General features: G+C 44.9%; 9 protein-coding genes and 2 long non-coding RNA genes across 31 annotated transcripts; 5 read left to right on the top strand and 6 right to left on the bottom strand.

Annotated features, from left to right (window-relative positions):
- Positions 1-1,645: 1,645 nt before the first annotated feature.
- On the bottom strand, positions 1,646-95,176 carry PTEN (phosphatase and tensin homolog). Of its 6 annotated transcripts, XM_047825163.1 has the most exons (10): positions 92,968-93,654; positions 92,629-92,840; positions 68,576-68,685; positions 38,894-38,938; positions 33,048-33,091; positions 30,739-30,977; positions 15,803-15,944; positions 10,816-10,982; positions 7,833-8,057; positions 1,646-5,158 (listed from the first exon to the last, which is right to left on the bottom strand). In XM_047825163.1, the coding sequence occupies exons 3-10, from the start codon at positions 68,635-68,637 to the stop codon at positions 4,973-4,975; spliced, it is 1,110 nt and encodes a 369-aa protein (XP_047681119.1). In that variant the 5' UTR covers positions 68,638-68,685; positions 92,629-92,840; positions 92,968-93,654; the 3' UTR covers positions 1,646-4,972. The 6 variants fall into 6 exon arrangements, 4 of the variants coding, with proteins under 4 accessions (XP_047681119.1, XP_047681118.1, XP_047681120.1 ...); XM_047825162.1 differs by having other exon boundaries at positions 92,629-93,654; XM_047825164.1 differs by lacking the exons at positions 68,576-68,685; positions 92,629-92,840; positions 92,968-93,654 and adding an exon at positions 41,488-41,509.
- A 1,398-nt stretch (positions 95,177-96,574) lies between these two features.
- Positions 96,575-97,076, top strand: KLLN (killin, p53 regulated DNA replication inhibitor). Its single transcript, XM_053447887.1, is given in 3 exon segments — positions 96,575-96,631; positions 96,674-96,906; positions 96,908-97,076. Coding segments are annotated over 3 exon segments (459 nt in total).
- Positions 97,077-109,409: 12,333 nt separating this feature from the next.
- On the bottom strand, positions 109,410-115,645 carry LOC125147839 (uncharacterized). The gene is made up of 3 exons (XR_007145315.1): positions 111,945-115,645; positions 111,251-111,400; positions 109,410-110,119 (listed from the first exon to the last, which is right to left on the bottom strand). It is a non-coding gene; the product is annotated as an uncharacterized LOC125147839 (long non-coding RNA).
- ATAD1 (ATPase family AAA domain containing 1) lies at positions 112,476-191,640 on the top strand. 4 transcript variants are annotated; one of them, XM_047825160.1, is made up of 10 exons: positions 112,476-112,528; positions 138,165-138,336; positions 151,901-151,999; positions 154,155-154,275; positions 159,375-159,575; positions 167,247-167,353; positions 175,461-175,550; positions 178,355-178,405; positions 188,012-188,145; positions 189,984-191,640. In XM_047825160.1, the coding sequence occupies exons 2-10, from the start codon at positions 138,175-138,177 to the stop codon at positions 190,102-190,104; spliced, it is 1,086 nt and encodes a 361-aa protein (XP_047681116.1). In that variant the 5' UTR covers positions 112,476-112,528; positions 138,165-138,174; the 3' UTR covers positions 190,105-191,640. The 4 variants fall into 4 exon arrangements, with proteins under 4 accessions (XP_047681116.1, XP_047681115.1, XP_047681117.1 ...); XM_047825159.1 differs by lacking the exon at positions 112,476-112,528 and adding an exon at positions 134,427-134,559; XM_047825158.1 differs by lacking the exon at positions 112,476-112,528 and adding an exon at positions 134,906-137,329.
- An 8,315-nt stretch (positions 191,641-199,955) lies between these two features.
- On the bottom strand, positions 199,956-273,716 carry PAPSS2 (3'-phosphoadenosine 5'-phosphosulfate synthase 2). Its single transcript, XM_047826135.1, has 12 exons — positions 273,537-273,716; positions 232,359-232,476; positions 228,882-229,117; positions 227,997-228,135; positions 227,055-227,173; positions 226,805-226,918; positions 224,809-224,920; positions 215,276-215,481; positions 206,238-206,373; positions 204,142-204,410; positions 202,581-202,810; positions 199,956-201,838 (listed from the first exon to the last, which is right to left on the bottom strand). Exons 1-12 carry the CDS (start codon positions 273,561-273,563, stop codon positions 201,697-201,699), a joined length of 1,848 nt encoding a protein of 615 aa, XP_047682091.1. The 5' UTR covers positions 273,564-273,716; the 3' UTR covers positions 199,956-201,696.
- An 81,890-nt stretch (positions 273,717-355,606) lies between these two features.
- Positions 355,607-403,351, bottom strand: MINPP1 (multiple inositol-polyphosphate phosphatase 1). Its single transcript, XM_047825675.1, has 5 exons — positions 402,575-403,351; positions 398,656-398,853; positions 393,297-393,394; positions 386,233-386,366; positions 355,607-356,986 (listed from the first exon to the last, which is right to left on the bottom strand). The coding sequence occupies exons 1-5, from the start codon at positions 403,209-403,211 to the stop codon at positions 356,590-356,592; spliced, it is 1,464 nt and encodes a 487-aa protein (XP_047681631.1). The 5' UTR covers positions 403,212-403,351; the 3' UTR covers positions 355,607-356,589.
- On the bottom strand, positions 376,609-377,113 carry LOC125148031 (40S ribosomal protein S20). The gene has a single exon (XM_047825676.1). The coding sequence runs from the start codon at positions 377,004-377,006 to the stop codon at positions 376,647-376,649; it is 360 nt and encodes a 119-aa protein (XP_047681632.1). The 5' UTR covers positions 377,007-377,113; the 3' UTR covers positions 376,609-376,646.
- LOC125148032 (uncharacterized) lies at positions 403,193-490,322 on the top strand. The gene is made up of 5 exons (XR_007145391.1): positions 403,193-404,255; positions 410,968-411,243; positions 413,610-413,934; positions 449,954-450,065; positions 490,008-490,322. It is a non-coding gene; the product is annotated as an uncharacterized LOC125148032 (long non-coding RNA).
- Positions 490,323-526,768: 36,446 nt separating this feature from the next.
- Positions 526,769-815,848, top strand: SGMS1 (sphingomyelin synthase 1). 11 transcript variants are annotated; one of them, XM_047824526.1, is made up of 11 exons: positions 526,769-526,816; positions 560,873-560,967; positions 662,920-662,962; positions 669,386-669,530; positions 697,327-697,502; positions 699,129-699,209; positions 775,875-776,653; positions 794,247-794,364; positions 810,352-810,505; positions 813,377-813,543; positions 814,222-815,848. In XM_047824526.1, exons 7-11 carry the CDS (start codon positions 776,049-776,051, stop codon positions 814,399-814,401), a joined length of 1,224 nt encoding a protein of 407 aa, XP_047680482.1. In that variant the 5' UTR covers positions 526,769-526,816; positions 560,873-560,967; positions 662,920-662,962; positions 669,386-669,530; positions 697,327-697,502; positions 699,129-699,209; positions 775,875-776,048; the 3' UTR covers positions 814,402-815,848. The 11 variants fall into 11 exon arrangements, with proteins under 11 accessions (XP_047680482.1, XP_047680480.1, XP_047680483.1 ...); XM_047824524.1 differs by lacking the exon at positions 526,769-526,816 and adding an exon at positions 528,433-528,681; XM_047824527.1 differs by lacking the exons at positions 526,769-526,816; positions 560,873-560,967 and adding an exon at positions 528,433-528,681.
- Positions 815,849-825,648: 9,800 nt separating this feature from the next.
- On the top strand, positions 825,649-914,950 carry ASAH2 (N-acylsphingosine amidohydrolase 2). Of its 2 annotated transcripts, none has more exons than XM_047825599.1 (22): positions 825,649-825,930; positions 855,717-855,835; positions 858,502-858,633; positions 861,310-861,515; positions 863,147-863,296; positions 871,412-871,588; positions 872,920-873,047; positions 874,189-874,266; positions 884,682-884,802; positions 886,345-886,470; positions 890,895-890,981; positions 893,150-893,254; positions 893,393-893,474; positions 895,518-895,633; positions 896,684-896,778; positions 897,940-897,979; positions 899,009-899,104; positions 901,712-901,807; positions 903,845-903,991; positions 909,134-909,193; positions 912,523-912,611; positions 914,563-914,950. In XM_047825599.1, exons 3-22 carry the CDS (start codon positions 858,507-858,509, stop codon positions 914,753-914,755), a joined length of 2,319 nt encoding a protein of 772 aa, XP_047681555.1. In that variant the 5' UTR covers positions 825,649-825,930; positions 855,717-855,835; positions 858,502-858,506; the 3' UTR covers positions 914,756-914,950. The 2 variants fall into 2 exon arrangements, with proteins under 2 accessions (XP_047681555.1, XP_047681556.1); XM_047825600.1 differs by lacking the exon at positions 825,649-825,930 and adding an exon at positions 830,736-830,760.
- Positions 914,951-951,917: 36,967 nt separating this feature from the next.
- Positions 951,918-1,003,848, bottom strand: A1CF (APOBEC1 complementation factor). Of its 2 annotated transcripts, none has more exons than XM_047825719.1 (11): positions 1,003,750-1,003,848; positions 987,314-987,448; positions 985,293-985,423; positions 979,736-979,974; positions 974,481-974,645; positions 966,863-966,960; positions 961,254-961,527; positions 959,108-959,313; positions 956,372-956,508; positions 955,270-955,412; positions 951,918-952,069 (listed from the first exon to the last, which is right to left on the bottom strand). In XM_047825719.1, exons 1-11 carry the CDS (start codon positions 1,003,846-1,003,848, stop codon positions 951,918-951,920), a joined length of 1,779 nt encoding a protein of 592 aa, XP_047681675.1. The 2 variants fall into 2 exon arrangements, with proteins under 2 accessions (XP_047681675.1, XP_047681676.1); XM_047825720.1 differs by having other exon boundaries at positions 959,108-959,289.
- Positions 1,003,849-1,120,825: the final 116,977 nt, after the last annotated feature.

Raw genomic sequence — 1,120,825 nt, 5'->3', positions numbered from 1 at the left:
TTTATTGTTGTTCCTATGGAAAAGTATTCTCAAAATAGCTAACTTAAGAACCAAAGGGTATTTATTACCACCAATGAAATTATCTGCCCTTTCCTGTCTTCTTCACATTACAAGCTTTTAAAGCCTGGGCCAACCAATGTGACTTTACCAAGTCTAGCTACCTACATTCTAATACATTTGTAAGGAGGAAGCCCTCTTGGAGGACGGAAAAATAGCAAGATCATGGTTATAAAGGAACAGACTTGCTCCAAAATTAACAACAACAACAACAACAACAACAAAGTGGAGAAGCAACTTAATCATTAGGCTTCCTACAGCAATCTACTTCTATAGAAAAACCAGCCCCTAACATTTCATCTTTAAAAGTTTAAAATACTGTCCTTACACCAGTTTAGACTGATTATACTGTTCCATTCACAAACCTTTCTCTCTGTGCTAGTTAACGGCACTCCGAATCAAAACTTCTACTCACGTCGTTTAAGACTAAGTCTTAGATGTCTGGCTAGTTTATCTAGCAGGAATAAAAGAACAACAAGAGTTGGGACGTCAGCAGCAAATTCATCAGATTTAAGGGTTTGATTTTTTGTCTGCCTTTAGAAGCCTGCATGTTAAACACTGGTGATTTTTTAATTCTCAATGGAAATGGTGATGGCATTCACTTAACCAAACTAGCTCAAACTACACTGTAGTGAAAACATGCAATAAAAACAAAATTGCCATTAAATTCCTATTTTTCAGACATCACCAAGATCTTCTTATAAAACACAGTCATTTAAAACCCCAGTATAGTTTTCGTCCATGCTTAATAGACCTAAAAGTAAAAAATAAACCTGTGTGCATACCCACACTTTTCATAGTTTAGATGATACATTATTCACGTTCATTTTTTTAAAAAGTCACGTGAGAAAATGTAAACGTGAAATCACATTAAATTCCGCTGTTACCTAAGTGGTCTGCTTTATTTTCAAAACATCGGTGCAAGCTACACTTTCACTTACTGTCTTGCTATGCTTTGTTGAAAGGATACGCCTTCGTCTTTAAACTCTGAAGAACATTAGAAATAACCAGATTAATTCAAGTACACAAAGTCTTCCAGACTACTCTGGAATATCAACTTGTAAATGGCACAAGTCACAATGAGTAGATGAAGCTTCCCATATGTTGCCGGCAGTGTCTACAGAATCACAAAGAATGGAAAAGTCACAAAGTTGAAATCTGAAATCCATTTGGGGAAACTATCTTCAGACATCTGGCTTAGTAGAAAAAAAAAAAAAGAAGAAGAAGAAGTAGGGAAGAGAAGAGAGAGAAAAGAAAAGAAAAGAAAAAAAAAGAAAAAGGGGGGGAAAAAGGCAGAACTTTTCAAGAATCCTGAACTTTTTCAGGATTAGAATGCTACTTAATGTGCTTGAAAGAATTTATGAAGTGCTAAGGCCCTAAAAAAAGTGCCTCTCTTAAACATGAGTAGACGGATACTCTACTCCCAAGCTGACAAAGGCCCATGTTTTTATAACTGCAGGCTTTGCAGGACAGCAAGGGAAAAGAAAACTTACAGAAAACTTAATCACATTTGGCTGCCCATCATTTAAAATTTCAATAAATTTAAGCGATTTAAGTTACACTCTCATTTAATAAAACACCCACACAATGACAAGAATGAGACTTTAATCAGTTTTAAGTGGAGTTTATAACACTAAGAGATAAAGGGTTGTTAACAAACACAATAACAAATGGACATCTGATTGGTATGAGGCATTATCCTGTACACATCGTATTTTTTTGTGTATCCTCAGTGCATAGCATTTACACACAGAGCCACTGCTGCACAGCACAAGAGTATCTGAAGAGGCTGAATCAGAGTGAGGCTGTTTAACAGACTGAAATTTTTTAGTATATATAATCGATATGAAAACAGATTGAACTTCTGAACTGGCAGGGTAGAAGGCAGCTGGGCCAGACACTGCAGTTCGAGCCCTCTGGTGCACAGTTCCACCCCTCCGTCCGCATGCACGACACATTGACAGTATTTAAAGGTAAACGAGGCACTTTGTGGCAACCACAGCCATCGTTATGAACATATTGCACAAATTTTCTAGAACTAAACATGTAACTTGTACCCTACTTTTACTTTTTAAAGCTGAAACATCTGATGCTGCCGGTAAACTCCACTTAAGTTTATAACCTGTGCCACAGCAAAGAATGGTGATGCTATTTCTTCAACTACGCCTTAATAATTATGGCAAAAAAAAAAAATGTTCAAGAGGAGCTACAGAGGACTTGTGATGGTACAGGGCCCAATTGTAAGCTTTCTTAAAAGTGATGCCTTCAAGTAACTTCAGACATGTAAGCGGCTGCACATCCAAAGAGTCTAAGTAAGAAAACATTCCAGAAACTCAAAGAGATTACCTACAGAATGCATTTCAGGCTAATTATGAATACTGTCATAAATAAAGTTTTAATTAGGACTCAAAAACCTTTCAGTCATAGCAATTCTTGTCAAATTCTATGGGGATGGTAACTGAAATAAAGGGGAGTAGTATGTATAATATATATTTATATATATAATATATATATATATAATGCCATTTTTCCATTTCCAATGACTACACCATAAAATGTAAGCAAGGCTTCTCAAAAACATTGAAACATTCAAAATCAAAACCCTCATTCAGACCTTCACATTCCAAAGGAAAGATAATAACAGTGCAAAAGCCCATTATAACGTCATTATTTATGACCTGGCCCTCCATGTTACATATTGGAACAACACAAGTTATGTTTTAATAATATACTGTGCCCAAAAGTGTAACAAATAACAGTATTAATAACTATCATCAAAACATGAATAGTTGATTTTCATTTTAGTCAACAATTTTCAGCTTTTACGAAAGAAAAGGTGGCATATAAATTTCAATGCTGAGATCTTAGCAACAGTTGTCTCTAACTTTACCAATTTAACTGGTGAGCAATCAGTTCTCTGTATATCAATGTTTCAATACAAATGTGTAAATCCTAAGAGCTTTGTTAAAAATTTAAAAATTTTTTATTTGTTGAATGAAACTGATGAGGTATGGAAAACATGTCAACATTATATATACCAAGAATATTTTTGATGAAGTTCTGCCTAATCTGTTCACCATCAAACTCTAAAAATGCTGCTCTAATAGGTCCTAATGCAATCTGTATTTGTAAATTAACTAGGGTCAGACCACAGCTAGTGAACAATTTCAGCACCAAGAAGTTATTGAAAATGAGATTTTACACCATTAAGAAATCAATTGGCTGGATATTTCAATGTTTCAAGGTCAGGGTAGAATTTGAAAGACACCAAATTTCGGGGGTGGGGGGACTTCTTTTTAATAACATCTTCACATTAGCTTTACAATAGTAGTTGTATTCTGCTTAAAATCATATGCAGTCTGGGCATATCAAATATATGATATTTAAGAAGTGAAATTGAAGCCCTAGTCCTAACTCTAGCACTATGAAGAAACGATTCAACACTGCACATTAAAAAAAAAAAAAAAATCTATTCTTTCAATAAAAATCGATAAAAGCATTATGTGGGACAATTTCTACTGAAGAAGTAAATGCCTTATTATTTGTGCAGTGTTGAAAATTTACTGCAACTCTAATTTCCTTTTTAACACAAATAATGTCCTTTTAAATATAAACATTATATGTATTCAGTATTCAAGTAAAATTCCCTAACAGTTAATGACATTTAAAAAATGTGCAAAACTGCAAAACTCATTGTAATAGAATGTGTAAGGTCAAAAGGGTGGGACGGCTGACAGCTATCGGATTGAATAAGTGCATCATAAATCTTTAAAGAAAAAAAACGCTTACTGTAGAATCTCAAATTGAAATTTCCTGTGCAGCATTACAAAATATTTTATATTCAATGAGAAAAAAAGCAGCTTGCAGGCAGCACATGAAGCATCCACAGCAGGTATATGATTGAAAACTAATAACGTAAGTGTATGCAGTCGACTGATGTAGGTACTAATAGCATCTGACTTTTCGCACTGGCCTTGATTACACAGGAGATGGAGCGGTCACTACAAGTGAGAAAACATATTTAATAAGTCATTGTCAATTTTTAAAATGTTTCAAGCCCATTCTGTGTTGATAGCCTCCACATTTATATGGTTAAGTCATTGTTGCTGTGTTTCTTATCTATGACCACATTATTTTTATATCCCTTCATTTGTGGATTCTTAACAAGTTGTGGAAGGTTCATTCCTGTACCCCAATACAGATTCACTCCCTCTAGCTGCCTTTTCTAGCACCAATATGCTTAAAAAAAAAAAAAAAATGCACAAAACAACAAGCAGTGACAGCGGCCAATTCCTCAAACGTCCAGATTAATAACTGTAGCATGCTAAAGAAAGGTGCGTGGAAATAGCTGGAGACGGCATACGGTCCAGAGTCCAGCGTGAAACCCATCCCTTTCTGAGCACTCCCTCCATCCCCGACCCGAACACATGCATGAGAATGTAGCGGAACCCTCGAGAAACTCCTCTTAGCCAACTGCAAACTTCTCTGTTGCCACAAGTGCAGAGGGGTAGGATGTGAACCTGTATGTCACAAAACTCTTTAGCCACTTCAGTTGGTGACAGAACACAAAATGAGAAATTCCTACGTATACACATCAGTCTGTCTCCACTTTTTATAAAACTGGAATAAAATGGGAAAGTGCCATCTTTATTTATCCTAATTGAATTTTAAATGTCCTTTTGACACAAAAAGGTATATACATGACACAGCTACACAACCTTTTTTCAACTGGACAACAAGTGTCAAAACCCTGTGGATGTATAGGGTAAAACAAGATTGGTCAGGAAAAGAGAATTGTTCCTATTAACTGGTAATCTGACACAATGTCCTATTGCCATTAAAAAAAAAAGGTCCAATTTCAGTTTATTCAAGTTTGTTTTCATGGTGTTTTATCCCTCGTGATAAAAAAAAAAATTCAGACTTTTGTAATTTGTGTATGCTGATCTTCATCAAAAGGTTCATTCTCTGGATCAGAGTCAGTGGTGTCAGAATATCTATAATGATCAGGTTCATTGTCACTAACATCTGGTGTTACAGAAGTTGAACTGCTAGCCTCTGGATTTGATGGCTCCTCTACTGTTTTTGTGAAGTACAGCTTCACCTGGAGAAAAAAAGAGAAGGTTTAAATGGAAAAATCCATAAATCTGACTAATCTTAAAAAATAGAGATCTTTACTAAGTAATTTAACAGATTTGTTTTTAAAAGCGCTACGACAAATATGATCTTTAAAAGGCAGCTGCCTTTTAAATGACCCTCTTCTTCAGATTCCCTCTATGTTCTTTCTTACAATACATTAAAAAGTTATACTGGAATGTTAAAATACTAGTCTTTAATAAGCATAAGCTGCAAGCACGGACTAAATAATTCTACAAAAGAAACGCACTGAGCCCGAAGTTCATCAAGTTTACAAAATGTATTTTCAATATCGAAATTCAACGTACAAAGAGCTGAGTTCCGAAAGAATATTTCACTTACTACCTGTCTGAACCTCAATATGTTTTCTGATACAAAGGATACTGAACAAATACAAAGGCCATATCATAAAAATACTGATCAACAATGATGTATAGGATCCCATCAGCCCTAAAAACCTCCCATGAGGAGAGAACATCACACAGTGATCAGAACAGCGGACCAAGGGCCTTTTTACAGGCACAGCCGAGTTAACTGTCAAACAAGTCAACAAAGGCAGGTATTTCTGTTTTAAAGGCGAGGAAGCTAAGGCCCAGAAAGTTCAGGCAACTTGCTGAAGGCCACATATCTAGTAGGTGGTGGATGTGAGGCTTGGGGGAGATCTGGCAGGAAGCCCCTCGCTCATTCTCTTAAATCGGCAGCCCCTCCCCCATGGTCCAACAGTCTTCATCAATTCTTCTCTTCCACCCAAAATCCGTTCCATCAGTAACTCCTTTCAGTTCCACCTCCAAAATACCATCCGTCCCCACCCTGACAGCTTTTCATTGTGTCCCACAGCCACCACACTAGTCCAAGCAAGCACCGTCTCCACTGGATTAAACCACAGCAACAGCTTCTCAACTCACCTCACAGCTCCGTTCTTGCCTCCTCTCCCTACTCTCCTCTCCAGTCTACATTTTGAAGGAGTGGACAGAATGAACTTTTAAAGACAAAATTCAGATTACATCCATCCTGTGCTGCAAACACACCAACGTCTTCACACGCAGACTCGTGTGCTTTAGTCAAAATGACTCCTCCACTGCTCCTCAAAACTACCCAAATTATTCCTGTCTCAGGACTTTTGTAACTGTCTCTGTCCTTCTCTCTTTCCCTAGATATTTATATAGCTCACTCGTTTCATTTAAGGCCCTGATTAAATGTCACCTGCTTGTAGAGGACTTCTCTTAACTATCCACCTAAAAACACACACCAAATGATCTCCACTTTATTTGTTCACAAGCACTTACCGTATTATGGTACTTGTTTACTGATAACTGAAATACTTTCTATATGTAATCGCAAATACATATTCTTGTGATATTAAAACAGAAAACAATAAAACTAGAGGACGTCACACTGTAAAAGCTAGTAATTAAGGAAAATACAGTGCTAGGTAAAAGACCATCATCAATGGAAACCCGTGAATTCTAAAAGACACTTATAGACACTTAAAAGAAATATAAGATCTAAAGCCACTTAAAAATGGATTTATTTTCACTTAAACATGTAGCCCCTTTATTTTTATTATTACTAGCAATATTCTTATACTTACAAGCTATAGTTAGGCTTGTTGTATACTACAAAAATGGAATGAGGCAAAACAAGGAAGAGAGAATTTTTTAAAAGAGAAAAGAGAAGGGTACGGTGAAATAAAGGGGGGAGGGTCAAGTAGAATAAGAAATAAGAAAGGAGAAAAAAAGGGCAAACTAACCACTTGGAAATATTTATAGATCAGCTTTTCATAGAAAATTCTTATCTACAGACAGGAGCAGAAATACACACACACATCACATATAGATAAAAGTACATGAAGCAAATACTTCCACAATATGAGGAAGCGGACAGAGTTTTAGAATGGGATTAACACCAGAGGATGATGAGCAAAGGCCTTCCAGGGCACGAGAGACCGAAGCTAAGGCTACAACAGGAAGACCGAGTGCGGGAAGGGCAGGGGAAAGGCGGAGGGTCGAGAGGTACAGGGAGGAAAAAAGAACCAAAAGGACTGGAGGCCGGAGAGCTTGGCCTGTGGAAGAACTGAAGACAGCCCAGAATGGGGGACTCTCGGGGAGCAGGGGGCATATGGCTAGTGCCGACGTAGGAGGGAGGCCTGTGCTGAATTAGGTAGGTCCTATCAAAAAACCACAAGGTCTTTAAAAAGGATGAACAGGAGTGACACAATCACATCTATTTTAAGCTCACTCTGTGGAGCTGAGAATATATGGGAAGGGGACAAAGGTAGGAATTGTAAGAACATTCCCTAGAAGTCATTCCCAAATGACTGAGCTCCCTTCTACTTCTTTCTTCCCCCAGTCCTACTTCACATCCTGCTTAAACTTAACTCCCCTTCCCAACCCCTGCCTCAGATTTCACCAAACAGCCACACAGAAAGGGTTAAGAAAAGAAAAAAAAAAACATACTTTTTTTTTCTTTACTCTGTGTGCATCCTTGTTAGAAACTCAAGTTACTGATATGTAAATATTGCTTCTAAATAGTACTTAATTTAAAACTTAGTCATGCCAAGTCCTTCACCAGCTATACACCTAAAATTGGACACACACATACATAGAGCCACCCAACAATTCCTCAAAATGTTTTTGACTGACCTTAAAATTTGGAGAAAAGTATCGGTTGGCCTTGTCTTTATTTGCTTTGTCGAGATCATTTTTTGTTAAAGTGAGTACTAGATATTCCTTGTCATTATCTGCACGCTCTATACTGCAAATACTATCAATTTCTTGATCACATAGACTTCCATTTTCTACTTTTTCTGAGGTTTCCTCTGGTCCTGGTATGAAGAATGTATTTACCCAAAAGTGAAACATTTTGTCCTTAAAAAAAAAAAAAAAAGACAGATTGTAAATTTTTTTAAAGAAGAAAATATATCCCCTATATTCAACATCTGCCCCAAGAAGTCAGTAACATAAGCCATGTGTCGTTTGATATTTTGAATAAAGACAAACACACAAAACTTGGCAGTCTGGGTTATCTGCCACATCTAACTCACATAAGATTATTCTTTTGTTCAAATTTTAGACCCAAAATGGAACTCCACAAGTTCCAAAATAACTTACTTTTGTTTTAAAGCCTTAAGTAAAATATCACCTTTCTTGTCTAATGTTAGCTTTAAGAAATGTTTTGAGTTCATATGTATGTATGTATTTAAAAAAAAAAAATCGTAAGTGGATTTAATTTCCTCTGTCTCAACAAGTTATCTACTACGAATTTAATAAACGTTCCTGAAAAGTCAGCACAACTTCTCAAGATAGCAAGGTGGGTACATTTCTACTTCTGAAGCAATACAAACAAACATTAGGTGGCTCCTGCTCCTCACACGACAGTACGAGTGAACGTTTGGAGACTTTCACAATGTGGGGGAAGGAAGACCAGCAATTCTGACTTTTTTTATGTTATAAAATGCCTATTTTTTAAAAATCGCTTCTTACTTATAATATGAGGTCTTGTTAATCAAAAAACACACCAGAAGTTCATGACTTAGAAGCTTTTCCTGACCAACACACAAAATGCTCTCTCTCTCCCCCCTCCTAATTACTGGAAGTTGGCCTGTACAGATCACCTGACAGTTAATGATGCGCAGCCTCCTTGTGGCATCTCATCTCATTTAAATTGCCGGTTAAATCCTTTATTCTAATTTATCTTCAAGTTCTGTTTATTTTCCCAGAAAGATGGTAAGACCTTTAAGTATCTTACATTTAAGTGTCTTTTTATCTTTTAACAGTACCTAGCAATGTCATATATAAGTCTTTTAAAAAATATTAATTGCAATTATCTTAGCAAAGTCATTGAATTAGTAACTATATACATATTTTACTTAGAGTCAGAAGAACATAAGCTAGTAATATTTAAATCTCCACAAGTGTGGATTCTGTATAGATAACTGATTACACTACAATGGTTTTTGTTTAAATCACAGCAACATTTCTAAAAGGTAGGGGAAATCACATAAAATGGAAATAAACATGAAGTAATCCCAGATACAGATGTATTACAAATAATGATCTAATCTTAAATTCTGCATGTATTAAAGTAATGTACAGATGATAACTGAAATAAGAACTTATGCACTCCTAAAGGTATAGGGAAACAGTGATGCAGGTGCCTGTTTTCAAAAGAAAATATAAAACTTTATGTGTACCAGTCTTATAACAAACAGAAGGAAAAGAAATACTTACCTTAATTTTAAAACACTTGCTAATGCTTCCTGGATTATTGAAAAATAATTTTCCAAAGTTACTGAGATATATTTAACTTTCATTTATACAGAATAGGTAGGAAATGGGTTTCTGGCGGGAAAAAATCAGCTCAACGTTTTGTAGAGCTATGTGGATTCCCAGCTATGTGGATTCTGGATATAGGAGACTGTATTTCTTTGGATAAGTCAAAGTAGAATTTAAAATTTGTGTAATAAATGAAACTTCCTCTTATTTTTTTTTTTTAAAGCTAAATATCAGGAAAACCAAATCAGTCCTATTACTGAGAATGTCTAAAGACTGGCAATACATTATCTAGCATGTTCCATGAGCAGTACCAACATGCAAAGGTAGTATTTTTGTCCACTACTACCCCAAAAGTTTGCACCTTAGGCACACTCACCTTAAATGTTCACTCAGTATTGTAAGCCAAGATAGTTTAAGAATGAGCTCTCGCATTCCCTAACTTAGCTCAGTAAGATGCAAACCTCACTAACTCCCTAAACCTGCATATTTAATAACACACTGTTTTCATTCTTTATTACTTCCTTTGCATATTAACAGATCTTCTATCTAAAATTCAAAATATTCGATAAACTTGAGGAAGTTAAATATAAAATGATCTGGTCTCAGGAAACATGAACCCTAATGGGGGGGAAATGGTTTGTGTCATTACACAAGACCATGAAACACATCTTTATTTATACACAAACACTAAATCTTCTAGAAACTGATGGCCCCTTGCTAATTTCTTAGTGCCTGCTCATCCTTTCCAGAAGGATTATAACTGATTTAATGGGGTATACAATCTTTAATACTTTTACAAAATTTATCTGCATAACCCAACTTAAAGAATGTTCATCTCAAATTAGAATGTCATAAGAGGGGCGCCTGGTGGCGCAGTCGGTTAAGCGTCCGACTTCAGCCAGGTCACGATCTCGCGGTCCGCGAGTTCGAGCCCCGCGTCGGGCTCTGGGCTGATGGCTCAGAGCCTGGAGCCTGTTTCCGATTCTGTGTCTCCCTCTCTCTCTGCCCCTCCCCCGTTCATGCTCTTGTCTCTCTGTGTCCCAAAAATAAATAAACGTTGAAAAAAAAAAAATTAAAAAAAAAAAAAAAAAAGAATATGTCATAAGGACTTTCCCTTCTAATAAGACTTTTTAACATCAGAATGGCTCATCGATGCTGTAGTACGCAAAGCGTGTGCAGATTGAACAGAAAACCAATTATAATTCATGAATGTCTGTCATAAAATATATCTTATAATCTCTCCTTACAAAATGATTTCTGCTTAACCAAATACTTTAAGCGAAAGATCTAAGGTCGCCGTCCGAGGTATGGTGAGTCCGGGTATTTTTCCCACTACGAGTAAAGTGCAAACCTTTTTTAGCATCTTGTTCTGTTTGTGGAAGAACTCTACTTTGATGTCACCACACACAGGCAGCGGCTGAGGGAACTCGAAGTACATGAACTTGTCTTCCCGTCGTGTGGGTCCCGAATTGGAGGAATAGATCTTCACCTTGAGCTGGCAGACCACAAACTGAGGATCTGCGTGGTGAGATACACATTAGCATCATTTCACAGGAAATGCCTTCAAGTGCCAGACTGCCAAAAACTGTTTCAATGATTACTATTAGCAATATACACAAAACAGTAATTCTGCATCTGTAACCCTGATCTAAGACAAATCGACGGAAAAACTAAAGTCAAAAAACATAATCAGTCCAAAAGTTTCTCTAACTTGTACCTTCAACATAAGGTTCTACTCACTGTATGAAAACCAATCTGTTTTACAAACAGTAAGTCCCAACATTAGACTTCTGGCACTGCAGTTAACATCAAATTTTAACATTAAGTTCTAAAATACCTAACATAAACTAGATTGATAATTAAAATGCTACAATAATTTCCTGGCACATTCATATTTGCTGCAGTATTTTAAAGTCTCTACCATGTAACAAAACCCACCAAGTACAAACCGGTGTTCACAACAGGCATGAGAACATAATCTGTAACAAAGTTATACGAAATTCCATAAACGCAAGACTGAATATTTATAAACAAAACAGAACAAAACATTAATCATGATTTATTTTACCTATAGCTCACATTTTATTTCTTAAAGGTATATAAAGCCATCATCATGAGAAACAGGAAGAAAAGGATGTGAAATGTTCGCAAAGAAATACAACGGACTCAAGCACCAATTGAGGCACAAGCCCCCTCCCTCCAAACACACTGCATTTTCATCAACACATATTTTGGCTTTGGCCCCTGTCTGTTTCAAAATAAAGGGAAGGACTACATGGTTTAGTGAGTAACCTTATGAATAAGAAGTGTGTGTTGAAGGAAATATGTCAAGATAATCAAGAAGTAAAATCCTAAGCCTGCAAAGAGTACTAGAAATTTTCGTATATGTTCCATTCACACACACACACACACACACACACACACACACACAGGCATAAAATACTCAGCACCAAAAGGCATCATCCTTAAAGATGAAAAAAGAAATATCACATTGTTTATAAATGTGGCCAACAACTGAGAACAAAGCAAAAAGCTTATCCAAGCTAGATGAATTTTCTGGTTTAATAAACATGTGCTGGCCCATCTATGCAATATCAAAAGCAGTATCAGCACTCACATAATAAATAGGTTTGATAACAGCATACTGGGCTTTTCTAATATGAATTTGTGAGGCACTTATCATGAGAAAAAGGGCACTCCAAAAAAGGGAAAATTCTACCAAAAATCCGTCAATAATTTTCACTCCCTTGACTAAAGGTTCAAAGTACGAGCCATTTTACAGGATTTTACCTGATTCCGAAATTTTCTAGCTTGAAGAAGCAAACAAAAAGGTACGATTTCAAAACTGTGATAAAAATCGGCCAGGATGAAAATGCCTTGTAATCTTATTAATTCAAACTCCTAATTCAGAACCTGATAATCCTGATTTTAGGACTTCAAACTGCATATTAACTGTATAAGCCAGATTTCAAGTGAACTACAACTAAAATGTGTATCTTCAGGAACCCCAGAATAGTCAAATCAATTCATAAGCTAATTACAATTCAGTGTTACTTAGACTTTACCCCCAAAACTAAGATAAAAAGTTTTAACAAAATTAAGTGGAAAAGATTTTCTCAAATCACTAAAGAAAATAATTTTCCCTACATTGTAAATTTCCCATTTTAGGTATCTCACACCTAATTTATCAGAAGTCCAACAAGAGTATGGTTCTGCTGACTTCTAGACACAGTTCATATATTTTTCCTTTGATGTGACTGTGCTCTAAAGAAATGACAAGTCAATACCTGGTAAACAAAAATCAGAATTAAATTTTTTTGACATGTGCATACTGATAGAGTATTGACAGAAAAATCACAGTGATCATCTTGTTAACATTTTAACCCTTTTTGATGTTAAAAGTAGAATAGCTTTTCCTTTATTTAGAAAATATTAAGACAATTCTCAAATATGAAAGAGGCCGCTAACCCCTGACAGCTCTGCAGAAAATGTTCTATTTTCACAAGTTTTCTTTTCTTCACTGACTCCTTATCTCCTCTTGAGCCCAACCCTGCAACTCCACATCTCCATCCTCACCATCCCAGCCCCTCTGGGCCTCACCATCCCAGCCCCGTGTGACCCTTTCATAGAAGGCTGGTTAACCTCTAGCTCTGTTTCCTGATGCTCCCCAAAGTATCAGATAGACTCACACCTAACAGTCAGACCCATACTTTCAAGCACTCACTATCTTCATGTAAACAGCTCACCTTCACCTGATTAAGACGGGGTTAAAACCCAAAACATTCATGTCTCCAAGTCTCCGTGATACTCATTTTTTCTTTCATACCTTCTCTGTGTATTAATCACATGGCCAGAATCAAAACTGACAAAATATCCAGATATAAATGGCAAAGCAAAAAGTAATCAAATCCTACTGATGGCCTTAGCAAAGCACATCTGGCTTACGGCAAGTCACACAACTGGTTTCCCTTCCCCCGTTTTCCCCCATCTTGCAATCTCCACTTCCTACAAAGCCACACTTAAAACACAGCATATGCCTCCAGAATTGCCACTGATGCCATAGTATTTATCACCTCTAGTCTGATGACCCCATTCAAAGTCCTCTTATAGCCAGCCAGCCACACATTCCAGTCCTCTTCTATTCTCTGTGTCTACACTCCTGTCCAGCTCATTTCCTACTGGTATGCTTCAATGCAAGCTATTTCCTATTGCCTGTGATACTTCCTTCGGTTTTAATGCCAATCTAAACTGTATGCTTTCTCCAATGTTCAATGAGAATCCAACTTCCTCCATGAAACTATTTGACAAGCCCCAAAACTTTTATTTTTCTGAGTATACCATTTATAACTTATACATATAATCTCCCATTCAATTATGTATTGCTTTTGTTATAATACAGCTTCATTACATAGTATTAAATCACAGTGCATAAATGGAGAACTAGAAAACTGATACAGATTAAAAAGATGTCAGTAGTCAGTAATTTTAAAAGTTTAAATGTAATACTGAGAAGAGACCAAAAAAGAAAAGGCCACCACAATGTTTAAGTGGAAGCAGGCAGAGCACAACTGACAGATTTTTGCTAGAAGAGGTGAATGTGAAAAAATTACACTAGATAATAAGACTACTGAACTGAATGTTCTCCTCCCCTTAGCAAGTGTCCCTAATCTGTAATACCTTTCTTTCGGCTCTTAAACCTGATATCTACCCTACAGGAAGAGCAGGAGTTTTTCCTTCCTTCTTCCTTCTCCTCTATGAATTTAAGTCCCTATGTCAATTACCTCTGACAGTTCAGTGCCTTGCATTTAGAAGTTTTTATCAAAACATTATTATTGTTTTGATATAGCTGACTAATATAACAATGTTATATTAGTTTCAGGTGTACAACACAGTAATGCCACAACTCTACACGTTACGCTGTGCTCACTACAGGTGTGGGTACAATCTGTCACCATGTAACACTATTTCAGTACCACTGACTACATTCCCTATGCTGTGCCTTTTATCAGCACTTTTAAAAATTGTACTGAGATGACAAAAGCATCAGTGAGGTCTCTCAGAAGGCTATAACATGTTATATTAATAAATCTGTGGTCGTGATGAAATTATCTAGTTCTAAGAATGTAGGAAAGATAAGATGAAGGTGATTACACCTAATTGAAAAGGATAAACACAACCAAGAAATTAATTTCCTAGGTACACATTAATTTAGGGATAGAATCTTTTAATTACGTAAATATTTTCAGAAGCGAAACTTAAAGCTAAAAACTAAAATCACTAACAAATTACAGAACCTCACTGAAATATTATTAGAGGTATTCGAAGAAATAATGTAGTGGGATCTTATCTACAAACTACAAAACTGCACTCTAAATAATAAGTAAATAAAACGTATTTCTTAAACATGACAACATGGCTAATCACTGCCAAGGCAGAGCTAATATGTTTCTGATAAAATTCTGATACAGGAAAAAGCAGCAGCAGTCTGATCTTTCACAGGGTCGGATGATACTTCCTTCTATGCGTTTTCTCTTGACTCATTGCTCTGGGTCTGAGTATGAAGGCTCCTACCAGGCTGGCTGAGAACTCCAGCCAAGAATAGCAGAGAAGCAGAACAGGACTGGGGTGACTGAGGAAGGCTTACAGAGGTTAGGGTAAGCCAGAGGTCAATGTGAGGCAGACATCACCGACATTATTCTAGTTAGTATGTATCTAGGAAGTTTTCAGATCTCAAAATATCTTCATTTTATTGATAAGCAAACACAAAGACAGGTAGATGGTGTGCCCGGGGTTACACAGTACAGCAATGACAGAGCTAGAATGGGAACTTGGGTCTAAATCCAGGTTTTCTCTAATACTCCACATACTTTGACCCAACCGTATTCTCTCAATATACTTCAGCTTTTCACCATGTCTTATCATTTTTTTTCTTTTTGTTGTCGCAGTCACTATTACTATCACCATCTAGTCTTCCTAAGTATCAAGGAATCAGCCCCTGCCCCAACACCAATAAACTAACGAATCCCACTGCCACTCTGATGGTAGATCTCTAATGGGATAGGTTTTCCAGTTATCTGATCACAATTTAGGCTGCGTTTGGTAGATGCAGCAAAGAATGCTTCTTTCATAAACATAATTTTGCTTCCAAGACATTACATTTATTGGCTTTCTTAGTCCAATGTGCTACATTGAGCTACTTAATTAGTCTGGATAGTTCAGACATATATGCCCCTGCATAAATGTTAAGTGTTGTTTCTGTCTAGATTTTTATGTAAACTTCTACATATGTTCAGAAAAGTGTTCCAATACACGGAAGGATGAGAATTTAGAGCACTTACTGCAAGTTCCGCCACTGAACATTGGAATAGTTTCAAACATCATCTTGTGAAACAACAGTGCCACTGGTCTATAATCCAGATGATTCTTTAACAGGTAGCTATAATAATAAACATAGCGCCTCTGACTGGGAATAGTTACTCCCTGGTGGACAGGAAAAAAAAGAAAGAAAAGCCACATTCAAAAGAAAAATTCCATTATAGTTATTTCACTAAATTGTTATGGTTACATGGGTTGTGCCCACTGAAGAACATACACACATTAAAAATTTGACCTTAAATGATTAATATTTAAATCCACCTCAACAACACAGTAAATCAGAGCAACATCGGTACAAAGGAAAATACGAGAAGAACTTTTCTCCCTTAAAATCTAGTTATCACAATACCCTCATTTATTCAATGGTCACAGCAATTCCCCGGCCCAGGAACCCGATAAGCAAAGGCCACTGCCTCTGTGTCTTTACACACAGGGACTCCCGTAAAAATGTATGGACTTTCATTAAACCCACAATTCCTCAAAAGCTTGGTTATTTTTCAGGCAAAAGTATATCAGAATCAGCAGTGTACATGAAGGTACAGTGCCTTTAAGAGACAGAAACAGTAGCAGCAAAAAGTGATGGCCACAGACCCCAACAAATCCAGGAACATGTGGCTGGCATAAACGGAGACAAGAGTTCCACAACAGAGGTTCCTCAAGATGTCCCCAAGCTGCACGTATCTCTTTGCGGAAGAAACCAGGGATAGACATAATGTTTGAGAAAACTTAAGTATTACAAATGCTAAAAATATATTTAATTCATGTGCCATTAAAAAAAAAAAAACACTTATCTAAAGAAAAAATCTAATGTGCGCAGCCATGCATTTATTAGTGATGCAGAATAAATGAGGTATTAGGGTACTTTTTTAAGGTTTCTTTTCCTATTACATGTGTGACTTCAGAAAAAATCTTAAGCATTTTAACGTAGAAATAAAAGGCAAATAGTAACATTAAGCTGTCTGACAGTTAAAAGTGACTTGCAAAAAACTTAAAAGTATATTCAAGAGAAAAAAGAATGAGCAGTATTTTTAAGTTGTTATCTAAATTTCCTAATGTGTTAAGAACTCTGGACACAAATGCTTTCGATAAAGTACGTTTATGAGTTTAAAGACAGATACCCAGAATAGCAGGTAAACAGGTATTCACTGTAGTATTCTCAGTAATTTTTAAAAGTTAGCATAAGTTCATTACAATTAAAAAATACATAAAATGTCAAAAATGGATAAAAGCCATTTCAAATCAGGACAAACGATTTAAGATTTTGGCTCCAGTGCAAAGACCATACAATCAGAAGACTTGGATTGAAAGCTGACAGTCAAAATACAAACTCTGATTTGTTTCCTTGGAAAAATGAAGACAGTTAATAAACGGCCTATCTTCTTCACAGGATTCTCACGAGGATTAAACACTACATGCAGTTACACAAAAGCATGCTAAACTGACAAAACGTTATGCAAATCCTAATTAGTGGTTTTAGAAATTCTATCTATATTTAAAGTACAATTTTAGAAGAAATGGAATTTTAGTCCTGTGTACAGTATTTTCTTAAAGAAATAGCAGTGAAATAGTATTACTGTGAAAAGCTGCTATAAAAATTAATGTTAAAATCATTGTTAAAGTTTACAAAGTGTTTAAACTTAAAATGGTTTATCACATTATTTAATGCTACTTTGGCAAACAACACACTTTATCAAGATAAAACACAGAACTGCAAAGCAGGTTGGGGGAAAATAGCAGACAGAAGACGGCTGGGCAGGAAGGAACCTTTTTTGAACCATGTGAATTTATGATCTAGTCTATAAATTAAATTTAAATCTACAAAATTCAATCAATGGAAGTCCATAAGAAGACCAAGTTGTCAAATTATTTGTTGGGGTTTAGTGGAATGACAGATGACCTCTTCCTCTTTATCTTCTTGGTATAAGTTTGTATGAGTAATTTAAAGGTTTTCAAAGCTTTAATTTTTCTCAAGTAGCAAGTGATTGGTAGCATATCTATAATGCAGCTGTTTATATACAGAGTCAATCCTTACCCAAAGGGCTAGGCACATGTATACAGAAAGAATGTATGAATGTGTTAGATGTCAACACTGCATAAATCCTTGTGTCTAAATATAAGCTGAACCAAATTACTGACACAATTCAAAGAAAAACACTGAAAAGCACAACTTAAATTTAATTAATGACTTTACCATCAAATTATGCATAATTAAGCTTCCGCAGCTTAACTTTGTAATTCCTACCTACCAGCACCTCCAATTCACTATATTCGGATTAGCAGACATAACAAAGTTGCAAGGCTCAAATATGTATGGACCCCAGGCCTCAATGTGTCCTCTCTCTTCTCATCTCTCATGGCCACGATGCACACTTACTAAAATTTAATTAATGGCACAATGAATCAAACTGTTATCTAGATTTTGAAATGAGTGAGTGCAACTTCTGTACTAAATTGACAATGCAAATTTATAACACTTGAAATATTGTATTTCCTGGATTCATATACTGAAAATAATGGCTTATGTGCATGTTTTACCTATAGCATTTTGAATATAAAGACTTCATATAAAATATCTTTTAAACTCTAAGAAATGAACATTTTTAGGCTCTTCAAAATTTGTTTTACACATATGAAAAGTGGGCTAACCTTTAAAGCTCCTGGAGATTAAAAAATACTACATGTTTTCAAAATGTCCACTTTTCATTTAAATGAACCAAGAACATTTAAGCTTAAACTGGTCTATAACTATACCCTAAAAGTTATTTCCACCCTCTACCACTAATGACCCACTCTAAACGGGAAGAAAATTACTTATAGTCTTCACCTTTTTATCCTCAAATATAACTTCTAAAACATTCTAATTTTAGCTATACTTAGCATTCTTCAGACCTACTTAACACCACATTCCTGGCCATCATCTCAAAAGGCAGCCCTCGATTCTCCGAACCCCTGACGCTCACAGACCAGGAGGAAGGGTTCAGGAGGAGGCTTGGTGTTCCTCCCACTGTTTGTCAGCCCACTTTCTACAGTCTTTCCTCGGTCTCCCTGACTCCCGATTTCCATCATTCGATACCTCGTTCTTCTGGCATGCACGTATTAAACGCTCGACCACGGGGATTTCAGCGCTCTGTCGAACCGCCTCTCTTTCCATGCTGTCCCATACATCATCCTCAATGAATTCAGCTCCTATTTCACTGGGGACCCTTAGGTCATCCAGTGTGGGCACTCACCAAATTCCCTTCTCCCATCTTAAAATTTCTTCACTCCTGATATTTTATACAGGTGTCTCTTCATGTTCACCTAGGTTCCATATTGGCAATCGCTCTATTAATTAACCTCTCTCTGGCATTTGCCTTTGCTCTGTTTCCTCCAAATAATCAGCTCAGGTAACCCTCATTCTTTATCCAAAACAAACAATTTAAAGACTGAAAATTCACACTTTCCCCAAATCCTGTATCTCTCTCAAATTGACATCCTCTTTCTCTATATAAACTCTGAAAAGAGGATGCCTGGGTGGCTCAGTCAGTCAAGCATCCGACTCTTGATTTCAGCTCAGGTCATGATCCCAGAGTCGTGAGATCGATCCCTGTGTCAGGCTCCACGCTGAGTGTCAAGCCTGCTTGAGATGCTTGCTCTCTCTCCCTATGCCCCTCTCCCCTGTTCATGTGCACGCTCTCTTGCTCTCTCTCTTAAAAAAACAAAAACAAAAAAACAAAAAACAAAAAACAACTCCCAAAGGTAAGCCTCCACTCCTTACCTCATAGGAATCTGTTATTATGAGGCTGATTTCTTCATGGTCATTTCCTACTATTTTCTTAGTCCCATCTTGGATCACTTTTTGTCACCATTTTGAAAATTCTCTGCCTGTCACAGGACCCAATCTCTAAAGGTTTTCTCCTATCCTTACTGGCTATCTTGTTTCTTCTTGTCCTTAAAGGTAGGCATACCTCAAAAATCTGATCTTAGAGAGCCCCTCTTTGTCAATCCTCTGTTATTTATAGTAGTTTAATTATCAATCTTAAACATTAACTCCAAAACCTGTGTCCCTCAATATGACTTCATTCCCAACTCCCAATCCAGAATCTCCAATACTTGGCTGTACATTTCTAGCCAAAAACTTTAGAAGCATTTAAAACACACCATACCCAAAAACCGAAGCTTTCATATTCTTCCAACCTCTTGTTATTTCTATTAATGATATTCACTATTTTCTCCAGCACCTGAACCCAAAACCTCTTATAATACCACCACCACTATTGTTTATTGAACTCTTACCATGTTCTTTGCTTTGTTCTAAGTATTTTCATAAATATAATTTAGTACTCAGGAAGTGGGTATTATTGGTAACACCATTCTATAGATGAGGTCAGGTCACACATCTTACAAGTAATGGCACTAAATTTCATCCTGGTGCTCCAACTCCAGAGTTTACACTCAACCACTGATACAATCCTGCCATCTTCTTCCTGCTAGACTAAAGCCAAGAATCTGAGAGACAGTAGTGATATACACAGGGTTATAGAAAAAAAAGGTAAGGAAACCCCAGCAGTACAAGAAAGGTCTAGGCAGCAGCGTAAAGGCAGAGATTGGTAGGTGTATCAACCACCTGGCATATGCACACAATACACAAACACAACCCCCTCCCCCCACACACACACAGAGTACACACAAAATGAAAGGCAAACCGGAGGTTAAATTCATTTAGAATATACATTTTAGGTTCTTACGCATCTATTCAGATGCCAGAGTCCAGATTTTGACTGTGAAATACCTCTCCAAATACCAGTTCCAATTTTCTGTGGCTATTCTGGTTCAGCCACCTTCTAAATTTTGCAATAGCCAACTGATTAGCAGCCTCTGATTTATCTATTCTCCAATCTATTTTTATACCACTCTGTGATTGATTTTACAAACTGTAAGATTAATCACACTGACAATTCAAAATGCTAAATGGTTTCCCAGTGCCTACCTAAATAAGAAAATTTATCACACATTGTAATTCCGTAACAACATAAAAAAAATCTGGGAAGTTTTACATATTTTCTAACATCTAGACCAACTTAGATGATATAATTATTTGATACTTCCAGGTTTGATAGCAGCCACCTGAAATGCAATTCAGATCAGGTACACCTTGAGGTCTCCTATACATTTAGATTCGTGGATGGCCTGTTTAAATTTTGTATTTCATCTTCAAGCAGTGATGTTCATTGAAAACTGCCGGCTTCCAATTGAAAATTTCAAATTCATTAGCACACACCTAGACAGAGTTTAGTTACCTGCACCTTGTAGTTTCATCACCTTTGTCAAACTTAATCATAGTTTTTGTTTCCCCTCCCTCTCCTTTTTCCCTGAAAAGAGCTTTAAGAGAGATGTATTGATTTTACTAGCATTTTCGTACAGTCAAGTGTTTGAGATCGTCAGCGCAAATGGTTTACTGTTTACTACCTCACAAGTTTAGATTTCCATCTTTACTAATTCCTCTTTCCTACTTGCTATTATCTTAATAATCTTTATTTGTATTTCTCCCCTGACCCAAAGTTATTTAAAGTAACTGGTTTTAAATTTCCAAATGGTTGATTTAGTTAAACTTTGTAAAAACAGCTCTAGCTCTATTGAAGTATAATCAAGGAACGGGGTTTATATAATTCTACTTGGAGAGGAGATTTTCTTTGTAGTTGGCCTAATGAATTATTAATCTTTTGTAACTGTTGTGTGGATGACAAAAAAAGAAAAAAAGATACATTTTATGGGCTAATTTTTAATATATTACTCAAGTCATCTATAGCTCTTATTTTGTACCTTCTTGGTCCTCAAGTAGATTAAAGATTCCTATTATCACTCCTTTACTGTCAATTTTTTCTTCATTTCTGCCAGCGTATGCTTACTACATTTGATGTTATGCTTAGCACGTAAGAGTTCATACCGCTCTGTCTTCACTGTGGAGCGCTCCCTGTGTTAATACAAAATGACATACTTGATCTAGTTTTATACATCTTGTTGTAAATGCACTGATAATGATATTCTGTCATCTGCTTTTGAAATTTACATTTGCCTGCTGTATGTTTAATAGACCACTTATTTTTCTAACCTGAATTGTTTGATGTAAGCCCCTTGTATGTGATTAATCTCTTAAAAAACAGAAACTTAAAAGTATTGGTTATACACACCTTTCAAACCTAGAATACTGTCATAGTGCTTCCAGGTCAGAACACCACCTGGATACCAGAACACAAGATATGCAATGTTTTGCTCATATTCTGTGCATTGGGACCTTCAGATCATTTTCTCTAAGATGAATTCATAATCTAGATTCCTCAGTTAAAAAAGTAATTTTAGGGGCGCCTGGGTGGCTCAGTCGGTTAAGCAGCTGACTTCGGCTCAGGTCATGATCTCGCGGTCCGTGAGTTCGAGCCTCGCGTCAGGCTCTGTGCTGACAGCTCAGAGCCTGGATCCTGTTTCAGATTCTGTGTCTCCCTCTCTCTGTGACCCTCCCCCGTTCATGCTCTGTCTCAAAAATAAATAAACGTTAAAAAAAAAAAAGTAATTTTATACCCCAGTAAACGTTTCACTAGCACTTCTAAACTAAGAAATAATGTTGATGCTTTAAAATAATAGTGCTTGCTTGAAGCTTGAAAATCTGTTTCACAATGTTTCAACAAAGGAAGAAATCTAGCTCCTAGGAATGGCTATTATTACAATGACAACATCTAACAGTAGTTACTGTATATTAAACTAAGTGCCAGACATTTTACATAGCTCCCTAACACTACCACAACTGTATAAGACAGACACTATCACCTCTGTTTCAAGGATAAGAAAACAATCCCAGTACGCATAATTATCCTGTCCAAAACTAGGACCTGAACCTAAATGTGACTTTGATTCTAGAGTTTTACACTCCAGTGTCCTGGGTTTCATTAATAGTACACAAACTAACAAGGTAATATGAAAGAGGTCACCACCTCTTAGAACACAGTTTTTCCCATCTATGAAGAACCTCCAAAGTTGAGAGTAGAACAGTGCTTCGTTCTGGGAAACTTGATTGTAAGTAACGTATTAAAAGTAGTGATGCATGAACCACAGAATCCTTGAGAATAATACGAAGCAGACAACTGATATTGTTCTCTCTGCACAGCATCCTTTCCCCTTTGGGAACTATCATTACCCCTATGGTTTCGGGGAAGTCAGGTGGACTGTCTTCTTCAGCTTTAGATAAATGTCCCAAGCGTCTGGCCAGAATGTTTGGTTCGGGGATGCATACATGCCCTAATCCAGGTAAATCAGCAGCCAATCTAGGAATTTCTGCTCATATTATAGCTCTCTTCCCATTGTAGTTATTAAAGTAAACCTTGCTATTATTGCAGAGAGCCTGCCTAAAAATAAAGCATATACAGAGGAAAGGAGAGAGTTGAGAGAAAGAGAGATTCTGGACACCTGTTAAGCATCTATGTCCAGGCCAGAGCTTTTATGGTAATATAATCCCATATAAATGCCTCCTTGGTTTAAGCTTTGTTAAGTTGGGCTTATGACAGGAAACTGAAAGCATGCTAATATAGCTTTTTTTTTTTTTTAAAGTTTCTATTTCTACTTTGGGGTTCAAAACAATAAAGAAGAATACTTTGCACAGAAGACAGTAATGTAGAAAGAATACTGTATTTGGGGTGCCTGGGTGGCTCAGTTGGTTAAGCATCTTACTGTTGATTTTGGCTAGGTCACGATCTCACAGTTCATGAGATCGTGCCCCACATCAGGCTCTGTGCTGACAGCGCGAAGCCTGCTTGGGATTCTCGCTCTCCCTTGCTCTCTCACTCTCTGCCCCTCCCCCACCCGCATGTTTGTATGCACTCTCTCTAAATAAACAAACATTTTTTTAAGAAGAAAGAAAAAAAGAATACTGGATTTGAGATTAGGAGGTATAGTTTTGAGTCATTACACAGGCAGATGAAATGACCTAGGACAGACTGATTTCTACAGATCTACTTGATCATTTATATCACAATAGGTCTGAACTAAGTCATTGCTAGAGTTCTGCAGTGTATAAAGAGCTTATAATTTTATGAATATATAGACTGTATAACAGGCTTAAATATCATGCATAAAAGGAACACAGTTTAGCCCAGAAGAATTAATGTGTTAGAAAAAATAAGAATGTTACATTAGGAGTTCGTTTTGTTTTACTGAAAATGAGGAGAATTGCAGTTTATTTTAAATCAGGAGAAAATGAGAAAATTTTATTAGGTTATCATATGGGGAAAGTTAGTAACTAATTAGAAAAAAAACTAACCTGATTATATGATGAGGACATAAAAAATTCAGTCCTCAGAGAAACTAGAAAATTTCCTCTTCTTGGGATCACTTAGAATAAAGTTAATATTTATTATTTCTTGAGAGTTTAAGTCTTCATTACATAAGCTAATGAAGTCACATACAAAGATCATTAAAGGAACTTTATCTCTAATAACAGCTTTGAAAGCAACACAAAAAAGAACTCTGAAGCTCAACACAAAAAAGAACTCAACACAAAAAAGAACCTTTCCTAAGGTTTAATCCAAGCAAACAATGATCAATGCTTACTTTACCTGCCACCATTCTAGAAGTGGGGAAGGCAAGGGAGAGAGGTGTGGCAGAAATTCTGGGTACATCTGTCATATAACAAAAGTTTGCTTCTTTGATTTCCGAAATTTAGGGAATCTTTCCCAAATACATCCTTACCAGCATTAGCAGGACGCTTTAGCTCTTTACTCACAGTTTATAATACACACTGTGAGCTGACTCGGATTCAGATTCATAAGGCTAAGTGCGGGCTGGGAGGCACAGGACTAGATGGGGGCCAAGCCTGCAGATGCTCAGGTGAGCCGGGGGCGGGGGGGGGAGGATCACTGGCAGCTTGTTTTAGCGTAATCTGCCACATACTCCTAAAGTGACAGGATCAAATATGCAGAGGAATGACCTTTAGGGAAGTGTAAGCCAGTTGCCTTCTTACAAATTAGCCCATAAAAGAAGGACCCTTCTTTCCCTCCAGCGGTTATCCTGTTCTCAGAAAACATTTTTCTTCAGAGGACGTTATCAGTTGTACTTTGACTTCTCTGCAACAGTCAAAGCCCGGAGTGTTATTTGGGCAGTACTAACACAGCGGCACATTTTATGGTCGCCTGGCACCCACCCACCGCTGTGCCATCGAATCTGCCCCAAGTCTGCTGAGAAAATGGCAAGATGGCCCCCGATTATTTTGGGAGTGTCTCTGCCAAGTCCACAAATTCTTCACTAAAACATGACACCTGGCTCTTCTTTCTCCAAAACAAGGGAGAGTAGGAGTAGGGGGATGGAGGGAAGGGAGGGGGAAAAAGAGGAGGCGAAGGAGGGGGAAGGGGGGAGAAAGAGGAGGAGGAGGAGAAACAATACGCTCGCCTGTACACGTCACCAGAACACAATTTTCTTCAGCTTCTTAATGCTTCTCTACAAGTGAAATTAAGGATATAAACAAAGTAACACTAAAGATAATGTTTTAATAAAAGTAATCCTATATAAACTGAAAAGCTGGTAACAAATATATGCACCTCTTGTAATAATGGATCACAATTTTAAAACTGCGCATCTACGGAGAGTTTGTCAAATCTCTCTCCACCTCTACAGAGAAAGAGAACTGACGCTATTGATCAGATCATGAGGACTAAAAGGAAATACTGCAAGAAGGTAAATTTTTAGCAGATGTTTCAAGAATAAAACCACTTTGGATGATCAACTCTGTTTATTATAAGACACTTCCCCAGAAGGACCCCACGGTTGTATAACAATAGCTTTACCATGTTCAGCTCAGCTCAGCTCAGCTCATTTCTTACGATGAAATCATATTCATTAAAGGTTAAAAATATATTATTTCGCTAGGACTGCAACCAATAGGTAAGCATGTGATATATTATTGGAAAGTTTTTAGACAAATTTCAAAGATTTAAAGGCAGCTGGCAGCATTATATCTATAAGACCAACAACTTCAAGCTGCCTTTTTTCTACTTGAGCCAGGGACCACTCAATGCCCAAACATCAGCCAAAATGGGTATGAACTGATGAGCCTTGTCAAAATAGGCCTATTTCAACAGCATTACATGACCTTTCAGGAGAGCTGGTTGCTGCACAGAGATTAATTCTGAACAGTCTCAAAATTGTTTTGCAGTTCTGGGACAGTAGAGAAAAAAAGTTCAACAATGGTTCAGGAGACTCAACTTTTACTCTGAATGCTATTATTGTTTTTTTTTTAATGTTTATTTATTTTTGAGAGAGAGAGAGAGAGAGAGAGAGAGAGAGAGAGAGAGTCAGAGCATGAGCAGGGGAGGGGCAGAGGGAGAGGGGGACACAGAATCCAAAGCAGGCTCCAGGATCCGAGGTGTCAGCACAGAGCCCGACGCGGGGCTCAAACTCACAAACCACGAGATCATGACCTGAGCCGAGGTCGGACGCTAACCAACTGAGCCACTCAGGCACCCCTATCATTAACTGTTTGAATCACCTTTAATCAAAGCACTTCATCGTTCTGGGAAATCAGTTTTATCATTTTTGAAATAGGAAAAAATCCTACCAAAAAAAATTCATAATCTTATGCCCACAATCTTTATCCCTTTAATCTAGCTTCCTAATGCTATTTCAACATAAGATGCAAATGGAACCATTTGTAAAATACAACTTCATCAACAGCATCTGCTCATAAATTTTTTTTGCCTTTTTAAATATACACAGAAATAAAGGTAAGAGCACATTAGCATACTTCTTTAGACCCTGTGACTAATTCACCCAAAAAAGGTCTGTAAACATTAATTAATCATGAACTAATAAGCACAACAGATCTTGATGATTTGACTCCAAGATGCTAAAAGTGATCAATTTTGGCTAAATTACTTAACTCTGAGTCTTGATATAACGTAACAGCCAAACATAACAATTTTACGGAGTACACAGAACTCCATCCTCTATTAGCCCGCTTCCTCCTCCTGGGGGAGATCCTAACCTCGAAGAGGATGAAGAAAGCAGTGTGCCTGTAGCGGTTCTGCTGATGATGTGGGGACTATCACATTCTAGGACATACCGCTTTTTATTTTCATAAGCACTTCTCTCGCGACCTTTTCACCCTGGCCCCTATTGCACAATAATATCCCACGGGCCTTGCCATTTTACCAAATCTCTACAGAAAAACAGAATTGAGAGTATTTATCAGATTGTGAGGACTAAAATATCTTTCCAAAGACAAATTAAAACCTGTCCTTTTTGTTCATGAAGACTTCTCTTGGATCTAAGTTAAACTGTTTGAGTGTCCTTGGGTTATACTTTTATCCCAGAATATGATGGGACAGACTATCCCAAGTACTTCTTACATGGCTGGTTCTCACTATCAGAAGCATTTAGCCAACTCTCCTGAAGAAGCCCTACATCAGACCAGGTACATATGTATATGTGTATGGGTGCGTGTGGAGAGAAGCGGGAGGGAAAGAGACACTGGGTGAGAGCACCGCTTGATTAGGAAAGGCTAGACAGACTATTACCAAAAAACCTTAAGTACTCCCACCTCAAAATCCCGATGGTTATGAATGTCAAACAAACAAGAAAGTCGCACATGAACGTGGCAAAGGCAAATACTTTGGAAATGGTCAAACACGTTTGGAGCTCGCAACAGAAAATAATACCGTTGCAGTATCTCTAGTGACCAATTTTACCCAATCCAAAAAAACTGACCTCTTTTTCTAAAACTACGAAGGAGGGCATGAAAAGACTGGAAATACCACTTCCATTCAGTATAGGATGATGACACCTCCCTTTAGCCAGCTACTAGTTTTCATCAAATACACGCATGCTAACACAACCAAAGAATAATTTATTTTGGAATCCTCTTTGGAAACTTCAGGGGACATTAACATTTTCAAAATGAAGTTTCCTTGCCCCAAAAACACTGCTGAAGAAGTCGCAGTGTTCCACAGACAGACAGTACCCCTTAATGCCTGGCAAGACATCTGGTTTCGTTGCTCTGGTAAAGACAGAGCTCTGCATGTCACCGTGACTCACCGCCCTGTTCACGGCTGTGCACTGGGGTGCAAGACTCTACCGTCAATCCTGAGAGAAATCTTATCTATTGTTGTGAAAGTGCTCTACTGCTCCATGAATGCCAAGCCTCGAATCACAGCCTGAGCAAGAGGATCTGTCATGAAAAATCTACTGTTGTGAAAATTGCCAAATTCAGGAGAGCCAAGACTTTCAATCAAGGGCTTCTCGAGAGGTTTTGTCAAGAAGTGGGAGCAATTATGAAATGCTTTGCTACACATAAACTCACTGGTTTCAGAAGACAAATTCCATAGTCAAAAATTTTAACTGCTGTTAACTAGATAAAATACAAACTCATTTACACAGTCTAACTCTCCAACCTTAAAACTAAAATGTGAAGTCATAATCCTTTCCTTCCCTAACATAGCGCTATGCCAAGATCTTGCCAAAAATGATCTCATTAACTAAAGGCAAAGAAAATGAGGGAACACGAATTTATCTGGAGAGAATTCTTATTTTTTGACACAAGCCTACTTTCATCCGAGAAAAGAATCTAACGGACTCCATCTACTCTCTCACTCTTTAGTGAGACAGGGTTTTAAGTAATTGTTTTCAACAAAAACAAAGTCAAAATTGATTGGATATCAGAGATCACATAAAAGTTGTCAGGCAGGGGCACCTGGGTGGCTCAGTCGGTTGGGCGTCCGACCTCGACCTCGGCTCAGGTCATGATCTCACTCCTGGTGAGTTCGAGCCCCCCGTCGGGCTCTGTGCTGACAGTTCGGAGCTCAGAGCCTGGAGACTGCTTCAGATTCTGCCTCTGTCTTTCTGCCCCTCCCCTGCTTGCTCTCTGTACCCACCCCCCACTTCAAAATATAAACATTAGGAAAAAAATTGTTTTAAGTTGTCAAGTAAAAGATGATGACATAGTTTTAATGTATTATTTAAAATCTAAATAACAGCAGCCCTTTCATTAAAACTTACTATTGAACAGAATTAAGCCTTAGTTTTGTTTCATTTGTTACCACTTGATCTACTCATCATTCTCAAGTAGTGAGTGGTCACTGCTTTTTGCATTTAAAAAAGGGACATAGGGGCGCCTGGGTGGCGCAGTCGGTTAAGTGTCTGACTTCAGCCAGGTCACGATTTCGCGGTCCGTGAGTTCGAGCCCCGCATCAGGCTCTGGGCTGATGGCTCAGAGCCTGGAGCCTGTTTCTGATTCTGTGTCTCCCTCTCTCTCTGCCCCTCCCCCGTTCATGCTCTGTCTCTCTCAAAAATAAATAAACGTTGAAAAAAAAAATTTAAAAATAAAAAATAAAAAAAAAATAAAAAAGGGACATAATTCTTATGAAGACTCCTTTTCTTTTCCACGTTAAGAAAAATTTCAGTGCAATTAAAAACTATAAGCAAAATTTTATGTTCATGTATATCATGAACATTTTTAGGGAGAGGCCATTTATAGCTTTCATCATATTTTTGGAAGGTATGTAACATAAACACTTACAGAGCCACTAGCTTAAATCTAGTGCTCTGGCTCCATATTATACAGCTTTTCTATTTTCATTTTAAATTCTTTTTACTGGACTTCTTTCCCACAACCAAAATGCCTACTGCTCATCAACCCTGTTCTCAACTCCTGCCACTACTTCTGCAACTGTACTTTGACTTGACCTGTTTCTCTATGGTCTTCTTCCCATGCATTCTCTTTTCCCTGTGCTGCCCTGCATTTATCTGCCTCAGTGTAGAACAATTTATTTCTACATTTTTCATCAGTAAAAGCAACAATTTCCCTCCAGATGAAAGAGTGAGCCGAAGTAAAGAGCGCAGGCCCTCCGCCCTCCACTCCAAGACTCAGGCCACTGCTCTCATCCCAGGTATGTGCAACATACAGAAGTGTAAGGCACTGCCGTAATCACATTCACCAAAATCAAGCACTAATATAAGATTCAAATTTATAAACGAGGAGAGTAAACAGTACTCTGACATCCTCAGATGTAAATAAAAAGTCACACAGACAAATAAAACAAGAAATGAGGAAGGAGAAAATAAACCAGCAATCAATGCAACTACCTGGCTAAAATGATGGAAATGATCACTTATGTTTCTGTTTGGAAGCTGAATTAAAAAGAAATCAGCTTAAACTGGAAGAGAGCCTTCCTGATTGTAAACATTACTAAAACTAGAAAAAAATCTTCACATAAAGTTTGATGGAACGGGTTTTTCTCTCTCTCACTGGAGCATCTTGGGTTTTTCCTTCTCAGAGACGCAGAACTGTACAAAATCTCTTTGTAAGAAATATAAACATATTTTATCACACTTGCCACCCAAAGAAATGAATCCCTTGAAAATCACTGTGAAAGCTCTCCCAAGAGTTTGTATTTTCCTCTCAAACATACTACACAGATTAAGTGTGCCACTGATTTTCAACAGTCTTTAATCTTCTGAATAAGAGAAGAACCTTTGACTAATCTTAATCATAACTGTATTTATGAACATTCATATTAAAGAATGGTTTTCATGTACTGTAAAACTAGGTAATGGCATCCAAGTTATTATCCAAAGACATTTTCTTCTGAGGCAACGTTCAGAAGTATCAACTTACTTTTGATCAATGTACTGCTTTGTAAGGATTTTATCACACAAATACCCAATACACTTACTAGCATGATATGATAATGCTTAGCATCAACAGAAAAACTGCAAGAATCCGTCATTTGCTCATACGACAGCTAAGGCAGTAACTGATTTCAGTGTTCAGAATGAAGAAACGAGGGCTACCAACCAACTTTTTAAAAACCTGTTTTCCAATAAATTCTCAGATCCAGGAAGAAGAAAGAAAGAACATCAAATATAACTTAATATAATGTATTACCTTTTTGTCTCTGGTCCTTACTTCCCCATAGAAATCTAGGGCCTCTTGTGCCTTTAAAAATTTGCCCCGATGCAATAAATATGCACAAATCATTACACCAGTTCGTCCCTTTCCAGCTTTACAGTGAATTGCTGCAACATGATTGTCATCTTCACTGAGCCATTGGTCAAGATCTTCACAAAAGGGTTTGATAAGTTCCAGCTGCGGTGGGTTATGGTCTTCAAAAGGATACTGTGCAACTGTGTAAAAAGATCACCTCAGAATGAGAAAAGAGGCCTTCCTGAATTGCTTCTTAAAAGTAGGTTAACTTCAGAAACGTTGCATATAAGCTTAACAGATGTTTAGAAGGAAAACTAAACTCCAGAGAAAAATACTCGTCTGATGATTTTCCAATTTTTGAACAGAAAACAGTCTCTCATTAATTTTTAAACCTATGCACTAGACAGAGAGGCCGATTATTTCCCCCCATGACGAAGAGGAGACTGCTCTGGAGAGCAAGCACAAGTCACAACGTGTCAGAGGGAGAGGAGGACCCGGAATGTCACACAGGTTTCCTGTCAGGGCTCTCAATGCATTTTCTGACAAAATGAGTAATAACGCTTATACTATTACATCATCACAAATATACATTCCAAAGAAAGTATCAATTACCAATAAATCAACACTGGAAAGGACTGCAATTTGCAATGCATATAATAAAAATGCAAAGTGTGCTATTTAAAGATGGCCTTCCAGGGGCACCTGGGTGGCTCAGTCGGTCAGGCGGCCGACTTCGGCTCAGGTCATGATCTCACGGTTCGTGGGTTCGAGCCCCACGTTGTACTCTGTTCTGTTCTGACAGCTCGGAGCCTGGAGCCTGTTTCAGATTCTGTGTCTCCCTCTCTCTCTGACCCTCCCTCACTCATGCTCTGTCTCTCTCTCTGTCTCAAAAATAAATAAACATTAAAAAAAATAATAATAAAATAAAGATGGCCTTGCGAATGTTAGTGTTGTACATACTACATGGGATTTTAAAGGCATTTACAAAAGAAACTGAAAAAAAGCCGCTTATAAAAAGGTGTACAATTGTAGTAAAGTTTATCAAATGAAATTTCAGGTCTTTTCGTATGGGTTATAAAAACCCAAAATTTCTCTGTTCCCTATAGTCAGTCAGAGTTGAGAGTTCTTTTTTAACTTGCCTAGAAATAGGATTTTAAACACATCCCTATTAAATTCTGTCTTACTGGTCTCTGCCTCGGGTCCACTCGACTAAGATCCTTAAAAATCCTGATTGAATCCAGAGGATATAATGATCTCTGTGTCATCTAAATATGTGAAAAGTATGCCTTCTAATTTCAGTCAAGTCATTAATAATGTGGAACAGGATTTGATCAATTAAGTCCTCCCGTATGTCAGGTGAGCTCTTCTGGAAGACACGACTTCCATTACAAGGAGTCATCAGGACAGCTTTCACCTGGCCATCGGTCTGGCTGTACTATCATTCCATCTTCATCTTCCCAGTGGCACCCAAAAACATCCAGGAGAATCTGTTAAACATCTATTTAAAGCTAGACGAACCTTGACCAAAACACGCTTTGCCTAGTAAGCAGCAGCCTAAGTCATGAAAAAGGAAAAATTCTTCGTGACTATGTCCTGGCTTCACAGCCATTAGTGCTTCTGAATTCTCCAACCAGCTGTCTGAAAGTCCATTCTAGGTTTTCAGAAGGGATCCCGGCGTCTACCTTCTCCTGACTATCACGGCAGGACCTGCCAAGCCTCTCCACTCTCCAGGTCTCTCGTGGCCCAAGGGGTTCCACAAACACAGAGGAAGCTCTATGTAGACTTGGAGACAGGATTCACTACACCTGGAGAAGAACTCACTTAAAGCAGCTCCCTGCTCTCATCTGTCAGGTTCCTCTTGTCCGTATTTGTCATATCTTTTCCCCCCTTTTAGGTTACGTTCAACAGAATTATTAAGTTGATCTGCTTTCTTCCTATAATCTATAATCTCTCACTATTACACCAAATGTCTCCAGCAGTAGGTCTACCCCTCTCTTTACTGTATTGTTAGTCTAGGGATTTCTCCAAATTCTTAGTCTACTCTGGGATTAGTCTTCCTACTAGTTAGTACCGGCAGGTTTATAGGATACTTGCTTCCCAAAACACAACAGCAAAATTAAATTTGTTTTGCAAATTTTTTAAGACCATCTTGAAGATAAATATTTATCTCACTTAATAATGAGATTATTCATCACTGCTATGACAGTAAGATTTAGTCTACTGGTTTGAAGTTATATAACATAATACATTACTCTGCAGTTAATACCTACCTCTGCAGTTAAATTTGGCGGTATCATAATGTCTTTCAGCACACCTAAAAGAAAAGTTTAAATGTGATCTAAAGTTATCTTTTACACTTGTGAAAAAAAATACAGTAGCAAACATTTTTCTGAACTTTTATAATGGACCACACATCATGCTGTTTTGTATTAACTATTTCTTTCAATCCTAGAAATTCTATGAAGTAGGTACTGATATTATCCCAATATTTTACAATTAAGGAAACCAAAGCTTAGAAATGTTAAGTGTATGCAATTATAGCTTATACACTTGCTTACAAAACATGTGATGCCACTAATATGCAACATTGCCAATTCAGCCGCATCTCTACCTTCAAATTTCCTGGATGGACATTTTGCATGCTAATGGAATCTATTTTTGATTTCACAAGTATATAGAAACAACTAACTAGTTTCAATATTATCCTTACCTCAGAGTTGCACATACATACTGTTCTCAAACTATTAGTTAAAAAGATAAATTTTTTAAATAGTAAAATTAAAAGGGCAAAGAAAACGTAACGGAAGAAAGTGAATGATGCTAATCTACTAAAAAACAACAGTTAACTAAAAATTTTTTTAAGCCAGACCTTTCTCTCTTTAGAAAAGCCAAAGGTCATCTTTTTCAATAATCTCTCAGGTTACAAGTTTTAATTAAAGTCTCAGAGTCATGAAGGAATACTAAATAAAATAAATATAGAATAGTAAAATGTTGACCTAGCACTACTTAGAGCATGCTAAAGCTGTCTTTTTAACAGTAGTGACATGTTTATCATCACGCACTGACTTACTTATGATTAACAGACTGTATTTATAAACCTTTAAGAGGCTCCAAAAGGGACCCTATACTTTAGTTTGTGGTCAGCAGCATCGTGGTAACTACAACAGCAGTTATAACCAAACCAAATTTTTTTTAAAAAATCATATAAAACAAAAACTTAGCATTTTAAAACAAATAAGGGCCTATAATCCCTTAATCTCCAATTCCAAAACCCCCAAATTTGGAAACATCTAACACTTTCTGTTAAATATACAGCAAACTCAATTGTAGCAGAACCTGACCTGAGTTAATGATACTGTATGCCCTCTTTAATTAATGCCCTTGGACTGAAGAGTCAAACACTTCACGTTATGTACTGCTCCAGGTATCATGTAATACAAAGTATCTGCTTTCATGGTACCCTTCTGCAAAACGAAAAATTCTGAATCCCAAAACACAACTGGCCCCAAGAGTTTCAAATACGTGACTGTAGACATGTATCTTACATTTAAGAAATCCTATAAGTATCTGTATAGTTCCTCTAAACAGTTTTAAATCCAAATCCACATTAAAGTGAACTAATTATCAACAAATTAGAATCCAGTAGTTTCTAATTGGTCAGACCTGAAATAAATCAGCTTTCATACTACTGCTTAAAATAAAACTTTTCCCCTTTTTTGTATAATTTAGTATATTGAGTTTCGCTCAAAAAAATTATTTAGCTATGACATATGCACATATATGTATCCTTACTAGATAATTTCGTACTCACTCATAAAAAAGGTGACAGGTACGAGGAAGACTGACCAAAAAAAAAGACATTTTATACTTTCTTTAGTACAGGTTAAAGAAGAGGTCTGGTAAATAGTGAAGAATCCATAATGGAATATTTTATAAGGAATCATGCAAAGACAGGCTTTAGGTGCAGGGACAAGGAACAACCTAGGAAACAATTCTAAGAAGCTGGTCTCATGGCAGCACAACCTTAGTTCGCTAAAATTCCCGTGCTTTTTCAGGAGCTCAAATGTTTGGTTCAACAAACACTGCTGAAGAACTACCTTCATAAACTGATTCTCCAACGTTACCGTTAAGAGGAAGAAGTGGAAATAATGAGCTACTACATGTCTACCAGATGCGCACACCTTCCAAAGGAGTTTCCGAGTTTTTTAATTCATAGTCACAGCCATATAATCTCCAATTTATATATGAGAAAGCAAAGATTTAGAAGAGCATCGAAAAACTTGCCCCAAACCACAACGTGCAAATCAAAGATCCGGGACTTAAGCACAATACTTGTGATTACAAGTCAAACTCCTTCCAGCACTGTGCCATAGGAATCTTTATATTCTTATACATAAGAAAAAATAGAGAACGGTTTTAAAAACAAAAGCAGTAACACATTTTACTCAAAGTCAGCCTTCCTATAAAAGTGATATTTGGCACAAAAGATAGAACCAACAAAGAGTGATCATGAAAAAATGAAAAAGTTATGAAAATCTCTGCAGGTATGGACGAGGCGTATGTGAGAACATATACTGGGACCCGTAGTGATGAAAGTGATCTGCAGGAGGGTTGCTAGGGTAAGAATGAGGACTCTCTTCTTAATCACAACCTTCTCTAATAACTGCATGCACATCACACACGCACGCACACACACACATGAAGCTCCTCATAGCTTTTGTGTGTTATGTTAGTTGATAAGACAAGTTTCTCAACAAACCAAAATTGAAGATACATAAATGGAAAATGGGATTTGACTAAGACAAGTATTAGGTAAATCTGACCATTTATACTTTCTTATAATTAAAATTAAATTAAAAGATACCATTTTTTAAAAATCTTCACTTTATGTAGGCTTATATGAGACAAGAGAGATGAAGAACCTTAGTTTTTAATGAAGCAGTAGACAGAATGTGAACAAAGAGATAAGATTACTAGGAAAAACTTCCAGAGAAGTGAGATTTGAAGAATCAGCTAGGCATGTAGATCTCTTCTGTAACTCTCTTCAACAAAGCTATCCCTGTTTTACAAAAGAAAACTTGACATAATTAACAACAGCTCAAGATTTACCACAAAATGATGGAGAGCTGTATGTCAAACAGTGTACACAGTGAAATACAGCAACCTTTTTAAAAATTAGTATCCAGTGAACATTTAAGCTCCTCAAAGGCAAGAACTATATTATGCCTTCATTCCCTACCTGCCCCCTACACCTCCTACACCCACCCACATACCTGCTATAATAGAGGAACATACAAGAATGAAATACACACACCTGCACAAAACAAACTAATTTACTAACTATCATTATACCCAAATTTGATTAATGATACGAGGCAAAATTTTGTTTCCTCTTAAAATAACTTACTGAATGCTTGATAATATAGAGATATAAACAGGTACGATCATTTAAAAAGTCCACATTACAAACCGTTCTTCACCCACATGCCGTAATTGCCATAAAAAGTTTAATATGCCATTAATATACATATGTCTAGAGTAAATATTTTAAGATCTTTCCATTTATATATGTTCGCAAAAACATACATCACAAGTAATTAACATCCCCAAAATAAAAGAAATAAAAGAGAAACATCTGCTGCTAGCCAGACTCACTTACCCAGAGCCAGAAATATAAACAGGTAGAAAGAAGGTGTAGAATGAAAAGTGACATCAGAAATCACAACGTGCTACAAGTTGGTAGTTCTAGAAACTTCTGAAGTAAGTGAAATTTGGGGAGATTAAAACAAACAAATGACAACAACAACAACAACAACAACAAACCAGAAAGGAAAATACTGGCATAAATAGTGGATGGTCTGCTACCGTATGTACCTGTGTGACCTTGTTCAACTCACTTAACTTCTCTAGGCCTCAGATTCCCCATCTGTAAAATGAGAAGGTTGGACTAAATGATCTCTTTCAGGTACTTTCCAGTTCTGAAAAGTCTATGATTCCATTACACGGAGTGGGGGAGGGGAATTGAAATACATATACCAAAAGCTACTCTCCACTGATAACAAGAGTTCATTAACTGTGGGATCCAATGTTTACAAATACAAAAACAAACAGGCAGCCAAGTCCCCAGACGAGCTCCTGAAAGCCACCTTTAACCAAAATAATGCCAAGTGATCCACAGTACTGACAGTGCAAGCCTAGGTCCTAAACTCTGGAAGCAGGAAGCCACTGAATACAGGAATGAAAAGAATTTCCTTCCCTTTCTTTGGATGTAATGTTGAACTCAAATAAATTTTTGAAAAAGGCAGAATATGTCTTTGGTATCTTTCTCCCTTCCATCTGGAATTCTAAATGCCTTATCTTGAGAGTCTAAACCCGAAGTAACTCAGTGGACTGAAGCTTTTGACAGTTCTTGTCCTGTGTGTGTGTGTGTGTGTGTGTGTGTGTGTGTGTGTGTGCACGCGCGCTTTTTTTTAAACTTAGCTTCTGAGTCTAGTTATTCAAAAAATATAAAAAGCTTTGTGGTTTTTATTTTCCTACATGGAAACACTATGGCATCTGCAACAAGGCTTGTTACAGGAGGTTAATCAGTACAAGAGGAAAATATATGCACAGATCATTTGTAAGCTGGGGCCCACCAAAACTTAAGTCTCTACAGCACATTTACTTTTTCACCTTGTTATCTATTACCGCCACACCCGCCCCCCCCAACACCTACCATAATCTGACCATAATGGATTATCTGCCATATTCTAAACACTATTATGCCAACAAGGTCCTTATGTGCCCCTCTCTCTGCCTGCAATGCCATTTCCCTAACCTGAGGCCTGCAGGACAGGCCCCATGGATTCTTTCACCCCAGCCCAAATATGCCTTTCTTTATGAAAACTTTCCTATGGAGTACAATTACTATTTCCACTGTTGCCCACACAGCTCTCTTCTACACAACAGTCACCTCTTTTGTAATAGTTTGTCCACCTATCACATTAGACTATCAACTACCAGAGACTGAAACTCTATCTTATTCACCTCTGAACCACCACCCAGTTTTACAATGCCTAATGTGGCAAGCACTGCATAAACGTTTGCTTCTTTGTGAATCTGAGGAAATTAGTGAAAAGTTACAAAGAGAAACAATAACGGTGCCTACTTCACTCTCAGGTCTTCTGAGGTCTTATCAGAACAGAAAGATCACTAAATTAAAGATAGAAAAGCAAATCTCACAAGCTGACAAGGCAGACATCCTTTTTGGTGAAGATTTAAATGCCTATGGAAGGTAGAAAAGAATCTTGCTCTCACATTTGATTAACAAATTTTACAAAAATTGTGACAGTGAATTAGTAAACGTAACTTCAGATTAAAACTTTTTGTTGCATAATTTACAGACATCACATAGGAAAAATAAAAACCAGGTAGGAAAGTAACACATTTTATATGCCATTTTTAAAACGGTAGGAAATGGTCAATATTTTGGGAAGGAATAATAGTCTTCAAGGGCAAAAGTGATAAAATATTTTCTTCCCATTTTTTTGTTTTTTCCCTTTTTACATCCTTACTCACAAAGTCAAAAAGAAAAACAAAAGGTTAAAGAGAAGACGAGCTAGCTGTACAAAGTGGGCAATCCTTACATCCTGCCCGAGACAAGAGAAACCACCCAACCAACAGTTGTAGGTAACTTATTTATGGTACCTACGAGCTAGAGATTACCCTAATAGCTGTTTCAATCAAATGACCTTAAAGACACAGAATAAACAAAATTACACCCACTCTGAAGCATCCCTCCATGGAAGATGTTATTAATGCTTTAACAGAAACGCTCTGCTGTAAATTACGCTTCAAGTTACCGCATGGTTATTGGCTCAAAGATGGACTGGATTCCAAGTCACTTAAAGCAGATCAAGTAATGTGAATGTGTGCCAACACTGTTTTGACCTCATCACTACACTTTCTGAGTGACCTAACAATGCTCTTAATCAGACATCTTGGACTAATTGTTTTAGGAACACAATTCTGTTAAAATATATCTTTAACTCTACCTGATTCTAACAAGGAAATAACTTTCACTTAATAGTTAATTTTAGATGATATTTGCAAGCATACAAATAAAAAACATACTTACAGATTGTATATCTTGTAATGGTTTTTATGCTTTGAATCCAAAAACCTTAAAACAAAACAAACAAACAAAAAGCCACCATTAACAAAAATAAGCTAACATTTGAAATTACATTTATACTATTGAGAATACCTAAAGGAGAGATTCCATTTTTCCTAATCTCAAATACCATTTAAGAAAAATAAATAAATAAATTCCAGTAAATATTCTCTTCATGGATTTCAACTGGTAATCAGGTTACTCGTAAATAATTATTACATTACACAGGTTTATACAATCTGAAGTAACGATAGAGCTTGTCACAGAATAAATACTGTCATAACCTGTCTCCAGTCTAGGATTAGGAGGTCAAAGCATTAAGAAATACGTCATTTAAAAGGCAGCATTAGCATTTAGCTCAAGTTCACCTAGCTCATGCAGATGTGCAAGAAATAGTCACATGCAATCAAGCAACCTGAAAAACAACCCTGAAAATTCAGCCATCATTTTCTTTCAAACTAAAAACTTTTGATATTTGAAAGATACAAGTACTAACCAATAAGTCCATGCAAAGTTTTTAAAGTATGTTCACATATATATTCTCAGTTGACACTCACAAACATCTGAGAGAGAGAGAGCTCATTCACATTTCACAAATGAAGAAAGTAGATATCAAAGAAATTACACAACTTGCCCAAGGTTAAACTGCTAGTGAGTCAAAGAATCCAGACCAAAGCCCTCTCCCTCCAGTTAAGAAACTGAACAACAATTACAGCCAACAAAAGCACTTACCGCATTCATTTATCACACTGAAATACTTTATCCATATAAATTTGTTTACTCTTATAAGGTAGGTAACAGACGAGTTAGAAAAGTATAAGGCTGAGGATGTTTCGGGATAAATAGAAAAGACAAATGGAAAACAAAAGAGGAGATTTAAAAAAATTTTAAAGCCCAAAAGTTTCAACATATGAATAGAAGTTCCAGAGAAAAGAAAACAAAAGGAGAAGAAATGCAAGATATAATTCAAGAAAAATACCCCAAACTGAAGGAGTTTCCAAAATGAAAGGATACAATGAGTATTCAGCAAAAATGATGAAAACAGACCCAAAGAAAGGCATACATAGCTTAGTGAAATTTCTGAATACTGACAAGAAGAACCTAAGACCCTAGAAGCTGCCCAAGAGGAAACAGGTTTCATAAAAATAATCTGGAATCAGAATTACATCACCGTTTTTAATGGCAACACTAGCAGCTACAAAACAATTGCAGAAAACCTTCTGACTTTGAGGGAAAATTATTCCCAGCCTAGAATTCCATACCAAAAGAGACTATAAACCAAGCGTGAATATAGAATAAAGATATTTTTAAATAAGAGAAGTCCCAAGTAATTTTTCTGCCCACATAGTCTGTCTCAGGAAGTTACTAGAAGATACGTTCCACCAAAAGAAGGGTGGGAAACCATGAAAGATGACAATTCCAGGAACTGAAGAATCCAACTCATGAGAAGGGAAAAGAGAATTTCCAGAATGTTGGTGAAGAAAGTCTAGTTAACAACTAATCCAGATTAGGGTACATCAGAAGGCTCCTGAAGAAGATAAAATTGACATAATGCCAAATATGCTTGAACATGTTGAGAGATTTACACAGTTCAGGGATAAGAACATAGAAACTAAAGTTGAAAGAGAGAGAGAGAGAATTAGAACTCCAGGGAAAACAAAATGTTCCAGAAAAAAAGTTATACTACTTAACTGTAAATGGTGTTTATCTAGTCATAATCACATAAAAACCAAAATTGATATAACCAAAATTACAATTTAACGAGCAAAAGAAGGGCTGAAAGTATGTGTGTGGTTGGGATGGAGGGGGAAAGAGTTCATAAACTTGGATGTGAAAAATCGTGTCACTCAGTAATACAAGCAGTACACAAGTAACTTTGTCACTAATTAAAATGATATATTTTTATGTCACACTACAGTTGTTGCAAATGTCAAAATATTATTATTTATAACCAACACTTAAAAATTAAGTCATTAGACTATAAGTAGATTTTACTTAGTGTGTGAACTATAATACATCAAGTATTAGGTTTTGAATATTTTCTGATTACAATCAAAACTAACATAATAATGGCTCTCTATTGACATTCTTATACCAACAAAACATTTTCTCATGGATTTAGTATGACAAGATGGGTTCCTCTTATTTCTGCAGAGTCAGGCCCTCATTCTCTAAACCACTCAACAGTTTCTAGACCAGGCTCTTTCCTTGCATGGCCAGTGCTTCATCGAGGGCTCAGGTCACTAGTATTTATTTTGAATGGTATGCTTTCCTGTGTTCATTCCTTGATACCCATTCCTATCAATGTTACCTTTTATTTACTTAAGAGTATGGAGAGAACACGTATTATATACTTGAAACTGTGCTTATTTCCCTGGGATAAAATTATTTATGAACTATGGCTCCTGCCATCAAACTAATAATGGAGTAACTGAATCAATTAGAATAAGGGTTACCTGTGAGAAACAGAAAAAAGGCGGGGGGGGGGGGGGGGTGTGCGGAGGTGGAGTTCATAAACAAATATGCTACTGAATATATTAAATACACTACTTTCTCACATAAACTCCAGGATTAGCAGTCTACAGCTGGTAAGGTAGATGTTTCATAAAGGACTGGATAAAAGGATTTCATAAAAGGAATGTTCCATCATTTGGCCAATATGAGAGGCAGCCGCAAGGTCCAAGATGGTGTGCCATATTTGTAGCAGTAACAGACTGGAGAAGAGAAAGAAGAACAGGTCCCTCCTTTAAGAAATCATCACTCAACTTAAAACAACAGATCTTAAGTTGTCACATTATCATATCTAGCCAAAGGGGGAGCTGGAATTACTACGGGCACTCTGGGAAAACATGTACACAGCAAACAAGCAAGTGTTCTACTAATGAAGGAGAAGAAAAAGATGATCACTGATTTTCTCTATGGCTGTTCTCTAATTTATCTCTAATCTTTATTTTCTACTGCAAACCAAAAACAAATGACCAACATAGCAGGCATATTCGTAATCCTAACTTAAAATCACTCTAAGAAGGGGTCCACAAGCAGAAGGAAACAAAAATAACTACTTTTTGGTTCTGGTGGTGGTTGTTAATAAACCTGTAGAACAATATTTGATTCTAATATTGCACATGTTCTTTTCTTTAAATATTTAAGGTGTGTGTCACTTTTTATGATACATCACTTTAACCTACTTCTTCAACTAATCAAGGAAGCACCGATTCTATGACGACTTCTACTGAACTTGAATACACTACAGAAAAAAGTGTTAATGTCTCTTGTCTCTTGTTCCATCTTTATCTTCTCCATGCCTGTACCTTTCTCAGTTTGTACTTTTTCTTTAAACTGAGGCAACATTTACATACAGTGAAACAAACAGATCTTAGGTGTACAATTCTACGAGTTTTGTAACAACCATCTCAATCAAGATATAGAATGCTTCCACCACCCCAGAAAATTCCCTCATGCCCATTTATAGTCAAACCCCAGCAAGCTCCCAGGCGGCTACTAGTACCACAGATTAATTTGTCCTTGTTCTTGAACGTCATATAAATGTAATCACATGATACATAGTCTTTTGCAACTGGCTTCTTTAATCTAATGTTCTACAGATTGATTTATGTTACCTATATCGACAGTTCATTCCTTTCATTCTCAGTATGATTCCATCGTGTGACTACACCACCATTTATTTATTCATTCTCCTTTGATGGATATTTAGGACGTTTACAGTTTGGGGTTATTATGAGTAAGTACATACACATTCTTGTGCAAGAATTTTGGGGACACATGCTTTTCGTTCCTCGCATAAATAAATAATAATTAGAAGTAGAGCTGCTGGGTCATAAGGTAGACAGGGTAGACAGGTGTATGTTTAACTTATAAACTACTAAACGGTTTTCCAAAACAGTTATACCATTTTACAATCCCATCTGCATTTTAAAAGAGTTCCAGTTGCTCCAAAGTCTCATCAACATCTGGTGCTGTTTTAATCACGGTCTTTCTAATGTACATAAAATGGTATCTTACTGCGGTTTTAAATTTCCTTCTCCTCATGACTAGTGACTTTAAGCATGTTTTCATTCGTTTATTAGCCTTTTTTATACCTTCTTCTTTAAAATGTCTCTTCAAATCATGGGGTCATTCTTCTCCCCCACCCCAGTTGTATTAACTGGCTTTTTTATTTATTACTGGCTTTTATATATTCTGGGTAAAAAGTCTTTCGTCAGACACATGTACTGACATAAATATTTGCTCCTTGTCTATGACTTGCCTTTTCATTCCCTTAATAACGTGTTTTGACAATCAATGATTTTAAATTCTGATAAAATCCAATATATCAAAGTTTTCTTTTGTTCTTTTGTTTAGAACTTTGTGAACTCTCTCTGAGAAATCGTTCCCTACCCCTAGAGTTCACAAAGATATTCTCTATGCTTTCTTCCAGAAGCTTTTAACTTTTTCTCAGTTTGTATTTTAATTTGGTTGAAAATTTAGAAATTTAGATAAATGCTATGGACAACTGGGATAACCAAGACAAAAACAAAATATCTGAAGGACAGTGATTATAAAATTCAGAAAACAACAATTCATCACTATCTGCCTTATCTTTTCCTCCAAGGGTTTCTTCTGAGAGAAAATGAATAAGCAGGAAATGATCTGCAAATTACAGTTTTCTCACAGAAAGCCTGTAATGTAAATGTGAGCAGAGAAAAAGGTGTTCTGGAGGATTAACAATTTATTTTTAGTTCATCCTGGGTCTGGTCATTTTAACTTTTGAATCCAAGTACATAAAGCAACACTATGTTAACAAGGACATGCACATCCTATTGCCCAAATCCAGGGAGCAGGGTTCCCACGTGGCGGCCCGCAGGCACATTCAAGTGGTGCCTAAAGGAAGGAAAGGGCACCTACCAAAATGGTCATAATGGTTAGCCAAAGTTCTCGGGGACAGACGTAGGTTTTCCCTATTCGCTTCCAACACTTCTGCAACTATGCTGTTAAAACAGAAGCGTACACTACTTTCAAAAGAAAAGAAAAGTTGCCTGTCCTACTGTATTTTCCCAAAAGGTACAGAACGGACAAAGTTGTATCAAACTATTTTACTTCCAAAAAATGGGTCTGATGAGCTTAGAAATCCAACTGCTTTTGAACAATACATCTTAGTTTACATAAAATTAATATTTTCATATACTATTTTTGAATTAGAAAAAAACAGAAGTTAGGAGTTTTTTTTTTAATGTGATAACAGTCCTCCTTGAGAAATAGTTTTAATAAGATTCATGCAATTCCTGTTTATGAAGACTCATGAGGTTTCATTCATACTGAGCCTGTCTTGAGGATATTTAAAAGAAATTATTGGCGTACACAATCACAAAACCACAAATCAGATCCCAGTGAGAAACGAGTAACCAAACACAAACATTTTGTTAAAATGCTAGTAAATGCTCTTTAAATCCCTCCTAGAGGCATAGCCATGGAAAGCCCAATCTTTAATTTCATCAAGACACTTCTCGTGTTACTTTGGCTAGGTGTCTACAAGGTATATTCAAACCCAGTTTTTGATTCTCTTTTAAATCTCAAGTATTATTAGAGGCACAAGGGCTGAGAATTTCTGCTTCCCAATCTTGCATTTTTCTACATTCTATACAGTAAGTGCTGAGGACTAACTAAATAGCCTGAATGATTCCTTTGAGCATGTTTGGTGTTTTTTTTTTGGTTTTTTTTTGTTTTTTTTTTTTGAAATCACCTTAGTTCTAGAAAATTTTCCACTGGGGTAACCTTTCATAAAATTAAATATCCCACAAAATAATACTGATTGGGTTAGTAAAATGGAAATACGCCAGAATTGGCAAACAGGCATCAAACTGGTGGCAGCCTGTTGGGGTGCAATATTAAGACTATAAAAAAACATCCAGGTTGAAAACTGGAAAAGAATATCATTACTGATTAGCAATGTTTAACCAGTAGTTGGGAAGAGAGAATAATATAAACATTTTCACTGTATCTGCCATTTCTAGAGAAAGCCAATACAAATTTATGGGTAAAATGCAATAAAAAGCATAATTTGAACATTATAAATTATTTTATAATAGCAAGGTTATTGTAACCAAATTACAGGCTTTAAATAATTTTGTTCTAAGAATCTCCTTTTCATATTGGCATTCAATATAAAGGGGTCATCTAATAAAAATTTTCTTACAGTAGCATGTATACGTTTTTGACCATTACAGAATATCTGGTACACAAATCATCCTCTTGCTATATGCAAATGTGAAACTGGGCAAAATGGATGAGGTGACTATTTGAGGCACTAAACAGAAGGCAGCACAGGCTTCTGAGGCTTCCAGAAAAACAGGAGAGCACTCCCACAACCACCGTGCTTTCAGCTGGGAGGCTCTCTTCTGATGAAGCAGAAACAACAAATGTAACAAAGATCTCACGGAGGTAAAAGGCAGAGATCTGATTAAGCTCAGGGGTGCTAAGGCAGCTAAAGTTTGTGGAACAGAATAGCACAGAAAAGGGGATGAATGGGAGAGCCTCAGAAGTCCATACAGAAATGCACCTCTGGTCCTTGGCCAAAGGTTGGCTGCAGGTGCGCAGGGTCTAAAAGCATACTAGAGAGGACACCGGAGACAGCACAGAACCAGGAGAAGGAGTTCTGGCCCAGCCAGAATGGAGAGACTTCATGTAAGCACCTCAGGTATTCAGCTGAGACCCCAGAAAGGCCACACCTTCGAAGTGAGGACCATGCCCTAAGATGAAAGACAAAACTGAAATAGGCCTGCCTTAACCAAAGGAAACCAAGGCTGACAATACCAGATTAACCATTAATTTAAATGCCTGCCAAAGTGAAACTCAACACCCATAAAGAAAGTAACAATCCAGACTCCCTACAACATATCATTCGCAACATTCAGCATACAATTAAAATTTATTAGACATGCAAAACAGAAAAACATGACCCACAACCAAGAGAAAAAAGCAGTCAATAGAAACCAACTCCAAGATGAACCAGACGTTGGAATTAGCAGAGATGGACTACAAAGCAGCTATTGTAAATACACACATGAATGTAAAGGAAGGTTATTACAGTAAGTAAAAGGATGAAAAGTCTCAGCAGATACAGAAACTATAAAAGACAGAAATTCTAGGCCTCAAAAGTACAGTATCTGGAAAGAACAATCTACTCTGTGCCCTTAGAGAAGACTAGAGACTGCAGAAGAAAGACGTGGCAGACTGCATTTCCAAGAGTGACTGTAGCACCATCCCACACACTCTTCATTAACGTACCTTTAATACTTCTCCCATCAACTGGTAAAGTCTGTGGTTCCTCCCTAGAACTTGGGCACAGCTTTGTGATTGCTGGAACTCAGAGAGTGTAGCAAAAGTGACAGTGAGTGATTTCTAAGACCAGATCATAAACATGTCACGTACGTTCACCTTGGACTCTGGATCCTCACTTTGGACACCAAGCTAACGAACATACTGCGATGAAGCACAAACTAACCTACACGGAGAGACCACTTGGAAAGGTCAAGTAGAGGGGTGTTGGCCAACAGCTCAGCTGAAGACCCAGTAACAGCCAGCATTTACCAGACATGCCAGTGAAAACACCTGCACATAATTCGGGCCCCCAATGTGTCAACTCATTTCTAGTCACCAAGTCTTCACGGCTAAAGCTCCAGATACTGTGAGGCAGAAACAAGCCATCTCCACCATGCCTCATCTGAATTCCTGACTCCCTGAATGCATGAGTAGAAGATAAATAAATGTTCTATGTCGTATTTATGTTTAGAGGTGGTTTGTTATGTATAAATGCTAACTGGAATACAAAGATAATGAACCTGACAAGAGATTAGTAGTAATTATCTAATCTGAAGAATGAAAAAAAGAAATTGAAAAAATGAACAGTTCAGTGACCTGTGGAACAATACAAAGTAATTTATCATACATGTTACTGGAGTCTCAGGACAGGTAAAAGAGAATGGAGCAGAAAAACATTTTTTACAGACATCCCAGCTGGAAATTCCCCAACAATGGTGTAAAACATCAAGTTACAGATTACAGAAGCTCACTAACCCTCTAGTAGGAGAAATAGAAAAAGAACCACTAGGCATATTAGTCAAAACCAGTGAAAACCAACGATAAAGGGAAAGAAACAAAAACAGAGGACTATCAATAATGGTTGACTTCTTATCAAAGCTCATGAAATGACATCTTTAAAGTGCTGAAAGGGGAAAACAATAACAAAAAAAAAAAAAACCTCAGCTCCAAATTCTATATCCGGCAAAATGCGCCTCAAAAATGATCAACAAAAGATGAGTGAAAATCTGTTGCCCTCAGGCTGAAGGGAACTAATGGGAGTACATATAAAAGATATTTATATTTATAAAAGAACATCTTTTTCTTCCCTTGCTTTGAAAGACAACTGCTTAAAGCAATCAAGTAACACTGTATTCTGGGGTTTATTACATACATAGATATAAAATATATGACAATAACCACATAAAAGAAATGGAAGGATAAGGAATTTTACTTTTGTAAGGCTCTTACATTTTAATGCTGACAATACTAACTCTAAGAGGACTATAGTAAGCTAAGAATGTGTTTTGTGATTCTTGGTGTGCAATCTCTAAAATATGTATGAGTATATAAATTTAGTACAGCTAAAGTCAACAGAATTAAGATTAAATACCTAAAGTTATCCTATTAACTTCAGAAAGGACAGGAAAAGGCGAATGAGAGAGAAGGAATAAAGGAATAAATCAATGAATAAATGAATGCTGGACAACTCAACACAAATAGAAAAATGACAGACGTAAACAAAACATTCCCATAATTATACTACATATAAATGGGCTAAATACTCCAATTAAGAAAGTCAGTGATCATAAAATAACTTCAAATTTGACCTTACAATATTTCTTTATGAAATATAGTACATACACATTTACATACACTTGCTCTACCAACTGGAGAGCACTCTACAGGCAAATGAATACAAAATGTTCAACTGCAAAGAAGATCACATAAATCAAATGCCAAATTCTATCTAGCTGCTCCAAACACTTGACCATGCCACTAAACTCATTCCAATAGAGGGGGGAAAAGAATCTGGGTTGCAAGATAAGCTTTCTTTATAGGCCTCAAAAATTCTGTTATTACTTTGGTGAAGTACTATTAGTGTGATGGTCCAGGGTCTGATCTTCTACCTTTCTGGGTAAGCCCTGATCCTGTCAGTATATTGAGTGGTGCTTTTGTTTTTTTCAGGGACAAATTCAAACTCATATCATACGACTGATATATAAATATCATAATGACCATAATGGCAATATATTAATTTCCTTGAAAAATCCAACTGCCACAGGAACAAAATTATTCACATCTTTATGGCCAGTTCAAGATCTTGCCATAAGCAGACCCACTGACAAGTGAAATTATAGTGCTGCTGAATAAACATGGAATCAAACAAAAGAAGCTAGTTAAATCAATTTCTAACAAAGACATTCTGATGTTTCCATCTCCACAACAGGAATGGTCTTGCCCAAAATATCTGAAGTTCATTGGCTAAAGTTTCCTTTCCCTTAGCCATGTTTTTTCCATGTTTCAACAGCTAACCAACCCACTGATGGGCTTTATGTAGACTATATTCTAGAGAATTAAATTCAAGTCTTATTGTAAAACCTGAGAGTCAATCTGTTTCTTAAAGATGAATTGGTATATCTCTGCTTGGTGCCAATACATATTGATACTAAATTTTATATTATTAGAGCATCATTTCATTTTCAAATGCTTGGGGAACTGATAAAAATTCATCTTAGAAATATTTATTGAGTACCTCCTATGTGACAAGCTCTACTACAGATACACTGTAGTACAGACGACCACAATCATACCAAATGCTCCTAGCACTTGGAGAGAAACCCAGAAGCAAACCCTCTTTTAAGGTATCCCATTCAGAAAAGAGCCTAAGAACACTGGACAGTCCCTACTAATCCAAAAACAGATTTAAAAAACAGAAAAGTGCATATCTAAAAACAGCAAAATAATTACTTATCTGCTATATTTTTCTGTAGCTATTTGGCATCATATTTACTTCTGCTGTATTCATGTTAAATTAAAACTTGCTCTTAGAACTCTACTCATCTACAGCTGCCACTGCTACTACGAAAACAAAAACTGAGTTGTTGTTTTTCCTTTTCAACATATAAATCATCTCTGCCTTAATCCCATTAACACAGGCGCGCTCCAAACATTCTAGTCCTTAACTATTTTCTCCGACTTACCTTCATGTTGTCAAACCTAAAATCAATTATACATCCAATACAAGTAAAGTATCTTGTTGAAAATCCACTCTTAACACTTGCCTGGACAGTACTGCCTTTTCCTATATTAATTACCTCAAGTTAAACAGAGAAGCAAAACTAAGAGCTTACGTCAAGGTCTATGCTCAAAAACAATAATCCCCAGTACTAAAGAAAATAAAACTAGAGGGAAAAGAAACAGTAGGGGAAGTGAACTACAACCCATTGAGAAAATTCAGAAGGCTATTAAAAATAATATATATAGTTAGTATCCAAAATCTATAACGAACTTAACAAACTTAACACCCCAAAAAACGAATAATCCAGTGAAGAAATGGGCAAAAGACATGAATAGACATTTCTCCAAAGAAGTCATCCAGATGTTTCAATTGACACATGAAAAATGTTGAACAATGTTTCAATTGACACATGAAAAAATGCTCAACATCACTCATCATCAGGTAAATACAAATCAAAACCACAATGAGATACCACCTCACACCTGTCAGAATGGCTAAAATTAACAACACAAGAATCAACAGGTGTTGGTGAGGCTGTGGAGAAAGGGGAACACTTTTGCACTGCTTGGTGGGAATGCAAACTGGTGCAGCCACTCTGGAGAACAGTGTGGCAATTCCTGGAAAAACTAAAAATAGAACTACCTTACAATCCAGCAATTGCACTATTAGGTATTTACCCAAAGGATACAAAAATACAGATTTGAAGGGAAGCATGCACCCCAATGTTTATAGCAGAATGAAATAGCCCAACTACGGAGAGAGCCCAAATGTCCATCAACTGATGAATGGAAAAAAAAAAAAAAGATGTCAGAGAGACAGATAGGGAGAGAAGACTATTACTCTACCAAAAGAATGAAAATTTGCCATTTGCAACAACGCGGATGGAGCAAGAATGAATTATGCTAAGCAAAATAAGTCAACCAGAGAAAGGCAAGTATCATGATTTCACTCCTATGTGGAGTTTAAAAAACAAAACAGATGAACATATGGGGGACGGGGTGGAGAAGAAAGGCAAACTATAACAGACTCTTAACTACAGAGAACAAACTGAGGGTTGATGGAGGTAGGGAGGTGGGAGATGGACTAGATGAGTGATGGGTACTAAGGAGGATACTTGTGATGAGCACCGCGTGTTGTATGTAAGTGATGAATCACTGAATTCTACTCCTGAAATCAATATTGCACTGTATATTAACTAAAATTTAAACTTAAAAAAAAAAAAAAAAGAAAAAAAAAACCTGCCACATATTTCTTCAAAGAAGTTGTTATCACTCTGCACTTTTACCAACATGGTTGAGAGTTTCAGTTGATCTATATCCTTGCCAACCAATTAGCCCTTTAAGTTTTAGCCATCCCAGTAAATATGAAACCACACCTCACTATCTTTTAATTCTCATTTCCCTAATGACTGATTTTGAATATATTTTAATATACTTACTTATGATTTACATATCTTCTGTGTAAAGTTTATGTTCAAACCTTATGCCCTTTTCTTTATGCAGTTGTCCTCTTACAAATTTGTAAAAGCATCTTTATATTGTATTGAATTCAAGTCCTTTGTCAGGTATATGCACTGCGAGTATTTCTCCCAGACTCATTCTTTTTTGTTAATGGTGCCTCTCAAAGAACAGAAATTTTTTATGTTGATAAAGTCCAATTTGTGAATTTTTTTTCATGCTTAACTTCCTGTGCACTAAGAAATCTTTGACTAAACCAAAGGTCACAAAGATTTTTTTCTCTGTTTTTACCTATTTTATAGCTTTACATTTTACTTTTATGTTTCTATCTACAATCCATTTGTATGTAGTATGAGATTTTTGTGTATATGACAAATAGTCAAGGTTCATTTTATTTTTTATACCAACATTCAGTTGTTCCAAAGCGTTGGTTAATAGGAGTATCCACTCCCCATTGAATTATCTTGGCATCTTTCTCTAACAATGTATGTGTCAGTTTTCCTACGATTTCTATTCTGCTACATTAACCTCACAACTATTTTTTTTCTTTTACTAACTTATTAACCTATATTATATGACCCAGCAATTCTACTCATGGATATTTTATCAAAAGAAATGAAAATAAATGTCCACAAAAGTCTTAGACATGGATGCTCATAGCAGCTTTGCTCATAATAGACCCAAATTTAAAACAACCCAAATGTCCATCGAAGGTGAATGGGTAAGTAATCCTGTCCTATCCATACAATGGAATACTACTCAGCAATAAAAAGAAACAAATTACTGATGCAAGCAGCAACTGAGATAATTATGCTTAGAGAAAAAAGCCAGATACAAAAAAAAGTACATACTATGTAACTGCATTTATATAAAATATCAATACAGGCAAAACTTAACTACAATTAAGATTTAGAAACTGCCTAGAACCAGGTTTGGGGACCTGATGGCAGAAGGGCATGTTCTAAATCTTGGCTATGGTGCTGTTTACGTGGATGTGTATACATGTCAAAACTCACTGAACTGTAAACTTAAAAGTGACTACATTTCATTGCACATAAATTATACTTCAATAAAGTTGATTTTTAAAAGTAATCTGATTATAACTATGAATATGTAAAATGCAACCCACCTCAAAATATCTCAAATTTATTTTGCTTAATACCAGAGATAGCCATAGAAGGAATAACTATATCATCTCCAGGAACGAGACCTTTTTAGAATGAAAAGCAAAACGGCGCTGTCTAGAATGGCACTGTACAATAGAACTTTCCACAATGATGAAAATGTTCTGTATCTATGTCGTCCAACATGGTAGCCACTAACCACATGTAGCTATTGAGCACGTGAAAGGCGACTAGTGCAAATGAAAATCAATGTTTATTTTAATTAATTGAAATTTAAACAAATAGGGCGTCTGGGTGGCTCAGTCAGTTAAGCGTCTGACTTCAGCTCAGATCATGATCTCACAGTTCATGAGTTCAAGCTCTGCTCTTAGCACAAAGCCTGCTTCAGATCCTCTGTCTCCCGTCTCTCTACCCCTCCCCCGCTCTCTCTCAAAAATAAACAAACATTAAAAAAAAATTTTTTTTAACATAAATAGCTACATGTGCCTCATGGCTACTATACTGGATAGCACAAGTCTAAAATACATGTATCTATGAAAAAATCCAGTGGAACACAATACACGTGCCTTAGTAAGGTAGAAATGGGTACATTCTTGGAATAGTGCATAAAACTGAAACAGGAAAGATACAGTACTTTACAACTGTCAAAATACTTACAGAAAAAGTATTCAACCATATGTAGTTTTCTAACAAATTCCTGACATGCTTGATTAATAAAGAAGAAAACTACAACTCTGGACACATTTTCAACCAAGAATGAGGAACAAGTTTGAGTGGAAATGCCAGGAAACAGGGAGAAAGTGTTCATATAATTTTAGAGTTCACGTCAGACAAGGAAGGAAATACTGGCATAGTTAGATATGATACAGATCAGTAAAACGGATTTCAAAAGCTTCATTTAAATAACAGGCTATGAATTCATAACTCAAAATCTAAGAGGAAAGACTACAGAGAGACTTTAAAAACCAAAATTCTGTATAAACAATTACAAACGATACTAGGTTAAAAAAGACAAATGAGAAAATAACAGAAATTATCTCAGAAAACCAATCAATAAAGCTGCAGTGAAATTTACCCATAACATTCAGATTTAAAAGGTTTAACAAGCAGGGGAAAAAAAAAAGGGAATAATCATAGATGAACACAAATAGCACATATAAAAGAACATAAAAATGGTAATGACAAAAGAAAAGGCTTGGAGTGAGGAAAATGTTTGGATCCAAAAGAATATTAAGTAAGGCAGCATGCCACAGGTTAGACAGCTATATGACACTAGAACCAGAGAAAAAGCAGAACTCCTTAAAAAAAAAAAAAGGTTTAAAAACCACTAAGTTCCCTTTTATTTCTACCATCTCTGTCCAAGAGAATGTAGCTGATTCAGTAACTCAAACAGTGGTGGATACATGACATTCTTCTGGATTAAAAGCATTGTCAATTTGCTGTTTAACCAAGGTGATTTCTTAAAGAATATTCTTTAACAAACAACTATCAACAAAAAAATCTTCGATATTTCATGATCGTGCATATTAGTAAAGCAGTCAGCAATCAATAATTCAAAACAGAGTAATCCATCAAGCTCTATAATAACTTCATCTGAATCTTGCAGTTATCAAATTCAAGACAAGCAGAGGCAGGGCATCATAAAACTGAACAAAGAGAACTAACTTCCTTATTTTCTGAAGAGTTCACCAAAATCATTTAGGAAAAATTTTTTTTAAAAAAGTTGAAGATGGAGTCAGCACTCATGTACAGATCAAAGGAAAACATTACGTATGACCAATAAACACAAAGTGGCTTTATGTCACAATTAAAGAAATGCAATCAAAAATCAAATTACAACAAACTGCAAAAAGTTGATAAGTTTAAAGTCTGCCAAGGCTGTGGGAGGGAGGAAACACTCTCATGCATGTGGGTGGGATATAAAATGATACTGTTTTTGAGGGTGAAAGTTTAATCCATGGACCCACTGGTCGCAGCAACTCCACTGCTAGGAATTTACCTTAAATACTTGGAAAAGGACACCAAGATACATGTGTGAAAATGTTTCCTAGAGTACTGTTTTCAATCGTGATAAACCAGAAATAACCTAAATGTCCATCAGAGGGGACTATTTATGATGGAATGATCATAAAATGGAATAAAGGACAACCAATAAAAAGATGTTTCACCTCCGTGCCAGTATGGAAAATTCCTAAGTACGTTCAATGAAAAAAAGCAAAATGCAGAAGAGTATGCAGTATGTTCCCATCTGGTTTTTTTGTAAAAAGTAGGTCTGAGATGAAAACAATTCTTTAAAGAATGACTGCAAGTTCTAGTTGCAAACAGAGTCTGAAGACAGGAGGTGTAAAGTAGGAGAAATCGGTAGGAGATAGTAGTCTTCTTGAGGCTGCTCTGCACCCAAACCCATTTCGGTTTGGAGACAATTTCAAAAGGTGAGAAGCAAATAACTCCCCTTCCCCATCTTTCTCCTCATGGGAGCAAGGCCGAGACCAGTTAGGTCCTCCTGCTCTGGACACTGACTCCCAGGGGTAAAAGCAGGGTGCAGAGGAAGTCAGGTCATGGAGAGAGATCTCCAGCAGAGTGGAAGGGTAATGAGCACAGTCACCAATATCCAGTCAAGGCAGCAGTGTGGGACACTGGGACAGCACTGGGACAGCAAGTGTCCAATAGCAGTCAGCGTCCTAAGCAGAGACTGCCCTTATCATAAGCTGGTGACATGCCTTACTTCCCTTGGCTTCTGCCAATCTTCCCAGCTCAGGGCTCTGAGCCGTGAGCTATGAGCTATCTAACATTTTGCAAGTAATTATTTTCTGATTAAGTTATTTAGAGCTATTTTCCATCCTGTGCAACCAAGAACCCTGACCCTGTTCATCTACAGGATTTTCCTTTTTTTTTTTTTTTTTTTTTTGATTGAGGGTTGGTAAAATACTTTTTGTGCTCCCTTTAATATGTGAACTTTACAATTTCTTATCTAGCATTTGAGCAACAGGGAGACTGGCAGGAGAATAAACAATCTATTTAAAAGAAAATATCACAGCATTTTTAAAAAGGGGGGAGGGTAAGTTCTCTCAAAGAACTTGAATATTACTTAGGAAAACATTCACCATGGCTGCCCCTCCCACTTCCTCCTCTCTCCTCCCAAGGATTTCATGCCCACAATTGGCTCATTGCCTTATAAATTTGATACAATGGAAAAGCGGAAAAAAAGCAAGAAAACAGCACTTTCCAAAGGGAAATGGGAAAATTTAACTGGAGATACTTGGAAAGTAGGTTAAAAACTTAGACAAGAGCAAAGAGGTAATATCCTCAAGACGTGGAAAATCTAGAATATAAATCTTTCTAAGACAACTATACCTTACTTCAAATAATTTCAATATATAAAAATCTGAATTCACTAAAGACAGCTGTGAGAATAAACAGTCTTTGTCTTTTTTAGAAGTCTTTTCTTTCCTCAAAGAATTCCTCTGAAATAGTCCTAAGTAAGCTGCCAAAGTGCATTTTAAAACTATTTTTGTCAAGATAATATATAAACATGTATTTCAAAAGACAGACAAAAACATGTAATAAAAAACTAGTTGAGGGAAGATGGCAGAATAGGAACCCCAGGAAACCCATCTCCCCACCTAGACAAATACTCTACTGGCATAATCGGACTGATGTAACTATTTTGCAACCCTGGAGTCTAGTCAAAAGCTTGCATCGTCCAGATGAAGGCTTAGACCGTAAATCATAGTTAATTTCAGCCCGTTTCAACTCAGCATGGCAGCAGCTATTCACCCCCAGTGCCCCTCACCTCCCAGGAGCACAGCCTGCACCAGCTCATGGGACCTTGTCCTCCAAATATCAGAGATCTGTGTTCTTATCATTGACTTCTGCTTATGATAACAGAATGTCTGCTTATGGAGACACAGAAGCAGGCCACCCCGGCTGAAATCCCCACTGATGGAAAAGGCTTCCAGGGGATTTAAAGATCCAGGGGCCTTTTTTTTTTTTTTCCTCCTTTTATCCCCCTTTTTCCTCTTTTGGGAGTCAGGCATTTAAGACATGACACCCATGTCTGTGTGAATGCAAGTTTTCAACTCTTTTGAGTAACTACTCAGAGGGATGCATTTGCTTGATTTTATGGAGTATGTTTAGTTTTGTAAGAAACTACCATCTTCCAAAGTGGCCATACCATTTTGCATGTTGTGGGTTTTTCATATACTGCCATATTGCATAGTAGGAGAGTTTCTATATGCACATACTGGATGATTTCACCTATATGACATTCTAGAAAAGTCAAAAGTATGAAGACAGTAAAAATATCAGCATCTGCCAGAGGCCAGGGGGCAGGGAGGATGGAGAGGGATGAATTGGCAGAATACAGACTACTTTTAGAGCAATGAAAGTACTCTGTATATTACTATAATGATGGACACATGTCATTAAAATGTGTCCAAACCCAGGGGCGCTTGGGCAGCCCAGTCAATTGAGAGTCTGACTCTTGATTTCATCTCAGGTAATGATCTCAGGTAATGATCTTACGGTTCATGGGACTGAGCCCCATGTTGGGCTCTCCTTCATTATTAATGCCCTCTACCAGAGTGGTATATGGTAAAACCTTGGTTTGCGAGCATAACTCATTCCGCAAACACACTTCTAATCCCAAGTACTTGTATATCAAAGCAAATTTCCCCATAAGAAATAAAGGAAACTCAGATGATTGTTCCACAACCCAAAAACATTCATATAAAAAATGATTACAATATTGTAATATAATACAAAATAACAAAGAAAATACAAAGCATAAGGAAAAATAAATTAACCTGTACTTCCCTTTGATAACCTTCATGGCTGGGTTGAGGGAGACAGGAGAGAGGAGGGTTACTGTGTAGGACAACTTTCACTATCACCAACGGAATCACTGCTATCTGTCGACTCAAAGGAATCTTTTTCTGCACGGGGCCATTGTATACGCTCACGTGGATGCTGACCACAGTGCAGAATTAATAAACTCTTGTCATAGACTGTATTTCATGTAACTGGCATAAGGCAGCAGAGGAAAGGGTCTCTATCTGCAGGCAGCCTGACCTAGAATGAAGCAAAGCATTCCTAAGCTCACTCTTGTGGGGAAAAGCAAAGGACCGTCCACAGGTGCTTTGAAGTGACAAAAATACACCAGTGCCAGTTGTGGGCACCTTCCAACGTCCTGAAAAATCACTGATTTCTGCCAAACACCACGGCTTGAGACTGAGCATCTGAGCACGGGAAATCATCACCTACAATCCCAGAGAGAAAGAGATAGATATATAGATATATAGATATATAGATATATATATAGAGAGAGAGAGAGAGAGAGACAGAATAACCATTGGCTCAGTTGTGATCATGTGACATTTGGCTTCACATACTATTCGTATTTCATGACATCGCTCGTTTATCCAGTTAAACTTTATTAGAAATGTTTGCTCATCTTGTGAAACACTCGCAGAACAAGTTACTCACAACCCAAGGTTTTACTGTATTTGTTATAATTAGTTTATCTATACTGACACATCATTATCATACAGAAAGTCCATGATTTACATTAGGGTTCACTCTTGGTATGCATCCTGTGGTTTTGGACAAAAAAAAAATTTTTTTTTAATTTTTTTAATGTTTATTTATTTTTGAGAGAGAGACACAGACAGAGCGCAAGTGGGAAGGGGCATAGAGAGAGGGGGACACAGAATCCAAAGCAGACTCCAGGCTCTGAGCTGTCAGCACAGAGCCCGATGTGGGGCTCGAACCCACAAACCATGAGATCATGACCTGAGCTGAAGTCAGACGCTCAACCAACTGAGCCACTCAGGTGCCCCTGGACAAAATTTTTTTAATGTTGAGAGAGAGAGAGAGAGAGAGAGAGAGAGAGAGAGAGAGAGAGAGAAAGGGAGGGGCAGACAGAGAGGGAGGGAGAGAATTCCCAAGTAGGCTCCACGTGTGCTCCCTCTCTCTCTGCCCCTCCTTCACTCAGGCTGTCTCTCTTTCTCTCTCAAAGTAAATATACTTAAAAAAACTGGTGAAGGAGACTATACATGTGTGAGGGCAGGCAGGATATGGGAATCTTCTCTACCTTCTGCTGAATGTAGCTATGAATGAAAAGTGGCTCTAAAAAATAAAATCTCTTAAAAAAAATCCACACCCAACTAGTATGATATGCGATGGTAAAAGACAAAAATTTTCCTCTAAGGTCAGAAACAAGACAGACAGGAAGTCTGCTTTTGCCACTTCTATCCAAAAAGGCATCCGTATTGGAAAGGAAGAAATGAAGTTACCTGTTTGTAGATGACATGTTCTTATATGTAGGAAACCTTAAAGATTCCACAAAAAATTGTTAGAATTAACAAATTAAGTAAAGTAACAGCATACAAAATTCAAATTCAAATATCTGTTGCATTTCTGTACACTAACAATGAACAGTCCAAAATGGAAAATTCCATTTACAATAGCATTGAAAGAGTATCTATAAATGAACTTAATCAAGGTGATACACAGAGAAAACTATAAAACACTGTTGAAAAAAATTAAAGACCTAAATAAATGGACAGACATCCCACATTCGTAGATCAGGACTTGACATTGTTAAGATTTCAACACAATCGACAGATTAATGTGATTCCTATCAAAATCCCAAAAACTTTTTTTTTGGGGGGGGGGGGCAGAAGTAGAAAATTCCATCCCCAAATTCATATAGAGTCTCAAAGAACCCTCCAAGGCCAAAACAATCCTGAAATAGAAGAACAAAATTGTAGGACTCACAATTCCTGACTTCAAATTTACTACAAAGCTACAAAGTGTGGTACTGACACGAAAACAGACATATGCCAGTGAACTAGAACAGAGACCAGAAATAAATTCTTGTATATATGGTCAAATAATTTTTTGACAAGTGTGCCAAGACCATTCAGTAGAAAAAGGACAGTCTTTTCAACAAATGGTGCTGGGAAAGGTGGATATCCTCATGCAAAAGCATTAAGTTGGACCCTTATTTTACACCATACACAAAAATTACTCAAAATGGATTAATGACCTAAAAAAAGGCCTAACACTCTAAACTCTTAAAAAGGAAACATGAGAGAAAAGCTTTAGGATACCAGTTTAGCAATGATTTCTTGGATGTGTCACCAAAGACACAGTCAACAAAAAGATAGCTAAATTGGACTGTATCAACTTTTGAACATTTTATGCATCAAAGGACACTATCAACAAAGCAAAAAAGCAACCCATAGAATGGGAGAAAATATTTGCAAATCACCTGATTAATACCCAGGATACATAAAGAACTACTAGAACTCAACAACAAAAAAATAAAGCATTTGGGGCGCCTGGGTGGCGCAGTCGGTTAAGCGTCCGACTTCAGCCAGGTCACGATCTCGCGGTCCGTGAGTTCGAGCCCCGCGTCAGGCTCAGGGCTGATGGCTCAGAGCCTGGAGCCTGTTTCCGATTCTGTGTCTCCCTCTCTCTCTGCCCCTCCCCCGTTCATGCTCTGTCTCTCTCTGTCCCAAAAATAAATAAACGATGGAAAAAAACAATTTAAAAAAAATAAAAAAAATAATAATAATAAAGCATTCAATTTACAAATAGGCAAAAAACTTAGACATTTCTCCAAAGAAGATATTCAGTCAATAAGCACATGAAAAGATGTTCAATGCAAATCAAAACCACACTAAGATATCACCTTACAACCATCAACATGTCTAGAATCCAAAAGAAACAAGGGCTAGCAAGGATGTGGAGAAAAAGGAACCCTTATGCATTGTTGGTAGGAATAGGAGTATGTGGAATATGAATTCCACAGTGCAGCCACTGCGGAAAACAGTATGGAGGTTCTTCAAAAAATTCAAAAGAGGGGACACCTAGGTGGCTCAGTCGGTTAAGCATCTGACCAAGCCCCACACTGGGCTCCGCACTGAGCATGGAGCCTGCTTCGGATTCTCTCTCTCCCTCTCTCTGCCCCTCCCCTGTGCACACGTACGCGCTCTCTCTGTCTCTCTCTCAAAATAAACATCTTTAAAAAGTTAAAAATAGAAATACCATATGATCCAGTAATTCCACTCCTGGATACCTAGCCCAAGAAAACTAAAACATTAATTCAAAATGACACATGCACCCCTATGTTTACTGCAGCATTATTTATAATATCCAAGTGTCCACTGAGAAATGAATAAAGACATCATACACACAAACATAATGGAATATTACTCAGCCATTAAAAAAAGTAGATCTTGCCATATGTGACAACATGGATGGACCTAGACGGTATTATGTTAAGTTACAGACGTCAGTCGGAGAAAGACAAACACCATATGATTTCACTCATATACATAGAATCTGGAAAACAAAACAAATGAATACACAAACAAAAAGCGGAAACAGACCTGTAAATACAGAGAACAAACTGATAGTTGCTAGAGGGAAGCGGGTAGGGGTACGGACAAAACGGGTGAAGGCAAGTGGGAGATATGGGCTTCCAGTTATGGAATGAGCCAGGGGTGAAAAGGTACAGCGTGGGGAACAGAGTCAATGGCAGTGTAACAGTGCCGTGTGGTGACAGACAGTAGTTCCACTTGTGGTGAGCATCACATAAGGCACAGAATTGTCCAGTCTCCATGTTGTACACCTGAAACTAATATAACACGTATGTTAACTATATGCCTCCTTTAAAAAAATATATCACTTAGCAAATATACACAAAATTGCATGCCCCAAAGATCAAAAACCACTGGACATTTTCTGGAACCTGTGCTATACTTGTCTAGGCTCAAATTGAAAAAGAAAAAAATTTTTAATGTTTATCTTTATTTTTGAGACAGAGAGAGACAGAGCATGAGAGGGGAAGAGGCAGAGAGAGAGGGGGACACAGAATCGGAAGCAGGCTCCAGGCTCTGAGCCATCAGCACAGAGCCTGATGCGGGGCTGGAACTCGTCAACTGCGAGATCATGACCTGAGGTGAGGTCGGACACTCAACCGACTGAGTCACCGAGACGCCCCTAGACTCAAATTTAAAAGAGGAACAGAGGGAGGAGGAGATGGAAGGCCTCCCATTAGGTGGCAAAAATGTAATACTCAATCTACTAGATGCTTAAATAGGCCTTCCAAGAAGGGAGATCATAAGCCTCAAATTTAGACTTTGGAAGTTGTCTCAAGATAATTATATAGCCATTGTACGCATGCATGCTGAAAGTATTGATGCATTCAATGTGCACATTTTAAGTACCTCTGTTTCTAAGATCCTTTTAGCATTTCTTCATTTTTTAAAACACCAGGCCTCCTGGTTAACAAGATTTCCCAGAGCTCTGGTTCCTAGCAAATGAAGAAATTACCAGCTGTCATACCCCAAAACTAAGAAGAATGGGAAAATCTTGGTAAGATTCTAGCTAAAATAAGGGTTCTTTTATGTTTCATCCCCTCCCTCTGACTTTGAAAGAAGGGGTTTGCAGGAGAGGTCAGTTACCAAGGGGAAGGGAAGTTTCTCAGGTCTCTGCTTCCGTAGCTGAGATGTGTGATTTCTCCAAGTTACAGTGGTTTAAAATAACGACGGGGGGGGGGGGGGGGGGGGGGCACCTGGGTGGCTCGTCGGTTGAGTGTCTGACTTCAGCTCAGGTCATGATCTCACATTTGGTAGATTAGCGCCCCGCATCGGGCTCTGTGCTGACAGCTCGGAGCCTGGAACCTGCTTCGGATTCTGTGTCTCCCTTTCTCTGCCCCTCCTCCACTCACACTCTGTCTCTCTCTCTCTTAAAAATAACTAAACATTTAAAAAAAATTAAAAAATAAACAAAAGATAAAGATAGGGAAGAAAAAAAATCCACAATGAGATACTACTTCACACCCATTAAGGTGGCTCTTAAAAAAAAAAAATTTTTTTTTAAAGCCCAGAAAATAGTAAATGTTGAGGATGTAGAGAAATTGGAACACTTACACTTGCTGGTAGGAATGAAAAATGATACAGCCACTGTAGAAAACAATACAGCAGTTTCTCAAAAAATTAAACACAGAATTACCATTTGGCCCAGCCATTCCATTTCTGGGTGTACAACCAAACGAACTGAAAGCAGGGACTTGAACAGATACTGGTACACCTATGTTCACACCAGCATTATTTACAATAGTCAAAAGGCAGAAGCAACCCAAAAGTCCATCAGTGGATGAACAGATAAACAGAATGTGGTATATACATATAATGGAAGAGAATCCTGACACAGGCCAGAACAGGAATGAACCTTGAAGATGTTATGCTAAGTGAAGTCACATGCTATGTCACACTAAGTCAGTCACAAAAAGACAAATATTGCCTGACTCCACTTAACATAAGGTACCCAGAATAAATACCAAAGACAGAAAGTAGAACAGTGGTTGCCAGGCTGAGAGTAGGGGCACTGGGGAGTTCCTAATTAATGGGTACAAGGTTTCAGTGTGGTGATAAAAAAAAGTCTGAGATGGATACTGGTGATGGTTGCCCGATGTGAATGTTCCTAATGCCACTAGTATACTTAGAAATGGTCAAAATGGTAAATTGCATTGTATGTATTTTATAGATATATATATGTGTGTATATAAAATTTTACAATAAAAAAAAATTCATCTCCAGCTCTATTCATCCATCTGTTCCTGGGTCTTCTCCAAAAGTAACCATCCTCAACTATCATATCCTTTTTCCTGGTATTTAATTCGGCATTTCTCTATAATATACATACCACTGCTTCTTACAGGCTTATCAATTACCTGCCCATCTTCTGCCATGGTAGATGAAGCTTACAAAACCAGAAGCACCTCCACATTTCACTTCTCTGAATCCCTACCTTCAATGGCAATATGACAATTTGTGGTTAAGAAGCCAATCGGCAGATGTTAACATTTGCTTCCTAACCTAATTCACTATATTTCTAAGAATCTATCACGTTTTCCCAAAACATTTCAGTATCCATTTATCAGTTCTACTTCTTATTTTCTTCTTTGATGCCCTCTTTCATACTGCTCACCCAGAACTAGCTGCTCTTCAGCCGGTGGCACAGGTGTCATCCCTGGGCTTTCCTCTGCTGCTTCGGAGTTGGAGCCTCAATTTACCAAAGCCCCTTTCTCTTCTTTCACGGCTTATTCTCTTGTTTTGTTAGAACACACCGTCTAATAATTTTCTAAGAAATGTTGCATGGATACAAGTTTTTGCTGTTGTTCTCGAATGGCTTTCTTTCTTCCTCTTGCACTTTGGCTGGTGGCTTGGCTGGATACAGAACTCTATGCTGAACGCAAACGTGACACACTGTACCTCCATCTTCCATCATTAATTCTTCCTGCTGAGAAGCTGGACGTCATGTATATTCCTAATCCCTCCTACATGACCCTGAAAGCTTTTGAGACATTCTCATTATTTCTGGCATCATTAAAGAAATTTCAGGGGTGCCTACGTGGCTCAGCCAGTTGAGCGTCCGACACTTGATTTTGGCTCGGGTCATGATCCCCAGGGTCGTTGAGAGGGAGCCCTGTGTCAGGCTCTGTGCTTATGGGAAAGAGCCTGCTTGAGATTCTCTGTCTCTCCTTCTCTCTGCCCCTCCCCCCAGGCACATGCTCTCTCAAAATAAATAAATAAACATTAAAAAAAAAGAAATTTCATAATAATTGCCTGGTATAGGCCTGTTTTCATTCATTGGGCTTGGCAGGATATAGCTTTTTTCAATCTGGAAACTCAAATCCTAAATAAATTTTCTGGTGTTTACCTATACATGGTATATAACCTCTGGTGTACACATGTATAGGATAAAACATTTTGTTCTCTGACATACAGGATCATATGCTATCAGCTTTGGAATCTGACAGACTGGACTCAACCCTTAGCCTCACTACTTAACCAGCTCTGGTACTTGGGGAAGCTAACTTCTTTAACACCATATATGAAATGGGGACTTATTAAAAACTGTAGTTTTTTAATAAGATGACACGTGTCACCTGGGTGACTCAGTTGGTTAAGCGCTGACTCTTGATTTCAGCTTGATTTTGGTTTGTGAGATCAAGCCCCGCATGAGGCTCTGTGCTGACAACGCAGAACCTGCTTGGGATTCTCTCTCTCTCTCTCTCTCTCTCTCTCTCTCTCTGCACCTCCCCTGCCCTCTCTCTCCTTCAAAATAAATAAGTAAAATAAAATAAAATAAAATAAAATAAAATAAAATAAAATAAAATAAAATAAAATAAAATATGACACATGTAAACTGTACAAAAGCAACATACGTATGTAAATAAATGTAAAATACATGTTACCTATTATTAAAATATCAAAAACTGAATTGGTGCAGATACTATAAACACTGTCAAATCTGTCAAGACTGCCATTTTAAGAAAATAAGACCAACAAAAGAAGTGGGAGGCAGCCAATGGGTAGAGCTTTTTCTTTTGGGGTGATAAAAATGTTTTGGAACTTCAAAGAGGTGGTGGTTACATAACATTGTGAAAGTACCAAATGTCACTGAAGTGTACACTTTAAAATGATTAATTTTATGTTATGTAATTTTCACCTCAATAAAGAAAAAAAAAGGAAGCAGGGAAAAGAAAGGCAATACAAGGAAGAAGTCAAAAGTTGTTGAAAAGGGAGAATGGAATTGATATTCTCTAAATTATTTCGAAGCTTTCCTCTATATAATCTCTTTTTAATTTTTTAACTGAATAACCAATAATGATAATGTTGGGATGACAAACACTTCCTTTTCAATGGAATATCAACACATAATTAAGGTTGATTGAGAGATCAACATATAATTATAAGAATATGTGACGTTTCTTCAGGGAGAAAATGTATAAAAGAGGAAAGCTGGAAGCTGCACCTGAATCTGTAATACAGCCGCATATATATATATGGATAAAAAGGCTGAGAGTATAGAACACAATGAATAAAGTCTTTTTTTAAAAAAAAAAAAAAGAAAATCACTATATATCAGAAGACTAAGCTCAAAGCATTTCCTTACAATAAATATGGGAACCCACCCACATCTAACATCGTTCCAATAAAACGGGAAGCAAATTACTTCCTACTGATTTCAGACTAAGGGGAAATATTGTTCTATGCATCTTTTTTCATTTTCAACACTTCCCAAATTATGCTCCAAGGAACACTGTTTAGAAGACATTATTTAACATATTAAAAGAAAAGAAAGAGAGAAGGGGGAAGGAAGGGAAGGGAAGAGAAAGAAAAAACAGGAAAAGAAAAGCAGCATATTCAAATTTCACTCTTGGGAGAGTTACAAGGCATAGTAGTATATTAAAGGTTCTGCAGTAAGAAAGCCAGTTCACGACTCTATTAAACCTACATTTGTCTGATTTATTAAGTACAGAACAGTTCTTAAGCTATGTCTGTTAAACATATAATTCATCACTTTGTTAAAGACTGCTCAGATTTATACCAGATAACATATAAATTAGGGTAACTTCAATATTAGCCCCAGGGATGAGATTACCACACAATAATCAATTATCTGAATAAAACATTGTTTCAAATTACCAGCAGTTCAGAGCAAGATCTTAGGGGCAATAAAGGAGGAGGAGAGAAGGTGGTTAATAAGAAGAAAAGAAGAGAAAACAATCTGGGAAGAGTTCAGCTCTTCAACTTTCTTTTTGAGATGTCGTTGTCCTACCCTGTCAATTCTGATCGCTTATTAAACAAAACATTTGCAGTTAAGATAGTTACAAATTTCAGCTTTGTTCACTTCTCCCCAACTTTTTATTTTTTTGCATCAATTCCTGATCCCAGGAGGTAACCTCAAAAGAAGTTAAATATTTGTCACTTGAGTACCTCAAATATAAAATTCCACGTTGCCATTAACAAACCATATCCCCAACAGTTAAATACTGCATAATTTAAGTAAAGGCATTTGCAATGTGAGTTTCTTTTACTCAAAGCAAAGATGTTCAACACCAACAAAGTATGAACCTGGCATAGTGTTTCTCCTTTGGGGAGAAATCATAGAAAACACATGGAATGAGAGGGCAAAGGAAATCCAACTGGAAATGTTTGTTGAGAGAAAATTTACAAGAATAAAGACACATTTTTCACTGAGACATTATCATCTTTGAGCCAAAAAGGAATCACTACTGATTATTACTACTGTGTCCAATACCGTGGGAACCAAACAAGAAAATCAATCATTTAGGTACTAGAGACAGCCATTCCCCCTTGGAGAAGTTAATCCTAACAGGCCAATTACTTGGAAGTTACTTATTTTTATTTTATTTCACAGGAAAAACCACAACTATCTTCCTGGTCACTGTTCATCCTCTCTCTCGCAGAAGGGGAGTGGAGTGAGCAACGGAAGCCAGCAAAGCCTCACTAGCCATTTATCCCCCAATCACAACATGTGGGAGGGCAAGACAAACCAGGCACAGCATAGCTATTATATTCCACAGGTAATTCCTCATCATTTACGTGCTATTACCACTGCCATTACCATAAAGGTGACAGGATCAGTTGGCTAAAGCAACTACTGGCTAAATAAAAAACCATGTACATAAAACCTTTTTAAGGAATAACATTTGAAAAAGCCAAGAACTGGACACAATAAGCTAGATACATTAAAGCAGGCAGAATAAACTTCAATCTTGGTTACAGATTACAAATTAAATTTGGGAATCCTTTTTTTTTTAATAACTTTTTAACGTTTTATTTTATTTTTGAGAGAGAGAGAGAGCATGCACGAGCGAGCATGAGCAGGAGAGGAGCAGAGAGAGAGGGAGACACACAATCTGAAGCAGACTCCAGGCTCTGAGCTGTCAGCACAGAGCCCGATACGGGGCTCGAACTCACGGACAGTGAGATCATAATCTGAGCCAAAGTCAGACGCTTGACTGACTGAGCAACCCAGGAGCCCCAAATTTGGGAATCTTAATTCAGTGTCATTAATTCAGGCGAGGGCTATGAAGTCAGAAGATGACATATCAAAATGCTTCCCAGCAAAATATTTTCTTGGTGAAATTATTACAATCTAAGGTCTGAAAATGAAGTGTACAGATCCAAAAACTGAACTTTATCAGTAACCTGAAAGATGAAAAATCAGCCTCGTGACTAACAAGTCAGAAGAAACTAATTCAGTCAGAAGAGAACAAAGAGAACCAACCAAAACTAACATGCCAGGTTAATTTAGCTAAACGAGGATGATACCCTTACAGTGATCAGAAAACTTGTCCTCTACCCAGACTATTCATACTCCTTTTCCAGGTGAGTACTAACCTGATCTGATTGAATCAGTACTTGGTTGGACACAGAATGACAAAGCAGTAATATAAGATAGTCACCCTGGAGGATATCTTGCCTAGGTCATAAGGAGGCCTGATGAACACTCCTGCACCACCGCAGAGAACACAAGTCTGGTGACTGCACGACTCCTTTTCCAGATCCTCCTCTCCTGATTCAAAATTTACGTCCCTCATTCTTTTCTCTACCACCCACATTTTCTGTGCATGTGTACTGTCACTGACTAAACCGTATCACAGTGTTGCTCTCATGGATCTGTGATGGTAAGCATCCTTCCAACTGTGTCCCACCTAACTAGGAGAAAACAAATTTATTTCCCTATTTTCAAGTTCTTAAACAGCACTTCTAACAGTCTCATGTAGCTATAACTGTAATACAAACTACAAAGAAGTAGTCTGGGGTTTTTCTGTAGTTTTTGTAGGCACTGACATTTACTAATTCTGCACAGAACAGAAACACTACAAAAGTCCAACTGGACACAACTCAATATGGCAAAATTTAAATATACGTTGGTTCAAAGCAAATTGGTAAAAACTTACCACTTAGAAAAACAACTTGTGGCTCACTCATATAAGGACACAGGTCGGCTCATGTGCTTAAACAACTAATACAAAAGGACTCTACATCTGCATAATGCTTTACAAAGTGCTCTCCCACTCACTGTAACATTTAATTCCCAGCAAATATTTAAATTCAAAGGCTCCAAGAAAGAGATTTCTGAAAGAGCATAAAGGGAATAATCCAAAATTTTAAACTTTAAAAACCATTTAAGTTTCTACGGACATTTACAGTTAGTTTTTCATACATATATATTTTTTATTTGGAATGAGAAAATATATTGAGACTACACAGCAGACACAAATTTCTTCTCTCATGAAACACATGATGTACTCTTAGGTTATAAATGTATTAAAATCATTTAAATGGGCCTTGAGAAACATTGTTCGAAACTGAATGATAATTACACTTAGAAAATTATTCACGTTTATAAAAGAGACAAAGTCAGACTTTGGTTTGCCCACCAACTCCTGTCCAGACCCTCTACCAAACACTTATTCAAACGCTTGGTACATTTATGCCCTACTATAAACTGTTGTATGTAAAAAATACATGGTATCAGTTATCTCCAACTTAGGATGAATAAATTTAAGTGAATGAATCCGCTTGATGTTAAACCTAATCCCCTACTGTGAAATAAAAGACAAAACCATAGTGTAATGGAATCCAGATGTTAACTTGGTTAAGAAGTATTGTATGGAGTCCACGAAATTATATCACATACACCTGATCATGTCAAAGGTCAGTTCTTATTAACGGAGATGTAGCCCACTGAAGTCCACTAAATAAACAAACAAAAAAGCAGTACAGAGCACCAGCATAATAAAAATAAAGTTTACCTCACAAGGACATCGTTTTCTATGATTTAGAAATCTTCTCTAAATGAAAATACAGCATGAATACATCAATAGTTGAAACAGAAAATTAAGAGTTCTTACCTTACTACATCATCAATATTGTTCCTGTATACGCCTTCAAGTCTTTCTGCAGGAAACCCCATAGCAATAATGTTTGGATAAATATCTGAGTACTTAGGTTAAGGAAATATCTGAAATATGCAAAAATGCAAACTACGTGTAAATGTTTTAAAGCATTAGCTGATTATAAAAATTACTATACCTATGTTAGCAAAAGACTGTCAAATTTATTTATTTATAAACCATCATGCATAATTAAGAAACACAAGTGAATACATTAATTCCGAAAGAATTATATCAAAATAATTATATGGCAAAATAATTTTCAAATCCCTCTACCTACTACATTAAAAATGCCCTCAAGGAAAAAACTTAACTTCCACATTTACGGTATTTAGGCATATGTACGTGAAAAACAAAAACCTCAGACTTTATAAATCACAGAACTCAAGTTATCTTGGGACAAAAACCAAGTATCAAAATAAAAACAAAAACAGCTACACAACTTCTAATTTTTTCATGGATATAAAAGGCACCATGGCATAGAGAAAGGGAGCTACAATTAAGAATTAGGAAGCCAGATTTAAGACCTGGCTGTTCATCTAACCAGTTGTATAATTTTGACATGTGACTTAAACATTTGCAGGCTTCAATTTCCTATTCCACATGATTAGGCTGAAACAACCACAGTGCTCTCTTCCAGTCCTTGGTATTTGCGACTTGGTAATACCGAACTAAGGTACAAACTTATTCTCCCTTTCCATCAAGGTAATCAACATTTAGCATGCCATTCTATTCACTTATGTCACACACTATATTTGGCATAAAAACTTCTGCACTCCAGAAGCATTAAAACACACACACACACACACACTCTCTCTCTCTCTCTCTCTACATTTCTACGTATTTTGGATCATACCAGCACTAATTTCTTCTTGAGATCCACTATCCATCTCTTTAATCTCATAATTTTCTGACATGGACCTTCCAAAACAGCCAAGCTCATCTGCCTCAAGCCTCTCTTCAAAACCATCCCTAAAGTGTTCTGTCTACTTCTGGACCCATTCATTTTTCAAATACAATTCAAAATTCATCAAAGCCAGTGCCCTTTTCTAGATCTTTTTTCCTTCACTTTCCGCCACATTCACATTATTGAGTTGATCTCAGTATTATTTTCAATCCAAAAATAATTATCGAATTACTAAAAGCTTTTATTTTAGTATCAGAATTTTTAAAAGGTTTTATCCATAGTTTTGCCACACACTGATTGAACAGACCTAACAAATATTTTAAGAAAAAAGAAGCACAACATATACAGTATACTACCTTTTATATGAAAAAATATTTACTGTTTGGATGAAATAACATTTACACATGTATTTGCTTGAATTTGAACTTTCCAATGCACATGTGCACACCACACACACACACACACACACACACACACACACACATAACCGAGAAACTAATACAAATGTTTGCTTCATAGAGAAGCGAGGGGGAAGGGAAAGGGGAGAAGCATACACTAAAAACAGCAACAACAAACCTGACGAAAGATCAAATTGATGACCAGGAGAAATGATTTCATCTGGACAGTGCAACAATTTTACTGTACTTCTTGTTAGGAAGCACACTATAAGAACAAAAAACAACTAGAAAAAAATTTTTAAACTTCTTCTGAGAGTTCGTTTTTACTAATACCAGTATGGATATCCTCAAGCTTTTTTTCTTTATATTGTAGGGAAAAAAATAAAATTTTGCTAATGATTTTCAGATTCATGATTACAGACATAAAAGAGATACCATTATAAAATCAAGAAATCAACGGGGTACCTGGGTGGCTCAGTCAGCTAAGTGTCTGACTCTGGACTTCAGCTCAGGTCATGATTTCATGGTTCCTGAGTTCGAGCGCCTTGTTTCCCTTGCTCGCTCTCTCTCTCTCTCTCTCTCTGCCCCTCCCCCACATTCTCTCTCTCTCTCTCTCTCTCTCTCTCTCTGTTTGCTCTCAAAAATAAACATTAGGGGCGCCTGGGTGGCGCAGTCGGTTAAGCGTCCGACTTCAGCCAGGTCACGATCTCGCGGTCCCGGAGTTCGAGCCCCGCGTCGGGCTCTGGGCTGATGGCTCAGAGCCTGGAGCCTGTTTCCGATTCTGTGTCTCCCTCTCTCTCTGCCCCTCCCCCGTTCATGCTCTGTCTCTCCCTGTCCCAAAAATAAATAAACGTTCAATAAAATAAAATAAACATTAAAAATTTTTTTTAAATAAAAAAATCAAAAATCAAAGTAAAAACATTAATTAAATACAAACTCACGTTAAAATCTATGTTCTCTAGGTCTTTTCACTGAAGTGGCCTAAAAGCATGTTACCTTAGCAAAAGTAAACAATCCTAAAACCCAGATTTCATCTCTAATATCATAATACATTAAAAGGTACTAAACTCCTTGGAACAACAGCTGATGCCAGGGGTGGGACAAGAAGGTTCAAGGTGAGCCTGGGATTCCTTTCTGTGCCAGAGAACATGGAAGGTGTTACAGAGACTAATGGTCTATAGCAGACATAGAAGCTAACATGAAGGACATCCCAACAACTAAAACTGTAACAATCTGAGCATCAAAGAAAAAATTTAAACGCTAGTAAATTAAAACACCCTAAATAAAATTAATACCTTGAGCCTATAGGGGCGCCTGGGTGGCGCAGTCGGTTAAGCGTCCGACTTCAGCCAGGTCATGATCTCGCGGTCCGGGAGTTTGAGCCCCGCATCAGGCTCTGGGCTGATGGCTCAGAGCCTGGAGCCTGTTTCCGATTCTGTGTCTCCCTCTCTCTCTGCCCCTCCCCCGTTCATGCTCTGTCTCTCTCTGTCCCAAAAGTAAAATAAACGTTGAAAAAAAAAAAAAAACCTTGAGCCTATAAAGATGTTCAAAAGAAAAAAAGAAAATCTCTTTTTCATTTATTTGAAGCGGCTATCAGAATGGTTCTTTCTTTACTATGAAAATAGCTAATGAGGGGGGCGGATTAAGTATTTATGCAACTTTTCCTGTAGGTACTATATTTCAGGGCAATCAAATAGCCCCAATTCATATGACAAAGATACACTTTACAGAAAAACACAAGAGAACAGAACTTTGAAAATCATATTTTACAAACCCTAATAAAATTATTGATTAGGCAAGGATCAACAACCGGTTCTAAAGCAGTAAGTGAGTTGATGATGAAGAACTGAACTTTCTGGAACACCTGGGTGGCTCAGTCAGTTAAGCATCTGACTTCAGCTCAAGTCATGATCTCACGGATCACGAGTTCGAGTCCCATGTGGGCTCTATGCTGACAGCTCAGAGCCTGGAGCCTGCTTCTGATTCTGTGTCTCCCTGTCTCTGCCCCTCCCCCACTCAACTCTACCTCTCAAAAATAAACATTAAAAAAAATTTTAAATAATAAGAAAAGAACTGAACTTTCTTACAGTCAAAGTAATGCCACACAAAATACTTTCTAATGTAAGGAAACAAACATAATTGAACAATGGGCAGAAAGACTGCCACCACCCAATTTCACTGGTCAATCTCAGCATCATCAAGTGGAGATCGTATAACTTTTGATGTGATACAATATGAAGGACATAGCATCATCTATGATAGTCAAGCTATATTCAACCTGGGAACCCGCCAAGCATTTAGATATAACTATTCATTTACAAAGAGACAGAAAAACCAAGCTAACTGACATTATCAGAGAATAAACTGGATAAATTAAAAAGGTCTACAGCACCTGACCCAGTCTCTGCTCAAATGCCTTTTTATTTTTTGAACGTTTATTTATTTATTTATTTATTTATTTATTTTTTTTTTTTTAACGTTTATTTATTTTTGACAGAGACTGAACATAAGCAGGGGAGGGGCAGAGACAGCGGGAGACACAGAATCCAAAGCAGGCTCCAGGCTCTGAGCTGTCAGCACAGAACCCGATGTGGGGCTCAAACTCACGAACTGTGAGATCATGACCTGAGCCGAAGTTGGACGCTTAACCAACTGAGCCACCCAGGCGCCCCTCAAATGCCTTGTTTTTAAAGGTGAGGAGGGGAGGGACAGGTAGCTCTCCTTGATTTAAAAAGACTTAAGGGTTCTAAGAGCCAAGTTCACATGTACAATGCTGTTCTGGATATTGTTCTAGGCAAACCAGCCACAAAGAACATTTTTGAGCTAACTAGAGAAATATGAATATCATCTGGGCATTAGATAAGATGAAAGTTAACTGAAATGGAAAAGTAGACAGTATTATTATTATTGACTGAAATAAAGGTTTCAAAAGAGAACATATAGCATTACGTCATGTTGGCATAATAATGCATATATATCCATATAGACATATGTAGACAAAAAGATTTACAAACTAAGGTACTAAAAGTAATCATCTCTGGGTGGTAGAAATATATATTTTTCTCATTTTTGTTTTATATTTTCTACTTTTGGTACAATGCACCTGTACTATTTCTATAAAAGATTATAATTATCTCTAAGTCTATTTACTAAGCGTCATGACAAAATATTGTCTTGTCCTGCGTGACTCAGTTTCAGCTGTGTAGCTAAAAAAAAAAAAAAAAAAAAAATGCTGAGTTTCTGCCCAAAAACATATATGTGTATACACATATATTTATGCGCGCACACACACACACACACACACACACACACACACACACACACATATAATGATAAAAGTATCTAACACTTAAATAGCATTTACTATGTGGCAATTTTTGTTACTTTAAGAATTTATAAATTCACCCCAACCTCAAAGGGTTCTTTACTGGAAAGGTTCCAAAACTACTAGGATTATCATTTTTAACATTACAAATATCAGCTGTCATCTGTTATTCTCACATAAGAAAGTAGTCCCACCTAAAAATGTAGCTCAATTCAAAGAGCTATGTTTGGGAAGCCTGGGTGGCTCAGTCAGTTAAGCTGAGCAGCGCAGAGCCTGCTTCGATTCTCTTTCCCTCTCTCTCTCTGCCCCTCCCCTACTCGTGCTGTCTCTCTCAAAATAAATAAAAATGTTTTAAAAAAGCAGCTACGTTCAATTATCGAAATGGTTTAGGGTGTTATACCCATTCATGAGAAAAATAAGAGAATGGAGGCTCAAATCAAGTCTACAGCAGTGTAATTCCTTAAAGTAAATAATCTTTACTTTGTAACTCTGTCTTGGGAGCACCAACATGTAGAAAATGAGAAATAACACTCGGAAAACAACATGAGGGAGCAGTAAGGCCCCAGAGCAGTGGCAGCTGCCGCCAGCCCAGAATTCCTACCTTAAAAATTATAAATATATGTCAGTCAAAAATATAAATTGAAATCACCCAAGGAGCGCCTGGGTGGCTCCGTCAGTTGAGGGTCCGACTTCGGCTCAGGTCATGATCTCACCGTTTGTGAGTTCGAGCCCCGCGTCAGGCCCTGTGCGGAGCCTGGAGCCTGCTTCTGATTCTGTGTCTCCCTCTCTCTCTGCTCCTCCCCTGCTCACGATCTGTCTCTGTCTCTCAAAAATAAATAAACATTAAAAAAAAAAAAAAAAAAGAGAGAGAGAGAGAGAGAAATCACCCAAGTTTTTCTGAGCAATACAACAGAGAAATATGTTTTATTCAAAGAAATAATAATGACTGCTACTAACAAACTTCCTAACTGAATTCTTAATTTCAGTGAAAACGCTAGGAAGATTTTTAGCCTTACAGACGAGCACAGTAATACAAAGGCCCTTGAAATGCAGTCATTTTTACCAGGACTAAACTCAAATTTATCCGTACACTATGAATACTAACTAATAAAGAAAATAAGGTTGCAAAGGATTTGATTAACTTACTTTAAAAAACTACTTATCTATGACAATACATAAATGGGGATGTTACATACTCACTAAAGTAAACTCAATTGGCCCCCTCTTTCAATCACTTATCCAAACACAAATTGAACATTCTACGGAAGGGGCACTGAAAATGTAACGCTAAGTAAGCAAAGCCTACTGCATTGAGAGAGTTCCTGTTCTATCAGGGAAGACAGACACACAGATGTGCAACCGTGCCTCAGGCTCTACTGAATACAAGATCAAGATATTTTAAGAGAAAAAGAGAGCAGGATAAATTCTGTAAGGGCACGGATAAAGCTTCACAAAGTAGGCGATATGTTAGATAATCCTTAAGCAGTCAGGCATCAGCAGACAGAAGAACAAACAAGAGCGATTATAACATTCCAAGCAGAGTACAGGACAGGGTTATGGAAATACATAAAACATTTGGAAAAAGCCAGCAGTCCCATGTGGCTCGCACACAAAGCTCTATGGAGAAAGCACCAGGACAGAAGATTAGGTCTAGTTTTAAGGATGCTGTCGGCAGGGAGTTCAATTTAACCACACATAAGGAGTCAGAGGCCAGAAATAACGTGGGGGTCTTTTGCAGAGCAACAATCCAATACTTTCTTTACACAGAATCTAGGAACTCGGTCTTTTCAAGGTTTCCTTTTCCTCAAATCCTCACCTTCCTTTTTCACAGTTTGAGATTTTACCCAAGACTTTGGCATCCATCAGAAGTTAGAACGAGGCAGAGAACATGTGCCACGGTATGGGAAATACATTCCCATTTAATCCTAACTATCCTACTGAGTAATATTACCATTTCATAAATGATAAAATTGAAGGTCAAAAAGACTGAGTAATTTGTGCAAGGTTCCACAGCCAGTAAGTACTAAGTTATGATTGAAACCTGTTAAGTGCATAACCCAAAGCCCAGGCTTTTTATACCATGCTGCCTCACAAAAGGGGATTAAAATTTTTTTTATATATTTCCAAATCAATAACAAAAAATTTACAAACGAAGCAGGTTCAAATGAAAGTGAATTTTACTAACCAAATGTTAAAACTTCTAAAAGATAATACAAAAAATCACTGGCATTTCCAACACTGAATGTCAGCAACAATGAGTGCTGAATTTTGAAGCAAGTATTTCTTATGCCAAGACTTATACCAATAAACCTCTAATATGACTTTTTTGCTTACCAGTATGTCTAAATTTCCGACATACCTTTTTAGACAATTTAAACAAAATAAATATAAGTGAAAAAAAATAATGTATGATTTTTAATACAGAAGAGCCTTAACCTGAACTTACTGGATATACTCTTAAACAAGTAGTAGAGGGTTTAATATGAAATTCTGATCTAATGACTTACAAATGCCGAACATAAAGAATTATACTAACTAGGTCACTAAAGACAGCCAAATATTTTTGCCATCTAGTGATCCACTCACAGGCGGTATGGCGCCATGGCTACGAACGTCTGCTCTAGAGCCAAACTGTCTGGACTTGAACTCTAGCTTCAGGTACATCCTTTGCAAGTTCCATATCCTCAGTTTCCTATGAAAAATGGGACTGGTGAAAATACTCATCATACAGGGTTGTTCTAAGGAATAAATGCGTGAATATATTTAAAAAATGACCAGAACGTGGGGCGCCTGGGTGGCTCAGTCGGTTAAGCGGCCGACTTCAGCTCAGGTCATGATCTCGTGGTCCGTGAGTTCGAGCCCCACGTCGGGCTCTGTGCTGACAGCTCGGAGCCTGGAGCCTGTTTCAGATTCTGTGTCTCCCTCTCTCTGACCCTCCCCCGTCCATGCTCTGTCTCTCTCTGTCTCAAAAATAAATAAAGTTCTTTAAAAAAAAAAAAAAAGACCAGAACATAGTGGCAGTTGTCTAACAATTAAATGGCACAGACCTAGACCACAGGAGGTTACCGTAACTATTTGGGTGTTTTTTTTTTTTCCAATGACACTGACTTACTGAATAGCCTAATCCTTCTCAAGAGCACCAAAGCCTAACAGAAACCTTAACTCTTTGAAATCTTGACAATATCACTTGACAGTATCATGAGCACCTGGGTGGCTCAGTCAGTTAAGCATCTGACTTCAGTTCAGGTCATGATCTCACAGTTCTTGAGCTCAAGCCCCACAACGGGTTCTGGGATGACGACGCAGAGCCCGCTTCAGATCCTCTGTGTCTCTCTCCTCTCTCTCCTTTCTCTCTCTTCCTCCCTCCCTCTCTCTGTCTGAAATAAACTTTAAAAAAAAAAAAGAAACAGAACAAATGTAAAATATTCCCAAATTCCCCAAAGGAAAAACAAAAGCCTTCTTTCCCCATTATCAGTGGCCACGTGCAGGAAGCAAGGAGGCAGAAGAAATGCATGCACACGTACACGCCTGGTACTTTGTGTTTCACTCGCCTAAGCTGGAGAGCCACGAGAGCCACCACTGCTACAGGAGATCTGTAGATGATGTGCATGACATACAGCAGACAGTCTCCTTTGGCCCAACCTTTGAGCAAATGTGTTCCATTTGTTTTAATTAAGGTATAATTTACATACAATAAAATACAAGATCTTAAGGGACTCATTGCTGTTTTGATAATTACATAAACCATATTTGGACAGTCTTGATTCAAGTGCTACAACAATCCCATCTCACACCACAGAAAACTGAATGAAAGAAAAAAATTAAATGTTAATTAAGGGGCGCCTGGGTGGCTCAGTCGGTTAAGCACCGAGTTCGGCTCAGGTCATGATCTCAAGGTTCCTGAGTTTGAGCCCCGCATCGGGCTCAGTGCTGACAGCTCAGAGCCTGGAACCTGCTTCGGATTCTGTGTCTCCCTCTGTCTCTGCTCCTTCCCCACTCGTGCTCTGTCTCTTTCTGTCTCTCAAAAAAAATAAATAAACGTTTAAAAAAAATTTTTTTTTCAACGTTTATTTATTTTTTGGGACAGAGAGAGACAGAGCATGAATGGGGAGGGGCAGAGAGAGAGGGAGACACAGAATCGGAAACAGGCTCCAGGCTCTGAGCCATCAGCCCAGAGCCTGACGCGGGGCTCGAACTCACGGACCGCGAGATCGTGACCTGGTTGAAGTCGGACGCTTAACCGACTGCGCCACCCAGGCACCCCAAAATAAATAAACATTTTAAAAAATTAAAAAAAAAGAAGTAGCACATATAAACATTAAAAAAAAAAAGGTAATTAAGTCCTAACACCTGTCCACAGAAGTCCGTTTCACCAATAACATTCACTGACATGCTATAAAATAACATGGCTACTATATGAGCTAAATAAATTTTTACTGGTTGTTCTAAGTATCCAATCATGACTTAAAACACTAAAAGTATATGCTAAGTTACACCTAGTTAACAAAACACCTTTTAGAAAACAACTTGTGAGTTGAGATTTCATACCTACCTTCTCAAAATTTTACTTGAACCTAAATTAATGGGGTTTATTTTACAAATTTAAGAATTTTCAAATAGAGGATAATAACCAAAATAGCTCCTTAAACCTTATTTTATGAGTGTGTTCCTGAAGGTAGACTGAATCTTAATTTAAGTATAATTATTGAAAATAAAGTTCTGAAGTTTCTTTGTAGTATTCAACATAATATATAAATCTACTTATCCCTAAACAATTTATAAACTAAAAAACTAGTAGAGTAGTAGTATTCAAACCAGTAACACTTTTTTCCTGCCATAATTATTTTAGGGAAATATTTTATTTCCACCGATCCCATATAAGCTACTTTAAAATTCTAACCGGCTGAAAGTTGACAAAATGAAGCCATAATATACACGGAACATGACTGGCTGGCACATGGAAAATGACATACAGATTCACAGAGGTAGTGATCAAAAAGTGTCGAAAGCAAATCTGAAGGGGCCTGGCTCACAAGAGAACAGTGAGCTAAGCCGGCAACAGGAGTGAAGGAATAAATAGACTAAAAAGGAGAATTGAAAGCAAGTTAGCAGATACCAGGACTTCACCATTTAAGTTTCCTTTCCAGGAATTTCTGGAGTTTTTCCCCTGCGTTTTGTCAGGGCTTTCAACTAACGGATGCTTAAGGATCAGGTGAGAGGAAAAAAAATTCAGCCACTGACTCATAAGCTACATCAGGTCTACATGTTTGTTTCAACAAATTTTAACAAGTTTAAATGTAACAAATAGTTTCCACGCATATCCCAGTTATATCTGTCTTATCAACTTTACTAATCAAATTATGCTTTAAATAACTGCCGCTCTCATAGACTTGTAAGAGTCTTTCATTTAACGAAACATTTCATATTTCTTACTACATTTTGTTTTTTCCTATTAAATGTGTAAAATGTTTGTATCTGGTTTCTAAATTGAAGACTCATGGGTAGGAAAGCAGAAATAGGACTTCCTTGAATTTTCCAGTTGATAAAGTGCTAATTGTTCATTATTTGAGAACAATTTGTCCCAACATACAAAGCATATAATCATTCCTGGTATACAGTTTGGAACAGACCAAACTAACACAGCCTAAAACCTTATTTTCTAAGGTACCAAAGCTTGAACTACAGCAATATAATAGAAAGAATGCTCCCAATGATGGGTATTTTATGAATAAAGAAGTATTGGTCAGAACCACACAGGACACAGGAACATTTAAATATTTACTAGGTGCCAGGCCCTGCACGAGAGCACTTAATCCATACTGTCATTTAATACAGAAGACCAGAGTTCCGTTCTCAGCTTTGCAATTTAAAAACCTATGACTTGAGGTAAATTACTAAATCTCTGGGCCTCAAATATTTTTTGTGTCTTTTTTTCTGCAAAATAATGATAATACCTGCTGTAACTTCTTCACTGGTTGTTTCAAGGATCAAATGAGATATCTAGACATATCTTTAAATCTATAAACTGAAAAGGCTCTACAATTGTAGCAAGAAGTTATTATTATTTGAGGTTTGCATGGGTTAGAAATGTCCTGTTAATTTTAGTTTTAATGTCTCATTACAAGGCGACTCAATATGGTGTTTTTATAAACAAATTATAAAAGAAAGAATTCCAATACATTCACTTCAATTCACTTTAGCATAAATTTTAGGTTTCTTTTAACACTTCTAAATTAACTGCCCACAGTGCCAAACCAGAAAGGAAGACTGACTGCCAAGTAATTTATGAACTCTACTGGAGTTTTCTACTCCTCCAAACAATTAGAACCTCACAACTTTCTCTCGTGTTGTTATATTATACCAACTTGTCTTGACTGAAAAGTTTACACATATTTTTGCTTTGAAATGAAGTGTAGACCTCCCTTTCTAAATTTTTTTAAAATCTTTTTTTAAGTAGGCTCCATGCCCAACGTGGGGCTCGAACTCACAACCCTGTGATGAAGAGTTGCATGCTCTTCAGACTGAGCCAGCCAGGTGCCCCTAGATCTCACTTTCTAAATAAAAACATCACATTCTTCAAAGGTAACATCAAGAATGTTAGTAAGTCTTCTACTTAGTAGCAACACTATACATCGGTTCATTTGACAAGAAATCTACAATCTGTAACAAAGAGCTATGAAACACTCTTCCCTTTTATAGTGGACACCCGAAAACAAACAAAAAAGTAGACTATACTTTTCACAATATTCACAATAATGCTGTTTATAAAAGAAAGAAATGGAAATAACCTGAACATAGTACAGTAAGCAAAATGTGGTATTTAACCTGATGAAATATTACCTATATATATAGCTTTAAAAATGACAAAAATTACTTTGTGAATACATATGTATGTAATTATGAGCATATGTACATTAACAAAGAGGGAAAGACAATTTCCAGGGACATACATACACCTGACACAGAATTAACTATTTTTCCTACTGTTTAAATTTAAGATTAAGATTACACACAGTTTTTAAAAACTTTTTAAAGGAACAATCAAGGAACTCTGAACTTTATTTAAATTTAAGCAAATCAGAACCACGGAAAAGTATCTTATCAAGTCACTGATAATGCGAGCAATACTCTAAAATCCAAAGTACAATTTTTTAGTGTATTAGCTGGATTAGTCCCCTCAACGAATTTAATCAATTTTTCTTCAGAGTTGTTATGAAATAATGTATCTACAACTGTTCAAGCCTACATCTGTGAACCTCTAAAAATTTAAGTTGCCCAACTAACTGGTTTTAACGAGTATGAGAAACAATTACCTTCTTCCTAGGTCTCTGGATGAATACGATAAGACTGATTTCCTGTTTCAGAACTCCGCTGCTGTTAAAATACACACACGCACACCCTACCCCCGCTCTATGGTTTTGCTTCCACTAACAAACATCCAAGACTGACTACCAATGACAAATCAAATAAAATACGGTTATAACTTACATAACAACTTTCAAAAAGATCATTAGGTCAACAAAATGCATTAGACATACTTGTCAGCATCATATACCCGAACTAAGCCAAAGCTAACTCTAATTTTCTACAGCAAAATCATAATAAATAACATGAAAAATTAGAAAAGTTAAAATTATAACACTGATCCACCATTACTATGCTGAAAAGAGTATCTATAATGCTATAAATTTTGTATTCGCTATTAGACTTAATGTTACTTCTGTAATTCACTCTATTATAAAAGCCATGCTTTTATCATTTATTGTACCACAGATAAAACCACTAGGTTTGGGCTACTCTATACAGTTATGCAAAACGACAAAAGGCTATTAACTTTTACAGAAAAAAAGAGAAACAGGTAAGATATGGAAGATGACCAGGGATGTAGTAATATTTAGTGCAAATTACTCAAGAGTAGTAAACTGCATTAAAAAAAAAAAGATTCCAACATTTCCAACTGTATTGATCTTTTAGATACAACCACACACTAATTTTCTAATATTCAGAAACTACTACACACACCAGCTCCAAGCAAGTGTGTAGCTAGACTGCTTCATCTTATATTTGGCTTTAATATAATAAAATCATGTCTTTTTATTTTATGTCTAAGCCAGGAAATCATTTGGAAAGGACTTGCTTTCTTTTTTCTTTTTTTTCTTCCAATTGGCAAAAACAGTTTTGCCTAACTGCAGTATTTTAATCCTGGATAAAAACAATATAAGCCAGAAATACATGTAGATTTTAAAACACGAAGGCACACATACTGGCATTCATTACTACGTTAGGAAGACTCATATCACTGACTTTATAATAACCGTCTTGTTGTAATATTGAAAAATATTCACTTCCCACTGAGGGTATTTTTATCATTATATGAACTTTATAATCACTTGAATATGTGGATTACCAAAAAAAAACCCTGAAATTACATACACTGAATTACAAGTGAAAATTCATATTTTAAATTTTAATAATATGCAATTTTTAAATATACTAAAAAATATGAGAGCAAGTCTACATTGAACAGGTAATACTTTTAATTTTCATCAGCTACCCTTAAATGCTTGTTCCTGAAGCATTATCATTTTAGTATAAATCTAATTATTACGATTGGGGGAAAAATGCCCAATTACTGATCATAATTAGTTGTGGAATCTTCACATTCAAAGGAGAACATACTAATAATCTTGGAAAACAAGCTGAAACATGAAAGCAAAAATTAAGGAATCAACTCTGTGAACCAATAAACTTTTTAAAAACATGAAGTTCAATATACAGAAAGACAAAAATAAAAGAAAGGATGGAGCGCCTGGGTGGCTCAGTCAGTTAAGCGTCCGACTTCGGCTCAGGTCATGATCGCACGGTTCGCGGGTTCGAGCCCCGCATTGGGCTCTGTGCTGACAGCTCGGAGCCTGGAGCCTATTTCAGATTCTGTCTCTCTCTCTCTCTCTCTCTCTCTCTCTCTCTCTGCCCCTCCCCCACTCGTGCTCTGTCTCAAAAATAAAAAAACATTAAAAAAAAAAAGAAAAAAAGAGAAAGGAGCTCTTAACACCTTACACACACCCTTTAAATACTATTCAGTAAACAAAACAGGTAACAACTTAGTATCTGGACAAAAATCTCAACTAATGTGTGCCGCCTCACTTAATGTTAGAGAGGAAATTTATGCACACATTATCTGTCTATCCAAAAAGGCACCATTCTTTCCATGGCCTACAGTGCAGACCTGAACAAATTCTATAAACTGATGCTGGTAAAACTATCTACTTCCATCAGACATGAATTTGAAATTGGCAAGATGTTTCTTACACACACAAAAAGAGGCCCTAATCACAAAGTTGGATGTGGGAACATAAATCCAAAATCCTACCTAAACTGATATATTATACCGGGTCACATTAATCATTTGTCATGACGACAAACTTCTCAATAAAAAAAATATAATAAATAAAACAAAGTAGATTAAAACTAATCAGATCTTATTATGCCCAACATGCAGTTTTAAAGACTTCTTTGCAACTTGGCAAGACCAAGTTCTTAGGGGTGAAAAGGAATTAAGTTATAGAAACACCTTATGTAATGGCTCAAAGGCAACAGCAAAATTTTAAAGGCAGAAAACTCATTTACTAGCAGAAAGATAAGAAGTGAGTTGTACAAGAAAGCAGAGAACCTGAAAAATATTTTAAAGCAAATATTTAAGGAATACATTATTAAATCAGTTTCCTGATTAAGTTCTGTAATCATGAATTCCTATGTACCAACTGCTAGGAAAACTAAGAGTTTAAAAATACCGAAATCTTGTATAACTTAATACCTCAAGTTAAAACATGATGTTTCCACTTAAATATCCAAATAACCTTGTAAAACTAAATGACTAAAAGCCAGACTTCCATTACATAAGCTTTAGTTCTCAACCAGTATCTCTGCATTTTGGTAGAAAAATATAAACACTGGCATAACCACTAGGTTTTGTTTTTGCAAAAGCTTAAAATTTGATATTAGTCTTTAAAGACTGTAATTAATAGATGATTCCAAAACCAGAAATGTCAAGACCACTTATATCAGTAGATTATCTTAACTTTTCCCTATGTTTGAGTAACAGATGGTAAGCCTTAGTTCTTGGACACAACACAATAATCACAATCTGTGTGACCTTTTCAGTATTAAAAAAAAAAATCCAAATAGCCTTAATAACCAGCACCTTGGTGTATTTTACAGTAATACATATAATTTTGATCACAGTGGACAGAAACTAGATATGCAAAACTGCATCATACTTTCAGTGTGCTGCTATTTATTTTACATAAGGTTCCTACAACTAGTCCATGAACTCTTCAGACGTCAAAGTGCTTCTTCAGTTTTCAAAAAACATACGTGCATACATTCACAAAGTATTTTTACTATTACTTTGTTTACATTAGCACCAAGAAGGCATATACCACACCTAGATCAATTTTTTTTTTTAGTTTAATAACTGAAACAATTTTACCTCATTTAGAAAAATGTTACTCTAAGAAGTAATTTTGTTTAAAAAAGAGAAGTCTGTTTCTTCCTCAATATTTTTGTTCTAAGTACACGAATTAATACATTCACTGAGATTTATCATTCAGCTAATGTCAAAATTATCTCCCTATTTTAATACCTGACACTTGAAAATCTGACTCTAACAAATGCAACTTTTGATTATAAGTGCAAATGCACAGCAAACCTTCATCAATAAATATCACCAATTACTGAGGCAACTATGCAAATAGAAACTGTATCACTCAAAATATGCTCCAGGGAACGGTAACATCATGACAAGCCATACCCTTTCTGATTAAAGATAGGAATGCAACAGAGTTATAACTACTTTTAGTATAAAATGTGATAGCTTATTCAAATTACTTCTGTATCCACTTTAATTTCAATACAATTTTCCTACAAAAGTAAAAGGAAATTTGACAGATCCAAAGTGTTTAGATATTTTGTCTTACTTAAATGAGTAAAATATGCTTAAAACTTTAAATATGCGACAGCTTTCCTATAAATAACCAAGGGGAAAAAAACTTCAATAGTCCAACACTTCAGCTTTTTTGTGTGCATAACAGATTATGATTTTGTGAATCAAAATCATGAAAATCTTTCCTAATATTAGGTCATCTTAAATCTGCTCTAAAGAAAAATCAGAAAAATATAGCAGGAAAAAATATTAGCCAAATACTGAAAACAAGTTTAATGTATAACTATAGGGAAATAAATATATCTAATAGCCTCAACATTTAAAATAGTTAAGCCAATTATGAGGGACTCTGGAAATTGTTTAAAAATGCAAACACACCTTTTAAGTTCACTATGATGAATGACACTTTTTCTGATGAATTACATTTTAAAATAAATGCACATAAACTAGAAGCTAAATGGAAACGTGAAGTTTCAAAGAAGGACAATGAGCACTTTAAAAAATTCTCTTTAGTTGTATATTTATAAAACAAATTTTTTAAAGAAATTTTCTTAGGTATGGTAAGCAAATGAAGTTTATTATTCATGTAATGAAATAAATACCATAAGCCTTACTCAATTAAATTATAGCAATAAATGCCATCTGTTTTCCTTAACAAATCTGAAGCTATCATATAATTAGCAGTCCCGGTTTTAAAATATTTATCAGTATCTCTGGATATCTCCTGTAATTTCAAAAAGAATCACAATGCTCAGTCAAAACTTAAATTTCATAAGAAGGTTTAAGATAGGCCTGACATTTTACTTTGCTTGTATAAAATGAGAGACACAGTAAATTGTAAAATCAAGCAAACAGAAAAAGAAAAAAAAACAAAAAATCATCTAGCAAACAATCTATTCCTAGAACACTTTCATAACCACATTTGTCTGCCCTAAAAACAAAACAAAACAAAATTCAGAATCCACCAAGATACTCCCCTGACATCTCAGCTCTGAACTAATCTAAAGCTCTGTCCTAATTTCTTCTAAAAACTTCACATTAATGCAAGTTTTTAAATTAGATAAATAAAGCACTTTAATTCAACAGGCTGACACAGCAAAGTTAGGGTCTGTAAAAGAATGCAACACATCCATCAGGGAACCTCAGACTCAGCCCTACTATCATTATCTGGAAAGATATGAGAAGTTTTTAATAACTTGTCAGAAATTTGCCATTTTGTATCCACACATTTAACTCCACCATATCTGACTATAATAAAAACAGCTTTAGAATAAAGTCTAAGACTAAAGAATGCATTAAACAACAAAAACAAATACACTGGGGGCAAAGTATCCATCAGTTGCTCCACAAGCATATAATTAAAGGAAACAAGCTAAAGATTACTTTAAAATTAAAAACTATTGCCAACATAAAGATGAAAAAAAGTTGGATGTTTTTTTTTTGTTTTTTAATAAAGCATATCCATCCTGTTAGAGCGGTTCGATGTAATGTCCTTCTGAATACCTCCCTTTAAGGTACATTTAGACATTTACTGAAAACATCTTCAGTCTTTCTAAAAGAAGTTCAAAGCAAAACTTTCACAATCAGCCAAATGACACATGAGCCTTTTTCAAATAAACCTTTTTAGTCACCAGTGATATCTTTTGTGGGCAAAGTTCTCCTTATAAAGAGTACCGGGCTAACAGCAGTCCAAAGACCTAGATGTTTTGTAAAAGCCTAGCTCCATCAGTCATTAGCAAATTGACAAGCCGTACCGCAGCCTAATGGCAAAGGTACTGACTTCCATCAAATATTATACTTATTATGTACCAGACACTTGGTACGTTTAAAGTAGAGTTTTTCAACCTCACATTATTGGCCATTTGGGCCAGATAATTCTTTGTCGTGGGAGGGACTGTCCTGTAACCTGTAGGATGCACAGCAGCATCTCTGGGCTGCTACAAGATGCCTACCAGATGCCAAGAGCATCCATCCCCACAGGGATCTCGCAGCTACGACCACCAAAATGTCTCCACGCATTGCCAAACGCCCAGACAAGGTGGGAAGGGGTCACTCCCAATTGGCAACCAATATTCTGAAAAACACCTAACCTATAGTTCCAACATACCTAAAAACCACCCTACAAGGATTTTTACCACGATGTTAGAGATGTGGAAAATAGGGTTCACTGATGTTAAGCAGTGTATCTTGTATCACACAATTGACAAGTGGCTGAGCAAGGATTTAAGCTGGACTTTAGGTCTCGCTGACTCCTAAGTCCATGCTCTCTCTATTCCACCATGCCACTTTTCTAAACTTATTGCCTCATCTACATAATCAGAATAACATTTGCCATGTTGAGCTATTTAGGGTTTACAGAACAAATACACGTTAAGGATTTGTTTGACTGAAGATAATATAGTATGGTGGCTCACAAAGTGTGACCCTCGGACCACCAGGATTAGCACCACTTGGGAACCTGCTACAAATACAAATTCTCAGACCCCAACCTAGACCTAATATTCAGAAATTCTTGGTGTAGGGCAAGTAATCTATAGTTTACCAAGCCCTCCTGGTTATTCGGATGCCCTCTGAAGTTTGAGAACCACTGACATAACATAATGGGAAAAATACTGCGCCAAGTGCCTGAACATGCTGCATCCTTCCTTGGACTCAATCTCAACTACCTCTTAACAAGTTACTGATTCTTACTGGAGCCATGATTCCTATGCTACAAAAAAATAAGGACAGTAATTACTTTGTTCGGGCTCTTTTCTTCTTTGCAAAACCAAATGAGCTAAAGATTAAGAAAAGGCTTTGTTAATAAAAAACGCTAAACAAATCTAAGACATTGGTAGGATACACGCCAGCTAATTCTACTTATTACTACATTAAAAAGAAAAACACCCTTCTGACTCAAGTTCTCATTTTTCTCATCTCATATCTCATAAATGATTACGTAAGAATGTTAAATAAATTTTACATCATGGCTAAATACAGCCTGGCAAAACACAGTTTTCACATTAAGAAATAAAAAAAACAGGAAAAGCCCAAGCATTCCATTTGATCCCTAACAGACTCAGAGTAATTCATAAATACGCATTTAAAAAATAAACACCTAAAAATCAAGCTTAGTAACATCACCCAAACTTCATTTTAAAAGTAGAAAAAAGTTTTCAGTTCTACTTATTTAACCTCCAATCAGTTCAAAAATGACTAAAATACTCAAAAAGAAGTCTCACTAATTCATGAGAGCAAAGGAATTTTAAACAGAAAAAGAAAAATTGCATTGATTTTAAAGCAAAGAGTTGTTTGCAATTTGAGCATGTATTCTGTATTTATAAATCACTTCAAGAATCCATCCGACTTAAAGAATACATGTTCAAGGGGCGCCTGGGTGGCTCAGTTGGGTAAACGTCCCACTGCAGCTCAGGCCATGATCTCATGGTCTGTGAGTTCGAGCCCTGCGTTGGGCTCTGTGCTGACAGCTTAGAGCCTGGAGCCTGCTTCGGATTCTGTGTCCCACCCCTCCCCCAACTCACGCTCTGTCTCTGTCTCTCAAAAATAAATAAATGTTAAAAAAAATTTTTTTAAAAAGATGTGATTCACATCACAATGCATTTCATAACACCTTAAATAATTAGATACTCCTTCTAAAAGGTCAAAAGTATTAAACATATAAAATTGGCAGAATGCAATCCTTGCAGTTACTAGTAATGAAGAAATCCTGATATTTTGGCCTGAAAATCTACAAAAATCAAAGGAAATAAAATTCACAACTATTCTGAAGGGACTTAACAGTATTAAATCAACTGTAAGTTTTAGTGATATAAAGCAAAACACAGATGGCATGTGGCATGAGAGAAAGAGGGTTTTAGACAACTCTACGGTCCTAGAAGATGTCAAACGTTCAACTCTCCAACCTAGACCTGGACCAGACCAAAACTACAGCCAGTTAGTACAACACACAACAAAATACGTAGAAGTCACATATATAATGAGACAGGGCACCATTCATTCTGCAATGCAAAACAAACCAACAAGCCCAGAAATTCACTGGAAATCAAGCGCTCCAGTACTGAGAGTACTGGGAGACAGCTGAGGGACCAGCAGGGACAAAGGGAAAAAAGAAGCATCCCTATACACACACGATGGCCTTTACTAGGCAGATCTCAAGCTCAGTCCATCCTTCGCCACGCCTGGTAAGAATGAATGAAGAAAAAAATCCTTTAGTTTTCTTCCCATTTCCAGGGACTAAAGTTATATTGAGACTCTTGATCAAATGTGAACATGGGATGCACTATAACACAAAATTTCAACACCAAATTAAAATTCTTATGTTATATGAATGCACCATGAGATTAACTATAAATTGTACTGTAGTAGCTGAAACCTGGCACTCAAAGTCACATGCCTCTCCCCAAACTATGAACTTAAAAAGAAATGCTAAGATACATACCTTTATTGATAAAGTTTATATAACTTGTTATATCATACAAAGTTTTCTTTGAGAAGATTACTCTTTGTAAATAAAATACAGGATATTTAAATTGACCTATCTTTAACACTAAAGAAAACTTACTATAACAATTGTTTACTTGAAAACATCTGCTTCGTGATGCAGTAACACCAGGAAGCTGTCCTCTTACCTATCTTACAGCAAATCCCCTGTGATTAGCATAATTGATTTTCTGTGGTAGACTGTGGGAGGGAGCGGACCTTTGCCTTCTGTGTGTGATGACACAAAGCAGTCACAGACTGCTTACACTCAGAGCACCTAAAGGGACACCCTGAGTTCAAACTCTGCTCATAGTCTGAACCAATTAAAATTCTAACATATCCCAAACTGAGGAAATTCAGTTACAGTCACTGCTCCTCCCATAATAAATGAAAATACAAATTTCTCACATGTGGGTAATCTGAAATTGTAAGTTTTACCAGCAGCAGTTGCCATGTATTTACAATGTGGCAGGCAGTACGCTAAGTGAGTCACTTACATCATCTCATTTATTCTTTAAGATAAATTTTACAGATGAAAACAGATGGAGAAAGATGAAGTAACCTGCTCAAAGTCACCCAGCTGCTCAGTGGGAGAACCAGGATCCCGACACAGGCCGAAAGTCTGGCTCCAGAGCCTACGTTGCTACCCTATCATCTAAAACGAAACAACGTACACACAGTGTGTACATGAAACTAATAATATTTTAACGCAATGTGAAATAAATTTAATCTTATTTGAAAACTATAAAACAATATCCACCAAGGTAATCTCTTTGGAGAGTTCCTTACTTAGAAATATTAGGATAGTCTGCTGACTTTATACTTATTTACACACACTAACCCAATATTCAAACACTTCCGTAGTCGACACGACGACCACTGATGACAATTAAAGTGTATAACCACCTAAAATGCAGCTGTAAGGAGTCTTCCACTGTATCCACCTCTCAGGACCGTCCATGCTACCACGTAAATGCCTAACACCCTGAAGAGGTCCCCCTGCCTCCTAATGCAAACTGCTGCAAATGAAGAGAATACGCCTGAGCTATACTGAAGTACAACTGCCCACCTAAAATTACTTCACCTCTAAACAATGTGTGTTCTTCTTATATTAATATGTTTCCGATAGACTTTACTCCAGTGCAAATTACTTTAAAAGAACCCCACTGCTAATACCTTTTCTGTAACCAATGAAAGACATTTAAAAAAACAGGGAACAGGCGAAGAGTCAAATCCACTATACTAACTTCACCTTTCCTCACAAATGACAAGCGTTTTACATTACTAGCTGCATGTATCCAATACTTAGAAAGACAATCATTATTGACAGACCAAAACACTTTTGAATCACCTAGCAAAGAATGCATGTGGCAGTACGTGGCCTTTAGGAGACAATTAAGGATACCAATTTGCTCAGAGAATCCTTACCAACTTAAGGTCATGCAGTTGAACCTCACCATTACTGACAGTTCTGACAGCAACGACATTAATTTCAAAGCCACCAGACCGAAAGCAACTGTGAAACAGAACTGAATATTTACTGAAATCATTACTGACCCCTCTCAGAAGATGACACAAATGTCTCAAGTCACCACCCTTACAACAATCCTAACACCTTTTCTTAAAGAATTCAGGTCACCAAAGAATTCTCCAAAACTGACTTGACTTAAAGTTTATCTAACAAAAAAGGAGAAAGGAAAGAAAAGGCAAGTAAAGAGTAAGGGTTCTATGGAATAGAAATAAATCTTCAGAACTAATGGTTTCTACAGGAAAAAAAAAAATACGATATCAAATAAATCTTTTATACCACCATTAATAACATATCCTCTGGAAGCTACATCCTTGTATCACCACCAAGAAAGTGACAAACTATCACATGCACGCACACTTCTAAATTTCTCTTTAAAAACTCCATTTCACGTACAATATTAATATAAAAACATTTCCTACACGTCTGTCCTACTGAAAAGGCTGAGGTCAAATTTTTAAAATGAAAGGTTCACTGAGAGTGAATTAATGGTGAAACTTTGTGCACTGATTTTCCCATAATAAATACTCCTCCATTAAAAGTCACTGAAGGAATTACTTCAGTGACTTAAAAATCATTAAAATACTGAGCTATCACCAAATGAACAAATAGCAAGAGGGGCAAATCTCAAAATGAGAACACGTGAAAATAAGAACTGAAGACTTCACTTCTAAAAAGTACAGAAGTCTGTAACATTAAGAGGTTTGTGGATTTTATGTGGTTATTAGGAAAAAGCAGATACACCGTTCCACACAAAAGCGAAAATATTGACAGATACGTTTCTGATGTTGTTAAAATAAAATTCTAAAAGGTAAGGAATACCAATGCGTCGTTTCTACACTTCCTAAAATATATTTGAAAGTAAGGAGGTTATATACAGCTCACCACATTTTTGTTCACCATGATGTTTATTCATTTCATATTCATTTAGTATATTATAAGCAATGTAAATCTGCACTGAGGACTGTACTACTGTGCAAACTTTTACAATGGACAGCGATAAAATTCCTTTTTCCTTATGTTAAATCATATAAACTTCAAGTTACTCTTCTTTCAGATCCCCTTTATTCTTGAATACTTTTCATGAAAATGAAGTCTGTACATTGTCATACAGCACTTAGGCGGCCCCAATTAGGTGGTCATGTTGTTCAGAAAATACAACTTAGCAGATATAAAACAGTGTAAAGTAAAAATCGTGAATAGAATCTTTCAAAAAAAAAAAAAGAAACTAAACACACACACACACACACAAAACCTGACAATACAATACGGTCATTTCAGTAACCACTAATCCTAGAATACCGCTAACTTCAATAGTCACTGTACCCTCTGCAAGTTAAAAAAAATATTCCCTATGGTTAATATTTGAAAAGACCCAAACTCATCGAACAATAAAAATACATGCAACCAAAGCCTAAAGTTTCCATGAAATCGAAAGACACTAAATTTTTTAGTCTCATGTTCAGCACTACTTTCCACACTAACTGTAAGATACCAACAAATTATTTTTAGAATAACTCAATTTTGCAAATAATATTTTAAAACTGAACAATGGTTCTCGTTGCTCCTCTGAGAAATCATCTTACAGATAGAAATACTCCAATCGCTACTTTCATAAAGGAATTTACCTTCTCACAGGCTAGCTGCTGAAACAGACACCACAACCTGCCAGAGAGAGTCTTCAATGGCCATTTTAATTCCCCGCCCCCCCCCCCCCCCAATAAACACAGAACACTAAAGTGAAACCAAGCAAAGCAAAGTGCTTTGGTGCATCAAAATTTTTGGAAGTGCGACTATCAAAAAAGCGAGCCCTTCACTGATCTTTTTCCTAAGTGATTTTTTTTTTCCGTATCAATATTTGGCTCAATAAAACCACAACTCTAGAAATTAAGTGTTATTAGTCATTCGATGCAATATTTGACACTGCTTTCTATGCATCCCATAACGAAAAGCACAGTTTTAGAGAAAGTTCTAAGTCACGCAAGTGTCACGTACGGAGGCAAACATCTGAAGTCAAAGAACTGGCCAATCATCTCACTATTCACATGTAAGAACCTGGCAGAGTAATTTTAATCTTCAAACCCTGACAACCTGAAAGCAAATGGGTAAAGTAAAAATAGTATAAACGTACTCTAAATCATAAAAGCAATCTACCAAACAGCATTCTAGACATTTTCTTACATGAGGACTTTTCCTAAAAAGTTAAATAAGCATTTAATTAATTTGTTCCTATACATCCAGATGACTGTCAATTCCTGCCAACAGGAGGCTGCTTCTGAAATAAATTACAAATCAGAGAAGGGTTTCCATAACTAATTATCTTCTAGGCAAGCGGGTCAAGTTCAGCCTTCCTAGTTTTGCAATTAATGCAGGCTCCAAAACTTCTAAATATTCCCTTAAAATATTATTTTTTAACTTAACAGAAAACTTACGTTTTGTGTGCTACAAAGCTCCTTCTTCAGTAACTTTTCTCTTCATCTCAAAACAAACACTCGGGCAAAATTAGCTGTGCACACTTATGTGCACAGCTACATAATCCAAAGGAATAAAACCTCTTCAGATAGAAAACACGTTCTCATCTTCAAAAGACACATCTTCCCCACGATTTTTAGCAGGACGTACAGACACTCCAGCACCACTCTACCTTTAAGCAAAAGGTTTACTGGTATTTGCCAAGAAATGATTTTTTTTTTTTTTTAATCAAGAATGCTCTGTTAGAGCTCATGCAATTACATAACCTTCACTAAGTAATGCCCACACTTATAACTCACATCACCAAAATTCTGGTCTTAAGGGAGGCCTTCACCAGATGCTTCAGTCACCTCGGGCCAGTAACTGAATTGTTTTTCGTGCCTCTCACCTACCAGGAACTCGCAATGTCTGCGATCCTTTCCATTCTGAAAAAAAAAAAAAAAAGAAAAGAAAAGAAAAAAAAAAAAAGGAGGGTTCCATCCCCACCCTTGATCAAAACCAGCTTATTACACCTGAAACTGCCAAGATTAATGCCTTTCGATAACCACTATCTTTTGAGGTACAAAGGCCTAGACAACCAAAACGATACTCTGTTAAAATTCTCGGGTTTCTGTCTTGAATACTCAACAACCTGAGTCAGTAAATTTAATACAGTGTGTGAGAAACCGCTAACAGACCTACACAGTCTGAAGCCGGAGTGATCCACCCTTGCCAGCATTTCTGGTGATTAGCTGGTAAGTTACACTTGACAGGTTACACAAGTCAGAGTCACATTCACGGATACCCAGACGTGTCAGAGGACCCGACCCTGAAATTCTGGCCTCACAGGAACCCTTCAATTCCAAGGAAGAGCTGAAGTTGAACCCCTGCAACAGCCTAGACGCTGCACATCATCATCCGGGATCAAAAAGCACTCCCTCTCCATTCCATTTCGTGCGACCAGACCGCTGGATATAAAGTGCTACTGAACTGCAAATTTCGTGCCCCATCGTACACGACCCCACCAGCGGAGGCAAAAAAAAAAAAAAAAAAAAAAAAAAAAAAAAAAAGGCAAATTTAACAAAGATCCAGCAAGAACGCCTTAAGGAGGCAGATTACGTATGCCACGACTGATGGGAAGCTACAAAACTTCGAAATGCCGTTTCAAAGTTGTAATTGACTTAGTTTAAATATGCAAGCCCACTTTGGCCCTCAAATGAACACCATATATGCCGAAAAGGATTCTGCTTCCAAAGTTATGCAAATCAGTTCACAACTCACATCAAAAAAAAAAAAAATAAAGAAAGAAAGAAAAAGAAAAAAAAAAGTCTATCAATGCAACCCAGGAAACTAGAAACAATCAGTGCAACATTCTGATGCAATATGCATACGTGAAACACTAATTTTCATTTTAATCTAATCTATACCCTTGATCTAGGGCCTAAAGCCAAGATTTAATCGAAATATGCTCAACCTCAAAGCGTCTACTTTTCTGTTCATTTAGCAGACCGGATTACCGAGCTCACTAATCCACTAACCGTGCACTGGAGTCCGTATTAACGGACAATAGCCCTTACGAAGAGACCCCGTGGACAGACCGAGAAAACCAATCTGGTGCCCTGACACTTGCAACCAGGCAGAGAGTTCCACGGCGCCGAACACACCCTAGGCTGAACGCATTCAAAGGAGGCACCCGACACACGCACGATCGAGAAACGCGAGCCGCGTTAGCGGCCACGGTCCCCCAAACCACGGGAATTTTTCGCCTCCGTCGGCTCCCACGTTCTAAGAGACAGTGACAGAAAGGCAGAGAGGGGGGCAGCCGCAGAAATGGATACAGGTCAAGTCTAAGTCGAATCCATCCTCCTGATATCTCCTTTTGTTTCTGCTAACGATCTCTTTGATGATGGCTGTCATGTCTGGGAGCCTGTGGCTGAAGAAAAAGGAGGAGAGAGATGGCAGAAGCGGCTGGTGGCGGGGCTTCTTCTGCAGGATGGAAATGGCTCTGGACTTGGCGGTGGCGGATGCCCCTCGCTCTGCCGCCGCCTGGCTCTGGACCGCAGCCGGGTAATGGCTGCTGCGGCGGCTGCTGGATGGTTGCAGCGACGGGGCCTGCTTCTCCTCAGCAGCCAGAGGCCTGGCCGCGGCGGCCGCGGGACGGGGAGACGACGGGTGATCCTCGGGACGGCTGCCTCCGCCAGCGGCCTCCGGAGCCCGGGCCGGGGGGGGTGCGGCGGCGGCGGAGGGGAGGTTTAGAGCCGGCCCGGGTCCCTGGACGTGCCGCCGCCGCCGCCGCCGTGTTGGAGGCAGTAGGAGGGGAGAGACCAACTCTCCGGCGGCCCCAGCCCTGGAAATGGTGACAGGCGACTCCGGCCCCCTCCCCGGGGCTGCAGCCGCCGCGGCCGCCGCCGCCGCCGCCGCCGCCGCCGCCGCCGCTTCTCCCCCCCGCTCCAGGAGCGGGAGGTGCCGCCGCCGCCGCCGCCGCCGCGCCTCAGCCGGCTCCCGCCCGGGCCCGCGGCTTCCACCGTCCCTTGCACGAGAAGCCGAGCGAGAGGCTGCACGGTTAGAAGAGAGGACGAGGAGGAGGCGAGAGACGCCGCCGCTGCCGCCGCCGCCGGCCGGCCGGCTCCCCGAGGGCGCTGCCCCCGCGGCTGCTCACGGGCGCTGAGAGGGGCTCTGGGCCGCGGCCGCCGCCGTCTCTCATCTCCCTCGCCTGAGCGCGGCCTCGCCTCACAGCGGCTCAACTCTCAAACTTCCATCATGGCTGCAGCTTCCGAGAGGAGAGAGCGGAGCGCAGCCGCGGCTCGGCGCCCCGGCGCGTATCCTGCCGCAGTGCACAAAGAGTCCCGCCACATCACCGCCCGCCGGCCCGCCCGCCCCCTCCGCCGCCGCGCCGGGAGCCCGGCGCCTGGGAGCCCGAGGGGAGGCGGGAGGCGGGCGCGACCGCGCCGGGGGAGGGAGGGACGCGGCGGGGCAGGGGCGGCAGCTCCGGGGGCGAGCGCCGGGCCCCCGGCCTGCGGGCGCCACTGAGCATGCCCAGTGCGAGCGCCCAGGGCTCGCTCGGGCTTGTGCGAGACGCCCGTCAGGAGCTGCACTTGCCGCGGCTGCTTCTGCAGCAGCGCGGGGCTGAAGGGGGGGGGGGGGGGGGGGGGGCGGGGGGGGGGGAGAGGGAGCGGGCGGTGGATGTAGAGGAGGGGGGAGATGAGCCGAGCCTCGGCCTGAGCCCACAAACCCGGCGGGGACAGGGACGGCCGAAGGTGGAAGCTCCGGGGTGCGTGGAGGGGTGTCACTGACTGGGGCCTGAGGTTACCTGTGCACAGGTGGGGAGGACCAGGTGACCCGCGCTGGTGGGGGTACAGGGAAACGAAGGCACGGCCCCTGCCGCGAGGGCACCCCTCCCCCCTGCCACCGCCCCCAGACCTCCCCGGCTCGGCCTTGCAGCCTCATCCTCCTTTTGCACCGCTGCCGGATCACGGTCGCTCGGGGCGACCCGCCTGCAGCAGCCTTTGCCGAGAAACCCTCCCTCCTTGTCCGCCCCCCACCCGTGTTCTCCAGGTGTCAGTCTCAGCACAAAGAACAACCCCCTATTGTGTCTCCGTGTGTATCACCTCATCCGGCTCCCTCTCACCGCCCCACCTCCCGCTTCCCCGGCAGCTCGGCTCCTTCGCCCTAAAAACGAGAGCTGGCAATCGAGCGCGCTGTGTGGGAGCACATCGCTCCCGAATTTCTAGGTCCCCAAGGGCCACTGCCCGCGTGGACCAAAAGAGAACCCGGGAGGAGGGGACCCAACCCGCAGCCCCCCGCATTGCCCCCTGGAGGGCTGAGCATCCCTCCCCTCGGGGCTCCAGCTAGGTTCTCCACGACGGGCTCGGGGCTTGGGGACTGCCTCGCCCCGCCCCTTTCGGGCCGCTGTGAAAACCCGGCCGGATGGATCGCCGAGGGCCGGCTTCCGCGCTCGCCCCAGCCGGGCTGCGCAGCCTGGCGGCCGGGGCTGCCCGGGCCCGAGTGTGAAATACGGGACGGTAGGAAGCGACAGCCCCTGCGAGTGGGCGGGGCCGAGGAGACCTAGGAGGGTTCAAAAGGAGGTGGAGGGATACGCGGGCCGCAGTCGGAACTACTTTCAGGAGGAGGTCACGTGTGTTCCTAGTTGGGGAACTTTCCAAATTCCCACTCCCCTATGATGGCTTGGGAGGCAAGTGCTTCGCCTCCTTCGCCCGGGGTGCTCCTGCCTGGTCCCGGTAGCGGGACCCCGAGCCTCCGGGTCGCCGCGGAAGAGCAGGCTCAGACGGGCCCCCGGCCCAAGCACGGTCGGTGCTGGCGCCTGGGAAGGTGGTTACACAAGCACCCACATTCAAGCACGTGCCCCCGCCTCCCCGCACCGCTGGCCGCGGTCGCCGATTCTCGCAGACCACCGAGGGAGAGCTCCTGAGCCGGTCCCACCCTTCGCGTGCTACCTGCCGAGCAAGCTAAAGGGCCAAGACCCGAGATCGGAGCTCCGGGTCGGCCAACACTGCGCGTTCCCAACCGTGGGAGAACGGGCTGGGCCCCGGGGGTCTGGCATCTCCCTCGCTAGCGCCCTGCCCCTTAGGGCGAACCCTTCCGCGCTGTGCTCACAGGGCAAAAGGGTATCTGCTGCAGCAGCCCGCTGCTTGAATTCACCAGTGTTGCAACAAACTTCCAGTCACTACCCCAGAGCTGGTGAGCGCGCCCCACCTACTGTAGACTCAGCCGAGTGACTTATCTGGTCCGAGAACCTAGTCAATGGCCGTCAGCCCAGAACAAACCTGTCAAGTCTGCCTACAGCCCCGATTGGTTGACCTGTCCCCGTGAGAGAGCTGGTTCAGAAATTCTGAGAACTGGAGCGCATTGCTCTGACACTGATCAGCTGCAAAGTGAGTTGTCCGGTTTCTGCTTGAAGAGAATGAGCACCCCATCAACACGAATCTAGGAATTTCTTCCTTTTCCTTCCCCTGGGAAGTAGAACTCAAGCAGACAGTTGAGTCCAAAGTATCGGAGTTGAAACCTAGGCTGAGGCGCTGGATCGTTTTTCTTTTTTCTTTTTTTTCTTTCTTTTTAAAAATCTGGGAGAATGGAACCAATTTGCATGTGTATTGCAGTAATTGTGAGTAGGTGCCTAGGAAGGTCTAAAAGGATTTATTCGGTGTCGGAGAAAGAAGATTGCACATCACGGTTGCAGGCAGCCCCTTTAAGACTAGAAACCCCAAGAGAGCTTGCTTAGAAGCCACAGGCCATTACCTAATTCCAGGACTACTAATTAAACCAGGGATATTTACAGTGTTCTTACAGATCTCTGAGGCTCCATAACACTTTGCATTTATATACAACATCCTTTTAAGATAGCTCTGCAGGAGTTAGCAACCTGCTGAAGCTTCAGTGTGGATATTCATTGGAGGCTGTTTTCATGCATGGTCCTGGTCAGCTTGCAGGAGGTGGAGGCCACAAGTGGAAAAGGAAAGGGGGGTGGGGTGGTAATCTGGAAAGAGTAGGAGAAAGGCCTCCGTTTGGTTTCCAAAAATGAAAATCCTGTCCACACCACCTAGGTTGAGCCAGAGATTTATTTTACAAACAACCAATGATAAGGAGTCCCTGGTTTGTAGGTGTTTCACAAGATTGCAGGGTAAGAAACTGAGCTGTGTGTGCCCCCATTGAGTAGCAAATACCAGTTGGTGCGGAAAGGGAAAATGAGGAGGACGGTAAATGAAGGGAGATAGATTGGGAAGGGGTAAAATGCCCCACCTTTGTTTCTCTGGTTGCTGGTCTGGTCTCCAGAGTCCCTGCTGTTAGCGTGCCCTACTTTGCCCCTCCCCTGGAGCCTACCCTGTGTAAGGATTAGTCGCACAGCCTCTGCGAAGTTCTGAAATCCACTTCCTGGGAAGGAAATGGGTTCATTCCTGCCCCTCAGGCCTGAGGAGAGAGGATGCTTTTCCATTCCCATGGCACAGAGTTATTCCAGAGCAGAGAGAGTGTGCACCACCAGCACCAAAGTGCTGGAATGTAAGACTGGCCCACGGCAGTCCCACTAGCAGAGGGAGGAAAATGGGACCTGAGTTTGCTGCCTCTCTGCACATGCGGTCCCTCTACTTCTCTCTAGTGGTGAACGAAAGGATCACCGCTGTTGGCCAACATCTGGCCAGCCTGACGGCAAGATCAGGTAGTTACTAGGAGTCACCGCATAAAAACCTCCACCCCTTACCAGTGTTCATTAAATAGGCTCCTGAAGGAAATTTTGTTTCCGATTTTTATTTTCCTTCCCGTCTTCCTTCTACCCAAGATATCTCCTTACCCAAGTGGTAGAGCTGAAACCTCTAAATAGCTGACCCTGCCTAATATACAGAAAGCTTAAAATCTATATGTTGTTTTTCAACTTCAATTGCAAAGAGCTGCTTGGCTGTACAGATGTTACAATACATTGGTTTCCAGGCACTTCAGTTCTTTACCTGTCTGGATTCAGAATGCCTTAGGGAGAAACAGAAGCTTGTAACAAAGGGAGAATTATATAAAGCTTCAGGGAGACTGACTATGTAGAATAATTAGTAAACATGATAAACCAGCTTTAATTATAGTTGCTAACAGCTGATTCCAAAAACTATATTGTTATTACACCCAAAGAATGTCCAAAGAAAATAGCTTTCTTATTTTCTTTGGTAAATGAAATGACCAGCAACTTGATGTGGCTGATATAAATAGTTGATATGCTCTTTGTAGATTCCACTGCTAAAATGTCTTTTGTTGAACACTGACCGCCATAGTGCCTTTAACATCTCCCACACAGTGACCTTTCAAGTAGAGGTCTAAGTCAATGGCTTTAATTTTTTAAGCAATCTTTTCTATTTTTATTTGTTTTACCACGGTTTTCTGAATAGTACAGAATAGAAAATATAATAATTATAGGTTTGAATTTAAACCACCCTATTTTTGCAAGGATCCAAGTCTTCTCCCCTTATTTCATTTATCCTAATTACAAATATTGCTGTTCTTTTAAATAAAGGCATTTTACCCAAGACAGTTCTCCAGAAGGCACTACAAGTAACCGTATCCTAAAAAAGAATTTTCCATTCTTGCCCATCGGCTCTCCTGGAGCTCTTGCACATGGGTCTCCTTTCACATCGCAGTAGAGAGGTGTGCTAGATGAAATTCTCACTCTCAGAGAAATGAGGGTGGGGCTGAGAATTCCTGAGAGAACCACAGAGCAGAAACAGGCACTCACTGTGTCCAAGTGGCATTCAGAAATTGTGACTCGGACCAGAGAGATGGGAAAGAAAAGCCCTAACATGATCAATCCGTTTTGACTGTTTTACTCTCCAACCTGGCACTGGCTATTGGATATTCTGCCTTTAGTACTAACTCTAGCTGGAGTCCTATGGAACACATATTCTGCTTTTCAGCTCTGCCAATAATAGAAAAAGGTAATAATTTGTACGTACCGGCAGGTATCGGGGCATTTGCCAGGTGCTTTCCAGAGGGACCTTCTTTCATCTAGGCACAGGAGGGACATGGAGAAGGACTCAGGGGTGCCCCGTGCCTCACTCCTACCAGTCCTTCCCTTAAGAGCATCCTTGTGGCTTCTGAGGCATCACATTTTTTGAAAAATTAAGAGCACCTTTTTGAAAGATAAAGTAAGTGGAGGCCTCTGAGTGGTTCAGTCTGTTAAGCATCTGGCTTCAGCCTGGGTCTTGATCTCACGGTTCGTGAGTTCGAGCCCTGCATTGGGCTCTAAGCAGGCTGGAGCCTGCTTCGGGTTCTGTGTCTCCCTGTCTCTCTGCCCCTCCCCTGTTTGTCTCTCTCTCTTAAAAATAAATAAATGGTAAAGAAATTTTTCTGAAAGATAAAATGAGACAAACTCTGTTTAAAGTATCTTTTTTTGTCTTTTTCATGGTATGGCATCTTTTATCTCCATTCATCCATTTAATTATCCAGTCAACCAATATTTGGGAGTCTGTTATGTGCTAGTTCTGTGCGAAGCTCTGTGGACAGAGCAATGACTGTGGGTGGCATATGTGCTCCAGCTTTTATGGAATTTAGTCTCCTTGAAAACCTGGCTTCTTTATCTGACACTGTTACAACCTCTTCACAGCCTGTGGAGTGAAGTGAAAGCAGGAGAAAAAAACCTGATATTTGATAACGGCTTTATTTACCTATTGCTGCATTGCAAACCACCGTGAGCTTAGTGGCTTCAAAGAACCACCACCCCTTACTTTCTCACAATTCTACAATTTGGAAAGGCCAGCTGGGCCGTTCTTCTGCCTTCCCATGCAGACAGCGCGGGGGAGGGGGCAGACGTGGGGGCCTTTAGCTGTGCATCTGGCTGGGGCTGGAATGGCCAAGACGGCTTCACCACCCCAGCTCCTTTATGCTTCTTTACAGGTTGGGTCCCAAAAGAGAAAGCAGAAGCTACAAGACTTCCGAAAGCGGGGGTTCGGAAGTCCCGGAACATCACTTTCATGGCTCGCGGCCAGAGCAGGCCACAGGGCCAGCCCAGATGCCAGGGGACAGCAAAGAGACCACCTGGAATAGGACGAATTATGGGCGGTCATATTGGGACACACTCCCAACATAACAGTTCACACCCGCACACACCCACACACTGACCTGCAAAATCCGCCCCGTCCCTCCCGGGAAATTGTCATTCTGCGTAGCGCCGGCTCTGAGGACACGCGCTAGGCCCAGGTGTGGATGAGGCATTTTAGAGGCTGCTCCGCTTCTCTGGAGACCTGTGAGCTAAAAGGACCAGCTCCATTCACAGCGGACAGTGCTGAGATGGGGTAGGGTAACCATGACACGAACTCGTGTCCGAGGCTGGCAACAGGGCAGGCACGAAGCAACCGCCATCCATAGCAGTCCCCAGAGCCAGCCTAGCACTGGCAGCCTCACTCTGGGGACCCACACCTCCAGCAGGGTCTGGTTCTTCTCCCCGGGAGCCTCCCGGACCACCGTTCTGGGCTCCCTGCGCTCAGGGGCAGGCTGTGACCTCTGAGGCTTCCTTTTCCATAAGACACGGCCTGTCCTTTACAGGGGGACGGCTTCTCTCAGCCCATGTCCTATCCATAGAAACTTGGGGAGCCCAGTGGCTCTTTTTCACATTTAAACCGTCTCTTCTTTAGTTTAGGCCGGTGGTGGTTTTATCAATGTAATTGTCATTAAAATGTTGTGGGTTTTCTAGGACTCTTATTGGAGTTTACTCCTTGCCCACAACAACTGTGCCCACAAAGCCACATCTATAATTCTTCCAAAAACAAACTTCTGCCTGCTTTGGGTCAAGGAAGCTGCTGTTGGACTCCTCTGAAGATTTCTTCTTAGAAGGCCTTCTGACTAGCTGAGAGGGTCTATGAGACAACATCTTAAAATGTTGACAGGCCTTAACATAAGAGTCTTGATTGGATCATTACCTGGAGGCCACATTTAACAGGCCCCCTGAGGCCATTTCTTACTTTGAGGCTATTGCTGACTCAAGAGAATCTCCTAGGCCCTGTCTATTTCCTCTACATTCTGCTTGAAAACGGAATAGTTCCTTTTTTAACACATCTCTCTCTTGTAACACCATCACACATCACTAAAAGCCAAATGATACTTTGAACACTCAGCTTGAAAATCCCTGTTGCCAGATTTACAAGTTCATTAGGTCCATTTTTCATCTTCTGTTTTACTGCACACAAGGACCACCAAATATTTTGCCACCATATAGCACCGTTTCTCCAGCCTCTAATACAATTTACTCACCACTCTCAGAGCCTCCACTAAGATCCTCCTTCCCAGACTAAGGAGATGATATCAACTAAATGCAAATGCAGGATCCTAGGTTGGATTCTGAAATGGAAAAAGAACATCACCAGAAAAGCTGGTGAAGTTCACTTAAGGTCTGTAGTTTATGTTAATTTCCTGCTTTGGGTAATTTATTATTATTAGGGCAGCTGGGTGAACTCTGGTACACGAACTCTATCGTGTCTGCAACTTTTCTGTAAGTCTAAAATTGTTTCAAAATAAAAATGTTAAAGACGAAGTTAATTTAAAAAAAAAAAAAAAGAGAGAGACAGAGAGAGAGTTCCTTCATCCTTCATCACCTCTGCAATCTCTACCCAATGCCTTGTCCCAAAGCTGATGCCTCGTGTTTTCGATTTTCTGTTTTTAGATTTTTGTTTAGATTTTTGTTGTGCCAGCACCCAACTTTCAGACATCAATTTCTGTTATTTATTGTGCATAACACACTGCCCCAAAATGTAGCAGCTTAAAAGAGCATCAACCATTTCCTTGCTCACCATTCTGCCATCTGGACAGAACATGACAGTGACAGCTTGTCTTTCCTTCATGGAGTGTCGGCTGGGGCAGCTTGACTTGGGCTAGAGGACCCAAGATGACTTGCACCACATGGCTGGTGGTTCAGCTGGAGTGCTGCAATGGTGAGGGGCCGGACCGATCTCCCTCCTGAGGGTCTCATCCTCTAGAGGCATCTGTCAGGCCTTTCTCTTCCGCAAGGCGGTCAGCCTTCTTTACATGAGGATCGTCTTCCAAGAAAGCAAAAACTGAAATTGCCAGGCAGACACCAGAACTGTAACAGCATCACCATTAGCCTGTAAGAGACTGTCACCATTACAGGAAGAAGAAGAGACTCTACCTCTGAGTTGTAAGCACGTACAGAAGTGGAGAAATCACTGGTGGTCACCTCCCACCACGACCCCAGCACACTCCCCTAGAAAGGACTCCTCCAAACACACGATCCTCCGTGCTCAATTCTTTCTAGAACCTCTACCTGTTAGGAATCGCTATCAGCTGACTATTTGATCAGCAATGGAGTGCTTTCTGTTTGTTATCGATCTTGCTCCTTAACCCTACAGTGTCTTCCCTTGCTCTCTCATGTAGTTTACATGCATAATTCTCCAGTAGGATTAATATGTGCCGCAAAAATATTCATCAATATTTAGTGATAAAGCAGAAGTGATAATACATATGCAGGTATTTGTGTACATCCATAGAAAATATCTGATGGAATAAACAAGAGAGAAAATAATACGGGTTATCTCTAATGACAGGATGGGGAGGGAGGAGAATTTCTCTTTCCATTTATTTCTGTATGGGTTGATCATTTCTTTACAATGATCATTTAGTGTTTTCATAAGGTAAAAAAGTGATCTCATCCAACAGAATGAAGTCTAACAATACAACAAATGCCTATTGTCAGAAGAATATCAAATAAACCAGGGAGACAGCTCAATTCTGATTTCCATTTTTAAATAAATAAGCACACTAAGAAAGTTCTAGAATTTATGCCTAAATGCCTATTTGGTATCTGCTGCACCACAGAAATACATGAGAATATCTGTCATGAGTGATGTCTAGTGTGGAAGACGTGTTACATCTTACCCCAAATACCCTCTCTCCCTGGATCAACTGCCTCCACTGACTCTTTGTGCTACTTAACAACTTTTCCTGCTCCAAGAAAATATCAGAACCAATCATCTGGTATCACAGTACAACTATTATTTAAGGCAGTGGCAAAGCGCTTTACAATCCCAGAGTATGAGAGCTGGAAGACGCCTCAAAGTCTCTTGGCCCACCAGTCCCATTTTACAAGGGGTTTTGATGCCCAGATGACATAGCTACTCAATGAGGGACGCGGGATGGCAGCCTGGGAAAATTCCTGCTACTCCATCCGTGATTAAGGATGGGAAGAAAACTCCACTTTTATAAACACCTAAAGAAGTTAATTAGAGAGAAATTTGGTTTAGAGATACTTGCAATAGTATTTTGAAGCCTTGGGCAGGGGTGAATGAAGAGAAGGGAAGGCTGCCTAAGGAGGGACGATAAGTAGGGTGGAGGATAGGGGAAGACAGGGATGAGTGAACAATACGATTTCTGAGGCTCACTCGCTTGCCCTTAAGTGGGGCAATTAATTAGATCAGGAGATGAGGGCTTTAAAGATCAAACATGAAAACGTGAGTTGTTCCATGTTGCTAATTTGCTTCTCCTCCTCAGTGCTAAGATCACTGGGAGAGTACCTCCCAAGAGACGATGTAAAAGAGGCAGCCGTTACATATGGACTGAAAAAAAGGAAGGGGACCGTGCTCTAGAAAGGAAGGGAACGCCAAGCGGCGGGAATAGAGCAAACAGCGCCACCTGCTGAAGGGCCGGAGTCGGTGTAAATGGCGCACCGCGCAGTCGTGGGCGGGGTGGGGGGGGGTGAGGGGGTAGGGGGGGTGTTTTCCGCAGGGCCCAGAACCAGATGATGGATCTATTTGCCGTCTGAACAGGTCATTGTAGAGAGAAAGTTTAATTCTGGATCTCACCAGGCCACTTTGCGCCAGAGAAAGGTCAGCTGGTTCCTGGCAGGAAAGTAAGAGAGTACTGCGTCTCTGCTTGCCTCTCTTCCACGAATATTTATGCCTGTTAGTTCTGAACTTTCCCCCAAGACCGAAACCTCAAAATAATAAAATATACTCTGCTGAGACCAGATAAAAGGGACATGAGAAGAAGGAGCAATACGAAGACGTTTATTCAAGTAACACGTTCACGTGGTTAGGAATTCCCAGTGGCCCACTAAATACCCTTCCCCAGATAAGTGCCTTTTTTTCTTTTACACTTCCCATTTTTTCCTCTTAAAAAAAAATTTTTTTTTAAGTGATCTCTGCACCCAATACTGTAATCCACAACCAAGAGATCAAGAGTGGCACCCCTTCCTCTTGTACAAACACACGTACATGGAGAAGGCTGGGAAAGGTGCTGATCCTTTGTGGACAGCCTGTTTTCCCACACTACGATGCACTGAATGTCTGTGTCCTCCCCAAAACCTTGGGTTGAAACTAACCCAAGGTCATGGTATTAGCAGGTAGGCCTTTGGGAGGTGACTGGGTCCGAAGGAGGGGAGCCCTCACCAATGGGATCAGTGCCCTTAGGAAAGAGGCCTGCCAGAGCGCCCTCCCCTTCCGCCACCCAGGTGAGGTTCCCGGTGGAAGACAGCCCCCCATGAATCAGGAAGCACGCCCACACCAGACTGAACCTGACCCTGCAGGCAGCCTCATCGTGGACGTTCAGCTTCCCAATCTGTGAGAAGTAAACTTCCACTGCTGAGAAGCCACCCAGGACGCGGTATTCAGTTACCGCAGCCCAAATGGACCGAGTCACCCTCTTCCTCCCATCCTTCCCCCCTCCTTGCCCTGCCCTCTTCCTTGCCATTCTCCTCCCTCCTATTCCCATTTTCCTTGTACATTTCAAGGTACCTGTACATTTCAACGTTCCCCTGATTAATACACTGGCACGGCCAGGAGACAGGTGGGAAGGTGACGTCTGCCGTGCTGCCAGGGCCCACGGCTCCAAGGGCCGTAACTCCCACCGCACATGATACTACTGCCTCATGCCTTTGGATTTTCAGCCACAGGAATACAGACAGTACCCTTAATTTCGCTTTTTCCACCTAACCTAGCAGCCCAATGGCAGGGGGCACGAATTTCCCTGGTTCCACTTCGTGACAAAATATAGCAGTTCTAGATCCAATGCTTCACAGCCTTCTTGTTAACATGTTTTAGGATTAAGAAGTTCGAAAGGTACTCTCATTGTGATTTAGATTTTTCTATCTTGTAGCAACTTCAGAAAGAATACCATAGAAACACCTGATGTTGTCAGACCTATCCTAGAAGGGAAATTTTATCTTTTCTAAAAACAACAGATAAACAGTTTTCTTTGGTAGATTTTTGCTAATTAATTGTACTTAAATATGTTGCATTTTTTAGAAGATGTACAGGTTTTACATTTCAGGAAACTCTAGAGGAAAAGGGAGTGCATAAGAAAAAGGTCTAAGAAGAAAACAAACACAACAGATCCTTATTTACTTAGCTCTGAGACTGAAGTCTTATGTGAAAGTTCTTTCCTGGATGTAGTACCTTTGCCCTGGCTGTCTCCCAGAGTGAGGTCCCGGGCCCCTGGCTGCTAGAGCTCATGGGACCACCCCCTTCCTAGGCCACCTGTTGAAGTAAGTAGAAGAGAGGCCTTAATTAAGATGTACCTTATGACTAATGCGTTCTTGTGGACTTGCTGTTAAACATTTTATTCTTTTATTATTAGGTCTTTATAAAGATTCTTAAATAACTTGTAACTGCAAAATAAGACTGGCAGCATTTCAAATCCTGTTTATTTTACAATGTGGAGGCATTTGTCCTATTAACTGGGCAGCCTTTCCTTATGATTTGAATCTGGCACATCAAATCTTCTGTTTTTAAAGTAGAATTCTCCTGCCTGAGGATGGCCATCATTCTATTTTCAAAATGTACTGTCCCTTTTAATAATATCCAGAAATTCACCAACCAGAAAATTTTGCCCTAAGAATAGGCTATGTTACCTTGGTGGCTTACTTGACTTGGGTTTGCTGTGAGATGTTAGGTCAAGCCATCCTGACCTCCAGTTCTCCCAAAATGCACAACATATTTTTAATAACCTTCTCCACTAGACATCTGTTTATTTTGCAATGAACAATTAAAGGCATTTCTGCTTCAGGGCACAGAGCGCAAACCAAGTACAGTGCTGTTTTTGTCCCACCTCAGTTGATGTAGATTAAGGACGCCCTTTAAAAGAAAGAAAGTTATGAATAAAAATAGGGTGTCACAAAGCAAATCATAGAAACGGATGAAGAGTCTCATCGAACTCTGGTGCGTACCACTCGTCGGCCACCAGCTGTTTGAATCCAACGACCATGGGATTTTCCTAAAGTTAGAAAACTCCTTTGACTCACATATGGGGACCTTCAGAGGGGACTTCTCCTGAATCCTGGGGAGGCAGAGCCACGTCCTCAGCGACGTGGGTTTGATGAACCGGCCACACAGCTTAAGAGATAGCAATTCCGGTGCTGGGTATCAACCTCAGAGTAGGAGCTTCAAACTAGAGAACGGAGGCCCGCAGCCAGTTTTCAGCGGGTAATTCCAGACCTTTATCTTCCATGTACGCTCCGCCTACAGCTGAACTACCTGAGAACCAGTGTAGTTAGGTGGCCCCGTGGTTCCTAGTCCCTACCTCCCCTTCACAGAGGCCCTTTCTCCACTTTAAAACAGAAAGGGATACCTGTCTCCTTGTGAGTGCTAAATGATATATTGCCCCAAAGGCAAAAACCTGAAAGGAGCTAGAGATAACCTGAAACAATGATATTAATGTTGAGAAGCTGAATGAGTTTACCGACTAACAAACACAAACACTTTTGAATGTTAGCCTAACATTACCTGTTTCCTAGTGAACTGACAGAAGACCCGTGCAAAGTGTTCACTCATAAATCGTTAAAAATAAGACCACTAAGCGATGTGTGGCATATAATTTGGAAAGCTTTCAAATAAATGAGCAACGTCACCTACACAATTTATTCCAATGGCCATCTACTTATTTATGTGAACACTATTCCTCAGTGTTTACAATATGAAAAGCAAAACCTGGGGATAAACTGATGCTGACCCTGTCTCCTTCTAGAAATAAGTAAAATTCATTCATGATCTACAAATGAATTTCTTAGTGGGGGATGGGCCAGATGGGTGAGTGGCATTAAGGAGGGCGCTTGTGATGAGCAGTGGGTGTCATATGTAAGTGATGAATCACTGGGCTCTACTCCTGAAACCAATATTGCACAATATTCTACTCCGGAAACCAATATAACTAACTAGAAGTTAAATAAACAGTTGAAACTAACTAACTAAATACATAAATAAACAAATGTAAATAAGAGCATTGCACAAATAGGCATATTTAGAATCTTCTCAGGAGATGAAATGGTAAACTTTGGCCTCAGAAAAATAAATACATCAATTAATTAATTAGTTAGTTGGTTAATTAATTATCAGAAGAAGGAAAAAATCAATTTTTAAAGCTCTGTTAACTTATGTTTAATAATTATTAACCTTTAAAAGCACTTTATTGGGGGGGGGGACAAGACATAAGAGACTCTTTTTTTTTAAATTTTTTTTTTTCAACGTTTATTTTTGGGACAGAGAGAGACAGAGCATGAACGGGGGAGGGGCAGAGAGAGAGGGAGACACAGAATCGGAAACAGGCTCCAGGCTCTGAGCCATCAGCCCAGAGCCTGACGCGGGGCTCGAACTCCCGGACCGCGAGATTGTGACCTGGCTGAAGTCGGACGCCTAACCGACTGCGCCACCCAGGCGCCCCGAAGAGACTCTTAAATATGGAGAACAAACAGAGGGTTACTGGAGGGGGTGTGGGAGGGGGGATGGGCTAAATGGGTAAGAGGCATTAAGGAATCTCCTCCTGAAATCATCGTTGCACTCTATGCTAACTAATTTGGATGTAAACTTAAAAAAATAAAATAAAATAAAAGCACTTCATTGGTCAATTATGAACTAAAAATAATGATGATTCAGAAAAAACCTTAACCATTAGGAGTATTATGGTCAAGGAAAGTTAATGTAATTTAATTTAAAATTTATATATACATTGTGTTGTAGGGAAATATGGTAAGTGACCAATAAAAAAACACTCACATATAATGTGTAATACATTCAGATAAAAACCTGTAGATTTTTAGCAGTAGAAAGAAAATTCAAGCGCAGAAAGAAAAAGAAGTGATGTAAAATTTCCCACTGTAAGAGACCTTGTTCATACTGTTAACATTTGATGGATAATAGTGAGTATCAAATCACTCAACTGGAGTATTTACACTCAATTGGATACACTGAAGAATTCTACTTTTCAATGCTAATGTTTACATTACAAGGAAATTAATTCCTTCGCAACTACTGAAAGTTATGTCGTCTCCTTCTGTTTAGAAAAATCTATTTAAATATATGAATAGTTTCAAAATTAAATCCGATTTTCCAACTGACCACGATAGAAAGTTAGTGACGACAAAAAACAGGAATAAGAGCAATAATGATATTATCTACCACCAGTTTTTATTACTAACATTTGTTGACAACATTCAGAAATGTCTAATGTTGAAGTCCCGGTAAAAAGTTCAATTCCAATTCTAAATGTATAAGGAGGCAAAGTTTTTCCAGGTTGCGGGGTAAGCTAGCAAGTAAGTTTAAAGACCCCCATCCGACAGGAACGTTCGTATATGTCATACAAACACATACATAGGGATGTGCGCGCAAGTATCTGAAAGAGCAAAAAGTCAGAACCTAAACGTCCATCAATATGTTCAAGTAAAATGTGACACATTTTCATGCAACAGAGTGTTACATACCAGGTTAGAAGGACTAGATTAATTTATCAACATGGGAATATCTCAAAATTTACCAGACTGTAGTTAAATGTCATCCTCAGACTTACAGTGGGTTCATCTTTCTCTCATTTCCTATCCTTCTCACAACAGAGAAACCAGTCCAGGAGGCAGGAGATCCACAGGCTGTGTGACATCATCCAAACCTTGACCCTGGAGCAGAGAACTTTGAATGGGTGTGTAACATGATCATATCGCAGTTACCGTCCTGAAGGCTCCACAGTTGTCTGAGGCATTTTAATGACCACCCCCTGCAGGGAGTGGGGGAGGGGTGTGAAAAGGGCCAAAGAACCAATCAGAAGGAAAAGAATTTCCCCATCGTCTTTCTGAAATCTCTACTTGCCTGGAAAGAAGTAAGCTATTTAGGGTGGATACAGGAAATAATGATCTTGCATATATCAAACGCTGAGAAAAGCAGAAAGTGACTCTTAGCAAGAAATTAATTTCTGTGATAATTAAATCACAGTTCACGAGTTTGCTTCTGTAAGAATGCAAAATCCATAATGCCCACCAATGACAATTAAGTTCCTTGCCTATTTGCGTGAATGTCGTTCCTCTTTCTGCTTAGAAAAATCTACTTAATGCAACTACGTGGATGGAACTGGAGGGTAATATGCTAAGCGAAATTAGTCAGTCAGAGAAAGACAAAAATCATATGACTTCACTGCTATGAGGACTTCAAGAGACAAAACAGATGAACATGAGGGAAGGGAAACAGAAATAATATAAAAACAGGGAGGGGGATGAAACAGAAGAGACTCGTAAATATGGACAACAAACTGAGGGTTACTGGAGGGGTTGTGGGAGGGGGAATGGGCTAAATGGGTAAGGGGCACTAAGGAATCTACTCCTGAAATCATTGCTGCACGATATGCTAATTTGGATGTAAATTTTAAAAAATAAAAAATAAAATTTAAAATAAAATAAAAACTGATAAAAAAAAAGAAAAATCTCCTTAAATATTTGAATATTTTCAAAATTAAATCCTGTTTTCCAACTGACCACAATATAAAATTAATGACAACAAAAAATGGAGATAAGAGCAATAATGATATTATCTACCACCACTTATCATTATTAACATTTGTTGGTAACATTTAGCAATCTATAAGGTCATTAAAGGACATCTATATGGTCTGATGAAGACCTCCGGCATCTTCACACTTTTTCTCTTAGGTCTCTGCATATGTGTTTTTATAGGGACAGCCTGGGGTGAGTACTATAATACAAATAATAATGAGTATTTACTGATTACATACTACTGTTAAGTGATCTACACAAATATATCTCCTGTATTTCTTACCAGTTGACCCTACCTATCCTGCTTCTTTACCACAAGTACTGAAGTCACCCCTCTCTTATAACAGCCGAGGCCTTATTACCATTTCTACAGTCTTCCACCTTCAGGAATTTTCTCGCTAAGGTCCCCAGTATTCTGCAAGTCCTCTCCCAGCAGATCCTCCTATCATTTTACCAGACATGCCCACACAGGTCCAAACCTCCAGAGTGAAGCAGCCTTCATACAGGTACCCCTACCAAAGCAGAGAGAGGGGAGGAAACAATGTTATTGGATTGACTATATACATTAACCCTGATAATGTATATTGAAAGGAAGATGTAGGGCTGTGGTCCTGGACATAAAATTAAACTGGATTGCCACTGCTGGTAAATATTTCCAGCATTTTGCTGTGCTTAATTATTTCCTATCATTCCATAATTCTCTTCGGATCACAGACTGAAGAATTTCTTGAGTCGGATACTCTGGGTGTCAGTTTACAGCAAACACTCAACCTGAGTCACCTTTTGCTTCCCTATACCCCATTCATCGCTGCCTTACCCTAAAAAGGGAGGTACTCAACTATGTATACTCAGACCATAAATTCCTTGCAAGGCTATTACTTGGCAAGTTACTCAATCTCTCTGTATGCCAGTGTCATCCACCGTATAGTGGGGACAATAATAGTACTGATTCATACGGCTGTTATAAGGATTAAGGGAAGAGAAATATATCTCTCCGAACAAGTCTGACACGTGGTAAACACTAAATGAGCATTCACTGTTAGCTGTTGTTATTACCGAGTGAGGAGCTACAGCCTGTTCTTCTGTATTTTCCTTCTGCCATCTCAGACACCTTGCACGCTGTCCGCCATCTGGAAGCTTCCAGTAAATGCCGAATGAATGTCGAACAATTATCAACAAGTGCAAGATGGGAGATGATGCGGGAATAAGGATTCCCCCAGTCCTTCAGGATGTCCCAATAAATAGTACGTTTAAAAGGATTTTAGGTCTTTTATTCATAGATCTTCTGTCATACCAATGTTTCAGCTAACAGTTTAAAAAAGCAGCATTGGCCACTGAGTCACTCTAGAGTCTGGACTTGGTAATCAAATGGTCCAATCACACTGACCTGTCACATGCTTCTCTTAAGTCACATGTCCAACATTGTGACATAGCAAGAATGCTCACAAACTCCTTTTTCCACCCATTCAAAGTTCTCTGTGGCAGCAAGACTCAGGAGATGCCACCTCCCCCACGGACTAGATGGCTTCCTGGATAACGTCTCCTACAAACTAGAAGGATGCTAATCGCAGCCCAACTGGGCAAGCAACAAACCCCCCACGGGCTTCCCGAGAACCTGCCAGATGCACAGCCCTCAGAAGGTACAGTAACATTCAGAGTCAAAACCTCATCCACACTCTCTAGTTTAAATCCTGACAACTCCTAACCACGTCGCGGTCGTCACTTCAGTGATGCTACTCCCACTCTGCACTGAACTTTCTTGAAGGCTAGAAAACAAACAAAACAAAAACCCATCTTGTGTAAACCTCTGTACTTCTCACAATGCCCTGCACAGTTTTTTACATACCAGACAGACACTCGGTTAAGTATTTATAAAGTCAACGACTGAAAGGCTACGCACTTTTACAAATATACACATAACCATACGAATATAACTTATCGGCTGGGTATAACATAACCCTTAGGTAATAATATTCATACATCACATTACGTTATCATGTCATGTTACACAAACCTTTTCTGTCAATACTTTGGTGTGGGATATTATCTGGAAAGACCTTAATCACCATTTCTATCTTTTGTTTCCCAAAGGGAACATCAACAGAGGAAGTGCCAGTCTTAGTGAATATCCTGTGCCCTGAGGGTGGGGAGGTGGGGGGTAGGCCCACGAGACCGTTTTAATTACAAACCAAACACAGTAATATACCTTTTCTCAGCTGCGGCACAAATAACCAGAATTCCCGGAACGTGGACACCTAATTCTATCCAAGAGGCTAACTTTTCTCTTTCAAACAAGCTCTGGTGGAATTATTTTTCTCTAATGCTGCTCTTTTGATGTTGTCTACGATGGAAGTGGCCAAGTCACAACTGGGGTTTAGTTGCGCAAATCCTACGTATTAACTCTGGAATAATGTAACGCTTTGACAAAACTCTAGTGTGGGAGGGGGAAACAACAGTGTTCTTATCCCTAGAATAAGTCATGGGCTTTTATTTTCAAGGGAGCCCCAGGCGAGTCAAGCCAGGCCTTCTGGCCAGCGGGGCCAGAGTCAAAGCTGGGCGCTGGCCCTGACCCGCAGGACAGTATGGACAGGTGGAGAAGGAGCGGGGGCGGGGCAAGCCCCCAGAGGAAGAGACGCACGCTGGATGAGGCTTTACCCTCAACGATCAGCAGCTCTTCAAAGCCAGCTCTACCGACTGGCACAAGTTCACAGAGGTGGAAGACTTCGGCAAAGGGAAAAGGAAAAGGGAACACCTGAGATGGCTTCTGTTAAGTGAGCAGAGAAGGGTCCCGCGGTTCCTTTCTGCTCCCCACTCAAGTACGGTTTATCCGGCACCTACTCTCGTGTCCTGTGTTTTACCGTGCTGTGTGGGGGAGAAGCGGGGACTGTGGCCTTCTAACCACATGCTCTTTGAAATAAGCTTCTCCAAGGCATGAAATAAATAATAAAAAGAATTGGTCCATGCAGGACGTAGGTCACTTAGCCTTGAAATTATTTACAGTGAAATCTGAAGCAAACTTAGTCAAGGGGACTAGGACCCAAACAATCAAGCAGTAAATTAATTCAAAACACTGACATACCAGAAAATATATTTGAGGTATTATAACTAAACAATAAAAAGCACTAAAGCTACCAGTCTAGTTTTGGGGAATCGTTTCCTCTTTCTGGAAATTCAGCTAAATATAAATTGTTAGCAAACCTTGTGGAAAACATGTTCGGTGGAACTATGCAGAACTCCATGGAAAGGCTATGAGCTGGGGAGAGTGACACAATCAAGGTGGAGCGCCATGAATTTTTTTCATGAGTATTTTGGCAAATGTCTTCAATTAGCTTGGATGGCCACAACAAAGTACCTTAGGCCGGATGGCTTACACAACAGAAATTTATTTTCTTATAGCTCTGAAGGCTGTGAAATCCAGTATCAAGGTGGTGGCCAATTGAATTCCTGGAGAGGGTGCCCTTCCTGGCCCGGAGATGGCCACCTTCTCTCTGTGACCTCACAGGGCACGGAGGGTGGGAGGGAGAGAGAGCATGACAACAAGTACACGCTGGTGGCCCTTTCTATAAGGACACTAATCCCATCAGAAGGGCTCAATCTCCATGGCCTCATCTAACCCCAATTACCTCCGAAAGGCCCTCTCTCCAACTACCATCATATTGGGGGTTAGGGCTTCAACATATGTATTCTAGAGAGACATGAACATTCAGTCCATGAGAGCAAATGAAATATATTATTCCAGCTCTAGGTAAAATGAAGTAAGTGCATCCTACCCTTTCTCACTGAATGCTGCTATAAAACCTGATGGAACACATGGAACAGCCATTTGAGGAGCCCATAAATAGAAGCAGGTGCACTGGGAAAGAAGACCAGAATTCAAAGCACCACTGAATCAGCAGTGAGTGTTTTCTGTTTCGTTTTTCCCCTGCTAGAATCCCCTGGTCTAGATGTAAAGCAGCCTAAAACTCAGAATGGGCACCAGGGCCCTGAAGAAGCCCTTCAGCTCTGTTCTGGCTCAAGGACCAGGAAAGCATTTCCTAATGCTCAGAGAGTCTCAGGGAAGTCTGCCATCTTTTGTTCTTTCCTCTGTTCTCTAGTGCCCCGGCCCCAGGAAATCCTGCCACCCCAGCAGTAGCAATGCCTCCAATGGCAGTGGGGGCCCGCAGGCACCAACACCTCTGAGGGAGGGAAACCTTCTTCTACAGAGAAGCTGTGGTCCCAGGAGGAGGTACAAATCATAGTCGGTGCTTCTTCCCTGTCCCTCCATTGCTTGGCCCCAGACACGGGCCTATCCCAGGAAGTAGCCTGTGCAACAGCAAAGCTAAAGCACTAGCTTTCTGGATATAGGACTCAAAGAGGAAGTCCAGGGAGCCGGCAAGTACCAGAGATTATGGAGAAGGAGAAACTCAGGAAAGTCAGCAGGTAAAGCTGATTAGAGACTCTTAGGCTCCCCCTCAGGCTACACAAGGACAGAACAGACCTAGACAGCACAGCGAAGACTCTGAGACTGAACTGACGGACAGACCACCACACGTGTCCCAGATTGTGGCACACACAGAAGACAGATCCAAATAGCACTGCAAATGCTTTGAAAACAGAATTGACATGGAAACTACAAAATAGTGGTTAGAATTTGTAGCCTGAACCCAACCACCTCTATTGCCTGCTAGAACAAAAATATTAATATCCTGCACAGGATTTAAACAAAACCTAGAGACATGATATTCTAATGTTTTTTTCAATTTTTTTTAATGTTTATTTATTTTTGAGAGAGAGAGAGAGAGAGAGAGGGAGAGAGACAGAGTGTGAGCAGGTAGGGACAGGGGGAGAAGGAGACACAGAATCCAAAGTAGGCTCCAGGCTCCCAGCTGTCAGCACAGAGCCCAACACAGGGATCGAAGCCATGAACTGTGAGATCATGACCTGAGCCAAAGTCAGATGCTTAACCAACTGAGCCATCCAGGCACCCCCAAGAGTCTTATAATATTCTTGGCGCGCCTGGGTGGTTCAGTCAGTTAAGTGTCTGGCTTCAGCTCAGGTCATGATCTTGCAGTTCATGGGTTTAAGCCCCATGTCAGGCCCTGTGCTGACAGCTCAGCGCCTGGATCCTGCTTCAGATTCTGTGTCTCCCTCTCTCTGTCCATTCCCTGCTCATGCTCTGTCTCTCTCTCTCAAAAAAAAAAATTAAAAGAAAAATTTTTAAATAAAAAAAAAATCTTCTAAATGACTGCAATACAATTCAAAATTATTCAGCATACACAGAACCAGGAAAATCTCAACTCACATGTGAAAAGACAGTAACAGGGGACAATGCAGACATAATATAGATGTTGGGATTAGATAACCAAGGCTGTAAAGCAGTTATTATAAAAGTGTACCAAGGAGTAAGGGGAGGGGCACTAGGTGGTTCAGTTGGTGGAGTCTCTGACTCTTTATTTCAGCTCGGGTCATGATCTCACAGTTTGTGAGACCGAGCCCCATATTGGGCTCTGCACAGATAGCACACAACCTACTTGGGATTCTCTTACCCTCTCTCTCTGCTCCTCCCTCCCCCCCCCAAAAAATAAATAAATAAACATTTTTTAAAAAGGAGAGGAAATACCCTTGAATACAAACACTGAAGATATAAACAACAAAATTGAATTTTATAACTGAAAAATACAATAACCAAAATAAACTCTGTAGATGGACTCAATCACAGAACAGAGATGACACAGGAAAGCATCAGAGAATTTGAAGATAACTCAACAGAAATTATTCAATTTGAACGATGAAGAGAAAAATAATGGGAAAAAAATGAACAGTGCATCAGGGACCAATGTAACAAAACTGAAAGATCTAATATTCACGTTACTGGAGATCTAGAAGAAGAATAGAAAGAATACAATGCAGTTAAGACATATTGGAAAAGATAGTTAAAAATTTTCTGAATTTTGTAAAAAACAGAAACACACAGAGTCAAGAAGCTCAGTGAACTCTAAACATGATAAACCCAAAGAAATGCATGCCCAAACATAGTACAATCAAACTGCTGATAATTGAAGACAAACAAAAAGAATCATAGAAGCAGGCAGAAAAAAAAAAGAGGCATTATTTGCAAGGCAACAACTCAATGATTGTACGTTTCTCATCAGAAACTATGGAGGGTAGCATAAAATGGAACAGCTTAAAGTGCTGGAAAAATAAAAACCAACCCTTCAACCCAGAGTTCAAAATCCAGGAAAAATATTCTTCATAAATGAAGTTGAAACATTCTCAGGCAAGGAAAACAAAGAGAATTCATTGCCACCAGACCTGTTCTAAAGAATGGCTAACGGAAGTTCTTAGAAGGGAAATTATACCATGAGGAAACCTGGAACATTGGGAATAGACGAGGAACAACAGAAATCGTAAATATCTAGGTAAATATAATAGGCTGTTCTTCTCTTGAGTTCCTTAATACAGTTCATGTTTGAAAGCAAAAGTGTCTTATTGAACTTTCAACCTATGTAAATGCAATACATAAGACAATTGTAAAATAGAGCGTAAAGTGAAATAATGATAAGACTCCACATTCCACTTGAAATGAATGGTAACATATATTGATTCCACATAGATTGTGGAAAATCAAACATTTATATTTTAATCCCAAGAGCAACCATTAGGGCTTTTTTTTTTTTTTTACAAAGATATATAGTGAAAAACACAATAGATAAAACAGAATACTAACAAAAATTCTATGTCCCAAAATAAGGCAGGAAAGAGAAAACAGAGAAATGAGGGGGGAAATTCAAAAAAGGAAACCAACAAAAAACAAATATATCAAAGAGCCAAATATATCAAGAATTACATTAACTGGAAATGGTCTTAAATATGGCAATTAAAACACACAAAGTGGCAGAATGGATACAAAGAACATCTGAATTCAAATAAAATAAAAGGTTAAAAATAAAAGGATGGGGGCGCCTGGGTGGCTCAGTCGGTTAAGCGTCCGACTTCAGCTCAGGTCACGATCTCACGGTCTGTGAGTTCGAGCCCCGAGTCAGGCTCCGGGCTGATGGCTCGGAGCCTGGAGCCTGCTTCCGATTCTGTGTCTCCCTCTCTCTCTGCCCCTCCCCCGTTCATGCTCTGTCTCTCTCTGTCTCAAAAATAAATAAAACATTAAAAAAAAATTTTAAAAATAAATAAATAAATAAAAGGATGGAAGAATATATGCTATATGAGCACGAATCAAAACAAAGTGGAGCAGCTATATTAACATCAAAGTAGACTAAAGAGCAAAAATAAACAAAAATTATCAAAAGTTGGAGCATTACCAAATGCATGAATCAAAAACTAAAAGAACCGAAAGGAGAAACAGACACAACTACAATTACATTTGGAGATTTCAACGCTCCTCTCTCAGCAATGGACAGAACTAGTAAACAAAGTTGGCAAGGATACAGAAGAACTGAACAACACCACCAACCCAACTAGATTCAACAGATATTTACAGATTACTCCACCCAACAATAGTATATCATTTCAAATGTATGTGGAATGTTCGCCAAGACTGACAATATCCTGGATCATAACACCAGCCCAAAAAATATGTGAGAGAATTGTAATCATACCAATTATGCTCTCCAATCATAATGGATTTAAATTAGGATTAAATAACAGGAAAAATGAAAAGATAATCTAACATGTATAAACGACACCCTTGTAAATAACTTATAGTCAAAGAGAAGTCAAAAGAGAAAGGTAAAAATATTTTGAACTGAATAAAAATGAAAACACAACATGTCAGAATTTGTAGGATTCAGCTAAAGCAGTGCAAGAGGGAAATTTACAGCATTAAATGCTTAGATTTAAAAAAGAAGGAAGGTGTCAAATTACTGATCTTTTTTTTTAAATTTTTTTTTTTAACATTTACTTATTTTTGAGACAGAGAGAGATAGAGCATGAATGGGGGAGGGGCAGAGAGAGAGGGAGACACAGAATCAGAAACAGGCTCCAGGCTCTGAGCCATCAGCCCAGAGCCCGACGCGGGGCTAGAACTCACGGACCACGAGATTGTGACCCGGGCTGAAGTCGGACGCTTAACCGACTGAGCCACCCAGGCGCCCCTCAAATTACTGATCTTAAAAACACAAACAAACAAACAAAAACAAAAGCAAAAAAAGAGCAAAATAAACCTAAGGCGAGCAGAAGGAAGGAAATAAAAAAGCTAGGGGCAGAAATAAGTGAAATTGAAAAAAAAATTAAGAGAGAAAAGTAATGAAAAACTGATCCCTTAAGATAAGTGAAATTTATAAATCTGAACAAAGAACAAATACAAATGATCAGTATCAGGAATCAAAAAGAGGATATCACTACAGAACCTGATATAACAAGGGAATGCAAAAAGCAACTCTAAACACCTAAATATGACCTAGGTAGAATTAACAAGTTCTTGAGAGCAAACTACTAAAATTCATCACAGAGAAAATAGACAACCTAAAGAATCCTGTAACTATAAATTTTTTAATAACCTTCCGAAATAATTTTCCAGACCTAGACAGTTACACTGTAGAATTCTACTAAACATATAAAGATGAACTACCACTTTAACACAAACTATTCCAAAAACAGAAGAGGAGGGAATGCTTCCCAAGTCATGTTTATAAAACTGTCATTACCCAGATATGAAAGCCAAACAAAGGTGATAAAAAAAAAAACCAAACAACAAACAAAACAAAAAGAAACAAAAACTATAGGTTAATATCTCTTATAAACGTTGATATAAAAAATCAGGGAAAACCTTAGCAAATTGAACACCTAAGTATTTTTTTAATTATACACTACCACAACCAAGCAGCGCTTATCCTGAAAAGTCAAGGCTGCTTCAGTATTTTAAAAAAATCAATCAATGTAATCTACTTTATTAGTAGACTAAAGAAGAAAAGCTACATAATCATGTCAGCTGATAAAGAAATAGCACTTGAAAAAATTCAATATCCATTCAAGATAAAAAAAAAAGTCAGCTAACTAAGAAAGAAGGGGGCTCCCTCAAACCTCATTAAAGTTCATGTACAAAAAGCTAACAACTGGGGCGCCTGGGTGGCGCAGTCGGTTAAGCGTCCGACTTCAGCCAGGTCACGATCTCGCGGTCCGTGAGTTCGAGCCCCGCGTCGGGCTCTGGGCTGATGTCTCAGAGCCTGGAGCCTGTTTCCGATTCTGTGTCTCCCTCTCTCTCTGCCCCTCCCCCGTTCATGCTCTGTCTCTCTCTGTCCCAAAATAAATAAACGTTGAAAAAAAATTAAAAAAAAAAAAAAAAGCTAACAACTAATATCATACTTAGCGATGAAAAACTGACCGCTTTCCCCTTCAGATCAGGAACAAGACAAAGGTGTCCCCTCTCACCATCGCTATTTAATGCTCTACTAGAACTCCTAGCCAGTATAATAAGGCCAGTATAATAAGGCCAGAATAAGAGATAAAAGGCATAAACATTGAAAAGGGAGAAACGAAAATGTCCCTGTTTGCAGATGACATAATTGAAACCAAAAGAAGTGACCAAAGAAACCTCCCCCTTGAACTGAGTAAAGTTAAGGTCACAGGACATAAGGTAAAACACAAAAATAATCTTATCTGCATACCAGCGGATGAACAACCAAAATTGGTTTTTTTTTTTAAATCATTAGTATGGCTCTTAAATTATTTAAATACTTAAGAATAAATTTACAAAACATAAACAGGATCTGTAGGCTAAAAACTACAAAACACTAATAAAAGAAATTTTTAAAAAAGACCTAAATAAACAGGAAGACATATCATGTTCAGGGACGAAAAAACTCAGCTCCCTAAGCCCATGTACAGATTTAACTCAATTCTATTAAATATCCCAGGAGGATTTTAGTAGATACAGGCAAGCTGATTCTAAAATTAACAAGGAAATTCAAAGGAACTAGGAAAGGCAAAATAAGTTTGAAAAAGAAGAATAATGTTGGAGAAATCACACTACCTGATTTTTTAAGTTATGCCATAAAGCTAGATTACCCAAGACAGGGTGGTGACAGTGGAGGGGCAGCCACATAGATCAGGGGGACAGAACAGACAACCCAGAAAGAGATCCTCACAAATATGGCCAAGTGATTTTTGACAAAGGTCCAAAGGATAGTCTTTCCAACAAAAGGTGTTAGACATTCATACACTTAAAAATGAACCTCAACCCCAAATTCACACTTTATACAATAATGAACTCAAAATGTATCACAGATTTAAATGTAAAATATAAAGCTTTCCGAAGAAATCTTTAGAGAAAGTCTTTATGACCTAGGTATGGCAAAGACTTCTTACACGTGATACCAAACACATGATCCATAAATGAAAAAAACTGATAACCTGGACTCGATCCAAATTTAAAACCTTACAAAAGACACTAGCAAGAACATAAAAAGATAAGACCAGAAGAAAACATTTGCAAATCACATACTGACAAAGGCCTTGGATCCAGAATACGTAAAGAATCCTCCGAGCTCAACAGTAAGAACACAACCAACCCAATTGTAAAATAAACCAAAGACCTGAACAGGTATTTTGCCAAAGTAGATTAATGCATGGCAAATAAGCTCATGAAGAGATGTTAATATCATTAGCCATTAGAGGAAATGCCTATTAAAACCACAATTCGATACCTATTAGAATACTTAAAAAAATACCGATACTGTCAAGTTCTGGTGAGAATGCAGAAGAAACGGAATGCTCGCACATTCTCAAGGAAATGTAAAAGAGTACAGCCATTGTGGAAAAGAGTTGGGCAGCTCCTCATAAAGCTAAAAATACTTTTATCATGTGACCCAGCAATTCCACTCCTCGGTATCTATTCTAAGGGAACAAAAACTTCTGCTCACACAAACACCTACACACAAATGTTTATAAAAGCTCCGGTCATAATTACCAAAAACTAGAAACAACTTAAGTGTCCTTCAATGACTGAATGAACAAACTGTACGACCACGGAATGCTACTCAGCGATAAAAACAAATGAATTACCGACGTATGCAACATCTTGGGTGTATCTCAAAGGAATGCCGAATAAAAGAAGCCAGTCTCAGAAGGTTACACACTGCGTGACTTAATTGACGTCTCATTCTCACAAAGACAAAACTCCAGGGATGGAGAACAGATCTGTGGGTGCCAGGGGTTGAGGAAGTAATTAAAAACAGTCACACAAAGTAGTTTTGTAAGATAATGGAATTGTTACGTGTCTTGATTGCGGTGGTGGTTATATGAATCTATTGTATCAAAATTCTAAGACCTATACACACATGCACATACGCACAATTTTACCATATGCTAATTTAAAATAACACTCAAATATGATACAATGCTGTTACAATATTTGAAAACAATTTTTATCAGAATAAGACCAAGATTCAGAGGCAGCCATTAATTTCTTCTAATTTCTTCTTAGTTCTTCTTATGTTGTGGAAATATAAAATAGAACATTATTGGAACCCTAGTCTTGGGGTGCCTGGGTGGCTCCGTTGGTTGAGCGGCTGACTCTTGATTTTGACTCAGGTCATGATCCCGGGTTCGTGGGATCGAGCCCCATGTCGGGCTCTGTGCTAGGCATGGAGCCTGCCTAAGATTCTGTCTTTCTCCCTCTTCCCCTCTCCCCCGTTTGCTTGTGCTCTCTCTCCAAAATGTGTATATATATATATATATATATATATATATATATATATGTATACACACATATATATATATATATATATATGTATATGTATATATAAGCAAGCCAGCCTAGTCTTGCTTAGAATGGAGTTAGATATTGCTTCCAATCAACATTTTGGACTCTCATAAATGTTCATAGTAATTCAAAAGATATTCTCTAATAATGTTTTTATAAAGCTTGGAGGTTGTGAGTCCAGCAGCACTAATTCACTATACTTTGTTTTTTGCTTTTAAGAAGTTCTAATAATCTAAGTAACAGATTTTTTTTTTTTTAACTTCAACAAATTTGGGGAAGGGCATCAGTATGAACACGGGCTCTGGAACCAGACAGACTGGTTCAAATCCTAATTCTGCCATCTACTAGCTATTTGACCTCGGAAAGTTAGTGTTACTCTGTTACTTTACCTCTCGGTGCCTTGGTTTCCTTGTCTGTAGATAATAATAGTACTTACTACATAGGGTAAATATGAGTGAGAATTGAGTGAGTTAATATATGCAAAGCACTTAGAATAGTGCCTGGCACATATTAAATACTATATTGAGTGTCGGTTAAAGAAAATGCCCGTTTGTCAGTTACATTACCTTATACGTATGCCACAGAACAGCAGAATTGATGAAATATTCAAATATACTAGCATGACTCAAGTGAAATTTTACCAATTTATTAATTAATATAATAAAGATTTCATTGTAAGTTTCTGCGCTTGAGTCTCTCCCTCAAAACCGTGACAAACTTTGGCTCGGCTTTTGTGAGGATGATGAACGGGCTTCGTTAACAGCAAATTCAGTAGGTATCTGACTGGTGGCTGCCAGAACAAGGGAGCTAGTCTGACTCTGAGTTGTGCTGATTCGTCTGTAGTGTCCTCACCAGTCATACCACTCTGAAGGCATATTTGTTCCATTCTCGGTGGCGCATTCAATCGGGTGACAGACATAGCCTATGCAGCCCCGCCGGCAAGAATGGGAACAGCAGATCGAAGTTCTAGGGGGGAAGGAATTCGGCTCTGTAAAAGGGCGAACACAGAAGAGCTCTTCAAACATGACCTGGGCTTCCCAACAGTTGGGAATCACATCACTGGGAATGTTCCAGTAAGTTTTATGACCAGGTGGTGGCACAATTTTGATAACAACCACCACAGTCATTTGCTAAATGCCTACTGTGTCTGTCCTAGGTCCTTTACATACAGTATCTTCAATCCTCCCCAAACTTATATGTAGTCACTATTCACAAGTTATAGGCGAGAAACTAAGGCTCAGAGAGATTAAATTTCCTAAAACACATAGCTACGATGTGGCAAGGCTATGATCTGACTCAGGTCCCCTCAATTCCATAGCAGACATCCTTTCTACAATTCTACACTGCCTTGAGTTGAAGAGTCAATGACATTTAATATTCCTTTCAATTCTGAGAGAATGTGATTCCGGGAAATTCTATCCTTCTAAATCTGTATCTAGATCTTCCCTAACCGTTTCTATGACACTGGAACAGCAGGTGTCTTTATCAAGGGGAAAAATGCACGTCTTATCTTTCTTAATGTTGGTTTCTTACTTGAGTAAAGAGATGGGTTACAAGCTTAACCCATCACTCAGCATGTCAATAGTCAATGAAATTAACAATAAACTGTACTATGTAGAACAGGTGTGGCATTTCTTACTCCTGAATTTACTTCCTAGAGAATGAGATTTTAAAATCTTCTTTAAAAAAAAAAAAGAGGAAATATTTTTTCTGTCAATAAAAGTTCCAAATGAACAAATAAGTGGCGATAAATCTGTGTCCTCACCCCTCCACTCTTCCTCTTTAGCTCTCTATTAAAACATGATAAATCTGTCACAGTCATCTCTCACCAACTGGAGGTAGTAAAAGATACATTCCTGAAAAGTGTCCTGTTAGCTAAAACCTTCATTGGCAAGTTCCGGGTTTCACAGAAAATAGGGAACTTACAAGAGAATCCAACAATAATATTGATAATAAATTAAAAAAAAAAAAACTCTTTTCCCTCTGTTGTTCATGAGCTCATATCCTGAAGGCCATGATCTGCTGTGGGAGATGGGGTTTATTTTATATTAACCACACTTCCCTTTTTAAAAAGTTCTTGGGGCGCCTGGGTGGCTCAGTCAGTGAAGCGTCCGACTTCGGCTCAGGTCATATCTCAAGGTTCATGACTTTGAACCCGGTGTCGGGCTCTGTGCTGACAGCTCAGAGCCGGAGCCTGCTTCTGATTCTGTGTCTCCCTCTGTCTCTGCCCCTCGTCGGCTTGCACTCTGTTTTTCTCTCTCAAATATAAAGATTAAAAGAAAAAAAAATGTTTAAGTTCTTGTTGTAGCCCTTAATGTATTGATATTTAATGCTTTCTTGCATTTGCTTTCTGTGTAGTATCATTGTTGCCAGCCTCGACAACTTTCTTAGTAGCCAGCTGGTCTCTCCACAAAAGGAGGGCATGGTGTTTCTAGACCCGGCTTCCTACTGTTGTTCTCTACTGTCATCTAGGGACAGGGTGGAGAACAGGAGACCTCCTCCATCTTCACCCTGTGACCTTCAGATAGGGTAGGAGTGGGGATGAGGGGAGGGATCACTGCAGCTAAGTTCTTTGGCATAGAGCAACGAGACCCTTCCGGACATCCCAAGATTTCAGACCTTAAAATTCGAGCACACAAACGTGAAACCACACTGTGGAAAACTTAGGACTGGCAAAATGGTGGGTGGCTCACCAAGTATTATTACACGAATCTTGGAAATCTTCAGTACTTAATATTTTAACTATACCCCCAGAGCTAGAATTCAAATTTAGCATTCAGTTATGGGGTCCAAAGGGGGAAACAAATTCAAACAGAAGTCCCTCCACACTCAGGTCAGAAAGAATCATGGAGTCGTGGAATTAGGAAGCTGGTCCCACTTCCAGAGGAGGGAACCCAGAAAGCCTACCTAACACGGGACAGGCCACAGAACCAGCCCTTTCATTTAGTATTCTCAGAGTTTCTCACACACCATACCCAATAATCCGTGTCTTGCATGCTTGAAACTATCCTGACAGAGGCGGTATTTGTACCTGACACCTCAGTACTGATTGGGTACAGAGACGGAATTTGGGAATGATCATGAAAACGGAGCCTCATAGACCCCACATTCCTAAAGAATGAGGAAGAATGTCCCCTGGAGAGGTTTTTAGTTGCCTTCTGCTTTTGCCTACATGTGTGAGTTCGAGTGCTGGAAATGTTTGATTCACTCAGCTGAAGAAATATCATTATTTACTCTTCTCCCTCTCCCCACAAAAAAATAGTCATTGTATTTCATGACTTTAGACACCATTCACTTAACTGTTCCTCGTTTACATCCAAGAGTTCCAAGGGAGGAGTGGGGGGAGGCTCCTTAAATACTAGCCTATGAGGACAACATGATAATAGACAATATAAAGCCAGTTTATCTAGCACAAGTAGAACTGAATGATGGATGGATCAGAATGTGGAAGGTGGAATACTGTCCAGCCTGAGAATCAAGATTATCTAGACAGAATTCTAATGTTGCTTTCAGCTGGTTAAGAATCATTAGTATCTTGGGGCGGCTGGGTGGCTCAGTCGGTTAAGCGACTAACTCCAGTACCCAGCAAGATCTCACAGTTCGTGAGTTTCAGCCCCGCATAGGGCTCCCTGTCAGCACACAGCCTGCTTTGGATCCTCTGTCTCCCTCTCTGTGCCCCTCCTCCGTGCTCTCTCTCTCTCTTCTCTCAAAAATAAACATTTTCAAAAAATTTAAAAAAAGAATCATTAGCATCTTGGGGCACCCGGATGGCTCAGTCTGTTGAGCATCCAATTCTTAATTTTGGTTCAGGCCATGATCCCAGGGTTGTGGGAGTGAGCCACAAATTGGGCTCTGCACTGAGCATGGAGCCTGCTTAAGCTTCTCTCTCTCTCTCTCTCTCTCTCTCTCTCTCTCTCTCAAATAAAAAACAAACAACTAAACAAATAAATACAAAGAATCATTAGCATCTCAACACCATAGGGGGAAAAAAACCACTGCTGGGGAGTCAACCTCTTTGTCTCCTTTCCTTAATGACCCCTTTTGTGATCCCCTGTTTACCTGAGAACACAGAAGACACAAAGAAATGGGTGTGGGCCATGCCTCTGGCACTGGGCCTCATTCAGCATTGACAGCTCCATAATGAGTCTGGAGTTCAAACTTAATAAGAAGCAGACTGGAAAGGAGAAAGCTGTGTGAAACTCTATCAGGTATAGTGTTTTGAAGCTGAATGGGACTTGATTTGTTTCCTGTACTTCTGTAACTCAAGTTACAGGCTTTTCTTTCTTCCTTTTTTTACTTACACCTTTGTTTTGTTTCTCCAGTTCCAGAAACATTGACACTAAAGAGACGAGAAAGCGATTTTAATGTTAGCTTGCCAGTCCTCTATTGCTGGGCCTTTCTAAGGTGAAAGAAGAAGGTCTAGTATATATCTCAGTCTTAAACATCTAAAATCAGCAAGGTGTGACCTTGGCTTTGCCTTTGAAAGCCATGTACTCAAGCTCTAAACAGGACATCGCGTTTCTTTTGCTCAGCAAAACTCCTTCAATTTTAGGAGCATTGGCCTGAGTTGTACATAGTAAATGGTTTTTTTTAACTGTGTTGTGCTCAAGTGAATTAAATTCTATACGAAGAATAGCAGCTCTGATGTTATGATAGTCCCCAAGTGTAATAAGAAAGTGGAGTTTGCAAAGGAAAGATCAGACATGCAAAGTATCGACGTCCAAAATCTCCGGCTGTAGTTTGCAAAGGAAAGATCAGACATGCAAAGTATCGACGTCTAAAATCTCCAGTCTGGTTCAGCATCTCACTTTCACCCACTGAACTAAGTTCTTTTTCTTATGTAAAACCCACTCAGCAATCTAAGGCAGAAAGTTTTCCCTAAACAAATAAGAAATGGGGATGAAATATGGGATAAACCTTGAGCTTAAAAAAAAAAATCAATAGCTCTGTGAGGACTTGCATTTTTATAAGACGTTTTAGTCTTTAGAACTCCATGGAAGCAAGAGGTATAAGCTCAATAAATGGCTGTTATTAGACAGATGGGAACAACAGCCAGTATCAATAATGGTCTTTGGTAAACTGAGAAATATCCAGGTAGCTATTTTCATGGATTGATCAGTATTTTATTTATTTTTTTTATTTTGTTTTTCAACGTTTATTTATTTTTGGGACAGAGAGAGACAGAGCATGAACGGGGGAGGGGCAGAGAGAGAGGGAGACACAGAATTGGAAACAGGCTCCAGGCTCTGAGCCATCAGCCCAGAGCCTGACGCGGGGCTCGAACTCACGGACCGCGAGATCATGACCTGGCTGAAGTCGGATGCTTAACCGACTGCGCCACCCAGGCGCCCCAGTATTTTAAATGTAATTGTCTGGTGGTCATAAGGAGGGAATCTTCTGGGTTTTATAGAACTATCATAAATGGTTTCTTGACTACTAATAAGACTCAGCCAGATGAGTGTATTAAGATCGAGAATGAGAGAATCAAGAGGTCAGGGAGACAGGGGCATGGCCTTTTCACTAGTCAGAGGAAATATTCCCAGACAAGATGCCATGGTTAAAAACTTGGGAGGTGAAGTCCTCCTCCAAACAAACAATAAGCAGATAGGAAGGAATCTTTGTCCTCACAGACTTCGGGAAATGAGAGAACATCATTTCACAGTACAATAAAAAACATCACCTGGGATGTTACAACAGCATGTTTATTGAGCACTTGCTAAGCGTCAGGCATAGAGCTCAGCACTTCCCTGAAACCGTCTCATTTAATTTTCAGTGCCACTCCGTGGCATGTGTACTGCTTGCTACTGTCCCCGTATGAAAGATGGGGAAGTTGAGGCTTTATAACTTTATAGCTTGCCCCAAATCATAGAGCTAGTAAACAGCAGATTGTCCATACAAACCCAGGTCTGTTGCGCCTCAGTGTCTATGTTCCTAAATCCCATGAGTACCAAGACTCACCCTGATGGGACTGGTCTCCGATGGACACGTTAGGAACGGACCTACCAAAGACAGAGTGATGATATACATACGGTCAATAAAATGGTTTGATTCCACATCTCCTATCTTTGGACTGTATATCCTTCCTGCCCTTTTTTTCTCCCCCTCTCGGTCAGATTAAATCTGCAGTAATAGAGCCTCCAAAGCCCCATGAGATATGTCAGATTGCAGGGGGAAAAAGTCAATTAATTAAAACCCTAGTTGAGAGTGGAGAGATGGGTGAAATAGGTGAAGGGGATTCAGCTTCTGGTTATAAAATACACAAGACACGGGGCTGAAAAGGGAATATAGTCAATAATATGGTAATAACCTAGCATGGTGACAGATGGTGACCGCACTTACCACGGAGAGCGCTGAGTAAGGTAGAGAGTTGTTGAATCACTGTGTTGTACATCTGAAACTAACATAACATTGTATGTCAACTATACCTCAATAAATACATTTTTTTTATTTTTTTTTAAATTTTTTTTTTCAACGTTTATTTATTTTTGGGACAGAGAGAGACAGAGCATGAACGGGGGAGGGGCAGAGAGAGAGGGAGACACAGAATCGGAAACAGGCTCCAGGCTCTGAGCCATCAGCCCAGAGCCCGACGCGGGGCTCGGACTCACGGACCGCGAGATCGTGACCTGGCTGAAGTCGGACGCTTAACCGACTGCGCCACCCAGGCGCCCCAATAAATACATTTTAAGAAAGCATTTAAGCCCTGCCTATGTCCTAGGCATCCTCTTTTCTCAAGCAGCTGGCATATGATAAGAGAATACAAAAAACTTAAACCCCAATTAGAATCTGTGAGGTGAACACCGTGCCAGTGCTACGTAGAGTGAAATCATGGGGGCTAACAGGATGGGCACAGATTTTAGTGTCTTTGTGCTTAGAAAATAAGAGATCTCAAATTCTTCTTTTCCATTTCAGTTTCACATGTGTTTCAAGGTTACAACATATTCTAATAGAGAAATGGGGGCAGGGGAAGGGTTTACACAATCTTAATATTTTTTTGAATGTTAAGCACCAGCACACATTCTTTTCCAAATACTTTCAAGGGCATTTTCTTAGAATCAGGTAAATGAGAGCAAGCAAGTGACCTACTTACAGCAAAAAAATGCTCCAGGTTATAAAGGATGGGGAGCCAAGTGCATCCTGGAAACCACAGCATCTGGTCTTGTTTTATGCTTCATCTATCAATCTGCTGTTACAGAAATTGAGAATTAATGTTTCAACTACTGTTTCTTCAGTTTTGGCTGATGAATTCATATCTTTGTTCCTCTCACCCAATCCTTCGCATCTCCTCTCCCATGTAAAACACCATATGGAAGACCATTTATGAAGGTCCCAAATGAATCCTAGGGAAGAGGACTCATTCGCCTGTGCTTTAAATCCTCTGCTAATGAACTATAGTAAGGTTAGACTTCTTCCCAAGCAATTCTGTTTTGATGGATCGTGACTTTCCACAGACAGCATCACTTGAACAGTGTTATTTTCAGTACTGTATGAAGCTGAATGATAAAATATTGCAGATTTAAAATAAATACCCAAGGGGCGCCTGGGTGGCGCAGTCGGTTAAGCGTCCGACTTCAGCCAGGTCACGATCTCGCGGTCCGGGAGTTCGAGCCCCGCGTCAGGCTCTGGGCTGATGGCTCAGAGCCTGGAGCCTGTTTCCGATTCTGTGTCTCCCTCTCTCTCTGCCCCTCCCCCGTTCATGCTCTGTCTCTCTCTGTCCCAAAAATAAACGTTGAAAAAAAAAATTAAAAAAATAAAATAAAATAAAATAAATACCCAAGTTCTAGATGATGTTTATTGCTCGCCTAAACTGTAAAAAGGTCCACTTGGCAGTAGTGTTTAAGAAAAAGGATCGTGTAGCGATGTAAGGTTGTGACTTAGTGCCATCCTGATAACATTAGAAAATCACATACACGCGTATTTTAAATTACATGTAAAAATTTTTTTAAAGTTTATTTATTTTGAGGGGGGGGAGAGGAGGAGGGGCAGAGGGAATCCCAAGCAAGCTCCACACAGCCAGCATGGAGCCTGACGTGGGACTCAATCCCATGAGCCATGAGATCATGACCTGAGCCGAAATCAAGAGTTGGATACTTGAGCCACCCAGGCGCTCCTAAATTATGTGTGAAATTGAAAACACAGAAGCATGAAAAGTAGATTTACGACATGTTCTTTAAACTTTGCTATTGCATCTTTTAGCTCTCTGTGCTTTTTATAGAATGGGGCTACCAATTCATCTTTCCATTCCTTCCTAACTGCTGAAATTTTAATTTTTCATTGCTTTTGCCTCAACTCCATCTTATTCTTTCTATTGGAGCTTCAAGCACTTAATCTTGGTCTTTCACAGTGTTTTTATGGCTTCAGGTACAGCTTCATATTCTTGCTTTACTTTTCTTCTCCAACCATTCTATTTAACTTGTCAAAGTAATAATGAAGATTATTCTATACTGATGAAATGTTTTTAAAAGAACCAAGGCTACCAAGTGACTATTATACTGGCATAATTACTGCTATATAACTTTATCTATTTGTTGAAGTTCTGCTCTTTTCTATTTTTTTAAAGTTTATTTTTTTATCTTGAGAGAGAGAGAGAAAATGCAAGTGGGGGAGGGGCAGAAAGAGAATCCCAAGCAGGCTCCATGCCATCAGTGCAGAGCCTGACACAGGGTTTGAACCCATGAACTGCGAGATCATGATCTCAGCCAAAATCAAGAGTCAGATGTTTAATGGACTGAGCCACCCAGGAGCCCCAAAGTTCTGCTCTTTCTAAATCACTGTCAAGGGAATCATTTCTAATGAACAACAAACACGGTCAGGTTTACTGTGCTTACTTATCCACAAATTTCAGATTTGTTTCTCCTTCCAAAGAGATTTTATTTTGAATCTGATCATGAGGGTTCCTTGTCTTGATGTCTTGATATATCCCAGCTGACTTAATGGTTCAGCTGACCAGATAGGCTTTGGGGACTGGGGCAACAGAAATTTTTGCAAAAATACATCTAAAATCATCACTCACTAGAGCAGAGTTTCTCAAAGTGTGATCCAAAACCACCTATGTGCAAACTATCTCAGGTGCTTATTCAACATTCAAACCCCTGGGCGAAAACTTAGAGCAGTTAAATGGGGGCTTCTAAGGCTAGGACCTGGGAATCTGCATTTTGCCATGTTGTCCAAGTGTACAGGCCCACAATGAAATCTGAGAACCCCAATCTAAGGAATCCCTTCCCCTTCAGGATGCAGTACAAAGATTTACCTTGGCTGCAGAGCAAATTAATCACACTCCCATCCTAACAAAAGTAAGGGATAATTCAATTCCATGTGGTTCGAAGAACTGCCATAAACTGTTTTAGGAGGCATTGATTAAAAGGAAAGAAAATAAGACAAAAACCCAAAACCTAACTTTCAATAATAAATGCAATAGTTATTTTTAATATCTTGATTCCAACGATCACAGGGGGAAGGCCCAGAAAGCCCACAAAAAAATCTGTTGTTATAATTTCCTGATTAATATTATACATAATGAATTATTTATTGAGCCCCTACTGTGGGCCAAATATGGTGTTTTATGCTGCCAGGGATTATATAAAGCTATCCTGGGATGAAAAGCATATGTTCACTCAGCTCTATTCTGGAAGAACCTCACTGATTTAGTGATTGCTGGAAATGAACATGCATGGTATGTGGGAAGGCAGTAATTTGACGTCTTAGGACCCAGACATAAGAGGCTTCCTAAGAATTTGCTAAATGTAAATTACATCCAAGAGGTATGTGTGTAGATACTTGGTGTCCAGCCAAAGCCCTGGAAAAGGAATGAGCAACAGCATTGATTTGGGGGCATGTAGACTCTTTAGCACCCGTCTTGGCTCCTTTATCCAACAACTTCCTGTACAATCATACATCCTCCAGGTGAATTGAGACTAGATACAATCACAATGGGAGCTCCCCTTCATTCTAGAATTCATTTAAGGTGTCCCTAAGAGGGGACCCACGCTTCATGGTTTGCCTGAGACTTCCTCTGTTTCAGCAATCAAAGTCCTAAGTTCCAAAAACCCTCTTGGTGTCAGACAAGCTGAGTAGACTGGTCACCCTGATCCTTAGCATAAGGCAGGTGAGGTCTTTAGTTGGTGCATTTTCATTCAGTGAAGGATGGAAATCCATGACCATCTTGAACTTTGCAGCTCCTTTCCTTTACTGGAGAGCGTGACTACTCTAGGGGGACACCTAAAGTTCTTTCCTTCAGTATTCTCTGCCTTTTAGCTCTGACAATGCATGTTCCAGGAGCATCCAAGCTCAGATCGACTCAGACTGAGGATAATCCTAGGGAACCAGTAGAGAGCCTCTGCCAAGACTGCTGAGCAACCATGGCTTTTGGGTTTGGGTTTGTGAGTTTTTGTGTTGTTGTTGTTTTTTGGTTTTTTGTAAACATCGTCCAGGTCTCATCATCATCCTGTTCTTCCCAAAGTTCTATCTCCTCTCTAAATAACGAGTCTAGCTCTCCCAAACCTATCTTCATATTATCATTGAGTATTAAATTCCATCCTAACTGTCATTGAACCCAATCACAGTTTTAAAATATTTACATATCCCTGCCACCTCATCCTCACCCTTTAAAGCCTTATGATTTTGTCATTTCATAGTCTTCTTTCAGCGAAACTTTAAAACATAACTGGGATGAAACTACTATCTCAAAGAGAAAGTGTAAAGTGTAGGGTGTGAATTAGACAGACTTGGTGCCAGCGAAATTTGCCAATTAGGTCCATGAACTTAGGAAAGTTTCTTTCCCCAAGCCTCAAAATCTGCTCATCTATAAAAACAGAGAAAGCAATGGCTACTTCAGAGGACTGGGTTTTTTGAGGAATTTAGATTATGGATTTGAAGCACCCTGAAGCATACAGCCTGATACTTAGTAGGCTTTCAATATACTGCAGCGACTCTCCTCACCCCAGCATCACACGCTTGTAACAAGGGTGGCATACACTAACTTTTCCTATCAGGCTGCAGAATTTCAGATATCAGAGATGATGGCCAAAGCAGAAAGACACAAACTGCCTTCCTGAGGAGGGTAGAGAGCAACCGTCTCACTGCTTCGTAGTCTCACCTCCTCTATCTGAAGGAAGTATCTGGAAACAGTGGCTAAAGTCATCTTGCCCCCTGGTAGCCTGTGTGTTTTCAGGAGGCGCGGGCCTTGCTCCCTGGGGACCTCTTGTGTCACGTCTCTCATTCTGGAAAGGGGAAGGTGTAGAAGAAAAAGGGAAGTCACCGAAATGCAAAACCTGGTAGCAGATAACCTATTCTGCTCCGAATGCCGGTCCTGCCTGGGTGGGCTGCAAAGTTGTTTTGCAGGATTTTCAGGCGCCACCCCCAGGTGTTTGTCAGCGTGCGGAGACGGGGGAGGAGGGTGAGCTCACCCTAGAAACTGAAAGGCAGATGGTGAGGGGCGGGGGGTGGCCATGCGCGTCAGCGCTTTGGCTAAAGGACAGACCGAACAGCGGCCTCACGTGGGGTGAGGGGCTGGGGGCGGGAGTTAGGATCGAGGAGGAGTCAGGGAAGAACTCTGCGGAGACACCGGGCATTTCTCGGCACTGTGAGGAAGGCTCCCCGATGTGTCAGTGTCGCACCCGGAGCCCGCGAGCTGGGCAGGGTCCTTCTGCGATCAGCGCCTTCCCCTATCGTACCTCTGAGGCTCCGCAGCTAAACCCGGAGCCTGAGCGAGGGCTGCAAGCGGACACACCCGCTTCGCGGGAAGCCTCAGTCCCGCAGAGGGCAAGAGAGAGCTTGCGGGGCGAGCCCTCTCCCGTCCGCGGCCCCCGCCATTCCTGAGAGCCGGAAACGCGCTCCCTTCCCGCCGTCGGCCCGGGGAGGCGCATGCTCGGTGCGAGGGGGCGGGTCACGGTTCCCGCCGGAAGCATTCTCTCCCAGGCGGCGTTTCCTTCCTGTGTGAGGCTGGCTGAGGGCTTCTGCTGCCTCAGTGTCCGCCCTGGGGTGAGTAGCGGGGTCCTCGTGGGACGGGCGCGGGCTCCCGCGGAGCCCCCTTGGGGACCGGCTGGTCTCCGGGAAACCGAGCAGGAGAGGTCACCGCGCCCTCCTCCCACGCCCTACCTCGGTGCCGCCCCCCCGGCGTCCCGCAGCCCTTGGTATCCCGCGGATTAACCTCCAAGGGCGTCCCGGGCCTCGCCTTGGCTTCCGGCCCGGCCTAGGCCCTTAGGTCTCCCGTTAGCGCTACCCCTCTGACTGATGCCACTTGCGAGGGGACCTGTGTAGGCAGCTGGGGCGCTGCGGGGGCTTGGGGGCGTCCCGGGCGACCTCGGCACCGGGGGTTCCTGGGCGGAGGCGGCCGGAGGGAGCCGGGTCTGACTGTCGCCCCGGCGCTGCCACCACCTAGTGCAGAGGCGGAGGCGGTTCTTCGGGCCAGGGCACGCTTTCGCAGAGGATGGTGCTGAGCGTAATAACGCGTCCTTTATGTGAAGGTTGGCAGGCATTGTCACAGGCTGTGTTCCTGGGGCCTTGTTGCCTGCGAAACTGGGACTCCGGGGTTGAGAAAAACTTTCTGCAACCTCGCGGTGAAATAGGACCGAAACACTCCACCCTCGGCCCCTCAGCTGTCAGTCGATTGCTTAGTGACGAGGTGGTCCGATTTCCAAAAGTTTTCTGCCCTGAAACGGAGAACTCTCTAAGTGAAACTCCCTGGGATCACGTTTGCCTAACAGATAACTGCGAATTGGCAGCGTTTGGGTTTATTTCTTAGTTTGTACGTCATACTGTCTGTTTATGTACATATTTGTGTGTGCATTTGGTTCGTCGTTAACGTCTATACACGATTGAAACCCATGCCCTACTGTTGTACGCAAATGGAGCTTTGGTTGTGTTTTCTGCTGTCGTGGCACGGCTCCTGCAACGGCCTTAACATTGCAGGTGTATCAATGTCGTATGAATGATAGATGAGTGTACAATAAAGTATATACAGTTTCAACCTACAAGTAGAAGTTTGTTTCATTTCAGGATTTCAAAGTCATTGTAGAAGACGGACTACTGTTTTAGAGGTGGCCATAGGTCTAGAGTACTCTACGACAGGCACTAACTTAAATACAGGAATATGTGTAGCTAACAGGTTTTATGTCATGATACTCCCTGTAGGATTCGAAAGTGGCATTGTCTCGATGTCTGGGATGTACTGAAAATCGCCCTGGTTGTTCGTGCAGTTCGGCGAACATCCAGCAGATGGCGGTTTCATCACTGCCAACCCAAACTTTTAAATAAATGGAATCCTTTTATTCAGATGTCACTAGTTTTCATAGATTAGGCTAACAAGACCTTGATTTTTGCCTACTGGCTTATCTTCCTGTATGAATAATATCCCCACACAATGATTCCACAGGTTCCAACTGCATTTTCAAATGTACCCTGTTGGAATGAAGGTTAGCTAGGTCAATTTTCCTCTTACCAGAAGCGGAGTGCTGTTAACTCCTCTTTAGGAGTCCGTGCTGACGGATGAAAGCACACTTCAGTTTGTTACATGAGGAGAGAGTTTAATTAGGTGGCTCCTCCCTAGCTCCGTTTATAAAAATATAATTAATAACTGGACTGTGTGTTCCTTGAGCAAAGTCATTGTCTCTTAGCCATTATCGTATGCCAGTATATAGTAGGCATTATATATATATATATTCATGTTCAGGAGGCGCTTTATGGTTTGACTCAAATCACTTAATGTCCCTAGGTCAAAGTTTCTTCATCTGAAACGAAGGCTTTCAATTATTTTGTTAAGTAAGTTGAAGTTAATGATGTACTGCTGTGAAGGAAATGGCCCCTAGTGATGGAGACACGTGGAACCCTTGACTTTTTGTTCTGGAAATCATTCAAAAGTCTGGCAGCGGTTTTGTTGGAATGATAGTGTGGGGAGTTTTTCTGCAGTCGGAGTTCATCTTTTGAACAGATAATTACTGAGTAGCCTCTCTCTTACGTGGAGAAGATATCAATCCCTTTTTATAAGGAGTTGAATTCTGGTGGAGTAGGCTAGGCATTATATAAGCTCAGTAATGGGGCCACATGAATAATGCAGGATATCAATGTGATCTGAAGGCTTTGAGGTGTGGATAGAATTGGACTGATCCTGGATAAAGGGGGAGAACTGGCCTATCTGGGGCACCAGGCAGATATGGTAGAGGGAGAATACACGTGGCGTTTTCTGGTACCAGTGCCTCCAGCTACAGAAGGGGTGAGAAGTTCCTCTTTGGGGCTAGGTTAGGATGCCTTGAATGCTTGGAAATCCTGTTAGTAAAGGAAAAGCTTTGGGGAATTGTCGGAGCTCTCCCAGGGGAGGGCGGTGAAGGTCTTTAACTGGGCAGTAGGAGTGAGAAGGCAAACCTGATGTTAGAGGAGAAAAGACCATGGATGGTAATCTTTGCGGTTCCTGATTTTCACCTGTTGCTGAGCTGTCCGTGCAAAGTCTCACTTACTCCTTTTCACCCGAGTGCAGAATATATTCTCTCTCTCCCTCTGCCTCCCCCTCTCTTATTCGTATAGCATAGCACTCAGCACGGTCCTGTGCTATGAGAGACTAATGGCATTGTTCGAAGCCGAGATCCTATTTTGCAAAATGTGATAGTCAAATCATCCCCTAACAGCCTTAGTTTTCTGGGTGGTTACTGCCTTTGCCAGGCATGTGCATGCCTTCTGCAAGCCTGTACGGGACTGATGTAGCTGCTCAGAGATGCATGTCAAAGCAGGCATGTTGCCTCCTTTTTTCCTCTCTTGGGTGAGTACTGTAATCTTGTGGCTCAAAAATGTTTGAATGTATTGCTTCATATTTAGCTGGGTTGTTGGAAACGATAGGGTGGCTCAAAAATTTTAACGTCACTTATTAATAGAGAAAATGTCATGTTTAAATTTAAGCAGGCCTTGAAAACCTTTAGAAGTAAGTCTGACTCTTAAATATGGAGAACAAACTGAGGGTTGCTGGAGGGGTCGTGCGTGGGAGGGGGAATGGGCTAAATGGGTAAGGGGCTCTAAGGAATCTACTCCTGAAATCGTTGTTCACTATATGCTAACTAACTTGGATGTAAATTTAAAAAATTAAATTTAAAAAAAGTAAGTCTGAGGGCGAAGCAAGTCTGTTCACGGTTTTAATTTCGCTCAGAAATTACCTGCTGTCCATTGCACTTAGAAGAAATTCTTTTCACACTAGTAATGGGCTGCCTTCTTCAGTTGGGTTAGTGTTATAGTCAGTGTATCTCTACATTTTCTGAAGTAGTTATTTAAAAGCTGTTTAAAAGAGTAAATAAATACTTTAAGATATTGAATGCATTTTTCATCTAGAGTTATTGTCTGCTTAAATTCTGTGAGCTTTTAGGAAAATTCATTAAAAAGTATAATAAATCTTCAGTGTTTTAATATGTGCCTTCATTTTCCAAAGAGAGCTTAAAATGTGTTTATTTAACATTTGAAAATTCATTTTCCCTCAAAATAAACCCTTTAAGGTAGATATTGTTGAATTTGACTAGGTTTTTCCTGCTGAGGGTGAACTACATCTCAGTCTCCCAGTTTTAATCGATGTAGTTATTACCTAGTGACATTTCTGTTTGTTTTTTAAGGTTAATCAAGATGGTACATGCCGAAGCCTTTTCTCGTCCCTTGAGTCGGAATGAAGTTGTCGGCTTAATTTTCCGTTTGACGATCTTTGGTGCAGTGACATACTTCACAATCAAATGGATGGTAGATGCAATCGATCCCACCAGAAAGCAGAAAGTGGAAGCTCAGAAACAGGTACGAGTGAGATGTCTGAGGGTCACTTTCCTTGTAGCTTTGCTGCGGTTTGGCCGTAGAACAAGGGGTATAGTAGAATTACACACTGAGAGGTTCGCCGTGTGAAAAGGTGTTTGAACATCGTATTTAATTTCATTGTTTCTTAAAAAAGTGCTCGTTTCTCAACTTTCCAACTCTATTAGTAACTTACCAGAATAAAACAACGATGAAGAATAAAGACATTCCAGCGTTTTGTTGTGAACATGTTCATTAGAAGGTTTTTGTCAGCTGATGAATGAGGGAGTCTAGGTAAAATTTGTCAACAGACTGAAGAAAAACAATTTATCTTTAGTAATGGTATACAATTTGTTTTGCATGACATTTGAAATGGGATAATACTGGTAAGGTGCGATCTTACACTTGCAAACTACTCTGACTTCTAATTTAAAAATTGTTAAATGTTATTAGAAGAAGTAGTAGTTTTTAATTTTTTTCTGTTATTGCCTCTTGTGGTCATTTCCTTATTAGGATGATATATTTGCTTTGGTGTCTATTCTTACTCAAAAAAGCAGAACCCTTCAAGGAGCCTCTCAAATTTTTCTTGCTGTTTGAGGGCAAGACGTTCCTCCTGTTCGTCAATTTTTAGATTCCTTCTGTGAGTTGTGACTGGTGAACTCAGTAAACATTTACTGAGCTCCTAGCAGATTCTTGGTGCCAAGGGTAAAAGATGAATAAATCTTGTTCTTTTAAAATGCTCGGGGCTAGTGTGGCAACCCGGGATGTGGATAGATGACTGCCTCACGGCACTGCGCGTAGTTTGTAAATCGGCAAGAATCAGTGTCACGAACACTGCTTAGTGTTTGTAACTGAAGAGCAGTTCGAACAGGTATGAGTTTGTTCCCTAAATTTTATTACAAAATAGTTGACTCGAGGTCTAAATCATGTCATGATATCAGTCATTTTGTCACTCTCTGAGATGTCTGACCATTGCCAGGTGTGTGTGTGTGTGTGCACGCGCGCCCATGTGTCTGTGTAAGTAAGTATATCCTCGTGTCAGCTGAAGTGCAGCTTTTCCTGCCACCTACACTATGAAAGCCCACTTCAGTCTGAGGTCACAGTGTTAACAGGTCATATCATTTTCAGAATTTTTAAAATCAGAGATGTGACTATCTTTTAAAGTTTATTTTATTTTGAGAGGGGGAGGGGGAGGGGCAGAGAGAGAGGAGAGAGAGAAGAAACCCAAGCAGGCTCAGTGTTTTCAGTACAGAGCCTGACACAGAGCCTGATCCCATGAACCTCAAGATCATGACCTGAGCTGAAACCAGAGTCGGATGCTCAACCACCACCACCACCACCAACCCCCTCGCTTAAAAAAAAAAAAAAAAAAAAAAAAAAGAATGCTGGAAGGACTTCATGATTATATGGGAAAAGAAAAAGGACATTTTACAAATGAATCCAAGATTTGTCTGGAGTCCTCGGAGACTCAGAGTGTCTTTCATAGAGGTTTAGAAACTAGTAGCTAGGGCACATTTGTGGGAAGATGATACTTGATTTGGGCATATTGAGTTTGTATTGGTGGTAGGAATCCTGGGGAAAATGTTCATCCAGCAGTTAAAATTGTAGGTGTACATCTTGGAGGAAAGATCAGTCCTCAGAGCATCCATGAGATGCTCGTAAGTAGTCGGACTCCTTAGAGAAGTGAGTCTCACTGGATGCAGTGGGCCCCAGGGTAATTCTTGTAAAAACGTATCATTTGTGGGGTTTCCCCAAACCACTCCTCCATCTTCCTCCTACCACCATCAGCAGTTATATGTTCAAACTTTGTTGAGAGTTTTTCATGTAATTGTCACTGTGATAGATGGGGATGACTATTGGGAGCAATGAGATCCCTGAAGGAGATGCTATCAAACACCATGAATAGTAGGCCAAAGAGTCAGCCTTCATCTAGGAAGTGGGGAGATGAAGTGAAGCCAGTGGAGAATGAATAGGTCAGTTAGGGTAACTAGATACCTGGACTCACCTTTCTGCTGAGAACAACTAAACGATCTAGATAAAATATTTTCTAAAATCATCTTAAAGGTATTCATGAGCTAGCAAGAAAGTAAGAAATTCAGCTAAAAAACTGAAGGCAAAGATCGAAAAAGATACGATGGGCTTTGATGGCCAGCTTTCACGTTGGAGGAGAATTTGCTGAACCCACTGAATTTGAACTTCTCTTTTTATGGCCTAGAGGAGCTCAGGACACAAAGCACAGGCCTATTCCAAGGTAGGGTATCCAAGAGACAACAGTCCCATAAATCTTTGACTCCAAAAGACTATACCCTCTGGTAATTCACCTAAAGATAAAGATGTGAGATGGTTTAAAAAGAGAAATTTAAGACATATACTGGTTGAAGTGCCACGTAGAAATTGTAGATACAGAAAGTTGTTGAGAATAAAGTGATGGAAAATGCATATACCATACAAATACAAAGAGAAAGCTGGGTGAACAAAAATAAACTTTAAGGCAAAAATATTAGAGAAAACAAGGTTCATTATGGAATGATTAAACGTTCTGTTCAACAAGAAGTAGAACATTTCTGTATTCGTGTGCATCTATTAATGCAGCCTCAAAATATATAAAGCAAAAAACCGATCGAACTATAAGGAGAAATAACATATCCATCATCATGGTGAGAGGTTTTTAACATTGCTTTCAGTAATTGGTAGATGAAAAGTTTTTTTGCTTTGTTTTGTTTTAATTCCAAACAGTCAACACACAGTGTTACATTAGCTTCAGGTGCAAAATACAGTGGTTGGTCAATTCTATACATTTCTCAGTGCTCATCATGATCAGTATACTCTTAATTCCCCTTCTCCTGTCTTACCTATTCCCTGCCCCCATCTCCTTTCTGGTAACTGTCAGTTCAGTTTCTCCTCTATAGTTAAGAGTCTGTTTTTTAGTTTGCCTCCTTTTTCTCTGTTCGTTTGTTTTGTTTCTTAAATTCCACATATGGTGTTTGTCTTTCTCTGATTGACTTATTCACTTAACATTATACCCTATACATCCATCCATGTTGTCACAAATGGCAAGATTTCATTCGTTTTGACAGCTGAGTAATCTATTGTGTATCTAGACCACATCTTCTTTATCCATTCATCTATTGATGGACGCTTGGGCTGCTTCCATAATTTGGCCCTTGTAAACAATGCTGCGGTACACATAGGGGTGCATATATCTTTTTGCATTAGTGTTTTTATTCTGTGGGTAAATACCCAGTAGTGGAATTACTGGATCGTATGGTAATTCTAGTCTTAATTTTTTGGGGGTACCTCCATACTGTCTTCCACAGTGGCTACACCAGTTTGCACTCCCACCAACAGTGTGAGTGTTCCGTTTGCTCTGCATTCTTGCCAACACTTGTTGTTTCTTGTGTTTTTTATTTTAGCCGTTGTGACAGATGTGAGGTGATATTGTGGTTTTGATTTGCATTTCCCTGATGGTGAGTGACATTGAGCATCTTTTCATGTGTCTTTTGGCCATCTGGATGTCTTTGGAGAAATGTCTGTGATGATTATTTGGGTTTTTTGATGTTGAATTGTGTAATATCTTTTTTTTTTTTGATGTTTATTTTTGAGAGAGAGAGAGAGCGAGCAAATGGGAGAGGGGCAGAGAGAGAGGGAGACAAAGAATTCAAAGCAGGCTCCAGGCTCCTAACCGTAAGCACAGAGCCTAATGCGGGGCTCAAACTCACGAACTGCAAGATCATGACCTGAGCTGAGGTCAGATGCTTGACTGACTGAGCCACCCAGACGCCCCAAATTATATAAGTTCTTTATATAATTTGGATACTAACCCTTTATCGGATATGTCATTTACAAATACCTCTCTCATTCAGTAGATTGTCTTTTAGTTTTGTTGATTGCTTCCCTTTATGATGTGCAGAAGCTTTTCTATTTTGATGTGGTCAGATGAAACATTTTTTAAAAATCGGTAAGGATATAGCAGATTTAAGTAAGTAGCAGCTTATCTAGTGACCATGTATAGCATATTGTGCATCAGACAAATGCAGGGTACATATCCAAAGCACTCATGTAGGATTTACAAAATTGGACCCATTGCTACATTGTACAGCAGACATCGGGCTTTGTGGTACTGGTAGCATGCTTGTTACATCCCCCGGCTCCAGTGCAGAACAGTAAGATCAGTAAATACCCAGTACGCTTGGACTTTTTTTTTTTTTTTTTTTTTTTGAAGGAGAGAGAGACAGAGCATGAAGGGGGGGTGGAGGGGCAGAGAGAGAGGGAGACACAGAGTCTGAAATGGGCTCCAAGCTCCGAGCTGTCAGCACAGAGCCCGACGTGGAGCTCGAACTCACAAACTGCAAGATCATGACCTGAGCAGAAGTCGGACACTTAGCTGACTGAGCCACCCAGGTGCCCCCCAGTACGCTTGGAAAGTAAGAAACATCTCTGAAGATCTCCTCAGTGAAAGAAAATATAATAGAACTTAGAAAACATTTATAATTAAATTAAACGTCATGTCTTAAATGGTACTCAGAGATTTATAGTCTTAAGTGTTTGTTACAAAAGAAGGTAGAAGATTAATTAAATCTCCAACTTAAGCTCAAGAAAAGATTTTCAACATAAACCCACAAATAATGAAAAAATGGGAATAGTCAAGGTAAGACAAATAAGAAATGAATATACAGTAGAAGAGTGAATAAAAATACAGAAAATGAATACAGAGTAAAGAAAGTCAGTGAAGCCGATATGTTAGTTATTTGAAAATACAAAAATATTTGACAGTTTTGTAAAACCAATCATGAAAAAAGAATGAAGCCACCAGTAAATATTACTAGGAATGATAAAGGAAACATAATGACGATGCTGCAGACGTTAAAAATAAGGAAAGTAAATAATCGCCAATAAGTGTAAAAACCTAGACAGACTCTTAGGAAAATATTTATTTCCGTGACTGACTTAGAAGACTGAATTAGAAGACGATGGGCACGTGGGCGGCTCAGTTGTTTTAGCCTCTGATTCTTGATTCCGGCTCGGGTCAGGATCCCATGGTTTGTGGGATAGGGCCCAGTGTCAGGGTCTGCGCGGGACACGGAGCCTGCTTCAGATTCCTCTCCCTCCCTTTGCACGTGTACTCTCACTCTCTCTTTCTCAAAATAGATAAATAAACTTTTTTTAAAAATTAGGTGACGAGGGCCACCTGGGTGGCTCAGTTAAGCGTCAGGCCTCTTGATTCCAGCTCAGGTCCTGATCTCATGGTGGTGGCATCGAGCCCCGCATCGGGTTCCACACCGGCTGTGGATCCTGCTTAGGATCCTCTCTCACCCCTGCCCTTCCCCCCCCCCCCCTCCACTTGCATGGGCTCTCTCTCAAAGGAAGGTAGGATTAGAAAACGTGGATACTTAGTCTCATACCTATGAAGTAATATTGGACACATATTTTGATAAAGAATACTCCAGGCCCATCAAGTTTTACTGGTAAATTCTAGAAACATATAAAGAAGAAATTTATGATAACAACCTGATGCAAACTCTGAGGGCAGCATAATAACAATTCTAGAACTTGTCACGGGCTTGATCTCGATTGTAAATGAATAGAAAAACCTTAAAATATTAGCAAGTTGAATTTAGCAGTGTATAAAAAAAAAAAAAGGTAACATATTATGACCAGTAGGATTTATTCCAGGAATTTAAGGCTGGCTTCATTTGAGGAATAAATATATCTATTCTATAATAACAGATTAAAGGATAAAACTATGATTATCTCAAGTGCAGAAAAAGCCTTTGTTAAAATTATTCATTCTTTTTAGAAAAGCTCTTAGTAAAAAGCTCTTAGTATCTTAGGAATAGAAGATAATGTCTTTAGCCTGATGCAATGAATTTACTATAGGAAACATACTTCATGGTAAATAGTTGAAAGCATTTCCTTTATGATTAGGAGCAAGTCAAGGGAGCCTGTTGTCATCACTTCTGTGTAACATTTTACTGTTAATGATGCATAAATCAAGAAAAAACGAGATGGAAGGATTGGAAGAGAAAAAACTAAACAGTCATTAGACACAGATAATACAATAATCTATGTAGAAAGTAAACAACATCTGTAGCAAAGCTGTCAGGATTAATAAGAATTTAAGGGCTGCTGGATATAAAATTAGTATACAAAAATCAACTATTTCTGTGTACCCACCACGGTTTGAAAATGCAGCTTTATAAAGATACTGTTTACAGTAGTATCAAAAATACACAATAACTGGGCACCTGGGTGGCTCAGTCAATGAAGTGTCTGACTTCAGCTCAGGTCATTATCTCACAGTTTGGGGGTTTGAGCCCCGGCACAGATCCTGTCTCCTTTTCTCTGCCCCTCCCCCAACCATCCTCCTTCCCTCCCCTCTCCCTCTCTCTGTTTCTGTCTCTCAAAGATAAACATTTAAAAAATACATAATAACTGACAAGCACAAGTTGTACAGCACATTATTTTTTAATGTTTATCCTTGAGAGAAAGAGACAGAGTGCGAGCCAGGGAGAGGGCAGAGAGAGAAGGAGACACAGAACCTGAAGATCCAAAACACGTTCCAGGTGCTGAGCCATCAGCACAGAGCCTGACATGGGGCTTGAACTCACAAACTGCAAGACCATGACCTGAGCCGAAGTCAGACGTTCAACCGACTGAGCCACCCAGGCTCCTGTACAACACATTTTTTTTTTTTTTTTTTTTTGTTTGTTTGTTTTTTTTTTTTTTTTTTTTTTTTTTTTGGGACAGAGAGAGACAGAGCATGAACGGGGGAGGGGCAGAGAGAGAGGGAGACACAGAATCCGAAACAGGCTCCAGACTCCGAGCCATCAGCCCAGAGCCTGACGCGGGGCTCGAACTCACGGACCGCGAGATCGTGACCTGGCTGAAGTCGGACGCTTAACCGACTGCGCCACCCAGGCGCCCCTGTACAACACATTTTTAATGAAAATTACAAAATGATTGAAAGCTACACTTAAATGCAATGCCAATGAAAAAATACTGACAGGCTTTTTTTGTTGTATTTTTTTTTCTAAAATTTGTATGGAGGAATAAAAGTTGAGATATAGGCAAAACACTCTTGAAAACAAGACATGTATATTGGGGGAGGGAGAATTTGCCCTAATTTATATCAAAACTTTTCACAAAGCCACAGTTATTAAGACAGTATGTTATTGGTACCGGGGTGGATTGGCAAATTCAGCAGAGTGGAGTCGAGAAACAGACCTAGGCATGCTGTGGGAAATTGATGTGTGAAAGGACTGGCTCTGCTTTGTACGCAGATTATTGGAGAAAGGATGAACCAATAACTGATACTTGGACAGTTGGTTCTACATGAGAGGGAGTAAAATTCGATTTTTACTCGGTACCATTTACAATAATCTCTTCCGTAGATTAACGACTTGAATTTATTCGTGTAACAAATATTTTTTTTTTTTTTTTTCAACGTTTATTTATTTTTGGGATAGAGTGAGACAGAGCATGAACGGGGGAGGGGCAGAGAGAGAGGGAGACACAGAATCGGAAACAGGCTCCAGGCTCTGAGCCATCAGCCCAGAGCCTGACGCGGGGCTCGAACTCACGGACCGCGAGATCGTGACCTGGCTGAAGTCGGTGCTTAACCGACTGCGCCACCCAGGCGCCCCCGTGTAACAAATATTTATAGAGCACATGTTCTATGGTTCTTTTGCCTCACCTGTAAATTCTAAAGACTTTTTTTTTTAACATCTACCCAATTATTAATAACACCCAAAAAATGGCCAGAGGAGTAGTAATAAAACCAGGATAATGTAAGGTACTGGTATTAGTCTTTCCCATCCCAACACACCTGAAATAGACAAAACACCGCACACTGTAGAAGTCGTTCATTGTGGCAGTCAATTGGAACTGGAAGGCCTACATTCTGAAATCACAGAACTAATTGGGGGAAGTCAGTGGGTGTTGAATGTAACTTTAAAAAGCCCTTCCTCACATTTGTCTCCCACTGTCTGAAAAATCCTTTGGTCAAGTCCTCAAAACCAAAGGAAGAGAAGGTTGCAAAAGAGAATTGGTTGTGAATGTTGTGTCATAGAGTGATCCAGGAGAAAAGGAGGATATGGAGAATGTGATCAGAAAAAGTGGTCCGTAAATTTAGAGTGCTTTCCATTCACTGGGGACAGCAAGCAGAATTTAAAGTAAAAGAATGTGGTCGTTCCAGAGTTTGCTGGCGGACAGGTAAAGAAGGAAAGGGAAAAGACTAGCGAAGAAGGAGGAGGTGGAGAGAGTCGCTGCCAAAGAGGATGGAGGTGGGTCCCAGAGGGGTCAGGATCAGTGGTCACGAGAACCTTTTAAGGTCGAGTTCATTTGCTCTCAGTGAAGTGGGGCGATGTTACAACTAAATGGGAATGGAGGTTTCGGACCTGCTCAGGTAAATACGTGATCCGTGTTTAATGAGAGAAATTGTGGGTTATGAACATTAGGGCGTAGTTGAAGGAAGCATGAGTTTATCGGGAATTCAGTTGTTTTGTTTTTCTTAACTTCTTGCGCGTATCTCAGCATCTCGGTAGCAGATAAACTGAGTGGTGGTGCGGAGCCAGCACCGAGAATAGGACTGACCGGTACAAGTGTAAGGGATGCTAAGGTTCAACAGAAGACATTGTTGAAATAATGACCTGTGGTCCAGGCCATTTAGGAAGTGCAGTGTTGCCAGGTGGGGGGTAATTAAGTGGGAGTACAGAAAGGAATTAGAGAATTAGGAGCACACCTTGCGGGCAGAGATCAGGTGTGACTGGGGGGGGGGGCGGAGGAAGGTGTGACTTCCGCAGTCACAAAGGACGAGCACTGAATTTAACAGCCTAGGCAACATTTGGAGGCTATCTGATAATTAGCGGGCCTCGTGCGAGTTTAAAGGTAGTGCGGTTATGAGTTGAAAGAAAGGTAACGTGATGGAGGTGCATTCGCATCAGGAACAGTAACCCAGAAGTAGTCTTAATGTTTGAATTAAACAGCATATTTGTAAATAATTTCTAGCCTGAAGCCAGGAAAACGTCCCAGCTTGGTGAAATGTGGGATATTTAATGGGTAATGAGAGAGGAGACCATTTCTACGGAATGGACGGGGATTTCCTGGGCACACGGCTGCTGCTTGGATTGTATTTAGGTGTAGTAGAAGAGTTTTGATAGGTATGTGTGACGAAAGGGTGGGTCGGGATAATTGGGACGTAGAAAAAGGAACCCTCTGGGTATGCTGTCCAAGTACAGGAGGAAAAACAATGCTTGACCTGTTCTGAGACTGTGTCACACTTCTGAAGAATTACACTGTATAATATTTCTGAGATTGTAGTTTGTCAAAGCCCAGGGAAGATTCACTACTGAGAATTCTTCATACACCTGAAGGTTTGGACTGTGACCTTAGATAAGTTAATGTCTTCTTATTTTTAGTCCTGTCATTGTACTTTAGTCTTCAAAACTTTTAGTTATTTTGAAAGAAATAATAGCTGAAATATTTTGTGAAGGAATGATACACTGAAACCTTAAAAAAAAAACAACTGGAACTCTCAGCTGCCAGGTATTTTTTTTTTAAGTTTATTTATTTATTTTGAGAGAGAGAGAAAGAGAGCATGGGGTGGGGGGGGGGGGCAGAGAGAAAGGGAGAGACAGAGAATCCCAAGCAGGTTCCCCGTTTGTCCGCACAGAACTGGACTTGACGCTCAAACCCATGAACTGCAAGATCATGACCTGAGCAGAAACGAAGAGTTGGATCCTTAATCCACTGAGCCACCCAAGTGCCCCTCAACTGCCAGGTATTTGTAAGAGCAGCCAGTAAATTGAGATAGGAAGTCAGGAGTAAGCAGTTGGTGTTGCCTGACTGGCCAAGGTGGAAATGCTGAGGAAAGAGCTCCCAAGAGAGGGATACTCGGGGCGGGGGTCCGCAGTGTTGTTCACACGCAGGTGCGGTGGAGGGTAGGAAGCCCACTCTTCTTACGACGTCCAGAGACTGACCGTGAGAGGGGAGACTTGTCTCCATGTTAGTCTAGAAAAGGGTGCTTTCAAGAATTTTAATACAAATGTATAAGAGATTACATCTAAAATATAATTATTCAGACTCTTTGCCATTTCCCGTGGAAATGTAGTGTTGTGAGCTTTCTGTCAGTGACTTCCTCTGTCCACACTTAAATCAGAGTACTTTAGCTGTGACTTTAATAAACACACCTAAGTTTAATCAGTTAACCTACCTCTGGTTTTTCACCCTTGTTAATGCTATCTCTAATTTTCTTTTTTTTTTAAATTTTTTAATGTTTTATTTATTTTTGAGACAGAGAGAGAGAGACAGAGCATGAGCAGGGGAGGAGCAGAGAGAGAGAGACACAGAATCGGAAGCAGGCTCCAGGCTCTGAGGTGTCAGCACAGAGCCCGATGTGGGGCTCGAACTCACGAGCTGTGAGATCATGACCTGAGCCGAAGTCGGATGCTCAACCGACTGAGCCACCCAGGCACCCGTCTCTAATTTTCTGAAATTAATCTCCCAAAAGAACAACCAGTTTTACAAATCGTTCAGAAACTGAATGAAAAGTTTCTTTTCTGCTACTCCTTTTCTCCATTTCCTCCTTTCCCATTCTAGGCAAAAATAGTAGTTTACTATTTCCTACTCCGCTTCTTAATCTTGTTAATCTTAATCTTCTTAATAGTTTACATGGAGGAAAAAAATGAAATAGCATGAAAGGATAAAAATACTATGAAACAGTTAAAAAGATGACTATACAGTAAAAAGTAAGTTTCCCTCCTACCCCTGACTCCCTTCAACCCCTCACCTACCATTTTTCCTACACAGAGTGACAACTACTTGGAGAGATTCACTTAAAAACCAAGCAAAAGTTGGTAACTAGAAAATACAATTGTCATTGAGCTGTAAGTGATAAGGCAGTTCATGAACATAAGCCATTTTTAGAGTACAATCATTTTGTTTTTCTTGGTAAAACATTTTAGAAACGGGCTCACTTAAAGTTGTCAAAGCTAGAAACAGTTGGATAACTTCTTCTGGAAGACAGTTTGATGTGTTTAGGGGTACTTTATTTTATTTATTTGTTAACCACGTTCTGGTCTCGCAGATGAGGAATACTAGTGTTTCAGTAGAACAGCTTTGGAATTAGATCAGGATTTGAACTCTGGTAATGCCAACTCCTAGCTCATAATCTTGGCAATTCTTCTAATTTCTCTGACTCTTGAGTTCCTCATCTGAAAAACGAGCATAGTAATAGCTACTTCTCAGGATGGTTGTACGGGCTGATGGTAAGGAAATGAAAATGAGTTTTGCCCAGTAAACATTAATTTTGTTTTCTGTCAGTGTTGTTAATGCAACCTGAAGACATCGTTAAATGGGACTGCTTATATGGGGGGAAAGATTTTAGGTAAATTTGACCACGGCATTTTCTATTTCTATAACATAAACAACACAGTTGATCGTTTTTACTTAGGAAATCCCAAACGTAGATAAAGTTTGTTTAAAGCAAGAAGCATTTGTGACCTAGAGTAAAGTTTTAAGAGCAGCTAGCTAATGGGGAAAGAGCAGGATTCCTCAACTCGGCACTGTTGACATTTGGGGCCAGATAATTGGGGAGGGGCAGGCTGTACTGTGTCTTTCAGAATGTTAAGCAGCATTCCTGTCTCTGCTGACTACATGCCAAGAGCACCCTCCCCGCAAGGTCGTGACAGCCAGAAGTCTTCCCAGACCTTGCCAGATGTCCCCTGGGGGGCAGAGTCACCCCTGGTGGAAACTTTTGTTTTACAGCATAGCCTAAAAAGAACACATGTGGGATGGCTGCACATTTATAGAAGCATAATGGAAAAGAATAATTGATGTTATTACAGAGGCTAAAATAGGATACCTTTCATACCTGACACAAAAGATTGAAAATCAGCGAAAGAGAAGATATTTACAAGAAAGAGATTAAAAAACCTGGAAAAGGCTGTTTTCTCCATTGATTCGGTAATTTTACCAGGGAGGGGGGGGCTAAATAGGAAAAACTATGTGGTTATTTATTTTAAAAATGCTACATTACTAGGATATGATTTATCCTACTTTATCCACATTTATCCTATGCTCTGAGCAGTCTGTAACTATAGTGCTGTGTGAGATGAATTTCCTTCTAGAGCAGCCATACCCCCTGACCAAAGCAAGATCTTACAAAATCAAAAGTATTTTAGGGGCGTCTGTCTGGTTCACTTGGTGGAGCATGTGACTCTTGATCTCAGGGTGGTGAATTCAGGACCCAAGTTGGACTGCAGCCTACTTAAAAATAAACAAAGTATACAATATATTTTTAAAGCATTTTAGGAAAATGTAACAAAAACAGGTATTTATCAGAGCACTTTTAAATATGTTCATTTAATTGAAATTTGAATGTGTTTTCTGTAGTCTTTTTAAGACTCCTCAGTGGTCACAAACCCCCCTGTTACAATTGGGGAACGTAGGGTCATTGGGAGGTGGTTAGAGGGTGGGCTCTGGAGTGGGGCTGCCTGCATGTGTATGTCGTCTCTTCCATTTGCTGACTTGAACCTGAGGTAGATTATTTCATCTGAGCTAAACTTTAATTTCCTTTTCTGTGGTGGGGAGAAATTGTACCTACCCCATAGGCTCGCTCGGGGGATTCAGTGAGCTAATCCATTTACGGTATTTTGGCATATGGTTTGGCCCATTCAGTAAATGTTTGTGATTATGATTGTTTTTAATTTTAATTGAAATCTTTATTGTATTGCTAGAGCTCGTAGGTTTCAGGTTAGTCTTACTTACAATTTATTTATTTTTTTAAGTGTTTATTTTTGAGAGAGAGAGAATGCGAGTGCTCACAGGGGAGGAGCTGAGAGAGAGAGAGAGAGAGAGAGAGAGAATCCCAAGCAGGCTCCGAGCTGAGCACAGAGCCTAACTTAGGGCTCAATCCCACAACCACAGCATCACTACCTAAGCTGATACCACAAGTCGGACACTTAACCCACTGAGCCACCCAGGTGCCCCATCATTTAGAATTTAGGATTTATTATCTCTGGTTGCCTAGTCCCAGGAATTGGCTTTAACCAAAAAGGACAGCATCTTCGAACAATTTGGAGTTTGATTGCTGTGGGCACCTGGTGTCGATAACTGGGTAATTTGAAGGAAGTTAAGCATCTATTTTCAGAAACTCTATTTAAGAAAAGAAACTCCAGTTGTCCATTTTTTAAATGTTTAACTGCTCTGCTCTCATCTGGAGGTTTCACCTGCACCTGTCATGATGGTCTTACTTGAAAGGACATCAAGTTGGACCCTAGAATCTCATTGGAGCAGTGCAAGGCCCTATGTGTATCTCCTCAATCATGTGCCCTAATTTTCTCATTTCCTAGGAGCTGGTTTAAATTGCCCTGGTTTCTGTGCAGTTAGACACTCACCTTTTGTCTTTACCTACAAGCTTACATTGGGGAAAGAGGAGGTCAAGGGGCCTAGAATTTCCCTGGAAAATTCTTGCATGTCTGTTCATGGCTCTTTAGACTTCACAGATAATCTCTTTTGAAGTGCCAAGACCCAAATACCAGACTAAAGGAAGTTGCTTGTTTTTTTGTTCTAGGCAGAAAAATTAATGAAACAGATTGGTGTGAAAAATGTGAAGCTTTCAGAATATGAAATGAGTATTGCAGCTCATCTCGTAGACCCTCTTAACATGCACGTACGTATCTTTAATCTTATTTAAGATCGTTTGGGTCTGGCATTTTGTGTCAGCTCCTGAAGACGGCCATATTTGATGATCCTCTAAGAGGAGTCACAGGATCTGGCATAGTTTTGTGCTCACGGACGTGACTGAGTACAGCAAAAGGATACGAGGCAAAATGAGCAAGAAAAGGGGCCTGGAGTGAAGTCTGGAAGAAACCAAGCACAGGCTTCCAGGAGCTTTCTCCCAGTGAAGTCATACGGGCTTCACTTAATTCCTTCAGCAGCAGGTTGTGAGGACAAGTGTGAAGTGCCGTGTCCACCAGGGAAGCTCAGTAGAGACTCCCAGGATTTTAATTGGGACTGGTCATGTAGACCCCACATCCCAACATCTACCAAAATTCTAGACGTTCAGAGGGGAAACACGTCCCCCGGAAACCATTTTGCTTGCACAGCGAGGTGTTCTTATTAGGGAATGAAGGAATTCTCCCGAAATTTAAGCCCCCATACTGCAGCCAAAGGCCAGCCTTGCAGGTAGGCCTTTCTAAGGACAACAGTCTGAGGCCTGCCGTGTTAACCTTTTTTGGCATACACTTGTTTAGATAAACTTGTTCTTTTATATATTCACCTTTGTGGCATATAAAACGTACTGCTTAAAGTTATGTGGATATTTGATTTGGAGTTTAAATGTAGATTTTCATATTAAGATACGGTAGGCAACACAAGATTCTGAATTCTAATTTTCTCCATTCATGGCCTTGGCAAATTGTTTCCTCTTTGAGTGTCAGTCCCCTCATGTGTAATCCAGGGAAGGTGTGATACCTGCTGTACCTACTTCAAAAGGATTATTGGAGGATAAGATTAATGTAATATATAAACTCTAAACTCCTATGTGAATATTTGATAACAGCAGGTATAAATAGGTTTTGTATGACAGATATAAATAAATAGAATAAGTATGGTATTCCTATCTCCAAATCTAGGAAATAAAAGTCTTCAATGTCTGTTAGTATCTGTGTGCACAGAGATAGATACATGTCCCCAGAGTTAATCCTCCATTTCAATTTGATTTATAAATTTACAGTGGGACTTCTTGGCTCTGTGTTCACTTCTGAGTAAGGCTGTACTAACAGACTCTCTTTTTTGTTATAGTGGAAGTAGGTGCTATTTTTTTTTTTTCCAGATTTGGCTGTGGTTTTTCACCCTTTTTTTTTTTAAAGTTGTAGTGAAAGTAAATTTCTTGTAAATATGGCTTCTGACTCACCCCACCTTCAGCCTCTTTACTCTGCCAGGTTAGAGCAAGATTGATTTTTTTTCCCCCTAGGTTTTTTCCGTTTGTTTTTTTATCCCCTCCCCCCTTCACTCCATCCCCATTTAAAAAAAAATTTTTTTTTTTTTTTACATTTATTTATTTTTGAGAAACAGAGCACAAGCAGGGGAGGGGCAGGGAGAGAGGGAGACATAGGATCCAAAGCAGGCTCCAGACTCTGAGCTGTCAGCATAGCGCCCGATATGGGGCTCGAACCCATGAACCATGAGATCATGACCTGAGCCAAAGTCAGATGCTTAACCGACTGAGCCACCCAGGCACCCCCCATCCCCATTTTTGAAGTTGAGTCAGAAGGTTTTAAAATACACAAGCTGTGCTTATTTTGACAGTATATATCCCCTATTTACAAAGATGAAAGTTTTGTTTTGAAAGTTTTATTTTTGATTAATAAAATTCAGAAGTCCAGTGTTGTGTGAACCTATTTCCAAAATGTCTACCTGTTGTGTTTGACGGCACCCTATATGAATTAGGGACACTGCTGGTAAGCTTTTCCCCATCAGCTAGCACTGAGTTCTCTGTCTGAGCTGGTTCTCCATCTTCTTGGCAGACTATTCCTTCCTCTTACATGGAGTGAATTCAGCTTATTAGATCCCTGTAGAGTTTTGAGTCCTGGGCCCAGTGCTTTTAATAGTAGATAGTTGATTATTAATTCCTTTTTGTAATTTCATGGTAATTAAATAATTTCAGTATTGCTGTAAAAAGTCTTTACTAGTATTATATATTAATCTTTTATTATTTACATATAATTATCAGATTAAGGTTTGCCATTTTGTTTTTTTTTTCCTTTTAACTTCATTGTATATATGTAAGTTGTAAAATTCATGTTGACCTTACCTTTTATCAGGTTACTTGGAGTGATATAGCAGGTCTGGATGATGTCATTACGGATCTGAAAGACACAGTCATCTTACCCATCAAAAAGAAGCATTTGTTTGAAAATTCCAGGCTTCTGCAGCCTCCAAAGGGTATGGTAAAAGTTTACATTTGCTAAAGTATTAAAAATGTAGAAAACATTGAAACTTTCTGCCATTATAGAACTGGTATCTCTGAGGTCGGATGTTGAAGAGAATACTGAGATCCGGTGAGCTGTTTTATAATTAGTAGTTTTAAAATAATTGCTCATTCTTCAGCTTCCCAAATTTAGGTAAAACTTTTTCCCTGTGATTACATGTCAAAATAATCCCTTTATTGCAAACTCATTTTTATTACTTCCAAGTAAATAAAAATTGGGAAAATTGAAATTAAAAAATCTAAAGTCATGGTATGGGTTCTTTTGTTTTCAAAGTAAGAACTCTTTTTGTTGTCTCATAATTTAGCGATATTGTTTTTTCCTCCTAGTAATCTTCATTATTTTTGGATTGCAGTGTTTTTTTAGAAGAAGTACTGGAGTACAGGTGAACTAGAAATTAAATGCTACTTATTTTTTAAGGGAAACTTCCTTATTCCTAGTTAGCGATGATTTTAAAAACCTCAGAACTCAAGAATTGGAAATGCTTATAACTCCTTCCTTACGTGTAATGCTTTTATTGTTGTCCACTCAAATATGAATCACGTTTAAACGTATTATGAAAGGTGATTCAGATGGAGCTTCAGTGACAGTTGGCAGTGAGATAAATACACGTGTGTTACCGTGGCTTTCCCCTACAAACGCTACAGCAGTGGAAAGAGTGGAAACTGCTCTTTCTTGTATTCCTCATACTAGACAGGTTTACTTTTCCGCTGCTCTTCAAGGCTGAAACCAAATTATTAGACACATTACAAAAAAAAGATCTTTAGAAATATCAACATAGTGCTGTGTGTAAGTTATGGTTGCTTGTAATCTTATTAATTTTGCAGTTATATCAAAATGCATCAATTTACATTTCAAAAGTAATTGAAGCCGATACCTGTACACTTTCACAAAGTAGATAATTTTTACTCCTGGTAAATAGAGGGTGATGATGACGTGTTCTTTTCATTAACTAAAACAGCAAAACTGTTCATTAGGTATTTTGTTTTATTTTCTGAAACAACAATACTTCCTTTTTTCCCCCCTAGCAAAAAGCATTTGGTTTATTGTGTTTTTAAAAATTTTTTCCCCAGAAGAAAATTGCAGATGATGTATCTGAGCCAAGATCAAAGAGTAAAGTACAAGTTGGCTTATTTAGTTCTTTACCCTCTTCCGGCTGGTTGGTAGTTTGAACAAGAAAGACCTTGTGTGAGTTGTCATCTCCTAGTTTCTTAATTCGTGAATCTAGAAAAGTCAGATGCAGGATGGGGCCCAGTTAGTACTTGGATGGGAGAAAAGTAAGATGCGTTTTCTGTGCTGTTCGGGAAAGCTCCAGCCCTCGTCAGCGACACCTAGCCCAGGTAATTGGGTCACTGTACCAGTCGCACTTGGTTTAAAGCCCCAGTCAATTAACACAGCAGACACCAAATTACAATGGGATACTTCAAAGTTATGTGTATATCTCGTGCTTCTTTGAAAGCATTGTCCAAAACTAGAAGTGGTTTCTGTGTGTATTTTAAAATTTTTAAGTTACCTGAGTAGCTCTTGATTATGTAATCTAAAGTTATACTGTTTGCGCCTTTTCAGCCTTGCATTTTTGGAAAGTTTTTTATCAGGAACAAAATTTGAAAAGCCATTGATTTACTTTTTGACCCTCAACATAAATTGGATGTTAGCAGACAGAAGCAGAGCGTAAAATCGGTTGTATACCGTAGTTTGTTCCATTTTTGAACTGGAAATAGGTTACATAGGTTAGAGTCGTTGTTTTATTGCCAATTTTATGTTATCCCTGGACAATTCATTGCTGTCGGGGCTAAAAGTCCGCACTGCCTTACAGACTACGCGAGGATGGTTTGAGAATGTCTTCCATAGTAGCACACGATAGCAGCCAATCATGTGAAGGTAGAAAGTTGGCAGCTGTCATGCCACCAAGTGGTCACAAGAACATGCCATAAAATGTTCATGGTTGCATTAAAAAAATAACCGTGTTTTCTTCCAAATGTTTAAAAATTTACATTGAAAATTCCATATGAATACAAACAGTTCTCGCTAAACTCTAACTTCAGTAATCATTATTTTAGCACATAAATTTTATGTTTGTGAATTTTATCATGTTCCATGTTGTGATGTTTCTTGAAAATGTAGGTAACTTAGGAAAAATATATTTTGAGAAGTGATTTTTCTGGGGCCATAAAGGCCTCCATCCCTCCCTCCACCTCCTTGAGTACTTTGTATTTAAATAGACTCAGTTTTTACAGATACTTACTTTTCCACCATTTGGACAATTTTTTTTATTAAAGCTTGAAAGTCAATAAACTAGTTCAAAAAAGAAAAAAGTTGGTTACTAATAAGGTAATATACTTGTCACTAATAAGGATTATTTCAAATTTAGATCTTTTGTCCCAATTCTTCTTTTCTTCCTCACCCTAAAGTTTTTATTTGCATGTAGTACTTACGAAGTAAAGCCCTTACTAAGACATCCACATTAAAGAGGGGTTTGAATTTTTAGCCTCTGCAAAGCATGAAGGTAATAATCGTAGTTTTTCGTTTTGTTGAAAATGGTTGTGAAAGTACCAGACTGAGCTCAAAAAAAACTAGTTAAAAGACTGCAAAACTAATAACTGAAGCCGGATGCCTCGCATTCATTGTGGGACCATTCATGTATCACTCTTCCTAAGAATGAACAGGGTAGTGTTCATCCCACAAAGGATATAGAGAAGATGGCCCTTCCACCAGTGTTACTGCTAGACTCGTTGATAACATGCCAGGTGAGACAACGTGAGTCTTAGTGAAGCAACGTGCAGAAGTGGGGATAAAACAGCCAAGTGGGTGACTGGAAAGCTGACCCTTCCATAGCTACCACCCGAGTCAGGAAGTGAACACTCCCTGCTCATACGTGCACCTCCCCTATCATGTCTGTCCTCCAGCAGAAGATTATGAAATCCCAAAGCTTTCAACGCATGTTGAGTTTCATACTCTGTAAACAAAACAAAACTGTAAAAAAGCTGCCTAATTAATAACACTAATTGTAATTCCAGAAGAAAAATATAGGAAAAACTTAATCCTGCTAAGGAGTGCCAAAACTAAACTGTCAGGAATAGAGGACTCAAAGTGATGAATGAATACTTGGAATCAAAGAGGACATTCTAAGAACACTTGCCTCGGTTTGTGAGGCGTGCTGTAGCAGCACAGTCAACAAGATACGAGGACTTTTGCATCAAAAGTTTGCTCAGAAAACCCTAAGATTCAAATAACATGCATATAAAAGTTTGTGGATCTGTATTCCATATTAAATTGTATGATCAAAATAATAAATGTCGTAATAATTCCAGGCATCTGCAGTCACTCCGTATGTTTTCAGTTTGATGTGAATTAAATGGCATTAGACCACTGCTCTGTGGTGTTCACATGTGCCATCCAAAGGAAAAAGTATCGGTAGGGGGTTCAAATTATAAATGACTTAACTACATTTTTTACACCTGAATGGACTTAGTTAAAAATTGCGAAGGGATGTACTGGCACAGCTTATTGACTTAAATTTTAAAATGGCTTCAGAAAAGTAAGATGACTAAACTTCATTGATTCTTAAAGAATTATGAAGACTCCTAGAAAAATCTGTGCGTGCCCGAGGAAAATTTTGTGTGCCTGAACATTACTTTGAAGAGCTTGATGTGAAAAATATTTGTTTTATGGAATCAAGCTTCTCATTAAAAAAAAAAAAAAATGAAAATTTAGGCAGGGTGGGATTTTAATACAAAATATTTACTTTTTTTATATTTTGTATTTTTTTAATGTTTATTATTCTTGAGAGAGAGACCGTGCACACACGTGAGCGGGGGAGGGGCAGAGGGAGAGGAAGACACGGAACTCCCAGCAGGCTCCAGAACTGAGCTGTCAGCACAGAGCCCGATGCCGGGTTCAGACCCATGAGCTGTGAGATCATGACCTGAGCCGAAGTCGGATGCATAACCGACTGAGCCACCCAGGCGCCCCTATATTTTATTTTTATTGCATAATATTTTGGAAATCTCCAAAGTCTCTTCATATTACCCTAATATGCCACCTGTAAATACTGTCTTTTTAAGTGCTATGACATGGGAAAAGTAGAGGAGCTGTGAATTAAGCAAATATTTTAAGTCTGCAGGTTATAATATTCGTCAGGCCCGTCTACAGATAATCTATAGCCAGGAACATAATTTTACTATTAACATAGAAAAATGTTACTTAATTTTAGTTGCGAAACAGTTGGTGATGATTCCCAAAATGCCCAAGGCCTCGACCAGTTTAGATCTCTCCTGTTAAAAGAATTACCTTAAGTTGTATTAAGCGGCAGACTACTGTCTGTGGAGACGATAGGTGAAGGATTCAGTTTTATTCCTTGGAGAGTAAAACAAAAGTGACTGGCAGCTTTTGTCCTTTGGAAGAAGAGATCATTATCTGTTTGGAAAAAGGCGTGTGCCCTTTTGGATAAAACTTAAGTCTCAGTAACATCAAAACGGGGTTTGCTGCAGCCTGTTTTCGTTGTTGTTGTTTAATGTTTATTTTTGAGAAAGAGAAACAGAGCACAAGCGGGGGAGGGGCAGAGAGAGAGAGACGGAGACACGGAATCCAAAGCAAGCTCCAGGCTCTGAGCTGTCAGCACAGAGCCTGATGTGAGGCTTGAACTTATAAACCGTGAGATCGTGACCTGAGCTGAAGTTGGACACCCAACCGACTGAGCCACCCAGGTGCCCCTCCTGCAGCCTGTTTTGAAGAAGTTTTCAGTTTTCTCTGGGCTGTTCTAATGTGCTGTAGTGCTCTGTTAGCTTGTGAAGGTGGAGGGCATTGGACCATTTTGTCAACCATGGATCGAGTGGCGTGAGTTTGGATGTCAAGGGGATCCTGAGCTAGACCTTTGCGTGAAGGGAGAAGGCACAAGCATGCTGTAATTTTATAGCCGTCACTGACACTGAACTTAGGAAGTGGCGCCTTCCTTTCCTACCATTAACATGTTGGGGAAAATTTTAGTGTGGGCCGAATTAGTGTGTTGATTATCACATAAAAACGTAAATAATAAAATGACATGTTAATTTCCAGGAGTTCTTCTGTATGGGCCTCCAGGCTGTGGTAAGACATTGATTGCCAAGGCCACAGCCAAAGAAGCAGGCTGTCGATTTATTAACCTTCAGCCTTCAACGCTGACGGATAAGTGGTACGGAGAGTCTCAGAAACTGGCTGCTGCGGTCTTCTCCCTTGCCATAAAGCTACAGCCTTCCATCATTTTTATAGATGAAATAGGTATGCGACTTTTCTGTGTGAGCATTTTATAACGCCATTTTTAAGGGTGGTATTTAGATGACCAGATTTAGTTTTCAACATTTATTAGGGCAAATTAGTAATACAAAAGAGATCACCAACATCCTTATATGCTGTGTATAATTTATTCCAGAATGAACCATAATCTGTTCATTCCGCTGCTCGGTAGTAGTTTCCTGTCTTCTCCGTATTACAAACATCATGCGGTAGACATCTGTGTACGTGTTTGGTCATGTACATGTGCTTGTCCAGGCTGCATGCCCAGAAGTTGAACTGTTAGGTTGTGTGACATGTCTGTCTTCAGCCTCACTAGGATTACCAGTTGTTAAAAGTGGTTTTACCTGTTTTCACTCTCTCCGTTATATAGTTTCCCTGCATACCCCTAAAATTTATTTTTTCAGATATTATCATTGATTGATTGATTTTTTTTTTTTGTCAAACTAAAGAACACGAATTATCATTGTTTCGTGTTTCCCTGCATTGCTAGTAAATTTGGGCATCTCTTACCATGCTGACTAGTCATTGAGTTTCCTTGCTTATAAATTGTCAGTTTTTCTTTGGGGTTATTTGCATTTTCTTGGTAATTCTTTGTTGATACTTATTATGATTGCAAATATTTTCTAGACTGGCTTTTCACTTTATGATAATTTCTTTTACAGAAATTTAAATTTAGTTGCATATATCTTTTTATTATGATTTATACTTTTTGTGTCTGGCTTACAAATTTCTTCCCTACCCCCATAAATATCCCTCTTTTCAAAATATATATTGTGAAGTAGGAATCTAATTTCATTCTTTTCCATATAGACAGCCAATTTATAAAATAGATTATCTTTCCCTATTTGTTCATGACTTTTATGTTAGTATACTTTTTCTGTATTTTATGGATCATCAGTATTTTTGGTTCTGCTCCTGGTATGGTAAGTCATAATAAAATTATGGTGATTGAAACTATAGCTTTGAATTAGTTATACTATTATATGTAATGTGATAGACTATACAGAAATATATAGAGAAAAATGGTATAGATATGTAATACTTTGGTTACTTGTCTGTCTTGTGTGTCTCATCAGTTTATTACAGCTATTTTGGAGTTTTGGTGTGAATTTTGCATAAAAGCGCTTATAGCTAGATTTAAAAAAATTTTAATCTAAGACACTTTAACCAGGGGGTGTGGTCAGTCTCCCTTTATTTTGATAGCTCATGTATTTAGATTTATTTCTGCCACATTACGTGTGCTTTTTTATTTGCCAATCTAGTGGACTTTTCTCACTTTATCCCCTTTTCCCTGCTACAGGTTTAGAAGTAACATATTCTTTTTCTTTAGTGAAACATTTAGAATACCTACTTGCCTTGAAAGTCTAGGCTAATCATTTCTGCCCTCCTCCCAAATAATTCCAGGGACCTTAGAACTCTTGAACACTAATCGTCCCACTCATTCCTTACATGTTAACATTTTCTCTTATTTTACAGTCTCCATAGTGGTTGTTATTTCTGTACTGGCAGTACTTGTTTAGAGACCACGTCTGCCAGTTTCTTTGCTCACTGTTGCTTCTTTACAAAGCTGCCTTTTCTGGATTTAATTCCCTTCACTGAAGTCTATCAGAGTTCTTTCAGCAAAGATCATGAATACAGTAAATTCTGTCTTTGGGTGAAAATGTGTTAATTCTACCTTCACTCTTAAATGATAACAGAATTATTTTTCTTCAGCATTTTGAAGCTACAAGTCCATTGTCTTCCAGTCTTTCTTGTTGCTTTCAAGAATTCTGCTTATAGTCAAATATTGCTTTGTAAGTAATTTTATCTTTTCTCTCTAGTGTTATTAGATTGTTATCTTGTTCTCCTGTTTGATTATGGTTTTTCCAGGTCTGTATTTATTTTTATTATCCCACTGAGACTTACTGTGGTTCTTAATCTGATGATTCGTGGTTTTCATTCCAGAAAATTTCTCAGCCACTGTGTATCTTTGATTGTGGCGAGACTTCCATTTTATGTATGTATATATTTATATATGTATCTACCCTCTCTACTTAATTTTGAGTCATTGCCACATCGAGTTCTCCCATATTTCATCAGTTCTAAAATATACCATTTTGTTATTTACATTTTAACCTTTCTGAAGTTGGGGTAACATGTTATAATTTAATTGGCAGAGTTTTTTCTTTGAGTATTATAACTTACTTGGCAACATTTGAACCTTTGTTGATACATAAAATAATGATACAACTAAAACATCAATCTTTAAGTCTTAAAAAGCAGTTCTTTGCTTGGCTATGTTAACCTCACAGCCATTGGGTTTGTATTCTGTTGATTACATTTGAACTTTAGAAGTTCTATTGGTTCTTTTTTAAATTTCCCTTTTTTCACTATAGTTGCTTTTCTGTTTGAATTTCAGTCCCTTTTATGTCTTGTTTTTTTTGTTTGTTTTTGTTTTTGTTTTTTAAGTTACTTATCTTGGGAGAGACAGAGACACCACGAGTGGGGGAGGGTCAGAGAGAGAGGAAAGAGAGAATCCCAAGCAGGCTGTGCTGTCAGTGGGGCTCAAACCCACAAACCGTGAGATTGCGACCTGAGCCAAAACCAAGAGTTGGACGCTTAACCCAACTGAGCCACCCAGGCACCACCCCCTCTTATGTCTCAGTTTTAAGCATACTGTTTTTATATATAGTTTTTTTGGATTGTTCTGTTGTCTGAAATTCTACTTCTCCTTTGTATTGTTAAGTGTTTCATACTAACTTGTTTCCTTGGCTCATTTCTAACGTTAGATAGCCTACAGCTTGTTTTTATAGGAGAATTCTGTGTTGCCTAACAGTCAGAGTGCTTTCCCTACCTTCCACTTAGAGCCTGTGTGTGGAGTCTGATCATTCAGGGCCAATTTTTATGATAATTTCTCAGTGTGGATGTTCCTAGACTGAATGACAGCACAAATCCAGTCTTCGTGCCTGAGGGAGAGCCCCTGTGACCTTAGTTTTTTATTTTTCAGGGGAGACCTGGAGACCCTGGTCTCTGGGAGACCCCCAGAGCCCAGACAAGACGGACTTGGTCTTTAACTCCCTGCAGTAGTGAGCAGGATTTTTTTTCTTGTCTACACTTTCTGTGAGTGTACATCCTTTTGAGCAGCTTGGTTTCAGCGTGGACATGAACGCCGAGGCGGTACACGCGTCCCTGCCTCCCTGCCGTGTCCACAAGTGCACGTGTCCACAGTTGGCACAGACACCTCGTGCTCCCACCACATATTTCCTGAATTCTGACGGTTGTTTTTCTCTCTTTCTTACAATCTCAGATATTCGTTAAGCTGTTGTTTTTTTTTTTAAAAACTGGGCTCTGTTATTTAGAACCGTTTTAAGTTTACAGAAAGCAGAACATAGAAAGTTCCCATACACACATCCCCTACGCACAGTTTTCCTATTATCAGTACTTTGCATTCGTGTGATACATTTGTTATAATTGATGAGCCTGTGTTGCTACATTATTAATCACTAAAGTCCGTAGTTTATATTAAGGGTCATTCTTTGTGTTTATAGGCTTTGACTAATGCATAATGTCATGTATCTACCATTACTGTATCAGACAGAATAGTTTCACCGCCCTGAAAACCCCCTGTGCCCCACCTGTTCATCCTAAACTCCCAAAGTCCCAGCAGCCACTAGTCTTTTTACTATCTTGCCTTTTACAGAGTATTGTAATTGGAATCATACAGTATGTAGCCTTTTCAGACTGGCTTCTTTCACTTAGCAATATGCATTTAAGGCTCCTCCGTGTCTTTGTGGCTTAGTAGCTCATTTCTTTTTATGGCTGAGTAATATTCCATTGTGTGGTTGTACCACGGTTTGTTTATCCATTCATCTGTTGAGGGACATCTTGGTTGCTTCCAATTTGGGGCGATTGTGAATAAAGCTGCTAACAACAGTGATGTGCAAGATTTTGCGTGGACATACATTTTCAGCTCAATTGGGTAAATGCCTGGGAGCGCGTTTACTGGATCCTACAGTGAAACTCTAGCTTTGTAAGAAACCACCAAACTGACTTCCAAGATGGCTCTGTGATTTTGCAGTTCTACTGGCAATGAATGAGCGGTCCTCTTGCTCAGCATCCTGTCCATCACTTGATATTATCAGTGTTTTGGAACTTAGCCATCCTAGCAAGCATGTAGCGAGCGGTATCTCATTTAAAGTTACAGTTCCCTAACGACATAGGACGTTGGGCATCTTTTCATGTGTTTATTTGCCATCCGTGTATCTTTGAAGTGTGTGTTCAGCTCTTTGGCCCATTTTTTAATTGGGTGGTTTTCTTATTATTTAATTTTATGTTCTTTGTATATTTTGGATACACACTTTTTATCAGGGAAGTATTTTGAAAATCTTTTGTCCTAGTCTGTGGCTTATATCTACTCTCTCTCTTCTCTCTCTCTCTCTGTCTCTCTCTCTCACTGTCTCTTTTTTTAAATGCTTATTTTTGAGACAGAGCATGAGTGGGGGAGGGGCATAGAGAGAGGGCCACAGAATTCAAGGCAGGCTCCAGGCTCTGAGCTGTCAGCACAGGGCCTGACCCACAGCTGGAACCCACAAACCATGAGATCATGACCTGAGCAGAAGTCAGATGCTCAACCAACTGAGCCTCCCAGGCGCCCTGGCTTATCTCTTCTCTTACCAGTGTCTTCCACAGGGAAGAATTTTTAATTTTGTTTTTCTTTATTGAGCATTTAAAACTTTTTTTTAGCTTGTTTTATTTTTTATTTTTTTTAAATTTACATCAAAATTAGCTAGCATCTAGTACAACAATGATTTCAGGAGGAGATTCCTTAGTGCCCCTTACCCATTTAGCCCATCCCCCCTCCCACAACCCCTCCAGTAACCCTCAGTTTGTTCTCCATATTTATGAGTCTCTTCTGTTTTGTCCCCCTCCCTGTTTTTATATTATTTTTGTTTCCCTTTCCTTATGTTCATCTGTTTTGTCTCTTAAAGTCCTCATAGGAGTGAAATTATATGATTTTTGTCTTTCTCTGACTAATTTAGCGTAATACCCTCCAGTTCCATCCACGTAGTTGCAAATGGCAAGATTTCATTCTTTTTGATTGCTGAGTAATACTCCTTTGTGTGTGTGTGTGTGTGTGTGTGTGTGTGTGTGTGTGTGTGTGTGTATACCACATCTTCTTTATCCATTCATCCATCAATGGACATTTGGGCCCTTTCCATACTTTGGCTATTGTCAGTAGTGCTGCTATAAACATGGGGGTGCATGTGTCCCTTCGAAACAGCACACCTGTATCCCTTGGATAAATACCTAGTAGTACAATTGCTGGGTCGTAGGGTAGTTCTATTTTTAGTTTTTTGAGGAACCTCCATACTGTTTTCCAGAGGGGCTGCACCAGCTTGCATTCCCACCAACAATGCAAAAGAGATCCTCTTTCTCCGCATCCTCGCCAACATCCGTTGTTGCCTGAGTTGTTAATGTGAGCCATTCTGACAGGTGGGAGGTGGTATCTCATTGTGGTTTTGATGTGTATTTCCCTGATGATGAGTGATGTGGAGCATTTTTTCATGTGTCGGTTGGCCATCTGGATATCTTCTTTGGAGAAGTGTCTATTCATGTCTTCACTGGATTATTTGTTTTTTGGGTGTTGAGTTTGATAAGTTCTTTATAGATTTTGGATACTAACCCTTTATCTGATCTGTCATTTGCAAATATCTTCTCCCATTCTGTCAATTGCCTTTTAGTTTTGCTGATTGTTTCCTTCGCTGTGCAGAAGCTTTTATTTTGACGAGGTCCCAGTAGTTCATTTTTGAGCATTTTTAAATTTTAATAATGCCCAAGTTAACTATTTTTTTTTGGATCGATTATGCTTTTGGTGTTGTATGTAAAAACTCATCACCAAACCCAAGGTCATGTAGATTTTCTCCTATGTTATCTTTGGACGTTTTGCAGTTTTGTGTTTTACATTTAGATCTAGAATCAATTTTCAGTTAATTGTTGTGCACAGTATAAGGTCTTTGTCTAGATAGATTTTTAGCACATGGATGTTCAGTTGTTCTAGCACCATTTGTCAGGTATGCATTAACTTTAAAAATATTTTTTTCCCAACTTTTTTGTTAGTATCTACATATATGTCTTTTTCCATCCTTTGCAACATTCTGAGCTCTTAGATTTAAAGTGTCTCTTGTAAGCAGCACACATTTGGGTCTCCTAAGTGTCCAGTCTGATTTCCTAACCACCTATGTAGGTACTCTAAGACCATTTACATTTAACATTTTTTCTTTAATTTTTCTTCTATGTTTATTTACTTTTGAGAGAGAGAGACAGACAGAGCGCAAGTAGGGACAGGGCAGAGAGAGAGGGAGACACAGGTTCCCAAGCAGGATCCAGGCTCACAGAGCCTGACGCAGGGCTTGAACCCATGAACTGTGAGATCATGACCTGAGGTGAAGTTGGACGCTTAACCGACTGGGCCACCCAGGCGCCCCTACATTTAACATTTGATGTAATTACTAATATAGTTAGGTTATTTATACTTCTCCAGCATTTTAAGTTTTTTATATTATTTCAAGCAGCTGTCTTGCCAGAACCAACTTCTTAGTAATGAAGATGATTTAGGAATAATTGATAGCAGAATTATGGTGGTTAGCTGGCAGCTGTACTGACACATATTATCTTTAAAAAGAAGCAATTTAAAAATGACTACATTTTCTACCTCCAGAATAGATGGGTTAGTTTTGTACCTAGTCCAACAGTGGGACGGATTGTATGAAACTGAAACTACAAAAGAAAATCCAGAATGTGTATTTGTCATCCAAAGACCCTGTAAAAAAAAATTTTTTTTTTAAGTTTGGACCAAAGCATTTCTGTGTAACTCACACGTATGATTGTAGTTTCAGTGCTAAAATGCTAGTTATTTGAAGGGATAGAAGACAAAGCACTTGAAATAGGATTATACTAGAAAATCTAGGACTTATGACTGTCTTTTTTTCATAATTAGGATGTACTGTTCCTCCTACCCCTCTTTAAGAGCATTTCATGTTCTTTGTAGATAATTGGGAAGACAGCAAATAGTTCAAGAGAACATTTAAATTGTCCTCGAGTCTGTCACTGAGAGATAACTAAAGCGATTAGCGTTCTGGTGTATTTTCTTGCTGGCTTCTTTACATTGTGTCACGTATATGCACATGCCTACAAGCATGTGTGTTCGAAACCATTTTCTGTCCTGCATTTCCCACAGAATGGTGTTTTGACATTTTTCCAATGCCATTTTTCTTTATTTCCAGGAAAAGCGTGTGAAGAAAAAGAGTGTGACCCACAATTAAGAATACATAGGATGCACATAACCTGGGATGTTAGGGCCAAAGCATACAGACCTTCCTCCAAGACACCACTTGATCCGTATCTTCTAATTACCCGATCCTGTACTTCTTTGCATATGTTGGCATTAATGTATTGATAGGAAAGAATTGAAGATTGGGAGTTGATTGCGTTTTAATTTCTTAATTATTTGCCAAAATTGTTGTATCAGACCAATGTATGAAAAGGCATAGTTGAACTCTTTGTCTTGTACTCTTTCGCAAATTTGTTAGCTTTTGATTTTTTGGTTAATGATTTGAAGTTTTACAATGAGTAAATAATTCAAATTAGTTTCTAAGGTTGAGGACTTCTTCCTTCTAGACTCCTTTCTGCGAAACCGTTCAAGTTCTGACCATGAAGCTACCGCCATGATGAAAGCTCAGTTTATGAGTCTGTGGGACGGATTGGATACTGACCACAGCTGTCAGGTGTGTGAAAGAAATCTGCCTTCAGCCGGTGGTGGTGGTGGGTGCTGATGGGGGATGGGGGGCAGCAGTGGGTGCTGGTGGCAGTGGCGATGGGTGTGGGGGGTGGCGGTGGTAGTAGGAAAAAATTTAGTGGGCCTCTTCTTAGGCTTTTTTAGAGAAGTTTTTTGTTGTTGTTGGTTCAGTCATTTGTTAGTAAAACTTTATCAATTCATTTAATAGTTTATTTCATATTTCACGGATACAAAATGTTTAATACTTAGTTTTATGGGCCTAGAAAAAAAATTTTTTTACCTTTTGGTTGGTTTTATTTTTTATTTATTTATTTTTTATTAATTTTATTATTTTTTTAATTTACATCCAAATGAGCATACAGTGCACCAGTGATTTTAGGAGGAAATTCATTAGTGCCCCTTACCCATTTAACCCATCCCCCCTCCCACGACCCCTCCAGTAACCCTTAGTTTGTTCTCTGTATTTAAGAGTCTCTTCTGTTTTGTCCCCCTCCCTGTTTTTATTATTATTTTTGTTTCCCTTCCCTTATGTTCATCTGTTTTGTCTCTTAAAGTCCTCATAGGAGTGAAGTCCTATGATATTTGTCTTTCTCTGACTAATTTCACTAGGTATAATACCCTCCAGTTCCATCCACGTACCTGCAAATGGCAAGATTTCATTTTGATTGCTGAGTAATACTCCATTGTATATATATACACATTTTCTTTATCCAATTATCCATTGATGGCTCTTTTCATACTTTGGCTATTGTTGATAGTGCTGCTATAAACATGGGGGTGCATGTGTCCCTTCGAAACAGCACACCTGTATCCGTGGAGAAATGCCTAGTTGTGCAATTGCTGGGTTGTAGGGTAGTTCTATTTTTAGTTTTTTGAGGAACCTCCATACTGTTTTCCAGAGGGGCTGCACCAGCTTGCATTCCCACCAGCAGTGCAAAAGAGATCCTCTCTCTCCGCATCCTCGCCAACATCCGTTGTTGCCTGAGTTGTTAATGTGAGCCATTCTGACAGGTGGGAGGTGGTATCTCATTGTGGTTTTGATGTGTATTTCCCTGATGATGAGTGATGCGGAGCATTTTTTCATGTGTCGGTTGGCCATCTGGATATCTGCTTTGGAGAAGTGTCTAGTCATGTCTTTTGCCCATGTCTTCACTGGATTATTTGTTTTTTGGGGGTTGAGTTTGATAAATTCTTTATAGATTTTGGATACTAACCCTTTATCTGATCTGTCATTTGCAAATATCTTCTCCCATTCTGTCAGTTGCCTTTTAGTTTTGCTGATTGTTTCCTTCGCTGTGCAGAAGCTTTTTATTTTGATGAGGTCCCAGTAGTTCATTTTTGCTTTTGTTTCCCTTGCCTCCGGAGACGTGTTGAGTAAGAAGTTGCTGTGGCTGAAGTCAGAGAGGTTTTTGCCTGTTTCCTCTTTGAGGATTTTGATGGCTTCCTGTCTTAGATTTAGGTCTTTCATCCATTTTGAGTTTGTTTTTGTGTATGGTGTAAAAAAGTGGTCCGGGTTCATTTTTCTGCATGTCGCTGTCCAGTTTTCTCAGCACCACTTGCTGAAGAGACTGCCTTTATTCCATTGGATATTCTTTCTTGCTTTGTCAAAGATTAGTTGGCCATACGTTTGTGCGTCCATTTCTAGGTTCTCTATTCTGTTCCATTGATCTGAGTGTCTGTTCTTGTGCCAGTACCATACTGTCTTGATGATGACAGCTTTGTAGTATAGCTTGAAGTCTGGGATTGTGGTGCCTCCTGCTTCGGTTTTCTTTTTCAGGATTGCTTTGGCTATTCGGGGTCTTTTCTGGTTCCATACAAATTTTAGGATTATTTTTTCTAGCTCTCTGAAGAATGCTGGTGTTACTTTGATAGGGATTGCATTGAATATGTAGATTGCTTTGGGTAGTATTGACATTTTAATAACATTTGTTCTTCCTATCCAGGAGCATGGAATCTTTTTCCATTTTTTGTGTGTCTTCAGTTTCTTTCATAAGCTTTTTATGGTTTTCAGTGTATAGATTTTTCACGTCGTTGGTTAGATTTATTCCTAGGTATTTTATGTTTTTTGGTGTAATTGTAAATGGGATCGATTCCTTGATTTCTCTTTCTGTTGCTTCATTGTTGGTTTATAGGAATGCAACCAATTTCTGTGCATTGATTTTATATCCTGCAACTTTGCTGAGTTCATGAATCAGTTCTAGTAGTTTTTTGGTGGAATCTTTTGGGTTTTCCATATAGAGTATCATGTCATCTGTGAAGAGTGAAAGTTTGACCTCCTTCTGGCCGATTCGGATGCCTTTTATTTCTTTGTGTTGTCTGATTGCAGAGGCTAAGACTTCCAATACTGTGTTGAATAACAGTGGCGAGAGTGGGCATCCCTGTCTTGTTCCTGACCTTAGGGGGAAAGCTCTCAGTTTTTCCCCATTGAGGATGATATTAGCGTTGGGTCTTTCTTATATGGCTTTTATGATCTCAAGGTTGATCTTTCTATCCCTACTTTCTTGAGGGTTTTTATCAAGAAAGGATGCTGTATTTTGTCAAATGCTTTCTCTGCATCTATTGAGAGGATCATATGGTTCTTGTCCTTTCTTTTTTTAAAACATTTTTTTAAATGTTTATTTTTGACAGAGAGAGACAGAGCATGAGTGGGGGAGGGGCAGAGAGAGAGGGAGACACAGAATCTGAAGTAGGCTCCAGGTTCTGAGCTGTCAGCACAGAGCCTGACGCGGGGCTCAAACTCACAGACTGTGAGATCATGACCTGAGCCAAAGTCGGACACTCAACTGACTGAGCCACCCAGGTGCCCCGGTTCTTGTCCTTTCTTTTATTGATGTGATGAACCATGTTAATTGTTTTGTGGATATTGAACTAGCCCCGCATCCCAGGTATAAATCCCACTTGGTCATGGTGAATAATTTTTTTGATGTATTGTTGGAGCCGGTTGGCTAATAATCTTGTTGAGATTTTTGCCTCCATGTTCATCAGGGAAGTCGGTCTATAGTTCTCCTTTTTTAGCGGGGTCTCTGGTTTTGGAGTCAAGGTAATGCTGGCTTCATGTTTGGTAGAATTCCCCTGGAAAGCCGTCTGGGCCTGGACTCTTGTTTTTTGGGAGATTTTTGATTACTAATTCTATTTCCTTACTGGTTATGGGTCTGTTCAAATTTTCTATTTCTTCCTGTTTCACTGTTGGTAGCTTATATGATTCTAGGAATTTGTCCATTTCTTCCAGATTACCCATTTTATTGGCATATAATTCCTCATAATATTCTCTTATTACTGTTTTTATTTCTGCTGTGTTGATTGTGATCTCTCCTCTTTCATTCTTGATTTTATTTATTTGGGTCCTTTCCTTTTCCTTTTTGATCCAACTGGCTAGTGGTTTATCAATTTTGTTAATTCTTTCAAAGAACCACCTTCTGGTTTTGTTGAGAAGTTCTTTGTTTTTGTTTTTGTTTTTAATAATTATTTATACTTACCATTAAGTGATGGGGATCTGAAAGAATGGTTTGTGTATACTTTTGGTCATTTTGAGGGTTTATGTTAAACACAATGTTAAAAGATTGCCTAAGTGCCTGAAACAAATACTACAGAAAAGAGAAAACCGGGGTGAAGTCTCTCCTCTGAGGGAAAGGAAACAACTAGTGGCCGTGGGTACTCTGTGCATGTTTCGACCCTTTACCGTGAATCTTACACTCCCTCCTCTCAGTTCCTGTCCCCTTAGTTTCACTTTACTACTTTCATTAGCTGCTGGAACTCACACACTTTCCCACTTCCTGCCCCATGTACTTTCCTTAGGATCCCACTTTTATGAAAGTCTTTTATCCTACGCTTTGTCTCTGCCCTGTGGGCTCTGAAAACCAGAACCAAGGTCCCCTGGTATGGCCCCAAAGGGAAAGCCACCTGTCTTGTTCAATGTACCTCTTGCGGTTTCCATTTTCTCTTAGTTCTTTGCCTCTGAGTAATCCATACTTTCCTGCCAGAACAGTAATGTATTTTCATTAAAAGAAAAAAAAAAAAACAAAAAACCTCACCCCGCATGTTTGTTTTTCTGCCACATTACTGGAAATGGCAGTTTGAGAACCAGAACTGAAAAATGCAGCCATTCTTCACATACCATTTCCCTCCGTTCCCCATGTGATCTTCCTATGGGATGCCCGTTGGATGCTCCTGTTCACACTGCGCGCGTTTTATCTCTCTTTCGTATTTTCTCTCTTTGTGCTACATTCTGAGAAATGTTTTTATTTTTTTTAGTTTAATTTGCCAATTAAACTAAAGTTTAACTAAAACTAAACTAAGTTTAGTTGCATCTCTTCTGCTAGAGTTAACCTTTTTATTGAGCTTACTTACATTTTTTAGTCCTAGAGATTCTTTTAGATCCTTCTTGAAGTCTGACGGGTCAGTTTTGATGGGCTCTGACCCATCAACTCATGTTTCCAGTTGGATTAGAGAACCAGAGTCCTGGCATCAACTAGCTGTGTGACCTTGATCAGATAATACAGTCACTTTGTATCTGAATGGAGGGAGTACTGTCTATAAAAAAGGGAAGGATAGCATCCACTACAAACTTGAATGGTTTTAAGGAAGTTAAGTGCTTATAACTTGCCTGGTATAACTTAGTACCAGTTAACAAGTATTTGCTATGTGATTGTTTTTTTATTCCTTTAAATATGTTAACATACTAATTTTATAGTCTATTCAGCAGTTCTAACATATGACTATACATCTGGTTCTGTCCTTTTTTGACTTTATGTGGTTTTTGCTTGTGTATTTTGTGATTTCATGGGAAAAGTCATATTTGGTAAAACTGTGCATAGATTTTTGGAACCTATGTTGAAGGTTTGTTGCTCCTAAGAGGATTTTTTTTTTTTGTCTTCTGCCAAATTTTTTTCAACACTAGGTAAATTCAGGTCTGAGATCCAGGTTAGCTGGTGAAGAACCATGAAATCGTAGGGATTTTGTGTGTGTGTGTGTGTTTATACATCTGACCAAGAACCAAATCTTGACTCTACTGAATGCATTTTCTAATATTTCACACTGTTTTCAGGCCCTCCTACTTCATGAGTCCCAGCTTTGTGTAGGGTGGCCTCTTATCATTAAGCCTATAAGGTGTCCAGTGCAAGCCCCACTGCCTAAGATCTGTACATTTCTGTGTGGCACGTGGGCAGCTTCTACCCTCCCTTGCCTCCCTTATGTGTAGGCTTCACTGTTGGCCTTATCTTAATTCCTTTACGTTTTTGCAGATTCGTTGATTGATTGAGATTTTTTTATACTTTATTATTTTTGGTTTATAGCTGGAGGGCTTAAGGATCTCCTGCACCCACCACATTACCATAAATCAAAAATTAAAACACCATCCTTAAAGAGATATTAAGCCACATGTCCTCCTTCTACATCACCTTTATGAAAATAGAATTTCATGATGAGGGAAAGTTGCTGTTAGTGTTTGGGTGATTGAAAACAAAGTAGAACATCTGTAAATTTAGGTGACGGTAATAGAAACAATGTTGTTAGTAATTGGTGCTAATAAATCTGTTCAAAATGGGAATAGTTGACAGGTTTCCAAAAACTGATTATCCTCCTAAGCAACAGTATTGAAAACACTTAGACTATTGAATAGTTAGCCCATGTAAGAGAAAATCGTTTAATATTATTTCGTATCAGAGTGTAGTTTTAGAAGTCAAGAAAATAGCATTTGGATGAAGTATTCTCCAGAGCCACACAGCATGGTTCTGATATGAAACAACACTGAGTTTTCAGAACCGTCATTCTTTATTACACTGATGGTAATAATTTACTGTTTTCACTGTGATAAACCTTCATAGCAAATGAAGATGTTAATTTTTTATAAAGCTGACAAATTTTTTCAACCTTTTTTGTGCGTTGAGGGGATTAAAATTGATGTTAACTTGAATATTAGTTTTAGACATATTCTTTCATATGAACGAGCCAGTCAGGCTTTCTCTAAAATGATCTATTCTGTGGTTACGGATCAAGCCCAGTACTCCAGCTTTTTCTTGTATGTGTGATATCCTACAGTGGAAACAGAGGTAGCCGAGTGGCCCAATCAGACCCGCCACCCGCACTGGGGGTCCGAAGGTACCCGCCACCGGCACTGGGGGTCTGAGGTAGCCGCCACCCACACTGGGGGTCAGAGGTACCTGATGACATGTTCTTCATCTGCTAAGACATGAGACATACAAGTTAACTGTGTATGTAGGGTAGTTGCTGACGTAGGTAAAGGTTTCAGGCATATTTTTAGATCTGATTATTTTAAATGTTAAATGATAAAGCATCACATGTTTTAAAGATTCTAAAAAGTCAACCAAAGCACTAATTTTTCTGCTTAAATACTAAAACAGTACTGTTTCTTCCCATTTTGGATTTTTGCTCATTTGCACTAGAGTTAAGATGTGTGTGTACAGTTGATCTGTTTTTGCCCCTTAAAATCACTGCTTGAAAGAGCTTCTTTAAGGGAAACAGGTAGTTTGAATCACTTGCTTTTTCTTCATCCTGAGTACCTGTTATCATCCTGTATGTATCCATTAGACTGTGTTGTGCTGGATTTGTTTAGATTCCTTGATCCTAATTTTTAGCATCCCATCTGCCATACTGGGTTTTGCTTTGTTTTTATTTTAGGTCGATGTGGTCAGTCTTCCGCAAGCTTCCATATCACTTTGAATCTCTTCTAACACATAATGTATACTGTATCTCAAAATGTTCTTCTACTCATACATTATCTTATGCAGTTAGTTCCTTTGATCACTTTTAGGACTTCTTTGGTTTACATTTGATGGAAATTTTACTTTACTAATTTTATAGGGTTGTGGAAAGTCAATAAATCTGAAAAATAGGTAAGAGCCTTAATATTTTGATTTTAGGACCATTTAATTTAAATACAAAATTGCATTATATTGTGGAACTAACATTTCTCAAATTTACCTTTGTATTTACATTTTTTCCCTCTAGGTGGCAGGCAACCTGTCAACAGTGAAATTGAAAATAATTTGTCTCTTGAATGTCATTAAATGTAGAGTAGAAGTAGAATATAAGGTTTAATGGATCTTTCAGCATGTTCTGGAAGTTAGATTTCAGATTATTTCAGAAATTGAGAACCTCTTAGGCTGAAATAAAATTATATTAAAGAAAAGTTTCCATTAGAATACTGATAAATTTCATTTTGGGTAGCAGATGTGGGCTGTTACTGGGTTCTATAAAAAATACCAACAATAATGTTAATATTGAGGGCTTCCAGAAATTAACTTATTTTGGATATCTCTGTCTTTATTTGCGTTGATTTTTCATGTCTATATCCTTTATGAGTAAAGTGACATAGGCCCAGAGATTGGCAGGTCACCAGCATTTTCTTTTCTTTTTTTAAAAATTAATTTTTTTTCCAGTAATCTCTACCCCCAACATGGGGCTCAAACTCACAACCCCAAGGTCAAGAGTCACACACACTACCGACTGAGCCAGCCAAGCACCTAATTCTTTTTTCTTTTTTAAATTCTGCCCAGCATTTATCGGATTAATTTTTGCCCTTGTTGAAAGTTTGATCACTTGAGGTTTTATTGTAGCATTGAGAAGACATCACCAGCAGGGCTGACAGTGCCGTGAGATAGTGGTGTGAAATCTAGAGGAAAAAGTACACGATACCTGTTACCGCCACCAGAATCCTTAGACTCAGGGGAAATGATTTAATTTTAGTATCGAAGGACGTGAAGTGTCCCCTGTATAGACTCCCAAGCTGTAACCTAAATGGCTTTTAGTTATTCAGTGTGTAGCCACTGAGCAACCATATATTGCAAAATACTTTTTATTTTAAATCTTCATAATTCTTCAGTAACTAAACAGTATATTAGTTACTAAAATTCTGGTGAAATGCATCAGTCTTACACTTTTGCCATCATTGGATCCATTTAGGATTAACTTTGACTTGTAGGTATAAATTTTTGAGTAATACTAGATTAAAGTCATTTTTTAAAGAAGATGTAAACACTCCTTATTTTTCCATAGCTTCTAAGCCCTGGTAGTAATATCCTAAAAGGTGCATTATCAGTGGAGTTAATGCCTTGTGTTTTCTTTCTATGCCCACCCAGGTCATAGTTATGGGGGCCACCAACCGTCCTCAGGACCTTGACTCGGCCATAATGAGAAGAATGCCTACAAGGTTTCATATCAACCAGCCTGTAAGTGCTTGTGATTGATGTTGTGCATTGTTAGAGACTCAGCTTTTTACAGGAAAGGAATGATTTGGCTTTTAATTTTTTTAATGTTTATTTTTTATTTTGGAGAGAGACAGAGTGCGAGTGGGAGAGGGGCAGAGAGAGAGGGAGACACAGAATCTTTAGTAGGCTCCAGGCTCCAGGCTCTGAGCTGTCAGCACTGAGCCTAACGCGGGGCTCGAACCCATGAACTGTGAGATCATGACCTGAGCTGAAGTGAGGCATTTGACTGATCCACCCAGGCACCCCAGGAATGATCTTTTTTTAATAGGATTGACTTACTATTTATGGCAGGCAGGAAAGGAATGGGGTAGGAGTCCCTATAATTATTTGTCCTTTCCACTCTGTCTTGCTTTTTTTCTTCTTTCTTTCCTAAGATGAGTGTCATTTGCTTCCCTTCAGAGTCTATACTTACCTCGTGTGCTTAGCCACCTGTTTGATTTTCTTTAGAATGTAGCAAGTTGTCTGAGAAAGTACATAGAAAATTGAAATTATAATTTTGGTTTGGCACAGGATAAAATTAGGAGGGATGGGGTTAAAGAGTTGTTCTGTTCAGAAGGCTGACAAATCGCTTCTCAGCCTTTTGGCTCAGATCAAGTGCAGAAGGCTGACAAGAACTGGATTTATCTGATTGATTATTGTCAATTGTAATCTGGGCTTCCCTTTGATAGGATTAATGATTAACCAGTGGCTAAGATATTACACTTTAACTTAATGTAGATGTAAGGGTGTACTGGACCAGGACTGTCTTCTTTCTAGCATCCTTTTCTGTCAGTTAAGTACCCTCGAGTAGGTGATTACAACTTGCTGGTACTCTACATAATTTTTGCACAGAATCCTCAAATCGTGAATTTTGGGTGCCTTTCGATGGAAGAGGGAAAAAACAGGGTTGATCATTGAAAATGCGCACCATGCAGTCAGTCCGCGTGTTACATGTATGGCTGTGTAGAGGGATTTTTAGTGTCAATCCTTTCAAATTTTGAAATAAAAGATTATAATACCCCTGAGAGTCTCTGGCTAAAAAACATCTGTCCCACTGTGTATTCCGCAACTTACCAGTTTGTGGCAATAAACTTGGTTTCCTAAAATTGAGGGTTGTGGCCTCTTACTCTGATCAGTTATTTGGTGTAGCTAAGACCTCGGCCTCTCTGAGAGAAAGAGAGCATGCTCAGAGTGAGCCGCTCTTAGAAGATTTACCTGCTACAGCAATGGAGAAATTCACCTTGCTGAAATTCACACTAAATTTATTTAGCGTGACTAGCGCTGAGCACTGGTTTGTGTCAGGCACCCGCCAGACTCCGGGGAATGGAGCACGGCCCCTGTCCTCAGCTCTGGGTGGCACGGGAGGCAGACACGTAAATGAATGACATAAAAGATACTTACCAAAAGAGTGTTTGAAGAACTGAGACCCTGAAATGATGCTGAAAGCCGATAATTCTGTCTGAGTAGTAGTAAGCTTTACCGAATCCAGGATGGCAGGAGTTTGATACGCAGGGGAGACGAGGAAAGGCAAGAATGTGTGGAAGGTAATGTGTATTTGCTGAGACTCTGGGGGTAGTTCAGGCAGGGCGTCCGGGAAGCAGAGGGACCCGAGGCTGGAGAAGTAGGCTGCCGCCAGGTTTACGTGGCTTTTGTCTGCCTTGCCTATGAATCGGGCTTTTGCGTTGGCAAGACAGCAGGACGTTTTTAAAGAAAATTAATTTCCTTCCCTCGGCGGATCTGAAGACAAAGATTACATTGATGGAATCTCTGTCTGGAGTCCGACAGGAAACAGGTTTTTGACACACAGTAGAATAGAACAAGGATACAACAACTCACAAGGTAGCCTTTACTACAGTTCTCATTTTAACATATTAATTGTGTTAGTTACCAAAATGGGTTGTCAGACTTGTTACAAATTTGTATGCTGTTAATGTACAAACTGGGATTTTGTGACCCCCTTTTCATTCCATTTTTAGTGGATACATATACTCTATAGGGTAATTTTCTTCTTATTGCAGAACTCTGATGTCGAAGTATCTGATTAACCTTACCTTAAAACTCTTCTCCAAATTAAGTGGTTATTCACAAAAAGTAGTCATTGGTCATCACATAACATACCAAATTTACCTTCATACTTAACCATCTTGAATTACGGGAACAGCAGGGTTTGGTTGTGTTTTTTCCGGTCACTTGATTTGATACTGGTGGTAACTAGCTGTGTCTTCAGTGGTTGTGAGAGCAAGAAGGAGTTCAGCCATAATACATTTTTAAAGCCTTTATATTGACTTTCTATGTAAGGTATCCTATCAAAATGCCTGTTCTGTGATATAATGTGAGCCATCGCTCGGGTGGAAAGTGTATAAACACGTGTACCGCCAACGCCAAACAAAAACTGACTGATATAAATTAGCGAGTGAGGGAGCGGTGTGCAGACGTGGAGGAACTGAGCCTACATCGCTGCCATCCTGTCCAATTATGTAAATGAAGAAAAGAACATTTGCCAGAGCCGTAGAGGAAAGACATTGAAGGGCATGTTATTTCCCAGACATTGTGCTAATCGCTGGGGATTCAGAAGAAGAAGACAGGAATTCAGTAGGTTGACCACAATTACTCTAGAGTCTAGAATCTAGACCTTGCTTAGCCAACATATTTTATGATTTTTGTTAGAGTTTCTGGCGTTTCCTGCAAGTATTGTCAGATAGTTTACAGAGGAAAGAAGAACTATCACGAAAACTAGTTGATCCTTATTTTTGTTAAATGCTAACTGGAAATGATTCTGGTTTTAGGCTCTAAAACAAAGAGAAGCAATCCTGAGACTCATCTTGAAAAATGAAAACGTAAGTAGAAAATTACATTTTCCCCCAACCTGTAAATATGTTTATGTTCATAAAACCGTTTTAGAAATGAAAAAGTAATTGGAGAATAAACAGCTTTGTACTTGACATAAATCACTGTAAAACTGTTGGCCGTTCATGTAACGCAGTAGCCATGGTCCATTTGAACTAATTAACGATGGTCTGCTTTTTTTAAAAGTGCTGTGTTTCATATCTTTGATATTTTTAGGCTGCTCTTCAGTTATATAAGATACATTTATTTTTGTACAGCAGTATGGGTTTTATTTATTTGATTACGATATTTTTTGAAGTTGCAGTTGAGATTTAAAAGGGTACGATAATCAAAATTTAAATGGGTTCTGTATTTAAGGTCACATCCTTCAGAATTAAAACATGTACGTTCAATGGCATTCAGAGAAGAATCCCACTTCCCCTACATTTCTTCTGTGTCCCTTCAGGTGACCCAGTCTCTAACAGCACGTAGGACATACTGTTACTCCTTTTCCTTTTCCTACATGAGCCATATTGATAAACTGCATACCCTGTCCTATGCATTGCTTTTGTCACTCATCTTGGAGACCTCTCCATATTCGCAGATAGTGTCTTTATTCTGTGCGCTCAGTCGCTCTCTCTCGCTCGCTCTCTCGTTTTTGCATTGCATTGGACTCCACTGTCTGGATATACCACGATTCATTAAATCAGTGCCATATTGAAGAACATTCAGGTTGATTCCAGTCTTTTACTACTACAAAAATGCCGCATTGAATAACAACCTTGAACATATGTCACTTCACACTTGTCCAGGGATGTTAGTAGGGGTGATTTTCCAGAAAAGGAATTGCTAGATCAGAGGATCTGATTTAGAATTTTGGTAGCTCTTGCCACATTCCACGCTGATGTACTCACACCAGCAGCGTTAGCGCCTCCCCGGCTGCCTTGCCGACGAGTGTGGTGGGGCTTTGTGCCCACGTGATCTAGGTAGGTGGAAAACGGTATCTCATTGTATTTTTAAGGATGAAATGAGCATTTCGTGTTTAAGAGCCTCTTGAGGTTTTTTTCTGTGAAATACCCATTCATATTCTTGGCCGATTTTTCTATTGCAGTGTTCTTGTTCTTAGGGATTTATAGGAACTCTAATATATTAGGGAGAATTCTCTTAGTTTATACAATTTGAAGTATTTTTTCCTGGTTTGTTTTTCTTAACTTACTGGGTTCTTTTCCCCCGTTTTTGGCTTCTGAGTTTTGAATAACATGGCATTCTTCACCATCCTAAACTTTGTATCTAAGCTCTATTTGAGGGGCGCCTGGCTGGCTGAGTCGGTGGAACACGTGACTCTTGATTGCGGGGTCATGGATTCAAGCACCACATCAGGCATAGGGCTTACTTAAAAAAAATAAGTAAATAAAATAAACTCACTCCTTGAACTTGCTGTCCAAACTAAAAAACCTGGTAGATGGGGCGCCTGGGTGGCGCAGTCGGTTAAGCGTCCGACTTCAGCCAGGTCACGATCTCGCGGTCCGTGAGTTCAAGCCCCGCGTCAGGCTCTGGGCTGATGGCTCAGAGCCTGGAGCCTGTTTCTGATTCTGTGTCTCCCTCTCTCCCTGCCCCTCCCCCGTTCATGCTCTGTCTCTCTCTGTCCCAAAAATAAATAAACATTGGAAAAAAAAAAAATTAAAAAAAAATAAAAAAATAAAATAAAAAAATAAATAAAAAACCTGGTAGATTCCCATAGGGAGGGTTGCTTGTATTTTGTGGTTTTCCTCCATGAATCACTGTCAGGGTGATTGTGCCCCTCGCTGCCCTACTTCCCCACTCCCCAGGTTTCCCATCGTACTGCATCTGTGAGTATTTTAGTTTCACTTCTAAAAGAAATAATTATTTTCTTTTTTGACTTAATCTCATAACCATTATTACACTTAACAAAAAAAGGACAATAATTCATTATTATCGTTGAATATCTAGTCTGTTCAAATTTCCTGCTGTCTCCTAAATGGCTTGTTATTTATTTTTTTTTACCATGTATTTGACTCAGGATCCATATAGTGTTCATAATTCGCAATTATTTGATAGTTTCTTTTTAAGTTTTATTAATTTTTAGAGAGAGAGAGAGAAAGAGAGAGAGAGAGAGAGCGCACATGTATGTATGCACGTGAGCCGGGGGAGGGGTAGAGAGAGAGGGAGGGAGAGAATCCCAAGCAGGTTCTGCACTGTCAGCACAGAGTGTGACACGGGACTCAAACCCACGAACTGTGAGATCATGACCTGAGTGGAAATCAAGAGTTGGACACTTAACCGACTGAGCCACCCAGGTGCCCCAATAGCTTTCAGATCTCTTTTAATCGTAGGCTATAGATTATTCCTTCATCTCCCCCCTTTTTTTCCCCCCACTTTCTTTTCAGTGTATTTGTTGAAAAATCCAGGTTGGGTTCATCCACATTTTTCTATGGTCTGGACTTTGCTGATTGCACAGGAGCAGTTGTTTCACAGCAAGGAGGGTGAGGCGCCCCTGGTCCCTCAGCCCAGTTCCCTGGATATTTTTGCTTATTTTTCTGTATTAATTTTAGAATTAATTTGTCTTATTCAAGAAGAAACAAACGCTAGATTTTTAGTGGATCATAATTCAAGAGAATTAAGATCTTTTTGATGTTGAATCTCCTATCCAAAAACAAGTATGGCTTTTTGGTTGTTTTGAGTCTTTCAGTAGTGTCCTGTTCATTCATTTCTTTAAAACATATAAAAAAAGACATACGCTAAATTGCAAAAGTGTAAGGAACCTAGCAAATTACACAGTTACTAACTATTTGGGGGAGCATAGAGCTATTTAATAAAGAGATAAATGCTATGCAGCCTTTTCTTAAAAACTTCATGTGCATGAAATGTTTTTTGCAATTTCTGGGAAATTCTTAAAACTCTCCCAGTGTTCTAGGGGAAAGAACTCCTATAGGAGCATGAAATCAACAACTTCCATTTGCCCTTTAACTGATTATTTGATAACTACTTTCAAGACATGGTGTCGTTGTCGTGCTGTTTAGGTGAAAGACACTTAATTGGTAAACCTTTAACAAAGACAGGCATCAAGGAGCAGTTCAGAAAGAAAACAAAGGAGATAAAATAATGCCACAAGTTCTTTAAGTTAGGATGGCTATGATGTGGCTTGACATTTATCAAATATTAGAAGGTAATTGCTGACAATTTTGTAGAGACTTCGAGTTAATACAATTATTTAATTTAAAAAAATTCAATGAAAGATGGTATTGCTGGAAGTTTAACATTTTTGAACCATGTGTATGTGGTTTAATAAAGATATAGATGATATAGATGATTCACGTATAGATAATGAATGTAAATCATAGCATTTAAACTCTGTCTCATAAGATAGCCATACTTCACGTAGGCTCTAATGTTTTCACATTTAACTTAAGAAACTCCTCATTATTGGGGTGCCTGGGTGTGGTTCAGTCAGTTAAGTATCTGACTTCAGCTCAGGTCTTGATCTCAAAGTTTGTGGGTTCGAGCCCCACATCAGGCTCTGTTGCTGTCAGCGCAGAGCCCTGCTTCAGATCCTCTGTCCCCCTCTCTTTCTGCCCCGACCTCACTCTCCTGTACTCTATTTCTCTCTCAAAAATAAACATTAAGGGGCGCCTGGGTGGCGCAGTCGGTTAAGCGTCCGACTTCAGCCAGGTCACGATCTCGCGGTCCGTGAGTTCGAGCCCCGCGTCAGACTCTGCGCTGATGGCTCAGAGCCTGGAGCCTGTTTCCGATTCTGTGTCTCCCTCTCTCTCTGCCCCTCCCCCGTTCATGCTCTGTCTCTCTCTGTCCCAAAAATAAATAAACGTTGAAAAAAAAAAAAAATTAAAAAAAAAAAACATTAAAAAAAAAAAACCTCCTCATTTCTTTTTTTTTTTTTAATAAAGTTTATTTATTTTGAGAGAGCACACAAGCAAATGCAGGCAAACAGGGTAGAGGGGTGGAGAGAGAGCCGGAGAGAGAATCCCAAGCAGGCTCCACACTGTCAGCAGAAAGCCCGATGCAGGGCTCAATCCCACAAACTGTGAGATCATGACCTGAGCCGAAACCAAGAGTTGGATGCTCAACCAACTGAGTCACTCAAGCGCCCCAGAAACTCTTTGTTTCTGAACTTTGATTTCAGGGGCGGCTGGGTGGCTCAGTTGGTTAAACATCTGACTTCAGCTCAGGTCATGATCTCACGGCTCGTGAGTTCGAGCCCTACGTCGGGCTCTGTGCTGACAGCTCAGAGACTGGAGCCTGCTTGGGATCTTCTCTCTCTCCCTATCTTCCCTTCTCTCTCTCTCTCTCTCTCTCTCTCTCTCTCTCTCTCTCTCTCTCTCTCTCAAAAATACCTAAACATCAAAAACAATTTTTTTAATAAATAAACTTTGATTTCAGTATTCTGCTTTTTTTTTTTTTTTAAGATTAACACCTTTGGAAATCCTTTTAGACTGACATTTGTCATGGGTATAAGGAATTTTTAGCACTCTGTTTCTTAAAGCACAAAGGATTAGTGTCCATTTTTGTGATGCAGAGTATGAATGCTCTGGATAATTGTTGACACAAGACCATCTTATTCCCCACTAGCTGCTACTTGTATGCTGAAGGCATATTGTTACTTCAGTAGAGTCTGAAAGAAATTAATGTAATTTTGCTAAAAAGATGCCTCAAATGATAGTGTTTTCCAGTCTTCTCATGTTTCTTTACTAATAGGTCCTTAACAAAATTTAGTCATTGAAAACAGATGGTGTGGGGCACCTGGGTGGCTCAGGTAAGCATCTGACTTGGTGTCAGGTCATGTTCTCAGAGTTTGTGGGTCCAAGCCCCACGTTGGGCTCTCTGCTGTCAGCGGGGAGCCTGCTTTAGACCCTCCGTCTCTCTCTCTCTCTCTCTCTCTCTCTCTCTCTCTCTCTCTCTCTCTCTCTCCCCCACTCGTGCTCATCCTCTCTCAAAAATAAATAAACATTAAAAAAAATTAAAACAGACAGTGTAGTGGTTTTGGCTTGAAGTTTTAAGTATGAAAGGATTAGAACTAATAAAATGTATACATTATACAGGTTTCCTGTCTCTGTACTGAGGAGACTTGAGTTTTTTCCCGACAAACAAATCTGAGTTTATACCTTTTCCGTAATGTAGCAGGAGTGGTTATTAACAAGCGTGGGCTTTGGAGACCGGCCTGAGGGTCCCACGTTCTGGCTTCAACCCTACCTTCTGGGGGACCTTGGGCAAATAGCGTTCAGTGTCCCTATGCCTCATTTTTCTTACTGGGAAGGTAGACGTAATGCCAACAATCTCATAGAATCGTTTTGAGAATTTAAGTGCTACATGTAAAATGCTGAGAGTACATGCCTGTGTGCCATCCATGGTAGACAGAGGAAATAAGTGCTGTTCCTTCGGGCCGTGTTAGAAAGTTGTTCATTTATTTCAGTATCGTTCCCAGTACGAACCGTGAGCTCATGACCTGAGCTGAAACCAAGAGTTGCACGCTCAACCAACTGAGTCACTCAGCCACCCCAGAAACTCCTCGTTATTTCTGAACTTTGATTTCAGTATTCTGCTTTTTTTTTTTTTTTTTTTTTTTTTTAAGAGTAGCACCTATGGAAATCCTTTTAGGATGACATTCGGCACGGGTATAAGGAATGTCTAATGAAAACAGTTCCCATGACTTTATGGTTTATCTACTAGCTGTTATAAAAAGGGTTACTTTCCAATTATTTGCTGTGTACCTAGCATAGTGGTGAGATATACATTGTTTTACTTAATCCTCAGTTCATCTGAGGAGCACATGTTGATACTATTTTACGTGGAAGAAACTGGAACTCAGAGAAGTTCTATAATAAATTGCCCAGGCTGATGTAGCAAGTAGTGATGGAGCCTTTCCCTCAACCATTATGGCATGCTGCCTCTGTTCATCTTGCTCCCCTGCTGCCCGGAATCTTCTCCTCTTTGATATTTTCTCATACTTGCTTTGTTCATCTTTATCGCTTTGTAACTTTATCGCTGTGTCGTGCACAAGATTTGTGAGTGGTTAGGACATAGTGTGGCCCGACAAAGTATGGCCAAAAAATGGGGTGGAGGTGTTGATTGTTTAAGTGGGGAAGACGAATTGTTAATATTTCAGAGTACAATTTGGAAGGTGTTAAGTAGGTTTTTTTTAATGTTTTTTTTTTTTTTTATGTTTATTTTTGAGAGAGGGGGAGAGACAGAGCATGAGCAGGGGAGGGACGGGGTGGGGGGGACGCAGAATCCGAAGCAGACTCCAGGCTCTGGGCTGTCAGCACAGAGCCCGACGCGGGGCTCGAACTCACAAACTGTGAGATCATGACCTGAGCTGAAGTCAGCCGCTCAACTGAGACACCTAGGCGCCCCTTATTTTTTTTTACTGTTTGTTTATTTTTGAGAGAGACAGTGTGTGTGAGCAGGGGAGGGACAGAGAGAGAGGGAGACCTAGAATCCGAAGCAGGCTCCAGGCTCTGAGCTGTCAGCACAGAGCCTGACGCGGGGCTGGAACCCACAAACCGTGAGATCACGACCTGAGCTGAAGTCAGACGCTTAAACGACTGAGCCACCCAGGCGCCCCTCTTAAGTAGCTTTTTTAATGTATGGAATATTTTATACACAGACACAACCTTATATCCACCACCCGGATTTAATGGGTGATCTTAACATGTTTGCTTCCCATGTCCTGCAGTCACTGTCACTGGTAGCCCGTTGTCCTGGTGGGTAGTGGAAATTTGTTTCGTGGTTGTGTGTGGATGGACACGTGATGCGTGTGCAGGTGTAGGTTATTTTTACTCTTCCGTGAGTTTTACAAACTGTAGAGAAATTAGATTCTTGCATGTCTGGTGCCGTGTGTTTGTGCACATGTAAGAAGGGTTGTCAGATACAAGGGAGCGTATGCTTCCCAGGAAGAGAATAGACAGGTCTGATGATAATCAGAAGCATGATGAGGTAACATGCACAGAATGAAAGAAAAGCCCCCGGGAACAGATTTACAACCCTGTGACCAACAGGGGACCAATATCCAAATTATACAGAAGCCCCATAGTGAGTTCGTCATGTTTTCTGTTGTGTACATCAGATCACAGGTGCTCACTGTAACTAGAAGTGCTTACTGTCTGATCCATCAGTACGTGATACGGGAGTTCACTCGAGATTGGGACTGTCAATCTCGGGGGCTGTGAGTTCGAGCACCATGCTGCGTGTAGAGATTACTTAAGATCTTAAAGAAAACATCTCCCAGTATTACTGTGGATTTGTCCATCTCACTCTGTCCTTACGTTCATTTCTGCTGTATGTATTTCAGGGCCATATTTTATTAAATGTATATCAGTGCAGAATTGTTGTATTTTTCTGATGTTTTTTTTTTTTTTAATTTTTTTTTCAACGTTTTTATTTATTTTTGGGACAGAGAGAGACAGAGCATGAACGAGGGAGGGGCAGAGAGAGAGGGAGACACAGAATCGGAAACAGGCTCCAGGCTCTGAGCCATCAGCCCAGAGCCCGACGCGGGGCTCGAACTCCCGGACCGCGAGATCGTGACCTGGCTGAAGTCGGATGCTTAACCGACTGCGCCACCCAGGCGCCCCTGATGTATTATTTTTTTATTATTTAATGATTTCTATTCCAAATTATGTGTGTTGAGTAAAAATCTATTGATCTGATGAGAATAGAACTAAATTAGCTTTCTTTTGGTTAATATTTGCCTTGTCTGTCCTTTCTCAATCTTTTGAACTTTTTTTTTCTTTTAAAACTGAACACCAAATCTGTTTTATTTTCCCCTTGGACAGGGTGTGACCATTCTAAACCTCAAATTAACTGCATTTTGGTTTTTTATATAGTCTAATGGACTTTCACCAGCCTAGCCTATTTGCATTTGTGGGGATCACTGATAAGCTTTGATTCATTCTTTCTTATTCTAGTACTTTCTATGTATTATGCTTTTTGTTTTTTGCCCACCCACCCCCACTCTTGTGTTTTCTTCCCTTTTTTCCTCTTCTTCTACTGTTTCGGAAGTTACACATTCTCTTTTTATCTTTTACTGGTACCCTTAAAATTTTTTTACATATACCTATAGTCCAGGTTAACACTATTTCCTCCCTCTTCCTCCCTCTTCCTGATACTATAATTTTACTTCAGATGTTTCTGCATGGATGTTCCCTGTCTCACATGTTCTGTGTCTCACATTTTAGTTCCACGTTGTTTTCCCACCCCAAATTTTAAATGACTGTTACTACTGTGTATGTATTAGAGCTTGCTTGCTTGCTTGCTTGATTTATTTATTAAAAAATTTTTTTGATGTTTATTTTTGAGAGACAGAGTACGAGTGGGGGAGGGGCAGCGAGAGAGAGGAAGACACAGAATCTGAAGCAGGCTCCAGGCTCCGAACTGTCAGCACAGAGCCTGATGTGGGGCTCGAACTCACAAACCGATGCGGGGCTTGAACCCACGAACCGTGAGGTCGTGACCTGAGCCGAAGTCTGATGCCCAACCAACTGAGCCCCCCAAGGCGCCCCTATTAAAACTTATTTAGTCCCGTGTTTACCATTTTTTTCGCTTAGCTCTACTGCCAGCCCCACACCTACCTCCTGCGTTCACTTCTGTTCCCAAAGAATGTGGGGTATCTCCTCATTCAACCCCCAGTTGTAGAGATGAGGAGACCAGCGTCGCATGAGGTCACAGTTGCAGAGCTGACTGTAGACCCCACACCGTCTGGCGTCCCAGTCTCGTGCACAGTTGCCAGTGTTACTCAAACACTGGGGCTTACCCAGTGGGCATTTAATAACTCATAGAGGTGGCATTTCAGGTCGGTGGAAGAAAGTAAGTGTTGTTAAGGCAGATGGTCAGCTATGCAGGGGAAGAGTTCGGCTGGACCTTAACCACAGCGTGTCCACGGCCCGGCTCTGGTGTGACCTCGGGCAGTGTATTTAAGCTCCCTCAGAACAAGAACACTGCCTGGCAGGGTCCCCTGAGACTAATTAACATGCAGAGTGCTTAGCGTGGCGAGTGACACATATGCATCATCTGATAGAAGGACGTCGTTCTTGCTCATTTTCTCTTCTCAACCTACACGGAAGCCTAGTGTGTACTCTCCTAGGCCTGCCATGCGCCCAGGACGGTGACCGAAGCGGCTCGGCCGTGTAAGCTTACATTGAGGAACGAGACTATTACGCTGAGTGTTGGGCTGGTAAACAGAGCATTGCAGCCAAAGGGCAAGCGAGCGCCCGTTGATAGGTTTGCTGTCATGGCCCCAGGACTTGATGTGGGCTGTTTGCCAAGAATGGTGAATGCAGTCCTGCAACTCAGGACCTTCCTAAGAGGAGCCAAGGAGAGTCCGACAGTGTTTGAGTGTCTGTTCTTCCCTCTCGCTTCATGATCTATCGAGTAAGGCTTTATTTAATACTCCAGTCATGATGGCAGTTCATGACAATTAGATTTCAAAACTCCAGGTTTTACGGCTAAAGGAAAAGTAGAAACAAAGTATTTTTGGATGATTCTCCTTCCATACTATTCCAACATGCTTAACATTCTTTACGTGGAAGGACAGTGGCTAGATCATGCTCTGCAGCACTTTTCACATTTGTTTTTCCTCGTGAAAGGTGGACAGGCACGTGGACCTGCTGGAAGTCGCCCAGGAGACGGACGGTTTCTCAGGCAGTGACCTGAAGGAGATGTGCAGGGACGCCGCCCTCCTGTGTGTCCGGGAGTATGTTAACTCTACATCGGAAGAAAGGTATCATCTCCTATTTCTCAGACCCTTTTAGACCTTTCAGGGTGGTTTCCGTTATTTTTCTTTACAATACCAACTCTGCTTGTGGTATAAAAGGTGAACTTGAATTAACAATCTCCCCAACTTTATGAACTGCCCTTTTTTCTTCCTAAAGGGAAGTTCTGAAAGCGAGTTGGGGACGGGGGTTGTGGGGAGGCTCTGGAAGGAAGGGGAAGAAACAGAAGCTGCACGTTTGCCAAAAATCCCCGCACTGGGTCACAGGAGGCCGACAGCAGTTTAGGCTTACTTACTCCTAGGAAAGAGGGTTCTCTAGGATTCCCGGACTGCTTTGCACTTGAAAGTCCTAGTTCCATTGCCTGTGCTCTTCCAGGGATTTCCCACGTGAGTGGGCCTGGGGGCCATTGCTGGGGATTAGACTTCAGTGTGTTAACAGTAATGCGTGTGCTAAACAGACTGTTGTCACTGGGGCAAACTTCACTCGAAAGCAGTGTCAGAGCACGAGTTTGAGAAACCAGCTCTGTGCCTGGCTGTTTCAGCAGAGACGCTAGTGAGCCGGCTCAAGTCCGCCCCCATGAACTGTGTCCTGCAAGGACCTTTCCCAGAAGGCCGCTTGCCCTGGGCCAGCCTAACACTGCGTTTCTAAGTGTCTTTTCAGAGTATTGACCTTCTGATGAAGAGTTTCTGTAACTCTTAGCACACTGTTGTACTTTGGGGCCTCATGTTGAATGAGTTCTCCGCCTCTGGCCCCTTTTTCTAAGGCCTCCTCCCTCATCCGCCGCCAAGGCTCTCTCTCCAGGAGACTTGGATGTGCTGGTGGTGCCATGTTTTTAATGACCATGTTTTTAATGACGGTGCGTCGCCATAGCAAGCTTCACCAAAAACTCTTTCGCTTGGTGTAGGAAGAAAGGTTAGCTATGTTTGCCCTAGTTCTGCACCTGCCTTCAGTGCTCCCTGGGGCCCTGTTATGGAGAGGCTCACTTTATTTATTTGTTGCTGGATTACTCCAGCTCCCCTAATGCTGATGCTGGGAATACTTTTGACCTCTGACCGGAGCCAAGAGTCTACTTGCCAAAGGTTTTTATTCTTGTGTATAAGAAAATGAGGAGAGGAGGAGAAACAACTTATGAATACGTTTTGTGTGAATAAGTTACATTAATAAAGAAAGTCGTATTTTTCTGCTGTCCTCAAAGCCTTTGAAAATTTTATATGTCAGGATGAAAAATCTGGGTCTTAGACTTGGCTTATCGTAACTTTTTCCCTAAATGTTTTTCCCTAAATGTTTGTAAATTACAAGGAGACATTATATATTGGATTTTGTTTTTCTCATTATTGAATAGGGGAGGTTTAGGCTAGTTGGTTTTTATTAATGGCAAAGAATTTTATTTTTAGTTTGTCACATGCTAAATATGTACATGAATATATACCCAAGAATGCTACTTTTAATTTCAGTTTTCGTGGGAATAATTTTTGATTCCTTGATGGGAATTCTACGCCCACGTAGATAAACTGCACACCTTTATCTAATATTTCCACGTTGTGCCAACATTCTGCATTTGGTTCTTAGTGTGAGGTATTTGGTTTTCATGACCACATCTGCAACACTGAGTTACAGCCGGCCATTTTGGCCCCCTCCCTCCCAGCAGCCCGTGCTTCTAAAAACATCCTGCCCAGCTTGTGTCTGCACAGAAAATTCTGGAAGCATTCACATGAAGCTCATAATTGTGGCTGTCCTTGGGGGTCTTAGGTGGGACAAAGGTTTCATTTCTTAATCTCAGGAGGATGTTTTAGGGAGGTGTATTTGAAAGTTATTTGACCATCTGGCGGTTTTGTCTGTGTCTTAGCCGCGATGAAGATGAAATCCGGCCTGTGCAACAGCAGGACCTGCATCGAGCGATTGAGAAGATGAAGAAATCCAAGGACGCCGCATTTCAGAATGTTTTGACACATGTTTGTTTAGATTAAGAGTAAAGATCATTTGTACAGTTCAGTGTGATCTAGTTTGGTGCACTCTTATCATCAGTGGAAATAGAATGAAAACAGGAATGTCCTTCACGCCGTGAGAGAGTTAAATGTTCACGACACTGGTTTTATACTCTGACTCCTAAGTTATTGAGATGTAGTTGTTCTATAAGCGGTGTTACTACTCGTCAGAAATCATGAGGAGGAACAGTCTAATCCAGCCTGAGTGCGGGCTCGCGTCTGACCTCTGTCTCCGGACGCTGCGGCCTCAGAGCATCTAAGCTGGTCTTAAAGTAACGATTTGTCGAGTCATTCGTGGAAACAGGGATGTGGGTAAGTGCTGGTTTCTCGATATGTGAGTGAGTGAGTGTGTGTGTGCGCGCGCGTGTGTGTATTAAATGTATATATTCACACATTTTATATTGATATTCTGTAGATATGTTTGAATACGGAAACTTTTTTTTACCCCAACTACTGAATCAAAAAGTACCAAATAGTGTACAGCAGAACTAAGATTTCTGGTTGTGTGTAAAGGTACAGTGATTCAGCCATTTCCAGCTGTCACCTGTGTCCGCTTTCGTTTTAAGTTGAGCATTTCTCTGCAGTGGAATAGTCGGAGTCCGCCACGTCTCTGCTTCAGAAGGGGCTCCACTATTACGCTGGTCGGAAAATCCAATAAAAATACTTGATCAGTGATCAGCATTGAGTGGTTGTCAGGCATTTGGATGATCGACACGGATTTCAAGTCTTTCTGTAAGCACACTGAGCAGAGGCCTGTTTTCAGTTGGTACACGTGAACGTGGTTGGAGGAGCCTTTCCAAATGGCTTTGAAAAACTACAGTGCCATGCAGTACACATCTGTGACTTTTCCTTCATTTGATGGAACGTAGTTCTGTTGTAACCATGGTTTTGTAATGTTATTTTAAAGTTACGTTTTTTAATTATGGTCAAATATAATTTGGTCATCAGAAATGAAATGATAGTTTAAAACAAGTAGCTGTTGCTAGCTGTGCTAAAAATACTCATTTTGTGACTTTGATTTTTAAAGTTTTCTTAGCATATTATAAATTGTGCCCTAGTTAGTACAGATACACACGTCAGAGTCCCCATATTGTATCTGTAGTCATTCGATGCTGTGTGCCCTCCATAGGAAACATTTTTTTTTTTGTCCAGAATTTCACTAACCAGAATTCTGTTATAGGCCCTTAAACACACCGCATGAGGAAAATGGCACAATATGGTCTTGAGGTGCCTTCTGTGAACCATCTGAAAGATTAAATTATGCTCCATATATTTTTGTTTTTATTGTATTTCTTTGAAACTCTTCAGTCTTCATTCGTGAGTCATTAGAGTAATTTATTTGATAGTTGGTCTCTCACTTGAACCTGTTGGGGAGTTTATTTGGTTGTGCGGGCGGGTAGAGATTGCAGAAAGCACTCTGGACGACAAAAAGCAAGTTTCGAAAACTGTGAAGATGATTAAAAATTGACTGCAAAACACAAGATATCAAAAATAAAAAGTTTCGTCTCCCGTTTTTAATAACTATATTATACGATTATTTTATAAACATACAATAAAGAGGTCCCTCTTTATTAATTTTTCTCCACTTGGTCTTCTTCCAAAGTTACAAATCTTCTGGGGGTTTTTTAGTTTAGCAACTTGCATTTGGAGTGTTTCATCTTGCTGAGTAGCTTTCACACTTCGGTAGCATGCAATCTCATGTCTTATCGTTATTTTGCCTTAGGATGGATTTCAGTCATCATTTACTCTGATGGCAGACTGGTGTAAAAAAGAGGTGATCTATCTCTCATGTCCTTTCTTTTTTATCTTAAATTCAGAGCATCCAGTAGTACAGTTACTAAGTTTATCATGGTGTTAATCACCACGTGAAGTTAGGTCCCGTCAATCGTGACTCATCCGGGCATCTCGGGGCGTTACAGTAGTCGAGGAACCTTTATGTCATTTCGGAGAACTTTTAGTGTCACAGAATCTGTGCTCGCTGTAGACGTGCATTTGACACAGGTCGCTGGGCTCCAGGTTCCCGGGTATTCCCTTGTGGGCGGCAGTTACACACGCCGGACGTGGAGTTGGACGGCTCCCTGTGGACGTCCAGGTGGCTAATCCAGGCTCCCTGTGAATTAACCCTCTGCCTGCGCACTAGTCCCCTAACGTCTCTGAGCCTCCGCTTCTACGAAATGGAGCTGCAGTGGCGCCCACCTACGGGGTGGTGTGAGAAGACGGTGCGTGTAAGGCGCTCAGCACCGGCCCCAGAGCACCGGCCCCAGAGTCCTCACTCAAATGCGGGCCGTCACCGTATTCGTTTCTTGCTTTTACACACTGACGTGCGTATCTGTTGGCAGGCTGAAGTTTGGAGCATTCTCTCTGCTTACTCCACCTGCAGAATCCCCAGGCCCGTACTCTAGGGACTGAGATAGAAATGATCACCTGTGTGATGCTTCTGACACCCTCGTCGTTGGAAGACGGCTGGTGAGTCTGGTGTGTCTCATACTCTTTCCAGGCCTTTCTGTGGAGAGTTCGGGAACTCCATATTGGAAGCAGCTCAGTATCTTCTTTATGATTTCCTTTGCTTCTACCTCTCTGCTCCCAAATGCAGGACAACCCAGAACCCACCATGCTGTCAAGAGCTGGGTGGGTTCATGGAAATATGCCACGTGGACCAGAATGACCTAACATTACTTAGCAGCTGTACCTTAAAGGTTTGGTGTTCCAGGAGGATGGCTCAAGCCTTGAGTAAGCCTTGAGTGCCTCCCTTGTTGACGGGGATTTTTTTTTTTTTTTTTTTTTACCGGCATTGTGTTGTTTGTAGACAAACGTTAACAACTTTCTTCTGGATAAAGAAACTAAAGCAGATGATGTTTATCTTTTAGCTTTTCTCAAGGTCAGAATATTGAATAGAATTCTGATATCCTGAGCATATATCCTGCCCTTGAAGCCATAGAATCGTTCCATGTAGAGCTGACAAATCTTCAGAGGGCCTTCATTATTAAATATGTTGTAGACTGAGCCGTGAAACAGTTCGCTAATCTTGTCAAAAGTTAAAGCTCCGTTTACACGTGTCGGTGGAAGTTACACCCTACTCACCACTCCACGAAACTACCGAGAAGATGGACAGCACGGGTGCCAGATGTAAATGAGATCGGCCCTAAACACGATCACTTACTCATGTGAGTAAGAATAAAACATCCTTAGTAACACTGATGTAACTTCTAACACTGTCAGTACTAACAGCACATAAGGTCTCATTACTAAAACACTCTACTGGGGGCGCTTGGGTGGCTCCGTCAGTTAAGTGTCCAGCTTTTGATTTTGGCTCAGGTCATGATCTCACGGTTTGTGGTCTCGAGCCCCGCGTCGGGCTCTGCACTCATAGCTCTTGGGATGCTCTCTCCCTCCCTCTGCACATGTTCTGTCTCTCAAAAAAGCATTTTATTCTAAATAGGACACTGGACTGGGAGTACATTTTTGTGATTGTCTAATATTTATAGTTCTCTGCTTGAGAATGCTTTTAGGTGTAAGTTGTTGGACTTTGAAATACAGTTGCAGTGAATAATGTTCATGCTGGTGTGGAGTGTGTCATGATAGTTTGTGAGTTTGTGAGTCATGATAGTTCAAAACCAGAGCCAAAGCTCTAGTTAAGTAATTACTGACATGCAAAACTTAGAACAGAGAATCGAACACTGTGTTGTGTTTGGAAGACGGATAGCTTCCAGAAATTCTAGGAATGACCAAGATACTCAAATGGGGGGTGGTGATACATCATCCAGTAAAACAAATTCCTGGGGCGCCTGGGTGGCTCAGTCGGTTGAGTGTCCGACTCTTGACTTCAGCTCATGTCATGATCCCAGGGTTGTGAGATTGAGCCCCTCGGCATGCTCCGTGCTGAGCTCCGTGAGGAGCCTGCTTGGGGTTCTTGCTCGCTCTCTCTCTCTCTCAAAACATATCTTTGCAGACACATCTGAGGGAGACAGGCATTGTCTACTGGGCCATAGTCCTGGTCTTGTAAAGAGTACTGGTTAGGTAACCAGACAGCTGACCTATGCAGTGAAGAATTCACTTGAAAGGGTATGGGGGGGAGCTCAGGAGCTCAAAAGGAAGTAAAAAACTGGACTTAGGGAGCATTCGGCTCTTGATCTTGGCTCAGGTCACGATCTCATGGTTTGTGGGTTTGAGCAGGTCTAATCAAGAATCCTGCTTGGGATCCTCTCTCTGTCCCTCCCCCACACTCGTTCTCTCTCAAACTTAAAAAAAAAAAAAGTGGACTTAGAGGACAGAAAGCTCCAGAGTGGTTTTTTAACTGGAATTGTTTAAGAATCTTGCTTTCATTCCTCTGCTGGGTTAAATGAATCCTGTTTATCTTTAAATTGCCCCATTCTTGAATCCCGGAAGTGATTCAAAGTCCTGGAAGTAGGTGTGCAAACCCAAGTCAAAGTCCCTGTCGGCAGCCATGGTGCTTTGAGAGAATGAGCCTCCAGGACCCCTGGCTTAAATGGCTTGAGGGCAAGGATCTGGATGTACCACCTCCTCACGACTAAATGCAACAGACGGCAGGATTTCAACCAAAGAAAAGTGAGTACTGTGGACCAGGTGGCTGGACAAACACATGACAAGGACCAGCTTATCGCACGATACCATAGGTACGAGCCAAACGGAGGTGATCCTGTAACCGGAGGGGGCCTGTTGAAGTGGGAGCCGCCAACACTGTGGTTGCAGTGCACTGTGCACTGTGTGGGCACAGCCTTGTGGGGACCGCGCGCTCTACTCGCCCCTGCTGCCAGAGTGCCGCCTGGCTTGTCCAGCGTGTTAGCTGGGTGGTCTTTAACTTATGCCTGATTTTGTTCCAGATCACAGGTCTAAAAAAAAAAGAACACTGGAGACAGAAGGATAACGTTGGGTTTTGTTTTATTTCCAAGGAATGCAGACCTCTTCCTCTGTGGGCAGTGAGGGTGAAGGTCTGGTCATCCCGATCCCAGGGCCTGGGTATGCCGGGTCTGGGCTGTCGCTTTCATAAGATGGGGTGGCCGGGCTTCGGCCACCCCTGCCCTCTCCTGCAGCAGCCTCTTGATCTTAGCGGTATTGGAGATGGGTTGGGTGGGAGGTGTGAGGTTAAGACGTTCATGGCCCTGTGGACTCGGTTCTGACGGGGTCCTGGCGTCCAGCCACCATGAGGACGCGCAAGACTTGAGCTCCTCTTTCACCATTTGCTCTGCAAGATGCCAGGAAGGGGGGATCATCTCGCCAGGCAGTTTATTTTTGAAGGTGATGTGTTTGTAGATTTTAGTCAGTGACGTGAGTCTTGGTTGAATTCTCATCCCTGCAAAGTCTCTCCATCTAAGGCAGGCCTGCTTTTCCATACACTGCATCCAGACTGTGGAGTCTCCTCCCCAGTGTATGCACAAGCACCGAGGTGCCCCGCTCACCCCTGAGTGGCTTAGCTCTCTCCGGAAGGCAGTTGGCGAATAATCCTTGTAGCTACTGTTCTTTGCGAGCCTTGTAGAAAAACCTTATTTTTATTTTGCCCGGCTTTTTTCTTGCTGCCCTGGGAATGAAGGTCTTTCACGCCCTCCTACATTCTAGCAGAATTCTAACTCATGTGAAGTTCATTTCCAACTTGATAGGTTTCAGTCCCAACTGTGAAACTTTTATATGTGTAATATAATTATATATATGTGTGTGTGTATGTGTGTATATATATATATATGTGTGCCATATATATGCATGTATATATACATATATACGTATATATATGTATACATACATATATGTATATGCATATGTATATGTATACATACATGTATATATACATGTATACATATATGTGTGTATACATACGTGTATATATACACACACACACATATATGGCAGTATAGCCTTGGGCAAAATCTGTTTCCTTGAGTATCTGTCTCCTTATCTCTAAATAGGAATCCTAATGTATACCTCCTGGGATCGTTTTAAGAATCCTATGGAAATGCTTTGGAAGTTAGGAAATGAATATGTCCGCCGGTCATCGTGTGCTTAGGAAAGTCGTCTCCCATCTCCCACTTCCAGGCCTGTTTCCTTGTCTGCACGGTGATGGACGTGCTGAAATGGATGTCTTTACATCTGCATCCCAGCTCTCTAAGCCACACACTGTGGCAACGGTGGCCATGTTGGCAGACAGATGCAGGGCCCTCGGCAAGGCTGACCTGCCCATCAGGGGTCCAAAACGGGGCGGCCTAGTCAGCTACTGAAGGCTGTCAGCCTCGGTGAACACACTTGCTCTAACAGGCACAGATTACAAAATACACCATTATGTAGGCGGGTTGGAGACACTTCTGTGTGCCTGGTGTTTGTGTGTACTAGACTTGTTTCCGTCCGGGACTCTGTTGGAGCTGTAGCTCTCTCTGATTGTATTATAGAATTCCTTTTTCCCTTCTGAGGATAGGATGGGGGTTACAGCCTCTTTAGTGGTTCATGGAATCAATATCTTCCATAAATGTAGATTTTCCTTGGTGAAGACACATGAAAAAGCCAGTCTCTTAACAAGTTCACAATTCCAGGTTGATACTGGAGTTGTTTTCATGCAAGTAGCCCATCATTATTTCAACCTGGGCTAAGCTGAATTTTGCCTTTGAACTATTTATGGAAAGCAGGCTTGTGAAATATAAATCAAGATTTTTCTTTCCACGTAAGCATGTACAATGCAGTACAGTTTGTAAGAACTGTCACATTGTTTTGTGAACGAAGTGCATAGCAGGTTCAAACCTCTGGGAAAAAACCCAAAACCAACCATATTTAAGAACTTTACCAAGTAAAGTATGTATTATGGATGCCAGCAATCATTAATACATATGACATTAAAAGAGCTGTGTCCATCCGTTTGTGACTTACGTGTTTGAAAATGATAAAAACTGCATTACTTTAAAAAAAATTCCATAATTTAAGTATCTTACTCATGGAGACTGGCCTTCCCTGCAATTAATCCAAATTAAGAGGTCTATAGGAAGGGTAATAGGCTGGGGTGGGGTGGGGGGTACCTTGTTACAAGAGAGAAACCGTTGGTAAACTCACCGCCTCCCCTGAGGGGGCCCCTAAGAAAGTAGGATTTGTATATTGTGGCTAATAAATCTCCAAACTCTAGCCAATGACCCATTTATGTTTGGTAATATCAATATAAGTTCCGTAATAATTTATTTTCATTAAAATAGTTTCCAACATGGGGCGCCTGGGTGGCGCAGTCGGTTAAGCGTCCGACTATAGCCAGGTCACGATCTCGCGGCCCGTGAGTTCGAGCCCCGCGTCAGGCTCTGGGCTGATGGCTCAGAGCCTGGAGCCTGTTTCCGATTCTGTGTCTCCCTCTCTCTCTGCCCCTCCCCCGTTCATGCTCTGTCTCTCTCTGTCCCAAAAATAAATAAATGTTGAAAAAAAAAATTTTTTTTTAAATAGTTTCCAACATAAGCAGAAAAGCCAGGCAGTCCTCTGGCATGTGTATTAGCCACCTGCTTGTATATCATTCTCAGCATTCGGTGAGCGGGCAATTGAGTGGCCGGATAATGGTTAATATTCATCAAAGAACTAAGTGCATCCGAGGGAGGAGAAAAATCCGTGGTTGTCAATACCTGTGCATGGCTCATTCTTGACAGTTGATGCATTTTGGTAGTGAGGAAACGCTTAGATAATGGAACCTGTAGCAAAACCTCAGGCAAAAGCTGCATTGTTACTGTTGCATCCAAACTTCAGACGTAAGAGCAGTTGGTGGTCTGGTGCCCATCTAATTTCTGATCACCTACTGTCCTACTGTCAGGGAATCCTGAAGGTCAGTACCAGACCTGAAAGCCGTGTGACAGAAAGGAGGAGAACAAAGAAAAAACGAAATCCAACTTGGTGTTCTCAAGTAACCGAGATCTGTTTCTTTGTGCCAGGGAGGATGGGTTGGAAGGAAATCCTATCGCCTGTTGACGTACAGTAAAACCTTGGTTCACGAGCATAATTTGTTCCAGAAACATGCTTCTAATCCAAAGCACTTGTATATTGAAGCGAATTTCCCCATAAGAAATAATGAAAACTCAGAGGATTTGTTGCACAACCCAAAAACATTCATATAAAAATGATTATAATACTGTAATATAATGCAAAATAGTAAAGAAAATACAAAGAAAAATAACCTGTACTTACCTAGTTCTACCTTTGAAAACCTTCGTGGCTGGTATTGAGGGAGACAGAAGACAGGAGGGTTATTGTGTAGGACAACTTTCACTATCACCAACGGAATCACTGCTCTCTGTCGACTCAAAGGAATCTTTTTCTGCACGGGGCCATTGTATACGCTCATATGGATGCTGACCACAGTGCAGAATTAATAAACTCTTGTCAAAGACTGTATTTCATGTAACTGGCATAAGGCAGCAGAGGAAAGGGTCTCTATCTGCAGGCAGCCTGACCGAGAATGAAGCAAAGCCTTCCTAACCTTACTCGTCTGGAAAAGCAAAGGACCGTCCACAGGTGCTTTGAAGGGACAGAAAATACACCAGTGCCAGTTGTGGGCACTTTCCAACATCCTGAAAAATCACCGATTTCTGCCAAACACCACAGCCTGAGACCGAGCATCTGAACATGGGAGATGATCACCTACAATCCCAGAGAGAGAGAGAGAAACTGGCTCAGTTGTGATCACGTGATGTTTGGTGTCACAAATGCCTCATACCACAAGACATCGCTCATTTGTAAAGGTAAAATTTATTAGAAATGTTTGCTCGTTGGGGCACCTGCGTGGCTCAGTTGGTTAAGCATAGGACTTCGGCTCAGGTCGTGATCTCCCAGTTCTTGGGTTTGAGCCTCCCATCGGGCTCTGTGCTGACAGCTCAGAGCCCGGAGCCTGCTTCAGATTCTGTGTCTCCCTTTCTCTCTGCCCCTCCACCACTCATGTTCTGCCTCTCTCTCTCTCCCTCTCTCAAAAATAAGTAAACAGAAAAGGAAGGGAAAGAAAAGGAAGGAAAGAGAGAAAGAAAAAAAACGAAAAAAAGGAAGAAAGAAAAATGTTTGCTCGTCTTGCGGAACACTCAGAACAAGTTACTCGCAATCCAAGGTTTTACTGTATTTGGAAGTTCTGCTATTATCTGACCGAATGACTTACATACGCCTTTCCAGGATTTTTTCCCCCTGCCCTGTACATTCTGGCGTCCTCCCTGGGCACCTCTTGTATCTCCGTGTCCTTAACACATTTCCTGCCCTACTATGTGCTGCTAGTTGCCACTAGGAACGAGTGAGCAGGCTCTGGATGGGAAGAGGGAGGGACAAAGAGTGGCAGCCTCCAGCGGCTCTTCCACCAGTGTTTACACCAGCGTTCTACAAAGTGAGGATCCGCGGCCAAATTTGCCCCCAGCCTTTGGGACAGAAAGGAGGCAGACAGGGAGGGGAAAGCCCAAAGTACCAGGTGCTTGGAGCCCCCTGAAAGCAGGGGTGGAAACAGGTGCCCTTTTTGAGTGGCTCCCGTTGGAAAAGGTGCTGGAGGGGGTGATGTGAATACGAAACAGCAAAAAGACCGCTCCCCACCCTGCTGGTGGGACTGCCTGCGGGCACTTGGAGAAAAGGAAGCAAGTTAGGAAGAAAAGGGTCACATCCTCCTGCAGTGACATCCTGAGGGGAGTCCCTAAGCTACCAAGTCACCCCTGAACACATGAGGAGCCATTCACACATACAGCACGGTTTATTAAGCGACTCGAACAAGGGCAGACAGCCTCCTAATTGCGGTGTGAGGGTTGCTGCTGTCCGTCTCCAATTATGCAAAGTCACACAGCTCTCAGCACTCACTCATGGGGCCAACCCCCACTCAGCGTCACAGGCAAAAAAGACTCCGCTTCCATTCTGAGAAATTTATTAAAAAGCATTGCTTGTCCGTGGAAACAGTCATTTGCACTATGGTGGTACTAAGAGCAGAAAAGCAATTTTAAATACATTTTTAAAAATCACAAAATGTATCAGTTAAGGCACTACATCCCTCCCGTCTCATGTTTTCAATAAATACGCTGTTGTTTTAAAAAGGCAGCAATGAGTACCTCTGATTATTAAATACAGGCACTATTCTCGTAAAGGCAGTTACGTTTTGCTGTGGCCACTGTATGTGATTTATTCTCAAAAGAGCTTTCATTAGCGAAGATCAGCATTTAAAAAAACAACTGAGAATATGAAAAAAAAAAAATCACAGTTTTCTCTTTCCAGTTTTAAGTCTCTCCCAGAGAGACCCAAGTACACAAGGTACCGTTTCTTCATATATTCTTTGGCAACAAGGAATCATGCGTAAAGTACAAAAGATCACCTCCCAAGAAGTAAAGCCATTGGAGGTTAGGTGTCGGCACAGCATAAGTCTTTGGAAAAGTATGTGGGGTTTTTTGGGCTTTCTGGCGTTTTGATTTTTTTTTTTGCAGCCGTAAACTACAAAACTGGTGAGAAAACTCTGGACCTTCTGGCATCCAAGAAGTCTGCTTCGCGGGTGCCCTGGTGCAAGGAGCTTGGCCAAACCGACGGGTGTATGTGCAGTGCGCACAGAGCACCAGACAGGGAGTCAAGTGGCAGCGTGCCCATTCGGACCCCCCGTCCTCCCAGTCCTTCCTAAATAATACCAGTGGTGATTTTTCTGGCAGCCTCAGCAGCTCGCGGAGCATGTGCTATGCATCGCCTAGTGTGGTCCTCTGTGAGACCACAGGGTTGGAGGCCACGTTTTCTGTGGTCTCCTCCCATCCCAGCAGCTCGCTAGTCTAATGGCGTGAACTGGTTTCCGTTGCCCCTGCAGCCGACAAGTGCCGCCTCACCCAGGACACGGTGACCACAGCAAAGAGGAGGGAAATTAACCTGCCACAACAATGCCAGATGGTTGGAGCCCCGGGTGCAAATCTTTCGGTCAAAGCACGCTCCGCTCTCCAACTGAAAATCACCCTTTAACTGGACTTCGATTACTCACACAAGGGCGCTAAGACTTCTTTATGAGACAACGTAACTTTCTCGGCAGAACGAGGTTGCATGGATCCGAGATTAAATTCGCATTTTCACACATTTGGTGTCTCCAGGCAGGTGAGCACCTAAAAGATTGGGCAGCGAGGTTGTACGAGGGGTGACACAGGGACAAGGATCTTATGCGAGCCACACCTCACTTAGGGTGAGCATTGTTTCCCCCGCCTTAGGTCAGTCGCACAGAAGAGGTTGCTCACCTGGTTTATTTTACTACCGTGACATTGGGCGAGTGCAGGTTGGCAAGACTTACGCCGGAAGACACGCTTTTACCTTCTGGTGAGGAAACTAGGCACACGGTCAAAGCATCAAGAAATCCGGGACCTGCCTAATCAGATGCAGAAGAGAATACAACTAATTTCATTCTGAAATCATAACAGCATTGCTGTCCCTGCTAAGATGTGGTCTTCAGTGTGACTTTCTTTTATATATTATTGAAGTTGACTTTAAATTATAGACACAATTTTTAACCTTGTCATAAAACACGAAAAATCAGTCACTGAGAAGCAATCATATGCCAAGCATCTAATCACAAAAATAGAAAAGGGAATCCAAGAGCACTTCAAGAAGAAACTTCTGGAACCGGAGGGCAATTTAGTTGTTCTTCTCCAGGGACCGGTAATAATCCGTCAGGACTTTCCATGCTTTGGGGGCCATGAAGCCATCCGGGGGATTCTCTCCTTCCCGGGCCAGCTTCCTCATCCGGGTCCCTGAGATGAAGTCGAATTCGTTGTGCCTGTCACAGGACAGCAACACAGAACTCAGCGTGGGTGAGGCACATCGACCCTAAAGGTGCCCGCGGTAGGTGACGGGGTGTTTAGACCCTGTTTTTTTCTGTAAAATGCTGCACTTTCTGGAATGGGTGATTCACTAGGTCTTCGGTAAAGGAGTGTGCACAAGAAAGGGCAACTGATAGGGGCGCCTGGGTGGCTCAGTCGGTTAAGCGTCCGACTTCAGCCAGGTCACGATCTCGCGGTCCGTGGGTTCGAGCCCCACGTCAGGCTCTGGGCTGATGGCTCGGAGCCTGGAGCCTGTTTCCGATTCTGTGTCTCCCTCTCTCTCTGCCCCTCCCCCGTTCATGCTCTGTCTCTCTCTGTCCCAAAAATAAAATAAACGTTGAAAAAAAAAATTAAAAAAAATTAAAAAAAAAAAAGAAAGGGCGACTGATAGCAGGTATGCATTCGACATTTCCCGTGTACCTGCTCTGTCTTCTGCCCTGCCTGCGTCCGTGAGCTCTGAGCTCAGGAGAGACGTGCTGAAAGCGAGCTATGGACGGACCCTCTACTGACATACCGGGTGGCCATGCTACAACTTTACGGGGACACACCATGTGTAAGACCGGTCTTGGCCTTCAAGGGACTCTCATTCCTGCTAGGAGAAGGTGGAGAAGCACTGGAGAGCTTGCACGGGGCCCAAGCTTTGACGCCTCTTTCTGGTTGAGCAGATGTTGATGAACGCCTCCTCCTCTGGAAACCTACCTTGCTGGATCGTAGAAGTCCATGGCTTTTTTGGCTTTGTTGTAGGCCGCCACTCGGAATGGAATGATTTCCACAGAGGTCAGGCCGGGGGCCATGCTCAAGACCTTGCCCCCATGAGTGGGTTCATACAGGTCTTTCTTGGTCTCGGGGTGAGGCATTCCGGCGGGGTCCCGGCCCACGATGTAGAAGTTGGCCCCTGCGATCATCCGGGACCTACAGTGCCACTGGACCTAGGAGACATCACGGGAGGGAGATGCTGGTCACCACTGGCCAACTCTTGGGTCCCTGTTTACAGAGATGCCTTTATTCTGCTGTAAAAATAATTCAGTGACAGGATCACCTAATAGGTGCAGAAGTCCGTGGGGTATCTAAGACCCCAAGCTCTTCTTCATGCTTGTTTACATGAGGTAGGAGCTTTAGACCCGAATCCCCCCCCCCCCCCCACCTGACCCCCCAGCTTCCTGGAACCTGAGGTTATATTTCCTAATCACTCTCTCCAAACAGGCAGGTGAGCCAGGAGCATGGGGACCTTACTGTCCTACAGAACCATGTGAATCTTACTTTCCAGGCCCTCCCTATTCAGAATAAGTCACAGTTTAAAGGAAATTACAAATTCCAACATCTTTGATTATCTGATTGCCAATAATGAGCTGATTATACACAGACATCAATTCTAGTTTGACACAAATATTGGGATTTCAAAATGAACTGCCCTCTCTAAAGCTCAGACAGAAATATGGAGGGTGGAGAAGAGAGCCAGACACCAGGTACTTTGATCTGGTTGAAGAGAATTAACTTACTAAACTCGCTTTGGGGCATTCCAAACAGTTGAGACCCTCGAAGTTCATCATACTTCCTGCAAACGTGTTCAAACCTGCTACAGTGGTGGTCCAGGAGGACAAAGAAAGTCTGTTTCACAGGCTCTCTGTGTTATGATCAAAGGGGACACTGAGCTTTTAGTGGGGCTTTCTAATGGAGCTCACCGGGCCTGTGTGGTGACTCAGTGACTAGACTTTGGAAATTGAATATTAGGTTCAATACAGTTTGCCCAATACCACCCCAGTTAAGCTGCATTATTCTCCTTATCTGCACACCAACCTCCGTGTTCTCAGAGGCAGTGCGTAACAGACTCGACTTGGTGTTTCTAGCATTTTTACAGAAATGAAATGGAAACCTAATGAAGTTGAATAAAGAAGAGAGACCAGGGGGCACCTGAGTGGCTCAGTTGGTTAAGCATCCAACTTCGGCTCAGGTCATGATCTCACGGTTTGGCGAGTTCGGGCCCCGTGTGGGGCTCTGTACTGACAGCTCAGAGCCTGGAGCCTGCTTCGGATTCTGTCTCCCTCTTTCTCTGCCCCTCCCCCGCTTATTCTCTCTCTCTCTCTCTCTTTCTCTCTCTCTCTCTCAAAAATAAAACATTTTAAAAAAATTTTAAAAAGACAGCAGGAGACTCCAGAATCTGCTCATGAGGGAAAAGGATCCCAGAGACTCATTCACTCCTCTTAAGTCAAGTCTGAGCCCACATTTCTGAGGCCCACAGCCCAGCCTGGGCACAGCTCACCTCTGTGGGGCCGGCATACAACATCGGAGATGGGAAGATGGCCACGATGGTTGACTTGGGGTCCAGGACGCCTTCCTCGAGCACAGCTGCATGCTGCTTCATCCGCCAGTCCAAGGGCACATCGTCGTCCTTGGTCCAGCCACCCAGAGGGTGCAGCAGGAGCACGGGGTGCTTGTAACCCCTCTCCAGGAGTCGGCGGCGGGTGTCCTGCATCAGCAGAGCGTGGCCGTTGTGGACGGGGTTGCGCAGCTGGAAGGCAAACACCGCATCTGGGAAGGGAGAGGAGGAAGGCGAGGTGAAGGAAGTGCACGCTGTCGCTCGTCCGCAAGAACAAGAGGAAATGCAGGGGAGCTCCCCTCTGCTTGCAAGAATCGTTTAGTAAGGCCAGTTAGAACTTTGATTTTAAAAGAAAGGAAACACAGCTACGTCTAAGGCACAGAGCATTTGCTATGCCCATCGGCTTTTGAAAATCAACAGGAGGGGGGCGCCTGGGTGGCTCAGTCGGTTGAGCATCAGACTTTGGCTCAAGTCATGATCTCACAGTCCATCAGTCTGAGCTCTGCGTCGGGCTCTGCACTGACAGCTCAGAGCCTGGAGCCTGCTTCAGATTCTGTGTCTCCCTCTCTCTCTGCCCCTCCCCAACTCATGCTCTGTCTCTCTCTCAAAACTAAATACAACATTTAAAAAAAAAAAAAAACAAACAAACAACAGCATCCAGAGACTCCACCTGGGGCTTCAGGACTCTTACTCCAAAGGTGCCCACAGTGCCAGACCGCATCCACAGGGCGGGGACACACAGGCAGGAAGCCCTAGAGAGAGAGCCTGACTCGGAAATGAAGACATCTGTGGCCAGGGCCTTTCCAGCCAAGCACAGCTCAGACCAGAGCTGGTGCTGGCCAGTCCTCAGTTTACCCTTTGCTCCTGTCTCTCACGTCCCCAGCACAAGAACCATGACCAGCAACTTCTGGGGCCTGGGAAAAGTTTCAACAATCTAAAGACGTAAAAAAATATTTCACCTTCAACTGTCAAAAAAAAAAAAAAAATCTCCAAAACTCCTCCACTTAATAATGGGCTCCTGGGGCATCTGGGTGGCTCAGTTGGTTGAACATCTGACTCTTGATTTCAGCTCAGGTCACCATCTCACGGTTTGTGGGTTCGAGCCCTGTGTCAGAGCTCTGTGCTGACAGCTTGGAGCCTGCTTGGGACTCTCTCACACTCTCTCTCTCTCTCTCTCTCTCTCCCTCCCTCCCTCCCTCCCTACCTCCCTGGCTCACTCTTTGTCTCAAAATAAATAAATGAAACTTAAAAAAAAAATAATGGACTCCCGAGAGGCTTAATTTTTCCTTCTAGTTATGAAAGAAATATCCATTATGGGAAATTTGGGAAATACAGAAAAGCCCAAAATAGGATATAGAAACTACCTGAAATCCTATCATGATTTTTTTCTCTCTCTTTTTCAAAATACATAAAATGAAAATCTTCCTGCCATTTGGCACATACTCTACACAGACCTTGGCTTATATACAGTTATTTAACTCAAGAACAGTTATTTTATTTTGTTTTCCAGAACTCTGCTCTGCATGTTATTCTGCAGTTTGCGGTTTTGCTTAGTAAATACAGCCAGGGTGTTTTTCTGTGTCCGTGCATATCGTTAACGGGCTGCAACTATTCCAATATATGGATATACGTCAACCTTATACATTCATTCCAGTCTGTGTCAGTACAAATGCTGATAGAGGCTTCCAGCTTTTTAAAACTATACAACATGCCGGGGCATCTGGGTGACTCAGTCGGTTAATTAAGCGTCAGACTCTTGGTGTTGGCTCCGCTCCTGATCTCACGGTTTGTGAGTTCGAGCCCTGCATCAGGCTCTGCACCGAGCTTGGAGCCTGCTTGGGATTTTGTCCCGCCCTCCCTCTCTCTGCCCCTCCCCTGCTCGCTCGCTCGCTCTCTCTCTCTCTCTCAAAATAAACTTAAGACCATTAAAAAAAATTTTTTTTAGCTATAAACCTGCCGCTTCCTGGTATCTTTAATTCTGTAGCGGGAGGGTGGTGATGAGTGTTGACAGACTCACCCACTCGAGCCAGCCTACTCACCAGCATTCATTTCTTTACATTTCTGCTTGAGCTCCAGAGGTGTCAGGCGGAACTGGTCCAGCCCATCGTTCCACCTGATTCTCTCCAGCACCTGCAGGTCTCCACCAACCAGCCAATCCCCGCTCTCCATCACCATCTAGAACAGACCGTTAGCAAAGTTGTTGCAGATTAGATCAGCTTCTGTTTTACCTGGGGAAAAAAAAAAATGTTCTCCTTCCGAACCGATCTCGGGTTCCTGTTGAAGAACCACCTTCAGTTCTTAAGCATTTCTAGCGCAGCCTTGCTCAAACTATGTGGTCTCTCAACCCCTTTATGCTTTTCAGAATTACTGAGGACCCCCCAAAGAGCTTTGTTTTTGTGGCTCTTACCTATCGTATTTTCCGTATTAGAAATTAAAAGTGGGAAATTTCAAAAATATTTATTAATTTGCTTAAGATTAATATAAACCTACTGTATAGTAATATACATAACTTTATTTTTAGTTAAAAATAAATGTTTTCCAAGAAAGAAGAGAGAGAAATGCATTGCTTTACATGTTTGCAAATCTCTTTAATGTCTGAGTTAATAGAAGGCGGTGAAGGGGGCCTGAGGGGCTCAGTTAAGCGTCTGGGTCTTGATTTTGGCTCAGTTCATGATCTCAACAGTTGTGAGTTCAAGCCTCTCATTGAGCTCCAAGCTGACAGTGTGGAGCCTGCTTGAGATTGTCTCTGCCTCTCTCTCTGCCTTTCCCTCCCTCTCTCACTCTCAAAATAAAGTTTAAAAAAAAAGAAATAAACTCTTGGTTCACTGAGTTTGTCAGTTTCTCAAATGTCGACATATTTCAGTTTAGGATGTAAAAAAATTAATATTTGATATCAATATCAATATTAATATCTATAAACTTGATATTAATGCCAATATTTGATATTTATTAACATCATCAGACAATTTTGTAAGTATTGGGAAGATGCCAGACCCACTGTGGCAAATAAAAGCTTTCCAGCATTTTTTCGTTTGAAAGCTCAGTTTGAGATCATTGGCAACCAACACCCTCCATTGTTTTCCTTGAAGTGACAGGTTCACTGTTTTGTTTTTGTTTTTAAATATCTGCCAAATAACCAAGTCTGAGTAGCCATAGTTTGTCAGTCATCTAAGCAAAAACCTCATATCCTGAAAAAGTGGCTGGTTTTGCTCATGGCTCAGGTGCCCGACTGAGTCTCCAACTGAGACAACCGTTGTGTATCCATGCATGTGGCAAAAGCGCTTTTGTGTGCACTGCCCGTCTCGTGACACAAACTTTTTTTTTTTTTAACGTTTTTTATTTTTGAGAGAGACAGAACGCAAGCAGGGGAGGGAGAGAGAGAGGGAGACACAGAATCCAAAGCAGGCTCCAGGCTCCGAGCTGTCAGCACAAAGCCCGACCCGGGGCTTGAACCATGAACCGTGAGATCATGACCTGAGCCTAAGTTGGATGCCTAGTGATAGACTATTAAAAGGAGATAATAAAGTGTCCAGATTCAGTAATTGTTTTTACAGCTTCATCAAGAACATTCTTGGGATGCATGGGTAGCTCAGTCGGTTAAGCGTCGACTTCGGCTCAGGTCATGATGTCCGCATCGGGCTCTGTGCTGACAGCTCGGAGCCTGAGCCTCCTTCGGATTCTGTGTCTCCCTCTCTCTCTGCCCTGCCCCGTCTTGTGCTCTCTCTGTCTCTCTCTCTCAAAAATAAACATTAAAAAAAGATAAAAGAACTTTCTCAACTGAGGCTGGCACTGCCTTTCCTGCAAGTGTGTGTGGTGAGGGGCACAACCACCCGAGTGCGGCTGGCTGTCCCTGTCCCGAGTCTGAGGAGCAGGCAGTTTTATTCGCCACTGCTGTTGTACCCTCAGTGCTGACGTCAGCACGGTGAAGATAGCAAATAATGTCTCAGGAGTATGAACAGTTTTGAGACTGGGGTTCTGGGGAAAGGTCTTGGGGACCCCCAGTGTTCTGTGAGCCACTCTCCAAGGACCACTGCCGGTGCATTCCTAATACAACCTCACATATCTTTAGACTGTTTTCAATAAGGACCCAGAATAGAGAAGCTGGGAAAAAAAAAAATCAGGCAAGTTGTTTTCTACCAATTAATTAATCATTGCTAAGCACACTTTCTAAGTGTCCTTCTTTCCAAAGGAGCATCTTTCTTAGTTATCTCTAATTTGAAAACAAAAGACAATGTCCAAAGAGCAGCAGTGTGTAGCCAAATCCACACCCAAGGCTAAGCACAGACTAATTAGCTAAAATCTTGTTTTTCTCAAATAATCTTTGAGAAGGGTGCCAAGGCCACTGGATGGTAAGAGAGCAGTCTCTGGCAAATGGTGTTGAGAAAACTGGATATCCACAGATAAAAGAATAGAGTTAGAGCCTTATTTTGTACCCTGCAAAAACAATTCAAAATGGATTAAAGGCCTAAATGTAAGATCTGAAACTCTAAAACTCCTAGAAGAGAACAGAGGAGAAGCTTCATGACCTTGGACATGGCAACGGTTTCTTGGATAGGACACCAAAAAGCACAGGCAACAAAACAAAAATAGACATGGGACTACTTGAAGCTTTAAAACTTGTGTGCCTCGAAGAACACAATCAACCGAGTGAAAAGGCAACCTAAGAATGGGAGAGAATATTTGCAAGTCATCTAATGGGGGCTAATGTTCCAAATATATTTTTAAAAAGTCCTACAACTCAACAACAAAAGATTAAATAACCTGCTTTTTTAAATGGGTGAAAGACTTGAATGGACATTTCTCCAGAGATGATCTACAGATGGCCAACGGGATAGGAAAAGGCGCTCAGCATCACTCCTCATCAGAAAAACGCAAGCCTGACCCCTGTTAGGATGACTACTGTCAAGAGCAGAAAATGTCAAGTGTTGGCAAGGATGTGGAGAAATCAGAATGTTTGTGCCCTGTGGGTGCGATTGTAAAATGGTGCAGCTGCTGTGGAAAACACTGTGGAATTTCTTCAAAAAATTAGAACATATAACTACCATACGATCCACCGATCCGACTTCTGGGCATATAGCCAAAAGAATGGAAAGCAAGATCTTGAAGAGATTTGCACGCCCGTGTTCATAAAAACACTATTCACAAAAGCCAAGAGGTAGAACCTGTCCAAGGACGCAACAACAGATGAATGGGTAAATCTGACTGTTGCACATACAGACAACAGTATTATTTAGCCTTAAAAACGAAGAACAGCCTGTCCCAGGCTACAGCGTGGCTGAAGATATTACGCTAAATGAAATAAAAGCACTCACAGAAAAGATTAATACTGTATCATCCCTCCTAGGAGAGGCATCTAAAACGAGTCAAATTCATAGAAACAGCAAATAGGAGGGCTTCTACCTGGGAGGGGGAGGGGAGTCGTTGTTTGATGGGTATAGATTTTCAGATTCGCCAAACAAACGTTCTGGCCCTTCCTTTCACAACAAAGTAAATAGACTTAACACTCCTGAATGGTACGCTCAAAAATGCTACAGATGGTAAATGTTAGGTTATATGCTTTGGGCGTAGATAAATGGATAGATTATGGCCTGTTTTTTTACTCACTGAGGATTTCACTGCGGTTACTAGTAATACCCTCACTTGGCAGTCTCAGTTGAAAAGGTGACTTTGGGAAAGGGTGAGTGAGGGACAGGAAATGGAGACCTTTAGGAAACACCCTGTGCACCGTGTCTCACACTATCAATGACCCCACTCTTCCCCTCTGTGGTTGTGCCCCTTTCTGTCAGGGCAAAGAAGCCTCGGGGGGCAGGCACACTTGGTCTACATCTCCAAGGTCTAGGTCATGAGCTGTGCACCTGGGACTCCAGAATTCCCTGCGCAAGGAGCCTCGAGCTGGCTCCCAGGAGTCAGAGCGCTTCACCCCTCTGCCCCCGCCTGTCTTTCCAGGGTGGACCCTGCCAGGGCAGCACTGGTTCTGGAGACTGGCCAAGTGAAGGGAGTTTTCCAGGGGTGTGGGTGCAGCTTGGACACCCAGCCCAGGGCGCCCTCATGGTGTGGGACAAGGCCAAGCATAGAAGAGGAAGGAGGGTTCCTTGCAGGCCAGGAGTCAACTCTTCACACGGCACCATGTTCTGGTGCAGAACCAAGAAGCATACCTTGGAATCTGACCTTCCGGTTATTCTCAAGGCATAGCTGTCAGAGAAGAAGGATAGGACACATTGTTTCTGACGGTTCGTGAGTTAGATATGTGACCTTCAGATGCAGTATGTTGGCCTTGCCCCGGGCCCCACAAATGTTAGGGGTGAGCCTGGCGTGAGGAGCGGCCATAGGAACAAAAAGGAAGAACAAGCCACTGTGGGATGGAGGGAGGAAAGGCCAGCGCTCCCCTCATGGGAGGGAAGACACCCTCGGGCCTGACAGGACACATGGGTGTCACCCATGTCACCCACTTGGTGACATCCAACTGGGTCATAAGGTGCACCTTAGACTCACACAGTGCTATGTGTCAGTTATATCTCAATAAGGCTGGGGAGAGAAGAAAAACACGACCTTTGTTTTGTCATAAACCTAAATACGCCCCATATAATGCTGTGATGTGATCAGTTACAACCTACAACCTTGTTAAAGCAAGGGTCTCAGTTGCTGAGATGGACGTTACAGAAAGTCCAACTTCTCCATCAGTTAATGATCTCATAACCCTTCCACTGATCAAATTCCATAACTGCTCTCGTGCTGTCCAAGGACAATATGGCCACGTGTGATGACAGCCGAGGAGAGGGCGCAGGAGTAGCGAGATAAAGCTGATGGAAGATAAAGCGCTGAGCTGGAAGACGCCAAGGCACCGAGGGTGTGCATACCCCTGGTTCACATCCCCTGTTGTGGCTGGACGTTGGAGCTTATAACGATTTGCATTCCATCGGGGCTCAGCATCTGGGGAACTGGGATACAGCCGTGGCTCTCAAAAGAGGGCGATTTTGCCCCTCCTGGTGACATCTGACAATATCTGAAGACAATTTTGATTGTCATGATGGGGGCAGGGAAGGGTGTGCTATTGGCATCTAATGCGCTGAGGCCAGAAATGCTACTACATACCCAGCACGGCACGAGACAGTCCCCACAGCAAGGAATTATCCAGTCCCAACGTCAACAGTGCTGGCGTTGAGAAACTCTGGGTACAGAGGGTGATTTTCAAGGGTTTGGGCCCGTGGCCCCCTTTGTAAACTCGGTGCCGAGAAAAGTCACTTAATAAGATATTGTCAAATACCCTTACCTATTCATTTACTTTCTCTTCATTGCCCCAGTCAGGCTACAGATAAAATTTTGAAAGACGTGAACACCCCAAATCCCTAGGAGTGCAGTAACTCATTCTGGACGCTAGGGGTCCACCCTATACCATTCTGCTGGTGAAGGCAGCACGGAACCAACCTGGTTTACAAACCAGGCCTGTGTCATTCTGAAAAGCCGTGTTGACACTACCCTTTGGGCGTTTTTGAGACGGGGAGGGCGCAAAGGGCATCTCTCTCCCCAGGATGGCCCAACGCGCCCCAGAACTGAGACTCTGCTACCAGGCTGGGAGGTTCAGTGGCTCTGCCCAATCGCCCAGCCCCCACCTGCTTCAAGCCTCCTGCCAAAGGCGGGCAAAGGAACGCAGCTGGAGTTTGCAGACCTGCGCGCACGGAGAGCAGGGAGGAACGGGCTCAGGGGGAATCGAACAGGGTAGCGAAAGGGGAGCTGGGCCAGCAACAGAAATGCAGAGAAGGAGAACAGGGTCCAGAGATCTGCAGCAAGAGGCAGAGACAACCCAGGCGGTGCACGTGGAGAGCATCTATCCATTTCTGTGCTCTTCTGTCGGCATCAGGGAGGCCTGGGGCCGCAAGGAAGTTGGAGGGGATGGAGGGAACGGGGCCTTCATGCCTCATTTGCAGACGGGAGAAGAGGCAGAGCTCAAGTGCACACAGCCGTCTCCCAGATGGCAGGACAGGGCACCCAGGACCCCCAGGACCCCTCCAAACCCGCTGTTCCTGTCACTGCACCTGCTGTCCCGCATAGGCACTGCCTTCGGAGGGACCTACGCTCAGGCTCCGCGCAGTCAGCCCCTTCCAGCGGCCCAGCCCTGGCACTGCTGGGGGCTGACCAAGAGGTGGCAGGAGACTAAGAAGTGGCAAAACAGTGGGGCCGGTGGGGCAGGACAAGGGCAGGGTGAACGGCCCCGCACGCGGTAGAACAGCAGAGAAGTGAGCAAGTTCAAGCGATACATGGAAGGAGCATCGCCAGGACCCGACGGCGGAACGAAGCGGGGAGGAGAAAGAAGCAAGGCGGACATCCAGGATTTGGATGTGGACCGCCGTTGGGGAGCAGGGCTGGGGAGGCGTTGGGCGTGTGGGTGTCGAGTGCTTGCGGGAAACCGCTCCGAAGAATTCTCTTAACGCCATGGTTCCCGACCTTCCCAGACTCACCCTGGCTCCCAGAAGTGACCCGGCCAAGTACACCAGGGTCTGTGAGGGTGGGAGCTTGTGAGGCTCCCCAGGGGATGCCGTGGACCTAACGGACCACACGCTGTATGTTGCAGACCTCGGGATGCAGACCCTCTCTCACTGCTACGCCTCATCGGGAAGCCGCGCCCCAAGCGGTTGGTTTCTACGTCCGTAAATGGGATTAATGATTCCCCGGGGCTTCACGTGAATAATCACTGCGCAAAATAATCAGGGCATGGAAGCATGCTGGGAGCAGGCTGGGAGGCAGCAACACGGCTCCTCTGGGGTTTAGTTCGCAACTTTCACCTGCTCTCGTGACCTCACCTGATGTCGTGTCCCACGGTTCAGTGAGCAACTCGATGAGGGGGGACTAGGGTGGAGGGTCAGGGCGGTGTCCGTGGGGAACTGAGGAAGCAGACCGTTTCCGTGGTGGCCGACCATTCACACAAATATCACTCCCAGGGCCAAGTGCAAATACAAGGCCCACGGTTACTTTTGGAAGGGGTGACTTTTGCAAGTTTGGGGTTAAAAAGAAAAATAACACCTTTTAGCGTTACTGTAAATTTTGAGGTGCTAAAAACAAAGGTGCAACGAGAACAGCCCCTTCCCCCCTAAATCCCACGTGTTGTGTGTCTGGTGAACACCGAGTGTAGAATCCACTGTGAGTGGCTTCCTCTGTCTCGTTCTCCATGGCCCATTTCTCGCCATTAGCTCACTGGGAATGTTTACAGAGTCCCCCCTGAGGCTCTAACAGAAGGGCCACCGACTGTATTACCAAGACCACAGGTCAGGCCTGCTTCTAAGAAATTCTGAGCTCCGGGGTACTTGGGTGGCTCAGTTGATGAAGCATCTGGCTTCGGCTCAGGTCATAATCTCACAGTTCGTGAGTTGAGCCCTGCACATCGATTCTCCCCCCCTCTCCCCGTGCCCCTCCCCTGTGCTCACTTGCTCTCTGTCTCTCTCAAAATAAATAAATAAACTTAAAAAAAAGAAAAGAAAGAAATTCTGAACTCCAAGTGCCAACACATGTTGTGAGACAAAATGAAAAGAAATAATTGCTTAAGGGCTTCCTTAGGTTTTTTGGGGGGGGGGGGTTGTTTGTTTTCTTTTAGCGCTTATCATGTAGATGTGGATGATAGGCCCAGAGATTTCTGAATCTGGAAATTTCTGAAGTAGGAGGATAAAAAGTCACTATTCTTCATCCTTTAGGTCACTGACCGAAGATAACATCCCAACCCTGTGCAATTACGATCAGGAAATAAATGCACCACAGGCATGATCAAGGCCCAGGACACAATTCCTGAAATCACTCTCAGTCAGCGCCCAGCCATTTCAAGGACTGTCTGCCAGCCTCTTGGACCCTGTTCAGATGATTTTGAATTGGATGTGCGTTAAAATTAAAGATGCTTAATTTGCAGGACGGATCGTGTCCAATAAATGAAAAGCCGCCCATTAACCTCTTGTGTTCAGAGGCCGTCACGTCACCGGGGGCCTTGAAAGAGCCCTTCTCCTACCTTGCAACCTTTCACAACTAAAGGAAACAAAACAAAACAAACATTTGCCCGACCAGTACCGATAGGTTTGTTCAAACAGCCATTTTCTAGGGTCATGGGGTTGAGAGAGATTCTGGAGTTATTTTGAGTCTGGCCCCTCTTTTTATCAATGAAGAAACTGAGGCCCAGACCTTGTCTGATCACAAGGCTTCTTAGTGTCTCCTGGGCTTCAAACTGTTCTCTGTCCCCATGAATTTTCTGGAAGTCTATTACTCCAGCCCCCTGGGGAAGCTGGTAAGTCGAATTACTAGTTTAAGGCTTTTTAAAATTTCAACCCTAATGCTCTGATCTTGGGTGAGGGTTGGCTTTTGCATTCAGTTTCACATACTTGTCTTTATGGGAAATGAACCACACCCAGTGATTCCATGGTATTTTCCATTCCTGCCCCTCCCCGACCCCCACCAAGTAGAGGTTGTGAAGGAATCTGAGGAAGATTAGCCTATTTCGCCTGTAGGCAGGATGGACTCAAGATGATCATAATCAGATGACCACATTTTTCAATCTTAAAATAGCCACCGACAAAAACGCGCCATTTCCCTCTGGAAACTCTGCCGCTATATGCGCTGAGCTCTGTTTACTGAAAGGATGTCACTGACCCCCCTTCAGCTGGCCACAGAGCATGAACTTGGAGTCTCTTGCCAGGGTTTGCTTGGACCCATTCTGCATGAAGGAACGCGCTTCCCCGGTGAATGTTCAAGATGGAGAGCACCACAAGCCCTAGTTTGGGGCACCGCTGCGGCTCTGACTTTTGCCCTGTGTTCGAGGTGCCAGGCTAAATGATACCCGGTCCGGTCGTTTCCCATTTAGCTGAGGGAGTCACCATCATGCGGGGATTCAGGGGATCGTCCAGAGCAGCCCTCAAACAGGAAGACGTTTTCCGCCCCTTTCTAACAAGATCTCCCAAGGCAAAGCCTGCAAGTCCCACCTTAGGAATGCCTTCCTCCATCTACCCCGGTGTCGCTAAGTCCTTCGTGAAGGAATAAAAAGGAACGCTTTTCGTCCAAAATCGAACGAGAACAAGAGAGCCCTTCCAATGGTCTTGCAACTTACTTTGATGTGGGGGTGCTTTGCACACGCCGTCCCCCACACACGGGAACAACGCTCCTCCTTTCTGTGTTCGTAGAATTCGGGGTCTCGTAAGATGGCCACTCTCCGTCCATCGTAGGTCAGGACAAACTCGCTGCGTCCCTCCAGCCGCGTCTTGTCATCCGCAGAGACAGGCAGCACGATGGGGATGCTCATGCTGATCACTCCGTCTGTAGAAAGAGCCACAGGACGCGTGAATACGGGATCCGAGGTGTACCATCCTTGAAGGGGGCTTCGAATATGCACAACGTGGGTTCAAACACTGCCTGAAGTGCACGGGGCACGAAGACCTAAATCCCCCGTGGCTGTGTTGGCCGCAGCAGTTTCTCCAGGGGGTCTGACAAGAAGGCCTTGAGAGGCTTCTCAAAGCAAGAGACAGACGCATCTGTGAAAAGTGGGCTGCGTTTCAAATCACGGAGGTGGCTTCAGGAAGTGACCTAATTTGGGGACTGAGGAGGGGACATCTCTCTTCTGAGTTCCCTTTTGCAAGAGTGGTGCTGACCTCAACATACCAGAGAGTTTTAAGGTCTTTAGAAATCCAATTACACAAAATAAAGGTTGGCCAAGCAAACCCAAACGCAAACCTCTGGTGTCTCTTGGAAATGAGTCCTGTAACAACATTGGCCAATCTCTTGTTCTCTGTTTAGGCTCTCATTGTGCTACCAACACACTGTTTTGAAAAGAGAGAGAAAAAAAAGAGTCAGACCATTAACACTAGCGGGTAGGAAGGACCAAGCCATCCACCTGCTCTGTTTACTATGGTCCAGGCTCAGCATCACCTTTAAATGCTATCGAAAAGATTGACCTGAGGACCAACATCCTCACCAGCCCAACTGCTACAAAGAACTACCAGTCGAAAAACAGAAAGAAGGGAAAACCATGCAAAGCTGGTTTCCTAAAACTCATGCATTTCCCATGGACAGCGAGCACCTCTCCCCCTGAGGCTAAGTATCCTACTTTACAAAGAATTTAAGTCAACTGGCATTCTGGTCTCTCCGTATACAACACAACAAACCGGAAGGTGTGGGAGGTGGTGTTCAGAGAATTTACGTCTTCAGCTGTAACCATGCCTCGCGACAGCTTGGCCTCAAAGGAAGAGGCAGGAAAATGACTTAAAAACTGACGTAGAAACTCTATGTGTCCATTCGACTAGCCTGCAGTTCCCAGGTAGTCAGTCGAACATTATTCTAGATGTCTCTCTGAAGGTATTTTTAAGATGGGATGAACATGTAAGTCAGGGGACTTTGGGTAGAGCAGATTACCCTCCGTAAGGTGGTGGGCCTCAGAGAATCACTTGAAGGACCCAACAGAAACAGACGGACTTTCTAGGAAAGTTCTGTGACCCCCACCCCCCACCCGTCTCCTGTTTCTCTGGAGAACCCTGACTAATAAAGAAACCAAAAGGAGAGTCACAGGGGTTCCTTCTGTGTGGGGCCAGTAACCCCTCAGGGCACCATTATGTTACCACTCAGGTCAATAGTGGCAGTGAAGTCACTTTTTTTATTTAAAAAAAATTTTTTTGGGGGGCGCCTGGGTGGCGCAGTCAGTTAAGCGTCCGACTTCAGCCAGGTCACGATCTTGCGGTCCGTGAGTTCGAGCCCCGCGTCAGGCTCTGGGCTGATGGCTCAGAGCCTGGAGCCTGTTTCCGATTCTGTGTCTCCCTCTCTCTCTGCCCCTCCCCCGTTCATGCTCTGTCTCTCTCTGTCCCAAAAATAAACGTTGAAAAAAAATTTTTTTTTAAAAAAAAATTTTTTTTAACATTTATTCATTTTTTGAGAGACAGACAGAGTGTGAGCAGGGTTGGGGCAGAGAGAGAGGGAGACACAGAATCCGAAGCGGGCTCCAGGCTCCCAGATGTCGGCACAGAGCCAGATGCGGGGCTTGAACTCACGAATCGTGAGATCATGACCTGAGCCACCCAGAAGCCCCTGATGAAGTCACTTTTAAAGTTGCCTTGCATTTAACACATATTTTAAAGTGAATATGAAATCATTTGGGGTTTTTTAGCAGTACATTTTTAAATATTTCTAGACAAAATGGTTAAAAGATGTAGTCGTTTTTTAGTTTGGGGCTTCAAAGATTATAATCCGGCTTCCCGGAAACATCTCATTTCTTAATGAGGCCAGATAATATAAAAGAAACGACCCAGGGGAACCTGGGTGGCTCAGCCGGTTAAGCATCTGACTTCGGCTCAGGTCATGATCTCACAGTTTGTGGGTTCGAGCCCCACGTCGGGCTCTGTGCTGACAGCTTGGAGCCTGGAACCTGCCTTAGATTCTGTGTCTCCCCCTCTCTCTGTCCCTACCCCGCTTGTGCTCTCTGTCTCTCTCTCCCTCTGTCTCTCAAAAACTAATAAACATTAAAAAAAAAAAAAAAAGAAACAACCAGCTGTCTCCCCACTTCTATGGTGACGCCAAACATCCACCAACTACGTCTGCTGTACTTACAGGCAAGAAAATGGGGGCACGCCGTTGAGTGTACAACAGTGAAGAATTTTAGGAAGCTTTAGGAGGGCTTCCCAAGTTCAAGACTCAGAAGGGAACAAGAGCACGTGAATAAGGAAAACATTCAACTCCATAGGAAACAAACGCAGTTATTTATGGGCCTGAGGCAATACCCCCTCGATTCATGAAGTCTTTTAAACCTAACCTTCAAAACCCTGTGACCTGCCCTGGGAGCCCTGGTAAACCACAAATTGGACGCCTGCACAGGAAGTCAGGGGTTTTGTCGTTCAAATAACTCCTTTGTTTCAAAGTTCAGGCGTTCTCCCACTGACTGCCTGTGCCCCTCATCTTCCCTGTGCTGTTTCCCCACTTGAGAGATGGGCTAACAAATACTACGTACATCACTGGGTTGCCGAGAGTGGCCCTGTCGTCTAGCACTCCGCCAGTGGAGGGTGATGATGGAAGATGATTAATCCTACCGCTCAGTCGAGCTGAGAAAAGGGGAGAGAGGCTAACAGGAACCCCCTTCAAGGCTGTCGATGATCTAACTAGATAGCATGTGCTCTGTGGATCACTGACCACACTGCTTACGGCAACTTGACCAAAATGAAGGAAAACCAAATGCAAAGCAAAAGGCGGGCAGGAAGCCCGAGAGAGCCTAGGTCTGCCCACCACACCCTTGCAGTGCTGGCTTCAGGCAGTTATTCTGGGTTGAAATCCAAGGGCTCCAGCACTTTCCTGTGGCAATCGCCTCCTTCGGTCCACTAGGTTCCTGCCCAGGGTAGTCTCTCAGCCACGTTCACGTTGGCCTTGACCTGGGGAAACGGCCCTTCCTGGCAGGTGGTCAAGATAAGAGAGCTAATCTTCGGGGAGTTAGGGAAAGAGGCCTGCTGAGAACTGAGGCCGCCCAAACTCATCCGCCTGCAGCAACAATCAGTATAAGCAGATTTACTGTGCTTTCTCTACGAGCGTTACCAACTGTTCTACGGCAGGAAGTTGTCCCACAAGGGCACTCTGCTGAAGCACCCTCCATGGTTTCACACGTTGACTCGGGCTGTCAGCCTTTTCCATCGTGTGCCGCTCGTCTGCCGAGACTGATCTTACAGTGATCTGATTTTAGTGTCCGTGCTGCCGAAGCGAGCACTGATCTTACGGGGATCCATCTCGCTTTGGAAACGACTGCTGGGTTCGGAGTCCATGGCTAGTCCAACACGTAACTCCGTGTTTCGTGAAACAAGGGCTGTTTCTACGCAAAAACGCAATCGCTTTTTATTGCTTAGCTGGGCTTTTTAAATAACAATGAGGAAAACAACGGTGATGAAAACAATGCCCAAGATAAATGGTATCTTCAGAATTTTACCTTTTCATTCTGGTAGAGTGCAGAACTTTACAGCCGTAACAAAGCTGTGTATTCATTCCCAGTTCTACAACTATCAATCATCATAGCTTGAAATTAAATTCATGCATAATCACACATCACAAACAAATGAAGTACAATTATCCACAATCCAACCAGGTGCGTCCATTTAAATTGCATCTAACATTGATTTATCTTTCATCGATTAAAAATGTTTTACAAATGCAGTAGAGAAAGCATTCTGGATTTGCACAACTAACTGAGGAACAGCACTCAGAAGTAATTAGCAGGAAGGATTATAAATTCTTTAAATCCCAGGGACAAAATGTGCAACAATAATTTAGCAACAAGTTTACTTTTGTCAGCCAAATACGACATTGTAGACAACAGCTGCATCTGATCCAGAAATTTCCTGTTATTTGGACTCCAATCAACAGAAGAATGCAGCATTACTCTCTTATAACTGGCTGGATCATGAACTGTTAGCAATTCCAACTGGTTCATTTGGATTTTTTTTTTTAAATTATGTTCTTAACCATTTATAATTAATATAAATATCTAATTATAATAATTGAACTACTTGGAAAGTTAAAGTACATACCAGGAAGGACCATGCCTAGAGAAATACAAACACAATTAAGAAACATGTTTTCAGCTCTCCACCAAGATAATCTTAAAGCAACAATGTCAAAGAACAAATTCCTAATACACAACGTCACACATACAACAGATAAACTCACACATACAACAGATAAACGTACTGAGCCTTTTGCTTCTGCTCTAAAGAGGATATGACCGCAAAAAGCTGGCGACAGCAGAATTTGTACTGAAATGTCGTTCAGTGCATAATCCACTTAGATGATTATCTGTTTTAAAATAATTACAGCATATGTCAGAGGCACCTCCTACTTCAGCAAAAAGTTGTCTCTTACAAATATGTGATGTTGTAGAACTACTACCAAATGGCTCCAAACCAGGTATTGGTAGGCGTAGTAGCAAACTGTTCTAGAATGTCCTGGAATCCCAGATATTTAAAGCACACACAAGTATGCCTAGTAGAACAAGTACAAAAACTAGAACCAAGAGAACTTGGATTTGAATCCGGGCTTCGCGTTATTTAATCTTTCCAATACTTATTTCCTCATAGGAGCAAAATACCTTCACAGTGGTGTTACCCGGATTGAATGGGATATCCTGTGTTAAACACCAGGGTCGGAACACATTAGGTGCTAAATAAATGCTGGGGGGATATATGGAAAGCCCTCAAGCCCTGTCTTGGCAAGTCAGGGCTACATAAGACGTCATCAAACGGTCAAGACTCACAAGGCCGCCATGTTGTGACCCTCCTCGAATGCCACCAGTCAAGAACTTGACAAGCTTGAGGTGCCATTTTAAAAAATTCAGATGAGACATTTATGGCCTGAGGATCTGTAACAACCTCAAAACTCTGTATCTAGTGAAAAACAAAGTGGTGTAATCAATGGACATGAAAGTATATCCTTGAGTCATATAAGGAGTAACTCATGTTATGCAATCATCACAAACACTTAAAACAATTTTTTTTTTTTTTGCTTTTGGACTGAGTAGGCTGAGGTTTCTGTTTGTTTTGTTTTGCTTTCTAATTTAAGGAGAAATGTGAACCTTCGAGAAAATTAAAATGAACAAAATAGGGGCACCCGGATGGCTGAGTCAGTTGAACGTTCGACTTCGGCTCAGGTCACGATCTCATGGTTCATGAGTTCAAGCCCCATGTCGGGCTCTGTGCTATCAGCACAGAGCCTGGAGCCTAATTCAGAGTCTGTGTTTCCCTCTCTCTGCCCCTCCCCTGCTCACACTCTGTCTCTCTCTCAAAAATAAAATAAACATTAAAAAAAATTTTTAAAAATACTTTTGGGAGGGGCGCCTGGGTGGCGCAGTCGGTTAAGCGTCCGACTTCAGCCAGGTCACGATCTCGCGGTCCGTGAGTTCGAACCCCGCGTCGGGCTCTGGGCTGATGGCTCAGAGCCTGGAGCCTGTTTCCGATTCTGTGTCTCCCTCTCTCTCTGCCCCTCCCCCGTTCATGCTCTGTCTCTCTCTGTCCCAAAATAAATTAAAAAAAAAAAAAATACTTTTGGGAGACATGGTCCGAATAAAAAGAAAATACTGCCTGCAGATTGTAAGTGATCAAGAAATGTACAGTTGTTTGATGGCCGAAGTTGGACTACGTGTCTGTGGCCACAGAAATTTCAAATGGTCAGTGGTGGTCACTCAGACTTTCGTGGATTAAAACGATGTCCCTATGAATGATATCGTGTTTGACCTTCTGATATACACATCCATCACTGTTTGGAATTTAACTGTGTCTACACAGTCCAAAAGCCGTCAGAGGCCAACCTCTCCCATGAGACCATCACGGATGTGGCACAGAACAGGGTTGCAAGCCGTTTCCTCCCGATCCCCTCCGGGCTGCCGTCCAACGGGGAGGGAGGCCAAGCCCACCCATTCTGTTGCATAGACTGCCTCAGATTTCACTGAAATTAACACATTATTTGGCTTAAAGAAGAACAGGCTTGGCAACCACTGATATGGGGGGGGGGGGGGGGGGGGGAAGAACCCACCGTTCTAGGGTTCGGAAACCGGGCTGTATATCTGTCCTCGCAAGCTCACGTCTGTCTTCACTACCACTCTACCTCCAGCAGCTAGAACAAACCTAAACTTGGCACAGGAGGACACTCCGTAAATATTTACTGGCTAACCGATGAACTCCTTATCTGTGCTGCTTCCAAACTGATGTAACTGTGGCCGCAGAGTCTCTTCAAGATTTCGGGGTCTTTTCATCGTATGCAGTGGGGGTCTGTTCATATATGGAACATTTACTCGTGGACCGGTCGTTCCTTAAACTTTCAGCATCCCAACGTGGTAGGTACGGTTATTAGCATCCACACTTGAGGGAGCTGGGGCCAAAGAGGTAACTAATTTGCCCCAGGTTCCTAGCAAATCACTAGCCTATGAACGCAGTGTGGATCCAAAGCTCGCACTCCTCCCACTGTGATGTCCCGCCTCTATTTCCCTGGCGTCTGTTTTTATTAATCAGTTTACATAGGAGTCGAGGAGGCTTCTCGGGTGGGGGGCACTTTTGAATCGTAACTACAATTGGGGTTGCAGACCTGTGTCCAGTGGGACTGTGGTTGACTCTGGGGTAGAGCCAGCAGAAAATCCCCACGGGGGGGCGGGGAGCAGAAGGAGTCTTGCAAAGAGTCCCAGAAACAGGCCCTACAGGTGGGAAGGGGTAAGGGTCAAGAAGCAGCATGGCATGTGATCCGGACTCCTGCTGACTGGCGACCAGAGGACCATAAAGGCATGTGTACTCATCCCAAGAGGTTTCACCCAACTTTTTAACACCCTGGGAGTCAAGCAGTGCACTGGAGAGTCCTTGACTGAGGTCAGCCCGGAGGAAGGGAACATTTTCCTTCCCACTTGAGAGAGTCTGTGCCCTGTGGGCACAGAGGCTTTAGTGGCTGGAGTGAGCTGGTGGGACCTGTACCTCTGTGGGTGCGACAACCACACGGATCCACGTGGCTGTGGCCTGACTCGGGAGCATACGAAACACACCCTGGAGAACTCCCGCAGATGCTTGCTTGTGGGTTTGGGGGAAGAACTGGGGCTTCTGTGGCAGCAGGTAGGAATCGGGAGCTCGTGGGACTCCAGTATCGATGGCAAAGTGACCTCACTCATGTCTCCACACTGGTGGGCTTTGGGGGGAGACACGTGACGGCATGAGCAGGGAGGGCCGCGATAAGGGTTTCATCTACCTCATGGTGGTTAGGTTATTTCTCCAAATAAGGAGAAAATCAGGGTGTTTCACCAATTGAAGAACACCATAAACTGACATTGAAATGGTGTGTGAAGGAGGGAGCGAGACTTGCCTAAATTCTCCAGATGGATTATTACAGCATTAGCTGTTCATCTTGTTGGACCACGGACTCCTTTAAGAATCTACCAAAAGCTAGGAACTCTCAACCCAGGAAAATGCCCCTTCTGCCCCCCTTAAACCACAAATGATTGGCGCCTATCCTAGGATGGTTTCTGTGCCCCCCACGGCGAAGTCCTAGACCCCGGGGTGAAGGACCCCGCATTTCCACCAACGCTGACTTCTGCACCTGCGCCCACTGCCCTTGTATTTTTCTTTCCGGAACAAGTACCTGTCAAAAGGTGACAGCACTGTGTCTGGAATTAAGCCCTCACTTAGACTGCGGTTTGCCAGTCTCCGAGCCACAACTGTGGTCGGGGTGCTTGTGGTCAACCTCTTCTTGTCCGCTGGGCCCCATGACGTTTACTTGACAACGCCTGTGTTCGGCATGTGTCGCAATTAAGACATCGAGGTAAACGTCAGACGTCCTGGCCTTCTAACTTCTATCGGAAAGGATGCCAGGAGAACAGCCTGGTATGAAATCGCTCTGGGCCAGAAGTCGGGAGGTTCTGGTCTCTGGTCCTGGACGAGGGGCATGAACTCGAGCAAAGCACTTTGCCCGAGATCCGCTTCCTCGTCTGCCAAGGGGGTGAGCATCGTTGCCCGTCTTCTAAGACTTTGATGAAGATCAAGTTAAATAAGGCCCGAGAGTATGCCCTGGAGATGGGGAAAGCCTACAGACGCACGTTACTATTGTTGTTGTAAAGGCAGGCTACAAGGAGAGCAATCGTATTTGGGAATGTTATCGTATCTGAGGAATGAAGGTCTCGGGCGATGGGACTTTCTCAGGCCCAACAGGGGAATAAGAGGGGAGGGTCTACTTTGACCAGAGCCTTCTCAGAGTTCTGATTCTGCCTTTCTGCCCCATTCCCTAGGCAGAGCCACACGCTCAGAACGTCAGCATCGTTTGTCAAGAAAGAACATCTGATTTGATGTTTCTTCCGAAAAGGTCTGGGAGCCCTGCTTAGTGTTACAAATCCCGGGGGGCTTTCCCAGCCCCTCCCACTTAGCAGCCATTCCTGATAGGTGGGGCGGGGGGGGGGGGGGGGCGGAGAGTCTTGAAACAGACAAGTTCCATTTGACAAGTACAGGCAGTTCTGGGAAGGAAATGATCACGGAAGGGGCCGGAAGTTTTCTGAATAACACGTGCTTCCGACCTGGACCAGTCAGTTCTCTAAAGTCATTCAGCCTGTGCCCAGAAGGCGGACTTAATGCTCCCTGTGAGGGTTAGGAGGAAGCCACTGCGTTGATCTCGTGGAAGGGCATGAGCAGTGACACTTTCATCCACTGAGGAATGCAGCTGCTGCGATAACATGTGACCCAGCAGTCTGGGGGCTGAGGGGCACCCTGCACATCAGGACCGTGTGCTAGCTTCTCCCTGGCTGCCCCAGGGGGGTCCCAGCGGCGGGCAACGGTGCTCCCGACTCGATTCTAAACACGAGCACAAGTGCGGTGAAACACTTCACCTTCTCTCGGCTTTGCGTGCAAGTAAAACCTTCCTTTTTCAGTCCCTTAGATTCAAATAATCACTAATCCCTCAAGGATCATGAAAAAAGTCCTAAAAATGGAATTTACGCATGATAGAATTAGACCCACCATACATGATTTAAATATTTCTCCACGGTTAAGATGTGCGACCCAAGAATTAACACTAAGAATGAACTTTCCTTGATCCTGTGAAGACTTCCGAGAAAGATTTTTTTTCTATAATAACGAAGAGTGAGAAACAAACAGGGAGAGCCCGTACCATCCAGCAGGGTGTCAAAGTGAACAGCCTGTAGGTATTCCTTCTCTCGCATGAACCCTTTGAGGGGAGTGGCCCAGCCTTCGCTCAGAACTTGGACCCACTGCAGATCCAGCTGCAAAACACAAGAAACAGGTGAACATTTCCAGAAGCTCGTTTCTCAGCCATCTGGCCCCGGGGCAAGCCCTTTCTTACTCAGCTGTCAGGAGAAAAAGGCAAAAGTTTTTCTGTTTTCAGTCTTCCCACTTTTATGCTGACCCATGATCCAGGGGTCAGATTAAGTTTGAGTCTGAAACTTTCCTACCGGAGTGTAGGGAAAAGATTTGAAATGGAGGCTACCTCTTTGACCACCTCAGGCTGCAGATTTCCCGAGGGTGTGCAACTGTGTGAACATTCACTGTTCATTCTCTTTTCCTTTTTTCCTACAGAAAATTCTGGTATGGCCACACGCTTTCACCACATGTCCTAGTTAGCCGACTGAAATTGCCAAATCATTGACTCTAAAAGTCCAAAATTCTTAGCATGATACCGAGAGCCCTGCAAGCCCTGGCCCCTTGGGCTCATGGAGAAATCTTACTCATCCTTTAAAACCCTAATCATGCGTCATTGCTCTGATGCCCTTTCCTGCCGACCCTAGGGCCAAAAAAATTAATTATTAGGTTATTTGAAGCTCTGCTGTACCCTGCGGCCCATGTTGTTACTGAAACTATCATTCCACACCGCAATTATAATTACGTACAGCAATGCATAACAACATTTTTCTGGAGCGCTGGAGGACTCAGAATTTATTTTGTGGGGTCAGGGGGTTCTGCTTATAAATTTTTCACGACTTCATAGAGAACAAGTGAGCTGAAACAGGTTCCCAACTTATGTGCCTCTTTCAAAACTGTCCGGGGTTTTCAAGGATAACAAAAAGGTACCAGTGAAGATGTGATCGCCTGCTATGGACCGACTGGTACTGACCCATAGGAAGGCAGATGCGTGTAGTGCAGTTTGCCAAGGTTGTATTTCCCTGTGCCGGGCAGTAAATTCATTGTGACCGAAGCAGTCTACACCCTCCGCTGAGGCTGGACTCTGCCTCGTTAGGAAAAAGTAGGATTTGCAGAGTAGAAAAAGATTCCTGTCACTTTAGATCACGGGGTGACTGGTTTTCTCCAAATTCCTTCTCGACTGCCCCAAAAAACACTGGCATTCTGAAAAAACTATTTTCTCAGCAGTTGCCAACCAATCAATACTGCCCGATGCCTGCACTTCTGCAGAACTGAAGATACAACAACAATCATGTCACGCTGCCCTGTGCATAACAGAAGCTACGTTCCCTGTCTGTGGCATCGACCAGGGCCCTGGGGCAGCTCTTCATGGGAATTTTTTTTTTTTTAATCTCTTGAAGAAGAGGTTTAAAAAAAAAATGAAATGTTTTTCTTTATGGACATTGTACCTCCCTCACCCATACCTTCCTTATTATTTAAAAAAATTTTTAATGTTTATTTTTGAGAGAGAGAGAGAAGAGAGAGAAACAGAGCATGAGTGGGGGAGGGGGAGAAAGCGAGGGAGACACAGAAGCCGAAGCCGGCTCCAGGCTCCCAGCTGTCAGCACTGAGCCCGATGTGGGGCTTGAACCCACAAACCATGAGATCATGACCTGAGTCAAAGTTGGATGCTTAACCAACTGAGCCACCTGGGTGCCCCTATTTTTTTTTAATATTTACTTTCTGAGAGAGAGACAGAGACAGAGCATCAACCAGGGAAGGGCAGAGGGAGAGAGGGAGACACAGAATCCGAAGCGGGCTCCAGGCTCCCAGCTGTCAGCACAGAGACAGACGTGGGGCTCGAACTCACAAACCACGAGATCATGACCTGGGCCGAAGTCGGGTGCTTAACCGACTGAGCCACCCGGTGCCCCCATTCCGTCCTCATTATTAAGAGTGATTGTAAATGGACTCTAACGACCGCCATTACGCCTGGTTCTGCCGCGGTCAGTCTGCACTGTCTGTCTTACCTTGGTAATTGCTAACGAAGGGAGAGCTTCAGCCTCAGCTCGGACTTGGTCGAGTTTGTTCTCTGGCACAAAGAGTTCATGGATGCCTTTCATTATAGTGTGGGGTACGATGTTCTGCAATGAAGCGGAATTGGTAACAATTTGAAATGAAAACGGTAAGAAGGATGCCTTGGTAAATAAGTGATCTTCTGTGATTTGGTTCAACTTCAGAAAAAAAGAGAAAAGCAGAAAAGACGGCCGGGCCACCCACCTGCTCCTGCAGGAGCTCCACCACCTGCTGGACACAGTCACTCACTGGAGACAAGTTGGTTTTGAGCACAAGCTCGGGAGTTTCGGGTTTCTCGTAATCAGAATCGATACCTGTGAACCCTGCCGGGCACAAGGGTGAAGATCACATCAGCACCAACAGTGTTTTTAAACAAGACAGAACACGGGTCGGAATCATGTGTTAAGCTGAGGATTTAGATTATAACAGAAAAGGTCATCAGCCACCCTTGACCTCTAGCCAGAGATAAAATATGTATACACACACACACACACACACACACACACACACACACACACACAGCTGTATTTTCCACATAGAAAGCCCCAAATTATCAACAAAATTTGGGGAGGTCCAAGCCCTCTGGAGCTGAGTAGAATCTAAAAGGAAGACGAGCAGAAGAGAAAAGTCTAAAACCATCCCCTCTAGACACACACTCATGTGCACAAACCCATTTCAGTTCCGTGAACTTTACTACTCACGACCGAGGTGATAGTTCTTGGAAAATACAAGCCCACCTTTTAATTAGCCCGGGGACATCGTGAATATATTGTGCTTTGGGGGCGCCTGGGTGGCTGAGTCGGTTAAGTGTCCGACTTCGGCTCAGGTCACGATCTCACGGGTCATGGGTTCAAGCCCCGCATCGGGCTCTGTGCCGACAGCTCGGGGCCTGGAGCCCGCTTCCGATTCTGTGTCTCCCTCGCTTTCTGCCCCTCCCCCGCTCACGCTCTGTCTCTCCCTCTCTCTCTCAAAAATAACATTAAAAAAACAATTTTTTAACATACTGTGGTTTGACAAAAAGTTGGGTGCGCTACATGCGATTTTGGAAAACGGGTTTTGAAACCTCAGACGGGTTTGTGGGGACAGACTGCCAAGGCTCAGCGGCAGAAGTAACTTACGCACGGGCCACAGCGCTGGCTCCCCTACCTTTGATCTCCCCGGCTCGGGCCCGCTTGTAGAGACCTTTGACATCTCTACTTTCGCAGATGTTTAGAGGCGCGTCAACAAATATTTCAAAGAACGGCAGTCCTGCCGATTCGTGGATCTTGCGGGCGTTCTCACGGTCCTGGGGAAAACACATTGGAGAGGGTAAGCAGAGCTTTGGCCACGGAAAGCTCCCTCCCAAAACGGTGTGGGCTCTGGGACTTGATAGTTGTTGGGGTTTTTTTTAGTTTGTTTTTTTTTTTAAGTTTGTTTACTTATTTTGAGAGAGACAGAGGTAGCACGAGGGGAGGAGGGGCAGAGAGAGAGAGGGAGACAGAGGATCCCAAGCAGGCTCCGAGCTGTCAGCACAGAGCCCGGTGCGGGGCCCCGACCCACAGACCGCAAGATCGTGACCTGAACCGAAGTCGGGCGCTTAACGGACTGAGCCACCCAGGCCCCCACTGAACTGCCCATTTTCTTCAGCAAGCCATAAGCATTCGGACTTTTTGGAGAAATGAGATTAGAGAGGCTTTGACTTTTTTTGTTTAACTTTTTCTTCCTTTCAACTGCGGCCAGATGTCCCTCACGGTGCTGGGTGCGGAAGGGTTTTAGGTCAGCCGGTGGCCCGGCATCTGGAAATGAAGGAACTCTCTCTACATAACCAACACGAAACGGGAAATGGGGGAGCAAAAGAAAGAGTGTGTGTTGAATTGAAATTCAATTGAAATTGAATTGAAATTGAAAAGACAACATTCGCTGGCGCCCTCCCCTCCACCTGACTCCTCTCTCTGGAGGTTCAGAAGCGCTGGCATGGGGGGGGGGGGGGAGTGGGGGAGCTGGGGGGGGTGGGACGGGGTGGGGGTGGGGGGAAGGGCCACATCATCTTACCTTTGTGAACGGAGAAATGAAGCTGGTAATACAGACCAGACCAGCGTCAGCGAACAGCTTGGCCACCTCGGCGATTCGGCGGACGTTCTCCTCTCTGTCCCCGGGAGAGAATCCGAGGTTTCTGTTCAGGCCGTGACGGACATTGTCCCCGTCGAGGGAGTAGCACGGGATGCCGTGGGACACAAGGCACTCTTCCAGAGCAAAACTTATTGTCGTTTTTCCAGCACCGGAGAGACCTGTTCATTTCAACCAGTCGATCTCAAATCAACACCACAAACATCGAGGGAAAAAAGCACAATTTACTAGGAGTCAAGTAGTTGCACTTCCGTGTTGAAATAGCCGGCTGTTCCGTGCTAGAACTGCAGCATTTCACAGCAAGTGGGGTTCCTAAGTTGGGGGGGCCCGGGGTGGGGGGGATTACGCATGGTTCTTGGTGTTTCCTGTTTTGCCTGAAGGGTATTTGCAAAGATCAGAACACTGTGCGTGCAAATCCAGATCCTGGCTTCTCTTGAGAAAAAAAAAAAAAAAAAAGAATCAGAATATCTCGCGGCCCCTCCCGACAGGAATCACCTGGGGTGGAGGGGACAGCCAGTCACGGAGAGCGGGAGGCCCACCTCTCCCGCGGAGGCTGATAACCATTTTGGACAACAGACCCCTCTGGCTTCAAGATGTTTTCCAAAGCGACTCTCGACACAGGAAGACAGTCCTGAGCCAGGAGACCGATGCACGGTCAGGTGCCTGGAGTCTTCCCGCGAGAACTGAGTTGCCATGTGCCTCTTCCCCCCGCTTTCGAGGCACAATGACGCAGACGCCTCACTTTATAGTTTCTCTACGAGGGAAGTCGTGAGGAGAAAGACAAAGTTGACTGCCCAAAATTACTTAAGAGCTCACAACCTCAACTGCCCTGGAAATGTAGCACTCCAAAAATCGACTCTTGACCTCAGGGTCGTGAGTTCAAGCCCCACGTTGGGTATAGAGATTACTAAAAAAAATAAGCTTAAAAAAAAAAAGACTGGGAAAGAGGGGATATACAAAAGTAAACAATCAGTTTCCGAGGTTTAGTTATGTTTTCCAATCGGGCCCTTGGCCTTCACAGAGAATCATGAGTAGAAATGGCATCTTTGTAAGTCACTGTTGAAGGTACTATTATATTAGTGTGTGACTCAGCTTCATTCGAATAGGGACACAGGTGATAAATTCCTCTTAGAATTGTGTCTGGTGTGGGGTAGAAGCAAGACTCCCGAATCTCTGGCATGTTCTCTCACGTCGGAAAAGGAGAGAAACAATAGAAATGCCCTTCGATTTTGCTTCAGGTCTCAAAGCTAAGAGCTAAATCACAGTGCCTGTATTAAACCAGGTTGTTGGCATATTTATTTTAATGCACTGAGCTAACGTGAATCACACTTCCCAAGAGCTTTACTACGGGCCAGGCACCGGGCCCAGTGCCTACGTGCTTTATTTCTTTTATTCCTACCCCCGTCCCCGGGAGGCCGGTCCTGTGCTGATTCGCATTTCACAAATAAGAAACCAAGGTTTGGCCGGGTTAGCTGCCTTGTCCCAAGTCACACGGTTCATGTAAGTGGAGCTGGGGCTCCAAACCAAGTCTCTGGATTCGAAATACTTGGTTTCTCTTGGTCTGCCCGGTCAGTAGCCTATCTTGGCAGCCTAAGAACATGGAATAAATCGGGGAAAGATGTCTTTTTTTAAGAGTAAGAAAAAGACAGGGGAAGTACATCCTTTAGGGTTTTGGGTTTTTCTTCCCTCTTCTACCTGTTCTCTTTTTGGTTTCAAGGCCGTTCCACGTTCGATAACGCGGACCCCGCGTGTATGTCCCGGGACAAAAACTGAACACGTGAAGGCAAACACGTAAGAAGAGGGAAGCGTCTGGAACACACAGCCGTGTTTTGTCTACTGCTGCCCAGCGTGGCTCTGAGATGCAGTTGGGGGGCGAGTCCAGGAATCGTGACAGGTGAACAGCGCCGTTCGGATTATAGCGAGCTCCTGCTCCGCTGTCTATCCCCACCCTGCCAGCTGGCAAAACGTGCTGTGCCACGGAGGGATGAAACCAGGAAGCCAAAGGCAAGTGCCTCCGGCCCCGGGGAAAAAACTTGGGAAAGAATGAGGCTGATAGAGACAGGAACAGGAAAGACTCAACGGCAAGGGAAGGGGTAAGGCGGGTCCTGCCCGCCATATTCTTGAGAGTTCCCTTCGGGTCGGAATGAATCCGCATCTGTGAGCAGAGAGGAACACATTCGTTGATCTCAGAACCTGGGCAAACATCTTTGCGTCTATTTGAAATACCGGGTGCGTGGTACTTCCTTTTGAGTCCGGGCTACGCTGGCCTTCTCCCAGGGATCCATGTCCTGTGCCTTGTACTCAGAGTATAAGGTGACAGCCCAGGACTAATTCCTGTTCTGTCACTAACCCGCAGCTTGGACATTCTGAGACTATAAAAACACAGGAAAAGGGGGCTGCCTGGGTGGCTCAGTCGGTTAAGCGGCCGACCTCGGCTCAGGTCACGATCTCGCGGTCCGTGAGTTCGAGCCCCGCGTCGGGCTCTGTGCCGACAGCTCAGAGCCTGCAGCCTGCTTCGGATTCTGTGTCTCTGCCTCTCCCCAATTCATGCTCTGTGTCTCTCTGTCTCTCAATAATAAATAAAAGTTAAAAAAATGTTTTTCAAAAAACACAGGAAAAGGGAGATTCGTTTGGTCACCTCCGTGGGACGGAGTTATTTCTATTTGCAAGGGGCAATCGTCAGCCTAATGAAGGTTCACTGGTTTTCCTTCTTATGCAGAACCTTACTTTTTTTTTTGAAGCGGAACATTCCCCACAATGTTAAAACATCAGAAAACAATAAAGAACATCTGTAAACATCCAAAACTTCATAGACAGCCAAATGCTTGTTGCCAAATAAGGAATCTGCCAGTAAATGTGTTTGGGCACAAGGATCCTTTAGAGCTAGCTGAAAGCAATGCCATCACCAACCTGTCCCTTTCTTTCCTGCCAGAGAGGACGTGAACCAAGAAGAAGCTCAGTGCCTTAATGGAGGCCTTCTTCCCCCTGATGGCAGAGGGAGGGCTAAGGCCCAGGCTTTTCACACTGTTCCTGGCCGCATTCCCGTGTTAAAACAGACACGTGAGGGGCGCCTGGGTGGCGCAGTCGGTTAAGCGTCCGACTTCAGCCAGGTCACGATCTCGCGGTCCGTGAGTTCGAGCCCCTCGTCGGGCTCTGGGCTGACGGCTCGGAGCCTGGAGCCTGTTTCCGATGCTGTGTCTCCCTCTCTCTCTGCCCCTCCCCCGTTCATGCTCTGTCTCTCTCTGTCCCAAAAATAAATAAAAAACGTTGAAAAAAAAATTAAAAAAAAAAAAAAACAGACACGTGATACGTGTAATATATTACACTAAGTTCCTTAAAATTGTGTGTCACGCACCAGTGTTCAACGAACAAAATGCATACGTATCTACCAACACAACATACCCGTCAGCCACACGGTGCATCCTCGGAATCCGCCCCGTGTCCCAACCACCTGGCCTCTCTTGTTCCGGCTCACGTGGTGGGCCTGATAGACGACGTTGGTGGACTTCTGCTGGCTCTCCTGCAACGTAAGACCAAGCCCAGTAGTGTGTTAGTAAAATAATACGCTACGTATACATAAACTAAAAAATAAAACAACCGATGACGTGAACAGTCATCCCTAACCGAAACTTAGACACTTATTAATTCCACTAATTTAGAGAAAGACGCTGCCTTTAGGATACACCCCATGACCCGCTGAAAGCGTCATTTGAATAAAACAGTTACTGACACACTGTAAAAGTTCTGGTTCCGTGACATTTAAAAGTGCGCACCTTGGGGCGCCCGGGTGGCTCAGTCGGTTGAGCGGCCGACTTCGGCTCAGGTCATGATCTCGCAGTCCATGAATTCGAGCCCCGCGTCGGGCTCTGGGCTGACAGCTCAGAGCCTGGAGCCTGTTTCAGATTCTGTGTCTCCCTCTCTCTGACCCTCCCCCGTTCATGCTCTGTCTCTCTCTGTCTCAAAAATAAATAAACGTTAAAAAAAAGTTTTTAAAAATAAATAAAAAAAATAAATAAAAATAAAAGTGTGCACCTTTAGGTGGCTCAGTCAGTTAAGCGCCCGACTGATTTCGGGTGGCTCAGTCAGTTAAGCGCCCGACTGATTTCGGCTCAGATCGTGATCTCACAGTTCGTGAGTTCCAGCCCCTCACTGGGCTCAGTGCTGACACGGCGGAGCCTGCTTGGGATTCTCTCTCTCTCTCTGTCTCTCTCTCTCTCTCTGCCCCCCCACCTCAAATGCTCTCTTTCTCTCTCTCTCTCTCTCAAATAAATGTCAAAACATTTTTTTCATGTGCACCTTTAGATAATGGTTAGGGGAACGCTTTTGTCTCTGTAAGTGCATATTCTCACCAAATGCTATGGATGTCAGTGGAAAACAACCCAGATAACCCAGCCCCCGGGGAAGTGCTGGGAAGGGGCTCACTGAGCCCCTCTCTCTACGGAGCCAGGAAGAAGCCCGATCACGAGATCACGATCACAGAGTCCAGCGCTGAGACAGCAACACCCAGCTCACTCCCTGCAGACTCAGACTATAGTCCCAGCGCCCGAGGCTGCTTTTCACAAGCACTAACCTCTGCTTCTACTTCCCCAAGGGTCAGCGTGTGAACTTTCTAATCTTTCAAAAAGCCCCGCAGAAGCAGAAGTGTGCCAGTCATGAGTCTTGGAGGCAAATTCATATCTCGAGTGTCTTTATTTGGGCCGCAATAAAATCAGCCAGTACGGGCACGGATTATCTGATCCTGATCCTACACTCTGATGAATAAAAATGGTAACATGAGCCAGTAAGTACAGTCTGGGGTGGACATTTCCTAAGTAACAAGTGATCCTAGGGCAGTGGGTAGGGGGGATCCCATATGGTGGTTACTGATATTCTTCGAGCAAGTCCCAGAGAAAACTCGGGGCCACATGTGGGCAATTGTATACTCTGGAGCAAATTAAATTACTTTTTTTTTTTTGTCAACGTTTATTTATTTTTGGGACAGAGAGAGACAGAGCATGAACGGGGGAGGGGCAGAGAGAGAGGGAGACACAAAATCGGAAACAGGCTCCAGGCTCCGAGCCATCAGCCCAGAGCCCGACGCGGGGCTCGAACTCACGGACCGCGAAATCGTGACCTGGCTGAAGTCGGACGCTTAACCGACTGCGCCACCCAGGCGCCCCAAATTACTTCTTTATAGCACCTCATTTGGGGGGGGGGGGGAAAACCAAAGAGGAATACAGCTAGACCGTTCGGGACCTTGTATGAGATCATGGGTGTGAACATACTGTATACATGGTCAAGTTCTCCGCGACAACGGACGCTGCTGATGATTACCGGGTGTCTACCCCCAGCAGGAGAGGCTGGAGCCAGCTGGGTTAGGACCAGGGAAACGGCTTGGAGACCAAGGGGAAAGTGCCAGCCCCCTGCTGGCCCTTGGGGGCTCAGAAACGCTGCATACATCGGTGGGCGGGGCCCCGCCAGGGAGGCATGGAACCCAGCAAAGGGGCAGTCGGGTAGGAGACAGGCATTTTCAGTGCCAGAGGGAGCCAACAGCTAGGTGCCGAAGGCACAGTGGAATCTGGTTTAAGTCACATAAACCCTCTGAGGCTAGAGGCTCTGATCATCTTTCAAGCAACCCCAGTCAGAACCCAAGAAGCACGAGACGGTTCATAAATGAGGTCAAATGAGATTCATTCGTGAGATATTCCAGCATCTGTTCCCCTCGGGTGAGCAAATCCCCTGAAGGTATCCTGAGACCTCCGTGCCAAGAGTACTTTATAGCTCAAGGAGAACATTAAAATTTCCTTTTCTCTCTGTTTCCTGGTTAATCACTGCCATTCAGTCAAGGAAACTGTGTCTGGATATCAGATCCAAAAGTCAGTTCATCTGTTCACTCATTGATTCTTTCAGCAAATGTTTATTTAAATGAGCTCCTATTCTGTGCCAGGGGCCATCCTAGGCACCGGGAATAGGATACTCAACAAAGCAGGATGGCATCATTTTGGGGAGAAATATAGACGGAAGAGATGAAGTAAGTGGGGCCCCACACCCCGGAGAGCTGGAGGGTCTCATACATACATGTGTATCCTCTTTGAAGATCTGAACACTCCATTCACAAAGACACACAAACGGCCAGAGAGTACTGAAGCGCTCGATGTCACGGGTCACGAGAGAATGCCAACTGCGACCCAAATGAGACGCCATTGCTAACATCGAATGGCACCAAGGACATCGCTCTCATGTTAATAGTGGAGGGTGTCAGGTGGGACGGCCATCCCGGAAACACGCCCGGCAGGTGCCTTGTAAAACTAAACATTAACCTCCAGTACCACTCAGCAACTGCGTTCGTACGCAATGACTCGAGAGAAAACGTTTCGCAGGCACGGACTCGAGAGAAAACGTATCCACAAAAAGACACGTACAACTTCATTTGGACAAAAACCGCAAAGAGCCGAGTATCCATCAACGGGAAAACAGGACACACACACACACACACACACACACACACACACACACACACCAAGTCAGACCGGCAGCTTTCCCCAGGGGAGAGCAGTGTCAGAAGTCTTGGCAAGGGTTTGAAGTACACAGGTGCATCGGCTGGCCCTCCCGGAATATTTACTTAAGATGGACATTTCATTACGTGCAAATTTTACCACACACACAAAAAGAGCCATAAAAAAAAAAAAAAGGAAGCAAAGAAGAAAATATGTAACCAGACTCCGATGTCAAGACTCAGATGACGAAATTCTATTGTTCCACACTGTTGCCTTTATTAAAAAAGGGCTCTGATCCTAATCACAACACCCTTGACTTAAGGGATGGCCACCCACCTGTACGCACGAACACCCACCAGAGCTGAATTTGTCCACAAAGATGTTCTTTTGCTCTCTTTGGGCTGTTTTTTGTTGTTTTTTTTTTTTCTCGCCACAGGTGGAGATCCAGAATAAACTCTAAACTTTCTTCATCTGTGGAAACTTTGTTACCATCTTATAAATTGTGTTCCCACCAAGTGCTTGGTTTTCAAAAACAGTTCAGAATCCACTGGGGGAAAAAAGCTCCCACTGTAGTGTTTAATAGTTCACCTCTGACTTTTCGGGGTTTTTTATCAGCTGAATCTTAATCATTGATGTTTGTACAAGTGTTCTATCATTCCAGCAATGTCTCAACAAACAAAATCTTTTCAGATGGCCAGGTACTGGGCTTTTTGGTTCAGGAAAGCATTTTTGCTTCTTATTTATGTCTTCCCTTGATTTTCTCCAAAAGGCAAACAGAACAGAAACAGATGTTTCGAATGATATTTGAACTGCAAAGGGGCCGGGCAGCCAAAAACTTTGCTTTGCTGAAACCTTTACTCTCTTCTAGCGAGCATATGCTGCTGTTCTAAACTTTGGAAAGAAAGGGGCTGTCAGAAAAAGAATGCTCTCTATGGAAAACAAAACACACGGTAAAGAAAAAAAAAAAATGTTTGCTTCCCTGCGTGTATCAACAGAGAGCCTCAGCACCTCACCGAGCACCACTTCCTAGCAGAAACCATAACGTTGGTGGCATATTTCCGTTCTGGGTCCCTAAGAAAAATTTGGCAAAAAGCCCTCCCTTTTTCCAGTCACTGGCCCAGAAAGGCTCCCTGAAGCGTTAACAGGGGCAGGGTGAGTATGGGGTTTGGAGTCCAGCAAACCTGGGTTTGAAACCTGCTTCGTGGCCTTCCTGGCTCTGGGACTCTGGGTACGTTAATAACATCACGGAACCTCCTGAAAGGATCGCATAAAGTGATTCTCTATATAAAGTATCAGAGAAAACACAGGACACACAGGAAGACAGTGAACCTTACGTGGCCCAGGTGGCATTTAATCTAGTCTGGAGAAATCATGGTTGTTTGTCTAAATCAGCCAGATTCAGAAGGGACCTAGGGACTTGGGTCCACGCTAAGGCTGCTCTGGGGAGGTGAGGCAGGACAGGACTTCGAATGGGGCAGAGAGTTAAACACATACACCCGTTGTTGTTGTTGTTGCTGTTGTGATTATTATTACCTTTGACCCAAGGTCCAGCCAGTAAACACTCCACACCTCGGTCCACTCATCAGTGACCAGGGTGTCGGCTCCCCGCTCAGTCCTCAGTTACCCGCACAGGATGGCCTTTGCCCCAGGGCAGCCTCACCCCTGCTAGTGCAAGGACCTTGTCCCACAGCCCAGGGTCCCAGCCCCAGGTCAGTCGCTCTGACTCTGGTGCCGGGCGGTGCAGAGGGGGGGGCGCCCAGCCTCAGCCTTGACTTTGCGTGACTAGAAGAAAGGGGAAAGGGCCGGGCAGGGCATCCGAATCCAAGCCGGGTGTCGTGAAAGGTTCAGAGCCAGAGGAATCAGGACGCGGGAGCCGGTGGGTCAGACAGGGGTTTCCCTGCGCTCCCAGGCCGTTTGGACTTCTGCGAAACGTCTTCACTAGAAGATGGTCAAGTGGATTTGAATTTCTCCTGCACCCTCCCGCCTCCCACACCGCGCACACACAGCCACCTCCCGTCCTAAGGACAACGCCGCGCCGGTCCTGCCTGCCTCTGGGCGTCCCCGTGGTGGAAAGTGCTCCAGGCGCGCCCGCCCTTCCCCACCACGGCCAGGTCCCCCTTCTGCCTATACAGCACCCCACGTTCCCTGTTCCAGCCGGGTGACTTCTGTGTCACAGCTTCATCACTGGGGACTACATGAGATAACGCACATTCGGACTTTTGACGCCACACAAAAGTGTAAATAATCAAAAAGTCTTTCCCTGGGCGCCTGCGTGGCTCGGCCGGTTGAGCATCCGACTCTTGATTTCAGCTCAGGTCATGATCTCGGGGTCGTGGGACTCAGCCGGTCAGCACGGAGCCTGCTTAGGATTCTCTCCCTCTTCCTCTGCCCCTCCCCTGCTCGCTCTCACTCTCTCTCTCTCTCAAAATAAGTAACAAAATAAATAAATAAACATCTCGCTTTGTTGGCATTCTCAATATGAAGACCTTCAAATGTTTTATAATTATCAATGTGTATTTATATTTCTTCCCTTTCAGGTTATTTCCTTGGGACGTCTAACTCAGAATGAAATGGTTGAGTATTAAAGGTCATGAACTATTTCCTAGGTCTCACTATGGACTGCCAATTCATTCCAGAAAGACAAAACCACCAGACTGCCATATGCTTGTTTCTACATAACCCAACTCATGTGCTGTGTTTGTGGTTTTATTTTATTTTTTCCCTCCTAGATTAGTTACTAGTAAGAATATGCATTTCTTTTTTTTTTTAATTTTTTTTTAACGTTTTATTTATTTTTGAGACAGAGAGAGACAGAGCATGAACAGGGGCGGGGCAGAGAGAGAGGGAGACACAGAATCGGAAACAGGCTCCAGGCTCCGAGCCATCAGCCCAGAGCCCGACGCGGGGCTCGAACTCACGGACCGCGAGATCGTGACCTGAGCTGAAGTCGGACGCTTAACCGACTGCGCCACCCAGGCGCCCCAAGAATATGCATTTCTACGTAAGTTACAAATGACATTTGCATAGTCATCTCTCTCCGTCGTAATTTACTATACTCTGGACAATGACCTCACTCACTGTTAACATATGTATCTTGTTCTTTTTTCCGTACTTTGTAGAGTAAAATCTTTTAAAATGTTTTTTTTTTTTACATTTATTTATTTTTGAGAGACAGGGAGAGACAGAGCATGAGCAGGGGAGGGAGGGGCAGAGAAAGAGGGAGACACAGAATCTGACGACTCAGGCTCCAGGTTCTGAGCTGTCAGCACAGAGCCCGACACGGGGCTCGAACTCACGAACTGCAAGATCATGACCTGAGCCGAAGTCGGACACTTAACTGACTGAGCCACCCAGGCGCCCTTGGATGTTCTGCACGCAGACCTAATGCTTTACACGCTTAGAGACTTAAGTCTTCTGTTTTAGACTTCACTGTCAACCCTAAGTGTGGGAAGCTATGGCTTATGTGTCTTCTATTCCTGACAAGGACCAGCTAGGAGGAAATGATACGGATTTTAAGGCTGGCCAGTTCAGACTCGGGTCAAATTCTGGCTCCCCTCGCACCTTGAACAAGCTAAGCCTGACCTCTCTAAATCTTGCAAAATTGTGGGGTTACAATTCTTGCTAACTGCTGCAAGGATAAAAAGGAGCTAGAAAATGTGCAGTACCTAGGCTTCACCAAGTGCTCAGTAAATATTTGTTGGATGAATAATAGAAGCTTGACAAATATTCCGTTGGCTGATGGACTGAAGCGGATATCCTTAAACAATCTCTCGTCCATTCTTTGAAATCTGCATCAAATCTGCCCCAAATGTGAAACAGTTTGCACTTGGGGTTTCTAGTGAGTCTCCCATATCTCCGGAGACTCACCGCAGCTGATGGGACTCAGTGCATTCCAGTTAGTGCTGAAATCCACACCATCACCTGAATCCGGTAAAATATTAAACTGGACGTCAACTGAAGGCGTTTCTTGAATAAGTTAAATGGGCCACATACTTCCTAAGCACTACCTCTCACGGATTATGCCACTGTTTTTCCACCACAACTGCAAAACAAGTAACGCAACGATTGCCAAACTAAAATGAGTATCATCGTCAACTAAAAGAGTTCCTCAGCCTGAAATAGCTTGAAATCACCATTCTGAAGAGTTCGTATCAAGATGCTCGCGCGTGCGAAACTCACTCACTCTGTGCTCGAACACAAGTAAATTACAAATTCCCCTGCCACACTGACTGTCCTACGTGCAGGGTGAGGCCGATACGTAAGGGTAAGACAGGTCACTAAACTCATCATGCTCTGAGATAAACACAATCATCCTGCCCAGCTCAAGTCTTTCTTTTAAATGTATAGTACTGTGATAATTTTTTGATGATTCAATGACGAGAACTCGGGGACCGAAACTGAGATCGGAAGGCACAGTGTCTCCATCAACCATCACGAGTGCACCCAGAGAGGCACCTACTTCAGTGAGGAGGAGCAAAGCCAAGGGCGTTTGTGAAAGAGCCAGATGAACGCCTTTCTTGTAGCTCACTGGCATTATTATTATTACTAGGATACTAGGACTCTAACCCATTGCCATATGACTTTGATGCCCACCGGGAGATTCAGACAGATTAAAGAAATTGCTGCGTGGGGGTGCCTGGGTGGCTCAGTCGGTCGAGCGTCCGACTTTGGCTCAGCTCATGATCTCACGGTCCGTAAGTACGAGCCCCGCATGGGGCTCTGTGCTGACAGCTCGGGGCCTGGAGCCTGCTTCGGATTCTGTGGCTCCCTCTCTCTCTGTCCCGCCCCCACTTGTGCTCTCTCTCTTTCAGAAATAAACATCAAAAAATCTTTAAATAAATAAACAGCTGCATGCAAAGTGTTTGTAACAGCGGCTTCCAGTGCCAAAGCTGTCCTCATCCCCCCTAGCCAGCCTTCTGCCTTCCCCCGTGCACCCTGAGTGGCTCTCCGCAAGGTAGGGCATTGTCTACCGTCGTTCCGCTGTGGGCTCCAAATCTCCATCTTCAGACACCCAAATGCCCAGGACATGCGGTCCCCCAGGGCCTCTGAAACGCAGCAGGATCAAGGCAGAATTCATCTCCTGTCATCACCACCCCCCTCCCCCCCCCCCCCCCCCGCCGCTCCTTTGCCACATGCAATGACCTCACTTCTCCCCGTTAGTTAAGCTCGGCCACCCTACTGTGCCTTCCCTCTTAAAACAAAACAAACCACAATTTATCAGTAAGTGCTGTCCATCTTAGCTAAGAAATACCCCTCAAGCCACCCCGCTATTGGCAGTTAGCTAATTGCTCATGAGAACGTCCCGGACGGCCTTCAGACGGAACCCCCGCCTCTCCCCCCACATCGGGTCACTCCCCTCCTTTACCAAGAGTAAAATTCTCTTGCTTAAAATCGTTTGGCTTTGGGGTGTCCGGGTGGCTCTGTTAGTTAAGCGTCTGATCCTGATTTCGGCTCGGGTCATGCTCCCGCAGTTGGAGAGTTCAAGCCCCTCATCAGGCTCTGTGCGGACAGTGTGGAGCCTGCTTGGGATTTTCTCTCTCCCTCTCTCTCCGCCCCTCCCCTGCTCACACTTTCTCTCTCTCTCTCAAAAATAAACAAACATTAAAATAAAGTCTATTGGCTTCTTTGAAGCCCACAGACCTCACACGGGGGTCATGACCACCTTTTTCAGCATTACCTACTGCCTTTCTTGGCCTTTACCCCCAGGCACCCATCCAAAACAAACCTTCCTTTTTTTTTTTGCTTTGCGCTTTCACCCACATTCTCCCTCCTTGTAACGTCCTGTTCTCTACATACCCGATGCTCCCTCACTCCTGCCGGTGTGGCTTCAACGTTGCTGTGAGCCTCTGGCTCATCTTCCCACCCACAGACGGGTTTAGCTTCTCCCTCGGATCCCACAGTATCCTGCTTCTGCCCGTATCTCGCTTCCCAAACCTAACTGCAGAACTCTGAGGGGTATATGTTAAAAATACAGATTCCCAAGACCAACCCCAAGAGACTGCGATTCGGCTGCTGTGGGGTAAGGCCCGAGAAACTGGCTTGTTTGTTTGTTTGTTTGTTTGTTTGGGAAGTACAAACGTGATGATTTTAACGCACAGGCAAATGTCAGAACGCTAGCTGATGTAAGAGAATTGATGTTAATTATGGTTATTAACCGACAGCTCTGTCTGCTTCCCCAGATTAGGAGTTCGGTCGAGTCTGCACCCACATTTGTCCTGGAATCCATGTGTCTGGTCTATTGAAGGAGTTTAAGATTTACTGAATGAGGGGCGCCTGGGTGGCTCAGTCGGTTAAACGTCCGGCTTCGGCTCAGGTCACGATCTCCTGGTTCTAGTCCCGCGTCGGGCTCTGTGCTGACAGCTCGGAGCCTGGACCTGCTTTGGATTCTGTGTCTCCCTCTCTCTCTGCCCCTCCCCCACACGTGCTCTGTCTCTGTCTTTCAAAAATAAATAAACGTTAAAAGAAATTAAAATTTACTGAAATGAATATTAAGTATTTTCAGTGAAACTAATTTGTCATGCCCGTGACAGTCCATAAGATAAGGTTTGTTATTCTATTTTTTTTAAAGATGATCCATTTTTTTAACTGTTTTTATTATTTTTATCTTTGAGAGAGAGAGAGAGAGAGAGAGAGAGAGAGAGAGAGACAGAGTGTGAGTGGGGGAGGGGTAGAGGAAGACACAGAATTCCAAGCAGGCTCCAGGCTCCGAGCTGTCAGCACAGAGCCCGATGTGGGGCTCCAACTCCCAAACCTCGAGATCATGACCTGAGCCGAAGTCGAACACATAACCGACTGAGCCGCCCAAGCGCCCCTAATTCTAATGCGTATTATGGGCACAGGTAGAGGGCCTGATGCTGAACCACTCTTGGAAGAATATGGCAGCCAATGCAGGGGCACTGGTGACAGGAGGGGTAAAAATCTTTTCAAAATCTTGGCAGAGTTACAGATCTGGGGCTAAGCCATACTTATCAGCCCTGGCAGATGAACTCAACAATATCAATTAAAACCCGACCTACATATGAACAGAAGCGCCGGCCCCCACCTCTCCTCCCCAGACTGGACGCATGTTCCCTTCAAACAGCAGAATGGTCTAAAGCTTAAAACATGGGTGGCACGGGCAGCGACTGGGGTCCCCCCCCCACCGGCTCTCCGACCTGCCAGCCGCACGCCTCTTGCAAATTCCTTAACCTCTCCATTCCTATCCCTGGAAAATCGCCTGCGTAACAGTCTGCCTAACTGAGCTGTCACAAGGATTAGATGAGAGAATGGACATAAAACAGTAGGGCCTGACCAATAGCTAAGCCCTCCCTGAATGCTAGCTATGCTTGTTGTTAATGATAATTAAAATAGTTATTATTACTAATAATTACAATACAACAATTAAGTGACCGATCATAGCTAAAATTATCCAGACAGCCCAAGGGATTCTCTCTGCTCAGTCCTCCTCTGCCATGAAACATGTAGTACAGAAAGAAACGTAACCTTATCCCTGAAAATTCAGGGGCATTCTCCCTGATTCTCCAGCTGTAAAAGCTCTTCGTGCCCTGCATTTCTAACTCCGCGCAGCGCACACAGCACGGGGCCCTCCTGACTCAAGCATATACAAAAATATCTCAGGGGGCGCCTGGGTGGCTCAGTCGGTTAAGCGTCCGACTTCCGCGCAGGTCATGATCTCCACCGCTTGGGAGTTCGAGCCCCACGTGGGGCTCTGTGCTGACGGCTCAGATCCTGGAGCCCGCTTCGGATTCTGTGTCTCCCTCTCGCTCTCTGCCCCTCCCCTACTCGCACTCTGTGTGTGTCTCTCTCTCAAATATAAATATTTTAAAAATTTGTAATAAAAATTAAAAAAATATCTCAGCTGTCGGTCCCTTACCGGAACTTAGAGTTTCCAAAGCCTCACAAAACAGCATGCCCCATGAGGTCCACTTCACAGACAGCAAAGCTAAGGTGCCAAGAGGTCAAGTGTTTGACCCACGGTCACACAGAATCTCAAGTCCAAGTCTTCTTATTCCAAACTGAACAATCTTTGAGGGTCTTACACACTCAGTTTAGTCATTAGACACGGGGTGCAAACGAGTCGTTACCACGGCTTCCTTACAAAGACGGGCCTGGGGCTGGTTGACAAAACCCAAGAGTGGAGACAGGCTGCCTACAAGAAGCCATTTCTTCCCCTCCAGAGGATAAGTCCAGGATCTAGAAAACCCGTGTTTTGCGTATTTCATACCTTTATTCCCGACCTCCACTCCCATTGACTTGGATCTGGTTCCTAGAAATGACTGGGGCATTTCTACCCCAGATCCACTCCTGGGCACATGGCCCATTCTCCTGGAGCCTCTGGCCCCAGCTGTTGATTCCAAGACTTCTTAGAAACCACCTTTGCTCACCTGGGTTGACTCTTACCCAGCAGCTCTGACACGGCTCGGTGGGTGGCCCTCTGCTGTGACAGTTCCATCTTTTGACACCTCACCTCACACACCCTCTACCTCCAGCTTCTACGCACCCGTCAGTCTGAACCCCAGAATTTCCCCCCTAAAGCCCAAGCTGTCTCTTGCTTCCGGGTCCATGCACCACGCCATTCTTCATCTTTAACACTGAACCGTGAATAAGTAATATCCACATGACTCACAAACTTTCTGTTACACAAGGTCTACCCGCCTCCCTTCCCACCTCCGAAGATACGTAACCCCTTCTATTAGTTCCTCGTATGTCCTGTCAGTTCCTTTTTGTTAAAAATTTTTTAAAATATGTATTTATTTTTGAGAGAAAGACAGAGTGTGAGCGGGGGAGGGGCAGAGAGACAGGGAGACCCAGAATCGGAAGCAGGCTCCAGGCTCCGAGCTGTCAGCACAGAGCCTGATGCGGGGCTGGAACTCACAGACCGTGAGATCACGACCTGAGCCGAAGCCGGATGCTTAACCAACGGAGCCATCCAGGTGCCCCATATCCTGTCAGTTTCTTGATGCGAACAGAAACAAAACTTAAAATCTGTATTTAATGTTTAATTGCTTCATCCTCCTTTCCACACTATTACACATCTTTATCAGCTCTATCTTGGTGAATCTTTCCACCTCCATGCAGAGAGTTTTCTTATTCGTTTTACCCACATAGTGTTCCACGGTACGGATATACCATAATGTGGCTAGCTTTTGATAGACATTTCCAATGTTTTACTACTGTAAACAATGCAGCAATGGATTACCATGTGCTTAATTTCTCCCACGTGAAACTATGCCGAGGGGATGAATTCTCAGAAGTAGGATCACTAGGTGGTCAATCAATACGGGCATATTGATACATATAACTAAGTTGCCTTCCAGAGAAGATTCCGGAAAGTACACCAAGCAACACATTCACCATCGATACACAAGTTCCAGGTTCCCGACAGCACTGACACCAGGGTATGTTATCAAGACTTTCGGGTTTCTTCTAATCTAATGGGTAAAAAATGGTATTTCAATATGATTTTACTTCGAATTTCTATTTTAGAATAGAATGATGCTGCACACCTTGTATTACGTTAGGCTTGTTTGTATTTCCTTTACTCGTTTACTTTTTAAGCTTTCCTTCGTACCCCTCCCCCATCTTCTTACTGCATCCTTGGTCTCGTGCTAGTTGATTTATAGGAGCTCTTTCTATTGGCAGTAATCTTCCCATCGGTTCTTTGCTCCCTGACTTTGGGATTGGTATGACTTATGACCTGCTTACACTGTTGCTCGCCACAGAGTTAGTTTTTTCAGTGTAGTGGAATCGATCAATCTTTTCTTTCAGTCGGGACTCCAATTTTTCTGGTTATACTACAGCTTGGACACAACTGGTGTGACGGAACGTGAGTACCACGTCAAGCGAGAAAAGAAAAGTAAGGAAAGAACGTAAATACAGAGTTGTTTTGGTCAGTCTTTAAAAAAAAATGAAAGTCTGAATAAAAAAGAGTGGTTGGGCTTTTGTTTCTTAGAAATGTCTATCATTCTTGAGGATTTTCCTCTGAAGAAGAGAGAATATATAAAAGAGAGAATATATAACCTCAATGGTAAATAGTATAAAGTCTTTGCAATCCTGAGGCTTGATGAATTTATGAGAAGTCCCACATGCCTAATTCTTGTACTGGAAAAATATATGTGAATTAGCTTTTTATTTAGTGTCATTGTAAATGAAAGTGCTTATAATGAGTTATAAATTCCTTAGAACAATGTAGATTCAACCATAATAATTTTTACTTTATACGAAGGCTCCAGGTTATACCTGACTACATAGTACACATTCATCTTCCCCTTGATCAAATTCAACCCTGCTAGAAATAAGGGCTTTAAGGATACACAATTCATTTGATTAGAACTTTAGAACAAACCAGTATATGAAGGAAAGTAGGTGACATTATGCCTACTAGGGCAGTTTTAAATCCGGTCATTTAAAAGATTACATCAAATTCAGAAAAGACTATGTGCAATTTCCTATTCAATCATCACTTCCTTTTGAAGTGGGTGTTAACTTTCGCATATTTACATTCTAGTTCCTTTACCTGAGTGCACTAGTCTAGTAAGTAAATTAAGCAGCGAAAATCTAAAATAAGATGGTCTCAGGGGCACCTGGGTAGCTCAGTAGGTTAAGTGTCTGACTCCTGATCTCAGTTCAGGTCATGATCTCACAGTTCGTGGGATTGAGCCCTGAATCCGGCTCTGCACTGACGGTATGAAGCCTGCTCGGGATTCTCTCTCCCTCTCTCTCTCTCTGCCCCTCCCCTGCTCACACGCTCTCTCAAAAATTTAAAAAAAAAAAAAGTCCTGCTTCCAAACTGTTAGCTGCTAGAAACAACTGGGTTGCAGGAACACAGTATGTGTCATCGCAAGAGACTGAAGTTTTACCGGTTCTGAAATTTCAGACATCACTGGTTTTCAAAGTCTAGATCATTTTTTCCAGCAAGACTTATAGCCTATATTAAGAACATGCAGCTTTCACACATTACCTGGAAACTGGTGGTGAGCAGAGTCGTGGGCTAGGGGAGGGGGTTGGAACAGGACGGGGAGGGGGGAGGCTGTGTAGCAGGGCATGGGGAGACTATATGGAGACATTGTGGGGAAGAGAATTCAACCTCAGGATCCACGACTGAGCAACTCAGACATTCCTAGGTGGCCACACTCTCCCCCTCTGTCAACCAGTGAGTAAAATGGCCTTTTTTCTTCTCTTTCTTTCTTTTTTCTTTTTTTTGGAGAACTGCCACTCTCCTGGCTGACAAGGCTCACAGATTTCCACAGCGGAAAGAAGTGTCTGGAAGAAAAGGATGAAGTTCTACGGAAAACAGCCTGCATATTTCATTCGAATGAAAGGCCTTTAGAACAAACTTGGTTTTAACCTGTCCCTATACACATACACAACCAACTAACAAACAGAAACTTCCGTCCAGACTTGAAGGCGGCCAAATGTTCCTTCTTATTCTCCAGAGCAGGAAATAAAGTGAGTGATGAGCCTTCCTGGGTGCGGAGTCTCTGGCCATCATCTCACCAAAGATCCAGCAACCTCCTTCCCTGTTCTAAAACGGTCAGGGATGAAGGAGTGGAATATGTCATGTCCTACGGATGAGGGAACTTGGGAACGGGTGGCCCTGTGTGTGCTCCGCGATTTCGCCCCAGGGAGATGCCAAGAACGGACTTCCCATCAGCTTCCTGGTTCTGGACCCAAGGCTGGGAAATTGATCTTTCTTTTCAATATTAAACCACCTCTACCTGAACGTCCTGTCACTTGAGAGGCAGGAGGAAGGAAAATACATCCGTGGAAATTCTCTAAAAAACATAAATGTGAGTTGGTATTTCTTTTCCTACAAAGAGCCAGAGGAGGCTACACACAGGAAAAAGAATTTCTCAATACAGGAAAAACGAGAGGGGGGAAAAAAACCAAAAAAATCCAACCCAAACAGGTCTCTTCACATTCCACCTGTGAAAAGTGGAGCCTTAACAGTTATAAAGCCAAAGGTGTGCTAACAAAACAGACCCGCTCCCCCCTCCTCGGAAGAGTCAATCCTGCTTTTCAATAGGTCTTTGCAAAGAGGAGCCCAGCGCCAGCCTACACGGGATCTCCCGGGGACTCAGAAATGTCAGGTGAACCAGTGGGAGAGCTTTTCATCTAAGTGCAGCAAACTTCTCCTCGGAACAAAGCTTGGTCCCGGAGGCAGAGACGGGTCCACATGGCCGGTGACAGAGATTTTGTCTCCGGGCCTGCTGCCACAGCGTCACAGCTGAACCCTTTCAAGGGGACAGGAGACGATCAGACCCAGGAACTGCTTCCCCACAGGGCTCAGTCGGGCACTGAGGCAGAAAAGTGACCGGGACGGTGAACAGCACGGGCTCTTGGGCTCAAGCGACCTGCACAACTTGTTTTAATAATAATGATAAATACAATAATAATAACATCATCATCATCATCATAAATATGAAAGCCGCTCCAAGCCTCAGTTTCCTGGCAGCTGCCAAATGGACCCAGCAACGGCACCTACCTGCCAGGACTATTATCAATATTCAAAGACACCCAGCTGCCACTCAGCAGTCATCTGGCGAGTAAGCCAATGTCTTCACACTTGGACGAACACCCCACAGCAAGGAGGACGGACACACGCGCGACGACACGCGATAGGGTGGGTCTGGCGAACGCGACGCCGAGAGAGGCCAGACACGAAAGGAGTGCGTATGCTGTATGATGGCGTTTACCCAAAGCTCAAACACAGGCAAAGCAACAGGATCGGTAGTGTTCAAACACAGGGCGGCCACCCTGAGCTGGCTGACCACGCATCCGACCGGTCCCAGGCGGGCCGCTCCCCGAGGACGCCTACAGGGAGCGGCAGGCAGGGAGCCCGAGAGACGTGGCCCTGCTTCTGGAACTGAGACTCCATCCGTGGAGGATCCACACTGAAGCACACGCCCCGTGGCCGCGTTCACACAGCAGGTGGAAGGAGCCTCCGGCAGCAATCACCTAGCTTAGGCATGTCAAAACCTGAGGTCCGGTGGGGGTGGGGGAGGGTACACTAGGTTTTTTTTTAACGTTTATTTATGTATTTTGAGAGAGAGATAGGGAGCGAGCAGGGGAGAGGCAGAGAGAGAAAGAGGGTGAGAGAGAATCCCCAGGAAGCTCCACGCCGTCAGCACAGAGCCCAACTACAGTCTTGAACCCACAAACCGGAAGATCACGACCTGAGCCAAAATCAAGAGGCAGACACTTAATCATGGAGCCACCCAGGCGTTCCAGGATTTTTGTTGGTCGTTTGTTTGTTTCTTTAAAACAGGGTTAACCTCTGCAATCAGACAACACAAAGAAATAAAAGGCATCCAAATCGGCCAGGAGGAGGACAAACTTTCCCTCTTCACAGATGACATGATACTCTATATGGAAGACCCAAAAGATTCCACCCAAAAACTGCTAGAATTGACTCATGAATTCAGCAAAGTCGCAGGATATAAAATCAACGCACAGAAATCGGTTGCAATCCTATACACCAACAATGAAGTGACAGAAAGAGAAATCAAGGAATCAATCCCATTTACAGTTGCACAAAAAAACCATAAAATACCTAGGAATAAATCTAACCATAGAGGTGAAAAATCTATACACTGAAAACTAGAGAAAGCTTATGAAAGAAACTGAAGAAGACACACAAAAAATGGAAAAAGATTCCATGCTCCTGGATAGGAAGAATAAACATTGTTAAAACGTTGATACTACCCAAAGCAATCTACATATTCAATGCAATCCCTATCAAAATAACACCAGCATTCTTCACAGAGCTAGAACAAATAATCCTAAAATTTGTATGGAACCAGAAAAGACCCCGAGTAGCCAAAGCGATCTTGAAAAAGAAAACCAAAGCAGGAGGCATCACAATCCCAGACTTCAAGCTATATTACAAAGCTGTCATCATCAAGACAGTACGGTACTGGCACAAGAACAGACACTCAGATCAATGGAACAGAATAGAGAACCCAGAAATGGACCCACAAACGTTTGGCCAACTAATCTTTGACAAAGCAGGAAAGAATATTCAGTGCAATACAGTTTCTTCAGCAAACGGTGCTGGGAAAACTGGACAGTGACATGCAGAAAAATGAACCTGGACCACTTTCTTAGACACAAAAATAAACTCAAAATGGATGAAAGACCTCAATGTAAGACAGGAAGGCATCAAAATCCTCGAGGAGAAAGCAGGCAAAAACCTCTCTGATCTTGGCCGCAGCAACTTCTTACCCAACACGTCTCCAGAGGCAAGGGAAACAAAAGCAAAAACGAACTATGGGACCTCATCAAAATAAAAGCTTCTTCACAGCAAAGGGCACAATCAGCAAAACTAAAAGGCAACTGACAGAATGGGAGAAGATATTTGCAAATGACAGATCAGATAAAGGGTTAGTATCCAAACTCTATAAAGAACGTATCAAACTCAACACCCAAAAAACAAATAATCCAGTGAAGACATGGGCAAAAGACATGACTAGACACTTCTCCAAAGAAGATATCCAGATGGCCAACCGACACATGAAAAAATGCTCCACGTCCCTCATCATCAGGGAAATGCAAATCAAAACCACAATGAGATTCCACCTCACGCTTGTCAGAATGGCTCACATTAACAACTCAGGCAACAAGAGATGTTGGCAAGGATGCGGAGAGAGAGGATCTCTTTTGCATTGTTCGTGGGAACGCAAGCTGGTGCAGCCACTCTGGAAACCAGTATGGAGGGTCCTCAGAAAACTAAAAATATAACTACCCTATGACCCAGAAATTGCGCTACTAGGCATTTATCCAAGGGACACAGGTGTGCTGTTTCAAAGGGACACATGCACCCCCATGTTTAAAGAAGCACTATCAACAATAGCTAAAGTATGGAAAGAGCCCAAATATCCATCGATGGATGAATGGATAAAGAAGATGTGGTATATATATACAGTGGAGTATTACTCGGCAATCAAAAAGATTGCAACTACGGGATGGAACTGGAGGGTATTAGGCCAAGTGAAATTAGTCAGAGAAAGACAAAAATCATATGACTTCACTCCTATGAGGACTTTAAGAGACAAAACAGATGAACATAAGGGAAGGGAAACAAAAATAATATAAAAACAGGGAGGGGGACAAAACAGAAGAGACTCATAAACATGGAGAACAGGGTTACTGGAGAGGGTGTGTGGGGGGGGATGGGCTAAATGGGTAAGGGGCACTAAGGAATCTCCTCCTGAAATCATTGTTGCAGTAGATGCTAACTAATTGGGATGTAAATTTAAAAAAAATAAAAAATTAAATTAAAAAAAGAAGAAAAAGTAAAACAAAACAAAACAAAACAGGATTAACCTGACGGGCTGGCTTCGTCTCCATGGATCATGCATTCAAATCACCGTGCACCTCTGTTTTGCTGCAGTTCATGGACAACGTGCGTTGAGTGGGACGACGTGACTATCAACGGATCAAACGGCTATGCAGGCTGCGTGTCCCTTCCCTCCTTGCCTGCTTCTATGGGTTACATGAAGAAGATACTTCAGCTGAGTACGCGGAAGAAGCCTAAAAGAGCTGCTAGTGAGCCTAACCCCCGGCCACGTGTTCAAACCCTCATGGATGGACGCGAGGACACAACGGTGCCACCACAGTCCTGCAGGATCACCGCGGAGCCACTCCGCGCTCTCGTGTTCTGCGATGGGAACACGGCGAGTGTGAGGCGCGTCCCCTCAGACACACACAAGGCCCCCGTTGTCGCACCGTCGTGCTTCTGGGCAGGCGAGAAGCTACACGATTTGGGATACTCGGCCGTAGCCTCAGAATTACGGGGAAGGCCAACGGCATCTCCGGGCTTTGCAGCCTCCCCACTCCCTGGACGAAGAAGAGAGACTTCCAGATGCCTCCCCTCCCTGTCAGCACAGCATCAATCTGCCCATGCTTGTCCTCCGTGTCCCTCCTCCTTGTGAGGACAGGCACACCCCCTCCTGTTCCCGGCGCCGAGGAGGTGAGAGGGGGCACGAGGGCCACCCCCACCTTCTGAGCTCGGCACGACCTCTGCCATCAACCCCGTCAGCGCTGCCTCACTTGATAAGATGGCCTGACACGGGGGCGCCTGGGTGGCTCAGTCAGTTAGCATCGGACTCTTGATCTTGGCTCAGGTCACGATCTCAGGGTCGTGAGATCGAGCCCCACGCTGGACTCCACGCGGAGCATGGAGACTGCTTCCGATTCTCTCTCTTCCTCTCCCTGCCTCCCCCTTCTCAAAGTATATATATAAACATTAAAAAAAACAAAACAAAAAAGATGGCCTGATATGGATGATGGAATGAGTCACTCTGCACCATTTCATGCCCGCTTCCAGTGACTGCCGTCTTTCTTTTGCAAACGTCTCTTCAGCTGCGTGCTTCCTAACCTTTCTCGAACACAAACATTCTGCACGGTTATCAAACACACGCTTTCCATCTCAAGGACCTAATCTTAAAGCTCCAACTCAAGTACGGACAGCTCCCATTGAGGTAGGTGGTTTCACAGCCCTGGGAAATCCCCTCACGGTACATTATAAAGACGCCTTGTTTGAATGTTGGTTATTAACTCTGCCCCCCCCCCCCCGCCCCCAACAAGGGTCTTCTTGGTTCAACTGGAAAAATTAGCCCCAAGGCTGAGCTGACTGGATTCTGTGTGCCTACCTCACAAGCCGTCCCTCTGTTGATTTGTGCGGGCGAGGCTGGGGCACAGGGCGGAGCGTTCCGCTTTGCTCTCCTGCAGACGCACAAACGAGCTAACTTAGCAAACCTTAAGCAAACAGATCTTTTATGGAAGATCTTTTACCAAAATGGAAACCTGGATCAGCTGAGCAAAAGTTTTAGTTGTTGTTTCTTTTTCCCTCCCCTCTCCACATCTATCTGCCTTCCTTCCTCTCTCTCTCTCTCTCTCTCTCTCTCTCTCTCTCTCTCTCTCATATTAGGCATTTGTTGAACCTGGATAAAGATGTAAACTTGGATTTCTTTCAATTGACATGACAAAAATGTGATTTAAAAAGCGTGGCATGTTTAATGACTTCTCTTAGTGGAACCAGGCATACGTTTTCCTTCCCTTTAAGGCAGAGTTTTGCTGCCTTGCAATTTGGTTATAAAATGCCTTCAAAGATGCCAGGGCCTATACAGGTAAATGTCAGAGGCCCCTTTTCCCTGTTAGCCTAATGCTCCTTGTATCATTCTCCGGTCTTTTCCCTCCCCTATTCTATTTTTTTTTAATTGTGCAAATTACCTTTAAAAAGGATATATAGCATCTGGCCCAGAATCATGTCCCTATTTCAAAGGCCTCCTAGTGTCGGCCGTTCGCCTAGCTCTGCTTCACGTCTGCTTTCCACAATAGCCCACAACTGGAAACTACCCACATGTCCCTCATTTGGCGATCATCAACCCCTGATATATCCCTGCAGTGGAATGCTACTCAGCCATAAAAAAGAACGAACGATACGTGCTACAATGTGGATGGACCTTGAGAACATTTCACCAAGCGAGAGAAGCCAGACGGAAAAGACCGCGCATTGTATGATCCCATTTACAGGAAACATCCAGAGCCGGAAAATCTTTGGAGACAGAAAATAGACAGTTGGCTTCTTGGGACTCAGGGTGGGAACAGGAGTGATGCAAATGGGCACATGGAATGTTTTGGGTGTGGTGGACATGTTCTAAAATCAGGCTGTGGGGCGCCTGGGGGCCTCAGATGGTTAGGCGTCTGACTCTCGGTTTTGGCTCGGGTCACGATCTCACAGTTTCTGAGTTCCGGCCCCGTGTCAGACTCTGTGCTGACAGCACGGAGCCTGCTTGGGATTTGGGATTCTCTGTCCCACTGCGCCCCCCCCTCCGGCCCCTCCCCTGCTTACATGCTCCCTCCCTCTCAAAATAAATAAAATCTTAAAAATAATGGGGTGCCTGGGTGGCGCAGTCGGTTAAGCGTCCGACTTCAGCCAGGTCACGATCTCGTGGTCCGTGAGTTCGAGCCCCGCGTCGGGCTCTGGGCTGATGGCTCGGAGCCTGGAGCCTGTTTCCGATTCTGTGTCTCCCTCTCTCTCTGCCCCTCCCCCGTTCATGCTCTGTCTCTCTCTGTCCCAAAAATAAATAAACGTTGAAAAAAAAAAAATTAAAAAAAAATAAAAATAAAAATAAAATAAGATTGAAATAATGATTGCACAGCTGTAAGCATCCTCAGGTTCTTCACATATTACGTGACTGCATCATTAAGTTGGGCCAGTTTACAGTATGTAAATTCATAATAGTTTATAGTGTGTAGATTAGACTTCCAGAGAGCCGTGTTTACGAACATTCTTACACATATTCATTGTTTGATGGAAACCCTGAGTTAGCCCGTTTCATTCCCTCACTCAGAACCTCTTTGGATTCTTGTACCGGTTCCAAAACATGCAACTTTGGTCTACGACTAAGACTGCACATGATAATTCACTTTGACGCTAACCTTCACCTGAAATGAAGAGCGTCTCCTGTTTGGAAGTTTCTTTATTTCGAGGAGACTGTGGTAAGCGTGACTTCAAGAATTGCCAAGCTAGGGCTGAGCTGTATGATGCTCCTGGACGCCGAAGCCGAGGCCCTAAGACATGCGTGGCTGAATACATTGTGGTGGGGGGTGGTCCTGTGCATTTCAGGACGGTTAGCACCAACCTTCTCCCTGCTCCCAGTTGTGACAACCAGAAACTGTCTCTGGACATCGCCAATGTCCCCGGAGGGACCCGGTCGGCCCTGGTTGGAGAATCAGGGCCACACGGCAGTGAGAATGAACAAATTCCGGCCACACACACACACACACACACACACACACACAACACGGATGACCTCCTCAATACAACTTGGGCACGAGGAGCCAGACACAGGAGAGTCTGTAACACACAATTCCTTTTACGTAAAGTTCAAAATCTGGCAGGACTAATCAGATGGTGACCTTGGGGGAGGGAGGGAGGGAGGGAGAGAGAGAGAGGGAGACTGGAAGGAGCTTCTGAGACTCCGCTGGCAGCTGTTTCTCAGTCTAGGTGTTGGGTACACAGGTGTGCTTATGAAAATTCACTGGGCACTACAGGTAAGATTTATAGATTTTTCTGTATGTATATTGTATTTAAAGAAAGTTTAAAAATAAGGGCCATTGCTGCTCCAGCAGCAAAGGGGGCGTTCAAGGTAACTCGGGAGGGCGCGGTGCTTCGTAACAGGGGTGCTAACTCATTCCTCCACCGTGACTCCTTCTGGCCCACCCTTACTGCAGGACAGAAATCCAGTGTGCTCCGCTGATGAATGACAGCTTGTTCCCCAGGCACTTTGTCATCCAGGTGCCAAAACCAAGAAAGCCACAACCACCCACCCGACCCTGCCCATTTTCAACTCATGCTTGCAGAGCACAGGCCTGTTTCAGTGTGAAACAGAGTTAAAGGAGACAAATCAAGGAAGGCTCGCTCCAGTGCTAAAGAAAATAGTCGGGGCGCTCCGGGTGGCTCAGTCAGTTGAGCATCCGACTCCTGATTTTAGCTCAGGTCATGAGCTTACGGTTTGTGAGTTCGAGCCCCACGTCAGGCTCTGTGCTGGCCCGTGTGGAGCCTGCTTGGGATTCTCTCTCTCCGCCCTTCCCAACTTGCTCTTTCTCTCACAATAAAGAAAGAAACTTAAATAAAATAAAATCTTTAAAAAAAAAAAAGAAAGAAAAGCAAAGAAGAAAATAGTGGGTCTAATTCCCAGATCTGAGAGTACCACACGTGCCCAAGATGGCTGCTCGCCACGGTCGTGGAGAATGACTTTTGCAGACTCCATGCTCTCACTGTCCGCTGGGACCCCTCCAGACCAATGACCTGCCTTGCAGAGTGTGGACCAGGGCCAAGGGTGGAGTGGCCATAATGACCTTTGATCTAAGCAGACTTGGGTGACATCAGACCCAGGCTTACTAATACGACCAGCGAGTTCACTATACCATTTCGCTGAAAGCCTCAAAGTATCGGGAGTTCCTCACAGCCTTCCAGTCTCCTACTTGCAAACGCACGTCCAGATTAGCAAATAAACTCTCCATGGGTCTCCCGTGTCTCTGCACATCGTGTGGGTGGGGTGCCAACTGCTTCCGAGACACCAAGCCATTTGGTCTCGGTCATTTTTTTAAGTAGGCTCTATGTCCAACGTGGGGCTTGAACTCATGACCCCAAGATCAAGAGTCCCACACTCTATCGACTAAGCCAGCCAGGTGCCCCTGTTCATTTCTGATCCCAAGGTATATTGACCCGCTACAGGTGAAATTTGTTTTTCCTCCTGATAGTTATATAGGAGATTTATAGTAAAAGGATCATTTTGAATTTCTTCTGAGTTTCGTATAAATGGGCACATGGTGTTCAAAACAGTTGTAACCAAATGCACTTCAAAATAAGACAGAAGGAAAAGTTGCCATCCTAAAGAAACCAAGCGTAAATCAGAAAGCCTGCCATTAACTTAAGAACTGCCATGAGCTTGATTCATCTAATCTTTTTAAGTCTATGTATCTGTATTAAATGAAAGTCTACTTTTTCTTTTATTTGCTGCATTAAGAATGAATAATCTCAGGTTGCCTGGGTGGCTCAGGTGGTTAAGCGTCCGACTCTCGATTTCCGCTCAGGTCACGATCTCACCGTCTTGAGGTCGAGCCCCACGTCGGGCTCAGCGCTGAGCGTGGCTCCTGCTTGGATTCTGTTGCCCTCTTTCTCTGCCCCTCTTGTGCCCCACTTGTGCTCCCTCTCCCTCAAAAAATCAAAATTAAAAAGCAAACAAGAATGAATAATCTCTATGAAGGCTACTGCTATATATAGCAACTTATTAATTTTTAAACCTAATGAGATCAATAAAGTTGATTAAAACCCATATATCAAAACCCTCAGATAAACCGAGACAAGGAGTCTATTAACTTGGGTGGAAAAGGTACAATGGTTATAAATTAATTTGATTCATTCTAAGCAATTTTAGAAGATAGGAACGAAATACATAAATGGACAGCGTATCTGCCCCTGAGGCCCATGAGGTCCTTACGTATTTTTCCCAGAAATGCTCAATTTACACTCACGACTCACGAAGCAAAGGCATTTTTGGAGAGTTCTCCCCACGTGGCTTCTTACGACGCAACTCCATCAAACATGACAAAGGGGTTCTTTTAGATTTACTCCCATCAGAACCCACTAGGTTCAACAGGGAGGTCTGGAAACTTCCACGCTCAACAATCACAAGCTGCCCACGAGAATGGGCCAGTCTCTTGAATGCGATGTGAGAATAGACAACAGGGCAACTTTCCAAGGAATAGACAGTCACCACAAGCCAACAACAGCTGACTAAGACAACGCTCTCCAGGTTTTTCCAGAAAGCTGTCTGCTCATTAGGTAATGGTGAAACAAGACAGGCCTGGCAAGCTTTTAAACATTCCAGCTGCAGTAGTTAATTTTAAATATTCCGCGAGCAATGCAGCGATCACAGAAGCCTGCCTTTGCGGGGAAATGGCCTAACATATCTGGAAAAAAAAAAAAATCTGAAAAGTAAGTATCATCCTGAAGTGGAGAAACCCGTCTGTTACTAGCTAGCTGGGGGGCCTCAGGCCTGTCACAATGCTCCCCATCTGTACGGCGAAGGAAATAGGCCAGGCCACGTTTCTCCAGCTGGGGGGGGGGGGGGGGAACCACAGAATCTTCTAGCTGGCTTTTAAAGAAACCAACACAGACCCCAATCCAGTCGGATTTTCTGGGAGTGGGGTCCAGGCATCAATATTCTGGGAAGCTTAGCAGGGTTGAAAAACACTGGACAAGACAGATGGTCTCTAAGGTTGCAGCCAGGTCTCGTGAATTAAGGGACCACACAAGACACAGGCAAGCGTAAGAGAATTCTAACCAGGGACTCACAGCACATAGGTATCAGCAGAGAATGATCTTCTCAAGTGAAACTTGGCTTCCCTGTACGTGAACAATAAATATTCTTGATCAATAAAAACAGTAACAGAACCATTTGCAGCCCAGAACCACATGAAAGGTATTATGTCAGTAGCCTCTGGTGGTGTTCGAACTTGTTATCCAATTCCAAACTTATGGCATACATACATATCGAGCTCTGAAAAGTCAGAGACTCAAATCTCTTTAAAAACATTTTTTTAGGGGTGCCTGGGTGGCTCAGTCGGTTGAGCGTCCGACTTCGGCTCAGGTCATGATCTCATGGTCCGTGGTTTGAGCCCCGCGTCGGGCTCTGTGCTGACAGCTCAGAGTCTGGAACCTGCTTCGGATTCTGTGTCTCCCTCTCTCTGTGCTCCTCCCCTGCTCACACTCTCTGTCTCTCAAAAAAAAAAAAATAAATAAATAAACATTAAAAAAATTTTGTTTAATTTTTTAAATGTTTATTTCTGTGACAGAGAGAGACAGAGTGAGAGCTGGGGGAGGGCAGAGAGACAGAGAGGAAGACACAGAACCCGAAGCAGGCTCTAGGCTCTGAGCTGTCAGCACAGAGCCCGACGCGGGGTTCGAACTCACAAACTGAGAAATCATGACCTGAGCCCAAGTCAGACGCTCAACCGACTGAGCCACCCAGGCGCCCCTCAACTCTCTTTTTAATAGAAACTATAAATCAACGAGCATGAAAGTAGGTTGTTAATCTCTCACTGGAAAATTCCAAGAGTTGATAGGGCAAAAGCCAAGAGGACTGTTTTTTTGTTTTGTTTTGTTTTTAATTTTTTTTCAACGTTTATTTATTTTTGGGACAGAGAGAGACAGAGCATGAACGGGGGAGGGGCAGAGAGAGAGGGAAACACAGAATCGGAAACAGGCTCCAGGCTCCGAGCCATCAGCCCAGAGCCCGACGCGGGGCTCGAACTCACGGACCGCGAGATCGTGACCTGGCTGAAGTCGGACGCTTAACCGACTGCGCCACCCAGGAGCCCCTAAGAGGACTGTTTTATAGGGACAGATACCCTTGTAGTTTTATGGAGGAAGGAGAGGACGTGTAACCATTACAGCCAGAACCAATAACATGACTGGGACGGCATTTGTAGGTCCGTGCCTTTGAGTGATCCACTTGAATGGAGCCTTAAAAAATAAAACAAGATAAAAACCCTCCTTCACCTGGCCTGCCACTGCCTTGAATTCTAGTCAGTAGGGCATGCATTCTCAGACTGCGGACGTTAGACATAGGCCCTGTAGGAGGTCCGTGGACGCTATGAAACAGTGCGAGGCGGTGTGCGTGCATGAATGCACCTGTGCACAGAGGTTTCTTACTCTTTTCTGAGCCAAGAAACCCCTTGGTGGCCAGCTGCGACAGAAGCCAGATCCCTTCTCAGAAAAAAAGAAAAGTCTTCAAGTGCACTCAATAAATTACGAAGGGTTGCAAAGACAAACAATGAACCGTAGCTATGAGAAGTGGGTTTTTTTAATTACAATACAGGGGCGCCTGGGTGGCTCAGTCGGTTGGGCGTCCGACTTCAGCTCAGGTCACGATCTCGTGGTCCGTGGGTTCAGGCCCCGCATCGGGCTCTGGGCTGATGGCTCAGAGCCTGGAGCCTGCTTCACAGAATCGGAAGCTGTTCATGCTCTGTCTCTGTCTCAAAAATAAATAAACGTTAAAAAAAAATTTAATTACAATACAGTAATAACTATCCTTCCTTATTAACTTATTACGTAACAAGCTCTGGTTCTTCAGACCACCACAACAGGTGTCTTAATTTTGTAGTAGTAAAAGACACAGATATCTTGGGTGACATCAGCAACGACCTAACGTGACATGAAAACGTCTGTGGTTTCTCTCAGTGACATAATCAGAACTATTGCTAATGCTACCGTGGTTCGTTGGGTGGGTTCCTCATGCAAAGAAGCGATACTTTCTGTTGGAGGTCATAGAAAATATCGTCCTCATCTCTGTTCACAATTGTCCTGAGTTCTCTGGATTCTAGAGGAAGGACCTTTGGTCTATGCCTTTATCCATCCTGAAGTGATTTGTTTATAGGCGTCCAGGAAAGGTGGAACATTAGACCCCAGAGCACCCAGTGAACATTTCAGGGACTGGTGTCAAAGGCCCTGCAGACACAGAGCCCTGAACAGTCGCAAAATAATGGGGAGAGAGAGAGGGTGCGGTGCTCTCTGAGATGGGACCGTAAGGACAGCTCCATGATTTTCTGGAACCAGAATTCAAATGCATCTGATTTTTAATTTAATGCGTTCTGCAGAGTTGCTTAAAAAACGTACAGTGACTTGTAAGATACAAGGAGCAGAGCAAAAGCTCACGAATCGGAAACGTAGGAGACAGAGAGATGGGAAAACAACACAGGACATACCGCGAAAGGGCAGCAAACATAAATCTACTACAAAAAAAAAGGAAAGTGAGCCTCGAATTCACTTCTGAGCTTGCTGGCAGGCATCTTGAGGCTGAAAACCCAGACAGTTGCACAAGTTACAGTTTCCAGAGGATGATGCCAAAAACAAAACAAAGCAAACAAACACGTCAGAAAAATAGAACCTTTCTGGTACTTTGACCAGATAGAAATTTCTCCCATGGGTCTCTGTAAAGAGAATACCATGTGTCACAATAAATGAACAATAACCTCAAGAGTATCATTACGGGAGAAATGACAATGAGTTTCTAGGAACCTTTTTAAAAGTAATTTTTTTTAAAAAAACAAGGCAATGGTAGGGGCGCCTGGGTGGCTCGGTCGGTTAAGCGTCTGACTTCGGCTCAGGTCGTGATCTCACAGCTTGTGAGTTTGAGCCCTGTGTCAGACTCTAAGGTGTCAGCACAGAGCTTGGAGTCTGCTTTGGATTCTGTGTCTCCCTCTCCCCCCCTCTCTCTGCCCCTCCCTCACTTGCTCTCTGTCTCAAAAATAACCAAACACAGTTCAGTGGGGGGGGGGAGGGGGGGGAGGGGGGGAGGGGTGCTCGAGAAGGAAGACTAGGCACTCAGGCCTCTGAATGCAGATATGGGGCTAGGCTGACAGGCCAGGGACCTGAGTAAGTCAGAACTCAGCACACTGACCCCCCACTGTCAACAGCAGGAAATGGCAAACTTTTCACAAAGGGTCAGACAGTAAATATTTTCAGTTTCACAGGCCACGTGGTCTATTGCACAGACACATCTCTACCACGAAAGCAGCCGCAATGTGTAAATGAACGGGCACTGCTGAGTTACAATAAGCTTGGTTTATAGACACTGGAATTTAAATCTCATATACTTTTTTTTTAATTTTTTTTTTTAACGTTTATTTATTTTTGAGACAGAGAGAGACAGAGCATGAACGGGGGAGGAGCAGAGAGAGAGGGAGACACAGAATCTGAAACAGGCTCCAGGCTCCGAGCAGTCAGCACAGAGCCTGACGCGGGGCTCGAACTCACGGACTGCGAGATCATGACCTGAGCCGAAGTCAGCCGCTTAACCGACTGAGCCAGCCAGGCGCCCCAAATCTCATATGTTTTTCACACGTCACGAAATAGAATTCCTCCTTTGATTTTGTTTTGTTTTTTTGTTTTTTTACCAAGCCATATAAAGAAATATAAAAACTGTTCTTAGCTTACAGGCTATAGCAAAACAGGGGAGGGGCTGGGTTGGGGGCCAAGGACATAATTTCCTAACTCCTAGCACACAGGGTCACCCACCCCCACCCAGAGATCTCCTGGACACCCATCCATGTCTTTCCTCGAGTTTCTATCTACAGTCACTTTTTGAGATAATTACCATTTCCACATGTTATAGGCACCTGCTCACAAAGCCAACCAGGATGACACCATTAAAAGGGCAGAATTTTTATGCTCCATGGAAATAAGAGCATAATCCAGGAAGAATTAGCAGCAAAGAAATGGTTGAGCTCCCAGCCTCCTCGTTAAAATAAATACACACACACACACACACACACACACACACACACACACACAGTAGTAAACCTGAATATACAACTTTCCCTGCGTCCTGGAGAGACATATAAACACATGGATAATTATCACAAGCACTTAATCCACCTGTTATGGCTGTTACAGCCCGAGCTCTCTCGATGGAAACGAGACCACGTAATGTCTCATGACACACAGTGAGTTGGTGCAATCCCGGGAAGAATTCAAACATTCAAATTCATTCAAATAATCACTCCGCTGTCCCTGAGCCTCTGTCGGTGGAGACAAAATGAGGTGCGAGGGGCCCTGGGAACCTGGGGTTGCCGCTGGTTCCCAAGAAGGCCCTGTCTCTTAAAGCTTATTTATTTATTTTTGAGAGAGAGACAGAGCATGAGCAGGGGAGGGGCAGAGAGAGAGAGAGAGAGAGAGAGAGAGAGAGAGAGAAAGAGGGAGACAGAACCCGAAGCAGGCTCCAGGCTCCGAGCTGGCAGCACAGAGCCCGATGCGGGGCTCCAATCCACAAACCGTGAGATCGTGACCTAAGCCGAAGTCGGACGCTGAACAGACTGAGCCACCCGGGCGCCCTGCCCCCGTCCCCCTCTCTTTATTTTAGCGTCCTCGCCTGTGATCTACCCATTCTGGAGAGCTGCTCGGATCAGTGAGAAGAGTGTGATGCAAGAAAGGGAGGCCCCCTACAGATCAGGGACGCGACACTCACCCCTGTGCCAACACAGCACACATCAAATCGCGTCTCCCCGAGACACGTGACTGCATTCAGCACGTGCCCCAAACTGCGCGGTTCGGGGGCTTGACACAGGTCTCAGTCGCCCTTCCAAACACCGGCCCTGTACACGGTGGGCCTCAGGCTGTGTTGATACCCCTCTGTAACTTTTTTCCACTTTGGCGACTGGTCCCGGTTAGGAGCTGTGCCGAGGATACGGGCCCCTCGCATGGTGAAGGATTAAAATTCTGTGCTGGTCTAGCACGCGCAGAGGCCAGGCACGCAGCCTGGGGGCTCTGGGGACGCGTAGCCCATGAGGGCTTGCCTGTGCGGCGCTCACATAACGAACAAGGCAAAGGCCACGCTTACATGTGAGTCACTGCAATTACTTCTACGGACACTTACTCCTGAGTGTACGCATTCACCCCCTGGAACACTGGAGCTTTGTGTTACTCGAGCGAGATGCTGGGTTGGATTCCAAACATCGCTGTGCCCAACGCTGGCCGCAGAGCCTCATCCAAACTAGAATTTACTGCCTTTTAACGGCGTTTGCTAAAGTCCACGTCTTCTGAGGAGCACACCACATTCCAGAAAGCCCCTGAGGGACCTTCCTTTCGAGGGAAGCGCGGCATCTTGCTGGATTCGTCGCGGCATTCATCCGCATCCACGGAGACGGGATCTAAACGTGATGTCTAAAGGATCGGAACAATCCTCACTCGGGGAGTCTTAGTATCCCTCACATCCGTTACAGTAAGGCACAAAAGAAAGAGAATGATTGAAGACACGTCTGGCCCAGCTTGGCCACTTACAGCCGCGTGTCCCGAGGCAAGTTACATAACCCCAACGAGCCTGAGCGTCCTGGACTATAAACTGGACGAAAACAGCAAGTGCTTCGTAGGTCACTGTGAGAGAAGACTCTGGAAAGTCCCTGAGTTCATTTCTGTCCCTCCCTCTGTTTAGGGAACCCAGATGAATCAGTGAGATACCTTTCTGAACCCTGAGGGAGATGTATAATGTAATCAAGAATTCGTATCACTGCGTGACGTTTAAAAGGCTTATTAAACGGTGGACTCACACACACACACACACACACACACACAAAGGAAGAAATCAGGTACTCGTGATGACTCCGGTTTTTCCACTCATTAAAGTAGCTACCTGTGCAGGGACGACACATCCCTTTGACGGAACTTTCTTTCCGGGGTGTCTGGCACGGAGACGACGTGGATTCTCGTGATTTCGAGACTGTCTCCACACTACTCTCCTCATTGAAAATAGCGTGAGCCTGCTCCAGGAAGGGGTTCAGTCTCGCCCCGCCTATTAGTACACACGGCCAGTGCTGCTCTCCTTCACACCATGAAGGTAGGCTCCAGCCTCCCACATACGGGCCTCCTTGAAATTGGAATCTAGGCCTTCCTGTTGTTTGTCACTGAGGAGGTGGCCCGGGACTTTACTGACCTCCTGATGACAGGATGGGGCAACTCCCAAAATGTTTCTTCCAACCATGGTGGAAGGTGCCTCTTACAATCTCACAGCTTCTAGGTGCCCCTCATCGGTCCCCAGTGAAGTGCAATCAGTCGCTGTCTGGTCGCCAACATCCTTAAGCCTCAACCTCCATTTGGGCCAAATCCTTATTGTATGAAAAATGCACTGGTGGCCCAGTCTGCTTTTACCATCTAGAAATCAGTTACGACTTGGCTCGAGTATTAGCAGTTCTAGCGGGAACAAAGCATTCTGTTCGTGTTTGCTAAATACCGACACAGTGGGAACAAGGGCACGCAGTCCCTTAAGAGTCTGACTTCGGCTCAGGACGTGATCTCACGGTTTGTGAGTTCGAGCCCTGCATCGGGCTCTGTGCTGACAGCTCAGAGCCTGGAGCCTGCTTCGGATTCTGTGTGTGTCTCTCTCTCTGCCCCTCTCCTGCTCGCACTCTGTCTCTCTCTAAAAAATAAATAAAAGTTTGGGGCGCCTGGGTGGCGCAGTCGGTTAAGCGTCCGACTTCAGCCAGGTCACGATCTCGCGGTTCGTGGGTTCGAGCCCCGTGTCAGGCTCTGGGCTGATGGCTCAGAGCCTGGAGCCTGTTTCCGATTCTGTGTCTCCCTCTCTCTCTGCCCCTCCCCTGTTCATGCTCTGTCTCTCTCTGTCCCAAAAATAAATAAAAGTTGAAAAAAAATTTAAAAAATAAATAAATAAATAAAAGTTAAAAAAATTTTTTTTAATTGTCTCTCTTTAAAAAAAAAATAAAAAATAAGTGAAAAAAATAAAAACATAAGCAAAAAACTATTGCCCATGCTTGTGGCGTCTGAAAACAAAGAAAATTCATTTTCCCATTATTCACCTCATGTCACCAAAAGGGAAAAGAGCGTGCGATGGCAAAGGTCACAACATTTGCTAACACCTGCCATTCACTCTTTTCTAAAAAGTGCTGGGGAATATCTCTAAGCAGAATCCATTATTATCTTCGTGAGGTATTACCACGAGGCAGCTGCCAAAATATTTTACAAATGAAGCATACTAGTTACCCAACCCAGCTGCGCTTTTGCTACTGGGTGTTGAATCTCATTCCCTCTGTGAAATAAACACCTTATTCACCACGGAGGGGCTAATACGATTTTTAGCATCTCCTGTGGGGAACTCTCCAAAGACTTCTTTTCAGTGAAGTGAGTTCCCTTCTGACTATTTGTCCACACACTTGCTTCATGAGCTGTTAAGGCCTAAATGAGATAAAGCACAGGAACCCTCTGAATCGGGTGCCAAACGCAGAAGGGCTTGGCGCTGGAGATAAACAAGTCACAACAGAGAAGGGATTTTCTAAGACAACGTGCTCTCCACATCAAAGCTCCTGGTGCGTATGCAAATCCCTCAGGTGGTATTCTAATGTCTCGGTTGTATCAGCTCTCTCCTTACTCACGATTAAACACAGTGGGATGAATATACAATTTTTTCTTTTACTTTTTAGTAACTACTCACAACGTCGTTGTACTACTGACCCAATGGCCCAAGATCTGTAACTTGTACACTTTAGGAACACACTCCCTGCTGGGACTCACCATCTAGGTAGATTTGCCTGGCAGGACCACACAATCATCGTAATTGACTGCATGGTAGGTCATGAACTTGGGAGAAGTACACATGGATGGATTCTGAGGTTAGACTGGAAATTCCGAGAACTATAAGAACTGAGGCTTTCATGCGCAACTGACAAGGTCCAGCTTCGACCGAATACGGTTTTATCTGTATCGCACAGCATATAATCATTGACATCTCTTTTTCTCTTGTCTTGATAAAACGATTAAACCGTATGAGAAGGCTTAAGGAAGAGTGAGTGAGGTTGGGGGAGCGGGTTGAATTTTCTAACGAGAAGCAGGCCGGCTAATGAGAAAATATTTCAGAATGGTACCCTCACGTTTTTCGAATGTTGCTCTTTGGTCTGTGTTTTCTGTCTCCAGAATGTCAAAACAAAATGTGAAAGCTAAATCAGGGTGTACTCATGACTCACCGATAATCAGCTTTGGGAGTGGTTTTTTCTTCATCTATGGAGAATACTTCCTAGTCAATAAAAGAAACCAAGCTGCAGAAAAATGGGCTGGGCTTCCTCCAAAGAGCATATGATTGAGACAAAAGTGCTGGGTATGCAGTGAGTGATCAGAGTTCTACCTTTATGGTGGTGTCACCAACCAGCTGGCCAGGAAGGTGGCCACAAGCCTTGGCAAAGGTTTTAAAAGCTGTGTATCAATCGCAATTATAAAGGGCTTATTAAGATGAGCTCTGAATTTTTCTTCCAGAAGTAAAATGCTAGGGTTCTTTTAAAAATATATTTTTTAGGGGCACCTGGGGGGGGCTCAGTCGGTTGAGCTTCCAACTTCAGCTCAGGTCATGATCTCACGGTTTGTGAGTTCAAGCCCCATGTCATGCTCTGTGCTAACAGTTCAGAGCCTGGAGCCTGCTTTGGTTCTGTGTGTCTCTCTTTCTGCCCCTCCCCAACTTGTGTTTTCGCTCTCTCAAAAATTAAAACAAAAAAGATAAAATAAAAATAAAAAAATAAAATAAAATAAAATAAAATAAAATAAAATAAAATAAAATAAAATAAAATAAATATATTTTTAAGGGGCACTTGGGTAGCCCTGTCAGTTAAGCATCCCATCCAACTCTTGATTTTGGCTCAGGTCATGATCTCACAGTTTGTGAAGTCGAGCCCTGAGTAGGGTTCTGCACAGGCAGCCCAGACCTGGTTGGGATTCTCTCTCTCTCCCTCTCTCTCTCTGTTCCTCCCCGAGCTCTCCCTCAATCTCTAAATAAATAAGTAAACTTAAATATATATATATATATATTTTTTTTAAGTAGGAGCAGCCCAAATAAAAAGTAAATAATTTAAAATTTTAGCTTAGTAGAGAAAAGAGTTTTAAAATTATATGAGAAAAAAAAAAGAAGAAAAACAATTGTATAAGAAGTTACTTGGGAATTTTGTGGATTTTGGCCTAGAGCGCTTGAGTACTGACTGGGCAGAAGGTTGAAAGAATAGAAAGGCTGTGGGTGGGGTGTTACAATTAGAAAAAGTAAATGCTGTGTTTACAAAAGACTTAATGACAGAGTTTGAATGGAGTAAAAAACTATAATTGGAAACTACAAGGCTTTAGTAGCTATAGTTAATTACGGCAAGACCAGATCCTGGTTAAGTTATTCAGCAAATGATTGGTGAGTAAACCAATGCACAGATACATACGTGAAGACCTGACAGGAAACAAAAAGGGGAAAGATTTTAAGAGACCTTCAGGGAAACAAAATAGTATACAATGGGACCACATACGGACGTTCCAAAAGTGAATTCAGGTTTTTAACAGTAGGAAATACAAGAAAATAAAAATCATCGCCAACATCTTGAGTTGCTGATTTTGCTAGAAATTGGGAAGACATGAATTACCCACAAATAAATGATGATTGGGGAGAGTACGGATGAATGGGGTTATGGGGATAACATCTCAGACTGCACCCTAGGTGATTTATTCAAGTCTCAAAGTCAAGTCTGCAAATGATTTTCAAGGCACAAACCCAGCATACATTAAAAAGGAGAAAGGCACACCTGGGGGCTCAGTCCTACCTCAGCTCAGGTCATTATCTTGCGGTACGCAAGTTCGAGCCCCATGTCGGGCTCTGTGCCGATAGCTCAGAGCCTGGAGCCTGCTTCAGATTCCGTGTCTCCCTCTCTTTCTCTCTCTGCCCCTCCCCCTCCCTCTCTCTCAAAAATACACATTAAAAAAATTTTTTTAGTAAGTAAAAAGAAAAAGGAAAAACGTAATTATTATTAGACTGGCCACAGACACTTGGCAGATAAATATCAATATTTTTCATAACAAAACACATAAAGTAGATGTTCACCAGATATTTAAAGCAAATGATCACCTTTAATGATGTAGCATCACCTTTAATGATTGCATAACCGATGTATGCAATGTTTAGAAAAGCTATACAGTTTTATTGCCAGAAGTTAATATTTGGTGCTGGATAGATGAAACCTGCCGTGTTTATGTTGCAGTCATGTTAGAGCAAAATGGACTTCCGGAGTAAATCTGAAATGCAGAAAGAGTTGCTGATAAGGCTTCAAAGGAAGTCACACGAGCCAAGTGGTGGAAATCATTGGATACACCATGTGTTATCACAAGAAAGTTTTGGTTCAGGTTTTTAGACAGTGGCCCTCTTGCAGAGAGAAGAAATATTTCCATCTCGTGCACTAATTTGTTCTAAAGTGCAAAAATGTTTTGATGATCGAAAAGGCGGAAAAGAGGAACAAGACCAAATCTGCCCAAATAGAATGTTATTGTTAACTGACCTTCCTGAAAAGCTTTATTTCCTATTTATGGAAAGCAAAGGGTGCTTAGATGCCGGTGCGAGTCTGAGAAGGGGCTTGGTGTCCTGTGCCTGGTACTGGGCTTGAGGGCCGAGTAGCTCTGGGGGCTCTGAAAACAGAGGGCATCAGGCCTGCTTCTGATCCCGGACAGACCCCAGCAGCCCCCAGAGCCCCTCACAGTGCCAGCTCAGTCACACAAGGGCAGAAATCCAGTTCCCACGCTCCTGGGAATGGCGGAGAGTGTCAAGGATCTTAGCCGGCCTCGCCACACCTCCCCCAGAACGGTGCTGGGGGCAGCACTGACCTCGGGGTACCCAAGGAGGGCATGGGGAAGCAAGGAGAAGGGGGCCTTTCAGACCGGAATGCACTTGAACTGGACCCACACTAAGGATGAGACAGGAGCGTATCCATCTCAAAAGACGCCCACACATGCAGAGCCATCAAGACAAGGTAAGCACCCCCCACCCCGACATTAGTACTTTGTAGGGAAAAAGGATTAAATTAAATCTTTCTGACTAGCAAACTGATTTAAGTTTTTAAGGCACTTGTATTTATGTTTATTTTTTAAATGTTTCTTTATTCAGAGAGAGAGACAAAGGGGGGGGAGAGGGAGAGAGGGAGGGAGGGAGGGGGAGGGGGGGAGAGAGAGAGAGAGAGAGAGAGAGAGAGAGAGAGAGAGAGAGAGAGAACAATCCTAAGCAGGTTCCGAGCTGTCAGCCCAGAGCCCGATGGGGCTCGATCCCAGGGACTGTGAGATCATGACCTGAGCCAAAATCAAAAGTCAGACACTTAACTGACTGAGCCACCCAGGTGCCCCTTGTTTTTAAAGTTCTCCCTTTATAAGAACGATACAAATACAGAAGGTAAAGAAATGATATGAAACGTTACTGACACACAGAGAATCCAGAAGAGGCAGAGATTTCCATTTGCAGCAATGATGGTCAAGGTCATATACATTTCCTTCCACGGAAACAAGTAGAAAAAAAAAATGCAAGTTACAACATAAAATAATCTCACTGGAAACATCGAAAGCTGACAAGATAATAAGAAACCACCAGGTTAAAATCTACCGGGAAGAGGCAAGCAAGCAGGGAGCTACGTTTGTCCTGATAGGGGCAGGTGTGAACTGATTCTCACAACTGATTCTGACGGCCTCGCAGGGAGAGAAATCAATCAGAAACTGAAGCCCAGAACATGTCCAAGGGAGAAGAATGAAAAGAGCCCTTGTCAAGGTGAGCGGCGGGGGAGCTCAGAATCCCCCCCAGCAAGTAAGAGTGCATGAGAATACACCCACCTCCTACCCCACTCGGAGATCCTGACCGGGGAGGACACTCCACCTCGGCACTAGAAGAATCCGGAAAAAGGGGCGGGGTGGGCGTCAGCACTTGTAGTCTACAGCTGGCCCTTGTGCGCCAAACTGCACCTCCAAGTCACCTCACCTGGGTGGTCTGAGACTCGTCAAGTGGTAAATTTAGGTTAAAGTGGCCCCAGGCACGGGCAGAAACAAAAGCAAACTCTCCCCGGAGGTGGGAGAAAAAAAAAAAAAAGGCCATTCATCCTAAGCCTCCAAGAATCCCTACAAGTCATTTATCAGTGGTAATGACAAATACCCAGGCAAAAATAAGCAACCGCGCAAGGACATGTAGATAAGACAGGGGGAAGGGGAAATCTCAGAAGAATACAGATCACCCAAGGCGAATTCATCCTGGGATGAATTCTGTAGGCATTTCTGCAACAGCTACGTGTTGAGCATCTAGTCGGTTCCAGGTTGTACGCCAGGCTGCTGGGCATGCGTGCCCTTTCCGCTGTCACATGAACAAGTCACCCAGGGGACGCAAGGGGAGTTGAAACACCATTATATTTATATATCCATTTGCTTTTGGTGTCTGTGTTTTCCTAAGACTTGCAAGCACGAAGACCAAGGAGGGCCCTTGACTCTTTACTGATAGATTTTGAAATAAGCAGTGATCTCCCAGAGAACGGAGATCGACCTCATCCATTCCGGCCCCCATTCCCCATTCAAGTTACGCCGAATTCACCCCTCAGCAAACCACAGAGCCACCTGCATTAACGGAAAAGGGACAAAAGACACAGATAACTATGTCAGGGTGGAGTGCATTTAACTGTAAAAGTCCACAAAAGACGATTTGGAATCATGGCACGAATTGGACAACATTCATTGTGAGGCAGGTCTGGAAACAGCCGGAGGCACAGGAAGGGTGGAGAGAAGTGAGTCCAATACTGACCGAAGGCCTTTCTCGGTTGGCCAAGGTGGTTGGCAAAACCGTGTTGATAATCTGGACACACTGCTTACCCCCCTTGGTCTCCTGTCCAGCTTTTCACAGTCAGGGTGTGTATTATCACTTCTATACGCCCGCAGCTGTGTGCTCTTATGAAATATCCTGGTGGTTCTTCTGTACTCGGCGTTCGGAACAGTAGGACCTGTGCTTTCTGCTCCCCGTTTGCCCCACCAGGACGGTGTAGTGTAGGAACAACAGTTACCACATCCGGGGTGCTCGCTCCGGGCCTTGAGCTGTGCGAGATACTTTCTTTAGGGATCACTCACCCCTCACCAGAATTGTAAGGGGTAAGTGGTCATTACCTCCATTTTACAGACGGGGTACTATGTGCCAAGGATACGGAGGGAACAAGAGCCTGAATGCGAATCCTGACTTGCTCCTGGGGTTCTCCTCCCTTGGAGATGAGGCTCCGTTTGCTGGGGGGGGGGGGTGCAGGCTGCGGTGCGGGTGAAGTGAGATACAGGGTGGCCTCTGGGGGAGCGCTGGTTCCTCCTTCCTTCCAGCTGGTTCCTCCTTCCTTCCAACGTTTACTCATCTAAAATTCATGTCTTGCCTTGGACAGCATCTCCAAATAGGTCTAAAAGTAGCTACTGTTGGGAAAATAATGTCCTACTGTATAGAATCTTGAAAATAATAAAAGGTAGGGGAGCCTGGGGGGCCCCGTCAGTTAAGCGTCTGACTTGATTTCGGCTCAGGTCACGAGCTCACGCTCTGGGGGATCGAGCCTCAAGTCAGGGTCTGTGCTGACAGTGTGCAGCCTGCTTGGGATTCTCTCTCTCCCTCTTGCTCTGCACCTCTCCTGCTCATGCTTGCTCTCCCTCCCTCTCATCAAAATAAAATCAACAATCTTGAAAACACTAAACAAAATAATAAAAGGTAGATCATCTCTTACATTTATGAATAACTCTAAGGTTCCGATGCCCCTTCACCCCCTCCCCAACCATTGGTTGGTTGGGGCCTTTGGAAAATATTTTCCTATCTCAGTTGTCTTTTTTAGGTCCATTGTCTGTCTCCTGTCTCCAGGACACAATAATATTGTCTGAACATAATAACATTGCCTTGAAAAATGCTAATCCAGGAAATGATGCAAGAAGCAAGAATCAGGCCTTTGCCTTTCTTTCCAGTCCTCTGGAGCGCTCTGACTCCTTCCTTCTCCTGGGTACGTGTGTGTGTGTAGGGGGGATGTTGGTGGCCAGGCTAGAGTTAAGTCAAGGGACGGAGGGGAGCATTGTGACACACAGCCATCTTTGGTTTTCATGGTAAGGATGTGGAGCCCAGCAAGAATGTGCTACCTTCCCTTTTTAAAGAACACTACATTTTTTGGTCAAGCTTGTGAGAAAATCATCCTCGAGTCTCTCATCCTGAAAATGTGGCAAAAAAAAAAAAAAATTTGGTGGGGAGAGATGTATTCATCCCAGGATACTGCCTGACACACAGTAGGGGCTCAACAAGTGTCTGAAGTTACTGCAGGCGACTGTATATTGAACATCCTCTTTAACAACGCAGAAAAGAATGTAATGGCTCCCGTGAGTCTCTGAAAAAGCCCAGCCTCCCCTCTAGGAGAGCTTCCTAGAGCAGCAAGGCTCACTTCTCAAATAATGATTATTTCAGAGGCCACACACGTGGATATCTTTTGCTTTGGACCGCAAGGTTTCAGAACACATCTTGAGTTAGCATTTAAAGCGTGAGAGATTTCCCATGCATTTAAAGCTGGTTTGGCTGACCCAATCGCATCTATCTGGCCCTTTGGGCACGAGCGCTGGTACCTGGATTATAATCGTGTTGGCTAAATAAAAGCTCAGGAACCCTGCAGCTTTTTCAGGTGTTAACTGAATCCTATACAGAACACACACACACACACACACACACACACACACACACCCCAAAGAAAAAAGAGAAGGTTCAAAATGTGTAACCAGAGAAAGCGAGGCCTCTGGCGGTCACGTTTCGACACTCTGACCACACAGTTCCCAGGATCAGTGTGGAAAGCTCCTGGTCTCCAACCCCACTCGCTCCAACAGCTCTTGCGGCGTGGGGGCATGAAGGGAAAGCCCACCCACCCCTTCCTTACTAAGGCTTGAGGAGGCTCCCTATCAGAACAGGGAAGGAAAGAACTAACCCCCACCCCCATTTGCAAAGCTACCAAGTGCCACAGCAGCTCATTACTTAAAAGATACCATTCAGAATTTTACAGAAACTAACCGGACTAAATGGGACTAAAACACAAGTGATTTTCACTTAACAATATTTTTAAAGCTACCACAATACTGAGAGTCTCCCCACTTTAAAATAGCTCCTATAAAAGGCAGCCGGATCCCATCCCTCCTCCTGGGCCTTCCTGCCGGGATGGGCCGTGTGGTCAGAAACGAGGGGGCCCCCACCCCCTTTCCCTGCAGCCCCTGAATCGCCCCACCAGGCCCCTTCCCCAATTCCTGGCTTTGCACGTCTCCTCCCAGCCCGCCAGGAACAGACCTCAAAGATAGCTCAGTAATAGGCAGTCTATAATCACAGTAATAAGCACGTATCAAGCGCCTACTATGTGCCAAGTTCAAGTCTAACTACGGGAGCGGGGTCAACCCATGCGGTAACCACAATCATCAACCTGAGGCGTGCAGCGTGGTGAGGACGGATGCTCAGCAGTCAGACTGCGGGCTGGGACCTACGGAAGGCTTGCAGACCACCTGGTGTGGCCCAAACGCCTTCCGCAAGGCTCCTCCCAGGTCCGGTCAAGGATCACAGCTGCCATTTTTAGGATGCAAAATTAACAGGAGCCCCTACTGCTGAGTGAGAAGGGAACTTTTCTCTTTGACAAGCCCTCTATCTCCCATAACGGGGCGGGGGGGGGGGGCGCAGATTAGTTCCGGACAAAACCGAGCCTCTAAAAGCAGCTAACCCGCCGAGCCCAGGAACCCCCGGGCCCGGAACCGATGCCACCAGGGAGCTGACTCCAGCTGGAGGGCTAAGCGCTGCGGGTGTAGACAGCGGCAGCTTCCTCCGTGAGGTCTGTCATTAAAGCGCACTCCGAGGAGGCTGCGTGGACCAAGCCCCGGTGGCTGTCGCCGACGGGCGCCCAGCGACCAGACCTGGCGGCACCGGGCTGGGCTCAGCCCACCGCCCACCCCAGCGGCGCGGAGCTCACACGGAAGAAAAGGCGGGTCCCGGGAGGCCCTTGGGGAAGGGAGGAAGCGTCCTGCCTCGGCCCCTCTCCCGCGCCCCGGACCCGCCGCGCAAGCTCCCGAGGTCGCTCCCGGGCGCGGCGACCCCGAGGAGCGCAGGTTCCCGGAGGCGCTGGCGGAGAGGGCCGCCCGGGGGTCCCCCGCTTCCCCTCCCCTCCCCCTCCCCCGCGCCCCGCGGCTCGTGCGCTCGGCGGAGTGGGACGCGGGGCCCCGGCAGGCGCGGCGGGGGGCGCAGCCTACCGTCTTCTGCTTCTTGACCCCCGACATGCTGGCGGGCTGGGCGCTGCGCGGCTCCGGGAGCGGAGGCGCGGGGACGCTCCGAGCGCGGCGGCGGCGGCTGGGGCCCGGCTCCCGGGAAGGAGGTATAAAAGGGCTCCGCAGACACGTCGCACTTCCCTTGACCGGCCCCCTCCTCCCACTCCTCCCCCCGCCGCGCTCCTCTCCGCCCCGTCGGCTCCGCCGGCAGCGCCCAGCCCAGGGGACCCGGCGGCCGTCTGGGCGGGGTCCCGGGCCCGGCCCCCCGACTCGCCCAGCCGCTGCGCCCGCGCCAGGCCGGGGTCAAGTTCGCCCTGCCCGGGCCACTCCCGGCGGCGGCCAGGGCGCGCCCCCGCCCCCGCCGGGAAGGATTCCCGCCTCCGGGACCGGCTGCGGGGCGCCCGCGCGTGGGCAGGGTCCTCGGTGGGCACCGACGGCCGGCCCCGCTTCGCCTCCGCTCGCAGCCGCAGCGGGGGGGGGGGGGGGGGGGGTAGGGCACGCGCCCTCTGCTTCGCGCGCCCCCGCGAGGGCATCAAGGCCTCCTTTCTCCCCGTTTTACAAAAGAAGCAATCGAAGCTTTCAGACTTTCCCGAAGGTACATTCTGAGGCCGGGGGATTCAGACCCGGGCGGGCGGCCTCCGCAGCCCAGGCTTTCCTACCCCAGCGTCCTCGAGCGTGCTGCTAAAATCCAGAGGCCAAAGTTCGCCTGCGCCTTTGCGCCCGGCACGGTGCTAAGGGCTTTGCATGCACTCACTCCTTTGAGCTCGCGGTGTTTCTCCCCGAGTTACAGATGGGCCCCAGCGGGCCCTCCTCCCCACAAAGTCTAGGAAGCAAGGGCAGCCCCAGACAGTGGCCAGTGGTGGCCCTGCACTGTATTCCGTCCCCCGCCCCTCCCCAAGCATTCCTCTAGTACTTCTGTGTGGATGGGCCCTGTGGGGAAAGAGCAAAAGAAAGGAGGCCCCACTCCAAAAGCGTTATGACCTAGACCCTCGGGCATCCGAGATTTTATCAGATTTTATGGGAAGACAGCATGAGGCCAGCCACCCCTCTTAACCCAACCGTCTGCGTCTGCGAGGAGCAAAGAAGTGAGGAGGGAAGCTGTAATTCGTGACAAGCAGTTGGCAGGCAATCACTGGGTATCTCACCCTTTGCAAATGCCACCGACAGATCAATAAGACCAAGAAAGAACCAAAAAGGAACCCCGAACAGGCACAAGGGCCACATGGCTCATTTCCATGACGTGCCTTCTGTAAAACGGCTGGAGAAGTTCTATCTCCTAGAGAGGTGAAGGGTGGAACTTTATTTCGCACCGAACTGTTCTTCTGGAGGGCTACCAGCTTTCCAGACAGACACCTGAAGACCTGGGCATTCACTCCTTCCCTATGGGAAGGCGGGAAGGAAAAACGTCAGGATCCAAAAACTCCAAAGTCAGCCTACATGCCTGTGCAGTCTTGAAATGTCAGTATATTTATTTTCTTACCCACCGTGAATAAGCACCCACCACCCACTTCAACTGTGAGCAGAGGGCAAATGCTGGACTCGAGTTTTTGTTCTAGGCGCCAACACTCTGAATTTACGTGGTTTAAACGGTAACATCCACGCTAATGTCATCGGAAAGAGCCTCTTGTATCGGTTCCGACCGTTATCTTGAACCCTGCCAGATCCTGCCCTCTGCAAAAAAGGTAGACTGTGGATGGAGAAATGGCAATTTGTATCACGGTTGTGGTGTTTCGTGTTGCCTCTCAAACAGCGGTGTTTTTGAAACAGAAGGAAGTTAAGCGCAAGTCCCTAAGGGTTACCTCCTGGAGAAGGAATACAGGATTGTTTAGACCTGGGGGAGGTCTTGACATCCTTTGTGCAATCGCCCTGTATTTCACAGAGGCAGTGTGAACCACAGAGGCAGTGTGAAGACGGAGAGCCTGACCCTTGTCACCGGGTGGGGGGAGGGGGAGCAGCAGAGAATTAAAACCCAGGTCAGTGACTCCCTCAATGCCCTGGGAGCTGAATCACCCCATCACTCGGTCAGCAATTTCAAGATGCCATGAAACCGTAAACTGGACTATTTATCTTGTTTTAGATATAATTAATTTTCTAGAACTTTGGAATAGATAGGCTTTACAACTTCTTTGGAAGCAGTTCTTGTGAAAGAAAAGGACCCAAGCTGCTTTAAGACCCTTGAACATCACAGCGTCCGTCTCACCGGAATTCAACATGGTAACTCACTCGAAAGCAAAATAATCATTCTTTTTTACTTTCATGGTTGGTGTTGCTGTCGTTGCTTTTTCTTTTAAAGGCAATGTCTTGAATTCTTTTTCATTTCACTACCACCTTGGTTCTAAAAAAGGACATGCCTTCTTATGGGCAGCTGGTAGCTTAATTTTTGGCGTCTATGATTCCAGCCCATTCGAGCTTGAAAGAAGACTCATTCAGGAGAAGGGTTGAAGTCTGTCATTCATATGGACACCAGTCCCATCACTTTCTCAGTAGTGTTCCCTCCAAGACTCCAATGGGAATCACTGTGGGCTGCATTGTGCCAATTTGTAATCCTTACACGAATGTGCACAAAGGTTTTTTTTTTTTTTCTTTTTTTTCTTCTTCTTCTTCTTCCTATTTACTTTTCTTCTCTCCAGAACTGGCTGGGCTTAATAATTAACTTAACCAGCTGGTGGTTACTACTTGGTCCTTTTCTTGTTTAGAAAAGATGGAATCAGTCAGCTCCCACAAATAAACAAGGGAAACACATTTGAAAAGAACAACAGTGATGGTGAGATCTTTATGCCATAGGTTCTCCAACACATTTGGGGGGGGGTTGCGGGGCTCATCACATTTTAGGGGATCTAGCCTGGAGGCATGCTCCCCAGGATGGCCATTCCAAAAGAATGCAGCTACATTGCCCCCTAGTGGCTGCAGTGAATGGAAAAAAAAAAAAAAAAAGACCCAAATGTTGAAAGCCCCTTAACAAAAACTTAGTGGAACAGCTGCCTTGAGTCAAGAGGCCCTTAGAGAAAGTCCTCTAAAGGACCCAAACACTCTTTCCAGGCACATGTAGTCCCAAGTCAAGCAAGATGTGGTCCCTGTCTTCAAGAAACTCACACGCAAGTGCGGGTGACAAGTGCCTCCCACATCTGTCCCAATCATTTCAATACAGTCCCTAACTGGACAGGTCAAAATGGTACATGCCTTAGCCAGGCACATCCCTCGTCTTTGAAGCACAGCTAAAGGGTTCTACTGCGGCATGGTTCTGCTGATAGGAGTTCCAGAAACCGCTCCCAGCAGGCATCTCTAACAAAGTCCAGTTCGGGATTTTATAAACCGCATTAAGTGCCCTGGGACACCTGGGTGGCTCAGTCGGATGAGCATCCACCTGACTCTTGATTTCGGCTCAGGTCATGGTCCCAGGGTCGTGGAACCGAGCCCCACGTCAGGCTCCGTGCTGAGCATGGAGCCTGCTGAAGATTCTCAGTCTCTCTCCCTCTGCCCCTCTCTCCTGCTCGTGCTCTCTCTCTCTTAAAAGAAAAAAAAAAAAAGGGAGCAGAAGGCTGTAAGACAGGACGTGTGCCAAGTGCAATCCAGCAGCTCATTAGTCATTACCGGATACTTCCTGTGTCCGGGGATGAAAAGTCACTGTCCTGAGAGTCCACGGTCTGGCGAGGGAGATGGATATGTACACAAACAATTCCAAGGGAACGCGGTAAGTGCTGGCATAAAGGCATAGTCAGAGTAACAGGGAAAGAACCCTCCGACATGCCATGACCGCTGGACTATGAAGAGAATCTCATGGGTGGTGATAATTTAACTTGAGTTTCAAGGATACGAGAAAGCCAGGTAGACGGGTGATCTGTCACCAGGCTGAAGTCCCCGCCGCACGGAACACCCCGCCGTTCCCTGGCCTCCTTCCAGACGTGCCCCAGCCTTTGCTAAAGACCCAAGCAGAGCAGAGCAAAGCTGCAGCCAGCCAGAGCACACGGCATCACGGACTCACCCACCAAGAACCTGCCCACAGAGGAAAAGCCCCCACCCCCAGGCAAAAGGGACAGTCTTTCCTCCATGTCTCAGGTGGAATCTGGTCCAAAGCGTCTACTCTTTGTATTGGTGGTAAAAGAAATACACTTTATAAGCACACACACACACACACACACACACACACACATTATGCAAAATAGAAACACTTAGGGTATTTAGGGAAATTCACTCCAAAATTCAGCGGAAACAAGTTACACTTGGTGACTGGCCGAGTTTTCAGTCTCCAACCATTTATTTTAAAACGTGTTTAGCAAGGTAGAAGATAATGTAAGCCATGTCACTTAGAGGCTTTAGATTATCAGAAAAATTTTCAACTGAACTTACATTATGTAACTATTGACTATCTCATTAACAAATTACGTACCTTAGACTTTAACTGATTAGAAACACGTCCAACGAAACTTAGCTAAACTTTAAGACATAAAGGAATGAAGGAGAGAAGGAAGAAAGAAAAAAGAAACAACAAAAAGAAAGAAGTGGAGATTGTGATATCTGGCCAAAAATTAAGAAAATATCACACCAGGTGCCTGGGTGGCTCAGTCGGTTAAGCGTCTGACTTGAGCTCAGGTCATGATCTCAGTTCGGAAGTTCGAGCCCCTTGTCGGGCTCTGTGCGGACAGCTCAGAGTCTGCAGCCTGCTTCAGATTCTGTGTCTCCCTCTCTCTCTGCCCCTCCCCTGCTCGCTCTCTCTCTCTCTCTCTTTCACAAATGAACATTTAAAAAAGTTTTAAAAAATCACAAAAGATGACATATTCAGAGAAATTAGTTACACTGTTAGAAGTCTGTCTCTAATTATGAAAGGATGGAAGTATTCCATTTAGAAATCACTTCTATGGAGACACGGTAAGTACTCTTTTCCAACACAACTAAGAAATGTGGTGATATAATAAATATTATAGTGATTAGCGAATAAATGTACAGTTAATCTGCAAATAACTGGAATATAATATGTTGAGCATAATTTAATTTACTAGTGTGTCCTAAACCTTCTGTAAGGACTTTATAAATTTGGACAGCCACATCATGTAAAGCTAAGCAGTAAAAAAAAAAAAAAAAAAAAAAAAAATCAACATATTCTCTCACTCTCTATCTTTTATTTTTTTAATTTATTTTTAAGTTTACTTATTTATTTTTTTAGTAATCTCTACACCTACCATGGGGCTCCAACTCAAAAACCAAAGATCAAGAGTCACACGTCTTTCTGACTTAGCCAGCCAGGTGCTCCCATCTCTCTTAGATAAAGATACAAAAATCCTAACTTATAGGCATCAGGCTTCCTTACAGTATTACAAGAGAGTTTTTATGGATACTAAGCATTTTCTGAAAAAGGACTAGTTCTACACATACATTGCTATTTTTCAAATGTCTTTAGATGCTGCAGTAAAGAAGAAAATTCAAGGGGTACCTGGCTGGCTCAGTCGGTTAAGCATCTGACTCTTGATTTCTGCCCAGGTCACGATCTCACAGTTCATTGATAGTGCGGAGCCTGCTTAAGAGTCTCTCTCTCTCCCTCTCTCTCTGCCCCTCCCCTGCTTGCTCTCTCTCTCAAAATAAATAAGTAAACTTTAAAAAAAGAATAAAATTCAAATTCATTTCAAATGTTATCAAATTCATTTCCTGATCTTTATATAATATTTTCAATCATCATGTTTTCAATACTAAAAATGCAGCTACAATCATAGGAGAAATCAATCTCCAAAGAAAAGTGGGGCAACGGTCCCTTTATAACAAAAATCATAAATACTGGGGGCACCTGGGTGGTTAAGAGCCCGACTCTTGATTTCCACTCAGGTCATGATTTCACGGTTTGGGAGTTTGAGCCCCTCATTGGGCTCCACGCTGACAGCTGGGAGCCTGCTTGGGATTCTCCTTCTCTCCCTCTCTTTGCCCCTCCCGTGCTCACCTCTCTCCCTAAAAATGAATAAATAAAAAAATATTAAAAAATCATAAATATTGGCCAAAATTGTTATATGTACCGCTAAAACAAACTTATGCTCGAACCTTGAAATCCCTCTATTTTCTTAATTACACCCCCCTCCCCCACCACACACACACATACTTGTTTTTCTTTTCTTCACCTTTTTTTCTTAACGTTTGTTTATTTTGGGGACAGAGAGAGACAGAGCATGAACGGGGAGGGGCAGAGAGAGAGGGAGACACAGAATCGGAAGCAGGCTCCGGGCTCCAAGCTGTCGGCACAGAGCCCGATGCGGGGCTCGAACTCACGGACCGCGAGTTCATGACCTGAGCTGAAGTCGGACGCTTAACCGACTGAGCCACCCAGGTGCCCCTCTTCACTTTTGATTAAGGAAGAAAAATCTGCTCTGGACAGGGGGATGTACTTTTGAAGCCCTCAAGGTTCTCAGAGCACCTGGATGTCTCAGTCGGTTGGACATCTGGCTCCTGATTTAGGCTCAGGTCATGATCCCAGGGTCGAGTATGGTATTGGGCCCTGCACTGAGCTCTGCACTGAGAGCATAGATCCTGCCTGAGATTCTCTCTCTCTTCCTCTGTCTCTCTGCCCCTCTCCCCACACACGCACTCTCGCTCTCCCTCACTCTCTCTCTAAAATAAAAAGAACATATATATCTGAAGCCCTAAAGGTTCTCACACTTCACTGTAGATTATAACCATCTGAGGAACCACACACTTGACTAATCAAATCAAACTCAGGGTGGGGGGGGTCCCCAGCATCCGTAGTTTTTAAAGGTTTCTCTTTAAGAGAATCATTGGTTCTCAAAGGGGCGGGTGCATCAATATCACCTGTGTTAAATTACAGACTGCTGCCTCCCCTCACCCCCCCCCCGCACCCCCCCCCCCCCCACACACACAGAGTTTCTCACTTCGGATGTCAAGGGTAGCACACACAATTTGCACTTCTGGCGAGTTCACGCATGATGTTGCTGCTACTGGTCCAGGAACCACAGTTGTGCAGATCCCTGCCTTGGATACAGGCCTTCCACCTCACCCACACATTTTACTTAGTTGCAGGAAATTTAGAAAATAAGTCGAAAGAGAAGAAAGAGGAGTGCTGGGGAGACAACCTTGGGTAACACTCTTAAAAACCATCCCACCACTGGGAATAAAATGTCTTACAATGTTAACCGGGAAGGAAACAGATTTTACGAGCTCTATTAAAATCACACTGAAAGCCTTAAAATTATACATTCAGCTGCCTGGGCTTCCCTCCCTCCTCAATCTACAGATCTCCAGGCTGGGGCTTGCTCCAGAACATGTCACACCCTGGGGCCCATTCTGCTTTGCAGCTGGGGGCGGGAGCGGGGAATCCAGCCCACTGGTCACCACGACAAAAATCCCCTGGGGTGCTTGTAGAAACACGCATTCCTGAATCCCACCCTTAGAATTCCCCTGGGAGATCACTTAGCAGGTTCTAATTCTCGGTTGAGGGTTTTTAATTAGGCCTTGGTCCTTTTTCCCTCCAGATGCTTTGTTTATTCAGAGTTCTTGTTCTTTCTCTAAGGGCTTTAGGCTTTAAAACAAGGAAAAGAACATAGTTCTGTTTTCTGCTTTCCATCCTGAGCCCAGAATTGGTTTGGATTGAATGGTAGAGGGCCCGAATGGGGAAATATTAGGTGTGAAATCTATACTTAAAATATTGTCCTGCTGTATCATTTGTTTTTCTAACATTATTAATGAATGATTTATCCATTTGTCCGTTGGTGTGTGGCCCTTTCTCCAGGACGCGGTGTGAGCTGGCTGAGGCCTCCCCTGGCAATTACTGAGCGATACACCCTGTGACGCCCCCCCAACGATATCCTGAGAGAAGCAGCACAATTACAAATGATAACTCGGAACGTTTTTGCTCATTTGCTCTTCCAGACTAATTAATGAATTATTTTATCAAGCCCTCTTTCCTGCCCCGCCCCCCAAATTGTATAGGGTTGCTATTAAATTGTTAATAACAGGGGCGCCGGGGTGGCTCAGTCGGTTGAGCGTCTGACTTCGGCTCAGGTCACGATCTCGCGGTCTGTGAGTTTGAGCCCCCAGTCGGGCTCTGTGCTGACAGCTCGGAGCCTGGAGCCTGCTTTGGATTCTGTGTCTCCCTCGTTCTCTGCCCCTCCCCTGCTCATGCTCTGTCTCTCTCTCTCTCTCTCTCTCCCGCCCGTCAAAAATAAACATTAAAAAATGTAAATTGTTAATAACAAGTTATACCTTCAGTGTGGGAAGAACTGATGGGGTAGTCAAACTTATTCTCTAGCACATGGTATCTCTGGTCTTTTTTTTTTAAACATTTATTCATTTTGACAGAGACAGAGCACGACTGGGGGAGGGGCAGAGAGAGAGGGAGACACAGAATTCCAAGCAGACTTCAGGCTCTGAGCTGACAGCCCAGAGCCCGACGAGGGGCTCGAACTTATGAGCCGTGAGATCATGACCTGAGCGGAAGTCGGACGCTCAACCGACTGAGAAGCCCAGGCGCCCCTCTGTTCTGGTTTCTTGACTCTCGTGCATACGTACATACATCCCCATGGATTATGAAAGGGATTTCCCATCCTATCCCCTTGTATCACTGTTGTTTTGGAGGAATGCTATGGATCACTGCATTCAGTAACTTTTAAAAACTTATGTACTTAATAAAACTACACTCCTTCCGCCCGCCCCTTACAAATGTAATTCAGACACACTTTGAGAGCCAGTGGCCCGGAGAATGGAATCAAAGGCCAGTTGAGGAGTCCTTCTGGGAGGGGGCTCAGTTGCGTCCAAGAGTGGTCAGCCTGGACAGGGCTCTTAGCTGCAAAAAAGGGTTGGTATTGTGGATAAGTAAGTACATACTGCATATAGAAACCCTAGTGGCCATTCTACTTCCCCATGGAGGAGTCTTACCTAGAGAAGGACGAAAAGTTGGGGAGAAGACCTCATGGTGTCAAGTTCTCTCTTGGTTTCTGCCTCAAGTCTCCCAGAACTCCCCGGCTTGCCGAGGCTCTTCCTGTGATCCTGTGAGTTACCTGAGTAGCCTTCCAACAAATACACTTGCTTACTTCGAGGTAATCTGAGTCGGGTGGCCTCTCTTGGGACCAAAATAGGCCTCCCTTATTTAAGACCACCTTTTTTGGACCACTGTGAAAACTGCACGACGGGACAAGAGATGCCCAGCATGGCACCAACCAAGGCTCAATAAATCTACCAACTGAATGGAATCGAGCAGGATGATTTAGAATTGCCTTTACATTTGGGGTGCCTGGGTGGCTCAGTTGATGAAGCATCCGACCTCAGCTCGGGTCATGATCTCACGGTTCAAGGGTTTGAGTCCTGCATCGGGGCTCCATGCTGACGGTGTAGAGCCTGCTTGGGATGCTCTCTCCCTCTCTGTCTCGGCCCCTTCCCCACTTGTTTGCACATGCACGCGCTCTCTCTCTCTCAAAGTAGATAAATAAACCTAAAAAAAAAAAGAGAGAGTTGAGGCGCCTGGGTGGCTCAGTCGGTTAAGCGTCCGGCCTCAGCTCAGGTCATGATCTCGCGGCCCGTGGGTTTGGGCCCCGCGTCGGGCTCTGTGCTGACAGCTTGGAGCCTGGAGCCTGTTTCAGATTCTGTCTCTCTCTCTCTCTATGACCCTCCCCCATTCATGCTCTGTCTCTCTCTGTCTCGAAAATAAATAAACGTTAAAAAAAAAAAGAGAGAGAGAATTGCCTCTACATTTGTGACAATTCGGGGTTTCAAGCTTGGTAGAAAATTCTATGATAATCTCCAAGCTTATTTCACAATTTTAAAGGTGTAAAATAGAAATGACTTGAATCCCACCCCAAATCTGAAGATCTTCCGAAATATGAAAAATTGGTGGCATTTTCAGGTCATCGTACAGGTAGCCACAGCCAACGGTAGCCTAAGTTACTGACCGCAGTTTATAGTCAACAATAGTTTATTACAGAACATATTACACCTATGCTTCCTTTGAGGTGTGGTTTTAAAGACAATTCTGTGCGAAATGTTTCTGCCCCTTCTCACTTGGCTTTAATTCTGCTCATTTTATTTTATTACAATATGTTATTACAAATGACACCTGTTTCTTCTGCTCATGCTCCCTCTGACGTCCCAATAATTTGCATCCAGTGATTTAATTAGGTTCCCAACTAGATCATTAGTGATGACGTCTATAGAGTCATGCTATTCTGCAAAAATACTGAGACGTTGTAATCTCTGACGTATGTGAGAGATTTTGCTGCCTAGCTTTCGAAAAGGAGCATCTTTCCTTTGCCAGCCAGGAATGCTGGACACGGGGGTCTTGGTTCTGCGTAATATCCCAAATGTGTTCCTTTAGCACAAGAGTCCACGTGAATGGCTAATGTGATTCTGATTCCTAGTCGTCATGACCAGAAAAGAAAGTGATCTGGCAGACAGGGAAATGGTGTCCCTTTAATCTGTAGCCATGATCTCTAAAGTTAACTTAGGAAGGATTCTGGATCAGTTCTGCTTTGAGAAATACATGCTGTGTCCCCTTTCAGCTTAGAGCTCTGACTCTGTCCCTTGGAACAGTCGAGGAGCTGGGCTGGTGGAAAGTCACAGCTTGGCTCTCCCACCCTGCCACCAGAACGGGATCCATGGTGAAGAAAGGGGCTTAAACTATGACTTCAGCCAATTCTTGGTTTCCATAGGCGAAAGCATGGGGGCTGCTTTGGCACTTTCAAGATAACATCTGGTTTGTATCCTCACCCAAAGACTAACCTCAGAGAGTTCCTGGTTTACTAAGGATTCTATGCCACATTTTACTTATTACTCAGTGGTTTGGAACTTTGAATGGTTTTGAACAGACACAATGTTACATATTGTGTCCAGGTTCCCAGGCCAGGCCTCGGGTCCCTGGCACCCAAGAGAAAACCTAGTCAGTCAATAATGCACCTGAAATTTGCTACATGTGGAATTTTAAAGCAGAAGATAATATTTTTATACAATGCGTAAACCCCAAAATCACTCTTTTCTTCACTTGAATGCTGGGGCTTGAGGAGGGTCAGATTAGTTCGAGAAGGTGAAAAAGCTGTGAACTGCAATGAGTCGAAGAGACTTTTTGTGCATTTTGAAGGATTTCAAAGTTGGTGGCTCTTTATTTTAATCCCATGCCTTCCTTTTTTTTTTTTTTTTTTTTTAAACCAAAAGTCTATTGTGTGGCAAACAGAGACACAAAGAGATGCTCAACATCACCCATCATCAGGGAAAGGCAAATCAAAACCACAATGAGACACCACCTCCCACCTGTCAGAATGGCCAGAATCGAAACACAGGAAAGAGTAAGTGTCAGTGAGAATGTGGAGAAAAAAGGAGCCCTCTTGCACCGTTGTTAGGAATGTAAACTGGCCGCTGGAGAATACAGGATGGAAGTGCTTCGAAAAATTAAAAGCAGAAATACAGAACTACCATATGAGCCAGCAATTCCACTACTGGGTATTTACCCAAAGAAAACAAAAACACTAATTCAAAGAGATACACGTACCCCCGCGTTTACTGCATTATGTACAATAGCCAAAACAGGGTAGTAACTCAAGCACCCATCCATAGATGAATGGATAAAGATGTGGGACACACACACACACACACACACACGAATGAGAAAGACGAACACCATATGCTTTCACTTAGATGTGGAATCTAAAAAACAAAACAAACAGAAAGCAGAAACAGGCTCGTGGATACACAGATCGAACTAATGACCGCCAGAGGGAAGGGGGGTGGAGGTGGTCGGGCAAAACAAGTGAAGGGGTGTGGGAGACACAGGTTTCCAGTTACAGGATGAACCAGTCATGGGAATAAAAGGCACAGCACAGGCAATAGAGTCAAGGCCAGTGTGGTGACAGATGGTAGCTATGCTTACGAGCAGAGCAGAAAGGATAAACTTGGTGAATCGCTATGCTGTACCCCTGAAACTAATGTAACATTGTTTGTGAACTATGCTTCAATTTTGTGAAACAGTGTATCATGGGGGTGGGGTGATGGGTGAAATAGGTGAAGGGAATTAGGAGGTACACACTTCTGGTTATAAAATAAATAAGTCAAGGGATGAGAAGTAGAGCATAGGGAATGTAGCCAATAATGTTGTAATAACTTTGCACGGTGACAGATGGGAACTACACTTACTGCGGTGAGCATTGTGTAATGTACATAATTGTCAAATCACCCGAAACCAATGTAATACTATACGACAACTACACTTCAATTAAAATTTTTTAAATGGAGAAAAAAAAAAAACTGTGTCACCAAACACAGTAAGATACCACTCCATATTAAGATGACTATAATAAGGGTCGCCCGGGTGGCTCAGTCCGTGGAGCATCCGACTTCGGCTTAGGTCACGATCTCACAGGTCGTGAGTTCGAGCCCCTGTTGGGCTCTGGGCTGACGGCTCGGAGCCTGGAGCCTGCTTTGGCTTCTGTGTCTCCCCCTCTCTCTGCCCCTCCCCTGCTCATGCTCTGTCTCTCTCTGTCTTAAAAATAAATAAAACATTTAAAAAAATTTTTTAAGATGACTATAATAAAAAAGACAATAACAAGTGTTGGCAAGGCAATGGGGTAACTGGAACCCTCACCCATTGCTAGTGTGACCGTAGAGTGGTGTAGTCGCTTTAGAAAACAGTCTGCCATTTCCTCAAATGGTTAGTACATGACTCAGCAATTCCTCTGCTAGTTATATTCCCGAGAGAAGTGAAAACAAATATCCACCCAAAAACTTGTACATAAATATTCACAGCAACATTACTCATAAGAGCCAAAAAAATGGAAATAATCCAAATGTCCATCGGCAGATGATGAGTGGGTAAACAAAACGTGGTCCATCCATATAATGGCGTACCATTTGGCCATTCAAAAAAAGAAGTGCTGATATCTGTTATGACATAGATGACACTTGAAAACATAATGCTGAGTGAAAGAAACAAATTATAAGAGGTGACACACTGTATGATTCCATGTGTATGAAACGTCCAGAACGGACAACCCATAGACGCAGAAGGTACATTACTGCTGGCCAAGAGCTGGGGGGCGTGGGGACTGGAAGTGACTGCGGATGGGAATGTGGGTTCTTTGTGGGCCCATGAAAATGTCCTAAAATTGCATAGTGGTGATGGTTGCCTGACTCTGTGATGGTACTAATAACATTTTTTTTTGGAGGGGGAGGAGACCATACGAGGGGGTGGGGCAGAGAGAGAGGAGAACAGAAGATCTGAAGCGGGCTCTGTGCTGACAGCAGGGAGCCCTGTGTAGGGCTTGCACCCATGAACTGTGAGATCATGACCTAGGCCAAAGTCAGACACCTAGCCAACTTAGCCACCCAGGTGCCCCATAATGACATTTAAAAAAAAAATTTTTTTTTTAACATTTATTTATTTTTGAGACAGGGAGAGACAGAGCATGAACAGGGGAGGGTCAGAGAGAGGGAGACACAGAATCCGAAACAGGCTCCAGGCTCTGAGCTGTCGGCACAGAGCCCGACGCGGGGCTCGAACTCACAGACCACCAGATCATGACCTGAGCCGAAGTCGGCCGCTTAACCAACTGAGCCACCCAGGCGCCCCCATAATGACATTTTTTAAGCGTGTAACTCAATGAGGTGTTGTTAGCTTGTTTTGTTGTTTCATTGAGACATAACTGACATATAACATTGTATAAGCGTTAGGTGGTCAACGAGATTTAATACACGCATATATTACAAATAGACGTGCTAGTAACTTTTAATCATACATTTGACGCTATGTAAATTATACCTCAACAAGATTGTTATTAAAAAGAAAGCTGGATCTTCACATACTAACCATAGATCCAACAATCTCATTCCTAAAACTTTACCTAAGAAAACATTCAAACTTACATTCACACAAGTTGTACATGCGTGTTTAAAATTTTTTTTTTTCAACATTTATTTATTTTTGGGACAGAGAGAGACAGAGCATGAACGGGGGAGGGGCAGAGAGAGAGGGAGACACAGAATCGGAAACAGGCTCCAGGCTCTGAGCCATCAGCCCAGAGCCTGACGCGGGGCTCGAACTCCCAGACCGCGAGATCGTGACCTGGCTGAAGTCGGACGCTTAACCGACTGCGCCACCCAGGCGCCCCTGTACATGCGTGTTTATAGTAAGTTTATTCATAATGACCCCAAACTAAAAACAATGTAGACGCCTTTCTAATGGTGAATGGATAAATGGGCGGGTGGAGACAGACCAAGTCTTACTGGTACACCCATACAATGGGGTAGTACTCAGCAGTAACAAGGGAAGAAACTGTTGACTCACACAACATGTGAGAATCTCAAAAGCGTTTTGCTACCTGAAAAGAGCCGGCTCCAAAAGGCTATATTCTACTTATGAGGCATTTTCTAGGGGTGCCTGGTGGTTGAGTAGGTTGAACGTCTGACTCTTGATTTCGGCTCAGGTCATGATCCAAGGGTCATGGGATCAAGCCCCATGTCGGACTCTGCACTGAGTGTGGGGCCTGCTTGAGATTCTCTCTCTCTCTCCCTCTGCCCCTCCCCCTACTCTCTCTCTCTCTCAAAAAAAAAACAAAAAAAACAATTAAAAAGACATTTTGTAAAAGAGAAAACTACATGGCTAGAACACAGATCAGTGGTTGCCAGAGACTGAGGTTGGGGGAAGGGTTTGATTTCTGAAGAGAAGCAATGGGGATTTGGAAGGGGACGGAACTGTTCTGACTATTCCATACCATGACCGTGGAGGTAGACACCTGATTATGCGCTTGTCAAACCTACAGATCTGTCTACTACAAAGAGTAAATTTTACTGAACGTGAACCTAAAAAAAAAAAAAAGTGTGTGGGGAATCCAAAATGGAATACAAATGGTAAAAAAAAAAAAAAAAAAAAAAAAAACAAGCATAAATACGAATAACATGACTATACCGAGGAAAGTGGTAAAGAAAAGAACTAACCTAAGTTACATTAGAACACAGTATTTTGACTGGCTCCTGTACGCTAAGACAGAAGGAACTGAATACAGATAACGGTTGTCTACTTAGTAAGTTTGTTTACCACGGGAATATGGGGGAGCAATTCTGAAGCTATTTGATATGTGTATTAGGCTTCGACAAAAAATAAATACATTGCAGGTAACGAGAACCGGCCTTCTCAGCCAGTGAGAAAAAGATGACCGATGGAGGAGAGGGCAAAGCTAGAATGAACCTGGTAGTGTTGGGTGGGACACAGAGACACCAGTGTGAGTTCATGGGGTTTTCACGGATATACACATCAGTAGATATGGAAATGTAGATGTGTGTGTACAAATGTGTTAGTATGTATGCTTCTATTTCCTCGCTCTGGCCACTGAGAGAGTCTCAAGGCACCGACGTGTACAGTAGCAATCAGCCCTCCTAGTGCCCTGACCTTGGTTTCTAAATGTCATTCTCCCATGAAAGGAGCCAGCCTTCCGTGGAGAAGAGGTCGGGTCTGGGGCAGGAAGAATACAAAATGAGGCTAGGCACCAGAAAGCAAGGAAGCGCTACCAGACTAAAACAAAAAGAAAGCCACAAAAAGAAAAAGGAAGGGGGACGTGTCAAAGGCCCAGGAGCCCACCTGAGAGAACACTCCCAAAGCTGTGACACCTGCAACCCCCTTCCCTCCTGAGGCGTTACCGCATCATGAGGTGCGAAGACGGCCTTGACAAAGTGAGATCATTTTAAGATCGTTTAAATGAATTCTTAAATGTGCTTTCTGTCCATACTCACTACTCACTTTTTTTTTTTAATGTTTATTTATTTGTCTGTGAGAGAGAAAGAGAGAGCACAAGCAGGGCAGGGGCAGAGAGAGAGGGGGAGACACAGAATCCGAAGCAGGCTCCAGGCTCTGACTTGCCAGCACAGAGCCCGATGCAGGGCTCAAACTCATGAACCGTGAGATCGTGACCTGAGCCAAAGTCGGACGCTTAACCGACTGAGCCACCCAGGCGTCCCCTAAAATGCTATTTTAATAGGAAGCAATTATTTTAACTCATGTGTCACATTACATGCCTGTTGACTTGGGAAGTATATTCACATAAGACACAAACATTCCAAAAAATGATGGCCATAAGGGCTCTCAAAATAATTCTGAATGTTCTTATAGGTAACTTCAGAAAAAAAGTCATCTATGGGATTCTGTAGACTTTTCCCTGCCTAAAAAACATATTTTCCCACTTAGTCCTCATTATTCACTCTACTCCTTAATCCGTGTGGCCACAGACCCTTTCCTTCATATTAGAATTCTGCTGAAAAGCATTAGCTTAACCCACCCGCGGTCTAACGACTGGGCTCTCTCGACAAATACAGATTCCCAGGGTGGTGCAGCAAAGTGAGGTTGAGCTGTTAAGATTAATTTGTTGTTTTAGGCCCAGTGCCTGGTTGGCTAAGTCATGACAATGGAGCCAGTGCACAGAGCACTCGACATGGTTCTAAGTGCTTTAAATATATTAACTTACTTACCTAACCTACACAACAAGAAGCATGTAATATTGCTTCGCGTGTTTTATAGAAGAGGAAATGAGACATAAAGAGGTTAAGTACCTAAGTCAACGGCTGAGCCAGGATTCAAACCCGGAGTGTGGCCCACAGGCCATCCAACAACGATGCATGCAACCCCACCCATGACTGTGCATGAAATCTGTCTTTATTTTTATTTAAAAAAATTTTTTTTAACGTTTATTTATTTTTGAGACAGAGAGAGACGGAGAGAGACAGAGCATGAACACGGGAGGGTCAGAGAGAGGGAGACACAGAATCGGAAACAGGCTCCAGGCTGTGAGCAGTCACCACAGAGTCCGACGCGGGGCTCGAACTCACAGACTGTGAGATCGTGACTTGAGCCGAAGTCGGCCGCTCAACCGACTGAGCCACCCAGGCGCCCCTGAAATCTGTCTTTAAAAACTGATTACAGGGGCGCCTGGGTGGCTCAGTCGGTTAGGCGTCCGACTTCAGCCAGGTCACGATCTTGCGGTCCGTGAGTTGGAGCCCCGCGTCGGGCTCTGGGCTGATGGCTCAGAGCCTGGAGCCTGTTTCCGATTCTGTGTCTCCCTCTCTCTCTGCCCCTCCCCCGTTCATGCTCTGTCTCTCTCTGTCCCAAAAATAAATAAACATTGAAAAAAAAAATTTTAAAAACTGATTACACAGAATAGTGCTCATTAACCTTGGAGTTAGCAGGAGAAAAGTCATTCTGCATAATGAAAAGAGGAACTTTAATGGTTTTAGAGACTCTAGCTATTTTCTTGTTTGTTGCTTTGAAAGAAATGGTTTTATAATTCTTTTCAAATACCTCCAACAGAGAGCACTAATGCCCAGCTCCTGAGTTATGCTTCCGTGCAGAGACGTGGCTAGGGAAGGGGCCCTCGTACGTACTAGCTTCGTTCACACACGTTCATCTGGCGGACTTCAGGAACAACGGTTTCTCTTACGTAGGGTTAATGAATCCTTGAAGGTGTGCTCCTAATGTCAATTTCCTTCGCAAATTGGAGACAGTGTTTTTGCAGTTCTGTCTCATGTTATTGTCCAGGCTGAATAATCAGAAATTTCTTATCAGTTGAGTCCAAAGGAAGAATTTTGACTTTTTTTTTTTTTTTCAAAAACTGGCATCAGAGCATTTTAGGGAGGGATTTCTCTCCATGCTAGCTAGCTTCCAGGGCACAGGGAATAGACTATTATTTTAAAATCATAAATGAACTCTCCCTCCTATTGGCCAGGATAATTATAGTTCTTTAAATTGATTCCTATAGATTCAACCTCAATTCTGGAAAATGGTCAAAGCCCAACAAACAGGAGTCCTTTCTAGCCCTTTTATTGTGTGTGGTAGGAGGGTGGTGATCTGATCACTTACTTTTACTTATAGTAAAAGAGGCTTAAAATCCCTAGATCTTTCCAGTCGAACGTGGAGGGAGGGGCTGATGACAGAGGAATTTGCTGAGTTTGAGTTAGACTTAACCTCCTTGAAGGTCAGAAGGTTGGCAACGTGGGCTGTGCCTTGAGATAGAAGCAAAGCTTTGAACAACCTCTCATCTTTTCCCTCCTTTTTTTCTTTCCTTCCTTCCTTAGTTTTTTTTTTTCTTTCTTATAGCCTCATTGAAGTATAATTCACATACCATAAAATTCACCAGTTTTAAATATACAACTCAGTGGGTTTTAGTACACTCACAAACTTGTGCTGTATACCAGAACCAGAACCAAATGTAGACCATTTTTACTACCCCCAAAAGAAACTCCACGCTCTTTGGCCATCACCCCACAATTCCCCGATCTTCCAGGCACTGGAAGTCATGAATCTTTCTAGAGTTGCCTATTCTGGACATTTCCTGCACAATATGTGAACTTTTGTGTCTGACTTCTATTTTTTAACATCATATTTCAAGGTTCGTCCATGTTGTAGCATTCATCAGTATTCCACTTCCTTCTATGGCTGATAATATTCTATCGTATGGAAAAACCACGTTTTCTTTATCCATTACTGATGGGCATTTGGGTTGTTTCCACCTTTTGGCTAGGCTATTGTGAATGCTGCTGCTATGAACGTTTTGTGTAGACATATTTCCACTTCTCTTGGGTATGCATCTGGGAGTAGAATCGCTGGGTCACGTGCTAGCTCTATGTCCAAGGACTTGAGGAACCGCCAGACTATTTTCTGAAGGTGGCTGCGCTGTTTTACATTCCCACTGGTGGTGCGGGAGTTCTAATTTCTCCACATCCTCGCTAACCCTTGTTCTCGACCGTCTGTATTACAGCTGTCCCAATGGGTGTGAGGTGGAATCTCATAGTGGTTGGCTTTGCATTTCCCCGAAGGCTAATGATGTTGAACATCTCATCATGAGCTTATTGGCCATTTGTATATCTTCTTTGGAGAGCTTCCTACCCACCACTTGGCTTCTGTTTTCCCTCTCATGGCAAAAGGTATTGCAACATGATGCTACTGGGTTCGTTCATCTTATTGCAATCCACAACTTCTAGAGTATCACAAACACAGATTTATAAAGCACCTGAATCACTCAGTGATTACCTGAACTATCAAAGGATTGATTTTAATACCATTCAAGACGAAAGAGTCTCGCAGACCTGCTTTATCCACAGGCTCTGTTTTAACCTTCAAGGCATTATTCCTGGACCCGTGGCTCAGAATCGGGTCCAGCCGCAGAGTATCAGAGGAAGCATTCAGGATAGAAAGATCAACGAAAGGGTGATCACATCATGGGACTCTGAGCCTTCCGAAATCCAAACAGGGCGGCTGACCACCACAATTTGCCTGGGGCTGTCTTCATTTGAAAAGTGAAAATCCCAGGAAGTCCTTTAGTATCAGGGAAGCCCAGTTGGTTAGTCAGCCCAGAGTCAACCTCACTCTCTTTGTCATGTGACAGAATTATACATGAGGATTCGGGAAAGGGCAGAGACCACGTACAGCTTTAGGCTTTGCTGGCAGCCTCGGCTTGAATTTTTGTCACTTATTTGTTGGCTTGCGAATTTTGGCTGCTTCGTTACCTCTGTGAGCCTCCCAGAAGCTCAGATGAGATATGGCGGGGTCACAGTTAGGGTGGTGGAAGTTCAACCACGTTAGGGGGGCGGTTCACATGCAGTCAACAGTAACCTTGAAAATCCTTCAGATACAAAACCACGTACAGTTCCAATGCATGGTTTGGTGTGGTCGGTGGTGAAAATTCTTTTACCAGATTCTCCAACTCTTCATGAATTACGCTTATCGGATTCCTCACTTTCTTCTATTACCACGCTCCTGCCCGCCACCAGGAGAAACGGTTTCCCTTTTTGGATCAAAGCCTTGCAGTCATTCACACGGTCTTCCCCAAGTTCTCAGCCCACAGGTGGTGCTGGCTTCAGACACTGAATAGTACTGTTCCCCCCGGGGGCACACTCCCGGGTAGACTAGCAGGGCCGGTCCCCACATTATTTGAATTCCTTCTCTTTTTGATAAGGACACACGATAGAATTCTTGTAAGTTAAAGATGTGTGTGATGGGACCCCACTGCTAAATATACACAGGCAGTCCTCGACTTATAATGGCTCAACGTATGAATTCTCAACTCTTCGATGGTGCGAAAGTGACACGCCTCGGTAGAAATCACGGTTTGAATTCTGAGTTTGGATCTGTTCCCCGGGGCTGGCGAGATTCAGCACGATCCTCTCCTGCGATGGGGCTGCAGCCTCCAGGCAGCCCGCCGTCAACAGGGTCCACGACCGACTCACTGACGACCATTCCACACCCCCACGGCCGTTCTGGTTCTCCCCGCAGCACAGCTCTCCGTCGATCACATGAGGCCGTCAGCACTGTGTTATCAGACAGGCTCTGTGTGGGATGGTTTGCCCAAGTGTGTAGACTAATGTAAGTGTCTGAGCACATTCAAGGTCAGCTGGGCTAAGCCATAGGGTCCTCTGGGTTAGGTATATTCAATACATTTTTGACTTACCATATTTTCAATTTACAATGGGCTTACTAACCCTATAGAAAGTAGAGGAAAATCTATAAATTGGTTAGCAAAGGGCTGAATAAGCCCTCAGGAGAGAGACCCTCAGATGTATCCAAGAAGAGGTCAAAGTCCCCCAAATCTTTATGTGACGGAGGCGGCAGCTCCTAGGCTTCCCCTCCTGAGACAGGAATGTGGCGAGAGATGCCTTGACTTCAGTCCGGTTGAATCTGAGATTTCAGGGTCTACTCTGGGGAGCAGCATGGCTCCAGAACTTGAGGTTGGGAATGACCAAAGGCAGGAATATAATACCCCTCCCTTCATCATCCAACAGGAGCCAGCAGGAATAGAGTGTGAGGACAGAGGTACCATTTCCCAGGAAAACTAAGGCCTTCTGCACTTTACCAGCAGTAGAAAATGCTACTATGCCAATACCGTGGCTTTAGAATTTTTAAAGTTTTTATTTTTATTTATTCTTTGGGGTGTTCTCCAGTGATACCTTTTAATTTGCCTTTTAATAAAAGGCAAAAACATTGTGTCCACTGAAGTGGAAAGTCTTTATTGGAAAGTCTTTATCAAAAGACTGTAACAACTTATATGGCCGTCAACAGATTAAGTGTTTAAAAAGTTATGTTATATAGTCCTGGTGGTTCTTTCTGCCCATGGGCCCTATCCCTGTGCTTTAATAAAAACACCTTTTTGGGGAGCCTGGGTGGCTGAGCTGGTTGAGCGTCTGACTCTCCATTTCAGCTCAGGTCATGATCTCACGGTTCATGAGATCGAGCCCCGAGTTGGGTTTGAATCCCTGCTTGGGATTCTTTCTCTCTCTCTCTCTGTCCCTCCCTCACTTGCATGCGTGCAAACATGCTTGCATGCTCTCTCTCTTAAAATAAAAATAAATAACCTAACTAACTCAATGTTTAGAAACATCTTTTTGCACTGAAAAACAAACAAAAGCTATGGTACAGTGTTAGTATAGAAATCGAGGCGGTCATTAAAAAGAACGAGGTGCAGCTATGTGTTGTAATATAGAACGTTCTCTGAGACATACTGATAAGTTAAAAAAAAAAAACAACACAAGGAGCACAACAGGTGCATTTGCCAACTTTGTAACAAGGAAAAGGGGAGCTATGGAGATGATAAATACATGTAGATATCGCATATCTCTGGACTAACAGAAAGCTATTGCCAGGGGTGGTCTCCGTGAAGGTGAATCAGGGTTAGAAGGAAGAGTTAATTTTCAGGGGACGTCCTTTTGTAGTGTTTGAATTTTTTTTATACGTGCTTGTATTAGATTTTCTAAGGAACGTGGAAGCCCACGGGGTGCCTGGGTGGCTCTGGCGTTTGAGCGTCCGACTCTTGATTTCTGCTCAGGTGGTGACCTCACGGTTGTGGGATCAGGCTCCACGTTGGGCTCCACGCTGGGCGTGGAACCTGCTTAGGATTCTCTCTTTTCCTCTAGCTCTGCCCCTCCCCTGCTCGCTGGTTCTCACTTTCTCTCCCTCTCAAAAAAAAAAAAAAAAAACAAACAAACAAAAAAAAAAAAAAAAAAAAAAACCAAGAAACAAAACAAAAGGAAGACCAAACACTAGGAACTACAAAAATGTGCATCTCACCTGTATTAAAGCAGAGTAGTGAGTGATAGAATTCCTAGTGCTCTCTTTCTTTGCTTGGCCAGCAAAAGAGCTTTGCAATCATTGAGTAAAGTAGTGCGTATTTGAAATGAACAATTTCCCACACCGTCTTTCGAAGATCAAGTGTGAATCAGTTCATTGTAGTGCCTGGAGTGGATGTCAGAGCCCCAACAGCCATGCTCATTTGATATCAATCCAAGGGAAGCTCTCACTTGACCCTGAGAAGATGAAAGTGTAATAAAAGCTGAAGAGGAAAATGTCTTCATAAAAACATCTTCAAATTTCTATTAGTAGCAAAGATGAAGCCAAGTATTCAAAAACCTATTGGAGCCAGAATGTACAATCACGGAAAACGTGAGTCGGGAGACCACCGGGCCGATCAGAATCAGGTGAGATTTGTGTTTCTCTGTGGGGAAGAAAGCAGCAGCTTACGCTGGTCCTTCATTCATTCCACGAGCTGTACTGAGTCCTTACGCACTTGATGTCAGCCACACGGCAAGGGGCTGGAGGGACAAAAGGGGGCACAGCTGCTATTTTCCTGGCCTAGAATTCGTCTCCTCCTTAACCGGTGATAGCAGCTTGATTTTCCTTTGGGAGACGACTCTGTTCATGCGGTTCCTTCCACAGAGGTCTAGGCTTGGCACCCCGTCCCACGGCAACCACCACCGACCACAGGTACTGGCTATGTTCTCAGCCCGTGGCCACAGTGATGTGCATGGTCCTCAACGAAAAGCGACCTGGAACGTCTGCGGAAGGACTGAGAAGGTGAAGGTCTCCCCTCAGTGGAGGCTGAAGCTGTCAGAACGCGAGCTCGAGGCTGCTGGTAGTGGACAAAGAGGCCGATGGAAGCAAAAGTAGGGCTAAAAGAACAGGGTCTGGGGGGGCGCCTGGGTGGCTCAGTCGGTTGAGCGTCCGACTTCAGCCAGGTCACAATCTCGTGGTCTGTGAGTTCAAGCCCCGCGTCGGGCTCTGTGCTGACGGCTCAGAGCCTGGAGCCTGTTTCGGATTCTGTGTCTCCCTTTCTCTGACCCTCCCCCGTTCATACTCTGTCTCTCTCTGTCTCAAAAATAAATAAATGTTAAAAAAAATTTATTTTTTAAAAGAACAGGGTCTGGGTACCGTCACCTGGATTTTTTTTTAATTTTACAGTTTTCCTTTTTTAATGTTTTATTTATTTATTTTCAGGGAGAGACAGAGAGTATAAATGGAGGAGGGAACAGAGAGAGAGAGAGAGAGAGAGAGAGAGAGAGACAGAATCCGAAGCAGGCTCCAGGCTCCGAGCCGTCAGCACAGAGCCCGACGCGCGGCTCGAACCCACGAACCCTGAGATCGTGACTGGAGCCGAAGTTGGATGGTTAACCAACTGAGCTAACCCAGGCACCCCTAATCTTATTTTAGAGAAAGAGAGAGAGAGATCGCGTTCACACAAGTGGGGGAGAGGCAGAAGGAGGGGAAGAGAGAGAGAGACAGAGAGAGAGAATCTTAAGCTGGCTCCATGCTCAGTGCAGAGCCTGACACAGGGTTCCATCTCATGACCCTGGGATCATGACCTAAGACCGAGAGTCAGATGCCCAACCGACTGAACCACCCAGGCACCCCAGAGTTTACATATTTTAAAATAAAGCTCACATTTCAATTTTAAGCCAAACTGGTAAATATTATACAGCACACACTTTCCCTTTAGAAGGGGTGAAAAACTCAAGTCAGTTGCATACAAGACGCTACTTGTAATTGTAGAGATTGTCTTCCTAATGAGAGGGTGAGGGAATAAGTCGGTCGAGAGAAGCAGACCACCTTCTAAGAAAGAAGGACACACACAGCTGCTACCTGTTAATGTATAATGTGCTATAAAGTCTAAATAGTCAGGTATTAAGAAGACAAGTATAAACCCGAGGAGACCTCTTCGATCTTCTCTTCTTTAAACCCATCCATTGAGCCATCTGCGTCCAGAGTCACTGACCCCGAGCACAAATCAATTCATACCAAGTCCTCGCTTGAGTTCTTCACGGCTCCCTATTGCCTCTTGATTACCATCCTCTAGGGAGCATTCGGGTCCCTGGAGATATCACTCCCAAGCCGTATTTTGAGCCTTTTCTCCCCCTGGTCACTTGTCCCAGTGCACCTAATGCTGTGTTGTGGCCACCGCTCACTGAAGGGACTACACACGTAACTGCTGTGTGCCGTGACCCACACTGTTCCCGTATCCTAGGGTGACGTTCTCCCCCAGCTCAACCTGTCGAAACCCTACCATCTTCCAAGGCTCCCATGCCCGTTCCCTCTGCCACGCTCTCTGGCCTTGTCCCTCTCTGGCCAAGCCCCTCCTCTTGGCTTAGGTTACAGTTGACTGTGAGGCACCAGATGCCCCCACGTACCATGGACTCCTTGAAGGCAGGACCCCATCTCAGTAAGCGTCCTTTCATCAACAGCTCTGTGCCTCGCACATGTATGTCACCAATTAAGCGTTTGCAGAATAGTATTTTTCAGGGATTAAATTTACACAAAATGGCCCGATCCAGTAGATGGCATTCAACTGAATTATTCTCCTTCAGGATGTTATTATATTAGCCATTCTGTTCTGCACTCCAGCCTTTCTAAGCAATCAAAAAAGGGGCTCATTCGTGGTGGGCGGGGTGGTGTCTGAATGAACTTCAGCTTGAAATACAGCCTTTCAGGGGCGCCTGGGTGGCTCGGTCGGTTAAGCGTCCGACTTCGGCTCAGGTCACGATCTCACGGTCCGTGGGTTCGAGCCCCGCGTCAGACTCTGTGCTGACACCTCAGAGCCTGGAGCCTGCTTCCGATTCTGTGTCTCCCTCTCTCTCTGCCCCTCCCCCGTTCATGCTCTGTCTCTCTCTGTCTCAAAAATAAATAAACGTTAAAAAAAAAAAAAAAAGAAAGAAATACAGCCTTTCAGCATTCACTGGCAGTGAGGGATTCCATGCTACGCTTCGAGAGATTCTGGACACGGATTTGAAATTGAACATGGTCACTGACTTCCAGGAAACATGAATAAGGGTTTCACTAAAAAAAGTGCACTGAATACACACGTTTAGGTTTTCCCCTCGTGCTCCCCCAGCAAACACAGAGACCTGCCTGTGCAAGTGACGAGCCATTTTGCAAAGGGCTTTAGAACAGCTTGCTTTGGGGCTGAGACCTCGGGACAAGATGAACCAAGAGAGCCTTGTCCCACTGCTGAATTGCTTTTTATGCCCCTCGCTCTGCCAGAAGCCGCCAAAGAATGTAGCCCAGTGTGTTTCATTACACACCGTGGGTAGCTGGTAGGAGTGAGGTTGACATCAGATACTCGCCAAGACCTCCATCTCCAGTACGTGTCCCAGCCTGCCTCAAAGTGTGTAAAGTGCGGACACGCAGGTACACTCAGAATGCATGCATCTAAAAAGCCACGGTTGTCATCTGAGGCTGTCCCCAAAAGTCGGTGCATCTGCAAGTCAGTGGGAAGCCAGAGGGGCTCCCTCACTTAGGCTGCGCTCTGGGTGTCCGTCGGGAGAGGGGGCACATCCCGTCCCCATCCTCATGCTGCTGACGAGGCAGGAGAAAGGCAGACCTCTAGATAAATAACTGACTTCTGTGTGTCACGCGGAGGTAACAGAGAGGATGCCGGGGCCGCTCTGGGGCCCCGCAAACAGAACAGGCTTCACAGACTGCACGAGGCGTGTGACACATGAGCCGGATTTGGCAGGATAAGCGAGAATTTGCAAGTGCACGGGGGCAAAGGGCAGCCCGGGCAGACGGAGCAGTGTGTACAGAGGGGCAGAGCACATGAAAAAGCCCGCTTGCCGTAGGGAAGCAGAAGCGCTTCACGGAACTGCCATGGGAACCGAGGGGAGGGTGGGAGAGGGGCGGGGGGAGCCGGTGGGCAGGTGCATCCCGACAGCACCGTGCGTGCGCCTGGCTGTGCACGGCTGGCGATGGGCGCCGGCGAAAGGCCTTAGGCATCAGTAGACTGGCCAGATCGGTACTCGGGGCAAGAGGCTGGCCCTGCCTGGTAGTCCCGATTGCCCCTCCAGATCTGTCCCCCCGACTCTGACCTCCGCAGACAACGTCCGCCAGCTTGGCTGTATTTCTCGGGCGTGGGCAGGAAAGCGGCGATTCAAATGTTAACCATATCTTCACAGCAGCATGAAGACTGCTGTTTGACCAAAACCTGGGGACCACAGCCTAGCCGAGCTGACACAGGAGATTAACCACCACCGGTACTAAGGGCCCTGCTCCCTTCCTGCCAGGCTGCCCAGGGGTACTGGCTCCCACTGTCCCTGTAGGTGGCCCTGACCTTCCACCACACTTCTCTCTTTGCCTGTCAGATGCAGGCGCGGTGACCGTGTCCTTTCATGGTGAGCCCTTGGCTCCTCTTAACCCTGCCCACAGCTTCGTAAATAGTTCCTTCCTTAGGGGCGCCCGGGTGGCTCAGTGGGCGAAGCGTCTGACTCTCGGTTTCGGCTCAACCCACTGAGTCACCCGGGCGCCCCAATAAAACTTTTTTTGTAAGTTCATAGAGAAGACAGACAGGAGTCTATGGCTAGAAACCCCCAGAGAGATGCATGTGTTCAACAGGGATGGAAGGGTCTAAAAATGAAAACACTAAAAATAAAACTGCCGCTGAGTACAGTGAGAATAAAAGCAATTTTCTCGATAGTCCTAGAGAGAAGAAGAGTGGCCCTAGAAGCAGCTTTCTGATGAGGGGACATTTTTCAAAGAACAGGCACCACAGAAACCCAGAAGAGACAAGATGGGTTGCCGAATTAAGGACAAATCCCAGAAATGGACACGGCCTTATCGGAACATTACCAGGGAGGCGGTAAGTCAGGCTGAGCGGGAACAGTGGAGCGGACAGAAGGGTTGCGTCAGCACGACGCAGACACGAGAGAGAGAGAGAGAGAGAGAGAGAGCGAGGAAGGCTAAACGGGGGACCGCAGGATCGCTCAAGTCCCTTTTTGCAGTCTTCTTTCCAAAAGGAGTCTTCAGATGGGGTGTGAACAGCACTCACGTAAAGAGGGGACCCGACGCTCCAGGTGCTGAAGAAAAACTGAGGCCACGTGGCCATTTGAAAGGTGCTCATTCAGCCATCTTCAGACAACCCACAGACCAAAGGCCGACAAGATGGCAGCTGGGAGTTCAGAGGTGTTACTGGCCACCTCTTTCCCCTAAGTGGCCTTCGACCACTGCCCCTCCGCCTAGAACAGCAGAAGCAGCCTTGTTTCCTACCCGACTGTCCAGTCCCAGAGATCACATCTCCCTCGGGAAGTCTTTCTGCTCTCCCGGTGTGGTCCTGCTCTTGGAAGAGGCCCACCGATGGGTACGAAGCCATTCATCACTACCCTCCAGAGACTGGGTCTTGTTCACCACAGTGCCAGCGTCGGGTAGTAATAACAGTAATTGTATCCAAGACATTATAGTTGTTCCCTAGGGCGGTCCTAACAAAGTACCACGAACTAGGTGGCTTCAAGTAACAAATGGATTGTCTTACAACTCTGGAAGCTACAGTCTGAAGCCAAGGTGTTGGCCGGCCATGTTTCTTGTGAACACTGTAGGGGAGTCCTTCCTTGCCTCTTCGTAGCCTCCCGAGGTGGCTGTCAGGCTCTGGTGTTTCTTGTCTCGCAGCCACACTACTCCAATCCCTGCCTCGTCACCGGGTATCTTCAAAGATACCCAGGGTCGGGACTTCAATATATTTGGGGGGCACGCAATTCGCCCCGGAGCAGACACACCAAGAGCTCCCTGTGCTCAGTGACTCCCAGGCATCAGCTCATCTAACCCTTACAAAGCCCTTGTGAGGTAGGCAGGCGAACCATGCCCATTGGATAGACAAAGAGACGGAGGTGAAAGAGACGTGAGATAATTTGGCCAGCTCCAAACTTCTAATAAGTGGAGGGGGCAGAACTTCTCTCTTTTCCCCATTCCATTCCCTCTTCCCTCCTCATCCTTCTCCTTCTTCTTGAGTAAGAGAGCTAACTTATGGGAACGGCTTAGACAGAGTTCCGCATTAGACAGTAATGCTCCCGGTGGGTCACCTGGTGATCCTTCGATGCTGACCCAGCAGGGCCGAGGTCGGAGAGGAGCCGCTGCCTTCCCAACCAGCTCCTCCCAGGTGCTGCCTCTGACCCAGCGGCCACACTTGGCTTAGCAAGAGCACTTGGTCCCCCGGTGCCGGCCATACGAAATGATTTTGGGGTGCTTTTTTTTTTTTTAATTTTTTAATTTTTTTTTAAATTTTTTTTCAACGTTTTTTATTTATTTTTGGGACAGAGAGAGACAGAGCATGAGCGGGGGAGGGGCAGAGAGAGAGGGAGACACAGAATCAGAAACAGGCTCCAGGCTCCGAGCCATCAGCCCAGAGCCCGACGCGGGGCTCGAACTCACGGACCGCGAGATCGTGACCTGGCTGAAGTCGGACGCTTAACCGACTGCGCCACCCAGGCGCCCCTTTGGGGTGCTTTTAACAATGACTCATTGGGGTACCTGGTGGCTCAGTCAGTTGAGTGTCCCACTCTTGATTTCAACTCAGGCTATATGATCGCACCATTTGTGAGCTCAAGCCCTGCGTCAGGCTCCACGCTGACAATGCGGAACCTGCTTGGGATTCTGTCCCCCCCTCTCTCTCTGCTGTTTCCCCACTCGCTCCCTCTCCCTCTCTCTCTCTCAAAATAAATAAATAAACTTAAAAAAATAAAAATGACCAATTCTCAGAACTTAGAACCTAGTGACTTAGAGTCTCTGGGCTGGGGCCAGGAATCTGTATTTCAAAGGACGTGATTCTGAAGGGCATCTTGGTTTGCAAACCACCTCGCTAGACAAACTAAATGCTGATTCGAATTAGCCTCTGACAAAGTCCTTTCTGCTCACATCTGAGCTAAATGATGGCAAGTAGGACATTCGAAACTGGTTGGGTGACTATATCCAAACAGTATGTCAACCCAGAGGCGATCGATCTCTTAGGTGAGTGGTCTGACCTTGCTCTAGGTGAGATGTGTGTGAATGACTTGGATAAAGCCGGACAAGTTAGGCTCGCCAAGTTTTTTAGGTGGTAAAGGTTGGGAAAGCCAATGTGATTGCCGAAAGAAAATCAAGATTTAACAGGCTGGGACACTGAGCGGAAAGCAGTAACGGAAGTCCTACGTTCAGGTTTATAAAATGATGAAGAAAGCCTGGCCTGATAAATTCATATACGAAAAGGACTTCGAGACCTTAACCGATCACTAATTTCATATAAACCAGCCACAGCATAACGAAACTGACACAATATCTCGAGCAATCTCAACCTATATTTCTGTTAATATAGTAAGGTACCCAGACCAAAGGCAATGACGTGCCAGGGCTCCCTGCCTGGTCCGGGCACAGCACGCTGGGGGGCCAAGTAGTCCGGGTGGTATTAGAGTGTGCCCCGTGGAGCAAGATCAGGTTGGCATTGAGTCTGTGTCACGGGCTCTTGAGCATCGACGAAAAGTGTGGACACAACCGTGGAACATGGAAGACAAAAGAATACTTGACCTCCATCTAAAAATGCTTGGAAGCTTGTCTGAAAACAACCTTCTTCTACGTAGCTCCCAGGAGGCAGAAGCCGGTTCAATGGATCGAAGTTGCAGGAAGGCAATGGTTTAGCGGGCATAGATGGAAGAACATTCTCAGACTTGACCTGATTAATGATGGGAAGAGATCCCTGATGGATGATTCAACTCCCCCATGTTCTTGAGAGTGTTGAAGACGCTGTGTTATAGAAAGGATTCTTTTCAGGGGCACTTGGGTGGCTCAGTCGGTTAAGTGTCTGACTTCAGCTCAGGTCATGATCTCACGGTTTGTGGATTCAAGCCCCACGTCCGGCTCTTCCCCTGCTCATGCTCTGTCTCAAAAATAAATAAACATTAACAAAAATAAAAAAAAAATAAAGGATTCTTCTCAGTGTTTAGAAGCCAAGGCCAGGTGGCCTCTTAATGCTTCCACCGGAAAAGGGTTTGTGACTTCCTGAACGTGTATGGAAGAAAGATCCATTCATATATTATCAACGATTTGCCTCATCTCCCAGAAGGCTTTTTTTCCTTTTTCTCCTTCTCAGAAATAGAAATAATTATGCCTACATTTAAAATCCTTCTTTTGGGGCGCCTGGGTGGCTCAGTCAGTTGAGCGTCTGACTTCGACTCAGGTCATGATCTCTCGGCCTGTGGGTTCGAGCCCCGCATCGGGCTCTGTGCTGACAGCTCAGAGCCTGGAGCCTGTTTCCGATTCTGTGTCTCCCTCTCTCTCTGCCCCTCCCCCACTCATGCTCTGTCTGTCTCTCTCTCTCTCTCTCTCTCTCTCTCTCTCTCTCGGTCAAAAATAAATAAACATTTAAAAAAATGTTAAAACCTTCTTTTAAGGTGGTTTGATGTTGCTGAAAAATAATATCTTGGCATAAGGAGAATATTCGTTTTTTTATTCTATATATATTGATTAAATACTTAATATTAGCAATAAGTAATAATGATAATCACTGCCACACAGAGTGCTGTGTGTCAGTCTTTGGTCTTAGCACATATTAGCCCATCTAACCTTAGCCACAATCCAATAAACTATTTTACAGATGAGGAAACTGAGTCACAAATATATTAAAACAACTCCCTTGAGGTCACGCGGCTAGGAAGGTCAGAGACAGGACTCAAACCCAGCCAGCCTGGTTCCAGGTACCAAACTACCTCTTTTATGCTACATAATGAGATAAAGCTTCAGGGTTGACTCTCCATTAGGAGTAATTCCTGGAATTACAATACTTTTAGAGGTCAAAAATATATATATTATATGATATATGATATAATATATATTATTATATGATATATGATATTATGTGATATAGTATATATATTATATATCACCTATGATATATAATATATATATATTTTTGAGAGAGAGCGAGTGAGTGGGGAAGAGGCAGAGGCAGAGAGAGAGAGAGAGAGAGAATATCTTAAGCAGGCTCCATGCTGGGCTTGGGCTTGACATGGGGCTCCAGCTCATGATGGTGAGATCATGACCTGAGCCAAAATCGAGTCAGACGCTTAACCGGCTGAGCCACCCGGGTGCCCCCAAACTACTGTAACTACTTTTAAAAGCACAAGAAAAAGATGAATGGAAGACTAAAGAAAATATTCATTGTTTTCCTCATACAGAGCCCCCCCCCAAAAAAGAAAGGGAAATTGTGGGGCCACGAAAAGTCGTTAGGATGATAGGAGGCCCGTGGACCCAAAATACACAGGCTCTGAGAGCTCTACCTGCAGGAATTTACCAAACACACTTCTTGGAAAAGGCAGTACTTTACTTCTTTTTCCTCTTTCCCCCACATCCTTCCGCATAGAAGTTGTGCCTTTTTAACAAAATTACTATTATTTTTAATAGCCGACTACTAAGATCAGCGGCTGGCTGGGTACAAAGCTGTGTTCCTTTCGACTTCAACCTGCCAGCCTGAGGCACTGGCTGAAGCTGGAAATCTTTACTCACGTGCGGCTAACTTTGTGCTTCTAGACTCTTCTGAGAGGCAAATGGCCACAATTAGGCTTCAGATAACGTGGTACTTTACCTCGGCTGGGTTAAATGGGGAGGGGGGTGGGGAGCGGAACGCTAGGCGCAGGCAGGAACATGACCAAAGGGAGGGAGGCAGGGAGAGGGGGAATTGCCCAGCGTGCGTGTGCGGAGATGAGTCTGGCGGGGCCAGAAATGGTTTATTCAACAACACCCCTGCTAGAAGAACTGCAGAATTGCAGCTCTAGAGAGCAGTGAGGGGAGGTGATTTGAATTAGGGCAAAAGAGTGCAAAATCCATTTTGCACTGGAGGAGACAAGCTTGTCTGGAAAGGAAAACGGTTTCCATAGAGACTGATGCACAGAGCCGTGGGGGTTGGAAGGCATCCAGACTGCTTGTCAGGAAAATAACATTTACCCCGGGGCTGGTGAGGGAGAAGGCCGCATGGCTGCTGTTTTGCAATGCAGATGTACCTCACTTCCTGGAAATGGAAATAATACACGCGAGGAAGGGTATCTTCCAGGAGACTTTGATCTGTTGAGGGTACCAAAGATTCTAGGAAGAGGGTTTACGAATGTGCAAGACCCCAGAGCATCAAAGTGTCAAAACTCTCTAGAGGTTAACAACCCAAGGGATGGGAGAAGATAAGGACTTTATAGTACAGACTTAAACAATTTCTATTTTTGCTGTCCCCAGCTTTCTAACTTAATTAGAATATATTCACAGAACTCAACACTAAAGGCAAGCATTTTTGAAAGAGACATCACGTTGGTGGTATTACCTTAGAAAAAGGGGCCTGTATTGGAGCCCTCCACCCGTACAGCCCCCACACTTTGAAGTGCCTTCCTTGAAATTCTCTAAGTCCCTTTTGGTCTGGGACATGGACTGGGACCCAACTTGGCCATGCATCTATTTTCTCCCCTGTGGAGTCCTTCTGCCCCACTGCCTGCTGCCTCATCTGGTCAACCAGATACACCTAGAGCTCTGGGCTCCATACTTACGGATTCCCTCCAGGGGCCTATGGCTTCCTTAGCTCCAGCTCCAGAAGGGTGGCCGGAATTGCTCCCACCTGGATTCTTTCATGGAATGATGCTAAATAGTGCTGGGGGACTAAAAAAAAAAATTTTTTTTTAATGGCTTGATTGAGATAAAATTCACACACCACACAATTTAACCACTTAAAGCATACAACAAAGTGCTCTTGCTTAGAGATCAGCCATACCAAACTGAACGCGTAAATGGAGGCTGAGCCCACAAGGGATGGAGTAGGAAGTCAACCAAACCGCGAAAAGACAGGACAGAATTTGTGTATCTACAGACAAGAATTATGTCGCATTGTGATCAGTTACCTGCAAAGTACAGAGTCGTTCAAGCTGTTCCCACAGATTCCTGATCGGACGAGCCCTTAGCACACTTTGATTCTTCGTCTGCCTTCCCTGACAACGTTGACCGTGACGAGGATGGTTGCAGCTGAATGTCTACGCTGTGCAGGCGCTATGCCAAAATGCTCTCAAACATATTTCATTTGATTCTTACAACAGCTCTGTGAGGTGGTTTATTCTCGTTTTACAAATGATCAAACAGAGTCGAAGAGAGAAAACGACATGAACAAGATTGTGGATCCAGCAAGGAGCATAGGACACAAAGGTCTGAGTCCAAAGTCCTTGCTTTTGGTGCCATCTGTAAAAAAAACCACTGCCTAATCCAAGCTTGGGAAGCTTTATGTCTATGCTCTACAGTTTTAGCTCTTTTGTGTAGGTCTTTGATCCATTTTGAATTAATTTTTGCACATGGCACGTGGTAGGAGTTCCATTTCATTTCTTGAATGCGAATAGCCAGGGGTCCCAGCACGTTGGTCGAAAATATTATTCTTAGCGGGGGGCGCGGGGGTGGCTCAGTTGGTTGGGCGTCTGACTTTGGCTCAAGTCATGACCTCACAGGTCACAAGTTTGAGCCCTGCGTCGGGCTCTGTGCTGACAGCTCAGAGCCTGGAGCCTGCTTCAGATTCTCTCTCTCCCTCTCTCTCTCTGCTCCTCCACCGCTCACATTCTGTCTCTGTCAAAAATAAAAACATTAAAATTTTTTTTAGAAATAAAAATTAAAAAAAGAAAAAAGAAAAAAGAAAAGAAAACACTATTCTTGGCCCTATTGAATTGTTATGGTAACAAAAATCAATTGACCATAAATGTATGGGTTTATTTTTGGACTCTCAATTCTATTCCATTGTGGTTTTTTTTAATATGAATATAATTTATTGTCAAGTTGGTTTACAGACAATATCTAGTGCTCACCCCAATAAGTGCCCTCCTCAATGCCCATCGCCCATTTTCCCTCAAGAACTTGGTTTTTAATGTATGTCACAGCCGAAAAGACAACTCACAAAGGTTCTGACATCAAATGGGGAAAAATGCATCATCGGCTCCTTTTACTAAGCGTTTCCTATCACATCCACCAATTATGCAAATGTTTGGTTAAAGATCTAGCTAGTGAGCTTCTTTCCATCTTCTCTGATGTCTGTGAATTGACCTTGCAAACCAAGAGTACGGTATTGCATTTATTTTTCCTTTTTAACACGTAGATACAAAACTAACTAAAACTCTTCATTTAGAAGATCTATGTTGGTCCATAAGCAATTTACTAGTGTGATTTTAAAATGCCCCACATATGAGAGGGGAAGGGTCTTTATTTTTTGTTTTCATGCAAAACTTCCAGTTGTCTTCTTTGGAAGGGTCAGGACCCTTCTTTGGAAGGGCCAGGGTCCCTGGCATTGATTTGTGACAGTGCGCACAGAGTGTTGCCAAACAGAGGAGGCTCATTCATCTAAGCCTCAGTGTTAAGTTTTCGTTAGGGCCTCAACTGTGCACATGACTGATTGGTTGATTGATTGCCCACATGGTTGAATCCAGTCTCCTATGTTGTGTGACCCAAAGCCCCCCACTCTATACCCCATGATTGGTCTTTCTGGCATGACTAGTCCCTAATCTAAGACCATCTGGTGTGGCCAGCCACATCTACCCTAAACAAAGACACTCCCATGAGGTATGACTTAGATTATCTCCCAGAAGTCAAGGGAAAAAGCCAGACCTGTCTTTGGCAAGGTCAAATTCCTAACGCACAGTGTTGCTGCGCTCAGGAAAAGCATGTATTTCCTCTAGTTGTTGAGTAATGGGTTAATATGTCTAGTACTTCGAGCTTGTTGACTATGTTGGACAATTCTTCCATATCCTTAGGAATTTTCATCTGTTCAATGGGGCACCTGGGTGGCTCAGTTGGTTGAGCATCCAACTTCGGCTCAGGTCACGGTCTCGCGGTCCGTGAGTTCGAGCCCCGCGTCGGGCTCTGTGCTGACGGCTCTGTGGCTCCCTTTCTCTCTGCCCTTCCCCCCTCACACTCTGTCTCTCTCTCTTTCAAAAATAAATAAACATCAAGAAATTAAAAAAAAAAGAAATTTTCATCTGTTGTAGCAATTATTGAGAAAAGTATGTGTGAAGGTTTCTCACAATAATGGTCGGTATAGCTATTCTTCCTTTACCTAATATATTTTGAAGCTCTATTTATGCTATTAGGTACAATACATCTAGAATTTTTATGTTGTTCTGGTGAGTAAACCTTTCATCATTCAGTGATGACTTACTGGTTACATTTCAAAATTCTATCCTGGTTTGACTGTGGCCTGTGATTTACACAGCTACACCAGCTTTCTCCTGGTTAGTATTTACCTGGTCATCTTTGTTTTTGTTTTAAGTTTTTATTTAAACTTCAGTTAGTTAACACGCAGTGCAATATTAGTTTCAGGTGTACGATGTAGTGATTCCACCCTCCCCAACATCATCCCGTGTTCATCACAAGTGCCCTCCCTCAGTTACCCACCCCCCACCCACCTCCCTTCATCACTTGCTTATTTTTTATCCAGTCTTTTACTTTCTACCTTTCTCTGTTCTGCTGTTTTTGTTAAGTCTTTTGAAAGCAGCCCATATCTGAGTTTAATTTTTTATGCAGCCTAAGAGTCCATGACATTTAACTGAAAAGTTCATGCCATTGACCTTTTTTATGATTACTCATTTATTTGGATTTGTTTTTGCTCTCTTCTTATTTGCATATATTATATGCTACCTATTTGCCTTGCTTTTTTTTTTTCTTCATATTTTCCTTTTCTTTTCTTGTCTTCTTTTGGACCGATTAAAGTGTTTTTTCTCATTCCATTTTTCTGCCCTTCATCTGTCTGGAGCACATACATTCAATTTCTATTATTTGGGTGATTACTCTTAGAATTTTAACATATAAAGTAAATTTAATCAATATATTTCTTTTGAGAAGATCTTAGGGGGCGTGACTGGGTGGCTCAGTTGGTTGGGGGGTCTGACTTTGGCTCAGGGCATGATCTCGTAGTCTGAGAGTTTGTTGAGCCCCGTGTCGGGCTCTGTGCTGATAGTTCAGAGCCTGGATCCTGGTTCAGATTCCAGGCCTCCCTCTTTCTCTGCCCTTCCTTTGCTCATGCTCTCTCTCTCTCTCTCTCAAAAATAAATAAACATGAAAAACTAAAAAATTTTAGGATGCCTGACTCAAAACAGTCACCTTCAGCCATCTGAGGTTTTTATGGACTTGCTTTCATCATTTGTCGTTTCTGCTGCCTCTCATTCATGGTGGCTTATTTTCTTGAATGTTCTTTGATTTTTTTTTTTTTTTTTAATATTATGAGCCCAAATTTGTTGTGCTCTCTGTGAGGACTGCCTGATGCCTGACCCTGAGGGCACATTCTCTAGGAAATCATTTGCATTTGCATTTCTGGGCACCAGGGAACATTCCATCCAAAGTTACTCAAAATAAAATGTTGTGTCTTCTCATCCTATTGATAGTGACGTCCTTGCCTAGAAATACCTGAGCCCCTCGCTAGGGCCGTATTTACTCACAGAGAGCCCCACGGGTGTTTCCCCCTTCCCTACTAGGGCCAACGTTGTGGCTATAGCAGGGGCCCCCGTGGTTCTTAACTGTTGCTTCAGGGCACACCTCAGCAAAACCATCAAAGAATCTGGAAGAACAAGATGTATTACTCCCAAGTCTTGGAAGGTACTTGGCATATATACCCAGAGGCCACACAGCAAGGTCACAGGTGCTTATCTGGGGCTCTTTCTATTAAGATTCAAGGGTGGGGTGTTCAAAATTTTGGGAACTTCATGGGTGGGGCGACAGGGTTCCTTACTCATCTAGCTCTTTTACTGGTAGCTGTGTCCCAGGCTTGCAATGGATTTATTTGAAACGGATGCCTTTCCACTCAAAAGCCTTTCCACTAACAATACAGAAGTCCTTGGGAGCTTTTCTATCCACAGTATGGCACATGTCCCTAACTTTAGAGGACACTGCATGCTAGCAAAATTCTAGGTCACGGTCTTTGTGCAAATTTAAGAGTCGAATATATTAGTAATAAGGATACATTCAAATTGAGTATGCAGTCAGACGCTATTTAATCAGTACCTTCTAAATTCCTAAACAAGAACTAAAAAAAACCACTACCCTTTAATGTATAGAAGAAGTGATTATAATGTAAGGAAAGGATATTTTAATAAACATAATAGAACTTAGTGTCCCCTTCTGTAAAACGGAAAGCAAGCTTAAGTGAGTCTTTAAATGAGTCTATCCTTTTTTCTAGCTGTAAATGTATGTGTTTAAAAAAAGAGGCGCCCAGGGGCGCCTGGGTGGCGCAGTCGGTTAAGCGGCCGACTTCAGCCAGGTCACGATCTCGCGGTCCGTGAGTTCGAGCCCCGCGTCGGGCTCTGGGCTGATGGCCCGGAGCCTGGAGCCTGTTTCCGATTCTGTGTCTCCCTCTCTCTCTGCCCCTCCCCCGTTCATGCTCTGTCTCTCTCTGTCCCAAAAATAAATAAAAAACGTTGAAAAAAAATTAAAAAAAAAAAAAAAAAGAGGCGCCTGGGTGGTTTTGTCAGTTGAGCATCTGACTTCAGCTCAGGTCATGATCTTGCAGTTTGTGAGTTCAAGCCCCGCATCAGGCTCTGTCCAGACAGCTTGAAGCCTGGAGCCTGCTTTGGATCCTGTGCCTCCCTCTCTCTCTGTCCCTCCCCTGCTCATGCTCTGTCTCTCTCTGTCTCAAAAATAAATATAAACATTGAAAAAAAGAGGCATAAATTTTAGAAATTATGAGTTGAGTCTCAAGAATTTGCACAATATATTTATGTAAACTGTGACACATTTAAAAATAATCTCCCTTTAAAAACTAAAAAATAAAATGAAATATGCTACCTGTGTTATCTTTAAACCTAACTTTTTAAAAATTATTTTTTAATTTCTTTTTTTTAAGTTTATTTATTTATTTTGAGAAAGAGAGGGGTGGGGGGGAGAGAGAGAGAAACCCAAGCAGGCTCTGCACTGGCAACACAGAGCCCAATGTAGGGCTCGATCTCACGAACTGAACTCACAAACCGTGAGATCATGACCTGAGATGAAATGAAGAGTCAGACAGTTAACCGACTGAGCCACCCAGGAGCCCCAAATTTCTTTTTTTTTTTTCAAAAATTATTTTAGTGTTTGTTTATTTTTAAGAGAGAGACAGAGCATGAGCAGGGGAGAGGCAGAGAGAGGGAGACACAGAATCAGAAGCAGGCTCCAGGCTCCAAGCTGTCAGCACCGAGCCTGTCGTGGGGCTCGAACCCACAAACTGTGAGATCATGGCCTGAGTTACAGTCAGACGTTTAACTGACCAAGCTGCCCAGGTGCCCCCTTTTTTATTTTATTTTTTTATTTTATTTTTAAGTACATCTACTGTGGGGCTTGAACTCACAGCCCCAAGATCAAGAGTCACATCCTCTATGGACTAAATTCTTATAGAAACACCAGTGACTGTGTCTTTTTCTTACTCCTGCCAGTCTTCTGTGCTTCAAAGCTCCAGTCCATGTAATACAGTAATTATTACTCTGCACTGGGCTGTACGAGAGATACAAAGATGAATAAGGCAGAAGCTCACAGTCAAGCAAAGAGTAAATAAACAATCAAGAAGAAAAAGAGACTCTGATAAGTTCTCTAACCCAGCAGCAAAGTTTTATGACGCAGACAGGGAGGAGGGAGTCATTCAAACTGAGGGTCAGGGAAAGGGCCGCAGGGGACAGCAAACAGAAGAATTTGGCAAGGACTGGCTTTCCTGACAAAGATCTAGTTTCCTTATTGATCAGGCCTACAAAAGAGGGTTCTGCCCTCAACGTGAGAGTAGTTAAGAATTCAAGAGACTTTTCGCCCACTGGGGAAAATGGGACTTGAGCCAGGAAAGCTTTGGCTGGATTCGGATGGCTAAACAGAGGTTTTGAAAAATGAGAAAATGGTAAGACTTAACTCTTCAGCTTTACTTGTATCGTTTCACAGAACCAGAAGAATCAGGGTTTTGGGGTCACACGGTCCGGGTCCACCTGAATACTGGCTTCGACAATGTGGGCAGTCATCAGCCAATCAATCATGGTCACATAAAGGAGCCCCCATGAGTCCACCTAGTATCAAGCTGTAGAATCTGTCTCAGTGAAGTTCAAGAATCAGTAGCATGCCGATCACTTTTTCTGACAATGATGCAACTGACTTAAAAATCGCTAAAAAATGAGGTGCCTGGGTGACTCAGTTGGTTGAGCGTCCAACTCTTGATTTCGGCTCGGGTCGTGATCTCTGAAAGTATCAGCATAACTCAACAGGGACAAGAATAATATTTCCGATAAATATGCTGGAATAACTGACTATCCATATTCAAAAAATGAAGCTTGAACTCCTACAACAGGCCATGTATAAAAACTAATGCCAAATGGATCAAAGACCCAAATGTAACAACTAAAACTATGAAATCTTTGAAGAAAACACAGGTGTAAAGCTTCATGACCTTGGATTAGGCAATGGTTTTTAGATATGACCCGGAAAGTACAAGCAACCTCCAAATAATAATAATAATAATAATAATAATAATAATAATAAAAAGTACAAGCAACCTTCAAAAAATAACAGATAAATTGACTTCCTCAAAATAATACCTTTTGTGCTTCAAAGGCCACTATTGGAAAGTGAAAAAGATAACCACAGGATGAAAAAGGAATTTTGTAAATCATAGATCTGATAAGGGTCTAGTGTTCAGAATATATAAAGAACTCTTATTATTATTCAACAATAAAAAGATAAATAACTCACTGTAAAAATGGAAAAATGATTTGAATAGATATTTCTCCAAAGAAGATATACAGAATGCCAACAGGAACATGAAGAGGTGCTCAACAACATTAGTAATTAGGGAAACCAAGACAACCTACAATGAGATACCATTCACACCCCACTAAGATGACTCCAATAAAAGATGGACAGAAACAACTGTTGGTGGGGCTGTGGAGAAACTGGAACCCCCATCACACTGCTGGCAGGATTGTAAAGTGGTGCAGCCACTTTGGAAAGTAATCTTCAAATGATTAAACATAGAGTTAGCATATGACCCAGCAATTCCAAGCTTAGGTATATACATAAGAGGAATGAAAACAAATGTCCACACCAAAGATCGTGCACAAATGTTCGAAGCAACATTATTAACAGCCAAAAAGTAGAAATGACTCAAATGGCCACCAACTGATGAAGAGATAACAAGAAGGTGGGATGTGGGGAAATAAGCTCAAGAAGTCCTTATACTTACATGCGTTAAAAAAGCTTAGGGCATGGGGCACCTGGGTGGCTCAGTCGGTTGAGCATCTGACTTCGGCTCAGGTCATGATCTTGCAGTTCGTGAGTTCAAGCCCTGCGTCGGGCTCTGTGCTGACGGCTCAGAGCCTGGAGCCTGCTTCGGATTCTGTGTCTCCCTCTCTCTGCCCCTTCCCCGCTCATGCTCTGCCTCTCTCTGTCTCTCAAAGATGAGTAAATATTAAAAAGATAATAATAAAAAAATAAATAAAATTAAAAAAAAAGAGCTTAGGGCAGAAAGCCATTGCCACAGGGCAAAAGCACCCAAGGTCAGTTAGTGAGATATTATAATAGGATCGTGAATAATTTGTTATATCACTTGCAGGAAATCACTTTCCATCTGGTGCCAATATACTTTGATCACAAAGTCCACCTGCCTCCCAGACCCTTTGCTTCTTACACACACAAGTTAATGATTACTATCTGATTGTTTTCTTAACATTCACCACGTGTGTAAGATCTTGAGTGCTCAGTAAACACAGAGACAAAACCCCTGTTCAGGGCTCTTGTCTCTTCCTGGACATTAGCCTCTCTCGTATTCAATTCTGCATCTGCTCTCTTGCTGGACAAGAGAGAACTCCAGACTCATAGTCTGTGACAGTGGGATACACAGACAATAGAATAGGAATGTAATACTGGTATATGATTCAACATGGAGGAACCTTGAAAACATTATGCCAAGAGAAAGAAGCAAGGCACAAAAAGCCATATAGAGCATGATTTCATTCGCATGAAAGGTCCAGAATAGGCAAATCCATTGGGATGGAAAATAGATTAGGGGTTGCCAGGCACTGGGAAGTGAGAGTGTGGATAGTGACTGCTAATAAGTGTGAGGTTTTTTTGGAGGTGATGAAAATCTCCTTAAATTAGATGGTGGTAATGCTCACATCACGTTGTGAACATCTTAAAAATAACTAAATTTTATATTTCAAATGGGGTGGATTTTACAGTATGTGAATTATATCTCAATGAAAAGAAAGATTAAAAGGAGACAAGTATTGTAATAAACTGAAGTAGCCCCAAATTTTGTACTGCAGTATATAATCACAAATGTTTTCTTAAAAAGAAAGAAGTATATTTAAACAATCATATTGTTCTCCTTAGCAAAAGCAGTGGGTTTTGTACTGTTACTAAATAAAACACAATTTGAACGTACTTTTAAAATATTTTCTTTTTAAAAATGTTTATATATTTATTTTGAGAGACAGAGTGAGCAGGGGAGGAGTAGAGAGAGGAGAGAGAGAATCCCAAGCAGGCTCTGTGCTGTCAGCACAGAACCTGATACAGGGCTCGATCTCACAAACCAAGAGATCACGACCTGAGCCAAAACCAAGAGTCTGAGGCTTAACCGATGGCGCCCCTAAAATAATTTAATCTGGAAGCTCCTTTCTACTTGCTAGATGATGTGCTGTCTGATTCATGAGTCACTGAATAAAGCCAATTAGAACGTCAAATTTACTTGGTTGAATTTTGTTTTTTAACAGATTTGGTGGCAGTGGTGGGAACCAAAGTGAAGTTCTGATGGCATTTAGGGGACAATGAAAAACACAGGCCTGGTACCTGTGAGCCCTTTTGTGGGTTCTCTGTTTTTCTAGATGTTTCTGAGGCCCATGGGTAAGTTCCTCTTGGTTCTGAGCTCTGTTCTCTTTGCACTGAGCTCCCGATAGGGTTGGCTTTCCAATGAAGGGCCAGTCAGGTAAAGCTGGCAGCCGATCTGTCTGGAGCCCAGATGAGCTGGCAGATGGCTTAGCCCAGAGCCATGCACCTAACCTTTCAGACCACAGTCTCCAGGTTCTTGAGCAGGAAACCCCCCAGCCCTTAATTCTGTGTGAAGATCCACTGAGAACTGTTTATGGCAGTGCACAGCTCCCCATCAGTGTGGAGCCTTCAGTCTGCATTCCCAATTATTGACGTCTGCTGTGTCAATCCTTCCCCTAGTCCAAGGGGAACTTTGCGTCGAGGATCTATTAAAAAGGGGGGGTGGGGGTGGGGCAGGACACAAGGCAAGGATAACCAGAATAAAACTTCCTGTGTGGTCTACAGACTCCTAAAATTTTACCGGCCTCCATGGCTATCACTCTTCCAGTCTTGAGCAACAGATTCAAATGGGAATTACCAAAAGGCATTCATGATTTATGATTCACTTCCTTTGGCAGGGCCCTACTTCCCTGGTTGAGACTAAGTGTAAAATAATCAGGGACTTCTCCTTGACCTCTGTTAAAATTATTACAGAATTAGGGGTTCCTGGGTGGCTCAGTCGGTTGGACGTCTGATTTTGGCTCAGGTCATGATCGCGTGGTCTGTGAGTTCAAGCCCTGCATCGGGCTCCGTGCTGACAGCTCGGAACCTGGAGCCTGCTTTGGATTCTGTGTCTCCCTCTCTCTCTCTGCCCCTCCCCTGCTCACACTCTCTCTCTTTCTCAAAAAAAAAAAAAATTAAATTAAACATTTAAAAAATATTACAGAACTGGGGAGCCTGTTTGGCTCAGTCGGTTGAGTGTCTGACTCTTGATTTTGTTTCAAGTCATGATCCCAGGGTCATGGGATAGAGCCCCAAGTTGGGCTCTGCACTGAGCCTGTAGCCTGCTTTGGATTCTCTTTCTCCTTCTGCCCCTCCCCTACTCACACACATGTGCTCTCTCTCTCTCTCTCTCTCTCTCTCTCTCTCAAAAAAGTACTGCAGAATCTGTTGCTAAAGCAATCATTGCTGAACAAAAATCCTTAGCCTCTCTGGCCAAAGTTGTTCTTAATAATAGGATAGCTGTTGAGCAAACTGCCAGTGCTATGGTCAGTACCACCTGCTATGCCTGGATCAATACTTCTGGGGAAATTGGCTTAATAGGGTGATTCCTTCAATGGGGTCTTCAACTTATTTGATTTTGACTGGTTTAGGTCTCAGGGATGATGGCTCCAAAGTACATTGTAGATGTTGGGAATTATCCTGTTTAAAACAGTTATAAGTAAACTCCCTGGTGTGTTGTTTTCTTCTCAAAAACTTTAAATACATGTTTGTAGCCACTAACCACGAAGAAAATGATCTTCCTAAGACCAGTATTTCAGAAAAGGAATGAAGAGAATGACTGGCTTAAAAACTATGAATGCGGGACACCTGGGTGGCTCAGTCGGTTAAGTGTCCAGCTCTTGGTTTCGGCTCAGGTCATGATCTCACAGTCCGTGGATTCGAGCCCCGCGTTGGGCTCCATGCTGACAGCACAGAGCCTGCTTGGGATTCTCTCTTGGGATTCTCTCTCTCTCTCTCCCTCTGTCTCTGCCCCTCCCCTCCTTGTGCTTGGGTGCTCTCTCTCTCTCTCTCTCTCTCTCTCAAAATAAATAAATTAATTAAAAAAAAAATGTGAATCTGAAGTCATGACCCGCGAATATCCTAGGGACTGAGCAAAAAATGTCCTAACCTGTAAATACTACACAAAGGATCACCAGAAGCTGAGAGGATAAGAACAGCAGCGGAGAGTGGTGTTGATGACAACAGGCCCAAAATGGAGTCAGTTGTGCTCAGCCCCACATCAGCAAACCAAGACTTACTCTCTGACGGAATTGTGGTTTCACCAAGATCCCAGGAATGTGACTTTTAACCAGTCAGTCTGGAATCCTCTGATCCGTATTAGTGATGGAGTCTGCATGGATAGACCCCACCTTCCCCCAAAGGAAGATCTTGCCTGAAATAATCCCTCCTTTGTTAAGAAACTTCCTTTTCCTGCCCCACGTGCCTACACGTGCCTACAAAACTCTCCGTACAGCTCCCCGGAGCTCTTTCTACTTGCTAGATGGGGTGCTTGCTGCCTGATTCACAAATTCTGAATAAGGCCAATTAGATCTTCAAAAAAAAAAAAGTTTAATCTTTATTTTATCCTTTAAAATTTAATTCTGGAGAAACGGGAACCCTCTTGCACTGTTGGTGGGAATGCAAATTGGTGCAGCCGCTCTGGAAAGCAGTGTGGAGGTTCCTCAGAAAATTAAAAATAGACCTACCCTATGACCCAGCAATAGCACTGCTAGGAATTTATCCAAGGGATACAGGAGCACTGATGCATAGGGCCACTTGTACCCCAATGTTCATAGCAGCACTCTCAACAATAGCCAAATTATGGAAAGAGCCTAAATGTCCATCAACTGATGAATGGATAAAGAAATTGTGGTTTATATACACAATGGAATATTACATGGCAATGAGAAAAAATGAAATATGGCCTTTTGTAGCAACGTGGATGGAACTGGAGAGTGTGATGCTAAGTGAAATAAGCCATACAGAGAAAGACAGATACCATATGGTTTCACTCTTATGTGGATCCTGAGAAACTTAACAGGAACCCATGGGGGAGGGGAAGAAAAAAAAAAAAAAAGAGGTTAGAGTGGGAGAGAGCCAAAGCATAAGAGACTGTTAAAAACTGAGAACAAACTGAGGGTTGATGGGGGGTGGGAGGGAGGAGAGGGTGGGTGATGGGTATTGAGGAGGGCACCTTTTGGGATGAGCACTGGGTGTTGTATGGAAACCAATTTGACAATAAATTTCATTAAAAAAAACATGAAAAAAGATAAAAATAAAAATAAAATTTAATTCTGGCCTGTTTTATATTGTGCAGAAAATATTAGCGCAGCAGTCGACGGATATAATTCCTAAATATGTAAATACACATGTATTGGAGATTAGTGCACAAGGATTTGTTATTGATGAGAGACACAATCAACAAAGGTCAGAGATTGCTGCCTTGATGTCTCGTTAGAGGACAGTCAGGAAAAAAAAACTCAAGAAAGTTGATGTAAGAAAGTCATCAAGGAGTACTGACCTATCAAATTGTAGCTTATTTTCAGTACTCCCTGGTAATTCGTGTATATGATTAAAAATAAAACAAGTCTGAGGGGCTCTACTGGAAAATTCTCTGGACTCATATACACGATTTATGGATTCTAACTCACTTCAGTTTATCATGTGGTGGCAACTTGGCACGAAGCAAATTTCCATTCTGTGTTTCTCCACAGAAGAAGGTCACACCTTATATGCTGTGTACTAAAAATACATCCTTCGAGAATAATAATGTTACAGTTCCTTCTTCAGCTGCGTCCCTGCTAGCCAGGCATTGGCGCACTTCAGCGATTCAGAGGGAACCGCAGACGTTGTCTGGTCCAGCATCCAATTTCTTTTCCCAGCCCGTCCTGGAAAAAGACAGTGGTGTCCCTGTAGTCTGTGAGCTGTCTCTTCAAATGTTTGCCTGACCTCATTATCCAGAACACTCTATAAATGTAGTCCCCCCGCACAGCACCGAGTCTGTGAAAGGGCAGGATACTCCCTTGAAAGTAACAAAGCAAAATTGAAGGATCTGTCCGGCCAGGCTTGCAAAACTCAGTCGCCAGGTCGCTGTTGGCTTAAAGAAGACGCACGAGCAATGTGCCGGCTGCAGCCCTCTGTCCCTGAAGCCCCGGCGTGTGAGCACTTTATACAAGAACCAAACCCTGGGAGGAAAGCCTGCTCCGGAGCTGGCATACCTGCCCGCTAGCCGTCTTCAGGAAGTGCTTTCCACCCTGTGCTCTGAGCAAGCCTGCACCCACCCGCCCCCAGTGCCAGCCGGGGGGGGGCCGAACCGTCAGTGTCCTTCCTTTCAGCAGGCCGGTGCCGCGGGAGGAACACCAGCTAACGTGGGTTTAAATTCCAGTCTCCCACTGACTGGCCTTGGGAACGTCACGCAATCTCTCTGATCCTTGGTGTTCTCGTCTGTACAATGGGGACCATAACGGCTGTGGCATATGGCTGTCGTGCGGCTGAAATGAGCTGAAACATACCTAAAGACAGCACAGTGTCAAGCACACAGCGGGTGCTCGACAAATGTTGGATTTCCTTCCCGCAAGTGAGCCAAACCACAAAATGCCCCTCGTCCAATGTACTCGTCAGAAAGCGTGAGTCAGTTCTAGGATCACTTCTGGCAAGTCCTAAAATTGGCTAGTCGTTTAGAGCCCGTGTATCACAAGGGGATCTGTTAGAAACAACTAGGTTTAAAAAATTTTTTTCCAGAGTTTATTATTATTTTTTTAATGTTTATTTATTTTTGAGAGAGAGAGAGAGTGAGAATGAGCAGGGGAGGGGCAGAGAGAGAGGGAGACACAGAATCGGAAGCAGATTCCAGGCTCTGAGCCATCAGCACAGAGCCTGATGCGGGGCTTAAACTCATAGACTGTGAGATCGTGACCTGAGCTGAAGTCAGATAGATGCTTAACCAACTGAGCCACCCATGTGCCCCAGAAATAACTAGGTTTTAATGAAGCAATTCATTTCAGAGTTGAAGCAGCGATGTGGGAAGTGAGCATCTTTGATTTCCGCAGGTTTCAAAATAAATTTTTGAAAAGCTGTGCTCTAACCTGGTACATAGGTTGGTAGAGCCCAACAGTTCACTTAAATAGATGAAAACTATAAATATATTTAACACATATCTGTCATTTTTACCGTACAAGGAATTTTCTAACAAAATGTAATTTTGAAATATCATGACTAACTTTAGTTTGTGGTTTTAATCTAGAAGACGTTTTTGCTGATTCATCTGGCACAAAAGGTTTCACCAAACACCATGAAAATCCACTTGTCAAACAGGTTTTCCAGTGCACAGGTTTTGAAAGCGACGCCAGGTATGACACACAGCAAGCTCTGGGCTTCTTGGTAAATTTCTTTTTCCTGCCATGACATCTTGCTAGAACAATTCCTCCAAAGGACACGTAAGAGAACAAAAACCACTTAAGACTGTCACTTAACGCTGCCAACTGATCGTCAGCAACACGCACTACTCTTTTTGTGCTGCAGGAGGTAAGTTACTCAAACGGTATGTGATCTAAGAAAGTCCAAGCAGATCAAAGAGTTCGGTGGTTTTCCATTCACAAACTACGTAAAAATCAACAACAAAACAGTTTCTCGGAAGGGCTTTCATTCGCCAGGAGCCCTGATGATGAGTAGAAGGTCACCACGTAGTCAAATGTGGACACAGCAGCCGCCAGATGGACGCAGGGACCACGTGGTCGTCCGGGGGCCTCCAAGCACTTGGCAGAGGCTGAGCTGTGAAGGGTTGGGAGGGTGGCCAGCAAAGGCCTTGGAGTCTACCACCGGGGTGCTTTTATCTACAACAGCGGAATCCTTCTGACGACAAACGTGTGTGTGAGAGGCAAGCAACTCTTCCGTTCTGTGCAGACACCGACTGGGTGCTCTGTCATTCGCTCCATTCTAACAGTAACTACCAGAAGTAGTGCCAGACCCCACAGGTTACTGGCTGAGTCCCACGAGACTGCTCCCTACTTCGGAATCCTGTCCTAAGTGGTGGGTCCCCTATTATCGAGTTGTCAAACAAAGTTCTAACTTACCAGGGATTACTTCAGCATGTCCTATCTCTGAAAGAAGAAACGAATCAAACCCTCAGCAAAACAAACTTTGCAGGATAAAATATCACTTGGGGCATAAGGGGAAATGGAAAACGGAATTAGCGATGATGACATTATCAAAGCGAAGTTCGTCCTATTTTTGTAACTTGGCCTATCCTAGGACGCTTCTACATTAGCAGTCCTAAATGTCCACTCCACCTAATCAGAACCCACTGTTTCGTGTTTTCTTTTGTTCCAGATTGAACAACAATCAAGCAAAACTCAAGGCTTCTCAATGTCACCTTAAGAATCTCAGATTTACTCATACTCAGCCCGCCCTGCCAAGCTCAGGTTTCAAACTAGAATTCTTAAGCGGGGAAAAGCTAAATCCCGTCTAAATCCAAATTACAACTTTAACCTGATTACTGATCTCAGATTTCAAACGTTAAAGACAGAGTTTATTCTCATTTCATGCCACTGTTTAAGCTTCAGAATGTTGACCGGTGGACGCCGAGAGTCCTGGCCATTGTGATTTTCAAGGTTTGTCATCTTGGTCCCCCTTGCGATAATTCATCACGAACTTGATCATGACCTGAGCCAAAGTTGGATGCTTAACCGACTGAGCCACCCGGTGCCCCCTGAGCTTTCTAGAGTAAGACTTGAAGAGGAGGAAAAAGGAAAGTAACTTCCCGGCCCCTCTCCAGCAGAATGTAATTTCTTAGAACTATTTCTGAGGGTGCACAGTGCATTTTAGAAACCTCTCCATTTCATCCCCATGGGCTGTCCTGTGAGAAGACGGAAAGTAGAAAGAGAGAAGGGTGTTCTTGGTTCTCCCTCCCTGAGAAGCTTCCAGCTCTTGGGACATTTATCTCAATTTGATCCAACTCATAAACAAAATTTTACTGTTTGGTTCCTATGAGTGTTGGGGTAGAGGGTGAGCTCTCCAAGGACGGTATTCTCAAAATCCTCGAAGAAATAAATCGAGGTGGGAAAAAAAAATCCATAAAACCAGAGAAAGTTTGAAATAAGAACGTGTTAGAATTAGAATCTTCACTGATGAAGATGGGATGAGTGAACCAACATGTCAAACAAAGTTCACCTACTAGAATGTCGCTCAAGGAGATAAAAAGAGTGAAAATATTAAGGAAAAGTTCAGAGAGAAGAGGACACACGCAGACCCTTCAAAATATATTTAATAAGAGTGCCAGGAGCAAAGTGGAAGGAATAGCGAAGAGGTAATATTGAAGAGATACAAGCAAAAACATCCCCAAACTGAAAGGGGGTCAGGAAGAGTCCTCAAATGGAATTATTTCCACTTAGGGTACGGCAGAATAAATAAAGAACACACTCTTAAATATGTCGTGTAACATTCCAGAGTATGAGGGATAAGGTGAATATTCTAAAAGCTATCGGAGGGGAAAGATAGAATATCTAGAAGAAAGCAGAATGAGATTATTAGAAACATTGAAGGCCACGACTCAATGTGCTAAAGGAAAGTAATCTGGGACCCAGAACTCTATTTCTAGCCGAATTATCACCCAAATATAAAGGCAAGATGAAGACATTTTCAGACCTACAAATACTTAGAAAGTTTACTATCCAAAGATGGTCTCTGAAAGAACTACCCCAGGGGGTACTCCAGGGAGAAAAAAAAAGTGCATCTAAAGAAAGGATGCAAAAAAATCACCATGAGCAAATAAAACACTAAACATATAGAGGCCAATCAAAAATAGAGAGCGGTAAATCAAAATAATACGTTTTAAAATTATGTGTTTAAAAACAAGCCGGGACCCAAATTTCAGAAAGTAGTAACATGACAGTTGGGAGAAGAAGTGTGTTATCTTTTTGGTTTGGAGAATAAGGAGACTAATTACATTTAGACTGTCACCAAAGTCTGCATAACGTGCTGTATATAACACATGACTCCAAACCTTAGCAACTTAAAATTAAAGAAAAAAAAACCCAAAACAACCTTTTATTTTCTCAGAACTTTCTGTACATCATGATGCCTTTGGCTCAGGCTCCAGTCACTGTGTCCACTGGACCTGCTCACCCGGGGCAAGTTCCATGTCTCAGCTCCCTCGTGTGCTTGAGGGCGACCCCCGGGCGCTGATTGGCTGGTGGCCAGAGATATTGGCGGGAGGGGCTCTCCACAAGGCTGTGTACCACATGGCAGCCGGCGTTCCCCAGAGTGAGAAACCCAAGAAGGTGAGGGAAAGAGAGGGACAGCGTCCAAGATTGAAGTCACAGTCTTTCTATAACCTAATCTCAGGTCTCAGGTGCAACATCCCGTTATGTCCACCATATTCTTTTTAGAGGTAGGTTACTAGGTCTAGTGCACACTCAAAGGAAAACGTGAAAAGCAGCACACTGGGTGGGGCATATTCCAAACAAGCCTATTTATTCCTGAAGAGTGATGGCATAAACTGGAGCCATCTTGGGGCCACCTAAAAGGCCAGGCAAACCTGAAGGCGTCTCAGTGAGGGGCACAGCTCAGAGATCCCTGCTACAGGCTGGCCGGTAGATTAAATAAGAAAACGTGTGTAGGGGCGCCTGGGTGTCTCAGTCTATTAGGCATCTCATTCGATTTTGGCTCAGGTCACGATCTCACTGCCGTGAGACTGAGCCCACATCGGGCTCCATGCTGGGCACTCTCTCTCCCACTTCCCTTGCAGTCTCTCTCTCTCTCAACAAAACAAAACAAAACAAAACAAAACAAAACAAAACAAAAACATGTGTGCAACACTCTACCTTTATGTCTTTGCTATACCCTTCCCTGTACATGGAGGTATATTCTTATATTCTCTCATCATCAAAAACCAATCCATCTGACCCTTTCAACGTCTCCCATTTCCATGAAGCCTTTTATGAATCCTTTAACCGTATGTAAATATTTCCTCGTATAAACCTGTAACATTCGGCTCGTGTCGTTTTCATAATACTAACCATTTTCTGCCTTGTACTTTGATTTCCGCATAGTTGTTTCTCGTTCATAACCTGAATTCCATATAGAACGCTGCCTAGCCCATTGACGCACAATGCCTCCGCTCTCATTAGGAGCCAAATCCTAAGGGGAATGGAGCAAAGTAGGCAGGATTCCACCTTTCTCTGTTCCTCAGGAAATCTGGGAAAATGTAACAGAAAGAAAGCCACCAAACAGACTCCTCCCTAACCCTCACCCCCGCCTGAAAGCAATGAGCAGACCACACAGGGCACCAGGATGTGGAAACACACATGAGCACTTCAAAGGTAAGGACTGAAGTTCCAACCTGACAAAGTGAGTGAAGTCAACGACCGACAGAGAAGGGAAATGTTCAAGAGAGCTGTCCTGCAGGCGGACCAATGGCGGACTTTCGGGTCACATGGAATGAATGGCAGAAGAGAGCTAAGAGGGTGCCAGAAAGACTCAGCACTGGACACGTACATAGCACAACAATGGTATTCACAGATACCCTTTTTTTTCTTAATTTGTCTTTTTATTTGAGAGAGACAGAGAGACAGAGAGAGAGAGATGAGGGAGAGGGGCAGAGGTAGAGAGAGAGGGAGAGAGAGAATCTCAAGAAGCTCCATGCTTCCCAAGCTCCCAGCACAGAGCCCAATGCCGGGCTTGATCTCACGACCCTGGGATCATGACCTGAACCGAAATCAAGAGTTGAACACTCCACCGACTGAGCCACCCAGGCGCCCCTTTATTGAGTTCCACTGTATGCCAGGTACGCTAAATGTTTTCTTTATATCACCTTACTGAATCGTTACAAGGTGAAGAAATTGAAGTTCAGATAGACAGCTACCTCCCCCCAGGTCTGTCGCTGGCAAGTGGTTGACCTGGGATTCCACCGCAGGCTTGTAGGATGCTCAGAATATGTACTCTAAGCTTCCATCATTCATGTTCAGCCAACCAGATAAGATGAAGTGGATAGTGCTTCAAATCCTCTTGGAAGCCTGTGACTCTGGGGAGAGTGACACTTGTTTCATATGTGCATGCATTTATTTTACCTCCCACTGTTTCCACCTTACTCCCATGATCTTTTGCATTTTGCTCTGTTCCCAATTATGACTTCCTCCTTCCATGTAAGGATTGGAGGTATTGCTCAAAAAACAGACTGCATTATCAAGACAGTGAAAAGACAAAGCATGGAATGGGAGAAAATATGTCGCAAGTCATACGCCCGATAAGGATTTAACGTCTAGAATATATGAAGAGCTCCTATCACTGAACCAAGACAAACAATCCGGTTAATAAATGGACAAAGGACTCGAATAGACATTTTTCTAAAGAAGATAGACAAATGATTCATAAGCGCATGGAAGGTGTTCACCACCATTCATCATTAGGGAAATGCACATTGAAACCACAATGAGGCAACAATTCATAACAGCTGGGATGTAATCCAAACATGGAAAAATAACAAGTGTTGGCAAAGATACGGAGAAACGAAAGCCCTGCACAGTGCTGGTGGGAATATCAAATTCGTGCAGCCATTGTGCAAAACAGGTTGGTGGTTCTTCAAAGAGTTAAACACAGACTTGCCACGTGACGCATCAACTCCACTTCCAGAATCCTCCACCCAGAGAATTGAAAACAGGGCCGCAAACACTCGTATGCCAGTGCTCATAGCAGCCTTATTCATGATAGTCAAGAGTTGGAAGCAACTCAAATGTCCGTCAACAGATAAAGGGATAAAGAAAATGCAGCGTGTACATACAATGAGATGTTATTAAGCCCTGAAAAGGAAGGAAGCCCTCCTACCTGCTACAACACGATGGGACGTTGACAACAGTATGCTGAGTGAAACAAACACAAAAGGAAAAACATTGTATGATACCACTTACACGAAGTATCTAGAACAGACACTTTCATAGAGGCAGAAAGTCGATGAGAGGTGACCAGGTGCTACGGGGAGGAGGGAATGAGGAATTATCACTTAATGGTACAGAGTTTCTGTTTGAGTGGATTAAAAAGTTTTGGAAGAGATAGTGGAGACGGGTGCACAATGTCATGAACGTAATTGATGACGCTGAATTGCGCACTTAAAAATGGTTATAAAAGGGGCGCCTGGGAGGCTCAGTCGTTTGAGCATCTGACTTCGGCTCAGATCATGTTCTCGCAGTCTGTGAGTTCGAGCCCCACTTTGGGCTCTGTGCTGACAGCTTGGAGCCTGGAGCCTGATTCAGATTCTGTGTCTTCCTCTATCTCTCAAAAATAAGTAAACATTTAAAAAAATTTTTTTAAAAAAGGAAATGAAACCTGATATATGCCATTTACACAGTGTGTTCGCATCCAGTTTGATCTGAACCGACAGCGTGAGGGCAATTAAGTAGCCGTAAAATAAATTAGCCTCAGAGAGCTTATGTTCCAGGTCTAACATGCATAAGATTTCCAAGCAGAGGATTTCCAAATCTGTTTTATTCACATAGGAAAAGACGTCGGTGGCATTTTTTTTTCCTGCGGCACTCGGCAGCCGGGAGGTTTTTCCCGGTCACATGGAGAATTAGAAACATTCCCTCCGGGAACCGCTCTTTCTCTGGTTACAGAGAACCTAGAGGCTTTGAAAAGTCCCACCATGGGTTTCTCTCTCCCTGGGGTGGGACTGGCGGTCTCCCGGCCCATTAGATTTCCGGCCTTTTTGCCCAGAGGCTGGGTCTCGGGATGGTTTTATCTCGGTGCCTAGGAAGGGCCTGGCCCCTAGTGGTGGCTCGGTGTGACGAGTGCATGAACGGGGCCACATGCTTTCCCCCAATATGCCTGAACATTTACTCCGTCATTTAGCGCCTCTCTCAGCCCCTCTCTGTCCTCCTCGCTCCTATCTGCTTTCTTCAAGGCCCAATTCCAGCCTTGTTTTCTCAGGAAGACTTCCCTAACTGACCCACCCCTCGGGGACCATCCTCTGCTTTTGTGTGTGTCATCGCTTTTGTTTTACTATTTTCTTGATGGAGGACTGTCCCCAGGCTGCATGGCCCCTTTGTGTCGATTACAAAAAGGTGCCCTTCGGGACCTGGGTGGCTCAGTCGGTTAAGCATCTGACTCTTGATCTCGGCTCAGGTCATGATCTCACAGTTCATGGGGTTGGGCCCTGCTGGATCCCTGCTTGGGATTCTCTCTCTCTCCCTCTCTGCCTCTCCCATGTGTCTCTCTCTCTCTCTTTCTCAAAACAAATAATTAAATAAACGTAAAAAAAAAAGAGAGCGGAAAAAAAGAGAGAGAGAGAGAGAGAGAGAAAGGTGCTCTTTTGGACGGACACACCAGGGCACATGGCTTCGGGGGCCGAGAACAGAGTAATCTCAGCCCTATTCAGCCCGTTAGCTTCACGCCCTTGTTCAGTGCACTGTGCGCCCAACGGCATGAGGCGGCTCTGCTCCAGAGGCTCCTTCCTGAACCAAACCACAGCTGGAAGAGGACTTGGTTGAACCCCCACCCCTTAAGTCTTTTTTGTTGTGTTTTAAACCCCTTTCGTACATTCCCAGCCTTCTGTCTACGACCTTCTCCATTCTCTGCGGTAAACTCTGCAGCAGCCGCTGGTAGTTAGTATATTAATTTGTTGAGTCTTACTAGGTTTCCGACTAAATAGGATAGTGAAATGAAATGCTGACACTATCTGAAAAACAGAGACAATATTAGTGTAAACGAATATACCTAATTGCTTTTCATAACAGCTTTATAGCGACATAATTTGCTTAACATAAAATTCACCCTTTTTAAGTGTATAATTCAGTGGGTTTTTTTTTTTTTTAAGCATATTCATAGTTATGGAACTGTTACCACCATAAAACTTCAGAATAAAAGTTGTATTTAAAAGAAGAAACCACCCCAAAGAAACCACATATCCATTAACAGCCACTCTCCTTTCTCCTCTCCTTCCAGCCTCTGGAAACCACTCATCTTCTTTCTGGATCTTTCTCAACGTTTATTTATTTTTGGGACAGAGAGAGACAGAGCATGAACGGGGGAGGGGCAGAGAGAGAGGGAGACACAGAACCGGAAACAGGCTCCAGGCTCCGAGCCATCAGCCCAGAGCCCGATGCGGGGCTCGAACTCACGGACCGCGAGATCGTGACCTGGCTGAAGTCGGACGCTCAACCGACTGCGCCACCCAGGCGCCCCTCTGGGTCTTTCTCTATGTCTATTTTGGACACTTCATACACAGGCAATCACACGACATGTGATCTTTTGTGACTGGATCCTTCCACTTCGCATAATGATTTCGAGGTTAATAATGTACCACGTTTATTTAAGTATTCCATTTCTTTTAAGGCTGAAAAACAGTCCATTGTATGAATCTACCACATTTTATTTGTCCATTCACCAGTTGATAGTTATTTGGGTTGTTTCCATTTTTTGGCTATCATGAAGAACGCTGCTATGAATAGTCAAGTCCAAGTGTTGCGTGGACACGTGTTTCTAATTTTCCTGGGTAGATACCGAGGAGTGGAATTGCTGGGTCATATGGTAGGTAACTCCGCGTTTAACTCCTTGAGCAACTTCCAAACTTTTTTTCCAAAGCGGCTGTGCCATTTCCTAACCCCACCAGCCGTGAGGGTTCCGATGTCTGCTCACCCTCACCTGTACTTGCTACTGCCTGTCTTTTTAATTATCGCCATGCGAGTGTTTGTGAAGGGCTATTTCCCCAACGACGAATGCTGTTGATTTTCATAAAGAATCAGAAGGAAGGTGGGCCAGGGATGCAACGAGGCCTCAGAAACAACGAGAATCAGGATCGCCACTGCAGCCGGGACTCCCTCTCTCTTCCTACCGTTCGCTCCGCTTCCCTCTGCAGGTGAGCTGGGCTTCCTTCCCTCTCGCCCCTGACCAGCTTCTTGCAAGTGGCTGCTTCCAGCTCCTTCCACCAGAGAAGGCCTGACTCCCTTTCCTCATCGGCCTTGGGTCAAGACATTCAGGAGCAGACCAGTCAAGCGTGAACAGGAAATCCAGGTGAGAGGAAAACACAGCAGCTCCCAGTGGAGACACATGGCTGGAACAGGGAAGGGGGAGACGATTCCCAAGAACGGGGAGGTGTTATTCCCAGTAGACAGAGGAGGTACTATGAATAAAAAGTAGCGTGTGTCCGTGTCACTATTGACTTTGAAGAGCAAACGGCAAGAGATCATTGGTCTAAAGTTTTAGAATAGCCTTAAAGTATTTTACCGACTTGGACTATTACCAAATATAAAGAAATGTACAGTTACGAGAGTAATAATAGGGGCGCCTGGGTGCCTCGGTGGGCTAAGCATGCAGCTCTTGATTTTGGCTCAGGTCATGATCTCATGGTTTGTGAGTTCGAGCCCCACCTTGGGCTCTGCACTGGGATTCTCTCTCTCTCTCTCTCTCTCTCTCTCTCTCTGCCCCTACCCCACTTGTGCTCAATCTCTCTCTCAAAATAAATAAACTTAAATAATGCATCATTAGGGATATTCCTGGTGTTGGCTACTTCGACAACAATATCCTGGGGCCGATTTAAGGTTATAACAACGTTTTTGAAGGAAATGCTCTTACAATAAAATGTAGCATCATTCTGCTTGTACCCTAATTCTCACTGACTTTACCAAAAAGGATTGTGAGGAAAGACTTAACTCACAAGTCACAATCTGGCAGCTCACAGACCTGATTTCACCTGATAACATTGTTTGGCTTACATAATTTTTTTTTTTTTAAGTTTGGATTAACTCCCCATACTAGAAAATCTGGAAATTTCACATAGAAATCCGGATTTCCGGCTTCTCTTGCAAAATCACCCGAATGGAGGAAGTGAGGTGTTAATAGTGGGAGAGATTACCACCCTCATCAGAGCATTCACATCCCAGCTCCCAGGCCTGCCCTTCTGTACCTGCTCCTCTGTGGGCACAGGAGATTGTAACCCCCCTGGAATTTTTGCCATCACCAGTCACTAACGGTCCCTGAGGAAGACAGGGTACAAAGGAGGGATTCACTTCACAGTTGAATGAAACAAAAATCTCTCCTATAGGCACTTAAACTTTGTGATGATTCTAAGGTCAAGCACTTTATTTGTATTTTATTTTAATTTTTGAGGGAGTGAGAGAGGCAGAGAGATACAGAGAGAGAGAGAGAGAGAGAGAGAGCGCACTGAAGGGGTCGACAGAGAGAGGGACACAGAATCCCAAGCAAGCTCCACGCTGTCAGCACAGAGCCCGACACGGGGCTCGATCTCATGAACTGTGAGATCATGATCTGAGCCAAAATCGAGAGTCAGCTGCTCAACCTACTGAGCCACCCAGGCACCCCTCTATGTTCAATCTCTTGTACAACATGTAGAGAGACAACAGAGACAACGTCAATTCTCTGAGAATCCAAGGGTCTCTGCATTAATTCTCCTTGTCACCACTCAAAGCAGGCAACACTTACCAGTTTGGTTAAAACTTACTACTAGGGGATTGTATTTATCTAGAGCTATTCTCTTTCCTCATCAGTTGTTGCCAACAAGGTTTTTAGTTAATAATGTAAGTATACATAGCTATAAAAATATAAGTAAATAAATAGGGTTAATAATACTGCACTGCATATGTGAAAGTTGTTAAGGGAGTAAATCTTTAACGTTCTCATCACCCGAAAAACAAATTTTTTTTTGTAGCTGTGTAAACTGATGGACTTATTGTGGTCATCAGTTCACAGTGTCTACAAATATTGAATCATCATGTGGTACTCCTGAAACTAACATGTTATGTGTCAGTGTCAGTTACATCTCAATAGGAAATACACTTAAAAAAAATTGCTTTTGGGGACGCCTGGGTGGCTCAGTTGGTTGAGCATCTGACCCTTGGTTTCAGCTCAGGCCATGATCTCACCATTCATGAGTTCAAGCCCCATGTCTGCAGAGCCTGTTTGGGATTCTCTCTCTTTCCGTCTCTCTGCCCCTTCCCCACTTGTGCTGTATGTTGCTTGCTCTCAAAATAAGTAAATAAACTTTAAAAAAAAATAAAAAAAATGTTTTTAGCTTAAAGTACCCTAAACAATGTAAGGCCATCCGGTTATTATCTTTTTTTAAAGTTATTTATTTATTTATTTATTTTATTTTATTTATTTATTTATTTAAATTTTTTTCAACGTTTATTTATTTTTGGGACAGAGAGAGACAGAGCATGAACGGGGGAGGGGCAGAGAGAGAGGGAGACACAGAATTGGAAACAGGCTCCAGGCTCTCCATCAGCCCAGAGCCCGACGCGGGGCTCGAACTCACGGACCGCGAGATCGTGACCTGGCTGAAGTCGGACGCTTAACCGACTGCGCCACCAGGCGCCCCAGTTATTTATTTTTTTAATGTTTATTTATTTTTGGGGACAGAGAGAGACAGAGCATGAACGGGGGAGGGGCAGAGAGAGAGGGAGACACAGAATCGGAAACAGGCCCCAGGCTCCGAGCCATCAGCCCCGAGCCCGACACGGGGCTCGAACTCATGGACCGCGAGATCGTGACCTGGCTGAAGTCGGACACTCAACCGACTGCGCCACCCAGGCGCCCCCATCCGGTTATTATCTTAACTCTAATCAACTGCAGGAAGTTTATAATCTTGTCCTTTTACCTTCGTCAACCCAGTGAAGATGGCACTCCGTGTCTTTCAAGCTAGGTCCTTCCTTAAGACTTGAGAGGTCAAAGTAGGGGGCTGTCATACCCAGCGATTGCCCAGGGTAGACACGGCTACCCCAGCCAGCTTCCCCTTCGGGAATGAAAAATTTATTCCCACAGCTCCTGGCGGAGTTGTCCACATCTGAACTCAGCTTCTGCCTAACCTTGCTTCCTTGTGTCCTTTCCGCAAGCTCTCCCTAGCGACTTCCTACACCCGTATCACCATCTCGGAGTCAGGTGGGCAGCAGCACAATTGTGCAACTACTATGGAGAGGGTGGCCTGGGAACGCAGGTGGTATTTCAGGGAGGAGGGTAAGAAACCAGGAGAACCGTAGCCCAGGATATGTATCTGGGAGCAGACAAATGAGAAAGTGCGAGAAGTTTCTGAAAGCCCAGCAGAAAAGTCTCTGTTGATTTTTTTTTTTTTTAGGTCTCCATTGGTTCTTAACCAAAACTTCCAGATGGCAGAAACCAGGCAACACTGATCACCTTTCTCCTACATCCTATTAAGATACTCATGAACCAAAGAGAGCAGATAAAGTTACAATGGCATTCGAAACTAGAAATGCTGTGGTCATCTGCCAGATGTCTCTGTACCAAAGCCTGGAGTGAGACGCCCAGAGACACAACAGAGGGGCTCTAAGAGGAGTAAATACGGGCAGAATGGCCAGAGATTATTCTCCTCCGGGTTGAGGGGTGAATCAGTGTTGAAGACCAGAAGCTCTATCTTGGAAGGGTCAGGGATCTATCCCTTAAAGTGAATAAGGGATAAATGAATCACAGGCTAACAGAAAGCTGGGCCAGGGGGCGTGGGTATCCATTCTCCAGTCTAAGACGCAAATAAAGGATTCGGACACTGACCATCTCGCCATGATTACAGGCGTTCACTGGGGCTGAATACAGCTCTCCTTTTGCAAGGAGCGAGGGAAGCCTGTGAAACATTAACCTACACAATAGAGAATTTGGCACTTGAGGTTTTCAGCAAAACAAGTGTTTGAAAAATATTTCTACAGAAAACCTAATTAACTTTACAAAACATCAGGGTTGAACTCTCAAGATTTAGGAAGATGTGGATCTTATGAAATAAAAGGCAAAATACAGATGGGACAACAAACAGATGAAAAAGGAGCTCGCTGAGAGGGAATCAGAAATCAAAAGCTGAATGAGCTAATGGGACCACTGTAAAAAAAAAAAAAAAGTTGGAAATACAGTCACACAGGGGCACCTGGTAAGTGGGTTAAGCATCCAACTTTGTCACCTCAGGCCATGATCTCACCTCATGGGTTCGAGCCTCACTTCGTGGGGCTCTGTGCTGACAGCTCAGAGCCCGGAGCCAACTTCAGATTCTGTGTCTCCCTCTTTCTCTGCCTCTCCCCTGCTCACATTCTGTCTCTCTCAAAATAAATAAACATTAAAAAAAAAAATTCAGGGGCGCCTGGGTGGCTCAGTCGGTTAAGCGGCCGACTTCGGCTCGGGTCATGATCTCGCAGTCCGTGAGTTGGAGCCCCGCGTCGGGCTCTGTGCTGACAGCTCAGAGCCCGGAGCATGTTTCGGATTCTGTGTCTCCCTCTCTCTCTGACCCTCCCCCGTTCATGCTCTGTTTCTCCCTGTCTCAAAAATAAATAAAACGTAGGGGCGCCTGGGTGGCGCAGTCGGTTAGGCGTCCGACTTCAGCCAGGTCACGATCTCGCGGTCCGTGAGTTCGAGCCCCGCGTCGGGCTCTGGGCTGATGGCTCGGAGCCTGGAGCCTGTTTCCGATTCTGTGTCTCCCTCTCTCTGCCCCTCCCCCATTCATGCTCTGTCTCTCTCTGTCCCAAAAATAAATAAACGTTGAAAAAAAAATTTAAAAAAAAAAAATAAATAAATAAATAAAACGTTAAAAAAAATTAAAAAAAAAAATTCAGTCACACAATTAGTCACACATCGATGGGAAAGGAAACCAAGGCAGTGATTTGGAGAATAAGCTTGAGAAGAGGAAAGCATAACAAAAAACAGATACCCTATTTTCTTCTGAATAGTTTGTTTTTAAATATTTTTTTTATTAAAAAAAAATTTTTTTTAATGTTTATTTATTTTTGCCAGAGAGAGAAGCAGAGCATGAGCAGGGGAGGGGCAGAGAGAGAGGGAGACACAGAATCCGAAGCAGGCTCCAGGCTCTGAGCTGTCAGTCAGCACAGAGCCTGACGCGGGGCTCCAACTCACAGACGGCGAGATGGTGACCTGAGCCGAAGTCGGACGCTCAACCGACTAAGCCACCCAGGTGCCCCTTATTTTTTTTAGTGTTTAGTTTTGAAAAAGAGAAACACAGCACAAGCAGGGAGGGGCAGAGAGAGGGGGAGACACAGAATCCGAAGCAGGCTCCAGGCTGCCCGATGCGGGGCTCGAACCCACGAGCCCCGCGATCATGACCTGAGCCTAACCAACTGAGCCACCCAGGCGCCCCCGAATACTTCATTTTTCATCTGCTTACTCGTTCATTGTCTTCAGCCTAAAGTACCTCTTAGAGGCTGAAAATTCAGAATCTATGCTCCGTGTGCTTTCACTGACCAAGCTTCCCGCTAAGGCACTGGTTTTCCTCAGCAAGCAGGGGCGTGAACAGAATGACCCCGCGTAGAACTGTTCCCAGAATATCTGTTATCTTCAGCCTGTGGCTCTGGGGACCCTGGGGACAGTGCTTCGGTGGAGGGTCTGTATGTGAGTGGGAGCGGAGGCTACCCAAGGGGGAACAGAGAAAGGAAAAACGGAGAGGTGAAATGCAATAAATACATGGGGCAAGAGACTGGAGATCCAACAACAAGATAACAGCTATCCCACAGGCCGGAATTAAACATAAGCAGGGAATTAACAACAGGAGAAAACTTTACTGGTAAGAAAACTTACCATGTGGAATCCAAGAGCCCATCCTATCCCTGCAACTGAAAACAATAAGAAAAACATTAACACCTAGACCTACCCTATTGATTTTCTTTCTTTTTTTTAGTTTCATTTTTTTTTTTAGTGGTGTTCTACATACAGGAGAAACAGATAATCTACAAAGGAAAAAATGTAGCCGCGAAACGAAATGTGCTCCTTACCTCTCCCATAGAGATTGAGGTCACAGATAGGAAGGAGGGCTAGAGAAAGAACCAAGGATCAAAGCTACGGTCACTCCCTGTCCAAGCGTGTCATGACACGAGGACTCGAAGGACACCCGATCTCCTGCGTAACTTCTTAGGCTCTGACCTGTCGGCCCCTTTCCCTTGTGCCCCCCACCGGTGCGGCTGTCCCCTAACGCACCATCACATCTACACCTGTGAGCTTCGGTTTATGGCCGTACATAGGTGGATTCGTTTGCTATTGCTGCTACAACGAAGAAGCACAAACTTGGTGGCTTAAAACAACTCGGATTTATTAGCTTACGGTTCTGGAGACCAGAAGCCTGAAATGGGTCTCACCGGGCCACAGTGAGTTGCCCCCAAGGTGTCCTCACTGCCTTCCGGGGCTCCAGGAGAGGATCTGTTTTCCTTCTCTTTCCAGCTCCCAGGGGCCACCCACATCCCTTGGGACTTGGCCCCTCCCACCTTCTACACTAGCCACAGCTGCTGAGTCCTCACACACCACATCACTCTGACCCCTTCTGTCTCCCTTTTCCGGATTGAAGGGCTCCTGTGATAATATGGAGCCCACTTCGATAACCCAGGCTAATTGGCCTCTCTTAAAGTCAACTGATTAGCAACCTTAATTCTACCTGCTACCTTAATTCTCCTTTGCCAGGCAGCCCAGCAGACTTTCATGATTAGAGAATACAGCCGTCCTAGGGCGCGTGGGGGGCTCGGTTGAGCATCCGACTTTGGCTTCAGTCATGATCCCAGGGCCATGGGATCAAGCCCCAAGTTGGGCTCCATGCTGAGTGAAGAGCCTGCTTAAGATTTTCTCTCTCTCTCTCTCTCCACCACCCCTCCCCCCTTTAAAAATGAAGAAGAAAGAATTCCCCAAACGGGCAGTTCCTGGCGTGTGCAGCAACTCTGTAAATAAGACTACAGTTTGTACAAGGCAAGGTAAATTTTAATTCTTTCCTTTTAATGGCCAATTTTCAAAGTTAGGTATTAGTATGCTAGTCACCTTCAATGGTGAATGGTTTGTTACACGTTTTTGGATTTCCTTTTTTAAGGATCATTATAAACTCAGAGGTTTCTTTTTTAATTTTTTTTAATGTTTATTCATTTTTGAGAGACAGAGTGTGAGTGGGGGAGGGGCAGAGAGAGGGAGACACAGAATCTGAAGCAGGATCCAGGCTCTGAGCCATTAGCACAGAGCCCGATGTGGGGCTCGAACTCATGAACCGTGAGATCATGACCTGAGCTGAAGTCAGACGCTCAACTGAATGAGTCACCCAGGTGCCCCGAACCCAGAGTTTTCTATATTCAATGTGTTTTAATCGACTGCAGTTATTATTTTTGATGTTCAGATTGTCTCCTCTCTGGCCAGTTAGGAGCTGCTCCAGGTTGGCATGAGTCCTGTTGACCCCCATCGGTCTGACATGTCTGAGACTTGCCTTGGGCACAAAAGATGTCTCAGGCTCATCTTGTGGTTCCTGCCCCAGACCGGGAATCAGCCATTTCTCCAAAGTGCCCTGGTTCCTTCTAGTGGGAAATGGCATTTGGGGAACACGAACTGGTTTTCACTACTGGGATGTCATTGTTCTCAGGCTTCAGTGGACACAGCTATTAATTATGCATTTTTTTGGAAAAGTGAATCACAAGTTCATACTAATAATTTCAATTCAATTTTAAGATTGCAAAGATTGTACTTAATAACTTCTATTTTATATTCTCTATTTGCAGCTCTCTTAGGCCAAAAAAATTTGATTCCTAACAACATGATAAGCAATATACGTAAATAATAATATCAAATATTTAAAAACCAATATAACCACAAAGACTCCTGTCTATACATTACGTTTCTGTGAAGTTATTTATTTTTTTTACCCTTAGAATATTTCCTAAAATATTGTGCATTTCTTTTTTTTTTTTCTTTCCTTTTTTTTTTTAAATGTAAGCTCTACACCCAATGTGGGGCTTGAACTCACAACCCTGAGGTTGAGTGTTGTACACTCTACCCATTGAGCCAGCCAGGCACCCCAAAATATTATATTTTATTACTTTTTAAGTTTATATATTTTGCGAGGGGGGAGGGCAGAGATATGGGGAGATAGAGAATCCCAGATGGGCTCCACAATATCAGCCTAGAGCCCGATATGGGGCTCAAACTCATGAGCCACAAGATCATGACCTGAATCGAAACCAAGAGTCTGATGCTTAACCAACTGAGCCACCCAGGTACCCCAAAATATTGTGTTTTAAATTACTGTGAAACAATTCTTCTCACTGTAACTACATCACCACCTTAATACCTAGGTAGGTTTTCTTTTGTGTTTGGTTTTGAATTTGAATTTTTTTTTTTTAGGTTTATTTATTTTTGAGACAGACAGAGCATGAGCAGGGAAGGAGCAGAGAGAAAGGGAGACACAGAATCTGAAGCAGCCTCCAGGCTCTGAGCTCTCAGCACAGAGCCTGCTGTGGGGCTCCAACTCAGTAACCATGAGATCATGACCAGAGCTAAACTTGGACACTTAGCTGACTGAGCCACCCAGGTGCCCCTGGTTTTGAATTTTAGAGATTGTGTATTTTTCTTTTTAACTTAATTTTGTTTTTAAATTATAACATTTACCTCATCACAAATAAAAATTTTAAATGAGGTATATTTAGAAAAGCCTAGGTTCCCTTCCTCATAGCCAATTCTTTTTATTAGTTTTAGATTTATCTTTCCATTATTTAAATTTTTTTAATGTTTGTTTATTTATTTATTTATTTATTTATTTATTTCAACGTTTATTTATTTTTGGGACAGAGAGAGACAGAGCATGAACGGGGGAGGGGCAGAGAGAGAGGGAGACACAGAATCGGAAACAGGCTCCAGGCTCTGAGCCATCAGCCCAGAGCCTGACGCGGGGCTCGAACTCATGGACTGCGAGATCATGACCTGAGCCGAAGTCAGATGCTTAACCGACTGAGCCAGCCAGGCACCCCTTTAAAAAAAATTTATTTTTAAATCTTTCCATTATTTAAAAAAATTTTTAATGTTTATTTTTGAGATAGAGAAAGAAACAGAGAATGAGTGGGAGAGGGGCAGAGAGAGAGAGGGAGACACAGAATCTGAAGCAGGCTCCAGGCTCCGAGCTGTCAGCACAGAGCTCAACGCAGGGCTTGAACCCACGAACCACAAGATCACGACCTGAGCTGAAGTCGGATGCTTAACTGACTGAGCCTCTCAGGCGCCCCATGGAAAATACATTTTAATTCAAGTATGTTTGTGGATTATGGTGGTATTTTCTCACTTTTAAAGTTGGAGAACAAGAGGGGCACCTGGGTGGCTCAGTTGGTTGGGTGACTGACTTTGGCTCAGGTCGTGATCTCAGTTTGTGAGTTCGAGCCCCACGTCGGGCTCTGTGCTGACAGCTCAGAGCCTGGAGCCTGCTTGGGATTCTGTGCCTCCTCCTCTCTCTACCCCTCCCCTGCTCATGCTCTGTGTCTCTCTCTCAATAATAAATAAACGTTAAAAAAAATTTTTTTTACAGTTGGAGAATGCAAAGGGAAAGAGAGAGAGAGCGAGAGAGAGAGAAGCAAACCAAGAAACAGATTTAACTACAGAGAACACACTGATGGTCACCAGAGGGGAGGTGGGTGCAGGGTGGGGACTGAGGAGGGCACTTGTCGTGATGAGTACCGGGAAGTGCTGAATCACTATATTATACCTCTGACATTAACATAACACTGTATGTTAATTATACTGGAATTAAAATAAAGTTGGAGAGAACATGATGGGTGTGATTAGAAATAAAACACCCAGCAGAAACAAGCTTATACTGAGCAAAGGTCATGGTCATCGTGGTTTTTTTTTTAGAGTAGAGAAGGTTCTGTAAAGCTTTATGTCAAAGACTGCATAGAGGAAATTTCATCCGTGAGACTATAGCAGGGTCCATACACTTCCCTCACAGTGGTATGCCTTCCAGGAGATTCCCCAGCTTCAGCTATGCATTACAGTCACAGAATTTGTTTTGCAATTTTTTTAAGTTTATTTACTTATTTATTTAGAGAGCATGTGTGGGGGAGGGGCAGAAGGAGAGGCAGAAAAAGAGAATCCCAAGCAGGCTCTACACTGTCAGCACAGAGCCTGATATGGGGCTCGACCCCACGAACCGTGAGATCATGGCCCAAGCCGAAATCAGGAGTCAGATGCTTAACTGACTGAGCCACCCAGGTGTCCCCATAATTTTTTTTTTTTTTTTTTTTAAAGAAAATGAAGAGATGCCTGGGCTCACCACTGGATGTTTGGATCTGGAAACTCTTGGGCAAGTTCTTGACGGCTGTTTTTTTGTCTTTAGGTGTGGGTTTTTTTGTTTTTTTGTTTTGTGTTTTTTAAAATATTTTTTTAACGTTTATTTATTTTTGAGACAGAGAGAGACAGAGCATGAACAGGGGAGGGGTAGAGAGAGAGGGAGACACAGAATCGGAAGCAGGCTCCAGGCTCTGAGCCGTCAGCCCAGAGCTCGACGCGGGGCTCGAACTCACGGACCGCGAGATCGTGACCTCAGCCGAAGTCGGACGGTTAACCGACTGAGCCACCCAGGTGCCCCTGTTTTTGTGTTTTTTGGCTGAGGAGATGATTCTGTGCAGACAAATGTACTTGTTCAATGAATACTTACTGGGTGTCCACTCAGTCCCAGGGAATGAGTTGGCTGGTGGGTGCTGGGAACACAGCAGTGATAACACGGATATGACCGCTGCCCTCGTGAACCTAGCCCTCACCGACTGATTTACCATCAGGTGTTTGTCAGGGGGCTGGCTGGGCTCTGGGGTGCCCTTGCTAAGGCTGACCTGGCCTTCACAGGACAGAAGTTCCAGAAGTGACTCGATTCAACAACGAATCTATCTTTCCTTTTGCAGACTCGGCAGCATCGCCATAAACTTTTAGAGGGCAAGGGACTTGACTTATCCCTTTCTGCACCCCCTCCCCAGAGTTCCTGGCGTAAGCTCGGTGTTCTGTCAAGTGCCAGACTCTGGGCTCTTAGCTGGTCTGACGTACACCGTCCTCTCCTCAGCCAAGGAGACCAAGGCCTGGCAGTGCCATTAGGAGAGAGAAGGGAATACATGTGGAGTCTGACACGTTAAGGGCCCGAAAGCTATCTTTATGCCTTGAAAAAGGGCCAACAACTCTGCGGTTCCAGTTTGCTAAGACGTTTGAAGCTGTAAAGTGCCAAATCTCAGTTCCTGTTGGCATGGCTTTTAAACGAATGGTTCTCACAGACTTCTTGGTTCTGTTGTTGTTAACGGACTTGAAAAATAATTCGCAAGAGAATATGTTCAAAATCCTGGAGAAGCTTCTGAATGCCCTACATTAACTAATAGTTCTCCCATCCCCACGTATGAACACTCACATCCATATACCACGCAGGGTCCATACTTGTGTTTCAAAACTCCTGTTTACTCCAAGTCAGTACGTCCCAGTCTCAGAAAACATCCATTATGCCAATGACTTATTGAGTTACAGTTCACGTATTATTAGGTAAAATAATATAGGATGCCCAGTTAAGTTTGCATTTCAGATAGACAACAAGTAATTGTTTCGTGTAAGTGTGTCCCATGCAATTTGGGACATACTTATACTTAATTATTTGTTGTTTTATGAGACTCTAATTTCACCGGGTATCCTGTATTTTTATTTCCCAAATCGGGCAATCCTACCTGGCTTGCCATGTGCTATCCCTCGTAACCCCTAAAACAGACACACACACACACACACACACACACACACACACACACACACACAGGGAGTACCATGCTAATTTGACAAATAAGGAAGCTGTGGCTTAGAGAGAGACAATAAGATCCTCTGGGTTACAGCTGGTACGGGGTAGAGTCAGGATCCGAAGCTAGGTCCGTCCAAACACAAAGGCCCTGTTTTTGGGCTTCTTGGGAAAAGCAGCAATTGCTATGGCTGTTTTGTTCAGATCTACAGCAAGAGTGTTAGAGTGTTACCGCGGTGAGATTAATAGACACAGCTCTTTGCCATGCTGAACCCTGGTGCCGTCCGCCCCTTCTCATCAGGTGGGTGTTATTCGGCCCTCAAGGCTCAGCCCAGAGGTCACCTTCCAGCCCTGAGGTCAGGAAGCTTCCCTGGCCATCCTGGGGAGAGCTGACCGCCCTGTGCCTTCATTTTGACACTTGCCCAGTGTCCGAGGACCTTCTCAAGGGCCCGTCTCCCTCAGAAGACCGGCAGGGGCCTGTGTCATTTTCTCAGTGCCCAGCATGGGGGTGGAGCGCAGGACACGCTCAGGGAGTGCCTGAGGGATGAAGCACAGCTTCTGGGCATCAGATTTCGACACAGTCCACTCGATCATGTGTGCGGTTACCGACTGGGAACCAGTGGTTCTCCTGGGTCTCTGTGAAAAATGCCATCAGAGGACGGACACCAGAAGCTATGGCAAGAAAGCCATCACCTCGGGGCGCCTGGGTGGCTCAGTCGATTAAGCGTCCGACTTCGGCTCACGTCATGATCTCTCGGTTTGTAAGTTCGACTCCTGTGCTGGGCTCTGTGCTGACAGCTCAGAGCCTGGAGCCTGCTTCGGATTCTGTGTCTCCCCCTCTCTGTCCCTCCCCTGCTCACGCTCTGTCTCTCTCTCTCTCAAAAATAACAAACATTTAAAAAATTAAAAAAAAAAAAAGCCATCATCTCTTACTGTTTAACTTGGGAACAATCCTACCAGTCACATTTCTTTTCACAGTCCCCTTTCCCTGTGCCCTTTGACATTCGTGTAACTCGTGTTATTGCACAACCAACCTGGATTATCTGAGAATGAATCAGTCTTAGTTAACATTCAAAAATATACGGAAGGGAAGGAGGGAGAGGAAGAAAATACGAGCCTCACCTTTCCAGCTCAGCAAAGTTCAAGCCAGTCGTTTTTAAAAGTCAATTTTATGTGAAAAATGAGGTCATTTTATGTGCTAAAGATACATGTGCTTGGCATGGAAGGATGTTATTCCTTGAAGTATTTCCTTGAATATATTCCAGAGACTTTTTCTTTTTTTTTTTTTCCAGTCATCTAAAAGTGGATGAAAGTTCTAGTGAACACAGGGTTTCTCTATGTGTTTCCTCCTCTGTGCACAGAGCTCGTGATTTCCAAGGGCACCCAATACGATTACTGAAAAGAAATACGGTACCCTTGTCCCTTGGCTGACCAGGTCAGCATCCTGAACTGAGACTCACTTCTGTGCCAATAAAGCACCATGTCGCTGAGAACAGAAATACACCCATTCCCTCTGGCTTTGGTTGTCCTCGCACATCCATGAGCACATCCATGCTCTTTTGTTGAAATAGTCCAGATAAGAATAATTATGGGCCAAGGCCCTTTCCAAAATGACATGTAAACGCTACAAAAAGGTAGGTGTTTAAGCTAGTCAGTGTTTTAGGAATGATTGACAAACTCGTATTTTGCTAATTTTTTTTAATGTTTATTTCTAAGAAACAGAAGAGACAGAGTGTGAGTGGGGGAGGGGCAGAGAGAGAGGGAGACACGGAATCGGAAGCGGCTCCAGGCTCTGAGCTGTCCACACAGAGCCCCGTGTGGGGCCCGAACTCACGAACCGTGAGATCATGACCTGAGCCAAAGTCAGACGCTTAACCGACTGAGCCACCCAGGCGCCCCAGACTTTGATTTCTATTGAGACAAATAGACCTAAGGGGTGACTGTTCTTTGGCGGGAATGATCCACTCAGAAGAACAGCCAAGTTGTTCTTTCACGATGAGGAACTGACGGATGCAGCCTGGTGGGCCACTCAGTGCACTGGACAAAACTCTAAGTCAGAAGGGAGTCCACCTAATGGTGGAGTCCCAAACACCACAACCACGCAGTGTGGACGGTGTCTTGGGAGACAGACACAAGTGCGTATCCGCGAGGCTGGGCCACGGCAGGCCCGCTGCTGGCTGTTCCTCAGCATGCGGGGGACACACACAGCGGACAGAACAGCAGCTCTGGAGTCAGACTGCCGGACTCTGCCTGCTGGCCCTACTGCTCCCCAACCTTGGATGAGGTGCTTCTGTCTGAGCCTCACCTTCCTGGTCTGTGAAATGGGAATGGGAAACGTGTCTACCCCACGGGTTCTCAGGGGGGTTAGTGAGACTGTGGGTGAGTGGCCGAGTCCAGGGCTAGCACCTTGCGGCCACAGGACATCCGTTCCTCTGGCCCGTCCTCCTTGCCCGTCGGCATGGCTGAAATCAGCGGGACAGGAAGTTGGCGCTTCAGACCTCAGCTTCCTCCAGACAGATTTTCATGAACGATGCACGTCGTACGAAAGAGGAGCGGGATTTACATAGGGAGAGATGGCAGGGACTTGGGGTTTCAAATGCGTCTCTACTTCCCCTTCCCTCCTCTTGGCCTCTTTCCCACCTTACACCCTTGAGGGAAGCAAAAACGAACGCACAAAAAACGAGGCCAGGCAAATGCACCTCATAAGACTTTGGCCCCCAACTGCCCGCACACCACAGCGGGCTGGGCCGACCCTTGTGGAAGGTCCCCTCCATGTGGCCAGAGGCAGGCCAACGGTCTCCGAGCAAAGGAGCCCTCACGTCCCCTCCCTCCCAAAGCCCAAACCCAGGTTCCTCTGGATCAGAACACTGCAAGAACACAGAAAAGGGAGTGCGGGGAGAACTGGCAAGTCAGCAAAGAAGCCACACGTCCTAAAGAGCATGTGGCCCTACCTAGCGCTCGGCTGCTCCGAGCTCTCTCAGGAGGTGAGAGCGAGCCCCGGGACTCTCAGGCTAGGTGAGCCCCATCATCCGAGGGACAGAGAGTCAGAAGACTCGAGAGCACCCACCACACCTGGCTCAGAAGGTTCTCTCGCTCAACGCATTCAACATTTAGTTTACTGAGCCCCTGGCGTGTGGCAAGCATGTGTTCCAAATGCATACACCCCACACACCCCAGTGTAGAAGCCAGTTTCAAAGTCAAAGAGGACACAAGCCCTTGACCCCACGCCTTTCAAACCTGCCCTCTACTCTCTCTGAGCTTAACTCCTTCCCTTGTCAAAGGCTTTTTGCCCTTTGCCCCCGACCTGTGCTGAGGCCAGGGTGTGGAGGAGGGAGGAAAAGGGGCCCAAGGGAGGTTCGAGCTTTCGAAGCTAGCAAGCATCAGGCATCGAGATGGACCTTTTTGGCTGGTTGCCCTGGTTTCTTTCTTTTTTCTTTTCTAATATTTTTTTTTTTTTTTTGAGAGAAAGAAAGAGCACAAGCAGGGGAGGGGCAGAGAGAGAGGGAGACACAGAATCTGAAGCAGCTCCAGGCTCCGAGCTGTCAACACAGAGCCCGAGGTGGGGTTCGAACTCACGAACCGTGAGATCATGACCTGAGCCAAAGTTGGACGGAGCCACCCAGGCACCCTGGTTTTACTTTACCACAGAGCTCAGAACAGGGTGTCCCAGCAGGGTTGGGGGTGGGGTGGGGAACGGGACTGGCCCTCACAAAGCCTCTTTAGATTTGTAACTTCAGGCACAAAAGCCTCAGTTCTTCTCCCTGGGTCCCAAGTCCTCATGGACCTCTCACTGCGGTCACTGGCCTGAAGGAGAAAATCGGCACTTGCTGTGGACTGGGGAGAAAGTGGACAGCCTTGCAGATGAACAGACTGCACTTGTTTGCCTTGGGAAATGATTTGCCTGCTTCACGTCACAAGCAGGAAGATGTTAGCACAGGACTGGCGGAGAGCAACAGTAATCCGCTCAAGTGTGGTGAGCTGAGGTGAGGCCAAGTGCTGGAGACAATGCAAAGAGGCCCGACCAGATGTTTCCTTTCCAGGCCAATCCAGATCATCGGTTATGCCAGTGCGGGTCCCAAAATGCAGCCGGAGGCACAGTGGAGGGAAAGCTGGGCCCAGGCTCGTCTGAATCGCAGCAGGACTTGGTTTGTCCAGCTGTTCCTTTAAATTGCCATTTTCTTATCCTCACCATTTCAAATTAAATCAGCTTACATTAACACGCTTATATTTTTGCCTTTGAGGTTTTGAAACTGAACGAACTCAGTTGACCAGGACCCCTTTGTGCTTAAAAAAAAAAAAAAAAAACAGAGGATGGAATTCACAGGGGAAGAAAGACCCTCCGGATCTCATGATACAAAGGCTGTCTCCCTTGTTCTATCATGAAGATACTCGCTCAGGAGCTCTTTGTTTTCCAGAGGAGAAAGAGGTGAGAATCACACTGCTAGGCAGATCCAGAGATCGCACCAGACCCTGATGAAGTGTTGGGGGGGTGGGGGGCTCGTGGGGTCTGGAGCCGATGGCCAAGAAAGAATTCTTCAATGTTTATTTATTCTTGAGAGAGAAAGCGAGAGAGAGAGAGAGAGAGAGAGAGAGAGAGAGAGAGAGAGAGTTAGAGTATGAGCAGGGGAGGGGCAGAGAGCGAGGGAGACACAAAATCCCAAGCAGGCTCCAGGCTCAGAGTGGTCGACACAGAGCCCGACGCGGGACTCGAACTCACCAACCGAAAGATTGTGACCCAAGCTGAAGTCGGACACTTATGTGACTGAGCCACCCACAGGCACCCCAAGAAAGAATTCTTGAAGACGTCTTTGGTACAAAAAGGTGATTTTATTAAAGCTTGGGGTCAGGGCCTGTGGGCAGAAAGAGCTGCACTTCCAGTATTGGGGGTGACTGTTTTAGGGAGTCAGGGGAGATAGTCAGGAGGGAGTTTCCAAATAGACTTTCACAGGCTAAAGACTTACTGGCGGTCTAGCTATGGCCAAGCTAAGGTTGTTTTCTCCTCTAGCAAAGCATTAACATTAAGACAGTAGGGAGTTCCTGGACTTTAGGCCACTGATGGGATTGCCTTTTCCTTGTAAACGGACAGACTCTTTTTTGTTTCTTGTCCTTTCCTGTTTTGGGGTAGGTGGGAGTGTCCAAGGAATATCACACAGATCCCATCTGATCTGCGGGGCAGGAAGGGGGGTGCTAGCTTGTGCTTCGCCCCTCAGCCTGTCTCACGCTCCCTCATCAGACCCCAGGACTGAACTTCAGTCTAGCACTCTTGTTCTGTCCCCAAACACAACAAAGCCTTCTCATTGTCCATGGCTGGTGCCTGAAGCTACTCTAGGAGTCAGGACCTGAGCCTGGGCTTTAATTGGCTGAAAAAAAAACGTTAGCAGTTTTCTGAAAGTTTCAGGTTTTGTGGCTTTTAAAAGACTATCTCTTTAGTTCATCTCGTTGGTAAATGAGAAGGCAACAGGTAGTTTTTGCCAGGCCCCGCTTCCTTGATGGTGTGGTAACTGTGGCCGCTTTCCTAAGAGCGGTCTGTCACCCTAACTGATGAGGGAGCCTAAGGCAAGTTGACAGGCTGCAACCCCCCACCCCCTCCCCTGCCAGGCGGGATACACGTGATACACCCTCCAGGCTGCCCAAGAAGGAAAGGGGAAAAACAAAGGGTTAACTGATACATCACAGTCCTGCAGGACCTGAGTCTCCATCTATTGACAATATCTTAGTAAATCACCAGAAACAGGCAATCTTATCAATAGCCAAATCTCCAGAAACCTATACACGCCATTTCCTGGAGCCCCAACATCACCTGTCCACGGTGGTGTGGGGACAGAGGCAGGAGGGAATGGCAGATAGAAGTAAGTTTCCTTATACCCTGCAGCCCATTGACAAACAATTGAGGCCGGCAGAGCAAACGTTTCTCGGGGAAGGCCCTGCTGTCTCAATGCTAATGCTTTGCTGGAGGGAAAACCACCCTAGTTTCTGGCCTCCACCATCCTGGGAATCTTCTCTAGCATATGAAAATCTCGCTGGAAACTTCCCCTGGACTTTACCTCCCCCAGTCTCTCCTCCTGGTCCCCGGGCAGCTCTTCCTGCCCACGGGGTCCTGTCCCCGAGCTTTCATAAAATCACCTTTTTGCACCAAAGACGTCTTCAAGAATTCTTCTTTGGCCATGCGCTCTGGACCCCGCGAACCCCACTATCGCCCCCAAAACCTCGTCACTAACTACCTACCACCTCTTCCGTCTGTTTCAGGCCTGTTGCTTGCCCTGACTATTGCTCCCAGTTTTCTGAGACTGTAAGAACCACACTAAAAAAGCTTCTTTCTCAACTGCTGCCCTTTGCTCTTTCCATAAAAGTCCACTTTTGCGTCAGAGAGGTTCTACTTTTGAAACCTTATCCAACCTGCTGTTTGTAATCATGGCAGCAACAGCTCCGGAGTCAGAAAGCAGAAACCGTGGTTCCAAGCCCGCCCCGCGGCAGATGGTCCCAGTGAATGTGGACACAATCAGAGGCTGCCTGTCGGTAACATCAACCACAGAACTCAGAAGCAGGAGGGACTTTAAAGACCTCGGTCCGAAGACCTCGTTTTACAGAGAAATAAACGGAGGTTCAGAGCAGCTCAATAATTTTCCCCAGATTTGGGAGTACCCACTGGTATTAAAAATACGTACAGTACTTGGGTTTCTGGTCAAGATGGTTCAGTAAGTTCATACTTTGACATACTTCTTCTGCTTAAGTAATAATATGGTATAACATTAAAAAAAAAAAGGGGGGGGGCACCTAGGTGGCTCAGTTGGTTAAGCATCCAACTCCGGCTCAGGTCATGATCTCACAGTTCGTGGGTTCAAGCCCCGTGTCAGGCTCTGTGCTAATGGCTCAGAGCCTGGAGCCTGCTTCAGACTCTGTGTCTCCCTCCCTCTCTGACCCTCCCTGCGTTCTCTCTCTGTCTCTCAAAAATAAATATTTTAAAAAATTTTTTGTGTTTTACATTTATTTTTGAGACACAGAGAGAGATAGAGCGGGGGGGGGGGGGCAGAGAGAGAGAGAGAGAGAGAGAGGGAGACACAGAATCCAAAGCAGGCTCCAGGCCCTGAGCTGCCAGCACAGTGCCCGATGCGGGGCTCCAACCCACGAGCCGAAGTCAGATGCTCCACTGACTGAGCCACCCAGGTGCCCCAAAAATAAATCAACATTTTTTAAAAATTAAAAAAAAAAAAAGACAAGACAGAAGGTCTGAAACACAGACTACATATTCCATGAGCCAGAACAGAAGAGTAACACGGAGTAGCGAGATGGGCTGGCGCTCCCCAGGAAGCAGCAGAGGGGGCTCGGCTTGTAAGTTCTGAAATTTAATGGGGACCAAAAATGTTTCAAATGAGGTGAGAGATCAATGATTTGCTGCTTGAAAGCAGGGTCCTGGGCTTCAAAGGATGAACAAAAGTGCTGTACAACCACAGTCTCCCTTGGGCTGGGAGACACAGCCCAAGAGGAAGGGGTGTGCCTTGGCCCACGGAGGGACGGGACGGTGGGCCATGCTGAGGGCTAGGAGTGGCTTGGTGACACAGCCACCCCCCCAATATCGCGATAAGTGTGGCTTGGGACCGGGAATCTAGGTTGTGGCAACTGTGAAAACACTAGGCATGTCGAAGTGAGGACAGAAAGACTGGGAAGAGGAAAAGGCAGGCAGAAATAAACACAAGTTCCATGCTAAACAAGTGTGCCCACGACATTTCCAAAAAGAAATCTAACTAGGAAGAGAAAAATAAATACATACATAAAATAAAATCAACAGGGGAACATGAATTCATTCAGGAGGAAATGAAAATTAATTTTAGGCCACAGGCTGACAAAGACTTAAAATAAATGTTCAGAATGGCCAAAGAGACAAACTGAAGATTAACCTTCAGTGTAAGGAACAAAAAGAAAACATAACAAAAATATGGAAATTAAAACAGGCAGATCTGAAAAAGAACCAATTAGAAGTACTGGAAAGTATTTTTAGTCATTGAAGCTTTTAAAAAGTAGTAATGAATTAAAAAAAAAAACCAAAACACCTCACCAGATGGATGTGGTCAGAACATCAGTTGGAAAGCAGTATCCACAGACAAAGGGTTAAAAAAGATAATGCAAGCAGCAGCGAAGAGGCTTGGGGGTCAACTTACAGGTGAAGAGATTGAAAGGATCCAACAGAACATCTAACAAAAGTTCCAGTAGACGGGACGGAGAAAATGGCAGAGAAATAATATTTAAAGAAAGAAAAATCAAGATGGTTCCGGAACCGGAGAAAGACATGAGCTTGGAGGTCTACCCTCTCATACTGAACAAAGACAATTCCACACTTACAATTACACTTCATCAAGGGTAAAGAGAAAAATCTAAAAGCTACCAGAGCCTACAGATTAAAACAAACAAACAAAAAACAAAAAAAGGGCGGATAATCCAACAGAAAAAGGGGGAAAGACTTAAACAGGCACTTCACCAAAGAAGCTGTGTAATGGCCTTTGAAAAGCAGCCCAATCTCATCAGTTACCTGAGAAATGCGAATTAAAACCAGAATGAGATAACAAACCCCCCCCCCCCTCCCGCCCCAAATAGTTAAAGTGAAAAGATGGGCAATACCAAGCAGTATTGTCAGCCCAATAGCACTGTCACATGCTGTTGTTGGGGGTGTGGATTAGTACAACTGCTGTGGAAAAATGTTTAGCAGTCATTACCAAAAGTGAACCCACACATACCCTATGACCTAGCAATTCCGCTCCTAATGGAATCTATACAGATTTAGAAATGCATATATATGTTCACCAAAGGCACAAGAATTTTAATGACAGCACTACGCTCCTAGCCACAAACTTGAAACAACCCTAATGTCCGTCAAGAGATAAATGGGTGACTTATGGTATATTCATATAATACAATACAATGAGAGTGAATGAACCACCATTCGTGATCCATGAATGAGCCTCATAACATCGTGTCGACTGAAAGAAGCCACATACTAGAACAAAATGTTTACAAAACATTGATAAAGAATCTGTATTCAGAATCTGTAAAGAATCTTTACACATTTCAATAACTAGAAGACAGACAACCCACTGTTGGGCAAATATTTGAACAGGCACTTTATCGAAGAGACAGGAATGGTGGTGACCCTCTAAAAGACTTGGGGGGCATCTGGACGGCTCATATAAGCATCCGACTCTCGGTTTTGGCTCAGGTCACGATCTTGTGGTTTGAGACCCGTGTCTGGCTCTGTGCCGAGTGTGGACCCTGTTTGGGATTCTCTCTCTCCCTTTCTCTCTGCCCCTGCCCCACTTGCACCGTCTCTGTCTCTCTCAAAATAAATACATAAAAAGTTAAAAAAATAAAAGGCTTGGGAAAGAGAATCTGAGAAGATGGCAAATGGTGGCATAATGTTTTAGCTTTCTCCGACCCGTTGACTCCCATAAAAACAGAGCAACAAAGATTATAAAACCAACAGCCCACAGACAACATCCACAGTACAAGTTGATGAAGTAGCCCCAAGAGTTCCCCAAACTGAGAAGGGACACAGAGCCACAGGGCCCATAACCATGTAAGCGTCGTCTCCATGGGAACAGTGGGGTAGCTGATGGCATGGGGACTCACCCACAGGTACTCACTGAAAGTAGAGCGCCAGTACCCGAATGCAGCTGGGTTACCTTCAGCTCTGAAAGGACTTGAGCAGAGGCCCCGTGAACCCCTGAACGTCAGCTGCTGGTGCTCCCTTCTAGGAGATGGCCCCACTTTGAGGAGACTCTCCTGGGAATAAAAATCCATAGAAGGTAGAACGGGAGATAAAAGAGAAGGTCCAGATGAAAATGGGGGCTGGGACTGAATCAGGAGAGCTCACGAAGTGCAAAGGACAGCCCTTCTGACCAACCCCCCACCCTGTATACCCTGCCACCGCAGCCGAGGTGCAGGAAAATGAATTAGCAGATTATAGGAAGATCCCACATATAAGTGCACAAGCTCCCATGTGAGGTCCGTGCTGCTGGTCTGAAGACTACACTTTAAATTTTTTTTTTTTTTAACGTTTTTATTTATTTTTGGGACAGAGAGAGACAGAGCATGAACGGGGGAGGGGCAGAGAGAGAGGGAGACACAGAATCGGAAACAGGCTCCAGGCTCCGAGCCATCAGCCCAGAGCCCGACGCGGGGCTCGGACTCACGGACCGCGAGATCGTGACCTGGCTGAAGTCGGACGCTTAACCGACTGCGCCACCCAGGCGCCCCTGAAGGCTACACTTTAAAGTGATAACATGATCACTGAGACATCAACTTTTGTGTTCAGGTCCTCAGATTGGGAAGTATTTTCTAGCAATGTCTGTATGGAACAGGGTTCTGACATAAAACCACCCAGTAGTCATGTGGTGTTTGCTCTAACCCACATTGTTCTTGCAATGGGAATGAATCTAAGAGGCACGTTTATATGATGGAGTGGGGCAGAGATCATTGACGGGGCGTAACCTATGCAACTTGCAGTAAATTCTCACCTTTTGCACCTCCCACCCCCTTAGAATACTGCATCACAGATATCTGGTAAAGCATCTGCCCGCTGCCGCCGCTGAGGTGTACTCAAAGAACCTGGCTTTATGGACTCAGAGGGTAAGTCATGAGAGTGAGGCTACAAGAGTCCATGTGAATGGCTGCTTTCCTGAACGAAGCAATGGAAGGGAAAATAGTACGCAGTGAATGATCATTCCCATTATTTTGGGACTGAAATTGACCTAGAATCTCCAACAGGGTCTGACTTGCTTGAAATACTACAGATACATGGAGCGCCCGGTGGCTCAGTCGGTTAGGCGTCCGACTTCGGCTCAGGTTGTGATCGCACCGTTCGTGAGTTCGAGCCCCGCACTGGGCTCTGTGCTGACAGCTCAGAGCCTGGAGCCTGCTTCCGATTCTGTGTCTCCCTCTCTCTCTGCCCCTCCCCTGCTCACACTGTGTCTCTCTCAAAAATAAACAAATTGAAATACCACAAATACAATTTTAAGGGATGGTCTGTGATGCAACAACTAACCCGCCCTTCGGAAAGCCTTCTCCACTAGGTGCGTGGTGCAGTCAGCTGAGCCTGGGGAGACGGAAGGAACCCATCTGTCTTGGGAAAGGTCATCTGAAAGGCTCTGATGACATTTTGTCTCCCTTGGGCCCAGCAGTTAGAGCCAACGGCTTCAGAGAAGGATAGAGGAAGGCAGCATTTTCATTGCACTGGTGAGCAGAATTAAGAGATTTATGTGGTGTACAGAGTGCATGACTCAAACAATCTGCGCACCGAAGTGCCTCAGATGAACTTGGCCGAAATTCCATTCTTACCACTGATAGAACGAACACATCTGAATAGAGCTTCAAGTATTAAAACAAAAAACACAACGAAACAAAAAACCAGGCACTTTCAGGCTCGACCTCATTTCTGCATCCGCAAGATGGATTTCACGCTGACTTCACAGTCCGTAACAGAGATTAAGCGGAATAACAGTAAAATACCTTCTAAAGTACGCGGCAGGGGTAGGTATTTCCCTTACCCGATGGTGACTGTTAGTTTACACACTATTTTGTAGGAACCTTGTTAACACCAGGTACGTTGGGAATTATCTAATCTCTCATTACATTATGGCTCTGTACCACGAGATGATTTTTCTCTGAAGGCGAGACTTGGCGGATCCGTTTGGGCAAATGCTAACAAATACGTGCATCCCGATCTACAACAGTGCTTGTAAAATACTGAGGAACCCGAGCTTTTAGACCTGTCAAAGTAAACAGTTCTTTGAAGCTCTTGGAGGCAAGTCTCCCAGCTAGGCTTCTGTTTTTTCAAGAACGAGGTTGCTGACAGCCAGACTTGAAAAGCAAGTACAACTTAATCTCCTCCCTCCAGCAGGTGATGAGGCAAAAATCAGCACTACCTGTTTGGAAAAGCTGCACGGGGCTGGCTGTGCCAGCCCATTTCCCTCTCAGACAGCCCTGAAGACTTGGCAACCAGGCTAACACAGAATCCCAGCGGCTTCCGGCTCCTTATAGGTACCTGGGAGTCTCAGGCACTGGTCTCATCGAGGAAAAGGCCGCAGGGCATTGCTTCTATCTGTCCCAAGCATCTCAATCTGTCCTCAGACTCTTTTCCAGGCATCTTAGCAGTGAAACGGCCAAAAAAACCTCTGAAAGCCAATTGTTTTTTTCCCCACCAGGGAGAGAACTCAGGTAGGGGAAGGAGACTACAAAACCTTTAACTGTCTAAAAATAGTCAAGTCAGGAAACCGGGCTCTCCTCGTGATCCCCCCAAGGCAAAGAGTGACAGAATGTCAGGGAGCCGACACTGCAGACAGAAGAAAGAGCAGTCTCCTGTCCGCGCCATCTCGGGAAGGCAAGGGAAAGGGCAGACATCAGGAAGAGAACTAATGGTCTGCCAGGGGAAGAGGGACTATGGCTAGGGCACTGCCAGTGTTCTTGCCATCTCCACAAAGACTGTGTCTCACCAGTTAAAAAGAGCTTTCTCATCTGGAGGTATACAAAGACATACGCCACCATCTGTAGAATCTGTATCAAAACCGGATTTTTATCTTTAAAACAGAGTATCTGTTGAAAAAGTCTCCAAAAGCACCCATATTGTCAACGTTTGGTCAAAAGACAATCAGAACCAAGGTCGGCAGCATGAACTCTAAAGAAAAAAGCAGGTAGTATCCATAGATTTCCACCCCAGCTTGATTTTCCATGTTAGCTATTTCAGAAATCCTGTACAATATTCTCATGGAATTTTCTCATGATACAAGGAGTATTATTGAATTTGGAAGGCTGTCATTTTAGTGAACAAACATTTGTTCTCCCAGTACATCAAACAAAAGCGTGAACACGAACTGCTGGAGTCTAAATAATGGCTCAAAATCCGGGAAGAGATGGAAGGTGTTGAGTTGAGACTAGTTTTAGAGTAAGATGAAGAATCCCTCTATCTTACAATGTATTACTTCAGTAATGACCAAACAGTTTGGTTTTTTTAGGTAAACTCTACAACTTGGAGATCAAGAGTCACATACTCTACCTCATACTGAGCCACAAGTTCCCCATATGGCTACAGCTCTAAAAATTAACGTCCTCCCAGGTTGCTAGATAGGATGCTCAAACTACAAATCTTTTCATTGGAACAACATGACTTTTTTTTTTTTTTTTTTTGCTGTGGCATTTTCTCAAAAATACTATTTTACACACACACACACACACACACACACACACACACACACACACACACACACACTAAAAGATAGCTTAACAGGATGTGAACGTGCTTAAGAGTGGCCAGAGCGGCTGGGTGAGTGGAGGGAAATGCTAAGGGAGTGGGAAGAATGGTTAGGAGGGAACGCAGTAATCTGGGAAGTAAGTTCCAGACAGCTACATATAGGCAAATTGTATGGTAATGCAAATATTTATTTTCAGCTTCCATTTGGCAGAAGACAGTCCGAATTCCAAGGATCATTAATGAACCACATGAAATACCCATCTTAGAGAAATATATTCTGAAAACTTACACTTACATCTTCTGGTTTGGTCGTATGTGCGGCTCCCAGATATTTAAGGGCATGCATCAGTTCTGCAGGTGACAAGAGGAAAGCAGCCAAGGGAAGATACAAAAGTTGGTTGTGCCTGGAAAAAAACAGCTCTTATTTCTTTACAAGTCCAGTGCTGCCTTCAGTGTTAAGATGACGATCAGGATTATATGCAAAAATAGTATCAAGTGAATGACGACGGGCTGGAGAGCAGAAACCCCAAAATGATAACAGGACTATAAAAAACAGTAAGTACAACGCACACATACATCAAGTTGTAGATTAGACAGAAAAATGGCTCATGGCCACAGCCTGTTATGAATCGACCAAAATGTCAGAACCAGCAGTCAGTAAATTTTGGCTTAACTCAGTGATTTGGTCACCTATTATGAATGAACTTGTTAGCCAAAGATCATTTTTCGATGTTCAACTTTTTACATATCCCATCCTGGAGAAGACCGCTGGATTTTACCATAAAATTCTTCAGTTTCAGGCATATCCTAAATGGGAGTAATAGCACCAGAATAAACACGATCTCTGTAGCATTAGCTAAACTGGACCACACTTACCTTCCAGCCTGAAGAATTCACTGTTAAGATGACTATATGGTCCTTTTAGCAATAAAATTAAACGATTCTTAAACATGAGACCTTTAAACTTTCAGGAGAAAGTCTGTAAATCAAAAATTCTTTAGTCGATGTGTCAGACACCAAGTAAATGTTAAGGGCTTGTAGGATAAGCCCCTTGGAAGAACTACGTCCATTCTATTTTATATACTTATATTCTGAGTCTAGTGTACGTACTTATAATGCGTACTCAAGTACTGATGTATTGACAATATTAATTTGTGACAAATAATCAGGCTCGAGGAAAATCTTCAAGAGAAGACACGGCAGTTAAAGTAAATCCCTCATTCAAGAATGAGATGTACCATATGTCCTTTCACAGAAAATTGAGTCCCCGCAACAATACTGCAAGTTTCCACGAGTCAAGCGGCAAGGGAATGGTGAGAATACTAAATTTTATGCTGGTTACCCCGAGGCACAGAACACAAAAAAGACCTTAACTGTCCTTATTTGGATCTACAAACAGGATGACGGACATGAACGCTGGTTATAGTATTCTCTTCTTTGCCCATTTACCAAAAAAAAAAAAAAAAAAAAAAAGAGAGAGAGAACACCAGACCTTTGCAGGGACAATCCGAGGCATATTGGTGCACCAGCAGTATTTACCAGCTAATCATCTATTTTATGAACGTAATTCATTTGAGGATCAATCGTCAACAGATGGTCTATGCAACTTCTTTTTTAATTTCAGTATATAGTTGTGATACTTCTTATCTAGATTTTTAAGAAAATGCATTTCCATTTCTCTTAAAGAAGTGGAAATTTACTTGAGGAAATTTCTATCAGAATAAAACTGCCTTATATTGCCCGATTTAGTCAAAGCTGCTTGAAACTCCAACTTTTTACCATCATTTACTGCCTGTATCAACACAGCAGAAAAGACCTGATAATAAAGTCACAAGAATTCTGTTTATTATTATAGCAAACACTTTCACAGCATCTGACAAAACTCAGAAGTATCTGAGAAATGGGTTCAGATCTATGAAACTAAGCCAGCCAGGATGAAATCTTTATGGGGGGTGGGGAGGGAAAGGGGGAGAATGGAAAAGCAATAAATAACCAAAAGATACATTTCACATAGAGGCAAAATATAAAAAGAGGCAAAGTGATAGAATGAAAAAACAAACAAACCAAACTGCGAAGCAACGGACTAAGAAACTTTGATTCTTTCCGTCTTACTCGCTGCTAATGGTCCCCTTTGTCCCTCCACCGTTACAAATGCAGAGCAGCTAAGGTAGTGATTAAAGAATGGCCTCGCAAGACTCACCAGGAGGTCAAAAGGAATTACTGAAAAAGTGTTCAGATACTTTATAAAATATCTATTTTATTATACTCTGTCTTCCTTCGGTGAAGGTGTCCTTTGAAAATCACACTCTATTTCTTAATATCATTTCCAATCCTTAACTAGAGAGGCTAGCTTCTTCCAGAGTGACGCTCCCGGGGCTCCGCCTGTTTTCCGCGGCACACGGATGACAGCAGAGCCGTGCCACCTGCGGGAAAGCGAAGGGCAGCACAACGGAGAGGTTACGATCATCCCTGGGGCAGACGCTGTGACTCCAGCACCCTCAAGGATCACTGTGAAATCATATTCTGTGTCAGTGTGGGAGTTCCTCTACAGACAGGAAGAATCTAATTTCTGTCAACACGTGCAGTGCCGGCTATTTTTCCCAACAGACTTTTCCCCCGTAAGACAGCTGCCCCAGGAGAACCGCTGCTTACACATCCCTGTCCAGATTCAAAAAGAAAACTCGACGTCTTTCTGTGAAAAGACAGCAATACACAGGTACTGGGAAAGCTTCCTGCAACCGCGGCTTGCCCAGCCACTCCAAGCGCGGGGTCACTCCCTGACGCACGGAAGATCCTGTCCGGTGACTCATAGCTCATCAGACGTGTTGTTCACCTTTGGTAATTCACACTCGTCACTGGCGCGACAGCTCTGGAGGAGGTCCCTGTAGTGCTCCTTGAGATCCTCATATAGGGAAGCGGTTTCCTGGGAGTGAGCCAATGGCAACACCTTTTCATTCAATAGCATCTGCACCCGGAACTCTTCTTTGGGAGTCTTCGCATTCTTACAATGGTAAAGCACAAACATGAGGTTCGAGGCATAGGGCACAATGTGGCCACTTCGGAACTTCCGATGCATCTGTTCCTTGTAATTGTAAGCTGTCAGGGGCTCCTTGTCTTTGAAGTAGCCCATGAGAGAGAGCAGTGGAAGAAGGGTCTCCGCGTGACCAAACTGCAGGACGACTGGAGAGGAAACTGGCTGAGACCTTGAAAGACAAATGGAGAAAAAATATGTGTATGTATTCATGTCGTGGAGGTAATACCTACGGTAGTGAGAAGGAGCACACAACGTTCTCACCTTTTCAAATCTTTATGTACAGACGCCAACAATACGGCTAAGGTTCTCTGTGGCTGAGAACTGAATGTTTTACACTCAGGGTTAAGTTCCCAGTTCAGGATCGCTGTGGTATTGCAAATCCATCTAAAACACTGCACACACACTATTCTTTATATAGAGAGAAGAGAGTCTTTACTAGGAGATTAACGACCTCGAAGCAGATGTGGATTTCAAAAGTGTATGGCCCTTCCGTGAAGGAAACTGAGCACACTGGCCCTTAGTAAACACTGATAACTCCACGGAGGGCTTCTGAACGAACCTCAGGCGCTACCGTATCTATATCTGGGAAATGGGGACAAGCAATACTCAGTCACGGTCTTGGCTAAAACCTGTCTGAACAGTGAATGGTAACTCATGTACTCCTTCAATGTTTTATAAGACCTGCCTTGGGCACTACATTGGGAGAGAACCGCAAACGGTAGAGAGACAACCTGTTCCAGCCGCCCTGCTGTGTTTGTGGCTGGAGTGGAGTCTGCACAGGGCCAGCAATACAACAGCTTCCCACACCATGAGCTAGGTCACCTTTTTTTACTGCAAGTTTTCTATGCCTTCTATGCCTTTTTTTGGTAAAGGCTTTTTTTTTTAAATATATATACAGCAGCAAATGACTTAGTTTTCCCCCAACTTTAATAGAAAGAATATAACTTTGCTCTTAAACAAAATCTGTAAATCTACTCAAACACACTGAGCCGTCTAATCGATTAGCCTGCCAGCCCCACACCAGATTACACACTTGGGGCACCTGGGTTTCCCAGTGGACAGTAGCATTTGAGCAGGTTTGGACCTTCATGATTCCCCACAAATTCAGACGGAACTAGAGAGCAGATCCCAAACCCAACGAAAACATTTACAAATAATGGGGAAATACAAATAATAGGGAAAGGTTTTCTCAGTGAATCACCAACAGCCTCAGACCTGAACATGATCAGTGTCAGTGTGGAAAAGCGTGTTGAAAGAGCTCACACCTGGTGGGTGCTAAGAGAACTCACACCTGCAGGGTGCAGAGAGAGCTCACACCTGGTGGGTGCAGAAAGAGCTCACTCCTGGAGGGTGAAGAAAGAACTCACATCTGGTAGGTACTGAGAGAGCTCACACTTGGCGGGTGCAGAGAAGACCACGACAGACCTCTCCCAGGGCTGGAGAAATCTAGCCACCAGGAACTCTAGAAACAGCCACTCCAAGGCCCCATTCTAGCCCACAGGCTGCACACACTAGAAGCTGCTGGGAGGGAGTCAAGACTGAGTCGGACAGGGACAACAAAGACCAAAAAAAGCGCCAGTCGGATCAAGGTCAGGGCAGCAAACCAGAACCAGGAGATCTCAGAAAGCAACCTGCCATTTTCTGAACAGCACACACATATAGTACCAAAGAAGGGAGACCCAGGAGGTTAAAGAAGCAACCTGATGTGAGCCGCCTTCTAAATATTCAGAGAAACTAAATGCATATTAAAATGAGCAATAGAAAAGTAAACAGAGGAATAAGGAGCAGAAAAACATCCCTACAAAAAAATAGAAGTATACAGTACTAGAAATACTCAAAAAATACATAGAAACTGTAACATACTATTTCTCAATTATCCACTATTCTGAGATTAATATTCTCTAAAAGGGAATAAGCACTTTAAGAAGAGGGAGTTGGGGGGGGGGGTTACTCCCTCTTCTTAATTGGTGTATTTTTTAATTCAGTCATCTAAAGTATTTAAAATCTGTATTTATTTCCAAGAAGCATCCCCTTAGGCCCAAAGTTACAAAGCACTATCATTTAGACCATAGTTATATTTGGTTTCATCTGCATAACTAGTTTTGAATTTTGCATTATTTGTCAGTCTTTAAAGATTGGGTGGATCTCAGATTCTTAAAAATCCACAGATTTTTGGCTCCTCTTGAAAACCTAAAAGACCTGACAACATATGCTCCCATAAGGCAATAATTAGCTGAACAGGAATAAGGGTTACTCCGGACAGGACATATATACCCACTGCCCAGGACATCCATCACTGCACACTGTCTAACCAAGATGGATTCATTCATTACTTACCTGGTGCCTTTATACATTTGAATAAATGCAAGCCAAAGCTAATACCACTGTCATAATGTAAATATAATGGAACTTAATAGTAATACAAGTAAGTAAGTTATGTAAAAATATAGTTGACCCTTGAACAATGCAGGACTTAGGGGCACCAAACCTCTGTGCTGTCGAAAATCTGTGTACCGGAGCACCTGGGTGGCTCAGTCGGTTAAGCATTCGACTTCCGCTCAGGTCATGATCTCGTGGTTTGTGAGTTCGAGCCCCGCGTCAGGCTCTGTGCTGACAGCTCAGACCCTGCAGCCTGCTTTGGATTCTGTGTCGCCTTCTCTCTCTGCCCCTCCCCCACTTGTGCTCTGTCTCTATCAAAAATAAATAAATGTATTAAAAAAAATTTAAAAAAATCTGTGTAACACTTTTTGACTTCCAAAAACTTATCTACTAGCTACCTGTTGATTGGAAGCCTTTTCGATGATAACATAAACAGTTAACTGTTTATCATAGACTACTGATTGACTGTATATAATACATTGACTGGAAGCTTTTCTGATAACATAAACAGTTGATTGCTGTTTTTTATAATATGCTATTGACTGTATATAATACATGTAACACACTTTGCATGTTACAGTGTATACATACATAATGCAACATATTACATATTTTGTATGTTATATGCATTACACGCTGTATTCTCACAGTAGAGAAAAGAAAATGTTAAGAAAGTCCTAAGAAAGAGAAATTACATTCACAGTACTACACTGCATTTATTGAAAAAAAAACAAACAAAAAACAACGCCCATGTAAGTGAACCCACCCAGTTTAAATCTGTTGTTGTTTGAGGGTCACCTGCTCTGGTTTATGTTTTAAGTCATCTAGTACAAGGAAGCAACTGCAAAGCCAGGACAGGCTCTCATCCTGATGCTCCATTGCCGTTATCTACAGGATCCATCAGGATGGGAAGAGGTCAGGAAGGATCGCAGCAATACCTCCAGAGTCCTGCAGAAAGACCAGTCAGCAACTCTCCTCTCTTCCCCACTGAGGAACTCCAACAAATGTAAGACAATATACGATACAAAATTTTCTAGTTTCAACAAATTACAGCAATATTATCAATGAACTATCTTACACTCTTTTTCTCTACCAAGTCTTCGAAATGCAGCGTGTACTTCACGCTCACAGCACCTCTCCATACAGACCAGCCCCGTTTTCAAGTGCCGAATGAACGAGCACGTGTGGCTCGTGACTACTGCGTAGAACTGTATACAGCATACACACACATAGGAGTATATGACAGACAGTGGTGACGACAGCCCCATGTACTTGGACTCAAAAGTCAATCAGATAAAGAGAAAATGGGAAGAAAGATATGAGACAAATAACAAGCACATGTACAAAAAAATGCGTGCTAGGGAAAGGGAAGAACCCAACACGGCTATGTCCAAATCATGAGTCCAAAGTCGCAGTAATGACACCCAAGCTACAGAAAAAATTAAATTTAGGTTGTGACCCACATGTAAGTTTTAAAACTGAAGGCTCTTTATGTAGAAAGAGCAATCAAACTTCGTTTTCTGTTTTGACTTGCTTTACTGTCAGTTATATGTGAAAATCAGCTATTTTTTAGAAGAAAGTTGAGGAAAACTATGCTTTGAAAATACTCAGGAATTTTATGGGAAATCAAGTTAGTTTATATATTAACAAAAATTAATGTCTTCTGCCATTTGATACATCTAAATTAAAAAAAAAATGTTTTACATTTATCGCAGCATTATTTATAGTGGCCAAGATAAGGAAGCAGCCCAAGCGTCCATTCACAGATGAATGGATAAAGAGGTGGTCTATACGTGTGGTATATACACACAATGGAATATTACTCAGCCATAAAAAAGGACCCATTTGCAACAATGTGGATGGACCTAGAGGGTATTATGTTAAATGAAATTTAAGAAACAAATGAACAAACAGGAAATAAAAGAGACAAAAAACCCCAGACTCTCGAATACAGACAACAAACTGGTGGTTGCCAGGGGGGAGGTATGCGTGTGATAGATAAAGCAGATTAAGAGGTACAAACTTCCAGTTACAAAATAAATAGGTCACAGAGATGAAAAGTACAGCATAGAGAACATAATCGGTAAGGTAACGCTGTTGGGTGACAGATGGTGGCTATACTTATGGTGACCACTGAATAAGGTACAGAACTGTTGAATTATTACATTGTACACCTGGAACGAATATAACACGGTATATTAATCATACTTCAATAAAAAAGTATTCCAGGCAAATAGTTAATTCACCAATAGTTAAATTCACCAATACAATAATAATAACTTGAGACAAGGATAACTACTAACTATGGGGCGAAAACTAACATAGCCTTCCCCAAAACAGTCTTAAACACGGAAAACACTAATTTGCTTAGAAATCCAAATGTGTATGTAGGAAATAAGGAACTTACAATTATTTGCAGGTTGTATTTTCTACAATAACCAGATAAAAATATTTTAAGCTTATAGGGGTGACAGGTGTGATCACTCCCTGCCAAGTGCCAGGTACCATGCTAGGTGTTTTTTGCTGTTTGTGCTTATCTGTTTTTAGAAGGGGAGGAAAAAATAAGAAAGGTTATAAAGATGAAAGAACAAAAAATCCGAATAAAACACGTTCCTGGCTCTTGCAGATTAGCACTCGTGTAAGTGTTAAGGGAACTGAACAAAGGGAAGCAAACCCTCCTGGCTGGGGAAGAGCTGGGTGAACTTAGAGGAGACGGTGTCTCAGCAGGGTCACAAATACATTCCTAGTAAGTCTTACAACAGAAATGCTGCCCACTGTGGCTCAGTAAAGGGTCACGGCTGGTTTACCCTACGACGTGGGTATTATCATTGCCCGTTAACAGACGAAAACACTGGGGTTAACTTACTTATCTAAGTGATCTCTTAACTCGCTAGAAAAACACTAGCTATTAATTTGTTTCATTCATTAATTTGTTTCATCCACACCTGAAAAGAAGGATCATTTCATGGGCTATATGTAAATCAGTCATAAATGTGTGTGCACAAATCTGTATTAAGCATACAAGGCACTTAACTGGTTTGGTTTATGGCTTTTCAAAAATGTCAAGAAAGCAGACTATCAAAAATCTGGCTTAGAGAAATTTTATCCCATAGAGAAAAAGCTTATTAAATAGAAAAGAATGCCTTAGGATATTTTATAAAATATATTATCAACATGAACATAAAACTGAAACCCTGAAGTGGCCTAAAAATTCTTTAAGCACTTCCAAGTTTTACACAATTTTAAAAATCTCTTTCTTGATTTTGGCATTAAAAAATTTCAGGGACACCAGTGTGGCTCAGTCGGTTAAGTGGCCAACTTCAGCTCAGGTCATGACGTTGCAGTTTGTGAGTTCAAATCCCATGTCGGGCTCTGGGTCAACAACTCAGAGCCTGGAGCCTTCTTCGGATTCCGTGTCTCCTTCTCTCTGACCCCTTCCTGACTTGTGTTATCTCTCTCACTCAAAAATAAATAAACATTAAAAAAAAGAAAAGAAAAGAATTAAGAGCTCACTAAATGTCTAGGTTGGGTTAAGGTAAAAAGAATTTAACACACTCTTAAATAAGGTAAGAAATCTAAAAGAATGTCAAGTATTTTTTGTACTAACTCAAAAGTAGTTCCATTAAATTATAGCTCACAATATAAACCACTTCAGCTTCCAACATAATTGTTTTTCTTCACTATTTTATGTTTTCCTAGCCAAATTTATCTTAGTAATCCTTAATGGTTCCAGTGTTAAAACTAAATGTAATAATGTAATCTTCTTCAAGACTCCCCAAGAAAGTAGAAGTAAAACATCTAACTTATAATTACGAGGTATAAAATTCCAAAGAATAAAGCCAATAATTTTTCAGCCATTTTATACTCTCTAGTACAAATCAGGTATCTCCTTATAGTTAAGAACGTCAGAATGCTTTTCTTCTTTTCTTACAATGATTAAGCAACACGTTAATTGATTTTTACTTTATTGTTTGAAACTCAACTGCCAAAATATCAAACTCTAGGTATATATTTTTTTAATGTTTATATATTATTTTGAGAGAGTGAGAGTGTGACAGAACCCTATGCAGGGCTTGAACCCACGAACCGTGAGATCATGACCTGAGCCAAAGTTCACAAGGCAAAGTGATACCCCCCAAATTGGAGACACAGACGGCGGGCACCGGGGCATGCTGGGAAAACCTCAACTGTTAGTGACGAATGCCTAGGGGCTCAATATGGGCGAGTCAGAGTTAAAAACACCGAGGGACTCTGGGGAGCACCCACACTTAGTGAGTGTTACCTTCAGGAACCCAGCCTGTGGACAAGTCAGAGTTAAAAACATCGAGCACCCACACTTAGTGAATGTTACCTCCAGGAACCCAGCCAGGTCCTCACAGTGAATCCCTTCTTGTTTCTGGCAGGGGGAGGGGAAAGGAACCACTGTGAAAGACGCGGAGCTTTCTATTCCTCTTAACAAGGCCTACCCTCAGGAGAAACTGTTCTACCAGAGTCTAACTTACCTAGGGGCAGGGAAATACCTGGTTCTAGCCACCTCCATCCGTCCTGTGCCACCTAAGGATGGGGAAGTGAGAAGCACTGGTGCCGTTCACAGCCTGAGCCACAGACTCATCAAAAGGCTGAGACCTCATCCCAGGTCTACAGGACTCTACACCTCACCACCACATTACTAAGGGCTTATCTACCACAGGTCTTTGTATCCAGTACGTCATGTCCACTGTAAACAAAAAAATTACAAGGTATACTAAAAGGCAGAAACATAGTTTAAGGAGACTGAAAAAACATCAGAGCCAGAATCAGGTATGGCAGATAAGGGTGGAATTACCAGGAATTTTTAACTATGATTAATATGTAAGGGCTTCACAGGCGCCTGGGTGGCTCAGTTGGTTGAGCATCTGACTCTTGATTTCAGCTCAGGTCACGATCTCATGGTTCATGGGATCGAGTACCACGTCACATGAGCATGGGGCCTAAGATTCTCTCTCTCTCTCTCTCTCTCTCTCTCTCTCTCTCTCTCCTTCTGCCTCTCTCCCCAGCTTGTGCGTCCACCCCTCCCATGATAAAAAAGAAAAACAACAACAAATATTAACATGCAAAAATGGATGCATAATGTAAGTAGGGAGATGGAAATTCTAAGAAAGAATCCAAAAAGTACTAGACATTAAAAACATGGTACAGAAGCAAGGAATGTGTCTGTAACCTGGACACTGATAGAATCTCCAAGTTGGGGCATAACAACAGAAACTTCCCAAACTGAACAGTACAGAGAATAAAGACTGGGAAAAGCAGAACAGAATATGCAAGAACTGTGGGGCCATCACAAAAGGGTTAATTAACATGTGTAATGGGAATACCAGAAGGAGATGAGAAAGACAGAAAATGATGCAATATTTAAAGCAACACTGACTGAGAATTTCCCCAAACCACAGATCCAGGAAGCTCAAACGCCAAGCAAATAAAAAGAAAAAACCACAAAAAAACCACCCACTGTACCTGGGCATACCATATTCAAACTTCATAATATCAAAGATAAAGAAAAAAATCTTGCAAGAAGTCATGCAAGCAAGACAATGAAGTATTTTTGTATTGAGAGAAAAAGCCCACCGACATAGAATTTTGCACATGCAGAATCATCCTTCCAAAGTGACGGAGAGATAGCGGCTCTCTCCGACAAAAATGGAGGAAATTTGTTGCCAGTGGACACGTCTCACGAGACATGTTAAAAGAAGTTCTTCAGAGAGAGGGAAATAGTTGTAGGTCAGAAACTCAGATCTACATAAAGAAAAACAGTGAAGATGAATAAGTGAAGGTAAAATAAAAATGTTTATGATTTTTAAAAAAATTTTTTAGCACTTCTTTATTTTTTGAGAGACAGAGTATGAGAGAGAGAGGGGCGGAGAAAGAGGGGAGACACAGATTCCAAAGCAGGCTCGGGGCTCCGAGGTGTCAGCACAGACCCCGACGTGGGGCTGGGACTCACGAACCGACAGATCATGACCTAAGCTGAAGTCGGACACTTAACCCACTGAGCTACTGTATTTTTTTATTCTTAACTGACCTAAAGATAATAATTTGCTCAAAATAATAATAGCAATAACACACTTGATTATATATGCGTGTTCACGCGTGCGCACACACACACGTATGTGTATGTGCAAGTAAAATGAATGGCAGCAATGACGCAAGGGACAGGAAAGAAGCCTGGGAACAGTTTGTTACAAGGTGCGTGCACTACCCCTGAAGTGCTAACAGTGTTATCTGAAAGCAGACTGAGGTTAGTTGTGCAGGCATATGGCAAATTCTAGGGCAACCACCAAGAAAAGAAATACAGCTGATATGCTACGAAAGAAGAGGAAATGGAACGATACAAAATCCTCAACTGAAACCACAGAAGTTAGAAAAAGTGTGGAAGATAAAATGGGAACAAAGAACAAGGGCAAGAAACAGCTAATAGTAACAAATATGGTAGATATTAATCCAACTGTATTAATAATCACTGAAAAAGTCAACGGACAAAATATACCAACTAAAAGACAGAGATTGGCAGAGTGGACCAAGCACAAAACCCAACTACATGTTACCTACACGAAACCCACTTTCAATGCAGATTAAAAGTAAACTAACGGAGACAGATATAGCATGCCAATGAACACTGATCAAAAGAAAGCAGAAGTAGCTATATAAATTCAGACAGAGCCAACTGCAGAGCAAGGAAAGTTATTAAGGATAAACGGGGCACTGCATATTGATGAAGGGGTTACTACTCCAAGCAGACAGAATATTCCTGAATGTGTATGTAGGTATGTGCCTAACAGAACAAAATGCATGAGGCAAAAACTGACAGAACTACAAGAGTAAACAGATAAGCTCTCTCTTATAGTTGGAGACGTTAACAATCAATCCTCTACCGGAAATGGACCAATCCAGCAGGCTAAAAAGTCAGTAAAGAGAAATTGAGCTCAACAAGACCATGAATCACCTGGATTTAACTGACATCTGTAGAGGACTTCATCCAACAATAGCAGATTATACATTCTCCTCAACTTCACATGGAAGATTCACTAAGAGACCACATTTTGTGACACAAATCACATCTTAAAAAATTTAGAAGAACAGAAATTGTGTGACATTCGCTCAATGGAATGAAACTAGAAATCACTGACAGGACAACTGGAGAACCCCCAAATACTTGGAGGTTACACACCACACTTCTAAATAACACATGGGTCAAAGAAGAACTCTCAAAAGAAATTTAACTCCAAAGAAATTCGAAAACATTTTGAATGAAATGAAAATGAAAACACAACTTATCAAAAATTTGTGGGATGCAGTGAATACAGTACCTATAGGGAATTTTATAGCACTTAATGCCTATATTAGAAAAGAAGAAAGATCTAAAATCAACTATCTAAGCTTCCATTTCGGGAATGTAGAAAAAGAAAAGCAAATCAAATCCAAAGTAAGCAGAAGAAAATAAAATTAAAAATACAAGCAAAAGTCAGTGAAATTTAAAACAGAGAAATCTTTAGAAAAAAATGAACAATATCAAAAGCTAGTTCTTTGAAAAGATCAATAAAATCAGTAAGTCTCTAGCCAGGCTAAAGAGAAGGCACAAATTATTAATATCAGAAAAGAAGGAAAAGAGATCACCAAAGATCCCATGAACATTAAACAGATAATAAAGGAATATTATGAACCCCATACCTGCTAAGTCTGATAACCTAGATAAAATGGACCAATTCCATGAGACACAATCTGCCAAAACACAAGAATAGATGATCCAAGTAAGCCTATATCTACTAAAAACTTGAATCAATAATTAATAACCTCCCAAAAGGATTCCTTCCAGAAGGATTCACCGGTGAACTCTACCAAACCTTCAAGGAAGAAATTCTACCAATTTTCTACAAGCACTTCCAGAAAACAGAAGCAAAGAGAAAGAACTCCTAACTCATTCTGAGACCAGTATTACCCTAATACCAAAGTTAGGCAAAGATACCCCTAGAAAACACAACCAATCAATATACATGAAGACAGAAGCACACAAAAATCCTAAGCAAAATATTAACAAGTTGAATCCAACCAACAATGTATAAAAAGAATTATACACCCCAACCAAGTAGGATTTATCTCAGGTGTCAAGGCTGGCTCAATATTCAAAAGTCATGCGAACAATCACATCAACAGGCTAAAAAAGAAAAATCATGTTATCAAGAGCTTCAGAAAAACCATGTGACAAAATTTAGCACTCGGTCATGATCAAAATTCTCAGCAAACTAGGAACAGAGCAACTTCCTCCACTGCATAAAGAACATATGCAAAAAGCTACACTTAACATCATACTTAATGCAAAGCTTTCTTGCTAAGATCAGGTACAAGGAAGGCAAAGATGTCTCTTCTCACCACTAGTTTTCAACATCATACTGGAAGTCTTAGCTAACACTCCAAGACAAGAAAAAAGGGTATACCTATTAGGAAGGAAGAAACAAAACTGCAAACTTTGTTTGCAGATGACATGATTGTGTATGTAGAAAATCCGAAAAATCAACAAAAAACTCCTGGAACTAATAAGTATGTATAGCAAGTTTGCAGGCTACAAGGTTAATACATAAAAGCCAACCGCTTGTCTATATGCCAACAATAAACAAGTGGAAATTTAAAATTAAAAACACATTGTTGTTATATTAGTTATCATCACAATGAAATACTTAGGTATAAAATAAAATATGTCTATGATCTATGTAAGAAAAAGTACCAAACTCTTACGAAAGAATCAAAGAGGACTCGATACCGTCAAAATGTCAGTTCTTCCCAATTTGATCTATGGATTCAATACAATCCTAATAAAAATCCCAGCAAGTGATTTTGTAGATAACAACAACTGATTCTAAAGTTTACACGGAGAAGCAAAACAATATGGATGAGCCAAAACAACACTGAAGGAGAAAAAGAAAGTTGCAGGATCGACACTACTTGATTTCAAGACTTACAGTAATTTTACAGTAATCAATATAGTGTGGTCCTGGCGAAAGACAAACAGACCAACAGAAAGGAACAGAGAGCCCAGAAACAGACCCCTATTAATAGAGTCAACCGGTCTTTGACAAAGTAAAGATCAGAAAGCAAAGGTAATACAATAGAGCAAAGACAATCTTTTCAACAAATGGTGCTGGAAGACCGGACGGGAAAAAAATTGCACCTAGACACAGACCTTGTACCCTTCACAAAAATTAACTCAGAAGGATCACAGACCTAAATGTAAAACTCAATACTATAAAACTCCTGGAAGATAACGTAGGAGAAAAACCTAGATGACCTTGGTATTGCAAGGACTTTTTAAATGTAACACCAAAGGCGTGACCCATTTAAGATAAAATTAATAATCTGGGCTTCATTAAAAGTAAGAATTTCTGCTCTACTAAAGACAATGTCAAGAGAATAAAAAGACAAGTCACGGACTGTGAGAAAATATTTACAAGAGACATATCTGATAAAGGAGTTATCTAAAATATACAAAAAACTCGTAAGACACAATAAAAAAAACAACCAACCCTCTAAATTTAAAAATGGGCCAAAGGCCTGAACAGAAAACCTGAGCAAAGAAGATAAACGGATGGCAACTAAGCACATGAAAAGGTGCTCAACATTATACATCATTAGGGAATTGCAAATTAAAACAATGAGACACCACTCCACTATCAGCAGAAGTCCAGAACACTGACAATGCCAAAGGCTGACAACAGAAACTCTCATTCATTGCTGGTGGGAAAGCAAACTGACAGAGCCACTGTGCAGGTCAGTTTGGAGGTTTTCTCACAAAACTAAACATATTCTCATCATACAATCCAGCAATTGTGCTGCCTGGTATTTATGCAAATGAACTAAAGAGTTATGTCCACACAAAAACCTGAACGTGGATGTTTACAGCAGCTTTATTCATAATTGTCAAAACCTGAAGCGACCAAGAAGGCCTGCTGGTAGGTAAAGGGGTAACTAAACTGTGGTGCATCCAGATAATGAAATACTACTCAGTTCTAAGAAGAAATGCGGTATCAAGCCATCAAAAGACACAGAGGAAACTTCGATGCGTATTACTAAGTAAAAGAAACTATTCTGAAAAGGCTAACTATTGTACAATTCCAAATATGTGACATTCTGGAAAAGGCAAAACTATGAAGACAGTATAAAGATCAGTAGTTGCCAGGGGTTGGGGGAAGGGAGGAATGAACAGGCAAAGCACAGAGGGTTTTGAAGGCAGTAAAACTATCGTATAGGATATTACAACGGTGGGTAGACGTTGGTGTGTATCTGTCCAAACCCAGAGAACGTAGAACGCCAAGAGTGAGCGCTAATGTAAGCGTGGACTTTGGTGACCATGAGGTGTGTCAGTGTAGGGTAATCAAGTGTAGCGAAGGTCCCGCTGTGGTGTGGTGTGTGTTGGGGTGGGGGAGGGAATTTATGGGAACTCTGTACTTTCTGCCCGGTTTTGCTGTGAACCTAACACTGCTCTAAAAAATTAAGTTCGTTAATCAAAAAAACAAAGGAACAAACTACTACCACGAGAATACGGGTGACCAAAAGAAGAGTATATTCTCCCTCCAGAGAGCTAATACAATTCCCCTTTAAACAGCTGCTCATACGTATACGTGTTTGCCCCCCTTTTAAGACTTACATCTCAGTTTTCTTTGACAAGGTTAAGCAGCATTAATGTTAAATGGAAAACATATTGTATTTCTATCCTAAATTACATCCACGCACTAAAAGTAGGGACTTGGATAATCTTCAATTAGTGGAGACTAAAGAGCTGTGGAGTTTGTGTGGACATACGCACAAAGGGTTTTTTGTTTGTTTTTCTAGCTCTAAAGATGACAGAGCAAATACCTAAGAGTATTTATTTATGGCCCTATTTTTATCAGAAGCCGTTAAAGATATGTACCAGGTTCTCTAAAGTAAATCAATAATTTCTCTGAAGTTAAGTGGTTCTATTTCAAGAACACCCCGCTCTTTGCTCTGTCTCCCAACAGAAAATAAATCTCAGAAATGCTCTGGGCCGTCCGCTAGGAAAGTGAGGCCCGCCTGCTACTGAAAGAACCAAATCCCCAGCTTCTCCTTGAATACACCAGAGTCCTGAGGCGGCGTAAGAACTTTGGTGGGTTTCATTCCCAAGCTTCTTCAAAGCAAAGCTAGCCTATGATTAAGCCCGAAATATTGGCAACGGGAAATGGGTAGGACGTGTGTGTGTCTGAATGAGGAAGTAAGGGAGTGTGCGTGTGTGTTGGCGTGGGCGGTCAGAACACGAGGAATGAGAGACTATAATGTGCGGGAGGATAAAAGGGGAAAGAATGTGGGGGGGAACACCACTTCTCAGTTTATTCGATTCCTAATTTAAGACCGCGGCACATAATGTTTTTCATTGGACTGTTGAAGGCAATCCAAAGACACTACATCCCACTCTCTCTCTGGTTTCGTGTGGCCTTCTCTGTCGTGACCATCCCAGGAACAAGGTTGGGAGGTTCAGGGTGTCCCCACGGGAGGTACCAAGTTCTCATCTGTAACAAAAGAACGCAGTCTTCTGGCGGAAAGACGTCAGTGTTGTTAGAGCAGGAGCCGCCGGGCCCTCGGTACCGAGGCACGGATTCGATACCTACTGAAGCCGTAAGCTTCTGGGGACACACGACCACTGAGAATCTGACCCACGGACTGGGACTTCATCCCTGAGAAACACACGAACCCACGGAACCGAGAGTACAGCCTTGGGAGCCGAGACTCCCCGCGCTGCGTGTCACGGTCTGACGTCCTGAGGGACAGCGCGGCACGTCCGGCCCGCCCCTGTTTGTGCCTCCTGCACCACGTGGGCTCCAGGGAAGCCTAGTAATCTTACCCTAATGAGGCCTGTATTTCAAATGTCTGAGCCGATGAAATCTTTCTGTATTTTCCGTATTCTTTTTTTTTTTTAATTTAAAAAAAAAAAATTTTTTTTTCAACGTTTATTTATTTTTGGGACAGAGAGAGACAGAGCATGAACGGGCGAGGGGCAGAGAGAGAGGGAGACACAGAATCGGAAACAGGCTCCAGGCTCCGAGCCATCAGCCCAGAGCCTGACGCGGGGCTCGAACTCACGGACCGCGAGATCGTGACCTGGCTGAAGTCGGATGCTTAACTGACTGTGCCACCCAGGCGCCCCTATTTTCCGTATTCTGATCCATCAACCAACACAGACTTCTTTTCTTTTTAATGTTTGTTTGTTTATTTTGCGAGAAAGACAGCACACGAGTGGGGGAGGGGCAGAGCGAGAGGACGACAGAGAATCCCAAGCAGGGTCCACACTGTCTGTGCAGAGACCGAACTCACGACGGTGAGATCATGACCTGAGCCAAAATCGAGAGTCAGGCGCCTGACTGAGCCACCCAGGTGTCCCCAACACAGAGTTCTATGATACATTGGTCACGTTTGTCAAGTTCACGTCTATCCCTGACTTGTAACAACTATCCTTTAGAATTCTTAGAACAGTCTCCCAAACAACAAGGAATACAAAGACGTGAAATAGGATACCAGTAACTCTGTTCTCTTCTTTTGATAAAAATGCATTTTTATCAAATGCATTTTGGAATGTCACATTTTCCGAAACGTGACAAAACCACTTTTTAAAAAGAGGCACATTTTAGCTTTAAGAAGGAAAAAACAGCATAGAAAATGTAAACTATGAATACAAATATAAGGAAACAAATCAATATTCTGTATTAACAAATATAGAGAACCACAGAAAAAGGCAGGCAGATCACCTAACGCTATCTAGCGAGGTAAGAATGCAGTTCTCCAAATTAACAGCCCCCTTTTACTTACACAAGTTGGTAAGGAGATTTTACTAAATCTTCAATAAAAAACAAAATTGAATTTGAAGTCTCAAATTATGCTGTTACACGAGGGTTGATGACTATGTATGTTCAATGTACACAAAACACCTCAAGAAAGTACTTAAAAATCACACAAAGAAGCTCAATCATAAAAACAACTGATAACTGCAGGTTTTTCCTCTACACGTACTCAGCTTAGATCTTCCTAAACTCTTAATTCATGTTTCACTCTCAACCAGTATGACACAGAGTACGTTTTTAATTGCGATCCAGGAATTCAAACCCAGCTTTAGACAACTCAGACAATTCCCATACTTACGTAAGGACACAAACGTTAAGTGCCAGACACAGGAGATGCTCTGGGAAGAAAATTACCAGGGAAAAAAGATATTTTTTAAGTCTGTTTATACATCTGACTGAAACATCAGCCCCGTGAGACATCTGGGGAAGCATCAGTTTGACTGAGAGCTTAGCACAGATGTAGAACTAAAACGGCCTGAGCATAAAGTTTTTTCTCAGGCCAAAATACAACCGAAATAACCCGCTTTCAGCCAAGACAGGGCGACAGGGACCAGATTTACCCGAAGCCTGAAAACCTACAAGGGGCGGGGTTTCTGAGGCGCTCAGCACGAGGCAGAGGAGGAGCGAGAAAAGCTAAGTGGCTCCCCCAGCTCACCGCCCAGGGTTTCCAGGCGGCAGCACAGGGAAGGGGAGCCCGGGCGGAGCGTGACCGCGTTCCAGTGTGGATGAGACAGGACCCAGAGCTCAGGGAGGCCACACTGGCCGGAATTCACAGGACCGAGTTCCAGAGAAGAGAGACCGGCAGGGGCCCACACCTCGAGGTTGCAGCTGGCACCGATCCGCACACACTTGAGAAAACCATCCAAATCCAGGGAAAAAACACTGGGAAGGAACAGGTGAAACCATTCCCAAAGCTAACCCAGGGCCAGGAGTAGTCTGTTTCTCATAATGCAGACTAGGAAAACCTCCCAACGTACAGGGACCAAACACACGCTCGGGGGCACCTGCCTCCATAGCGGGGCACCATCAGCCCCAAAAGGACATTTTTACAAAAACAAAAAGGCAAACCCCAGACTAGGAGAATATATCTGTAGGGCATAAATCTGAGAAAGGACCTGTACCCAGAATATATACAAAGAACTCTGACAACGATAAAAGATGAGAAACAACCCGCTTACAAAACGGCAAAAGGTGGGAAGACACTTCGGCAGATTACACTAGGGTGGTAAATGAGCACCTGGAAGGGCGGTGCAGGTCAACAGTCTTTAGGGAAATGCAAACGAACACTACAATGAGGAGCTGCGTGCCCATCAGAACTGCTCCAATTACAAAGACCTACCACACCAAGCGTCAGCCAGAATGTAGAGTAAGTCAGCTCTCACCCGCGGACAGGAAGAGTTTGGCCGATTCTCAAGAAGGGGAAACATTCACCGACAGGGGACTCAGCTATTCTCTGAGTAGGTGTCACCCGGCAGGAAAGAAGGCACAGGTCCACAGCAGGACAACCGAAGTTCACAGCAGCTTCACGTGGAATAGCCTTGAACGGGAAACCACCTAACATCCACCGCAGGGGGAATAGATCAGCGAACTGGCGTGTGTCCGTATGATGGAATACCATTCAGCTTTAAAAAGGACTGACTGCCTAACAACCCCTAACAACATGGGTGAATCTCCTAACCATTATGCTAGAAGAAGTCAAATCAAAAAATGTATACAGTAGACGGTTCCATTATCTAAAATCTAGAAAAAATAGGTTAATCTAGAGTGACAGAAAACAGATCAGCGGCTGGCCTGGGGATAGGGGCAGGTGGAAAGAGTCACAAAGAAATCTTTGCACAGGATGGATATTCCATTATCTTGCTTTCGCTGACGGTTTCACATATATGTACGTATGTAAAAACTCACCAAATTGTACACTTTAAATACGTACCACTTAACTTTACATCAATGATAGGTCAATAAAACTTCTTAAAGAAATTAAAACGAGTATTAAGGGTGGATACACTGAGGTTACTGAAAGAAGTCTTCAGTGACCAACCTCAAGGACTCGTCCCATAAAGCCTTTACCAAATTCCAAAGTTCAAATTCATTCTCCTTGAGCACTTTCTTAAAAACCGGTTTCAGCGCTGTTATATAAATATTCTCCAAACTAGGACATGAGCTCCCTGAGACAGTAACTTAGATGTACACCCTCTACCGCCTGCATAATACACGGGAGTCAGGCGGGCGGACGCTGAGGCCAGGCAAGCACTTAGAAGCAGTTGCTGAAATCTAAGAGAAAGATACTGGCCTGAACTGAGGGCGGAGCGGTGGGGTAAAAAACGTGGAAGGAACAGATCTAAATCTGGAAGCAAAACCAAAAAACCCCACAAAACGACAAATACAGAACGCAACACGGTGAGTAGAGGTAGAAGGTGAGGGAGGCAGAGTCCGGAATGAGGCGGTTTGCGGCTGGGACGCCTGCATGACGGAAGCCCGGACTAAAAGAGGGACAACGGACGGGAGAGAAAGAGAGGACTGCAGACACTCCTGTGATGCGTACCGACCACCAACCGTATGTGCCCCGTGCTCGTTCTAGGCACTGAGGAGCGGACACCGAGATAAAGTTCCAGACACCACACACCTATGCTCTACGGAGAGTCCAAAAGTTTTTCCCAAAACCAGATGGACATTGGCACAGCCAGACTAGTTACATTTTAATCTTTATTTAGCCAGTTTCTTTCGACAGGCAGCACTCCCAGAGTTTGCTGGAACATCCACCTGGACCCCATGGAACCCTGACTGTAGAAAGGGAGCAAAAAGACCGGCACACACGTCCTGAGGACTTAGAATCTGCACACATTTCCAAGAACTTTAAAAGACAAGCCCCCCTCCCTAATTCCCACGGGCCAAATGACCCAAACAGCTATTTAAAATCACCCGTTGGGACACCGGGGTGGGCCAGTTCGTTAAGTGTCCGACTTCAGCTCAGGTCATGATCTCACGGTTGTTGAGTTCAAGCCCCAAGTTGGGTTCTGTGCTGACAGCTCAGAGTCTGGAGCCTGCGTTGGATTCTGTGTGTGTGTGTGTGTGTGTGTGTGTGTGTGTGTGTGTCTCTCTACCCCTCCCCCACTTGTGCGGGCTCTCCATGTCTCTTCCTCTCTCGGAAATAATAAATGAATAAACTTTAAAAAATTATAAAAACTAAATAAAAAATAAAATCACTTGTTGCCACGTGAATTTCAATGCTGCCATCTTATGTTAAAATATGGAACTACACAACGTTAAAAAGCCATACCCTTGTTCAACGGCAAAATCTGAAAATATCAAGATTTGAGAGTCAGTGAAAAAGTAGACAAAGTTAGTTAAGTTTAATGATAGTAACAAATATTGACAGCAGTCAATTTCAGCGTCTGAGATGATCCATGATGAAATGAAAGCTCTCGTGAGGCTAAGCAATTACAGTCCAGAATATAAACCTTATTTTAAAAAAGAAGTGACTTATTGAATTACCCCGATCTAAAAAGATAAAAATATATCAACAGAGATAATGGGGAATGGGTACAGTAGAATAAAATCCATATAGTCTCATCCCTTTAGTAAATCCAGTCTTTTTTTTTTTTTTTAATTTTTTTAACGTTTGAGAGAGAGAGAGAGAGAGAGAGCAGGGGAAGGGCAGAGAGAAAGAGAGACACAGAATCTGAAGCAGGCTCCAGGCGCTGAGCTGTCAGCACAGAGCCTGATATGGGGCTCGAACTCACCAACTATGAGATCATGACCTGAGCCAACAGAGGATGCCTAACTGAGTCACCCAGGCACCCCTCCGCAATCTGCTTTTCTAATCACAGCTGCTCAAAAGGCAAAAGCTGCTTAAATTTGCTTAAACAGTGAATGTACTGGTTTTAACTTTAATCCCATCACTGTGGTGATGGTTCAAGGAGGAAAATAAAAATCAAGATCCTAATAAGAGTAAAGGACCCTGAGCTTGAAGGGCAGCTATACGCAGCCAAAATGCGGACCCTCGCCAATTAACATTGTTTGTAATCTCCAGTTTTTCTGTGAAGTAAAACCAGGCTCCTAAAATTACGCTGAAGAAGTATTCATAAACTCGGAAGCCGATCTCTGATTGACCATGAACATAAAGAGGGAACAGCCTGCCTACGCAGCAGTACACGGAACGCAAACGTAGCCTGGGGGCTCCACCATGAAGTGAGAGACATCTCCCTCAGACAACAGGATGACAAAATACTGCTCATAACCCCACACACAGACTCTAAACACAAATACAAAAAAGATTTTAAGAGTCGCAAAGAAAAAAGGTTAATGTTCTGATAGAATGGGTCAGAAAAATCTACTGAAGTCTTATCTTACCACCGTGTGTGTGATATTAATGTTGAGGGAGGCTGTGTATGTGGAGGGGAAGGTAGTTGGGAACTCTAGAATTCCCACTCCAAACTGGTGTGAACTTAAAACTGCTCTAAGACACAAAATCTATTAATTTTTTAAAATGCTATTATTCTCTTTGCTGAGCATATGTTGGTTTTCTGTAGAAGTATTCTTTTTTTTAACTGATAACCAATTTATTAAAAGGCCGATTTAAGCATCTGCAATGGTGACTTCCACCTCAACTCCTGGCTCAATACTGATGGAAGTAATCTGTTTAACAATCTCAGATGGACTGTGCAAATCAATGAGCCGCTTGTGGATCCTCATCTGAAAACGATCCCAAGTCTTAGAACCTTCACCACAAGGAGTTTTTCTTGTAGTGATTCTCAGAGTCTTGGTGGGCATCCGAACCGGTCCTTTCACTTTGAGATTCTTTTCCTTGGCGCCTCTGATCAAGTCGGCACACACCTTCTCCAAAGATTTTACGTTGCGGCTGGTTAGAGTGATTCTAATTCGGTGAATCGCCACCTCCGGTTCCACGGGGGTCTTCCCGGTGTCTTTAAAAGCCATGGCTGCGGCGCAGCTTCCTGACCGACTTGTTCCTCGGCGAGAGCGAACAGCGGTGAGTCAGGAGCAGGCGCGGGAGCCTCCAAAGCACCGCTCCGGCTGCGACCGCGTCTTCCTCAAAGAGAGCTGTAGAAATATTCTTAAATGTAGCACTGCTCCTAAAATCCTATCAATCGGCTTTTTTGGACAGAAATAGGATAGAAGTCTCTAAATATACCTTCTTCCCTCTATTTAAGAAGATTTAATTTTTTTAGCTGTTTTTTAAAATTTTTATTTAAAAAAATTTTTTTTAATATACATCCAAGTTAGTGAGCATATAGTGCAATGATTTCAGGATTCGATTCCAGTGATTCATCCTCTACATGTAACACCTAGCGCTCATCTCAGCAAGTGTCCTCCTTGATGTCCCTTGCCCACTTAGCCCATCCCCCCCACCCACAACCCCTCCAGCAACCCTCAGCCGGTTCTTTATATTTAAGAGTCTCTTCTGTTTTGTCTCCCTCCCTGTTTTTATATTATTTTTGTTTCCCTTCCCTTATGTTCATCTGTTTTGTATCTTAAATTCCATATATGAGTGAAGTCATATATTTGTTTTTCTCTAATTTCACTTAGCATAATACACTCTACATTGTTGCAAACAGCAGAATTTCATTCTTTTTGATTGTCGAGTAATACTCCATCACACACACACACACACACACACACACACACACACACTACATCTTCATTCATTCATTCATTCATTCATCGATGGACTTTTGGGCTCTTTCCATACTTTGGCTATTGTCGATAGTGCTGCTATAAACATGGGGGCGCATGTGCCCCTTCGAAACAGCACTCCTGTACCCTTTGCATAAATACCCAGTAGTGCAATTGCTGGGTCATAGGGTAGTTCTATTTTTAATTTTTTGAGGAACCTTCATACTGTTTTCCAGAGTGGCTGCCCCAGTTGGTATTCCCACAAACAGTACAAAAGAGATCCTCTTTCTCCGCATCCTTGCCAACATCTCTTGTTGCCTGAGTTGTTAACGTTAGCCATTCTGTCAGGTGTGAGGTGGTATCTCATTGTGGTTTGAATTTGTTTTTCCCTGATGATGAGTGACGTTGAGCATTTTTCATGGGTCTGCAAGCCATCTGGATGTCTTCTTTAGAAAAGTGACTCTTCATGTCTTTTGCCCATTTCTTCACTGGATTATTTGGTTTTTGGGTGCTGAGTTTGGTAAGTTCTTTATAGATTTTGGATACTAACCTTTTATCTGATATGTCATTTGCAAATATCTTCTCCCATTCCATCGGTTGCCTTCTAGTTTTGCTGATTGTTTCCTTTGCTGTGCTGAAGCTTTTTATTTTGATGAGGTCTCAATAGTTCATATTTTGCTTTTGTTTCCCTTGCCTCTGGAGGCATGTTGAGTAAGAAATTGCTGCGGCTGAGGTCAAAGAGGTTGTTGCCTGCTTTCTCCTCTAGGGTTTTGATGGTTTCCTGTCTTACATTTAGGTCTTTCATCCATTTTGAGTTTATTTTTGTGGTGTAAGAAAAGTGATCTAGTTTCATTTTGTTGCATGTTGCTGTCCATTTCTCCCAGCACCATTTGCTAAAGAGACTTTTTTCCATTGGATACTCTTTCCTGCTTTGTCAAAGATGAGTTGGCCATACATTTGTGGGTCCAATTCTGGGTTCTCTATTCTATTCCATTGGTCTATGTGTCTGTTTTTGTGCCAGTATCATACTGTTTTGATGATTACAGTGTTGTAGTAGAGGCTAAAGTCTGCGATTGTGATGCCTCCTGCTTTGGTTTTCTTTTTCAATATTACTTTGGCTATTTGGGGTCTTTTGTGGTTCCATACAAATTTTAGGATTTCTTGTCTGGCTTTAAGAATGCTGGTGCAATTTTGATTGGGATTGCATTGAATGTGTAGACTGTTTTGGGTAGTATTGACATTTTAACAATATTTATTCTTCCAATCCATGAGCACGGAATGTTTTTCCATTTCTTTGTGTCTTCTTCAATTCCTTCATAAGTTTTCTATAGTTTTCAACATATAGATCTTTTACATCTCTGATTAGGGTTAGTCCTAGGTATTTAATGGTTTTTGGTGCAATTGTAAACAAGATCAATTCCTTGATTTCACTTTCTGCTGCTTCACTATTGATGTATAGAAATGCAACTGATTTCTGTGCATTGATTTTATATCCTGTGACTTTGCTGAATTCATGGATTAGTTCTAGCAGTTTTTTGGTGGAATCTTTTGGGTTTTCCAAATAGAGAATCATGTCATCTGTGAAGAGTGAAAGTTTGACTTCCTCCTTGTTGATTTGGATACCTTTTATTCTTTTGTGTTGTCTGATTGCTGAGGCTAGGACTTCCAATAGTCTGTTGAGTTAACAGTGGTTAGAGTGGACATCCCTGTCCTGACCTTAGAGGGAAGGCTCTCAGTTTTTCCCCATTGAGGATATATCAGCAGTGGGTCTTTCAGTGAGGTATGATCCTTCTATCCCTACTTTCTTGAGGGTTTTTATGAAGAAAGGATGCTGTATTTTTTCAAGTGCTTTCTCTGCATCTATTGAGAGGATCATGTGGTTCTTGTCCTTTCTTTTATTGATGTGATGAATCACATTGGTTGTTTTGCGGATATTGAACCAGCCCTGCATCCCAGGTATAAATCCCACTTGATCGTGGTGAATAATTCTTTTAAGGCATCAGTGGATCCGATTGGCTAGTATCTTGCTGAGGACTTTTGCATCCATGTTCATCAGACAAACTGGTCTATAATTCTCCTTTTTAGTGGGGTCTTTGTCTGGTTTTGGAATCAAGGTAATTTTGGCAAGACAATTTAATCTTGATTCAGCTACGTAAATACTTTTTAAAACTCTGATCAGTCTTTTAGTATAGAGATAACCGGTCCCTGAAAAGCACCTGCCAGTTTCTTCACAATTACTGCTGTCTCTCCTTTCTCAGATGGAAAAGGAGGCAGTGGCCAACATGATCAGCTGTCATACAAGCTCAAACTCTCCTTCCTTTGACTGTTTATACTGTTTCACAATCTCACATGAACAGTTACACCATTACCCGTGAATTTGATACACATTTCTATTTTTTCTAGATTGTAAGTCACAAGCGCAATGAGTCTGTCTTACTCATCATTGTTTGCTGGTCCTGAAACACTGCCTGACATGTATCATAGCAGGTGTTTTAATTCACAAATAATTCACAACTCCACAAATAAAGGAGTAATCATCCAAAAGAGGGTAAAAATTCCTTCATCTTGCTGATGGAAACATCATATTACACTAAGTGCTTTGAAGACATTATCTCATTTCATTATCACAACAACCCTGTCAGTCAGCAGACGCAGCCCCCTTTCAGAAGTGAGGAATCTGCAACATCAGTAAAGCAGAATCAGGACTCACACGAAATCCAAGTACCTGCCTACAGCATCACACTGCCTCTGTATTACCGCACCTGATCCCAGGAGCCATGCACGACAATTAGCCTCATTAGCTTCTGAGGACAGAGTTGGCTACTACCTAACGTAATGATTCCTCAATTAGTTCCATTTTTCTGTCTGTATTTCATCTGAGGGTAAGATAAACAAATTGTAAGAAAATAAGCTAAAAACTGGAATTTCACTTTAAGATAAAAACAAAACAAGGAAAACCTCGCAGCAGGTCATCTGGATCACTGTAAACAGGGCAACCTAGACTTGGAACGCTTTGTCTACAGATCACATCCAGGAACCAGTGCATGTCAGAGATTGCCTACATGGCTACAGTTTCAATACTCTTTAACAATTCCCGAGAGTCAAACTTCATGACTCCCTAGAAATTCCATTCTGGGCATATACCCGAGCCAAATGAAAACGTGACCACACAAAAGTCTGTATGCAAATGCTTACGGAAACATTACGCACGAGAGCAAAAATGTGGATAGGACCCAGATATCAATTAATGAACAAAATATGGTATATTCATACGACAGAATACTATTCAGCCATAAAAAGGACGAAATACTGACACATGCTACAACACGGATGAACCTGAGAACGTTACGCTGAGTCAAAGAAGCCAGTCACAAAGAACCACATATTACATGATTCCACTTATATGAAATGTCCAGAAAACCCAAATCCATAGAGAAAGAAAGTAGATTAGGAGCTGCCTGCTGCTCAGAGCGTTTGGGTAAATGGGGAGAGACTGCTAATGGGCATATGGTTTCTCTCTCAGGTAGTGAAAATGATCTAAAACAGTGGTGATGGCTGCACAACTCTTGAATATTCTAAAAGCCACAGAAGTGCACAATGTAAATGGATGAACTACACGATATAGAAACTATTTCTCAAACCTGTTTTTAAAAAGTAACTCTGGTAGGCGATTGTGATAGTAGGGACGGCTATGGGGAAGGGAATGTTGGGAAGTCTCTTTACCTTCCGCTCAATCTTGCTGTGAACCAAAATGGGCTCTAAAAAACAAAACTGTTTAACACAAAAACCGGCTTGTCCTGTCTACAGTAATCCAGATGATCTCATGGAACTGCAAGAGCCCTGATTTTTTGTTTTGACTCCTCAATTATTTTAGTGTATTTTATCAAGGCAGGGAAGCGAACTGATAATTAAAACACATTTCAAGCAATTACATGTCATAAGCATTTTGGAGTCATCCTGTCAAAATTTCTAAGGAAAGATTCCATTTTTCTGAGTTGCTAAACTCATTAAAAATTATTTCCACTTTTACCAAAAGACTATTTCATTCTTTCCCCCTCCTTTTTCCAACAGGCTTCTTTCAGTTAGCATAATACCTTAGAAGCCATTCATTTTGCTGCATCTGTCAGTAATTCATTCCTTTTCATTGCTGAGTAGTATTCCATCACACGGACGTAAGACCTGCATTTACTCATTTATCAGCTGGTGGACAAAGGAATTGTTTACAGTTTTTACCTACTATGAAAAATACTGCAATAAACAGTCACATAAAAGTCTGTGCAGACATGTATTTTCATTTCTATTGGGTACTTTTGGACTCAATTTGCTAAATCATGGTAGATTTATGTTTAACTTTTTAAGAAGCCGCCAAACTTTTCCCAAGTGGCTGTAAGAAATTTTACATTCCCACCCGCAATGTGTAAAGCTTCTAGTTCCTACACATCTTGCCAACTTTTAGGACAGTCTTTTTTCTTTTTAGCTTAAATTTTAGCCAGTGAGTATGAAAAACACCCAGGCTTCCCCTCCTGTGTTTCTCCTCTACTCTCACACTACATACTGCTACCACTTCTGATACCAAACATGTGGGGCTTTTTCCCCACACCCAGCGATTCTGTGATAGCAGCCGGGCATCCTACAATTTAACTCAACTCTGACACCGTGTACCTGGAGCCAGTGTCAGATTCCACTCAGGACTCGGTCCCACGAGACTGCTCCTCCCTCCCCTTCCAGGCACCAACTGCAAGTATGAGTGTTAGTCCCAGGTTACACACAGCTTCTATCCAACTGGGCTACAAATCAAAGGATTTGTAGGTTTATTAACTTGCCAGAGCAGCTCACAAAACTCAGGAAAACACATTGCCAGTTTATTACAAAAGGATACGATAAAGGATACAGGTGAATGTCCACATGGAAGCAATGGGTAGGGCCAGGTTTGTGGGATGGGGCATGGAGCTTCCACGCCCTCTTGAGGCATGGACTACATAATAGTTCACTCTCTCGGCACATCTACTTGTTCATCAACCCAGGAGCTCCCGAAACCACAAACGTCTTTTTGGATTTTTATGACATCTTCATCTCACAAGCATGATTCATCATTAACTCCATTTCCAATCCTCCTTCCTTCTCAAGAGAATGGGGCTCAGGGCTGAAAATTGCAAGCTTCTTCTTACTCAAGTCTTGGTCTTTCAAGGCTCATCCTGGAGCTGTCCAGGGTGCCACCCAAAGTTGCCTCATGAGAACAAAAGATACGCCTATCACCCAGGAAATTCCACGGGTTTCAGGAGCCCTATGTCAAGAACTTGGGGAAGAGACCAATATATATATATATATATATATATATATATATATATATTTTATATTATTTATATGTATATATATTTTATATTATTTATATATATATATATATATATATATATATATTTTTTTTTTTTTCCAAATCATTTCAAAACCAGTTTGGGAATATACTGGTGGTATTTCACTGTGGTTTTAACATCTAATGATGTTAAAAGCATCTTTTCTTGTACTTATTTGCCATCCACATATCTTCTTAACTGTCCATTCAAATCTTATGCTCTTTTTAAAAATTAGTTTGTCTCCTTATTGGGAGGTAACATCTCTATGTATTCTGGATTCAAATCCTTAAACATATATGTATATTTTGCAAATATTTTCTCCAAGTCTATAGCTTATCTTCTCATTTTGCAAATAGTATTTTTAGAAGCATAAACATTAAAAAAAAATTTTTTTAATGTTTATTTTTGAGACAGAGAGAGACGGAACATGAGCTGGGGAGGGGCAGAGAGAGGGAGACACAGAATCCGAAGCAGGCTCCAGGCTCTGAGCTATTAGCACACAGCCCGACACAGGGCTTGAACTCATCAACTGTGAGATCATGACCTGAAGCCGAAGTCGGATGCTCAACCAACTAAGCCACCCAGGCACCCCAAGAAGCACAAAAATTTTTAATTTTGAGGAGGTCCATTTTATCAGTTTTGCTGTAGATTGAGCTTTCAGGCTTTTTAGCTATGAAATATTGACCTAATCCAAGATCACAAAGATTCACTTCCATGTTTTCTTCTAGGAGTTTCACAGTTTTATCTCTTGTATAGTGTGAAGGAAGGGCCTAAGTGTCATTTTAAACACATGGTTATCCAACTGTTCCAGCACCAACTGCTGAAGACTATCCTTTTTTCCAATGCATGACCTTGGCATCTTTGTTGCAAATTGACCATGTAAGGGTTTATTTATGAGTTTATTTATTGACTTGATTCTATTCCATTGGTCTTTTTGTCTATGGCTATAGATTTATAGTAAGTTTTGAAGTGAAATATTTTTAAGTTTTTATTGTTGTTTTCTCTTTCAAAATTGTTTTAGCTCCTTAAGCTTCTTTGCATTTCTGTATAAATTTTAGAATAAGCCTCTCAATTTCTACAAAGAGACCTACGGACTGTGATAGGGATTGCATTCAGTCTACAAATGATCAATCCATCTTCCAATCCATAAAGATAGTATATCTCTTCATTTATCTGGGTCATCTTTAATTCACTCTGTAATGTAATATTCATTTTGAAACATGAAGATGGGGCACCTGGGTGGCGCAGTCGGTTAAGCGTCCGACTTCAGCCAGGTCACGATCTCGCGGCCCGTGAGATCGAGCCCCGCATCGGGCTCTGGGCTGATGGCTCGGAGCCTGGAGCCTGTTTCCGATTCTGTGTCTCCCTCTCTCTCTGCCCCTCCCCCGTTCATGCTCTGTCTCTCTCTGTCCCAAAAATAAATAAAAACGTTGAAAAAAAAATTTTTTTTAAAAATAAAAGAAACATGAAGATAAACTTAACCTTAAAATCTGGCATCAAATTATAATAGCAAATCTTACAAAAAGTTATTCAAGAATCTTTCTGACACAATTTCAAGTTTCCCAAAACACGTTCAACAATGAGACAGAAACAATGAACAAATAGAAAAGATCCGTTATCTTATGAAGTCTATGGGTTATAAACCACTCATAAAACTAAGTAGGAAAAAGTTCATGCTTACCTCAAAGATAGAACTTGCCTTGACTATTTTGCCCCACAAAAATCATTTGGTAGCAGAAACTAAATACTCAATTGAGTTTTCTCCCTAACTCCCATCAAACCCAAGAAAACTTCATGAACTGGAGCTACACACACACACACACACACACACACATAAATTCTCTCTCTACATGTATATATGAAAAACTTAATATTGCAAACACAATCAAACACACAATCTTCCATCTTTCTGTCTCCATCTTTATAGCATTTTTGTCTCTAATTATGAATGCATAAGCTTTCACGGAAGCATATTTGTCAAATAAAATGGGGTTTAGACTCTATCAGGTTTAAATTATGAGAAGTTTTTAAAAAAAAAACTTGAAAAGTATGATTAACAAAAGATTTTCCATGAGAGAGTCTTACTCAAAAACATTTTGCAATTCCTACCACAAGCCATGTACAATTAATTACACTATTTCATAACAGCAAAAAATAGAAACTACCAATGTCCACTGACAAGAGAGCATAAACTGTGGTATTTAGTTACTGAATATCACATATCATTGAATCTTGTACTATAGTAAAAATGTTTATTTTTTTAAGTTTATTTTGAGAGAGAGAAAGAGAGAGAGAGAGAGAGAGAAAACGCATACACACACGCAAGGGAGAAAGAGGATCCCAAGCAGGCTTTGTGCTGTCACTGCAGAGCCTGATGTGGGGCTCGAACCCACAAACCATGAGATCATGACCTGAGCAGAAATCAAGTCAGATGCTTAACCGACTGAGTCACCTAGGCGCCACATAAAATTGTTTATTTTCTGACTTTATAGTATAGGTAACAATATGATGAACACTATAAATGTAATGCTGGGGGGGGGGGGGGGGCGGCGGGGAAGTCCCAGAAGACAACAGGCATATGACTCTAAGCAAAACCAAACATATTGTTTGCACACATACATTTACAATAAAAACTACTTTTAAAGAGGCAAAGCATTGATATACAGCAAATTCAGAACAGTGGTTATAGGGGACACAGAGTAGAGGGAACACAAGGAGGCAGGAAAAGGGAAGCACTGCAAATGCGAATTATTAGGAACGTTCTAGGTCTTGGGTTGAACAAAGGGTATATATATCTCATAACTCACATATGTCATCTCATTCTTTTGTATGTCTAGTTATTATTTTTTAAAAACACAAGCAAAACCTATTAAAAAAATTTTTTTTAATCTTTATTTTTGAGAGACAGAGAGACAGAGCACAGGTGGGGGACGGAACATAGAGAGGGGGAGACACAGAAACCGAAGCAGGCTTCCAGGTTCTGAGCTGTGATCACAGAGGCCAGCACGGGGCTCAAACCCACGAATCGTGAGATCATGACGTGAGCCGAAGTCGGATGCTCTACCGACAGAGACAGCTACGGGGCCCAAAACTATTTTTGAAATCACCCATTATAAAACATTTTCCAGAAGTTCAGTTGAGCATTTAAGAAGACACGTTAAAAAAAATTAAGTTTTTACCTTTGTTTCTGTTCAATTGCTTTGTCCAAGTGTTGGAAGATATCCTGAAACAGGGTGCAGCTAGACCGACTATTAATGGTGTACCCGTATCCTCTTTTCCAATATTGCTTCAGATCATTTAAATATTCTAATACCTAAAAATGAAAATTTCAAAAATCGTTATTACATTTTTTTAACGTTAAACAGATTCCCCGATTTAACAGTGATTCTCAGAAAAGATTACGTTGTTTAACTGCCATTCTACACAAAGTATGTCGAGTTTATATTTGCCATTTTAAGTCCATGACACATACAGGTTTATGATGACACAAAAACTCAAGCCGTGGGAGTGTAGAGGAGGGCATACGAGAGCAAGTGAGGAGCACTCATGCCATAACCCAGCACCCAGGACACCGCGGGACAGAGGGTTAAAGACATGCTCACTTCCCCTTTCTGCGAAAATTAAAGTGATAGCAAATATATATACAGAAAAAAGAAAAAAGGATACACATAGGAGGTTATTTATTACAGCACAGAAAGATGCCAACAGCAGATTAGGAACTTTTAAGAACTTTATGAAGATAGAAACCAGACAGAAGACAAGTTACTTTGGTTCATGTGTCAGTACGGCAAAATTAGTAATGAAATTTGACCAAGAATACAGAAAAGGAATGTACACTGGCATAGTTGTTCTAAAGGGCAAGTCGGCAAACTCCATAAAAGCATACATCTCTATGACCCATTTAATTCCATTTCTTAGGAAGTTTTAGTCACAGAGGAACACAAGAGAGAATGTGTAAGAATGTCTTAACACCAGCACTGCTTATCGAATGGAAAAAAGATTCCTGGAAATACTGACATTTCGTTAATAGGCAGATGGTTGACTAAACTAGGGTATACACATACTATGGAACACTATGCAGTTATTTAAAACGTCTGTATTATAGATCTTTGTGCACTGATGTGGAAGGATCTCCAGGATGTACTGAATGAGAAGGGCAGGTTGAGAATAATAAATACAGTATAATACCTTGTATTACCAAGACATACATACTTACATGTATACATTATGCTGTTCTAAGAATGACATAGATTATCAACAGCAGCACAGAAAAGGGTTAAAAGGTCCATATTAAACTGACAGCAATGACTGATCGCTATGGAGAGAGGTCCTGGATTAGAATTGGTGATTAAGGCAGGCTTTCTCTGAATGTTAGACTCTGCACTCACGTATCATTTGATCAGATAAACACCAAAACTAGAGAACTAAAACGTGCAATTAAAAGAGACACAAGAGAAGCCTCTGTAGTAATTATAAGTTATTCTTCTCTGAAAAAGCCCCCAGAGAAAACTAGTAGTAGTTTTATTGTAACTTTAAGAGCAAAGGCCAGGGTAAGTCATTGCCATAATCCAAAAACAAAACTAAAGAGATATTAAAAAGGCAATTAAATCAAGAAGTTAGCAAAAGGGACAAAGTAAACATTTTTTTAAAAGGAAGGAGTTAACATTAAAAGAATTAAAGTTCTGTCAAATCCATTCAAGAAAATAAAACAAAAACTGTCAGAAATAAAAAAGGAGATATGACTAAAGATTTTTAAAAAATCATACATGCACACTATTGAAACTTTATCTCAAAAAGATTTGAAAATGTAAATGAAATAAGTGGTTTTTCTAGGAAAATACAAATTACCCAAACTGACTCAGAAAAATCTGATCATACAAAATAGAGACAAAGGTCTACCTAAAACATACCAGGTATATTTGTTTTCTTTTCTTTTTAAATAATTTTTGTTAAGTTTACTTATTAATCTTGAAAGAGAGAGAGAGAATCCCAAGCAGGCTCTGCACGGTCAGCGCAGAGCGGGATACAGGGCCTGAACTCACGAACTACGAGATCCTGACCTGAGGTGAAGTCCAGAGTTGGATGCTTAACCAAGTGACTGGGCCACCCTGGTGCCCCCAGGTATATATGGTTTTAAATAGGAGCTCTACGAAACCTTCAAGAAGGGTTAGTTCCTAATATTTAAATTACTCCAAGGTACAGGGAAAGATGGAAAGCTTCTGAACTCATTTTAGGAAGCTACTAGAAGCCTGTACCCAAACCTGAACAAATAAAGCCCTAAGGAAAGGGGCGAGGAAAGAAAATCCGGACCACTGCACTGCAATTCCTGTGCCCTCCACTGTGTGTCCTAGTCACTGCTACAGACACAAATTCCCCCTCACGTTCTAAACCCATCGAAGGAAAAAGAATGGGCCCAGGCCAGTAGTACCACCCACAAGGGAGAGGCCACTGCCATAAACCAGCCTCACTACAAACAGGCTTTAATGAATCTGAAATAAAACATCACCAAACAACATACAACAGCATACGGAAAGAAATGCCATATGCCAGGATGGACTACCTGATACCAAGCATGTCCTCTGGACCAAAAAACAAAATATGTAAATTAAATATTTTCAGTCATTGAGTAATCAGCACTGAACTGTGATCACTGAGAGAAGAGAAACCAACCCAGCAAACCCTACAATTTGTCCCAGGTTTGTGCCCAGAGGCACAGGGAAAGGAATGTCAGGCAGAATCCTGCTGAGCAGAGGAGGGAGAACAGACTCTTAGGGAATGGAAGTAGCAGGGCAGAGTATCAGAAAGGAGGAAGCTGCCCAGAAGAGAGCTCTAGGAATCTGGGGGTCCCCTTGAGTCTGTTGCTGAATATTGTGGGCGTTACAAGCTGAATTCCAGAGCTATCACAAAAGTGGGAGATCATCAGGTTCCAAGCAGCCTAAGTAAGAGACTTTCAGGGCACACTCAGATATCCACAGCTTCAACGCAGACCCCAGAAACGTCACACTTTAACAGCAGAAGCATGTTTACAAGATTTGGTTTTGAGTTTTGTTAAGTTCAGATCTAGGGCATGAAACTCAGAAATAAACGTCACAAGGATCAAGCTGATCCACAAGTAACTAAACTGTAAACTAAAACAAAATTCAAAACTCTTTAAAGTTATATGACAAGGGGCTCCTGGGTGGCTCAGTCTGTTGAGCATTCGACTTCATCTCGGGTCATGATCTCCCAGTCCGGTCCGTGGGTCATGGCCCTGCTTGGGGCTCTGTGCTGATAGCTCAGAGCCTGGAGCCTGTTTCGGATTCTGTGTCTCTGCCTCTCTCTGCCCCTCCCCTGTTCATGCTCTGTGTCCCCAAAATAAATAAATGTTTAAAAAAACCCTGCTACAGATGAAACAGCCAGATGAAAACTGTGAGTAAATAAAGTATCATGAATTCCAAAGGCTTAAGAAAATAAAAAAGTCAAAAGCAAAAAAAAAAAAAAAAAAAAAAAAAAAGATATGAAAAGAAGCATAATCACAGAAACAAGCTAGAACAACATCAAAAATAGTTTGGCATCACTATCTAGTAAATTTCAAGTTCTCTACACCCTGTAATCCAGCAATTCTACCACACACACAGACAGAACTTCACAAACGTGTGTGTGTATGCCCCAATTCACGTACAGAAGAATGTCCGTAATAGCCCCAAACTGAGAACAACCCAAATGTCTACCAACAAAATAATGGATTAAAAAAAACCTGTGGTAATTCATATAGTGGAATACAATACAACAATGAAAATAAGTGAACTATAGCTACATGCAGCATCATAGGTGAAACTTAAAAACATGTTAAATAAAAACTAGATAGACAAAAAAAGGTGGGTGATTTCATTATATAAACTGTTACTTGTGAAAAAAATGACATCAGTAAATACTAAATTAGTGTAATGATGAAAATCCAAGCACACAAGTAATAATAGTGGGGAAATAATCTCAGATACAGAGGGGAAAAATTTTGTTTAAAAAATTGCAAGAGGGGCACCCGGGTGGCTCAGTCAGTTAAGCGTCCAACTTCAGCTCAGGTCATGATCTCGTGGTTTGTGGGTTCAAGACCCACGTTGGGCTGTGCTGACTGCTCAGAGCCTAGAGCCTGCTTCAGATTCTGTGTCTCTCCCTCTCTCTGCCCCTCTCCCGCTTGCACAGTCCTCTCTCAAAAATAAACATTAAAAAAAAATTTTTTTAATTGCAAGAAAAATTTGCCAACCTCTGCAAATAAATCTGAAAACCTGAATGATTTTTATAAGAAAATATTAAATACCAAAACTGACTCCAGAAGAGACAGAAAATCAAGATATGCTCATTATAGTATAAAATATATACAAAGTTGCAAAAAGCTATCCCACAGAAAAATACCTATTTCATATTTCATCTATTTTTTTGAAAACTGCCATTAAATCAACTTTCTCCTTTATGTATCACTATCACATATATATATATATACATATACATACATATATATATATATATATATATATATATATATATATACAGCCATGTTCTTGTTTCTATTACAGCCATGTTCTTGTTTCTTAGATGCATACCCAAGTATTTAAGGATGAAGTGCTTTGATGTCTGCCAAGATTATATGTGGTAGACAGAATAAATGGCTGCCCAAAGATGTTTCCATCCTAATCCCTAGACTCTATGAATATGTTATTATCTTGCATGATGAGAAGGAATTTGCAAGTGTGATTCAGGTAAGGATGTTAAAATGAGAAAGCTACCCTGGGCTATTTAGGTTGGCCAATGTCATCGCAAACATCCTTAGGATAAATATTTAGCGAGGACAGTCAGAGCAGAAGATTAGCCACAGAAGCAGAGGTCAGAGTGATGGGGGAAAATGTAGGTAGTCTCTAGAGACTGGAAAAGGCAAGGGACAGATCGTCCTCTTGAGCCTCCAGAAAGAACACGGTGCTGATATCCTGATTTTAGGCCTGTTAAGATTCATTTTGAACTTCTGACTTCTAGAACTGTAGGATAATAAATGTGTATTGTTTTAAAACCACTATAAGTCTGCAGTAATTCATTATGGCAGCACCAGGAAACTCCCATATATGGAGCAAAGGAAATGTGGCAAAAAAAAAAAAAAAAAAAAAAAAGGTTAACAACCAGTGAATATAAGTGAAGAATGTGAATGTTGTACTATTCTCACAACTTCTGTCAGCTTCAAATTTATCAAAGTTGCAGAAAAAAAAAAAAAAAAACTCTTCACAAGCAATAAACAGATATAAGGATAATCCTAAAATAAATAAATAAATAAATAAAACAGGAAAAGCCAAGTAGTACAGAATCTTAGAATTACAGGGGTGTTCCTGAGTAATCCAACAGTTGCATCCTTTAACAGATAAGGAAATCAAGGCATAGGAAGAGGAAGTGGAACGTTACCCAGATCATGAGCTCCAGGGTTTCTGGAGCATGTGACACTACATCTCCCAGAAGAGACGGAGGCACAAAAAGCAAGAGCAAATATTTAAGAGGAGAGGGACTCAGGAAGGGACAGGGAAGGAGATAAGCAGGTGGAGAGAAGATGAGTCAGTGGAGGCCAGGCCGGTTAGGCTCTGAGGCACATCTGCACCACTGGGTGGGGGTGGGGGGGGGGGGGGGGACGGGGTTTGGAGCTGCACTTCAACCGGAAGCCTCCAGGCCTGGGAAGGGAGCAGGGGGACGCAGCACCTCCTAACCGGAGAAGGATGGCCAGCAGAGGCATGTGGGCACCTGCCTAATAGTCCACCAGCTGTAGTAACTAGTAGCTGTAGTTGTTCTGCTAAAAGGTAAATTTCCCTTTGACAACACTCATCAATCATTTGTACGGCACTGAAAATTACTGCTTTATCGACTTTTTGCCCTAGAGCAGTCTGGGTAGGGAGAAAAAGGAGGTATCTTGACACAGGTGAATGGGGACCAGAAGTTTCAGTTTATACCTATACTGGGCATAATTAATTAATTTTATGGTCAAGAAATTTCTTTTGAAATTTCTTGTTTTTAAGTTTATCCATTTCCAGAGAGACAGAGAGAGCAAGTGGGGAAGGGGGAGGGAGAGAGAGGTGGGGGGGCGGGGAGAGAGAGAATGAATGAATGAATCCCAAGCAGGCTCTGCACTGTCAGCACACAATCTGACACGGGCTCAAATTCACGAAATGCAAGACCATGACCTGAGCCAAAACCAAGAGCCGGATGCTTAACCGACTGAGCCACCCAAGCACCCCAGTGGTCAAGAAGTTTCTAAGTGATGAGTTTTTGAACAGTTACAGGAGAGGAGCAGACAGGGAGGAAATGGAACGCACCGTCAGCCCTGGTGCTGTGTCCTAGAACAGCCACCCACCCAGGGCCCTCTCCTCTGTTTCCCACTCACCTGCTCTTTCCCGCGTGAGCACACTAACACATCACATCACCCTTCATCTGGCTGCTGGTCACTTTGGTCTTTGAGTTACAGAACAAAGCATTTGTTTACCCTCAAATGTACATTAGCTCTCAGCTTAAGAGCCTGCTTTATCTGGCAAGTAGTACCCTTCTTTTCAAAATTTGAGGTTAATAACGGATTTCTGCGTGGAGTACTGGACGCTTTGTGTGTATGCAGGAGACGATGAAAGTTTCAGACGTGCACGTTCCTGAATGATCCACACAGACACCAGCACTCCACCGGCTGGTGCTATTCTCAGTGCTGTGAAAACAATGAACTCTCCTACCCACCTCTCTGGCTCCCAACATCCCAGAATTGACCAGAATTCACCAGAGGCCTGTCTGCCCTTCTCTTTCTAGAGTCTGAAAGTCCACAAAAAGGCAACATGAATGAGGAGAAAAAGAAGGAAATAGGAAGCAGACAGACAGAAACCATAGAGGAATTCCTGCCATGGAACTCAATTTGTCACAAAAACTGTTATAAAAGAAAACCTGGATTTTAACAGCTCTGTAGTCCTTTCCAGCAGTAAAATCTGATGACAGGCAAAATAGATTTTTAACCGGGTGGACCCAGAAATCACATCACCATGGAAGACTGTTTTCCAAAGTTTTCTGAACCTGAACTATTTATAAGTGTGTGGGCCGTATCTGAACAATTCATCTCTTTATGCAAGGAACATTACAAGTAATCAAAGGCAGTTCATGTTCCTTACTCTGCTTATTTTTTGAAAAGCTGCTTCAAGTAACAACAACAATGATAAAAATCATGCAAAAAAAGCAAATAAACTACAAAAGTAATACTTACCTTTGCATCATCTATGTCAAAAACATCACACCAAGGAGATTTAACACCTTTAATTGCCAGGTCAAATGAACAGGTAAAAAAAGCTACCTGAATTAAATCTGGGGGGGGAAAAAGAAAGGTAAAATTTGTGAGTTACTGTTTTCTGTAATCTTCCAAAGGCTGAATGTCTACAGAATGTCACGTGCAGCCAGTCAGAGGACCTGGGCACGTCTAGCATGGAGAAAACACGACTCAGCTTCTTCCTGGCCATCACAGACGACTCACTGTGTACTATCCCTAACATAAGGAACTGTCAGGAAGAAACCACGAGGAGGTACAAATTTCAGTCCAATGAAAATAAGATGCTTTCTCTCTACAAAACGGTAACTTTTTCAGGTTTTACAAGTGAGGTGTTTGTTAAGGGCATATTTGCCTAACGAACCCAACAAGAAGTTTAATCCAAGAACTTATTAAACAGAACTTGCTTTTGTTCGTTTTACAGGGCTGGAGGAGGGGACATAAAGTTATAAGCTTTCAGTCCTCATCTTGAAAACCAGCAATAAGTTCTGAACAGTTCTCTTCATTACACAATTCACACTGTAACTGTTACGAAGGAGCAGAGAGAGGCTATAAAAAGGGAGAGAAGAACGCAGAAGGCGGTGAGGCAAGAACGGGCAAAGTGGATCAGGTCAGGAGGAAGGTGAGACAAAGGTCAAGAAGGAGAGAAACAAGCAGGGAACTCACACACTGGAGAGAGGGGCGGCTAACAGCATCCGTTTTTCAAACTTGGCTGCTCAGTCAGGCAGATTTCCGAGCAAGGTACCTGGATTTTTACGCTGCTAACTAGCCGATTACATTTAGATGCACCTGGAATTTGACACGAAGGAAGAAGGCAACAAGTCCCCAGGCCATGAAAGGTGGCTATGCCAGTACCAGATGAGAGCAGTGCTCTCCGGTCACAGCAAAATGGGTGACACTCGGTGTCAGAGAGAGAAAGAAAGTCCGCTGCGAGGCTGCCTCCTACGCTTTACTTTTATTCTTTAATTTCAGAGTCTTTCCGCATTCCCAAGAAACCAGTTTTGATTTTAAAGAACTTCCCTAAAGCAGCACATAGTACAAAAAGAATATTTAATTGAGAATACACGTAGAAGTCACTTAAAACCTTTCTTATGTAAACAAAAGGGTTTATATTCCTAATACCTAACATACCATAGTGACTCCTAAGTGCCAAGGACCTTTGATGAAAGAGCCGGACTCATTCACACCCAAAGTTCCAGTTCTGAAACTGTGAAAGTCAATCCTAATGATCTAGTCTTCCACTAGAAGGGAGTCGACAGAAAAATCTCACCAAAAAACACTTACGATGATGACAGGCTACGGAACCTAACTCTGCCACTAATCATCCTGACCAAGTGACTCCAACCTCTCAGGTCTCAATCTCCCCACCTGCAAAACAGAAATGTGAGGAAGTCTCTCAGGAGTTACAGCTCTGACCCATCTACTATGACCACGCTGATCTCTTGGTCAGTCTTGTGGAACCACAAAAATATTTCAGATGGATCAGAGATTTAAATGTTAAAAAGCTAGGGGCGCCTGGCTGGCTCAATCGGTTAAGTGTCCGACTCTTGATTTCGGGTCAGGCCACAATCTCATTGTTCGCGGGATTGAGCCCCACATCGGGCTCTACGCTGACAGCGTGGAACCTGCTTGGGGTTCTGTCTCTCTCTCTCTCTGCCCCTCCCTGGCTTGTGCTCACACACGCTCACTCTCTCTCTCTCTCTTTCAAAAATAAATAAAAATTAAAAAATATAAAACATTAAAAAACTAAAATAAAACAAAGGAAAACATAGGAAAATATAATAATCTTGGGTTAAGGGAGGATTCCTAGGCAAAATACAACACTGAACAGCCATAACAAAAGACATACATGGCTATGTAAAAGATGTAAAGTGTATAATCAAAGGCACCATAAACACAGTTAAAAAGTGTGCAACAAATTAAGAGAAAATGTTAGCAACGTACGATACGGAAAAGACTTATCCTTTGTAAAGCAAAATTAAAGGACATATAATTGACATACCCATAACACATTAAGGGTACCTATGACCAATAAGAAAAACAAAAAACAATCCAATAGAGAATGGACAAGGTAATGAAGAGGCAATTCCCAGAAGGAATGCAAACAGCCAACACACATATGAAGAGAGGCTCATCCTCACAAGTAACCAAAGACATGCAAATTAAAGCTACATACCATTTTTCATTAATCAAATTGGCAAAAATCAAAATGACTAAAGGGGCGCCTAGGTGGCTCAGTTGGTTGTGTCTGACTCCTCGGTTTTGGCCCAGGTCATAATCTCGTGGTTCCTGATTTCGAGCCCCACATCTGGCTTTGCGCTGACAGCGTGGAGCCTACCTGGGATATATTCTCTCCCTCTCTCTCTGCCTCCACTCCCCTACTCCCTCTCTCAAAATAAATAAAAAATTTAAAAAATGACTAATAGTAACCACTGTTGGATAAAATAGGAAAAGTGAGCATCTCATATATTGATATAAATTTTTCTACACTTTCACAGAACAATTTGGAAATATACGTCGAGGTAAAATATGCACTGTCCTTAACCCAACAACTCCAACCTACAGTATTTAACTTACAGATAAATTCTCCAGGGCAAAACCCAGACTGTAAGAATGTTCACTGTAGCATCATTCAAAAGAGTGACAAACTACAAAAAACCTCAGTAGGAAAGTGATTTCCTATAAAAAGAATTTGCACTGTATTAGCCCCAGCTCCCTCCACCAGTAAAATCTGAAGGGTTAAATAAGTTTTTAATTATCACTGACCTAGAAATTCAATTATATAGCCTGTGAAATAACATAAAATTCAGAACAAGACAGATCTGCATAAGACAGATATTCTATTAGGTAAAAATGATTATATACATCATCATCCCTCTATGTTTAAAAAAAAAAAAAAGAAAGAAAAAGCATTTAAATAGCTACAATATTTTTGAGAAGTTACTCTGCCAGGCAGTGTGCTAACGCTTTATGTGAATTAAAGAATCCTTGCGATAATCCTAAAAGAAAGGTACAATTCCTATACCCATTTTACAGAGGAAAAACTACGGCCTAGAGATATTAAGGAACTTGCCAAAGACCAGAGAGTTAGTCGATAGTATAACAGGGTCAAGATTCAAATGGAAACAGTCCAACTCCAGAACCCATGATTTCAACAACCACGCTTAGAGCCTCCAGAGAGAAGTTGCTCTCAGCTACTCCACAGTAAAACACAACACCTGTTTCCAGAGACCATTGTTTTTACAAATTTTTTTTTTTTAATGTTTATTTATTTTTGAAGGAGAGAGAGACAGAGCACGAGCGGGGGAAGAGCAGAGAGAGAGAGGGAGACACAGAATCCGAAGCAGGCTCCAGGCTCTGAGCTCTCAGCACAGAGCCTGACGTGGGGCTCAAACTCACAAACGGTGAGCTCGTGACCTGAGCCGAGGTCGGCTGCTTAACCGACTGAGCCACCCAGGCGCCCCTAAATATCGTTTTTTAAAAAATCTTCGGTCTTACCACCCACTAACAGAATAACGGCTAGACACTACTATAGTTATATAATGGAATTCCGTACAGAAGTTTAAAATGTAAGACTAAAATCACACACATTAAATGAAAAATAAAAAGGTGAATTAAAATTGAATTTCAGACTGCTATCATAGTTTGATACCATTCACGAAAGTTTTAAAACCTGCAAAATGATATCCCATTTATGTACAGGAACCTAAATATAATAACTGGCATGGGATGATTTAAACGCTCAGTTCGTGACAATGGTTACCGCTGGGAAAAAAAGAAGAGGAATGAAATCCTGAGAAGGACCAAAGGACCTCAAAGGATTTAAAGCGACTCACTGCAACATGTTAAAATTTGATTAAAACTGAGTTGTGGGTATACTGACGTTCATTAGATTAGACTTTATGACTATTTATATGTTTAAATGGCTTCTCATTAAATAATTGATTGTTTTAAAGGTTTTATTTGCAGGGCGCCTGGGTGGCTCAGTCGTTTAGGCGTCTGACTTCAGCTCAGGTCATGATCTCACACCTTGTGAGTTCCTGCCCCGCGTTGGCTCAGAGCGTGAAGCCTGCTTTGGATTCTGAGTCTCTGTCTCTCTCTGTTCCTCCTCTGCTAGTACCCTGTCTTGGTCTCTCTCTCAAAAATCAACATTAAAAAAAAAAAAACGTATATATATACAAGATATATATATATATATTTTTTATATATCTTGTGTGTGTGTGTGTGTATATATATATATATATATATATACACACACATTTTTTTTTTTTTTTAAAAACAAGATTTTATTTTCAAGCAATCTCCACATTCAACGTGGGGTCTGACCTTACCACCCTGTGATCCAGTCACATGCCCTACTGACTGAGCCAGCCAAGTGCCCCTAAAATAAATAATTTTTAAAGCTCTATAGGTGATCTCAATGTTTAGCACCTTTAAGGAAAGAGAAAAAATTCAATTTTAAACGCTAGTCTCGCATCTTTGCTATTTTGATGCTTACAAAGCATTCAGGCTCCATGATTCTAATCTTTTTCTCCCTCATCTGCTACTTCTAGTCTTTTGGAAACTTATTTACAACATATGAAATCCACAATCTTTGTATGCACATTTGTCAACTTCTGTAGTGTGATTTATAAATTCTTAGAAATCAGGGGAAAATCTTATTACTTTTTCTTAAGTTCCTATAGGTAGGTGACCATGTGCCCTGGCTTTCCACCTGCGTTCCCAGCATGAGTGTTAATAGTGTCTTTCAAGAGTCCCAGGTTGCATAACAAATTGCCAGTCAGCCCATCCACTGCAATACCTACTGAGAGACACAACTGTTCATTTTTTTTTTTAGCATCTCTAGGCTTAAAAGCCTCAAACAAAATACCCACAGCACTTTGCTTTTCACTTTCTAATACCCTCTTGAAACATTAATCTGGATATACTTCTCAACGGCTTCAAAAGCTGAAAAATTAATATAATATTTCACTTGGGGAGATAATTCAAAAATACATTTTTGTTTTATAAAGTATGCTTACAGTTAAAGCTTTATATACGTCTGCCCTCAATAAAAAAGTTCCAGGATATTGCAAGACTCTTGTATATTAATTTACATACAGTTCAAGGAAGAATATGACTCTAAAAACACTAAGCACGGGACACACAATTTTCTTGACCTAGAACACATTATCTTCTTAGTGTAAAATCAATTGTGGGCCTTTAAAAGGAATAACTTTATGCTTCCATATTTTTTCATTTTCAGACTTCAAGAAACATTTAAATTATTTCAGAGTTCAAATGAAAGATAAGGGCACATTACCTGCATTTAAATTGTTGACTGGCACTTGCAAAGTAGCTGCGACCTTTTTTAAAATGTTCTGCATTTCTGGTCCCGTTTTGAAGGCTTCTACATGATAAAGTGCCGTGGCATTCTTTTCCACTTCAGTTAAAAACTTCTCACAGTGATCGAAGAACCTCATTAATTTATCATTAATTCTTGGAGGTCCACACTCCATATCTGAGAGAAAAAAAATTATTTATTTATTATATATACCTTTGACCTAAATGACGATCTCAACTTATTGAAAATTTCGTTTCAAGTGTGAAAAAGAACACTAAAAACCTGCTTATTTATTGGCGTGTCTGAAATAAGTGCACACTGACCAAGCAAGGGTCAAACTGTGGAATGACCGTAATTCACGAGAGTCTGTGGTAGAGAAGACTAAAGAAACAGAGGATCAAATACAAAATAAAATGTTACCGCATGCAGTACTACACAATGAAAAAAGGTAGCTGAAATAAGTATTTTCTTAAAGAAAACAAAAATAGAGACGAAAATCATCAAAAGTGCAAAAATGTGTTCTATTAAGTATTACTTCTGCCAGGCACAGAAAACTTGGGGAAGCAAATTGAAAACTAGCAAAATTCTTAGTTACAAAGTGAGAGACGAATTCAACCGATCAAATCTGTTTTTCTACCCTAAGCCAAAATCTAAATAGGGTGTTTTATTTTCTCGATTAACGTGCCCAACGCTGTTACTTTCCATAACATTCCGCTTTGGACAAAAACTACTGACAACAGCACAAAATACAGGAACAGAGTTTCAGGTCTTCCATTTCACGGTGCTTCTAATTTTGGCTTATTTTATAATGAAAGTTCCCAAAGACCTTCCATTTAGGTCTTGGGAATTACATATTTCGCTGATTTGGCAGGAAATATGTATTGTAAAAGCATCTGCAATCATGTGTTAACTACCGGGTACCCTTTAAGTTTTTTCGGTCATATTCAAAACACATCCATTTCAGTCCTCATTTCTCCAACAATTTACCATGAAAAGAACACCAAGAATACTACTTCTGTCTACAAAATGAGAAAATGAATGAAGTTATTATTTTGCTTTGGATGTGGATGTGAAAAAAATATATGGATGGATGTGTGTCTATCCATTTTCAGAAGATCCTGAAATGGATAATTTTGCCCACTTTAACTGCCAATTGGATTACAGTTCCAAAAACATCTTGACTTGGAAGTAAGTGACCTTTGTCATCTTTCTCTGTGGACTCAAAATATGGTTTCCCAAGTGGACCTGGATATTTCATCCTTGCTATTATCTCATTAAGGCTGCTCTTTAAACAGAAAACAAAAAAAGCTATTGTCCCGTTTCTGTAAGAATACAAAACCTAACTCAGTGGCCTCTCTCAAAAGCCTGGATGTACACAACAGGCAAAACAACGGTCTATGGATTATAATGATGTAGCTAGACAAAGAGTTCAATCTCTAAGAACTCCTCTCAGGAGGTCCAGGAGCCCCTTTTTGGTATATACTGTATATATTGTGCTACACTGAAGTATGTTCTGCTTTTAACGCTCAGCTCACAGATTTGTGGGGCATCTTCACTCATGTTAATCATTAAAAAGCACAATTCGACAAGTGACTAAACACAAGTCAGCCGACGGTTACCCGCACAGCAGTAACAGGACACAGGAATGACCTCCTGGAAATGGTTGAGCTTCGTTGAGAGAATGCTACTGGAGAAACGGCAAACCAGTCTACTCCTAATTTACTTTTCACTGGGGTTTAAAGCTAAACAATGTCTCACCTCATCTCTGACCTTAAAAGTGGCCAAGAAAACATGAACACGTGCCCATCTCTTTGGCACAAGCACGTTGTATTTTTCATCTTCATTCTTAAGTCACGGGACAAATGGAAGGTAGAATGCAGGGCATAATGGTTAGGAGCCCACGTGCTGAATCACATCTCCCGGGCCCATACCTAGCCATATGAAAGTAGGCTAATTATTTAGTGTTTCTGTGTCTCAATTTCCTCTTCTGTTACGTGGGGAGAAAATACTGCCAACCTCAGAGAGCTTTTGTAAGGATTTAGTGAAATAAATGTTAGGCATGCCTGGCACATAGCCTACACCGTAGCTGGCCTTAAGAGTATGTGATTAGTATCTGTGACTATTAAAAATTTTCTGAAGGGGGAGGGGCGCCTGGGTGGCGCAGTCGGTTAAGCGTCCGACTTCAGCCAGGTCACGATCTCGCGGTCCGTGAGTTCGAGCCCCACGTCGGGCTCTGGGCCGATGGCTCAGAGCCTGGAGCCTGTTTCCGATTCTGTGTCTCCCTCTCTCTCTGCCCCTCCCCCGTTCATGCTCTGTCTCTCTCTGTCCCAAAAATAAATAAACGTTGAAAAAAAAATTAAAAAAAAAAAAAATTTTCTGAAGGGGGAAAAAAAGGCACCGGTTGGAGGGAGAAAAAGAAGACACTGATTCCTGGCCTGACTCTAGTCCTCAAACTCACCAAGGACAATCAACAAGGCATATTCTGGGGCCCGGCTTCTTCACCTGTGGAATAGACGGTCTCTCTTATTTTGCAAAAGAGTAAGTGATGGAATAAATTAGGAGAGAACTGAGCGCGACCGTGAATCAGAGCTAAGGGATGGTACTCTACAGTACATACAAGAACAAAACAGAGAAAAAAGTGATGAGGGAGCCTGGGGCGGGCTGAGGACAAAATGCAAGCTAGCACACCCCCCCCCATTCTGCCCCCTGCAGGTGGGATCTGTGTGATAGTCCTCAGGCTCTCCTGGTGACCAAGGACAAAGGACAGGAAAGGAAACAAATGGCTAACTGATAGAGATCACAGTCATACGGGACAGGAGTCTCCATCAGTTTACAAATATCTTAGTAAATACAAGAAAAAATCTTATCGACAGCATAATCTCCAGAAACCTGTAGACTCAGTTTCCTGGAGCCCCAATACCCCCCTCCGTAGTGATGTGGGGAACAAAGGCAGAAGGAAATGGTAGGTAACATCAAATTTCTTTATAAACCTGCAGCCCATGGGCAAATACTGGAGACAAATACAGAGTAGAACATTTCTCCAGAACCCCCTACTGCTAATGCCTTGCTAAAAGGAAACAACCTTAGCTAGAATGGAGTCCTCTGGAGCATCCAAGTCCCTCTGGAGGCCTCCCTTTTGACTTTATCTCCCCATCTCCGGAGTATAAAACCAGCCATTCTTCACAACCCCAGTGCAGCTCTTCCTGACCACGGGTCCTGTCCCCTGCTTTAATAAAATCATCTTTTTGCACCAAAGACGTCTTCAAGAATTTTCTTGGCCGTAGGCTCTGGACGACCCCACCATCGCCCAAAACCTCATCAAAAGCACAGCAGTAAAGAAAGTTTGAGAGTAGCTTCCTTATAGCAGGATGTGGGTCAAGAACCAGCACGTAAAAAGGAAAACAAAACAAAACAACCCAATAGTATCAGAAGCAAAGCCCGAGGAAGAAAAGTCCTAGGTTGTATTTACCAAGTGCGCGCGACTACACAACTATGGAACTAGCTGCCAGGGAGGGAGGAAAGGCGAAGGTGGGTGCTCAGAGGGTGCGCACTTCTATTAGGGAACGGTGGATCAAAGAGTGCCCCCCTCCGTCTCCTTTCTGGTCGAACGCCCCAACACCTACGGCTGTGTCCCGCCCACACCTGATCAAAGGACAAATGAATGTGTGCTGGAAGCCGGAGGCCGCTAAGTCTTGAAGGGGTGCTGGGTGGGGGGCGGGCGAGGTGAGCTGAGTCCGGGGAGGGGCGGAGGCTCCGGGGCACAGAGGGAGGTGAGGGGAGCCCGGAGAGGAGCCGGGGCTCCGGAGACGGGGGGTGGTGAGGTGAGCCGGCGGCTGGGGAAGACACGGAGCGCGGAGGAACCCAGGCAGGGGGCCCCGCCCCGGGCCCGGGCTGTCACCTGCGACGTCGGGCGGCGGCAAGCCGGGGTGGTAGTGCTCCCACAGCCCCTGCAGGAAGGCGGCGCCGCTGTCCACGCAGCGGTGTTTGGAGCTGGTGACCAGCTGCAGGCGGCCGTAGTTCTCGAGGCTGAACAGGGCCGGGAAGAGGGAGGCCAGGCGCAGCGCCAGCTGTCGCATGTCCTGCCGCCCCTTCTCCACCAGCTGCCCGTCCATCCAGTCCGCGTACCACAGCGGCCAGTCGGCCAGCGCGGCGCCCAGGTCGCGGCCGCCGGCGGGGCCCGCGCGGCCGTCGCCGGACGGGCGGGCCTGCAGCAGGCCGTGCAGCTGCCGCAGTTTGCGGATCTGCTTGGCCGTGGGGTAGCGGGTGCCGTGGCGGATGAGGGCGACCAGCTGCACCGGCGTGCAGGCGTCCTCCAGCAGCTCGGGGTCCCTCCGCGGCGCCTCGGGGTCCGGCAGCAGCCCGGGGTTGGCATCCTCGTAGCGGGTCTTGGTGCCGAAGTAGGGGCTGAGCGCGGAGGCCGCGGGGTCGTCCGGCTCCAGGAGGGAGCAGCGCGAGAGCGACGAGAGCAGCGCCACAGCCAGGGCCGCGACCGGTGCCACGGAGACCTTGAGGAGGCGCGGGGGGCCACGGAGCATGGTGCGGCGCGGCCCGCGAGGGGCGACGTGCGGGCCGGGGTCGCAACTTCCGGCTCCGGCGGGCAGGGGGCGGGTCCGGACGGCGCTTCCGGCCTGCGCCCCCAGGATTCGCCGCGCGGCGCGGGCGCGCGGGCGGGGAGCGCCGAGGGGCTCGGGACGCCTGTGGCTCCGGTGGCCCCGGGACGGCCGCTCGCGGAGCTTCGGAGACCTGTGGCTGAGGGGCAGCCGGCGTCGGCTTGGCCTCCGGCGTGGGCGAGCTTCCGCGTAGCAGGCGCCTCCCAGGATGACTCGAGGGCGCCCCCGCTCTTTGAATTTCTACGGCGGGAATGCGTCGGGACTGAGCCCGAGTCTCCCGAGGCTGACTCGTGCCCCCGCCCCGCCCATCTGCGTGTCTGAAAACGTCGTGTTTGAACCACCCACGGCCAGGGCACCTGAGGCGGTTGTTCAAAAATGTAGCTCCTCGGGCCCCGCCCCGGCGTGCCTCCAGAAGTCCCAGGCTCTTCTCGGGTTGCAGTCTGAAATTAGCACACGGCGAGGCGCAAGGGGGACCCGAAAGGGGCTCTGTCCTGCCGGAAGTCTAATTCCCGAGCCTTTGGTGGTATCGGGACCTGGGCCAGAGGAGGTGACCTCAGCCAGGCAGCACCCCGGGATTGTGCTCGTTGATACCAGAGGCTTACAGAGCGGAGACACAGCGACCGTCATCTCCTGGGCGCACTGAGTCACAGCCCAGCAGGTTGACTGCGTTACTAAGTGTGAGCTAACCTGCTATATGGAGCAAACTCTGCGCCCATGTAATTACATACTCCAGTCAGCGGCTGGGTTTGTTCATACGTTCTTGCTCAGAATCTTTGCTCCAAGAAAAAGGCGGAAATGATAAATCGGAACCACACTTTGGTTTCTCCACTTGAACACCATTTCGTGCGCCAGTTGGGAAAAGAGTAAAGATTGAAGAAGTCCTACGGTGATGAAAATTGAAGGAAATTTGGATCCTGTTTTTGTAAGGTCGCGTTTCTTTCAAAGACGCTAGCTACCACGCTGCCCCTGGTAAGCCCGCGTCCCTCTTTACCTCTTTTCTCCTTGCGTAAGTGGCTCTCTGGTTCAGAGAGGTGTGCCTCTGAATGTTCGCCACTGAAGAAAATGGTGGAAAATCACCAATAGATTCTAACTTGGGACGCTGCAAATTTTAAGACATTCGTAGCAGGAAGTCATCTTCACATGGACAAGTGTTCTTTTTTTGTTAGGCCATTTTGTAGAACGTCTGAATATTTGTGGCCACTGATCAAGAACTTGACTCAAATTAACATTTGGTGAACCTTTTCTTTGCAGACTTCCTAACCCTTACATTAAAAGCAAAAAAGTTTATTTATTTTGAGAGCAAGGGGTGGGGAGCATGCGAGCAGGGAAGGGACGGGGAGAGAGAGAGAGAGAAAGAAAGAATCACAGGCAGGCTCCACACTGTCAGTGCAGAGCTGGGCTCAGGGCTCCGTGTCACTAACAGTGAGATCATGATCTAAGCCAAAATCAAGAGTCAGATGCTTAATGGACTGAGCCATTCAGGCACCCCTAACCTTGACATTTTATAGGCTGAAATGCTTGGTAATACTTCTAAGTGCATTCAGCAAGCATTTGTACCAGATGCATGTCGTTATGTTTTGCTTAATATATGCGCCTAATAACGATTGCCTCCCATGACTGATCTTTGGATCTGTATGTGTATGTAACCGCATACAGAACCACTGGCATACATCCTTTTACACTAAATTTGTCCCCAGCTTGATTTTTTCCTTAAATTAAAAAAAATTTTTAAATGTTTATTTATTTTTCAGACAGAGTGGGGGTGGGGGTGGGGGGGGCGGGGGGCAAGGAGAGAGAGGGAGACGCAGAATATGGGGCAGGCTCCAGGCTCTGAGCTGTCAGCACAGATCCTGACGTGGGGCTTGAACTCATGAACCGTGAGATCACGATCTGAGCTGAAGTCAGAGGCTTACCCGACTGAGCCACCCAGGCGCCCCCAATTTTATTTTCCTTCTCATTCTCATTCTTCATCTGCTAGTGTTATGCTGATTTATATATTTGTTAAACCTATTCCCATCATTTTGATGTTATGACAAGGTAACAAATGATGAAATTAAGTAATGCCTTCATGGTTTTTGCTAGGAAAAAGCCAGAGATAGTATAAAGAGGACAATGAATATATATAGAAGCTTTAGATCCAGACTCCAAGCTCGGCCCAGCATTAACTGAGTGATCTTGGGAAGTAACTCAAGTGCTCTGAGCCTTAGTTTCCTTATTTGAAAATTAGGAATATTAGAACCTATAGTGTGGGATTATTGTGCGAATCAGAGATGACATTTAAAATTCATATAAGAGGGTGCTATAAATAGTATTTTTATCATTAATAATGTTCACTGATATTATGTATTATTATTCCTGCACTAAGATGCAGAACTCTCTAACAATTACAATGTATCACCTTACTTTTGAACATTAAAGTGAATGACTTTCAAAAGACATGCATCAAAGATCATTTCATAATTTTTTGGGGCGCCTGGGTGGCGCAGTCGGTTAAGCGTCCGACTTCAGCCAGGTCACGATCTCGCGGTCCGTGAGTTCGAGCCCTGCGTCGGGCTCTGGGCTGACGGCTCAGAGCCTGGAGCCTGTTTCCGATTCTGTGTCTCCCTCTCTCTCTGCCCCTCCCCCATTCATGCTCTGTCTCTCTCTGTCCCAAAAATAAAATAAAACGTTGAAAAAAAAAGAATTAAAAAAAAAAGATCATTTCATAATTTTCTAATAATAAAAATCTCATCTTAATTAAAATGTGTTTCTTATTTTTAAAGCAGTGAGTAGCTTTTGAGAAGTCTTTTTTTTTTTTGGCATTCTTTTTTTTTTTACATCCAAGTTAGTTAGCATCTAGTGCAACAATGATTTCAGGAGGAGATTCCTTAGTGCCCCTTACCCATTTAGCCCATCCCCCCTCCCACAACCCCTCCAGTAACCCTGTTTGTTCTCCATATTTATGAGTCTCTTCTGTTTTGTCCCCCTCTCTGTTTTTATATTATTTTTGTTTCCCTTCCCTTATGTTCATCTGTTTTGTCTCTTAAAGTCCTCATAGGAGTGAAGTCATATGATTTTTGTCTTTCTCTGACTAATTTCGCTTAGCATAATACCCTCTAGTTCCATCTACGTAGTTGCAAATGGCAAGATTTCATTCTTTTTGATTGCCGAGTAATACTCCATCATATATCCATCATATATATATATATATATATATATATATATATATATATATATCACATTTTCTTTATCCAGTCATCCATCGATGGACATTTGGGCTCTTTCCATACTTTGGCTATTGTGGATACTGCTGCTATAAACATGGGGGTGCATGTGTCCCTTTGAAACAGAACACCTGTATCCCTTGGATAAATGCCTAGTAGTGCAATTGCTGGGTTGTAGGGTAGTTAGATTTTTAGTTTTTTGGGGAACCTCCATACTGTTTTCCAGAGTGGCTGCACCAGCCTGCATTCCAACAATGCAAAAGAGATCCTCTCTCTCCGCATCCTCGCCAACATCTCTTGTTGCTTGAGTTGTTAATGTGAGCCATTCTGACAGGTGTGGTATCTCATTGTGGTTTGAATTTGTATTTCCCAGATGATGAACGATGTTGAGCATCTTTTCATGCATCTGTTAGCCATCTGGATGTCTTCTTTGGAGAAGTGTCTCTTCATGTCTTTTGCCCATTTCTTCACTGTATTATTTGTTTTTTGGGTGTCGAATTTGATAAGTTCTTTATAGATTTTGGATACTAACCCTTTTTCTGATACGTCATTTGCAAATATCTTCTCCCATTCTGTTGGTTGCCTTTTAGTTTTGCTGATTGTTTTCTCTGTGCAGAAGCTTTTTATCTTGATGAGGTCCCAATAGTTCATTTTTTGCCTTTGTTTCCCTTGCCTCTGGAGACGTGTTGAGTAAGAAGTTGCTGCGGCCAAGATCAAAGAGGTTTTTGCCTGCTTTCTCCTTGAGGATTTTGATGGTTTCCTGTCTTACATTTAGGTCTTTCATCCACTTTGAGTTTATTTTTGTGTCTGGTGTAAGAAAGTGGTCCAGGTTCATTTTTCTGCATGTCGCTGTCCAGTTTTCCCAGCACCATTTGCTGAAGAAACTGTATTGCACTGAATATTCTTTCCTGCTTTGTCAAAGATTAGTTGGCCATACGTTTGTGGGTCCATTTCTGGGTTCTCTATTCTGTTCCATTGATCTGAGTGTCTGTTCTTGTGCCAGTACCATACTGTCTTGATGATGACAGCTTTGTAATATAGCTTGAAGTCTGGGATTGTGATGCCTCCTGCTTTAGTTTTCTTTTTCAAGATTGCTTTGGCTATTCGGGGTCTTTTCTGGTTCCATACAAATTTTAGGATTATTTGTTCTAGCTCTCTGAAGAATGCTGGTGTTATTTTGATAGGGATTCCATTGAATATGTAGATTGCTTTGGGTGGTATCGACATTTTAACAATATTTGTTCTTCCTATCCAGGAGCATGGAATCTTTTTCCATTTTTTTGTGCCTTCTTCAATTTCTTTCATAAGCTTTCTATAGTTTTCAGTGTTTAGATTTTTCACCTCGTTGGTTATATTTATTCCTAGGTATTTTATGGTTTTTGGTGCATTGTAAATGGGATCGATTCCTTGATTTCTCTTTCTGTTGCTTCATTGCTGGTGTATAGGAATGCGACTGATTTCTGTGCATTGATTTTATATCAAGCAACTTTGCTGAATTCATGAATCAGTTCTAGCAGTCTTTTGGTGGAATCTTTTAGGGTTTTCCATATAGAGTATCATGTCATCTGTGAAGAGTGAAAGTTTGACCTCCTCCTGGCCGATTTGGATGCCTTGTATTTCTTTGTGTTGTCTGATTGCAGAGGCGAAGACTTCCAATACTATGTTGAATAACAGTGGCGAGAGTGGACATCCGTGTCTTGTTCCTGACCTTAGGGGGAAAGCTCTCAGTTTTTCCCCATTGAGGATGATATTAGCGTTGGGTCTTTCTTATATGGCTTTTATGATCTCGAGGTATGATCATTCTATCCCTACTTTCTTGAGGGTTTTTATCAAGAAGGGATGTTGTATTTTGCCTACATCTACTGAGAGACTCATGTGATTCTTGTCCTTTCTTTTATTGATATGATGAATCACATTGATTGTTTTGTGGATATTGAACCAGCCCTGCATCCCAGGTAGAAATCCCACTTGGTCGTGGTGAATAATTTTCTAATGTATTACTGGATCTGGTTGGCTAATATCTTACTGAGGATTCTTGCATCTGTGTTCATCAGGGAAATTGGTCTACAGTTCTCCTTTTTAGTGGGGTCTTTGTCTGGTTTTGGAATCAAGGTAATGCTGGCTTCATAGAAAGAGTTTGGAAGTTTTCCTTCCATTTCCATGTTTTGGAACAGCTTCAAGAGAATAGGTGTTAACTCTTCCTTAAATGTTTGGTAGAATTCCTCTGGAAATCCATCTGGCCCTGGACTCTTGTTTTTGGGGAGACTTTGATTACTAATTCTATTTCTTTACTGGTTATGGGTCTGTTCAGATTTTCTATTTCTTCTGTTTCAGTTTTGGTAGTGTATATGTATGGAGTTTGTCCATTTCTTCCAGAGTGCCCATTTTATTGGCATATAATTTCTCATAATATTCTCTTATTATTGTTTAGGCAACAGGCCCTGCTCATCGTTTCATGTCTGTATGTTGGCTGCTCTTTGAGATAGTTGCCACCCGTACTCAGTCAGCTAGTACCCAGGAGTTTGCATGGTATAAAACGTGGCTGCCCCTTGGCAAAGACCATGGATGGGTTGCCTTCTCTCCTATGGCGTTGTGAGCATGATAGCAATGTATTTGACAAATCTACCATAACACAAGAAGTTGAATGGAAAATTAATGGTTTGGGTTCCTTGAAGAGGTGACAGAGCATGGAACCAAGAGCACAGAGAACTTGATTTAGACTGAAACAAGAGGAGACCTTATTTTCCAAGAGAAGATTGGAGGGATGGACGCACAGGTTGATAAATTTTCTTGGTTTAGCAGGAGGGAATTAATGGATTTCAAGCTGATGGCCTCAGTTTCCTCAATGACTTAGGATGCAAGACTAAAGAGATGGGACAGTAGGATTTAGGTCTTCAGAATATGGAAATGGCTTGGATTTACAACTGAGAGGAATGGGAAACACAGAAAGTTAGGTGGTCAGCTCTGGGAATCCAACAGAGCGTAGAAGACTTGAATTGCTTGCGGTAGTGCAATGTTATCCAGAAGTGGACGTTGCCTGTTGTGTCTCCCAGAGTGGAAAAGAAAAAATTTCAATTCTGTTGTTCTACATTATTCTAATTTGTCTTAAGCAGAACTTTTCTGGGACATCTGGATGACTCAGTGGGTTAAGTATCTGACTCTTGATTGCAGCTCAGGTACGGTCTCACGGTTCATGAGTTGGTTCAGGAGTTTGAGCCCCACATCAGGCTCTGCGCTGACAGCATGGAGCCTGCTTGGGGTTCTCTTTCTCCCTTTCTGTCTGTTCTTCCCCACTCTCTCAATCTCTTTCTCTCTCAAAATAAATACATAAACTTAAAAAAATGTAGAGCTTTTCTAATCCATCCATTATATTAAAGAATACGGTATTTTTCCCAGATTATTCATAGGATTTCTAAAATAGTCATTCCACTTTTAAGATTGCATGATGTCAAATATAGTATTTTAAGTTACATCTATAATGCTTTTAAAAAAGGTTCCTAGGGGCGCCTGGGTGGCTCAGTCGGTTGAGCGTCCGACTTCGGCTCAGGTCATGAGCTCACGGTTCGTGAGTTCGAGCCCCAAGTCGGGCTCTGTGCTGACAGCTCAGAGCCTGGAGCCCGCTTCGGATTCTGTGTCTCCCTCTTTCTCTCTCCTCCCCCCCTCATGCTCTGTCTCTCTCTTCTCAAAAATAAATAAACATTAAAAAAAAATTAAAAAAAAAAAAAAAGGTTCCTAAAGAAGATGGTTTTCTGATGCAGAAACAATAAAGAAAGGAAAAGGGTAAATACTATGGGGGGAAGGGTAGACTGTCTGTGTAAGCATAGAAAATATCGATTAAAAAAATGGTTTCTGGGGGCGCCTGGGTGGCTCAGTCAGTTAAGTGACTGACTCTTGGTTATGGCTCAGGTCCTGATCTCAGGGTTCATGAGTTCAAGCCTGCATCAGGCTCCGTGCTGACAGTGTGGAGCCTGCTTGGTATTCTCTCCCTCTCTCTGCCCTTCCTCCATTTGTGCTGTCTCTTCCTCTCTCAAAATAAATAAATAAACTTAAAAAAAATTTAAACCGTGGTTTCTGAAATTAGGCTTTCTGGTTTTCAAATTCCAGCTGCATCACTTAATATCTGTGAGATCTGGAGCAAGTTAAACTGTTGCCTCAACTGAGGATAATATCTATATCATAGGGTTGTTGATAGGATTAAATGAAGCAGTTTACATAAAGATGTGCTATAGTTCCTGGCCCCAAATCAGTATGTAATGTTTACTGAGCACAATTAAGATGTTTCTTATTGTCGCTTTTCCTTTAGCCAAGTAAACTGACAATGGCCAGCTTGTCATAGATCTTTGTGATCTCACAACTACATTAAGCAACTAACTTCGTGCCTGTGCCAAGAAAGCTTTAACTCTAGTATCTTACTGCCCTGCTGTTTCACTTTTCCTTTCCTGGTCATTGATTTAGTGCTTATTTGTTTTTTATTGCAGTAGAAACAGCCAAAAGAAGAAGGGACCATATGTATGGATGGGGCTGGTACGATCCATGCTTCAACAGCAGTCCCTTCAACCTTGCTTGAATGTGGAGGTTCGATAGACCACCAGACTCCAGAGATAAACTACCTTGGCTTGAAAGGAACGCTATCATCACTGATAGCTGACCACTATGTTTCTCGCCAGCATATGAAAGCTACGCTGAATTGTTTAACAACGTTGTGTTTCAACTGATGAGTAGAAAACTTCACTGAACCGTGCACAATAATGGAGGTGACCTTCTATTTTACATTCTCTATTATACCTTGCTATGGGAGTTATTTTGCAGTGACAAAAGTTCCCGTCTAGTGTCTTGACACATCTTAAGACTTTGATATTGGGAATTCTTCCTTCCCATCGAATGTTGGTTCTAAATCCATTGAACTATTTTAAGTGTTTAAATTGCCAGTATTCTTTTTGTGCTTTGCTATTTACTTTCTGGTCCTGGTCTACAAGGATTTTCCTGTACATGCCAGTACTGTTGTTCAGAGACATCATTTCCTTGAGAAGTCCCCTCCAAAATGTCTTGTTATCCCATCACAAAGATGAATAATGGGTTCTAAATCCTGGTAAAAATTTCTCCTCTTCCTTGTGTTTTTCAAGGACAAGCATAGACAACGGCAATAATTTAAACATCTTATTTTTCCCCGAAATGTTAGCTTTCCAAAACGGGAAGATCTCTTTGAGTGATTAGATCTTTAAGATAATTGGTTAGCTGACTTTAAAGCCATCGTTATTTCCTTATTCCCAAGAACAGAGAACTTTCAGAGAAAAGTTTATTAGTTCTTCTTTAATACATTAATAAGTTTCACGTTGTCTCACTGGCCCACGCATGAACCAATCTTTCAGGTTTTGTCACTGTTTTCTTGTAACATAAACCCGTATTTCTTGGGTTGGGTTGCTTTGCCTATCCTGTGTATCAGTAGGTGTTTCTAAACTAGGAAAGCAGTGTAGGCATCTATGAACTCACATACTTGGTGGCAGCATCTTTAGTAAACAGGATAACTGCTCCAACTGAAGCAATCATTATGGTTCCATAAACAACACCCGTCATTCCCCCGCCTTTTTTGTCTTATATCTTGCACTGCCTTGTCTGATTCTGTACTCTAGGAGATAAAGCAGTTACTGCTAAATCATTCATTAGTTAATACCTTAGATGCAAGAGCCATGGTGAAAACTTGGTTGATTCTCAGATATTCATGCCTTGCATTAAGTAGACTGTCAGCAATTATTTGTTAAAAGGGTGTAAGTATGAATGAATAAATGACATAGAGCAGACAGTATGGGAAGGTGAAATGTGGTAATAATATTGCTTTGTATTTATGCAATGTAATTACCTTCCCAGATATCCATGACATTGTGGATGTGGAAATCAAAACAAAGGTTAGGTGCCTTGTCTAAAGTCATCTCATCTAACTACTACTTAGTAGAACCAGTTCTGGAATGTTTCAGTGGAAAGAGCCATCTTTGTGTTTCTTTTCCTGACACCTACCCCATTCCTTACAAATGAACAGTGACCTCAAAAAGTGTCATTTGTAGCTGGGGCTAAAAGTATAAATATTGCGTATAACGCTATAATAGTTACTATTAGTAAACCACTCAACATTCATTCTGCCTTTTTTCTTGGAATCAATGTGTGTACGTATTCACCTTCAAGGAAGGTCACTCTGTCCCCACTTAAGGGAAGAGTCCTGATTGGTTTAAACCAATCCTGGTAACTATATTGTTCTTGCCAGTTTTGGTTAAATAAAGAGCATGTCAGGCACCTGGGTGGCTTAGTCATTAGGTATCTGAATCTGACTTCAGCTCAGATCATGATCTCACGGTTTGTGAGTCTGAGTCCCTCATGGGAGTGATCTCGAGCCATGCTTTGGGTGAGCTCATGCCCCACTTCAGGTGAATCCTGCTTCTCTCTCCCTCCCTCTCCCTCTCTGCCTCTCATAGGATTCTGTCTTTCTCTCTCCCTCTTTCTCTCTGCCCCTCACTCACTTGTGCCCTCTCTCTCTCTCTAAAAAAAAAAAAAAAAAGAACATGTCATTCAATTCTAGGCACTGAGATATGAAGGACCATCTACTGAGCAGTTTCTGAGAAAGTTGTTTTGGTTCTAAAAAAGACGAGTGATGGGGCAATAAACACTCAACACTTTATAGGATCAGTGGATTGGAGATCCTAATGACTCAAAGGAGTATTGCAGTTGGCACAGTTCAATATTCTGGAAGGAAAGGAGATGGTATTCAGTGAATGAAATGCCTAAAATGGGTATTTGAAAGATGGTGGAGTACTTCTTATTGATTAAATGAGACAGTTTAGAATATAAGATTAAGAAAACTTAGCCAAGGCAAGTTATAGAATACAATTCTTTTAGAATTAAGGAGATACAAACAAAGAAACAAAAAACAGGCCAAGAAATCCTGACTCAAAATTTTTCCTCCGGTTCCAAATTTCTGTTCCTGCAGGATTTAAGCCCCAGTAGATCCTCACCTTCTAAAAGTCTATGCACTTCTCCCTCTGTGCACCTCAAATCCCCAGCTCACTCAACAACTATTCCGTGAAACTTATTTAAAAAAATTTATTTTACACCAACATTTTGTTTTTGATAGATTGGACTGATGGTTCGCAAAGACGAAAGAGATGGACAGCACAGAGATGCCAATAATTTTAAATATAATCTTAAAAAAAACTTCATTCTTAAAGTGAGTGAGAACAGTATACATAAGGAAGAGGCAACTGCCCTGGTCATTGTCACACCCAGATGTGATGACGGGACCTGCCGCGGGCATCTTGCAAGCAGACAGGAGGCAGCTTGCAGACAAGACCAACACAGCAAGATGACACGGCTGAATGTGGACCTGAGTCCTTCGTGATACTGTGGAGCTGATCAAGTAACCCAGGAGTGTGCTTACCGTGGGCTTCCTGGCGTCTAAGGTAATACCCATCTTTACTGTTTAAACTACCCTTTGTCTCATTATTCTCCGCAGAAAGTCTCCTAATTGGTATAAGTGCCCATTAAGCCTCATTAGCCCCTTAGGTTAAACGTCCTGTTGTGCCTTTCTTGATCTTGCTGAAGTCACCTCTTGAGAATAAAAGCAAATCCCAGATGGTGACTTTCTTATCCCAGCTCCTTAGACCGAGGTCTCTCACTCAGAATGATCATGGTTTACGAAGCATGAGAAGCACAGGGAAGAAGAGGAGGTGTGTGGGCGGTGACGGTAATCTGGGTCAGACAAGGTGAAGTGTGAAGGCTAAGCAGGAGATCCAATTGAACCTCACAGAGAAGGCAACTCTCCCAAGCACAGCCCTAGAAAGCCAGTCCTAGGGACTTATGAGCCACATCTCTGGGGAGAGTGGTGGAATCCACGTTACCATACTGGCATCACTTAGATCCATGCTTTTCCCTCAAGGGGAGGAATCGTTGTTCATAGGATATCAGACTCTTGCCATGCTTGTCTTCTTCAGAACCAGACCCAGTTATAAGGTGTTTCATGATGACATCATAGTCTAAAAATGAGAGGCTTGGTTTCAGTTTTTCCTGTAAATACCCAAGAGGCTCATGGCATTGGTCTCTCTCAGCTGGACACAAGTCTTAAGCAAATGGCTTAATCCAGTCTGGGGCTGTTCTCTCCCGTGACGTTAATTAAGCCTTTTTTGAACATCTTCATAAAGACATAGTAATATTCTATTTGTTATATGAGAGCTGTTCATGTGGATTAAGCAGTAAATCTAACAAATAGGCTATTCTTTCTCTGATGGCACAGAGGTATTTATTTATTTTTATGTTTTAGGCATTTAAGGAAAAAATTAATTCCTGGATATGTTAAATTGAGTTTGAGGGAAAAAGTAATAATAATAAGGATTAGAGCAGAAATAAATAGACAATGCAAAAACAATAGAATCAATGAAACCAAAAACTGTTTCAAAAGAATACTTAAACTACTAAAATCAGAAGTGAAAGAGGAGATATTACTACTGACTACGGCAATAAAAAAACAGCATAAGAGAATACTAGGAATAGCTGTATACCAAATAAATTGTATATCCTGGAGGAAATGGACAAATGCCTAGAAACACTCAAACTACCAAAACTGGCTCAAGAAGAAATAGAAAATCGGAAAAGACTTTTAATAAGATTAGATCAACAATCAAAAATCTCCCAACAAAAAACCAAAACCAAAAGCAAAACAGAACAAAAAAGTCTCCCAACAAAGAAAGGCCTATTAAATGAATAGAAGAGGAAAACATACTTCTTAATTCCTTCCTTGAGGCTGGCATTACCCTGATATCAAAGTCTGACAAGACACTACAAGAAAAGAAAACTACAGACCACTATCCTTTACAAATATAGACACCAAAATCCTCAACAGATGCTAGCAAATGAAATTCAGCAGCATATAAAAAGGATTATACACCACGGCCAAGGGGGGATTTAGGCAATAGTGGTTCAGCATACAAAATCAATCACTACATTAATAGAATGAAGGTTGGGGAGAGCCACATGGTCATCTCAATTGATGTGGAAAAAGCACTTGAGGCGCCTGGTTGGCTCAGTCGGTTGAGCATCTGACTTGAGCTCGGGTCATGATCTCACAGTTTTGGGTTCCAGCCCTGCATGGAGCTCTGTGCTGACAGCTCGGAACCTGGATCCTGCTTCCGATTCTGTGTCTCCCTCTCTCTCTGCCCCTCCCCCACTCATGCTCTGTCTCTCTCTCTCTCTCTCTCTCTCTCTGTCTCTCTGTCTCTCTGTCTCTCTGTCTCTCTCTCAAATAAAAATGTTAAAAGAAAAAGCACTTGATAACATCCAACATCCCTTCATGATACAAATACTCAATAAACTAGGAATAGAAGAGAACCTTCTCAGCATGATAAAGGCTATATATAAAAAACCTACAGCTAACATCATACCCAATGGGAAAGGATAGAAAGCTTTTCCTCTAATCCTGGGAACAAGACAAGAATGCCTGTTTTTGCCACTTCTGTTCAACATAGTGTTGGCAGTTCCAGAGCAATTAGACAAGAAAAAAGAAATAAAGTACATCCAAATTGGAAAGGAAGAAGAAAAACTGCCTATATCACAGATTACATAAATGTAGAAAACATTAAGAATTCATGCAAATATGCATACATACTCCCCCACATACTCCTTTTAGAGCTAATTAATGAATTCAGCAAAATTGAAGACTACAAAATGACACAAAAATCAACTGAATTTTTATATACTAGCAATGAAAAATCTGAAAAGGAAATTAAGACAATTCCATTTGCAATAACATCCAAAAGAATAAAATACTTAGGAATAAATTTAACCAATGAGAGGCACAAAACTTCTATACTGAAAACTATAAAACATTGCTTAAAGAATTAGAGAAACCGATGGAGTTAAGATTGCAAAGCAGCATGGAGCCTTTAAGTTTGTCTTATTCCTGAAACTCAGCTAGATCACCACCATATCACTTTGAACACATAGGAAATTGATCTGAGGATTAAAACAACAGTCTGCATAATGTGAGCTGCAGAACTTGGTACATACACAGTGTGGAGAGGTAAACTGAGGGAGGCAAAAGTCATGGAAGATAGGGAGCTATTTTCACAGAGAGAGAAAGAGAAAGGGAGAGAGTGAGGCGTATGGAGATCATGCAAGAAAAGCACTGTCCCCCCCCCCCCCCAAAAGTAGCTGGAGAGAAAGAGTGAAAACACTCACAGGGGACTGAACAAGAAATCTATTCCTAAACCACTGATGGGAAGAAAGGAGAGAGTTTCTGTACCACCAAGATTCTACAAACAGTGGAACACAGAGTCTGAAGTTTTGGAGCTCAGTGCCTGGTGCTGTTCTAGTGAGGAAGTAGGGTGAATCCCCAGGAGCAGGCAGCAGGGTCTAAGAGGTCCACATGCCACACAAGAGAAGTGGTTCCCCTGCTAGGAGGGCATTTGGTAGAGGCCCTATGGCCTCCCCACAGGCAAAGGTTCTAGCAGACCCTGGAGAGCACCCACGTTTGCTGGTATTGGGACAAAGACACCAGAGTGTGGTGAAACCTGGCGCTGGCTGTGTATTGTGGTTTGCCATAATCTCTGCCACTGCAGGATCCCACAAATGTTTTCTGGGGCAAGCTTGCACCGGCCATTGCTCAGTGATACCCTCCCCCAGAGAGTTGGGGGTCCAACCCACAGGAGTCTCTGAAGTGTGGGGTTTTGAAACACAACCCAATCTGAGACAAAACTCTGGAGGGAAGTGCTCCCTGGCAGGAGGATGGCTTAGACATAGGGTAAGGGCGGGAGTGGATGGAAGCCTGAGACAAAGGAGGGATGTGTGATTGCGGGTCAATGAGACCACAAAGTTCCTGTGCCAGAGGCAGGGGAACCGGGTGAAGCCATTTCCACCTTTCCAGTGCATGCACATACATGCCACACTGATTCCACCCCAGTAAGCTAAGCAGTGCCACCCAGTGGAGAACAGAGCCGTTACACCAAATTGCGCCCAACTGCACCCGCCAAGCACATCCCACACAAGACCAGCACAAATCACTCCACCTGCTTAGTATGCGGACTATAGAGGGCTTCATAGTGTCAGTTTTAGGGGAAACTGGATGTAACTTCATTTGGGTTTCATTCTGTTTGCTGGTTAGCTTACTTGTTTGTTTGCTTTTGTTTTTGCTTAAATTGTTTTCTTTCTTCTTTCTTTTCTTTCTCTTTCTTGAATATAGAAAGAAAATTTTGTTTTTATTTTTTAATTTTATTTTTTAAGTTTTTTATTATATTTCATTTTCTTTATTTTATTTTATTCTGTTTTATTATATACATTTTAAAAAATTTCTTACCCTTTTTTTTCTTTCCTTTCCCTTTTTACTCTGTTCTATGAAACTTCTTTCAACAAGCAGACTAAACCACACCTAGGATCTAGCCTCCTTTATTTGATTTTTTGGTTTTTTTTATTTAAAATTTTCATTTTATTAATGTTTTTCTTCCCCTCAAATGACAAAATGAAGGAATTCACTCCAAAAGAAAGAACAGGAAGAAATGACAGCCAGGGACTTAACACAGACATAAGTAAGATGTCTGAACTAGAACTTAAAACCATGATAATAAGAATACTAGCTGGGGTTGAAAAAAAGCAAAGAAGACACCAGAGAATCCCTTTCGGCGGAGATAAAAATAAAACCTAGATAGGCAGAAATTAAAAAGGCTAAATTCAAGATGCAATCTCAAATGTATGCCACAATGGCAAAGATGGATGAAGCAGAGCAGGGAATCAGCGATATAGAAGATAAAATTATGGAAAATAATGAAGCAGAAAAAAAACAAAGGCAAAGGATCATGATACAAGACTTAGAGAACTCAGTGACTTATTAAAAAGGAATAACATCTGAATCAAAGGAGTCCCAGAAGATGAAGAGAAATAAAAGGGGACAGAAGGTTTATGTGAGCAAAGTATAGCAGAAAACTTCCCTAATCTGGGGAAGGACACAGACATCAAGATCCAAGAAGCACAGAGAACTCCCATTAGATTCAATAAAAACGAAACATCACCAATGCATATCATAGTCAAATTCACAAAATACACAGACAAGGAAAGAATGATGAAAGCAGCAAGGGGGGAAAAAGTCCTTAATGTATAAGGGAAGACAGATCAGGTTTGCAGCAGACCTATCCACAGAAACTTGGCAGGCCAGAAAGGAGTGGCAGGATATATTCAACATGCTGAATTAGAAAAATATGAAGCCAAGAATTCTTTATACAGCAAGGCTGTCATTCAAAATAGAAGGAGAGAAAAAGAGTTTCCCAGGCAAACAAAACTAAAGGAGTTTGTGACCACTAAATCGGCCCTGTAAGAAATTTTAAGGGGGACTTTTTGAGTAGAGAAAAGATAAAACAAAATGAGAAAGAGCAATAGCAACAAAGTCTAGAAAGGACCAGACAACACCACCAGAAACACCCAACTCTACAGGCAACACAGTGGCACTAAGTTCATATCTTTCAGTACTCACCCTAAATGTCAGTGGACTTAAATGTTCCAATCAAAAGACATAGAGTATCAGAATGGATAAAAAAATCAAGTAACATCTACATGCTGCTTACAAGAAACTCATTTTAGACCTAAAGACACCTTCAGATTGACAGTAAGGGGATGGAGAACCATCTATCATGACAATGGTTGTCAAAGAAAAGCTGGAGTAGCCATACTTATATCAGACAAACTATATTTTAAAATAAAGATTGTAACAATAAATGAAGAAGGGCATTATATCATAATTAAGGTGTCTATCCACCAAGAAGATGTAACAATTGTAAATATTTATGCCGCCAATGTGGGAGCACACAAATATATAAACCAATTAAACACAAACATAAAGAAAGTCATTGATGATAATACCATAATAGTAGGGGACTTTAAGACACCACTTACAACAGTGGACAGATCATCGAAGCAGAAAATCAACAAGGAAACATTCTCTTTGAATGACACGCTGAATTGGATGGACTTAACAGATATGTTCAGAATGTTTCATCCTAAAGCACCAAGTACACGTTCTTCTTAAGTGTACATGAAACATTCTCCAGAACAGATCACAAAATGGGTCACAAATCAGCTCTCAACACGTACAAAAAGATCGAGATCATACCTTGCATATTTTCAGACCACAACCCAGAAATGGACCCACAAACATAATGGCAAACTAATCTTTCATAAAGCAGAAAATAATATCCAATGGAAAAAGACAGTCTGTTCACCAGATGGTGTTGGGAAAATTGGACAGCAATATACAGAAGAATGAACCTGGACCACTTTTTACACCATACACAAAAATAAGCTCCAAATGGATAAAAGACCTAAATTGGAGACAGGAGACCATAAAAATCCTAGATGAGAAAACAGGCAACAACCTCTTTGACCTCAGCTGTAGCAACTTCTTACTTGACATGTCTCCAGAGGCAAGAGAAAAATAAATTAGAGGCAAAAGCAAAAAATAAACTATTGGGACCCATCGAGATAAAAACTTCTGCACAGTGAAGGAAACAACCGACAAGAATGGGAGAAGGCAGCCTACAGAATGGGAGAAGATATTTGCAAATAACATATCAGATAAAGGGTTAGTATCCAAAGATCAATAAGGAACTTATCAAACTCAACACCAAAAAACCCAAATAATCCAGTGAAGAAATGGGCAAAAGACATGAATAGACACTTTTCCAAAGAAGACATCCAGATGGCCAACAGACACATGAAAATATGCTCAACATCACTCATCATCAGGGAAATACAAATCAAAACCACAACGAGATACCACCTCATACCTGTCAGAATGGCTAAAGTTAACTCAGGCAACAACAGGTGTAGGCAAAGATGTGGAGAAAGAGGAACGCTTTTGCACTGTTGGTGGGCATGCAAACTGGTGCAGCCACTCTGGAAAATAATATGGAGGTTCCTCAAAAAGTTAAAAGTGGAACTATGCTACAAGCCAGCAATTGCACTTCTACGTATTTATCCAAGAGATACAGGAATGCTGTTTTGAAGGGACACATGCACCCCAATGTTTACAGCAGCACTATTGACAACAGCCAAAGTATGGAAAGAGCCCAAATGTCCATCAATAGATCAGTGGATAAAGAGTATGTGGTATATATGCACAATGGGATATTACTTGGTGGTCAACAAGAATGAAATCCCTTCATTTGCAACAACATGAATGGAACTAGAGTGTATTATGCTAAGCAAAATAAGTCAGAGAAAGACAAATATATGATTTCACTCATATGTGGAACTTAAGAAACAAAATAGATGAACATAGGTGAAGGGAAACAAAAATAAGATAAAAACAGAGACAAACCGTGAGAAACTCTTAAATGCAGAGAACAAACTGAGGATTGTTGGTGGGGTGTTGGGTGGGGGGATGGTCTGAATGGGCGATGGACATTGAGGAGGGCACTTGTTGGGATGAGCAGTGGGTGTTGTATGTAAGTGACGAATCATTAAATTCTAATCCTGAAATCATTATTACATTGTATGTTAACTAACTTGGATTTAAATTTTACAAACATAATAAAGTAAAAAAAAAAAAACTAGAGAAACCTAAATAAATGGAAAGGCATCATGTGTTCATAGATTTGGAAGACTTAGTATTATTAAGATGACAATATTACCCAGAGTGATATGCATATTTGGTGCAATCACTATCAAAGTCCCAACAATGCTTTTGCAGAAATGGAGAAGCCCGTCCTAAATTCTGGGTCAAGGGACCCAGAATAGCCAAAACAATCTGAAAAAGAACAGAGTTATAGCACTCACACTTCCTAGTATCAATACTTACTACAAAGCTATCATACTCCAAACCATGTGACCCTGGCATAAGGAAGACATACAAACCAAAGGACTCGAGAGAACTGAGAACTCAGAAATAACCCTCAAATCTATGATCAATTGATTTTCGGGAAGGTAACTAAGACCATTCAGTGAGGAAAGGACAGTCCTTTACCAAATGGTGCTGGGGTATCCACATTCAAAAGTATGAAGTTGGACCCTTTCTTTGCACCATGTACAGATATGAACTCAAAATGGATCAAAGACCTAAATTTAAAAGCTATAAAATTTAAAAATTAAACACTATAAAACTCTTAGAGAAAAAACATAGGAAAAAGTCTTTATGAACTGAGGTTTGGCAATGGTTTCTTAAATATGAAACCAAAATTACAAGTGACAAAGAATAAATAATTTGGACTTCAACAAAATTAAAAACTGTTGTACAAAAAGAGCACCTTTAAGAGAATAAAAAGACAACCCATTGAATGGGAGAAAATACTTGCTAACCCTAACCCTAAGGGACAAATATCCAAAATATGTAGAGAATCCTTTAACTCAACAAGAATACAAAGGACTTAATTTTTTAAATGGGCAAAGGACTTGCATAGACATTTCCCTCCCAAAAGATATACAAATGGCCAATAAGCATGTGAACAGATGCAAATCAAAACCACAATGAGATACCACTTCACACCTATTAGAATGGCTAAAATTAACACAAACTAGGGTTGGTTAAAATGTGGAGAAAGTAGAGCTCTAGTCCATCACTTGTGGGTGTGGGGAAATAGGTTTGAGAATTCCTTATACTTACATAAATGTGTTAAGAAAGCTTAGGGCAGAAAGTCACTGCCACAAGGTGAAAGTGCCCGAGGTTACCTAGCAAGATATTGTAATGGGATCATGAGTAACCTGTTATATCACCTGCAGGAAATTACTTTCCATCTGATGCCAATATACTATTGTGCTTTGATCACAAACTCCTCTTGCCCCCCAGATCCTTTGCTTCTTACACACACCAAGTTAATGATTACTGTCTGATTGTTTTCTGAACGTTCATCACGTGTGTAAGGTCTTGTTTTCGTCACATTCACCACATGGGTAATATCTTGAGGGCCCAATAAATACAGAGATGAAACCCCTGTTCAGGGCTCTTGTTTCCTCCTGGACGTTAGCCTCTCTCGTATTCAATTCTGCATCTATTCTCTTGATGGACAAAAGAGAACTCCAGACTCATAGTCTGTGACAGTGGGAATGTGAAATGGAACAGCTGCTGTGGAAAACAGTTTGGCAATTCCTCAAAAAGTTAAACATAGGATTACCTTATCATCCAGCAATTCCATTCCTAGGTATGTATCCAGAAACAAGGACTCAAACCGATACTGACATAACAATATTCATAGCAGCATTAGTCATAATAGTCAAAAGGGGGAAACAACCCAAATGTCATCAACAGATAGATGGGTAAACAAATGTGGTATTATATATACAACAGAATATTATTCAGCAATAAAAAGAACAAAGTACTTACACATGCTACAACATATTGGATCCTGAAAACATTATGTTAAATAAAACAAACTAGAAGGAAAGGACAGCTATCATAATGTACCACTTAAATATCTAAAACAGGCAAATTCATAGAGACAGAAAGTAGATTCAAGATTTCTAGGGGCTGGGAGGAGGAGGGAATGGCAGTTAGTGTTTAATGGGTACAGGGTTTCTGTTTGGGGTGATGAGAGGGTTTTAGAGATAGATAGTGGTGACAGTTACACAACATTGTAAGTAATAATAATAATAATGCCATTAAATTGTACACTTAAAAATGTTTAAAATGGCAAAATTTATGTTTTGTATATATATAGAGAAATATATACATTTTCTGATATATATATAGACATACACATTTTCTTACGATATCAATTATATATATACATATATATATATGTATATATATAATCACAATAAAAAAAAGTTTGGGGATGCCTCGGTAGCTCAGTTGGTTAGGCATCTGACTTCGGCTCAGGTCATGATCTCATGGCTCGTGAGTTCGAGCCCTGTGTCAGGCTTTGTGCCGACAGCTCAGAGCCTGGAGCCTGCTTCATATTCTATGTTTCCATCTCTATCTCTTCCCCAGTCATGCTCTCTCTCTTGTCTCTCAAAAATAAACAAACATTAAAAAAAAAAAAAAAAGCTTGTCTTTCAAGTTGGTGAGTACATTGTTTGGGAGTACGAAATAACTCACCCAGAAGATAAATATCATGATAGCTGTTTGCTTCTCAATTTAGCCTGATTACACAGAATACATATTTGCCATGAAATTGTAGTATGCTATTGTATCAAAACATTGATAATTAACCAAAATAGAAAAAATACATTGAATCAGCAATGGCATTATTTTTATCAACTGGTTACATCTAAAGAAAAGCAAACTTTATTAGTGAAAAATGAGAAAATAGAAAGTTTTGTGTAGATTCTGGGGAAATTTAAGGGCAGTTTCCAGAAGGTCAAATAGCCTGATTTATTTTATTTTATTTTATTTTATTTTATTTTATTTTATTTTATTTTATTTTATTTTATTTATTTTATGTTATGTTATGTTATGTTATTTTATTTTATGTTATTTTATTTTATTTTATTTTATTTTATTTTATTTTATTTTATTTTATTTTATTATAATTTACTTATTTTTTTAATTTACATCCAAGTTAGCATATAGTGCAACAGTGATTTCAGGAGTAGATTCCTTAATGCCCCTTACCCATTTAGCCCATCCCCTCTCTCACAACCCCTCCAGCAACCCTCTGTTTATTCTCTATATTTAGAGTCTCATGCTTTGTCTTCTCCCTGTTTTTATATTATTTTTGCTTCCTTTCCCTTGTGTTCATCTGTTTTGTACCTTAAATTCCTCCTATGAGTGAAGTCATATGATATTTCTGTTTCTCTGACTTTGCTCATTGTAATACCCTCTAGTTTCATCCTTGTAGTTGCAAATGGCAAGATTTCATTCTTTTTGGTTGCCGAGTAATACTCCATTGTGTGTATATGTATATATATATATATATATATATATATGTGTATATGTATATTGTGTGTATATATACGTATGTGTATATGTATATATATATATATATATATATATATATTAGAGGGTATATAAATACATATATATGTGTATATATATATGTGTGTGTGTGTATATATATATATATATATATATATATATATATATATGCCACGTCTTCTTTGTCCATTCATCCATCGATGGACATTTGGGCTCTTTCCATACTTTGGCTATTGTCGATAGTGCTGCTGTAAACACTGGGGTACGTGTGAAATGGCCCGATTATTTTAAATGACTGTGATAGTCTAAATAATAGCCCCAATCATATCCACATCCAAATCCCCGGAACCTGTAAATATGTTACCTTACACGGCAAGAGGGACTTTGCAGTTGTGGTTAAGTTAAGGGAAGATTGTCCTGAATTATCTGGTGTAACCAGGTAATCACAAGGGTCCTTCTAAGTGGAGGCAGGAGGGTCAGAGTAAAGGAAGATGAGATGAGACAACGGCCATGGGAGAGAAGGTGATGTGATGGCAGACACAGAGGCCAGAGTGATGCGGGGCCACATGCCAAGGAATGTGGGTGGCCTCTAGAAGCCAGCCAGAACAGGCAAGGAAGTGGGTCCTCCCTCTAGAACCTCCGCAAGGAAAGCTGCCCGTGGATCCATTTACACTTCTGATCCCTAGACCGGCACGATAATAAACTTGTGTTATTTTAAGCCACTAAGTGTGTCATAATTTGTTACAGCAGCCACACGATTAGTACGAGGACAGATTTTACTTCCAAAGTCATTGTTGCTTTTTCAAGGAACAGTTTTATCACAAGCACAATTTTTATATCACTCAGTGAAGATCATGGGTTTAGGAAGGACTGTTACCCTTGTTGAAGATAGTCCTGGAGATAATTCTACCATTTACAGTGCGTTTGCCAACAAAGCATTGTGCTAAAAGCTTTGCATGCTTTATTTTAAAAGTCCTTACCACCTTTTCAGGTAGGTACTATTATCTCCTTTTATAGATGAGAAAAAAGTCTCTCACAAGGTAAGGTAATTTATTTAAGATCATACAGTAGTGGTGTAACTGAGCGTGCACTGAAAGAGAATAGACAGGAGCTCAGCTTTTTCTGTTTCTGGTGTAGATTAAAGACAGTTGTTACCAGTAAGGGAATGGAAGTCTGGGAGAAGAGAAAGAAGATGGAAAGAGATGTTGGGTTGGGCAGTTCCATGAATTCAGCATAGCATGGCTGTGGTTCACACGGGGAGATTAGGAAAGCAGGGAGCAACCAGCCCTATGTTGGGCATTTGAAAGTCAAATATTCACATACCTTAGATGTTCTCAAAGAAAGATCCATTTTCTTACAATTTCTAGAAATAGAATGTTCTTGGTATTAAAACTACATAATGACATCGTTACATGGTACATTAGTCACAAGTGTTATTTGTTGAAGCTTTTTGTAATTGTTGCTGTTCATGTAATTGGAATATATATGTTTTGCAAACAACAGAAAACCTAGAGGACCTTCTTTGTTGTTTTTTTTAGTGTAATTAATTGTCAAATTGGCTAACATACAGTGTGTACAGTGTGCTCTTGGTTTTGGAGGTATATTCCCGTGGTTCATCGCTTACATACAACACCCAGTGCTCATCCCAACAAGTGCCGTCCTCAGTGCCCATCATTTGTTTTCCCTTCTCCCCCACCCCTCCATCCACCCTCAGTTTGTTCTCTGTATCTATGAGTCTCTTATGGTTTGCCTCCCTCCCTCTCTGTAATGATTATTCCCCTTCCCCTCCCCCATGGTCTTCTGTTAAGTTTCTCAAGATCCATATATGATTGAAAATATGTGATTTCTTTCTCCGACTGACTTATTTCACTTAGCATAATACCTTCCACTTCCATCCACATTGCTGCAAATGGCATGATTTCATTCTTTCTCACTGCCAAGTAGTATTCCATTGTATGTATAAACCACATCTTCTTTATCCATTTATCAGTTGATGGACATTTGATAGTTCTGCTATAAACATTGGGGTACATGTGCCCCTATGAATCAGCAATCCTGTATTCTTTGGATAAATTCCTAGTAGTGCCATTATTGGGTCGTAGGGTAGATCTATTTTTAATTTTTTGAGGAACCTTCACACTGGTTTTCAGAGCAGCTGCACCAGCTTGCATCCCCACCAACAATGCAAGAGGGTTCCCGTTTCTACACACCCTCACCAACGTTTGTTTTTTCCTGAATTGTTAATTTTAGCCACTCTCACTGGTGTGAGGTAGTATCTCAATGTGGTTTTGATTTGTATTTCCCTGATGAGGAGTGTCATCGAGCATCTTTTCATGTGTCTGTTAGCATCTAGATGTCTTCTTTGGAAGTTTCTATACATGTCTTCTGCCCATTTCTTCACTGGATTATTTGTTTTTCAGGTGTTGAGTTTGGTAAGTTCTTTATAGATTTTGGATATGAACCCTTTATCTGATACATCATTTGCAAATATCTTTTCCCCTTCCATCGGTTGCCTTTTAGTATTGTTGATTGTTTCCTTTGCAGTGCAGAAGCTTTTTATCTTGATGAGATCCCAATAGTTCATTTTTGCTTTAAATTCCCTTGCCTCTGGAGACATGTTGAATAAGAAATTGCTGTGGCTGAGGTCAAAGAGGTTGTTGCCTGCTTTCTCCTCTAGGGTTTTGATGGTTTCCTGTCTCACATATCCATTTTGAGTTTATTTTTGTGTATGGTGTAAGAAAAGTGGTCTAGTTTCATTTTGTTGCATGTTGCTGTCCAGTTCTCTCAACACCATTTGCTAAAGAGACTGTCTTTTTTTTCCATTGGATACTCTTTCCTGCTTTGTCAAAGATGAGTTGGCCATACATTTGTGGGTCCAATTCTGGATTCTCTATTCTATTCCATTGGTCTATGTGTCTGTTTTTGTGCCAATACCATGCTGTCTTAATGACTACAGTGTTGTAGTAGAGGCTAAAGTCTGGGATTGTGATGCCCCCGCTTTGGTTTTCTTCTTCAATATTACTTTGGTTATTCGGGGTCTTTTGTGGTTCCATACAAATTTTAGGATTGTTTATTCTAGCTTTGAGAAGAATGCTGGTGCAATTTTGATTGGGATTACATTGAATGTGTAGATTGCTTTGGGTAGTATTGACATTTTAACAATACCTATTCTTCTAATCCATGAGCATGGAATGTTTTTCCATTTCTTTGTGTCTTCTTCAGTTTCCTTCATAAGTTTTCTATAGTTTTCAGCATACAGATCTTTTACATCTTTGGTTAGGTTTATTTCCAGGTATTTTATGGTTTTTGGTGCAATTGTAAATGAGACTGATTTCTTGATTTCTCTATTTGTTGCTTCATTATTGGTGTATAGAAATGCAACCAATTTCTGTACATAGATTTTGTACCCTGCGACTTTGCTGAATTCATGTATCGGTTCTAGCAGACTTTTGGTGGAGTCTTTTGGGTTTTCCATGTAGAGTATCACGTCCTCTGGAAAAAGTGAAACTTTGACTTCATCTTTGCCAATTTCGATGCCATTTATTTCATTTTGTTGTCTGATTGCTGATGCTAGGAATTCCAACACTATGTTAAACAACAGTGGTGAGAGTGGACATCCCTGTTGTGTTTCTGATCTCAGGGGGAAAGCTGTCCATTTTTCCCCATGAAGATGTTATTAGCTGTGGACTTTTCATAAATGGCTTTTATAATGTTTAAGTATGTTCCTTCTATCCCAACTTTCTATCCCGTTTTTATTAAGAAAGGATGCTGTGTTTTGTCAAATGCTTTTTCTGAATCTATTGACAGGATCATATGGTTCTTATCTGTTCTTTTATTAATGTGATGTATCACATTGATTGATTTGCAAATATTGAACCAGTCCTGCAGCCCAGGAATGAATCCCACTTGGTCATGGTGAATAATTCTTTTTACATGCTGTTAAATTTGATTTGCTACTGTCTTGTTGAGAATTTTTGCATCCATTGCATCAGGGGTATTGGCCTATAATTCTCCTTTTTGTGGAGTCTCTGTCTGATTTCAGAATCAAGGTAATGCTGACCTTGTAGAATGAGTTTGGAAGTTTTCCATCTGTTTCTATTTTTTGGAGCAGCTTGAGAAGGATAGGTATTAACTCTACTTTAAATGTCTGGTAGAATTCTCCTGGGAAGTCATCTGACCTAGAACTCTTATTTGTTGGGAGATTTTGATAACTGATTCAATTTCTTCACTAGTTATGGGTCTGTTCAAATTTTCTATTTCTTCCCATTTGAGTTTTGGTAGTGTGTGGGTGTCTAGGAATTTGTCCATTTCTTCCAGGTTGTCCAGTTTGTTGGCATATAATTTTTCATAGTATTATCTGATAATTGCTTGTATTTCTGAAGGATTGGTTGTGGTAAGCCCATTTTTATTCATGATTTTATGTGTTTGGGTTAGAGGATATTCTTGGAAGTGAGAAGCAGTGATGCTTAATGCTGCTTTATATATGAATACAATGAAACATTTTTTAAGAAATTCAAAAATTTTAAAGAGAGTGGATAAAAAATATTTGATGATTTGGGATGTAGATGAGGGATGGCTGGCTGCACGTGCACACACACACACATATATATGTATATACATATGTATGTATATGTATATATGTAGGTATGCATTTTTTAAATTTTATTTTTTTAAATTTCAAATTAATTAGCATATAGTGCAACAATGATTTCAGGAGTAGATTCCTTAATGCCCCTTACCCATTTAGCACATTCCCCCCTCCCACAACCCCTCCAGTAACCCTCTGTTTGTTCTCCATATTTAAGAGTCTCTTATGTTTTGTCCCCTTCCCTGTTTTTATGTTATTTTTGCTTCCCTTCCCTTATGTTCATCTGTTTTGTCTCTTAAAGTCTTCATGTGAGTGAAGTCATATGATATATATAAAGACATATGTCTTTCTCTGACTGACTAATTTCACTTAGCATAATACCATCCACATAGTTGCAAATGGCATGATTTCATTCTTTTTGATTGCCGAGTAGTACTCCATTGTATATCTGTATCACATCTTCTTTATCCATTCATCCATCGATAGACACTTGGGCTCTTTCCATACTTTGGCTATGGTTGATAGTGCTGCTATAAACATTGGGATGCATATGTCCTTTGAAACAGCACACCTGTATCCCTTGGATAAATACCTAATAGTGCAATTGCTGAGATGTAGGGTAGTTCTATTTTTAATTTTTTGAGGAACCTCCATACTGTTTTCCAGAGTGGCTGCACTGGCTTGCATTCCCACCAACAATGCAAAAGAGATCCTCTCTCTCCACATCCTCGCCAACATCTGTTGTTGCCTGAGTTGTTAACGTGAGCCATTCTGACAGGAGTAAGGTGGTATCTCATTGTGGTTTTGATTTGCATTTCCCTGATGATGAGTGATGTTGAGCATTTTTTCATGCGTCGGTTGGCCATCTGGATGTCTTCTTTGGAGAAGTGTCTATTCATGTCTTTTGCCCATTGCTTCACTGGATTATTTGTTTTTTGGGTGTTGAGTTTGATAAGTTCTTTATAGATTTTGGATACTAACCCTTTATCTGATATGTTGTTTGCAAATATCTTCTCCCATTCTGTCAGTTGCCTTTTAGTTTTGCTGATTGTTTCCTTCGCTGTACAGAAGCTTTTTATTTTGATGAGGTCCCGATAGTTCATTTTTGCTTTTGTTTCCCTTGCCTCTGGAGACACGTTGAGTAAGAAGTTGCTGTGGCCACGATCAAAGAGGTTTTTGCCTGCCTTCTCCTCAAGGATTTTGATGGCTTCCCGTCTTACATTTAGGTCTTTCATCCATTTTGAGTTTATTTTTTTGTGTATGGCGTAAGAAAGTGGTCTAGGTTCATTCTTCTGCATGTCGCTGTCCAGTTTTCCCAGCACCACTTGCTGAAGAGACTGTCTTTATTCCATTGGATATTCCTTCCTGCTTTGTCAAAGATTAGTTGGCCATACGTTTGTGGGTCCATTTCTAGGTTCTGTATTCTGCTACATTGATCTGAGTGTCTGTTCTTATGCCATGTTTGTTTGTTTGTTTTAAAGAAAAAGGGCCTTTCTTGATTCTTAAAGTTTGGACTGTTGACTCCAATGGAGTTTCTGCCCTCAGGCCAAATCCCAGGGATAAGAAGAATTGTGAGGCATCTGACCAAACAAAGAAAAGATAAAGTTATTATAGGATTTGGGGTAAGAGTAGAATTTGAGGGACATATAAATGAAGCAGCGTTTGGGTAGACTGAAAGCAGATCAGAGGTCAACATCAGGTCTGAGAAGGATCCCCAGTCCTATTTCCGTGGAAACTACAAAGTTAAGATAGATGCAGAGTGGTATATCCAGAACCCCCTTATGTTAAGCTCTGTACCTGGGTTGGGAATCGAATTTAATTCTCTGTGTCAAAGTGTCTTAGAATCTCCAGACAGAGTGGGATATTTTATTCTTAACATGAAGTTTCAAATACCAAAGCTTCTAATAGTCTATAGTTTTAGAGGACAGAGTTTTTTTAACAAGTCAGAAGATAGTAATCACTCAACAAAGACGTTGTTAGGACACTTGTCCTTGGGAGAAATAGCATGTTCTTGGGAGAAGTTGCTTCCTGTAAACTTTGTGGCTGGCTTTATCCATGTATAGTATTCCAGCCAGATAAGTGATGGAAGTGATTTTCACTATCTAAACCCCTGCTAGTGCTTAGCGTAAAAGAGATAACCAGCCACGAGAGTGGAAGAGAACTTCCCAGGCAGGAAAGGGCAAGTGTGAAGGTTATGAACTGGAATAGATCTTAAAACATTCAAGAACCTATAAGCTAATACGATAGTAACACAGCAAATAATTAGAAATGAGATGGGAGAAATAGGCAGGGGTCAGATCTTGCAGGACGCTGTTAGCTTTATTAAGGATTTTGCATTGTATCAAAGAGCAAAGAAACCATTAAAGGGATCTAACCGGAGAAATTACCTAACCTTGTCTTTCTAAGACAGAGAATGCATAGTGGAGGCAACTGGTGGAAGCTGGTGAAGACAGTGGTTTTTATTCGGGTGACAGCAGTAAAGGACACATATGGAGAGATTCGAGATCTGGGGAGAGCTAAGCTAAAAGGTCTTAGTGAGAGTTTGAATGTGTAGAAAAGGAAGAGGGAGGAGTTAGGAGTAGTTTCCAAGTTCTGGCTGGAATATCCGAGTAGAGGGTGGTGTCATTAACGAAGATGTGGAAGGACGGGCTTCAAGGCAGTATTGACATGGCAGAGCGAGCACAGCTCTCTCTGTCTTCCATGTGTGTGACGTTCAAGTCAGGATAGCACGAAGGCACTTGGATGTATGCATTTGGGGCTCAGAAGAGACGTTCAAGTTGTTGATAAACATAGTCTTAAGTGTCTCTATTTGAGGCCATGAAAAAAAGAAAGTAATGTTTGTTTGTTTGTTTAAGAAGAGAGAGATTCAGGACAAAGCTTGGAAAAACTACCAAATCCAGAGGTGGTCAGAAGGAGAAGAGCCAGGAAGGACGTTCTGGCATCATGAAAATGGCCAAATTCATTTATCAAAAGCTTACTTTGATGCTTTGGTACTATCTCAACTGTACCTATCATTGGTTTCTTAGATGAATAAAAAATTGAGACAGATCCTGACCCAGCTTCTGTTTCTATCCACTGTTCCACATTGTCTGTATTCATTTTTACTTAGGCATTTCCTTTCCTGAAATTCCTGTGACTAAAGCCAGTACAGGTTTATTTATTTGTGAAGAGCTTGAAAAAATGCAGGCATGCATGTGACATGTTATCACAGCACCAAAGAGATGGTTTAAATTTTATTTTAATTGTATGTTCTACCTACAGCATTTACCTGGGAATCCCCAGACGCAATATATATTTTTCACGCTTCTGATCCTGTGCTCATGCTGTTCCCTCTGATATGAACACCCTATCTTCCCTGTTTTTGACCAACCAAGTCGTACTCAACTTCTACAACCCCGCCCCAGTGCCATTCTCTTCTCTGAGCTGTTTGCTGTTCTAACAGGCAGAATGAAGCACTCCCCCCCCACACCCCTCCCATCTTCAGCTTATCCTATCAGTAGAGACCTTGTCATATTTCATATTGATCAAGTATAGACAGGCATAGATCTCTCTGTCACTCTCATTAGACTGTGAGGCTCTTAAAGGAAGCAGCCATATGTTACTCAACTTGACATCTGTGATACTGAGAACAACGCTCCTTGAATTTAGTCGCATGTAGTTGGGGATGACATGGCAAAAGATGCCGTGGATGTACCTCTTTCAAGTTCAGATAAATGTTGTGACATATGCAAACAAAATATTCAGCTGAGTTTTTAACTTTAAATCCTATTTTGGCTTGTACAGCATGTAAGTTACATATATATATGCATACTTCTCCAGGGCTTGGAACATGCTGTTTCCTGCCTGCCATATGCCTCTCTCTTTCCGCTCCCACAATTCCACCGCACCTTCCAATTTTAGTTTCAGCCAAACTTCATCAAAGAAACTTTCAACGAACGCCTCTCTCCACCTCCAGGTAGCTTGCTCAAGTTGTGAGGTCTGCTGCCACCCTACACTCTCATTTTTATTAAAAAAAATTCTTTTATCTATTAATTTTTTTAATTAAAATTCAAATTAGTTAACATGCGGTAGTCTTGGCTTCAGGAGTAGAACCCAGTGATTCATCTCTTACATAGGACCCCCAATGCTCATCCCGAAAAGTGCCCTCCTTAATGCCCATCACCCATTTAACCCCCCCCCCCCACCAACCTCCCCTCCAGCAACCCTCAGTTTATATTGAGAGAGAGAGAGAGAGAGAGCGAGCATGTGCACTAAGGGGGGAGGGGCAGAGAGGGAGAGAAAGAGAATCCCAACAGGCTTTGCTCAGCGCAGAGTCCAATTCAGGGTTTAATCCTACGAACCATGAGAACATGACCTGAGCCGAAATCAAGAGTCAGAAGCACAACTGACTGAGCCACCCAGGCACCCCTGCACTCTCATCTTTAACTCTCATCTTTTAGTTACGCAGTGAATGTTGCTTTATCTCTAAGACTGAAAACTCCAAGAGGGTAGGGAGAAAATCTATATCTTTGTTTTTCCCCGTGAGGCAGGGAGGGAGGGCAGGTTTCTAAATTTTTTTGAAAGTAGACGAAAGAAACCAAATAAAATAATAAGCTCCCTGTACCATCACTCAGCCGTAGTAATCATGAACCCATAGCCAGTGCTATCTCTGCTGCACCCCTACCCATCCCCCACACCTTTATATTATCTTGAAGGAAGTCTCAGACATCATATGATTTTATTTGCAAATATTTCAGTGTGTTTGAGAAAGCACTCCTTTTTATAACATAACCACAATGCTACTGTCACACCTAGAAATGAATTAAACAGCTTTAATATCATCAAGTATCCAGGAAGAATTTAAATTTCTAATTATCTCATCATTTTTAAAATGTGCTTTCTGGACTCTGGATATAAACAAGGTTCAACATCTTGAACTTAGTTAATAGTCCAAAGACATTAGCTTTTTAGCTTTTTAAAGCTACAGAGTCACCCTCTTTTTTTTTCTTTTTCTTTTTCTTTTTTTTTATTAAAAAAATTTTTTTTATGTTTATTCATTTTTGAAAGGCAGAGACAGAGAGAGCACAAGCAGTGGTGGGGCGGAGAGAGAGGGGGACACAGAATCTGAAGCAGACTCCAGGCTCTGAGCTGTCAGCACAGAGCCCGACACGGGGGCTCGAACTCACTAACTGTGAGATCAAGACCTGAGCTGAAGTCGGACGCTCAACCGACTGAGCCACCCAGGAGCCCCTTTTTTCCTTTTTGTTTCATACATTTGTAATTGTAGCGTAAACACTACTTTTTTTTAAAACAAGTTAAAAAAAGATTTGGGTATATGCCCAAATCTTAATCCAGTCCTGGTCATAGTATTTATTTTGGTAAATATGGTATTTGATGAGTGGATGGATGGTGAAAAATGGGGTTCATGAATGAGAAATCCAGAGAAGAGATACCAAAAGAAGTAAAACTTAATAGCAGTCTGATTTCTATGATCTCATATTTCTGTAGTCTCCTCTGAATGTTGAAACTTATTTGATATACAACAAATACATGATTTTGAGGTAAATAGTATCATTCTTTGAAAATATCTAAGAATTTAATTCACCTTTGAATTCTTGTATCACTTCATTTTAACTACATCTGCTGGATAAAAATGGCCATTCAAGCAACAGAATGAAGGCAGCCTAAAAAGGGTTTTTATTGTTTAATAAAATTTACTACCCCCACCCCCCCACTTAAGAAACTGTCATTAGTAGACCATGCACCCCTATTTTACTATTGTTGGATGTATCAACTACTCATGCAGGGCCTGATGAGAACACTGCAGCCTTTAATGCAGTCAGATTCCTCGGTAAGGGGTCATATCTTCTTACCAGGTGCTGACACTATAGAAAGGGGAAAGGAAGCCCAACAGTGACTCAACATAGACAACGATATTATTGAAAACAGAGCAACTACTGGAAGAAGGAATTCTCAGTCAACAACAGAGAAAACATGAAACAAAAGTTCAACTCAACGCTTAATTCACATTGTTAAAAACAAGACAACAGGACCAAAATGGAGTCACTTATGGTAAGCCCATGTCGTCACACCAAGACTTAATTACAGTTTTCATCTCTCCCAGAAATGGAATCTTAAACCAATGAATCACTAATCACCTGATCAGCACTAGTGAAGAAGTTTGCCTGAGAGACTCCTATGATCCCCTAAAGAAAAGTGACTGTGCCCCAGCCAGTCCACTTCCTGCTAGTATAACTTTCTTGTTACTGCTCCCTTCCGGCTATAAAAGTTTTTATTTTGTACAGCCTCTCACAGCTCTTTTCTGTCTGCTAAACAGGATGCTGCCCATTTCATGAATCACTGAATAAAGCCAAGAAGATCTTTAAAATTTAAAATGTACTCAGTTGAATTTTGTTTCTTACCAACATTAACGAGCACAGAAATGAAACTATTTTCCCTGAGATAATATCAACAGTACCTTTAAAGTTTATTATTATAACATGTTATAAAGTGAGAAGTAAAAGTCTTCCTCTCTGGAGCCTCCCCCATTCAGATTTCCAGAGGTAAAGCCACTGTTTCTTATATATCCAGCCATTTGCTATTAGAATGCAAACATGTGTGTCTCTGTATATATCCATATGTGTGTATGTATATATCCACGTATACATGTACACAGGTATGCATACACGTACACACATGTGTATACACATGTGTGTATACACGTACATACGTGTGTGCATGGGTATATACACACATATGGACATATATGTATATATGTACACACATGGGTTTATACATACAGGATCAAATTAAACTAATTCTTCTTTACCATATTATTATTTTTTATCCGTAAATGTATCATAGGTATTTTTCCATGGGAACATGTGTAGTCTCATTCTTTTTAATGGTTCCATAGCATTTCATTGTGTCTGGTTGTACCGTAATAATTTATTTAACCAGTCCCCTCAAGATGGCGTTTAGACGTTTTTCTGTTACACACCACCTCCTTTCCTGGTACACGATGCTGCAGTGGTCAGACCTACTGTGTATAAACTTATGTGTAGGGTAAGTTCCTGAAAGGGGAATTTCTAGGCTAAAGGATGTTGTGCTGTCAGCAGACGTTACCCAGTTGTTCTCTGAAGATGTTATACCAGTTCACACGACCACCACAGCTTATGAGAGTGCTTTATTTCCCTTCCCTCTGGCCAACACTGAGCATCATCCATCTTTTTAATTTTTGCCTGTTTGAACGATGAAAAATGATTTCCCACTGCTGCCTTTTGTTTTGTTCACAAGTGTCAGTGTGGGGAAAATCTTAGTGACTGAGAAAACCATACACCGCTAAGTAGGGTACAAGAACAGAATGTGCTACAGTGAAACCACCAGTGTGAACCGTAAAAAGAAATCTTTTGCTTAAATTATGTATTATTTATTTATAAATATTTATTCATGAGAGAGAGAGAGTAAGAGAGCAGGGGAGGAGCAGAGAAAGAGGGAGACAGAGAATCTGAAGCAGACTCCACACGGTCAGCACAGAGCCTGATGTGGGGCTTGAACTCCGGAACCGTGAGATCATGACCAGAGCCAAAATCAAGAGTCAGTCACTTAACCAACCGAGCCACCCAGGCGCCCCGGAAGAATTCTTTCTTGTGGTAGTTCTGAGCACCACAGAAACAGCCCTTTTGCTCACCACCACCGCTTATGTTACGCATAAGCTGCAGCTCATATCCGGATCTGTAACATCATTCTCTACTAGAGGAAACCAAGGCACCTGAGGATATTTAATTTAATATCCCAGGGCAGGAAGCAATCAGGAGGCATCCAGAAATTCCTATGTTGTTGTTGTTGATGTTGATTTTCTAGGAAGACAGGGTGTTCTCAAGATCTTTAGAGGCAATTCTAAAAAGCCAAGAGGCAATTTAAGGGGGTTCCTTATCACCTAGTTAAGCCAATTTGATCATAAAAAATTACAATAATTATGTCGAATTGGAACTCATTGAGTTTTTAAAGGACCAGAGTTTATAAAACTAATGTGCAAAAGGAAAATTTATACAAGGTATAAAAGTGATCATTGTAATACATAAAAAAAGTAAATAAATTATGTTTAGCTTTATTTTAGTAAGTAGGATATTGTTTATTATACAATATATAATTTAATGTTAATTAGATCTATTTTTATTAAGTTTATCCATTCACAAGGAAGAGGTTAAGTTCCTGCTTCTGTCTGTATGGACAGAAAGGGTGAACCAATGTTTATGAATTTTTTCCAACAGTTCTGAAAAAAAAAAAAAAAGAACTGTATCAAGGAAGGGCTGATCAACAAGGAGGGTCTCTCTGGGGAACAGGAGGTAATAGCTGATTAGCACCTCTAGGCATACACAGTAATCATGTAAATGAGAGTCCAATGGTGTGTTTGAAGATGTGCTTCGAGATGACAAATTGGACACATGCCCCCCAAAAACCTAACTGCATACACTCATTTTCCCATCTTCCGGGTAATATAACATTTAACTGACCCTATAATTATAATGAGGTACCAATAAGACATACATAAGTTTCTAGTAACACCAACAGACTATGTCAATATATCATTATGAAACGATAAAAATTAGGTGCCGCCAGCCCACAGAGCCCCTCAATTCCAGTAAAAACACCAAGTTTTCTAAAATTTAAATCTATGCGTATGAAATGTATTAAGGATAGTGTGGCAGGCTGAATAATGATTTCTCAAGATGCCCATGTCCTAATCCTCCAGATTCTGTGAATTTCACCTGGTGTGGCAAAAGGGATTTGGCAGAAGGATTAAGAACCTTAAGATGGGAGACCGTTCTGGATGTTCTGAATAGGCTGATGTCAGCACAGCACTCCTTGTGTAGGATGGTCAAAGGCGGAGTCCAAGCCAGAGGAGAAGGTGGCGGGATGCTGGGAGCAGAAAATGGAGCATTGTGCTTTCCAGACAGAGGCAGGGGCCGCAGACAGAGGAATACGGGAGCCACCAGAAGCTGAAAAAAGTCAAGGAAATGGATTCTCTCGTCAGCACCTCCAGATAGAACCTGCCCTGACAATGCCTTGATGTTAGCTCCTTGTGAAAGTGATTTCAGACTTCTGAAGTCCAGAACTGGCGGGGAACAAATTTTTGTCGTTTTGAACCACTAAGTTTGTGATAATTTGTTACAGCCTCAATAAGGAACTAACAGATAGGTTTTGGGGGAAAAAAAATCCCATGATGTGATAGGTGAAACTCGGTAATAAAAATCTAATTACGAGTGGTACAAATGCGAATTACCTGCTGATGGGTCTCCTGTTCTGATCCCAGTTCAACCCCTCCTCTGAAAAATTTCAATCCCGTCAGCGAAATTTCTGTTGTTTAAGCAGCATTGAAAAAGAAACTACCCTGGGTCCCTAAAGTACCTAGTTAGTGGTATGTTTTATGGCACTCCTGGCAAATGAATATAAGTATCTATTGAAAATTAACATTTATTAAATCATGAAACAATTACCATTCCTCTAAGTATCTCTGTACTACTTATATAATGATACATTAAAGCATAAAGATTCAAGAAATATTTTTTGTGTTGCAAACTTAACATTTCAACTTATTGTTTTTTTTAATGTTTATTTGTTTATTTTGACAAGGAGAGAGAGTGTGTGAATAGACAAGGGGCCGAGCGAGAGGGAGAGAGCTACCAAGCAGGGGCTTGAACTCACAAACCGTGAGATCCTGACCTGAGCCGAACTCAAGGGTGGGATGCTTAACCGACTGAGCCACCCAGGCTGCCCCCTAACTTAACATTTCAAACCATTTAAAGTCACAAACACGTACATAACACCTTAAGAAGCAAAAAGAGGGTGCGCCTGGGTGGCTCAGTCGGTTAAGCGTCCGACTTCGGCTCAGCTCACGATCTTGCGGTCCGTGAGTTCGAGCCCCGCGTCGGACTCTGTGCTGACTGCTCAGAGCCTGGAGCCTGTTTCAGATTCTGTGTCTCCCTCTCTCTCTGCCCCTGCCCCATTCATGCTCTGTCTCTCTCTGTCTCAAAAATAAATATACGTTAAAAAAAAAAGAAGCAAAAAGAGGAAGAATACACAAAGATTATCTATTTGAGAACAAAAGTATTTTCAAGAATGATTATATCACAGAATTAATGTTTGTCTTATTATTGCTCATATTCCCATTCTTATTAACTTCTCAAGATCAAAGTTTTCCTCATCTTGGCGCCTTTGGTCCACCATCGTGATATGTGTGATTACGTGTTCCTCGCCATGTCTCCTCACGAGACTTTCAGGATCAAGCGATTCCTGGCCAGGAAACAAATACAGAATTGTCCGAGTGGATTCAGATGAAAACTGGTGAGGTACAACTCCAAGAGGAGGTATTGGAGAAGACCCAAGCTGGGTCGATAAGGGATCACACGTGAGATGGCACACGTATTTATGCTGCATGCAAGTCGCCTGCTCGCGTCGTATCACTCTCTAAACATCACTACTACCTGAACAGTAGATAGACACGTTTTTATTGGCAAAGTGATTTTGTTCTGTTTCTATGCTTCTGCACCAGTAGGTTGGTTCAGTAATAAACAGGTGAGACCTTCGGTTGAAAAAAAGATTTTTTTGCTCATCTTGGGTTCTAGTAGTCCTAAGAAATTCCATACACATGAAGTCTTCTGACTCTCTTCTTCATTTTTGTTAACGTTTCATTGATAACATTTTAAAATTTGTGTGTTGGCTTTGTGCTACAAGGCATTTCCTTCATTATTTTTCCACGTAACTTTTTTTCCTGTAGTGCTTTTATTCCCCCCAGGTTTTCTACCGAATTTTGAAATTTGAAATCATGTATTAAGTTTCAGGAATTATTTTGTGCTCTCTAATTCTTTCTCCCTGAGAGTTCTTGTTACATTTCGGTTGGAGAGCTCTTCTGTTTCTTCTGTTATTTCCGTATCAGTGTGAGTCATCTGAGTGTCAAGTCAAAATCCTTTTTTTCAAACTGTTAGGTTCTCTTAAATGAGCAGAGGTGCCTTTAACACAGAACTCTCCATGAAAAATACCGTAGAGGTATTCTTCTCTCCTAACTGGCAGCAAATTGATTTATAAGCTAGGAGCTCTCATGAGAGGTGTGATAAGGATACACCCTCTGTTCTCAAGTTTCTCTAGGGCGTTTCTCTCTTTCATGTCTCACTCCTTCCACTCTCTCACTTCTAGTCCCTAGAATCACCTTCAAATAACGTGTCTGGTCACAGGTCCTCCTTGTTGAATGCTGTGCTCTAGGGTAAACCCAAACTAAGACATTTACCGCATATTAGATTCGATTCTGAACAAGAAGTAATAGTGGGAACATTTTTGGTTAAAAACAGTCTTCTCCAGCTTCCCTCAAACTATACCCTCAAGGCAGCTGCATATTACATGCAGATATGAGTCTGTTATCACCTTCTCATGAGCCTTCATAGTGAAATGACCTGGGCTGGAGATGCTCCTGTTCCATGGCCCCTGTAGTGAGTGTATGTGATAGGATGTAATGCCTAAACTAGGAAGCTTTTAAAAGTTCTCTCATAATTTTTATTATCACCTTTAAAATTATATGGAAAAGCTAGATAATGTGTCACTTTTGTTCAGTCTACCTTGAGCTGCACATCTGGTAAATTGACCTGATTTCAGTAGCAGGTTTAGATGGATGGAAAGATCAGGCACAGATCCCACCTGGACAAATAAGAGTCAAGTCACTTGAAGGACACAGAGGGAAGTCAACACAACTAAAATACATGGTCAGCTTTCCAAAACAGACCCAAGACATGCAGCTTCCTGGTCCCAAATGCCTCCCCAGAGGATGTATACTTGCAGATGATAACACCTGTTTAGTGAGGGTCCTATAAGATGTTCTGGAAGCAGAGAAGTCTCCTCAAGTGTAGTGTCACATACATACACGTACGTACGTACGTATGTACATACATGTACATACATACGTACATACATACGATGCAAAATGTAATTGCAGGGTGCAGGGTCTTTAGGCATGAACAAAGCCCTCCTCCATCACTCTCACTTTCTCCGGTCTAGTACAGGTGGAACTCCACCCCTGAGGAAACACAGCAAGGGTCAGTTTTCCAGCCCTTTCCAAGAAGCATTTGGGCAAGTAGTTAGACCAACTATAGGGCTTGGGTTGAATGGGTTTTCATAGCAGCCTGCATTTACCTCTGTAGCGCTTAGCACGAGTAGACGTTAAGCTCTGTGAGCACAGGGGTTTTTGTGTTTTGTGCATTGCTGTATCTCTAGTGCCCAGGACAATGCCTGACACATGATAGAACCTCAATAAATATTTGTCGATAAATAAATGAATGAGTTAGAGATTATATATCTAATGCCTCTGTCCTTCCCTAGATCATAAACTCCACAAAATGAGGGATCTCTTACCTTGTTCACTTCTGTATCTAACAGTGCACCTAACATAGTACCTGCTTCACAAAAGATGTTGCATAAATTTTTGATAAGTTAGTGAATGTCTGCATGAATGAAATTTGGTAAAACCCATTCAGCTAAGATTGAACTAAAAAATAATTACATATTCTTGTCTCAAGACCCCCTTGAAGGTAAACATCTTGGGCTAAATAATCATTCAGTAATATGTCTTCTCAGCTTCTGGGACAAAACGTTTTGTTTACCTCAACACTTTATCTCAACTGTTTATCTCAGTCTTGCCTTTCCAGAGAAAATGATTTTCTCTCTTGGGTTTTTCCAAAATACGTAGGAATATACATGTCTCTTTTCTGCCTCCTCCTTTTATAGATTAGTGTTTACTTTAAAATTTTTATTGATAGTTTAAAATTTATAATGGAAAGGAAAATACTGACAAGGTCTTTGGCTCTGGTAATAAGTATTACCGATAACTCAAAAAATAAAGCTTTTCTACATTACATCAAAATTCATCTCTTGGAAAATGATACAATATGGTTGACCGGAGATGAGGTAATTTTTCAATTCATTTGGTTGATGCATATTTCATGATCATAATATTCCTAAAATTAAATCTGGATACTGGATACATAACAATTTGGAGCACCTTAATGCTGAGCCTTATTACTTGGGTGAGTCCCTTTTTATCAAACTGGAACTGTAAAAGTATTAAATGTCATTTATCCTCAAGATGTAACACATCAATGGCTTACTTTCTGTCATTGATTTTCATAATACATCCTGCATGAAAAATATTACCGAAAGTGTTTACCACAAAAGTGAGTGAAACTTGAAGACAGGGAAAATTAATAGAATTAAAAAGAAAGTACTCAGAGGATGGGAGCCATTGATTCAAAAAGACTAGATAAAGGATTTATAGAAGCATCTTATAATGTTCAATTATTGGATCTTGGTAAAAATTCATTCTGCCTATGTAAAGAAGTGGTTGAATTATTCACAAAGAAATCGTCTGAGATATGAGTGAAGTTGGAGGTCAATATGGGCATTCCAGGGCAAGAGTATTAAGTCCTCTAGAGGAGAAGTGCAGGGTAGTTTCACAGAGAAGAGCCAGAGTATACTTCATTGTTGTTGAGGACTTCCTCTAAAATAGATTGCATTTATGATCCTATCTCTCACCTCCGAAACATGCCAAAGATATACAGAGCATATATTATGAGTATAAATTTCCAAAGAGTGGGGAGCCTGGGTGGCTCAGTCAGTTAAGCATCCAACTCTTGGTTTTGGCTTGGGTGATGATCTCACAGTTCATGAGTTTGAGCCCTGCATCAGGCTCTGCGCTGTTGGTACAGAGCCTGCTTGGGCCTCTCTCTCCCTCTCTCTCTGCCCCTCCCCCACGTGCACTCTCTGTCTCTCTCTAAATAAATAAACTTTTGAAAAATTTATAAATTTCAAAAGAGAGGGATACTACAACCCCTTTAGTAACCTGTAGGTGTATCCGACTTTTCTCTCGTCTTCATTACACTTCTGAAATGTCTTGAATTCCTGTTCTCCTTATCCTTTCATTGCCACGGACCCCATCACCTTCCCCAGAGACTATGCAGGTAGCTTCCTAAATGGTGTCCCTGTACCCAGGTCTTCCTCTCTTCAGTATGTCTTCTATCTTGCTGCTCTTTACATCCCTAAGTAAATAGCAAATCATGCAACCACCCACTTACAAATGTTTTATGGCACACCACTGTTTATTTTCTTAAAGTCCCAAAATGCTTAATTCATCTTTTGATCTGACCCAGCCAACTCTTCCAGCTTCACTCAGTAACCTACGCCGCCCCCCCCCCCCCGCCCCCTGCCAAGGTTGAAAGAGGCAACATTCCTTAAACACATGACATGTCATGTTGTCAAGGCATTACCACTGCTTCCACCAGAAATGCCCTCCTTCCAACTCCTTCCTCTCTTCTTTGTTTGCAGAGATTTGGCTGTTCTTTCACAGCATCTTAAATGTCATCTCCTCTGTGAAGCTTTCTCAGGTCCCCATCTTCAAAAGGGACCGTTATTTCTTCTTGACAGTGATGACTCTTAGTTTAAATTCTATCAGAGCACTTAGCAGTGTGAATTTAAATGAGAATAAGACTCTGTAACTCTTGGGTTGAATAAGGAATGCAACAGAATCATAGGTTTATTACCTTTTTATGTATGAGGGGAGAAGAAGGACATTATGAAGCTCTTCATGCTTAGCTAAGCTTTCATGCGTAGAAATATTGCAAGCATTTATCCTTTTTAGAAAAGAGAGATCAATTTAAATGTTGTTCCTCGAGCAAGAAATTACTACAGAAGCCAGGCAGTCAGAATGACAGAATTCTAGTAATTATAAGGTTCTTTTCACAGGATATAGCAATACACTCAGCAGTCCAGGTGTCTTTGAAAGACTTTTCTGTTAAACCAAAGAAGATTAGAATAAGATTACATAGTTTTTATGCAAGTCTTCACATTGGGTAAGAGACTAAGAGTGATAATTTTGTGAATGGCCTGAATTCTCTACTTTATCACAACTGGCTTTACAGTATGGAATGATATATGTTCTTCTGCACATCTAAGGGAATATTTTCTTCTCTTTCTGAGATCGTTTGTTTTAAGACTTATTTTTATTATATTTTATTTTTATTTATTTTTAGAGAGAAAAAGAGAAAGTGCATGCATGTGCAAGCGAGCTGGGGGTGGGGCAGAGGAGAGGGAGAGAGAGCATCCCAAGTAGGTCCTGCGCTGTTAGCGCAGAGCCCGACGTGGGACTCTATCTCACAGCCGTGAGATCATGACCTGAGCTGAAATCAAGAGTCGAATGCTTGACTAACTGAGCCGCCCAGGTGCCCCTCTTTCTGAGATTCGTATCACAAGAGGCATTCTCAAAGCTATTTGATTAGAGAATAGAGTATGCTTGAGAGTCTTGAACTTTACAGTGTGGCAAAGAAAAGAGCAGGGCAGCCGTTTGACAAATGGAACATCTGTTCCCTATGGAGTTAGAACTCAGTAAAGATTTGTCCTTAACATTGTTTAACCTTGTACTTCCATCCCTAGCATAAAGAGGCTGTTCGAATATTTGAATTGACTGAAATGTACCCTTGTTTGTCAAAGGGGAAGGAAAATATAATCATCCTGTTATTCAAGTCTCCAATGCAGTACATGATTTACAGAGAGCAGTTCAAACACTGATCCAAAGTGAGTATCTAGCACATTTTCCTAAGATTTGCCAGGAACTCAGGGAACAGAACTCAAGAGACTTCATTCTAACTCTGTTAATGTTTTCCTCTTAGTTCAGCAGGATTTATCATGTTCAAGAAGATGCTAGATTAAAGAGTAAAAAGCGGCCAATCTATGCATTCAGATTTCTTTATTCCTTTGTGAACACTGCCTTTCTTTGGCACCCACATATACCCGCTGAGTTCAGGGAACTTGCTTGAGTCTGGAGCCTCCCAATTTAGAATCTTTACCAGCCCAAGGTAGCATCCCAAACCTAAACTCTTTTTATGTATCAGAACTTACTGATTTTTTTCCAGTGTTCCCAGGGTTCTGCCAGCTGACTGCCTAGTATGATCAGTTGAGCAAATGCTGCTGTTTATCTCAGGTAACATTTGCGTTTGTGCTGAGGTCCATTAAATGATTCACGTGGGACATGTCAGGATCAGTAGAGACATTTTATGTTGGCGGGGCGGGGGGTGGGGGGAAGCTGTCCTGGGATCCTTAAAAATCTCAGCTTCTTAGTCTCCTCTTTAGTCTGGACCGGCTTGAAATTTCCATCAACTCAAGGCCTGAGGAGGAAACATCTTTCCCTTTTCTTAGAATTTCTTTTTGTAGGCATCAGCAGCAATGATGGAGTCCCTGTAATCTTTTTTTCATCAACCACACATAGGTAGCTCATACGTCGACTTTCCACTGTAAACACTCCCATGATCAGGCTGTGAAGGGCCTGGTTACCATCAACACTTAGCAAGCTCAACCCAGTCAGCCCCCAGACATCAGCTCAAACAAATAATTTGTAGGTGACAAGGCAGCAGGGGAAGTGAATCCAACCTGGAAATTTTCTATTTCCATTGTGAGAACACCCCTGGACAAATAATGTAACAGTACTGTGCACTTACAGGAGGGGGCCGTCCGGTATGAAACTTCATTATCTCAGCAAGTTACACACGAATAGTGCAGATGGATGGATGGTCGTTTAATGATGGCTGAATCCTACCTTCCAAACCATACACAGTCTACACGGAATGCGGGGGTGAGAGAGGTCCTTCGTTCTCTTCAACCTGCCCTTGAAGGGCAGCTGCTATAGTCTCTGAAGGTCCCTCATTCCCTTCGTACCCTTCCCATCCTCCCTCCCCTCTCTTCACAGCCCCTGAGATCCTTAAAGCTAGTGATTCTCCATGTATACCCTGCGTTAGAATCTCCTAAGGAGTTTTCCAAAGATATGGATACTAGGCCCCGCCCCCAGAGGGTCTGATTCATTTGGTCTGGGATGAGGTCTGGGACATGCTTTTTCCCCTCCTCCTTCTCCTTCTCCCTTTTCCTCCTTCTCCTCCTCCCGTCTCCCGTCTCCTTTCTCCTTCTCCTCCTCTCCTCCTCTCCTCCTTCTCCTCCTTTTCTTTCTCCTTCTCTCCCTTCTTCTATTTCTTTTTTTCCCCTTAAAAGTACCCCAGGGCAGTGCACAGTCCAGTTGAGAACAGTCACCTCTTCTGTTCCTCTCACCCAGGGTTTCCCTCTTTCTCCAGTGAACCCTCCAATCACTCGATTCTATCAGGGGCCTCTCTGGGTAGAGTGAGAGTCCTGGAAACTGGGAGTGGATTTCTCGTTTTAACTGGACAGAACTGCTCTTGCCATTTCTTCTCCTCATTTTTAGGCTGGAACAGCCACTCTCTCCTCCACCACTTTGAATTATTTGCCCAAATGTGCCCTTTTATTACTCTTGTTCCGTGCATGTAAGCAATAGCCTTCGTATCTGATCCTGCACCAACTTGACATGCATATTTCTGGGCCAAGAAAACCTGCCTTCATTTAGCCCTTTGTAATTATCCCAGGGATTTCAACAAGGTACCATTGACTTTCTACTCTATAATTAAGAAATGGAAGGGCCAGCAGCAATACGAAGTTTTCTTGCTTATATGTTTATACATGCCTGAATTTTAATTACTATCTTTGTAGCCTTTGGATTGGCCCTTCAAATCAGAGTTTAATTTGTAAATGCTTTTCTGGTGCTCTCCAGATGTCCCCACTAAGTTGTTGGATCATTCTTTTGGAATCTAAAAAATGGAGGCATTTCTTCAGCTCTAATCTTACCTTTGTGGTCGTTACTGCTGAGTGCTTCCTGCTGCTTTCATTTGCTGAATTTAACTTAAATCCAAGCTGGGTTTTGTTTTAGCCCTGCCGTCCGAATCAAACCTGGGCTAATCTGTTGAAGTAGTGTCCTATTGGCTCAAGAAGAGAATTGTTAGACGCAAGCTGGAAAAACAGAACACTCGTGTTCATTGTGGCCATCAGGAAGAGGCTCCTTTCTATTTGCTTTCTATCATAAAGTAATATAGTACATCTTAGGCCAAAGCTTTAAATTAAAATAAAATAAAACCCTCCGAGTTTTACATTTGGAAATCCACAACTGGGTCTGCTGGGATAGGTTTTGGGGACAGGTGGTGGAGGAAATCCTGTGGCTGGTCCTAAGTGGCTTTGGGCCAGCTACTTTGCCTCTCTAAGCCTTGGTTTCCTCATCTGTAAAATGGGCTAATATTAGCTCTCTTGCAGGATTGTTGGGACAGATAAGTGAGATAAGGAATACTTGGCATTTAGTAAGATAAATAAGTAGAAACTAATGTTCTTGTTTATATCCAGAAATAACAACGTGTGAGTTCATAGCAAAAACTTTACGATATATGCACCTGTCCTATACATCAAAGGCATTTTTGCCTAAAAGCACAAAGCTCCAAATACTAAGTACAGTTCTAAAACCCAAGCTGCAAAACAAAAGCAAGGGAACATGTCCATATAGCTCTGACCTTTTATCAGTTTCTGGGAGATACCCAATCTCCTTCTCACCTCACGAGTGTGATTTCCTCTCTCTTCAGTCTGGAAAGCTCTTACTCGAGCTGTTCAGGTGGCTGACTTCTCATCTTTTAGGTGTCAGCTTAATGTCACCTCCTGAGACAGGCCCTTCCTGATCACCTCAGCTAAATAAGGCTCTCCCTTCCACTAGTCCCTGTTAGAGTGCCTGTTTATTTCCTTCAGGGACCCTGTTGCAACCTGTATTGCTTTCCTTGTTTGTTGACTGGTTTGCTGTCAGCCTCTCCCACTAAGACCGAGGGCCATGTCGGTGCTATGGAACACTGAAGAGCCACTCCCTAGGACCAGTCGAATGGCCAATAAATACTTGTTGAAACAATCAACTAATAAACATTGTCCAAGTCCCCCATTTCATAGATGAAGAAGCTGAGGTTAAAACATGATGAATGGCACTGAAATAGTAGGAAAGCCAAACCTCTAAGAGTCATTCGAGGGCCCTTGCCAGGGTGTTAAATCCTGTGTCCCAGACAGTGCCACCATTATATCCATAACCTCTCCCTTTCTCGACTCGTACTCTGCCCACTTGATCCAGTGCCCTTGGGATCCACTCCAGACTCGTTCTCTGGGTTCCTGCTGGTATACATCAGCCAGATCCTGCAGCTCCTTTGCCTCACATTCCTCTCTTCCCTTAGCAAACCCTGCACGTCTGCATTTGACTCATACTAAAATGTGATCCTAGAACTGGCTGGTGGCCAGGAGAGAAGGGGGCGAATTCTGAGCAGGGCCAGCATTATTTTGTAAGATACTCGATTCATTGGAAGCTTCTGTATAGTTGTCAAGCAAGGAGAAGTTCTTCTATCTTCCAACAAGGGAGTGGGCCACCTCTGTAGGTCCAGAGGGCTTGGGGAAAACTGGGTGATTAAGGTCCTTGAGTGTCTAACAGGGTCCGTGCTCCATGCCTCACAGCCCCTCTCCTTTCCTGTGGGGCCCCAACTCTGTCAAAGGGATTTGCCCAGGCAGAGGATTCACCTCCGAAGTTCTGCCACTCTTCATGAAGGCTCACCTCTGGTTTCAGGTCCGTCATCCCTCTGGTTGCCAGTGAAGAGGGCCTCTTTGAGAGCTGCCGGTGAGGCCCTTTGACTCCCACATTTGGGTTTCAATTGGTGCTTGATAAAACTGCTCCTGTCATCTACACTGCTCAGTACATCAGGAAAGATGTAAAAATCAATGCCAAACAATGTCTTAATCTATCCATTATGTGCCCTTACCAGGAACACTCTGAGCAGTTCTAGGAGAATGCCTCCCCTTGAAAGAATAAAGATCTATGATGTGAAAAATAAAATATTCGTCATTCTAAATTTGTTAATGAGAAATGATGAATAGAGATGTGTACTCAGGATCTAAGACCTCCTAGACGAATTGAATGAAGATTATAGGCTACAGAGGAGAGCTCCGGAGACGGGGTTTAACAATGAAAGGAATATGAATTGTTTTAGAGATACCATGACTTGAAACTATGGGAAATGTGTCCACCAGAAGACGAGGACGGACACGAATGAAATACGTTGCTTTCAGGATGACAAATGTCCAAGACAGAGAATATCTCCATCCAGAACAAGGAAACTGCTTGACCTGAAGATGGCTTCCTGGAAGACTGGGGGTCCGGGGCCTTTTATCTCAAAGGAGCTGGGAGAAATAGCTCCAGAGTTAGATTAAATGTAGGTGTCAAGATGAATTAGATGAACTGAAACTGAGAGTCATACCTATAAAACTCCTAAGTGCATATTAATTTTCACCAAGCTAATGTGAAGGATGAGGTGATGTTTGCAATGATCTGTGCTTTACTTGCAACCACGGAATGTGGTACATTGTGTATTCTGGGCTGGACCCTTGAGGCTATGAGGCTAACAACGTTGGGAAGAGGGGAAGGTTGGAGAGAAAGGGACGTGGGAAGTCCTAAAGTTTGGGGATCTTTGGTTACATGCTGGGATGTGCATGAAGTAATGGGCATTGGTGTTAAGAGCATGGAGCTTCACAGGGCCATCAGCACTCAGCACCAGATAGGTGCCCATCGCAAGAGCTCACTGAGGGTTTCCGCCCGGACACAACAGCAGGACAATTGTCATGCTCAGAACAGCTTTCCTTCTGCACTGAAGGGGATCTTTTATGGAAGAAGATTCTGAAGGAGAGGCAAAAGAGAAAAGATTATGTCCTGGATGTTTGGAAGGAGAACTCCAGCCAACATCCCACGAAGCCCTGTGCTATCTCAGTACCACCAGCCTCTACGCCAGTGGTGGAAAGTTACCTAAGGGTTGGGAGCAGCTCAGGCTACTAGTTTAAGGTATTATCATCACTCTCTCTCTCTTTTTTACATTTTTAAAAATGTTTTATTATTTTTGAGGGGGGGAGGGGCAGAGAGAGAGGGACACATGGAATCCAGAGCAGGCTCCAGGCTCTGAGTCGTCAGCACAGAGCCCGACACGAGGCTCAAACCCGTGAGCAGTGAGATCGTGACCTGAGCTGAAGTTGGACGCTCAACCGACTGAGCCGCCCAGGTGCCCCCACCACTATCTTTATTTCCTCTTATCCGCAGGCATCCTGGGAAGGACAGTCGCGGCCACCATCCTCCACCTAAGCGAAATGACGAGGGCGATTGGAACTGGCTTTGTGGACAGCCCGTGTGCTGGGACTCACCTATGAGAAAGGTAGAGATCGGAGGGCGTGATCGAAATCTGGACAGCTGCGGAGAGAGTACACGAGGAGACACCCCCTTCTGCTTACCAAACCCTAGAATAATGAGACGAAGGGGCATCCCTAGAAGTTTGAAAAAAATGTTTGAGTATATAAAATGAGAGCAGTAAACTTAGAAACTCCTTACTCCAAGTAGTAAGAATATATAGAATATATAGAAATATATAGAAGCCTGTATTTACTTAGACTATGAGGAAAGTGCTGGGAATGAAGTCACGAGGCTTATTGTCTGAACGGGAAGATAAATGTGAAACAATCCCCAAAGTAATTAGCTTAGTTTTGGGAAATCAGAAAAAGTAAATAAATTTAAAAAACATGGTGATAAGAAAGAAAGTCTTTTTCAAATATAGCAACATCCTGAATACGTAAATACTGATTTCCTTATTAAAGGTTTTACTGCCTTCAGTTTTCTCTGCAGTTTCCAGGCTTACCAGAAATAAGATGTGTGTGAACTTTTCAGATTGAAAACATGCTTCAATATAGATTTATCGCTTATCATGTCCCTTTCTTCCCTGAGAATGGTGATTATCAGGCAGGGAATTTAGGACAAAGGAGTCAGAAAATATTTATGAGACTAAGGAACAAAACTCCTATTCCAATTTCAAGGTTTCTTTAAAAAAATTTTTTTTAATTAAATTTTTTTTAATGTTTATTTATTTTTGAGAGAGAGAGACAGAGTATGAGTGGGGGAGAGATAGAGATAGAGGGAGACAGAGAATTGGAGCAGACTCCAGGCTCGGAGCTGTCAGCACAGAGCCTGATGCGGGTCTTGAACTTATGGACCTCGAGATCATGACCTGAGCCAAAGTCAGAGGCTTCCCGGACTGAGCCACCCAAGCACCCCATATATATATGTTGTTTAATTTACACCCAAGTGAGTTAACATATAGTGTAATAATGATTTCAGGAGTAGAATTTAGTGATTCATCACTTACATGTAACACCCAATGCTTATCTCAACCAATGCCCTCCTTAATGCCGGTCACCCATGTAGCCCATCGCCCCCACCCCACTAACACCCCTCCAGCAACCCTCAGTTTGATCTCTGTATTTAAGAGTCTCATGGGGTGCTTGGGTGGCTCAGTTGGTTGAGCGTCCATCTTTTGCTTAGGTCATTATCTCATGGTTAGTGAGTTTGAGGCCTGCATCAGGCTCCATGCTGTCAGCACAGAACCCACTTTGGATCTTCTGTCCCTCTCTGTCTGTCTGCCCCTCCCTCACTCATTCTCTCTCTCTCTCCCCACCCCCCCCAAAAATAAATAAACATTAAAAGAGTCTCTTAGGGTTTGCCTCCCTCTCTGTTTTTATCTTACTTTTGCTCCCTTTCCCCTATGTTCATTTGTTTTGCTTCGTAAGTTCCACATATGAGTGAAATCATACTTGTCTTTCTCTGCCGGACTTATTTCACTTAGCATAATATCCTCTAGTTCCATCCACATTGTGGCAAACGGCAAGATTTCATTCTTTTTGATGCCGAGTAATACTCCATTGTGTGTGTGTGTGTGTGTGTGTGTGTGTGTGTGTATGCCACATCTTCTTTATTCATTCAGCAGTTGATGGACATGTGGGCTCTTTGCATACTTCGGCTAATGTTGATAGTGATGCTATAAACACTGGGGTGCATGTGCCCCTTCGAATCAGCATTTTTGTATCCTTTAGATAAATCCCTAGTGATGCAATTGCTGGGTGATAGGGTAGTTTCCATTTTTAATTTTTTGAGGAACCTCTATACTATTTTCCAGAGGGGCTGCACCATTTTTCATTCCCACCAACAGTGCAAAAGGGTTCCTTTCTCCACATCCTTGGAAACATCTGTTTTTTCTAAGGTGTTAATTTTAGCCATTCTGACAGGTATGAGGTGTTATTTCATTTTGTTTTGGATTTGTATTTCCCAGATGATGAACGATATTGAGCATCTTTTCGTGTGTCTGTTAGCCATCTGGATGTCTTCTTTGGAGAAGTGTCTATTCATGTTTTTTGCCCATTTCTTCACTGGATTATTCCTTTTTTTGGTGTTGAGCTTGATACTAACACTTTATCTGATATGTCATTTGCAAATATCTTCTCCCATTCTATTGGTTGCCTTTTAGTTTTGCTGACATTCTTCTGCATGTCTCTGTCCAATTTTCCCAATACTACTTGATGTGGAGACTGTCTTTTTTCCATCAGATATTCTTTCCTGCTTTGTCAAAGATTAGTTGGCCATACATTTATGGATCCATTTCTGGGTTCTCTATTCTGTTCCATTGATCTGAGTGTCTGTTTTAGTGCCAGTACCATATTGTCTTGATGATTACAGCTTTGTAATACATCCTGAAGCCCGGAATTATGATGCCTCCCACTTTGGTTTTCTTTTTTAGGATTGCATCGGCTATTCGGGGTCTTTTCTGGTTCCATACACATTTTAGGATTGTTTGTGCTAGCTCTGTGAAGAATGCTGGTGTTATTTTGATAGGGATTGCATTGAATAGTTACATTGCTTTGGGTAGTATTGATGTTTTTGTTTTTTTTTGAGAGGGAGGGCACGAGTGAGGGGAGAGAGAGAGACAGAGAGAGACAGAGAGAAACAGAAACAGAGAATCCCATGAGGGGCAGAGGGAAAGAAAAAGATGGGGAAAGAGAGAAGTGGGGCTCCAGCTCACCCGATACAGGGCTCAAACTCACAAACTGTGAGATCATGACCTGAGCCAAAGTCAGATGCTTAACCAACTGAGCCACCCAGGTGCCCCTATTATCGACATTTTAACAATATTTATTCTTCCAATCCATGAGCATGGGATGTTTTTACATTTCTTTGTGTCCTCTTCAGGTTTTTTTTCATAAGATTTCTATAGTTTTCAATGTATAGATATTTTACCTCTTTGGTTGGGTTTATTCCTAGGTATTTTATGGTTTTTGGTGCAGTTGAAAATGGGATCGATTCCTTGATTTCCCTTTCTGCTGCTTCATTATTAGAGTATAGAAATGTAACTGATTTATGTACATTGAATTATGTCCTGTGACTTTGCTGAATTCATGGATCCGTTCTAGTAGTTTTTTGCTAGAGTTGTTTGGTTTTCCATGTGCAGTATCATGTTGTCTGCGAAGAGTAGAAGTCTGACTTCCTCCTTGCCTATTTGGATGCCTTTTATTTCTTGTGTTTTTTTTTTCAATATATGAAATTTATTGTCAAATTGGTTTCCATACAACACCCAGTGCTCATCCCAAAAGGTGCCCTCCTCAATACACTTCACCCACCCTCCCCTCCCTCCCACCCCCCATCAGCCCTCAGTTTGTTCTCAGTTTTTAAGAGTCTCTTGGATGCCTTTTATTTCTTTGTGTTGTCTGATTGCTGAGGCTAGGACTTCCAATACTATGTTGAATAACAGTGGCGAGAGTGGACATCCCTGTCTCGTTCCTGATCTTAGGGGGAAAGCTCTCAGTTTTTCCCCATTGAAGATGATATTAGCGGTGGGTCTTTTGTATATGGCCGTTATGATCTTGAGGTATGATCCTTCTATCTCTACTTTCCTGAGGTTTTTTTATCAAGAAAGGATGCTGTATTTTGTCAAATGCTTTTTCTGCATCTATTGAGAGGATTACATGGTTTTTATTCTTTCTTTTATTAATGTGGTATATCACGTTGATTGAATTTGCAGATACTGAACCAACCCTGCATCCCAGGAATAAATTCCACTTGATCATGGTGGAATTATTTTAACATAGTGTTGGATCCGGTTGGCTAGTATCTTGTTGAGAATTTTTGCATCCATGTTCATCAGGGAAACTGGTCTTTAGTCCTCCTTTTTTAGTGGGGTCTTTGGTTTTGGAATCAAGGTAAATGCTGGCCTCGTAGAATGAGTTTGAAAGTTTTCCTTCCATTTCCATTTTTGGAACAGGTTCAAAAGAATAGGTGTTAACTCTTCTTTATATGTTTGGTAGAATTCCCCTGGAAAGCCATCCGGCCCTGGACTCTGGTTTGTTGGGATCAAGGCTTCATTATAAGCGTTTAAACACAGTTAATGATGAGTTAACGCTGTCTATAAAACCAAAGATGCTGCTTACTTGGCTAGACCCAATCAATATATGTTTACTGTTCTTTTAGCTTTGCTTCATGTACACAGGCACTTTGTTTCTTACGGGAAATCAATGTCTGGAACCAAAAAAATAACTGTGAAATGGTTTTATTTAAATCAGCCTTTTCTCGTTATTGAACATTTCATATGAATAAATTAATCTTTATGCACACGACGATGACCTATCTGAAATAGCTTCCCAATTCTTTAAAATGTCAAAGGCATTTCCTAGCATAAAAAATAATAAAGGCATTTTGCTATCACATGGTTTATTAGTAGACTGGGAAAATCAATCTTATCCTAAGCAAAAGCAGAAATATTATTAGCTGAATCAAGAAAAGTGAGACATTTTGCCCGTGAACTCTTTTTCTTCCAATAATATATCTATTTTGGGAAATCATAAGACTGGAGCGAGACAAAAATGTGGGAGGATATTAGGCTTCTCGAACTAGCTATTGTTAAGGATTAGGAAATGAATGTAGCTTTTACCTGTGACTTTTTCAAGATCCATATGAAAAGAAAGTAATATGTGAAATAAAAAAGCTCTGCCCATTATTAATAGCAACCGTCTGTCTTACAGAGAGTGACTAGGAGTGTCACTCTTGGCAGTTAGTTAGGGGAGAGACCGGATGTGCCTGGTTCCCCCTCCGGCGCTCACTTCCTGTTCTCGCTGTAAACCGCAGGCAGTGTGCAGCGCACCACCTGCGGACGCCCCCAAAGGTTCTGCTGGGAGCCCAAGAAACCCTTCGCTTTAAAATGTGAAAAATTTAAGGGGCGCCTGGGTGGCTCTGTCAGTTAAGCCTACGACTTCGGCTCAGGTGATGATCTCGCGGTCAGTGGGTTCGAGCCCCACGCTGGGCGCTGTGCTGACAACTCGGAGCCTGGAGCCTGTTTAAGATTCTGTGTCTCCCTTTCTCTCTGCCCCTCCCCCACTCACACTCTGTCTCTCTCTCTTTCTCCGTCTCTCTCTCTCTCTCTCAAAAATAAGTAAACGTTTTAAAAAATGTGGAAAACTTAAGGGCTGATGTCCCCAATTTGCCCCTCACCCTCAAACTTGCTTCGCCTCTAGTTCTAGGACAAATGAGTTTATTTTGAGCCTGAATTCGCTAGGACGGAAGGCCTTCTGTTTTTGTTTTCTCACGCTGAGCATATTTACCAAGTTTCTTACGTTGGAGAGCCTGACCCTATTGCATACTGCCTTTCTGTCCCAGCAAAAGAGCTTCTCCATTGTGGAGGGAGCTGTCGTGCCTCATTTCATACAGCGTCGGGGACAATTCTGAGCGTCTGGGATTTGTTTCCGTAGGGGTTCGGCTTTGTGTGTGTGCTTGCTTGCGTGCCCGTAGAAAACAGAAAATCTAGATTCAAAGAAAAGCGCTGACAGTGTTTAAAGTGCCTCTTTCTGAGGACTGAGATTGCCTTCAGCATGTTCCTCTTTATTTTCCGGAGGTTTTGCAGTAAGCATACCGTACTTCATGGTGAGGGGGAAAGAAAGCTATTTCCCTCAAAATGATTGAGCATTTGGTATGAGCACAGTACTGTACTAAGTAATCTGGGAAGTAAAAAGAACAGACTTCCTTCCACTTAAAGCCTTTAACAAGACATAAGTCAGTTGATGTACTACGTGATCGTCTTTTTATTGCCTGTTCCGTGTCCGATAACTCATTTTACTTCGTGCACTCGATTCTCCCTTAGTCCAGTCATACAGAAAATGTGTAAGTTCACTTGATGGTACATTATTATTCAGTAATTTCAGATGATGTTGGTGACAAACATGGCGATACATATTTTATAGTAGCAGATCACAAACACAAGATCAACACGGGCGAAAAAAAGGTATGCGTAACACAGAAAGCAGTCTAGATAGTGGTAATCGTTTCCTACCTTTTAAATTGACTATTAAGAGCATGTATCCTTCTCATAATGAGAGAAAAATTAACTTCTAATGATTTTAATAAATTGATCACCCAAGAACAATTTTGTCCTAGCTTTGGGGCACTGGTACACAGTGTAATGGACGTTTAGTGAAAAGGGAGACCAGGGGCGCCTGGGTAGCTCAGTTGGTTGAGTGTCTGACCCTTGATTTCACTCAGGTCACGATCAGGGTTGTGGGATTGAGCCCCCAGTCGGGCTCCATACTCAGTGTGGATAATAAATAATTTTATTTCTCTAAAATAAAATTTAAAAAATTTAAAAATTAAAAAAATAAAAGAGAAACCTGTGTGAGACAGTGAAGCTGGAAGAGGCTTCAAAAAGCAACATAGGGTGCGGTCCCTGGGTGGCTTAGTTGGTTAAGCGTCGACTTGGTTAAGCATCTGACTTCAACTTAAGTCATGATCTCAGGGTTTGTGAGTTCAAGCCCCGCGTCAGGCTCTGTGAGCTAGGAGCCTGGAGCCTGTTTCAGATTCTGTGTCTCCCTCTCTCTCTGACCCTCCCCCACTCACACTCTGTCTCTCTCTCTCTGTCTCTCTCAAAAATAAATCAACATTAAAATAAAAATTAAACTGGGGAGTGTTATGCTAAGTGAAATAAGTCATGCAGAGAAAGACAGATACCATATGTTTTCACTCTTATGTGGATCCTGAGAAACTTAACAGAAGACCATGGGGGAGGGGAAGGAAAAAAAAAGTTAGAGAGGGAGGGAGCCACACCATAAGAGACTCTTAAAAACTGAGTATAGACTGAGGGTTGATGGGGGGTGGGAGGGAGGGGAAAGTGGGTGATGGGCATTGAGGAGGGCACCTGTTGGGATGAGCACTGGGTGTTGTATGGAGACCAGTTTGACAAATTTCATTAAAAAATAATAATTAAAAAAATAAATAAAAAATAAAAATTTAAAAAGCAACACAGGGCTCCCTGAGTACTTCAGAGGAAGGGTGAGATTCCAGAAGGATACAGAGAGAGGACATCCTAGAAAGAGCTTGCACAACAGCAATTAGACCTGGGCCGTCTGTGAAATAGGGTAATAGCAACTCGCGCATACAGTGGCTGTTTGGATTAAGCAAGGTGGTGCACCCATCGTCATCTGGGCAAGAGACACTCAGGAAATATTAGCCAGCATGATGATGGTGACAGTGAGGAGAGAGAGGAGAGGGACTCGAGAGAGAGTCCAAAAGAATGAACGGCAAACCTGGTGATAGTCTGCTTCCTTGAATGGAAATAAGAATGCCAAATCGTTGGAGAACAGGAAGCTGGAGGCACCGTAAGGATGTCCTGAAGGAAAGGGACGGAGCAGCAAGAAACTGAAAGCAGTTTCATCCCCAGGACGGAAGGCCGTCGGGACTGCTCGTTCTCTGCAGGACTTCGCACGGGCGCCAGGCCTGGGGGTAAGAATGTTCCATCTGGTGCCGGATGTAGTTGTGACCCGGTATGGAATGCAGGTGGATGACTGTGCAGATGCCAAATACTATGTCGTGTGTGCTTGCTCTTGTTAGACAATTTGCAAAAATAAAAGAGGCTTGAACCAGGGGACCGATGTTTCACCTCCTGGAGAGTCTTGGCCCCCTGCTTTTCCAGTTTTTTTTTTTTTTTTTCTTTTTTAAAATTTACATCCAAGTTAGTTAGCATCTAGGGCAATAACGATTTCAGGAGTAGATTCCTTAGTGCCCCTTCCCCATTTAGCCCATCCCTCTTCCCACAACCCCTCCCGTAACCCTCAGTTTGTTCTCCATATTTATGAGTCTCTTCGCTTTTGTCCCCCTCCCTGTTTTTATATTATTTTCGTTTCCTTTCCCTTATGTTCATCTGTTTTGTCTCTTGAAGTCCTCATAGGAGTGAAGTCGTATGATTTTTGTCTTTCTCTGACTAATTTCACTTAGCGTAATCCCCTCCAGTTCCATCGACAGCTTTTACAGTTCTCACCGCACCTTTGGGACCTGTCTCTCGACACCAAATAGACCTTTGTTGTTTCTTCTCTCAGATATCAGAAGGAAGGCACCCGAGCCAGAACCGTAGCTGGTGTGCAGGGAAAGTAATGGGTCAAGTTTAGGACATTTGGTATCAAAATTTTAGTGGGATATTTATCAAATAGTAGTAAATAACTATGAAATCTTGTGGGGGTGCCTGGACCACAGGGTTAGATCTGGGAATGGTCTGCACAAAAGCAAGTATTGGTTTTGGTTGCCTTGAGCCTTGGTGTGGTTTAAGGTAGGAGAGGGGACGAGAAGCCAGCTCAGGAGGCAGAGGGAGAGTGGTCAGCGGGATGGAGAATACAGCAAGACGGAGCCGGCACCAGGGACACAGGAGGGGCAAGATGGTCTCTAATGTCCTCCACTGTTCAGGCAGAGGAGTCTGGGGGGAGTTGAGTCGATACGAGAGAAGCCACCAGCCGGACACTAATTGTGCCACCACCACGTCCTGCCACCCCTATTCTTGCATCCAGTTGCAGGCCCCGGTGATGGAACCTCTGTTCACTTTGCTGGTCTGCTCAAAGGGATGCCCTGACTGTGAACTTGATCGCTGAAGGCCAAATGCTGGGGGCCATTACATTACTTACCCCTGAAGCACTGTATGTAGGTCAGCAGTTAGTTTCGAGAGAAGAAGTTCAGAGTCACTTAGGCAAGAGGCCTCGCGGGTCAACCGAATACGAATGAGGGAAACGTAGAGCTCAGTTCTCAAAGAGGCAGACGGAAGCCTCCATCCAGGTCTTTTCCCTTTCCACTGCTTTGTCGTTTAGGGATTGAGAAGCTGAGTTGGGTAAAAGGTTGCGTAGAAAATGAAAAAGGAAGCTAGAGACGTGGTGGAGAGACAGGATCTTCTATAGCCCCCAAAGCCCAGCCGGGGTACCGTTTTTCAGGCACTTTCCCTGTCCCAGACACTCTGCTGACTTTTCACACACTGATGTGACCCTCACAGAAGCCCTGAGGCGGTAGTGTCATCAGCCTAATCGCTGCTGAGGAGACAGGTGAGGGGCCCAGCAGCTTGCTCAAGGTCTCCTAACGGGAGCAGCCCAGGCAGCACGTGTGTCGGGGGGGTCCTGCCGCATACAGTGGCTCTCTCACTGTGCCTCACCGCCTCTCGGTGCCGTGGCCTCAAAACCACCTCAAAAGGAAACCACCTGCCTCCTGGAAGCGGAGAATGATCCGCAAGATGGCTGCCACCAAAAAGTATGAAAGTTAAAAATTAGCCAGAAGTAAGAGGAATAAACTACTGACACAGTCGTGGATTACTCTCAAAAGTATTATGCTAAATGACATATCTGATAGAAGGTTAGTATCCCAAACATATAAACCACCGATCAAACTCAATACCCCCAAAATGAATAATCCAATTAAGAAATGGACAGAAGGCCTGAGTAGGCATTTCTCCAAAGAAGGCATACAGATGGCCAACAGACCCATGAAAAGATGTTCAAAATCACTCATCAGGGAAATACAGATCAAGACCACACTGAGATATCACCTCACACCTGTCAGAGTGGCTAAAATCAACAACTCAAGAGACAACGGGTGTTGGCAAGGATACGGAGAAAGGGGAACTGCCGTGCCCTGTTGGTAGGAATGCAGACTGGTGCAGCCACTCTGGAAAGCAGTATGGAGGCTCCTCAAAAAATTAAAAATAGAATTACCTTATGATCCAGTAATTGCACTATTAGGTATTTGCTCCCAAAATACAAAAATACTGATTCAAAGGGATACGTGCACCCTGATGTTTATAGCAGCATTATCTGCCATAGCCAAGTTATGGAAATGGCCCAAGTGTCCACTGACTGATGAATGGATAAAGAAGAAATTATATATACAATGGAATCTTACTTGGCCATGAAAAGAATGAAATCTTGCTATTTCTGGCGATGTGGATGGAGCAGGAGAGTATTATGCTAAGTGAAATGAATCAGTCAGAGAAAGACAAATACCACAGGATTTCACTCCCGTGGAATTTAAGAAACAAAACAAACAAGCATAAGAGGAAAAAAGCGAGAAGGAAGCCAAGAAACAAATGCTTAACTATAGAGAATAAGCTGATGGTCACCAGAGGGCAGGCGGTGGGGTGCTGATTTGCTGTAACAAGCACCGGGTGATGTATGGAAGTGTCGAATCACTGTTTGTACACCTGAAACTAATATTACACTATATGTTAACTAGCTGGAATTTAAATTAAAAAAAATTTTTTTAAGTATTATGCTAAGTGAAAGGAGCCAGACACAGAAGACGTCACATAGGATCCCATTTATGTAAATTCTTGAAAGGCAAATTCTAGAAAAACCAAGACGATACTGACAGAAAGCAGGATCTCTGGTTGCCTGGGGCTGGGAGGGGACTAGGGAACCGACTTTTTAAAAAGAAAGAACTTTTTATCATGATGGAAAATTCTACATCATGGGTGTGGCGGGGGTAACTCGACTTTGTCAAAGCCCATGCAACTGTGCAGCTGAAATGGGTGAATTTTATTGTGTTAAGATATGTGTCAATCAAATGCGCCACAAGAAGTTCCATTTCTTTTCATGAATGTTCTCAAAGAAGTGTTACCTTTAAGTTTTGTGTTTATTAGTGTTGTCTGTTTTAGTAAAGAAGAATGTTTTCGCAATGGAGAATTATCATTTGGAAACTACAGTGGTGCTTCTGGGGGCAATTTACAATCAAAAGTGATCAAGTGAACACAGCAAGAGCAGACTAACCACACACAAATGTAACTGCCTACGGTCTCCTGGTGGCAGCAATGTAGGATTTCACTTGATGAATTCATTCAGCAAATGTTCATTGTGTCAAAACAATTTAAAGCTGCCATTTTTGTAGGTCAAACCTGGTCATCTGTTAGCAATTCCAAATGGTTCGGTCTAATAGAAAGCGCCTTCTGTGTGCTCAGGTAATATCCTGGGAGCTGCAGGGGATATAGTGTTACGTGAGAAGGACCAAAGTCCCAGCCTTGCATTCTTGCTTGCATTTCTGGTCGCCCAAGACATGAATGAGCAGAGAGACAAGATAACAAAATCATTCCAAACTGTGATAGGAAAGAGGTAGGACGAAATGATTGGCCCTCACTTGGGGTGAGGTGAAGGCCACTTTGGAAAAGATCAGAAAAGCTGAGATCATGACATGGAACGTCAGGGGAAGGTCGGTCTAGGTAAAAGGAACAGCAAGGTGAGCGACCTTAAGGTGGGGTGGACGCACACGGGGGCTGGGCTGAGTGAGGAGCTGTTATTCCAGTAGTTCAGAAAAGGAAGCAGAAGTGAACCCCGCAGGGCCTCGAGGGCTTGGAGAAGGAGGATGGGTTCTACTCAGATTTGGGGAAAGTCACGGACGGACAGCCTTTTACCAAAAGGGCTGAGGTGATGCAGTTTGTGTTTTAAAATAGAGCTTTGCGGGCAAAGGAAATAAATATGCCATACCTCGACTGTGGTGGTTACAGGACTGTCTACATTTGTCGCAAGTCACTGAATTGTAAACCATAAGAGGTGAATTAATTGGTGAGCTTTACTCTATGTCGATCACACCTTCATAAACCCAACCCCCCAAAATAAGACAACTCTGAGCTCAAGCACTAAGAATGGTTTCTCTGGAAAATGTTTATGGGAGGGGTTTTGGGTTTGGGATTGTTTGGTTTTGGTGACATTGTTTCTTGATCACTTTGCCTCCTTAAACTCTGCGCATGTATGATTTTTAGTAGAAGATCACATTTAGGAAAGAGAACTCTGGCTACTGGATGGAGAAAAGATAATAAGACAGAGTCAAAGATCGTAGACACACAGGGAGGCCGTTGAGGGGACTGTGGCAAGAGATCATCGTGGCTGAGCCTGGGGTGGTGACGGTGAAAGCAGGCGATGGAGAGAGCATAAACAGTCTAGTTCCGCTGGATTGGACGTGGGCAGAGGGAATAAGGAAATGGAAACGGAGGACGACTTTTAGGGTGGGGATGTCAGCATGGATGAGGCAGGGTTGGCAAGAAGGAGCCGTTCAATCAAGGTTTTTGGACTTCTAAATATTTTGAAATGCCTATTGTTTATCTGAGTGGAGGTGTGAAGAAGGCACTTGGCCATATGAGCCCGCAGCAGAGGGAAGAGAGGACAGGGCTCGGGCTCATCAGTGCCCCGTGGTATCTCCCGCCCTGGGCCTGGTCGAGGTCAAAGGACAAGGGAAAGGCTGGAAACAGAGCAAAGCAGAGGGCCCTGGAGCACTCCAGATTTGGAGCTTGGGTAGCAAGGCAGAGATAGCTGGGCAGGGGAGCACCACATGGCCTGCTCCCAAGAAGGGTGTATATTTAACCCTTTGAGTGTTGAATGTGTGCATCTGTGCGGGCTGCCACACAAAATACCAGAGACCGGGGGTGGGGCTTAAACAACAGACACTTCTGTCCTGAGAGTTTGAGGGCTGGGATTCTCAGAGCAGGGTGCCAGTGTGGTAGGTTCCTGGTGAGATCTTTCTTCCTGGCTTGCAGATGGCTGCCTTCTTCCTGTGTCCTCCCATGGTGCAGAGAGACAGGCAGACAGGGAGAGAGACACAGAGAGAGAATGAAGAGTAAGTGAGAGATTTCTCCCTCTTATGAGGCCAAAGTCCTCTCAGATTAGGGCCCTGCTCTTATGAGCTCATTTAACCTTAATTATCTCTCAAGGACCTTACCTCCAGGTACAGTCACAGTGGAGGTTAGGGCTTCAATATGTGAACCGGGGGAGGAGACACAGTTCAGTCCACAGAGACCTGTACGTGGACATCATGGTGACCTAGAGTACAAACCATGACCACAGTCTTGTCACGTGGCCAAACTGCAAAATGATGACCTCACTGTGAGCCTCCAGCTATTGCAACAGTGCAGTGGCCCATCATCTAAAGCCTCCCCGCCCTCCACAGCATGCTTGTGATAAGTGAGGACACTAATAACAACATTGATGATGACATTTGTTGTTTGACCACTGTGTGTCCGGTACTGTTGTCATAAGCACTTTGGCATTGAGTAGCTCAGCCTATCCTCACAACAAGCCTTTGACGTAGATATTTTATTTACAGCCAAGGGGGCACAGGCCCCAAGAAGTTAAATAACTTGCTCAAGGTCACAATATTAATAAGTGGCAGGAAAGGGATCCACGTCCTGCCGCCTGGCTTTAACAGTCTGGGCTATTAACCACTGTTCTAGCTCTGACTTTAAGGGTCCGCTTAACATTTACTTAGATTCCATGGAGTCGGTGGGGCTGGGTTTAGCAAGTATCTTCTCGTGGTCAGTTCTGTCATCTCTGAGAGTTCAACATGTGGCAAAATTCAGATCAAAGAAGTCACTGGGCATTTTGATGTCAGAAACCACAAGGCCATTAAATTTCATGGGGGATATATTAGTGTCCAAGGGCTTCTGTAATAAAGTCCCTGAAACTGGATGGTTGGGAGTCTGAACTCAAGGTGTCAGCAGATGCACGTTCCCTCTGAAATCTGTAGGGGAATCCTTCCTATCTTCTTAGCGTCTGGTAATTTGCCAACAACCCACATTGGCCACTTAGCCAACACTGACACAGAGTACACGTGTAAGAAGGCGTTTCTTGACTTGTGGCTATGCAACTCCAGTCTCTGCCTTTATTGTCACATGGCAGTCTTCACATGATGCCTTCGTATAAGGACATCAATCATACTGAATTAAGAGCCCACCCTTCTCCAGAATGACCTCATCCTTTTTATTGAGATAGAATTGACATATAACATCATATTAGTTTCAGGTATACAACATGATCAAATATTTGAATATGCTGAGAAATGATCACCATGACAGGTCTGGTTAACATCCATACCATACATGGTTACGATCTTTTTCCGCTTATGATGAGAACACTTAAGAGTTGCCTTCTCAGCAACTTTCAAATATACAATACAGTCTTATTAACTATAATCACCAGCATGGTGATTACATCCCCGTGACTTATTTATTTTATAACTAGAAGTTATACCTTTTGACCCCTTTCACCCATTTCACCCATCCCCCATTCCATTGCTTCTGGTGACCCACCAATCTGTTCTCTGTATCAGTTCAGGTTTATTTGTTTTTTTATTTTTCAGATTACACATATAAGTGAGATCATACATACATATACATATACATATACCTGTAAATATTTTCCTTATCCATTTCCTTTCCACATTTCACATCTTCTGTATCCATTCGCCCATCAGTGGACACTTAGCTTGCTTCAATACTTGAGCTGTTATGAATTGCTGGATCATATAGTAGTTCTATTTTTCTTTCTCTGAGGAGCCTCTGTACTATATTCCATAGTGGCTGCACCAATTTACATTCCCACCAGCAAGACACAAATGTTCCCTTTTCTCCACATCCTCATCAACATTTGTTATTTCTAGTCCTTTTGATAATAGTCATTCTAATAGGTACTAGGTGATACATCATCGTGGTGTCAATTTGTATTTTCCTGATGATTAGTGAAGTTGAACACCTTTTCTTGTATGTGTTAGCCATCTGTATGTCTTCTTTGGAAAAAATGTTTATTCAGATCCTCTGCCCATTTTTAGGTTGGATTGTTTGGGATTTTTTTTTTTTTTTGCTATTGAATTGTATGAATCCTTTATATATTTTATAAATTAACCCCTTGTCAGATATATGATTTGCAAATATTTTCTCCCATGTGGTTGTTGCCTTCTCATTTTGTTGGTCGTCTTCTTTGCTGTGCAGAAGCTTTTTAGTTTAATATAGTTCCACTTGTTTATTTTTGCTTTTGTTCCTTTGCTTTTAATGTCAGAGCCAAAAAATCATCACCAAAATTGACACCAAGGAGCTTTACCATCTATGTTTTCCTCTGGGGGTCTTATGGCTTCAGGTCTTATGTTCAAGTCTTTAATATATTTTGAGTTAATTTCTGTGTATAGTGTAAGGTAATCTAGTTTCATTCTTCTGCATGTGGCCATCCAGTTTCCCAGCAGCATTTTTTGAAGAGGCTGTCCTTTCCCCATTGTATATGTTGGGTACTTTGTTGTAAATTAACTGACCACATATGCATGGGTTTATTTCTGGGCTGTCTATTCTGTGTCATTGACCTATGTGTGTCTGGCTTTATGCCAATACAGCACTGTTTTGATGACTATAGTTTTGCAATATAGTTTAAAATCCAGAAGCATGATGCCTCTAGCTTTCCTTCTTTCTCAAGACTGCTGTGGCTAGTTAGGGTCTTTTGTGGTTCCAAACAAATTTTGGGATTTTTGTTCTATTTCTGTGAAAAATGCCATGGAAATTTTGATAGGGATTGCATTAAATGTGTAGATTGCTTTGGGTAGTATAGACATTTTAACAATATTAATGGTTCCAATCCATGAGCACAGAATATCTTTCCATTTATTTGTGGTATGACTTCATCTTAATTTAACTGATTACATCTTCAATAGCCCTATTTCCAAATAAGGTCACATTCTGAATATTGGGGGTTAGGACTTCAACATTTCTCTCTCTCTCTCTCTCTCTCTCTCTCTCTTTCTCTCTCTCTCGGTGGGAGTTACATAATTCAACCCAAACAGGGGCTATATAGATAGAGTTTAAAATCTTAAGAATAAGTATCTCTCTGCAAATCTTTAATGCACAATCCCCACTTTCTCAATCTAACATCCCTAGAAAAACTTCCTGACAGCAAAGTTCCTTCCTCAGGCTTAAGGATGCTCGGCACCAGATGTTAAGTCCTCTAGAAAATCTGCAAATGGCAGAGGAAAAATTCAAAGAGAAAATAAAGTTCTCAAGTGCAACTAGCTTCTACTCTAAATTAAAGCAACGTCAGAATTTTTTCCAAGTCCTCTAACTTCAAAAATACCAACAAACACTGTTCATAGTGTTGGGTTCTATCATTTCTCTTAATTTTTTACATTCTGGAAGTTGAACTATAAAGCCACATGCTAATTACGTAACAGTATTCTCTGTTAATAAGTGTTTTTGAACAGTTTTGCCACCTCAAAGTAATTCAATGAAGATTTAACGTAAGGTGGCCTTTCAAATGAACACAGAAAAGATGGGGCTTTTGGCTAACCATTTGGGTTACCATTTGGGAAAAAGTAAAGTTAGATGCCTACTTCATACATTAAACTTACATAAAATTGAATTATAGAAAATTTTTCATTTTTTTATTTAACTTTCCTAAAAGTTTATTTATTTATTTCTGGGAGAGAGAGAGAGAGAGTGCATACACGTGCCTGTGCATGAGCAGGGAGGGGCAGAGAGAGAGAGAGAGAGAGAGAGAGAGAGAGAGAGAGAGAGAGAATCCCAAGCAGGCTGTGCACTGCCCGCACAGAGCCTGACCCTGGAACTGTGAGATCGTGACCTGAGCTGAAACCAAGAGCCAGACGCTTAACTGATGGAGCCACCCAGGTGCCCAGAATTATAGATGAATTTTTAAAATTAGACAAGGTAAATCACAAAATAACTGAGAAAATAGAAGGGACTATTCACTATATTTTGAATTGGAAAGTTTTGCTAATTATAAGCGCAAAGAGATAATCCATAAAAATGGGGCACCTGGGTGGCTCAGTTAAGCATCCAACTTCCGCTTACCTCACAGTCTCACAGTTGGTGAGTCTGAGTCCCACATCAGGCTCTCTGCTGTCAGCAAAGAGCCTGCTTCAGATCTTCGGTCCCCCCCTCTTTCTGCCCCTCCCTCGCTCTTTCTCTCTATCAAAAATAAATAAACAACTACTAAAAAAGATATAATCCATAAAAAGAGATATGAATCAGTTTAAATACATAAAAGTCTAAAACTTACTTGTATATATAAAAAACAGCATAACAACATGGGGGAGAAGGTATGTACTGTATATGACGGATATGTTTATATTTTTCGTGCAAGAACACAAATTGCTAACAAATTCATTCTCCAAAAAAAGATAGCAGAATTTTAAAAGGCAACCCACAGAAGAAGAAATACAGCCATTAAACATATGAAAAGATGCTTGTTCTCATTTAAGACCAGTTACATAGGATCTCTAAGGCCTCTTTCATTCAGTGCGAACACAGCATGATTCTGAATATAGAGTATTCATTGGGTACATTTTTGCATAGATTTGCTCTTGAACTCACCTTCCAGTGCAGAATATTTTAATCTCCAATACACAGTTTAATAAAATCACTTACATCTCATTTACCATATTTCTGCTAGAAAAATCTGGATCTTTTCAAACCCAACGTTATTAGAATCTCTTGGTTGCGTAAGCCGAAATGCCAATTCAAACTTGCTTAAGAAAAAGATTCAGCAGATGTCTACCACCTCCACACATTCCTACACCCTTAATCTCCCTGTGTTTTGAAACTCCAAATGAGCTTTCTCCAAAATGTAAGGGCAAATTGACCTAATTCTTCTCTCCCGCTGAGTGGAGGGCAGTCAACTTCTCACACTTAACAAGTAGAACAGCTCTGAGTAGAAAAGGCCTGAGATTTACCAGTAATTTAACCTTTCATATCTGGAAGTTTCTAGAAGAGAATCCCCTTCCTGGCTAAACCCCTAATTGCGTCTCTCTGAAGCACCTTAGGAACAACAACCATGTGTTTAGAATGACTTCAGTCAGGCCATGTGAACCAATAAATTACATTGTTCACTTATTGGCTTGCCTTGGGTTTCCATCCTTTAAGGCCAGAGGGCTCTAACTTAGGGTACTTCTCTGTGGTTCATCCTGTCCCTTATCTTCTGAGCTGCTGTCCTCGACTCTCTTGGGAGCGTGACTCTGCGTGTGTGTGTGGGGGGGGGGGGGGGGTTGTGTGTGTGTGCATACTTAAGGGTTTTCAAACGGTCTCAATAACAACAAAGAAGCTGGTTGGTTGTTTCAAAAATTCATTTCTCACTTCCAAAGAAGTTAGATATATTTCAAACACACGCACACACTTCATTTCTGTCGGGCCTGCTGATCCATGGATTCACACTGACACTGTCCATTCCTTTCCTTTCTGGTGTTCAGTATAGACACTGCCCTGGTCAGGGGTGGGAGCAGCTCAGCTGGGTGCTTCCGCCTCAGACTCTCCCTTGAGGCTGCAGTCGGTATCACCAGGACCGCAGCCCTCTGGAGGCTTAACCCCATGGAAGGGTTTCCTTCCGGGCTCATTTCCACGGCTGCTGGCGGTCCTCAGTTCCTCACTACCTGCGTTTCCACAGGCTGCCTCACAACATGGCTGCCGGTTCCCCCAGTGGGAGCAAGGTGAGAACGAAGAGTAAGCACTCACCCGCGAGACAGAAGCCACAGTCTTTTAGAAACCTAATTGCAGAAGTGCCATTCCATTGTTTCTGTCACATCCATGTTTTAGAGATGAGTCACAAAGTCTAGCCTGCACCCAGGAAAGGGGAATTAAGCCCCTTTAGGGAGGAGTATCAAAGAATTTGTGCGTAGATCTTTAAAACTACCACATGGTATTGGAGGTAAACTGACTTCCCCAGAGAATCTGAGTCCTTTCTAAAGTACCATGATCCTTTGCCAACGGCTTGCCTCAGGAGTGCTAAGATGGGAAGGAAGGTAAATGAGAGAACCCAGTAGGGGTGGGGAGGGAAGATCCAGGCAGAGGACAGATCCCCCTGTCATGCACCCGCACCACAACACACCTGAAGCCACCCGTAACAGTTTTAAGTAAGAAAAGGGCTAAGAACCTTAACCTTCTACAATGGGAATCAGAGAGCCCCTGATACTACAATTCGACAAGGCAGAAGTGAAACACAGACATGGGGTTATAGTAGGTGGGAGAGTGGCAAGCATGTGATGGCCTACAGTTGCAAAGCAACCTCATCTGGCCAGCGGCATAAACAGGAAGGTGGTGGGCTTTTAGTTCCAGAAAAAGTGCAGTTCCAGAGGAGTGGACATGACCTCAGCTCAGCTGCTCACTCCCTCCATCACCTGGGACCTGCACCTGCATCACACCACACCTGGGACCCTGGGGGGGTAGAGTCCTGCCTCATTTTCATCCATGTCCTCCGTTCCTGAAGTACCCCAACCTACCAGAGCTGCCCTCCGAGTTCCCTCAACAGTATTTATGCGTAGCACTCGGTGGTTAACCAAATATGTTCTGATCAACAGTTTTATTTTTTAATGGTTTTAACACCACAATTATTTTGTCATTTGTGAATGCCATTTACAGGCAGCTCCCATCTTTAGGTGCTTTGAGTTCATGACTTTTTCACTAGACCAGTGGTTCTCAACCTTGGCTACACATTAGAATCAACTAGAAATTTCTTCCCATTCCAAGATTTGATGCAAATTAAAAGAGGATACTGAACCAGTTTCAATAACCAAGAGTTAACAGATTTTGCTAAGTAATATTTCCTTAGTGGGAAGCTAAGATTGAAAATCATCGGGGCGCCTGGGTGGCGCAGTCGGTTAAGCGTCCGACTTCAGCCAGGTCACGATCTCGCAGTCCGTGAGTTCGAGCCCCGCGTTGGGCTCTGGGCTGATGGCTCAGAGCCTGGAGCCTGTTTCCGATTCTGTGTCTCCCTCTCTCTCTGCCCCTCCCCCGTTCATGCTCTGTCTCTCTCTGTCCCAAAAATAAATAAACGTTGGAAAAAAAAATTAAAAAAAAAAAAAAAAAGAAAATCATCATTTCAGAATCTCTCTACTCAAAGTGTGCCCTGTATACCAACAGCAACCTTATCACCTGTGAGCTTCTTAGAAATGCAGAATTTCAGGCCTCACCTCTGAATCAGAATCTGCATTTTAACGAGGTTCCCGGGTGGGTGGTTCATACGCACATAAAAGTTTTTGTTTTGTTTTTTATCCATTCATTTTATTATGAAATATTTCACTCAAATAGGAAAACATATAAATAAATCTCCACGTGGCTGCCATTTTCCCCATATCTTAAGATGAAGACTACAATGAAAAGCACAAAGAAACAATTGAGACACCGCTCCCCGCCCCCCCCCCCCCCCACACGCACTTTGTGGTCTTTCTGGAATCTGTTCCTCTGCTTTCCTTCCCAGAGCTGAGGTTGTTCTGAAATCTCCTATCCAAGTTTTTACATCTTCATTGCCTCTTTTCCTATTGCTCTGTGCTTCTGAACATTACATCTGCATTATTTTTCTATAATTACTAATTTGTGTGTTCATTTCACATTCTGTGTAGGGAGTATCCATTCTGACAGGTGTAATTCAAATTCATTTATTCAACTGTAGTGTCATATTCCATTTGTGAATATACCACCCACTGTGTCATATATTATGCATTTTAAATTAACTGCCCCCAAATTCAAATAGTTTTCCATTTTCACTGTTACTGTGTTGAAACAAACATTTTATCCTGGTTTCTTTGTGTGCTTGTGAAAGTGTGTCTACAGGGCATGTATCTGCAAATAGATTTCAACGTTAACAATTTTATTAAACTCTACTCCAAAACCACTGTGCTAATAAATAAAACCACCACATCCCAACATCCTGACCAGCACTTAACATTGTCCACGGTTTTTTTTCCCCCCCTGATTTGGAATAAGTGATGATTGATTTGTGTTTCTGTGATTATAAGTATGATTGATAAATATGTGTTGGTTTAGTTGTCCTTTAACTTTTGCTTTTCTGTCAAATAATCAAATTCTTTGTCCATTTTTTAACATGTAATTATCTAAAGCTAAAAAATTTCATCTAAGTAGTGATTTGTCTGTATTACGCAAATTTTTATATGTTGTGTTTTCATTTTTATTTGGTTAAAAACAATGTCTAATAGAGGCACCTGGCTGGCCCAGTCAGTGACTTTTTTTTTTTTTTAGTATTTATTGTAATGTTTATTATATTTGAAAGAGAGAGAGACAGAGTGCGAGCCTGGGAGGTGCAGAGAGAGGGGAAGACACAGAATCAGAAGCAGGCTCAAGGCTCTGAGCTGTCAGCACAGAGCTCAAAGTGGGGCTGGAACTCACGAACTGTGAGACCATGACCTGAGCTGAAGCTGGGTGCTTAACTGACTCAGCCACCCAGGAGCCCCTTTTTTGTATACCTTCTTTGAAAAAAAAATCGCATTTAGGTCCTTTATCTGTTTCTTAATGGGGCTATTTGATTTTTTGCAATTGAGTTTATGAGTTCCTTATATCTTTTGGATACTAACCCCTTATTCAATATATAGTTTGCAAATATTTTCTCCCATTCTGTAGGTTGCCTTTGAATTCTGTTAATTGTTTGCTGTGTGGAAACCTTGTAGTTTGATGCGATTCCACTTGCCTATTTTTGCTGTTGTTGCCTTTGCTTTTGGTGTCGTATCAAAAAAATCATAGCCCAGACCAAGGTCAAGCAGCTTTTTCTCTATGCTTTCTTTCAGAAGTCTTGTGCTTCAGGTTTTACATTTAAGTCTGTAATCCATTTTCGGTTGCTATTTGCATATGGTGTGAGGTAAGGATCCAATATTATCCTTCTGCATGTGGATACCCAGTTTTTCTAATACCACTTTTTGAAGAGACTATCCAGCTTTGTGATACATTTTGAAATCAGCAAGTCTGTCAGTTCGCAAGCTCCTCAGGAGCTTTCCAGGTACTGGTACTCATACCCTGAGCACTCATCATCTGAAACTGGTACTCATGCTCAGAGGCCAGGGAGAGACCAAAGGCAGACCACCGCAGATGGATAAGGTGGCAGGTTTTCATGAGCAAGAGAACTTACATAGGAGGCTTGTCTTGGGGGTTACAAGATGAGTAGATCTCTGCACCTACTCACCAGATCTCAGAGGTTTGTGTAGAGGCCATAACTGGGTTCAGTCACAAACACCATCCACATGATCTCAGCATCACACCCACTATCTCAACGCTCTGTCATTGAGGCAACCTCAGATGATAGTTGGGATCCCTAGTTCGTGGCCCCAGACTCCCCTGGCCGTTGCCTTGAGCAGTGTTGAAAACATACAGAACACGCCTTTACTACACTAACCAAGTCGCTGCACTTCAGAGGCAGTCTGGCATCCTTGACAACGTGTCATCCCACCAGGGCACTGCAGTGGTCACTCTTTATTAAAAGTCCTCCAAACCCCCCAAATTCCTACAGAGCCTTGTACCTCTTTCACATTGTTAGGGGTGGGATGGGCTTGTACCTTATCAATCATGGCTTCTGGGACAACAGGGGCCTTAGCAATGAAACAATTCCCAAAAACTTATGGCAGTGCCTGGACCTTGAATTTTCTGTGGGCTCACTGTTCGTCTCCCTCACAGATGTTCCAGGAAAGCTTGCAGGGTGTCCTGCAGCAGAGGCAAACCTTCACATGTTAACATTAGATCATCGGTGCAATGGGCCCATTTCACTGCTACGGGGAAGGGGGACAAGGACAGATGACATAGGGTAGGGTTGTGCAGGTAACCTTGGGGAAGCACTTGAAAAGTTTATTATTGTCCCTCCCATGTGAAAGCAAATTGATCTTAGTTATCAGAAACCTGACAAAGTCTTTCCTGTGAATTTTCTCGAAGCCTTTTTCAGGAACAATTTTTTTTACCAAAGCATCAGAGGAAACCAATATCTATATGCAAACAACAAAAGACTTTTTTTAAAAGGCCATAGTTAAATATCTGATGAAAGTTCACTATAATGCAATTATTCTTCTTGCTCAAGATCACGTTGTATATTTGGGGTCTTTTGGTTACATATCAATCCTATGATTTTTTTTTCTTTTATCGTAAAGAATGCCTTTGGGATTTTGCTAGGGATTGCATTTAATCTATAGATGACATTGGGTAATATGGACATTTCATGAGTACTAATTCTTCCAAGGCATGAACACAGGATATCTTTCCATTTGTCTGTGACCTTTAATTTCCTTCCTCAGTGTTTTATAATTTTCAATGTACAGGTCTTTCACCTCTTTGGTTAAGTTTATCCCTAAGTATTTTATTCTTTTGTTACTGCTGTGTATAAAATTGTTTTCTTAATTTCTTTTTCAGATAGTTCACTGTTTGTGTTTAGAAATGTGGCTGAGTTTTGTGTATTGATTTTTGTATCCTGCAATGTTACTGAACTCACTTATTAGTTCTAACAGGGTTTTTTTGTTATTGAGTCTTTCGGGTTGTATACTATATGGTCATGTCATCTGCAGAAATAATTTTACTTCTTCCTTTCTGATTTGGATGTCTTTTATTTTCATTTTCTTGCTTCATTGCTCTCGCGAGGACTTCCAGCACTGTGTTGAACAGAAGTGGTAAGAGTGGGCATCCTTGCTTTGTACCTGATCCCAGAGGGAAAGGTTTCTGTTTTCCTCTGTAGATTATGATGTTAGCTGTGGGCTTCTTGTAGATGTTCTTTATAGCATTGAGGAAAGCTCTTCCTACACCTATTTTGTTGAGAATTTTAAACATGAATTGATATTGAACTTTGTCAGATGCTTTTTCTGCGTCTATTGAGATGATCATATACGCTTTTACTTTCATTTTGTTAATGCGGTGTATCACGTTGATTCATTTGCATATGATGAACCATCCCTTGCATCCCAGGGATAAGTCCCATTTGGTCATGGTGTTTGGTCTTTCTAATGTGCTGTTTAATTTTATTTGCTAGACTTTTGTTGAGGATTTTGCATTTATGCTCATCAGGGATATTTGCCTGTCATCTTCGTTTCTTGGATTGTCTTTGTTTGGTTTGAATATTAGGATGATGCTGGCCTCATAAAATTAGTTTGGAAATGTTCCCTCTCCTTCCAGTTTTTGGAAAAATTTGGGAAGGATGGGTATTATTCTTCTCTGAATGTTTGGCAGAATTCACGTGTGATGCCCCCTCTGATTTAGGCCTTGTCTTTATTGAGACGTTTTTCACTATTGAGTTAATCTCCTTATTTGTTATTGGTCTATTCAGGGTTTACATTTCTTCTTTTTTTGTTCAAAAGTGTATTTAAATTCTGGTTAGTTAACGTACGGTGAAATATTGGTTTCAGGAGTAAAATTCAGCGATTTGTCACTTATATACAACACCCAATGCTCATCATAACAGGCACCTTCCTTGATCCCCATCACCTATCTAGCCCGTCTCCCAACCACCTCCCTCCATCTACCCTCAGTTTATTTTCTATGCTTAAGAGTCTCTCATGGCTTGTTTCCCTCTCTCTTTCCCCCCCTCCCATATGTTCATTTGTTTTGTTTCTTAAATTCCACATGAGTGAAATCATACGGTATTGTCTTTCTCTGACTGACTTATTTTGCTTAGCATAATACTTTCTAGTTCCATTCACGTTGTTGCAAATGGCAAGATTTTATTCTTTTTGATGGCTCAGTAATATTCCAGTGTGTGTGTGTGTGTGTGTGTGTGTGTGTGTGTGTGTGTGTGTATCACTTCTTTATCCATTCACCAGTTGACAGACATTCGGGCTCTGTCCAAAGCTTGGCTATTGTTGATAGCCATGTACCCCTTCAAATCTGTATTTTTGTACCTTTTGGGTAAATACCTAGTAGTGCAATTGCTGGATCACAGGGTAGTTCTATTTTTACCTTTTTGAGGAGCCTCCATACTGTTTTCCACAGTGGCTGCACCAGTTTGCATTCCCACCAGCAGTGCAAAAGAGATCCTCTTTCTCCACATCCTCGCCAACATCTGTTGTTGCCGGAGTTGTTAATGTTAGCTATTCTGACAGGTGTGAGGTGGTATCTCACCGTGGTTTTGATTTGTATTTCCCTGACGATGAGTGATGTTGAGCATCTTTTCATGTGTCTGTTAGCCATCTGGATGTCTTCTTTGGAAAATGCCTATTTGTGTCTTCTGCCCATTTCTTAACTGGACTATTTGTTTTTTGGGTGTTGAGTTTGATAAGTTCTTCATAGATTTTGGATACTAACGCTTTATCTGATATGTCATTTGTAATTATTTTCTACCATTCCATAGGCTGTTTTTTAGTTTTGTTGATTGTTTCCTTTGCTGGGCAGAAGCTTTTTATTTTGATAAGGTCCCAACAGTTTATTTTTGCTTTTGTTTCCCTTGCCTCTGGAGATGTGTCTAGTAAGAAGTTGCTTTGGCCAAGGTCAAAGAGGTTACTTCCTGTGTTCTTCTCTAGAATTTTGATGGTTTCCTGTCTTACATTTAGGTCTTTAATCCATTTTGAGTTTATTTTTGTATGTGGTGTAAGAAAGTGGTCCAGTTTCATTTTTCTGCATGTTGCCATCCAGTTTTCCCAACACCATTTGTTGAAGAGACTGTCTTATTTCCATTGGATATTTTTTCCTGCCTTGTCAAAGATTAGTTGCCCATATAGTGTGGGTCCACTTCTGGGTTTCCTATTCAGTTCCATTCATCTATATGTCTGTTTTTGTGCCAGTACCACACTGTCTCGATGACTACAGATTTGTAACATAGCTTAAAATCCAGAATCATGATGCCTCCAGTTTTGTTTTTCTTTTTCAGGATTGCTTTGGCTATTCAGGGTGTTTTGTGGTTCCATACAAACTTTAGGATTGTTTGTTCTAGCTCTTTGAAAAATGCTGGTGGTATTTTGATGGAAACTGCATTAAATGTGTAGATTGCTTTGGGTAGTACAGACATTTTAACAATGTTTGTTCTTGCAATCTGTGAGGATGGAATGCTTTTCCATTTCTTTGTGTTCTTTTCAATCTCTTTCATAAAATTTTTATAGTTTTCAGAGTACAGATCGTTTACCTCTTTGGTTAGGTTTATTCCAAGGTATCTAATTGTTTTTGGTGCAGTTGCAAATGGGATTGATTCCTTGATTTCTTTTTCTACTGGTTTGTTATTGGTGTACAGAAATGCAACCAATTTCTGTACATTGATTTTATATCCTATGACTTTGCTGAATTTATGTAGTAGTTCTAGTGATTTTTTGGTGGAATCTTCCAGGTTTTCTATATAGAGTATCGTGATCTGCACATAGTGAAAGTTTGACTTCTTCCTTGTCATGGTGGAAAGGGTCATATGGTTCTTATCCTTTCTTTTATTAATGTGGTGTATCACTTTGATTGATTTGTGGATATTGAACCAGTCCTGGAGTCCAGGGATAAATCCCACTTGATCGTGGTGAATAATTCTTTTAATGTACTGTTGAATTCTATATGGTGTGTCTTGGTTTTTTTGATTTTTATTTAAACATTTTTTTAACGTTTATTTATTATTGAGAGAGAGAGAGTGCACGTGCGCACATGAGTGTGGGAGGGGCAGAGAAAGAGAGGAAGACAAGCAATCTGGAGTAGGCTCCAGGCTCTGAGCCGTCAGCACAGAGCCCGACGCGGGGCTTGAATTCATGAACTGTGAGATCATGACCTGAGCCAAAGTTGGATGCTTAACCGACTGAGCCACCCAGGCGCCCCTAATTTTTATTTTAGTGAGAGGAACACGCAAGCGTGTGAGCAGGGGAAGGGGCAGAGGGAGAGAAAGAAACTTAAGCAGGCTCCACACTCAGCATGGAGCTCAATGCAAGGCTCGATCCCTCGACCCTATGGGATCATGTCCTGAGCCAAAATTAAGAGTCAGACACTCAACCGAGCCACCCAGGCACCCCATCGATTTGCTGGTTTCTTGTTGAGAATTTTTGCATTTACGCCCATCAGGGATGTTGACCTGTAATTCTCCTTTTTAGTGGGTTCTTTGGCTTCAGAATCAAGGTAATGCTGACCTTATAGAATGAGTTTGGAAGTTTTCCTTCTGTTTCTATTTTTTGGAACAGTTTGAGAAGAATAGGTACTAACTGTTCTTTAGATGTCTGGTAGAATTCCCCCTAGGAAGCCATCTGGCCCTGGACTTTTGTTTGTTGGGAGATTTCTTATTACTGTTTGAATTTCTTTTCTGGTTATGGGTATGTTCAAATTTTCTATTTCTTCCTGTTTCATTTTCATAGTTTGTACGTTTCTAGGAATTTATCATTTCTTTCAGGGTACCCAGTTTGTTGGCATATAATTTTTCATAATATTCTCTTATAATTGTCTTTCCGTGGTGTTGGATGTGATCTCTCCCCTTTCATATGTGATTTTATCCATTTGAGTCCTTTCTCTTTTATTTTTGATAAATCCGGCTAGGGGTTTATCAATTTTGTTAATTCTTTCAAAGAACCAGCTCTTAGTTTCATTGATCTGTTATATTGTGGGGTTTTTTTGTATTTGTTTCTATATCATTTATTTCTGATGTAATCTTTATTATTTCTCTTCTGCTCGTTTTAGGTTTTATTTGTTGTCCCTTTTCTAGCTCCTTTAGGTATAAGGTTAGGTTGTGCATTTAAAACCTTTCTTGCTTCTTGAGGTAGGCCTGAATTGCAATATACTTCCTTCTTAGGACTGCCTTTGCTGCATCCCAAAGGGTTTGGACTGTCATGCTTTCATTTTCATTTGCTTCCATGTACTTTTACATTTCCTCTTTAATTTCCTGGTTAACCCATTCATTCTTTAGTAGGATGTTCTTTACTCCAAGTATTTATAGTCTTTCCAAATTTTTTCTTGTGGTGGGTTTCATAGCGTTGTGGTCTGAAAATATGTGTGGTATTATCTCAATCTTTTGGTACTTGTTGATGGCTGATTTGTGACCCAGTATGTGATGTATTCTGGAGAATATTCTGTGTGCACTTGTATTCTGCTGATTTAGGATGGAATGTTCTGAATATATTTAAGTCCATCCAGTCCAGTGTGTCATTCAAAGTGGTTGTTTCCTTGTTGATTTTCTGCTTAAGTGATCTGTCCATTGTTGTAAGTGGGATGTTAAAGTCCCCTGCTATTATTGTATCATTGTCAGTGAGATAAGTTTGTTATTGTTTTATATATTTGGGTTCTTCTAAGTCGGGGGCATAAATATTTATGATTGTTATATCTTCTTGATGGATAGACCCCTAAATTATGATACACTGCCTTCTTCATCTCTTGTTACAGTCTTTGGTTTAAAATCTAGTTTGTCTGATATAAGTATGGCTACTCTGGCTTTCTTTTGGTGTGCATTAGCATGACAGATGTTTCTCCATCCCCTCATTTTCAATCTGCAGTTGTTTTTAGGTCTAAAATAGTCTCTTGTGGGCAGCATATAGATGGGTCTTTTTTTTTTTTTTTATCCATTCTGATACCCTATGTCTTTTGACTTGAGCATTTAATCCACTTACATTCAGGGTGATTGTTGAAATCTGAGTTTAGTGCCTTGTGTTACCTATCAAGTTGGTATTTCTGGTGAAGTTCTCTAGTCCTTTCTAGTCTTTGTTGCTTTTGGGTTTTTTCCCCCCCACTGAAAGAGTCTCCCTTAATATTTCATGCAGGGCTGGTTTAGTGGTCACGAACCCCTTTAGTTTTTGTTTGTCTGAGAAACTCTTTATCTCTCCTTTTCTGAACGACAGCCTTGCTGGATAGAGTATTCTTGGCTGCATATTTTTCCCACTCAACATTCCCATGTTGAATATATCCTGCCACTGAATTCTGGCTAGCAAGTTTCTGTGGATGGATCTTCTGCAAGTCTGATGTCTTCCCTTTTAGGTTAAGGACTTTTATTCCTTTGATGCTTTCAAGATTTTTTCCTTATCTGAGTATTTTGTGAATTTGACTATGATATGCCTTGGCGATGGCCAGCTTTTATTGAATTTAATGGGAGTTCTCTGTGCTTGGATTTTCATGTCTATGTCCTTTCCCAGATTAAGGATGTTTTCAGCTATAATTTGCTCACATAAACCTTCTGTCCCTTTATCTCTCTTCATCTTCTGGGACTCCTATGATATGAATGTTATTCCATTTTAATAAGTCGTTGGTTCTCTAAGTCTGCCTTCATGATCCATGACTTTTGTTTCCCTCTTTTTTTCAGCTTCATTATTTTCCATAATTTTATCTTTTATATCACTTATTCATTCCTCTGATTCATCCATCCTCACTGTAATGGCATCTATTTGGGTTTGCATCTTGGTTATAGCATTTTTAATTTTGGCCTAACTAGATTTTAGCTCTTATATCTCTGCAGTAAGGGAATCTCTAGTGTCTTCTATGTTTTTTTTTTTCAAGTCTAGCTAGAATCCTTATAATTGTTGTTTTAAATTCTAGTTCAGACATCTCACTTATATCCATATTGATTAGATCCCTGGCTGTCGTTTCTTCTTGTTCTTTCTTTTGGAGTGAATTCCTCCATCTTGTCATTTTGGAGGAAAAAATAATAAAATAAAATAAAAAATTTTTAACTAAACAAATCAAATAAAGGAAGCTAGATCCTAGGTGTGTTTTGGTCTGCTTGTTAAGAGAAGCTTTATAGAAAAAAAAGAAGAAAAAAAGAGAAAAAATTTAAAATGAAGTGAAATGAAATAAAACAAGATTAAAAATTTTGCTCTTTCTATATCCAAGAAAAAAACCAAAAACAAAATTAGAAGCAAAAGAAACAAAAAAACACAAAGGAAGCCAGATCCAGTTTTCCCAACAGCTGAAACTTTGCAGCAGTCTATGGTCATTAGACTAAGCTTGTGGAAGGGATTTGTGCTGGTCTTTTGGGAGAGGGGCCTGCTGCTCTGATTCTCAGGCAGATTGCCCTAGTAGAGATGTGCCTAGAGGGTGCAGGGGGTGGGCATTATGTAACAGCTCTGTTCTCCACTTGATGGCACTATTTAGCTAACTGAGGGTGATCTGTGCTTGTGGGCTAATGGTGAAAATGGCTTCACCCCAGTCTCTAGTCTCTGGAGCAGGAAGTTCATGCTCTCACAGACACATGATCAATCACCCCTCTTGTGTCCCCAGCTTCTGTCAGCTCCCTACCTTCCTCCTGTCTGTGTCTGAGCTATCCCTTACCAGGTGGTGCTTCCCTCCTGAATTTTATCTCAGGATTGGCCATGTTTCAAAACCCCACACTACAGAGGCCCCAATGGCTTGGACCCATGCTCATCCTCTGGGGGAGGGTTTTGCCTTGCTGTGGCTGGTACTGGCTTCTCCCAGAAAATGGTTGCCAACCCAGCACTGAGTTTATGGTAAATCACAACACATGGCCAGTGTCAGGGTTTGCTGCCCTCAGCCAGCATCTTTGTTTCTATATGGGTGAACATAGTGGCTTGATGGTGTCCACCGGGTCTTTTGTCCTTGGCGAGGCTGTATCATCTCTATCAAAGGCACTCCAAGCAGGAGAACCTCTTCTCCCCTTGTGACCCAGGGGATCTTCAGACTGCGCTGCTGGCTTCAGGGTTCCACTTTGCTTCCTCACCAGAGCACCTCCAGGTACTGAGCTCTGAAACTTCAGACTGTGCTGTGCCTTTTGTAACAAACTGACAGTAGTAGAACCTTCTTTTTTGCCCTGTCAAATGGTTTTGGGGAACAATTTTCTTGCGCAGAACCTTGCATGTGTTTTCACTCTTTCTCTTTTTCCCTCTAGCTACTTTCAGGGAAAGTGTTATTCCTGCTTGAACTCCATGCACTGCTCACTCTGTGCCTCTCTCTTTCTCTGTTCTGTGGAAAGGGCTCCCTCCCCTCCTCAGCACCTTGGCTCTTCTCTCCCACAATTCACCTCTCCATACCCCATACCGGCCATGTTCTTTCCCTTAAATTATGCAGATTGTTCTGTTAATCCTCAGATTGATTTCCAGGTGTTCAAAGTGGTTTGATGTTGATCTAGCTGTGTTCCAGGGATGAGATAAGACCAGGGTCCCCTTACTACTCTGCCATCTTAACTCTTCCCTACTATTTCTTCTTGGTTCAGTTTCCGTAGGTTGTATGTTTCTGGGAATTTGTCCATTCCTTTCACATTATCCAATTTAGTGGTGTATAATTGTTCATAATAGTCCTTTATGATCCTTTTTATTTCTGAGGCATCCATTGTTATGTCTCACCTTTCATTTGTGATTTTATCTGAGTCTCTTTTCTCGTTTTTTTTTTCTTAGTCTAGCTAAGGGTTTGTCTATTTTGTTTAAAAGACCAACTCTTAGTTTTGTTGATTTTTTTTCCTATTGTTTTTCAATTCTCTAATTTATTTCTGTCTAGTATTTATTATTTCATTCTATCTGCTAACTTGGGCTTATTTGTTGTTCTTCTTGAGGTATAAACTTAGGTTGTTCATTTAGTAACCTTTCTTCTTTTTTAATGTAGGTGCTTATTATTATAAACTTCCATTTTTGTACTAGTTTTGCTGTATCTCATAAGTTTTGTTTTGTTGTGCTTTCATTTTTGTTTGTCTCAAGATATCTTTTAAATTAACTTTTGATATCCTCTTTGATCCAAAGGTTGTTCAAGAGTGTGTTGTTTAGTTTCCACATATTTGTGAATTTTCCTTTTTTTTTTTTTGGCTGCCATTCATTTCTAGTTATTCCATTATAGTCAGAAAAAATATTTTGGGGGGTACCTGGGTGGCTCAGTCGGTTGGGCGTCCGACTTCAGCTTGGGTCATGATCTCACTGTCTGTGAGTTCAGGCCCTGCATTGGGCTCTGTGGTGACAGCTCAGAGCCTGGAGCCTGCTTCAGATTCTGTGTCTCCCTCTCTCTCTGCCCCTCCCCCACGCATACTCTGTCTCTCTCTCTCTGTCAAAAATAAATGAACATTTAAAAAATTTTTTTTTAAAATAAAAGATATTTGGGATAATTTTCATCTTAAATTTTTAAGACTTGTGCTGTGACTTAACATGTGATCTATCCTGGAGAATGCTCCATGTGTGCTTGGGCAGAATATGTGTTCTTCTGTTGTTGGGTGGAACATTCTGTTTCTATTAGGTCCATTTGGTATATAGTGTTGTTCAAATCACCTGTTACTTTTTAAATTGTCTATCTGAATGGTCTATCCATTGTTGAAAATGGTGTACTGAAATCATCTACTAGCGTTATATTAGTGTCAATTTCCCTTCAGATCTGTCATTGTTTGCTTTATATATTTAGGTGCTCTGATGTTGGGTGTGCATATATTTGTTATTGCATTTTTCTTTTGCATTGGACTTTTATCATTACATAATGACTTTATTTGTCTCTAGAGACAGTTTTTGACTTAAAGTTTATTTTGTCTCAGTATAGCCACCTCTGCTTTCTTTTGGTTTCCATTTGCATGAAGTATCTTTTTCCATCCCTTGGCTTTCAACCAATGTGTGTCTTTAAATCTAGAGTGAGTATCTTGTAGACATTTTCACAATGGTTCTTGGGTTTTAATTCATTAAGCTGCTGTATCCCTTTTGATTTGGGACTTTAATCCATTTACATTTAAAGTAATTTTTTTAATGTTTATTTATTTTTGAGACAGAGAGAGACAGTGCATGAATGGGGGAGGGTCACAGAGAGAGGGAGACACAGAATCTGAAACAGGCTCCAGGTTCTGCACTGTCAGCACAGAGCCCAACGTGGGGCTTGAACTCATGGACTGCGAGATCATGATCTGAGCCGAAGTCGGACACTTAACTGACTGAGCCACCCAGGCGCCCCTAAAGTAATTTTTTAAATGTTTATTTATTTTGAGGAGAGAAAGCATGTGCGTGCAAGCAAGTGGGAGAGGAACAGAGAGAGGGACAGAATCCCAAGCAGGCTCCAAGATGCCAGCCCAGAGCCTGATGCAGGGCTTGAGTTCATGACATGAGATGATAACCTGAGCCAAAGTCAAGAATCAGGCTCAACTGGCTCAGCCACTCAGGCACTCTTAAAGTAATTATTGATGTGTGAGGACTTTTGCCATTTTGTTAATTTTTTTTTCTATTTTGCATTTGCTTTGTCTCTTTGCTCCTCTCTTGCTGTCTTCCTTTGTCTTCTAATGAATTTTTGTAGTGATTTGAAAATCTTTTGTGTATCTATCATAGGTTTTTTTCTTTGTAATTAGTTTGAAGATTGCATAAAATATCTTTTGGTTATAACCATCTATTTTAGTTTGCTTAAACATTAATTTTGATTGCATACAAAAACGCTACATTTTCAATCCCCCTTCCCCATCTTTATGTCCTTGGAGTCAGCCTTTACTTCTTTTTATACTGTGTATACATTAACACATTTTTATTTTTTAATCTTTATATTAGTTAAAATAATTTATTATAACCATTACTGTGTTTCATTATTCTTCATTTGTCTATATATGTACCTTTACCAATTAGATTCATGCTTTTATATGCTTTTGTATTGCTGTTTAGCATGTTTTTTGCTTCAAGTGGAAGAATTCCCTTAAGCATTTCTTGTAAAACAAATATAATAGCAGTTTTTGTCTGGAAAGATGCTACCTCTCCTTCAATTTTAATGGAAAATTCTCCTGGTATAGTATTCTTGGTTGGCAATTTTTTTCTTTCAGTGCTTTGAATATATGGTCCTACTCTCTTCTGGCCTGCAAGGTGTCTGCTGAGAAGTCCACTCAGTCGTAATGCAGTGGGGTGAGGATGCTTTTATATGTGATGAGTCTTTTTTCTCTTGCTGTTTTCAGAATTCTCTCTTTGTCGTATCTTGACATTTTGGATATACAGTATCATGGTGTAGTCTTTTTATAATGATCCTGTTTAGAATCATTTGAAGTTCATGAATCTGGAATCCATTTCCAAAGTGTTGCCTAGCTGGTTAGTCAGTAGAGCATGTGATTCTTGGTCTTAGAATCCATATCCCTCCCAAAATTTGAAAAAATTTCAGCCATTTTCTTTTCTTTTTTTTTTTTTTAACCTTTATTTATTTTTGAGACAGAGAGAGACAGAGCATGAATGGGGGAGGGTCAGAGAGAGAGAGGGAGACACAGAATCTGAAACAGGCTCCGGGCTCTGAGCTGTCAGCACAGAGCCCAACGCGGGGCTTGAACTCACGGACCGCGAGATCATGACCTGAGCTGAAGTCGGCCGCCTAACCGACTGAGCCACCCAGGCGCCCCCAGCCATTTTCTTTAAATGACTTTTTTGCCCCTTTCTCTCTCCCTCTTCTCCTGGGACTGCCATAAAAGATATATATATTTATTCATTTGATGGTGTCTTGTAAATCTGATAGGCTTTTCTCACTCTTACTATTTTTTTTCTTTTTTTTTCTTTTTTTTTCTTTTTTTTTTTTTTCTTTTTCCTCCTCTTACTGGGTAACTTCAAATTATCTGTCTTTGAGTTTATAGATTCTTTCTCCTCCTTCATTGAATCTGTTGTTGAAGTTTTCTGCTGTATTTTTCATTTTATTCACTGTATTCTTCATATCCAGAATTTCTATTTGGTACTATTTTGTGATTTCTATCTCTTTTGAACTTCTCGTTTTGTTCATGTATTGTTTTTCTGATTTTTTTGAATTTTCTGTGTTTTCTTGTGGCTTGCTGAACTTCTTTAAAACAACTATTTTGAATTGTTTGTAGATATCTATTTCTTTGGGGTTGGCTACTGGAGATTTAGTGTTTTCCTTTTGGTTTTTATTTCCTTGATTATTTTTGTGTTCCTTAGAAGGAACTACAGCCTCGCATTGATGTCTGCACATTTGAAGGAACAGTCACCTCTTCCAGATTTTCTGGACTGGTTTCAGTGGGGGAAAAACTTCTTCACCTTTGCATGGGTGTGAGGATGCCTGCTAGGTAGGGTGTGGCAGCTCTGCTTCAGGGAGCACAGTGGTGTCGACCCCAAGAAGCTCTGTCAGCTGAGGTCAACATCAGCAAAGAGTGGGGGTCCTCAGTGGCAAAAGTTGTAAGTGTCCACAGCCGTGGTGAGCATTGCTGTTATCTTCCATGGCAAAGGCTGCTGGGGTCCACTTGCTTAACTTTTCCCCTGCAGGAAGTTGTGACCAAGGGTACTCCTCTTGGTGCTGAGAGGTACTGGGCTGGGGGAATGGGGTAACATAGGTAAGATGCTTCCTACACTTTCCTATGTAGCCATCCTCTGTTTTTGTGCTCCATTGAGTTGCTGCTGCTTTTTATGTGTACTCCAGAGGTCTCTCAGAACTATTTTCTTGGTGGATAGTTCATAAATCATTGTTTTTGTAGGGAGACCAGGGCTGGGATCTCCTAATCTGCCATCTTGCTGATCATTAAATGATGTCCCCATTAAAGTTCAAGAAGCATTAATTTAGGCCTTCCCCTTACCTGTCTCTTATCACTCTGCAAAATTTTGAGCTTCCTAGCTAGTGGCAGATGAGGGTACTGGCAGATTACAGCCTCAAAGTCCAACCAGGATCAGTGGGACATATTCACTTATTCATTCCACAAATATCTTTTCAGATGGGAGACTCATGTCTATGGTCGCACATACTGTCTACTGCAAAGACTGTCACATCTAAGGAAATGCCATCCCCATCGTACATTTGTGATTTTCTGATTTTCTTGCTACAGTTTTCTAGCAGATGGCAGTACAGTATCTTGTTCTAACAAAATCAATACATGTGACAAATTTCAGCCAGGTGGACATAAAGCGTCTTGAGGAAGGGGTAGCATTTCCTATTCAAGTGTGCCCTGTGGGTGAGAGGTCCTCTGAATGAGAGCGAGGACCTGGACCTGGGGGACCAGCTGCAAATCAGAGAAGCCAACTGATTAAAGAAATATTTTTCATTTAATACGATTCTTGTTAGTTTTTGTGCAAAGTAATGCTTTTTAAATTTTATGGGGCGCCTGGGTGGCGCAGTCGGTTAAGCGTCCGACTTCAGCCAGGTCACGATCTCGCGGTCCGTGAGTTCGAGCCCCGCGTCGGGCTCTGGGCTGACGGCTCAGAGCCTGGAGCCTGCTTCCGATTCTGTGTCTCCCTCTCTCTCTGCCCCTCCCCCGTTCATGCTCTGTCTCTCTCTGTCCCAAAAATAAATAAACGTTGAAAAAAAATTTAAAAAAAATTTAGTATATATGGCATACTTTATTCCCATTGCATAAGACATCACCTATGACTTTACTGTCTAATACTATTACATCTTGTCTTTTTCCCTTCATCTTGGAGCACGATCCCTAATTACAATACTTTCTATGGGGAAAATTTTAGCCACTTTCAAGTTTTGCACTTTGTAGCATGGTATACAAATACACTTTGTAACAAAAGTGAGAGGAATATGCTTTTTCTGAATATTTCATAATTCCTATCGCCAAGTGCCTTGGGCATGGACAGTATAAACTCAATCAATGTTTTTTTTTTATTTTTAATTATTAAAATACAGCTTTCCCTTTTTAAGTTCTTGGCCCCTAATGGGATTCTCCGACTTGGTTGCACGTCGTGGTGCCGAGGTGCTGTGTTGAGTGGTCTGTGAACCAGGATCATAGGCATCACCTGAGCTTGTTAGAAAATCAGACTCTTGGGCTCCACTCCAAACCCACTGAATCCGAATCCTCAGGTGATTCTCGGGCATCTGAGAATCACCGTCCAGGTCTTACTGACTTGGGGAGCAACCTCAGGTCATCTCAACAATTTGAACCAAAGTTCACTAGGTCATTGGCACCCAGCTACCTAACACCAGACCACAGCCCCTTAACAAACACACACCCAGTGTCTCCGAGGGGGTATTTGTAAGTGTAGACTCAGCGCTGGGGTGGTGACTTGACTTCTCCCTCAACATTCCCCCAGAATGGTCTTTGGTAATGATGGTTATTTTAAAGTTACATCAAAGAGAGTGGGGAGGAATGTATTTGTTCACCTTTGCAATTTCTCACTGAAGATGCTTTTAGTGTAATCTCTGCCTATTTGTTTTCCTTTGTGTTTCTTCCTGTCCCTCACATGCCTCCGATCTTATCTCAGAATCCCAAGAAGAGTCAAGGAGGAGACCCAGCAGCCCAGGGTTAGAAGAAATGATTATGCCCCTGTGTGCAATGATAGATAACACCACAGAAGGCAACACGCCTGCTCTCCCACCCCCTTCCAATGGGATGTGGACATCACTATCCCTCTTGACCATTGTCCCAGTGGCCACTTTGCTACACCTCCAACCTTGCTGATGTGGCTCACCCTGGGCCACTGCTGGCCCAAACTCCCCTCTGACCACTGTCCTCATGGTTAGTCCCATCTACTTTGGACCTTGGCCATGACTTTCACTGTTTTAGATTGCTATGTGGAGGTCTCCAAGGTCACTACCTACATTGTGGTTCTTAAGCCAAATGCTTATGCCCACGTAGTTGCTGGTGTCCTCAGGTAATCCAGGGCAATGCTCTGGGCCACTACTAGATGTCCCTTTGAACTTTCTGTCTTCCATGCTGGCATCTCCAGTCTTTTCCACGCTGCAGATACATGTCTTCCCAGAAAGGCAAATGGGAGAGGATATGAACTTAAGCAGAAATTAGACAAGGGCAAAGGGTTTGGGAGCAGGGATAATTTCCCTGAGAGTTTCCCAGGAAATGGAGTGTCCTGGTTATACTCAAGCATGGAGCAGATAGTAGACTAGAAAAAGCAGAGTAACAGGAGTTAGAAAACATAGTGTCTTGGGGCACCTGGGTGGCTCAGTCGGTTAGGCGGCCGACTTCGGCTCAGGTCATGATCTTGCGGTCCGTGAGTTCTAGCCCCGCATCGGGCTCTGTGCTGACAGCTCAGAGCCTGGAGCCTGCTTCATATTCTGTGTCTCCCTCTCTCTGACCCTCCCCTGTTCATGCTCTGTCTCTCTCTGTCTCAAAAATAAATAAACATTAAAAAAAAGAAAACATAGTGTCTTGTCCTCGTTCCCTGTGTGACCTGGGGAAAGTCACTCTCAGACTCTCAATTTCCCCCTTTACAAAATGAGGGTAAAAAATATTTGCATAACCCATCTCCAAGCTCTGGTTAAGTTCAATGAAGTAATATTTGGAAAGCGGCTTTGAAATATGTAAGATGTATTCTTGTATAAATAATATACAGCATCATGATAAGAAAAACGGTGATCTGTGCCCAAAATTGGCCTTAGAAATATCACACTTGGCCACCTGATAGGACTCGTGAGTTTTTGCTGTATATTATAAGGTCAAGAGTAAACTTGAAAACCAATAGTACGTTAGAAAGCAATACATGGCTGATACCTTATGGGGGAAACTGAGGACATAGAGAAAGAAAAAGGTGTTTATTACGGGGGGGGGGGAAAGCATTCTGTTCTAAAAAATACAATAATAGAATATCCACATTTTATTTTCTCAAACATCTACGCATTTGTTCAGACCCTAAATGCAGGAGGTTCTTGCATTTCATCATGTACCTTTCAGTCTACATAGATTTGTGGCAAAGTGAGTGCGATATATACAGTATAATGGCTTTGTTGAGTTGGTTACATTAGCCGAAGGCATTTTTCAGTCTGTCATTACAGTTCATTTCCCAACATTTCTTAGCTGTATTGACTCTTTCATCAATTCCTCTTCAGCTCTGCCAGTCACCGTTCCTTTCCTCCGATCCCTTTTCAATTTCCTATCGAAAGCATTCCAAAATAATCACTGTAAAAGTTGGAGAGAGATGATGCACCTCTTTCAGTGGCTACGAACCTTGCAGACTCATTCTCAGCACCTAGAGCATGGAGCGGAAATTCATAACTTGAGAGTGCCTTGGTGCTTAAGCATGCAGAACAGATGTTTCCTTTCCCGAGTTTTCCAATTTCTTATACCTGATGTCTCTATCCGTGTGGGGGCTTGCTGCTTTGGGGAACAGGCCTTCCCACTTCCGCCAGCGAGCCGATGTCCGCAAATGGGGGCCATTGAATCAGCTTCTCTTTACCTCCAGAGAGGAGGTTTTCAAATGCTGTTTGTTATCATACAAGCACGTGGGAGGGAGGGAAAGGGTCACACCCCTGTACTCCCCACCTCTGCACATGCCATTCCCCTACCTGGAATGCACTGAGGTGGATTCACCTGCCCCAGCAGGCACAGCCTGCCACATTTCACATTTCACAGGCACGATTTCTCATCTTTTGTGATATCGATGAAGGCAACTTAGAGCGATCGCGCTGTCTCCAAAAGGCTCAGCGGTATCTGTTGGTGTCATCATTTTCCGTGTCATCATCAGCAACACAGAAGAGAGAAAGGTGGTGCTGAGCAGGGAAGTAATATTATCTCCACCTCTCCCTGTTGTATAGCGGGTCCCGTGCTCGCAGACACTGTTCTTTTCGCTCGTTGCCACGTCTCACAATGGCTGGAACAGTGCCTCTCGTACGATCGGTGTTTTAAAAAAGATTACTAGGTGACATAAAATAGCCTTCCCACGGGGCGCCTGGGTGGCTCGGTCGGTTGGGCGTCTGACTTCAGCTCAGGTCACGATCTCGCGGTCCATGGGTTCGAGTCCCGCGTCGGGTTCTGGGCTGACGGCTCAGAGCCTGGAGCCTGCTTCTGATTCTGTGTCTCCCTCTCTCTCTGCCCCTCCCCCGTTCATGCTCTGTCTCTCTCTGTCTCAAAAATAAACGTTAAAAAAAAAATTTAAAAAAAATAGCCTTCTCACTAGCAAACCTAACTTTGCCCTTGCATTAGGGCTAAAAGGGAGGGAGAAGAAGAAATGAAAAAATGGACATCAATCCTGAAAGTAACGGGGGCAAAGGAAGGTGAGGAGAAAAGTTGGCATTGTCAGAATAGCACAAAAAGATGAAGCACATAATCTTCAGGTCTGAAGGTCGAGTTTCTCTTCTGGTCTAGACGTTCACACACCTCGGCTTCTCTTACGCCTCTTTCCTCCCTACAAGGATTCTCCAAACAACCCTGAATAAATCTTCTAATTTCCCATACTTAAGAATGTCCAAACCAGTGAATCTCAGCCACGACCAGTGGAGGGCGGGGTGGGCAACTGACATAACCCTGAGTGGAAAGCAATTTGTCGGCGATATCAGGGGTTCCAACAATATTCGTACCCATCATCTCAGTAATTCCACTTCCGGTCCATGCTGATGAAAAAAATCCCAAATCTGAACAAAGATGTACGCCCCTAAAGTTTTCACTACAGCTTTGTCTGTCCAGAAATAGGAACAATCCCACAGCAGGGGAAGAGGTGCCTAAATAATAACACAAGCCCCCTGCTGGAATGTTTATTAAAAAGTTATTTTTTTAACGTTTTTTTTTTTTATTTATTTTTGAGACAGGGAGAGACAGAGCATGAACAGGGGAGGGTCAGAGAGAGGGAGACACAGAATCTGAAACAGGCTCCAGGCTCCGAGCTGTCGGCACAGAGCCTGACGCGGGGCTCGAACTCACAGACCATGAGATCATGACCTGAGCCGAAGTCGGCTGTTTAACCGACTGAGCCACCCAGGCGCCCCTAAAAAGTTATTTTAAATTGTGTTTTATAGGCATTTCAGCCTGTTCTGTTAAAATCGGCACACGATAAAATTGGCTTTTTGTGTACACAGTCCTGTGAATTCTGGCATCTATACAGATTGGTGTACCCACCAACAAGATCAAGGTAAGAAACAGTTCCACCCTCCCCAAACACTGCCTTTGCCATTCCTGTGTCGTGCGTCCTGCCCTCACCCCCAAAGTCCTGGCAGCCGGGACTCCACGCTCTGAAGCTGTTCTCCGTGCTTACAGTTTTGTCTTTTCAGGAACATTTCAAAGAAATGGAATCATCAGTCATGCGTTGATCTTTGGGGACTGGTTTCTTTTGCTTACCATGTCTTTGGGGTTCACCAACACCCTCGTGCGTGTCCATAGCTCTTTTCTTTTTCGTTGCTGAGTGGTATTCTGCCGTATGCTGGTTTGGCCATGTACCCACCGCGGGGCATCTGGGTTGTTGCCAGTGTTTGGTGATGCAAGGGGCCGCCATACACACTCGTGTGCAGGATTTTGTGCGCCCGTCACTGTTTATTTCCCTAGGAGTAGGATGTCTGGGTCATGTGGTGTTAACCGTACAAGAGATGATCGACCTGTTTTTTCAAAAGCATGAAGGCAAAGAGCTTTTGTTATGAATGAGACAGTAGGAAACGAAATTGTATGCACAGCATAAAAATAGGAAGAAGTTGGAAGGAAGTACATCATACTGGTAGAAAGTGGTCGTGTTGCTGTTAGGCCTACTTAAGTCGGCAGGCTTGTCTTTCCTCTTTTCTGCGTAAACCGTGTGGTTCCTGATGTCGCCAAGCCGTGAGTAAAAACATCGCGTTGACACACGAATTTGCAATCACTGGAACCCCAGTGCTCAGAGGCCCCACCCCGCTGCTGACTGTACGCATCCAGTCGTGTCCAGAGAAGCCCTTGCCAGTTTTCTCTTGTAAGAGCAGAGCCGCAGAGTCAGAACAGCTCCACGGATCTCTGAAGCTGGTCTGCCTGATGCGCGAGGCTCTGCTCCCTGCCCCTGTGTTGCCCATCGTGCTGTGCTTCTTGAAGCTTCTTCAGAACCACACCCTCTGGTGTTCTCTTTCACCTTGGCCACCCGGAGAGCTCCCGCCTCTTCTCTGATGGCTCCTGGTGGCACCCGTCCTGGCATTGTCCACAGGCACAGGGAGGCGAGGCAGGGGTGGGAAGGACGCATCCACGACTGCTCCTTCTGACTGCTGTCTCGCTGCCACCGCAGACTGCAGCCTCACCCACGGTGTTTTCTGTCAGGAGCTGGTGACTGTCCCCTGTTTCGGCCTCCAGGAGAAGCCCAAGGCTACCAGGCAGGTCTGCCTTTGAGTGAAGCCTGCTGTGGGCCCGGGGCAAGTGCCCTGCCACAGGACCCCTCACCCCTGCTGGAATCACCAGACACACTCAGGGTCCAGCAGGTGGCGGCGGCCGGGCACTCTCAGTGCACACAGCAGACCTCCAGGGGGCAGTGTGGCCCTACACCCAGGCTGGTCTGCGCGCGCTTCCCTCCACTCTGTCCTGACCCGGCCAAATCACGCCGCACCAGTGTTTTCCAAGTGCGCACTACCTTCATAATCAGAAAACTAGTAAATCCCTAATACGCTAAAGACAGCAGGGAGCTATTTCAACGTCAAAATAACCAAAACGCTCACTCATGGAAGGCATTGCCTAAAAGGTAAAAATAGCCTCTGTTGACAGTCTACTTTCTAGACCATCGCCTTCTCTGTTAACTGTGCTTATGCCTCAGAGCCCGAAGTTGTGTGTCCTTTAGTTAGCTTACGAGATCATATGGCTCTTGGTTTTGATTTTCCGTATTTCAAATAGCACTGGCCATGTGTTTGTTGGTTTTTAAGATTTTAATTTTTAGTAACCTCTACACCCACCGGTGGGGCTGGAACCCATCGACCCCAAGATCAAGAGTCGCGTGCTCTACCGACCGAGCCAGCCGAGCGCCCCTGACCACTTGTTTTTTCCTAAAATGATTTCAGTAGCATTTGCTAAGTTTCTCAGCGGAAATGGGGTAACTCCTCTTCCCTCTCTGTTGTATGGAAATAGCAGAGAACTAATGAGACGGACATTAGTCTTAGTCCATAGAACACCTACATATAAATGTAAACTGTTCTAGGGGCGCCTGGGTGGCTCAGTCGGTTAAGCGTCCGACTTCAGTTCAGGTCACGATCTCGCGGTCCGTGAGTTCGAGCCCCGCGTCAGGCTCTGGCCTGATGGCTCAGAGCCTGGAACCTGCTTCCGATTCTGTGTCTCCCTCTCTCTCTGCCCCTGCCCCGTTCATGCTCTGTCTCTCTCTGTCTCAAAAATAAATAAAACGTTAAAAAAAAAATTTTTTTTTTAATGCAAACTGTTCTAAGAAGTGGGAAGATGCTGCTGCCAGTTTATACGTCCAAGGGCAGGAGTTTTGCATCTTTTGAGTTGGGCTTTTGGACCTGGGCCAGTGCACCCGTTCTCTCTCTCCCTGTGAGGCCCCCTAGTGAGAAGGGGATGTGCAGACCTGTCCGATGTGTGGCCAGGGAGAAACAGTCTGTCCGGATGTATGAGTTGGAAATAAAGATTACCAAGCTGTGCCCGATTCTTAGATGGAAACCCACCCCAGCAGAAGAAAACTTTGCTCATTCACCAAATATCTAGCAAGTGCCCCGTAGTTACCAAACACTATTCCAGCTGCTAGGGATAAAGTAAAAACCTGCGTAGACAGAATTCCTTTTCTCACGGGGTTCACATTTTGCGCACGGGGCGGGAGATAGCCACAAGGAAAAATAAGTATAAAGAGAATCATCTTGAGGGTTAAAAGAGGGTAGAGGCTGACTTGTGGGGGCCCCTTTACACTGGGGGCTTGCAGAAGTCCTCTTTGAGGAATGGTAATGAAGCGGAGATCTCAATGATAAAGAGATGGCCTTGAGAAGATGGGGGTGGGGGTGGGGGAACTGTCTAGAGAAAGGAACACCGGGTATACAAAGGCCAGAACTAACTGAGCGGGTTCAGGAAACAAAAGAAGGCAAGAGTGGCTGGAAAACAGCCGCCAAGGATGAAGATCAAGTCAGAAAGTTAGGTAAAAGTCTGGTCAAGTCGTAGTCTCGTAGCCCGAGGTAAGGAATTTGAATTTTATTTTACTACAGTGAAGGATGTGTAAGATTTCAGACAGAGGAGTGAAATGATATGTACAGGTTTTTAAAAATCACTCTGGGGGCGCCTGGGTGGCTCAGTCGGTTAAGCGTCCGGCTTCGACTCAGGTCACGATCTCGTGGTTCACGAGTTCAAGCCCCGCGGCAGGCTCTGTGCTGGGGCTCTGTGCTTTGTGCTCTCAGAGCCTGGAGCCTGCTTCGGATTCTGTCTCCTCTCTCTGCCCCTCCCCATCTTGTGCTCTGTCTCTCTCTCTCTCTCTCTCTCTCAAAAATCAATAAAACGTTAAAAAAGTAATAAAAAGTATTAAAACCACTCTGACTGCCATGAGGAGGGCGACAGGGAGCATCTAGGCAGCGGTCACAACCACCAAGGCCAGAGATCATGAGGGTATAGACCAGGCATGTAGCAGTGGAGATGGGGGGAAGGGGACGGAGTTACTACATCTTCTGGAGATGGAGTTGTTGAGATTAGTTGACTTATTAGACGTTCACGGTGGCGGATGGTGGGTGGAGGGGAGGGGTGTGGTTCCAAGGACTACTTCTTCTTCTTCTACTTCTTCTTCTAGCTTTTTATTCGGAACAACTAAAAAAGCGGTAGTTGTGGACCGAGGAGAGCATATTGCGGGGAGGAAATTGGTGGTGTTGAAGATGTGGGCCTACGCACCAGGCCCGTGGGGGACTTGAGGCCTGTCCCTCGGCACAGCTGGCTGGGAGGGCGACCTGAGCAAGCGGTCTGGCCCGGAGCTGTATCTGGAAGGGGCCGTCCTGGGCCGGGTTGGAGACCTAAGGTCAGCAACCTGTCACGCCAACAAAGAAATGTCTGTGCAGGTGATTGATACCTCAGCATTCAGGAGTAGCTTCTCCAAGTGGCTAAGTTCCAAGTACGCAGCCCCCACTCATTTGCTCCCCACTCCTTGGCAGAGCCTTCTGATGTCGTTAAACTACTGAAAAGCTGTATTTTACGTATACTCACGTGAATTGAAAACACACCTGTAATATGGATTCTAAATATTCATTGAAAAATATTTTAATGTTTATTTTTGAGAGAGAGACAGAGCATGAGCAGGGGAGGGGCAGAGAGAGAGAGAGGGAGACACAGGCACCCCTCTAAATATTTATTTTAATATTTCAACGTCACCGGAACTTAAATATTCTGAAGCTTTGGGTTTCCATAGAGAGTGCACATGTGTTTAAAAATAAGTCTGAGATGGGGGCGCCTGGGTGGCTTAGTCAGTCGAGTGTCTGACTTCAGCTCACGTCATGATGTCGCGGTTTGTGGGTTCGAGCCCCGCGTCGGGCTCTGTGCTGACAGCGCAGAGCCTGGAGCCTGCTTCGGATTCTGTGTCTCCCTTTCTCTCTGCCCCTCCGCTGCTCACGCTCTGTCTCTCTCTCAAAAATAAATAAACATTAAAAAAAAATAAAAAATAAAATAATTCTGAGATGAAGGTTAAAAAACGGTAAAGCTGTAAACAGCTCTTAAAGGCATAATATTTTCACTCCTCGATACCTTAAAATGTAAATAAATGCTTTATCTTGTCTGACTCTAAAGCTGGAGGATTTTGAGTATTTTGAAGAGTTTTGAATTGATATGTTTACTCACAGAGATCCTGAGTAATCATAGTCCCTAATCATACTCACCCCTGTTTCATTATTGTGAGTGGTTTTGTTAATCATCAAAAAGATCCTTTTAGCAGAAAAGAGCTACCACAGCTTTGGGCTCCTTTTGGGGAATTAGACCTTCCCACTTTGTCAAGCTCTTTCCATATTGGTGTCTGTAGGGAGGGTCCTATTCTCCCAAGAGCTGAGGGGTCTGTAGTTATGCACCTGAAGGGGTGGAAGGTTCAGGAACATGAGGGTTGGACCCAGCAACCAGAACCTTACAATATATCGGAAATTGCCCCAAGTCAATACCCAGGGGGTGCGTGTCTGGGCTCACCTTCATCTCCTGCTTCTTTCCCCAGGGTTGGCCTGTCGTGGGGGAGGGAACTGTGGCAAGTGACTGAATGGTGAAATTTGGAAGTATATTCTTAGTCCTACCTTCTGTTTGAGCAGCCTGAGCATGGCGTGAGGAAACCCTTCTTGCGAAATATGCGTTAAGTACAGAACATCGCTGAGAAGCTCTGATCAAGGACCGTCCCATATGACCACGGTCTCCGGGGCTCCCTGCTAACTGGTCCCCGTTAATCTCTTTACCTTTGCTCCCAACCGTTCTCTGTGCCCTAGGCGCTCTGGCCTGCCTCCCTGTTTTTACTCAAAACCAGACACGCTTTACCTTGGGGCCTCTGCATACGCTGGTCGTCTGCCTAGACCACTCTCTCCCTGTCCTGTGCACCCTCTTCCCTTACATCCTTTAAATCTTGGCCCCAACATCACTTTTGAAACCTTGCCTACCCATACAAACCCCCTTTAATGGTGCAAACTTCCCTCCGCCATCCACACTCGCCTTCCCCGTTGTGCAGCTGTTTTCTTTTCAACGCATCGATCACCTTCTTACATGTTATATCATGTACTTCTGTGTCATATTTATTGTTCGTCGTCTAGACCCTCCCATTCGAACACAGTTCCACAAAAGCTGGAGTGTTTGCTTCTCTGTTTGTTCACTGCTGACTCCCCTGGGCCTGCAGGAGTGGCTGGCACATAGTAGGTTTGTCATAATCATTGTAGGTTAAACGGCGGAACATAGCACAGCCCTTCCGGCACTGCCTGCCTGCTGCCAGTCCGTGCTTGGTGTGACAGCACTTGGCCTCAACCCCAGCCCCTGCTCGACCCCCACTTAGCGTCCACGCCACCCCTGCTCCCCGTGACCCCGCCCTGCCACACATCTCCTCAGCTTGTCCGCGGCTGAAAGTCTTCAAGTCCCAAAGCCCTCCTCACCCTTGGCTTGCTCCCTGCCTCTGGCTCCCGTCCGAATCCCTGCAGGTGCCTCCTTTTTTTTCTGCTCGGCCACACTCCCCTGGGAAACCAGGCTGTGTCCCCAGTCTCCCCCAGCCCACCCCTGCCTCATTCCCCTGCAAAGACGAACTCTTTCTCTTGGGAAGATTTTTCTGCCGGCCATTAGAGAGGAGTGGACCTGGGATAATAAAAACAACCAACAAGCAATTTAAAAAGTCATGCATTCTTATAAAATTTTCACAGTTGGGGGCACCTGGGTGTTTCAGTCGGTTAAGCATCTGACTTCAGCTTAGGTTGCGATCTTGCGGTTAGTGAGTTCAAACCCTGCGTCGGGCTCTGTGCTGACAGCTCAGAGCCTGGAGCCTGCTTCAGATTCTGCGTCTCCTTCTCTCTCTGCTCCTCCCGCGCTTGTGCTCTGTCAACTCCCTCTCTCTCTCTCTCTCTCTCTCTCTCAAAAATAAATAAACATTAGAAAAAAATTTCACAGTTGTGTTTCTTGACTCATTTTGTGAGATGTTTACACAGAATCATCAGTTTTCCTTATTTACGTTTTGGGGAAAAATATTTTCCAGATTTCACAGTTATATAAAGTTGTAATAGAAAACATCCATTGAGCAAGTACTATGCATTTGGTGCCATAATGCGCCTCTGTACAAATTACCTGATTTAATCCTCACCCCAACTCAGTGAGGTTGATCCTTTCAGTCTCATTTTATAGAGGAGAAAACTGAGGCCCAGAGAAGTCACACCGTTCCCAAGGTTACACAGCAAGCTTTATCATGTAGTTATCAACCACCGTAAAATATCTCTGATACGGGAGAGAGGCTGAGAGGTAGGTGCTCTTTTCTAAAACTTCCTTTATTTTCAGCGGCTGGTGCCATATGTTGCCCCATTGAACAAATATTTTATTAAGTATCTTCAATGTGACACGTCGTGGTCTAGTCACTGGGGAGACAGAGGTGGGCAAAACAAACAAGGCCCTTGCGTCCCTAGAACGTATGTTTCTTTTTAAAATCCAATTCCTGGCAATATGTATCAATAGACCTTAAAATCCAGATTTCCTCCTCTATCTGCAAAGAGAGCATTCTTGTGAAACCCTTTGTAAGCCAAAAGGGCCTAAAGCAAAGAAACAATTACCGTTTACTGAAAGTGAAACTTTTCTTCAGCTTAGGCAAAAAACGTGAACACTAGATGTTGGTCTTTTTATTTTTATTTTTTTTATTTTTTTTAATTTTATTATTTTTTTTTTATTATTTTTTTTCAACGTTTATTTATTTTGGGGACAGAGAGAGACAGAGCATGAACGGGGGAGGGGCAGAGAGAGAGGGAGACACAGAATCGGAAACAGGCTCCAGGCTCTGAGCCATCAGCCCAGAGCCCGACGCGGGGCTCGAACTCACGGGCCGCGAGATCGTGACCTGGCTGAAGTTGGACGCTTAACCGACTGCGCCACCCAGGCGCCCCGATGTTGGTCTTTTTAAAAAGGGAAGGGACATAAAGCAAACTTTTGGATAGCAAGGAAAACCTGTCGATGTGAACTGTAACCAGGAATCTCATTTCTAAAACTGAAAGTAATCTCAAATAGGTACCAATAATTTGATAGATGTTTACCAGAGCACGATTTGTAAAGGAAACAGCAGATATGTCCGATAGCAGGGAAATGATTAGGTCAACGGTGGTATGTCAGACACTGGAATATAATAGTCATTCATGACAAGGTTTTCAGAAGTTTCTATGTTATGAACAAATGCTTAAATCATGTTAAATCAGAAAAGCAAGCTAGAAAACAATGTGTTTAGGATGCTCTTACATATGTAAAATAATATGTATGGGACATTTTTTCGATACATTTGGGTAAATAATAAATATGAATATTAAATAATATGAATATTATGAAGCAAATATGAAATTAGCACATTTGTAGGTCAAAGGGATCAAATATCAGCAATTTCATAATGTAAAAATCACCCAAAAGCAAATAAGCCAAAATATCAACAGTGATTACTTCTCGATGGTGGGGTTCATCAGCAATTTTCATTCCCTTCCTTACGCTTCTCGGCATTTTTCAGCTTTCACAATATACATACATGACTTTTCTAGTAAAAACGTTATTGTAGGGGCGCCTTAGGTGGCTCACTCAGTGAAGCGTCTGACATCCGTTCCGGTCACGATCTCCCGGTTTGTGAGTTCGAGCCTCGCGTCAGGCTCTGTACTGACAGCCTGGAGCCTGCTTCCGATTCTGTGTCTCCCTCTCTCTGCCCCTCCCGGGCTCGCACTCTGTCTCTCAAAGATGAATAAACATTAAAAAACAAAAACATTATTGCAAAACCAAAAGAGAGCAAATGTTTCCCTTTCGGCCACTGAACGAAATCGTAATGCCAAACACTGTGGCCCGGTACCTACAAACCCTCGTGTCGGTCACTGCAACAAACGGAGGGGTGGACTGTAACTCCGTTTTATGCCCGGGGCACATACAACAACAGAGATCCGGCCCAGAATGGTATTTCAGGACAGCAGTCTGAAGCAGGGAGCTGACCCACACAACACAGATAGCAGACTGTCCATGCTTCACGGTCATGGGAAATGACTATTTCATGCTGACTGCCTTGGAAACAGGTTCCTAGGACCCGACTCATAACATCTCCAAGAAAGCCACCTGAATTTCTCATTTACGATCTCAAGCCTCCAAAGCATTTTTGAAAAAAAAAAAAAAAGTGTATGTATTTAGAACCAAAATAAAAATATGTTATAAAGTTTTAGGTCTTGAGGACAATGGGGACAAAATTGATATGGTGGAAGGAGGGTGTCTTTTTTTGTGGGGATGACCCGAAATAACTTATCAATCCTTCATCGGTCGGTGCTGCTTTACAATCCCGTCTGTTAAAGTAGGAACACTGGGAAATTAAATGTTTAAGGAAAATAGGCCATCCTTTTCAAAATTCATTATAACGTCTCCTTTTGTGCCTATACTTTGAACTCTGTAAATTATACGCAATATACATTTTAGTGAGTGCCAGCCGCTCCGTGGAGACTAGGTGTAGCCTAGTGAACAAGAGAGACAGACACACATGCAAATACATGCAAAATTATCCATTGTGCAAAGTGAGATCAAAGCAAAGAACAGGATGCTGTAAGAAAGATTAGAGGGCGGGGCGGGGGGTGGGTGCGCCTGGATGGTGTAGTCAGCTCAGGTCATGATCTCACGGTTTGGCGAGTTCGAGCCCCGAGTGGGGCTCTGTGCTGACAGCTCGGAGCCTGGAGCCCATTTTGGATTCTGTGTCTCCCTCTCTCTCTGACCCTCCCTGACCCTCCCCAACTCTGACTCACTCTCTCTCTCTCTCTCTCTCCCGCTCAAAAATAAGTAAACATTAAAAAGAGAGAGAGAGAGAGAGAGAGAGAAAGAAAGAAAGGAAGAAAGAAAGAAAGAAAGAAAGAAAGAAAGAAAGAAAGAAAAGAATTATACCGGGAAGAACTCAGAATCTAGCACGGGACGGTCTCTCCAAGGAAGGGACACTCAAGCCGGAGGATGGGGAAAGGAAAAGCCTCCCGGTGCGTTAAGAAGAGAGGTAGGAAGGCCATGACCCAACAATGAAGAAGAGCTAGAGGTTTTGAAGGAAGGTGAGTCTGCCTAGAATTTTCTTGAGGAAGTCAGAGAGTCATCAAATGGTGTTGGTGGCTAAGCCTGGGCCCCTGACCCAGGAGTGTACGGGTCCTGCTCAGGTTTTATCCAAAGTAGAAGAGAAATCTGCTGAAGTGGTTAAACAGAGAATGGTACAACTAGATAGGCATATTTAAAACATGATTCCAGGGGCGCCTGGGTGGCTCAGTGGGTTAAACTTCCGACTTCGGCTCAGGTCATGATCTCACGGTCTGTGAGTTCGAGCCCCGCTTTGGGCTCTGGGCTGACAGCTCGGAGCCTGGAGGGGCAGAGAGAGAGGGGGACACAGAATCTGAAGCAGGCTCCAGGCTGAGCCCCACGTGGGGCTCGAACTCATGAACCGTGAGATTGTGACCTGAGCTGAAGTCGGACACTTACCCGACCGAGCCGCCCAGGCGCCCCCGTTGTTTTGTTTTTAAAAACCCGCCTCGTGTCTGTGTGGAGAAGGGACTGAAGAGAAGAGCAGTGGTGTGGAAAGGTCAGCAAAGAACCTTCGCTGGAGACCCACTGAGTGGCAGTGGAGCCCCGATCAGGGTCACGGGCGAATGCAGGGCGCTTACCGCCGTGTGAAAGAACGGGGCCTCCTGGGAGGGAGTTCTCAGGACTCTCTGACCCCCCGCCCCTTTGCTCTGGGCCCTTTGACAGTCCTGTGAAGCCCACAGTCTCCTCCATCCATGTGTCAGAGAGATGACAACTTACTTTTGCTCTCTTGGCGTTTTCCACTGGCTCTGAAAATTCAACTGACACAAGACGGGTTAACAGGAGAAAAGCGCACACGTTCATTCAATATGAATTTTGTGTGACACGGGAGCCATCGAAGGGATGGAGACCCCAAGAAGCAGCTCGAATTGAACACTTACATACTGAGGTTGACAAAGGGTAGTAGCTTGTGAAAATGTGGCAAGGAATGGGGCTGGGCCGGGGCAGTTCCTAGTGGGGAAGGAGCTCCGAAGATAAGGCTGAGTTGTTCGTGTGGTTTCTCTTGACTTTGGCTTTCGGTCCCTGGTGACAAAAGTGTTAACTTTTCTCCTGGTACAGGCAGGACCTCTTCCATTTTGGAGGAAGAAAAGGGGGAAGTCATACACTCCATCTTCTTTTTTTTTTTTTTTTTTTTTTTTAAATTTTTTTTTCAACATTTATTTATTTTTGGGACAGAGAGAGACAGAGCATGAACGGGGGAGGGGCAGAGAGAGAGGGAGACACAGAATCGGAAACAGGCTCCAGGCTCTGAGCCATCAGCCCAGAGCCCGACGCGGGGCTCGAACTCCCGGACCGCGAGATCGTGACCTGGCTGAAGTCGGACGCTTAACCGACTGCGCCACCCAGGCGCCCCGTCCATCTTCTTTAAAAAAAAAAAAAAATTAAGGTTTATTTTTGAGAGAGAGAGAGACAGAGACAGAGCACCAGCAGGGGAGGGGCAGGGAGAGAGGGAGACACAGAATCGGAAGCGGGCTCCAGGCTCCGAGCTGTCGGCCCAGAGCCCGACGTGGGGCTCGAACTCACGAACTTCGAGATCACGACCTGAGCGCAAGTCGGATGCTTAACCGGCTGAGCCACCCAGGCGCCCCCAGAGACTCCTTCTCGAACTTCTGAAGTGCCTTGAGCTAAAAACAACCCTTACGCCAAAGCCGCATATTTTGGAGTGACCTATTCTGCCAACCTTTGCATACGTAAAATGAGATGTATGGGATGACCGAGAAACCAATTATATCGCAATGCAGTTACCAGAATATTAAGAACAAATTTTCATAGAGTAAAATATGTCTTTATTAACGTATTAAGTGACAAGATCCAGCAGTCTAATAACTACCGTAACGTCGAAATGGGGATGAGCATACATAATATTTCAAGATATCTGCAACAGCTCTGATGTGAAAATATCGGTGACTCAGTGACTGCCACAGCCCGAGTTCCCTCAAAGGCAGAATCTAAGCTGGAGACTGGCGTTCAGGAGGGTCACTAGTGAGTGCACCTGCGGTGGGAGGGGGGAAGGGAAGGGAAGGGAAGAGGAGGAAAAGGAAAGGAAAAGGAACGGAAGTCCAGAGCTATCTTGAATCAGAGGGGGGGCCAAGCCCTACGTGTCCCAGCATTGATCGATCATTGGATAGAAGCAGTCCCAGGGAATCTGGTGACTCAGGGTGAGGTGACTCCCCACAGCTAAAGCCATCCCCAAGAGGCTGATGGCTGAAGGCACTCGGCCAACAGCTTTCCAAGCACCGGGGAGGCGCGGGGGGGGGGGGGGGGGGCGGGGGGGAGAAATCTTCGCTCCTGGGAGAGAATCCGAGCAGCATGTCCTAACGTCCATCACAGTTGCTATGGTGCTTTGTGGTCTACGTTCATTCCCGAGGAAAATCATGAATTTCAGTCAAACGTTAGTGAAAATGAACATACCAATTTTTATACCCCTTCCAAGTTCACAGGACCCCACACGAACCACAGGTGAGGACCAATTTCAAATGAGGAGCGAGCCCCGTAGTCAGAGGCACCGGTTAGGCTCCGTTGTTGCGTGAAACAGAGTGAGGCTGTCTTCTGCTGAAGGCAATAAGGAGCCCGTTTTCCAGAGCGAGAATAATGCCCGTTCACGAAGAGAGTCGGACACAAGAGAGTCGCCAGTCCCAGAGAGAAAGACAGAGAGACGGATGTAGCTGCCTGAGTTGGTCTCAGAGTTCCAGATTTTAATCCCCCATGACAGCAAATCACCCCTCCAGGTCTTGGCGTCCAAGAAAACCCCCGTAGGTTTTTAAGGGCTTGATTTTCTTTCAGAGCAGTTTTTGGTTCACAGCAAAATTGAAAGGAAGGTATTGAGATCTTCCATAAATACCCTGCCCGCCACACGCCCGGCCTCTGCCATTATCAACATCACTCACCAGAGCGGTCCGTTTGTTACAGTTGATGAACCTACGTTGCCACATCCTAACCACCCAAAGCTCATAGTTTGCATGATGGTTCACGCTTGGGGTTGTACATTCTGTAGACTTGGACAAATGTATAATGACATATATCCGTCATTACGGTGTCATACAGAATGTTTTCAATTCCCTAAAAATCCTCTGTGCTCCCCTGATCATCCCTCCCCACTAACTACTGATCTTTTTAATGTCTTCATAGTTTCGCCTTTTCTGGCATGTCATATAGTTGGAATCACACAGTATGTAGCCTTTCCAGATTGCCTTCTTTCCCTTGGTAGTGTGCATTTAAGATTCCTCCATGTACTGGGGTGCCCGGGGGGCTCCGTCCGCTGAGCATCCGACTTCGGCTCAGGTCATGATCTCCCAGTTTGTGGGTTTGAGCTCCACATCAGGCTCTGTGCTGACAGCTTAGAGCCTGGAGCCTGCTTCGGATTCTGTGTCTCCCTCTCTCTCTGCTCCTCCCCACCCCTGCCCTGTTTGTGCTCTGTCTCTCTCTCTCTCTCAAAAATAAACATTAAAAAAAAAATTTTAAAGGATTCCTCCACGTGTTTTTTTAAAAAAGTATTTTTTTTAATGTTTATTTATTTTTGAGAGAGAGAGACAGAGCATGAGCGGGGGAGGGGCAGAGAGAGAGGGAGACACAGAATCCGAAGCAGGTTCCAGGCTCTGAGTTGTCAGCACAGAGTCCGACTCGGGGTTCGAACTCACAGACCGCAAGGTCATGACCTGAGCCGAATTCGGATGCTTAACCGTCTGAGCCACCCAGGCGCCCCCCTCCGTGTGTTTTCAAGGCTTGGTAGCTGCTCTCTTTTTAGCATCCCTGTATCTTTATAACGAATTTTTCCCTCTAGTTTAAGTAGATGTCTGCTGCTTCCAAGGTAAAGTGCCCTGTAGAAGACAAAGAGATACTTTTGACAGCTCCCCACTTTCCCAGTTCTTGGAATCTGCAGGAATTTGGCCCGAGCAACATCTAGCAACAAATGTGGAGTCAGGAATCGGTCAAGCATCGGCCGGCACCCAAGTGTGTCAAGAAGGCTCAGATCTCCACGAAAGCATTGGCTTTCTCGTTGGAGGTCCTTGCCATGTTCTACAACCACTTCCGAAATATAGCTTCGACGTTTTGATGACTGCCATGCTTTAAAACGGGAAGAAAAGTAACCATTATAGTTCCTAATTTGACGGAGCAAGGCAGGCAATCATGAAATGGCATTCATCTAGATAGCAGTCTATGTTTTTAAAATCCAAAGGCTGTCGATAATGTGATCTGTATCCTTTGCTATTATGATGACATATAGCATATAAAACATTAAGCCTGTCTAATATTTAATTCATTTCAATCGTACCAGTCTGTCAAGATACAATAAATCAACAAAGAAGTCTACCAACAGCTCCACCCCCAAATATTCCCTATTGAACAGCCCTTAGCTTTTTCTCCGTATTCATGAAACTTGAAAAATGCCCCTAAATTAGCATAGCTATTCACACATTATTTCCAGCACCAACAAAGAAATGCCATTGTAACAGTTGCTGAGTACATTTTTATGCAAAATTGATGTTAGTGACAGATTTTCAAGCATGTAATTTGTCTCCATACGTGTGTCATTTTATTTGTAAAAACTCCTGGGAAAAAAACCAGAGTTTCAAGAAATTTATTTTGTCTCCCGGCAGGTTAGAATTGATGTAAAATAATCGACCGGTAGAATTGTGTGCTGGCCTCTTACATTCAGAGTTATGGTATTGTTATAGAGCGGAAACGAAAGACATTTCCTCCCGGATCCCCTTTCTCTCTAGTATGAGGCGAAGCCCCCTCCCCCCACCCCCACCTCTAGGAAGAAGTGAAGAACGGGCATGCCAAATGACACACACTTGGGTCTTCATTTCATTATTTGATGGAATGACGTAACACCTCATAAATGGGATCGAGTTCCTTACCAAAACATCACGCTGCCAACCCACTTCTCCCCCTGCAGCCACCATGACTTTGAGAAGAGACTATTATAAATAAACAGCGGAGTCACCTGATTGTAGGGTCTGAGGGGGAATACCTTCCATGGCCCGCTTTTAGCCTCCCCCAGGAGACACCCAGTTCCTTCCCAACATTTCAACCCCAGACTCTGTCCTTGGCACCAAAGACCCAATAAGCACTAAATAATGTCCCTTGAGGGACTCACTGTCAAGTATGAAGAAAGATTATTCAGGAAACAAAGGGTTAAAACTTTTAGTGGTTGTGACCGCACAAGGGTGTGGTGTAGGCAGCCTCTGGCCAAAGAGGACAGGGCCGCCATCTTTGGCCAGAGGAATGGGAGAAAGGAGGTGCAGAACCCAAGAGGCATGTAGTTGGTGAAAAAGAAAGCAGGAAGTAGGGCAACAATGAGTTGTCCAACTTCCCTTGATTGTGTACTCTCTCTTGTGAAGAGAACAACAATCCCTCACACCAATCAAAATGTGTTTGCTCTTGAGGCAGCTTTTCTCGGTGTCTTGAGGGGAGCTAGGAGACCAGGGGGTGCTCGGGCCATTTAATTCATGCCTCTGCCAGAGCTTTAGCCAGAGATCTGGAAGTCTACAAGCTCTTTCCTTTTGTGCTGGAAACACACTGGTTGTAAACTTTTGGAAATTTTACATTGACTGTATACTATATCGTTTACTGATTTCTTCACCGGTCAAATGGGAATAACAACGCTTTCTGCCTCACAGGGTTGTTGTAAAGTTAAAGTTTATAGATACAGATATATAAACTTACAATGGGGCTTGTAGATAGTAAACTCTATTATGTGTTAGCGATTTTGTTATATCTGACTTTAATTTTAGTTTTAAACCATCACAATTACTGTGTGGTGGAATGTTCCATCAGTCTACGTCTGCAGTGAGCGTTGTGTTCATGTTTGCATTAATGAACACTACGGGGACCGACATTTCTGCACCACGTTCCTTACAGCCCACATAGTGGGTTTTATCACCATTACCGATGCACTAGTCATGCCCATGTCAAAACTCTTCTTCCTTTGCTCGCTGAAGGTATTGATCTCCAAAGCATATTCTACTGTGGTGCTTTTCAAACTTCTTGTCTATGAAATTAATGTAAAGGGTCCAAACCAGCATTTTGAAAAAGCGATATAGAAAGGAGAAGTCAGATTGCACCACACGTAGTACGTAAGTTGTGTTTTGTGCAACTTCGGGTTCGTTCCGCGTGTCCATACGTCCTGGGTCGCATTCTCTGTACGGGGTCGCAGTCAAAGAGCTTTGAAAGCCACGGACTCGATGACCTGTTAGTATCTGATATCAGGGCCCGGGTTGGCCTCCTACTCAAGGCAGCACTTTTGTTAAGTCCTTTCACCCCCTGGACCTTAATAGCCTCGTCTGTAAAGTGAGGGAAGGTCTCTTTCAAACTCTACTTCGTATGTGAAGGAAAAGAAGCCAGACACAAAAAGACAGATATGCTGTGTGATTCCACTTATATGAGGTATAAGAGGCAAGACACGTACAACTCATGTAAGTGTACCTAGGATAGGCCAGTTCCTAGAGACGGAAAGTAGACTAGCGGTTCGAGGGGCCCTGACTGAAGACGGGCGGGGCGGTTGTTGTGTAGTGGGTAGAGAATTTCTGTTTGGGATGATGAACAGGCTCTGGAAACGGATTATGGTGACAGTTACTATTACACATGTCCTTTATGTGACTTAATGTACACTTAAAAATGGTAAGTCTCCTGTCATGTGTATTTTACCACAATAAAATAATGTCCGCACACCCTATTCACCCCCTACTTCGTAGAGAAGTGTCCAGAGACAAGTCAAGCTTTCTAAGCCCCATGTTTCTGGTACTCAGGAGACATTGCTCTAAAAGCACCCTGATTTATGGAGTTTCTTTTTCCTAGATTTCTAAAGAGTCTTTCCTTGGGCTGCCTGGGTGGTTTAGTCAGTTAAGTTTCCAACTTTGGCTCAGGTCATGATCTCGCGGTTCGTGAGTTAGAACCCAACGTCGGGCTCTGTGCTGGCAGCTCGGAGCCTGGAGGCTGCTTCAGATTCTCTCTCTCTCTCTCTCTCTCTCTCTCTCTCTCTCTCTCTCTCTGTCTCTCTGCCCCTCCCCTGCTCATGCTGTTTCTCACTCTCAAAAATAAATAAGCTTGAAAACAAATAAAGGGTCTCTCCTCTCTGTCTCTTGTTTGACATTACGTCTGCCTTTGTCCCACTCTCATGATGCTTCCCTGCTCCGAGCCCCAATGTCCCCTCTTTCTCTCCTAAAGATCACCCAAGTCCTGCTTTGTTCTCGAGTTTCTACACCAAAGCTTTTCAAATTTCTGATTCAGGGCAGGGCCCAAGAGTCTGCATTTTTTTTAATTAAAATTTTTTTTAAAAATATTTATTCATTTCTGACAGAGAGAGAGATAGACAGACAGAGCGCAAGCAGGGGAGGGTCAGAGAGAGAGGGAGACACAGAGGCTCCAGGCTCCAGGCTCCGAGCTGTCAGCACAGAGCCTGATACGGGGCTCGAGCTCACGAACTGCAAGATCATGACCTGAGCCGAAGTCAGACGTTCAACCAACTGAGCCACCCAGGCGCCCCAAGAGTCTGCATTTCTAACATTCCCCCAGGTGACAGCAGCACGGCTGCCCCGGCTGCCCACTCGAGTCACCTGCAGACCTCCCCCCACATACATACAGCCCCCTTCTCAGACCTCAGCTGCCCTTGTTCTTCACACATGGCTTCTGTTAGGACCGCTCTGGTCCCCTTGCCTCTCTCCACACACAGTGTGATCCTCCCTGCCTTGTGCCTGGAACACTCTTCCCTCGGTCACCTGAACATCTCACCACCTTCCCACAGGTCTTTGCTTCCTTCTCCGTGTGGCCTTCCCTGACCATCCTGTTTGACACTCACCCCCAGCATCCCCCCTTTCCGGTTCGCCTTTTCTCTCTTACACTCATCCCCGTCAGCATGCTTTGTATCCCTCTTTTCAGTAGACCCCTGGCTCTTTCCCTTGTCAGACTGCACGTCCATGAGAACGGAGACCTTGGTCTGTTTTTATCTCCCGATCCCTCCCCAGCACCTAGCACGTAGTCCCTGGCACGTAACATGCATTTTTTTTTAAAGAATGCAATTATTTATTACTTTTTAACTTCTCCTTTTTTTGTAGGCTAAGCCCCTAAAGCCCAAACACTTGGGTTGTTTTCTCAGCCTTGTCTGTAGGCTGAGCTCGCTTGTAGCCGTGTGTGACGGCCAGTGCTGGGCTTTCTGATCTCCTCATTCATTTCTACGCCATCCTTTCTGGTGACTTTGCTCCTGGACCCTTCCTTTTCTGCCTGTGGACAGTGCAGCCTCCTCTGGGAGGAATGAGCCCATTTAAGGTTCTCATCTGCAGTAAGGCGGCTTACTGGGTAGATGGTCTCTAGACCCTGGAGATACTTAGTGCGCAATCCCGGCCAGAACAATGTAACAGACCGGACGGGGACTTTGAAAGTCTGAATCTATTGGCCAGCACACAATTCAGAAATACCAGACGGGGCTGGGTGTGAACAAAGGCATTTATCGCTCACAGCTCTGGAAGGCGACATCCCAGGCACCGGCAGATTCCGTGTGTGCTGGGGACCTGCTTCCTGGTTCACAGACAACTGTGTCTCCTCTGGTTTTCCATGGCAGAAGCCGCTAACACAGCTCTCTGGAGTCTCTTGTATAAGGGCTCGGATCCCACTCTTGAGAACCCCTCCCTCATGACCTAATCACCTCCCAAGGCCTTACCTCCTCACAGCCTCATGTTGTGCGTTAGGACTCTTACCCAGAAATTTGAGGGGGGCTCGGATACGTGTGGTCCACAACATGACCAACGACTAATGGATTTATCGGTATCTTCCCCTATCTCAGTCTGTGATCCGGGGAGAGAATTTTGTCTAGTTGACCAGGAATTCTATAAAACAGGTAGGAGATTCTGGTGTAAAGTTTTCTCTTCCTGCTCACTAAGGATCTGTCTCAGGAAGTCGCTTGTGGAGCAAGGACAATTGCGAAATTCTTCCTCTCTCTCCTTTTTAAGGAAACTGGGGAAACCCCTCAGCCCAGTGTGGCCAGGAGGATGGGTCTCTGTTGGGATATTTTCTGGTCTGCTATTCTCCCCTGGTCATTCTTAGTTTCGTGTTACGGACATGATCCAGGCTGGCGTTTCCCACCTGCCCGAGGCCGCCTGTCCCTGCCCGCTCACAGCTCACTCTCTGGGGGGCCTGTGCTCTGAGAGGTGCCAGCCGCCCTCCTTCTCTGCCTCGCCCTCAAGCACGTCCTCTGTGGCTCCGCACTACCCTTGTTGTACTTGGGCTACTTCTGGCGTTGGGGGTAGGGGTTCACAGTGACCTCCAGACTGGGTACAGAGGAAGTGTTCTCTGCTGGAGGCGGGGGACGGCTGGGGGGCTCAGTCGCTTGAGCAGGACTCTTGATTTCAGTTCCGGTCATGATCTCACAGTTCGTGAGTTCAAACCCCACGTCGGGCTGGGGATCCTCTCTCTCCCTCTCTCTCTGCTCCTCTCCCCTGCTCATGTTTTCTCCCTCTCAAAATAAATAAACTTAAAACAAAAAATAGAAATGTTCTCTGCTGGGCAGGGGAGATGCCTGGGGGGTGGAGGGTCTGAGTGCACTGCACGGATATCTCCTTTAGGAAGGACTAAGTCTCCTTAGGATTTCTTCTCCCAGCTGCTGGGAGATGCCTCAGCTGAAGAGTCCCTGGCCCAAGGTCGTGCCTGCTGGAGGCCCACGTCCCGTCCCGTAGCTGACAGACTAGGGGCATGAAGATTCCGCCCTCCAGCCCTTAGTCAAGTCACCACTGAAGGCTCAGCCCATTTTCAAAACTCCCCCCAGGATCCGCGGAGGCTTTATTTGACACTGAGTCTCACGTGGACTTCTGTCTGCCCCGTGGGCTGAGTCCCCTGCCCTGCCCTCCCACCCTCCACCCTCCATCTCAGAGCTGGCTCCCTGGGGACCTCAGCGCCGCATTCCTGCCATTTCACATCGTCCGCCATCTCTCAGTGAGCCTCTGGTGTCTCGTGAGGGATCCTCCTCCCACAACTTCCCCGGCAAGAGTCCTGGGAAACGGAGGGTCTGGGCAGCTACTCCAGAAAGAGACGCGGGCAGAGGGGAAGCAAGGCCAAGTTCAGTGTGGGGCCAGGGGCTTGAGCTCTGGGGAGTGGTCTCAGGTGGCAATCCGTGGGCTAGAACCAAGGCAGAGGTGGGGGTGGAAATAGCAATATTAATCTCGGGGCCCGGAAAGACAGGAGGGGAGAGGGTGAGGTAGGAGGGGGACGATTTGGAGTCCAGAGGTCTGGTCAGTGGTTAGATATAGAGACAACCAATTAGTCAAGTTAGACAACATTTACACACACACACACACACACACACACACACACACACACACACACCCTGCTACCTTGGGAGAAAGCAATGAGCTTAAGGAACACTATACATTTGAATTAGTTCCCCTTTCCAAGCCATTACTCTGCAGAATGACAGATTAACTTTCTTATTAAAAATTCCCCGATAGATTCCTCGAACTCGTTCTCCATCACACCCATTACATACGGACGACACATCTCCAGGAAACCCAGTGGAAACACAAGCTATAAATAGGACATCTATATTTATGAGTGCAGGAAAGAAGTGTCAGCCAATGTCAGGAAGCAAGAAGAGGGGTGGCAGGGTCCCGGAGAAGGGGCAGTGAGAGGGGAGTCCTGTGACTCTGCTCAGTTCCCTCAGGCCTAGAAAATTTGCATTTTGGTTAAGTTCAGTAGATGCCGCTGCTCCGGTAGAGAGGAGAAAAATCATCTTGTTTCCTTGGATGCAATCTGTCCCGTTTACGATTCCGAACCGGTAGAATGTTTGCGTATACAATTCTGACGCCCTGTCCTCACGTGTGCATATGCATCCAGAGTGTAGCATTTACAGCAAATCCTAGTGGGGGCCTCTTCAATGGTCACCTGCCCAGGTCATTCTTAGTTCATGCAGTGGCTTGTCATCTACAAGGACCTTGATTTCTCTCTTGCTGTTTCCTCCCAGGACAAGAGGCTTTTGAGTGAGCCCCACAGTAATGGCCGTCACCATCACCTGCTCTGTCCCCTGTGCTTGTGAGCACTGAGCACCGCATCCAGAAATGCCGTGGTTAGTGCTTTGTCTGCCTCCATGTGTTATAGATGCGTGTTATGTATTATATAATAAAGTATATATGTATATTTGTAGACCTTATTATGTATATTGTATATAGATGCCATAGTATTACGAATAATAATACACAGGAAATAAAGTCAGTCAATCCCTAAAAGGTTGCTGTCTTAGTTTACTAAGGCTGCTGTAACAAATGACCATAGACTGGGTGGCCTTAACAGTAGAATTGTGGCCCGGTAGGGTTTGGCTCCTGGGGAGAGCCCTCTTCCTGGCTTTGTAACGAGCTGCTGTCTCACTGTGTCCTCGCGTGAAGGAGACATAGAAATCTTTCTCTCTTCCTCTTCTTTATTTTTTTAAGTTTATTCACTTGCTTTTGAGAGAGAGCGAGAGGAGGGGAAGGGCAGAGAGAGAGAGGGAGAGAGGGAATCCCAAGCAGGTTCTGTGCCGACAGCGTGTGGGGCTCGAACTCACGAACCGTGAGATCATGACCTGAGCTGAAATCAAGAGTCAGATGCTCGTCCGACTGAACCACCCCGAGCGCCCCTCTCTCTTCCTCTTCTTGTAAGGCTCCCAATCTTATCGGATTAGGGCTCCCCCTAAGCCCTCGTTTAAGCTTAGTACCTCCCAAATGCCCTATTTCCAAGTATAGTCGCTTTGGGGGTTAGAACTTCAACATACAAATTTTGGGAGACACAGTTCAATCCGTAGCAACTGCTAAATGCAAAGGGGCTAAATACCTAGATGTGCCAATAATGGCAAAACGCAAGCACCGTCACATATGTCCGTCTGGCCCAACACCCGTTATCCATTAGTCTCATAGTCTAATAGTAACATGTTAAAAAAAAAACAAACAAACAAACACCAAAACCCTTGTGTTTCTTTCTAGAACGACGGAAGATTCTCAGCCACCAAGTAGTTTCCAAAGAAAATTTTTTTTTTCCTTTTTTGTTTTCCAACTTTCAAAAAAATTTCAGACCTACAGACAAGTGGGAAGAATAATACACACATTTACATCCTTGACATTTTGGCATATTCCCTCACATCCCAGTCACAGCCTCTCAGCTTGGGATGTAACTCAAAGGCCGTTTGAGTCACCCATCACCTCTGACACACACTCAGTCTAGACGGGCCGTCCGGCCTCCGCTTCTAGATCTCTGGTGATGGGGAAGTAGACTCTTTGAGCCAGCCCCTTCTGTTTTTAGAGGCCTCTGCTTGTGTCCGAGTTTATGCTTAGAATAAACTGAGATCTGGCCCTCCGTGGCTTCCTCAGTTGTGCTTTATTTAACACTCTAGCCAGACAGACTAATTCTAGTTCCCTTCTCATGTGACAGCTTGAAAATGTTTGACGGGAGCGGAGCTCCTGGCCTCTTCCTTACTGGGAGGGAAAACGGTCCACCCCGATGCCTTATTTGGAGCTGTAAGGAGTCCTTACTTGCTTGGGCAGGGGGTACACGTATTCACACACAGTCACTCGAAGTTGACTAGACAATGAGGCTTCCTTATCTCCTCTAACAGGTGGGATTTTCCACGTTGGGCCTGCCAGGTAACTGAGTCTCTTTGGGGTATGCAGACATTGGGAGTCCCCAAGACCACCCTCAGTTTCAATAATTCACCCCAAGATTCACAGAACTCAGTGAGTGCTGTTTGACTCACAATTATGGTTCATTACAGCAAAAGGTTACAGAGTAAAGGTGGCCACCGGAAGCAACGCCTGAAGCCAAGGCCCAGAGCGTTCCAAGCACAAAGCTTCTGGTGTCTTCCCCCGGTAGAGAGTCTGATGGCACTGCCTCCTCCCGGCACCGAAGCGTGACCATAGGCAGAGGGTTGCCGGGCAGGGGAGCTCACTCGAGGCTCGGGGTCCGCAGTTTTCCCTGGGGCTCCGTCGCGCAGCTCTGGTCGACCGCCTGCACGACGTCAGCTTCCGGCCCCTGCAGAGGCTGGGCTGATAGGGTGGCCCAGAGCCCCCTCACGAATCACACTGTTAGAACGGGCGACGCTAAGGCTCCCAGATGGACAAAGACACTCTTATCAGGCAGGACATTCCAAGGGCTCAGAGATTATCTCTCAGGACAAAGGCCAGACTTCTTTCCGGGCGGAATTCACTTTCCAACCCAGGGCAGATGAGTCATCTTTCCTGTTTCTTCCCCGCCCGTTTCCACCGGTCTGCAGTCCTCTGCTGGCAGGCGTCTGGGCCGGCAGACCCCGCGGTGACAGGGTGCACGGGGCTGCCCCGTCCCTGCCTCCACTTCGGGGTGGCTGACCCCGCCAGGCCTCCCCAAGGGCAGCGTGGCTCGCTCCGACTCACCCCACCGGCTCTGCTGGGCCCGCAGATCCCGCCAGTCTAGGCGGCCCTCTCTTCCTGGCTCCTGGCCTAGGCATCTGCCCTTCAGCCTTGAGGTCGGGTCACCTCACACCTAACCGCAGAGGCCCTACCTTAGCAGGCCCTGAGGCCATCGGTTCTGTCACCTACCTTGTGGTCCCCCACAGGAGGCCGTGGGAGCTTCCGGGGCCCTTCCGTGCCCCTCACCAGCCAGCGCAGGCTTGGGAGGGGGCGCACCGGCCCCCCCTCTGCCGAACGGTGCCCCTATCTGTCCATCTCTACCGTGCTGTGGTGTCCCAGGGAGGCCCGTCTGCTTGGCGCTCTCTGCTCAGAAGGACTGGGCCACTGTCCCCTTTGTTTCCCTCTTTCCCCCTCTTCCAGACTGTGCCCCGGGCAGGACAGGCCCCCTTGGTTGTCTTTTTGCCTTCTTGCCTTGGGTTATTTTCCCCACCGCTCACCCACCGGGCCAGAAGGAAGGACTTCCTTTACATGGGGTTTTCCTCTCTCCCGGTGGAGGATTCCCTCGGGCTCTGCTACCTGAGTGGCTGTGGGGGGAAGTAGACTTACAACTTAAAAGAAAGAAAACTATTTTCAAAACATTACCTATATTACACCTGTGTAAAGAGCTGGACAGCAGTGAGAGCCTGGGGCCCACAGAGTGGGGAAGCCGTCCTCTCTCACCCTCCTTCCCGCCTTCCTCGGGGCTGAAGGGCCCACAGAAGCTGAACAACTTCAAGGGCGTGGGTTTGGAAATGGAAGGGGTTCGCGATTCCCTAGCCTGTCAATTTCCACGGCAGTGCGGATAGCTGCCATTTACGTCAACACAAGATGCCCTGTGTTGTGCTAACGTTAGTCAGTCCTCCCCAAAGGCCGATCATCACCCCCATTTTGCTGACGAGAAAACCGAGGCTCGGGGAAGTCATTTGTCCCACGTCTCACAGCTGGTGAGTGCTGTGTGCAGGGGTTTAAACCCAGCACCATCTGACTGCGGAGATCTGCACTAATTAACCATTCCCCTCAACTGCCTTTCGGTGAGGCTTTTCCCGTTTCTGGCTTCCTCCTTACTGCCTTACGAAGGCATTCGGTGAAGCACAACTTTATGCTTAGTTGCATGCACTGTTTTGCAAACTTCCAAGGATTCCCCTGATGATAGAGTGGTGGCATTTAAAACCCGCTCGGGGGTTGGCAAGCATCCCCCCACATCGTGCTGGGATTACTGAGGGAATCAGCCGCTTGGGACTCCACCTTCCTAATCGGCTCTTAAGGGAACTTGTAATGAACCTAATTGGAAGCATTACTTGATTCCCTGCAGGATTATTTTATATAAACCAGCAGCAGGAAAGGTACTAAAATCAATAAATGCGAGAGAGAGAGAGAGAGTTGAAAATGTAGAGCTAAAGTCAGGATGGCAGGTTGCAGGTAGGACACTGACCTTGTAGCTCAGGAGGAGAGTCTGGGGCACCTTTTAAAAAAAATGTTTATTTATTTTTGAGAGAGAGCGTGTGTGCCTACGCTAGCAGGAGAGGGGCAGAGAAGAGAGAATCCCAGACAGGCTTCATGCTGTCAGTGCAGAGCCCAATGTGGGGCTCAAACTCATGAACCATGAGATCATGACCTGAGCCGAAATGCAGTCGGACGCTTAACCGACTGAGCCACGCAGGCGGCCCTCGTGTACCTTGCGATAACCTGCTATAGGTGCAAAAGAAATTTATGACTTGGATATGGGAACTCTGGACACGGGTTTTTCCTTTCAACATTTGATAAGCTAAGTTGTGGGAATTTCTGTGGGTGTTGATTAAAAAAGTGCGGGGCACTTGGCTATGCGACTGTGATCTTGACTGTCCTGGGGCTTCATTCGGTTATTCACTCACCCATTAAAGAGTTGAGCTGGGGAGGGTTGGGGAGGATTGTGACAGATGGAGATGTTGGGGCTGGGCATGGGTGGCGTCAATAGTGAGATGAGACCTAAGGATGGGGACATCCGGCTCCTGTTTGGGGCAGGAAGGGTTGTTTCCTGCAGCCAGAATTTCAGAAGGAGGAAAGAAAGAGAGAGATAAAGCCAGAAGACTAGACCAGGATCAAATTGCATAAAATGATGATTGCTAAGGGCCCAGGAGCAGCGCTCAGTGGGAGCCCCCAGCAGCCCCAGAAAGGCAAAACAGCAGAGGCTCTGAGCGTGGGCGGGAGGCCCTTCCATCAGCCCCTGCCTCGTGGCGCTCCCACCATGTGAGTCTTGCCGGTCCCTCCTTGTGAGTTTCCACCGTCCACCAGAGGGGTATGTTTGGTCTTCTTCTCCTTCTTTCTCCCCCTTCGTGACGATGTCTTTTCGTTCACTGGTCTGGGTTAACACTTCTGGGGAGGTGATTCTCAGACAGCAATGTTGTGGGGGTCATGGGAGCGGTGGCCAGATGCCCGCCACAAGGGATGACTCAGAAGCACAGGGGGTGACCGGCAGTGGAGGGAGGACAGAAGGACGTGGGTCTTCAAACCGTCCTGGGGTCAGCAGTCTAGGAGGAAGCCAAGCCTGGAGGAGGGTGTGAAGTCACGGGGCGCTCCGAGGAGGTGATTCAGGTCCCGAGTTAGGGAGAAGGCACCAAGAGTTGAAATGTAGTAAATGACCAGGTTAAAAGTCTTCGCCAAATAGCCTGCAGCTACTCAAAATCAACTCCCTTAATACCTCGCACATCCGAAGGTCTCTGCCTCTGAGGGATAAGAGATGCTCAGTTCCTTCTAAGATAGCATTTTCTTAAAGCAGAAACAGTACAAACCTGAAACCCATTTCGTCATGGGCTTAAGAAGTCCTTCGTCCGGAAGTTCCGTCTGTGTGAAATCAAATGGGCGAGTGACTGAATTGTTAAGCGAGCTTTTCCTCCATCGGTGTCTAACCCGTGTGTCAGTGCCTCCATGGAGCCTCTGAGCTCCGGGGCCCCTTGTTTCTGCCTCGTTCATTCCAGGCGGTGGCCTGAGTAGCAACTTTCTTTCTCTTTTTAAAAATATGGAGACCAGTCTGTTTTCGTTTTTAATATTCTAAATTCATTCCTTGTCCTTTTGGCACAACAGGGCACTTGTATAATAATTTCTTTGTTTCTCTTTAAGGAGCAAGTATATGTAATGGGTATTTTTTTTTTTTTTCCAGGCCACGCTGACCAGGAGTCTAAACAAATCCACTGACTCAATGTTTTTCTAGCTCCCTTTCTTCAGGGTTTGACTGTTCCTTTTTTTTTTTTTTTTTAAATTTTTTTTTTTCAACGTTTATTTATTTTTTTTGGGACAGAGAGAGACAGAGCATGAACGGGGGAGGGGCAGAGAGAGAGGGAGACACAGAATCGGAAACAGGCTCCAGGCTCTGAGCCATCAGCCCAGAGCCTGACGCGGGGCTCGAACTCACGGACCGCGAGATCGTGACCTGGCTGAAGTCGGACGCTTAACCGACTGCGCCACCCAGGTGCCCCAGACTGTTCCTTTTTAAGGGCAACAGTCACCATTATTATTATTATTTTAAGAATATAAAGATAAGCCTTAAACTATAAATATCTTTGGGAGGGGGTTCATCAAAAATTGAACATCCCTTTTAAGGCACGAATAAACAACATCTAACAGATCCCTTTCTAAAGGGAAGATTTGAAAGGAGGGGGGATACCAGCTGGGAAAAGGAGAGGAGGAGTAGAAAGGGAGGCTTATAGCACCTGAGTGGCTCCCAGAAAACTGGGGAACCACAAACCAATCTAGAACCACTTCCCGGTTTTGCTCAGGGCTGTCCGAGTTAAAGATTCACCTTAAAATCAGGTGCGTCGCTCTCCGTTTTCCTTTCTTTAAGTTTGAAATCCAAGTTGGATATCTTCACTAAGTGGGATGTCTTTTGTTTTCACTGTTGCACACGGACAAAGCTCTATAAATGGTCTGCCAGTGAATTGGAATAAATTGAGTTTAAACTGATTTTTAGGGATATTATAAAATGTGTTGACTGCTTTGAAAAGAACAAAAGCAACTCTGAACAATGGCTCTTAGAAGCAGCCGAGATGGTGGAAAATTGCTTTATACTATTAAAAAAAAAACCACAACACTCATTGACAAAGAAATGTTTCCTTTCAAAAATGGAAACTCTATCATAGATGTAGTGCTATGCACAGCCAGTTGTTCCTAAAATATACTGAACTGTTAGCAAATTCATTAATTAGGGTCCTGTATGTAGCAACATCTGTTTAAAGTGACACTTCTTCTGTTCTTCACTGCGTATTTCATAAGATGCACACTTCTGTCCTTTCATTGCACAAGCATGGAATCAATTACCGTCTTGAAATTCCCCACCAGAGGTCTAATTTAGGTGACTGCTGAGACAAACGTGCTTCAGAACTCAGCCACAACGGAATCCTGAGTTTGTAACAGGGACTCCTTACAGCGGGATACTATCTCGGGTGATAGGTACTGGAATGACCCGTATCTCCAGGCAACTGGGGTCTTCTCACAGACCCTAGGCGGAGACTGAGTGCTAACAGAACTGACGCAGTGCGGCTCACCTGACGTTTAACAGAATGTTTTGATTGGCCTGTTTCCAGAGGACCAACGATCCAAACACCTGCTATGCTCATTCTTGTGGGGCACCTTGGACAGTAAGTAAAATCACCCATGTAAATAAAGCCTGTTTGTCGACCCTGGCCACAAGTATTTTAAAGCTAATGCCTAAATTCCTCCCTCAAAGGTTCTGACTTAATTGGTCTGGGCTGCAGCCTGGACCTGGGATTTTTTACAGGCTCCCGTGTAGTTGAAAGAGGCAGCCAAGGTTGTGAATTTCAAAGGCTGATAGCTTCACAGATCTGGCCGTGACTCCATAGCAGCTGGCAGTTTCCTCTTATGCCTAATGATTCCATTTCAGGTAGCCAGAGGGTGGTGATGTTTTCCTAGGAAATAGATACCCAGATTTGAACCCTCCTTGGCCTCGCTGAAACGTGTATTTGTGAGAGCGGGCTCCCCGGCCTGAGTACTTTTTATATCTCCTCAGGTGGTTCTGAGATACAGCCAGGCTTGCAGATTCCTGCTTTGCAAGGTCTCTAGACCCAGCCAGGTGACACTCTTTCAACGAGGATAGCCGAAGAAGCTACATGTGATTATGCATCAAAGCATTTCATCTAAAGATGGAATTTTTAGTAACAATTCGATTATCGTTGCTATGACACATCTAATCGGTTCTGGTTAGACTAGGCTTCTCGGTCTAACTTACAGTACCTGGGAGGTATAACCTAGTACCTCGGCAGATTGTACCGAGGTAAAAGAAAAGTGGCATTATGAATGTATTTGGATTTATGTTTTTAATTTTTTTTTATATTAAATATAATTTATTGTCGAATCGGTTTCCATACGACACTCAGTGCTCATCCCAACAGGTGCCCTCCTCCATGCCCATCACCCACTTTCGAATGTATTTGGATTTAACAATTTTCTTACCTAAACATCGAAAGTCTGTCACCAGTACCAGAATTTCTTTTTGGTGGTTGTAGGGTGTACTTACTTCGGGTTACTCTAGGCTGCTCTTCTGAGCGCAAGTGTTACTTCCCTGGTTAGAACCCACCCTTTGTTATTACTGAGGACTTCCTCCTTGGTTTCTCCCCTACTGGAGAAGTTACTACTTTTTCTCAAGTGAGGCTATACCTCACCTGCTCTTCTGCGCCTTTGGTCCTGACCATTCTTTCGGTGTTGGGGTAGAGGGCCCTTCATGGTCTTTTCATTGTCGCCCCATCTGCAGTTAGACTTCTCTTTCAGTTAACTCCCTTTTGATTTGTGGCTCAATTTCATTCATAGCCTGCTCTTGGTTAAGACGGTGATTCATTATTGAAGGATTGCAGACTATCTTTACTTCTAAATTTGTTTCCAGATGCTTCTTATGGAAGCAAACCGTGCTTTGGAAAACATCGATTGCTCAAAGTTGTCATTCATTGCTGAGGCTAAGGCTCTTTTTTTGGTATGGGTAACAGTCAGGAGCAAAGAACCTTGTGCATAAAACGCACCGCTTGGATGAAGGAATAGCAAATATTTAAGGCCAACAATTTTTTTCTAAGGTCGTAAACTTTCTACATCCATTATTCTACATTATATTACCTAGTTCTTCAGTATTCTTTCTTTCTTCCAGTAGACATTTTGTAAGAGCTTGGACAAGATGCAACGGATCTAGATGTCAGGGGGAGGGGGTCAAAGGTGGATAAAATGCAGCCTAACTTGACAATAAGGATCATGTCTTGGATTATGTCTCATGTGTAGAGGATCAATGGATGTTTTTGAATGATGAATGATAAACAGCAAAGCAAGAACATGAAATGGTGAAAAATGGCCACCTCCATTTTGGATGATATCAAGGTTCAGAAAGACCTCTTAAAAATTGAACTTCTGTTTGGGGAAAGATAGAGTAGACTTACTTTTTCCCATTCCTGCCACTAAGTACAACTAAAACCCCTGGATATTACATATAAAATAAACATGAGCCTCTGAAAGGTTGAAAGTAGAAAGTAGACCCAAGGCACAACAAGGTAGTTGGTCACCTGGCTTATCTTTTATCCCATACATTCCATCCCTGGAGGTGAAGAAGCTGGCATCCCAGAAATGCCAATGAGCCCAGACATATAGAGCCCCAATGAAATAAAGCCCCTGCTCTCTTTAGCCAAAAAAAAACTAGAAAAGGGGCAAATAGAATTCAGCAACATATTTGATAATTCTATAGCATGGCCAGGTGGGGGTTATCCCAGTGATACAAGGCTGATTCAGTATTTGAAAATTAGGCTACATAATTTATCATATTAATAGACTTATGAAAAAAACACAAATAATCGTATCAATCAATGGATGCAGAAAGATTTTGACAAACTTAACAGCCATGTCATGATTTAAAAAAAGGAAATCAGACATTATACTTACTGGTGAGATCAGGAATTGAGTCAGGGTGTCCATTGTCACCATTCTTATTCAGCATATTACTGGAAGTTCTAGCCAGTGCAATAAGACAAGAAAAAGAAATAAAAAGCATACAGATGAGAAAGGAAGAAATAAAATGATCCCTATTTGTAGGTTACATGATTGTCTACATAGAAAATCCCAAGGAATCTGGGAAAAAACTCCTATAGCTAATAAGTGAGCTCAAAAGAAAAAGAAAAAACCCAGCATACCAGATGGACACACAAATATCAACTATATTTCTATATATTAGCAATGAACATACGGCCACTGAAATTAAAAATGTATTACTCTTTGTAATCATTCAAAAAAAGGAGAATACTCAGATGTAAAAATCTACATGTAAAACATCTACAGGACTTGTAAGCTGACAAGTAACGTTGATGAACGATATCAAAGAAGATCTCAATAAATGGAAAGAGGTCATAGATTGGAAGACCCAATATAGTAAAGATATCAATTCTCCCAAATTAACATACAGTTTTAATGGGATTCCTATAAAATCTCTGTAAGATTTTTTTATAGATATGGACAACATTATTCTAAAATTCATATGGAAAAGCAAAGGAAATACAATAGCTGAAACAATTTGAAAAGGAAGAGTGAAGTGAAAGGAACCAGTCTAACTAGTTTCAAGACTTATTATGTAGCTACTAGTCAAGACTGTATGATACTGTCCGAGGAAATAGAAATGTAGATTGAGAGAACAGAACAGAAAACCCACAGTTCAGCTCACACAGATATGCACAACTGATGTTTTGACACAGGTGCAAAAGAAATTCAATGGAGAAAAGAGTGCCTTCTCAACAAATGGTATTGAGCAGTCCATAGGCAAAAGAGTGAAACCTGACGTGAGACTCATACTTTATACAAAAATTGACTCAAAATGATTCATAGATTTAACTGTAAAACACAAAACTATCAAACTTTTAGTAAAACACAGAGGAGACAATCTTAGTGACCTAAGACTAGGCAAACAGTTCTTAGGCTTGACCCCAAAAGTATGATTTATAGCAGGAAAAACTGATACATTGGACTTCATCACCATTAAAACCTTTTTGCCCTACAAAAGACTCCGTTAAGAGGATGAAAAATCAAGTTCACCAGTGAGAAAACTTGTTTTCTAACAAGCAGACAAAACATATTCAGCCTCATTAGCCATTAGGGAAATACAAATGAAAACCACAACAAGGTATTGCCACACTCAAAGTGGCTTAAATAAAAAATAGTGACATTACATGCTGCTGAGAATGAGGACGAGCTGGGCTACCCACACGTTACTGGTGGGAATGTAAAAAGGTGTAGCCACTCTGGAAACAGTTTGATAGGTTCTTTATGTCTGATAGTTCCTACAGGTTACTACCATACAACCTAGCAATGACACCACTGGGCATTAATCCCACAGAAACATGTACACAAATGTTTATAACAGCTCTATTCATCATCTCCAAACGCTGGAAACAACCCAGATGTCCTTCGGTGTATGAACAGTTAAACACACTGTGGATCGCCCATACCAGGCGATATCACCACTCAGCACAAAAGGGAGCAAATTGTTGACACGTGCAACAATGTGTATGAATCGCTAGGCAACTATGCTTACAGGGAAAAAATGCAATCCCAAAGGGTTAAGTACTATATTATTCCATTTAAATAACATTGTTGAAGTGGTAAGATTCTAGAAGCAGAGAATAGTGAGAACAGCGGTCAGCAGGAGTCAGGGAGTTGGGGAATATGAGGGAGTGGACATTGGGATAAAACGGCAGCTGGAGGGATCTTGACGATGTTAAAAATATTCTGTATCCTGACTGTATCAATGTCAATATCCTGCTTGCCATGCTGCACTCTAGTTTTGCAAGATGTTGTCATTGAAGAAAACTGGACCAAGCATACATGAGATCACCCTGTATGGTTTCTTACACATTCATGTGAATCTACAGTTCTTTCAAGATTAAAAAGTTTAATAATCATAATTAAAAAATCCAAATCTTGGGGTGCCTGGGTGGCTTAGTCGGTTAAGCGTCCAACTTCGGCTCAGGTCACAATCTCACGGTTTGTGGGTTTGAGCCCCGTGTTGGGCTTTGTGCTGACAGCTCAGAGCCTGGAGCCGGCTTCGGATTCTGTGTCTCCCTCTCTCTCTGCCCCTCCCCTGCTCGTGCTCTGTCTCTCTCTTCCTCTCAAAACGGAATAAACGTTAAAAATTTTTTTAAAAAGCTTCACCATTATGGTACGGTAAACTCAAAATGCTTCATGGTGCTTGATGAAGACTTGTCTGGTCTGGCCCAGTGATTCCCGACCCTGGCAGCTTGTGAGAATTATGTATGGAGCTTATAAAGAATACTGATGCCTGAGCATTACTCCAGCTAATTAGATCAGGATCTCTGTGGGGTAACTAGATAATAATTAGTATTTTCTTTGATCACTGGTCACTACAGACCATAGGCTCCATGAAGCCTGTTTTTGCTCTCCATTGTAGGGCTAGCTCCTAACTCAGTGTCTGTCCCCTGGGACATGCTCAGTTCATATATGCAAAATCAGAGGTGCTCGGTACACATGTGGGGTGAGAGGTGCCGGGTACACGAGGACGGGGTGAGAGGTGCTCAGTACTTATATACGAGGTGGGAGGTGCTCAGAATGTATACGGGAGGTGAGAGGTGCTCAGTACTTATATGCGAGGTGGGAGGTGCTCAGTACTTATATGCAAGGTGGGAGGTGCTCAGTATGTATATGGGAGGTGAGAGGTGCTCAGTATGTACATGCAGGGTGGGAGGTGCTCAGTACTTAAATGCGAGGTGGGAGGTGCTCAGGACATATACGCATGGTGGGAGGTGCTTAGTACATACATGCGGGGTGGGAGGTGCTCAGTATGTATATGGGAGGTGAGAGGTGCTCAGTATGCACATGCAGGATGGGAGGTGCTCAGTACTTATAGGCGAGGTGGGAGGTGCTCAGTACATACATGCGAGGTGGGAGGTGCTCAGTACATACGTGCAGTGTGGGAGGTGCTCAATACTTACATGCGAGGTGGGAGGTGCTCCGTATTCATATGTGAAGTGAATCAGTAGAGGGCAAGTAGAAGGGTCCTCCTCCCCTCTTTTGCTGCCTCCCTGAACCCATGAAAGAAGAGAAAGAGGGGATAAGGTGCCTTCTCTGGTGTCCTTTTCATCCCTCCAGCGCGTCGTTACAAAATTGCGTTAGGGTCACGGCACTGCTCCAAGAGAGATCCACCCCATATCTGGAAATGATGACGGTGCCTCCTTCTTCACACTCAATCAACAAATTCAATGAAAGTGAGACAGAAGCTGACAAGGAGGCTGAAATGACACATCATCTTACTCATGCAGGAATAACAGAAAACATTTTAAATGCAGCTAAAAAAAAAAATTCAAGTCACTGACAAAGAAATGAAAACAATTTGCTGAGTTTTGTCCTTTTCATTTCCCCCTCCCACGAAGCCTCCTCAAGTCCAGACGCGATCATTGATTATATATGTCCTGCCTCCTTTACCTCCGTGGTCTCCTTAAATCATTCTCCAAACCCAGCCCCTCTCCTGCTCTCTCTCTCTCTCTCTCAAAAATAAACATTAAAAAAAAAAAAAAAAAAAAAAAAAAAAAAAAAAAAAAAAGAATTACCTGGCCCAAAACATCCACAGAGCTGAGGTTAAGAAACCCTGGTCCAGATCTGGCTGTGCAGGATTTAGTAATTCTTATGTCAGATCTCTCCAGCCATGTCCTGGAGTGTCATAGTATTTTAGTGTTCCTGGGTGTCAGTTTGACAGAGAGAATGTCTCCTACTTGCTGTGCTGTAAAGGTAGGAGGAGAAGAATTTTGATACGCTCCTTTGAAATCTCATAACCCATGAGAGGTGCTGTTGAGAAAAAGCCTGTCCTCGATTTGACACCTCTGAAGACTTCAGGCAGGATCTATGAAATTCGGGTGATCGACCTCCCTAAATCTCCCCTTCTTCAGTGCGGGAGACATATTTTTGTCTTGAGCCTCAAATTGTTCTGGCCATCCGGGACACTTCTGTAAAGGGGAGTCGGAGGAGGTGAACAAGCACGTATTTGTTACTTTGTGTACGACAGCTGTTACTGGGATCCTTGCATTCAGAAGGAAGCCGGTTGCTAAATCCAACAATTGTACCATCTAGACAACATCTCGTGTTTTTCATGATGTGTACCTCTCATTAACTACAAAGCATTTAACAGACATACGTTCTTATTAAAGACCTAATTAATGCCCACGGTACTGGTGGGGAGCAAAGAGGAGGTGGGTCATATTATTCCCGCTTTAAGAGGTGATAATTAAGCCTGGAGTCGTACACTGACTATTTGAAGAGTACATTGTATCTCTCGGCAGCGAGCTGCGTCCGTCAGCCGCTGCCGGCACTGATTCATCAGACCCTGATTAGCGTCCAGTCACAAATGTCGAATTTCAGAATCCTTTTTAAATGCACACAGCAGATTGTGAAGGGTGGTTGCTAATCAGAGAAGGACAGCACAGCAAAGACATTTCCACTCCTAGGAGTTTACCCTTTTTAAACAAACATGCAGCAACAGAAAAGTAAAAAGGGGGAAGAGTATAGATTACAATTCAATAGACACTTATTATGGGCTACGTGCATGGCACCAAGTCCCGGGCTAGATACCGCAGAAGATGAAATAAATACATATCCTTGATGTGTCATTTACTATGTAAGTTGGAGACCCGAGACAGTTCATTTACTATGTAAGTTGGAGACCCGAGACAGTCTGTAAAAACAGAGAACCGTAAAAGTCATAATGTAACATGTACACGTGCCAAAGCGTGCCTATAGGAAGCTTCGGTGTCCTGGAAAACAAGAGAGGCTTTTATGAAAAAGGTAGAATTGGGGAGGAGCCTGGAAACAGTAACAGGATGGGTTCAAGTGGACAGAAGGAATCTGGGGAAATAGGATTCGACTAGACAAAAGGGTTAGTGAATATAGGTGGGGTCATTCTTTGTACTTTCTGGAAGAGAAAGAAACTTAGCAGCTCTCAAGTGGTCATTTCCTGATGGGTGAACAGAAGGCAAAAAAGCCGGAGGGTAAGGGGACAGAATAAACACGTGTTCAGGAGACAGAGGAGGAAGACTTCCTGAGTTCCTGTTACACCCGGGTCCCTGGCTCCATCTCTGCCTGAATCTCAGATGCAAATAAAATCCAGTAGTTTGTTGACCAATAGCAGAACCTAAGCCTTCACTGAGTCCAGGATTCCCAGCCGTGGGCAAAGGAATGGGGACACAGGCTTGAGACTTCCCGGATCTAAGCCCCAAGGCACCAAACCTTGGCATCAGCTTGGTCATCTGAAGCTGGCTTTTCCTGTCAGCCTTGGCTTGGAAACCAGACTGTGGGGTGGCCAGATGAGTTTAAGGACTTTTTTGTTTTCCTTCTTAACGTTTATGTATCATTTTTGAGAAAGCGGGGGAGAAGGGAAGAGAGAGGGAGACAGAGAATCCCAAATAGGCTCCCTGCTCAGCACAGAGCCTTGATGTGGAGCTTGATTGGATGCCACCGACCTCAATGTCATGACTTGAGTGGAAACCAAGAGTCTGTCACCGCCGACTGACCCACCCAGGCGCCTCCAAGGCCAGATGAGTTTAAAGGGCTGAGGGGGCTCCCGAGGTCTTGTTCTTGGCACTCAGGCTTTATGGCTGCAGATTCTTCCCACGAGACAAACTGCCACGGACACACAGGCTTCTCGCCAAGGTCACACCTTGCTTCTTGAACACGATTTGACTTGGACTGCAGTTTGGTGAGCGATGGCTAGTACTTAATAGTTCAATTGGACCCGACCACCATGTTTTTAACCAACTAGGTTACCTTCTGAAGGTCACTCATCTGGAACCAGACCACCGACTTGAGAATAGTTGTTCTGGCACGCAAAGGGCCTTCCCCAGCGTTTGCTCTTAGTATTATTTTAAACATAGTTCAATGACAGATTGTGACTTGGAAGGGATTCATTTCTGTTTCAGTTGTCTTGACAACAATGTACGTTATGACATCTCATACGCTTGAGAATCCTAAGGTTTTACAACCAAGGAGTGTGTTGCTTATTACAATTCTGATAAAAAAAAAATTCTTCAGGGCTGGCGGACTGAAGACGATTATTTTTATTAAATCTTCTTTTTTGTGGGCATCACAAAACAGTAGCCCCGGACGGACCACAACTCGCTTTAATTTCAGGGAGAGCCAACTCAAGGGTCTTGTCATGGCTCCACCCAGAACTTACTTGTATTGTGTGGCCTTATTTCTTTTTACATTTTTAAAAATTCTAACTCTTTCTCTGAAATATTTCTTGAAAACGGAATAAAGTGGGAATAGTTTTATACCTTGCTTTTCCCCATGTCCTTTACACAGTTCTTACAATTACTCTTGGAAACCAATTTACAAAGAGACATTTTTATTAAGAAAAATTGCAAACATATAGAACATTAGGGAACAAAATTACAGTGAGCAAGCACTCTAGAAAAACCACTTATAATCGAGAACTGTTAACATCTTGCAAAATTTAGTTTACCTTAACTTTTTTTTTGGGGGGGGGGCGAAGGGGGTATTTTAAAGACTCCTTGACAGCAGTCTACACCAGATGCTCACTTGAACCGTGTTCTTTTTGTTTGTTTGTTTGTTCTCCCCCTCCCCCCCCGGAAGTCCAAAGCTTATGGGATACTGCATAAATAGCACTTGTGAGAAACAGGCCATCAGCTCTCAGGCATTCCTGGAGTTTGGAAACAGTGACCTCACAAGCAAGCAAGGCCTCGGCCCCGCCTCTTAGGTGCAAACTGACGAAAGTTCTCAGCGGGGCCGCTCTGACTCCCGGAGGGGTGAGCACTCAGTGGGCACTCAGAGCACGTCGAGCTCAATTTCAGTTGCTCCCCTAAAGCCGCCCGTGACGGCGGCACTTTCTCAGCCTCCCAGGGAGGTGCAGGGCGGCGTCGAGGGGGGAGACGGAGCCAGCAGAGCCGGGCGCAGGGTGGGGGGCACCGGGGTGCATGCCCGACCGCTCCCGGGCTGAGGGTCCGCTCTCCTTGCTTCATGTGTACGGGGCCGCCTCCGGCTGGGCTCAAGTGAGGCGGTGACATGCCCCGCAACCCCCGAGAGAGCGGGGCCGCACCCGGGGACCCGGCTCGGGCGGCCCAGCACCCCGCGCTGCTGACGGATTCTCGGGTGGTGACGCCGCTGCCCACGGGCCGGGGGACCCCGCGTGCCCGCGGCGGGGCTCGCCACCCGAGCTGTGCGCCCGCACGGACCGGGGCCCCGGCCCCAGCTTCCGCCTCGGGGAGGCAGAGCCCGTGCGCCCCCGCAGCCCGGCCGCGCGCCTTCGGCTCCGCGAGCCCACGGCCGAGCTGCGGGGCCGAGGCAGGGCCCGAGCCCAGGCCGGGAGGGCGCGGCGGGAAGGACGGCGCCCGCTCGCGCCCGCGGTTGGCCGGCCGGAACATGGCTGCCCCCAGCGCCGCGGACAGTCACGTGCCCAGGCGCTGCCGCCGCCGCGCGCCCCCTCCCGCGCTGGCCCAGGGGCCGACCCCGCGGCAGGCGCGGCCCGGACGCCTGTCCGCCGCGGGGGTGCCGCGAGGGCCGGCCGAGGACGGAGGGCCCCGCGCCGCAGGCCACCTCTCCCGGTCGCCCGCCTCTCACCCGGGCGCGGGGGTCGGGCTCTCGGAGCCGGGGAAACCTTCCTGGGGGCGACCTGCGCCAGGTCGGGCTACTGGGCATGCGCGCTGCTCCCGTCCGAGTGCGGCCGGTGTCCGGGTTTTCCCGGCCCCTCGGAGCGGCGGCAGGGGCGGGGCTCGGGGCGGGGCGGGGCGGGGCGGCCGGGGTCTGGGTCCCCGCCCGGGGCCTGCGCGCCGCGGGCTTACCTCGCCCCACCGGGCTTCGCGGGGTGCCCGAGGGCGGCCTTATTGTTCGGGGCGGTGGGGGAGGGAGTAGTGCGAGCCCGCACAGAGGTGTGACTAGGGGTCGGAACGTAGGAGCCGCCCTTTGTTGTGACCAACCGGGGGTTCGTCTCGGGGTCGGGGGGGACAGAATCTCCGGGTGGCTCGCAAACTCGTGCCCCCGAGCCCACCTGCGGAACGGCCGAGTTTGCGTTCCTTGGTCTGACCAGCTCCGGCTCCGCCCCAGGCAGTGTGCCCAGCCCGACCGTAAAGCTCGGCTCCGTTCCGGTGTCACCGAGAGACACCCCCCCCCCTCCCCCAGGGCGCAGGCCGGAGCCCTTCCCCCGATTCCTGGAAAGTAAAGTAAGGGGCCACGCCCGCTGCCCCTCGGGGCGCAGCCTGGCCCGGGTCCCGCACGCGCCCGCACGGAGCCCGCCGACCCCGCCCGCCCGGCCCGCTCCCCCCGCCCCCCGGCCGCCGCGAACACCCGGAGCCGCGGATCGCGGCGCGCGGAGAGCCGGGCCGGCGCGGGCCGCGGACTGGGCATGCTCGGCAGCCCGGAGGCTCGCGGTGGCAAGTCGGAAGCGTTCGCACCAGCGAGGCAGCGGCCCGGCGGCGGCGGCGGCGGCGGCGGCGGCCACGGGCAGGACGGAGCGGGCAGGGCCGGCCGGGGAAGGCTGCGGTTCCCTCGCGCACGGCGAGCCGGCCGGGGAGCGCGATCCCGCTGCGGAGCCCCGACGCTGCCCTGCCCCGGATTTTGGTGCGCGGCGGGGGGCTCGGCGAGCGGAATTCCGGCGGCAGCTGCGACGCCGGTGCAAGTGAGCCGCGGGGCGGGGGTGGGGGTGGGAGCGGCGATCCCGGGGGGGACCGATGGGGAGCGGCGTGCGGGCGGCTCCGGGGCGAGGGGGCGTGAGCTCAGCCCGCGCGGACCCGCGCGCGCACCTGGCTGGCACTCCCCCCCGCGCCGCGGCTCCCGGGGGTGGGCGCGGGTCTCGGCCGGGCGGGCTGCCTGCGGGGCTCCGGGACCCGGTGGGGGCGGCGAGGAAGGCGGGGGCGTCAGTGGGCGCCGTTCGGGGGTGCTGCGTGCGGGCTGGAAGGCTGCCTGTGTCGGGTTGGGGCGAGCCGAGGGTGGCGGGCCAGAAGGGCCGGGGGGCGAGGCGCCTCGTCCGGTGACCCGGCGGGGGTCCGGAGACCCACAGGGCCCGACCCCCAAATCACGGCCCCACCCCCACGGCCCCGGGCGGCGGCGTGACAGATGGCACCTCGGGGCCCCGATCGCAGCGTTGGTCAGGCGCCCAGGGTTTCGGGGTCCCCCTCCCCCGCCGCGGCCCCTCGGTGCCCCCCGACTGCATAACAGGTGGGATCCCCTCCCCTGCGGAGTGAGCTGCTGACCCCAGGCCGCAGAACCGCCTGCAGGTTCGGGGGCGGCCCCCGCCGGCTGAGGGGGAACTGGCCAAGGCCTGGAGGAGTCGTTAGCGCAGCCGGGACTGGACAGTCCCTCCAGGACGCGGCTGTCCCCGCGAGCGAGGGGTCCCTGCGACCCCGAGGCGACTGGTCAAGGGCAGGGCGGCGACGGCGTGTGGACCCAGGCGGGGGCTTGCAGCCGCCGGCGGGCCGGGCTGGGCGTCCTGGTGCAGCCAACGGATTCAGGCTGGCGCGTTCTGGTTAACGCCTGTTTCCCTCCCGGGAGCCGCGAGTGTAAGTCGTGGCCGGAGGGAGTGGAAGGGATCCGTGCAGGCGCTGCTCAGATGTTTCTTTTCACCTTCAAGCAGAGCCGACTTCGGCGGCGCACGCCTAGGAAACCTGGAGCGAAGGCTGCTTTGTGAAAGGGAAGTTTATTTTCCGTGCTGGGGGTCGGCCCGCTGTTTTAGCTCCCTTGACATTTCCCTTCCTGGACCTTTCCAGCTGTTTGGACAGGTTACTTTTCTCTCGGATGACGGGGTGTTTCTGGTTGGCTGCCTGGCCGTGGAGCGGTGCGCCTGTCAGGGTGTGCCGTGAGCCACCCCCCCCCCCCCGCCCCCCAACTCGTCTCGGTCCCGCGGGGAGGACTCGGTGGGCAGAAAGAGGGGAGAGGCGCGGGGGACGTCGCAGGTCGGTGGGAGTCGCCGGGGAGGCCGCCCCAACAACACCAGGGGGGCTGGCAGCCGCGTGGGCCTGTGCTGGAGTGGACGGGGCTGCGCGTCTCACTGGTTGGGTAGGATGCCCGCGGGAGAAGCCGGGCGGAGGATGGGTCCCTGTCTGGCCAGTGCTCCAAGGGAAGCCCGGGGATGTTTGGTGATTCAGCAGGTGGCAGCCTTCCAGCTCCGAAGCCCTGCCTTGGCCGAGCCAGCGAGCCAGCCGGCAGCGGCAGCAGCTCGTGCCCTCCCGTTGCAGGCTCCAGCTTTGAGGGAACCTCCCCCCCCAGCAGCTCCGCTTGCCTTATCTTGCTTTGGGTCTGGAGGCCCTGATCTTTTGGTTTTCTTCACGGTTTCTCTTCTTCGAGGCCTTGCGGCTCTGTGACCTGCTGGCTAGCAGGAGGCGGCAGCTGGCACCGTGCACAGTTTAAGTAGCTAGTTATTCTGCAGAAAATGATAGCAATATGTAAAGCAGGGAGTCAGTCTTTTCCTTCTATTTCTGCTTCAGGCTAGAAATTTACATTTTTAATAAAATGGTAAGATACATTTCTGTAGCTGTTCAGTGCTCCTAGTAAGCTATTGAAAATATCAGTAAGCATTTTTTTGAAAAAGGAAATTAACATAAGGGATGGATTAAGCTGACATTAAAGGGACACAGTTATTAACACAGTATCTTATTCCTTCGAAGATCCCGAGCGTCTTGCACAGTGTCTAACTTGTGGATGCCTGATAAATGCTTATTCAGCTGGAATTAAAAAAAACAACAGCCCATAACAGAGGCTTGTCGTTAAGTTTTGGCACTTAAAGAACTTTGTTTTCTTTCTATTTTGTTTAAATGTTTATTTGTTTGAGAGAGAGAGAGAGAGAGAGAGAGAGAGAGGGAGAGAGAGAGACACGGACGGAACACAAGTGGGGTAGGGGCAGAGAGAGAGGGAGACACAGAATCCCAAGCAGGCTCCAGGCTCCAAACTGTCAAGCACAGAGCCTGATGTGGGGCTCAAACCCACCGTGTGGTGGGGGAGGGTGGGGGTCACTGAGCCACCCAGGTGCCCCGAGAACTTTGTTTTCATAAGTCGGAATTGCCTTTGTTGACCATAGTCACTCAATTTTACCTTGAAAACTCCACGCTTTCCTTTTTTTTCCCTAGTCAAGTCCCTGAATTTTCAAATTGTGGCAGATCCTGTATTCTGCTGGAAAAATAGGCACAGGCTTTGCTCACACATCTCGTGAAGGTCTAAAGGACCCCTACATACTGCTATGATACGTTTCTTAAAAAACTGAAATGTATCGGGGCCCCTGGGTGGCGCAGTCGGTTAAGCGTCCGACTTCAGCCAGGTCACGATCTCGCGGTCCGTGAGTTTGAGCCCCGCGTCGGGCTCTGGGCTGGTGGCTCAGAGCCTGGAGCCTGTTTCCGATTCTGTGTCTCCCTCTCTCTCTGCCCCTCCCCCATTCATGCTCTGTCTCTCTCTGTCCCAAAAATAAATAAACGTTGAAAAAAAAAATTAAAAAAAAAAAAACTGAAATGTATCCGCGGCGTATCCAATATGCTTTATGCATGAAACTTTGTTTTACGCGAAGCATTTCAGGAGGACTCTCTAGAATTCCTAAACCTTTACTCACCATTGAAAAGTGCTGTTATGGAAAGGACAAAACCGTGCTGGCGGACTAAAGATTCTGGATTGTTCGCGCAGGGGTATGATGTCCCCGGGCTTTTGGGGGAGGTGGGCGTGTTGAGCCAGCTCAGGCTTATGCTGCTTTTTTACTTCCCTCTGCTTCTTCCTCCAGTTGTCCATCCGGTTCTCCCCCTGAAGTCACACATTCCTGGCAGGGGCTTGCTTGCTTAAAGCCACTGCCGGAGGATCTTTTGCATTTTCTCACATAAAGTCAGTCAGTGGTGATTTTTATTCTGATTGTTCCCTCCGCATTTCCACCGCTTTGTGTGGCCGAGCTGTTCTGTGGCCCTTGGACAGAGCTGCGTCCAGTGTGCCCATGAGGGGGGGCAGGACAGATCATGGATGGTTTTTTCTTTGCCTTTTTTTGATGGTAGCTACAAGCACTGTCTTTGGAAGAACTGTTCATGGCATGCCTGGTCCTGAAGGTTGTGGCCTTTCTGTGACAGGCTCTTGGTCAGCAGTATAAAGGGTCATTTATCCAGGATCGTGGCCGCAAAGTTTGTCACTTGCCAAGTTAGTCTGTCACCGTCTGGATGTGGGAGCTGGGAAGCCCAGGGAGGTGCGGGAAGGGACGGGGAAGAAAGGGGGAGAGGAGGGTTGTGGGCCCGGACCGAGGCTTGGGCTCTGTTTCCAGTGGAACAGAAGTGCGTGCTCATCGAGTGTGGCTGAGTCGCGGAGGCTTTTTACCTTCACAAAGAAGCTTCTCCCCGCTTCCCCCGCAGAGACACCCACACACGGAGGTGTGGACACACACCCCCGTTGCCAAAAGCCGACCGCTCAGCCCTGTTGAGCAGCGAATATGCCAAAGAGGGGACTCCAGGGCCCGGTAGCCGGCTGGGTTCTGGGGGCCTATGCGGTAGACAGATTCCCCCTCCCCCTCGGAGTGGAAACCCCTGGGGGGCTTCCCCTGAGGCCACCATTGTATGGACCTCCTTCCCTGCTTTTCCACCTTCCGGGAAAGTCGGCCTTTCTCAGTTGTTGGCACTGGACCCTCTCCTGGGTGAAGTCGCTTTCTCCTATTTTTCCCCATCGTGTCTCCTCGCCGCGCCTCCCCGCCACAGGAGCGTCCTCTCCCGGGTGTGTCCTTGTCGAAAGATGTTATTTTGTGCGTGTGTCTTCAGCTGACAGGAGCGGGGCCGTGCCGTGTAGATTTCATCTGGTGTCTTTTTCATTCAACATGAGCCTTTTTATTAGGGCGATGTTCAGACATTTACAAAAGCCGGAAGAATTTCATTCGGCGCTTTGTCGGTGAGATCTGTGTTCGTGTTTGGCTTGGCTGGTGCTTTGCTGTCATTCGCATGCCCTGCCCGCAAGCATTCGCTCGTTTTTTTGCTCTTTGCCCTGGCGGGGGACACGCAGCCCACTCTCCTCCACTCGAGCAAAGCTGTGATGAACATCCTGTATGCTCTCTTTAAAAGATGCAGGTGACAGCGTCTGGAGGGTGGTGGCTCTCAAAGTCCACACCCAGCAGCAGCAGCAGCAGCAACACTTGGCCGCTGCTAGAAATGCAGATTCTCAGGCCCCGACCTAGGCCGGTATCGGAAACCCCTGGGGGCAGACACCATCCACTGGGGCTTCGACCTGCAGGTCTGGAGATTGTGATACTAGGGAAAGTCTGAGACCCTCTGCCTCGAGGGCGAGGGCGGGTGCGTGCAGGAGGGGAACCACCAGGTGAAAGAGAATGGCACACCCGTTTTTTGCTACGTGCTGCCCAGTTGTTCTCCAGCGGCTAAGCTGGTGACCCCCCTCCCCCCATCCGCCACGTGGGTGCCAGACGGTTCCTGATCCCCCACATCCTTAACAGGGTTCCTTTTAGCCTTCTTTCTAATCTTACCAGTATCGGGGGCCACGGTGTGGGATCTCATTGTTTCACCGGGTATTTGTGTAATTTCTTCGCGAATTTGAGCGTCTTTTAATCAATCCGTTAGGCTATTAGTGTTTGTTTAACCAGCTGTGGTCGGTTTCTCTGGTGTTGATTTGCAGCTGCTTCTTGCCTAGTCTCGACTTGCTGCCTGCCTATCCACTTTGTCAGGGGTCACTTTCAGAAGTTTTTGTTTTGATGTAGCCCATTCCTTTTTGCCCTCTAAGGGTCCTTACCCCACGGTCGCAGAGATACTCTGTATTTTCTTCTATCAGCTTCCTACTTTTATGTGTCACAGTCAGGCCTTGCGTTTGTTTGAGGTCTATCTTAACATATGGCATAAAAACGGAATCCGGTAGTATTTTTTGCCTTTCCCATTTTGTGAGCCAGTGTTTCCCACGTTATTAAATACTGTAATTTTTCCCTTAACATTTGAACGGGAGAACGTGGAGCCACCTGTGTCATACTTGGGGTTCCCGCATGCGCACACAAGCCTATTTTTAAAACTTTATTGAATGAGAATTTACACATGGCAAACTACACCCAAAGTGCGCGATTCGATGAGTTTGGCAGATGTGCATACCCGTGAGAGCATTTCCATCACTCCCAGCTTCCTGTGGGTCCCTTGCAGTCCAGCCCCCACCGTGTCCCCAGACGCAGGCAACCACTGATCTTCCTGCCACTGTGGCTTCGTGGTTGTATCTTCTAGACCTTTATATAGATGGTACCCCAGAGTGGTACTTTTTTGTGTATGGCCCCCTTCAACTCAGCACACTGATTTTTAAAAGTCTTTTTTTAAAGTGCGGCAACATAAACATACCCTAAAATGTACCATTTTAAACCATTTAACCATTTTACCGTTAGGGGGCATTTCGCACATTCCCGGTGTCGTGCACCTGTCACTGCTGTCCACCTTCAGACCTTTTGGTCACCCCACGCTGAAACTCTGTTCCCATCAAACTCAGCATAAGGGTTTTGAGATTCTTCACAGAGGTCTGTTTTGGGGTGTTCTAGTCTATACCGGTCACGTGTCTGGTTCTTTGCCAGGGTTTTAGAGTTTTGCAGTGTCACACATGGCAGGGTGAGCCTCTCCTTGGCTCTTGTATCTTGGGCCTTGCTTATCTGTGGACCTCTGTTCTTCCATATACGCTCTGGAATGTTCCTCAAGTTCTTGACCAAGTCCTGGCAATGGGACTCGCCTCTCATGGCGAGAAGTGGCACATTTTGTATCTTAATACTGTAATTCTATCCATGAACATGGTTATCTCCTCTTTTATAAACGACTTCTTAATAGAATTTAAAATTTCTCTGTCATGGTGATTTTTTTTCCCCCAAAGGTAATCTGTTGCTTGGAGGGCGGTCCCTTAGTCTCAACCTTTCAGGGGGGCAGAGTCCGGGCTTTTGGGATGGATCTTGTTTCAGTCTCCGTTCTCCATTCAGCAGCCTTGAGTGACGTGAGTGGGTCAGTCACCTCAGTCTTCTTGAGGAAGGAAGAGTCCCTGGGGATCTCTCCTTGACCTAGACCCCTGACAGCCTTCCCCTGGGGCTTCAGAGGCTGCAAGGGAATAATGTGGGAGATGCAGGCTTGCAGATTTTGAAACAGAGTTGCTGTTCAGTGAATGTTGTGTGAGATGTGCCCTGAAGCTGGCTTTAAATGGGTACACTGAGTACTTTCATCTGCTTCTTAGGGACTGGTAACCAAGAAGTGTCAGGAAAGCAAAGTGAATCAGCGACCAGTGAACGGGGCAACACCACACTCCTGGTCTACACACGCAGAGCCCAGATTCCACCTGGTTTTGTGGGTTTCACAGAAACTGTGGTTACTTCCAGAGACTTTGGCCGTCCCGTGGGGGAGAAAGGATGAGAGAACTCTGGGTCACAGATGGTAGAGAATCAGGGGTGAGGCGGTGTGTGGGGGCGTTGGGGGAAGAGAGAAGGGCTTGTGCCGTGAGTTTTGACTTGACTCGGCTAGAATCGGATCAGAGGGGAGGGAAGGACGGGGACCCCAAGCGTGCTTCGCCAGCATTTCTGTCCAGGGCTTGGAGGGCCTGGCATCGAGCCCCACGGCGGTGGGTTTTGTGCCTACGTTTACGTGTCTCAGAATCACTGCTTTGGGGAACGTGGTACCCAGTGGCTGGTGGACGCTTAGCTAGCAGCTTTCTGTCCGCGAGCGGAGCTCCGGTGTGGGTGCAGATCGTGGCTTTACCGTACGTGGCCTGGTGTGATATCAGCAGACCCCTCACAGCGTCCTGACGGCGTAGATTATCACTTGTCGGGCACCTGGTGCCTGGCCCAAGTTGATCACAAGGTAGATGTTAGCTTCTCTTAACGACTCCTTTTGTTACTATCTGTTGCGTTCGTCCTGTATCTCCCCTGAGGTCTGTCTGCCCTCGTGCCCGGAGTTGGGTGGCTTCCGTCCAGAAGGACTGTCGGAGGTACAGTTTTGTAGCCTGGACTTCCTCTGTTGACTGCCAGGCTTGCGGTGGGCGCGGCTTGTAGACACCTCTACACTGGAGCCCGGTGCTGCCTGTGTGGGTCCCACGTGACCTGCATCAGGGCTCTGGAACCGAGCGGATGGAAGTCAGGGGGCCGTTAGACCTTTTGGCAAAGGTGTGTTCATCCTGGGGACTCACATCTGTTGAGGCCTAACCACTTGGCCAGGGACCATCGAAGCCCTTGACCTCGTGACCGTCGAAGCCCTTGACCCCATCTCCTAGGAGATGGACATTATTATCCCTTTTTAGAGAGGAAGGCAGTGGGGCACAAGTAATTTGCCCATCAGAGTGGGAGGAATGCCGTTTAAGGAGCTTCATGTCTGGGGCCGTTGCTAGCTGGTAAAAATGGCCAGAGTGGCCATGGTGGGTAGCTATGATGATCACGTGAGAGTTGAGACACACAGGGTAGCCCAGCGGAGCAGTCCCATGGCCTCGGAGGTTTACCAGCCTACACAGAAGATTCCCAAATTTCGGTGTGTGTTAGAATCACCTGGAGGCTTCCTGGAAACAGCCCGGTACCTTCTGTGCCTGACGTGTTCCTGAGTGACGCTGATGCCGTTGGCCTGGGGACCGCTCTTGGACAACCCCTGCTGTCAGTGAGGGGCCGGCTGTCCTGCGCCCCCGTTACAGGCAGGTGGGGAGATCGCAGATTCCGACATTTTAAATGCTTTCCACGTCATGCAGCAGAGACTGAACTCACATGGTCCTATGTATCTAGGCCAGCAGAGGGGTGTCTGAGCCCGTGCAGAGTAGATGTTGGCTTTCTGTCCTAGTGCGTGTTTCTGACGTGGCCAAAATGGGTGATGACCCAGGGTGGAGAGAAAGCCCCGGGAGTGCAAGTCAAGACTCGGGAGAAGCGTGAAGCGCCGTGTCGCGTGTCCCATGTTCGGGAGATGCCCTGACGTGCTGTTACTGTGTTGTCTGCCCCCCCCCCCCCCCTTTGCTCCCTGCCGTGGGCACACGAAGGCTTTGTGTCCATCATTTGTCCCTTGGGGAAAATTTAGGCACAGACAAATTAAAAGTGTATGAAGATACATATCCTGATGGTGGAGAGACAGAAGATAATCTTATTGGACCGGACTGATTGTGTATCTGCGTCCAGCTGTGTGAGGTCAGGGAGCCACCCTGTGTCCGTGCTCCGTGTGGCACCCACATGTCCACAAGGAGGGGGGGGGGGGCTGCTGTTTTTACAGCAGAAGTTTTCTGTTCGCAAGCGAGGCTGCATTTCCTCTGTCGGAACAACGTTGCACATACAACCGTGGAATGAGAAATTGTTAGGTTTGAAAGATTTTATTAGGAAATTGGGGCTCTGATTGTAACTCGGAGAACACATAAGTAAATCGTATTTGGGAAGACGACTTTGCCCGAGCTAGTGGTCCGGGCTCTGCTGGGGGCCGGAACCTCCTTGAGCCTGGAGACCCACAGAGGAGCCAGCGGTGGTCTGGGGTCCCTGAGGGCTCAGTGCGGGGACAGACACGCAGACGGATCAGTGCCATCCGCAGGAGGTGCCCCCAGGAGGCGGTGGGGGGAGGGGCCCCTGCTCTGGGCTCCCTGTGCTCGGCACAGGGGGGAGGTAACCCAGACTGTAGGGTAGTGCACACGGCACCAGACGTGGTGGGGTTGGGTTTTCTTTTTTTCTCTTGTTTCTGGGGCTTCTGTGTTCCTTGCGGGAACTCCGGCAGCAGGGAGGGGTGTGGGAGGAAGGGTGCTGCGTGGTCAGCCGGCCAAGGGGAATCAGGAACCCAGTGGCACTTCGCAAGCACGTAGCAAGTCATAGTGGCACTTGACAGCTTGTCTTTAGAAAACGTGGCCGCATTTTATGGGGACCTGGGGGGCTCAGTCGCTTGAATGTCTGACTCTTGGTTTCAGCTCAGGTCGTGATCTTACGGTTCGTTGGTTTGAGCCCCACATTGGACTCTGTGCTGGCAGCTTGGAGCCTGCCCTCTTCTCTCTCCCTCCCTCTCTCTCTCTGCCCCTCCCCCTTTAAATAAATAAACTTAAAAAAAAATGTGGCTGAGTTTTAGCTATCTGCTGGGATGTAAAACCTGGAGAAGATTAACGGTTTCTATCCAAGGCGCATCAGCGTTTTAGAGCATCTTTATTAGAAATGAGGGTTTATTTTATAAGCTCACAGTTTTTGGCAGAGTTCTGAATTCTACTTTCAGTGTGTTTTCTTTGGTTTGCGTTTCTCATTTACGTCGCCCTCGCCTTCTCCCCTTTCCCCTCCCCACTTCCCCAGTCCCCTTGCAGGGGGACCTGCAGGCCAGACCTCGACCTGCCAGCCCGGGCTTCCTGGCCTGAACGGAGAACTTGGGCTGGCCGAGCCTGGTCATCTGGTCCCAGGTTGCACGACCCCGGAAACACTGGCTCGAGAACCGCACCCCAGCCAACGTTTGTTATCCTGTTAAGAGAAGAGAACCTTACTTCAGTGCCGCCTTCCCCGGTCCCGTGTAGTTGTGTGTCCGAACCACTATACGGAGACAGCACTAAGGGCCGGACTCCGTGGCTGTGCCCCGTGCTGCCATGGCCCCCAGTGTCTCTGAAAGGTACTGGTGTACTGTGTGCAGCCCCGAAGGGCAGGGCCGTGGTCCTGAGTCCCAGAGGGGGGCGGGCGGAGACTGTCCTGCCAGGCCAGGTGGCCGGAGTTCCCCAGAGCCGCAGGCTCAGTGAAGTTCCCGGGGGGGGGGGGGGGAGGAGTACCGTCCTGCGGGTAGGGTGGGGAGCAGAGCGTCCTGAGTCGTGGGGGTGGCAGCGGAGGCCAGAGAGGTGGCGGGGGGGGGGGGGGCGCGGGGAGGGGAGCTGACAGTTTGGGCGGCAGCCTGAATTGGGGTGGGGTGCGCTTGGGGCCCCGGAGAAGTGGAGCCGGCCCCTCCTGAGGGCCACAGAGGGCATGGCAGGCCACCGTGCAGGAGGAGAAGCCTTGGGACCAAAAGGGCATCACAAGAAGCCCGCTGTGAGACAGTCCGTGGCCTCCAGCTGGAGCAGAGCCGCTGCCCTGGTCACCCGAGACACAGCCAGTGGGGATGGGGTGACTGGCCGCCTGGACACATCTGTGGGGCCATCGGATGTTCCTGAGCCACCGTGTGCTGGTGCCCGACCAAGGGGCCTTGCGGTGACGAGAACTGGGAAAGACAAGGACCCGGAGCCTGGATTCTGAGAGCGTTTGGGGAGTGACAGGGTGGTGGACTGGGGTGGAAGGCCTGTCGGGGCACAGTCTCTCGTGTGAGATGGGAGTCGTGGCTCCTGCGTCACGGTGCGTCAGGTGAGCACTCTGGGTGCGTGCCTGTGGCGGTCCGGTGTCCTGGGACAGGGCAGCAGAAGCTGACCCGGACGGTGCTCTCTGACAGAGGGGGTGCGCCTTCCTTCTGCCCACCGGGTGCTGTCGCCCTGACACGGTCATCTGTGCCCAGCCTGGTGGCCATGGACCATTGATTTTTCACCACATTGACCATTGTCCTTTGGCTTGTGTTTCTTCCGGATCTGATCCCAGAGCCTGACCGGTCCCCGCCAGCCGTTAGCTGAGCCTGCTTACCCTAAGATCCCAAGTGCACAGAATGTTGTGTGTTTGTCATCATCTTTTTTTTTTTTTAAGTTTATTTATTTTGAGAGACAGTAAGAGTGGGGGAGGGGCAGAGAGAGGGAGAGAGATTCCCAAGCAGGCTTCACACAGTCAGCTCAGAGACCCACCCCGGGCTTGAACTCATGAGCTGTGAGATCATGACCAGGCCCGAGGTCGGGAGTCGGGCGCTCAACCGACCGAGCCCCCAGGTGCCCCGTGGAGATCTTCACAGGTGGCCTCGGGGTGTGGCTGGAGCCCTCCCAATCCTGGATAGCAGCTTAGCATCCTGGACAAGGCTAAGGACGGGTGCGAACACACCGGTCTCTGCCCACGCGGAGCTTTCCAGGTAGTGCGTTACGCGCAGTGATGGAGTCGGTGACCGTGGAGTGGGCTCTGTGCTCAGGCCCAGCCTGCCCAGAGCTTCTTCGCGGCCCTGCCAGCCATACGCAGGCTGGGAATTTCACATTTGTTTCATGGCTGCTGTTTGTGTAGCGACACCTGAATGAATCCCTTTGAAAGGCCTACAGAGTTACCAGCCGTTGTGTGGGCCGCGTTCCAAGTTTCCACGGGGCCCAGGATGTGGTTTGCTTTCCTCTCCACCGATTTTAGAAGCGGGGGCAGGGTGGTGGGGACTCACGGGGGCTTCTCGAGCCCTGTTTTGACCATTTGGTGAAGGCCCTGGGAGCGGCCCCAGGCTCTTACTGGGGTCCATGCAAGGGTTTCGTGAAGCCGCCGAAATCGTACTTAGCATTTTGGGTGTGTGCATTTTTCTGGGGAGAGGGCTAAAGCTTTCATTAAATCCGCCAGGAAGATCTCTGAAAGGTCCACTGTTTGTTTTTTTTTTAATGTTTGTTTATTTTAGAGACTAACAGAGCACAAGCGGGAGAGGGGCAGAGAGAGCTGGAGACAGAATCTGAAGCAGGAGGCAGGCTCTGAGTCGTCAGCACAGAGCCCGATGTCAGGAACCCGTGAACCATTAGATCATGACCTGAGCCAAGGCGATACTTAAACAACTGAGCCACCCAGGTGCCCCTGAAAGGTCCACTTTTAAGAAAGTGGATGAAAAGGTACAGTTGTATGATTGTGCATCTTTATCACTGCCCTTCCCCTCGTTAGAGGGGCTGGTGAGAAGGGTCCAGCTAAGGTGGGGGCGGACACATGCTGGGAGCCTCTTTGTGGTCATAGGGGACGTGTCGTTTCTATGTCTTAGGGGTGGGACCCGGGGCAGTTATTCCCCTGAGGAAATGAGAGAAGCAAAGTGACAGCTGGTGTCAGGGAGGACCGGCCACCTTAGAGGGAGGAGGGGGCTCATCCTCTGTGGAGCCACAGGAGAGCGGGAACAGAGCCTGGAACAGGCACTGGTGCGTCTGAGGAGCACCAAAAATGGGTCTGTGGATGTCAGAGGCATCTGTTTTAGGGGAGTCCTCCGAGAAGTCCTGGTCGTTCACCCGAGCTGGTGACAGTTGCCCTTCGAGATAAGGGCATGCAGGGTGGCTTCTAAGTGGGACGGCACGGATGCCTCCCTGCTGTTTGATCCGGCAGTCCTCCTTCCAGGAGTGTATTCTGAGAAATATTCGAGAACCCCGTTCGTCGACTGTAGGGAAAAGTTGGAAGCCAAATAGCCGACGATGGCCGGGGGGGGGGGGGGGGGGGGGGGGGTCGGCGGAACGGACGGTGTGCGCCTGCGCAGTACAGCACGCGCCGCCCTTGGCTGCCATACCCAAAGGTGTGCGCCTCTTCTGGGGAAAACCCGCCGCGCGCAGGTGCCGCCTGGTGGCCGCTCGGGGCCGGTGACCCGGCACTGAGCCCGCGGACGCCGCCCCTGCCCTCAGCAGGCCTCTTGTCTGCCCGGCGGTAGGTTAGCTTTCCTACGTGCTCGTAGGGGGACGATGGACGGAACGGCCTCCTAGCAGGCCTCCGTGCGGTCGGTCGGCCCTCTGTCTACCCGTTGTTAGCTGCAGCCTGCGCCCGGGACCGCCGGCTTTCTGGAAGGTCGGAAGTGAGTCACGGAGGCGTCTTCCTGATGATGGCCCGCTGTTAGCCCGCCCCCCACCCAGGCTCCGCCGTGCTGTCTGTGGACCTCGCTCGCCAGCTCGCCTGGCGTCCCCTCTTGTTCACTGTCCCGTCTTGGGCCCCTGACGCACCGTCGTCCGGTGTTTGCAGCCTCGTGGAGCTGCGCTCAGTTCTTAAAATCCCTCTGTTTTAAGCCCTTTGTGGGAGGCTGGTGGAGTCTTGGTGTCCTGCCTCCCCGTGGCATCTTTCCCGACAGGCAACAGCCACGGCCGCTGCTGTCACCCAGGGATGGCTGTTCCACCCGGACCTGCGGTAAGAACTAGTGTGCACTTCCCGTCGCCGACCACACCGGGCTGCAGTGGTCAGTCCCTTCAGGTGAGGCTGCTCACCGTGGTCTTTGGGAGTGTGGCTGGCTGTCACGGGGCCCAGGCAAAGCGGAGGGGTGTCGGCCGGGTCTGGCAGCTGCTGGGAGGTACCTCGTTCTTTGCTGGCCTCGGTGAGCGAGGCCTCCGTGAGCGAGGCTGAGTGAGGCTCTCAGGTCCACAGACGGGGAGGTGTGGGCTCTGCCCTCGGGAGCACTCCAGGGAGGACGGCCGAATGGGGCGCTGGGCGCAGGGACCCCAGGGGTTTGGCTGGCCCGTTCTGGAAGAAGGTCATTAGGTGGGCAGGTGTGCCAGGGCATGGATGCAGGATGGGCCACGGCCACCAGGGCCACTGAATGCCCCCCCCCAGAGTCTGGCTACTGCAGGCTTTTCTGCATTGGCCTTAAAAAAATGTTTTATTAGTGTGTATTTACTTTTGAGAGAGAGAGAGAGAGACAGTGAGAGCCAGCGCAGGAATGGGGGAGGGGCAGAGAGAGAGAGGGAGACACAGAATGCGAAGCAGCCTCCAGAACTGAGCTGTCAGCACAGAGCCCGACGTGGGGCTCGAACCCACAAACCGCGACATCATGACCTGAGCTGAAGTCAGCTGCTTAACCGACTGAGCCCCCCAGGGGCCCCCATTTGCCTTTTAACCCAGATTCGGTTTTCCTTTACAAAACCTTTTTCCTTCCTTCTCCTTCTCCTCCTCCTCCTCCTCCTCCCCCCACCCCCCTCCCCCACTGACCTTTCGTCTTTTAGAAAATACGTGAACAACATCATTATTCATAATCTGTCACCCGTCGATAGCCACTGTTGTCATTTGGGCGTCCATCCCTTCCGTCAGCTTTATAGAAATACTGGGTGTGCGCCGAACGAACCTTTTGGCCGAGGGCCAGCAGACGGGGTGTTAAAAGGACCTGTTTTGCCAAGACAAAATCTCAAGTGTTCTGGAATTGGCTTCTGGCACTCAAGTAGAGATCTGAAGTTTTATGGAAATCGTTCCAGTGTTAAGATTGCAACAGCACCGTGGCACAGGAAAGTTAATTTCTTAGCACGTGGCATGTGTTCAGGGTTGTGAACGTTTGTGGTGCAGGGTAGGTAATGACTCAATGGGGCGGAGGGGCCGCGGGGCTGTATTTGTGTTTCAGTCATTCTTACTGTTTGGGCCTGTCGTCGGCGTCACACACGAGGAGGGGAAGCTCGTGTCCGGCTTGCTAAACTTTTGTCACGTCACAGCCTCCTCTTCCGCCCCTGGACCTGACGCTTTCCGTGGTGACGATGTCACGGTTTGTTGGGGCGGCCCCTCCCCCCAGCTCTCTGCAGTGCTTGACAAAGAGTGGATCTGGACGGTCTCAGGGCACAGGTGACATCGCCGCCTTCGTGCAGACTTTTTCCTGGAACCGTACGCGGCTGCTGCCTTCACACGGCCAGTGGGGAGAAAACCGCGTCCTTAAGCCTTGGCTCCAGAAGTGTGGCGTGGAGAGCTGTAATTGGCTTTCAAGGTACCCAAGCTGTTTTGCAAATCTCCTGTCTGCATCTCGACTTCCACTGCCCACCCGCCAGTGTCAGCGTCTTCCCTGGAGACGAATGACAGAAGAGTCTGTGCACAGGTGGCATGTGAGACACACCTGCTCGCTCAAGACACCTTGCTTTGGAGCTGCGGATGCCATGAAGTCAGTGAGCTTGGCCTTTGATATCGTCAGTAAGCATGCTGCGTCGACTCTGCTCCCTGCAGAACACCGTGTCAGGATTTTACGCACGGAGCCTCTGGCATCAGGTCATAACCAGCCATCCCGTCCTGCCTTTGAGCATCTCGGTACATCTCTGGAACGTGCTAGGTACATAAGTACTTACGTGAGTCATAAGTACGCGTCACGTAGTTTGGGTTTGGGTGGGAGAGATTTTTTATTCTAAGACTCCCTGGGAACGGGCGCCTGGGTGGCTCAGTCGGTTGGTGAAACATCAGCTTTTCGATTTTGGCTCAGTTCATGATCTTATGGCTCATGGGTTCGAGCCCCACATCGGGCTCTGCACAGACAGTGCAGAGTCTGCTGGGAATTCTCCCTCCCTCTTTCTCTGCCCCTCCCCTTTGCTCACGCTCCCTCCCTCTCTCTCTGTCTCTCAAAATAGATGAACAGAGAAAAAAAGATTCACTGGGAATGCTCACCAGCATTTGGAAGGAATCTTCTGATACTACCAGTAAATACTGGAATGGTGTGCCTGGTTCACCTTCCTGATGTTGCCATGCGGAGTGGTGAGCTCAGTGGTCGTACACCAGCTCGGGGATCCCGGGAACATCACACTGGAAGACGCATTCTGCCCTTTGGCCTTCCAGACAGAAACCAAAGATCGGGTTTTGGCCAAGTGTGGAAACTGAAGACAGCTTTGGTGGATCCTTAAATATGCAGAGCAATATATATTTTATCTGTATAGGCTTCAAGCGTAACGTTTCTAAGATGTGACTGAGAACGTTCCAAATCTATAATTGCTTTGAAAGAGTACAAACATCTTTTATTTATCTTGTTTTAATTATCGTAAAATGTACATGGCATAACATTTACCACCTTAGCCATTTTTAAGTGTACAGTTCAGCGGCATGAAGTATGTTCACTTTTGTACGCAGCCGTTGGTCTCGCCCCCGTCTGCCCCCAGGACATCTTTGTCTCGGTGACTTGAGACGCTGCACGCAGCAAACACTGGCTCTCCATTCCTCCCCCCTCCCCGGCCCCCGGCCACCACTCTTGACTTTCTCCGTCTGCGATTTTGGCCACGCTCGGGACCTCGTACACGTGGAACCTGTGATTCCCTTTCACTTGGCGTGATGGTTTTAAGGGTCAGCTGTGTCGTTGCAGACGTCAGCATTCCTTTCCTTGGGAAGGCTGACGCGTACTCCATATGTGCACATACCAAACTCATTCATCTCGTCGCGGCCCCTTGGGTTGCGTCTGTGTTTTGGCTGTTGTGAATAATGCTGCTATCAGTGTGTTTGAGGCCAACGTCTTTAAATAGGATTTTTTTTTTTTTTTTTTAAATAAGGAAAAACATAAGCCTTCTCGTCATCAGTTTTACCGTCGAGCTGCTACATGACGTTTGGGCGAGGAAATGCCTGCCTCCTGGACCCACACCACCAAGTCCTTTCAACAGTGTTTAGCTGACGCGTTCGTATTTGCCTGAGGTCAAGAGAGCAGTTTCACAGAAGGGGGGGGGGTCCCAACTTACAATGTTTTGACTTTTGGGTGATGTGAAGGGGATGGAGAAACCGTACTTGGAATTCTGGGTTTGGATCTGTTCCCCGGGGCTGGCGAGATTCAGCACGATCCTCTCCTGCAATGGGGCCGCAGCCTCCAGGCAGCCCGCCGTCCCGAGGGTCCACGACCGACACGCTGACGACCATCCCACACCCGCACGGCCGTCCCGGTTCTCACCGCAGCACAGCTCTCCGTCAGTCACATGAGGCCATCGGCACAGTGTTATCAGACGGGCTCTGTGTTACGTGGGTCTGTGCACCTGCCGGCTAATGGAAGTGTGTTGAGCACGGCTGGGCTGAGCGACAAGGTTAGAGGCTTAACGGCGTTGTCAGTTTCGGTCAGGCTTATTGGGGCGTAACCCCCGTCAGTTGAGGAAGAAGAGTCCATGAGAGCAGTCTTGCCGGTGAACCTGGCGGCAGCCGTTAGCGAGGCCTGTCTGCGTTCTTGGGAAAGAGCCTGCTGCCTTCCTGTCTTCCGCGGCCATCGGTCCCTCCCGTGGGCACTCAGGAGGGAGACCTGGCCGTGGCCCCGGGCCCCCAGCTCAGCCTGTCGGCCGTGGCCAGCACAGTCCTCGGCAGCCCTTTCTGGACTGCAGGTAATGATTGATTTCTTCAGGCACTCTGCTCGGCCGTGAGCCTGTCTCTGGCAGCCCAGGGGTTTCTGTGTGGGCCCAGCGGTCCGAGAGGGGGCTGGGCTGTCACCTTGTGCTCCCGGCACACGCTGGGGACTTACATGCATACGCCTTCCTGAACCCGTGTGGTTGGGGAGGCCGGATAGAGAACACGGAGCAGCGGCCGGTCCCCCTGCCCCGTTCGGGGGTCCCCTGGCCGGGGCGCACCATCATCCTGCGGCGACACGTCGGGCACTGGTTTTGTTTTCGCAGAGACCCGGGAGATTGAGGTTAGCTTCCTGTTTGTGGTGAGAGAAGGGATCTGTGTACCTTTCTAGGCTTGATAAGAATCAAATATGACTAACCGTGGAATAAACAGCGTCACTCAGGTCTGTTTGCCCGCCTTTTCTGAGGGCGCGGATGTGTCTGAAGAGGGCGGCCCATCCTGGAGTTCACAGACTGCACCGTGGACTTCGTGTTTCTAGTGAAAGTCTCTTTTCCTGCCAGGGGATCTCTCTGTTGTTGGGTCATTTTTGAGCATCTGCCTCGGTCTTTTTTACTGATGGACGTGTGTGTGGGTTGCAGACTTGTGGGGTGGGTTTAAGAGGAGGCCTTGATTTAAATAGGCGACGTGGAACAGATTCCCTGCGTGTTTGATACTCAGTCACACAGTTTACGGATGTAGTCCGTCACTTTGGCAATCAGTCAAGTACTCTGCTCCAAAGAATGACCGTAACGCTGTCTGAGTTAAGTTTTTGGTTCAACGAGCCAGATACCGTCAGCGATACGTCTGTGGGAGAAACGATAATTGGGGTCCTTTTGTACCGTTAGCACCTCGAGCGCAGCCGACTCCTGCAGCGCCTCAGATACCCGCGCACACGGCTGCCGCTTTACAGGTGACGGCCGGATGCGGGCGGGGTCTCTGCGCCTCGGCATCCGCGGGAAGCCCCGGTTGTGGTGGCGAGAACGTGGCCGAGGTGTGGGGCTCCTGCCCGCGTGTCCCCTGATGGACCGCTGACACCCGGTGTGATGGGTGTCTTTGCCCCTGCTGGGGAAAAGCGGCCCCCGCCCTCGGGGAGGTGAAGATCAGAAGAGGAACCGCAGGTCGGAAGCTTCCAGACTGTTTACGTGCACGGGGTGTGCACTCCCGCTCTCTGCCCAGCCGCTTTCATCCTTCCCTGAACTCTCCACTGAGATGGCTGCCTGACCTCCTGCTCCTCCTCTTCCTCCTCCTCTTCCTCCTCCTCCTCCTCTTCCTCCTCCTCTTCCTCTTCCTCTTCCTCCTCCTCCTCCTCTTCCTCCTCTTCCTCCTCCTCCTCCTCTTCCTCCTCCTCCTCCTCTTCCTCCTCCTCCTCCTCTTCCTCCTCTTCCCCCTCCTCCTCTTCCTCCTCCTCCTCCTCTTCCTTCTCCTCCTCTTCCTCCTCCTCTTCTTCCTCCTCCTCCTCTTCCTCCTCTTTCCCCTCCTCCTCTTCCTCCTCCTCCTCCTCCTCCTCCTCCTCCTCTTCCTTCTCTTCCCCCTCCTCCTCTTCCTCCTCCTCCTCCTCTTCCTCCTCCTCCTCCTCTTCCTCCTCCTCTTCCTCCTCCTCTTCTTCCTCCTCCTCTTCCTCCTCCTCTTCCTCCTCCTCTTCTTCCTCCTCCTCTTCCTCCTCATCTTCTTCCTCCTCCTCCTCTTCCTCCTCTTCCTCCTCCTCCTCTTCCTCCTCCTCTTCCTCCTCCTCCTCCTCTTCCTCCTCTTCCTCCTCCTCCTCCCCCTCCTCCTCCCCCTCCTCCTCCTCTTCCTCCTCCTCTTCCTCCTCCTCTTCCTCCTCCTCTTCCTCCTCCTCTTCCTCCTCTTCCTCCTCTTCCCCCTCCTCCTCCTCCTCTTCCTCCTCCTCTTCCTCCTCCTCCTCCTCTTCCTCCTCTTCCTCCTCCTCCTCTTCCTCCTCTTCCTCCCCTTCTTCCTCCTCTTCCTCCCCTTCTTCCTCCCCCTCCTCCTCCATGGAACCACCCTCCTTTCACTGCCTCTTCCCTCCTTGGGTCTTCCAGCTTCTCTTCTCTTCCCGAGGGTTCCTTCTTGGCCTCCTTCCTTGGCACCTGTGCCCAACTCATACGTGTAAATGTCCCCCGAGGCTCTCCCCTCCGCCCTGGTGATGTGCACGTTCACGCAAAGGGAGCCGGCCCCTCCCTTTGAGGTGCAGTCTTGTGGGGAAGTGGGGTCTGGCTGGGAGGGGGCTCTGATTAATTGCTTGGTTTTCATTCAAAAAGTTCCTTACCGTCTGGGCGGCATGGTCGGAGGGGTGTAGCCCCTAAAAGTTAGAAACTTAGACTGTGTGGGGTCAGTGGTGGACGAGGTACACAGCATCTTCCATTGGAGACGTAGAACTCTAGGGTCAGAAATACCAGTGTCGGTGAAATGCGACCTGTCCCGTTTGATCCGTGCTCCATTTCCAGGATGGTAACGGTGACTCCTGCTGGGATGAACGCCAGCATGTATTTCAAGTCTTATGCTGTTCTTGGTGTTTGGAAATTCAGTAAATACTAAAACCTCAGCCTGCTCACACACACCCCAGCCTGTCCCGTTCGTCTGTCTCCGTGTAGAACACAAGTTTTGCACACAGGTTTGCTGTCAGTTACATCTTTGAGGTCCCTTCAAACGATTCGGCTGTTCCATTTAAAATTTTGTGCAGTATTTCTGTCTACAGAGGATGGCACAATTTTCTTTACCGCTCAGTTTTCTTTGTTGCCTTGAGTTAACCTTTGGAGGTGCTGTTTCTGACACTGTAGATCTTAACCGTGTGATTTCTTGGACTTTTTTGTTTCTTAATTTACGGAACTGCCCGACGGCGATTTTGTCGGCTTCGCTCATTTGCGTAGCGCGGAAGTTCCTGGGTGGTGTGTGAGGGAACACGAGGTGTGCTGGGTGGTACGCGTCACGGCCACGGGAATAAAACCAAGGCTTGTGATCGTTGGCGAGGTGGGTGAGGGTGTCTGCGTTTCGGCACTGCCGGCCACCAGCGAGGGGATGTTGGTCAGGGTACTCGCGTTGTGTGACTGTTGATTTCCTCACCTATAAGGTGGGGACAGTAATGCCCGTTGTACCGATTTGTAAACCATTTGTGCGTAAATGCCCAGCGTGCGCTCGCCGTAAAGTGAATGGGAGTGTTTGTTCCCAGGGCTTCCTTTGGAAGTGGTTGTGGGGGCACCTGTGTGGCTCCCTCATGGAGCATCTGACTCGTGATTTCAGCTCAGGTCATGATCTCACGGTTGTGGGTTCGAGCCCCACGTTGGGCTCTCTGTTGATGGTGTGGAGCTTGCTTGGGATTCTCTTTCTCTCTCTCTCAAAAAGCAAAAACAAAAACAAAAACACGTGGTTGTGGGGCACCTGGCTGGCTTCATCGGTGGAGTATGTGACTCTTGATCTTGGGGTCATGAATTTGAGCCCCATGCTGGGGGTAGAGTTTACTTAAAAAAAAAATCTCTTCCTTTATTAAAAAAAAAAGAAAGCGGTTATGTCTTTGTGTTATTTTCTTCTGTTGTTCAGCATTACAGAGGGTACCATGGCAGAAGGAGGGAAGTCTTGACTCACTTGAAAACCTCATTCTATTTTTCGATTGCATTTGTATCATCTAAATCTGTGTGTTGCCATCTTTTGTTCTGGTCGCTCTTTCAGTGCTGGAGCACGATGCTAAAAACAAAATAGATCACGGTAAGATTTTCTCTGTCTCGAGCCCGTGAGAACCAATGGGAGTGACCAGCCAGGTCTTTGCTCCCGGAGTGGTGGCTTTACGTTTTTTTCTTTCTCATTTTTGAACGTTTTTGTTATGAAATATTTTAGACATTTAGAGAAATGTAGAGAATAAGTTAACGAACATACATACCCAGCCCTCAGTTTTATCAAATTTTTTGTGTATTTTATGTGCTTTGGTGTGTGTGTGTGTGTGTGTGTGTGTGTGTGTGTGTGAATTTTTTTTTTCAAGCAGATGTCCCATCTCCATGGGAGCATATGTTCCGGGGCTGCGCTGTCCTCTCTGGTGCCCAGGACACTTCTTGGGGAGTGGCAGGCTCCACGTAAACACTGTGTGTCCTTCTCCAGTGGCCTCCCCTCCCCACTTCTCCCTGAGGTGACATCATCACAGATAGCCAGCCATGGAGGACGGGAAGGAATCCTGGCCGGGTTCAGCCGGTGACGCAAATGTGAGCTAAACGTGGGCTGCCGTCAGGGGACTTTGAATGCCCTGACACAGGGTGCGGCAGACGAATTCAAAAGGGTGCCCTGTGGAAATCAGGACCCTCTCACTGCATGTGCAGAGCCATAGACGTGGTCTTCGGGATGAACTAGACAAAGTGGGGATGGGGCCGGGACAGGCAAGCCAGAGCTCAGCCGTGGGGACGGTGTCCCTGGGATTAGAAGTAGGTAGTTCAATGGGGCACCTGGGTGGCTCAGTCGGTTGAGCATCCGACTTCGGCTCAGGTCATGATCTCACAGTTTGTGAGTTCGAGCCCCTCGTCGGGCTCTGTGCTGACAACTCAGAGCCTGGAGCCTGCTTCTGATTCTGTGTCTCCCTCTCTCTCTGTCCCTCCCCTGCTCATGCTCTGTCTCTGTCTCAGAAATAAATAAATATAAAAAAAAATTAAAAAAAAAAAAAGAAGTAGGTAGTTCAAGGTTGCCTGGACTGCCATCAGGAGGGAGCAGCAAGAGAAGAGCCAGACCACTGAGCCCTAAGTGTATAGATGAGCAGTAGTAGGCCCTGAATGTAGCACTAGAACATCCTGGAAGAAAAGCTGACATTTCAGAAGCAGGCCATCCTGGGTTCAAGTCTAGTTCCTCTCTTTCTGGCTGTGTGGCCTGGAGTAAGCCACCTGCCCTCTCTGATGTGAGGTCCGTTCCTGCTTTGGCTACCGAGAACTTAAGAGCGTGGAATTGTGTTTTCACTGGGACGTTGCACTGTTGTCAGAGCTTCTCTTGCCCACGCGGGTCAGACGTGTGTGCAGCGGGCTCACCTTGCCCAGCACACGTGCCCTCCCTCCGGCGTCTTGTGAAAAGACCGTCCTCTCTTGAGTCATCAGGGCAGATCCCGGGACCACCCTCAGTTCCTTTTCCATTGCCCCCCGTGCCCTGCCAGTCCCCAAAGAAAGGTCATGTGGTCTCTGCCTTACCTCTCGCACGCGCACCCCGTCCTGCCTGGATTGGCTGTAGCTGTCCGCTTCTGCCCTCCCTCCGCTCCCTGCGTCCACTCTCCCTCCCGACGGCTGCCCAGTCCCCTTCCCACGGTGGCCTGCCCAAGCGTGCTCCTGTGCCCCCAGGACAAGTCCTGCGTGCCGCGTGTGTACCCCGAGTGCCTGTGCTTTGTCCTTGTCCCCGTCAGCCACCCTGCCCCTGTCCTGCTGGCTCTTCGCTGCCGGGCTCTGTGCCCACGCGAGTGCCTCCCGCTGCCCTCGTCTGTTTCGCCTTCCTCTGGGGTCTCCCGCGTGCGCCCCGTCGGCCGCCCGGGCCTCGCTCCTTCCCCCGGGCTCACCGAGCGGGCTGCCCGCGGGCACAGCCTGGGCTGTGAACCGACCCTCATCCTTCCTAGCGCCTCGCGTGGCGTCTGACCCCGGGCGGCCCTCGGGAAGCATGAGGAGAACGTCAGCTAGTAAGAGAGGGCGTCTCGATCCTTCCGAGACCACCTGTGTGCCCGTGCCCGGTCCAGCCTGCTCGGGGGCCCGGCTGTGCTGGAGGAGGAGCGTTTGGTCGACGTGGAAGAGGCAGCTGGGATGGGAGCGAAGGGGAACCTCAAGCCGAGCAGGGGAGGCGGTGGCAGCGGGAGAGACGGACTGAGGGCCCGGTCCCTGCCCTCGTGGCTCCTCTTCCGTAGCCGGCACAACCGGCTTGTGTCCTACGGCTGTGTCCACATGTCCTGCTCCGCGAGGAGAACTGGCAGAGGGAGTGACATCGGAGACGGCTTCCCTGTAGGAACTGGGCAGGAACGCCACTCACTGCCCCAGTCTCCCTTCCGTCCTGGTCTAGCGCCCAGCCTGGCAGGTGTCCCTGGGGCCCTGATGCACCTTCCGGGGCCCGCCCTGTGCGCGGAGGCAAGCCGTAGTTCAGTGGCCACGTCGGGAGTCTCTCTGGCCCCAGGCTCTCTCTCTGCCTCGCGAGCGAACAGGGGGACAGGGGTACGGTCTTAGTCATTGTCTGTCGTATTTGTTCCGTTCCGTTGCATCCTTTGGACGGGAACCGGTTCCTTCCCCTTCCAGAAGTCTGGAGTCTGTGTCAACCTCCTCAGGACCAGAAGATGGCTCACCGGCTCTCAGCAGCCATGTTCTGAACTTCCAGGATTTTCTACATGTTGAAAATTGCTGCCTCTGAGGGGGGTTCCTGCAGGGAGACTCTCCCTCCGTGTTTTATTAGATTCTCGGCACCTACCAGCAAAGATGAGGCCAGACTGACACTGGGAATGCAGTGTTTCTGTATCCCGACGTGGAAAGGCAAAACAGGACACCAGCTAGAGAGACCCGTGCGGCTGGTGACTTGTCTGGGGCAGCGCCTCACCGCGCGGGGCACTGGGGAACCTGTCTGGTCTCGATTGTCCTCACCTCGACTCAACCCTCCAGCGTTTGATCCTTGAGGTGTCCCGCCTCTCGGTCCGCCAACCTCTCTGTACCCCGGTCCCGCCCCCACCCCCGCCGTCCCACCTTTCTGTCCCCCAGTCCCGCCTCCCCGCCCCCTCCTAGGAAACCGCTCTTGTCTTGGCTTCTGTCGTGGGAGAGGGTGGTGTTCTGCGCCTGCTCCCGTCTTTCCCCCGCAGCTGGCTCTTTCCCCACCGTCGCTCTGCTGTCCACACACATCAGTGGTTTTCACCTTATTTTGTTCCCTGATGGCATTGGTGCGGGAGCCTGGCTGTTTTCCATACCTGGCGATTTCTGCTTATTTGCCTGCTGTCTCCCCAGCCTCAGTGGCTTGAGGACAAACTGACCTTAGAATGTTTGTAGTGGGAAAGGGTCTTCACGACCATTTGCTTTGTTGTCTCACTTTAGGCTTGGGTAAACTGAGGCTCAGGGAGTTGATGTGGCTTGTATCATTTGACGCTATCATCCTTTGATGAAATCAGACCAGAAACCAAGGTTCTTGACCCCCTGTACCTTGTAGAGCCTCTGTGTTGATTCTCCTGTACCCTTACTGTTAACCTTGGCCCTCACACATCCCTCCACCCCCAGAGCAGAGGTCAAATATCCGTTCCCCAAGACCTACCAAGTTTTTATATGATTAAAAATTTTTATTCAATTTTTTACAAAGTTTACCAGCAGTAAAAATCACTTTTTTGGAGGATCTAGTTCTGTGAGTTTTAACGCCTGCACCGATTCACGGAACCACCACCACGGAGAGCGTAAGGGACGATCCATCGCTTTTCAGATTCCCTGGTGCTGCCTCTTTGTGGTCAGACCCTCCCCACCCACAACGCCCAACAGCGCCGACCTGCTCTTTGTTGCTGTCGTTTCCGCTTTTCTGGAATACCCTGTAAAGTGGGATTATGTCGACTATACTCTTTGAGACTGGCTTCTTTCCCTTAGCATAGTGCATTTGAGAGGCATCCATGATGTGTGCGTCAACAGTTTGTCCCCTTTTTATTACTAAGCAGCGTTCTGCTGTGTGGACGTACCACAGTCGTGTCTTCCCCCATTTGCGCGTTGCATTGCCACCGCAAATGCACGAGCGTCCTGGCCGGCGTGATATTGCCGCTTTGAAACATGTAGTCATTCTGGCAGGTAGGTAGTAGTATCTCGCTGTGATTTTAGTGTGCGTTTCCCTAACGATCGGTGAGGTTGGATATGCTTTCATGGCTTGTCCGCCTTTCTTCTGCCTGTTGGGTGTATCTGTCCGTCTTCTGTCTGTCGTGCTGTTTGCTACACCCACTGTCATTATCATCACCCTATTCCAGGTCACAATTGTGCCAGGTTTTTTATACCTCAGCATATTCTAGAGGTCAAGGCGCTGAGCTAGGAGCTCTGTATCCGTAATCTCATTTTATCCTTATAAAATCCTCGTGAGATGAGTAGGGTTTTCTGTTTTTAGGGAGGAGAAATATAGACCCCATGCTCAAGAGATACTTGTTGGATGCCTACCCAGTGCTTTGAGCCAGGCATTATACCCACCTACTAGTTCTGTGACTTCGGGCAAGTCATTTAATCTTTGAGTCTGTTTTCACATCTGTTAAATGGGGATCTAGCTCATGATATTTTCTCCCATGGTTATTGAGTGAGGGCTTCTTTTTTTTTTTTTTTCACTTTTTTTAACATTTTTTTTTTTTTTGAGAGATGGAGCGTGAGTGGGGGAGGGGCAGAGGGAGGGAGGCACACAATCTGAAGCAGGCTCCAGGCTGTGAGCTGTCAGCACAGAGCCCGATGCGGGGCTCAAACTCACGAACCGAGAGATCATGACCTGAGCCAAAGTTGGACGCTTAATGGACGGAGCCCCCAGGTGCCCCTCGGGTGAGGGTTTTGACGAAGAGTGTGGGGAACGTACTCAGCAGAAGGTCTGGCCCAGGATGGGGCACCTTGGGGGCTCAGTCAGGTGAGCAGCCGAATCTTGGTTTCGGCTCAGGTCGTGATCTCCAGGTTTCGTGAGCTGGAGCCCGTTATCAGGCTCTGCACTGACAGCACAGGGCTTCCTTGGGATTCTCTCTCTTTCTCTCACTCTCCCTCTCCTTCTCCCCCTCTCTCTGCCCCTCCCCCACTTGCACCGCCTCGTCGTTCTCTCTCAAAATAAATAAACTTAAAAAAAAACAATCAGAGAAAAAGAAAAAGAAAAGAAGGCCTGGCCCCTGGCACTTCCTGAGAAAACATTAGCAGCGGCTGCTTCTGTTGTCTTAACACTTGTTCCCATCATGCGGCTGTTTGCGCCCGTACTGGCCGCCTCCCTCTGGAAAACCGCCCCGCGGTGGGTCTCCTGCTCCACTCCAGATCAGGTATTAGAACCGACACACGATGCAGCCTTTTCCTTTCATGGAACGTGTTTCTGGGTTTGCCCCCTGTGGCTTACTCATAGATGGCATCAGGTGGCCAAGAAAGATTTTGCCGGACGGACTGCAGTGATGTGGTTACCACTGCTCCCTTACGTCCGCTCTGGGTACAGAAAGGGCCAGCGACCATGGAGCTTGCTGGGAGCTAGGCTGGAGGCCCTGTAGCTGAAGTCACTTTTCACGTGTTTTCTTTTTGTTTCCATTTTGCTATCTTTACTCCTATAATTTATCCAGTAGCATAAGTAACCAACCCATTAATTTTTTTAAATATTTATTTTGGGGGGAGAGTGCAAACAGGGGAGGGGCAGAGAGAGGGGGGCAGAGGATCTGAAGAGGGCTCTGTGCTGACAGCCCGTGGGGCTCGAACTCGAGAACCGTGAGATCATGACCTGAGCCGAAGTCTGACGCTCAACCGACAGCACCACCCAGGTGCCTCCCAAGCAATTGATTTTTTAACTTCTTAATGTAGTTACCAACGTACAGATTCGGTCAACACCACCTCGCACGTTAAGTGACCTGATCTCAGGTGTGGCAGAAACGCTGTGAGCGGCAGTGCACGTAGTGTCGCCCGAGCCGTTTTTAATCTGTCACTTGCCAGTCACTCTACGAGGTTTTTCTTCACGGCCGGGTACTTTGGGGTGATGGCGAGGACACCGGAAAGACTTGGAAGACACGTTGCTATTTGAAGCGAGTGCCAGAGATTTCCTGCCGTCGGGGATAGAAAAGCCAAGCGAGCCCAGTGCTTGGTTCGATCCATTTCAGCCCCAGCACTTACGTTGAGGATGTCGAGCCCATCAAGGGTGGTCTGGTGGGCAGGGGTGTTCTGTTCAGGGTGGGCCAGGAAGAGAAACGATGACGTTGGCAGAAAAAGTGGCCCAGCAGTGGCCTCATGCCGGTTGTCGGGTCACCCACGGTGGGGACGCGGGGCTGCATGTGTGGGCGCGAGGGCGGGGGTGCCGCCGGTCCCCTGCTCTTTGCGGCCTGATCCTGGGGCGCTTTTCACCTTGTCCCGCCCACGTCTGTGCCTCGTCTCATGTGCCTGTGGGTCTGTGTAGCTGTGTAGCCCTCACAGCAGCCCTTGGATGTCCAGGAGCCCCATTCTGCAGACGAGAACGCCGTGTGGACAGGCTGTGTGGGCCGCCCGGCGTAACCCCCGAGGAGGTGGTGCTGAGCCCCTCGGTTCTCTTTGTGCTCGGCCTCAGTCTCCCCGTCGTGCAGGCCTGGCAAACGCCTTCTCCCAGTGCGGCGTCTGTCCAGGACACGCGGTCAGCACCCGCCTGCCCCAGGCCTGGGATCAGGTACTTGTATTTGGTCAGGAGGGCCCATTATAGAAGGAACACGGACTTTGACGTCTGAGACCAGGTTCATGTGGCATCTCCCCCACTTTGTTTTGTTGTGTGTGTGTCCATGGGGTTCCTGAGACTCCAGAGCCTGAGCTTCCTCAGCCATACGGTGGGCGCGGTGCCTGCCAGGGCAGTGGTGGGGGGTGGTTAGGGAAACGCAGTAGAGCACGTGGCCAGGGCGGGGCGCCGTGTAGATGCCAAGTCACAGGTCGCTGCTACGATGGTGACAGTGGTAGGGCCTCTGGTGGTCTCGGGGACGGAGGAAGCTGCCGTAGTGTTTGGGTCTATGGATTCTGGAGTCAATGGCCTGGGTTCGGGCCCTCGGTGTCCCACTCGCCAGCTCCGTGACTATGCTCAACTTGGCTGCTTTCTGCGCCTGAAGCTTCCTCCATCTGTAAAATGGGTGTATGAATAGTTCTACCTCATAGGAGTAAACAAAGAAAACAGGTCGGAACTGTCAAGAGACTGAGTTGAAATGACCTGATTTTGGTCATCTACTGCCATTGTTTTCAGTGACATGATGTGAGCCTCCTTGAGATTAACAGGAACCTTTCTGCTCTCCTTCCTGACCACATTGAAAGAATGTCTCTCTCTCTCTCTCTTTTTTTTTTTTTTGGATTTAATGCCAGTGGAAAAGTTTAAGAGCTTGTTTTTATTAGAAATACAAATAATTATCGTAAAATTTACTGTTGTCACCTAAGAAATTGAATTAGCTAAAGTAAAAGGGGTGTCTTTTCATATAAAGAGAACCTAAATTTTTTTTTTTGTAGAGTCACCACACATAGCGTTAATTATGGGGAGTAACAATCTCATTTCTTAGGTGAAAATACTAGAAACATAATCAGCTCTCTGTTAAAAATCCAACATGAAGCCATTTCATTGAAATGATTGGAGTCTCCTGCTGTAATCTTTTTATTTTTTTAAATGTTTTATTAATTATTGAGAGAGAGAGAGAGAGACAGAGACAGAGCATTAGCAAGGGAGGATCCGAGAGAGAGGGAGACACAGAATCCGAAGCGGGGTCCAGGCTCTGAGCCTCAGCACAGAGCCCGACATGGGGCTCGAACCCATGAATCTCGAGATCATGACCTGAGCTGAAGTGGGACACTTAACCGACTGAGCCACCCAGGTGCCCCTCTCCTGCTGTAATCTTGAATTTGGCTGGGTTGCGTGTGAGTTAATTTTTTTCCTCTTTGAGATGATGGCAGCACGGTGGGACCCTAGATGTGAGTCCACCTGGAGGAAAACCGTCTGTGAATGTCCTGTCTGGAAATCCAGTTTGACTTGCGCCCAAGGGCAGTGTCTGCTTCTGGCTGCATCTGCATCGTCCTTTGGAAGCCCGCACCGCTGTCCTGTGACTAATATGTTCCAGCCACCTGGGTCACTACTTCGGAGTACTGTTTATTTGCTGTAGTGATGCTGTAAACACGAAAAGCTTTCCCTTTTGTCGGTTGAGAGCTTTGCCGGTGATTAGCGAAACATGCACGCCTGTGATTTGGGAGAGGCTGGAAAGGTGGCTGAAGAGCTCATTGTCCACGGGCGCGGTGGCGGGCAGTGTGGCACGGCCCAGGAGAGCTGACCACGTGTACGTGCTCTCGAGTCAGGTCCGTGCCCTGGAGAAACTCGGTGCGCACCAGGGAACGAGCACTGGGGTGTAAATAGCATTATATTAGCAGAAGCCGACAAGTCCCCGGGTGACCCTCCATTGGAATAGAGCGGTAAGTTCGCACAGTGGGAACTATACACACACACACACACACACACACACACACACACACACACACAGTGGTGAAACTCAGCCATGGCCATGGGAGTCGACAACCTCAGAATTGGAATCTGAAGAGGCAAGTCTTAACACATGAACTCGGTCTCACCTGTATTAGGCTTAAAAGCAGGCGAAATGCAAGAACATAGTGAGAACACACATGTGGTGAAACCGTAAAGAGGAGCAAAGAATCGGGGCTCGTGGTTGTCTGTGCGGGGATGGGGAGGGGAGGGAGTCCGGGGAGGGGCACACAGTGCTTCCATAAAACCCCCAAACCCGCACTGACGACGTTAGATACGTGGGGTTTGTTTCTAGTGTTCTTTAGTCTGACATAGGTTATTGTAGTGGTCAGCCCAGAACTTAGCAGCTAAGACACTGATCAGCGTTGATGACCTCCCAAGGCTTCTGTGTGGGCATGGTGTTGGGAGCAGCGTGGCCGGGTGGTTCTGACTTGGGGTCTCCGATCTGGTTGCCGGCAAGGGATCGGCTGAAGCAGCCGCTCTCGGAAAGCTCGACGGGGCTGGAGGTGATGCCGCTGGGCTGTTGGGGGAGGCTGGGTCCTCTTGGAGCACCGAGGGCCCTCGGGACACGGCAGTGGGCGTCCCTCCTGGGACGGAGTAGGGTGAGCTGGCCTTGACCCAGCCTTTCACCCCAGACTCCAGTGCCCCAAACTGGATGAAGGGATGTGCCCGTCAGTAGGAAGTAGGAAGAGGGCTAGGAAAGTCCCTTCCTTCTCTGTGTGGGAGGGGACCACACTCGAGCATGAGTACTGGAGACAGAACCCCTGGGGCCTTCTTGGAGGCTGGCTACTGTGGTTCTATGCTTGTCAGTATAGTTCACGGTGAAAAGCTTTTAGAGACCAACCGAATCAGTAAGCTTACCTCTCTAGTAATGGTGGGGACATCCATTGAAATGGCAGTGACTGTTGGTGCTGAACGTGTTCTCCATCGGTGTGGGGATGGAGAGGTGTCTGTGCCGTGAGCAATGGCGGCAGTGCCCAGCAGGGAGGAGGGGACTCGGTCGCACGGATGCCCAGATGTGTGGTAGAGACAGGGGATTGCATGTGTCTAGATGTCCGTCTTCCTGTCCCTCGATTGAGTGGCAAGCTGGGAGTCCTGATGTTGCAGAGAATTCCCTGGACTCAGGGCCATCAGCAGTGTCCTGGGTTCACTGTGACATTAAAGTCTCTGCCAGCCTCCCACGTTCTCCCAAGACCCCCTTTATTTTATTTTTTTAATTTTTTTAACTTTATTTATTTTTGAGACAGAGAGAGATAGATCATGAATGGGGGAGGGTCAGAGACAGGGAGACACAGAATCTGAAACAGGCTCCAGGCTCTGAGCTGTCAGCACAGAGCCCGACGCGAGGCTCGAACTCACGGACCGTGAGATCATGACCTGAGCCGAAGTCGGCCGCCTAACCGACTGAGCCACCCAGGCGCCCCCCAAGATCCCCTTTAATGGGACAGCAGATCCCGCCCCTCACTCCCCTCCCCTGCGAGCCAGGGTGTTGCTGGAGATGAACTGGATGAGTAAGGGTAGGAGTTTTAGCTTAAACATTCACGCAGTGATTACATTCTCGTAGTGCCTGTTTGTTTTAATATGAACAAGGTTTAAGTTACTGATTTGTTTGCTTACCTTTGAGTAAAGTTGGTATTCCCCAAGGAGAATCAGGTTTTTTCCTCTGGTTTTGGGTAGCTCTTGGCCGAACTTCCCGGAGAGTTTTCTGGGGTCCGGGCGCTCCACTGCATGAGGCATCGAGACCCCATCCCATCTCCTTCGTGGGGTACAGCGTCCTCGCGAGCAGGCGCTCCAGGCCCCGCGTGAGGAAGCCACTTGAAGCGGTTCTCGCGAGTGGAGACAGGGCTGCAAGGCAGGTGCGGGGCCCTGACTCGCTTTCCTCGGGCTCCAGCACGGGGCGCCTGGGACACCGTGTCCAGCCTCGTGCTTGCTAAACACGTGGGTAGAAAACCCTCCACACCAAGTGATAATTGCCTTTTCGTTGTGGCCAAGAGGAGAGTCACCAGGGGCGCCGTGTGATGCTTGCTTTGCTTCCCTTGGCCAACAGCGTGCTCTTTTGAGAAAAAAGGAAGGAAAAGAAGAAAATGCATGTAACGTCCAAGTTACACTAAGGGTTATCGTGTTTAAAAGGGAAGTGTAATTAGTGGTGATGGAACTGGTATAGGAACTGGTGTCATAATTAGAGCATTAATGGCACTATTAAGAGTGACTGTTAATAGATACTCTCAGGAAACAAACCGCAGTGCACCCCCCCCCCCCAAAATGGTGCGTGGACGTGTTTGGCTGTTTGGCCTTGAGGTTGGTTTTTGGGAGGCCATGGGGGAGCCGGCGGGGGTGGGGGACACACCTGGAGCTCGGGGGCAGAGGTCTGAGGAGGGTTTCATCTCTGGTTGCACGTGCCCCTTGAACATCGTCTGTGACATCAGCTGCCTCTGGAGAGTGGAGCCGGTAAACTGTGCCTTCGTCACAGGCCGCGGCAGGACGGCCCAGAACAGAGCGTGACTTACAGGCCGTGGCGCCGCATGTTCTGTCGCCGAGCGCGTGGAGGGTGGGGTCGATCGCGGCCCCCCGGGAGGCTCAGCGGTGGGGCCAGTTTGGGCTGCGCTTGAGGGCCTCGTGAGGTCTCCCAGGTCCCGGACTCTGGCCCTGGAGGCCCCGTGTTCTGCTCGGTGGCAGTTTGGGCTCCGTCACGCGTCACCGCCCCGAAACCGATGTGACTTAAAGAAACTTCATCAGGAATCTCTCGGTCCCAGAAGCTCCCAGAGCGGGTGAGGCGGACGGTTGTCCCCCAGGTTCAGTACGTGGCGGGAGCGCTGTTTTCTCTTTCCGCCTTTCTCCTTGCTTAAAAACAGAGCAAAATTTGAGCCTAGAGGCTTGTCCTCCACGAAGAACATTTTCTCGAGTGAAACAGCATTCATTTGGTAAAAATCGTTGGTGGTGACGGCTGGTTCTCGCTTGTTCTTGGCAGGGCGAGGGCGGCATGCACGGTCCCTGCACGGGTCTCTGGGCACATTCGGCCATCTGCTTGTGATGAGGGGCAGGGCTGCGGCACCTGCTTGACAGGTGAGTGAAGATTTCTGTGCAGGTTTTTTATTACAACAATTTCAAACCTACGGTGGGAAGAACGTGCTGTGAGTTCCCATGTCTCCACTGCCTGCATTTAACAATGTTAGTGTCTTGCCACAGTGTGTGTGCGTGTGTGTGTGCGTGTGCATGTGCGTGTGTGTGTGTGTGTGTGCGTGCTCATACATTTTTCTGAAGCATGTGAAGTGAAAGTAAGTTGCAGGCATCATGACATTTTGTCCCACATTCTTAGGGATGTAGCTCCAAAAAATAAGGGTATTCTCCCCGAGAGGCATTTGAGAACATTCGTAAACTATGTGACGTAGAATCATTTAATTGAACACGGTTATAATTTCCTGTTAAAAGGTGTAATTTTGAATTTATGATCCCTTTATAGCCGATGTAAAGTCGGTGACTTATTTATTTATAGAGTTTATTTATTTTGAGAGAGTGAGAGTGGGAGAGGGGCAGAAAGAGGGAGAGAGAGAGAGAGAGAGAGAGAGAGAGAGAGAGAGAGAGAGAGAATGAGAATCCTAAGCAGGTTCCGTGATGTCAGCACAAAGCCTGCTGCGGGGCTCCAACCCACAAAGCCGTGAGATCGTGACCTGAGCCGAAATCAAGAGTCAGACGCTCGGCCAGTGGAGCCACCCAGGTGCCCTGAATGTGCTCAAAGGTCTTAGTGGCTCTTTGGGCCTGAGTTCACAGACAGCGTGGAAAGAATGTGCGGTAATGTCAAGTAGAGGTTACGGTATTCAAATAACGTGTGAAGCATCCCGAGTGGCTCCCGGTGCCGTAGTTGGGCGACCTGCATCGGAACTTCACGTGAGATCTTAAACACGTGTTCGGCTGTGACCGTAGCTGTGGGTGATGGTGCACGATGACCAGTCGCACGCGGTCCGTCGCTACAGCTCGCTGGTTCTGCGAGGCGGCTGCGGACTCTTCCACGATCTGATCTCAGCGGCCTTTTGTGTATGGCGCCTTCTTCAAGCATTTCCTCGTGGGTGTCTGTGAGCCAGAGGTGTCCGTTGAGAGCGCCATTTTGGAAGAAGTCCATTCAAGTGAGCCGTGCAGGGCAGTGGCGGCTCCTTGTGTTCCTGTTTCTTATTTGGAACAGAAAGCTGGTGACGGCAGTAAGGTTTCTTTGAAAGACACCAGCATTCTCAAGAAGCCGTGACTGGAATTGTGGGTATCTGGGAAGGATCTAGTGTGGGTTTTTGCTTTTTTGGCCCTGGCTAAGGCTTTGAAAGGATGAGGCCTGTGGCCAAAAGGCTTCGACAGATTGAGAAGAGAAAGGGGTCTGGGACCCTGTGTGGGGGCTTCAGTTAGCTCCGCCCCAGGGAAATGGGTTTTTAACCTGCGGCTGCAGTAGCAGATGCCGTCAGGAAGTGCACATGTTGTCACGTACACAGCTCAGTAGAGAGTCACAAACTGAGCCCTCCCGTGAACCAGCGCCCAGATCGGAAGCCTGGACATTTCCACCGCAGCCTCATGCCTCCTTCTGGACCCCGGACGCCGCCTCGCCCACGGGCGGCTACTCTCCTGACTTCAAAGAGCGTAAATTCGTTTTGCCTGTTTTTGTCTGTATGCGCGTCACACGTAACGCGGACTGACCCGCTTGGTGTCTGGCTTTTCCCATTCAGCGGCGCTTCAGAGAGAGTTCCAGATCGTTCTTGTCCTTGCTGTAGAGCATCCCGTTGCCTCAGAAGGTGACCGTGCGTCCATTCCCCCAGGTGCGGGTACTTCTGGGGGGTTCCCCTGCTCAGAGTGTCCCCCCGACAGAATGGAGGACTAGACGAGGTTCAGTACTTGTGGCTACCGTGGGGACAGTCCTGGTTGTCCCTCCTGTGCCCCTGCTGCTGTTGCGTGAAGGAGGAATCCAGGTAGCAGACACGGTGGGGAGAAGCCTGGGTGGCCTTTCAGCCCTTCTCGAGGGACTCACCACGTCCCTTTCCCCTCTGTTCCCTGCCCGCACAGTTTCTCCACCCTCTTCTCTGCCACTATTCCCCTTTCCGCAGCCCCTCCGAGGAGACTGTGCAGAATATATCCAACAGTAGGCAATCCGTGAATATTCCTCAGCTGTCGATAGTAGGTGTTACATGAAGGGCAGAGAGTGGGAAGTCACGGGCTCGCTCTTGAGCCCCGGGGTCTGGCTAAGGACTTACAGGCATGGGTGTGGCCACATCCCGGAAGCCAGGTGTGCTGTGGAATTTGGCGTGTAAGGTCAGAGGCTCTTACGGGCTCGTAGCAGGATGGGGATTAGCGGCGGGGGGGGGGGTGGGGGGTGGGGGGGGGAGTGGGGGGGTGGGTTGTGCAGTGAGGGGGGATGGGCACCGTGGACAACGGGTGCATGTGCCCTGCCCGATGCTTGACCCGGCCAAACATGTGTGGCTGAATTCAGCAAGCCCACCAATTTGTCACCTTTAGTGAATAGCACGTTCATTATAAGAGAGTGGTTCCTTTTATTTGTTCAGAGTAACCAGTGCTTTCTGGAGTTGCTTCCTTTATCAGAAAAGAATGTTGGAGCCCACGATGTATTATTCCCCGGCATTAGAGAGCTCCTTTTCTAAATGTTAGGGGAAACCTTCATAGTTGTTACTCAATCAGATTTTGTGTTTAACTCCTGTATGCCTAAGGACCAATCTGTTTTTGTTTTTTTAAATTGGGTTTTTTGTGTGTGTGCGCATACTTACAATACACATGTAAATGGTTTTCTTCCTTCCTTTCTCTCTTTCGTTCATTCATTCGTTCGTTTTTTGAACATTTCCCAGAATAAAACAGCATTTTATAACCATGGATAAGCCCATGTTTCTGGGATGCCATCATTTTCAGCAACCTCCAGAAATAAATCCCTTCAAGTTAAATTGAAATTTTTCCTGAAGCCTTAACCTTTCACATTTTGTAACTAATTGGACAATTTAAATGTAATGTAACAATTTAAATTGGACAGTTTGAAAGCAGCCGTATCAAATCCATATCTGCAGTCCTACAAATTCAAGTTGACATTTCCTTTCAGGGAAATTTTAGCACTCCCGACAACCTCCCCACCCACATGAGAAAACCAGACAGGTCCTGGTGCGTGTTAATTAGGTAAGCAAAACTTCGTTAAATGGACATTTAAAGGTTCCTTCTTGTGAACCATTCCTTTCCAAGAAGTTGAAATTGCTGTGTTGTGTTGACTAAAAGGTCATGACTCAGGGAAGGTCCAAGACTTCATTCATGGAGACATGATCATAATTAGATGGGTAGAGATGTTGGCGGTTTAGCACCTGCTGGAGTAAATGGCGGGGGTGTGGGGCGAACCTCTGTCATCTCAATTCTAGACCTCAGCTCTTCTTTACAGGTGGGCTCAGTCTTCTCGGTATTTGAGTTACTGGTTCAGCAGAAGCGACGAAAAACAATAACTTTGTAGTCAGAATGTCACCCAACTGTATATTGTTTACTTTATTGTAAATACTGGTAAACGGTGCTCAGTAAATAGCTTTATATTCCTTTTAAAAAACATGAAGTGGGGGACGCCTGGGTGGCTCAGTCAGTTAAGCGTCCGACTTCGGCTCAGGTCACAATCTCACGGTCCGTGAGTTCGAGCCCCGCGTCGGGCTCTGGGCTGATGGCTCAGAGCCTGGAGCCTGCTTCGGATTCTGGGTCTCCCTCTCTCTCTGCCCCTGTCCTGCTCATGCTCTGTCTCTCTCTGTCTCAAAGATAAATAAAACGTTTAAAAAATTTTTTTAAAAAAAACATGAAGTGGTACCTTTGGGGGCCGGGCTTATGACCAAATTTGGCTTTTGTAAATAAAGTTCTATTCAGACACGGTCCTGCTCATTTGCGTATGTTTTGTCTGTGGCTGCTTTTGTGCTGCAGCAGCAGAATTGAACAGTTGTGAAAGAGCCCCGTGGAGCGGCTGCAGCGGTGATTGTCTGGCCCAGAACACGGAACGCATTTGCCATCTGGCCCTTTACAAAATGTTTGTCAACTCCTGCTTTACTTCATAAAAGCAAAGCATGGTAGCAGTAACCTCTGTAGTCTTGAAATAGCCCGGGACCAGTAACTTTGATGTTAATGCCTTTATTTATTCATTTATTTAAACAACAAGTATTTACAGAGAAGCTATTACATGTGAGGCACAAAGCGGTGACTGTCAGACATGGTTCTTGCCCTTGTGGAACTTACGAGCCCCCTGTGGACTTGGAGGTCCTGTCCAGGATTGTGCTTTTCATACATCAGAGCGAAAACATGATATGGAAGTGCAGTTCCCAAATCCCCAATTTTAAACACATATGTTGGTTATAGTTCTTTCTTTTTTGCATTTTATTTTTATTTTATTTTTTAAAACTTTTCTTAATGTTTATTTATTTTTGAGAGAGAGAGACAGAGTGAGAGCAGGGGAGGAACAGAGAGAGAGGGAGACACAGAATCGGAAGCGGGCTCCAGGCTCCGAGCCGTCGGCACAGAGCCCGAAGCGGGGCTCGAACCCATGAACCGTGAGATCATGACCTGAGCTGAAGCCGGACGTTTAACCGATTGAGCCACCCAGGCACCCCAGTTCTTTCCTTTTTTAAAACAAATTTTAAAATATTTATTTATTTTGAGAGAGAGAGAGAGAGAGAGAGATTGAGTGGGGGAGGGTCAGAGAGAGAGAGAGAGAGAATCCCAAGCAGGCTGCATGCTGTCCGCACAGCACCTGACGTGGGGCTCGATCTCACGAACGGTGAGGTCATGACTTGAGCCAAAGTCAAGAATTGATCACTTAACCATTTGAGCCACCCAGGTGCCCCAAAATTCTCTTTTAGTTTTTTTTTTTTAAGTAGGCTCCACGCCCAGCACAGAGCCCAACTCCAGCCCTGAAATCATGACCGTGAGATCAAGACTTGAGCCGAGATCAAGTCTCCTGCTTAACCAACTGAGCCATGCAGATGTCCTGTTGGTTATATTTCCTAATTGTATAAATTTGATGAGCACTTACTCTCCATAAGCTAATGGTTACTTCAGTTGTAAGCAAATGCAGCACGACATACGTAGAAATGACTATGTGTCAAAGGTCCTAACTGTTGACATGTGGTGACACCGGACTGTTGGAAGGCGGCATATCTGGATAAGGCGTGGACTTTGGCGTGCTTATCAAAGCAAGCCAAGCCGACCTCTGCTCTCGGGCTACTTGAATAATAAATAACGCACCTTGACAGAAAGAACCGCACACGAGGTAGTAAAGTCTGGAATGTAGTGTAACAGTGGCTGTTGGCCTGCTTATGTGTTTGCTCACGTGGGGTTGGAAAAGTTCGTCTTTTCTTAAATTTTTTTTTTTAATATTTATTTATTTTTGAGGCAGCATGAACAGGGGAGGGTCAGAGAAAGAGGGAGACACAGAATTCAAAGCAGGCTCCAGGCTCTGAGCTGTCAGCACAGAGCCTGACATGGGGCTTCAACCCACGGACCGCGAGATCATGACCTGAGCCGAAGTCGGATGCTTAACCGACTGAGCCACCCAGGCGCCCCTAAAGTTCGTCTTTTCTTAATCGGGGGCTGTAGAGGTCATTGTGATGGACAGAGACTGGTGAAACGGCTTTTAACATCGTTGTAACCCCATTAGCATTTTCACGTGTGCTCGTATATGCTTTACGGGTGGAGCCTCGGGCTGTGAGTCGCTGCCCCTTTGTCACCCCACACTGGCCTCCGACACACAGAAGGGAAATGCCCTCGACTTACCTCCCTGTAAACCCCATAAACCACCCCGTCGTGGCCCACAACATCCTTTAGGAAGTGAGGTTGAAGGTTCCTTTGGATGTTTTAGTTACAGGTGTTTAGCTGCGTGTAATAATTCTCAGATGTGAGAATGCATGATGGTGTGGTAGTGCCTTTTCCTCACCTTAGGACACATCCGACATCGGGTGGGATGCTACGTGCAACCATTGGGGGGCAGTGATGTGGGGGAACGGGCTTTCCCTTGAAACCGGAGACTCGGGAGGGTCTGTCTGCAGGAACCGCAGAGAGGAAGGTCAGCAGGTGCGGGGTGGGGGTCAGCTTAATGAATGGGGGTCAAACTCTACACTGGTTTTGTCGCCAAAATTAATAAAGTTCAAGTATAGGGGCGCCTGGGTGGCTCAGTCGGTTGAGCCTCCAACTTCAGCTCAGGTCATGATCTCAAGGGTCGTGAGTTCGAGCCCTGCGTCGGGCTTTGTGCTGACAGCTCAGAGCCTGGAGCCTGTTTCAGATGCTGTGTCTCCCTCCCTCTCTCTGCCCCTCCCCCACTCGTGCTCGGTCTCTCTCTCTCCCCTTCAAAAAGAAATAAACATTAAAAAAAATTAAAAGAAACTAAAGTTAAGGTGTAGTTACGAGGAAGAAAAGATACCCATTTACGTTTCCTGCTCTTGTGCTTAAAGTGTCTTGACAAATTCATTGTAGTAATGAATGTAGTATCGAATGTAGTATTCTTCATTGTAGTAATTTTTTAATAGTGGTTCGGATTTAGGGATACATGAAACACGAGACTTGATGGAGGGGAAGAGATACCACAGGCGTTTCCCTCACACAGCTGGAAACCGTAGGCTCCATTAACTTCTTTGGGCAAAAATAAGGTTTTCTGAAACAAATTTGGTGATGGGCCAAATCACCCAATCTGTGGCATTAGAAAAACTGGATCTCTTCTGTTCTAATAATAGGGAGCGCTTTCTTCGGGAACTCCGGCCCAAGGGGCGTTTAATTTGTCAAGGCTAGCTAATTAGGATTGACGTCCTCAGTCTGTCAGCTTTTGCATCCAGAGAGGGAAAAGTACTAACGTGCCCATGAACCTCGCTTGGTAGAGTGAAATGTGTGTCAGAAAGAGGATCAGCGTGATCAGGCTCGTCACGGAGCCAGACGGCGTCCCGATGCGTCCTGACGCGTCTGCAGTTGTTGGGAGGCCGGGGGCTCTGGCAGCTTGGGGCCCACCCTGTTACGGTGATCGGTGGGACGCAAGCCATGTTCTTGACCCTCTGCCTTGCGTGGGCCAGGCACTGGGGCCGGGGCGTGGGCCTGCCTGTCCTCACTGGGCCGTCCAGGTCGCATACTCTATACTAACGGCCCGAGGTCAATGTCAGCCCAAGGAGGCAGCATCGACTGGCAGCAGCCCTGCAGGGTTCCCTCCAGAAATCGGGTGCTTTCCTGGAATGTCATTGGCTGCTGGGATCGTCCTGGTGATGGGGATGATGATGATGATAATACGTGTATCTTCGTATGGTTTGCATTAGGAGTGTTCTCTTGTTTGACCTGAGAGAGGCGTCAGGGAGGCGGGACGAAGACGTGGTTGAGAATGTGGGTTCAGTCATGAGCCACGTAAGATTCTGACAAATCACTGAACATCTCTGTGCCTCAGTCTCCTCAATGGTGCAGCGGAGATAAAGGGATCTACCCGTTAGGGTTCTGGGAAGGCTTAAATTAATGGATATTTGCAGGGCACTGAGAGCAGTGCCTGATACATGCTGGTCTAACGCTTGTTATGTTGCTCATTTCTCTCTCTCTTTTTTTTTTTTTAAATTTTTTTTTTCAACATTTATTTATTTTTGGGACAGAGAGAGACAGAGCATGAACGGGGGAGGGGCAGAGAGAGGGAGACACAGAATCGGAAACAGGCTCCAGGCTCTGAGCCGTCAGCCCAGAGCCCGACGCGGGGCTCGAACTCCCGGACCGCGAGATCGTGACCTGGCTGAAGTCGGACGCTCAACCGACTGCACCACCCAGGCGCCCCTCTCTCTCTTTTTTAAATTGATATGTGTTTATTCTTAGACAGAGCATGAGCGGGCGAGGGGCACAGAGAGAGGGAGCCACAGAATCCAAAGCAGGCTCCGGGCTCTGAGCTGTCAGCACAGAGCCCGACGCGGGGCTCGAACTCACGGACCGTGAGATCGTGACCTGAGCCGAAGTCGGACGCTCAACTGACTGGCCACCCAGACGCCCCTCGTTCTGTTGTTAATTTCGAAGATAGGCCTGCCAGCACAGCGTCCCCCTCATTTGACGGGTGAGGGTGTGGAAGTCCAGAGTCACGCGGCCTGCTGTAGTCAGGCGTCCTGACTTCTTCCTGTTCCCACACTTGTCTCTGTCCCGATTATGGGGTGTGTGCAGGGAGCACAGAGGAGAATCTCCTACAGAGTAGCCTGTGGCTTGGAAGGACTGTTCCTGAGGGCGGCCGTGCCAGCGGGTCCGGCTTGCAGGTTGGTCTTGGCTCCCCGTACAGAGCGCCGCCACGTGGGGTTAGGGAGTGTCTCTGTGAGGGGGTCCACGCCGGCATCGTTCACATGTTCGGGAAGGTCAGCCATATCTGGGGTGGGCCCTCACCCCGGAACGTTTGCCGACTGTTCCATCAGATCCAGTACTGGGGGCCTGCGTGGCTCAGTCAGTTGAGCATCCGACTCTTGGTTTCCACTCAGGTCTTGATCTCCTGGTTTGTGGGTTCAGGCCGCGTGCGGGCTCTGATTCTCTCTCTCCCTCTCTTTCTGCCCCTCCCCAACTTGTGCGCTTGCCCCCCCCCCCCAAAATAAATAAACATTAAAAAGTAATCAGATCCAGTATTAGGAGCTTAGAGGAAACTAAGGTTTGCTTGGCCAGGAGGTGATTTTGACATGTGTGTGGCACATGTAGACTGGTTTCTAGACTGTCTAGGGTTCTGTGTGGGTTCCGTTGCTGTCTGTGTTTTCAGGCCTCCTCTGGGGTCCTGGAACGTGGCCCCCGCAGGTAGGGCCAGACCCCTGTCAGCCTACGTGCAAGGACCCCCTTACCTTTCCTGCACGCAGATTTTGTTTTTCTTGGACTTAGTAAGTGTCTTGTTTTAAAGGATTGGTGCCCTAGCCCCTAATGTGGCCTTCTACGTGAATCTCCTCACAATACGTGAAGACGTCAGGTATCGTGTCCGTGTTCGCTCGTGGACGCCATCTCTGCTGGGGCGTCAGGCCCCGTCCCGGTGCAAACAGCGCTGCCCCGGCCTGCTGTGTGCCACATCTTGTCACGGGCTCTGCCTTCAGATCGCTCTGGGGCTCCTTTGATCGGCCCCTGTACCGGCTTCCCTCATTTCATATCGTCTCCTGTCTTGGTTTACTCCCTTGGTTTGGCAGACCACATCTTCTGGAACCTTCCTAACAAATCACATGGGAGGTGAGGCTCCTCTGAGTTGCTTTGTATCGGAGAACATCACATTCGTATTTAATTTACGGTCTGGCTGGGTGTAGAATTCCAGGGTGGGAATCTCTGAATTTCTGAACAGGGAAGGCTGGTGCTTTGTCCTCTGGTTTCTAACGTTGACTGGACAAGCCTGACACCTTCTGATTCCCGGCCCCCTTGTCAGATGTGATTTTTCCTTTTCTCTCTGACTCTATCTTCTGCGTTCTGAAATTTCATGATGATATTCCTTGGTGGGGGAGGGCCGCTGTTCACTTGTTCCGCTGAGATCCAAATGGGCGTTTTCAGGCTGGCAACTCATGTCTTTCGTTTTTAGAAATTTTCTTGAAGTATGTCATTATCGATTTCCCTCTGTCTTCCCTCTTCTTTCCTTCTGACGTGCCTGTTAGCGCGGACTTAGCCTTGGCTGTCTTGTCTTTGTTCTGATTTCTCTTCGAATATTTTCTCAACTTTGCTTTTGAATCTTTGATGAAAGGTTTCATGTTTTACAGTTTTCTTTTCTGACAGCTCTCTTTTTCATGGTGGCTGTTCTGTGAATGCTTCTGTTTTACAGAATCTTACTATTTCAGAACAGTATTTTCTCTTAGTCCTCTGAGGAGATTAATCATATGTTTTTTCCTTCTTTTTGAAGCTTTTTTTTTTCCTGCATAATTTGTTATGTTGCTTTTTTCTCCTCCCATTTCTGTCTTTCACATTAGATACTTCCTCTGTTTGCCTGATAGTCCTTGAGTGTCTGTTCATGTTTAAGAATGAGGCTTCACATTGGGGCGCCTGGGTGGCTCAGCTGTTAAAGCGTCTGACTTCAGCTCGGGTCATGATCTCGAGGTGTGGGAGCTCAAGCCCTGCGTCGGGCTCTGTACTGACAGCTCGGAGCCTGCACCCCTCCCTGCTCTTTCTGTCTCTCTCAAAAATAAATATTTTTTGAAAAGCCTTAATTATTCTTGTCTTGTGGTTTTAGAAGAGAGACAGACTGAGTATGTGTGTTCATTTCAGTGCCTTTAGCAGGAAGTCAACGTGGACCCCTTAAGCATCTCCAGGGCAGGGCCGGTCCGTCCACGTCTGGTGGCAGGCCTGTGGTGGCGAGCGGTAACTGGCATTCTCTCATTTCTAAGGCGTGATATATATTTAGATTCTCTCAGCAGAGATGTTGGCTTTCTTGTTAACGCTGCCGCAGCCGCTGCCTCTTCTTAGTTAAAGGCTTTCATCTCAGATATAAAATACCAACAAACTTATAAATAATTGGGCTTTGAGACAAAAAATGAGAATCCTTAAAACAAAAGAAAGCTCTTTATTGATGTTTCTGAAAGCAGTTTTCAGAGGGCAAGCGTATAATCCTTAGATTAAAATGCAGCTGACACGTTAAGCCTTCTTACAGGGAACGGGGATAATGGGCTTTAATGCCGTTTGTCCTTGACCACCCACAGAGGGCACTCCGAGGCCGGCCAGAGAGAAGCGCACAAATCGGGCCCAGAGAGCGAGGCCGTGCTTGTGGCTTTGATCCCTAGTAAATGCTTCCCCAAAGCCTTCAAGCTCGGGCCGTCAGACAGGTTGCCAGAGAGCGGCTGAAAAACACTGGGAAAAAAGGAGCTTTAGCTCTGCTAGCAGGTCTCTGCTGGGATTGGGCGGTTTTTAGGAGGGCAGTGTGGTTCTTTTAATACCGGCCAGCTGACCCCGGATCGGCACCGGTGTGCTCCCGGGGACGCGTGCACTTGCTTGCCATCCTCCCTGCGTAGGGGGCGCGTCCTCGGTCCTCCCTGCTCGCTGGAGCACGGCCCCTTCAAGGGAAGGCAGGCCTGCCTCGCCTGATAACCCGAGAGAGGGTCGCTCGGCCCCGGTGGCCGCCGGATGACGGAGTTCCGGCAGAGGGCCCTGCGCTGGCCGCCGACTTCGTCCCCGGAAGGGGAAGCGAGACAGACGGCTCTGCGTGTGCCGATTGCCGTGGGAGCCTGCCGACGTCCTGGTGCACTTCTGGGAGGGCCGTGTGTGGAACCGAGAGACCGCTTTCCACGTGAGAGCTTGGGCTCGGTATTGCTCCGTCAGCCTTTGAGGAAATCGGATTCGTGGGCTTCCTGGGTTTGGAAAGTCACCGACTCTTCGTATTAAAGCCACGGACGGTCTGGGGGCAGTTTTCCTTCCTGTCCTGAGGTTGGACTAAAGCACCTGGGAAGCACCGTCCTGCAGCGATGCCTGGCTCTTTGTGGTCTTTAAACACACGGAATGTCAGCGCATGGCGGCTTCCTGTGGGTGAGAGCGCGTCAGCCACTCCTGTCGTCCCTGCGCTCGCTCCCCGGCCCCCCCCCCCGGGCCGTGTCCCCGTCTCTTACCGTGCGCGGTGCTGCGTGGATTCTGGGAGCTGCGCCTGTGACTTAGCGGGCGGGGGCCGCGGCTTGGGGTGCGGAGGGGACCATGTGGACGGCGATGGGTCAGCCGACCGACGCCCAGCCAAGGTCTCCTGGGGTTTGTCATCCTCCTCGATGACCAGACTTGATGCCTCTGCGACTCGTCCGCTTCGGAGGCTCTGGCCCGAGCGCGGGCGAAACCTTTCCTTGGTGACCCTCCGCTTAACTGGAATGCCCTGAAGCGCCTGGAAGACTTTTTTGTTTTAAATCCTGAGGGTCGGCGAAGGAAAACAAACCCTTGTTAAAAATCAAAAGCAGAACTGCAACTGTTCCTCGCAGAAAATACCCGTTCAGATCTTGGCCAGAGCTGGTCGGCTCCCAGGGCGTGAGGCCCCAGGTCTGTGCAGTGTTTGTAGGCCAGACCGAGAGTCAAGGACGAAGCGAACTGTTCTCGTTTCCAGGCGATTTCGATTGTATGCCCACAGGGCAACCATCACGTAGGGTTCCGCTCTGAGGGCACTTGGTGTGCATCTGCGATGATACGTGTCCAGCACCTTCTCCCGGGAGACGTGGGTCACCTGTGTGCGTTACAGTGTGATGGGCGGTGCCACGGAAAGTGAGTTCAATTCCCGAGATAGGTGATTCTTTTGTGTTTCAGAAAACGCAGGAGACAGGCCGGAGCTCTGTCATTTGTGATTTCAGATTGTCATGAATAGGCCCCCTCATCTGGTTGAGAATTTTCGCTGCTGTGGAGAAACTTGCCCTTCAGACAGAGCGTGAATGAAATACTCTATCCGCTGTGGCGCCCCCCCCCCCCCCCCCCCCCGCCGTTGGAGGCAGATGAGAAGAAAGAGTGGCGTTTATGGAATTCGGCTGTTCTGCTGGAAGGGGGTTGTATCCTCCAGCTGCAGCTGGGGACTGCGGGGACGGAGTGACTGAGCGGCCCCGAGATCAGTGTACTGGCCGAGGGGCTCAGAGGCTGCTGGCTTCGCACACAAAACCCCAGCATCCGATGGCTCGTGTGGAGGCCACGGTTGTGACATCGGAGACGTCAGCTGTCGAGTCCGTGACGAGGGTGATCTGGCCGTATTTCTGTTCAAAGAGGTGGGGACTCACCTGTGGGGCGATGTGTCCGTCCCCCACCTCCTCGTGGGCGTCTCCGGGGTCAGAAGCCGGGGCCAAATGATCGCCGGCTGCTTGGCGAGCTTATTTACCAGCTGCCGCTCGGCTTTGCTTAGGAAAGCCTCTGGGGGTCCCACGCGGTCCCACGTGGGAGGTGTGACGTCCCTAGGAGTGGCACGAGGGCAGGGCCGCGAGCGGGGCCGGGCCCCGGCCCCCAGGTAGCTCTGGGAAGATCCGAAGCCCGTGTTTTCAGAGATGAATGGTTAGACTTCCTTGCCTTTTTTTTCTTTGGATTTTCTGTGGAACTTGGAAAAGATTCAGAAGGCATCGGAGTGTTTCTGCCCCTGCTGGGGCCGTGGCTTCCAAGGGCCAGTGGGTGCGCCCAGCAGCCGCTGGCAGTGCTGGCAGGGAGGGGCTCTCAGGAGAGCTTCCTGGAGAGTTCTGTGAGCATTCAGCACTCTGGGCTGCGTTCCACATTAGTGATGGAGACAGGCACCGTGTTTCCCTGACATCCATAGTAAGAGAAGAGGGGGATGAGGAGGGGATAGGGCAAGAGAGTGTCCAGAACGCGGAGAAGACATCCACAACGTGTTTCTATTCCGTTTAGAAAGTCCGGGGTGCCCGGGTGGCTCGGTCGCTGAAGCAGCCAGCTCTTGGTTTCGGCTCAGGTCTGATCCCACGGTTCCTGAGATTGAACCCCTAGTCGTGCTCCTCACTGAGCGTGGAGCCTGCTTAGGATTCTCTCTCTCCCTCTCAGAAAAAAAAATAAATAAATAACAAACAAGTGGGCATCTCTCTGGAGTACTGTGTTTCCTTCTAATTTTAGCAAGGTCGTAGTCTTGGGTTTGGCAATGGAACCTGCTCATATATATACCTATCTGTACATACGTACGCCTATATATGTAAACATATATGTATATATTTTTGCCCCCCCCCCCCCCCCCCGCAAACCCAGTTTGCAGAGCAGACGACTGTGATGTTCTGAGAGTCCCTTCTGTCACCTCTTGCCACCCACCCCCTTTTCGGCCTTTAGAGTGCTGCGTACCACGCTTGAATCCGGTGAATTCTGTCATTTTATGGGGAGGGGGCTGTGCATCTTGGCCTTTGTGATCTGCAAATGAGAACGTTGGGGTGCAGGCGGGGGGAAGGGGCTCGCCTCTCCACCACCCCCCCTTCACCCGCTGGAGGAGGCTGCACAGACTTTGACTCCTGGGCTACTTGGGAACGCCATACGATGCGGTATCTAGAATCCTCGTTTGCGCATCTCGTCCCGCGGTGGGAGCTCCAGGAGCCGCCGTGTTTAGACGGGACGAGGGCTGTGAGCCTTGGAAGAGGCGGCCTTCGCCCTCGCTCCTGGATTTGCACCGCGTAGCACGCTCAGCCGGCCGGCCCTTGCTCAGAACCTCTGCCAGATGCACGGTGGTGGCACTTCCTCCCTCACCCTCCTGTGTGGTCGCTCAGTGTTGTCAGCCCCACCTTCCGTGGGCCGTGCGAAAGAGCCTGGACGGACCGGGGTATAGATCCGGCTTCTTGGTGTGACCACGCGGAAGTTAGCTAGCCTTGTCCGTACATCGGAGACGTTGTTTGCTCCAGGGTTGTTTCAGGGATTAAGTGAGATTATACATACATATAGGTACATGTGTATATATGGGAGTTTTATATCTGTGCTAATACGTAGATGTTTTTGTCTCTGCTACATATGTGCACAGGTACATGAGCCCCGTGTATGTATTGTGCTCAGCACAGTACCTGGCACGTATAGGATACACAGCAGACGTTATCGCACTGCTATATACATTGTTAGGCTCCCGTTCTACTCTGGCCCTGAGACGTGCAGGGCTCGCGCTCTGGCACATGTGCTGGGCTTGTTCAGTGCCCCCCGTGGACTACCCTCCCAGATGCACCAGCGCTTGCTGAAGAGAAGTGGAGAAGATACTGGGCTTTGTTTGGATTGCATCGATTCTAGTTTGCTTTTCTTAGTTCTTATTCTTCAGACTCTTAACCCTTTGCTTCTTAACTGTCAAAACGGACATTTCCCTGGGGCGGGGAATGTGCCCACTGGCAAAACGACCCCGTCAAGATGTGTTTCTTTATCTTTTTACCTTTTTAGGTTTACTTTTCTCTCTGTAGGCACTGAGAGAGAAAGGATTTGTTTATGAAACAAATAGAATTTACGAGGCAGCCATTGGTTGTTCTGCTTTTGGTCAGTAATTTGATCAAAGTCTTGACCAGCAAGAGATAAGTGATGTTTGCAGTTGGACTTGATAAAATTCTGGCCAGAGGCAAAGAATGTTTTGTCCACGAGCTTGTCTGGAAGGATCGAGGGCAGGAGCAGTTACTCCTACCTTTACTGACGTGGCAGAGAACCGAGGGGCCCCCAGTACAAATGTTATTGGGACCCTAATGGGGAACTGTGGGTGCAGAGCAGTGGTGGTACATGGGCCTTGAGGGTTTCTCTCATTTCACTCACTGGGCCTTCATTTTCACTTTTAAAAAGAATTTCATGTGTAATGCAGCGGCATTAGCTATACTTAAGGGTCCATATTATGTTGAGTGTTTTCTGGATTATTAAAATAGTAAGTTCAGAATAGTTGAAGTCCAAAGGCACGCCCATTTCCTTCTAATCCCTAACACTGTAATGTTACCTGGGGCTCATAGCAGATTGACTACAATCACTCTGTGATTTTCTGTGACTGAAATCTGGTTCTTTTTTTTTTTTGTTTTCTTTTTAAGTTCATTTATTTAGAGAGAGATAGGGAGAGCAGGGGAGGGGCACAGAGAGAGGGAGAGAGGGAATCCCAAGCAGGCTCCGTGCTGACACAGCAGAGCCCAATGTGGGGCTCGAACTCATGAGCCGTGAGACTCTGTCCTGAACCAAAACCAAGAGTCAGACGCTTAACCGACGAGCCACCCAGGCGCCCAAGATGCTTCTTGAGTGACTTTTTCTGCCAGTGAGAAAGGCTGATTCAAGTAGTAAAGACCGTGAAGCGGTCCCTGACCTTCCTTCTGGGAAGGGGAGCCCGGGAATTCTAGAACAGTTTTCATGGCATCTGTTCCCTGGAAGCCCACAGTGTGCAGTGCCTCGTCAGTTTCGTAAAAACTGCCTTAAGAAACGTAGCCCTCAATTCCTAGGGCAGCCGTGGACAAGGTCGCTGCGTGGGGCGCATGGGGCGCCATCTTGGGCCTAGTCCCGGGCCCCGCTAGCAGCCCACTGTGTGGGCACAGGCCGGCCTCGTCCAGGCGGCCCAGCTGCCACAGCGGCGGCCTCAGCGCTGACCCCGGGCCCTCTCGACTCCAGAGTCCATGCTGTTAACTGGTACGTTTTATCGCCTCCCAGCCAGAAATGAGCCAGCTTTTCTGCCCCAAGATCTCTGCTCCTTGTGAGCTCATGTGCCCCCGTGTCCCCGCATCCTTACTGTTCATCTCCACCCCCCCGCCCAACACCCAAACTTCACATTCACGTCACTGCTACCCCCGCAGGCGCCCCAGGCTGCAAGCACTTCCTTGTTCGGGGCAAAGAAATCCCCCCTTGGCGCCTGGTAGATTACTCACCCCAGTTCCCGGAGGAACAGTCACAGTCCCACTGTGTGCTGAGGGTTGTTCAGGAAAGGGGCAGGAAGCTGAGGCTAGGAGTTCTGAATGGGATGGGCGTGATGAGGCTGGCGGTGTGGCCTGGAGGGGGGACCAGCGGCTGGAGGCCCCGGGGTGGACAGCAAGGGGTCCTGGCGGCTCCCCTGGCTCACACACACGGTCATTCTGCCCTCCGGTGTATTTGTTTCTTCCCTCATTGCTTTCTTCATTCACGCATCCTCCACGAGCTCGTGAGCAGCGTTATTTTCAAGCTCCTTTTGGGACTGTGTAAGCACAAAGTGTGAGGGCTTTCATCTGCTTCCTTTTAGTGGGAGGAAAAGGAAGTGTGGAAGAAATAGAAATACGTATATATCGCTGCTTAAAAATACTGGTACTTAAAAGTACCAGATGCTTTTTGCTCAGAAAATGAAGATGTTTGAGGTGTTCTAGAAATGTGATGGTCAAGGCAAAAGCGTTTGAAACTCTCGCCTGCTGTTCTCAGAGTGAACTGGACACACGTTCCCAGCCCCTTCCGCACACCTGAGAGGTGGGGCGTGAAGAAATGATGCCATTTCATCATTTCCTGGAAGGCAGACATTACGTGCAAAACGTAATGACGAAATAAGAGATACAGTAGTTTAGAAATTTAATGTTTCTGGAAAGTCTAACGTTTGGGGAATGTTTGAACCGGGAAAAGATGTCTTCTCCCTTTTTTCGCCTATGGAAAAAGGAAACTTTGAAACATTTGAAAAAAGTGTTTGTTTTTTTAAAGCCCACTTTATGATGCATCTGAGACGAGAAGCCCAAATTGGAGTGCCTTGGGGGGCCAGGCAGGTGACAAATGGGCGAAGCAGGTTGGATATTAAATAAAAGCAGAGCCTGGGCCCTGTGACCCAGCGGAAGGCCGCGTGTCCCTTAGAGCAGGAGCAGATTCTGCCGGAGTCCACTCTGCGCTGCCATATGGTGGCCCCCGTGTGGGGTGGGAGGCAGATCTCACATCTTCATAGAAATCCAGAGTTTTGAGTAACCGACGGAAAGCCTTAAATGACACCAGCGCCCTGTGGGCCAAGCAGACCCCGTCTGTGGTTGCCTCTGGTTTGCAGACCATCTGCCTGCACCTGTGTGTGTGTGTGTGTGTGTGTGTGTGTGTGTGTGTGTGTGTGTGTTTTAGCAGAATATACTGTGTAGAACCCAGAGTACTCTCCTGGGTGTTGTACATTTAAAAATGAAGTTTTCAGGGGGCACCTGGGTGCCTCAGTTAGTTGAGCATCTGACTCTTGGCTTCGGTTCAGGTCATGATCTCGCGTTTTGTGGGGTCGAGTCCCACGTCCGGCTCTGTGCTGACAGCGCGGGACCTGCTGTCTCTCTCTGCCCCTTCCCCCCTCAAAAGGAAGAAATAAACTTTAACAAAAAACAAATCACAATAAAGGTTTCAAGCATGGATCACAAGTGCATCAGGTGGATGTGGATTGTGCTGCCCGCGTTTGTAATGACTTCGGCTGCAGGTGCGCCGCCGTGTGCCCTGCGCACAGCAGACCTTTAACAAGGATTTGTTCACTGCACGGAACGCGAAGGAGTTTAATAATCCACAGTCCTCTGGTTTGCGTGAGTCCCAGAGAAATTGGAGAACAGGATAACACAAAGGAAATCGATCTGTGTTCTGGATGTGATAGAGCGAGCGTGTGTTTTCAGAAACGGAGGCGCCATCACAGAGGTTAGGGTCAAAGCCGCGGAGGCACACACACGGTCAATGTCAGCTTTTGCCGTGTCAGTCTCAGCTCGGTCTCGTTTCCCGAGCGGTCGCTTCTCGGATTTCGCTTCTTTTGATGTTTATTAGCTTCTTACTTTTGTCTTCCTCTTGCACGTCTGAAAGCCAAAGGTTGTCAGAACTTCCCAGCCTCGGTCCACGTGGTGTTGGTTACAGATAAGAACATCCAGCCGTTGTCAAAGGAGACTGGGTCGTCGGAACCGTAGCAAACGCCGTGCGGTGGGGCAAGCAAGCCACTGCCGTGCCGTAGACGCCCCGGTCGGGATGCACCTGCTGGTGCCAGCCAGGCCCTGGATGTAGCTCCCCCCATGCCCCTTGGCGGTGTTCTTCTCCGTCCCTGCCCCTCTGTGCCACTCGCTCCGGACTCAGAGTGCCGGGTGGGGGCATCTGAGTGTGCCCACACGGCTTCCTCCGGCTCCCAGGCCACCGGTGCTCAGCCCAGCCGTGGGGGAGGACACTGGAACGCGGAGACGAGGTGCGGGACACCCCTGTGGGTCAACTCGCGCATCCCGCCCCGAGGAAGAAGATGCTAGCCGCAGCCAGCCGGAGGCCCGGGAGCCACACGGCATGCCATTCCTGGGATGTGGCGCCTGTGGCAGAACGAGGCGTTCCCAGACATGGAGTTCCTCGCTTGGGTCATGGTAGAGTTGAGATTTTAACCCGTTCGTGCCTGACTCGCAAACGCACGCCCTTAACCCCTTCTTATCCAGACGCGTCTTTCGCGTAACCTCACCGGCAGCATGCGGGGATCCGTTCCCCGAATCCAGCCCGAAGTGTGTGGCTTCCTTCTCAGTTCCAAGCAGACGTGGTGGAAGGCAGCACGTGGCACTGCCCTGTGGCAGGTGACACTGTGATCTGCTTTGCTGTAGCAGGATTCCTCAGTGTCCTCGAAGGTGGTTTCAGATACATAGGGAGTTAAAAAAAATTTTTTTTAAGAATGTTTATTTATTTTTGAGAGAGACAGAGTATGAGTGGGGAAGGGGCAGAGAGAGGGGAGACGCAGAATCGGAAGCAGGCTCCAGGTTCCCAGCTGTCAGCACAGAGCCCAACGTGGGGCTCGAACCCACTGCCTACAAGATCATGACCTGAGCCGAAGCTGGACGTTTAACCGACTGAGCCACGTGTATGGGTTTTATACAAGCGTCTTCCTCTGGCGTAGTTTTTAGAAAATGAGTTTTGTTTTTGTGCACTTAGCACATACCTCTGGATGTCTGCTGTGTGCCAGACATTGTCCTAAGCCTTGGGGATACTGAGTTGAGTAACAGTTTCTGCCCTTCGGTGCTTCTTTTGGAGAGCAGAAAAGGGTAGGCGACCATATAGGAGCACCTTCCTCGTTTGCTAGAAAGCTGGCAGAAAGGTAACTGTAAAGGGCAAAAACCGTTGCAAGTCTGTCTAGGAAGAGAAGAAAGTGGCTTATGCTAACCCCTTCCCACGCCCGTCACGAGCGAGGTGCCAGGGGGTGGGCGGAAGGTGCAGCCGGCCGGGGACAGGAGGGGGGCGCCCGCGGGAAAGGGCACTCAGGGCCAGGCCTGAGTGTAGGAGCCTGTTTCAGGGATCCGCTTATCTGTGCTCGTTCGCTGCCTCTTTGTGGCATTTGTGCAAGGAGTAGAACCTTCTTTTATCGTAATCCGCTAACGGCACCTGATTCCCGGTCCCCGGTGTGCTCTTGTTCATTAAGTGGCGTCCTGGCCAGCACTGCGTTCGACTTGCAGGACGCTGAGAGCCCTGCAGAGCAGTGACTCTTCCTGGGTGCGTGGCGGCCCCGGGGGATCATCGCGAGGTTCCGATGGTGCCACGTTCTGGTCGGCCCAGTGGCTGTCAGGGATGTGAGGCCCCAACGGTAAAAGGTAGGGCACTGGGCTTGCCGTAAAGTCAGACTCAGACTTCTAGAAAAATGGAACGGTTTCATTAAAGTATGCCGTCACCAGGTAAATACAGGTCACCACCACCCAGGGTAAGCAGTAGACATTTTCCAGCCCTCTAGAGGCACTTGTGCCCTTCTCACCTTTGACCCTCTCCCTTCCCCCCAAAAGTGAGCACAGCCCCGACTCACACACTGGTCACTTCCTTGTCGTGTGTGTTTTCTGTCCCCACCCACCCCCCGGCCCTGCCCTGTGGGTCTCTATCTGTGTCCCGTTTCCTGACGTGCTCTCCCGGCTGCTGTAAACGTATGTGACCGGAACAGGAATGTGTGTGGGTGCAAAGGGCTTGCGTCCTGCGCTTTGATGTCCAGTTGGACCGAAGGTTATTGCACTTGGCCTGAGGCCTGGGGTCTCACAGGGCTCTGGGTGGCACCTGCTTGTCTTCCAGGAGGGCCCCTTGGCCTCCTGTGGTCCTCTCCCGGCAGGTACATTGTCGGGGCTGGCCCGGGAGCCCTGGGAGCCGGCCTCACTGCTGCCTGCGGCACCTGTCAGCACCTCTGTGCCGGATTGTACCTGAGAGTAATCGGAAACCTTGCGCCCGCGGGTCCTGGTAACCGAAACCCCAGTAACTGTGGGACTGATTGCATAGGAGGCCAGGTCTGTAAAAAGAGCCTCTCACGCAAGAGGATTGAAGTTGGTTTTCAGTGTCACGGTGTTTTGTAGAGTTCGTTTCTGCTATGGTGTAGAACCTTGTTTCACCGAATTAGGGGCTCATTTCAGCGGCCACCGGCCTGCCCGGCCTTCCTGCGGTGCAGCGTGGGCATGTGGCTGGACAGGGATGGAGAACGAGGGGTTCAGGTGCAGCGATGATCAGGGGCCCCACCTGCCCCGCGGGATTGCCACCCTGAAGCCGGGAGGGACTGGCTGAAGCTGCCGAGGCTTCCTGGGCACAGGGAGAGCTGGAGCCCCCGTAACATGGGCCTTGGCAGTGACTGGTGAGAGCAGGGAGGTCTGTTCTGAGGGTGGAGCGCTGGGAATCGTGGATGGACACACAAGGAAGGGGGCGGAGAAGTCCCCCCCCCACCCCCACCCCTGCCATCTCCTAGGCAATATGGAGACCTCATTTAGGCTGTGATTTTGCTCTTGCGGCCTGTGTACCCTGTGTTTGTCAGGCATGGTCTGCAGCCACCTGTGCAGACGAGAGGGGGAGGGGTTCGGGGCCCTGGTGGGACGTGTGTGCACATGTGCAAGCAGGTGTGTATGTAGGTGATGGTGTTTATCAGAAACCTAGCTTCCTGAGCCTCATACCAGACCCACTGAACCGTCACCTAGGGGTGCAGAGGCCAGAAATCTGCATTTTAATGAGACGGCTCAAGTTTGTGCACAGCCGGGTCCTAGAATCTCTGATCTAGAAAGTGGTCATTTCATGCAGGCATTTGGGCTAGGGTAGTTGGATTGGGGAGAGACTGGGACTTTGAAAGAAGAGAGCACAGACCTCAGACTTGTTGCTCCGAAAAAAGAAATGCACGTGAACTAGGGTGTTTTTCACACTCCCTGTGCAAGAGTCTCAGATTTTAACTCGTCTTTTCGGGGAAATGTTCTGCCCCCAGATGAAGATGTGCTCCCTTGGTGGCTCCGTGCAGGCTCTCTCTCCTGGTTCTGTCTGGATCCTCCGTGATGGGGGAGGGTCCATCAGACGTTAGTGGAGACCAGCTAGGGTGCCAGAAACCGGCCGTGGACATATTTCCAGTCTCAGTTTTTCCAGAAGCAAAACCTGTCTCTGTCTTGCATCCATCCATCCACCTTTCAGTTCCTCCAATGACTTATTTCTTCCTACATCGGCCGAGAGTGGGGCGGTCAAGAAGCGCTTGAAAGGCCACATGTATTTTTCGTTCATTTTAGGTTGACCTTTTTTTTCTTATTAAAGGCCGTGATTTCGCCTGGGTGGCTCAGTCTGTTGGGCGGCCGACTTCGGCTCAGGTCACGATCTCACGGTCCGTGAGTTCGAGCCCCGCATCGGGCTCTGTGCTGACTGCTCAGAGCCTGGAGCCTGTTTCAGATTCTGTGTCTCCCTCTCTCCGACCCTCCCCCGTTCACGCTCTGTCTCTCTCTGTCTCAAAAATAAATAAACGTTAAAAAAAAAAAAATAATAAAGGCTGTGATTTTGGTGTCCACACTAAATCTTTCAGTGTTGGGAGATCAGGGCTTTGTTATCTGTGAAGGGTACTGAGCAACGACAAAAAGCTGGCATGAATGTGACGGACGAAGCACAGCTTATTCCTAGAATCCCGGCATCGCCGAGGATCACGCTGGAAGGAATCCCACAAACCCCGTGATCCTGCGGCGTGCTGGACCCAGGCGGCCTGTGTTGTATTCTCACTCTGCCGTTTGGTGCCGGGTGAGTGGCTTCGTGCCTCGGTTTCCTCCGCTGTGCGATGGGGCCGGTGACGGCTGTGGTCGCAGGGTCACGGTGAGTCGGCGTGTGTAGGATGCTTGACTGGTGCCCAGTGAACATGCACCTGCCGTATCACAGGTGGAAAGGCAGACCCTGAGAGACCTCGATTTGCCTGAGGTCGTGTAACTGGTCGAAGCTTCAGCAAGCAGGCCTTTCCAATCCTTGTTTTCTTTTATCCCTGTTGACTGGACCGGTGAACTGGTCCTTAAGACACTCTGGATTTAAAACGTTATGTCCGCCCGGTACGAGCTCTGAAATGACGGATCGCTGCTTATCCTCCGTGCTGGGAGACTCTTCTGGAATCCTGAGGTGAATAACGAGACACGAGCGGCAGGCCGTGCCCCGAAATGACCGCATCGTGTCGGAGGAGTGGAATTGCTCTGCGAAGGCTGCGGTGCTCTTAGGGTCGTCGTGGCCGGTCTGTCACCGGGAGGCCCAGGCTGCCGGGGACGAGTGGACAGGACGTGCGGACTCCCGCTGCCGATCCCCCCTCCCTGCTGGCGTGGAGACCTGGCGGCTGTGTTGCTAGGGTCAGGAAGAAAAACCGTAAGACGATGCACTCACACACACGTGGACGTGCCCACGTATGAATGCACGTGCTCCTAACACACTGGAGGAAAGCCTGCAAGTCCCGCCGAGGGGCCGTGTTCTTGCTGGGCCCTGCTCCCTGCTTTCCTTCCTTTCTGCTTCAGCAGCTTCCCCTGTTTCGAGACGAGGTGTCAGATGCTTCTTCCTGTTTACACAGTCACTTGAAGTTTCTTACAGTTTTGCATAGCAGAGAATGGATTTGTCTCAAAGATTTTCTTTTGAAGCAACGTCTCCACCTCAAACTCACAACCCGGAGATCAAGAGTCACACGCTCTACCGGCTGAGCCAGCCGGGCGCCCCAGGAGAGAATGGGTTTTGATTTTAGGCACGTCCCAGCGGTGTGCCGTGCACGGTTTCCATTCGTGCTCCTGTGTGCCTCGTCAGCACCCGCTCCGGGCTGTGGCGTCTACGCGGAGCTCAGTACACGAAGCCTCATTCTCCTGCTGGTGAAAATCCGTCCTGTGCTCTTTGGGCAGCTCAGCCCGGGGAGAAGACCCGCTAAAATCCGATGACAACAGATGGTGAGGACGGGGCAGCGGTCTACGCGCAGACGGTCCTGTGTGACCTTGGACGGGTTCCTTACCTTCTCTGGGCTTTAGTCTAGCGCCTACCTGTCTCAGAGATCTTCCACATCCAGAGCCAGGCCGAGGTATTCAGCGCTTCCTCTTTCTCTGCCACTGCCGAGGCAGCCTGGGTGTCCCTTGTCGGTGATGGCCTTTGCGTGTGGGGTGGCAGGTGTGGCAGCCCACCCAAGAGGGGGGTGACCGCCCGGGCGTTGGCGCCACAGCCCGGCTGGGTGCCTGGCGGGACCGGGCGGGCGACGTGGGTATGGGGAGGCGGGTTTGGAGACCCATGCTGCTTGGAGGAGCAAAAGGCCATGTGTGGCGACTAAAACAGGATGTGGGGTCTTTGTCCAACCCTTAGGGTTGTAGAAACAGGTCTTTGGCGTGTGGTGTTCGTCCTGCGGCGTGTTTTCCCGCCTCCCTCGGCACCGCGGTCTCTTTCCAGCCAGAATTCTCTTTTCCAGGTGCTGCCTGAAGGGAGCGGCGGGGGCAGTGAGAGTTTCTCACCAATATGTACTTACACCAAAGCAGTGACTGTTGTAGGTCCAAGTCCTTAGAATTTCATGTGCCTGAACGGTGACAGATTCCAGTTCTCCAATTAGTCAGGAGAAGATTCCAGAAGACATTTTCCATCATAGTGTTTGGCTCATTCCAAGTTGTTTACCTGGGCTCTTTCAGGTATGCGATGTAAGCAGCCTGGAGTCACTTGTTTATTTTTTATGAAATTGATGGAGAAGGTTTCAGCATGGGAATTCGACTTATTAGCACATGGGAGTGAAAGCTTGTGTGCACCTTTTAATAAAATCTCCTTATAATTTAAAAAAGAAGCAGATAAACGGTAATAATGATGATGTTATTGGGAATTCATAGAACCATTAGTTCTTAAAAATTGCCAGTTTAGGTGCCTGGGTGGCTCAGTTAGTTAAGCATCTGACCTTGGTGATCATGATCTCATGGTTCATGAGTTCGATCCCCACGTCGGGCTCTCTGCTGTCAGTGCAAAGCCAGCTTCGGATCCTCTGTCCCCCTCACTTTGCCCCTCCCTCGCTTGTTCTCTGTTTCAAAAATGAGTAAATATTAAAAAAACCTGCCCGTCATGCTCTGAAGTCCTTGGGTCCGGCTGAAGAAGCACGGGGCAGGAAACTGCGGTGGCCGCCAGTGTGGACCTGGAGCCAGAGTCTGGGTTTGAATCTGGCTCCAGTGCTTAGTAGCTGTATGACAAGTGGCTTAATTTCTCTGTGCCTCAGTTTCTTCATTTACAAGATGGGAGGAGGTAATAACAGTACCTGTCTCTCAGCGTGGCCGTGAGGATTGGATGGGCGATTCCTCAAGTTGATGGACAGGAGTGCTGTCTGGCACTTAGTAAGTCTGTGCTGATGACTTCTGTGACCTTGAAAGCCACCAACTTCCACACTCACCCTCCCTCTGTCTTGCCCTTTGTCAGTTGCCTGTGATAAGGATGAAGTTCCCTGTGGGTTCTCTGGTGAGCACAGGCATCGATTTCCATTATTTGTGCAGCGAATAGCCTTGGAGGATAAAGATCGCATCTCAGGAGCAATGGGCGTGCCTGCTTACTGCCTGTTAGAAAAGATTCGGGCTCCCTGAGCTCACAGAAACTCATTTCCCCTTGTAACAGTGAAATTATTTTTCTGGTTGCCTTCATTTGGTTTTGCTGTTGAATTGTTTTTGTTTTGTTTTGTCTTGCTAGTTTGGATTTTAGATCAAGGTGTGATTTCTACGACGTTGACATCTTTTCGTTGCGTTTCTTCCGTTAAAGGACATTTTCCTCTTCAAAATGTTCTTTTTATTAAATACTTCTACAACATTTAAATCAGGTCTAGCAAAACAGGCTAATGGATTTACTTTATGTTTCTTAAAAATTTCCAGGGGCACCTGGGTGGCGCAGTCGGTTAAGCGTCCGACTTCAGCCAGGTCACGATCTCGCGGTACGTGAGTTCGAGCCCCGCGTCGGGCTCTGGGCTGATGGCTCAGAGCCTGGAGCCTGTTTCCGATTCTGTGTCTCCCTCTCTCTCTGCCCCTCCCCCGTTCATGCTCTGTCTCTCTCTGTCCCAAAAATAAATAAACGTTGAAAAAAAAAATTAAAAAAAAAATTTCCAGCATTCTTGCCACTCTTTACTCATTGGTATGGATATCTAAAAAAAAAATGCTTAATGAGAAATACCATGCTTGTTACTATTTACAGAGACCCATTTGTATGGAATATTCAAACACTGGGAAACACTTCTGAACATTATTGGGCAGTATTTGAACAATGTTGGCATTCGGATCTTCTAGCAAGATTAACGGCACCACATAGAATGCGATTTGTTTTGAGTGTTGTCTGTATAGGTTATTAATACTGACTTTATTTGCGAGAGTGACTCGACATGGCAGCAGGCAGGACTCTGAGCACACATCTGGAACGTGGTGTCAGGTGCAGACAAGTCTGAATGGTTGGACCGGGGTAGCTTCTCTCGCACACGCTCCTGGGCCAGTTCACGGAAATGTCGGTCTTCACCTTCACCTCCGCGCCTCAGCATTTCCTACTCTCGCTTTGCACTTGCTGTTGAGTGGATTCCGTGTCGATTGCTAAGCAAGTAGGAGAACTAGAATACCTTCCTCTTATTTCTCCACGGATTTTTCTCGGGACACTGACGATCTGTAAATTTCCCAGGAAGTTCTGGGAAGGAGGTAGGGCATAGAAATCATTTCACTCGCAACAAGCTCCCTGCGGTCGCTGTGGGCCGTGCAGCCCTGTGTGTCCCCCTTCTCTGGTTGCACCTGGGAGAGTATCCTTCTGCTCACTGTACAGGGGCCACTCTGTTCCCCCTCTCTGTCCTCAGATGCACAGGCATGCGCTCCCGAGCTGCACCTGCTGTCCTCCCCGCCCAGAACACTCTTCCCCTGACATGTTTGTCCCCTCCCCTCCCTGAGAACATGCTCACACATCCCTTTGGGAATGAGACCTTGGCTGACCCCTTCAGTAGAGCGGGCTGCACTGGGACCACCGGGCTGATCCTGGGGGCAGGGACCCGGTTGTGCACCTGCTTTGTCCTCAGTGCCTGAACAGTGCCTGGTGCCTATCTAACAAGGGTTCTGGAAGTATTTGTGGAGTGAGTGACTGAGATGCCTCAGGGAATCTCAGTGGGGAATGGGTGGGGGAGGGGAAGGATTGGTGACAGAGGATGAATCCAGGTGATTGCTGTGGTCTCTCTGAGGTTTGCTGAGAACCTAACCAAGGGCTTGGAGGCAGAAAGGGGCTCAAGAGACAGGGCGGCTAGGTTGTACTCCTGATAGATCTCACTTGAGGTTGCAAGGGAAGGAGAAGGAAAGCAATCTGGAATATTCCATGTCTAGCTTAGCAGTAGGTAGATGGTCTTCCCATTTAGCTGAGATGAAGAATACCAGAAAAAACCAAACACCTAAACATTTATCTCATAAAGCAATTATATTAACAGAATAAGAGAACACCTTCTGTAATTTCTGTTCATCTGAAATACAGTTTCTCAAAGGCTCTAAGTGACCCTTGCTGAAATGCCGAGTTTGATTTGAGGTCAAGTTTCCTAAAATGTTTCGAAAGCCAGCCGCAGGGAGGCTTTGGCCTCTAGGGAGTTTATATCTTTAGATAGATTTTTCTGTATCTGGGAGCCAGGCCGGAGTTTCTGAAGGTCTGAATACTTAATTAGCTTTTCAGCACCTTGAGTCACTAACAGAATTCATAGTTTAAATATGAAGTTTACGGTTCTTCCTTTGCATACGTGTGTCCTTTTATAAGGATGGTCTCTGCAGCTGAGGCGTCGATCCTTTCTTCCCCTGGTGGCTGGCGTTGTCCAGGTGAGCGGCTTACTTGGGAGCCCAGGCCTGCCCTATTTCTTTCAGGCCTTGAGTCAGGAGGGTGGTGGACTTCATGAAAATCTGAGTTACCTCCACTTCCGTCCAGAATGCTGTGGGAATAGGTAGACTGTGACTGCGGAGTGAGTTCTAATTTAGTAAACTGGATGAGTTTCGAGTTCATCATTGAGTGATTCTGGATATTTGCTGACTAAAAAAACCCACAGAGTTGATAGGTGTGAGGTTCTTTACTGATTACAGTCCATCGCTTTGCTCTAAGATAATTTTATCTCCCTTCTCCCCTGCCACGTGGGAAGCTTTGCCTTTTATTTAGCTCAGCTCTTCTGGAAAGCAAACGTGGTGTGGTGCTGGTGACAGGTGCAGGGGCCGGCCCCCCGGGAGGGGCTGGCTTCTTTCCTGTGTGGCTGGAGGTGTCCAGGACCTCCCCGGACCCCATCCGTGGAGTGACAGGGGTTGGCCGGGAGCTCTCTCATCATCTCCCAGCATTGAGATTTTGTATGCTAACTCTCCCATTTGGCCACAACCCCCCCCCCCCCCCCCAAGAAACCAAACAGCAGATCTGAATGTACTATGGAGGAAGGAGGTCTCTAACATAGACTTGTGTGTCTAGAAAAAGGATACATGGTGATCTAATCTGGTAACAATCAGGGGAGGTAGAAGGGAAGGATTTCACTTCTTAATTAAGTTATACTCCTTGGAGCTAAATTTTGTGCAGTTATAGGACTTCTGTCATCCCAGAAGCAAAGCAGCCAGGCGCTCGGTGGTTTTGTGATGCTCTGACTGGGCTGTGCTGGGGGGCAGCCCTGGAACCAGCTGAGGGTCCCGTCTGTCCAGGGGCTCCCGTGGCCCTGCTCCCCATGGCCGCCACCAGCTGGGGCTGAGGGGTGGCCGTCCTCCTCAGGTCGGGGCATGTACCCTCTGGGTTTTCAGACTCCCAGCTGTCACCATTTTTCTCCCATGCCCGCCGGCTTCAGTGGCATTTGGGTTTATGACCTCTATGTTAAAACTTAAAAATCAAGGATGTTTTTTGTTAAAAAATCCCTAACATTAAAGTTTTCAGTAGCTTAAGCTTGCTGTTCCGAAGCAGCGTCCTCAGGGAGCCCTCCGTGTATCTCGGGAAGGTCTTTCCCCGATTGGCGCACGGGCCGGGCTGGCCGTGTGTGTTGACTGATGCGTGTGCTGGGTAACCGAGCGTGTGTCACTGCCAGGCGAGCGGCCTTCCCTCTTTCCTGCGTGTGGCCAGACGTGTGGGACTTACTTTGTGCCTTCCACAGCCCCCTGATTGGCGTGTTTTCCACTGTAACTTGTTCACGTGACTCCTGCCTTGACGGCCCCCCGTGCCCGGGGCTGGACCGCAGGGGCCGTGGTCACTCCCACCGGCCACGCTCTGAGCTTCCTGCCGGGTCTCTGCTCTTCTGTGGAGGCTCCACGGCTGGTCTCTGCCGGCCGCCTCCTGGCCTTTGCTGCCGCTTTGTCACCGCGTCTTCCAGACCGGTGTGGACTGGCGTGTAGGGGTGAGGTGGGGTGGGACGTGTGATGTTTGTGTGGGCCTCACTCTGTTTTCATCCGTGCCTCACGTGACCTGGCAACTCTTGTTGTGCATCCTGCCGAAGTGAGGGAGATCTCTGTCCATCTGTCCTCTGCCCCTTATGCTGTGTTACAGGGACCCTCACTACCTGGGACCGCCCCCACGAGTTAAGGTGGCTTCCTCCACTGGATCCTTTTTCTTCTGGGTGTCTGGTGGTGTCTTTTGTGAATACTGGGCTTCATGGTTCATCCTGCTTCACCAGGATTCTAGGGAATATATAGATTCGGTTATTCAGCCACGCTTTTTATGTTTTAACATTTTTTAAATGTTTATTCATTTTTGACAGAGAGAGACAGAGCCTGAGCAGGGCAGGGGCAGAGAGACAGGGAGACACAGAATGGGAAGCAGGCTCCTGGCTCCGAGCTGTCAGCACAGAGCCCGACGCAGGGCTCGAACTCATGAACCTTGAGATTGTGACCTGAGCCGAAGTCAGATGCTTAACCGACTGAGCTACCCAGGCGCCCCCCAGCCACACCTTTCTTAAGAAACTTTAAAAAAAAATTTTTTTTTTTCAACGTTTATTTATTTTTGGGACAGAGAGAGACAGAGCATGAACAGGGGAGGGGCAGAGAGAGAGGGAGACACAGAATCGGAAACAGGCTCCAGGCTCTGAGCCATCAGCCCAGAGCCCGACGTGGGGCTCGAACTCACGGACCGCGAGATCATGACCTGGCTGAAGTCGGACGCTTAACCGACTGCGCCACCCAGGCGCCCCAAGAAACTTTTTTTTTAATGTTTGTTTATTTTTGAGAGAGACCGAGGGAGAGTGCCTGTGTGCATGTGCGTGAGCAGGGGAGGGGCAGTGGGAGAGGGAGAAAGAGAATCCCAAGCAGCCTCCAGGCTCTGAGCTGTCAGAGCCCGGTGCAGGGCTCGAACCCACGAACTGTGAGATCATGACCCAAGCTGAAACCAAGAGTCGGACGCCTAACCGACTGTGCCACTCAGGTCCCCCTAAATCCTTGTATATTCTTATGTCAGCTGCACCTTTGGCTCTTTTAAACTAATGGCCAATGAAGTATGTTGTCAATAAAGGAATAAAATACTAACTTTCCTAGGGCTACCTCTGTTTTATTAGAAGCCTCTTAAAGGCTGTAGGAGTCAGAGCTCTGAGTCTAAGCGCCTTGTGAGCAGTGGTGACCCAGCATTTGTGATCAGACAGGTTGTACCCAAGTAGGCTGGCTGTGCGGGCAGGCGGTGGGTGCTCTGGTGACCCGTGGGGAGCGGTGGTAGATGAGGGGCCAGGAGGCCGGAGACGCCCTGGGAGGACTTGCATTCATCAAGCCAAGACCTGTTGTCTCTGCTGTTTTCAGGTGCCTTGTTCTGTTGCCGTGCTGGGGCCACAGAGTGACCGTATCTGCTGCTCAGAGCATAACCAGACATTGAGAGGAAGATCAGTGAATTATTATTTCTTAATAACTTAAGAAAATGGGCCTTTGTGGGCCTGACCGATACAGATCACCCGCACGAGAACACTGGCTTCAGGCATTTGGACGAGCAATGGGACGTGAATGCCTGACATTGGGCACGTGTCCTGGAGTCATTCCTTGTCATGATTTATCAAGTCGGATACCCAAAAGCTGTGACTCAGAGGGGCAAGCTGGAACATTTCCACCTGCCTTACCTTTGCCTAGATGATTTTCAAACGTCCTAAGCTAGAAATTGGGTTAAAGACGTGTAGTTTGTCAAACTGAGAGTGAAAGAGAGGACATTGGGCTTCCGGTGAAGGTGGATTTTTTTTTTTTTTTTTTTTTTTTTTTTTGGCCTCTAAATAGCACTAATAGTGGTTTTGATGTAGCAAATGCTTATTATGGGTCAGGAGCTGTGCTAAGTGCTTTTTGTAATTCACAAAGCCGCTCTGTAGCCCCATTTTACGGGTGAGGCAGCTGGGTCACCGTGCGGAGAAACCTCTTGGCCAAGGCCGTGTCACGAAGGTAGTGAGTGTTGGAGCAGCATTGGAAGCCAGAGCCTTTAACCTAGGTCCACAGTCCTACCCACCGAGTTGCAGCGTTTCCTTAAGCGAGGGATGAAACCTCGCTGGCGAGGCTGGTGGCCACCCAGTTGTGGGCCACGCTGGATGGGCTTCGTTTGAGGAACGGTAACGTCCACAAAGAGCATCGTGCCCCCGACTGGTGTGTATCAGTCTCCCGTGGCTGCCGTAGCACGTTACCGCAAACGTGGTAGCTTAAACAACGTACCTTTGTTTTCGTTCAGTTCTAGAGGCCAGAACCCCCAAATCTGTTGCCTTGGCAGAGCTGTGCCCCCCCCCCCCGTGGGGGTTCCCCGAGAGAAGCTGTTCCTCGTTCGTGGTGGCTCTGCCCACATTCCGTGGCCTGTGGCTTCACTACCCCAGTCTGCCTTCTGGTCACGTTGCCTTTTCCTTAGTGTGGCGTCAGATCATCCTCTGCTTCCTCCTTGTAAGGACGCCTTTGGTGTCATTTGGGGCCCGTCCTGGTAATTTTCCCATCTCAAGATCTCTAACGTATTTACACCTACGAAGTCCTTTTTTTTTTTTTTTTTTTTTTTTTTTTTTGCCATTTGAGGCGGCATCCCAGATCGCAGCGATTAGGGGCTGGATAACCTTTGGGGGTGCGTTGTTCAACCCACCACAGTGACCAAGAGAAGGAATTAGAACTTTCAGTCCACCTTGTAGGAATGTGCTTGATTTCAACCATTTCCTAATTGTTCCGCAGGACCCAGACGCTGAAAGTGTGGAAACATTCCACAGCCAAACAGATTTGAGAGTTATTGTGTTAAATATCCCTCTTAAGGAGATTCATAGTGTGCGGTGAAGGCCTGAAAATTCCGGAATGAAGATAGCTGCTTGAAGGGCTTTGATCGGGAAGGTGTTCTCTTCAGATTCGCGTGTTCGGAAGCTTCCCCTGGCACCTGTGTGGAGGATGGAGCGGGGAATACAACGACTAGGGAGGGCAGAGGCTCAGGATACAGGAGTGGAGGGAACAGAAGATGTTCTGGACCGCAGCCTGGGGTGGAGGTGGGGGGGCAGGGAGCTGAAGGAGCCCGGGGTAATCTTTTAAAATAAACTTAATTTGGGGCGCCTGGGTGGCGCAGTCGGTAAAGCGTCCGACTTCAGCCAGGTCACGATCTCGCGGTCCGTGAGTTCGAGCCCCGCGTCGGGCTCTGGGCTGATGGCTCGGAGCCTGGAGCCTGTTTCCGATTCTGTGTCTCCCTCTCTCTCTGCCCCTCCCCCGTTCATGCTCTGTCTCTCTCTGTCCCAAAAATAAAAATTAAAAACGTTGAAAAAAAAAAATAAAAAAAAAATAAAATAAACAATTTTAGAATAGTTTTAGATTCAGACGAAGTTTGGGAAGATCGCCCAGGGAGCTCTCGCGTTCCCCGCGTCCGGCTTCCACACGTAACCGGTGACCCAGTATTGACACATGATCAGTTACTACAGCCGTATTTCATTCACATTTCCGCAGTGCTCGCCTCACGTCCCTCTTCTGTTCCAGCAGCGCGTTCAGGAGGCCACGCTGCATTTGGTCGTCCCATAGGTCTCCTCGGGCTCCAAGGCTGTTGGCCCGTGGCCGCTTCTCGGACATTATTTGTGTTTGATGACCTTGATACTTTTGAGGAGAACTGGTCAGGTGTTTTGTAGACTGTCTCTCAACCGGGATTCGTCTGATGATTCCCCCCTGTTGGATTGGGGTTTTGGGTTCCTGTGAGGATGACGGGGACCACAGAAACGAAACGCCGTGTTCGTCGTGTCCAGTATGTGACTCTCGGGGTCGATACTGACATTGCCCGCCTGGCTGAGACCGTGGCTGTTAGGTTTCTCCACCGTAAAATTACTTCTTTTTCCCTTTCCGCGTGCTACACTGTGGAAGGAAGTCACCGCGAGGGGTAGGGAGTTTTGTTGCCCCTCCCTGAGGGCAGAGGGTCTACGTGAATTATTTTGAATTCCTGTGCACAGATCTGTATACCCTCCCTCTTCATTCATTCAGTCCGTCAGTTACCTCAGCATGGATCCGTGGCCGTTTGAGTTATGCTTCGGGTTATAATCCAGGAGCGTAGTATGTATTCTGTTTCTCACGTTGTCCCAGCTCTGGCATCGGCAGCTCTGTCGGGTGGCTCCCATTGGCGTGTGGGTGTGCACACACGTGCACTTCAGGGCTCTTTCTGGCCGCACGAGATGCTTCGGACTCATCTTGCGTATTTCCTGGTCCAGCCCCAGAATCAGCCAGTGGCCGAAGGAGCCACGGCCAGAGTTTCTTTTGAAATTTCTGGCTTACAGGGCTGTCTACGTCTCTGTCTTCCGAACTCTTATTACTTGGATAGAGATGGGGGAGGGGCAGGACCTGACAGCTGGGTGTCTGTGTAGGGGTTGGGCAGAGGTCAAAGGTCTGTGCCAGGCGCACAGTCTTAGGGTCTCTTAGGTGCTCCTTTCAGGGTGGGACAGTGGCGGCGTGCCTGGGGCTGGGCGGGGGGGGGGGGGGGGGGGGTGCAGTAGCGGAGTGTGGCCAGAGTGCAGGGTTGGAAAGGAAGGGTATTAGGAAATTGGGTTGGGGCCAGATGTGCTGGTGTTGAAAACCGGGCCAGCTTTGGCAGGAGGGCAGTGTAAAAAAAGCCAATAAAAGTGGTGCTTTGGGATAATTAGCGTGGCAGCCACACACAGATCAGACAGAGGAACGGCATTTGTCGTTGCTTCCCTGGGAAAGTGCTAGAAGCGGGTGCCTGCAGGCATAGCGGGGCAAGGCAGGACCCGCGGGGACCGTCACAGCTTGCCAGAGATTTCTGCGTGTACTAGTTTCTTCATAATGGGGGGCGGGAAACCGGGGGAATCGGTGACTAAGCAATTTGTTTGCTTACAAGCAGTGAACTTAATAAAACAAAGAAAGGTTGTCTTAAAACATCTGTGCTGCCCTGTAATTACTACCGCGGGTGGTGTCCTTGTCTCGGGGAAGAGTCAGAGTGGAATTGGCGCTCCGCCCACCGTGGGCTATCACACAGTGCAGGTGGATGGACCATGAGTGTTTAATTCAGTCCAGTCATCTCAGAATTACTTCCTGTTGAGCTGCCTGCTTGGACGCCCTTCGGTGGCAGTTGTATTTTTAAAAGTCGTGGGGCCCCTGAGATGCTTCATGGCAGAGAGGAGGCGCTCGCTGAGCACGCTTGTGTGCCGAGAACGATCCTGGGAGGATGCTCTTGCTTTTTCCCTGGGGCCTGGCATTTTGAACTTGAAATTTCGTTCGCTTACACCGAGGGAGAGAAATGTGATAAGGAAAACAAAGTCCCCAAACCGGTGGTGTGACCTGAACTTTTAAACCCACTCTTCCTCCTCCTGAAACTATTTTGGACCCAAACACCGAGTCTGATACATAGAGTCCTGTTTTGTCATTTATCCGGCCGGCCTCCGATGTTGTGATTCGTGCATGTGGTTCCCTAGAAACCGTGAACGGGTGTCGTGTGCCTCGTTTCCACATCCGCCTTCTGTGAGAGTGAATTCACTCGGTCAACCAGAACGCCCTCCTCCGTGTGACCACGGGCACGCTCCTGTCACCCGGGAGCCTCGGGCAGGCCTGTTGCCGAACAGGGATCACCTGCTTCGGGGTGGAAGCAACATTTCGTTAAAGATTAGTTTGAAGTTATTTTTATCTGTGAGATGAGGATAGGAATACACACCTGGTGAGGTTCTTAGTGGGTGTGAGGGGTAAGAAGCAAGTGCGTGTGTTCTAAGCAGGGTCTAAGCAGAATCTGCTTTCAAAAAGTCCCATCTCAGGGGCACCTGGGTGGCTCGGAAGGTTCAGCATCTTGCCTTTTTTTTTTTTTTTTTTTTAGTTTGTTTATGTATTTTGGTAGCGAAAGCATGCGAGCTGCAGAGAGGAGAGAGAATCCCGAACAGGCCCTGAGCTGTCAGCATAGAGCCCAACATGGGGCTCAAACCCACAAAGTGTGAGATCACGACCTGAGCCGAAGTCGGTCACTGAGCCGACTGAGCCACCCAGGCGCCACTCAGAGTCTGACTCTTGATTTCAGCTCAGGTCATGATTCCAGGGTCATAGGATCGAGCCCGGTGCTCTGTGCTGAGCGTGGAGCCTGCTTAAGATTATCTCCCCCCGTCTCTCTCTCTCTCTCTCCCTCCCTCCCCCTGCCCCGTCCACCACTCGTGTGCTCTCTCTCTCTCTCTCTCTCTCTCTCTCTCTCTCTCTCCAAAAATAAAATAAAATGAAGTAAAAATCCCATCTCAGCGGATTTTACTGCAGTGGCTATGCCTTGTGTTTGTTGCTGTCTGGTGATTTTTTATTTTTTTAAGCGAGGAAACTTTTTCTGCAGCAGAAGCAAGAGAAAGGAGATCGTTGGGCTCCTGCCCGGCATGTAACCAGCAGAATCCCCCATCAGGGAATACACCGGCACCTCCTTGTGAACTCGGTGCCTGTAGAGACCCGGAAGGAGAGGACATGTTGAGAGCACCGTGGGGGAGGGGGACACTGGGGGGGTCACTCTCTCTGTGCACCTGCACCGTTGGGGATTTCCAAGCGTGCCTGTGCAGAGAGGCCCCGGGAGGCCCTGTGGTGTGACTGCACTTCCCGCTAGGTCTGGGTCAGTGTGTCCTACACGGGCTGCCGTGCCGTCCGCAAAGCCGGCCCCCTTTCCTTGCTTGTACCCGTGCTGCAAACATGCACCGGTTTCTCCCTAGAGCGACGAAAGCCACCGGGGCAGGCCACACTCTGCTTGTCTCGTCCTCTCTTTCATAACTTAACCAAATTACTTACCAGGCTCGAGTTGGAGACGTAGGTAGTTTCAACAGAATGCACGCGCGAAGGGCAGTAAACGGCCAGCGTTTTGTGTTTCTTTTCGGGAAGGATGAAGGTGTCCCGATCCCTGGGGTTCAGGGTGTGTCTGGAAGGTGGTCCAGCGCCAGCCTGGATGGACCCCGTTTACGCTGCCTGTTTTCCGTGCCCACTCCACCGTTTCGGAAGACTTGGTGCTCTGACACTGCAAGGTGGCGTTGTAGTTTATTGTCGCACGGACGACGTATTTCACTTTCACTTCTCCGGGCCTTCGTATTGGTCAGACCTGATACGTTGTCTGTCTGAGCTTTTCAGCAAATGCTTTTGATTTAGATTTTCCATGAAGGAAGCAACTGAACGTGAGCAAAAAGTCAGGTCAGTCGCCGCCGAAAATCTGTCTGGCAGACGGAAGCACCCGCAGGTGCAGTGAAGAAGGCTCGCGGGCCGGCTCTCCTTCGCCGAAGCGAGACGGGGTCACGGTGGATACGGCGGTGAGACACCTGTGCGCAGACACGTCCTGCGTGGGGCCCGGCTCCCCGGGTTTGTGACGCTGTCGGCCTGGCCTTCGGCTGCCTCCCCTGTGACATGGGGACCAGGAAAGTTAATCCAGAGTCGCCGCAAAGAGTCACAGGTCCCTCCGCTTAGGTTCGGGGCCCTGGCATTCTGTGACTGTGGCCTGCTGTTGTTGTCTCTGCTGTCACGTCCCTGCAAGTCACGTCTGCACGCCCGTGGAGAATAAGGACCCGTGTGGCAGTGCTGGCGGGACAGGGCGTTTGGGGGTGCCCCCCCCCCGGAATTGCCTTTGGAGGCCGCGTAGCTGCATTCTTTAGGTGGTTCTGTCGCTCGAGCCAACGTGAGTTTGAAGTTTTTCTTTCATTTTTGTGTTTTAACCTTGGAACACATTTGGAATTGAGTGAAAAGAAACATTTTGGTTTAAAGACTTATGGGGCGCCTGGATGGCTCAGTCGGTTAAGCATCCAACTTCGGCTCAGGTCACAGTCTCGCAGTTCGTGAGTTCAAGCCCCGCGTCGGGCTCTGGGCTGATGGCTCAGAGCCTGGAGCCTGCTTCCGATTCTGTGTCTCCCTCTCTCTCTGACCCTCCCCCGTTCATGCTCTGTCTCTCTCTGTCCCAAACATAAATAAACGTTAAAAAAAAAAAATTAAAAAAAAAAATAAAGACTTACTCGTGGGGGTGTCTGGTCTGGGTGGCTCGGTCTCTTAAGCCTCCGACTCTTGGTTTCCGCTCAGGTCATGATCTTGTGGTTCGTGGGATCGAGCCCCACTTTGGGCTCTGTGTTGACAGCGTGGAGCCGGCTTGGGACCCTCTCTCGCTCTCTCTCTCTTTCTCTCTTTCTCTCTTTCTGCCCCTCCTCATTCACTCTCACTCTTGCTCTAAAATAAATAAATAAAGTTAAAAAGAAAACAACTTGTAAAGTTGACTCGCAAACATGGTCTTTGTGTCCGAGTAGCTGAGTTTTGGGTTTTATTGCTCAGCTTTTTTTGATCTTTGGCTTTGGAGCTTTGTGAGTCCCTGGTTCCCATATGCTCCCACCGAAGTGACCGCTCCGTGGTTATTCTGCCCTCCGGCCCCACCACCCACCATGGCTGCTTTGCAAGCAAAGCCCTGGGTGCGTGGTGCTTCAAGGCCTCATTCACTCAGTGCTGGGACTGTTTTCTGCTTCACTTGCAGATTTGTTTTCTACCCTAAACCTTTGTTCTAATGGTCAGTAATCTTTTACAGCTCGACACGTAACAGGTGTGCCCACTCCCCTTGGCCTTAGACAATCACTTGACCGCAGGCCTCCTAGAGGCCGGCTGTGCGGGCACCGCGTCCGCCCCTTCCGCCTTCTTCCCCTCCCTCGACTCCCCGTGGTGTGAGAATCCGCCCCCAATGTTAGGGTCAATCACAAGCGGGTTGCTGGCCCTGCTGCCGACTCCTTTGTTTTCTCGATGAGCACACTGCGATGGGAACATCTGAGTTTGTCTAGAAATGTTCACGGCTCCGCGCAGCGTCTTGCTGGGGTGTCCAGAACAGTTGGGCTGTTGGTTCTACTCCCCGTCCTGCCTGGGCTGTGCTCGATCAGAGGTGGGTGCCTGATGTCTCTTGTCAGAACTGGCTCGGGAGTGAGCCCATAGACGTCGGGGGTGTGAGGGGGGCGGGGCAGGGTCTCAAGAGTGAGGGCATGGCTCTGCTCTGGAAAGGAGGCAGGCTTACGTGCTAAACACAGTGAAAGCCGGTTGAGTAGAGAACCCCTCTCCCCCCTCACCCCCACCCCCGCCGTGTGTCTGCACCTGGCAGTACGTTATAATTACCAAAGCGCCTGTGTGAATGGTTGCTGGGAAAAAAAAAAAAACCCAACTAACAAGAAAAAATTGGGACTTCCTGAATAATACATATCATTGTGATATATTGAACTTGTAAGTTATAGATAATATATGGCTTTTTATATTTTGTGCAATATGTGTAACATGTATGTAATATAATTTTATATATGTTATACATAATTACATGTTAATACATCACATATGTAATACATTACATATAGTACATTATAATCCCTATTTTATGTAAATATAAAACACGTTGACCCTCGAACACCATAAGGGGCCCCGACTCCTTACATGGTTGAAAATCTGCATATGACTTTTGACTCCCCTGAACTTACCTCCTGCCAGCTGAATGTTGACCAGAAGACTTACGAGTAACATAAACAGTTGATTGACACATATTTTGTATATGTCATGTATTTTGTATTCATACAATACAGTGAGCTAGAGAAAAGAAATCATAAGGGAGAGAAAATGCATTTTTGGTACCGTCCTGTACTTACTGAGAATCATCCACGTATAAGTGGACATGCGTGGTTCAAAGCCATGTTCAGCGGCCAACTGTATACGGTCTCGTATGTTTTATATATTCTGTACATATCTTTTTTCTTGTAAACTTTCCTTTTTGGCACTCTGACTCAACCTCACTCATAAATTCTCGCTCTCTTGACCTTTTATGTTTTGTGGGCACGTAGGCATGTTTTCTGCTCCCAGCCCAGAGTGGCGATGTCAGAAAGTTCAGTTTTCCTTTTTTATCTCAGTCTCTCAGGTGTCCCATAACCCGTTAGGAAACAGATGTCTAAGAATACACCAGCAGCAGCCCTTCAGAAAGGTCGCTTGTAAACACACGTGTGCGTCAGGTCTTTGTGAATTTTTAAAAGGCATCTTAAGGAGAATAATGAACATGCTTCCGGCCATTTGTAGACACACAGAGCCTGGAAGAGGCTGTTTACACACCTCTCCCGTGTGCCCTGCGAGTCTTTGAAGAGGGAAGAGCGGAAGTCGGTGGGTGTGGCTGACTGCCGTTCTCTTTCTGGAAGGCTCTGACTTGGCTGCTGAAATGTCCCAGCTGTGCCTTGAGAGTCTGATGGTGGAGGTGGTGGCCGTGGGAGGATTTGCAGGTAAAGGTGTGTGACCCGAAGCCTCTTCCACCATTGGATACTGGCACCTTGAGTTTTCGCTGTTAAACCCTGTGGGCAGGGAAAAACTTTCTAGAAACCATCATTAAGGTGCAGAACTGCCAGTTTTAGTGTCTCCTTCCTAGGAGATTTGTATTTCATCGGAAAAGAAGACGTCAGCTCTAAGAGTAAAAGTCCTTTTTCTAGGTGGGTAAGTCCTACAGTTTGGTTCCAGTTAGGGCTTTCGGAGGCTGTACCTGGTCTCTTGAGTGAATTTGAGACGAGCCTTTTTCTCCCAAAATGGCCCAGAGTGGGCGGCTCAGCCTTTATTCAGTTGCAAGGTCTTGACCCCTCTCCTGGTCTTGTCCCCAGGGAGGGCAGGGGAGGGCAGCTCACGACAGCTCTGCACACTTCCGATGTGACGGATGACAGAGCAGAGCCAAGCTAGGTGCTTGTGGTCACGTGGTCAAGGGCCCGGCAAGGTTCAAGGCCACTGGGCAGGCAGAGCTCTCACTGGTGACGCGGAGGTGCGTGTGTATTAAATCTCCAAAGACCGACGAAATCCTGTGTGCCACACGTCACCAGGTGGGAAAGGGCAGAATCTTTAGGAAATATTTCTAATGGCAGGGATTTTCTTGTTGCTTGAAATAAATTGTTAGGAGAGGTAAAACACTGCAGTAAATGCTGTGATTGAGGAAATCCGATTTACACGATCATGTCCCTGCACCCCTGGATTCTCACATCACCCCTTCTCTGCGGTCTCTGCCTCGGGTTGGTCCACTGCCTCGTGGAGCCACCACGCGACTGTGCCCCCAGGAGGTCGGCCAGGGTGCCGTCTGGGTCTTCTCCCTTTTGGGCTCACCCCGTATTCCTTCCGGGACCAAGCTGCTGTCGACTGCGCCTCCAGAGAGTGCCCCAGGCCCACCCACTTCTCCCCTCCTGCTCGCCGTCCTCCTGGATCACCTGTTTCAGGACCGCCTGGCCGCTCCCTGCTCCCACAACTTATGAACCAGACTGTCAGGCCTGGAAATCTGCATTTTAACCAGGCTGTTTGCGTTTTGAAGAAGTTCTAGGGGCATCTGGGTGGCTCATTCGGTTTAAGTGTCCAGCTTCAGCTCAGGTCATGATCTCACCATCCGTGAGTTCGAGCCCCATATCCGGCTCTGTGCTGACGGCTCGGAGTCTGGAGCCTGCTTCGGATTCTGTGCCTCCCCCTCTCTGTCCCTCCCCTGCTCACACTCTATTTTTCTCTCAAAAATAAATAAACACCAAAAGAAAATTGAAGAAAAATAAAGAAGTTCTAGAAGTTTGAGAAGCACAGCCCAGTCGATAGGTCACTAGTCAATTTTCAACAGGATCTGTATACGGTGGCTCATTGGCTGACCTTTCCGTCCTCACCTGAGCATGAAGATGACTTTGGAAACCTGTCCCTGCCCACCCTGCACCGTAAGAGAGATTGATTGTGGCTGAGGTTGGACGGAGCCAGGGACCTTATTCAGCCGACCAACAAGAGGCGTTGTTCCCTCCCGTCTGGGAACAATGGCTCTTTGACTGCAGCTGCCTCAGAAGGGAGCAGGGCAGGGTGTTGGTGTCCTGGGGCCTGCGGGAAGGGCGGTGCTGCTGGTGGGGCTCCGTCGCAGCCCAGCTGGGGCAGGACGGCCGGCCGTGCCCTTCGCCCTCACCTTCATAAGACTCGCCCTGTGCTCCCGCCCTCCCTGGACGCCCGGGATGCAGGGGGGAATGCGGGCCCTGAACGGGAGGGCGGGAGCAGGAACAGTGTGGAAAAAGTCGGTGTTGCCGCACGCCGTGGTCCTGCGCTGGACCCCCGAGAAGTTGCCGGCCCCCCTGCCGTCAGCTCGCTCTGTAGGTCCGGTTTTAGGTACTCACAGCTTGCCCCGCGCCGTCCCTTGTCCAGGCTTGTGTGGTCTCCTGCCACCTCCTGCGTGTTCACTCCGTCTCGCTGAGGACGGCAAGGGGCTCCCCGTGCGGGATGGTGTCACCCCTGCCCTGGTGTTGGGAAACCTGGGAGGACGTCTGTAGTTCTCGTGATGGCGGCGGGGGCGGGGATGTTAGCATCCCGTGTTGTGAGCATGTGCGATGCCGAGTGCCCCTAGGCTCGGGGACAGCCCCGCGCACTGAAGGACCGTCCCCTGCGAGGACTTTGGAAGTGCGCTGGTCCAGTGCTTCCTTGAGAATGATACGTAATGAATCCCTGCGGCCTACTAGACACGGTGTGAGGCTGACCCTGAGCGGGGAAAGTAAACCCGTGGTCGAAGCCACCTTCCTGGGAGGCAGCTGTGCTCTGCGAGCGACGTGGCTGTTCTTCTGGGATCCTGCCGTGCAGCCTCGCCTTCCTGATGGCACAGTGTAGACAGAGTTAGGACCTAGAATAATCCGGAGACACTGCTGTAAACAACGAAACATGCTGCTGCCTGCCGTCCCACAGAATAAACAGCCCGATGCGGAGTAGGTTCAGTGTCAGATCACGGAAGGGTGGGGACCGGGGACCCAGTGTCTCAGCACCGACACCATTCCAGTGATGGCTCTCAGTACCAGGAGAGCTTGAGATTTGGAGTTCTGGAACCTTCTGGAGTTCCCTTGTGGCCTACAAAGCTGCTTCGGAGAAATGAAGGGTCGGACAAGATCAAGACAGCGTTCTGGAATACTTGCTGATTCAGATCAGTCATTCGGTTAGAGGTGTTGGAGAAGTGACAGATAAAAATTGAGGAACATACAGGGGTGAGCAGGCAGGGTGACTTGAGGTCTGACTTTGAAGGACTCAGACGTCACGCTAAGCCAGGGACCAACAAGGGGCGTTGGTCCTGGAAAGGCATCCTTGTTAAACTAAGCATGTCCAGTAGACGATAGGATTTGACTATCTTGGGAACTAGGTAAGAATTAGTTTACCAGTAAGGGCAGCAGAAACGGGCCAGAAACTTGAGCCACAGAAGGTTGAGTGACAGGCAAACTGAAATGGCGTAGCTGTCTTCCTCACGAGGTCTCCTGTGGCTGTGCCCAAGCGACGTGCCCATCCTGGGATTCAACCCACTCCTCTAGAGTATTTTTGTAAGGAAATGCGTAGAGCTGCATCCAGAGATTTAGCTCTGAGGATGCTTAGCGAATGAACATTGTCTGAATGTTGGAAGCAACCCACATGGCCCCCAAAGGGGGTTGGATAAATAGGTCAGAATTCCTCTCTGTGGTGGAATGTGGTGTAACCATGACAACGATGTTGAAGAAGAGTATTGACGTGGTGGGACGATGTGTATGGAGAATAGCCTGTGCTAGAACATACAGGAACATATGTAACATTTTAATAAAGAGACCGTGTAAACCTGGAGGGAAAATCCTGGAAAGGCATTAGTCAGAATGTGCACCTGGATCGTGGATCGTCTACAAGTAGCAAAACTCAAGGTACCTGGAACTCTTTCTCAGGGCCGTGAACATGTATAGTTATTTTTGCAATTAAAACAGTTTGATACAGTAAATAAAAACATGATCTCATGTATAAACTTCTATCCAAATATTTCAGTAGTCATTTTTTTTAAACAGATACTATGACATAGTTTTGATTAAAAAAAAATTTTTTTTTAATGTTTATTTTTGAAAGGGAGAGAGAGAGGGACAGAGCACTAGTGGTGCAGCAGCAGAGAGAGAGGAAGACACAGGATCTGAAGCAGGCTCCAGGCTCTGAGCTGTCAGCACAGAGCCCAACGTGGGGCTCGAACTCACGCACCTCGACATCGTGACCTGAGCCGAAGTCGGACGCTTAACTGACTGAGTCCCCCAGGTACCCCTATACTTAATCAATTTTAAGTCAAATATTCCTGGTATTTCAATTCTAAGAAGTTATTAGTCCTTCACGTCTTATTCTGGATTAGTTGATCTTAGGCACAAAGAAATGAGGGCTCTGATTCCCAGGAATAAATGTGGGTGGGGGAGGGCTCGGTCTGTCACCCTCAATATAGTCAGGTCTGATACATTAATACTAAAATCCTAACTTCAGTTGCCTACTTGTTCCCTCCTGAGACATTCTATACCCGTGTCTCGCCCTGGCCGGTGAACACCCATTGAGCCTCGGCTCGCCTCCCTTGCCCAAAAAGTGGCTGAATCAGAGGTTAGAGAGTCTCAGGGTACAGCACCAACTCTCCGATGAGTCAGGTTTCCGGCCGCAGACCTTGTCCACGGTGGGCTTCTGATTTGCAAAGGCCAGACCACAGAGCGGTATCAGTGACTCATCCCATTAAGAACGTAGGTCTTGTTTTAAGCAAATACTTTGCAGGACCGTTTCTTAGAATAAACCCTGCGGGACATTATTCTCAAGAGAAGGCTCCGTGGCATTCACAGGGATGGCGGAGGGACAGACAGGTTTGTACATGCAGCAGCCTCTGGGCCCCGCTCCCCCCCGCCCCCCCCCATCTCACATTTATTATGGCGAGGCTCCAGAAGCCGTGCCTGAAAGACGGCTTTTGGGTTTGGTAACCCAAACCCTGAGTTGACTAAATTTGGTTAGCTATGGATTCTGTGTTTCACGGAAGGATGTTTTTATATGAGGAGAAGCTGCGTCCGCGTGAGTCCAGGAGGCCCCTTATTTGGAGGACCCTCCTTCCAGCCTGACTCAGGGCTAGGGCTCCTGTGGGCAAGGCACTCTGAGAAACCTGGAATCTTCTCCATCCACGTGGGGGCATGCTCGTGGTTCTGGGAACATCGAGGTGAAGTTTGAGTTGACAGAGAAATAAGGGGTGCCCATCTAGGTTGGCGAGACGCACCCCGGGAAGATGCACGTAGTCCAAGATTCTGGTTTTGTTTTAAGAAAAATCTCAAATGACAAAGGTTGGCAGGAAATGCAGACTGATGTCAGTGCCTGTCCCCTTCTGTTTCCCTTTCTTGAACGTATATCACTATATGGAACCTCCTCCCCCAGAATTTTTTTTAACAAAACAGTGGGTTTTTCAGGATTTCCAAGCTATTTCAACTCTGGGGAAGAGCCGGGTGGCTGCTGACAGAGTCAGCGTGCAGGGTCAGGGCCCCTGGCCCCCATCCTGGACTCGGCTTCCTGTGCTGGAGAGACGGCTTTGGGGGGCAGGGGGCTGGTGAGCCAGCACTAGTCCCCACAGCCCCGGGGACACTGACTCATCCTGTGCCCAGCTCTGCTGCAGGTGCGTTCGGGCCCCGAGCTGATGCCTGCGGGGCCACCCTCCGTGGCTGCTGCTGTTTCGTTGGGGCCGAGGTCTGGGCCATTAAGACTTGTGGCTTCTTGGGCTCCATCGTAGGGCCCTGCTCTTGGGGGACCAGGGATGTAGAAAGATAATGTAGGGAAGAGGTATTTTCAGTAAAAGTTGTTCAGGCTTCTGCTAAAGAAGGCCATCGACTTCTTAGGCTTTCTCAGCGTTAACCACTGAGATGTGTCCGTGATGAGGGTGGGAGGCCCACAGAAGAGCATGTGAGGATAACTCGGGCTGCGCGGGTGTCCTGGACAGGAGCCGTGGTTTCCGGGATGCGCCTCAGAGGAAACCAGGCCTCCCCCCCGGGAGGGGGCCCCAACCCCCTCCCAGGCTGGTTGCACGGCTTCAGGCTCCCTCCCTCCTGCTCTGCAGTCCCCACCTTGAGGCCTGGACACTCTGTCAAGCCCTCTGTTGGTGCTGTTGGAAGGAAGTGCCCCAGAATAGGGTTTTATCCAGGGAAGAAAAAGTTAAACTTAGGTCTGAATTCAGCACGAGCGTTTCCACCAGATGAGACCCATTTGCAAAAGCAACAGAAAGAAGAATATTCTTGAAAAATAAAGTTTTAATTCCTCTTTTTTTTAAGTGTTTGCTTTTGAGAGAGAGAGTGTGAAGGAGGGAGGGGCAAAGAGAGAGGGAGACAGAGGATACGATGCGGAGCTCGAACTCACGAACCTCGAGATCACGACCCGAGCGGAAGCCAGACGCTTAGCCGAGGGGGCCACCCAGGTGCCCCAAATAAAGTGTTAATTGGAACGTGTCCCTCCCCCACCAAAGATCCCAGTCCAACCAAGTGGAGCCCATCCCCCACCCACGAGGGAGTTCCACGCGAGGCTCTGAACTTGAGGGCGCGTCTTCATCCCTCTGGCAAGTCTCACTGATGTGAGTCTGGTCCCAAGTGAGGGTCAGAGGGAAGTGGTACTGTGTCACCATCAGCCTTTCCGTTTTCTGCCTGACGGGAATGCTTAGAACCTCCCGTCACCGCTCGGCCGGCAGGAACCTTAGCGAGGGGCATCTGGTTTTGAAAATGCGGATGGGGGGTGGGCCGAGAGCGGGTGCAGGGTCCGCCGCGGGTGCTGGTGTCACGGCGTGGGTACACGCACGCAGAGTCCCAGGGAGCCCCCTCTTCCGGCACGCCCACACGCACACCGGTGCAGGGGTGGAGAGGAGCGGGGAATGACATGCCGGGTGGCCTTCTTCCAGCAGACGGGACAGAGCCTCCCCCAGGGTGGCGTTTCGGCTGCGGCGCCCCACACAGGCACCCCTTCCGGACTGAGGAATAGCCAGGGCACGGGCAAAAAAGACGGGGTGCTCTTTAAGATGATATTGTTTGTCGTGGCGGGTCTGGCTCGCCGGGCAGCGTCTGCGCACCTGTGAGCTGGAGGCCGTCCCGGTCGCCGTGGACACAGGCGTGAGCGGGGAAGGCGCGGACACCCCACTGCTGTTTCGCCAGCTTACGTGGCCTGTTTTGCCAGGGCCTTGCGCGTGCGTGTGCGCGTGTGTGCCTTGTGCGTGTGTGCGCGTGCTCCTTGTAAGGATACTTTCGTGTTCTGCTTTCCTCGTTTCGTATTCTATCTCCGTGATTCCTGCGGGGAAGCATTTCCTAAGGGCTGCGCGCTCTTCGCCCATGTGGCTATTTCACGTTCCTGAAATCGTTTCCCTGTTGTTGATCCGTTAGGGACTTGTGCATTTCGTAGTGGTGAAGACAGTGAGGAACGTCCGTGTGTCATGCTTTATCCCGATGTCTAATTATTTCCTTGAGGTCGATCTGAACTGGATCTGGACCCAGTGGCAGACACATTTTAAGGCTCTTGACATGTGGTGGTGACATGACTCCCTGTGGGGGAAGCGTTCCTTTTTACTGGATCCTCCTTAGCGCTGAGTACTTTTGTGTAAGGGCTGGTTTAAAAGGAAAATTTCCCATTGGTTCCATTTACGTTCTTCTAGTACCGGTGACACTGAGTCGGTGGTGTCCCTTTGGCAGGCCATCGTTAGCATGCCCGGTGCTTTGTTTTAACTTTTTAGTTATGCAAATGACCCATGAGTCCATCCCATGAAAGATTTAAATACCACAGACAAAGTCCCCATGGACCATGGTCTCCCCCATACCCTTGCCCGCCCCACTTACGGTTGGAGGTCTTTGGAGACCTTTTACTATGTGTGTGTAGATAGATAGATGGGTACTTAGTAGAGTAGCGTTTTAAAACCTAATATTTTAAATATGTAGAGGGTGCAGTTTGTGGTTTTAAACGTTTTTAATTCATCACGGAAGTCTTTTTTTTAATTAAATTAATTGATTTTGAGAGAGAGAGGGAGCATGAGCAGGGGAGGGGCAGAGGGAGAAAGAAAGAGAGAGAGAGAGAGAGAGAGAGAGAGAGAACCAGGGTTCACCTGACACAGGTCTTGAACCCACGAACTGTGAGATCATGACCTGAGCTGAAGTCAGATGCTTAACCGACTGAGCCGCCCAGACGCCCCCGGTTCCATCACAGTTTTAAAAAGAATGTAAGCCTAAAGTGGAATAAAAGGATTTCTTGGAGGAAATTCTCTCTACTTAGTTTTTACCGTCTTACCTTGTCAAAGATCCCAGTGTGATTCTAACATTTGCCGAATGTTTCTGTTCCTAGAACGTGACGCGGAGGCTCACTCGTCTCCTTATGACACCCTGTTTTCAGTGCAGGCGAGCCCCGTGTGTCTTTTCTGATGCCGCGGGTGCATCTGAGCCCCGGGCCGTTTATTGGTGGTGGATTGTATGTTCACCAGACGACTGGGAGCTCCTCAGACTCCCTGCCGAGCAGACCGTCCTAGCACCTCCCTCCTTGCTCGGGACCTCCCGACTGTACCCGGTGAGCAGAAGTTCTCAGTGACCCCTACGCGGAAGGAAATCAGTAACTGGTCCTGTCCCACGGGCGGAGCAGGTGCAGAAACTCCGAAGCTGAACAACGTAGCAGCAAGAACAGATGGACGGAGTCGTCTGAGGTTCAAGACATAAGGGCTGTCTTCCAGGGGCTGAATTTCGAGGAGAGTTGAGGAGGCCACCTGTAAACCAAAGCTGTAGCGTTTTCAGGGCTTCACAGAATAATTCGAGGTGCTGCAGAGGTTAACTATACACGCGAATGTGTAAACGATTCAGTCCCAAACCTGATTTTGGCCTCAGAATCTGGGTTGGAACCCTGGCTCCACCATCCACAGCTGGTTTCTTAACCTTTCCCTCTGACCCTCGTTGTCTTGATCTGTGAGATGTGGGGAATTGTGCCTGCCTTACCTCGCGGTCGCTGGGACCAAGCCGACGTCTGGCACATCGCAGGTGCTCAGTCAGTGGGGATGCGGGGGGGATTGTTACAGGTGCCTGGGACACCCTCACAAGTTTCACTCAAGCTGTAGCTGGCAGTGTAAGGGAGCAAAGCGACTTTTCCTTCTACACTGGTTCCCATTGCAGGTTCTCAGCTGGGGCTCCTGTACCAAAAGACAGATGAACAGGAGAAAAACGGTGTTTTAACATGTGCGCCTCACGTACACGTGGGAGAAACCCAGGCAACGGTAACTCACACAGGTGGCTAGAATTCGGGCTTACGTACCACCTTCGGCTCAAACAAAGCAAACTGTGGAGGCCGGGTGGTGGGGACGGGATCAGGAAAAGTACAGCAAACTAGGGGGAAGGTTGCTTCTCGGTCAGGAAGAGGCTTTCTCGACTCCTCTTTTCCTCTCTTCAGCCTTCTCTTCCTGGTACCGAGAGGAACGCCCTCGTGAATGGAGGTTTCTCTTGTGACTGTAAACTTCCCTCGCAAAGCGGTAGCTTCTCCCCTGTTGTCTGAGCTGCTTCCGTGTCTACTGGGTCTCAGAATAATTGGCTCACCGTGGCCCCTATGCCGAAGAGGCAGAAGCGGGGTGACCCTTTCTGGTCTCCCACAGTCCAGCGGCAGTACACAAGAGAAAGAAGTCAGATCCTAGGGCAGGGACGAGTGGATCCCAGCAGCTCCCTTGTGGGGCAGCTGGTGGGATAAGCACATCGGGAGCTTTGCGGCTCGCAGACCTAGTTTGAACGCCGTTGCAGGGATTTGGGAAGGCCTGCCCCGTGCACGGCGTGGTGGCTGACCCTTACCCCTGCCTCAGTAGCCGTCCGGCTGATAGCCCCGTGGAGGTGGCATCTTGGGGATGCTGGTCTACCAGACTCTTGTCCCACTTTTATTGAGCATCCCGCACTGAGTGCCTCCGCACGACCACAATGGCATTTCATGCCGTAGGCTTTTAAGTTTCTCTGTGACGACTGGGATTGGCTAGGGATAGGAGGATAAGGGAGTTTATAACGATAAGCAGATACACAAAGCGTGGCACTTTCCCCAAACAAACAGAATACCTTGTTACTATTAAGGGAACAAAAACCGAGAAAAGAGCTGAAGGTATAAACCGGTAGCCCGTGCATATGCCTTTTAAAATACGAGATAACGTCATGCGCACACTTCAGGGGCGGCTGTTCCCCTTCCGGGTAGGTGGGGGACCAGGGATGTTCGTTGATGAGTGACCGATGGGCCCACGGGTGGTAGGGCTGACGTTCAACCAGTGCCTGCTGCAGCCAAGTGGGGTCGGGGCTCTCGGAGCAGTGGAATCGTTGTGGAGATTTTGGAACACCTGTCATTCCAGTTATTTCTGGGATTTTGTGTCAAAGAGCACATTCAGATGGTTTTTCCCGGAAGGTCTTGTTTTGGGGACCGAGCCCTACAGCACAAGCGTGTGTTCTCATCCTGTTACTTAATGCTTTTAAACTTGATGGAAGGAAAAGGCATTCTCCCCTGTATTACCATTGCCTCCGTGAGCGCCATCTCGGAGGCGCACTTTAATGTCATGTTTGCAGCTGTTATTTAGCAAAGATGTAAGAAACCCCATGACAGTGTTTCTATGTGTATGGTACAAGCCGTCGTTTAAAAAACAAAACAGAGGATTCTGTTTCTCAGTTCTTAGGGGGAAAAGCCCTCTTCTGTTCTCCTTTGATCAGAGTTATGTGGCCTGCCCCATTTTCTGTTTAGCTCTTGGCCATCAGAGATTTCGAACTTGTAATATTCAGGCACAACAACAGCATGATCTTGTGGTTGGAAAATCAACTTCTTTTTTTTTTTTTAATTTTTTTTTTCAACGTTTTTATTTATTTCTTTTGGGACAGAGAGAGACAGAGCATGAACGGGGGAGGGGCAGAGAGAGAGGGAGACACAGAATCGGAAACAGGCTCCAGGCTCTGAGCCATCAGCCCAGAGCCCGACGCGGGGCTCGAACTCACGGACCGCGAGATCGTGACCTGGCTGAAGTCGGACGCTTAACCGACTGCGCCACCCAGGCGCCCCTCAACTTCTTTTTAAAAAAATTTTTTTAATGTTTTTACTTCAAAAAATTTTTTAAGACAGAGAGACAGAGCATGAGTGGGGAGGGGCAGAGAGAGAGGGAGACACAGACTCCGAAGCAGGCTCCGGGCTCTGAGCTGTCAGCACAGAGCCCGACGTGGGGCTCGAACTCACGAGCTGTGAGGTCATGACCCGAGCCGAAGCTGGACGGGGCACCAATTCACAAACCGAGAGATCATGACCTGAGTCGGGAGCTTAACCGACTGAGCCACCCAGGCTCCCCTCAACTTCTTTTTTTTAAATGTTGTGACTTTACATCTGTGCCTGTTCCTTCCAAGTGCACCTGCGTCCTGCTTGGATAACGGAGAGCACTGGAATGCCTTAATAAATGAACATCTAATGAGAGCATCATTCATTCCTTTGCCTTGTCTCTTGAAGACTTCTGGGTGGAGAATTACATGCAGTTTCAATCGGCCGGAAGGAGCCCGGGGATCTTGAAGCGAACACCAGGCCGGGAGAATTGTGCCGCGGCACAGATGCCGTGTGGTGTTCCGCGGGGCAGGGTGGTGACCGAGGAGCTTGCTGGCTGCCTGAGGCACGGAGCGTGTGGATGGCCTGGGCCGCTGTTCACTTGCGAGAAAGGAATGAGCCTGGGCCTGGGCGAGCAAATGGCCCGGGGCCCGGGCAAGAGAGGGGCTGCGTCAGGGCCCCCCCGCCCCGGTGCCCGGCTGCCCCTGCTTCTGCTCGGCCGAAAGCAGGCCTTGTGCTGCGCGGCCGCGTGTCCAGTGAGGCCGTAGGCGGCCCCGCCTGGCCCCCCTCGTCGGCTGCGTCCCCACAAGTCTGCCAGTGCACCTCGCACGTGATCCGTGTGTCCGAAAGGGCAGATTAGAAGGCGTGTTGCAGGCCAGGAAGGATTTCAGGATATGGGCCGATAGCTTGGATGGTCAAAAAGGACGGGAGGCGGTTTTTGGCCCCTAAAGTGAGATATGTGTTTGTTTCCCGTGAACTCTGAAAAGCGATGGAGAGTCACACGTTTCCCTGTCACGTTTCTGAGAGCCCTGTGGCTCCGGAATGCAGCCACGCTCCCTGGGGCAGCCCCGCCCGCCCCTCCTCTGCAGGTCTTCGAGGTGCCAGGCGGGGACAGGCGGCCGCACCTTCTGGAGCCCTGTGGCACCCGCACGTGGTACCGCGGACTCAGTGGTGGCCGAAGCGTGGCCTCTCGTCTCAGGGGCGGGGTCCGTGTTGGGCAGTATCGGAAGCTGACTCGGCTCCTAGAATTTACACGGTGAACTCTCTTGCTGTCCTTTGTTTTCCGTGACCTCAGGTGATACATGGAAACCATCAGTAAGAAAGCGGGACAGTCATAGACTGGGCTGTTTGTCACGACGGTGCTCCGCTGTAAGTAAACTAGGAGAGTTGCTCTGGGCTCCCTTCTCCTTCCGCACCCACTGTCACCCCACACACGTGCTTTGTGGTGCGCCCTTGACGTCACCAGCGTCCCAGCTCTGGAGCCCGTGGTGTGGACGTCCAGTCGCTTTGGGATAACCGCACTAGTTGCAAACGACCCCCCTCCGACCGTGTTCCAAGAGACATTTTGACTAAACTAGACAGTCGGATGACGTGTGTATGGAGCACGTCACTTTGATGGGGACGTGTCATGCCCTTCCAGCGGTCCGGGGGTCTCCAGAGCCCAGAGCGGGCCGTTGGCGTGAGACCTAGGTTGAGCCGCGTGTTGCCATGTGAAGTCCCGGCTGGCGTCAGGGAGGTGCTTTGCGGGACGGCCGTGTCTGACCCCGAGGTTATGTCCCTGCTCGCCTCACTGGGGACTCACTTTGAAGCAACAGTCTGTGCTTTTTTTTTTTTAATTTTTAAAAAAAAAATTTTTTTTTTAAACGTTTTTATTTATTTTTGAGACAGAGAGAGACAGAGCATGAACGGGGGAGGGACAGAGAGAGAGGGAGACACAGAATCAGAAGCAGGCTCCAGGCTCTGAGCCATCAGCCCAGAGCGCGACGCGGGGCTCGAACTCACGGACCGCGAGATCGTGACCTGAGCCGAAGTCGGACGCTCAACCGACTGAGCCACCCAGGCGCCCCCAGTCTGTGCTTTTTATTGGTCGGGTGGCGTGCGCCCCTCTCTGTGCCCCTTAGCGGCTCAGAATCCTCACCCGCGGAGTCGGGGTCACTCGAGGAGCCTCCGAGTGGTTTTGAAGATTGAGGAGCCTCCGTAAAGGGCCTGTCACAGGACCAAGAGCAGAGCAGGCCCCCCGCACACGACAGCTACTCTCACTCTTAACCGTTCCTCAGCGTTTGGAAACACACATTTGTAATTCTTAATCGCGGATTGTGCTTACTGATATTTTAATGAATCCTAAATGTGGTTTAAATCCCTCCGATCGCATTCTTCTTGGTCTCTAGACTTTTGCCGTCTGCTTGTTGGTGTTTGCTCATCTGCCTGAAGACTGATGAGTCTTGATGGAAAACTCTCATGGCAGCTGCAATTATTTTTATTTATTTCTTTACTTGCCTATTTTTTAAGTTTTTAACTACGTCATCTCTATACCCGGTGTGGGGCTCAAACTCACAACCCTGAGGTCAGGACTCATGTGCTCTCCTGACTGAGCCGGCCAGGTGCCCCTGTCTGTTTACCTATTATTTTTATTATTGTTTTATAGGTATAGTCTTGGGTGGCAGGCACTGGGACTAAGGTCTGTCCGTAAGTCACCTCATTTAATGCTGACAAGGACGATGCTGGTCAGGTCACTTGTCGACGGCCGCACTGGAGGTCTGTGTGATTGGGGCCCGGGGCCTCAGCCTGCCTCTTTCCCTCCGGTGTGTGCACGAGGGCCTTGTGGGCGGCCCCCAGTCCGGCCCCCTGTACTTAGATGCAGTGTTGTGTAGTTAAAGGGGATAATAAATACTACTTACGCTAAAGGGTCACTGTGGGGATTGAAAGAGTACACACGGGGCGCCTGGGTGGCTCAGTCTGTTGGGCATCCAACTTCGGCTTAGGTCATGATCTCGAGGTCCGTGAGTTCAAGCCCCACGTCGGGCTCTGTGCTGACAGCTCGGAGCCTGGAGCCTGCTTTGGATTCTGTGTCTCCCTCTCTTTCTGCCCTTCCCCCATTCATTGTCTCTCTCTCTCTCTCTCTCTCAATAATAAAGAAACATTAAATAAAAATTTTAAGGAAAGAGTACACACACACACACGCACACACGCATGCATGTGTGTACTTGGTGCTTAGGATGGTGACTGGCCCATCTTGAGTACTCTGCAAGTGTGTTCGGCCAGTGATGAGATGTGGAGCATAGCTGTGGGCCCGCCCCAGTGTTCCACACGTGACAGATACTCTGGGAAGGTCTGTGGAGGGAGTGGCTGGTATGGGTGGGCGCACGGCCGGTTTTCTTTTGTTGACATAAACTGTGTTAGCTCTCGTAGAATCAAGTGCTTGCTTCAATTCAGCGCAGGCTAAATATCGTGCGAGTAGCTTCTCGAATCCTTCCAGGAGACTCAATGAGGCAGGTGCTGCCCCATTTTATGGATACCGAGTGTTCATGCATTTTAATGAATCCCTGTAGTTCATGCATTTTAATGTAAACCCCTGAAGCCCAAATTCTCATCCTTCAGGTTAAGACTGTTTTTTCTGTCTGGTGTGGAATGGAAGAATGGCCATCCGTCGCTCTTAGCGGGCTAACGCTTAAAATGATGTCAAATGGTGGCATCTTCCCCGCTTCCTCGTCCCTAGGTTAAACTTTCCCTGTGGGTTTTGCACTTGGGTTAGGTGTCAGGGAGCTTTACACTCTCCTTTTGATCCTTCTCCATAAAAGAAAATTTTTCCCCCAGACGTGTAAGCCCTTAGATGTCTTTGACCCCGGCCGATATTTACGATGGCAAAGTCAAGTTCTGCAGCACCAGGAAGGGGAGCCTGGTGAGGCGACGGGCTGTCCCGAAATGGTCATCCTTCCTGACTTACTCTTCGTGGGACTGTCCTCGGCGTTCCTGTTCACGCCTCCTCCCTTAGCGCAGGTCCATGTCTGAGGCCAGAAGTGGACACGGGGTCAGTGACGTGGGGGCCCGATGGCGCACGACAGGACTTTCGCCTCCTCTCTAATCCTCACTTGGGGGCCGTTTGTAGAGAAGAGCCTGTTGGTTCTACAGTGTGAGAAGTTCCTGAGAAGGGGGTTGATTTAATTATACAGAATTCCCGATTCTTCCCTGAGAGGTCCTGTTCGTCTTTGAGCCAACACGCCATTTTTTTTTGTCCCTAGCGAGACAACCTTCCCTGCTTCCCCCACTGCTTTTAAACCTTTCTTGCTGAGCCATGTGTCTATTCTTGGTTCATAGAAATTGCTTGTGACCCCGTCTTGAGGAAATATTTTGGTCTTTGTTAGGACGTTAGTCTGTGAGCACCCTCATGGCGAACTGTCCTCTGAGGAGTTCCGGGGACATTCTCCCATCTAGTGTCACGGGGTCACCCTCTCTTGTCATTCTGGGCCTTTCCCCAGAAACACCAGTCGCACTGTTCGTTTCTCCATTACGTACGTTATGCGCTGCTGGTGATGGTGAGCCTTTGAGCTCCTCGGGTCTCCCACTTGCCAGCAGTGTGGCATTCGGGCCACTGCTGGGCCACCATGCATGTAGGTTCATCTGAGGAGGGACCGCTCGCAGTGTCCGCGTTGCGGACCTAGTGTGGGCACCCAGGGACGTGACGCATGCTAGGTGCCCAAAGCTTAGCGCGTAGTAACCGCTCAGTACAGGTGGGCACAGACGCCGTGAGAATAGTGAGTTCAGGGCACTAACCCGGCTTCGAGTGGGGATCTTGAAAAATTCCCCAAGGTTGTCAGGCCTCCTGAGTCAGGGGAAGAGAGGGAGGGAAGGGTGTCTCCGAAGGGGGATGTCTGTGGGGTGTCTGTGATGGGTGTAGGGCGTTGGGACGTGCAATGGAAAGCCAGGCGGGGCACAGATGGTGGAGACCCTGGGGACTCTGATCCCGCTCCTGGGGACTGGGGGTCGCAGAAGAATTGATGGGGGTGCCGGGCACCTCCTGACCGGAGGAGACAGAATGCAGATCTGAGAGTCGTGGCGGGATGGGGCTGCCTGGATGGTGCAAGGACAAGGGATGGCGGGGGGGTGGGGGGTGGCGGCGTGGAGCCAGGGAAAGGAGAGGGGCTCGCCAGGCTTTGGCGTGCATATTCGTTTTGAGAAAATGAGTTGGGCGGGCTGCGGTGTGGATTTCTAGTAAGGAGAACGTCTGCTCAAGAAGTAGAGGGCGTCCCGCTTTCCTGCCTGGCACGCTTTGGAGCGCCGTGTGTGCACCTGCGTGCCCTGGGCACCGAACTCCTGGCTCGTGCGGGGGAGGGCCCGTCTCCATTTTCCCGTGATGGCAAGTCCTCTTTTCTCCGGTTGGTGCTGAAGATGCTATTCTTCCTTGCTGATTTCCTTTTGATGAACTTTGCATGTGGGGTTGCAGAGTTCTCTTTTACTTTGTCTCTCCAGCTAGGTTTTTCTCATGATCTGTTCACCCGTGGTTACAAAGGGGAACGTAAGTGTGTCAGAACGTGATTTCCGCCGAGGGGAGTCTCCTCCCCACCCCTGGGCACATGCACGTAAACGAGGAAGATGAAGGGCGGTCTGGCAGTCTGGACGGTTTCGTTAGGCCACCGGAACAGGGGTCGTGCAGACCAGCGCACGTGCCCCTCCGAGTGAAGGGCAGCCGGCCATCTGAAGAGATGGTCACCTCCCGGATGGGATAGAGACACTTCTCCATCATCTTGCTGACAAGATGCCCGACTGTCAGCCTCTCGGTCGCCTCGGCCTTGCAGGGAAAGTAAACACGTGCGCTTCTAAGAAACGGATTGCGAGAAGGATTAGAGTTTCTTCAAAATGTTTAAATAAAGAGCGTTTACTGTATGCTCAAAGTGTCTCGATTCTTCACCCTTCCGTAGAGCGGCCCGCGCTCCTGAAGCATCGCTGAACGTTGAGGCCGTAAAGAGGGAAGGGAGTGCTGGGTCCTGGAGCCTGGAAAAGCGGACCGCACAAGGCAGTTGTCACCTGCCGCTGGACAGTGGCAGCCAGCCCTGTGATCCCTGAGAGGAGCGAGGACCCCCGTTTCCCCCGGTGTCTGCCTGAGCGCCCCCGATGGTGGTGCGGCCCTGGCACGGTGGGGGGGACTTGCGCCGTCGGGGCTGCTGCTGAAGCTGGAACGTACACGGCCCGGCACTGGAGGGGGCGCCGTGGAGGCGCCCAGAGGCTGGGGTGTACCTTCGGGCAGGGTGAGGCCCCGCAGAGAGCAGGCGCCGCCAGGCGGGGAGCAGGTGGCCATACCAAGTATTTAGCACTGAGTCCTCGTGGACTTCTGCAGTACTGAGGGAAGTGGAGGGTTCTGGCCCGGCCGGGGTGGAGAGCCTCGCCGGTTGCCTTAGCGACTCTGGTGACACAGCAGGAAGACACAGATCCAGACGAGGAGCCACACGCAAGGACTAAGGATGTGGCTCCAATGGACCCGTCTCGGCCTGGCCCCCCGGGAGCCGGAGGGTCTGCCAGTAAGTCGGCTGCCCTCTGGGCCAACGCGGATGCCTTGGAAGCCCGCAGAGAGGCGGACGCGTGGCTCGTGTGGACGCGGGGAACGGTCAGTGCGAATGGTGCCTGCACCCGCCTCGCCCGACGGGCCGGGACCCTGGGCAGCGGCTGCAGGCAGAGCGGAGACAGGGCAGGCACAAGATGAGCCCAGGGCCCGCTCCTTTAGTGTCAGAAAGTAAGGGAACGAAAGTGAAGAGTGTAAGAAAAAACGGGGAGGGCCGCGCTGCGAAGAGGAAAGAGCTGAGATAGAGGGGTGCCCGGTGGCTGAGCGCCAGGACAGTCGCGTACGGTGGCAGGTTACAACCTGCGCGATAAAAAGGGTGGGTTAGTATCGAAAATGTAGAACTTCGTGTGTGCGCACCGACCACACGTGGACAAGCAGACGGGCAAGCAGCGCGGACTGCTGAGTAACGGAGGGTAACGTGCAGGGCGCTGGGGTTGGAAGATGCAACGTGTTGCCGCCATTTTAGTGAAGTTCACACCAGGCCCGGGTCAGCCGCGGATGGAAACCCAGGGGGAGGTTTTGATGAGGGACAAGGTATTTCCATGGTCTTCGAGGATCTCCTCACTGACTAGTTTCAAGAGAAAAAATAATTTTTTACTGGAGAAATTGGGCCACACTCTGCCTGAGTGACCAGAATGAATAACGCCAAGGAGGGGCGGATGGGCCTCGTGTGCCATCAGGTGCGACACCTGGAGGAGAAGACATCACCTCTGTGGTTCCTGGCTGATCGTGCATGACCGGGATTGAATCACGGGGACATGGCAGACAAGTCCGAGTGGAAACGCTTTGTTAATATGAAAGGTGTGGAGGACTCTATTCTCCCAAACTGTGAATGCCATAAAAGACAAAAGCAAGCCGTGTGTTTCAGAATAATGGCGGCTAAATGCTGTACTTGACCCTGGGCTGGATCCTGAACTGGAGGGAAAAGAAACGCCATAAAGCACCATTATGAGGTTAATGGAATATGGCGGTAGGCTAAGGTAGCGTGTCCATATTTAAATTTGCTGAGAGCGATAACATTATGGTTTTATCGGACCATCCCCATTCTTAAGGAGATTCTGCAGCGTTTAGAGGTAAGGCGTCAAGATGCATGGCACCTCTCTCCAGGTGGCTCAGAGGAAACAGCGTTGAGTGAGCGCGTGAGTCTGTGGAGGGTGAGTGACGAGGGACACGGGAGAAACGTTAGCGTTAGGTGAATCTGACGTAAAGCATACGTGGTGTTCTTTGTGCTGTTAACTATTCCAGAATTTTTCTGTGAGCTTGAAATTATTTCCAAATAAAAAGTTAAAAAAGTGAAAAGAAGCCCAGCAGGTATAGCCATCCATGACTTAAAAGAGAACATGGGAACAAGATGCGTGCATCTCTTAACTATGTTGGTGTGGATTTTCTACCTTTTGAGTTGTCTACGGGAAATAAGCATTGAATCCTATAGCAGTCACTCTGTCACCCAACAGGCAAAGCCATTTCTGTGTCTGTTGGGTGAGAAAGCCTATGTAGTGCAAGGAGAAAGAATACTACGTTTGTCCCTGCACCCCCCCCCCGACTCTGCCCCTCCCCCATCCTATTATCTGGTGTCGCAGAAGAGGGTTGGAATGAGGAGTCATAGAGGTGGTTCAGGAACGGTCATGGGAGCATCAGTTGCTGCATTTAAAATAATACTTGTCGGGGCGCCTGGGTGGCCTAGTCGGTTAAGCGTCTGACACTTGGTTTCAGCTCAGGTCATGACCTCACGGTTCCCTCACGGTTTATGGGATCAAGGCCCATGTTAGGCTCTGCACTGACAGTCTGGAGCCTGCTTGGGTTGCTCTCTCTCTCCCTCTCCCTCTCTCGCTCTCTGGCCTTCCCCAGGCTGTGCTTGCTCTCTCAAAATAAATAAACAAACTTAAAATAAAATAGAATAATATTTGCCTATTCTCAAAATCTTATGGCGCAAATGAGGAAATGCATGCAAAAGGTGTTTGTAAATAATATTTCTTCTAAAAACATTCAATTACTATTTATAGTTTTGGTTGAAGATGAGAAACGGCTCAGACTGGAGATTGGTGGAGGTTTTCCTTACTTTGGGTGGCCCCTTTTCCTTTTGAATGTCGAGATTGATGGCACAAGGGAGTTTCTTTCCCCGGCGGACTCTTCGGTTCCTTCCGGTCACCTTCTTTCTCATTTCCTGCCCTTATAGTTGCAGGCAGAGCTCCAGTGACTGGAGAGCTATGGATCTTCTGGATTTCAGGATCAGTGAAGCCAGAGCATAGCAGAGGGTGTATGAAAGGTAGCACATAAGTCACTCAGCCTTCCGTCCGCTTTCAAACATGTCACGGATCTGAAGTTCCCCACAGTTGTTCCTGCTTTGTCCTGAGATTGTATTTGTGGCTTGGGTGGTTGGAGGGGTCATCCGGGCCTTCAAGGTCCCCAGCTCGAAATCAGCCAGGGCGAGGCCAGCCTGGTTTGGGGAAGGAGGGAAAAAGGATCTGAGAGGTCAGCCCCCTCCTTGGCCCAGGAAAGCAGCACGGGCCAGGGTGGTGGAAATGTATAAAAGAGAGGGCACAAGGATCGTGTCTGCCAGAGTCACTGGAAATGACGGAAAAGGGCGCTGTGAGACCTGAAGTCGTGTAATGATCAAGGACATTGAAAAGGAAGAAGGGCCATCTGGATTAAGGAAAATCTCTACTTGAGTCTAAGCCATTTTTCACCTTTAACTAAAACTATCAATAGTTTAATTGTAGAGGAAATTATTAGGGAAGGTTCCAGGGGCGGGGCGTGGAGGGCCTAGGGAGCGATTTGGGGCCAGGCCTTTTCCTTTATTCTGGAATTGGTTTTGATTGAGGCTCTTTATCCTGGAAGACTGTGTTCCCTGGTGCGCCCTCTCCCATGGAGCTGGACAGCCTGGGGCAGCGCCACTCGGAGCGTCAGCCTGACGTGACCCGAAGGGCCTGCTCCAAACCTGACCCGCGCACCATTTCTCTTGTTGAGAAGGTCTTTCCCAGGAGTGAGTGTCACCTGCACGGAACCACATGCTTCGTGTTGGTAGTTGATTTCCATTCTGGGACGTAATTACCATGTCTGTGTGTACCCGCAGAGAGTATATTGGTTAGTGTCGCTTGTTTTAAGGCTGCATAAGAGCGCTCCGTGGCACGTAGCATTCCGCAAGCTGCATTTACTCAGTTGTGTTGTTAAGATTCTGTTGCTGCACGTGATGGTAGTAAATTATTTTTTATGGTCAAGTAAAATTTTTCTTGTAAGAATCCATCCCATTTTATCTGCTGCTCCATTTCCTCCCACAGTTTTGTATTTTGCTGCCGTTCTAGGGGGTAGGAGATAGTATATCATTCTGGTCTTAATTTGCCTTTTCCTGATCAGTAGTGAGGTTGGGCATCTTTCTTCCTAGTATCCTTTGGAGAACAGAGTTTGTGATGTTGATGTAGACAGAATTTTCAGTCTTTTATTGTCTAGTTAATGTACTTTTGTGTCTGTTTCTGGTTTTGTTGTGTTGTTGTTTGAGATGTAGTCTAGTATGTGTTTGGTTCATTTGCATTGCTAATCTTTATTGTTTTGGATTGAAGTTTTTGTTGATTTGCATTCTCGTTCCATGGTTTTTTTTCTCTGCTGGTTTGGGACGCATCGTGTCTCCGTTCTTCTGCGATTTCCCTGGAAGTACATCGCGCACGCATCACAGTTTTGGAGCCGATCAGCAGGTAAGGTGTTTTCATCCCCTCTCAGAACAGCACAAAACTCGTAGGACACCTAGAAAAGAGTGTCTTCTGTTCTATGCGTTCCTTTCCATATTAGAGTTCTGCATTTCACCATACACGTCAGACCGTGGTTGCCGTTTGGAGATGGTATTTAACTTTCCCTGTCTCCCATGTCTTGCTTCCCTTCCCTTCTGCCATCCTGTTCCTTCCCTCAGGGGAGCTACACCTTCTTCAGCGCTGTCTCCCCTTAGGATCATTCCGCGGCAGCGTCTCTCGACTTTGGTCTGTGAGACACTGTGTTTGCTTCACTCGCCCACGTCTCCGCTGACGGTTGTGGCCTCACAGCTTTGTGAACCTGCCGCCCGTCGTCCCAGGGCTTTCGTCGTTGCTGTTAGGAGATCTGCCCTTCATCTTCCACCTGCCATTCTTTGGTGAACGACTTGGCCTGTTTCGAGATCATTTATTCGTCTCTGGGCCCTGTGGTTTCCCTGCAGTGTGTTTGTGTGCGGCTTTCCGGCTTTTATCTTCTTGGTGTTTCTGTGGGTCCCGTATGTGGATTCATGCCACTTGTTGGCTCTGAAAATTTCCCAGCTATTAATGCCCTGCATACGGTTTCTCCTCCGCTCTCTCTGTTTGCTCCTTCTGGTTTTGATAAGTAGACGTTAGAGCTGCTCTTTTTATTCTTCGTGTCTTTTAATTTGTAATTGGTATTTTCTTCCTTGTCCTTTTCTGTTTGATGCTAGTTAATTTCTTAAGATTTAGCTTCCAGTACGGTAATTTTCTCTCCAACTGTGTTGAATCTTTTATTTAACCCAGCCTTTGAGTTTTTAATTTCAGTGATTATATTTCTTCATTTTTAAAAGCTCCATTTCTGCTTCAAATCTGCCTGAATATATTTTGATGGTCTCTTTTTTGCTGGCTCATTTTTTTTTATTACTCCATTTTTCCTGTCTTTAAACAACACCAAGCAGAGTTGTTTCATATTCTGCATTTGATAATGCCAGTATCTGAAATCTTTGATAGTGTAACTCTGTGGCTTGTTGTCTAGTCCATGGTGAGTTTTGTGTGCTAATACCTGTTGGGCAATTATATGTCAGAATCCTGAGGTCTTACTTCCTGAAACTTGAGTTTGTCTGTCCTAGGAGCCAGGAGGGTGCTACAGAGTCAGGATCGCTTTTGTTCCCTTTGGGAATCCCGGTTCCAGGTTGGGTTGTCCCACTCTGCGGAAAGCCGAGGGTCCAGATGCCCCATCCCGTTGCTGGCATTCACGTGGCCTCCAGGGTCGCTCCTGCTCTCTTCTTTGCTCAGGTTTCTGTGCACCATCCCTGCCGTATCTCCCTGGTATTCGTTCCTCTACCTGGAGCTGGCCAGTGTATTAAAGAGTATTCTTAGGGGCGCCAGGGTGGCTCAGTCGGCTGGGTGTCCGACTCTTGGTTTTGGCTCAGGTCATGATCTCGTGGTTCGTGGGTTTGAGCCCCACATCGGGCTCCGTGCTGGTAGAGCGGAGCCTGTTTGGGATTCTATCTCTCCCTGTCTCCCCGCCCTTCCCTGCCCCCCTCAAAAGTAAATAAATAAACTTTAAAAAGTATTCTTTAAAATAATCTAAGCAGCCGGGTGGCTCAGTCAGTTAAGCATCAGACTTCAGCTCAGGTCATGATCTCACGGTTTGGGAGTTTGAGCCTGTCTTCAGGCTCTCTGCCGTCAGCTCAAAGCCTGCTTCAGATCCTCTGTTCCCCTCTCTCTCTGCCCCTCCCCTGCTTGCGTGCTTGCTCTCTCTCTCTCTCTCTCTCTCTCTCTCTCAAAAATAGACATTAAAAAGATAATTTATCCAGAATCTAATTATAGCATAGCAGAAGGGCCCTACAAATACCTAGCACACCATAATTTCTAAATTAGCAGTACCCAAGTGATATTTTAAAATTCATGTTCTATATGTGCCCTTTATCAATTTTCTTAGACACTTAGAACTTTACCTGCTGTATGATTTTATTTCGCCCACAGCTGGGAAAAGAACACAGTAGCAATCTTCTTGAAAGCTTGCTAAACTGTATCTATATTCATATCACGTACTATGTCCTTAAACTTTTGCCCGTTTTTTTTTTTTTTTTTTTTTTTTTAGTTAATCTACTAATCTACTAATTCTAATTAATCTACTAATATTTACTTCCTGAGAAAGTCGAATCACTACTTTTGGAATAACTCGTAAGTACTTTCAGTACTCCTTGATTCTGCTCTATTTTTCTGTTTATCCGGAATCCTAGGTATAAAAGATTTAGCTGTTGATCTCTGCCTGTGGATGCCTTCCTTCCTCAGGCGGTGTGCAGAACACATGTGTTTACTGTTGTGAGTTAGAGGCATCCGGTCCACAAACTCCCTGTCCCTATGTTGTACATCCCCTTAATAAAACAGCATGAAGTTTTTGTTTTTGTTTTTGTTTTTTTAATTTTTTGGCTTTTTAAATGTTTATTTCTGAGAGAGAGACAGAGCACAAGCAGGGGAGGGGCAGAGAGAGAGGGAGACACAAAATCCGAGGCAGGTTCCAGGCTCCAAGCTGTCAGCACAGAGCCTGACGTAGGGCTCGAACCGACGAACTGTGAGATCATGACCTGAGCCGAAGTCGGGCACCCAACCGACTGAGCCAACCCAGGCACCCCCAGCATGAAGTTTTTGATCTATGAAATGTTAAGTTGCCTTGGGCTTTGGCACATGAAAACATGTTTTATTTCAAAACAGATGGTAAGTGATGTTCATCACAAAGATAGCTTTGTGATGAACGTGATATGTGAGGCGTGTCTAGTCTGCAGAATCTTCATGCTTCATAGGTTACGGCAGGACTTTTGCAGCGCTAATGTAATCATAGAAAAGGCAGGCACAGAAGACCTTCCCGGGAAATGCGGAGCTCTGTGGCTAGAGATTCTCTGAAGGATTGATTGCCTGTTGCCGGCTCCCTACTTTCATGTGGAAAATAGACGCATCTGAGAATCCTGTGGCTTCTCCTCCTTGGACAGCAGTTACTTCTTCTGTCTCCTCATGTCGTGGGTTACGGTTGGCTGTCTGCTCGCGCACTGCTGATGGTTTTTGCTTTCCAAATGGTTTGGTTAGCCGAGCACTCCAGAAGCTTCTCTGGGGAGCCAGGAAGGAGGTGAAGAAGAACTGGAGAAGCTTGCTTCCCGGGGAAGCCCTGGCCAGCCTCCCAGGCCGGGAGCTGCCGTCCTGAAGCACACACTGCCTGAGCGTGGGGACAGGGGCCTAACTGCAGCCGTCCCCCAGCTCTGTTGTTCCTGTGCCCGGTCGGTCGTTTCGTAAAGCAGTAACTGGCCCTTCAAGCTACCCCCTTCTCTTCTTTTTCTGCAAATAGGTGTCCCTTTACAGGCTGAGATTTGGATCATTAGCATGATTTTTTTTTAAATGGTTTTCATGTTTATTTATTTTTGAGAGAGAGAGAGAGAGAGAGAGAGAGAGAGAGAGAGCGCGCGCGCACAAGATGGGGATGGGCAGAGAGAGAGGAAGACAGAGAATCCGAAGCAGGCTCCAGGCTCTGAGCTGTCAGCATAGAGCCGGACGCAGGGCTCACACCTGCAAACTGCGAGGTTGTGATCTGAGCCAAAGTGGGACATTCAACTGACTGAGCCACCCAGGCACCGCTCATCAGCGTAAGTTTAACATAGTTCAATTGAATGCAGTTTCTTGCTGCAAAGTCCTGATTCTGGTCCTATCAAAATGATGCTGACAGACGGCCCAAGCAGGTGGGCTTTCTCATGTCCCTTACAGTTAGGGTGTTAAAAACGGGGCTTGACAGCCATTATCAAGACGAGTGACCGCAGGTCTGAGTCTGGTCAGCAGGCCCCGTTGGGTTTGCTGCATGTGCCCTGGGTCTCCTGACCTTGGTCCTGACTGAGCTTCTCTCGTCCAGGAATGGCTGGCTTCTCGTCTCTCTGACTCAGCACCAGGACACTGGCCATTTGTAACATTTTCCTCCTTTCCCACATGAGGTAATGAACTTGTCTGTTTCTAAATACGGTTTTGAAAAGCAGGATTATTTTAAGTACCTCCTGCTCTAACTTGTGCTCTCTCCTGCTCAGCAGATTCACACCTGAGTACTTGTTATCAGACCCTTTGTTTGATGCCTACGGAAATGCCCACAGAATAATTTTCATTTGCCTTTTTCTCAGTCAGGGTGTTCAGGGGTTGGTAGTATGACATAGTGGGAACTGTACCGGGTTCATCGGTAGCTAGACAACCTGAGTTCAGGGTGAAATTCTCTTCACGGTCTGTACGACTGGTTAATCACGTAGCTCTTCGGGTTTTATTTTCCCACCTAATAATTAGTCTGTTCACATGCTAGAGCAGTAGTTCCCAAAAGTTTTGCTCTTAAGAAATCCTTTCTTATCTTAAATATTATTGAGGACCCCACAGAGCTCTGCTTGTGTGGGTTTATATCTAGCATTTTTTTCTTTTTACATTTGTTTATTTTTGAGAGACAGGGAGACAAGAGCATCAGTGGGGAGGGGCAGAGAGAGAGGGAGACACAGAATCCAAAGCAGGCTCCAGGCTCCGAGCTGTCAGCAGAGAGCCTGACACGGGGCTCGAACCCACTAACCGCGAGATCATGACCTGAGCCGAAGTCGGACACCTGGCCGACTGAGCCACCCCTATATCTAGCATTTTACAGTTGGCAGAAAGATGGCCCCCAAAGATGTCCCCATCCTAATACCGAGAACTCGTGACTATATCACACTATATGGCAAAAGAGACTGCCGGTATGGTTAAGATCGGAATCTTGAGACGAGAGTCTTGGGGATTATTCAGCGGGCCCTGTGCAATCACAGGGGTCCTTACAAGAAGGCAACAGGAGGGTGAGAGCCACAGAAGGAATTACGAGATGACAGGAGAGATGGAAATGATGTCCTTGCTGGAAGGGAGGGGCACAGGCGGCCTCCGGAAAAGGCCAGGCACACGTTGTCCCCCCTAGCGCTTCAGAAGGAGCTCAGCCCTGCCATACCTTCACTCTGACCCCCACACGACTGACTCAGTTTTAGACATGTGATCTCCAGAACTGTAAAATAATCTGTGGTATTTTAAGCCACCATGAAATCAATTTAAATTTAAGTTTAAAATATTTATATTTTATTGTCACTATGAAAATAGTTTTGGCCTCACGGATTACTTACAAGGGTGCGGATCTCCCAAGGACCCCCAGACCCACCCTGGGGTCTGCCATGTTAGAATGCAGCCCCCTGGCCACAGCCAGCTGCACGAGACTGGCGTTCGAATGCTGGGATCCTGTTAACCAAGTGGGGGTTCTGTTATGAAGTAGGAAAGGGCGAATGGCCTTAAGAGGCACATAGCGTTCAGATTCTTACTATGTCAGAGTCTGATGCATGTGGTACGTAGTCTCCGGAACGTTGGTCTCCCTTCTCCTTGCCAGGGAAAACGGGCATTTCGCTTGGACGGCGTCGCTTAGAAATACCTGTGACGGAACACGATGGGATGTAGGCAGAGGCCGTGTCCCTGAATTGCCATGAATCGCATTTTTAGCATTTGTCGAGAAATTATGTAAGATATCTTTTGTGTGGTGCTCACAGGCGATGTCTTTCTGATGTTTGGGTCTTTGGAACTAAACAATAAGCTTCCTTTCCTTGGGTAGGAGGGAAGATGGAATTGAGATGAGATTCAGACCAGCTCTTTGTGGGTTTGAATATACAGGCGGGCGTGACATTCCCTCCGGGTCACTTTGTCCACACTCCCTGCTGATCCGGGGCAGCACCCCGTGGCTGAAGAATGACCTAGGTCCAGTTTGCGATGTGAGAGAGCACTTAGGAATATTTGTGCTAAGAAGCTTATATTTATAAAAGATGTGTATAGGGACACCTGGGGGGCTCAGTCGGTTGAGCGTCTGACTCTTGATTTCAGCCCAGGTCATGATGCCAGGGTCGTGGGATCGAGCCCCGTGGCAGGCTCTGTGCTGAGTGTGGATCCTGCTTGGGATTCTCTCTCTCTGCCCTTCCCCCGCTCACGTGCTCGCTTGCTCTCTCTCTTAAAAAAAAATGTATATAAATGCAGTAGAACAGTTGGGGCTTACGTGGCTTAGTTTTGAGCTTAATATGGCTCACTATCAATGTCAGGAATTGATGACTGTGTTTAATGCATTCTTAGAGCTATCCTCTTTAAATCAATTCTGGTAAAACGTTGTGGCTGAGTGACAGCTTGGGAGACACTTTAACATCGTAACGTATAGTCCTGAACCAAAATTCTGGCCCGACGGTGGGAGCAGCTCCTGTGTCTTCCATACCTTCGTGTCCGGCCCCTAAACGAACCGGCTGGGAAGGGGAGTTTCGGGCTGGGGGTGGTGGAGAGGCAGCGCGGGAGGTCACTTTACAGCCCGGAGCACCTGTCGGGGGCAGGAGCACTTGTTTGGGAGCCGTACCAGCAGGGGTGCTTCGGGGGCCAGAGGGTCACGTCAGTGCCGACCTTTCTGCACTGGAGCCAAGAAGGGTGCTTTTATTTGCTTTGCTGGGTCTCCTGGAGGCCGCTGAAAACCACCTGGCACTTGCTGGTTTCTGCTCTGCCTCGTGGCAGACCGTGTTACCAGCACGTGGGGTCCTTCTCGGTGGAGCCCGTGGTGAGAACAGAGGGGGCAAAAGCACTTTGGCCTGATTTGAACTTGCTGGACCCGAGACCGGCAGGCACCTTGCATCAGGTGGCTTGGTGTTTTTAGTGACCAGCATCGCGATGGTAGCATTTGTCACCCGTGTGTGTGCACGACAGGAGAAGTGTAAGCGAAACCAGTGGAAGAGTGTCCCTGTTAGTGTTGGAACATGTTTGAGACCGTTATTCCCTGGGGGCTCTCCGCTCCTCGCCAGCCGTCTTCCACGAGGGTTTGACTGGCTCTTCCAGAAGCACAGTGTGTCCTCCCCTGTTCCTTTCAGGGAGTCAACGGCCGTGACCACCGTCACCCTGGTCTGCTGATCGGTGGCGAGGGTCAACAAGGTGCGGGTTAAGAGAGAGCCGTGGTCAAAAGCCATGTGGTGGTTTATTGCAACAGCTTGTGGTTTTGAAAACAAGGGCTGGAGTACTTTTCTGATACTTCCAAGTAATTGCAATACAATTATGATTGCAACACAATTCGCGTTTCGGTTTGGGAGTCTCTACATTAATCAGGAAACGTGAACAAGGTCTATGTGTCAGACGCCTGACCAGTTCAAGGCCAAGAGCGGGGTCTTAGTCTCTCCCCAGCGGTTCAGCGGGCTTGGGGGGGCTGCCCTCGGAGCTGGCCTGGGCGCCGGGTCAGGGTGGTGGCCAGCCTTCACACCACGGTCCTCGCTGCCCGCACAGGGGGCTCCCGGGCTGCTTTGGGAACAGTATGCGACGGTGGTTGAGGAAAGGTTAGGGTCTGTCTGGAAGGAGGCAGAGGAGTGGTCAGCGAGTGAGCTGTTTTCTGTCTCTCATCTCTTACGATCTCCTAGCCCAGCGTCCACAGCCGCTGTGGCGAGGGCTCACTTCTTTTTGGACTCCCGGTCAAACGTCCTCAGAAACGAAGTCGTGGACACGGGGCCTGAAGCCCGCCTCCCCCCCAATTCTAGCTGCGGTTTTCCCGGCAGGTGCCAGCCAGGCTGGTCCAGTGCCAAGCTCTCCTTCTGCCCTCTGTCCTGACCCCGTCCTCAGACCAGCCGGCATCCTGCTGCTATATTTAGCTCCTGTGAGGTGGGGTTCTGGAAGTCGACCAGCCGCCTCATGCCTCGGATCGGTCTTTCCGGTGAGACCCCGCTGTCTCCGTCCAGGCGCCCAGATCCCGCCCGTGCGCACCGTCCTCTGAGAACTGTGCCTTAAATATTCACACAGCATTTACTGACCACCTACTGTGTGCAGAGAGCCGGGGTGCGGACACCGGGAGGTGCGGAGAAGAATCAGACCGTTGGGGCTCTTGGCATAGAAGCGGGGGCGAAACGCGGGATTCCCAGCATTAGAGGTGCCTTCCGACAAAAGCGGGAGCAGGCTAGCGGAGGATTCAGGCGGGAGGGAGCAGCTCTGCCCTGACGGACGCGTCCGCGTGGGCTCCCCCTCTCCCCCCGCCCCTGCCAGCCGCAGGCCAGTGACTGGGGGGTCACTACGTGCCCGCTTCCCGGTGGGATTTCATCGTGCCTCGTCCACAGCAGCTCACACCTCTGTAACTACAGGCCCTGTCCTGGTGGAATCTGACTTTGTGGCAGGTGGTTGGAAAGAAGTTTTGGAGGCTGTAGGTATCTCTCTGGTGACATCCCGCGGGCTGTTGCCGGTTCTGTATCTTCCGGGCCGCGCTCCGACCTAAGGAGAAGATGGGCAGTCCTGAGCACCGGAGGCCGGGCTGTTTGCTTACTCAGTGCTCAGGGTCAGGTACTCAGATGCCCGGCTCGTGCAGCGAGGCCTCAAATACGGTGTCTGAGGAGGAGCGTAGACGGCCCATTAGACGGGCCAGTCTAAAACCAGGTGGTGTTTGAATTTTCAGTGTCCTCTTGACTTTTGGTTCGTGGATGGTACTGGTCACAGTTTGCAGTTGTGCGTGCATGAGAGTATCTCCCTGCTCTGAGTTGTCTTAGAGGCGGAAGCTGTTGCTGTCCTGTTCACCGTTGGATCCGTATCGCCCACCCTGGGCTTGGCATATCGTACAGAAGGGACAGGACAGACACACATCCGAAATGTGAACTTCTCTGTCAACAGCACACAGCTGCCTGAGAATAGATAACTGACTTTTAATTTGGTCAAGAGAAAGGTCAAAAAGAGTCCTCGTCATTTACCAGAGCCCTTCCAGCAGACAATGGTAAGAAAACCAAAAGGGTCTTTTCTTATTCATTCATTCATTCGTTCATTCAATGGGAGAGCACCAGCAGGGGAGGGGCAGACAGAAGGGGACAGAGGATCCGAAGCTGGCTCTGCACTGACAGGCTGACAGCAGCAGGCCCGACGCAGGGCTCGCACTCACGAACCGTGAGATCATGACCTGAGCCGAAGTCCGACGCTCAACCGACTGAGCCACGAGGCGCCCCAACAAGGTCTTTACAAAATACGAGCCTTGAAGGAACAGATTTCAATCCTGATTGTGGTAGTGGTTATAGGAACCCATCCCTGTGACAAAATATTACAGAACCGTATGCAAACAGAAACAGCCCATAACCACTGACAAGTAAACACGAATGAGACCTCGGAAGGGTCTGCAGCTGAGCTCATAGCACGGTGGCCATGTCCGGTTCCCCCTGCTGGTAAGTGTATTGCGGTCACGGAAGATGGGGGGGCTTGATGAGGGACGCACGGGAACTCGCCTGTCTGCAGCTTCTCCCGGAGTCTAAAATTATTTCAAAATCCAAAGTCAAAAGAAAGACACAATGGCATACCACTTGGTGCCTCTTATGACGGCTGAAACCCACACAAGGCCACACCGGATAGTCATGAGTCCCCACGAAGGAGGCAGAGCTCCGGGTGGAAATGTAGAGTGCCGCAGCCACCCCGGAACACGGGGAGGTGGTTTCCCCACCAGGTCCGGCATCTGCTTGCCGTGGAGGCCACCAGTTCCGCTCCCAGGCAGTTACCCAAGAGAAGTGAAAACCTCGGGTTGCACAAAGACCCGCCGGCTGGCCTCTCTAACAGCTTTAGCCGTAACTGCCCCAAACTGGGAAGAACTAAATCTCCCTTGGACGAGCTAACGGATGGATGAGCGGATCTATCAGTGGAATACTCCTCAACGGAAACAGGGAACAAACACCATTACTTGAATAAATGTCACACGTGGTATGTTTTGTGAAAGAAGCCAGCCTCCAAAAGGTGCATTCTGTATGACTCTGAAGGGCCCGTGACGTGCTGGGGACGGCTGAAACGGGTCAGGAGACAGACCAGGGATTGCATGGGGGCCAGGGAAGATTGACTTTACAAAGGGCATACGGAACTTTCTGGAATGAATGAAATGTTCTGTATCTTGACGAGGGAGGTGATGACACGGCTGTAGGGTGTGGTCAAAATTCGGAGAGCTGTCACAAAAGCAGATGAGTTACTGCATAAATTATACCCTAATAAATCGAACTTTGAGATGAAAACACCACCAGCAACAAACATAACTAATTAACGACGTTGTTTGGTTTGACACCCGTGCGTGTCCGCCCCTTGTCTGGGATTGGATGCGGGCTTGTCCTCAGTTACACAGGCATCTCATTCACACGGGGGAGTGTCGCCTCTCCAGGACTCTGGTCTCTAATGGAGCAGCCGTGATGACCCTCCTGTACAGGTGGGGACTCTAGTATTTGTTAAACAGGGGGATCCAAACAGGAGCTTCTGCAGGAACTTTAGTGGAGGGGGTCAGAGGCGGTCATTACCGTGTGAGCATTTAACCAGGTGTCCCTCTGTCTCCTGTCCTGGCTCCTTTGCCATTAAAAGTATCCGTAATAGAGCAGACTTGGGGTTTTAGAAAGTTCTAACTGTCAGCCATAACCGCTGTGCTGCGATCCCTCCCTCAGTGGATTATAAAATGTCCTGTCATGTTTGATGTGCTGGGAGGCAGGGGTGTGGGGGGGGGGGGTAGGGTGGGGGGAGGGGGCTGTTCTCACGGGTGACAGCCAGTGGCCTGATTTAAATGTAACTCGCAAATGTTTACGGCCGGAACTGGAAGATACAGGCTGGAAAATGGAAACCCCGGAGCCCCGAAGCAGGGTCTGCTGGTGATCAACAGCCTTCATGAATCAAAGTCAAAAGTCGATTTTGAAAGGAGACTTAAACTCTGAACTCCTGGCTGTGATTTGTGGGACTGACAGATAACGCCTGCTGAAGCAGATCTGGGGATACCGTGTGTGGGATTACAGCCGTCTGTTCCCACCCCAGACTCCTCGTTCATTCAGAACCGGCTCTTTCCTAGATTGGTTTGGAATTCGTGCAATCCGGCACCCATTTCTGTCGGGCAAGCCCTGACTAGTCATCAACCGCATATCCTGCCTGTCGGCACAGGCCGTGTTCTCGGGGAGCTCCGCGTCCGACGGGGTCCGCCGGGCCCTGCGCAGCCCCGTGAATCCGGCCCCCGGGACAAGGCCCAGACTGGAGAGGTGACGTGAGGTGGGCCTCCGAGTGTAAGTAGAATTTGGTCTGCTGTGGGAAAGAGAAAGCTGAGGTCGTTCAGGCAGAAGGAGCTGAGTGCTATGTGGAAGCTTTCTTTTTCCCCCCTTAATATTTCCCCCCCCGATATTATGGGGAAACATGAAAGCCTTTGTGGTCAGGGGGTCGCCTGGCAAAGAATGTCTTTCCTCCCTCCCCACCTACACGAGAGTTAAAATAAAAGCATCACGTATGCGGTAAAAGACAAAAAATCGTAGGTCACGTACCCCCTCTTTCTCCTCTGTAGCCGTTTCTATTGCTGTTGTACGTAATCACCACAACATCTGTCGTGAAGCCTGAATTTATTCTCTTGTGCTTCTGTGGATCAGAAGCCCGACATGGGTCTCGCTGGGTGAAAACACCGTGTCACAGGCTTTGGGCCTCGACCACCTTCTGCCCCTTTTCTTTAGTTTGTGGCCTCTTCCTCCGTCTTGTCCATGACCATTCCTCTGTCGTCAAATCCAGGAAGGGGTCTCTGATTTTAAGGACCCATGCGATTAGATTGGGCCCCACTGGGTAGGCCTGGGTTCTCATCCTGGCTTACTGTCCTCAGTCGACCCCATCTGCAAAGCCACGTACACTAATACATTTACAGGTTCCCGGCATCAGGGTGTGGACTTGGGGGCCGTTGTTTTGCCCACCATATCCTGCCTCCTTTATTCTTTCCCCCCACCCCTCCCACTGGTAAAATATTTGGACACCAAAGCTAGTATGTATGATTAGATTGTGTTTTTTATCCGTTTGATCATAGCATGTCAAGTTTTACACCTTAAAGTTCTTTCCTTTTGTCAGCACCCACTGTTAGTATTCCATAGTATTCTAGTTAGCAGGTGTGGCTTTTTTTTGAAGGTCACAAACAGTGCTGGAGTGACCCTCATCAGACGTATATCTTCACGAGCTTTTCCACATGTGTCCATAGGGAAGATACGCCGAATTGCTGAATAAGAGTCCATATGGGTTGTTTTTAAAAATTTTTTAATGTTTGTTTATTTTTGAGAGGGAGAAGGAGAGCAGAGGAGGGGCAGAGAGAGAGGGAGACACAGAATCCGAAGCAGGCTCCAGGCTCCGAGCTGTCAGCACAGAGCCCGATGAGGGACTCAAACTCACGAACCGTGAGATCGTGACCTGAGCCAAAGTCGGATGCTTAACTGACTGAGCCGCCCCGGCGCCCCTCTATTGGGTTGTTAGTTCTGAAAGAAGAATTTGAGAGGTCAGGAAAAGGGAAGAGGAATGTTTGTAGTGAAGAAAGGAGGCCCTTTGAGAGCATCACAGAAGGAAGCAAGTGTCAGCTTATGGTTTAGTTTGTGCCATTTCTGGGCCCGAGAGGCGACTCCCTGTTTCCCATGTGCTGTCCCGCCAGGGCGAGCGAGGTAATGCTAACCTGTTAGGTGAGGAGGAAAGGGAGGAGTTGGGGCAGTCCCCGGACCGCCTCCCGCATGCCTGCACTGGGGCCACCATCAGCGTCAGGGACACTGGGGACCACTTCTGTCCCCTACACCTGGGTCCTCAAGCGCGGTCTGCAGAACGGTGGGTCTTTTACTTCTCTGAGCTTGTCGAGATCCTTACATGTTTGAGGTGCTCTTACATACGTCCTCGCATGATTTTTACTTAAAACCGCACAGGATGAGTGACTGTGGTTTATTTATTTAAGAAACTCTCCACCCGACATGGAGCTCGAACTCACACCCCCAGGGCCAAGAGCCACATACTCTACCGACTAGGCCTGCCGGGCGCCCCATGCTTCTGGCCTTAAGTAGAGCATCGCTGCAGAGCACCCTTGGGGACGAAGCCCGAGGTAGCCGGGTGCCGTGGCTGCGTGGCTGGGGCGGGGAGCGGGGGTCACCCCCGAAGGGCCCTGTTGTGGGCTGCAGGAGCCCCGGTCAGAACAGAAGTTCTCCTGGGCACAGCTGCTCTGGGCTGTTAGCGTGTTGGGCTCGAAGCCCCTGGGGCTGGCACGAGGCCACGTCAGGCTGTCTCTCCAGATGAGCGCTGAGCCTACACGACTGGTGGCCGGTGAGCGGGGTCATTGTGGCAGGCTCGTGGCCGTTCGCTGATTTCGGGGGGGAGTGGCAGGTATTCGGATTCTGCAGTAAACTGAGTTGGGGACAGGTGACAGGTGACTCCCACGGCCCCCCCCTCTCGTACAGAAGCCATCGTGCCCGCAAACCTCTGTTGGTGGCCACTCAGGGCGAGCGGGGTTCCGTGGAGAAGCGTCGGGCCGCCCGCCGCGTACCTGGGTCCGGGGCCTTGGTGCTGGAGGGCTCCCGCCGCCCAGAAGGGCCGCCTGTGTGGGCCCAGAGCCGGCGCAGCTGCGAGGACGGCGACGGGGTCCTTCCGTTTGGCTTCGGCTCCTCTGCAGAAGCCGCCTTCGTATCTTCGTGACGTCACAGAGTTCCTTAGGACGGCTTGACGCGGAGCCTGGACCCGGGGGTGTCCCCGAGGGCACCTGCGAGGGGGGTGCCCTGACCGGTGGCCAAGTGACCTGGGGCCAGTGGCTGCCTCTGTCTGGGCCTGCGAGCCGGGCTTGGGCTCCTCAGCCGCGTGACGCACCTGGTACGGTAACACCGTGTGCCGGTGAACAGGCTCTGCGGGGATCTGGAGGCTGACATCTGCTTGTGGCTCATGAGCGGGTGCGTCCCTTCTCCACCCCCGACCACGTGGGCTCAGCCCGTGGTGCGGTTGCACAGCGAGGTCCGTTACTTGGGGGCCCGTGAGAGTAACGCCTCCTTTTGTGGGGCGTCCTCCCACGTGGTTCTGGAGCTCTGCCGTTTTTAGGGCACCGGCTGCAAAAGCGAGTTCGCCTGATGTGGTCCTTGCCGCCGTGGAGACGGCTGGGGTTGGTCGGGAGCTTCCCGGGGGCAGGACAGATGTTGGCTCGCGGGAGCGGTGCTTTAGCCTCGGGAAGTGCGGGTGTGGGAGGTGCGTGCTGTAGGGGCTGCAGGGTGGGGGTGGGGGTCGGAATGGCACCCGGCAGTGACGGTTAGCTGGAGGTCTGCGGGGTGACAGGGAGGGTATGCTGGGGGGATGGGGAAGGGACCCCCGCAAAGACCCCAGGGCAGAAAGGAGCTAGGTTTGTTGGAGAGGCTGGAAGAAGGCTAGCGAGCCTCTGGGACCGAGGGGTGGGGATGATCAGGGAGGTAAGCGGGGCTGGTCAGTGCCCGTGGGGCCTGGACGTGGAGGGTCCACATTTCACTGCAGAGCAGTGGGAAGCATGGAGCTGTTTAGAGAAGGCCCAGGTACGCTCCATGTGCCTTTTATAAAGAGGACTGTGGCTTCCTGCTGAATAGACGTGGGGTCCGGAGCCAGAAGGACGTGGGGAGACGGGCGTACAGCTTCTGCAGTCATCCAGGCTTGTGATGATGCCAAGGCCGTGTGCTGCTCAGGTGTGACCAGACATGGATATGAAGGAGGTGCGTCCACGGCTCCCCCCCCGATTGACTGGATGGGGCTGCGGAGAGGCCGGGAGAAGGGTGAAGGCATCTGGGCAGAGAGGAAACCGGGGGGATTTGTGGTTTGGATGCAGGACACTCTCCTTGCCCTTTGGGGGTATGGTCCCCCTGGATCTTGTGTGGCTTTGCTCCCCATCTCCCTCAGGGCTCTGCTCAGAGGGCCCCTTACCTGGGGCCACGTGTGGGACCACGGCAGCCACCCCTGTCCCGCCCCTGCTGTCTGGCTCGCTGGGCCGTGCAGGCTGGCAGACTGACTGTCGTTTTCTTAGTGTTTACTCTCTGGGAGGATGTGAGCTTCTGGAGGGCAGGGCTTTCACCGGTCCGTTCTGGATGTGTCCATGGCACCTGCAGTGCGGCCTGCATATGAAGGCCCTCAGTAAGAACTCGATGAATGAATGGTGACTTTAATTTGCGTTCTGGTTTTTGTACTCTTCCCAAACTTGATCGACTTGCAATTAACCTGAGACTAGAAAGAGGAGGGCACTGGGGACACACCGTACTGTTCATTTGACATCGCATGACTTTTTTTTTTTTTTTTTTTTGGCAGGACGAATAGAAACGTTTGATAAGTTTATATATATATATATATATATATATTTTTTTTTTTTTTTTTTTTTTAATTCAGTGTTAGGTTAGATGTGATTGAAAAAAAGCAACCATGAAAGTGTTTGAATATCACATATTTTTTTGTGCTTTACTAGTGAGTTGGAAACTTCTAGCTCTCCATCTGATATATTGTTCAGATCTAGGGGCTGAAGCACAGCACCTTGCAGAGTCTCGAAGCTGCTTACTAGTTTTTCTCGGAGGGTCCGTGGCCCTTTGGCCTCTTTTATCCTTTTTGGGACAGGTGTGGAGGCTGGGATCAAGACTCCCGGGAAGAGAAATGGGACGAAAACCGCCCGTGAGAGATGTTGGTGGATCTCTGGGTCTCCGCACAGCCTGTAATTTGAAAGGACTAACAGTTCAGAAATGTTTTTCTAAATCTTTTTGACTCTTGGGGAGTAAATCAGCTGCCATCCCTTGGGACAGAGGAGCAGGGTCTATGCTGTGGAACAGCCGACAGCAATAGGGAGTGGTTTCCAGTGTAGCCGCTGGAGCCTGAACACCCCGCCTCCTGCCCCGTCACCCACTGGTTGCATAACCGTGCACAAGTCACATAACCCCTTCCTTTAAAATGGGCATTCCCAAAATTGCATTATTATTTGAGGGGTTAGGAGAAGACAGACACGCATTATTGCCGCCATTTATAAGCTACCGTACTTGATACTTTTGCCAAGTGGGATTTAAAGGTAAAACTGCCTTAAAGAGACTGAGGCGTTACAGGGTATCCTTGGCCCAATCCGGTGTTCCCCAAACTTGCCCGAGCGTAAGGATCTCCTTGGGGTGCTTGTTAAGTCGAGATTCTCAGGCACCACCCAGGCTTGCCGAGTCAGGTCTCCAGAGGCGGGGCCTGGGAATCTTGTGAGGTGGGCAGGGTGGTGACACAGCGGGATTTTGTGAGCCTGTCCTTGGTTGCAAAATTCTGCTTGGGGGATTCCAGATACGTGTTTCGGCTTGTCAGGTTGTGTCCTGATTTCTAGACAGGAAAGATGGTCAGTGTTCAGATGGGCCATCTCATTCAGAATCTTCCTTAATCAGAGCAGATAGAACGTGCTTCTGGGTTCCCAGGACCGTGAGAGGATGTCGAGTTACAAAACAGTGTAGTGTTGGTGTAACTTACTCAGCTTTCTTGGCCTTCGTTCTTTCTTTCTTTGTAAAACCTGTAAGACCTTCCTAACCTGCTGTGATAAATGCGTACAGCAGCAACACAGTCAATATATCCTGACAGCCCTCCGGCCTCAGCGTCTCTGTGGCCTCGGTCAGTCCGGGCTGTCAGAGGGACAGTGACCGTGGAACAGTGTTTGCACACGGAGGTGACCCCCAGGCTCTGTTCATTGGTGGCCAAGCCAGCAGCTTTGTTCTTTCCTCCTCTGAGGGCTGGGAACCAGGAAAGAACGTTTCACTCGACTGCACTTAGGACAGCGTGTTCTTAGCTGTTCTGGAAAAACAGCGTTTGGTTGTTTTCACACAAGCCCGCAAGTTCATTTCCCCACCCTGCCGGGGCGGCCGCTAATCATTTCCCTGTCAGTAACAGAGGCAGATGAGCATCTACAAGTTTTACACAGAGGGCCAAGCTTTCTGCAGACGTCACAAGGGGGATTCACACCTCTGGGAGGAATACGGGACTGTCATTCCCAGTAAGGTGGCTTTTCCTAATTCAGCTGGTGGCGTTTCCCGATTCAGCTGGGGCCGGGGCAGTGGGGGGTGGTTCTCTCCCAGGATTCTGTGAAATCTTGAAGAATTTCTCTGGTGGCCATCGTTTGTATGGGTCATGACTTCGTACTGGTGCTTGAGTTTGTTTTATTTCAGGTTGGACTTACCTGTTTGCGGGTCTGTCTGTATTATCGTGGGAGAAACTGATTTGTGCTGAGAGTCTTACTTGGATGATAAGTTCATTTTCACACCCGTGCCAAATCAACCTGCTCTCGGGAGCTGTCGTTAAGGCCGCAGAGTCGACGCGTGTTTATAAGGTTGCATCTTGGTCGCTTCCTTAGGAAAAGCTTGTGACGTCTTGAGGGCATCTCCTGGGATACACTTAAAGTCAAGGATCTGGAGATTGAAAGACATTTTTCTTCTTCTTTTCCAACTGCCCTAGAGTTCTCAGGTGACAAAATTTTGTATGCGCCCAGTATCAAGTAGCAGAATCCCAGAATTTTAGTGACTTTGGAAACCGCTCCTTAGGCAGATGTGCAGTGTGAAATGTGGGCAGACAGTTGTCGCTCTGGTCAGGCCTAAAGGACTAAACCTTCCGGGTGGAAAGGGCCGGAGGTGGGTCGGTCTACAGAGTGTGATCGCCTCTCTGTTGTGGAGGGAGAAGCAGGAAGCAGGTCTTCAGTGGGGGGCTGTCCCCTCACCCCCCTGGGGAACTAGGGGTGCTCCTGGGCCTGCAGCGTTCCTTCCCAGCCGCTCCTGCTGGCCGGGCTTCCTTTTCCTTTCCTCGTTTGTAAGTCATCTGTGCGTGTGGGCAGCCGGAGTTGGAAGTTCAGAGTCATCTTTCACGGGCAGCGGAGGAGACTGCCCAGGTGCGCAGTTCTGCTCAGTCATGGCCGCCGATGGAGTCAGGCATTTCTAACTCTCGTATTTAGTTCTGCAAAACAAAGACACAGTCTCTGTCCACAAAGCGAGCCCTCTGCCCCAAGAAACAAATTTGAGAAAACCCCATAGTCCAATTCCTCCCTTCCCAGAGGAAACGTACGTACGTACATCCAGCAGAAATGGATGATGAAGCGAAACGTGCGCTTTTAATTTCACTAAATACTCGTGCTTAAAATTGTAATTGTTTATGTAATTATGTGTAATTACCTAAAACGTTAGTCCTAAGATTTTTTTTGGTTAAGCTTCTAGTGGTACCCTAGGTTTGAACATCTCACCTCATCCTCTGACCTCTTTGAAAGCAGGGTTCCTATTTTGGCCTTTTTCAGAAACTCCCGTGGCACCAGATGCAGGACAGAGCATCTCGCAGATTTTAGAATAATTTTTTTAATGTTTATTTATTTTTGAGAGAGAGAGAGAGCATGAGCAGGGGAGGGGCAGACAGAGAGGGAGACACAGAATCCAAAGTAGGCTCCAGGCTCCCAGCTGTCAGCACAGAGCCCGACGCGGGACTCGAACTCACAAACCGTGAGATCATGACCTGAGCCGAAGTCGGACGCTTCAGTGCCCGAGCTTCCCCGACGCCCTCATGAGGTCTCACAAACAGCTTGTTGAGTTACACTGCATCAGGCCTCCCTGGATCTGTGCAGGTGAAATTCTGTGCTATTTGGTTGTGGGCATTTACGTATTCGTGATGTTCAGTTACAAGCTGTTTTAGCTCAAGAAATGCCTGCTAATTTCTCTCATCCTGTGTGTGAATCGTGGAATTACCTCTGCAAATTAATTTCCTTAGTTAACCCAGAAAGGAGGGGAAAAAAATCAAACATGTTTGATTAAGTGCTCTGCCTAGGATAATTTGAAAAAACATAACCAAGTACCTTTGTCATACAATACAAAATTTTGTATAAAATTGATGTATAAAACATGGAATTGTAAATAGCTGCTACTTAATTTTCAGATAATTTAGGACGCTGTTTTCATCTGTGTTAGAACGGTAGGGTTTGTAGGCGGGATTCCTTCCCTCCGTCCCATCCTCAGCATTGAAGGCGCGTCTTGGGAGGTGCCGTGATGGACGAGGGAGAGGAGCTCCCCGAAGCGCGAGCAGGGGCGCAGGAGGGGCCTCGGCAGGGCACGTCTGGGGGGAAGCACAGGCGTCACTGCCAGAGCACAGGTCACAAGGGAGGAAGAGAAGACATGAATGTGGCAAGGCTGGGGTACCTGTGAAGTCCCTGGATGTCTGCAGAGAAGGCTTGACGTACTGTTTGTGTTTTAAGCAGGGAGCGACGAGGTACAGTTTCTGCTTTGGGAAGATCGCTCCTGCAGCATGTTGGGTAGGTAGAGGACTGAGATCCCAGCAGCAGCCCTCCCTGTGCCTATCTTTGCTTTGTTTCCTTGGAAGCACTTGTCACCAGAGCACAAAGAATATCTTTACTTACTGGCCGTGGCTTGCCTTTCGTAAGCCTCAAGGGCAGGGATGTCTGTCTTCCCACTGTGGTATCTCCAGTATCGCCATAGCGCCTGGCAAGGAACAGGCGCTCAACAGGTATTTATTAACCAATCCGTTGCATGAGTCAGTTTCTGAAATCAAAGTATGTCACTCTTCTCCCCACAAATTTAATAATTGATTTAGCAAGTATCAGTTCAGTGTGGAACCTGGACAACATCCCAAATGAGGGATCAAAGTTAACATCCCCAGTAAGGGATGGTGAGTGGCCTGTGTCCCTGGATGTGATGTTCTCGTGTCACACCCCAGCCAAGAATGCGGCATTTGACTGTGATCCTGAAGAAACCCAGAGACACCCCACAGGAAGGATATTCTCTGAAACAACTGGTCAAACTGGTCAGCATCACCCTGGGGGCTATCCTAGAACCCGTTAAAGAAAGAGCTCTTCGGACAATGGACCAATGAAAGATAAAATGTGACATACCCGTTCACCTTCCTCATTGAAATTAGAAAGCAATTGAAAGGATTTTGACGTAACAGTGGTTGAAACAGTTTTCTGGTGAAACCTGGACTACTTAACCTCAAAAGAGGCCTTTTCCGGGGCCTCCCCGCGTTTCCAGCCACTTCTTTGGGTTCCCCGGAGAAAGAGGTTAGTTAGCGTGAGCTGACGTTAGCCAAGCTGGAGAGATGCAGACAGTCTAGAAACCTGAAGCCCGTGACATAATTAAAGTTGTGGAGTGTTCATTTTACGTGAATGCTTCTCTGTGCGTCGAAATTTTAAGGAGTACTTGAAATGCATTGTAATGCCATCGGGATCCAAATCAGAAGCCCTGTGAGATCACAGGTGTTCATAACTGTAAAGTGCTTAGAAAAACACCCTGTACACACATACACGTAAGGGCTTACAAGTGTTGTCTCTTTTTTAAGTTTTAAAAAAATCTTTTTAAGTTTTATTTATTTATTTTGAGAAGGAGAGAGAGAGAGAATCCCAAGCAGGCTCCACACTGCCACCGCAGACTCTGATGCGGGGCTCGAACTCACAAACGGTGAGATCATGACCTGAGCCCAAACCGGGAGTCAGATGCTTAACCACCTCTGCCACCCGGGTGCCCGTCTACAGGTATTTTCAATGGTGCATTAGCATCCTTTTAATTTGACTTTTTTTTTTTTTTAATGCTTATTTATGTCTTGAGAAAGAGACACAGAGAGTGAGCAGGGGAGGGGCAGAGAGAGAGGGAGTCACAGAATCCGAAGCAGGGTCCAGGCTCCCAGGTGCCAGCACAGAGCCCGACGCGAGGCTCGAACCCACAGACCGTGAGATCATGACCTGAGCCGAAGTCCGACGCTTAACCGACTGAGCCACCCAGGCGCCCCTCATTTAACTTTTATTTTTAAGTCCAGTTTCATCTATTTGATTTGTGTAGCTGTGAAGTCGGCTTCGGGTTCCCAAGTGCTTTATACTTCCCTGGTAAATCCATAGAAACAGAGCTGACCGACAGCAGTTATTTGGGGGGAGTTTGGGTAAAAGATTTCTGTCTTCCCCTCACGTTCTGTGAATGCACACGAGATGCCAGATGAAGGAGCCAAGTAAAGGGGCCCCAGCGAGGCCTCAGCAGAGCGAGCTGTTTCTTTCCGACGGGGCGTGACTTAGGCAGAGCCACACGTCTGAGACACAGCCATCTGACGCTGACTCTTTCTCCCCCGAGAGAACAGAGGAAAACAGTCTCGGCTCACAGTGTGCTCTACCTTTCTGCTTTAACTAGGTTGAATATAACTTGAAGTGTGTGACAAGTTCTTGTTACCACTTCGGCGACAGCTTTGAGGCTTGCGGGGGAGGCGTGTAAGTTGCACGGCACACTGACGCCTGCATCGGGGAGGAGAGGCTCTGCGCGGAGACGGTGCTGAACGTGGGACCTTTCCGTGATTTACCTCTTCGTGGTGCTCCGGTAGTCACGCAGCACCCCCCCCCCCCCCACCTCCTCGTCACCTGTCATTCTTTCAGAGCTCATGGGGTGCCAGGCGCAGGCTGGAATGTGATTCTCCCGACAGCTTCCAGAAACGAGAGTTTCATGGATGAGTGATCTATGAGCTCGAGTTCATTAACCAGTAAACTGAGGTTTACAAAAGGCACGGTACCAGTCTCAGAAGCTGGCGGTTTCAGATTTTGAATACAGGGTGACTTTGTGTCAAGAGTTCTCTCTTTTTGGTTTTTTGGTTGTGGTTTTGTTGTTGTTGTCGTCTTGGTTTCTGTTTTTCTTTTTTTACCCTTAGCTGCTCTATGAAAATTACCTGTCGTAATATGAATATTTAGCGTACTCATGAGAGGCAGGTTTGCTAACGTCCTTAACTGACCGCGCAGGTGAGAGGTGAGACAAGAATTTAATTCAGTTAACCAGTTTTAAAATTTGAAAAATAAAAGGTTGCCATTAGGATGGCCACTATAAAAACAAGAACAGCAACAACGCCCAGAAAATGTAAATGCTGATGAGGCTGTGGACAAATTGGACCTTATACCCTGGTGGAGATGGGAATCGGGCACAGCCTCTCTACAAAGGTCTGGTGGTTCCTCCAGGAATGAAAAATATGCTCCTGAGAATTGAAAGCCGACCCTTTCAGAGAGCTTTGCTCACCCAAGTTCATAGTAGTGTTTCTCACAACAGCCCAGAGGTAGAGGCAACCCAGGTGTCCCTCTGTGGATGCGTGGTTACACCAAGTGTGATGCGTACACACGGTCGAGTCTTATTCAGCCTGACGAAGGAAGGAAGTGCTGCCACCTGCCTCAAGGTGAGTGCGCTCGAACACAGCATGGGGTGCAGTGAGACAGCCACGCAAGGACAGATCCGGTCTGCCTCCACTTACGTGAGTCCCTGGAGCAGACACATTCACAGACACAGAAGGTGGGCTGCGGCTTCCAGGGGCTGTGGGGAGAGGGTGGGTGGTTCCTGTCCAGTGGCTACGGAGTTTCAGTTTGGGATGACAGAAAAGTCCGGATGTGGTCATGGTGGTGATCGTATACCACTACGAATATATTTTTTTTAATTAAAAAAATTTGTTTTTTATTATTTTGAGAGAGAGAGAAAGAGAGAGAGCGCGTGTACGTGCACATGTGAGCAGGGGACCGGTAGAGGGAGGGAGAGAGCGAATTCCAAGCAGTATCCATGTTCAGCATGGAGCCCACCGTGGGGCTCGATTCCATGCCCCTGGATCGTGACCTGAGCCAAAATCAGGAGTCAGATGTTTGACTGACTGAGCTACCCAGACGTCCCAACGCTGTGAATATTCCTCGTTGTTGTTGTTGTTTAAGTTTATTATTTTGAGACAGAGAGCGCGAGAGCTGAGCGGTGTTGGATGGTAGGTGGATGGATCATGTGGTCTGAAGCGGTCAGTGGAAGGACGCGGAATTTGATACGTGGTAACCTTTCGGTTTATCTTCCGGAAACTCACTGGCGCCCCTCAGCTTTGTGCAGAGGAGTTGCACGTGAGGCCGCCCTGGAACTGGGTCGTCGTGTTCCCCGCGTCCACGTGGTTACGGGTTGCACGGACTGTAACGCTTGGAGAGGTGGGGTCGGGGGTTGCTTGCCGGTTGGCCGGTGTCTGAGCTGTCGCCCCGCAGCTCCTGGCGGGGTGGTGGTGAGGGGCGCTCACGCTCCAGTGCGGAACGGCTCTTATCAGGCATCCTCCTATTTGTAAGAGTGAAAAGCTCAACGAAGGAGTAGTGGGGGGCATCCGGCAGAGGCTTCTACCCTACCTTGGTGGTGGGGGTGGACCCAGAGTTAATGATCGTTGGTGCAGCCTGGAGAGGCTGGTGCTGAAGCTGCTGGACTTGGTTCTGTGATAACAGCAGGGTGCTGTTGGAGGGACAAAGCAGGGGCGGGTAACCAGGGTGACTTCACCCTTCCCCACCTTTAAGGTCACTTTGGCTCCTGAGAAGAAGCTAGTGTGGAATTAGGGAGACCAGCGAGGAGGCCACCACAGGGCCGTGTGAGAAGGTGGTGGTAATTGATGACCGTAGCTGACATGCAGGAGAGTGCCCCGTGTGCCGAGAGCCTTACCTGCCCCATCCTCACTGCGGCTCTGGGAGCTGGAGGGTAGGTGGCATTACGGGGACCAACTTGCAGATGGAGACCTCCCGGAGCGGAGAGGCTGAGCGGTTGAGTTGAGGTCATGCACTTGCACCGCTCTAGAAGGGAGGGCGGGCCTCGGTGCTGGCAGGAGGGAGCTGTTTTTATTGTCCGAAAGCCATGCGATCACAGGCATGTGGTCTAGGAAGGTCCGGGGGCGGCCGATTGCCTTGCAACTGGGGTCCAAGAGCCATGCGGCTGCTGTGGCCACACCTGGTCCTTCTTGGGCGAGGTGACACCTGTCCATATGGATGGGGTTGGCCTGAGTTAGTTGAGGACTGGGCCAGCCGGGGCATTTGCTCATGCTGTGCTCCCGGGTCCCCGCTTTTCCGGACAGTGGTGGTGGCGGTGTGAGGGCGGAGGGCGCGGTGTGATTCTGTGTAGTACGTAGGTGCTCCGTCGATGTCTGGTGAGGTGAGCAGTTCCCCCAGCCCCCCTCCCCCGCCTCCCCCTCCCCCGCCTCCCCCTCCCCGCCTTCCTCCCCCACCCCCCCTCCCCCCCACCCCCCCCCACCCCCCCCCCCCCCCCCCCCTCCGCCGGACATTCGGCCAGGAGAGAGAGAGCAGCAGACAACCAGCAGAGTGCTTTTTGTGATGTTTACTTGAGGCTAGACGTTGTGCTTGGTGCTGCGACCTGCTTGACAATAAGGAGGCGGGACATTTAGGGCCATTAAAGAACTATTCATAGCAGCGTACAAAAACAAACTTTTCGAACATTTTGTGGGCCTGTTTTCTTCAAGCATCTGTGGAACGTATGTGCCTCCTCCAGTAGAGTTTAGGAAAGGTGGTTAGCAGTTTTGTAGGGAAGCAAGGAAGTGTAATTGCTGCTTCGTTTTTAAAAATCTGCCTGCCTTGGTCATGCTTGTCATCTAATACGTTGGGTTCATATCAAAGGGAAACTGGGAGATAGGGACCATCTATCTATCTAGCTATCTATCTATCTGTCACTACTACATCTATCTTTTACTTAAAAAAAGTTGTTTCTTTTTTTATTGGCAAAGGAAACATACGCACGTGCTTCACAAAAATTTCCTACGCCACACAGAAGGATCTAGAAAGTGAAAAGCCTCCCCTGCTTCCGCAAGCCGGTTTCAGCTCTCTTGGTTCTTCCACGTGTGCTATGCAAATACAAACACAGACTGCTTACAGGGTCCTCGCTGTTCCATGCCTTGCACTTTTCACTGGGCGGCACTCCTGGGAGGTGCTTATGGATCAGCACACATAAGTCTATCCCATCCGTTGTACTGGCTGCATAGTTGCAGTGTATGGAATGACTGGATGTATTTAACCCCTGCCCCCCATTTATGCTTTACAAACCATACGCAGAGGTATGCCCTTTGTCATTGCACACATGTCTGAGTGTATCTCTAGAGAAAACTTCTCCGTCAAGGGACATGTCCGTGGAAAATCTTGGGATGCTTGCTCTTGGGCTTGGGAGAGCCAGAATTTGAGCATCTGTTGGGTGGATGGCCAGATGTCCTCTAGAAGTCAGCTTGATTAACATGGTTTCCATCCTGACAGCAACTGTGAAACAGAGCCGATTAAATACAAGGCAGCTCTTTAACCATTTTCTCCTAAAAGGAAGGTGTTTCAAGCACGTGTGATTTCCGGCAAATACAGTCTACTCATTAATTAATGAGTAGATACAGCACGATCCTGACTCTGAGCACCCAGCACCCCGTTAAAATCCCAGAACCTTAAGCTACCACGATGGGCTTGGAATGGGGTTCACTCACTCCGTGGACGAGGGACTTTATGCTTCCGAACGCCGGAGATGTTCCGATTGTCTGTGCAAAGTGAGACACTCTTTTGTCTGCTTAGGCTCCTGAGGTGTTTACAATTTGTTGTCACCAGAGAACTGTGTTGCTGCTCTGTTTGTCATCGGCACTTGGGTGTTCCCAGTCCATGGGACATTTTTCTGCCAGCTTCATGCGTGTTAGCCTCTGGCAGGGCGGGCCGTAAGCTCATTAATAGCTCTGCACGTCTGCAACGTGGTTTGCAGACGCATCCAGCATCTTCCCAAAGCTAAATCTTACAGGGTGTGAGCATGTCCGAAGAAACGGGTACTGGCATGTCGTAGCTGTTTGGTGTTTCTGCATTTAACCTGGACTTTGGAAGCTGGGCTTTGCCATTTAATCCTCTAGACTATTAATTATATTGTGGGGCGTACCTGGAAACCTCTGCACGTACTGCACCTCGTTAATCAATGCCATTTGTACGTCTTTTTCTTTTTTTTTTAAACAAGACAGAACACTAGTTTGCAGGTTCGTTTTGAGAGACCATTTGCTGAAATGTCAATATCAGTAATGAGTAGGCCCCGCTGGTCTGTTACAAATTGTTCTCGTCACCCGTGATCAGTCACCGGTGATCAGAGATGGGAGTACTTGCTGAGCTTTTGAAAGTGTGTGCCTGGTTCTCCTGTTGGTTGTGGGTGGCCGTGGAGTTGGGAGCACCTGTTGAACACCTATCGCTAATTAGCCCTGCTCTAATAATAACGTAGCTAACGTGCATTGAGCCCCTGCTCATCAAAACTCTGCCACTTTTTTGCCCGAATTTTATGGATGAGGAGACTGGAGAGGGTAAGTGGATTCATCGGGGTTCACAGTCTGCAGGTGTAGGGCCAGGATGTCAACGTGGGCAGTTCCTTCCAGCCCACGCCACGGTATCACACAAAGAACCCTGTGAGGCGAATAGTAATATTTCCAGTTTACCTTTGAGAAACTTGAGGCCCGGAATTAAATGGCTTAACCGTAGGTCATTAAAGGGCACATAGCTCATGAGAAACCCTGCGGTCTGAAATCCAGATTCCTCCGTGTTGCTCACGGTTGTTATTTAAGGCGGGACCTCATATGTGGGCCTGTCCCACATACTTGAAAACATCTGGCTTCTCTGGACCCCACTTGCCCGATGCCGGCAGGAACCCCCATGACTGTGCCATCCAAGAATGCCCCCACCTATTTCTGATGTCTTCTACTAGACGTCATATTTACGTGTCTTAATTTTCAACTTGTCTCATACCATTATACTACGTTGCGTCCCATGGCAATTTTTTAATCAACAGTAATCAACCCCGACTCTTGCTCATAATTTGGGATAGTTAGAATAATTGGAATAATTGTAAGTGCAAATCATTTCAGTACCGAATCAGAGAAGAGAGCTAGCATCTCACCTGGCTTCCTGTGTCACAGGTTAAACACACGCGCCCACACACGCCCAGAGGCACCGAGATGGCAGGAAAGACTTTTTCAAAGACATTTCAAAAAATGCACATGTGCACATTTCTGCACATTAGCAGGTTGCTTCGGGCAAATTCACCGAGCTGTGTTTGAGTTCTAGTGAGTGAGTTTTGACCTTTTCAAGGGAGACATGGCGGGGGTGGGGGGATGGGAGGGTGTCATTGAGTTGGAACAGCACAGTGTGGAACCATGGGACAAATCCTCAGCTGTTTGGGAGAAGTTATTTCAAGCAGGGTCTTCCTTTTAAAGAGTTTAAGGACGCCAACACATGGGGGGCTTCTGCTGAGACTTGTCACTTTGACCCTAGCGGGTGTTTACGGAGGCTGCCCCAGAATTTAAGTAGAATAAAAGGCAGGTTAAATAACCTCACATGCACTAATCCTGGTGGGAACCATTTCTGGTAAATGAAAAATGGTATTGCTTGAAGACATGCACTCGTTCGGAAAATTTTTTGCATGCCTCTCGTGTGGCCGATACAGTTTTAAGTTCTGTGGATGAACTGGGTATAGATTTTGCCTGTTGTTGATGGTAAACAATTATTTTCGTGCCCTTCCTGTATCCTCAGTACAAGGTAATTTTGAAACATGACTTGCCGACCTCCACTTAGGTCACTAGACAGCTGTGGTACTCACTGTGTAGGACAGGGTTAGAGATTAGTTCTGGCAAATGTACCCTCTGTTTGCCTGACAGTGTTGCCCTCATTCATTTAATAGTAAGCGGGTGCCCGGGTGGCTCGATCAGTTGAGCATCTGAGCTCAGGTCACGATCCCAGGGTTGTGAGATCGAGTCCCGTGTTGGGTTCCACACTGAGCATGGAGCCTGCTTGAGATTCTCTCTCCCTCTCCCCCCCCCTTCCTCTCTCCCCCTCTGCCCTCCCCCCACTCACATGCGCGTGTGTGTGTGTGTGTGTGTGTGGGCAAGTGCGAGTGCGTGTGCTCTCTCTCAAGTTAAAATAGTATGCCTATAGAATATGAAATGTAGTTTTTTGAGAACATATTTAATGAAGAAGTTGACTCATTATGCAGGGAAGGTCATCAGATAATTCTATCTTTTTAAAAAAGCGTCTTTAATCTCATGGAGTTGATTTGGCCTCAGATTTGGATCACGGTTGAAACCGTCAACAAAACGAAATGACCGCCTGCTGGGTGGGAGAAGATATTTGCAAATCATACATCCAGTAAAGGGTTGATAGCCAAAATATATAAAGAACTTACACAACTTAATGTCAGAAGACAAATAGCCTGATTACAAAGTGAATGGAGGACTTGAATAGACATGTTTTTCCCCAAAGAAGACGTACAGATGGCCAATAGACACATGAAAAGATGCTTAAAATCACCCACCAGTCATCAGGGAAGTGGAAATCAAAACTCCAGTGAGATATCCCCTCACACCTGTTAGAATGGCTAGTATCAAAAAGACAAAAATAACAAATGTTGTTGAGGATGTTGAGAAAAGGGAACCCTCATTACGCTGTAGGTGGGAATGGAAATGGCGCAAAGTTCTTCAAAAAAGTAAAACTCGAACTACCATGCTATCTGGCAATTCCCCTTCTGGGTATTTGTCTGAAGAAAATGCAAACACCAATTGGAAGGGATACATGCGCCCCTTTGTTGACTACAGCATTATTTACAATTACTTGTAATTATTTACAATAGCCAAGTGCCCGTCGGCAAACGAATGGATAGAGAAGATGTGGTACGTATGTGTACATGCGTGCACGTGCACACACACAGCAATATCACTCAGCCACAAAAAAATAAGAAAAGAAATCTTGTCATTTGCTTACAGTGTGGATAGATCTAGAGAATATGATAGTAAGTGAAATAAGTCAAAGACACTGTATGATTTCACTTATATGTGGAATCTAAAACAAAACAGCTGAAGAGACAGGAAAATGGAAACAGACCCCCAGATGCAAGAAATAAATTGTCGATTACCAAGGGGGGGCGGCCGGGGGGATGGGAGAAATCGGTGAAAGTGATTAAGAGGTACAAACTGCCAGGCATACATTAAGTCATGGGGTATAATGTACAGTGTAGAGAATCCAGTCAATAATGCTGTAATAACTTTGTATGATGACAGATGGTAACTAGATTTATTGTGGGGATCATTTTATAATATATACAAACGTTGAATCACTGTGATATACACCTGAAAATAATAGGATAGTGTGTGTCACTTATCCTTCTATAAAAGAAAAAACAGCAAAAAACTTGGACTATTGTTAATCAGTCAAGCCGCAGAACCCGAGGAAACTGATAAATCCAGAAATGCCTTTTGATGAATGACGGGAAGGAATTTGCAGGTGTTGGAGTAAACCTTCTCCAGACGCCCTTACATGAATTTGGAGGTGTTGAGGGATATGCATTTCTTACTGACTGTGGGAAAGAAAAGTTGATTGAAACCGTTGATATTGACCTTTCATCACTACTTCATAAATTGGAGAGGTTGTTTTGAAATCCCCCAAGTCTTAGTAACAGGAAAATAATCTTCTTCCTCCACCTCTTCATACGGCGACTGGGAGTGTTTGAATCACTAACTCCCTTTGCAGGCACTTCAACTGAGCTGTTTTATGTCTGTCTTGCTTTCATAAGGGAAAGACCGCTGATTAAAAAGCTTGGTATTAGAGAACACTTAAAAAATCAACAAAACAACAGATTTAGGGCGTCTCTTGGGGTTGTTCATCCTGATATGCGTGCATATTTATTTGCACCTGTATCGGTGACATATTATGGCTAATGATGACCTTGACTCACAAAGATCATGTGAAATTTGGCTGGGGGGGGAGGGGTTTTGTTAAAAAAAAAATCAAGAAATAACCCAAGAAGTATATTTAAAGGTGTTTAGGATACAGTGTGAATGAAAACAAGTTACAAAATGGTAAGCATACATGTCCTGCATTTGGTAAAACCAACCATGTTTTCCAAAATATGAGTAACTGTTACAAGAAAATAAATGTGGGGGCTCCCGGGTGGCTTAGGAGGTTGAGTGCCAGCTCTTGATTTCAGCTCAGGTCATGATCCCAGGGTCATAGGATCCAGCCCTGTGTTGGGCTCTGCAGTGGGCAGGTTGCCTACTTAAGATTCTCACTCTCTTTCCCTCTGCCCCCGTCCCCTGCTCTCTTTCAAATAAATAAATAAAGTTTAAAAAACAAATGTTATTAGAAGTTGGGGGAAAACTCTTAATTTTCCACAAAGCAGTGAATTGACCATCTCTCCAAATGGGGGGGGGGGCGCAAAGATGTTGAATATTTTAATAGTGGAAAACATGTTTATATGTTACAACGTGAAAAATGATTATGAAACTGAGCATTTCATCCTATACTTATAATATAAATGAATGAAATTATGGGATAAGTACATAATATATATAAAGTGTATAAATGTACAAAAATATGCAAGAAATACACAAGAATTATACAGAAAGGTAAAAAACTTTTATTTCACACTATATATACATTAGTGGACTAAACAAATATTCCTGTCCTCCTGCAAAAGGATTGGAAATAAAAATTGCAAAGTGGTTAAGTGCTTCTGATGGAGGACTAAGATTATTGGCCGTTTTTCTTGTCTGTGCATACTTTTATTTTCTCATATCATTCTAAGTACATCTAGTATTTTTTCAAACGGGGAGAGTTAGAAAAACTGTAATATATTACAGAGAGATTTTCACTTACTAAAAGAGGAAAAATTCAACCCAGAAAAATCACTTTTCTTTTATCTGGGCAGCAAAGTCTCATTATGTTGTTTGATAACTGAGCCATTCGAGGATTTTTGTTTTAACCTGGACCTCCTAAGGAAGACGATGCTTTGTAGCCTCTGGTTGTTAGGTCTTGAATGATATAAACTTAAATTTTTTTTTTTATTTTTTATTTTTTATTTTTTATTTTTATTCAAAAAAAATTTTTTTTTTCAACGTTTATTTATTTTTGGGACAGAGAGAGACAGAGCATGAACGGGGGAGGGGCAGAGAGAGAGGGAGACACAGAATCGGAAACAGGCTCCAGGCTCCGAGCCATCAGCCCAGAGCGTGACGCGGGGCTCGAACCCACGGACCGCGAGATCGTGACCTGGCTGAAGTCGGACGCTTAACCGACTGCGCCACCCAGGCGCCCCTTAAATTTTTTTTTTTAATGTTTGTTTATTTTTGAGAGACAGAGAGAGACAGAGTGCAAGCAGGGGAGGGGCAGAGAGAGAGAGGGAGACACAGAACCTGAAGCAGGCTCGAGGCTCTGAGCTGTCAGCACAGAGCCAGACGCGGGGCCCGAACCCACGAACCGTGAGATCATGACCGGAGTCAGACGCTTAGCCGACTGAGCCACCCAGGCGCCCCTAAATGATACAAGCTTAAGACATCAGGGCAGTGAGCAAGTGGAGTGGCTCCACAGGTGCTCAGGTTACCCTTGGGGGGTGAGACCCCCGCTGTCTCTGTACGTGGCTGGCCTGGATGGACACCTGGCTCTTGGCTGAGGAATGCAGACACTCGGTGGAAGAAACTCAAGAGCCAAGCTAAGTGAATCATTGTCACTAGGATATGGATTGCGGGATGTAGTCTTTGGAGTTCGGAGAAACCAGAGATGGTGTGTTATGGTAGCCCTTTCTTGGAGAATCCCTGTATTCATTAGCGTTTTCAAGGTTCTGAGAAATTCTGGAGCAGGGAGACAAAGGTCATTGCCTCCACAGAAGGGTTTTTAGTGGGATTCCACTGACATCCGGGGAGTGGAGAGCTAGGCAGATGCGTCCTGGAAGGGAAGAGTAGGCACTGAAGAGAAGGAGGAGATCTTCCCGGTCAGGGGGGTACCTGAGTCGGTACCTGGTCGGTATAGATCTGGGAGTAACATGCACCTTCTGAGTTCTCGAAACCTAAGGATGCAGTGTCCACAGGGCCGGGTTTTCGTGTGCAGTAACTTTAAATGGTTTCCTGAACATGTTGTGGTCACCTTGAAAAGTGTGTTTAAATCACATGGCGTAAATTACATAAATTCCTGTTTTAAGTCTTAGTAGGGAGACTTGTTACTTGCAGGAGTCTTTGTGATTTCTACTGTGTAAATACTTAGTGTAATGTATTTTCATGCATCAGGTTAATTGATATTGAGAAACTATTGATTTTTGGTTTAGAAAGTTGAGTGGTATTTAGAAAAATGAGTGGTAGAATTAACCTTCTTCTGTTTCTATAAAGTGGAAACATTTGGCCCTGTTTTCCGCTTGATGTCTATAGTTCTTATTTAAAGCAGTCATACGAAGTGATGGGTAGAGAACCCCAGACCCCTGTTTTGGGAAGTTGAAAGGTTCTGAGAATTTAAAAACTCCTGCCTACACGTATGTGCCTTGCTTTGCTAAGTTAGGTGTGTAGCTCTTTAGCTCAGAAAATGTAAGCACAAGGGCAACAGATTGGAACCAAGATTACGACTTTTTTCCTGAATAAATGGGGTTGCTTCACCTCCTAGGTTATGTGTTCTACTTGTCTTCATTGCACAGCTCTATTTTAGCTATGGTTTTGCACACACACACACCCCCCACCTGCTTGCTATATGCATTTACTTGGATTTTGTTTATATCATCTCTCTTAGAAGAGCATGCATGGTCTGCATCTATGTAACTGGAGTTCAAAGCTCTGCGTCAGTTGTCACATACTGATGTACCGGGAATGACACTGCTGTCATGGCCTTGACGTTTGTATGTTACCACCTGTATCACTATGAATTGTGAGGATCTGGCTCCCAAATTGCATGGACCAGTTAATTCATAGCCTAGTGGGTTGTACTGTTACCAGTTGCTGTGAATACTTTTCTAGAGGTTTATAATGGAGCGATTTAAAAAAAAATTTTTTTTCAACGTTTTTATTTATTATTGGGACAGAGAGAGACAGAGCATGAATGGGGGAGGGGCAGAGAGAGAGGGAGACACAGAATCGGAAACAGGCTCCAGGCTCCGAGCCATCAGCCCAGAGCCCGACGCGGGGCTCGAACTCACGGACCGCGAGATCGTGACCTGGCTGAAGTCGGACGCTTAACCGACTGCGCCACCCAGGCGCCCCTATAATGGAGCGATTTTTAAAATGGATCGTCACTGCTGAAGAATAATTTTCAAAAAGCTAAAAATGTGTTTCATGTAGATAGTAAACGAACATACGTCATTGGTTTTATTTAACGCAGGAGGGAATTAAAAGAAAATTTGAGAAACTGGAAAAAAGGAATTACTGAAGTGATTTTATTAATGGATAACAAAACTAGTTAGAAAAACAGTACAGTGTGCCGTTTGGGGTTATCTTTTCTCCCAGGCAGAAATCAGACCTTCTGTGCATTGCCCTAGGTCAGATTATCTGGAACTACTCACAGGTTCACAGAGTTGTGAAATAGAGTCGGTCAAAGGTTTGTGCCCTGTTGACTTGGATGGCCCTCGGCAGGCCCACTGGGTGATGTCTGACGTGCCATTGAAGGGGCACAATGGGATTTATTTTGCTCCTTTCCAAGTCGTGAAGAGTTTTTCTGACATTTTTAAAACAGTTTATTCATTTTGAGAAAGAGAGGGAGAGAGAGAGAGGATCCCAAGCCGGCCCCACACTGTCAGTGCAGAGCCCAGCATGCGGCTCAACGCAGGGCTCAGTCTCAGGAACCATGAGATCATGACCTGAGCCAAAACCAAGAGTCAAATGCTTGATCGACTGAGCCACCCAGGCCCCCCTTTCTGACATCGTTTTAAAAATACTTTTTGAGCAGTTTCATTGCTTGAATGCGTACAGTTTTAGACCCTGAGACCAACGCTCTTCTAATGTGTTGAGACCTATGTGACAACAATATATGAGACAGGTATTTGGATTTACCGTGTCTGGTTTTGTTACCAGGTACCCCCACCCCTACCCCACCCAAGTGGGATACTGAAAATATGGTTAAGGTAGCACTATTTCTCATCTACATATTTTGTCTAATGACTGAGCAAATAGGGCGCTCCCTCTGCTTCTTAGATTGTTTAAGGGAGAGCTGGGGCATTGTAGCACTGTGCCTTGTAAATGAAAAACAGAGCAACTGCAAACGTGAGAGGCAGGAGAAATTCCAATACTCTGTGTACGCACAGCCAAAATGGGGCAGCCTGGCACGTGGCACATTTTAGGAACTTTTATAGAAAACGTTACGTATGTAATCGGATGAGAATCCATCGTTTGACAGCTCAGGTAATCGAGAGCATTCCCGTCATTGCCCCAGATGCCTCATGAGGAGTCATCCTTAGTCTGAAAGGGGTGTGGTGACGGCCAGGTGCCACCTGTGCGCAGGGCGCACGCGCAGACCTAACGCAGAGCCCCTCCCGCGAACTGGCCTCGTTTTCTAGCTGAGGAAACCTTGGGTCCAGAGGGGAGAGGAAGCCGCACTTGCTGGAGAACGTGGCCCCCGACTTCTTGCTAAGTGATGTGAGCTGTTCAATCTAAAGGAGGGTGGCTTAGGGACGCCTGGGTGGCTCAGTCGGTTAAACATCCGACCCAATTTCAGTTCAGGTCATGATCTCAGCGGTGATGGGATCAAGCCCCGGGTCTGGCTCTGCACTGATGGTGTGCAACCTGCTTCGGATTCTCTCTCTCTCTCTCTCTCTCTCTGTGCCTCCCCCCCGCCCCCACTTGTGCTCTCTTGGCCTCTCAAAATAAATAAACTTAAAAAAACTAATAAGGTGTTTATCCTTCACCCACAGGTGTACATGGTAGGTCCCCACATAAAGGTTCACCTAGGTTGCTGTCCGGGGTTCCCTCTTGGGGAAAACCGGGTGGGGCTGCCTCAGGGAAGGTACCCGGAGGGGGGAATGTAGGCGTAGCTCCCCCAGAGTCCGGGTTAGGAAATGGCCCAGGTTCAGCTCCCACTTCCCACGACAGACTGGGCTCCCCCGTCGCTGGCCCTGACTCTCCCGGGCCCTCTCACCCCGACCGACGGTGGCAGGCAGCTTCCCCTAGGGCTTCTGGAGTCCCGATTTTGAGGCAGAGAATCCGATTGGCTGGCCCCGTCCTCGTAGGTTCTTGGCCAGCCTGTGAATGGTTGCCTTCTGATCAGGTGTTCCTGCAGGCCCAATCCGCGGCGGCTGTGTGGCTGCACCTGGGTCACGTGGTGGAGCCTCCGGAAGTAGGAGGGGCTGGGCGGGTCCGCTTACGTGTGTCCGCTCGCGTCAGGTGTGAGCAAAGTGGTAGGTTTTGGGCCAGGAGCGTGTCCAGTGATGCGCTTTGGAACTGGGTTTAAGAATTTCATCTGTTTCCCCGTCGGAGTGAATTTGGGATGTCTTTTGGGGGCGTCTTCTATTCGTATTCAGTAAATTTTTCCTCTTTTAGGACGGGAAAGACCGCCTTGGTGACTGGCAGCGTGTGTTGTGGTAGCTTGGTTTGCCATTTCACGCTGAGTTTTCTCTGGAAGCCCTAATGTGACTTCAGAGTACGTAAAAAGGAAGTCAGAAAGTTCTCATTGTTCTGAGGTCCTTGAATTTTCACTAAATATTTATTCTTCGCAATATCTAAAAGGAAACAGGGTTCAAAAGGCAAGGCATTTGGATTAGTTTTTAAGGAACATCTATGGGGCTGCTGGCGTGCGTACCTGTGTTTGGTATGCGGATGCTGGGGGGCCTTCCGAGGACCCAGAGCGTCCTGCGGGACCAGCCCCGGGGGATCCGTGATGTGCAGGGTGAGGACGGAAATCATCCTGGAGCCTGGAGGGAGTGAGAGGGGTTTACTGACGGTGTAGACGGAGCCCCTGGGAGACTCAGGAAGGAGCAGGGGTCTCGTCTTTGTTTGGGGTGTGGCATCCAGGAACTGGTCAGAACAAAGGCGAGGGCCCGCGTGTTACTCCTTGGAGCCAGGGTCCCCGCGTGGGGACGTCCGGCTCCGTGGTCTGGAATTGCCCTGTGATGGCTTCTCTCCTGGTCCTTCCTGGGACGTTATCTATTGTAGAGCAGTCATTGACTCCGTGTCCCTTACAGGGAGGACACACACCGTTTGCACCGTGCAGCGTGTGCGACGTCGGGGTGCCGATCCTGGCAGGAATGTAAGCAGGGGAAGGAGCAGAAAGCGGATTTCTAGGGGGCCCTTTGGTTTCCCTATCTCAGTATGACGTAACCGAAGCTTAGGAGACCTTCGGACTGGTTGGGGAGATAGTGTTTCAAACGGACGCTACTTGGGACTACAGTAGATGAGACATCCCTTCGGTTGTAAGAAAGGATTACAGCTTCTGGGCGCCTGGGTGGCTCAGTCTGTTGAGTGTCAGACTCTTCATGGTTTGTGGGATTGAGCCCCCGAGTCTGGCTCTGCATTGACAGCGTGGAGCCTGCTTGGGATTCTCCCTCTCTCTCTCTCTCTCTCTCTCTTTCTCTCTCTCTGTCCCTCTCCCATGAGATCTCTCCCTCTCAAAATAAATAAACATTAAAAAAAAAATAAAAAAGGGTTATAGCTTTTGATCCTTCTGTAATTAAGCCATATTTTGGTAGTGACATAAGACTGTGTAAAGATGGCTTTAATGAAAGGTAAATTATAACACAGCGTGAGGTGAAAGTAAGTCTCAATCCAGAATTTATTGGGTGCGCATGTGGTATTTTGAGAAAATGTTTTTGGTAAGTAAAAGGCCATGCGGAAAATTCCTCTCTTATTGTAAACACGTTTATTTCCGTTGTTCTTTCGAAGCCCGGCGATGGGCATGATGGACGGCGAGGGGAGCCGGGGAGGGAAGGACCTTAGAGACCCACAGGATCACACAGCTCACGACGAATAAAGCTTCTGACGGTGGGTAAGACTCCAGTTTTGAAAGCGATGACTAAGTGTGGAGAGTAGAGGTGGGCGAACTGATCGGAGGAGTCTGATTTGATAGATTGGGTAGGGGAAGACGTGGTGGGATCTTGTGGGTGATTGATCACCCAAGTCTGCCCTGGGTACACAGCGGGGTACAGAGCGGGAGGAGCACAGAGAAAGTGTGGCTCTTGCCTGCAAGGAGCCGTAACTATTAGCATTATTATTTTTAATGTTTATATTTGGCACACACAGAGAGAGAGCGTACAACCAAGGGAGGGGCAGCAAGAGGGAGACCCAGAATCCGAAGCAGGCTCCAGGCTCCGAGCTGTCGGCACAGAGCCCGATGCGGGGCTCGAACCGACGAACCGTGCCATCATGACCTGAGCTGAAGTCAGACATTTAACCGAATGAGCTACCCAAGCATAGCTTATTTTTTTAAATGTTTACTTATTTTTGAGAGAGAGAGAGAGAGAGAGAGAGCAAGGGAAGGACAGAGAGAGAGAGGGAGACACAGAACCCGAAGCAGGCTCCAGGCTCCCAGCTGTCAGCAGAGAGCCCGACATGGGGCTTGAACTCAGGAACCGTGAGATCATGACCAGAGCCAAAGACACTCAACCGACTGAGCCACCCAGGCACCCTAGGGAGCTGCAATTAAGAACATCTGAGGAAGGTTCTATTGGCACAAACGTGGGTAGAGTTTTAGTAACAACCAGACCCCGCTCCGGTAAAGCAGGGCGGGCACTGCGGGCAGGGCCGTGGATAACAGGACCTGCGATGATAGAGGGTTCGTCCGATTGTAAATGTCCCGGCACAAGTCGTAGGTGCCTGACACTCTTCTGGGCAGCCTTCTAAAGGGAAAATAGGGATAGATTTTATATTTGGGGAGGGGGCCAGGGTATCTGAAGATTTAATTAGAATAAAGAGATACTTTTGTTTGCAGGACCCTTTTCTGGGTCCCTTATGCCCTTGTTCCCATTGGTAAAAAAGGACAAGACATTGGCCAGGCGGACGGCTGGTTTCCGGGATTAAAATGAGATCCATAAAATGTCAAGAAAGGCGCCTGGCCCGCGGTGGGGAAGCGCTTGGGTTCGTTGATGTTATTTACCTCCTTGGTTTCGCTGACCACCCACGAATGTCAGTACTGGTTTGGGTTTTCCTTCTGGCTGGACTGCGAGCTCCTTCTGGGAAGCCGCTCGCGCATCTGTGTGGTCCCGGGCAGTAAGCGCTTGCTGAATGAAGGGATGAAGTACCTTTTCTTTCCTCCTTCTTCTGTGGGAGGCACTGGCCTCTTTGGGGAAGGGGAGAGGGGCGGTGGCGGGCATGAGGTCACACTCAGGTCTTCGGGGATTAGCCTCTAGGTGGTCACCGTTCACTTCTCTCACCGCTGCGGGGAGTACAGTTGCTTTCGCTCTTTATCACCTTTGGGAATGACTAGTACCTTGTATTTCTCTGAAAATGTTTGCCCCCCCCCCGCCCCCCAAATGCTCTCCTTCATTTTAGTGGGCTGCAGTGTGTAAACCTGTCCTTTCCTTCCAGATGAACCTGTTCCTCCAAATTCCTCTATTTAAATGCACCTTCTAGAAGAGAGGGATGAGCAAAGCCTTCTGAGAGGCAGGGTAGTGAATGGGTGATTTTTTTTTTTTTATAGTTTGTGTTTTCTTTTACACCGCGGCGAGCAGCTCAGAGAAAGAGCTGGGACTTCCCAAGAGACTCATGATGTCCTGCATGTTGGAGCAGGGGTGGAGGACGAGGGGCTGGGAGCAGGCATTCAGTTCGCCCTTGGCGCGAAGTCTTTAAATCTGGAAACGGTGGGGATGCTGTGCAGCGAGGGGCAGATGAAGGCTTTCCCGGGGTGTAATCCTGCGTTGTTCTCTCTGGCGAAGAGGGTGATGCCAGCTGCCAGCAGCAGGACGCCTGTGGTGTCCGCAGGGGCACGTTGCACCGTCTGGTCACCGTGAACTTGACGCGGTGCCTGGGGCTCGGCAACCCGCCCTTGAATCCCTCCCCCATGAGAGACCGCAAAGGCTCTTCTCCAAGCAGAGGACAGAAAGAAACTGTTTAATTAAACTGTGTTTGTTGAGACTTAGATGCTAGGAAGAAGGTACTAACTCTGTACTTCGGGTTTTGTAGTCTCAAACTAAGGTCTCATGTGCGTTTGTTGTTCATGAGTGAGAATGAGAAAAATTTCAGTGGTTCTTACTGTTCTAATGAAGTGTAATTTTCATAGAAAAATGTAATAAAAATGGAAAAATATAACTAAGTTAATCTGGTGGTCTTATGGTCTCTCCATATCATTCGTGTCTAATCACGCATCATCTTCCCCTCCTAGAAGAAAAACAACTGAATCGTATGTAATTACAGAGTTTGGGACCGAGTTGCCCACAGCCAAGCGTGCCCGCTGTGGTGTCCGTGTCTTGCGTCCGTGGGGGACAGCGGCAGCCGATCTCAGCACTGTTGTCCCATGGGGCCGCCTCCCCCTCGCAATCTGTCAGGCTGCGCCCCCCCCCCCCCCCCCCCCGATCGAGGAGGAAATAGTAAACTCTGGAAGGATTGGCTCTTCAAGTACAAACTTGTAAAGTGGGCGTTCATGCCTTGCTGGGTTTCACGAACTTGAATCTTTTCCTTTCTCAGCCTTGCCTCTTAGCTCATTCCTTTGTACCCTTCGAGCCCACAGCTCCACTGCGGTTTTTCTCGAGAGGAAGTCAGCAATAGTAAACACTAAACCCTTAGCAGGCTGAGCGTTGCTGCACAGAATTACTGCGCATAAGGGAAGGATACCTCCTTCTGTCCTCTCTCCTCCCATTATCTGTCTTTATGTCACCGGGCTAATGTCTGCGAAGGTTCCTGTCTTACCGTACTCGGTCTCAACTGAACGTGTAGAGCCACCACGGCCTTATCCGTGTAATTTGGATAATTTCTTCCCCTGGATGCTTGACTGTGCAAGGTGAGCACACTTCCCTGGGACACGAGTCCCAGAAGGAACTCTCCCCTTAGTTTCTAACCAGCAGGTGTCTGTTGTGGAATCAGACCTTCAGCGTTTGCTGAGTACTCCCCGTGCCAGATCCCATGTCCGCCGGTCCCCAGAGAGCTCTCAGCCGCTTCCACCATTCTCTCCTCTCTAAAAAGAGTCCATCCACATCTATTTTTGTTTCTGTCCTCCAGCCACTCGCCATCAACACATTAGCCCATCTACCAGGAGGAAGGCGTGCCAATACCCTTTACTCAGGACGAATCAAAAGCAGTTTGAAACCGGGAACTTGTGAAAGGATCGTGAAATGATTTTGGAATGGAAAAGCAGGTTGGGCGCTTTCATCACAGAGCCAGGCCCATCCTGTGTCTTTGGTGTCCCGTAGTCTTGGCGGGAACCTTTTCCTACTTCCTCACAGCGTGACCTTGGACGGGTTTGCAACCTTGGACAAGTTACATAATCGCTCTGGGCCCAGTGTCTGCCTCTGATCCGCCGGGGATCCTCAAGCCTCCCCCCTTTGCAGGGTTCTCATTGGATTAAATGCACAGGCATCAAATTAATTTGCACGTCACGTCTGACAGTCGTAGTTACTGTCATTGACGTTATTTTGCATTTACCAGTGAGGATGCAGGAAGGCTTTTTTAGTGACACGCCTTTTGGTGAGTCCCTCACGTATAGTCTTCTATCCAGTCTTTTTGGATATTTTATTTCCTCTCCCTCTTCAAGCAGAACAGGCAGTTGTGGTTTTGAGCCGTGTTCCCTGCTTTTTGAAAGTACTTATGATCGAATTAAATATTCATGCAGGTAGGGCATGTCATTCGAAGGCGGCATTATCATTGTATCCTCGATAATTGTCTCGTGGCAATTTGCCTCTGCATCTATGACTTTTTCTGACGGACATCATGTTCTTTTGATGCCCCTGCTGCAGTGGGAAAAGCCCGCAGCGCATGAAAAGAAATTAACACGACAGAGCATTACCCCTCATGAAGTGTATGGGTTTCTTTCGAAACGTCTCCTGTGAGGTACAGAAAGATCAGTGGGCCTCCTTTGCGAGTGACGGAACTATTCAGCTTTCCGGTACTTCAGAAGACTTCTGGGGACCCCGAGTTACTCGATTCTTTTCCTTTAAATGATTCATGAGCAGGGGCGTCCCAATATATTCCGTATCTAGTTAGAATGACCTCTTTTCTGGGAACATTTTCCTTTTGGTTTTTGGTGTCTCTGGCCCTCCACAGAAGCCGTAAAGAGGAACAGCCTGGCTTCACCTAAGTGTGTAGCTTGGGGTATCACACTTACCCGCCCTGAGACCCGGTGCCCTCCTCTGTCTGCAGGCTTCATAGCAATTGGAAGATCAAATGAGATCTGCATCAGTACCTTAGTCTAGCTTCTAGCACAAAGTAGAAGCTGTTACCTGTATTTTTATAGGTGTCTTTGCAGCTATAAAAGGAGGTCCCAGGGCGCCTGGTGTCTCAGTTGGTAAAGCGTCCGATTCTGGCTCAGGTCATGATCTCACAGTTCGTGAGTTCAAGCCCCGCATCAGGCTCTGTGCTGACAGCTCGGAGCCTGGAGCCTGCTTTGGGTTCTGTGTCTCCCTCTCTCTCTCTGCCGCTCCTCCGCTCGCTTTCTGTATCTCTCTCAAAAATAATTAAACATTAAAAAAGAAAAGGAGGTCCAAACTCCCCCCCACCCCCGTCCCTTTTCCTCATGTCACCCCCAGCAGGACATTTGTCTTGGACAAATGGGAAGGCCCTTCCCTTTCCATTTATATCATAAAGCAACTTCTCTGCCCTACAGTCTCTGGGGGGTTGGAAGTTGACCTCAGACAACCATCCAGGCAGCCAGAACACCATCCTTAGACCGGTCACCATCTTTCTGAGATAATATCTCCTTGTAGTCAGTGACTACTTGTCTGTCTTCCTAAAGCGTTTTATTTTGGTCCAGGTACAGGGATTCGTGGATTCCCAGACAGATGCCTGGATAAGAGTCCTTTGTCCCACAGGTGAAACTAACATGTGGTATTTGAAGTCAGGGCTGCGGTGACCTTGAGAGTGGTGGCCGCACGTGTGTTTGCTTTAGCTGAATTAAGTGAGCAACTCAGGATTTCTGTGCTTTTCTGCATGCGTGCATCGTCTTGATGCAAATGTTAGTTTCTTACAAAGGTAACTTTTCCCTCTTTCTGGGTACCATAATTCACGTATGAATTGGAAGGGTGATACTTCATTTTTAGTGGAGAAAGTCTTCAATGAAATGAAATGAGGAAGCGAGTCTGAGGCTTTAAGGGTATGTGGGTGGAAGGCTACTTATCAGCTATTCGTTTGCGCACAATTGGTTTGTACAGGACCTGTACACATGTTCCGCTCAGCCTGCTGGTGGTCGCACTTAGTGAAGACGAACATTTAAACGCGTTGCCACCCTTTTACTCTATAGTCGTAATTCTCCTAGTTTGAACAGTGTTCTTTTTTGTGTGTTTATCCTTCTCCGTATCACCAATGAGCAATTATCTGCCTGACGAGAGAAGAGACAGTTTATAAAAAGTGTCTGATTTTATGACTCCAGCTGTACCATTGGGTGCGCTTGGGGTACAGACTTGCATTAGCTTTGGGGTTTACGTGCTTCCTTCTATCAGGCTTTGCCTGATGAAGTTCACTCTGTATTCTGTGACAGCCAGAAATTAGCTGGGAAGTGGGGAAGAACGAGTTGTGCTATGGACAGAGAACAAGAAGTGAGCAGTAGTTACCCTGGATTTGAGGCGGTTTTTCTTCTAAGCGGTTTAGTACGCAAAGGATGCCTTTTAATTCGCTTCTTATTTTCTCCTAGATTGGAAGGAAGACTGATGCAGAAAAATACCAACATGGTTCAGGTAAATGGATTTTTAATTTCTTTGTGTACCTTTTCTGCTTGGTTTGTATTTCCCATGTTTTCCCACCGAGAAGAACTCAAAAAACTATTTTTGTGGTCAACCTGACATAGAAGGAATGTTTTGGGTGTATAGAGGTAATAGTCAAACGCATATTTATACCATTTAGTTAATTTAGTTACACGTGTATATTTAATAATTGTATATTTACATCAAACAGCAGTAGAACCAATGTTTTTTTCCTACCTCAGAGTAACTTTCTTCCAACTCTTTCCATACACATTTGTTGTCACTGTCTCTGTCATAAGTCACATTTTTGAAGCATCCGGAACAGGCCACCGTTTATTTGTTTGCAGTGCAGTGTATTTGGAATCCCTGTGTGTGATGCTGTAATTGGAAGGTTTACTCCAAGCTGTAAGTAACTGTTTGCCCAATGTTAGGACAGTTGCTGGTTCCGTTTTTTCTGTGTCGATGAACATCGGAGGTCTCCACGATGTAACAGTTTGTAGCTTTGCTCTGTTAAATACACTTTCCTTCTTTCTTCCTTCCATCTACTCATTCATCCATTTTATTTATCTTGACGTAATTACATGCGCATTGTTTACAATTAGAATAATAATCGTAACAGCCACCCCTCTTGTTCTTAGACTGTCATTATCCTCTGCCCCTGTTCAACTCCTTTACTCCTTATTCTCTCGTTTGCCATTTCTAAACAACACACCGTACGCTTGAAGTGCCATTTAGTGATTTCTTTTAAAATTTTAGACTTCTACAGATGGATATCCCGCTGAGGATTTAGCTCTCGTGTGTAACCCTTTACCCTCGGTGCACACCTGCTCTTCCCGTCTCCGTTTTGTGGCTCCTGTCTCATTACAGTGTGTGGATAAATAAATATTTAACGTTTACTTGATTATGACTGTATTTGCCTGTGACTGAGCTTTGTGATATTTATGTTGAAACGTCTCGGGCTGTTCTGCTTCCCAGTTGGCTGTGCGTGAACAGTTTTATTTCTCTGGAAAACGTTTGACTCTTTTCTCTATCCCCCAAACTCTGAAATTTCCAACTGGGACGTAGGTCGTAGGATCTTTTGATGTCAGCGGTCCTTTCAATCCTGAGGCTCATTTCCTTCAGTTTGAACAATTTTCTTGTACTATTTCTTGGATAATTCCCTTTCTACTCTTTCTTTTTTTTTTTTTTTTTTGGATATTTGGGCCTTGTGGTTTGATTCTCTTATTTTCTTATGTTTTTCTTTTCTTTTTTCCTTTTTTTTTTCCTGAACTACTTCCTGTCTCTTTGTGTTTCTGTTCTACTTTCTGAGAGATTTTCTTAGGGTTATTGGACTTTTAATTTCTGCCAGCATGTTTGTGATTCCACACTTGATTTTTATTGGTCTCTGAATATTTTATTTTAAAAAATAGAATGCTGTTCCTGTTTTATGGGACTAGGGACGGTTTGTCTGGGGAAAAGATCTGGGGTTCTAATTACCCCCCTCTTTCTTTCTTTCTTTCTTTCTTTCTTTCTTTCTTTCTTTCCTTCCTTCCTTCCTTCCTTCCTTCCTTCCTTCCTTCTTCCTTCCTCCCTCCCTCCCTCCCTCCCTCCTTCTTGCTTGCTTGCTTGCTTAAAACAAAATTTATTTTACCTTTTAGTTCTGTAGGTGAGAAGTCTGATGGGTCTCACCGGGCCTCAGTTAAGGTGTCTACAGGCCTTCCTGGCGGCTCCAGAGGGGAATGTGCTCCTGAGCATTTTCTCGCTTCTGGAGGCCCCCTTCCAGGTGGGGGCCTCTTTACAGGAGCAGTAGCAGGTCAAATACACCTCGTACTGCATTACTCTGACCTCTTCTGCCTCCCTCTGTCACATTTTAGCACCCTTATCATTACATTGGACCCACCTAGATCATCCAGGATTATCTCCCCCCACTTTTTTTATTATGGTAAAAAACACAAAGTTTGCTATATTAACCATTTTTAAGGACATGGTACAACAGTGTTACCTACATTGACGTTGTTATGCAACAGCCCTCTAGAACTTTTTCATCTTGCAAAACTGAAACCTTGTACCCATTGGTACAGTTCCCCTTTTCTCCCTGCCCAGGCCTCAGGCAGCCACTCGTCCTCTCCCTGTTTCTAAGAGTCTGACGGCTCCAGATGCCTCATGTGGGTGGAACCTTCCAGTATTTGTCTTTGAGTGACAGGCTTATCTTACTTAGCATGATGTCCTCCATTCCTTTCCTGTTATAACCTGTGACAGGATTGCTTCATTTTTTTAAGACTGAATAATACAGCATTTTATGGCTGTCACACTTTGTCTTTATCCATTCATCTGCTGATGGACATTTAGGTTGCCTCCACCTCTTGGCTGTTGTGAATAGTGCTGTGGTGAACGTGGGTGTGCAAATACCTTTTTTAAAAAAATAATTTGTTTTTTATTAAAAATTTTTTTCCCATTTTTAATTCAACTGTAAATAGCACACAGCGTTACATTAGTTTCAGGTGTACAACGTGGTGAGTCAACATTTCTGTACGTTACTCAGTGCTCATCGCGGTAAGTGTCCTCTTACTCCCCTTTTCCTGTTTCCCCCATCCCCACCCACCTCCCCTCTGGTGACCATCAGTGTGTTCTCTGTAGTTAATGAAGAGTGTGTTTGTTCGTCTCTTTTTCTTCGTTCACTTGTTTAGTTTCTTAAATTCTACATATGAGTGAAATCGTATGGTATTTGTCTTTCTCTGACCGTTTCACTTAGCATTATACTCTCCAGCTCCATCCGTGTTGTTGCAAATGGCAAGATTGCATTCTTTTTCACGGCTAAATAATATTCCATCACACACACACACACACACACACACACACACACACACACACACCCCATATCTTCTTTATCCATTCATCCGTCAGTGGACACTCGGGCTGCTTCCATAGTTTGGCTCTTGTAAATAATGCTGCTGTAAACATAGCAGCGCATGTATCCTTTCCACCTAGTGTTTTTGTATTTGGGGGGCAGATGCCCTGTAGTGCAATTACTGGATCATACGGTAGTTGTGTTTTTAATTTTTTGAGGAACTCCCGTACTCTTTGCACGGTGGCTGCACCGGTTTGCACTCCCACCAATAGTGCACAGGGTTCCTTTCTCTGCACATCCTCGCCAACACCTGTTGTTTCTCGTGTTGTTGGTTTAGCCATTCTGACAGCCATCTGTGTGATGGTAGCTCAGGGGGTGTTCACTTTCATCTCCCTGATGCTGAGCGATGCCGAGCATCCTTTTATACTCTTGTTCACCATCTCTGTATCTTTTCGGGAGAAATGTCTGTTCAAGTTCTTGGCCTGTTTTTTTTTTGTTTGTTTTTTTAATTGGGTTATTTGTTTTGGGGGTTAACTTGTAGGAATTCTTAATATACTCTGTGTACTAACCCCATTATGGTATACATAGCTTGAAAATATTTTCTTCCTTTTCATTGGCTGCCTTTTTCCTGATTGTTTCCTTTGCCAGGCAGCGTTTTTAGGTTTCACGTTGTCCCATTTGTCTATTTTTGCTTTTGTTGCCTGCACTTTTTGGTGTCCTACACAGTTAATCATTGCCAAATCCAGTGTCCTGAAGCGTCCCCCCCGGTGCTTTCTTCTAGGAGTTTTATTGTGTCGGGTCTTACGTGTAGGCCTTGAATCCATATTCATGGTGTCCGGTAAGGGTCTAACTACTCCTGATGCAGACTTCTCCCCTGCCCCTCATTTTCACCCCTTCCCCTCTCCTGCCCAGGAACCACCGCCCTGGTTCCTGAGCCTCTCGGGGTGCGGTCAGCGGGCTTTTGTTTCCTGCCTGGGCAGTGAGCTTCCTGCTCCGCTCTGCTCAGCAGTCACATCTCTTGTCTGCTCCAATATTCTTTTCTGTTCTCGTTGTCCTTCGGGATTTTTCTCTTTTTTTCTCTCGTTACTATAATTTTAATGGGGATTTAGAGGGAAGCAGAGATAAACGGCCCTATTCCCTTGGCCATCTATCACTCCCCAAATCCAGATTGATTTTTAAAATGATATTTAAAAGACTTAAAAAATGTTATCTCATAAATGCTATTGTTAGGTTATACCTCCAAAAAAAAGAAAAAAAAAAGGTTCAATCTACTCTCCTTTGTTTCCTTTTTGTTAAAATGTCTAAGGCTAGCATTAATTGAAATAATCTTCCCAAACGTTTTTAAATTCAGAATAAACAGATTTTTGTTCATAACGTGAGGTCTCGAATGTAAGATGATACCATTTCCTGAGGTATAGTTTTCTTATGGGGCGAAAATCCTTGATTTATTCTTAGGTGTATACACCATATGTTGGTACGATCAGGAGACGATGTTCTTTAATGTAAATGTATTTTACTCGGATGCAGCCATTGAACACCTGTAAGCCGAGGTAATGGCAAGCCTAATTTTTATTTGTTTTTCTAGTTAGTTTGTGACAGCACCTTTCTTTGTGACCGTATGCATGTTCCTCGACTTACAGGGGGGGTTGCATCACGATAAACCCATTGTAAGTTGAAAATATCGTTAAGTCGAAAATGCATTTGATATGCCTAACATACTGAACATAGCTTCGTCCAGCCCGCCTTGAATGTGCTTATTTAAAACACTCGTGTGTGCCTACAACTGGGAAGAATCCTCTAGCACAAAGCCTATTTTATAAGAACGTGTTGAATAACTCGTGTAAGTTATTCAGTGTCGAACTGAAAATGAACAGCAGAAGGGTTGTGTGGGTACAGAATGGTTGTAAGTTCCCCTCGCAGCTCGTGGCTGCCTGGGCGCCGAGGCTCGATGCCACCTTGGCACCCGAGAGAGCATTCTAAGAGCACATCACTAGACCAGGCAGAGGGCAGAATTCAAAGTATGGTTTCTACTGAACGTGTATTGCTTTGGCACCACGGTAAAGTGAAAAACCCCGGAACTTAAGCCATCATAACCCAGCAGCCATCCACATTTGGTTATTTACAGGTGTAGCACTATTTCTTACTATTTCGTGACGGGATAAAGAGAGGTTAGACTGGGCACCGCCTGCTGTCAGTAGGTTCTCAGGGCTGTTAAGAGTGGTTTCTTTTGTTCCAGCAACTGTTTGCTCACATAGTTAATTCTGTTGAGAAGTTCAAGATTTCAGCTACCCTGCTTGCTGCATGGTCCTAGGATTTTTATCCTCGGGTCCAGGGATGGGCTTCAAAAAGTTTAAGGTCTTCTTGAAAATTTGACTGGTATTAGGATAGGCTTCGCTTTCATTAGCTGGTCAGTGATGCAGGGCTCATGTGATCCTGCAAAGGGTTGAGGACCGACTTTTAATAGATTGTGTTAGAAAAAAAATAGAATGCTACTGATTAAATTAAATACGATTACAATAAGATGATGTGTTGCTAACTGCCATTGGATTGCACATCCTTTCACCGGGAAGTGCAAATGGCTGTAAATGAGGGACCGAATGAAGAATGCTCTTTGTCCTTTGTCAGATGCAAAACATCTCCAGCTTCCTGGTTATGCAAAAGCCCCACTACACACGTGTAACCAGAAGAGGGGGCATTTATGAGAGTCATGTTTTGGCCTCAGAGCAATGAGCCCCCTTTTAAATTTTTTTTTTCAACGTTTATTTATTTTTGGGACTGAGAGAGACAGAGCATGAACGGGGGAGGGGCAGAGAGAGAGGGAGACACAGAATCGGAAACAGGCTCCAGGCTCTGAGCCATCGGCCCAGAGCCTGACGCGGGGCTCGAACTCCCGGACCGCGAGACCGTGGCCTGGCTGAAGTCGGACGCTTAACCGACTGCGCCACCCAGGCGCCCCAATGAGCCCCCTTTTAATCTACCTGTAGAGGGTAACTTAGTAGTTACCCTTTGTTTTCATCCCGAAGCTGCTGCAGTTAATTTGTGAAAATCAGTTATTTGTTGACAATTAAAGAATGTAGATAAATATATAAAAGGAGAGATGCGTGTATGACATAAAGAGTTGCAGAGTTTAGTTTTCAATTAAGAAAAGATGGTGGGGGGGGGAGTGTGGCGCCTGAGTGGCTCAGTTGGTTAAGCGTCTGACTCTTGATTTCGGCTCGGGTCATGATCTCATGGTTTGTGAGTTCGAGCCCCACATCAGGCTCTGCACTGACAGCACAGAGCCTGCTTGGGATCCACTCTCTCCCTCTCTCTCTGCCCCTCTCCCCCAAATAAATAAATAAACTAAAAAAACCAAAAGATGGGATTTAATATAATATATATTCATGGCACGCACAAAAAAGCTTTAAAAAAAGAGAAAGAAGAGGGTAGGAGTTTAGGGAAGGTCAGTTGTGAATTTTTTGTTTCCGATCTAATACTTTAATGTTTTTACTGACAGTGACGTAAACTGGATTTGTAAGGTGTCTTTCAGCTTGAGAGTCTTATGGTTCCATTTTCAAAGTGGTTAAGCTTAAGTTGCTCCTTGATTCTAGGTACATCACTGAGATTTTGGGGGTTGCACGAAAGCGTCTGGTTGGGCGAGTTCTGAAAGAAGAGACGAGGCCCTGCCCGAGGAAGCCTACCCAAGAGTAACTGCAAAGGAGCCTGTCAGTAGCTGCAGAACAGCAGCAGTTGGAGGTACGTCAGAGCCAGAGTTGGGGTCCGGCCTGCTCTGCTTGGTCTCTGGAAGGGAGGCTGTTCTTAGGGCAGGGCCTCACTCACCTTCTGGCCTCAAATGCAACTTGACTGAGTAGGGGGATGTTGCTCTGATCTCCTCCTTGAGCAGCTCTGACTGGGGCCCTTCCTGTTGCCCGAAGGACAAGAAAGACCATAAAGGCACCATGCAACTCCGGGCAGATGGAAGTGATAACACATTTCTGGCCAGAGACCTCCCTGCCTTTTATTGTGGGAACGCGGAAGCCAGTTTCAAAGCTCAGTGTCCTTTGGACCAGCTCTTCCTTACTGGCTTTACTCTTACCCTGAAGGACTTCAAGGCTGTATCTGATTGGGTAGTGGCTGCATCAAGTTGACTGATGCCCTGTTGGTCATGAACTTTGACCTGCTTTGACACCCTCCTCCCCCACAGTTATGTTGTGAAGTGGTTCCCTTATTTCCTTGCTTGTTGCCTTTAATTCTTATCTCTTCAGTAATGTTTATAGTCAAGGTCAGGGTCACCCATTATTTCATATCCTGTGACCTTCAGTGGCTGTATGGCTTTTGACGCACTCGCTCTTTTATTGTGGAATAGCCCAAGTCACGTCATGTGTCACTTTGATCCTTCAGGGATCTTTGTTTTTGTTTTCATTTTCAGTAGTGGAAATATTGTGTTTTTATTTTGGGTACTGTCAGCGCAAAGCCCACCGTGGGGCTCGATCTCACAAACTGTGAGACGGTGACCTGAGCCAAGATCGAGAGGCGAATGCTCAGCTGGCTGAGCCACCCCAGCAACCCTTGGTTTTCTTTTAATCTACCAACGTAGAACACAGTAGAGGTGCCTGGGCCAGGTATTTTACATCTTTGGTCCTCACACTGTCCTGGGAATATTAAACAAGTCCCATTTTCCAGATGAGGATATGGAGGTTCCAAGTGGTTCAGTAACTGGCCGGCTGTTTCCCACCGCATACCTGGCAGAAACCGCATTTAGCAGTAGGTCTGTCTGTCTGTCTGTCTGCTACTCCACGACGCGGAGACAGTGTACCATGCCATCCCCCTCCTTGAGGCAGGATTTGACAAATAGCCTGATGCTTGTGGAAATCGTCCGCTCTCCTTTGTCCACCATCGTTTGCCACTTGTTCCCAACGCATGGCACGCTTACTTGGTTTATAGTTATGTTTGCGACATGTAAGGAGCAGAGTGAGGTTTAACGTTTTTCAACGGTTACTGTTTCATAATTTTATTGAGGATGTATTCCTGGTATGAGACATTATTAAACATGTCCCTTTCGAAACATAGGCTCTCACGCCTTCACAGGTCAGTTCAGAGTTGGGCTTCTGAAATATTTTTAATTTGATTAGTAGGTGCTGTATAGACCCATAAATGTTTTATTTTATTTTATTTTTTTTATTTATTTTGAGAGAGAGTGCGTGCACGTGAGCGGGGAAGGGGCAGAGAGAGAGAGAATCCCAGGCGGGCTCCACACTGTGTTGGAACCCGACGCAGGGCTTGAACCCATGAACCGTGAGACCGTGACCTGAGCTGACACTTCACCGACTGAGCCACCCATGCGCCCCCGACCCATACTTAAAATCTTCACTAAAAGCCTGGGAGGTGGCTGGGAGGTGGGTGTGGTCTACCTTCTTTGAGAGGCGAACCAGCCCAGGCAGTGACCTTGTGAAACCTACCCGCCCCTCCCATCAGAGACTGGTGGAGCCCTTACTCCCAACTCCATACAGGTCTGATTTCACAGACTGTGATTTTGACAATTACCCATCCTGGCTGATTACACACAACGGTGACGTTTAGACTGTGGATGCGTCTAGGAACTTCTTTATGCTTTGCATCAAAGGCAGTCTTCTAACAAACAGTTAAATAAGCCTCATCGCCACAGTGGGGAAGCCTTCGAGATGGGGCTGGTGCGTCCCTGGTGAGACTGGGTCATGTGGTTTTCCGGGACCGCCTGGCCCTCGAGAATTGGGCGCATGTGTCACACGTGCTCTGGCCGCACGTGTTTCCCACAGGCCTTCTGTGCTGCGGTGGCAACCGGTTCCTCTCCCCTGCGCAGCTGCGTCTGAAGTACTTGGGCCACACAAGCACACAGGTAAGGGCCACGTTTTATAGGAATCTCAAAACCTACAAAATATGCACACCTCGAAATTTCAGGTATGCGGTGTCTGTGTAACTATAAGTGAAATTCCTTTTTGTTTCTAAATGTATTTTTCCCCTGGTACTACATCGATAAGCTCAAATAACAAAATACAAACCACCACGCAGAGGTAGACACCAAGAGATAATATTTCGATCCTTCCAGATTTTAGTCCTAGGAGTGAGTAGATTTATTAAAAAGAACAGAATTAGAACGATACTGTTCTGGATCCATTTTTATTTATGGCTTCAGTGTTTTCCCCATGGTTTAAAATTTTCTTTTGCAACATGCTTAAAAGGGGCTGAAAAGTGTTCTGTGTGGGTAATACCAGAAGTGATCCCATCCTGTTACTTGATAGACCTAATCCTTTTTCAGTTCAGTTAGTACCTCTCCAAATCAGGCCACGGTGATGGGAGAGTATTAAAATAAACATAATTGCCAAAAGCTTTCCTGCGTCCTGTAAAATAACTAATGATGGTTAAGTCTAGGGGATGAGGGGTGCCTGCGTGGCTCAGTCGGTTGAGCGTCCAGCTTCAGCTGAGGGTCATGATCTCGCAGTTCGTGGGTTCAAGCCCCACATCGGGCTCTGTGCTGACAGCTCCGAGCCTGGGGCCTGCTTCGGATTCCGTGTCTTCCTCTTTCTCTCTGTCCCGCCCCTCTCTCAAGCTCTGTCTCTCTTTTCTCTCAAAAATAAATAAACATAAAAAAAAAAAAAAAAAAGGACTCGGGGATGAGAAGACCCAGATGACATCTGCTGCCACATTGTGCAATGAACACAACTTGTAGATTTCCCAGTACAAATGCCATGCATGAAGGGAACACTGGGAATTCTCTTCTGACCCGGATGCTTTGCAGCCTCCTTTTTTCGTGCACTGAGGTGACCCACCTTTGACAAGTAACTGGTTTTTCCGTACTTACACGCAACTGTTCAACTTCTGATTTGCAGATGTCTCGCCCTACCAGTTGCTTACTTTATTTGATGCTTCGTGCACTAATTGAGCACGTCCCCCCTCTGTTTTTGGCTCTTTCACATAGGTTACACCCTAGGGCAGACAGCTGCACTGACCTGAGGAAGCCGTAGGCATCCTCAGTGATGCTGCTTTTCCAGTTTCCTGGAGAGACATTCACAGTGCGGTCCTGGCATGGCTTGTGAACCGGAGTTCTGTGTTCTGTGGGGAACGGGAGTCCTCCAGCTGGGATGGGTGACCGTGTAATGGAAGTACTCTGCCGGGAACAGGCTTCTGGGAAGCGGGGACCATAATGTACTGTCCCTTGTGGTTCTCGTATAGACATCGTTCCGAGATTATCACCATCGCCATCATCGTCTCAACCAGGCCAGTGCTTTCCAGACATGGTTCCTTACTGCCCTTGGGATTCCAGTGTGCCTGGGGGCGGGGGTAGGGCTGCGGGAGGACAGGGCCTTCGACCTCCTGATTGTCCCATCAACCAACAGCTCGGCTTCCGTATGTTTCGTACCTGAACCTCCACAAGGTGTTGTTTAGAGAAAGGATTCTGCTGCTCAAGGAAGTAAAGACTGAGGGTCACTGTGGCCTATAGAACTTATGAGAGGTTGGAAAATAGAAGGAAAATCGATGTTCACATAGTGAATCGATGTTCACGTTTCTCTTGTAGTGACACTGTGCTTCTTGGGTTTGGTACTTAACATAATCCCTCCAGTGGGAATTCCCATAGACCGAGCTAGTGGTTTCTGTAGACGTGTCTCAGAGGAAGTTCTAAGGTCAGCAGAGATGAAGGGGTAGTAGTCTTAACAAGCACTGGCAGTAGAATGAATCTTTAGCGATGGGTTCAGCAGATCGTGGTAATTGTAACTTCTTAGGGGCGTAGGAGACTGCTTTCTCTGGGAGGGTCGATGTGAATAGTAGGAAGATGTCCTTGCCGTCAGTGATGTGGTGCATGACATCGAGGCTGACAGTTTGTGAAATCTTCATGACTCTTTCCAGATTCTTTTAAAACATTTGGGTGGGCTGTCCTAAATTGAAGATTGGTATCGATGAGTCCCAGAACTGGCCACTCCTGAATCAGTAACTTTAGCTGCGTTTGGGCCACAGCTCACTTGACTAAGTCAGGAACTTCCCTAAAGACTTTCGTAACCAGGGGAGAATGAGGACCTAAGGAATCTACGGTGTCTAATTCACAGTTGGCGCTCAGAATCCTTAGCCAATGGTTAAAAATATTAACTGATTACAGGATGGTTGAGGCAGGAATGTCCATATGTGAAGATCTTCACCTGAATACGTATTTGGTTATTCAAATGATGAGATTAGTTTTGTGAAAACTGGAGAGAAAATTCTTGCTTATCTCTATCAAAAAAGGGGTAAGTTATGCCCAATTTGCAAATGTAACAGGTGCATTAGAGTCAAATAGGGTCTGAGCTATCTACATACTTACTACCACAGCTCCTGGCCTATTTCCTGCCATGATGTAGGGCTTTATTTTCTGTGTACTGTACAAGCCACTGCATGTGAATGAGTGGTACCCCCGGACTTGTGCAGAACTACAGCCCTGCATATATCCATCCATCCACCCACCCATCATCCATCCATCCATCCACCGACCCACCCACCCACCATAGCCATCCATCCATCCACCTACCCATCATCCATCCATCCATCCATCCATCCATCCATCTATCCATCTATCCATCCATCTATCCACCCATCCACCTACCCACCATAGCCATCCATTATCTTCCCACCCACCCACCCTCCATCCATCCATCCATCCATCCATCCATCCATCCACCCATCCACCTACCCACCATAGCCGTCCATCCATCCACCTACCCATCATCCATCCATCCATCCATCCATCCATCCATCCATCCATCTATCCACCCACCCACCTACCCACCACAGCCATCCATCCATCTACCCACCCACTCACCCTCCACCTATCCATCCATCTATCCATCCATCCATCCATCCATCCATCCATCCAATAGCTGTTAAGCATCTCTGCTTTGTATCACACACTTCCGGGTACAAGCCTACAGTGGTGAGTAGTGCAAACAAGATCCCTTTTCTCGTGGAGTGTATAATCTAGTGGGAGCGGGTCAGGGTGATTCAGGGAGACAAGTGATACAGAGATAGATAAACAAGACTATTTCTGACACGGATAAGTGCTGTGAGGAAAATAAAATAGGGTAACAGAATTTTGGTGTAGGATAGACTGTTGTGAATTGGATCTAAAATGTGCGACTTGTGTCTTGTTGGCTATTTACTTCTTGTACTACCCGTATTTTTATATTCACCGACTGTCTTCAGTAATCCTGAGAGGACATGAGATCCCTCTGTGTTTTTTTGTGGGAACTAAGCTGTTTCTCAAGGGGCCAGCATTCAGTGGTGGAAACTGAGGTAACTTGGTTGTTAAAGTAGTTTGTGGAACTAGAACTAAAATGCTTAGTTGCTGACCCATAACATATAAAAAGAAATTTCAGATCCACCCCGGGAAGAAGTGTAATCTACTGCTCACAAGGGGGAAGATAGAGAGTTGGACTGATTCTCTCTTTAAGCGGCTTCTTGCTGCGCGTGTTCAATGGGTCACTGAATCTCACTGATTTGTTTCTTTTGCAGTGTCCCTCTCCTTGCCTGCCTTATTTTGTCTCTTTTCATCAGCTTGTCCCCTCTCTGGTAAGGTCCTTGTTCCTGTAGGCTGGTCTTCTTAAATGGCCTTCCCCTGGGTGTCTCTGCCTCTGGTCCAGCTGACAGTTTAGTTTTTCTGATGCTGCATTCATAATTCTGTTCCTGTCTTTAGAGCCTTTAGGGATGACTGTCCCCTTGTTTTGTGATAAAAGCCAGACTCACCGGCTTGGCATTGGAGGCCCTCAATGATCTGGCTCCAGTCCATCTTTCCAGCCTCATTCCTGCTCTTGCCTAATGCAGACCTTTGGTTCCACCCAGATGTTCTGCCCCCTTTGTGCCTTCGCTCAAGCTGCTCTGTGAGACTCATTCCTTTCATTTTGTGCCTGCTTGACTCCCATGTGCTGTTCTACATCCAATTCAAATAGATCAGCTCTCTCTCTTTCGGGCCACTTTAAAGATTCTGTTTTGTCTTTGGTAGTCCTGGTTTGCTTACGTCCAAGTGGGGAGTTCTCTTTCCTTTCCTTTTCCTGATTATGATTTTTTAGATTTTTCTGAATCTGAAGATTGAAGTTAGGAGAATTTTACCATTATTTATCAGAATAATGCCTCCTCCTCATTTTTTCCAAGAAATTCCACGAGACACATTACACAATCTCACTTCCTGGTCTGTGTCCCTTTTTTGTATTCTTGTTATCTTTGTCCTTGTGTGTCCATTTCTGGACTGTTTCTTGGCATTTTTGTCTTTTGGTTCACCAATTTTTTTTCCCAGTTTATTTTTAATCTGTTCAGATCGTTCTTTGTAAGAAAGGGATTTTTATACTTTCAAATTTTATTTTATTTTAGTTTTTTTAGTTTTTTTTCTATCTCACTGCTTTATCTCCAGAGCCTAGAGAAAGGTGCAACGTCTAGTAACATAGGTGCTCAGTAAATATATGTGTGTTTTTTTTTTTTTTATTTTTAACTGTTATTTTTGGTCCTCTCGTAAGTTAACTTGGTAATATTTTTTTATTAAAAAGTTTTTTTTACTGTTTATTTTTTGAGAGAGAGAGAGCAAGAAAGACAGAGCATGAGTAGGGAAGAGGGGGGCAGAGAGAGAGGGAGACACAGAATCCGAAGCAGGCTCCAGGCTCTGAGCTGTCAGCACAGAGCCTGATGCGGGGCTTGAAGTCATGAACCATAAGATCATGACCTGAGCCGAAGTCGGATGCTTAACCGACTGAGTCACCCAGGTGCCCCCAACTTGGTAATATTTTTTAAATAAAATTATACTCTTTTTCAAACTTCTCTTATTTATTGAGATATATTAAATATGTTTATTTTATGTCGGCTTCCAGTATTTGAATTTCCAGTATATGAAGTCTTTTCATATGGGATTCATTCGCCTGTGTCCATTGGCACTCACTCATGGTGACTTACTTCCTTGTGTGCTTGTGCCCTATTGACTGTGAGCTCATGTTCATTGGAAGTTTTATCTGTGCAAGTTCTTTAAGACCTAGATCCAAGTATTTATACTTGTTTCTGCCGGGTACCCGTAGACATGTCAATTACATTCCCTGCTCGACGTTTTTTGAATTTGGAACTCAAAACAACAGAGTACTACTTGTTGGTCATGAATTCTCAAGTGGGATTTTCCACCTCACCTCACCCCTGTCCCCAAATGTACTCGCTTTAAAAACAAGTCACCCGTGGGACTCCTGGTGGCTCAGTCGGTTAAGCATCTGACTTCAGCTCAGGTCATGATGTTGCGGTTCACGGGTTCGAGCCCCACATCGGGCTCTGTGCTAACAGCTCGGAGCCTGGAGCCTGCTTAGGATTCTGTGTCTCCCTCTCTCCCTGCCCCTCCCCTGCTCATACTCTGTCTCTTTCTCTCTCTCAAAAATAAATAGACGTAAAAAGAATTAAAAAAAAAAAAAAAAGAAGTGACCTGTATCCTGAGGGCATAGTTCTGTGAGGCCCAGTGCGATGCAGGAATCTGTTCAACTCCCCCTGAGCTGTCCTGGGGTCTGTCTCCTCCCCTGTTCCATGTAGTGATTAGAATGGAGGGTCAGGGTGACCGAGGTTCTTGTCTTGGTACTTTCCCATTTCCCAGATTCCCCACTTTTACTATCTCTTACTTGACTGTCATCTCACCGGTGCATTTAAAAAGATGTTGTATTGTCTTCTTCTTCTTTAGTTATTTTTGTCTCGGTGAGGGGGGTAGTTTAAGGTATCTGTTGTGTCATTCTGCGGAAAGGAAAGATCTGTTTTTGTTGCTTTGGTTTTAGTAAGTGCCTTTAATAGATAAAGTGGAAAGACATTTAGGGCAGAGCTCAAAGAATTATTAAAAATGGAGGTAATCCCAGTTTCTCCTTTAGAGGGTCTGCCATACACTGTTGGATTAGGTCAGCAGTGAGGTGGAAAGTAATACCTTGTAATATGCTTCTGAGTTCCATAGACCTTGATGTCTGTGAGACATTACTTATTGAAATGAAGATTCATTTTTGTTCATTGAGTTGGTTAATTGTCTAATGTTTTACTATGTAATATAATTTTACCTTTTTAAAAAAAGTTTATTTATTTTGAGAGAGAAAGAGAGCGAGTGAGGGAGGGGCAGAGAGAGAGAGAGGGAGAGAGAGAATCCCAAGCAGACTTCTCTGCAGTGTCAGCACAGAGCCTGACGCAGGGCTCAAAACTTGCGAACCTGAGCCGAAACCAAGACTTGGACGCTTAACCAACTAAGCCACCCAGGCCCCCCTAATTTTACTTTTCTGAGTGAGCTGTGATTCCTGAGTAAGTCCTCCAATAGAGGGGGGCGTTATTTGTTATATTTTTGTTATGTGCTGTCTGCCAAGGGTCCACATGCTGGCGTCCTGAGAGCCTCTGACGTACCTTGGTCTGTTTACTCAGTGTTAACACTTCATTCGATTCTAATTCAGAATATTATTCGTAAGTGAAAATAGTTGGAAGTAGTAGACTGTGCCGGTGATATGAACAAGAAACCAGTCAAGAAGAAATTGTGAATGTTACAGTTTTTTTTTTTTAATGTTCATTTATTATTGAGAGGCAGAGAGACACAGAGCATGAGCAGGGGAGGGGCCGAGAGATGGAGAGACACAGAATCTGAATCGGGCTCCAGGCTCCGAGCTGTCAGCACAGAGCCCGACGCGGAGCTCGAACTCACAAACTGCGAGATCGTGACGTGAGCCGAAGTTGGCCGCTCCACCGACTGAGCCAGCCAGGCGCCCCAAATGTTATGGTTTTATATGCACAGTATGTAGACCTGCAGAGTCAGTTTTATGATTTGAAAATCCAGTCGGCTCTCTACTCTGGGAGTTCCCCGAAACAGAGGTGTGGCAGCAAGAAGCTTCGCCATCTGATAGAGAAATGTAACATGTGCTCCCGACCCTGCGTGGACCACACACTCTGTTGTGAACTGTCATTTTCTCTTTTTGAGAATCCCATCTTAGATTAGTTTTGCTGAAAGGGACCTGCTCTCTGGGTTACTGACCTCCCGTGTGTGGCCTCGGTCTGCCTTGCCCACGTTCGATAACAGTGTCCCGGAATCACCAATGTATCTGGCATGACTTAAGCCAATGAATAATTTTTTACACGTGTGTTATGGTGCTAAGCAAATGTTGAGTGGAATAAAAGTTGATTTAAATTGGTAGAAAGCTCAAGTGCTGATGACAGAGCAGGGATAACAGTTGCCCGGTACAGCTCTGTATTTTGAAATCTTGAAAATTAGTCGTGTGCTTTAAATATTTGCCACGAAAAGAAGCAGAAATGTGATATGGTGAGCCTGCCAGCTGCATTAATAGCCTGTTTGGTCAGCCGTAGACTTTGATGTAAGACCATATGATGGTTATACGTGTTAAAATTGTTATTTCAAGGGCTTAGAGGAAGGAATTAATCTTTGTTACGGGTTTGTTTGTTTTTTTGAGTAACTGATTAGGAATTTTAATTTTATAAAACATGTTCACATAACGGATCTTCACATTGAGTCACAAAGAAATGGCTGTTTGTTTGTAAAATACTGTCGTGTTTACTCTGAATCGGCATTGGTGGAAATAGTTTCGAAGGTGGAAAATGGTTTGCGACCCACGTCATAAATATTTTTAGGCTGTTAAATTATTTAAACAAAGCATTCACTATTTATTTTTTGCTCAAAATTTGATTGCACAGACTTTTCTCAGAGTTTTCCTGTCCTTCTCTGTTGTATTTTTCATGCAGTGAATGCATTTCTGAAAATTGTATCCATGATACTTTAATTGTTTATGTTTTATTGTTTCTATTTATTATTTATTTAGCAGAGGAGAGAGACAGAGAAGGGGAGAGAAAGAGAAAGGGAGAGAGAGAAAGAGAAAGATCTCCAGCAGGCTCCACGCTCCGCACGGAGCCCAACATGGGGCTCGATCCCATGACCCTGGGATCACGATCTGGAGCTGCAGTCGAGAGTGGGACGCTCAACTGACTGAGCCACCGAGGCGCCCCTTAATGATATTTTTTGTACAATAAATTAATTTAGGTTGACAAGGAAAGTTCATAAATTTAAAGGGACTTCTTAAGAAATCCTTTAGTAAAATGAAGAAAGCTTTTTTGATATGGAGAAGTCTTTTCTCTTTTTATGCAGGGGTTTTTAATCTTGGACCATTCCTTTGATAATTTATTTATATCACCTGCAGAGATGTGTTGGCTGTCTTTGTTTTGACTGTATATATTTATTTCTCCCTGTATTGATTTAGGAACGAAACCATAGTGGAAGCAAAAATTACATAAGCAATAGCTCATTTGCAGAATCTTTTTCTTCTAAAATGTTTGGTGGAAAAGTGTTTAATTATTAATGCATTCACTTACAAACTCCCACACCGCCAGAAAAGCCACCTTTAAGAAAAATATTTGAAGGCATGATTATTGTCCTGACATTATCACATTCCATTGTTTTTCTCTTCTGTCAAAATGAGTGAATCGAAATGAAATAAAACTGAGTGATCTTTCTCAGCGATGGGGCCCAGTGGTTGGGGGTGAGTAGCTGGGGGTAAGGAACACGTAACGAACACCCACTCGCAATCCAGGGTCTGTTTCCAAACTCTGTCCTGTCATAAACTTAGTTTCCTGTGAAGAGTGTGTGAAGTTCTTAGCCTTGTCGGGTAGGATAACCCAGAACAGTCTCACCGCACGGATTTATAGCTGTTATTTCCGCTTTACTCCTTAGCTCCTTAATCAGCTGTCCTGTGTCGTCTCTGACGTTGTTTGCTTTATATAAAAAGTACTCTGTGAACAGTTTCGGATAGTCTCTTCTCTAAACATAGTATCATCTGCAGGGTGCCTTTTTTTTTTTTTTTTTTTAATGTTTATTTATTTCTGAGAGGGAGAGAGAGAGGGAGACACAGAATCTGAAGCAGACCCCAGGCTCGGAGCTGTTAGCACAGAGCCCGACGTGGGGCTCAAACTCACAAACTGTGAGATCATGACTGAGCTGAGGTTGGATGCTTAACTGACTGAGCCACCCAGGCACCTCCCGTGCCTTTGTATCCTAAGTCCTAGATCACTAATAAAAACCCTGGGACTTTGTAGGGATTTTCAAGAGCTTCCTTCATTCACCAAAGTGTTGGTGTCACCCTTACCTTCTAGGCCCTCCTTTAGATACTTCCCCAAACCTCAACCTTGGAGCTTACGGCCTGATGGAGGAGAGACTTCGGATGAACTAGATACACGAGTTAAGTGCATGTGTGCTAGGTGATCAGAGTTCCGGCCAAACTATAGCTGAGAGCGGGGGTGGGAGTGTCAGCGTGAGTGTGTGTGCACGTGTGTGCACGTGAGCTCGCCCAGGGGTGAGTGTCGGGAGGGCAGGGCAGGCTTCAGTGAGAAGGGCACGGAGGAGGAGGGAACGAGTCTGCTGTGTCGGGGCAAGAAGACGGACACCCACATGCTCCCCTTATCCCAGATCCAGGAAACCAGGCTCAGCCTGGTGTCAGGAGACAGCACCTAGGCACAGATCGCTGTTCAAACCGGGATTTGTCACAGCCCCCGCCCGCCCTGTCCACCACCCGGCTGACTTCAAAGGCAACTTTTTGTTCATCTTAAGAACCTTCCCGGCTCCTAGCAAAGTGTGTTCTCCATCACCAGCACTGAGGATTGAACCGTGTCTGCTCTCGAGCAAAAGTCACGAGGAAGGGGCGAGGTAGATTCGTTTTCTCTGCTCAGCTCGCAGAGCCCCACGTTTATAGCCTCCTTCCGCGAGGCTCTGAAGAAGGTTGAGAAATAACTTCTGGGAACTACCATTTCTGCTTTTCCTTTTCTCTATTTAAAGGCTGTTAAAAATTACTTTGCTTTAAAAGTATTTTCGTTCTTATTTTATTTGGGACGTTTCAGAAGAGTGCAGTTGTAGTTGTGTAAAAATTGACAGAAGTTGTAGCTTACAGGGAGAGCAGCGTCAGAGATGGTGACAGTGACAGGGACTCCATCCCCTGGAGATGTTGCCTCCTTTCTTGTGTATGAGGAGCCGGGAAGAGGCAGGTTGCTGGGATCGTCGGGTCCAGTGTCACGTTTAAGTCAGAACTGGTAGCGGGTTAAAGGAAGGCACCCCATGGGCTTGGTGAGGGATTGCCTGGTCCCGAGCACCTCTTCCCCACGCCTGTCACAGCCCCGGGGGAGGGACAGCGAGTGACTGGCCCCTGTGGACGTCCTGCACGGTCCAGCAGGGTTTTTGAGGTGCTGTCATGATAGGGGTCCCTACGTGCTGCTCTTCTTTCTTGCTCGAAATGAAGGAAAAATCTCCTTTCTCTTTTTGGAGAACATACTTGTCAGCCAACGTGCTGTGTATTGTTTCGTGACTTTGGTTTTAACGACTCTTAAGTGTCCCCGGCACTCGTTCTCAGAATCCTGACCAGAATGATTCGCTCTGGGGTTTTCCAGTCAGGCTCAGTGAATTTCAGCGGCAGGCAGAGCCTAGCTTGGTGTAACTGCTAACATCACGGTGTTGTTCCCTCTTGGAGCCAGTTTGTGCCAATGACAGTTAGTGTGTTAGCTGAGGCTTTGGAACGCAGACTGAGTAGACCAATCGCTTTCCTTTGTGCTGGCCATGCGTTCTTTTCTACTTAAGACTTAAGTATGTGAGGGGTTAGGATGGGACTGAACTGGTTCCAGAGCCATTGCAGGGGCGGGGGGCGGGGGGGGGGGGGAGGAACGCTCGTGGCCCGAAGATGTTGGCGCATTTCCAGGGAATTGTGAGCGCTGCTCTTGGGAAGACGTAAAGGTTGATGGTCTGGTGCCCTGGCTCCAGAGGGGCTCAGTCCACCAGGTGCTGTCTCCTTGCACTGGTAGCCTTTGTCACGGTGCTGCTTCCCCAGATTTATGGTTTCTCCTTCCAAGGGCTGGTTTGCATGTGGCCCTCCTGGCCTCTGCCTCGTCAATTGCGCCCTTGGTTTCTGATGCTGCCTGGGCCGGCGTCTCTGTTCATCTGCTCTAATGACCGGCCTGCGTGCCTCCTACAGAGGCCCCGATCCGGGTCCTGGGCTATGGCCCTGAGCCAGACAGCGTCCGTCCTCTCATTGCATCCGGAGGGGGAGAAGAGTCACATGTGCCACGTACTGGTGAGTTTTGGGAGGGAAAAGAAAGCAGGGCAAGCGCGTGGAGGGACGGTCAGGATGGCATCTTTGATGCGGGGGTGTCAGTGCTCGCTGGGGGGCAAGCTGCAGACCCGGCGTATCTGACGGAAGTGTGTTTGAGGCCCAAAAACCGCAGTCGCAAAGACCCTCCTCCAGAAGAGCCTGCACTGGTGCCAGCCAAGGGGCCGGCGTGGCTGGACAGGAGTGAGCGAGGGGGGCAGTGAGGTGTGGGTTCAGGGAGGTAGTGAGTCCGGGCCCCACCGCACGGGGCCTCTACTCTTGGTCTCAGTGCAGCCAGAAAGTACCTGAGGCCTTAAGCACAGGAGCGCCGTGATCGGACTCAGGCTTCAAACGTTCTGGCTGCCGTGTGAAGGGCGTGACATAAGGGACCCGGGGGGAGGCGCAGAGGCCAGTTAGGAGGCTCTTGCCGGAGTGCAGGCCAGCCAGGGAAGCTTGGATAGGGAGCGGGGAGTGAAGGGTGAGCAGGACGTGGTCCGATTCTGGGGATACTCCTGAAGAAGGCTCACAGAATTCGGGTGTGGTCAGGTGTGGATTTGGGAGAAAGAGGCATTCAGGATTTCTCCAGAGATTTTGACCTGAGCTGCCGGTAGGTCGAGTTACCATTTACGGAGATGTGGGAAACATGCAGGAAGAAAATGTTGGGGTTGTGGGGGCGGGCAAGTGCGTATGAGTTCAGGTACATAGCTTTTGGATATCGAAGTGGGCATACTGAGAGGGTGGTTGGCTGTCTGAACCTGTAGGCTCAGAGAGCCCCCCCTGGGGTTACCTTTTCACTGGCAGTTGTCCTTGGAGGGATGGTACTTAAAACCAGGGGCTTGGATGAGGCCACCCGAAGGGGTCCTTGGGCTTGTGTAGGGGTCTGCAGAGTCCAGACTTTTTTACAGCAATCCTAAGACCTACAGTAGAGCTTGTCAGAGGCTGTGTGGGACGTCACAGCAGACTGAATGCGGACACAGACCTGGGAATCGGCCGTTTTCCATTAAGCTGGATATTAAAGAGATTTTCAAGAATGCAAGTCACTGCCACTCTTCTTCCAAAATACATGTTTTGTCGTTTTGGAAAATATATTTTTCATTAGAATGTGTTACTTTTGTTGGCATGTCATGGGCTTAGCGTTGCTTTTCGATGAATTACTAAATATTTAAAGATTTTCTCAGTTTTCCATCCCAGTAACTATCTATGGATATAAGGCCGCTACACACACGAGCTTTTTGACCTCCTTAATGGTTTCTAAAAGTGTGAAGAGGTCATGAGATCAAAGCGTTTGAGGACCGCTGACTTAGAGGGGAAGTGATAACAGAGGAGACTTGGAGAATTGAACTGAGTGACCCTTTTGGTGCTTGCAGAGATCAGGAAGAGCCCACAAAGGAGAGAGAAAAGGAACTGCCAGAGGGAAGGGCAGTGGAAGCGAGCTTGGGGTTCTGGGGGCCAAGTAAGGCGCGGGTTTGGAACAGAAGCCAGAGGTCACCTGTGTCGCATGCTGCTGCTAAGTCGTATTAAAGGAGAACGAGAACCGACCGCTGGCGTTGGCAGTGTTGGAGGTCACTATTGATTTTGAAATGGCTAATTCCAGCAGAGGGGACAAGAGTAGGCTCCGGAGAAGGGAAGTGATTTGTATCACAGTTGGGCTCCTCAGGGTGGAAACTGACCTAGACCCTCTCTTCATTTTGAGCCTGGCCTTCAGACTGACCTTGCGTGGGAACCCACCCCGGGCAGACCAGCTGTGTGGCTGGAACAGAGGATGCGGGCACATACCAGACAGAGTTGCCTAATACCATTTGCAGTGGGTAGGATCTGTTTTTTTTTTTAAGAGGTATAATATGGGCTGTACCAGTTTCCATTCCCACCAACAGTGTAAGAGGGTTCCCCTTTCTTCACATCCTTGGGGTTTACATAAAAACTTAAAAAAAAAAAGGTATATGGGTTGTTTTTCCTTGAGCTAAGAAACGCGGTTATATGGAGTTAGTTACCAAATAAATTTTCCTTTCTTAAAATTATTGTGTTCTTTCAGAGGAATAACAGGATTCTTTGTATTTCTTGTATATTATTGGTCAGTATCAGAATCAGCATTCTGATGGGTATAGTGTGGTACTTGGTGGTTTCCTATGATGATAATGATGTTGAAAATTTTGTCATATGCTTCTTGGCCATTCCTGTGTTTTGTTTCATGAGGTAATCGAGTCAGGTCTTTTGCTTTTTTAAAAAGCTTGACCGTGTGGCTTTTTAATTCTTAACTTTTTATGCTTTTTAGTTCTTGAATTACAGCTGTTCTTTATATATTTTAGGTATGAGTCCTTTGTCAGATATGTGTAGTGTGAGTACTTTCCAGTTGGTGGTTGTCCTTTTATTTTCTTAACCGTGTCTTTCAAAAAGCAGAAGTTTTAATTTTGATGAAGTCCAATTTATTGTTTTGTTTTGTTTTTCTTTTATCCATAGTGCTTTGCCTGCTCCATGGTCACAAAAATACTCTCCTGTTTTCCTGTATTATAGTTTCAGCTTCTATGGTTAGTTCTATGTGAGGTGTAGAGGTAAGGATTCATTCATCTTTCCATGTGGATATTTATTTGTTTCTGCCCAATTTGTTGAAAAGGCTATTCGTATACCCACTGAATTATTTTGGTATCTTGGTCAAAAAGAATCAGTTGACCATAAATGCATACATCTGTTTTTTTAATGTTTATTTTTGAGAGAGAGAGAGCACGAGCAAGCAGGGGAGGCGCAGAGAGAGAGGGAGACACAGAATCCGAAGCAGGCTCCAGACTCCGAGCCATCAGCACAGAGCCCGACGTGGGGCTCGGACTCAGGAACCGTGAGATCATGACCTGAGCCGAAGTCAGACGCTTAGCCGACTGGGCCACCCAGGCGCCCCTTTATTTCCTTGATTCTTGAAGGGTTTTTGTTGTGCATAGAATTCATAGAAAAGTTTCTCTCCCCCCACCCTCCCCTAGTTCTTTTAGGATGTTGTTGGCTGTCATTTGGCCTCCTATTTTTAATGAGCTGTCTGCCATCATTCGTATTACTTCTCTGTGTCTTGTCTTCTCTGGTTACATCTACACATCTTCGTTGTTGTTATCTTTGGTTTTCATGACTGGGCGAGGTTTTCTTGTGGTTAACTGAACATCCTACTGTGGTACATTGCTGTTTTCGCTCAGTTCTGAAAGTCTCTGGCCTGTGTGTCTCTACATATATTTTTCCACCCCATTCTCTAGACTGGCCTTTAACTTGTAAATTAGACCACTTAGAGCTCTTGGAGGCTCTTTGTAAACCCTTGTTTTTCTCTCCTTGCTTCAGCCTGGACGGTTTATATTGATGTAACTTCAAGTTCACCAGTGCCTTTGCATTATTGTGTCCAAGCTGATAATCTGTTCATCTAATCCAGTATTGTTTATTTCAGACATTGTAGTTTTCAGTTCTAGAATTTCCATTGGTTCTTTCATTTTTGTCTTAATCTCTCTTCGGAAACTTTCCATTTCTTTACCCATTCTGTCATTCTCCGTAAATTCTTCAGTATATTTAGCATTGTTATTTTAAAATCCTTGTCTTCTGATTCCATTTTCTGGGTCATGTGTAGGTCTATTTCTGTGGACTGATTGGATTATGGATTTACATCTCCCATTTGTATTCATTTTTAATCGTATGGCAGGGCATTGCAGATGCTGTATTGTAAAGACATGAATTCTGTTATGTTCCCCCGAGGAACGTTGAGTTTGTTCAAACAGGCAGTTAAATTATTGGCAAATCAGCTCAAGTATTACTTCTTATGCTTTGCTCTCTCTGTTTTGCCTGTACCTCCCAGGAAATGTCTTCTTGCCTTGGGAAGCCATCTTTGTGCCTTAAGCCAGCGTCCTTCCGTGCTTCCAGAGGAGCCCGAGGCCTTTCTCAGGCCCCCGGAGCTGCTAGGCAGCTGTTGGAACTGGTCAGCATCCTACAAATGTTTCAACTGTTGTTTTCCTCAGGATCCTTGGACTCCTAGTTCTCAGTTTAGCCAACAAATGTGGAGCTTATTTGCAAATTTGGGACTTCACTCTCCATGGCTTCCTCATTTGGGGGACTTTCTTCCTCAATTTTCTGCCACCCTGGCAGGTCCGTATTCTGACCAACAAGGCTGTGGTTTGCTCTTTGAGTTCCATCTGCTGTGGCCCAGCATGGTTCCACTCTCATGGGATCAGCCGTATAAATATAAATTATCACTGAGTGTGATTCTCTTCCTTGAAGGGCTGTAGATAGTCGACTTTCTGCCTGGTTGTTTTCCACCACCTTCAAAGTTTATTTTATATCCGGCCACTGTTTATAATTGTTATTGGGTGGAGGTCAACTCTGTAATCAGAAAGCCAGCCTCCTAAAGAATTTGTTTTGTGTGGTTCATTTCAGTCCTTTATGAAGAAGGGTCAAACCTCTTTCATTTGGAGCTTCAAAATCTCTTCAAGTCATGTCTAATGGATGAAACTGTCGTTACTGGCCTATAGAGCGTTAACTACAAGACAGTATTTATGAGATACTTAGTGTTTATGAAAAGAAATGTACGATATTAAAATATAATCCAAGATGGGAAATGTGGTAATTGGTCTGATTTAGGCATAGGCTGATGTTCGATTACCACATGAATTGAAATTAAACATTCTTAGTATATGTACTTAAAGACTCCAGTGTAAACATCGGAATTAAATTTCAGGTAACTGCGAGGACATTCCTAATGCCTGCCTGCCAATTTCTGACCTATATAAATAACCTTTAAGACAGGACATTGCACTTTTGAAGTTTCTTACCACCCTGAATTCATTTTGGTCACTGAAGTTGGCGAGGTAAGTTTGTGCAGTTCTCAGAGGCCAAGACCAGAGAGAAATTAGGCCAACTTAAAATATATCGTGCTCCAGGAAAAGTAAGAATGTAGTTAGAAGCTGAAATGAACACCTTCAGCATTGGTGTTGGTCCTGTTTTGCTTTTGTGTGGTGTTCACCATGGTAAGATGTATGGGCGTGGCGATATTGGTAGGAATGCATCAACATTTAAGCAGGTCAGAATCTGTTTGTTTGGTTTTTTTTTACTTTATTAGCAACGCCCTATTAAATAATAACAGCATTGCCATGTTTCGCATTTTCTGTCTATATAATATTTCTTTGGAACAGCTTTGAAGAATTGTCTAATCAGATTTTTTGTTTGAGATTACTTAAAAAACTACAAAAATATGTGGTCATTGTACAAAAAGAAAGAAGACCCTGTTGACCCTTGAACAATGTGGGGGTGGTTAGGGGTACCGACCACCTGCCACCCCAACACGGTTGAAAATCCACGTATACCTTTCGTTTCTCCAAAACGTAACTACTGTTGACCGGAAGCCTTACCTGTAACATAAACAGTAGCTTAACATGTATTTTGTATGTTGTATGTATTACATACTATATTCTTACAATAAAATAAGCTAGAGAAAAGAGAATGTTACTAGGAAACCCATAAGGAAGAGAAAACACATTTACTGTACTGGACTGTATTTACTGAGAAAGCCCACATGTAACGTGGACCTGTGCAGTTCAGAGGGTCAACTGTACCGATAGATAAAAGGGAAGTCTATTAAGTTAACCCAGATCCCTCTACCGGGTACAACCACACTGTGGGGCGTACGTCATTTTAGCTACTTTTTCTGTTTTCATTGACACAAATGGCTTATAGTAGATGTATTTTATAATCTGCCTTATTTCCCTCTTAGTTCAGACAGCTCTATATGTGTGCCGCTGTCTGTGTTGTTATACGTGCCGTGTGCACGTATTGAAACAAAAAAGAAATTGTGCAGATGCTCATTTAAAATCCATCCAGGTAAATAGCTTTGAATTTTCCGGGGCCTAGGTTAAGCGACATTTTATCATCACCCAAAACCACATTTGTTTCCGTAACTGATAAGTGTGAGAGAAAACCTCTTTGCAGCTTCTACGTGAACACGCCTAGGAACAGGTTTCCTGCCCGTCCTCTGTTGAACGCAGGGCCACACTGCCTTGTGGCACGTGAACACTGCCCTCTCTCTGGCTTCATCACATGGTACATGGCACAGGCTGGATAAGCTCTAGAGCTGCTCTGCAGAATCGTGCTCTGCTGATTTGGTGATGACCAGGTGGGTCTCGGGGCAGAGCAGCATCTTGAAACACCAGAGCCTTCTGTTTAGTGCAGCTCTCGTCACCAGCCTCGTGTGTAGGTGTTGAACAAGGCAGCTTTCTGGAGTTCATGGTCGACAAGGGAGGCAGGCGTTGAGCCAGGAAGGAAGTGTCAGCATGCCAAGAGTAGTGAAGAAGTTCAGTGTCAGGGGCGCGCAGGGCACCTTGACCTCATCTGGGGTGTTTGAGAAGAGCTTCTTGGAGGAAAAGGTGGTTAGATTGACCCTTGTGTGAAGAACAACAGTTAGGAAGGAAATGGCACAGGAAGTCAGAGTTTTCCAGGTAGGTGAGCTGGCCAAGATGGACGTCGGGATTCATTCGGCTGCCTCTCTTCCCGACAGTTTTCTTCTGTAGTTACTTTGGGAACATTGGGGTGATATTTCCCATAATTGCCCGTATAAAATATGGCATCCGTGTTATTATGTGGTAAGACTGGGCTTACCTGTTCATGAGTCATAATCGACACAATATTTTACGGGTTGGTTCTTTGAATCTTAATAACTTGGGATGAGCTAATGCCGAACACACGCATCCCTCGAGTCTCTTCATCCAGTGGTCAGGCTGAGCGCCCACAGGACTGGTGCTTGTGGGGGTGGCCCCACGTGAGGGGACCGTTACGTCGCCCCAGGATTTTACGGCGGCTGTCGCATTTTGTCTTTGCTTCTTTAGTATCACCTCGGTTTTGTATGGAGGTCAGGTGGCCGTGGAGGCCAGGGGCTGGCAGACAACAGCAGGAAGTCCCAAGTCTGGCCTGACACCTGTTGTTATAAATATGGTTTTATTGGCACGTGGCCACGCCCACTCGCTTGCGTGTTATCGGTGATGCGTTCGCACGGTGATGGCAGAGGTGAGTAGTTGCGGAAGATTCTGTGCGCCCTGCACACTCCTCGGGCCTGTATGGAGAACGTTTGCTGGCCACTGGCCTAGGCACGATCCATAATCCAACGCCCCACAGTTTCTTCATTTTGGTGGGTATTTATTTCTTCTCATGCTGTCCGTAGCCAGCCCGCCGTTTGTCCTTATTGTCCGGTTTTGCTCTTTCTTCTCTCCTTCCTGACCAGTTCCCGCAGGCTGAGCCAGTAACCGCGCGGCTGACATCACATGACCTCATGTCACAGCGCATCAGTGTCCCTCTTTGTTTTCGGCTCTTCTCTGCTTACGTTTTGTCCACTGCTCAGTCTCGGGAGCTCTTCCCATCATGTCTCGCTTCCTAGAGGCCTCGAGGAGAAAAGGCACAGATTCTGGCTCCACGAAAACTGTTTGGGGCCGAGCCCTCCACTAGAAAGGAGCTTACCTGAGGCACGTCCCTGTGCTTCTCTGAATTCTCTGAACCTCAGGTGGTTTTTCTGGAAATGGGGCATCAGGGTGGTTGGGAGGACGAAGGGACAGAAGTGCTGTTGTGTCTGTGATTCGTCCTTCTCCGTAGAGCTGACCGTGCCGGGTGGCCGGCTGCCTTCCTGTTAGTACCTCTGGGAAAAAGAGAATGCTGGTTTTCAACTTATTGTGGAACAAATGTGGCCTGTTTTTATTTCGAGATTTTGGCTCAGGCAACACCAAGGAAACTATTCTTATTAAATACGGTTTGAATAGGAAAGCACGAAGCTCACGTTATCTGCATTAAAGTACCTCCATCACACACACGCACACAAACCAGTTTTCCTGAATGAAAGCCCTTTGAGTGTATTTTGAAAACCGGAAGCACTGCATTTGGAGAGTACACGCAAGTTCAAGTGATAAGCCAGGGAATTAGAGCCCTTTTGATTCCCGGATGACAGAGCGTGGGTGGAAATTTTGTCCCCATCCTTCCTTGTCTGCGGTGGAAGTATCGTGCAGCTGATAAAAACTCAGGCTTTGCCAGGCCGGAGGCAGTATACGCCACCGGCATCCCTCGGCCGTCGTGTGTGAATAACGCAGCGACTGACGCCCAGGAATTCTCGGCCACTTAGATTAGGGTGCTCCAGCGGCCAAGGTTGCTTGCGTGCGTTTCACGCATTTGGGAAGGAGATCGTGTTTTTAGATCTAACACAGAGAAGAAAGTAGAGGAATGACCTCGTCTTTCAGATGGCACCTGACGGCGAGGTAGGAGAGTGTTCTAGAAGGACGCACTCTGCAGACATGTTGTTGCACGAGTCGAGTCGCTTACGTACTCGCATCCCTTTGGGTTTCCTTTTCCATAAAAGAAATATTTACCTTTTTCCTCAAAGATCTTGCCACCACCCATTTGGGCTTTAGAACTGCCTTGTGTCAGGGTTTGTGAGGATGGACAGATGGGCTGGTGCCTCTGTTTCTCATCGGTCTTCGGACCGGCGGGCGGACCAGTGGTGGTTAGCCCTCCAGAAAGAGGTTTAATTAGAAGTAAAACCCAGCGGGTTTTCTTTCCCTTCTCCCAGGGAAGGTTCCAGATGGAAACCTGAGGCCACAGGGAGTAGGGGGTTCCTGCCAGCCCTCTGCTGAGTGGGTGGTCCCTGAATAACCGTGCCTGCGTTCTCAGTAACTCGGCCTCAGTTTCCTCTTCTGTCAAGCCAGGATAATGATAGCGTCCCCACTCCTCATGCCGTCGTCCGCGTCAGTGAGTTAGTGCGCGTGAAACATTTGGAAGAGAGGCCCGCGTGCGGTGAGCAGTTTGTTTTAGTTGCAGCAATATTTGTATTAGTGATACTCTGTCCAGGCGCTCACGTGCGTTTAAAACATGCAGGTTGGGGGCGCCTGGGTGGCGCAGTCGGTTAAGCGGCCGACTTCAGCCAGGTCACGATCTCGCGGTCCGTGAGTTCGAGCCCCGCGTCAGGCTCTGGGCTGATGGCTCAGAGCCTGGAGCCTGTTTCCGATTCTGTGTCTCCCTCTCTCTCTGCCCCTCCCCCGTTCATGCTCTGTCTCTCTCTGTCCCCAAAATAAATAAACGTTGAAAAAAAAAACAAAAAACAAAAAACATGCAGGTTGGATACCGTCCTGTCCAGGTAACACCCGTAGTGGCTTAAGTCCATGCCGAGGAGACAAGACTGCCAGCTCCAAGCGAGGAAATGAGCCTTTCGTTCTTCTTGCTTTGTTTTAAACATGTATTTATTCTTGGTCCTGAGGAAAAGATTAGGAAGGAGAATGGTGAATGAATGACCACCGTTTTTTGTTTGTTTGTTTGTTTGTTTGTTTGTTTGTTTGTTTTAATTGCTTTTAGGCTGTGGGAAGGGTCCCGTGATGGGAGTTCTGGAGGGCTGTGACCTGGGGACAGCTGTCGCACCGCTTTGCTTTGGTAACGCCCGCTGCTGGGGTAGGGGCCGTGTCATCATGCACAAAAGCAAGCCGCTGCTTATTTTAAACACGGAAGTTTCTCACAGAAAAGAGAACTCTGGTCTGCGTTCCTAACAGCCTCCCACACGTGAGGGGTCCCCCCGTCTGCGGTTGTCTGCTGGCTCAGATGAGGTCACTTCTGCCAGAGACACGAGGACACTCGACTTGCTTGGGTCAACGGCTCCTGACGCGCAGCCCGGAGCACAGCGCTCTGCCATCGGAGGGAAGCCCGGAGTGTCCGTGGGACGGGTCCGTGGGCTTCGGGGCGGGGCTGTGTGAGGCAGCGGGAGGGACACGCCGGCGCCAGCCGCTCTTCCCCACCTCGTGTGTATTTAAAAAGGCAAAAAGCAGATCATTGGTAAGAAAAGGCAGCCGACTTTAGGGGCATCTCCGTTTCCTCCGAAAACGCCGGGCCTCGCTTTGGGAAATGAAGCGCACATTTAATACGAACGGGTCCTCGAGGTCGTTTCTTTCTCTTGCCACAGAGCTCGCTGTTTCCAAGTAGGAGCTTGATGGCGTTGTGGAAAGGCCTCTCCAGGCTTGTCCCTCACGGAATATCTGATCCCACTGACTTCGCTGTTCCTGGTTGAAGCTGGAGTCGGGTCGACGGGGGGGACGAAGGGGCCGGGGAAACAGGAGGTCCGGGTTCCGCGCTTCTGAGTGAGCCTGGACGGGTCGGCCCCTTGGAGTGTTTGGGTCCCGTGTGTCGTCACCTGTCACGGCAAGGCTAGGCCTGGGAGATGAACGAGGATTCCCCGGCTCTGAAACGATGCAGTTGTCCATCCCCCGACCGGTGTCTGCGGGCAGCGAGGGGGCCTGTCGCGGTAAGAGGTCCCTGGCTCAGTGAGTTAGTCTTAGCTACGTGCTCCGCTTGGGAACTCCTCTTGGGTTGCTTTGTAAAAGTTACTGGTACCTGTTCAGGGGACTTGAGAACATTTCTATTTGGTTCTTAAGGAGCCCCGACTAGCAAGAGTTAGATGGGACTTTGGATGTTTTACTTCTTATGCTGTTCTCAAAACCACTAATACAGAAAGTCTCCAGCTCATATCTCTGAACATGAGTTTCGTAAAGTGCTGAAGTCTGTTCCATCACATTTGAAACACTCTTTCGTTCAAATTGTTTTACGAGGGGTAGGATCCCAGCATAGTGCCTGTGGTGATCAAAATCCTCTTGCCGGGGGCGCCGGGGTGGCTCAGTCGGTGGAGCGTCCGACTTCGGCGCAGGTCATGACCTCGTGGTGGGTTTGAGCCCCGCGTGGGGCCCTGGAGAGCTGCCAGCTCAGAGCCTGGAGCCCGCTTCGGATTCTGTGTCTCCGTCTCTCTCTGCCCCTCCCCCGCTCACGCTCTGTCTCTCCCTCTCTCAAAAATAAATACACATTAAAAAGAAATCCTCTTGCTGCTTTAAATGTGCACGTGTTCGGCATGTTCAATAATAGCCTTTGCAGTGCCACCGGGTGACCAGACCACCATTTGTAAGACCGCTGCTTCCTTGGTCAGCATGTTCCGTTACATCCTCTGTGTGGCAAGAACAGGCTGAGAGGACATGTGCGGTCAGAGAGGAGTCTCGGGTCTGAGTCAGAGACCGTGGATGGGTAGGCCCCTCTCCCGTGCCCCGGCCCCGGGGCCTCCCTCTTCCTTCCCCCTCCTGTCTCGGAGGCGCCCGTGGTTGCGTCAGCCTCCCTTGCCGACTTCCCTTCCGTATGAGTTACCTGGAGCCGCAGAACACTGTCGCGGCAAACCGGCTTACTCAGCGCACACGCTGTCTCGCGGCATCTGCGGGTCGGGAGTCCGGGTGTGATTTCGCGGGGGACGAGTTTAGGGCGGCAGTCAAGGCGTCTGCCAGAGCTGCTGTGTCACGTGAGGCTCGACCGGGGAAGGCTTTCCTCGTCAGCTCCCGGGACTGTTGGCGGTCTCTCGTGGGCTCTGGGACCGAGGCCCTGCTCCGTGTTAGCCGTGAGCCGGACGCTGCCCTCGTGTGGCTCTTCCTCAAAGCCAGCGAGGGAGGGAATCTTGCAGCCGAATGGACGAATGGACACTCCAGGCTTCCGGGAGGTAACCGGATGTATCTCGTCGTGTTCGCTTGCTCCGTCCGTCACGAAGATTTTCAGGTCTTACCCTGCTCAGGGGGCGGCTGTGACACAGGCGTGGGTGGTGAGACACAGGGGCCTTGGGGCCGTTGGAGCCGGCCACATTTGAGGCCGCCTGGGCGCGTGGACACCGCCCTGTCTGTGCATTTTCCCTCTTCACCGGGAGCTTGCTTCTCGTCCCTTCCGCCTCCTTTCCTTCCTCCCGCCCGCAGACAGTCCAGCCACCGGGGGCGGCCTTTCCTCCTCCTCTGCTGCAGAGATGCAAGGACGGGGGGCAGGGAGCTGTCCCTGGTGAGCCTCCCGGGACGGCTGGCACTTAGAGCGGGTGACACGTTCCCTAGCAGGCGTTTCTGGGTCATAATGTGCTTTACCTCAAGGACCCGAGTGGGGTCCTTTCTGCTTTGGTGTCTCTGGTCACTGCCGTCTCCAAGCACGTGCTGAACCCCAGGGTGAGTTCACGTTCCCGGTGCCGTCCTCCTACGGTCTCTCGCCGTGACCGTGCTTGAGTTTCTCATTTAGAATCGTTAGTGCTTTCCGCCCTCTTACTCTTCGGCTCTGTTAACTGATGTCTGGTATCATCATCTCTTCAGGCGTGTTCGGGGCGTTTCTTGCCTTTCTCGGGCCTGCTCTCGGCCCGTGTCTCGCTGCTCGTCCTCGCTGCGGGGGGGCCGTGTGCTGTCGGGGTGAAGCGGCGGGAGCCAAGCCCGGCCGCCTGGGTTCGAACCCCAGCTCTGCCATTTAGTAGCTGGGCGGTGTCGAGCGTGTGATTCCGTTTTGTTTCTGTGTGCTGGGTGTGCACGTTTCCGGGTTTTCCACTGGCCAGCAGACCTCGGTGGGGGCTGCCGCTCTCTCTTTGCTCCCAAGATCTGTATGTGTAACGATCGGAGCGGCCTGCGTGTGACTGCCAGATGAACCGTTCCTTCAAGCCCTCTTCTGGCCTCCTGGCAAGGTGGCTGGAGATACTTGAGCTCACGAGGACACCTCTTGTTTCGGTGACATTGCCCGTCCCTGCTGGCCTCCCCGGGACGAAGATGGTGGACTTCCTCCAGCAGCGGCAGCATCCAACGAGACCTTGTTTGCCGTGGGCTTCACTAAAGCGTTTGTGGGCGCCCTGTCTCAGAGCCCGTGTCACCGCACTGAGCTGTGGTGCTGCTGCTGGCAGAGTCTCTCGAGGAGGAAAGCGAGGCTTACAGCCATTCAGCAGCACGCCCAGGGGCTTTGTTGCTCTGTGCGTCCGCAAAGCACATGCTCTTGATGACCATAGGACGCTGTCGCCCTGCGAGGAAGCTCGGACCCGTCTTAGCAAACTAGCTCCCTGGGGGAAAAGGGGCGAAGGGTCCGAAACGACACGCCTCGGGGGCACCCGAGCTTTCATCCGCTTGCGCGGCCTGGGTGCCCGTGCAGGTGCTGTCCTTGCCCCTGCGGGCCGGAGCCTCCGTGCAAAACAGGAGTCGTTCTCCTCAGACAGGTGTTTGCACGGCGGCTGTGGAATCTTCACGTCGTATAAGAAGCAGGATCGAGAAGGGCTGGGCTGTCAACATGCTCAGCCAGGAGTCCCACATCCAGATTATTCTAAGTGCGGCAGCTAAGTTAATTGCTCGTATTCTGGTGAAACTACCACTGCACTGCGTTCCTTTAAACGCACTTCACCTCAAGCACGTACGACCCCTTCTCCCACCCCGGGACTTAGCACAGCACCTGCTGCCAGATGGGTCGTTCGTTAATGTCAGTAGCGGAAGTCGCTTATTCTTGCGAATAACCATCGTGGTGGTAAAGTACTGACTTGGAGGAGGAATTTCATGCCATGAGCCTATTAAAATAGTTTCCATTGAAGTGAGGACAGCAGGTCTTGTGGAAAAAAAAAAATCAGCTCTAACCTGTAACAAGACAGATTTTCTTGTGTGCATTGTATGCTGGTTTTGAGGGTAAAAAAAGAGTAATCAACTTATTCCGAGCAGTCAGCGTCACCGGGGTGAGTCCCAAACAGGGTGGTGTAGGCGGGGTCAAGGAGCACTGTTTTTCACATAGAAAGTTCTGTTTAAAAGTTGGTGTTGGGGCGCCAGGGGGGCCTAGTCAGTTGAGCATACGACTCTTGATTTCAGCTCACGTCATGATCTCGCGGTTCGTGCGTTCGAGCCCCGTCCCGGATTCTGCTCTGACATCGAGAAGCCTGCTGGGGATTCTCTCTCTCTCTCTCTCTCCCTCTCTCTCTGCCCCTCCCCCTCTCATGCTCACATGCTCTCTTTCTCTCTGTCAAAATAAATAAACTAAACAAAAAAGTGGGTGTTGCCTCTCTTGTGGGTCTTTTTCTTTTTCCTGGAAAACACAGCTGACAGATCCACACTGTTGTTGGTGAGGCCGGAATGTGAAGCTAGCCTTGGTGACAGGCCGCCTGCCATCCTCGGTGTGGCCTTTCTTTCCCGCAGATGCCCGCCGAGTACTTGGCATTGCATTGCACACCAGAAGGATTAGCTCCGGTGGAAATGATTCATTCCCTCTTTCAAGAATTTAGCATCAAGAAAAGAAACGCGGTGCCGATATGAGGAATGCTCACAAATGCACAGCGAGGGCTTTCTATGTGCACACGAGTGAAGGCTGTCCCCTGAGATGGGCGTTTTTATTTGACACTCCTTTCAGAGCAGCTTCGGAAAGTTTGGTGTTCTTGTCCAAAGTCTGATTTGAACCTCTCTCCAAAATGTTCACATAGGGAAGGAGTCTGGGTTTGAAGGGGTCTAAGCCATCATTGCAGTTGGAGCCGTGAATTTAACAGGCTACCGTACTTGCATTAGTAAGTAAGCACGATCGTTGCCGTCATGTCGTGGGGACATAGGCTCCGATGGGCACTGAATATGCGTTATCTCTGATCTGTGTAACTTCTCACCACACTATGTGTCGTTATCCCTGTCTTGCAGGCCTGGAAACTGAGGCTTGGAAGGATTCGGTAGCCCGGCAGAGAGCACCCTGCGGGTGCACATCAGGAGTGGCCTTCAAGCCTGTTGGTCAAGCCCGTGTCCGACCCTTCTCCACTGTCCGTGGTTTTGAGAGTCTTCCGTGCCAAGCGACCAGCATACAGAGCTCTTGCTAGCCGGTAAGCCTGGCACTCCATCCTCTCAGTGCTGGGTGTAATCTCTAAGACCTTGACTCTCCAGTCCTTCCCTGCTGGGCAGATTTCTTTGTTACTAGGAGGCTCTCTGGATTTATGCAGCATTTGGTCCGTTCTCTCCTTTCTTTATGCCCCCCCCCCTTAGTCTCACACACACATACGCACACACACACGCACGCACGTGCACACGCACACCCTTCCGGTTTGGAGAACTTGAGGCTTCCGTCTATTCCATAACCGAGACGACAGTGTCTCTCATGGCGCCTCAGCGCGTGGAGCCATTTCATAATTAGCGTGCATCTCTTCTCCCTGAATGACAACATTGAGGCCTCAGAGAAACAGGTTCCCGTTTTGTACATCTTGTCCACTTAAAGCTATACATTCTTCGTGTAAAATAAGCAATAGTTGCATTCTGCCTGGCAGAGGTGTTGTGTTTTCGTTTGGAACTCCCCTGTGAAGGGAAACAAAGCAGAACTTCCTGTCCCTTTTAGGGACGTGGACCCTAAAGTGTTACGAAATGTAAAAATTGAAAGTAAAGCATTGTTCTGAATGCCTTGCTCTTGGAAGAAGGAAGGCACTTTGCTGAGCATGTGACATGCTCCGTGACTTACGTGAATCTCCAATATTTGAATTGTACGCCTGGGTAAGTTAGCAAATCTGATCCTTGAGCGGTGGGTGTCCCGGGTCCTGGGCCAATACCCTTGTCGGATCAAAGCATGCTTGGCTCGGCAGATTTTATCCTTCCTCTAATTGAATGTTCTCAACCACACAGTATACTAGGGGGCATTTGACCCTCTTTCAGAAAAGTAGAAATCGGGGCTGGGGAGAGATGAATGGACTTCCCCAAGGTCACGTGGCCAGGAAGCGGTGGGACCTGGAGCCACGGTGTCAACCGTGTGGTGTCCTGTTGAGGGTGGGGGCCTGGATCCCCTCGTGATTGATCTTTCCTGTTCTGTAAATTATAGACAATTGGAGAAATAGAGCCAGGATCCAAATGGGAATCAACACAGATGGTCACTTAATTACTGGTAAAGCAGGGTTGGAGACCTCGCAGGCTTCAATTACCTCCTTCTCTGAAACTGAAACAGAGTTCAACTCCAGCAGCCTTGACCCAGTCCTCCAGCTCCTGCTGGAGAGAAGCCGGCCGCCGTTGCTGTGCTTGCGGAGGGCCGGAGGGAGCTCCTTGCTGCCCCGCCCAGTGCAGCGGCTGAGCGCTGAGCCAGGGTTTCCTGGGATCCCCCCAGACACGTTCGTTGCTCACTGTGAGAATGTGCCAGGAGGGGTGGGGCCGGGAGGGAGACGACTCTGATATGCTTCCTCCCAGGCAACAGACTAAAAGTTCTTCCCCAGAACATACAGGAGGGCATTTTAGGGGTTCACTTCCCCAAACCCAGCAGTAGAAATACTCCTCTTTAAATTTTTTCTTTTCCCTTGGGGTTACGTTTGTCTCTCCCTATGTTGTTATTGTCTCCTTTTTGATTTTGAGGGCAAAGGAAGAGATGGCTATTTCTCTCCATGTTTTGGTCACGGAGAACAGAAAAAGAACACAGAAACCCAGAAATGGGTCTTTCTGAGACATGTACCTCATCAGATCCTTTCTCCTCACGACAGGTGATGGAAATGTACTGGCATGATGGGAGAAGCTGGTAACTTATAGGAAGCCAAGATGACAAGAATTTTCTTAAATAATCAGTAAGTAAAATTTTGTTGGCCCCTTGGAAGTCTTCCGATTACCGGGTGAATGTTCTACAAGAGACTATGGCAAAAGCATAGCATGATCAAATGACTGAAAAGTCTGAAAGAGAAAATGTTTAAAAAAGAAATACCCAAACACTTCAAAAAAACTCATGCTCACATTTGAGCGATTCTTCTTTCTGGTAAGCGTGTCATTTTAGGTCGGGAACAGCGGTTGGGGAGATAGAGCCTAAGTATTTAAGGGATTAAGGGAAGATTCCTTTTATATTAACCTCTTCTCAATAAGCTCTTCTCAAATACAGATATTCTTGTTCCCCTCGGTTCCATGGGCCCCATTTCTTACCAGCTTTTGGTGGGTACGTTTTGGAGGTTAATATGAAGAAACTTGAACTTGGCAACTGTGAATAAAATAGAGCTCCCTGTCTGCACCCTCTCGGTGCATCTCCTCTTGTACACATCTGTGGCATTAATGGTTGCTGGTTATCTGACAGTTAAATGTGGTTGATTTTGGTTTCGTTATGATGATGATAATGTCAGTGCACGGGGTTGCCTAGTGAAAAGGTTGTGTATTTCTGAGTCACACAGTCGGAGGCCTGACTCTTGCTGTTGTGCTGTTTAGTGGTTACTCAGCCCCTCGAGCTGAGTTGACTCATCAGTGTGTTGGATTTGATAATCCCGCTCATAAAGCAAAAGGCTGCGGGCAGTACTTTATGCTATGACTAGGACATTATAGGGCCACCGTAAAAGTACAGCTAACCGTTGAGCAACACAGCTTTGAATCACCCGGGTCCACTTGTCCACAGTTTTTTTTTTCTTTTTTTCTTTTACAGTACAGTACTTGAATAAACGGGTTTTCTCTTCCTTAGGATTTTCTCCATAACATTTCCTCCAGCTTGCTTTGCTGTAAAAATACAGTATATAGTACACATAACATACAAGATGTGTGTTAATTGAGTGTGTTATCAGTAAAGCTTCAGTCAGCAGTGGGCTGCCAGTGGTTAACGTTTCTGGAGAGTCAAAAGTGGTACACGGGGCTCTGACTGTGCGGGAAGTTGGCGTCCCTGACCCAGGGCTGTTCAAGGGTCCGCCGGAATCACTTTTGTTCCTTATATTCGTATCACGGCTTCCAGATGATAAGCCCATATTGTGAGTCCAGTTGGCCAGCTCAACTTCCTGCTCCTGTCGGGCAGCCGTGGGTTAGTACTGGACGTATCGATAATCGACACGCGGGCAGATGTTAGGACTTGGCCCAGCCGGGAGGGAGGACGGGAGGAGGCGGAGATTTCTGTGGCATAAATACTCCCCCACGTGTGGGAGGACCAGGAAGTGTGGCTGGGCAGGAACACGGCAGTCCGCACTTTGCTACCGGCCACGTACCGCAGTGCCCAGAACACCCTGAGCGTAGCCCCCCGTGACGAGTTCTGACCACTTGTTGCCTCTGCCTGTAGTCTCGTTTATTTGAGTTGTATGTTTGTACAATCCGAGTTCTAGCGATGGCTGTGTTTCCCCACGGGCTTGCCAAAAACCCCGAGAGCGTGACCGTCTGCCCTCGGCGGACCGGTGTGAACAGCACCACGGGCGGCACGTTTCCTGTGAAGCTGTGTTTCAGCCACAGTTCTTCAGGTGCCTGTCTCAGCTCCGGTGGTAAGGGTTTGATTTGGTGGATAAAAGCACGGTTTGCTTTGGAACCTCAAGGCCGTCCTGCGCCCATGCCTTCTGGGGTTGAAGACCAGTCCTGAGACGGGTTTCGAACGTCCACCTCTGTTCTTAGGCATGTGACTGGAGTCCTCCGGGCGCGGCCTCGGCTTCGTAACTGGCGCGGGACCCCTCGTCTCTTCTGGCTGCGTGGTGACCGTGCTTGTGGTTGAGTCAGTCTCGAGTCTCTTCTGTCCCTTTGCTGTGCTCCCCTGAGTCCGCCTCTCATCGGGGACGAGCAGGCGGGGGTCCTCCTCACTCACGGTGGCACGTAGGTTTGCTTTGGTTCAGAAAGGAAGCTTTAATGAAAGTGAGTTGTCTGCAGAGGGAGAGAAACAAAACGAGACGGTATCTGGGCGGTTTCAGGTTCCCACAGGCTTGATGAAAATCTTGGGGAGGAGAATGGAGGGCCGAACGGAAACTGGACCAGATTGCTCAGAGTTTCTTCCAGAAGCAGTTTGTTTAGTGTTCTAGCTCGCCCTTGAGAAGGAAACAGTTGGAGCCTGAGATTGCTAAGGAACAGCTAAGATTGCGGTGGTTGTTTTTTTTAAATCTCACCCACCTAGCTCTCAAAACACATTCTTCGTTGAACCTTAAAAAAAAAATGCCTTGCATATTTCAAAACATTCGTTTCTGTCGGTTCCCTGAAACAGATTTACGTAATCTTAAAACACTTAGTTCTCTTATTTCCTCCTAAAACAATAGATATTTATAGTTCCTACTGAGTCAAGGACGGGCTTGGATTATTGCTAAAGTAATTCTTGTCCATTTCAAGCAGAAACTGATGGATAGAAATTGGAGACCTTTGCCTCTGGATAAGAAATATTAACCCACGTCATGGGGCACCCGAGCGGCTCAGCCGGTTAAGCGTCTGACTTGGGCTCAGGTCATGATCTCACAGTTCATGAGTTCGAGCCCCACGTCGGGCTCTATGCTGACAGCTCAGAGCCTGGAGTCTGCTTCAGATTCTCTCTCTGTCCTTCCCCCACCCGCCCCCCCCCCAATTTGTGCTCTCTCTCTCTCTCTCTCTCTCTCTCTCTCTCTCTCTCAAAAGTAAATAAATAAACATTAAAATTGGTTTAAAAAAGGAAATATTGCCCCAAAGGGTGTCTTTGGTGGCTGTGAAAGCAGACATGGGAAAAATGACCAACAGAGAAACCTCACCGTGCAGAAAATATTCTGATTTATAATTTCTTCCCCCAGAATGGACCCGATGCTATTTCTGGACATCCCCAGTGTAGATGAGTGTTTGACGAGGTAGCTGTTAGGTGTGTGGTCTTCAGATGTGTAAATGGTACAGCCTTACGTGATGTCCAGTCACCACACTCGGAAGTTTGCTCGGTACTTAGGACTTGTGGGTTATGGGGGTGGATTCCAGTACAAATAAGACGGCTCATTCCACGTCAAAACCGATCAAGTGCAAACACAGAAAGCTGTGATTTCAAAACACATGCAGTCAGTGTCATTAGAGGTATATTAACTACTCTGGAAACTCAACAGGAGAGAGAAGTTACCTGTGTGGCAGGAGTGATGAGGCCAGGGAGAGTTTTAGGAGCAGATGACATCTGAGGTGGGTGTTTTGTGAGTAATGCCTTTTTCTGGTTTTCTTAAGTTTATTTACTTTGGAGAGAGAGAGAGAGAGATCGCGTGTGCATGCACTGGGGACAAGGGGCAGAGAGAGAGTGGGAGAGAGAATCCGAAGCAGGCTCTACATCGTCAGTGCAGAGGCCAACATGGGGCTCGAACTCACGAACTGTGAGATCATGACCTGAGCCCGAATCAAGAGTCCACAACGCCTAACGGACTGAGCCACCCAGACACCCCGTGAGTAATGCCTTTTAGTTAAAATACCTATTTTAAAAATTCTAAAAGTTAGCCAGTGTTAATTGGAAAGAACTTTTAAAATGTGCACCTTATTCAGACTGGAAAAATTCATCGATATCATCACTGCCCAGAGACACCATCGGTAACATTGTTTTTTTGCTTTGTTTTGTTTTGTTTCGGTATTCTGCCATACTCTTTCTGAGCCTGGATTAGATTCATCCTTTTTTCCCTCCTAAAACAGATTATTTGTTTTAAGTATCGTTTTAACACCTGAGTTGATTGACAGTGTACTGAAAGCATGCCACCGTTAATAAACACACACTTACGTCGTGTTTGTTGTTGTCATGCGGCACTTCACGCGTCACGTGGTCTGTGATGTGTATACCCAGTCCCCCAGTGGTGGGCATTTTGGTCGTGCTCAACTTTCCTTCTGGTGAAGCCGGCTGTGACGGACCTCTTTGAGCGTGCGTTGTGGTGCACTTGCCCAGTTACACACGCAGGAACTTGGAACAGAGTTGGGCAGTGCTTAGCGCGGCAGCTGGAAGGAGCAGTGTGAGGCAGGGGTGGGGGAGGAGGGTGTCACTCTGGGGCAAGGCAAGTGGATCCGCACGTTGGGAGAGACGGGGCCTTCCAGGTCACACCCTTGTCCTTTCCTCTTGTCTGTTGGGAGCCATATTGGGATCTAGCTCCTACTTCCAATGAACATTCTGAGTGTCTTCAGTTTTCCTTAATTTCCCTTATTGTGGGAAGAATTAACTAGTTAATTGTTATGGATCACGGGTAATTAGATATTAGTTATAGATGATAGATAATTAATAGTTCTTCTTTCCAAAACCTCTGGAGAGCCTTAAGCAACCGGCCAGTCGGGGAGTGAACAAGTAATGGAGATTGGGAAGAGATTGTATGTGTGTATGTGTATGTGTGTGCGTGAGAGTGTGTGTGAGTGTATGTGTGTGTTTGTGTATATGTCTGTGTGTGAGTGTGTTTTTGTGTGTATGTTTGTGTGTGTGTGTATGTGTATGTGTGTGCGTGAGAGTGTGTGTGTGTTTGTGTATATGTTTGTGTGTGTGAATGTGTTTTTGTGTGTATGTTTGTGAGTGTGTGTGTGTGTGTGCATGAGAGTGTGTGTGAGTGTATGTGTGGGTTTGTGTATATGTCTGTGTGTGTGTGTTTTTGTGTGTATGTTTGTGTGCGTGAGTGTGTGTGTGTGTGTGTGTGTGCATGAGAGTGTGTGTGAGTGTATGTGTGGGTTTGTGTATATGTCTGTGTGTGTGTTTTTGTGTGTATGTTTGTGTGTGTGTGTGTGTGTGCATGAGAGTGTGTGTGAGTGTATGTGTGGGTTTGTGTATATGTCTGTGTGTGTGTGTTTTTGTGTGTATGTGTGTGTGAGTGTGTGTGTGTGTGCATGAGAGTGTGTGTGAGTGTATGTGTGTGTTTGTGTATATGTTTGTGTGTGAGTGTGTTTTTGTGTGTATGTTTGTGTATGTGTGTGTGTGCACGTGTAGAAAAAAACTGAGAGCAGAGGAGCCGGCAGGTTTGAAAAGCAAAGGAAACATCATTAATACGTGTGCTTTATACACTTTTTAACAAACTGAGTAAAATTTAAAGATGCTTTGGGAAAGATACAGATCAGGAGAGAAGTATCATAATTTAATAATAATACTATCTTATATTTACTAGGTGCTTTTATGCGCTTGTGTGTTTTACTTGTTTTTTTAAGTTCATGTATTTATTTTGAGAGAGTGCACGTGGGGAAGGGGCAGAGAGGGGGAGAGAATCCCAAGAGGGCTCCTTGTCCCCAGCGCAAAACCCTGGCGTGGGGCTCAAACCCACGAAACCGCAAGATCATGACCTGAGCCGAAACCACGAGTCAGACACTTAATCGACTGAGCACTCCGGTGCCCCTGCTTGTGTTTTAAATGCACGGTTTTACTGAAGCACATCTCAAACCCCTTCTTAGGGAGAGTGCAGGATTCCCCCCATTTTGCAGGTAAAACAGAGGCCTCGGAGGCTGGCTTGGGGGGGGCATCCCCGGACTTGATGTTGGAGCTGAGGGCTTGGGGCGGGAGGGTCATGAGGCCCTAGTAAGACGATCCCTGACAGGTGACATGGAGGGACAGCTTCTTTCGTCGTCACCAATGGGAAGAAAGCACTTCCTGAGCCATTTTCCCTTCCCTTCCTGGGAGATTGTGTTACTGCTATTGCCAGAGCTTTCCGGCCACCTTCCTTCCCTTTGGGAGGGGGGAGGGGGGAGGGGGGAGGGGGGAGGGGGGAGGGTTCCGCTTTCCCACCCCAGGGGGGGTCGACCCCCGTGGCCATCTTGGCCGGAGGACTTATTTTGGCCGAAAAAGTGTGACTAGTGAGGACACATGCCATTTCCCAGCAGCAGAGGAGGCCTGCCGCGTCGCTCCTGTCCCCGCCACGAGGCCCGCACGTCCCAGGGAGGGGTGCTCCTTCCCCCTCCGTCCCGGGGAGGAGCACATGGGCAGCCACAGCTCAGTTCCAAGGAACCAAACAGGAGCCAGAAATTAGAGACAGCCTTTCTCTGTCGTTGGTGCTCTGTGATGCTGCAGCGTAATTTAGCCCGAACCGATGCGTTCCCGCTGTCGTGTTGCTGTCTGTCCCCTGCACTGTCGAGGTGAACCTTCATCACACGTTATCCCTTCAGTAAGGCATTTAACCAGGTATTTGGGGCGGCCCCCCTTGCCCCTCATTTCCTTCTTCAGACACTTGTCGGACATATCCCGGGTCAAGGGCTGGACGTCCAGTCCCGGCTCCCAGCCTCAGGAATCTTCGAGCTGGGCGCCGCGTATCCGGAAGTGGTAAAACAAGGCAGGCGGCTGGGTCCTAGAGACAGTGTCCCGTGGTCACCGGCGGGCCGTGCTCGGAGGTGGACCCGCTCTGTTGCCATCCTCATGACACCCTTGGAGTGGCTTTGCTCTCCGCCACCTAAGCTCATCTTCCCCCTTCTCTCCTCCTCCTCAACCCGTGTGTACTGCACTGTGTGGTTTGTGCCGAATGCTAGATTTCCTTACTCCCCACTTGCATTTGTGCTGAAACCATTTGTACCAGCTCATCCACTAGATTAGTGTCTGTGTCCTTTCTCTTGACACGTGTTGCAAGCGGCTTAACATCACACAGGACATTATTACAACAAAATTAAACTCTCAGTAAATTATTGACTGTTTTTGTTGATTTTTTTCTCCCCTTGAAGTTACTGATTCTTTTTTCCGTGACGTGTTAAGGCTCTGCGTGGACTTGGTAAATACCTTACCTCCGTTCGGGACAATTCGGAGTTGAACTGTCTTATTTCAGATCCCGTGTCTGACAGTCGGACAGGTGTTCAGGAGATCTGACTTGACTTCACGTTCCTAGCGACTAGGTGTGGCTTCGGACCGTGGAGAGAAACCGAAAGTTCCTACAGGTCTGTCCAACCTGTAGTTTCCGGGCTGAGACAGTGCATGATTTGGCCACTCCCTTCCTCTCTGATTGAATTCAGCTACTTTCTGTCTTGTTACTTCGGACCACCTCTCCACTTTGACTTCAAAAGGCACATGGTTAATTTATTATTCAAGTCCCATCTTGGACCAACGGCTTTCAAACTTTTTTTGTCCAATATACGCAGAAAGAAAAGGTCATCAAGTCGGACAGAAGGAACACTCAGGGAACTGCTGCGATTTATTGGTAATGGTGTGCTTTTAAGTTTGGGTGGTAGGTTCATGATTGTTGACTTTAATATCATTTTTCCTGACAAATAATGTTAAATGTATTTTCTTGTATGTATTAGATACTATCTAACCAAAAATTTTTTTCAAAGGTAGAACACAGTTCATGTTGTTAAATGCACCCATTGCGTTTATATTGGCATAACTGTGACATTAGTTATTTTAACAACTTTAATTTTCTTGTAAAACATCTTAGATGGGCATTTTAATAGAGAGTGCCCTCTGTTTTCAACAGAGCAAAATAATTTTGTTTTGAAGACACTATTTATTGATCTTTGATTTCCCGATGATCTTCATGTAAATATAAGAATCAGTGTAGTTGAGGGCTCACCCAGAGAAATATTTTCTTTTGTTCTAACACAGAGAAGTATCCTCTGTTGGGAAGGATATAGAAAGTTAATGTCTGGTTATCGAAAGGGACTGGCCACTAGTCCCTTCGTTTTTTTGCAGGAGAATCTAAATATTTACAGAGTCTGAAACGTTAGCTCTCCGTCTCCTCAACTGTAAGCCCACGCCTGTTTGTCATCTATGGAGATCAGACATGACAGCCCCAGCTTGGGGGTCAAACATACATGGCTTTGAAGCCAGCTCTGACTCATCTTAGCCGTTGACCTTGGGCATCAAAACCTTCTTGACGCCCAGTTTCCTTGTGGGCTCAGTACGGCTGTTAACACCTGCCTTGCTGTGTTGTGTGCACTTTAAATGGGAAGTAACATCTGTACAGTAGGAGCCACTGTCATGACTGGATGCTCAGCACATGAATTAAATCGAGCGTATTGTTCTTGTTCCAGGTGGAATTTCAAGTACATTTTCCTGTAGGAACAGTGTGAAGAATGAGGTTTGAGTACAGTATCAGAAATATTATTAACACTGTACTTGGATCCATCATAAGTTAAATAGGCTTTTAAAGACTGGCCAGAGAAGCCAATGTCTACGTTTTATCTCTAGTGAAATGCATTTCAGGTACCACCTAAGGGTTCATTGACTCCAGACCTTAGAAGTGAACTTTTAGAATGTAATTTATTACCAGGTTGAGGACTGACTGTTTAGATAACCTCTTGCTCAGACATAAAATGGAATGTCTTGACAGGTGGTGGTGTTTTTTTGGGCAGACAGATGAGCCCTCCTTTCTACTCCTGAGAAGGAAACTCACCTTCTGGAGAACTTACAACTCTTCCTGCTGAGCCAACGATGTAGTTCCAGCGTAGACTGGCCAAAATTGGGACCTTGACCACTGGGTGGGCGTGTTTTTCCTGAGAATCTTAAAAATTCCAACTATGGGATAATCCCTTTTAGGGGCAGAGCTGGGAGGTAAGTGGAAGAAGGCAGGTTTCAGGAAGGGAGAATGGAACCGACCTGTAGGAGCAGAGATGCCATTTTGCCCTGCTGGAGCCATTTCGCGTACGTCCTCAAGCCCAGCTGCCCTGTGGCTTTCCTGTTGCTGGGCTACTTAGAGTCCACACAGTGCACCTCGCTCTTACCCATGATGCTCCACGTGCCATTTCTGTTACCTGCAAGTTAAAGAATGCTGACTAACTTATGGGGTTGTTTAGACTTGGAATACTGAAGAAGTTGTGTCTTTGTCATGGCAATTATAATAAATATAATTACATAGTAGGACAGCTGATTGAGGACATACCTTTTTGAGAACAATGGTGGTGTTGATTCCCAGTTCATAAAAGCAGAAATGTATTAGCAAAATCAAAGGGTGCTAGTGACTGTGTGTGTGTGTGTGTGTGTGTGTGTGTGTGAGAGAGAGAGAGAGAGAGAGAGAGAGAGAGAGAGAGAGAGAGAGAGAATGACTCCTAGAACACACTGATGATCACCAGAAGGGAGGTGAGGGGAGATGGATGAAAAAGGCGATGGGGATTAAGGAGTGCACTTGTTGTGATGAATACCCGATGATTAAAATAAAAACTTTGTAAAAAAGAGAGAAAGAGGATTAACGACTCTTGACCGGAGTTTGCTCTAACGCACGCATCTTATGACGTGTAGATTTTAAACCAAATAAACACAGAAATTCAAGTGATGATTCTAGTAGTTGGGAGTTGCCTCGAAGCACTGCCCTTTGCTACCACTTACAGTTGCGAGCACCTGCAGGTGACCCAGTGGAGGCTCGTGGCTGCACCGTGTACATTGCGAGAGATGTTTGTCTTTAAGGAGCAATTGGTACTTTGGCAAGATTGGCAGATGTGTGTACGTGTGTTCCTTTCCAGCAACGGAAGGTGAAATGACTTAGTGCCTCTGTTTCCTTCAGTGGGCCAGTGTTGGAGGAACTGAGACTTTATGTGATGACACTCTTTTGTAAACTGTACTTCCCTTTAGGAAGCATCCGGTTCGCTCTGTCTCGGCAGTGGCGCTCTGTATCGTTGGGGCATGTCATAAAGAGCAGAGAAACGCGCCTGCCACTTGAGGTCTGCTTGCCAACTGGTCTGAACAGCCATCAATGGTTGCTTACTCTCGAGGGGGCAGCAGTCAGAAGGAAAGTTTTCCTTTCTCCTTTGCGGCCGTTGTAGAACTGAAACACCATGTATCTCAATGACAGCTGTTTCTTCAGAATCTGTTACGTCCTGGTCTTTGAAACACGATCTCTTCCTCCGATGGACTTTTGTCATCTGGGGGGAGAGAAAGGTCAGGGGTCTCAGGAAGAAGGAAGATGCCACAGTTCTGGAAGTCCATTTCGGGATGGAGTTATAAAGAATAAGGTCGGTAGGCATTTGGAGGAAAGGAGAGTTGTCTAAGGCTTGACCCCGTGAGGAGGGTTCCAGGAAATGGAAGTGTCTAGAAGGTGACAACTAGTATGAAGGGCGAGTTGAAGGTCATCAGCCCCGGAGCCTGTATGTACTGTGCCTGCTGCTTCGAGGGAACAGGGAGACCAGTTGGGTTATTTGACTGAGGGTTTTCAAGGTGGAAGATGGCTGTTAGACAGTTGGAGGCCAGCTTTGGAACGACTGACACCGTGGCCTGGGCCCCGTGGGCTCATGGTCACTTTTTTTGAACTGTGCAATGATAGTCTGTACTTTGCATAATAATTTTAGGGAAAAAAGACCTCCTAGAAACAGTTATCCTTTTTCTACGGTGAGAACATTCCAACAGCATTGGCAACTGTGTCCTCATTCCCCAAGCATAAAGGTCACTGTAACCGTCTTTTAAGTGCCTTGAGTTATGGTTGCAGGTGAACATATTTTTAAGCTTTGCTTCCTAGACAGAGCACCCAGGCTATGAATTTTAAGTTTGACTGGATCCTAGGCAACAGAAGCAAACTTAATTGTCTCTCTCTTTCCTGTACGGCTACTTTCCCTTCCTCTTTCATGTACTTCACTGTATCTGTGTATGTCTACACACACGGACAATTGCATTTTCGAGACTGTAGGTGTTGTTTACGGAGTTGCTCACATACCTGTAGGTTGTGTGTGTGTGTGTGTGTGTGTGTATCCTTCTGATATAAAAGAGCTATTCATGGTGTAACAGCCAACATATTATCAGTTTGGCCAGTATAACTGGTTATAATAGTTTTGTAAACAGAAAATCACTGTGCTTAAAAATACATATTAATTTGCGTGACTGTTTGAGGAAAGTTGCCTATAAAGCAAATATTTTCCTTTTGATCTCTGCTATAAAACCAGGTTAATTGGTAGAGAGAGGGAAGGTTTATGACATGGTGGCATGCTGGACTTTCACATTTATCAGGTGCTGGCGATGATGCATTAGGAGCACAGAGGGAGGGACCTGGCCGCTGGAACAGCATTCAAGGGACACCCAGCCTTGGTGACCTGGCATAGGGGGATGAGTGCATGAGCTGGGAATGGGGGAAAACGGTACAGATATGTGAAGCCCACATAGGAGGCCCTCATCATACCTGTTGATACTGAATTCTCTGGAAAGGGGCAGGGCTCAGATGACTCCAGAATTTAACTTAAAGCATCCAGGATGATAAGATTACTTTTATGTGAGAGTCAACAGAGATTCTCAGCTTCATCATCTAGACTGGGCGAATGTATGCCTGTTACTAAGCATCAGTGTGAGGTCGTAGGCTTACCTTGCACCTGCCCTTTTTGACCATAACGTTGGTCTGTCAGGTGGAGGAATTCTTAGAGCCCTTAAGAGAGATGATGAAGCAGTTTGCTTAGGGCTGGCTTCCTGGTCACTCATGGGCAGAGCTGGGATTAGAGCTGCAGCTCTGGCTTCCTGGTGCCCTGTTCTTTCACTCTTACATGCTGGTTTGCAGAAAATCCCAGTTCAGAAAGGGTCCAATTTGATCTCACTCTAGATCTCATCTTTGCTGTTGAGTATTTTGAAGACATTTTGGCCCATAGAATGACTGGTTCTGAACAAATGTGCGAAAGTTAAACTTAGGAGATCTTCTCCAAAGCCAAGAAGATTTTCTTTGTAACTTAAAAAAAAAATTCTTACTCTGCTAAAACTCTCTACTCCCACTAACCATCAACTCCTTTCTTTACTGGTCCACAGAACCTGGTGGTTCTGGAGGCTTCTGTGATTTGCCAATTCCCAGTTACCTAAAGTTTCCTTTAAGTATTTTTCCTCCAGAGTTATGTTTAGGGCACAGTAACCCAGATGGAATATTTGAAAATCATTTTTACTTTTTTAACAGTTGATTTACTGTGGCGTCAATGAAATCATTTCCATTTTAAGCCTTTTTTTTTTTTTTGGTAGTAAAGCTCCTATTGTATAACACCAAATCCAAGGATCCTGAATCAAAAGTTTCTTTAATTAAAAAAAAATGTTGATCTTGAGAGAGAGAGAGAGAGAACACGTGCGAGCAGGGGAGGGGCAGAGAGAGAGAGAGAGAGGGAGAGAGAATCCCAAGCAGGCTCCAATCAGCCTCACCTGGGACTCAATCCCAGCAACCAAACCCTGAGATCATGACCTGAGCGGAGACTGAGCCACCCAGGCACTCCTCTTTAATTTTTTTTTTTTTTTTAATCACTCAAATAAGGGACTCCGACCATACAACACCAGAGTACTATTTCAGCTCTAAAATTATTTGGATATTTTAACATTGAAAAGACTTTTTTTTTTAAAGGCCACTTGGTCCATAGTTTTGGTGATTCTGACTCAGAGCTTAGAGGGACAAGACAGCACCGTTGAGTGCCTGCTGTATGTCCAGCACTGTGCCAAAAACGCTGTCCATGTATTGTGACATACGAGCTGTCCCACAAGCCGTGTCAGGCGGGTGTTTGGTCCCCCTTCTCTGCAGATAATTAACTTGCCCAAGGTCATTCGTGTCAGAGGTCAGGTCTGAATCTGCCGTGATCCCAGATCCCATGCTCATTACATCCAGAATCACCGCCTAACTCGAGAACTTTTCCCTGAAGGAGTGGAAATCAGCGTCCATCCACTGCTCAAGTATTTCATAACAAGATTAATTCTTGTTTGGAAAGAGTTTCTGAAGAGCCATCCACCATTTCCTTGAAGTTGTTAGAGGCTGAAGTTAGAAAAAAAAAAAAAAAGATTTTTTTTGTTTTTTTGTTTTAAAGGCTGTAAAACGGCCCCGAAGCCCGATATAAATCAAGAAAGGAAAGTTCCGCCTTAGCCGCCAGTGAACACGCTTATTGGTTAGGACTGCCCGGGCTGACTCATTTCTTTTTTGCTGTGTTAGACGGCCACACCCTGCATTCCAAAAACCCTCCGCCGCCCGGCCACGCCCGCGGCCTCCGCGCGGAGCCTCGGGAGCGGCAGTCGGCGCGCCAGCTGCCCGCGCCCCGGAGCCCCGCGCGGGTGTCCGTGTCGGGGTCGGCGCGCGCCGGCCGGCCAGGCCGCGGGGCGAGGCGCAGGGCCCGGGGCGCCCCCCTCCGTCCCCCTCCCCGCCGGGGCCGCGCGCGCGCTCACTCGGCGCCCCAGGAACCGTCCCGAGACCGCCCCCGGGGACCGGAGACGTAAGCGTGCGCCTTCGGGGACGCGTGGCGCGGATCGGGTGCCGTGCGCGGTGCGCGCCGCGCGCCGCGCTGGCGGAGACGGCAGGCCCGGGTGCGGGCGGGCCCGGGTGCGGGAGGCGGCGTGCGCGGACGCGCCGCACGTGCGCGGGGCGCGGCTCCGCTTGGGGGCGTCGCGCGTCCCCGGGGCAGCCTTTCGGGCGGGCGGGCTTGCGCGGACGGCCAGGTTCCTGGGTTTGGGGGAGTCCCCCCTCAAGGTCCAGCGCCCGTGCCTGCCGAACGTCCCCGGCGAGCTCCCGTGCTGGCGGGGAGCCGGGGCCAGGGCAGCACGTGCTCCGCGTGTTTACTCCGCCGCCACGCGCCCTGAGCGTTGTGGCCAGCAAGTGCTCGCGTGACCGGTGCATAGAAGTCCCCGCAGAATGCCCGGCCTGGCGCCCCCGGCCCCGTGGGTGCTTGCTCTGCGCGGCGGCCAAGTCACACCGAAGTGACAGCCCGGGGATCTGAGGTCTCCGTCCAGTCCCCTCTCCACCCTGTTGCCTTCTCCCTTGAAACTGTACGTAGAAATAAAATCGTGGAACTTCCTTAAAAATCTTCCTGTGTCGAATACGAGTCCGCCACTGCACTGAGATTTGTTTGTGTGCTGTACGTGAAGTATGTTTTTGCGAGGGGGTGGGGAGGTGTCCGGGACAGGAGAAGCCGAATCTCGTGATTATTCTGGTTGGCTGAGGACGCACACAGTGCCACAGGCGTCTGTCGCCGTCGGAAACACGGACCGTCCAGGCAAGGCGGGCCGAGGGCGTCCTGGTAGCGGAGCGGGTGGCGGGAAGGTTGTAAACTGAACGCGAAGTTGCGAACGTGAATGGCGAAGCTGTGAGTGGTGCCCTTCTCCTTCATTCACGGAGACAGAGACGACTGCAAGCCGACAGGCCCTGTGGCAGAACGGCGCTTTGCAGCTGACTTCGTAGCTCTGGGAAGGAAACCTCTCTAGAAAGAAATCCACATGTAGTAATTAAATTAATTGGATGGAATTTTTAATTAGTTACACCTTGACCTCCGGGTAGCGCTGTGTCCAAGCTCACAGGCTTGTTGCTCTGTCGCTCTGACTTTAACTCATCAAGTGCCTCTGTGTGAGATGTGACAACACGGAATCCTGGTTCTTTTGAGGACCAGCCTGTGATATCGAAAGAAATGGCGTGAAGCGCCCTGGGGTAGTCGGAAAACTCCCCCCACAGGCGGTGACAAGGGGAAAATATTTTGGTAAATCTCTCCAGTGTCTAAAATCTAAAGGGATGAAATAAACTTAGATTTTTTTAAGTTTCCTTTTTCAAGTTTATTTATTTTGAGAGAGAGAGAATATGGGGAAGGGGCAGAGAGAGAGAGAGAGAAGCCCCACTCAGGGCTTGAAGTCAGGAACCCTGAGATCAAGAGTTGGACACTTAGGGGCGCTTGGGTGGCTCAGTCGGTTAAGCATCCGACTTCGGCTCAGGTCACGATCTCAGTCCGTGGGTTCGAGCCCCGCGTCGGGCTCTCTGCTGACAGCTCGGAGCCTGGAGCCTGCTTTGGATTCTGTGTCTCCCTCCCTCTGACCCTCCCCGGTTCGTGCTCTGTCTCTCTCTGTCTCAAAAATAAATAAACATCCAAAAAAAAAAAAAAGAGTTGGACACTTAACCGACTGAGCCATCCAGGCGCCCATAAATTCGATTTTGATTTGAGCTTTGCCTAATAATTGTGACAGGGCCGGGCATTTAAGGACCTGCTATTATCAGGCAGTGAGATGCTTTACGCCCATATCTCATTTAATGTTTACATTATTGCCGAGGGATAGAGGTATTGTTTGTTTTATAGTTGAAGAAGCAGCTTTGGCAAGGTTACATCATCTCCAGATTTCACAGCCGGTGAGCTGGGTTTACACTCGAAGGTGGCGTTTAAGATTTGGTCATTTTTCCATGTGAAATAATCCACAGGAGTTTCTTCAGAGCAGGTGTGTGTGTGTGTGTGTGTGTGTGTGTGTGTGTGTGTGTGTGTGTGTGATTTTAAACGCTCTTTGTTGCCCCCGTGCCAAAATGCCGGAGTTCAAGGAATAACGCATTTACTTTGGGAGCCCATGGTCTTCAAATATTAACCAAGCAAAGCCCTTTTCTCGATGAACCTGTTAGCGCATGTGACCGCCTCATAGTTACTGATTTAGGGTGACTTTCTACTGGGTTTTTTTTTTCTTTGAAGCCCTTTTCATTGTGGACTTGCAGATTCTTCCTGCTCCTCATTCACCCAAGGGCAAGGGCAGCTCAGGAGTTCTGTCGTTGTCGAATCAAGCCGCCTGGTCCGTGGACATCCAGCGGTGGTATTCTCTGCGTGTGAGCGTGCACCCGCAGTAATTTCTCCATGATATGACACATTTTTAAACTTGTTTTCAGCACACAGGTTAGCGTCGCACCTGTCTGTTAGGAACGGTGAGGTCGTGAAGGTCACGCTCCGCGCGCTACGACTTTTCTTGTCAGGCGAAGGTGACGAAGTCTCCGTGTGTCTCACCAGGGGCGGCCGACAGCTGGAGGGTCCATCTGCTGGGTCGTCTCTTGGGATGTCCCAATGAAAGAGAACGAGGCCGTGAGCTGCAGTATCTATGCCAGAACTGGGTACCGCTCACACCCCCACCTTGTCGTCGTCACCGTCTGTTGACACAGAACGCCCACCTGCCTTCCGTGGCAAGATGCCAATGCCGTGGCCTCCTCCCGAAACCTGTCTAAATCCTCGCCGCACTAAGTGACTTGAGTTCTGGAGGATGTTGAAAGCACATGCCGGTGTGATGATAACACCCCTGGGGGGTTATCTTGCGAAAATCATGGAGAGGAGGAAGTGTGCCGGGCAGCTTGGCTTTCAAAACTGGGGGTGGGGGGGATGGTCAGTTCTGGAAACTTGACACTCAGGGCTTACGTTGGCATCATCTAGCAGAACTATAACTGACAGTCTTGAAAAGACGGGTAGCGATCGATTTAGAAAGAGTGGCGACGTTTGGTATCCAGCGTCACTCCTTTCCATCTGACCTCATTTCCTTTTTGGTGGTGACCGGACAGGTATGTCAGCATTGCCGTAGGCGATGACAGGTCGGCCTCAGCCAGACAGTTAACAAAAGTGCTCTGTGTTCTTTGCTCAAGGTGGGACAGATGTAGGTGGGACAAGTGGGTTTGTGTCTTGTCCCAAAGGGGGATGGTCGGGAGGGTGACGTCAGCCTCGCGCAAGGTGCCAGTGGTGTGGGGCCCTTGATAACAGTTGGAGGAAAGACCTCACGCACTGGCGGAGGTGGAGTATTTAGAACCAAGGAGGCGACGGTCCCTGAGTTCTCTGGAGCACTGGAGATGGTGGTAAAGAACGGGGACTCGGGGGCGCCTGGGGGGCTCAGTCTGTTGAACGTCCGACTCTTGGTTTTGGCTCAGGTCATGATCTCAGAGTTCATGGGCTCGAGCCCGAGTTAGGCTCTGCGCTGACAACATGGATCCTGCTTGGAATTCTCTCTCCCTTTCTCTCTGCCCCTCCCTCCCTCCCTCTTTCTTTCTCTCTCTCCCTCTCAAAATGAGTGGACAAACTTAAAAAACAAAAAAACAGAGCAGGGACTCTGGCTTGACTTCGGGCAAGTTACTTGACTGTTCTGGGCCTCTGTCTCTTCATTCATAAAACGCGGTCAGTAATACCTACTTTATATGGTTGTCAAAGATGTCCAAGGATTAAATTAGATAATCCACGTGAAGTGCTTAAAAACCAAGCCTAATGTAAATTGTATATGTGAGACGCTAGTCCTCTGTTGATCCTGCCTTTACCACTTTGGGCAAGGCTGTGTACGTTTCTCGGTCTGTGTTTCAGTGTGTGCCCAGAATGGGGTAATCCAGTTTGGCCACGGGTCTGGAAACTTTGAACAGAGGTTGAAGATGCTGGGGACGCGTACCTTCGCGCAGAGGCTGAAAGATGGTCGTTGGGTCCTGTAAAGTGAAACACAGGGGGTCACGTTCTCAGTTGTGTATGTTCTATCCAGTCCAGCAGGTGCTTTCTCTTAAGGAGCTGTCGTCTGGTATCCTAGAAATCTCCATGAAACTAGAAGTTAGAAGCGCTCTTTCTTGGTATCAGTATGATCTAACTAACAGTGATGCGATCTGAGGCACTCAGCTGAACGCAGTGGTTTCCCGGGCTGGTGGGGAGGAGTGTGCTGTGCACGTTCAGTGCGCAGAAGCCCGGGACGCTGCTAGCGGCTGCCTGCGTGGGAGGAGCCCCTCGCCCAGGAATGAAAGGTCCAGTCCGCATGTCATCAGTGCTGAGGTTGAAAGCCCCTGCTTGTTCACTCTTCAGTATGTGTTCCTGAAATTTGAATCCTGATCTTTGCTCTAGCTCTGTCAGAGGGAGCGTTAAGGGTCTGTTTAGGAAAGGGCCTGGGAGAGTTCATGCGTTCTGGAATGTGCACACGTATACAGCGTCTACACTTTATTAGCAGCCCAGCAAGATCTCATTTGCTCCGTTCCCCGGAGGAGTATTTTACAGGGGTTCAGGAGTCAGATAAGCCTGTGTTTGCATCTCGGCCGTACTGAATTAACCCGCTGTGTGATTTGGGGCAAGTTTCTTTATCTGTGAAAACCCAGTCCCTGTCTCATGAGAGTCACAGGAATAAACGAGGCCACGTACATAAATCTTGCAGTCCGGTTCGTAGGCACAGTGGTAAGCCATTGTTTTGTTTTGTTTTTAATTAACTTTTATCTATTGATTGGTTTTGGTGGTGGGATTAACCGAGGCTTGCTGACATGTGAGACTTGGAAAGAGGATGAATAGAGAAATTGGATTTCTAATAGCAGAAAGACAAGAAACAGAAAAGGGGTCCTGGTCAGGATTCAGGAGGCTGGAGTCTTAGGAAGTGTGAACTGTGGCCTGTGGGGAAGGCCCGTGGCATGCACCGAGGGCAGAAACGCTCCAGAGCGGGCACAGCAAGAGCCCTGTTACCCGCCCCCCTCTCCAGCCCTGTACTCACCCCCCCACCCCCACCCCGCTGCTGGGACCAGCCCGGGGCCTTTCTGCCTCTGTGAGCTGTTCTACCGTAAAAACTTGTTTGGAGCGTTTGATCTTGGGCAGTTTAATTAACTCTGTTTTCTCATCCTACTCTTGATATTGTGGTCTCTTAATAGATTTCCTAGTGCCTTAAGGTACAGGCAGCACCCCCAGCCTCGTGTACACGCAAACGTGTGAACTCTGCAGCCTCAGTGACTTCCTATACCCGCTCAGCCTCCCCACGGAAGATGCAGCAAAGCTTTCACGTGACTGCTCTTCCTGTCACCGCATTGGTGTGGCAGTCGCGTTCTAGGAGTCCGGAGGCCATCCGTGAGTCAGGCAGCACATCCGTGAGATCAGTGGAAAGTTCGTGTATCTGACTTAAGAGGGATTTGGTGCGTGTGTGATGAGGCGTGGGTGGAAAGATTGGTCAAGCCGCCCACGGTGCCCACAGCCCACCTGCTCTCTGCTTTGTAAAGGGAGAGAGTTTTGCAGCCCGGTTCGTCTTCCAGGATTGGCCGGAGAGACGCAGCAGTGAAAAGTTCCCTGGCTTAGCAAGAGGCTCTTACTCAGGTTGGAGGGTTGGAGTTAGTTAGTGGACTCTTTTTTTTTTTTCTTTTTAATAATTTATTTTTTAATTTACATGCAAGTTAGCATATAGTGCAACAGTGATTTCAGGAGGAGATTCCTTGGTGCCCTCCCCCATTTAGCCCATTTCCCCCCTCCCACCACCCCTCCTGTAACCCTCTGTTTGTTCTCCATATTTATGAGTCTCTCCTGTTTTGTCCCCCTCCCTGTTTTTATATTATTTTTGTTTCCCTTCCCTTATGTTCATCTGTTTTGTCTCTTAAAGTCCTCATAGGAGTGAAGTCATATGATTTTTGTCTTTCTCTGACTGGCTAATTTCGCTTAGCATAATACCCTCCAGTTCCATCCACGCAGTTGCAAATGGCAAGATCTCATTCTTTCTGATTGCCGAGTAATACTCCATTGTATGATATACCACATCTTCTTTATCCATTCATCCGTCGATGGACATTTGGGCTCTTTCCATACTTTGGCTATTGTCGATAGTACTGCCATAAACATGGGGGTGCATGTGTCTCTTTGAAACAGCACTCCTGCATCCCTTGGATAAAAACCTAGTAGTGCAATTGCTTGGTTGTAGGGTAGCTGTTAGTGGATTCTTAAAGAGATTTCGTTTTTGCGCTCAAGGTCCCTGCTGCCTTTGAACTGAATCGTTTGCATCCTACTGAACACGGGACTTGAGCCCTCGAGTGGAGTGAATGTCAGTATGCTCTCCCGGCAACTTGCCTGTCTCTGGGTTTGTGGAAGTCTTTCCTCTTGGAGCAGCGGAGAGACTTCACGCTGTTAGAGCAGGAACGGCCCGGGAGCAAAGCGCAGCAGCCACAGCCCAAGCGGCACGTGGAAGAGGAAGGACTTGGGGATCAAAACCCACTTCTGAGGAATTTGCGACACAGGCTAAGCCCCGTAGTGCTCGTAGGCCGTCATGAGGCCACCCTTCAAACTTGCTTAACTCCCCTGATTAAACGTAAAGAGAAGGTGACGTGCCAGACGCTCCTGGCCTCACGCTGCCTGAGGGTTGCTGGGTTGAGAGCAATAATGACGGAAACTCGGTGGTTCTACCAGAGAACCCTGAGCTGGGTACACAGAGTCGCAGACCTCTGTGCGGTCAGAAGGAAAGAGGTTGATCATCCAGACGAGCTGAAAGTCAGGTTACTGATGGACGAAGGAGATGACAGACAACGTAGAGTCCTAGGTAGTGCCATGGCCACAATTCTTGAAGCCCGATTCGATGATTTCCCCGCTTAGGGTTCTTCCGCATCACTTTGCTTTCTTAGATGTGGGTCAGACTAGAAAATTCCCTGAGCTGCGACAGGCATGTTGAAAGGGCTCGAAGGCTGACCGTGTATTTGCTTCTGTCGGGTCACGTGCCGCACTGTTTGCTAGCGAGATCGCGGGTTCTAGACTTGTGCCGAGTCACCAGACGTGAAGATAGGTTTTTGCAGGTTGAAACGGAGTCCCGCCGAAAGGCCCAGACACATCTCGGACACAGAGGGAGCAGAGCGATTTAATAAAAGTGTCAAAGTAGAACAGAACAGTGCACCTCCTGACCCGTGTCCATGGGCTTGTATTCTTCACAGTTTAAGCTTGGTGTGTGATGAATTCTTTGATGTACTGATTTACATAGGTCTCGTGGGTGTAGTCTTCCTCTCTGAAAAAACATCCGATCCCCCTCCCAGAAATTCCTAGAGCCTTCATTTCACTGGAATCGCCGGTTTCCACCAGCAGCGTGGTTGCTCTGTGGGTACCGGACGTGAGGGCCGGGTAGACCCCTCACCCCTTCTCACTTGGGAGAGAAGACCAGACCCCGAAAGGGACCAAAAGACATGTGCGGGGTGAGCGGGTCCGTGGGGGATCCTGTCACTGTGTCGGGGCCGTCTGTGCGCCTTTGAGATCCAACTGTTAGGTTCCAGACCGCGCTTTGCCTTGCCCTGGCCCCTGACCCCCGCAGAGCCCCCCCCCCCCCCCCCCACCTCACGCTGCGGTGTCAGCCACCCAGGAAGCCACAGAACGTAGCTCCGTCCCATGCCCACCATGCTTTCTTGGGATTGCTCGTGGGGTTCCTCGTGAATTCTGCTTCGAGCAAATACACAGCCAGCAGATTCCAGCCTCTGGGCTACGTGACGGTTTGTACTTCTCCCCACACGTGTTCAGCTGGCATTTTTATTTTAACGCCCCGTGAGTGCGGTTAGCATGTGCCGTCTCCTGATCGTCTTGCTGATGAACCGCAAGGCTAAGGGGCCACCCCGGCGAGTCCTCTAGGGGACGGTACCCTGCAGACACGCTTGCTTCGCGGCTGGTGCCCGTCTTCACCGTGAGCGTGCTCGTCTCTGGGACTGGTGAGGCAAGGGTGTGATGTCCGTTGCAGTACCAGTCTCGTGTGTTTTTCGGTTTGTGCGTGTGCTCCTTCTGCTGCTTCGAAAGTGTTGAGAAAAACGGAGTGTAGCTCAGTGCTTATTCATGCTGGAAATGCGGGGTTCGTCCTGTGAGTGACTCCCGTGAGCATGAGTAAAGCGAGCCGGGACACATCGTTGTAGTTACAACGTCATCTCACCCATTCCGGCTTCGCTAGGGAGCCTATCCTGTAATTGTCAGGAAATCGCACAGATTACCTAGCAGCCAGAGAAGCCCCCAGTCAGAGCAGTTCATAGCCAGAATGTCACTGGTTTTTTTCATTGTGTGTTTTTTAAAAATTTTTTATGACAGAGAGAGACGGAGCACAAGCGGGGGAGGGGCAGAGAGAGAGGGAGACAGAATCCGAAGCAGGCTCCAGGCTGTGAGCTGTCAGCCCCGAGCCCGACGTGGGGCTTGAACCCACGGACTGTGAGATCATGACCTGAGCCAAAGTCAGATGCTTAACTGACTGGGCCACAGGTGCCCCCACTGTGGTTTTTTATTGCTAAGATTCTTTTAAAGGTTTTAAATAAATACAAGGAAATAAAGTTTTAAATAAAAGAAGTCTGCGGTTACTTGGTTGTCAAGATGATATGTCCGTCTTTTGGGCATCTGGGGTTCTGGAAGCTGTGGTTCCTTTTAAAATCTATTCATACAAGACTGCTTTTTTAATACTTTGTTGACACTGTTAAGCTGGAAGTTTTCCTGCCGTCCACGTTGTTGACAGTAATAGCAGCCGTTGGAGGAAGACCTGTCTAGCAGGTCACCCGGGAGAGTCACCTTCTTACAGCCTTAGCATTCACTTCCAGGAGCGGAGTCCTCGGGAGGGTCAGGAGCCTGATGTTGTTTACTCTGACTGTGTCCGTCCGTGCCTCAGGTGGAGATATGGAAATGAATGTTTCCAACCCAGAAACCAGTCCTCACCAGCCAGCCCAGATCGGGGAGGTTGGGGGGCACAGTGTTCCACAGACTCCGGGGTGTTAGGATGGCCAGATGGCGTGTGGTGCAAAAACCACTGCGTCCCAGTGACCCTGCAGGGAGCCGACCAGCAGGTGGAAAACAGAAAGACATCTAATGCTCTCTGTGCGTGAAGAGCTACTCCCCTTCCCGGCCCTGGATTCAAGTCCAGGCCTGTCCTTAGCCCCCACCGTGTCCTCCCGACTTCTTCCTTCTCAGGCTGCCACCGTGTTCCGAGGAGCTTCCTTCTCTGAAACCGCCTGGACCACAGTCTCCAAACATGGCATGTCCGTGGTGGGGAGCAGGGAGGCTGGGAGTTGTTTTTAAACTGTGACTCGAGTCCGCTAGAGGGACTGATCCCTCTACAGAGGCTGTGTCTACACCGTCCGTGCCCCACCACAGCCCACAGAACGCCCTCGGCATAGCTCCTGCCCCACAGTGGGCGTGGCCGCGCGCATTCTGCTGCCCGGTCCCCTGGCCGCTGGCCACGTGCAGACTTCTACAGCACATACGTGACCGTGCAGTGAAAATGCACTAAAATGAACAATCCGGTTTCTAACGCGCACCCGCTGCATTCAGGTGTTCGGTAGCCACGCGGACCTCGCGGGGGGGGGGGGGGGGGGGCGGGGAGCAGATACAGAACATTTTCCTCCTCTTGCTCCGGAAGGTGGTGCGTGCGGCCTCAGGGAGAAGAAAGGCCGAACGGCACTGAATCCCTTGTCCAGGAATTCCTGTGTAAATCAAAACATTTTCAGGGCTTACTTTGCTCCTTTAAGCCAAATGAAGGTACGTCGCTGAAAATTTTAGGTTTGTGCACGTTTGAACTTGGCATTGTAGCAGAGCCTGGCAGGTTTGAGAGCAGCCCGGGCTGAACCTTGGGCAGGTGGGGCACGGCCGGTGCTGGTTGGCCCGGGCCCAAGGCAGGAGACTAGAAGCCGCTTGGATTCACTGCGCAGGGGAGGTTGGTGAGGTGGCTTGTACCCGGGCTGCGAGCCGGGCACGTGACCTGGGGGTCGGCCGCAGCTGGAAGTCACGCGGCTCGGGCTGCGGAAACGAATGGGGGGCCCGGGTACTGACCCTCAAGGGGCAGCCGGGCCGAAGCCACAGAGGGGGTCCAGACGGGTCCGCGGCGAGGGACGTGCCGAGTCTTCCTCCGGGGCCTCCGTCGCGTGGGGCAGGCCCTTCGCTGGGGTAGAGCCAGCCACCAGGGACGGGAAGGGCCCACGCCTGGCAGCCCGCTGTGTTTGAGCCGAGTACCTGTCGAGCGGGGTGCAGGGTGCTGGGGGCAGGGTGAGCCCCTTCGGACACGCGGCGTCCAGCAAATCGCTTTCACTGCGTCCCTCCAGCGGGACTCCCAACCCCCTCGGGGCGGGGGCTGTGGCGCAGACCCTGCGGCAGAGGGGGCGCAGTTTTAGGTTCTTAAATTGGTTGAAAACTTGCTGAAGTACGTTGTTTGCAAGGTGTTTGTTTTTTTTTTTCTTAATCGAAGTTAGTATTTTAATTCCAGCGAGTTAACCTACAGTGTAACACTAGTTTCAGGAGTTCAAGGTAGTGATTCCGCACCTCCGAACGTCACCCCGCGGTCATCACGACAAGCACACGCCTTCGTCCCCAGTCACCTGTTATCCCATCCCCCACCCGCCTCCCCTCCGGCGACCATCAGTGTGTTCTCTGTAGAGAAGAGTGCGTTTCTTGCTTTCACTTTCTTTCCTTTTGCTTGTTTCTGTTTGGTAAATTTTCCCTGTGAGTGAAATCATATGGTATTTTTCTCAGACATGTTACTTAGCATTAGTCTCTCTGGTTCTATCCACGTGGTTGCAACTGGCAAGGTTTCATTCTGTTTTATGGCTGATACTCCATTGTATATGTTCTCTGGTGTGTATGTATATATGTGTGTAAATATACGTATACACACCACACCTTCTTTATCCATTCGTCAGTCGACAGACATTTGGGCTGCTTCCATAATTTGGCTGTTATTGATAATGCTGCGATAAACATAAGGATGCATGTACCACTTAGTTCATTTTTTTTTTTTTTTAACTTGGATAAATACCTAGGAGTGCATTTGCTGGACGTAGGGTAGCTCCGTTTTAAACTTTTTGAGGAACCTCCATACTGTTCTCCACGGTGGCTGCACCAGTCTGCGTTCCCACCAACAGGGCACGACGGTCCCCTTTTCTCCGTATCCTTGCCAACACCCGTTGTCTCTTGAGTTGTTGATTTTAGCCATTCTGACAGGTGTGAGGTGATATCTTGTGGTTTTGATTTGCATTTCCCTGATGCTAAGGGGTGTTTAAGCAGCTTTTCACGTGTCTATTAGCCATTTGTGTGTCTTCTTTGGAAAAATGTCTCTTCATGTCTTCTGACCATTTTTTTCACGGATTATCCATTTTTTGGGTGTTCAGTTTGTATGTTCTTGATGTATTTTGGATAATGACCCTTTATTGCATATCATCTGAAAAATACCTTCTCCTATTCAGTAGGTAGCCAGCAGCCTTTTAGTTTTGTTGATTGTTTCCCTCGCTGTGAAGAAATTTTGTATTTTGATGGAATCCCAGTAGTTCATTCTTGCTTTTGTTTCCCTTGCCTCAGGAAACATCTGGAAAGAGCTATTAACGGCCGATGTCACAGAGATTACTGCCTATACTTTCTTCATGGACTTTTATGATTGCAGGTCTCAAATTGAGGTCTTTAATCCATTTTGAATTTTGTGTGTGGGGGTGTTTGCTGTAAGAAAGTGGCCCAGTGTTATTCTTTTGCGTGTAGCTGTCCAGTTTTCCCAGCACCATCTGTGAAGAGACTGTCTTTTTCCCCTTGGGTATTCTTTCCTGCTTTGTTGAAGATAAATGGAGCATATAATTGTGGGCTCATTTCTGGGTTTTTCTATTGTGTTCTGTTGATCTGTGTGTCTGTTTTTGTGTCAGTACCATACTGTTCTGATCACTACAGCTTTGTTATTTAACTTGAAATCTGGAATTACAGTAGCTGCAGCTTTGCTTTTCATTTTCAAGATTGCTTTGGCCATTCGGTGTCTTTTGTGGCTCCACATTTTAGGATTGTTTGTCCTAGCTCTGTAAAAAATGCTGTTGGTAGTTTGATAGGGATTGCATTCAGTCTGTAGATTACTTTGGGTGTATAGACATCTTAGCAGAATTTCTTCTTCCAGTCAATGAGCGTGGAATGTCTCTCCATGTCTTTGTGTTATCTTCAGTTTCTTTCATCAGTGTTTTATAGTTTTCAGAGTACAGGTCTTTTATCTCTTTGGTTACCTTTATTCCTAGATAATCTCATTATCTTTGGTGCAATTGTAAATGGGACTGTTTTCTTAATTTCTCTTTCCACAGCTCCGTTATTGGTGAATAGAAGTGCAACATGTTTCCGTACGTTGATTTGGTATTTTGCGACTTTACTGAAATAGTTCGATTAGTTCTAGCGGTTTTCTGGTGGAGTTGTTCAGGTTTTCTATGTATAGTATGTCACCTTCAGATAGTGAAAGGTTTACTTCTTCCTTACTAATTTGGATGCATTTTTGCTGTCTGTTGTGGCTAGGACTTCTAGGACTGTGTTGAATAAAAGTGATGAGAGTGGAGACCCCTGTCTTGTTCCTGTTCTCAGATTTTCCCCGTTTCGGATGATGTTAGCAGTGGGTTTTTCATACATGGCCCCTATTTTGTTGACGTGTATTTCCTCTAGACCTACTTTGTTGAGGGTTTTTATCATGAATGGATGTTGCACTATGTCAGATGCTTTTTCTGCCTCTATTGAAAGGATCATATGGTTCTTCTCTTTTCTCTTATTGATGTGATGGTCACGTTGCTTGATTTGTGAATATTGAACCACCCTGGCTGTCCCGGAATACATCCCACTTGATTGTGGTGAATGATGTTTTTAAAGTATTGTTAGATTCCGTTTGCTAGTATTTTTCTGAAAATGTTTGCATCTATGCCTGTCAGAGATAGTGGCCTATAGTTTTCTTTTTCTGTGGTGTCTTTATCTGGTGTTGGTAGTAGGGTAATGCTGGCCTCACAGAATAAATTTGGAAGTTTTCCTTTTCCAATATTTTGGGACAGTTTGAAAAGAATAGGTATTATCTCTTTTTAAAATTCGTCTGTGAAGCCATCTGGTCCCGGACTTTTGTTTGTTGAGAGCTTATTGATTACTGATTCAATTTCATTGCTGGCAATTAGTGTGTCCAAATTTTCTTTCTTTCTTTCTTTCTTTCTTTCTTTCTTTCTTTCTTTCTCTTTCTTTCTTTCTTTCTTTCTTTCTTTCTTTCTTTCTTTCTTTCTTTCCTTTCTCTTCCTTCCTTCCTTCCTTCCTTCCTTCCTTCCTTCCTTCCTTTCTCTCTCTCTCTCTCTTTCTTTCTTTCTTTCTTTCTTTCTTTCTTTTTAATTTTTTAATGTTTACTTTTGAAGGAGAGAGAGAGAGAGCACGCACACAAGCAGGGTACAGTTAGAGAAAGAGATGGAGACACAGAATCTGAAGCAGGTTCTAGGCTCCAGGCTGTCAGCCCAAAGCCCGACACAGGGCTTGAACTCACGAGCTGTGAGATCATACCCAGAGCCAAAGTTGGACGCTTTACCAACTGAGCCACCCAGGCGCCCCAGATTTTCTCATTCTTCCTGTTGCAGTTTTGATAATTTATATGTTTCTAGGAATTTATCCATTTCTTCCAGGTTGTCCAATTTGTTGGCATATAGTTTTTCATAATAATCTCTTATAAATGTTTGTATTTCTGTGGTGTTGGTTGTTACTTTCCTTTCTCATTTGTGATTTTATTTACTTGGGTCTTTTCTCTTTTCTTTTTAGTAAGTCTTGCTGGAGACTTGTCAGTTTTATCAATTTTTTCAAAGAACCAGTTCCTGGTTTCATTGATCTGTTCTATTATTTTTATTTATTTTTTTAGTTTCTATGTCATTTATTTCTGCTCTGATCTTTATTATCTCCTTCTTTCTGCTGGCTTTAGGCTTTGTTTGTTGTTCTTTTTCTGCCCTTTTCAGTGTAAGATTTTTCTTGCTTCTTGAAGTAGGCCTGTATTGGTAAATTCTTCTCTCTCAGAACTGCCTTTGCTGCATCCCAAAGGTTTTGAACCATTGTGTTTTCATTTTTATTTGTTTCGATGGATTTAAAAACATTTATTTTCTGGTTGACTCATTCATTGTCTAGTAGCATATTATTTAATGTCCCATGAGTCTGTGGTCCTTCCAGATTTTTTCCTGTGGTTGACTTCAAGTTTCAGAGCATTGTGGTCAGAAAAGGTACATGGTATGACTTTGGTTTTCTTGAATTTGTTGAGGCCTGTTTTTTGGCTTAATATGTGATCTGTTCTGGAAAATGTTCCGTGTGCACTTGAAAAGAATGTGTATTCTGCTGTTGTAGGATGGAATGTTCTGAATATGTCTGTTAAACTCATCCGGTCCAATGTGTCATTCAAAGCCATTGCTTCCTTGTTGATTTTGTGTTGAGACGACCCGTCCATCTGTTAAGTGGGGTGTTAAGTTCCCCTACTAATGTTGTATTACTATCGATTATTTCCTTTGTGTTTGTTATCAATTGTTTTATATATTTGGATGCTCCTATATTGGGTGCATAAATATTTACAGTAGTTATATTGTCTTGTTGGATTGTCCCCTTTGTTATTATATAGTGTCCTTCTTTGTCTCCTGTTACAGACTTTGTATTAAAGTCTAGTTTGTCCGATGTTGCTACTTTGACTTTTATTTGGCGATCATTTGTATGATGAATGTTTCTCCATGTCTTCACTCTTAATCTGCAGGTGTCTTTCAGGCTGAAATGATTCTCTTGTAGATAGCATAGAGGTGGGTCTTGTTTTCTACCCACATTCACCCTGTGTGTTTTGATTAGAGTGTTTAGACCATTTACATTTACAGTTATTATTGATAGACTTGTATCTATTGCCATTTTATTACCTGTTTTGTGGTTGTTTCTGGAGATGGTCTCTGATCCTTTCTTATCTTTATTTCATGGTTTGCTGGTTTTCTTTAGTGATATATTTTGATTCCTTTTTCTTTATTCATTGCATATTTATTAGTAGTTTCTAAGTTGTAGTTACCGTTAAATTTGTATATAACGTCTTCTGCATATAGTAGTCTGTATCAAGTTGATGGTCGTGTAAGTTTGAACCCATTCTTTATTTCTGCCCTTCTCATGTTTTAGGTGTTTGTTGTTATGTTTAACCTCCTTTTATTTTGTGAGTTCCTTGACTGATTTTTTTAAATAGAAACATTAATTTGTACTACTTTTGTGTTTCCTACCTTCACGTTCTCATTTATGTTCTTTCCTTTCCATTCACAGAGTCCCCTTTACTAGTTTGTGCAGGACTAGTTTGTGGTCATGAACTCCTTTAATTCTTGTTTGGGAACCTCTTTGTCTTTCTATTCTGAATGACTGCCTTGCTGGATAGAGTATTCTTGGCTGTAGATTTTTCTCAGCACTTTGAATATATCATGCCAGTCCCTTCTGGCTTGCCAAGTTTCTGTGGAGAAATCTGCACCTAGCCTTACGGGTTTTCTCTTGTAAGTTAAGAACACGCTTTGCCTTACTGCTTTTTTTGTTTGTTTGTTTGTTTGTTTTTCATTTATCACTATATTTTGCAGATTTATTTACAATACGTCTTGGTGTTGGCCTGCTTTTATTAATTTCTATGGGTGTTCTCTGTTACTCCAGGATCTGAATGTCTGTTTCCTTTCTCTGGTTAGGGAAGCTTTCTGCTGTTATGTCTTCATGTAAGTTTTCTGCCCCCTTTTCTTTCTCTCCTTCTTCTGGGATCCCTGTAATATAAATGCTACTATGTTTGATGAAGTCACTGAGTTCACTAAGTCTATTCTCGTGTTGTTTAATTCTTCTCTCACTCTGTTGTTCATCTTCATTATTTTCCATAATTCTGTGTTCTGTGTCATTTATTAGTTCCTTTGGTTCCTCCATCCTTGTGTTCATTGCATCACACCTGTTTGCAGTCTCCTTTATTGCACTCTTTGTCTCTGATTCTTTTTTAACTCTTCTATCTCTGTGGTAAGGATCTCCCTGATGTCTTCTATTCTTCTCTCAAGTCCAGTGAGTATCCTTATGATTGTTGCTTTAAATTCTCCATCAGGCATGTTACTTGTGTGTTTCTCCTAGATCTCTGGCTGTGGCTTCATCTTGTTTTTTCATTGGGGATAAATTCCTCCATCTTTGATTTTGTCTAAGTCTCTGCCTTCTTCTCTGTGTTAGAAAAGTCAGTTATGTCTCCTGCTCCTGAAAGTAATGACCTTATGAAGAAAAGGTCATGTAGTGCCCAGAGCCAGTGCTTCAAGGAGTGTCTCCAGTGTGTTGCTGCCTGTGCTCTGCTGTTGTGTTTTGGCTGCTCGACCTTCAGACCATTGGTCTGCAGAGGCTCTCCTTGTCTGCTGTGGGCAGTGCTTGGACCCTAGCCTGAATGTGGAGAGTTTTAACTAGGTGTGTTCTGGTCTGCTTGTGATATGAGATCTGGTGCCACCTCCACCAGAACTGAGGCCCTGCAGAGCTCTCTGGTTGGGGGACATGTTGTGGGCAGCGGTTTGTGCTGTTCTTCTGTGGGAAGGTGCCTGCTGTGCTGGGACAGAGGCAAGCATGACCGAGAGGGGCAGTCCTGCCAGAGTACAGGGTGTGGGACTTGGCGAAAGCACGTCAGCCAGCCAGTGTCAGCACCCTGCTGCTTCCCTCTGGTGGCTCTGTGCTTATGCTGAGGGGTGGAGGAGGGAAATGGCCTTAGCCAGCTTCTTTGTTCCTGGAGAGGTATCTCCCTGGAGGCTGCCTCTCAGGGATGTGCTCTGAGATCAAATAGTTGGCCCCAGGCATTCTTCAGATGTTGTTTCCACACCCACACTGTCTGCCCCCAGGTGGTTTTCCTGCCTTCTCTCCAGAAGCAGCACAGTGCCCTCCAGGCTCTATCCCAGCCAAGCCTACTGGCTTTAAGCCCCGCTTGTTGCTAGAAGTAAAAAATTCAGCCCCTCTCGTTTTCCAACCCAATGGCTTTGGGGAAAAGTTCTTCTTGTGCCTTCCAGGTGTGCTCCTCTCTTGCCTTCTCCCACCATGGCTCGCTCCTCTCCGCAGCACCCAAGATCTGTGTTTTCCCTCAACCGCATCTCCATACTTCCTGCCTTCTTTGACGTGGCCTCTTATCCAGCTTTGGTTATGGAGTTTTGTTCTGCCGATCTTCAGGTCGGTTTTTGGGATATTTAGGATGATTTGATAATTATCTACATAGTATTTGTGGGATGAGAGGAGCCTAGGGTCCTCCTACTCTGGGGCTGTATTCCCCCTCAGTGTCAGACTTTTCCTGTTGTTTTTAAATAATATGTTTGTGGTCACCAAATTACAAAGATAAAGAAGGCAGTCCTGTCCAATTGGGCAGGGAAGATAAAGAATCTAGGAAGTCCCTATCCCGGAGCCAGAAGGATGAGCGGGAGGTCAGAGGGCCTGCAGCTGGGGATTCAGGGAAGGGGGTCTTCTGGGTGAGTTCACTAGGGCTCGATAAATAACCATTTACACCTGGCCAGTTCTCAGGACCTCTCTCTTCTCGGGGTCCCTGTGGTTTGTCATTTTGGCCAAAACAAGGGAGAAGGAGAAGGCACTGAAAAGAACATCCAACTGAAAATACTGTATCTTGACTATACAGATGCCAAAAATAAATTGATTCCCAGTGTGCCGTCAGCTCTGGATCATGGACATTTTTGCTCCTGGTATTTCTTCAATTTACTGTAACCTCATAGACATTTTTAAATTCAGTTTCCTTTTTATGTTTTCTACCTAGAGCCCACCACTCTCCTTGCTCATATGATGACTTATGATAACTAAATTTGCACCCAGCAGACAGTGGGCATTCAGTAAATCCATGCTCACCAAGTAAATGAGCAAATGTTGAGCAGGCATAATTTAAGGCCTTCAGCTGCTTTTCACCGCATGAAATCTTTGCAGAGATCTCTAATTTAAACCTGTGCGTTTTAGGGGCGCCTGGGTGGCTCAGTCGGTTAAGCGTCCGACTTCAGCTCAGGTCACGATCTCACCGTCCGTGAGTTTGAGCCCCGCGTCGGGCTCTGTGCTGATGGCTCAGAGCCTGGAGCCTGCTTCAGATTCTGTGTCTCCCTCTCTCTCTGCCCCTCCCCTGCTCATGCTCTGTCTCTCTCTCTCTCTCAAAAATAAATAAAAACATTAAAAATAAATAAACCTGTGCGTTTTGTTCTCTGTGTTGTGTCGTGGGATGGTTTACATTTACTGAGAGGTGATCACTGTGGTCAGGCCTTCTCTGTGCTTCTGAGGCTGGCACTGCTGTTCTCAGTCACTTCCATGAAGTGGCCACACAGCGAAGAAGAGGATGACCTGGTCTTTGCTCCAGAGGGGCTCGCTAGGGGTCCCCTGTGCTAGGGGTCCATTTCAGTGGAATGAACCCTGTCTTCACGCACCTCTGCCCAGGGCCTCAGGGTAGGGAGGACTTGCTGGGGAAGGGGCAAGGGGGAGGCCACAGGCGTCATCCCAGGCCCGGCTCAGCGGCCCGTGTGAGGTCCCAGGCGGGCCTGCCATGCTCTGTCGCCCAGGGGTCACTTCAGGAGACTGGAATGCAGATGGGAATTTCGTACCCAAACCGTTTTAATACACTTGCAAAATCATGGCACTTCTTCCTTTCTGCCCTTTGGCTGTGACTGTTACTTAGAATTTTATTGTGAAAGTAGCTTATTGTGAAAAGTTAGGGAAACGTACATGAAGTTTTGTTTTTATCTTCATTTTTTTCCCCCGCTTTGTTTGTTTTCTGAATATCTAATCTTTCTTGATCCCTGGAGCACGGAGGAGTCAGCAGGTCTGGGTCCCGGCTCCCTGCGCGTCAGGGCGCCAGGTGGGGGAAGCCATGGCGTGTTAAGTCCGATAAAGTGTGCCGGCTGCCAGGTTCATGCCATGCCTGTGCTGGCTTCACTGAGTCCTCAGGACTCGACATTGTGGCCCTTCATTGTCCGTAGCTGTGAGAGGTGAGCACCCTGGGGATTGGAGAGCTGCGCCGATGTGTGGCCGTGCAGCTGGGCGCAGACCTGGAGAAATGCAGATTCTTGCTCTTTCTTTCACTTGGAAAGTTTGCCAGGGGACCTACGGCAGAAATGCTGGCGGGCGAAGGGCGTGTGTCGGGCCGCCTCTTCTGGGAGCAGAAGCCAGGCAACCACTTGAACGGGGACGGAGTTAGAGCAGGCTCTGGGTCAAGTGTTGTTAAGGATAGTAGATACAACGGGTGGAACAGTGATGGGGATGAAGGGCACTGACCGGTGAGCACAGAGTAACGTGGAGAATCGGTGAGTCCCTGGGTGGTACCCCCGGAACGGGTGCCACACTGGGTTAATGGTACTGCGGTGAAAAAGTAAAATAAAATTGGAAAAAGAAAACACGGGGAAAAATGAAAACTGTTGTCACAATGAGAACTGTGGGAGGTTAGCCATAATATTTGCCATCAGCAACTAAACTGAAACGTTAAAAAGAAAAGAAAAGAAAACTTCAGAACAACCACCAAATGGAGAAGCAGGCCAATGATATAAACACATATACATACACGTTATAAAAAAAAAAATAACAGAATTATTAACTATGACGAGGGGTTGGAGCCGTGATGGATTAGCTAATAAAAAAGTAAGCAGACCTGTGTAGGACATAGAAATAATGGGTCCTGGGGGGCAAGGAAGAGGCTGCACCTTACAGCCCAGTGAGAGCTGGTGCACATCGGGACCTAGACGTTGGAGGGGACGTAGCTGGGGCGCGCGGTCTGGTGTAGAGTGGCTGCGGGCCGGGTGTCTAACTGCAGACTCCTCGCTGTGACACTGTCACAGGCAGCTGCCGCCCCGGAGCCAGGAGCCGGCCTTCTGTACCGCGGTGTCTTTCCAGAAACTTCCTTGTGCTGACAAAACCAGCCGGCAAGTGAAACCCGTGTTTAAGGGACCCAGATGCATTTTTGCAGATCAGGCAATCAAGGGTGAATTTGTAGCCAAGAGGCACTAAATTGATAAACTGGCACAGAGAGGAAAGAGCCCACCCTTTTTCTCAGAACCTGTATGTTTCTTTTATTCAACCAGACGGTTGCTCGTGATACATACACGTTTGGGTGGTTTCATATCCCCCCCCCCCCAACCCCCCACCATGGTACTTCACCATATCCCTCAGACTTTTAACACTGAGTGGTTTGCTTACCTGTGTTGTGTCTCTGACTTACCACTAGGGGACTGTTGAGGATTAAGCTTTTTACACTTTCTTTTTTGTTGTTTGCCCCTCGGATAAATAACATGGCTGATAAGGAACTAGCGCCCCATTTATGAAGTGCCTTCCAGCCAGACGGCACCCCAGGCTTTATTGTTTGGGACCACCTAGAATTGTAATTGCGTGTAATTCAGTTTGGGATTGTATCTCTTGGGCTCTATAACCATTTGTCAGAGACTTCCCTAATGCCTTGTAGGGCTGGCGTTTTCTCTGTGCGTGGTGGGCTTTTTAGTTAGTTACCACTGCATTTCTGTACCGCTTCCTTGTGAATAGGGAAGAATGGTTCTTCCAGAAGAGCTCCTTAAAGACTTTCCCTCAAGATGGTTTGCTGCATAACACAGGTTTGCGCTGCGGGATTCGTTTGCGACTTGGTGCCCCCTGGCTCCATGCAGTGTGTAATTTATCATTTGTTTAAAACGTGAGAGAGGGAGAAATTCTCAGCCTTGACCTTGGACCCAGTTGATATCGAGCCATCGGCCCTGCCTTCTTTGTCTGTTTCACTTCGTATTTCGTTCTGTTTTTCTCCCTCAGAACTCTCCGAAAAAGCCTTTAACCCATTAAGTATATTTTGGGAGGTTCAGATGTTAAGGCCTATAGACACTCTCCATTTTCTGGGCTTTTTAAAGGTAGGTTTTGTTAAAACACAGAGTGCTGAGAGAGAAGATAATTAATTGCCTGTGATCTTACATTTAGGTAACATCTGATGTTGAAGATAAAGAAAAAGAGAGCATATATGCGGTTAACCTACAAATGGTATCAAAAGGCACAGAAAAAGAGGTAAAAGCCTCACTTGAGATATAACTGTTACTACATTTCTCATGATTTCTTCCAGAAAAAAAAATGTTTTTGGCCCATGTCGGCATCTTTCTGGCTCTCTGCCTTTTACGTTGTTTAACAAAGGTATTAAATATATATACTTAAATATATTTTTCTGCAGCCTTTTTCAGTATACTTTTCCTGTTACATCTTTCTTTTCTTTCCCTTTTCATTTATTTTGAGAGAGCATTGCGTGCATGAGTAGGGGAGGGAGAGAGAGAACCTTAAGCAGACTCCATGCTCAGTGCGGAGCCGGCCTCGGGGCTCAACGTCACGACCCCAGTATGATGACCTGAGCTGAAATCAAGAGTCAGACCCCAACCCACGGAGCCACCCAGGTGCCCCTCCTATTACATTTTTAGAGATCTTTTCTGTGGACACACAAATCTCACTTCTTCACTTTGGCGTGATTTGTACATAATTTCATGGCACAGCTGTGTATTAATTGATGTCAACGGTGCCTTATCTCTGGCTGTCTTTAGTAACTGCCAGGTATTTGCGAGGAGGTGTTGTGGTTAGCTATCGGGGTTATCACAGTCTGCCTTTTTGTAAATAAACATCTTGCGGAGGTATCTGTAGGTTAAATCCTTAATAAATTGCTAGGTCAGATGATAAACGCATTATACACTTTGACAGACATTACCAGATTGCTCTCCGGAGAGGTTACGCACATTTATTTCCCTTGGCTGAGGCTTTCCGTGGCCCCAGCGGTGCGGTCGGGACCAGGCTTTAGCATTTTTGCCCATCTGGGGAGTTGCCTGTTCCTGTGAGTGGCTTTGTGCTTTCTTCCTTCTCCATTCACTTCTTTTTCCTCCTTTCTTCCCTGTTTAGGGATCTTGTCTATACCATATTGACTCATATCAGCTCATTTTAAATGAGAGAAGTTAGCATTATTTCATGTGTGTTGAAAATGTTTTTTTTCCCATGATATATATACCCTGTCTCTTGAAAAAGTTCATTAAAAACATTGTTTTTATTTTGGCGTAAAGATTTTTTTAAACATGTCCTTTTTTATTTTATTTTATTTTATTTTTTTTAATGTTTATTCATTTCTGAAAGAGAGACAGAGACAGAGAGACAGAGACAAGCAGGGGAGGGGCAGAGAGAAAGGGAGACACAGAACCTAAACGGGCTCCAGGCTCCGAGCTGTCAGCACAGAGCCCGACGTGTGGGGCTCGAGCTCACAAACTGTGAGATCGTGACCTGAGCCTAAATCAAGAGTCAGATACTCAACGGACTGAGCCACTCAGGTGCCCCTCAAGTATATGTGTACATATAATATATGTATATGTATTATATATATATATATATTATATATACACCTATGTATTTATTTATTTAATGTTTATTCATTTTAGAGAGAGAGAGAGAGAGACAGAGCACGAGCAGGTGAGGGGCAGAGAGTGAGGGAGACACAGAACCCGAAGCAGGCTCCAGGCTCTGAGCTGTCACCACAGAGCCCGATGAGGGGCTCAAACTCATGAACCGTGAGATCGTGACCTGAGCCAAAGTCGGACGCTTAGCCGACTGAGCCACCCAGGTGCCCCCAAGCATGTTCTTTTTTAAAAGAAATGGGAAAAGCATGTGTATTGAGAAAACTTGGCCATCCTTTCAGCTGTTTTTAAGGCTGAGTAGTTGTAGTTTGGAACAAAAGGTTATTCCCGTGGTCTTCGTGTGACTTGTCGCTCTGGAGACCCCACACACAGCATGTTACTTGCACCAGGACTGCCAGAAGGAGTGATGGGTGTTGGTGACCTTGCCCTCTGCACTTGCCTTGGCCGTCAGCGGTTTACAGCCCTCTGAAGAGCAGGCGAGCTTATGAGCAGAATGTAGCCACCTGGGGACGTCCCCCCGCCCCCAACCAGTGTGATGTGTAGAAAAACGGATGCAGGCGAGGAAGAGCAAGGAGAATGGGCAGGAATAGAGAGCTCATGTCACGGTTCCGCTGGGACGCGGCATCAGCTAGACGTGCGCGTGCCTGACGGATAGGCCCCCGGAGTCCGGGCCACCTCCATGCCTTCTCTTCATAACCCTTCACGCGGCTTCCAGGTAGCTGGGCTGAGTCCTGAGACGGTATCTGTCGTTCACGTCGTGGTTCGTTGTGTAGAGTATCGAGTGTGGAAACGGGGCACTGGTGCCGAATGTCGTCTGGTCGAGTCTCTCCTTCCTTTGCGTTCGCACTGTTGCCTGCCTAGGCTGCCCAGGAAGAGGTGATCTGTTCCCTGTGGTTACAGTGTCGTTGAGACTGTACTTTAAACCTCTAATTTCAAAGTAATGAACACACAAAGGATGGCTCTCTCCAAGGAGCAGTCTTTTCCTTTGAACGTTTAAAATGTAAGATTTAGGCTAACAAAACTGGAGCGTGTGAGAGCTTGTTACGTTCCCTGTAAACCATAACTCAGCCTAACTCCAGGGGAAATACTTTGCTGGTTCTTTATTTAATAAAATATCTCACCAGAGAAGAGTTGGAAGGTATCCTGACAACTTGAGGAATCTGTATTTATATACTTACCTTATTCATACACGTGAGAAGTTTTTTAATGGTATCCTATAAGGGATAACACGACGGCTCAGTATTGTCTTGGGTGACGTACAAAATACCATAAGTTCTCGTTTCTGGTGGGATCGTGGCCGCTTTTTCATGCCCTTTGACTTGAGACGAGGTGCCCGTTGGCTGGGTTTCCTCTTGATAGCTTTATGAAGGCAGGTGCCTCTGTTAATTCGAATTTGCTGAAATGAAAGCCTGCATTGCTGAAAACAGGTTTCTTTTTGGGAGAGCTGATGCTCAGCTTTGACTTCTGTCCCTCTTCCGCGGCATTCCACACAAAAATAATTGGACATCCGCACACGAGAGAAGGTAGCTGTTGTCGTCCTGGATGGTCCCAGTGCTTATAGGCATCCATTTCAGTACAGACTGATGGAATAATTGTGAATGATGTCATTAATTAGCTTTGATCAGAGGTACGTATTGTGGTTTGGTAACGTCAGTTTTCTTTTCTAACCCGTAAACAATAAACGGGGATGTTTAAAAATGTCTGTGTGGCCCCATCAGAAGAAGCTCACAGATGATTCCTCGGGCACGGCGGTTTAGTTCAGCTGTGGTCCACGTGGCGTCCTCAGCTGCAGCTTATAGACCGAGTGGACTAAATACCACTGACAGAAGTTCACGCATGCGTTTGTCTTTAACATTTTATACCGGAGGACAGGTGCCTAAGGCAAGCAGAATCCACCTGGAAAAATCCGTTTCTGAAAGCAGGAGCGTCTGCAGTTTGTTCGGTGACGATGAGGACGGCTCTGGAGGTGAGACCCTGGGGCCCTGTTGCAAACCGGTCAGCCTTGGAGAAACAAAGTGAATGAAAAAGAAAATGCTACTATCGACTGTGACCGCCATGAAAAATACATACTCCAGGACACCAGGAGCTCCTGGTGTGTATTTTTGGTTAGGTGGCATACAATTCTGGGGGGCGTAGAGGTTTTTTGGAGGAATGCCTCGCAGCTGGAGTGAAAGGCAAGAAGCACATGGGAAGGAGGCTGGCAGGACGAGAGCAGGTGGAGGAGCAGAGGCGTTGCAGGCGGAGTTTCTGCGTTTGATCCTCAGTGCTGCCACTCCCGGGCTTCCCCGAGAGAGAAAGGTAGTCTCTCCAGGCCCTGGAGATCAAAATGCCTACCTGGCAGAGTTGAGAGCGATGCAAGAATTGGGTACGTGGCGATCACTCAGCGGATGTGGCTTCCTGCCTTGACGACCGGGTTCCCAGCACCGTGCACCTTGAAGGAAAGGCTGCTGGGGATGCGAACGCTTCAGGTACCAGCTGCAACAGGAGGGAGGGGACACGGGGCTAGTTCGGAACCCGGTGATTTTCAGGAAGGCAGAGGTTCGCTCTGTGTTTTTAGCACATGACTGTTGATGATTTTTTTTTACCTCTGCTGGCTCAAGAGTCAGGTAATGACCCTGTTTTGTATCGTAGGTCTCAAGGTGAGGCCGCAAGTCCCACGGAGGTCAATTACTAGGCGTAAGTGTCGGTACAGAGCGGTTCTGTTTCAGGAGTCTCTGCCATCGGCCTGGTCGCACACGCTAATTGTTGCCGTCGTGAGGCAGTGTGGTCGCCGTGGTGACGGCCGCAGGAGGAATCGGTCATGTCTTGAGCCACGGCACCTGGGAGCCTCCCGGCCAGATACCCCTGGTCTGGCTGTGGCCCACAGGGAGGGCGGTTACGTCAGTGTTGGTCAGCGGGCACGCGCTGCCGGCTCCCCAGACTCCGGCCCGTGCCCGTCGCCTCTTGCTTGTGTTCCCACCGAACGAACTTGACGTGATGGAACAAGGGAGTCCGTGCCTGGGGTTTCATACTCCTTTCTGTTTTCCGCACAGAAGTGAAGTTCCTGTGTACCGATGAGTGCTAACGGGGAGCACTCTGTGCTGGACCGTGTTCCGTGTGCCTCCCGGACACGACGTACTTAGTTCTCACAAGCTGTGGTGGACGTGCTGTGACGTTCAGCGAGGCAGGAGGCTGCCACACGGAGTGGCTAAGTAATTTGCTCAAGACCTCACAGCAAGTCGCCAGAAGAGCCAGAATTTAAAACCAAGCCGTCTCTCTCTCTTTTTTTTTTAATTTTTTTTTTTAATGGTTATTTATTTTTGAGAGAAAGACAGAGACAGAGCGTGAGCAGGGGAGGGGCGGAGAGAGAGGGAGACAGGGAATCTGAAGCAGACTCCAGGCCCTTAACTGTCAGCACAGAGCCTGATGTGGGGCTCGATCCCACAAACTGTGAGATCATGACCTGAGCCGAAGTCAGACGCTTAACTGAGTGAGCCACCCAAGCACCCCTAAAACTAGGCCGTCTCTTGACCCCTGTACTAACCTCCCTCTCCAATAACAAGGAACGGTGGAAAAGATCATAAAGAAAACATACAAATTGCACCTGGCCCAGGACCAGCGTTCTGGAGCTTTGGTGCCCATCCTTCCGGACCCCTCATTGAACTTTGGGGGAAAATCCTCCCCGCCCCGCCATGCCCCCTTCCAAAGCACGAGCATGGTGACCAATTTGGTATTTATCTTTCCCAGCACACACGCAAGCACGCGTGTATACCTAGATACCCCCCCACTTTCCTGACGTGTCCTGCCCGGTGCCCTGTCCTGCACGTGTTCCTGCATGTGGTGCACGTGATCTAACATATTTTTAAATGGCCCGTTTGGCACAGAACGCAGTACAGCCCGAGGGTGGCCGCGCCATGATTTCTTCCAGTGACACATTTTGGTTGTTGCGTTTTCCCTGCATCACTTACGATAGCCTCGTATGGTCTATTGTATGAAGGGACCGTAATGTAGCTAATCTTCGCTTTTGAACTTTGGGCTCGTACAAGGTACTGGGATGAACATTCTCAAAAGTGAGGATTTTCATCCGTCCTTACTTGCTTTCCAGTCCCGATCAAAATGCTAAGTCCAGGGGCACTTGGGGGGCTCAGCCAGTTAAGCATCTGACTCTTGGTTTTGGCTCAGGTCATGATCTCACGGTTCGTGGGTTCGAGCCCCACACTGGGCTCTTTGCCGACAGCACGGAGCCTGCCTGGGATCCTGTCTCTCCCTTTCTCCCTGCTCCTTCCCCGCTCCCCTGCCTGCACCCAGTTTGTGCTCTCTGTAGCTCTCAAAATAAACAGTAAAAAAAATACCAAGTCCAAATGATTATCCTGTCGCTTAAATACTTTCCTGAGACATGCTCTACATACTACAGATTTCACCTCTTTTTAGCGTACCGTTCAGAGATTTTTAGTAAATTTGCCAAGCCCTGCAACAGGCACCGTCTCCGGGTTGGAGAGCGCCCCCTGCCTTTCCGGCTGCTCCCCGCTCCTTCCGCAGCCCTGGGCCACCGCCCATCCACTGACTGTCTCTACATTTCATGTGGCCCATCACGTTTGAGAACTTGATATCCACGAGTGAATTTCTCTGCTCATTCTTTTGAATAATTTGGCTCACATAAAATTCCTGGCTAGAAGTATTCATTACGCGAAGGCTGAGTACGGTCTTGAATAATAACAGCGTGTATCGCCGTAAAGGTGGCTTGTCTCTGTGGATTGGAAGGGGAGCAGAAGGAGTGTGTGTGTGTGTGTGTGTGTGTGTGTGTGTGTGTGTGTGTGTGGTAATGACGTCCGCTCGGTAACCCTCGCCGTATGAAGAGAGAACTGCCGGATGGTCCGCAGCTTGTTTGGTCAGTTTCTTCAGGAGGTGGCTCGATAGCACTTGAGCTTCTCGGCGAGGTTCGCCTGAGAGCTGATGATGTGCTGGCTTCACAGGAGACGCGCTGCGAAAATGTAGCCAGAACCTACTGGAACCTCCCCTTCGAGAAGCGGTGCGGGCCAGCGCTGCGTGTCCTGTTGTGAGCACCCAGGGGGCAGCTGCCTGTCACGGAGAGGAGGCGTGTGGCTGACCTGAAGGGCACAGCTCTGTGGTGTCGGCATAATTAAACACTCGGACGTTAACGATTTGATCGCTTTTGGGAAACCATTGGACTTCAAAGCTGATCATTAAGATCCTTTAGGATGATTCCATTTCAGTATCTGATATTTCGGTGTTTGGCCACTCCTTTGCGTATTTTATTTTATTTTATTTTTTTGTTTTTTTTTTAATTTTTATTATTATTTTTTTAACGTTTGTATTTATTTTTGAGATGAAGAGAGACAGAGCATGAGCGGGGGGAGGGGAAGAGAGAGGGAGAGACACAGAATCCAAGGCGGGCTCCAGGCTCTGAGCCGTCAGCCCAGAGCCTGACGCGGGGCTCGAACTCACAGACTGTGAGATCGTGACCTGAGCCGAAGTCGGACGCTCAACCGACTGAGCCACCCAGGCGCCCCTCCTTTGCGTATTTTAGACGCGTCCTCCTCAGTTCGCGCGGAGAGCTGTGACGAATCTGCTTGTCTTCGTCGGATCTGCGTCGGGATTTCTGTTCGAACTGCGCACATGCTTATTTTTAACTGTCATTTTAAGTGAATAAGTACTGTTTTCCAACGACCTGTTTTTTTTGTTTTTTAAGAAGCTCAGGGAGAGCAGGAAAATTACAAGACTGCTACCTTTATAGAGAGGAAAAACTCACGCAGCGTGCGACTGACTGCGCTGCGAAATACCTGCCAGCGTCTGAGGGCACGACGTCCGGGGCGGAGTGAGTCCTGTGTGTGGCCTTTGGAGACGCGTCTCCTCAGCACAAGGCATTCCCAAGTCAGGGCTGAAGGGGGGCGAGACGAGTTCGGGTCACAGTCCTCAGATGCCTCCGCACCCCTCGAGGCGGGCCCCGTCACCCCCTTCCCGGCCTGCACCCCCTTTGCTTTTAGTGTCTTCTTTGTGAATCAGTAATTAGACCCGAGGAGGAGAAAAAGCTTTTCTTCGAAGGAAAAAACAGCTTTATCTTGAATACCCCTGGAACCCGAGGGGTCGCTTCAGTAACGGCTGGGCTGTTGCGTTTTATCGTCTTGGGCAAACGGGAAAGGCGGCCTCCTTGGCATGTGCCGCCTTCAAGGCAGCAGGTTGGAGCTGACGCTCGTCCAGAAAAGAGGGGGAGACGCACACGTCTAAATAAACTCGGACCCTGTGTTCTTGCAACCATTGAAACATTTTCCTCTCTCGTGGAAGGGGACGGAGCCAGGATCAGAGGTGTGTGTGTGTGTGGCTGGTCTGTTGGTAAAAATCACCGGGCCGTGTCCTCCCTCCTCCCCTTTCTGCCGTCTGCGTTCGTGTCAGAACAAGACCGGGCTGGCCCCGCTTATCTTCCCGCACCTTTCAACACCTTCGTCTTTACTGTGGGTGTGTGATTCAAGATTCGAGATCCTTCTCTCCCGCTGGGGAGTGACCGTATAAACAGACACCGGCCGGTGTCCTGCCTGAGCCTGCACTTTCATTCGAGTAAATTTAATAACATAAATCAGGCAACTGACGTTCGCATTTTGGGAGCCCCACAATTTCTGAGCTCCCAAGAGCGTGGAGACGTATCTCACAAGTGATGTTACCTCGCTCTTTAGAGCTCTCTTCACAGTGGACTCTCTGAGCTGTGGCTTTTGTGGAGTCACTGAGCTGTGGGGACCCAGTGATTTTCAAGAGAATCCTTGAGTTCTTAAGTCGAGGGAAGGAAGATCCAAAAAAAAAAAAAAAAAAGAAACAAATAATGCCATTTTGGGTACGGCTTGAGTACAAAAAGGTAGACTACTAAAGGCAGCCATGATTTATTGAGCACCTACTATGCACCTGGACTGTACCAGGTGCTTTCCAACTCTTTGTCTCATTTAATCCCGTGAAGTAGGTGGTATTATGCTGACGTTTTATGTACAAGGAAACTGGTTTGGAAAGGCTGTTAACTTTCCTGGAGTCACAGAGTTTAAACCTAGTTCTTTCTACTTTGTAACTCATTTGCCATAAGACTAACCTGTTCCTTGCAGTATCTGGTTCCAAGAGATCCCTCCCCTTCCACAGTACTGACGTTTTTACTTCCTCTTTGTATACTCTTGAACTGCTGCTTCGTGCAGATAGGTGAACGTGGATGGATCTTCTGAAACGCAGCATCCTGGGCAAGACTAACAAACACTTTCGGGTGTGATGTGAACTTTGCCTTGTTTTGCTCAACTCCGAGCATACTTATATGAGCTAATGGGGGTTGTAAATGCAAAGAAAAGAGAAGGGGCGGTGTTTAACCTTGGTCACCAGACGGGGGACACTGGGCCCCTGGCTCTGTGGGGCCGAGGGAGGTGACTCCGGGAGACGTGGCCATTGAAAGGGGGCTGAGATTTCATCAGGGCAAACTGTCTGCCTTTGACTTTTGTTCAAGTTCTTTATCAAGGAAGGAGGAAGATAACAACGGGAGGGTCCAGACCTTGGTGTAGTTTCTTGGCATCATACTAAGCACCTGTAGTTGCATGATTCATTAGTTAAGAGTGGAAATAGTAGGAAAAAAAAAAAAAAGATATGCCCACCGTCAACATTTGCTTAAACTTCGAGATATCAGCGTTCAGAATTGGCCTGTCTTTCACGTGCTGGATGTGAAGCCCCCCTCTTCCCGCAGAATATTAACACCTAATTTTCCAGCGGTCTCTTTTAGAAGTTTTTTTTTGTTTGTCACTTCTTCCTAAAGCGTTTAATTTCATCTTTATAGAAACAACAGCTTGCTTTGTTTTCAGACCCAGATTCGTTTATTACTTAATACTTAATGAGATTATGTAATAACGGAAACCGGTACAGCCTGCATGAACAGGTTTGGAGGCGGAATCGGGCCAGTAGTAGCTAATAACTGGAGGCGGGGAGCGGCGCTCTCCTGTGCCGGGAGGGGAGATTAATCGGGGCCCGAGCGTGGTACCGGGCTATACCTGCTCCTTAGTGGTGAAAGAGACCATCCATCGATGACAGGTACCCCGGGGACAACCCCTGCAACTTGCTTACCTTGATTTTTTACCCCGAATCGCATCTTGAATTGCCAACATTGAGGGTACCGATCGTGGCTGTTACTCGTGGAGGTGTTACTTAGGATGTAATCACAAGAAAGTGGCTGTGGCCAGAGAGAGCAGGGCCCGATACCTCTGGAGGTGTGTGTATGAGCTCGAGAAAGTCCATAGTCCGATGGGAACCAGCACTCCTCCTGCAGTCTGTCCTCGCAGAAGTCATGTGCTTCTGCCCAGCTCGCCCTGGTTTGTAAAAGCTGACGCGAGTCCGTGCAGATGACAGCGTGGACCTGCATTTGATAATTAGATCGTAAAGTGTAACTCGTGAATACAGCGACGTGTCCATTTGGCTCATTACTTGACTTCCTTTAAGGTGCAGCCGTTAAGTTACTTTTATCCTTTAGTTAGGCAGAGAAGATTCATACCAGTTATTACTTGCTAACCTCTTTGGTGTTGAATGAAAAGCAAAAGCCTAGAAGAAAACAACCAGCTCTAACAGCCTGAACATTGGGGTCAAACTTGATTTGCTTTATGCCCTTGAAAGAAGTTAGACACAGCTTAAACAGAATGCATAGGCAGCTATCAAAAAACAATAACAACAGACGTTTTTTGCTGTTGTGTGTTTATTTCACACGACCCCCGATTTGCTTTGATGTCCATTTCCTAGCGCGCGGCCCCAGAATTTGTCCAGACCCAGTTAGAGATCACACCCTTCGGAAAAGACCCACGATTTGAAGGTTATGGGTAAGCGAATGACAGCGGGAGTTCCTAGCGGGTGTGATTCTTGATCGAGTCGGGGCACATTCTGCCCTGTCACGTGTTGTAAAAACATGGTGCAGAACGAATCTGAGGGGCCAGGGGAAACCAGCCCTGTGCTGTCCACCTGTGCTGCCATCCGCGAGCCTCCTCTCTTGAAGGAGGAATTTGTGTGGGTAGTGACGGTCGTCATGTTGTATGAGTCACAAGACAGGCACTTGGACCCTTTAGGTCCCAGCACTGAGTGTCTGGGTTCAGCCAGTCTGAGTTGTAGATTTGGCTCAGGGATTCCCGGTGGCCAGACCAAAATGGGGGGACACGCCAAGATTCTTCTCATCCACGAGATGGGGACTGGCCAGTTGTGAAAAGCAGGCTTCTTGTGAAAGTTCAGGCAGGAAAGATAAGGAGATGGGGATGTGAGCGACTTTCCTGTCCAGCCTGAGACGTGGCCTTCACGGCACTTCCTCCCCCCCCCACCCCCCCACCCCCCCCCTCCCGCTTTTGTAGCTTCTGAATAGAGATAGGACGCGTGACTCAGGTGGCAAAGGTCCGCATCCCGGATGCTCGGATCATCAGCACTTTGCTCCGGGAGGATGCACTGAGCAGTGTTCTGGGGACACGCGAGAGCAAAGAATCCCCTTGGTTTGGGGGTGGGTTTGCCCGCACCGTCCTCTCAAGCCCTGCTCCTCGGCCGGTGCTCCGTCGGCTGTGTCCTAGGCGTCCGTACTCATACAGAAACGTTCTGCCGACAGAGTGTTTCCTTCCTTGCTGAGGGACGGCTGTCCGCAGAGGTCCACGGTCTGTGTTCCATCCCCGGTCGTCGGTCTCAGAACTCGGTACCTTATCAAACGAAAACGCCGTTTCTGGAGCAGTGTCCCATTGCTTCGCCTGCCTCCCTGTCTGCCGTGGGGTTTCTCAGATACCGTGACTTCTTGTCTTCCTGGGGTGCCAGAGGGAAGCTCAGAGCGAGAGCGGAGACTGGGCCACATGAGCGAAGCTTCCGCACGTCTGCCCAGTAAGCACCACGCGGTGGTTTGGGCTGCTTCTGGTTCCCCTCGGGCTGCCGGGAGGTGCTCTGGCCTGTCAGCGCTTCTTCTTTTTGCCCTTCCCTTCCCCTCCCTCCTCTTCCCTTCCCTCCTCTTCCCCTCCCTCCTCTTCCCTTCCCTCCCCTCCCCTTCCCTTCTCTATTCTCGTTTGCCTGGACCTGGTCTCTTGAGGCAGAGAAACCGGCCACGTGTCTTCGTTCTCTGAGGAAAGAGCCCTCTGACGAGGGCCCCCCTGCCAGTGAGTGTCGGCTGGGTGACGCTGGGGTGGGCACTCAGGGTCCCGTCGCACCTTAGGGGACGTGGGCTGTAGGGGCGGGTTATTACAGACGTGCCGCTTTCACCGTGTAACTTGAGCAGGTGACCTCAGGGGGTGGTGGCTCCGGTAAAAGTTGACGAGCGCACGCGGCTTGCTGGAGAGGCCTGTGTGCTGAGCGGTTGGTGCCTCTCTGCTTAGTGCTTGTGTGCCAGCCGCTGACTTGTTCTTTGGTTCCATCCCGCCACCCAATATAAACTTGTGGGTGTGTTTATTTTCCTTATCTGGGTGCTTTATGTTTTTGTGTATGTCTGTGTACTAATATTATTTTTAAAAAATTTTTTAATGTTTATTTTTGAGAGACAGACAGACAGACGGAGCATGAGCAGGGGAGGGGCAGAGAGAGAGAGGGAGACAGAATCTGAGGCGGGCTCCAGGCTCTGAGCTGTCCGTGCAGAGCCCGACGCGGGGCTCGAACCCACGAACCTTGAGATCGTGACCTGAGCCGAAGTCAGACGCTTAACCTACTGAGCCACCCAGGCGCCCCTGTCCATGTATTATTTTTTAAACAAATTGGGTTCCTACTAAATTAGAACTTAAAAAAGCATTTTGTTATAATAATAATTTTAAAAAACAGTTCTTGAGAACATAGAGTGACTGGTAAAATGAACTCTGTCTCCTTATCACCCAGGGTTAACAACTGTCAGCTTTTCATGATTCTTTTCCTACGGGCAGTGGGGGGCAGTGGCAGGAAGGGGGCCGGATGGTTGGAGGGGGCGGGAAGGAGGGGGAGGAGAGAGAAGGAGGGGGAGGAGAGAGAGGGCAGTCGGTATTTTAAAGCACATCTCAGGCATCATACCATTTCACTCCAGGACTTTGTTCTCTTTGTTATTCAATGATGTACTTTTTGTGTGTTGACTGTTCTTCCTCTTGTTACTGGAAAAACTCTTGGACTCTGTCCTGGTGATATTGTAACAGTGTGCCCTTGTGGACACATTGTCCTTTGCACAGCGCTTGAAGGGCAGGTGGCCAGGGACCCTGAGGGGCACGGCGTGCGGCTGTGAAGCTCACGGTCCAGTTACTAGGAGAACCCAGAGGTGTAACCGCGGCCTCCCTAGCTTGTGGGGTCAGGTGGAAGGCTAGACCTACACCGATGTTGTGTTTACAAGGAGTAGATCCAGATCTAAGTCATAAAGATCTGTGTCATTTATCAATGTCAGACGGCAGTGATCGCCTTGAATAATAAGCCTCTCTAAAGGAGTGTGGCAAGATCTTGTCTTATTTCTGGAGTTCCCTGGGCAGAAAGCTTTGGACATTACAGTTTAGTCCTTTATAGATTAATCTGCTGTGCTGTGAGCACTCTGACAGTCTCTTTGTGCTGTGCTTTCCTGGGTTTGGAAAGCTCCCCTTTGGTCTGTCATACGCCTGCCCCGCCGTAGCCCCGAGCGAGGACAGGCGTTGAACTCCACCCAGGCAAGTGCAGGTGGCCGGCGACTTGACTTCAGTTCTCGACTTCAGTTCTCGTGTCCCCCAGCTCGGAAGCCTTTCTGCTTCAGATGGTGTCGAGTTGCTCCGGAGCCTGTTGTGAACTGGAAGCATACCTTCACTTGAACATGGCTGTGTCACATGTTTGGGGCATTCTCAGCACCCCGAGCGAGATCCTGCAGATGCTTGGGGAGGACCGCACCCCCTTTGACGTTCTGGTCCGTGACAGGGCTGGGGCCGCGAGCACACCCCTTTCTGGAGTTGATTCCCAACATTACTGTCTCTCCCCTGTGACCTTGCCGGTCCCCCATGACCTCTCTCCATTGGCAGACCAGACCCTGATGATGACCTCTGCCCCCTGTACCTTGGTGCTCAGGTTACTTTGGAGACGGTGGAGATCATTTGAGCCTAAAATGTCTGAAATTTTCCCTGAGAACTACAGATCTTGGATCCAGTAGAGAAGTCTGGACATTTCTCCCCACCCAGAGGGAGTTGGTGCAAACATCAGATTTCCCAGTTCCTTTTAAAACGTCTAGATGTGAGCATTCTATTGGCTGAGGTTCCCTGTGGGAGTGAAGTGATTCTTCAGAGTTTGTGCTTTATTCGGGAAATTTTTATAGTCACAGTATCAAAATTTGTGTATGTTGGTTCTTACAAAGATACTTGCTTTTATTTCGTCAGTTAAAACTGGTCTCCGGCTGAAGCATCTTTCCTGCTGCAGGGGTACTGTGTAAAACCTGGTTTGTGCACTTGATTTAGGGGCGTTACACCTATTTAGAGTGCCAGACAGTTGAGTAAGAATTGAACATAATTTCAGTGCAGATATTTTAGCAGTTGTTTATTATTCAAGGAGTTCTTTATAGAAAGTAGGTTAATCTCATTTTTTAATATGAAATTGCCTTGAAATAAGGGAAAGCCAGCTAAAATAGGGGGGGCCGTGTGTTGTGGAATATGTTGCACTATTTCACAAATTTTTAATGTTTATTTATTTTTGAGAAACAGAGAGAGAGTGTGAGCGGGGCAGGGGCAGAGAGAGAGGGAGACACGGAAACCGAAGCAGGCTCTAGGCTCTGAGCTGTCAGCACAGAGCCCATCGCGGGGCTCGACCCCACGAACCATGAGATCTGACCTGAGCCGAAGTCGACCGCTTAACCGGCTGAGCCACCCAGGCGCCCCGAGGCAGAGCTAAATTAGTCAAAATGGTTGGTTATTGGACCAAATGTTTTCAAACCAAAGTTCTGGTTTTAACATGTACATAAAATACGGGCCTATAATTAGTGCATTAACCGATATGCAAATGGTACAGCCAGATAATTAGGAAACTGCTTAGAAGCAGTTTCATTTGCAAAACAAAAAGCTTCCTACAGAGTCTAATGCGATATAGGGCTTGTTAGAGATTTTGTGTTTTGTGGGCACAGCTAGACGGAGTCTGCCCCGCATGCCGAAGGGGCTACAAAAGGACAGTCTGCTCTTGGGCCTGGGCCTTTGGACCTAGCCGAGACCCCAGGGGGCTTCCATGGGGGAGAGCTGGTGTGGCTGTGGGTGGGGGCGGGGAGGTCGAGACCACAGAGAGCCCGTCAGTCGGGTCTGGTGCGCCCGCCGCAAAGTTGCCCACGGCCTGGTCTCAGCTCTGCCAAGTCCTCGCCGCGTGACCTTGGGCAAAGCACTTGGACGACTGCAGTTTGTAAACTTTGAAGATTCAACTAGAATGCGATTTTCAAATTCAGGGGCTTGAATTCCCCCCAGAGAGGAGGTGTGAAGGAACGTGATAAACAGGTGACTTCTTGAAGACACGGGCAAAGATGATCGTTTTTGTGTGAATTTAGCCATGACTACAGTAGAGGGCAAAACACAACGTTGGCGCGTAGGCCTAAGGTAAACCGGAAGCATCGATTATTGCCCCTCTTACCGTGGAGGCCCGCAGGCCTGTCTGTGCACCTGTGCTCTGGGCCGGCTGTGTTCTGGCTGCGTTCACCCCCTGCCCGTGGGAGTGCTGGGAGAGGTGTTCAGGATGCTGGCTGACATCCTCACCAGTTGCCGGATGATTCCCGAACTCTTTCCCTCCTCGTGGGTACCGCCCCCTCCGTCAGAACGGATCCTGGACCCGTTTCCATGCCAGAAACACGGTGCTTCTCTTGGTTTGGCTGCAGCTGCGCGCCACGTGACCCGCTAATTCCTAGACTCCTTTGTGTCATTCATTCTGGGCTCTGTCACTCGAGTGCCTGCTCCGTGCCGGGGACAGCTGTGGACCGGTCCTAAGTAAATTCTCCGTGCTGTAATGTTTAACTTCAGTAAGCAGCATTTTGAGTGGATGGTACATTCACGTGGCTCCGCGTTCACGTGGTGAGAGAGGACACACAGGAGCCGGTGTGACTGCCACGCTTGCTGCCCCGGTCCCCTGCCTGGGCTCGGCCCGCACTGCCTGTTTGGAAGCCTTCGAGCGGGATTTTATGCGTGTGTTTAGAACACAAGTCCGCGTCTCCTCCCGTCTTTTACACAGACCGCACGATGCGCTAAATGTAAATCTCTCCCCTCGCTTTTGTCGCGTAACAGTTAGATTTGCATTTTCTTAGAGTCCTGAAGGATGCTCCTCACAGCGTTGGCCCGGGTCGTACGAAAGCTGGGGCCCAGGAGGCCCGTCCTGCCCGCGCTTCTGTGTGAGGAGGACGTGTTGCTCCTGGAGGAAGCAGGAGGAGGTCGTATAAGGTAACTGAGCTCACACGGACACATGTGGATCAGACCTTGGCTTCTTCTAGTCGCTCTTCAGGACTAGGGAGCTGGGGGCCGCGGGCGGGGGCTCTCGGCCGGGAGAGGGCCGCTCGGAAAAAAGCACAGGCATGTCTGGTCGCCTTTGCCAAAGCGCCGGAGGGAAGTGAAGCTGCGTGCCCCCCCCCCCCCCCACCGCCGCCGGCAGTGTGTCCCCCGATGTGACCCCACGGTTGCAGATGGGACGTGTGCTCAGGAACCGTCAGAGGCAGGGGGCGGCCCCGAGCCGCCTGTGAGGAGCTCAGGCTCTGCGGGGAAACCTGCCCTTGACCCCCGGCTGGGGAGCAGGGGCGGGCCCGGTGGGCCTGCTGACTGGGGCTCGGAGCGGAGGCGGCGGCCGGGCCCTGCGTTCACAGGCCCCGCGACGGGACCCGAGAGGGTGCTCCTGAGGTACGCGGACAGAAGGGAGAGTTTGTCAAAGAGATCAAGGCTTGTGCTCACGTGCACCTCATTTTAAGGAACTTCGCTTTTGGTGAGTGTGTCTGTAACAAGCTTTGGTTCTAGTAAACTCTGAGCGGTGTTGGCTGTTCTCGTCTCCCTCCCTCCTTGCCACGAGGGAGAGCAGGAAGTGAGAAGGCAAGCAACAGACCTGCCCTCTCACATGCGGAGCAGAAGTGTGCTAAGAAAAGACCGTGGATTGATTGATTATTCAGAGAGAGCGTGCAAACGGGGCAGAGAGAGGGGGAGAGAGAGAATCCCAAGCAGGCTCCGTACTCTCAGCGTGGAGCCTGACATGGGGCTCGATCCCACGAACCGTGAGATCATGACCTGGGCTGAAACCAAGAGTTGGACGCATAACCGACTGAGCCACCCAGGTGCCCTAAGACCTAGATTCTTTTTTAAATTTACATCCAAGTGGGTTAACATGTAGTGTAATAATGATTTTAGGAGTAGAATTTAGTGATTCATCACTTACGTATAACACCCAGTGTTCATCCCAGCCAGTGCCCCTCCTTAATGCCCCTGGCCCATTTAGCCCATCCCCCTTCCCACAACTTCAGCAACCCTGTTTGTTCTCTGTATTTAAGAGTCTCTTAGGTTTTGTCCCCCTCCCTGTTTTTGTATTATTTTTGCTTCCCTTCCCTTGTGTTCATCTGTTTTGTGTCTTAAAGTCCTCATATGAGTGACGTCATATGATATTTGTCTTTCTTGGACTAATTTTGCTTAGCATAACACACTCTAGTTCCATCCACGTAGCTGCAGATGGCAAGATTTCATTCTTTTTGATGCCAAGTAATACTCCATTGTATATATATATATCACATCTTCTGTATCCATTCATCCATCGGCGGACATTTGGGCTCTTTCCATACTTTGGCTATTGTGGATACTGCTGCTATAAACATGGGGGTGCATGTGTCCCTTCGAAACAGCACACCTGTATCCCTTGGATAAATGCCTAGTAGAGTAATTGCTGGGTCGTAGGGTAGTTCGATTTATAGTTTTTTGAGGAACCTCCACACTGTTTTCCAGAGTGGCTGCACCAGCTTGCATTCCCACGAACAATGCAAAAGAGATCCTCTCTCTCCGCATCCTCGCCAACATCTCTTGTTGCCTGAGTTGTTAATGTGAACCATTCTGATAGGTATCAGGTGGTATCTCATTGTGGTTTTGATTTGTATTTCCCTGATGATGAGTGATGTGCAGCATTTTTTCATGTGCCGGTTGGCCATCTGGAGGTCTTCTTTGGACGTTTCTATACATGTCTTCTGCCCACTTTGTAACTGGATTGTTTTCCGGGTGTTGAGTTTGGTAAGTTCTTTATAGATTTTGGATACTATAACCCTTTATCTGATCTGCCATTTGCAAATCTCTTCTCCCATTCTGTCAGTTGCCTTTGGTTTTGCTGATTGTTTCCTTCGCTGTGCAGAAGCTTTTTATCTTGATGAGGTCCCAATAGTTGATTTTTGCTTTTGTTTCCCTTGCCTATGGAGACGTGTTGAGTAAGAAGTTGCTGCAGCCAAGGTCAAAGAGGTTTTGCCTGCTTTCTTTCTCCTAGAGGATGTTGATGGCTTCCTGTCTTACATTGAGGGCTTTCATCCATTTTGAGTTTATTTTTGTGTATGGGGTAAGAAAGTGGTCCGGGTTCATTTTTCTGCATGTCGCTGTCCAGTTTTGCCAGCACCACTTGCTGTAGAGATGGTCTTTATTCCACTGGATATTCTTTCCTGCTTTGTCAAAGATTAGTTGGTCGTACGTTTGTGGGTCCATTGCTGGGTTCTGTATTCTGTTCCACTGACCTATGTGTCTGTTTTTGTGCCAGTACCGTATTGTCTTGATGACTACAGCTTTGTAATACATCTTGAAGTCTGGGATTGTAATGCCTTCAGCTTTAGTTTTCTTTTTCAGGATTGTTTTGGCTATTTGGGGTCTTTTCTGGTTCCGTACAAACTTTAGGATTGTTTGTTTTAGCTCTGTGAAGAATGCTGGTGTTATTTTGATAGGGATTGCACTGGATATACAAATTTCTTTGGGTAGTTTCGACATTTTAACAATTTTTGTTCTTCTTATCCATGAGCTTTCTATAGTTTTCAGTGTATAGATTTTTCACATCTTTGGTTAGGTTTATTCTTAGGTATTATATGGTTTTTGGTGCAATTGTGAATGAGATCAATTCCTTGATTTCTCTTTCCGCTGCTTCATTATTGGTGTATAGAAATACAACTGATTTCTGTACATTGATTTTATATCCTGCAACTTTGCTGAATTCATGGATCAGTTCTAGCAATTTTTTGGTGGAGTCTTTTGGGTTTTCCACATGAAGTATCATGTTGTCTGTGAAGAGTGAAAGTTTGACTTCCTCCTTGGCAATTTGGATGCCTTTTATTTCCTTGTGTTGTCTGATTGCCAAGGCTAGGATTCCCAATACTATGTTGAATAACAGTGGCAAGAGTGGGCATCCCTGTCTTGTTCCTGACCTTAGGGGGAAAGCTCTCAGTTTTTCCCCATTGAGGATGATATCAGCATTGGGTCATTCATATATGGCTTTTATGAACTCGAGGTATGCTCCTTCTATCCCTGCTTTCTTGAGGGTTTTTATCAAGAAAGGATGCTGTATTTTGTCAAATGCTTTCTCTGCATCTATTGAGAGGATCGTGTGGGTAAGACCTTGGTTCTTGATCCTGCTCAGTTCTCGGCTTCAGCTGCCCTCTGAACATTCAGTGCTTTTCAGAGTGATTTAGAGGTCACTGGGGTCCCTGATCCTTGACCCGGCCTGGCGGCCATGGCATCAGTCTTTCTCAGACCGGTTTGCACAGAGAACACACGTATTGCTCTGATACTTTTGCAGTTAGCAGAAGTGTCTCCCCCTGTAGGGCACCCCAGCTGACAGGGGAGGTGGCCTTACCTGGGGGAATGAGTGTGCCCTGCAGCAGGGATTGGGCTCTTGTGTTTCTGGGCTCTTCTAGCAATGCTGTTCTCCCATCCAAGGGTGAGCTGTAGTGAGAGTGGGGTGCTGCTGGCTCCGGCCTTCCTACCTCCCACCTTTCCAGCTCCCACCGTGACCCAGGACCACCTTTCTTCTCGGACCTCAGGTTTCCTACCTTAAGTCCTGGTGCTTATTTTGCAGAAAAACAGTAGCTTCTTGAAAAAGTAATAATAGCGAGTGCTTTACCTAAATTTTCTCATTTCGTCCTCTTAACAACTGTATAATAACAAACAGCCCGTGGCAACTTCACAGGTAGTTTCATCTTCATTGTTCAGCCGAGGAAAGCAGGGAAGTTAAAAACCTTGCCCTTGGTCACGTGGCAGAAACTGGTGGAAGGGGCATGAGAACACACATCCATCTACCTGATTCCAGAATTTGCGTTCTTTGTCTGACCTTTGCCATAGCAATGGCTTTCATTGATGGAGGCCTTATTGTGGGCCAGAACCACTGTTTATGGAAACAACTCTGTGAGGTTCCCAGTTTCGTTAAGGGTCCGCGTCGGCATTACCAGTAGTGAGACGGGGACATCGCCTTCCCCGTCGTACAATGCCCTGAATAGGACACGAGGTATTCTTGCCAGAATGCACAGCCTCAGTCTAGAGGGAACAGCCTTGAAACCCAAATTGAGAGACACCCCACGGAAGAACTATAGTCCCTCAGCGGTGTCAAGGCCACGAAGCACAAGAAAAGATCAGGGATGGCCACACATTGGGGGAGACCGAGGAGGCGGGATGACTGCATGGTGGTGGGAACAGAGAGGACATTGGAGGGACCCTGGCAAGACTCAGAGAAGATCGGTCGCTTAGTTGATGACCCAACGATGTCAGTCTCCTGGTTTTGGTAACTGCACTAAGGTTATCTAAGTTAACAAGGCAGAGCTGGGCAAAGGGCATTCCTCAGTTTTCTGTAGTATTATTGCAGCTTTTCTGCAAATTTGAAATTACTTCAAAATGAAAGGCCAAAAAAAAATTTTTTTTTTAACCACCTCAGAGCGATATTATTTATCCTCATTTAAGAGATGACGAAACGAGCTTGGACGTTGGGGTGACTCACCCCAGATCACACACATGGCGGTCGTTGTTCGTGACGGAAGGAGAGAGGATTCGAACCCAGTCTTGGAAATTGCAGAGCCCACTTGAACCCCTAGGCCTGTGGCTGCCTCGTGTTCAAGTGTGTGTGCTCCAGAAACAGCAGCCCTGACCAGACTGTGCTCCAGTTACTCAGGCTTTATATCGACAGAAAGAATGCCTTTGTGCCTGTTGGGAAAAGCAGTGCATGTTAATAATATAAAATTTTATATACATATATTATATGTATTATACATATACATATATGTTATACATATACATGTATGTATTATATGTATTGTTATATGTATTATATATGTATTTATAATGTGTAAATATTTATATTTATATAATTTATTTTTATATATTTATATATAATATATATATAAATATATATAATATATATTGGACATATATAAATATATAATATATAAATATATATTTATATATAATATATAAGTATAAATATATAATGTTTATATATATAATATATATAAAATATATATATACATATATATTATATATATATAGTGTGTGTGTGAAGCAGTATTAAGAGAACTTTGTATTTAAGGCAATTAAAAGAAATCACTGAAATAGTCCAAGTCAAAGTTACATAGGTGTTTACCAAGGAAAAGGGAAACTATTCATTATAAAGCTGTTGAAATGGTTTTCACATCATTTCTACATCCTGTGTCTCCAAACTGCAAATACCCAGTTTCGGTCTCTTCTTGCCGCCCTCTCAAACTTTTCTCTATAAATATGGGACGCCTGGGTGGCTCAGTCGGTTGGGCGTCCGACTTCAGCTCCAGTCATGATCTCGCGGTCCGTGAGTTCGAGCCCCGCGTCGGGCTCTGGGCTGACAGCTCAGAGCCTGGAGCCTGTTTCAGATTCTGTGTCTCCCTCTCTCTGACCCTCCCGCGTTCATGCTCTGTCTCTCTCTGTCTCAAAAATAAATAAACATTAAAAAAAAGAAAATTAAAAAAAAATACGGGTGGCCCAGTTACACCAGTGAAGCTTATACTGTTTAATTCACAAGATACAAGAAGAGGAAGAGCAACTCTGTGGCTTAGTCCGTTGAGTGTCGGACTCTTGGTTTCAGCTCAGGTCATGATCTCACCGTCCGTGGGTTCGAGCCCTGTGTAACGCTCTACAGTGACAGTGAGAGCCTGCTTGGGATTCTTTTTCCCTCTCTCTCTGCCCCTCCCCTACTTTGTTTTGCTTCATTAAAAAATTGATAGTTTGAAAATACATGTTTGGAAAAAAAACAGCATTGTTTCAAAACTTCAATCAAAAGATGAGAATACAAGTTTGAAAGAAAATCCTGGATAATTTTTTTTAAGTTTATTTATTTTTGAGAGAGAGAGGCAAGGGAGCATGAGTGGGGGAGGGGCAGAGAGAGAGAGAGAGAGAGAGAGAGAGAGAGAGAGAGAATCCCATGCAGGTTCCGCACTGCCAGCACAGAGCCCGACACGGGGCTCGAACTCAGGAACCCTGAGATCATGACCTAAGCCAAAACCAAGAGTTGGGACGTCTCACCAACTCAGCCACCCAGGTGCCCTGATCCTGGATAAGTTTTTAAAATTCTGATAAAATAGAATTGCAATGGAAGTGTTTTTAAGCTTTAAAAGAAAAGAATCATTTGCTCTGTTCATCTCAAATATGTAAGTGATAAATTCTGGATAATTCCTTGATGTAATAATAGGATTAAAACTGTTGTACAAGAATCTAACCTGAAATCACTTTCTCAGCCTCCATGGCCTGGCCTGTAAAATAGGGGTACAGTAAACTTCCCCAAAATATTTGCTGAGAGAATTAGATAATTTTATAGCTTATAAAGTACCTGCAAATAAAAAATGTAAGATTCATTTTTCTCTCTTTTTTTTTTCCCTAAAAAATCTCTTCCTTCCTTCTAAGAACCCATTATACTTTGAGTGTAACTCCTGCGGAAGTTAATAACCTTCTAAAGACTTTGACCTTTGCTGTTTTGATTTCCACGTGTTAGGTGTCTCACAGAAGCATAGAGGACAAGTTGCTATTTGCTGAGGCCGCGTCAGCCAGCGTGCCGTGGTGCCGTTTTTCATAGCATGTGATTCCCGTGGCCCTGTGATAGAGCTAGCAGGCCACAGAACGAAGCCCAGGGACAGGCCCTAGGGGGTTTTGTGAGGCCAGAACCCTTTCAGCGGCTGGTTTTGAGAGGAGCTATAAGTGAGATGGGTCTGCTGGGTTCAGTCTGTCAGTTCCCTGCGTCTCCTCTCCAAGTTGCTGGGATTTTTGGTGTGAGTAGGGTGACAGGTGGAATGCGTGTGTTGAGGAAGGCATCCACCTTTCATTAAAAAAATTTTTAATGTCTATTTTTGAGAGAGAGAGAGAGAGAGCGTGCGCACTAGCGGGGGAGGGGCAGAGAGAGAGGGAGACACAGAATCTGAATCAGGCTCCAGGCTCTGAGCTGTCAGCACAGAGCCCGACGCGGGGCTCGAACTCACAAACTGTGAGACCATGACCTGAGCCGAAGCCCAACACTTGACCGACCGAGCTACCCAGCTGCCCTAGGCATCCACCTTTAAAACAGCTATTTAGGGGCACCTGGGTGGCTCAGTCAGTGCTCTGAGGTCATGATCTCAAGGTTTGTGAGTTCGAGCCCTGCGTCGGGCTCGTAGATATCCATACAAAGCCCACTTCGGATCCCCTGTCCCCCTCTCCCTACCTGTCCCCTGCTTGAGCGCTCTCAAAAATAAATAAAACCTTAAAAAAATAATAAAGAAAACAGATACTCTTTTTTATAGCCTTTTACTTATTAGAAGAATAATAGGTACTCGTGATACTACGTTTTGAGCTCTGAGAAGATACGTAGAATCATTAAGTCACCGGGGGTAACTGTCGTCAGTTTGGTATGTGGACCTGAACTCTGATTTTCTGTGCGTGTGTATCTGTCTGTATGATGCAGATACCACAAAACTGTGATCCTGCCATACGTGTACTGTACTGGCTTAAAATTGGCAGTGTAGACCATCCAGGTATTTCTCCGTATCCTGGAACACTCTCCAAGAAGATAGCGTGTAACGGTGTGGAAATGCGCATAAGGGTGCTTACCGATGCGCTCGGTCAGTTTCTTGTTGTTCACGGGGCCTCTTTTCCCCAGAGACAGGCTGGTGCCATCTGAAACCCACAGCTCAAAACCAACTAAATATAATCTCAGCCTTGAACTCCTAAGCTTCCTACCGTGTAAACGTTGCCTAATACAAAGGTAGGTGTACGTATACCTAACAGAATCTAACAATCTGATTTTATCTGCTAGTTTTACCCTCGGGGGGACCAGAGAATTTAAAAACAGGAGGTCTGTCATCTACCCTTGTGCGGCTCGACTCTGGGATGGGATGGGGGGCCTGCCGGGGGCCGGGACCGGGGCTGCTTGGTTTTGTTCACTTTCCTTCTGACCACAGCCGCCACTGCCAGCAATGTCGGGTGGGTTTCTGAAGACACGGGGGACTGGGAGCCCCAGGAAGACGGGGCTGCAGGGAAGGTGCGGTCTAGGGCTGCCTGGCCTGGGCAGCTGTTTCCAGATGGACATTTATGTTTTATTATTTTTTTTTAATGTTGATATAGTTTTTGAGAAAGAGAGCAGGGGAGGGGCAGAGAAAGAGGGAGACAGAAAATCCCAAGCAGGCTCCTCGCTTTCAGCTCAGAGCCCGAATAAGGACTCGACCCCACAAACCATGAGATCGTGGACCCAAGCTGAAACCGGGAATCGGACGCTTAACCAACTGAGCCACGCACGCACCCCTGGCGTTTATATTCTAAAAGACAAACGTTAATGCTAGACTTGAGAATTCTTCAGCAGTGTTTTCTTCCCTCTTCTCTTTCTCCTTTTCCTCTCACACTCTTTGTAATCTTTATATATTTTTTTTTTGAAAGCACAGAGTGGTACATGGTTACTGCCTATAGATCATGTGTAAGCTGGTGACATTTCCTCACTCACTCCCAGTTTCCACCCTGTTATCCCGTCGCCTCTGTATTGTACACAGTTGCAGACTTGGAATGCTTACGCACACGTATATACATGCATACGGCAAAATACCTGCATTTTACAATGAAAATCGTGTGTGTTTCTGTATCACAGCCTTGTTGGTATCTGCAGATAATGTCTCATTCCGTCAGATGACTGCCTGATGTTATGTTGTGAGGAGGCACCGCGTTGACTTACCCAGATCGCGACGAAGGATGTCTAGATGCTTCTGCGGTATAAACAGGGCTGCAGTGAATGTTCTTGAACGTCCATCTTGACTCGTGAATATGTCTATAAGGCAGATTCTTAGAAATGGAGTTTCTGGGACGTGAAGTAAGTTGTAGATTTTGGTAAATCATGTCACATTGCCTTACGTAAAGGCTAGGACAGTCTTAACTCCTTTCCGTCTAATTGTTTCTGCTTGTGTTGAATCTCACACACATTATTTGTGTTTATCTCCTGTCCCACACTTTTGGTACCCTTCGTTCCATTTTTCCCACCTGTCGCGTTGTCTGTGAGACCCTTCCCAGATCTTTGGTTCTCACTGTCAGGGATACACGGCACTTGAAGAATGGAGGCTCAGTACGGTCATGACGTCCAGAAACCAAAACCGTAGTCATTTTGGAAATGATAAAGTCAGCCCCAAGTTCAATGCATTACTCTGCGTCTGTTGTGGATACTGGTCTGATGTTCCTTAATGATGGGTAATAGCCATCAGGTGGGAACTGCAGTATTAATTAGGAGGCGCGATGTGCTGGATAACTAGTAACCATTAGTTCTGCCTGGTCATTCATTCATTCATCCATTCATTCATTCATTCATTCATTCATCCATCCAGCGAGTATTTACTAAGAGACTGTGCTGTGTGAGATGCTCCACTGGTCCCTGAACGGTTGAGACTTTCCTACACGAATGGGGTGCTTCTGAATAAGAGTTTCTGACTAGGGCATGAGTGTCCCCGAACACTGGGGGTCTCACGCCTGAGGGGATTGGCTCTGACGGGGGGGGGGGGGGGGTGCAGAGCTCCTGCTCAGGGTCTGTGCCCGTGCTCTCGGCAGCGTGGAGCACACTTCACAGAACTCAAGAAGGCGCACAGGAGGGGTAGGGAGGCAAATAGGAGGCTTGGGGACATTGTAACTTACTTCGGAGCGTAGTGTGTGTGTTCCTGTGGCTCGCAGGGTGCCCGGGACAGTGCTCACTGCTAGTATGTACTTCATAAATGTTTGGCTTTATTTTGATTAACCAATTTGGCTTTTAGGGATATGTATAATTTTTTAGTCCTTAGCGCTTCAGTGCTGGCTCTGTTTATATCCAGAAGAAAGGCTCGTTAGGATTATAAATAGAAGCTGAATTTGAGCTGTGTCCTCAGGGGAGTTGACGTGCCTGCCGCCCTGCCAAAGCGCTCTGGTAATCTGCTCTCTGAGTGCTGATCAACAGGTTCCTTTAGTGAGCAGGTGTCTGTGTAACACGTCCCGAGGTCGGTCTGGGCAAGCAGGACTTATTTTAGATACAAGGGCCTTTTATCACGCGTGTAGCTTGACCACAGTAGCCTAGGCGTGGAGCACGCTCAAGGGGACGGTATAGACACACGTATGGGACCGCCTGGGTTATTTTATGGTAGGAATGCAGGTCTCAGAAACGATTTGGAACGCTGTCGTGGGCCTTTCAAGGTGCTAAATCGTACCCTCCTTATTGAGAGATCCTTTTCCCCCAGAGGTAGTGTTGTGGTTGCTGTTCTTAAGTCGTTCTCCAGTTTTGATCTTCGCGATTGGTGTTTTGTTCTTCTACAGATTAAATCCGTATTTTCCCTCGCTCCTTGTTTCTCTTTTAAACTTGAAATAACCCGTGACATTTGGAAGTGAAATTGTTTGAGCTCACCGTTTACATCTTCAGATCATTTGACAAGATTTTGAAATGCTTTTCGTGAGCCAGGCCACCTCCTCAGGTTATGATAACGCGATGTTCTCCTTGTACGTGAAACTGACGTGTGCGCAAGCGGCTCAGGTGTTAACGCGTACAGAAGTGTGAAGACAGAAAAGAAAACGTGAGCACTGCCTGACTTGGGCCCTTAAAAACCACAGCTCAGTGGCCAGGCCCTGCTGGGTAATGATGATGGGGGGCCCTGCTCAGGTGTGCCCGATTCCCTGGGACTGTTCAGCCGCCGCTGCAGACTGATGAGCGGTCTGTCTGTGAAGAATCCAGAAGCTCTCATACTTCGGAGCTGTTGGGAAACATGAGCAAGGCCTCCCATTTAGGCTGTACTACGCACCGTGGTACTCACACACACCTGATCGAACTGAGGACGATCTCGGTAACTTTGAAAAACGTAAGGGCAGGGGCGCCTGGGTGGCTCAGTCGGTTAAGCGTCCGACTTCGGCTCAGGTCATGATCTCACAGTTTGTGAGTTCGAGCCCCGCATCGGGTTCTGTACCGACAGCTCGGAGCCTGCAGCCCGCTTCACGTTCCGTGTCTCCCTCTCTCTCTCTGCCCCTCTCCTGCTCATGCTGTGTCTCTCTCTGTCTCAAGAATAAATAAACATTAAAAAAAAGAAAAACGTAAGGGCTTAATTTGAGGTGCAGAAGGATGGTGTTTATAATTTGGAGGGAAAACCCGGGTATTTTTTTACTTTAATTCATTGTGTAAATATGAAGAGGGAACTTTCCTTTGAATACTTTTCTGGTTTGGAGATTGTAGTCTTGACTCTGCATTTTCTCTTTGCTTTGCCTGTGGCAAAGAGGGAAAATGGAGAAGCCTCTCTGAACGCCCTTTTTTAGGCATAGCAATTGGACGGCCGATTCCTTTTATGTGTTTAAGCAAGGAAGTGCTTAAGCCAGAACAGCTCAGTGTTTTCTTCTCCCACTAAAGTAAGTCTATCAGGAAGAAGGTGTAGGATCAAAAGACATGTTTTCCTGTCTGAGTATCCTAGAAGTGTTTCTTTTCAAGAGATCACTTATTCTTTAATGGATTTTTTTGATGGTGTAGTTTATGGATTTATTCTCTTCTTATAGGTGGGAGCAAATGAGTTTCAAAGAGAATAATCTGTTTATTCTCCCACTGGGAAGAATCTGGATTTAAGACCTATGCTCTCAGGGGCACCTGAGAGGCTCTCAGTCGGTTAAGCGTCCGACTTCAGCTCAGGTCATGATCTCGTGGTTCGTGGTTTCGAGTCCCATGTCAGGCTCTGTGCTGACAGCTTGGAGCCTGGAGCCTGCTTCAGATTCTGTGTCTCCCTCCCCCCGCCCCTCTCTCTCTCTCTCTCTCTCTCAAATAAATGAACACTTAAAAAAATACAGTCAGCTGTCTTCCTTAGCCGCTATTTCTTTTTTCACCAGTGGAACAGGTATTTATACCGAGGGCCTACGATGTACGGAGCACTGTGCTAGCTCCTGGGGATGCAGGAATGAAAAAACACGACAGGGACCTTCCTTTGAGGAACTTGCATCCCGGTAGGACACAGAGACGCTCAGTAAGTGAGACGATGTAGGTAAGAGGATGGCCGCAGGACAGATGCTTGTCTGAAGAGGTGCCGTCAGAGTGAAGAAATAGGGTCAAAGTGCCCCAGGCGGCAGTGACTGCTTGTTCAAAGGCCCTGCGGCAGTTGGCGACTAGAAGCAGACCGGGGTAATTGAAGCGTACAAAGTGTGCAGTGGCGGCTCTTGGCCACGCGAAGGCAGGAAGGGTCTGGAAAGCTACGTTACAATTGAGCACAGGAAGCGTTGCGGATTTCCAAGAGGGGAACCGCCCTTGGAAGAAGCTCTCCTGGGCGCCTTATGGAGACCGCTTGGGGTGGGCGGGTTGAGGCCGGGGCCGCAGTTCAAACGAGATGTGGTACTGTGGCGCGGTGGTTGCGCGGAAAGGAGAAGGAAGCGGGTTCACCGTCCGCTGCCAGAAGCTGGAGCTGCTGGTTGTTGGTTTTGTTGTTGTTTTGTTGTTTTGGTTTTAATTAGGGTTCTTCCTCATCTTTGGCAGGGCAATGGCTGTAACTGTGTTTAACTGGTGAGATTGGATTTTTTTTTTCCTCCCCATTTGTTGGTTGGTTGTGTGTGTGTGTGTGTGTGTGTGTGTGTGTGTGTGTGTGATTGGCCTGCTTGTAATCTTTGTTTAAAGTCTTTCCCTTTAACTGATTTTTCGATAGTTCCTTGTATTTGTGATCTGTGACAGGTTAGAAAAACATCTTGCCCGGTGTTTTCATTTATGAAGTAGTTTGACTGGTATCTTTATGGTTGTTTGTTTAAGGCTGTGGTTCCTACCCTTGGCGTGATATTTGTGTTTATGGTAGAAACTTCATGAATACACGTGAAGCCGAGAGAACACTTCACATGTGATCCACTTTGAACTTACTTCACTCTACACTACAGAGAGATAGATGTTCGAAGCCGTTTGAGAGCAAAGAATGTGTTTCAACAGAGAACAAGCTGGTGGTTGACGGAGGGAAGCAGGTGGGGGGCGGACAGATGGGTGAAGGGGAGAGGGAGGCACTTCAGTGACGGGATGAGTCCGTCCTGGGGATGAAGGGCTCGGCACAGGGAATACAGTCACTGGTGCTGTGATGGCGTCGAATGGTGAGGACAGCAGCCACCCTTGTGGTGAGCACGTCATAACAAACAGGGAAGTCAGAACACTGTGGGCCACACCTGCCACTAACAATGCCACACTGTGTGTTAGCCGTGCTCAAAACGTTTGTTTAGAAAGAACGGATTTCAGGGGCGCCTGGGTGCCTCAGTCGGTTAAGCGTCTGACTTCGGCTCAGGCCGTGATCTTGCAGTGTGTGAGTTTGAGCCCCGTGTCACGCCCTGTGCTGACAGCTCAGAGCCTGGAGGCTGCTTCGGATTCTGTGTGCCCCCCCCCCCAAAATAAATACTAAAAAATTTTTTAAAAAAGAATGTATTTCACCACACGAACAGTAGCCATAGCTGTGTTTGTTCAGATCTCCTATTTTTTTTCACCATGGCTTTTGCTAATTTTACAACTTACATAATTTTACACAGTTTCTACAATTCACCTGTCCACCATTGATTTGGTTCACCATTTGCAGGGTTCTAATTTTGTTGCATTAAGTTATGGTAGCCAGAGAATAAAACTTAGGAAGTTTTTTATGTAAAGCAAGGGTACGTGCTTAAGTATCTTAGGTGAGATGGCAGGCTAGCTCTGACCTGAAGTGTGGTCACCTAGAAGCCAGGAATCGGCCATGTTGCTGATGGTAGGGTCACTACATGCACATTAGAATCAGATGGAAGGAGCATCGGTTGTGGCCCGAGGTTCTAGTTCCTACTGGCTCTGGTACCTGCTTGGACTGCTTAGGCGCGGATCTCTATTGGAGGAGGTCTCCAAAATCCTTTGCAGCTGGGGAAGGGCGAGGGGAGGAGTGCGTGATTTTTGCGGACCCTCTGCTGCCCCCTTGTGGTACTCGGCCTCGGTGCAAATCTGGAGCTTCAGGCTTTTTCCAGACAAGTCCGCCTCAGTGCCCGCCAGTCTGATGGACGAGGATTGTCCCTTCTGTGCAGCTGAACTTTGTGCTGTTGACCACTGGTTAATTAATAAAGGGGCACAGCGCGTAGCATAATGTGTAGAGAGACGTTAAATCACCATGTTGTACACCTGAAACTAATGTAACATTGTGCATCAACTCCAGGCAAATTAAAAAAAATTGGGGGAGGGGGCGCCTGGGTGGCTCAGTCGGTTAAACGTCTGACTTCGGCTCAGGTCGTGATCTCACGGCTCGTGAGTTCAAGCCCCACATCGGGCTCTGTGCTGACGGCTCAGAGCCTGGAGCCCGCTTCGGATTCTGTGTCTCCCTCTCTCTCCGCCTTTCCCCTCCTCATGCTCTGTCTCTCAAAGGTAAAAAGATTTTAACTTAAAAAAAAAAATGAAGAAACCCAGTGAATGTGGGCCCCAGAAGTTTAAGAAGTTATCAGGTCGTTAGAACTAAGATCACGGCCAGTGGCTGGCAAGAAGCTGATGTTGGATACTCATTTTATAACAGTTCTTATAATAGCTGTCAGGGGGCGGGGGCGGGGGCGGGGGCGGGGGAGGGGGAGTGCTTAATGCGTCTATTTTGAGTGTGGATACGAAGGTAGAGGAGAGCTCCACTAGCCTTTTGGAAGCAAGCCTTCATGGCAAAGGCTGCCCAGAGGATGCCCATGTAAGTGCCATCCACTTAGAATCCACCCTCGGGACGCTCTCTAGTCTGAAAAGAGTTTGCGCGCATCTAGCTGTCCACGCAAGTATTAGAAATTTATTTTGGGACATAGACGTGAACTTGATTTCTCCTCTCTGGGCCTGTGAGTTGTTGCTAATTTGGGAACATGGTGTTGTTCCCCCGGGTCATGTTCCCTAAATTAGCTTTCCTTTTACCTCAGTGAGTTACATTTATTTCTGTAGGTGCAAGTTGAGAAGAGATGGGGTAGGCTTTTTCTCACTGAAATGGAAGTGTTCCATTCCATTAGAATTACGTGGTATTTCTAATCCCCGGGGGACTGGCAAAAAAACCTTCACTGCAGATGAGATTTTTTTATTTTATAGTAATCAGGAAACCGTCTTCTGTCATTTCTGCCTGCTTTCAGTCTGTTACCAACACTAGGCAGTCCCCAGTTGGAACACCAAAAGTATACTTTAAATTAGCTGCATCTTAGTGTTCTGTGTGGTGGTTTGGGCCCCAGTGGGTCTTCCAAAGCCCACAGATGGTTAAAAATGACCATGCTTTTGAGGAAAATCATCAGCACACATCTAACTAAAAATCTCTAACTGCTTCTGGGCCACGGAAGCGTTCAGGGGGGCGGGGGGAGGGGAAGCAGTGTAGAAACTGAAATCTTAAGCCTTCCAGGACATTTTGATGGTATATGAGACAAGGGGAAAATATATTTGAAATGTGAACTCCGCAAATCTGGGGGGACATGGTCCCTGTCTGTAAAATGCATCCATACTTTACGGTACTGTTATTCTGGGGGTTCGTATGGTATTAAAGAGACACCATTGCCTGTTAACAGCAGCGTGGCTGAAAGTCATGCAATAACTCCAGGTCTAGATATCGCAGGGAGGGAAGCAATAACCTTTTCCTGTAGCCATCTCACACTCTCTGGCTGGGGTCCGATAAATGAGACTTGACAAAAGACAGATGAGCCAGAGAAAAAGCCCAGCGAGCTGACCAAGGTGATGAGGCGCTCGAAGGAACGGGAAGAACTTGGGTCGATACGGCATCTCGACAGAGGAACAGTAAAGTTTCTTAGTGAAGGCAAGACCAGGGCTGAAGGACGTGGGTCTTCCCTCGGGCAGCAGCACAGGCGTGCAAGGTCTGCCCTGTGGATCCTCCGGGCGGAGTCTAAGGTGCTCTCCTGGCTCCCCTTCTGCTGTTCCAGGTAGAGAGGCGGGGGCGACCTTGACAAATTCATGTGCAGCTTGTGGGCAGGCGGGGAAGGGCAGAGCGCCTTTCTTGTGTCCGCCTCCCCTCGATGGCCTTCACCTGACAGCAGACCTCTGTCAAGGTAGCCCATCTCGGGGCGGTGCGTTCTGCTGTCTCCACACCCCGAGTCTGCCTTGGGTCTTCTGGCCGGCGACCGGCAGGCGGGCAGAGCGTCCTTCCAGATGTCGCCTCCCGTTTTCCTTTCACGTGACCTGTTAACCGGACCGTGATAACAGGAACGTATATTCTCAGCTTTTACGGCCACTTGGGGAACGCTTTCACCCCTGGCCACTCCTGTCCCCCTCGGTTCTGAGAAATCCCTTCTCTCCCACATCCGAAACTCCCTGCATTCTGTTTTTCATGTTTTTACCTTTGCTCTCAGTTTTCCATCTCTGTCTTCTTCCACGGAGAGATTTTTTTTTTTTTTTTTCTCCAACTGAATATGTTGTGCTGTTTTCATGTTTACCGTGAATTCATTCACAAACGGCTTTCCTTTTAAGATTCTCCGACCAGTGCTCACTTCGGCAGCACATATACTAAGATTCTCCGACTGCCTTTCCGTGCGTGGCCCATTCCGTTCGCGGCGTCTGTCTGAGGTTGTGAATACTCGTTTTTCTCCACATTTGGAATTCCCTACTTAGTGGGTGTTCCGTGCCCTGTTTTGTTTCAGTCTCTGGCTTTCCCGTGAGAGTTTCTTCAGATGTCTGTTACCTTTCATTTGTCCATTCGGATTGTAAGGGAAGCGCCAGAGATGCTGTTCCAGCCGCACCCTTCACTCCTCTTGTTTTCTGCGGATTTCAGTGCCAGACGGTCCGGGTCCTTTTCTCTTCCAGCGTCTGGGGTTCAGGGAAGCCTTGGGTCTTCCTCTGCCGGGACGTGTTCAGCCTGGCAGCCGGCGTCGGGGGCTGTAAGGAGGCGAGGGGCCGGGGCAGGTGTGACGTCGCATCTGTGTGCATGTGCTTTCCTTAGTCCCTGTTTTCGTGTGATGCCCCTGCTCTTAACGGCGCGGGTGCCCCCCTTCCGCGGAAGACATGTGCAGGCTCCCCAGCTGCGGGGAGAGGCGGGGGCAGCCTCCTAAATGGTCTTCTAACCAGTCCTTGAGTTATCTTGAGTCCCACCTCCCCGCCCCTCCACTCCCCCCCCCCCCGCCCCGATCCTGCAAGGCACCTGTGCCAACGAGCTTCTCACCCTCCTGGCTTCTCTTCCAGAAATCACATTGCTTCTCTTGCTTCTCATCCTTCCTTCCCCGGGGGCTGGGGCTCTGCTTCCTTGGCTCCTCCGTCCGTTCCCAGCCGGCCACCTGCTTCCCCGCCCCCTCGGCACTTCTCCGGCCACCCGCTTCTTCACCTACCCTCTCTGCTCTTCTCCTCGCCTTTCCTGTACCTTCTTTTTGAAAAACCAGGAGAGCTTGAAGAGGCCCTGGAAACGAACACATAATCACTCAGACACCTATCCCAAAATGCGATTCCTCTCTTGATCGACTGGGCTTCGTTTTCCGTCTCCCCTGCTAGACTGTATGGATGCTGGGGGACTGGAGCTTGGGGCTTTGAAAACACCTGTCCGTCGCCTTTAAACCAATACACCTTAGATGTTTGCCCATTTCTCTTCCTTTCACGAGCCCGTGTAGCTGTTGTTCTCCCTGCTTTCCTCCAGGGGCATCCGCCGGGCACGGGCCCAGGGGAGAACCTGGGATTTTCTTATAACTTCTTTAAACACACCTGTCTTTTCTTTTTCTCCTCTTACTGTTTCATTGAGGTTTCACCTTTCTTTTACCTCTTTTGTATACTCACTTCACAGCCTCTTCAAACTTACTTTATTTTCTCAAGGTCGTGGTTTGGCAAACTTCCTGTTTGTCACACCTGCCAAATTTCTCCCTCATGGTGGATTATTTCCTTGTGTGATTTCTAATTTTCAATTCTCGTTCTTCCTCAGCTCAGAGCACTTCTTCCGTGGGAATCCTGTGAACTCTTGCCTGCTGAAAGGGCTCGAAGGGGTTGTTCTGTGTTAACTTCTCGTGTGTGTGTTTGCATCGATTTCTTGGCTTGGGACCCACACCGCACAGGTCATGCGAGTTCGAAGTCTGCATCATCGGGTACTAATTTCACAGGCCCACTTTTTGTCGTCTTAGAGGGATTCTTGTTTAGTTCAAGGGTCTTAGTTCAGTCTTAGTTCCATTTGCCTGCCTGGATCTGGCCTCAGGCCGTGTCGTCTGCCCACGCTTGGGTCTGGAAACCCCAGCCCCTGGCCGTTAGGGTCCAAGGCTGGTATCCCTCTGGGCTGCTGTGCTGGCTCGCATCTTCCCTACCCACATGAGCACGGGTGTAGCCCCCGTCCTCTGCCTGTAGGGAAAGGCTGTCAGGTGGAGACACAGGCTGTGTCGTGGAAGGCCATGGCGGAGGCTCAGGAATGTGAACATCGTCCAGGCAGCTGTAGGAGCCCCCAGAGGCCTCCAGCGTCCGGTGAGGAGATCGCCCTGCACACCACAGAGGCCCGTCTGACGGCAGCATGGCGGTGGCTGCCGTGGAGTCAGACTGCAGGCAGAAACCAAAGTGGAAGCAAACAGAGGTAAGGAGGGGGGAGCCTTTCCCCGGCTTCTCGGGGCAGATGCGATCACCGCGCACCTCAGCTGGACGTGAGAGCCGTGCAACTTGGAGAGCCCGATTATTTCCCCGCGTGCCTTGAGTGCTGCTACAGGGGTCTGTGTCCAAGGACCATGGATTATCCAGATGAATATTAAATATTCCTGCTGGGGTCACCTGGGTGGTTCCTGTCGGTTAAGCATCTGACTTCAGCTCATGTCGTGATCTCACAGTTCGTGAGTTCGAGCCCCGCGTCGGGCTCTGTGCTATCAGCACAGACCCCGCTTTGGATCCTCTTCCCCCCCGACCCCTCTCTGCCCCTTCCCCACTCGTGTGCTTTCTGTCTCCCTGTCTGTCTGTCTCTCTCTCTCTCAAAAATAATAAATAAATAAATAAATAAATAAATAAATAAATAAATAAAGTCAGTAAGTAAGTATAATAGTCCTGCTGGTTTCAGACTTAGGCAGCTTATCAGTTGGGTGGAACTGATCATCTTCAGGGTTTGGTAATTGGGTTCTGACAATGAAACCCCAGGAGGAAACTGCAGTGATTAGCTGTCACTGGAGACCTGCATGGTTTTCCTTCCTGAAATGACAATAGGGCAGGGTTTCAGACAGTCAGTAGGTAGCTTGATGGACAGGTATTGAGAGCCTGGATGACAGAACAGTGGTAATTCTGATGGTTTGTCATTGTTTTCTCTCTGGAATGATGGGAAATCTCTGAGACCAGAACTTCTTTATGCACTTAGGTTCGGATCTGAGCTTTATCTTTGTTGATGGTTCTGCTCATATCCTGGGACCGTTCTGTTTTGGAAATAGGAGGACTCGGGAACCTAGTTATACACAGGAGGCAAAGAATCCACTTATTTGGAGAAATCTGCAAGCCCGCTTCTGATTTTGAAAGAAAGCTAATGTAGGAAGCATGTATTTTTAATTTTACAGTGTAGCCTCCATGTTTAAAAACAATATGCTTGAAGAAAAAACAACCCTTCTCTAAACAGAAGTAATATGTATTTATCAGAGAAATTAGAAGAGAGTGAAAAAAAATTAAGCAGAAACTTAGTTTACAATTTCAACATCCAAAGGTAACAGAAGCTGACATGTACCTTCTAGACTTCGTTTTTTTTTGTTGTTGTTTATTTATTTTTGAGAGAGAGAGAAAGAGTGAGAGAGAGACAAAGTATGAGCAGGGAAGGTGCAGAGAGAGAGAGGGAGACAAGAATCAGAGGCAGGTTCCAGGTTCTGAGCTGTCAGCACAGAGCCCGACGTGGGGCTCGAACTCACAAACCGCGAGATCATGACCTGACCCGAAGTCGGTCACTTAACCGACTGAGCCAGCCACGTGCCCCTCGACTTCCTTTCTGTGGATAGTTGTGATACATGTATGTTCACAAAAATGGCTTCATTGTCTTTTGTAACCTGTTTGACAAATCTGCATGTGTGTATCACTACAGCTATAGAAACATCGTCCGGTCTTTAGCGGAGGCTTAATTAGTATTCTGTTTTATGATGCTATATTTAGTTCTCCCTGTAGAACTCTTAGGTGGTTTTTAATTTTTGCCACAGTAAGTGATTCTTTGAATTTTCTGGCTGCTGAATGTTTCTGTTCGGCCCTGGAATTACTCACATGAGCTCCTCTTGCTGGCGGTGGGGCTCCCCTGGAAATGGATGACACGCGTGTATTTCATACCATCAGAGAACAGCCACAACCGTGGAACAGCGTATCCAGTTGATTTGGCCGGTTTCTTGTCATGATGTCACTGTCCTGCTCTTGTCAGCCAAGAATCATCTCCTTCCCTCTGGAGCACTGGGGACTGCGACACCAGAATGGGTCCCTTTGGGAGGGGCCGTTTAAAGGGAGGCTGTCGGTGGGTTGTTCTAGGGCAACTGCTGAGAAAGAACTCGTTTCCGATCTGGTGAAATCTAAGTATCAGACTTCCTGAAATAGACAAGGTGTGGAGGAGAGGGAAGGGTGTCCCCACCTGAGGCTCTCCTAGCAGCCTAACTGGGCCACAGGCCCTTTCTTCTCGTCTCTAAGCAAAATCAGGCAGCGTGCACTTAGTTCAAGGAGCCTAAGGGGAGATTTCGTTTGCCAGTCAGAGTTTGACACTGGAGTTTTGAACCGTGCGCGTAACAGCAATCTACAGTAAAGGACGGTTTGAAGGTTAAGGCATCCAAAGTGATGTAAAATTTCTTCTGCTCTAGACTGAAGTAAACATGTAGGTCCTTCAGCAGAAGCGATACAGTTGTTACCCTAACCATTTTTTTCCTTCGGATAAGTACAGTTGTAAGAATTTTGCCTCTGTAGGTTAGCTCTTTATGTGTTAAATAGCAAAAACCAAAAAACAAAACAAAACAAAAAAAACTATAGCTGATTAGATTGGAGAAAAGCATTCAGGAGTTCTCCACACTGAGTGAGAGAATTGGACACCTGTCTCTTGAGTATTGCAGAGGGCCTGGCCTGTGCTGCTCTAAAAGGTCCGTTAGGGGGGGTGGGAGGGAGGGGAGGCTGGGTGATGGGTATTGAGGAGGGCACCTTTTGGGATGAGCACTGGGTGTATGGAAACCAATTTGACAATAAATTTCATATATTGGAAAAAAAATAAAAAATAAATAAATAAAAGGTCCATTAGGTTACTGTTGCCTTTTATGGAAAGTTCTAGGGACGTAAAGACCTTTATCTGGACTTGTAGTGTTTACAAAAAGGCAGTTCATGTGTTTCAAGAATATAATGTTGATTCTTAATCAGTGTTGCTCTTTGACAAGGCACCCACAGGTAGGTTCGTGTCAAAAGTCTGAGCTATTACACACTCACTAAATTGTGGTCTCGCACAAAGTTGATTATTTGAGCTAGTAGAGCGAAGTCCGTATAGAGCCCGTGTTACTTTTGCTTTTGCTTTTAAACATTTGATGCAGGAAGCAGAAAGAATTTAGCTCACTATATGCTTATAAGATTAATCATGCATGCACTGCTTGCTACTGTGATTTGCCATCGTTAGCATTCAGAAACATCTGGAACTTTGCTGTACTTTCTTCGCTGACAGGGCAGCTATGTTCGTTCAATCTTGGGCCCACCATGCCTTAAAAAAATTGTAAAAATTCAATTCAGGGGTGCCTGGGTGGCTCAGTCGGTTGAGTGTCTGATTTTGGCTCAGGTCACGATCTCACGGTTCGTGGGTTCAAGCCCTGCGTCGGGCCCTGTGCTGATAACTCAGAACCTGGAACCTGCTTCGGATTCTGTGTCTCCTCTCTCTGCCCCTCCCCTGCTTGTACTCTGCCTCTCTCTCTCTCTCTCTCTCTCTCTCTCTCTCTCAAAAGTAAATAGACATTAAAAAATTTTTTTTAATTCAGTTCTTACTTTCATGACACTTCCTTTAATAAGTTCCTTGAAACTTTAAAGGTTAACTGACACTCAGTAAATAATTTTTTTACATTTTTATGTATTGCTTTATGTTATCCAAAGCACAGTCGCGCACACATTCCTGAAACTAATGCAACAAGCAGATGGAATAAATCATTCCTCCGCAGGAAACTGAGGCCTTGGGATTGGAGGAAAGTACAGAGTAATTATGAGAACTCAGATTTTTCAGGGGCGCCTGGGCGGCTCAGGTGGTTAAACGTCTGACTTCGTCTCAGGTCATGATCTCTCAGTTTGTGGGTTCGAGGCCCACGTCGGGCTCTATGCTGACAGCTTGGAGCCTGGAGCCTGCTTCGGATTCTGTGTCTCCCCCTCTCTCTGCCCCTCCCCCACTCGTTCTCTGTCTTCCTCTCTCTCAAAAAAATGAAAAAACATTAAAAAATTAAAAAGAACTTAGATTTTCTGAGCAATTGTTGTGCACTGCGTTATGCAATGTGTTTTAATTTCTTGAAAACTTGTGTTCATTGTTTAATTCATATCGTAGCTTTTTGTGAACACAACGATGTCTTATTTCTCGACAATACCAGGCAATAAGATAATATAGTAGATTCTTTTTGAGCAGAGATAAACCACATACTCATAAATGACTTAGTTCTTTTGTTTGGTTAATGTTTTGTTTTCATTACCAGGCTAATTGCTTTAACTTATTTGTCTGGTTGTAGAGAGCTGGCCTTGATAATGAAGTACAAATAGTTTATAGTGTGTTGTGGCACATTATCTGATGGCTTTTATGATTTTAAAGCCTGAAATATCTACTGTAAGAATGGGAGCCGGATTGTGTTAGCAGATTTCTTTTTCTTTTAGTCTGGGTCTGCGAGAAACCTGCTGGGTATAGGATCCGTGATGAGTAGGACGGGTTGTTCCTGCCCTCAGTCCTGTAGGACTCCATGAGTTTGGTTTATAGACTCTTAGCCTGCCCCTCACACGTGTTCACATCCGTGAGGTCGTCGAGTAGCTGCAGCGGGGGGCCCGGGACGCACGTTGGGTTCGGCCTCGCTGCAGACTAGCTCTGCTCTTCTGCAGGAGAGTTTAGACGCATCACCGCCCCCTGGACTCTGGTTTACTTCCGTCCGAAAATTGCCCATGAACGAGCGTCCCGGCACCTCTTCCCTCTCTCATCTTCCAGTATTTCGGGATATACCGAGTTTATGTCCAGATTTTATTCTCTTTTTACTTTGGAATTCTGAGTACCCAATCTAATGCGTTGAGCTCTGCATTATTTCTGAACGTTCTCCCAGCAATGGATTCGGGGCGACTTTTCTGGACGGGGGTAGTGGTTGTTTTTGGAGCTCAGCCCAACATGCAGTCTTCTGGGTCTAGATGGGAAAACACTTCTCAGAAACGCTGCACCCTATCCTATCCTGTCCTATCCTGTCCTGTCCTGTGCTGTCCTATCCTAAAGTGCGCATGTGGGGTGTCTGGGTGGCTCAGTCGGTTACGCGTGGGCTCAGCGTTGGCTCAGGTCATGATCTCATGGCTTGTGGGTTTGAGCCCCGCACTAGGCTCTGTGTGGACAGCTCGGAGCCTGGAGCTTGCTTCGGATTCTGCGTCTCCCTCTCTCTCTGCCCCGCCCCCACTCACACTCCGTCTCTCTCTCAAAAATAAACATTTAAAAAAAAACAAAAGTGAGCATGTGAGGCCAGCCACTTTGTCTCCCACGGCTGGACCCTGGGGTGTCTGAGTAAGTCCTCACCTTTGAGCAGTGACCTTTGAGGTATTGAGTATGCCCGGCAGTTGCTTCCATGGAAATTTTCTTTTCCCCTTCTACGTGATCTTAAAATCGTCTGCAAGAAAATAGCACCTAGGCCTTTATTTTCAAGCTTCAAAGCTTGCTTGGAAAACAAAGGTTTCTTTTCTGAGGAAATTTGGAAGGCTGTTTGAACTCGTGTGTCAGAATGATTGGGCTTTAAAAATGCCATTTGGAGGTGGCAGCTTCAGTCCCGATTTATGAAATGTCACCGGGGGCCCAGTCGGGTGTCAGAAAGCAAGCAGGACATTACCAGAAGAACAAGACATATTTCTTGGCGTAATCAGTAGCTTTCATTCCTTTTCCCCCATGAGGTCCTCAGAGCAGGAGCAGCCCCAGGGAAGGTGGGCACGGTTGTCGTTAATCCTATTTTCCAGAGGAAACTGAGGCTCGGCGAGGGTTCAGGACTTTGTCAGGAAGGGATGTAGCCAGGCAGGGGCCCGACTCCCGGCTCCCCGACTCACATAGGCGGCCGTCTTTGTGGGCACACGAGCCGATTACATCACGTGGTTGCAGGTATCGGCGTGGTCGGGATTCAGGGATGGGGATGGGATTGGGAAGGACCTGAAGGACCAAGGGAAAAAGATCTTGGACTTGTTGGAGCGGAGTCGATGGCGGGGTGTGCGCGCTGGGGGTGAGCGCCGGGACGGCCTCGGGGAGGGGAGCGCCAGGACGGCCTCTCACCAGGGGAGCCGTCGCTGCGTCTTGCTGCGTCTTGAGAGTTCCTGTGGCTGTCAAACTGTTGATGGGACTCACTTTTGTGACATCCGTGTTCCTCCATCTGCGAGCGTGTCTGACGGCCTCTATTGTCTCCTACCTTTGGCTGTTTTCCTGTCTTAAAGGTTATTAAGCCTTAGGAGGAGATTATCAGACAATTTCCTCATCAGAAAGAAGTGAAATCACGAGTTGGCATGGTCTGGTCTCTGTGGTCCCCCGCGGGTTCCCCTCTGGCCGACTTCCCACCTCCGGCAGGGGAAATGAGGAAGCCACACGAAAAGCCCTTTCATTCCCTTGGGCCTGAACGTTCTACCAGGATTTCTTCTCTAGAGTTCTTGTAGCCACTCCCACGTGCAGAAGGCCCCCTTGCCTGTTACTGTAACTCTGCCGGGGAGTATCTGGCGAGTTCCCCTTTCCTGTAGGACCTTCCGGCAGGACTCCCATGTGGCTTGTGTCTTCTCGTCACCGGGCAGGACTGGCGACGACTGACGCTCTTCTCTAGTGCTTTTCAAATGGCCAGAGGTCCACTTTGGTTTCATGTTTCCCTCTGAAGAATGCCCACCGCATCCTCCTTGGCCATCCAAACGGTTTTCAAGCAGTTTGCAGCGTCAGTGGCAATGTCCGTAGGTCTTACTTTCCACGACCCCGTCTACATGCCGATAGATGTAAGGGGCATGCCCTGAGGTACTGAGCAGAGGTCGAGTGAGCACCTCCCAGCCCTTGCACGGTGAGTATGTGGATGTTCAAGATGGCAGCCCTCCCGCCCTCACTCGTGGTCTCGTGGGTGAAGTGCAGACAGACACTTGCCACAGGCCGGTGGAACAGCAACGTGGATGCCCGGAAGAGAGAACACCCAATGTTTTTGCAAGGTCTGGACTATCTTGAGCTGTGCTGCCATTTGATTGGTTGTTATGGGGGTGGAGAAACTGGGAGTCGATGGCTGTCCACCTTGATTCCAGACTCTGATTCAGGGTACGGTAGAGACGAGTTTGGGCTTTGGAATTGAAGACCTGAATTTGGGTCTTGTTTGTGCCGTTACCAGTGTGCTCCTTGGGGGGTTGACAGGGATCACTGGGGAAGAAAAGTGGTGGGGAGCAAGCCTCAGTGAAGTCAATTCGAGGAATCGTGGTAACCCGGTTTTGGTCCCGGACGATTTCCTGGAGCCTCTAACTCATACACAGTCCCAACTGCCAACGCATAGTGCTGGCCCTCGGAGAGGACGTGCACTTCCTAGACCTCATTTGGATGATTTCTAAAGCCCAGAGCATTTTGTCAGATTATGATTCTACGAAGCATACTCGGGAAACACGGTCATGACCCATTTCTAGCCATTAAACCTATTAATCTGTGCACGTTTTTTTGGTTTTGTTTTTGTTGTTGTTGTTGTTGTTGTTGTTTTGTAGTTAGCACCACATTCACCTTTTGAGAAACAAAAGTTAGGCAGCTCTTGGACGGGGTGTTTCCATGGTGAGGGAAAGTAGACATTAGCTATTGGATAGGATAGAAAATTTGAGAAAGAGAAAAAAAGGATATGGGATCTCCAGACCCCTTTTAGTGCTGCAATTACATACGACTTTTCAAGGGGATACTTGACTGTTCGTTTCACAGATGAAGGTGCTGTTGACTCAAATTATGCTTGGTCTTCCGCTGACCTCCGTTATTTCACTAACCACGATCGTCTGTTCCAGAACGCGGTCTTTACTTCTCACGTGTTGTTTTGGATTTTAAGTGATTGTTACAACACTGATACATGCTGATTGAAGAAAACCAGCTGAGAGAAGAGTAGAAAATGACCCCACATTTGGAAAAAGGGATTCTTTGGTGTTTTTTTGCATGTAGGACTCTGCAGTTGTTGGACCAGATGCTCTCGAAGCTCAGCATTTCTGTGGTTCTCTTGTGTCTCTGTGACGTTGCAGTGGCTTATGTACGTTTGAAGACATTTCTCCACCAGATAGTTTGGTAGATTCGGCCCCTTCGCCGCATTATTTCAGATCATCTCAGAAAGTAGGTAGTAAGCACAGAGGGAATCCCCAACCTATACTGAGGCATATCCGGAGCGCTGTTGGATGCTGGCTTAGAGAACATTCTTCGGTATCTGTCCGGGTCTAATCTAATGCTCCTTCAGGAACGATGGGCCAGGGAGACCCTGGACCAGGCCCTGCGGCCAGCTGCGCCCTCCCCGGCAGGTGGTTCTCCGGGTGCAGCTAGTTACAACTTCCCCGGCAGGTGGTTCTCCAAGTGCGCGGGGCACCTTCCCCGGTAGCTTGTTCTCGGGGTGCACGCTCTGCCTTCCCCGGTAGCCGGTTCTCGGGGCGTGCGCCCTGCCTTCCCCCGGTGGCCGGTTCTCGGGGCGTGCCCCCGGGGACTGACATGCGGCCCCCTCCTGACTGTGTCTCTTGCCTCCGCAGAAGGAAGACCCCCGGTGCACCATGAGGTGAGCGCGCTCGGGCGCCCAGAGCCCCGGAGAGCTGCGTGCGGGCTGCGGGAGCGGCTCCGCGCGTCTGGCCTCGCACGTCCCCGGCATGAGGCCGGGCAGCATGGGCGCGCCGCCGCGGGACCGCTGACCCCCGCCCGCCGGGACCATGAAGGAGGTGGCGCACTGGTCCCCCAGGAAGGTGGCAGACTGGCTGCTGGAGCACGCCATGCCCGAGTACTGTGAGCCCCTGGAACACTTCACCGGCCGGGACCTGATCGGCCTGACCCGGGAGGACTTCACGCGGCCGCCCCTGTGCCGCGTGTCGGCCGACAGCGGGCAGCGGCTCCTGGACATGATCGAGACCCTGAAGGTGGAGCAGCACATGGAGGCGCACAAGAACGGCCACGCCAACGGGCACCTGGGCGCAGGCGTGGCCGGCCCCGGCCTCCAGGCCACGCCCAACGGGGTGCCTAACGGCTACCGGAAGGAGATGATCAAGATCCCCATGCCCGAGCCCGAGCGCTCCCAGTACCCCATGGAGTGGGGCAAGACCTGCCTGGCCTTCCTGTACGCGCTCTCCTGCTTCGTCCTCACCACGGTGATGATCTCGGTCGTCCACGAGCGAGTGCCTCCCAAGGAGGTGCAGCCCCCGCTACCGGACACGTTTTTTGACCATTTTAACCGCGTGCAGTGGGCCTTTTCTATCTGTGAGATTAACGGCATGATCCTCGTAGGACTCTGGTTAATTCAGTGGCTGCTCTTAAAATACAAGTAAGTGGGAAGCGAAAGCTCTGGGCCGCGGCGATTGGAGTGGGTGGGGGAGCGGTCCGGGGGGCAGGCGTCTGGTGCGGGTTATTGGGCAGTGATGCTCAGCAGGAGAAAACCCTCGGACCCCTCCGGAGGGCACAGGCTCCTGCATCACGGAAGAGCCACCCAGCGTTGGTGGCATTAGCCCCCCAAATAAATCGTTGACTGGCCCGTGTGCCGTGACAGCTGCGTGGCTTTTCCCACGCAGGGTCAGGCACGCAGACCCTCAGCGGTAGGGATTTAAGGACGTCTCGCACCCAGAACGCAGGACAGCCGTTCCAGGGTGGCTTGGGCTGTTGGGAAGACGGCACCCTCGGGAAATGACTGTGCGTGAGCCCGCACGGCTTTCCACCGTCCAGAATGCACAGCACTTACAGTCACGTGGGGCTTTTCCACTGAGGCTTCTCAGGAGCTTGCACAGGCACCTCCTTTTGGTTGCCGCTGGGTGCCGGGTGGCTTTCGTGTCCTAGGCTGTGCACTCAGTACGGACCCCTCGGGCGAGCTGGTTCCCCGGGCCCGCAAAACCCACCTTGCCCCCATCGTCGGCGTCTGGCTTTTCCATTAGTGGAACGTTTTCGTGTTGCATGCGTGGGCGCTGGGAACCGGTTTGGGACTGTGTCCTGCGGACTGCGTTTCATGACCCCCAGTGTGGTTGAGTTCAGTTAAGGAGATCATCTGAAATCAAGACAACCAAGTGCAGACTGAGAGCCTGTGCTGAACTTTTATCCAAGAAATGATGAGTTTTTTTCCTGGTATGTTTTCTTATTAATTCTTATATAAAGATAGCATTTCTTATAAATTCTGTATCTGCCCGTGGAAGCGAACGCAGTTCCCCACCGCGTGCCGGGAAAGAAGGGCCTTTACCCCTTTATAAAGGAAGTTGTTTAAGTGGCCGGTGCCGACTTTGGGGTTGGCCTGGCACTTCCACGGTAAACTGGGTTTGAAATACAAACCGTGGTCTGGGCTGCATTTGATTTGGCGGAAGACTTTCGTTCGCTTGGTTTTAATAGGCTGAGTAAGCAGGAGAGGCTCTAGAAACGTGAGGTGCTGAGAATTTACTTACTGCGTTTTTTTCAGCTGCCAGACCTCACATCTGCTTTTGACGTAAAAGCCCATGAGAAGAAAATGCCAGTAGGATTTCTGGGTTTTGTCTGATCTTTGTTATTTTGTTTACCCTGAGTTTGTTTTCTGGTTTTTCGTAAAAATTCGCACATGCAAGTAAATGATTTACTGCCCCAGAATGAAACCTTGCAGATCAGTCAACACCGTGTACAAGTTCGAATCTTTCACTTTTATTTAACTAATTTTTAATTAGTCAATTAATTTTTTTTAGGACCGTGCCTTTTCGATACTGTGCTCTTGTTCTGGGACGTGTCCCAACCATAGGGCTCATTTCTGCAAAGTGTGTTGCTATTTACATTCCTCTGGGCTGGGACTTGTCACACCTGTTTTTCTTGAAGCTTTCTGATTCTATGTTTTCCTGGTACTTCCTGCCACTGCTGCGGTCCCTTGTGTATTTAACTTTCTCAGCAGCTGCGGATCTGTGGGTGCCGGCCCCCCACCGAGCCCCCACTGAGCCCCCACATGCTGGGTGTTGTGGGGGAGTCTCTAAGTCTCCAGAGCTTTGTTTTCCTCACGGATAAATTAAGGGCCTCCTAGTCTAGAGAGTTTCTGTTATCCTGCAACTGTGTTTTATTCGTTTCTAACATGGTTCCTTTTTTTTTTTTTTTTTAAGTCTGTTTATTTTCGAGAGGGAGAGCACGTGGGGAGGGAATGGAGAGAGACAGAGAGACAACCACAAGGAGGCTGCCCCCCCTTAGTGCAGAGCCCGGCGCGGGGCTCGAGCTCATCAACTGCCGGTTCGCGACCTGAGCCGAAGTTGGACGCTTCACCGACTGACCACCCTCTCCCCCCCCCCCCCCCCCCACTGGGCACCCCTGTTTCTGACATTATTGAATGGGCCAGTTATGTTTAAACACTGTTAGCCGCAGAGCATTTTTTGTCCGGAACACATCCAAGTAAAGATTCTCTGAAGTCTTCTCTCAAGATTCCATGTGGGCAGCTGAGGGAGGCCGGCTGTTGTCGTGACAGTCCAGCCCCTGTCCTGCTCTCCGTGTCCTTCCTCGGGAGGCCTCTCCTGAGCGTGTGTGGCACAGCGGGTGTGTAAGAGGCAGGAAGAGCGATGGGGCGGGTGGGAATGAACCAGCTCCCTTCCCCTGGCCCGCAGGAGGAAGAGGAAAATGTTCTGTAGAGTCAGAGAGACCCCTTGTTTCCGGTGTGTGGCTCTTGTGGGGCAGCGGTTTTATTTATCCAGTGTGTTAGGGAAGCGGATCCTTCTGGTTCTGGAACATTCTGTGTAACAGAGCTAACTTGTCACTGTGTTTGTGCTCGACTCTCCTGATTCTTGCCCGCCGTTCCCAATGTGCAAGGGGTTTGCCGCCTAAGAGCACATTTTACACAGCTCCCAGGAGTGAGGCCCGTTCAGCCAGTCATTCCCACAGGGTGTTTGACTTTCAGAGTGTCGAAGCCCTTCCGGGCGTCTGGGGGGCTCAGTCACTGGGCATCCGACTTCAGCTCAGGTCATGAACTCACAATTCGTGGGTTCGAGCCCCACATCGGGCTCTGTGCTGACAGCTCAGAGCCTGGAGCCTGCTTCGGATTCTGTGTCTCTCCATCTCTCGGCCCCTCCCCTGCTCATGCTCTATCTATCTATCAAAAACAAATAAACATTAAAAAAAAAAAAGGTACTTAAAAAGAAGTAAAAGTAATTAGGACACATGAGAGCTGGTCTCAACAGGGGGTGCTCTCTTTGTGAAAATGCATCAAGCTATAGTTATAACTTGAGCACTTTGCTTTATCTATTTATGCTATACTTCAACAAAAAAGTTTATATTTAGAAACCAAAATACTGGCGTGCCTGGGTGGCTCAGTTGGTTAAGCATTGACTTCAGCTCAGGTCACGAACTCACAGTTCGTGGGTTCGAGCCCCGCTTCGGGCTCTGTGCTGACAGCTCAGAGCCTGGAGCCTGCTTTGGAATTTGTGTTTCCCTTTCTCTCTGCCCTCCCCCACTCGCGGTCTCTCTCTCTCTCTCTCTCTCTCTCTCTCTCTCTCTCGGCCTGTTCCTTCCTGCTTCTGTATCTTCCACTCCTCAGGGAAGGATCAGAGGCTGAAGCCATGGAGGATGATTGATTCACTGAGAGGTAACATCACTAAAATTTGGGCCACACCCCGCGATCACAAGCCCATCGGCAGGACGCGTGAGGTGCAAACCTTGACACGATATTGACACTGAGACGCGTGCTGCCCTTCTGTCGCCTGTGGGTGTCCTTTACTGTTAAACAGAAGTTGTAGTTTTTTACTTAAAATATTTTTTTGCCTCCTTAACACGTCCCCCTCAGGTTTGTATGTACGTGTGTTTGTATAGACGTATATTGATGTGGGATTTCCGTGACATCACTAAGCGGAAGATAATAGTGCCCGTCCTTCGAAACTTTTTCTCCTTTTTTTTTTCTTTGCTTATTTACTATTTATTTATTTATTAATTTACATCCAAGTTAGTTAGCATACAGTGCAACAGTGATTTCAGGAGTAGATTCCTTAGTGCCCCTTACCCATTTAGCCCATCCCCCCTCCCACAACCCCTCCAGTAACCCTCAGTTTGTTCTCCATATTTATGAGTCTCTTCTGTTTTGTCCCCCTCCCTGTTTTTATATTATTTTTGCTTCCCTTCCCTTGTGTTCATCTGTTTAGTATCTTAAATTCTTCATATGAGTGAAGTCATATATTTGTCTTTCTCTGACTAATTTCACTTGGCATAATACCCTCCAGTTCCATCTACGTAGTTGCAAATGGCAAGATTTCATTCTTTTTGATTACCGAGTAATACTCCATTTGTGTGTGTGTGTGTGTGTGTGTGTGTGTGTGTGTGTGTGTGTATATACACATACATACATACATACATACCACATTTTCTGTATCCATTCATCCGTTGATGGACATTTGGGCTCTTTCCATACTTTGCCTGTTGTCAATAGTGCTGCTATAAACATGGGGCGCATGTGTCCCTTCAAAATAGCACACCTGTGTCCCTTGGATAAATGCCTAGTAGTGCAATTGCTGGGTTGTAGGGTAGCTCTATTTTCAATTTTTTGAGGAACCTCCACACTGTTTTCCAGAGTGGCTGCACCAGCTTGCACTCCCACTAGCAGTGCAAAAGGGTTCCTCTTTCTCCACATCCTGGCCAACGTTCGTTGTTGCCTGAGTTGTTAATCTTAGCTATTCTGACAGGTTTGGGGCAGTATCTCATTGTGGTTTTGATTTGTATTTCCCTGACGATGAGTGATGTTGAGCATTTTTTCATGTGCCGGTTGGCCACCTGGATATCTTCTTTGGAGAAGTGTCTACTCATGTCTTTTGTCCATGTCTTCACTGGATTATTTGTTTTTAGGGTGTTGAGTTTGGTAAGTTCTTTATAGATTTTGGATACTAACCCTGTATCTGATCGGTCATTTGCAAATATCTTCTCCCATTCCATCGGTTGCCTTTTGGTTTTACTGATGGTTTCCTTTGCCGTGCAGAAGCTTTTTATTTTGATGAGGTCCCAATAGTTGATTTTTGCTTTTGTTTCCCTTGCCTACGGAGACCTGTTGAGTAAGAAGTTGCTGGGGCCAAGATCAAAGAGGTTTTTGCCTGCTTTCTCCTTAAGGATGTTGATGGCTTCCTGTCTTACATTGAGGTCTTTCATCCATTTTGAGTTTATTTTTGTGTCTGGTGTAAGAAAGTGGTCCGGGTTCATTTTTCTGCATGTCGCTGTCCAGTTTTCCCAGCACCACTTGCTGAAGAGATGGTCTTTATTCCATTGGGTATTCTTTCCTGCTTTGTCGAAGGTTAGTTGGCCATACGTTTGTGGGTCCATTGCTGGGTTCTGTATTCCGTTCCATTGATCTGAGTGTCTTGTTTTTGTGCCATGGAACTTTTTCGTCTTTAAAATCGTGCATAATGTCGTCTCCCATTTAGAATTGGACTTTGAAGCCATTGACTAGGAAAAGCTCCCTGGAAATCTCTGCATTTGTGTCAGACTTGCCTGCAACAGGTACCCCTTGTTTTAAGAAAGCAGGACAGAGAACACGTCACCCCTGACAGATGCGGTAAGGGTTCCTCACGCGTGGCTGAATCCCAGCTAACACGGTGGTGCCCGTGTGTGATACGTGTAGCTGAGCCCCCGGGACCTTGTGAGCCCCCGACAGAGCAGAAGGTCAAGGAGCAGGATGGTAGACTTTCCCAGTCAGTCAAGGGTCTCCCAACCCCCAGAGAAATGCTTGTGGCTTAGAGCGGCATCCTCAGGTGCCACAAACTCAACTTGTCCCAAGCCAAGTCACCATCTTTTTCTTCCGGTCCTCCGCGTGCGTGGGCAGTGGCATTGTCTAGAAGCCTACGGCATGTCGTGGGTTTGCCTAGAAGCCTGTAGCGTGTCGACTTGCGTCACACAGACAGCCACTGCATTCTGGCGAGTCTGACTTCAGGTTCTGTACGTCTTTCTGTTGCTGCCTAGTGATGTGTGGTGGGTCCTCAGAGGGAGGCCTGGTCCCTCAGCATGCAGTTCGGGGTCCTTCAGGGTCTGGCCCCAGTCTGTCCTTGCTCATCTCTGACTACCCCGCTCCAGTTTCCTGGGAACGCTCCATGCCCCCGTCCCAGTGCTTTCTCCTCGTTGCGGGTGGTCTCCCTCGCTGCCGGGTTTTAAGTCCCTGAGGGAGAGGCCTCGGTCCCACTTGTCACTCATCTTTAGGCCCTGCTGCCGGGTACGGAGAGTGACACACAGAAAGTGCTCGTTCAAAGTTCATTTGTTCCTTCAGCTTGTCTTTACTGGGCAGCCTGTTAGGTGCCAGGCACTGTCACAGACCCTGAGGCTGCAGCAGAGGCCCTGGTGTCCTCGCGGAGCTTGTATTGTGGCCAGCGGGAAGCAGGCAGTGAGCAAATGAGTACGTGATTCCAGGTGGCGTTGAGGGAAATGGAGGAAAATAAAGAAAGCACTGTAACGGGTTAGCAAGGGGATGACGATTTAGATACGGTGATTAGAAAAGTCGGTTTAGGGGCTCCTGGGGGCTCAGTCAGTTGAGCGTCCGACTTCGGCCCAGGTCACGATCTCGTGGTTCGGGAGCCCCGCGTCGGGCTCTGTGCTGACAGCTCAGAGCCTGGAGCCTGCTTGGGATTCTGTGTCTCCCTCTCTCTCTGCCCCTCCCCTGCTCACGCTCACCCACTCTCTCTCTCTGTCTCTCTAAAATAAATAAAATAGTGAAAAAAAAGAAAAGTCGGTTGAGCAGACACCTGAACCCAAGTGAGGGGAGCACCCTGCGGTGTTGGAGGCAGGAGCCGTGCACACAGGAGACGCAACAGGTGCAGCGGCCCCCGGGCTCACTGGAGCAGCAGCTCAGGGCGCGTGCGGCCCACTGAGCTGAGAGGAAGCTGCGACTCAGACGGTCAGCAGGGTGTGGACGGCGGGCGAGCGGGGACGTCGTGGGCCACGGATAAACAGGATGCCGTTCTGAGTGTGGTGACAGGTCGTCAGAGGAGAATGACGCGAACGGGTCACGTCATAAAGGAGTCGCTCCGGCCACAGCATAGAGCGGACGCGGGGCCGGTCGGGACGCATCGCAGCAGCCAGATGGACCGTCGCCGTGACTTAGATTCACGTGACATTTGAGTAAGCCTTGTTGCTCTAGAAGCCACGGCTGCGAGTACATGTGGGTTCCCGTATGTTTTATAGCCACGACGCTGGCTTTGGCTGCAGAATCTCTCATATAAGGCTTTCAGATCTGTCTGTGAACCGCTGAATTTTACATAGCATTTAATGAGGAGCTGGAATTCACTGACGAGCTAAGGAGCTCTCACTAAGGAGCTCTCACCACCTTGCTTGAACATACCCAATCACACGTTCATCCCGACAGGTGTTTTCTCCTGTGGCTTCTTTTGGACCAGATACTTGTCTAAAAGGTGCAGTGCAAGCCCGTTGGGGCTGAGGGTGGGGATTGTGTAAGAACGAATTAAGTATCGCAGGATGTATTACTGGCCCCACTGCCGGAGAGAAGATTTGAAGAGAAAAAGGAGCCACCGGAGAGTTGGGTCCTGGAGCGCAGTCGCAAGAGCTCAGTGCTCGAGACAGCCTGGGCCTGCCGTAGAACATTCCGGCATAAAGAGTTAGAAGGTTAGAAGGAGTCACAGAGGGAGACTGCCGCCACTGAGTCTGTCCTTTGACGGTTGGGGCCAAGACAAAAGGCGAGGAGGGAGAGGGTGCCGGCAGAGCCCGCTCAGGACCGTCTCTGGGGCCTCGCTGACCTACGGGAAGAGGCAGGTGCAGTTTTCCCGGCCGGCTTCCCCGGGATGGCACCCAGGGCACCGGGACGGCATTCTGGATGGCGACAGCAGCGTGCGGGCGACGTTCAGACCCCGCGGGAAAGGACTTGTTTTGTATTCTGTCCTTTGATAAGCGCTCTGGCCTCGCGGGCGGCGTTGATCAGGAGGGTCATGTGCCAGCCTGAGGACGCATCCGCAGCCTTCACCTCGTCCCGCGAGTGGGATCTAATCTCCCACCGATGAGCAGCCACTGTATTTTGGTTCGTGTCTTACTGCACAGGCTGGACCCCATGCTAACATTTACCGTCTGTTCTGTCCCCTTCTTGACTGCCCTGTACCCGTGCTGCTCCTCACGGGTAGTTAATTGGATCTGAGCACTTACCTCTTGGCTCTTCCGTAGTCCCCAGGGTCCTTTATGGCCACGGTTACTGTCCACGTCTGGCCGGGTCTTCAGTGGTTGTGGTTAAGCTTTTCAGAACTCTGCGTTCAGAGCGTCTGCGATGAAGCTCGTGTCCCCATGTTCCCAGGCAACAGAGTTCATTTTCCGAGTTCCAGAAGAGCCCTTTCTTGAGGCCATTGCCCGCTGCTGTAGTCGGACCTCACGCTGAGGACCACGAGGCTGGTCTGCTGGGACGTCCAGACATCGTTCTGTCGAGCTGTCGGTCAGGAGGTCCTGCAGACGGTGGCATGCCAGGGCCCAGCACCAGCACGGCCGAGCCACTTGGGGGTTCTCTTCCAGCCGGGCACCGTCAGTTTCTGAAAGCGTGTGTTGTCCAAACTCTCCAGGTATACAGCTCAGAAGGACACACATTCCCCCATGTTGGTGCAGCACTGGAGTTGGGGGGGGGGGGGGGGGACACCTGGCTCATGTAATTGACTGGTCGGCTGTCGTGTTCCTTGTCAGCGGTGAAGCAAGACGAGGGCTCAGGGACCCCCCTTCCCGCCTTCGCCCCCGTCTGCACACAGGCTGCGTCCGGGACGTGAGCCCCCCCCATCTCTTTTCTTCTGCACCTCCCGTCCGTGTGGCCAGCACTCAGGGTCACCCCGTTCAAGTGGCACATTCCAAACCAGCTGAGGTCAAGAATTGGTTTCTACGTGCGTCCTGTCATTTAACCCCGTCAGTCCTTAACATAATTGGTGGCTCCCCTTTCTCAGCGAGGGAAGCCGAGACGCAGGGTTGACTTGCCACAGGTCCCACGGGGAGTGAGTTGGGGCCGGAAGGCTCTGCGGCAGAGAGGCAGTCTAGAAGTTCCCCTGTCCTGTGGAGACACGCTTTCTTAGCTGATGCGGTGGCACGAGATGGCGTGATTAGGACAGACAGACCGAAGACGGATCCCCTGTGTTGAGCGGCAGGGTTGATGTGTCCTCGCCCACCGTGCGGAGACATGTGTGCCTGCCCCCCCCCCCCCCCCCCCACAGCGGTCTTGCTGTGCCACCGTGCTTTCTAGGAAGTGCACTTGGCTCCATGCTGGCCGTGTGCCGCCCTGTCACCTCCCACGTGGGCCCAGCTCACCACCGCTCTGGGAGATCCCCTCGGCCACCAGCTTCAGTCATGCTTTTCCCCCGGAGACCGCCGACCAGGGGCGCTCAACCTTATTCGCTAATGCTCTGTTTCTGGCAAGTTCTCTCCCCTTTGATTGCAGCCCTCCCACCAGCTGGGCTGCAGGACCTGGGCTGAGATCCTGTTTCCTTTCCTTTCCTGGGGACCTTCTCTGTCCCATTATCTTCCCCAGCGATCCTGACCTCCCAGGTTTCCACGGGCCCCTGCTTCAGCTCCTCTGATGGGGACATTCCTTGCAGAGGAGGGGGCCGTCACTCTAGGAGCTGGGTGGTGGACTCAGTCCCGGCTCTGCCCGACTTCTCATTCCCACGGTGGCTGACAGGCGGTCTCCTCATATTTTCTCATGTTTACCGGGTTAGAGCTCAAGACCTAAATGCTAGTCTAAGTCCTAGGAATTCTAGGGAAACTGGATTTACCCTGCAGAGCTCCCTAAATGCTGGAATCACAGCAGTGTAGGTTTTAAGTTAACATAAATGTTGTAAGAGTTTTTTCCACCAAGACTTCGGAGAAAAGGGGAGAGAGCGAAACTAAAAGTACACAGGCACAATAAATGGCCATTTTCATGGGTCGATTTTTATTTATAACGCTAAAGAAAACTAAGTAATGCAGCTTGCCTCTAGGCAGATTAGAAGTGAAACAAAAAGAAAACAGAAGTTACCTGTCGGGTTGCCAAACATAAACAATGGGTTTGTAGCCCTTGGGATATTTTTCTGTGTGTGCTCAGAAATGTGTAATCTGTACATGAGTGGGTGTTTAAGCAGTATTAGGTTCACCTTCTTCCTGTTTTATAGCACACCCAGGCATGCTCTCTCCCAGACCATTACTTACCCATGGTCTGATTTGGAAGTCATCGCATTTGTCCCCCGCCAGCCTGTCGGCACTGTGACAGTGACAGGCATTCAGTTACGCGGCAGATCTTACTTGTGGAAGATCACCTGTCCCTGCAGCCACTTACTGTACTAACCGAGTAGATCTGGTCAGGTTGCAGAATTACCGTAGTGGCATTGTCTCCTTCCTGCGAGATGGGAGTGAGGCGGCAGTGTCTGTCCCAACACTGTCCTGTGGGCTGAGTGAGGTGACCTGTCTGAAGTCCCTGCCTGAGTCCTTGACACCCTCCTGGTTCCCAAGCCTAACCCACCACATCCATCTTAGTAAGTGGCATCCCACCCTTCCTCACCACCTCTGTGGCCGCCCTGGATCTGCCACCATCCTCTCTGGGCTGGGCTGTCACAGGAGCCTTCCCCCCCCGTCTCTCTGTTCCTGGTCTCGCTTCCCCTGATACACTTGTCAGCCTGGCAGCCCATGTGTGTCACCGTGAGAGTAAGCAGGTATACGTCCCTCTTCCCCCAGCTGCGACAGCTTTGAGGTCAGAGTGCTCGTGCCAACCCGGGGGGTCCTCCCAGGTCTCCTGTCCTCGGATGTTCTACTCCACCACCCCTCACCTGTCAGCAGACGCCCGCACACGCTAGCCTCTGTCTGGAATCTCCTGCCACGGACATCCTCCTGGCTAACCCCCATTCACAGGGACGTCTCCTCCGACCCGCGTAGCCCCAGACTGCAGTCTGCCTTCCCCCACACCCTCGCTCAGTTCGACCGCCTCGCTCTCTAGATAAAATGCTCTGTATTTTGCTTATTTGTCTTGCTAGTTGTCCGCCCCTTCCACCGCTAGGCAAACACCCAGGCAGGCTTCCCGTCCGTGCTGTGCAGCACAACATTCCCAGTGCCCAGCATGTGTATTTTTATTACGTGAACAAATACCAAAATCTTAAAAAATTTGAAGTAATCTCCATACCCAACGTGGGGCTCGAACTCAGGACCCCAAGAGCAAGAGTCGCAGGCTCTACCGGCTGTGAGCCAGCCGGGCGTCCCTACGTGAACAAATAAATAATAGCAGCGGCTAACGTTTATTGAATGTTGCCCTATGCTCATCACCGTGCCAAAAATTCAGTGTTAGCCACTGCTGCTGATGTATGTGCTTGTTTCGGTTTTAGAAACCCTCTGAAACCCTCTGTGAAAAGGAGAGTGTGTTACTTTTAAGGTTAATCCATTAGCCCCAGAGCAAACATCAATAATCATTCAGTTCCGCTAGCTGTGACAGAACCAGCCCCTAAGAAGGCGATTCAAGGTGGTAAGTTTTGATGTAGGAAAGATGTGAGTGTACATATACCTATATGCGTCATGTGTATGCATGTAGGTATTTACGTATATGATGCATATATGTTATGTACACGTAAGATCTATGAATTTGGGTATACCATGTATGTGCTTGCATTATGTGTGTGCGTATGGCTATGTGTCATATATATGTGTAACACAAGCACACATGTTTATACACACGTATATACGTGTACACGTGAACATATATCATTTTTGTTAATAGCCTGAAATACCAACAAGAAACGTAACTCCTTCTGTTTTGCACATATAGATCTAGCAGTTTCTGGAAGACACTTGATGTTAATTCTTCACGACTGTTCCAGGCAGATCATATTGATATCGTCTCTCATATCTTGTAGAGTAACATTTTTTTTCTTTACCTTATGTTACAGTCTCTGTTTAACCCAGGAAATGATAACGTATATATTGATATATTGAATGGGGGCAGTTTTATAATATGACCTGTTCTTTGCTAATTCCTTAAGCCAGTGTGGATCGTTTCCTGCTTGTAATCAATTATTGTATTAGAGTGCATATCTTCTACTTGGAGCTTAGGAAAGAAAACCTAAGCCATTGCCTTTTTTTTTTTTCTTTTGCCCTGACCATTTCTTTAGTGAAAAGAACAGCTGGTTGAAACTCCAGAGACCAAGGGCCCATGTGGTTCTCATTGACTGGCTCTGGCCCCAGGCTAGTACTTGAACTTTTTACATCCTAATTTTTCCTTCTGTAAAATGGGACAGTAACCTATGCCAAGCAGGAATGTGGTTAAAATAATTAATACCAAAGATGTAAAATTTCTTTGAGATGGCTCATTAAAAGGGAGAAAGGCATTCCGCATGCACAGACACCTGTCTGGGCGGGGTCTGTGAGCACGTCTGTCTCCTGACTCACAGGCTGTGCCATCCACCCTTGCGGGTGCCCAGGAAATATTAAATGGGTTACAGATCTTCGGGGGGGGGGGGGGGGACATGCACGTTTGCTCTTTGTCCCATGGCATTTACCCTGTCCCTTTTGTGTGTTTCACAAACCTTTCCTTGGCATTTTCTTTCCCAAAGTAGTGAGTTAAGCTCCAGGTTTTCATGGCTGTCCGTCCACCTGGACCAGTCGAGACCCGGGTGAGGGCTGTGAAGACACGGGACGGCGGGGGGGGGGCGGCTCGGTCCCGGGCTGCGGGGATCTGCGTGGATGCAGCCATCCTAGCAGGTGTTGTGAATGTTACTGCACGTGCCGGAAGGTGCAGAGTGAGTGTCGGAGGCGAGTTAGTTCTGGCTGATACATGGACGAGTTTAAAGGACAGTCGTTTACGGAAGGAGGCGGGAAGGGCCTGTCAGAGGCAATAAAGAAGCGATGTTCTGAGGCACAGAGCCGCATGGTCTGGCCAGTGTCGCAGGTACCACCGTGAGCCTCGCTGGGACTAAAAGAGAGGCCCAGCCGTGTTTAAGAGCTTCCCCTGGTAGAAGGGACAAGCCCCTCTGTTGCTAATGCTGGTGTCAGCGTCACGTGAAATATACCATAAAATAGAAGCAAAGTTCAAGAGTGGTGCAGAGGATGAAGTGGCTCTGTCCATTTGGGGACATCTGGAAGGCTTCGGGCAGAGGTGGCATTTGGGGTAGGTGGCTGGGATTATTGCAGACGGGATAATGGCAGAGGCCAAGGAGAGAGATTCAGGGCAGATGCAAGAAGCTAGGGTTTTAGAGAATAGTGGGCAGCTTCTTTTGCCCCGGGGAGTGGGCTTTGTGTCTGCCAGGTAAGGCAGCTGTGGGGTCTGGTGGAGGGGACTTTGAACTTGAGTAGGCAGTGGTGAGGGGCTGACATTATCCAGGGAACCCAAGGGCTGGTGGCAAGGAAGTAAAGGGAGGAGAACATTTAAAACCTGTTGGAGTTTGGAGGGGCACCTGGGTGGCTCAGTCGGTTAAGTGTCCGACTTCAGCTCTGGTCTCGTGGATCGGGGGTTCGAGCCCCACATTGGGCTTTGTGCCGACAGCATGGAACCTGCTTCTGATCCTGTCCCCCGTCTCTCTCTGCTGTTCCCCTGCTCGTGAGTGTGTGTGTGCACTCCCTCTCTCAAAAAAAACAAAACAGAAAAAACCCACTTTGGAGTAAATGTCCACAGAGCATGGGAATGGGGCGGGGGTGGTGAAGAAATTAAAACACAAGGATGGGATAGAGCGTACCAGGGAACTTCTCCAGAGTCTCCTGCGAGAGGACGGAGTGACAGGCAGCATCCTGGGAACCGAGCGGATGGAATGGCGGGCACCAGAGGTCCTACCTGAGGCAGGAGGGACTTTGCACAGTAGATTCCAAGGGCGCCAGTGGCAGCGGACTGGGGTTGAATCCGGACGACAGCAGCTGGAACGGCGGGACGTGAGGTTGGACAGAGGCGGGCCCGGCTGTCCCGGGCCTCCTGGGCTTGGTAAGGGCTTCGGATCGAACTGTAAACGCATTTGGCAACCACTGAAGGGGGTCAGAGGCTGTGTTCTGTTTATCTGTTTCCAAAAAAATGATCCTGGCTCGTCCGTGTGGAAGGGATTTTAGGGAAGCACGGGTGGAGTTAGGGACAACAGGTGCCAGGTCATTGTGTGGGAGTGCAGGCGAGACAGAACACCGAGGCGTGGCTGCCGTTCCAGACCCGCAGATCGAACCCCAGCGGGTAAGCAGACGTGGCCGTGCACGGTGGTAGACGCCTTTAGTGCTGGAGATCTAGATGGATCTGGTCCCGGACTGTGATAACTAGTGTGCCTACTAAATTACCATCAGAACTCTTATTTTTTAGAGTTCCGGTCGATAGGAAATAGGACGTAAAACCCTAACTTACTGAAAAATCTGAGTTAAGTAGATTTTTAAACGTGATTTAAATGTGTTAGGATGTCACCTCATCTGTAGGTGCACAGAGTGTGTGCTCCAGGTAAAATTGGGGTTCCTTACACAATTTGACACCCATTTCCCGAGTCTTTTTGCGTCGTGTGATATATTTGTACTTCGGCTTAAACTCAGAGCCTCAGTTTCCCCATCTGTGAACTAAGGATCGTATTGCGTTGCAGGTTGCCTTCAGAGCTAAATGGCACAGAGCCTGGCATATGGGAGAAATCTGGCAAAATCCTGGTTACTGTTCGTAACAGCCTGGAAAGACACCTCAGTAGCATTTCTCTGATTCGTGAGGAGGAGGCGAGGTGTCCTTTTGCTGGTGAGGAAGTAATTTTCAAGGAAATTAGTTGCGGTGGCCCAAGTCACCAGGTGTACTTTTGTTAGAGGCCGAGCACCCGTGTGATGCCCTCAGAGCGCCGGGTCTGCGTGGCGGACCCACGACTGCGCCACAGACGACGGGTCTCCCTGTCCTGTCCCTGTCACGTGCTTCTCTTGTTTCTCGCTTCTTGGATTGTTGTCCACTGCCGTGTTTCAGGGCCCGTTGGTTCTAAGGGCCAGAAGCTTCCATAAAGAGCAGGCAGACCAGGTCTGGGCTCTGAAAGCATTTGTACGTTTTCTGGCTGTGGATTAGTTGAAAGAGGCAGCTTGTGGGAAACAAAAGGACTCTCCAGTGTTTTACTATTACACTGTAGTGTGTTGACTTCTTTCAGCCTTTTTTCCTGTAGAACTTTACAGACCGTTGTGCCAGGTGCCAAAACCCACCTAACTTTGGTAGTATTTGTTCAGGTTCTGAGTACTTTTTTCCTTTCTAAATTAGGGATGTTGGAAAGTTCACAGTCACCTGTTCTAGACATGACATCTCCTCTAACAAGTCTTTAATAATTAGCTGTAAAATAGTAATTAGTGCTTTCATTCTTGTACCCTTATAATCACATTTCACCAACGTGGGTTGTTTTTGGTTTTTTTCTCTCTCTCTCTCAGGAAAAGTTGTAAGGGCCTATTAGTCAAGTAGTCCACAGACAAACAGAGAGTCACGGCCAAAGACAAGTACCTGAGGAGGTCATGGTCAGGGCACAGTGTGAGCGGACGGGGACCAGGCTTCTCTCCGGCGGGAAAGGAGAGATGACCCCATGCGAGAAGAACACCTCTGTGGTGTCGACAGTTAGCGGTGTCTTGTTCTTGGCATTTGCCGGATTTCTCGTAATATCTCATTTACACTTTCTCTGTGGCTTTTTTGTTGCCTCGTTCCATTTTTAACTGCTGTAAACCTTTTCAAAAAACACATCTCGAACTTTTGAACCTCTAAGTAAGTAAAACATTCTAACGTGTGAAATTTTTGATGAAGGAATCAGTGCCTTAAGTACGTACATTTCTTTGAAACACTTTTATGATCTACTTTTTTAAGTTTGTGGGGGGAGATCCTAGCTTAACTTTATATGTTGAAGATACTCTAAGATTAGTTTTTAAAAGATTAAGTGATTCTCACAGCCACTTTCAACTCGTGGCCTTGTCAGTACTGATGAAGTCACGTGATAAATTCATTTGATTGTTTTCACTTCAAGTCAAAGAGTAAATGTGACTGAATCTTCGATGGTTGTTACTTTTAATTTTTTTTTTAAAGTTTACTTATTATTTTATTTATTTTTATTTACTTATTTATTTTTTTTTTGAGAGAGAGAGAGAGAGAGCACAAGTGGGGACGGACAGAGAGAGAGAGAGAGGGAGAGAGAGAATCCCAAGCAGGCTCCGTGCTCCGTGTGGAGCCTGACGCGGGGCTCGATCAGATGACTGTGAGACCTTGACCTGAGCCTAAATCAAGAGTCCACCACCCAAGCTCCCCTTACTTTAATTTTTTTTTTTTAATTTTAATTGTAGTCCTTACCCAGATTAACTGGTAGCAGTCACTTTGTTTTTCTACCCCTAGAGAGAGAAACAGATCTGAATAAACAGTTTTGTGTCTTAGGTCTTTCTTGTGTACGTCAAGTGAAATTGCAAATAATTCTGGTTGGTTCGGGCTGGGTGGTGAGAGAGGGCATTTCCTTCTGAAGTAAGATAATCTTTATAATTCACTTTGGTGTTTCGAGTGTTCTCGGTCAGACATTCATGGGGTACATATTGTCCTCTGCTATTGTCCTTCTCTGTATTGTTTAATTGTATCGTGCCTTTTGTCGTACCGGGAGGCACATACCTTTACGAGACAGCTCTGTGCTGGGTAAATTCTTGCACCTGGAGGTGGCGTGAACAGCTTCGCTAAGAGAAAGTAACACCACCTCTGTGGTGAGCAATTCTGACCCAGTTTCTGAAATGTGGGTGAGGGGGTAGAACACCCAGACTCCATCCATACGTCGTAAGTAACATACACCAACAGGTGCAGTTAGGAATGAAATGCCAGTGCAGTTGCGTGGGTTATTTTGTTCTTCTTTCTTACTCCCACAGCTGGCCCGTTACTGAACCTGTTACTTTTGTTCCTCTCGTTACCACCAAAAATACGGGTGGCACCAAGTTCTCTTTCTAGTCCCCACTGCAGTAGGGATGTCCATCCTGCCTAAGAATCGAGCAACACTGTAGACTGTAGAGTGACTGAACGCCCAGGGTCCGAAAGGAAAGCCTGGCCCCTGTGTCTCAGACTTTTTTGTGTGTTTAACTCCGGCCGATCCAGGCCAAGGAAACCCTTGAACTGCTCATGGCGGAGGGAGGAGCCCCCAGGACCGGGATCGTGGCCTGTGGAAGAACAGGCTAGACGTAGGAAGGGAGGGACCGTTTTTGTCCAAGGATTCCCTGAAGTCAGTACAACTTAATCTAACTGAAGGTGACCCGTGTGGACCGCCAACTCCGTACCCCGTGCATGTGTGTGGGTCAGGTAATTCGTTAGAAAGGCTCATCAAGGTGAAGGACGAAGAGCCTCTGTGTCTCTTTCCTGCTTGTTTGGTTATCCCATTCATGTAACCGTCGTGCGTGTGTGACGGGGGGCTTTCCATACGGGATTTCTGATGCCATTACCCCAGGTTTACGGGTACACAGAGCGCGAGTCAGAGATGTCTGTGGCCTGTCCCATGGCCACGTGGTTAGGAAACGGAGAGGGGCGGCGGGCTCACATGCTGGCCCTCAGGCTCTTTGCCTTGATGTCATGTTTTCTCAGAGATCAGCTCGGAGAATCCCTTTCTGGGACGTACAAGCAAAATTGTTCAGTGTCCTTGACCCATTCCTGGTCAGAAAAATTTTGAATTTGCACTTTAGTGCCATTGTGCTTTTCTGAGCATTTTCCTTCTATGACAAAAGAGACTGCACGCGTTTAAGCACAGACACTAAGGCAGCTGCGATGAGGTGGGGCGGGGGGTGGGGGGCCTTACCCGTCAAGCGAAGGTCAGCTCAGGTTTAAGGCCTCGGGAAGCCTAATCAGTAGCAACAGCGAGCACTTGAGACTCTCTGGGCCAGTTAATAGTAAAACCAAAAACCACAACATCGTTCTCAGAATCCTCGCCGCAATCTATTGGCTTTGATGAGAACGTTCTTATTCTAGGCTCTCAAGGAACTTTGGGTTGGTTGGATCGGTCGGGTCACGGAGAACTGAAATGCACCTGCAGAATTTCCTGACTGAGTGCCCTGTTTTTCCCTTTCTCCAGGTCTATCATTAGCAGAAGATTTTTCTGCATAGTCGGCACGCTGTACCTCTACCGCTGTATCACAATGTATGTAACCACACTCCCGGTGCCCGGTATGCATTTCAACTGCTCTCCGAAGGTAATCTTTGCTCACTGTGATTTTCCCTGTGTTTTCTGTCTGTCCTCCGGCCCAGGGGTCCTTTGACTAAGGCCGAAGGTGGAAGTTTCTTCAGAGTGTAGTCAAGGCCCCCCCCGCCCGTGTCCGGGAAGGTTACTGAGCAGTGTGGCCCGGCGCCCGCCCCCTCCCCCCTTCCCTGCATCTCCAGGCCCCGCCATGCGCCCCAGCTGGGAGCATATGTGGTCTGGTGAGTGCGCTGGAGGCGGTTAAGCGGCGTGTGTGGGTGTAGCTCTTTGCTTTTCCTGCCAAACTTTTAAAATATCATTCGCTCCCTTGACACAGATCCAAGAGCTCGTATATGCTTTTTTCCCCTCTCTTGGGTGGAAGGTTCGGCCTCCAGTGATATTTTTTCCTTCTTTCTACTAATGCCTGCGGTGGTCATCTCTAACGGCAGAGCAGGAGACGCTGTCCCCCGTGCCCTCCACCCACCCGAACGAGGTCACCGCTCCCCAGAGGCGCGTGTGGCCCTGTCGATCTCTCTGGCGGCACAGAGACCTTTCGCTAACGTAAACCGTTCCTCTTACCGTCTCCGTTTTTCCACCCGGTTCACAAAATAACTTTTACCTTGCAATGCTTCCAACGAGGGCGGTCACTGGAACTTTTGAAATAATTAGCAGAAGACGGAGTTGTAAAAATGTTGGCTTGCAGCAAAGCTCTCAAGCAGTAAGGAGAGGCTGGCGTCCTCGGTGAGGCTGGGAGAAAATACAGGGTGCTCCGATGTGTTTGGAATGATTCTTTTTGCATCGCGCTGATGTTGGTAAAACACCCATGTCCTTTCAGCTCCCTCCCCTTCTATAAAGTTTCTTCTTTCCAGAAGAGAGAGTCTCTCTACTGGAACCATGAAAGAGAGCTGCAAAACGTATTGGATTTTCGAAGCGGAGTCTTTATCATTTGAAGGTTTGGACCCCGCTAAGTTACGTGCTTACTTACCGGTCTCCCTTCTAAGACTCAGGCGTGTGCTCAGGAGGGTGGCTGGTCCCCTGCTTCTCTCTTCCTCTGGTTCACTTCAGACTCCTCACCCTGGAGAAGCCGCCACAAAGAACAAGTGGTCCCAGCTTCCGCTCGTCCCTCACGGCAGCCCCACCGCCCTCCCCCTTCCACCTCGTCCCCTCTTCCTCCCAGGAAGCCAGCCTCCCTTCTGCGGCCTCTGAAAACTGAGTGCCTGCCTGGGGCTGCCGGGCTGTAGGAAATATGTTCTCCGCGAGGCTCCAGTGATGCACGTGGACTCCGGGTGGGAGGCTGGCGATCAGCCGTGTGCTCTCAGTAGTAGGCTGACGGTTGAGATGTATGTGCCTAAGTTGAGTTCGGCTTCTTAAAAAAAGTCTGCACGTCGGGAAGCGTCTCTAGCGGGGAGTGGGGTGCGCTCGTTTAGGTAGATGGGCAGTCTGGCCGGGCCCACGGACTGGATCGGCCGTGAAGGACTGTGCCATGCGGCCATCTCCCCTGCCCTGGCTCCCGCTCCGTTTCTCCTTATGGCCTCTCTCTGCCATCGCGCCCAGGCCGGCCGGCCCACGCCTGGGGCCCATTGGCACTCACGGCCTGCCTGAGTCATCGGCAAATCCAGCCAAGGTCCTGAGGCTATAAAGAGTTGTGGCTTTTCTTGGTAAAAACAAGAGGTCACAGCAGGAACTGTGCCAAAAAACAAAACCTCAGACGTGCCTCTGGTTTATGGTGTTGCCAGAAATCCCGAGCGGGGCCGTCCCTCGTGATGGTCATTTGGAAATTGGGAGTTTTTAAATAAAAGAACGTGGGAGGGGATGAGACGTGAGTACAGCTTAGCCAAAAAAGTGAGCACAATTAGTTACAATGTGTTAAATCTAATTCCTTCTTTTGTAGAGCAGGCTCGTAGAAGAAAGGATTCAGAAAATAATTTTTATTCTAAAACCGTTCATACGCATCTCCCAGGGCAGAGAACCTCATGTGTGGAAGCTGTACGTGCCCAACCCCCCAGACGCCGTGATTATCAAGAGTGGCTACGTTAGCTTCATCTCATTTTATTTTGACGTATTTAAAAAATTAAAAGTATATGTGTATTTTTTAAATGTTTTTTATTTAGTTTTGAGAGAGAGAGAGAGAGAGAGAGAGGGGCAAAGCTCGAGTGGGGGAGGGGCAGAGAGAGAGAGAGAGAGGGAGACAGAGAATCGGAAGCGGGCTCCAGGCTCCAAGCCGTCAGTGCAGAGCTGGACGTGGGGCTCGAACTTGGGAACGGCGAGATCATGACCTGAGCTGAAGTCGGACGCTTAACCGACTGAGCCACCCAGGCACCCCTTGAGGTATTTTAAAACAGACCCCAGGTAATGCCATTTCATGGCTATCTACTTTAGTATGCATCTGAAATTTTTGGACATTTTATTGATAACTTTCATGCTGTTGGTGTAGTCAACACGATCAACTGTCATTCCTCGGTATCGGCAGTTCCCAGTTCGTAGACCATGTTGGTTGCCTTAAAAATGCCTTTAAAAACATCAGTTTGGGGGTGCCTGGGTGGCTCAGTTGGTTAAGCGGCCGACTTCGGCTCAGGTCATGATCTCGTGGTCCGTGGGTTCGAGCCCTGGGTCGGGCTCTGTGCTGACTGCTCAGAGCCTGGAGCCTGTTTCAGATTCTGCGTCTCCCTCTCTCTGACCCTCCCTCGTTCATGCTCTGTCTCTCTCTGTCTCAAAAATAAATAAATGTTAAAAAAAAAATTAAAAAAAAAACCATCAGTTTGTACAAGTTACAGGAGCCAACATCCTTACATTTAGTTGATCTGTCTCTTAAGTCTCCAATTCTAGGGCAGTACTCTCTTTCTCCCTTTTTCTTGTTTTAAGCCCATTAGTAACCCATGGAGATCAGACAGGCTATTCCGTGGGGTATCCCACGTTCTGGATTTATCTAGTTTTTCCTTTGTAGTGTCGATTAGCCTTTTTCTCTCCTCCATTTTTTTCTCTAAATAGAAAGTTGGCTCTGGAGACTTGATTCCAGTTCAGTTGTGACTCCGTTGGCAGGAACGGTCCCCAGGAACAAGGGAATGGTTTCTGATGCTGGACAGAAGAGTCGGGGAGGCCACGGAGGCCGGGGCTGCCCCTGGCATGGCGGGCCAAGCTCGAGAAATCGAGTGACTAGTTGAGGACTAGAACGGTGTCAGAAGGGGGAGAAGGGGGTGCTAGAGGGGGACCCTGGACATCAGCTTTGCTGCTTCAGAGCCCTGCCCACGGCTAATCAGCCAGGATTGAAAGGAGCCTCAGGAAGTCACCCTGCCCTCCGTAGCCTCGCCTCCAGAACAGCCTCCCCCTGACCCGTTGCACAGAGAGGGGGCTTCTCACCCCATAAAAGGACAAACCAACCGAGTAACAAGTAGCGGGAAGAACTGAGGTCAGAGTCAGGACGGTCTCACACTGCTGCTTCCCAGCCAGGGCAGTTGCGTTGACCTTCTCAGTTCCCCAGTCTCCTTAGTGGCCGCACAGCACTAGTGACACTTTCTGGGCCTGTCTGAAGGAGCTCGAGGGAGACGGCAGCACGTAGGGCTCAGTCGGCGGAAAACACCAAAGGCAGGGTATGCTTCAGCCCTACGCCCTGTCCTGTCCGGCGGACGTTCGCGTCACGGGCCGGCCTGCGTCGCACGCCTCCAGGGGCCAGCGAGCGAGGAGTGAGCGTGGGGGACAGAGGTGCCTGTGTGGACAGCCCTCGGCCCCCTGGTGCAAGCCCGCGCCCACGTGGTCCCTGTGCAGAGCGCCGCAGCGGCTGGTGCTTGGCCGTCCCCCGGAGGGAGGACAGGAGGGCGCAGGTCGTACCCCTGGGCAAAAACCCGACGTGGGGAATGAGGGTTTCACAGGCCCCTTGGGTCTTCCCACTGGGATAGTTATGCGTGAGGCGCTTGGGAGACCCCTGAGTGGGGCGCCGTCTAGGACGGTTAGCGGTACGGGGTCAAGGTTGGGCCAGCACGGGAGCCGTCACGTTCTGCATGCGGGCACGTGAAGAGGCCCGAGACAGGGCGGGAAGTAGAGCCTCCAGAGGGGAGAGCTCCCCACGTGACCCCTTTCCCAGCCTGTCGGTTGGTGGCCCTCGCACGGTGTCCCGGCGTCGTTCAGCTGCGTGGGACGAGTTGGGCCGTAGAAGACGCTTTGTGTGTGACGTCGTCTGGCGGTTCTGCCGTCATGTTGGGAGTCCTAACGCCGGTGCCCAGGACGCGGGGCTTCCAGGAGGAAGGGCCCGGCAGGCTCGCGGCACTCAGTACGCTCATCTCCTGGCCGTGTGCTCGGCACTCGGCAGGACCGTGACGGGCGTGTGCGGTGACCAGGGCAGGAAGGACAGCGGCCTCTGTCAGTGCTCCCGCCACAGAGCTGAGCCCCCCTGGGGACATGCAGGGGGGAGTCGCGGTGTGCAGGTGCTCGACGAGGAGCTCCCGGGACGCACGTGTCCTGTGGCCTAGCGGGCGCCAGCCGGTCACGCCATCGGCCCCATTACCGTCATCAGAGCTTTTCTGCCAGGAGCCTCCTGCCTCTTGTTCCTGCTGTTTCAGATCCAGTTTTAAAAAAGAAAACGCAACGGCAAATATCTGCGAATACTGTGGTGTCCTTAGCTTTCCGTACGAACGTTGGCTCTGACCGTCAGGGCAGAGGAAGACCCGCCCCGGGCCCCAGGTTCGCGCACAGCCCACGGCTGACGGAGGAGGTACCGTGGGCTGTTTCAGCTCTCTCACCGGTCACCCTGCGAGGGAATCTGTGGCTCAGATCACGCCGAGGTGCATGCTGGGCTCTGCCGTGTGGTCTCCGTGGTAACCTTGGAACGGAGAGGGTCACGGTCACATGGCAGCAAGGGCGCTCGGCTGGCCGGTGCCGTGATCTGACACTGCGTCTTAGTGACGTGGTTCTCCTCAGGTGCGAAGTTGGGTTTTCTTCCCTGCACCCCCCGCCCCCATGCACTTGAACGTGGCCCGCCATTGGACAGGCTGTGTTTGGGTGGCAGCGGGGGTTCACTGTTCTGCAGTCGGGACAGAACGGCCTCCGTGCTCTCTCCTGCCCGCGTCCCAGAATCGAGAAAGGTCCAATCTCCTGCAGCCCGAGGTTGAGACATGGAGGCCCCGCTCCCGCTCTGGGGGGACCTCGTGGCCTCTTCTGGTGCTTTCTCAGGTGGCTGCCCCTTGGCAGGCGGCCCTGCACGCCCACCGATCCCAGGTTGTGACGAGGTCCCGCGGGCCTTGTCGGCCGTGAGAACACGGCCTGCATCCCTTACCAAAGTAGCTTCGTGTCCTGCTGTGGAATCGTGTGGGATTTAATTTGTCAGTGCGCGATTTCACCTCATTTTCTGCTTGCCGCCCTGTTTCTTACCGTCGTCACCGTGACCCCCCCTTTCTGTGTTCATTCTCACTTTTAACTATTTCTCACAGGTAATTTCCAGACCCTTCCCCATCCCAAGGCTCTTCCTCTGTCTGCCTCCAATGTTCTCTTCCTTTTTCAGGGACAAAAAAAAACCAAAAAAAAATAGAAATGCACTGGATTGTTTTCTCTCTTAAAAAGGTTATTTTTTTCCATTTTAAACAAACTACACATTTATTGTAGATACACTAAAAACAATACAGGAAGAGGAAAGTTTTTACAATCACTCAGAGCCCTGTTTACTGTTAATGTTTCCGTATGTTTATTAGTCCTTTATGCATCGTTGTCTTATGTATTTCTCATCTTGCTTTCTGTGCACTTATTCCCATTTCCTTATAGTTTACCCTTGATGTGTGCAGTTTTACGTCATTTTATAAGCCTTAGAGTTTCTGCGTGGTTTTATTTAAGGGACATCCCCAGAGAGCCCCCACATTGTGAGGCAGGGAGATTGTTTCCTGAACAAGCATTTCTAGAGCACCTGTGTGGGGTGAGATTTGAGGATACACAGATCGATACCACAGGGGCCCCCGTGGACACCCAGGTTCCCCTGAGTCACCCGGCAGATCGCCGTCACCTGCCTATGGTGCCCACAGAAGGTAGCATACTCTGCTGGGTGTCGGCCGTCCCGGCCAGGTCTCAAAGGGTGAGGAGTTTACCAGGTGGGGTTGAGCCATGGGGAAGCACAGAGGAGGCCTGGGGAAGGGGGTGACCCTGGGTGTGGGCCCCAGTGGCAAGTGGCCAGGGATGAAGCCGGAGAGGCGCAGTGGGCAGACTTGAGGGGTCTTGTCACCCTTCCGAGGAGCCAGGCTGCAGGGGAAGGCATAGCAGGAGTGAGAGGTGGTCACCTGTGCTCCTTCGAGGGACCCTCCAGCTGTCTGGGAGGGAGGGGGGACAGAGGACTTGCCCAGGTGCCGGATGCCAGGCCCCTGTCCTGAACACCCTGTCATTTGGCACCCCCGGGGGTGTGAGGGAGTTACAGATGGTTCAGAGCTGCCCCCCCCCCCCCCCCCCCCCCCCGCTGCCTCCCAGTTACTGTCAGTCTTTAGTGACGGGGCAGGGAGTCTGGCCACGTCTCAGGTCGTGAGGGAGGCGATGAGGCTGCGTTGCCACTATGGCCTGATTTAGAGGTGAGGTGGAGAGGGAGGGTTGTGTTTGGGGGACCCTGGGAAGGTGACAGGTTTTCCACGTGGCAGCAGCTGTCTAGAGTAAGCAGGTCACCAGACTTAGAGAACTCAGTAGGCACCCCAGGGAGACCCACAGATGGTGGCAGATGGGTCTCCAGGAAGCATTTTCCACTGTGTCAGAGTAGGGGCAGATGGACAAATGGACTTGTGTCCTGAGGGAAGGGCTGCCCGGCCACCGCAGGCCAGGGCATCCCATTGAGAAGCCATACTCCCTGCTGGAGAGGTTCCCGCTGGCCGTGTTTGAGATAATTATAGTATCACAATGAAATAATGACAGTAGTTGATTATAATACATTAGGGCAAAAAAAGCTTTTAAGAATTGAGGGAGAAAAAGGTAAAAGAAATACTAGAAAATCACCATTTGTAACGACTACAGTAGTAATTCAAGCACCATTATTGGTGCTAAGGCCATTAGGTGAAAGGTTGAGGGCATGATACTTAGCTAATTTAGAAAAGAACACAAACTGCTTATTAATCATAAAGGGGCAGAGGTGTGTATTTGGTGGAGAAATCCGGCAGGCACTGCTGTAGCCAAGTGATCAAACCGGTCACGGGACAAATGATGAGAGATGCTTGTCGCTATGGTGTGCAGAGAAGGGCCTGCCATTTCTGTAATATTCCTGCCAATAACATTTCACCCGGACTTGAACATAAACAATCAGATAAACCCAAATTGAGGGACATTCTGTAAAGAAACAAGGCTGGACTCTTCAGAAATATCAGCGCCATAAAAACAAAGACCGAGAAACTAGCAGACTGGGAGAAATTAAGACTGTGACAAGTGTCCTCACTGTGCATTCTCTGATCAGACCCTTGGCTGGGGCATAAGAGCTGTGAAGGGCATTCCAGAGATGTCTTAACTGGGACCATACTGCCTCGTTGTTAAAAGTTAGGAGTGTGACAATGGAGGAACATGTCCTAGCACATTCAGTTTGTCCTCAGCTGGTCCAGGAAAAAGAGGGAGAATGGAGCAAGGGTGGCAGCACATCGATGATGGAGGAGGCTAAGCACAGAGTCTGTGGGTGTTTATCAGACACACGATTCCCAAGGATAGCGGCTCAACTTAGGATTTTCTGATTTTACAGTGATACAGTAAACGCATTTTCCACTTACATTTTTCAACTCACTGTGGGTTTATTAGGAGGCAGTACAGTCGAGGAAGACCTGTACTGTCCTTTAGATTTAGGGATTTTCCTAATAAACATCTGAGGGAATTTGCTTATAAATTTTTGCTTCATGAACAAGTGAGGCTAAAGCATCGCTCAACACTAAAAGCAAATGTACTTTTGTTAAAGGGTGATTAGTGCTTTGCTGAAATACTGGATTTATTTAATGTAACAAATAAGAAAATGGGACATCTGGAGCCAACCTTTTTTTAAGATTTTGTGAAGCTTTGGTAAGTCTCCTTTACTAGAGGTCATAAAAAAAATACAGAAGTTTTTAGGGGGAGAAAGGGAGGCTGGTTGCGCATTTCGTGTTTTATTGATGATAATTAGAGAGACTGTGCCCCCACAAAATAAAAAAGAAAACAACCCGCATAGTATTAGAATGGATGGATACACTTGACAATGGAGAGGTGCAGACAGCCAGATCCTTCAGACCTTAAGGGGGGGAAACGTCTTTTTAGAAGTTGCACGAATGTGTTCTAAGAGGATGCGCAGTGAAATCTCTCCACATCAGTGGAGGTGGACGCGATATTTGTGGGTGAAACGAAGTCTTCCCAGGAATGAAGCAGTTACCACGTGGAGGAGAAGGGTTCAGAAAAGTGCCTTGTGACCACAGACGAGCGTCGGTGAGGCCCACGTGGACAGCCACCCCGATCTGGATTGCTGGGTACCGGGGTGGGGTTCTCCCTGAAGGACATGGTCATTGCCATGCTGCCCAAAGTTTGGATGCACTTTATAACGGAGCAGGCACTTGTAGCAGACCTCCCCTCACCTTGGCTGGGGGGTGCCGCGGGCGAGGAAGTATCATTCTTGCCGTCTTCCAGACTAGAGAACGCTGAGGCCGCATTGGGCAGAGTGTCCGTCCAGAGCCCCCCGGACGCCGGACCCCCACCCGGGGTTTGTGCTCCTGTGCAGGCAGACTCAGAGACATTGGGAGCACTCCTCCGGCACAGCCCAGCCCAGGGCGAGGAAAGTTAAGGACAGGTGGGAAACACCTTGTTAGAGAAGGCGGAAAACGTGCCCTTGGCTTGTGAACGATTTCCATGAGAACAACTTTTATAGAAATGGGGAAGTTTGATTTAAATGGGAAAAAAAAAAAAACACTTATGGAAAGTGGCTCTTTAGCGAGTACTCCTGTGCACCTGCCTGGAAATGACATGCCTAAAGTGGGCTGGATTTCGTGAGAACCGCCACCACAACCTGGAGATGCTCTGGAGCCTTTGTCATCTGGGGGAGGCGTTGGGGACAACAGCAGGCTGTCTGTAGGGACCCAGAGGCAAGCTCGCTTAGGGAGGGGAGAGGTGGGATCTGAGCCCAGACGACTCACTGGGTGAAACAGAGAAACAGCCTCTCTGCTGATTTGCTCATCTGTGAAATGGGCGTCACAGCCTCTGCACCAACCGCCCCACAGGCTGGTGAGGATACGACCGGATCATTAATGGGGAAACTCAGTGGAAAAGTTGGACTCTCCATCCCTACAAAAGCTAATGTTTTCGTACACAAAATCACCCTGTTACCATTCCCTTTTTCCTGCCCGCTCAAGTAGTAGTAAGACGGTGTGAGAAATCGTGCGGGGCAGGAGTACGGAATCACAAGAACCGTTCACCCAACCCGCAGGCACACCACCTCTCCCGCGAAGGACGTTCTCATGACTCCTGCTAGTTCTTACGGACGCGTCATTGGTTGGGAGGGCTGCCCCGCCGGGTGACACGCAGGGAGCGGCGGAGTCTTGCCGTTTCGGGCTCCGTCATCAGGGAGAGAAGCTGAGGGAAGCCGCAGTGTGGAGCGTGTGTTTCTCAGCTGCAGGTGCTCGGGCGTGATAGGCATGCCGCCAGCCCTTCCGTGCCTCGATGCCTGCTTCCCTAGCGGGTGTGCCTGTGGTCTGGGGGCTCAGAGCGGCCTTCTCGGCTTGTTGTAGAGGAGAGTGACGTTTCTGTTTGGTGGGGAGATTGTTCTTCAGCAAATAACAAAAAGTTATTTGACCTGATGGTAGTAGGTAGATTCATTGAATGAATGAATGAATGAATGAATGAATGAGTAATTTGAGAGCTACCTGGCTGCATGGCTTTGCAGTGGGGCATGATCACAGGACGTGACCTCTGAACATCTGGACAGGAGGAGGCTGCTGGAGGAAAAGTTACTCCGCGTGTACCCAGGTCCTGGCTTATGCAAAGCTGGGGGGACCGGCGGTGTGCAGGGGGCCTGCAGTGCCTCGGACAGTGGCAGATGGGGTCCCAGGACTTGGGTCCCCTCCCCAGCTCCAACACTGAGCAGCCGGCAGATGCGACCAGCCGTGCCGATTTTCCAGGGCTTCTGCAGGGCGAAGCCTCCGTGAGGGGCAGGGATTATACTCAGTAGCATTTCCACTCCCATCGCCTTGCAGCCATTCGTCAGGGTTAGACCGGAGCCGTTGGATGACGCAGCATTATTTGGTGAGCTCGGTTCCGGGTGTGCCCTCTCGGGCCAGTAGGGGGTGAGTGTCCCTGCTCTTCAGATGCAGCAAAGGGAAGAGGCAAGTGTGCTAGACCATGTGCGAACCGGGTGATGGTGAACAAATTCTCATCCAAGCGCTCTGGTACTCAGCCCTGAAAACTTGGGGAAGCCTGCTTTCTAATAGCCAGGGGCTCACTGGTTTCTAACTGTACTAGATTAGTCTGCGTCATTAGGAAGCCTCTCCAGCCTCCTGCTCGCGGTTTCTTCCTGTGCCTTGTTATTGCTTAAGCGATTTGGGCCAGTTTACTTCTTAGCCATTCATCAGATGCTGAAGAAAATTGCTGTATTTTCACTGAAAACTGACTTTTCTGTGTCCCTAAGAGACAATAATTCGCAGAGTGAATTACTACAGCTTTGTAGCATCTACTGAGAAAGTGATTGGTGTGAATGTCCCCCCAAAATATCTCTGCTTTCAGAAATGAGCATTCAACAGTCTCCTGTTGTGGGGGGCGGGGTACTTCTCCAGCGACAGTGGGGTGAGCGCAGTCCATGCTCTTTCCCACCGACTGCAAGTAAGAAACACCCCGCAGAATGTTCGCGGCAGCTTTTTGAGGATGCCGCAGAGGGGGGCAGGCAGATTGGGGAATGAAACTAAAGTAAGCATGAGAGAGAAGACCAGAGTTCCTGTCTTTTCCTCTTATTTAGTCTCTTCCCGTATGTCCTGCCTGCACTCGAAGGCCGCCGAGATCCCACAACTGGAGACTTCCAAGAGAATTCCTCTCTAGCCCAAGGAGCGGGGACTTCTAGAAGTCCCTTTGGGACAGAGACTGGGAGAAATCCTGCCAGCTTCCATTGAAACCCTGCTGACGTGTAGTTTGTACGTTCTACGTGTTCTCTGTGCTTGTTTTTAAAAAAATGCAGTTGATTATGCCAAATATTTTATTTTTTCCTCGATAAGAGACGATGTCTATGATACAGACTTACTACACAGGCATTATAAACTGATTTCGTTCATCATTTATTACGCAGTCGTAGCCCAAGTCAACGCATTTGAATCACTGTGGTGTGAGTCTAACCAGTCGCCTCAGATGGTGGTTCAGTAGGTTTGAGAATCATTTTATAGGGAGTCCTGATGTTGCCAGTACTTGCCGGCCTGGGCTTCGAGTAGCAAGCAAGCAGTTATTTAATAACAATTCCTGGTTAGATTGTTTCCACTCTGTTCCTTTTATACGTAATATCATAGTGGGAGAGTTCTACCTAAAGCGTTCATTCCCATCTGGGATCATTTCTTTGCGGTAGGCTCTGAGACTCCGTGTAAACGAGTCACGGGCGATGCCGTTTGGATTGCCGGTCAATATCGATGATGATTTTTGCAGGAGAATTTTGTCGATTGTCATAATGATGATGCTCCCCAAGTGGTAGGTGAGGAAGTGGAGGGTTAGACTGGTCCGGCCGCCTCGGATCACCCAGCTAAGTGGCAGAGCCCAGTCTGCCCGCCACCCCTCCCGGCTGGCAGGTGCATTCGGTTCACCCCCCTCACCCAGCCGCTGGGCCTGCCCCGCCAGCCCCAGCCCTGCTTCCGCTTCCCTTAGCTTTGCTAACTTGATACGGGAGCAAAGTTTGTATCTGTTTGTTTGGCAGTCTCCATGCCTCCCGCTGGTCATATCCTTTGTCCTCTGATACATTTTGTCTCCCACGTTGGTGTTATTTACTTGGTTCGTATGGTCAGTTTCCGTGAAAAAGCTGTTAGCTGGTTTCTGCTCCGGTTGTTATGCAACATGTCTTTTACTTTGTTTGCTTTTTTTTTTTTTAACATATTTAATATGTGGCCATAGCCATCCACCTTCTTTTCCTGTTTCCCACTAAGCTTGAAGAGACTGCCCCTCCCAGAGGTTTGACAGCCACGGAAAGAGGTTTTTTAAAAGAAAGCTTAGGTGTTTTAAGGGCACTTGGAGGAAATGCAGCATTAATTTTCAGCTATTTTTTTCTCGATGCTGTGTTTACCTGGTAATGTCTCCCTCCTCCCCACGCGTACAGGTTCCCCATGCGTACAGGTTCCCCACAAATATTTTCCTGCTAAAACGGGAGGGCAAATTACAGGGTGGTGGTGCCTGAGAATAGGATTTCTAGTGTAAAAAACACAGTTTTTGGAAAGACAATCTGAAATGGAATAAAATGAAAAGCTACTCAGGCTTTTGTTGCCATAATTTTCCTCTTTATACTATGCATTGTTATGACAGAACTGGACCCAACTTTCCATTTAAATCTTTTGAAAAATTTCTATCGTGTTTATTACATATGTGCAATTAAAAAAAAAAAATGGGCACCTGGGTGCCTCAGTTAAGCATCCGACTTCAGCTCAGGTCATGATCTCACAGTTCATGAGTTTGAGCCCCACATCGGGCTCTGTGCTGACAGCTCAGAGCCTGGAGCCCGCTTCGGATTCTGAGTCTCCCTCTCTCTCTCTGCCCCGCCCTCATACTCTCTCTCTTTTTCCAAAAATAAGTAGACATTTTAAAAATGTTTTTAAACAAAATGGTTCTGTACAACTTTCACAACACACTGTAGCCACCCGTCCCCCTGAACCCTGACCAACTCCAGCCCACGTTCCTAACTGCTTTCAACAATTTTAACTGAAGCTGGTGGTGCTTACCTTCATAGCTTTTTACTTTTCACAGATATGTGTGTGTGTGTGTGTTACCCTGCGGTCTGTAAGGGACACGGCAGTTCTGTTTCTCTGTTTTTCTTTTTTTTTTTTTCTTTTTTTTTTAAATTTTTTTTCTTCAACGTTTATTTATTTTTGGGACAGAGAGAGACAGAGCATGAACGGGGGAGGGGCAGAGAGAGAGGGAGACACAGAATCAGAAAGAGGCTCCAGGCTCCGAGCCGTCAGCCCAGAGCCCAACGCGGGGCTCGAACTCAAGGACCTCGAGATCGTGACCTGGCTGAAGTCGGACGCTTAACCGACTGCGCCACCCAGGCGCCCCAGTTTCTCTGTTTTTCTGATGGAAGTCTTATTATTGACCTCCTATGGGAAGGCTGGAGGGAGGGTCCACGGTGCCCCAGCCCCCACCCCCCCTGGTGGGCGGTCCTGCTTCCTGTCCCCTCTTCCCTGTCCGGGTCTGGATTTCTGTTCTGACTTAACTCCACATTTCGTGTTCACACTATTAGTTTCTAAATGCTCTTCGTAGCCAGCTTGAGTCGTTTCCTATAATGACTCTTGTGCACAACATTTTGTTTCTTAGAGAGTTAGCGAGTGCCTTGCCTTTTGCTTTCTTAGTGTTCTGTGTGCACACTCACCCCCATGTGGTTTCACCTTCCCGCGGATGACCCTCGCACCCGTACCCCCCCCCCCCCCCCGCCCATGGTTCACTGTGCAGGCTCACAGCCCCTCGGCTCTGCCTTCACTGACGACCTAGCAAATCCTGTCTCTTCTTTTTTTCTGCTCTTTCTGCTTTACACAGCGTATACTCTCTAGTTCCCCGAAGAGTATGTAGGTGGTAAGTACTGTGAAATCTTGTGAAAACGGCTTTAGTCGACCCTGTACTGCAGGGTCGCTTAAGAGTATGGCTGGGCATAGGTTGCTGAGTTGAAAATCATTTTCCTACGGAATTTGGAGGCATTTTTCCAAAGCCTTCTGTCTTCCAGGATTGTTTTTGAAAAAGCTGACTCTTGATCCTTTGTATGAAGCTTGTTTGTGTTTTTTTTTTTATAAATACACCATGACTTTAATTTTAATGTTTACTTATTTTTGAGACAGAGAGAGACAGAGTGCAAGTGGAGGGGAGGGGCAGAGAGAGAGGGAGACACAGAATCTGAAGCAGGCTCCAGGCTCCGAGCTGCCAGCACAGAGCCCGACGCGGTGCTCGCACTCACAAACCGTGAGATCATGACCTGAGCCAAAGTTGGCGCTTAACCGACTGAGCCACCCAGGCGCCCGAAGTATGAAGCTTGTTTTTGATTTCTGGAGGCATTAGGGTCTCTTGCTAACCCCCCACTGTGTACCTGAAATCTCGTGGTGCCAAGTCTTGCCGTAGAGGTCTGTTTTCTTGTGGTGACCCTTTGAATTTGGAAATCTGTCTCCTCTGTGCCATGTGTCCAACCTGCCATCCTTGACTGGAAATCTTGATACATTTTCTTAAAGGGAAATTGTAGCAGACCACGTGTTTCCCAAAGCCTGGCATGTTATCAGTGAAATGTTGAAAAGGGTCAGGGTGATTAATTTAATTCTGGTTAAAAGTGACTAGTGTGCTGGCAACCTAAGATACAGACCGTTTGACATAGCAAAGAAAAATGGCAGGGAGTGTGTTGTTTAAGCCTCTGATGACTCCGGCGTGCAGCCCAGACTTGCATCAGAGACGGAGATTTATCCGTGAGATTGTTTCACTCTTACTGAAAAGGAAGAGCACACGGTTCCCCTCACGTGATTTCAGTAGATTGAAGGTACATCCAATCAGTCCCTTGTGTCACTTTGGTCGCCGAAAGTCCCATTTGACCTCCTCAGCCTCCAGCGTCAGCTGGGTCCGTAGAGCCGCTGTCCTGTAAGCTGAGCATGGGGACTTGTCCCAGATATTTTCCCCCAAGTGGCTCCCGTCGTAAACCGCGATCAGTTACTCTTTCTCTATCAGTGTAATTTTAAAAATGGGGCAAGCGTCTGCTGAAACGTGCTCCAGAAAGCGCAAGCAAGGAACGGCTGTGGCCACACGCTTCCTCTCTAGTGAACGTGGACAGCAGCCTTCATGGGGGGGGTTTACGTGTCTTGATGGAAGCTCAAAAAGCCGGAACATTCCCGTGTGCCTCCTCTCCTCAGCACCCACACCAGGCGCTTCTGTGAGCACGTGTGGGGGGCGTTAGTTCTGTTGCTCCCTCCCTGGAGGGACCTCTGTGTCACACCGACTGACCCCTCCCCCTTCAGACTCCAGTGACGAGTGCAGGCTGTCACCTATGTGTCCGATCACTGAGCTGTAAATTAGGGGTTCCCGTGACCCCCCCCAGATTTGGTTAGTTTGCTAACGGTTGTTCCCAAAACTAAGGAAAACATGTAACTTACCAGAGACCCGGCGTATTATAAGAGGATGTAACTTAGGGCAGCCGGACGGAAGGAATGCCCTGGGCGAGGTCTCTGGCAAGGGGCGCACGGCTCCCACGCCCCCCACATCTCTACTTTGTCATCAGCCTGGTCGCTTTCTGAACCTCCACCCTCGTGGATTTTTGTGGAGGCATCGTTATGTAATAAGCAGGATTTTTTTAATGTTTTTATTTATTCTTGAGAGAGAGAGAGACAGAGGCAGAGCGTGAGCAGGGGAGGGGCAGAGAGAGAGGGAGGTACAGAATGTGAAGCAGGGTCCAGGCTCCCAGCTGTCAGCGCAGAGCCCGATGCGGGGCTCGAACTCACAAACCCCGAGATCAGGACCTGAGCAGAAGTCGGACGCTTAACCGATGGAGCCGACCAGGCGCCCCTGTAAGCAGGACTGATGAGTCACTGGCCATCCACCTCAGCCCTCGCCCCTCCCTGGTGGTCGAGCCCTCATGGGGTTGGTTCTCCCGGGTCCAGCCCCGACGCTCCAGGACCTTCCGAGGGTCACCGCCCTAACGAGCTCTCAGGTGCGGGTGAAAGCGGCTGGTTGTGACTAGCCACAGATGCCTTTTGTCTCAGGAAATGGCAGAGGTGGTGCCGAGAGCCACGTCCAGGGCCAGGTGTGCGTTTCTCGGCAGAAGTCAGGGTATCGCAGGGCCTGGCCCTGACCGGAGGAGGGCGCCACAGCACTCCGGGGTGGACCGGTAACGCCTCTCCTCTCTCCTCTCCCACAGCTGTTCGGAGACTGGGAAGCACAAGTGCGGAGGATAATGAAGCTCATTGCCGGTGGCGGCCTGTCCATCACCGGCTCTCACAACATGTGCGGGGACTACCTGTACAGCGGCCACACGGTCATGCTCACGCTCACTTACTTATTTATCAAAGAGTGTAAGTCGAGGACAGCCCTCCGGCAGCGTCCCCACCGCACCCCGACACCGCGGGCCCCCAGCGCGGCAGGGGGCGGGGGGCGGGGTCACCGTTCTTGCCCGGGGGGGGGGGGGGGGGGACGGGGGGGACGGGCGCCTCGTCTCCTCTGGTGTCGGCAGAGCCTTCCGGGCTGCGCTACAGCTGCTGGAAGGAGCCGGGAGGAACGCTCGTGAGCCCAGGCCTGGTGGCACGTGATGTAGACCACGTGTCACCGCCCTGCGCTGCGCGTGGGGGTCAGCGAGGTCTCTGCCCTCATAGAAGCCGGGGGCTCAGGGACACTAAGTGATGCAGGCGCCAAAAGGGAGTCTCCTTTAAAATGTACGTAAGGGCCGCCTGGGGGGCTCAGTCGGTGAAGCATCCGTCTCCTGATTTCCGCTCAGGGCATGACCTCCCGGTTGGTGGGTTCGAGCCCAGCATCAGGCTCTGGGCTGACAGTGCTTGGGATTCTCCCTCTCCCGCTCTCTCTGCCCCTCCCCTGCTCGCTCACCCTCTCTCAAAACACAGAAACTTACAAACAACTACCTAAAATATATTTTTAAGCGTACTTAAAATATTTTATTGCGAAACACACAAAAAATGTTTAAATAAACCCCTGTCTCCTGCTCAGATTTAACAGATGCTGGCATTCACCATATCTGTTTCAGATAACCCTTTGTGAAGCACATACAGCGCTAACATATGATTAAGGCTGTTCATGCCTTGCCTCCCATGTTCCTGTGTCATTTCCATGCATGTCTTGAGTCTTGCCGATGATGGCTTTGTGGTTTCTAAAATTAACATGTGGTATGACGTTGTATATGGTCTTTTGCCCCCTTTTTTCTCTCAGAGGATGTTTGTGAGACATGAGGCTCTCTTTGTGCTGCGGTCCGGAGGGGTCTGGGGGGGTATGCATGGGGCACCTTCTGAGTGAATTCTAACACTTTCTGTCGGTTTGGCCCTTTTGCCGGGGGGGGGGGGGGGGGGGGAGGGGGGAGCGGAGGGGGTTGTCACAGCGTGGGGAGCGCTCCCTGCTGGTTGTACTGTAAAGGCAGTGAAGTCTTATCCTCAAAGGAAGCGTGGCCATGTCGGGACACTTGGAGGACGCGGCTCACAACCTCGGACTTTGAGTCCTGGTGCCATCCCCACCTCTGTGACGGGGAAAGACCTTAACCTCTCTGAGTCTTAGCTTCCTCGTCTTTAGAGCGAGACACTGGCAGCGCTCTATGGCCGAGGGACAGGTTGTAGAAATTAAAACGGGTGTCATGTCCGCACTGTAACACGTGCATGAAGAATGAATGGTAGCTGTAGGGTGTATCAATGCAGATTTTCCTGGGGGTGGGGTACGGTGCCCCCCACCCCTGCCCTGACCACTCCATTTAAAGTCACAAACCTCCCTTCCCCTTCTCGGTTTCTGATCCTGCTTCTCCTGTTCAACTTTATTTTTTCATAGCATTTAACACCTTCTAACACAGTGTAAAATCTCCTTCTTTATTATAATTATTTTTTACTGTGTCTCCTCTGTCCCAGGAAGGGATCTCCCCCAACAAAGGCAGGCTCTTTGCCTGTTTTGTTCGTTGATCTCTATACCCAGAGCATTTCCTGTCCCAGGCACATAGTAGATGTTCAATAAATACTGGTTAAACGAATGACTAGTTCTTTTTTTTTTTATTTTTTTTTAATTGTCTTTATTTTTGAGAGGCAGAGAGAGACAGAGTGTGAGTGGAGGAGGGGCAGAGAGAGAGGGAGACACAGAATCCGAAGCAGGCTCCAGGCTCTGAGCTGTCAGCACAGAGCGTGATGCAGGGCTCAAACTCACGAACCGTGAGATCATGACCTGAGCTGAAGTCAGATGCTCAACCGACTGAGCCACCCAGGCACCCCCAAATGAGGAGTACTTGTATGCTGTAAGAAGCCAGTGAAAGTCTAACCTTTCTTCCCCTGGGTAGGGAGGACGGATCACATTCAAGTGACATTTTTGCATAAAATTTCAGACCCTCTTCAGCCCATTCTTTGAGAATGCAAAGTGGGAAGGCCTGGACAAATAGAGATTATGGTGCTCCCCTCAGGTGGGAGCTTCCAAATCAAGGTACGGACAGGTATTGACCTGACACTACCCTGCCTTTGAATGCACTTGCACCAAAATTCCCAGGCATTTGGATTCTTTCTTATTTCTGTTTGAGAAATGGAATCTGAGACTCTTACAGAGTTTCAGGTCAGTGTTTAGTCACAAAGCTTGGGAAGCAAGTGGGACAGTTGTATCAATTCTAATTGCCTAGTCCGTGTGTAAGGATCTATAGACCAAAAAGTATTGATTTTTGTTTGGAGCATTAACTCCAAATTATTTATAAGTAAGTTGAATTAAATGTCAGTGGACAGGCTTTTTTTTTTTTTTTAATGGAACACGACGCATTATCCTCTTAGTTGTCCTTCTCAACTGCCTTTATATGTGAATCAGGCAGTAGCCAAGTATAAATTACAATTGCTAATAAAGTCACTTCATAAGATAAGCTGCTTCCATTCTTTTTTTTTTTTAACACTTACTTGTTTTTGAGAGACAGAGATAGCGCGCAAACGGGGGAGGGGCGGAGAGCGAGGGAGACACAGAATCCGAAGCAGGCTCCAGGCTCCGAGCTGTCAGCCCAGAGCCCAACACGGGGCTCGAACTCACAGACCGCGACATCGTGACTTGAGCCGAAGTCGGATGCTTCACCGACGGAGCCCCCCAGACACCCCAAGCTGCTTCCATTCTAACCTTGACTACATATAAGCTAAGACCCTTAAATTTGCAGCCCAAATGATCTGTTTTCAGATGGAAAGGTCAGAGTAACCGGTGTGAATCGCTCCTCTTTTCAGATTCCCCTCGACGACTGTGGTGGTACCACTGGATATGCTGGCTCCTCAGCGTGGTTGGGATCTTCTGTATTCTCTTAGCGCATGACCACTACACTGTGGACGTGGTGGTGGCGTATTACATCACCACAAGACTCTTCTGGTGGTACCACACTATGGCCAATCAGCAAGTGAGTTTTCCCCTTGTCTGATTACGGCTTCTCTCAACGCCTGGCCTGGCGGTGCTGGCATGGGGGCGGGGGGACGTGCAGAGAACCCACGGATGTCTTAGGCCTCTCTCCAGGGGGGCTAGGCAACTGGGATTGCGTTGTCTTTCGTGATGCCGAGCCACGTCGCAACAAAAAATGAGCAAGAAATGTGTTAGTACAGTGACGCAGAGATTGCGTCCTTCTAGAACAGGTATCACCGTCCCCTTCCCTGACAAACGCCTTCCAAGCCGGGCCCCCCTGCTGTCTGATTGGCACCCCTCCCCTCTTCTCCTGGCCTGGGCCCCCGAGCAGCCAAACACTTAACTTCCATCGCAGAAGAGTAACGGAGACACTAACTGGGGCGCGTGCACTTACGGACAAGAGATCGAGGAAGCCGCGCGTTCTCCGTGCGCTCCCGGAGTTGGAGTTCTTTGCTCTCCTGCTAGGGGGTGGCCTGGTTAGCACGCGAGTGCAGAGTGGGGGCGTGCGTGCGAAACTGGGGTACGTGGGTGGACACGGGGCCATTCCGGGGTCCTTTGTGAATTGTAATTAGGAAAAGACATCCACTTAAAGTGGAAGATCGTTAGAAAAGTACATATGTTCGTTTGGGGGCCCATGAATTGCTCTCCCTGACCTGGTTTCCTGTCTTTGTCGTCATAGGTGCTCAAAGAAGCTTCCCAGATGAACCTCCTGGCTAGGGTGTGGTGGTATAGGCCATTTCAGTACTTTGAAAAGAATGTCCAAGGAATCGTACCTCGATCTTACCACTGGCCCTTCCCCTGGCCGGTGGTCCACCTCGGGAGGCAGGTGAAATACAGCCGCTTGGTGAACGACACATAACGGCCGCACCAAGCGGGGGACGAGGACCCTTTCCAAGTGCTGAGAACTCCAGTGAGAGCAGACGCCATAAACAGACGATCCCGTTATCTTTCAGCCGTTTCCTTGACTTAACCTATTGAGTTACCTGGTCAGCACTGTGATCTTTTTTTCTCTCCAAAGGACCTGCGTGGGACAACAATAAAGAAAACGTAACCTATCATGCACTGCACACATTTCCTGTTCGTGAGTCCGGGGTTCCGCATAAGCTGCATCACCACGTTCCTTTGTAGACGATGCAACAGCATAAATGTAAGCTTTTCTATCATCAGTTCTGGTCTTTCCAGTCACATCTGGAAAATAAAGCGTATTATTTTCTTGGGAAAACATACTTTTCATATCTCTTGCCCCAAAGATTGGGCTGTAAGCCATTTTCTAGCAAATGTCTCTATGAAGGTTTCTAAGTACCTGAATGGGGTTCGATTCTGAAATCTCTCTACCTGTTGCACCGCTATTCAAATAAAAAATGACAGACACAGAAAGGTGTGGTAACTTGGGGTTTTGTAAAAAGCAGAGAGAGTGTGACAAAAAGTGCAAAAAAAAAAAAGATTCTGTTATAAAGTGATTTTCTAAGTATTTCCTAACTTTATTTTTCAAAATGATGTTACGAAAACCAAATTTCAAGATTTTTACATGTCAGAGAGAAGAGAGTTAAAATTAAAAAAAAAAAAATGCTTCTTGGGAGAGAAATTTGTCTATGTTTCTAGTGCCTTTCTTGTCTTGATTGTATGGTCAGTAGGCAATCTTAAATGTTTTTATTTAAAATAAAATATTCCATGAAAATATAAATGTATGTATACACTACTAAATTTTGCATTTATAGCTAAATTAAATCTGAAGACTGCTTATGGTTTTTAAATTGCTATGAATTAACGAATGGGGGAGTTAATTAGAAATTCAGAGCCCTGTTCCCATATTGTGAGCAGGTGGCAATGACATGTACCACTTAAATTATTTTATCATCTATTTGGTGGTTCGATTTTAACTATACAGTGAAAACAGCCATGAATACTTTGTTTTTAAAAAGAGAGTTTTGAAAATGATCACTTAACTAAAACTTGAAAGCTATAAATTAGTTATCCATACTCTGATGACAATTTTGTTGGTGAACAACAAAACAGAGATCTATTTCTTTAAAATATATTTGTGCAGAAACTGCATGTATCTCTAAGTTTTACTCCTAACAGAAGTATGTTTGGGGAAGTATTCTATTCCATACTTGCCAATGTGGAGAACAAAATAGTTTTTTAAGAATGAAGAAGTATATATATCCATTCTGTATTTTACTTGCAGCAGAATTATCTTCCGTAGGGTTTTTTTTTTTCCTGTGTATTCCCAAGGTGATATTTGTATTGTAAAACAATAACGGTGAAGGAAATAAAAAGGCTTTTAAAATTTTGTTTGTTTTAAATATTTGTAAAGTTATTATTATTCCAGAGAGTATACTGATATCTTAACAGCTTACCTAGACCATAAATTAATCAAAATGCACTTTTTAATAAAACCTGATACTTAAAACATAAATGGCTGTTACTCCTGATGTGTTCACATGCTTCCCAGAGGTCGTAAACGAAGTCATTAAAAGCAAGGTAAAAACCTGAGTTGTGGATGTCTTCCCAGAGTTTGAGACAGGGCCTACGGCGATCATGTTTCTTTCCCCTTGAGATTTCCTAAAATGTGTGTGTGGGGGGGGGGGGGGGGGGGGGGTTGGTTTTTTGGGTTTTTTTCAAAAGTACACCAAAAGAATCACACAGGTAAGTTAATTTCAAAATGCAGACAGACCACCTTGCCACAGATGTAAAACTGTGATGGTGTCCCGCCTGGGGCTCCGGCCGTGTGTCTCACTCGGAGGACCAGAATCCTGGGATGGGTTTCTAGCACAGCCTCTCCCGCGCTTGGACTCTTGGGCGAGTGTTGCGAATCGAAAGGGAAAGCACCTTGAGTAATGAAAACGCGTCACTGGCACATGCTAAACATTGGATCTTTTTTCCTAAGTCAAAGCAGTTTTATTAAAAAAAAAAAAAAAAAGATTATCACAGGTTTGCATACTACATAGGTACTAAGAAATTCATTCACTAATTTCTCTTCATGCCCGACGGCACCGGTTCGTGAATGGACATACTGTGTGGCTCCCGGGTCTGAAGATCCCAGGAAGGATAGGGAAACCTTGTGTTGTGCAGAATTGCAGTACACTGGGTGGGGTCTGCCTGAATGAGGACATGTGCCTTTCTGTCCTTTCGTTTGGTAAGACAGTACCTCCTAAGGACAGTAGCTTCTTTACTTGGCTCTTGTATGAGCTGGGCATTCTTTACACGCGCTATCTTGTTAATGGCCACACAGCCACAGGGTTAATGATTACCCCATCTTGTGGGAGGCGACTCAGAGAAGTTGAATAAACCTCCCAAGGTCATGCAGCCGGTAAGTGGTGAAACTCTGATTGGAGTGCAGGTCTCCACCCCTCCTCACCACCCTGCACGCCCCCAAATGCTGTGAGTGTTTGTAAATTCTTCCGCAGGAGTCAGCGGTGGGAGACATCGGTGCCCGTGGCAGTAAGGCCAAGTAGAATGGCTCTTCGTACAAACTGAGTGCCAGGAAATCCACATCATGAGGTATGAGAGACTAATTTTGCCAGTTTCCTAGTTGCTAAATGTTTCATTTGTCTCCCCAGCAAATACCTAAATTGATCAACGTGATAAAGATCTCAAAAACTTAATAAACATCACATAAAACGAGAATACCTCCTTGCTTTAATTTGACTGCCATTGTACAAAAAGTCAACCAGGTGTTGAGGTAACCTTCGGGAAGTAGAATGTGCTACCTGGGGCCCGTGTTACTGATGTCCTTTATTTTTCTCTCCCTTTGGTCCGGAAACTTACCCTGAACAAACCCAGACTTGAAATTGTGCCTGTCAGCGCCTTAGGGTTCTTACGTGTCTTCTGGTTCAGGTTACAAGAAAATTAAGCGAGTCCTGCTGGGTCCAGACTCTGGCTCTCAGAGGTCAGAGGTGGGCATGGTCCTCGAGACACAGGCTGAGTGAGGGGACGTTGCCCGAAGCTGGACAAGGGAGGAACAGGATTGGGGCATCGCCCAGCTTACTATTGGTGAAGATACGGAGTGTGGGTTTATCACGCGAGTTAACGCGTGCTGCATGTGTGAGGAGTCCGGGTTCGTGAGGGCTGGCATGGCCCTGGAGTCATCCAGCATCTAGTGACTGAGCAGATTTAGAAATGCCCTTGAGGATCTGTGACGTATGAATCACAGCATCCGACGTGTAACACCTGGTCCGCAGGAATAGTGCTTATCCAGAGGATCCATTAGCCATCAGCACACCGTGGTCGGTGGGTGCAAAGATTGGAGAGTCTCTCGAGGATTCTTGGGGGCAGGTTTGCTAAAGATTTGAAGACAGATCAATGAGATGGGCAGACTCCACGTTTCTCCTAGCTAAAAAAAAAAAGGGGAGGGGAGGGCACCTGGGTGGCTCGGTCGGTTGAGCGTCCGACTTCAGCTCAGGTCGTGATCTCACGGTTCATGGGCTCGAGCCCCGCGTCAAGCTCTGTGCTGACAGCTCAGAGCCCGGAGCCCGCTTCACTGCCCTTCCCCACTTGTGCTCTGTCTCTCTCTCTCAAAAATAAACAAAAGTAGGGAGTCCCAATTCAGAGGCTGTACAGCCTCCAGCGTCCAGGTTCCTGTGTTGAAGGATGTGTAGGGTGCGGCTTCCGGGGCGGGAATGGCATTCCATGTGAGGATAGGGAAGTTTCTGGCTCCCTGGAGGGGGCTGGCCCAGAGTTTTCTCCCAGCCCTACGGTGGCCTAGAGCCACGTGTGTTTTGACGGTCTCTTGTTGGGCACATAGACGTTAAAATTGCTATGTCTTCTTGGAGATTTGACCCCTTTATCATTATGTCATCTCTCTATTCCTGAGGATATTCTTGTTGTGAAGCGTGCTTTGTCCGAAGTTAAAATAACAACTTCAGCTTTCTTCTGATTAGTGTTAGTATGGTATATATCTTTCTCCACCCCTTTATTTTTAACCTGTCTGGATCTTTTTTTTTTAATTTTTAAATTTTTTAAAATTTACATCCAAATTAGCATATAGTGCAACAATGATTTTAGGAGGAGATTCCTTAGCACCCCTTCCCCATTTAGCCCATCCCCCCTCCTACAAGCCCTCCCGTAACCCTCAGTTTGTTCTCCATATTTAAGAGTCTCTTCTGTTTTCTCCCCCTCCCTGTTTTTATATTATTTTTGCTTCCCTTCCCTTATGTTCATCTGTTTTGTCTCTTAAAGTCCTCGTATGAGTGAAGTCATAGGATTTTTGTCTTTCTCTGACTAATTTCACTTAGCGTAATACCCTCCAGTTCCATCCACGTAGTTGCGCAGGGCAAGATTTCATTCTTTTTGATGCCGAGTAATACTCCATTTTATATATATATATATATGTATATATATATATATGTATGTATATATATATGTGTATATATATATGTATACATATATATATACACATATATATATGTATACATATATATATACCACAATTTCACAATTTCTTTATCGTTTCATCCATTGATGGACATTTGGGCCCTTTCCGTACTTTGCCTATTGTCAATAGTGCTGCTATAAACATGGGGCGCATGTGTCCCTTCGAAACAGTGCACCTGTATCCCGTGGAGAAATGCCTAGTTGTGCATTTGCTGGGTCGTAGGGTAGTTCTATTTTTAGTTTTCTGAGGAACCTCCATACTGTTTTCCAGAGGGGCTGCACCAGCTTGCATTCCCACCAACAATGCAAAAGAGATCCTCTTTCTCCGCATCCTCGCCAACATCCGTTGTTGCCTGAGTTGTTAATGTGAGCCATTCTGACAGGTGGGAGGTGGTATCTCATTGTGGTTTTGATGTGTATTTCCCCGATGATGAGTGATGTGGAGCATTTTTTCATGTGTCGGTTGGCCATCCGGATGTCTTCTTTGGAGAAGTGTCTATTCATATCTTTTGCCCATGTCTTCACTGGGTTATTTGTTTTTTGGGTGTTGAGTTTGATAAGTTCTTTGTAGATTTTGGATACTAACCCTTTATCTGATATGTTGTTTGCAAATCTCTTCTCCCATTCTGTCGGTTGCGTTTTAGTTTTGCTGGTTGTTTCCTCCGCTGTGCAGAAGCTTTTTATTTTGATGAGGTCCCAGTAGTTCATTTTTGCTTTTGTTTCCCTTGTCTGGATCTTTATATTTAAAGTAGGTTTCTTATAGACAGAATATATAAACAGAAAAACAGCATCTTGTTTTTCACCTATTCTGATGATCTCTTGTCTTTTTATTGATGTATTTAGACCTTTCACATTTAAAGTACGGTTAACCTTTGAACCACACAGGTTTGAGCTAAGCAGGTCCACTTACACATGGATTTTTTTTTTTCAGTAAATACAGTACTGTAAATGTATTTTCTGATTTTCTTAATATTTTACTTTTTCTAGCTTCATTTTTTTTAAGTTTATTTATTTTGAGAGAGAGAGAGAGAGGTAGAGGGAGAGAATCCCAAGCAGGCTCTGCACTGCCAATGCAGAGCCCGATGCGGGACTCAAACTCACAAACTGTAAGATCATGACCTGAGCTGAAACCAAGAGTCAGATGGCCAACTGACTGAGCCACCCAGGGGCCCTTCTCCAGCTTTATTCTAGGAATGCAGTATATAGAATACAAAGTACGTGTTAATCAATTGTTTATGTTAGTGATGAGGCTTCTGGTCACCATTTGGCTGTTAGTCGATAAGTTTTGGGGGAATCAAAATGTATATGTGGATTGTTGACCCCTCTCCCTCCCCCTACCAGCAGTTCATCTAAGTTTCCATATAAGTGTTCCTTCTAATTTATGGCTTCAGCGGCTTCTGCTCCATGTAAGCAGATCTCACCTGTGACTCTGGATGCACCTGTCTCTCCAGGTTCGGGCATGGTGGTTGGACCCATTGACCCCAATCCTGTGATGGCTCCAAGAAAAGTTGTTTTTCAGTTTGTCCAGCCTTTTCTAGTTGTAGGGATAGGAATGGTGACCAGACTCCCAAGCTTTTTCCATCTTGAACATGAAACTAGAAGCCCTTGGTGACCCAGCTCTTGTAGTCAGATAAATTTGGGAGTTAGTGACTAAGCCGTTATCTCTAGAGTGCCCTTAATGTCTGGACATACAAATCTGTGTCCTAACAACAAATGAACTAAAACTAAAACGGTTGGTAGAGTCCACTGTCATGACTTCCAACTCTGCGCACGTGAGCTGTCCAGAAGAACGTGAAGATAATTAACGCTGGACTGGGGAACAGAGGGCATATGTGCAGGTGGCTTAAATGTGAGCTTACCCGCCAGAGCCTTTGATGTGCCCTCCCACAGATGACCTAGGATGCAGCCGGGCGCTAGAGCAAAGCCCAAACTCCAGAGTAGCCTGAATGACTCTCCCTCTCTTTCTTTCTTTAGACTGCTCTAGTTGTTAGTTGTCCGACTGCTGTGGCATATCCCGGGCTGGTCCCTGGGAAACAACTGCCAAGGACGTTGGTTAGTAACAAATATGGCTGCTTATGAGGAACCTCAGAACATTAAGAGAAAATGTCGGGTGCCAACAGTCCAGAATGCTTGGTCCATTTATGTCCAAGTGTTTACAGTATGTTCTGTTGGGTTGGTCAGTTTCTTCTCTCTCTCTCTCTGGCTTGGACCAAGATAAGTTCCAAATTAGTTTAACTTGGTTACTCAAAGCCTTTTTCAGCATGAGTAGGAAATACAGAAAGTGGTATTCTTGTAGCTGTCCCAATCCATATTGTACCAAGAACCTCAACCAGAATATCGTCCTTACTTTTATTTCACACCAAGGGCTTTGTCCGACTCCTCTCTCAAGAGTTGGAGTCTAAAATGCGGTCGCGCTTGGGAGATGCAGTGTGTCATGTTCAAACACAAACCAAGGGCAGCTCCTGAAAGAACGTGAATCATTTAGGCCAGCACTACAGGTTACGTGTGTCGTGGTGTAATGTGGGGCAATGATGAGGCACACGTACCAATTCTGTGCTCAGTAAACAACCCCTGGCATTATAGAGAGGAAAATGAGAGAGAGAGATGGAAATGGGGCCCCTGGGAGCCAAGGAAGAAGTCCCAGTCAATGGAAAGACCGGCCCCAGCCAGGGAGAGAGCTGGACGATATACTGAACCAAACGTAGACTCGGCCTTTATCGGGACTTCTGGATTCATTATCAGCAGACAGAGGCCATGTATGTCTTGGGTGTTTATTAAAAGACTTGCTGGGCCGTCCTGAGCATCTGATGCGTGTGCACAATGGTGACTGGGTTACAGGCCGACTCTGACGGAGCAGGACACAGTTATCTCGGATGAGGAGCGAGGGTCACCATGAAACAAAAATGTGTATCTCCATGATTTACTGGTGCTTGGGATCTGCTCCCCTGGCCAGCTCTGTGTTATCACTTGGAGGAACTGGGATGGTTTTAATTGCTTCCTGCTAGTAGTTATCAGCACGGGAGAAGCGGAAAGGGGGTTTCAGCCAAAGCACTCTGTCTTTCGTGCTCTGTCTCTTTAATAAAGAGCTTGTGCACAGAATCGGGTTTTCCACGGGGGACGCGTAGCAATGCTCCTCGATACTTTAGAATGTTTCGGGGCGGGGGGGGAGGGTACCTCACTTGGGGAAAAAGCATGATCTGTGAAAATAAACGTTTGTTTGGAAGGCTTCTCTGAAGTCATCGGCTTTGGGTTTCAAGAGGCCACAATCCAGTCGTTGCCAGGCTTACGGAAAGCGTGTTCATTGCTAGTCCCCGGGGTCACCGGAGCCTTCTGACCCCTGGCTGCCTTGGACTGTGACGGTGGCCCCCGGCAGGGGTAAGAGCTGAGAATGCTGTGTTTGCAGCAGAAGCTTCCTTGACGCCGCAGGAGCGTCACAGCCGCTTCAGCGAGCCCCGCAGGCTCTGTGCGCACCAGAGGCGGCCGGAGGATCTGCAGGCGTCTGTTGGCTGGGCTTCTCCGCAGGCTCCGGGGGCGAGCACATAAAGCAAAGCTTGAAGAGGAGCTGTGCACACGTCTGCCCGGGAAGTGTCGCCAGCCCCGGACGTGGGAGCACATTCCTGTGCTCACCAGCGGACACCAGATGACCCCAGGGCTTGATCTCTGCCCTGCAGCTCGCCTCGGCCTCTCCACACCCTGGGGCCCATGGCTGCTGCTGAGGTTTCCCCTGGGGCTCCGGGTTCCTGAGCAGAGGGATCCAAGCAGGGAACGCGGCCAGAAGGCCCTGTTGCCTGTTTTTGCACAATCTTCGGTACCAGCAAGAAAGGGCTGCGGGGCTGCGGGGGGGGGGGGGGGGGGGGGGCGGAGAGATGGCAATACGGTACTTCCTTCGGGAGGGAAAATGTCAATGTATTCAGCACACATAACCCCCACATACTATTAACATTCACCAAGTGTGAATTCAAACAAAAGTCACCAAAATTAGATGGGAAGGGATCTGAAATGTCACTTTCACACATGCCGCGCTTGGAGAGCTGTGACAAATTGGCTTCCTGTGGATCCGGGCCGTCAAAACTGGCTTGGGACGTTCAGGGTCTAATCACCAATTAAAATCAGCAAACACAGCGGATTTGCGCAAGCCCTGGGAAATCCATTTCCTTCTTGGGAATGAAGAGGGCCCCGGTCCAGCTCTTTTTCATCTGACAAAAAATGAGGAGGAATTGCTGGCCATCTCCCTACCGCTAAAGGAGGTCAGAGCAGGAAAGGCAGGCGGGCTCACTGGAGAGACCCGCTGGTTTCTCACTCCCTCTGCCCAGTCTGCCCAGGAAGGCAGGAAGAGCTCTAGCGGGACCAGAGCCGCTGGGGGCGGGGCCAGAGCCTCTGGGGGCGGGGCCTGGAGGGCAGGTGAGCCTTGGGTCCCCAGAACACAGACTTCTCTGTTTCCCAAACTGTCGTTCCCTCGCTCGAGGTGGCGAGTGAGATCTCAGGGGTCACACTCACACAAACACACACGTATGCAAATTCAGCATTCCCATCAGCGTATTTCAAGCCGTAACAAATATTTTATTATGGAAAGTTTTTAAGTCTACGCTAACTTCGTAAGAATCCCACAGTGAGAAACCCAGGTAGGCACCGGCTGGCTCCCACCGTTATTTTCTTAACTTGCTGTATCACCTATCAATCCATTTGCCTGTCTCTCTATGGGTCTTACCCATTACCCTGATTTTCTGAATGCGTTTCAAAGTAAACTGCAGACACGTCTCCCTAAATACTTCAGCGTCCGTGTTCACTTCACTAAAACTCAAAATTTGTTCCCAGGTTTTGTTTGTTGTGGTGGTGGTGGTAAAATGTATAGGCGAAGAAATACATAAATCTTAAGTGTATATTTGCTGTTTTGACAAATGCATGCACCTATTTTATGCAAACACCTATCGTGACAGAGACGATTACTGTGGCCTTTCTGCCTCTTCCCCGTCAATCTTGGCCAGCCCCCCACCCTACCATGACTCCCAGAGGCAAACACCTACCGTACCTACCCTGATTTCCCACCACACACCTCGCCCCACCGAGTATGTGTATGTGTATGTGTGTACTCTTTGCATCCGTGTACTTCACTCTGTGTAATATGTTTGCAGTCATCCGTGTTGCCGTGCATGTGGATAATCCCTTCCTTTTTATCAGTGACAAGTATCCCACTGAATAAATGGACAGCAGCGTGTTTATCCACTCCCCTCTGGATTGATACCTGGACAGTTTCAAAGTTGTGCCTATTATGAATAAAGCAGCTTACAATATTCTTGTATACGTTTTCCTTGTGTGTGCGCATGTATTTAGGTCTGTACGTTTTCATCTCTCGTAGGTAAATACTACCCAGGTGTGGGGTTGCTGGGTCAGAAAGTAGATGTATGTTGAATTTTCTAAGAAATGGGGGCGCCTGGGTGGCTCAGTCGGTTGAGCACCCGACTTTGGCTCAGGTCATGATCTCACGGTTTGTGGGTTCGAGCCCTGTGTCAGGCTCTGTGCTGACAGCTCAGAGCCTGGAGCCCACTTCAGATTCTGCGTCTCCCTCTCTTTCTGCCTCTCTCTCCATCTCTGTCTCTCCCAAAAGTAAATAAACATTAAAAAAAAATTTAATTTTACAAGGACCAAACCTATAAGCCACATGTCCCTGAATTATTTTAGTGTTTCAGCAGTATTAGCTGTGTTTTCCCACCTATTCAGAGTCTTTCCGGTGAATCTTTGTCAACAGTTTCTTTTAAATACAAATCAATACATTCCAAAAAAAAAAAAAAAAAAAAAAAAAACTTTAAAAAATAAATAAGTAATAGAAGGGAACAACAGCAAAATGACCAGACTTGCTCCTAGGAAATTTTTTTCCTTCTGTGAGTTCATAGGGTTCCTTATTATTATAGTCCGTCCGAATCAGAGGTTCTTTTAGAAAAATTTGGGGAGTAAAAGTCTTTTTATAAACTCTACCGAAGGATGACATACGTACAGAAAAGTGCATACAGAATCATCTTCGCAAACCGAACACACCCGCGTCGCGGGCCTCCGGCTGGAGAAGCAGCATGGCCCGCGCCAGGGCGGCCCCGGGAGATGGGCCACATCGGGCATGATGAAACTTACAAGTGCAAAGACAAGTGGAGGCCCCGCCGAGCTCACCGGGGCATCCCACCGAACACTTAAGGGATGCCCCCGCAACAGTGAAGGCAGACTCCCCCATTAGAGGCCCTACTGTCCTCTCCCGGGGCTGTCTCGACCCCACACCTCCTCCGGCACCACTCCGGCCGCGTGGATTTCTCCTCTATAGTCTCCCTCCCAACGCCACGCGGCTTGCACCCGTCATCCTGCAAGGGGAAGCCGTCGCTTTAGCTAAAAGTCATCACCGAGTCTCCCTCCTAGCGTCCTGGGGGCACGGTGGGGCGCTGGGGGAGCCCCACGGAATACAGCAGCCCCCGGCCTCCGCTGGGCTGGCTGAAACGCGAGAGACCAGGAGACAAGCTGCGTCACTCCGGCCGTGGGGCTACTTGCGCCTGGTGCGGACGGTGTGCGTGAATCAGAGTAACGGCAGCTAAGCGCCGGGGCTGTTCCGGGGCCGGAAGGGGAAGGGCTTGCAGGCAGGAAGGGGGCTCGAGTTCCGGGGGGCACGGGATAAGGCCTTCCCGGTTTCCGCCCTGAGCAGGAAGGGTCGCTTCCCCCTCAGCCCTGTCAGCGGAAGCACCGAAGGTCACCGAAGGTCAGCGGTGTCGCAGGAGCCCCGCAGACCCAGATGCCCCCCCCCGCCCCCCACTCTGGGTTCCAGGCCCGCGGCCCCCCGTCGGGATGAAGGCAGCAAGTGGCCTGTGCGGGGGGGGGCGCACTGTCATCTCGAAACCAGTCTAATTGTGAGCACCGCAATGAGAACAAACTTCGGACAGTGCATCCGAACACAGGAGGAGAATAAGCTACTGCTGCTGTTTCTGGTTTTTGGCACAGGACACACGGCCCCAGTCGGACCCCACGTGGAAATGAAAAGGTAGTGGGGGTCATGGGAGGCTGGAAGTCATTTAGCAAACTGTAGATGAGTAAAAATTTGGACGCGTCAGAAGAGAGTCAATGGCCCAGGCTCTTCTTCTCTTGAAAGATACTTGAACGAGGGGCGCCTGGGTGGCTCCGTCCCTTAAGCGTCGGACTCTTGCTTTCAGCTCAGGTCATGATCGCACGGTTGGTGAGTTCGAGCCCCACGACGGGCTCTGCGCTGACCGTGCGGACCCTCCTGGGGATGCTGCCACTTTCTCGCTCTCTCAAAATAAATAAATAAATAAAAGCATAAAAAAATAAAGATACTTTGATTAATTGGGTATTAAACTGTATACCAGTATTTTTGAAGTTCGTCCGTCAGGCCATGGTTGGCATGGTTTTCCCTTATTTGTACTATTATTTAATTAATTAGCATTTTTCTTTCAACGGGTCCCTTTAAAAATGGCTTTGGCCTCTGGGGCGCCTGGATGGCTCAGTCGGTTGATCTTCCGGCTTCTCCTCAGGTCATGATCTTCATGTTCACGAGTTCGAGCCCCGCGTCGGGCTCTGTGCTGACAGCTCGGAGCCTGGAGCCTGCCTCGGACTCTGTGTCTCCCTTTCTCTGCCCCTCCCCGGCTCACGCTCGCTCTCTCCCTCTCTGTCTCTCTCTCAAAAATAAATAAAACACTTAAAAAAATTTTTTTGCATGACTTTAGCCTACCTCTTTGATTTCCAACCCTAATTAGCACCAAAGCTAGTCCGTAACTGTCAACTTGGAAACCCATCACGATTTGCAGTGTATTTTCTCCTGGTGTCTCTGCAGAGAGTGGATCGCTCCCAGCCAATCTCACTCTCCTCGTGCTCCAGCCCAGAAGCTTGTGGAATCACTCGTGCCTCCTGTTTCTCTCCCATCCTTCGCAGCCCGCCAGGAAATCCTGTTGCCTCCACCTTCCGACACACCCTTACTGTGACCGACCGCTTCCGTCACCTCCGCCTCCAGCCCCTGGTCCGAGCCTCTGGCTTGGGGGTGGGCGGGAGCCTCTCCATCCGCCTCACTGCTCCTCAACCCGCCCCTCTGCAGCGTGTGGTCACCCAGGAACCCGGGTGACGGGTACGCGAGAAAGCTTTCCAAGGCTCAGATCGTGCGGCTGCTCTGCCCGTCAGCGTCTCACTGCTTCTCACTGAAGTCAGCGCACCGCCAAGCGTCCTCGAGCCCTTCCCGCCCGCCACGCCTGCTGGTCCACTCCGCACACTTTGGCCCCGTTGCCACTGCTCCAGTCTTGGTCTCGTGGCTCAGGCCACCCGGGCCAGTTTGTCCTCCAACCCATCCACCGCACTCTCTTTGGGGGAGACCTTTGTCACTGGCCTTCCTTTCTCCAGGAATGCGCTCCCTCGGGCAGAAACACGGCTGGTTCTTTCTCCCACTTCCTTCAGGTGTCTGTTGGCCTGTCGCGCTATCGGAGGACTTCTTTGATTATATCACACAGAACAACATTCTCTCACCTCTTATTCTGCCTTTTTCTTCTTCCTCTTCGCACGCATGACCTACCAGATTACATTTATTTTTTGTTTGTCTCCTTCCATGTAGAACGGGGGTCTCATGAGAAGATGGGCTTTGTTTGGGTCCAAAAGAGTATGGTTGCCAGACGGTTGGTGTTCAGTAGATACGTGAGAATAGATATTGGGTTGGATGAATACCACCTGATCATTACGGTCAAGATTCTGGTGCCCAGAGAGAGCGAAACCAGGTGGAGAGCACCTGCCTTCCCCAGCTCCCGCTCGTCCACCCCACAGTTCTAGGAGGCTTCGTGTTACGTGCTCAGTATTCTTATTGATCAACGTGTTCACTCATTATTATGTAAAGTGGCACAAAGAGCGACTGGACAACTCCCAATTAAAAAAGAAATAACCCAAGACCAGAATTCTAAAGGATCGAACAACCCAGAGATCTAAATGGGGAGGACGGTAGATAAAGCTTCTGGAAAAATATAGACCGTGTGTCGGGCCCCGAAGAAGGGCGTTCCAGTTATGTTTGCTTCATACCAAACTACTCCAAGCGTAGTGGCTTAAAGTGACAGGTGTCTGATTGTGGCTGATAGTTTTGTGGGTCAGGAATCCGGGCAGAACTTGGCTGGGAGACACTGCTCCTCCGTGTGGCATTGGTGATCCTCCATTGGATCCTGCTGGTGGACGGACTGCTTTGGAGTCTGACCCCGATTCACTTGTCTATCTGGCGCCTCCGTGCGGGTAGCTGAAAGGAGACCATTCGGAACTGTGACCAAAGCATCTACGTGTGGTCCCTGCTGCATAGTAGCTTCAGGATTTCCAGACTTCTTCAGAAGCTTCTCCAGAAGCGACCCACGCTTCTGTTAAAGACAAGACAACAGGTCCAAAATGGAGTCGCTTATGCTAAGCCCCACACCACCAAACTCAGACTTAATTACATTTTTGGCGCTCCAAGAAACGAATCTTAAACCAGTCAATCGGGAATCACCTAATCAGCACTAGTTAAATCATCTGCCTGAGAGACCCCTGCCCTCCCCTAAAGGAAAGTAACCTTGCAATAACCAACCTGCTTCCTCCACCCCCCCCCAGCATAACTGTCTTGTCCTGCTCCCTGCTGCCTATCAAAGGCATCCATTTTGCACAGCTCCTCGAAGCCCCTTCCTGTGTGTATTGGGGTGCCGCCCAATACACGAATCATTGAATAAAGCCAGGAAGATCTTTAAAAACGGACTCAGTTGGATTTTGTTATTTTAACAGATCCAAGGGCAAGTGCTCCAGGAAATGGAGAATTGACACAAGGCTTTTGTGACCCAGCCTCAGAAGTCACACGGCAGAGATTCCATGTCCTCTGTTGTCATCACGGGCAGTCATAAACCCACCGAGTCTTGGGTGGGGGGGATGACACAGATCCCCTCTATTCCACGGACGGAGTGTCAAAGAATTTGCAGCCTTGTTTTTGAACTCAGGGAGGTGTGACTCAGTTAACCGGGGAGTAGGTGAGAAGGTATTTTGAGGATAAAAGTTTGAGCAGGGATGGATAGGACAGGTGCATTTAGGAGCCATAAAGAGGCCCAGGTGCCCAGCATGACCAGGAAAATGTCAAAGGCCAGGTCAAGGGCAGAGGCCTCGGGCTGGGTGGGTTTGAATACCCCGTGAAGGAGTCTAGCCTTTGCTCTGCAGACAAGCTGTGTTTGAACTGTGTTGCTCACATACCCCGAAGGGAATTTTGAAAGAAAGTGTTCGGCTTTGCATCCATCCCCGCCCATGATTTAAAAGTAATCGCAAAGGTCAGCAGCTCTGTGTGGTCATTCAGGCTGACAGAGGCTTTCTACCTACTTCTTCCTGCTACAGCCAGGGTCACTGCGGGCATCTCCCTCCGAGACCGCGCGGGAGCCTGGAGAAGCACGCGGGGGCCCAAGGCCGGCGTTGGTGCCTGTCACTTCCGCTCACGCCCCAGTGGCCGGACCTCAGCGAATGGCCACTCCAGACCGCACAGGATGCCCGGAAGAAGCGAGCACAGATGTCGCGGGAGAGCTAGGAGCCCTCCCTACAGGGCATGCATACAGCGTTCTGCACACTGACTGCTGCTGTTGCTTACACGGCCCGTCTTATTACACACTCAGCCTGCAGGCCGTGCTCTGTGCACGGACGCATGTGACTCCCCGAGCGTCAGCTTGCAGGTCCCCCAGGTAGATGCGCTTCAGGCGCAGGAGGTCCCGCAGCCTCGGGGCCCAGTTAGGAGGTGAGACATCGCTGCGGGCGGCTCGGCCACTCCAGGCAGGGGGCTGCCGAGGGGGCCTGGGCCGAGTCGGGCCGCAGATCCCCGCGCGGCTGTCCAGCTGTCTCCGGGCGCCTTCAACGGTCCATCCCCAGCCGCTCGCTCCTCCCTGCCTTGCGGCCAACTCCTCCATGAGCCCCGGGGTGGATTGTGCTGCGCCTGAAGAAAAGCAGGGCTCTGCCCTGGGCTCGGAGGCAAGCTTCGCCCCTCTGGCTTCTAGGAAGCGGCCCAACAAGAACTAGGAAAGCGGCCCCGGTTTTCAGAATCCTGGGCACCTGTGCTACCTGTCATGGAGACGACGGACGGACGGGATGTCGTGCCCTTGAGGGGCCTGATCAGACGCGAGAGGTCTTTGCCTTCTCTTCCCTGCCGCCGATACCGGGGCCCCAAAGGTTGGAAGAGTGGATTTTCCCCCCCGGGGGCCCCAGAAACCACGCAGTCTAAAGCAGGCTGTACTGCAGGCAGCCGATGCTCCGTTTTTTGGCCGGGCACAGTGTGGACGCTGCTGCGTTTGCTGCCCTGAGCTACCAGGGCGGTTGGGTGTAATCAGTCTCTCCAGTGACACCCTTTCCAGACCAGCGAGGCGGCCCCTCTGCGCGGAGCCTGACTCCTCCGCCGACAGTGACCCTACCCCACGTCTCTGGGTGGATTTGTCCCCCGACGTCTCCTCGCAGTGCGGCGTAGGGGACCCGGCGGAGGAAAGGGTGTCCTTTTCCACATGAAACGCGGGAGGCAGGTATGTCGGAGAAGACGAACGCCTCCTTCCCATGCCGTGTCCGCGCAGGGTGCCTGGGGACGGGCTCCAGGTGTGACCTTGGGAGGCCCGGGCAGGGTTTTTCCACAAGCAGGCTCAGCTGGGGCGCGTCCTGCCCGGCGCATGAGTCAGCACACAAGTAGTTAAGTTGGAGAGCCTTGGCTTCCCCGGGCTGGCGCATTCAGCCTCCAGGAGTCAGCAAGCGGCAGTGCTCATGAGAGCGGGGGCCGGGGACACCCAAGTGCCCTGGCACTCGGGCTCGCGACGGGGACCCGCCTGCCTCTCTGAACAGCCAGCTGCCGCGGCAGGTACGTAACTGGGCTTGGATGGATGGTGCTTTGTTTTCTCCCCCGAGGACAGAGAGCCACGGTTGCTGGCGTTTGCACACAGGCTCCCTTGACACTGAGAAGAAACAGATGTTTATTAGCCTCCTGAATAATATGACTTATTAAAATAAGGGACAGGGGTGGGGGGGGGGAGAGGGGAGAGATGCTTCCTCTCCCCGTGCGTTTCCCTCGCAAAGGCGGCTTTTCTTAATTCTGTGTGCATTCCAGGGCTGTGTGCGCTCAGGTCATTTGAATGTCGTGATCACAGGGGGAATTCGAAAGATGGCCTTTCGCTGTCCTTTCCGTGAATCTTCAGATCCGCGTTCAGAGAGCTGGATTCGGTCTGAAGAGTTGTGTGCCGAATCGGGGAAGTCAAGCGGCGGGAACTCACTTTCCTACCCCGTTTTCGACAGTGAGATTCGAATCCTTAGTCTTCAGAAGCAAACTTCTTCAGATTTACCACATAGCTGCAGGATCTCAGGATTTTCTGGCTCACAGCCTGAGGCCTCCTGGCTCAGATACGTAGGGTGACCTGAGATAACTTTTCGAATCCCAATTCTGTTGTTGTTGTTGTTGAATTGTCAACTTAGCTACCATACGGTGTCGTCTTGGCCTCGGGAGTAGATGCCCGTGGTTCATCGCTTACATACGACCCCCGGTGTTCATCCCAACAGGTGCCGTCCTCCATGCCCGTCCCCCGTTTCCCCCACCCCCAGCAACCCTCAGTGTGTTGTCCGTATTTAAGAGTCTCTTATGGTGTGGTCTCCCTCTGTGTATCTAATTTTTCCTTCCCCTCCCCTCTTCTTGTAATGAGTCTGCTCAACTTGGTCATCCCGGCCTTCCCATTCTTTTGGATGACTCTTCTTTATATGAGCCGTTGAAGAATGTCTGAAATTCTGAGTGGATTGGAACTATCCTCAAAAACTCGGACTTGGTGGAATTTCCAAGGATATAGGGACATAAGCAAAGCCTGTTGGGATCTCATTCCATCTCTAATCTTTTTATTTTTTTTAAGCTAGATGACCAGTTTATTATAAAAGGGTATAATTCAGGAACAGCCAGATAGAAAAAATACATAGGGCCAGGCAGGTATGAGGAAGGGGCCCAGAGCCTCCCCGCCCTCTCCAGGGACACCATTGCAGCGAATCTCCACGTGTCTCCCAACCTAGACCCTAGAAGCCCGTCCTTTTTGGGTTTCTACGGAGGCCACATTGCAGAGGCGTGGTTGATTCAGTCCTCAGCCCATCTCTGTTTTGTCACGGCCACATCAGCCACCAATAACTGACATCTGTGGCATTGATGATCAGGGTGATGTCACTGCAGCTGGAGTGAAAAGGATGTGAATTCGAGTCCCACGTGCGTAACTTACTGGCTCTTCAAAATACCTGGAGCCTCACTTGCTTCGTTTGTAAAATTGGGATCCTGTGTGTAAATGTGGTGCTGGTCACAGGGAGAGAAATAGGATGGGCTCTGACACCAAAGCTTCCAGTGGAGAGAGAGAGACACTCATGAAACCGTAGGTACCAGAATGGAGGAGTGTGTAAAGTGTGAGAGGAAGAAATGGGTTAAGCCATGAGCTCCAGCTGGGGGCTCACCGGATCCTCGGTAGGAGGCTGAGGAGAGGCGTGGCCCCCAACCCCGTCCCCTTTGCCAAAAGGAAACCGTTTGTGATGTGAGGTGACACCTAGAAGGCTTGTCTCATTGGCTAAAGAACAGACATCGGTAGCTGGTTTTACACGTTCTTCCAAATGGGCACCTTTCAAAGCCTTCTGCAGGGAGAATGTCGCCAGCCTCCTCCTCCTTTCTCTTCCTCTCACAGAAAGGAGTGCCCCTTCTTTCTACTCCCGCTCCAAGGTCAACGGTAGATGAGAGAAATGGAGAGCTCATCAGATCTCTAGCGCAAATGCATCATTGAGAGGGAACCAGGCTAATCCGGACCGTCGTCTCTCAGGGCAGGTTTCAGAAGTTCTAGCAGAACCAGGGTGGGATGGGTGTGTTTGAAAAAAAAAAAATGTTCATAAAACCTTTGAGGTAATGAGTTATCCAGTCTTAGGATCAAGACTCTTAAACAGGAGGTGAAGAGCCACTTCCTATCACCGGACTTGAGTGTCAAGGGTCACCCTAAAGGGAAAGAACTCTGATACCCAGACCTCCTGCAGCGGGGGACACTTGGGCTGTGACTCTAAGTAGTCCCCCTCCCCAATTTTCCCATCTAGCACGTGGGAATCTGTCCCAAATTTCTCCAGAACACTGGAAACCAGAAACTGTTGTGTCCATGGTCATGAGGCTTCTCCTCACACCTCACTGAGGACAGCTTCGGTGACCTTACGACGCTCGAGAAGGAGGAAGAAGGTGGTCAGGGGTTAGTCATCCATCACTAGATTCTGGCAGGCGGTGAGGCCACAAGAGGGCAGTGCAGAGAATAGCGCTGATGACCGTGAAGGAGAATTTGAATGTCTGCTGACGAGCTTCTTAGGATCCTGCCAAGAAATGAGGTCCCTGAGGCCCTCCGAGAATCTTCTGCAACTGTTTTCTGTATTGTTTTTCTTAACTGCTACCCACATGTCTTTGTTGCTCTTGCAGACTGGCCTGGTCTGGGAGGAGCAGCTAACAGAAAGGAAAACAGCAAAGTGTATTTGTGATACAGAACACAGCAGTGTGTACCCGTTGGATATGGTTTCGGCAGCCGTCTGGAATATCCAGTCTCAATTCCTGCTCCCCATTGCCTCCCTAGCTCCAGGGACAACATTGTTATCTTAGACTATGCTTACGAAATGTCTCATTCAGGGCTTAGAAGGTGGTTTGTGTCATGACAACGGTGGGGTAAGGAAAGTTCACATTGGTGCGTTGGCGCCAGCTGTATATACTTCCAGTGTTTTCCTCGGGGGGGCCTGAAATCAACCGTGGCGGGAGTGTTCACGTACACACCAGTACAACACACCGGGGTTGTCTATGCCTGGAGAGCCAGTTGTTAAACGGGTAGCAACCCACCGCTCCCCGGACATGTCACAGAAAATTCTGTGACAAAGAGATGAGATGCTGCCTTAAGACATTAAGAGGGAAAAAATTGCCTTTGGGAGAAACTATTTTGTATTGTTAAAGAACACACGATAGACCCACGATCAGGTTTACTTAGTGGCAAAACTCTACAAGTTCGAAGACGAGGAGCATTCTGGCCAGGTCACCTTTCCAGGGAATGCTATCACTTTTTCTAGGTGTTCAGACCCCTGAACTATGTTGATGGAGACCCATAACGCCATCTTTATGTTACTATGTTCATAAGGGGAAGAATTTATAAGTGAACCTTTGCAGCTGAAGTTTAAGAGTACTCTAATCCTTTTCTAGGTCATTTACTCTTTGGGTTAACAAGAGTAGGAACAAGAAATTTTCCAAACTCTAAGGTGGAAGATTGTTTGTTGAAGTGCGTCTCCCTAACCTCACAGCCACGGAGACTGAGTATGACCAGCACCCCACATAGATGAACTCTGTGGCCAAGATGACTTTAGATCTTCTCAGAGAGTGGGGGCACTTCGGAGAGCTCCCTCTCTGGGAGCATTCATTCATTGAGAGGTCCTTGAAGTTCCTCATCTGATGATGCAAAACCAAAGGAAACTTTCCGTCTAGAAAATGAGAACTCCCTGTGGATGAAACTGATATATAAGAGAGAGAAGTTATTCATGAGCACTTAATAAACGTCTGTGCTAAACAAATAAAGGGCACTGTAAAGCAGATTTACTCATCCAGTCCGCCTGACACGTACTTCTTAGTGAACCCTCACAACCACAGGAAGAGGTAGTTGTGAGTATTCTCTCCAATTCAAAGATGAGGAAATTGATGTATCAAGTTAAGTGACTTCTTCCAGTGAGGGCATTGCTGGGATTTGACCTCAAGAAATCTCCATCTAGAGGGGCGCCTGGGCGGCTCAGTCAGTTAAGCATCCAACTTCAGCTCAGGTCATGATCTCACGGTTCGTGGGTTCGAGCCCCACGTCAGGCTCTGTGCGGACAGCTCGGAGCAGGGAGCCTGCTTCAGATCCTGTCTCCCTCTCCCTCTGCCCCTCCCCCGCTCATTTCCTCTCTCTCTTTTTCTCTCTCTCTCAAAAATAAATACTAAAAAATCTTGATCTAGAACCCTTGCTCTTTTTTTTTTAATTTTTTTTTAACGTTTATTTATTTTTGAGACAGAGACAGAGCATGAATGGGGGAGGGTCAGAGAGAAGGAGACACAGAATCTGAAACAGGCTCCAGGCTCTGAGCTGTCAGCACAGAGCCCGACACGGGGCTCGAACTCATGGACCGTGAAATCATGACCTGAGCCGAAGTCGGCCGCTTAACCGACTGAGCCACCCAGGCACCCCTAGAACGCTTCCTCTTAAGCCACCATTGTTTACCATCTCCCTGCAAGGTACGTGACTAGAAATTTAGCTCCTCTCCTCGGAACATGGGCCTCCACTTTTGTTGCATGAAAAACGATCTCGATTCAGACGTCGCAGAACAATGGCTGTCAAAATTGGATCAAGTTTTCCGCGTTGCGTTGAGCCGACGCTTCCTGCAGTCACAAAGCAGTGGTTGAAGAATGGAGCAGGGAAGTTCGGGCTTCGATGTGCACAGGAGTGCTTCTTTCCAGCTGTTTCTCCTGCGAAAGAAAGACAAAACCCTTCCACCACCAATGTTTCACCTCTCTCCGGCTTCCGGGTTCCAGCAGGAATCTCGAACAAGGTCGTGATAGTCCAAGAAGAAACAAAAAGCGTGTTTCTCTCCCACGTGCGCTCTTTTGACGTTGCTGGAAGCTTGGAAGAAACGCTATGTTCATGAAGTTTTGGTTCGGTGTTAGAGTTACGAGCGTCGGCCTTAGCCCTCGTCCTGATGGCTTTTGGGCCTTGTGTTTATACCCAGAACTCACACCAAACCCACCTCCTTCTCCACCGCACAATCAGTTGACTTCCCCAAGTTTCTTCTTTTGGCACATGGCACCATGAGTCTCTCCCGCCCTTCAAAAATTGGACTGACGCTTGGTCTTCCCTCTTCTCCTTTTCCCATGTTGACCTGGTGGCAACTCCTAGTGGGATAATCGACGCTTCTCTGATATCTTCCTCCTCTCTGTTCCCACTGTCACCCCCACAGACCACCTAAGCTCTGCTTCCCCTCCCCCCCAAATGGGGTCTCAACTCTTCAATGGCTGCCTGTCTCAGCTCCAACTTCTACAGCATTAGAGCACTAAGCAGGGACACATTTGGAGGGCCTCAAGAAGTCCTGCGGCCAGTTAGTGATGTTGGCCATGCCAGGGGATGGAAATAAGCATTGTCTGTTAGCCCCACCTGCTCCTTTATGTTTGCAAAAATGCAGGTCTCTTCACATGTTTGTCTCACTCAAACACATTCGGGGACCCTTTCCTGCGTTCACTCAGTTAAGATTGCCCAACCTGGCATTTAGAACATTTGAGAACATCCAGTAACTTATCCCTCAGCTGTAGATTTTATTGCCCCCCGACAAAGCCTACATCAGTGGGTCTCAGGCTCAGGGTCACAATGGACCAGCGGGCGACAGGGGGTGGGGTTACATCCAGAGTGCCGGCCACCTTCCGTAACACTGTATCCTGTCCTCACTCTGACATACTGGGGTACGGATGTGGGAGTGTCACATATGAAGAGCATCTTTCAGAAGGTTAAGGGAGAAAACGATTGAGGACTGCTGCCTCAGTTTACCCAAACCACGCTGTCTGCTGTTGTATATATTTGGGACTTTCCTTCCCCTGCGCTGACGCTCCAGCATCCACACCTCTCCCTGGCCATATCTGGTTTCTTCTTCAAAGTTTGGCTTCAATTCCATCTTGTTCATGAAGCCCGCCTTGATTTTTCAAACTAGAGAGGATCTCTCCTTTCTGCAAGCCCCCAGAGCATCTTATGTAAGATGCTTATGTTCAATCTTGCATTATGTTTACTTGGCATCTGTCTTGTATTCCCTGCAAAATCCAAGAGAATGATTTAAAACATCTTTGTATTTCACTGGGCCACATACCTGGTAGGACCTCCACGAACTGGCCTCTTCTCGCCACCCTTGTCCTGTCTTTCCTCGGTGTCCCCCCTTTGCCTTCTCTGCTCTCGAAATAGCAGATGACTTGGAGTTTCCCAGAAGGCAACTTTGCATGTGCCTTCTTATCAGGTGAAGTCGATGGCCCGGATGACCACAGTTCTCCACCCCTCCCTGAACCCACACCTTCTGCAGCATGAGACGCGGAGACCATTTCTCCTCCCCCTGAATCTGGGCTGGCCCCGCGACGTGCTTTGGGCAGTACAAGGCAGCAGAAGTTACAAGGCGCCAGTTCTGAGCCTGGCCCTCAAAGACTTGCAGGTTTCCACTCGTTTTCTTGGACAGTTGCCTAGCTGCCACACAAACAAACCTGGGCCAGCTTGCAGGAGAATGAGAGACCGCATGGAACAGAGATGAGCCATCTGGCACAGGCCATCCTTAAACTGGCAGGTCCAGGGGAGGGACAGAGAGAGACACACACACGGAATCCGAAGCAGGCTCCAGGCCCTGAGCTGTCGGCACAGAGCTTGACGCAAGGCTCGAACCCATGAACCACGAGATCATGACCTGAGCCAATTAGAAGCTTAACCGACTGAACCCCCAGGTGCCCCTCAAGGAATATATTTAAACGAGGGAAGCAATGGATTAAATCAGAGGCTGTAACAAGCCTGCATATGTTCAATTTGTCTCACATAGTGTAAGTAGTGAGGTATTTTTTTTAAAAAATGGTTTGCCTAGGGGCGCCTGGGTGGCTCAGTCGGTTAAGCGTCCCACTGGCTCAGGTCATGCTCTCCCGGTTTGTGGGTTTGAGCCCCGCGTCGGGCTCTGTGCCGGCAGCTTGAAACCTGGAGCCTGCTTCGGATTCTGCGTCTCCCTCCTTCTCTGCCCCTCCCTCTCTCTCTCTCTCTCTCTTGAAAATAAACATAAAAAAATTTTTTTGTAATGGTTTGCCTACATTTGAAAATCAAGAAATTTAAGGTAAGCCCCATATTACTAACTTTCCGCCCCCAAAAAAAAAAAATCCATCAACCTTGGGCCTTCGTTTCCTCATGGCACCAGTGAGTGGGGACTCCCCTTTAGATGAGCACACTCTTGGGGCGCCTGGGTGGCGCAGTCGGTTAAGCGTCCGACTTCAGCCAGGTCACGATCTCGCGGTCCGTGAGTTCGAGCCCCGCGTCAGGCTCTGGGCTGATGGCTCAGAGCCTGGAGCCTGTTTCCGATTCTGTGTCTCCCTCTCTCTCTGCCCCTCCCCCGTTCATGCTCTGTCTCTCTCTGTCCCAAAAATAAATAAACGTTGAAAAAAAAAAATTTAGATGAGCACACTCTTCTGGCTGTGACAATCCTCAGTGATCCCTGCCTGTCGGCTTCTCGATACACATTGTCATTTGTCATCATGTCTGCACTTGTGCTGCATCCGTGGCTTTCACTCCGTGGTTTACCTGCTGTGAAACCCTGAGCACTTAGGAGAGCTGCTGATAACTGGGTCCCCTCGCCTCCTTCTGCCTGTAGCATGGGTGTGATGGAGACAGATTCTCTCTCCCCGGGCAAGATTTTAAGTGTCGCTCATATCTCCTCTTTCTCCTCTACTAATTGAATTTTTTTCTCCCTCCAAAGGGTTTTCAGGGATAATTTGGCTTCCAACCTGCCGAAACTAGAGCAAGGCATTTTCTTTCATCTCACAATTCAGTTTCATTATGGCAGGAACTGCAGAGGAAGAGTCACCCAGCAGGGATGGCAGGCCGGTCAGGAGGATCGTGCCAGTTTTCTGATGTTTTTCCCCTTCATAACGTTGTTTTTTAAATGTGTGTTTATTTTTGAAAGAGAGGGAGACAGAGCGTGAGTGGGGGAAGGGCAGAGAGAGAGGGAGACAGAGAATCCGAAGCGGGCTCTGGGCTCTGAGCTGTCAGCACAGAGCCCCACGCGGGGCTCGAACTCGTGAACTCAAGATCATGGCCTGAGCCGAAGCCAGACGCTTAACCGACGGAGCCACCCAAGGCGCCCCTATGTTTTTCCCCTTTAACGGTGCTCACAAGGGTCTATGTACAACCTGCTATCTGTGGTCTGTCTCTTTCAGGATGGACTGCAGAACTTTATTTATTTTTGGTCAGATGATTACTTATTCTGCTTCTAAGGCTTGTAACTCATTGATGTTCAGGAAGGCACTGGTACAGGTAGACCAGCTGTTTACTCTGGCATCTGCTCCAATTGGTCGTTGCCTAGGCTGAACCCGTAGTTAAATCTTTTGAACATATCAACTCTGGACTTAACACACTGGAACGCAAAACACGCTCCTCTCCAACGATGCCTTTACCTTTGGACTCACTTGTGACACAACAGGCTCAGCAACTTGGTCACAGCTCTGTGCCACTTGGCCGTATCAGTTCTTTTATGTAAACACCAACTTAATTATCCAATTCAGAAGAAACTTTGTCTCGTGGTGCATCCAAAGTTCAGCTTGTGAGGGCATGAAAGGCAGCTCAGCCTGTTCTCCCATTAGTGAAATGAAAAAGCAGGTAGAACTCGCCTAAGTAAGTTGGTGCCTCAATATTTCTAAATGCCCCATGGGATCGGGCAACCGACTTAAGAGTTGGACCAAGATGGCCTCTGAAGTGACACATTCTGCTTCATTGAGCTGAGAAAAGCAACGGAAACTCTATTTTTAGTAGTGGTTGTTCTTCAGTAAGGATAGGCAAGAATAGACTAGCAGAGTTGACACCTCCTTTCCAGCCTACTTGGAAAATCATTCACCTGACGTGATGTTTTCGTATCCCATACCCATCCGTTGAAGACCATACCTTTTGATCGCAGAGGTAATACATGACCGTTGCGACAAATTTTAATACGGTTAAGCAAGATGCAGAAAATAAAAAGTTCCCTCACATCCCGGGAGTATTTCGAAATGGATTACTCTAGTTCTCCCTTTGTCTCTGTCTCTCTTTGTATTTTCGATAGCTTTAAGACTTGGGAGTGCTTTCTTTTAAACCCCAAATTTAGGGGAAAAAAATAAACATCTTGAAGGGAAGGTTTTCAAATCTGGTTTGCATTTCCCTGCTGTCCTAGAGATTTTAAACGAAAAGGACTCAGGCTGTCCCTCTGGCCACTGATCATTGTCATGGGCTGAACCCCCTCTCTTTTGAACGTCTTCCAATTGCTTGTCACTCTTCTCACCTGTGTGCCTGCTTCTGGAAACCCGGAGTATTCCAATTTTCTGTGATTGGAAGAAAAAGAATGTTTGGTTAGAACCATATGTAAATTAAAAGTCAACAGGCTCTGCACGAGCCGAAGAGGCTTTCCTATGGTTTATTTTTTAAAAAGTTTTTATTTTTTTTAAGTTTTTATTTATTATTTTGAGAGACAGAGAGAGGGAGAGAGAATCCTAAACAGGCTCTGCACTGTCAGCTCGGAGCCCAACACAGGGCTCAAACTCACAAACCACAAGATCATGACCTGAGCTAGAGTTGGACGCTTAACCGACTGAGCCACCCAGGCACCCCTCTCCTATGGTTTAAAATGCGGACTTTATTTCATAAGTTTCTGTGATCTGGAGACCTTTTATATTTATTTCCCATTTGTAACTATGTCTTAGAGTTGAGACTGCCTGAAATGTGACCTCTGAATTAAAGAGATTTTAGTATATTTTGAAATGCAACATTGAACAGTTCTTCATCTACCTGTCATTTGGATGTCTTCTGTGGAAAAAATGTCCACTAGCTCTGCCCATTTAAAAAAATTTTTAGGGGCACCTGGGTGGCTCAGTTGGTTAAGTGTCCGACTCTTGATTTCGGCTCAGGTCATGATCTCGCGGTCCGTGAGTTTGAGCCCTGCGTCGGACTCTGTGCTGACAGCTCAGAGCCTGGAGCCTGCTTTGGATTCTGGGTCTCCCTCTCTCTCCACCCCTCCCCCGCTTGCACTCTGTCTCTCTCTCTCTCTCAAGAATGAATACACGTTAAAAAAATTTTTTTAAGTTTATTTATTCTTGAGAGAGAGAGAAAGAGAGCACAAGCAGGGGAGGGGCAGAAAAAGAGGGAGAGAGAGAATCCCAAGCAGGCTCCACATTGTCAGCACAGAGCCTGATGTGGGGCTTGATCTCGTGAACTGTGAAATCGTGACCTGAGCTGAAACCAAGAGTCAGACGCTCAATGAACAGAGTCACTCAGGTGCCCCCCTTCTGCCCATTTTTAAGTTGGTTGTCTGGTTTTTTTTTGTTGTTATTGAGTTATATGACTTCTTTACATATTTTGGATATTAATCCCTTCTCTCACATATGGTGTACAAATATTCTCTCCCATTCCGTAGGTTGCCTTTTCATTTTGTTAGTGGTTTCCTTTGTTATACGGAGGCTTTAGTCTGATGGCATCCCACTTGTGATTTCTGCTTTTGGTGCCTGGGCTTTTTGTGTCCTGTCCAAAACATCATTGCCAGGGTCCTTTCTTCTAGGAGTTTCATGGTTTCAGGTCTTATGTTTAGGTCTTTTCTCTTTTTTAATTCAAACATATGCTTTTAATGTTTATTTTTGAGAGAGAGCGCGAGAACAAACAGGGGAGGGGTAGAGAGAGAGGGAGACACAGAATCCGAAGCAGGCTCCAGGCTCTGAGCTGTCAGCACAGAGCCCAACCCAGTGTTCGAACCCACGAACTGTGAGATCATGATCTGCGCCGAAGTCAGATGCTTAACCAACTGAGCCACCCAGGCACCCCTTATGTTTAAGTCTTTAAGCCATTTTGAGTTAATGGTTGTGAATGGTGTAAGATATGGGTCACATTTAATTTAGCTGTGTGTGGTTATCTAGGAATAAAACCTTTTTATCTGTGGCATTTATTGGAAATGTTAATGAAAGAAATGTTAAAGAAGATTTATAATTGAGCTCAGGAGTCTTCTTCATTAACTGGTGTTAATTAGGAGGCTATGTTAATCAGGATGGGTGGGGGGGCTTGCTGTGGTAAAATCGTTGCTTAACACATAAGCATTTATCTCTTGCTTATGCAAAGCGCACTCCTGGTCTGATGAGTCTCTGAAGGAGATTTCTTCCAAGTGGTGACTCAGGGATCGGGTAGCCTATCATCTGGGACAGGCACTTATCAGGGTCACCAGAGCAGAGGAAGAGAGATCATGGAGAACCCACACCCCCTCTAATGCCTCCGCATCAAATACTTCAACCTGCAAGTGACACATATCATTGCCACTCACGGCCCAAGGATCAGTGACTGCCAAGGGGGCCAGAGAGCATAACCTCCCTGTATGCCCACAAAGGAGCAAAGGACCAGATATGGACCAGTGTTTCCAGACTCCATGGCCATGACCTTAGGCAAGTACCGCAACTCACTCATCTATTATGACGGGTTTGGGCCAGATGACTCGGTGACCTTCATCCTACCACCCTGAGTCTAAATTTCTGATTCCGTCTTAGCTTTGTGATTTTTACTGCTTTGTACGCACGATTTCACTGTTCCTCTAAGAATATCAGGCAACTTCCAGCAAGGGACAGATGTTTGGTTTCTTATTGGCAGTATAACCTTTGGCTATTTGTTTCACTTTCCTAAAACTCTTCTTTTCCTTTTTAATTCAAATATAGAATGGGGATAGGAAGAGCGCATCTTCAAAAAATTACCGAGTAGTAAATGAGGCAACTCATGTAATGTTTTAGAACAGTGTCTGGATCATTCTAAGAGTTCAGTAGGTTCCTTTCGTGTGATTTTATTTTTAGTTTTATTATTATTTTTTTAATGTTTATTTTTGAGAGAGAGAGAGAGAGAGAGAGAGAGCATGAACAGGGAAGGGGCAGAGAGAGAGGGAGACACAGAATCTGAAGCAGGCTTCAGGCTCCGAGCTGTCAGCATATAGCCCGATACAGGGCTCGAACCCACAAACTGTGAGATCATGACCTGAGCCGAAGTCACATGCTTAACCGACTGAGCCACCCAGGTGCCCCCAGTTTTATTTTTTAAAGATGACTGTCCTTTTTGTCCTGGCTTGATAAGTGTCTACATAGTAACAACTCAGATAGATGTTGTTGTCCTTCATGCCCTGGCATGATTAGTCAGCCCAGCCCATGCCAGTCTGTTTCGTGTACCCACACGTAAAATGGGGTCACAGACTCTACTTGTAGGTGTTCTGGGTCTTTCCCCAAGACCCTCACCTCCCGTGCACTGTGCCTCATCTGCCTTAGCACATTCATCTATCGATGGACACTTGGGCTGCTTCCATAATTCGGCAGTTCTAGATAATGCAGCAATAAACAGAAGGGTACATATATTCCTTTGAATTAATGGTTTTGTATTTTGGGGGTAAATATTCCAGGACTGCAATTCCTGAATCATAGGGTAGCTCTGTTTTTAACTTATGAGGAACCTCCATACTGTTTTCCACAATGACTGCCCCAGTTTGCATTCCCCCCTATAGTGCAAGAGGGTTCCTTTCTCTCCACATCCTCACCAACGCTTGTTGTTTCTTGTGTTTTTGCTTTTATCCATTATGACAGGTGCGAGGTGCTAGCTTATCTCTAATCATAGTTTTGATTTGCATTTCCCTGATGATCAGTGATATTAAGCATCTTTTCACCTGTCTGTTGGCCACCCAGATGTCTTCTTTGGAGAAATGTCTGTTCATGTCTTCTTCCCATTTTTAATTGGATTATTTGTTTTTTTGGGTGTTGAGTTGCACAAGTTGTTTATATATTTCAGATACTAACCCTTTATCAGATATGTCGTGGGGTAATATCTTCTCCCATTCCTTAGGTTGCCTTTTAGTTTTGTTGATTGTTTCCTTTGCTGTGTGGAAGTTTTTTATTTTGATGTAGTCCCAATAGTTTATTTTTGCTTTTATTTCCCTTGCCTTGGGAAACATATCTAGAAAAATGTTGCTACAGCTGATGTCAGAGAAATTACTGCCTGTGCTCTCTTCTAGGATTTTTGTGATTTCAGGTCTCACATTTAGGTCTTTAATCCATTTTGAGTTTGTTTTTTGTGTATGGTAAAAGAAAGTGGTCCAGTTTCATTCTTTTGCATGTTGCTGTCCAGTTTTCCTAACACCATTTATTTAAGAGAATGTCTTCTTCCCATTGTGTATTTGTTCCTCCTTTGTTGAATATTGACCATATAATTGTGTATTTATTTCTGCGTTTCCTATTCTGTTCTATTGATCTATGTGTCCATTTGTCCCAGTACCACACTGTTTTGATTACTACTTTTTAGTAGTAATTTTGTAACTTTGTAATATAACTTGAAGTATAGTAGTAGCTTTACAATATAACTTGAAGTCTAGAATTATGATTCCTCCAGTTTTGTTTTTGTTTTTGTTTTTGTTTTTCAAGATTGCTTTGGCTATTTGGGTGTCTTTTGTGGTTCCATACATATTTTAAGATTGTTTGTTCTAGTTCTGTGAGACATGCTGTTGGCATTTTGATAGGGATTGAGTTAAATCTGTAGATTCCTTTGGGTAGTATAGACATTTTAACAATATTTGTTCCTCCAATCTATGAGCATGGAATATCTTTCCATTGTAAGTGGGATTTTATAATTTCCATTGTAAATGGGGTTGTTTTCTTAATTTTTCTTTCTGCTACTTTATTATTAGTATATAGGAATGCAACAGATTTCTGAACATTGATTTTCTATCCCATGACTTTACTGAATTCATTTATCAGTTCTAGTAGTTTTTTAGTGGAATCTTTAGGGTTTCCTATATACAGAATCATGTCATCTGGAAACAGTGAAAGTTTTACTTCTACTTACCAGTTCAGATGCCTTTTGTTTCTTTTTCTTGTCTGATTGCTATGGCTAGGAATACCAGTACTATATTGAATAAAGGTGGTGAGAGTGGGCATCCTTGTCTCGTTCCTGACCTTGGGAGAGAAAGCATTCAGTTTTTCCCCATTGAAGATGATGTTTGCTGTGGGTTTTTCATAGATGGCCTTTATTGTCTTGAGGTATGTTTCCTCTAGACCTACTTGTTGAGGGTTTTTATCCCGAATGGATTCTGTACTTTGTCAAATGCTTTTTTTGCATCTATCTAAATGGTCATATTTCTCTCATTGATGTGATATATCACATTGACTGGTTTGTGAATATTGAACCACTTTTGCATTCTGGGACTAAATCCCACTTGATCGTGGTGTATGATTTTTTTTTTTTAACATATTGTTGGATTCAGTTATTACTAGTATCTTGTTGAGGATTTTTGTATCTGTGTTCATCAGAGATATTGGCCTGTAGTTCTCTTTTGTTGTGATGTATTTATCTGGTTTTGGTATCAGGGTAATGCTGGCTTCATAGAATGAGTTTGGAAGTTTTCTTTCCTTTTCTGTTTTTTGGAATAGTTTGAGAAGAATTGGTATTAAGTCTTCTTTAAATGTTTGGTTAGAATTTGCATGTGAAGCCATCTGATCCTAGACTTTTGTTTGTTGGGAGTTTTTTGATTACTGATTCAATTCCATTGCTGGTAATTAGTCTGTTTGAATTTTCTATTTCTTCCTGCTTCTGTTTTGGTAGATTATATGTTTCTAGAAACTTATTCATTTCTTCCAGTTATCCAATTTGTTGGCATATAATTTTTCATAATATTCTCTTATAATCCTTTGTGTTTCTGTGGTCAGTTGTTATTTCTCCTCTTTCATTTGTGATTTTGTTTATTTGGGTTCTCTTTCTCTCTTCTTCTTTTTTTTTTTTTTTTTGATGAGTTTGGCTAGAAGTTTATTAATTTTATAGATTTTTCAAAGAACCAGTTCTTGGTTTCATTGATTGTTCTATTGACATTTTAGTTCCTGTATCATTTATTTTTACTCTTATCTTTATTATTTCCTTCCTTTTGTGGGTTTGGGGTTTCCTTTGTTCTTTTTTTTTTTCTAGCTCTTCTAGGTATAATGTTAGGTTGTTTATTTGAGATTTTTCTTGCTTCTTGAGATTGGCCTGTATTGCTGTCAATTTCCCTATTAGAACCATTTTTGCTACATCTCAAAGATTTTGGACTGTTGTGTTTGCAATAGCATTGTTTCCATGTAATTTTGTATTTCTTCTTTGATTTTTCGGTTGACCCATTCATTGTTTAGTGCCATGTTATTTACCCTCTGTGTATTTGTGGTCCTTCCAGATTTCTTCTTGTGATTGATTTCCAGATTCATAGCATTGTGGTCAGAAAAAATTCATGGTATTATTTCGATCTTTTTTAATTTGTCGAGATTTGTTTTATGGCCTATTCTGGAGAATTTTCTGTGTGAACTTGAAAGGAATGTGTATTCTGCTGTCTTAAGATGGAATGTTCTGAGTATATCTGTTAAATCCCTCTGTTCCAGTGAGTCTGTCCTTCAAAGTCACTATTTCCTTGTGGGTTTTCTTTTTGGATAATATGTTCATTGATGTAAGTGGGGTGTTAACTTCCCCTACTATTATTGTATTATTATTCATTATTTCCTTTATGTTTGTTATTAACTGTTCATGTATTTGGGTGCTCCCAGTTTGGGTATATAAATACCTATAATTGTTATATCTTCTTGTTGGATTGTCCAATTAAAATTGTCCTTCTTTGTCTCTTGTTACAGTCTTTGTTTTAAAGCCTATTTTGTCCAATGTAAATGTTGCCACTCCAGCTTTCTTTTGATATCCATTCACATGATAAATATTCTCCAACCCCTCACTTTCAATCTGCAGATGTCTTTAGGTCTGAAATGAATCTCTTGTAGGCAGCATATAGGTGAGTCTTGGGTTTTTTTTTTTTTAATCCATTCTGTCACTCTGTGCTTTTTTTAATATTAAAAAAATTGTTTTAATGTTTTTATTTATTTTTGAGTGAGAGAGACAGGGTGTGAATAGGGGAGGGGCAGAGATGGACGGAGACACAGAATCTGAAGCGGGCTCCAGGCTTCGAGCCGTCAGCACAGAGCCCAATGCCAGACTCGAACTCACGAATCGGGAGACCATGACCCGAGCCGAAGTTGGGGTTAACCAGGCACCCCTATCCTATGTCTTTTGATTGGAGATTTTAGTCCATTTATATTCAAAGTAATTATTGATAGACATGTATTTATTACCATTTTGTTACTTGTTTTGTGGTTGTTTCTATAGTTTTTCTCTGATCCTTCTCACTTTCTTTCAGGGTTTGTTGGCTTTCGTTAGTAATGTATTTTGGTTTCTTTCTCCATTCTTTGCATATTGTTAGTACTTTTTGACTTGTGATTACCATTAGGTTTATATATAACATTTGCACAGAGCAGTCTATGTTAAGTCGATGGTCATTTAAATTTGAACCCATTCTTTACTCCTGTCCTCTTCATGATTTAGGTATATGGTGTTGTATTTTGCTTCCTTTTATTTTATGTATTCCTTGTCTAAATTTTACAGAAATACTTATTTTTACTCTTCTCTTTTTTTACTTTTCATACCTTCACTTACATTCTTTCCTTTCCATTTAATGAGTCCTCCGTAATATTTCTTAAAGGGATGGTTTAGTGGTCGTGAACCTTAGTTTTTGTTTGTCTGAGAAACATTTTTTTTTTTTTAGGAACTCTTTATCTCTTCTATTCTGAATGATTGCCTTGCTGGATAGAGTATTCTTGGCTGCCCATTTTTCCTTACAGCACTTTGAATATATCCTGCCACTCCCTTCTGACCTGCAAAGCGCTAAGAAATCTGCTGATAAAATTGTGAGAGTTCTCTTGCATGTAACTGTCTTCTTTTCTCTCGCTGCTTTTAAAGTCTTTTCTTTATCATTTTTGCCATCTTAATTACCCTGTGTCTTGGGTTGATTTTTTTTTGGGGGGGGGTCTCTGTGTTTCCTGGATCTAGATATCGATTTCCTTCTCCAGATTAGGAAGTTTCCAGCCATTATTTCTTCAAGTTAGTTTTCTTCCCTCCTTTCTCTGTCTTCTTCTTCTGGGATCCCTAGAATATGGACAGTGTGGTGTTTTTTTCCACAGGTACACCGTGTGGACAGGAGATGCTAAGCATCTGAGATTTATGTAGAGGGAATGAATTACATCAAAAGATGTTGTCACTTTGTCCCTGAAATGACGATAAATGTAACGGCAGCCTGCTTTCCCCCGATCCGGCTTCATCATCATGTATGGCAAACAGGTCAAATTTGTCACTGCCAAACGCAATAAATTCACACCCTGGTTTTGGAAAAAGATAAATCATCAGAGAATAATTTCCAGATACTCCGCAAAGGTTGTATAGCCCCACATTGTTTTTCTAAGTGTAGTAAAATAGGGACAATTTCAATTCCTATCTTATCTAAATTTCAAACCCTCTGGATGTTTTGAAAATAGCAAAGGACTCCCCTTCTTCCCAAGGCTGCGTGTGTCAAACTAATGGGGAGATCCTTCGAACCACCTGTGAAGAATATGCCGAGAAAATAACTGTGCTTAAGGCTTAAACACGCAGAACCTACCATTCTTGGACATTACATTCAGCCTAATTAACATAAGAACTTGTTCACATCAGGCTACTGAGTTAACAAAGGACTTACCAAAATGTATGTCTATGTGAACCTTTCAGCTAGGTAGGTTTCTGTCAGCCTCCATTTTTCTAATAAGGAAAACAAAAGGGAGGGACTAAGGTCACTGTGCAAAAAGCCTCAATCTTCAGATTCCAAATTCCAGTCCTTCCCATATACTGGATCTTTTGCCTTTATGTTTTGCCCTTTGTATTGAAGACACCACTGCAGTAAATTTGGGGAGATGAATCCTGCAGCCCCAAGGAGGGAGAGGTTATCTACCTTTTCCTGTGAGAAAAGCAGGACTGTCGATATTGCTGGAAACAAGGGCATGGTGAACCCCTTGGGGACGAGAGCCATGGTGCACCCTGTACCATACCGTCTTCCCCTTGTGCTTGGCCACTGTGTTCAGAGCTGGGACCTCCCTCATGGAAGGAACCTGGGCTTCCCATTGTAGTGAAGTATATCTATTAGTCTCCTTCTCAAACTCAACATATGACAGGTACAGAAGGGGTTTACTAAGAAGCAGCCTCTCCAGGGACACCTGGTGGCTCAGTCAGTTAAGTGTGTGACTACGGCTCAGGTCATGATCTCACGGTTCATGAGTTTGAGCCCCACGTCGAGCTCTGTGCTGACAGCTCAGAGCCTGGAGCCTGCTTCTGATCCTGTGTCCCCCCTCTCTCTCTGTCCTTCCCCCACTTTCACTCTGTCTCTCTCTCAAAAATAAACATTATAAAAATAATTAAACAAAACAAAAAAGAAGCAGTCTCTCTGGCTTGGAACAGAAGGAGCCTCCCTTCTGTTACTTAAGGTTTAAGGTCAAGATTCAACTGACGCATATGGAAAGGTAAATCTATAAATAGTCAACTGATAATGGGACTGCTTTGGGGTTCAAAGGCATTTTTCAATTTCCTTTGCAAAACCTGTAAAGTGGTAAGATACCACCATGGCAGCCCTGTGTACTTAAAACTAATTTTTTTTCTGATCTAATGAAGAATTCATTATGTCAGACTACTCATCACTTTGAACTTAAAAAATGTTCCCAGAGGCAGCTTGGCATACACAGTGTTCAATGATTGGAATGCATATATTCTCCAAAGGGAGGTATGGTGCTCACTTTTGTGAGATTTAGCTTGGACACGTTCTTAGCTGGAGGTAACAGAATCAACTCCAGAGGAAAGGCATTTATTAGGGGTTAGAGATAACTTGCCGAATCTTGGCGAAGGCTCAAGGCAGAGAATTGGGGTTGAGTTTCCTGCAAAAACTCTCCAACTTAAATATAGACCTGAGCTGCTAAGGGATGGGCTGCTTTGGTCGTGGTCATGGAATAAGGAAGTGGCTGAAGCCACCACACTGCCAGCTCAAAGTCAGGCTGCCATGATCCAAACCAGGAAAGCAGGTGTCCAATACAGAGCCCCTCTCCTCAAGTGGCTCAGTGCTGAATCAGAGTCTCGCATGAGTGCATCTGAAAGGCAGAAATGAACCTGCATCTGGAACCCAGGGCAAATGAGTGTCTGGTGTTGGCATGCCAGCTGGGTTGAGTGAAGCCCTCTGTGATGCCTGGCACAGTGCTTCACCCCATTTCTCTTCTCTCCACTGGTGTATTAAAGAGCAAAGCTTATTTCCCATCCATCTAGCCTCCTACCTGTCCTTATCTATGACTCATCCATCCATCCATCCATCCGTCCATCCATCCATCCATCTGTCCATCCATCCATCCATCTGATTTTTGCACTTCCATTATTATTATTATTATTATTATTATATTTTTAAAAATCTGTTTCAGGGGCGCCTGGGTGGCGCAGTCGGTTAAGCGTCCGACTTCAGCCAGGTCACGATCTCGCGGTCCGTGAGTTCGAGCCCCGCATCGGGCTCTGGGCTGATGGCTCGGAGCCTGGAGCCTGTTTCGGATTCTGTGTCTCCCTCTCTCTCTGTCCCTCCCCCGTTCATGCTCTGTCTCTCTCTGTCCCAAAAATAAATAAACGTTGAAAAAAAATTAAAAAAAAAATCTGTTTCAGGGATGCATGGGTGGCCCAGTTGGTTACGCATCTGACTCTTGACTTCAGCTCGGGTTGTGATCTCATGTTTCATGGGTTAGAGCCCCGTGTTGGGCTCTGCACTGACAGTGTGGAGTCTGCTTGGGATTCTCTCTCTCCCTCTCTCTGCCTCTCCCCCCACTCACTCTCTTTCTCTCTCAAAAATAAATAAACTCTAAAAATCTGTTTCAGAATGGGTCTAAAAGATAAGGACTGTTTACAAAGGTGTGACTACAATACCATTATCACAGTAACATTTTTAATAATAATCCCCTAATATCATCAAATATCTAGTCAATGTTCAAATCTTCCCAATTGTCTCATCGTTTTCAAAGCCAGTTTGTTTGAAGTGGGTTCTAAATGATGAGGGTTTGGGTCTTACAGTGTAAGTTAGTGGGCATGTCTCTTCGGCCTCTTTTCATCCACAATTTCTTCTCCTTTGCTCCCCTCCCCTCCCCTGCCTTGGCCACTCTCCTCCCCTGCCCTTCTGCTTCCCCACCTCTCTCTCTTTCTCTCCACTTCCAATTTCTTTGTTCAAGAAGCTGGGTCATTTGCCCTACAATCTTTTGCCATCTGGATCGTGCTTACTGTATCCCCACATTGTCCTCTGATAGTTGTTTGTCTTTCATATTTTCTACAAACAGACCCTCAGATCTAGAGGTGGATCCAGTTTAGGGTTGATTTTTGGTAAGAGTATTTGAGAAGTGAGGGTGCATGCATCGCTCAGAGGCTTGAGGTAGTCATTTGTCTCTCTCTTTGGTGACTTAAATCAGCATCCAGTTGGCGATTGTTGCCTGGTTCCATCCTTTCACTAGGGGTCTGCAAAGCATTTGGATTCTTGGTGTGTCATTCCTTCCTCATTCATTGGCTCGGATTCTTCAAGTGTGAGAAACTCTCTCATCAACGATTTGGCTTTCCCAAGATACCTCTATATAGGAAGAGCAGAGTACATTCTTGATTTCTAGACCTCCCTCCCTTTTTCCTTCCCAGTTTTCAGAAAAACAAATTGGAATTCATTATTTTATTTTGTTAAAAAAAATTTTTTTAACGTTTATTTATTTTTGAGAGACAGAGCACGAGCAGGGGAGGGGCAGAGAGTGAGGGAGGCAGAGAATCTGAAGCAAGCTCCAGGTTCTGAGCTGTCAGCACAGAGCCCGACGTGGGGCTTGAACTCACGAACCAGGAGATCATGACCTGAGTCGAAGTTGGATGCTTAACTGACTGAGCCACCCAGGTGACCCTGGAATTTGTTATTTTAAATGCAGCATCTTTTAAAGGTAGTCAGTGAGGTTTGGGTTTTTTTTTTTTTTTAAGCATCATTATGACATCATGGATCTAGGCAAATTTGATTTGCTTCAATCTTCTGCAATTATCTTTTTAAAGAATTGATGTCCAGATTGATGCATTTGAGAGCGAAACTCTAGTTCTTTTTGACACAATTCTGATCGTCTTGCTCATCATCTTGACTTCCTTGACTTCCTTGATTCCTTGACTTCCTTGATGGTCTTGTTGTGACATCTGTTTAACTATCTCCGTGAGGGAAGGGGCACATATATGACCTGAGCCAGGCCAGTCAGATGCTGTCTCTCAAGAACTGAGCCCTGAATAGACCTAGGAATGAAAATGTGTTGCAGGTTTCATTTGTGTGTTTCTTGCCCCAGACCTAGAACCAGCCATTTCTTCAAGGATCGCTTGTTTTTTGTTTTTGTTTTCATCTTGTTTTGTTTTATTTGTTTGTTTTGTTTTGTCTTAAGCAAGAAACAGTATTTAGAGACCACAATCTGGATGCTCTATGAAATAACATGTTTTAAAAAGGTAATTTATTCTTCAATTATCCCAAGAATCAAAGAATGGAAAAGGATGAGATGATTAGCATGGGGCATAACCTTGCAAAGAGGGTTTATTTTTAAAGGCCATCCAGACAGAAATAAAAAGGAAGTACACATTACAATATTTGCAGTGATTTTTATCTTCCCCTCACCCCCAGGGGGTCTGGCTATTTTTTTGGGTGCTTCAAGTCCCCTCGGCCCAACATGGCTCCTACCCTGGCCCTGCCACAGTGCTTGGCATCTTCTCGATTATTCTCACCCCTCCATGTTTAGGGATGGGTCTTCAAATGTCATCTGGGAGAAATGATACATGATGTAACACCCTGGTTACAATGATCTTACTGGACTAGACTGTGGGTCACCTCCTAAATCTCGGTGTGAATGAGCATAGCAGGGCTCCTTTCCTTGGGGGGGGAGGTGTTGGGAGAGGACCGGCCGGGATGGTGGGTGCAGCCTGGAGGCCCTCCCACTGCAAGTGAGAAGGGAATCTGATGGCAGGTCATTAGGAGGTGTCCGTTGTTTTTACCTGCCTTGATTTCATTTTGGAGATCTATCCTTCCCTCTTTGGGGATGGTCTTGTTGTGACATCTGTTTAACTATCTCTGTGAGGGAAGGGGCACGTATATGACCTGAGCCAGGCCAGTCAGATGCTGGCTCTCAGGAACTGAGCCCTGAACAGAGCAACGTACAGACCTAGACAGCCGGAGTGCATCCACCTCGATGGCGAGGCTCTGGTTTTGTTTTTTTTTTCTGGTTGGTTTTTTTGCCGTAACCATCTTTATTATCTAGATTGATTTTGACTGTAGCTCCTACAGTATTGGGATAAATTCCACATTTAAACATCAGGGAAAGAAGAAGAGAGACAGGCGAAGATGAAGCAGAAATGTGGTTCTGTGGGGAGCTACCCTCGATGCCCCAGACCTCAGGATGGGGGCTGTGCTCAGTCCATTGCTTGTCTATTTGTTTTTCATTTCTTTTCTTTTTTCTTTGATTTAAATCCCAGTTAGTTAGCATATAGTATAGTAATGATTTCAGGAACAGAATGTAGTGATTCATCACTTACATACAACACCCAGGGCTCATCTCAACAGGTGCCCTCCTCAGTGCCCATCACCCATCTAGCCCATCCCCCACCCAACACCCCTCCAGCAACCCTCAGTTTGTCCTCTGTATTTCAGAATCTCTTATGACTTGTCCCCTCTCTGTTTTTATCTTATTTTTCCTTCCCTTTCCCTATGTTCATCTGTTTTGTTTCTTAAATTCCACATATGAGTGAAATCATATGATACTTGTCTTTCTCTGACTGACCAATTTTGCTTAGCATAATACCTTCCAGTTCCATCCACGTAGTTGCAAATGGCAAGATGTCATTCTTTTTGATTGCCGAGTGATACTCTATTGTATATATATATATACCACATTTTCTTTTTTTTTTTTAAATTTTTTTTTCAACGTTTATTTATTTTTTTAAGACAGAGAGAGACAGCATGAACGGGGGAGGGGCAGAGAGAGAGGGAGACACAGAATCGGAAGCAGGCTCCAGGCTCTGAGCCATCAGCCCAGAGCCTGACGCGGGGCTCGAACTCACGGACCGCGAGATCGTGACCTGGCTGAAGTCGGACGCTTAACCGACTGCGCCACCCAGGCGCCCCTATACCACATTTTCTTTATCCATTCATCCATCGTTGGACATTTGGGCTCTTTCCATACTTTGGCTATTGTGGATAGTGCTGCCGTAAACATGGGGGCGCGTGTGTCCCTTCGAAACAGCATACCTGTATCCCATGGATAAATGCCTAGTAGTGCAATTGCTGGGTCGTAGGGTAGTTCTATTTTTAGTTTTTTGAGGACCCTCCACACTGTTCTCCAGAGCGGCTGCACCAGTCGGCATTCCCACAATGGCAACGCTCTGTAAAGATTGTTCAGGACGTCCTGCCACCTGGATCTGCCCTGATCTCTGGCTTTCCAGAGCCTGTGTCTTCACCTGATTTTCTGCCTTCGAGTGGATTTATTTCTCTCTGCTTCCTCCACTGCTTAAGTTAGCTAGATTTGCCCTCTGCTGCTTGGCACCAAGAATTCTAACATAAATGCATGAAAGGAACCCTCATTTACTACCATAATCTAACCCATGCCCCACTATAGCAGAGAGCTAGCTGAGCGACATTATGAAATGCCCTGTTGGAACGCCCTTAGATCTCAAATATTTCCTTTGGAATGTCGGGGGCTGGTGTCTCTTGACCCTGCAAGGAATTCAGTGGCCTATGTGTTCTTCCAACTGCTTCCTGGACAGCTGGGATCTAGCAGGGAAAAAAGGAAATAGGGGTTTCTCTATTCCTTCCTGTCTTTGTCTCTTGTGGGCCATAGTTTACCTTCATGCTGCTCTATAGTATACCTGCTTCAAGAGGAGGGTTTTCCCCAATATAAAAATGTGCATGGCCCTTACAGACAATACCAAGAATCGAAAAGATGAAAACAAAACTCATAGTCTTATCACCAGATAATTACTTCTTAACATTTCGCTGTGATTTCTTACAGTCTTTGCTACCACAAATAGATAAATAATGTTTGAAACACAGGATTATAGGGGTGCCTGGGCAGCTCAGTCGGTTGGAGCATCCGACTTCAAGTCAAGTCACGATCTCACAGCTAGTGAGTTCGAGCCCCACATCAGGCTCTGGGCTGACAGCTCAGAGCCTGGAGCCTGCTTTGGATTCCGTCTCTCTCTCTCTCTCTCTCTCTCTCTCTCTGCCCCTCCCCTGCTCATGCTCTGTCTCTCTGTCTTTCTCAAAAATAAACAATAAACCATTAAAAACAGTTTATAAAAAAATAAAAATTAAAACGAACAAAACAGGATTATAATGTCTTATAAATTTAAAATAATACAGTAACTTTTTCCAAGTCGTTAAATTATTTTCTTCTATATCATCGGTAATGGTTGCACATTATTCACATGGGCATTGTATGTCCATTACTTACATTCTTAGTTCATCTAAAGCCTCATTCTTTTCTTTTTACTTTTATTTATTTATTTTGAGAGAGACAGAGCAGCAGGGGAAGGGCAGAGAGAGAGAATCCCAAGCAGGTTTCACACTCTCAGTGCGGAACCCAATGCAAGACTCGAACTCATGAATCGGGAGATCATGACCTGAGCCGGAGTCAGGAGTTGGACACTTAACTGACTGATCCACCCAGGCACCTCTAAAACCTCATTCTTTTTGTATACAAGAATCTAAAAGTTAAAATCACCTTTCTCTTCTGAGATCAGTGTAAATGCTGCCCAATGGGACCCATGGCCCACACTAATATCCAGCATGCATCATCATTCCCTCCTTGTCTCTGGGTAAGTGACCAGTGGTAAGTAAAGCAAGTGCTCTTTTTGGTGAGCCAGGCTGTAGACCTCGCACAGAACTTGTACTGGAGAGGTGTATAAGGGCTGAAATCAGTGACCTTCAGTCCTCCGGATCCTTTGCAACTTCTATCTCAGTATCAGGTTGTCCCAGGGGAGGCCGATAAGGCTCTTGTTATCAATACCCTTTAATCTCATCCTGCACCAAGCCCACAAAGGTATGCTAATGAGAACCCTAACTCTCCTGGGCATGACTGGGAACCTCTTTCTTCAGTATGTTTCAGAACGTGCTGAGAACTCTGGGCTGAGCGACGTGCAAGGGGAAAGGAACGAGATTCTGGACTGTCATTTGCTTTGCTGGGATGTGGAATTTCTTTTGACGGGTTGAATCAGGTAAGAAAGTTCTGTTTTCTTGGAGGGAGAGAGAGGGATCTTGAATCATCCCCTTGTCTTAGAGATCTTGATGAAATCCTAAAAGCTCCACTCCATTTCCTTAGCTTTGGGAAACCCATTTTGCCAAGTCATTACCTTTTCCTTCCACAGTCTTGTAAAACAGAGACCTCAACATGGTAAAGATGTGCCGAGGGGCTCACTGTTGTCATAAAGCCTCATCACTGAGCTTGCAGAATTGCACTGGATCAAGTGAGAACCAGTGGGAAATGCCAAATCTTTTAAGTTACAACCACTGGCTCAGCTCTCCGTGGTCCATTTGCATTCTGAAGGCAGACGAGGCATTTGCTTTCTTTCACATTTGCCCTCAGATTTGGGGTCATCAAGGAAAAATAAATAGTGCTCACTGGTTAAAAAAAGAACATTAAAAGTTGGCATTAATTCTGGCAACAGGGTGGTGAGACCCAGGGAGGTACATCATTGAAATCCGAGTAGGCGGTGCAAACTTTAGTGTTAAATCGAGTGCCATTGTGGACTTGTGTAAAAGGCTGGTGGTAGTGATCACTTCAGCCCAATAAAACAAGCAAAAAAGAAAAAAGTGTTCTTTTGAACCATGTCTACTTGTTGCACAGGCTCCTAGCACGTGGCCACGTTTACATCTGCAGCGCGCGTGTAGACCCGGTCAGCCATGTTTAGTTGCCCTGTCGGTCCTGCAATCCCAGCTGGCAGGAAGCCTAATGAAACCAAAGCTTTGAGAAAGAACTGGGTATACTGGGCTTGAGGTTGGCCACTGAAACAGCACCTAAGGACCAGTAAACTTATTTGGATCATCAGAGTTTCAGAGGCATATTTTAGAGGTGTCTCCTGACTCCTGGGGACTGGCCAGTGAATGTTGGGACCAAGATCAGAACTCATTTGTGTTGCCCTACATTTGAAATTGTCCCTAACGGTGGTGGTGAAGGTGATGACAGTGGTGATAAGTCGTTGAGGAAAGCCTGCTAATAACCAAGAGATTTGGGAAGATGTTCAAGTCTCTTTGTCCACTTCCAGTTCAGCCCTACTTCTGAAGTATTTGATGTTAGACTGATTTTTAAACTCTAGTCCAGGGATTGCTCAATAAAATAACTACAAAGACCAGGTAGTAACTTAGATGGAAAAGATCCACTGGGAAGAGGTTGTGGTAGGCTGGAGAAGGCATGCTGTATCTATCTAAAGGTCACAGTAACTACTCGGTTTTACCAAGCTTCTGGCTCAGTGTTACCATGGTTTATGAAACGTGAGAGAAAACCTGAAGATTTAGATTTGCAACTGTGGACTCTCTTCCAGATGGACTGTAAGCTCCTCCGTCTTGTCAACTAAATCAAACTGAAACAGAAAATTGGGGCATGCTAAGCCCACCCATTTGTTGCCAATTTACAACTCTTGGGAGGTAATAGCATCTTAATATGGCTGCATATTACCCATTGTGGGAGCAAGTCCTGGACTCTAATCCCATCTCATTGCTCAGGCTTCCTGAAGTACGGGTTAAGAAAACGGGTTCCAAAGCTCGTATGTGTGATTCCAATAATTCTTTAACACTAGCTTCATATAAATTCCCCTTGAGGACAGTGAGGAGCAGAGTCTTTGCTATTTTGGGACCTAATGATAAATGCAAACACCATAAACACCTATTGCAGTCTATGGGACGAACGAATTATTACTGCACCATCTCCTTTTTATAAGAACTCTATAAGATGGGTACTAAAATTATCGTCATCACCACATCCTTATTTACAGACAGAGAAACTGAGGCTCAGTGTTGGGGAGGATTCCCCAAGGTCGTCCAGTAAGTGGCAGAAATGAGCTTTGGACTCTGGAGTTAGAAGGCAGAATCCAATTTTTATCCACCATATTATACTTTCTCCCGCTACCTGATATGGACTTTTAGCTTCTATAGCCTTGCTGAGTAACAATGAATCCTACTCCTAAAATATCTTCGGGCATCTGTAAGGACATTTCCTGCTATGATAGAACACAAGAGCATTATCGTTGTCCCCATCCTTCAACAGGTTTGCAAGTTGTGTGAGATCCTTCTGATGACAGAGAGGGAGATTTTCCTGATGTCTGGCTTGAGACCAGAGATGGTCTTCCGTGTTGGTTTCTCATCAAGTAGGAATTGAAAGTTAGCAAATGGAGTTGCAAGGCCAAAGTTATGTGTTTCACCTCCTTGTAGACAAGGTAGTTTTCCCAAGGCCATGACCACAGGGGACAGCCCTAACTGCAGCCAGCCTTCTCACCAGAGCAATCAGCCCTGTTGATAGATGTGTTCCAACCTAGGCCCATGTGCAGATGGCTTCATCACCATAAATGAAAGCTGTATGATGCAGCCAAGGAATACAAATAGATTTTTAGCTTCATTGCCAATGCCAAATGATGGGTGGTTCTCTAGAGCGAGTGCTGTTCCAGGAAGTGTTTGGAAACCACCTCTGAGCTTATCAAAGAGTGCTGTAATTGCTTGGTCTTGTCTGCCATGGCCCCGGATGTGATAGGTATGCTCTGTACTTGTCCTCCCTGGTGTATAGTCCATTCTAGAAGAGCTAAGACATCTTAACCTTGGGCAGCTCAAAGCATATGTGTTGTAGTTTGTGGTTCTGCCATTTTCTGCCTCTTCCATTTCTGCTTTTCCTCAGGAGACATGGCCAAACACACCCTCTCCGCATTAGAGGCATTCCTGATTTTCCTCCTTGTGATGATGACTGCTGTGACGGTAGCCCTCCTCAGCCTCTTGTTTATTACCAGTGGGACCATTGAAAATCATAAAGGCAAGTTGTCATGGGCTCCCTTGGATGCTGTTCCTAGCCTGTGGGAAATTTCTGGATGACTGGGGACACGAAGGCAAGGAACAGTGTCTGCTGATAATGCCAATAACAGGGCAGTTCAACTGGTAGGTAAGCAGCCCGGGATGGCCACCGAACCCGTCCATTAATTGTACTTTCTGCATTGACAGCAATTGTTATCAGGCTTACCTTTGCCCCCAAGTAGACAGTTGACAGGCACTCTGCCATGGGCTTGTCTCACTTCTCCGCTGACCTAAGCCCAGTTCAGAATTCTTCAACGCCCAGTAGTGCGAGCATCCCCGGCCCCCCTCCCCCCCAAGCCTCTTCTCTTGCTCTTTGCCTTTTCTTGGGCATCATCTTCTCTTGGGGACAAAAGCAGAATGAAAGACCCACTGAATATCGAGTAGTGCTGAGCTTTAGAGAAGGGGGCCTTGAATTCCAATTCTCATGAGGACCGGTCAAGTTCTGTAAAGGAGGTGGGGTGGGGAGGGGAGCTGGGGTGGGGGAGGTGAGATTCTGGTGAAGGGGGTCTGCAGCCCCTCCTGAGTGTGAGCTGTTAGTTGAAATGGTGTCTCATGGATTCAGATCTCCAGAGTTTGCAGCAGAAGCTGGAAACTGGAGGATTTAGGCATCTCCTGATTTTTTTTTAATATTGGGAATGAATTTAGTTTTTGAAAACGATGCAGGCTACATTTGTGGGCAATATTGGGGCCCTGGGCATTTGATGGAGCCCTGCCTTTGTGGTGGGTTGCATACCTGGTAAATGAGTAGAAACGATGGGTGGGCGTTGAATGCTTTGACCAAAGTAAGGGGAGGGCTAGCTTTAGGCCAAACAGAGAAAAAGCCTGATTTTTTTCAGCCTAGTTTTCTCTCTTGTGGCCTCTTCTTCTTTCTGGTGTAGTGTCTACCATGAGCCTGCACTTTGAACTCCCTGTAGACACAGAGGGACAGAAATCCTCTATGCCAGCAGTGTGCAGGGCAGGGGCATGGACTCCAAGAAAGGAAAGCATCCATAGGACTTATTCAGTTTTAGCTCTTAAAGTTAGAGAATCCAGAGGCTGAGACTCACGGAGGTGATCAACGATTATGGTCACTATTCTCATAGTAGGAGCAGCTGTTTATTGTACGGTCGCTTTGTGTCAAGCACTATGGTCAGGAGTCTACATCCTTTTCCCACTTAATTCTCATGAATCTTCTATAAAGGTAGGTGCTAGTCTTAGTACCATTTTCTGGATGTAGAACTTGAGACTCTGAGGTCATAAGGAAATTGCCCTTGGCCATTGGACCTGGTTTGGCTTTGGGTGGTACCCCATTCCTATGTTAGTATCAATAAGGCAAAAGTGACTGCCTCCTTCCTTGCAATACTTGATGTCTTGTGGAAAACATGGACTTGGTGTTGAGAAAATGTGGATTCTAACTCCATGTTGAATATGGATGAAAGAGCATTAGATCCTTAGTTGGAGGATCTGGTGTCTACACCTGATTCATCCCGTGTTCTCCATGACATTGTGGTTACATCACTTATCTGGGCTTCAGGATTCTTATATGTAAAGCAAAGGAGATCAGACTAGATGATCTCTAGCTTCTCCTGAGCCCCTAAATTCTAGGATCCCAGGGACATCAGCAGCCAATCTCTTCACCAAGTACTTTTCTGAGCACTAAGGCCTGTGACAGTGACCTCCGTTGCCTTGGCCACCCTGGCTGTTGTCTGGGGTGGAAACAAACAAACAACATGCATGTGTAAGATATCTCAATAGGTAAGTAGAACCAAAGCTATATTCTGGCCATTATTCGAAATTTTAGATATGTGTTAACATATCTGTTGTTCAAAACAAGCCTAGGAAGTTAGCGTATTAGGACTGCCTCTCTTTTCTAGATGAGAAACATTGAGGTAGAACAGGTAAGCGATTTCAGCTAGTATGTTCAGCTAGTATGTGGTAGAATCAGTTTTTAAACCCAGGTTGTTTGTTTCTGGTACCTGCTCTTGTAGTCTTTCTGCCATTCTGTTTCCCTTGATATTCACGTATGTGTGTGTGTGGACATATGTGTGTACAGGCACGTACATAGATGGTGATATGATTACAATAAGGTGCAACTATGTTGAATGTGCAGTGATCTCATCTGTATTCCAAATAGAAGGCTTGAGAAGGTTGTGGGTGCAGAGTAGAGACAACAGGGAGGCGGCCTCCTGCCAGGAGGGTTGAGCTGCCTCTGGGTGTGATGGAAATGAACCAACTTGAAGGGAGTCTTGGAGCTCGGTTGGTGGAACAGAGAGGAGTGGGGGTCTCCGGACGGAGAGAGCCGTGGAGACAAATCCCCAGAGGCTGGCCCCTGAGGAACCTGGCGCCTGCTTTGTGTGGCTAGAAAAGTCCATCAGGAGTGAGTGAAGGGCCATGAGTTTGACAAGGAACAGCTTGTGATGAGAAGCGGATGGACATTTGACACAGGCCTTGATTGTTAGGGTGACACATCTCCAGCTTACCAGAAAGATCCTCCTTAGGGTTGTTGTATACAACAAGTTCCTGAGAGATTTCTTTCTGTTTATTTTAAATATAAGACAGTATATAAAGATTTTTCCATGGGAACCTGAACCTCTGTATTCTAATTGATGCCCACAGATAAGTGGACTGAACTGTTGTTTCTTAAATGTTCTGCTTTTAGATTCAGGCGTTCCGGTCACCCAGAGCCCCCCAACCACGCCGGGCTCCACAGCCACTCAAGGCTCGACGCTCACACATGGCTCCACAGCCACCCAGGGACCTCCGGTGACCACTACCCCAGAGCCTCCTCTATTTCAGAACTTCAGTGGCTACCATATTGGTGTTGGGCGAGCTGACTGCACAGGACAAGTAGCAGATATCAGTTTGGTAGGCAAATCATGGGCTCCTCAAGGAGAATGAAACAAGTACTTTACTTTTGCCACTTGCACCCTACACTGATTCCTTATGATTACATCATTGTCTTACTCCTTTTTCATTGACTTCACTGCTGTCTAACACCGTGAATATCGTGCCATAGAGAGCAGAGGGGCCATGCGTTCAACCACAATTCCTTTGTAAAGTCAGTTGGCCACTTTTTTATGAATGGAACTGCTATCAAACTCTTGTACCACTGGGGACGGGCCGGTACCATAAGTGATGGAAGCAGGCCTCTCTGTGAGCTGATAAGAGTCTAGCGAACCCTCAAGGAAGTGGTAGGGATTATGGGACAACTAGAAAGTTCATGGCTTTAGCAATTGTTACCATGGAGGGCTGCCCTATCCTACAGTTTGTTCAAGAGAAGCTGGAAAATTTCTGAATTGAAGACCTGAGGATCTAAGACTGTCTGTGGGGAAATACAGGCAACTCTAGTCAAAACTGGAAACCTAGTGTCGGCCAACGCCACACAAGCCAAGTGAAATGCTTCTGTGGGTCAGGTGTGGCCCATTGGCTGCTGGTCTGCAACCTCTTGGCTGTGATGGTGGTTATATTCACTCATATCAACCTTTTTCTAGGAAGCTAGAACGTGAAGTTGTCTGATGAGATTTTCTCCCTCCTACCAAATAACCCTTAGATTCTAGGAATTGTTCCCTGATGTCTATTCTGAAAAGTGGCTCTGGAATGAGAACCCTGAATGAACATTCCTATGAGGGGTAAAGTGAGCGATAGAGCATTCTGAAGACCAGGATATAACTTTACGGGTGGGTCTTATGACATGGTGTGAAGGGGGGGTGGGAGATAGGTGGATTTGGTCTGACTTGGCTGAGGAATGGTCACCAAGGTAAAATCCAGGGTGTGGTACCCTCAGAAATAGATTATTGGGGTGCCTGGGTGGCTCAGTCAGTTCAATGTCTGACTCCTGGTTTCAGCTCAGGTCATGATCTCATGGTTTGTGAGATCGAGCCCTGTGTGCTCTGCGATGACATGCAGAGCCTGCTTGGGATTCTCTCCCTGTATCTGTCTGCCCCTCCCCCACTTGTGCGTGCGCTCTCTCTCTCTCTCAGAATAAATAAACTAAAAAATAAAGAGATTATTGAATCATAAAGAAACCATTTTCTTCTGAAAAAAAAAAAAAAGAAAGAAAAGAACATCATACACCAAACAACCAAAGTGAGGGAACCTTCAGTCTTTAGACGCGCCTGGGTATATGGGATGATGGTAGGGGAACTATTTCCTTCTGTAATACCTCAGGCAGGAGAAGAGAAAAGAAAACCCTGAAAGGTCTCCGGTGTGGTAACGGAATTCCCAAGCCATGCCAACCCCTTCTTTGCCTGTGGGCCTCTGGATGGCTTCTGCCAAACAGATAACTACTTTGCCTTTGCATTTTTGTAACAGAAGAGTAAAGCTTCTCTTATGATGTTGGCTTTATTCTTGAAAACACATGTTATCATCTCACTCAGAGCCACAGTGTCCTGTGGATTGTGTTTTTCTTTCCTATGTGGTCTCTTTTTGCGTGGTTGTGCTTGGTTCTCGTGGCAGGGCAGTGAGGCAGAGGGGCCCTGACTTTCTCTTCCTTCTAGATGGGCTACAGCAAAACTGGCCAGAATGCACGGGGCATCCTCACCAGGCTGTACAGCCGTGCTTTCATCATGGCGGAACCAGATGGGTCCAATCGAGTGGCGTTTGTCAGCATCGACATAGGCATGGTATCCCAACGACTCAGGCTAGAGGTAAGTGATTGAGGTGACAAAAGAAATGACATGTGATTTAAAAGAGAAGTCTGTGGGTGACCTTGAAAGTAACAAAGTCCTCCTGGCTTCTCATCCAGTGAGATTCTACTGCCCTCCACGTTATTAACTCTCGACAATCCAGCAGACAATTATCCCACAAATAATTTCGGTCTGCGCCATCTTGGTCAAAACTTGCTTTCAATTCTGCTGATGACTCATTGTCATTATTAACGTTAATGTGTTTTGAAATTTTATTATGTTCTGGGTGATCTTCACATACATTCTCTTATTTAATCCTCCTAATTAGAATTCTGAGAGCGCCAACTAATCACTAACCCTTCCCTCGAGTTTTTATACGACTGAGAATAGATGCAAGGAGCCAAATGAGAATGAAAACGTGACACTGAAATGAGATTGGCCATAAATGTCTGAAGCTGGGTGAGAGGTAGACGGGGGTCTCATTATGTTCTTCAGATTATTTTTGTACGTGTTTGAAAATTTCCATAATAAAATTAAAAAAAAAATACAATGTTAGCGCTCTCACCCTTTAAGTGCTATTGTAGACTATGGCAGGCTCTTCTGTGATTTTTACCTGAATTGAGACCATGTCACCCCATGGGACATGGGGAAGGTTGAGCTTAGCAGAAAGGTGCCTGTGGGTCCTGGGCAGGCAACAGTAAGATGCACAGAAGGAGAGGGAGACATAGGGTGATGGGCTTGGACTTTCATGGCTGCCTTTCTAAGCCAGATTCTTGGCCCTGACCCAGTTATATTTTCTGCATGGGATCGGGTCACAGAAAGAGAATGTGCTCCCTTAACGTTTGCTCACACCTTCACGAAGGTAAGGGAGATGAGGGTCTGGACTATCCAGGACAGTGACAATCAAATGCCCACTATTCGTTGTCATGTTCTATCAGCCTCATCTGTTAAACACTGTTACTCCTGCTGTGTGAAGGAGCCAGTGAGAGAGATGAGAGAGGCCCTCAAATATTTCTCCAGTGTCACTCTTTCTTGGGGAATGTGGTGGGATCCTCCCCCATCTATAGACGCTCAGGAAGCAAGATTACATGTTTTCCCCACTCCTACGCTTACAACAAAACTACTCAGTGGGTCTGTTGTTTTCTCCACTTTATGGATAAGGTAATAGAGTCTTAGAGAAGGCAAGTAGCTTTTTCAATTTCACACAGTCAGCAAGTGGGACAGCTGGGTTCTGAACATACAGATGCCTGATGTCAGATCCCATATTCTTAAAAGTGACATTATTCTATTATCTTGCAGGGAAAGATGCATTGACCACCTGCTTTTTGCGTGGCACTTTGCTGGCAATTTCAGAGGGTACATAGTCAAAGGAGTCATAATGCACGTTCCCTATGAGCTCACTGCCCAGTTGGGGATAGGAGGAAGGGAGTGTAATAGAAAAACACATGAACTATAGTTCACTGGAGTAAAGTTCAGTGGTGTGTAATCTACTGAATAACAAATAGCTCCAGAATATGGTGGTTTAAAACAATAAACATCATCTAGGGGATTCTGGGTGGCTCAGGTGGTTAAGCATCTGATTCCAGCTCAGGTCATGATCTCATGGTTTATGAGTTTGAGCCCCACATTGGGCTCTCAGCTCTCAGCGTAGAGCCCCCTTTGGGTCCTCTGTCTCCCTTTCTCTCTGCCCCTCCCTCCTCCACTTGCATGCTCTGTCTCTCTCAAAAATAAATAAACATTAAAAATAATAATAGGGAAGGGAAACAAAAATAATATAAAAACAGGGAGGGGGACAAAACAGAAGAGACTCATAAACATGGAGAACAAACAGAGGGTTACTGGAGGGGGTGTGGGAGGGGGGATGGGCTAAATGGGGAAGGGGCACTAAGGAATCTCCTCCTGAAATCATTGTTGCCCTCGATGCTAACTAATTTGGATGTAAATTTAGGAAAATAAAAAATGAAGCAAGTTAAAAAAATAATAAACATCATCTCATACATTGTGTTGATCAGGAAATCAGGACTGGCTTAACTAGGTGGTTCTGGCTTAGGATATCTTGAAATCAAGGTGTTGGCAAGGGCCACAGTCATTGGAAGGCCTGATTGAACCACTTCCAAGATGACTCACTTGTGTGGCTGCTGATAGAAGACCTCAGTTTCCCACTTTCCAGATCCTTGTGGCCCAGAACTGTTGCTTCCCCCAAAGTGAGTGACTCGAGAGAAGGAGAAGTGAAGAGGCCACAGTTGTGCTCAGGAGTTGAGCTTCCAGCATATTCTGTCCATTGGAAGCAAGGTACCAGGTACATTTCACACCCAGGGACAGGACAGCAGAACCTCCCTTCTTACCGGGAGGAGGAGAGAGGAACTTGTGGGCACACAGTGATTTAAAACCACCACAAGGGGAATCCGAAAATGGAACGTAGGGGAAAATTTCACAGTGGATGTGACATTTGAATGGACAAAATTTTAGTTTATTTTAATTCCAGTATAGTTAACGGTAGAGTTATATTTCGGGTGTACAGTCATTCAACAATTACTGAGTGCTCATCAAGTGAATTCTTAGTCCCCTTCACCTGCTTCACCCATCCCTTCTCTCGTAACCCTCTGTTCATTCTCTATAGCTAGGGTCTGTGGTTTGGTTTGTCTCTCTTCTTCCCTTTGTTCATTTGTTTTGTCTCTTAAATTCCACAGATGAGTGAGGTCATATGGTATCTATCTTCCTCTGACTGACTTCTCTTAGCCTAACACTCTCTAGATCCGTCTATGTTGGTGCAGATGGCAAGATTTCATTCTTTTTTTTGAATATTGAAAAAAGTTTTTTTAATGTTTATTTCTGAGACAGAGGGAGTCTCGCGGTGGGGCTCGAACTCATCAACTGTGAGATCATGACCTGAGCCAAAGTCGGATGCTCAGCCGACTGAGCCACCCAGGTGCCCCAAGATTTCATTCTTTTTTTTTTTTTTTTTAATTTTTTTTTCAACGTTTATTTATTTTTGGGACAGAGAGAGACAGAGCATGAACGGGGGAGGGGCAGAGAGAGAGGGAGACACAGAATCAGAAACAGGCTCCAGGCTCTGAGCCATCAGCCCAGAGCCCGACGTGGGGCTCGAACTCACAGACCATGAGATCGTGACCTGGCTGAAGTCGGACGCTTAACTGACTGCGCCACCCAGGCGCCCCATGATTTCATTCTTTTTGATGGCTGAGTAATATTCCATTGTATATGCATACCACATCTTTTTATCTGGATGGGAGGAATTTTAACTGGTTAACGTGGCAGAGGGAGGGATGTAGCCTCCTTTGCAGGCACAAAGCTTCCTGCTATTAGGACCCATGTAAGCATGCAATTAGAAATACACCTAGCAGGTATGTTGGTTATAATCGTAGAGGGCCTGGGATGCCGGTTTATTTTGACTTCTGTTAAGTGATGGGGCTTCTGCAAAAACTTTTGAGTGGAAGAGTAATGCAAACCCAATTTTGCTTCAGAATGATTAATCAGACAGCAGTGTTTGATGAAATAGACTGAGGCTGGAGGCCACGACACAAATTGGCGGCTTTGTTAAGTTAATACGAAGGCTCTACTGGTGAGGATCTAGTTGGGAAAATGGTAATCACACTCGGTATTTCAAACAGAGGAGATTGAACACAGGGGAGTTTTACAACATGTTGGAAGGCTGCACGAACTGGAAAGGGAAGGGAAGCTCGCGGGAAGGATGTCAACTTTGTCTGGACATTTCCCCTGGACCGCGTGAGGCTCGCACAAAGGTCTTCAGTCAGTGCGGTGGCCGTGAGGCTACCTGGTAGTAAGAGGTCACCTTAAATGCAAATGAGGTTTGAGAATGAATAAAAATAAAAGCTAAAACTTGCCTAGTTCCCGCGATGAGTCACGCCTGATGGCTCCATGTACATTAATGAATTCAATCCTCCAAACAACCGGAGGAGGCAGGTGCTATCATTATGTCATGTGACAGGTTGGGAAACAAATACGAGCTGCAGGGGATCAGGGAACTTGTCTGCGGAGCTGGGTGGACGCACAGGCAACTCGGTGCCAGTGCCCACACTTGTTACCACGACGCTTACCACTCTTCTCAAGGGTCGGTGATGGTTCTCATGGGGATATGGTGGGGTCATGAGAAGAAATGGGAGAGTCAGGGGTGGACTTTGGGGGTGGAGTGGGGAGGGGAGAGGGGATTAATGTGTTGGACTGCAGAGGCTGTGAAGTCAACAGTCCACCATTTCACCATCCCTTCCTATTTTTACTTTCCCCGTGTAATCTGAGACCCGGTGGGAAGGCCTTTAAATGAACCCACTCTGTTATCCCAGGCTAACCCAAGGGAAAGTGTGAGGAATAAATGTAGTTCAACAATTGCCTTCCCGCTTCCTTATAATACCTGGTTTTAGGCAGGTTCTCAGCCTCAGCTTTGAGGACTGATGACATTTCCAGCATGCAATGAAGGTTCTGGAAGATCCCTGAGCAGTGAGACAGGGCAGAACAGAGGGGCTTTCCGGGTCTTTCTGCGGCAGGTTCCCAGGTGTGTCAGTAATAGGAAACTGAATGGAAACTGAACACAGAGGTGAGCTGTAGAGCTTAAGGTAACTTCTTCATTCTGTTGAAACACCCCTCCTCATGAAGTAGGTAACATGCTATTTACCATGGCTGCTGGCAGACGTTGTTACTAGATGATTGAGTTTTTCTTTTCTTTTTCTTGAAGCTCCGTGGTTCTGAACTCACATTGGAGCATATAGGTTAGGATAGAAGTTTTGGGAGATGTTTGTGGTCTTTCTCTTTTGTTTTAAAATTTGAGTGCCACAATTTTTCTTCCTTTTTTTTTAATGTTTATTTCTGAGAGAGAGAGAGAGACAGACACAGAGACGGAGAGACAGAGATACAAAGCACGAACGGGGGAGGGGCAGAAAGAGAGGGAGACACAGAATCTGAAGCAGGCTCCAGGCTCTGAGCTGTCAGCACAGAGCCCGATGTGGGGCTCAAACTCACGAACTGTGAGATCGTGACCTGAGCTGAAGTTGGATGCCTAACCGACCCAGCCACCCAGATGCCCCCGTAATTTCTCTCTTGCTAAGAGCTCGATTCTTGTGTAAGCCCGAAGAAGTACACTTGCTATAAAACCCTAACATTCTCTGGGAATAAAAATGGGATGGGGTTAGGAGAGCTTTAAGGTTGACCAGAAGTTCTTTCTCTTTGCTACCTTCCTGTCTTAATTACAGAACTGTGAGCACATTAGCTTTTCACAGCAGCCTTTAGTTGAGCTTTCATGGTGCCCCTTTAGCGATGGGCTTCTCCTTCATGAGTGGAGTTATTACTGTTTTAGAAGAAGACATAGGGTGATGAAGAGTGTGGTCTGGATTTGGGTCACACAGGAGCAACATGGAGACTTACTGGGATGGAGAATGTAGGCTACTTGGTCAGAGGGTGTTGGTCTGGTCATGTCATAGTTCCTTTCACATTTGCCTGGCATCACAGGATTGTGTATATGGACGTGGTAACCTAGCAATCGGTGTGTGGGACACGGATTAGTTAATGAGGCAACACTGTTCATAAGATGTTCCTCATTCAATGACCACACGAGTAGAATGAGGGTGGGGTAGCTCTTCCCCTAAAATAGAAGAGATTGGTGGTTGTATTTACGCGGGTTAAGTATATAGCCTGTAAGTTGCACGCTTCCCAAGCGTGTTCTGGGACCGTCTTGCACCAGCTCATGAGGGCTGGCTGTTAAATATTCAAGAGCTTGGGGTGGGGGGGGCTCGTTGTTAAATTTTGGAAGCTTGAAATTGGGGCAGGGAGTATTTACACCAGAGAAACTGACAAGTGATTCAAATGAGAGCTTTTCGTTTCCTGCTGTGTGACGGTTGATCAGCCTACCACTGCCTGTGCCACACGCAGAGTAGACAGCGTTGCTAATCAAAAAAGGCACTCTTTCTTGCTAAGCCCAGGTTTGGGCTCAGGATCCTTCTCAACACCACGCATCTGAGAGCCACCACCAATAGACGGGACTAAGTGCGTGACGTAAGTGATATTTGCGATCCCTGCCGTAAATGCACTGTCATTACTGTGCTGGGTATTAACTGACAGTATCTTACATTGAGGAAGGTCGCTTTGGGTCTGACACTTTTGCTAGATCATTTTAATGATTTTTGACATTTAAAAAAAGTGAACAGGGGCTTCTGGGTGGTTCAGTCAGTTAAGCGTCTGACTTCGGCTCAGGTCATGATCTCAGTGTGTGGGTTCGAGCCCCGTGTCGGGCTCTGTGCTGACAGCTTGGAGCCTGGAGCCTGCTTCAGATTCTGCGTCTCCCTGTCTCTCTGCCCCTCCCCTGCTCACGTTCTATCTCTCTCTCTCAAAAATAAATAAATATAAAAACTTTTAAAAAGTGAAAAACAAATTTTTGTTAATATTTATTTTATTTATTTTTTTTTGAAAGACCATGAGGGGCAAAGGGAGAGGGAGACAGAGGATCCAAAGTGAGCTCTAGCTAGTGAGCTCTAGCTCTAGCTCATCGGGCACAGAGCCCGATGTGGGGCCCGAACTCATGAACCCTGAGATCATGACCTGAGCCAAAGTCAGATGCTTAACCAGCTGAGCCATCCCGGCACCCCTTGACGCAAAAAAAAAAAAAAAAAAAAGATCAAAACATCTTTCCCAAGGAAGGCACAATAACACCCAATCAGGTTGAAGCTGATTAAAGCAGAATCAGAAACAGGTTCTCAGCACCAGGGATTTTTCTCTCCATTGTCTTCGTGATGTGTCTGGACCCTACGAGCACACTTATCATGCGTTTAGATGTTCACAGTCGTCCTGAATTACCGCTCAGGATTTCTGTGGGTCAGGAATCCCAGGGAGGCCGAGCTGGGTGATTCTGACTTAGGTTAGAACCGAAGTCACACACACACGCCCACTTCCGTGTCGTGGGTTGAACTCATGTGTCGGCTGGGGCTGCGGGTGTTGGAAGGCCTGGCTGAGGCCGAAGGGTCTACTATTCTGAGGTGGCTCACCCGCCTGGCTAGCAAGTTAGTGCTGACAAGATGGTTCCTTTCCGATGGGCCTCCCCACAGGGTGGCTGGAGTGTCCTTAGGTCCCCGCAGTTGGCTGCCCCCAGACCAATAAGGGTGACAGTATATGTCAGGGAGCATGGAGTTCTTCACTTTGGGCAGGGAGGCGGCAAGTGGCCCTTACACGACTGTTCGCTGCTCCCAGGATGCTTTCCATTGGTGTTGCTCAATCGGCTTACGCTCTTGGGTGGAAGGCAGCCTCTCTGGAAAGATGTTTCCTCATTGACACCCATCACTCTTTTTCCCCACTCAACGACATTTGTCTTCAGAGCACTTATCACTGTGTGATACCATATTACGTGCTTCTTTGCTTGTTACCTTTCTCCCTCATTAGAATAAACACTCCATCAGGGTAGGAACCTCATATACTCCTAGTGCTCAGATATTAACCTCATATCGCTCCTAGTGCCTGGATATTAATAGCATGTGTGGAACGATGAATAGCAAACCATACTGTTTCTGCAGTTAGAGAGATGTGGATCCAGGTTGTGGCTCTCACATTTACTCGGTCGGTGGGCAAATTATTTATCTTCTTTACACTTCAGTGCTCTTAGCTAAAAGATGCGGTTCCAAATATCCACCTCTGGGGCTCCTGGGTGGCTCAGTCGGTTAAGCATCCATCTCTTGATTTTGGCTCAGGTCATCAACTTCATGAGATGGAGACTGCATGGGGCTCCGGGCTGACAGTACGGAGCCTGCTTGGGATTCTCTCTCTCTCCCTCTCCCTCTGCCCCTCCCCTGTTCCCTCTCTCTCTCAAAGATAAACAAACATTGAAAAAAACATCTACCTCTTGGGGTCGTTATAAAGATTTTAAAATAACATAATGTGTGTCCTACCTAACACTGTGCTTGCATACGGTGAGAGTCTATGAAACGTTAGCCTTGATGGTTACTGGTTTTGTTGAAGTTGTGCCTACGATGAGACACTCCAGTACCGAGTGAAGGGCCACTCGACAGGGGTGCCATTGATATGGATCCTTGATTAGACTTATTGGAGCCTTTTCCATAGTGAGTTGCTATGTTATCCCTCTTCTTAGTTCTGTTTTTTTTTTTTTCTTTTCTCTTGAAGGTCCTGAACAGACTGCAGAGTAAATATGGCTCCCTGTACAGACAAGACAACGTCATCCTGAGTGGCACTCATACACACTCGGGGCCAGGAGGATATTTCCAGTATACTGTGTTTGTAATCGCCAGTGAAGGGTTTAGCAATCGCACCTTTGAGTACATGGTCACTGGCATCGTGAAGGTAGGCAAAGGGCCCCAGAGGGAGCTGCCCTGTCCCTTGTTCACAAGTGTTCAGGAGTGGTTTGCTGTGATATGGAGAGAGTCCTTATAGGATGTTGCCCTGAGCAGTCTCAGCACCTGCCCCCTCTGTTCCTGAGTCCCCAGGAGCTTCTGGTCTCCGAGGCACTTGACTGATTGAAAGGGGCAAGTTCCGTGCAGTGAGCCTCCTGCAGGTGTCCAAAGGGACAGCAAACGTTTCCTATGTCACCCTTACAACTGAGAGGGCCCTACCGTCTGTTCTGTGTGCAAAGTCACACAAAAAGGAAGCCATCAAGGAACCAAGAGTCAGTGCAAGTAATTCCAATCTCGCCTCCTAGTTCCCAAACAACATGACAGGGGACCCACTTCATAAACACACGCCCTTATTTCTCACGTCCTCTCTGAGAGTTCTAGACGGCACGGTCTTCCGTGTTCCTGGCTTGGGCGCCTCTTTCTCCTCTCTCCCCATCTTGCAGCTTATTACTACCTCCCACAGGGTCCTTTCTCATGTTTCCCTCATACCTTTCCCTTCTAGATTTAGTCCCTCTCTACTTTGTCTCATGAAGTGCCCCCCAAACCTGGCGATCCAGTCGGCAAAGGCAGAAATGTCTTTACCACGATGTTTTCCAAACCGTGGATGGTAATTCATGGCTGGCTTCCTGAAGTCAATTCCATGGGTTGCAAGAAGCAAACCGTGGATGGTAATTCATGGCTGGCTTCCTGAAGTCAATTCCATGGGTTGAAAGAAGCATTGAATGAACAGAACTAAAGTAAAACAGATCGGAGCCTATCATGGCGCAAAACATACGGGAAGGGTGTATTTTGTGAGCTTCTGTTTTAGCACACATACGTCGACGTGTATTAAGTTGTGATGAAAAATGTTTTGCTTATGATGGCTTTGAGTCAGAAAAGTGTGAAAACCTTGGCCTCAGAGGTTGAGGGCAGGGAGAGGACAAGGAGGGTGGGACACCTTCAAGCTAACAAATCCTGGTCCTAGGTCGGGGGGAGTCGCTCCTGGTTTGGCCAATTGAACCTGCGAACGGTGCCTGACTCAGCGGCTCTGAGACACTCAAGTGACCTTCCCAGGTCACGGTAATTCTTATGTCTCAGCCTTGAGGCCATCTGTGTTCCCCCCGAGTGACACTGGCCGTGTGGTTCTCTAGCTCTTGTCCCATAGCAGGGGCAGCTCGGAGACCAAGGAAATTGTCCACAGCGCTCCTCTGTTTCTGTTGACTAAGTCCTTATCCAACAGGATGTCCAAATTCACAACTGGCTCTCTCTCTCTCTCTCTCTCTCTCTCACTCTAACCCACAGAGCATCGAGATGGCGCACAAAAATATGAAACCAGGCAAAATCTTTATCAACAAAGGAAACGTGGAAGGTGTACAGATCAACCGAAGCCCCTCTTCTTACCTTTGGAATCCTCCGTCAGAGCGAGCCAGGCGAGGGGCATTATCACAATAAAATCATGGGTTTCCTTTAGAGATCAGCAACAAAAATCTAAGGATGCAGTTGGTACTCAAGGAATGGGGTGGGATCCTGAAAGAGTAGTAAAGGTAAAGTAAAGTTAAAACATGTTGATCATCTAAGACTGGCAGAAATAAAAAGTGAATGTGGTAACACACACCAGCCCGTGCACCAATCGGCCCGCTCTGCTGGCCGCTGGGGTCAGCGTGAGTGTTGGAAGGACTCCCAGTTTTGCAACCGGGCACGACTCTGGTTCCATCTCTGCTTTATCACTTCTAGTCATGTGACCTTCAGTGATTTACTTATAGTAATTTATTGCCTCTCAGCTTCTGTAAAGCGGAGATGAAAATGTGCACAACACGTGTTTATGAAATTAATGAATAGCTCTTTTTGTTAGATCGTTCAGCAGAAATCGTCTCCATCCAGGAGAATGTGGCAAGAGAGAAGACATAAAAGGATAAAGAAGCAGGAACAAAGAACAATAAATAAAACTAGCATAATGGAATGGAACTAAGGCCGATTGTTTGTTTGCTTAAGTGCTGACCCAGGTTTGCCACAGGAGAGAAGCCCTTGACTGCTGTGGCACAGTGAAATAATATCTCACTTTCAACCTGACCACCTGGCATTTTACATTTGTCTGCGTATTTTTCCATCCATTTCAAAGGAGTTGAGTTTTAGAAAACATAATCCGATTTCCCTTGAAAGGCCATGAAAGAACGCTTGAAGCTACAGGTCAGGGATGGTTTTGATGTTGCATATTCCCTGCTATGTTTAAGAGATTCCGTGAAAATTTGACCAGAGTAGAAATTTCAAAGACAAATCCCTTTTCTAAGAAACACCTGTATGTTCGATAAGATCACGACCATTACATAAAGATGTCAATTTCATCTCCAGTTGGCTGACCTAATGCCACTAAGTGTGATGCTATTTGCAAGCCATTTCTTTAGCTGAGGACTGAGGTCCTGGATGTGGTTCGTAAGACCATAGCACATCAGGAAACCTCGCTCACTGAAGGCATTTTGACTTTAGTTTTTGTGTCAGCTTCTACTGTTGGTCATACAAGAAGCCCAGGCTCTAACTAACATAGAAGTGACTGCGTTTCTTTGTTTTGACTAGGTATTCTTCAAATACTGACAAAGAAATGATCATCCTAAAAATGGTAGATTTGAATGGAGTTGACCTGGGCCTTATCAGGTACTCTGTTTACTTTTTTTGCTTTTCGTCCTGTCTGGATAGCTTTCCTTAATCATGGAGGTGGGGACAGGGAGGGGGGCGTGGGAGGAAGAGACTAGAATAGTGGCAGCAGCGGCTGGGAATATGTTGAGTAGTTAAGAGTCCAGACTTGGGAGTCAGACACATCTGGGTCCAACCATGGATCCTGGGGCAAGGTTCTCAGCTTTCCAGGGCTCCTGGAAAACAGGGCTAATTAAAGGATGACGTAAATGAGGGATTCAGGTAAAGAAGTGTAGTGTAGCATCTGGGATATGACATAAGGATTCAGTCAATACCAGTGCTTATTACTCTATCAAGATGTCGTATGTGGAATTTCTACGATGGCGGACCATTATCTCTTGGTAAAATGAGAAAACAATCTGACCAACCAGGCTAAATGATTATGGGTTTGAGATGATTTATCTGTGTTTTCCTAAAAGAATGAAGTCAAGTCTAATGTAGGACAATGCCAATTAGTGATGGAAGCAGAATTGAGGCCACCTGAAGGAAGCAGATGAGGTGAAATTACAGCCTGGCACAGGTTTTAGTTCAGGATTATATGTAAGAAGACATGTAGATTTTTTTTTTTCATAAAGAAGGCATTTGCATTCATGTGTGAATTTTGTCCCTGCAATTGGACCGACTCAGGAATTGACTGGCTGGGTAACAGCCCAGGTGCCTTGATGCGCAGACGTCCAAGTGATGGAGGATGCCTGAAGGAAGTGTATGATGGCTCATGGGAGCTACAGTTAAATGGCTTGGGTTTGCTCTGTGTTGTCATCGTGATGAGCTTTGTGACTTTGGCCAAGTGACTTAACTGCTCTGTGGCTCAATTTTCTTTCTTTCTTTCTTTCTTTCTTTCTTTCTTTCCTTCCTTCTTTCTTTCTTTCTTTCTTTCTTTCTTTCTTTCATGTTTATTTATTGATTTTGAAAGAGAGAGAGAGCAGGGAAGGGGGAAGAGAGAGAGACAGAGACAGAGAGAGAGAATCCCAAGCAGGCTCCACACTGGCAGCAGAGCCCGATGTGGGGCTCGAACTCACGAAACGTCAGATCGTGCCCGAGCCGAAATTAAGAGTTGGATGCTTCACCAACTGAGCCACCCCTCAATTTTCTGACTTTAAAAGTGAGGGATAAAGTGAGTCCTTAAAATGTTGATAATAAGCGTGAGTAAAGGTGGTAGGGGCCTATCAGGTAGGATTATGAAATACTTAACTGAAAAGGTCTATGTAAGTCAAATTAATAATTAATTAAAATTAATAAGAGGTGAATGAAAACATTAAGGACTGTGATCAGTACTGGCCCTGTAACCAGGTGGAGAACAGCACAGTGGTGAGGAGTTCTGGTTTTAGGGGTAGATTTTAGGACTTGAGTTCAAATCCCAGCCTTGCCACTTACTAACCTACTTACACCTCAACTATTCCATTTGAAAATGGGAATGATAATGCCTCATAGGACCGTTTCAGGATTAAATGACATAATACATGCAAAGTTCTACTCTGTGTCTGGCATAGAAAAGAGTTTTATTATTTTGTTTAAATGGTAAGCAGAATAACATTCTACTTCTAAGAACTCCATTGTTGGCTTCTCAGAATGCTTGACGTTCTTTTTATGTATTTTCTTAAATGTTTATTTATTTATTTTGAGAGAGGGAGATAGAGAGTGAGGAGGGGAGGTTCAGAGAGAGGGAGAGAGAGCATCCCAAGCAGGCTCTGCACTGTCAGCGCGGAGCCCGACGCGGGGCTCAAACTCACAAACTGTGAGATCATGACCTGAGCTGAAACCAAGAGTCGGATGCCTAAGTGACCAAGCCACCCCGGACGGCCCTGAATGACATTTTTAGCATTGGAGTTACTTCTTTGGGTGTCAAGTGAGGTCACTAAAAACTCCCTGATAAAATAAACTTTATTATGTGGGTTGACATGATAGAAGTTATTCTTCCATTATAGTGAATTCATCTACTGATTAGTTGCCAACTGGTGTTGAACACAGTGGACTTTCTTTTTTAAAAAAAATGCTTTTATTTATTTTTGAGAGAGAGAGACACAGAGTGTGAGCGGGGGAGGAGCAGAGAGAGGGAGACACAGAATCTGAAGAAGGCTCCAGGCTCCGAGCTGTCAGTATTGAGCCCAGCGCGGGGCCCGAACTCACGAACCATGAGATCATGGCCTGAGCTGAAGTCAGACCCTTAACTGACTGAGTCACCCAGGGGCAAACACAGTGGACTTCCTAAATGTGTGCTTGGGGTATGTGTTGTGATGGTGGTCCCTATCTTGAAGGCTCTAACAGACTAATGGGGTGATTGGGGCAGGGGACAGAGACAGTCAGGCAAGTAATCACAACATACATCAGATGGCCATCAGTGCTGCCACGTGGCTATCGATCAATGCTGTGGGAACTTGGAGGAGGTAGCAGGAATACCTGAGAGCATCGTGGAAGTCATGAAAAGACAGTGAGCTGGGAGGCCAGAGGATGGGCTATGTCAGGGAGGGGGTGAGGGAGGAATCCAAAAAGGTGAGCTAGCTCCAGATTGTGGGGCACTTTGGTGGGCCATTTGGTTAGGAGACAGTCAGGATACAAGCATGTATCTCTGACGAGTTAGAGAATTCCACATTCGCTGGGAGAAGGAGCCTTTTTCCTTACGGTTTCCACTTAACTCTTGGCTGAATGACTGAGATCGTCCGTGATTCCCTCTTATTAGTTTCTGAATCCTTTAACGATGCCCACAGAAGACTAAAAAATGTTGTCCTTCTTCCAGATGTTCGTGGCTTCCTCACATATAACTATATAACATATCTGGAAGTCCCAGGGCCAACCGTCAAGGTTATAGCAACTCTCCTCCATCTGCTAGGCTTAACACCCTGCAATAACTTGCTATTGTTTTTGCAGCCACCATATGCTATCCTTGACATAATTGCTCGTGCAATTGCCTCTTGTTGCATAGTGGCAATTGCTCTTTGAATGCATTAAAAATGATCCAAAGCATAAAGCCAAATCTGGGCTGCTGAGTAACTCAGCCACCAGATGTAGGTGCCTGCTGTTAGGCAGAATCCCAAGGCATAAGGAGTTTGGAAGCCTAGAATCTCTGACTGGCGGAACATGGGTGTCATCTGCCTCACAGCTCAGCTAAGGGCCAGGTAGGTGATGTGACCTGCCCAGTGTTGCAGCCAAAACTGTTCTCTTCATGCTGGGAACCATATTGAGGTCCACAATTTCTTCTTTCCTACCTTCACCTTTGGTTTCATTTCTTCATTCGGCGAGTCCGCACCGGAGACCTACTGGGTGCCATGCAGGACTTCCCAGTCCTTGGAATGGTGCTTTTCCTGGCCCTGAAATCAGGAATCAAATAATACCCACACCCGTGTTCCTTGAGCAAGTCCCTTAAGTTCTCAGAGACTCAATTTCCATATTTCTCAGATGCAGATATAACCTCTTCTCTCCAGAGATCATCGATTTATTTACTCATGTATTAAATGGTGTAGAATATATGTGTCATGAACTGAGCTCATCCTACAGATACACTGATGGGAAAAAGTAGATGGCGTTGTTGCCCTCAGAGAATTTATAATCTCTTGGTAGAGACAAGAGGTATCTAAACAGTCCTTGAAATATGTGTAAGATGATAACTGGGTTAAGTGCCAGGAAAGGAAGGTGCGTGGCATTGTCTTAAAGGGATGTGACCCGGGCAGGGAGACTGGGAAAAGCTTCCCTAAGGAAGTGATAATGGAGCTAAAAACCAAAGGAAGATTGAGAATTATTTGTAAGCCTTTTTTTTATATACATTCCAGCTAGTTAACATACGGTGTAACATTAGTTTCAGGTGTGCAATATAGTGATTCAACCTTCCATACATCACCCGCTGCTCGTCACAAGTGCCCTCCTCAATCCTCATCACCTGTTGAACCCATCCCCCACCCACCTCCCCTCTGGTGACCATCACTTTGTCCTCTATGGGTAAGAGTCTGTTGGGGCGCCTGGGTGGCTCCGTCTGTTAAGCGTCTGACTCTTGATTTCAGCTCAGGTCGTGATCTCACCATTCGTGAGTTCAAGCGCTGAGTCGGGGTCTGGAGCCTCCTTGGGATTCTCTGCCTCCCCCTCTCTCTGCCCCTCTCCTGCTTGTTCTCTCTCTCTCTCTCTCTCTCTCTCGTAATGAATAAATACACATTAAAAAAAGAGTCTGTTTCTTGCTTTGCCTTTCTCTCCCTTTCCTTCCCTTTGCTTGTTTGTTTTGTTTCTTAAATTCCAAATATGAGTGAAATCATGTGATATTTGTCCTTTTCTGACTGACTGATTTCACTTAGCATTATACTCTCTAGCTTCACCCAGGTCATTGCAAATGGCAAGATCTCATTCTTCTTTTATTGTTGAGTAACATTCCATTATATATAGATATCTATATCATATATGTATATATCTCATATCTATCTATATCATATCTATATCATATGTATCATGTATGCATATATATAGATATATATATCACATCTTCTTTATACATTCATCTATCAGTGGACTCTTGGGCTGCGTCCATATCTTGGCTATTGTAAACAATGCTGCTGTAAATATCCAGGTGCCCGTATCCCTTTGAATTCATGTTTTTGTAATCTTTGGGTAAACACCAAGTTGTGCAATTGCTAGGTCGTAGGGTAGGTCTATTTTCACTTTTTGAGGAACCTCCACACTGTTTTCCAGAGTGGCTGCACCAGTTGGCATTCCCACCAACACCAGTTGGCATTCCCTCCCAGCAGAAGGGTTCCCCTTTCTCCATATCCTCACCAACACTTGTTTTTGTGTTGTTGATTGTAGCCGTTCTGACAAGGTGTGAGGTGACGTCTCATTGTAGTTTTGCTCGGCATTTCCCTGATGATGAGTGATGCCGAGCATCTTTTCATGTGTCTGTTGGCCATCTGGAGGTCTTCTTTGGAGGAATGTCTATTTGTGTCTTCTGTCCACTTTTTTAATTGGATTATTCATTTTGGGGCTGTCGACTTTTATAACTTATGTATTTTGGATACTAAGCCTTTCTTACATGTCATTTGGAAATATCTTTTCCCATTCCGTAGATTGTCTTTTACTTTTGTTGGTTGTTTCCTTTGCTGTGCAGAAGCTTTTTATCTTGATGAGGTCCCAACATTCATTTTTGCTTTTATTTCCCTTGCTTTCAGAGACATGTCAAGTAAGAAGTTGCTATGGCTGATGTCAAAGAGGTTGCTGCCTGTGTCCGTCCTCCTCTAGGATTTTTGTGGTTTCAAGTCTCACAGTTAGGTCTTTAATCATTCTGAGTTTATTTTGCATATGGTATAAGAAAGTGGTCCAGCTTCTCTCTTTTGCATGTTTCTGTCCGGTTTTCCCAGCACCAATTATTGAAGAGACTGTCTTCTTCCATGGGATATTCTTTCCTGCTTTGTCAAAGACTAATTGACCATATAGTTGTGGGGTGGAGAGGGCTGCAGTTAGCACATAGGACCTTGGTGCACAATTTACAAAAGTGCTTTCTTCTCTGGGCCAAGGTGCTTAGCTCCGTGAGCTGAGTGGGGGTTGGATTTCAGCTTCCTTTTACCCCCTTTGTAACTCATCTTTGTGCAGGGCACAACCTGCATGCTGGACATGGCGGCCCAGGTTTGAGAGAATAGAACTTGGGATGGGTTTATTACTCTTTTAGAATATTCAAGAAGCTCGATTTTGCATTTGGCTTTTCTTTTCTGCTTCAGAGTAGGAAGTGCATAGTGTCCCAATGAAGAGGCCCTAGAAAATGCCTCGATTACCTAGGAGGAGAGAATGATTATAATATTCTATATTACTCTGCTGTTTATTGATTCACAGAGCATAGTCAAAATGTATTATTTTTCATCCCTAGGAAACAGAGACTAGGAAATTTTAACTAACTTGGCTACGGAATAGGATAAAATCTCAAATCTCTGGACCTTCCATGGTACCTTGATTACATTATGCTGACTCCTTGCTGTGATGTAATCATTATTTAGAAATGTTTATTAACAGGGACGTTAGTTATCCGTTTATATCTGTGCTCTAACTTCTTTTGAAATTACCTCGACCTAACTTCACTCTTTGGAACTTTGCTTGGAAGAATGTTGTTTTGACCAGATAAAATAAATTGTGAGGGCCGCTTTCTTATATTAAAATGATGACCTTTCTGCATATCTTTACAATACCCATCTGTTCCCATCGCACTTTGGTCGCTGTGACAAGCCTGGTATTTTAATCGCACATATTTCAAAGGCCAGAGGAGAAAAAATACAGCATCTTCTCACTCTGAGATTCACATCACTTTTCCGAATGCTTATTTTTTCAGTTTTGTAGAGAAAGGCAAATTCAATTAATTTTCCAAGGCCTAAAATAAATGAACATAAAGGCATGAAATCAATACGAATTCAAGTCTAATTAGCAGACTAGAATTCTCAGCAATTGCTTTCTCTACAGATATTATTGTCGGCCCCTGATTGAGAGAACACACCTGATCCCCCTGTGTGTTCCTCGGCATGTAACACGATGCCAACCACACTCTTGCTGCTAACAAATTCATGTTGGTTGAATGAGAAGAACAGTTGTCATCTCTCCTTGCCTTTATCCGTTACGCTGTGGCCAGAATGACCGTCCGTCCTCTAAACCCATCTTGATGCCTTTGCTACGAATGAGTTTTCTCCAGTGATCCCTTTGCCGAGTCCCTACTCCTCTTTTAAGACCCAGCTCAGATGTCGCATCCTCTCCCAAGCATTTCTCAGGTGCAAGATGATGCCTCGCTCACCTCCACGTCTCCAGTGCCTGGCACAGAATCAAAATTAACTGTGTATTGAATGAGCAGGTGAATGAATGGAGGGGACAGAGCCAGTATCCCACAGCAGATTAGAACTTGGGCTCTGTGGTCTGACAAACCTGGACTCTTAGACCTGCTTCTTGACTTACAATGGGTGTGACCTTGGTCAGATTACTTACTGGCTCACTCTGAGCCTTCGTTTCCTTGGCCATAAAATAAGGACAATGATAACATCTGCCTCCAAGCATGCTTTTAGGATGAAATGAGATCCTGTGTATAAAATCCCTCACCTCATCAGAGCGACATGACAGTCCATGTTGATAAAATTGTTCCACAGGCTTCCTTTGATTGCCCTAGAGAGATTGCAGTCTGGCTGAAGCTGGCTGACCTCAGGGCAATCATATTAGACAGAAGTGTTCTGGTTGGGGAGCCATGGGAAGGTCACGGCCACCACCCCATTTTCCTTCCAAACTAAATGGATTAAAACTGCAAAAAGACAGACTCCCAACTAACTGGAAAACACTAGTTGACTAGAATTTTCTCTGGCACCTGAGTTTTAGGAGAAGGAGGCAAACCCATATCCGCAAAAAGGAAACTAGTATAAGGATTTTTTCAAAAGAGAAATTTTGCAAGTAACTTTAGGGCATGAGCTCAGAACCACCTTTAACCTAATCTTCTGTTCCTTTACATGGGGGCAATACATACCTTGGGGAACAAATTTAGCTCATAGGCTGGTGATTGGTTTGTTCAACACTGTTTAAAACAATTCTAAATGGATGCCAACATGAAAAAAAACACTATTATAGAAATTTTCAAATATATGCCAATTTAGAGCGATTAGTCTTTGAGTTTCCATGTAACTATTATCCACCTTCAGTAATTAGCATTATTCTGCCACTCTGTTTCATCCCTCCTCTCCTTTTGTTTTGCTTTGCTAGAGTTTTAATTTTTCTTTTTTAATGCTTATGTTTTGAGAGAGACAAAGACAGTGCGAGTGGGGGAGGGGCAGACACACACACACACACAGAATGTGAAGCAGGCTCCATGTTCTAAGCTGTCAGCACAGAGCGTGACGTGGGATTCGAACCCACGAACCGGGAGATCGTGACCTGAGCCGGAGTTTGACGCTTAACCAGCTGAGCCACGCTTGCTTTTCTAGAGTTTTAAAAGCCAACACCAGATAGCAAATCATTTCACTCACATATATTTCAGTGTATATCTCTATCAGGGAAAAACGTAAAAAAATATAACCATAACCCATGATCCCAACCAACAAAATGAAAAATAGTTTCTTGATATGCTCTAAAACCTAGTCTGTGTTCAGTTTTCCCTGATTGTGTCAGTAAGATCTTTTTATAATTGTTTTATTTGAATCAGCATCCAAATAGTCCGCCCACCAACTCCATTTGTTGGCTATGTATGTTAAGTCTCTTAATTGGTAAGATTTCTCCTCCTTTTATTCTGTGCTATTTACTTCTCTCTTTCTTTTTTAATGAAAATTTTTTTCTTCTCTTTTTTTTTTTAAATTTTTTTTTCAACGTTTATTTATTTTTGGGACAGAGAGAGACAGAGCATGAACGGGGGAGGGGCAGAGAGAGAGGGAGACACAGAATCGGAAACAGGCTCCAGGCTCTGAGCCATCAGCCCAGAGCCTGACGCGGGGCTCCAACCCACGGACCGCGAGATCGTGACCTGGCTGAAGTCGGACGCTTAACCGACTGCGCCACCCAGGCGCCCCATTCTCTTTTTTTTTTAATTAAAAAATTTTTTTTTTATTTGGGTGTAGTGGGCACACAATGTTATATTTGGTTCAGGTGTACAACATAGAGACTGGACGATTCTGTGCCTTGTGTTATGCCCACCACAAGCGGAACTCCTGTCTGTCACCACAGGGCACTGGTACACTGCCATTGACTCTGTTCCCTGGGCTGCACCTTCCACCCCCGTGACGTACCCCTTCCCTAACTGCAAACCTGCGCCTCCCGTTCCCCTTCAGCCATTTTGCCCAAACTTCACCCCTTTCCTCTCACGCCATTTACTTCCTCAAGAGATTTTTAATCGAGGGGTGCCTGGGTGGCTCATCGGTTAGGCATCCGACTCTTGATTTTGGCTCAGGTCGTGATCCCAGGCTCGTGGGTTTGGCCCCGAGTCCGGCTCTATGCTGAGCACAGAGCCTGCTTGGGGTTGTCTCTCCATCTCTCTCTGCCTCTCCCCTGCTCACAGGCAGGCACATGTGCATGTGAACGCATGTGCACTCTCTCTCTCTCTCTCTCAAAATAAGTAAACTTGAAACATAAATCGATAAATATTTCGCAAAATCATGGATTTATCAAAGATCTGGAAGTTCTGGCTTACTCTCATAAGCCAGGGTGGCTCTCATAAGGCAACATTTGGCAGCTGCATAGTAGAGGTCTTTAGGCCCATGCAAGTGCCTCCGGTAGAGTCTTTAGTAGACCCATAGTAGAGTCTTTAGGCCCATGCAAGTGCCTCCGGGTATCCACAGCCCACACTGGTCCCCGTGGCACCAACCAGCTGAACTCATCCATGTTGCCTACCCAGCCCCCGTGGGCCTTGTGCTGGCCATCTCTGACCTACGTATACATCTGTTGGGCAATGAGAACTGAATCCTGAATGATGACCTTGATGTTTAAAAACATCCCTAGTCAGTAAGTAAATGTTCAGTTTTATGAGCTATATTACTTAGGTAGGAATGTAAGCTGAAAGTTCATGAATTAGCATCTCTCTTTTCTTGAGCATTCATTCTAGTTAATTTGCTTTCCAGCCTTCCATTCTGTATCTTTTTTATCCATGTGGAGGTTCGATCCTACAAAGGCCACTGGACAAGGTGTCCCAAGACCCCAACTTTAGTCTTGGTCCCCTATGACCAATGAGCTACCATTTTGCTTCTCTGAGACACCTTGCCGGGTGGAGGTCATAACTGCCTGGGCTCCAGGGCTGTTGTGAAGTGCAAGTACGGTAACAGATGTGAAATTAGTTTGTAGACGTTGTGGCTCTATACTTAAACAGGTATTACTATGCATACGGCTAACATCAAATTATGCATAACAGCCTCTTTCACACCTCTGTGCGCTTACTGTGTTGTTCCTTCCCCCTGGAATGCCCTTAAGAATTAATTGCTAGTCATCTGTGGTCCCCAAACACTTTATGCCTATTTTTTATAACGTTTGTCACACTGTACTAAAGCCATTTGTTTGCATCTTTGTCTGACCCTGGGTGTAAGGAAGCTTCAGTGTGTTCAGAACTGGGCACACGGCAGGGTCTCCGTAAAGGTCTTCTGAATTAGATAGGGTTGACTTCAATCATTGTTATGTGCACCTGTCTTGAAGGACAAGGTCGGCACCCACACAATGCTTTAGGCGTATCATCTGATCGCTGACCGTTTAGTTTTGTATTTTTGACTTACGTAAATGCCTAGACTTTTTGAGTATATTATTTGTAAGCTAAGCTCATCATCAGTGAAATAACCTAAATGTGAAAGGCCTACCGTTGAAAACGTTTTTGTTTTGTTTTGTTTCCTGCTGGAGAAAAACCAAAGCTCGCAGGCATTGTTTTGACTCCATCACCTGGTTCTCTTCCTGAGCCAAGGGCTCCTTTTCTCTTACAGCTGGTTTGCCATCCACCCCGTCAGCATGAACAATACCAATCACCTTGTCAATAGTGACAACATGGGCTATGCATCTTACCTTTTTGAGCAAGAGAAGAACAAAGGATATCTACCTGGACAGGTGAGATTTGGGTCATTGAAAACATCATCTTAATTCATTAGATCCTCATTTGTACAATGCTCAGAATAGCTGATTCAAATCTTCAGTGTAAAGTGTCATCAGGCACGTCACATACTAATATGCTTGGATAAAAAGAATTCTCCATCCTCCCTGAGAGGCGAAGAAAAATTAACAATGACTGTGTCAAATGCTGCTGACATCTGTAGCTTCATAAAGTTGCAATTAGTTAGAGAAGGAAGGACAAGCTCAAGATTTTTGCAATACGTGATACTTTTTGATTGGCTTGGGAATATGATCAACCGGGTTGATGTTCACTTTTCTCTTCAGAGCTATCAAAGTATTAAGTACCTTCTGAGTAGTGTTAAGAACCTGAATGAGGAGGGGACAGGTGATGAATCTTTTCTGCGGTCCAGATTTCCCTGTTAATGGCGAATTTCCTTTTAAGGAGTTTCGTCATACTTTCTTTTAATAAGCCCCAAGGGAGAGACGACCCTAACCCACCAGACTTGTTATCGTAACTTTGAAACGCAATGAGGGATGGAATCAGAGATGGGGGCCGGAACTCAGTCCATGTGCCTCAGAAATCTCCTCAGCTCTGTGTCAATTACTGACTACAGATAGCTAAGCGGTTGTTGGGGGGAGGGCTTCTCTGTTGGATCCTAAGGTCCAAGTCCCAAATGCCAAAGAATATAGGACGATAAGAACCCCAAGCCCTTGACTAGGATAAATGTCTAGAAAGTGCAATGATACCAAAGTTATTAGCCCCATGAACATTCATAGTGATCTTTTAGCTCCTGACTGATAAAATGCTATTTTTTTTTTCATTTTAGCCTGCATTTTAGGGAAAAGAAAGGAACTTCCCATTTATGATCACTGGCTGGGGCATTTTGAGATAAGTTATCTTTTTGGTGTAAAAAAAAGACACATGATCTCCAATACCTGCTTATTTCTTTCCCTAAGAAAATGGAAGTCATGGAAGGTAGAATTAGATCAGCTGGGTTGAGGTTAATATCTTACACCACTCAAAGAGGTTATATGCTGTTACTTCAGGTTGAAGAGCTAAAAGAAAAGATACACAGAGGTAGATCTGGATGGTGAATGCTATATTTAGGTTCAGTTTTGCCACAGGAACATCTGGATTCATATTTTCTTTTTAAGCCAGTAGGGAGATTTATTTTTCAAGGAGAAAGGGACCTGTCAGCTCCAGATACAATACCAGGAAGGAGTTTGATGAGTCAGCATTTTATACCGTGTTGTTGTATGCTGTGTTTCTTGTCAAAATGTTTCTGTTTGTGGCACAGAGTTGAAACTCTCCTATTTGAAACAGCTTTATTGATCGTTGGAATATCACGAGCGTGATAACATGTATGCTGACTGCAATGTGAATTTTTTCGCAAAGTTTCTCAGAATGTCCTACCTCCTCCTTTTATTGTGCTCAAATGGTTTTGAAGAGTTCCCCAGAGTGGATGGAATGTTTGTGTTTTTAATGGAATTCATTGTGGGAAATAAGAATAAAAGGCAGTTGGATGTTTCTTTTGGCAGGGACCCTATGTAGCAGCCTTTGCTTCATCAAACCTCGGAGATGTGTCCCCCAATATTCTTGGCCCGCATTGTGTCAACACAGGAGACTCTTGTGATAACGCCAATAGCTCTTGTCCCATCGGTGGGGTAGGTAATTATGACATGAGATCTTTGTGTTTGCATCTCATGTGCATTTTAAGTATTCACCATTAACTTATAATTGTGTTCTCCCCAAGTGCACCCAGGCCTACTGACCTCTCAGGAGCACCCACTAAATTTCGACTGGATAAAATTCTAGTTCTCCATTGGATTGACTCTTAAGTGTTTTGAATGGTGAGGCAATTAGTAAATGTCAGAGATGAAATACCCTTGCCCAAACTTGGACAGTCTGAAACATTTCACCTTGGCATTTCTGATATCACAAGTTAGTACCAGAAACTGCTTACCTGAGATGTTTCTCACTTGTGAAGTCTACAGCATTACACACACACACACACACACACACACACAAAACACATCAACATTTTTTTTTCTTTTCTTTAAAATCACAAACAACAGGGGTGCCTGGGTGGCTCAGGCGGTTTAGCAGCCAACTTCGGCTCAGGTCACGATCTCACACTTTGTGAGTTTGAGCCCCGCGTCGGGCTCTGTGCTGACAGCTCAGAGCCTGGATTCTGTGTCTCCCTCTCTCTCTGCCCTTCCATTGCTCATGCTTGCTCTCTCTCAAAATTAAATAAACATTGGCATGCCTGGTGGCTCAGTTGGTTAAGCATCTGACTTCTGCATAGGTCATGATCTCCCGGCTCATGAATTCGAGCCCTGTGTTGGGCTGTGCTGACAGCTCAGAGCCTGGAGCCCACTTTGGATTCTGTGTCTCCCCCTCTCTCTGCCCCTCCCTTGCTCATGCTCTCTCTCTCAGAAATAACTAACTAACTAGCTAACTAAATAAATAAACAAACATTAAAAAATAAAAATAAAGTCACAAACAACAAATCTTGCTGTCAAAACTCACACGACATGGAAAACCTAGAAGGCAGTAAAAAGTGAGTTCCTCTTCATTCCCTTCCTTCTCCCCCCTCCCAGGAAGTTACCACTATCCCACCTCTTCCTATATACTTGTCCACACATTCACGAACAAAATTTTACAACTTCTTTGGTTGATATTTTTAGTGGGACTGGGATTCGAGTTTTCCACCTGCTTTGTTGTCTTTAAAATTGTTTTAGGGCTGAACACAGGTCTGTGTGGCAAGATTTAAAGACTTACTATTGGGGCGCCTGGGTGGCGCAGTTGGTTAAGCGTCCGACTTCAGCCAGGTCACGATCTTGCGGTCCATGAGTTCGAGCCCCGCGTCAGGCTCTGGGCTGATGGCTCAGAGCCTGGAGCCTGTTTCCGATTCTGTGTCTCCCTCTCTCTCTGTCCCTCCCCTGTTCATGCTCTGTCTCTCTCTGTCCCAAAAATAAATAAAAAACGTTGAAAAAAAAAAAAAGACTTACTATTATTAGTATGGCTTTCTTTAGGCCACACCGTCATTTATTTCATTGTTTCCCTGCCACGTTCATTTAGATTTTTTCTGCCTTGACGTGAGAAGCAGATCGTAGCTTCTGGGCTCTTGTTCTTTGTGTTTATAGAACATGTCACCTGTGATATGACTTTTATTAAACGTCATTTCTGGGCTATTTATTCTATTCCCATCAATTCTACCCAACGGGTAGTAGAGCATAACAATTAGAGTTTTCTCTTATATATTACCAGTTTGGTATAGAAAGTCTTCCTTTGTTACTCTTCCTTTGCAAAATGTTCACACATCATTCATTCACATTCGATTTCAAGATTACTTGTTGAATTCCATCATTCAGAGAGGAAACGTTTAAATAAATTATGGTACCTGTTTGCAGTAGAATATTATGTACCAACAAACTGTACTGTGTTGGAACATTGAATGTGGGAAAAAGCTCACAGTACACAATGTTGATTTAGAAAATCAGTATTTGGGGGGCGCCTGGGTGGCTCAATGGGTTAAGCATCCGACTTCGGCTCAGGTCACGATCTCACGGCTCGTGAGTCCAAGCCCCGCATCAGACTCTGTGCTGACAGCTCAGAGCCTGGAGCCTGCTTCGGATGCTGTGTCTCCCTCTCTCTCTGCTCCTTCCCGTCTGGCACTCTGTTTTTCTCTCTGAAAAATAAATAAACATTAAAAAAATTTAAAAAGGAAGAAAATCAGGATTTAATCTTGTATATTGATTATGATTGCAGTTTTGAAAATAAATGTAGTGAAAAGACAAAGTGAAACCCACTGAATTGTTAACCCTGACTTTCTCTGTTTGGCATTACTATGGCATTACAGGGGGGGGTTTATTCTGTTGATTTTGTTTATTGTTTTTATTCTATTTATACACTTTTGTAGTTTTTTCCTACAAGGAGAATACTTTTAATCAGTAAAAATTATCACAGAATCACACCCTCTCCCGTGACAGAATTCTCTTTCTATCCATTCCATTCCATCTGTTAGATTTGCTTCCCTCATGATTGCAAGATGGCAGTCAGTACTGAGGACGGTATATCCTTTTCTCCCCCCGGATATGGCAGGAGAGAGAGAAAACCCGTCTCTAACCATGGAATAAAAGTTCTTTTCCTTCTGATTGGGTCACGGGAGGTACATACCCATTCCTGGACCGAAACGGTTGCAGGGGAAATAGTGTGCTGACAGGCTCAGGCTGGGGTTCCTGACCAATCTTGGGGAGGGCCTAGGGAATTACCACGGTCGTCTTAGACTTACCTGGGCTGGGAATGGAACCGTTGACTGTGAAAGAAGTGATGCCTTTTTGAACAAAATCGTGATTCGCTTAAGAAACAGAAAGAGGGAAGTGGGCAAATGTTGCCGTATCTCTTGCTTTCGTGTAGCTTCTTTCAACAGAATTTTTTTTTTTAACTTCAGAAACTAGCTTTCATTAAAACAAAGCTATAGGGGCGCCTGGGTGGCGCAGTCGGTTAAGCGTCCGACTTCAGCCAGGTCACGATCTCACGGTCCGTGAGTTCGAGCCCCGCGTCAGGCTCTGGGCTGATGGCTCAGAGCCTGGAGCCTGTTTCCGATTCTGTGTCTCCCTCTCTCTCTGCCCCTCCCCCGTTCATGCTCTGTCTCTCTCTGTCCCAAAATAAATTAAAAATGTTGAAAAAAAAATTTAAAAAAAAAAACAAAGCTATATACTTGTTAACAATGCAAACGATGTTGAGAAGTTCGGGAAACGAAACAGGTCAATGCGCAGCCTCTAACTCCACGATTAACCTGTTAAACCTTAAATGAACATCCTACTAGGCAGCCTTTTCGGCTTCCACGCTCCTACGTGTCCGCACAGTTGTACACAAACGAGGTCACGCTGGGAATGCTGTTCTATAGCTGCTTTCTTATTTCCCGCGAATATACTTTATTTTTTTTAGTTTATTTATTTATTTTGAGAGCAAGAAAGAGAGAGAGAAAGCAGAGGAGGGGCAGAGAGAGAGAGGGAGAGAGAGAATCCCAAGCAGGCTTCACGCTCAGCATGAAACCCAACACGGGGCTCGAACCCACAGCCCTGGGATCATGACCTGAGCCAAATTCATGCGTCGGACGCTTAACCCGCTGAGCCTCCCTGGCGCCCCTCCAGTGAATACACTTTAAAACATCCTTTAAACGAATGGTACAGTTTTCAGTTTTAAGTACCGTAAGTTAGTTCACCGATCCCCTTGTGATGAATATTTTCTTTCCTTCCCTCCTCTCTCCCTTCTTTTTTCCTCCCGTCACATAAATGGACTACGTGTGTCATACATATTTTCACAGGTGTATGAGTTTCACCTTAGGACAAATTCTTGTGAGCGAATTTGCTGTTCAAGGGAAAGCACAGCTCCCATGGGGGTGACCATGAGTCCTGTCCCCAGCCACAGTGTGTGAGTGACCCTTTCCCCAAAGCCTCCCTGATGCCTGGTTTATCGAGCGTTCAGTCTTTGCCAACAGAACAGGCGGAGTTCCTTTTTGTAGTTTAAATGTATATTTAATGATTCACAGGCTTGAATATATTTTAATGTTGAAGAGAGATTTACATTTCTTTCTTGCAAATCACCTATTTTCATCTGTGTTCCACTGTGTATCCAGTAGGATTTTTTTTTTTTTGCTTTTTTCCTCCCAGGTTTATTGAGATATAATTGAGAGATAACATTGTATCATTTTAAGGCATACACTGTGATTATTTTGATACACATATAGGATGCTTTTTACTGCAAATAAGAGAAAACCCAACTCCATAGGGATGAATCAGAAGGTTATTAAGGAGGTGTTCATCCACATTTTCTTGAAATGCTTTTTAAGTTTCAATTACAGTATTTAAGTATCTGGTCAATGTCAACGTTTTCTGGGGTCAGAAGGGAAGGATAGAGCCAGGTTTATCTACCGATTTTTATTTTTTTCCAGTGGCTCACCTACGTGTTCCAGTATAACGTTGACTGGGTTTCTGATTGGCTCAGATTCACTTGTGATTTTGCGTTCCTTGAGATAATTGCTTCTTTCACTAAGAGCCCGTCTTGTCTCCCTGTGTTGTAGTCTAGCATGTGCATCGCTATGGGACCCGGCCACGACATGTTCAACAGCACTCAGATTATCGGAGGGATCATATACCAGAGAGCAAAGGTCAGCCACGGGCCGGCCTCTTTCATGTTCATTTAACCTCATTCTTTCAAATCCACGGGCAGCGCTCCTTACAGAGACGGTAATGGTAAGAGACAGCAGGAGCCCGAGCTGTGCCGTGGAGTCTGGAAGCCTGCTGTTCCAGGCCCGCGAGGAAGGCCGCTTCCGAAGGCACAAGACCCCCCCTCTCGGGCTGCCCCTCTGACTTCCCTGAGGAAGTGCTTTTAAAACCAAGGAGGCAGGGAAACACTCTGTTGGGGCCAGAACGCGCGCTTCCGACAGCATGGTGACAGACGGTGTAAGGATTCCAGGTAACACGGTGTCAGACGTGACCAGATGGATCCGGACCCACTGGGCCACCTGGCCACCCTTCACTCCTTCAGCGTCAAGGCCAAGCAGAACCGTTCGCTCCTGCTCTGGAAATTCGGATTCAGATGACTCCCTAGGCTTCAATACGGCATAGACTCTCCATTTTACATTTTCTTCTCTTTCCTTTTTAAAACATTTTTTGATGAGGACAGAATCTGGTCTTCAGTGAGATTATGAGGAGTTGCTCTCTGCTTCTCCCTCTGCTAAACTTTGGCTTCCATTTTCCCCCAAATTTTGTGTCAGCTCCTATGGGGACAGACATTGGATTTTTTCTTTAAGTTTGTTTGTTTATTTTGAGAGAGAAAGTGTGAGTGGGGAGGGGCAGAGACAGAGGGAGAGAATCCCAAGCAGGCTCTGAGCTGTCAGCACAGAGCCCGGCGTGGGGCTCAAGCCCACGGACTGTGAGATCATGACCTGAGCTGAAGTCAGATGCTTAATTGGCTGAGCCACCCAGGCACCCCAGATATCTGATTGGAAAGACAAAGGATGGGGGCCTGGGTGTCTCAGTCGGCTAAGCGTCCGACTTTGGCTCAGGTCATGATCTCACAGTCCGTGAGTTCGAGCCCCGCGTCGGGCTCTGTGCTGACAGCTTGGAGCCTGGAGCCTGCTTTGGATTCTGTGTCTCCCTCTCTCTCTGCCCCTCCCCGACCTGTGCTCGCTCTCTCTCTCTCTCTCTCTCTCTCAAAAATAAATAAACATTAAAAGATACTAAAAAAGAAGAACAGAAAAGACAAAGGATGACTTCAGGCTGTCATCTATCCCCCATAGTTAAATCTCTTCCTTTGCCTGGCTCATTCCTACCTTTGCTGCGCGTGCGTGTGCACACGCACGTGCGTGTTTAAGTAAATATTTTGCTCCAAGGGTTCTAAAATGTTTCAGGAGCAAGTAAGGAAGAGCTAAAGGACCTTTAAAGCCATTAGACAGCAGCCAGCCTAGTTGCTGTACTTCCTGCTTTATTACTGTGGCATCATCAGAGGATTGTTCTAAATGAACAGATTCTATTTAGGGGAGGCACCTGTGACACACTTCAGTGTTATTGTCCTGGGCCCGCGAGTCATAGGGGTTCATCTCACATGCTGGAATCTCTTCTCAGCAAGGCACACCTTTGCTTTTCGTCAGAAAGGCGGGCAGCAGCTGGTGTTACCCACGACTCACCTGAGAGCCCCCACGTGGCCGTAGGAGCGAGGATGGGGACAGAGTGGGGACAGTTAGGTGTCAAACAAAGGGGGCATGTGCTGAGGCAGGACTGGCCTACCGTGTCTGGTGCAGATCAGTTTCTGAATGCGATGTCTCCCATTTCCCTGCAAGGTTAAAAAAAAAGCGTCAATTCACCCTGAAGGGAAACAAAACAGAACAGAACATCAAAGCGTGGATGGTGGGTGGGGCAGACGACGCAGGTCGTGAAGTCTTTCCAGCTGTCCTTTGGTGGTAGGGAACTCACTCAGAGAATCCCTGAGGTTGAGCTCTCCTCCTGGCCAAGCCGGTGATGGGCCCACCTACTCCTAATCTTAAATTTTCTTGACCGTCTTTCAAGAGAGATGGAGGCCTTTTGGTGCCACGGGCCGTATCCCTAGACTTTCGTGTTTGTGGGGCGTAGACACAGGTCAATGGTCTCAGGGCCGCCACGAGTCTGGGAAGCGACTGGAGGTGGCAGAGGGACCCACGTGGGTAGTGGCCATTTCTAAGCAGCCAGCAAACCTTGGCTGAGAGATGCTTTTCCAAATTGGTGCTTACGGGGTAATATCCGTACTGTTCATTTTAGCTCTTCTGCTTTCAACAGCGAGCCTGTGTGGGTTTTCTAGGAACTGTATGCCTCGGCCTCCCAGGAGCTGACGGGACCACTGGCCGCGGCCCATCAGTGGGTGAATATGTCCAACGTCACCGTCTGGCTCAACTCCACCCACACAGTAAGTGTCCCTGAGCCACACTGATCATGCCACGAGGGGAGAGCTCTGGGCTGATCTCAGTACTTATGGAAGTTTGACTTCTGTTTCTTGTTCTGTTGACCTCTCATCTTTGTGTCTGTTTAAAAATCTTCCCTTTAGGCCCAAACCTGTAAACCTGCCCTGGGCTACAGTTTCGCGGCCGGCACAATCGACGGGTTCGGGAGCCTCAACTTCACGCAGGGTGAGGGGGCATGTCGTGACCTCTGTGGTTCTGGGCTCTGAAGCGTCAGGGCTCTGAAGGGCTTCGCTACAGCCAATACGTTTGTCATTTGTTACTGTTGCCTTTAAACACAGGGGCATGTGTGCTTTCCAGGTGTGCATGTGACAGCCAGATTTCCCAGGGATGGGTCTCCTGGAATGCAGCTTCCACGGATTCAGATAGAATGGGAGTCAGCTTTTCTTTGCATTTCAGAGTATGGGTGGATGTTCCTTTTTTTTTTTTAATTTATTTTTTTAATTTTATTTTTTAAATTTACATCCAAATTAGTTAGCATCTAGTGCAACAATGATTTCAGGAGGAGATTCCTTAGTGCCCCTTACCCATTTAGCCTATCCCCCCTCCCACACCCCCTCCAGTAACCCTCTGTTTGTTCTCCATATTTATGAGTCTCTTCTGTTTTGTCCCTCTCCCTGTTTTTGTATTATTTTTGTTTCCCTTCCCTTATGTTCATCTGTTTTGTCTCTTAAAGTCCTCATAGGAGTGAAGTCATATGATGCTTGTCTTTCTCTGACTAATTTCACTTAGCCTAATACCCTCCAGTTCCATCCACGTAGTTGCAAATGGCAAGATTTCATTCTTTTTGATGCCGAGTAATACTCCATTGTATATATACAGCACAATTTCTTTATCGTTTCATCCATTGATGGACATTTGGGCTCTTTCCGTACTTTGGCTATTGTCGATAGTGCTGCTGTAAACACGGAGGTGCGCGTGGAAAGCGCTTTCGTATTTTCTTTTGATTTCCTCCTTGACCGTTGTCAATTTATGATCATGTTGCTTCATTTCCACGTATTTGTGAGTTTCCCAAATTTTCTTCTGTAATTTATTCCTAATTTCATTACATTGCGGTTGTAAAATATACTTTGTATTACTTATACCTTTTGACGTTTGCTGGACTTTGTTTCATGGCCAGCCTATAGTCTATCCCGGACAGTGTCTGTATGCCTTGCACAGAGTGTCTGTTATGTTCTTGCTGCGTGGACGGAGGTATCTGCGGGTACCTGTTAGGTCCACTTGGCTTCTAGTGCTGTTCACCTTTTCTATTGTTGGTCTTCTGACTCATTGTCCCATCTATTACTGAAACTGGGATTCTTTTTTTTTTTTAATGTTTATTTATTAGTTTGAGAGAGAGAGAGCGCGTGCAGGGGAGGGACAGAGAGAGACAGGGAGACACAGAACCCAAAGCAGGCTCTAGGCTCTGAGCTATCAGCACAGAGCCTGATGTGGGGCTGGAACCCAGGAAGCATGAGATCATGACTTGAGCTGAGGTTGTATGCTTAACCAGATGAGCCATATTACTGAAAGTGGGGTTATTAAAGCTCCAGCTATTATTATTGATTGTCTCTTTCTCCCTCCATTTCTGTCAGTTTTGGCTCATGTGTTTTGGTGCTCTGTTAATAGGTCCATATATGTTTATAAGTGTTATATTTTCCTAATGAAATATAGATTCTAAGTTCATAGGTTTCAGAGTTAATGTAACTTTTCCCTAGATTGTTGCTTTCATGTATGATTTTTTTTTTACTGTGTGTGTGTGTGTGTGTGTGTGTGTGCGGGCACACACATGTGTGGATATTTAGGTGGGGAGTTAAGAGAGCCTCTTTCTTTGGATCACAAGCCAAACAATCAGGGCTTCAAGTTGGAGGTTGACGTTTTTAGTTTCTACAATGGGAAGAATGTGATTTAGTTCGTAAATCTACAGTTAATTATATCATTTTGTTTTTATTTGAAACATGAATGAGGAAGAGCAGTGGAAACAAAACCTTAAGGATCTTGAACAAAATACATTCTTTTATCCTATTGGCCACACCAAGGATCTAATTAAATAATGACTCCTATTTTAGGAAGCACAGGAAATTTTGCCTCTTCTCTTATTCAATCTGTTTGGCACTCTTGGACAACAACCTTCATAACATCTTTGTAATGAAGTCACTGCTGTGCATTTGTCAAAGTGATGACATTTTTTTCAGAGCGTCAGAATCAAATTAGTGATAATATTCCTAACAGGGACAACAGTAGGGGATCCATTCTGGGACACTCTTCGGGATCAACTCCTGGGCAAGCCATCTGAAGAAATCAAAAGGTGTCATAAACCAAAGCCAATCCTTCTTCACACTGGAGAGGTAATGAATTTTGACTATGATGGTAAACTTAGCATATTGTTATCTTAAAACTTACGAATTGTCAGAGACAAATGATAGATCGTTACTGACATGGGAGTCTTTATTCAGATTTCACCACATCAAATTTTTAATATTAAAAGTATGTGTATTAAGAATCACACTCTAAGGAATAAGAGGCATGATTATTAAATATTGACTTAGATTTTATGATAAATAACTGAAACGATTAAAACAGTGGAAAAGGAAAATTAGATCAACATCTACCTTATTCAGGATTCATTGATGTTGACTCCAGGAAAGGAGTTCAGACACAATTCTCTGCAGAGGAAAACATCTCAGGTCCCATAAAAAAGGACAGGTCCATACCTCCATTTTCTCACAATTCAGGCAACATGTTTAACTAAAGCAATATTCTTTTAATACTGCTCTGGACCATGGATTTTCACATTCTGATTGTCAAAACTTCACGTTGGTGTTCACAATGTAAGTTGTTGATGTGGAAAAAATTTTAAATAGAGTTTTTTTCTTCCTCTAGTATTCGATTAGAATTCTTCAGGAAGAAGAAAGAGAGGAAAGGAAGGGATAGAGGAAAAGCTTCCACACTAATCTGACTCTGGAAAAGGATAGATTGTCTTGGAGAAAACTTGGAAGGCAAGGCAAGACTTGGTAACTGGACTCAAAAGGGAAATCATTAAGCTAAGCCGTTCCCATGGTGGTAAAATTACTTATTCACCTTGCACACTCCTCTCTGGCTTATCTATTGCACATTGCGATTCTACCATGCCAGGTCCACCAAAAGCTTCACGGATGAGAAAGCAAGTTCAGGTCAATGGGGCATTGGCACTGAGATCCATATGTTATGACCAGATAGAATATTGAATACTACCTCATTAATTAGAAAGAAAATCTATGGTAGGAGGAGAAAGCACCGAAAACAGCTGGAAACATTTAAAATCCTTTAATAAAAGGAATTCTCTGAGCATCATCTGTCGCTTGTCCATATAGAGAGCAATATCCTTTCACACAGTTTTCACATTTGGGGTTTTTTAGCTGACAAAACCACACCCATGGCACCCAGACATCGTTGATGTTCAGATGATCACCGTTGGGTCCTTGGCCATAATTGCCATCCCTGGGGAATTTACGTAAGTTTTCTTTGTTACTTTGTAGTTAAAAATGTAATTACTGGGTATGTGTTTCTGTTGCAATCACTTCTTCTGGGGGGCGGGGAGATAATTCTGCGCTGGCTCCTTTGTATCTCACTGTACCATACTCTTTTTTCAGTTTTCCCCACTTGGGATCTTGCGGCAAATTCTGAAACCCTGACCCTCCTTTTATCCCCACGACCAACTCTTCTCTTCCTTCAGCTCTTTGTTCAGATCTCTAACAGAGATGCCAGTCCTGCTGACCCCAGCTCACACTGTCCTTACCGCCACCACCAAGTCCCCACAGCATCAGCAGTGGCCTCATCATTACAAGGACCGCCACAATCGCCTTTTCATCCTTACTCTGCTTTCTGGTCTCCGTAGCCACGGTTGCCATCCCATTTCTTTTATTTGCTTGTTGACCATCTCCCACCCCCCCCCCCCCACTGCCCACCCTGGAAAGTGAGCTTCATACCCTTGAATCCTTAGCCCTTAGAAGGGGGCCTCTTGGGGCGCCTGGGTGGCTCAGTCGGTTAAGCGTCCGACTTCAGCTCAGGTAACGATCTCGCGGTCCGTGAGTTCGAGCCCCGCGTCAGGCTCTGGCCTGATGGCTCAGAGCCTGGAGCCTGCTTTGGATTCTGTGTCTCCCTCTCTCTCTCTGCCCCTCCCCTGTTCATGCTCTGTCTCTCTCTGTCTCAAAAATAAATAAACGTTAAAAAAAAAATTTAGAAGGGGGCCTCTTATGTGGCAGATGCTGTGTTTTGTTAAGGATTCAATGAAAGAAGGAAACGGTAAATTCTTTGTAGGCAGCAGCACGTACACTCTCAACTTGCCTCAGTTCTTGCTAACATCGAACGCAGACAGTACATTTTTTTTGGGTCAACGAATGGAAAATGATCGTCGTCTTTGCCAGTGATAGTCACGGAGGGCCTTTCCCTCCTCCAAGTCGTCTGTTTTCAGTTGAGGATTTGTTCTGAAGACAGGACAGCCAGGGGGAAAGGGGCTCAAGTTTAGCTCTGCCTTGTCACAGAGCTTGCACGCGCCTTACCGTGTTGTGTTAAGAGCCAGGATCCCACCTGTCTTTCGCCGCAAGTTTTTCTGTGGTCTTTGCATGCTTTTGGAGTCGGGAACCACTTAGATAACTCTGTTTTCTTGACTCAGGACCATGTCTGGACGAAGACTTCGGGAGGCCGTTCAAGCAGTGAGTTAAAAATGAAATAAAATATGTATACCTTTATATTTGGGGAAGAGAAAAGAATTCCCTAATCCTGCGATCTGATACCTTTTAAATTAATCATTGCTAAGATGCTTAGAGTTTCACACACTTGAAAGTAATGCGTAGAGGGGTGCCTGTGTGGCTCAGTCGGTTAAGCATCCGACTTTGGCTCAGGTCATGATCTTGTGGTCTGTGAGTTCAAGCCCCGTGTCAGGCTTGAGTGCTGACAGTTCAGAGCCTGGATCCTGCTTCCCATTCTGTGTCTCCCTCTCTCTGTGCTCCTCCCCCACTCAGGCTTTGTCTCTCTTGCTCTCAAAAAATAAATAAAACATAAACAATTTTAAAAAAAATAAAAAAGGAAGTAATGCGTGGAGGTGAATATGAAATATTAGTGGTATAAAAATAAGCTTAAAAATGAGAAGGAAGCTATAATCCGGTTTAAATATTTTATTGCTATATTTATCTATTAATAATTTAAAAATTGATAACGGTTTTACAGATCAAATAGTACATAACCCTACGTACCTTAATATCTTGAAGTTCTGTCTAAATAAAATCTAATCCACGTTAGGAATTCTGTATTTTATCTGCATTTATGATTTTCTTCCTATTCAGGAAGGTAGTGTAGATGGTTCTAAAATGACGTAATCATACTTAGAGCCGGAAATAACCACTACGGTCAGCTAGTATCCTTCTGTTATGCCTTTTAAGGAAACGGGCTTAGTGTCTGTATTTTAGTAATAAGAAGATTCTATATCTGCAAATTCAACCAACCAGTGAGATGTTCTTAGAGCCGCTGACTTGCCCACAGGTAGTGCAGTTATGGCTCTAACTTTTCCCCAAGGCCTCGTGGGTACTTGCACACGGCCGAACAGTTTTGATCATTAGGAACGAGGTTAAGAGAGTCACCTTACACGAGATTCACATCTACGCTTGTATGTTAAGTATAACTGGGCCGATAGGATACAGTACAGCGAGGAGCAATTTTATCGGGCTCTACCTTTCCCCCACCAGGAATTTGCAACCTATGGGATGCAGAACATGACCGCCGTCATTTCAGGCCTGTGCAACGTGTATACACATTACATTACCACCTTTGAAGAATACCAGGTAAAGTGGAAAAGTTCTCGTCGCTTCAGTGAACTCTACCCTCATCAAGACTGTGGTGGCAAATGCAGGTTTCCTGTCCTGACTTCCTCAAAGGGGTTTTCGAGTGGTGATTTTGTTTGGGGACAGACGAGAGAATGATAAGCCAGAAGTCGTGTTGGGGAGGATTTGTATCTGGGAGTTTGCCCTTTCCAAGTTCAAGTCAGATTTGTATCTGGGAGTTTGCCCTTTCCAAGTTCAAGTCAGAATTCTGGCCTCACTGACCTCCTCTTTTTCTGAAATGAGTTATTTTGTCGGGGGCTTTGGTAATGAGCGTGGGTGCTGGCCATGTCTCAGGAGTCCACGTGGAGGCATACAGTCTACTCCTTGACAAACGTCCAGTGACGCCAACAGTGAGCTCTGTTGACTCTCCTGAAAGTCCCTGTCTTCTAGGAGATCCTGTTGACTAACGATTCCTAACTGTGGTACACTGGATGGGAATAATTTCCGTTTATCCAGTTTTGCATTCCTCTGTAACCGTTCACTTAGAATTTCCTTCCATTGTGAGAGTACGTTTCAAACAACGATAACACTAGCAGTACCTCTGACTTCGTCACCAATGGGGACCACAGACACGTTTTATATCACCTAGAGTTATTGCAGATTTGGAAACATTTCACTCTCGTTGCTATTTTAAAATCACAGTAGTTTGGGGGCGCCTGGGTGGCTCCTTCGGTTGAGCCTCTGACTTCGGCTCAGGTCATGGTCTCGCAGCCCGTGAGTTCGAGGCCCACGTCGAGCTCTGTGCTGACAGCTCAGAGCCTGGAGCCTGCTTCGGATTCTGGGTCTCCCTCTCTCTCTGCCCCTCCCCCAATCGCGCTCTGTCTCTGTCTCTCTCAAAAAATAAAAACAAACATTAAAAAAAATTAAAAATAAAATAACATCACAGTAGTTATTAGACCTTATTACTCAGTCAGGCAACACAAACATTACTCGTTATTCAATGAAGAAGAACAAACATTATGCTATCACAAAAATGGTCTATGAATGTTTGATTCATGTATTTCAGTCTCATTGGTTTTCTTTGTCAGCCATGTTTTTTATTGTATGCATTTAGAAAACATTTACTCTGAGAGGGGTCCATAGGTCTCAACAGACTGCCAAAGGAGTCCAAAGGCACCAATAGGGTTAGGAACCCCTACTGGCTTCCCTTAGGGACACGCTCCTACAAGGACTAATATTCATTAATTTATTCACTAGTTCATTCCACAGATATGTGTTGTGACAGATACTGTACTAGCCACTGTCTGAGCGTAACAAAAAGTAACAATCTGCCCCTCCCCTCACGATTACTAGGATTTATGGTCTAGCGAAAGACAGAGAACAGCAGGTAATCACATTTCTGTGAAAGGGATGCAACAGGGTGATATGAAAACAGAGAGGAAGTGCATTAGTCTATATTGGGCATTTGAGGAATGGAGACTGGCAGATTTTCTGGAAGATGTAACATCTGTGTGAGTTCTTGAGAATGAGTAAGGACTAGTTAGGCAAATAAAATTTAGGGAGGGAGCCGGTATTGGGGAAGCTATGCATGCATCAACCCATGCAAAGGTCCGGGGGGCACTGAGTTGGTACATTTGTGGGGCCATAGTTCGTGGAGGATAGTGAGACAGGGACTAGTTGATGGAGAGGCATGGGTTGATGCAGCATCTTCTATGCTGTGCCCCAGAAAGAAGGCTTTAGAAAACTGAAGTAGAGTTAATTGCAAGGGAGGAGTGTTCTGATCAAATTTGTGATCCAGAAAGGTCACTAGGATGGAAGGTGTAGCAAGATCAATTGGAAGATTAAGTGTGGAGGCAGAGAACCGTTTGGGAAGCGGTGGTTATGATCCAGGTGAGAGCCGAGGGTTTGGCCACAGTAAAATCAGGAGACCCAGAGGAAAATGAAAGAGTTCAAGAGATGCCAGGTAACGGGAGCTTGGGGATTTACAGGATATAAGATGAGGGAGAGAGAGGAGTCTCTAAGATGTTGGGGGCGGGGGTGGCATTCACTGAGCTGAAGAATGTCGCAGGGAGAGGGGGTGCATTTGGAGTGATGGGATCCACTTAAGATTTGATAAGTCTGAGGTTCCTGTGGAAAAACCGAAGGCTTGCAGCTCAGCTAAAGGAGAGGAGATGTATCTGGTTCTAGTTTGTAGCTCCATGATGGTTAAATGTCCTTCTTGGGTCAGTATCCTCACTACCCATTTTCTCCAGGAGTTCCTGAGATTCTCATTCTCCCTCATTGTTTTTTTTCTCCTGCTGTGCTCCTCGAGGGCAAACATTTATATTACAAGTACTTAACGTAGACTTAAGCTCAGGAGCCGTTCCCCTCTTTCAGAGTAGATGGGCTGGTCGTCCAAGTACCTTGAGCCGAGAGAAGCCACTGCCTTTAACAAGTAGTTGGTGGGAGCCATTTACTTTAGCCGGTATATGGAAATGTCCACCCAACGTTGTCATGATTAAATCTTGAATGAGGCCAGTTTGAATTATGTGAGATGTCCAGTATCACCCTTCACCAAAGACGTGGGACCTCTGTAAATGGGTCAAGGCATGTAGAACAGTGTATGATTCAGCCCTGCCTCTCCTGCAGGCTCAGCGATACGAGGCAGCTTCTACAATTTATGGACCACATACCCTGTCTGCTTACATCCAGCTCTTCAGAGCCCTTGCTAAGGCCATTGCTACGGTAACCAAAACTCATACGTGTGTGCGTGTGTGTGTGTGTGTGTGTGTGTGTGTCTCAGGGGTGGGGAGATGCGGAGGAAAGCCAAAGAAAACCTTAGCCACAAATGTTCAGTTTTTTCAAAACCTTCATATTTAAAGAGTTTGTAGTTATGAGGTACCTCTAAGAAATAAAACCGATAGTGAATTCAGATTCAGTTAATACATTTTGGTGGTGACAGCTTTGCTCATATGTACTATCTCATGGTATGCTCATGATCGTCATGTGAATATGGCGGTATCATCCCCCCCACCCCACTTTTCAGATAAGCAAATTGGTTTGGAGATGATAGCTCACCGGGCTTACTCTAACTGTGGGTGGGAGTTGAACCAGTGTTCTGGAATCCCGGTGATGATCCTGCCAATGACATCATGAGTTGAGTGGGTCATTCCTTCTGAGATGCCCATTTTCCGTATTGTAGCATCTCTGAAATCGGGGTGCACCTTCCAATCAGAGGAATCTTATGGTTAAAATTAGTAGCATGTTTTTACTTTCTTGGTGGTTCAAAAACAATAGTTGCTATAATCAATAGAGGCGTAGATGCAATGCAGTACAGCAGGTACCTTGGAATGTGCATTCGCACGCATCTACCTAGAGTAAGTACATCTGAACAAGTTTCCTTGAAAGAACTCCACTTATGGACATCTTCTTCTGGGATGCAGTTATTAATGAAACTGACTCTGGTGTCAGAAGATTACTCAACAAGCAGGATAAATGGGCATAAAATAATAAACAGATCTTTATATAATACCCCGTAAGCCCCAGTAAAGGCTGAGAAAGAATTGGGGCATAGCACAGACTATAAAGCCTTTTCAAAGAAAGAGCTTGGTCATATCAAGTTGAAACAATGAAATACCTGTTTCCGTGGGTCCAAAAGTTGGATATTGGCAATCCCATTTGCTTCCTCTAATCGTCGACTGCGTGAAGTTTCAGTAGGAGGTATTTACGTAGGGTCTATTTTAATTACCCCGTTATTGTATTATCATAACACTCCTTCAGCTTCAGCTCTGGTACTTTTTTTTTCAAAGTAGAACTGCTTTGATTTTCATCATAAAGGCTGTAACTAGTTATAGAATATTCAGATGATACAGCAAAGTAGGAACCCATAACCCACCCTGAGAGATGGCCTCTGTTTTCAGAGTTGTAACTTTCATTTACAACTATACGTCTACTGTTCCTCCCATAGAAATAGCATCTTCAAGTTTTATAGTGATACTTAGGAAGAAAGTGTGGTTCATTTTGTAGACATTTGTGTCACAGTCGATGCTATGCATCTGTATCTAAGATTAGCTATGCGATCTTGAAAAAGAATACTGAGTATCTCCAAGCTGATTTTCCCACTTGCAAAATGGGAATGCCAATCGATATTATGGCCATTGAAAAAGATTAAATATATAAAGTGAGGATTAGAGTACATTATGAAGGACTACTTAAAATTTGAGATCAGCGTTGCGATGGCACTATTAAAGGTGACAAATGTGGAAAACATAGGTTAAACCAGTCACGATATATGCCGATCTTAACTTTTAACTTAAAAGAGTGTTGATTGTATTTTTTAATTAGCACAGAGAAGGGTCTAGGGAAAAAAAGAAACCTTGGTACTGACTCTGGATAAGAGAGGTACAACGCTTTTTAAAAGTAAAAGAGCTTATCGTGTGTCCGGCCCTATCCAAAGTCACACGATTAAGGAATGGCGGTCCCAGGATCTAACCCTGAGTAGTGCTTACACTCACATAGCTGAACTATACTGCCTTGGGCAGGGGGGCGGGGTGAAAGTATTGCCTATGACCCAAATTTTCCTCTGGCGACCAAAGTTTACATTCTGGATGTCTAGACTCACGTCTTAGCAAGTTCCCCCACATCTTGTTAAAGCTGTTAGCTCTCAGAGCGAGGATGTGTGTGTGGGCATTTCCTTTAATGAAGGCATTTCTGGGAGGTGGGAGCCTGGGGAAAGGGGCTTTGACTCTTGTGTGCTCCTTAAGCAAATGCTCTCTGTTCTAGGACACGGTAGCCAACCTGAGCAGAGGTCCAGAGCCTCCATATTTCAAACAACTGATAGCCTCATTAATTCCCAATGTTGTGGATAGAGCACCACTAGGCAGAAATTTTGGGGATGTTCTGCAGCCCGCGAAACCTACATACAGAGTGGTAAGGCTCACCAGGAGATCCAGAAGCCTGCGTCTGGGGATGGGGGAAAGATATTGTCTAATGTCACCAACTGCCTCTAATCATGATGCAGACCAGCTGTTAGCAATGATTTTGAAAATTGTTCTTAACTCTGCAGGGCCTCTGCAAACATCAGAATGGGGAAATATTTATTTTTCAGGTGGTCATCATGTAAAATCAAATTTCTAAAATCCAGATTATTCTTTTCTTAATTTTTTCTTTCCCATTTTCTTACGTGAACGAAGAAAATTCATTTTCTTAATGGATGGTCATGGAACCATTTGTTGGAGCTAAGAAAAGTCTCTAAAGTCAAGGACAGGAAGAGCGCGTAGAAATGAAGCAGGACTATGCCACTATTTTACATTGATCTTGTGTCCTGCAACTTTGCTAAATCATTTATCTGTTCCAGTAGATTTTGGGCGGGGGATGTGGATTCCTTACACATTTCTACATATGTATCATGTCATCTGTGAATAAAAACAGGCTTCCTTATTCTTTTTTGGATTTCTTTTCTGGATGCCTTTAATTTTTTTTCCTTATTGCACTGGCTGGAATCTCCAATACGATGTTGAATAGAAGTTGTAAGACTGGGCATCCTTGTCTTGTTTCTAATTTTAGGAGGAAGAGTATTAAGTCATTAAGTATGACGTTTTCTTTATGATTTTTGTAGATGCCTTTTATCAAGTTGAGAAAGTTCCCTTGTAGGCCAATTTTTTTCTCTTTTCTCTTTCTTCTCTTTCTTTCTTTCTTTCTTTCTTTCTTTCCTCTAAGAATAGAGGTTGGATTTGTTTCAAATGATTTTCTATGTCTTCTGAAGTGACCATGAGGGATTTTGTCTCTTATTCTATTCATATAGTGTATCGCATTTGTTGATTTTCAGATATTAAATAAATACCCTTTAGTAATGGTGTATAATCCTTTCTATATGCTGTTGCATTTGATTAGTTAATATTTTGCTGAAGTTTTATACTCACGTCCATGAGGACTTTTGCTGTCTTTTCACATGTTGTCTTAGTTGCCTTTTGTGTTAGGGAAACACTAGTCTCAAAGAATGAGTTAGCAAGGGTTTCCTCCTGCATTTTCTGAAAGTGCATAGAACATATTGGTATTATTTCTTCTTTAAATATTCTATCAGATTTTTCAGCAGAGCCACACGGACCTTGGCTTCTCTTTATGGCAAAATTTTTATTTACTAATTCAGTTTCCTTACTCCTTATAAGCCTAACCAGATTTTCTATTTTTTCTTGAGTCAATTATGTATCTTTCTCAGCATTTAATTTGTCTTGAGGAATCTGTATCTTCCTAAAAGTTTGGATCTTCCTAGGAATTTGCCCGTTTCATGTAAGTTGTCTACTTTGTTGAGATAAAGTTCATAATAGGTTCTCACAATCCTTTTAATTTCTGTAGGGCCAACAACAATGTCCTTTCTTTCTTCCTGATTTTGATAATTTCTGTCTTCAAAGCGCTAGCTTTTAGCTTCATTGATTTTATCTTTTTTTTTTTTTTTTTTTCTGTTTCACAGATTTTTGCTCTGGTGTTCTGTATTCTTCCTTCTGATGGCTTTGATTTTATTTTGCTCTTCTCATTTTTTAAGGTTGGAAGCTCTTCTTATGTTTGAGTGTACCTTTTTTTTTTAATTCCTCTGTTGACCTTTAAAAATGATAGATATCAGGGGCGCCTGGGTGGCGTAGTCGGTTAAGCGTCCGACTTCAGCCAGGTCACGATCTCGCGGTCCGAGTTCGAGCCCCGCGTCGGGCTCTGGGCTGATGGCTCAGAGCCTGGAGCCTGTTTCCGACTCTGTGTCTCCCTCTCTCTCTGCCCCTCCCCCGTTCATGCTCTGTCTCTCTCTGTCCCAAAAATAAATAAACATTGAAAAAAAAAATTTTTTTAAATGATAGATATTTTTAATTATTTTTCTAGCCGTTTTCGAGACTCAAGAAGTCTCTCCTCTCCACACTCTACACTCGGTAGTTGTGACAGCAGGTGTGTAGAGGTTCTCCCCACACCAAGCAATTCTTTAGTCCTCTGCAGACACCCCGTTGGTGTCCTACAATTGAATTCACTTCTGACACTGTCTGCTGGGGGTTGTCACATACTCCACAGGTTGAGGGCTCAGTCCCACAGACCGGACCCCCCAGCCCCTCACGCTTCAGATACCAACGGCGAATCTAAGTTGTCGCATCTGCTTCTGACCCATTGGCTATGAACTGGAGATCCCCATGAGCCCCATCTCGGGTTAAGTAACTTGCTGGAACAGGCTTAGAGAACTCAGGAATACAGTTTACTTGCTAGGTTATACACAGATATGACTCAGGAACAGCCTGAGGGCAGAGACGCAGAGAGGGCAAGGGGTAGGGGAGGGAATGTCAAGCTTCCATGACCTCTCCAGGAAGGGCCTCCTACCAGCCTCTCCAAGCATTCGGCAACCTAGAAGCTCTGGTGAACCCTAGACTTGAGGGACTTTTATGCTGATTAAATCATCAGCTGTTGATGATGAACCCAACTCCCAGCCCCTTTCCAGTCCCTGGAGATCAGGGCGTAGGACTTGATCCTTTCAACCGTCTAATCACCTGGTTGATTACCTGGCACCAGCCCTCACCTTGAGGCTATCAGGAAACCCACACCAAAGGCCATATCACTAAGGTGCAATCAGACCCATCCTTCGGGGATTCTAAGGCTGGAAATGTGCCAGGAAATGGGGGCAGGAAGGGAGGCTTAACTGACTGAGCCCCCGGCCAGGCACCCCTAGAATATTTTGAATTGAGCCCACGTATTTACCCTTCGGGTGCTGCTTACTGTTTCTGAGAAATTTGAGTTATTGTTACCATCTAGCATCATTTCCTTTCAGCATGAAGAACTTCCACTGGTATTTCTCAAAGGGCAGGTCTGTAACAACATAATCTCTCAGGCTTCATTGATCTGGAAGGGCTGTATTTTCCCTTTATCTCTGAAGAACATTTCGCTGTGTTCTTGGTTGCCAAATGTTTTTCTTTCATTGCTTTGAATGTGTCACACGGTTGCCCTGTTCTTTGCTCTCTAATGAGAAGTCAATTGCTAATCCTGGGGTGTGCCTGTAAGTAATGCATTATATTTCCCTTAACTGCTTTCAAGATTTTCTTTTCTTTTTTTGTCTCTGACTGCCTTCCGTGTGCTACAATGTATCTAAGTATGAAACACTTTGGGATTATCCTGCTTGGGATGTGTTGAGTTCCTTGGCTCCTCAAGGTAACGTTTATCAAGTTTGGGAAGATTTCATCCATTATTTCTTCAAAAAGAGTTTTGTTTGTTTCTCTCTTTCCTCTAGTTCGGGGTCTTCTGTTTTGTGAATGTCAGTATACCTGAGGTCCCGTGTGTTTTTGGGTTTTTTTGAGGCTTTATCAATTTTTCTTCACTTTTCTCTGTCCATTCTTCTGATAAAATAATTTGTAATTGATAAATGCTAGTTCACTTATCCTCTCTTCTGTCATCTCGTATTTGCTATTAAGCCCTTACTGAGGAATTTCTCACATCAGTTGTGATTTTTGGTTCCAAAACATCTGATTGGATGCTTAATCCATCTTTAAAGTTACTTCTCCTAGGGCGCCTGGGTGGCTCAGTTGGTTGAGCATCTGACTCTTGATTTCAGCTCAGGTCGTGATCGCATGGTTCGTGAGTTTAAACCCCACATAGGGCTCTGTGCTGATAGTGTGGAGCCTACTTGGGATTCTCTCTCTCTCTCTGCCCCTCCCCCCCATTCTCTCTCTCTCAAAATAAACAAGTAAACATTTTTTTAATTAAAAAAAATAAAATAAATAAAATTACTTTTCTTCACTGAGGTTCTCTAGGTCATTATCATCATAAGAATTTCGTCAGTTCTTTACACATAATTTCTATTAGTTCACAGAACATCCTTATAACAGCTGCTTTGAAGTTTGTGTCTGGTTTAACGACAATGTCTGGGGGCACAGAAAGTCAGTTTTGATTGCTGCTTTTTCCTCTTAATAGGAGCCATATTTTCATATACGCACATCTCATCATTTTTTTGTTGTTGAATCCTGGATGTGTTTTGCTATATTGTAGCAATTCTGGATTCTGGCCTCACCTCTCCACCCCCGGCCTTGTTGTTTTTGTTTGTTTGTTTGCTCATCGAAAACTTGACTAAATTAGTGAGCTCTGTCTCTCTTAAGTGTGGCTCTCAAGGTGTTGCCCCCGTAGTTACCTCACTTAGTGTTCAGCCCAACATTGATCAGAGTTTGTGCTTGGATGCTTCGGGGAGTAAGAATTTCAGTCTCTGCGGACACAGTCTTCTCTTGGCTTCAGGTGGTTGTCTTACAGAGTTGAGAGGAACTTCCCACACCTCTCCAGAGTTCTCTGTCTCTGTGGCTCTCCTCTGTCCGGTGCCCTCTTCTCTCTGTCACTCTACCTCGTCAACGCAAGACTTGCTGGCCTTCGTGGACTCCACAAGGCTGCCTTACTTTGCCTGAGCTCTGCCTCTTTGTGCTGTGAACGGCACGCTCTGAAGGCGTTAAGTTGGGCAATGGCAGGGCTCACTGTGTCTGTTTTCCATCACTCTAGGATCACTCTTTCCATTGCTTGTTTTCCTTGCCCTGCAACCATTGTATAATACACACCTGTCCAGCTCTTCTAGTTGTTTCCAGTGTGGGGGATGGGGCGGGGGGGGGGGGGGGGGAGAGACGCACACCCTGTCATTCTGCCTCGTATCTCGTTCATGCCAGTGTAAGCACAAGCCACTCGTGGGGAGTTTTGATCGCTCTTATGGAAGTCAGTCCATTTCCTATATGCATGTTGGAGGGAGGTGTGAGAAAATAGAAAAGGCTGAAGAAGCCGCTTTAATGCGCTGTCGCTGCCATGAACCATAGCTCTCTGTTTTCATCTACATCTGAATATACTAAAGGCAAATTCACTGGCGAAAAATTGTAGAGCAATTTACTGGCCCCAAATTCCTGTGTCCACTCTTGCAAGGGCATGCTCTCTGATATTCTGAGAAGATAACTCACTTGGTTCAATAGAATAAAATCTGTACAGGTGCCCAGCATCCTAGAACATTTCATAAATCATGGCCTAAATCTGAGCCCAGCAAAGAATGCTTTTATTAAAACGCATAAAATGAGTTTTTATTTTCAGGGAGAAGTTGCCGAAGTGATATTTGTAGGTGCTAATCCAAAGAATTCAGCAGAAAACCAGGTAAGCATCAATGATTCTTTTTATAGACTTCAACCCACTTTTCAGTCTTTGTTTGAAAATCCTTCTAGAGGTTAACAACATAATGACAAAATATTCCTACTTGATTTTCATCTTATTTTTTTAAATTTTTTAAATGTGTATTTATTTTTGAGAGAGGAACAGAGAGAAAGAGAGACAGGCAGAGAGAGAGGGAGACACAGAGGCTCTGAGCTGTCAGCACAGAGCCCCATGCAGGGCTCAAACCCACAAACCATGAGACCGTGACCAGAGCCGAAGTCTGATGCTTAACTGACTGAGCCACCCAGGTGCCCCTCATCTTATTTTTTTTAAGTGTGGGAAATTTTTCAGTAGGAACAGTAATGTAGAATTAAGTCTGGGGAAAAAAGCACATGGAAACATTTAACTGGCTCTGCTTAGGCTCACATGTTGCACAATACAGAAAGAACTGCACTGTCTCTTGAGAAGCTATAAATTTGAGTACAATCCCATTTATGTATTCCAATTTAGAAACCCTACTGAATTTGGGAAAATAATCAAAGCGCCAAGGATGAAGTGTATCTTTGGTTCCTTCCTACCCCCGTTTTGGCCCCTCTCCTCCAGGATCCTGGCCTCTGGTCCTACCTGTACTGTCGTGGAGGGGGTGCCCTCCTGGCTTGGAGCCCTTTATCTCGCATTTGCCATTTCCCTACTCTTTACTACTGGCGCTAATTGGATATTTATTTCTTTACCTCAAAAAATGACACAAGAAATACATGTTCAATGTAAAAATAGGCAATATAGAAGGTTTTTAAAGCAGAATAGGACGGGCGCCTGGGTGGCTCATTGAGTGAAGCGTCCGACTTCGGCTCAGGTCGTGATCTCATGGTTTGTGGGTTCGAGCCCAACCTCGGGCTCTGTGCTGACCGCTCGGAGCCTGGAGCCTGCTTTGAATTTTGTGTGTCCGTCTCTCTCTGCCCCACCCCTGCTCGTGTTCTGTCTCTGTCTCAAAAATAACATAAAAACATAAAAAAAAATAGAGTTCGAAACACCTGTCTTTCCATAAACGTTTTTAGGGTAATAATTGTTCATAGTTTGTTACATATCAGTTCATACTTTACTGTTTTTATATCTACATAGAAGACACATGACAAAGTGCACATATGTAATATGGCTATTAATAAAATGAATTCATTTTATTCCTCTGTAACTCCTTTAGAATGTTCTCATAACTACCCAAGCAATAGCTAGATATGTTCTAGTTGTAAAAATTCAAACAACAAAGAAAGCTGTAGAAGAAAAGGAGTAAGTATACAAAAGTGATTTCGAGGTCAGGCTTTTTTTTTATTGTGGTCGAGGGTACATTTATTCCGTCCATGAGCCATTCTTCCCAGGGACCATTGTTACTTACAACCCCAAACGCCTTTTCTCCCAATCCGCCTTCCATTTCCGTTCACTGAAATCTCATTATTGCTGTGATAATAATTGTGGCAAGAGGACATTGGCAAATACGCCATTAGGGAAAAATGTTCTACTGCTTGGAAAGTCAACACGCACCTGTTTGCAATAATTTCTCTAGGCACACTCTGTCATAATATTTGCATGTTTATAGCATTGTTTTCGGGAGATCTCAAAGTGTGATTGCAAAACTGCGGGATTAATTGTCATTTGATATCTTTAGGGCGGAGAAAGACTAATCATCACTATTGCCATGGAGAAGCAGGAGAACAAAATGCTTAGAGCACTGTAATGAGAAAATAATTAATTCCTTAAAAAAAATTTTTTGTAATGTTTATTTATTTTTGAGAGAGAGAGACAGAGCACAAGCAGGGGAGGGACAGAGAGAGAGGGAGACAGAATCTGAAGCAGCCTCCAGGCTCTGAGCTGTCAGCACAGAGTCTGACACGGGGCTCGAACCCACAGACCGTGAGATCATGACCTGAGCCAAAGTCGAATGCTTAACTGACTGAGCCACCCAGGCTTCCCTAGAATTAATTTCTAAGGAGGCCCTGGGACTCAGCACATGACAGTTTCCACTCCCCTCTTTTGTTGGTAATCGGGACCTCCTCACCTCTGCTTATTCTTTACAGGCGCTAAGTGAAGTGCTCTGTAAACATTGTCACCTCGGTCTAATTCAATCCTTACTTCTGTGCATTGGGTTACATTTTGTTATCCCCATGTTACAGACGAAGAAACTGAGGCCTAGAGAAAGATCCAGTAACTTGCATGAAGCAGTTGTGTGTCAGGAGGAGTTGTGTGTCAGGAGTTGTGTGTTGGGAGGTGGGAAATGGTAGTCACATAGTTCTCATAGTCAGTGGCCTACCCTCGTTCTCTGGTCCCCACTCTAGACCTGTGCGCCGGGGATCACCCTATCTCCTACTCTGTCAACAGCCTCCCCGATGTCACTCTGCCCTAAATGGCCAGAAGCCATTCTCTTTACAAGTGACCATCATAGTGAAAACTTCTTCATTGAATATAACCCATCAGCTGAGTAATATTTTAGATAATCCCATGGCCCAGTTGTAAATAAGTGATCCATTCACCAGAGTGTTATTTGAACATCTACACGTGACAGGTGTAAAGGACTGTAACGGATAAAAATGAATGAGACACAGGTCCTGCCCTTAAGGGCCACAATCTAAAGATTTTTGAGGAAAATTAGAGATTATGGCCTCTGTATCTTTTAATTTGTTATATCAAATCTGCACTGTATTTGAAGCTGAATTGTTGGTCTGAAATGAATTATTATAGCAATTTTCCAATGGGGAATGAAACCTGCTCGTGATGTGCTTTCTAGGAATCCATTATGACAAAATATAGGGATTGCTTTCAGCATCTAAGACAGGGAAGGTTTATGCATCGTTTTCAATTCTTTCACTTGGGAGACATATTTACTAATAATTCATTTACCCAGAGATGGAAAGATGAAGAAACATTCCCATTTTCCCTCCTACGTCTTGAAATGACAAGAGAAAGTCGTGGAATATAGATCAATAAACATGTCATGAAAAGGCTTGACTTAGGCCTTTTTTAGAATCTCGAGTTTTATTTGGTCTCTTCTCTGCCCCGGTTTGCAAAATTTGCTATCAGCTCTAAAATTATGCTCCATTCACTTTTCTTAAAAAAAAAAAAAAAAAAAGAAAGTCATGGTGTGTAACAGCATGGGTAGAGTGACATTCTGAAGACATCGCACGGAATGTAGAGAGAGATGCACCTGAGAATATGGACGAAATTCTAGTACATTTTCACACAAGGTATTGGCAGCTCAGCCTACAGACCACAAGGACGTACTTACAGGCAGGCACCTTTTATGACCGTGCGGGGTCTCATCAAATGTGTCAATTGCGTTTCAGACCCATCAGACCTTCCTCACTGTCGAGAAATACGAGGCCACATCAGCAACGTGGCGGATAGTACATAACGACGCCTCCTGGGAGACACGGTGAGCTCGCCTGTTGGACATTTTGTCTTTCGAGCCATGGGAACAGTCGGTCAGTGATGCGGGGAAGACAAATGGGAACACGGGCTCAAGGCCGGAAATTACTGCTATCAAATTCCCATGGAGCCTTGTGGCCATATTTAGTGGATTTATTCGACTCCATTTGGATTCTCTTTCCCTGCGAAACAGTGGGACATGTGCTACTGTCAGGAAAGGTGCTAATGAGGTTGTGGCCTCCCATTTTTGTAAACATCTGTTAATTTTGTTCTTTTCCACGGCCACAGACATTACCCCTGAAGGCTGGCTAGCCTCAGCCATTCTTGCAAATGGGTCGTGAGGCACACGGGCCTCTGTAGAGCCTGACAGTTCCTTCTGGGAAAACAACAAGGGTCTATGGGCAAAATGATTACATGTTTATACGTGGCCAATGATTCTTCATTGGAATTACTAACACACGAGAAGCTTGAGTGTTTATCTTTTCCTGACTCCAGTGAGAAAGGAATTTGCTTCTGGAGTTTCCTTGGAGAGGCGTATCTCTGTGTTTTCGATACCAAATCCCTGAGCCGAATAAATATTTTGAAGATTTGCAAGTGGCATCTGAGATAAGAAAATGTTTTGGTTCCTGAGCGCATCCATTTCACACCGCAGGACAGTGGCAGGGGAGTGGGCAAAAATTTTGGCAACTTGTACTTGACTCACATCACCCTAGATTAGGTCATTAGTTGCGTGTTGGTTTCCTTCACGTGGTTAACTGAAAATAGAGATGGGACCGTGCTGGGGCCCCTGTGATAGCCAGACATAAATCTGGGCCTCAGTTTTCCTCGGATGTTTAGGAATCTCGGGCACAGATCATTTTTAAACAAATAATAAATACATATTTAGGGTTAAGATAAGATTATACAGACGATAAAAAAGCATGATTTGTTTTCAAAAGCCCCAAATTGCAACAGCAGTGAACACTGAGGATACGTATAGGCTTGCTTCTGCCTTGCTCAGCAGCAGCTGGAATGTCACCTCTGTCATGAGAGCACAGGGCCCATCGCTGAAACACACAGAATTTGAGAACGCTCTCTCCACCCAGGGAACTTACTGTCTACACAGTTGGGGTTATCAGTCAGTCACCCACTCTATCTCACTTACCTGCAAGAGTATCTCACCCGCTTGAGGTGGTCTACAAGGGCTCGTGTGAGCTGACTCCGTCTGTTTTTGTGACCTCAGCCCCTGTGTCACACTTCGCTGCCTCTTCCTTCTGCTCTTCCGCTGCACCACGTTTTTTCCTGCTCGGAACGCTTCGCACCCTCTGTTCCTTCTACCTAGAATGTCTTTCCTCTGGGCACGTGTGGGTTCAGCTTAAAGAACATCTCCGTAGAGATACCGCTGCCATACTTGTTTCGTTTCACCCACCACTTTTAAAAATCATTTCTCGGTTTACCCGTTCACTGCCTTTCTTCCCCCCTTGCCCTAGTAGAACACAAGCTCCATGGAACTTGGAGCCATGTCTGTCTTGCTTACGGCCATATCCTCGTGCCTCTAGAAAAGAGTCTGGCTCATGCACTCGTGAAGTATATATTTTTAACAAATGAATCTGGCTGGGAGAGGAAGTGTCAGTTGAAGCAGAGGACAGCAAGGGCAGAAACAGTGCCACAGCCGTTCTCAAACAGGAGACATCCCGTGTTCTGAGTATTGGGTGAGGCTTTTTGGGGATGGACAAGGTTTGGGTGGTTATAAAGGTAGAACAGGTAAGACAATTTCTACAAATGGCTATTAACTAAAGGTTCCCTTCTAGAAAGTATTTGTCCCTGTTTTGTTCATTGCTGCACTCCCCGTATCTAGGAGAGTGCCTGGCTTACGGTCGGTAGACCCTGAATGTTCGTATAATGACCAGTCCTACCTTTGTCGAATCACACCTTTTTAAGAGCAAAACTTGGTTTGTTTGTTTGTTTCCTACCAACAGTTTCTATTGGCACAAGGGATTGCTGGGTCACAGCAATGCGACGATACAATGGCATATTCCGGGTACTGCCCGGCCTGGAATCTACAGAATGAGATACTTCGGACACCATCGGAAACAGGACTTTCTCAAGCCGGCCATCATACTTCCATTTGAAAGCACTTCCTCCGCCTTTGAAGTTGTAACTAGTCAATGAAAAGTTGACGAATAATTTAACGCGTGGCTGTCCTCCCTAATTTATAAAAATGATTTCACACGAATGTAAACAATTGGGATGACCTCTATAATTGTCCCTGTTTGAGGACAGATAGTTTCCTGTGAATGGGACAGACGTGTGTGTGTGTGTGTGTGAGTGTGTGTGTGTGTGTGTGTGTGTGTGTGACTGGTGGTCTAGAGCCTAACACATGATTTTCCTCGGGGCCTTGCAACTGTTTGAAGGGACAGTTCCCCTCGATATAAAACCTCTGAAAAGCTAGTAAGAGTGGCTGAAGATATGTGAACAGTGGTTCAAGTATTTATTTATAGAATTATTGAGTGTTAGGCTGGGAAAGTTTAAAAAGCTCATGTAGTTGGAGTCTTCATTTTGCAGATGGGAATGATGAAGTTTCATGGATTTAAGATGCACAAAGGCTACAGGACCTCTCCCCCCATCACACTTAAAAAAAAAAATAGTATATAAACATCGACCATAAACGTATAAGTCCAATTAGAGGCAATTGGTGTGGAAATGAGCATGTCAGCTTTTCTCTATTTAGCATAGCCTCTCCAAGCGATTACCCTGGACTTGATGTACCTGGTCCAGAGTTGTCGATATTGGTAAATTATTTCTGGCCTTCAGAGGCCAAGTAGAGGAAAGTCAGACTTAGAATATTTTGATCATGCCCTGTGTTTCCCTAAGTGCCCTTATCCCTCTGAATTGTGTCTCCTCTCCTCAAGACTGGTTCTAAGTGATTTTGACTGTTTTCACTAATCAAATTCACCCCAAAACCCAAGACTTGCCGTTGGTGTAGATATTAAAACAAAAGTGTTAGTGGATTGGAAGTCAGTCCTCAAAGAGCAAGACCTAAAATTCATTTATCTGTTCTTTTATCGCTCACTTACTTGTGGACCCATTCAATCACACAGTATTTATTAACACCTACATGCCCAGTATTGTAGTAGTGTTGGGCCTTGATAATTAGTTATCACATTTCAGATGAATGTATAAGTGTCAAAAGGGGACCGTTGTGAAGAAGAAAATACTCAACTGAGGATATCAATTTTGGAAGGCATTTAAAAAGCAGTCATCTTCAAGTCCTATCTCACGTGTAATCTGTGTTGGGTGCTCGAATTTTGGGGGAAAGAGGCTCCAGACAATTTGGACAAAGTTGTTTCAAAAGTAATTCGAGGGCCTTATGAAATTCCCAGTCCAACGTCCCGAAGAACGAGATAGGACAATCTGACATTGATTGCCTGAAAGTACCAATTCCATTTAAAATTATCCAAGTTAACTGGAGCTAGCTCCCAGGCTACAAAGGAAATTTTCCCAAACCCAAATCATGCTTTTGTATGAATGGCAGAGCTTTAGCATTTTAGGGAAAAATCAACCTTAATTTCAAAAACAAACTCTACAGCTTGAAAATAGTAATGATGCTAATCACGATGAGACTGACATTCATCTAGCTGTGACTCAACATGCCGTATTGCATTGGAACAAACCTGGAACGCTTTTTGATGACCCAGGGCTCTGGTTCTATGCGAGTTCACGGCTGGAGAATTAGCTCATCAGGATTCCAAAGGGTAGCAATCATTTTTCCTAATGACCCGCACTGTTTGCTATCACAGTTCAGAGTCTTCCCAAGAGCAAGGAATTCTGAAAGTAGTTGACCTTAGATAAATTATATCAGAACTGATGATAAAATTGTTCTCATGACTCAGAAGCGTACTGAATTTTTTCCCACTACCTCCATGCCTCCCACTGCAACTTTCCTCAGTGGACCTGTGAGTCCCTGTCGTTCACTTGGACCTGTGCCAAGCCAGACACTGCATTGCCTCGTACTGATGCTTCTGCACCAGCCCTCTGTCCACCAGGGCTTCTGCCCCCAAAGAACCCGCAGAAACCTGTCTGCACGCCCGCTGCCCTCTCTTCCAATCCAATTCCATTTTCTGCATTTTGTATGTAAAAATAAGACCAGATCCTGCCGCTGTAGAAACCATAGCTATTCACTTGTGCGTAAAAGGACACCACAAAAGAGGCGGTGATCTGTTAACATACAAACCTAGATCCAAGCTATGTCATTGGAGCCAGACTATGGGGAGAAAGCCCCTGAAATTGGCGGCGAATATGGGGAAAGGGGGGCTGGTTGGGTCGGAGAATGCTTCTGCAGAAGATTTTGTGTCTCATGTCAAAGTGTCTGCATTTTGTTTGTTGTATTCTGCCTTCTCTGGTTTTAAGAATGCTGTGACTTCCTAAAAAAGCACTGACTGATCCCCCTACAATTTTCGATGAGTATTATATCAATTGCTAATATTCAATATAAGACTTAATAATAAATCACTGAGTACAATTGTGAATGTATGGTCTATGGAGAAGTGGAACACTTGTTTTTCTTTTTAAAAACATTTTTTTAATGTGTATTATTTTTGAGAGAGAGAAACAGTGTGGGTAGGGGAGGGGCAGAGAGAGAGGGAGACACAGAATCAGAAGCAGGCTTCAGGCTCCGAGCTGTCGGCACAAAGCCTGATGCGACGCGGGGCTCAAACTCATGACCATCGCAGGGCTCCAACTCACGAGCCGTGAGATCATGACCTGAGCCGAAGCCGGACATTCAACCGACTGAGCCACCCAGGTGCCCTTTGTTGTTTTTAAGAGATGGACTGAATGGTGCTGGATTCCATGTGGGTCAGGTTGAAAAGTGATATGGATGGTCTCTGTAAGTAACCACCCAAAATAAAGGGTCCACTTCGTCCGTTCCTGCGCTCCAAAGATGTATTGCTGGAAAAATACATACGGTTGAACATATTTTAGGACTAGGGCAACCGAGAGTTTCCTAGGCAGGTAGTTATCTGTAAAATTGTCTCATGAGCTAATTCTGAAGATGGTAAGAATGACTATATTTGTGAATATGTTTCTCCAGGTTGCCTCCTCGTACATCTCCAGCATAGGAAGACACACCGCCCTTTTTTTTTTTTAATTTTTTTGTAACATTTATTTATTTTTGAGACAGAGAGAGACAGAGCATGAACGGGGGAGGGGCAGAGAGAGAGGGAGACACAGAATCTGAAGCAGGCTCCAGGCTCCGAGCCATCAGCCCAGAGCCCGACGTGGGGCTCGAACCCACAGACCACAAGATCGTGACCTGAGTCGAAGTTGGACGCTCAACCGACTGAGCCACCCAGGCGCCCCAGCACACCGCCCTTTTCTAACGTCGGCGCCTGGGTTTCATCTTTAGCCAACCAATTTCGTCATTAGATGATCCTTTTCATGCCTTTAGCTCTTCAAATGATTTTGCTTCCCGTATCCCAATGCCACCTGCTGGTTTATAGTGGCTTTTGGAACATCATGCCTTACATGAGGCCACAGAGGAAAATTTGCATGTTCCCTACATAATTAGAATGTGTTCAGCCGTAACAGCATATTCCCGATCAACAGGGGTCCAAGCGCTAAAGACATTGACAGTCGCACATAGCAATGTCTTAAGGTGACCAGTTCAGGTTTGGTGCAATCACTCGATGATGTCACTGCTTTTTTTCTTTTTTCTTAACCTATTAACTTTAATTTTTTGGCTGTCGCCTCAGTCTAAAGAGACCTACCTTGTGTCTTCATGCCATTGTGTGCAACAGCAAGAAGGAAGGGGAGAGTTCTTGGAATCTCTTTTTGGAAGGTGAAAAATATTTAGTGGGAACCCGAGTAGAATTCCCTTTCCATTTCCTTGTCTGGAATTGTGTCACATAGCTTTAAGGGAGCCTGAGAAAGAGAATATTTGGCATTTTTTGCCTCTAGAGAGGGAGACAAGTTATGATAGCATATCTGTTTTAGGAAAGAACACACCCTGGGGCTTGATGGTGACAGGGATTGTTTTCTACATTGTAAAATATATGCATTCATTCAGCAAGTTCACACTGAGCGACTGTATACTTTGTGGGCATTGTGCTACCCCCTGGTGATACAGTAACGATCAAAGCAGAGCAAGTTCTTGCCATCAAGGAACTCAGACTTTTAATGGAAGGAGCAGACAAGTAAACAGGCGATTCTGTAAAGAGTGACTCATACTGCTGCAGTTTAGGGTGTTAGAGATGGGACCTTATATGGTCTTGGGGAGAATGCAGGGAGGTTTCCTGGAGTAAATAACGTCTAAGCTAAGACCCAAAGGATATTAGCTAGAAGAAAGCTAATGGGGTGTGTGTGTGTGTGTGTGTGCACGCTCCTTTCCATGCATGGATGCAGGATGACTAGACTATTTCAGGTAAGGGGAATATCAAATAGCTAATCACGTCTGTAGTTCTCATGCAAGGGAGGAATGGCCAGAGAGGTAGCACTGAACTTCACCTTCATAAATAGCAATTTGGTTTTACGTTCATATTAGCATTTTCTCCCTTAAACCCTTCATTTATTATATGCATGTGCTTGAATGTATTTTCCTTTTGCTAAACTAATAAAACACATCTTTTATAACTAAGGCAACTGATTTTCCCAGTCTCCAGTGACATTGGGCACCACCCTTCTGTCTTCATAGTCTGTGTTTCTTGGAATTGGATTTATTGACATTTCTTTTGCTTCTGTCCATCTCATGTTTCCAAATCTTGATTTCCTTTTGCTTTTTTGTGCCTATGAAGTGGGATATTACAGCCAACAAAGACCACTCTCTCCCTTTAGATGGAGTCCAGAGTTCCAGCCTACATCTTTTAAGTACTTATTAATACTAAAAAAAACTGACCCACCCACATAAACTTCAAAGTACGTCAGTGTACATAACTTCAAGTTATCGGAGATCCAGGCTGTGTTGACCTTTTTCTGGCTGTGTTTTAGGATAATGAGCAATCCAGAGACCTGGGATATTGGCTTAACACTAGCAGAAGAGAACGAGTCTACCAGCCCACTTTCTGGAAAGATTGACTTGACCATATTGCCTGTTTTATTGGCGCTTCCTTATTCAATACAAGAGCAGGGTAAGCTAAACGAACCTAAGAACTTAACATCTCAGCAATTACAACCTTGCAAAAAAGTCCAACATGGACCCACAACATTCTTAAATGGCATTTCAATAAACTAACACGATGATTTTATAGATACATTTGATGGCACTACAATGAGGAGAGTATGTACTTTGAATGTCCTTCTGAAACTGTGGATGGTGTTGTGCTGACCTATTGCAACTCTTTTATCAGTTTCTCTTGGCCTCAAGTCCACAGATTCAAAATATTTTATGAGGACTGAGGGATAGCTTTTAACCATGGGACATAAGTTGTATAAAGTGAAAGAAAGAATCTAGGTTTTGCAATCTGGTCAACTTGGATTGAATTATGTCTGTGACTTTGGGAGGGTTATTGAGCACCCCTGGCTGATAAAATGGTGTAACAATAATAACCTTGTATGTTGATATGGGGTCATATAATCTAAAGGCTAAGAGAGAAAGCTAATTGGAAACTAGCAGGAAAACTAGTTGGTTCAAATCTTGGTTCTCCCATTTATTCAGTGTCCAGCCCTGAGTAAAGTAATTTCTTAAAGCCACAGTTTCTGAATGCATCTCAACTTCTTACTACATCAATGAGAATAATAAAAGCACTTACAGTTTTAGTTTGTGAAATTAGAATAAGGTAAAGTTGTTGGCAGAGTGTCTGGCATATGGGATATGCTTAATTTATTTATTTAGCTGTTAATTAACTTAGCAGTCACTGAGTTTTATGTAAGATGAAGCATATAAATGTCAGGAAGAGAGTAGGAAATAAAAAAAATTTCTCCATTGTGAACTGAATCCATAACTTGCTCCAGAGACATGCTTTTCCAGATCTTTTGACATCTCCAATATTAGTGTAGGAAGAATTGGAATGGGTGACAACTGAGGCTATGAGACTGGTCTAGACTGAGAGGCAATGGAGGTCAGAGCCAGAACCACTTCAGAAATGGGTCAGAAGGTGGGAGCGTATAATACTCTACACACAAAATGCTCTTGAGTTACTGATTGATGGGGCGGGGAGGGGGACAAAGTTTAAAAAAATTAGAACCCTAAAACTTTGGGTGACAGTAACAGTAAAAACAAGTGCCAGAATGAAAGGGAGAGATTTTGAGAGGCATGAAGGCAAATCTGGGTTTGGATGGCTGAGACTTGACAAGACATCCAGGTGGCAAAGTCTAGTGCACAGTGAGAAATGGGGAGCTCAGGTTTTGCCGAGAAGTAGGGCAAAACAGAGAGATACAGGAAGTGCCCGTTTCGGTCCAATAGCAGAAATCAAGGAATTTGATGAGTTACAAGAAGGAGAGCAAAGAGCAAGAATAAGCCTGGATGACAGGCCCATGGGGAACACCCACTTTTAGGAAGGGACAAAGGAAGGAGGCCCAGAAAAGACGGTTACTAAGAAGAAGAAGAATTAGAAGAATTAGGAGAGTAGGAAGAGAGAACTCCAAGAAGATCAATTATATAAAGGTTGTAGAGATGCTAAAATGGTTAAGAATTGAGTTAAGGCTTTGTAACTTGAGCGTGAATACTTTCTTAAGAATGGTAGAAGGCATATGCCGGAGACAGTGGGGGTACTACAGGGTTGATGGGATGTGGCAAAGGCAGTGGCCATTCCGTATCTGCTCCCCCATCCATAGTGAGAGTTTGCATTGGTCACAGGGACAGGACTCCATTTTCAGGCTGGGTGTGTCCTAGGACTGTGTCTGGCAGCTGGGAATAACCATCTAAGTTCTGTTCGGTGGGGTGGGAGATGTGAGATGTCCTCTTTCCCCATTTGTGCACTCAGAAGGGACGGTCATACATTCCTTTGTCTGGTTCCCTTCCTAGTAGCTGTGTAACAGACATGGTGGACAGAGCTGGGGCAGCCCCCTTGAGCCCACAGACTGAAGCTCCATGTCAAAGATGGCAATCTTATAAAAGACATTGGGTCCTTGATAGTCCTTGATAGTCAAATCAATCATCCTTTGACTCCTTCATTTCAGATGATTGAGGGGGAAATAAATTCCCACCTCGTATTTACTATTCATGTCATTGTTAGAACAGCAGAAACCTGTATTCTAACTACTATACTTATTATAGACTCCACAAAGGCTATGATTTAGACACTTTATTCTGTGGCTAAGGTAAATATCAACATATTTGTGTAAAATCAGAAAGCAGATCTTTACTGGCTGGCCTGGGGGACATGGTATGGTGACCTCTTTCTATTTTTTGACTCTCTGTTATGGGTTGAATCATGGCCCCCCAAACAATGCGTATCTTTAAAAAAATATGCCACATAAAGGGATACACACAAGGAGAACGCAGCATGAACGCGAAGGCAGAGATTTGAGTGTTGTGTCTACAAGCCAAGGAATCCCAGAAGATTGCAAGTAAACCGCCAGAATCCAGTTGAGAGGCATGAAGCAGATTCCCCCTCACAGCCCTCAGAACAAATCAACCTGCTGACACTTTGATCTTGGACTTCTAGCCTCCAGAACAGTGAGCCAACAAATTAGTGTTGTTTAAACCATCCAACACCTGGCGTTTTGTTGTGTCAGTCCTAGGAGATGAGTGCACTGGCCAATGGATTAGTTTGCATCCTATAGACACCTGTCAGATGAGATCCTTGGGTGCCTTCCAGTTTAGAAGACATAGTCATTATGTCTGTTCTTTACTCTTTGGGACAATATGGTCATTTTATGGCAACTGGTCTCATCTCTCATTGGTTGCCTGTGAGTGTCACCTGTCACCGTCACCATCAAAGACTATATAGTAAATTCTGAAACTAATTTACATATCATAAAAAGCCAAATGACTCAGCTATGATGCAGCTCTAACTAAAATTCGATGGAGAATAAACATTCCATATTTTTGGAAATTGATCTTTTATGGGTTGTGGATGAGACCATGAATATCTATTATATAAGATGACAGAATCAGGACAAATATAATCACGCATGTTTATTCTCACTTCTTATTGAACTACATTGGTTGTTTTTCCCCTCTCCAATTTATCATGCAAGTGTTATTAGCTCTGAAGCAAATGAAGGACATGTCAGTACAGCGTCTATCATTCTGTTTACATGGTGGCAAAGCTAGCAAGGAATCATAACATACCTTAGGAATTTGGCACTGCTAGTTTTAAATCAAGGCAGAAGATGATCTTTACCATGTATTAGAGAGGTGTTGCAAAAAGTAGTAGCCGTGAATTTTTATTCTCAATGAATAATTGACTTGTTTACGTAAATATTTCCTCTTTTAAGAAATGCTTTTATAAACGAGAGAATGCTTTGAAGATTACTGAAGAGAAATCTCATGTTTGGAGGGATCTTATTTTCTTGGACTTAACAAAGTAGTATCTCAATATCCATGTTTTACATAAAATCAACTGGGACCCGTTGGGAAGTTTCCTCCTGCTTGGGTGCCATGAAACCCACCCATAGGAGTCTGATAATCTCCACCATGGTAGGAACATCGTGAGAATGCCGTCATGATTACAAGCTCAGACTGTCATAGGGGCGCCTGGGTGGCTCAGGTGGTTAAGCATCTGACTTCGGCTCAGGTCATGATCTCACGGTTCATGGGTTCAGGCCCCGCATCCGACTCTATGCTGACAGCTCAGAGACTGGAACCTGCTTCGGGTTCTGTCTTTCCCTCTCTCTCTCCCCTTCCCGCATTTGCACTGTCTCTCTCTCTCTCTCTAAAAAATAAATAAACATTAAAAATTAAAAAAAAAAGGTTAGACTGTCATTGAACTTTTTGAGACCTTAGGACAAAATATTATGGAAAATTTGAAACGTACAAATACAGAGAATGGTACATTAATACCCCATATATTTCAGCATTTGGCTTCAGAAATTATAAACAGCTTGCTCTTTGTGTTTTATTTCTCCCTTCACATTTTGCTGGGTGGGACTGGGATCGAGCTGGACTATTTTCCTTATAAAATTTTAGCATATTTCTCCAACAAATATATTTTTTTCATTTACTTAACCAGAAGGTCACTCTCCTATCTTAACAAAGTTGACAATAACCTCTTAATTTCAGCTAATAGTCCGTGGTCAAATGTTCCTGACTGTCTAAAAAAATACCTTTTTAGGGGTGCCTGGGTGGCTCAGTCAGTTAAGCAGCAGACTTCAGCTCAGGTCATGATCTCATGGTTTGTGGGTTCAAACCCCGTGTCGGGCTCTATGCTGACAGCTCAGAGCCTGGAGCCTGCTTTGGATTCTGTTATCTCCCTCTCTCTCTGCCCCTCCCTTGCCTGCGTGCTCTCTCTCCCTCAAAAATAAACATTATAAAAAAGAATAAAAAATCCCTTTTTATAGTGGGTTTGTTTAATCAGGGCCCAAGCAAGTTCTGCACACAGCATTTATTAATCTCTTCAGTCACACTTAATATAGAACATCTCTCTTCATACCATCCTCTTTTTCAGGCTGTTTAAGAAACCATGGTATCTAATAGATTTTCCTGCATTATGACCTTTTGCATCTTTATGATGTGTTTTAGCTTATTCCTCTACCCTTACTGTTTCCTGGAAACATTAGCTCTAAATGCTTGACTAGATTCAAATTAATTTTTTTTTTCTTTAGGCAAGAATACTTTTTTGGGTGGGCTCTTTATTTCCTAGTTCCTCAAACAGGAGATATATAATGTCTGGGTGTCTCATTCAAGTTAGGATTGACCTGACTTTCGGGAGTCGCCAGGCTGATCCATTCATTATAAAAGTCCCTGTCAACCTTTGAGCTTTGGGTTTCCACAGGCAAAAATCATTGTTAATCAGATCCATTATTTCTTTAGGGATTACAAAATAGTAGTTTTCTTTTTTTTGATAACTTTATTGAGATATAATTGACAAGTAAACTTGTAATATATTAAAAATGTCTAACGTGATGATTTGGTGTATGTATATATTCTGAAAAGATTCCCAGCATTGAGTTCATCAACACACTTTTTTGGTGAGGACACAAGTTCTACTCTTGGCAAATTTCGACTATGCCACACAGTACCATCAACTATAGTCACCGTGTTTTTCACTAGATCCTCACACCTTGTGTATAACTTATAATCACCATTCTACTCCCTTTTTCTGTGTTTGACTTTTTTTTTTTTTTCAGACTCCATGTTGGGGCGCCCAGGTGGCTCAGTCGGTTAAGTGTCCAACTTTGACTCAGGTCATGATCTCATGGCTCGTGGGTTTGAGCCCCACGTCGGGTTCTGTGCTTATGGCTCAGAGCCTGGAGCCTGCTTCAGATTCTGTGTGTCTCTCTCTCTGCCCCTCCCCCCACTTGCACCCTGTCTCTCTGTCTCTCAAAAATGAATAAACATTACAAATTAAAAAAAGAAAAGATTCCACGTAGAAGTGATACCGTGTGGTATTTGTCTTTGGCCTATTTCACTTAAAATAATGCCCTCCAGGTCCATTCATGTTGTTGTCAATGGCAGGATTTCCTTCTTTCTCATGGTTGAACAATATCCCATTGTATATTTAAACCACATCTTTTCATCCATTCATCCATTGATGGACACTTCAATATTCTTCCATATCTTGGCTGTTGTAAGACAATAAATACGAGAGGTCACCTATCTTTGTGATATCATGTTTTCATTTCTTTTAGATATATACTCAGAAGCATGATTGCTGGATCACACGGTAGGTCCATGTTTGATTTGTTGAGGAACTTCCATACTGTTTTCCATAGTGGCCACACTAGTTTGCATTCCCACTATGAGTGTGTAAGGATTCCCTTTTCCGCACATCCTTGTTACCACGTTCTCTCTTGTCTTTTTGAGGCTAGCCATTCTGACTGGTGTGAGGGGATATCTTTTTGTGGTTTTGATTTGCATTTCCTTGATAATTAGTGATGTTGAACCTCTTTTTATGTACCTGTTGGCCATTTACATGTCTTCTTTGGAAAAAATCGACTCGATTCCTCTACCCATTTTTAAATTAAATTGTTTTCTTTTTTGTTATTGTTGATAAGTTGTATAAGTGTTTATATATTTTGGATTATTAACCCTTCATCAGATATATGGTTTGTAAATATTTTCTCCCATTCAGTACGTTGCCCTTTCATTTTCTTGATAGTTTCTTTTGCTGTATAGGAACAGTTTGATGGAATTCCACATGTTTATTCTCATTTTTGTGCCTTTGCGTTTGGGTTCAGATCCAAAAAAATCATTGCCAAGACTGATGTCAAAGAGCTTATTGCCAATATGTTGCATTTTTATACACCAATAATGAAGCAGTAGAAAGAAAATTTAAGAAAATAATCCCATTTACAATTGCACCAAAAATAATACGATACCTAGGAATACACATAACCAAAGAGGTGAAAGACGTATGCTCTGAAAAATATAAAACACTGATGAAAGAAATTGAAGATAACACAAAGAAATGGAAAAAAACCCCATGCTCATGGCTTAGAAGAACAAATATTGTTAAAATGTCCGTACTACTCAAAACAATCTACACATTTAATGCAATCCCTATCAACATACCACCAGCGTTTTTCACAGAACTAGAGCAAGCCATTCTAAAATTTGTGTGAAACCACAAAAGAGCATGAATAGCCAAAGCAATCCTGAAAAAGAAAAGCTAGGCTAGAGGCACCACAATTCCAGACTTCAAGTTATATTACAAAGCTATAGTGATCGAAACAGTATGGTACTGGCACAAAAATAGACACATAGGTCAATGGAATAGAATAGAAAACCCAGAAATGGTCCCACAACTATATGGTCAATTAATCTTCAACAAAGTGGGAAAGCAGTGGGAAGAGGACAACCTCTTCAACAAATGGTTGAAGAATGCAGAAGAATGAAACTGGACCCCTTTCTTACACCAAACACAAAAACAAAACCAAAATGGATTAAAGACCTGAATGTGAGACCTAAAACCATAAAAATCCTAGGAAAGAACCCAAGCAGTAACTTCTTTGACATTGGCCATAGCACCTTCTTTCTAGATAGGTCTCCTAGGGCAAGGGAAGTAAAAGCAAAAAGAAACTACTGGAGCTTCGTCAAAATAAAAAGCTTTTGCACAGTGAAAGAAATAATCAACAACACTCAAAGGCCACCTGAGGAATGGGAGAAGGGCTTTCAAATAATGTATCTGATAAAGGGTTAGTACCCAAAATATATAAGCAACCTATAAAACAGAACACCTCCCCAAGTGAATAATCCAATTAAAAAAGGGCAGAAGACATGAACAGGCATTTCTCCAAAGAAGGCATTCAGATGGGCAACAGATACGTGACAAGATGTTCATTGTCACTTACCCTCAGGGAAATGCAAATCAAAACCACAATGAGATATCACCTCATACCTGTCAGAATGGCTAAAGTCAACAACACAAGAAAAAACAGGTGTTGGTGAGGATGGAGAGGAAAAGGAACCCTCATGCACTGTCGGTGGGAAGGCAAACTGGTGTAGCCACTCTGGAAGACAGGATGGCGGTTCCTCAAACAGTTAAAAATAGAACCTACCCTACAATCCAGCAATTGCACTGCTAGGTATTTATCCAAAAAATACAAAACACTAATTCAAAGGCATACATGCACCCTGATGTTTATAGTAGCATTATTTACAATAGCCAAGATATGGAAGCAGCCCAAGTGTCCATCAATTGAAAATGGATAAAGAAGATGCGGTGTATATACACAAGGGAACATTATTCAGCCATCAAAACGAACGAAATCTTGCCATTTGCAACAACATGGATGGACCTAGGGCGTATTACGCTAAGCGAATTAAGTCAGTCAGAGAAAGACAAATACCATATGATTTCACTCATACGTGGAATTGAAGAAATAAAACAAATGAGCACAGGGAACAAAAGAGAGGGGCAAACCACAAAACAGACTCTCAACTACAGAGAAGAAACTGATGGTTACCAGATCCCAGGAACCAGGTTACCAGAGTTCAGGGAGATGGGGGAAACAGGTGATGGGGATGAAGGAGGGCACCTGTCGTGATGAGCACCGGGTGATGTAGGGAAGTGTTGAATCACTATTTTGTACACCTGAAACTACTATTACACTGTATGTTAACTGGGATTAAAAAAAAAAAAAGACCCATGAAGTAATTATGGGAAAACACAAACATCTGCTGGTGGTTAATGCTGGCTACATAGGTATCCATTATGTTATTATTGTTTTGGTTTTTTCTAGATGTTTGTGGTACTTCACTGACATTTGTAAGAAGAGCACAACAGGCGGAGGTTAGCATGACCGTGAGGATAGGGGGAGGGAAGGAGGGACTCAAAGTAGGACTTCAGATTTGGGTGACAGTGCACTTGTCACGTGAGAATCAGGGACGAGCTGGTGGATGACAGCAGCACTTCTGGGTCCATAATATTTATTTATTTATTTTTTATTTGAGAGCGAGAAAGAGAGAGAGAGAGAGAGAAAGACAGCGTACGAGTGGGGGAGAGGCAGAGAGAATCTCAACCGGGCTCCGCGCTCAGTGCCGAGCCCAACGTGGGGCTCGATCCCACGACCCCGGGATCATGACCCGAGCTGAAATCAAGAGCCGGACCCTCAACAGACTGAACCACCCAGGTGCCCCGTTGAGCGCATGATATTTAAAATTCTGGCTGGGTTTCATCTACAGGTGCCCCAAAGCCCACTGGAAATGCTCATTCTGACATTATCGGTAGTTTGGAGAAGAAAAGTAGCAGGATGTTGTTTAAGGGTTTCACCTCAGCTTTTCCTGAAGCGCTTTTAGAGCGACGAATTAGAAGCTGAAAAACCCGGGGGTTGTGGGTAGGGGGAAGAACATAGAAAAACCATAGAAAATTCCCGAAAAAGCAATATCAATGACGGGACCTGCCATTGAACTCGAAATTGGTACCTGATTGTCTTCAAAGCCAAGGGGTAAAAAGCCTTGGCACGTGCAGGTAGTGGCTGTGGGGCAGAACATCTGGAGGACTGGGCCATTCTGGGCCAACAGAGCAGGATTTCCTGGACAGTAGGTCCGCAGTGCCACCTACTGGGGAAGACAGGAAACAGTGCAAAGCCCGTAAAATATGTCCCATGACACACGGAGGAAATCTTTTGTTTTTTACTTAAGACCACATAATTTAACCAGATAATTTAGCTGCACTTACCTGATAATATATGTTTTTTTTTTTTTGCAACAGAAATCACGAGTGGAGGAGGGGCAGAGAGACAAGGGCAGAGAGAGAGAGAATCCCAAGCAGGCTCTTCACTGCCCTGATGCGGGGCTTGAACTCATGAAACGTGAGATCGTGACCTAGGCCGAAATCAAGAGTCAGACACTCAATTGACTGAGCCACCCAGACGCCCCTTACCTTATGATATTTTAATAGGTGAAGGCTTTTGAGAAGCTTTTACACCGTTTTTAATCTAATATGAACAAGAATCATGAGTAGGTTGTCAATACATGTTGAATCATGGTTTCATTTTTGTAAATTATTATTTTAAGTGATAGAGTTGAAGATTAAGAACCCCAAACCCCCAACCCCAAAGTGTACTTCTGATGCCCTTCTAATCACAAGAATGTTGGTTTTAGGAGGTAAGCAAGTCTGGGAGGGAGAAGAAAAAGGCAAGCGACGTTTGTCAAGGGTCGCTTGGGTTTTGCTCCAAAGTGCTGTTCTCAGGACCGTTTCTATCAGTGTCAGGAAAGAGTCCCATGATCTGGTAAGTTTGGGAACTACTGTGTACTAATCCCTTTCTCACTGACTCACAGGGCACATTAGAATAGTAGAGGTTTTTAGATTCTCTGAAGGCAAGAACTCTGTTTAATGCTAATTCAATGTTTCCTAAACTTAGTAGAACACGACTTCTTTATTTTAAAGCATTTCTGATTTGGGGCTCTCACGTGCCAGATGCTAGGTGCTTGGTATACATTAGCTGATTTACACCTCATTACAGCCTGTGATTTGACAGAGAGGAAGATGCTGAGAGCCGAGGGGACTTTTGCAGTGCACATTTTTAGCGGCAGTGCAGGAACCGAAACCCAGGCCTGCCTGACACCTGAGCGGAGGCTGTCCCCAACGTTGCCACATGGCCTCCTGACACAACATTGTGGTTTCACATGGCCGAGGGCAGGCTCTTCTGCTTGGCAAGGGGTGGGGTGGTCACAAGAGCCCCCATTTTCAGCTGGCCTTTCTCTGGGGTGAGCACTTGAAACGGTCCTCTTGGAGAAGCAAATGATTTGCTTCTCCTGGACATTAGACATCGCAGCCTGCCTGTGACAAACGTGCTCTGTCACTCCTCACGAACTCAGCCGGCTCTTTCCAAAGCTGACCTCATTTTGCAGGATACCTGGTGAGAAAGGATGTCTCTAGGGGATTGGTAGTTTGCACACCGTGCATCGGCTCTGGTTCCTTCCCAGGGCTGTACCGGGCTTGGGTTTTGTAGCCCTTAAAGCAGAATTTATAGCTGAATTCTCCGAGATTCAGAGTTCAAAGACATCTCCTGCGGGGATCATGGATTTTGTACGTTACCAACAAGGCACGGTTGGGAGAGAACACACAGTTCCAGAAGGTCACCTGTCCAGAAGCTATTTTGAGGCAGACTATTTTGGGTGCTTTATATATGAAAGTTGAATGAGAGCAGGCCTTTCGAGCTCTGTGTCCTCACACGTGCAGAGGAAGCAAACGTACCTCGTTCCTCAGGCTGGACTGAGTCCCAAAGGGGATCTCAAAGGCCTTCATTCTCTCATTCCAAATTGTTGTCAGCCCATGATACTCAACAAACACCACCGCATAAAACACAGCTGACCGTTTGTCGACGTGGTAGAGGAAACCTCTGTGTCTGACCCATGTTTTAGAAAATATTTTGGATCCCCTCCCCCTGACTTCAAATGATGGATTCAAAAGAAGGCGGATTTAGGAAGTTTGAGGACACAGGGGGAAATCTCAGACTTTTTACGTGGATCAGAAATATGATTACTACATGGGGCGCCTGGGTGGCTCAGTTGGTTGAGTGTCTGACTTCGGCTCGGGTTGTGATCTCATGGTTTGTGGGTTCGAGCCCCGCGTCGGGCTCTGTGCTGACAGCTCGGAGCCTGGAGCCTGCTTCGGGTTCTGTGTCTCCCTCGCTCTCTGCCCCTTCACCACTCATGCTCTGTCTCTCTCTCTCTCAAAAAAAAAAAAGAAATATGATCATTGCATTGGACGTCCATACATTGGACGACAGAGTAGTGAACTGCCCTGGGAGCCCCCAAACCAAGGTCAAAGCTCCAGGGCTGGAGGGCAAGCCTGCCCAGGTCTCTTTGCATGAGGAGACCAGGAGCTCAGAGGAAGAGAAAATTAACTCTTGGACTTTGGCTTCTCCACAGGACCCCTCTCAGTTTTAGGGGAGCCATGTAATTTTTTTTAACATTTATTTTTGAGAGAGACAGAGCACGAGCAGGGGAGGGGCAGAGAGAGAGGGAGGCCCAGGGCCTGACGTGGGGCTCGAACTCACAAACCTAGAGACCATGACCTGAGCTGACGTCGGACGCTCCACCGACTGAGCCACCCAGGCGCCCCAGGGGAGTCATTGAAACACCAAACCTAAGCCTCCTCCTTACTCTGCTTGTAGAGACGCAATAAGATATTTGAGTAGTAGAGAGAATATTCTAGTAACCATTCCATGACTCCCCGTGGTTCAGGACTCCTTGGCTGCCCCCCGACGCTGCTGGTTACTAAGGTAAACGCAGCTCCCTGGCTTCTGGTGTGTGAGCGCAGTCCATTGGCCTCTGTCGCTCTGGGACCTGCCACCCTCGCATATCCTAGCGCATGCAGCTCTGTGACCGCCTCTCCTATGTCAGCCCCGGCCTGTGGGGGAGAGCCACGAGTACATTCTTTACGGCGTGTGCTCTGGGCCGTCCGCTGCCGGGGCTTTTGGACGCACAGTCTCTCCAGCGGGCATGCTGCCTGTCTGTACCTTTTAATTTCCTCTACCATTTTTCAGGGCAACTCAGGCATTTCTGCTTCAATCAGAGCGGGCCATCGTTTTCTCCAGGCCCTCAAGAGTCACCTGTTACGTGCACGGGGATATTATCCAGTCAAAAAACCAAAAAAAAAAAAAAAAAAAAAAAAAAGCAGAGAATCCTGCTCTTTGCCACAACATGGATGGAGCTGGAGGGTTTTATGCTAAGTGAGATGAGCCAGACAAGAGAAAGACAAACGCTGCTAGATCTCATTTCTATATGGAACCCACACACACCCAGAAAGGGACTTACAGACACAGAGAGCAGACTGGAGGTTGCGAGGGCTGGAGGGCGGGGGCTGGGCCGAATGAGTGGATGTGGTGGAAAGGCACAGAGTTCCACTCGGGAGAGAAGTAAGCGTCGAGCGCGGCATGGTGACCCTGGTTAGCCACACCGTGTCACAGATTTCAAAGGTGCCAAGAGGTTTGATCTTCAAGGTTCTCGCTGCGAGAAAGAAATTGGAAGGACGGGAGGCGATGGATGCGAAGCCAGGCTTCCCGTGTGATCCTGTCACGATGTGAACAAGCACCAATTCATGGCGTGGGCCTTAAAGTAATGCAATGTGGCGTGTCAAGAAAAATGTCGTCGGAATCAGGCAGAATAATGCCCCGCCCCAGCCCCAAAGATGGCTGTGTCCTCATCCCTGGACCCTGCAAGTATGTTACCTTACTCTGCAAAAGGAACTTGGCAGCTGTGACCAAGGACCTTAATGTAATTAAGATCAAGGATGGGGGGAGCGGTCCTCAGCTACCCAGGTGTACCTCCGTGTAATCACAAGGGTCCCTATTAGGGAAAGACGGAAGGGGGCGGCCAGGGAGCGAGACTGAAGGTACCGTACGAGGAGGGGGGGCCACAAGCCAAAGAAGGCCAGCAGCCTCTAGAAGCTGGAGAAGACGAGGAAGCAGATTTCCGCCCAGTCTCCAGAAGGAACACAGCTTTGCCAACGTCTGGATTTTAGCAAGATCCGTTTTGGCCTCCTGACCTCCACAGCTGCAAGACCCGAAATGTGTGTTGTTTTAAGCCACTAGAGCTCGTGATAATTTGCAGCAGCAGAGAACGAATACGGCCCGTGCCGGTGAGTGTGCCCCTTCCTGAGGGATCAATCCAACCCCACGGGTCCCCCTTCGTGTCTGCCTCTGTCTGCCGGGTCATATTTGCCATGCCTGCTGGGGATATAACTTCTTTCCTCTCTTATCAGCCCCAGCACGCGTGAAACATGAGTTATGCTGGAGTGGACGTCCCTGTTGGCCAGGCAGTCATCCTGAGGGGGTGGAGCACTGCCTTAGGGGGACATCTGTTGCCTTGTGGACAAACTTCCCCCAGCGTCTTCCCATCCTGGGGAGATGCTAGTTCTCCTGCAGAGGGGCGGGCCACCTCGGCAAGCTTTTGGTGGGGGTGGTGGGGTGTCTGCAGAACCAAGATCCTTGGGGGCATCCATTCTATATTCCGGGGTCTCGTGTTTTCCCAGCCAGAGCCATGGTTTTAGCTTAACTGCCCTATTTTGGCTGAGTATTTATTTTTTTTTCCTTAATGTTTTTATTTATTTTGAGACAGAGAGAGACAGAGCATGAACAGGGGAGGGGCAGAGAGAGAGGGAGATACAGAATCCGAAGCAGGCTCCAGGCTCTGGGCCATCAGCACAGAGCCTGATGCGGGGCTCGAACTCACGAACCGCGGGATAATGACCTGAGCCGAAGTTGGACGCTCAACCGACTGAGCCACCCAGGCGCCCCTTGGCTGAGTATTTAAATGTGAGTATGGAAAGGCGGCTGGAGTCCTGCAGCTTTCGCTATCAGGTTCTGAATATGGCCCTCAGCTGTTTGGCTTTTCTGCTGCAAGATAGAAGCCACCCGCAGAGGCGCTCGGGTTCTCTCACTGAGCCTGGAGCCCTTTCACACCACCCGTGCGGCCTTAATACAGCCTGGGAATGACTAAGCCACTCCCCTCGTCTTTGCAAGAGTTTTTCCCAAACACCCGAGTCCTTGTATGTTGAAGGCGTTCCCTTCCGCCAGGGCTTTCTCCCCCCACCCCGCTTAACCCCAGTGGCATCTTTAGGGATTAGGCTGCCGGCGGTGCAAAGGACTCCGTTGCATTAAGGATGGGGTCGTCCCTGCCGGCGGGATCATGAGAGAGCCGTCCTGAAACCTGACCACATAGCCTCTTTTCTCAGACACTTCCGGTGTCACCTGTGTCATCCGAGAGGCAGATGGCCAAAGATTAGACAGGCAAGAGATCATCCCTTGAGGATGCTGGCAGGGCGCGGAAGCAGGTTGGAGAAGCCTCAGGCTGCAGGGCGGATCTGGCATCGGTGAAGGGAGAGCAGCTGAGGATTCACAGACCCAGTGCCTTCCTGAGAAAGTCTAGGTAGGGCCGATGGGGGATCTCCGAGCAAAGCTTGCTTGATAGGTGACATCCACGCTGGGCAGGGACGGTCCTGTCCCAATGCCTCTGCTGTGCTCGCTGTGAGGGTGACACCCAGAGAAAGTGTGGCTTGCTGTGAACTATGTGGTGGACCCAACTGTGGCGGGTCCTCCCCTAAAGGAGGTGTGAGTGGCACCCCTCCGTGGCCTTGGAACGGTCGATAACGTCAGTTCCTGAGTGAAGCTGTGAACGTTCGAAACTTGACAGAGCCGCTTATTAGCTACGGGATCAATTTCCGTAAGCCCTCGTTGTCATGTCCGAAATCGTGAGTTCATAAGAACTATCTCATGGGCGAGCTGTGAGGCTGGAGTGGGTGACTACGTGTGAAATGGGTCGGACACCAGTGGGCACACACAAGGGACATCAGAAACGGCAGCTGAACAAATCAACAAACCAGGACGGTGGCTGGAGAACCCGTTTTCCCGTTTGAGCCTACCTATTGCGCCAGGAAATGCTGTAGGGTGTGCACCCTTTCCTCTTGATACACGTGACAAATGATTAGTAAGAGGCCCCTAGGCACCCCCATAACACTTGGCTGACCTTGGGATGCCACCTTCACTCAGGAGTGCCCTGTGGATTCTCTGCAAGCCTCGCAAGCTTGACAGGCGTGGTTACCGCATGGTCCCTTTCACTGCATTCCCCTTGTGTCCGGAACTCGGATTCTAATGGGGAGACACAGCCGTAGGAGGAATAATCACAATGCAAGGCAGGATGGAGAGAATGAGCGAAGGGGGAATGAAACATGCCGAGGTAGCAAGAGGAAGACATTGTCCCAGTGACGGGATCAGGGAGTCCTTCAAAGGGGAGACTTCACTGTACTTGAGTTGCACCCTAAAGCGGGACGTAACTTTCGAAAAGTGGGAATAGCTAAAAAGATAAGAGGGATGGGAAGGGAGGTAGACGTGGGGGAGACACTCGAGCCAGAAGATGTCGCTGGTGGAGAAGCAGAAGAGACTTGTCCTGGGGGTTTTGAAGAGGTGAGTCCTAGAGCAGGCGCAGCGTGGGAGCAAAGAAAATAGGACAGAAGACACCTTTCGCCAAGATCACTGTGGGCTTTCTATCTGAATGCCCTTCAAAGTCACTGGGGAGATACAACAAATGAATTCCTTGGAAGCTGTTTCTTGAATGGCTGTGAGAGTGAATTGAAGAGTTGGGTTTTATCATGGAAGAACAGGCAAGGGGGTGCTGGACATAGTTCTTGTCTGGAAACGGTTCCCCCGTTTGTAGCATAAACTGCAGATGGAAGGTGGGAGAATCCCTGGCCAGATGGGAGATGCCATCCGCCTCCTCCGATGGACTATGTTCATGGGTTTAGGATGCGGCAAACCCAAGCCGGTCTTCAAGATAAGCTATCTTAACTGCACAGAAAATGTTCACTGTCCTCATTTTCGATGTTAAATCTTGCTAAATTAGATTCCACATTTCTTTACTTGGTTAAGCATAGGACTCTAAGAATAATTTAATCGTTAATGCCTCAGGATCGTCATGGCAGGCATTAATTATGATGCTGGGCTGTATGGAGTAAAACATTTAGAGTTTAAAGTGTGTCAGACTGGGCCGCCTGGGTGGCTCCATCAGAGTTAAGCGTCTGACTCTTGATTTTGGCTCCTAAGCAGGCTCCAGGCTCCGAGCTGTCAGCACAGAGCCCGACGCGGGGCTCGAACTCACGGACCACGAGATCATGACCAGAGCCGAAGTCGGATGCTCAACCGACTGAGACAGGTGCCCCCCCAAATTAATATTATTAATTCTTCTTTTGCCTCCTTTCTGCTGCCGACTCTTGATAAAGGGCATTTCTATTATGGTCAGTTAATTATGGAAAGATTAATTGGTGGATCTTCTGTAAGATGTGGCTTCTAGCCTCAGCCCTGTCCCCAAGTAGTTATTTTATTTTTGGCATCATGTAACTTCCTCACCCTAATTTCCACCTGACGGAGAACACTTGTTACGTCCGATTCCCTTTGTTCAATTGAAGTCTGTTCAGCAAGACAAAGGGCCTCCAGGTCAGAATTCCCCAGCCTGGTCCAAAGTGTCTAAGTGTCATTAGCCAAGGTGACCACTGGATGTCACACTTGATCTAAGTTGCCACACACACAACGTCCCGTGCACGTTGGCTTGGACACTCTCAGGCTTTTAGGAGTTGAGTAGACCTTAGTGATCTTTGAAACCAGAGTCAGTGGCCGGCGGCTGGCAAGTTTTATTTCGCGTATGCTTTATTGTTTTTCAGCTTCAATGGAACTTGAATTCATTAAGACTCTGTCCTATTCTCCAGAGTCCTCCTTGGGCCCTAAACTCACTTGGGTTATTACCCAGCAGGTTCCTCAAGGCAGTAAAGGGGGGAGCACCCGGTCTCACTTTACAGAGAAGGCGACTGACCCCCCAAGACACCTTCACAGTCTGACCGAGGACACAGGTTAAATTCATAGTAAACGTGGGACGGGAACTGCTGTCATTCGACTCCCAGGTTGGCCTCTGGCATCGAGCCTGGCGCTTGAGAGATCTATCAAGATTATGCACCTTTAGGATATTTTTATAGTGCAGAAGCAGATGAGATCATTATGTAGCTGAACCTCTCTCCTAACCTCCGTCCAATCCACAAGCTTCAGAAAGCTTTGGCTGTCACATTGGCATTCTATCGGATGTTTTCTCTCGTGCATTTTATTGGGGGTTGGGGCTGTGGTTGGACATTGGAACGTGTTTCCCAGGGCACTTAGCGGAGAGACATCAGGCTAACAATAAGTCCACAGCCTCTAACAGGAAACCAGTAAGACAAGTCAAGGGTCACGATTTATCCCAGCTCTTATCGGAAAAAGCAAGCCAACAGACCTCACTCTGAGTACTAATAAGTTACAATGTAACCGCACACACACGTTTAGATTTTTATAACTACCAGAGGGAGGACAGGCTAATGTTGCTCACATTGTACCCATTGCCTTTGGAAAGAGCGGGCCAGAGAGGGTCACGATCCCTCAAAGTTCGACTTCCCCGGTCGTGTTCTCGTTAGAAGAGCAGAAGGTTATTTGTGGGATTATCTCAGCAGAACTGCAAGCCTGCAGGACTACAGAGATACGAGTAAATCAGGCTTGCCCTGAAAATGTTTCACTGCCCAGGGCACCTGTCCCTGGATTCTGCTAAGTGTGGGGAGGTTATGGTCCCTTCCGTGGCCACCAGAAATACGGACGGTGGGCCATGCCTGTGTCTTCAGTTGGTGGGAGTTTTGAAGGTTCATAAGAAAGCAGGCTGGCAGTCTCTTTAAAGTCTGGTTTGCAGAATCTCGATGTCAAGGAGTAAAGAGCATGGTGTAGCCTTTAGAAGGGGAACAAATATTAAAGAGCGTCACGTCCAGTCACTTCAGATCACAGATCATACTCACAAAGCCAACCACTGCAGCCAAGATGATGAACACAGCCATCCCCCCTTCAACGTTTTCTGCTGCTGTCTGGCCACCCATCCGTCTTCTCTCCCCCAGGCAGCCACGGATCTGCTTTCTCTCACTGTACAAGGGTCTCCATATTCTGGAACCTTACATAAATGGAAGCGCACAGTGTGTACTCTCTTTTCGTTTGGCTTCCTTCACATGGCATACTTCCTTCGAGATGCCTCTGTCGTAACACTTATCAATAATTCATCCTACTTACTGCTGGGCAACATTCCTTGTATAAATGAGCCATAATTTCTTTATCCATTTATTCACCTTGTTAATAAATGGGTTTTTTCCAGTTGTCGGCTACTACAAATAAAGCTGCTATGAACATTCACGTTTAGGTCTTCCTATGGGTATAGGCTTTGGTTTCTCTTGGGTCAATACCTAGGGAGAGAGGGGCGCCTGGGTGGCTCAGTCAGTTAAGCGTCCCAACTCCTGATTTCTGCTCAGGTCATGATCTCATGGTTCATGAGTTTGAACCCCATGTCGGGCACTGTGCTGACAGCGTGGAGCCTACTTGGGATTCTCTCTCTCCCTCTCTCTCTGCCCCTCCCCTGCTCGTGGTCTCTTTCTCTCTCACAATAAACAAATAAACGTTAAAGAAATACCTGGGTATAGAATAGCTAGATCATATGATAGGCACGTATTTAACTTAAAAAAACAGCTTTATGGAGTTATATTGGATATATGGTACACTGGGCATATTTAAATGACAAAGTTTGATAAGTTTCAGCGTATTTATGTACCTGTGAAAGCATCACCACATTTAAGATAGTAAACGTATTGATCACTCAGAAACATTTCCTGGTGCTCCTTTGTAATCCTCCTTCCCTTCCCAACCTCAAACCCAGGCAACCTCTGACCTGTTTTCTGTCAAAAGAGAGTAGTTTGTATTTTCTAGAATTTTAGAGAATGGAGGAATATGGTGTGTGCTATTCTGTGTTTGGCATCTTTCATCCAATATAATTATTTTTAAATTCATCCATGTTGTAGCAAATAAAGAGTTCATTCCTTTTTAAAAAAAAATTATTTTGAGAGAGCGAGAGAGTGAGCAGGGGAGGGATAGAGAGAGAGGGAAAGAGAATCCCATGCAGGCTCCGCCTTGTCAGCACAGAACCGGATGCGGGGCTTACAAACCGTGAGACCATGGCCTGAGCCAAAATCCAGAGTCGGGTGGCTTAACAGACTGAGCCACCTGAGCGCCCCATCATTCCTCTTTCTTGATAAGTCGCATTCCATTAAATGGGTGGGTTTTTGGCTGTGACAGAGAAAGCCGGTAGGAACAGTCATGTACAAGTTTTTGAATGAAAAGAAGCTTTCATTTATCTCTGGCGGGTCATTTGGTGAGTGTGTGTTGCAACTCGTGCACATGCTTTCCACACTTGGTATGGTCTGTCTTTTTTTTTTTTTAATTTTTTTAATGTTTTTATTTATCTTTGAGACAGAGACAGAACATGAGCAGGGGAGGGGCAGAGAGAGAGGGAGACACAGAATCCAAAGCGGGCTCCAGGCTCTGAGCTGGCAGCACAGAGCCCGACGCGGAGCTCGAACTCATGGACCGTGAGATCATGACCTGAGCTGAAGTCGGACGATTAACCGACTGAGCCACCCAGGCGCCCCGGGATGGTCTGTCCTTAATCTCAGCTATTCTCCTGCGTGTACGGAGCTCTCTCTCATGGTCTTTGCATTTCCCTGATGGGGAAATGATATTGAGTATCGATAATGATATTGAGTATTTTTAAATGTGTTTATTTGCCATCTGTACATGCTTTGGTCAAGTGTCCATTAACGTCTTTTGCTTATTTTTTATCAGATTGTTTTCTTTGTGTTAAGTTTTGAGAATTCTTTACATATTCTGGACACATGTCCTTTGTAAGATACCTGCTTTGCAAAGATTTTCTCCTCGTCTATGGCTTATTTCACCTTCTCTTGTAGACCAGAAGTTTTTGATTTTGAGATTCAATTTATCAATTTGTTCTTTTATGGACTATGCTTTTGGTATTGTATCTAAGAAATATTTGCTTATCCTAGGGTCACAAAAATGTTCCCTTATTAATTTATTTATTGCCAGAAATATTTTTATTTTTTAATGTTGACTTATTTTTGAGACAGAGCCAGAGCACAAGCAGGAGAAGAGCTGAGAGAGAGGGAGACACAGAACTTGAAGCAGGCTCCAGGTTCTAAGCTGTCAGCACAGAGCCTGATGTAGGGCTTGAACTCGCAGAGTGTGAGATCATGACCTGAGCCAAAGTCGGACGTTTCACTAACTGAGCCACCCAGGCGCCCATGAGCATAAGGTTTTAAAGTTTCTTTGTCTAAAAATATTCCTTCCTTTTCAATTTTCTAGACGAGTTTATATAGAATTGATATTTCTTCCTTAAATATCCGGTAGAATTCATCAGTATAGCCATTGAGACATGATGTTTTCTTTGTGGGGATGTTCTTATCTACAAGCTTAATTTGTTTAAAAGTCATTGGACTATTCATGCTATCTGTTTCTTCTTGATTAGACTTTGGCAACTTGTGTCTTTCAAGGAACTTACCCATTTTGTAAACTGCTCGATTTCTTTTAATATATTTGTTCATAATTTTCCTTTGTTATCTTTTTAATATCTATAGAATGTGTGGTGTATTAGTAACTTGTTGTCTTTTCTCCTCTTTTTCTGATCAGTTTGGCTCGGGGCTTACTAATCTTACTAATCTTTGATTTATCAAAGAAATAACTTTTGGTTTCATTGATTTTCTTTGTTGTTTTCCTGGGTTTTATTTCATTGATTTTCATGCTCATCTTTATTATTTCTTTTCTTCTGCATGTTTTCATTTGCCCTCTTTTTCTATATTAAAAAAAGATTTTAGACTTTCTTTCTAATATATGTATTTAGTGCTATAGGTACTCCTTTGTGGTATCCTGGATATTTTGATATACTGAGTTTTCCTTTACGTTCAGTTCAACATATGTTCTAAATTTTTTCTTTGACTGAGCCAACCAGGCACCCTTTTCCAGATAGTCTTTCTGTTACTGGTTTTCAGTTTGATTCCATTGTGATCAGAATATACTCTGTATGGCTAGGATTCTTTTAAGTTCTCTGAGATTTCTTTTACGGCCCCAAATGAGGTCTATCTTGGTAAATATTCTTTGTACATTTGAAAGGAATCTTTGCTTCATAAATTATTGAGAATAGTATTCCAATCTCCAGCTATAATCAGGCATTTTTTTATTCTCCTTTTAATTCCCTCAGTTTTTGCTTCATGTATTTTGAAGTTCTATTATTAAGTGTACAAACATTTAAGATTGTTCTGTCTTGTTCAAATTAGCTCCTTTATCATTAGGAAATAGACTTCTTTATTCCTGGCCATGATCTTTAACATGTCTTTTTGAGTTTTGTTGTTGTTGTTGTTGTTGTTGTTGTTGTTGTTTTTTGAGTACGTGTAGCCTGGGGTGAAAGTGGAATTTATGTCCATTAATACACACATTTAGCAATTTCCCTTCCCCGCTCTACTTTCTGAGATTTCTCTTATGTTCTGTCTCCTGGGACTCCTTTGCCTGGTCTCTTTGGCTAACAGGATGTGTTTCTCTCAGTTCTGTCTTCCTGTGTTCTCATGCAGCTCTGTGTGGCTGGGTCTGCTCTCTGGGTGAAGTGGCAAGGGAAAAGAGTGAAAATGAGGATTCTTTCCACACTCTTCCTCCTCTGCCTGGATACTAGAATCTTCTCTGGGGGTCTCTGTGCTGCTGCCACTGCCGCTGCCCCCTTGCAAGGAGGTCAGGGGTGGGCAAGACAGGGAGAGAGAAAAGGAGGCTAAAAAAGGAAAAAAATAAAGACAGTCCTCCACCCTCCCCCGCCCTGCTGGGTTCTTCCTTTCTTGGGCCTCTGGTCAGAAAAGGAGATTTCTCTTGGACGTTTTAGTGTTCATACTTGTAATATTTCATTACCCTGAGGTTAAATCCTAAGAGATAAAGGAGAAAAAAAAAAGCCCACCAGGAAAGCTCACTATCATTATGGATCGATCTTCAAGTTTTGACTTTTCACCTCAAGCTGCCTGCTAGAATTTTCTATTGTCATTAGCGGGAGAAATCGACTGCAGTTGGATTGCTTGTTTGTACAGCACCAGAAGTCTGTGCGCCTGATTTTTACTTGTTCCTTAGAGAAGGGAACCCAGACATTTCCATCAGAATCCTATGTCCTATGTGTAGAGTTTTGTAATGATAATGACTTCTATTTATTTGGTTCTTACCATGTCAAACACTGTGATGAGTATCCTAATGTACATTATCTCAAAAAATCCGTATCATAACCCTATGAAAGAGATATTGTAGCTTCTCTTTAATGGATGAGGAAAGAGAATCAAGTGGATTAAGTTTTTCCCATGTTCCCAACAGTTGGTAGTTGGCAGAACAGACTCCATTTTGACTGGCTCCAAAGCCCGTGCTCTTAGCCATTCTGCAAGTTCGCATGGGATTAAAAAGAACAATTGGGACTATGTGGAACTGGACCCTGAACGGCAGAGCAGCAGGTCTCAGTACACAAACGCAAGCATGAAAGGAAAAAAAATTATTTTTCTGTAACCTAACTTGATTTTTTCCTGAGCTCCCATCTCCGGGGGGGCAGGTACAAGCAAAAACTCGCCCACATTCGTCCTTCCATTGTTGAGATTGTGCAACAAATCATTGGTGTCCTACAGAGGAGTGGGGATGAATCCAGATTCCCTACGTTCTTAGTTTTTCAGATCTCTTTCTTCTCTCTCTCCCTGTCCGCATTCTATTTGGGGGATGAGAGCATGCCTCTTCCCCTCGCTTTTCCACGGTACTCTGTCTCTACCATAAATCACTTTCTCCCGGTCTTTTGCTTCCTCCCCAAACCCTGTAAATTCTTTGAATTGCTAAGGCATTTGGAAGACCAGAGCCAGAAAGGCTTGTGTGGACTCTGTTTGATGTTTGGCCAGATACTTTCATTGAAGCAGTGATAGATGGGCTTGCTGAGGAAAGAGGAAAATACATTGAGAATAGAAGTAAGTTGATATCTTTCCTTCTCTTTCCATGCCTTCCCTTCCCCTTCTTCATTTCCTCTCTCCCTCCTTCCCTCCCTTCCTTCTCTCCCTCCTCCCGTCCCTCCCTCCTCTTCTGCTTCCTTGGGTCCTTCACTCTCTCGCTTCATCCCTCCCTCCCTTCCTTTCTTCTTCCCACCCCATCAGCATTTGTGAGCACCTCCTGCAAGGCATGTACAACTTCCTTAGCTTTTATTCTCCTCAGCATCGAGCATATGCTCCTGCATACTGACAACAGCAAGTTATTCATAAGCTCAAAAATTGGGTTGGTTTCGCAGGGTGATGCATGCCAACGTTGAACGACTGTATTATACACCTGAAACTAGTCTAACACTGTATCTTAACTAACTGGAATTAAAATAAAAACTTAAAAAAATCGGGTTGGTTCCTCTGACTTTGCATAAGAGCCTCGGTGACTCTGCTGATAAACACATTGGCATTTGCTGTAACTTTATAGCTTTTTTGCTATTGTAGCCGTTATCTGCTGTTCACAGCAGATTATCCTGAAGCTTAGCAAATTTAAAATACATTTATTATCTCATGACTCCTGTGGGGTGGACATCTGGGTGTAACGTAGCTCGGTGCTGGGCTTTAAGACTCTCTCCTCGTCCGTGATCGCTATGCTAGGCCCGGCTGTGGTCCGTCAAGGCTCCACTGAGGCAGGACCTGCTTCCAAAGCCCAGTCATGCAGTTGTGGGCAGCCCTTGGTTCACAGCCTGTCGGCTGCAGGCTGCCTCCAGTTCCCTGCCCCACGGCCCTTTCCATAGCATGGCTCCTGGCGTGGCAGCTGGCTTGACGAGAGTGAGCGAGCGAGACCCAGAGAGAGGCCAGTGAGATGGGGAGCATCATCTGTTACAACCTGATCTTAGAAGAGATGTCCCACATTCTAGTCATTAGAGGCGGTCACGGCCAGCTCCGGCCTGTCTTTACAGAAGAAGATTATACAATGGTGTGAAGATGGGACCCGTGGAACCATCCCCACCACAGATGTACCTTCAACGGGTTACGAGACTTTGAGAAACTCTGAGCTAAATGAACAGTTCCCCTTTCGTTTGGGAAGGGAGGGGTTCCAAGCCCAGTGTCAGATGATCTCATGTGCCATACTTCGTTTCACCCTCACACCTTTCCTGTGTTGCGAATACTTGTGGCAAGCTCTGTTGGTTCTCCTCAGCGTTCATCATTCCATTCTTTCATAGCAAAATACCTCTTTATGGTGGCCCAGATAAGGACTGCATTTCACATCCTCTCATGTGCCTAAGCTCTGCCCAGTGGGATGTAAGCCAGCGTGAAGCGTGGCAACTTCCAGTGCATCTCCTTAAGGGAAAGCTGCTTAGCTGTCCTTTCCTCTCCTTGTTTCTATCTTCTTCTTTCCTTCTACCGGGATGTACGTGCCATCATCTTAGACCATGAGATGGAGATCCTACAAGTAAGGAGACAAGAAGAAAGACTTTCTGTTCGTAACCCTGTGAAGCCTTCTGCCAGCTTTGTACTACTTTTGGGACTTTTGGGGCCAGTGACCAGCTGTTGCCTTATTTAAACCGCTGCCATTTTGGATACTGTCACTGGCAGCCAAACCCACTCCCAGCTAATTTGGAATCTAGTACTTAGAAGCGGGGTGCTACCCGTAACAAAAGTCAAAATACGCGGTGTTGGCTTAGGGCAGGGTTGGCAAACTTGTCGTAAAGGGACAGGTGGTAACTATTTTAGGCTCAGTGGGCCACCTAGGGTCTTGTCACAGATTTTCCCTTTATATTTAAGCAACCTTTTAAAGTGTAAAAAATGTCTTGGCTCAGTCCTTTAAAAAGATAACAACCGTTCTTAGCTCAAGGACCACCACCACCACCAACAAAAAAAACCAGGTAGCTGGATCTGGCCTTTGAAGGATAGTTTGTGACCTCTGTTCTCTTCCATTAGGGATCAGCGCCTGCCCCCAGGGCAAATGGCGACCTCAGAACCCACTGACCTTTCTGGAGTCACGTTTTCTTATCATGTGTCGTTTCTGGGTATTTCTCTTGTTTTCTTTATTGATCGGAAAATAATGCACTTAATTGTTGAAAGTTCCCTTTACCCTCAGAAGATGCAGCAGGGGGAACTTGTATCAGAGATGCAAATGTATGGAAATCACCAAAGGATACCTGCTGTCATTACTAAGGTCATTACTGTTTAGGTATTGACTCAAGAAGAGTAAAGCTGTAGTTTTCAGGAAAGAGAAAATAAATCGGCGACTCAGGCTGGTACTTATTAAAACTTTATGAGGTTACATGAAAACTCCATCGAAATCATCTTGTCATCTTGAAGGTACACTAGTCATCACAATACTGCATTACTTCTTAGTTTCTGTCATTCACGATTGTAAGGCACCGGCTCCGTTGCATTTACATTTTCGAAGCCAATGATCACTGTCCTGATGAATGGATGTTGTCATTTTCCTTAGTATATTCAGATAGACCCGGGTCCTATAGGATATGGTACTCATAGTACAAAAACAGGCACTCTATGCACATTCTTTAATACTGTTTCTGTTTCTCCTTTTCTTTGGTACCTCAGCTAACTAACGTCACGTAAATCAGGTCGATAGTACCAAAAAGGAAAAGAAGCAAGAGATTGTGTAACACCTGGAAACTAGAAACACAGTTTGCTGACGGCATTCTCTTTGTTGGGAGGAGGTAACGATGTCTGGCTGTAATGCAGTCAGAGAAATGAGAAAGCAAGGACTCGGGAAGGAATAGAAACAAAAATACCAATAATTGCACTAAATATTTAAACCAGTGATAATGATGGATTGATGTAAAGAGACTCATCTGCGGCTCTTGTCCCAAGATCCCCCAAATCTCTTAGGAATTACGGGAAAAAGTGCCAAATTTCAAACCGTTTGAAAAGAGCATGTATCCTGCATTGCAAATCATTTCTTGCAAACCATATAGCTCAGGCTTGTTCAAAAGGTTTTTGAATTGTCTAAACACGAGTATGTTTAGAATCCAGAAATAGTTAATAATAAACTGTTTTCAAGTGAATAACAAAGTCTGGCTACCTGTTCTTTAACATCAGAAATCAGTGGGTGAACTTGGCAATTCCACGTTTCAAAACATGTGTTTTTGTTTTGTTTTGTGTTTTATAAAACCGCCCGTGTCATGTGCTGGTGAGGATGTACAGCAACTAGAACTCTTCTGTTTTTGTTTTTTTTTAAGATTCTATTTTTAAGTAATTTCTACACCCAAAGTGGGGCTTGAACTCACAACCCTGAGATCAAGAATCATGTGTTTCACTGACTAAGATAGCCAGGTGCCCTTGCTGACGTCTGTTTTAAATCTGCACTGCTAACGAAGATTGTTTCCTCTTGTTTTTTGCACTATCTTTGCTATTTCTCCCGGGAAAGAGCTTTGAAAACTCATTTTACTTAAATCGCAATAATAGGTCAAGGGTGAAAGTCATCTTTGCCAAGGCTTACAGCACCCACCTTGTATTTGACACTAATGGCTGAAACTTAAAATTGAGAACAGGGTTGATTTAATTTGGGGGATTCCGACTAAGTGAAAAAAGCTACCAGCTGGTGAATTTCAGTGCAATTACACTCAGTTTGTAAAAATGCAGACGATGCGTCACGGGACCGTGTACTGTGCTGTGGAAATACACACACACCCGTTCATAGTTTCCGGCAGAGGAGAAGGTGCATAATAAATACAGACAAATCATCCATTCTATGAAATAGAGGCCTCTGGTTTATAGCAATAGAGATTATAATTTGTTTAATTCTTACTATCAGCGAAGAAAATGAGAGAGTAAAAGGAAGTTCTATAAAAAGGAAAGTATCTGTCAATATTCTTCTCCATTAAGAAATATTCAACACTTTATATGAGATTATATGAGGATAGTTCATGAGCAACAGTAATGTCGACGTGAGAGGCAGATATTTGAGCAAATCTGTAAAACATGGAAGGGAAAAACAGCGTGCCTTTTATGAGGAAGGCTGACGTTGGAAGCCCTTCCTGGTTTGCAGCATAAGGAGCTTGGTTTAAGGAAGAAAGGAACTCCCAAATCCTCCAAAACCCTCCCAATGCCCTACCTTTTATCTTGTTCCCTGTCCCATCTGGCCCCAGTGGCAGAGCTCAGGAGGGGCTTGGGGAGGACGACCAGGACCAGAAAGGGGTTGGTGGTGGGGTCACTGGGTGGGGAATGGATTGAGGGTAATCATAAATGAGAGGACGACATGTTTCTCTCGCTTTCTCTCTGCTTCTACCTCCGTCAGAAAGAAGTCAGTTGGGCATTTTCCTTTAACGTGCACCTGTTCTGGAGAGGATAAAGCCAATTCTATAAGATTAAAAAAAAAAAAAAAAGGAACGCCAAGAAAAGAAAAGGAGCCAACAAGATGAGGTCACTGTATAATTTGTTGTCTAAACTGGGACACATTTGTGAGTCTGAAGGGTTATTGTTAATATTGATAAACAGGGCTATCCCGGCAAACAGAACATACTGTCATCCCAGAGGGACATAGTTAACCCCGAGTGGGGTTGATGTTCTTCAGTCTCCAAGAAGTCTCTGAAGGCAGCTTATTTTCTTTAAAGTGCTCTTTCTTGGCACCTCCCCTTCCCTTAGACAACGTAAGGAGAATGCGAGGCATATTCTTCTTGATTTCTCTCCCCAAACGGGAGAACAGTGGGAGGAGGGAGGTGTAGAAGGTGTAGATCTCATTCCAGGCATGTTCAAATGAATGGGGGCTTCTGGTTTCCAGGCAAATGAGTGAATTATTTTTCACTTCCAGATTGTTTACCAGTTTCTTTTCACTATTAGCTGAAGCATAAGGCTTTCTTTTTCTCTTTTCTACAAAACTGAGGTGACCTGAAAATGCCTAAAGTTCACATTCTCCCATCAGTGAGTGTATGTGTTCAAGATAGGCACTGTTCTCCCTATTAAACTCACACATTCTACTTCCTGTAGAAATATTGTAAGAAAAACCTGGCTTGTAAAATGGACATTCTCTGTAGAATTTTCTGTAGAATTCGGTAGAATATTCTGTATGAATTTTCTGTTGAAAAAAGTTTTTGTATGTTCTACTCCATAAGCAAAGCGATCTGGCATGGAGGTCAGAAAGTCTCATTTCTCTGATGGTTTTACTCATTAGAGCAGGACATGCTTGGCTTTGTCCTAACATTGGCAAAGACAAACATCGATCCTGGTGGATACGTGACATTTTCTATAACTATGTTCTTATAAAGCTTGAAGCATTTTCAAGACGTCACTAGAATGAAGTAGAATTTCAACATCATATTTGGTGATCAGTTCAACAAAAAGCAGTAGGTAACTGTTCCATGTCAGGTAGGAATATTGGGTCCCTAGTTTCTTTGTCTTCCAAGAAGTCCATTGAAATTCCCAAATTTTGCCGTTAATGTTTTCTTGTAAAAGTATTTACCACAAAGTTTACTGTAAGTGTCATACTTGAAGCTCGGTTTTGTCTTGGACAGAGGTATTTATATATAGGTAAAAATGTGTCCCCAAGATGTAAAAGATATAAGTTGTTTCGTCTCCTGGGTATTTCTGTACGAATGAAGTCAAGGAGGTGATGAATGACCATGGCTTTGTGTGAACCCTGGGGCACACTGCTCGCTGTTAGTTGTAAGTTATTTGGGGGAAATCTTGGCTGGTCCTGGAGATACGCAACATTACTATATTTTATCAAACTTTGTAGCTTTGGATACAAAAACAATTTACTCCAAATACTGTCTTTACTGACTCTTCTTCTTGAAAAGCCACCCTGGAGAATCTCCCTGTCCCCATGGATTCAAACTGTGACCCAGTTGTCCAAGGCAGAACTAGAAAACAGTCATTTAAAACATATTGTGAAAATGGACATAAATCAAAAATTACGTTGAGGCAATATTTATGAAAAGCTAATCCAGGTGAATGGGAGGTTGTGTTTACAAAATCTTTTAAGTAAAACTAAACCTAATTTCCTGCATAATGATTACATAGCCATAATAGCTATTAAATTACATAGCTATTAATACATAGCTATAATTTGATCTCCATTCACCATTAAAAAGTCCAGGACCTGTGGTTTGTTAGATATTTTTTGAAGTCAATGTTTTTTTTAACGTGAGGTAGCTTTCTAGCAGCATTTTGGGTGCTTTTACGCCAACACAGTGTGGTCTGGCATGATACCAGGTTTGGGCACAGGTGGGAGGCAAGAACTGGCTATGTAGGAAAACTGTATCTTGCTACAGGTAAAGATGGTCTTCTAGTTACAGTAATGGAGTGGGAGAGAAAGATGGCAATTGGAGAATAAGCAGCACTCTTACGGGTAAGAGAATAGATATCTAATCTCACTACTGTACCATTTCTCGTGAGTAATGGTGGTTAATTTTAATTTTCACTAAGCTATTAGGTACCAAAACTTAGAAACTCAATTCTAATTTACTAGATGCTCCTAAATGATTGGTTTGGTACTCTGTTATCATTTGGTTGGTTTACTCATGTTAGTTTCTTCTGTGAAGAGTCTTTTCTAGGAAATAAGAAAGCAAGAAGTAACAAAAAAATAGATTTGATGCACAAGGTACAATAGGTATTAAACAGGTGCTAATTTCTGACGTCCAAAAACATCAACATCATGTGAAGTAAACCTGTGGTCCCACACTTGATTTTTAAACATCTCATTTTTTTCAAGTTCCAAACTCATTATAGCTGGAGCTGTTCTACACGACTCAATTTGGGCAAAGTCAATACATATGGCACTACAGACACATTGATACTTTCTACGAATAGGTTCTAATGGAATTCAAAGTCTTCTCTCGATTTTACTAGAATGAAGTAAAAGTTCAGCAAAAAGTAAAACCATAGTTACTTGCTTGAATACAATCCATCCTTACGAGGTAAATGTACGAATACCTGTGTTTCCTTGGTGTTCAAGTGGCAATTCTCAATACTTTGCTATTTTTGTACGTTTAGGCTTCTCTTCTTAGCCGTTAAAAAACTCATTATGATTTCACCCAGAATAATGATTTTTCTCATAAAAAGATTCCTGTGGTTAACTAACTGTTCATTTGGATTAAATTTAAAACTCCTCTGGATGAAACCTTCTATTTTGCATTGATGAGACATGTAGAAGGAATCTTTTCTATTTCCAGAGATTTTAAAAAACATTAAAACTTTTGCTCTTGGAGTTTGGAATGCTTTTTTGGACTCAGTGGGAATTTGCCTGCCTCAATGTAATTACTCTTTTTGAGTATAAAAGCAGGTCTGTCCAGGAATGTAGATTTGGACCTCAAAATTGCTTATGGAGGAATTTTTCACTTCCTCATTTTTCAAACTAGTTTGGTCCAAAAGTTAGTTTGAAGCCAGTATGAATTATATTCAAATTTGTACTTTTTATGAGACGAATATGTGTAAAAATATGATTTGGCTATTTAGAGAAATTTTTCTTGCATTTTTCTATTTAATGAAAAAGAAATAAAAAAGGAAGACATTAAGGGTTGAAGACAGGGTTGAAATGGAAAGATTATGGCCATTCTCAAAGTTAGTTGCACATTGAAATCACCTGAGATTTTTAAAAAGTACCGAGAATTTCACCCCGTGGTATTCTAATGTAATCCATATGAGGCGCCATCTTAGTAAAGGCATTCTGAAAAGCCTTCCGGGTGTTTCTGATGTGCAGTTAAGTTTGGGAGCCACTATCCTAGGGAATATGAGGATCAAAATGTAAAGTTGAAAGCACTGGGTCTTTCAGAGTGAGCTTAGCCTTGAGGCCTTTGATACCTGATTAGAATTAACAGAACTGAAAGGTTACAAGGACTTTTAACTCTTATTGGAATTTAGCTGATTTTGATTGGAATCTGGGCTGATTTTGGATCCCAGGATCCCATTCAAGAGTTGACCAATGGTTCTATGTTTTCATGTGTATGTTTTCCTTTGAGTCCTGTAGAATTTTTACCAGGGCCAAAGGATTTTTTTAAATGGAAATTCTGGTACTGTAGGTCTTAAACCACTAATGAGACTGAAACAGTAGTGATAGGTGTTTGGAGTTCAGACCTGGGTTATTTCTGTTTTGATACAGACGCAGTCATTTACATGTATGGCAAGAAAGTAGAGCTTTCTGCTCCCTCCATCCTGGTTTTTTGTAGCACCCGTATCCCTAGAAGATGTTCCTGGAGAGAGGCCTGAAGCCCTCGAGGATTTTGGTAAACAGCACCCTGGCTGGGTGTCTAAGAATCAGCTTCTGATCAATCGGCAGTGGTGGGTGTAAGGTTTCTGTGCTGAGTTCAAGACCAAAGGGCTCAGACACGGTAAAGCTGTCCGATACTTGTTGAAAACAGAAGGGAGGAAAGGTAGAGGATTTCTGGGCAGATTTCATGCGAGTGGGTGAGACAGTCCAAGGCTGACCCCACGTCAATATAACAGTCTCTGAATGCCGGACGGTGGACTGGATGCTGCAAAAAGTCCAAAGAAATGAGAGTGGATCTTCACTCCTCTGTTTGAAAAGACTTCACAGCCCCTTTGCTGAGTAGGAAAAAGCATCACAAGTGATGATCGGTAGATCTGATGCGCCTTTTTATGGTATTAGGCACGAGCCACGTGAGACAGATACGAAAACAAATCAATGTGAGCAAGCGAAAAGTTTACAAGGAGAAGTCCTTTTACGCTGGGGTGATTACTGTGTTGGGGGACCATTGGCAAGGATGGGGGTTCCAGGGAAGGAGAGGTGCGGGCCGATGAGGTTAGTAGACAGTGGGCCCGGATTCATTTTATCGTTACCTGCAGCACATCACGCTGACTTCCACGAGGTCCCCAGAGGTCGAGGGGGCCACGAAGATGCTGACCTAGGACAGACTGACCCGGGGCACTTTTGGGACGGAAGTGATGCTGACCCCATCAGACCTGGGGCAGTCTTTCACGGACCCCAGCCTGAGGACATACCCCACGCGGTAGGCAATGCGAACGCCTTTCAAAGAGCGTCCTCCCCCGCCCCCACCCTGCCTGTTTGTGACTCTCTGTGTCACAGAAGCAGCTGTGAGCCCAGGTTAAGACTCTGGAATTCACATGGCTCTCTTTGTTGTTTCTGGCCCAGGTCTGCTGACCCCTGAATGCTTGCTGGTTAACAGGTCTCTCTTTACACTGTCAGGGTTCAGAAAGCCGTCACCAGGTCCCTTAGGAGCCTGGGAGAAACGACTGTTGGGGCAATGGTTCTTTAGCTTTCTGTTAGACAAAAGCCTGCTTGACATTTGATTTCACTGGGAATACAGCCTCCTATCATGATTCTACAATTAGTATACACTAACCAGTCTCGGGCAAGGCATCGCTTTAGGAAAAGTATTACTTGTGATCGTAAGGAAACTGAGTGAGAGGTTTATTTCTTCCGGATAGAGTTGTGTGTGTCTTATTCTTAAGTTAAAAGAAAGATATCTTCAGAAGGCTCCATATCCATCCCCTCGGGCAGTCACTGCAAAAGTGGGGTAGACCTCATACGTCGTATATGCTGCTAAGTCTTGTCCAAGGGTCACCGCTTGCTTGAGCTGGGCCGCGGACACAGGTGCACTTGCGTTAGGGACAGCGTATCCTGGAGAAGGAGGCAGAGAGAGCTTCAGCAAAGGCATCCGGGTGTCCTCCCTTTTGGGTAACTGTCTTCTTTTTGGGATATGAAAGTCTGACGTCGCTTAAAGCCAAAAGTTTAATACGTCCCTCTAAAAAAGTGAACTCCTGGGGCACCCGGGTGGCTCAGTCGGTTACGCGTCCGACTTGGGCTCTGGCCTTGACCTCGCGGTGTGTGAGCTCAAGTCCCACGCCAGGCTGTCTGCTGTCAGCCCAGAGCCTGCTTTGGATCCTCTGTCCCCCTTCCCTCTGCCCCTCCCCCTCTCTCTCTCTCTCTCTCTCTCTCTCTCTCTCTCACAAATCCACATTAAAAAAAATTAAAAAGGGAACTCAGGAGACATAATATCTAGACTCAGTGACTTAGGGGACAGTGTTCCTCGAAGCGAGGTCAACTATGTGTGCCCGATCCACTTCATGCTTGCAGAATCGGAAACACCAGAGATCGAGTCCGAGAAACAGAAGCTTAACAGGATGCTGAGTTAATTACACTTGAGATTTGGGTCTTTATCAGAGGGGCGCAGAATTTACAAAGGAGGAGAGGTGATTGAGAGGGTGGCAGGGCTGGAGGAGTGGGGGCTCTGTGGGTCTGATTTTGTGCCCCCACCCCCATCTGAGTGAAATGTTAAAAACTCATTGCTTTTGCCCAAGAAGGACGTATAGGGAATAGGTAGACCCGTAGAAAAAATACTGAGTGTTTTCGCGTATTTCTACGTAGCACCGTGAAAGCAAATACGTGGGCTGTTTACATTTAGACCCGACCGTGAAGGGCAAAGATCATCTTGCCTCACCAGCAAGCTGTCTGGAGGCCACGATGCTTGTCCTCACCCTCAGACAACTAAGGGGTTTGAGTGGTGAGGAGGCCATCACGGGCAGTCACATTAATATCACGTCTGGCTGATTGACACCCACGTTTAGAGAAAAGGGCCTAACAGCTATTACCTAAAAGCAATGTTTCCCTGTTAACATTTTAGATCAAAATTAAACCGTTTCTGAGACGACCCAAAAAGTGTGCAGGTGACAAGAAAAAGGGAAAAATATACTTAAGCAACAAACGGGGACCTGAAAAGAAAAAAAGAAAAGAAAAAGAAAAAGCCCATTTGGTTTATGTGCCGTGGCCGTCATCCCAACCCTAGACACATTGATTTCTTTCTGGTGGCTTCTCAGGAAGTGGTGGCAGGAAACTGGCTGGACTGTTTTTTTTAAAAATTAAATCCACTCCTTGGCTTGAACACTTTGGCCAGTAATGCTGACTAAGGCACGACTGAAGTTCGGTCTGTTTTCCAACGAGATGAGAAATGTGTTACCGATTACTTCCCTGACTTTGGAAATAGTATTTCTAAATAAGTGAGTAAGAAATACACATGTGTGAAGAGAGCGTGTGCATGTGTGAGTGCGTGTGTGTGGTGTAGATTCTATTTTAGGGATTTTGAATTTTCTTCTTCAACTTGGCTAATTTCCCAAGTGCAAGAGTATTTGGAATTGAAACAGATTCTTCCCTTGTGACCCATTATTCTTTGCTTGACTCCACAGCAAAGTTATAAGAGAGGCTCTCAGATTCTCAGGCGTCCCCAAGACAACTCTCATGCCCTAAATATTTTTCACTTCTTGTGGGAGCAAACAGAAGTGAGGACAAGAGCAAACGTTCTTAGGTAAAAGCAAATCTTTTGCAATGTGCAACTGGAAAATTCTGACAGTGGCTCATTTGTTTTTACAGTACATTATTTAAGTGGCTTTGGGGTGCAGCTGTCCACAAGACAGGGGCTGAACCTTCTCCCAGAACCCAGAAGCCGTGGCACAGGACCCCCAGGAGACTGACATGTCAACACCCTGTTGTGTGGGAAGCGAGCACGGGCCTGATGGCCCCAGCGCAGCCCAGGGGACCTGCCCTGTGCATTGGCAGCTGTGGTCTTGGCAACCTCGTGGGGGCACGCCACACATCTTCTCCACGTTCTACAGAACAAAGCTGGCATTGAGGTCACATTCACCGGTTGCAACCTTGCTTGCCAGAATGGAAAACACATTCGCAACTTTTGAGAAACAAAAGAAAATCAGAATGGGCCCAGGTGTTATGTTCATGAGCAACAGACAGTTCTCACGCCTGTACGTGCCCAATATACGAATGAATGCATGGATTGACAGAAATGCCCTATTTCTGGGTCCAGTCAGATCTCTTAATTTGTCTTAAGGGAGGTATGCCAATGCAGTGACTCATGACCAATTTCTTCAAAAGAAATGAACTTTTATTTGCTAAAAACTGAATGGAGTTACTCAACCTAACTGTTAAGGAAAAATTTCCAGAACAAATTTGTCGTCTGGTTTCTTTGAATCTCTAGAGGGTTCACTTTTTAATTGTTAGCATTGGTTGTAGGTACATAATAAATGGGGAAAGTCTTTTAAATGTGACCCTGGAGGCGTGTCGATCGACAGACAGGCTTTATTCTGAGCAAACAGTGCGCTCCAGACCAAAATTATAGAGCAGATAAAATGAGGGCTGATTATCCACATATTGAAAGGATCTCGAGCTGTCTCTGACTCTCTCTTGCACACAGAGTTTTTGACTTAAAATAACTTAAGAAATGCGTGGTCTACACGATTCTTCCAGAAAGCAAAGCAGTGAAAGTCAAGTTGAGTTGAAGATGAGAAAAGTGCAGATACTCCAAGGGCTCCTTAAAAGCCAGTTGACCTTGGCCAAATTACTTCATCATCCCTGTCCTTGGTTCCTTCAGTTCACAATGGGCATTAGGCCACAACCTACCTCTTGCGGGGGCCTGAGCGTCACTGATATAACATAAAGCATGCAGAGCATTTAGGTGAGCACCTGGCGTGCCCTGAGCGTTCGAGTGAACATCAACTCTTAATAGGCAGTTCCAACCTCTCTCACTAAAAGTGAAAACCCAAGCCGACCAGATGCAGAGGCTGGCTCTTTCGAGATCACGCTGCTACTCAAGCTGAGCCGAGCCTCGCCCCCGCTCCTTCCCCTCTCCCCCCTCCCTCCTCTCTGTCCTACCTGGATGGTCCACTCGCCTGGAGAGCGTCTTTGGTCACAGATGGTGTAAGTCAGATTTCTTGTGGGTGGGGGTCATAAAGAGCTCTAAGGGTCCATGGCCCCAAGGGAGGGTTTCCCAAACACGCTGGGTGGGCTGCCGTGTCCGGCACAATTTTCCCTACCTGGGAAAGCAGCGGCGGCTGCGGGGGCGGTGGGGGCCTCGGCCCCGTCGGTGGGGATGCCTAGGGTGTGGAGGGTGTGCTCTGCCGCGTAGGTCTTGGCTTCGTCCACGTAGGCACTTAGCTTCGGAGGCGTGAAGGGGTGGCTGCAAGACATATCCAGTCAGGGTAGGCATTTAAATTTGAGGTGCTGAGGGCTGAGATGGGAGCAAAGCTCTGTCGCTGTTAGTGTTTGCAGATGAGCGGGTAGTGGGGTTTTGTGTGCGTGGTTTTCATTCTCTTTGCATTTAAGACTTTACGTGTGTGTGTGTGTGTGTGTGTGTGTGTGTGTGCAGGGAGATTTGTGACCTGACCCAGGACCTCAGCGGTGGATATGACATTCCTGGGGCACACGCCTAACGCACCGCATGGCTGTTCTACTGCGCACGTGAACCAGGAAAGTTCCTAAAACGTGCAGAGACGCGGGCTTGAGGCGGGGATACCCACTCCCAGAGAGGATCTTTGATCCAAAATTTAAGTGACTGCGCACGGTGTCATGATGTACAACGTGGTGATTTCCCATGGTTCAACCTGAACGCTGCACAGGTAAAAGACGGGCGACAGTTTTCACTTCTGTTACATTTTACATCTGCAGTTTCTCATTGGTGGATGATGCTATGCAGTCTTCATCGTCTGTTTGAAACGTGGGGACTTTGAGAGGCTGGCACCTCTATCCCGCTACACGACTGGACGTTTGCGTTTAATGAAAATTGAGTAGGCAGTAGACTGAAATATTTAGCTTATATAGATAGTGACAACGTAGGGACACCTGAGTTGCCTAGTGTGTTCAGCATCCAAATCTTGACGTCGGCTCAGGTCATGATCTCACAGTTCGTGGGATCAAGCCCTGTGTCAGGCTCTGCGCTGACCGCATGGAGCCTGCTTGGGATTCTCTCTCTCTCTCTCTCTCTCTCTCTCTCTCCCTCTCTTTCTTCCCCTCTCCTGCTCATGCACACCTTCTGTCTCTCTCAAAATAAATAAACGTTTTCAAAAAAAGATAGTGACAAAATACACTCAATTTACTGGAGACTCTTACTCTAAAAAGGAATTTGGAGATGTTACGCACATGGCAGGATTCTGGCTGGCCAGGGCAGGAATGGTTATTTTGTATAAGAATAGTTGCCGTTGATCTTGTCCAATGGCCGAGTGCAGCTGATATACCGGTTGTCCCCAGTTATTTTTCTGACAAATTTCTTCTAATATCTATGAGAGTTAAAACAAAAAAAAAGTGATTTTCCTTCCAATTGTCATATTTGCACTATTTCATCAGCTTTCAGGGTTTTAAACTCTAATCTTCAGTGTTGAAGCTAATGTAAGAAAATATAAAACGCCACATGGTTTAATGACTCATAAAATTTTAAGACGAACTCAACTTGAACTCCATTTAAAATGTTACATCTATTAATTCACAAAAATCGTTTCACGCCATTTATTCTAATATGTTTTTAGTTCAGTCCATTAGCCGTAACTTTTTCTTCTTCTTTTTTTTTACCCATAGCTTAATTCTATGATTTGTTGGATGTATTTATTCCATTAAAGAAAAACTGACATTTCAGCACTGTGTGGCTGGATTTTCTCATTACCCTCAATCCTTCTGTCTACAGCGGTTTAGAGAAAATAACCTAAGAATATATTCCTACTTCATGTCGTTTGTCATAGGGTTTTAACTTTGCATTTTCGTAAAAATCAAGGTAAAAAGTTTAATGGGTTACTAGTTACTGGGATTACAACTGCTGACTGTACGGGACAGTCCTTGTCTCTCTGCTCCTGGTGGGCGTTTGTGACTCCACTGTGGAACTGTTAAGGCTCCAACTCTGTTGGTTTGGGTTGGCACAGCCTTCAGTGTCTAAGCTGTAGTTGTAGAGATTCAGAGACAAATTAAAAAACTTTCGTTAGTTGCTAGAGATGGTTCCTCACATATTACTATAAACCACGACCAACTTCTGATCTGGGTTGAATACAAGAAGGAGAGATTGTCCCTCACACTATGACAGCTCATAGAACTGTGACATGGAATTTATAACAATTACTATTTTTTATTTTCTTAAAAGATTTCCAAGTATCTTAGTTCTTTAATAAGGTGCCTTATTTTAAATTTTAACCCAAGAGGGGCGCCTGGGTGGCGCAGTCGGTTAAGCATCCGACTTCAGCCAGGTCACGATCTCGCAGTCCGTGAGTTCGAGCCCTGCGTCAGGCTCTGGGCTGATGGCTCAGAGCCTGGAGCCTGTTTCCGATTCTGTGTCTCCCTCTCTCTCTGCCCCTCCCCCATTCATGCTCTGTCTCTCTCTGTCTCAAAAATAAATAAACGTTGGAAAAAAAAAATTTAAATTTTAACCCAAGATAGATTGGATGACAAGCTTTAGTGTTTTCTGAGCAAGGCTTCATCATGATTTTATTACAATTAATTTTATTACAATTAATTGGCTTATGTGTCAGCTGTCTCTTACTGGATTGCCATATGAGTTTTGATGGCAAAGACCGTATTGTATTCTCTTTTCCATCCCCAGCACCTAACACAATAGTGGTGCGTGATACATGGCCAATAAATGGCTTTTGAATAAACAAATGGTTGCTGTTTACCACTCTGATAGGCATCTTTATTTTTAATGGCCTGGGTAAGGATAGCAACAACCTTAGATGAATTAATGTGGATGTGTAAGACAGCCATCAATCCTGCAAAAATAGTACTCAGGATGAGCTGTTAGAAAACCAAGTTTTCCACTTGCTTGCAATCATAAAGCCTACTTCCACTAACTTGGGGGCTTATACCTTTGGGCCTGGAGTAGGAATGTTTCCTTTAGGGTCCACAGACTATACCTCTGAACAACTGGTTATTGGTTCCTTAGCCAGTGTCTCTACAGGGAGACCATCAGAGGTACTGCACACCCACGGGCTAAGGGTTAACACATCCTGTTTTGTTTTATTTTTACCCCTGTTAATTCATTTTCCATACTGGAACAGCTTTTATAACTTTTAATTTTCCAATAATAAAAACCACAGCCTCAAGCAGAAACATGGAGCTGTGGAATGAGAGCATTAAAAATTCCCCATCATCACTGCCCAACTATAATTATTGTAGAAGACTTAATTGGATAGGAGTGATGGCATCTCATAGTTAATATGGGTAATGATATCACCATCGGCAGCGTGGTTTTTATCTCTTAAACATAGTGTTTCTGGGGCGTCTGGGTGGCTCAGTAGGTTAAGTATCCAACTTTGGCTCAGGTCACGATCTCACGGTTTGTGGGTTCGAGCCTGCATCAGGCTCTGTGCTGATAGCTCAGAGCTTGGAGCCCGCTTTGGATTCTGTTTCTCTCTCTCTCTCTCTCTCTCTCTCTCTCTCTCTCTCTGTCTCAAAAATAAATAAACATTAAAGAACCCCACAGTGTTTCCAATAAAGGATGCCCTTTATTGGCACATAAGAGTGGTCTATTCATTCCCTGTCACGAATACTCTCCATTAGCCTACTCCCACACAGTAGGCATTTATTTTGAGTCAGGGTCCTTGCTGCACTTTATTTGCATTTAAGGTATTGGTTAATAATTCTTAGTAGGATCTTCGTTTTCCAGTTGTTCAGATTATTTAGGGTGTCAAACTTCATTTTTAAGAAGAAGAGTGAAATGGGACAGTGACACTCAACAGCGGGGCATTCTCTCATTGTGTCGATTGGCTGCTTTATCTATGTAAACGAAACAAAACGAGCAGTGGCCCAAGTAGGGATCAAGTCAAATCATTTGACAAAAGGTGTACGAAGGTCTTTGGCCTAACTTAAGGAAACTATCTCCGGAATAACATCACCTACCTGGGGAGCAAGTTTAATTCCCTGGGGTTTTAAAGTGACAGGATTCATTGGGGTGAGCTCCATCCCAGGTAAAAGGTCGTAGAGTTTGTCTTCTCTCTTGTCTCCCTTGACCTGGTATCCACGACCCAGGCCTGTGTAGGTCAAATAGCCACGGCCACCTAGTCTTCTTACTCCCGCGGCCCCTACAGGTACATTCATGTAAATTTCTAGGAATGTAAGAAGGCATTAAACTGAATCAAACCACCAGAAAATCACCCTGAATCTTACTGAAATGGAAAAGTTAGCCCAAGTCCCATTGATTACCACCCTGACGATGCACAGAAAACTCTAGGATTCTGATGTAATGAAACTCAACAAAAGGTAGGGGTTGCCACAGGTGTGTTTTTGTGTTTTCTTTTTGACTGGGGAAGAAAGCAATCCTATCAAAGCTATCATCACTAAGTACACGAGCAACTTTAAAACTTTGGTACAGAGAAAAATTTTGCAACTTCTGTCTGCAGTTAACCTTTTGTTGATATTTTTCTATAGGCTAATAAATGTTGGGAAGGCATTTATTTCAAGATCCCAGCGTGTTATGACCACATGTATTAAAATAAGAGTTGCATTTTTATCTTCGATCAGGAAATCAGAAATGAATTCTAGCTTCCCCAACAGTTCCGTCCCCAGTGATCAGTCGGGAAATGGAACATTGAGAAAACAGGTTTTTAAGTTCACTATTTTCTGTTTCATGGCCTGTCAATGTGAGGCTTAAATTCCCATTGAGTTTCATTAATAGATTCCTTTTGATTTTTTGTTTTGCTGTGTTGCCACTTTGATTTCCTACTGATGGCATAAAGTTGATAAAAAAATTAAATTGATTACCCTTCATCCATGAATCTCATTCATTGATTTCCTTTCTTGTTATAAGGTATTTTTTTCCCTTGGAGTGGAGTTTGTTTTTTTCCTACATTACAACTGGTTGCCAATTTATATTTAACGTATGCATTATTTAATAATATGATTTCAGATTATAAATTTGTAATATTTTAATGACATAATTTGCCACCACATAGATAGATTATACCGGGGGAAAACCTGATGATTTCCTTAGCATTATAATCTTGGGTAGAGTGATTTTATGATGATTATGGAAATTTTAAGGCTGTTGAAGACTAGAGATCTTAGGATGGCCAACTCAGTTTTCCTGAAAAATAGTAAAACACAGTAAGAGGATAGTTTCCACAGTAATCTGACATGCCCCTTTGCTTCTAACTAAAACCCAAGGATGGGATTTAAATACACAGTTTGTTGTCAGGTTGCCCAGAATGGTTTCATATTTGGAAGACTGAACTGGGATTCTTTTGGCATTAACTACATCCTAGCAGGACCATTCTGAAGGACCCCATTAGGCAGAGACAAACTAGTTGACTAGAAATTTAAAAAAATGCTTTCCTTTTCATCTATCTTGCTTGAACTGAGCCCAGAACACTGCTTGAACATTTGGAACTCTTATAGGATTACATAGGAAAGATTTATCGTTTAGTAGTCAGTCTTTTTTCTATTTTGACTTTACTATTTAGTTCCCCATATCCTGGAGAAATAAGTTGATTTCCTCCCTAGTGTGGCTTTTTAGAAGGCATAGTGCATAATCCTGGGAGGAGGTCAAATGAAAGCATGTCATGTGGCTCTTAGAACATGTTTATGATAATTTGATTTATATATGAATAGGCCCCTGAGTCGCCCTCAAAGGCACATGTGCCTTGACGTGTTTTTGCTATTTGACATAACTGGTTTTCACTGGCCCATCCTTGCTTTCATTTGTAAGTTTTCTAATGAGTCACAAATGACTGCAATATGGTGGTGGTCCAATGATAAGGGAGAAGCTAACTATTTAGTCTGTACAAACTTTATGCACCCATGCGAAGACCAAATGTATGCATTAGACTCCTTTGTACTATGTCCTGACCAAGTTTTTCCAATAACCAGTTGTAATGTGAAAAAAGATTTTTATGAAAGGACAACTATTGATATAATAATATTTGATTTTTCATGAACAATTTTCCAGTTCTCTTCTCCCGGTGGACCCATCCAATTTGTCTAAGGCTATTGCAATACAAATCATTTGAAATTGTAGAGTTATTCCAGGGCAAGAGCTGATGAGCATTACCTCTAACAGAAGGGGCTCGGATAATGGCCCTGTTGCCAAGATGTCCTTTAGTGGCTGGGAAATGAAGGCTGGGAATTGCTGTATAGGCCTGAGGGGCATAGAAGACAGGAGCTCCAAGGTAGGTTGTGGTGGGATCGTAAACATGGCTCAAAGAGTAGGTGTAGTCTCCTTGCAGCATGGCGCCCCTTCCGCCCGTGCCTCGGGTGTACCTAACGTAACTGTCCTTGTCCACTGGTTTGGCTAGGGTCACTTCAATGGGGGAACCATCTAGCACCTGTTGTAGAGAGCAGAAAAGAAACAACATCAGAAGATATGAAGGCAACCCAGTGCGGCTGAGCCCTAGTCTCCTGAGCGTTAGTCAATTTGCTGCTCTGTTCGCTGTTTCGCTTACACATACCTTGTCTCTTTATCGGTTCACGTTTGTGGGTCAGTTGAGTTTTCCTGAGTCGTTTTGTTGGTACATTGCACATAATATGCACCAGGTTTCACAGTGACAAACTGACCACTGTCTTCTGACATACAGGTTATAAATTATGTGAATACAGTCATTGCCACAGAGAGTTATCTGATATTTTTATGAGATATATATATTTTAAATTACATGTTATGTAATTCTAAGAAATTTTAGGTTAATAATGGGTGGAACATAATCTTTACTACTTAGCACAGCACAAAGAAAGTGAAAGGAAACCAATAAAGAAATCTTATCAGTTGTTAGCACGTTGGCACGGGTAGCCTAGTCAGGTCGTTCCAGCTGCCAGCCAGCTAAATAGCTTACTTCTTCTTTTTTTAATGTTTTGTTTATTTTTAAGAGAGAGAGAGCTAGAGCATGACCGGGGGAGGGGCAGAGAAAGGGGGACAGAGGATCCAAAGCGGGCTCTGCACTGACACGCTGATCGTAGTGAGCCTGACGTGGGGCTTGAACTCATGAAACGTGACATCATGACCTGAGGTGAAGTCAGACACTCAAATGACTGAGCCACCCAGGTGCCCCTAAATGGCTTACTTCATAGAGCGGCTACACAATAGGTAAGTTTTTACTAGAAAAGAAAAGAGACTTAAAAATAGGGCCTTACTCAGGGAAGAGGGATCAAGGAGGCCACTGTACTTTCCCCCCAGGTACCCGTGAAGCAACCTTTTGATCTGTTGCACAGCTGGGAACTGGCAGAGAAACCAGGGGAAGCACCGCAATTTCTCAAGTCACGCACTTCTTAAAACATGTCCTCAAGAATTATTGGAGCGGTGTTTGCTTCCAACACAAGTTTCTAACATTTTGCAAACAGATCTCGACATGGAAGATAATGGATGTGTGTAGATCTATGCGTGCCACTCACTTTTCTCTCTTGCTTGCCAACACAGACAAAGATGGCTCTCAGCAAATGCTTGACGGATTGACGTATTTCCTATCAATGGGACAAGGTGTTGCAAGGAAGCATTTGTAGCTTCCTCTGAATAAGAATGTTGTGAGCCTCTAGTTTTTATAAAGAAAAGGAATGATATGAAGTGTTCGTGCAAGGATTCTCTGTCATAGCAGCTCACCATTTGGTGAGAGCCTCAGTCCATTCTGGGGTCATTGAGGTTGGCCAGACAAAGTTGTGCTTCTTGGTTGTTGTGACCATTTTGGTCAGCCTTGGGGCAACTTGTTCTTAGTTTCCTATATCTGCCCTACTTTTTAGCAGCAAGAGCCAGTCTTGAATATGTTAGTTGGAATATACTGAGAGAGAATCCTGATGATATTCACCTATCTTTACAATGGTGTTGATATAATTAGAAGCAACAGATCAGAGTATCAAAGGAAGGGGGTGGTCTTGGTAATAAGATTCTTTATCTTCAGTCCTGTCTTGAGGAAGGTGAGAGAGACCCAAATAGGTCTCTGCTTATAGACCTTCCTATCAAGAGACATTTTTAATGGAATGATTCTTTACTGCAAAGTCAGGTTCCATACTGTAATAGAATTTGTGCTTCATTGTCCCCGTAGGAGTGGTTTTAAAATTTTTTTTTAACATTTATTTATTTTTGAGAGAGAAAGAGAGAGAGCATGAGTGGGGGAGGGGAACAGAGAGAGGAGGACAGATTATATGAAGCAGGCTCCAGGCTCTGAGCTGTCAGCACAGAGCCTGATGTGGGGCTTGAACTCCACTGTGAGATCGTGGCCTGAGCCAAAGTCAGACGCTTAACCGACTGAGCCACCCAGGCACCCCTTGAGTGTTTTAAACTCAGTATTGTCTTTTAGTGATTTGCTCTAGACGTTTCAAGACCTAGGGTGATATATTATTCATTGGTATATTCCCAAGCCCCGAAAAATTCCTTACACATCACAGACATCCACAAGTATTTCTAAAATAGAGAACCACATGCAAAGCTCAGTTCACCCCCTTTCTCTCTAAATAGGTTTCCTTTCCTGGCTTCCCCCACAGTATCATCCTGATCCCCCATATTGAAAACCAGCCAATGGCTCCTGCTCACTCCGACATCCAATCAGTTCCTGGATGTTTTCAATTCATGCCCCATAGCCCTACATGGAGATTTCTCCTACTTTCCTTTCCTGCCTTCCTTCAAGCCCTTATTCAAAATGAGAGAGAATGGGGGAGGGAAGGGCAGCAAAAGGAGAGAGAGAGAGAGGGAGAACCTTCAGCAGGCTCCATTGTCAGCGTGGAACCCAATGTGGGACTTGATCCCATGACCCCGGGATCATGACCTGAGCTGAAATCAAGAGTTGGATGCTCAACTGATTGAGCCACCCAGGTGCCCCAAGACATAACATCTTTAAAAAATATACCTAGCTTATCTAGCTGTAAAATTTGGGAACAATTTGAGCATTTTTCCATCGTAATTATTTCAATGTAATTATTAGCGCTTAATTTATGACTGTCTCTTCTCAGCATTCATCATGTATCCTCAGGAATGTTCTCAAATGGAGAAACTGACCTATGAATTGTTTTCAGAGTAATGACAGCTTTATGGCACTAAATGTGATAGTCGATAAAGACGAGGTGGTGATTTGCTTCATGGACGTGTATTTAAATCCGCACGAATTTCTGCTTTGCAGTTTTTGGATTTTGGAGTCAGTACTTTCTCTCCTCCAGGACTCAAGCATGTCTGTGGACCCCAGATCGGCCCCTAAGCCCAGCCCCCCGTGACTGACGAACCTGCTCTGGGAGGTACTCCCTTAGCTGCTGGCCATGTCCTTCGGCCAAACACCCCTGCTTCTTTCGCCCAAGGAGACCTGCTCTGTCCAGTCCTCTCTCTCTGAGGTTTCCTGTGATGTCTCCCGCCCCTTGTCGCCTTGACCCCAGGGGTGCGGTGACCCTCAGCTCCTCCACTCTCTTGCTTCCCCTTCCCCGCACTCACACTTCTGTACTTAGCCCCTTTGCCAGCTGGCTGCTGTGAGGACTGACTGGTGCAAAGCCCGACAGGCGACACAGCCCCCGTGCATCATGTTCTAACTGAATCGCTTCACCTTCCTTAGTCACTTCTTGCGCTTTCCAAATTCTGTGCCTCGGAAACCGCCTCTCCATTTCCATGTGTTTTGATTTGGGAAATCTGCCCAATTTTTATGGCTTCTTATAGTTACCATCTTCTCATCTCCACGAAGATTTTCTGATTCTGAATGGCTCATTCCTCCTTCCTTTGGATATACTCACCATTTTTTATGTGTATATATATATGTGTGTGTGTGTGTGTGTGTATATACATATATATACATATATACACATATATATACACACACACATATATATACATATATACATACATATATACATATATATATACACATATACATATATATACGCATATATACACACATATATAATATATATATATGAAACTTATTTGGCTGAACTATGAAAGATGTGTGTGTACTTATATACATATACATATACATACACATACATGTGTATACATATATGTGTATACATATATACACATACACATATATATACATATACATATACACATATACATATATACACATATACATATATACATATACACATATGCATATATATACACATATACATATATATACACACATATATAATATATATATGAAACTTATTTGGCTGAACTATGAAAGATGTGTGTGTACTTATATACATATACATATACATACACATACATGTGTATACATATATGTGTATACATATATGTACATATACATATATATACACATATACATATACACATATACATATATATACACATATACATATATATACACATATATACACATATATATACTATATATATATGAAACTTATGTGGCTGAACTATGAAAGATGTGTGTGTACTTATCTTATATACATATACATATACATATACATACACATACATGTGTATACACATATACATATACACATATACATATATATACACATATATATATACATATACACATATATACACATATATAATATATATATGAAACTTATTTGGCTGAACTATGAAAGATGTGTGTGTACTTATTCCTCTGGTAGACTTTTAGCTTGCTGACAAGTATCTTTGGGGTTTTTTTGTATCCCAGACATGATTTAGCAAGATAAGTGGTCTATAGAAACGTTTTAGTGTTTTTTAAAAATATTTTTTAAATTTTATTCATTTATTTTTTCAACGTTTATTTATTTTTTGGGGGACAGAGAGAGACAGAGCATGAACGGGGGAGGGGCAGAGAGAGAGGGAGACACAGAATCGGAAACAGGCTCCAGGCTCCGAGCCATCAGTCCAGAGCCTGACGCGGGGCTCGAACTCACGGACCGCGAGATTGTGACCTGGCTGAAGTCGGACGCTTAACCGACTGCGCCACCCAGGCGCCCCAAAATTTTATTTATTTTTGAGAGAGAGAGAGAGTGTGAGCAGGGGAGGGAAAGAGAGAGGAGAGACACAGAATCCAAAGCAGGCTCCAGGTGCTGAGCTGTCAGCACAGAGCCCGACGCGGGGCTTGAACTCACAAACTGCGAGATCATGACCTGAGCTGAAGTCGGACGCTCAACTGGCTGAGCCACCCAGGTGCCCCAAAGGGTTTTAATGTTTTTTGCATTGATAAGTAAATATTATATTGGTTTCTATTTACAAGTCAGGAGAAAGGACTTAGAAACTAGCTTTTTCCTGGACCTTATTCTTGGCCGGGTGAAGAGACCCAAAGCCTTCCAGAGTAGGGAGATCAAAACTCTGAGGGCGGACTGACAGCAGTGACCTTGACATCTTTTCTGGTCATCAGCCTCCAAAATACTGCACTACTGAGGTGATAATCTCTCAAAGTAATGACAGAAAGTTGCACCTGAGAAAAACACCTTGAAATAACCTACGCCAATACTCCAATCCCCCACTTGGGAAGGAAGTTGAGGGGCAGTGACTTGTTCAAATCAGCCCAAATTAGAGACAGGGCTGGACACAGGAGTCACATCTCCATGGTGTTTTCTGTCGCTGACTCTTCTGTTCATCTTCAATGGATTGAGAAAGTCATGTTAGAGGTAGAGAAAGCCTGAGTGACACAGACTTGTGGGATCGTTCTTTTGAACAAAATTTCCACACCAAACTTGGGTGGAACTTGTGTGTGTATGTGTGTGTGTGTGTGTGTGTGTGTGTACGCGCACATTGCCCTATATTACCTTTCCATTTAAAGCTTTCATTGCCTCAACTGCATCCTCTCGACTGCTGAAATGCACAAAAGCATAGTCGCGGATTTTCTTTACCCTCTCCACAGCACCTGTAAACAGAGAGAAAGTAGCCCCATTAGCAACCTTGAGACAACACCGAGAATGGTACATTTTAGCATTTGGCTTCCAAGAGTATTTGATTTTTTTTGAGACTTATTATTTAGGTTAAGTTCTCCTTGAGAATGTTTGCTATGTCCAGGTTTACAATTGTACACATTCAGTAGAAGCTTTTGTTTGTAATTTTTTTTTTTAATTTTTTTTTTCAACGTTTATTTATTTTTGGGACAGAGAGAGACAGAGCATGAACAGGGGAGGGGCAGAGAGAGAGGGAGACACAGAATCGGAAACAGGCTCCAGGCTCCGAGCCGTCAGCCCAGAGCCCAACGCGGGGCTCGAACTCACGGACCGCGAGATCGTGACCTGGCTGAAGTCGGACGCTTCACCGACTGTGCCACCCAGGCGCCCCTGTAATTTTTTTTATATCACCTATATTCTTCCATATTATTATAGATTTGTGTTTTCCACTTCCTAGATTATAAGACCTTTAAGAGTAGAAGCATTATCTTATTTTGTCTCTATATAATGTAAACAATAGTAACTTATACTTGGTAAAATATTTTTTCAATTGTTTTGAACTATTGGTCATCCTATAAATATATATTTAGGTGATTACCTTATAAAATTTTATGGCTTTTCCCCCAGACAAATATTTTATTTCTTTTGATTTATGTAGTACAACTTTAGAATTAGGAGAGACTTTAGCAATGCTTTACTTTAAGCTTTTAGAGATTCACTTGACCTTGGGTGCCTGGGTGGCTCAGTCGGTTAAGTGTCCAACCCTTGGTTTTGGCTCAGATCACGATCTTGCAGTTTGTAGGTTCGAGCCCCGCATCAGGCTTTGTGCTGACAGTGTTGAGCCTGATTGGGATTCTCTCTCTCTGTCTCTCTCTTCCCTTCCCCTCTTGCTCTCTGTCTCTCAAAATAAATAAACTTAAAACAATAAAAAAAATAAAAATTCACTTGACCTTAATTTATTTTTAACTTAAAGATTAGGAATCTAAGGTTCTAACAAGGAAGGTGAGCTTGTAAAGGCTCACACAGCTAGGAACTGGAACTCTGATCTCTTAACTGCTTCTCTGATAGTCTTTTGATTTAAAAAAAAAAAGGTAGTTTCTGAAAGAACATTTGAAAACCAAGATAGTTCTTTCCCTGCTGTTCATAATATCTACATGTTGGAAACAATGTAGATATCCAAGAATTCTCTCTTGAGGAACATCTTTTACAGAAGCACTCCTATATGCAAAAGGATCATATATGAGGACGTTAGCTCTCACTGTTGTGGTAGCAAAAATAAAACAACTTAAAGTCCATTCTCCTGAGAGTGATTAAATCTGGTACATTCATATCAAATGAAATAAGTCTTTAGGGGCGCCTGGGCGGCTCAGTTGGTTAAGCGTCCAGCTCTTGGTTTTGGCTCAGGTCATGATCCCGCAGTTTGTAGGATGGAGCCCGCATCCCACTGTCTGTGCTGACGGTGTGGAGGCTGCTTGGGATTCTCTGTCTCTCCCTTTCTCTCCGCCCCTCCCCCAACCCTCTCTCTCAAACAAATAAAAAAAAAAAGAAATGAGTCTTTAAAGAGAAAAGATAGACCTATGTATACTTACACGGAAAGATTTAAGACCTATTGTGAAATTCAAAAATTTGTAAAATAGTAAGCATAATTTTGTAACATTTATGTTTTCAAAATCCCAACCCATGTATATGTACAGAGAAATATGGATACACACACACACACACACACACACACACACACAGAGAGAGAAAGAGAGCTGGAAACCAAACTGTTAATACAGGTTATGTAAGGAATGGGGAGAAAATTTGCAGAGAATAAAGGGGACTTTCACATGTTAATTTATATTCTTTGGTATTTTACAAACATGTGCAATGTTTATTTCTATTGTTTGGGTAACAAAAAAATAACAAATCGACCTGACCTATTTTAATGTAGAGAGACTGCTGCAGGTGCTAATGGCAACATGAAAATTAAAAAGAAAGAAACGTTTTACCAACACGGTTGAACTTTATATTTTACCTTGATTATGAAAATGTTGTTAGAGAATATTGTTGCCTACTCAGTTTTAACAATAGAAGTTTCGGGGCGCCTGGGTGGCTCAGTCAGTTAAGCGTGTGACTTCGGCTCAGGCCATGATCTTGCGGTTCGTGAGTTTGAGCCCCGCGTCGGGCTCTGTGCTGACGGCTCGGAGTCTGGAGCCCACTTCAGAGTCTGTGTCTCCCTCTCTCTGCCCCTTCCCCACTTGCACTCTGTCTCTCAAAAAGAAATAAACATTAAAAAAATTTTTAAATAGAAGTTTCACCTAGAGTGAAGGTAAAATGGAAACTTCTCCGACATTAACTTGTTAGTAGTTTAGCGTGACGACTGTCCTCTTTTAGTGACACTCAAGTGGGTGTGTCTTGAGAGATGCGGTTTCTTCTCCTCTCCTTAAGTTCCCAGACATCACATAGGATGGGACACTTTCCCAGTGGGGTCCAGAAGAGGACACGAGGGTTCTCCTTTTGTCGCCTCCCTATCAAAGCTCAGTCATCTATCCTATCAGATTCAAGGTCACAAAGACAGTTAGACGTTTTACTCTGCCACGTGGTTCAACGGCTCTATGTTATCTTCTTTGGGAACAACGGTAGGGCTGTATTGTCAGGATGATGTAAAACCATCATGGCCCTCTCTCTTCCCTCTGCATCCAGCCCTTGACTTCTTCTGGCAAAGGGTGTAGAGAGCAGAATTGTCCAGCTCGGCAGAGAACGTACGTAAAGGCAATTGAGACCACGAAGCATGGGACACGTAATTCCCTGAATTTCCAGCACACTGTCTTCTTTCCTCCAGGGTCTGGGAGGGTAATTTTCATGACGTAACCCCATGGCTTGTCCTGGTGACTGAGAAGTCAAAGGTGGGCCGATAAGGACCTCTGTCTGTCCAGTCTTTGCTCTGTGCGTTCTCCAGTGCTGTCCTTCATCTGGGCTCCACTAGACTGGTAGCCCCCCGAGAACAAGATCTCCTTTGGGGCCATCTCGGTACTGTCTTCACCTAGGTCCTACCTCCTCCCTCGTGTACAGAGGCTGCTCTATAAATAGACAAGGGACGAACAAATATTACTAGTCAATTCGCATGCCAACTTCTGTAGTTCATATTAGTTAGGTGGCATTTCAGATGACAATGGATCTAAATGTCCTCAAATTCTGTTCGTAGACAAGGAAACAGACTGGCATTTTTGAGCAATACTGTTCAGCTACACCTGATTTTGGAAATGTTACTGTATGAAAATGTAGCCCCATGAAACAAATTTGAGCGTGTGAGCTTGGTTTTCTCTACAATGGTATTGACCATCCGGCTTATTATCGTATGCCCCTTCTTTAGTGTAGAGGAGTTTGTTTACTGATTGATCATCATCTGGCAGAGGGTGGAGGAAAGCAAAATGCCCGTGGTCATCGTCAGCAATGGTGAAAAGACTCTGAAGTCCTAATACAGGGAATTAGAAAAATAGTACTCTGAAGAGCAGCACATCGAGTACCTGAAGAGAAACACACCTGGGATCCCAAGGAAGGTTATCAGAGGGGTGTGGTTCTCCAAGTGTGGTCTTCTGACCAGCAAGTACCAGCCTAGGTCCACCCCGGACCCATGACTCAGAAACCATGGGGTGGGGGAGCGGGGATGGGGCGAGGTGGCCAGCAGTCTGTTTTCACAAGCCCCTCCTGCAGATTCTGATGCTAAACTGTTTTAGAGAAATCAGATTTTGTAGAATGACTATAATTGGAATTTCCGCGCATACCCTTAGGCTACGCTGGGGAAGAACATACATTTTCAGCCCTAGTTCCTGTTCTGATTGTCATTGATCTCTCTGAGTGGCAGTACAATATTTCCAGGCTAATCGGGGTTAAAACAAGACAGTCGAATATTTGCCAGGAATATTCGGGCTTTTCCGAGGGACCCAAACTTTAAATAGGATTTTTAAAGCGTTATTTTCCTGTTTCTCCCCATACATTTTCCGAGAGAAGTATAAACACACCCTTTCCACTGGAAAATAAACCAGTTCAGCTCTGACTTTTTATTCCTAATACAGCAGATGTCTGCTAGTTATCCATCCTGTATAATTCATATTCTCTTGTGGAGTGCCAAGAAGCCGCCACACATCATTATAGAGCCCTGAGTTGTGCCATCAGAGGGAGAGAGGTGGAGAGGGAGAGAGCGCTAGCATTTATTATCTTCATTATAACTAGTAGGACAAAAAAAGCAAACAAAAAAAGGTTGTTTTTTTTAGATCAAAAAATACCATGTACAGCTATCATCACCGTCCACTTCTAGAACCGTCTTATGAACCCCGACTGAAACGCTGTGTCTATGAAATAATTATTTCTGAATCCTTTGTCCCCTGTCCCTGGGTAACCACCATTCTGCACTCTGTCTCTACGAATGTGACGACTTTAGGTACCTCATATAACTGGCATCAGACGGCGTACGTCCTTTTGACTGTCTTGTTTCACTGGGATAAGGTCTCCGAGGTTCATTCAAGTTGCGCGTTTCAACACTCCCATACGGTTTAGGTCTGAGTGTTGTTCCGCTGCTGGTAATCGTATGTTCGTTAGTACCCAGTGTGTAGTTTTCCACAGAGGCGGCACCAGTTTTGTATTTCCAGCTACAGGGCACATGGTTCTAATTGCCCCACAAACTCCCCAACGTTTCTGTGTCTTCTTCTTCTTGTTCGATTACTACTGCTACTCTTGCTATCTTGGGAGGCAGGAAATGGCTTTGGATTACATTTTCCCAGTGCATAGCGAGGGATGTTGAGCATCTTTTAATGGGCTTATGGGCTATGTGTATGTGGTAATTGGATAATAGCGTTTTGTGGACAAATATATAGTTGAAGTTTTACTTGTCTTAATTTTTAGCTGTTGACTTATTGGCACACTTGATATACTTGGGATGTCGATCCTTTATCGGCTATATTGTTTGTGGGTGTCTTCTCTTATTCTGTGAGTTGCTTTTGCAGTGTTGAAAGTGTCCCTTGATGCGCTTTTTAATTTGTATATAGTTCATTTAATCTATTTTTCTTTGTCGCCTCTACTTTTATTTATTTATTTATTTATTTATTTTTTCAACGTTTATTTATTTTGGGGACAGAGAGAGACAGAGCATGAACGGGGGAGGGGCAGAGAGAGAGGGAGACACAGAATCAGAAACAGGCTCCAGGCTCTGAGCCATCAGCCCAGAGCCCGACGCAGGGCTCGAACTCATGGACCGCGAGATCGTGACCTGGCTGAAGTCGGATGCTTAACCGACTGCGCCACCCAGGCGCCCCTTGTCGCCTCTACTTTTAATGCCATCCAAGAATTTATTGCCAAATCCAATGTCCATGAAGCTTTGCCCTGTATGTTCCCTTAGTGTTTTCATAATACTAGCTTTGTTTTGATCAGTCTCTGATCCCTTTTGATTTAACTTTATACCTCATATCAATCCAGTCCAACTGTGTTATTTGCATGTGGACGTGCCATTCTCTCAATGCAATTTATTGAAAAGATTGGGAAAAAAAGTATTGAATAAAAATAAGAAGGTCGGAAGTCAACCCAAAGCGGGAGCAGCATCTACACACGCACGTCTCATTCCTCTGCCCACAAATGGGTCAACTTTTGCATCTCAGCTCACGCTTTACTCCTCTTAAACACGAGTCTCTCTGCGCCACAAGGGCGGGCTGTCATTGCTGTTATTCTTCTGGAGTATCTTGAACTCCTCCCACACACACCTCACACCTGTTCACTCCTCCCACAGTGCCTGGCACATAGGAGCTACTGAAGTAATGACAGTTGAATGAATGAGTGAATGAATGCAGTAAGGATGGGGCATGGAGGTCACAGAGTTGCAAAGAACATGGTCTTGGCCAGACCTGGACTCTAATCTGGGATTTGCCCCTTGCTAGTTGTATGACCCTGAGCATGCTACTTAACAGCTCTGGGTTCTGGTTTTCTCATTTTTACGATGGGAGTGACAGAGTAACCTATATCCTGGAGTCACGGTGCTGAATAAATGACACGTGCTGGGAAAGTGCCCGTGGCAATGCCTGGAGCATAAGTGAGCAGTCAGCAGCCAACCACTTGCAGTCTCTATGTTAGGAATGGACTCACAGCTGGGGGTATGGGGCCACACCATTATACTAGAATGGCAGGAAGTTGGCAGAATTCCCAAAGGCTGGCAAACAAAGAATCTGGTGAATCTTTCAAAAGCGAGAAGTGGCATCCTTACTAATTATCTTCAGAACAAATCATCAGCTTATTCTATTACACCTGACATGGCACCCAGAGTTGGCAACAGGAACACATGAGGGGAACGTTCTCTAGCCGACTTAACATGATGGCACCATGGCTCATGCTTATCAACAAAGTAGGGAATTACTACCTGGAGACAGAAACATTTTAATTTATGGAAAGGTGTTCCCACAGTGATAAACTTAGCCAGAGCGTGTCCCAAAACATGCTAATTCCACAAGATGATTAGCCAAAATAACGAGATCTGTACTCCAAAAATTTGGGAAATGAGACATCCTATATCTCTTCTTTTGGATACTTTCAAAGCATATTAGAAGGTTAAGGACTCTGATAAGTCCCACAATGAAAAAAAAATCTGTTTGATGTTGGTGAAGTTGTTGTTTACAAATTTATTTGACCATGGGTCTCTTTTATCAGTAGCATCTACTAACAGTCCATAGAATTAATGTTCCACAGAACTGGCTTTGGGAAATGATTATTTGGACATTGTTTGGTGAGATGTTTTACTGTCTCACTGTTATAGTTCCCATATGAGAAAAAAGTGATAAGGACTGAATCTCAGGTTCAGTTCCTTCCTCCTCCTCTTCACCCAAATGAGTCTCCTAGAATTAATTCTTACCTCCCTCCTTATGTACCTAAAGTCACAATCATGTTGCATTAGACCAGTGGTCCTCCACTGGGGGCAATTTTTCTCTCCAGGGTAAATGTCTGGAGACATTTTTGATTATTACAGCTTGCGACTGGCATCTAGTGGATAGAAGTGTGGGATGCTGTTAAAATTCCTATAATGTGCAGGACAGAGTCCCATGACCAAGAATTATATGGCCTAAACCATCAAGAGTACTGAGGCCGAGAAGCCCTGCCTCAGATCCAGAGTTATGGCCATGCATTCATCAACACAGTCAATATTTAGTGAGTGTCTACTATGACCTGGCACAGAGATAAGGGCTGAGGAGACAATAGAAGCTAAAAAACTCTCTTGGAATTTATAGTTTAGTGAAGGCAATGTGTGTTAATTAAGGCATCACACAGATAATTGTAAAATTATAATGTTGATCAATGTTATGGACCACATGTCCCTATTTTCTGATCCAAGGTTGAAATATGGTGTTTGTAGTCCTCATGCAGTTATGAGAGTGCCACATGAAGCCTGCCCTGTTTAAAGTTATGGGAAGTCATCTCAAGCCTAAGTGTTTTCAGAGCACATTTCAAAACAGTCATCTTATATGGTATGTCCCACCTGGTTTAATATTGTTGAATTCTTTCTCAATCATCTCTTCAGAAGTAGACAGCATCAGGTTTCTCACATACAGGATTTTCACCGAAGACATTGTGTCTTCGTCAACTTCTACTTCTGGTTCTGCCCAGTCTACTGCGATAGGATGTCCCCATAACTGAATTCTTCCTGTTCAAAAGGATCACAGGTATGATTAGTTATATAGAAACCAGGACAATGCCATCTCGGTTCACTGAGATGGCCTTTTAACTTCAGCGGATGCTTATGGTCTTGACTGAGCACAAAGACAAACATTAAAAGAGGTGGATACTGATTTCAAGAAACATTCCAAATAAATGGAAGAGCTGACTAGAAGGGACTTCTGTGTGACAGATGGTTTACAGTGATAATTGCATACAAAGGGAACCGGGATGTGGTTTGAAATGGGGCAGAAATGAGGCCACGATGGGCAGGTTTGGGTCTTTGAACAGCTCTCACGGGGAAAGTAAGTCTTTGAAAGTGAGATGGCAGAAGAAGAGAAGGGAAACAAGGGGTTTAGGGCTTGGACATAGAGTCTGACTTCATGAAGCATTAAGGTCATTAGGGAGTATGTCTGCTGCTTCTAGAATCTGCGTGACCAGGTGCCACCACCAAGCAGTCTAAAAACCTGTGGTGTGTGGGCAGGAGTGAGCAGGGCTCAGGCAACCCTGGTTTGTTCTCTGTCCCTTATGCTTGGTCAGGGCTCCAATCATCTGTGTTCATGCCTAGTTCTCTGGCTGCACATGGGCAACTTGGGAATTGGCAGAAACATTCTTGATCCCGATTGAGAAGACAAAGAGTAATGGAAGGGTCTATGATGAGAAACCGAACTCTTTTTAAAGGGGTAGTTGTTCCCCATGACTATGTATATTTTTGTATTTCTACAGTTGCAATTTATTGAGTGTCTTGCACTATATACTGTGTTTTCCATATGCTACCTTGGTTCCCGCTCACAGTAACTCTCTGGGGGAGGGGAGTGACTGTCTCGATTTTACGGAAGAGGAAATGAGCTTTAGAGGGATGACTAACTTGCCCAGACCCACTTCACTTCTTCATGTCTCCTTTGTGTTTTGGGGTTACCCAGCCCTGGACCCCTACACAGGGCAGAGCCCAGCTGAAGTGATGGGGGGGGGTCAACTCAACTTCTAAATTTGATTGGAAGTCTTGTGTGTTTTTTATTAGTTGTTTTGGAACAAGCTACAGCCTGGAAGCAATAAAAAGCTTGAGAGAACACAATCAGAAATTTTCAGTGTTGGTAAGGGTTCAGTTGTTCAATTATTATTCCACATGGGAGGCAATTATTTTCAATCAAAAGGCATCTTTTTATTCTTTGGAAAGCAGTTAGTGAAACCATCTGTGGCACTGACTCCCTGAAACCCAAACAAAAAAGAGATACGTTTACGTGAGTTAGCTAATCCCAGAGGGGCTGGTTCTTGTGGGACCCCAGTGGCTAACTACCTGCCCTGCATCCCAGGGGATAGTTTTCTTCATCCCTCTCTTCCCTCTTCTTCCCTCTGCTCCCTTCTATTCCTTCCCCTTCCTTTTCCTTTCACTCCTTTTGCTTTGTTTTCCTTCCCTTTCTTTTCTGTGCTTTACATAGTCCTTGCTGACTGTTCTAGCCCAAGATCCCCCTGGTTTCTGTAGCTGAGGGCTTCTCAGCATCGGCCTCAGACTGTAAGGGCTTTGAGAAATACCCAACCTGAGTCCCACTCATTGTTGAGCTGGACCCAATTCCTTTCCACTTGCAACACTGGACTGTTAAGTTTTCAGAATTGTGTGAGCCAGTGGATGCCATCTTGGTAGTTTGAAGTCAGCCACAGTGGGACTGTTAATACCATGGGAATCTACACATACTACAAGGCAGGACTTTGGATTTTCTCTGGGAGTTGCCTGTTAAAGATTGACCAGCTCAGGGGCGCCTGGGTGGCTCAGTTGGTTGAGCATCTGACTCTTGATTTCAGCTTGGGTTATGATTTCACAATTCGTGAGATCAAGCCCTGCATTGGCTTCCACCCTGTTAGTGCTATTAGCTTGGGACTCTCTCCCCCCCCCCTCCTCTGCTTGCACTCTTTCTCTTTCTCTCAAAATAAATAAACCTAAGTTAAAAAAAAAAGATTGACCAGCTCATCACTGACCCCAGGACTCTCCTTCCCAAATTTGATATGAGTGGTCCGGGTTTCAGGATTCTTAAAATCACCTCAGTTAATTCAGCCAAAGTTGAGAACACTGCTCTAGCCTTCCTGGCCTGGAACTACAGTCTGCCTTCAGCTGGCCTGAAAATCTGCAGAAGGCTGAAGTGGACAGAAATGAGAGGAGGTACGGTAAGCAGTGATCTCAAACATCCCCCTGAAAGTCAGTGTTGCAGAGGGATTTGGAAACATGGCCTCTGAAGCCAGACAAGTTCAAACATCAGATCGCCAGCCTGGCTAGGACACCACCTTCCTAACCATCAATCTCTTCATTTATAAAATTGGGATAATCAAAGTCACTACCCAGTGCTGTTGTGAAAATAAAAGATGATACACATAAGGGACTTTTTTGTTTGGTCTCTTTTCTTGTGTGTCTAGTTTCCTCAGAGTGTGCACTCTTTGAGTGAAATAGTTAGGTTTGATTTTTTTTTTTTAAGAATTTCCTTCAGAAGAGAGCAAAGCACATTGTAGAGTCTTAGTAAATGCTCCCATGCTGAGCATGGTTTCCACGTGTACTTGTTGACTTCCCATACAGGTGATGGCCAAAACCCTTAGTTGTAGGATTTAGCACTGGATCGCAAAACTAGCCTCCACTACAAGATCATCTGGAAAACTGAAAACACCAGTGCCCCAGAGAAGCAGATTCAGCTGAGGAGAGATTGATTTGGTTTCTGGTACTGTTTAAAAGCGTTCTCAGGTTATTCAGATCTGCAGCCCATGAGGGACAGTCATTGACTTAGATTGCAGGTTCTCAGACTCATGGTCTCAGAAGCATAGCATCTTGGGAACTTGTTACGAAGGCAAATTGGCAGACGCCATACCTGACCTTCTGACTCCGGAACCCTGGAGGTGGGGCCTGGTTAGCTGCACTTTGACAAACCCTCCAGGTAGTCCCCGTGCAGGCTGACGCTAGGGCTTTCCTCAGAGTATCCTTTGAATGTTCTGCTGGCCTCTCAGTTGGATGCAATGACTTTGTTTGACACACGCCTCCACAAACTTGCAATGTCCAGAGAGGGCTGCTGCTGTCACCTGGGAAGGTAGGTGGCTGGGAGGCAATACATCGTGTTCGACAGCAATTTTCTGTCTGTCTCTAAGTCTGAATCAATGAAGAAGGAAAAGCTTCTTGTGGTCCTTGCTTATCACGTTTAGTAAAGATCTCCTTCTTTCAGACTAGGCCCTCCAGAGGACAGTCAGTGACCGAAATCCTCTGTTGTTGACTGTATGGTGAGGTAATAGAGTGTCCAAAGGGGCAGTAGACTGCGCAGGTAGAGAGAACCACTTTCATGGGTCGATATGCTCTTTTCTTTGAAGACGGGAAGTTGAGGGGATATTCTAGTTCTTTAGGAACACTGGCTCCTGAAAACTATCTTTCTCCCATTTTGGGCCATCTTTCACTGCTGTGCTCCCCAACCCCCTTGGGACAGAGTGGCACCATTCAGTCTCTCCACACATAGAGATCAAATTCCTACTATTGGCAAGAATTGTAGAAAAGATGACCTGATATTTGGAAACAGTGATCTGAGGGTAATGTTCAGAATGGAGTAGGCAGATGGTGGGGTACGTCCAGAAGAACAGAGCGGGAAGAATAATCTCGAGTGTTTGAAAACAGTCTATGTTTGGGAATAAATGTTTTGAGACTCTAGGGGTAGTCTGAGGTCAGTATGGATACAAGGAACTTTTTCGTGGCAGAACTGTTGAACAGAGAAGAGTTGAAGAAGACACCAGAGATGAAGTTCAGGTCACCAAAAGGCTAAGGGTGCCTCATGAGGAGGGCCCGTGATTCTCTGTGCCTGGGCGGCACAGGTCTGACCATCGGGTGGTGACGGAGTAGTGAAAGGAAGCATCGACATTAAAAATGCCCATCTCTCTAAAGGACTCAGCAAATTTGGGGGCTGTTTCCTATCTTTTCCCTTATCAGCTGCCTCCATGAAAATATGGATTAAAAAGTCTTCCCCAAGATCAGAAGCCGTCTTCCAATTTTGCAAACTTCTAGAGGGTGAATGCTCTCATTGAGTTAACACTTGTTTATGTTCTGAAGTATAGTTGATACCCATGTTACCCTAGTGCCAGGGGCAAAACATAGTGACCGGACAACTCTATGCTCACCACAAGTGTCGCTACCATGGCCCCATACAACGCCATTGACTACAACGTCGTTACAGTACCATTGACTACATTCCGACTCTGTACCTTCCGTCCCTGTGACTTCATCATGGCTTGTTTGTAAGGATGTGTATGTGGACAATGTAAATATAGGTGGTGGTTGTTTTGTCTTAATTCTCATGGCTTTTCCATGGTGTTCAAGAGAAGAGTTGACTCCAATGTGTCCACTCTGGCATTCTTAAAATCCTCTCATTTTAGTATCTATGCCTCTTAATACCTTACTTTGTGTAAATTTTGGTGACTATTTTAGAATGAGCAGAGGACTTTCAACAATTTACCCTAAGCTGATCTGACTGAGGGAGGGCCTTTGTTGGAGTCTTTTAATCTCTGGAATTGGTGGCTGTTGCCCAAAGAGGACCCACCCTGTGGTTGTAGCACCTACTAGGTACCTTTCTGTGGAGGGCTGTTATTTCTACCCCGCCCCCCAGCCCCACATTAGACACTGAGGCATCACGGTATGAGTTCATGTCACTTAATTGCCATCAGGCTAATGTGTCGCTTGCAGGCTTATTCTACATTGTAATGGACAACCTCCTCCATTTCTAGTAAGCCTGAAAACAGCATCTGTATAGAAAAATAATGTATATATTCACTTTTGAGAAGATTCCTCACTTTAACACCTTGTTACAGGGCTGCTGCAGCTCCTAGCTCTGGAAGTCCCCAGGGCAATTGCATTAGACTAAGGGCATGTTTTCCAGAACCCATTCTGTGAAAACTTCAGGGAGCTTAGTCTATGGTAACATAGATAAGAAGGGGAAGGGAGTTAGGATAGCGCAGAAGCAAAGCTCCAGAGCAAGCCAACCACACCCAGCAGATACCTCCTCTGCAGGGCACACAGCAGCCTGAGGCAGAGCAGAGGAACCTTCTCTTTGGGGAGGGGATGCCAACCTGGCAGCAGCTTCCTTCGGGCCATGGCAGCTGTCCGATGACTCTCGTACTCCACGAAGGCAAAGCCCCGGTTTCTGGTTTTATCTGCGGCGCTCGGGTAGACAATGACGTCGACGACTCCCTCGGTGACCTTTTTCATCTCCGCTAAGATCTCTTCTCGCTTTTTGGTCTTGGGAATCCCCCCGACAAACAACCGGCAGTTGTCCACACTGGCGCACACCCCTAAGAGACGCCCGTTTCTGCAAAAATAATGAATGAATGAATGAATGAATGGCATTCTGCTTGGCAAGAATCCTGTGTGATTGAGGTTTAAGAAGTTGAAGACACGAGGGGCCCCTGGGTGGCTCAGTTGGTTAAGCATCCGACTTCGGCTCAGGTCATGATCTCACGATTTGTGGGTTTAAGCCCCATGTTGGGCTCTGTGCTGACAGCTCAGAGCCTGGAGCCTGTGTCGGATTCTGTGTCTCCCATTCTCTCTCTCTCTCTGCCCTTCTCCTGCTCATGCTCTGTCTCTCAAAAATAAATAAATGTTAAAAAAATTTTTTTTAAATATAAATAGCTCTTTAAAAGCTAAGTCCACCTTGGGGTGCCTGGGTGGCTTAGTCGGTTGAGTGTCCAACTTCGGCTCAGGTCATGATCTCCTGGTCTGTGAGTTGGAGCCCCGCGTCGGGCTCTGTGCTGACGGCTCGGGGCCTGGAGCCTGCTTCCGATTCTGTGTCTCCCTCTCTCTCTGCCCCTCCCCCATTTGTGCTCGCTCTCTCTCTCCCTCTCTCAAAAATAAATAATCATTAAAATTTTTTCCAAAAAAAAAAAGAAGAAGTTGAAGACATGTGAGCATGGACCTGATAAGTCCTGCAGATGTGACATGTTTGGTCTTCATAGTGTTTTCTCACCCCCCAGGATAATTCCCGATCCTGGGGCTGCTGCACCTTGGCCCACGTTGCTCACACTGCCTGCCTGGGTGGGGACAGTCATGAACTTGCAAACCTGGCTGCTCCCTGTCCTCGCCAGCCCAACGGGGAAGCTATTCTGACATGCCTTAGAAATTTTCACATAGCATCTTACTTGGCCTACGCTAAACCTGTGATATGGGCAGAACAGGTGCTGTTTCCATTTTCCAGATGAAAAACTCGAGGCTCCGAGAAATTAAGTGGCTTGCTTCAGATGGTAGAGATCTTAAGGGAGGAAATTGGCCTCCGGACTCTCCGTTCAGTTCCTGTTTCTTCTCTATGGTGTTGCTGATTAGCAAGTTAATGTTCATCTCCACCAGCAGAGTGCAGATTAAGCTTTTCTGGGGGGACATTTGGGGAAATGTGTCAGAAATCTTTTGTATATGATTTGGGGGCACATAGTGCCCCTTCTGGGAAAGTATCTTTAGGGAAGAGTTGAACACCAACATTTTTTGTAAGGATATTCACTGCTATTACTTAAAATAGTCCCCAGATTGGAAATAATCAAAATATCCCAGCATCCAGGTCCGGCGTAAGGCCTCTTGGCTGAGACGATATCGACTCTGAGGTTGGACGTTTCCTCCTTGTGCACCATAACAGGCTTGTCACCCTGGGTTCTTCCTCACTAAATCCTAATGGCCACCGTTAGGCCGTCTAAAAATGCCTCTTCATCTTTCTAAATGTCCCTTTGGGTGAATGCTACTGCTCCTGGCTGAGAATCACTGGTGAACAAGAGACGGGCATTTATACCGTAGAATGCTCGAAAGTCATTATGGGTAGTAATGTAGAAGGGTATTTATTGGTTAAAAAAACGGCTCACAATATGCTGCTGGCTTCAAAATAGATGGCAAAATACATATAAGAGGAGACCATTTTGATGGACACGGTGCTGAAAACCTAGGAAGGCAATAAAGAGCCAACATAGTGATTATCTCGGGGCAACGGGGTTATGGAGGAATGGTTTGCACGTTAATGTTTTTTTTTTCATTTTGGCTTTTGCTATTTGTTGTATATCAGGCTGTGTGACTTTTCTAATAACAGGAAGTTATTAAAAATGGGTAAAGTTCCATTAACAGAAATGACTTGTGCGTCATGAGCAGAGGCGCTCAGCTGGGTGAGCGGGGTGGGGGGGGTGTTGCTCTGCTTTCTGGGAGCTGGTGGTGTCGAGTCCTGTGCAGGTGCTGTCACCAGGACAGGGGCCCTGCCCCGGTGTCCTCCATGCTTTGCTGAAGAGCTGGGGACCCAGTATCAGAGGTGTGACAGGTCCATTACAGTCTGGTTGACATTGCCCCAGGAATGTGGTTTTTCCCCGGGGGTGGGGGGGGGGGGAGGGAAGGGTGGATAAAGTAATCTTCAGGATTTTTGTTTTTGTTTCGCTTGCTTACCTTCAACCCCCCCTCTATGCCAAGATACTATTTCTTTAGAAAGTCTCTTCTTTTTGAGGAAGGGCCAGTCAGGTGTCAGTGGCCAGCAGGTGGAGCCTGGAGCCTCCGTGTCCTAGTTTTAAATCTGTGTGGTTTGTCCTGCACTTTCCCAGCGCTGCTTGGAGGTGAAAAGCCACCTCTCACAAGCTGAGGGCACGGCTTTCATGTCTCTAGAAGCCAGGCATGAGACAAATCTCCGTGAATATTTGCTGAGGAGGAGGATGATACGACAATTGTGGGTCTTTTCCGCATAAAGAACCTTATCGATCCCCTGAGAAAGGGTGGCTAAGAGCCAGTTGAAGTTTATCCTTCTCTGCGAGAAAGGTTCTCTCTCTGGCAGGACTGATCCAAGGCAGAGCGGGAGCAGGTGAGGACGGCTCTAGGGTATCTATTCTTCGGCTTCATATTCTATTTATCCCACACTGTGATTTTTAAAGTACCTCTGTGCCTTCCCCTTGCTTCTGGCATCCAACCTGAACTTTGACTTTCACCAGCTTTCTCTTTCCCGATGCTTTATAATATTCCTCGTCCTCCTCCTCTCCTCCTCTCCCTCCTCCTCCCTCTCCTCTCCCTCCTCCTCCTGTCTGCTGTAATCATCAGCAAACACTCATAGAGCATGTGATCTGTGCCAGGCACTGAGCTTCGCTGCATGGTCTATTTATGTTTCACGATGCCCCCACGGGGTAAGTATCGTTTTACCTCTTTTATAGTTGAAGACCCTGAAAGTCACAGAGAATTCTGTTACGGGTCAGGGACTGTAATGGATCGATTGTGTTCATTATTCATAGCCTCTCTCTCTTCCCAAAGCACGGACAGGCCCCAGGGTGTAACAACGTGTTGAGACCCGTGCTGATTCCCTACGTAGCTGAGTCGACATCCGCCTCAACTTCAAAGCTATTTTGGGGATAACTCTTGCTCTTAAGATGTCTAGGCTCCATGAAAGACCAAGGAGTGGGGACTCTTCCGATCCCCAGATCCCTGTGGCTGGAATATTTAAAAGTTACATTAAAATAGAGCTTGCTGTGGCCCTGTCCAAAACAGTTCAGGGGTGCATTATTTTCCGCGACAGATGCCAAGAACACGTGAGTAATTATGTGCTGATGGTAAAACTTGCCGCACGAGGTTCCAGGATTTCTCCGAAGGCACCTGTGCTCTGATTGCCTGGTTCCCATGCCAGACAACCCTCCACATTCCAGACAGAACTCTTTGGGATCCGTGGAGCCACGTGCGGAACTTCCTGGATACCTTCCTCCAAACCCGGGTTCCAGGCTCTGACCTTGGGATGGGGTGGCTGGGCTGTTACAGTTGCCAATCCAGTCAATATCTTGGCGGCTGGAGAGTTTTAAGAAAAATGACCCAGTAATTGATTTTACAGAATTATGAGGATAATACGTGACTTATTTGGGGCGTAGAGGAAGGAAGTGAGGGAAAAGATAATTGTAGGAAATCTACTCTCTATTCACGTCTAGGATGACAATAATTTTCAGAGGCAGAGAGGAAATCAATGAAAACTGCATCTTGGAATTGATGAATGTGCTAATATGTAAGAGTTCTGTCATTTATTGACCTATTACTGGGGTAAACATTGAAAAATCTTTAGAGCATCCCCACAATAACACCTATGAAATGAGGACTCATATCACCACTTTAGGGAGGAGGACATTGAGGCTTGGAGAGGTTATGTCACTTGCTGGCACTCAGGCGAAGCCTGTCTGACCCCAAAGCTATTACTTTTCAACGGTTCCACTAATCTTTCTTCCAGGTAGCCTAGGACTTCCTTTATGAGAGAATTCAGGACAGTTCCCTCTCTATGTGAAGGTGTTAGAACTCCGTTTCGTGATGCTAGTCATATTTCCAGCCAATAAAAGCCAATTATTGATTGCACAGGGCCAATTGTGCTCTGGAACCTTCCACTGGTCCCATGATTTGCAACATCACCTATGTTTGGCTGGCTCTGTGACCTCTGTCCTGACTCTGATATCATGCAGACGATCACCTCTTCAACCGCTCCCCCGAGATGTCTCGCTTGAATCTCGAATGTAAATCCACCCCAACTCAGCTCTTCATGTGTCCAGCAGGCTATTCTCTCATTCTTTCCCATCTCAGTGACTCTATCTCATCCACAGATACTGGGACCCACATTCTAGCTTTCTTCCCTGAATTCGAACATCGCTTGTACTCTCAATCCAATATGGAGCCCGTCTTGTCTGTGCAACCTCCAGAAGGCATCCCAGATTCGGCTTCTCTGAGCACCTGCACTGCCGGCCCCTGTACACCTGCCATCATCTGTCGTCCAGACCTAAATGAGTCTCCCGCTGCAGCTTCCCCCTTTCCATCTTTGCCTACCTGTTACTTCACCCAACAGCCAGAGTTCTGTTTTAAAAAGCACGGACCTAGTGAAATGTTTTCCCCTTTTTATTAGAATAAAAGCTAAATTTTGAATCGCGGTGTATAGGGCTCTCCAACTGCATCAGCTTCAACTCTCCCATCTGTTTCCGACTCCTCGGTGCTGTTCTCTAACACACTGAGCTTGTTCCCACTTGGGAAACGTTGCCCTTGGTGTTCTTATTCTCTGGAATCGTCTTCCTCCAGGTCTGGCTGTGACGGCTGACTCTTTCCATTCAAGTTGCTCGTACAGTTTTACTTATCCCGGAGGGCAGGTTCTTAAGGACACCAAGTTAGAGTAGCCATTTCCTCGCAGGTGGTTTTATTTTTTCAGCCTTAATTTATCTTTCGAGTGTAGTTGACACACAATGTGACATGGCATTCAAGTGCTATGAAAGCCCAGAGTGCCATGCTCACCACAAGCATAGCTACCGTCTGTCACCATAAGATGCCGTTACAGTACCATCGTACCCTATGCTGTAACCTTCATCCCTGTGACTTATTCACTCCATGACTGGAAGCCTGTGTCTCCCCCCGCCTATCACCCATTTTGTTCAGCTCCCCCAACCCCGGCAACCATCACTTTGCTCTCTGTATTTGTAGGTCTGGTTCTGCTTTTTGTTTGTTGCGTTTGCTTTCTTCGAGTCCACTTATGACTGTCCTACTCTTAAACAATCTGTATCCATTTGCTTACAGGGAAGGGTATCCTGATATTTCCAATGTGTTGAACAGTGCCCAGCACATATTTATGCAGATCCGTTGTCTGCTTCATTTTCCATCAGGAGAGGCGGGTCTTACCTAATTTCGTAGTTGTTAAGTTGTTTGATGGCGTCCTTGGCTTCTTGTCTATTTGAGAAAGTTACAAAAGCATACCCTCGATTGTTGCCATTAAAATCCATCATCATCCTCATTTCATAAATTTTACCCATCTGCAGGGAAAAGAGAGAGAGAGAGAGAGAGAGAGAGTCCAGTTTGTCTATTTGTCCTTCCAAGTGAAAACACACCCACACAACGTTTTCTGAAGTCTTACCTCTGCTATGTTTGACATTTGCATCCCGTGTGGAACGCTTTGCATAGTTTCATGCTGGGTTCGGATCTGCTATCTGACTCACGGGCAAAGTCAAGTTACATAACGAAAACGTGTACACGTGGCATTTCAGCCTGACTTAACAGAGTATGTTTTCAACGGAGTAAATGGCCTTTCATCATTCAGTTATCTATGGATCTATCCCCCATCCCAGGGACCTGAAAATGCGTTTGTCCCCAGAAGGACAATGTCTTGACAGATTTGTCCTTGCCCTCTACATTGCCTCTGAAGTTTCCATAGTTTTCTCTTTCCTTGGTCATACTCCACCACTGATGTTTAAAACAAAAACCCGGATGCTCATTTGAAACCTTGCTGAGCTGATTTCTTAGCTGTCTTTCTGCCACCATGATCTCAAGATGTACAGGGAAGATGTGATTTAGAGGACGATCTGGGAATTCCTGTTGTTTTTTTCATCTGTAGGCTGAAGGTCGGTGCTAGTCTTACGTGACTGGCCCAACATCAGGACCTCCACAGTAGGAGGACACTCACCGTATCCCTCTGGCCTCAGATCTTTTGCTTTGCCTATAAACTATTCCTTCTTGCTACCACAAATCTTCTCCGGCAAGCCAGGCTGAGTAATTTATTATTGCTGGCCACTGTACGATGAGTGACCCTAACAGGCCAGGCATATACAGGGAGAAGAGGTGTCATTAAATGTGTGCGACTACCCTGGTGGTTGGTTACCCCTTGGAACTGCCTCCTCCCCATTTTCAGGTTCAGTATCTAAGATTCTTACCGGATTAAATCCCCATAGTTTGTGCACATGCCAAATGAGATTGTTTGTACAAAATTAGGAATGGTTCCGAAACTGAGGCTGACTTATACATCCAAGCGATTTTGGCATTTAGAGAAAGAAATTTTTTCTAAATTTTCTATGGGGCACCTGGGTGGCTCAGTCGGTTAAGTGTCCGACTTTGGCTCGGGTCATGATCTCACAGCATGAGTTTGAGCCCCACGCCGGGCTCTGTGCTGACGGCTCAGAGCCTGGAGCCTGCTTCGGATTCTGTGTCTCCCCCTCTCTCTGCCCCTCCTCAACTTGCACTTTGTCTTCTCCCTCTCAAAAATAAACAAACATTAAAAAAATTTTAACTTTTCTAGGAATGGGGCTGTTGAAACACCACTTGGTAAAATAATAAAAATAAAATTTAATTTTGTGTCCTCCCTGTAAGTTTGGGTTTAGTAACAGCGTATCGCTTGGAATTAAAACTGAGGAAATGTATTCCTTAACTATATAATGACTTTGAGAAACTACATTATTAATCTTGTTGATGCCTTAGGGCAGACAAATTGAAACCTGTAGAAGGAAATTTCATTCTGAATCACTATGTATGGATACACCTTTGAGCCACGACAAGTGCACGCATTCTTTAAATGCAAAGGGTGTACTTTTTAAAACCGGATTAAAATGTCAAGTTGGAGAAGTATCTTATTCTGGAAGGTTGTTGGAGTATTATTATAGACTGATAGCTATCTTGCTGCAAACTCCATATGTCTGTGCCATTTCAGATCAAAGATCAGAATTTGAAAGTTAGCAGCAGCAGTTCAAGCTGTCAGTCAAGGAAGAGCTACATCAAGTCAGTGGCAATAAGGGGACAACCTCTCACAGGAAGGTTTTAACTTTGTCCCTGTTGAGGAACAGCAGTTGGAAGAGACACCATCACTGACCAAGAACAAGTGTGAAACAAAGTGTGGAGTATTTTCCCCTTGAAAAAAAAATTAAATTTGGACTCACTTTTTCACATAATGGTATAAGTTCATCCTCAAAAAGGTCTCGTGGAAGTTTCCCAATAAAAATCTCACAGCCCCTTTCTGGGGGTGCAGCATCCCAGCCAGGTGGAGGTCCACCATATTTTCTTTGCCCGTTTTCCTGCAAATCCAGGGTGGATTGTACGAGGGAGAGAAGAAAACAGTAAGACCTTTAGTTTGAGTGCCTCAGTTATTTTCAAAGTCATGATAAGGAACAGATTTATCATTGACAAGTAATAGCTGGTCAGAGGATAAAATCAAGGTCCTTTACGTGGATTTTAATACCATGCTCTGTGCTTCAGCAACTTGCTTGCAATAAGTGTCATGAAAATGTGTCAGGTGCTGGACAGATATTATTATTGTTGTTCACACTCACCAATGCCTGACCATCAAAGGATTGGACAATAATTTCAATCTGAGGCTCTGCTGTAACCTGGAGTCTGTGGGGTGGCGGTAAGGGTTCTGGAGTTGGGCTGCCTGGCTCTATGACTCACTAGCTATAGGGCTTTGGGCAAATGGCTTAACTTCTTGGAACCTCAGTTTTCTCATATACAAAGTGGGGATAATATTGGCTTTTTGATTAAGGGAGATAATACATCAAATATGCGTGGCACCGTTCTCGGCATCTCATAGCCAATAGTGATGAATTCTCTTCTCGTCTCCCTGAATTCGGGCCCTCTCGTTGGCCAAGCAAGGGAGGCCATGGGAGCCCCTACATAGAAACATTGTGGATTAATGTTTGAAGGTGTGGATTGGCTAATTTTGGGGGTAGCTAGTGAGAAACCTAAATCTGTTTTCAAAGCTGACAGGATGGTGAGAGGGGTTTACTAATGTTGGATCTCTTTGTGGGGAACAGAGCTGTTCTCAGTCCAAATAGAATTTCCTACTCCTCCTCCTCCCTCCTCTTCCTCCTCCTCTTCCTCCTCCTCTTCCTCTTCCTCCTCCTCTTCCTCCTCCTCCCCCTCCTCCTCCCCCTCCTCCCCCTCCTCCTCCCCTTCCTCCTCCCCCTCCTCCCCCTCCTCCTCCCCCTCCTCCTCCTCCTCTTCCTCCTTCTTTTGGCTTTGTCTTAACTAACCCTTGGTGAAACCAACCAACCCTTGGCCTTCTTTGGGAAGGAGTAGTTCTGGTTCTTTTCTTTACTAGACATTAGATATTAAAGATAGCATTACTGTCTTTATTTTTCCAGAAGTTGAAGACCGGAAAGCAACTTCAGGGGCCCCATGTGAAGTGTGGGCCTGGTCCACCACTGCTGACCTGGGATAGTGTATTTGCTGGGGAGGGTCTTCTTATTCCCACTTAGGCAAAGCCAGAGATCTTTGTCTTTACACCCTTATTATGACTTTTGGAGAAAGGTGAATATAGGGGACGGAATGACAGTATTCATTGCTAACTTCTACAAGTGATACTTTAAGAAGTTTTAAACTATAAGAAGTTTTAAACTATAAAATGACATACGTTGTTGGAGAAAACAGTAATGTAGAAGAGAAAAAACACGGTAAATATATAAGGTAAAAAGAAACATTTCCCAGTGCGTCACCCTACCCATCTGTAGAAGCAGTTAGTGTTTTTTGCGTTTCCAAATATTTTTCCACGTAGATTCTTAAAAGTCAGATGTTAGTTGTTTAAAGACCTTGTTTTACAGGATTGTTTAAAATCAAAAGTAGGGGCGCCTGGGTGGCGCAGTCGGTTAAGTGTCCGACTTCAGCCAGGTCATGATCTCGCGGTCTGTGAGTTCGAGCCCCGCATCAGGCTCTGGGCTGATGGCTCAGAGCCTGGAGCCTGCTTCCGATTCTGTGTCTCCCTCTCTCTCTGCCCCTCCCCCATTCATGCTGTCTTTCTCTGTCTTAAAAATAAACGTTGAAAAAAAAAATTAAAAAAAAAAATCAAAAGTAAAGTGGCCGCTAGTTTCACTGTTAAATCTTTCTGTATCCCAAGTTGAGACTTCCTCAATTATTTTATAAGTATTAGCACAAAGGCTTTTGGATCACAACGTAAATTACGTCTCTGGTCGTGATCACTTTTTTATTCCTAATTTATATCATGTTGCTTTCAATTAAAAAAAAAGGGCGTCGGATGGGTGTTCTACCTTTGCCTTGATTATTTTATGCTTCCGACAACTGGGTGCTTCTTTTACTAAGTATTTAAACATTTGCCTCAAGAGTTCTTATCCTTTTTTCCTTCCCCTGTATTTTTGCAGACCCATCTAGCAGCAAAACATTTACATCACTGAGAAATGAAATGTTTTATACTTATAGGGGGAAAAAACTCCTTAAGAGTTCAGTGAGCTGTATCTTAACCAAGAATTTATTGAAAAATACGAAGTCGAGGGGCGCCTGGGTGGCACAGTCGGTTAAGCGTCCGACTTCAGCCAGGTCACGATCTCGCGGTCCGTGAGTTCGAGCCCCGCGTCGGGCTCTGGGCTGATGGCTCAGAGCCTGGAGCCTGTTTCCGATTCTATGTCTCCCTCTCTCTCTGCCCCTCCCCCGTTCATGCTCTGTCTCTCTCTGTCCCAAAAATAAATAAACGTTAAAAAAAATTAAAAAAAAAAAAGAAAAATACGAAGTCGATATTTTCAGAGATGTATTAAAAACTTCTATTTATTTCTTGTCCAACAGAAACCTATACGGCACTTGCTATATACCAGACGCTGTCGTAACCCTTAAAGAACGTCACAGGTTCAGGGCCATGGCTCTCCTGGTTTTACCCAAAACACTGAAGCCTAGGCAGATTAAGTAATTTGCTGAGGTCACATGGTTGGGAAGAGGCAGAGCTGGGATTTGAACCCAGGCAGTCTGGTTTCAGAGACCATCAGCCTTATCCCCACATTTTGCCTTGTTATATGGAAGCTTAATCACTTATAACAGATCCATACCTTTAAACACTCATTTAAGAAAAAAAAAAAATCAGCATGCTGTTAAATTGCAAGCTCTCTGCTGCATTTAAAATCCTTTCCAATTTCCAATCATTTTATTACACAAATTTTGGAAGGACATATCTAATATCTGTTGCCTATAAGGAGGCATATTTCTTTCACCAAAGTAAAATCCACCTTCTTGGTTTGACCCTCACCATTTGGTTGAGGATGATCCCTTGGGGGCGATTTCTGTGCATGTTAAATGCCTAGAGGTCTAGTCGATGGATTATTGGAATACACAGCATAAATTTGGTAGTATTTTTATTCTTCAGGTTGAAGAAACCCAACTTTTATCCCATAATACTAAAGTAGCAATTCCAGAATTTCTGATCTGGCAGGCTTTGTCTGACAGTTGGAAAATAAATAGGCAACCAACAGATTGACCTTTAAAATTTTCCCTTCAACTTTCTTTCTTGCTATAATTGCTAAAAATACCACTGACTATTTTGTGGACATCACGTGCATGGGAGGCTTCATCTGCTTATGAGCCAAGATGACTGCACAGGAGAGCTTATTGTCTTTCTATGGTTTCTATGAACACTTGAAAAAAATTCCCCAAGGATATTTTTGGGGATCACAGAGTCTGGCTGGTTCAGAGACACCTCAAAGTTCATGCCTGGGGGAGATCTGTTCTACCCACCACCACTGGACTTGGAATACACCAGGCTGGAAGTCTAGACCAATTTAAGACCACGCTGGGCGTTAGTCATGGTATTAGAATAGCTGTCCATTACTCAGAAAGGACAGTTGGGAGCTGTATTGTCGGTATTTTTGGCACTGTTTTTATAGTTAAGGAGTTTAAAATAGATAAAGCCCGCTTATAATGGCTCTTTCCCCGACTGGCTGATGTCCTTCTCAGGGGACACATTCCCTCAGCACAAAAGTATTAATAGTTCCGAGAGAGAGAATATAGGTTTTTGTTTTTCTTGAGAGGATGTTCATTAAACTCTGGGAACCTGTACATTTCTAATGGAAGATCTGGAAACCACTTACTGTCTGTTATAACGCATACATACATAGAAACCTTCACCTAGGTAAATGACAAATTGCAGACCTAATTCTAACTATAAATCCAGGGGGTTGAATTCACATATTGGATGCTGAGCCTACCTAGTCATTCAGTTTATATATCAAGAGTATTTGAAAGTTCCTCTGTCACAGATTTTAAATCTTTCATTATGGAACCGTAGAGTCTTTAAGAAATGATGTATACCATGTTGAGTGAAACCACTCGCACTTTCATAAATGATTGTAGGCAATGAATTTTAGCATGAGGTCACATGGGCTGAGTTCATTTTGACCACCTGGCATCTGCTCTTTTTGTACATCTGGGGGATCTGAGCAAAATTGCATTTTCCTACAAGAGTTAAGAAAGGCCAGATACTTGTCATTCCAAATTCTTTTGCAGCTGGGACAGTCATGGTTACAATAAAGTGAACTTGAATTCTGGTGTAGGAATCATACTGGTGCAAACTTATAATGTCGAGCGCCCATGATATATTTTCTTATTATTCCAGATTTGTGTTGTGGTTTCCTAAAACCATACTTCCTAAAAACCTTAAACCCCCCCCCCCCCCGAAAGCTTACTCTTAAATCTAGTTCTCCAAAATTATAAACAAACACTCTTTTAGTAAACTTCTTTCCTGCGTAATCGGCAGGAGTTGACTTCTGTTATTTACACACAATAGTAGCAGGAAAAAAAATCCCACAACACTTAACCCTAATTGAGTTACTGTGCTAAATTATGGGCTTTCCATGTATTAACTCGCTTAATCTCAACAAACCCAACAGGATGATAGCATTCATCTTAGAGATGAAAAATCCAAGGCACACACTGTGTCCCAAGTCACTCAAGCTGTAAGTTACAAAGACAAAATTTGAATCCTAAGCCCTATGCCTGTGATGATATTTTTCTTTGGTTTTTATATTAACCCAATATGCTCATTTTACAGATGAGGAAATTGAGTCCAGAGATATTACAGGGCTCACCTAAAGTCACACTGGTTTAGCTTCTTGCAGAAAACACTAGTCTGAGGGTCCAATAATTCTCAATCTGGTGAATTTCATGGGACATATACTGTTAACAGTCACGAAAGCATTTTTCTCATAATTCTTCATGTTGCACTATGCCTACTTTTTTCATTCAGCTTCACCAGACCTAGAGACCAGATGGTTTGTTGTCTCCTCTTAGTGAGCCCATTTATAAACTGGAAGGAGATTAATTAATAAACCCTCTTACAGTCTTCTTCTTTTTTTTAATTTCCTGAACAGTAATTTTAATTCCTTGAATGATTCTTTGGAAATGATCTGTAATCCTCATCGTGGTTGCCTTTAGTCCTTTGTTTTTTCTTGCCAAGGGGAAGAAATTGTGTACGGTCCCTTACTAAACTGTTTTCAGATGTTCTCTTGCCCATTTTCCAATTGCTGATGTTTATATTTATTTCTGTTCCTGTTAGCTCAGGTGCTGGATGGTCCACTCAGGCTTGGTGGCATTTGTAGCCTTTGCAAGCATGCCAGTCACCGGGGCCATGGCCAGAGCACTGGTTCAGAGGCCAGACTCTTGTAGACTGTTCTCAACAGTCAACGTCAGTGTATCAAGAACATCTTTCGGGACTGTGTCTTTTGAAGTTTATGACTTAATACCGTGTGTTCCCAGTTATTTGTAAGATTGAATAAAGTTATTAGGCATTATTTCTATTCCCACCTATATACCACCTATATATCTCCTATGTCATAGGGTTCAAGGCAAATGTAAGAGTACTTAAATGAGATGCACCCAAAGGATCCTCTTAGATGTGATTTCACTTTTGGTCTGCTTAGGACCTTTCTGTTGTCTGAGGACAGCAGATGGTGATGTGGGGAGCACTCATTTTGTTGATTCTATATAAAGATAATCATCTGTTTGTGTTTTAATTATTCACTCTCACAACTTAACATCAGTGACTTCAGGTTGGTAAAATCTATTTTAGGCTGAGAAATTTTAGGGAGCAGAGTTTTTTAAATTTATATACCGTTGAATTTGACATGACCCTTATTAGTTACATATTGGTTCTTAATTTTTTAATACTTTGTTTTGAGAGAAAGAGTGTGAGTGGGGGAGGGGCAGAGAGTGGGAGAGAGAATCCCAAGCAGGCTCCATGCTGTTAGCACAGAGCCCAATTTGGGGCTCTATCTCATGACCGTGAGATCATGACCTGAGCAGAAATCAAGAGTTGATGCTTCACCGACTGAGCTATCCAGGTGTCCCCCCGCCCCCCACCAATTATTAGCTATATTTTTTACAGCCCTTTAAAAGCATGCTCAATATGAATGTCAGGTATTACTTTTCTACAAATAGAGCAATAATAATTGTGATGTAAGGGCTGAATAAATGGGATGTGGCAATTGGCAGAAAGCGAAACCACCTCTGGAAACCGAGAGGAAAAGCTAAAGCAGGGATATAATAAGCAAGTACAAACTGAACTTTCTCCTCACACAGCTTTGTGTTTCTGAAAACGTGGTGTGGGGGATATTACGTAGTTTACAGGCTGATGTTTTATCTCAGGAGGCACTTTATTTGTACATGAGAAAACATGTAATTATATGAAACCTGTGGCTTTTCTGTTTACGTAAGTGAGAGAACTTAACTTGAATAGAAATGGCTGATTCAATAAATTCTGAATAATATTCTTGGTGGCGTGCATTCATGGCAAAGATCACAAAAAGAATCACAAATCGATTTTGGCTCTTGGAAACTTCACTCTCCGCAGAGTCCTTATGTTTGATCGCACAAAAAAAAATATATGCTACAGTTCTCCCATGAAAATGACTTTTTTTAGCAAATTAGGAATCACGTTCTTGTTTCACTTTGGAAAGCTGACTTTTGAAGGCCTGTTGCCTCGCAAAACACTCCTAATGTCATCTCACGTTACTTGTCGTCTTACGGAGGCAGAACTAATTGACATTATCAAGTGCTGCATTTAATAACCTGTAATAATTTCCTTTTCCCTTGAAGGATTACATGTGGCAAACCATTCTTTTGGAATTCAGCAATTCGCTATTTGAAGCATTCAAAAGCCAACAGCCCTTTAAACATACCTTGTATCTTGTAAAGCTCTTTATAATACGCGTTTCTGGCCAATTTCATGGGAATAGTCAATTCAAGAACATCCTTATGAAAATTTCGAAATCAGAAAAACTTTTTGGAGTGTGTCTGCCTTTACTAAGAAGAAAAGTAAAATGCCAACTCACTTCTAAGATCCTGCGTTCACATTTTGCAACAAAATCCACCTAATGATGGACCCCACAGCACTTGTTTGTGTGAGACCAGATTCACCGTGCTCACGCCTTCATCTGGCTCCAGGCACGTGCGTGGACACACTGCTGAAATCTATAAGAACCTCTTGATCCCACCCAAGAAATAACTGGGTAACAGCTTTGGTGGTTCCTTTATCCTTTTTGGGCTTTTACCTTTCAGAACGTGTGATTTATTCAATAGGCCCAATTATAGATTCAGTTCGCCTTTTTGAATTAATATTCCAGTAGACGGAGATCTGGTTACATTATACAAAGCTGTCCACATTACAGATAAAGACATCGGTCCACATGCAGGTGAAGAACGTTGGTTTGAGGGACCGACCTCTTATCCTGTCCTACCTGGTTCAACGTATGCCAAGAATGTTACCTAATGCATTTGTTTTTTGGCACGAGAGGAATTTTATACAGTAATTATTCTCCTTACCAAATTCCCCGTGAATTTTAATTTCTGGCAAGCTGAGGGATTTGAGAAGACACGTAGCCTTTCCTGACTTTAAAGTCTTTGTTTATAAAAGAACAGGGCTGACTGGGTGATGGCAAAAGTCTTGTGACGGTGATAGAATGCTCCTGAAAGGGAGGCTACCCTGACCCCACAGTTCAATGTGGGACAATGTTCAGAGGATGTTTTGTGAGTTAGTCAAAAGGACCCTTAAAGGGAATGCTGTGGAAATTTAAAGAATCAATATCTTTCTGATTGCATGTCTGCTTGATACCTATCCTATTACTTAAAGACTTTCTTTGCATCGGTTTCTTTTTCTTAAAGAAGCTTAGGCAAAAAAGAAAACCTGAATTATTCTTATAAGTGAAATAGCAAGATCCTTTCGCACAACTGGAAGGTAATTATGAAAACAACCGTACACGAGGGAAATCATGATCACAGTGTCGCTCGGCTTGTTGTCTAAAACCTCTGAGCCCGAGTCCTGTCCTCGGTGTTTAAGAAAAGATCAGCAGGGGCTGGGGAGGGGTTTAAGACGTACCTCCAACAACTAACTCTTCCTATCAGAAAGCCTGAAGGAGGACGGAAACTACAGTTGACCTTGGACCACTGGGGGTTTGAACTGCGCCGGTCCACTTAGGTGCAGATTTTTTACGGTTCTGTAAATATATGTTCTCTTCCTTATGATTTTCTTGACATCTTCTGTCTAGCTTTATTGTAAGAGTACTGTGTGTATATATATATATATATATATATATATAATATATCATATTAATTGGTGTTAATTGACCTTTTATGGTCAGCAGTAGGCTGTTAGTGATTAAGTTGGGGGGAGTTAAAAGTTATAGGCAGAGTTTTGACTGTGTGTCGGGGGTCAGCACCCAACCCCCACACTGTTCAAGCGTCAGCTGTAGCATAATTCCTACTCTGAGATTCAGTCACGTAATGCTGTGTTAAGGCTTCATTTAACATCATCTCCGCTCTCTCCCCTGCACCTCTGAAACAATGTTGAAAAAGAATCGCAAGTATGAAATCCTACAGATTCATGACTGCATGTTGTGTGAGCTGCCTTTTTTAGTCTTTGCCTATGTTGGAAAGCTATCTTTGAATCTCATGACAAACTCTCAGTTTCTTTAAGTGAAGAGTCACTTATTTTTGGTTCACTATTATACTTATTTTGAGGAGCACCTGGGTGGCTCAGTTGGCTAAGTGTCTGACTTTGGCTAAGGTCACGATCTCACGGTGTGTGAGATCAAGCCCTGCATCAGGCTCTGTGCTGATGCCTCGGAGCCTGGAGCTTCCTTCCGATCCTGTGTTTCCCTCTCTCTCTACCCTTCCCTACTTGAACTCTGTCTCTTTCTCTCTCTCAAAAATAAATAAACATTAAAAATAATTTAAAAATATTTATTTTGATAACCCTTAATACTTGTTTTGATCAATATTAAAGAAACAATAATTTGAGAAGTCCTGAAGTTGCCTATAAGTGAAGTCCATAGTCCCAAAGAGCTGTCCATGCTTCTATATATTTGAGTCATGAAGTTCACACCTATTTTTACATGGAAAACCCCATGTGCTTGTAGTTTAAGGAAAAACACCATCAGATGTAGTTTCCAAAGATTTTGAACCTTATATTGAAGAGCTCATAAATAACCAATCCTCTTTGAAGCTATTTGAGGAGAAGTTCATTGATGTCTGCAAATAACTTCAGGAATGCATTTCTGTTTCTCAGAATCCTGAGGTTCCTGTCACCTGTCAGGCATACGTTTTCCTCAGAAAGATTCATGGGACTATTGTGTCATTTGGAGTCTGCCATACCATGCTGTGGCACTTGTGCCTCGTAGAAGCAAAGCTTCTTAGGAGTTTCAAAGTTGGTCTGTGGGTGGCTGGGGTGAGAAGCTTAGGGAAATGTGTGTCTCTGATGATAAACTGGCCCCATCCTGTTCTCAGGCTTAGTCTCCCTATTTCAAGAAATAGTATTAACACACTTGGTGAATGACTTATGTCCTTGGATAGCCGGGACATGAGCAGGTGGTCACAGGCACTGGAAGGAAAAAGTAGAACCTGGGAGCTATATTTTACCATGAAGTCAAATTCCTATTCCTGTCCCCAGGACTTTGTGTGGTGGCTGGGAAGGAATGCCAATGCCACAGTGTTTTCCCAGCTGCCCCTCTCGGTGCTAATCTGGATGAAGCCAATTGTAAACACTGGGATCCCGAGTTGCTTATTTCCATTGCATTATTCATAAGAAAAAAATTGCAACTTAAGAACTACCCAAGTAAAAGGACTAAAGTACGTCATACAAAACTGGAGAGATGAAGGGAGTTATTTTGGGGGCACCCTTAGAGAGGGATGGTATCCCAATCCTATTTATATTTGATCTAACACTATCCTTTCTGACTTAGGACTTGTACCTTTACGTGAGTTTTGTTGAGGAGGTGAACAAATTATAATTAAGATATACAGCTGTATTGAAAGTCCATGTAAGAGAATATGCACCATGAGCAAAGTTCGAGGGGTGGGAATTAAGCTGTATTTTGTCCCTAGTCTGAGGGACCTGTTTCCAGGAACCCAGGCTCATGGCTGATTAACAGAGGGGAAGGATGGAGTCCACTCATTTCTCTAATTTATCTGGTGTAATCTTACTGGGTCTTCGAAAGTAAGATGCACTGATGTCTTGGCTGTTCAAAAGTGCTGTGCATTTTATAAATGTTTTGGTTCAGTTGTCCTGCCCAAGTGGTCCCCTCTGCCAAGGATGGTATTTTCTCTGGCTCCTTGCAAGGTTTGTTTTTGTTGGCACATGTCTTCCAAGTCCCAGCATCAGTGTCCTCTTGCTTGAAGAGGGTCACCTGCCATTCTCTGACACACGACCGGTTTATGATACCTGTGGCTCTTAACGTGATCTGTGGTTATTTGGTTTCTCAGTTATTTTCTGCCTGTCCCTTGAGAATAACCTTTATGAAGGCAGGACCCATGTCCCTCTTTGTGGAGTCAATGAGCGAATGAGGGCTCAAGCTGGAGCTGGAGGGGGTGGGTAGGAGAAATAGGCACCACCTGCTTCTTTTCAGGACGTTTAGACACTCATCTGTGTTATGGGGAATTTTCTTAAAAAACAGCGGATTTGCCTCTAAAACAAAGTACTAGCGTAAGCATTAGAGTCGGGGGCAGCAAACTTTTTCTGTCAAGCCCCAGATAGTTGCTATTTTTGGCTTTTTAAAAGACAACCCTTTAAAAATGTGAAAAATCATTCGTAGGCTGAGATTATGGCAAAAACAGGCAGGAGCCAAATTTGGGTCATGGGTCCAGTTTGCTGACCTCTGGGTCATGTCTCTACTGAATTGTATAACCCTGGGGCTTGTTTTCTGACTGCAAGATGAAAGGGTTGGGCTATATCAATATTAAGCCAATTTCAAACATACAAAGATTTGAAAGACCAGCCTGACGAACCCAGGTACTACTATCCTGCACCTTTAATAATGAGGTTTTCTCCATGAAATTTCCCCAATTTTTCTACTGCTAATGGAATGCTGCTTAGAACATTTCCCCACTTCATGAGACTTTTTCCCCTTACAATAAAAATAGTCCATACCCACTATAGAAAGTTTGGGGGGGAGGGGGGGAATAACATCAGGCAAGAAAAATTTACCCTAATCAAAGATTACATTTTATTACTTTTTAGGGTTTTTACCATGTGTAAATAATCTCTCAGAATATTATTTGGAAGCTGTATACAGCTTTGCGTTCTGATTTTTAGGTAAACATTCGTGTTTGGACATTTCTCCAAGACTTTCTTTGAAAGCATAGTTTTACATGACTATATAACTGGTAAATGGAACGGTGATCATATTTTCTGTGAGTGGTAATATTTTATTGGACATTTAGGATATATCTAAACTTTCAACATTATACATTTCACTATGAGGAACATCCCTATGTGTAAATATTGGTCCTCACTCATTAGGTCAGGGGATGGTCTGTTTTATCACTCTGTACAGAAAGGTAATGCCCACAGCTGTATTCCTCACTCAATGCATTTTTAATTTTGGATAAACTTTCATTGCAACAACATTCTACGCATTTTAGGTCAGACACTACATCTTATACTTCTGTAACCCCAAGGCCTTCCACTTGCACATTGTATTCAATAGTAGGGACTTAAGGAAACAAAAACTAACAACAAATAAAATGCTTTATGTGTGCTAAAAACAGCCATTAGATTAGGAATGTGATGGGGGAATGCCCAGTGGCTCAGTGAGGCATCCAACCCGTGGTTTCAGCTCAGGTCATGACCTCACAGTTTGGGGGTTCAAGCCCCACGTTGGGTTCAGCACTGCTGGTGCAGAGCCTGCTTGAGATTCTCTCTCTTCCTCTCTCTCTCTCTCTCTTTCTCTTTCTGCCCCTCCTGTGCACTCTTTGTCTCAAATATAAGTAAACATTAAAAATAGAAAATAGATTATCAATAAGGTAGTTGAACAAACAGTGCTAATCCACACCATATTTTGAACTATTTAATAAAAGTATGGGAATACATGATAAACGTAAGTATTTATAAGTAATATCATATCAAGTATCCTACTTTAAAAAATATTCAGGGGTGCGTGGGTGTCTCAGTAGGTTAAGTGTCAGGCTTTAGCTCAGGTCATGATCTTGTGGTTTGTGAGTTCGAGCCCTGCGTGGGGCTCTGTGCTGATGGCTCGGAGCCTGGAGCCTGCTTTGGAGTCTGTGTACCCCCTCTCTCTCTGCCCTCCCCCGCTCACACTCTGTCTCTCTCTTTCTCTCAAAAATAATAAACACTTAAAAAAATTAAAAAATATTCAGACTACTCGAGGGCAATCTTTATTAAATCTATTTTAGTTTTAATAGAATTAAAATTGATGTAAACTGATTGCACCTTGGGCAGGAAGTTTTCTGCAAACGCTCATCTATGAAAACATAATATCTTTCTGGTGTTATAGAGAAAATTCCAGGTGGGAGGACCATCACATGCCAGAGTTTATGACCCACAATATTCATGCATTCTTGAAGAAAGGGTCATCATAATCTGATTTCTTTTCTTTGACTCTCAAAAACATATTTGTTTTGGGAAATTTGGCAAGTTCAGTTAAGAATGAAAAAGTAGGGGGGTAGAAAGCACCTCATGTAATTACATTGTCTGGAGACACAGGGTGCCTGCAAGGAAACAGCCAGCATACTTTCTTCCAAAATATTTCCACTCGGCCCTAATGCAAGTGTGAAGGTGAGAGTTTAACTTGTCACCATCACACAGACTTTAGCCACACTTATTGAACGTCTACTGAATGCAGGGGACCGTGTGAACTTCCTTGTATTCTCTGAGATACTTTGATAAAATTTTCAGCTATCGATATCCAAAGATGTGCTTTACGACATCTTTTTTTGTTTTAAACAAGCGGGTGTTTTCAAACCCTCAAAGGCGCAAGGTGTTGTATCAGTTGGGATAGAAAAGACTGGCTCGTGTTATTAAGTAACCTGCAAAATTCTATTTTTGACAGCTGTATTTGTCCTGCCGGTGATAAGAGAGCACCAATTAGTCACCCCCTGGCTTTTGAGTTCTTGTTTTGCAAGTATTCAACGTTCCATCCCACAGGCTGTAAAGATCCAACAAAAAGAAATCCTCCAAAAATCTAACTGGCAGGCACCATAAAATTTTAAATGGCCCTTTTGTGGGTATGCTCCCTGAATTGTACTCAGATGTTTCTTTATCTTAAGTTCTTGTGCAGGGATTTTTATTGTAATTTTTTATTATTTTCTGAAACATTTATTTTTGAGAGAGAGAGTGTGTGAGAGAGTGTAAGCGGGGTAGGGGCAGAGTGAGAGAGGGGGGCAGAGGATCCAAAGCAGGCTCCACGCTAACAGCAAAGAGGCTGACGTGGGGGCTCAGACCCGCAAACTGCAAGATCATGGCCTGAACCGAAGTCAGATGCTTAACCAACTGAGCCACCCAGAGACGGCACCCTGTGCAGAGACTTAAAAAAGGAAACCTGTTCACTCTTGTGTGGATCCTGAGAAACTTAACAGAAGACCATGGGGGAGAGGAAGGGAAAAAAATAGGGAGGGAGCCAAACCATAAGAGACTCTGAAAAACAGATTAAACTGAGGGTTGATGGGGGGTGGCAGGGAGAGATGGGTGGGTGATGGGCATTGAGAAGGGCACCTGTTGGGATGAGCACTGGGTGTTGCGTTGTATGGAAACCATTTTGACAATAAATTTCATCTTAAAAAAATGAAAAAAGAAACCTGATGTTGCCCTCTGTTTTTGAAGGCGGAAGTACGGAGAAGGTTGGAGGGTCTCCCCTAAGTCCCAAAGCGCCGAGGCTGTGCCTCCAACACGCTGTTCTCCTCTTTCAGTCACTTACTCCAGTCTGCTGACCAGCGACTGGATTGAACAGATACCAGGATTGCAGCATTGTGACCAGCAGCTTTGGGGTAAGACCTAGCCAGTATTCTGGAAATTAAGGCCAAGAGTAATTAAGGGACGTGTGGAAGATCGTACACCTGCTATGTGGCCAAGAATAGGTTAAACCACAGGTTTCCAACTTGAGGTCTTGAGTGGCTTCCTGCACTTTGCAGCCAAAATCAGGAGAGCTCTTCCAATTCACTCAACACGGTTGTCATGTATGTATTTAGACCCTGATCAGAGGCTTTTGATTGGGAGAGCACGACTTGGCAATTCTAGGTTTTACATTACGGAAGAATTTCTGACCCAAGAGTCATTCTGCTAACACAGAAATAGCATCACCTAGAGTGAATCATGTTACCAAGTTTAGGCTCAACCAAATATTGTTTGCATGCCTTGGCATGCTAATCACTAAAATATCAATCATAAAGATAATATTATAACAGCTCTTAGTTCTGTATAATCTTGCCAGAAATTCTGGCTAATAGCCATAGAATTATAGCCTGTAAATCGTGGGCAAGCTACCGAATCAATCGTGCCTTGTTTTCCTTATCTGGACACTAGAGATGATCACAGTGTCGTTGTAAGCACCCACCTGCCCCCTCCCCTCCGCTTCGATCCCTTCCTCCTGCTCCAGCTCGGAGTCAGCAGGTGTAGTTCGCAGACTGGCATGGGAAGTTAGGCTTCGGAATGCACAGAGGAAGAAAGCGGGAAGCACCCTGTACCCTGACATACTTGCGAAGGGAAGTAGCTATAACTTGGAAGTTTCTCTCATACTGCACCAGACCTATTATTGAGTGGAACTTTTTTTATTACCTGCAAGTTACCAGAAAAGTCATGAGGCTTGCCCTGAATTTCACTTGGGGGAAAAGGACGGACCAGGGCTTAGAATAACATTGAACAGATGATGTACATTGTTTTGTGATCAGTTCTCATCAAGTCCTGCTTGTTGAATGTAATGATTATATATTCATCGTTTTATTTAATAATTTTCTTCAACGCATTTAGGTTTATGATGTTGAGGTGTTGTAAATAATGCCACCCTCGACAGGTTTATAGACATTCGTAGCATTATATTTGGACCTGTACAGATTCACTTCCAGAAGAGGAACATCCTTATACATAAATATTAAGAAATTGGGGTGCTTGGGGGGCTCAGTTGGTTAAGCATCAGACTTTGGCTCGGGTCATGATTCTGCGGTTTGTGAGTTTGAGCCCTGTGTCAGGCTCTGTGCTGACAACTCGGAGCCTGGTGCCTGCTTCGGATTCTGTGTCTCCCTCTCTCTCTCTCTGCCCATCCCCTGCTCACACTGTCTCTCTCTCTCTTTCTCTCTCTCAAAAATAAAAATAAACATTACAAAAAAAGAATTTGCTTTCAAAAGGGTACCACCACTCTCTTTGCATGAGTGTTCCAGATACAAAGAAAGTAAAAAGAAAAACTTAAATATTTTTGGTAACATTTCAACATAACTACACGTAGTACACTTGGCAACAATCCGACAAAGGAATATGTAATAAAAGGACGCAGCATATTTAATTGTTATCCATATGAAATTTGTATTCCATGAAAGCACGTGGGTTTGGTTAAGTTAGAAAAGCATGTGGGTGATAGAGTACAGCTGGGAATGAAAATGCGTTGTCTGACAGTAAAAATGGCAACATTTTTTCTTCAAATAAGATAATTAATATCCCTAACACTAGTTTTCAATCTGTCATAACCTCTCTGAAGGAGGCTTTCATAGAAACCATGATCTATAGATAATTCTTAATGATCACTGTCTGTAAACAACCAGTTCTAGGACTTTTTTGTTTTTCCTTCTGCTGGAGATGGGGAGAAATTATTACGTACCGTGAACTTGGTTGGGTAGCTGTTATGAGAAAACATCATGGAACAGCTAGGATGACCCAACGGTCAGTCCTGGGACCCCACATCTACATCTTCCCGCATCCCCAGTAGGGAGCTTCTCTGGAAACAGGCTGGTCCTGGGAGAGTTTGCTCTCTGCTGATTCTTGAATCACTGGTGTGGGTCTGCTTCACAGAAAGCATTGGGTGGTAGACACCAATGGCCTTTTCAGAGACCAAAGCGATCTTTCAAAGCTGCGATAGTCTCTCTGACTGTGAACCCGGATTCTGCCTTCAAATGACTGGTGAAGGTTAAGCTGATAACCCAGAGTAGAAAAGACCATCACCATCCAGGGTCACCTACAACCCTGAAATGACGTGGCTTCTTCCCCCCCAGGAAGGAACATCCGTCAACAGTTACACGACCGACCGTTCACATTTTGCACCTTAGGACCACAAATATTCCCACCATTCAGTGGATTCAGTGGTAGGTCTCAGCAGATATCACGAGAAGCTCCTACCTGGACCAAGCTATATCCTGTGCGCTGGACCAATGCGCGAAGGGCTGCTTCCTTCTGGGTTCCGCTCAATCCATCCCCGGATTTGTGATTTGATTCCATTGAGAGTGATTATCGGCAAAAAATCAGGTTAATTAGGGTTGCTCACTGAAACCAAATTTAAGATAAATTAAGTAAATTACTGTTACCAAGTCCAAACTTGTCCTTCTCATGAAGGACATCTTCAGGAAACATTCTCTATAAATAAGCCATTAAGGTTAGAGCCACAAACAGCCACACACGAACATGGCTGGTTAGATGTCCTCCTTAAGAGTTTTGTTTTTTTTTTTTTAAATATTCAATTTTAGTTGGAATTTAGAAGTCATAAACGAGTAATACCCCTTCTCCAATGAGAACACAGATCAATAGATCTCAATGCAATTATTTTAGAATGTCACCATATGCTCAAAAACAAATTATTATGTCAATTAAAAATACACAGAATGGGGGTGCCTGGGTGACTCAGTGGGTTAAACGTCTGACTTCGGCTCAGGTAATGATCTCACAGTTCGTGGGTTCAAGCCCCGCGTTGGGCTCTGTGCTGACAGCTCGGAGCCTGGAGCCTGCTTTGGATTCTGTGTCTCCTCCTCTTTCTCTACCCCTTCCCCCCTCATGTGCTCGCTCTCGCTCTCTCTCTCTCTCTCTCTCTCTGTCTCTTAAGAATGAATAAATTAAAAAAAATTAAATATGCAGAATGGTCCTTGCAGATCATCTATCGCTTAGACCATCCGGGAGAGGACATGAAGCCCTTTGCGAAAAATCTAAGAGATTATGAAAGCCTACGTATGTGCATGCTTATGTAGGTGTGAAGGCGGAATTTCAGACTTTTATTGTCTATACTTTTTATTTGGGAACCAAGTTTGAACTCCATTCCAAATGTGATAATTGCTCATCATTAGAGGTTCACAGGGTAAGGGTGTGGCCATCTCGAATGGTCCAGGCTGTGGTAGCAGGAGGCCCTGGAGGCTCCCGTGTGCTGAGGGCCATATGCCGATCTGCTGGCTTGGCGTGAGGGCTCAGTGAAGGTTCCGCGCTGGGCTTTCCCTCTGCTTACTGGGCTTTGCCAACAGGGACAGAAGAAGTGTGCTTTACAGTGATTTGAATCACATTCAGACTGAACGCATTTTGCTATGGGCCCTTCGAAAACTTTTCCGTGGTATGCACTGAGATTGCCTACACTACTTTGGGTGGTCATTTAAGGGTTCAGAATGAAGGTGCCGTTGATAACATATGGAACGAGTTACAAAATTGGGTGAAAAGGGAAGCTGCAGGCATCATGTCGATAAACTACAGATTCACAGAATTCTCCTAAGGTAATAACTAATAGACAAGCATCATCTAGCAGCTTCTAGAAAGCAATACTTGCAAGAAAATGTAGAAAGCCAAAGGAAAAATGAGATCCCAGAGCGACTATTCGTCAGCTATTACAGGGACAGAGCAATTTCATGCTTGGCATAAAAGCACGGCCATTGCTGCCCTGGACTCTTCTAGTAATTCTTGCTTGCGTCTAACCCGGGTCAACCCCAATTTTACTTTTTCATTCTCTCAAGCAGTATTTAGTCAGTGCTGTCTGCACACCAGCTTCACCCCCTGCCCAGCTTTAAGGCCCCTTGTGTTAGTGAAGTGCGTTAAGTTAACGTACCAGTTTCCGTCGCGATCCTTTGTGAAAGGCAGTGTTCCCCCTGCCCCCGCCGACCCCTGCAGTCCTAACTTTGTATCATGGCAAAGACAAATTAGAAACTAGTTTTCTAATAGTGGTGATTTGGGACATGTAGCTTTCCTGACACTTTTATCATATAAATAACCGTTCTAGGGATGCTACACGGTGGGGATAAAAGGAGACCCGTATTTGCTTTATAATTCTACCTGAATGCTGACTACAGTTATGTTAACTGTCTTTTCTTCAGGATACTCTCAACAACCCCCCCCCCCACAACTGCCCCCCTGTGCTGGATTGAACCCACAAAAGCAGAGAGGCCCACAGGTGGACTGGGGTCCGGTGATGTCAGCCACATTTGTCATCATATCTTACGGATGTCTGAAGGCCAAGCCTACAGTCTTGTGGATTTGTAGATTTACTCTTTGCCGACCTTCATGTTTTCCAGCAAAAAATAACAGTTTGTGGTGAAATGACAAGTTTTATTTGCAAAGCCTACCTTTAGTTTGGTTAATTATTAGTCAAGATAATTGAAGACGCTTTTCTGTCACAAAGGTCTTTTGGTCACGTGAACTTACTCTGACATGATTGAGAAAATCTGTAGAACATCGCAATATAGTGTCACAACTTTGGAAGTCAGGTCAGGGCGCAGAAATAGAATTCAGAATTTGCTACAAGAGACATCCAGTCTTCCATGTTTATTTCCCAAAAACAATCCCCTTTCCCAACACTGACCTAACCTGAAGGCTGAACTTGGAGCCCAGATAAATATTTCTTCAAGCAAGTCAAACTTCTGTTAAATCTGGTCAGTTTGGAAGAAAGATGGCACAGTGCATTTTCTAATTAACATCTTGTAACTGTTCCGATCTGAGACCACTGAATTTTGAAAGAGTAGTTCCCCAAGTAATTTATGGATGCGAGAGGATTAAAACCTATACATGGCAGACATGAGGAGCCTTGCAGTAAAGGAGAGCACTCATGAGTACTAAGTATATGAATATACTTCTCAATAAGTAAGAATTGCTTATTTATTAAAATGTTTACTGAGTACCTACTATCATGCAAGAATTTTTTGAGACACTAGGAAAATAGCAGAGAACAAAACAAACCCATCTCCCCTCAAAACTTCACGGAGTTTTCTAGAGGGTGAGAGAGGTCATAAACAAGTAACACACACAGTGTGCTGGTGCTAATTTCTGAGGAGAAAAAAATATAAATGGAAAAGGGATACAAAGTGTGTGTGTGTGTTGGTGGAGAAGGTGAAATGTTAGTGTGATCCTGACAGGGGGAATTTGGGGAGAGACCTGGTGACGTGAGGGATGTGTTTGGGGGAGACCATTCCAGGCAGAAGGCCTGTGAGCATAAGGACCCTGAGGTGGGAGCTTGTTGGTGGAGATGAGGAGAGGCTGGGGCTGAGTGAATGAGAGCAGAAATGGGAGTTATGAGAGAGACGATGGTGGCCCAGGCCACAAAGGATTTTGTTGGTCACAGGGAGGACTTTGGCTTTTGCTCTAAGATGTGAAGCCAGAGGATCAACAAGATGTTTAACAGGGTCGTTCCAACATGGAAGGGAGTCGGGCAGGGCTGGGACTGAGCTGGGTAATGCAAACATGTTAGTTCTGTTTTTATGAACGTGTTTGTGATTTTGTTCATTGTGATGCTTTTGGCACGGATTCTGATTTTAAAAGATCTTGCATTAAAACATGACTTGGCCTGACACGTGAGTTTTTCTGACGTTGCATGTGAGGTAGTGCCTGAATCACCTCGCGCTTGTCAGCAGAAGGCTCATGGGGAGGAGGACGGAGACCAGTCAGAAACCATTGTACCTTCAGGGCAAGAGGGAGTCATGGCTTCAGCCAAGAGTGGTGAGGAGGGGCCAGATCTTGGATGTATTTTACAGGTGCATTGGATGCATCATGAGAGAAAAACAAGATGAGTCAAGGATGCCATCCAGTGTTCTGGCTTGGGCAACCAGAAGAATAGAACTGTTCTCAGCTCAGATGGGGAAGAACAGATCTGTGGAAGGTCAGGAGCTCCATCATAAGCATGCCCATCTGGAGATGCCCGTTAGACAGCCCCATGGAGAGGCTGAGTGGACAGTCAGATACATGAGCCGGAATTTTCTGGGAGAGTTCCAGGCAGGAGACATCAGCTGGGAAGCTGTCTCCCTGGAGGTGATACTGAAGCTGTGAAGTTGAGTGAGATCATGTACAAGCTAAGTGTAGAAAGTAGGTCCAAGGACTGATCTTTAGAGCACTCCAACTTTTGGAAGTCAGGAAGACCAGGAGTAACCTGCAAAGGAGAATGACCTGGAACAGAGAATGGCAGAAGGGGAGCCAGATGAAGGAGGTGGATGGAAAGCCAAAAAAAAGAAAGGATTTTGAGAACGGATGAGTGATGAGGTGTCTGCATCCTACCAAGTCAAGTAGGGTGAAGCCCAAATAGGGATGTAGACCCTGGAGCTAGACATCTGGAGTCAAATCCTCATTCTGCCTCTCACTATGAGAGGAAGAAAAGAACTGGAAATTTCTTTAACCTCTTGGTGTCCATGTGTTCTCAACTAAGAAAGCAATAGTATTTCTCCCAGGGTTGTTGTATTACATGAGTAATTAAGTTGAAAGAGCTTTGGAAGAGTTCCTGGCACATAGTGAGAATGAGATTAGCGTCAGGCACAGATATCTATGATTTTAAAAAATGAGAAAGTGAGAGATGGCATAGTCACCAGGCACTTCAACTTCTCAGGATCTACAGTAAGACATTCCACAGTTTCTTGGAAAATCATTGTTACCTAGATGTTAACAGCTGAGAGAAGAACGGGGCAATGGATGGAAGTCAGATGGAGAGAGGTCACCATCACCATTACAGGCAAGAATGGGGGGATCCCCATCACTGCCTCAGTGTGGTAGGGAGCACGAGGGGAGAACACGCCAGCCCAGGGCTTGGTTTACACCTGGCCTGGGGCAAGTGCTCCGACACGACTTGCAATTACCACCCATGACTCCTGCTGGCAGAGAGCAGCAGAGCGCCCAGTAAGTTATCTATTATGTTATTTTAATTGTTATTATCATTAATCTCTAATTCTATGGGGTAGCATTTCAAAATCGCTTTCTGGGAAGATATAGTCCTGGGTCTTCAGCATGATTAATGGTCCCTCCAGCACTAGATTCCCTTCTGGCATCCTAATGTACCTGCCACCGGGGGCTGCCATGTTTTCTCACACTTGCTGGCTCCCTGCTTGGAATGCCATTCCTTTCCCTTGCCTTCCCACATCTAAGCTTCACTACATTGGCCCTGTTATCCTTCCAGACTGAAGGATATTGAAGGATATTGAAATGTCTGATGTGATCCTTCCTTTGATACCCTCTCTTGGGTAACAGTACCACCCCCTTAATGCTCTCAAGAAAGTCTCTATATCCCTGTACTGTTGCACATAATCTTGCAATTATTTGCTTACATGGCTGTCTTGCTCACCACACTGTGAGTGCCCTGAGCGTAAGGACTGTGCTGTATTCACCTTTCTGTGCCCAGAAGGCTCAGCCTGGCACTTTGCTAAGTGCTCCATAAATAACTTGTAGAACCAACGGAAGACCTTGGGTGAGCATTTTGTAAATGACAATAACCTACACTTGATCTGAAGTAAAATGAATCTGCCTCAAATCTCCTACCACTTATTATTCTTCTGGTTCCCATCACTTCCAGAAAGTTCTACCCTGAGCTAAATTTGCTTTTTGTGAGAAATTGATGTCAGTGTTTTCACTGCATTTATGAACATGTTATCATCTTTGGGAGAGAGACCAGAAGAGTAAAACTGAAGAAGAGTACAAAGGGATTGAAAAACAGAGTTGACATTTCAATTCACTTTTCTTCTTTTCAATGCCTTTCTGGTTTCATATTTGCAACATTGGTGACTATTTGATCCAGACAAGAAGGGCCTAGAAGTTATTGAGGGTTCAAGATTTCTGCCTTCCCGAAAGTCACAGGTTGATTGGAATGAACACCTCCCCTCCTCACTTGGTTGAGATTTTTCAATAGAAATTTCCAGAGTGCACCATTGGGCAAGGTCAGAGCTTGCTGTCCCTGGCTCTTGACCCTGGTGGCCTCAGGTGCCAGTGGGTCCTGGCTCAGGGAAGGTGGCAAGGAGACAAAGATAAGGAGAAAGAGGCATGAGAAAAGCAGGTTGGGAAGCAAAATCTGACTTTTCTGCATCTACAGCTGTGAGGGGCATACACAGCAGGCTGTCCTTTCTATATAACCTTCATCTCTCAAGAAGAAAAGCCTCTGTAAAGACTGAACATGTCAATCAGGCTCACATAGAGAACCAAATTGTGGAAGGAAAAAGCACGAAGGGATTTGAGGTGACAGTTGTCGGATTCGCCCAAAGGTCCCGCAGTGTTGGAGGTAAGCACCCTCTTGGAACATGAGTTGGCAGCTATGGCAACAGAGAAAGGGGGAAAACAAGTTTGTTTTTTGAAATAGTAAGTTAGGCAAGACAAAGGTAAGAAGTGCATGGTGGAGAGCGCACTGAGCGCGCGGGAAGAGTAGCTTGGAAAGGCAAAAGCAGCCGCGGTAGGGTAGTTAAGAGGCCGAGAAGAACAAAATGGAGAGCAAGGATAAAGACAGGGGTTAAAGTGAGTGGGTTTCTTGGTTTGCAAACTAAACGAAGTCATTATCCTCCATTTCAACCAAAAGGGCAACAGGTATGAACGTCATATCCGCTTCATGCCAGGCACTACGCTAGACAGTTTACTCAGGAAATGGAGTAGTTTGGGTAATGGTCTAGTTTCTGGATGCATGTCATGGACTTTTTCCAAAGAGGAGGAAGAAGGACACTGTGTGGAAGGACAGACGGTTTCTGACCTGGTAAGCAGAGTCAGAGGTGTTCTTTGGGACCTGGGCGAGCAACGTGCCCCGTGTGCATTTCCTGCCAGTGGGTTCCCCTGGGACCTCTCCAGACCCACGCCAGGCCTCCCCAGCGTTTGGTTGTGCATTCCGGTCGCATGACGTAGGCTGGACGTGACCCTTACACAGCATGCAAGTTGGACACGTGGTTTTATCGTGAGTTTCAGCCATTCAGTATCTCCTGGGAATTTTACACAGAAGGAGTCCCAGACTGTATCGAAATGGTTTGTGCCGGACGGATGACCAAAGTTGATGTATTTGTTTAATGACGTTCCGTTAAGGTTACCGTGCATTACTTGATAACGAAACAGAAACTAGTTCTCATATTCTCCTTGGAAATACTTACAATCAGTCTTAGGTTTATTGGGAAGTGGATTCAGGTGAGAGCTCGTTAGTCGGCCACGCATCCCAAACCAGAGCAAAATTAATAGAGAACGCACATATGTCAAATTCCAAAATGTAGCCATAAAAACATCCCGCCAAGTCCCAAGATGTGGCGTCTTATTTTTAAGAATCAATAAAAATAAAAACCAGCTAAAAAATTAAACCTGAACCCCTTCTAGGTTATTAAGGCATTAGTAATGAATCATGCATTAATTTGGGCCTGGCCAATTTGGGCCGAGGCAAGGCTTAAAGTAGAGAAAAATAAAAGTTGTTCATAATAGATACATTAGCTTAGAATTATCGAAAAAATCCTCCTCATGTATTAGGTTACATGTCTTCAGAGAAAGACAAGCTTGCATGGCAATTGCTGTCCTGCCACCAATGATTTAACTTTTCTAAGGCCCTGGTTCCTGTTCCAAGAGCAGGAGCATGGATACCTAACTTGAAGTTAAAAGTTGTCTTTTAGCAAAGGCTTAAACATCTCAGAGAATGGATATGGAGCACCTAGTAAAGTGCTGGGGATACAGGAAATGCTCACTGAATATTTCCTTCTCGTTCCTTCGCTGCTGCTCTGGGTGACTTATCTCAGCATCATCTGTGGTCCTCTGCATGGCTAGTCTCCCTCTAGAAACTGTCCAAGGTAAAGAGAATGCAGTATTGAATGTGTTATCTTGACCTCTTTCATGTTGCTTTCGTAGTTGATCTATTTTTTTTTTTTAATGTTTACTTGAGACAGAGAGAGAGAGAGAGAGCACAAGTTGTGGAGGGGCACAGAGAGAGGGAGACACAGAATCCAAAGCAAGCTCCAGGCTCTGAGCTGTCAGTACGGAGCCTGACATGGGGCTTGAACTCATGGACCACAAGATCATGACCTGAGCTGAAGTCAGATGCTTACCTGATGAGCCACCCAGGTGCCCCAATAATTGATCTACTTATTTCATGTATTTATTGTCACTTCTCAGTAGGAAAAATCCTGAAGGTATTCAGTGTGTGTGTGTGTGTGTGTGTGTGTGTGTGTGTGTGTGGTCATACAGCATGTTAGTGTTATAATGAAGATTGGACACAACTTAAATATCAGTGATTAAGAAATATTTGAATAAATGGTGCAGTGTAGCTAATAAAACTGATATCCTAGTACAATATTTACTTTAGACAGATATTTGTGAAATAGAATTGAGTAGTCTACAAAACAGGCATAGTCTGATTTCATTTGTGTTAACTTTCATACTCATAAGGAATTATAAAAGGCTAACTGGTTATGCTTGGGTGGTAGGTTAACAGATTGGTTTAACGTTCTCATTTGACTATTTTTAACTTTCTACAATATATAGCTCTTACTCTAATAATTAAAAAATAAATGACACTAATAAATAAAGGTCAATGGAAACAAATCATCAAAAATAAAGATGCAGTCAAGATTCTATTCTGAGGAAACTGGTGATCATTATTTAGAAAAAAAATACTGGAAATTACTACAAGTTTCCAACTAAAGAGACCAGAGAAAGAACGAAGTAGACTTTATGAAATCAGAAGGAATCCAAGTAAAAGGAAATCAATGAGACAGAAAAATCTGTAGATTTGATAAATGTAAGAGCTCATCGAAAAGGTTGGTAAATTAGCACCTCTGGCCAACCTTGATGAAGTGAAAGGGAGAACCATATTTTAAAAACAGGAGGGAAAAATGGATAGAATCACAGGCAGAGAGACTTTTAAAGAAGAAAATGTTTTATCAATACACTGACAAATATGGTAAAGTAGCCAATTACCTAGTAAACTCAAGGGTAAAATAAAAATTTGAATAGGCTGATAACCACATGTTGTAATGAAAAAATTCACTGTCTTCCTCCTAAATAACACAAGATCCAGATGGTTTTCTTGGGCAAGTTTTAGAACTCATTTAAGAAACAAGTAATTCCTTGACTATATAAAGCCTTATAAAACAGAAAATAATGCAAAACTGATACTAAATCCATCAATAATTTCATATCTCTGATACCAAGCCAGATGGAGAGATCACAAAATAGGAAGCTCTAGACCCCAACATCACGTATAAATCTAAACACGGACTAAAAACAGCAGAGCATCAAATACTAATATACCATAGACACAATGGATTTCTTACAAAAACACAAAGACTGTTCAACTTCAGGGGTTCTTATTAGTTTGATCCACATCAGTGATGAAGAAAAAACCGTGATCATCCCAGTAAATGTAAAACTAGCACTCCCTTAAATTCAACACCTACTATTGGTTTAGAAAAATGACCCAACTCTTCAAGTTAGCGGTAGAATAAAACATACTTAAGTTGATGGAGAGCATGAGAAACATACAGAATAGCGAAACACCGCAATCACTCACCCTCATCAAAAGTAAGTGAATCGACTATGCAGGGTGGTTAGAACAAAGGCATACTACAAGAACAGTTACAAAAACGAGTTCCTCAATGAAGCAGAGATGGCAAGTGAAATGAAAGAATCTGAACCATATAAACAAAATTTGTAAAAATATAATGTGGACTATCCACAATCGTTATGAAGAAAATGACAAAATTACATTGAAGGATCTAACGCCTGGACACACAAAAGTGTTATTCTCGAAAGATATCCATTCTCCCCAAATTATTAATGTAGTGCAATACCAATTTAAAACTCAATAAAATTATTTTTAAATATGCCACATTGAGTCTAGCATTGATCGGGCAGGAAAACCATTCAGGAAGTACCACAACATGTACTAAATGTATAGTATTCCTGGGAACCAGCCTTAATTAACGGTTAAAATTAAAACGGGCACATGAATAGACAAGTGGATGAATGGAGTGGCAGAAAAAAAGTCTAGACCTTTGGTTTTGTTTATATTTGAATTTGCCACTAGGTGTTACTTCAAAGGCTAGATTGTAGACACTTGGAGAAAAAAGTAAAGTTGGCTTACCATCTAACAGCATATAGCCAAATTTTAAGTGGATTAATGAAAAAACCTTTAAAAGCACTGTATAACTACTAGACGACAAGACGGAACATTTTTATACTCTTGTGATGCAGAAGGGCTTCTGAATCAGGCATATCAACAGCCATAAATGAAAAGACTAACAGATTTGGCTATGTAAAAATTACAAATATCTGTAACGGTACGAGAAAGTTAAAAAGCCATAGACAGGAAGAAAATGATTGCTATTTTTATACAATAGACCGAGAATCAGTATCTTTAATATACAAAGAGTGCTTTTAGTTCAATAATAAAGAGACTCCTGCATCAGTGGTCAAATGAGCAAAGGGCAGGAGCAGTTAATTCACAGAAAAAAGAAAAATCGTTTGTAAACTTATTTAAATACTCATCAGAGCCGAAAAGGTAAAATAAAACAAAAACACAAGATACCTTGTTTTTGCCTATTATGTAGCAAAATTTGAAAAGATTTTAAATAATGAATAGAGCTAACATGTATTGAGCATTTCTATGTTTCAAAAACTTTAAACCGAATTCATTTACTCCTTATAAAAACTCAGTGGGGTAGGTAGTATCATTCCTATGATGGGTAATAAACCAAGTTAGAGAGATCAGTTAATGTATCCAAGGTCACCCAGGTGACAAGGGACAGGCCCATCATTTGAATATTCTGGGGCCAGAGTCTGGGCTCTTTATCACTATATTCACCTTAAAAAAAATAGGTGAATGGTGCAGAAGGGGGAGGGAGATTATAAAACCTCTCCAGCTTCTCCTTAAGAGTCTTTGTAAGAAACCTGGTGACATCACAATGCAACTGATGAGGCAGATACTGTGGGGTTGTGTCTTCTTCCGCTTCCACAGGGACAGATGGTTTTGGTCACCTAAAGCACCAGGGTAACTTGGCCTGTTTGCTGAAAAGAAAAGGAGCTTTTATCATCTAAGTAGTGCTGTGGGTAGACTGTGTGATGATTCACTTGGATGCATGCAGGATCCGATCTCCTTTGGACATGGTCCAAAATGGATACATGGTCATTGCCAGCTCTCTGCTATGCACTTGGTCACACATACTGCCCCGAAACCTCATCCCTCACGCTTCTGGGCAGAACGTGGAGCCTTCATAGATGACCAGGTGATGTATCACTTGGCAGGATGTGACTTGAATTCCATGTTAATTTCCCTTCTTAAAGTGTGGGTTCCTTCTTCCCATTGACCTTTACTCTTCTGGGTTGTAGACCGCCAGAGGGAGTCGGCTATGAGCCACATGTCTGACGTAGCCCAGCGATGGTTAACAGACTCAAGTACAACTATTTTGGGAGCAGGGTGTCCTCTCTGTCCCTCTGTCTCCATCTTCAAATGTCCATCTGGGTCCTCTTTTCCTTTTCCTATCCCTTACTCTCTCTTTAATCCCTTTATTTTGTTCTCTCTCCTTCTTTGGTGACAACCCTGGCCAAAGAAACTGCTGATTCCACCTGGAAGGTACATCCTACTTTTTTTAAAAAAAAGTTTTTATTTACTTATTTTGAGAGAGAGAGAGGGATAGAAAGTAAGCAGGGGAGAGGCAGAGAGAGAGGATCCCAAGCAGGCTCACACTGTCAGCACAGACCCGGCATGGGTTTGTGATCCCACAAACTGTGAGATAAAGACCTGAGCTGAAATCAAGAGTCAGATGTTCAACCGACTGAGCCCCCCAGGCATCCCAGGTACATCCTGCTTTTAAGACAAGGTGTTAACAGCTGTAGAGAGGCAGTGCTGGTGGAGGCTACTTTGTCAAGAGACAGTTATTTTTGCAAAGATGCTTTGGGCCAGCTGATACTTTGATGATTGTTTGTTGATGTTTAAATCTATCCATCATCTTATTTGGAGTCATTTGAAACACTACATAGAGTAACTTAAAACTGCAAAACCTAAGATACAGGGGAAATTGTACTGTCGTAAAAATATTTATGGGGAAAATGAAACGATACTAGAGAAAGTTCAGTTGGAATGAGTGATTTAAAATTATCAGAGAAAATCAATAAGGAGATGTACAATAGTCAAATGATTATACTGTGATTTATGTGTCTTCCTTGTCTATACAGATATGTATATACATATGTATCTATACACATACACACCTGGACTGAATTTCAGCATTATAAATATGCATGGGGTGAGAAGGTATGTTTTTTTTCAATTTTTTAAAAAAGTTTTTTATTTTTGAGAGAGAGAGAGAGAACAGGGGAGGGGCAGAGAGAGAGCAAGAGAGAGAATTCTAAGTGGGCTCCACACTGTCAGTATGGAACCTGATGTGGGTCTCAAACTCAGTAACCGCGAGACCATGAGCGGGGCCAAAACCAAGAGTCAGATGCTTAACCAACTGGGCCGCCCAGGTGCCCCACTTCTTTTTATTTTTTTAAGCACTAATTCAAAACCAGGAATCAGACACAATCTCAGTTGAGAAGAACAAGTTCCCCAAACTCTTGGGAAAGTTAAGCGCGTCCATCCGGTCCACAGCTGATCATTCTTGCCAAACTGGTCCTGACATCTAGATATTCTTTTTTGTTTTGTTTGAGGGAAAAGTAATTTCACATAGACAATATATTTTCCCTTAAAAAGTACATTTGAGATTGCATAATTTGTGCTCCAATGGAAACACCTCCTGTTTTGTTTTGTTTTGTTTTTTTTAAAGCATATTCTTTTTTTTTTTTAATTTTTTTTTCAACGTTTATTTATTTTTGGGACAGAGAGAGACAGAGCATGAACGGGGGAGGGGCAGAGAGAGAGGGAGACACAGAATTGGAAACAGGCTCCAGGCTCTGAGCCATCAGCCCAGAGCCTGACGCGGGGCTCGAACTCACGGACCGCGAGATCGTGACCTGGCTGAAGTCGGACGCTTAACCGACTGCGCCACCCAGGCGCCCCTAAAGCATATTCTTAAGGAGATATAATAGAGGTACATTTGATCTGCTTGAAAACACATTACCCATGTCTTTGCTTACGATGCCCTTCAAGTACCAACAAGAAGCCATTAAATCCCAGGGCTTTATCCTGAAACTGTAAATTACACAAGGAAATGCAGGTGAGGAAGCATTAACCTATGCATGTTTTGTCAAAATAGGACTTTGAGATTGAACTGCAACTTTCCTGAATTTTAGCGAGTCCTATTTGCTCCCTTAAATCTCGCCCTCCTCAATTTTTTATCATGCTCTGAGAAACAACTTCTCTGTAATCTTCTCAGAGGAAGTGTCTGGTTTGAATGAATTCCTTCATCGTGACTTGAGAAGGAGGGCCCCAGACTTAAAATATCGTACCACGATACAACATACTCCAAACTGGCCCAGAGAAAGTCATTTGAGAATTGCTCTAGCCAGGTTGAGCTGACAACAGAGAAGGCATGCTGGGGGAGGGACAGAAGGACTCCCTGCCTCTGGCTTGACATTATAATCACGTGTACCTGGGATGCATCCTCCCCACCCTGGAGGGACCAGATTCACCCTGTCTGGAGTGGGGCCCCGGAAATGGGATGATGTAAGCCTCCAAAGTGACACTGATTGGCCGCTGAGTTTGAAACTGTTGCATTAAACTCTAGTCCATCCATGTTAAATGTCAAAACAAAAACATGGGCAGCAATGGAATTTACCCCACCTGGCAAATAGACGGGATAGACGTCACATTAAGACAATTGTATTAAAGAGAAGAAAAAGCCTATAAAAGAAAGGTAGAAGATCATAGGAGAAAAAAGAGGGATGGTTCCAAATTTTCTCTAATAATTATTGACATTTGCATCCTTTCTGATGAATAAATCTTTTCCTAAGCTAGTATTTAGAAATAAAACCTTTGAAATGCCCCCCTCCCCCAAACTATGTTCTTACTAGATTCTGGCTCAAGTGGTTTGCTTTCAACTGTTTCCATGAAGACTGGCCAATGAGGTACTTATATTCCCACTGTGGCTCGCATGTGGAGAGGAAGCAGAAGTGAGACTGAACGGATGGAGAGTGGGCAATGAGGAAAGAGGCTGGGAGGAGACCAGAGGAGGGAGGCGCTGAGCCAGGGTAACAGGGGAACCCCCTCTGCAGGTCCAGAATCACTCCTGCTGATACCCTGAAAGCCTCTTTCTCTGGAACAGGAAGTCTGATCTTGGCTTTTTTCCTGCCTTGAGTACATGTATATTCTCACCTGTTGCTCGTCTTGTACTCCTCCCCTCATCTCCCACCCCTTGTTCCGTTACTGGACTCAACCTGAGCTCACGGTGTACAACACACGAGGCCCCGCCTCTTTCTGGCTGCCTCAGTCTTCTTGAAAGATCCCTTGCAATATTCTCCTGCTCAAAAGCCCTCATTGGCCTCGTCGCAGACTATAGAGGAGGAATCCATTCCCCCAGCCTGACTTCTGTGCCTGCTGTAACCTGGCCCTAAGTCTACTTTCCTGGTCGTGTTCCAGGGCAAGTCCAGAGTATCTATTCTGTGCTTCTCCCACACACGCCAGTTGCTTCTTAGGTTCTTTGTTCCTCTTTGCCATTTGCCTTGCGCCTAGTTCCCCGCTTCCTTTCACAGTCTTCCTGGCCGAGACAAACCCAAGCTCTCTCTGAGTGCGTGCCGTTATATGGGTATACGTGTATGAATGCACAAATGTGTGTGTGTAGACATGGGTGTGTACATACACACAAGTGTGACTCAACTCCTGGCTGCCAGTGTCGGTAGTGTGCCATTGCACAGGAGACTTCTCTGTACGCCCCTTTCCTTTTGTAACTGACTCTGACCCCATCATTTTGTTTTATTGTTTTTTATTTATTTTAGAGAGAGAGAGAGACAGAGAGACAGAGAGGGAGAGAGAGAACGAGTGGAGGAGGGGCAGAGAGAGAGAGGGAGACACAGAATCCGAAGCAGGCTCCAGGCTCTGAGCTGTCAGCACAGAGCCTGATGCCGGGCTCAAACCCACGGACCGCGAGATCATGACCTGAGCCGAAGGCAGATGCGTAACTGACTGAGCCCCCCAGGTGAACCATGGGCCCACCACTTCTTTACAAATCTTTCAGCCTTGGCTCAGCTTGGATGAGAATATCAGAAACTCAGAGAGAGATCTTCCAACATGACCTCTGGTCGGTAATGCTGAAGACTGAGAGATGAACAAGTCTTTCAATGCAAAAATGATCTGAGAAAACTTGAATAGTAGGTGGGAATCGTATGTGCAAGAGGAGGGAGGGGGTGATGGGGGAAGAAATGGAGAGCTTTGCAATCAGACAACATAGGAACTCTTGACGCCATTAAGTTTCTACTGTATTGGCTGATTTTACGTGTCAACTGGACGGGGCCATAGGGCACCCTGACATTTGGCCAAATATTATTCCGGGTGTGTCTGTAAAGGTCTTTCTGGTTGAGATTAAGTTTAATTGGTAGACTGAGTAAAGCCCCTCCCCATTTGGTGGTGGGTCTCATCCAATCAGTTGAAGACCAGAATTGAACAGAAAGCTTAAGTGGGAGGGAACCCCACCTTCCCGGGACATCAGTCTTTTCTGGACTTCAGACTTGAGCTGAAACCCTGGCTCTTGTGCCTCATGCCTGCCGGCTTTCAGACTGGAAGTACATATCATCTGTCCTGGGTCTCCAGCTTGCCAACTTCAGGGCTTGGGGCTTCTCCGCCTCCATAATCATGCGAGTCAACCACTTACAAGTAAGTGGAAGATAGATACCTCTTAGAGGTGCTAGTAACTAGTACTAGTATCTTAAGGTACCAGAATAATGACAAGAACAAAACTGCTTTTGTATATGCACTGAAATTCCAATTGGAATATCAGCTCTGTTTCTCCAGAGAACACTGGCTAACGCACATACACATATGGTTTCAGTGCTGTCACGTTTCTAGTAACCGTAAGATTAGGCTGCAGATGGCTATTGTGTCCTCTTCACTCAGTAATGATACCCAACTCTTCCCACCATGCCTGACCCTCTTAAAGATCCCTGGGAAAGACGACAGGCAGACTTTAGAAATTCTAGAGTGGCCTTAGAAGAACAGAATTTCTTTGCCCATATGTTTAATTTCTAAGTTGATGTACACATTGGGAAAGTGGTAATCACAGCATGTGATGTAGATGTTTTTCAGCCTAAAAGCGGATGTTTATTCAATAGCTCTGGGACCAATTATTTGTGCGGCAGATTATAGGGGCCTGACGAGCTGTGAACACTATATTTCATTCATTCTTGGACTCGTGTTATGATGTCTCTTCTTTCTAGTTGAGATTGTCCTTTTGAACTTAATTGCTGCATCTGGTTTCCTCGGACCAATTTGGAACAATTAGGTCGAACATTCAATTCTCACCATGACTGCCAAGCACTGATTAATAAAATATGTTTGGTGCTTGAGTGAAGCTTACAAAAATCCAACTATCTAAAGCTCTGTATGGCAGTAACCCTGAGGCAATATGATGCTTGTAATGAAAGATAGCCTTATGTTTCCTTTCAAAAAATTAGATTATGGAAGTTCTGATTTTATGCAACTTACATGCCATGGTATAAATTGTCTGTACTAAGTTCTTTGTCCTTATTTCTATTCAGCCACTGAAGTCTGACATTTTTCTGTCTCTTAATTAATTAATTGATTGATTAATTAATTCCCATGGCCATTAATTAGCAAGTATGCAACCATCATTTCATACCTAGATTTTGTCTTACCTTGACCTCTGGCCTTTTTTCTAACTCTAACATCCTCTGCATAGCATTCGTTAATGTTCTCAACCATTTTGTTATGACATTTTCCTACTAAAAGACTTTCCATGGTCCCTATTCTACAACTCTATCAACCTATGTCATCACCTGTCAAATGCACCCAACTTTATATTTCCAGTGTATAGCTTCTCAGACCAGCCCAGAAGCCTAGGAGTCAGGAGAAGAATGGAGACAGAGACTCTAGGGGACAGAGGTATACATGAAAACAGCACAGATGGTGGAGAAGTTGAGTATAGTTGGAATGTTGAAAGTTGAGTGTAGCTGGGATGTGGAAAGTTGAGTGTAGTTGGGATGTTGAAAGTTGAGTGTATTTAGAATGTTGAAAGTTGAGTGTAGTTGGAAAGTTGAATGCAAGTGGCATGGAGGGGATCAGGTTTGGTAGTGACAACAGGTACGGCCAGTGAGGCAGGCAAGAATGAAACCAATACTGGCACGATGGAGTTTTCTGGGCTTCTTATGAATTCGGCATGGAAGAATTCCAACAGGTCCCTGTGTACTTTAGGAAGATGATTCCGCCAGTGTTGCAGACAATGTATTAGAGGCAGAAAGAGTAGTCTGGGGACCTGTGGGGAAAAAATAAGTGTCCAGCTATGGCCGGAAGTGAGGATGAAGAGATGGAGAACCGGAGCCTTCCCATGGACAGACACGCATCTTTCAGCTCCAGGCCCGAGCACCGAGCCTGACACTTAGTAGACACTTCATCACACGTATCTGCTGAGCTGAACGGAAACTTTCTATAGCCTCTCCGACTACTCCAGACTTTGTTCTCTCTGTCCTAACTTTCTAGTTTCACCACATGATGACAAAATACACAGTATTTTGCCCTTTGTTTTTTATTATCGATTCCCAGGTTGGAGGGTGGCATAGTCGGCAAACCAAGGGATCATGGGTTTGGACCAACTCAGTTTCCAATGTTGGAGCTCTACCCTTAAGAGCTTTGTAAACTTTGGTCAAGTTGTTTAACCAGATCCCAGTTTCTTCATTTTGAAATTGGGGATCATGATGCCTACCTCATCGTGTAGCTATAGTGAGGCAAAAAGCTAGGACAAGTACATGGCACAGACTTTGGTACATGGCGCTCTATGATGTTTTTCTTTACCTCTTCTCCTGTCTTGCTCTCCCCAGTCAGGTGCCTCTTTTATTCCACAGGCAATATTATGAATCTGTTATGTGCATAGCAATGTGTTTGGTCTGCAAATTGAAAAATAAATAGGATACCTTTCTTGCCTTTCAGGACCCCCTAGTAAATAGTATTCATTTTTCCAGCAAAGTGAGAGACTGTGGGGAAGGGAGAGATTAATAATCTGGGGCCTGGGATGGGAGCTCTAGGGAAACCCTTCATGGGCCCCTTGAAGTGATAGGGACAATAATACTTCTTTGTGTCCAGCACAGCATCTAGAAGAATGCTGAGCTCAAGCAAGGGGTCAACCAGTCAGCCCTGGTGGACAGTAACACAGTAATCCCAAGGGATTACCTCTTCCTGACCCTGTACCCACCATTCCTCTTTATTTTTTACTTATTTTTAATATTTTTAATGTTTATTTATTTTTGGGAGAGAGAGAGAGAGAGAAAGAGTGTGTGTGTGTGAGCAGGGGCAGGGGAGGGGCAGAGAGAGAGGGAGAGACACAGAACTCAAAGTGGGCTCCAGGCTCTGTGCTGTCAGCACAGAGCCCGACGCGGGGATCGAACTCATGAACTGTGAGATCATGACCCGAGCTGAAGTCGAACGCTCAACTGGCTGAGCCACCCACACACCCCAACCCGCCATTCCTCTTAAAGTAGATGCTGATACCTAACCCCCTCCTTACCAGTCCCGATGCTCCGTTTGGCCCCTGCCCCCATAATTTTCTCTGTTGCCCTGCCTTTGCCGGGGGGGTGGGGTGACTGATTTGGCAACAGGTTGTCTTCTTTCAGGCCTTCATTTTTGTCACATTAATAACCACGCTATTCTTCAATCTGCATCGTTGTGAGTGGCTTTGAGCACTGATGGGTTCTTGGTTGTAAGGATGCACATAAAACAGGCCGAGAGGCTCACACTCTGGTGTGAAGTCCACATTTCTATTCCGCTTCCTTGATAATTAGCTAGGTTCCTTCAGATCATTTTATACTGACTTATTTAGGAGCCCCTGCCTGTGATGGAGAACATCTCTGCCTTGGAGAAGCAGCAACAGTGTCAGGGAGAAATTGTCCCTAATTTGCTCCACAGGCCAGTGGCGAGGAGAGTTATTTCTGAGCCGCCTGACCTCCGGTCTAAATAACTTTCTACAGGTTGACCCCAGGGCCCATCTCTCTCTCTCTCTCTCTCTCTAGTCATTTTGTTCTAGGAAAGCGCTGCATCATCAACCCAGGAATGAGAGGATTATTATAGATGCCACAGCCCAGGTTTGTGCGCACCTGCTTGCTATCGTACTAAGCACTTCGCGTGTAATTTCTGATCTCATCCCCAAGGTAACCGTGATTTTACAGGAGAGGAAACAGGCACAGGGAAGTTAAACCATTTGCTGCAGGTCACATTGCTGGGAAATGGTGGGGCCGGGATTCAAGCCCAGCCACTCTGGGTCTCCAGCCCCCAGCTTTAGCAGTGCCACTGACTTCTCTTTGCTCTATGCTGTGCACGAATCTGTCCGTTAGACCACCGTGCTTCGGGGAATCCTTTGAAATACTGACGTTCTAAATTCTTATTACAGGAAGTAGTTGGCTTTGCAGCTTGTTTTGAAAGGCAAGTGAAAATAAGAGTTTCTAGACAGGATAGGTTTTTCTCCTACCTTAAAATACCCTAAAGGGCCACGTAATAGCAATTCTTGGAAGATTCCAATTCTAGTCAATGCCCCTGTGTTACGTACCTGTTCTGTAGTGAGGGAGAGACATGGGGGAAATTCCTATCTGGTAAGTGTGATGCTCAAATGTCTGTAATAATAATTCAACATTAATAAACAAATGCTTCCTCAAAGATCAAATAGCTGCCCTACAAATACTTACATTCTCCTCTGGTTCCCTAGGACACTTCCATCCTTGGCCATTTCTCTCCTACATGTCTCCTTTCCTATCGTCACTACCTACTTGTCCTAAATGCCGTTCCTGCAAGGCTTTACCGGGCTAGTTAATTTGCTAAGTGATTTTAGGCTAACGTGTTCCTGAATGTGAACACCTCTAAGTGTCCCTATCATTCATACCCTGTATCCCGAGTAATTTGTATTCTACTATGGAAACATACTCTTATTATCCTAAATGAGTAATTCTATTGAGGCTGGTGGGCCTGCTATTTGGGAACATTTGGTCTCAATTTAAAGCTCCAAACTAGGTCAGTTTAAATATGGGACTCCCTTAGCATTTAGAGACCTAGCAGCCCAGTTATTCTGTCCCTGGGGAGAAGAGTGTGTCCCCCAGCTGGGAGGCGCCCGTCTTGAGACACAAGCAGAATGTGGGCCTCGGGCAGGCATGTCATTAGGACAATTACCCAGCAGTACTGCAAACCCCTCGCTGCGCTCCTGGTGCCCGTGCCTGCGCATCTCTTCTGCGGTCTGGGCCTGGCCCTCTCACTAGGTCACGAAAGGGGTCTCCTTCAACTGAGTCTCTGGCTGCGTCCGTCTGGGAGTCTGGGCCTCGCGAGGAGGGTGGGACTCAGAGAGAAGGCCGTTTTCCTGCCAACCACGGGGGCCTGTTAGTCTGCCTCCCGGGATTCGTGGAGAGACTCAGGCTGAATACAGGGGCGGTGCAGCGAGGGCTCCTATAAGGCGCAGGGCCTGCCTGAGGGTTGGGGGTCTGCACTTGGGTTCTTACCCTAACAGAAAAATGTCTTTACCCTTGGGAAACTCCTTTAGCTTTTCTCTGTCCAATAACGGACCTCCAAAATTTAGTTGTAGTTCCAAGATTCAGCCCTTCTCGGTGCTCCCTTCATGCTCTGTTTTCAGAGCGCTCCGTGCCGGCCGGTTGGAGCTCACTCCTGTTTCCACCGCTTTTTGTTTTATTTTATTTTATTTTACTTATTTTTTTAATGTTTTTTATTTTGTTTTAGAGAGAGAGAGAGAGAGAGAGAGAGAGACAGCGAGCAAGCAGGGTTGGGACAGAGAGAGAAGGAGACACAGAATCCGAAGCAGGCTCCAGGCTCTGAGCTGTCAGCGTGGAGCCCGACCTGGGGCTGGAACCCACGAACCGTGAGGTCATGACCTGAGCCGAAGTCAGACACTCAACCGACCAAGCCCCCCAGGCGCCCCTCCACCACTTTTTAGCCTTGTGCAGCCTTGGGTACGTTTCTCCACATTCCTAAGCCTTGGCTTCTTTATTGGATGAACCGCATGGCAATAGCACCTATTGCACAGAATTCCACAGGGTCGAATGAGTTAGTGTATGTGCCCGGCATGTGGCAGGAGCCCACATGGCAGGAGCTAAGGGCTATTATTCATATCATTGTTACCATCATGATAGGGTGCCGGTCCTGACTGGTTGGCCATAAATGCCTGCCTTGGGAGGCACTGCTGGGGATCTTCAGGAAAGAGGGTTCCCGACATAGTCACTTCGATGGGCCAATGTCCCCCCTCCATGGTATCAGAGTCTGTTCTCTGACTTCCACGGCAAGTAATCAAAACTATTAGGTTTAAATAAATCCAAGAAGCCCATCTGCTTCAGGCAGAAGGTCCCAGCTAGAAAGATGAGCAGTCAACTCAGTCCCAGCATCAAAGCTGGATGGAAGAGTGCTGAAGATGAGTTGGGGGGAATGAAAACCGGTCACCTTGACGCATGATGTCCTGCCAGTGTCCTGCCAGTGTCCGTTATTCTTCTCACCTTCCACGGGGATTCTCTTTACTTTTTTTTATGTTTATTTATCTTTGAGACAGAACCAGAGCACGAGTGGGCGAGGGGCAGAGAGAGAGGGAGTCACAGAATCCGCAGCAGGCTCCAGAACGGAGCTGTCGGCGGCACCGAGCCCGATGCGGGGTTCAAACCCACAAACTGCGAGATCGTGACCTAAGCCGAAGTCAGATGCGTAACTGACTGAGCCACCCAGGCGCCCTATTTATTTGTTTTTGAGAGAGAGGGAGAGCACAAGCAGAGGAGGGGCAGAGAGAGAGAGAGAGGGAGACACAGAATCCGAAGCAGGCTCCAGAACTGAGCTGTCAGCACAGAGCCCGACATGGGGCTCGAACCCACAACCATGAGATAGGACCTGAGTCGAAGTCAGACGCCTAACTGACTGAGCCACCCAGGTGCCACCTTTCCACGGGGATTCTTATCTTTTCTGCCTAGTTTCATCTAGGCTCTTAGTTAACTCAGCACTGGGTCAGTTACATCCAGTACGGAGGTGAAGTCTCCATACGTAATCTGCCCTCTGCTGCGGGAGCCCAGCTCGGCTGCTAAACTCTAGTGGCCATGTTGCAACCTCCTCGCTCTGTACAACTGGAAAAATGAGCAATGACTCGGTGACCTGGAAGAAAGCAGGCATGCTGAATTGACAGTGAAGAGATGTGGCACTAGAAAAAGTCCAAATGCTTCTGTATAAAGTGTTTTGTAAACTAGAATATTCTATAGAAATAAGGTATTACAGTAGGTAATTCTGCCATGTAAGTGTTCTTTGAATCATTTGGGCATCCCAAAACAATGATCATTTTTTAACCACTGGAAGAAGAGGAGGAATCACTGTATCACTGAAGGGGGGCGGGGTTTAGTGAATGGCAAACCAGTTTGGCCACTCTGTTGTTCCATGCGGCCAAATTGTCGTGTGCTAATTCTCTTAGCCATGTTATTGCCGGGGGCGCAGCCCTATACCTAACCTTGCAAACTGGAGGGGGTTAAGTTAGCCCTTATTCTTGCCTTCCTCTTAATATTACCAGGGATGGAACCCTACTGGAATAAACAAACCTGGAAAATACTTTCCATATGATTGTTAATACCTACACATATAAAATTCCAGGTACCTATCTGTGTAAGGAAAAAAAAAGGTAAGTTTATATATCTTAAAAAAAATCAAGGGGCGCCTGGGTGGCGCAGTCGGTTAAGCGTCCGACTTCAGCCAGGTCACGATCTCGCGGTCCGGGAGTTCGAGCCCCGCGTCAGGCTCTGGGCTGATGGCTCAGAGCCTGGAGCCTGTTTCCGATTCTGTGTCTCCCTCTCTCTCTTCCCCTCCCCCGTTCATGCTCTGTCTCTCTCTGTCCCAAAAAAAAAAAAAATCAAATTAAAGGGGTGCCAGGGTGGCTCAGTCGGTTGAGCATATGACTCTTGATTTTAACGCAGGTCATGATCTCATGGTTCGTGAGTTCAAGCCCCATGTCGGGCTCTGCGCTGGTGGTGGGGAGGCTTGTTGAGATTTTCTCTCTCTCTCTCTTTCTCAATCCCTCTCTGCCCTGCCCCCCTCCCCCAAAATAGATAGATAAACTTAAAAAAAACATCAAATTAGCAAACTCGAGATACCAGCATGTTTTCGTCAAGGCAGCCATTTTTATAAACGGAGGTCTCTAAATTTTCGGTTTGGGTGAATCAAAAATACTCCACACAAAACCTTAATTTGTTAAATTAAGACTTCTACATAGTTCTTAAAGCTGAGGTCCTCGTTGGACTGGGGTGGATGGGCTAAACTGATTAAATGAGCTCTCCTGATCCCATCAGCAGGACATTTTACAGCCGCCTGGACCCTACAGTGACGCTTCTCCTTCTCCGGATGCTTTCCGGGGGGGGGGGGGGGTGGGGGGGGGAGTGGGGACTGTTAGAACTGCACTTTAGAGGAGCCTGGTTACTGTTTCCAAGAGTAAGATCAAATGGTGTTTACCCTCCGTCAATCAATACCGTCTTGTTTGAGCGGATTGGGTCACTTAGAGACACATAAGGTAATGAAAACGATTGCGCAATGGTACCCAGCGTCCTACCCCGCTCGCCGAGGGATGACAGTATTTTAAGAGCAGGTTCCCGAAACCGACGTGTCACATCGACTGGCCATGTGGTGAAATGAACACCCGCTTGGGACCGGATGCCCTGTGGGTTCTCTGCCAAGGGCCCTGGGCTTTTAGCTGAGCGCTTCCTTGAGCAACCTTCTCTAAAACAAAAGGATACTCTGCTCTGTTGCCGTTGCTGCTGTCTGTGTAGAATAAAAGAAAGTCAGAGGGGTTTTTTTTTGTTTTTTGTTTTTGTCTTTTTGTCCGAATAGATAGAATATGGTTACCATTGGTGGCTGATCAGAACTTTATCGTTTGTGTACAGTTTTCGATCGAAAGCGTATCAGTACAGTCTAAACGAAGAGCAGCTAAGTGGGGCGAGTTTCAGGAAATTTTGCTGGAGGTTGTTACAAACAGAGACACGGGAAGAGGACCGCGTTTTGCTGAATTCCTACCGTGTGCCCCGGATGGCGCCTGAACCGTTTGGCTATGTCATCTTGTTAAACCCTCGCTAAATTCTGTGGGGTGGGTCCTACTGTCCTTGCACACTTGAGGAATCTGAGCCCAGGGAAGTTAAGTAGTGGGCCCGAGGCCACACAGCCAGGGGAGCTTGGGAACAGGCCTTCCGAGCGAGCTCTGTCAGAGGAAGAGTCTGGTGTTCTTTCTGTAATGAATTTGGAAAGTCTCAAAGAGAGGCATGGTCTTGTTTGTTGGGAGATTGCTAGGCTCTCAGGTCCCTCGGATGGTTTCAGCTGGTTCCAGGTTTAGGGGCCGCAAAAATGTTTGTTCTTTCTCAATCTGTGTTCTCAAGAATACCATTTCTGAGACATGTCAGTAGATGTTCCCGAGTGATGTTCTGTTATAGATGAAGCTCAAGAAGCAAAATACCACCCACCCCTAGACGCTCACCAGAAACGGATACGTTGACACGCGCGGTAAATGCCTAGCCCCCCGGCAAGTACAATTACAATGGTTTACTAACTGGGTGATGTCGAGCCTGGTAGGTAACTAATCTGTACTCAATTTTCTCATTAGTAAAATGTTATAATAGTGTCTTACCTTCCATGGCTGTTCTGAAAATAATGTAGATAAACAGGAGTGGACTGGGCGATACGGTGCTTAACAAACGTCTGCGATTATTATTACTGCAAGCATTCATGTGATAACATTCACCTGCTTTAACCTAACTACCTTTCCTCAACTTGACATTGGGGTTACTTCTGGAGGGGGGCCACATTTATTAACATCCACTGAATACAGCATAGGACATGTTGTATTTGAGACAACACAGAGTCAACTTGGGATTAGCCCACTGAAAAATAGTAACTAAATATTCAATAATAATAACAACAAACAACAACAACAACAACTATTCATTGTTTCCCTATCCATCATGTCAGTTCATATTTGCCCACTGTTTTTCTTTTTTTTCCTTTCTTTTTGACAATTCTCTTTCCCCTTCCCTTACACCTGATAAATAGTAAGTTGGAACAGTAAAACGTGAGAATGGTCTCAAATGGGCAGTATTAACATGATTCTGGAAACGATGGCCCTGAAAAGTCATCTAGTCACTCATGTCTATTAGCCCGTATTTGGCAGGGGAAGGCCTCAGCTCCCCAACAAGTAAGCCCTCTCGTTACCTCCAGATCTACATTCCTACTGTTTATACCTCAGCACATATTACCAAGGATGCTTCAGACCAGACCAACACATCTTTGGAGCTTCGAAATCATAACGAAAGCTGAGTCCGTCAATGTGTGTTTTGCGAAACACTAATCGGGTACCATGCACAAAAATGTTCTGTTCCTCGCCTCCTGGGAGATACCCAATGCACATCTGACAAGTCCTACTGCAAATACACCTGTTTAACTTGGAGCCCCATTTCTCCTTCGCATTTATTTTCACCATCATGGCACAAGAGTAATTCCGTCAGAGTTTAAGAGATTTCTGGTAGGAATGGATATTCCTGGTAAGTGCTCTGACTGCCATCTTTCTTTAGAGAAAATCGCATCGTATTTTGGTTGTGAATCATCTTTTTGGGGTGAACAGAATGATCACGTGAAAATATATCTGCTGCGGCACTTGCCCAAACCATCCCCAAAGGAAAAGCTCTAATAATCGGCTATCCCCAAGGCTGAGGTTTAACATACTCAAAGCCAATCATTTTCCATGACTGTTTTTGTTTTGTTTTTTGTTTTTTCTGTTTTGCTAGAATGAAAAGCAAATAGCTTAGGCTGTTCCTTTGGTGAGAGGTAGGATCCTGGCAAAAGACACAGAGAGAATTGACCAAGGTGATTTTGTGTGGGTTTCTTTTCTGTGGGGTTTCGCATTTTAGATTTTGGTTTTCAGTGGTTGTGAAGGATAAGAGAGAGGGAAGGAGAGACTTGAACATACAAAATCTCAAGTATAGTAGGGATTGTGACCTACACAGAGAACTCAGAATCTGCTGGTGATATTAATGCTATTTCTCCTGTAATTACATTTTTTTAAATGTTTCCAGGGGTCCTAGGATCAGGACAGCCAACCACAGTTCTCCCAGCTGTCTGGCTACTGCTAAATATACTTCTCCGACACATCAGCCCTGCACTTGAACCTAAAGCGGTAAATCTACTTTGCAGCTTCAGAATTTGATTAAACCAAGTAGTGGAAGATGGCTGCCATTTCATTCTGAGATCATATGATGGTCCCAATCTGTTCTTTGGTTTTCGGGTTGCTCCATTCGTATGAAAACAGCCAGAAAGCACCCTGAATTAGGCTCTAGGGTCGAACAGGGCAGAAGCTGTTCTCACTGCATTCCCACGGAGCCACCCTGCACAGTTTCCCAGAGCCGAAGCAGAAAAAGCAAAACACATGCACCGTACCTGAGCGATTTCAGAGATCCCCACCCGGAAAAGGTTTCCTTGATTATGGCGAGTTCAACGTGTCACTCTGGTTATGCCCTAATCATCATATCAAACTCCAAAGGTTCAGTGGCTTTAGGTTTGGTTTACAATTGCTGGGAGTTAAACTTTAACCCGCCCTGTCCCTCGCATCCATGCAGCCCTTTGACCGGATAATTGGGTCACCGCAGCCCAGCAGAGTCGACAACACGACCGTGAGCATTTGTTCACAGCATCAAGATACGTTTTGCGCGAAACACCAGTGGCGTGAATATGATTTTGAGGCCGTTTTCGTGAGTTGCGTATTGAAAAGAGTGGAAATCTCTGCAGTGTGCATAATGGGGCTTTTATTTACGTTAGCTCCCTTGTTTTCTGTTGCATCAAAATGACATTAAGTCTAAGGTACATTTGGGAGAAACTTTTTTTTTTTTTACACTTTTTATACCACTGTGGTACACGAAGTAAAGTGTGGCGTTTCGGGTCAAGCATGTAGATACATGTTGGCTTACAAGGAGAAACTACACAAAGCGTTTGTATAACCAAGCAAGTAGGGTCCGATGGGTTGGGGAAACACGCTTTTTTTTACAATAGCTGCTCATCTCCACCTTGAGAGGGCACGGTTACTGCGGACGCACAGCGATGAGCCGTGTACTGGGTCCTCTGGGATCTGAAGCTGTTATTCATGGCTTGAAATCTCAGTGGTAACTGCATTTCTTTTCTGAAGAAATTTTTTTATTAAAAAAAGTTGTTTAATGTTTCTTTCTCTTTGAGAGAAGGTCAAAGCGTGAGCGGGGAGGGGCAGAGAGAGAAAGAGAGAGGGAGACACAGAATCCGAAGCAGGCTCCAGGCTCCTAGCTGTCAGCGTGGAGGCGGATGCAGGGCTTGAACCGATGAACCGTGGCATCGTGACCTGAGCTGAAGTCAGATGCTTAATCAACTGAGCCACCCGGGTGCCCCAAGCATCTAACTCTTGATTTTGGCTCAGGTCATGATCTCACGGTGCAGGAGTTCGAGCCCCATATCAGACTCTGCGCTGACAGAGCAGAGCTTGCTTGGGATTCTCTCTCTCTCTCCCTCTCTCCCTCTCTCTGCTGCTCCCCCTCTTTTTCTCTCTCTCAAAATAAATAAACTTGAAAAAAAATTAAAAGCAAAAACACCACAAAACCAAAGCCCTCTGAATTTTGAGTAAAATTTGGCTTCTAAGCCACAGACCTCCAAACCAGATTTAGAGGCTACCCTCGCTTGGCTCCAGTTCAAGTTAGAGGAGTCTAATTTTCTGGGGTGACAACACAAGTTTTGCCCTGGAGTTGTGCCCTGGGACTGGGCTCTGGGGGAAGCACTCATGCTCCAGGAAGCCACACAGCTGCACGAGGGACACATCCCCGGACAACCCTAGGGGTGGACCCCCTCCGAGCTGTGTCCCTGGGGTTTCCCGGGGAAAGCTCAGTCCGGGTTTGCACGGTTCCCGAGCGAGTGGGGGATCCTTACCATGCGTTTGCGGAGAACTGTGGGGGAGATGTCAGTCCAGGGACAGTTTCCTTCGCTGTTTTGTGTGGCAGGTGCCTGAGGTAGGTGCAAAATGGAGACGTGGAGGGAAGAGCCCTGGGGTTTCAGGTATCTCATGGAAACAGAAAAACACAGCAGGTAAAAGATGGCATTGATGAACTAGTTATAAAAAAAAAAATTGGCTTCTCATGTGAGGGGTCCTGGCATTCAACAGGACAGGGCTGTGCTCATGTGAGACCAAAGGGTTTGAAAAATCAGTTAAAAGAGCCCTAAAACCTGATAATTAGATTGGCCAATTGACATATTAGCCAGCAGACCAAAGGCAGTAATGAATTTGGTGGCATTAGGATGTTGCTGGAAAGTTTTTCCTTTTTTATTTCCTAAATCCTATCTCCTTGCTGTGATAGGGATATCGTGGTCTGTAGCAAAGAGGGAAATCATAGACTATCTCTTTCTGGAGGGTACTTAAGGGGACAGTCTGTGGCCCTGGGACCAAGGGAAGACACACTTGTGACTCTGATCCCATCAGCCCAACCAAGGGAAATAACTGTACCCGGAATGGCGGGGGTTAGCCCTTCTGGGCCCTTGTTCTCCTAGGAGGGACAAAGCCATAAGCAAATAAACCATTACACGGTGTGAACAAAAAGCAAATTGGTTTCAGTAGTGGCTGGTGAATAGTTGGTCATCTGTCTCGTCTACAGTCACCCAGGACCTACTAAGCATCGTGTTACATGGGTGGTTATTTAAAATGCAGGCTGAGTCTCTTAGCAGGCTGTCAAATCATTAACCTGGGCTGTGGCCAACATTAAAGCAGAAGAGAAACTGTCAGGTGAATTGTACGCAGAAGGGGTACGTTCATGAAACTTTGGTTTCAGGTGCATGTGTTTGTGGGCATGTGTGTATTGCTTATGATGAAAAATTTACACTAAGGCACAATTTTCAAAGCTTCAAAATAATATGTTAGTTTTCAGGGGTTCAGTGGTTGACCAACCAGATGCAGAGTATACTCATTAAAATTTTTTTTAACGTTTTATTTATTTTTGAGACAGGGAGAGACAGAGCATGAGCAGGGGAGGGGCAGAGAGAGGGAGACACAGAATCTGAAACAGGCTCCAGGCTCTGAGCCGTCAGCACAGAGCCCGACGCGGGGCTCGAACTCACGGACCGTGAGATCATGACCTGAGCCGAAGTCGGCCGCTCAACCGACTGAGCCACCCAGGCGCCCCTAGAGTATACCCATTAAGCAAATACTCCCCACAACACTCCACTAAAGGATAGTTGGAACAGGTATTACAAAGGAAGAGTACAGGATGCTAAACACAGCATTAGACACAGGTGGAACTGGGGAGGGGGGACTGAGGAAAGTCTTCCAGAATGTCTGAGACCAGAAGGGGGAGGGCACGAAGGTGGGCATTAGAGCAGGTGGAAGCAACACAGTGGATGCCATGAGTTTGAATGACTTTGGCACAAATAACTGATAGAGGCCAGGTGTGAGGGGGAGAAAGAGGCTGGAGCCCAGTAAGTGGCACCGGGGACCTTCAGTGCTACCCCCGGGCAAGGGGGAGTCCCTAGAAGGGTTTTAAGAAAGTGAACCATGTGATCGATTTGTGTATTTGGGGTGTAGAGTTGAGAGCAAATTGTTGGGGGATAACAGTGCCTGCCTCTCTCCTTTTTTTAAGTCAAAATATGTTTGTCTTAGAATTATTCATACATATATATAGTTGTATAAATTATATACATTATAAATATAAATACTCATATATACAAATAAGAGAGATTTGGATTCGAGGCAGGAGAAGCATCTGACAGACCATTTGGAGAGAAGGTGGCAGGTGATGGGGGTTGATCAGGGTGCTGGCAACGGAGCAAGAATGAACAGACGAAGGAAGAGATGTGCATAGCTGTCTGCGATTAGTCTGTAGTAGGTGCTCATTAAACGGTAGTTATCATTTGCATGTGAGTTTCTTGGCTTGTGGATTCTAACTGATCTTGCCTGTAATATCCAACTGTCTTCGCCACCCAGCAGAGCTGGCATATTTAGGTAAAAATCATTGATTGTTTATTGATGGCGTAGGTAAAACATAAAACGGTCAAAAACTTCAAAGCCAAAGATTACCAAGACCTAGAAGTTTCCCTTCTGGCCACAACCCCTCCCTCTCCTACCTCAGTGAAAGATTTCTTTACTGTCGTCAACTTCCTAGGAACTCCAAGTACATTTTGGAAGGGGGTATTTAATGAACTGGAATGGAGTGTTCTAGAAAATGAAAGGGCCATGCCAGACACACTACACAGGGCAAGCGTCTTATTCTCTTTCCTGGTCCGATGTGTGGGAAGAGCTCTGAGCAAGGAGCTGGTACTTGGGGAAACCAGTGCTAACGTCGTCCCTCGGGAGCTCTGTCACCTTGAGCAAGTTTCTGCCCCTTGTGCGGGTCTCCGTGTCCTCGCCTTTGATGAGGACAGCATCTCCCTCAGGATTATGGAGAGGGTCAGATGAGTTGGCATGCGTGAAACTGATTTGAAAATAACAGGGTGCCGTCAGAGCAGAGTGGAATCATTACGGAGCAAGTTAAACCTGCATCCTCAAGGCTGTGTCAGGGGAACGTCTTCATCTGTGAAATAAGGACTTCTAGAATGTAAGCCTGCTCCTTCAGAGATGCGCGGCACTTTGAACCTAAAAGCTTGGTGCTTATTCTTACTGCCTGCGAGACGGGAAGAGGGCGGCACTGAATTCACAAGGTTAGAATCCGTCTGTTCTCTAGCGTCCCATCTCAGGATTTTAGACCTTGTGAAGCGTATTGGTTTTGTAACTACAGCCATCTAGTGTTGATTGATTAAAACATGCACGTGCTCGTGGACATACACACACATGAATGCAGGTGCGCACACACACACACACACACACACACACACACACACACACACTCACACTCCTTTGTTTTGGGCTCTAGGAAATTGCATTTGGTTCTCCTGACACCTTTGAACGGTATTTTCACTGTGCCCTAGTTGTAGGGTGAAATGACTCGAGAAAGTATCTGAAGTCTAGGTTCCCTCTAAAAATCATGGAAGCAAGTGGGATACTCCATACTCTGTCTTTTCCACGTGAGTGGAGGGGCGCCTGGGCAGCCCAGTCGGGTAAGCGATGGCTCTTGATTTCAGTTCAGGTCATGATCTCATGGTTCGTGGGTTTGAGCCCTGTGTTGGGCTCTGTGCTGACAGTGCAGAGACTGCTTGGGTTTTTCTCTCTCCATCTCTCTCTCTCTCTCTCTCTCTCTCTCTCTCTCTCTCTCTCTCTCTCTCAGCCCCTCCCCCCAAATAAATAAATAAACATTAAAAAATAAATAAACATGAGTATCCTCCTCATGTCAGTCCCTGTTTCTTCTCATAGTCAGTCTTAGGTTTCATGAATGATCTTGAAATTAGAGTTTCCAAATGTCTCATTGTGTTTTTTTTAAAGCAATGTTGAGTTCATCCCCAAAGCAAAAGCAAATATTAATTTTTGTAAAAGAACAATTTTAGAAAAAATTCGATCACCAATCTGGTGATTTTGTTTATTAATATCAGAAAACACCAATCATTGGTGATTGGCTCACACACGAGTGAGCAGGGGAGAGGCAGAGAGAGAGGGAGACACAGAATCTGAAGCAGGTTCCAGCCTCTGAGCTGTCAGCACAGAGCCCAACGCGGGGCTCGAACCCACGAGCTGTGAGATCATGACCTGAGCCGAAGTCGAATGCTCAACTGACTGGGCCACCCAGGCGCTCCATAGAAGTTCCGTTTTGTTTCCGTTTTGTTACTTTTCTTCGCCTTAAGTTCCATCTTTTATTTCATAAACATGATGAGCATATTTCTTTTATAGCCCGTATGTGATCATTACAGTCTAGGAAGCGATTAGCAGTCGAATTCTTCTCTTTGTTGTTTGTGGACCCTCTCTGAAGATGCCACATGTCCACATAGTTTGCCACTGTAGGTCGTGGGGTTATGTGCAATAGAAGCTTTTTATATGTGGGAATCCTGGATCTGAGTTTGCCAGCTGGGTGGTGAGGGAGCGTCACTCCAGAGAGGCTCTACGTGGGCTTTCCCTGGGACACATTTCTGTCTTGACTTTCTTACCTCGGGATTTCTGAGACTGCAGGGTACAGATGAGACATGTGGATGTGTGTGTGTGTTCGTGTGTAAGTATATATATTTTATAAAGAGATGTAGATACACCTTATAGCTATCTTCAGATGGGCATAAGGAAAGGGCAGTGGTTAAAAACAGGAGAAATTTGATCTCATTCAGAGGGAAGATTGAGACAGACAAATTCCATTTTCATGTCCCTTCGCCAGGGGGCAAACATTTTCCAGTTTACATTTCATTTTGGGTGGTGCAGCTCATTTAAGAGTCCTGGCTCCCTTACTTTTTTTTTTTTTTTAACGCTCCTTAAATTTACTTTCCTTCCTGTGAGTTCAGCTAGGCATTTACGTGAACATTCTATTTTCTCTCCGCATCTCCACATCTTTTAGTGGAAATTATATTAATTTGAATATATTAATTAATTTGAATTAAATTTTGATTCTTATAATAGGAAGCCCCAAATAGCAGTGATATAAACAGGATAAAAGTTTATTTGTTTTCTAAAATGTTTGTTTATTTTTGAGACGGAGAGACAGAGTGCAGGTAGGGGAGGAGCAGAGAGAGAGAGGGAGACACAGAATCTGAAGCAGGTTCCAGCCTCTGAGCTGTCAGCACAGAGCTGACACGGGGCTCGAACTCCTGAGCTGTGAGATCATGACCTGAGCCAAAGTCAGACACTTAACTGACTAAGCCACCTAAGTGCCCCTATATACATATATTTTTAAAAAGTGTTTATTTTGAGAGAGAGAGAGAGAGAGAGAGAGAGAGAGAGAATGGGGGAGAGGCAGAGAGAGAGGGAGACAGAGAATCTCAAGCAGGCTCTACACCATCAGCACAGACCCCAGTGCTGGACTCGAACTCATGAGATCATGACCTGGGCCGAAATCAAGAGTCAGAAGCTTAACAGACTGAGCCACCCAGGTGCCCCATTATGTAAAATAAGTCAAAGGAGGCAATGAGAGGTAGCAGGGGGCCTATGGGACTTTATCAGGGACTCCTTCCTGTCCTCAGCTGCAATGTGACCCCCATTTTCATACACTGGGGTCCTGCTTGAGTTCATCAGGACAGATGAAATCCAGAGGGTAGGGTCAAGAAAGGGGCTAGAGGTCGTGTCCCTCTCTTGAGGGAGACTCTCCTCAAAGTCCCACTCGACAATTCTGGCCACGTCCCACTGGTCAAAATTTGGTCTTCTGGTCTCCCAGATTGTATGTGGGGGGGACTCTTCTTCCGAGGCTGTCCCAAGTAAGACAAGGTTCTTTTACGACGAGGACAGAGTCGAGGTGGACAACCAGTCTTTTCCATAATGAGAAGTTTCTCAAGATGTCTAGCCTGCCGGATTGTGGCTCTAGGAACGATTTTCATTGAATACTTACACTTGATACTTGGGTCATTGGAGCTGGCGGGCGTGGTCTCCGCTCTCGTGGGACTTTAATCCCAAGGGATATATTGTCATACACATAATAACTTCATCTCTAGGGAGACGTTTCATGTCTCTGAGTCTCCATTTTCTTCTCTGCATCCGCCTAAGGACTGTTGTGATGGTTAATTTCGTATGTCAACTTGGCTAGGCTATGGTCCCCAGGTATTTGGTCAAACGTTATTCTAGATGTCACTGTGAGGATATTTTTAGGTGAGAGGAGCATTTGAATCAGTAGACTTTGAGGAAAGCAGATCACTCTCCATAATGCAGCCTGCTTGTGGGCTCCCACTGGGGCTCCTCCCTCGGGCTCCTCCCTCGGGCTCCTCCTTGGGGCTCCTGCCTGCTGGTTTCCCCTGCAGACTATGGACTTGCCATGGCTCCAAGATCACATGAGCCAATTCCTTAAAATCTCTCTCTCTGTGTAGATGTATATTTGGGCACACACACATACATGTATACACGTATATTATATACATGTAATTCTAATTATGTTTACACACACACACACACACACACACACACACACACACACCATCTTATTGGCTCTGAAACAGAACCATGACTGATACAGTTTTATAGATCATGGAATACACAAGGTGAGAGGAGGTCTAGATCCTGTTGTACGGAGGTAGAGAAGGTGAAGTGTTAAAGCTATGCACACTGTTCTCTGAAGTCTCACCAAGTGTGAGCAGGCACTGGGAAAGTAGGGAACTGGGCCAGGCACCTTATTACTAGAGAGTGAGGAAACCCAGCATCCAGGGGACAAGCTAGGTAAGCACCACCAGCCCGTCCTCACACAACGCCCCTACTCGTGTGCATGCACACCCACACGCTCACATGTCCACACTCATGCACATACACACACACACCAGAGGCAGGCTAATATAAAACTTACCTTAGAAATCTGATCATAATAAAACAGAGACGATAAAGTTAAAAATTAAACGACTGAAGTCCAAAAGCATCTGAAAAGCGACAACTCCGTGCTGAAGCAGCCACATTTTGAATATAGAATTTCCAAGAATTATTACCCTCAGACGTACTTGATAGAAATTAGCACTCACCAGAGAAAATAGGTTACCATGAAAAAAAGAAATGATGGGCAGCTAGAAATATTTCAGTACTGCTTGCATTCTGATAATAAGAATGTATTTAGGCATTACTTATAATAGTAATTAGTTTTAAAGCAAAATCTACATACTGCTATGGGTAAAGTGTTCGCTAAATAGATTGCTGAAGAAATACTAAAAGTGAACTTGTTGTGTTGGAATGGAATTGGGCCAAGAAAAGAGAAGGACAGGAGTGCTTACTTTATGTATTTATTTTTGAGAGCGAGAGAGAAAGAGAGCGGGGGGGGGAGGGAAGAGAGAGAGAGAGGGTGAGAGAGAGAGAATATGAGTAGGGGAGGGGCAGAGGGAGAGGGAGAGAGGGAATCCTAAGGAGGCACCACACTCTGTACAGAGCCTGAGGAAGGCTCCATCCCACGACTCTGGGATCATGATCTGGCCCCAAATCAAGAGTCAGACACTTGACCGACTGAACCACCCAGTCGTGCTTACTTTAAATTTTGTTCCGGTCCCAGGAATGGCGGTCACTCTACTGAGCCTGGAAGAAGGGTATTCCCCTTTACCACCTGGGTGGTCATCATACCATTAAAGTGGTCACTTCCCTTCCAGCAGCAGAACTCTGTGATTCTTCCATAATCTGAGTTTCCGAAGGCCAAGTGTGCAGGTGGGGCTGAAGCCATGGCAAGTGGGGAGCTCTGAGTAGGCTTCCAGGTGGAGCTCCGAGTCAGAAGCCCCCATCCACAGGAAGATGAAAGAGGCCATGAAATCTGGAGAGTCTTTAATCTGAATCTCTCCTTTTACAACTGAAGAAATTGAGAAAGAGGTGACTGGGGAGGCTGGTAGAGGGAAAAATGACTCCCACACTTGAATTCCTATTTCGGAACCTAGCGGGTTCTGGGTTTCATCTGGGGGGTCTGGGTGGGACTCATGGGAATGACATGGCGGACTGTTGGTGTCTGGTAGGGTGGTCTAGTTCCTGAGACAGATGTCCTGCCTCCATAAAATCTAGCTCTCTCACTCGCCAGCTGTGAAATCTTGGTGAAATTACGTAAGTTCTTGATGCTTAATTTCCTTCTCTCTGAAATGGGGCATTTTGAGAAAAATTATATAAAGCGTTTAACCGTTGTCGGGCATACTCTCAAGTATTCAGTGGATGTTAGCTTTAGATCATTGAAGTAAAACGTGAGCTCCAAGTGATTTAATTCACCATCCAGAAAGGTTTACTAGTGAAGCGGGAAGGGAAGGGTTCCTTTATACTGTTGTTTGACAGAAATATAGAAGAGACACTGTCAGGACTCATGGTGTATACAGTTTGTGTCAAAACACAGAGTGTGCCTGGTGTTCAGGAAGGTGCTATTATGCCTGAGCCCCGGCGTGAGAGAAGGCGCCTTGTGGTATAAAATGCAGAACAGGTTGTGTTTGCTTTGGCCAGCGAGAATATTTTGGGATTTTGTTGCTGGAAAAATTTTGGCCTGTCCACACAAATTACTTCTAACCCATTAACTTCACACATCGGCACACCACTGAAAATAGAACGACCAAATTTTACAACCTCCCCCAATACTGTTCACTCAGTTGGAAAACGAGCTCCATGTTAATGGCAGTTACTTTGGATTTGTTTGCTGCAAAAGAGACATTCAACCAAAACACCAGTTAAAGGCACACTTAATTTGGCAAGACCTACTTTGCTGAGTTCCTTTGAGTTCAAACATCTGACTGCTAACTGTGCCTGAGAGTTGTTTTAATTTTTTCTTCCTTTCCTTCCCTTTCCTTTCCTTCCTTCTTTCCCACCCTACTTCCCTCCTTTCTTTCTCTCTTTCTTTTATTTCTCATCCTTTCCTTTCCTTTCTTTTCCTTTCTTTTCTTTCTCCTTCCTTTCTCCTTCCTCCCTTCTTTTTTTCTTTCTTTCTTAATTTTTAGAAGGAAAGTAGACTGACATTTTTTCCATCCTGTGAACTTTTTACATTCTCCTATAACTGGCCAGTACAGGCCTTTATTACGATGTTTTTTAATATATGAAATTTATTGTCAAATTAGTTTCCATACAACACCCAGTGCTCATCCCAAAAGATGCCCTCTTCAATGCCCATCGCCTACCTCCCCTCCCTCCCACGCCCTGTCAACCCTCAGTTTGTTCTCAGTTTTTAACAGTCTCTTATGCTTTGGCTCTCTCTCCCACTCTAACCTCTTTTATTTTTTTCCTTCCCCTCCCCCAGGGGTTTCTGTTAAGTTTCTCAGGATCCACATAAGAGTGAAAACATGGCATCTGTCTTTCTCTGTATGGCTTATTTCACTTAGCATCACACTCTCCAGTTCCATCCATGTTGCTACAAAGGGCCATATTTCATTCTTTCTCATTGCCACGTAGTACTCCATTGTGTATATAAACCACAATTTCTTTATCCATTCATCAGTTGATGGGCATTTAGGCTTTTTCCACAATTTGGCTATTGTTGAGAGTTCTGCTATAAACATTGGGGTGCAAGTGCCCCTATGCATCAGCACTCCTGTATCCCTTGGGGAAATTCCTAGCAGTGCTATTGCTGGGTCATAGGGTAGGTCTATTTTTAATTTTTTTGAGGAACCTCCACCCTGTTCTCCAGAGTAGCTGCACCAATTTGCATTCCCACCAACAGTGCAAGAGGGTTCCCATTCTCCACATCCTCGCCAGCATCTGTAGTCTTCTGATTTGTTCATTTTAGCCACTCTGACTGGTGTGAGGTGATAACTCAGTGTGGTTTTGATTTGAATTTCCCTGATGAGAAGTGACATTGAGCATCTTCTCATGTGCCTGTTGGCCATCTGGATGTCTTCTTTAGAGAAGTGTCTATTCATGTTTTCTGCCCATTTCTTGACTGGATTATTTGTTTCTTGGGTGTGGGGTTTGGTGAGCTCTTTTTAGATTTTGGATACTAGCCCTTTGTCCGATATGTCATTTGCAAATACCTTTTCCCATTCCATTGGTTGTCTTTTAGTTTTGTTGATTGTTTCCTTTGCAGTGCAGAAGCTTTTTATCTTCATGAGGTCCCAATAGTTCCTTTTTGCTTTAAATTCCCTTGCCTCTGGAGACATGTTGAATAAGAAATTGCTGTGGCTGAGGTCAGAGAGGTTTTTTCCTGCTTTCCCCTCTAGGGTTTTGATGGTTTCCCGTCTCACATTCAGGTGCCTTATCCATTTTGAGTTTATTTTTGTGAATGGTGTAAGAAAGTGGTCTAGTTTCATCCTTCTGCATGTTGCTGTCCAGTTCTCCCAGCACCATTTGGTAAAGAGACTGTCTTTTTTCCATTGGGTATTCTTTCCTGCTTTGTCAAAGATTAGTTGGCCATACTTTTGTGGGTCTAGTTCTGGGGTTTCTATTCTATTCCATTGGTCTATGTGTCTGTTTTTGTGCCAATACCATGCTGTCTTGATGATTACAGCTTTGTAGTAGAGGCAAAAGTCTGGGATTATGATGCCTCCTGCTTTGGTCTTCTTCAAAATTACTTTGGCTATTCGGGGCCTTTGGTGGTTCCATATGAATTTTAGGATTCCTTGTTCTAGCTTCGAGAAGAATGCTGGTGCAATTTTGATTGGGATTGCATTGAATGTGCAGATAGCTTTGGGCAGTATTGACATTTTGACAATATTTTTTCTTCAAACCCATGAGCATGGAAAGTTTTTCCGTTTCTTTGTATCTTCTTCAATTTCCTTCGTAAGCTTTCTATAGTTTTCAGCATACAGATGTCTTACATCTTTGGTTAGGTTTATTCCTAGGTATTTTATGATTCTTGGTGCAATTGTGAATGGGATCAGTTTCTTTATTTGTCTTTCTGTTGCTTCATTATTGGTGTATAAGAATGCAATTCATTTCTGTACATTCATTTTGTATCCTGCGACTTTGCTGAATTCATGGATCAGTTCTAGCAGACTTTTGGTGGAGTCTGTCGGGTTTTCCATGTATAATATCATGTCATCTGCAAAAAGTGAAAGCTTGATTTCATCTTTGCCAATTTTGATGCTTTGATTTCCTTTTGTTGTCTGATTGCTGACGCTAGCACTTCCCACACTATGTTAAACAACAGCGGTGAGAGTGGACATCTCTGCCGTGTTCCTGATCTCAGGGAGAAAGCTCTCGGTTTTTCCCCATTGAGGATGATATTAGCTGTGGGCTTTTCATAAATGGCTTTTATGATGCTTAAGTATCTTCCTTCTATCCCAACTTTCTCGAGGGTTTTTATTAAGAAAGGATGCTGAATTTTGTCAGAGCTTTTTCTGCATCGATTGACAGGATCATGTGGTTCTTATCTTTTCTTTTATTAATGTGATGTATCACGTTGATTGATTTGCAAATGTTGAACCAGCTCTGCATCCCAGGAATGAATCCCACTTGATCATGGTGAATAATTACTTTTATATGCTGTTGAATTCGATTTGCTAGTATCTTAGTGAGAATTTTTGCATCCATATTCATCAGGGATATTGGCCTGTAGTTCTCTTTCTTTGCTGGGTCTCTGTCTGGTTTAGGAATCAAAGTAATGCTGGCTTCATAGAATGAGTCTGGAAGTTTTCCTTCCCTTTCTATTTTTTGGAACAGCTTGAGAAGGATAGGTATTATCTCTGCTTTAAACGTCTGGTAGAACTCCCCTGGGAAGCCATCTGGTCCTGGACTCTTATTTGTTGGGAGATTTTTGATAAATGATTCAATTTCTTCGCTGGTTATGGGTCTGTTCAAGCTTTCTATTTCCTCCTGTTTGAGTTTTGGAAGTGTGTGGGTGCTTAGGAATTTGTCCATTTCTTCCCGGTTGTCCAGTTTTTTGGCATATAATTTTTCATAGTATTCCCTGATAATTGCTTGTATTTCTGAGGGATTGGTTGTAATAATTCCATTTTCATTCATGGTTTTATCTATTTGGGTCATCTCCCTCTTCTTTTTGAGAAGCCTGGCTAGAGGTTTATCAGTTTTGTTTTTTTTTTCAAAAACCAACTCTTGGTTTCATTGATCTGCTCTACAGTTTTTTTAGATTCTATATTGTTTATTTCCACTCTGATCTTTATTATTTCTCTTCTTCTGCTGGGTTTGGGGTGTCTTTACTGCTCTGCTTCTATGTCCTTTAGGTGTGCTGTTAGATTTTGTATTGGGGATTTTTCTGGTTTCTTGAGATAGGCCTGGATTGCAATGTATTTTCCCCTCAGGAGTGCCTTCACTGCATCCCAAAGCATTTGGATTATTGTATTTTCATTTTCGTTTGTTTCCATATATTTTTTAATTTCTTCTCTAATTGCCTGGTTGACCCATTCATTCTTCGGTAGGGTGTTCTTTAACCTCCGTGCTTTTGGAGGTTTTCCAGACTTTTTCCTGTGGTTGATTTCAAGCTTCATAGCATTGTGTTCTGAAAGTATGCATGGTATGATCTCAATTCTTGTATACTTCTGAAGGGCTGTTTTGTGACCCAGTATGTGATCTATGTTGGAGAATGATCCATGTGCACTCGAGAAGAAAGTATATTCTGTTGCTTTGAGATGCAGAGTTCTAAATAGATCTGTCAAGTCCATTTGATCCAATGTATCATTCAGGGCCCTTGTTTCTTTATTGACCATGTGTCTAGATGATCTATCCATTGTTGTAAGTGGAGTATTCAAGTCCCCTGCAGTTACCACATTCTTATCAATAAGGTTGCTTATGTTTGTGATGAATTGTTTTATATATTTGGGGGCTCCCGTATTCAGCGCATAGACATTTATAATTGTTAGTTCTTCTTGATGGATAGACCCTGTAATTATTATATAATGCCCTTCTTTATCTCTTGTTACAGCCTTTAATTTAAAGTCTAGTTTGTCTGACATAAGTATGGCTACTCCAGCTTTCTTTTGGCTTCCAGTCGCATGATAAATAGTTCTCCATCCCCTCACTTTCCATCTGAAAGTGTCCTCAGGTCTAAAATGAGTCTCTTGTAGATAGCAAATAGATGGGTCTTGTTTTTTTATCCATTCTGATACCCTATGTCTTTTGGTTGGTGCATTTAGTCCATTTACATTCAGTGTTATTATAGAATGATATGGGTTTAGAGTCATTGTGATGTCTGTAGGTTTCAGGCTTGTAGCGATGTCTCTGGTACTTTGTCTCACAGGATCCCCCTTAAAATCTCTTGTAGGGCTGGTTTAGTGGTGATTAATTCTTTCAGTTTTTGTTTGTTTGGGAAGACTTTTATCTCTCCTTCTATTCTAAATGACAGATTTACTGGATAGAGGATTCTCGGCTGCATATTTTTTCTGTTCATCACATTGAAGATTTCCTGCCATTCCTTTCTGGCCTGTCAAGTTTCAGTAGAGAGATCCGTCATGAGTCTTATCGGTCTCCCTTTATATGTTAGAGCACGTTTATCCCTGGCTGCTTTCAGAATTTTCTCTTTACCCTTGTATTTTGCCAGTTTCACTATATGTTGTGCAGAAAATCGATTCAAGTTACGTCTGAAGGGAGTTCTCTGTGCCTCTTGGATTTCAATGCCTGTTTCCTTCCCCAGATCAGGGAAGTTCTCAGCTATTATTTCTTCAAGTACCCCTTCAGCACCTTTCCCTCTCTCTTCCTCCTCTGGGATACCAATTATGCGTATATTATTTCTTTTTAGTGTATCACTTAGTTCTCTAATTTTCCTCTCATACTCCTGGATTTTTTTATCTCTCTTTTTCTCAGCTTCTTCTTTTTCCATAATTTTATCTTCTAGTTCACCTATTCTCTCCTCTGCCTCTTCAATCCGAACTATGGTCATCTCCATTTTATTTTGCAGCTCGTTTATAGCATTTTTTAGCTCCTCCTGGCTGTTCCTTAGTCCCTTGATCTCTGTAGCAATAGATTCTCTGCTGTCCTGTATACTGTTTTCAAGCCCAGCTATTAATTTTATGACTATCATTCTAAATTCACTTTCTTTTATATTGTTTAAATCGTTTTTGATCAGTTCATTAGCTGTTTTCATTTCCTGGAGGTTCTTTTGAGGGGAATTCTTCCATTTTGTCATTTTGGATAGTCCCTGGAGGGGTGCGGACCTGCAGGGCACTTCCCCTGTGCTGTGGTGTATAACTGGAGTTGGTGTGCGGGGCCGCAGTCAGACCTGACGTCTGCCCCCAGCCCACCGCTGGGGCCACAGTCAGACTGGTTGTGCCTTCTCTTCCCCTCTCCTAGGGGCGGGATTCCCTAGGAGGTGGGGTGGTGTGGCCCGTCTGGGCTACTTGCACACTGCCAGGCTTGTGGTGCTGGGGATCTGGCGTATTAGCTGGGGTGGGTAGGCAAGGTGCACGGGGGCAGGAGGGGCAGGCTTAGCTCACTTCTCCTTAGGTGATCCACTTCAGGAGGGGCCCTGTGGCACCGGGAGGGAGTCAGACCTGCTGGAGGGGTGGATCCGCAGAAGCATAGTGTTGGGTGTTTGCACCGTGCAAGCCAGTTCCCTGGCAGGAACCGGTTCCCTTTGGGATTTTGGCTGGGGGTTGGGCGAGGGCGATGGCGCTGGTGAGCACCTTTGTTCCCCGCCAAGCTGCGCTCTGTCGTCCGGGGCTCAACAACTCTCCCTCCCCTTGTCCTCCAGCCCTCCCGTTCTCCGAGCAGAGCTGTTAGCTTATAACCTTCTAGATTTCAAGTCCCGCTTGCTGTCAGAACACACTCTGTCCGGCCCCTCCACTTTTGCCAGCCAGACTCGGAGGCTCTGCTTGGCCGGCAGGCTGCCCCTCCACCCCGGCTCCCTCCCGCCAGTCCGTGGAGCACGCACCGCCTCTCCGTCCTTCCTACTCTCTTCCGTGGGTCTCTCGTCTGCACTTGGCTCCGGAGACTCCGTTCTGCTAGTTTCTGGTGGTTTTCTGGGTTAGTTAGGCAGGTGTCAGTACAGGCCTTTAAAAATGATTCGAACCTGTTAGGAAATATCCTGTGTCATAGAAAATAAACCATGATTCTGAGTTAGATAGAAAAAGCAGGGAGCCAGCTCTGGCAGGTGTGCCACAGAATCTCTGAACCTTAGTTTCTTCATATGAAAAATGGGAGTTTGCGTACTTACCTTCAGAAGTGCTATAAGGAGTAAGGACTTTGTCCGAGGACCTTACCGCCACGCTGCACACACTAGCATTTAATACATGTGAGTTTCCTTCATAGGCTGATGGGCTAAGGGTGGCATTTTGGAGGAAGCAGTCATGCTCGGGGTGGGACATGATCCCCTCCCCCAGGCAATGGCCCTTGGCAAGCCTGACTCAGATGAGTGACTCCAGTAATGAGTGGTACAGATTTTTTGCTAAGGAAGGAGATCCTTTAAAAAAAAAAAAAAAAAAGAAGTAAATCTTAGAATTAAAGCATTAGCTGCTCTTTAATGAGCCCAGATTCAGCTCTTCCAATGCTGCCTCAGGAGAACCATTTATAAATGTGCAAAAACAGAAGTCAGAAGTCAAATCGAGCAATTTCCTGCTCTACCCACTTGCATACAACCTCTCTTTAGGAGCCCTGTTTAAAACGCTTTTAAGGGGTGCCTGGGTGGCTCGGTCGGTTAAGTGTCCGACTTCGGCTCAGGTCATGATCTCATGGTCCGTGAGTTTGAACCCCGCGTCAGGCTCTGTGCTGACAGCTCAGAGCCTGGAGCCTGTTTCAGATTCTGTGTCTCCCTCTCTCTCTGCCCCTCCCCTGTTCATGCTCTGTCTCTCTGTGTCAAAAATAAATAAACGTTAAAAAAAAATTTAAAAAGAAAATAAAATGCTTTTAAAAGAACACTTATTAAAGGTTAGAATGGGTGCATTCCAGATTTTTTTTTTTACAAACATGTCCTTAAACTTTATTTTTAGAACAGTTTTAAAGGTACAGAAAGGTTGTAAAGATAGTATATTCCCAGATATCCGGTACCCAGTTTTCTTATTATTAACATCTTCTATTCATCTAGCACATGTATTACAATTAGTGAACCAGTATTTATAGGTTGTTTCTAATGAAAATCAGTACTTCATTCGGACCTTAAATTTTACCCAATGTTCTGTCCATCCCAGGAGCCCATCAGGGGATACTATATTGCATTTACTCATCATGTTTCCTACAGTGCTTGGCTAGGATGTTTTCTCAGACTTCCCTTGTTTTTTGATGACCTTGGTAGTCTTGAGGCATACAGATAAAGAATTTTGTAGAATGTCCTTTCGTTAAAATTTATCTCAAGTTTTTCTCGCGATTAGACTGGGGTGGTGGATTTGGGGAAGATCTCAGAGGTACCGTGCTGTTTGAATTGCATTGTTTCAGGAATACATGCTGTCGGCATGATTTCTGACTGTGGGTGTTAACGTTGGTCCCCTGGATGAAGTGTGTTCAACAGGTTTTCTGTACTGTAAAGTTACTGTTTTTGTTTTAATTTAAGAGAGAGACAGACAGACAGCACAAGCAGGGCGAGGGGCAGAGAGAGAGAGAGAATCCCAAGCAGGCTCCTGAGGTCAGCTCAGAACCTAATGAGGGGCTCAAACTCACAAACCAGGAGATCATGACCTGAGTGGAAATCAAGAGTTCAGGCACTTACGGACTGAGCCCCCCAGGGGTCCCTGTAAATTACTCTTTATTTTCTCCTTTGTAAATTGCACTCTCCGGAACAGTCTCCACACACAGTCCACACTCAAGGATCAGGAATTATGTTCCCTCTCCTTCAGGGTTACTTTGTTTGGAATCCTGCTTGGGAGATTTGTCTCTGCTCCCCTCTTCACTCACTCATTCATTTATATCCGTATGGACTCGTGAATATTTATTTACACTTTGGGTTATCATCTGATACTATTTTCTTGCTCATAATTGTTCCAGGTTTGGCTGTTGGAAACCCTTTCCAAAGAGTCCGTTGCTCTTTTGAAGTACAGTTTTCACAGTTAATTCTTTAATCTAATGTAGTTTTCCGCACAAAACTAGAAGAAACTTGATGAGGGCAGGGTGTGTGTCTAATTTTGATTGTTTATCTCTGTATACCTAGGACTTAGAGGAATACTATGTTCCTGAAATATAGTACGTGCTCAATGGATATGGAGCGGAGAGATACAACGATGAATGGGTCAAAGAATGTATCAGACACTGTGCAAGGCACATCACATGCACCATTCCTAAACTTCAAAGTAATTCTGAAGAGAAGGCATTATTCCCTATGTTATAAGTACGCCCAAGGTCGCACAGCCCATAAGCAAGAGCTTGAACCCAAGATTGCCTCATTTTATTTACATAGGCAGCCCTGAATATTGCTGCTGAGAAAAATGTCAAGGCTCTCCAAAAAGTCAAATTACAAGGTTATATTCATGTGTCAGTAATCATTATCATTACCATTACCATTATTTCTTTCCTTGTCTCTTTCTCTTCCTTTATATTTATATACAACCAGGTACTGTCTGTTGTTGTCAATGGAACCCAAAGAATCGGTATAAATCTCAAGAAAGTATTTAAATTTTTTCAGTCCTTGCTTCAGTGTGTAAATGATGCATCCTCCAACCATTTCTCACATATCCCAGTTTGCATGAGAAATTCCAAATTTTGACTAAGCGACATATGTAAATCAATGCAAGTGACTCTGATATACTGGTGAGAGATGAATAAAGCACCCTTCTGACCTTCACGGAAAGGCTCAGTTGGGACCCTGGGCTTTATTTTATCACTTTGTAAGTTAGTGACAGTGGGCAGTGAGGTATCACGGAAAGTAAATAGGTTTAGGGGATGGAAAGACCAGGTTTGACACATGGCTCTGCCATCGTCCCGCCAGAGACCTCACATAAGTTCCCTAACACTTGCAAGCCTCAGTTTTCCCCTTCATAAACCAATGATATTTAAAGCAGTCACCTCATAAGTGAAGATTAAGTGGGGCATTGGGTATTAAGGGCATAATACAGTGCCTGTCACAGGGAACTCAGCACATGATCGTTATTTTTTGGGTTTTTTTTTGTCATTATTATTGTTCCCTTTCTTCTCAGGAGATCAGAGTATATTTGGGTGGGTTTTTTTTAAGTGTTTTATTTTAACAGAGGACTGGTAGGGAATATAGAGAGACAAGCTGAGGACTCATTAACTGCACACAACTGATTTTGGAGGATGTGTAATTTCAAGATAAGCCTCTATTTTTCTTGAAAATATATTGTTAGCTTGAATATATTTATTCTCAAATTGTAATCTGAATTATAAAGATTGCTTCTAGGCTCTGTTCAACTGGCACCCCTCACACTCTGTGATAAACATGTCCCATGAATTTTTAAATGACCCTGAACATAGACCATCCTTTACTGCACTTACTTAAGAACATTGTATTCTATACTCAAGGGGGGGGGGGCTCGAACTCACAACCCTGAGATCAAGAGTCTTATGCTCTACCAACTGAACCAGCCAGGAATTCAAGGGGAAAAAAAACAGATGAACCCAAGGGAAGGGGGAAAAAGAGGGAAGAAAACCATAAAAATTCTTCTAAGGGACAGAGAACAAACGGAGGGTTGATGGAAGGATGTGATGGGGGATGGACTAGGTGGGTGATCGGTATTAAGGAGGACACCTGTTGGGATGAGCACCGGGCATTATGTGTTAGTGGTGAACCACTGAACTCCTGAAACCAATATGGCGCTGTATGTTAACTAACTAGAGCTTAAATAAAAATATGAAAGGAAAAAAATATAAGAAAATAAGTGTTTTGGCGGGGGGGGGGGGGGGAGAAGAACATGGTATTTTAAACCCAGTGATATCAAACTCTTCTTTGTATGGTGGCAGATAATGAAAACGCTCTTCAGTCAGGTTGGGTGTGTTGGAGAGGGAATTATAATGTGATTATAATGCCTGTTGCCACCAGTTTCTGTGTCCTTCAAGAATTGCTTTCTGGTACCGTGTAAAGGGTCACCAATGATCCATCATTCAAGCAGTAAGTCACGGTTGCCTTACAGAATCCTGTTCTTGGCCCTACCTCTCCAGTTGTCTGACATGATTCTGTGACAGCAGGAGGGAGGGTGGCCTCCCCACGGTCATGTTCACACGTTGATGCTGGGGCGGTGCACTGTAACAATAGGGACATGTGTTGGCCCATACACTGTATTGCAGCGATTCTAAGACGCCTATTTTCTACATTTTAATACTTCAACATGCCTTAAACAATCACTGTTGGCCAGGCAGTAAGGGTGAAGTGGTCATTGCCTGTATATGCGTATCAGTATTTGAAGAATGGTGTCACGGGGCTGGAGGAAAGTCCTGAAGGTAGTCGTGGACCATTCCTTTTAAAAAAACAAAACAAAACACCATCACCAGTGGCCTTAATGGTACAGTAGAAGATAATATATGGAAAAAACTAGATCCCAGGAAAGCCAGACTAAGGGTGAAGTTTTGAGATGACCTTGAATTGTCTTCCCTGCACCCTTTTATTATGTATAAAAAAGATATCTAATAAAAATCTATGCCCAAATAAGTCTAAAAGACCTATTTCAATAACAGAGTTATTGAAAATCTAAACGTGAGGCCCCTGAGTTGCTCAGTCGGTTAAGCATCCGACTCTTGATCTCAGTTCAGGTCATGATCTCACCATTGGGGTTATCAGATTGAGCCCTGCACTGGGCTCTGCACTGACAGTGTGGAGCCTGTTTGAGATTCTCATTCTCTCCCTCTCTTTCTCTGCCACTCCCCTGCCTATGCTCTCTCTCTCTCTCTTTTGCTCTCAAGTAAAGAAACTTAAATCCAAATGTAAGAAAGCATTATATCATGGGGATAGAGGTTTTTCTTAACAGTGCATAAAACAGTGGCATATCTTACAATGGCTGGTGTATTAGGTTTGATAAAATATGGCAGCTGGATGTCCTCAGGTAGCATAGGCTTTTGGTTTGTTTTAGAACTTCTGGCTCCATTTTTCAGCCCACACTCCCGGTATATTACATCAACCTCAGTATTGTAAGGTTGACTCAGGCCTCACATCCCTACAGAGAAAAATCCAGAGGAAGAGAAAGATCTTCATAGGTCTATTCTTCAGTCAACCGTTGTCTGTAGGGAAAAGCCATGCTTGGCTTAAGTCTGGCTTCATAAGCCAATTATTGGCAAAGGAGAATTACATTGTCACAAGAGCAATCAGGGTCTAATCTGAAAACCACATGGGACCACTCACAATGGGGGAAAGGTGGAAAAATGTACAAAGGCAGCTATGGCATCCACTGCAAGGGTTTTCTTTCAAGTTGTGTTAAACCAACAGCACTGATGCACTTTTTTTTTTTGTCAAGGTGCACTTTTAAAGTTAAATACTATTGTGGAAACCAAAATCTCTTCCCATTACCTGATTCAACAAGCATCAAATGTTCTGGTAAGTATCTGTACACAATGAAGTCTATCTGTAGTCACCATGTTTAAATAGTGGCAAAGTTGTAAAATGCTTTCTTGGAGCAAACACGTAGGGTATTTGTGATTTGTTTCTTAAAATATTCCAGTATGTGAATGTTCCCATAGTGTCACGAATGATACCAGCATTTCAGAGAATCAGAGCTGGGCGAGGATATTTTAGCCCAGTACCTGGGAAAATGAAACACTGCTCTTTAGGAAGGTGTTTGCTTAAAGTTGACTGGTCTCAGACAAGTGTTTTTCTAACCTGGGGAGAGAGAAGAGTTGCCATTTTCTGGATTGGAGAAAAGAGATGGGATCTCTTCTATACCTGAGGTGTGTGTTTTCACTTATTATCTGTTTTCTTCTGGAAAATGACTCAAGGAGACACTGTTGGTGATTTGTAGGTAGAGAGAAGCAGGGTTTTTTTTCCGCCCCTGAGACGATAGAATCTTAAATTTGTGGACAAAATGGTCAATTTCCTTATTCATCCCTGGGAGGGACAGTTGGAACTTCTGGGGTCTGGATGATGGGTTAGACGTTTTTATTCCCCACGGTAGAGTTGGGAGCAGAGGTATCAGAAACGCCAGGAAAATAAGAGCCAAATCTCACTGGTGACCCAAAAGGGAATGTGATTGAATCCCACCTGGTTTTCCAGGAAGACATATTGATAGAGTCCTCAACACCGTAGACTCTGGTGTTAGACTTGGGTTTCAATTCACTTCTTTTTTAAAATTTTTCTTTAAATGTTTTATTTATTTTGGAGAGAGAGAGAGAGAGCGAGCTTTAGTGGGGGAGGGGCAGAGAGGGAGAGGGAGACACAGAATCCACAGCAGGCTCCAGGCTCTGAGCTGTCAGCACAGAGCCCGACAGGGGGCTCGAACTCATGAACTGTGAGATCATGACTTCACCAGAAGCTGGACGCTTATCTGACTGAGCCCCCAGGCGGCCCAGGTATAATGTTCTGAATAGGCGAGAGGGGATGGACTCAAGGAGACAAACGGAAAAGACTGGAAGGAAGAGGGGTGTATCTCACCGTTTTTGTGAATTTAGTGTGCATACAAGTGTGGGTTGTAGGAATCTTGTCAACAGGGCAGATGCTAACTCAGTGGGGCTGAGCTGGGGCCTCAGAGTCTGAATTTCTGACAAACTTCCTGGTGACGTCAAGGCTACGCTGTAGGGACTAGACTCTGCGTGTCAAGCTCTAGAGAAATTATTCAGTCAAACACTATAGGGATGGAATCAGGGGGCTGTATTTTTAGTAAGCCTCCCAGATGCTTATGAGCCATATCAAAGTTATAGAATATGCTGGGATTAATGAAAGAGGAAAGATAGAGATTTTAGGAAGTCCAGAGGGACCAGCCGGGTTGGACTCAAGTCAAAGAGGCCAAGATTAATGTACAATAATGCTTAACTGGAATTCTGGGATCCTCTCATATAAGTTCTTATTAGACTGAGAACAAAATGATGCCTTTAGCAGATTCCAACCTGGCTAAACTTTGGATTGCTTAAAATGAGGAACTATATATCCCATCCAATTTAATGCCTGCATATTTCCGGTCACCCTAACCCGAACGCCTCTGAACTTATTGGCAAATTCTGCAAACAAGTGGGAGAGTGTTCTAACACCTGGCACTGTTTTGTGAAGGACCGACTGTGTTTAACAAATGGAATTTGCATCCGTGGCGAAGTCATAGGGCCCTTATTGAAGATGATGAGAATGAGATAACCAGCTTGTGCTTTAGCTTCAATGAGCTTTTCTTTTTCATATTTGCAAATTAAATTTCTTTGCAAGGTTCTATTTAGACTGCAATATCGATGGCTTACTATTAATATTGAAGAGGAGAAAGGAACATGTAATTAATATTTTGTAGGTCTTTGGCCGTGGGCCATGGCTACATACTATTTTTACATGACTTTAATGATGAGAAGGAGAGCACAGTCATTAAATCTCTAAAGTCAGCAGAGCTGGTATCTCATGGACAGAATCTAAAATCACATTGCACTTAAGGTTCTGTGGAATAATAATATTCACCTAATAAGAACTTTATCGACTGATTGTATATCCATCACATCTGAAAGGGCTTCTAGCAGATTAAACAAATACCCGAGTGCCGTGTAAAGATACTCTGGTGGGTGCTGGGCACTGGGCAGAGGAGACGTAAGACTTAAGGGTTGACTTCAAGGGCTTGCAGCCCCAGGAAGAAGAAAATCCAGGCACCTGATGAAAGGTACAAAGGGTTGTATCTGACCCAAAGGGTCAGCAGAAGCCGGGGCTTTGTAGGGAGGTGGTGAGAGCACATGAATTACAGGCTTGATTGTGGAATTCAGCAACACTCTCCAAAATGTAAAACATGCACTTAGACTCGCATCTCCTACCCGGGTGCTGCTCCGGGCCTTGTGGGTCTTGAGGCATGTGTAATTTTGTGGTTCCCTCTTTATGGGGGGAAAAAAAACCACACCAGAAGGACCCAGGCAGGGGAGGGACACGGACACTGGAGTTTCATTAGCTTCATTGTAAACATGCCTCTGCTTAGAGCTGGGTGTGTTCATTAGCACAACTGTTCATAGCAAAAGGCTGCACTAATCAAATTGTTTATTGGAGTGCTGGCTAAAGAAATGACGATAAATTTTATAATGCAATATTCTCCAGCTGCTGAAAAGGACAAAGGTGATCTGTCTATATGTATTGGTAGAGCACAATCTCTAAGACACTATTAGGTGACAAAAGCCAAGTGCAGAATGGTGTGTATAGTGTGCTGTTATTTATTTATTTTTTAATATGAAATTTATTGTCAAATTGGTTTCCACACAGCACCCAGTGCTCATCCCAAGAGGTGCCCTCCTCAATGCCCATTACCCACTTTCCCTTCTCCCCCCACGCCCCATCCACCCTCAGTTTGTTCTCAGTATTTAAGAGTCTCTTATGGTTTGCCTCCTTCCCTCTCTGTAACTTTTTACCCCCTCTTTCCCTCCACCCTTGGTCTTCTGTTAAGTTTCTCAGGATCCACGTTAAGAGTGAAAACATATGGTATCTGTCTTTCTCTAACTGACTTACTTCACTTAACATAACACTCTCCAGTTCCATCCACGTTGCTACAAAAGGCCATATTTCATTCTTTCTCATTGCCATGTAGTATTCCATTGTGTATATAAACCACAATTTCCTTATCCATTCATCAGTTGATGGACATTTAGGCTCTTTCCATAATTTGGCTACTGTTGAAAGCACTGCTATACACATTGGGGTGCAAGTGCCCCTATGCTTCAGCACTCCGGTATCCCTTGGGTATATTCCTAGCAGTGCTACTGCTGGGTCATAGGGTAGATGTATTTTTAATTTTTTGAGGAACCTCCACACTGTTTTCCAGAGCAGCTACACCAGTTTGCATTCCCACCAATAGTGCAAGAGGGTTCCCGTTTCTCCACATCCTCTCCAGCATCTATAGTCTCCTGATTTGTTCATTTTGGCCACTCTGACTGGTGTGAGGTTTTGATTTGTATTTCCCTGATGAGGAGGGACATTGGGCATCTTTTCATGTGCCTGTTGGCCATCTGGATGTCTTCTTTAGAGAAGTGTCTATTCATGTTTTCTGCCCATTTCTTCACTGATTATTTGTTTTTTGGGTGTGGAGTTTGGTGAGTTCTTTTTAGATTTTGGATACTAGCCCCTTGTCCAATATGTCATTTGCAAATACCTTGTCCCATTCCATTGGTTGTCTTTTAGTTTTGTTGATTGTTTCCTTTGCAGTTCAGAAGCTTTTTATCTTCATGAGGTCCCAGTAGTTCCTTTTTGCTTTTAATTCCCTTGCCATTGCGGATGTGTCAAGTAAGAAATTGTTGCAGCTGATGAGGTCAGAGAGGTTTTTTCCTACTTTCCCCTCTAGGGTTTTGATGGTTTCCCGTCTCACATTCAGGTGCCTTATCCATTTTGAGTTTATTTTTGTGAATGGTGTAAGAAAGTGGTCTAGTTTCATCCTTCTGCATGTTGCTGTCCAGTTCTCCCAGCACCATTTGGTAAAGAGACTGTCTTTTTTCCATTGGGTATTCTTTCCTGCTTTGTCAAAGATTAGTTGGCCATACATTTGTGGGTCCAATTCTGGAGTCTCTATTCTATTCCATTGGTCTATGTGTCTGTTTTTGTGCCAATACCATGCTGTCTTGATGATTACAGCTTTGTAGTAGAGGCTAAAGTCTGGTATTGTGATGCCTCCTGCTTTGGTCTTCTTCAATATTACTTTGGCAATTCGGGGCTTTTTGTGGTTCCATATGAATTTTAGGATTCCTTGTTCTAGCTTCGAGAAGAATGCTGGTGCAATTTTGATTGGGATTGCATTGAATGTGTAGGTAGCTTTGGGCAGTATTGACATTTTGACAATATTTATTCTTCCAACCCATGAGCATGGAACGTTTTTCCGTTTCTTTGTATCTTCTTCAATTTCCTTCGTAAGCTTTCTATAGTTTTCAGCATACAGATCTCTTACATCTTTGGTTAGGTTTATTCCTAGGTATTTTATGATTCTTGGTGCAATTGTGAATGGGATCAGTTTCTTTATTTGTCTTTCTGTTGCTTCATTATTGGTGTATAAGAATGCAATTCATTTCTGTACATTCATTTTGTATCCTGCGACTTTGCTGAATTCATGGATCAGTTCTAGCAGACTTTTGGTGGAGTCTGTCGGGTTTTCCATGTATAATATCATGTCATCTGCAAAAAGTGAAAGCTTGACTTCATCTTTGCCAATTTTGATGCCTTTGATTTCCTTTTGTTGTCTGATTGCTGACGCTAGCACTTCCCACACTATGTTAAACAACAGCGGTGAGAGTGGACATCTCTGTCGTGTTCCTGATCTCAAGGAGAAAGCTCTCGGTTTTTCCCCATTGAGGATGATATTAGCTGTGGGCTTTTCATAAATGGCTTTTATGATGCTTAAGTATCTTCCTTCTATCCCAACTTTCTCGAGGGTTTTTATTAAGAAAGGATGCTGAATTTTGTCAGAGCTTTTTCTGCATCGATTGACAGGATCATGTGGTTCTTATCTTTTCTTTTATTAATGTGATGTATCACGTTGATTGATTTGCAAATGTTGAACCAGCTCTGCATCCCAGGAATGAATCCCACTTGATCATGGTGAATAATTACTTTTATATGCTGTTGAATTCGATTTGCTAGTATCTTAGTGAGAATTTTTGCATCCATATTCATCAGGGATATTGGCCTGTAGTTCTCTTTCTTTGCTGGGTCTCTGTCTGGTTTAGGAATCAAAGTAACACTGGCTTCATAGAATGAGTCTGGAAGTTTTCCTTCCCTTTCTATTTTTTGGAACAGCTTGAGAAGGATAGGTATTATCTCTGCTTTAAATATCTGGTAGAATTCCCCCTGGGAAGCCATCTGGTCCTGGACTCTTATTTGTTGGGAGATTTTTGATAAATGATTCAACTTCTTTGCTGATTATGGGTCTGTTCAAGGTTTCTTTTTCTTCCTGTTTGAGTTTTGGGAGTATGTGGGTGCTTAGGAATTTGTCCATTTCTTCCAGGTTGTCCATTTTTTTGGCATGTAATTTTTCATAGTATTCCCTGATAATTGCCTGTATTTCTGAGGGATTGGTTGTAATAATTCCATTTTCATTCATGGTTTTATCTATTTGGGTCATCTCCCTTTTCTTTTTGAGAAGCCTGCTTAGAGGTTTACCAATTTTGTTTATTTTTTCAAAGAAACAACTCTTGGTTTCATTGATCTGCTCTACAGATTTTTTTAGATTCTATACTGTTTATTTCTGCTCTGATCTTTATTATATCTCTTCTTCTCCTCGGTTTGAGGTTTCTTTTCTGTTCTGCTTCTATTTCCTTTAGGTGTGCTGTTAGATTTTGTATTTGGGATTTTTCTTGTTTCTTGAGATAGGCCTGGATTGCAGTGTATTTCCCTCTCAGGAAATACACCCTAAAGCGTTTGGATTGTTGTATTTTCATTTTCATTTGTTTCCATATATTTTTAATTTCTTCTCTAATTGCTTGGTTGACCCATTCATTCTTTAGTAGGGTGTTCTTTAACCTCCATGCTTTTGGAGGTTTTCCAGAGTTTTTCCTGTGGTTGATTTCAAGCTTCATAGCATTGTGTTCTGAAAGTATGCATGGTATGATCTCAATTCTTGTATACTTCTGAAGGGCTGTTTTGTGACCCAGTATGTGATCTATGTTGGAGAATGTTCCATGTGCACTCGAGAAGAAAGTATGTTCTGTTGCTTTGGGATGCAGAGTTCTAAATAGATCTGTCAAGTCCATCTGATCCAATGTATCATTCGGGGCCCTTGTTTCTTTATTGATCCTGTGTCTAGATGATCTATCCATTGTTGTAAGTGGTGTATTAAAATTCCCTGCAATTACCACATTCTTGTCAATAAGGTTGCTTATGTTTGTGAGTAATTGTTTTATATATTTGGGGGCTCCTGTATTAGGTGCATAGACATTTATAATTGATAGCTCTTCCTGATGGATAGACCCTGTAATTATTACATAATGCCCTTCTTCATCTCTTGTTACAGTCTTTCATTTAAAGTCTAGTTTTTCTGATATAAGATGGCTACTCCAGCTTTCTTTTGACTTCTAGTAGAATGGTAGTTCTCCATCCCCTCACTTTCAGTCTGAAGGTGTCCTCAGATCTAAAATAGGTCTCTTATAGACAGAAAATAGATGGGTCTTGTTTTGTTTTGTGTTTTTTTTTAATCCATTCTGATACCCTATGTCTTTTGGTTGAAGCATTTAGTCCATTTACATTCAGTGTTATTACTGAAAGAAATGGGTTTAGAGTCATTATGATGTCTGTAGGTTTCATGCTTGTAGTGATGTCTCTGGTCCTTTGTGGTCCTTGCAACACTTCACTCACAGAGTCCCCCTTAGGATCTCTTGTAGGGCTGGTTTAGTGATGATGAATTCCTTCAGTTTTTGTTTGTTTGGTAAAACCTTTATCTCTCCTTCTACTCTGAATGGCAGACTTGCTGGGTAAAGGATCTCGGCTGCATATTTTTTCTGTTCATCACATTGAAGATTTCCTGCCATTCCTTTCTGGCCTGCCAAGTTCCAGTAGATAGGTCTGCCACTAGTCTTATGGGTCTCCCTTTGTAAGGGAGCCTGTTTATCCCTAGCTGCTTTCAGAATTTTCTCTTTATACCTGTATTTTGCCAGTTTTACTATGATACGTTGTGCAGAAGATCGATTCAAGTTACATCTGAAGGGAGTTCTTTGTGCCTCTTGGATTTCAATGCCTTTTTCCTTCCCCAGATCAGGGAAGTTCTCAGCTATGATTTGTTCAAGTACACCTTCAGCCCCTTTCTCTCTCTCTTCCTCTTCTGGAATTCCTATGATACAGATATTGTTCGTTTGCATCACTTAGTTCTCTAATTCTCCCCTCATACTCCTGGATTTTTTTTATCTCTCTTTTCCTCAGCTTCCTCTTTTTCCATAATTTTATCTTCTAACTCACCCATTCTCTCCTCTGCCTCTTCAATCCCAGCTGTGGTCACCTCCATTTTACTTTGCAGCTCATTTATAGCATTTTTTAGCTCCTCATGACTATTTCTTAGTCCATTGATCTCTGTAGCAATAGATTCTCTGCTGTCCTCTATGCCCAGTGATTAATTTTATGACTATTATTCTAAATTCTTGTTCTGTTATATTGCTTAAATCGTTTTTGATCAATTCATTAGCTGTCGCTACTTCCTGGAGTTTCTTTTGAGGAGAGTTCTTCTGTTTTGTCATTTTGGTTAGTCCCTGGAGTGGCGCAGAACTTTGGGGCACTTCCCCTGTGCTGCCCAGAGTAACTTGTATTGGTGGGCGGGGCCACATTCAGACCCGATGTCTGTCCCCAGCCCACCGCTGGGGCCACAGTCAGGCTGGTGTGTACCTTATCTTCCCCTCTCCCAGGGGCAGGACTCACTGTGGAGTGGTGTGGCCCCTGTCTGGGCTGCTTGCACACCGCCAGGCTTGTGGTGCTGCTTCCGGTGGATCTGGTATATTAGACGGGGTGCTTCCGCAAGGTGCACAGGGCGGGAGGGGCAGGCTCAGCTTGCTTTGCCCTTGGTGGTCCCCTGCGGGAGGGGCCCTGCGGGACTGGGAGGGAGGCAGACCCATCAGAGGGATGGATCCACAGAAGTGCAGCATTGGGTGTGTGCGTGGTGCAAGCAAGTTCCGTGATGGGGACTGGTTCCCTTTGGGGTTCCGGCTGGGGCATGGGCGAGGGAGGCGGCGCTGGTCAGCGCCTTTGTTCCCTGCCAAGCTGAGCTCTGTCTTCTGGGGCTCAACACCTTTCCCTCCCAGCATCCTCTCGCCCTCCCGCTCTCCAAGCAGAGCTGCTGACTTTTAACGTTCCAGATGTTTAGTCCTGCTGGCTGTCAGAACTCTGTCCAGCCTCTCCGCTTTTGCAAGCCAGACTCAGGGGCTCTGCTTTGCCAAGCGGGCTGCCCCTCCACCCTGGCTCCCTCCCGCCAGTCCGTGGAGTGCCCACCATCTCTCCGCCCTTCCTACCCTCTTCCGTGGCCTCTATGCTTGGCTCTGGAGAGTCCATTCTGCTAGTCTTCTGGCGGTTTTCTGGGTGATTTAGGCAGGTGTGGGTGGAATCTAAGCGATCGGCAGAACGAGGTGAGGCCAGCGCCCTCCTACGCCGCCATCTTCCCTCTCCCTATCCGCTGTTATTTATTTTAAAAAGGGGGGACATGTACAGGCAGAAATCTACACACAGTGAATAGCTCCAGAACTGGCAGTGTTGTTGCCTCTGGGAAGGGGTGCATGGAGGGCAGTTGATGGCACAAGGAGAGGTACTTTTCCCTCACATCCTTTTGCATCATTTGAAGGTTTACTCATGTGGGAAACAAAGGCAGAAGGAAATGGCAGATAAAATTGAATTTCCTTACAACCTGCAGCCCATTGACCGATACTCTATGCAGGCAGAGTAGAACATTCCTCTAGGAACTTCCCACTGTCTTAATGTTAACACTTGGCTAGAAGGAGAAACAACCTGAGTGGGACAATGGTCAGGCCTCCAGGATCCTGGGAGTCCTCTCTAGCACACGAAAGTCCTCTTGGAAAGAAACCTCCCTTTTTCTTCACCTCCCCTAACTCCCATGTGTATAACCAACCTCTCCTCACAACCCCTGGACAGCTCTTTCTGTGGATGGGTCCTGTCCTTGGGCTTTAATAAAACCACCTTTTTGCCCCGAAGACGTCTCAAAAATTCTCTCTTGGCTGGTGGCTCCAAACCCCAACATTTTCCACATCATTTACCACAGGTACTTGTAACATGTTTGAAAATGAAAGTTAAAAGCAGCAACAACAAGTAAAACAAGAGCATTTGAGTCTGGGGCACCTGGTGGCTCAGTCGGTCACGCGTCCGACTTTGGCTCCGGCCGTGATCTCATGGTTCAGGAGTTGGAGCCCCACCTCAGGCTCTGTGCCTACAGCGTGGAGCCTGGAACCTGCTTCGGATTCTGTGTCCCCCTCTCTCTGCCCCTCCCCCACGTGCGCTCTGTCTCTCTCAAAGATAAATAAACATTAAAAAGAAAAAAGAGTATTTGCGATGAGGGAGCATCTGGCAAGCCGACAGGCCACAAACACCCTGCCCCCCTCCCACAGCTGGGTGGAGACAAGTGTGATACTCCTCGGGCACTCCTGGCCACCCAAGAACAAAGGAAAGGGGGAAAACAGATGGTTAACTGATAGAGATCACAGTCCTGCAGGACCTGAGTCTCCATCACCCCTCCGTAGTGATGTGGGGACAGGGGCAGGAGAAAATGGCAGATAGAACTAAGTTTCCTTATACCCTGAAGCCCATTGACTAACGCTTGAGGCCGGCAGAGCAAACGGTTCTCCGGGAACCCCCTGCTGTCTCAATGCTAATGCTTTGCTGGAAAGAAAACCACCCTAGCTTCTGGCCTCCACTGTCCTGGGAATCTTCTTTAGCATATGAAAATCTCACTGGAAACTTCCCCTGGACTTTACCTCCCCCAGTCTCTCCTCATGGTCCCCGGGCAGATCTTCCTGGCCACGGGTCCTGTCCCCGTGCTTCAGTAAAATCACCTTTTTGCACCAAAGACGTCTTCGAGAATTTTTTCTTGGCCTTTGGCTCCGGACCCCACAGACCCCACTGTCACCCCCCAAAAACCTCATCATTTTAGTCAGGCCTTGAAAGGAACCAGCATGAAGATCTGTTTGGCCCTTGTAGGGGGTGAAGGTGGGTCCCACTGTTGAAGAAGCTCTTTCATGGGGGCGCTGGGGGCCACATCACGGAGGACACTGCCCCCCGCCCCCCGAAAGTAACTGTGTTTTGCAGATACTCCTCTGGCAGTGCTGGCGGGATGGATTGGAGTCAGGAGGCCGGTTCTGAGCCCGCGGTCACTGTGGACTCCCAGGAGGCCTACGGCGAGCGTCTTGGCAGTGATTTGCGAGCAAGAGGACAGGCAGAAAGGGCAGAGTGGAAGAGACGGAAAGAGGGACTCCTGTGAGTCAGGGGGCGCATTAGCTCTGGAGGGAAGCGTGATGCAGAAAGGGACCCCAAGGGACTGAGGAAATAAGGCCAACGTAGGAAGGAAGAATAGTGCCCAGGGGTGCGTTCTGAGAGGTTTTTGTCAGAGGGTTGGCGGTATGCGTGAGTTCTCTTACTAAAGCTTTACCCATGTGGGGAAGCTCCTGTCGCCATCAGCCCATCACAACTTCTTCCCTCTTCTCCCGATGCCCTGGGGAAGGAAAAGTCTTCTCAGGAGCTCTGGCTCTGGTGAGAAACCTGTGGCCTCATCAGAGGTTCTCACACCTTAGCTCCTGGAAATAGGAAGGGAAGCATAGGGCTCATTGGGCCACACGGAGGTGAAGTTCATTGTGCACCCCAGGGAAGTAGGAATGGAGGTGAGAATGGGGTGCGGGGAGCAGGCTGCTCTCAGGGCTCTGGGGGAGCTCCTCCCAGAAGTTGAATAAATGGCACCTGTAAGGCGGGATCTTCTCCCTAGGAACAGTTCCCTCACCCCTCGGCAAGTGATCCTGCCTTGCTGAGGAGGTTTCAAATTCTTTTAACTTTTTAGAGGGAGAGAGAGCAACTCAGGCTCCACGCTCAGCCCGGAGCCCAACGTGGGGGTTGAGTGATCCCACAGCCCAGAGATCATGACCTGAGCCGACATCAAGAGTCAGAGGCTCAACCAACAGTGCCCACCCAGGTGCCCCAAATCTTTTAGTTAAAGACCGGGGTTTTTGTTCTTCGGAGGTTGGGATGAAAAGCGAATTCATCCCGGTTGTGGTAACTCTGTGTCCCATCAGACCGTCTGTCACCACAGAGGGGAGACAGAGAAGTAGAAATTGCATCAAAGGCTATCCCCCCGCTGCGCTTGGGGCTTAGTTTCTGGGGTACGAACCCACTGATCCGGGGCCGGCATGATGAATAAAGTTGCCTCCTGGACAGAAAAGCCTCGGTGTCCCGTCTCGCTGTGCGAGAATCCTCCTACAGGGTTGGCTTCGGTAAAGTGTTACTCAAAACGGGGACTAGGACCACGGGAGAGAGAATCACTCAGGAATGCGCCGAGGAATCAGATTCCTGGGATCTACTGAGGCACCAGTGAACAACAAACTCCAGAAGGAGGTCAGGCCTGGGGATCTGCATTTTGACAAGCGCTCTCTGGTGATTCTTTTGCTCACTAGACCCTGGCAACCATCACTTATGGCTTCAGGATTCCTCCTCTTTTCTCTCTTCACTCCCTCTGAGGGTCCTGTCCCTGAGCTTCCTGTCAGCTCTTGAGCCAGTGGCCGTCGTTCCGGGTTGTCTGCCCTTCTTCTCCGCCCCCTCTGTCATGGGACTTCCCACACTCCCTGTTAAGTGTGTACTTGTCTTTCCTCCGCTGGCTGGTGCATTCTTGGGGGCCAGGAGCTGTGTATTTTGTTTTTCCATGCCCTGTTCTAGAATTCTCGGCATTGAACACCTCACTGAAGAGCTCTCGATCACGGGGGCTGGGACGGTGCTGCGGTGAGATCTGCTCTCCATCAGTGAAGAGCTATGGCTTCCAAAAACGTTGAATGGAATCGGGTCAGCTCAGCGATTTCCTGATTTCTCTCCTTAGCCTTTTGTGTCCTCAGCAGGGATCTGGAAATAGCACGTGGATGAGCTCATTCATGGAGGGACAGCTTGTCTTCTTCGCTTGGATCTCTCCTGGGCTTTTCGTGTCCCCCCCACCTTTGGGGGTCCCTCCCCACTTCTCATGATACATAGCCGTACTGGCTACTGTGTGCAAAATTCAGATAGGAAAATCAGAAGAGGTTAAACCTGAGTTTCACCCCAAAATAACTCCAGAGCCCTGGGCTCACATTGGTGGACGACACCAGAGATGGGAAAACAGGTCAGTGACAAATTTAGGTCCTGATTTCATCAGGTAGTCTGGCAGCCAGCCAGGACGCAGGACAGCTCAGATAGCAGAGAGAGTGTGTTCCTCTCTCCTAGCCTGCTGCCTGTAGGCTTTTAGCCCCAACGCCTCAGGCGGGGTTGCTAAGCACTTGCGTGGTTTACAAAGCACTTTCAAATTAATTCAGATCAGGCCGTCGCTGGTTGTAATGGAAGTTGTTGAACTGGCATCAGACAGGCCCCAGAACCATTTCTAGAATGTATTTCCCTCACCTTTGTTCCTTCAAAAATCAATAGATTTTCTCTAGAGCCTGGGGTTTTAGGGGCTGGAAAAAGGAAGATCTGAAGTCAGCAAGCTTTTGAAAGATCCCTAGTATTTGCAAGTGCTCCGGGTGGAGAGCTGGCCGGCCGGCCAGCACACACAGAGCCAAGTTCTGGGGTCCGGAGAAAGAGGATGGCTTGGCACAGAGCCTCTGGGCTCGCCCACAGAGCCTCCGGAGGCTCCGGAACAGGTGGTTTTCTTCCCCCACCCAGTCTGGCTCAGGGCTCCCCACCAGCGCCTGCACCTGCCTTATTGCTGGGAGTTCTGTCTTGGCCTGTGGGGGGGGGGGGCAGGGGGGTTCGGCTCATCAGTGCACAGCCTGGGCAGCTGGACCTGCGCTGCCGGGTCTGGGAAAACATGACTGAGGCTCCATGGGTACATTTTACCTCTCGTGGAGTCTGCGGGCAGGTGGTGGGTGTGAGTGGCTCATGCGCTGGCCCTCCAACTCCCGGCAGGCGTGGGCCTCTCGATCCCCCCCACTCCGCAGTAACGACTCTTCCCCAGGACCTGGCAGAAATGTCTCTCTTCCTGGGGGTGCTTTTAAGTGTCTGTGTCTGTTTTCCTGGGACCCTGCCTCCTTCAGGGGTTGGCCGCCTATCTTGCTGATCCATCTCTACCTCCCAGGGAGGACCAAGGTGGGCGGTGGTCCTCAGGGAGGTGCTCAGAGCCTGCAGGTGCCCCCCTGGCGTGGCTGCCGGACCCGGCCTCCTGCCGCCACGCTCAACCTCTCGGAGCGCTTTCTTGTGGCGTGTTATTTCTTTGATTCCAGTTGCATTACCAAATGCCCTGTAAAGAAAATTTTTTTTAATTGATTTATTTATTTTGAGGGAGAAAGAGGGCCGCGAGCAGGGGAGGGGCAGAGAGAGAGCGGGAGAGAGAGTCCCAAGCAGGTTCCATGCTGTCTGTGCAGAGCCGGACACGGGGCTTGATCTCACAAGCCGTGCCACCATGACCCCAGTGGAAATCAAGAGTGGGATGCTTAACCGATCGAGTCGTCCAGGCGCCGCCACCAATGCCCTTTTAGTCTCTTGCTCTTTGGATGTGTTGGGCCCCAGAAGTTGGCAGAGGATTTGGAGTGGGAATAGGCTCTTCCTTCCAGTGCACGTATGAACTGCCTCCTTGTCTCTTCCTCCGTAAGTAGGATTATCGTGTTGTCTGGATCTCATTCTTGGGAAGTTATATCTGAGAAGTGTGCGTATGCTTATACAGACAGTAGAATAAATACTTGAAGGAAGGTGTGTTCAGATTGATAGTTCATAAATACCTGCTTGGGTCAGTATATCCCCTGCCTGTGGTATCCGATTTCCCTCTGGCTGTCAGACCTACTATTCGGAGTCTCATTTCTTCAAGTCTGGTTCCAACAGGTGACCTCATTCATGTTTAATTAATGAACGTAACTGGCTCATCTTAATGACTTATTCATGCAGAGTAATATATTTTCATTTTGGGAAAGGCTTTAATGCTCTAAACTTAAAGGTGAACTATCAGATTTAAAAGACAATTTGATGAGGGCTTCAGTTGAGCCCGGAACTTTTGTTCCGGTTTTGGCATAGTTTGCTCTCTTAACATTCGGTATTTTGTTGAACCGGTCCTCAGTTATCTCAGGCTAGAAGTGACTGGCGATAATAATAACAGTTTCATTCTGCCGTTTCAAAGTGTGCAGTCAGGGGGCGCCTGGATGGCTCAGTCCGTTGAGCGGCCGACTTCGGCTCAGCTCATGATCTCTCACGGATCGTGGGTTCGAGCCCCACGTCAGGCTCTGCACTGACAGTTCAGAGCCTGGAGCCTGTTTCGGATTCTGGGTCTCTCTCTCTCTCTCTCTCTGTTCCTCCCCCGGTCCTGCTCTGTCTCTCTGTCTCTCAAAAAATAAACATTAAACATTTTTTTTAAAAAGTGTGCAATCAGGTGCCTATCAAAGCATGCCTACCATGTGAAGGAATCACCCGGGGCCTCTGTTGAAACACAAGATTCCCGGACCCCGTGCCCAGGAGAGGTTCTGACTGGTTGGTCTGGGGCTGGCCTGAGAATTTACATTCCTGAAAGATGGCAGGTGATGTAGCTGACAGTGAACCGCCTTTGGAGTCCTACTGGCTACGTCTCAAACAAGCACTTCTCAGACTTGGCTGTGAAGCAGGATCAGATGATGGTCTCAGTCACAGATTCTTAGGCTCTGCCTTTGGAGATGGGATTCCGTCCCCATGGGAGGGACCTGAGGATCTTTGTTGTTCATAGGAAAATCTTTGTTGTTGCCGTTGTTGTTTATATCCTGCATGATACTTTTCGGTTTTTCCACTAATTTTAGATTTACAGAGATGTTACCCAAACCAGAGTTCCCGTGTACCCCTCATCCAGCTTCTCCTGATGCTAACAGTTTGCATAATCTTTTTTTTTTAATTTAGTTATTTATTTTGAGAGAGAGAGAGAATCCCAAGCAGGCTCCATACTGTCAGTGCAGAGCCCGACACGGGGCTCCATCCCACGAACCATGAGATCATGACCTGAGCTGAAACCGAGTGTTGGATGCTTAACCCACTGAGCCACCCAGGCACCCCTACATAGTCTTAATATAATCATCAAAACGGGGAAATAGATGCTGCTATAATACTATTAACTAAACCACCCACCCCTCGAAGAAGTCATGCACAACGACTTTGTGGTAGGCTTTGAACAATGGCCCCAAAGATGCCCACATGCTAAGCCCCAGAACCTGTGGATGCCACCTTACATGGAATTGTGGAACACCTACAGGTACTAATCAGGGATTGAAGCATGAAGAGATTGTCCTCGATTGCCTGGATGGACCTGATACAATCACAAGGTCCTTAGAATCATAAGGGACAAAAGACACAAATTCAACATCAGATAAGAAGACAATGCATGCGTGGAAACAGAGGGAGAACAGGCATTTTGAGGTAGGGTCATGAACCCAGGAATGAGGACCGTCTTCCGAAGCTGGGAAAGGCAAGAAGAAAGAACCAGACTACCCCAGCACCTGGAGTTTGGCCCTGTAAGACTCCTTTTGGATGTCTGGCCTCCAGAACAGTAAGAAAAACAATGGTACTGTTTAATGCCACTGAGCTTGTGGTAATTTCTTAGAGCAGCAATAGGAAACGAATGCAGAGTGTGTAGATAGTGCTTGAGAATCGCTGAACCTCACCAGGGTTGTTGACGGAATTCAATAACATAACTTATGTGGAAGTGTATTCCCGTATTGTATTCCCGTATCTACGGTGGGGGCTCACTGAAAGATGACAGCTGAAGCAAACGTTAAGACTGCCAGGGCTGTTTTTCACTGTTTGAGAAAGAACGTTGGCTTAACTGGTAAGAACAGAAAAGACCTCTGTCCCGGGAGGTTATAGATGAACCTCGCTTTGCCGCCTGTCCCCTTGGTCTTTGTACGTGAAGGGCCACTCAAGAGACCAAACCTTCCTTATAAAGGCAGTGATTTGAGTTGTTCCGTTTCCTTATCTTCACTGAGAATGGAGTTGCTTTTATTTAAAACACACACACGTAGCTTAAAGATTTGCATGCATTGGCGTACTTTCTTATTGTTGAATTAGAGTTTTTAAAAAGGAGTGCTTCTTTTTGGGTTCATGTTAGCCTTTTGACCTCTGTTTGTGACTTTATTTTCCTCTTCATTGTTCATTTTGATCTGATCTTTTGATTTCTCTTTATCTTTTATCAATTCAAATCTTTTATTTTTCTTCCAATCTAATTCAGCTGTGCTGATTTCTGTTTTCCTTTTAATAATAATACTTTCCCCTTATTTTGTTCACTGTATTTTTTACCAACAACGTTAGGCTGCAATGAACTTACTATCTTTGTTTTGATATAGCCCCTGTTTACATGTTCCTTTATATTTATTTAATTGTGTAACTTGTTTTTATAATTGCAGCAGGAAGTCTGCTCTTTGGGAGATAGGGACTCCACTCCACCATGAATGGAGAATGTGTAGGTCTTTGTCTCCAGCCAATTCTTCAGGTGTCACTTTTAATATAAGTCATATTCGGGGCTTCTGGGTAGCTCAGTGGGTTAGGCATCTGACTCTTGGTTTCGGCTCAGGTCATGACCTCTCGGTTCATGAGTTCAAGCCCCGCATCAGGCTCTGCACTGACAGTGCATAGCCTGCTTGGGATTCTCTCTCTCTCTCTCTCTCTCTCTCTCCCTCCCTCCCTCCCTCCCTCCTCCACTGCTCTCTCTCTCTCTCTCTCTCTGCCCTTCTCATGTTCTTTCTCTCTCAAAATAAATGAACTTAAAAATTTTTTTTAAAAAGTCATATTCCACTCAATATTGGTTCCCAAACACACACACCTCACTAAACGTATGTCAGAAACACTTTTAAAGGATAGTCATGATTCTCCCAGAAGGAAGACAGTGAGAAATGAGATTGTTTGCTGACATCATTAATGGCCTTGTTTGCAGATGTCATTAATGACCACACATGCATTCTGAAGTCTTTGGGGAGGCTGTTCTTAGGGAAGGTAGCAGCAGGGATGCTCAAAGTTGCTTCGGAGAAGACTGGCTTTCTTCCCTCAGTTCCTCTGTCGAGCCAGAATTATTATAAATTTCCAGATGTCCTTCAAACTCTCCAGCTGTTGCTCCAAATTCTGTTTTCATAAGTTTGTATGAAGTCTAGACTTTTCAAGACACCTTTCTTCACATTCAAGACTTTGACTCTGTGTCGGTTGGATTTCTTGGGTATGATAAACAAAAGCAGGCTCTGGGTAACCAAAACCAGAAAACAGTATTTTTGACATATTTTGGGGGGTAGCTCCCAGAAACTTCTGGAAGGTCCAGGCTCAAAACACAGGCAGGACCAAGGGAGACTGGGCATTGGGAGTTCTTAGTCAAGTTCACATCACAGACACAGTCAGGTTGGGGAGTCACCACTGGTAATAGGTTCAAGGTCCTGTCAAGGCCAAGGACTCTGATATCAGTAACTTTGGTGGTGCCTTCATACCCCTCACCCCTACTTCCCAAGATTCAAAACTCTGAGTAGGAGAATTCAACTGGCTAGGCTTTAGCCATCTTCTCTTATTCTGGCAGCCAGGGATAGGAAGAGGATAAATCTCCCTTGGACTTGCATAGTCAGAGGCAGATTCCTAAATAGTAAGGGTGCTCAAATGATGGGCAGCCAAAATATAACAGATGTGCACTTACAGAGGCTCCATCCCGCAAACAGGATGTAAAGGCAGTGGGTGATGTTTGAGATGGTTCAAGCCTATGTTTTTCAAGCCACGGCATATCATCAGCTCTCTGCTCTCAATGTTTGTAAGCCTGGTATCGCTTTCTGAAGTCTCTTCACTATTGATCCTTAAAACCCATTTGCAGTTTCTCTATCAAGAGGACTTTCCTTGTCTCTTATCGGATCATTTATTCTTTTTTTTTTATTAAAAATTTTTTTTTCAACGTTTATTTATTTTTGGGACAGAGAGAGACAGAGCATGAACGGGCGAGGGGCAGAGAGAGAGGGAGACACAGAATTGGAAACAGGCTCCAGGCTCTGAGCCATCAGCCCAGAGCCCGACGCGGGGCTCGAACTCACGGACCGCGAGATCGTGACCTGGCTGAAGTCGGACGCTTAACCGACTGCGCCACCCAGGCGCCCCTCGGATCATTTATTCTTAAAGCTGGAAGGGGTCTTAGAGACAAAGGCATCTATTCAATAAAGATGTATTTTGGCTGCCAGTAATGGAATACCCAAATGAAAATGGGTATCTCCATTTTCTGAGAATAGCATGAAAATATGTTGCTTAATAACTTCCATGGCCGGTAATTCAGCAGCTCAAAAGTGACAGAGCTCTGGCTCAGATTCTGTACAAACCTCTTATCATCCTCATCATTGTGGCAAGACAGCTACCACAGCTCCGGGCATGAAAGCTTCCAAATGCATATAGAAGGCGAGTTTATTTTCAGTAGTGAGGAACACCTTTCCCAGAAGACCCCAGGCAGAGCGATCCGTTTCCATTGGCCAAGAATGGTCAGATGCTCATGTCCTAGCTAATAGGAGGCTAGAGAAGTCAGGTGGTGATTTTTAGCCTCTATTGTGGGAGATGAGCTCCCCCGGCCAGAGTCCTGGCAACCAGCACCGTTTGATATAGCACCCAACTCAGCACTTGACTTTCAAGGAAACTGAGCCACAGCATGAGTCAAACAGTCTTTCCAAAGTCACAAGATTCATCAATAACAGACCCAATAACAGAGCCAGGGAACTTGGTTGAGTGCCCGTTACTCTGTTTAGCATTCCTCCAATATTCCAGGGATTCCTATTCATCAAAATGTCCTATCTGAAGGGAAGAAAAATAATGTTTACTTTGTGAGCTTTCCATGTCATCAAATCCATCACTATTACATGAGGTTTGGATGTCACCATAGGGTAGTTGAATTTGTAGAATAGTGGAACATTTTATAATGGAGTTTTATATCAGGGAAGATTTTATTGTCTATCTTCCATGGCATAGTTTTCCTGGCCACCATATTGTGTGTGAGTGGAGAATTTTCCATCAGCAATAAAATTTTTCATTTTCCCGCAGCAGCTGAGATTAGAGCTGATATACTGGGAGGAGGGAGAGAAAAACAAAGGGAGGGGGGGATTTAAAGAGATTGTGTAGGTGTAGAAAAGAAAACGAATTATATTGTTTTGTGGCAGGGTCAGTCCAATCTTGTGAGCTGAAAAGAGGGCAATCAAGAGGCCCCTTTCCTCCTCCCTGGGTCCATTGTGAAGGGCAGTCAGGGACATACAGTTCTCTTGGTGCACTTGTCTTGATGGTACTCAATGTTGTGGCCACTGTGTGCTACAGCAGATGGAGATTGCCCGAGCGTCACCTATCATGATTGCTACAGAAGTGGATAATCATGGTCGCTGGGCGATCCATGTGGATACTGCTTTGTTTCAATATTAAGTAGGTTCTGAAGGTTGAGGGCCTAAAGTAAAGGAGAACAAAAGAGGTGTGGGAGGCAAGCAAATGAACGTGAACTGGATTTCAACAACAACAAAATCTCTGTAATAATTGGAAAGGAGGAAGAGAGGAAGGGCCGATCATATTGTATAATGACCTACAGATACTTTGTGGTAGGAATACAGATGCGAGGTCCACTGAAGATGTTTCATTTCCTGCCCCCATCTAGACATTTTGAACATTTCACCTGATCCGGATCCCATGTAGACACCCCTACATACTTTGGTATCTTGATACTTTCTGGGTCCAGATAATTGGGTCAGAAGTGAACCCCTTATTCAATATCTGCCTGTGAACTGGTTAGTCAGCAAACTTCATAGAGTGGCTTGAGAGGTGAGTTGGACCAGTCACACTCTGACTCATTTATTTTCTTCCTATTTTCCTCTTTCGTATTTGGATTGAGGAACTAAGACTGATAATAGCTGGTGATGGGTGGAAGGGCTGAAACTTTATAGAACTTGGCCTGCTGACCCCACGGAGCCATGTGCAAGGTGGATTGAAGAAGCTGGCTGAGAACGAAGGTGGACCAGACTCAGGGGAACAGCAGTTAGAAATCCTGTCACCCCTGAGAGAGAAAGAGAGGGATGGAGAACCATCGCTGCCCTTGATCACTCTAGTTTTTGGCTAAAATGCCACCGAACGGCCATTGAATTTTCACTTTCTGCCTTTGGTCCATGAACTACCTACACTTGTTAATTCCACTTTGTACTGATGTTAGTATATTTCTACTTCTTGTAATCAGAAGAGATGAAAGACGGTAGCTAGATTCCCCACAGCCGGAAATTTCATTGCCGGAAGCTTCACATCTTGAGCTAAACTTTATCCTCTCTCGGGGTCTTCTTTAAAAAGTGTTGCCCTGGAAACGTAAGCCTCACATATTACTGTATTTCTTCCATAATGCGAAACTTTCAGTCTATCGGGGAAGAGGGATTGACGGTTTGGTCATTCTCAATAAGGGGGTGCTGATCACAACAAACAAGCTCTAAGACTGAGCTCTGGTCTGGAGAATAGGAATCATGTCAGCTTTTCCCTCAGATCCTGGCAAAGTGCTTGGCCTCTGGCAAATGCACAGCAGCTTAAAAGATTAGTTGAAAATAGAGAAGACGACCGAAGAGGGATAGTTGTCACTGATGCTTCATAAGAGTTCGCTGGACGACCTTTAAATAAACAATGACCCCAGGGGCTGTCTCGTGTTTTCTTCTCCTTTTCATCATCGGCAAAGTTTAGGTAAAGCAAGGAAGGTTTCATAATGAAATATTAAGCCACAGGTCAGAAACTTTCTACTTGAGAAAACTTTCTTTAAGCATCGAAGCAAGCTGATATTAAACAAGGCTTTGCTGTTCATCTCCACTTTTCCTACCTTTAGTACATAGAGAGGACAAGGTGGTCCTTGAAAACAGAAGAGTAATCTGGGATGTCCTGCAAATGGCATAGTCACGATTAATTGTTTTAGAGCTTTAATGTTCTCCGCTTATAAGACCTTTGATCTAGGCTGGGAAAAGGTAGCAACAAGTTTTTGTAGTATTCTTAGCTCCTCAGTGCAGTCTCATGTTCTAAAATTATGGCTCCAAAATTACTAGCACGGAATTTAGGACACTGATGAGATTTTAGGTCATTCCTCCCTCCCTGATTTAGAATTCTTTCTCTAAGAGATAGCAGCAGCACAGATTTCTGGAAGAGGGGAGACAGTTTGGGCTGGACTTTAGGTACGGGTGTGTAAAAAGTGAACACCACTCTCTACAAAAATAAAGTTTATGTTTATCCAAAGATCAGTCTTATTTATGTCTGTTGATTGAATCAAGAGCCACTGATTTTAGGAATGTGGGCTCAAAACCGCACCAGGGGATGGCATAAGGAAACAAAAGAAAATACGGCATCTCAGCCAACCCAGGTTGATGAGTAACGATCTACCCGTGACCGCACATACTTGGATATGATAGACTGAAAAATGTAACTTGGCAACCCCAACAGAATACATTTTATAAAATGATAGAATTTTATTTGCTTTCCAAAGGGCTTTCAACTTCAAAAGCTTATGGGGTCGGGGGTGGCAGATAGAGGCGGGCAAGGGAAGCACGTCATTGAAGAAGATTCAGTGAGTCAAAGGAAAGTCTCTGAAAATCTCGCAATGTGATAGAGCTGACCCACACGGTAATAGGCTTCTGGGGACATTTTCTGGATTCTAAATTCTCTGTAATGCAAGGGGCCCAGGTGTTTTTAGGATACTGACTCCGTAAGGCCAGAAGACGCAGAGTTGGTGAGATACTTCAGGGCCAATGACAAGAGGTGATGAGAGAGGCCACAAACATCAGAGGTTCAGACTACTTTAGTGGCTCTGGTGGTGGTATGAGTGGCCTAGATGAGTTTGTTTCAGTGCATTCTGGTGGAAGGGATAGTGGAAGAAAAGAAACAGTAGCTGACTGTGGCCGGTTCCTCCCCCTTCTTCCTCTAGGAGTAAAAGCGGAACAGAAGGCATCAGTATAAAGCTGAACCACAGCAGGACGGCGGCTATCTTAGCTAAATTATAGAGAAATCTTAAGGTCTTTTGGAATGACAGCATCACTAGCTTAATTTAACATGATTACTTCTCTAGCCAATAAAAGAATTAAGTTTGTTTCCGGCTCGGCCACTCGGGAATTTTCTACCATGAGTACCCATTGGTCAGGTAGCAACGAACCTGCCCACCTTGAGGCGTGTCTGTCTTTAAGACAAAGCTCTGTCATCGTTCCTATTCAAGAACCAGTTATTCCATCTCTGATGACTTAGCTGTGACTCTGATTTCTGGCTACGATGGTAGGTTGAATAAACTCTCTAGACACCTAGGAAGATGCCCTTTGACATCCTTGCTTCTGACTTCTATTTCTATGTGCAGGGACAGGGAAATCTAATTGAATGAATGGTAGAATTTCAACACTTGGGTGGGTTCATGAATTTGTGATGCATAACCCAGTAGGTCCTCTGCTGACTATGAAGCATCGGTCTACGTTGACTCAGTATCCCTGAAAAGGTGGGGTGACGACTGGGCGGAAGGGGAATTTGTTGAGCACCTACTAAGTTCTAGCCCGCTATCTAGAGGATTTATTTGAATTATCTCCATTACTCCTCGTGACAATTCTGGAAGGAGGCGGCAATTATGCTCATTTTTGAGGTGAAGGAAATTAGGGTCCAGGGTAGTTAGGTAACTTGCTAAAGGTAACAGAGCCTCAGCACGAAAGAGCTGGAAATGGAACCAAGGTTTGTTTTGTTTCTTTGTTCATCCACCCCCTCATTCATTCCCTCCCTCGGTCATAGACCTACTCTGTGCCGGGAACTGCGGACACTGCAGTGTATGTTTGCGGGGACAAGGTTTTGCCCTCATGGCCTTTCTATTCAGGGGAGGGGGACAGACAACATTAGCAGCAACTCAACCTCCAGCTGAAATCCTCACACTGCTTTTTCCATGCCACCTAGAATCGTCACTTGTTTTGTCACACCCAGAGAACACGTGTGGTCGTCGATGGCACACACACCTGTATGTCTAAGTTAGCAGGAAATGCGTGCTACCTGCAAAATACATGCACGCTAAGGGGACAGAGAGGAACTGGGTTGAGGCGGACGTGATAGTGTAGACAGGGTGGCGGGAAAGTTGTCTCTGAGGAAGAGACAGCTGAGTTGAGACCTCACTTGAAGCTGTCTGCAAAGACTGGAGGTAAGGCCATGCCAGGCAGGATGCGCCCAGCATGCCATTATTCCCCTATGAGAATAACAAGCTCAGTGTGTGCAAAAGCACGGCCAAAGCTAGAGCGGCCAAGAAGTGTGAGCGAGGAGGAAAGTGTGGGAGTCACAGCCGGGGAACGACAGGCCGGGGTATGGTACGTAGGGTTTTTATAAACCATTGTAAGGAGTTCAAATCGTATTCTGAAAAAAAAAAAAAAAAAAAAAATTTAAGGGGCGCCTGGGTGGCGCAGCCGGTTAAGCGTCCGACTTCAGCCAGGTCACGATCTCGCGGTCCATGAGTTCGAGCCCCGAGTCAGGCTCTGGGCTGATGGCTCGGAGCCTGGAGCCTGTTTCCGATTCTGTGTCTCCCTCTCTCTCTGCCCCTCCCCTGTTCATGCTCTGTCTCTCTCTGTCCCAAAAATAAATAAACGTTGAAAAAAAAAATCGTATTCTGAGTGCGATGGGGAATCAGGAGTGTTTGAGGCTGAGAGGCACAGTCTGATGTCTGGTTTCGAAGGATCGTAGTCTGCCTGTCCTCCGAGGACTTGGCTCCAGGGAAATGGGAGCAGGGAAACTAGTAAGGAGGTCATTGCTGCAAATCTGGGGGGTGATCATGGTGTGAACTGGGCGGGTATCAGGAAAATGGAAAGTGGTGAGATTCCTGACGGATTCTCACTTCCCCATGTGCTGCTTTCCGCAGCATCGTCTCCTAGGAAGGGAGAGAGCTCGCTCGTCCACTCTGGGCCTCCTCTTTGTCTCTTGGGGACTCACACTCCTCTGTCTTCATGGGGGACAGGTGGAGGCAGGGACCAGGGCCAGGAGGAGAACTGGCCTCACCCTTTGTCGGCATGAGGCAACTCGGGGCCCAGGCAGACCCTGATATTTTCATAAATCATCGTCCTCTCATCCCGCATCAGATATCACTGCACTTGACTCGAGATTTTGGGAGATGACACTTGTCGAAACATTTTGCATAGTTGTAACTTCCAGATCTGTTGGCAGGCCTGCACATCTAAGCCTTTATCTGCACTGTGATTTCCAGACAGACTGAGAGAGCCCTTAGATTAGAGCTTTCCCGGCACCCGGGGCTCTGAACCAGTCATTGCTGGCCCGAGAATGGAATGTGCTCATTAACAGAGAAAATTGGAAACGGGGTGGCACTTTTCCATTAGTGCTTTTCTTTCTGAAGCATTAATGGATAGACCTTGCTCCTGCTCCAGAAGCTATTAATAATCCTCCCTTTGGTTCCCAAACACGGTCCTACTGACCCAGCATCTGTGGAGCGTGAGCTTTAAAAAAAGTTTTTAATTGTTTGGACAGTGCCGGTGATGGATATTATAACAATCAAAGTTATTTTGGTTCTGAGTAACAGAAACCTACCTCCACTAATTTAAACCAAGATAATAAATAAATAAGCCCCTGGCAATTTGCTCTACAAGCATATTTTGTGTAACCAAAGGATAGAGTTGCAATTACCATCAGGAATCCAGGCACTTTCTTTTTCTCGGCCCAGATTGTCACTGAAAGTTGGCCCACTTCTCAGCAATGGGACCAAACTCGGTAGATGAGGCTCCCTGGGGAGGAGACCTTTGTGACCATGTTGCCACCAGACTTTCCTTCAATAAGCAATAGGCAGTGTGACGAACAGTCCAGGTTTGCCTGGGATCATCCTGGTTTGAATATTCAAAGTCCTATATCCAGGTAACTAGGAAGGCTGGTCGTCCCCCGTGGGGCCATATGCACGTGGGAATAGCACAGAGTGGATGTTGAGAGTTCAGGTTCAAGATCAAAGGAATCGGGACCAGGAAAGAGACCCATTTTGAGTCTAAATAGAAACTTCCCAGTTAGTCTCCCGGTCTTCTCTAGTTTGAATTCAACCAGCACCTAGATTTTCAGAGATAATTTGGCCAGTTATGTTAGAAACATGTAGACCTGACCGACACCTTGGATGTATTTTCACCATTATTGTGTTCTCCCCACTGTAACATTTGTAGTGCTTCGCCCCCCCCCCCCCCAAATGAGAGACAGTTCATTACCAAGCAGAGTCTGGACATGAAGTGGATCCTGGTTGAAGTGGGACCTTTGGGGTTGAGACTATTTCTAACTGTGTATACCTCTATAGGTTCTCCAGTCTTTGGATTTGCCAGAATGGTGCTTGCGGAGTTTCAGATGCCTCTCTTCTCTTGTTCATTTAGAAATCGATTTATGAAAGCAGGTGTATGTTTAAAGGACACAAGTAGCATGGTTGAAAATCTGATACCTGTGAGTACTAATACCAAAAAAAAAGTTGCAAAAGTCATTTGGAACCCAGACACTTCCTGAGATTGTTAAGGTAATAATACCACAAGCCCCAGAGGCAGACATTGCCACCATAGCTTGACCATACGACCTTGTAAGTTGGCTTCTTCTCCGGGTCTATCAGTGTCCTCATTAAATCCAAAGCTAATGGTGTCAAAAAAAAAAAAACAAGAAAAAGAGAAGAGTGTTTATTTTAGACCAAGGCAATTAAACGGTTATGGCTTTTTTTCCATTTTAGCAACAGCATATTTACCCCCAGCACTATTTGATTTTGCCTCAGTTTCTTTCTATTCAGATGTCACGAAGAATAAACCCTGTACTGTGTTGAGAGATTCCTCATCCTTTTTCCACCTTCATGACCTTAGACCGGTTCACCTAAGTGCTGGCAGCTTCAGGTACCTTATTATCAAATGGGGAAGATAAGATTGTTCCTTTCTCTGGATTAGAAATGGATGCCTCTTGGTCTCCGATTCCCTAGATGCATCGTTTCTTCAAGCCACAGAAGCCTGTGCTTAGTATCTTAAGGCTCCTCCTCCTTTATTCTTAGTGTTATCAATTCAACTTCTGTGAGCTTTTCCAGCCTATAGACCTAGAGATCATTTACTTTTACGTGACCCCGCAGCTATAAGGATGGCTGAGGGATTAGGTCTCTTGCTTGTTTCCTGCATTCTCTTGTACAGCTTCAGGAAATGCTCTGAAAGCAAAACTTTATATTGATCATGCTCTTCCTTCAGTCTCTCCTGCACCGCCCTTCTAAATGCACAAATCGAGCGTTCTGTGTCTTCTTCCGTTTGATCACAGCCGTGACAGGCTGCACATCGTTGCCAAACCCTACAGTTCACACTCCAGTGATCTCTGGGCTGAATACATGATATATCTCAGACATATGTGTCAAGTCCTACTATTTTTCAAATGTATGTAGAAGTTTATCGGACAGAGTCCACGTGTGAGTTATGTATTATGTATTTTCTCCATCAATAAGTACTAAAGGATGGCTCCTTTTTGGGCATCATTGTGATGTACGTCAAGATTTCTTGTGTGGTTGGCTTTGTGATGCAAAGATTGGGGAACGCTGGCCGACAGCAAGACTCGGCCAAGAGCAGTGTGCCAGCCAGACCCAGCCCCTACATAGCCTGTGAATACAATTTTGTTGGCAGGTGGGAATTGTACCACTGAACCACCCATGCAAAATTTTGTTGGAACACAGTGCCATTCACCTGCTTATTGTGTATGGCTGCTTTAATGCTACGACAGCAGTGTTGACAAGGGGCAAGAGGAACTTTGTGGCCTGCAAAACCTACAATTTTTATCTGGCCCTTTGCAGGAAAAACGTGCCCACTCCTGGTCTCCAAGATAAAGTAAAATAAACCAGCATTTTAGGCCTCAGTGTTGGGCAGTTTCCCACCCATTACCACATTTAATTTGATTTATCTCATTTGCGAGGTTTTAAAATCTTGGGTCCCGTCTTCGTTGGGGAGCTTACTGTCCTTTCCAAAATATCATCACACGCTTGCCCTATTTCCATGCCTTTGCTTTTGTGACCCTCACTGTGGGGAATCCCTTTCATGTCCATTTTCCTTGGGAAACTCCTCGTTTTTCCATACAAATCTCAAATGTCACTTTCCTTGAGTAGTTTTCCTTGACTCTCAAAGACAGCATTGTTTCCTCATCTTGGCTTCTGGAAGGTATTAGGCACTTGACAGGATAAGTAATCCTAGAGTCATACAAGTTGACGTTCGACTTTCTTCTTAGCTGGTGGGGGGGGTGCATAGCAGGGCTTAGAAAGTCAATTTCATTCTGCTTATGGGATATCCACTCTCTGCAAAACACCATCCTGTGGCCTTATCATTCTGGGGTCTCTGCGCACGAGATACTGAGACAAGGACTTGCGGGCACGGAATTTATTTGAGAGACGATCCCAGGAAGCACGAGTGACAAAGTGGGGTAAGCGAGTCAGAGAAAGCAGAAGAGCCAATGGCGGGCATGAATTATTGGATCCTTGCTGTGGGCACCAGGAGCTCGGCCCTGCTGGGCACTCTCTGAGAATGTGCCTGCTCGATCTGCCTGGGCACTTCCTCCCTGCAGGATGGGGAGGCTGGCGCCTCTGTCCAAGGGCTTTGGTTGAGAGTTTATCCCATAGATGTTCACCTTGCTTCACTCTACCCCCTTTGCTGAACTATGTGCTCCTGCGGTGCCAGAGAAGGCCCCGGGGAAGCAGAGTCAGGCACTTGGGGCAGGAAAGTGTCCAACAAACACATCTGCGGAGAAAGCCAAGGTGAGGCACAGGAGCATGGAAGAATCTCCAGCAACACCTGCTATGGGTCTGACACATAGCATCTACGCAGTAATGTTCCGTAAATGGATACTTACAGGAATCGTGGCTTATTCCTTGAAAACAGTAATTGTCTTTAAATTTTTTTATTTGAATATACTTGGCACACGATGTTACGTTAGTTTCAGGTGCACAACCTAGAGATTCAATATTCCTATATAGGTGTATCTACCTTCTGTCACCATATGATGACATTACAATCATTGACTGTATCGTTTATTCCTGTGACTGATTCATTCCATAACTGGAAGCCTTCACCCCCTTCACCCAATTTGCCCATGCCCCCCCCCCAACTCTCCTCCTCTCTGGCAACCACTGGTTTGTTCTCTGTATTTATATATAGGTTTGATGCTGCTTTTTGTTAGTTTATTCATTTATTTTGTGTTTTAGATTCCACGTATAAGTGAAATCCTATGGTATTTGCCCTTCTCTGCCTGACTTATTTCACTTAATACCCTCTGGGTCCATTCATGTTATCACAAATAGCAAGATCTCATTTTTTTTATGGCTAAGTAATACTCTAGTGTGTGTGTGTGTGTGTGTGTGTGTGTGTGTGTGTGTGTGTGCACGCATACACATATCCCACATCTTCTTTATCCATTCATCTGTCAATGGGCACCTGGGTTGCTCCCATATCTTGGCTGTTGTAAGTAATTCTGCAATAAACATAAGGGTGCCTATTATCTTTTTGAACTAGTGTTTTTGTTTTTGGGGAGGTAAATACTCAATAGCGAAATTATTGGATCACATTGTGGTTCTCCTTTTAATTTTCTGAGGAACCTCCACGGTTTTCCACAGTGGCTGCACCAGTTTGCGTTCCCAACAACAGTGCATGAAGCTTCTCTCCACATCCTCACCAACACTTGTTATTTCTTATATTTTTGATTCTGGCCATTCTGACAGGTGTGAGGTGGTATCTCATGGTTTTGATTTGTGTTTTCCTGATGATAAGTGATGTTGAGCATCTTTTCATGTGTCTGTTAGCCATCTGGATGTCTCCTTTGGAGAAATATTTATTCAGGTCCTCAGCCCATTTTTAATCAGAGCATTTGTGTTTTGTTTTTGATGTTGAGTTGTAGAGGTTCTTTATATATTTTGGATATTAACCTTGTATCAGATTTATCATTTGCAAATAACTTCCCCCATTCAGTAGGTTGGCTTTTTGTTTTGTTGATGGTTTCCTCTACTGTGAAAAAGATCTAGAAAATTGTTAGTAGGTATTTTTTCTTTATTTTTTATTTTCTGAAAGAATAGTTTCAGCAACGGTGTTTTCCTGTTTAAATACAGGCAGGTATAAAGAAGAACATGAAAATGACTGATTATCTCCATACATAGGTAAACCCTGGCTTTAAGGAAATGTGCATGGTAGGGGCACTTGGGTGGCTCAGTCGGTTAAGCATCCAGCTTTGGCTCAGGTCATGATCTCACAGTTTGTGAGTTCAAGCCCTGCATCAGACTCTGTGCTGACAGCTTGGAGCTTGGAGCCTGCTTGGGATTCTCTGTCTCCCTCTCTCTGCCCCTCCCCTGCTCATGCTCTGTCTCTGTCTGTCTCTCTCTCAAAAATAAACATTAAAAAAATGCACGTGGTAATTTTTTTTTAAAGTACAAAGAATATAGAATGGTAAGTAAATTTCTGTGCCCCCTTTTCTTTATTCCCAGAGGTAAGAATTATAAACAGCTTCCTGAGTATCCATACAGGAAAATAAATCTACCTATCAGTATATTATTGGAATATTCTTTTATTTTTAAAGTCTATTTATTTATTTTGAAAGAGAGAGAGCGTGAGTGAGGAAGGGGCAGAGAGAGAATCCCAAGCAGGCTCCACACTGTCAGACATGGGACTCAGAACTCAGGAACCAGGAGATCAAGACCAGAGCTGAAATCAAGAGTCAGACGTGTAACCGACTGAGCCACAGAAGTGCCCCTGGAATATTATCTTTTTTTATTTGACCCAAAGGCTCATCTTTGGCCACATTCACTTTGCTTGGTCATCTTTTCATATCTGCTGGGAAGGCTCCCCGATTGCTACGTGGCTCACTCTCCACACTCACAAAATCTAGGGCATAGGTAATGTTAGACCTGTTTCACAGGTGAAGAAACTGAGGCACAGAGAGACTTATCGAAGGCTACCACAGCCTAAGTGACTCAGACGGGGTGCGGGTGAAGCTGGCTAGTGCAAGTGAGGATTCACACCCTACACCACCCCACAGCATACTTCCCTCCAGCAGGCGAGGCCAGTAGTGTTACTACCCATCTGTCACCCTGCCACCTGCTGCCTTTCCCCCATCCTCCCCTGAAAGGCCGATGTCTACTTTTTACGTTAAAAAAACAAAAATCAAACAAAAAATGGAACTAATCAAAGGGAAAAAAGTCTCTAAAAGTTTAGGGTTAAGGAGCCAAAATGCTGTTATCTCCTCTTTGTGTTTAAAACCTGTTTCTTGTATTTGTGACATTACTTTGGCTTCTTTTGATGATATTTTCATCCTATTCAATATATATCTAGTTTTGATGACATCTGAAAAAGTCGCTGCTTTCTGAACTTTAAGTTCCGCCTTCTTTACACAGAGCAAACCACCCTTCTCTTCTGTCCAACAAAAACAGGAAGCATTGTACTAACCACTCAGACAAAATTGAAAAATCCAGGGAAATTGTTTTGTTTCAAAGTCAAGTCTCCAATCACAGCTTCTTGTTTGAAATATAATAAGTTCACTGTGTAGGAAGAAAGAACTTAGTGTATTTTACTGAATTTAATCCATCGGCATATAATACATTTCCATTACTTACAAAATCCTGAAATGATTCAGTTGCATTTGGTGGCAAGAATGCCTTAAAACCAGGCAGGTGATAACTATGGGTATTGATGATCAATTGTTTTTGGTAAAAATGCTTAATTACTTTCTTCCAAGTGGCCATTTAATACTCAGGCTCCCTGCTCTTGCCATTCTTAATGGCAACAAAAGACTTGAAGGTAAATTTAGAAATACACTGTGAGGGGTAAGCAAAATTGAGCTCTCTTCAAAACTATGCAAGAGGAGTGTCTTAGACTAGAGTTGCAATCAAAGCAAGATTGAACATCTAAGTTGCAGAAACAACACTGTGTGGCCCAGAATTCTAAAGAGTGTTCTTTGTTCATCAGAGCTGGTTTTGCTAAGGTAGAAGGTTAAGGCTAAAAGACAATGGAAAACATTTGAGTAGTGATAGCTTCAATCCAAATCTGCTTTAGTACGTGAAACATTAGAGTGTATCCGTTGTGCCACTGAAACTTTTCTTGCAGTTGATGGTATTGTGTTTCATACTAAAGACACAAACAATAATAGCTACAATGATTGAGCTGCACTGTGTTTGATCAGCTAGCTTTCCGAGATGCCCTCATGACTAAGTTGGCAATACAAATTCCCATATGGAGTATATATCAAGTTCCTCAAAAGAAAGGATATGCCGGGTGCCTGGGTGGCTCAGTCGATTGAGCGTCAGACTATTGATTTTGGCTCAGGTCATGATCTCTGAGCGGAGCCTGCTTAGGGTTCTCTCTCGCCCTCCTCCGCCCCTCTCCTGCTCATGGTTTTGTGCGCGCTCTCTCTCTCTCTCAAAAAAAAAATAATAAAAAGGAAAGGACATGCAAGGGCTAATGTCTCCATGATCACAACAAATCCTTGGGAACCTTCCAAATCCTTGTAATATTCTAGCGATGTAAGCAGAAGTGAACTGCAGAGCTTGTAAAAGGAACAAGTTCATGGCTGGGATAAACCTAGTGCTCAACTAATTAAACCAGTTCATTTTACAAAGGAGATAAAGATCATTGGAACCGTGACTGTTAAGACCAGGTGTTTGTTGTGAGGTGGGGCAAAAGTCAGAAGCCAAGCTGTGGGTGGACCCTGGAGCCTCTGACTCTTGGGATTTTTAAATAATGAAAATTCAGCCTAGCAAATTTGAAGATCGAATCGACTTTATTCGATGATTCATGGTTGGGGCAGCGTCCCATCTAGCAATAGAAAGGGGCTCCAAAGGGCTATAGAAAGGAACAGGGTTTTAAAGGCAGAACAAGGAAATCTTAAACAAACAAACAAAAAGAATTATTTTGGGCCAAGTCATGGGTGCAAAAGGTCTTATTAGGTGGATAACCTCACTGTAGTTGACCAGAGTGACCCTTTAATATTGCATTTTGGGGGGAAGGTTAAAACTGCAATTAGGTCAGCTATTAATCCCCTATTTGGTGGCATGATTTAGCACCCCTAAACAGGGGTATACTGTTTAGACTCCATTTTGGTCCAGTGGTTTTGGTTCCAGTAACCTGGAACCTGGCTCTTTCACTGCCTTCATAACCAGAGGCTCCCTTCGCTGCACTCTGGATCTCGTGCTACTCATTATTTTAATGTTTACTTATTTAGTTTTGAGAGAGAGAGAATGAGAATGAGCAAGTGAGGGGTGGACAGAGGGAGAGAGAGAGAGAATCCCAAGCAGGCTGTGTACTGTTAGCACAGAACTCACATACCATGAGATCATGACCTGAATGAAAATCAAGAGCTGGATGCTTAACCACCCAGGTGCCCCTCATGTTTCTCATTTGTATTTGTTTATTCAAGTCGTGCCAATCATCCTGTCTCCGTCCCCTCTGTCCTGAGGACTGTAAGCTCAGGAAGGGCATGGCCTGTGAACGTTTTCCATCTCCATTCTGCTCCTAGCATCATGCTTGGTACACAGAACATTCTCAATAGGCATTGTTGAGTAAGTGATTGCTGTGGAGGGGTATACTGTTTCCACTGAGGCAGGTTTGGTGAGGTTGAAGTATGGATCCAGGTGTAGTTACAAACTAAGAAGACATCAGAAGAACAGACAGAAGGAGCTCTCTACTGACTTTTGCTTAGGAGACAAACTTTGTGTCTTAGTTTGACTCAAGGTCCCTGCTGATTGCTAGCCTGGACTCTGTGATAACCAGCTTCATTACCCTCTGGATCATTCTCCAGCACTTTGGCAAGAACACATACAACTAACCAATGTAGCTGCAGGAGGGCCAAGATAGCCTTCGCCCAAAATAAACTTTGCCCAAAATAGACTATTGAGGCTGGAAAAAGCATCACTAAAACCCCTGATCCATCAATCCGTCTCATAGACCAGGACATAAGCCTTGCTTTCTCATTCTGCGGAGGATGAAAATAATTTTCCCTTTACCCTTCTAGGTTCTTGGCTGAGACCTCCCTGTAATAAAAGGCACATTGACAAGAGAAAAACAAATGGAAATGTAATAACATGTATGTCTTCTGTATATTTAGGAGATGCCCAGGAAACTTAAGTAACTCCTCTAAATGGCCCCCTGCCACCACCTTAAATACCACCTTAAGCTAAAGACAAAAGGTATTAGAGGCAAGGGTGTCTGGAGGGCTCAGTCAGTTAAGCGTCTGGCTCTTGATTTCAGCTCAGGTCATGATCTCACAGTTGTGAGATTGAGCCCCACGTTGGGCTCTGTGCTGACAGTGTGGAGCCTGCTTGGGATTCTCTCTCACCCTCTCTCTGCCTCTCCCCCACTCACGTGTACTCTCTCTCTCTCGAAATAGATAAATACACATAAAGAAAAAGGTATTGAGGGCAAAGGGAAGGCCAGCTGTGGGAGGTTACCAGGAAAGGCACATTAAGCAGTGGTATGGTTGTTATATAGATTGAAGTTGCCATCTTCTCCATGGATAAGAGTTTCTAGAGATTAGTCAACTTCTTCCTGGCACAAAGAGGGAGACACCCTTTCAAATGGAGGTTTCCCTTATAAATCTGATTGCCTGTTACAAAGGGTAATTTTTACTTGGTTCTCAGAGCCTTTTCTATGTTAGCTCTTTCTTAAAAACAACCAGCTCAAAATAATCCTTATGCCAAAGAGGCATATTTTGGGGTGGTATATTCTGCTTTCCTTCAACTCAATACATTAAAATATTCAGAAAACTGGAGCAGGAAGGGAAGTCTACTGTTGCCCCAATACTTGGTTTTCAGAAAGCTATTAACAGGGGCCACTGTCAGATTCTTCAACTACTCTAGTTCTAGCTCAGTCAAGGATGCAGGTTTGATAAGGTGCAGCCACACTTCGTCTGTGCAATCTTTCTTTCCAATGACTGCAAACCAACCTGGTTGTCTAGGTATCTCTCACAGTATTAGAGGCTTTCTTCAGGACTTCCTGTGAGTCGGATAGCCCCACCGTCCAAGCTTGTCCTGGGATTTGGCCATGCCCGTTGTTCTTAAGAGTCACTGAAACTCTGGCAGGTCGAGTTACCTATGACTAACTACCCCACTTGCAAAAGAGCTTCTGATCTTTCGCATTTTATTATTTCTTCCCTCTTTCTTTTGATATTATGGATATTTGCAAAAGCTATTGAAAATACTTTGACATATTATTTTAAACAGCTGAATGAAATAGTATTTCATTGCATGAATGGTTCTTAACTAACCCTCTAGTTTGGGTCATTTCAGGTGTTTGGGTCATTTCGGGTGTTTCCAATTTGCCACTATTATGTATTTCTGAAATGTGTTTTTCTTCGATTTTTTTCTTTAGGTTACACTCAGGGGTCAAATGATCAGTCATAGGATAGGAAAAACATTAAGGCATAGTAAAACCTTGCATTGTGAGTAAATTGTTCTGTGAGTGTTCTGCAAGACGAGCAAGCATTTCTAATAAATGCTAACTTGATAAATGAGCGATGTGTTAAAATATTGGTAATACGTGCTGCCCAATGTCACGTGGTCACAACCGAGCCAATGGTTCTTGAAATTCGCTTTGATATACGAGTGCTTTCGATGACAAGCATGTTTCTGGCGTGAATTATGCTTGCAAACCAAGGTTTTACTGTCCTTTAAGTGGTCTCAAAGGAGAAAAGTCACCTTGAATTAAGAAAACCGCACTAGTCTGTAAGTTCCCTGATGGCAGGGGCTTTGTTACATTTTTCAGACAATTGTTTCGTAGTGCGTAGTATATTTTTCTAACACTTAAAACAGCCACATATAGAGGTATTCAATACATTTTTTTACCTGATTGACGTATGGTTCTACTTAGAGTTGTATTGATTATTTCCAGATGAGCCTGGAGCCAAGCTATCAAAGGAATATCTACTTCCCTTGAATACCGATCTGTATCAGTAACACAGAAGAGGGTAAATCTGCTATTCATCTTTTTTGGTGTTTCTATCCCTGGAGCAGAAGGAAGTTGACCCTGGGGATATTTTCAAACAGAATCTTTGTGTTTGTAACCTTTTAAAGAAACTGGTCGCCCCTCAGCTTTTCTAGGTGATGGTGGTAATTTAGTAATACTAAGTGTTATCGGGAGAGTGGGGGATGGGAATGAGGGCCAAGATCCACTCTTCTCCTTTACCATTGTAAATATTAAACACCTTGGATTTTAGATATTCCTTCATGATTTCTTCAATTACAACTGAATTAAAAGGACATGGTTGCATATTTGCGACTCGGGCTTTGAACTAACTATATACACTCACAGCCAATCTCAGCATCCTTTTAAAAGATGTACTTCTTGGGGCTGCTGGGTTTCTCAGTCAGTTAAGCGTCTGACTTCAGCTCAGGTCGTAATCTCACAGTTCGCGAGTTCAAGACCCACGTTAGGCTCTGTGCTGACGGCTCAGAGCCTGGAGAAGCCTGCTTTGGATTCTGTGTCTCCCCCTCTCTGTGCTCCTCCCTGCTCACACGCTGTCTCTCTCTCAAAAATAAATAAAGATTAAAAACACATTTTTTTTAAAAAGATGTTCTTGTTGGGGCACCTGGGTGGCTCAGTCTGTTAAGTGTCTGACTTTGGCTCAGGTCATGATCTAGCAGCCTATGAGTTCGAGCCCCAAGTCGGGCTCTATGCTGACAGCTCAGAGCCTGGAGTCTGCTTCGGATTCTCTCTCTCTCTCTCTCTCTCTCTCTCTGCCCCTTCCCTGGTCTTGCTCTGTCTGCCTCTCTCCCTCAAAAATAAAAATAAATAAACATTAAATTTTTTTTAAAGATGTACTTGTTTTGCTCAAATTGCCTATAGAATTGTGAATTGAAATACTTAAAAATACTTTTGAGTAGCAGATCTTTCTCAAGACATCACGAGTTCTTAACACTAGATGGCATGATAGAGTTATTATACTATTCATGGTAGGAGAAGTGCACTCCAAAGCACAGAAATTTTGGCCTTGAGAAAAGTAGATATCTGAAGTAGGAAGATAAAGCTTTGATCTAGGTGTAAGCGTGACTAATCTCTGTGCTTTTAAAAATTAACTGAGTGTATATTATGCCCTTTCCCCAACTTTATTGTCAAGTAATAATGCCCATTTTGAAATTTAAATAGTCTACAAAGCCAGAAAAGTGAAAGTCCCATAAACTCACCATCCCCTAATATTCACTGTTAACCTTTTGGTAAGTGCTCTTGAGATTTTGAGACTTTTTAATGCATATATAAACATGTATAGACAGATCAATGGAAAATGCTGTTTTGTCATGTGAATGTTACTGAATAAACCAGACACCTTTTATGTCACTAAATATATATAAACATTTAAAAAGTTAGGCTTATAGAGTTTTCAGGTTGTTTTGGAATTTTTGCCGTTGTAAACAGTGCTGAATTTAGCATCTTATTCTCAGTTTTTAAAATACTTTTCTGATTATTTTCTCAGGTTAAATTTCTAGGTCAAATGGTATACATGTTTAAAATCTTGACACATATATTGTTAGATTGTCTACCAGAATTACTGGACTAGTTTATTGCTGTTACTACCAAGAGTGCTTAAGAGGCCCATTTCCCCAACACTTATGCCAAAAATGGGTATTTTTGTTCTTTTAAGTGTTTTCAGTACAAGGGATGAAAAAATTACACACCATTGTTTTATTTTATAGATTTCAAATTACTACTGAGATTATATGCATCTTTTCCCTTTTGAATCATAAGCTTGTAATTAGCTGATTACTCCTTTGGATATTTGTCTTTTTCCATAGATTTTTTTTAAAAGACTTTGTTTTTCCCTTAGAGCAATTTTAGGTCCACAGCAAAACTGACAGGAAGGTGTGGAGGTTTCCCATAAATCTCTTACCCCCAGATATATAGTCTCCCCCACGATCAGTATCCTCCTCTAGAATGGTACATTTGTTAAAATTGATGAACCTACATTGATACAGTATAATCACCCAATATCTATACTTTGCATTAGGGTTTACTCTTGGTATTATACATTCTATGGGTTTGGACAAATGTATATAGAACACATCATTAAGTTGTAGTATCATACAGAGTACTTTTGCTGTTCCCAAATGTCCATTCTTTGCCTATTTATCCCTGCCCATCATCTCAACCCCTGGCAACCACTGGTCTTTTTACTGTCTTTATAATTTGCTTTCTCCAGATTGTCACATAGTTGGAACCATATAAAATGTAGCCTTTTTAGAATAGATTCTTCCACTTAGTAGTATGAATTAAGGTTTCTTCATGTCTTTTCATGGTATGATAGCTCATTTCTAGATTATCAGTTATTTCTTTCATGGATCATGCCATTGAGGTTGTATCTTAACAGACATCACCATACCCAAGGTCACCAAGGTTTTTTCCTATCTTATATTCTGGGGCCATTATGGTTTTACATCTTGTGTTGAGTTTGTGATAAATTTTGAGTTACTTCCTGTGAAAGATATAAACTCTGCCTAGATTCACTTGTTTTACGCATCAATGTCCAGTGGCTCCAGCACCGTTTGTTGAAAAGACTGTCTTTGCTCCATTATATTGCCTTTACTCCTTTGTTAAAGATTAGTTGAGTATATTTATGATATATTTCTGGGATTTTGATCTGTTCCCTTAATTTGTCTATTCTTTGACTGATCACACTCTGTCTTGAATGCTGTGGCCTTGTAGTCAGTCTTGAAGTTGGGTAGTGTCAGTCCTTTGATTTTCTTCTTCTCCTTCAGTTTTGTGTTGGCAATTCTGTTTTTTGGTTGTTGTTTTTTTCTCCCTCTTTATGAACTTTAGAATCAGTTTGCCAATATCCACAACACAACTTGATGCAATTTTGATAGTAATTGCATTGAATCTATAGATCAAGTAGGGAAGATCTGATGTCTTGACAATATTGAGTCTTCTTATCCATGAATATGGAATATCTCTCCATCTATTTAGTTCTTTGATTTCATTCATCAGGGTTTTATATCTTTCATCATATAGATCGTATATATGTTTTGTTAGATTTATGCCTAAGGATTTATTTTTTGGGGGTGCTAATGTAAATGGTAACAGGTTTTTAATTTCAAATTCCACTTATTTGCAGCTGTTATTTAGGAAAGTGATAGACTTTTGTATATTAACCTTGCATCCTACAACCTTGTTATAACCACTTACTAGTTCCAGAAGTTTGTGTGTTGATTCTTTTGGGATTTTCTACATAGGCAATCATGTCATCTGGAAACAAAGGCAGTTTTATTTCTTGCTCAATCTGTGTACTTTTGATCTCCTTTTCTTGTCTTATTGCATTGGCTAGGAGTTTCAGTACAATGTTGCAGAGCAGTGGCAAGAAGGGATGTTTTTGCCTTGTTCCTGATCTTAGTAGGAAAGCTCTAAGTTTCTCATTATTAATATGATATTAGCCATAGGGTTTTTTTTTGGTATATATTCTTTATCAAATTGTGGAAGTTTCCCTCTATTTCTAGTTTACTGAGATTCTATCACGAGTTGGTGTAAGATTTAATTAAATGTTTTTCTGCATTTATTGATGTGATTGTGTGAATTTTCTTCTTTAGCCTGTTGATGTGATAGCCCATTTAATTGATTTTCAAATGTTTAACCTGTCTTGCACATCTAGAATAAGTTCCAGTAGATGATGGTTTATAATTCTTTTTATATGTTGTTGGATTCAATTTCCTAATATTCTGTTAAGGATTTTTACATCTATGTTTATGAAGGACATTGGTGTGTAATTTTTTTATAATGTCTTTGTTTGGTTTGGGTATTAAGATAATTCTGGCATTATAGAATGAGTTAAGTATTCCATCTTCTTCTGTCCTCTGAGATAGATTGTAGAGAGTTGGTATTTATTCTTTAAATGTTTGGTAGAACTTACCAGTGAGCCAATCTGGACCTGGTGATTTCTGTTTTGGAAGGTGATTCATTATTCCTTTAATTCCTTTAATAGATGTAGACTTGTTCAGGTATATATTTCTTCTTGTGTGAATTTGGCAGTTGTAGCTTTCAAAGAATTGGTTCATTTCATCTAGGTTAACAATTTGTGGGCATGGAGCTGTTCATAGTATTTTTTAGTTATCATTTTAATGTTCATGGGATCTCTAATGATGTCTCTCTTTCATTTTTGATAGTAGTAATTTATGTCCTCTCTCTTTTTTTCCCCTAACTTTGCCTGATAGAAGCTTATCAATTTTATTGATCTTTCAAAGAAACAGTCTTGGGTTTCTTTGTTTTTTCTCTATTATTTCTTATTTTCAGTTACATTGATTACTGTTATAATTCTCATTCTTTTTTTCTTCTGCTTACTTTATATTTAATTTGCTCTTTTATTTCTAGTTTCCTAAGGGGAGGAACTTTGATCATTGACTTTAGGACTTTCATCTGTTTTAGAATGTGTATTCAATGCTATAAATTTCCCTCTCAGCACAACTTTTGCTGCATTCCATTCAATATATTTTTAAGACTTTATAATATTTTATATTCAAGACTTTAATCCTTCATATTTTCTGTGTTACAAATCTGTTCAGTTTGCTGTTTTCTTTTAATCGCTGGTGGTATTTGTTGTTGTTTTGCCAGTATATGTGTGTGACACAAAGATGTGTGACATTTTTACACTGTCAAATCTATTCATCTTTTAGGCTTTTGGTTTTTGGTGTTGTACTTTCTTTACCATATAGAGATTCTAAAAGAATTTGGTCTCTGAGTAAGAGACATATGTGTTCTTCATAGAGTAAACAAGTACTATAAATATTCCATGTTTATTTTTCTCAGCCAATTATAGATTTTTGATATGTTGATATATTTAGATCTTTGTAAATCCATTTCTATTTTTCACTACAGAACCTGCCTAGTTTCTTGTCTTTGGTATGAGGATGGGTTCGAACATACATACTGTACTTCCAACCTCAAGTTAACATTGAGAATTTTCACGATCTCTTCTCTGCCACTGTCTTCAACACATGGAAGCCTCTGGGAGTGCAACTTAAGGTACCTCTTCTAGACCAAGTCTTCAACTATCAGCATCTTAATTGCAATTGCTTAATTGCATCTTAATGTTTATTAATTTTTGAGAGAAAGAAAGAGAGATCAGGGGAGGGGCAGAGAGAGAGGGAGACAGAGGATCCAAAACAGGCTGTGCATTAACAGTGCAGAGCCCAGTGTGGGGCTTGGACCCATGAACTGCGAGACCGTGATCTGAGCCGAAGTCGGGCACTTAACAGACATAGCCACCCAGGCACCCCTTAATTGCATTTCTTATATCATTCTTTTTTTCTAAACTGTTGTTCAATTTGAAGCTTAGGCTGCACCCTTTTCCCCCCCCTCAAGTTAATAACATGTTTTTAATGTTTAGTTTTGAGAAAGAGAGAGAGTGTGTGTGAGCATGAGTGGGAGGGGCAGAGAGAGAGGGAGACACAGAATCTGGAGCAGGCTCCAGGCTGTGAGCTGTCAGCATAGAGCCCAACATGGGGCTCGAGATCATGCCCTGAGCTGAGGTCAGACGCTTAACCAACTGAGCCACTGAGGCATCCCAATAACATCTTTAAATGTAGAAATCTGATGTTGTTGCTACTAAAGTAAATGTACCAAGGGGTAACGCTTACATATTTTTTCTTGTTGTTTTGTAACTTATCTTGAGAGAAATCCATGATGCTTTCAGTGACTAACATGCTGAGAAACCCTTCAAGAGAAACTATACCATTTCTCAATCATTTGTATCTTCATCCATCCGTTCAAAATATATTCTTCAGCACTTACTAGGTGCCCTGAGGATATGAGGGGAAATAAATATAAAAATGATTTTAGCTAATGTGAGTATTAGAGTCTGGTGGGAGGGGCAAACATTTTAGAAAAGGCGCCATTAGTGCATCATTTGTAAGGATGGAAATATGGGGCCTCTGGGAGCATACAGCAAAGAATCCTGACATCTGTGGGGATGAGGAAAAGTTTAGTTCTGAAGATTGTGTCAGAGTTACCCAGAGGGGCAGCAGGGTTTCCATGTAAGGAATCATCCCATGGAAAGGATTTGTTACAGGGAAGGATCCTGGCATACTAGAGGGTGTGAAATGAGGTCATCGTGGCTAGGACAAAGTAATTGACGGCTAAATGAAGGTGGTGAGGCATACAGGGTATAGACTATGCAGGACCACATTAAAAATGCTGTTCTCAATTACAAGGGCAATAGGAAGTCATGGAAGGTTTTAAGCTAGAAGGGTGACCTGGTAAGAACTGACTTCTGTAAAGCTCACTGTGGTATCGGGGACATCTTGAGAAAGAGCTGCAATAAATGAGAGGGACCATTGTGAGGGCTTCTGTAGTGGTCCAGCAGGGCAATGATGGTGGCATGAACCACTGTGGTGGCCGTGAAGAGCACAAAAAGTGGATGGCTTTAAGAGATGTTTAGGAAGTGAGATTGATGGAACAAGGGGATAGGTTGAAAATGGGTTTGAGGCAGAAAGATAGGTGAAGCGTGACTCTTAAGTTTATGAATTTTGCAACTGAATGGATAGTGATGTATGCTGGAAAGCACAGGCTTGAGACAGAAGAACACAAATGAAGTCCAAAATATGTTGCAGTGGAGAGGCCTCTGAGACATGAAAGTGGGAATATCAAGTGGGCAATTAGATCTTAAATCTGGAGCTCAAAGGAGGGATGTCGGCAGGAGATATTTGGAAATCATAGGCACACGTAGGTGAACTGAAGCCATGGGCGTGGTAGAGATCATATAAGGAGAAAGATGATGGGGAAAAGAAAAAGAGGCCCAAGGTTCTACCTCAAGGATATCCCACATTTAAAGCCTACACAGAGGACCACAAGCTTGGAAAAGAACCCAAGAAACAGCCAGAGAGGTAGTAGGCCATCTAGGAGAGTGTGGTATCCCAGCACCACGAGTAACCACATTCTCTTTTCTGTGATTCCATTGTTCCGGTCACAGCTACTGGACAAGGTGCAGGCATCTTACCTAAAGACAGCTGGCCTCTGGCTAGCTAGAAGCATGTTAGGTTTTCCGACACAAATACTGTTCCCAGCAGGAGCTCTCTATGGGATGGTGGGCTAATGAACAAATTGGATACTCTGCCTTGGAGATGTTTCATGCCAGACCCACGGAAGGAGGGAGTGCTTAGAAGGAAGGGCCAATGACTTGCAGAAAAGGGCACAGGCAGAGAGGGCTGTTGAATTTCCATCATGGCAGAGCAGGAAACAAAGAGCTTCTGTTGCTCAGGGGAGGGGAGACAACCCAGTATGTAGAGTTATGTCGGATTCTAAACAGTCTTCTAATTTCTGAGCTAGATGTCCTTCTATGTGAAGCCAATCTGGGTGGCTATTTATGAGTTTATGTTAGCCCAGGTCACTTAGTAATGGGTCTTGCCATTCTTACTTCCACATGTATCCTATAAACAAACAAACAAACAAACAACGCCTCCCTACAGGGGAAATCTAAGTCTGTTCCTTACAACCTTAACTGCCCATTCTCTCACCTTCTGCAGGATCTTTTCCTACCCTTTTATTTTCTCATTCTTGTGTTTTTTTCACATGAATTTCACCCCTCCAGCCTCTACCAGCCTTGCGCTGATTATGTCCATATGTGTTCTGTTGATTCTTTTATGTACAAACTCCAGTAAGACTCATAAACCATGGACCCACTCGTCCAGCCTCTGGAGTGGTTTTGCATTTAAAGAAACATGGTCCCAACAGGATTTTGATCTTATCTCTTTGAGGGATCCAAACCCTTTGTCCACACTTACTCTTTCAAAAGTGTTTTTTATTCTTCATCTCCCTGAAGCTCCAGAAAGAGTCTGTCCTACCCCAGCAGATAGTGGCAGCACCAAGAGATGACAAGAGGGTGGGCACTAGCTGGGGTGAGGCAACGTCCGGAGCTGTGTGTCTGTTGACTCATCATAATCAGCAGTGCCCCTTTCCACTCTCAGAAGTGAGCCAGATCGGACTGATGGTGGGGTGCCTGGGTGGCTCAGTCAGCTGAGCATCCAACTTCGGCTCAGGTCATGATCTCATGGTTCCTGAGTTCGAGCCCTGCATCAGGCTCTACGCTGCCAGAGCCTGCTTGGGATTTTCCCTCTCTCTCTGCCCCTTGCTTGCTCATGCTCTCTCTTTCAAAAATAAAAACAAAACAAAACAAAAAAAGGTTAAGAATCAGACTGATGAAACATGGGCACCTCAGGGACCATGACTTCTGTCTCATTCAGCTATTCCATTCTGGAACAATTGGGCCAGTGGGTCAGTGATGCGCCTTCAGTTCATCGGTTCATAACAGTATGTGACGTGAGGAGCATGTTAACCTGGTCATGAAGCATCGATTCGGGGGGGAAATGTTATAATTAGAAAGTATGTCACTAGTGATAAAATGCATATTTTTTTCTTTTCTTTGAGTCTTAAAAACCAAAGGAACTGTATTAGAAAACGTCCTAAGTGCTTAGCATAACAGTCAGTACTTACCAAGCTTTAGTCTTCCTAAAGTACTTCTGACCAAAGGTCATCCATTGAGTTTTATTTTTGAAATGTTCTCGTATACCAAAAATTGAATGAAATTGAAAATAGAAGTCTCACATTTATAGGTCTTTTGAATGTTACATATATTGTTTAAGTAAACAGTCATTAGCCCCCTTTTTTGCTATTGTATTAACTCATTAACTAATAAACTCATTTGCCATGGTCTTCTGGGTGGGCGTTCTCCCTCGTTATAGTAATAGATGCCTTCTGTTTTCTTGGTAATATGGGTTGAGAGTATTGGATTCTCACCTCAAACCTCCTGAACTTGAGTCTCCCCACTGCCATTAATAACTCTGTGGCTCTGGAAACTTATTTAGTGGCTTTAAACCTTAACTTTTTCCCCTAGAAAATGGAGAGAAGAATAGTTCTTACCCTGTGAGGTGTGCGTGCATTCAGTGACAAGTTGCCTATGAAGCACACGACCCCGCCTGAAACTTCAACGCATATTAGGAATTCTTGTTTTTGTGATTGTAGAGCAACAACAGATTACCAAGTGAAAGAATATATATCATCCTAAGCACTTCTGATGCTGATTCTTTCATCATTTCACGGGAAACCACTCTGACTGTTAAAATTTTATATTCCCATAGTGGAGGAAAAAAGAGCAAAATGTCTCATCCCATTGATGGCGTAAGAAAATTCAGACTCAGAGTCTGCCTGAAAACAAAATTTGGCATCCCAGGATAAAACAATGAATCCTTTTAGGCAGATGGCTTTCTGGACTTGAGCAGTTCACAGAGTTGGCCCGTTACAGGCAGATAGTTTTATTGTCACGTTGCAATGGTTAAGTAATAAGGGAAGTCTTATTACAAAATGTCAGTCTTCACTTTGCATAGTTGGTCCTTAGAGACCGTAGTTGTCATAAAATACCCAAATGGAAAAGTTGTAGCAGAGGAAAACATGAGCAACTTTCTCATAAAAGTTGACTCCGTCCTCTGTCTGCCTCCCTAAATTGCTTTGTTGCAGAGCAATGGCTCACAGGACCTGGCATTAGCTGCTGTCATTTGTTGTTTCTTCACCAGATGAGAGAAAGTGCAAAAAATTGTACAAGCCTGTGGCCATGGAAAACCCATAAAAAATAGCTGAAATTTAAGTCAACAATCTTTTTCTTTTGAAACTCTTTGTAATAATTCATTTGCTCTATCCCAATTAAAAACAACTCCCTACGTCTCACGTCTAAGACATTTAAAATATGCGTGGCTGACTCCAGATGAACAGAGCTTTTGTGTTCCCACAAGTTTTCACTCCGAGGATGACCTAATTAACATACGGGATATCATCATGGATGATGCTGTTTGGACGGTCTCCACAATGAATACAGCCTTCGTTTTGTCTGGGTGCTGTTGCGAGGGAGGGATAGATTCACGTGGGCAATTCTTGCCGGCCTTGACAAAAGTAGAAGCAGATGCCTACGTGAGGTGGGAAAGAATGGGTGGCTGAGTCAGTTAAGCATCCAACTTTTTGGTTCAGGTCATGATCTTGCGGCGTGTGAGTTTGAACCCCACATCGGGCTCTGTGCTGACAGCATGGAGTCTGCTTGGATTCTCTCCCTCTCTCGCTGCCCCTCCCCTGCTCACGCTCTCTGTCCCTCTCTCTCTCAAAAATAAATGAACACTAAAAAAAAAAAAAATGAAGCCAAATACCTTATATACCAGGTGGGTTGCCTTGGACAAACCACCTAACTCAAGGTCACAAAGCTCATGAGGACTGGAATTAAGATGAAATCCCAGGTCAAAAGTAGAGCATGTATGAGATTGAAGAATTCATAGTAAACACACACGTATGTCCACCATGAAATACCACAGAGACTTTAAGTGGTGTCTGAAAAAACACACAGAAAAAAACCACAGTGCGTGAAGTATCTATCATTTTCTTTTTTTTTTTAAGATATTAAAAACTTGACCGATAACCACACTGTGAGTGCGCGTGTATCTCACTGTCTCTCTGCGTGTTGTAACTTTAAGCACTTTTCTCCTTCTCCTTGGTTCTCATTTACTCTTTGACCCTCTATAATTTGTCTTTCTTTTCATCATTTTATTGAAAACACTGCCACTAAGCAATCACGTTCTAACTGTCCAAATTGTATCGTTGACACTTCCCCTCTTCATTTTACTTGACTTTTCCACAGCATTTGACTCTCTTTATCAGTCCTCTCTTGAAACCTTTTCTGGATTTTTATATTACCCTGGCCTGGTTTTTCTCTTGTCTCTGAGTATCTTACGTTTGTGAACTGCCTTCCAGGGTCTAAATTTCTTTTCTCATCCTTCAAATATTGGCATTCCACGTTCGTTCCTCTTGTCTCCTCTCTCTCTATACTTTCTCTAGATGGCTCTCAGGTCTCTCCCAGCACACAGCGTTCTGCTAATATCCAGCCCCACATCTCACCTCACCTGCATGGACACATCCACCTCAAGGCACCACAGGCTTTTCAAAGTTTATATGTCCCAAAGTGAAAATAATCTCTTCCTCCACCTCAACTTTCTCATTGTTCTATATTCTCTATTATCCATCAGATTTCTAAATCAAGAAAATCCTTCACCTCTGTATGCTACCTGTCATTCTTCAAGGGGAAATGGGTCGGAAAATGTTGGTTACCTATTTAAAAGTTATTCCTGACTTTTTTCTTGATAAGAGTACTCTGACTTTGTTTGTTTGTTTGTTTGTTTGTTTGTTTGTTTGTTTGGATGTGTCTAGATCAAAAGGATAAGTTATGGGTTTCTCTAGTCTTGGCCATCCCATTCATTTTTTCCAGATACTCATTTCCACATCCTCTCCTAGACCTAGAAGTGGCCCAGGTGATTCGCTTTGGGTCAGTGAGGAATAATGAGAATTTATCTGGGTGTCATCTTGATAAAGTTTTTTCCTTGGTAAAACTGGAGACATGTGCACTATGTCTTTGTCCCCTTTTTTCCTTCTTGAAATACTGCCATGTGAGAAGGTGATGCTTGGACTGCAGCAGCCATCTTGATAGTATTGGAGAAAAGTCTTAGGATGAAGGCTGGTCCGGTAAAGACGATGGCACACAAAAATGGTGTCGTGTCTGTGAGTTGTACTGTACCCAAATGGAGGACTCCAGAAAGCTACTGGCAGCATAAGTGTATCCAAAGAACTGAGGGAGATTAACAAGTTAAAGTATCAATGTTTTCTAGCCTTGGTAGGCATATTCAATTCTGTGCACCAAAATGTAAGGGAAGGAAAAGCAACTCGGTGGAGAGGCGTAAAGAAAATTAAATGGCTAGAAAGGAAAGCCTGCTAAAACACTGAAATATTAGCAGCTATTTGTTAAATAATAAAATCTTAAAGCCTTAATTATATTGTAGATACAAAGAAGTTTATTACAGATAGGCTATTGATCAAGTCTTAATGCATATTTGTGTAATGCCATAAGACAAGATAATGCTTCACATTTGACAGCCAGATATGTCTAACTTAAATCAGTTGTCTTTTCCCTCTTACCTATTTTCTCAAATGTTGTTAGGATTCAACATGCCGTTGCTCAACTCGTTACCCAGACAGTGAATCTCAAAGTCATGTGTAGTGATGGTCTCTCCTTAGCCTGCATTGTCTACTAGTGTTACAGGTAATTCTTTTTATAAGACAACATTTTCTGCTTTTTAATTTTGCTAGTTTTTTTTTTAATTTAAATGTTTATTTTTGAGAGAGAGCAAGAGAGACAGAGTGTGAGCAGGGGAGGAGCAGAGAGAGAGGGAGACACAGAATCCGAAGCGGGCTCTAGGCTCTGAGCCATCAGCACAGAGTCCGACACGGGGCTCGAACCCACCAACTGTGAGATCATCACCTGGGCTGAAGTCAGACGTTTAACCAACTGAGCCACCTGGCGCCCCTCATTTTGCTAGTTTGTGATTGAGTATATTCAAGTGGAAATCTTTCCTTGGTTTAAAAATCTGTGGAAAACCCAAAGGAAACCATGAAAATGAGAAGCCAAATCTAAAAGGCTAGAGGAATCTAGGGCTACCTACCAAGTAGTGGTAATGGGACTTGCTTCTTGGCCAGTCAATGTCACAGCAGCCCTTTAGAGACTCGTGAAGCCAGAGGTCACAATGAGACGAGAGGATCAAAAACTATTTACATTATGCCTCGGCTGAGCCATGTACCAGTCAGTTCTTCAGGAATCAGAGGGGACCGTTGTTATCGGTTAAATCAGCGTCTATGTCAGCTTTACTAGTAAGTCTTGAAAGAGCCAGGACGCAACGAATGCCGTGAACCTACTCATGTCGATCAGTGATCTTTCAGGATCTAGAAAAATGGGCCAAATTTAATGAATATACTCTGGTGGTGTAAAATTGGCCTGTGGAAGGCCACTTCTGCCAGGGCCAAAGAAAGAGCCATCAATGGCTCCTCACTGCCAAAGCAGGAAGTTGAGAACCTGACTTTGGCTCCATCCGTCTCCTCCCTTCCTTCTGGAATGGAGGCATCGCTGATGACTCTAAATGCAACCCCAGACCCTTTACACAGCTCTTCAGGAAGCTGCCAACACTGGATTGGGGTTGGCTTTCTAAGAAGCCCTGTCTTCAGGTTGATATGTAACTGCCTTGCAACTTCAAGCGCCATCAGTAATGAACTACTTGCGATTCTTGTTGCTCGTGTTGTTGCCGAATCCATCTGCTTTGTCTGAAATGTCCTCCCCACCCTCCCCAGTCGTCACCTGGTTGACTGACATTCAGTGATTTAGTCTCTTTTTTTCATGCAGGTGGAGGGCCCAGAATCACATTCTGAAAGTCTCTGGTGATGCTTCAAAAAGAAACCAAAATAACCGCCCCCCAAAACTATTAGGGTGTTATTAAATCAAAGTATAAACTTGGTCACTGTGGCCGCAAAGTGGCACTGCTTGTGTCCTATGACTCAGAAAGTCTTTCAAGAATATATCACACATGGGGGTGCCTGGGTGGCTCAGTCGGTTAAGTGTCTACAACTTCAGGTCCAGCATGATCTCGTGGTTTGTGGGTTTGAGCCCCGGGTCGGGCTCTGTGCTGACAGATCGGAGCCTGGAGCCTGCTTCGGATTCTGTGTCTCCTTTCTCTCTGCCCCTCCCCCACTCACACTTTGTCTCTCTCTCTCTCTCTCAAAAATGAATAAACGTTAAAAAAAGTCTTTAAAAAAATCTACCACACATTGAATTTACTGCAGAACTACTTGACATTTACTTCTTCTCAAGAATCAGACCTCGTCCTGGGGCTAGCCTGAGCTAGGCACCTGCCATCATCCTGTTCTCTCCATCAATACCCTTCTACCCTCGGCCATAAGCCTATCTGCACATGAAAATCTTCTCTGGGCTCTGTTCCCCTTTCCCAACTTGCCCACACAGGTCAGTAAAACCATGACCTCACATTTGGGCAGACCCCGAATGCCACTTAGATTCAGCTGAATCCCTCAGGAAAACTGAAATTACATGTCCTAAGGAATTTAATTCATCTTATCACATGTATAGCAGACTCCTTCCTGCCTTGAGGAACCCGAGAGGGAGTGAGGGAGAGAGACACAGAAATAAAGAAAATGGTTTGTGTGCGGGTTGAGGTTGAAGAATGGAACAGACCGTAAGACGGAGAAAGAAAGTTATTTAAATAGTGACTCAAAGCAAACCCCAGAACCTTTTAAGATTCATTGCCGTACATCACAATCACTTGGTACTTTTCGAATTCTGAATGCGTGTCAAGTAAGGAAGAACTAACCAGAAATAATAGACACATGCTTCTTAAGGAACACGATATCCTTGAAAATCCGATGTATACAACTGCAGCAAAGAATTCACAACAACATAGGAACAAGTATTGGCATCCTTGACCTTGGGAACCCTTATGTTTGATTAGCTTATTTTTGCTTTGTTGGCAGGGAGAGTAAGGAGAGTGACTTTTTCTAGGTCTGCAGGGCAGGCTTTGTATCACCTCTTCTGGCACTAATGAGGACAAAAACCCAACCAGTCGTTTTAAGAATTAAGCACCATCCACATAATTAAACCTATTGAAAAATACTTTGTGATATAGATGGATGTTTGTCCTCACTGTCCTTGAGTTGTGGAATTAAAGGTTACCTTTGCCTCTACCGTTGAAGAAAGACTTTCAAGAACTTCTGAAAACATCTGTTCTACTCACCTTTTTAATTTTAAGAGCCTATTCTCAGTGGCGTTGATAAATGACAGAGACAGAGGGAGAGGGATAAAGAGAGGGGAAGAGAGAGAGAGAGAGAGAGAGACTGAAGCTATTGCACTAAGTGGTGGCCCCTGTTATTCAAACTCTACTCATCAATTTTGACCCTTAGCGTGGACAACAATTAATGTAAAAGGCTCCAGGTCCCAAACTGGATGTGTCTCCAGGAAGAATAATTCAATGAATTGGAAAAAAAAAACCATACTTTGCATTTTTTATGAACTGCTTTGGATTCCTGGAAATGTCAGCTATATATAAATAGAGTGTATTATGTCATTCTTCACCATTGCTTGGATGGAATACAAGTATTTTACTTTAGCCATGGCACCACTGAAATCTCAGCCTAAAAACTTACAATTGCACCACAAAGTTTAACATACCCTAAACTTGAACCGCTGCCCTCCCTCTAAAATCTTGCTCATACCCAGTTTTCTCTTGGTGAATGATCGCCCTATCCATCCACGTGCTCAAATGAAAAACTTGAATCTCTTATTCGTTCCCTCCTGCTCACTTTACCACATATTATCTCTCAAACCCACCTCCTCCTGTCCACCCTCATTGTTAACTACCCTACGTTATGCCATAGCCAGATCTTACTGGAATTAATAGCCAGTCACCTCTCATGTCTGTGGTGTTTGATGTGTCTGACCCATTCTTCACACCGGGGCCAGACAGATCTTTCTAAACGCGCTCCCTTGCTTAACATCCTTCAAATGGACACTCACACTTGGGCACACATTAAAATTCGCTTTTTGCTTGTATGGTTCTGTGGGTTTTGACAAATCCATAGCGCTTTGTAGCTACCCACCCCCCCCATCAGGATTCAGAACAATTAACGTCGCCTTCAGAAACATTTCCCCAGGCGGTTCCGCTGTAGTCAATTACAACCCTTACCCCTTGACAACCACTGATCTGTTCTTCATCTCTGGCCTCCCCAGAGAGTCATATGACTGGGATGAGACAGTACATAACCTTTTTCTTTGCCTTCTTTGACTTGTCATAATGTACATGAGACTCATGTGCTGAGTGTAACGGTTCCTTTTTATTGCTAAGTAGCATTTTACGGCACCGTAAAACTGGTTCATGCGCACCCCATCTGCTTAGTATGGTGGTTGTGAGTATTAAAAAAGCTTCCATTTGGTGGAAACTGATTGAAAAATAGAAAGCACCAGCCTCATGTCAACACAGGGAGAGCTCTTAGCACAGTGCCCCCCCCCCGACGTTTTTTCTGTGCCTTGCACTTGCCCGTCCCGTTGCCTCCTGACCATATCCACTGGGATGCCCTGATAGCATCTCAAAAGCAACTTGTGAGAAACTTCTTCTACCTCTCCAGTCTCCCTGGCTTAGTAAATGAAAACCTGTCCACACAGGTGTTCAGACTGAATCCAGAGGATTGTCCTGACATCTCTTTTTCTTGGTCTTACCATCCAAACGATCATCAATACCCATTGACTCATCTTCTGAATTATATCTTGAATTGGTGTTACCACCATCTCTTCTCTGGATTACTGTAGGAACTTCCTTTGTGGTATCTGTTTTCACTCCTTCCCCTTCACTCCAAACCATTCTGCGTGGAGCAGTCAGAGGGACTGTTGCAAAACTCATAGATTGCTTTAGTAAATAGTGAGACATGTCTATAAGCAAGTGTTTTGCTCCTTTATCCAGAAGAAAGTCACACTGATTCTAAACTATCCCCAGTGCTGAATTTGTCTGCAATTAGATTTATTTAATGCTGTAGGATAAGATGTGCCAATGGGCACTTTTCCAAAATAAACATTTCTTGGAAAATGTTGCCAGATCTTTCCTTACGTTGAATTACAATTAGTTGCCATCTAAATTTTGGGAGCGAAAAGCATAAGAGACTCTTAAAAACTAAGAACAAACTGAGGGTTGATGGGAGGGGGGAGGGAGGGGAGGGGGGGTGATGGGTATTGAGGAGGGCACCTCTTGGGATGAGCACTGGGTGTTGTATGGAAACCAATTTGACAATAAATTTCATATATTAAAATAAAATAAATTCTGGGGCCGAATAGGATCCTTGTTTTAAGAATAATAAAAATGAATATAAAAATGGAAATCTTTTATCCTTCATCAAGCAGCTAGTAACCTATAGCCATGAGAGTAGTTTTGCCCATAAACATGTATGAGAAAAGTGTAAATTTTAGATAGGACAGATATATCTAATTTAGTATCATTTAAAACACATGAGTGTTTCAGATATAATGGATTTTTTTTAAACCTCTTGGTAATTCAGGATTGTGGATAGCTTATACTATACTAATGAGGACCAAAAAAGAGGGGAAAGCATTTATTTTATAATTTCTGGGATTTAAAGTTTTACTTTTAAAAGGTCCTATACCTCCCCCCATGCCTATTAATTACAAAGGGTAAAATAATAACTTTATAGTACCGAAAGTACCTGGCAATAGCCATCTTAACCCATGTTCGAAGTTAAACATTCATTATTAATGGGACAAGTTGGCATTGAGTAGCCCCTGATATGATGCCTGGAGACAAACACCGTATCACCGATTCCTGCCAAAAGTGGAAACCTCAACCGAATCATGAACCACCATGCAAAGGCTAACTGGTCTGGCCTATGCTCTTCAAAAAACATCGCTATCCTAGGGGCACCTGGGTGGCGCAGTCGGTGAAGCGTCCGACTTCAGCCAGGTCACGATCTCGCGGTCCGTGAGTTCGAGCCCCGCGTCGGGCTCTGGGCTGATGGCTCGGAGCCTGGAGCCTGTTTCCGATTCTGTGTCTCCCTCTCTCTCTGCCCCTCCCCCGTTCATGCTCTGTCTCTCTCTGTCCCAAAAATAAATAAAAACGTTGGAAAAAAAAAAAACATCGCTATCCTAAAACATAAATACTGAGAAATTGTTCCCAGTTAAAAAGATGTAACTGAAGTTAAGTCATGACCTGGGACCTTCTTTCCCCCCAAAAGGACCTTCTTTCTTAAAAATGAATTGTGACCGGGTGTATTTCTAGGAAACATACACTAATATATTTAGGACAAAGGGATCCCAGGTCCACACTTACTCTCAGACTTAGAGGGGAAAGAGTGTGTGTGACTGTGTGCATATGGGTGGGGGGTAGGGAGAGAAGACAAGATAAATAGGGTAAAATGTTTACATTTGGCTAATCTGGCTAGAGGATAAAAAGATGTGTGGAATGTGTATTGTTTTGTACTATTTTACTTGAAGTCTGAAACGAGGTCAAAATAAAAATTTTAAAGGAAAACTAGACATTACCTATTTTATTACGTTAGAGACATAGTCTAATATTTTCCCACCTGCCTGAGAATGATCCTTTTTGTCAGAGAAACAATCATCTTTCTCCTCTGTGTTCAAATACAGTCTGTTTTCGGAGGCTCCTGAGATTGTTTTCTTCCGCCTAAACCTCAACCTTTCGAGGACTGTATTTATATTTGTACAGTTTAACTTACGATCTGTACAATGATCTGTCATATAACAATTTTACGTTTAACTGAATAGGATGATATTTACGGAAAATGGGTTCCCCTTGACTTTCACATAGAAACTTTGCATTTATTGTTAGCAAAAGTTGTGTATTCCTTGACTGACAAGGCGTGCAGGTCAGGTGCCAGAGAGGGGAGTATAGGGATGATTGAATTCGCCCGTGCTCCCAAAGGTCGCTTACAGTGTAGTTAGGGGGAGATAGGACATCTGTGTGCAAAGTCAGATGCCCATGTGTGAAATAGGGCAGCCCTGAGGCAGATGACTAACTTAATTTCCTACTGAATTAAAGGCAGTAAACTTTGGTTAGGTGTTCAGATTCCAATACAGGCTAAGCAGGTTTGTGGACACCCAAATATGGAGGAGAAGATCAGAGACTTCAAGGGCCAGACCAAATTGGACATTAACTCTGCTCTTTGCTGGTCTGATAATCCTGGGAACGTTCCTTAGGCTCCGCCAGTTCAGTTTCTTTATCTGTACAATGAAGAAAATAACCCCTGCTCTAAGCGTCAACGTTGGCAGATCACCTGACGTAGACCGGGCATTTTATTCACGGAGTAGTATAGGCTCATGCTCGCAGCTTCCAGGCTTTTCGTGGATGTACTTGGAAAAAAGCATATGAATAAATATGACAAAATTCCATTCAAAACTCAAAAACTAGTTTTAGTGGGAGTTGTATACTTTAATATATTTGATATAATGATGGTTTGGGCTTTCAGAAAGAAGCCACGCCAACAGTATGTTAACATCTGTCACCATACATAGTTACAAGACATTTTTCCCCTTCTAAGATTTACTCTTAGCAACTTTCAAATATGCAACACAGTGTTATTGACTATAGTCTCCATGTTGCGCCCTGTATCCCCGTGACTATTTATAACTGCAAGTTTGTTCTTTCTGACCCCCCTCCCCCCACGTTGGCCACCCCCCTACTCTACGTCTGGCAACCACTTCTGTGTCTGTGAGCTTGTTTTCTTTCTTTCTTTCTTTTTTTAGATCCTGTGTGTAAGATCATAGAGTATTTCTGTCGGACTAATTTCGCTTAGCATAGCGTCCTCAAGGTCCATCTGTGTTGTAAGCAGGTGACAAGATTTCATTCTTATTTATGGATGAATAACATTCCAGGGTGTGTGGGTATAACATCTTTATCCATTCATCCAACCACGGACACTTAGGTTGTTTCCATATCGTGGCTATCGTATTGTAAATAGTGCTGCAATGGACATAGGGTTGCTTATAACTTCTTGAAGTCGTTTTTGTTTGTTTGTTTGTTTGTTTTTTCCAGATAAACACCCAGAAATGGGATTGCTAGATCATATGGTAGTTCTATTTTGAATTATTTATGTGGAAACTCCATATTAATTTCCACAGTGGCTTCACCAATTTGCATTCCCACCAACAGTGCACAGGGGTTTCCTTTTCTCCACTGCCAACCCTTGTTATATTTTGTTATTTTGTCAGTGGCTATTCTAATAGGTACAAGGTAATATCTCCCTATTGGTTTAAAAAATTTTTTTAATGTTAGTTTATTTTTGAGAAAGAGGAAGGGAGAGAGGGGGACAGAGGATTCAAAGCGGGCTCTGTGCTGACAGCAGAGAGCCCAAGGGGGGTTGAACCCACAAATTGTGAGATCATGACCTGAACTGAAGTTAGATGCTTACCCGACTGAGCCACCCAGGCGCCCTTCTCCTTGTGGTTTTGATTTGCTTCTCCCTGATGATTATTGAGGTCGAGCACCTTTTTATGTACCTGTTGGCCAACAATATGTCTTTGGAAGAATGTCTCTTCAGATTGGCCCACTTTTAAATTGTTCGGGTTTTTTTGCTATTGAGTTGTGGGAGGTCTTTGTATGTTGTGGATCAGATACATAATTTACAAATATCTCCTCCCATTCACGAGGTTGGCTTTTCATTTTGTTGATGATTTCCTTTGTTGTGCAGAAGCTTTTTAGTTCCATGTCCCACTTGTTTCGTTTTGCTTTCATTGGCTTTGCTTTTGGAGTCAGATCCAAAAAATCGACGTGAAGAGCCGCGTCAAGGAGTTTCCTTCCTATGTTTTCCTCTGGGAGTCTTAATGTGTCAGGTCTTCTATTCGAGTCTTGAATCCCTTCTGAGTTGCTTTTGGTGTAGGGTCCACTTTCAATCTTTGCATGTTGCTGTCCAGTTTTCCCAGCACCGTTTATCGAAGAGACTGTCTTGCATACGTTTGTCTCCTTTGTCATAAATTAACTAACCCTACACGCATAGGTTCATGTCCGGACTCTGTTCCCTTGATCTTTGTGTCTGGCCTCGTGTCACCAGCATATTGTTTTTATTTCTGTAGCTTTATAGTTTAGTTTGCAGGGAGCATCATGCAGTTTTTCTCTTTCTCAAGATTGCTTTGGCTCTTCAGGGGATTTTGTGCTTCCGTACACATTGTGGGATTGTTTGTCCTATTTCTGTGAAAAGTGCCATGGGAAGTTTGGTAAGGATTGCAAAGAATCTGTGGGCGGACTCCTCTGGGTAGTATGGACATTTAAAAAATTTTGAAAATTGTTAAATTCTGATTCTTTTTTTTCTCTAATGTGAGATGTTGCCAGCCTGGGGCTGATTTTCTTGTCACATCTGTAGGAGTGAGACAAACAACCAGCCCCAAACCATGGATTATGTGTGTTCAGACAGTAAGAGTAAGGGAAAGTTTTTTTTTATAGAAACTCCATCTCGTGTGTTCTGCTGTGTCCTCCCTCCAGCTTTGACTATGACCTTCAGTTGTCAGGCTTAAACGCAGTAGTTTTATTTGGCGATTGAGCCTAATTATAATGAGTGAAAGGCTCTAAGACGTACCACAGATGAGGTGGTGAGCCTTTTTCAGAAATGTCGCCTTCAAATAGACTTTTGTGGCTTAATATATTTGTGGCACCTAACAGCTGTGTGCTACTCCTAGAAACTTTAATTATCACACTGATTATGTGGCACAAAAAATAAGATGGGGGGGGGGGTAAAAACCTTAGGTTTAAATTGTGTATGTGAATATTTATGTAAGTATAAAACACTGTCAATAAATACACTGATGCTATATTATTTAGACTTCTTATGGTGAGAAATTGAAAGATTCATGTTTGATCTCACATTATCATTTCCAAAGGGAAGATTCTTCTCAAACGAGTTCAAATCGTTTTCAGTGACATTAACGGTGAAGTATTCTTTACGTATGAAAGAAACCTCAAAGTGCCAAAGAAGAAAAAGGACAATGGAAAAGTATGGTTCCATTCCTTAAGGAACAGCTTGTATTTTTTAAAGTTTACTTATTTATTTTGAGAGAGAGAGAGCGAGAGAGAGCGAGCAAGTGAGTATGGGAGGGCAGAGAGAGAGGGAGAGAGAAAATCCCAAGGAGGCTCCACATTGTCAGCATAGAGCCCAATGTGGGGCTTGAACTCACAAACCGTGAGATCATGACCTGAGGCTCAGCCGAGAGTCAGATGGTTAACTGACTGAGCCACCCAGGCGCCCCTAGCTTATGGTTTTTAAGAACAAGTTAAGGCATTCACATGTGGAAACCTGAACTGGTATCAGATCTTTGGAGGCCACATGTCATTTGTGTGGGTTATAGTTGAAGGATTTTAGATGCAGGAGATCTACACAGAAAGGGAAAATAAAAAAGGGATTTACGGAGAGAGACAGGAGTATTGGGATGAAATTTACAGGAAAGTGTATTGACGGTAAGCAAGGGCTGATTTCATAGTGCAGGGTTTTTGCGTATGTATATAAACTCAGTGTATGCCGTATAATGCAATTTACTGTGATTTTTAGAAAAATGATAAACCTTAATTTTTAGGGCAGTTTTAGGTTCACAGCAAAATTGAATGGAAGGTACGGAGAGTTCCCATATACTCCCTGTCCACCGCAACCACACCATCCCCCATTACGGATAGCCTGCACCACGGTGGTATCTTTGCTACACTTGGTGAACCTATGTCGACATTGTTATTACCCAACGTCCTCAGTTTACATTACAGTCCACTCCTGGGGTTGATTTATAATGGCCTATAACCATCATTGTAGTGCACAGAATAGTTTCATTGCCCTAAAAGTCCTCTGTGCCCTCACTATTCTTCCCCTTCCCCCCGTCACTTCTGGAAACCAATGGTCTTTTTAACTGTCTCCATGGTTTTGCCTTTTCCAGAATGTCACATAGTTGGAATCACAGGAGCCTTTTGGGATTGGCTTCTTTCACTCAGTCATCTGCATTTCGGTCTCCTCCGTGTCTTTTCATGGTGTGATAGCTCATTTCTTTTCAGCACTGAGTAATATTTTTTTTTGGTCTGGATGTACCACAGTTTCTCCATTCTCCTGGATATCTCTATCTTCATCTCCACAGTTTATCCATCTCCTGAACGATAGATATCTTGGTTGCTTCCAAGTTTGGGCAATTACGAATAAAGCTGCTATAAACATCCATCCATGCTCAGGTTTTGTGTGGACGCAAGGCTTCAATTAATGTTGATAAATACCAAGGAGAATGGTTGCCGGGTCATCTTGTAAGAGTACGTTTAGTGTTGCAAGGAACCTTCAAACGGTCTTGTGAAGTGGCTACATCATGTGCATTTCACCAGCAATGAACGAAAGTTCCTATTGCTCCACATCCTCACCTACACTTGATGGTGTTAATATTTTGAATTTTGGCCATTCTAGTAGGTGTATAGTTGTATTTCATTTCGTTGTTCTCATTTGCATTTCCCTGATGACATTTGATGTTGAACACCTTCTCACATCCTTACTGGTCATCTGGTATTCCTTGGTGAGGTATCTTTTCAGGTCTTTGGCCATTTTTAAAATCGGGCTCTTCATTTTCTTAACGGATGAGTTTTAAGAATTAGTTTTGTATTTTGGATAACATTAAAAAAAAAACAACTCAGATCTGTCGCACGTAATTATTTTCTTCCAGTCTGTGGCTTGTATTCTCATTCTCTTGACTTTTTTTCAGAGCAGAAGTCTTAATTTTAATGAAGTCCAGCTCATCAACTATTTCTTTCATGGGTCATGCCTTTGGTGTTGGATCTAAAAGCCACTGCCATATCCCAAGGCCGTCTAGATTTCTCCTATGTTATCTCTGCTAGAAGTTTCATCGTTTTGCATTTTACATTTAGGTCTATGATCCATTTGGAGTTAATGCTTCTGAAGGGTGTAAGCTCTGTGTCTAGATTCATTTTTTTGTATGTGGACATCCAGTTACTCCAGCATCATTTGTTGAAAGACTGTCTTTTTTTTTTTTTATCGTATTGCCTTTGTTTTTTGTTTTTGTTTGGTTTGGTTTTGCCAAAGATCAGTTGACTATACTTATTTGGGTCTATGTCTGGACTCTCTATTCTGTGCTGCCAATGTGTTTACCCTTTCTTTTATGATCCCAAACTGTCTTCATTACCGTCACCTTATAGTAAGCCTTGGTGCTACGTAGTGTTAGTCCTCCAATTTGGTTCTTCCCTTCCAATATTGAGTTGGCTATTTTTGGTCTTTTGTCTTTCCATAGAAACTTTAGGTTCAGTTTGTTTACACCCACCTAAGAACTTGCTGGAATTTTGACTGGAATTTTGTTGAATCTATAGGTCAAATTGGGAAGAACTGACATTGTCCGGTATTGTCTTTAAATCCATGAACGTGCTATCGCTCCAGTTATTTAGTTCTTCTTTGATTTCTCTCATCAAAGTTTTACAGTTTCCCATGTAAGTTGTGGTACACATTTTGTTACATTTATATCAAAAATTTATACCAAATATTTCATTTTGGGGGTTGCTAATGTAGATGGTAACATGTTTTTAATTTCAAATTTTACTTCCTGCTAGTATAGGGAAAGTGATGAACTTTTGTATATTAACCATGTATCCTGAAAACTTGCCCTAATTACTTATTAGTTCTAGGAGTTTTTGTGTGATTCTTTGGATTTTCTACATGGATGGTCATGCCATCTACAAAGGCAGCTTTATTTCTGCCTTCTCAATCTGTGTATCTTTGATTTCCTTGTCTTACTGCCTGGGCTAGGACTTCTGGTATGATGTTGAAAATCATGATGAGAGGGGACGTCCTTGCCTTATTCCTGATCTTAGTGGGAAAGCTTTGAGTTTTTCACTATAGACGATGGTAACTGTAGGTGTTTGCAGTTTTATCAGGTTTCAGGAGTTCCTCTCTATTCCTAGTTGCTGTGGGTTTTTTTTTATTATTATCACGAATGGGTATTGAATTTTGTTAATTGATTTTTCTGTATCTATTGATATGATCATACAAATTTTCTTCTTTAGCCTGTTGATGTGATAGATTATTTTAATTGATTTCTGAATGTTGAACCAGCCTCTTATACCTGTGATAAAACCCATTTGGTCATGGTGTATAATTCCTTTTATACATTGTTGGATTCAATATGCTAATATTTTGTTCCAGATTCTTATATCTATGTTCATAAGAGATACTGGCCTGTAGTTTGCTTGTAAGGTCTTTGTCTGTTTTTCTCAGTTTTTTTTTAAAGTTTATTTATTTTTGAGAAAGAGAAAGAGAGAGCCCATGAGAGAGCAAGGGAGAGGCAGAGAGAGGAGGAGACACAGAATCCAAAGCAGGCTCCAGGCTCTGAGCTGTCAGCACAGAGCCTGGCACGGGGCTCGAACCCACAAACAGGGATATCGTGACCTGAGCCAAAGTCGGACACTTAACCAACTGAGCCACCCAGGGGCCCTGTCTTTGTCTGGTTTTAGTGTTAGGGAGATGCCGACTTCATAGAATGAGTTAGGGAATATTACCTCTGCTATCTTCTGGAAGAAAATGTAAAGAATTGGTATAATTTCTTCTTTATGCTTTGTAGAATTCATCCATCTGGGCCTGATGTTTTCTGTTTTGGATGATGATGATGACTGATTAGGTTTATTTGAAATAGTCCACTGTGATTTTAATGTCTTCTAAGTGCCAGGAGATATGCTAGGTGAATATATATTCATTCCTTAACTATTTAATTCATAAAGTGAGAGTAGGTCATTGTATTAGACACTTATAGTTGAATTCTCAACATCTCTTTGGCAGTAGATGATTCTAAGCCATGCACGGTCATTCCGTCCACCTTGCTAAGGTGAGCTGGTGGGCATGTGACTCAATTCAGCCAATAGGACATGAAGGAGGAACTACTCAGTGGGTGATTAGAAATGTCTCTTTCCTTGTTAAACAATTTTCTCGGAAGAGACCGTCTTTCTTCTTCCCATGGATGTTGTCTTATTTGGGTATGGACTGCAAACGCTGCAGCCTTCTTTCGGCCACGAGAAGAACCAGTGTTCGGTTGAAGATGATGCCGATGATGGCAGAGTGAAGGTAAGGTAAGAACGTGGAGACTCAGGATAAGTAGTGAACCTTTACGGCAGCCATATCTTCAGCTTGCCCTTCCCCTGAACATTAGATTGTGTGAGGTAATAGTATTCCTTATTGAGATTTTTTACTATTTTTTGCAATCAAAAACATCTTGTGGGATACAGTTTTCTCCATTTTATGTGTGAGAAAGCTGAGGCTTAAGGAGGCTACATAACTTTCCCATGTTTACATATCTAATAACTGTCTGAGCTTGTACCTGAACCCTGGTCGATCCTGTTCCTTCGTATATTCACTACTTCTCATAGGCAAACAGAAAAATAAAAAATATAAGCTAGAAAAAGTAGTGTTGGTAACTTTTATTAATTCCCAAAGGCAGACCGTGCTCTGGCAATGCCTGTTGCTCTTGTACTAAATAATTCTCCTTTCTAAGTGAAGAACTAGTTTTGTAGCTTCTCGGCTGAATTTATCCTGTTTAGCTGAGATGAAACAATTTTAGGATTGATGAAGATATGTAGTGGCTTGGATAGTGGTCTTTCTGATGCCACCCACCCACAAAGATGTGTCCACCCAGAATCTATAAATGTGACTTTATTTGGACGAAGTGTCTTTGAAAATGTAATTAAGCTAAGGACTTTGAGATGAGATCATCTTGAATTGGGGTAGACCCGAAACCAATGGCAGGTGACCTTAGAAGAGAAGACACCTTCACAAAGAGGAAGGGAAGAAAACACAGTCATAGAGAAGACAATCATGTAAAGTTGAAGGCAGAGATCGGAGTTGTGCAGCCCCAAGCCAAGAAACACTTAGAGCCATTAAAAGCTGTAAGAGGTAAAGAAACATTCTCCCAAGAGCATTCCAAGAGAGTGCAGCACTGCTGATACTTTGGCTCCCAAAAGAAGCCAATGCCTCTAAAACTGAGAGGGAACAAGTATCTATTATTTTTGAGCCACTTCGTTCATAATAATTAGTTATAGAAGCCATGGGAAACTAGCATGGGAGTGTCTTGACTTAAAGAATTTCTACCTCCTTTCCTTCCCTTTAACAAGAATTTGTCTCAGTGTTGCTCAGTGTCTCAGTTAACATGGTAGACGTGACTAACTGTGTGCTCCACCTTCCATGAAATGGAGTTGGCTCTTACAAGTGGTTGCCCAGCCAGGGACTATATTTCCTAGTGCTTCTTGCATCCTGGTCAAATGTGTATCTAGTTCTGACCAATGAAATGTGAGCAGAAGTGATGATTGTTACTTCTGATGTAAGGAAGTTAAAAAAAAAAAGTGCTCTCTTCCCCCTTTGTTGAATCTTCTTCATTGGCTGGATCAAAAGACTCCAAGGTCCTAGCAGATGGTCCTATGATGGCATCGCCATCATAGCTTAGTGAAGCACATGGCACTGTAGAGGAGAGCATACTTCTTGAATAAAAAGTGAGGTTCTGTCCATCAGGAGAGAGGGATGGGGGAAACACAGTGTCTACTTCAACTGCTTGTTCTGTTCATACACTTTGTTACTGGAGTTGCTTTGATGGAATTCAGATATTAAAAAAAATACCTTTCCATGGGATACATTCTCAGTCTCTTGAATAATAACTATAGTATTTAACTGTGATGTATTGCTCAAATGTTAACAAAACACTTTCACTACATACTGATGTACTTCTTACAAGAACCCTGTCATGTAGCTAAAATCAGCTGAGCTAACGTTATAAATTAATAAATTTGATTTCTAATCCACAGTTCCCTTTGCAAGTTTACTCCTATTTATAAATGGGAGTTCTTACCTCCATCTGGGAGACACAAATTTATCAATCTTGGTAAACATGTGCTCTTTTTTGGCTACCCAGTATATCTTATCCTTTCTTTTTGCAAATGCTAAATAGTTTATGCTAATCTAATGGGACCAAGACTTCCACTATTCTCAGCCTGAGTGCTTCAACTGGAGTTGACACTTTTTCCCATTCCAGGGACGGAGAAATGTCTCATACTGGCCAATGAAAAATAACATTCCTCTAACACGTGACACAATATGGGCCAGTGAGAGGTCCAGAGCTTTCATTGCATAGGGAGAAGTGGAAGAAACCACGCAGGACATCCAAGATGCTAACCATGTGGTGTCTGAGAGAAAAGCCTACAGTGCTGGTATAGCTGATGGTGGGGGAGTATAGTGTGGATCTCCATAAAGCTCCAAGTTTCTGTTCTTCCCTTCTGTTTACAGAGAATAACACCTACATTTTAATTTGGTGAATGTGGGCGTGTGTGTGTGTGTGTGTGTGTGTGTGCACATGTGCACACTGCTAGGGGGGCTGTTAAAGAAGTCTCTTTGGCAGGGGTGGAATTTAAAACATAGCTCTGTATTGTTTCTGCCTTATTCATATTTCTCCTTCATTATAACCTTGAGTCGGGCTATTTCAGATATTGGGTTATGGTTAAGGGCTGTGAATAATCTTCACTGAGTTAATTTCATTTCTTTGGTATGTATATGGCAATTTATCCATCAAAAATTGGTTGTGCTGTTTCTGAGTCCATGCTGCTTTAGTGTTTATAGGCATTCATGGAATTTGGGAATACAAGTTTCCGTTCCTTCCAGGAAAGTGGGATGTTTTTAGTGGCTTGCTTTGCATGGATTCCCTCCGACCTGTAGAACCTGGAAAAGGTAGGTCCTCTGGTTTCTGCCTCCATATGGGCAAGTGGAAAGTATAAAGTGAGGACAGAGATGGAATAGTGTGTGGAGAATACTGTTTAATGGTATACAGACACCGGAAATCTTCACATCCATTTGCTCCCTGGTTAATGTGTTCTCATGCAGGATATAAGCTCCTTGAGCCCAAGAACCTCGTCTGTCCAGTTCATTTACTACTTAGGCACAGCCAAAGCCATAGTAAACACTAAAGTATTTTCTGAAAGATCGTTGAAAGGTGAGGTGAATAAAGAATTCTACAGAAATTAGGAAATAATGCTGTGGTAAATTTCCTTATAAAGCCCAGGTTCTTATCATCCTTTAGCCTAATTTAATCGTATCAATCATTAGTTCTTACCAGCACGGGCCTGGTTATTTTACATATTATTGTGTTGGTTTATTCATTCAACAAATGATCACTGGGCGCTTACAAAGTGTTAGCTGGGGGTGGTCAAGTCCCCCTATGGGAGCATTGGAAGATGTGTTTGTTGTTGTTACAATGCTGGAATCTAGTGGGTGGGGACCAAGCATGCTAAATGTCTTGTAATCTGTTCTTCTATAATGGACATGGACGTTTTAGTCATTATGAACATTGGGTACTTGTCTCGTGGTGACAGTCCTTTCTTGGGGCATGTGTACGAGAGTTTCTCTAGGACAACCAATGGCTTTCAAACTCTTTTAATCATAGCCATGAGTAGTTAATACATTTCATGTCACGACCCCGAAACACCCACACGTGTGTATGTGTGTGTATAACTGAAACAAAAATTTGCAAGACAATACTATACCCTGTGGTATGTATTGTGAGCTATTTCATTAAAAAATAATGCTGCCTGTAGTCCATTAACTTGATTTTCAAAAGCCACTCACTGATAAAAGCTCAGTTGAACAAGCAAAGTACTAAGGACACGCCTCACAGTGGAAATATTGGGTCTAAGGGTAGCTCATGTTTAACTTTTCTATGATGCGCTAAGCTATTTTCAAAGTTATCATTCTAACCTACACCTGTTGAAAATGGACGAGAAATTCTGTTGCTCTACAACCTTGGTTTTAGTCTTTTTCCCTCTACGGCATGTGTATATCACCCTCTATGCAATTTTGTATCTTTTTTAACGTGTTATTTATTTTTTGAGAGAGAGAGAGAGAGTATGAGTTGGGGAGGGGCAGAGGGAGAGGAGGACAGAGCACCTGAAGTGGGCTTTGTACTGACAAGCTGACAGCAGTGAGCCCCATGAAGGGCCCGAACCTACGAAATGTGAGATCATGACCTGCGCTGAAGTCGGATGCTCAACTGACTGAGCCACCTGGTGCCCCAATTTTGTATCTTTTTTTTTTAACTTAACGTCAATGTGAATAGTTTTCAATGTTATTAGTTGGCCTTAAAACCTGAGATTTTGATTTAGAGCATAATATTTCATTTTAAGAATATATTAGAGGCGCCTGGGTGTCTCAGTCAGTTAAGTGTCCGACTTCGGCTCAGGTCTTGATCTCACGGTTTGTGTCGGGCTCTGTGCCGACAGCTCGGAGCCTGGAGCCTGCTTTGGATTCTGTGTCTCCCTCTCTCTCTGCCCTTCCCGGGCTCATGCTCTGTCTCTCTGTATCTCAAAAATAATAAATAAACATTAAAAAAGGAATATGTTATCATATACTTGACTTTCCCTGGGATGCTGACATAACTATGCTTCCAAGATTTTTGATAACTCTAATGAGATCAGTAATTAAACTCTTTGACTAATCAATCTCCCACTGCATCCTCGGTCAGATGCTAAGTCTGAGGATTACAAAGTCAAAGAATGTGATCATATTTATGACCGCTGATATGCATGTTCAAATCGCACTCCAAAAAAATGTGTACCTGTTGATTTTTAGATGAATCCAGATCTTCCTGATTCTGCCTGGGCAAAATCAAGTTTAGCTGAACATATAACATTAAACAGTGGTGTTTTGTTTATGAAACATTGCTCTGAAATAGATTTGGAAACATGTTTTCCATTCTCCATATTTAGACCTGTAAATGTAAACACAAGTAGGGAAGGAATTTCCAGCCTTCACACTATATTAATTCATTTCACTTTAATAGTTGCTTGTCTCACTGTGGAGTAAAAATAACACAGTACTAGCCATTAGATGGCCTGACTTTTAACTGTCCCCCATCAAAACCACGTGATCTTCAGCAGATCATTTAACCTCTCTGAACCTTCGCTCATAGACTAGCAATGCTGAGTTCTATTCTGCTCACCTCCTAGAATGGGTAAGAATTAACTGACTCATGAGAGGGGAAACCATTGACACTGAAACTGATCAAAGGAAACAAATGAAATCGTAAAAAGTTTATGTGAATTTAGCCAGGAGATTTACCACTGGGACATGGGTCCTGAATAAGTAACCCGATACTTTATGGCTTTTACCTGTGAGACGATGCTAATGTCTTTCTTGTCCGTTTATTTTTTTTTATTGAAAGATAACATTAAAGAAAGAAGTAAGCTTCCCATAATTAAAATATATCAGTGCCTGGATCCCAGCAACTTAAGGTCCTGACTTAGCTGGTGTAGGATGGGGGCTGGGCTTTGGTAGATTTTTAAAGCTTCTTAGGTGATTTCAATATGTAGCTGGGAATGAGACCAGAAATGTGCTGTTAGTACGGTAGCCACTGGTACATATGGCCATTTTAACTTAAATTCAAACGAATTCAGTGGCACGAAAAAGCTAGTTCCTCCGTTGCAGGCACATATGTGCTCAGCTATCAAGTGTGGCCAGGGTGGTGGCTGTCCTATTGACCAGCACAAAAGACCTTCTCTATCACTATGGAAAATTCTGTTGGCCCCCATTTCTCTCTTTTCTTTCAGTTTATCATCTCTGTTATGTTTTTTTGTAAGTGAAGTAAAATTTACATAGTGAAATACACAGGTCTTACTGAACCATTAGATGTGTTTGGACAAATGTATGTGCCCGTCTATCCAACACCCCAACCAAGATAGAAACATTTCCATCATCCCCTGAAGGCTCCCTCACACCCCCTTCCAGTCACAACCCGTGGTCAACCACTGTTCTGATTTTTACCATAGATCTATTTTGCCTGTCTTTAATTTCATGTAAATTACTTCATTTAGATTAAACAAGAAACTAATATTCATGCTTATAACAGACATTGCATTGTTAGTTTTTTAGCATAAATGGCCGATTTCAATGTCTAATGTTGATGAAGAAAATTTTCTAAGAATTTCTTTTTCTAAAAATATTTATTTTGAGAGAGAGCATGCTAGCAGGGGAGGGGCAGAGAGAGTGGAAGAGGGGGAGAGAGAAAGAGAGAGAGAGAGAGAGAGAGAGCGCAAGCAGGGGAGAGGGGCAGAGGGAGAGAGAATCCCAAACAGGCTCCACACTCAGCATGGAGCCCAAAGTGGGCTCGAGCTCATGACTGTGAGATCATGACCTGAGCCGAAATCCAGAGTTGGAAGATTAACTGACTGAGCCACCCAGGCGCCCTGCTAAGAATTTCATAGTGTGGACATCATTGGTCTTCATACATATACAGCTGACGTAGAAGGAAACTTTTAATGAGAGCAATATTTTTTCCTACATACTCATTTAACCATTAAATGTTTATCATGGGCTTACTGTATGCCCGGCAGTGTGCTAGATTCATGTTTTCCACTTACCTGTTCGTCTCCTGATATTTGTTGTGTCTGAGTAACACCTTCTCTGGTGTTTCTTTGCTGTTTTTCCAAATAAGATTATTTTAGGAGTAAACATTTTTATTGTTATAAAAAATGGAGAATGACTATCATTTACATTAAATATAAAGGAATGTTTTTTTTTTAATTTTTTTTTCAATGTTTATTTTTTTGGGACAGAGAGAGACAGAGCATGAACGGGGGAGGGGCAGAGAGAGAGGGAGACACAGAATTGGAAACAGGCTCCAGGCTCTGAGCCATCAGCCCAGAGCCTGACGCGGGGCTCGAACTCACGGACCGCGAGATCGTGACCTGGCTGAAGTCGGACGCTTAACCGACTGCGCCACCCAGGCGCCCCTATAAAGGAATGTTTTTAAAAAATAAGGGGGATATTGCTGGCAAGTCTGGCAAATCCCTAACTATGACGGCGTTCATTCTACGACGTAGAAAATGCCAGATTAAAGGTAACCGTTGTTAAGATTTCAACACATATCTATCTGAAGGCAAAATGTAGAGAACTCTTCAAAGACAGAAAAGACAGAGAAATCAAAGGCAGTGTGGTGAGCAGGTGGGAAATCCTGGTGGCCCACCGAGGTGGTGTCCCTGTACAGCCATGGAGGCTGGATGTCCAGTTGCCAGACTGTGTCATACGAAGGGGTGGGGAGACTAAGAGCAAGACATCCTTCTCCACCACCCTACAAAGAAACACACACACACACACACACACACACACACACTCCCCAGACTCTAAGAACTTCTTTGGTAGAAAGAGCTAGGATGTATGAAGTGTGTGTTTTGGATGAACAGAACATTTTGACAGGTGACCAAAACTAACTAAAAACTCTAGGCTCTCCATCATGGTTAATTTTGTGTGTTAACGTGACTTGTCATGGGGTGCCCAGACATTTGGTCAAACGTGATTCTCGGTGAGGGTGTTTTGGGATAAAATTCACATTTGAATAGGTAGACTGATTAGAGCAGATTGTCCTTTCAAATGTGGGTGGATCTCACCTACTGGACTGAAAAACACTTAATAGAAAAAAAGACTCAGCAAGAGGAGACTTCACCTGCTTGACTCCATATACATTTATGTATATGTGTATATATACACATACACATACATACACACATACACACATATGCACACATACACACATATACACACATACATACACACAGGCACACATACATATACGCACATACACAATACACATATGCACACACATATACACACATACGCACACACATACACATACATACATACACATGCACACATACATATATACACATACACATATATACACAAATACATATATACATGCATACACACACACATATATACACAAATACACACACATATACACACATGCACATACACACATACACACATATATATGCATACACACATATACATATATACATACATATGTACATATACACATATACACACATATACACATAAACACATATGTACACACTCACCTACACACATACACACAAACACACATGCACACACATACACACATACATGCACACATGCCCACATATACACATAATTATACACATACACACATACACACAGATACATGCATACACACATACATACACACGTATACACAGATATACATACACATGCATATATATGCACGCACATGCACACACATGCACACATATAGACAAATACACATATGCACACACATATACACAAATATACACATATACACACAATACACATATACAATATACACACATACAAATACATACATATATATACACATACACATATAAACACATATATACACATACATACATACACACATACACATATACACAAACATACACATATACACACATATATACAAATATACATATACACACATATAAGTACATACACACATGTGTATACACATACACACATATACACATATACACAGACACACATATACACAGACACAATGCACGCACATATAAATATATGTATATACACATACATAGATGCACACATATACATGTATGCAAACACATATAACACACATACACATACACACACACCCACTTACACATATACATGCACATAAACATATAGATACACACAGATACACACATACATATACACATATACATATACACATACACACATGCATTTACACAAACATGTATACACACATGCATATGCACATACATATACATGCACACATATACATATACCCACTTCCACATATGCATGCACATGCATACATACATGCATACATGTATACACACATGTGCATGCACATTGATATCCACACACACATAGACCTACACATGCATACCTGTATGCATATGTATATAGAGACACAATGTTGAAGCTGAGGGGAACAGTTGAAT

This window comes from Prionailurus viverrinus, chromosome D2 (genome assembly GCF_022837055.1).
Source record: "Prionailurus viverrinus isolate Anna chromosome D2, UM_Priviv_1.0, whole genome shotgun sequence".
Classification (NCBI taxonomy): Eukaryota; Metazoa; Chordata; class Mammalia; order Carnivora; family Felidae; genus Prionailurus; species Prionailurus viverrinus.
The sequence above is the reverse complement of the archived record's forward strand: the minus strand, read 5'-3'. Positions and strand labels throughout refer to the sequence as shown.

Bases quoted from the DNA above. Each gene is read 5' to 3' on its own strand.
- PTEN (XM_047825162.1), bottom strand. From the start codon at position 68,637: ATGGGGTTTCCTGCAGAAAGACTTGAAGGCGTATACAGGAACAATATT. The intron at 15,945-30,738 runs GTAATACATTAT...CCTGTCCACCAG, and splicing joins TAAGGACCAGAGACAAAAAG to GGAGTAACTATTCCCAGTCA. The intron at 5,159-7,832 runs GTCAGTCAAAAA...TTTTTTCTCCAG, and splicing joins ACTTTTCTCCAAATTTTAAG to GTGAAGCTGTACTTCACAAA.
- ATAD1 (XM_047825158.1), top strand. From the start codon at position 137,235: ATGTGCATGCCTTCTGCAAGCCTGTACGGGACTGATGTAGCTGCTCAG. The intron at 138,337-151,900 runs GTACGAGTGAGA...TTTTTGTTCTAG, and splicing joins AAGTGGAAGCTCAGAAACAG to GCAGAAAAATTAATGAAACA. The intron at 159,576-167,246 runs GTATGCGACTTT...TCTTCCTTCTAG, and splicing joins CATTTTTATAGATGAAATAG to ACTCCTTTCTGCGAAACCGT.
- PAPSS2 (XM_047826135.1), bottom strand. From the start codon at position 273,563: ATGTCGGGGGTCAAGAAGCAGAAGACG. The intron at 228,136-228,881 runs GTAAGATGATGT...TGTTTTCCCCAG, and splicing joins TCATTTCTCCGTTCACAAAG to GACCGTGAGAACGCCCGCAA. The intron at 226,919-227,054 runs GTGGGTGGCCCG...GCTTCATTGCAG, and splicing joins TGGAGCTCCTGCAGGAGCAG to AACATCGTACCCCACACTAT.
- LOC125148031 (XM_047825676.1), bottom strand. From the start codon at position 377,006: ATGGCTTTTAAAGACACCGGGAAGACCCCCGTGGAACCGGAGGTGGCG.
- MINPP1 (XM_047825675.1), bottom strand. From the start codon at position 403,211: ATGCTCCGTGGCCCCCCGCGCCTCCTCAAGGTCTCCGTGGCACCGGTC. The intron at 398,854-402,574 runs GTGACAGCCCGG...TTTTTCTCTCAG, and splicing joins GCCGCCGCCCGACGTCGCAG to ATATGGAGTGTGGACCTCCA. The intron at 393,395-398,655 runs GTAATGTGCCCT...TTCCCCCCCCAG, and splicing joins AGTCAACAATTTAAATGCAG to ATTTAATTCAGGTAGCTTTT.
- SGMS1 (XM_047824526.1), top strand. From the start codon at position 776,049: ATGAAGGAGGTGGCGCACTGGTCCCCCAGGAAGGTGGCAGACTGGCTG. The intron at 776,654-794,246 runs GTAAGTGGGAAG...CCCTTTCTCCAG, and splicing joins TGGCTGCTCTTAAAATACAA to GTCTATCATTAGCAGAAGAT. The intron at 813,544-814,221 runs GTGAGTTTTCCC...TTGTCGTCATAG, and splicing joins ACACTATGGCCAATCAGCAA to GTGCTCAAAGAAGCTTCCCA.
- ASAH2 (XM_047825599.1), top strand. From the start codon at position 858,507: ATGGCCAAACACACCCTCTCCGCATTAGAGGCATTCCTGATTTTCCTC. The intron at 861,516-863,146 runs GTAGGCAAATCA...TCTTCCTTCTAG, and splicing joins AAGTAGCAGATATCAGTTTG to ATGGGCTACAGCAAAACTGG. The intron at 895,634-896,683 runs GTAATGAATTTT...GGGGTTTTTTAG, and splicing joins TCCTTCTTCACACTGGAGAG to CTGACAAAACCACACCCATG.
- A1CF (XM_047825719.1), bottom strand. From the start codon at position 1,003,848: ATGGAATCAAATCACAAATCCGGGGATGGATTGAGCGGAACCCAGAAG. The intron at 987,449-1,003,749 runs GTAGGAGCTTCT...CTGGATTTGCAG, and splicing joins CAGGATATAGCTTGGTCCAG to GAAAACGGGCAAAGAAAATA. The intron at 955,413-956,371 runs GTGCGTAACATC...TATGTCTTGCAG, and splicing joins GCCAGCCAGAATCCTGCCAT to CCACCCCTTCACGCCTCCGA.